At 37.3% G+C, this 1,153,433-nt stretch overlaps 4 protein-coding genes and 2 pseudogenes across 18 annotated transcripts; 3 read left to right on the forward strand and 3 right to left on the reverse strand.

Annotated features, from left to right (window-relative positions):
- Nucleotides 1-169,785: 169,785 nt before the first annotated feature.
- LOC127183616 (60S ribosomal protein L17-like) lies at nt 169,786-170,304 on the reverse strand. Its single transcript, XM_051139703.1, has one exon. It carries the CDS (start codon nt 170,206-170,208, stop codon nt 169,786-169,788), a length of 423 nt encoding a protein of 140 aa, XP_050995660.1. The 5' UTR covers nt 170,209-170,304.
- A 98,484-nt stretch (nt 170,305-268,788) lies between these two features.
- On the forward strand, nt 268,789-688,583 carry Ppfia2 (PTPRF interacting protein alpha 2). 10 transcript variants are annotated; one of them, XM_051139916.1, is made up of 32 exons: nt 268,793-269,115; nt 273,161-273,411; nt 348,129-348,182; nt 524,450-524,551; nt 536,077-536,241; nt 541,179-541,253; nt 571,289-571,405; nt 589,284-589,505; nt 598,208-598,354; nt 599,151-599,285; nt 605,135-605,218; nt 606,196-606,327; nt 607,268-607,330; nt 612,293-612,384; nt 620,695-620,830; nt 624,198-624,418; nt 626,214-626,451; nt 628,209-628,238; nt 630,019-630,149; nt 632,002-632,156; nt 636,531-636,624; nt 658,339-658,420; nt 660,729-660,929; nt 666,535-666,597; nt 667,756-667,785; nt 669,293-669,486; nt 671,893-671,990; nt 677,663-677,838; nt 679,347-679,415; nt 684,281-684,443; nt 685,607-685,698; nt 687,803-688,583. In XM_051139916.1, the coding sequence occupies exons 2-31, from the start codon at nt 273,163-273,165 to the stop codon at nt 685,663-685,665; spliced, it is 3,777 nt and encodes a 1,258-aa protein (XP_050995873.1). In that variant the 5' UTR covers nt 268,793-269,115; nt 273,161-273,162; the 3' UTR covers nt 685,666-685,698; nt 687,803-688,583. The 10 variants fall into 10 exon arrangements, with proteins under 10 accessions (XP_050995870.1, XP_050995867.1, XP_050995869.1 ...); XM_051139918.1 differs by lacking the exons at nt 268,793-269,115; nt 273,161-273,411; nt 348,129-348,182; nt 685,607-685,698 and adding an exon at nt 413,288-413,608 and having other exon boundaries at nt 598,196-598,354; XM_051139919.1 differs by lacking the exons at nt 268,793-269,115; nt 273,161-273,411; nt 348,129-348,182; nt 685,607-685,698 and adding an exon at nt 413,288-413,608.
- On the forward strand, nt 573,130-574,652 carry LOC127183778 (L-lactate dehydrogenase A chain-like; annotated as a pseudogene).
- A 3,844-nt stretch (nt 688,584-692,427) lies between the features above and the next one.
- On the reverse strand, nt 692,428-850,805 carry Acss3 (acyl-CoA synthetase short chain family member 3). Its single transcript, XM_051172695.1, has 16 exons — nt 850,443-850,805; nt 812,594-812,738; nt 798,884-799,072; nt 795,078-795,212; nt 791,424-791,564; nt 773,623-773,703; nt 773,450-773,545; nt 746,819-746,970; nt 730,919-731,022; nt 717,886-717,981; nt 714,620-714,683; nt 706,008-706,089; nt 702,697-702,819; nt 693,836-693,935; nt 693,576-693,751; nt 692,428-692,665 (listed from the first exon to the last, which is right to left on the reverse strand). Exons 1-16 carry the CDS (start codon nt 850,736-850,738, stop codon nt 692,597-692,599), a joined length of 2,049 nt encoding a protein of 682 aa, XP_051028652.1. The 5' UTR covers nt 850,739-850,805; the 3' UTR covers nt 692,428-692,596.
- Nucleotides 835,262-837,292, reverse strand: LOC127212603 (stress-induced-phosphoprotein 1-like; annotated as a pseudogene).
- A 125,967-nt stretch (nt 850,806-976,772) lies between the features above and the next one.
- Nucleotides 976,773-1,114,674, forward strand: Lin7a (lin-7 homolog A, crumbs cell polarity complex component). Of its 6 annotated transcripts, XM_051139928.1 has the most exons (6): nt 977,064-977,126; nt 1,028,603-1,028,685; nt 1,076,229-1,076,300; nt 1,076,376-1,076,452; nt 1,078,548-1,078,757; nt 1,114,456-1,114,674. In XM_051139928.1, the coding sequence occupies exons 5-6, from the start codon at nt 1,078,641-1,078,643 to the stop codon at nt 1,114,672-1,114,674; spliced, it is 336 nt and encodes a 111-aa protein (XP_050995885.1). In that variant the 5' UTR covers nt 977,064-977,126; nt 1,028,603-1,028,685; nt 1,076,229-1,076,300; nt 1,076,376-1,076,452; nt 1,078,548-1,078,640. The 6 variants fall into 6 exon arrangements, with proteins under 6 accessions (XP_050995881.1, XP_050995879.1, XP_050995880.1 ...); XM_051139924.1 differs by lacking the exons at nt 1,076,376-1,076,452; nt 1,114,456-1,114,674 and adding an exon at nt 1,081,037-1,081,155 and having other exon boundaries at nt 976,773-977,126; nt 1,028,603-1,028,721; XM_051139922.1 differs by lacking the exon at nt 1,076,376-1,076,452 and having other exon boundaries at nt 976,791-977,126; nt 1,028,603-1,028,721.
- Nucleotides 1,114,675-1,153,433: the final 38,759 nt, after the last annotated feature.

A 1,153,433-nucleotide genomic window follows, 5' to 3' on the forward strand; every position in this document is an offset into this window, starting at 1 on the left:
TCCATTGTTATCCCATCCCTTGTATCCTCCCGATCTTCCATCCTGCTTTCACGCTATTCCCCCCCTCCCATGTCTGTGACCACGGGGGACCTCCTCCCCCACTATATGATTTTGGTAGCCTGCTTATCCTTTCTCTCAATGCCACCAGGCCTCCCCACCAAGGGGAAGTGATGACCACCATTTGTTTTAGAGAGTAATTTCTTAAGTTTTGTCCTTTATAGTCCCTGGCTTTGAATAAAAAAAAGGTTTTATTTCCCTATCTTTAATGTATACCAGAAATGAGCTTGGGAAACTATATAGGTTTTAGTGAATTATTAAGAATAAAAGTGCTAGGCATGGTGGCACACACCTTTAATCCCAGCACTTGGGAGGCAGAGGCAGGTGGATCACTGTGAGTTTGAGACTAGCCTGGTCTACAATGTGAGTCTAGGACAGCCATGACTACACAGAGAAGTCCTTTTCGAAAAACCAAAAAATATAAAAAATAAAAAAATAAAAATATTAATATTCACTTTGAAAAATTAGAAGAAATTTTAAAGAAAATACTTCAAGATGACAAGGATAAAGGCAGTTAAGAAAGCAAAAATATAGGCAGCTCTAGTTAAAGTTAATATTGATATGAGAAAACGTCATTGCCAAAAACAGTTTAGGGAGGAAAGGGTTTACTATACTTTTATATCATAGATTATCATTGAAGGAAGTCAGGAAAGACACTCAAGTAGGACAAGAATCTGGTAGCAAAAGCAGATGCAGAGCTCATGGAGGGGTGCTGCTTACTGGCTTGCTCCTCATGGCTTACTTTCCAGGTCTTATAAAACTCAGGACCGCCAGTCCAGGGAATACACCACCTACAACGAGCTGGAAACTTGCATATTATTAATTAAAAACATAATTGAGAAAATGCCTTCATAACGCTGCATCTTACAGTCCAACATACAGTCCTGCCTACAGTCCAGCCATCTGGGGGCATTTTCTCAATTGAGAAAATTCATCTTCTCCGATGAATTTATCTCATGTCAAGTTGACAGAAACCAGACAATACAGAGAGATGGTCTCTAGTTGTTCTTCGATGGTAAATTTCATTTAAATGGAGAGAAAGGAAGAGAAAAAGAAAGAGACTTTCTTTGCTTTAAAATTATTGCTCATAGCTTATTAAAAATATATTGCACTAGGCATCTAGTTAAACTCTAATTGCTAAACAAAGAGGGAGAGAGAGGATGGACTGTGGATAGGTTTTCAGTGGATATTAAACTATAGTTAGATAGGACCAAAAAATATCTCGCTGTTCATTTTAACGAGGGTGACTATAGATAATAATCTGCTGGATATTTCAAGAGGATAGAAGGAAAATATTGAATTTTTGTCATAAGGGAATGACAAGTATTTGAAAAAGTATATTTGTACAGCTTTTATATTTTATTTAGTAGTTAAAATAAGATTCATTGTCAAAAATATTACTTCAGAGGTAGGAAGATGGCCTAGTCAGTAAAGCCCTTACATCAGCAGCATGAGGACCTAAGTTCAGACCCCGGGAGCTCATCTAAAAGCTGCTTCCAGCCAGTCCCTTACACACATCTTCATGTACACTCCTGCATGCAACAGCAATAACGACAGCAGCAATAATAATGAGGCTAATCCACTTAAGTGTGGGTGGAAATGGGAGGGGATCTAGAGAGAACAGCTGGGAGGAATGGAAGTAGAAAGTAGGAAGGGGAAATAATGTAATTCTAGTTTTAATTGAGTATATATATTATAGTGAATGCATTCAATTAAAATAATATGCATTTAAAAGTTAGGTATTGTGGCATTTACCTGTAATCCCAGTACTAGAGAGGCAGAAATTTAAAATCCATAGAACTTGCTGCAAAGGCAGTCTGACAGAATTGGCAAGTTCTTTGTTCAATGAGAGAATGTCTCACCAACTAAGGTGAAGAATGATGGAAGAAGACACATGATGACGTCTGGCCTCCACACACATGTATTACCCTCTCCACACACAGACGTATACTCAAACATGCACACACACACACACACACACACACACACACACACACACACACACACACATTGCTCTCATTACAGTGTGTACCACTAATAGACATGTTTCCTTTTCACTTCCTCTCACACATTCCTGCACGACAATTTTTTTATGCATTGTGCTTCTGCATGGGGCACATGGCTGTACAGGCCACACTGCTGGATGTGGCTTCTGTTTTTCATTTTTTGAGAACTTCTTTGTTTTATATTTATATGTCGGATGTACCTGCACTTATATGTGTATTTTGAAAAGTCAATGCAATGCAATGTTTCTCCGGGGGGCCAAAGGCTTTAGACCAAAGATACAAAATAAAATCCTATAGCTATATAACATTAAATATGAGGACTTGAGGGATAGCTCAGTGGATAAAGCCAGATGCCCCAGAAGCCACCTAAAAGCTGAGCAGGCATGATGGTCGCTCGTAGTTCCATTACCAAGAGGCAAATCATGGGATTCCTCTGCCTAGCTGGACTTGATATATAGGTGAATTCTACATTCAATGCAAATTGACTGAAATTTATAGTAGAGACCCAGGGAATAAGATATGTCATCTCAACCTAGGACCTCCATATGTATACAGGTGCACAAACCTACACACATTATGCCCATGCACATGGGAACACATCCAAATGTACACTGTCCACAATGTGATCCATACTCTAGTTGTTCATAACACTTTATTCCTTTTTTCAAATATTAAAATATTTTCTTACCTCTGGCAATCTGATAAGCTGTGCCATTACCTATAAAAAAAGATGTGATAAGGATATGATTTATTCATCCTTGTGGGTCTGGAAAAGCATCTTATCCTTAACTATGTAACAGCTGAACAGGGATCTTGTAAGATTGTCTCAGGATTTTGAGAAATAGGGAAGGGATATTTAAAAACTGGTCGTTACTGTATTGCTTTTCTTCAGACTAAGTGCACCCCTCTGGGCTGCTTCGGCATCACCAGAGGTTTTCCCTTGGTGTTTTGGCTTCCTATTGCTGCTACAACAAATTATCACAAATGTGGCTTGGACAACATCCTTATTTGGCTAAAATTAAGATATCAAGAAGGCAGAGTACCATTTTGGAGGCTCTGGAGGAAAAATTAGTTCCTTACTTTTTCCAGCATCCAGAGGTCACTCACATTCCCTGTATTAAAGCCTTGTTCTTTCATCTTTCTGTTTGTCACATCTTGCTATAACTGACTGTCATCTCTGGCTCTTTCTCCTACTTTTAAGAAAATATATGAACAAATGAAGCCCACCTACAGGTAATTTACCTATTTTACATTACTATTATTATTATTATTATGATGATGATGATGATGATGATGTGTGTGTGTGTGTGTGTGTGTGTGTGTGTGTGTGATATGTGTGTTGGCATATACATATCATGGTGCATGGGCCTGGAAAGATGGCTCAGAGTTTAAAAGCACTGGCTGCTCTTCCAAAGGTCCTGAGATCAATTCCCAGCAGCCACAGGATGGCTCATACATCATGGTGCATGCATACAGGTCAGAGGGATATTTGTGGAAATTAGTTTGTTTCTCACCATGTAGGGCCCAGGGATTTAAATTAGGTCCCTGGGCTTGGTGGCAAGTGGCCATCCATCTCACCAGCTCTAGGTTTTCAGTTGTAAACTAAATGTATTAGCCAAAATTATCCCCCATTGAAAGACTCAGAGTCGCTTTGCTCATATATTCCCAAGTTCCCCAAGTGAAAACACAGATGCCGCCAAAGGAATCATCATTCTGCTCAGCACAATGGCTCTTTTAGCCATGCATTTGTCTTGTCCTCTGTGAGGAGATGAAGCCGTTAGAAACGGGGATCCCCTTCCCTCAACCCCTCATCTCTGTGTATTCAGTGAGTGACTACTGAGTAGCACAAGGTGCTGTTTTATAAAGAAAGCAAAATATGTAAATATGGAAAGAGCAGCATGAGACTTCCAGTGGAGCCGTAGTTGAAGGCTAAGAACTTCTATGGTTCTACACTCTCTTCTAAGTTTGAATTTACAAAACAGATGGATGTGAACTAATTGTCACAAACTCTGGAAAGTATGTTGCAATACGTCATTTTAGAAAAAAAAAAATCAATACATGCTTAGCTTACTATTACATAGCGACTAAATAGGTTATCCAGACGAAGCAATTTTGTAACCTTTAAAGAGAGGAGAAAGTAACTGCGGAAATAGATTTTATAGTTAAACGTTGCTAGCCGTGTCTTTTAGGTTCCTTCCCCTTGTCATTATGCCAGATTCAACAATGTTACTGTTGTAGATCACAGGGAATAAGACATAATTTCTAGCTGTTTATATGGGGATTTCACAGTTCATGAACTGGGGAAAACAAAATGCTAATACCAGGTTTCAGAACAACTGTTCTCTGAGTTTGTCAAATATATTACTGCATTTTTTACACCATATTCTGTACGCCACACAATTTTAGCATTGTTTTCCATTAAAAGCGAAAGTGTCAGCCATATTTGCAATTCAAAATAGATTTAATTAAGTTCTCCCCTATCTGAGCTATTCTATTTGCTTAGTCAGGGGAGCAGAAAGATGGTAAAGAATAGGTTTATCATACAAACTATTGAAAATATGCCACGGTACATTATTTTAGAGAGAAAAATCAATATATGCTTAGCTTATTATTATATACTTACTAAATAGGCAACAGAAAGGAAGCAATTTCTTAGCCTTTAAGGGGGGGGGGAGAGAAAGTAATTGTAGAAATAGATTTTTATATGTAAATTTACTAGCTATGGCTTTTAGAAAGAAGACTACCTATGGAAAAGGATCAACTGCTAGAGGAGCTAGCTGTTGAAAGGTAGTCATAGAATAAAGTGAAGGAGGAAAGTCAGTTCTGACTCTTACAGACAGAAACAATCTTACCTTATGTAAATGCCACAGCCTTGGCTGCTGGCTCAATATCCTTACGGTATAATATTTCATGGTAGGATCATTCAGTCATTCACCTTCTCCAGGAAAGGAATTTAACAGCTGAATCCTTTATATTTTTTTCCCTTAAAACATTCATTTTAAGTTAAAATATACTGACACCAAATGATCATGTTCACACAGAGCCACTTACTCCAAATGCCAAATTAAAGTTCAATATGCTCGCCTTATTAAAAGTTTTCTTCAGATTTAAAAGAACTGCAAATCCTTCTATTCCTATGACGCTTGCAATAACATCTTTTTAGGAGAAACAGAGCAATTTCTCTGGACTTCCTAGTATAAAAAGATAGGAATAAAGAGAAACATAGTGAAAACCAGGACCGGAGCCACGTGGCAGTTGTTATAGTTTACATATGGAGTGGCGGCCAAATGCTCATGTGTTGAAGACTTTGGTCCCTGAGTGGTGGATCTAATCATTGAAAATTATTTGATGATGGAGAAACTAACTTCACTTTTGAGTTAACCCATTGCTAGGCTATAGCGTCTACTAAGAAGTGGGACCTGGTTAGAGGAAGCAGGTTGCTTGGGTTTGTGTTTAAAGGGACTATCCTGTCATGGCATCTAGCTGTCTCTCTGTTTCTCAGCATTCCGAGACGAGTAGCTTTGTTTTACAATGGTCTTGCCTCCATAAGCCTTGATTTTTACCTCAGACCATAAAACATGGAGTCAGGCGTCCAGGAGCTGGAACCTTTAAGACCCAGAGGGAATATATAACTTTCTTTCTTTCATGTGTTTCAGCCAGTTATTTGTTTCAGTGATGAAAAGTTTCAGTTTCCACATATCTCAAGGTAAAGGAAGTTGTGTTGGCAAAACTTTCTAGGTTGGTTGTTTTACTTCTTGGCACACCTTCATGAAAGGGAAAAGAGAATAAAACATGTTTTCAATAAACATGTGGACATCAACAGTTCTTCTGCAGGTTTACAACACAATTTACAAGTATGTACACACTGTACGAGATGTATTCAAGAGGATTCTGAAAAGCAGCATGCAGAGCCAGCACAGTTGGTTTTTCTCAATTCCAGATCTCATCTGAAACACTCAGAAATGCATTTGCCATTCATAGTTTCACATGTGGGAACTCTTAGTCATAAATTCGAATTACTTGGTACCATCTCCGCAGTGGTGTGCTTCAGTGTTTAAAAACACTCTCATCAATAAACGAACTAATAAGTACCCTTGTCTTCTGAGTTGGCTAGTCTCTGTACTTCCGCCATGGCAAACTTCGGAAGTCTAGGTGACGTCATTCATTGTTAATCACCCCAATTAGATGATGTTATCTGCATAGTGTTGAGCATCTCGTCCTTGAGCTAGCCCAGCTGATGGTAAACGGGGCCAGGGTTTGCCAAATTCCAAACAGGCTGCACATTCATGAGTCAAGCAAATGCCATTGTTTTAAATTGTCCAAACTTGGGGGTGGGTATATAATGCAGCTTAGGTAGGTGGAACACACTGCTATTTCCAGTGTTGTCATTCCTTACTCACTTAAAACTCCAGAGTTTGGCACAGAGTTTTTCAAATGATATTCAATTAATATTTTCTGATATAATAGCAAAGAAAAGAAGAAACACATTTTGACATTTATTTTCTTTTATTGAAAATAGATTTTTTTTAATACAATATATTTTGATTATGGTTCCCCCCTTCTACTCCTCCAAGCTCCTCCCCACCCCTCTCCCCTCCAGATCCCCCCTCTTTCTGACTCTCATTATAAAACAGATTTAGTCCCCAGCCTCATCCCAGCTCTGCTGAAGAACACCTGTGGCAGCCTCGCCTGCTCCCCTCTCCTAAGGACCCCACAGAGCTTCTCTTCTAACTGCTGCCCTGTACTTCCTTGCTCTGTCCCAGTCTCCAACCTCCGCAGGAACCTACTGCTAACCCAAGGACTGTCTCCTGTCAGGGAAACAAGTAAGCTGAAGGCAGCTCCACACCTCTACTGCCCCTCTAGCTCCAGTCCCCACAGCCTCATACCTGGCTCTGTAGCAGTAAATCTGCTGTGTCCCCATAACCTCTCTGTCCTCATTGACAATAGGTCAGGAAGATCTCAAACCTTCCTTCTCCCAACTCACCCCAGAATCCCAGTCCCCAACACCAGCAGGCATTCCTTGTGAACAGGCTGAGCCAGCCAGTCAAACAGCTCCCACTCCCCAACTCCTGCTGGACCTTTCTGTTTACCCACAGACAACTCCGGACAGGAAAGCAGGTAGGCTGCCTGTAAATCTCTCCTTTTCTTCTATTCCTTTAGCTCCAATCCCAAGCACTCTAGTGGACTCTCTGGAGTGACCTTCTTTTACTGTCTCCTAACATTCCAAAGATACAAAATTGGCAGATCCTGATTGTATAGTGTGCTCTTCACCTTCCCATGAACCTCTTCACATCCCTAATCTATGCTCATTCCTAAGTGTCAACACCCAATATCCAGAAACACATTTTACCTGGAACCTCCAGGGCCCACAACTATCAGTCCCAAATAAAATTTCCTATAAGGAAGCACATAGCCTTCAAACTCTCCAAAAACCCAGAGAAAACAGAAACCAACGAACGAAACACCCACCCAACAAAGACACATCCAGATATCAGGACATATCCCAATCTCTGATGCCTAGATTCTAGTGTAAAAACATAGACATTAAGATCCAGGGCAATTATGGTTGCTGTCCACAAAGCTGTGGCCCTTATGGCAGTGTGCGGCAAGATGGTGTTGCTTAGGGCTTAATAAAGAGCTCAGCTTTACCTGTTCATAAAGTCTAGTCACACATGTCAAGTTGCCTTTGCCATACATTTGTAATGCAGCATCCCAATATGTTGTTATAAATGTGGTTTTTTGTTTTGTTTTGTTTTGTTTTTGCCTTCTTACTGGGCTTTTGGAATATTTTCTTTACTGTACAATATAAAGATATTGAAATTAACTTTGGAAAAAAAAAAGATCCAGGGCAATATGTCTCCACTAGAGCCTAGCTATTTTACCATAGCAGACCCTGAATATTCCACAGAGCTGAAACACGCACGCGCGCACGCGTGCGGAAACACACACACACACACACACACACACACACACACACACACACATTATTTTTTTTTATTAATTTATTCTTGTTACATCTCAATGGTTATCCCATCCCTTGTATCCTCCCATTCCTCCCTCCCTCCCATTTTTCCCTTACTCCCCTCCCCTATGACTGTGCTGGAGGGGGACCTCCTCTCCCTTTATATGCTCATAGGGTATCAAGTCTCTTCTTGGTAGCCTGCTATCCTTCCTCTGAGTGCCACCAGGTCTCCCCATTCAGGGGACATGGTCAAATATGGGGCACCAGAGTAGGACACACACACTTTAAACTGCCTACATTATGATAATAGAAGTCCTTAAAAGGGAAATTAATAAATCCTCAAAGATAGGTAGGAATACACAAATAAAGAGTTGGAGAAAATGAATAAACTCCTTTGAGAAATCCATGAAAACACAAAAAAAGTGAGAGGAAATAAATAAAGGTGTTCAAGAACTGAACATGGAAATAGAAGCAATTAAAAAAACACAGATACCCACACACACAAATTGAGAGAAATCTGGAAATGAAAAATTTAAGAATTTGTACAGAAACTACAGAGGTAAGCCGCAGCAACAGAATACAAGAGATGGAAGAGAGCATATCAGGGATAAAAGTATTAGAGAATAAATGGATACATTCAGCAAACAAAACAACAACAACGAAATAAAACGTGTTAAATTTAAAAATTCTTGATAAAAAAACATCCGGGAAATCTGGGACACTATGAAAAGACCAAGTCTAATATAATAGAAATAGAGGAAGGAGAAGAAAATATTTTCAACAAAATAATAGAGCAAAATTGTGCTAACCTAAAGAACATGCCTATAAAGGTACAAGAAGCATACAGAACATCAAATAGATTAGACCAGAAAATAAAGTTGCTTTACCACATAACAATCAAAGCACTAAACACACAGAACAAAAAAAATAATATTAAAAGCTGCAAGGAGAAAAGACCAAGTAGCATCTAGTGGAATGCCTGTTATAATTATACCCGGCTTCTCAGTGGAGACTCTAAAAGCAAGAAGAGCCTGGACAGACTCTAAGAGACCATAAATGCCAGCCTAGACTAGTATACCCAGAAAAACTTTGAAACACCATGGATAAAGAAAATATTTTCCATGATAAAGACAAATTGAAGCAGCATCTACAATTCAGCCCTAGAAAAGGTACCAGAAGGAAAACTTCAACCTAAGGAAGTTAACTACAACCATGAAAATACAGAGACTAAATAATCTCAGACAAGCAAATTCAAAAGAAGAGAAATACACACACACACACACACACACACACACACACACACACACACACACACACACACACACACACTCTACCACCACCACCACCACCACCACCAAAATAACAGTAATTCAGGATCATTGGTCGTGGATATTTCTCAGTATCAATTATGTCAATTCACCAGAAAAAAGACACAGACTAGAAGAATGGATGTGAAAACAGGACTCACCCTTCTGCTGTGTACAAGAAACACACCTCAATATTAAGGATACACCTCAGGGTAAGTGTTGGAAAAATAGTCCAAGGAAATGGACTTAAGAAGCAAGCTGGTGTAGCATTTTAATATCTAATAAAATAGACTTCAAACCAAAACTAATCAAAGGAGATAGGGAAGGATCCTACATGCCCATCAAAGGAAAAAAAAATCCGTCAAGAAAACATTTCAACTTTTAACATTTATGCACCTAAGTTTGTGAAACAAACACTGTTACAGGTTAAATCACATATTGACCCTCACATACTAATAGTGGGAGACCTCAGTATGCCATTCTCCCCAATGGACAGTTCATCCAGACAGAAAAATCCTGGTGCTAACAGACATAAATGAAATGGACCTAACAGATATTTACAGAACATTCCACCCAAACACAAAAGAATATACATTCTTCTTTGCACCTCATGGTATGCTCAGCAAAATTCGCCAAAATTAACAGCAGAAAGATAGCCTTCTTGTTCCCATGGCTAGCTGACCCATGGGTACAGATGTGGGCTGTGATAGAGTGAATAGTTGGGGGAAAAAGAGTGGGAGAAGAGAATTTGTGTGATCCCAGGGAAAGGAGGCTGGTGGAACCACAGCAGGTGATATGTTACAGTGTTGGGTATAAAAGTAACTTTTATTTACCAGATGTAATTGTCATCTTGGAGGCTTACTGCTAAATAAGCTCATCCTTCCTATATCTTTCTGAACTCTGAGCGGCTAGGTCATCTAAGCTGTTCTTGCTCAAAATCCTTTCCAAGCTAATGGATTAATTTGGCTTCTCTTGGCTTCTTATGAATTGGTCGACTTCTGAACTGCACCAAACTGCACGACCTCAACTGAACTAGACTGGCCTGTGACTAACTGCCTATACTGTACGCTCAACTCATCTGTGCTGTCTTCTCTCCTGAACTCTTTATTGTGCTCCACTGTATTGTCTTCTCTAGTCTCTCTCTCTGCTCTACTCTACTCTCCTGACTCAAATCTACTGTACTGTTCTTAAGTAGCTTCTCTTTCCTGTCAGTTCTCATGAGAGTTGGGCAGCTCCTATCTCTGACTCATTCTGCCAAATCTTTCTTTGATTTGTCACTTTGACTCTTCCTCAATTAGACATCACTTTCAAACAAAGGTGCTTCCTTCTACAAACTAACTTTACCTTCATTGTTTGGAAATAAGGTGTGTACTAAGAGAGTGTCTATATTCCAGCCAGAGGGGCTAAAGGTTTGTGGCATGTCTGCATTCCAGCCAGATCAAACAGTCTTTGGATATGAACCCTTGCCCGAGCAGCCATGTTTCTGGATTAAAATTCCTCGACAGCCAGGAGTAAAATTGAGCTATTAGATTTAGAGGGGGAACAAATTGTGCCATTAAAAAAATCCTAGGTAAAAATAATCTTATAGCATTATTTAAGCATTCCAAGATAATTTAACTGAAAATACTGAACACTGGTAGTCAACAGTAGCAAATATATAGAGTAAAGCACAAAGGCAGAAATAGCTACCAAGAACTGTTTCTGAGTCAACTTCCTTAATAATTATATCATTATATCTTTGGGGGACTGTCTCTTGTAGCATCATTCCTGGGAGACTGTCTCCTGCATATGGAATGCATTTTCCCAACAGAAATTCCATAATGTTTCATTTTATGTTATAAGCCCAGTGAGTGTTGATGATCTTTACTGGTTTCTTCATATCTTTGTTTTCTTTTTTTTTTTTTTTTACCGTATTAGTGCATATGCACTGTAAAAAAAAAAAAAAAAGCTTTATATGCAAAGATGTTTACTGCAATGTTATCTATGATAAAAACCCTAATTATTCAATGAAAGTAGATAAGTTAGTAAATTATTGTACATCAGTGTGAGAGAATACCATGAGCTGTTAAAACTACAAAGTAATAGCATGAAAAGTGTCAACTTGGAAAAGTAGACATAGAACAATATGAGTGGCGGTGACCAGGTAATTCCATGTGTTTGGTAAATAAAGAATGTGGTAAGAAAGATGTTAAATCTAACCAATGGAATCACGGGACCTCCTCTTCTTTTGCACAGCTTTGTATAATCCTTATTTTTAAAGGAAATATGGAAACATTCTTATATAGGTTAAATAAGATATGGAAGGACACATTACCAGTAAATTGTAGAAATATAAACATTTAATTCTGTCCAACTCCAAGAGAATTAACCCTTATAAACCCTACTATCATATGAATGAAAAGATAAATAATAAGCAAATTATTTATGAATAATTTTGATTTTCATTTTAAAAATTATCTTAAGACTCATTTAATATTATTAAATTTGGTATTATTTTATTAGACATTACATAAGTGTTTTTTACAAGTTTCTCTGTAAGGAAGAAAATGCCTATGAACAAATGTTTTATTTCTGGTCACATGTAATAAATTTGTTCCTTGGAGCAAAAAGCAATAAAATATTGGTAAATGAAACAGCTCCTGGTCTTGTCTCACTGAACTTAGTATCTCATGAGAACATTCACAGTATTCAAATAAATGACTGATAAGTGAGCAGCTAAATATACAGCACATGTTTTGACTTTCCATCTGTGTATGGTTTTCTCTATGGGGTAAGTTTCTTTCAGGCAGCTTGTTGAATTTGATCATCCGGTTCTGTATCTTTCAATTGGAGAATTAAAACCATTTTCATTCAAGGTTATTATTTAGAGAGATATGATAGCTCTTATCTTTTGTTTGTTTGGTTTTAGACAGGGTTTCTTTGTGTAGCTTTGGCTGTCCTGGACTTGCTTTGTAGACCAGGCCGGCCTTGCACTCACAGTGATCTACCTGCCTCTGCCTCCAGAGTGCTGGGATTAAGGGGGTGCACCACTATTCACAGCTTGTTTGTTTTTCTACCATTGAATATTTTAATTTTTCTTCCTTTTCCTTCTGCTGTTCTGGTGAAATTTATTATTTCCTTTGCTCTTGTAGCAGTTTTTATGTTCTTCTTCTGCATGCGTGAATCCTGCAGCTGTGGTGGGCAGTTGTGGATTAGTGGTCCTAATCTTACTTTGTAGGTATGTTGGGGGTATTTTTTCCCCCTTTGAATCTGAAAAGTACGAAGGCAAACTTTGTTAGGTATAGTGATTTACTTTCGGAGGTTTATTCTTATTTGTTTGTTTTCTTTTTTTATTTCTTAGATTTCAAATGTTTATTTTTTAATTAATAATTTATCTATTCACTTTACATTTCAATTGTAGACTCCTCTGTCCTCCCCTCCCAGTTCCACCCTCCTTCTCTCTTCTCTCTTCCCCCTGTCTCCAGTCCTCTACTCTGCATAAAAGGGGAGCCCCATGCCACAGCTCACCCTAGCACATCTTTCAAGCCCTGAAACAACATTCCAAGACCTTAGGCTGTTAGCATTTCTGTGGAGAAATATGCTGTCCTTGTGACTGGTTTGCATTTGTGAATGGATTGGCACTTGTTTCTTTTTTTTTTTTTATTAATTTATTCATATTACATCTTGATTGTTAGCCCTTCCCCTGTTTCCTCCCATTCTTCCCTCCCTCCCATTTCTCCTCTTCTCCCCTCCCCTACATCTGTGATTGAGGGAGACCTCCTCCCCCTATATATGCTCTTAGAATATCGAGTCTCTTCTTGGTAACTTGCTATCCTTCCTCTGAGTGCCGCCAGGCCTCCCCGTTCAGGGGACATGGTCAGAAAAGGGGCACCAGGGTTCGTGTCAGAGTCAGATCTCACTCTCCACTCAATAGTTGAGAATATCATGTTCGTCGGCTAGGTCTTGGTAAGGGTTCAATGTTTACTGCCTATATTCTCCTTGGCTGGTACCTTAGTTTGAGGAGGACCCCAGGACCCAGATCTGCCTGCCATAAAGTTCTTCTTGTAGGTTTCCAGGACCCTGTGGGTCCTACTGTTTCCCTATTCTTCCATGCTACTCTCGCCTAAAGTCTCAATAGGATATCCTCTCCTCTGACCCACTTTCTTGGTAAGTAAAGATTTTCATGGTACATATCCCTTGGACTAGTGTTTTGATATAAGTGAGTATATACCGTTTGTCTCTTTTTGCTTCTGGGTGAACTCACTCATTATGATAATTTCTAGATCAATCCACTTGTCCACAAATTTTGGGAATTCCTTGTTTTTAATAGCTGAGTGTATTCCATAGTGTAAATGTACCACAGTTTCTTAGTCCATTCTTCTACTGAGGGACACTTAGGCTGTTTCCATGTTCTGGCTATTATGTATAAAGCAGCTATGAACATGGTATATGTCCCTGTTGTGTGGTAGGGCATTTTCTGGGTATATTCCAAGGAGTGGGATAGCTGGGTCTTGAGGAAGCCCTATTCCCATTTTTCTGAGAAAGCGCCAGATAGCTTTCCAAAGTGGTTGTACTAGTTTGCATTCCCACCGGCAATGAAGGAGTGTTCCTCTCTCTCTCCACATCCTTGCCAACATGTGGTGTCATTTGAGTTTTTGATCTTAGCCATTCTGATGGGTGTAAGATGGAATCTCAGTGTCATTTTGATTTGCGTTTCTCTGTTGACTAACGAGGATGAGCATTTCTTTAACTGTTTCTCGGCCATTTGATATTTCTCTGTTGAGAATTCTCTGTTAAGTTCCAAGCCCCATTTTGTAATTGGGTTGTTTGGTTTTTGTGGTGTTTTATTTCTTGAGTTCTTTATATATTTTGGATATTAGAACTAAGCGACAGCCTACAGACTGGGAAAAATCTTCACCAACCCTTCATCTGGCACTTGTTTCTTGCAGTTCGGGCTGCCCTCAAACTCACTGCACAGCCAAGGCTGTCCTGAAACTTTTGATCTTCCTGAGTGAGCTTCGCAAGTGCTGGGGAGTAAGGTCACCCTCCCACATCTGACTTTCTTTCTTTTTCTAAAATATATTTTATTAGTTTATTCATATTACATCTCAATTGCTATCCCATCCCTTGTATCCTCCCATTCTTCCCTCCTTCCCATTTTCCCCTTACTCCCTTCCCCTATGACTGTGACTGAGGGGGACCTCTTCCCCCTGTATATGCTCATAGGGTATCAAGTCTCTTCTTAGTAGCCTGCTATCCTTCCTCTGAGTGCCACCAGGCCTCCCCATTCAGGGGACATGGTCAGATATGGGGCACCAGAGTTCATGTGAAAGTCAGACTCCACTCTCCACTCAACTGTGAAGAATGTCCTGTCCATTGGCTAGATCTGGGTAGAGTTTTGAGGTTCACTGCCTGTATTGTCCTTGGTTGGTATTTTTAAAAATTACTTGTATATTACAACTGCACAGAACTAAGTTAAACTCATGGTAGTACTGCTTAAAATTATGTGCCCCTAGACAAATTGTTTAATTCTGATTACTTGAATTCTGTATCATAAAATCAAAATGAAAGAATTAAAAATTGAAAAAAACCTCAATGAACATTTTGTCTTCTGTGAGGACAGCAAGCATTCTTAATCAGAGCAATCTCTCCTGCCCTTGACATAGTTTTAAATTTGCATTTACCTTATATGTCACTATTATAAATTATATTTCAAGTTCTTAGTTCATTTTTATACCTAGATTTGTCTCATATCGACTCATAAAATTTCTATATGCATTTTGTTTGAAACCATTTGCTATTATTATAGCCTATGTCTTTTCTTCATAATAATTTCCTCCCTTTTAAACACCTTTTTATATTCCTGTTTAAAAGCCATTCTCACATGTTTTTTATCTCCTGAAGGAACACTCTAGTAGAATTAATTGTTTTAAATCTGATATAGGAATGATCAAATACTGCCTTTAATATAGGTATTCCAAAGAATGGTGTTCTATGAATTTGAATGCTTTAAATTGATTTTTTTTTAAAAAAGAAGAGTTTTGGGTTTCTCAGGAAAGTTAGGTGAAAAGTACAGGGAACTCCTAATATGATTTAACCACACACAGGCACAACCTTCTCATGAGAGTGGCTAGTCTACCGCAGTAAGTGATTCTCCTCTGTATGTCATCACCACTCTATGGACACTTTACATCAAGGGCTAAATATGAGATCTGGAGGTTCTGTGAGTGTATTTCACTTTTGATGTTGGTATAAGTGGTTTTTACTTTGGAGTTTCTCTCTCTCTCTCTCTCTCTCTCTCTCTCTCTCTCTCTCACTCTTTCTTTCAAGACAGGGTTTCTCTGTGTGGCCTTGGCTGTCCTGGACTCACTTTGTAGACTAGGCTGGTCTTGAACTCACAGAGATCCACCTGCCTCTGCCTCCCAGAGGGCTGGGATTATAGGCGTGCACCACCATGTCCTGATTAAAGCATATCTCTTGAAGTTTGTTGATGTTACCCAGAACTAGAATCACTTTTTTCAGGGTTGCTGTATCCAGTGTTTTCCTATATTTACTTTGTCATGTAAACTATTTCTCAGTTGTTTCTTACAGAATTTCTAATAGCAAAATCATATTTTATACAAGTCGCTAGGGCTCATTTGGTTTAACTTTATACTTTGCATTTATAGGTTCATAACTTAGAACAACATTGGATAGAAATTATCACTCTTTATATTTCCAAAATTATTTTCTGAGGTGTAATTTCAAAAAAACTATGCTGGGAAGGGGATAGCAAGAGTAGAGGATACAAAGCTGGCACCTTTGTCATCCAGAAATTTAGTTGAATTAGTTTGTTTTTCTTTTTTTTCTCCTGAGACAGGCCTTCTTTATGTAGCCCTGGCCTGGAACTAGCTTTGTAGAGCAGGCTGTCTTCAAACTCACAGAGATCTACCTGACTTTGCCTCCTGAGATTTGGGGTTAAAAGTGTGTGCCACCATCACCCCAGAGTTCTTTTCTTTTAATGTGGCCTTAAGTTTAACTGCGAGCATCACTGTTCATTGATATCTTGTCCATTAAAAATTTCTACTCACTAAGCTACCAAAACAAATAGCACACCCCTTTCAAAATAAAATAAAATCCTTAACAGCCATAAAACAAAAAATCAACTGGCTCCTTTGCAGTTCTTGGGAAAAACTAACTGTCCTCTATAAGGCAAATGTTTCCAGGAGTGGGCAAACCGTTTTGCAAGCCAGGACTCCTTTAAAGTCTAGCATTGGTTTATTCTTGGTTTGGTTTTCTGATGCTCACACCTTGGCTCTAGTCAACACCACCTTTCTCTTTTGTAGTTCCCCCTGAACCCACCAGCTCACCTAAGCAAGGCTCTAACCTACGGTACTTGAGTGAAGTCACAGCAATGGACCAGGCTTGTAAAGACTAGATCTGCCACCCCAGCTTTCATTTGGAATGGACTGTGATTATTGTCAATGTCTTTGTGTAAGTGGGTCATAAATCATCACCCTTAAGTTGTCTTCCTGGGTTACCTTATTTTCCATGTTCTGAAAGAAAAGAAATTTCACACAGTGCAGTATGAGGGGAAATAGCCTATTTTCAAGTAATGTCTTTTTTCCCCAGAAAGTTAAGTGTTATCATTTCTTGAAGGGGAATTTTAAGACAACTCATTAGAATGCTGAATGGTGGGTTTAACAGTTATTTATAATGGAGTGGTGTGCTGTAGCTTCCTTGAGTCCTTTTTGAAGGCTCTGTTAGTAGAATTCTTATTAGGAGTATGCTTTCTATGAGACTTTAATAGTAGTTCTATTTTTATCTGGAAAGAAATGATCCTTACAATGCTAATTTTCTCATTTAATGGGAATTCTTTCTCTGTATAACTAGAAAATTTCTAACTTGGGATTGAGAATCGCTTGCTTTAGTCTATGTGCAAAAGTGCCCTCAACATGATATGTGAGAAAAGAAAATCGAGTATGATTTAATTTGAGGCTTTCTTTGGAAATTGAAGAAATCTATTCCTGTTTTGCTTCCATGCCTCATTTTGCACATAGTCTGCAAAAGCAAGGTTTTAAAATTAGGCAAAAGGTATTGTGGAACTGGGCAGGAAAGACAACAGATTTTAAGTCTCCATGAGAGCACAAAGGAGCTTGTGTCACTGGTTTAATAAGCTGTTTGCTACAAGCCCACACTGTGCAAGGCACTGGTCTAATAAGTACAGCATCTACTGCAAGTGACAAATGAACTTCCAGCATAAGTCAAGTCAAATTTATGTTTATGGAAAGGCAAAGAGAATTACACACACACACACACACACACACACACACACACACACACACACACCTGCTAATGACAAGTACAGTAAAAAGAAAAAAAAAACACTGGGAAAGAAGATAGAGCTGAATGGTATTTTAGAAAGAATTCTATCATATATCTAAGCTATCTAAGATAGATGTATATATATATATGACTATTATAAGGAAATACTTTATTTAAAATTGAATTAATCAGCATATATTTATATGTAGTAAACAGTGTATAATTTTACCTAATTGTATCTCTGATTATGTGATCCTGTAGTTTTTTTTCTCATTCTGACACTTGAGTAATTTTTGTTCTTTCTCATTTCTAAGCACTTAAGTAATCTGTCTATTTTCTTAGTAATATGAATACAAAATAAAAACTATAACTTTGATTTTAATTTGGTCTTTGTGAAGGCTAGTTTTGTGTCAACTCGACACAAGCTATAATTATCTGAAAGGAGGGATCCTTAACTGAGAAAATGCTTCCACAAGATCTGGCTATAGGATATTTTCTTAATTAGTGGTTGATGGGGGAGAGCCCAGGCAATTGTAGATGATACCATCCCTGGGCTGGCAGTCCTGGGTCCTATAAGAGAGCAAAGTGAGCAAGTCATCATGAACAATTCAGCAAGCAGCACCCATCCCTGGCCTCTGCATCAGCTTCCATCTTCAGGTTCCTGCCTAGATTGAGTTTCTATCCTGACTTCTACTGGTATACTTTTCACAAACAATTTTTATTTCGGCTTTCTTACATCTCTCTCTCCCTTTCCACTCCAAGACCTTCCAACACCCCAATACCTGATAGAGGAGAAAGAAAGTTAATGGGGATATGGGTTGTAGTTTTCTTTAGCTGCTTCCTGCTGTTTAAGATCATCATCATGTTCTTTGGGGGAAAGTCCAATCCTAATTTTAGTATAACTCCGACTTCTTCTCACACTGCACCAAGAGCAAGCAGGAGCTGCAGGGGGAAGCACCAGCAGCCTTCTTCTTTCTCTGAGCCCCCAGGCACTCTTTGGGGCTGGTTTTTATCCTCATTGTCAAAGACCACACCTCCTCCGCACAAGGTGGTTCACAGCTGACAAACATCTCTTAGGAGACAATTATCAGCTGTGGACAAATTGAGGCAGTCCCCATATCCCATACCTGGGATTAAAACAAAAACCTGTTTACATATAAATCAAAACTTCTACAACAGAATTCCTTTAGTGATAGACTATGATGTGAAAGTATAATAAATCCTTTACTCACAAAGCTGTCTTTTGGTCATAGTGTTTAATCACAGTAATAGTAACTCTAACCAGGGCTTCCTATATTTTTTTTATTTTCTATGCCCTTAACGTCAGTCCTTATCCTTGTCATCTTGAAGTATTTTCTTTAAAAAATTCTTCTATTTTTTTCAAGATGAATATTGAATTTTTAGTAATGATTCATTAAAACCTAGATATTTTCCTGAGCTCATTTCTGGTATCCAGTGATGATATTAAAATAAAAAAACAACTTCCTGGATCCAAACCCAAGGACCATGGAGGACAACACTAAGCAAATTTCTCTCTAAGACAAAAATGAAGCGATGACAGTTCACCTTCCCAATGGAATGACTTTATAATTAGGTATAGAGTTTGCAGTTTTTCAAGAGTGGGAATTGGTTATTGCAATGGACCCATGAGTACTAGTATTTTCCACTTAACCTTTTCCACATGAGCCCTTACATTATTATCCCCATCAAACTTTCAACTTGGTGTATCAGTTATCTGGGTGAGGCTTTTAAAAATACAATGCGTTATATAACCACCTCCAGATGCAGTGAAGCTAAGAGAATATAGCAGAATGCTTGGGGAATTTAATAGACACATTTAATGTCTTAGGGTCCAGGAGGTGCCTTGTTTACAATGGGGGAAAACATCATACATGCTGAAAACAGGGTACAGTTAGATGGTTGGATTAGCAGTTAGACTGGGATATGTTAGCAATTACATTCCTATGATTAAGTTTTATCACTTAAGTGCCATGGTAGTAGAATCGTAGAACTTTTCATTAGTGGTTTTAGAAATCCTTCACCACCACAGATGAAAATATTTTTACTTGTGTCGTTGTTGTTATGAACACTACTACTATGTGACCGAAGGCTGGCCGTTGGGATAGGAACGGTAATGATGTGTAGTCACTATGTCACCTTCCGAAAGAGAAACGAACATTTCCACTTCTTCTTGAGTAAATGGTAGTGAACGCCCTGATGGTGTGACTGACAGTGTGAATTAGTGTACTCCTTCAGGCAGGTGAACACACAGACTCTCTTGGAAAGGCAGGGTTTCACCACAGAAGGCACATGGCTGTCTGGTGACTGTGGAAATATGATGCTTATGTCTATCTTGCTTCTTTATTAGAATTGTTAAGGCTGTCCAAAGTTATATACCAGTGAAGAAACCCCTCAGCCCCTCACCCAAAACAAACCCAGAAGTGCCAAGACCCTGGTACAGCAGCAGGCTTGGCATTTTGTGGAAAAGCTATGAACAGAGTTCTGTTTGGCTGTTTGGCACATGAGAGGAATGGAGTACAAGGAGCCTCACAGACCATTGATCCACTGTTTTGGTGGACTTTATACTAAAAGTCCGGAGAAGCCGTTGGGAAGCTGAGAGTAAGCAAGTGACATGACAATATGATGGCACAGGAACTATTTTTGTTTTCTGACATTTCTATTATCATCCCATGGTATAAAGATGGAATAAAATAATGTCAGACAATCAGTAATTATGGAGTTTCTGTTACTTACAATCTTAAGTTAGATTACAAAATACCTTGGGAATAAGAAAAAACACTTAGAGGACATTGCTGCATTTTTTTTTGTATGTAGGTATAAACTGTGTGTGTGTGTGTGTGTGTGTGTGTGTGTGTGTGTGTAGTCTGGAGGTTGATGTCAGGCATCGTTCTTGCTCATGCTACGCTTGATTTATTGAGGTAAGACTTCCCATTGAACTCACTGATTCATCTGGTTTAACTAGTTAGCTTGCTCTGGGAGCCGTTATTCGCTCCTTCTAAGCTCTTGAAATTACAGGTAGGCTGCCATGCCTGTCACAGCGTTTCTGTGGATGGTAAGGCTCCAAACTCTGGTCCTTATGTTTGTGCAGCAAGGATTTTATCCACGGAGTCGTCTCTCCATAGTTAATGTTTAAACAGAAACTAGAATAAATGGTAAAACCTGGGAATTTAAGCTGGCTGTGTGCATATCTGAAAGAGACCAAGACACAGTAGATATATTCTTCGAATACTGAGTGGAAGTTTAATGAGTCTTTTCAAAGGAGAATAAAGAGGAGTAATGGAGCAAAAAGAAAGCAGAACTTGACCGTACCAAAAAAAAAAAAAAAAAAAAAAAAAAAACAATGCTCTTTGAGTTAATTTAAAGTGATGTTGACCTCTAACTATACCTAGTTCTTTATACTTAAATTAATAAAAACGAAATACCATTAAAAATGTAGCAGTTGCACTGGACACATTTCAAACTCATGAGAGCCATATGTGGCTAGCAACTACCCCAATTAGGCAGTAGATGTAGAACCTTTGTACTATTTAGAAAGTTCTAGTGGGAAGAGGGACATGACAGAGTAGGTGGTCTGTGGACTTATGGATGCTTTTGCTGACCAAGTAGCAGGGATATGAAAACCTAAGAGCAAACTAGATATGCTTTGACTTGATGAGCCTTATTCACTCATTTAATTGTTCATGATTCTCAGAAGGATGCCTTGTTAAACAGCAGACCAGCTTTCCAACAATTAATAAATTACTTTATGTATTTTAAAGCTGCATTATTTGGAACATTCAAATTTAGAATTGTCCCTAGGAATGGAAGATATTGCTTTCTCTCTAAAGATGTTCCTCTCCTCAAGCCCACTTTTAAACAAATTAATCCAGCTGCAGAAAAAAGGCTATAGCTAATACTTGCTTTAACGCCGGGGTCTCAGCTAACTAACTGCCCCTGTAGCATCTGTTGGTGCAACCTAAGTTAAGGCATATAATAACTAGTTAAACAAAGACTGTGGAGTGGCAGTAGGGTAGGAATAGATTGCTGAAGGCCGAGGGACCAGTGTAGAGAAGGACATGGGACAGATGAGATAGATGATAATCTTGGTTATAACTCAGCATGGTGGTGAGAGGAACTTGAATCACCATCAAGTTGATGTTTAGCAAGTAAACAAACTACTGGGAGCATAGAGCTCTACAACTCACTTCTCAGACTCTTTAATGTACAATACGGATGTTTGTGCATCCCATCTCAAGGAACAAGGTTTTGTGCATTTTGGCTTCTTAAAGAAATTCTTCTGCAAATATGAGTAAATGATTGAACAGCAGAGGGGGCTGGTAGGAGAAAGATGGCCTTATGTTATATTGGGTTATTAAAATAGAGTGGTTGGCAACTAATGGTTGTTTGGGCTGACATGATGGCATTGGTCTGGGATAATAGGTTGTTTATTGCAGAGGCAGTACAGGATAAGGAACAAGTAGAGTTGACATTTGTCTGACATTTACAGTTCTGGTTGTCACAGATTATGGTTGGGAAAATGATACCTATGTTTCTCCTCCTTTATTTTTCCCTTTGAACCAACTTGCTTGAGTTGTCCTTCAGCACTCTGACGTGGGTGGCTGTTTGTCATTGTGCATGTAACTTTTTAAAAAATAAAATAAAATACTTCCCTCTCCAGTATTCATTTTCTTACATATATTTAACAGACTGCTCCAGGGAAATTCATTGCTCGCTCATCTGTAATTTTATAAGAATTTTTACATAACATTAACGGAGAACTAATTACTTAAGCAGCTGGGTCTGTGGTTCCCACTACATAATATGTTCCCTGAGGACAGTGGTGATTATCATATTATCAGATTGCCAATCCAGCGTATCGATTCAGCATATCAGAAAAGATAGCGCTCTGCATCGCGAAATTAACACTTTCTTCCAGCGTATGGACCAAGGGAAACACTTCAAAACTTGTTTTAACTCGAGAAAGAAAGAACCACGATTTTTAAAGACACGTAGATAAAGAAGTTAGCTATGTATCCCACTCACTTCCAGCACAGATGATCAGAAATGGCTCCTGAAGAAGGGAAGGTTTTGTTATGCATGGTCAATGAGCACTAGAGCAACTCCAGCTAAACAAGTCAGGGTTGACGTCGTGAGACCTTATAAAGAAAAATAATCTGTCTCTCAAATTATTAATATTAAATTAGCTTTGGGTGAACAAATAATATCCCTTTTGTTTGTCTTTCTCCAGAATTAAAAATATCTCCATGGCTAGAGTCAGGTGATTTTTTTTTTAAATAGATAAGATAGTAATCTATTGTCATAACAAGTAAACCATGACATCTGTGTCTTACACATTAAAGGTTTATTTCTCATTTAGATGTCAGACTATAGTTAGCATGCCTGCATATGTGACAATCCTCATGATGGCAGAGTGCATACCCTGTGATTCTTGAGAATATGGTCTCTTCTCATCTGTAGGGGTGTGTGTGTATGTGTGTGTGTGTGTGTGTGTGTGTGTGTGTGTGTGTGTGTGTGTTGGTTTGGATAATATCTTAGGACATCAGGCATTAATCTTCTAAGTTTGGAGGGGGTGTCACTATGTCCACAATCTACCCATTAGGACTTTCTTAGATCAAAACTACATCAGAGCATTCATTAGAACCTAAACACATGGGAATCTAGGAAATGGAGCGCAGCTATGTGGTGAGAAGGAGGAAATGGTGAATATGTAATCCTATACATATCAATGTAAAAAGTTGCAACATCTTTGTATTTATTGGAAACTAATAAAATATTTGGAAAAGCAAATCACATTCAAGATTATGACCCAATCTTTAATAATTTGTTTTTGGTGCTGTGTTTGATGGAATGCTTTTTAGTTATTTAACAAATTAAAGTTTTGGCAAAATTCAAGTGTAACTATATATTGTCAACAGACACACATTACATGCTTATGACTATTCCCAAAGATGGCTGTGTATCACCATACTCACACAACTTGTTCCCCTTCTGTTTCATACACAGTTTTAGTGACTATTTTATAGAATTCTTTGTAATCATAATAAAGGGACTAAAGTGTAGCACAGAGAAGAGACAGAACGAATATTTTATAGAAAATTGACACAAGCTGTGTGAGTATAGTAATACATAGCCATCTTTGTGAATAGTGATAAGCATGTAAATGTTGATATTTCATTAATCTCTCATTAGAGAACTTCGTGATTTCAGTCCATTCTCTGAACAGAATACCAGGATACCTTAAATTTTCCCTAGGAATTATTCTGTTGTTACTTAAAAATATTGTGGTAAAGTTTTAATTTATACAATTCTAAAAAGGGCCATAGGATCCATTATAACTATACTTTGAATAATAAGAAAAACAGGGGTTTTACCTGAAATAGCCAAATATCCAGGAATGTAGTCATTTTCCCCCAAGGAATGATTGTTCACTTCTTTAAGTAACACTATATCACTTTCAAAAATAAAAGCTTTTTGTGACTTCCTGGTATCTACAAAACTGTGGTACGTTTACAGCTATTAAAAGCAAAGGCATCCTGCAATTTGCAGGCAAATGTATGGAACTAGAAAATATCACCCTGAGTGAGGTAGCCCAGACCCAGAAAGACACACATGATATATACTCACTTATAAATGGATATTAGTCATATAGTGTGAGATAACCATGCTACAATCCTTAGACTCAAAGAAGCCAAGGAGGGTCCAAGGGAGGATGCTTGAGTCTCACTCAGAAGAGGAAATAAAATAGACATCGGAACTAGGTGGAGAGAAGAAGCTGGGTGCAAGAGAAGGTAGGGAGGGTCATTAAGATGGGGGATCAGGTATGGGAAGAGCAGTGGGTGGAGGACCATAAGAGAGTAGAAATATTATTTAACATTTATATAACAAATACATTTTAGGAGAAAGATGTTAAAACCTAGAGTTGAGAGCCGGGCGTGGTAGCGCATGCCTTTAATCCCAGCACTCGGGAGGCAGAGGCAGGCAGATCGCTGTGAGTTCGAGGCCAGCCTGGTCTACAAAGTGAGTCCAGGATGGCCAAGGCTACACAGAGAAACCCTGTCTCGAAAAACCAAAAAAAAAAAAAAAAAAAAAAAAAAAAAAAAAAACCCTAAAGTTGAGCCAACATTTCCAAGATTTATAAATATTTGAATACACAGATCTTAGAGAAGGGACCTAGAAAACTTGTTAACTATGGACAGAGTTGCATAAAAATTACATTTATATTAATCAATAAAAACACAAAGTGGGTATGTACTAATAGAGTAGCACATCGTGTTTTGATATATGTGTATATTATGGTCTTTTCCATCCAGGTTAAATTTCAGACCGCTCAACTGGCCCAAATTAGTGCAGTTAAGCAGTGTGCTGGCTAGTTTATTGTTGACTTAACCCAAGCTAGAGTCATCCAAGAGGAGGAAGCTCATTTTCAACTGAGAAAATGCCTCCATAAGATCAGGCTGTAAGCAAGGCTGTAGGAAAAATTTTAAAAATAGTGATTGATGTGGGAGGGCTCAGCCCATTGTGGGTGGGGCCACCTTGGGCTGGTGATCCTGGGTTTTGTAAGAAAGCCACAAGGAGCATGTCACTGAGCAGGACGCCTCCAAGGCCTCTGCATTAGCTCCTGTTTCCAGGCTCCTACCCTGCTTTAGTTCCACTCTCACCATTTTTAATGATGAACTGTGAAATGAACTGATATAGGCATATATATATGTATACACATATATATGTATATATATTTGTGTGTATGTGTGTTTATGACTCTATGTATGTATGTGTATATATACACATATTACATATACATATATGTGTATATCCATATATAAATCCATATATAATATGGAACTATGAATAAAATAAACATTTATCCCCTAAGTTGATTTTGGTCATGATGTTTTATCACAAGAACAATAATCCTAACAAAGACAGAAGGCAGGCAAAGTTTGAGAGCCTAATGAAGAAATGTAGGTTCAGAGTCTTAATACTAGGCCATTCCTAACTCCAGGCCAGAAAGTAGGCAGGAGCGGGAACTGTTCCTATCACAAGCACATTTCTGCTTGCAACCACTTGGCATTATGACCATCATTGTGCTATCGTCTTTCTTCTTTTACTTTACAATTTTCCAAAATAATAAAAATATCTTGGTGTAGTGCAACTGAAAATGACTATCACTTCCACAACATCTTATATTTAGAAGAACAAATTGAGATGATAGCTTAAAGATATAAATGCTATCATTCACACTTTTATGGTAAAAAAAAAAATCTGAATAAAATAAGTTTCTAGCCAAATGAATCAGTTTCCAAAGGTCAAAGGCATTTTCATGTTCAATATCATTTTACCCTCATGAAAATTAGTGAATAGAGTATAAAATTAATACTGAACACTTCTTCTATGAGAGGTATTATTAGAATATTTAAGATGTATTACTGTATTTACTGACCACAAATATTCAGTGACGAAGTATAGCTACAGTCTTCATTTAACTGATAAGGAGTCTTGGAGAAGGAAATTATTCACCTTTACCTAAGTTTTAATAAACCGGAAGGCAGATCTGGGTTGGAAGCCATCTTTCCATCTAATCCTTTTGATTTCTTTCAATGAAATGGAGAGAAATGGTCCAAAGATGATTTAAAGTGTCTAAATAGCACTAGAGACCACTGGAGCTTTAGAAGGTCTGAATCTACCAACAGAGTTCATCTTATTGGCATGTCCATAAGTTATGAGACAACAGGTTAAATTGTGTTTGTATTCTACGTGGAATTTTCCTGCAGGATAATTATGCCATCAGCAAACATTTATTGAGAGATCCGATTAAGTAACTAGAGTTTTGTGTTCTTGCTGCTAATTATTTGTGAAGGGAGAGAGAAAGGTGGAAGAGAGCAAGGAGAGAAGAGAAGCAGGAGATGGGGAGGACCAGCTTGGACTGTTAAACGATTATCCATTCCAGTGTGTACTAATTGGTATTTACGAGGAAGGACTGGAGAAGAGAGAAGGAAGGTAGAGGGAACTAGATTCAGTCTTCTTTTAAGTCTTCTAAACTTTTAAACTCATTACTCCTATGATCTTAACATTTTCTAACATACTTGAACTTAGTCACAGCAGAAAAAAACCTAAGTTTCTTATCTTATAGAAAAAGTGAAAACTGATTTGGACTAAATATTCTCCAACAAAGACGTAGACCCAGAATTTTCTAGACTTAGACCTCTGAGAGAGGCCTCCGTTCTGTCCATGCAAGTCAGTCTGAACTTGAATTTGAAACAGACTCAACCAGAGGACCCTTTAAACCACAGGTTTTGAGACGCTGACTCGGTGCCTGTAGTTTATCTTTGATTTTCAGCCTTAATCAAATTTCCAGTTGAGTGTTTTTAAAGTGTTTCAGTAACGGGCCTATATGAGGACCTGTGGGAGCTGTTAATCTAGTGTCTACATTTATTTAAGAAAATTGAGGCCTCAAGAGATGAAGTAATTCAATTACATTGGAATATATTGTAGGTCACCTAATATTCTGTCAAATATGCTGTCATGGTGCTCCATCAGTAACTGCATGAAACTGTTAACCATAACTAATGTAAATGAAAAATTTGACAATCGACTTGATTTTCCAGCCATTATAATGAGAAAAATGTGAAAACATTACAATGCTTTGTAGACCTGGGACATGATAAAGGTTATTCAATATTTACATTTCATCAGGTTCAGAATATACAAAGACCATAAACAGACACCATATAGTAAGCCAAAATTTATCTCAGAACACTGTATTATAGAAGATCGATGCCATTATTAGTTTGATTAATTATACCTAGAACTTTGCATATTGTAACACAGCTACTCACTGTGGCTCATTATGTTTCATTACTAAATGACATGAGAGGTGCTAATATTAGTCTCTGAGTCACACTTCAAAGTATCTCTTCAATCATTTCCTTCCATAACATAAATATATGTCACATTAAATTTTGTCTTATTTGGATCTATAAGATCATATGTAATGATAGCCATTTCATATATACATTTTACATATATGGCAGTGAGTATCCTTTACGGTTTGTCATAATTAAGGTCTCTTAATGAAATGACGTTTGTGTTTCAGTCACTGACATATCTATTCACCTAACGAATATTTATTGAGAATATACTACTGATGGGAATGTAGAGATTCTTAGTGGAGTTTGAGCAGCTTTACAGAAATGTTGGAACAAATGTGGGACCCTGGACCTATGCACACTGGAGATTCTCCATAGCTGCACTGTCAAGTAAGACGGACAAAGAAGCAGACAGAAATTGCAGATCAACTTGAATTGTTTTTTATTTCTGTAGGCAATTTCAGTGTCCTATTATATTAGTCAGGGTCTTTCTCTAGAGTAAATATATATATATATATATATATATATATATATATATATATATATATATATATATATATATATATATATATATATATATATGTAGGGTGGGCAGCAGACTGTTGTCTAATTAGTCCAGAAATAGCTGTTTCCTGTATCCTGAAGTAGTACGCTATAATACCAAGGAAGGAAGGCCTCAGCAGCAGGATATATGAACTTGCCCATGAGAATGAGGGTGTTTTTGTTCCATGTCCTGTATATAGTTTTCTACAAGAAGGTATGGCCCATATTTCGAGCAAGGCTTCTGACCTCAAAGGATCTGGATTTAAGGTGAGCCTTATCACTTCAAATGACTAGGATTTAAGGTGGGTCTGACTACCTCAGACGATTCACATTTAAGGTGGATCTTCTCACCCCAAATGCCCCAGTGAAGAACAATCTTTCACAGGTGTTCCCAGCTGCTTGGGATTTTAGCTACTCCCAATAAATAAACCTAAACAAGAGAAACAAACTTGGAAAAATAACATAGCAAAACCACATAGTAGTTAGAACCTTACAGTATAAAGATAAGAATACTAGGAAAAATGTCTTGTCAAATCGATGGGAGGGTACTTATACACTCACAGTACAGGCCCCTGGAATTCAGAAACAATGTCTAGCCATTTACATTGGCCAACTATATTGCCTTGAGAGCTAATTGTGGAGCCATGTGTAAGCTCTAATAAGGGTAGATTGTCTATGACACTTTAAGTGATCATCTAGGATAGACCATAATGAGACATATAAGTTCTATTAAGTCATAAGTACATGAAATATGAATCCTTAAATATCATGAGTTGTAAGAGCTGTCATTTCTCTAGCCAGATTGTCATAGGCAGAAATGGATGTCACAAACAATCTGCTTAAACAGATATCCCAGACTCACTATTATTTAATTATCTTCCTAAGCTGAAATCTATGGCTATTTGGAGAACATAAGAAGCTGATAGAGTAGAAAATTTTCAGAATATTATTTACAGATGTATGGACATGGTTATGAGAATGAATAAAAAAAGATGGCTTCAGAATGGAGACATTTGGAACTGGTGTTAAAAGTTAATGGCACCAAAGGAAAATATTCCCAATTAGCTTTGTACAATATATACATTTCCCAATATAAAAATAGCTGTGGACTCAAAGCAGTGTCAATGTCCCAATCTCTTAGTCAGATGCTGAAAAGGGACTAAGACTAGAGATAAGACATGGCTGAAGGAGAGGCATTAATCGTCTATTTTAAAAAGTCATGGCAAAAGAATATAATGTTTTTTTCACCATGTTTCCCCTATCACAGTAAACAACAGCAGTCAGACAAAATCACCCAGCCAGTTGTTCTGAGTGATGTGTGCTGCTATCTGCCCACAGAGCACCACCATTAGCGCTTGAAGGAAAACTCCACTCTGGCAATATGGAGGCCTGCTGTTCCCCTCGCTAGAGCTGATTTGATGAAGCAGCTTATTGATATCCAAACTCCCTTTAGCAGAGCCAACCTCTGCTTTTTCTTTCTGGTTAAACCAAGGAATTCTGTTTTTTTTTTTTTTTTTGGAAGAATTGACAACTTCTAATAAACTTATCTTTTATCTTCTGATAGCTTCCAAGTCTTACACAGTGTCACTGTCTGAAACCTTACAGACTATTTTATTTTTGCTAGAGAAATATTTCATAACAATATGACAATATTCATCATGTCTATTAGTAAGATAAAATACTTCACAAATAATTGTTCATAGAGTTGGAATAGAAATGGAGGGGAGTATACACCTGGAGTGTATCCATCATGGAAGTGGTCTCTGTGGGATTCCATCCTGTAGGAAAGCATAATATAAATTAAAGTTATTTCTATGGTTCTGATCATGACCTATTTCTTAATTAGGGTTCCTATTGTTTCTCAGATAAAACACCATGAGCAAAAAGCAAGTTGTGGAGAAAGGGGTGTATTTGGCTTCCACTTCCAGATCATAGTCCATCATTGGAGGAAACCAGGCCAAGAACTCAAGCAGGGATGGAACCTGGAGGCAGGAACTGATGCAGAGGCCGTAGATGGGGAGAGGCTTCCTTTCTGTGCCTCACTCAGCCTGCTTTCCTATAGATCCCAGAACCACCAGGCCTGGGATGACATCACCCACAATGGGCTGGGCCCTCCCTCATCAATGACTAAGTAAGGAAATGCCTTGCAGCTCGATCAAATTCAGGTATCTTCTCAGTTGAGGTTTTCTTTTTCTTTTTTCTTTTTTCAGATAACTGGTTTTGTTACAAGTTGGCATAAGACTAGGTAGGAAAAGCTATTTGGAGAATTTGAGTGCTCATGCCTGCATCTCTGAGCGCTTCATGATTCCTGGCCCCCCAAGAAGAGAATACACACAACAAATGACAAAGAGAAAGTAATACTTCATTTTCAGGATTTTACTTGTTATTATAGGATTTTATTTAGTGATAAACACAAGAAGAGGAGCCATGGTCTTTGTTGGAGTTATTGAATGTGTTTACTGTGAAGTGTTAGGGCTGCTCTTACCCAGGGAAGGTAGAGAAAAGCAAGATGATGCACTTAGCATTCTTGCAACCTAGTTATGTGCATCTTGTGACCATTCTGTGTGTTACCATAGTAAATGGACAGATTTAACTCTCACCTTGAGAATGATTCAGTGACTGAAAGTTTGGACCATCCATGGTCAGGCTTAGGTCTTAGATGAGCCAATGTAGAAATTTAATTTGAATTTAAGATACAGTTTTAAGTATAAGCTTTCTATGCAACTTTGTAGCAAAATATGTTTCATGTGCATGTGAACTTCAAGTTTAGTTAGGTATCTGGGGTTATTACTTGCTAGAAATAGTAATCCTAACTGAGGTAGACAAGGAGGTGTGCTTATCTGCGCTTCAAAATCCCTCTTTAAGGAAAGATTTGTCCAAAGTGCTTTGCACGCTCTTATCAGACTTCAGGTATCGCACGCCCAGAAAACAGCATCATTTCAGGCAGCTCATTTAAAGTTGCACTTCTGGAAGCATAACCCACGTCCACGACTGCTTGCAGCATATGTAAAAATCTTAGAGTCAATACAAATAGCTTTTATGGGACATTTCAACTCAAGAGTGTTCATGTAGGACCCTCTGGCGCTGCTGAGCTGTATTCTCTTATTGTTCAATCCTGAAATCCCTTTCTTTTTCCTTGTATGGCTGCAGAACTCAGAGGCATTCTCCAATAAACCTTAAGTCACCCTGCAACCATGGAGCTTTGAGAGGCTTCTTTCTAGAGAAAGCAAACAGACTTTTTGTTCGCTTTTGAAGATTCTTTTTATACTGGAAAGAAGAAATAGATTTACCTAAGTAATTTTTAAAATCCAATTTGTGAACAGTAAATTCCACCCAATCTAGAGTACAAAATATTCAACTTATACACCATAGAAATAACAAGACCTTGAAGCTGGACTATTTTTGCCAACCAATAACCCTTCTTTCCTGTTCTCTTTCCCTGCTACATTTTCCCTCAGGAAGGAATCCTCTCTCTAGAACCAAGCTCCTTCTCAATCTCCTCCTTCCTCAGACGCAAAATTCATTTGACTTTTTTTTTTTGTTCATCATAAATCATATTTATTGGTTCTAAATTTAAATGTAGACCCATACTACATATTTGTTTTCAATCCTTCTTTTGCTTTGGGCCTCTCATGAGTAAAACCACAATGGATATTTTTATCTAAATATAATAATTAAACTTGTGTGTTAAATGCTGACTCATAAGGTAGGTATATTAGGAAGATTTAAAAGTCTCAAATATATAGCTTTTTCCAGTGGTTGTCCTCTATTTTTCCAATGCCGAGAATTGAATCCAGGGCCTGCATGTGTACATGTGTACATGTGTAATCCAGGGCCTGCATGTGTACATGTGCACATGTATAATCCAGGGCCTGCATGTGTACATGTGTACATGTGTAATCCAGGGCCTGCATGTGTACATGTATAATCCAGGGCCTGCATGTGTACATGTATAATCCAGGGCCTCCATGTGTACATGTGCACATGTATAATCCAGGGTCTGCATGTGTACATGTGTACATGTGTAATCCAGGGCCTGCATGTGTACATGTGTACATGTGTAATCCAGGGCCTGCATGTGCACATGTGCACATGTATAATCCAGGGCCTGCATGTGCACATGTGTACATGTGTAATCCAGGGCCTGCATGTGTACATGTGCACATGTATAATCCAGGGCCTGCATGTGTACATGTGTACATGTGTAATCCAGGGCCTGCATGTGTACATGTATAATCCAGGGCCTGCATGTGCACATGTGTACATGTATAATCCAGGACCTGCATGTGTACATGTGTACATGCATAATCCAGGGCCTGCATGTGTACATGTGCACATGTATAATCCAGGGTCTGCATGTGCACATGTGTACATGTGTAATCCAGGGCCTGCATGTGTACATGTGCACATGTATAATCCAGGGCCTGCATGTGTACATGTGTACATGTGTAATCCAGGGCCTGCATGTGTACATGTATAATCCAGGGCCTGCATGTGCACATGTGTACATGTATAATCCAGGACCTGCATGTGTACATGTGTACATGCATAATCCAGGGCCTGCATGTGTACATGTGCACATGTGTACATGTGTAATCCAGGGCCTGCATGTGCACATGTGCACATGTATAATCCAGGGACTGCATGTGTACATGTGTACATGTGTAATCCAGGGCCTGCATGTGTACATGTGCACATGTATAATCCAGGGTCTGCATGTGTACATGTGTACATGTGTAATCCAGGGCCTGCATGTGCACATGTGCACATGTATAATCCAGGGACTGCATGTGTACATGTGTACATGTGTAATCCAGGGCCTCCATGTGTACATGTGCACATGTATAATCCAGGGACTGCATGTGTACATGTGTACATGTGTAATCCAGGGCCTGCATGTGCACATGTGCACATGTGTACGTGTATAATTGACACACAACTTCAGTTGCTTGTTATGTCATTTTGGATTGCCACTTTCAAGAGTGAGGATTCTGGTGGTTTTCCTATATATGTTACTGTTAATAGAGTTTAGTTACAATAGCAGGAAAACAGCGATTTGTGGCGATGTTATTTGCATATACCTAGTCCTCAATAATGTGAAGTATTTTCATATACTTATTGATCATTTGTATATATGCTGCTTTGCAGTTTATGCTCCATTTTCCTTCATCTTAAAAACTGTAATTTTTACCCTAACAATATCTGCTTTGAGATGAATAATAAACTATTTAAAATGGTAAAAATATACATTAACCCACATTTTATACATGCAAGATGTTTGTCAGATACGTGTGTTATGAAAACTACCCTCCTACTTTATATATCATATCTATTTAGTTCATAATGAATATATTCCCCAAATTCCTTCCCCTCCAGTGCTTTCTTTATCACTCCCCACCACTCTCTTCTTTAAAATGAGTTCTTTTAAAAACTCATTAAATCTACTTGGTGCTGCCCATATGATTGTGGGTGTAAGACCATCTCCTGAAGCCTGGGAAGCTTTGCAACTGCCAGGTCCTGGAAGGAAACTGACTTTTCCTCTTCCATCACCATGATTTTTCAATGGCTCCTCGGAGACCAGTGGGATTTCAAAAGCCTCCCCATCACTCATGCCAAGACACGATGTTGTGTAGAGCAGTGTAACCTCAAACTTGGAAGTATCTTTCTGCCTTTGTCTTCAGAGTAGTAAGATTACAAGTGTGTAGCATGAATATTTTAATCTATTTATTTGATTTCCTATACCTCTTCCTCCCTTCCAACACTCTTCCATCCTAATACCTTCCAGTCCCAACCACCCCCTCCCACACACTAGGTAGGAAAGAAAGGTTAGAGGCGACAGGGGCAGAGCATGTATCTTTACTACTTCCTGCTGCTGAGGGACATAGTTTATTGGTGAAAGTCCAATCTTCCTTTTAGGTTATCTCCAATTTCTTTTTGTCAAACTACATCAAGAGTAACCAGGAGCAACATGATGAGGGTATCGATGACTACAGAATCATAGTTGAGAATGAGAGACACCGAAGGCTTCTGTGACAACATATCTGCCCCCCCAAAAACTATTGAAGAGAGTCCTTAAAAATTGTAAAGAAGATGCTGAAGTGTAGATCTTCAGAATTGATAGCTTTTGGGGGCGGGCAGGGTTGGGTGGGGTGGAGAAGTACTCAGGTTTTTTTTTTCCTTCCTTCCTTCTACCTTCCTTCCTTCCTTCCTTCCTTCCTTTTCAGAGACAGGGTTTCTATGTGTAGCCTTGGCTGTCCTGGGTTTTGTAGACTAGGTTGGCCTCAAGCTTGCAGATATATGCCTGTCTCTGCCTCCCTGAGTGCTGAGATTACAGGCATGTGCCACCTTGCCTGGATCTCAGTTTTCTTTAAAGGGCTGGCCATTGGGAGTTTGACCATCTTTTAATGATTATATGGACAATACAAATTAAACTTGGTATACTATTTTTGGGTGTGTGTGTGAAAGGGTAGGAAGCTAACCTGGGAGGAATGGAAAGCAAGTATGGTCAGGGTGCATTGTATAAATTCCCAAATAATTAATAAGAATATTTTGTTGACATATGTATGTCTATATATTCTTCAGATGTAATTACTTTAATTTTTCAGTCTCTTTAGGTATCAACTGATAAGCTGAAAAGTTAAGTATACTTCATAGCATTAGAAACTCAGGTCACTGAAATTCATAAAATGTGTTTTCACTTAATTGACTAAACAGTTATCATAAGCACTTAAGATCTATGTGGTTACTATTTTATAAAATTCTGTGTATGACACATTTTATTATAGTACTAGTTTTTCTATATAATTTTATACTAAATACACTTTGCCACTATAAATTAGCTTATAATAGTGTGTGTGTGTGTGCGCGCACGCGTGTGCGTTTGTTTGAAGTAGAGGAAGCCACTACAGAGGATTTTTTTCAATAATGAATGTAATTTACTTTGACAAGGGATAAAAAAGATCTTAGACATCCTAAGCATATGTTCTTTAAGTAAAAATAAAAAACCAAATGCCAAGAAAGTTTTTCTCAGTTTAACATCATTCAGAAGGTATTTTCTTCCTTGTCAAAAAATGAAAAAATGGAAGCTGTGGTATTTAGAAAGATACATTTTTCTATTAATTTAATATTTAACTGTGTATTTCTATTGAGAAGTAAGACTCTTCTTTATAATAGGTCTAAGCTGTCTCTCAGTAATGCACTGAATAAGGTTGGTAGTAAATTAGTAAAACAGATTTTAAAAGTCAACTCTCAAAAATAGCGCTTTTAAAGATTTAAGTACCAATTTTACAGTTTTCAATTCATTTGAAAGATGACATCCATGACAGATTTAAAAGTGGCACATGTATCTTCTCTTTCTTGGCTCATGTTATATATTTCATTTAGAATTTAAAACTATATTTGCTGGGTAGATATGTTATTTATACCAGTCTCTTCCACTTGTTTTTCTTATCATTACAACTTTGAACTTATCTATTACTTTGGTACCAGGATTGACTATATATTAACCACAATGATCATTGGTAATTACCAAATATGTGATCATGACATAGCAGGCTGTACTGAAGTTGCTATGGAAGATAAATGAAAGTATGAATATTTTCAAATAAAACACAGGACATTTGAAAGTATTAAGTCAATATTAATTTCTTTTACTGGTATTATTTATGGAATGATATGAAATGGATTTGATTTAAGCAACATGTTTAAATATCTATTTTTTAAAAACCCTTTTCCCGTTTGATTAAACAGATTCTTTTTTCATACAATATAATCTGAATACTGTTTCCTCTCCCTATACTCCTTCCAGTTCCTTCTCTCCTCCTTTCCCTTTCTGTCTCGCATTACAAAAGAATAGACCTTAGGAGATAACAAACACAACAAAATAAAATATAATAATATAAAATGAAAGCAGTCATATTGAAGTTGGACAAGCCAAGACAAAGAAAAATAAAAGAGCCATAAGAGAAGGAACAAAAGTAAGAGACCCACTTGTTTACACATTCAGGAGACTCAGAAAAACGAAACAAAACAAAACAAAACAAAAAAAACCTGGCCATATAGGCCATATAGGCCTTTTGACTGATGCTTCAGTCTCTATGAGTTCATGTGAACTTTGCTCAATTGTTTTAGAGAGCCTCGCTATCCTGGTATCCTCCATCATTTCTGGTCCTCCCACTCATAATTAATGCCTCTGTTTCTGTGGGGTTCACTGAGCTCTGAGGGTAGCAATTTGATGAAGACTTCTCATTTAGAGTCATGTGTCTCAATGTCTCTGTGTGTAATGTTTTGCTATGGGCCTCTGCATTTGTTCCCATTTGCTGCAGGAGAATGCCTCTCTGATGATGGCTGAATAAGTCACCAATCTAATAGTATAGTAGGATATGATTAGGAGTCATTTTATTGTTACATTTTTTTTTAGACCAACAGTATTTGATTCTACCCTAGGTCTCTGGTTCTTGGTTACCCATGCAGTGCCAGGTATTGGTTACATCCCATGGAGTGGGCTTGGAGTCAAATCAAAGACTGGTTGGTTATGACCCCAAGGTTTGTGTTACCATTGCCCAAGCATATTTTACAGGCAGGACAAATTGCAGACCAAAGGTTTTGTGGTTAGGTTGTCATTTACATTTCCCTTTTGGTAGTCTGCAGAGTAGAAGGTTCATAAATATTAGAACATGTGGGTGAAGGTTCCATGTAGGCACCCGGTCAATCGCTCCATGTTCAATGCATTCTGTGGGTAGTGGCTTTAGATATTGGGGGTTGCTGTCAGTTTGGAGAGCAATGTACTGTCTGGCAACAGCCTGAGTTGTTCAGAGAGTTCCATGGAACCCTTTCAGTCAAAAACTCAATTAGATAAAACCTAGTCTTGGCACTGGAAGCTTCCTTTGGTGACAAGAGATGCCCGATAGGGGTTCTGCCTTCCTCATTTATTGGAAACTTCATTAAGATCGACATTCCACATCAGGTGGTTCATAAGCACTTGTAATCCAACTCCCCTATGCATACATACATGGTACACACATATCAATTAAAAGCTAATACTTTTTTTTTTAATTTAAAAAAGTAACAACCAGAGGATTGAGAGGAGTGCTATGAAATGCCGTCTTCTGGACATAACGTGGCCACCATACTCATGAACATGCTGCAACAGTGATGACCTACAAGAGATCAGTGTTCTAACAGGCAGTGCTAATTGGGCTCAGTGGCTTACAAGGAGGAGGAAGGATCATGAAGGGGGAGGGGATATGCTGAAGGTGATTAGGGGGTGGGAAAGAGATACCATCAAACTACATCATTCATATGTGTGAAACTGTTTCAAGATAAATAAAAGATCTTTAAAAACAAAACAAAACAAAACAAAAAAAAGAGATCAACTTCATATATTGTAGGAAGTTTCCACTGTATCAGATTTCCATCCTGCCCTTCAACCACCATTTCCGGTCCACTCATAAAACCTATTCTATTTCTCCTTCCCAGGGAGAGCCATGTGTCCCCGCTGGTCCATTCCTCTATGCCTATCCTCTCTGGGTTTACGGGTTTTAGCTTGGCTATCATTTATTTAACAGCTAATATCCAAATCTCAAAGTAGTTTTGATTTGCATTTCCTTGATAGCTAAGAATGTTGAAAATTTCTTTGTTTCTCAGCCATTAGATCTGTATCCCACTTTATAAAATTGGTTATTTATTTTTTATATCAAGTTTCTTGAGTTCTTTATGTATATTGGATATTTTCCCCCATTCTGTAGGCTGCCACTTTGTCCAAATAATGAATGATGTTCTCTGCCATGCAGAAGTTTTTCAATTTCATGATGTCCCATTGTTGATCTTAGTGCCTGTGTTCACTGTATTTTGTTCAGAAAGTCTCCTAAGGAGCCAGTATGTTAAAGGAAATTCTCCCACTTTCTCTGTTACCAGGTTAAGTGTGCCTGATTACTTTAGATCTTTATTCCATTTGGAGTACAGTTTTGTGCAGCATGATATGTATGAATCTATTTGCATCATTTCTACAAGCAGCCATCCAGTTAAACATATGGTATCTAAGTATTACATAAAGAATTAAATAGGAACATGTTTATATATGATACATACTATAATATATAAAACATTTTATACAGGAATAGATGCCTTTATACTGAAATCTAAATGTTTTTTCTTTTTATTCATCTGTAAAAACATTTGATACAAGTAGAATAATTGCATAAAGTATTCTAATAACATTCAGTGTTTAAAGAAGATCTGATGGCTCAAAGGCACACAGTGTATAGGCTCTTCCTTATATCTTTTCCTTATCCTTTGATTTGATCACATAGATTATTCTAAGTGACAGCACATTACTTATAAATTGCTATTCTACTGGTTGTCAATTTTCTTCCATTAAAAATGTACAGAAACTTCCAGTTTCAATTGTAATCTCAAACATAGATGTGTGTTCCCTGCTTGGTAAGGGTTGAGGAAGAAGAAAGTGAAAAGAGAGTTTTAAAAGGACATGGAAACCCAGAAGCTATCTCCTACCGATAACCACACGCAAAGAAAAATTTGTTTTCTCCAATGTGGTCTCCCTGGGATTACAAACCACACTTAGGGGCAGGCTTCATGGCCCACAGTAGATTGCCAACACAAAAACAAACTCAGCAGTATCTTTGGATTTATTTTTGTTTCACAGTGCTGTGTTGCATTTCTGCCTCAGACAGCTCCAGTAGGCACTGCTTTCCCCAGCTGGAGCTATTCCCATGTAGTGGGCTTTAGCACTCTAAGTTACCTGCTGGTGTTGCAGTTTGAATTCTTTACACTCCGACTGAGGCTCCCTCCCTCATCACCGCCCTCTCCCACCCTCACTCCCTCATTCCCCCTCCTTTTTTCCTCTAGTCCTTGGATAGGGGAGCCCTCCTCCTCTAACAGCTGACCTCTGCCTATCAAGTCTCATATATACTACCTGTGCCCTCTTCCTCTGTGGCCTGGCTGGGCCACCATTCCAACGGGAAGTGATCAACATTGGAAGGCCAGAGTCTAATCAGAAGTAGCCCCTACTCCCTTTGTTGTGGGACCTACAAGGAGACTGTGATGCCTATCTTCTACATCTGAGCAGAGGGTCAAGGCCGACATAATACATAGTCTTTGCCTGGTGAATATATCTCTGTATTGTAATATGGTTATCCTGAATTAAGTGGCTAATATCAGCTTATGGGTGAGTATATACACCATGCATGTCCTTCTGGGCCTGCGTTACCTCACTCAGGATGATTGTCTCCAGTTCCATCCATTTGCCCGTAATTTTCAAAATTTGCTTATTTTATTTATTTATTTTTAAAATTTGCTTATTTTTGATAGCTGAATAGTATTCCACTGAGTAAATGTACCAGAGATTCTTTATCCATTCTTTGATGTTGTTTCCAGATCCTGGCTATCACGAATAAATCTGCTATGAACATAGTTGAGCAAATGTCCTTGTTGTGTGGTGGAAATTCTTTGATTATATGTCCAGGAGTGGTATAGCTGGGTCTTGAGGTAGCACTATTTCCAATTTTCTGAGAAATCCCTAAATTGATTTCCAAAGTGGTTTTATAAGTTTGTACTCCCACCAGCAGTGGAGAAGTGTTCCCTTTTCTCCACATCCTCGCCAGCATGTGCTGTCACTTGAGTTTTTGATCTTTGTCATTCTGACAGGTGTAAGATGGAGTCTCAGAGTTGTTTGGATTTGTATTTCTCTCATGTCTAGGGTCATTGAGCATTTCGTTAAGTGTTTCTTGGCCATGGAAAGATCTCCCCTGCTCATGGATTGGTAGTATTAACATAGTAAAAATGGCCATTTTACCAAAAGCAATCTACAGATTTAATGCAATTCCCATCAAAATGCAACACAATTCTTTACAGATCTTGAAAGAACAATCCTCTACTTCACATGGAAAAACAAAAAACCCTGTATGCCCAAGAAAATACTATATAATAAAAGATCTTCTGGAGGTATCTCTGGCCCTGATCTCAAGTTGTACGATAGAGCAACAGTAATAAAAACTGCATGGTACTGGCATAGAAACGGACAGATGGATTAATGGAATCAATTCAAAGACCCAGAAGTAAATCCACACACCTATAGACACTTGAATTTTGACGAAGAAGCCAAATCCTTACAATGGAAAAAAGATAGCATCTTCTACAAATGGTGCTGGCCTAACTGGATGTAGGCCAGTTTTTTTTGTAGAAAAAAGCAAATATACCCATATTTATCTCCCTGCACAAAACTGAAGTCCAAATGGATTAAAGATCTCAACATAAAACCAGATACAATAAATCTGTTTGAAGAAAAGATGAGGAAGAGCCTAGAGCTCATTGGCACAGGAGACAACTTCCTGAACAGAGCACCAACAGCTCAGGCTCTAAGATCAACAGTTTATAAATGGGACCTCATGAAACTGAAAAGCTTCTGTAAGGTAAAGGACACTGTCAGCAGAACAAAACAACAGACTGAAGAGATCTTCACCAAGCCCACATGTGACAGAGGGCTAATATCCAAAATATATAAAGAACTCAAGAAATTCAACACCACCAAACCAAGTAATCCAATTAAAAATTAGGTACAGAACTAAACAGAAAATGCTCAACTAAGGAATATTGAATGGCCAAGAAAAACATAAAGAAAATCTTCTTTGTTTTTTAATGAGGGACAGAAAATGGGAGGGCCTGGGTGAAATTGGTGGCATTTGGAAATCAGGGTATATTATGTAAGAAAAAAAGTTATTTTCAATAATATTAAAAAATACATACACACCTATGAACAGTTTTAAATTTATGTTATGCACACAAGAGAAAATATGTTTTTTTGTTTTCTTGCTGTTGTTTTGTCTTTGAGTTTGTTTTGTTTTGCATCTGGCCTGTTTCATTTAACAAAATGATTTCCAGTTTTAACCATTTTTCTGGAAATATCTTGCTTTTATTTTACTTTATAGCTACCTAAAACTCCACCCTTCACATGCACCTTTTTTTTCTTTATTCACCAATATGTTGACGTACATCTAGGATGGTTCCATTCCCTCCACATTGTGAAGAGTGCATCTGTAAATGCAGATGTGTGTCGATATGCCACTTGCTGATCGCTGTGTCTCTTAAATCTAGAGAGGTACTTTTGACTGTGATACAATTTCAACTTCAAATAAGATTATGTAAGGGCTTGGAAGTGCAGGTTTTGCATTTTAGAAGCAATGTTACTGATAATTAGCATTTAGAACATCCATACTAAACACTTTTTGAGTATCTGATATTCAGAACATGTGATATTGAAAACCCATTGACCCTTGCAGGGCTGTAATTCCATTGAAACCATGTGTAGCCACATGAATAAAGAAAGACGCTGCCCAAGTGTTCCCAAGTGAGTTTGATGTGAACCAAGTGGCTAGGACTTCCCCCACATTCTTCACCTACAAAACTTGTTAGCAAAATAAAAGGGTATAAGCCACAGAATTGAAGGGTGGTTTGTTGTGTGATGGATAATTGATAATTAAAATACAGCGGTGTTTGACAAAGTAACAAAAATGATATCCCTATAGTTTCAATATGTAATTTGTTTTTTGATATTGTTATTCTTGATTGTTTTTTGTTTTGATTTCCTTTATTTATGTTTATGAGCCTGTCTCTCATAGAACTGAAAATTTGACGGTGTCGGTTTCCAAAACATTGAGGGTATTTTCCTGAGAGAAAAGAGGAATTATAGAGGCTACAGAGTGACACACATGTCCAATCCATGATGCCTGGACCACTTGTTACCCAGGATATCTATGAATGCAGATACTCTCAAGTTGGAATTTTTTTAAAAGCATTATGTGATATGGGGGGTCTTTACCATGAGCTTTTCTATTTTCTTAACTTGATTATATAGTTCTCAAGTGTGAACTTCATAAGTAATAATACCCTGTCACAATGTTGGACATATCCCTTATAATAAATATGCTCTGGACTTAAAACAGGACTTTTAATTTCAGTTCCTCATCAGAGACACCAATTTGAAAACCTATTTTGTGCCAATATCATGGTGACTCTACATTTTCTCTATGCTTATTAGATTTGATTATGTTCTGGGTTCATATCATATTTTTAATTTTGAACAGAGAAATGATAATCCTGATGTTTTAAGTTCTAATAAAGAATTTTTAATAAGTCATTTAAAATAAATTCTATCTGGAAGTTTTTTTTTTTTTTTTTTTTTAACCAATTTTTTCTGTTTATTCCGTGGTTCAGGTGCGCTTTTTTTTTTTTATTAATTTATTCTTGTTACATCTCAATGTTTATCCCATCCCTTGTATCCTCCCATTCCTCCCCCCCCCCATTTTCCCATTATTCCCCTCCCCTATGACTGTTCCTGAGGGGGATTACCTCCCCCTATATATTCTCATAGGGTATCAAGTCCCTTCTTGGCTACCTGCTGTCCTTCCTCTGAGTGCCACCAGGTCTCCCCCTCCAGGGAACATGGTCAAATGTGAGGCACCATAGTACGTGAGAAAGTCATATCACACTCTCCACTCAACTGTGGAGAATATTCTGAGCATTGGCTAGATCTGGGAAGGGGTTTAAAGTTTACCTCCTGTATTGTCCTTGGCTGGTACCTTAGTTTGAGCAAGACCCCTGGGCCCAAATCTGCCTATCATATTGTTCTACCTGTAGGTTTCTAGGACCCTATGTATCCTTTTATTTTGCTATTCTCCCATGCGTCTCTCATTTAGAGTCCCAATAGGATGCCTTCCCCTCTGTCCCAGTTTCCTGGTAAGTGAAGGCTTTCATGGGACATGCCCCTTGGGCTAGTATGCAGATATAAGTGAGTATATACCATTTGATTCTTTCTGCTTCTGGGTTAACTCACTCATTATGATCATTTCTAGCTCAATCCATTTATCCACAAATTTCGGGAATTCCTTGTTTTTAATAGCTGAGTAGTATTCCATAGTGTATATGTACCACAGTTTCTTTATCCACTCTTCTACTGAGGGACACTTAGGCTGTTTCCATGTTCTGGCTATTATGAATAAGGCTGCTATGAACATGATTGAGCAAATTTTCTTGTTGTGTGCTGGAGCATCTTCTGGGTATATTCCAAGGAGTGGAATAGCTGGGTCTTGAGGAAGCCCTATTCCCAGTTTTCTGAGATAGCACCAGATAGATTTCCAAAGTGGCTGTACTAGTTTGCATTCCCACCAGCAATGAAGGAGTATTCCTCTCTCCCCACATCCTCGCCAGCATGTGGCGTCACTTGAGTTTTTGATCTTAGCCATTCTGATGGGTGTAAGATGGAATCTCAGAGTTGTTTTGATTTGCATTTCCCTGATGACTAAGGAGGTTGAGCATTTCTTTAAGTGTTTCTCAGCCATTTGATACTCCTCTGTTGAGAATTCTCTGTTTAGTTGCAAGCTCCATTTCTCAATTGGGTTATTCGGTTTGGTGGTGTTTAATTTCTTGAGTTCTTTATATATTTTGGATATTAGACCTTTGTCAGATGTAGGGTTGGTGAAGATTTTTTCCCAGTCTGTAGGCTGTCGCTTTGTTCTCTTGACAGTGTCTCCTGCCTTACAGAAGCTTTTTAGCCTCATGAGGTCCCATTTATTAATGGTTGACATTAAGGCCTGGGCCATTGGTGTTCTGTTCAGGAAGTTGTCTCCTGTGCCAATATGTTCCAGGCTCTTTCCCACTTTTTCCTGTAAGTGGCTTAGTGTCTCTGGTTTTATGTTGAGGTCTTTAATCCACTTGGATTTGAGTTTTGTGCAAGGTGACAAATATGGGTCCAGTTTCATGTTTTTACACATAGACCTCCAGTTAGACCAGCACCATTTGTTGAAGATGCTATCCTTTTTCCATTGAATGGATTTGGCTTCTTTGTCAAAAATCAAGTGATCATATGTGTGTGGATTCATATCTGGGTCTTCGAATCGATTCCACTGATCAACCAGCCTGTTGCTGTGCCAGTACCATGCTGTTTTAATTACTATTGCTTTATAGTACAGTTTGAGATCAGGTATGGAGATTCCTCCGGAGCACCTTTTATTGTACAAGATTGTTTTAGCAATTCTGGGTTTTTTGTTTTTCCATATGAAGTTCAGAATTGAACTTTCAATGTCTATAAAAAATTGTGTAGTTATTTTAATAGGGATTGCATTGAATCTGTAGATTGCTTTTGGTAGGATGGCCATTTTTACTATGTTAATTCTCCCGATCCATGAGCAAGGAAGATCATGCCATCTTCTCAGGTCATCTTCAATCTCTTTCTTCAGAGTTTTGAAATTTTTTTCATACAAGTCCTTCACTTGCTTAGTTAGGGTAACTCCTAGATATTTTATATTGCTTGTGGCTAATGTGAAGGGTGTGGTTTTCCTAATTTCTTCCTCTGCAAGCTTGTCATTTGTGTATAGGAAGGCTACAGACTTTTTTGAGTTAATTTTGTATCCAGCCAATTTGCTGAAGGTGTTTATCAGCTTTAGGAGTTCTCTGGTGGAGTTTTGAGGGTCACTTATGTACACTATCGTATCATCTGCAAAGAGGGATAATTTGACTTCCTCCTTTTCCATTTGGATACCCTTGATCTCCTTTTGTTGTCTTATTGCTCTGGCTAGAACTTCGAGTACTATATTGAAGAGATATGGAGAGAGTGGGCAGCCTTGCCTTGTTCCCGATTTTAGAGGAATTTCCTTGAGTATCTCACCATTTACTTTGATTTTGGCTATTGGCTTGCTGTATATAGCCTTTATTATGTTGAGGAAAGTGCCTTGTATCCCCGATCTCTCTAAAACTTTAAACATGAATGGGTGTTGAATTTTATCAAATGCTTTCTCTGCATCCAAGGAGATGATCATGTGGTTTTTTATTTTCAGTTTGTTTATATGGTGGATTACATTGATGGATTTCCATATATTAAACCATCCCTGCATGCCTGGAATGAAGCCTACTTGGTCATGATGAATGACATCTTTGATGTGCTCCTGTATTCGTTTTGCAAGTATTTTATTTAGTATTTTTGCATCTATGTTCATAAGAGAAATTGGTCTGAAATTCTCTTTTTTTGTTGAGTCTTTGTGAGGTTTAGATATCAATGAGACTATGGCCTCATAGAATGAATTTGGTAATTTTCCATCCATTTCTATCTTTTGGAGTAGCTTGAAGAGTATCGGTATTAGCTCGCCCTTAAAGGTCTGGTAGAATTTTGCACTGAAACCATCTGGCCCTGGGCTTTTTTTGGTTGGGAGACCATCGATGATTGCTTCTATTTCTGTAGGGGAAATGGGACTATTTAGCTTGTTTATCAGTTCTTAATTCAACTTTGGCAAGTGAAATTGTTCAAGAAAATCGTCCATTTCCCTTAGATTTTCAAATTTTGTGGCATATATGCCTTCAAAGTAGGATCTTATGATTCTTTGAATTTCTTCAGTGTCTGTTGTTATGTCTCCCTTTTCATTTCTGATTTTGTTGATTTCAATACTGTCTCTCTGCCTTTTAGTTAGTTTGGCTAATGGTTTGTCTATCTTGTTGATTTTCTCAAAGAACCAGCTTTTGGTTTTGTTGATTCTTTGGACTGTTTTCTTAGTTTCTAATTTGTTAATTTCAGCCCTGAGTTTGATTATTTCCAGGCGTCTACTCCTCTTGGGTGTTTCTGCTTCTTTTTTTTCTAGGGCTTCCAGTTGTGTTGTTAAGATGCTTATGTGCGATGTTTCCAATTTCTTTTTAAAGGCACTTAGTGCTATGAATTTTCCGCTTAGCACTGCTTTCAATGTATCCCACAAATTTGGGAATGTTGTTTCTTCATTTTCATTGAATTTCAGAAACTCCTTGATTTCTTTCTTTATTTCTTCCCTGACCCAGGTGTCATTTAGCAGAGAGTTGTTTAGTTTCCACGTACATGTAGGCTTTTTGTTATTTCTGTTGTTGTTGAATTGCAGCCTAAGAGCATGGTGATCTGATAGGATACAAGGTATTATTTCAATCCTCTTGTATCTATTGAGGCTTGCTTTGTGACCTACGATGTGATCAATTTTGGAGAAGGTTCCATGGGGTGCAGAGAAGAAGGTGTATTCTTTCTTGTTTGGGTGAAAGGTTCTATAGATATCTGTTAGATCCATTTGACCCATGGCATTGGTTAATGATGTTATTTCTCGGCTTAGTTTCTGTTTCAATGACTTATCCTTCAATGAGAGTGGGGTGTTGAAGTCTCCCACTATTATTGTGTGGGGATCGATGTGTGGTTTAAGTTTTTTAGGAGATCTTTTACAAATGTGGGTGCCCTTGTATTGGGAGCATAGATGTTCAGAATTGTGATGTCATCTTGGTTGACTTTACCTTTGATGAGTATGAAGTGTCCTTCCTCATCCCTTTTGATTAATTTTGGTTGAAAGTCTATTTTGTTCGATACTAAAATGGCTACGCCTGCTTGCTTCTTGTGACCATTGGCTTAGGTATCCACAGCCTCTGTGTTCCCTGCCAAGTCCAGCCAGGAGTACTGGGACCGAACCACGGGCAGAACTCAGCTAGATTCTCAGGGCCTGAACCGTCTGCCAAGCTCAGCTAGGGATTTTGGGCCCAAAATGCACACAGGGTCCAGCCAGAATTTTTGGGCTGGGACTATGCACCAAGCTCCGCTAGGGCCTTTTGGCCCAAAGTGCGTGCTGTGGTCAGTTATTGACTCAGGGCCTGAACTGACCACCAATCTCAGCCAGGAATTCTGGATTCAAACTGCACACTGTGTCCAACCAGAGTCTTAGAGCTGGTGGGACCGAGAGCTCTGTCCAGCCTGCGCCACAGCAAGAGAACTGCAGCTGCTCTGAGTTAGCGCCTGTGGTGAAACCAAGTGCTCCGCCCAGACTGTGTCACCGCAGGGGAGCTGCCGCTGAGCTGAGGTGCTGCCTAGGATGGAACTGAGCACGTCACCAAGCCTGCGCCACAGCAGGAGAACTGCGGCTGCTCTGAGTTAGCGCCAGTGGTGGAACAAGTGCTCCGCCCGGACTGTGTCCCCGCAGGGGAGCTGCCGCTGAGCTGAGGTGGTGCCCAACCGAGCACGTCACCAAGCCTGCGCCACAGCAGGAGAACTGCGGCTGCTCTGAGTTAGCGCCAGTGGTGGGACAAGTGCTCCGCCCGGACTGTGTCCCCGCAGGGGAGCTGCCGCTGAGCTGAGGTGGTGCCTAGGATGGAACCGAGCACGTCACCAAGCCTGCGCCACAGCAGGAGAACTGCGGCTGCTCTGAGTTAGCGCCAGTGGTGGAACAAGTGCTCCGCCCAGCCTGTGTCACCGCAGGGGAGCTGCCGCTGAGCTGAGGTGGTGCCTAGTGTGGAGCTGCGAGCTCAACTGAGCCTGCGCCACAGCAGGGGAGCTGTGGCCACGCTGAGTTAGTGCCTCAGGCAGAATTGCTTGCTGGGCCGGGCCAGTACCCGGGACTCTGGGGCCGAACTGTCCGCCGAGTCCAGTCTGGGTCCAAAGGCTCCACGCGACCCAAATCCTGCCCCGAGTCCCCTCTCCCGCAGCAATTCCCACCAGCCACCACACCAATCGCCTCCACCGGAAGGCTATGAGCTGCAAACCTCAGCCGCCGCTGCTGGTGCCGCTGGTGCTGCCGCCTCTACCGCTGCCGCTCCGATCAGAGAAAAACCACGCTCCTCCCGTGTGCAGGGGCACGCAGGTCCTCCACACCCTGGTCCCTCCGAACCATGGAGCACTCCCGCTGCCGTGATGTTCGGACCTCGGTGTTCCTGGCTCAGAAATCTGTGCAATTCCCTGAATTGTTCACCGGAGCCTCCAAACGCGGTCCACACTGCTCGCCGCCATCTTGAAAAACCTCAGGTGCGCTTTTAAAGATTATTTTTGCGACCAAGGAGCTGTTTCGGTGGGTAAATATTTACTGTAAAAGCCTGAAGATCTGAGCTTGGGTTCCCCAGCACACACATAAAACCTCTTGGTAATGGGGAGCTTTTTTTTTTTTTTTTTTTTGGTAGAATCTTTCAGACATCTACCAGCTGCACTATGCAACTTCTTTTATTTACCGTGAAATTTGAAAGTGGGTCATGTAAGATCAATTCACACTGAGGCCTTATATTCCACAGATTTCTATTCTGACCCTATGCAGAATTCTCCATTCTTTACAATGGAATCAACAAAACCATTTCATAAACTTAGTACAAGTCAGGGAGAATTGTACTTTTTAAAGGTTTTTACTTAAAATAAAAAGGCCAAAAAGGGCTTAATTTGAAGCTTGGTAACAAGATTTAATCTTTTCATTTTAATTCTTTTCTTAAAATGCACAACGGAGAAGAAATGTATTTCAGACTTTAGGAATTTTTGGTGGCTATTGAATTTTATATTTGGTCTTATAAGCAGAACCATAGTTTATATTGGACAACATGAGTGGACTATCTGACATGAGATATAGAAGTGAAACCACACTGTTGGCTTTGGGCACAACATGCCATTGGCGTTAATGCCTAGTGGAACAGGAAATGACCAACCCTGCATAGCAATGTGTTTGGATATAAGCAGAGAACCATCGTGTTCAATTTGTGATGGTTCTGTGCTTTCAGTTTGGATGGTACACTGTTTTATACAGTTGTGTAAACAATTCCAGGGTTTTTAGTATTGCTCATGATATAGATAATTATACTGTTGGATACATGTTGTGCCATAGATCATTTCCCTGGTAAAAAAAAGAAAAAAAAAACTTCCTGTTTAAGTACTTGCTAATAACATTGCTAAGACTGCATAAGTATGCTCTTTGAACTTGATCTGAATGTTTGTCTGGGGGACTTTCAGATAAATCCTCTCAGTTAAAATTTTAAAAACTCTAATGCTAAGAAAGAAGACTTTTCTTTTTAAAAAATGTATGCATGCCTATAACCTTGTGAAACTCCTAGCACTGAGAATTTGTCTCTAACTGTTCATTTTGGAAGGGCCAGTTAGAATTCAGAATAAAAATTCTTCAACCAATGTAATTTAGTTGTTATTTTAAATCACTTGAGAAACACCAAAAATAAAATCACGGTCTATCAGTGATTTCAGGAAGATACAGATGATTACAAGAAATGGTCTGTAAAGGATGAGATTGCACCATGAGAGAGGAAGTCATACTAACTCAGTCTTTTCATAATATGCATCAGAGGATGGATACAAGGATGCCATATTTAAGCATAGGTGCAATATTAAGATTAAGGGAGTGAAGAGAGCTAGTAGGAAACTGGAATATGTTCAAGCAGTGCAGGCACTTCGTCCCTTTCTGACGCTTTCACACTGACTTCCCACAGCTCTGCAGTAGATGATCTTATTGGGAACCTCAGATAGAAGAAATGAACATCACAGTTTTGGTTCCTATTCATTGTCTGTCTTCCAGATTCTTTCAAGCTGAGTTGTGGATCAAGGTCCCCTAGAAATGCTATATTTGGTTTTTTGATATAATAATATATCTGCATATACTTATAGGGTGCACCATGAAAATTGTGTGTGTGTGTGTGTGTGTGTGTGTGTCTTTGAACAAATAAGGATAATTAGCATTTCAATGTCTGTAAAAATTTAACATTTCTCCTGTTTCTGTGAGTTGGAACCTCAGCCTTTTACCCCCTAGTGATTTGGAAACATGAAATGAATTACTGTAGATGATAGCCATATTTGTTTATACAGAATACTGCAACAAACTTCCATTAGGTAACTCGAGATACTCTTAAAATATAACATTCTGGGTCCATTCTCAGAAATATGATCAGCATTTCTAGGGGAAACCCATACATATCTATTTTTGGTGATTTCTCAGGTAATGTTGTGGAGGCTGGGTCCAGAAACTACACCTGGGGGGCTGAGGCTGTGTTGCATTTCTGCCCCAGGCAGCCTTCAGTGCTGTGGTCATCACTATGCTGCCTCTGACATTAGTAAGATCACATTGGAGATCAATAATGATGCCACAAAATGGGTACTTTCCCTGATTGTACTTTCTTGACTGCCTTAAGGTTTATGTGCGTTTTAGCAAGATCACAATTTGAACAGAAAAGTATGGTGCTATTCAGACTGCTGTATTAAAACTTGAGATTTAAGGCCACTGTCCTCTCATGTGGTCAACATACATGTCAGTCAGCCTGGAGAGGTTGGAATGCATGCCTAGACTACAGGGAATCTAGTAGACTATGCATTTTGTATCAGGGAAAAGCCAGTGTGGACACTGTCTATCACCACCATCTTTTGAGCACTGGAGCCCGATACTGATGAAAAAACAGCATGCACACAACACTGCTGTCACTTATTCCAACAAGTTATTTTAATGTAGATAGAATCCTAGAGGTGATTTCAGATGAATGAAATGAATCCCGCCCCCCACCCCCCGCCGCCAGTCACCAAGGGGGACAATGAGCAGGTTTGTGCAAAGGTCTGATCCTGATGGATCACCAGCTGCCACTGCAGAGCTGGCAATTGTGCTCAGTTGGCCAGCTTCAAAGATACGATCCCTAGATGTTCATATTTCAACTTTGATTAATCATCAACCTTATTCCTTCAAGGTTTCCTATCTCATGCTGGGTGGGTTACAGTCTCGTGACTGTTCCCAGCAGCAAGCCAGCTGGTGATAATTGCTGTTAGTTTCCTGGTGTTCTACAAGCAATTGTTCTTGACAACTAGAGGGAAAACATGAAAAAGAATCAGAAGGGCAGTGTTTATTGTTTCTACTCTATGATAAAATGATACACACCTATTGTTACCACTTCAAAAATATAAAAACAACATAAATCTAATATATAATTATATAAATCTAATAATAATACAAATATAAAATATTTTTAAAAGTAAGGCTTTGAACAATGTCCTATTTTGAAATATCGTTTGCACAATTTAAGTGAATTTCAGTTACAACTTTTTTTTTTTCTGTCATGTTCCATTGTGCTGCTACAACCAAGCACTTAATACCGGGTGATGTACATATAAAGGAAGATTTTTTTTGAACATTTCTGGAAGTTGAAAGTCCATGATACATGTGTTTGTGGGTTTGGTACCTGATCAAGGTCTACCTTCCCTGTTTCCAGGATCTCACAGTGCCGCATTGAAATGAGAAAGGCAAAAGAAAGGGGACCTAGAGAAAAAGTGCCAATCCCTAAAGCATCCAATATCCACTACTGACTCTCATTCATTACCAGGACTTCTTGCTGCTATAAAACCTTTCCATAGTCATGTACCACATCCCCAATTTGTCCCTTGTGAATGCTGATTGAAGTTATAATGATTCCTACCTAACCATAGGGGCTTATCTGGGCTTAAATTTACTCTTAAAGATTGATGTTCCTTGCTGATTCTGGAAGCTCATCACGTGTGTAACAGAAGCCATCCCGTACCCCCAGCCTAGAGCCTTAAGTACATAATGATGGGACTCTCACATTTGCCTCTTGATATCAATTTTGAGGAAATATCTTCTTTAACTTTCAAGCTCTTTGAACATAATGGTTTTCATAGAAAATCCTATGTTCTAATCTCTTCTGTTTTGGAAAGCAGAAATTTATTACAAGGAAGCATCAAGATCTCAAATATCTGGTAGGAATATAATAAAAAGAAAATTATTTGGAACTTTTTTGAAAAAAATTGTATTATGTTTTTTAACATATACATTTATATTATTATACATAAGTAAAATAAACTACATACAGCGGGAAGAACCATGAGACAACTAGGAATTATATAAATGTTACATTCATAGTGATTTGGACATTGGCATTTGGCACATACCAATCTTTCCTATCTTGTTAGGTCAAAATTTCCGAATAGAGATTAATATCTATAATACCTCATCTCTATTAACTTAAAACATCTATCTTGATCTAAAAACATCTTAACCTCTAACCTACTAAGCTTAATTGAAAGACTAAACTAACTGGTCTTCATACCCATCAGAGACTTGAGAAGGGATAAAACTCAAATACCTGAGTGAACCCAGAGTACAGGTTAGCAGCTTCCAAAATGAAAAAAGTGACTGAGACAGTTTACTGCCTGAACAGTCACCCAACACTCTCCATAATGTTGGGACATCATCTTCAGCCTTCTGGCCCAATATATATGACAGACATATTTGCGAGGCACGAAGTATTGAGAATTTGCTTACCTTGTCTTGGCAGAGTTTGGCTGTCAACTCTGCCTGCATCTAAATTTGCCCATTTTTAGGCAGAATTCTGTCTGTGGCAAAAACGAGGACATTTGGCCCAGTGGCTGGTTTGCCACATTTGAAGTCAACTCCATAAGGAAGTTCTTTGATGCTCATCTTCTTCTTTGAGGTAGGCTGGGTGTTGCCAGGAGTTAACTTGTCTTTTTGTCAGAGAGTCTTTAGAATAATAGAAAACATGTTTAAATGTCACATTCTGTAGGTCTCTGAGGTTTTTGAAGTCCCTATTTAACTATTTTACCTGGTTTGAATACTTGAATGGTGGATGGGAGAATGTAGAGTTATTATGTTATAATATCCAACGAGTTTTAAAATTAAAATACATTGTCTTATCATTGCATGAATCACTATTATCACTTATGTAGGAAAATATATGCTCAAAACCACTATAATTTGCTCAACACTATGTAAGTTTGTGTGGTTTTGGTGCTTCAGTTCGACTGGTTGGCCATTGGGCTTTTGGGAGCTACCTGTCTTTGTCATCCTCCAGGACTGGAGTTATAAATGGAATTAGCACACCAGGCTTCTACATGGGTGCCGGGGATATAGGATATAAGCTGAAGTACACAGGCTTAGATACTAAGCCCCTGACCCTGAGTTGTCTTCTCAGCCCCATGGAGTTTTGTCTTCCTATGAGAAGTTGTTTCCCTACATGGTGTACTTCTGTGATAAGGGTTGTAGCAGGTAATCTGTCGTTATCCAGTCTAGCTTGATACATAATATTTTTTTCTAATTTATAAAACTGCACATTTTATTCCTACAGGAAAGAGCTCTAAAATAAGGAAAACCTAGAAAGATAGTGTTGAAAAGAATACTGAAATGGTGCATAAGAAGAGTGGCATTTTTGAGTGAACTCACTTACCTAAGTAGTAGTGGAAAAGAGCATCTGTAATCTGGCCTTCCACCAGCACTGTTACCTCTTTTGAGATGTTCCCCAAGCCTTAGGGTGGGAGGAAATACAGATGCCCTATTTAGGGCTGTGCATGCACATTTGCTTATTCTTTGTACTTTGTACAGCTGTGAGTTTGATGGTAACAGCAAAGAGAAGCTTTAGTGGTGAAGGTTGAGAGCAGCACTTATTGACGTATATAAAAATAAGTATATGGAAAATAGTTTGATGGTATTTCCTTTTAACAAAGTAGTTATGGTAGTAGTATCTCCTAAGTTTTGGGAATTTGTGACAGGTTTACAATATCATGCATACATTCCCTTCTTTCTTAAGTATCATTTTTATTATAATTTTTTCAGATTAGTTCCTGATTGTTATCTCCTCACTTGTATCTTCTGGATCACCGGCCTCCTTCCTCCTTTCCCCCTGGGGAATAGGATGAATTCCCTTCTTGAATAGGCCTTAAATCCAATCTGAAAGTTGCTGGTTACTCTCAAAACATTCAAGCCTCTATTCTACCAGTGAAGTGGCTGTTAGTTTAAGTTGCAGTGTCTACATCTGGGTAATGTTGTTGATGACTTCTTTCCTCTTCTGACCTGTATAGAATCTTCCAGCACTATGACACATAGCCTGTAAGGAAGCTTCCATGTTAGTTATCAGCTTTGTTTCTCTCCATGTGCTGTGATCCAAGTGCTCTGTGACCCAAATGTGTCATGTCTTTGTTAATACGTATAAGTAAATTTATTTCTTTTGCATTTGTGACAAGTTATACCACAGAATAGATGTTAGTTACGTACTAGTCACACAACAAAGTATAACACCAAAGAAAAAGTAGCTTCTCTATAAAGTTTGTAACAGATATAGCAGTAGTACAGGCTTCTTCTCAAACCCAAAACACAATTGACTTATTTTAGAAAGATGAATCTGATGGGCCAGGCAACTCGGGTTTTGATGTGGCATTGATTGTATCTTTTGTGAGTTGGTAGTAAAGCTTGCATTGGTGTTCATATGCTGGAATTAGGCTGTCAGCCAAGCCGAGTTCTTATCTGGATTCTCTGTTTCAAAAAAAAAAAACCTGATACCAAGTTTATTTTTGTTTCAATTTTGTGTGTTTAAAGGACTTGGGGTTCTGTTTCTTTCCTAGTTCTGAATCAGAAGGTGTTCTCAGTTGCTAAAGGGCACTGTGGCCTTGACCTTGATAAGTATACTTTTCCTGCAGCAGAAATTCCTTCACACTGAATTCTTCCCTCTCAAATACCCTCTCCCCACATTTCCCTTCTCTAGTGAACAGAAAGAAAGTCTCTGCCTTTAAAAGGTTCATGCAATTAGGTCAGCCCTAATCTGTTTCTTTTAAGATTTGAGTTCTTAATTATTTCTGCAAAATGCCTTCACAGCAGTAACTAAATTATTCCCTATAGCAGAGTGTCTTCTGTGGGCTAGTGTCAATATCTTAAAGTCTATTTTTGCTAGCTTCCTTGGTTTACTCAAGCAAATCAAGCATTTTAAAATAAATAGAGCCTACATTCTCATTTTGGGAATGTGTGAACAAATTGTGAAAATCTGGGATGGTAAGAATAACCCAGCTTTTAATTTCCTACTGTGCCTTCCTAGATGAAGGGGATGCTATCACAAACCTAGGCGCAACTCCCTCCCTCTCTCTCTCTCTTAAAAAAGTAGTTAAAACTATACAATGTAAATTATACCACCTAAGCTATATCTCAGCTAAATGATTTACCCATATTTTTCTTTTTTAAGTAGAGTCAGAGAAATATAGCCTGTTTAGAAAACATCACTTTGATGGGTTAGATAACAGCAAGGATGCAGTTGCTTCTTTTTACAGCAAAGCTTGAATACTGATTTGCATGTTCCTCCAATATTCATTGACAAAATAGATCTAACCTGCTAATCTGTCACATCTATAGACTTTGCATCATAAGTAGACATCCAGTGAAACACAACAAAGTGGTCTAAAAAAAGAATGTGCAACAAATGAGCAGAGGTGTAAAGGGAGATTCTGGCTGGGAGAATGGAATGCCAACAGTGTTAACTGAATGCAATTGTAATATCATTGCCAACATTAATAGGGACAGATTGCTGAATGTGTTAGAGATGCTTGTAGATTCTCCTACAAATATCATGGAAAGAAAAGGTAATACTCAAAGAAGTAATGGCACATATAAGCAAGCTCATGGCTTAATCAACTGGCAAATTTTAGGTCTCTATTATAGAATCAAATAGATTCCCAACCCTTAGTAAAATGCTAACATGTTGAATTGAGCAGAACAGTAAAAGAATCATTCACAAAGAATAAGTGGAATTTGCTTCTAGGAGACTAGATTAGTTCTGCATCTTCTATAAAAATAGAATGAAGGACAAAGACCATATGATTGCCACAATGGAATTACATGGGGAATTTGGAAGTATTCAACAACATTTCATGCTAAATCTCTAAGAAAATACACATAGAAAATAGGTGCTTGTATTCAATAAAGACTGTGTGCCACAAACCCATAGGTAGCATCATGTTTAATTACAAAATGTTGAAGATCAGGAACAAGGCAATGAGGTTTAATTTTGATTTTTCTATTTAACACAGGACTAGACGTTCTTGCATTCAGGCCAAAGGGACAAAAAGGACACCCAAGTTGGAAAGTAGAGAAACTTCTCCAAAAATTTCTGAATGAATAAATTTAGTAAAATTGTGGAAGAGAAAATCAATAGCATTCCTATAAATTAATGGTACTTAAGAAATCAGAAAAAGTCAAGTAAACAATCCTGTTTATACTACATATTCCCTAAACGTGTGTAGAAATAAATGTAACAAAAGATGTAAACTATCTTTACATTAAAAATCATAAAACATTGATAATAAATAGAAGAGTGCCCAAGTGAACATGAAGACAATGTGTATAGATTGAAATTATTAATATTGTTAAAAGACTTGTAAAACTCAAAAAGATCTGGAACTTCAGTGGAATCATTCTCATTATCCCAATGACCTTTTAAATAAAATATAAAAGTATTCTAATATTTGTATGGAACTACAAAAGTCCCTAACTGGATAAAGAGATCATGAGCTAAAGAACAAAACTTTAGGTGTCACTGTACTTGGCTTTAACTATAACAATACCACATTTACCGATTAAAGAGAAGAGAACTCAAAAATAAATCTAAGCATTTATTGCTGATTGGTTTGTGGGAAATGACTGATTCTTATTCATCCTGGATAGCCACTTGGATGAGCCAGGGTTGAGATTAGAACATGGTCTCCCATCATATACAAAAATAAACTTCAATGTCAAAATAAGAGTTTTACTTATAGGTCAATGATATGGCCCAGTTGGCAAAGGTATTTGCCTTCAAACTGAACGACTTGAGGTCAATCTCAGGGCCCACATGACTGAAGGAGATAACTGACCCCCACCAGTTGTCATATGATCATCACACATGTGAGCATCCCATAGACATGGTATATACAAATACATAAATAAAATTACAGTTAAATTGAAAATGGTCTAAATACTTAATCATTAAATAGTTGAAAATAGTATAAAGAAAATAGAGGGAATATTCTAAGATATTGGTCATGGAGATTGTTCTGTGGGGAGGGTTGGCACCAAAAGAGAGTATAATATGCAAAATTAGATACATGGATTTATATCAAACTGAAAAGCTTCTGCTGAGCAAACAAGCAAGAGTGATGAGACAATTTATAGGATGTAAGGGATATTTTTAAACCATACATCTGAAAAGGAGTTTTTCTATGTTCTGAATGTATCTCAAATTTAATGTGTCATAGATTTAATCCTCAAATTCATATGCTAATAATATTTAAAGGTAGGACCTTACTGACTTAACTAGTTTTCGATGAGAGATGAGGGTGGGTGCTTCAAGGTATGATTAGTGGCTCTTAAGACAAACAGGAGAGACTTGAACATATGTGTTCCCTTACCGTTGCCATGTGATCTTCTGTCATGCTATGATGCATAAAGAACAATTTTAAGAAGGGGTTCACTTACTAAACTTGATTTTTCACTTCCCTGTCTTGTGAACTATGTAAGTAAATCAATATATGTCTGAGATTTAAAAAAATAAATTTAAATTGTTTAAGTTCTTTTATGGTAGCAGAATATAGAAACAGAGGGTCAGATGGTTGTTACTAGAGGGCCTATGGTAATGGGAAAGAGAGTCATTAGAGGGATATAGGTCATAGGGCTTCAAGTTTTAATTAGGAAGAAGGCCATCAGACGATCAATTCTTCCTCATGGCAATCACGGTTCATAATAACATTTTGTGTGCTTGAAATCTGCTAAGCCAATAGAGGTAAGCATTCTTATCACTGAAAAAGGTAAACATGTGATGCAAAGCATATGCTAATTAACTTGACTTAGCCATTCTAAAATGCACACATATATCAAAACATGGTGCTACGTGTCGCAAACACACATTTATTTTAAAAAGTCACTTCAAGTTAGGCAGCATTTGTGAGAATGTAAGAAGAGAGGCAACAGAGTCATATTATCATCATCAAAGAACTAAATACACGGGTGTGGCTTCCTTTTGAATCTTACATTTGAAGGTGACAGACAAACAGATGGAGCGATGGATGATGTGTTCCTGCCACAAATTAAGGAACTGGCACAGAGGCAAAGGGAGGGACTTTCTGGACATCTGCGGGGAGCCTGTTGGCTATAATCAGAGTATCCAGCACATTCTGGATTTGCCTTGCTGATGACTTCATCTCCCCAAAGGCAGAACAAGAACAGAAACTGCTTTCCTGGTCCTCACTGTCTCTCCAAAAGAACTGGCATAACAGAAAATGCTCACAGCCAGCAGGAAGGATACAAAGCTCTTTTTCAGGTCTGAGTTGCCACAAAAGAAAGCCATGCTTTTGGTCTAACTGCTGTGAAGGCCACTGTGTCACAGGAAAGGCAGGCTAGTCCCCTAATACAGGGCTTACAAAAGAACAGAGTCATGAGTGTAGTAAGCTTCCATTGATGCTATGAAAAATTACTACCTAATTAGTGGCTTACTTAGCTCACTGATTTGGGGATAAAAAAAAATCTGGATACTTAAAAAAATAAATAAACTGGATTCTCTGATGAATGCTTCAGAAAGCACAAAAAGGGCTTTGTTCAGGCTGTTCACTAAATTTATCTCCATGAGGTTGTGAGAACAGTTGTCATCTTTCCTTGTTCGTTATCAGGGGGACCAGTGCAAACTCTCTGTTACATGGACAAGGGAGAAAACTGGCATGTGAACATTTTTTGGAGTGCTTTATGCATATTTCAGTAGTGATTATCTCCTCTGTGTGTGTGTGTGTTTGTGTGTGTGTGTGTGTGTGTGTGCGCGCATGCACGTGCATGCATTTGTATGTGTATGTGCTGTACATGTTTGCACATACCTGTACATGTTTTGTGTTTGGTCAAATGTGTGCACATGTGTGGAGGCCAGAGATCAGTATTGGGCTTCCCCCTCTAGTTCTCTATACCTTGTGTTTGGATAAGGCCCCTTGTTAAACCTGGAGCTCATGGATACTGCAAGAACTGTAAGGCAAGGCTAGCTTGCCAGGTACCTAAAGTCTCTGCCTCCGCTGGACTTGGATTACAGGAATGCATCTGACACAGGCTCTCTCTGTGGGTGCTTGGGATCTGAGGTCAGGCCTTCATGCTTACATTTCAATCTCTTGTCTGACCGAGCTATCTCCTTAGCCCATGATGCTCCATAAGATTAAATCTTCACAAGATTTACACTGTATGAGAAGCCTGAGAGGGGATAAGGGGCCTCTGTTGGTAAAGGGCTTTCTCTGGAAGTACAGGGACCTGCATTCGTTCATTGAATTGGTGCATAAACCCTGATGAAACAGCCTGTGTCTGTAACTCTAGTGCTGGACGTGGTGGGGAGGCAAAGACAGATGGCTTCCTAGAGCTCATTGGCCAGCCACCCTGTCTGATGAGTCTCACGTTATTTGAGAGGTTCTGTCTCAAAAAGTAATGTGGAGAAAGATTGGGATTCACATCTAAGGACAAGCATTGACCTGCACATATACATACCTACACATTTGCACATCCACACACACCTTCCCCCCCACCCCACAGAGCAAAAAGAGACTATAATTGGAAGACAATTCTAGAACACAAAGAAACCATATTTTCATTCATTGCCATAAATTATTGTCTTGCTTTGCATTTCTAATACAGTCAAGAAGAAACAAGCAGTTTATTCAAATTTTTGTTAAACATTCTCTTTAGGTAAAATCCAATTTCATTGTACCAATTCTATTTCCCAATTCCTCTAGCACATACTATCCAGTCAACTGTTCACCACTTTCTAACAATGATTGCTTTTTCTCCTTTATCCAATAACATATTGTATTTGACACCTTTTCAAATGGTCTTTTACCATTCATACTTCTACCTATGTTCTGTTGCCATTTAGTGTCATCATGATGACACCAAGGCAATTGAATGTATGACTGGGTATCTGGTAAGATCTATGCCTTCCATAGATATAAATCTCTATTTTCACTAAGGCATATGTTCTGTGTATTTATGGTTATATCATAGTAATGATACCTGTATACATTGTATAATAATCAAATAATGTTAACAAGAATTTATTTCTTAAAACAGTAGCCATTTAAAAAGATTATATATATATATATATATTAAGTGTGTGTGTGTGTGTGTGTGTATGTGCATGTCTAGGTGCATATTAGTGCAGGCGTCTGTGGATTCAAGAGGAATTAGTTCCCATTGGAGCTAGTGGTATAGGAAGTTGTGAATCATCTGATTTGGTTTCTGGAAAATGAACCTGGGTCCTCTGCAAAAACAACTATGCCAAATTTCCAGCCCCATCATTAATTATCCTTATGTATTAGCAATTTTCTCATCTCATCATCACATTAAAATAAGTAATATGTTGTTTTATCAATCTGTGCCATAGAAAAACAGAATTTATTCCTCCTCTATAATCATAGCCCATGTGTAACTTCTTCTCATCTCTTCATTTCATGTATTTTGAAGTTTTTAGTAAGAATCATTCTACTTGGTTCACTGAGATCAGTAGTTTTGTTTCCACAAATGTGAGAAGCTGTGTATTTTACCTATATGTGTCTGGATTATTTCACTAGAAGTATAAATCTCGTTTAATATAGGAACTTGTCACATTTGTGACATTTTAAGGGATTTCATGATATGGGGAATGTGGGGACAAACTCTTTGAAAGTAAGGTTAAGTTGCACTTTCCATTATTGAAAACGAGTCCCTGAACAATTCTTTGGATTTTGGAAAAAGCATAGACATACTGAAACCAGTGTTTAAAAGGCAACTGCTTATATACTCAACACAGAAAACGATCTCATTCCAAGAATGTAGTCATCACAGCACAAAGAGTTTAAAAGAAGACGTAGATGTAGTGCATTATGTTTACATTCCATGACTCCTAATTCAACATTATCAAAAAACATTCTCCTCCTCCTCCTCCTCCTTCTTCTTTTCTTTTTCTCCTCCTCCTTGTCCTCTTTGTCCTACTCCTCCTTCTCTTTTTGGTTTTTTTCAAGACAAGATTTCTCTGTGTATAGCTCTGGCTGACCTAAAATTTGGTTTTTAGACCAGGCTGGCCTTGAACTCACAGAGATCCACCTGCCTCTGCCTCCCAAGGACTGGGATTAAAGTTGTGTACTGACCAGAAAACTTCTTAACATTCATATTTGCCTGAACACTCTGGGTAAGACTTCAGCTTATCGACATAATCGAGGAAACATAGTAACATGTCATGAAAGGATGAGTACAAATAAACACTTACATTTTATATTATATAGAGATTATAGGGGCATAATCTCTGACATATGGTGCTAAATAATTGTGTAACATTAAATATAAAATTTTAGATGCAAAGAAGCCAACTTTGCATTAAATTATGAAAAGCTATTGCACTGAAAGGACAATTTTGTTGCCTCAACTTCTCACAGTAAAACTTCAGATTGAAAAAGAAGTATGTAACCATGGGAAAGAGTTCCCACAAATACTGCTATTTGACAACAATATGCAAATACTCTTTTTTCTATTCATATTCTATTTCCTTAAGGAGATTTTTTAAACGTTGTATAAACTTTTATTATAATAATTAAGAGAATACAAAGAGAGTCAAGAATTAAAGTATAGAACAGAGTCAAATTCTTTGAGGAAAGTAGTATAGAAACATGAGTTGACAGAGAGAAAGGAAAGCGAAACCTCTGATTAAAGAGAAGCTTGTTCATGCATTAAAAATAGATGATGGGATATTAGATCCCATTAGATAGTTTTTTTTTTTGAGACAGGATTTTTCTGTGTAGTCCTGGGTGTCCTGGAATTAGGTGTGTAGATAAGGCTGTCCTCAAATTCAGATATCAGCCAGGAGAAATTCTTATATCTCAAATTGGTTCAAGAATTCCATAAAACATTTTTTTTTAAATCAAGTTGTTCATATAGGCATAGGACTTAAAAGTGAAGCATTTTCTGAATGCTGCAACCTCCAGCATGTTGGGAGCAGAGGCAAATATCCCCCAAAAGTAGAATTATGAGCTGTCATGTGTGATAAAGGAGAAATTAACAGAAACATTAACAGTTTCTCTATCTTCTAGTTTGTTGTCTCTAAATGCTATTTGAACTGAGAGGCAACAGCTGAGTAGGATTTTACTTAGCATGTAGGAGACAGGAGAACCATATCTACACTACTTTAGACCCAGGAGTGTGGAAGACCAGGCTGCATGGAAGGCAAAGATTGAAAAGCTAATTGGTCTGGACAGTTGAGCAGGAATAGGGCATAGAAGGACTTGTGACCAGCAATACTCACTTTAAATTGTATCCTTAAAACAATAAAAAAAATCCCAGAAATGTTTTATGAAGAGGATTACATGATATACAGCTATATTTGTGTTTTTAAAATATTAGTAATTTCAGATTGTAAAATATACGCAGGAAAGAGCCTTTGACGGGAAGCATTAGAAAGCTGCTGGCAGTACAACACTAAGGTAATGGGTTGAGATTGAGAGTAACATAGTGAAAGAGAGGGAAGAACTGGACGACATTTACAATGTAAATTTTACAGGTAAAAGAAGTTCTCAAAAAAATAGATAAATGAATAGCTCGCAATATTAGGTTAAAGTGTGATATTATTCACCTGCACATGGTGGCACATGCCTATAAACTCAGTATGTTTGAGGCAGATACAGAATTATCAGGAATACAAGGATAACCTTAGCTACATAGGGTGTTTGAGGCCAGCCCTGTGCTATATGAAACTATATCTCACAAAACCCAAGACTGTGTTATATTGTGATTGTAACAATACGAATACTGCAAGGTTGGTTGTGAAGCTGTCAGGTGAGTGTCATGAATCCAGTACATTTCACACTGTACCTATTTTGAGCTATTAAGTGTCCTGTGACCACACATAACTCCAAATTCCAGCATGCATGACTTGCAGATTAATCAAATTGCACTGAGTTACAGATCTCTCTGTAAGACGTGACTCTTACACTTAACAATTTCAAAATCAATGGGGAGATAAACATGTCAACCCATCATTTTTATCAACCATTTGAGATGCTATGTTAGAAGCAGTTGAAAGTGATGTAGAAACATAGAGGAAGACCATGTAAAGTTAAAGGTGTAGGTCCAAGTGATGCTGAAAACATGATTAGCATTTAAGCTGCTTCTTGGAGTATAAATGCAATTAAGTGGAGGAAGTTATTTTTCTTGCAAACCAGTGCTGATTCTTCAGGGAACTATTTTCCAGAGGAGCTTGATTTATATCGAGGTTTTATTGTCCATAGAAAAGAGACTGAAATGAAAATACATTTTTAAGGCACCACAGAGTGGATGGCTTGTGTTCATTGAACAAATATTTGGTCACCACTTCTTTTTCACCCACCATTATTTTAGGTGCTGAGGAAGCAGCAGGAAAGAAAGCAGATAAATTTCTTCCCATTGGGATGCTGTTATTGCAATAGGAAGGTGATCCAATAAACAAAACCAGTCAAAGCCACAGTGTGTTAGTTACAGGTAGCGAAGAGCCTGTGTGAAACAGAAGGGCGAGAGGAGCTGCTGGGTGACTTAACGCATAAGATGTTGCTATGAAGGAAGACAGGAAGAAAAAGAGCAAGCAGGGACAACCATTTTAAAGAGTGTGAGATTAAGAGTACTAGAGGCAACAGTCAATGGCACGGCTTAACTTCGTCTGTCTAATTTCTGTTGGATCTGTGCATTTGTTTCAAACTGGCAGAGTTTTATTTTGCTCTGTTCAGATGGGCATCATCAATAGGCAAAGGTAAGCCCTTTTGAGCCAAAGCCAGTGGCCCTCAAATCTCAGTACTACAGCCCTGGGGAGTCAGTGTTGGTGGACTGGTCCCCTGACAGCTAGTGTTAGCAGCTCTGTCAGTAGCCTTTGACATCTGCTTGACAGTGGTGATACTTTCAAACTCTTTCAGTGGGTAGGGATGGTGTCTCTGATTAATCTGCAGCCATGACATATAGCCCTTTGCATTCTGCAACCTTGCAGCCTCGACAGTCTGTGGCAAGCACTAGTGTCTTTCCTTTTAGCACTTGTACAGTGCCCTGTCTCCTCAGCTTCTGAAGTCTTTGCTCCTGGAAATGTTCTACAATTGTTTAGTCACTTGTAGTTACTGGGTATGACAGTGCTAATGTTCCGAGGGACTGCCTGTTCTTGATGTGACCAGGTTAGCCTGCTCTAATCGTGAAAAAAACTAAAACCTTCAAGTAGGCAATAAGAACATACAGAAGATACTTTATTGGCACTTAAGGTACACCGCTGCAGAGGGAAGCAGGGGGTCTCCCAGACTGTGCCAAGGGAAATGAGAGGAGTGCAGCTTATACAGCCAGTCATATTTGTCGAAGCCTCCTGTCAGCTAGCTCCCTGTTTACAAGCATTTTGCTTAGTCCCCCAGTGCCTGGGGTGCTGGGATAGCCTGTTCCTGCCTTTCAGTAGAGAGGCCCCTTCTTCATGATTCCACTGATAGCATGTGCAATATAGAGAGGAACATCGACAGCATCTGTAGGGAGGTCATCTAAGGTTGTGCAAAATGAAGCCCCTTGGAGCCATTACAAGGGATCTTCAATGGCTCTGGGTGAATCCATTACCCAAAGCAGAAAATTTGGCCATAGTGGCAGTCAGGACAGCTGTGACAGGTTCTGTGACTACAGCAACGTCTCCTGAAGTGGCCATGAGTCACTAACAACAGCTGTATTTGCTTTTCAGCCTTGGGAGAAATGGCTCATTGATTGCTGGTTCCTTGTTTCCATGAAAACAACAGGGCTGAAGGCATAGTTGTTCCTACTTCTGCAGAGAATCAGGCATGATAATAACGTCCTTCACAGTCCCACAGGACTCAAGGACTCACAGTCCCACAGCATACAAGGAGTTTGGCAAAACTATGAGGGGATTTTGATTTGCTCTCCATCCCTGCCTTACCTTGTTAGTTGCCAAGTTCCTGGGCAGGTGACTCTGATCTGAGTGGAAATGAAATAGCGAGAACCTGACAGTTGTCAACTAAGAGGATTAAACATCTCACTCCTGGTAAGATAGATGTTTGAAAAATATATCAAGGAGTTCTTGCCATAAACATCGAACACGGAATTAACATTCTTCTTCAGCAAACTAACAATGCTTAATTCCAGGCAAATACTGAGAACTGCGTTCTCCTGAAGTGAATCTTTCTCTCTTCTACAGCTTGCTAGGGACTCTACCCAGTATCCAAAAGAATCATTTATTATTTTTTATATGTATGCGTGTTTCTTCTGCATGTGTATCTTTGCATCACCCTTGTTGGTACAGTACCCACAGAAGCCAGAGAAGGCGACAGATCTCATGGAACTGAAGTGACAGATGGTTGTCAGTCACCATGTGGATGCTGGGAATCCAACCCAGGTCCTCTGGAACAGGATCAGTGCTCTTCGTTGCCATACCATCTTTCCAGTTCTTAAAGTTTCTTTATTTCCTACAAAGAGAACAGAAGGGACAGGGCTAGAAGTAGAAAGAAGTTCTATTTGGGCAAAAAATGCTGTGCCTGGAAGAGAGTGATCAGATCTGATCTAAGACTATGACATCTGTCTCCACATCAACCGGTGACTAAAGAGGCAGAGACAGACAGACAGACAGACAGACCGGCAGACAGACAGACCGACAGACAGAGAGGAATGAGTCTCAATCTTTTTTCTGAGGTAGGTACAACTATCCTAAGTTGTTCTTTCCATGTGGTATAGATGGTACCAGTGGTTAGTGATCCCAGGGTATCATTACTGGGTGAGCAATAGTCTTTGGCTATCACTATGAACTCAAAAGTTCTTAAAAATATGTAAACTATTTTTTTAAAAGAGATCGGAGCAGGCTACAGAGATGATGGTCATGCCTGGGTACCAGCAGAACAATTGGTGCGAAGGGCAGGGTGGTGTACAGCATCCTGGAGCTCGTGCAGGTCCTGCTCCAGACTTGCTGCTCAACCACAAGATCACCCTGACTGAGCAGCAACAAGATATCAGAGATGAACAGTGGTTCACTTTCCAGGTTAAGTGGGCAGAGAGGCATCCTTTGCAGTGGTATCAGTGACTACAGATTCATAATTGGGAATAAGAGACATTGAAGGCTGCTATGCCAACCTCTCTCCATCCTTGGAAAAAGGAAACTATCTAGACATGAAGCTCGTGAGGAGAGTCTTTTAAAACTGCTGAGCTCTTCACAGCTTCTGGCGGGGTGGGGAAGGACTCAGTTCTCTTTGAGGGATGGGCCACTGGGAGTTTGACCAAATTCAAGTGAGTATTTTGTGCAACATAAATTGGACTTTTTGGGTCAGGGGGTGGCTCAAGGGTGGGAGGTGCATCTGGGAGGAATGTGAGTGTGATCAAGAGGCATTATGTAAAATTCCCAAATAACTAATAAAAACATGTTAAGGGGAAAAAATAAGCGGAGACTGGCTGCTTTTACTGAAATAATTAAAGTAATTGGATTTATCGATAAATCCAATAATAAAAAGGAATTCCTGGGAATTCATTCTGTTCTCTGTGTAAAGGGCTTGAATTCTGACCAAGAATAGCTACCAGTGAATTAGAAGCATTATTTTATTTATTATTTCGATGTCTCTTATCTATTTATAAAAGACTACTTCATAAGACTCAAAGATTAAAGAAAGTGTAACTTAAATATACTGAAACATGCAGAAAATTTCTCTTTCCTTTTTTCTCAAATTACATACACTGTGTAACAAGCAAAAATGTTGAGTACTTAGTAATATTTGTATGATTCTAGCTCATATTAAAATGTGTCATGGCTGTTATTCATATTGTAGCTTCCTTTAAAAATCTTTGTGGATAAGACTGTTCTTTTATGCCCACACATAATCCGTACTCTCCAGCATGCTTTTTCTTAAAATAACAACCACTATTAGAGGGAAATATATAATTCTGTAGACTACAAAAGCAAGCGGTATCTCTGTAGAGGTTTGGAATATCCAAGAAAAGGCCAAAGGAAGTCTGCAGTATCTTATTTGAATGTGAGCTTCAAAAGGATCAAATGTGTTTATTCATTAATTTTTCTCTTTGGATTTGATGATGTCATTTTTATATAAATATGCATGATGGAATCTAAAAGGCCTAAGCCTGTACTTTGCCATCCATGTAGTTGTGCTAGGGTGAAAGCTGTCAGCTCAACATTTGGACCGTTCAAATCTTCACCACTATTGCCCCAGCTTCCCAGGAAGACAGCACCACTATAGTTTTAATATGTACCTTAAAGTTCAGATTTTGTGAATTAATGTACAGTGCAACAATATTAGATGGTGATAGAGTTAAGGAGAATTTGGGTCATGCTATTTCTGCTTACCAAATAAATTAGTGTTATTGTCAGTACTTAGGGCTTCAGATATAGATAAAGGTGTGTTAGTTTCTTTCAGTTCAACGTATATTCTTCCACCTTCCACCACAGGTGCCAGGTGGTGGTGGTATGTTTTGGACTTAGCAGCATCTAGTAAGATGGGTCAAAGCAGCTAGTGTGGCTTACATCCTATCCTTTCGTTATTCTGCAGCAGCCTAACGTAGACTAAGATAGGTGTCAGCTTTAACGAGGTAACAGGGTGAAACATCTCCTTCCAGCATAAGTTCTCTCCATAGAAAAATGCAAAACATTTTTCTTTAATGTATTTCTATGATTCATTTTTGAAAATTAGCATCATGGCAATTCTGTAGTGGCTGTTAGAACAGCTACGTTATCTTATTATCCGAAGGAAAAGGAAGACAAAATATAGATGCTGTGTATCATGAAGGATGCATAGTTGTACAATCATATTTTCCTCAATTACTGATGATAACTAGGCACATGATGCAAGTTTCAAATTCATCATTTAAACAGTAAAGTTTTACAAAGCAGGAAAATATTTAAATATTTCTTAATGTACAATGTCAGTACAGTGACAATGTCCTTTACGTTTTAGGTTGTTTTGATGAGAACCAATTTTAGGTTTCATTACAGCTGAATTTTGACAGACTCTTACTATTACATATGGGAAATAAAGTATTCACTTAATAATGTAGGAAGGATCACATGCCTAGAAGGTATGTGAGGTTTTGTTTGTTTGTTTGCTTGTTTTTTGGTTTTGTTGTTTTGTCTTCTAGACTATTTTTCTTATGGAAGTTAAAATAAAATAATGGGACGTCCGTCTCAAGAAACTGCTCTTCTTCACTCCTAAGCTGCAACACCCCTCTTGTTTACGTTTATGATGGGATGATAGGCTTTTAATAACATGGATATATCCCAAACATAATTATATTTATTTCACAACTTCAGCTACATCTGTAGTTGATCCCTTCTTGGAGTGTGATTCCATCCCTAAGGACTGGAATCAGCTTTTCCCAAACTCCTCTTCACCTTAAGACATTGTCCTCCTCTCATGACTCAAAAATGCTCTTAACAGCATCTAGAATGATGATCTTGTCCCAGTGTGTTTTTAATATACCCTTTTCCTATTCACTAAAACAAGCATTATGTTAAGTAAAGTCATATAAAATGTATTTTAAAAAAAATAAGACTTGAAAGTAAAAACCAACCCTTGATCCCCAAATGACAGAATGGGAATTATAGGAACAGAAATTAATCCATCTCCATCTGAACTTTTTTTTTGAGTGGCGTTGACAATAACAGTACTATCTTGAAAAGCCCCGCCCCTCCCTTTTATTACTGTGCAATAGGTCTCAACGATGTGCTTAGGTAGTCAGTAGACTAAAACCTGTTTTAAACACCTGTAGTGTCACCCAGGCTACACTTTCCTTTTGTATTCATACAATATATAGCTGTAGGGGAATTTTAAAGGGCTGTAGAGTTTCCATAATGCGAATAGGTATTAGCTTCAGTGTAAATTTGTCTCCATTAGCCTCTAGCAGAAGTCACTTCAGTCTCTAATCTCTGAAGCTGGGTTTTGACTTCTTTGGCAAAATTAATCTGAGATAGCATTTTTTTTTTCTCCAGAAGTAAGTTGTTTCACTTGAGGGGAGCATTTTTTAAAGGTATTCATCTTTATCAATCATCATAGCCAAATAACTTACTCTGTGGGTTTTGAATCAACATCTTTCAATCTTAAGTTATTCAAATGACTTTGTTATTTGAACCTCACAAAACAACTATTACTAGCACTGCACTTTTCTCCTGCAAATTCTTTACTTTATAAATTTAGAAAGAATTAAGGGTCACTTTCTGTTGGCTTGAGTGGATCTCATGGCTGGAAGACTAAACTCTCTTCAAATCAGAGGCGGTGATGTATCATTGTCTTACTGTCTGTGTACTCACTGGGGTAGCTGATCCTTATCACAAAGAGACAGGGAAGCAAGGGTCTCACCCTCAGACATTACGGTTGCACTTCTTCATTTCAAATTCAGCGGGTGAAAAACCAGGACCGTAGGTTTCATTCTCCTGGGTTAATTCTATGAATTCAAATCAGTGCATGTTTTCCACCCCTGGATACTGGTGTTGTTAAAGACTCATACCTGCTTGGAAAGATGATTTTCAGCCAATAGGAGAAAAAGTGGTACTTACATAAAGGGGATTGGTGAGTGGAAATGAAGTTCTAAGAAAGCCTCGGTGTCCTACATGACTTACAGACTTTTGGAATACATTATTTTTAGGAAAATTCCACCATTATATTTGAGGCACTCATCAGGGAAAGGAGCAAGATTACAGACCAAATGCAGCTGTAGCGACCTACTTTGCATCCAACATCGATTACAGCTTCCTTTAGAAGGATATAAACAGTAAGGTTGCTTTTGTGTGCTTGATCCAGGCGTATGCCGCAAGCACTGACTAACTTGCTCCTGCCACACCTGCTCAGTGGCATCTCTATGTACCAAGCTCCTGCTAATGTCTCTTTCTTGTCATTGAATGCTACTTCCATCGTAACAAAGCATTGAGCAAGAGTCGAGAATCCAACTGATTTTCACATAAACTATTGTTTCCTCTTTGTCTTAGACACCTTAATTGAGATGTTTAATTTAATCTATCTCCGTTGTGTTTGTCTAGGGCTCGTTTTTGGAGGGATCCTCTTTTGTGTCAAATTTATCACCACGTGTTTACTCGTCTTGTTATTCCCTACGTCTTGCTACCTCTGAGTGTGCTTCTTTCCCTAGAGCTTCCATAGCCAAGCACCACTGGCCGTCTAGTTCAAAAGCACAGAAGAGACCCCTGATCCTGAGATACCTGACAGAGTGGCGATCTAAGACTTCCTTGTGACTTCACTTCCATAAAGATTCTATCATGAATATAATCACATCCTTAGGTACTAAAACTTCACATGAACCTTAAGGAGGATGAGTTTCAGCCTATAATACTCATTATTATTTCCCTAGCTGATACCTACTATCACACAATATGCTAAGTACTTTATATCTATTGTGACAAAGACCATAACCCTGTCTCCACACCTCAATAATTCTGCACCTCTTGACTAAAATTGTCATATTTACTACCATGGTCTCTGTTGCCAGCTTTTTTTTTTTCCAATTCAAGATTGATATTTAGACATTCCTGCTCCTAGAAGTAAAGACTCTAGATAATAAGATACATAAAGCAGAATTTTATTTAACAGTTTGCCAGACTGGGAGACAAAGCCAGGGTATAAGCAGGGATAGTGTCTGGGGAGAGTCCAGGCTATTTCAACGATGGCACCTCGTGTTCTCACAAAACAAGAATGAGTGTTAGGCTTTCATTTGGAAGAACTGCAATAGAGTAGCCTTGCTAGTTTCCTCTAGTTCATTTCTAATATCTGTAACCTCATTCATCAGAATAAAGCTCTCCTGACCTTATTTCTCAACCTCTTACCTATTAACACAGGCATTGGGAATTTCAGCATGTATTTGAACAATAAACTATTCCAGTATTTTTTTCTACTGGTTATAAAGGTGGATGCCACAAATGGGTCTTTATTCTAGTTCTTTGCTTTACAGCTGGTTTAATCTCCAGCTTGTGCTCCCATCGATGCATCTGGGAATAAAATAATGACCCACAGAGCTGTTGGCGCTAATTATCAGAGTTATCACAAATAAAAGTGTTTTGCTACGTATGTGGTCAGTGCAGGGAAGCACTGAAAAATGCATCATGCAGTAATGAAAATTTGTATGGAATATGATTGACAACTGGCAAACATCTTTCCTACCTTTACCTTAGTCATTTCCTTAACTCCACACTCCAAAGATAATATTCTAGTTTTTTAATGCATCCATAGCATTATAGTGGGTTTACATTGTGTTCCCTATAATTTATCTCATCATTATTTAATCTCTCCTGCCACCAGGCTTCCAGTGTTTGTTTCTGCACTTGCCATTGAGGACATCTGTTATTCCCTCCTACGTTGGCATCACCTACCTGAATTACCACATAGCTGTTACTATTTGAATTCTATTCCAAACCAACTATGCTGCTAACTGCTGTTTGTAATAGGTTTGCCCTGCTCCACTGAATATGCCTAATTTGTGTCTTTGGTTTTTTTTCTAAGTGTCTACATTTCATACCTGAAATAAGGCATGAACCTTAAGATTTGCCATCTGCTACCAAGAGTCTTATATCACCTTTTTTCATTAGAGTGATACAATTAGTTACTTGTTACTCAATAAAACATGTCTTAACAGGTTGTACGGTATTTAAATGGCTGATCCAAAAGAGGGGTGAATAAATTCTCTTTGCTACCATGTGCATGGTTATGTTTTTAGTCATAATAGATACAGAAAGTGTTAAATATTGTAGTTAAATATGCTGTGTCTCGATTCATTGTTGGTCACAATATCAACTCTACCATTGACTATAACTTTGATATTTACCTCATTTTCTCATATACACTAGCATATTAAGACATATTAGGGGTTGAGTAAAATGGTTTGCCAAATAATTACCTGTGCCAAGTACTATACAAACATTATTTTATTCAATGTCATGTTTTATTATTATTCCTATTGCAAAGATATGATGATCAACTAGAGTAGCCCCTTCCATTCGTCCTAGATTAAAAAAATTTTTTTTAATTGAGAATTTCATATATGAGTACTTCCTATATTTCTTGTCATTTCCTAAAATGTATCTTTTACTATTTGGTTGTTCAAATTTCTTTATGAGTATTATTGACAGTATAAGTGTATTGTGTTTGAAGTATCTCTATAAACCAGATGTTTTATAAATTATTTTTAAATTTATTCGTGTGTGTGTGTGTGTGTGTGTGTGTGTGTGTGTGTGTGTGTGTGTGTGTGAGTGTCTGCCTTGTCTTATGCATGATCCTGGACAGGCCTTGTGAAGGCAACTAGAGTTGCTGTTCAGGAGCGCAACAACCACATCATGTTCATAAGACAGAACTGTGCAGCACTGCTCCCCACTCTCTGGGTTATACATTCTTTCAACGCTTCCTCTCAAAATGTTTCCTCAGTTTGTGGAGGTTTAGATAAATGTCTTATTTAGGACTGACTCTTCAATAGTAAGTAACTTATTTGCAACACTTTAACAAGCTATTTTTTTTTTTAAACAAATCACTGCAAAAAGAGGGTTCTTTGACCAAGGTAGAGACTATCTCAGTTCTATGGCTACCACCAGAAATACTTAGAAGGCAGTTTAACACCATGACCTTTCATGACCTTTTGTAGAACAATGGTAGTAGATCACCTGCTCTCCTAAATCTATGACTTCTTCAGCCATGGGATCTTTGACTAGGTTCATAGTCCTGGGCATAAGTTACTCTCCTGTGGAGCAGGCCACAGTCCCACTCAGAATATAATTTGTTACCCCCAAACACTATGCCACTATTGTGCCAGTGGGAACATTTGGCTTGGCAGGTTGATACTGTAGCATGCAGGACTTTTCTTTCCCTGTGGTTTAAATAACTCTGTGTACCATATCAGCTAGCTGGTGTGTGTGTGTGTGTGTGTGTGTGTGTGTGTGTGTGTGTGTGTGTGTGTGTGTTGTTTCTAGGTCAGTTCTAGTTTTTTTCCTGTGGGGTTTAACCGAAGTATGACATATTATTAGCAATAGGATGTGTCACTTAATTTTCTTGGTCAACCAAGAGCGATGGCATAGTCTGTGACTTTTTTTTTTTTTTTTGAGGGCATCAGGGGAACTCAAGGGGAGTTCAAATTAGGTAAAAATTTTATATTAGTTTATACACTTATGGGTTTTAGTAAGGCTTTTATACATATCCCTACATTCAGTTAACCTACCCTCACTGCCTTTGCTTTCTGATCCTTCTGCTTCCATCCTCACTTCAGCCTTTGACCACTAGTATCCCCCTTCCCCCTGCCCTCATACCTTCATTTTACTATTCCCTCCTCTACTTAAAGAACCTTCCTCAACCTACTATCATGGGCTCTTTCTAGCTTCCTGGCCTCTAGGGACACTCCAATTAAACACACAAGTCTAAAAACTCAAAGCTAGATGTTACATACCAGACAGGAACTGGGGTGCTTGTCCTTCCAGGCCTTGGTTATTTCATATGATATTAACACTTACAGTTTGTTTTATTTTGATTTGTTTATTTTTTCCCCCCACCACAAGAGTAGAAAAACTGCCACAGTAGAATGCTGCACCATAGAAAAATAGGATTGTTCATAAAACAGGCCATTTTATTCTCATTAATATATTGCTTGAGATTAGAACCGGAGACATTATGCAACTATATCCTTCTGCCATGGCTTTGAAGGCGGGTGAGGGAGTTGGTCTGTGGCTCTATTACAAACTGGCTCAAGATCTCACATAGAATATCAGAACAAGATTTAAACACACACACATACATACACAAACAAACACATGCACAGGGACATACACACATATGCACCCATATGCAAACAAGGTACTGGTAGATGTTGACCCTTTAAACATTGTCTATTTTGAATGGAAACATCCCTCCCCGTGGTTAGAATTCTGACTTGTATTTCACTTCCAACTCCTTGACCCCATTTCCCCCTCGTCTCTCCTCTACAGTAAAATCCTGATTTCCTCTGCAGTACAGTTTTGCTGCTTTGTCTTTTGTTTACCTCATTACTGAATAACCCAGATTCAGCTTCCTTTTTAACAAGGTTTTATCCTTCTAGCAAATTTGGAAGCAGGGCGTGCTGTCTCACATCTGCTGCTGAATCAGTTACATGCTGCAGCTGCTGGTCTTACTGCCTGGCTGTCTTTCAGTGATGTATCAGGTGGGCACAGCACTCTGCAGAAATGCTTTCCTTCTGTATGCACATCTAGAAATTATGTGTAGGGATAATATTTATTCATTTACACATAATTTCCTTTATTCTTGTTCTATTTTCCCTTTGCCTGTGTCACAATTTGACCTTGATATTCTCCATTTGGGTACATACTATTTCATTTACTAAATCTCTCTTCTATTCCATTTTCATATGTTAACACGTGTGTTATTTAATATAAATATATATTACTTATTAGATAAAACACAGGTGGTTTATCATATGCTCCCAGTATTCTCATCTTTCCTCCTAACCTTTGCCTGGGAGGAAAGCACATGAGGATTTAATGTTTATGAAACAAAATTATAACCAGAAAGAAAATGGGTCCACTGCTAATTAATATTAAATGATCTATCAAATTTTACATGCATGCCATAGAATCATGAGACATCGGTCTGCCTCTGTGTCTTTAGTTCTAGGATTGAAGGTGTTTATCATAGCACCTGGTTACAAGGATTAGTTTCAAACTTTTGTTTAAATAATGTTTTCTTGTAGAATTTTATTTATAATATTGGAATGGTTCAGATTGTTATTAAAAGTAAGGTTATTAAGTAATATATAGAAATTGTATATTTAACTCTTTCAGTAATATCTTTAAACAATTTGTCAGCTAAAATTTGCTTTGAAAATGATTTCCCAAAATTACTTTCACCTTTTTATGTTAGAATCATGATTTATAAATGATAATATAAAAGAACTTAGAAAGCAGGAAAAGTAGCAGTTCATGAGAAGTTTGAAGTGGTTTTGATTACACCTGTTATGCTGTTGTTATGACTTTTGGATATCTTAAAAACAACCATTTCTTTTTAAAATTATAGTTATTTAGAAATCTAAATTTCTCCTTTGGCAAAATACTTTGCTTCTCTTGATCCTTTGAAAATTATGTATAGGTTAATATGTTTTTGTTTTGTTTTTTTTTAAAGATCCTATGGCATTTTCAAGACTAACACAAATATTTAGTGTATCATAGTTTTTATCTTGCCCTTTTTTGTAATAAATGGCATATCTATAACAGTGTGTGTCTATGATGGTTAGTCTTGACTTTGAACTTGGTTGGATTGAGAGGTGCCCAGGTTGATAGTAAAGCATGTCTATGTCTCTAAGGCTGTAACAAGAGACAATGCGCATGTGGAGGAAACTGAAGGCAGAAGACTTGCCCCCTAATATGGGATACACTAGCCAGAATACAAGTGGAAAGGGGTTGTTGAACAGGGGTGGAGTTTATCCTCATGGAAAATGAGTTTTAGTACCCATCTGCTTAATAGTTTACACAGTTCCACAGGACAGTTTTAATTTTAGGGATATTTGTTGTTCATTCCCTAGAGTAAATATGTTGAAACATTAAGTCCCAACAACATAGTGTGAGGATCCAGGACCTTTGGGATATAATGAGAAGGCAACTGAGGGGGCATCGTGAGGTTGGTGTCTACATGAGAAGAGGAAGAAAGCCAGTTGTCCATCTGCTTTCCTCTGTGAAAGTGTGAAAGGGAAAGGTAATTACCTTCATCCAAGGAATTTGACTTCTGTACACACTGTCCCTGCCGATAAAATGAACTTGGGCTTCTAACTGCCAGAAATATGACACATAAGTTTGTTGTTTAAGTAAGTCAGCCTCTGGAAGTTCTACTTGTTCAGAAAAGACTTAATGATGTTAGATCCCTTGTTCTTCAGCCTGTCATTGTGGACTCACCCCGTTGATTCCCCAGGCTTTTAGTCTTGGATTGTAACTATTTAAATCATCATTCCCTCTTTTTCTGGAGCTTCCATCTTCTCAAACTGAGACCCACTGGATCGCCTGGATCTAGAGTGTGCAGATGGCTTTAATGCACAATGCAGCTTCATTAGTGGAAGCTGAGCCAATCAAACCCCTTTTTGCTTATATTACTGTGAAGAGCCATGGCTAATTCAATGAAAATCATGAATGGAAATTCCGTGACTTGCTCTGAAAGTTTCTTCTTTAATTCTGATGCTGAGATGGATTCTGCAGCCCTGGGAGTAGCTTAAAGAGTTATAGAAGAAAAGGGTGGTTTTTCTAGTGTATAAATATGACTAAAGTAAGGCACACCTAGAGTATCAAGACTCAACCATGTAATATGTTTGCCTAAAATATTTCAGAGCATTTTCTGCTGTCTTGGGGGTTTTGATGTCAAAGAAGAACTGGCATCATGATCCCTGTGAAAATGAATGCTGCACATTTTAGTGGCCCAATGTGCTAAACAAAAAGGAAGTTCCAGAGATATAGATTTTTATGCTCATCTATAACTATAATGCAAAAATAGAAACAGAGTTACAGATGCTTTATTGTCATAAAACTAAAACTGTAACATACTACCAAGCATTAGTTTAAATCCTGTTTCCCAATGTTTCTGAGTAACAAAGTGAATGCAACATGTCCCATGTCTGTCAATGTCCAGATATTTCTGTTTAGTCATATTTATGTGTTTATGTGGTCTCCTATTGCAGTGGTTCTCAAATCATGAGTCACAAGCTCTTTGCAGGTCAATAAGCCTTTCACGGGTGTTGTCTAAAACCATTGGTAAATACAAATATTTAGGTATGATTGATGACAGTAACAAAGTTACAGTTATGAAGTAACAACTAAAATAATGTTATGGTTGGGGTCACCACAACATGAGCTATATTAAAGGGTCACAGCATTAGGAAGGCTGAGAGTCATTGTTCTACAGTGTTCTGAGTTATCTGTATGATAAATAGAAAAGGGGAGAATTTATGGTACATTATATCCAAGAGTACTTTGGAAATCATTACAGAGACCACTAATGCAAACCAAAACCAATCAAAATGCAAAGTTGTGGAGACCAATCCCAATGTATATATTCACAAAATACTCCCATTCCTAAGGCTCAGGGACCATTGTATAAAAGAGGCCAGGAAGATTATAAGGGCTAGTGGAACGAGGAATTTGCTGTGCCATTGTGCCTCCTAGAAATGTCAAAAGCTATACCCTTAAAGCCTTACCAACATGACTACCTAAATGTCAGCTGAACACGGAAGACACTGATGCACATTCCAAACTGTACAAACACATTCCGGGGCTTCAGCAAATGATGTTTGTTAGGTAACTCAAGTGTGTTCCTAGGGTGATCTCAGGAACACTTAATCTTGGCATTATTCCATGAGATGGAGAATATTTATTATCTTAACATTTTTCAGACTTCATTTTCTTAAACTCGTAAACATGTCTTGGCAAATGGAAGATATAAGTGGAACTTGGATGGTGTAATAAAAACATTTTAAAGTCAGAATTCAAACATGGGGTGTTTGGTTTCTGTGGCTTCATTTCTATACCACAAACCATGCTAAATAAGTGTATCAGACCTAGGTTTATGAAACTGAGACTGAATGTGTTCTAGTGCCATTAGAGTCTTTTACAATGTAGAGTCCAGTTTAAATCAATTAAATATCAGAGTTTAGAGACTTGAAGTGAGGATAAAATGAGAAAACAAGCCCAAATGCAAATTTTCATGTACCACACAAGTCTAAGACTCAATATAATATTTATAGATATGGGATGGATGTTGAATAAATGTTCATTAAAGGATCAATTTGTTGAACAGGCTGAAGTTTATCCTTATTTATGCAAAATGAGTTTAAGTACCCATCTGCTTAATAGTTTGTGTATTTCCACAGGATAGTTTGAGTTTTAGGCTTATTTGTTGTCCATTGCCCGCAATTAATATGTTAAAATATTAAGTTCCAGTGAGATAATGGGAGGACACAGGGCCTTTGGGAAATAATGAGATGGTAAGTGATGAGGAGGGCATTGATGAGATTATTGTCTTGATAAAAAGAGAAAGAAAGCCATTTGTCCACTTGCTTTCCTCTGTGAAAGTATAAAGAGGACAAGGAAGCCCCCTCACAAGAGGAGCTGGCCTTCTGTGTACATTATATTTGCCAAGGACATCTGACTCTCAGACTATGAGAAATAAGTCTGTTGTTTAAGTCAACTGGCCTGAGATGTATTTGTTTGCTATCAGAACGCTGGTATATTTTTACTTCTCACATCGAGAATCTACTTTTAAAACATTGCTATATAAACTTTGTGAGAGAAAACTTATCTTTAGGCTATAGTATTACCACTGTGGTTTTCTCTGAGGCATGAAGATGTGGATAAATAGTTATTTTAAACAGTTGAAACATATGTGTTAATGTTATTTGAGGTTACATTTGTTTATTTTACTTGACAAATTATCTTAAATATGAATATAATTTTGTGACTGCTTAATATTTGCTGAGGCATTGCCAATATGTGTATCTGTGTATTATTTGCTTAAATTAATATCAAACTGGTTTTTGTTAACACTAAAATGTATTTGCAGTTGTTCCTTCAGAATGAATGTATTGGTGGTGTACTCTCCTCTCCTCTCCTCTTCTCTTCTCTTCTCTTCTCTCTCTCTCTCTCTCTCTCTCTCTCTCTCTCTCTCTCTCTCTCTCTCTCTCTTTCTCTCCCCTCCCTTTGCTACTGTTTTTATTGTCAGGCTTACAAGCAGTTGTATTTAGTGTGGTAGTTTTTTTTTTTAATGCAATCAAGTGTGTGAACAACTGAATAATTCCACATGCAGTATATTGGTTTTTCACAGAGAAGTGAACAATTGAGTAAATACTTTCTTTTGAAAACTGGCCCTTCACCAGCCAAGGACAATATGTGTAGTAAACTTTGAACCCATACCCAGATCAAGCAATGGACAGAACATTCTCCACAGTGGAGTGGAGAGTGGGGTCTGACTTTCACACGTACTCTGGTGCCCCATATTTGACCACGTCCCTTGGAGGGGGAGGCCTGGTGGCACTCAGAGGAAGGATAGCAGGTTACCAAGAAGAGACTTGATATCCTATGAGCATATACAGGGGGAGGAGGACCCCCTCAGTCACATTCATAGGGGAGGGGAGTAAGGGGAAAATGGGAGGGAGGGAGGAATGGGAGGATACAAGGCATGGGATAACAATTGAGATGTAATATGAATAAATTCATAAAATATATTAAAAAACTGGCCCTTCATACTTGTTTATACAATTTTAATGGGAGCAGGAAGTAAATTAAAAGTAAGAATAATTCTTGTTAAAAATACTTTGAATTGTATGATCTGAGGACCAGAAATTTATTTTCATATCTTTCTTAATAGAATGACACAAGAATAAAGAAAAATCATCTGGCTGCCTAAGTCTTTTAACATGGGGTCAAGAACAAGTTCATACTTGTGGCAACTCAAAAATTCCAAACTGTAATAAAATGGAGATATGGAGGTTAGGGTTGTCTTGGCTATGTATTAACTAGATCCTTAACAAGTGAATGATAAACTAATGATCTTGAAATTAATAAACAAATTAATAGAACGAGACATACAGAAACTGTACTTATTATTCAAGTTATGGTAATAGCTTTAAATGTTACTCTGACAGCCTTGAGGAGCCACAGAAAGGCTTTAGAAAGACTTGATCATTTCTATGATCAAGAATCTGACAAATTCAACTTATAGGAGGAAAGATCTATTTGTGCTTCCATTTCAGGAGATATAGTCCTTCAAAACAGTGGGGTGGGGAGGGATGGCCAAATTAGGTGTGTAGCCAGGAAGCATAGAGAGGTGAAAGCTGCTGTCCTGTGGGGTGCCCCCTTTTTATTCAGTCTTTGAATCTTGCCTGTGGAATGGGGCTTGAAACTTTTAGGTTGGACCTTCAAATATCTATTAAACCAATCTAAAAACCCTTTACAAACATGATGAGAGACTTGTCTCAGGAAATTCTGAATTATCTGAGGTTGACAATCAATATTATTCATCAGAAACCCACCCCTTGTCATCTTAACATCAAAATCTATAATTTTTAAGACACATTAATCTACTTTCTGGCCCCATAGGCTCATGGCCAATTCTCAAACTGAAGGTCATTCAACTCACCCTATAATTTTCAACAATCTCAACAATATTTAAAAGGCCAAAATGACTTCTGAGACTCAAGGCAATATATTAGCTATTGGCCTGTATAAATTCTAAGTTACACACTTCAAATATAAGGGAGGAACAGGGGCATAACATGAAGAGATAACACCAAGACAAGATAGAACTCCATCAGGACAGACACCAAGTTCTGCAGCTCCATGTCTGTCATCTGTGGCTCATAACATAATCATCTGGGTACCAAAAGGCATGGGTATCCCTTTCCCTCCAGCTCTGTTTACATCATGCAGAGAGCTCTTTTTACTGTCTCTTTTCTATGCTTACAGCTTTCCTCACTGTATTTTCTTAACAATTTTAAATGCTTTGTTATTATTTGCCTCATCTACAACTTTAACCTTACCCTTTTTTTCCCACTGACATGTATTTACATAATACTGTGACACTTGTAATTCATTTTCACGCTCTATCTTTTACACACAAAAGAGAAATGAACATTAATCATGACACAGCCTGGATGCTATCTTGTCTTCACATTTCCTCTGCCTAGTATTCCGTTACTTTTAAGTCCTGTCTCACTCAAGTTCTTAAGGCATCGGTCTAATACAATTAGAATCTTATTCCCCTCTGAAACCTCATGAGCTGCATCTTCACTTTTTGAATTTCTCCTGGATTCTGGCTTTGCAGCATCCTATCCTAAGAGCCCATTAAACTCTGTTTACAGAATCCTTAGGCTTCTCTAGACTACAGGTTCAATTGCTTCCACTTTCCTCCCACAAATCTGTTCCAAAACCTACAAACCACGTGCACAGATTCATAGTATCAATGGCACTACTACTTGGCACTGATTTTCTGTGGTTGCTTTTTTTTCCTGACTGTGATCAAGTGCTAGATAAAGCTAGCTGAAGGGAGGAAAGGTTTGTCTCTGCTTACAGTGAAGGGAGATACAACTCATCCTCTGAAGGATGGTAGGTAAGCTGGAAACATTACATCCCCAGGCAAGAAGTAGAGTGAGAGAGCCTTGTGGGCAACTTGCTTTATCAATTCTATTTCATCTGAGATAGCACAGCAAATGTTGCTGGCCACATTTAGGGTGTGTCTTTCCAACTCAATTAAGTCTAGAAAGTGCCTTACAGACCTAGAGGCTTATATGCTGTGATGTTCTAGGTCCTGTCAAGATGACAACATTACCCACCACAAACATGAATTGATAAATTTAGGATTATAAAGAATCTTATGGTGGTAAATGGATTAAACTACAGTAGACAAAAAGATGGGTTCATTATTTAGGCAATATGTGCTGACTTTCTAGTAAAAATGGTTAAAGTGAGATGAATTCTAAGTAGTTGGCCAATAATTAATAATCATTTGGCTGCAAATAATAAAGAATATAGGTCGAAACAGTCAATATCCACTCTTTATCTTTATACACCAATAATTTTGGAAGTATGTGATAACAATAGTTGGTTCCAAGACTCTAGACGCTGTCCTGATAAGAATCTTTGCAGTTCTCTGGGACATGTCTCACTTGCTTCCTATTAAGTGACAATAATTGATTATCAGTATGCCTCAGTAGGATGCTGTGGCAGTTAATGCAGACTGTCATTATGACAGTACCAAGAGTCATCTAGGAAACAAGCTCTCAGATGCACTGATGAAGAGGTTGTCTGGACCAGGCTAGCATTTGGCCAGGCTTGTGTGGCATTGTCTTGGTTAGGCTGAGGTGGGAAGAGGAGCCTAAAGTTGATCAGCACCCTTCCCTTTGCTTTACTTCTGGACTGGATAAAAAGGAGAAAGCTGATGGAGCATTATATTTCAAATCTCCCTGTTTTCTGACCATGGAAGGTGATACCTCAAGTTCCTACTGCCAGGATTTTCTCAAGATGTCCTGTTTGTTTCCTGGAACTGTGACACCTAAATACCTCTTCTTTTCTTTAGGTTCCTTTAGTCAGCTATTTAAAGTACCAAAACAAAGAAAATAACTAAGAGAATTACCATGTCGTCTCCTTAATTAAAATATGATCCTGTCATCAAAAGTAAGAGAAGAGAGTAGAGAGTGGATGGGATGAACAGTATTTTCATAACTGACCATGTTAGCTGAAGTGGTACAGGATAAAAAAGCTGTCCTAACACATCTTATATACGTGTGTGAACATTCAGTTTTATTAACTGATTCTTGTTCTTGACTTTTATGATGATATTACTTAGTGAGTATGTTGTTTAAATTTACATAAAATTAGACTTTCCTTATCATATACATTTATTTAACAATGCTTACACACTCACCAGCACTAACAAAGCATCTCCCTCCCCCCCCATCTCTGGCTGTCTCTCTCTCTCTCTGGCTGCAGTGCAACATTTTGCATTTTGGGGTTTTAAAACCTGTATCCTAGCAGTAAAATGTATACTGACAAACTGAAATAGAGGCTTCAGGACTGCAATGTCAAGGGGCATTGAAACCCTAGCCTACATCTAAAATGTGGTACTTTGTAGATACTGTAATATTGTAAATTCATTTCCATCAGGATAGTATATTTTTCTTGTAGCATTGACTCTCCACTGTGAGAGAAATCATATGATTATGCAGCCTTGTGCAATCTGCTTCACTTGTCTGGCAACGGCTGCCTAAAGGACATTAACTCCAGGGAGCCCTCATCAAGCTTGAAGAGTTGTGGCATCTGGCACGCTAATCAGGGAGTTTTAAGCAGTCAGTGAAGCAAAGTATCTTCTATGTATTTTTAATTACTTTAAGAAAATTGAATAGCACGGACCTTTAGATGTTACCAGTTGAATTATTTACCAAGTATTTTTAAAGACCTTGATTGTTGTTGTTTTTACAATAGATGATGCATCTCTAGAGTGGAATAACATCAGCAGTTTTGTCATGAAGCAAATTTTGGAGCGAAGCTACACTCAGTCTGTTCCTAAAATGTGTAATTAGAAAAAAGTGAAAGTTATTTCACCCAATGATAACCAGCTTGCTCTGTTCTGTTCTTTATGACTATGTTGCCTACTTCTATGTTTTACATTTGTGAGTCATGTGTTTTATTGTTACATGTCATAAATGAAAACTTAGATTCATGCTGATGCACCCCATTTGACTGCTCTTTTGTGAAATTATATGCTGAGTGAAAATATTCTACTCTTCCAACAATAATAGCAATAACAACAAGAGTCAATCATATAAAAGGTGGCTTTGATTGTAGAGGTGATCTGAGCTGAGAGACTCGTTTCTGAAGCTCATTTTGCAGATGCGGAAATGTAAAACACAGCTCCTTGGATTCCTTTTCAAGACCTCACAGCTTACTAGGAAAAGTCAGTTCAGGGATTACAGTGTTCCTAATAGAACATAATATCCCCTGTCTTATTTGGGACCCTAAAACATATAGATATAGTCACTGCTCAAACAAGAAGTCCATCAATAGTATCTAGCACCGGATAGATGAAAATAGTTTCTTAATCACCACAAAGCAATTATAGTAATACAAATTCACAGGAGGGTGGGTGGAAGATCAGCATACATCACTGGAGTTGTGTTTAATACAATCATTCATTTACGCTATAGATATTTATGGAACATTTTCTGAATGACAAATAACGCTGTGTTTTCATACAGGTTACCTTAAGAGAAAGACATGGGGAATAAACAAATACTAGAAATACGTCTACTCGAAAACATTCATTCTCAATGTCATTCCACAATGCAATTTCCCAAGTCTGTGGGGTACTGCATGTTCTCTGAAGCATGAACAAATTCCGTAGTCTTTCATCATGCTTTAAATCTTGGCAGAAATGTCTTTAGTGAAGACATTGTCTAACATTCTTACAGCTGGCACACTAGAGAATCTCCAGCTTTGGAATAAAACATCTACGGATTCTGATCTGCATTCAACCATACATCATCTCTGCTGTCTAACACCCGTGAGTCGGTTTCACTGTTTCATCATGTGGAAAAAGGTTTCATGCTAGGCATCATATTATATGCTCAGTAGATCTAACTTTCTTCTATTCCATCATTAATGTGGTTGGGACTATATTAACAAATCCATTTTTTGTCTCTGATATAACCTTAAATAAATCTGTATATAGGGACCTTATCCAGAATATAATTATTAAGAATAAAATGAGTAGTCACTGAAAGCGGTAAGAATAGTAATCTCTTGACATATTGCCTTCTCAATGGGAACATAATTGAACATTCACTCAACCCTTCCACTGTCTTACGGGTCACAGCACTCATAAATCTTATGGGTTTTGGCAATTTGCCTTGCTCTTTTTTATTTGTTTGATAAAAGTATTGTTACATGAAATGTTATGTTGATGCATTATGCATTTAATAGATTCACAGATTGTGGTTTTTATAGAAGCAAAATAAGCAAGAATAGGGGATTCAAGAAAAGGAGTGTATATGCCCTTGACACTGTTTTATTGTCTGTCTTCTTCACAATGGAAAGAGCCTGATGTAGTTAATCTCCCATAATCTGGCAGGATTATATCAACAAGGAGTGAAAGCATCCTGAGGAACTTGAGGTAGTCACTGTATGCAGAACACTGGAGAAGGGTGATAAGTCTTCTTTAAAACTTATTTTTAATTTATATATTCACTTTACATCCCAAGCATAGCCCCTTTCCTCCTCTCCTCTTTGCCTCTTCCTCACACCCTCTTCCTCCTATCCTCCTTCTCCTTGTCCTCAGAAAAGAGGACCCCAACCCACCCCAGCACATCAAGCCACATCAGAACTGAGCTCATCCTCATCTACTGAAGCCAGGCAAGGCAGCACCGTTAGGGCGAAGTGATAGAAAGCCGGCAGCAGAGTCCATGTCATAAGACAGAACCCGCTTACTTTACTAGGGAACCCACATGAAGATCAAACTGTGCATTGGTTGCATATATGTAGGGAGCCTAGATATGGTCTGTGGATGCTCTTTGGTTGATGCTTCCATCTCTCTAAGCCCCCATAGGTCTAGATAAGTTGACATACTTGTCCTGTCAAGGTCCTTCTATCCTTCCCCCTAACTCTTCCATAGAACTCCCCGAGTTCTGCCTAATGCTTGGCTGTGAGTCTCAGCATCTGATTTGATCAGCTGCTGGTGGGGCCTCTCAGAGGATAATTAAGTTAGGCCCCTGTCTATAAACATAGCCAAGTATCAATAATGGTGTTAGGGGTTGCCTCTTTCCCATATTCTCTCTGCACATCTTACAGGCAGGGTGAACTTTGGTTTAAAGGTTTTGTACGTAGATTGGATTTAAGGTTTTGTAGGTGGATTGATAGCCTCCTCCCACCACTATAAGTCCTGCCTAGTTAGAAGGGAGCCTCCTCAGTCTCCATGTCCCCTGCTGCTAGGAGACTAAGCTAGAGACATCCTCATATCCTCCCTGTAGCCTACCCTGTTGCAGGTCTTCAGCTTGTCTCAGTGATGAATAAGTCATAACGAAGGCAATTCTATAGTAATATATCATTTTGTAGTCTACATCTATGCCAGTGTGGTCACACACCTTGGTTCTGGGTCTATTGAACAAGTATTAGGTTGCTGAAAAGGAGGCTTGCTGACATCCTGGGCAGGTGATCATATTCCCCCATTTATTAAGAATAAATTCCATTGTGAAAATGTTTCACTGAGAACATCTTCACTAATGTTCTATGAATCACAGGATAGCATGTAACCTTATTTTTTCCAGGTCTATGATCAGTATTAGAAAGAGCCCAATCATTGGTGTGATCCCTTAACTTGGGTAATCTAGCTTTTTAGACAAAGTGCTTGATGACCTACAAAGCTAACATTCTGCTATCTGAAACAGTTTCCTTCAGTGCCCGGCTCTTATAGTCCTCCAAGATGGTGCTAACACTTTTCAATTTGTGTTTGAACTTCATTCCAATTATCTGTTTAGCTGTGTGATATGGTTTTGATTATATTAAATTTTAATATCTAGTTTCATGTACATTTGCTCAGTATATATGTTTTCCTCTTTAAAATGTCTGTCAATCCTTGTACATTTCTTCTTTGATGGGATCATTCAAATTGTTATCTCATTTTCCACAGAAATCATGTTGGGTTCTATTTAGAATAACTTCTACAGATTAATGCTTATTTGAGAAGAGTTGATACCTTCCTATTACAGCTTTCTGTTACTTGGGTTTGCTTTAAAATATTTAATAAATTTGGGTATACATGCTTTGCCTGGTTTTGAGAGCTCTGAATAATGAGCCTTACCCAAATTACTTTTCCACTTAAGTATTAGTCTCTTTTCTTAGAGCCACCTACACAGATATTTAAATCTGATAGAAACAAAGTACTGTGAACGTACTACATTATAGTCGCCAAATAATCATCAGAGTTGGTTTTTCTCTCCTAGAAATTTGAAATTTAAAGGAACCTTGTCACTTACAAAGAAAATAGAATAAGGTAGTCTAAAGAAAATGCGCCGTTGGAGAGGGTAAACCTAGCCTGACTGATTTGTCTCATGACTTTCCTGAGGTTTGACCGTCAAAGCCTGTGAACCTTTGAGTAAAATTCTCTCTAGTTTAGTGATTCATAATGATATTGTCTACAATCATATCTGATTGTATACCACTGAATACATTTATACCTTGAAATGGACAGTCCATTACTTGTGTAAAAAGTGGCATTTACTTCTTAAATTTTCCATAGGCAGATGCATTGCTATTTTTTAGATGAGGAAAATGAGGCTCAAAAGACTTCATTCCTTCACAGAATAGTCAATAACTGATAGAATTAATTTGATGCCAGAGCTGTTTCATTTATTACATTATAAGGTTTTAAGTTGAATGACATATTACACACCAATAATTCTACTCTGTGGAAGCTGAGACAGGAATAGATCTAGTTGAAGACCAGCCTCTGTGTTATATACAACATGAACATTTTTAAGAGGCTCCTTTACCTTAAGAATACAGTGGTTCCATAAGTTTATGGAATACGTCATACATTTGTTTTGCTTTTGAGATACTATATATCCCATGTTGCCCTGAAACTCACAATGTAGCCCAAGTTGGCCTCAAAATCAAAAGCATTTCTTCTGCCTCAACCTCTAAAGCACAGGAAATATAAGCATATGGCCTCCCTTCTTGGTTTAAAATATTTAATTCTTCATCAGTCATTCCTTGCATGCCCATTTGTGTTTTTGGAGCCCTGGCTCTTTGGGAACTCCCTATCTAGACCAGGCTGGCCTCAAACTCACAGAGATCCTCCTGCCTCTGCCTCCTCACTACTGGAACAAATGCATATTTGCTAACTGACTAATATTCTATTCTTCTGCTCAGATAGATAGAATTTAAGAAGTACTAAGGTGAGGTGAGATGACAGCACACAGGCAGAGACTTAATCCAGTTCACAATAGTCTTGGATTGTGACAAGTAAGCCAAGATCCAATGGATGAGGAGTCAGTGAGACGAAATAGGAGAAGAACATTTTGCAAACTGCAAATTATATGTAGAGAAAAAACTGGGGCTTAGAAAAGCATTATGGAAGCAGAGAAGACAAATGTCGGTCTGTGTGGGAATGGGGGAGGATGTGATAGAAAATGAAGTGAGCAAAAAGAAACAGTTATGTAGCTTTAGCAAAAAGAATCCCTGAAGTCTGTCTAAAAAATCTATATTCAGGAGCTAGGGACACCTAGAGAGAGTGGGATGCTTCAATCCACTTTAGCAATGTCTTGGGGGGAGACACTGGGTTGAGACTAACAGTAAAATTAGAAGCTCAGAGCTCAGTGTTGTGGGTGTAGACAAACACTGGAGGAGGAACTGGAAAACCTTGTGATTAAAAGAATGCAGAGGATAAGGAGCTCAGCAGATAAAAGCAGAGTACCAGCCACATGTGGTCTGAAGCTATAATTTTTGGAAGAAAATATTGAAGGCTAATAAATGCAAAGATGATTGTAATTATAGGTGTTACTTCCTCGTAAGTTATGTGATGGAAATGAAATGTTTTATAAACAATATTTAAGGATACTATGTAGAAAAATTCATCAAATATTAAGGTGTCCTAGATATGATCAACATAAAAATTGCTGTTAAGATTTTTTAACAAGCTATAATTTTCTGTTTGCCTGGTTTTGTACATAAGCAATATTTACTCTGCTGAAGCATCTTTGGCAAACATTAGTCCTTAATTCCCTACATACTGGTTAGCTAAAGTAATGAATTACCTATATTAAAATTTACTTGAAAAATAAATTGTGATGCCAACTTTTAATAAAGATTCCAGTACCATTATTTATTTTTCTTTTTTGCTGTAATAAATTTCCAGAATTCTATTTTCTAACTTATTATTTATTCCTTCATTCCTTCCAAGTCTTGGGTGTTATTCAAATTGTTACACAACAGTCTATTTATTTTTTTGTTGTATATTTTGCAGTCATTCCCAAGTGAAATGTGCAATATCAACATTAAAATTAAACAAAGCAAAATCAAAACTCTATTTTCTTATAACTCAGTAACAGTCACTGATGAATAAAAATCTTTTGTCTAGTTATACACCACTGTCCTAAGAACAAAGGCTAGTTAAACAGAAAAATTGCCCATACAGCAAAGGAGACATAAATAAACTAGTTTCAAAGAGAAGGTAAAATATTAATAACAGAATATGGAGGTTAATGCAGAAGTTTCAGTCATATATCCTTTGTTCTTTGTGTTGTTTGATTATTTTAATGATTTTGTAAGAAGTTACTGTCTTTGAGAGAAAACTGAGATGTAGTGATGATGTTAATTAATTTCTTTGAAAACCTCACGTTGTAATTTCTACCCTTTGTCCTATATTGTGATCCTTTTATTTTTTTTTATAATGCAATGATGTTCTTCATAGTGCATATATTTTCATTCCACCAAGACTGATTGTCACATTCAATACTGTGAAGATGCTGTGGCTACCAGTGTCTCTTTGTCACTGATATCTATCTATCTATCTATCTATCTATCTATCTATCTATCTATCCATCTATCACTCCATCTATCTATAACTACAATACAGCAGGAAATGTGCTATCTCATGCACTTTTTGTTACTATATGTATTAGCCAAGAATTTCCTGTTTTTTTTTTTTTTAATTAAGCTTTTGAGTGCAAATGATATTATCTATTGTAATGATTGTGAATTAAATGCTGGTTTGAGATGTTTCAAAATGTCCCTCTAGGGCACCCATCTTAGCCCTCACTCCTCCTGTTGCTGCTTCCAATCACTTACGGATATTTCAACGCATTTAAAGGGTCAATGCTTTAGTTCAGCCTTGCCATTTGCCTGATTTTAACCAGCTTTATTCTGCCGAATAAACAGCATAGCACGTCTCACTATCATGATAATAAAAAACAAGATCATTAAAAGAGTTGCAATACATCTTTTTTACTTTTTAAATGTGTGCATCATTTATTTAATGTCCACTACGTCAGTTTTAATATTAGCCACACAAAATATAAGACTAAGACGATGAAGACTCAAACCTTACAGAATCCAGACTCCAAACCAGACCGATTCCCCTGGTCTTTCCATTTGACACAGTTTATTACCAAAGGGGAAGGTGTGAGACATGGTTAAGAGTAGCAGACATACGTCATCCCTCCTGCAGGACATAGAATTTTTTTGTCATTTAAACTTGTTGCTTAATTAATTTCAGTAGAGACTGGTTATGAATGAATGTTGACTGAGCTTCAGAATATGGGTGAAGGAAGAAAACAAAGGCCATTGTATGATTGATATCACCTTGATTTTTTATTGTGCTTATTGACAGTCCTCCTTTTCTCTCACAGAGCCTCTATTTAATCTTATTTACTAATTATTGCTCTCACTTGTGTGCAGTTCTTCTGCATCCCCTGCTTCCATAGCATTCATTCATCTATTTCTCATAACCATTCTTAATTATCATAAAGATTGTTTAACTTCTGAAGTTAAGTCCAGCCCAGCCCTTGGCTGAAATGATAAGTGGGCATCAGGTCACCTGCCGTCTCCTCAGAAAAAGCCCTTCCTACCAGCTAACCCAAGGTAATAAGAGAGTTATTCTCAGTACAATTACATTTGCTCAAGACATAATACCATTTTAAAGCAGCCTGAGAGATGAAAAGCAAGTAACAATCTGTAGCCAAAGAGAAGCAGTTATGAATGTCTAATTGGTTTCTAGATAGTTTAGGTATGAAAATGTTTATGAACTAGAAATAATAATTACTTTTTGTTCTCCAAAAGTAGTCTGAAAAAACAATAGTTACATTAAAGATGCTTTTTTGTGTTCTTCATTTGATGTCAGTTTGAAACCTAAGTTTCTGACATATAAAATGTGAAAGTATTTTGAAAAGAATTGGCACTATCTGTTGTTTAACTGTTTGATAGAATTTTCCTATAGAATTATTTGGTACTGGGTTTTCTCTGCTGGAAGATTTTCAATTAGAGATTCAATCTCTTTACTTTACATTCTTCAGATTATATTCATATTTTCTGTTTCTTCATGATTGAATTTAGGCAGGTGGGCTCTATATATCTACGTATTATTCCCGGCATTTACATATTAACATTCTCAATGACTCTTTGTGTATAAGTGCCACTGGATAGCTGTCTCCTCTTGCTACTTTTATTTTACTCTAACTTTCTCTCATTTTGTCAATTTTGCCTATCATGTCTAAAGACAAGCAGTTTTACCTATCATTTCCCTGAATTTTTTCTAATTTTAATTGTATTTATGGGTTTACTTCCTTCTTTTTAGCAGTGTTGAGTTAGTTCTTTCTCATTTTTGAAATATAAAATTAAGCTGTTATTTTTAGGTCTTTTCTTTTTCCTTTATGTATACTTCTCTCTGTTAGGTCTGTTATTTTGTTTTCATTCATCTCTAGATTTTAAGTTTTGCATTTAGGTTAATTTAACATTGTTTATAAATATATTTTGGGGGCAACTCAATGGTATAAATCTAATCACTCCTTTCATTTTGTGTAATATGTAAAACAATATGAAGCAAAGAGTTAAGAAACTAATATTTTGAAATCCATAGAATAGACAAATATTTTTAACTGAATAAGACTTTTTAAGGATTACCTGGTACAGCTACTTATCACCTAATATTGGGTGGTGATTGGGGGTAGGAGAATGAGGTTGATACAACAGTCACCATCACTGTTGAGGCATACACAAGATGAACTAGTCAAAGGTCAAGTGAAAGAGCAAATTCCCATGGCTTCTCTGTACCTGAGTTCAACTGCTTTTCATAATCTTCTCTTCCCAGATGCGTTACACAGCCTGCCTGTCATCCCTGTGCCTTCATGAGCCTTCTGTAGTACAATATCATGGGGAATTTTTAAAATAAAATTCTTTTTGAGGCTCCTTTGATCATGTAGTGAACATTTTTAGAAGTTGAGACCTGGTGGCACTCAGAGGAAGTATAGCAGGTTACCAAGAAGAGACTTGATGCCCTATGAGCATATACAGTGGAAGGAAATCCCCCTCAGGAACAGTCATAGGGGAGGGGAATAAAGGGAAAATGGGAGGGAGGGAAGAATGGGAGGATACAAGGGATGGGATAACCATTGAGATGTAACAAGAATAAATTAATAAAAAATTAAAAAAAAAGAAGTTGAATATATTTACAATTAAATTTAGTGGTATTTTGGTTAATAGTCTCATGTGCATATAAAGTGTTTGGAACAAATTCACTCTCTATTCCCTCCCCTATAATTTCTCCTCAACCTTTATCCCCACTGTTTTTTCTCTCCCAATTTCTTTTTTTTAAATTTTTTATTATTAATTTATTCTTGTTACATCTCAATGGTTATCCCATCCCTTGTGTCCTCCCATTCTTCTCTCCCTCCCCTTTTCCCCTTATTCCCCTCCCCTATGACTGTTCCTGAGGGGGATTCTTTCTAATTTAGGTTCCCTTCAGACTACTTAGTACAGTTCAGATACATGGGCCTACCTACTGGAAATTCTGGTGACCTCATAGAACCAACATCCCTGAAGAAAACTGATTCTGCTTCCTTCAGTAGCCACTGTTTGTCAACAGTATGAGACTTTATGGGTCCATTGCCCACCCATGTTGGGATTTTGGCTGGCATGATATTGTACACAGCCACCATGAGTTTATGTGTGCAACTGCGCTGTCATATCTCTCAAATATGTTTTGCTACAGACTTTTACTCCCTTTGGCTTTTTAATATGTCTGTTTCCTCTTTCTCAATAACCTGTGTGAGACAGAATGGGCTGTAGGTGTTCTCTTCAGAGCTGAGCGTGGCACGACATACCAGTTTTGTATTATCAGCATATTAACTGGTTGTCTGTATCTTTCCATTAATCACCATTTACCATGCACACAAAAGCTCTTCTGAAAAGAATAGAGAGATGATGAGGATAAAAACGAGAGGGCAGGAACAGAACACCAACAGCTCAGGAACTAAGATCAAAAGTTAATAAATGGGACCTCATGAAACTGAAAAGCTTCTGTAAGGCAAAGGACACTGTCAACAGAACAAAGCGACAGCTGACAGATTGGGACAAGGTCTTCACCAACCCTACATTCAACAATGGGCTAATATCCAAAATATATAAAGAACTCAAGTAATTAAACACAAACAAATCAAATTATCAAATTACAGAGCTAAACAGAAAATTCTCAGCAGAAGGATACACCGAATAACCAACAGCACTTAAAGAAACGCTCAGCTTCCTTAGTTATCAGGGAATTGCAAATCAAAATGACTCTGTGATTCCATCTTACACCTACCAGAACAGCTAAGATCAAAATTTCAAGTGACAGCACATGCTTGAACGGATATAGAGAAATGGGAACACTCCTCTATTGCTGGTCGGAGTGCAAACTTGTAAAACCACTTTGAAAATCAATCTAGTGCTTTCTCAGAAAATTGGGAATAGAGCTACCGCAAGACCCAGCTATAACACCGCTGGATGGATGGATATATATATATACACATACATATATCTCAGAAAGATGCTCCACCATACAACAAAGACATTTGCTCAAATATGTTCATAACAGTTTTATTCATAATAGCCAGAATCTGGAAACAACCTAGATGTCCCTTTCCTGAAACATGGATAAAGAAACTGGTACATTTACACTATGCAATACTACTCAGCTATTAAGAACAAGGAAATCCTGAAATTTGCAGGCAAATAGATGGAACTAGAAACAATCATCCTGAGTGAGGTAACCCAGACCCAGAAAGTCATGCATGGTATATATTCACTTATAGGTGGATACTAGCCCAACATAGATGTCCTCTGATAGACTCAACCAAGTGGGGCATTGGGACAGATGCTGGGACTTGCTGATGGACTCTGGGCAGAGCACTGAGAGTGGTATGGAAGAATAGGGGGACGAAAGGACCGAGAGGGTTCAGGAACCCCACAAAGAGACCATCAAGACTAGTGGATCTGGACTCAGTGGGGACGGAACAAACTGTTGCAGAGAACCTAGATCCCCTGTTCAGATATAGCCAATGGATAGCTCATTCTCCATGGTTGTAGGGGAACTGAAGACTATCTCTGACATGAACTCTGGTGCTTCTGATTTGATCACCTCCTCTTGTTGGGGAGACCATATAGGCACACAGAGGAAGGGGATGCATGCTATCCAGATGAGACCTGATATACTGTGGTCAGATAACAGGGAAAGAGGACCCTCCCATCAGAGGTCTGTTGGAGGGGAATAGGGCAGAAGAGGGAGGGAGAGTGGCAATGGGAAGATAGAAAAAAGTGGATAGCAATTGGGATGAAATATGAATAAATTATAGTAAAACACGAAAATACAAATATAGCATCCTAAAAATAATATTATTAAAAAAACTATCTTCATTTACACAAGTAATAGTACTAAATTTCCCCCTAGGACCTATGTATGCTCAAGGCCCATTAACACTACTTTAAGATTTGTTATAAAGTATCTTTTGTTCTTATTTAATTTAATGGCAAAAATAAGATGATAAAATGTTTTGGTAATAAGCTTTCAAATTTGCTTCATACTGTAAGCATTTCATCTAAGTTTACTGTTGTTGGTTAGGAAGAAAAACTGATTCTGCTTGACTATTCATGAAAGACACCATTAATCACATTCAAGCTATAGGCTTGCACATGCCTAGGTATTTTGATCCATTTCATGTTTCCTTTGAAACTCAGTGTTTTCATCCACCTTTTTCTCCACTATTCCCCACTTTTCCATAGACTTTTGGAAGTGTTTAGTATATTAGGTTTTGTCCAGATTATGATAAGTATCATTACTCCTGATTAGAATCATCCATGTATTACACAAAACATTTTCCACTTACTTTAAAGGCTATTTTGTACTCTGGCAACATGACAAATGTTTCCAGAATTAACCACTTGGTCATGACTAAAACAATTTTCCTACATATTTTCATGTCTGACTTCACAACTTTTATGTGTTGTTGCTCTCATTACAGCTTAGAGCACCTAACTTTTTTCTAGTAGTTTTAAGTTCAATTAGTTTCCACAAAGCTATTTTACCCTATTTTGAAGATGTTTTACTTAATAATGTGTGGAGATAGTAACCATGATGCACAATAAATTTAAATGGTGAGAGTACATGATTAAAGATCTTATTTGATGGCAAGTGAATTTTACTTTTCGTTCCTAGATTCCCAAGTAACATGAAAATTTTTGCATATATACACATATGCACACACACACACACATACACACACACACACATACACACACACACTGCTGTACATTTTGATTTGGATACAGACTTTTGAGTATGTAAAATTGTGTCCAATCAAAGCACATCTACACACAGACTCTTCAGCCAGGGAGAATTTCACAGGCTACATTATTGTTCCAACTCTTTGTACCTCCATAATAATAAGATGATACATTCATGCTACTTGTGACATGCCTTTGGTGTGTTTTTTCACCATTGAGAAATCGATATTACTCAACACTGGATTCATTTGAAATTAGCATGCTTTGCTTGGATAATAATATGTCTAATGTAAAAGCCTTTGTAGGGAATTTCCTCGCCCCCCCCCAAAAAAAACCCTTTTCCTACATTATTGTGAGATGAACATGCTGGTCCAAAATTGTGGTCTGGTCCTGGAGGAAGGAAAATAATAATATGTGGAGTAGAGCCAACCTGACCGGGTTGCCTCCAAATCAGCCATTTCTCTGGCCAGGGTTTGAACTCAGTAGAGATCAACAGAGGCCGTCTTGCAATTCCTCCAAGTGTGTACCCAATTTATAAATGATAGCCTACTACTTCCTGTGAGCTGAATGCAATCTTACTGTCTCTGCTGCTGAGATTCGGTAATTGTTTACCTAGTGACACTTATAACAAAATCGTCTAAAATTGTTTAAATGACTATTAATATATGACTCCCATGTAAACTATCCTGAATATTTCAATTCTCCTGTATCCCTACTGATTTCTCCACGATATCTTATGTTTGTGTTTGACTTACAGAGTACTTTCCTGTGGCATAAGCATGGAAGATATGAAAATCCCATTGGAAGGCTTGGCTTATTTAGATAAAGATACAGTTGTTTTACATGGAGAGTCAAACAAAAAGCAATGAAGCCAAACACATCAGCTTCTTGTCCCACAAATTGAAAAGGGTGGCAATAAAAACGGATGACAATAGAAGTCAGAAAACTGCTGTGAGATCTGTGGGAACACAGAAGCAAAAAAACCCCACCCGATTACATAGCTTATGTTCAGATACAATTACCAAGTGGTGGAGACGACAGCTCCATGCCTCATCAAAACCCAGCGATGACAAGCTGTCTCCAGCTAGCCTCTTGAAAGAGAAAGATGAGGACATGCCTGTGTAATGGCTCCGTCGAGGGCTCCAATTCTCTTTCCTTGCAGGATTATCTCAGGACTTTGTGTCAAGACTTGGAAAAGCTGTGATTCAGGCCTTTACCTTTCAGGGAATGTGCGAAGTAACCAGAGCATCTTACAGATAATTCTTTCCATGCTTTTGCTGCAGGAAATGCTAAAAGTTATTATAATCTGAAGATATGCAACATGCCTTCGTTAGTCTATGCAAAAAAAAAAAAAAGAACAGCAATTGCTTTGCTTGTTATCTCAAATGGCTGCATAATATATCAGCATCTTTCTTAGAAGAACACGGAGCAATTTATTCCTTCTGACATAATTATTTTTTCACCAATAGTCAGCAATATTCGGACACTGATGATTAAAGGCTTGGCTATATCTGTTTTGAATAGAGGAGAAAAATTTGCCGCTCGTAGCCAGAGCTAAGTATGGAATTTCACTATCTAGTGCCGTGAGACTTAAGAAAATCCAGTGACTTCCAATGAGGAGCCACTGTGCAGAGAATGTGTCATCTAGCTACTTCATGCCCTACAGTTTTATAGTACATAAAACAGCACATCATTTACACAAAACTACTGAATTTCTTTTTGGTTCTTCTTGGAATGTTATGTCATGTAGCATAGGCTAGCCTCAAACTTTCTATGTAACAGGAGATGACCTTGAACTTCTGATCCTACGAAATCCACCCAAGTGCTGTATTCATAGTGATGCTCCATTTTGCTCCCTTTTATGTAGTGTTGAGAAGTGTACCTTAAACTTCACGCTAGGTAAGGCTTCAACATGTGATCATTTTGAAAGTGTTTATAATTTATAAAATATAATCTCTGGGAACAAGTAATGGGATAAATATCCAAGGTCTCTGACTCTGAATAATGTCTGGCTATGGGCCTTTGCATTTGTTTTTTTATCTACTACAGGAGGAAGCTTCTCTGATGGTGGCTGAGCAAGGCACTAATCTACAAGTATAGCAGAATACCATTAGGAGTGATTTTGTTGCTAAGTTTCTTTTTCTAGAAAAGTAGTTTCTGTTTTTACCTTACGTCCTTGTGTACCTTAGATCTCATAGGTTCCTTAGGTTTCAGGTTCTTGGTCACACAAGCAGTGTCAGCTTTGGGTCCATTTTGTGGAGAGGGCCTTAAGTTAAAGCAGATATTGTTTTGTTTTTAGCACAATCTTTGTGCCACCATTTCCTTGGCATATCTTGTAGGCACGACGGCATTGTAAATCAAAGTTTTGTGGCTGGCTTTGAGTTTATGTTTCTATTTTGGTATTGTGCTGAGTAACACAGGGGTAGAGTTTCTATATAGGTACCAACTTGACTTTTCCATGTTCAATGAGTCGTGTAGATGTTGTCTGATATTGTCTTCAGAAATGGGGTCTTGCCATCAGTTTATAGAGAAGAACCTATAGTCTTGGCAATAGCTTGGATTGCCTGGGGATTCTCATAGGACTGTTTGGCCAACAACTGGTACTAGCAGCTTCAATTTGTGTCAAGAAATGGTCAGTTAGGACTTTGTCTCCCATATTATTTGACGATTTTTTTTAGGACATCTACACACATTTTTAATGGAAATTCTACTGTATTATACTCCCTTACCACCCCTCAAATGGCCCTTAATTTTAGCTGTCTCTCTATTTCTTTCCTTGTTTCTGTTAATTCCCTCTTTCCACTGGATCCTCCCATTCTAACTCCCATCCACATCCTCCCTTATCTTCTTATTCTATTTCCCCTTTCCAGTGAGATCTATTTGTACTGCATGTTAATGAGATTAGCTTTGGATAACATTTTAAGGAAAATAAGTTGACACCAACTTTATTGGTCAGATTAGAAAGGTTGGATAATAATAAACAAATAAGTTCACTTGTTGTTGAAGAAACAGTATCTCAGGTAACTGCACCTATTTCATTGATGAACAACGAGGTATTTATCAACTTAACAGTTTAGATTCAGATAGTGAGTGGTACTACTAGTTATAAGGATGGCCAGTGAAACCAGACTAGAGTGCTTCTCCTCCTCCTCCTCATTTCTTCTTCTTCTTCTTCTTCTTCTTCTTCTTCTTCTTCTTCTTCTTCTCTTCCTTATGGTTTTAGTGTTTTAATAATCTTATTACTACCAGAATTAGTTGGATGTCAAGCCAACAGAGAACCGATTGAGAAAGCATCCATACATTACTTAGGAATTATTTACCACCAACTAAAGATTGTGCAATATTCAGTTTTTATTATTTACATCTTAACATTGTTAGTTGATTGCTATTCTCAAATGTGTTATTTCCAGGAACCTATATCCTTCTACTTAGATATTTCTTCATCCATGTTCCTTGCTGCTCTATTCACAATAGCTAGGAAATATAAATAGCCTACCTATCCCTGATAAATGAATAACAAAAATGTGGTACAGGCACTAAATAAAATTATATTCAGCTGTAAGGATAAATTGATGAATCTGGAAATAAAGATTCTTATTGAGGTAACCACTATCCGGACAGGTAAATGCCACACATCATATTTCATATGATGCCCACTATATTTGAAACGTTGTATACGTGTGTTTAGATAGGGATAGACATAAAAAGCTGGAGCTAGTAAGGGGTTATCTAAGGTGAAGTGGATAGGACTCAGGAAGCATGAAGAAGGAAAGGAGGATACTGGAACAAAAAGGGTTAAATGGGTGAGGAATGAAAGAGTAAGGCAGCAAAGGCAGTATAGGAAGCAGTAATCAACCCTAAAGGTCTCTGGCCACATTATATAAAAATTTATTCCTACAGGAGGTTTTGTAAAACATACACACATATAAAAGATGTTTAAATGGAGGTATCCTACAACAAGGAGATAATGCTTCTCCCAAACACTATAGACTATCAAATTAAAAGCCCAGTGCTTTTTTTTTTTTTTTTTTGAGGTTGTTGGTCAGTGGACTGTCATAGGACCCTTAGACACAGCAGCAGACTATTGTTATTACTCTTCATTATTCTTCAGAATATGACAGAATAAGATCACATTTCTGAAGACGGCACCTACTTAAGTCGCAGAAAACAGAAATTCAGCAAGCATTGACCTGGAAGCTTCATTTATACTGCATAGCTTTCATAGTGCTACAAGGTTCTACCATTATGACGAGTTAGGAAAGAATTCAGTATCGCTATACATGTGTGAGCACTGCAAACTACAGTCACAAGTGGGCGAGCAAAAAGAGACTTACTAGTGCGGTAGTGGCACAAATGTTATGAAGATAATAAACCACCACATGATAGGCTAGAACTCATGTCTGGTACTGTTAACTGAGCCCCAAAACTCATGAATAATAAGGACATGGGGCCTAAGGTGAACCTAGTACTATTACTTTGCTAAGTAGCACAAAGATAAACTGCTCCCCTAAGTTACTTGTATCCATAGATTAGTGCATTTCTCAACCTTTGTCAGAGAGGATCGTTTCAAAATAAATGCTGATCAGTACAGAATCTCACAATTAGTCAAAACGTGGAGTATAAGAAAAGTAGAATACTGACTTCTAAATGGGGTTTCTTCATCACAATCCTTCCTTCTAGACTCAAGGAGCATCATGGAAGAGGGAGAAAAAGATTGTTAGAGCCAGAAGAAATGAGCATCTTCAGAGAAATAATATTTGCTGAACGTGACAAGGTCATTGCACACGTGAGCTCACATGGGCTGTGACTGAATGCGCAAGACCTTCACAAAATCAAGCCAGCTAAAGAACTCACACAGATAGGGGAGGGCTCGGGAAATTCTACTCTTACCTGAGAAGCTATTTGCAGTTGAGGGACACTGAGAAAGAGTTGCATAAGTTTAGGTAAATAGTATAGGCCATAGAAAGCTACTTATGCACCAGTAGGCTGTCCCACACCTCTGCACAGTCACCCATGCATTAAGTGGAATCAGCAACGTGTAGGGAAGAGCAGTTGAACTTAGGAGGGAAAAGTAGTGAGGGTAAATGGGAAGGGATGGGAGATAGTGGCAGATGGACTTGATGAAAACATACGCACCTATAAAGTTCTAAAGAATGACGAGAAAACGCAACCGCCATATAGTTTTAAAATTTTACATATAATTATTCATCTTTTTTCCCCTGACATATGAAACAAACCTGTAAGTAGTCTGTTTTCGTACAGAAATACATTTCTCACATTTCTCTTTACTTATATTCACTTTATAGCAGTGTGCATTTTAAATAACTGTGCAGCCCTTGTTTTTGTACATTTGAAACAGAAAGAATAATACATTTCTTTCTTTTTTGGAATTTTTCTATTTTTTAAAATTATAATTTATTCAGATAACATCCTGATTGCTATCCCCTCACATGTATCTTCCTTCCCTCTTTCTTCCTGTTCTCCTCCCCTAGTCCTCTGACAGAAGGGGACCTCCTCCCCCACTATATGAACACAGCCTATCTGGTCTCATCAGCATAGCCTGCTTCCCCTTCTTCTGTGTGCCACTGGGCCTCCTCACCAAGGGGAAGTTATCAAATTGGGGGCACCAGAGTTCATGTCAGAGGCAGCCCCCTCTGTCCATTGGCTAGCTCTCAATAGGGGGTCTAGGTGTCCATCATACATTGTTTTTGGTTGGTACAGAAGTTTGTTCAGGGCCCCTCAGTCAGACCCACCAATCTTGATGGTCTTCTTGTAGGGCTTTGGAATCCTCTGGTACCTTCCACACCCACATTTTTCCATACCACTCTCACCAGCAGTGAGTCCAAGCATCTGTCATGATCCCCCACTGAGTAGAAACTCTCATAGGACCTCTATGTTGGCCTAATACCCAAGTATAAGTGAGTATATACCATGTGTGTCATTCTGGGTCTGAGTTACCTCACTCAGGATGATTGTTTCTAGTTCCATCCATTTGCCTTATGGCAGACAAATAAAAATATTGGGTTTTTTTGGATGGGTAATTAAAATTTAAAACTTGGATTTCAAATAGTTAGAAACAGTACTTGAGTGTAAAACTCTCCTAAAGTAAAAGTTACCTTCTTACAGTTTAAGATGGTCTCTGGTTGTAGGTTTCTAGGACCCTCTGGATCCTTCTACTTTATTATGATAGGCAGATTTGGGCCCAGGGGTCCTGCCCAAACTAAGGCACCAGCCAAGGACGATATAGGCAGTAAACTTCAAACCCCTACCCAGATCTAGCCAATGGACAGAACATTCTCCACAGTTGAGTGGAGAGTGGGGTATGACTTTCACATGTACTCTGTTGTCTCATATTTGACCATGTCCCCTGGAGGGGGAGACCTGGTGGCACTCAGAGGAAGGATAGCAGGTTACCGAGAAGAGACTTGATACCCTATGAGCATATACAGGGAGAGGAAATCCTCCTCAAGAACAGTCATAGGGGAAGGGAGTAAGGGGAAAATGGGAGGGAGGGAAGAATGGGAGGATACAAGGGATGGGATAACCATTGAGATGTAACAAGAATAAATTAATAAAAAATTTAAAAAAAAAGATGGTCTCTGGATTGGTTTGGAAGAGTTTTTTTTTGGCATTGGAAAAGACTTTAGGTAGAGGTATATTAGCATGCTAGTGTTGCATTATCTAGCTTGTCTGATGTGCTGATAGCATGCATACTATTTTATTTTTCAACCATGTTAGTTCATGGAAACGTGTTTGAAAGCACCTCAGCTAGTTGCTCAACAAAACCATAGGTAAAGCCTCGCTGAAGAATATAACATTATCAGAAGTTTTAATCTAATACTACATTTTTTCCAGATACAATACCAGTATTCATCAAATGTAACTTACACAAGACATAATTTGAGAAAAAATAAAGATAGAAAATATTTCAAAACATTTTAAAAGATATGTTTAATTAGATCCCAAAGCTAACTAACATTTCACTACAATAAGGAAGATAAATATATAAATCTGTAGCGATAAATATATAAGGATTGAGTATTAAATTAAAGTATAAGTTCTAAAATGATTTTAGACAAGGTGGAAATGAGTTAATGAGGGAAAGTAGTCAGACTAGGCCTACATACAAAATATGAAATATAAAAAAGAAGAATAAGCTATACACTGGGTAAGCACAAAATGCTTGAATTTGGATTGTCAATGAAAACAAAGAGAATAAGAGCTGATAATAACATTTAAGAAGAAAGCTGCTAAAAAGCATTCCTAAGCTAGTGAAAGGTAGCAAAACAAGGGATTTGAAGTATAGTGCATAAAAAGAAGCCAAGGTAAGCATAAAATGATAAAAAAATTTAAAGCAGTCATAAAAATGTTTTGAAATGAGGTACAGAAATTTAGATCATTTTCCCAAAGCAATATCGGAGGCCAAATGACAGTAGGAGCATATCTTTAAATTGCTCAAAGTAAATACCTTCCATTCTGGAAGACCGTATTCAGTCATAGTAATCTTCAAGGATACAGTAAAGATGCTTCAAATAACTAAAGTGAAAATTAAAGCACGTTTCAAGTATCAACTGTAAGATTGCAAACACAGAATAAATATATGAGAAAAAGTAGGGGTAACTGATGTTAAAAGAGTCTAAGCTTATGATATTTATAAAGGCATGTACATAGCTGTCTAGAATGCAGGCTTTGTGTGGAAATGGTGGTCTGTTTTCTGGATAATTGTGTGCTTGTTAGTGGGGAAGAAAGATCATGTTGTCCTTACAAGTGTTTTATTTGAGGGAGATTTGGCTTCTAAATTGTCCATGAAACCCAAACAAAACAATGACAATTTTCCTCCTTGAGTCCTTGTAAAGAGGCTTAACTAAAGAGCTAATTTAAATCTAAAAGATAATAACATTTTCAATTGTTATTCTTAGTAATTGTTCCATTATTTATGTGGTGAAGAAGGATGTTATTCCAGTAAATACAAGTTCGTAAATTATATTTCAAATAGCTTTGTTAGATAAAAGTTATTAATGACCAAACTTTTCATGTAGATTATTACAGTGGGGCCAAATTGTTCAATCTACTAAAACTAGTTTATTTAGAAGAAAGTTTAATTTTCCTATAAGCACAGAAAATGTTGATTAGATTATTAAACTTTTATAACAAGACAAAATTATTTTTATTTCATAATTATAAATCTTATCAACTCATTTCATTGTTTTTCATGAAGATGAATAGCTCACGAATTCTAAGAAAAGCAAAATAGTACTACAGATTCTATGAAATGTTTAGGGTAATGACTGAAAACTCCAATGTATATTTCTTAAGCTACTTTTTATAGGACATAAGAGTTAAATTAATCCCCAATGTTAATGTTAACTATAATATGTTAAAATAACTGTTTGAAGAACGTTTATATCACAAGATTAAAATTAGATAATGATTGATGCAAAGATGTTAATAATAAGAAATAAAAGTGTGTCCTTTAATATACACATTCAATAGAGGAAGGCTTTATAAAATGAATGCTTTTTACAACTTTCCTAGAACCTGCAATAGAAAAGTGCTCTCATCTTTCTGTTGTTTCCCCTCTGAATAAAACTGCATTCTTTATTTTGTGGTACCCTGATCCCTTGAATGAAAACATCCGTTATAAGCATGTGATGCATCACTTGTATTTGTTCCAAGCATACCTTGACTCATTGATGTCAGCGATAACGGTGGTCCTAAAATCCCAACATAGCTTTCTGTATGGGAAAGCTACATACTTTATAATAACCTGGAACAGAGAATACCCTGCTTGCCAAGACACATTCTGTTAATCTTTCTCTGGCTGGTCATCAATCAACAGGGTGTTTTCCTGCCCTACCTCAGCACACGGTTGTCAGTGCCAGAATTAAACAGCTTTCTAATGTTCATACATAATTCAGTACACATCTTTGATATTTGAGAATTGTGTCTAGCATAACAAACAATACTGAAAACAAAATATATGTTATAAGTTAAGATAATCATATATTTTTACAGGGAAACAAAATATTTAGTATATTATTTAATTAAAATTATATTTACAATGCCAATAAAAATTCTAACATATTCTAAGAAAATTAAATTTCTTTTTAGTACATATATACAGATATCCTTTTCCTTAGAGGCATCAATGATAAACAGAGTTTTGTATCTTTCCTGAAATGTTTTATGTGTTTGTAGATGTGTATATGTGCTTTCAAATAATTTTATTTTTATAGCTTCAGAAATATTTTAAGAACACCTTGTAATACAGAGTTATTCTTTAAATGTTACTAGTTGACATATTTCAAAAGGATTTATTTGAAATATTTTATTGTTATTATCTGTTATTTTTATATAGTTTACTGAGATTAAATTAAAATTACCTGAAATTTGTTTTAGTACATTGACAGATTTTATTGATATTTTCTTCATTGCATATGACAATAATGGATGGAGTTATTTTGTGTGCTAATTGTATCTCATACACTTTTCTAAGTGATTTATGCATATTGTTATATAAGTAGCCACTTGTAAGTTTAACTTACCGTATTTTACAGGAAAGTATGATTATTCTCAGAAACTTGTTATTTGTTAAAGTTCACAGTGTTCAAACAGTGAAGACTGGGTTTAATTAGACTTAGAGTGACTCTAGAGATCATATTCTTAAAGTTTTCTATCTTGGCTACCAGTATCTAGTAAGAAGCTATTTGTGCTATTAATCTGAAAATAATATCTTCAAGTACACAGATTTTAAAGAAAGCTCATATTATGGCATAATATTCTTTTAATTGTTTTATTCAATTAAAACATTAAAGACTTCTTCTCCTGTCATAGTCTCCACAATTCATATTGCTTGACATTCCTAATTCTTTCCAATAGAACTCTCAGAGTTTCTATGAGGGCTGTTTTGTCAGCCACACAGAATGCTGGATTTACCTATTTGAGTTATGGCACCAAATTTTCCTGCCTTGTGAATGTCTCCTCCATCATAATGATCTACTTGTATGTTTCTAGGACCCTCTGGGCCCTTCTGTTTCCCCATTCTCCCTTGATTCTCTCACCTAGAGTCCCAAAAGGACATCTTCCCCTCTGTCCCACTTTCCTGATAAGCAAATACTTTCTTGAGACATGCCTCTTGAGCTAGTGTCCAGATATAAGTGAGTATATACCATTTGACTCTTTCTGCTTCTGTGTGAACTCACTCATTATGATCATTTCTAGTTCAAATCATTTATCCACAAATTTCAGAAATTCCTTATCAGAGACAGCCCCAACTCCCCTTTCTAGGTGACCTACATGAAGACTAAGCTGCCCATTAAGTACATATGTGTGTAAGAGGACTACCTTTAGTCCATGCGTGGTTCATAGTTGATGCTTCAGTCTCCACAAGGCTACCCAATGCCCAGGTTAATTGCCTCTGTTGGTCTTCCTGCAGAGCTCCTGTTCCATCTGAGACCTATCCTTCCCCTCAACTCTTCCACAAGGTTCCAAATGCTCCGCCCAATCTTTGGCTGTGAGTCTCAGCATCTGTTTTTATCCTCTGGTGTTGAGTGGAGCCCCTAGGAGGGCAGCCCTGCTAGGCTCCTGTCTTCAAACATAGCAGAATGCCATTAACAGTGTCAGGGGTTGGCCCTCTCCCATGGGTTGGGTCTCTGGGTGGGCTGGGCTTTGGTTGGGCATTCTCTCAATCTCTGGTCTATCTTTATCTCTGCATATCTTGTAGGCTGGGTAAATTTGGGGTTGAAGTTTTTGTGGGTACGTTGGTGTTCCCCTCCCTCTACTAGGATGGCTGTTTGGATAGAAGATGACCTCTATAGTCTCTATGACCCTGGCTACTAGTGGTCTCACCTAAAGTCAACTCCATATCCTCCCAGGACCCTACCCTGTTGTAGGTCTCCATCTGCCTCAGACTTGCCACTGCTCTCAGGTTCTCTTTAGCGTTCATTACCTCTTTTCAACCACTTCTGTTGTCTGATTTATTTACCCTTCTGAGAAAGATTCAAGCATTCTTCCTTGGATACTCCTTGTTACATAGTTCCTTAGGGTCCATGAAGTGTAGTATGGTTGTCCTGCATTATATGGCTAATATCACTTATAAGTGAGTACATACCATGTGTGTCTTTCGGGGTCATGGTCACCTTCAGGATTATCTTTTTTAGTTCCATTCATTTGCCTGCAAATTTCATGATTTCCTTGTTTGTTCTTAAATTTTTTTAATTATTCACTTTACATCCAGATTGTAGCCCCCTCCTTCATCTCCTCTCAGTCCCACCTCCTCATCCCCCTACCTCATCCCCTACTCCTCAGAAATGAGGAACCCTTCTCCCTTATCATCTGATCCCTGCCTATTAAGTCTCATCTGGAAGGCCTGCATCCTCTTCCTCTGTGTTCTGGCAAGGCCTGCCCACGTGGGAAAAGTGATCAGCAAGTGGGCACCAGAGTCCATGATAGAAGTAGCCCCTACTCCCCATATTATAGTAACCACAAGGAGACTCTGCTGCTTATTGACTACATCTGATCAGGGAGCTCTAGGACATCACCGTGCATGGCCCCTGGATGGTGCATCAGTCTCTGCAGGCCCCTCTTGGTCTGTATTTATTGGCTTTGTTAGTCTCCTTGTGGAGCTCCTGTCCTGATTGGGTCCTTCTATCCCCCAACACCTCCATATGACTCCCAGTGCTCTGCCCAAAGTTTGGCTGTTAGTCTCAGCATCTGCTTTGGTCCCCTGCTCGGTGGAGTCTTTCAGAGGAGAGCTATGTTAGACTCCTGTCCTTTTCCCCCTCTTCAATCACTTCCAGTGTCTATTCTATTGCCCTTCTGAATGCAAATCAAGCATCCTCCCTAGAGTTCTCCTTGTTATTTAGCTTCTTTAGGTCTGTGAATTATAGTATGGTTATCCTGTACTATATGGCTGATATCCATTTATAAGTTAATATATACAATATACAATATGTATTTTTCTGGCTCTGGTTTACCTTACTCAGGATGATCTTTTTTTTTTAATCCATTTATTTGCCTGAGAATTTCAAGATTTCTTTGTTTTTATAGCTGAGTAGTATTCCATTGTGTAAATGTTCCACAGTTTCCTTATCCATTCTTCTGTTGAGGGTCATCTACATTGTTTCCAGTTTCTGGCTATTATGAATAAAGCTGCTATGAACATAGTAGAGCAAGTGTTTTTGTTGTTTGGTGGAGCATCTCTTGGGTATAAGCCCTGGAGTGATACGCTGGGTATTGAGGTAGAGCTAGCCCCAGTTTTCTAAGAAAGTGCCAGATTAACTTCCAAAGTGGTTGTAAAAGTTTGCATTCCCAACAGCAATGGAGAAGTGTTCCCCTTTCTCCACATCCTTGCCAACATGTGCTGTCACTTGAGGTTTTGATCATAGTCATTCTGATGGGTGTAAGATGGAATCTCTGAGTTGTTTTGACATGCATTTCCATGATGACTAATTATTTTAGTTGGTAAGGGTAATAAAATTAGTAAGAGTTCAGACCCTCTTTTACCCAATATCAAAACGAAAACTAAAAGAAAAGTCCAAGTCCCTTTATTTTTGGCATTAGAGATCTCATAGCAGAAATAAATGGGTAATTGATTTGTCAGTTTGCAGATCACAAAAAGAATTACAATGTTTGTTTCAATTCACTTTGTCATGATTTGATAGAATAAGCTATTTGGGGGGATATTCTGGTTTCAAAAAACACTGTGAAATTTTCCTATCAAAATCAATATCTCTAAAAGAGGCACGTAAGATGAATGGAATTGTGTGTTTAATGGTTACCTCTACAATTCTCAAGTCATTTTTACTGTGAAGGACAAAGTAATTATAAAATAAGCTTGCAGCAGGCTTCCTGTTGCTTTTTTCAAGTCAACTAATTTCCCCCTTTTGGATTTCAATGTCTGAAATAAAATTGCCTCATTGATTGGGATGTTCCTATCTGTACTTTTCCTTCTAGTTGTTTCCCTGAGAATGTAGATCACATCTTAAGTGCCAAATAGCTTGCGTAAGGTCAAGAGACATCTATAATAAACCCACAAATTGTATGGATAAGAAGTAATGAAATATTGATAATCTCAAAGAAATAAGGCTGTGATTAGGAATATCTATTAAAATAGTTCTGCATTAAATATGGTCTCATAATTGATCACTTATAATTTGAATATTACTGAAAAACTTGTATCAAAACCAGAGACACATTAGTGTGTTCATTAGTGATAAGAATCAGTAACATTCTGTTCTTTGAAAATCTGACTTACATAGACAGCAAAGAAAAGACCTATTATTACTTCATGTGTTATCACAACCAAACACAGGACATATCTTGGTTTAAACTAGTTTGCATAATTTGGTTTAAGGCAGATTTTCTGATCTGAGGTATGACATATAGCCCTCTATCTCCAAATCCTCATTTTCCAATTTGAAATGCCTTTTGTCTTCTTTTTGTTACTCCTTACAAATACTGCACTTTTCAATATCCTTTAATTTTTGACTTGCTTCAATTCTGGCCTCAAGACATTTCAAGACCAACATCTATTATTTAATAGCCTTAATTAACCAAAACTCACATGATCATAAATCCTTTTCTTAAAACCAACATACATGACTCAAAACTCTGGTTCTATCTGTTCCCACACCACTTCCTGTGTTACATTTCATTACAGTCTCTATGCATTTCTACTACTTAATGTTTGAGGCCTTGAAAACTTTCTTTCCTTCAAGACCTAACTACATCTATCAGTTAAGAGGATTTTTCAATTAATTATTGTGCATATTTGTCTGTGTGTCTGTGTGAGTAGAGATATAAACATGAATAATTATGAGATAAAATGAAAATTGTGATAGGCACATTTTATACAGTAAAAAATTTCTTTAAGCAAATGAGAATGATGAATAAAACTACAAATACATTGAAAAAAATTGAAAGATAATTTTATTTTCAAAGTAACTGAGAATGATCTGTATACTATGAATGCATTTCCTATTGTATTTTATCCTTGACATAAGTGCCTTCACTGCTGTGGTTCAATAATTTTCTACCTCTTGGTAGAGATTTTGCCCATTTTCCATTAAGGAAATAGAGTAACTGTCCTTGAAATTTGAATGCCTCTTAAGCAGCTGAAACTGTGTAGATGCCTTCTGTTTGGAGAGTAAACTTCTCTCTCTCTTTTTTAAAAAATATTTTTCATTTTTACACATGTATAAAACAAACTACATACAGCAGGGAGAACCATGTGACAATCATGAGAATAATGAGTTCTATACATGTTACATTCATAGTGACTTGGCCATCTGCATTCGTCTCATTTGAAGTAAGTGTTTTTCCTGTCTTGTTGCGTCTAAATTTCTGAATAAGATTCAATATCTATCTTATCTCAACTCTAATAGCTTAACTTCTTTATCTTGATCTAAAACGATTTTGTCCCCTAGCCAACTAAACTTGGTTGTAAAACTATACTATCTTGTCTTCAATGCCCCTCAGAGACTTGAGAAGGAATAAAACTTAAATTGCTGAGTGAACCAGCAGTGTGAGTTAGCAGCTTCCAAAATGTACAAACTGACTTAAGACAGTTTACCTCCTGACCAGTCACCCAATACACTTTATAACGTTGAAGCCTCATCTTCAGCTTTCTGGCCTAATATCTCTGCCAGACTTGTTCACTGGGCAGGACCGATTGAGAACTTGCTTTCTCTGACTTGGCAGAGTGCGGCCTTCAACTCTGCCTGTGTCTAAGTTGCCCATTTTAAGGCAGATTCTGTTTGTGGCAGGAACGAGGACATTTTGCCCAGTGGCAATTTTGCCACCTTTGAAGCCATGTCCGTAAGGAGGCTCTTTGATGCTCATCATCTTCTTTGAGGTTGGCTGGGTGTTGTCAGGAGTTAACTTGTGTTGTCGAAGAAATTTAGGATTGTAAGAACAACTTTAAATGCCATATTCTGTGTGTCTGTGTGACCTTATTCAACTATTTTTACCTCATATATTAATAGAGTCTTATCTGTCTATTACACTTAGGATATATATTCTTGTGTTAAAAATCTGCTAACTATTTGACATGCCCATGTTTTGTATCAATATACTAAATTCTATAGCAATGACTTAGACATAACCTTCATTATAAGTAACATATAAGGCCTTGAGTTAAGGAGTAGGTTCAATCATCTAGCTTTTGTTCTGTCCTCCCTTTATGTTCCTAAATCTCCCTTTCTTTCCTTTCAGCTCCCATCTCCTTGCCTACATATGCAAAATAGAGGCAAAGAGAGATGCTCCTGCATTTCCCTAATTTTTTCTTTTCAATGACATACCTGTTCTCAATTAGCCTTCATGCAGTCAAGCTAAAACACGGCCTAATTCCTTTTGGTGTGTGATGGTAGCATTTTAATGGACTGTAGCTGCTAATTTGAAAATATGAATCATTGTATTCTTGGACAAATATCATTACTTGTGTTTTCATGCATTCTGTTCATTTACAGGACATAGGATATATGTTTGTCTTTGTGATTACTATACACTATTTGGGGATTATTTTTCCATACAGATTTCCACTTTAATTTATTTTTAAAATTAATGGAATATCATATATGCATTGACTTATGAATACACAATTTTTTGTCAATCTAGGGTAAAGCTTTTTTCTTTTAACATATTTTAATATTTTTTCTAATCTAAAAACAGTATTCATATTTTTCTTAGATTATACTGATTACCTCTTTATATCTATTTGTTGATTTGCATGTATATATTGTGTGTGTTGATACGTATGTTTCATGGTACATTTGTGGAGGTCAGAGGAAAACCTGAGGTAGTTTGTTTTATACTTAGGTCATGTGAGTCCCAAGGATTAAATTTAGGTCACGAGACTTGGAGGCATTGTCTTACCCACTGAGTAATCTTGCCACACCAAGCTATACTTAAAATTATTTTTACTTTATTTTAATTTTTTAAAATTTAAGTTTAATTGTTTCATTTCCCCTTTTTGTTTACTTTCTTCCTATTCCTCCCATGTCCCACATCATTTCCTCTCAAATTTATGGCCTCTTTGAAAAAATTATTATTGTTGCATTTATACAATCATAAATATACAGATACAATCTTCTGAGTTTATTTGCTGTTTCTTGTATGTATATGGGACCTCAGGGATTAAGGAATGTTTGTGTATTTTATTGTTGATTTATTTTAACATTTCTCTATCATAGTTTACCATTCTCATCTTCTTTATCAATAGTACTCTTGTGCTATTAGTTTTTGGTTGCTGTCATAAAACACAGAAACAGTGATTATTTGAGTGAGGTAGCCCCTAAATTTTGGCAATTTGAATACTTGATCCCCAACTTGTGGCTATTTGAACAGGATTTGGCTTTGCTATTTTTTTTCTCCATTTAATGTCACTCGTTAAGCATTAAAACCATATTACCCTAAAAATGTCCTGCTGTATAAAAGTTTTAAGCCAGCCTGGGTTGTGAAAAGAAGCAAGAGAAAACAAAGCAAAAAACAAAATCAAACATTAAGATGGAGTCTCTGACCTGCTCAGAGTTCCTAGTCTAACACAGAATCTGCCCACTCTTCCTGGTTGTACTCTACTGTATTCAAATAGGTTATGGGAGCCTCCACTTCTCGGAGCAAGCTGATGCCCCGTATGTCCATTCTCAGCATAGACCATATTGGAATGCATTGTGGTACTCGCTATTGAACCCAGGACTCACGGATGCTAAGCAATCACTCTATCAATTGAGATATCTCCCTAGACATCCATCTTGATGCTCTTGGAATATATTTAGATCTCATTTCTCTCGCATAGCTGATTGATCCATTCATAAGTGATATCTGATTAAGCATCCAAGCCCCTACATAACTCCGCATTATTAAAAACCAATATTATTAAAACTAATAATGTTAACTTTATCTGTTTTAATAGGAAGCTATTTTTTAGGTACCAATTCTTATTTTCATGATGTGAACTCTGAGAAAAAAAATTCCTTTAATTTTTTTCTATTTGCTGTAGAAACTTCAGTCTTAATGCTTTCTTTAAAAATAAGTTTATAATTTAAATAAAATTATATAACTTTCCCTGCTCTATTTTCTCACTCCAGTCCCTCCCAGGGACTCTCATTCTAGTCCTATATCCTAAGTGTACAGTGTCTTCAACAATAAGAACCAACCCTCAACTATCCAACATTTCCCTGCCCACTGCAAATCTGATAGTCTTTTTCTTTGATTATTATTGTTACATATGTCCATATACATGTGTGTGTGTGCATGCGTGTGTGTGTCCATGCTCATGAGCACAAATATATATTAAGACAACCTAGAGTACATTTTTGTTGTATATACAGTTTCAGGGCTGGCTACTGTGCATTGGACAATCAATAAGGCTCATTCCTGGGAGAAGCTAGTAGTCATTTGCTGCCCTTAGTTCTTTGTTTAAGAGTCACCTTCACAGAACTTTCCACTTCCATGTTACAAGAGCCTGTTCCATAGCTGACTTTTTGGTATTCCGACTCTTAAAATCTTCTTGCCCCTCAACTGCGATGTTTCCTGAACTATAGATGCTAGAGCAGTGATGGAGATGTCTCCCTTTGGGTCTGGGATGCCCACTGTTCATTGGTCACTGCAACAGGCTCATTTATGGTTTTCTGTGTTTGTCTTAACTTGTTCAAAAGTGATGCTGCTTTCATGAAGAGTGTTAGCTACACTTATCTGTGTGTATAAGCTTTACCACAAAGGGGCAGTAGTAGATTGTTTTCTAAGGCCTATGACCTTGTTAGTCCCTGGATAGGTTTGCTGGTACCAAGCATGATTTCTGTCCTGTTGAGTGGGCCTTGGGTTGAATTAGAGAGGGATTGGTTATCAGCAACATGTGAGTGCCGGTAATCGCAACTTTAGGGATATCTCACCATGTTGTTCCTTGTTGTACTTCATACATGGTACAGCTGCAAAGGACTATTTACCTGCTTTTCTCCCTTGGAAGCTTTCTTAGCATTTTCAGGGACCATGAAAGTTAGACACTGACAGGAAAAAAATGTTTTCATGTCAGATCCAGTTAGAATCATTCAAGTCCTACATCCTAAGTGTGCAGTGTCCTTAGCAGTAAGAACCAGCCCTCAACCCTAAAGGGCAACCAAGGATACATTGATTATCTATATTGTGAAACACCTAGACTACCTGGCCCAACAATGTGAAAGAAACTTTTTTATGCCTAGCACTGGGATTTTTGGTAGTCTATGGTCCTTGATTGTAGCATTGTTAGCCCAAGTGTCTCAACTTCATAATATATATATATATATATATATATATATATATATATATATATATATATATATATATATATATATATATATATATATAGTATATGTATATGCGCATATAGACTTATTTTAAGTGAATAAAAATTAGTATGATTTTTGAGGCTTTACTAAACAACTTTGGTGTTTTTAGCCCCTAATCCCTTCTTCTCCTTTTGTATTGATCTCACTCCCCACCCCAGTTTAGAGATCCCTCCCTTTTTTTTTTTTTTTTTTTTTTTTTTTACTTGACACTACCTGTAACAACTATTTGCACTTCCCCTAGCCATGTTAATATTTTAGAATCCAGGTTTGGCTAAAATCTGAGGTTTGATTCTCTAGGATTGATATTGCCCTAGTTTTAAAATTAATTGCAAAGGATTTTTTGACCCAGAAAGTAGGAAAAACTTATTACCTTTGCACATTTTAAAGCTGATTTACAGTATTTTTAAACAGGGTCCTAACTGGCCCCAATGTAAAGGTGAAATATTTTTCTGTGCTATTTTAGAATCATAATTTCACATTTAGTAACAACAGAAATGGTAATGGTAATAATAGAAATGTCTTCTCTGCCACACATAGATTCATATGATGTTTTCTCCCATAGAATTAGTGATATTAAATTAATATATATTACATCAATTTCTTTGCTTGAATATAAATGCTAGTAATGATCTCTGAGGGGCTGTTTATTTATTTATTCTTAGTACCAAGGACAGTTTAAAATAAGACCAAGAAATATTATTCTTGAAGCATGTTTGGAAAATGAAGATTTATTCATTTATTTCTTTCAGAAAATAATACTGGTTTAGCTTATGTTAACGGTACAAATATAAATGAGGATGTTTGGTGTATTGAAGAAAAAAATTAGGAGAGACAGAAGGGCAATTTTTACTCTGGTTTCAGAGTCAGGAAGAATATTTCTCTTACTGAGAAAATGGTTATTATGTGTTAGCATACCAAGAAGTATGTTACTGAAACAATGCAATTCTCTGGAAGCTCTGAGCCAATATGTGAACCTTCCATAATGGTTAATGAGTTTTAAACTCATTCTGGCTGCCTTTTATTTTCTCACTCAGTTCCTATATGATATATGACTTTCCCTTTGCATCTTCTTAAGTCCATTCTATACAAAAGAGAGATATAAATTACATTACACATGAGTGAATTCAAATATGAAGGTCCAAATTACACAGACAATAAGAAAGATTTACATATCAAGTAACATTTCATAGAAATCTTTAGTGTTTAATTTGATATTATCACAGTTAGCATTAAGCTCAGAATTGTTTCTGAGTATATAGTGACACTCATCCAAAGCTTTGTGTAGAATGAATGTATGTAGTGAAATTTACTTATTCCTGTTACCAGAAAACTTGAAATGTATAGTTCCCAAATTTCTAAGTTTTATAGAGTCAGAGTAACCTTGTGAAAAGTTACTCCATAGAAAGGTTTGATATTCCTATTTATTTAAAGATAGAGAATTTTTGTTGCTCCTCCACCTCAACAGGAGTTAGGAGCGTGTAGACTTCACTACACTTCTAAGGCTTAAAATATTTCTGAGATTATGGGATCCTGGGTCCAGGAGCGAGTGAGGGAGATTGAGTCACCAACCCAGGAAGCAGACTCGGGAGACTACCATAGAGTGCAGATCTGTCTTTATCGCTCAGCAGCAAATGCTTTTATATAGCCTTTGGACCAGCAAGGAGTTGACAGGAGCTCTGGATTGCCAACCATCCCACTGTCACTATGGGGAAGTACCAAATTGCCAGCACCCAAGTGTATGAAGACAGGAAATAGCCACTGCCCTGTTCTGGGCCCATTCTAAGGCCCTACTAGTTTGTTGGGATCCTCTGTTTATGTCATGCGATGTGCCAACAGAAATGGGCAGTCTAACTATAAAGAAATAGGAAGCCTCCCTCACCTCCTACACAGCCCTTCCGGTGTCTGCATACCCACAAGAGATCAGTAACTTCTCAAAGAAATCTCAAAAATCTACCTTACTTGATACTTCCTTAATTAATTTTGCATTTAATATGATTATTATTGAATTACTCCATTTGCTCTATTACTTCTATAAGCTGTGGGTTGCTTTATGTTAATGGTAATATAGTTTCATAATGAAATGACATTTGATTCACACTCTTTCATGGCTTGTCGTTCTTCCTCAGTGTGATTTGTCCTCTGGTTTCAGCTCTTAATGCTCTCCATCGCCTTCTCAAGCAATACAAGTCTTTCTTTTTGCTTTGCTCTCAGATAGTCACACTTTTCCTTTTTAGGAAACTTCTCCTTGAAACTCATATTACTATTCCCTTCTCTTTTCTTTATGGGATTAAACATCTTAAAAACATATTCCTTGAACACCTTGTGCTCTCACCTACCACAGCCATCACATCCTTCTTATGGTTGTTTTATACAGCTGTTTAACCTAACTGGTTTATTTCTTAATTATTTGTTTTCTGTGCGTTCCTTTGGATGGAAGCTCCTCATAGGAGTGAGTAGATAGGTCTCATTGAGTTCTTTGTCATGTGTTCTGTGACAGATCTGGCGCACAGCATGCTCTTAATCTACATATTTTATCTTATTGTACTAAGTGAAGGCCAAGTTTCATGACTTATAGTAGCAATACTTGCCATAAAACCCTTGTACTTTGCTCTGTTGGTGAGTGTACACTCTGTGAAAATCTTTACTCTTCTTTGCAGTGACTACAATGAGCAGAACCAGGAACTTCAATAGCTTCTTCATTCGCTTACTATGAGATTTTCCTTGGAAAATCTGGAAACATTTATTTTATATGGAAGGCTCAAGTCGGTTACACCTAGTATATTTCATAACTATTGCTTTTTATTATGTCAAAACTCAATCAAAACCCTATGTATTCCCTACTTGAGTCTAATTTGAAATTACATAAATTTGCTTGTTACATTGCCATGAAGCTATTCTCAACTGCTACAACCCAAGAATTCTAGGGTTCTGTAATTTTTTTTAATATAAAAGTTGTCATAGATTTTGTTCAAGGATATGAGGGGATAGGTCATGAAAAACTATCAAGAGAAAACAATATGAAGTGAGTTGACATTACCCAGGCCCACCAAAGGCTAAAATTGAGGAGTCTTGAGTGTGTGCTTATGGTATATTCTTCAACTCTTTAGCACAAGTAAATATGAACATGATTATAACATCTCAAAATACATGAAAATTATTTTATACTTTTTCAGGGTAGACAGTTTAATTCTATTACATTGTGCAATTAATGGATTTGTGTCTACCAGATGATAAAGCAGCCAGCGAGGGCCTGGGTACTCATGTCATCTTAATGGAAATCATACAGCAACAGGTTCCTTGTCAGTGTTTAATGAAGGGGTGAGGTTCACATGTTTGTTGTGTCTTTGGATTAGCTTTTGAGGCCTATGTATTTGATTAACACCATTAACTTCTGATAGTCAAGAATTATTGAATCATGAAACATCAAGCATAGTGTCTGCTATTTATTCAGCACATACACATAAAATAATGCTACTTTTAACAGTGTAAGGGAGGAACATATACACTTTATAACAAGTTGCAAGTAAAATTTAAAGGCAAAAGAAACCTGGTCAACATAGCCTGCTGGATAGTTCTGTGTCAAATCGACATTGGCTAAAGTCTTCTGAGAGGAGGAAGCCTTAATTAAGAAAATGCCTCTATCAGTTCAGGCTGTACGCAAGCCTGTAGGTCATTTTCTTAATTAGTGATTATTGATGTGACAGAGCCCATCCAATTGTGGGTAAGGCCACCGCTGGGATAGGTTCCTGGGTTCTGTAAGCAAGCAGCTGAGAAAGCCATGAGGAATAAGCCATTAAGCACCACCCATCCATGACTTCTGCATCAAGTTCTGACTGCAGGTTCCTGTCTTCTTTGAATTCCTGTCCTGACATCCTTTGACGATGAACAGTGATAAGGAAAAACAAACCAAATAAAACTTTTCCTCTCCAAGTTGCTTCGGCCATGATGTTTTATCACAGAAATGGTAGCCCTAACTAAGATGCATAGCAAACCAAGTCCAAACCTAATGCATGACTTAGCTATGAGATGTGTATGTATTATTTCAATGGCTTTATAGTATCGTGCCTGTTTTTTCATGTGGAATGTTATGGAACTTTGTTGTAATGAGTTTTATGTTCCAGCATGGAAAAGCACATAAAATAATAATACTATGATGAAATTAGATAGAGACACCAGGATTACAAGGCCCTCTGAATTAACTAAGCAAGGTGCATATGAGCTCACTGAGACTGAAATAGTAAACCCAGGTCCTGTATGGGTTTGCATCAGGTCTTCTTTATATTTGTTATAGCTATTAGTTTAATAGTCTTATGGGACTCCTTGACTATGATAACACATGGGTCTCTTACTCTTGCCTGCTCTTGGAATGCTTTTCCTCCTGTTGGGTTTCCACGTCCAACTTTGATATGTTAATTTTTGCTTCATCTTTTTTATTTCATCTTGTCATGTTTGGTTGTTATATCTTAGAAGCTTGTTCTTTCCCAAGAAGAAACAGATAGAGTGGATGTGGAGGGGAGGTGAGATAGGGAGGAAATAGAAGGAGTGGGGGGGACTATAATCAGGATACATTGTATGAGAAAAGAATGCATTTTCAAAAAAAGGAAATAAGAGGAAAAGGAAAAATATCTATATAATATGAAATTAAAATCAAACTTTTCAATAAAAACAATAATACTGTACTAAAGGCATTTTAGTGTTTCAAGGTATTAATATTTTTGCACTAAACAACCTTTTTGTAGGAAACCATGATTGTCATTTCTATGAGTCTTTCTTCATGTATCTTTCTTCTGTCACCATTGACTATAGTCATTATGCTTCTTATCTGATTTAATTCAACTTTTAAACTACACACATGCTACAGTTTATGCTATATTAAATTGCTAATCCTCATGAGGAAATGCATTTTCCTCCCATAAGCAGTCATATTGTATTTATATTAAAGCTTATTCATGAGCCCTTGAGCTACATTTAAGAAACATGTACAAGCATAAGCATGTATCTTTTTTTTCTATTGTCAAGCTCAAGGATTTCAGCACTCAGATGATTTTATCTGTCTTACAAAATTAAATGCATATAATTCTTCTGATTCAGTTTCCTGTGAACACATTGTATTAAAATGTCTCCAGAAGTTGCTGTGTAACTCATCAGAAGAATTTACCTCATGTAGTCAATATACACAACTCTCAAAAAATATGCTGTGTCAGTCTTCTCTTATCGTATTAGCATATTAAAACTCTGTGAAATATGAAGGAATGGGAGATGCGATGGCATATAGGTAAATATTTGAAGACAAAACTGCTTTATTATTGTACTTTACTTTATTTACTTTAAAGAAGACTTTTGAAGTTATATAAGCCAGTTGCAACAAAGCGAGATGACATACTAAGTTGCATAACAATATATCCAAATTTTAAAAGTGCTGTGATATATTGGAGAATTTGCTTTTGAGTTATATTTAAAACTTATACTTCATACTTAGTCATATATGCTAAAATATTAAAAATTACTTCATCTATTCTCATGTGACATGGTGGGGACATTGAATAGCTATTGCTGTAAACCTCCTGATCACACGACAATTAACTTTGCAACCCTAGGCGATATTTTATTCTCCTTGTTCATTTTTATACTTTAACTTCTATTTTGAATGTGATTTTGATGGCAAAGTCTTATTGATTTAAATAATCTTATTTATATCATGATACTTTCTAATTGAGAAAAGCTGGTCATAAAGAAAGAAACACTCAGTCTTAGGGAAGGTATGGCCAGGGTATGTGTTATTAAATATTGTGTTGTTTTGTATTTTTCAATCAGCATAAATGCACTACTTACTGTTTATTGCCTTTTCCCCACAGATCTTACCAAATTACTATTGTATTCTTATTTCCTAAACACTACTTCAGTTGGCTCACATTTTGTAAATTTCCTCTATTTGCTGGTACTTACATTACTGTTGTAAAGCAATATCTGTATGTAATTCTAACATAGAAAACTATATAATTATGTAGCTAAAGTTACAGTGAGTTTTATTGGACTCGAACAGACAGTGTCCCACATCTCAAAGTACTTTGACATCAAGTGTAATTGCCTGGGAATTGCACTTGTGTGGTATTTGACAAACTGCTGTTGCCATAAATGATTAATCTAATGTCAGTTCAAAAAAATCTGGAGAAAACATAATTCCCCCCAAAAATAACCATCTACACTGTATCAAAGAGCTAAACATTTTCAGCATATTTCCTGCCTTCTTTGATTTTACCTACTTCAAGTGCAAATTTTCTGTCACTGCCCATAGAAGATGCTTTCCAATATAAATTCTTATTTTGTCTTGTACTCTAAGTTTTGCACAAGAAAAATTCTTCCTGCGTGATAGTTGAGTTCCATATTCCCAGGTTAGGACTTCACAGTATGTCTTGAATTACATGGTATTATAGACCCAACTCCTTGAATTAATTGGTTACTGCAACATTTGCCAGGTTTATCCTATGGTCAAGTAACCACTGAAGAAATAGAAGGCCAGATTGTTCACAGACAAATAATTCAAGTCTTTTCCTGTGACCACAAACGAGTATGCTTATAACTAATAACTGTGAAAATTAGGTCTTCTTTGGTTTAAATGTCAAAAACAGTTTTGTTTACCTTCATTCTAGTGAAAATTATATTCATTATGAATTACTTCTTGCTAAAACAACATTAAAAGGTAATGTCTAATTGATACTTTTATTTATTTATTTTTCCAGAAGCATCTGTAAAATGCTCTATTTCCAGAGCAAGTTCATTCACGCAGAATACCCGATGCCTTCTTGTTCAGAATGCTGCAAGAGATAAAACTAAAAGTAGCCAGAAAAGTTTTAAGCATTGTCACACTGACACAGATAAGGCATAGCCAAAATTTTTATTAGTAATAGTTCAATCATAGTTGAGATTTCCTTATAATTTATATTCAACCCTCTGTTTTGTCTGTATATTCACACATTTACATAATCATTCAAAAATAATTTTAAAAGAATTGTTTTGAAAAGCCATGGACTTTTCTCTGAAAAAAAGTCAGATATACTGCCACAGACCTCGCATTTTCACACTGCAGGGATATGTTCATATTTCAAAATTACTTTATAATGTTGCTTAGCAACAATTTGGTCATTTATTTCAAAGCTAGTCTAAACTACAAAGCTTTCTGTGAAAAAGAAATCAAATACTCTAACTTTCATTTTTCACTGAAAATGCAGCAGTTTTGTGTTTTGTGTATAGGCACCATAGTTTTAACATATTGGAAATCACACTATTTGTTGTGATGTTTAAGTTCCTTTATTTAAGGCATTAATAACAATGAAGTTATTTGTGCTTTGATCTGTTTCTTCAGTTGTTTAAGGTAATATCTGACTTATGACCAAAACCAGATTAAAATGCAGTCTTTTGATTTTTTTTTTTTTTTTTATGTTTTTTTGAGACAGGGTTTCTCTGTGTTAGCCTTCGCTGGACTCACTTTGTAGACCAGGCTTCTGCCTCCCAAGTGCTGGGAATAAAGGCGTATGCCACCATGCCCAGCCAGTCTTTTGATTTTTATAAAGACTTAGGAAGAAATAATTAAGCAAGGTCTTAATATTTAAATCACAAAAACAAGTACAATAATAAACACAAAGCCTGTGCGCTTTTTAAAATAAGCACTTGATACAGTCTTTTTGGTGTCAGAGCTTTGTTCATTTTTGATAAACTACTCTGTAGTCTGTGGTCCTTAGAATTTTGATACATTGGTATAGAATTCAAATTTAAGATTATTTTTACATAATATGTATACATATATTACTATGATATGAGGTATTGTACATGTACAACTCAAAGTAGAATACAAGTTTTATTTCCAATACTTTGAAAGGGGTATTGCAGTCTGTTTAGAATAATTAAGTAATACAAACTAATTATTAATTGATCAAATCATGCTCATGTCAATTACTAATCAATTTTTATCACAAGAATATACATACTAGGTTTAACAAATCGATATGATTCTATAGATATATAAGATAAAATAGTTAAAGGTTTTCACAAGCATAAGACCTACAAAATATGGCATTTAAAGTTTTTTTTTTTTATTATTATTATCTTAAAGAGTCTTTGAAAGACAGGTTAACTCCTGGCAAGACCCAGCCTCCCTCAAAGATGATGAGCATCAATGAACCTCTTTATGGAGATGGCTTCAAATGAAGCAAACAAGCCACTGGGCAAAATGTCCTAGTTTCTGTCAGAGACAAAATTCTGCCTAAAAATGGGCAAGCTCGGATGCAGGCAGAGTCGACGGCCAAACTCTGCCAAGACAGGGTAAGCAAGTCCTCAATAGTTCCTGCCTCACAAATATGTCTTTCAGATATACTGGGCCAGAAGGCTGAAGATGAGGCTCCAACGTTATAGAGAGTTTTGGGTGACTGTTCAGGCAGAAAACTGTCTCTGTCATTTTTTCTTTTTGAAAGCTGCTAACCTGAACTTCCGGTTTACTTATGTAATTAAGTTTTATTCCTTCTCAATTCTCTGATGGGGTTGGAGACCAGATAGTTTAGTCTCACAATTAAGCTTAATTGTTTAGGGGTTAAGATGTTTTTAGGTCTAAATAGATGTTTCAAGTTGATAATGACAAGATATGATAGATATTGATTTACATTCAGAATTTTAGACTCAGCAAGATAGGAAAGATGTTTCCTTCAAGGCTGCAAAATATAAATAGCCAAATCACTATGAATGTAACATTTATATAATTCTTGATTGTTACAGGTTCTTCTTGCTATGTATAGTTTATTTATTTATGTGTAACAATATAAATTTATATGTAAAAGTATGTAATAAAAATCTTTGAGTTCCTTATAATCTAAGAATGATTTCTATATAACATGTAATTAATAAATATGCCCCAGGATAAATATATTAATAATAGTAAAAATATATGGAGTAGTCCTATATCTGCAGTACATTTTTTCAAGTTTCATCTTTTGATAATAAAGAATAGTTGCTATTAATTGTTTCTCCAGGATAGAGTAGAAACCTCAAATTACAGTAGCTTTAAGTAGAAACTGAAATGGGTAACAAAATATTATTAATTTTTGCTTAGTGATAGGTAAAGTAAATGCTTACATACTAAAGAACTGATTAAGTTAACTTTTTTTTTTAGAAGTGTGGGCTCCAGGGCACATCAGGAACAGAGAGTTGTACCTAAAGTGGTAATGCCTCTGTGTTTGACTCATCTTGTCTGGTCTCCATTCTAGTAAGTTTTCCTCTTCAAAAGTTACTTCTCTGTTAATTTCAGTTTGGTGCCTACAATGGGATGTCTATGCCACTTCTAAAAGGATGAGAATCTAATCAACTCTGCTTTTTGACAATGTCTTTCCTTCCTTATTTTTTTCCTCCCTCCCTCCCTCCCTCCCTCCCTTCTTTCCTTCCTTCCTTCCTTCCTATAAGATTATCAGTTTAGTATTATATGACTCAATGAAATGCACAATTGGTAGTGCTAAATCTTGTGTTGCAGCTGGCGAGAAAAGTGTTCTTTGTGTTGTCTTTACTGAACTTTATGACTTAAATCTAGAATTTCTCTGTCAGTTATGTCTTAAGCAATGTCTTTTTGAAAATATGCAGCTAATGCAAAAGAAACAGTGTCAGATGAACACCCCAGAATAAACACTATAAGCAATATTCACCAAGAGGTGCTAATCTTATTGAGTGAAAAGTTGAGGAGAAAAATAGATAGAATGCATCTTACATAGTTTATCAGTTATAAAAAGAAAAAGGTTAACTTTTCAATATAAAACCTGGTTGGGGAACCCTAACTAATTGTCACTGTCACCAATGATGAACATAAGATGCCCATATTGCATCCTCATTACTAAAACCCTATAGGAGAAGGTTATAACTGCTGTTTATTCTTGTCAACAGTACGTGATTTCAAGATCACAACGAATAAAGCAACACACAAACTTAAATCAAGACATATCTATGAAATGACTGATAGTTTTAGCCATCATTAGTGCCAAGCTTTAGGTGACAAAGCACAGGAACTTGCCTCAAATAGGAAGATATTTAGAAATAGATGTTGAATATTTTTTATATTGTTGTCCTGCCACATAAAATATCCAGTGGTAGGACTGTTAGCTTCTCCTACTTCCAATGGCATGGCACATATCATACCTACAGCTACTTTTTTTCCATTGAGTTCCCTGATGTCAGTCTAGAAAATGTCTCATGCCTAATGAGCTATTTCTCAAAACAAATATACTGGATAAATTTTGTAATCAAGGCAATTCTATTCATTTTATTAATTTTGTATGAATGCCTTTTGTGCTGGATTGTTTTATGTCAACTTGACACAGGCTAAAGTCATATAAGAGGAGGAAACTTCACTTTGAGAAAATGACTCCATAAGTCAGTCTGTAGGCTGGCCTGTAGGGCATTTTCTTTCTTTTCTTTTAATTAAAAAATTTAAATTCACTTTACATTCCAATCATAGACCCTCTCTTGTTTTATCCAGTCTATCTCTCCCTCCTCATCACCCCAGCCCCCTCCCCTAGTTCTCAGACTGGGAGAGCCCTCCTCCTCCACCATCTAACCCGAGCCTATCAAGTCTCATCTGGACTGCCTGGCACCCTGCCAGGGGAAGTGATTAAAGAGTGGGCATCAGAGTCTGTGTCAGAGGCAGCCCTTACTCGCCATATTATGGGACCCACAAGGAGACTGTGCTGCCTATCAACTACATGTGAGCAAGGGCTCTAGGCCCTAGGTTGGTGCGTCAGTCTTTGTAGTACCCCGACCCTGGCTGGATTTGTTGGCTCCATTGGTCTTCTTGTGGAAGATAACCACACTATAATACACAGAGCTAAATAAGCTAAATAATAAGGTAGACCCTATGGAGGATCCTTATTTCTCAGTCAGAGCACAAATAAAATAGACACTGGAAGTGCTTGAGGAGAAGGAACAGGATGGGAGCCTACCATGGAGTTCCTCTGAGAGACTCCACCCAGCAGGGGATCTAAGAAGATGCTGAGACACAAAGAATTTTTTTTGTTAGTGATTGATGGGCGAGAGCTCAGCCCTTTGTGGGTGGTGGTCTTGGATTATGTAAGAATCAGGCTAAAGTAGCAACAGGACCAAGTCAGTAAGCAGCACTTCATAGTCTCCCCATTGGCTCCTGCCTGCAGGTTCCAGCCTTCATTGCTTTCGATGATACAGAACTCTTTCCTCCCCAGGTTGATTTTGGTCATGGTGTTTCATCATAGCAATAGTGATCCTAACTAAGGCACCATCCTATACTATACTTTCCGTTTTCCTATTGTTCTTGTGAAGTATACAAGAATGATTTTCTGTTGCTTCCATCACTTCTGTGGTTTCCAGTTGCCACTCAGAAGGCAAATATGTTGCATAACATACAAATTATCTTGTGTAACGGCATGTGCTGTCTTTGGAATTGATTCCTGTGTGCATATGGTTTTACATTAATTGACCTCTGCTAAGAAGTTTTGTCTTTTAATTTTGACTCTCATGTGTGTTTTTTTTTTTTTTTCCTATTACGTCCTGTTCTTAACTTCCTAAACCAGCCCTTCTTCTCAAACATAGGCTTCTCTGGAACTGCTGGGAAGAACACAGTCTTACTGAGATCATAAAACAGGAGTCACACTCTGTATCCTAGTTTCATAACTAAAGTGCTTGGATTATTTGATATGTCTTTGAGCCTAGGAGCATTTAGTGGTTTTGCCTCTTTGTACTCAAGAGCATGGGGTATGGTTGGTAGGAATGAATTCACTGATTAATGCCCTTGGGGGATGATATGTGATCCTCTTTGGAATAGGTGTCTTTAACTTATATTTTATTTATGTGGTTATCTGAATGAAAATGGCCTCCACAGACTCTTGGGAGTGGCATTGTAAGTGGTGTGGCCTTTGGGAGTAGGTGTGGTCTTATTGGAGGAAGTGTGTCACCAGGAATTGCCTTTCATTTTTTATATGCTCAAGCCAGGCCCAGTGTGTCTCCCATCCTCCTACCTGCCAATCCAGAAATAAAACTCTCAGCTACTTCGCCAGCACCATGTTTACTTGCCTGCCACCAGGCTTCCCACCATGCTAATAACGGACTAAACCTCTGAATCTATAAGCCAGCCTCAATTCAATGTTTTCCTTTATAAGAGTTGCCTTGGTCATTGTGTCTTTTCCCAACAATAGAAACCCTAACTAAGGCAATTTGATTTTTTGTAAAGAATTGATTTTATTTATGTGCATATCTATGAGGATGTGCCTGTCCCTCCTCCTGCTTGCCTTTGGAACATGTTCCTGGCACAGGCTTTGGACTCTCCATTAGTCTGAGCTCATCATGCTTTTCCTTGCTACGCAGGTACATCTATTATTACTCAGTCTTTGTCTTCTCCCTTCAGTTCAGCAGCAGCTCCTCTGTGCTGTCAGTTCCTTGGCTTGGAATTAATTCCTTTTCCTGCCAAGTGTCATAGATCCTACAAAGTGCTTCTGTAGTAGCAATGTTGTTACCTAACAGGAGAGAACAGCAGAGCTTCAGGCGTGTGCTATAAATAGCATGGATCTTCTTGTAGTTCTCCCTCTGACTCTCCATCAGACTCATTTAATGCCTACTAATTCATAAGTCGATGCTGGTAGTCATTTCCAGATTTTGACTCAGGTTACTGATTACTTTTTATTGCTGATATAGTGTTGCCGGCTTGCTGTTTGTTTCTACTGAGACAGCTGTAGCTACACATGTCTAACGTCAGAAACTGAGAAGAACTGGGAGGAACAAGAACATTCAGAATTTTTACGACATATATATCTACCAATAATCTAAGCAGGATGTAATTTAGAGGCATTTGGTGTCCTTTATTGATATATATATTTTTTAACAAGGGTCTCTCTACATACTTCTGGTTTTCTGGCTGGTCTAGAACTCACTATATAGACCAGGCTAACTTGAACCTCATAGAGATCCACCTACCTGTGCCTCTTAATTGCTGAGGATAATGGCTACTTAGTCAGTTTTAAGCACAGGCAAAGGCCTGTTGGTCCACTGAGTTCAGAGTTTAGTTAGAGGGAAGGGGTGGAGAGACACTGGAGATCCTGACCATTGAGCCAGGAGAGGCCATTCTTCTTCACAGTCATAACAAGGTATTTCTGTGAGTTAATATTTATATTAACATTCTTCTGAAAACCTTAGGTATGGCCATACTAATTCACAGTGAAAGTTCCCTTTGTTTTTACTATTTTAATAGTAGAGAATATGGTTTCTTTTTTAATCCACAATTTATCTGAGATTGAGGAAGAGCGAAGGGTGACATTGCTGGGAATTCCAGTGAGGGTTTTGGAGCTCACGGACCATGTCATATCCTTGCTACCATCTAAGTCTAAAATAATGTGCGACAGAGATTCCACTCTTTCCCACAGAGAAGCAAATATAACACTCAACTACATACACTTCCAATAAACACTCACAGGTCTGCATGGTATGTAGTCATAAATTTATTTCTCTCTATTACATGACGTTATTTTTTGGTCTCCATGGAAGAAAATTCATAGCTTCCCCTTCTGTCTGTCTTGTTAAAATTCCAGGAACAATACTGATCTGCTTTTGCATGTTTGTTTATTTACTATTGTCATATATAATGATTATACAATAAACCATACATACTTAATATATTCAATTTACTGTATTGGCATTTATATAATGTTTATTACAATCAAGATAATGAGAACTTCATCAACTCTATTCAGTTCTTCCCAATGATGCCTTGCAGTTTACCCTCCTTTTCCTTTTCTCCACCCACAGGCAAATAATGATATTAATTTTTAGTATGATCAATAGTGATTACTTTAATTTAGTGGAATTACAAACAGATGAGATCAGGGACCGAAAATGTAGTATAAATAGCTTGTTTTTGTACTGTGTGAATATTTTGAGATCTAACATTTCCTTGTGGCCAAAAATGTTTAATTGCTTAGAAATCAGACTTTATACTTAGTATGAAATTAAAATTGAGTAGTAAGAAATCCAGAAGCTTTCTATGTCATCTTTGTCTGGCATGTAGATAGATTTATCTCTTAGTAATACCTACTCCCAGAGAGACACCATCCTACACTAGATTTGTCTACATTGGCATATCTTCTTCACCTACACACTATCTTAAACTCTATGGTTCAGTCTTGATGCTTGATATGGCCTGGACTGAGACATATTATAATGGCATGCATCCACCCTCAAGTGTCCTCCTGAGAATCTTCCCATCCCTAGTGTTCCTCTACTTTTTCTTTACCCATTCTCCCCTCACTACTAGCCAGTAACAACAGCATTATAACTTAAAGGAGGTGTATTCAGTAAGGCAGGAGGGCAAACTAGTTTCTGCCTATCCTGCAGAGGCTTTTAGACATTAGGCAATACATTATTATTATTATTATTTTTAGTTCCTTCAGTTATTTTTTTTCCTAGGCTGTATTTACAGGCTGAGGTTTAGGCTTCTGTCCACAAAGACAGTGGAGATTCATATAGTGCCAAATAACTTACGCAATTAAACTAGTTAATTTTATCCAGCTGGACAGATTTGGGAAATTCAGATCGTGAACCCAAGCAGACTCTCTTCCCCATCCTAGCAGGACCACGCTCCACCCTGTGACCTACCCCCTCCCAGAAAGAAGGAGTGGGAGGAGAAGAAGAAGGAAGAGGAGGTCTAGTTTGTTGCCCACCTACTCACTGGAGCATGGCCAAACTCCTGGCAGCCAGCCCTTCAAAGACAACTGAGTCCTTTCCGACCTGTATCCTAGCAAGAAACCGTCAGTTGAGCGGAGCTACAATTCAGCATCCTTATCAAAAAATTTCAGAATTCTCTTTGATGGATTTCTGCCTACGGGTTACTTTTTAGATGGTAGGGTGGAGTAGGTCCTGGGTAGGTTGTCAAAAAGACTTCAATGTCCCTCTTTCTCAATTGTGAGTCTGTAGTCATCAATACCATCACAAAAGTATCTTCCTTGCTCTTTACAGTGAGTAGAAGCATGGATCATGGCCATACATACACATGATTTCTGGAGGTAGCATAGACCATGGATACACATAATCTCAGGCATTAGCATGTGCAATGGATCTCAGCACCATCTCCCTCAGCACCGTATCCAGGAGAAGTCCAGACTACAGACATCAATACAGCCTCTGTCTCAGTAAGAACGTGGACTCAGATATGACCCTTGGTGGAAGCATGACCAGGACTTCACAATGGCCTCAGGTCGCAGTACAGAACATTCAGATCAGTGTTGTTTCTGGTGGCAGCACAGCCCATGGACATCCACATGGCCTTCTGTGGTAACCTGGACCTTGCATAATGACACAGATCCTGGCTGCAGTAGGACTACAGCCAAGACCCTTAAACTGTTTCTAAAATTTCCAATAAGCAAACTCTGAGTATTTCTTTAAATATCTGTGGTTTACTATGCTACTCTATTCTTATAAGAAGTGGACACATTATATAAAATATAGGTAAGAGACCCTCCTTATAGAAAAATAATCATTTTGGGGCATTGTCATAAGAGAAAAGACATAAGGATGCTATCTCAAGCCCCAAGGAGGGGATGTTTGAAACACTGATTTACACTAGGGAAAGTTGACAGAAATTTAATAAAAATATAGAAACGGCTAGATAAGATGATTTTGGGGTCATAGACAAGTGCAATATGTGGGAAACCTGTGATCACAGATTGGGAGTACTGCTCCTTGTAAGCAACAGTCACTATAAAAGGAGGGCTAGGTATAAAAGCCTTTCCCAGACTTTACACAAGTTATCAGGTTCCCAAAGCTTTACTAGGAAATGGGCTTAAATATAGATTTTGACTGAACAAAGAGAAATGAACAGTGCTGTAGTCAGGCCAACTCCTAGGAAGCTATCCTGAGAAGGGGAAAAGACCTTATAGCTGCCCAAGCTGTGTTCTCTCAGATGCTTCAGTGAGAGAAACCCTATACGGCTGCAGCTACCCTTGACAGGTACAGAAGGCAGAAGGTAGCCTAGAGTCAAAGAACATTGACAGGAGTCTCCAAACAGCATATGTAACACAGATGCTTGTTCATTTGGGCATGGAGTTTCACATTTGTAATGTCAGAACATGAGAGACTGAAGAGGAGAACATCTTCAAGTTTAAAGTTAGGTGAGGCTTCATAGTGAGACTTTGTCTCAAAAACTAACAAACTACCTACCTACCTACCTACCTATCAACCTACCTACCTACCTAACTGCAATGCTGAAAATAAGAGAGAAAAGCTGACTAAGAAGAATTATTTCTCTGATGGATAAATCCCATATGCTGACCAGTAACAATGAAGCTTAAAGAACAATTATGATAAAAAAATTAAACAGCAACACCAGTGGATTTCCACAGAAAATGAAATACATTTCATGGAATTGGTTTAAGTAGGTCATTAACGGAATATATAAATCACAAGTGATAAAATTCCCCACAATAATCAATATCTAGAAGTTAGTATATCATATCACCTACCTGCGATGCACAGCTTTCACATAAATAATGAAACTTTTTATTTCAATTTCTTTCTCTCTTATCGTCACCCCAGACACACACACACACACACACACACAGAGAGAGAGAGAGAGAGAGAGAGAGAGAGAGAGAGAGAGAGAGAGAGAGAGAGAGGAGAGAGAAAGAGAGGGGGGGACTTGGCTTGGAAGTGGCATAGATGGTAGGCTTAAAAGACAAAAACTAAAAACTTCAAAGCAACTGCTGAAAATATTTTTAAACAACAACAAAAAAAATCCTTCATTCCAGAAGGTAATGACAAATACACAATCAGATGTAGATTTCATAGATAGAATTTGTTTAAAAAATCAAATTATATCCAACAAGGCCACACCTTCTAATAGTGCCACTCCTTATGGGCCAAACATTCAAACACATAAGTCTCTGGGGGCCATACCTAATCAAACAACCACATAAACCTTTAGCATTGAAATGTCTTTAGGGACACTTCAAATTTCAGTCTACAGTGACATTCATATACATAATTAAGAACTTTGACAAAACTAATGTTCAGTAAGTATACACACACACACACACACACACACACACACACACACACACACACACACACACACTAAAGTGCTGAATAAAGACAAGGAAAAATGGAAAAGCCAACCATTAAAGCGATCATTGCGTTAAACCAACTGCTCTTAAAAAGTCTAAAAGGCACTGAGGCAGAAGACACTGTCAACAGAACAAAGTAACAGCATACAGACTGGGGAAAGATCTTCACCAACTCTACATCTGACAAAGGTCTAATATCCAAAATATATAAAGAGCTCAAGATTTTAAACACCACCAAACCAAATAACCCAATTAAGAAATGGGGCTCGAACTAAACAGAGAATTCTCAACAGAGGAATATTAAATGGCTAAGAAACACTTAAAGAAATGTTCAACATCCTTAGTCATCAGAGAAATGCAAATCAAAATGACTCTGAAATTCCATCTCACACCCATCAGAATGGCTAAGATAAAAAACCTCAAGTGATAGCACATGCTAGGAGGATGTGGAGATAGGAGAACAGTCCTTTATTGCTGGTTGGAGTGCAAACTTGTACAACCACTTTGGAAATCAATCGTCACTTTCTCAGAAAGGTGGCAATAGGGCTACCTCAAGACCCAGCTATACCACTCCTTGGAATATACCCAGAAGATGCTCCACCACACAACAAAGACATATTCTCAACCATGGTCATAGCAGCCTTATTCATAATAGCCAGAACCTGTAAGCAACTTAGATGTCCCTCAGTCAAATAATGGATAAAGAAACTGTGGTACATTTACACTATGGAATACTACTCAGCTATTAAAAACAAGGAAATCCTGAAATTTGCAGGCAAATGGAAGGAACTAGAAATGATCATCCTGAGTGAGTTAACACAGTCCCAGAAATATATAGTCACTTATAATTGGACACTAACCCAACAGGGATGTTCCCTGAAAGTCATCATTTAGCAGGAGGGTGGGATAGATGCTGAGACTTCCTATTGGGACTTCAGGTGAGAGAAGTATGGGAGAATAGGGAAATAAAAGAATCCAGAGTGTCCTAGAAACCTACAAGAAGACCATTAGGGCTGGCAAATCTGGACACAGGAGGTCTGTTCAAACCACTGTACCCACCAAGGACAATGCATGCCATAAATCTAGAACCCCTACTTAGATCTAGCTAATGGACAGGACATTCTCCACAGTTGTGTGGAGAGCAGGGATTGACTCTGACATGAAGTCTGGTGCTCCCTGTTTGACCAGTTCCCCTTGATGGTGAGGCCTGGTGGCACTCAGAGAAAGAGCAAGCTACCAGGATGAGGCTTGGTAGGCTGTGGTCATATGGTGGGTGGGGGAGGTCCCCTTCTGTCACAGACCTGGGGTAGGGGAATAGGGTGAAAGAGGGAGGAAGGGAGGAATGGGAAGATACAAGTGAGGGGATAACAACTGAGATGTAATCTGAATAAATTACTTAAATAAAAAAATTATAGGTAGAAAAACCATGCTTCAAAAAGAAGAGTGAAGTAATATTTAGAAAATAAAACCTGGAAAGATGTGTCTAGTACATCATCCTTAAAGTAATTATTAAAAGTTCTTCAGATTAAAAGTAAGTATTGCTAAATAACTCAAAATCATGATGGAAAAGGGGCTAACTGTACAATACTTATGTAAAGTAGCAGAATAAATGTGTGTTCCCCTTAGAACGATTGAGAAGTGAATTGCACAAAACAGCAAATGGGCACACAGCAGGCAGAAATGCAATGTATTTAACAGTAGGAGCACAAAGTAAGTCATCAGAAATATAATTAAACTGAAGTAAGGAAACCACTAAGGATTTTATATTCAATAGAAGAAAGTTGAATCAGACAGAATAACTGGGGATGCTCATATAGCAAATCTTATACACATATCTGCTCTTATTTCTTTAAAGCAGTAAGAGCACATTAGATTGTGTTTATGACAACTTACCTTTTCACTGTGTAGACTGCAAGCAGCATATGTGATAGGCACTAATAGAAAAAACAGGGAAAACACTACTGCACTAAAACAAGTTATCTATAATTTATGGCATTTAAATCTAAATGGGGCTGAGATAGATTCTAAATTATGGTGTACATTATAGCTATTAGAATTACTACTAATACAGCTCAAACACTTTTATAGGTTTACTAAGGAATGAATAATTGTACTATGTTAACCTGCTCCATTTATAATAATTTTTCAAGTTTTTTTACTTTTACATATATGTTTATATTATTGTGCATATATACCGTAAACTACATACAGCAAGAAGTAACATGAAACAAGGAGGAATTATGTTAATGTTACATTCATAGTGTTTTGCCTATTTGTATTTGGCAGCCTTGAAGAAAACATCTTTCCTATCTTGGTACATTCACAACTCTGAACGTAAATCAATATCTATCATACCTCATCTCTATCAACCTAAAAACTTCTATCTAGACCTAAAAACATCTTCACCCCTAAACAACTAAGGTTAATTGTAAATTTAAATTATCTGGTCTTCAACCCCATCAAGATTTGAAAAGGAATAAAATCAATTATCTGATTAAAGAGGAAGTGCAGGTTAGCAGCTTCCAAAGTAAAAAAAGAAATGACAGAGACAATTTGCTGCCTGAACAGTCACCCAAATTTTTCTATAACTTTGGAGCATTGTCTTCAGCCTTCTGGCCATTTATATCTGACAGACATATTTGTGAAGCACAAACTATTGAGGACTTGCTTATTCTCTATCTTGGCAGAGTTTGGCTATCCACACTGCCTGCATCCAAGCTTGCCCACTTTTAGGTAGAAATCTGCCTTTAGCAGAAATGAGGATGTTTTTCTCAGTGCCTGGTTTGCCAGTGCACAAGAAAAGATTTCAAATCTGAGGTTCTGAAAATGATAGAGGCATTTACAGTAATTTAACAAAGAAACATAAAATGCACGAGACACCAAAACCCCAAAGTTCCAGGTTTAATTGTACGATGTCAATAAAAGCATGAACTACAATAGTTTACACAATCTAATCAACACGAGATAATCTCCATTTTGAAGAACATTAACTATATTTTGGATTCAGAGATATAAACAGGTCTCTAGTAGTGGCAAAGAGAGGTGCACCTGGAAACTGGGAATGAAGGACAACTGAGGTGAAAAGAAGCTTATTTGAAAATATTAATGATATTGACAAGCTTTTAGTCATAATGAGTATAAAAAAGACTTTAGATTACTGGAATCAGAAATGAAGAGGCATTGATGCTCACGTTATAGAAGTTAAAAGGATTGTAAAAATACTATTGTAGATAACACCTACAATTAGAAAAACTAGAGAAAATATAGTCTTAGAAACACACACACACACACACACACACACACAGTAACCTAATCTTTCTTTTGACTATTCAACAATATATCATTATACCAAAGACGAATACACATTATAATGTTTACACATTTATACCAAGCAGGATTTCTTCAGTTAATATGTGGTTGTTCAAACATCTCCTAATCCTTTGTTTAAATACAGCACTCATAGAATAAAAAGAAAAAATAATATTTTATGATCATTTGACAATCTGTTTTTCATGATTAAAAACTACTCACCAAGTTATGAATAAAAGTCTTCCACAATTTGATATCAAACATCTATCTACCAAAAATAGTTAAAATTAATGACAAAAGGATGAGGCTTTTTCACATAAGACCAAGAAGGATACCAGAACGCCTAATCTCACTATTTGTTTTTAACATTTTTATGGAAGCTCCAGCTTACAGAATTAAGCAGGAAAAAAGAATGGAATGCGTGAAAATTGGAATAAACTAAATAAATTGAATTCTATTCGTGAATTATATTATTTTATCTAGAGCACACACACACACACACACACACACACACACACACACACACACAGAGAGAGAGAGAGAGAGAGAGAGAGAGAGAGAGAGAGAGAGAAATTTAATGCTAAAAACAAGCCTATTAAGTCTAGAACACTAATCACCATAAGCAAAAAAAAAAAAAAAAAAATCATTACTTCTATTACATTCCTAAGACAGTTCAGTTTATAATAGCACGATAAAAATGAAATGCTTAAGTGTAATTAAATATAAACTTAAATAGAGGAGTATGATGCTTGTACTATAAAAACTAATGTGATGGAAAAGGAGAGCAAAAAGGACTTCAGAAAGCTACTGCATGCTTATGAATTGCAAGGATCAACGCTTTTGAGATGGCAAGACTCTCCAAAGTGATTTAAGGATTAAGTATAATTCTACCAAATTCTCTTCTGGAGTTTTGGAAGAATTTGGGAAGCTGAAGTTAAATCTGCAGCGGAACTGCAAAGGACCAAGAATAGCCAAAGAATCTTGCCTACTAATCTCTGATTTCAACCCTTTCAGCAAAGCTACAATAATCAAGAGAGGGCGGTACTGGCATAATTACAAACATATGGTCAATTTATTTTTGAAAAGGGTACCAAGAAAACTGTATGGTGAAAAATAGTCATTTCAACAAATGATGCTGGGGAAACTGAATGACTGTATGCAAATGAATAAAGTTAGAACCTCACCTCAGATCATATATACAAAACAGCAATCAAACAAACAAAAAGCAAGACAACTCCCACCAAAAGTGGGAATGGATTATAGTCCTATATACATGGACTGAGTCTCTATAATTTTTGGATGACAACATGAGTAAAGTCCTATGACTTAGGTAGATGACAGAGTTTCAGGAGCACTCTAAAGATGTGAAGAACAGAAGAAAAAACCCAACTGGACAATGCCATTTAAAATTTTTTGCGATTCAGTGGAAAATAAAATAGCAGGTTGAGAAAACATATTTGTACATCATTTCTAACAACTTACTTCTGTATACGAATGTGAAAAAGTTTAGCCATTGGATAACAAAATGCTAATAACCCCATTAAAATGAGAAAAAGGATAAATAAGCCTTTTCGCTAATAGTCTAAACATATAGCCAATAAACAACCAAAGACACTTATTAGTAAAACTCAGTTTCAAGCCTTAAGTCATTGTCACTATTGACTAGGATAACTACCTGACAGGCAATAGCAAGCTTGGGAAAGATATGGAGAAAAACCTTGGTCCATGTGCTTTGCTGATGGAACTAGAAAACAATGAAGTCGCTTTGAGAAACAGTTTGGTTGAACTTTTAAATCAGGGGTTCTCAACCTTCCCAGTGCTATGATCATTCAATGTAATTCCTCATAGTTTGGTGACCCACCCAACCATTAAATTATTTGTATTGCTACTTCATAACTGATGTTATGGATTGTAATGTAAATATCTGTCTTAGGTAACCCCTGAGAGAAACAACCTTTCAATCCCTGTTGAACACCCTAAATAGACATATAATGTTACCATACTCCCCTTAATTCCACACCGAAGTATATATCCAAATATATACATTACATATATACCAAAAATATGTTTTATATATATTCCACATATACCCATATATATTATATTTCCATATATTCATTTAATATAGATCCTAATATATATATATATATATATATCCTTATGTATTATATATCCAAATGAAGTATATAGGAAATATAGTCAACACAAAAACACTTGTGGATGAATATTCATAATAGGTCAGCAGTGGAAACCTAGGTCCATCAGCAGATATGAGTATCTGAATCGTATCTAGTGTATCTGAACCATTGGACTACTGCTTATGAAGTACTAGCTTAGGCTTAGAGAGTAACCACCCATGAAAGCATCAGCCTATGTCATAGGAGTCAATCACAGAAGTGTGCAAGAGTATTGGGCATTTCCATTTATGTGAAGTTATAAGGGTAAGGAAATGTACACAGAGAAGATGTGTGCTAGCAGATACCCAAGCCTAGAGAAAAGTGGGGTACATGAGAATTGCCTGTTGATGAGAACAACTACTTTAAGGGGTAGAACCTTCTGACATCTGATTATGGTGATAGATGTACAATCCTGTGAATATATTGAAAAAGTTTCTGAGTGTATACATTAATGGGTGAGTTTAGTCATAGGTAAATTCTATCTCAATAAGTTTTTTTCAAATTTGGAGATTATAATTTAATTACAATGCTTCTATCTCAATAAATATTGCTGTAAACAAAGACAAAAGAACAGGGAATTTCACAGAAGACATAGAACGTGCAAATCAGAACAAGACAAGATATTTGAGGAATGCGCAGAAGAAATTGATCATCTTAGACCTGTGGGTTGACAAATTAAAGAGAAAAATAAGTAATTTTGCATTGGAAATATGCCAAGAGTGATTCTCTAACAGAAATAAATGAAATTCCTAGGAAAAAGGTATATGCTACATATATTTTTAAAATCTTTAAGATTACCTTTATTTAATGACAGATCTGAAGTGCCACACTAAAGTGCTTCTAAATAGGAAGGTGTGAAAGCACAGAGCCAAAAGAAGAATGGAATTAACAAAGATTAAATTAAATTTAGAATCTACATAGAGAGGGAGTAAGGCGACATATGGTGACAGAGCTGTTAACAGTTTAAATTCCTAAGCTTCACAAGAAGGTGGCAGTCGCTCAGCTGTTGGTCTGAGACAACAGCACAAGCAGCTGTTTTCATTTCTAAAATTACAAAAAAAGGTTTATTCAAAATTATTAATTTCTCAATGAGAACTTTCTCCCCACTGCCTTTCACACTTTCATATTTAAATATACACTATTGCTTAGGGTATATCACATCACTATGTCTCCAATAAATGCTGCCACCCTTTAAAAAATGCTATTGAGGAAGCGTCATAGCACCCTTATTCATAATAGCCAGAACCTGGAAACATCTTAAGTGTCCCTAGGTAGAAGAATGGATAAAGAAACTGTGGTATATTTACACTATGGAATACTACTCAGCTATTAAAAACAAGGAATTCCTGAAATTTGTGGACAAATGGATTGAACTAGAAATATAATGAATGAGTTCATCCAGAAGCTGAAAGAGTCAGATGGTATATACTCACTTATATCTGGACACTAGCCCACGGGGCATGTCCCAAGAAAGTATTTGCTTACCGAGAAAGTGGGACAAAGGGGAAGACTTCCTATTGGGACTCTAGGTGAGAGAATCAAGGGAGAATGGGGAAATAGAAGGACCCAGAGGGTCCTAGAAACCTACAAGTAGATCATTATGATGGGCGGATCTGGGCCCAGGGGTCCTGCTCAAACTATGGCACCAGCCAAGGACAATATATGCAGTAAACTTCAAACCCCTACCCAGATCTACCCAATGGACAGGACATTCTTCACAGTTTAGTGGAGAGTGGGGTCTGACTTTCACATGAACTCTGGTGCCCCATATTTGACCATGCCCCCTGGATGGGGAGGTCTGGTGCCACTCAGAGGAAGGATAGCAGGCTACCAAGAAGAGACTTGATACCCTATGAGCATATACAGGGCGAGGAGGTCCCCCTCAGTCACAGTCATTGGGGAAGGGAGTAAGGATAAAATGGGAGGGAGGGAGGAATGGGAAGATACAAAAGATGGGATAACAACTGAGATGTTATGTGAATAAATTAATAAAATATATAATTTGAAAAAAATGCTATTGAGCATTTGCTATGGTTGTTGATATATATTCTTGACTCTAGTTAGACATGAAAATATTCTGGACCAAGATGGTTCTCAACAGGTGAGTGAATAAACAGGAGGATGTAGCCATACTTGGGAACATTACTTAACAATTAAGACAAATGTGTTTTCAAACCACAAATGGCTTAGAGAAATCTGCAGTGAGTAGTGCTATCCCAAAGAAGCCAACTGTAGAAGGCTGCATGTTACCTAAATCTCACAAGAGATATCTTCTCAATAAACTGTGAGATAGAAGAAAAGTCAATGATGGTCAAGGCTTCATGTGAGGAGACGGATGAGTAGATGTAGCACAGGTCAATCAACCATTCCATATGACACAATAATGACATATGCATTTGTCAAAATCCATCTAACATACAACACAAAGAATAGATAAGCTCCAACACAGACTATAGATATCAATTAATAATTGTGTCATCATTTTATCAAAGAACCATATTAATACAAATTACTAAAATCAGACAGAACTACTAAGAAAGGAAAATATTAAGGAAGGACATGGGCCCTTCTTATCCCACTACTTGAATAAACTTAAAACTTCCAAAAAACTTCGTATATTTTAAAACTTCTGAGGAATTAAAACTCCATTCTCATGGGGCTAGAAAGAGGTAAATAAGTGCTTGCCGTGCCATACTCCAGAAAGAAATGAGTGGCATTTTCTTGGCAATCTCTCTCTTTTTCTTTTCCTTTTTATTATTTTTTAGAGTCTATTCTAGACATGTAAGATTATCTTCTATTTAAATATCAACATGATCAGTTTAAAAGTCTAAGGCTAGAAAACCATATCAAATGATATGCAAAAATAGTCTGTAAAATCTTGGCAAACTCTTTACTGTAGAAGCATGGTTGTCCTGGCAAAAGTACTGACAAGCTTACCTGAGAAATCCATAACTGAGAATTACCTTAGGTCAAGTATCTGGGACAAACAGTAAACAATGCAAAGGGTACAAGTTGACTATGGTTCTTGCTTCCCTAGCCAATGCCTGCACTAAAGAGTCCTATTATTTGCTGTACACTGAAACACAGTAGGTCATTTTCCGAAGTCCCTATGTACAGCATAGAAGCGAATTAAGAACATCTGTGATGAGACTTGGCCTCTAAGAGAAGAAGGTATTGTTTCTTTTGTGATTTGGAGAAATACTATGATGTGAATAGGACATCCATTTCTTTTTGCTCTCACTTAATATTTGTCCAACAGTCGAGGTGTGTATGGCTTTTGCTTCCATGCTGTGACTTTTCTATTTTTAGTAGGATGGTCTTTCGTAGGTGAGACTTTCACTTTCCTGTCCTGGTTTGTGGTGGTTCAGGAAAAGTTGACAAACTTAGAGTGAATTATTTCCAGTTTGTCTTTCTCTAACATAGCATTACTCTCTAATCAAAGCTGACAATTGATGTTTCTCATGCTTTCCATTGGTTCCAAAATAAGGACCTAGTTTATTAGTCTAGCATTTATGAAGCAGAGACATCCCAATTCTTGGAAATAGAGGTGGTTTCATACACAACAAAGAGTCCAACATCCTTGATCATTCCCTCACACTCTCTTTTCCATTCTAGTCCTTCCCAACTTCAATTCATTCTCTAGATCTCCAATGTGTATATTCGGCCTCATTGGCTTATTTCTTCATAAAGACCCATCTTTGAGTCTCTCCACGAGTCACTGTCATTTTAACTTTATATGCCAGTTACTGTAACACTCTAAAAGCATATCATCATTCCAAAAATCAACACCAACATTGAGCTTAGTCCCTTGATCTCAAAATGTAAATGTCTAGGCTATATATGATTGTATTATATTGTTAGGAAATATATATTCACGTCTTTTCCCATCAACTGTGATTGCCGAAACTCACATATTGAACAGGAACCCTTCCCACACCTTCATTTGCCATCTTGCATTTGAACGTTTCTGAGACAAAACTTGTCCAAAAGGACCTCTATAATATATATACATCGAATCACGAGCCTTTTGCTGTTTTGTGGTTTTTAATGTCTTTTATAGGTCTTCTGTGTAACCTTCAACAAGTCTTTGAAATCTTTTAATCTATTTTTAATTTTTCCATTAATTCTTTGAGAACTTCATATAATGTGTTCTGATTATATTCATCCTTCCCCTAACTACTGCTACAACCTCCTCCTCTCTATGGTCCCAACAGTATGTTTTCCTTTTATAATCATCTCTATGTCTCTGACTCTATGTCATTTATGTCTATGTATATGTCTGGCTCTATCAATATCTCACTTCCTTCCAGTCCAGCTTGTGTTGGACTTCTTTGTTTGGGGTTTGAATCTGCCTTAGCATGTGGTCAGTTTATCAGGCATTATACTATTATAGAAAAATGGCTTTCCTTCTTCCCATAGCATTCAAATCACCTCTCAACCAATGGTGAGACTTCCAGCTCACTTGCTATTTTCCATGCTGGCATTTTGGTGTGGCTTGAACTTGTGTAGGTTGAGTAATACCTCCTTATCTGCTACATGGTTATTGTTAGAAAATAATACCTAGGTTTAGTTCACCGGGATCATTAAGTCTTACTAAAGCCACTGTTAATTTTGAACAGTATATCCTTCTCTATCTCTGAGGGAGCATCCTAAATTTAACCTGCATACATTCTCAGCCTGGTTAAATAGTCTCCCAATGAGTAGCAATTTCTGTTCTTTAAGGAACTGTAATCTTCATGAAAATAATGATCCAAATTCAACTTGTTACAGTTGTATTTTATTTCTTAATGTACTACATTGCTCACAGTAGATGTGCAATAAACTTTTCTTGAGTGTATTAGGTGAATATTAAGCTTCAAAACAGGAAAATCTTGGAGAATAGAAACCCTATTGTCTTCTTTATATTTTTCCAGGAGCTACTGAGTGAGATCAGCTTCAACTATATTGCTTTCAAAAAATTGAATATTTGCTTCTGTAACTTTTGCTTTCTTTTTTCCTTATATGTAATCTTTTCTATACATCTTTCTGAATTTATCTTACTTTAATGAAAGACATTTTTATCTTAAGAAGACTTAATTCCCTAAGACTTTTGTTGATAATCTTCTCTTCTGATACTTGTTTTTCATGTTTCTGGAACTGGTTAAATATCATTCTTTATTCTCTTAGGATGCTCTGTGTAACTGTTTTCCAAATTTTTAACCTACAGAGCAGGTTCTGCTATCCGTGTTGAAGAATGCCTGCCATGCAGTAGATGCTTTGTAATTACTATGTGAGTTGAGTCAGAGTATCAGTGTTGAGAGCATGGTAGTTTCAACATTCACTGCCAGCAGTTTGATAGAGTAGCTCACTTAAGCCTGGAGACATTCATTTCTTCCATTATTAAAGTCTTATTAGAGTGTTCTTTCTCTAGAAGGGCTAAATTGCTTTTCTTTGTTCTCAAAATAATTCTCAAGAGTGCACTTGGTGTTACTCTATTCCCCAGATGACTGTTGTCCTAACCTTTTTTTGCAGTGAATCTTGACTTCATTTCTCTCTGATTGCTTTTGTTGATTGAACAGGTGGCTTATGTTTTATTCCCGAACAGCCTGAAAAGACAGGCTGGTCCGAGTAAGGCTGCCCTTATGAAATGCTAAATGATTTGTTTGGCAGTGACAAAATTACTTTGGCATCTTTGAGCACAGAATCATCCCCAGTTTCTCCCACAATAATGATAATATTGTGTAAGTATAACGGCCTTCAGGAGTAAAGAGTAATCCAGCATTGATTTGACAGGACGGAATTTTAAGTGGATCCTGTGACTTTTGCTGTTGGATAGAAATAGAACAATAACAACCATAACAAATGTCATGTGAGTATTGTAAGTGCCACTGGTGCATAAGTTAAAGTATCCCCAGGCACGCTATTAGTTACTCATCTCTGACTTGCTATCTTTCTTAAAATGGGACATAAATGCATTCTAAACAGTATTAGGTCACCAACTGCCTTTGTGTGTTTTCCAAGTACATCTCAATTTTATGAATTCTTAACTCTTTAGGGTAAAAATGGCATAAAATATATGATGTACCTACAAAAATATGGTAGAAAAATGGCAAAATGCAATCTGTGATGATTAAGGTATATCATTTTAAAAAACAAATGGAAAGTATCTTTTCATAATATATATTTGTTAATATTAGATCATGAATAGATTTTTTGCAGAAACTTCTACCTTTTGTTTTTTGCTTGGTTGAAAATGTTACTTGTAGTGGATCATGAGCTTTTGTATGAGTGTATCAGCTCATTTCTCTCCTTATGGAACTAAACCATCATTGGCACACTGAAAATACATCTTAAGATGAGTAGGAATCTGATTGGTAAAAGGTAATTAATACCCCTATAGTCAGATGAGCAAAGTCAATCTCGGGGAAGCAAGATCATATGCCAACAAATAATAATAAACAATATAAAACAACAACCACTAGGTCAGGGCAAAATATTTCATTCTTTTCCCTTTATATTTTCTACCCGACTTATATAATTTTAATGCTAAAATTGTCCTTTTGGCATTATATACTGTCTTGGTTTTTTAAAGATGCAAAATTATTAGTTTTAATTATGTATATGTGTGTATTTTGCAAATGAGTGTTGGTGACCGCAGAATACAGAATATGGTGGCAGATCCTCTTTAGCTGGAATTAAAGGCTGTTGTGAGCTGCCTTATGTGGGTTTTGTGAAGTGAACATGAATCGTTTGCAAAAGCTTTAAACAAGCATCACTCCTAGGCAGTATCTCCAGCTTTATCTGTAATCTGCTTATTTGTAACTGATTGTTTTGAAGTTCTCTGTATATTCAAAGAGTACTGAGGGTTTTTTTTTTAATTAAACTAAATTGATTTTGAAAATATTTGTCTATATTTGTATGGCAATATCCACCCAAATGTTATAAATAACTCTTTTTATTTACTATATTAAAAATCTTTCTCAAGACATGCTGGAGTACATGCTGCAAGATGCTCTGGAGAGCCTGGGTTTACAGAGAAGAATGAGTGTAAGTAGGTGCATGTAAATTGCAGGCCTATAAGACACTGGTATTGTCAACAAATTTTAGAATCTTAGCAGGATAGATATTATTGGGGGATATTTTCAAGACTGCAGTTACCAAAACTCAATTATATCACTAAACATCTATAAAATTGCTAGCAGACAAGCTTGAGGAAGGAAGATATACGTTAAAAGTAAAGAATGTCATCCATACATAATTTGTATTTAAATTGAAATTTACCTTAGGAATTGCTGAGGAAGATTCTAGAACACTCTCCTGGACCTGATGGCAACTTATTATTAAGTTGTGCATAGCCTTTACTATAAATCAACACAGAAGAGAGGTTTGCTTATGAACACTTTAATTTCTCATTCTGAGATGGATCAATGCTCATGCACTCAAGGCACAAATATGCCTGAATAGTATTGAACACTGTCCCGGCTATTTTTTTCTTTAAATTACATCATTTGTGCATCTATCAAGGTTGTTTACTATCTATGAATTGTGTCATTTATTCTGTTATGCATGCCACCCTAAAAAGAACTTTGCACAGCATTAGTACAAACCACTGTCCTATAGAAACAAGGATGCTGGCATACAATTTCTGTTAAGATGGGCACAGCCCATACATAAGTAATCATACCTACATTTCTTTAAATATCTTGTTCATTTAACATTGTTTATTTACATATTTTTTCTTTCCATATATTATTCTCTCATACAACACATCCCAAGCTCAGCTTCCCTATCTGTCCAGTCCTCCTTGTCTTTCTCTCAGTACTCCTCTCTCTGAGACCCACTGCCTCTCCATTTTCCTTCAGAAAAGAGCAGGCCTTCCAGAGATACTGAAGCAAATATTACATAACAAGATGCAGTAAGATTAGGGACAAGCCATCATCATACTAGGACTGGACAAGGCAACCTAGCAAAAGGGAAAGTGTCCTAAGAGTAGGCAAAAGAGTCAGAGATACCCTACTCCCATTGTTAGGAATCCCACCAAAATCCCAAGCCAAACAACAACAACATATTTGCAGAGGACCCAGCACAGACTCGCGCAGGCTCTGTGGTTGTCACTTAAGTCTTTTGATCTACCTTGAACCCTGCTTAGTTTATTCTGTGGGCAGTGATCTCTTGGTGCCCTCCACCCTCTGCCTTCTAAATTTCTTCCTCTCTCCCACCCTTCAGCAGGGTTCCCTAAGCTCCATATAATCATGAAGAGCAGATATTAATTTTCAAAGGCGGTTATACAAAAGTAGAATTTTTAAAAAAATGTGTTTCTCTACCTAATATTGTTGTTGACACAGCCAGGGCTTGAGCTCCTTTTATTTGACTTGTTTCGCGATAGGTCGTGTTGAAATCTGGTATCTCTCTCCAGAAATCAAATGACTGTGCTGGGGTTAATTCAGATCTCTATTTACTCAGGTGAACTGCTAATTGTCAAGTAATAATGTCCCAAGTTCAATTTTCAGTGTGTGTGTGTGTGTGTGTGTGTGTGTGTGTGTGTGTGTGTGTGTGTGTGTTTTGAGAAGGGAGGTGATAGTGTGAATATTGGGAGACTATTTCTAGAGAAGACTGAAATTTGCTTGTGAAGTGATAGCAAACAGACCTCAGGGAAAAAAAAGAGGACAGAGAACAAGAAGGGAGCTGTGAGCAAATAGCCAGAGAAAATACGTAGGAAGAACTCATTCACCAAACAAAAGAAATTGACACACTGTAACATTCTGAAACTTTCTGTAGTGGCAGGAGACAAAAACCAAGCTTCATCTGGCTGAAATACAAGAACTCTTTTTAGAGAACCTCCCAGAGCGGACCTATTTCAGGCTACCTCAATCTAGCACTCTGACACTTCTGACGTCATCCAGAGTTTTCCGTCTGCCCCTCTGTTCTCTGGTACTTGACAAGGCTACAACTTGGGAGTGGGAGGTGCCAAAGGGATACAGATGTAGGAGTCATCTTCTGATACTCATGAATGGGGAAGAAGTAAAATTCCCAGAGGGTGGTCCAGCTGTGGGAAAAAGGCTTTTGATGAGTGCCGGCATGAAAGGTAGAAAGGAAGCCAACCTCAACCAAGAAGGAGCAACACAAAAAATGAGAGGTGCTAAGGCCACAAAGGTAAAAGTAACTTTTATTCCCCTGACTCTCAACTGCTGTCTGGGAGGTTTCCTACATCCTTCTGCCAACCTAGACCTTGTCCAGGAAGCTTCTAGCCTCTGTATAATCTAACCTAGGCCTAGAATATTTTCAGACTCTGAGATTTACTGCTTCGTAAGATCACACTTCCTTGTTCTTTCTGAACTCTGGGCCGGCTGGTTCAACGCAGCTGTTCTGGATCAAACTCTTCTCCCAGTTGATTTATTTAATCTGGCTTCTGTCTCAGCCTAGAATTGCTCTGTTTAGCCTCAAGACAACTCAGCAATCTGCTCTAATGCCCTGGCTTCTCATTTTCTGGCTCAATCCATCTTCACCTGAGTTCTTTGCCTGCAACCCATCTCTCCACTACTGTCCTGATAAAATTGTCTCTTAAGTAGCTTCACTTTTAGCCAGGCACAGCAGCACACACCTGTAATCCCAGTGCTCGGGGAGGCAGAGGAAGGTAGATCTCTGTGGGTTCAAGCCTAGCCTGGCCTACAAAGTGAGTTCAGGACAGCCAAGGCCACACAGAGAAGTCCTGTCTCAAAACAAAACAAAACAAAACAAACAAACAAACAAACAAAAAACACCAAACAAAACAAAAAACAAAACAACAAAAAACAAAACAAAACAACAAAACAAAAAGAAAAAGTAGCTTCCCTTTCCTCTCTCTTCTCAAGAGTGTTGGGCATATCCTATTCTGTCAAATCTTTTCTGGTTCATCACCTTTTCTGCCACTCAATTAGACAACACGTTCAAAGGACGCTTCCTTCTACAAACTAACTTTCCCTTCATTTAGGATTAAAAGCATGTACATCCACTCCCTGGACCTCAGCTTTTCATTACCTGATATTTGCTCTATACCAAGCTGGCCTTGAACTCAGTTCTGTTTGCTTCTGTCTCCTGGCTTAAAGGCATGTTTGTATTCCAGCCGGATCACACAGACCTAGAAGATCTTTGGATATGATCTCTTGCCAGAACAGCCATGTTCTGAATTAATATTCCTCTACACACAAAGGCAAAAAAAAAAAAAAAAAAAAAAAAAAAGGCCATTTGTCTCAGAAACATTTTGCTTGGCTATCTTATTTACAGCAATTTCCTCCTTCCATAAATAGTCTTTTTTTCTTAAAACTGGCCATCTGTATGCTATGATGCTGACTTCTGATGACAGCCAACTGTTTCAGGTGTTTCTAATTGAGGCAAGCAAGTCCCATTAGATATTCATTTCTATGAAACTGCATTTTTGAATGGAAAGAGATTAAAAAAATTCCTCAAAAACTTACTCAAAGTGAAGAAGCTCATTAAACAAGGATAGAACCAAGGACATGTCAAGAAGTAGAGGTATTTAAAGGTCTCAGCAGCAGGAGGGATAAATAGTATCTGCTGGGAAGTTGTTACGGGAGCACATTGATAAGTTTGCTTTTTGTTCTATCTTACTGATTTAAGTATGTTTGAATGCATGACCTACCTGCTTTCATCATGTGGACTTGCTTCTTTCGGCAAAGAAAATGATTTTGTTAGGTAGAAAGTTTTTTGGTTTCTTATCAACAAAGATGCAAAACATCAGCATCTGCATTGACTCTTTTCCTTTGCACCGCGCCAAGATGAGAAAAGGGTACGTATGAATTTTGTCTCGAAATAGTATGGTGTGTGGTTATTTTATTACACAAGAATCAAAATGTGTCTAAACTCGCCTAGCCTCTTCTCCAGCTTCCAGGAGTATGAGCAAGGGTCTAAATCCAACCTTTGTAGTTTAGCTTTATCTGAGATTCATCCTCTGTTTGGTTTAGATACTAGAGTGGAGATGACTCTAGTCAGCACTGGTGCCAACACTGACACTCACTTCCGGATCAATGATTGTCACTCTACAACCCTTCCTATTTTGCCCTAGAAATATTAAGAGCTGGAAAATATTGATATGGCAGCTAAGGCTAGCCGCTCGTATTTTTATGACTCCATTCACTTCTTGTTATTTCTTTTCTTTCTCCCCTATAAAATCTATATTCCATACTTTGAGAATAAAAGTTGGAATGGTGGGCGGCATCCTGACAGGTTACACTGTGTATCAATATTTTGACCCATTTATGATGAATGAGATGCAGTGCAAGTTTCCTTAGACCTTGTCTGCTTCAGTAACTCTCTGCTGTACGTCTCAACTCCTGCAGGTGTCAAAGATCATTTCATAGGCCTCAGCTATGATCATCAGAAAGCATATATATTTAGGTTATGATTCATATCAGTACCAAATTACAGTTATGAAGAAACAACATAAATGATTTCATGGTTGGGGGTCACTACCACATGAGGGACTGTATTAAAGAGCCAGAGCTTTGGGAAGACTGAGGACCATTGCTCTAGAGAATGTGAAGACTTACTGATAATTTCATTTATAGTGTGTTTTGCTTTAATCGCCTGATATCATGCTTAAATCCCAGGCCAAAGTTAATCTTTTTTTTTTTTGGTTTACTCAACCCCTTCTCTAGTATCATTGCATCCTCCATGACTAGAATAATGTGCCAAAAATAACAAAAACTCTGGGCAATATTGGAGGAATTAATTAACAGACGGAGGAGAGAAAGATCCAGAGAATAAAGATGGGTTTTAAAGGAAAGAAGCTTTATTTTCTTTTCCGATTGAAATCCCTATTTAATGCAAGGAAAGGCACACTACGAATTCATATGGGCCATAGTATCCTCATACCTAAAAGGAAGAGGGAAGAACAGATAGAGTTTGTTTATTTGCAGTGGGTATATGTTCATGGAGATATTGATGAGAAATTTCAGAGATTTTTACATGTACTCTTGACCTCACAGGTATATTTTCTCTAAGGACTGGCATGCCTCAAGAGAGGTACATTTGTTATGACTGCTATTCTTTCCGACTCTTAGAATGATCTCCTCATGAATAAATAATTCTAACGATTTGAAATATACCATGTTCATAGCAGCCTTATTCATAATAGCCAGAACATGGAAACAGCCTAAGTGTCCCTCAGTAGAAGAGTGGATAAAGAAACTGTGGTACATATACACTATGGAATACTACTCAGCTATTAAAAACAAGGAATTCCCAAAATTTGTGGATAAATGGATTGAGCTAGAAATGATCATAATGAGTGAGTTAACCCAGAAGCAGAAAGAATCAAATGGTATATACTCACTTATATCTGCATACTAGCCCAAGGGGCATGTCCCACGAAAGCCTTCACTTACCAGGAAACTGGGACAGAGGGGAAGGCATCCTATTGGGACTCTAAATGAGAGACGCATGGGAGAAGAGCAAAAAAAAAAAAAAAAAAAAAAAAAAAAAAAAAAAAAAAAAAAAAAGGATCCAGAGGGTCCTAGAAATCTACAAGTAGAACAATATGATAGGCAGATTTGGGCCCAGGGGTCCCGCTCAAACTAAGGCACCAGCCAAGGACAATACAGGAGGTAAACTTTAAACCCCTTCCCAGATCTAGCCAATGGTCAGAATATTCTCCACAGTTGAGTGGAGAGTGTGATATGACTTTCTCACGTACTCTGGTGCCTCACATTTGACCATGTCCCCTGGAGGGGGAGACCTGGTGGCACTCAGAGGAAGGACAGCAAGTAGCCAAGAAGAGACTTGATACCCTATGAGAATATATAGGGGGACGTAATCCCCCTCAAGAACAGTCATAGGGGAGGGGAATAATGGGAAAATGGGGGGGGGGGAGGAATGGGAGGATACAAGGGATGGGATAAACATTGAGATGTAACAAGAATAAATTAATAAAAAAAATGAATGAAAAAAAAATGAAATATACGTAAATGTTTACTCCAGTTGTTCACTTCCGTGTCAATTAATTGAATCATTTTGATGAAAATTTCTTATTTTGGAGCAACTGGAATTATTAAAGTAAGTTATTATTGATTGAACTGCTGCAACTTTTAGACTAAACCTATTAAGGCAATGTGTCTTGAGCTTCCAGATAGATTTCATCTCTCCATTGTTATTAAAATATATCTTGGCTTGATTGAAACCTTGGGAGATTTTGGTCAAATTATGTGATGCTTGCTTAAAAAAATATTGTTTTTATTATTTTAATTCCAGCTCCTTTCTTTTCTAATGTAGGCAAAGAATAACCCTTACTCCCCTCTTATGAGACTGGGAGCCACTCTTCTACAGTGGACAGCTCATTGTATGTATACACTGCTTTGAATATAAAAAATTTAATGTTGCCTTTTTTGTCTCCTGTTTCAAATGATGCCCAGTAGCTCAATCTTTTTCCCTTTTATCTCTTGCATACTGAGTGAAATAAAAACATAAATGTCTTTTGGTCTTTTGCTTAAGATCAGAAAGGTCCTGTAAGCTTTAGTATATAGTGAAGTTATTTCATAAAAGTACAGATATTTCATTTTAATTACCCCTGATCTCAATAATTGATGCCTAAGCAAAGCTAGTCTGCTTAACATAGTTTTTATCAGACTTCTTTTAGGGATAGTTTAATCTTTCTTAGAGGAAAATGATAAAATAAAGGAACTTGTCACTTTAAAAAATAACATTTGATAGGATCTGGGGAATGTTTTGTTTGCTTCTTATGAGTGTGCTCAAAAGTTCTTTACTGATACCTTCAGTATCTTTTCTTGGTGATAACACAAGACTGCTTCTCTTCGCATTTGAGGATAGATACAGTTTTGTGTTCAATAAGCTGTGACTAGAAGTAGATAGTTATAAAAGTGGGAGTCCTTGAGAAGTCAAAGCCTTTGAGAACTTATGCCTCATTCATCCTGTTCTTTTTTTGCCTCTCGTGGCAAGCCACATTTCAAGAAGTGGAACTTCCAGAGTTTAAACCCTGAAGAGTGGACAAGATGTCATGTTGACCCAAGATAGAAATGAGGCAGAGTGAAAAGCAAACTATTGTGTTACACAGCTCTGCTTTGGGATTTCGTAAAATAAGTCATGTTTTTTTTTTTTATAAATTCAGGAATTAGAAATCTAATATAAATCTTTCAGAACACACACACACACACACACACACACACACACACACACACACACACACACACCGTGCCGAACACTGTTTTACGATTTCTGAACAACGGATGTACAATGATTCAAGTCTGGACTGTGATTTTCTGTTTGTATTTGTCCAGCATTGAAGAAGGATGTGGTCCAGCATTTGGCTTATTTATTTTTCCAATGGATGGGAAGATGTTTGGATTGACTGCACTGATCAGTTGAAAAAAATAATTTTTTTTTCATTTTTATAAAATTAAATTTCTTTAAGTTACAAGAACTTCTTTCTAAATGTCACAAAGGCCACTAAATTAATCATACAATTTAATCATTATGTGCCATGTAATATACAAATAAATCAATTCCTACAAGAATACCTAATATCAAACACTTTCTATGCTATCTGTTAGATGTTTATTAGACTATTAGCAAGGTTAGTTTTGGGAATCATACTTTATTATTACAATGCTTGAACTCATCATTCATGGTTTCCCTTTCTATATTCTTCGAGAAATCTTTTAAAAAGTAACTATAAATAGTCTGAAAAATTATCACTAATGTCCTGCATCACAAGAGGCACACTCTCAATCTTATGTACAATGGTTGGTTTCTTCATAGTAACTTAATATTACCTACCAAAATTGTCAACAAAAGTATTGTTGGAGCTTTTCTTTTCTCCTGAAGAAATATTTTTACAGCAGTCAAATTAGTTTTCTACAAAAAATCTCTGTGACATATTCATTATTTTTCACACATGTCTTAGATAAAATTTAAAATAATCAGTGGATTTTTCCCTAAGCATCTTAGCATATTATATTTTATGAGAGGTTATTTTTTGGTTGCTTAAGTTTGTAGTCAAAATATATCTGTTTATTATTAGGTTTTCCTAGCAGTTAGCCAACTGTCTCATGTCATATGTAATAAAAATTTGAATGAGAAATAATATTTACTGTCTGTTGGTGTTTAATGTGAAAAACATAAAAATATGTACTGCATATATTAATATATAAACACAAAGAAGAAAGTAACTGTCTTATAATTATGCGACTTGAGGGTAATGATCATGCATTTTAGAAAGAGCAAATATAGATTTGGTGTTTCCAAAATGACACTCAGAAGTTGAAGTTTTCCTGGTTAGGCATTAAAAGTTTATCCAAATAGAATTTTTCTAAAAATTGTAGCCCAGGAAACCATAGTGTTTTAAGAAAACAGATGAAGACTGATGAAAACCAAATTTAATAGTATGTCTGAGAATGAATCAAGTATAGCGAATGGGCTATCTGTAAAAGGAAAGCAAATTCTCTAAACCCATAGTATTCAAATTTCCACAGTGATCTGTATTTATTACACTCTTTCTATTTTCTTAAAGTAAGCAAAATGTATTGGTGGAATTCAAAGTAGGTGAGAGAAATGGCCTATTTACTAAAATTAGATGAGTAATCAATAATTTCTTTAAAAGTATTCCTTACAAGTAAAGAGTTGAGTACATGGTGGCATATAGTCCTTGGCAGTCAGAGGAAAAGTATCATATACTGAGACAGTGATCACCCAGTCCCCGGCTCATCCTCATAAGCCTAACTGCTTCACTGTTTCTAGCTTAAAATGTTTCTTGCATTGTGTTATTTTTAAATTGTGTGTGTGTGTGCGCGCGCTGAGGAGAGCACATATTTTTGTTTATATAGTTAGTTTTCCCAGCTCTTACCAGTTCCTAGGTTGTTAGGGTTGATTTATTAGTTTCTCCCGTTTTTATAGCAAAATTATGAAAATGCCAATTTAATCTTATCTCCAGTAAATATTAGCTCAATTATCATATTTGTTTGAGCATAGACCATGAATGAGATAATGAGCTATGGGTGATGAAAGTATATATTCCTCAGTGGTTTGAAGAAGAGTTGACAAAACCATACACTAATGACAATAAGATATTCATATGAATTATCAAGGCTATCAGATAGATTCCCGTAAGTTTATCTTTTATTTCCCTTTTCTTTGAGAGAATGTTTCTGGTTTGATATATGAATAACTTAGAAGTCATCATGCACATCCTCGCAGGTAGGAAAATGCAGGAAGGAGAACCAGTTTTTCTCCTTAGAACTGCAGAGGCCACTTGCAGGCCCAACCTCTGCACCAAAACTGTAGAGATACATGAGCAGAGAAAAGCACAATGTACTGAGAGCAGAAGGTCTGACTTGAAGGGTGACTGCATGCTGAATACAGAACATGGATTGCTGGCAGAAATAAAGTTTCTCAGGGCATGTTACATTTTCATGCAGTTTACTCTACCAAGTTCTCAGTGAAGCACCCTCTTTTCTTCTTTGGAGAGGGACAGGTGTAATTCTGTAAGAGCCTCATTCAATTGGATTAGCACAAAGCACAACTGATGGTTGGTGCAGTGGGGTGGGCACAGACATACCCAACTGTCACCCTGTTTAGATTTTTTTCCCATGTTTAGAGGTTGAAGTTATTGGAGAAACACAAATAAAGGTTATATTCCATTGAGAGAGGTTCACTGAAGGCCGAGACAGGCACAGGGTTAGTAAAAGGTCCCCTAATTCTATACTTAACCATTTCATCAATTGGGTTCACCATAACAAAAGGATACTACAACTAGAAAATTGTAAGCCTTAGGTCCTGTTTCAGAAATATTTTCCATAGCAACTCAAAGCAATGGAAGAGACAAATGCAAGAACTCTCAAAGGAAATTTTTAGCCTGTGCTTTTAAAGTCACATAAAAGAGTCAACACATCCTAATTCTTAGCCAGGTAAATCAAAACAGAGTACTTTAGTGCCTTTCCAACTTGCAACAACAACAACAACAACAACAATTGCTAGAAATGCCCAGAATAACAAACCCCAACTGAAAAAATGAAGGATGAATCATAACTAGACTCATATGTGGTACAAAGTTTTGGATTTTGGCAACAGAAATAGTAAATAACCATTATTATGGGAAACATTTAACCACTGATAGGGAATGTGAGCTCAGAGGTGGAAATCAAATGTAAAACATTTCTTTCAAGGGTTCATTAATAGATTTACCAAGGGAAACAATGATGTTGGAGTTAAAAAAAAAAAAAAAAAAAAAACTCACCAGAAACTTCTAAAGAAACAAAGGACTGGAATAGAGTGTCTCAACTGTGGAGACACACAGAAGGACTTATGTAAGGGCCATGGGGAAACCAGGAAGACATACAGAAAGAAAGAATAAGATATATTTAAAATAAGAATGGTTAAGAATTTCCCACATTTGTTCAATAAACCAAATGCCAGATCTAAAAAGCTCAAATCATACAAAGATGAACACTTAAGAATGTATATATAGGTGCATTGTATGCAAATAAAATAAAATAAAAACAACAAATATCTTTAAAAAACAGAGAATGGAGATAGAACATTTACTTACCAGAACTACAGATAAGAATTGCATTAAATATTATCAGGTTAGCCTGCATCCCCTTCCTCTGTGTGCCCACTAGGCCATCTTCCCTAGGGGCAATGACCAAATCATGGGCACTAGAGTGCATGGCAGAGGCTCAGGGACGGTAGGAATTGGAAGATAAGAGGGAGGGGAAACAATCAGAATGTAATGTGAATAATTTATAATAAATAAAATATACATAAAGAAAATAAAACAGCAGGTGAAAACACAGCCAAGTTTGATTTAAAAAATAATTGTATTAGACTGATCAAAACAAATTCAACAACAGCAACAACAAAACTCTAACACCAGTTTCCACTTCTGTGGCTAGTGTAATTACTCTTCAAAACAGAAAAGAAATAGTTTCTTTGACAAGCAACTATTGATTAATTAATCACCCCAATTCAAGAAGTAGTAAAGCCATTACTCAGAGAAAATAAAAAGTAGCACAGAGGAGAAATTGATGTATAAATAAAGGAAAAGAATTAGAGAAGAAATAAATGAATATAAAAAAGTATCTGATTTTCGTAATGAATTCATTGAACACCTTGTAATTTGTTCACAATAATATTGCCAATATCCTGGGTAATCATAACTACAAGCAAGGAAATGAATAGCAGCACTATCGCAAAGCACAGGAGGCATGATGTGTGACTCCTTAGCATCTGAGCTACCTAAGAAGCTGTATGGTGCCATTTGTGTTATTTGTGAATGCTCATCAGGCATCTATGGAGTAACAATCATGTCTAAATCCCCAATCTACTAAAAGAAAGACTAAACAAATCAAATTTCAGCCTAAGTTTGATCCACAAGGCAATGATGACTCATGCTGGCTGGATTGCATCAGAACACATCCAGCATGGTAGACAAGGGCCTTTGTTTTTAGTGAGGTGGGCAACACATTGTTGATATTATTGTGCAGCTGTGATGATTTAGGGGATATTATATGCAAAAACAAATCTACCACCAAGGGTGAAAATGGCAAAGGACTCACACTTCTCCCTACCAAACCTTGGAAATACTAGTAAAGATATTGGGACATTAGTGAGTGTGCACTGTGTGCCAAAAACTTTTATGAGCTGAATCAATAAACTGGACAAAGAAAAGGCTCTTTCTGTCCTCATGGAGCTTGCACCATATGTAGCTTTCCTGGCCATAATGAGAATCTCTGCTTTTTCTAAGATTAAAGGAATCACAATTGGATGGTTTTGAACACAGTGGTGATGTGTGTTTAAACCCAACTCGAACTGGCCGTATGATTTGCTTCCATGATGAATTATGTGCATATCATGTATCATTATCATCAACACAGTGAGCACTTTGTGCTTCAGAATAAGCACACAGTCACAAATGGGTCATCTCTCTGCTCTCAGTCCTTCAGATAACAGAATACTATGCCCTTCCCACAAGTAACAAACTCCTTAGCAAGAACTGGCAAGCCCCGACCAGAAACATATGTGCTGACTTTTGTTTCATAACGCCCACACACACGAACACTATTTTACTACTTTGAACAGACTAATCTAAACTTGGTAAACTTAGTCATCCTGTGATATTAATTTTTAGACTGTTTAGTACTTGGCTAAAATTGGACAAGGAAGAGAAAGAAAACGTGATGGTTTATGTACCTAAGTGAGAGGGGGGTGCTAGGACACATATTGGTGTGCATGGACAGATGAGTTTTTCAAAAAAAGCATTTGCCTGTTAGTGATCTAAATACACTTTGTGGTAAGTTGTTGTATCTCTGTTGCCCAGTCTAGAAGTCATCATGGCCAGAAGTAAATTTACTTATCAGAAAATTGTCATTTAATCAGAATTAAATTTTCCTAACATATTTTAAATTGTTGGTTTGTGTGTGTGAATGTGATATATATGTGGGCATCCACATGCACAGCACATTTGTGGGAGCTACATGAGAACTGTATGGACAGAGGCGTTCTCCTTCCATCTTTACATGGATGCAAGGAATTGAACTCAGGTTGACAGGGTAATTACTGAGCCATTTTGCTAACTCCCCCAACATAGCATAAGGAAAATGTAAGTATATATACCATCATTATTACTCCTAATACTCAAGTGCCTCTTCTTTGGGATGAAGTGGGAAACCTAGCCTTGTCTTTATTTTTCCATGCATTCAATTTTTTCTCCGTTCATATAGAATAATAGAAATACAATATTAAAGCCATTATATTCATAATGAAGGCACTAAAAGAACTGACTGAAATGGTGTCATTAAATTCAGACTCATTTCCACTCTAGCAGACTAGAATCTAAATAGGCTGAAAATAAGCACAGCAAGCTAATATGGGGATTCTTGATATAACATAGTGGTCATTTCTAATGTGCTCAAAATTTATTCAATAATAATTTTAAAGCAAGTGTTTTGCTTCATGTTTTGTAAAATAGTAAAACACAATAAGTTTAGATGTTAATTAAAACAAACACTTCACTTCTACTTTTGTGAGTAGAGAAATTTTACTAACAGTTTCTTGATGTGCGTTTACTGAGCATACATGTTAGTTGCTGTGTGAATCTCTGTGATAGCTTTAAACCACGTGCCTAAAGATTCATTGTTAGGTTACCCTTAGGAATTATTGTCTTGATGTTTCATAGGGTTTTTAAATGACTACACGTGAGGTATTGTTGATACATGTGTTTAGAGAAAAAGGTAAGGAGGGTGCTGAGACATGGTTCAGACTCAGCCCCATCAAAGAGATTCTGAAAGGGGGATTTGCTTGTGAAATTTTGTATACTTCTTAAATCATATTTTTGACAAAGGATCTCAAACCACCGCCCAGCCTGTCTTCAGACTTTGCAGCAATTCTCCTGCCTCAGCCTCCTATGTTATAGATTATAGTTATGTGGCGCTATGCCTGGGTCATATATTGTATATTGTTGCAGTTGAGAATTGGCTTCATTATCTGTGTGAGAGAGATCGGAAAGCAGAGTCGCCTGCATGAGTTCAGCAGTCCCTGCAAAGGCTTTAAAACAAAGAGAAACTATAAAATTAATATGACTTTTCAGAAATTTTCTATTGCACCTAGTGTGCTATGCTGTACCATACTTATGTTGGTCACTCGTTAAATTTCTGGTGCGTTTCAGAGCAACCAAGAGGGGAAGGTCTTCAGTTGTGGAAGTTCTAGTCAATATGTACATGATCATTGCTCTCTCCTATTATCCTGGGTGCCTTGCTGTCTTCAGTTACGTAACCTGTTATTTTATTGCTGTGATGGCAATCCCAGTTGTCTTTAAGTAAAGATGGCCACTCTAGCCAACTAAATTGAGCTTGATTCAGAACACTGAAAAATCTCTTAGATCAGTGCTAATAACTAAAGATTTGCTGAGGATGAAAACGTTCTACCTTGCTGAAGGGGAGCTTCAGTTTGTTTCCAAGATGCTGGGGCCCTCTCTTCATAAGAGGCTGTCCTATAGATTCCATGCCATATAGTTTGCATGTTGTGAGCAAGGTAATCTCTGTGTGTGTGTGTGTGTGTGTGTATTTCCATAGTTTGGTTCTGTTTCTTTGGCTGAATGCTGACTGATACAAGCTGACAGCTACGTGTTTATAGTATCAGAAAACTTACTAGTTGGGTGATGAAATTCTTTCTTGTTATCTACCCTTTGCATTAAAATCATAGTTTACCACTTGTTAGACATGAAAAGGAAGGAAAAAGTCTTGCAGGAGCTATTGTACTATTGTGATTAGATATAACTCATATTCAGGTAGCAGAAACTAAGTTCAAGCAGATATTAACCTATAAAAATTGAAAATCTGGAGGCAGTTCAGGTGCTGCTGAACTTACAGACTCAAATACAATGACTTTTTGGATTCCTATTTTTTTTTATTTTTCACTTCTGTTTTCTTGTGGACTAATCACATTTTTTCCCATTTCTTGATCCTCCATTGTTTGGGATTTTATAAGCCTCATACTAGCAGAGGGCAAAATCTGTTAATCAGGTATTGTGATTTTACAACTAAGATTTGTATTTCTTATGCTTGGATGACTGATCCTGAGCCAATTGTACTGATTACAAAGACACACTGTGCTGATTGGCTACTGCAGGGTAGCCCATCCTTCAAAGTAGATAGGAAACTTAAAGTGAGTACAACAGCGATTTGGTAGGGATATTGAAAAATGACTCCTGTCTACACCCGGGAGCGGTCACTATACTGGCCACCGAATTGACATCCAATGCAGCCTCAGAAGAAAAGAGGGAAGTTTGTCTCAGTCATCTCTCCTGAGATTTACCAGAAGTATCTACTCATGGCAATTCTATGAAAAATGGTGCAGGCACAAAACACTAAAAGTGTTTAAAGACATTATTCTAAAGGTTAAATATGACAGCCATCTTCAGAGACAAGGGGATTTCTACAGATATGGGAAAGTAGGAATAGATTATGAAATAATCATTTGGTTACTTTATCAAATAATTTTGACAGTTTATCAGTGCTTTAAGACAGTGTCTCCTTCTGTTGGCCATGTTGTCCGGAATCTCACTGTGTATCTGTGTTGACCGTGAAATCCCAGGATTCCTCATCTAGGAGGCTTCCAGGTGTACCTTCCAGGTCCTACCCCCCAACACTTCAGCTTGCTCTAATTCAGTGAGTAGTGAAATGAAGGTTGGATATATGAAGGCGTGGAAAACATTTGCCTTTTATTTGAGGTTTGTAAATAAAAGATAGGAACTGTGGATTATAAACATGGATCTCTAAAAATATTTTTCCTGTACCAGAAAAAAAAAAGAAGTAGAATTAAGGAGTAAAGATAATGTGTACATAAGAAATTTCCTTGAGTTTTTTTTTTTTTTTTTTTTTTAAGATAGAGAAAACAGCATTGCTGTGTATCAAGAAATATAATTTGGGGTGAATGTGAAACCTAGCTAGGAAATTGTCAGAGCAGAAGTCTAGATGATGAAGAAGCATGCGTGGCAGAGATTACTATCAGATTTGAAAACAGCGCACGCACAGTGTATAAACAGTACAGTCAAACTGCTGAACAGAAGCTAAAAGATGCAGTCTGCCGGTGGGTATCGTGATGAGAGAATAGGAGAGTTCTAATGACAGCTGGGTGTACTTTATTCCCCCCAAATTCTGAAGATGTCTTAATTTTGTTTTTTTTTTTTTAAATATAGAGACAGAAGAACAGCATGGATGGGAGTATTTGCAGAATATATTCTACATTTTGGGCACTCTTAAGGAATTTTATTTCAATTTATCTTCATATTCCCCAAAACAGAAATGCACCGTATGAAAATTTTAAATACAAAATAAAATGAGTGAAAGAATTGAGTGTAAGAAAACAATCTAAGTGACATGAAATATATGTCTTTTTTTAGATCTTCATAAACAAGGAAGTCATTTATGTCACTTGCCATTTCTCTTCATTAGGACTTATAGTAATTTTCTAATAAATATGCTAGGCTTAACCACAATTTATGGGCCATGTGTGATTATTTTGTTTTATTCCTCAAGCACATGACATAAAAGGCTTTTCTTGCCTCTACAGTCTTAGCATGTTAATATAAAATGCTATTAATTAATGTATGGGAGATTCAAGAAAACTTATAAACTATAGAGAGAATTTCTACTTTGCTTCATTATCATCCCTGTGTCTGTGTGTATGAGAGAGCAAGTGTCATGAATCTGCTTTTGTGTGTACATGTTTTTGGTGGCCAGGGGTCAAAGGGTCAAACCTTGATGTCTTCTTCTCTACTTTATTTTTTGAGACAAGATCTCTTACTGAACCTGGATCTCACTGAGTACACTTGCTGCCTGACTAGCAAAGCCCAGCATTTTCCTGGTTCCTCAGTGCTGTTGTCAGATTTATGCTTCACTACACTAAGCTGTTCCTCATGGTTGCTGGGAATAAGACCTGGGTCCTTATGCATAAATATCAAGCACTTTCCTGACCGAGATTTCTCTCCAGCCTCTCAAGTTTCAAAAGTATTACAAATATTTCACTATCAAAAGAAACTATATATAAACATAGCTCATTGAAAATTATATTCAGATATCCATACAAGTAATTCAGAAGCACAATATAATTATATATAACTACTGCTTTCGTCTTTCTAACAATAAGGAAGAATAGCTTAGGTTGAATGACTTTTGAAACTCTTAAAAATATTACCATTGCTAAAAAGAAAACTTCAAGGAATGCCATCATTTAATATAGGAAGCGATGTTATACGATATTTTGTAAACACAAGTTATAAAAATTTGAATAAATTTTGATGTTTGTGTAAAACCTTGTGGATAATACTTTATAGAAAGACTGTATTATGTTGCTTTCAAAAGTGAAGCAAAAAAAAAAAAATTAGGTTTTGCTTTTGCAAGCAGAGACGCAGGTGATTTTTTTGACCTACTTATGTTGGTTTGAGAGGACTGGCCCCCATAGACTCATATGTTTGAATGCTTGGCCATAGGGAGTGGCACTTTTAGGAGGTGTGGTAGTAGGTGTGGAGTAGGTGTGGCCTTATTGGAGTAGATGTGGAGTAGGTGTGGACTTGTTAGAGTAGGTGTGGACTTGTTGGAGGAAGTGTGTCGCTGTGGAGGTGGGCTTTGATGTCATGTATGCTCAAGTTATGTCCAGTGTGGCTCACAGTCTCCTTCTGCCGCCTTTAGATCAAGATGTAGAACTCTTAGCTCTTCCCCAGCACCATGTCTGCCTGTGTGCTGCCATGCTTCCTGCCATGATGATAATGGACTGAACGTCTGAAACTGTGAGCCAGCCCCAAATGAAATGTTTTATTTGTAAGAGTTGCCAAGGTCATGTTGTCTCTTTACAGCACTAAAACCCTAACTAAGACACAGAAGTGTATTTTCTGTTGGGCTATTTATTATAGTTCAATTTTACTAATATGATGAGTTTTTACTTATTCTATAGTCCTGATTGCTAAGGTTTGAGCTGTCAATTGTCTGACCTAAGTAAAAACAATGCTTTATAGCTCTCTTCACACTGGTCAGGATGAGATAATCTATTCTGACAATATAGGTATATGCAGTACCCTTTGCATTAATTTTTATTTTTCAATGATGATTTATTAGTTTATGCATAGGGGTGTTTTTCCTACATGTATATGTGTGTGCCACATCTATGTAGCTCTTTGAATTTCAGTGCAGACACTCAGAGACTTATGGCATCCCTGTTCAGAATTTCAGTTATCCTTCACCCTACTTCAAATTTCCCATCTTCTTTAGGTCTCAGACTGCCTCTCGGTACAAAAGATACAAAACTGTATCTTACATGTTTTGTCTAAGTTTATCGCTATGGTGAACCTGGGAGAGCCAATATCCCTAGAAGAGAGGAACAGTGGAGAATCTGGGCCTGAGGACACAATTCATATACAGAAAAAGCTTAATTTTATCATTGCTTTTGGGTGCTGTGCTGAAGCCCAGGGGAGAAACAGAGTCAGCAGTCCACAGACTTCAGGCTGTAGGTACAGACGACAGAGCACATGCACACTGAATGCCTGGTGATCTGGGGTAGAGGAGTATGTGCACGATGGAGAAATTATCAACATAAACACATATTCCACTAAAACTCTGATAAGGATTTCAAATAAATTAAGGTACCTTAAAGCAGATTTTACACGATTCTTGGTAACTTTATGCTTTAACCAAATCGTTTTCAAAGTTCTGTTTCAGGGCTAATAAATTAGTCCCTCCAGAGGGGTAGCTAATATGTTAAAATTTTAAAGTATTTTTTTTTCTGGCCTCTGTATTTTAAGGCTTCTTCATACATTTATTCTCTACATAATATGTTTTCTCTCTTGCATGTAAAAAATAAAAGCGTTTCCTTTTTATTTCTAATAGGTGTGTTTATTTGAAAAACAATGTACTTGAAGTTGAAATGACTGTTTTGTGGAGGGAGACTGTCACCTTTTGGCTAACCTTGCCTTGAACTTTTGATCTTCTTCTCTCATGCTCCTTAGAACTAGATTTATAGATACCTGTCATCAGTATTCCTGGCCACTGCACTTTTTTTAGTTGAAATTATAATTTACAAAATTTATAATTAAGTTTTTAATACAATTAAACTCTTTTAAGGAAATTATCATATGGACTATACTGAAGTATCCTTTTAATTAGAATCTTAGAGGCCTTACATTCTGGTTTCTGATTGTCCTGTATCCCACAAGATGTCAACTCTAACTTTATCTGTTATTCAAAGTTTAATATTCATTTTAAAAATTAAAATATCATCAATTTGAAGATTAAAATTGTCAGTGGGTTAAGTGACCATTTGCATGTTTCTTGTGACACAGGTATTTGGAAGGATATTCTAAAACTTCCAGTATTTATTTAGTTAGTTAGTTTTTCACTTTATATCCTGAATGCCCCCCTCTGTCCTCCTCATCTCATCCTCCCAATCTCTCCCCCCTTCTCCTCAGAAAAGCTCCACACACACACACATCCCTCACCAGCCCACCCTGGCACATCCAGGCCAATCAGGACTAAGATCATCCTCTCCCATTGAGGCCAGACCAGGCAGCCCAGCTAGATTATGAAATAAATGTAGTGATTTTTCTTGGGTCTGTTCATGGTGTTTGGCTATTTATATTTACCACCCTTGGAAAAAATATCTTTTTTATCTTGGTGCACCTAAAATTCTGAATGTAAAGCAATATCCATCACATTTTGTCATTATCAACTTTAAACATCTATCTAGACCTAAAAACATCTTAACCATTAAATAACTAAGATTAATTGTAAAACTAAACCTGATGAGGAGGTTGACTTTAATAAAAGACAGAAAGCCTAAAGTTCTATAAAAGTCACACTTAAGGTCTGGTTAGCATTTGAAACAGACAGGAAAAAAAAAGGAAAAGATGTATTTTTCTGAGAAAGTTGGGAAGACCCAATAGCACTTTATAGGAGCTTGTGTGATCCAAGCTATGGAGAAGGAACTGGGAAGAAAAGTACAGTATCTCATTGAAGGTCTAATTAGTCCTCTTAACATCTTGACATACATTAAGGTGAACCAACCTTCTTAGAGGTAGTCCCTAAATTCCTGAGGGGGGTTGTTCCTTAGCAGGTCTTTGATGGTACCAAACTAGAATGTTAATTCTCTACCTAAGCCAGGCATTGCATTCTTTTGGCTAAGAAGAAACTGTTTTTCCTCAAGGAGTTTTGTCCCTTAACTGCTGTTGCGTCAATTACATTTGGAAATGCTTTATGGCCCTTCTTCTGCTTTTAAATTTATGATAAGATAACAGGAAAGTAATGAATATAGTTAAGAATTTTTGAACATTAAGGCCTTTTTCAATTTTGTACATGTACTTCTTAATTGAATAAAAGTGACATTATGATCAACAGTAAATCTTTTCCCATCTGAGCCAAATAGTCACACAGTTTCGGTTATGCTAAAACAAAATTGCACCAGAATATCTGAATAGTGAAGATTGACTTAATTCAAGCTCATTTAAATAAGGGAGAGAAACAATTGCAAAATGGTGAAAAGACTAAAGCAAATTTTACTGAAAGAGAAGAAAACCATCTAAGAACTAGGTGGATAGAGAGGATGACCAATGTTATTTAGGCCCCTTGAGTGGGTTAATTGTATTTTATTGGCATTTACAGCAATTAGACTCTTCTCCTCCAGGGCAGACAAAGAAGCTCAAATTTTCAAAATGATGGCATTTTAAAAAGATGACTGTAAAGGTCATCATGTAGCATATTGAAATAATTCATTGAAGAAATATTTGCTTGTTTATATTACTTCATTTTTTTGCCAGCAATTTCCTAAGAGAACATATAATTTATGGAAGTTTTGATATTTTTTATTTTATCATCTTTTTAAATTTTTAATTCCTTTTTTGAGATTATAATTATATACTTTTCCTTGATCTTCCATGATGACCTTTATAATATACATGTATATTAAAGCAATGCAGGATTGTTCACTGAATATAACTTGTGCAATTTCTAACATCTTTAAAGTCCTAAAGTAAAAGATAAATTAAAGTTATTTGAAGTAAAAAGATTAAAAGATTCCTATCTAAATACATTTCTGTATTGTTCAAGTTGCACATTTCACATAGCAGAGAAAAATATTAAAGTGTGACTGTGTTAAAGCAAATATTCTAAGAAGGGATGGACATTTAGGGTTCTGCCTAAATTTGAGTAAACTTGAGAGGAGTGTTAAGAGACTTAACTATATCAATTATATCATTAATTTAAAACTATATTAATATTTTTACTATAGTCAAGAAATAAGTATTTTACAAAGTGATGTATTTTGTACATTTTGCTTTAAATATGGCTGGTTACACTGTCCCAAATTTACCCACTAGGATTATTTTATAATTTATTTTTAAGACATTGTATTTTCATCAAATTAAAGTGTCCAAATAACTGTAAAAATGTTTTTTGAGAACTATTCCAGGGTGAAAAATCAGTTAATCTGATATCATAGACAAAGAAAGCCAATGAGCTACTCAACTGTTGAGAAGTAACACATTTCTATGGTAACTAGAAAGGACGTCTATGTGTCTGAAGTCCTTTTTGGGACTCTGAGCATGAACATAGGTTGTTGGAGACTAAGGTGTTTTCTGGTGTGTGTGTTTGAGGGGAAAAAATCAGGTGTTTCACTGAAAAACAAAGCTAGCAGCTTGATTTGTTTGAATGCCACCCCTCTTTTTCTTTACTTAATCCACCTGCATTCCAAGGGCTCTGGCCTTTACTTGGCTTTAAACTTTATAACTGCTATTTTGAGCTGATTATGTTTTTAAGATGAGTGAAAACACACAGAATTAATTCTTTACAAAATATTTAAGGAAATGCATCTCTGCCACCCTTTTAAAAAGATAAGCAAGAAAATATGCTTCATTTCTAGAACAGAACAGAAAAGGACAAAGCGATAAGGTTATATTTATTTTTGCTTTTGTATGACTGCAATGCTAGAATTGAAGATACTTGGAATATATAGTCCTAAAACTTCTTAAGTACAGAAAGAATGTGCATGCATACCTTAGGGTTGTGGACAAAGTGAAAGATTATTATAATGAAAAGTGGTATAAAGAGAAGCTATTTCTTGCTATTCTGAAGGTCAGGCAACATCTCAGTGAGGAAAATAGATCATTTTATCAGCACTCATCTCTAAGTTTTTCCACACTCTTAGATTTATAGCTATCTGTGCTAATATCAATTGTTATACTAATTATAGAAGGCCATTATCATGAAAGCCCACAAATATTATGAATTGTATTTGCAAATGTCAGTAACATTGCACATACACACTTGTGTGCATGCACACACCTGCATGTGTACACACACACATGCCTATCAAGTCCATTCTTCTTTTTCCTCTATTAAACATAAAGCTCTTCAAAGTGAACTCCTTCACACTTTATGTTTGAATTCATATTTACAAAGCTTGACACTCCCTCATCCTTCTCCCTTTTGGCACTGACACAATTACATCTATGTGGACTGTTGAGAAAACAAATAGTTTTCACCTCAAATGAACACAGAGATGATTTATTCTGGAACCAGTATGAATGATACTGGCTTTAGGTCGCCTCAAATAACCTTCTCAAATAAGGTAGCAATCCCATGAACTTTTTATAGTAACAGAACAAAAGAAGTTATAAAATAACACATTTTCCCAAAACATTGCTGAGTATATCAGCTAGGCAGATTACTGCAGAGCAAAGAAAACCCTGCAATAGGCCTTAGATGCTATCTGACAGCACCCTTAGCCTTGGGAAGGTTTCAGGGGCCTGTTCAATCTTTCCTCATATTTCTTTTCTATTTTTCTTATATTGACAATAGAAGTGTTTCATTTAGTATATGCTGATCACAGTTTTCCATCCCTCAACTTCTACAAGATCCTTCTTCCCTCCCCTCCCATTTCAAACCATTTCTGTCTCCTTAGAAAACAAATAGGCATCTAATAATAATTAAAAAATAACATAAAACAAAGAACCCAGAGTAGGACAAAATAAACAGAGGAAAAATAACCAAAGAAAAAGCACAAGAAAAGCAAACACACAGAACACATATGTTTCTACTTTCAGGAATGCCATAAAAGCAAGTCTGGGAGGCATAATATACACACACACAGAGCCTCAAAATTTGCTATTGAGTTACTTTTGTGTTGCCCATCTACTGGTGGCTATGGGGCCTGCCTTTAAGAGTGGTTTCTATCCCCAGGGAGACTCTGTTGGAGAGAACTAATTTTTTCTTTTGTAAGTGAGTATCAGTTGGATTTAGCTTCTGGCTTAAGGATGGGTTAAGGGTGGAGAGACCCATTTAGGATTGACTGATCCAAGATCTCACTCTCTGCACGTGGTCTATCTGTGGTTCTCTGCATTTTTCCGTCTGCTGCAGGAGGAAGCTTCTCTGGTGATGGTTGACCAAGATGCTGATCTGTGAGTATACCAGAATATTCTTAGGATGCATTTTATGGCTACTTTCCTTGAGCAAAACTATAGTATTTGGTTTTCTCCTAGGTACCTGTCCTATCTGTTTTATTCTTTTAAACATCCAAATGGTGCCAAGTATGGGGTTCTATCTCATTGACTAAGCCTTGAATCGAATCAGATACTCCTATTATCTTTGTGCCACTGTTGCACTAGTGCATCTTACAAGCATTGTAGATCAAAGAGTTGGTAGCTGGATTGGTCTTTATCTTTCTCCATTGGTAACATGCTGAGTATCTTCCAATACCATAAACACAAACACTAGTCCATAGGATGAAAGCTTTAGGTAAATACTAGCTTGTTTTCTCTGTGGTCAATGAGTTGTATAGGTCTTATCTTCTGAAGTAGGGTCTTTCCCTCAGTTTTGTGGAGATCAACCAACAGTCTTGACAGTATCCTCAATTGCTTGGGGGTTCTCATTTGGCCTCTTTGTCTAAGAACTCATCAGATATAACCAATTTATGGCACTAGAAAACTATTTTGTGATAAGAGATGTGTAGTTGGAATTCCATCTCTCCTTTTATTTGGCAATTTCATACACTTGCCATCAGACAGATCATCCAGACAAAAACTATAAACATAGAAGTGACGTCATAAACCAAATGAACCTGACAGATACTAACAGAACATTTCACCCATATAGACTCATAAAATACCTTCTTCTCAGTAGCTCATGGAACTTTTTCCTAAGTTGACCATGTACTGGGACAAAAAGCTTGTCTCAACTGGTACACAAAAGTTGAAATAACACCCTGAATGCTATCTGACCACCATGGATTAAAACTGTATATCAACAACAACAGAAAAAACAAAAAGCTTACAAACTCGTGGAAACTGAGCTTACTACTGAATGAAAACTGGGTCATGACAGAAATCAAGATGGAAACCAAAAACTTTGGAATTGAATATAAATGGACAATAGCCCCAAACTTATGGCACACAATGAAGATGGTCTAAGAGGCAAGTTTATACCACTAAGTGCAAACATGAAGAAAAAGTGGAGAGACATCATTCAGTAACTTAAACACACACATGATAGCTCTAGAACAAAAGGAAGAGACAGCACCACACAGGAGTAGATATCAAAAAACCAATAAAACAATAAAATAGAAACAGCAAAATAACACTAAGAATCAAAGAAACATACTTTCTAAAACAGTAGTTCTCAACTTTCCTAAAGCTATGACCCTTTAATATAGTTTCTTAGGTTGAGGTGACCCTCTAATCATGAGGTTATTTTCATTGCTACTTTATAACTGTAATTTTGTTTCTGTTATGAATTGTCATGTAAATATTTTTGGAGACATGGTTTCCCAGAAGGGTTGTGACCCACAAGTTGAGAAGTGCTGTTACAAAGTATTAACCTAATAGTCAAAAAGGATGTTAGGTCATGTACAGAGTTGGGCAACAAAAAGGAACTAAAGATGCCTCCAAGGTAGTTTGCCTATGTATTTGCAGCATTCCAAGGTCTCCAAAGCACCTAAGGTCTAACCCCTCAGTCAGTAATTGCATACACAGCTTCTTTTCAGGACTTCTCACTCATACTGCATTTACTCTGTGCAAGTTGGCTGGATACGTAACAGATTGCTGTCTTATCCAGCTCTGATCTCTTAAGTTATATCAAGCACCAGAACTTTTCCTACCATCTTCTGGATGTCAAAAGTGTTTTATGTTTTGATAATGAGCCAAAAATGGTCCCCCGCGGGTCCTGTCTGCCCATGTCATGACTGGTAATACTATCACACTATCCTTTGTCTTCTGTACTATCCCCATCTATAGATTAACTGTGACGTGGTATGTTAATGTCTTGCACATCTTTTGAACTCTTTCACTTGTATTCATTCGTCCCACCTCTCTCCTCCTCAGAGTGCTACCACTTGACCTAGACATGACTGCTACTTCCTGCAGGCTAGCCTGTTTACGTATCTCCCCACTACATTTTCTTAGCTGAGTTTCGAACTTATCCAAATATCAAAATACTCCTATGAACAGAAAAATCTTTTGAGAATGTAATCTGAAAATAATAGTGATGTCTCATTGCATATTTCAACTTTTTGGTGGCTTCCCCATGCTTTGGGACTACACCTGAATTTTTTTTTATAGGACCTAAAAAGGTCTGCATTGGTTGGCTTTATTTGATCTTGGTAAGTTATGCCATCCATGGTTTTCTCAGGAGCAATCTTGTCCTATTTACTGAATCACTAAATACTATCTTTTGCATTTCCATCTAGAGAGCCATGTTTGCTGGTTCTTCTGTTAAAGCATTTCTCACTAGAAAGCTACAGAGCCTAGTCCCTTCTTCCTTCACACCCTTGCTCAAATGTGAGTTCCTCAGTGAGATCTTTCTAGGCCATTCTATTGGAAAGCATGAATCCCTCTAAACTATTTCTCATTCATTTTATGCATTTTGCTTAGGATTTGTACATAACATATTTTATTCATTTTGCTTGTTTTCTTCACTGCACTGTTAGAATACAAACTGCTTCCAACAGGAATGCCGTGGCATTTGCTGTTAATATCCCATAGGCTGAAGGAGCACATGGTAGGGTGCTGGCTGTTCTCCACTGCTGCAATAGAACTACTTCCACGTTTCCTTTCTGTTTAATGTGCTAGTAGCCATCTTCCGCAGATGGCTAAGGGGATTCTCTTACACATTAGTTTCTACTTTCAGAGTATTGGAGAGAAAAGAAAATTACAATGATCAGAACTCCCTGGAATCTCTGGAGCCATAGCTGAGTTTTTCTTCAGCTTGCAGTAGTCTTCTGGTTCCTTCCTTGGTGCTGAGGGGATGCTAGGATCTGAAAACTGCTTCTTTGTTTCTTCTCCAGGCCCTTGGGTGGGGAAACCTCAATTCTTTTCATTCATATCTTTCATCCTGTTCTTTTGATTCTTACAACCACTCTTAATTCTTATCAATTGCTCTTCTTTAGTCACAGACTCCGCTGTCATGCCTTAAATTTAACTGCAGAAGGAGCATGTACATATTTTTTTTCTTGTCATTATACACCTACCATACACAGCATCTAGCTACACAGCATTCACATTGTACCAGGAAATACATCAAATCTAGAGATAATTTAGAATACTTTGCAAGACATGTGCATTGCAGTGGATGTAAAAACAGTACCCATTTTTATAAGGGGCTTGTGACCCTGTACATCGTGTTCTCAAGTAGTGAGAATCTACATTGGAACCAACATCACATGGGGGGAGGGAGAAGTATGTTTTTCTGTGAAAGCATTCTCAGTTTTCCATTGGATGTTAGTCTATTTCTTGCTGGGAACCAGGGAAGATAAGCTAAGGATCCTGGCAGATAAGGAGGCATCCAGTAGTATTCCATACAAATAAATCACTGCTAATAAGCTATAATGTAGAAAAACAAGGCATATAAAATATAAAACAAAATATTTTCCATGCTTTATGGTACAGTCTCATTGCCTGATTGTTGTTATTAATATTTAACCAAGATGTTTTGTTAATGTGGCTATTTTAGTAGAATTTCGTGTGGAATCTTGCATGCCGTATACTATTTTAATCATTACTAGGGTACATTAGCATAATATTTTACTAAATACAGTCTTTTCTTTCCCAAGTTCAACTGGTTTAACAATAATCAGAGTCAGTAGTCTTGAAACAACTTTGTTAAGAACTGGGTCTTCATGATTAATTTATTGTCATTTCATAAAAATTCAACTGCACTATCTAAAGCTGCTGCAGAAGCAAAAATACATTTGCTTTGCTTTGTGTCATCTGGGTGACTTTTCTGTGTACAACGATGCAGTTCAAACAGAGCTCAATATATGATGCAAACAAGAAGATAAATCAGAGAGCTGGGATTCTAAAAATATCCTGTGATTACCTGCCAGCTCCCTCTGTTTCATCAAAAGGAAATTGCACATAGTCACAGAATACAAATGATCAAATATAAAGCTCTGGGGTGCTCAACGATTAATTTAAGGATGAGCTTTGGTTTCTGTGCTGTTTAATAACTGTCCATGGGAGTATTTTTTGGAGGGTAAGTGCACATGATGTTATGGCTGACATTAGAAAGAATTCTTCACCAGTACTGAAACCTACCATGCCACCTTGTGTTCCAAAGTACTGTTAAAGTCACACCTTAGCACAATGTAATCTCTGTAGTTACCCCTCAAATTTCCAGAAGATTCTTCACGAACTTGGCCAGGGTTACTAAGAGGAGATCTTCATACACTAGAGCTATGGGAATTGTAAAGAAGATAAATGTCCAAGAATCTTTGGCTGAGCTACAAAGTTAAGAAGAAAGTTAAGATTTCTTTTCTATAGACAAAATTTATTCCATACTACAATATAATAATTATGATTTAAAAATTGAATAATAAATAATTACATGTTAGTTATTACAAAAGTCACTTTTTCAACGTTACAAAGTGCATGAAAACAAATAAAGGCTAAAGGCCAAATGTTCTTTTATCTTATTTTTTAATTTTAGCCGCATTTATTTTATGCTGAATTTATTTCCATACCATCAGTTTTGTTTTTTCAGTTTCTTCTGGGATATCTTTTTCTTCTGCGCAACCTCCTCTTCTGGCTTTGGAACAATTTGCTCCTTTTCAGTGAGGATCATCTTAATGTGGCAGGGGGAGCTCATGTGCGGGTTAATCTGGCCATGGGCTCTGTAAGTTCGGTGCATCTTAGGTGACTTGTTTACCTGGGTATGTTCAATGACTAGAGTATCTACATATAAACCCTTAAGTTGAGAATTATTCTGCATTTGTAATGCATTCTGCAGCAAAAATTCAGCATTCTTTCTTGACCACCAACCCTGAGTCCAGCTCCATTGTTCGACCTGGGTGCACCTCCCAACTCTACCATTATACCACTGGAATGGCTCACATAGCTTCTTTAAAGTGACATCTTTCAGACATTTAGTGGCTTTTTGGATACGCATACCCTTGATGGTCTGGGCAGTTTCCTGGGTGTTCTTAAAGTGAACATGAAGATTTGAACTTCTTGATTTGCATGATTTTGTAGGGTTTTATGGGTCAAGAGAAATAGTGAACCTTCTGAGGTCACCTCTTGCCGCTTACAGGAAAAGCCCAGATTTCTTTTGAATGACATGTAAGTATTCTCTATGAAGTTTGGCTTATTCTCATTGACGCCCACTCTGACTATGAAAGGTAGAGGTCCTCCATATTTCATGAGTTACTTTAACTCAGATTCTTCTCTGTCAAATAGCTCATGACATTTGCTTCCCTGATTTGTATTTTCCATTTTATAGTTTCCAAATATCTCTGTACTCTGGGAAGATAGTAGTAGCTCCTTCACTTTAGCCACATATCTGCATTCCTGTTCCAGAGCTCTGGGGCTGGTAGGTGTTGTCCTTAAGTAGTGCAGTAGGATTTTCATGTAAAATGCCAAGAGAAGTAAATTAAACACTGTAAAAAAATGCTTTGATAAAACTACGCTTAAAGTGCTGAAGAGATGGTTCAGGGTTAAGAACATATATCGCTCTTAGAGTGGACCTGTGTTCACTTCCCAGCACTCAGGTTGGGTGGCTAACAACTATCTGGTATATCGAAGGGCATCTGATATTTCTTGCCAATGCGTGCACTTTCAGGCACATGAACATGTGCACAAACATACATACATACACACATAACCGTGACAAAATAAACCTTTAAGAAAATAAAAACTTACTGTACAGCACAAAGAAAGGGTATTAAACCTGTAAGGGGAAAAGACAAAGTAACATAGAGCCAGGCCTATTAAGGTAACACTTGAAATTTCAACTGAACCTCTGAAAGACAGAATGGCCTGGATAGATGCTCTGAGAGCAAACTCTTGAGAGATCAGAAATTCCAGCCAAGACGTTATGCCCAGCAAAACTATCAACCACAAATGATAGAAAAGAAAAGCTTTTTACACCACTTTAAAGCAATTTATATCTATACCTTTATAGAAGGCACGAGAATAACAATTTCAATATGGAGGGCTTAACTACATCCAAGAGGATACATGGGATAAATAATCACTGTACAGTAAATGAAAAGGGGTGGAAGGAATCCACACAGCATCATCTAAGTAACAGGAGTCAGTATACATTGCTTGTTCATACTCTCAACGACACTGGTATCAATTCCCCTGTAAAAAAGACACAGAATAAAATATTAAATGGAATGTCAATAACCATCTTTCTGTTGCATCCAAGAAATGCATCTTAACATCAAGGATAGACATAGCTTCAGGGTAAAAGGAAGGAAAAGTATTGTAAACAAATGGGCCCAAGAAGTAAACAGGCATGGTTAGTTTAATGTCCGACAAAGTAGACTCGAAACAAAAGTTAATCAGAAGAGATAGGGAACTACACTACATACTCATCAAAGGACAAAAAAATCCACAAAGAGGTTATTGTAATTCTAGACATTAATACACTAAAGCAAAAAAAAACCCACATTCATAAAAGAAACATAATCCGGACAAAAAGTAAGCAGAGAAAGGCAGGCGTTAAATAACATCACTAATAAAATGGGCCAATATTCCACCCAAAAACTAAAATCTAAATTTTTTTCTCAGAAGCTTATGAAACTGTCTCCAAAACTGACCACAAACTAGGCCACTAGCTAGTCTCAAAAGACACATGAACAGAAAAAGCTGAAATAATAACACCCAGCGTCCTCTTGAACCACCACGGGTCAGAGCTCGATACCAAGAATAACAGAGAGAACAGAAAGTTTACAAACTCGTAGAATCTTAACAACTTTGTACCGACTGAAAACTGGGTCAAGGCAGAAATTAAGGAGAAAATTAAAAACTTTTCAGAAGTGACTGTAAGTGAAATCACAACCTAACTAAGCCTATGGAACATAACAAAGACAGTTCTAAGAAGGAAGTCCATGGCACTAAGTGTCTACATGAAAACTACTGAGGAGTTTCCCTACCAACTTAGTGGCACTACTGAAAGCTCTAGGACAACATGAACAGATATACTAAAGAAAAAGAAATAAAGAAAACAAAAAGGGAAAATAAAAAAGAAAAGAAAAACAGCTAGCAAACAATAAATTCCAGGTTGAAATCTGAAATCAATGAAATAGCAACAACAGCAGAAAGCAATACAAGGAATCCCTGAGATGAAGATGATGTTCCTTGAGAAAACAAAATTGATAAATGCTCAGTAAAGTGAGCTAAAATACAGAGAATGAAAATTCAAATTAATGAAATTAGAGACGAAAATGAGGCCATCACAATAGATACCAAGGAAACACAGAGAATCATAAGAGTATACTTTAAAAATCTATATTCCATCAAAATAGAAAACCTTAAATAAATGGATAAATTTATATATATATATATAACTGAAAACTAAATGAAAATTGAGGAAGCAACTTAAACAGATCATAAAGCCCCTAGTGAAATAGAAGCAGAAAATAAAATCCACCCCCAAAAGCCAGATATATTCAGTGCAAAATTCTACCAGACCTTCAAAGAATTAGTACCTATACTCCTTAAATTGTTCCATGTAATAAAAATGTTTGTTTCCTAATTCTTTTTACAAAGCTACTGTAACCCAACACCAAAGCCATAGTCAGATGCATCACAAAGCAAATTATAGGACAATTTCCCTTATAGATGCAAAAATTCTCAGTAAAATACTTACAAACCTAAGAACACATGAACTATTATCCATCATTTTCTTCATCTGAGCAATGAAAGGATGGTTTAGCATCCATAAATCAGTAAATGTAACCCACCATATAAAGAGACTAAAAGACAAAACTGCATAAGACAGAAAATACCTTTGACAAAATCCTAAGTCCCTTCATGATAAAAGTCCTAGAGCCACAAGGGTTGTAAGGGATATGCAACAAGGTGGTATCAACCTAAACAGAAACACAAAGCAATTCCACTACAGTCAGGTACAAATAAGGATGTTTGCCATAGCTAATCAATACAGTACTCAAAATTTTAAATATAGCAATCAGACAACAGAATGCTGAGAGTTGGAAGGCAGGCTCTTAACACATTTAGAAACAGGAGTGTTGCAAGGCAAAAAGTTTTCTAACAGCAAGGCCAACTCGTTCTCCATGGGAGTAGGAGAAAAAGCAGTGACTGAGCAATAGCAGAGGAATTCCTGTACAGGTCCTTCATAGCCTTCACAAGCAAGCAAGGGGTAATGGAAGTGATTAGTGTTAAGCAGTAACACGTTGTTACAGTTCTTAAGGTCCTTGTTGTTGGCTGGTTCAGAGAGCCTAGTTTCTCATGTCAGGTTGATGGGTTTTCAGAAGGTCTTTGTGGATTGTTGGTTTGAAAAACAGTCTGCACACAATAGGAACATGAATCTCATTTAACCCAAGAAAAACAAGTACAACTATCATGACTCTGGGAACAAGTCTAGAATCTGAACCGTAGGAAGAGTCGAGGCCCTCTATGATGTAATCTATATTAAAATTAGTAACGAAGGCAGAAATGGGGGAGTCAGCTTTTACCCATTGAGCTACCTTTCCAGCACTGATGTTTTGTTTTCATTGTCCATTTTTAAATTTTTGGCTTACTGATTTTTTTCTGTCTTATATTTTCTGTTTTTGTTTTATTGACATTTTTTGTTTTTATTGACTGCATGTAAAATAAAATTTTCCTTAAATATGAGGTCTGATTGTTGCAGAAATTTTTCTTTTCTGCCTGAAAATTTCCAAAGTTTTAACATGAATAGTACTGATTTGAGTTATAGAATATGGTATTGTAAATATATTTATACATCAATCAATAAAGAAAATAGGCTTGATAATCCTCTATATACCCATCACCCAACCTCAGTTACATAAGCATCATCTGTGTGCACACTACAAAACTTCAGCTGTACAACATTTTTTTAATTCAATGTCTATTTCAGACACATCATTATCATGCCTGGAATCTCAAAAAATATTTTTAGATTAAGGATTTTAAACTAAATATAACATATATAATTTTATCTATAAATAATGGTATTTTCACTACTAAATTGATATTTCACAAATTTGACATAATAGTCCTATTTACACCTATGTTCCCTCATATTTTACAAATTCATGCTTTTAAAGACAAATTTAGGATTCTACACTATGGCTAAAAAAATTCCCTGTAATTGTAAGATAATGCTGAATTAAAGAAAAAAGTGTAACTTTGGGGCTAGAGAGACAGGTCTGCAGTAAGATCATTCACTGATATTTCAGAGGACACAGCATTTGTTTCCAGGAGCCACACAGCAGCTTACAAACAACCATTTGTAACCTCAGTCCTAGAAGAACTGAGTAGACAAAACATCCATACACAAAGAATTGTTTAAAAAGAGAGACATTCTTTTTGTTTTTTTTATTTTATTATTTTATTCATATTACATCTTGATTGTTAGCCCTTCCCCTGTTTCCTCCCATTCTTCCCTCCCTCCCACTTTCTCCCTTCTCCCCTCCCCTATGTCTGTGATTGAGGGAGACCTCCTCCCCCTATATATGCTCTTAGAATATCGAGTCTCTTCTTGGTAACTTGCTATCCTTCCTCTGAGTGCCACCAGGAGAGTCAAAAAAAAAAAAAAAAAAAAAAAAAAAAAAGAGAGAGAGAGAGAGAGGGGGATTCAATTTTGAACAACCCGGATTTTAGTTCCTACTTCCTATTTATGTGAGACTTGGTGGTTATATAGAACTCATTTATTTCCATTTTTTAAGTTGGATAAACTTTTTTTAAAAAAGGATGTTCCTACTGAGAGCATCATAATTTAAATAAATATGAACATGTTTATAAATTTTAAAGTTCTATAAATAATGTCATGAGTAGGAATGATATGGAATGCTGTTAACATCTCTGGAAGTTTTTCTCCACTACTGACTAAAGAATTCCTCTGTTGAGAGCTTATCAGGAGGCCTTTTCACAGGATAAGGGGCATATTTCAATATTGGCAGGTGCTTGCAAAGAATATGATTTAAGCAAATATCTGGCTGATACTTGATACTAAGTGAAGCTGATATATCCATCTAGATTTCAAAGACTGATGATCTATTGTATTAAATAACCAAATAAGAAACCTTTACTGCTCTTGCACTCACTCTCACTTTCAAATATAACAAAAACACTAGGAATGTGTGTGTATATATATATATACACATGTGTGTGTGCATATGTGTGTACATATATATGCTTTATTTTATTTTCCATTTACCTTTTCTTTCAAGCTTTTTTCACATTTTCATAAGCCTTTTATTAAAATCTTATAGTGGCTTCTAAGCTTACCAGCCAATTTTAGTTGCTAAGATACTAGTGATTAAGAAGTGAGAACAGCAAATGTATTGTCTTTTTTTTCCCTTCATGCTTATCTAATCATTACACTAGATTTATTGATGAGAAGCTGGCATTAATTTATCTTAATAAAGAAGAAACAAATAGAATACAGAATGACTGGGCATCTCAACGGAGCCTGTGCTACAATGTGAAATGTGCTGTGAGACACCTGTTGTGGTTTCCTGCCCCACTTCCAGTCAGTTTCAATAAAGTGATATGTAGAAATACTTATCTTGCTAGGACTTTTTCAAACTTGAGTGTGTAGACATACATTCTTGTGCTTATGTGCTTACACATATCTTAGTATAAGCATTTTTATCCTTTTTTGCAGTAAACATGGATTGTGGTTCTGAAATAAAATTGCTTGCTAAAACGATAAAGAACATGGATTTGTCTTTCCTCTCTTTTTAATCAGTGACGTCACAATCTTAAATGCTTTCTTTCCATAACTGGTTTTTTTTTTTTTTTTTACTTTCTTTATTTTTTCCTTTTTAAGATTTTTTTATTCATTTATTCTTGTTACATATCAATGTTTATGCCATCCCTTGTATCCTCTCATTCTTCCCTCCCTCCCATTTTCCCCTTATTCCCTTCCCCTATGACTGTTCCTGAGGGGGATTACCTCCCCCTGTATATGCTCATAGGGTATCAAGTCTCTTCTTGGTAGCCTGCTGTCCTTCCTCTGAGTGCCACCAGGTCTCCCCCTCCAGGGGACATGGTCAAATGTGAGGCACCAGAGTTCGTGAGAAAGTCATATCCCACTCTCCACTCAACTGTGGAGAATGTTCTGACCATTGGCTAGATCTGGGTAGGGGTTTAAAGTTTACCACCTGTATTGTCCTTGAAATGAACATAATGAGTGAGTTAACCCAAAAGCAGAAAGACTCAAATGGTATATACTCACTTATATCTGCATACTAGCCCAAGGGGCATGTCCCACGAAAGCCTTCACTTACCAGGAAACTGGGACAGAGGGGAGGACATCCTATTGGGACTCTAAATGAGAGAAGCATGGGAGAATAGCAAAGTAGAAGGATCCAGAGGGTCCTAGAAACCTACAAGTAGAACATTATGATAGGCAGATTTGGGCCCAGGGGTCCCGCTCAAACTAAGGGACCAGCCAAGGACATAACTGGTTTTTAATTTGTTCACTTTACATCCTGATTGTAGCCCTCTCCCCCTCCCCTGGTCCTCAGAAAAGTAGAGCTCTCTGTCCCTAACATCTGACTTCAGCCTATTATGTCCTATCCGGACTGCCTGTATCCTCTTCCTCTGTGGTTGGTAAGGCTGCTCTGTGAGAGGGAAGTGATCAACATGTGACCACCAGAGTCCATGTCAGCAGTTGTCCCTACTCCCCATATTATGGGACCCACAAGGTGACTTGGCCACCTATCTACTACATCTGAGCAGAGGTCCACACCATGCATGATCCTTTGTTCGTGTATCAGTCTCTGAAGCACCCCTTCCTTTGTCTGAATTTGTTGGCCCCACTGGTCTACTTGTGGAGCTCCTGTCCCCTCCGGGTCATTCTGTCCCTGAACACTTCCATTAGACTCCCTGCATTCCACCTGGAAGTTTGGCTGTGAGTCTCAGCATCTACTTGGATCTCCTACTGGGTGGAGTCTTTCAGAGGACCTCTATGGTAGGCTCCTTCCTGTTCCTTCTCTTCAACTGTTTCGGGTGTCCTAGCATTCTCTCTAGGGTCCTCCTTGTTATTTAGTTTCCTTAGTTCTGTTTATTAGAGAGTTTATCCTGTATTATGTGACTACTATCTGCTTCTAAGTGAGTATGTACCATGCATGTCTTTCTAGGTCTAGGTTACCTCACTCAGGATGATCATTTCAAGTTCCATCGATTTGCCTGCAAATGTCAAGATTTCCTTGTTTTTAATACCTGAGTAATAAATGTACCACAGGTTTTGTTTTTGTTTTTGTTTTGTTTTAACACACAACCATATGACACAGAGTACTCCCAGTTTTCATGTCTGCTGATTATCTGTGTTGTTCTGGTGATAAAGGCAGTAACTTTCTTTCTTTCTTTTCTTTTAGAAATTTTTTTGAAAAATTATTTTATTTTACTTTTCCATATACATTTATATTATTACACATATATACACTAGATCACCTATAGCAAGAAGAACCATGACACAATCAGGAATTATTTGCTACATTCTTAATGTTTTCGCTATTTGTTCTAGACAGCTTTAAAGAAGACATCTTTCCTATCTTGGTGCATCTAAATTTCTGAATGTAAATCAATCTCCATCACATACTGTTATTATCAACTTAGAGCACCTATCTAGACCTAAAAACATCTTAACCACTAAACAATTAAGCTTTTAATTGTAAAACTAAGCTTTCTGGTCTTCAACTCTCTCAGAGTCTTGAGAAGGAATAAACTTAGCTATCTGAGTATGCCACGAGTGCAGGTTAGTAGCTTTTTAAATGAACAGATGACAGACAGTTTTCTACACGAATAGTCTCCCAAAACTCTCTATAATGTTGGGGCATCTTCTTCAGCCTTCTGGCCCAATATGTCTGACAGACATATTTGTGAGGCATGAGCTCTTGAGGACTTGCTTACCCTGTCTTGGCAGAGTTTGGCTGTTGATTCTGCCTGCACTCAAGCTTGCCCCTTTTTAGACAGAATTCTGTCTGTGGTAGAAATACGGACATTTTTTTGCCTATTTACCACATTAGAAGCCATCTTCATAAGGCAGTTCTTTGATGCTCATCATCCTCTTTGAGGTAGGCTGGGTGTTGCCAGGAGCTAACCTGTCTCAATGTCAATGTATCTTTAAAGTAATAAAAATATTTTAAAATTCATATTCTGCATGTCTCTGGGGTTTTTGAAGACCTTATCTTTCTATAGAGTCATATCTATCTGCTGTACCTAATGTGTAATCTTGTGATAAAAGTAGACTATCGATTGACATGACCATGATTTAATTTACTAACATTTAATTTATAAAACTATAAATGCTATGAATCTGAAAACTTTATCATGGGTTGTACTAACAATAAGAGAAGAGCCACTGACTATGTTCAATGTTAACCTTTATATTTAAAGAAATTATAAATGTATAAATCAAAACAAATTTTAAAATGTTTCTGCCTCTGCAGATACTGTAGTGCTCTGATATTTTGACTGAGTTTATAAATTACCATCAAAGTTTGAGATTTTTCTGAGTTCTTTTTAGCAACACGTTGGAGGTTAAGTCTCATTGACGATAAGACCTTGACAACTTGAATAAGCCACCATTAAGGAAGAGCTAGCTTTGGTAAGACTTACAGTATTACCTCACATGACTCAAAGTATAACAAGATGGCACATCATCTGGGTGGCTTGACTATTCAGCTACTTACTCTAGATAGTCTTTGGGGTTCCTGAAAATATTGTACATCACCACTTTTTAACACTAGCTTTCCTATTTGTGACTTTTGATTAGGATGCAGACTCTATTAATAAAGGACAGACAGGATGCAGGACTATTAATAAAAAACCTGTAAAAAGTGTCTAGAGCCCATGATAAATGGGGTGACAATAGACAACAAAGTTTATGTTCAAATTACCTCTTGGTAGATGTATGCAAAATTTTAGAAAATACGTTTGAGATTGTAGAAAGTCAACATTTGTGACCCCTGTAGTAACTAAGATACAGTCAGGCATGCCGCTGATACCACAGACTAGATATAATTTTCTTGGTGTGTAGAAAAACTACCTTATGAGGCAGCAAAAATTGTCTAGTGACCATAAATTATTTTTCAGAAATATGAGCTATGTAATGATGAAAAATGATGACTTATGATTTGACTGTAATAAAGATGATATAGAGGGAAAACACTTTGTGTGATCAGTCTGGCTAAGAAGTTACTGCATATTTGTTATATAGTGAGCATTAACACAAAAATCAAAACAACAACAAAATCTTTACTTGTGAGACATTGTTTCGATATGGAGCGTTTTTCCTTTTTTGCACATTTTATTTTATCTTTAATAATTAAAAACAGTTTGTTCTAATTAATAGGGGAATAAAAAGACCATGCAGATACTTGCTCAGCCCCAAGCTCTACTTAGCTCTTATACAGATAAAATAGCCATTATGAAGTCGTTTTTTTTTTCAAGTAATATTGGCTATAAGTGCACATTTTGTTTCTGCTTAGGTCAACAATTTTACACAATACATCTTTTCAAATATTGACTATCCAGAAGTATTTCTTGAACATGCTTTTGAATGATATTTAAAGTCCCATTACTTGTGTGTGTGTGTGTGTGTGTGTGTGTGTGGTTTTTTTCAAGACAGGGTTTCTCTGTGTAGCCTTGCTGCCCTGGACTGGCTTTGTATATCAGGCTGGCCTTGGACTCACAGAGATAGGACCGCCTCTGCCTCTTGAGTGTTAGAATTAAAGGCAAGTGCCACTCCCCCTGGCTGGTCTTAATTTTAATTTTTTTTACTTTACCTGTGTGATATATTCTAGTTATACGGCTATAAGTATTATAGTTCATTTGTATATATTTTTCTTTTTCTAATCTACTTTTTAACCTACCCAAATGGTTCCTTTTGATTACAATTTCCATATGGCATTTTGAGTTCTTAGGTTCTTATAGTTGAATTACAAAAAACATATCAAAATTAATTTTCTATGCAGTGTGTACAATAGTGTACAATTGTGTACTATAGTACACAATTATTGTCTTTATATTCTCTATATAACTGTTTTGTTCTTGATCACTTTGATTGACTCTGATTTTTAAGTGGGTACTTTTGCTCATTTCATTTTGACAGTTCCATATATATATATATATATATATATATACACACACACACACACACATATATCTTACACACACACACTTCATTATCATTACAATTACCCCTCACTACCCTCATTTGTACTCTTCTTATTCCTGTACATTTCTTCTTCCCAATTAGTTTTTCTATGGTTTTGCCACTGGAGAACATAGCACAGCCATATATAAAGATCTTTCTACATCCCCTTTTGTGATATTTCCTCGATCCATATGAAAAATGTATGGTGGTATGGAAGGCCCATGTAGAAGTGAACACTTAGCAATCAGTTGTTCTCAGAACTTTGTCCAGTCATTAATTGGTAATGCTCCAATAATTGTCACTTTCTATATGAAGGTGTCTCTCCACTTAGGTCTCTCTGTACATGAACACAATCTTTTATCAACCTGTCTATTTAGAGAAGAAGTGCTTTTACCTTTCCCTCTTGAACTTTAACTTGCCTAACTACAAGTATTTGCACACATTCATTGTACCAGATGGATACTCTTGCCTGTGCAGCAGGCCTCCAATCCAATCACAGAGTTTATTCTCAGTTTGGTTTACCACCACTGCACTGGTAGGCATTATTTGTGTGTCAGGTTGATGTTGTGAGCAGAGTCTACAGGTGGGTGAACTAGTAATGAGTTTCTCCCATCACAGCTTACATAGTATCTTTTGGCACAATGGATGCTATCAGAGGGAGAGATTCTCCAGTTCGCTGCCCATCTGGTTGCTGTGTGTCCTATAACCACATCGGTTGTGTCTCCCAAAAAAGGGTGGTGCCCTATAATTCTGGGGCTTCTCTGGTCATACATTCATTGAGGGAAACCCTGTACAAAGCGCTATATTTATGTAAAGACCGATGACATCTGGAACAGCATTGTTTGGTGATGAAGAATACCTCCGATTGGATAAAGTATTGTTTTTATATTCTTTTTATATCTCTGTGTTTTCTTTTCCCCCTGGTCTCCACATTCCCCCATTACATTGTCCCAAACTTTATTTAAACCATTACAGGCTAAGTTTCCACCTACTTTCCTATTCTATATGTTTTTATTATCCTGCTTCTTTATCAGCCCCCATGATCGTTTGATTTCATGGTTTTTACAACACACACACACACACACACACACACACACACACACACACACTCCAATTTTAATATAGAAATCTGTAAATTAGGAACTAGGGTCCTCACTTAAGGAAGAAGGTACATGATTTGATTTCCGGTATCTGGGCTACCAATTTTTTTTTTTTTTCATTTTTTGCCTTGTAGAATGTATTGTTTCAGTTTGCTTTCCACTTGACTTTATTTCATCTTATCAGTTGGGAGATTATGATATCAGAGTTATCACTATAGTGATACATCTAAGATAATGAACTTAAAAAGAGAAAAGGCTTTACTGTGTCTTATAATTAGGGGGATTCTAGGCTATGATCCGTAAGGTCCATTGCTGTGGGGCACACAGAAAGTTATACTGGAGGCATGGAGCAGGACAAACTACCTTCCTTCCTTTCGGGACAAAGGGTCATGATCCCATTGTCTCCTTCAAGGGAGGGCACACTTTTAGTGATATAAGACCTGCTACTAGGCTGTACTTCCCAAAGGCTCCAGCCGTTCTCTAAATAGTCAACTGCTGAGACAATCCCCGAGCACCTTGGAGGACTTGAATAACTCCACCCAAGGCAGTGCAAGCACTAATTCAGACATCTTCTTCCTAGAAAGTGTTGTCTCCTCCTCCCCAGACTGTGTCATTTTTAGTCTCCTTCTTTATAGGCAGTGGGGAAATTCAGACTCGGCTTATGTTTCATCCTACTAAAACCTAGCAATGGGCTCATTAGCAAACCACTTACTGAAGCCAATGCACTATTGGAGAAACAAATCTTCCTATTTTGGATAATGAGAACGATATTTTTTTTATTATTAATTTATTCTTGTTACATCTCAATGTTTATCCCATCCCTTGTATCCTCCCATTCCTTCCCCCCCCCCCATTTTCCCATTATTCCCCTCCCCTATGACTGTTCACATACTATGGTGCCTCACATTTGACCATGTCCCCTGGAGGGGGAGACCTGGTGGCACTCAGAGGAAGGACAGCAGGTAGCCAAGAAGAGACTTGATACCCTATGAGAATATATAGGGGGAGGTAATCCCCCTCGAGAACTATTTTTAATACCTCTTGAAAAATGCATACATCCAAGGAAGATTCTACAGGGGCGCTAATTAAATAATAGTGGAAATACTTTATCAATATACTTGTAATATGGGAAATAGAAAACCACATTAGCTATATTTAAGTATTTTTTCTTATTGTCTACCAGAATCTTGTTAGACTTTCCAAAATCAACTGGAACACTCATCTGCTGTTCATCCCACTTTGTATACCATTATCTTTGCCTTTAAAAAAAAATTGGAAGTCCCTGGCCAAAAGCTTTTTAGATATGAAAAGGAATTTCATTTCAAGGGCATTACATGCATTTTAAAGGCTATAGTTTTATAATGGTGGAAAATTGTCATGCTTGAATAATTCTTTGTCATTATATAAAAAATAATTTACAATCATCAGAATTCCCTAGGAAAATACTACCATTTTAAATTACTAATGCTAGTATGTATTTCCATATTAAGCCAATATGTTTTCATTTAATATGCATATTTGATAACATACTTTCATTCATGAAGTGTATTTTTAATTACTTAATAAATCTGAAAGATTAAATAATATTTACTAGTGGAATAAAGACAACAGGACAAAAATTAACATCATCCCTATATAATAACCATTCTAATATTTTGAGGAGCCATTTTAAGATACCTAATTCACAGACCGAAAGACACACATACATGCAAACACACACACACATACACACACAAAATTTCCATGTAGTACATATGTTATGAATTGTTACTTCACTAAATTTTCTATTCAACATATGTTCTATACTACATAGAGAACATTTTAATAATAGATTCAGGAAAAATTATAATACAAATTAACCTGAGGGTAATAGCTGAGGTGTATTGAGCATATAGATAGAAGATATTAAAAAAATCCCTTATGACAATCACTCCCAAGTTCATCCCTGTGTAAATACTGCTACCTATTATTTAGTTTCTTTCCATCTATTTATATATATTAAATTATCAGTGTGCTAAAATTAGAAAACAAATGCAGACTGTCACTCAGAATCATCAACTCGATGAAGAAGAAACAGAATTTAACAGGTTAGCAGGTCATATAGAAAATACCAGGATCAGTACTTCCTGGGATGAGAATGGGCAAGCACTCTGAATGAATGTTAGTTGAGTAGCGTGGAGGAAATGAAAGATACTTGTCTGGTGTATTTTTTAGACTTGAGGTGAGATGGAAGAAATTCAAATGTGGTCGGTAGTTTTAGTAAACAATTTTATAAGAATGTTGAATTATTGGTAATGATGGCAGAACTAAGTTAAAAGTTAGCCCAATTAGTGAAACACTTAAACTCCTGGAAAAAAATGGTTTCACTTAGGTTTACCCTTTTCTGTGACATGTACTCCTTATGTTACCAGACATGGCTATATCATATACCTTCCTTCTATAATGGTGAGATTAGATATTTATTTCAGTAAACACAAGTATGTTTTAATTAAAATGTCTTCTGAGAAAATGGAATGTTACATTTTAAAATAGAATTTCTAGTTGCTATGGTAACTAATAAACTGTCCCTATTTATTCAAAGTAACATAAAAAGCATATTTAAAGATGATAAATCATCACCAACATAGCCTGGCTATTACTTAGTGATGTTAACTTGAAATATATTAATAATTAGGAGATTGTTTCATTTGATAGAAACTACAGAAAATGAAGAGAAAGGGGAGATAAAATGGAAACATCTTTATAAAGCTTGATGGGTTACCTGGAGAAAACCATTTAGCCCTCATTTTACAAAAGACTTTCTTTTCAATGTAATCTTTTGAATTTAAGCCATCTAATCACAATATATGGTCTGCTTTCTTTGGTTCTGTGGAAGTCTGTAAGACACTAAAATATAAGTGTAGCTCAGTGACAGAAACAGTAAAATGTCTGAGAACTTTGGGGATGTAGGCATCTTTGTGGAAATTGTCTGGGGGAAGACTTTTTAATCACTGGGAAAAAGTCAAATTGGTAGTCATGTTATAATATTTTATTTAATACACAAAATATTGTTAGAAGCTTCTTGATAGTTTTTGAATGATACATATCATGTTCCTACTTACATGATGCGAAATAAACATCAAGAGAAGAAAAGTTAGGGCTAATATTTCATCATGGGTAGATGAGGTCCCACGAGGCCCCACCCTTCTCTATGGCCCTACAGAGAAGTTAATGGTTTTAGAAAAGGGTATTGTTTTCTTCATAGGTTTGCCCTCTGGAAAAAAAAAATAGCCTGTGCACCAGTGGATAAACTTCAAACCATGTCTGGGCAAAAATACTACAAATTAAACTTAGCAGTGTATATACAAAGAGGAGGCATGAAAGTGGGAAAGGCTTTTTTGGAAAGACGGTTTTAGTGGGAGAAGGAGCGAGTTGGACAAAGAGCAAGAACAAGTAAAATTTACTATATAAATGTGTGAATAATGACGCCAAGCAACAATGAAACATAAAAGATAAGGGAAGGCAGAAGGTTCTGGTCAAACATGCTTAAATTTTAAGAAAAAGGTTAGCAGAAAACATCTAGGGTAAACTCAGAGCCTATTCCAAGGCTTATAGCTATACACATATTTGGGGAGACACCAGGACACCTTCCCTCTTTTGAGGAAGCTGCATGTTTTTATGCTGGCTGTTTTTGGCACCAGTTTTCTTTTGTGCCAGATGGGGAAGTAGCATCCATTATAAATGAGGAAACGGTTTTAGGGATTCTGGCAGAGAACCTGACAAATCTTGGGTCTTTTGGTTGTTTTTTTTTTTTTTTCCCCTTCCCTTTTCAAGTTTAATAACATTCAACAAATCCTATCTCACCATACATAAAATTTATAGAGTGTATCACTAAGGATAAAAATTTTAAAGCAAAAGAAATCAAACTTACTTTTTTTCATTCACATATGCTATGTGAGCCAAAGTAACGTGTTTTTTTTCAACGATGAAACAATGACAAAAATTGTTAGAGGCTCTCTGTATTATTAGTGGTGCTTTATTCATTATGTACACTGAAAGATTCCATTGTTTTTGACATGTACTCTCCCATGCTCATGTGTTGGAAACATGTATAACACAAAGAATATAATTTTGTTTTTATAGTCTTTATATTTCCTGGGATACTAAGAAAAATTATAATTTTCTTCATTTTTAATGTTTTTTATTTTAAAGTCTATGAAGTTTCTATGAGTTCTTTTTAATATTACAATATGACACAGACAATTTTCTATCTTTCTTTCTTTCTTCTTTCTTCCTTTTTTGAGACAGAGTTTCTCTGTGTAGACTTGGCTAGTCTGGATGGGCTTGTACATCAGGCTGGCCTTAATCTCACAGAGATCAACCTGCCTCTGTGTTCCTGAGCTCTGGGATTAAAGGTATGTGCCACCGTGCAAGGCTACAAACACATCTCAATTGCAGCTTATTTTTATATATTATGTATATTTATTTGGTGTGTATGCATGTATGTATGTATGTATGTATGTATGTATGTATATGTGTGCTCATACCATGAAGCATGTGGGAAGATAACTTTGAGGAATTGGTTTTCTCTTTCTACCATGTGGGCTCAAGGGATGAAACCCACTGAGCCATATTAATTAATATTAAAATCATACCATATGACATACATTTTTAACCATATATTATAGATATTTCCAGCACCATATAATTTGTAATTAAACACTGAACCAATAAACATGAATAATTATGTGCTTAACCTGTAGATTCACATAATAACCACTTTTCTTCTATGTACTTATATGACTTTAATATATCAGAGGAAGTCCTAAGACATTTATGAATTATTTGAGGAAAAGATTAATAAGAATTCAGAGAAAACAATTTTAGAAAATGTTACAATATTTGTTCACCACATGTGAGGCCAGTCTTCACACATTATCACAGTGTGATTTTTTTCTAGATATAATACTGTATAATTAACAATTATTTTTATGGGGCTAGAGCGATGGTTTAATGGTTTAATACACTTGTTTTTCTTCCAGACGACCTGAGTTCAGTTCCCAGTGATTCACAACAGCCTGTAGCTTCAAATCCAGGGAATTCAACACTCTAGTCTGTCCTTCATGAGAACACACACACACACACACACACACACACACACACACACACACACACATCTCCACAAAAATAAAAATAAGCTTTATAAAAAATAATTATTTATGTCCTAAAGTCAATCTATGAGTTATGGACCAAAGCCATGTGTTTTTTTTCAAGACATCATAAATTCCCACAGGACAAATTGCATTTAGCATTGAACAAACATTGCCGTATGGTTGGATTAAAGTGATTGAAGAACAGACTCCTTCAAGGTCATTTTTGGAGGATATTATTCATCTACTTATAGTATGGATAGTCTTGGACACAAAGCCTGTTGTAATTCCTCTACGTCTTGAATTCCCTCCCATAAAGTACTGTCACTACCATGTTCTGCCATGTTGACTCTCAAACTCTACTGAGTGCATTTTTGGAACTGGATATTATAAGTGCACCTTCTTCACCACATATTCTTAATCTTATAAGGAATTTCATCAAGTGACACTAAGCTACAAGGTTTAGACGTACAAGGCAGGTCTTTGATGGTAAAATGAAGGACTCTTTTCATATCAATTTTCTCATTAAAGTCAAAATTCTCTCCACAAATATTTGATGATATCTTTTCCTAGAGAAATGATTACCCACCAAAACTCAAGCATGATTAAAGTTATCAAATAATGATACAGTAAAAATTTTATTAAGCACAATTTCACGGTTAGACCATTACTTGAAAGAAAATGGGTTTTCACTTAAAAATAAAAAAAAAGGGGGGGGCCAGTGTTCAGGTTCACACAAAAGGCACTGCTAAGAATACAATATTTGTTGTTCCTTCCTAGAGATATGAAATACAATTAAGTATTATCTTTATAGTAATATACTGATCTCAGATGACAAATGTCAGGCCAGGCAATATTAAAACAATCTATCACATTAAAAAGCATTATGTCAAGCTATCGACCAAATTCACATTTCTGCAATAAATAAGTTCTGAGCTCTTACTCGTACAGCTTAGAATCCTGTCTCTTCATAAGCATTATCTGTTCCATACAGATAACCAGGATGCTGGTTCTGTCTGCTAATGACCAGAACTCCATTTCCAAACAACAGATAGGCTGCCACCCAGTTGAAAGGAGAAAAGTAGTAACAGTGGCCAAGCTGATTTGCATGCTTTGTAATGTTACCAGCTGCTGTTCAATAATAAATGAAGTCATCACTTTTAACAATTTGGAAAATAAGCTAGACTAATTGTGTTTTCAATTTTCATCCAACTGAAAAACAGTTAATGTGAGGGAACATTCTCCCAACTTAAGCAAACTGAAGTCCTCTGATGAGTAGGTCAAGTGGCCTAATTTGTTTGGTTTATAGATATATATATGTATATATATATAATAGTATATATAAATAAATAATTATATTACATATATAAATAAATTTATGTATATATGAAGGGATATAAATATGTATGTCATCTTTAAGTGAAAAACACATTAGAGGGCTTTAAAGAGATGCCAGAATAAAACTCAAACAGCTCCATAGCCTGACATCCAGATATTACATTATTTAATGGTAGTGTTTCTGGATTTATTACTAGTTTATGAAATTATTACATATGACTAAAATGTTTCTTAAACAAGTCATCTCTAGCTTGCTCTATTAGTACATTAATGTTACCATTAGTACATAAAATATTAGCATGAAGGCTGATTCTATATTGTCCCCATTTACAACATAAGGAAACTATCATGTATTGACTCCCATTCAAGTTCTGGACTTCTGTAGTTTTTCTGATTCAGAAAAGTTCTTACTCCTGAAACATTGATTTCCTATGCTGTTACTATTAAATTAACTATTGGCATAGAACAATTAATAGTTCCACTGATATTTGATTTCAAATATATTGTGGGGGTAGATTCCTGTGAGTTTGAGGATAGCCTGGTCTAATAGCAAATTCTAGACCAGCCATTTTGATATTCAAGAGACTATTTCAAAAGAGGCAAGAGTATTATCAAACAAATAAATTATTTAATATAGATATAACATAGCAGCCACAACAAAGTATTATATATAGTTATAATTAAGTAGAACAAAGCGACAGCCTAAAGACTGGGAAAAGATCTTCACCAACCCTTCATCTGACAAAGGTCTAATATCCAAAATATATGAAGAGCTCAAGAAATAAAACACCACAAAGCCAAACAACCCAATTGCGAAATGGGGCTTGGAACTTAACAGAGAATTCTCAACAGAGGAATAACAAATGGCTGAGAAACACTTAAAGAAATGCTCGTCCTCATTAGTCATCAGAGAAATGCAAATCAAAATGACACCGAGATTCCATCTTACACCTATCAGAATGGCTAAGATCAAAAACTCAAATGATACCACATGTTGGCAAGGATGTGGAGAGAGAGGAACACTCCTTCATTGCTGGCGGGAATGCAAACTAGTACAACCACTTTGGAGAGCTATCTGGCGCTTTCTCAGAAAAATGGGAATAGGGCTTCCTCAAGATCCAGCTATCCCACTCCTTGGAATATACCCAAAAGATGCTCCAGCACACAACAAGAAAATTTGCTCAACCATGTTCATAGCAGCCTTATTCATAATAGCCAGAACATGGAAACAGCCTAAGTGTCCCTCAGTAGAAGAATGGACTAAGAAACTGTGGTGCATTTACACTATGGAATACTACTCAGCTATTAAAAACAAGGAATTCCCGAAATTTGTGGACAAATGGATTGATCTAGAAATTATCATAAAGAGTGAGTTCACCCGGAAGCAAAAAGAGACAAACGGTATATACTCACTTATATCAAAACACTAGTCCAAGGGATATGTACTATGAAAAACCTTACTTACCAGGAAACTGGGACAGAGGGGAGGACATCCTATTGGGACTCTAGATGAGAGAAGCATGGGAGAACGGCAAAGTTGAAGGATTGAGAAGATCCTGGAAACCTACAAGAAAAACATTATAATAGGCAGATTTGGACCCAGGGTTCCCGCTCAAACTATGGCACCAGCCAAGGACAATACAGATGGTAAACTTCAAACCCCTACCCAGATCTAGCCAATGGACAGGACATTCTCCACAGTTGAGTGGAGAATGGGGTATGACTTTCACATGTACTCTGGTGCCTCATATTTGACCACGTCCCCTGGAGGTGGAGACCTGGTGGCACTCAGAGGAAGGACAGCAGGTTACCAAGAAGAGACTTGATACCCTATGAGCATATACAGGGGGAGGAAGTCCCCCTCAGGAACAGTCATAGAGGAGGGGAATAAGGGGAAAATGGGAGGGAGGGAGGAATGGGAGGATACAAGGGATGGGATAACCATTGAGATGTAATATGAATAAATTAATAAAATAAAATTTAAAAAGAAAATATCTCTTTATTGTTTGAAGACTCTAAGTAGAAGCAATATATACCTTTATTTACAGCATATCACACATGACGAAGTATTGCTCACCCTAGGAACACATTGAAAATTTTTTTCTTTTTTTTTTATTAATTTATTCTTGTTACATCTCAATGTTTATCCCATCCCTTGTATCCTCCCATTCCTCCCCTCCCCCATTTTCCCATTATTCCCCTCCCCTATGACTGTGACTGAGGGGGATTACCTCCCCCTATATATTCTCATAGGGTATCAAGTCTCTTCTTGGCTACCAGCTGTCCTTCCTCTGAGTGCCACCAGGTCTCCCCCTCCAGGGGACATGGTCAAATGTGAGGCACCATAGTACGTGAGAAAGTCATATCACACTCTCCACTCAACTGTGGAGAATGTCCTGTCCATTGGCTAGATCTGGGAAGGGGTTTAAAGTTTACCTCCTGTATTGTCCTTGGCTGGTGCCTTAGTTTGAGCGGGACCCCTGGGCCCAAATCTGCCTATCATATTGTTCTACTTGTAGATTTCTAGGACCCTCTGGATCCTTTTATTTTGCTATTCTCCCATGTGTCTCTCATTTAGAGTCCCAATAGGATGCCTTCCCCTCTGTCCCAGTTTCCTGGTAAGTGAAAGCTTTCGTGGGACATGACCCTTACACATAATGTTCTTTCAATAAACTTGGGAAACAAGGAACTCATTTAGAGACTTTAGATAGTAATGGGTAGAGGAGTTGGTATCTCTGGCAGATTTTTAAGAGTAAGAAGGGTTGCTGTGTGAGTTATTTTAAACTGTCAACTTGATAAGACCAGACTCACCTGAGAGGAGAGTCTTAATGAGGTGTTTTCTTGAGCATGTTGGCCTGTGGACATGTGGGTGGGAATTTTTCCCCCATTTATGTAGGAGGGGCAAGCTCATCCTGAACTTCATCATTCCCTGGCAAATGTGTCCTAAACAATATGTGTGAAGAAAGACATAGCTCAGAGCAAACAAACAGTGAGCATGTGAATATCCCTTTCTTCCTTTCTTTTCTTTCTTTCTTTTTTTTTTTTTTTTAACCTTCTGCTATGGACTGTAGCTGTCGCACTTTAAATGTCTGCTTTGATATCTCTGTAATAATGCAGTATAATCCTCTGTTCACCCACATTACATTTTTGTCGTGGTATTTTGACACGACATTAAATACAACTAGAACAGAAATGGACACTGAGAAAATTAAGTTCTTCCTGAGATAGAGTCAACCATGTTGCTCCTTGGGAGCCATGCATATGGAGGAACTTGAATGCTGTGGCTATAAAAGCCACTGACTGCTCTGAGATTGCTGGAGGCTAAAGATTATGCTTGAGGAAAAGGGATTTTATCAGAAATCAAACACATCTAATGTTTTGCTAAGAGTTGGTTCGTACTTTTAAGACTTGTGGCTGAAGTATCATCTGTGATTTGTAAGAGCTCCATAACACTGAGATGAAACTACCTGTGCATCATTGTAACAGTAGGAATGTATTTCCTCAAGAACAGGACATGGGGCCTGATATAGCTTTGATTCAAACGTACCAGCATACACTACAAACGTACAATAGAACTTGGCAATGTAAGAGTTGTCCATGTGGCACATGTTTTGAGGGCATAAAGGGGTCAGAGAAAGCTGATAAGGCTGCACGGCAGGTCAAGTTGACCATGGGGAGTCCACGAGGGGAAAGAAGAAAAGCTGTGGTTCAAATAGAGCCCTCAGGGTACTGGAGCGCCAGGACTGTGGGGTATCTTCAGCGGAGAGCTTCAGTATGGGAGCTCATCTCAGAGGGAATCTGTATATGCTACAGACAGCAGAACTGGAAATTAATTGTAGCCCTTCGTAAAGTCAAAAGAGCAAATTACGTGCTTTCTAACATATAATGCACAGAATGTACATTGCTACCCCCAAAAAGTTAGAAAGGGGGCATAGCAAAGAAATAGTGGATGAAGGCAAGACTGAAACCCAGGGGGGCACACTGAATAAGATCTGTAAGCAGTATTCCATAATAGCGATTTTCCTTATTTTCTTTCCACGCAGTATTTTTATATTTTCTGGTTTCCTTCTGTAAGGGGAAATTCTCTTGGTTAACTTCAGCTCTCAGCCTTACACAGTTTAGAAGCATGTTCCCAACAGGGAGATTACATTGACTACTTTGGCCTGCAGGCACTTCGGTGGAAGATTTTCTTGACTGATGGTCAGTACAGGAAGATTTAACTCACAGTGATTAAGTAGGATGGTCCCTAGGTCAGTGAGCCTAGGCTACATAAAAAATGGATGCTGAAAATGGTCTTCGGAGAAAGCTAGTTGTGGTCCTTCACAGTTCCTGCCTAGGATTTCTGCCCTTACTTCTTTTAACATGGGACTGTAAGGAAAGTAACCTTTTTCACTGGACTTAGTGCGATAGAAACAACAACAATAAAAAGAAAGTGAGAACAAAAGCTAAATAGCCAGTAATTTTAAAAGTTTTCATTTTTGTTTTACGCTTATGATAGTTTTGGCATTTGAATTCACTAAAACAAAGGCTATGCTGCGTTGAAACATGTAGAAAAATATGCAGGCATTATTTGGTTAATAGAAAATACAAGTTCATATTGTTCTACTTGTAGATTTCTAGGACCCTCTGTATCCTTTTATTTTGCTATTCTCTCATGCGTCTCTCATTTAGAGTCCCAATAGGATGCTCTCCCCTCTGTCATAGGGGAGGGGAATAATGGGAAAATGGGGGGGGGGGAGAGGGAGGAATAGGAGGATACAAGGGATGGGATAAACATTGAGATGTAACAATAATAAATTAATAATAAAAAAAGAATAAAGTGAAAAAAAAGAAAAAAGGAAAAAAAAAGAAAATACAAGTTCATTTTCTTTTTTTTTAATTAATTAATTTCTTAGTATTTATTTTTTCTTTACCTGCAGTGTTTTACCTGCATGTAACTCCTGCAGGCCAGAAGAGGGCACCAGATCTCATTACGGATGGTTGTGAGCCATCATGTGGTTGCTGGAATTTGAACTCAGGACCTTTGGAAGAACTGCCAGGGCTCTTAACCTCTGAGCCATCTCTCCAGTCCCTCATTTTCATATTTGAAAGAAAATGGGATTGATCACCCTATTTACAGTACACCCCACCGGTCAAAATAGCAATAATGACTGTTAGACATTCAGTTTTCCTTACACTATTTTAGAGTAGTGAAATGAACTGCTTTGTGGATAACCAAAAAATCTTATGATAGCAATGACCTGGAGGGTGGCAGGTTGCAATGGGAGGTTTATTTGGACATCACAGAAATTTCACATAAGATGTGCATGACTTGGAAAACAGCCAAAGAAATTTCTAAGAAATAGCACATTTTATCCACACACACCCATTAATTGTGGCTTGTAGAAGAGAAAGTATCCAATATTGTTGGTCATTGAATGGGCTATTAAAGATTCAGTTCAACCCTAACAAAAAGGTAACCAGAAAATAATTTGATCTTACTACTTTATTGAATTCATGGTAAGGCATTTTAAATACTGGCTGTCTTCAACATTAAGCATAGCTGGAAAGCAATCACTAAACTTCTGCTACGTTATTTTCTATGAACCATCTCGGCCATCAAAGAGTGACATAAGGTGCATTTTAAGAATGAGTACAATTTTGGAACATTTATTTATCAGGAAATACTGTAATAACAACAAAAGAATCAGGCATTTGTTGCTGACAGATCCTCTTTTATTTAGAAAGGAAAGTGTTGTGTGTTGGTGTGTGCTATGGCATGTCGGTAATAAGTGTTGTGTGTTGGTGTGTGCTATGGCATGTTGGTAATACGTGTTGTGTGTTGGTGTGTGCTATGGCATATCGGTAAGTAAGTGTTGTGTGTTGGGTGTGTGCTATGCATGTCGGTAATAAGGTTGTGTGTTGGTGTGTGCTATGGCATATCGGTAATAAGTGTTGTGTGTTGGTGTGTGCTATGGCATGTCGGTAATAAGTGTTGTGTGTTGGTGTGTGCTATGGCATGTTGGTAATAAGTGTTGTGTGTTGGTGTGTGCTATGGCATATCGGTAATAAGTGTTGTGTGTTGGTGTGTGCTATGGCATATCGGTAATAAGTGTTGTGTGTTGGTGTGTGCTATGGCATGTCGGTAATAAGTGTTGTGTGTTGGTGTGTGCTATGGCATGTCGTAATAATGTTTTGGGTTTGGTGTTGCTTGGCACTATCGGTAATAATGTTGTGTTGGTGTGTGCTAGGCATGTCGGTAATAAGTGTTGTGTGTTGGTGTGTGCTATGGCATGTCGGTAATACGTGTTGTGTGTTGGTGTGTGCTATGGCATGTCGGTAATAAGTGTTGTGTGTTGGTGTGTGCTATGGCATGTCGGTAATAAGTGTTGTGTGTTGGTGTGTGCTATGGCATATCGGTAATAAGTGTTGTGTGTTGGTGTGTGCTATGGCATGTCGGTAATATGTTGTGTGTTGGTGTGTGCTATGGCATGTCGGTAATAAGTGTTGTGTGTTGGTGTGTGCTATGGCATGTCGGTAATACGTGTTGTGTGTTGGTGTGTGCTATGGCATGTTGGTAATACGTGTTGTGTGTTGGTGTGTGCTATGGCATGTCGGTAATAAGTGTTGTGTGTTGGTGTGTGCTATGGCATGTCGGTAATAAGTGTTGTGTGTTGGTGTGTGCTATGGCATGTTGGTAATAAGTGTTGTGTGTTGGTGTGTGCTATGGCATGTTGGTAATAAGTGTTGTGTGTTGGTGTGTGCTATGGCATGTTGGTAATACGTGTTGTGTGTTGGTGTGTGCTATGGCATGTCGGTAATAAGTGTTGTGTGTTGGTGTGTGCTATGGCATGTTGATAATATGGTCTCTAAGTTAGATTTGTTTAAACTCTGTTGCTTTGGAGTTGATTTACATTTTTTTCAGTTATCTTACCAAAATGAATGATGGCTTAGAGAAGAAGGAATACATATCAAGAAATGGCAAGTAGAGGGGCAAAAAAACTATTTCTGACAAATTGTTTGCAATCTCTAAGCCTTGATTGTGAGCATAGAGCTTAGTTGTTTTCCACAACAAAACCAAGCCGCCTGTCTTTAGTATTAAGCATGCATTACTAGTAGCTGTATCGGTAGGGTAGCATGCATACCTCATGGAATGGCTGAAGGGGCTAAATAGTCAAAGCAGAATACCACTGGCACATGATGACATGGTTGATACTCATGGTATTGTTGGCTGAGTCGAGAAATGCCTAAGAGATTACTAAACCACAGCTCTAGGCTTGTTAGCAAGGACTCTTCAGAGATGACTAGATCGTGGGGGCTCAGATATAAAAAATGACTTAATTGATTGGTTAAAACTAGTACTGCCCCCCTGAGAAGGGATGAAACTGTAGAAGGTGGGGCATGGTTTAGGACATAAGTTATCTGGGATATGTTCTAGGTGGATTTACCATGTTTTGCCCCTCTTCCTGTTACTGTTTTCATTCAAGTTTCCCATCCAAAGTGATTCAAGCTCTTCCGGTATGCTCTCCTAGATGTGATGGGTTGAAATCTTTGAAACCATAGACAGAGTAAATCTTTCCTCCCTGAGGGCTTTTCTGTCAAGCCTGTGTCTATAGCAGCAAAGAGCCTATAACAGGTGGGCATCTATTCTCAACTTTTTCCTGGAAGTGTAATGAGAAATATGAAAATAATCTTTGCTCTGAAGAGACAAATGCTATTTCTGTTCAAATTTCATTAAAATGAAGTGGAAAAATGGCTACAATAACCTGCAATTATAACTGAGAATCAGATTCACCAGTGAATTAGCATTTGTTAGAAAAACTTGGTTAACTCAGAAAAGAGTGGATTAGACTTTGTTGAATAGAAAACAGCCTATTAGGTAGGTGTTAATTTTAGATACATTTACAATAATTAAAGTTAGTATAAGATTTTAGGTACATTTAACAATAATTAAACTCACTATGAGATTATTAAGAAACTTGAAGACATGTATGTATGTATGTATGTATGTATGTATGTATGTATCTATCTATCTATCTATCTATCTATCTATCTATCTATCTATCTATCTATCTTGCTTTTTCATTTTCTTCCCGTCTCTGCCCCTCATGCTTTAACTACAGTTATTAAAAAAAAAAAAAAAAAGGAGCAAGCATGTGTATATGGGAGGTTTTGGACAGAGGAAAGGAAATAGGAAAAAAGCTGTGCAGAGAATTTGTAATGTCCAGTATGGACACAAAGGCAGGCACTGTGTCATACACTTGTGCTTTAAATTGCAGCACTGGGGAGGCGGGGACAAGCCGACCCCTGGAACTCCTTGGCCAGCTAGCCTCCTTAGTGAGTCTCAGGCCAATGAGAGACCCTGTCACAACAAACAAAGGAAGAATAACACCTGAGGATTTCTTCTAGCCTGAATATGAGTGAACCCTCATACATGCTCACACCCTCAAACACACACACACACACACACACACACACACACACACACACACACACACACAATTTTTACATGTTTAGAATTTAGTGTAGACATTGCTTCCAAGTTTGAAAATGCATTTTCCCCAAATTTAGGAGCTTATATGTGACCTCTAAATGCTTCTTCAGTGTTTTAAATTGCATTAATAACTGCTTACTTTGTATCTAAGTCAACTTGCTTTTTCCTTAGATTTATTTTTTAAATAATGTCTCAAACTATTCCTTTAAGCAAGATATGATGTTTCTTCTAAACGAATGCAAATGTTGATATTAAAATAAATTCACTAAATATATTCACATTTTATTAAACTAATGATTTAATAGTTCCTTAAGTTTTGTCAAATGTAATTGAAAATAGAATAACATAAACTTAATAAAATCCCAAATAGTGAAGTTGGGGTTTTCTTCAATAATTGAATAGATCAAAGAGGGTTCTTGTCTCACTACTTGACTTAATTATATATCATTGTGTTTACTATATAAATCACTTTCCCCATAAGGGAAGTAATACAATATACCAGGAGGTATCCAGAAATTTTGCTGAGATGACACTGAAAGTATTAATGTTTCTTAGGGCATCTGATTATTTCTTAAACACATTTTATTATTATTGATACAAAAAACAAGAAAACCAGCTTACTCGTTGGCAGCAAGGTAGGACGTAGAATGACACAACTTATATTAGAAGTCTTTTCACTCCCTTCTGGCATTCAGACTTAAGCCAAAATCTTAGTGCTACCTTTCCTAAGAACATATGATGTGATCAGCAAACTTAACCTCCTCTCAATGTGTGATGTAGTCCAAACTGTCACCTGGTTTGGCATGTATTTCAGATTTACTCTTTGAATAAAGACTAATGTTGACACCTGATTAACAGCAGATTTCAAAGCTATTGACTGCCACTGCTGCCCGTCCTTTCGGCCCTAACACTTTATTGTTATATTTAAACTCAACATGAAGAGTGAAGGAATTATACCAAAAATAGGTAAGATTGAAAGACAGCTAGTAAGTATCTGTGCTCCTGCCTGCCCTTTGCAAGTATGAAATACAAATTACTCTTTTCCACAAGTACCGCACAGAGAACTGTTAAGGGCTTTTGGATTCTCTGTAGAGTCTGAATCTGACAGGCAGTTGTAACATGACCTATTCTATGGCTTGTTGGATACATAAAGCTGTAAGTCAGCAATTAGAAAATTTATATGGAGTTGTTTAAATATTAGCAAAAAATAAAAGCCATTCATATATTGTAGACAGTATAGAGGTATTGTTTTTACTAAGTAGTTTTAACTTTTATTAGTTGGTAGAAATACACACCAATTAAAGGACACAATATTACATGCTTGTTAACATGTCATTTTTATTACACTTAAACCCTGGGTTTAAGTAGAGGTGTTTACTTAAGCATGTTATATTCTGATGTCCTATTGCTAGAGGAAATTATGATGTTGTCTGTAACCAATCACGATTTTTCTTTCTATTCAAGCAACACTGTGGTGTCACTTAGAGTGATGCCAATGACCCACAAAGACAGGGATTCTAACACCTGCTGAAGGATGCGCCAGTGCATGCTCTGCTTTATATGAGTGTGTTTATCTTAAGAAAACTGTTTCCCAGACCATGAATAATCAGCTCAGGTCGTCAGAGAAGACTCAGTTACGGATCACCCTTGAAAGCCTGGCTTTTCATTGATAGCAATGAATGATTTTTAATTAATTCCCCCTTTTGTTTTTCAGTCCAAATTTCTAGTTCATGGGTTTGTTAGCATATTGGTTCATTAGTGGAACAATTTTGGAAAGAAGTAAAGGACACTGTTGTCAGATCAATGATGACTGATTACAAAGAGCAAATGGGCTCAATTAACCCATAGCTTTTAACCATTCTGTGAACCAAAGTCCAGTTTTTAGAAAGCTACTCTCTACTAGCTGAAATACATATTACTATGTATGGTACAGCACATTGATTTTGAAAATGTACTATATAAGCCTAAAATAAGTAATTTTGTGATGGCATTATACACAAATTTTAGTAGTTGTAAATAAATGGTTTCTTAGCAGTCTTATGCTTTGGACTATTCAGAACTGAAATTCTGGATATGAGAACGGTGAACCAGGAAATGGTTTGTTTCCTTCAAAAGCAATGAAGGAAGTGAACTAATTAAATGATGGGACACAAACAGTAGATTACATGTAGTTTTAAAATGGGGAAAATTTATCCATATTCTAGATTTTAGAAGAGCCTTTGAAGGAACTCATTTGTTCAACAGGATAGGTTACTATTCTATGAAAAAGCTGCATTTTTAATGATTCTTGATTTGCATTTCCCTGATGACTAAGGAGGTTGAGCATTTCTTTAAGTGTTTCTCAGCCATTTGATATTCCTCTGTTGAGAATTCTCTGTTTAGTTCCAAGCCCCATTTCTCAATTGGGTTATTCGGTTTGGTGGTGTTTAATTTCTTGAGTTCTTTATATATTTTGGATATTAGACCTTTGTCAGATGAAGGGTTGGTGAAGATCTTTTCCCAGTCTGTAGGCTGTTGCTTTGTTCTACTGACAGTGTCTCCTGCCTTACAGAAGCTTCTCAGCCTCATGAGGTCCCACTTATTAATGGTTGACATTAAGGCCTGGGCCGTTGGTGTTCTGTTTTATGAGTTGGAAAACACGGTTTATTTTATTTTTTATTTTTTGGAGGGAGACAGAAGATGAGTAGAACTCATGAAGAAGGGAAATGGCAGGAGGGACTGGGAGGAGTGAAGGGAGGAGAAACTGTGGGAGCAATATAATGTATGAGAGAAAACTAAAAGTTAAAAATCAGGAAAAATTAATATTAAAATATGAATGCAGTAAACCTAGACTCCCTGTTCAGATCTAGCTAATGGACAGCTCATTCTCCACAGTTATAGAGAGAGAGGGGACTGCCTCTGACATGAACTCTGGTGACCCCAATTTGAACATTTCCCCTTGGTAGGGAGGCCTGGTGGCATTCAGAGAAAGGATAAGCAGGGGACCAGGATGAGACCTGATAGGCTGTGATTATATGGTGGGGGAGGAGGTCCCCTTTTAGGGCATGTGAATAAGGGCAAAAGAGGGAGTGGGGGGATGGGAAGATACAAGGGCAGGGATAACAATTGGGAGGTAATCTGAATAAATCATTTTTTTAAAAAAGAATCTTTATGAACCATTAGATTATTAAAGAATTTTAAAGTGGGTGATGGTGGTGGCACACACCTTTAATCCCAGCAGAGGCAGGTGGGTCTCTGAGTTTGAGGCCAGCCTAGTCTACAGAGTGAGTGGCAAGACAGCTAAGGCTACACAGAGAGAACCTATCTTGATAAAAATAAGTTAAAAAAATAATCAAACACCTATTAAGGCCCATAAAACCTGTAGTTTGGGAGGCTTACTTTGGAACATCTTAGAATACATGGCAAAACTACCAAATACCAGAAAAGGATTTGAAATTACTGGTCACAGTAGGACAGCTGAAAACATTTTTAGGCCGTAGCTAGAAGGAAAAAATAAAATTGTGTAATGGTACATAACTAAGTGAATTTTAAAGTGATTTGAAGTCAAGTATCAATTTTACTGATGAATGACATAAACAAATATGAATGAGATGAGATTTATATATGGTTTTAGCTCTTTGTATACTTTTATGACTCTTAGCAAAATGATGACCAGAGAATCAAATTTTTTGAAATTTAACTCGTAGAATTGCCCTTTGCATTCACTTACGTAGTTTTTGGGGAAAGCTATTTATCGATCTGTCTATTTATTCATTTATTTTGAGACAGCAGCAGCTCACCCTGTATGATGGACTAGCAGCAAGGCATAATCTAAAGATACTTAGCTTTATATAACTTTTTATATTCAAACAAATTCTTAGTTAAAAATATATATAGTATATGTTACAGATTTGCTAATTCTTTAAACATATGTTGAAAAGTGTTTATTAATAATAAACAAATAATCTATTTTCTTTGCACGTATGTTATACATGTATTTGCATAGCCATAATAACCCTACTGTGTGAAATGCACTATCTTGCTAGAATGTTGACAGAGATGGACATCACTAAACCAGAATGATATGACGGGTAATAGGCCGAGCCAACATCCCATTGTAAAATTCTTAATTTAGCTATTCAGATTGTGTAAGTAAGGTATATAGCATTTTATTCCAGAAAATTTGCATCTGAAAAATAATACAGCATATCCTTTGTTAATTGGTGGACAAATGATCAGGGCAATAGTTATGAGTTTGGCCTTGATTCTATGACCACAGTAAATTCATTGAAATTCTTTATATAAAATAAAATGATCATATTATCATTTGAAAATAAATTTTTGGTGGCTAGATCTAGTAGAAACAGGGAATTTAAATATGGCTTAATTTTTAAATGCAGTGTGTGTGTGTGTGATTTCTATTTGTATGGGCATGTGTGTGCCATGGCATGCATGTAGAGGCCAGAGGAAAACTTGTCAGAACTGGTTTTCTCTTTTAACCCTTTGTATCACACTCAGGTTGTCTGGCTCAGTAGCAGGTGCCTTTATCCACTGGGCCATCTCACCTGGCCTGGAATGAAGTTTAAAAGTTCAGTTTGCCCTGGATCTCATGGCAGAACTCCTTGCCTACCTGTTTTCTCCTCTTACCTAGTCAGTGTGATAACTTTACTTCCTATCACAGAGGCTTTGGCATGTCAACACAGGGTGACATAGAGAAGCATCAGAGGAGAAGGAGGATGCAGACTTTGCATAGAAATACAGGAGATGCTTTCAGACAAAGGCCAAAGTCAGAGCCAAGAACATGAATAGCAATAGAGGTAAACAACAGCCATTTCCCAGTGTAGATGCTAATCTCTCCCTGCTCCCAAAGGCTTCACTCAGTTTATACATCTTGACAAGTTCTCAGACTGAAAACACACAAGTATGATAAATGTCACGAATTAATACTGTATGAATGTAACATTTAAATTTTTCAACTTGAAGAGGAAACATGACTTAACTTAAAGAAAAAAGGACAAGATGAGCAGCAAGGAAAAAGTTATTAAGTGGCCATACTTAAATTTGACTGATATTTTAGATGCACAGATGACCCAGATTACTCTGGGGCATAAAACTGAATATTAATTATATTTCAGTTGCTTATTATTTTCTAAATCCAGTCAGGTTGCTTCTGTTATTCAAATATAATTTATCACATTTGAAGTAATTTCCACATTATAAATTATATCATGGCTTACTCTTCTCCCTCACTCTATGCACACTGAGACTAAATAAATAGCTCTAATGTTTGAAAAGAAAAAATAATTACCATCTTTTAAACTGAATACATAAATATTTTCACCTGATTGTGTATATTAAGTATGTGTATTTACATAACAATTAGTTTCAGTAACACTGTGAAAATGGGAGGAGGCTAGCACACAGAGCCATATAGCTGTATTACCATACATGTTTTATAGATAATTTAAAAGTTCCCTTGATAATTGGCTTTATGATGTTGAGTTGATTCTACAAGTATATAGGAAAATAGGTGTAATTTTGTACAAATTAAATTTTTTTCAATTCTCCTTTGACTCATAATTTGCATTAACTCTTTGAGAATGTCATATGCTCTCTGATCATGCTCACCCTCTCTCCCCCTTCTCTTCCCACAAAACCTTGCGTTCCGTTTGCTTGTTTTTCATCAAAAGCAATTTGTGATGCCCAAATATTTAGACTGCGTGGCCTTCCACGTCAGTAGGAGACAGTATCAGCAGGTACACCCACAGCAAAAGTTGAGCGTGCCTTTTCTGAGACGCTAACAAGTGTTGTACTGGCTGGTTTTGTGTGTCAACTTGACACAAGATAAGAGTGTTAGAAGAAGGAGCCTCAGATGAGGAAAGGCCTCCATGAGATCCAGCTGTAAGACATTTTCTTAATTAGTCATCAAAACTGGCGGGGGCTGGGGAGGCGGTAGCCCACTGTGGGTGGTGCCATCCCTGGGGTGGTAGTCCTGGGTTCTATAACAAAGCTGATGAGCAGCACTCCTCCATGGCCTCTGCATCAGCTCTTCCTTCCAGGTTCCATCCCTCTGGAGTCCCTTGACTTCCTCAAGTGACAGAATAAGATGTGGAACTGTAAACCCTTTCCTCCTCAGCCTGCTTTACGCCATGGTGTTTCATCATAGAAATAGAAACTCAAACGAAGACAAGTGTCAACAACTGCCTGTCTAGGGATAGAATCTCGTGCCCATCTCCCCTCTCCATGCTTAGATCTGGACTGGTCCTGTGCATACTGTCACACCTGCTGTGAATACATACGTTCAACTGCCCAGAAAATGGTAAGTTCGATTGTTATAAATACTATTTTTAAATTCATTAGCCCACGATTTAGCTAGAAGCTAATTGACAATACAACATGTAATAAGCATACAACGACCAAACTGCTGTAAACATTGCTCAAGTGATGCCAACCTCATGGGTCTATATGGGAATTTTGGAAAATGTAGGTTGACAGAAATCAATTTGGTGCTTATTTCCTATTTGAAAACTAAGTGCTGATTAACAATTATGTACTTCATTTTTTTGAAGAAAAAATGGAAGAAACAATTTAAGAGTATTGGTGTTACAGAATAAAATTTACTGTTTTTCACAAAACATAATTTAAAAAATGTAGCTTCTGAAGTGATTTTATCATGTCAGTTCATTAATTTTAAAGGATTCATGATCTTGTCAGCAAAATCTCCCACAGCAGGGAGACATTAGATGTCATTATGCAAATTCTTGGTTGAATAAGGGAAATATTTAGTAAGAATAGGGTTCTAGCTGCTCTGCATATGGGCTTACTATAGGGACAGGAATGGCTTTCCACTCCCTATTTGATCACATCTACTGAATTTGTGTGTGTGTGTGTGTGTGTGTGTGTGTGTGTACACTGATTGTGTATGTTTAATTTCTAAATTGAGATGCACTTATAATTAATTATATTTATTTAATGCCTATAAGGATCCAAACTTATGATTTGACATTAAGATAAATTTAAGTGGCTGGGAAGGTTTTAAAATATTAATATCTCTATATTAGTGTACCTGTGTAGTCACTACATGAACAGGGACATTACACTCCAGAAATTTGCCTGGTGCTCTACTCCATTGTCATCACACCTTCCTCCAGAGACAACCAATCCTCTCAACTCTACTACCACTGACTTACCTCCTAACACCTGTCCTTGAGTTTAATGTAAATTTCATACTTAATAGATGTCTTATTTCAACTCTATATTATTCTTGTGCAATATATCTGTGATATACTGGTTTAGACTATTTTTTTGTTTCTGTTGCAGTGTAGGTCTCTTCTATGTGTGCATTATTAAAAACAAATTTATCTTTTACCAAGATCAAGTTAAATAACTGCAATTTACTAATCCTCCATCCATCCATCTCTCTGTCTGTCATTTCTCATCATTTCTATAAATCATAATGTACCTTTTTAAAAGTACAAGTCTTAAGTCAATTTTGTTCTTTGTTTGCTCATCATGTTCCTTGAATTGTCAGAACTATTAATATTTCATGTTCATGAAAAGTCAGCCCTGACTAAATGTCTCTCTTTCATGAGTTCTTGGAACTCTTACGCAGTATATCCAGAATTACTAGTGCTAATGTTCTGACTTTATTTCTAATGCTGTTTTCAGTCCAACACAGAGTGAACAGTAATGCATTTTAAGTCAGATTGATTTAATCCTTCAGGAAAAGTCTGATTGTTTGCAATCCTGCATATGATATCATTTGATATCTACGAACCACAAACAGAACATTTTTCCTTTTGCTGTTCTTCTTTTATGCAACTATTTCAAAAAACTTCAAGTTTATTACTCAAATGATTAAATCCAACAGAAAGTAATTCTATTGTAATTTGTACACACTTTAGGCAAAAGAAAATAATGTTTCAGAATGTATATCAAAATTCTCTAATTTGTCAGTATTGTGAGACACACACAATTGTTCAGTCAATATTTTGCCTTGAACCATAAGCAAAATTGTAATCACTACAATTAAACATATAATTTTAAATACTTAAGAAACGACATATATGCATTTTAACTATGCATACATTAAGGGACAATTCCAAGTTTCAAAGATGTGGTTCAGCATTTAACATTTGATATGAATCAATATCAGTTGCAATTTAAAAGTAAATATCATAATTAGTAAAAAATTATTCTATTTTTCTGATCCAAACTACCTTTCTATTTTTCACCGAATAAGAATTGAATTATAACTTAAATAACATATTGGACATCTTCTCCAAACAGTAAAACACAATACCAACTATTTTAAAATAAAATCTTTCTAGGCTATTTGAATTTTCTAAATAAATCTTGTGTACTTGAAAACTTGCTCAGTTTTATTAGTCATTGGGAAAGTAAAACAAAATTACAGTGAGATGAACTTGCTGAATATTGGTTTAAATCTACAACATAGCTTGTCAACGTTCCTATGCTTTGCTACAAATCTCTCTTTGTTTCTTTTTGCACAGACATTTAGAAAATTGTCCCAACTAGCATCTGAATAGACGTTGTTGTCCAGACACCCAAGGCATTTGTCATGCCTTTTTTTCTCTTCCTACTCAAATGAGAACTCAGAGTTCGAGGACAGTATGGTTCACAGAATCCACTGAGTCTAGAAGGCCATCTGTGGTTATTTTTTCAAGCATGTTATCAGTGTCAGAGCATATTAATGTATCAAGAACATGGCATCTGGTCATGTATTTCACAAATGCATTTGAGAATTAACCCCTCTCATACATAAAAGAGTCATAAGTAGTGAGCACTCCTCAGAGATGAATAATAATCAGAGTTTTGTATCAGAGTTTTTGGATCATTTATACAATTTATTATATAATAGTCCGGAGATATTTAGGCCATGGTGATATTCTACACAAGAGCGTACTGTCTAAGTACAGTGTCTGACATAACATTACTGTGGCACAGTCAACAAAAAGTCTGAGAAAATTACTTAGTCTGTTTGTAGTGCTGTAATTAAACACAACAGGCTGGATAACTTATAAAGAAAAAAGTAGATTTTCATATCTCTGGGGTCTGAAGTTATAAGATTGAGGCTCTGGCACTTTTGGTATCTAGTGAGAGCTTCTCTTCTGGTTCCTATTAGGTCTTGATTTCAGATTCATCATATGACAGAGGGCAAAAAAGGAAGAGACCAGCACTTTCTCATTAGACAGATGTGAAAGATCTGGGATTCCACTTCCTAAAGCCCCTGAGTAAGTGAACTAATCTCACCCACAAGGAATTCACCCTAATCAACCACCTCTGAAAAGCATGACAGTAAAATGATTTGTTCATTTCAACATGGGAATTGAGAATGTTACAGTAAGATAATGTAGGCTATGATTACTACAGATATCAAGTCGAGGGTCATCATTCTGTGAACTGCTCTGGTCCATGGATGCCCACAGACTGACAGATAAGATAGGAAGACCTGGCAGAGTGGCATGTAGGTAGCATAAGCAGATGGGACTGCTTATACTAGAAAAAACAACATGATGGATTGATACACAAAAGTAGACAAAATTGCCTAGCCATCTTAGCTTACTTTATTAGACACCACAGAAATAAAATAATGAGCATAGTATTTAAAATAAGTGGCCAAAATGGCAGGGTTGGGTTCAATTTCATGGTTGCTCTTACTTTTCCTTATCTTGAATTGCTGCCTCTCAGTGTCCAAATATTGGGACTATAATACACTAATTTCCAAATGCCAGGTTGTTCCTTGAGAACACTCAGGCATTTAGCAGTTCAGATTCTCCTATGCTCTCACAGAGGTTGACAGGCTTTATGGGTGTGTGTTTTGGATTTCCTTGTAGCCCCATTATTCAAGTGTTCATTAATACTAATCTATGGGCATGGTGTTCAGCCCAACATACTTAATAGAGAGGAAAGTAGAAGAGTTGTGGGATCTATCGATAGTCTAAGGATGACAACATATGGAAGCCACCAGCTTTACAAGGCGCTACAGCAGCCTTCTTGAGTCACAGTTTAAATACTGGGTAGAGGAAATGTTGATCGTGCAGATGACCCACTTTTTGCCTATTTATCTTACACATTTGTCATCATACGTTACTCCATACTGCAGTGATGCGGTGTTGTCATTGACAGAAAGCCACGGAAAACTCATCCTCAGTGGAGATGATCAGAACAAAGAAACTATCCTAGTTTCTAACTTACCGTTGCTGTAACAAATTAACCCAAATGTAGTAACAAAAGAAACTTGTTATCTCACGGTTGAGGACTTGCAAGTCAGAAACACATCTCACTTGTTTTTAATCAAGGTGTTCATGGAATAGATTCCTTCTAAAGACACACACACACAAAAAAAATCTTTCTTTTTTAAAAAAGTTATCCTTTACTTCTGCAAGTCACTCACTTTTCTTGGTCCATGCCTCTTTATCCAAGGCTGGTCACTTTGGGTTAAGTCTTTTTATACTACCACCCTTGAACTTTGTGTTCTGTTCCACATTCGCTTTAGAGATATTCAACAGCATTACAATGACTATACAGAAAAAATTATAAAACTTCCCCTTCTTGTGGATATCTCTGGATGTCATTATTTCAAATGACTTCTGTTTATCCCTGTTCACTTTTTTCCCACTTGATTCTCTACTTTAGGAAACTAGCCTGAGTAGACTCTGTGAATACAGTCCCCTGTTCCTCTAACTGGGAACCAATGAGCCAGGTCAGAATAAGTAAAAACAAAACAAAACAAAACAAAACAAAACAACAACAAACCCACAACAACAAAAAGGTTGGGGGATTTGATATCTTCAGGTTGTTTTCTTCCAAAGGGTCTTAATTGCTACTGCATTTTCTCGTACTCCACCAACTGCAGTTCCCAGTTTCTCAAATCAGTCCTTATCACATGACAACTTGCCTCTGAGATCCGATAACTAGTGTCTCCTAGTATGTTTTGGCCTATAGGTAGAAACAGCTGTCACTAAGAGCCTGAGGGTACTACATTACCTGCTGTGGTGTTCCTCACACTCATAAACTTAGTCTTTTAACTAATGGATCCTAAAACACTGACTGATAAAGGAAAAGTATGTTTATCAACTTCTTAAGTCCTAATGAATCTAAGCATTATTTCCCTACTTGTCCTCTCCATCGCTTAAAAAGTTGAAACTTATATACCCCTAACCCAATTCCCCCACTTGGGGGCGATATTTCCCCTTTTGAGAACATGTGTTATTTCTGGCAGCTGGAGTAGCCTTAAGGATTACCTGTTCATATAAAGAGCACCTGTATGGCTGGGAAACTAAGCGGAATGATTATCGATCCACTTGCCTCTTATTTTCTTAGCACACTCAGTCATGGGAACCAAAAGTTAACTATGAAGGTACACTCTGAGGAGTTTTCCTTCTTGTTCAGCAATAATAACGGGTAGTTTTCTGTCCTAGATTTAAAAATAGACAGGAGTCTCATGGATCAAAGCAATACTGTTTCCTCAAATTAAAAATAGTCATAATTCCAAGCAGACATATGTTAAGTCTACTACTTCTTTTGGACCTTTCCACCTTCTAAATCAACAGAAAGAGAATTTACTAGGAAAGTAACTGAGCAATGAGCCTGTTACAAGAAGCCAGCCAACTGACTGGGAGCTTCCTAGTTCAGGTCAATGGAATTCTGGGAAAGCAAGGTTTCCTAGTCTACAGGAAGGGGCTTGGCTACTGGCATACAGAAGGAACTATATGACATGTTGACAATTAAAGGAGCTGTTTTCTTAGCCTGGGCCTTCCAATGAGCTACAGAACTTAGCAGTCAAACAATATATAGCTAATCTTTTTACTTCATTGTAAGAACAACTGTTTTGAATGCTTTTTTTGAGTTCAGAATGATGTAGGAGTGAATTGACGTGCTGTGGAACTTTCTGGGTATGTGTAAATATTACACCTGTCATCCGGGCCAGAGACCCTGGAGTGTGTGCTGAAAGACCAAGGTGTGAGATGTCTGCTGGGTGACTTTTTGCATTCACTGTATTTAATCTTTTGGGGAAAGACTCTGTAAGGACTACTTTAGCAAGCTATTCTGTTCTCTGACATCTAGCTGGTAAGTAGAAAGTAAGGCAGCTGCTTACTGCACCAGTTTTTTCCATAAGGAATTCTTGGAGTGAAAATTGTGACCGTCTCCTCTTTTTAATTAGTTTCTTTAATAAGCAGTCCTTGGTTGTTAATCCTTTGACTGTTAGGCCTATTTCCTTCAAGTTCCCTGAATTATAGTCTACCCTGAATTTTTTTCCTGTATACTTAATTCTAAACTGATTTATCTATATTTCTCATACGGCTTCTACTGTATTATTTTTAATGGAATTGTATAGGCAAGTATTTCTATTTGTATAAGGAAATCTTTAGCTTAAAAACTCTTAGAACTTACTGTTAGCTTGAGAAAAAAGAGTACATTTGAACCTAAATAATGTCTCTATTAACAAAAGGTAACTTTATTCCTGTGAAAAGCAAGTTTGTTTCCAGAGGTCTGTGTGGTCATTTAAACTATATGCCACTAACAGATAAGAAATGTAAATAATTTTTCTATTTCCATGGGTCTGATAATGCACAGATAAAAATCATGTGCATAACTAATATATCTTTAGTTCATAGGCTCAATATTGCTTCCTCCCTTCCTCCCTCCCTCCCTCCCTCCCTCCCTCCTTCCCTCCCCCCTCCCCCTCCTTCCCTCCCCTCCCTCTCTCTCTGCATATATCTACATATTTATTTATTTTATTTTTTACATTCTGACAGGTTTCCCCTCATTTCTCTCCTCCTAGTCCATCCCCAACACATTTCCTCTGCCCCACCCATCCATTCCTCCTCCACTTCCCTTCAGAAAACGGCGGCTGGGTTGGTGTCCAATCCTTCTACTGGAAACCTTGCCTGGTTACAGGGGAGGGCCAGTTCAGGTACCATATATTCAATTCCTAGGAATCTTAGATAGGGCCACCCTTGTAGATTCCTGGGAGTTTCCATTGCACTAGGTTTCTAGCTCACCGCAGAGACGCACTGAGTCTAGATGTCACTTCTCGTACTCTTTCCCTCCATCCTACCCCCACCCTTATTCCTCAAGGTACTGTGCCCACCCCTCACCCAGACACCCTTTCCCTAGACCACCCATGATGTCTATTCTATTTGCCCTTCCCAGAGAGATTTATGCCTCCCTCCTCCCACTTTAGACCTTGTTACTTAGCTTCTCTGGGTCTATAGATTGTAGCATGGCGTTCCTTTCCTTTACAGCTATATGCACTTACAAGTGAGCACATACCATGACTGTCTTTCCGGATCTGGGCTGCCTCACTCAGGATGATTTTTTCTTCTAGTTTCATCCATTTGCTGCAAATCTCATAATTTCATTGTTTTTAACAGATGAGTAGTACCCTATTGCATAAATATACCACATTCCCTTTATCCATTTTCCAGTTAAGGAACAAGTCAATTGTTTCCAGTTTTGGGCTGTTATGAATGAAGCTGCTATGAACATAGTTGAGCAAGTGTTTATTTGATAAGATGAAACATTCTTTCAATATATGCCCAGAAATGGTATAACTAGGTCTTGAGGTACATCAAGCCCAATTTTCAAAGAAACCGCCAGATTGATGTCCATAGGGACTGTATAAGTTCACACTCCCACCAGCAGTGGAAGAGTGTTCCCTTTGTTCCACATCCTTGCCAGAGTGAGTTGCTACTTGTGTTGTTATCTTAGCTATTCTTATAGGTGTTAGATGGAATCTCAGAGTCATTTTGGTCTGCATTTCCCTGATGACTAAGGACATTGAGCATTTCTTTAAATGTTTCTCGGTTATTTGGGATTCCTCTGTTGAGAATTCTGTTTCGATCAGTATCCCATTTTAAAAATGGAATTATTTGGTTTGTCGATATCTAACTTCTTGAGTTCTTTATATGCTTTTGAAATTAGCTTCTGTCAGATGTGAGGTTGGTAAAGCTCTTTTTCACTTCTGTAGGCTGCCATTTTGTCCTAAATATGGTGTCCTTTGCCTTACAGAAGCTTTTTGGTTTTATGACGTCCCATGTATTAATTGTTAGTTTTAGTACCTGCACTACTGGTGTTCTGTTGAAGAACCACCTCTTCTGTTTATATTGCACACATGTTCAAGCATAAACTCAGAATCAAGTTCCATTTTTAATGATAAATGATATTCCATTTGAGTTGAGTATATCATTTTTAGTGTTTTGTTTCTGAGTTGCAGCAGAGTAGATCACTTACTTCTCTTGAACAAAAATAGACTATCAATACTTATTGATTAAGTGAAATATGGGCTAAAACATACTTTAAATCTCATGTAGTGAACACAAGACTTTGTATATATTCAATAACTGATTGTCAGTTTATTTTTATTTCAATTTTTACTTTAAAATTATTATTTATTATTGTTTATTATTATTATTATTATTATTATTAGTATATATGTGTGTATGTAAAATTCTTTATGTATGCTTGAGAGTAACTTGTGATGTCACTTCTCTTTTTCTACCATGTGTGGGGTCTGGGGTTGTCTGGCTCTGCAGCAAGTTACTTTTATTATTGTTCTATCATTTCCTTGGCTCATGTTGACAGTATTAAGATTTTTATGACATTGTTTTAATGACGAATGTAAGTAATATTCAGTGCAACTATATATAGTAAGTGGCTAATGGTTAGGCTACTGAAATTAATTATCATAATATTCTAGGATATTGTGACCAAACATATTTTTCTTAATCTGTTTCTTTCTAGTGAATTTTCTTGGCTACAACTTTTTTGAGATTTAAATGGCTCAAGTATGTTATGTAGTCCATGGGCATATAAAGAGGAATTATCTATTTGAGAATTCAAAGTGACTTTGGTTATACTAATATGTTCCCATATATCTGAAATAGATGAGTGTGTATATACTGGGATTAACTCAAGCATTGATAAATTTCTGGTCATGTATAGGTCTTTTGGATTTCTTGTTTGTATGAATTGTTTCTGTTTTCTTTATTACCTATATATTAGAAAGATGAACTGTGAGGAAATGAAATAAAGGGAAACTTCTAAAACTAATAATGCAACCATCCAAGTACTGCTATTAATTTGTTTTACTGTAACTAATATGTATCATAAAGAAACAAAAATCAAAGATATAAGCTATGTGCTTCAATAGCACTCTATATGATAGAAGAAATAAGGGACAATAATCCTTCTGATTCCTCATATTAGTCTGAGTTTACATGTGTTTAATTAAAGTTTTATAAAACAAAATTAATATTTAATTGCAGTCATTTAACCCAGCAATACTTTTATTATATCATAGATTAAATATGAGTGGGTGTTAGCATTATGAGTTCCAACAAAGGGGTAGTTAGGTCTGGGATATGTTTGGTCTGGATTGAGAGATACATTGTGAAGGTCATTCTACTGCCCTGTTCTGTCAATGCTAGCTCTCCTTTTGTAGATATTGTTTCTCCTACTGTTCCCTATGACAGCTTACCAACTCATGAGATTGCGTTCTGGGTAAGAGAATTTATTATAAGATGGACATGTTTTATTGCATCAGAAAATAGAAGTGTGTGCTAAATCGTAGCTGGGAAAATACTTTTTAAAAAATGATTTGAAATCCATAGAGGTAGAAGTAATCTCTGAAACCATACATTTAATCACACGAGTGTGTAACACTTCCCAGGTATTTTTATGGAGAGCGTAGGTAGTCAGGCAGACTAGGCAGGCAGAGAGACAAACAGAGGACTTACTGAAAAATTGATGAGTTCCCATGTTGTTTGCCAACATGTCAATGCAACTGAGAATTAAACTTGAAATCATTGACCTGAAAAATGTCTAAGCTGCTTACTTTCAGTAAGTGTGCTCTGTGTGACTCCATCTCATTTCATCTCAGTCTTCTTGTGGCTCTCTACTTAAATGAATCGCAGTTTGAATGGCTGCCTTCACTAAGAAGAAAGGTTCAGATGTATTCCTCAGATGCTTTCTAGGGCCACTTCATTCCTCCAAGTAGTTTGCTGATCTTAAACTGTAACTTCATTTTCTAAGTATATTTTCTGTCCACTACCATGGGTGCACTAATATGTGTACAACCATGGAGAGGACTTGTGAGAGAGCTTATATTTATAAGAGCTTATATTTATAATCCAAATGGTCTTTTCCTTGCCAAAATGTAAAAAAGAAAAACCAACCATACAATCTCCCTTCCTCTCTCTCCTCACTGTTCCCATAACTCCTCAAGATAGATGCTAACTAGTTTATCTCTGTGTTGTTTTCTATTAAGAACAAAAGGGGGTAAAGTGTAGCATCTAGGAAGAAATAAAGTCCTTCACAGTGCAATACTGTGTCCTCTGTTACTGGATCAAACTGCAGGTGAAACAGCCTGGTAATGCTTCTCTAAAACTAGGGTGACTTTGTTTGTTTGTTTGTTGAGGGGGTTGTTGTTGTTATTTCATTGGGTTTTTTGTTTGTTTGTTTTTGCTTTTGTTTTGGATCTCCGCATATTTCTCATTCCTACCCAGGAACAATAAACCTCTTAGTTTGGCTCTGGAAATGAAAATTTGAAAGTAGTGATAGCTAAATCGTGACACTTAGGGTTGCACTTTTAAAGATAGTAATCAAAATATGTGAACTTTATGTTTTGAATGTTTTTTTTATTCATATCCCTTATTTTCAGTGTTTATTTTAAAATAAAACACAGAAAATTATATTGTTATCCGAGTTTAGAATGTTTAGATATTAATATTTTGTACTTAAAAAGTGAAAAGTTTCTATGTATAGGACACTTGACACACTTGAGTCTCTGTGGGAAAGTGATTCTTTTCCCCAACATACAGAAGAAGTCACATATATGTAGATGATGGGAGGCTCATGCAGTCCTTAATTCCCATATAGAACAATTCTGGTTATTTGAGTTTCTAAAAGTAAAAAGATACAACTTTTAGGTTTACCTTTGATCCTTGATAGAAAGAAAGTATAAGGAACTACGTTTTCTTTCTATCATTGCAACTGTTTTAATTTCTATCCCTTTTTCCTTTTCATATCTCTTATTTATCAAGGCAAAATAATAGTTTCTTTTTTTAAGACAAAAATCTGAAGGTGGGGGCACATGGATACTCAACTTTCTTAATGATGTCATCATCAGACCAGGCTTCCAGGTTGCTTTTATTCTCCCATCTGGTTTGCTGTATGTGTTTCCCATCTCCTTTCTGCCTTTCTAATTATAATGTTAGTGATATAGACAGAAGACAGAAGGCTAGTGAACTTAGTCAAAGACATAAGCCTTTTTCCTTCAAAAGGTCAGCCTACTCATTCAAGAAATAAACCTTCCTGCATAATATTTAATTATTCAGGCCAAATTATATCCCTGGATAGTAAATAGTTTGATGTTTGTAATTTTCTCCTAAAGTTCAAATGCAAAGACTGGGTCTTCACTGTGGTATAATGTAGAAGGTACACTGGACCTTTAGAAATTTGAGCCTAGTGGGCCATCTTTAGGGCTCCCCCTCTGCCTCCTCTCTTAAAGTGTGAGTTTTCTTAGAAACATTTATGCCTTGATAAACCATCTTAACAAGAGCTCAAAACAATTGCATTACTGGAGCATCTTGGAGTTCAAGCATATTCATTGTTTCAGTAACATGAAACTGACAGACTTCCTGACCCCAAAGAAGACATGAAAGGTGAATAATAAGTAGTTTGCTTCCTAGACTTAAGAATAGAGGAAGAGAAAAGAGATTTTCAGGTAGTTATGACTAAATTAGCTATCATAATTTATACTCACGTGAAATTTTTTTTTTGTGTGAACTCAATGCTTCCATTAGAATAAATGCTTCGATTCTGGTTAATTACACTTTGGTACATGATATTAAAGAGAGACTACACAGTATTTATATGCCATGGGGTACCCAATAAATTATTAATAATGAACTTATAATGACAGAGCTTCTCCAGGATTCAGACAATGATACAATATATATATATTTTTTCAAAACCGTGGGAAGCAGATAATATATTCAAAATATAGTATAAAAGTATTATATGCACTATTAACTTTTCCAGAAAATAAAATCTATTTTAAGTTGAAGTTCTATTTTTTGACATTTCTTTAAAAATATTTTGTCAGCAAACCTAAAGGAATACAAAAAGGAGGAAATGAAACAATGTTCAGCATCTTTTCACCTGCCAGACTGTCTCTATTAGAGCTAAGGAAATCAGGTAAGAGACCTGTTAGGTTTCAGAGACAGAGAAGTGATGGGAGGCAGAAAGAGACAAGAGTGTGATGTCAAGAGGCAGAACTGTAGTTATTAAAATACATAACAAGGGACAGCTTCTATCCTGTGGGAATTGAAGTATCCACCAAGGAAAAAAGCCAATTTTGATGTTTAGTAAGGGTGAGGTAAGGGGCTTGAGGATGGAAAATTGGTTGTAGCCAGGGGGACTGCATGTGGTTTACCCTACCTTCAGAAAGAATAATATGACATAAGATCCAATTTTCTCTTCATAAAACAGGATAATAGGGGTTACTTTACCTAAAACTTGGTGCTGAGATGATAATAAGTAATATATGACTGTTCCTAATGCCCCCAAACAATGCTGCAGTCCTGTTTGTATACAGAGACTCTGGGAAAACTCAATGGTCAGGGCTTACAGTGAGTCCACTTTAGCAATAGACAGCCCAGAGTAACATAGGAAATAGTATACCTCAATGTTGTACTTGGCTTAGTCAGTTGTGGGCTCAGGGTATGATACAACTTGATGGCATTATTGACCATAAGTGTGATGCACAAGAGAAAGACTCTGCCATCTGTTGTAAATTCATCTGGTACCAGGAAAAAACACTCTGTTCCAGATCATAGCTTGGTAACTATTGGTGTGGGATCTGGACCTGCACTAGCCCCGGGGACAGTTTTATAGGAATAATAGATACACATTTGGGGGTACTTTCTTGATTCTTTCTGAAAAATAATATGCCAACAGTGTTTTAGGATTAAACCTTCACTTCATTCGCCTCTATTATTGAAACAGTGACAAATGACTAACATCAGACTCCCAAAACCTAGACTCAGGGACCATCCAGTGCTGTCATAGTAGAAATCATAGTGACAATTTTCATAAATGCAGATATAAAATAGTCACACTATGTAGACTATAATAGTTAACTAGCCTTTAAATGCCCAGACATTGTGTTAGTCAACTAGTGACAAGAACCCATTCTAGAAATACCTGCATTGCATCCACATTTCTCAGTTGTAGATTCTGAGACTATGGTACTAAGCAACAAGGATAGGATGTTGGCGCTTCTTTAACTATATCAGCTTAAAAGGCATAATATTTTTCTTCTCAGATTAGTTTAAGACACGAAGGCTAAGAAACTATGGCATGGAGTACCAGTCTCTATGTTCAGAAAGCCAGCGTACTAGTGATTGTTATAAGTAGGTGTTTTGATCAGTGGGCTCACTGTTAGTTAGTGTTCTGGAACTCAGAAAACTGATTCATACTAATGAAAAATAGTGACAATTGGCAACTATGACGAATTGAACATTTGAACTGTCAGAGGAGAATTTAATGATTGTCAAACAAATCCACTAGTTGAAATGTTTTGGAGCTGATCTCACAAAGAAATCTAAAATCTAATGAGTCTGGTATCCTTTTATCTTATACTGGGCCTTTAGTAGGGTGAAAGCTAATTGCTGGAAGATGAGCATGTATACAAAAGGACATTGTTGTGTCTATTCTTTGTGCAAAATGGGCTTAGAGACCTTGAAGAGCCAGAGTCCTAATTTTTCCTGTACAGAATGGCTTGTGTGGATTATTTTATGCCTAGTAATGACCATATATTTAACAGTGCCTAGCATGTAACAACATCGGTCTAAAATAACTTTCAGTTCTGATCTAGCAGCAAAACTACAATGAGGAAAAGAGGTTGTGTGGGAGAAGCATGCTATCCAAAGCATTTTGACAGCTTCTGTAATCAGCACATACAAAAATAAAAATTAAAGGACTGAAAGTTGAGTGTGACTAAATATGGTCAGATTATTACTAAACCATCTTCTACTCTATGGACTTTACCTTCTTGGAAAACAAAAAGACAGAACATAAATAAATACCATTATAAACAATTTTCTATTGTCGTATTTTCAGGAAATATCCCTGAAGAGATCATAATTGACCCAAGATTTGAATAAACTAGATTGTAGTCAGTTGTAGCAAACATCCAAAGAGTAGATGCAGTAAAGAACACTGATGAATATCCAGATCTGGGAGTCCTTTCATTTAAAAAGAAAACAAACCAATTTGAGGAAACTAAGAGACTGCTAGCTTTGAAAAATGTGGCAAGAAAGGAAAGAAACAACCTTAGCTTCCAAAGAAAAATTACATCATCTTATATAACCCAGAGAGAGACAGTGGTCACTTAAACTGACCTTGTAGATTTCAATGTAAATATTTGCAAATGCAAACGTTTTGTGAAAGAGCATTTATAAAGCAAAATTAACTTATTAATTATAACTTATATCATTCATGAGTGTATATAGTTGACTCGTATTGGTATATTTACCAAGTTGTGTGACTGCCCCTACATTGGTCTCCCCTGAAAGAAGCCATATTACCATCAGCATTCTCCCACCATATCTCTCTCCAACATGTTCTGTCCTAGCCCTAAGAAAACATTAATTAATCTTCCTGCACATGAATTTCATTTCATGGCACACGTGTTGTTTTGTGGGGATAAACTATGTACTATTTATTTATTCATTGGGTGATTCATCTTCGTCTATGTTGACTTTTGCCTATTGTCAATCAGATGGTGCTGAGGCATTTGTGTACATATTTTGGTGTGGGTGTGAGCTTGTTTCTTTTGGAGGAACAGCTAAACACTGGTTAGAATGCAGAACCATGTGGGAAAGTGGTAGGAAAAAAGAAAGACTTGGAGGTGACAGAAGCATCACAAGAAAACCAATAGAGCCAGCAAACCACGGCCCCTACACACATGTAGCTGATGGGCAGCTCCAGCTTCCTGAGAGTCCTTTAGTAAAGGGACCACAGGCACGGGGAGAGGGGTGCTGTCTCTGACATGGACTCTGTTGTCTGCTTTTTTTATTACCTTTTTTTTTTTTAAAGTTGCTCAAGTCAAATATTTTGTCACAGCAACCCAAAGCTGACTATCACCAAGAGAATTCTTTTTTTTTTTTTCTTACAAGGTAAATAATGTCAAATTTAAGTTTAAAGCTAGAATTTAAATGTAAGTGGATGCTTTCAAGGATAGAATGTTGACTTACATTCCCTGAATTTGTATTTAGTATTTAGTAATGCCTACTTCGACTGCATTATAAGTCCTTGAGATAAAGCAAGCAGTGAGTCTCCCATGGCATCTACAAATACTGTGTGCTTATTGTCCTCCATCTGCCTAAGGTACAATTTCACAGTTTGCTACTGCTGAAAGTGATCACATTTCTGAAATGTGCTAGGTGGAGTAACTGTTTCCAAAGATAAGCCAGGTCTAATTCTCTGTGACTTAGAACTTATGTAGCACTGTAGGCTTTCAGATATGATTAAATTAAAGAATCTTCTGATGAAAAGACCATCCTAGATTATTCTGATGGGCCTTGAATACAAATCTGAGACAGAAGAAGGTACTGTGGTTTCTGAAGCAAGAAGCTGCCCTGATGACTTTGAAAGTAGAGAAAAGGGCCATGGACAAAGTAGATTTCTTTACAAGATGATGGAAGAATCAAGATAGCAATGGGCAGTTCCCTAGCAACCAGAATACAACCATCTTAGTGTTTGTAAAAGTCAGCTAATTTCATGCCTTGGCCACAAGTACTATAAGAGAATAAAAGGCTACAGTTTTAAGGCATTGAAGATGTCTGTTGTTGCCACAGCTAAAGAGACTACTGTACATATATGTGTCAATAGATGTCTTATAATAGTTGTTTTTATGTACTTATTTTGTCTCATGTATATTTTGTTTTATATGTTTTATTTGCACATATGTATGTGAATCACATGTATATCTACTGCCAAGTGAAGCCAGAAGAGTCATTAGATTCCCTGGAAAGGAATTAAAGATAATTGCCAGTCATCATAGAGATCCTAGGATTTGAACCCAGGTCCTCTAAAAAAACAAACAAAAAAGAAAACAAAGAAACAAACAAAATAGTAAGTGCTCTTAACCACTTATCTGTCTTTGCCTTCAGATATTTATATTTTAAAATAGGCTTTTATGTAGTCCAGTCTACCCTGGAACCCATTATACTGTCAAAGATGACCTTGAACTTCTAATCCTGCTGCCAAATATATGACCTACTGGTTCTGAGAATTGAACTTGGGTCTCATGAATGTCAAGTGGTCAGTCTACAGATTGAGCTGTACCATGAGTACAGGGACAGTAATTGTAATTCTGAGAGTAATATCATTTGCAAAATAGGACATAGAAAGAATTATTTAGAAATGAAGACAAATTTTATGTCTTATAAAATCAAACATTCAACATGGCAGTTAACTCTTAAATTCTTTAAATAGGAAAGTACACAAAGAACTTTAACTTCTGAAATAAAAATGCTCAGGATTCTGTAGAGGAATTTTAATTCAGCAACATGGCTCCTCTGTTCGCATCCAAAGACCATGTGATCTGGAGGAAATGTATACATGCCCTTAGTACACCGAACAATGAAGGTAAAGTTAGTTTATAGAAGGAAACACTCATGTTTGAAAGTGATGTCTAATTGAGAGGTCTGATTGAGGGATGAAAGGTTTGACAGAATAGGATATGCCCAACTCTCATGAGAACAGAGAGGAAAGAGAGACGACTTAAGAGTAGATCAGCAAGCCAGGTGTGGTGGCGCATGCTTTTAATCCCAGCACTCCAGAGGTAGAGGCAGGTGGATCTCTGGGAGTTCAAGGCCAGCCTGGTCTACAAAGCAAGTCCAGGACAGCTAAAGCTACACAGAGAAAGTCTGTCTTGAAAAAACAAAACAAAACAAAAACAAACAAAAAACAAGAAGAGCAGCAGAGGGAGACAGAGGGAGAGTTGTATCAGTTCAGTCGATCAGTTGGGAATCAATTTAGAGGCCATGAATTTGAGGAGGCAGTTTTACCTGGGGAGTTTTACAGAGAGAGGTTGAAGAAAGAACAAGCTAAACACAGGTAAAGACAGAATGAGCGAGAATAAGAAGCAGCCAGAAGATTAGAACAGATTGTTAGAGTTGGCAATCTAACACTAGAGTTAGCCAGGTACAGCGATCCAGTCAGAGGGTTAGAGTGAAACCAGACTGAATCAGTCAGCTTGGAGAGGTGTTTGAGCCAGAACAGCCAGCAGAGTTCAGAAAAAAAAGCATGACTTTCACACGAACTCTGGTGCCTCATATTTGGCACCCTGGAGGGGGAGACCTGGTGGCACTCAGAGGAAGGACAGCAGGTAGCCAAGAAGAGACTTGATACCCTATGAGCATATACAGGGGGAGGTAATCCCCCTCAGGAACAGTCATAGGGGAAGGGAATAAGGGGAAAATAGGAGGGAGGGAAGAATGGGAGGATACAAGGGATGGGATAACCATTGATATGTAACAAGAATAAATTAATAAAAAAGAAAAAAAGTTACCTTTCCAGGATTCTATGAAACAAAATATACATTTTTCACCAACTCAGTGTGCAGGTAAGAATGTTTATTAATTGTCAAGTGGTTTTTGCCAAACAGCCTATGATCTCAGGTGATATGCTTTGATATTGCTTTATTGCCAGTTAAAGTATATATTGTCTAATGGTTTGTAAATTCAGGTTTAACATCAGAAAGTCATCAAAGTGTCCTAGCAAACACACACACACACACACACACACACACACACACACACTAGTTTGTTATATGGGAATTAAAAAGGTAATCTTTTTTCTAGAGCTGCTTAATAATTACTGGTACTAACATTGTTGCCAGTGACACTAGTAATGTCATCTGTCAAGAGCCCAGATTTTGAGGTGAGGCTGTGTGGATCTGGATCTTTATATACATGCTTATTAGGCATATGGTTAAGGAGAAGTCATTTGTCATTTGTACTTTTATCAAATATTTGTTTATTTTTACATATACAGTTATCTTATTACACGTATATACAATAAACTACCTACAGCAAGAAGAACCATGGAACAATCTGGAATTATATAAATGTCACATTTTTGGTGTTTTGGCTACTTGTATTTGGCAGCCTTGAATAGAACATCTTTCCTATTTCGATGTGTCTAAATTCTAAATGTAAATCAATCTCCATCACATCTTGTCGTTATCAACTTAAAACATCTATCTAGACCTAAAAGCTCCTTAACTCCTAAACAACTGAGCTAAATTGTAAAACTAAACTATCTGGTCTTCAACCCCCATCAGAGACTTGAGAAGGAATAAAATTAATCACCTGAGTATATAGGTGGGGTGGGGCAGGTTAGGAGCTTCCCAAATGAGAAGATGACAGAGACAGTGTAGTTCCGGAGCCATCACCCAAACCCTTTATAATGTTGGAGCATCACTTTCATCCTTCTGGTCCAACTTATTCTCATTACATCCTGATTGTTATCCCCTTTCCTGTATCCTACCATTCCCACCCTTCCTCCCTCTTCTGCCCTATTCCCCTCCCCTAGACTTCTGACAGGTGGGGTCCTCCTCCCCCACCATCTGACCACAGCCTATCAGGTCTCATCAGGATAGCCTGCTTCCCCTTCCTTTGTGTGCCTGCAAGAAGCCCAGAGTTAGCAATATTAATGCTTCATATTACCTAAAGGAGAATTGCTTTTCGATTCCTTTATTTTTAACATAGCTCAGTTTGTGGGGTTGTATTTGTTTATCCGAGGACACAGAGAACTTGTGTAAAATGATTCTGTACTTCTGTCTGCCAGCTTGTCATACCTCTCTTCTTCAAAATACTTTTTATCAAAATTATAAAACAACATCTAGTTCCCATGAATTAAGTGAAAAACCTACCACCCGGCCCCATTTACTCAACCCACCGAAACGGTGTTTGATTATAAAGACTTCTGCAACCTGCATGCCTCTCTGTGAGAAACATTTTAGAAATAGCATTTGTGTGTGTGCTAATTCCTACCCCGAGGGAAACTAGCCTTGTTGGTAATAGCAGCTCTCAAGTAACACTTGGCAGAGCTCAGTTTACAGAAAACTAGCTCCAAATCCAGGTCAGACACATGAAGACATATAATATGTGAACAAGCACTCTCAACTGAATGGAAAGAGAAAAAGAAATGGAGTAATGTAGCAAGTCTTCCTTATGAGTGAGTAGATAATACCATGCAATTCTATTCAAGTGACCTCTATTTGCAATAATTTTCAACTAGCATTTCAATTTCACTGTAAAAACTATCGTCACCAAAAAATGACTTGAAGTGGGTATAATTAACCTCATTTAGAAGGACTAAAAAAAAAAAAAAGTACAAACAGAGAGAATCTGGATTTGCGTCTACTTATACTCTAGACTCTCAAATAGCAAATGGATGTGTCAGTATACATTCCATCACTTCTCTGATGTTGAATGTGTAAATAGTTTTCAATATCTTGATATTAAAAGTAATGCCATATCATTAATCTTTGTCAGAACTTTTGTGGTCTTCATTAGGATAATAGAAAGGAACCCAGTCGGCCAAAGCGTATATAATATTGCTAAAGATTTTATTTCCTTTTTTTTTTATTAATTTATTCTTGTTACATCTCAATGTTTATCCCATCTCTTGTATCCTCCCAATCCCCCCCCCCCATTTTCCCATTATTCCCCTCCCCTATGACTGTTCCTGAGGGGGATTACGTCCCCCTGTATATTCTCATAGGGTATCAAGTCTCTTCTTGGCTACTTGCTGTCCTTCCTCTGAGTGCCACCAGGTCTCCCCCTCCAGGGGACATGGTCAAATGTGAGGCACCATAGTACGTGAGAAAGTCATATCACACTCTTCACTCAACTGTGGAGAACATTCTGACCATTGGCTAGATCTGGGAAGGGGTTTAAAGTTTACGTCCTGTATTGTCCTTGGCTGGTGCCTTAGTTTGAGCGGGACCCCTGGGCCCAAATCTGCCTATCATATTGTTCTACTTGTAGATTTCTAGGACCCTCTGTATCCTTTTATTTTGCTATTCTCCCATGTGTCTCTCATTTAGAGTCCCAATAGGATGCCTTCCCCTCTGTCCCAGTTTCCTGGTAAGTGAAGGCTTTTGTGGGACATGCCCCTTGGGCTAGTAACAACTCTGAGATTCCATCTTACACCCATCAGAATGGCTAAGATCAAAAACTCAAGCGACACCACATGCTGGCGAGGATGTGGGGAGAGAGGAACACTCCTTCATTGCTGGTGGGAATGCAAACTACTACAGCCACTTTGGAAATCTATCTGGTGCTATCTCAGAAAAATGGGAATAGGGCTTCCTCAAGACCCAGCTATTCCACTCCTTGGAATATACCCAGAAGATGCTCCAGCACACAACAAGAAAATTTGCTCAACCATGTTCATAGCAGCCTTATTCATAATAGCCAGAACATGGAAACAGCCTAAGTGTCCCTCAGTAGAAGAGTGGATAAGGAAACTGTGGTACATATACACTATGGAATACTACTCAGCTATTAAAAACAAAGAATTCCCAAAATTTGTGGATAAATGGATTGAGCTAGAAATGATCATAATGAGTGAGTTAACCCAGAAGAAGATTTTTTTTTTAATAGCTGAGAAAAAAAATTGCTTACCAGAAAGAAGGTGTTAGTCTCTGGTCCCAGTCAGAATGAATGCCAAACCTGAGCACTTCCACTCCACTCCCATTCTTGAGTCTTCATGTTTTCTATATCTGCTGCCTATAAGTATTTATTCTATTAATTATGATTATATTTTTAAAATAAGAAAATGTGTGATATCCGAAATTGCTTAGTGAGATCCTTTCATATATTACAGCTTTGTTTTCATTCTGATTTAATATTTCTCTTGCGTTAGTTTCACCTGTGGTTTTATTTATTCTGGTTTTGTGGTTCGTTTGAGATTTCAATCATAAATGTAAAATTTTACTCAATTCTTTTCCGTTTTCTCTGCCCCACATTTTCTCCTTTCCTACCATTTTCCTTTCAACTTTCTGTGTTGTTTTTTTAACTCAATAAGAGCTTAAAACTCACTTAATGCTGCCAGTGTGCGCAAGAGCATGAGACCGTCTATAGGTGCAGGTAGCCTATCACTGGTTGGATCCTTGAAGAAATTGTATTTCTTTTTCCCAAGCAGCCAGAAACTGCCAATACCTTCTCAGCTAGGGGCAGAACCTTTTGATTTCCTCTTCTATCATATAAATTCCATTCATGCAGTCACAGGTTCACTGACTTCAGATGTACAACCATCCTAACATGCCAGGAAAATATACATTATTGTAGTCATCCTATGGTACTTTTCTCTCCTCTTCTCTGATGATCTCCGAGCCTTGGAGCAAGGAAATGTGGTATTGCTATCACATTTAAGGCTGAGCACACCATAGGCTCTTACTCTCTGCTTGTTTATCTTTAGCATGCCTGTGAATAATCATTGACTTAAAAAAGAAGTATCTCTAAAGAGGGCTGATAAATGTACTGACCTATGGATGTAAGAATATGTGTTTAACTGGCAGTTTAATATGATGTTCATTTAACAGAATGATAGTATTAGGTGTTCCCGAATAGGCTCGTGACCAATTCTGCCTTGGGTTCTTGACCCAGCTAATAGCATCGAGCATGAATTTCATCTTGTAAAGAGGACTTTATATCCTGATGGAAAGCTTTTTGGTTTCCACCATAACATTCAGACCACTATAGCACCAGTTGGTATATCTTGTCAGACCAGTTGCTATTTGGCTTTCAGAAGTCATAGCTGAATAAAACTGAATAAGACTTTACTATCCTGGTAGTATACATAGTGTCTTTCAGCACTATGAAAGCTCTCCAGTAGGGATAAAGCTCCCAGGTCAGTACCAACTTGACTTCCTGTAATTCAAGTCTATGTTATCTTCAGTAATGATAACATCTTACTGGCAAGATCTATGGGATAATAGATCAATGGAAAGAGCGTTTGCTGGCTTCTATGAAAGTTCACTAAATCAACTACTTGAAAAAAAGGTAAGCCATACTTGGAACTAAGCTTTTTACTTAAAAGCTATGGTGTCTGAGAAATATATTGGTCCTGTTTGCGGTATGTCCAGTTGAATTCATTTTATGTTTATACATGTACATTTTAGGAAACTTCTAAAATAGTTTGTTTCCATATAGCTATTTTAAACATTTTTAGTGTTAGTTATTTCTCTCCACACAGCTTTTCTACAGTACACTCTCCCCCACACACTTAACCTTTACTATTTATTATTCTTCTTTCCACCATCAAATTATTTGTATTTTACCCCCTTCCTGTGATATTCTCCATGATTCTACACTAGTTTCCTGACTTCTGTGAGTGGTCTGATTCAAATGTCCATATCTAAAGACTCAAAGTTAGCATCCATATGTGAAAGAAAATATACCACATTTGGCTTTCTGTGTCTGAGTTTACTCACTCAGAATGATTATTTTCAACTTGCCCATTCATCTTCAAATTTCATAATTTCATTTTTTCAGATAGATAGTTTTTTTTCCTGTGTATTTACCACGTTTTCATTATCTATTCATCAGTTAGTAAACATCTAGGCAGTTTCAAATTCTTGGCTCTTGTGCATAGAGCAGCAATGAACATAGATGACAAATGTCTTCTGTAGTAGGATATAAAATCCTTTGTTTATGCCCAAGAGCAGATAGCTGGATCATATGGTAAGTCTATTTTCACACACACTGATTTACATAGTGACTATACCAGTTTACACTCCCACCAGCAGTGACTAACTGTTCCCCTCCCCCACATCCACACCAACATCTGTGGTGTTTGGTGTCGTCCTTCTTTGCCATTCTGACTTCGGGGAAGATAAAAATCTCAAAGTACTTTTAATTTTCATTTTTCTCGTGACTTAAGATGTTGAACTTTAAAAAAAATTCTCATTTAAAATTTCTTAGTCATTTATAGTTTCTCTTTTAGATCCATGTCCCAGTTTTAACTAGATTGTTGCTGTTATTGTTGTAGTCCTATATATGTGTAGTTGGCAAAGCCATTTTCCTATTCTCTGGGCTTTCACTTCACTCAAGCAACAATGCCCCTTAATGGGCATAAACATTTTAGCTTCATGAGGTCCCATTTATTAGTTTTTGATATTAATGCCTACACTGCATATGCTGTTTCCATTTGTTATTCTGTTGTAAATAGGACAGCAAGAATGTGAATGAGCAAATATCTCTGTAATAAGATTTAGAGTGGTTTTGGTATAAGCCTGTGGGTGACAGTGCTTGATCATATGGTAACATATAGCTTTTTGAGGAATCTTCACATTTGCTTTTCACAGTAGCTTCAGCAGGTTGTACACTCAACAGCTGTAACTAAGTGTTCTCTGTCCTCACTTGCATGCCAGGATTCCTCGTCATTTTAAAAATGTTTATCTTAGCCATTCTGACAAGGATATGATAGAATCTAAATGTAGTTTTACTTTGTATCTCCATGATGGCTAAGGGTGTTGAACATTTAAAAATACTTTTCAGCTTTTTGTATTTCTAGAGAACTCTCTGTTTAGTTACATTTTTAAAAATTGGGTTCTTTGTTTTCTTAGTGTGTACTTTTTACCTCTTCGTGTATTCTAGACTCTAATTCTCTGTCAGATGTATGGCTGGTAAATGTTTTCCCAATTTTTCTCTGTTGGAGGAAGTATGTCGCTGGCATTAGGTTTTGAGAGTTTATAGCTTCTTCCCCTTCCACCTTGTTCTGGTTTGTGTTTGTGATTGAAGATGTGATCTCTCAGCTTCCTGCTTCAGCTAGCTGCTGACATGCCTCTCCACAAAATTATGGATCGCTTCTGGGGACTCCTGAGCCAAGACAGCCTTCTGAAAAAGAATTTCCATTCTAAAGGCTGGCTCTGCACTCAAGTGCTGTTGTCCTCTGCTATACAGATGCTGTTTAGTTTCATGAAAGTCTATCTGTTAGTTGGTTTTCTTTATCCTTTTGCTATTGGATTTCTGTACATAAAGATTTTTCCTGTACCCATTACTTGAAGAGTTTTATTCTACTTCCCTCTCTAACACTTTTAAGATACCAGCTCTTACATTGAAGTTCAAGACCCGTTCAGAGTAGAGTCTTCAGTTTCCTCAGTAGACAGAAGATATTGTCTTTTTCTCCAGTGCACATAACTGGTATCTTTGTAAAATAAAAAAAATCTAAGGTGGCTGTAGGAGTTTGAGTTTATACTTGCATCATCAGCGTAGATGCAATTACATTAAATTATGAAAAATGGCTATTCGACTGAAAGCAATCTAAACATTGAATGTAATTCTTATTAAAATTCCACTTTATTATTCAAAGAATTTGGAAAATTATAAAATTTATATGGAAATACACACACACAAAAACAAGGATAAATCAATACTCCTGTAAGTGAAAATACTAGTGTTGGTATCACCATCCTAATTTCAAATTATAGTATTGAACTATAGTCATCAAAGGAACGTGAAACTGACAAATATAAGAACATTGATCAGTGGGATATAATTGGGGTTTTATTATTTATAACTGTAGCTATGCTTAATAATAATAATAATAATAATAATAATAATAATAATAATAATAATAATAATAATATTGAATTTATTTTTCCTTTATGAGTTCTTTGAGTTTATCTCTTTCTCTTTCAACCCCAGCCCTGGACCCCTGCCACACATATATTATAATGATGTTCTTTTATAGTTAGAAGTTAAGTAAGTACATCATTCTCTAAATTAGATTAAAATTTGTACTGTGACATGTTTTGATCTTTTACTACATCTCTTAATAGCATTTTGAGCCTGTGGCATAGATATTATAGTTTACTTTCCTTTTTTAAAGTTTTATAATTCTTTGGTGTGTGTCCCTATTTGATGAATGCTGTCTAACAGTGCTGGACAGTGCTACAAAGTTAAATAACTAAATGAAGCTGAGTTGAGAAGTGTAGCTGTTACGCAAGCTTCCAAGATATAACTCTGATACAGTTATAACATGCTGGTCCGTCTCCATTTTATTTCTTCTCTTCATTTAAGTTGATATAGTTTTACTATATTGGTGATAACACAGTAAATGCTATCAACCAGTTCTGTCTAGAGGTTCCATATTGCAGGAGTAAATGTTCTGTTGAATTAAGACAATGCCCTAATTATATTTATGTTATTTCATTAGTGCAAAAACACTTCCACTCTACAATTCCAGATTTTTTTCTAATTCTTTCCTAATAGTTAACTGTTCATGACTGATAAAATACCTTTTTTGTGCATTGCAAGCCTCCAAAACATCCCCTCCCCTCTGTATTTATCCCGAGAAAATTTGATGTGCAAAGTCTTTGCCAAATTTCTACTGTCTTGCAGGCTCAAGGAAGTGTGTTTCTGTAAGATTAGAAACTAATTTGGTTATCATTTGTTTATTCTTCCAACCCTTAAGGATGGAATTCTTTCCTGCTGAATACTTAGAAATATTTGTAGTTCTTTTGCCAGCATCAGAATAACTTCCTCCAGTTATTATGAAGTTCACATTTTGGTGTCAGTGTCCCTGGAAATGTACCCACAGTGAGTACTTAGACTTAAGGGAGACTACTCAACATACAGAATGTCAAAATGCAACTGAAGAACATTGATTCACAGGGGTGTGGCACAGATTCTGTCTGTTTGGGATCATTTTACTGCATAACTGTTCATGTGCCACACATACAAGATTCACAGGGAGTCTATCTGTGACATGTCTACACAGGGCTTTCTTATGTTGTCTTCTCTGTTCTGCTCATTAAAATATGGAGCAGGTTGGAATATTTGTGGAATATATAGAATGTTCCAAATCACCATTCTTGCTTCCACAGTTATGGGAGAGGTAGACACTAGTCTTTCATAATTTGAGGAAAAATTGGTGGAGAAAAAAAACAGCCTATAACTGGAAAGTGTGAGAGTCGCTGTAAGGAAAAAGCTGCCATCCTGTTTAAGATGTCTAGAAGGTATAGGTCAGCTATGCGGTTCAGAAGTAAAGATGCTTTCTTGTCTCTTAGCCTGAAGCCCTGGGATTGTTTGATGTCCAGGTCACAGATGGTAGCAAGAACAACACCTGCAAGCTGTCCTCAGACCTTTATTAGCAAGCCATAGCACATGTGAACAAGCACCCACAATGACTCATACAAAGATAAAAGTAATAAAAACAGTCTCTTAAAGTAGATCCCTAACAGCTGTCACTACTTACCTCTTTTTTAATTTATTTTAGTTATTTATTTTTTTCAGTTTTTATTAATTTATTCTTGTTACCTCTCAATGATTATCCCATCCCTTGTATCCTCCCATTCTTCCCTCCCTCCCATTTTCCCCTTACTCCCCTCCCTTATGACTGTGCCTGAGGGGGACCTCCTCCCCCTGTATATGCTCATAGGGTATCAAGTCTCTTCTTGGTAACCTGCTGTCCTTCCTCTGAGTGCCACCAGGTCTCCCCCTCCAGGGGACATGGTCAAATACCATGAGCACCAGAGTACATGTGAAAGTCATACCCCACTCTCCACTCAACTGTGGAGAATGTCCTGTCCATTGGCGAGATCTGCGTAGGGGTTTGAAGTTTACGGCCTGTATTGTCCTTGGCTGGTGACATAGTTTGAGCGGGACCCCTGGGCCCAAATCTGCCTATCATAATGTTCTACTTGTAGGTTTCTAGGACCCCCTTAAGATACATCATACACACCCTTCTTCCTGAGGATGCCTCAGGATCTTCTTGCCAAACTCTGTTCATTTTTAATATATTTTTCCTCTGTAGAAACCAGTACTAGGAAAAAAATCATAAAACACATAATAAACGCTTGCAAATTGCCTACAAAGAGGTTTTTTTCTTACCATTTTTTTCCCTAAAATGTTGAGTTGCTCCTGTTTTATCCCTGTTCTTTCTATTACAAAAACAGAGATACCGGCTCCACTGGCTACAGAAGCCGTTGAGCCATTTTCTCTTGTGTCTGTTATACTTTAGGAAGTATGCATGGTACAGTACAGTTTCTTTCATTGTGTCAACAGTTTTCTGCTCAGGGATATGTTCTAGTGTGTTTCTTCCTGCCCATTCTGATATTATTTAGCAATTATCTGTAAAACTTTATCAATCCTTGGAGGAGAAACCTTTAGAATAATTTCAAATATTTTCCCCACAGTGAGATACCCAAAGCAGTTGAATCCAAAGTTCATATAGAGTTGCTTATCTGAGTGGTTGACAGTTTAAAACCTCAGTATGATATACTAACTGTCCCTTTGTAAGGTTATCTTTCATTACAGACAGTACTTTCCAACCAAGACGAAGACAATTTTTGATTAAGTAGGGAATGACACAAATCTTTCTTAAAGGTAAAAATGTTATTTTAATAGTATATGATTTCATGGTAATTGATTTAAGAGGAGAAATAGGGACAATAGATATGAAGTAGACACCATCTTGTCTGGCGTAGAGTCACTGCTCATAAAGAATTCACGATCATTATTTGTGTGGTTGATAGAGGCCAAGTAAGCTACTTAGTAGCTAAGAAAGACGAAGGAAGCATTGCAATTTCTAAACTTCTTAGTAGCCTCTGATTAATTTCTTGACTTTATTATATTGACCCACTCTCATTTTACTTACAATATAATTGAAATTTTCATAACACTAAGTAATTGAAAATTTACATGTCAGAGGATATTATGCCATTCTCTTCATCCATTTAAATCCATTTAATAGTATGGTTCAGTAAACTGTATAGTCTGGGATTACATTTTTTGAAAGAAGCATATACTTACAAAATATGTTTATGGTTTTCTGTGGTAGTTTATTAAATAAATTTAAGAATATGGCAAAATAGGTTTTTATTTTTAATTTTTGCTTCAGTATTTCCCAAATTGGAAGTATTTAAAAAGGAAATTTGTTATGAACAACTAACAGTTCTAACTCAAAATGACATAGTAATATTAAGGCTACAATTTGGTAAGAAAAGCTTATGAGTCCTTATGCACGCACACACACACACACACACACACACACACACACACACACACACACACACATATATTCACACATACATATACATAAGACATGACAACTATCAGAAACAACAGAGATGGGCAGGCAGTTACACAGATGATTGTCTGAATAAAAGAGATGGCTAAAACACAGCATCCACACAGCAAAATTCTTAAGCTCAATACACACTAGTAAGAATCACACATTGGGGCTTCTCTACTCCTGCCAAGAAAGAGACTATATATGCATTTAAGAAATGTAAAATGTTATTTTTCTTTAAAGCATAAGATGTTGTCTTAGTTAGTCTTTCTGTTGCTGTGACAAACTACCCTGATAAAATTTATTTAAAGGGGAAAGAATTTAATTTGGGTCACAGTTTGATAGTACAGTCCACCATGGCAGGGACATCCTGGTGACAAGAGCTTGAGACGCTTGGTTATGTTGCATCCATGGTCAGGAAACAGGAAGCTATGAATGCCTGTGCTCTTCTCAGTTTCTTATTTTTATACAGTGCTGGATGCAAGCCAGATAACGTTGCTACCTACAGTGGGCAGGTTCGGACTTCCCACTGCAAGCATTTTCCCACAGTCAGTCCCAAAAGTCTGTCTCCTAGATGATTCTAAACATTGAGTTGACAATTGAGACTGGCCATTATAGACGCCCAGTCAGCTGTGCTCTGCTTTGCTCACTCATAATGCTTTGGGATTCTTTCTCCCTTAGCACCTCACACTTAAGCTGATCCCTTCAGAGCAAGTCTCCATTCTTGGAGTTCACAGAGCTAACAGTCATTTTATAGCTATTATCCTTAGACGCTGACGGTTCTCTTCCCAATCTGTAAGGACGAGCCTTTTCACTCTATTTATTGATCACAGAAGAGTAACTGAATCCGATCCTCTCAGTAGGCCAAAGCTAGCCTTTTTACTCATTCTGAGCGACTGTCAAATAATTCACAATTCCTTCTATAATCCACGTCAATGATAGAAAACACCAGAAAATTTAAAATATATATTACCACTACCAAGTTATCCTCTTACAACCAGAAATAGAACAGTTATGCCAGAATATCCAGCATGCTGAATAAGAAAATTTCAGACAAATCAAAGCAGCATAACACATGGGATTTGACACATCCCTTAGGGGAAGCAGAGCCCTAGTTTTCTTTGGTAACAAAATTCTGAACGTGCCAGTAACATGCACCTTTCTGTACTGTTTTGCTGCCTGAGCTGTGTGGGAAAAAAATGCAAAGACTTGACTACGTTTAGAAGTAGATTTTTTTTCAGGCAGTGGGAGATTGTCCATGATAATGGGTGTATCTCCAATACTTCTTGTCTGTATTATTTTGTCCCAGTGTAAGGAGATTCTCAAATATCTGGTGGCTAATGTCACAAACTGTGGTCTGAAGGTGTTTTAAAGGAAACTTTCTTAGTCTAAGGATTGTGGAAGTGTTAGGCAGTGAAGGTGGTATTTGAAACTCCAAAATGAACAATAATATGTTCAGTTAGTAGCTCAAACAACTGAATGTTTAAAAAATTGTCTTTGTAGGTTAATGTATATTTGACGGTAGTATGTGATAACTAGTCACAACTTATTTGCACTAAAAGTACATTAAATTAAACATATCTCTTAATGTCACTAGCTATATTCCATATGACCTGTATCTATATACAGTGCATAGCTACTGTGTTCAACAGTAACAGCAACAACAACAAAACAGTGCAGAAAGTTGTAGTGAACAGCAATAGATAAGTAGACTGTCACAGTGCTGGTTACACTCTGGGTTCTTCTAGATGCTTACAGAGTTATCCTCTTGCACACATGCCGTGAGTTGTTAGCCTGCTGTGTCTCCAAGTCTCTGTTAATACTCCAGGCAGTACAGAGGAGAAGACTAAGGGAGAATACTGCTCATAAGTCACTCTATATCCACTGTTTGTCAGAAAACTAAAAACTTATCTTGCACCCACAAACCCTTCTCAGACCACAGGAAAACTAAATGGGATATATTCCCTTCTCTGAGTGTAAGAAGGTCTGGGACAGCTAATATTTGACTTATCTCATTACTATACCTCTTACCACCACAAAGTAAGTTGTGGTGTACATCAAAGGAAATGTTTCCTAGGCAATATCAGAATCCAAAGGCATGTGGCTACTTAATTTGTTTGTTTTTGTTTTTGTTTTTCAAGACAGGGTTTCCATCTGTAGCCTTTGCTGTCCTGAACTTGCTTTGTATGTCAGTCTGGCCTCAAACTCACAGCAATCAGGCTGCCTCTGCAGGATTCTATGTTTGCCACAAAAACATAACAACACAATTCTATTGTAAATAAAGCACAATCATAGCAAAAAAAAAAAAAATCACTTTTAGCCAGGCCACTTGCCACTTTAATATGCATGTCTACATAATTTAGGACACTATCTTCTTCTGGTGGGAGGTGTTTGGTCTAGCAGTTTTTGAATTAAAAAAATACATTAGAAGTTAACGAGTAAAATATTTCTTTATATATATATATATATATATATACATATATGTATATATATATCTCCCATTGAATTTCTATATACATACACACACTTGAAGATGATATTTCCATTATGCTATAGCACTTTATGTTGTGATTATATAAGAAATTTCCCCAAATGTACTTAAATTAGTCTTGTCTAATTTTTTTTTTTTTTTGTCTTTTGACTACATTGTACAGGTACAATTCTTTACACACTGGTAATGCTATCTCAAATTTACAGAATAGCTTTCTGTCTCATTTGACATACTTTAGCTATAACTTCTTGGTTTTTGCTCTTAATTAATTTAATTTACAGAGCGAGAAGAAAATGTAGTTTTGATTGCCAGAAAAGCTAATACTGGCAGCAATTAGTGATGATAATGATAATCATCAAAGCTATGAAGATTTCTTTCTGCTAAAGAAAAAGTGAGAGCTGCACTGTATGAGAGGTATTAGGAGTGCTAATACCATGATTTGAAAAATATTTCTTACAACTAACACTAGATTTTCTTCTCCTACTTGCTTCTGTGAGGTTTTCCGTCTTATATATTATAAATAACTGCTCACTGTTATTTCAGATAGAATATTCATGTCTAATTTCTTACAAGACAAAAACCTTAACATAACATTTCTAACAAGAGAAAATTAGCACTTTCACATCTTCACATGCATGCAGAGTTAATGTGTCATTTATATTTACAAGGACCTCTGTGCTGTGGTGGTAAAATCACCACAGGTGAGAACTAATGTGGTAGAAGAGGGCAGGTGAAGAGAAGACAGGTGACTTCTGCCAAGGACTTGACTGTCAAAACCACAGTCATGGAGGACCACTTTGTTTAGATTTTTCAACAAAGATTTTTCAATGACATGTACTCTAAATGTTGTAAATTTAGACATTTCATCAAACAACACATAACTTTTGTGTGGGAAGTTCTCCAAAGAAAATAGCATTTGCCATTAGGTAGTTGTCAGAAGTGATTAAGTGGAGCTGAGAACTAAGTTTTTAAAATAAAGGAATTCATGTCATTTAACCTGTAATTTTAAAAAATATCTGTGTGTGTATGTGTCCATGTATATGGTTGCCTGCAGAGACCGGAAAAGTGGGTTGGACCCCCCAAACCTGAACTTACCAATTTCTGTGAGCTGAGAAATGCCGATTTGGTGCTATGTCTTAGGGTTTCTAGTGGTGTGAAGAGACATGTGACCATGGCAACTTTTATAAGAAACATCTAATTAGAGCTGGCTTAGTCCATTATTGGAAGGGTTGAAAATTATGGCAACACAGGCAGACGTGGTGCTGGAGATGTATCCGAAAGTTCTACATCTGGATGAGCTGGGAGCAGGAAGAAAAAGTGAGCCACTGGGCCTGGCTTTAGCATCTGAGACCTCAAAACCCACGCCTTGTGACATAACTCCTCCAATAAGACCATACATACTCCAACAAGGCAACACACACTTCCTAACAGTGCCACTCCCTATGGGCCTATGGGGGCCGTTTTCATTAAAACCACTACATGCAATGAACCAAACTTAGTACTCTATAAGAGCTGCAAGTACCTTTAAATACTGACTCATCCCTTCTGTCCCAAGGGAATCACATTTGCCACCTTCCAGTATTAAAAAAAAAAATGAAACAAAGTTTACCATGCCACCAGTGATAAGAAGTGGTTGATCATCTCTTTACTGACAGATTATGCTTGAAATCAGGCAACAAATATTTACTGAGCACTTTCTCTATTTGTTATTCTTCTGGGACTTCAACAAAATGTTGAATTCTGGCTTCCTTTCTTTGCTTGAAACGAATCATTACAGCAAGGTGATAGTTGTTGGCGATTATTTCTCCTCATTTACTTTAAGATGTGTTTACCTATCAAGCTCAGTACCATCACTAATCCAGAGCATTTACTGAGTCATGAAAATATGTCAGCTAAGAGCAACATGTAGCGTGCCCAATGTGCTTGCCACTCCCTGCCATCTGCTACATAGTTCTTTTTTGTCTCTGCTACCTGGTTTTTAAAATTCAAGCAAGCAGAGATGGTAGCAATGATGTTAGTGGATTTTTTTAAAATTTGCATTGACTTGTTGATAATTTAGTCTTTTGAGGCCAAATCTTATTAAAAGTATCCCTCATTTATTAAGTGACAGTGTTTGTGTTCCTGAATTGGAAAGTGGGTCAGAGATAAGTGTATTCAATGTCAATCCTGATTCATCCTTTATCAGAACAGGCACGCACAAATTAAATCTCTGTGTGACTTAGTTTCCCTTCTATGTGGGTAATGATATCCAGTTGCTGTGTAATTAGGGGAAGGTCATATACACCATCCCTTATAGCACAGCAGATATGTCTTAAATGAGCTGTAAATGGAAATAAATTCCAAAGTTGCTATCTTTAAATAACTTGAAATATAATGATAGATATATGAAACAGGGGAAAGGGGCAAATCAGTACATAGATCACTGTAAAATTTCATCAGATGATTGATAATGATAATAAGTGTTAGAGAGTTTTATAAGCCTGTGTATAAGATTCGGTGACATTCATAAGCTAGTGACCTTTTCTTGCCCAAAGAAGCATGATGTAATTGTCTTTGTCAGGTCTGCTTTTTCTGTTAAAAAAAATACATGTTTTAGGTTTTGAGATTATAATATAATTATATCATTTACTTCTCCTTTTCTCTTCCTCCAAACCCCTCTAATCTTCCACTCCTTGTTCTCTTTCAAACTCATGGCTTTTTTTTTTTTACAATCTCTCTCTCTCTCTCTCTCTCTCTCTCTCTCTCTCTCTCTCTCTCTCTCTCTCTCTCCCCCTCCCTCCTTCCCTTCCTTCTCTCCTCATCTCCTCATCTCTCCTAAATACATAAATACAATTTGGCAATCCTCTTGATGGCAGTTTAGACAATACACTAACAGTGGCTATTAGAGATTTAAAAGGCCCATTGCAAAAATAGTACAACATGTTCAAGCTATAATTGCACATACAGAAAGTGCTATTTACACTGGAATTAAATTCACTTAAGAATTGACTAAAGTGAGTAGGCAGAACAGACAGATAATCTGCTCTCCAAATATTAAACAGAGATAAGCATAATTTTTTATACAAATGCATTGATAGCATCATTGTTTTGAAAGAAATTATGTTGTATGGAGCTACTTATTAATCCAAAGAAAACCAACTGTGGCTAAGAGTAAATAATTTTCAAATTATTTCCCTAGCAACTTCACACCCTGGTGCTAGTGCTAAGTTTAATAAAACAAGACTAAAGAAGCATTGGCAATTGAGACATGTAGCTTAGCTCTGCAGAGCAAAGAGGGGTCATGCAGGGCTTTCTTCAAGCTGTTTCACAAGAATTTCTAATATCCACCGGGAAGCACCTCAGCATGTGCTGTTTCTACATTCCTGGCCATCTCTTCATCCTTGCCCTCCTACTGTCTGAGAGGCAGAAGGAACAAACATTAGTGTCGAACCATAATCACATCTATTTTCAATAATTTGTGGTTGATTGACATGAATTTCTGAATATGTATCTTAAAGACACAGTATTCACATTTCCTGGGATATCAGGGTACATTGAAATTAAAGATGAAAGCAGAAAATTCACCCACTGTTAAATTATGAGTTTAGAGATATTAGGTGAGTACATCTGCAAAGAAACTTGGCCAGAATAATTATATCTTTGGCAGAAAATAAACCCTAACTCTTGAGAATCTGAGTGTCGCTTAAGAACCCAAATGAAGCATTTGGGTTAGGCCTTAAAGATTATAAGTAAAAGAACAAAAATTTCTTCTGGGTCTTAACTTGACCTATGCAATCCAATCTGTTTATATAAGTCTGTAAAGTCTGTAAAGAAAGATATTGTCATTTCCAGAACTCTAAATTAAGGCAAAGGAAATAGGAAGTATTTTATGAGTGCATAAATTGGTTGTACACAATGTCCTGAAGGACAGATAAGCAGGTCGGCAAGCCTGAGTTGCTCATAGTCTCTTTAATGTCTGAGTCATGTGGGAAACAATCATGTGCCAGTGGTCCTAAAAGGAAGTATTTTTTTAAAAAGTGTGTGCCTGTAATAGATGAATCATCCCTTCTGCTATAGAAAATCAGTAGATATAAGCTCTAAACACATTTAATGGACACTAAAGAGGCTTAGAAACATGGATTTCAAACGTGACATTACTCAGAGAATGTTGTTTGTTAAGAAATGAATAAAAGCTAATAAAACGGCAAGAGTGTCCTTTTGAGTAGGTTTCCATGCTTGTATAAATTACTCCAAAATTAATGGAGAGATTAATATTAATTAGAGAAGGGGGTTAGAGGGAGTAAGGGTGGGAGGGAGAGATGGAGAGAGAGGGGGCGGGGTCACTAGAACAAAATGGGAAGAGAGAGCTGAGGGTAAGCTGCAAAACACGTCCCTAACATGTGCTAGTTCCTGACTTCCCATCAGAACCGCAAAAGGAAAGCAAGCAAGCAAACAAACAAACAAACAAACAACAAAAAATGAACAATAAAAGGGAAACCTTTGGAATCTCAGAGAACTACAGACAAGTGCCTGAAACCAAAGTAGTTCTCTGTGGAAAAGTCATTGGTGCACGTGTGAAGCAAACTAGAGTGATTTGGAATTAGCAGAAGTAAGAGGGATAACTTCCTCTTATTAAAAAGGGATACAGTAATAATTTTCAAGAGGCAAGTTTTCATGAGTTTGAAGGGAATTTCATTACAAAGTGAATTAAACAAATGAGAAAATATTAAGGAGGCTGATCGTGGCAGTAATGGATTTTAAGTTTTATGAAATGCTGTGATAATTAGGTCAGAAATTTCAAGTGGAAATTGAGTAATCATCTTTGGAAATGCAAAACAGTCACATGAATTAAAACCCAGGATGTTACTAAAGTCTTCAGATAAATACAACAGTTGCACAATATAATGACCTTTCATCTATCATCTCAAATCTCTATAAAATAGAATAAAAATGCTTTTGTAGGAGCAAAAATAATTTATGATAATTTTTATGGTTGCTGAACAAGAGCGCTTGGAAGAGAGCTAGTTTGAAAAGCAACTTTTGTTACTATTTCTTTTAAGGCTTGAAAGTTAGAGAAACTACTTTCTCTAAAGTATAATTAAAGAACTCACATGTTTAAGCCACGTGGCTCCACTCAGTTCTTAATGGAATGCCTTAGTCGTTGCCTCCCCTCAAGGCGCCGGTATCTCTGGGAACGGGAAGACGGAAGCATGCAAGACCCAGGAGCCATGAACGACTTCAAGGTAAGTGTCTTCTGGACACAACACGTGACCTCTCAGAGACTGGGGCAGCAAGCACAAGCCCCGCACAGGTTCCAGGCAGATAGGGTTCCAGCACTGGAAAAACAAAGTTTTAATGTGATTCCCACACCAAATCAACACCACACACTGGCAAAGGGTGAAAAAGGGACAGTTTGACAACCCAAACCTAACTCAATGTTATCTTTGTAGAGTTTCTGTTTCATTTTTCTTTTGGGGAAATATTTTTTTTTTGCTTCATTTATCTTTTGCGTGGTTATTTTGATATTCATTTTTATGTGGTGTGTGTGTGTGTGTGTTTCTCGTGTTTTGGTTGTTTTTGTTTTGTTTCTTCTGTCTATTGTTGTGTGTGTGTTTTTTTTTTCTATAGTTAGTTATTTTACTTTTTTTTATTAATTTTATTAATTTATTCATATTACATCTCGATTGTTAGCCCTTCCCCTGTTTCCTCCCATTCTTCCATCCCTCCCACTTCCCCCCTTCTCCCTTCCCCTATGTCTGTGATTGAGGGAGACCTCCTCCCCCTATCTATGCTCTTAGAATATCGAGTCTCTTCTTGGTAACTTGCTATCCTTTCTCTGAGTGCCGCCAGGTCTCCCCATCCAGGGGACATGGTCAGAAAAGGGGCACCAGAGTTCGTGTGAGAGTCAGATATCACTATCGGGAGATGAGACGTGGATGGGTCGTGTTTGCAGTGTGTGTGTTTTTTTAAGAGAGAAAAGCATACAGTTTTATTGTTAGGAAGGTGCATTGATTCAAGGATTTAGGAGATGGAAAGATATGATTAAAAATATCGTATGAACTTTTTATCATTAAAGAACTTTTGGTTCAATTCTGTCATTATTTCCATTTTTTGCATAATAATTCCATTTATAAGATAGAGTTTATTGTTTACATTTGTCTCGCCATTTCCTTTATTGTTTTCAGCACTACTGGAAGGGAATCAATATCTGCATGTATGCTGCCGCTCGTAAAAAGATTTTTGATCACTTGTAAAAACTAAGGTAGTTTTAATTAGTAAGATCTGTGATGTAATGAATCCAGTAGTAGTCTAAAAACTGAAACTGTTGTCTCAAAGAAATGTGACTGTCTTGCTATGTAACAATAAAAAGGCAGTCCATGTTTTTTATATTAACTGCCACGAGCAAAACTGAATGGAATGCAACTTTGAATGCATTCATAAGAGAAGAAATTTCAGAACTTAGCTATCATGCTCCTCACATAACTATAGCAGCAATGTCCATTATTAATGTTACTACTTATTCAATGTATGCTGGTATTTTTTCTAGTTAATGCTTTTATTTGTTAACAATTTCACGTGTGGCTTTAGGGACATTTTTTGGTCATTTTCACCTTCCCCATTAGCTTCTTTCGTCCCTGCTCTTTCTCCTTCTGCCAATACCTCCTTCCTACTTTCAAGCCTCTTTTGTGCGGCTCTTCATAAAAATATTACAACTTCTCTATTTTAAACATTCGTAATATAAAGCTTATATAAAAATCCTTTTGACATTTTTATTAAATTGATAAGAATTTCGTCTTCCTCCACAAACTTTTCTGGGTTCATTCCCCCTTCCTTAGTCACCCAACTAACTCTATGTTCTTACTGTTATTATAGTTGTTTTTAATCTTTTAAGACCAATGTGTGCTGTCCACATACTCTTCTATGCACGGTCTCTCACTAGAGTGCTGACTTCTCACAAGCTTTATATTTCAAGAAAACTGTCCTGCTGTTGCCCAGCGTTAAGAAATGCCAGCATGCTTTGGAATCACATAGCATTCTCAACGCATCTCCATGATGGAATTTAGTCTGGCTTGGCCTTGGCCCATTTTCTGCAATAATCCCTGAGCCTTGGGAACAGAAATTTGGGACCTAAGTTCACTTTAGGGCCAAATATTCTGTATTCTCCTATTATCTGTACCTTGGCCAGGGTCATTGTGTTAATCACTACTTTCAGTAAATAGAAGTTTCTAGGTCTAGGAGTCAAGTTGAGATGCATCAATCTAGAGAATAACAGCAAATCTTTGGCCATCAGTACAGTGCTGGCTTCATTTATCAGTATAATAGTCGTAGGTTCTTGTCCACAGCCCATAATCTATCTAGACATAGGTTTCCAGTCTAGGAATGGTACAAGATAAGGAGCAAAAGACCAAATACACGCACAAATTGGTTGACTATCCCCATGGTGTTCACGTCACTTTTGTACCACTAGGCATACCTTCCAAGACCAGTTATTCTTGTACTTCCCACGGTTAACAGCTGAGTACAAATTATGATTACTTTTCTCCTTTAGTAGCTTGTATTGAACATTTTGGCATTATGATAGCTAGACCTTAGTGATGAAACATGTAGCTCTGTATCAGCTTGTTCTTATTGTTATCTAAAACTCAAGCATATAGTGTCTTCAGCAGTAGGGTCTTACTATCAAGTTCTCGGGGATCATCATGATTAATGTGAAAGCCTGGAAAGTGTGGGGTCTCTTTGGGACCTCAGTGGCCAACACATCCAAAATAGGTAATGCACATTGGGATTTTATTTGTTATCCTGTGGTGATTTGAGATTTAATGGGAGCAGGGTAGTTAAGTTGTATGGAGGAGAACATTTCTTCTAAATTGGGTGTGGGAAATGAAAGGTGTTTATGAACATGAAGGCATTGAGAGGGTTGATGAACTCAAACTGCAGAGCTTGCTGCAAGCAAGACCTGCTGGACCACAGCATTGCTCCATTGCAGCCAGAAGACATTTGGGGATCTTAAGGTTCTTTGTCTCCTGGCTTTAAAGAAAAACAGTCAGTCCCAAATGAGCAGGGTCAACTCCTAGAGCACAGAACAGAAAGTAGCAGAAGATTATGTGCAGCAGATGTGTGGAGAGTCTTAGGGAGAATTTCTTTTTTTTCTTTTTTTTTTTTTTTTTTTTTTGCTGATGTGGCAGTAATTTTATTTTATTTTTTTTAATTAATTTATTCTTGTTACATCTCAATGTTTATCCCATCCCTTGTATCCTCCCATTCCTCCCTCCCCCCATTTTCCCATTATTCCCCTCCCCTATGACTGTTCCTGAGGGGGATTACGTCCCCCTGTATATCAATTCTGCAAAGCAGAGCAGCGATAACATAGAAGTGTTCAAACCATTCACTTCTGACCAAATGAAGCTACGTATAATGTTCAAGAGCAAGGATGTATAGGGATCTCTTGGGGTCACAGATTCAAAACATGTCTAAATCAGGCTGATGCCAAAATCCACAATGCTCACTCCACACATTTCACTGGAGTGGAACAAACAGTGCCAATAAGAAGGTGCTATTTTCCATGTGTTAAACTAAAGGTTACATTTTGTCTTTTTAGTTTTTTTTTTTTTGTATCTTATTTAAGAGCCTATAATATTATCTAATAAAAATAGTTGCATTTCCCGATTTGCCTCTTATTTTATTTTCCTTAAGAGTACAGTTTGCTTTAAAGTACTAGCCTAGGTCTGCAATGAAGGACACACACACACAAATTAATAGAATCTCTGACTAATGCATAAAGAACTTCTTCAAATGTAACCATGGTTTCATCTTTGAACAGTTCTATTGTTAGTTCTCTATTGTGTTGGAGAAAGGCAAATAGCAGGACTTTCAATAACAGGATAAAATGATTGTGCAGTGACAGGACATAATACAAAAGGAAGATAGCTGAACTTCATGTAAGTATGGATAAAATAATTTTATTTTAATTTATTATGGTTATATGCATTCTTACATCAATCTCTGGCTCTAGTTCACATTATGATTTACTGTGGGGGATGAAGGGCTGATGAAATATCAAGGCAAACTATCAGGATTAATGCTTAAATATTGTGATCACAGTTGCAATCAGGGGAAAAGATCATTTATGCCTGAATTCTGTTGTTATAAATTTATATGATACTAAACATTGTATCAAACATCTTAATTAACATACTTAGATTTATTTATCTGTTTAAATACCTCCATTAGCCAATTGCTGCGTTTAGTAAATATAGAGAAATCCAGTCTCTGGGGGAAAGTCCTAAATAGAGATGACAAAATGTGACCTTAATTCACTCAATGGCAGAGAAATTTCAAGGTGGACACCAGCTTCTCAGGCAGTTATCTGATTTATGATTGCAAGGAGTTCATATTCTGAAATAAGTCACAAAATAAAAAACACCAACTATTTTTTGTAAATAATTCAAGAAAATATTATGTGATGATAAGTTAAATCGTATGGATATTATCTATTGATATTGTCACATAGAGATGAAATAACTGATTACATTAATTATTGCAATGTGAAGTAGAAATTTAAAACTCATATACTAAAACCTTAAAAGAATATAAATTAACCCACATTTGCCAGTCAACCAAACAAAGGACATATACAGAGAAGATTTTGTCAATAATTTCCCTTGTTGTCATAAATATAGAACACATCTATAGTTTTAAATGCTGTATGAGGAACCTCAGCTATCTTTTGTTTAGAATTATCAAAGACTCATATGCATTCTGCATAGAAGAATATTTCAGTGACCATCTGATCACCTATGTAGGCAAATTAGATTCCAGAGTAAGAGGTAAAAATTGTAGGGTACATTTAAGCTACAATGAAAACTTCCATGCCTACTTTTTAAATAATTTCTGGACTTAATAAATGTCTTAATAAACAGATCAAAAAGAACAAATGTTTTACCTGTATCTTAAGTTAGTAAACAAATTTTTAAAAGTCATTTCATACTTTTCAGCTTTCTTATAATGATTACTACTTTTAAAAAATTCACAATAGGGTCATGGAGTCTCAGCATTCATCATAATAGGAAAGGACCTCACTCCGACAGTCACTTATTCCCAAGTTTCTTCTAGGTGAGCATTTGCCTCCAAGGAAATTAAAATCTTCTCATATATTTCAGTCCACTGTACTTTCCATTGGCACTTATCTGATTGTACAGGAAATTGTTTGAAAAGAGCATTTCCAATTTTCTTCTCTTTCAAGTAAATATTATAAAACTATACAAAGAACCTGCTTTCTTATTCTGATTTTTTAAAACTCTGTGTGGTTTCGTATCCTTAAGTTATTTAAAAGTAGCTTCACTTTTAACAATGAAAATTTGAAATATGAGAATGCAGTAGTGCTCAGTTTAAAGGCATCACTTAATATGATAGCATTTTAATTCAGCTTCCTTTCACAATGATTAAATTGTGAAGTTCATGGTCAGGATGAGTTTTGAGGTGAGAAAATTGTGCTTGCAGTGATATCATTTAAGAAAAATGACAGCAAAGTGGACATGACATCATTAACCTTGAAACCAAGGCCTATAAATAGCCAAGGTTTCAAGAAACAAAGGTCATCAACTGAAAAGTAACCTCAACATGTTGCTCTAATCTTTAGAGGACAAGCTACATAGTCGCTAATCACTACAAGATAGTTGTATATTAATCTAGACTGAACCAGCTTCTCTATCCTTTAATAAGTAAGTGACTAATAAAAGTCGTAGTGGGTTAGATTGTTGATATCCATCTGGTGCCAATCTACACATTTTTACGGTCTATTGATGAATTGATATCTCAGTCACCTTATTGAGATATCACAATATAGTTATTCCTTCCTAAAATGCCTTTTCTTCTCTAAGCAGAGGTTTTAAGTAAAACTTTTCAAATAGATAATATCAATGCAACTCTGGAAGTTTGAATATTTTTTTCTAACTTGAGTAATGTAAATGGGTTCTTTTGTGCTAGAATACCAATTAATCAAATGGCCTAGAGGACATTTAGGGAGAGGCAAGTATAGAAAAAAAAAACATTATTCCTATAACAAGAAAATAAATAATTGCAAATAGTATCTGGGAAACTTTGCAGTTAATATGATTTTGTAAAGTAATACCTAGCAAGATTTTCATTTACATATCAACCATGCATATACAGTTAGGACATAACAGTTCCCTTTTAAACAAATATGAGAAATAGAGACAATCCATAAAAGGATATGGAAAAAAGAGATTGAAAAATATGTAGTGAATGGGCATAGAGCATCTTATGCAGTGAGAAATTAACAAAAATTCTTACTCACTAGTTGCATGCTAATTTTACACTGAAAAGAGAATGCTCATTTTATCAGACAAATTTTAAATTATTTTGTCAATCGAAAAATACGCATGATCTCTCATATACAGTTTCATTTGTACTTAATATATATTTATGTGGAGATTACTCAAAGCATAACATTAGATCATTTGATGTAAATATAAAACGTTTTCTGAGATGAACAAAATTAAAAGCTAAACACTTAAGTTCTTAAAATAATTATAATTTTTGATATTCTTAAATGTGGACTGATATAAGCACTGAATATCTGATTGTGTAAAAATATTAATTAATAGTTATATTTTCATTTTATTGGAAAGAGCTTTAATACTAATGCTATTTTACTATCTCTTTTATGGTATTTTAATTTTTTTCTTGGAATACAGCTTATCATATTGTAATATAATTTGGGCATTGAAATTTTATCATATAAATATTATCTCATGAAGTAACCTATTTTAATAACAATTGTTTTTTCTTAAAATTTTGAATTTCTGACAAGGAAATACAAAATACCAATACTGATAGTTAGAAATATTTTCTCACAACTGCCATTCTTGATCTTGGAAGCTGCCCTGAGTGATTACAATGTTCCATTACATAAAAGACAGCTCTGAAGATGAGCTCAGTGGCCGTGCTTGCAATCTCAGCACTCAGGGAGGCAGAGGCAGGCGGATCTATGTGAGTTTCAGGCTAGCCTGGTCAACTTCTCTCATATCCTCCCCGATTCCCTACATACCCAATTCCTCTTTGTCTCTCTCTCTCTCTGTCTCTGTCTCTGTCTCTCTCTGTCTCTAACAAGAGACAGAGAGAGACAGAGAGACAGAGACAGAACACTGACACATACATAAGCAAAATCCATAAAATCACAAAATCAGAAAGCATAATACGCAAGCAAAGGGGCAGTGTGGAAAAAAAAATGTCCAAACAAAACACTGTAATACAAGCAATCTACCAAAACACCATTGAGTTTGTTTTACATTAACCATGCACTGCGGGGCATTGATGCTACATAGACTTAAATGTGACTTATATACCCAAGGCCAATGAGAAACCACTGGAGGGAACTGATTCTTTCTTTGCAAGCAGGTGTCGATTGCAGATAGCTTTTTAGTTAGTCATGAGAATTCATGTCTACTTTCTCTTGTTAGCACTGGAACCCCATCTGGCTTGAAACTGTGTAGACCATGCGCATGCTGCCCAGGGTTTGTGAGTTCATATGTGTGTCAGTCCTGTTGTACATGGGAGGCAGTTCCTTAATGCTATCCATCTCCTCTGGCTCTTACAGTCATTCTGAATCCTCTTCTTCATAGCTATCTGATAAGATGGAGGAGTTTGATGAAGACATCCCATTTAGGACCAAGTGTTCCAAGGTGTCTCTCTCCCTCACTCTCTGAATTGTAAGATACCACTTTCTCAGATGATCTTTTTTTTTTTCTTTCACATTTTTATCCATTTCCACAATGTCCCAAATACATTTGATTTGTGTAATTAATTTAATGTTACATTTAAAGCCTAGTCCACATGTGTTTCATCTACAATGTTTATTCACATGGTTAGTAGAAAAAATACATAACCTTATTTTTAGTTCTTTTAAGATAATTACTTTGTGCCTTCCTTTGTTTCTTACAGGCCAAGAATTACAGCTTTAGCTGTTTTTTTTTTTTTTTTAGCATGGTTTCTGTCTGTCTGTCTGTCTGTCTATTTATCTATCTATCTATCACCTATCTATCTATCTATCTTCTATATAATCTATCTATCTATCTATCTATCTATCTATCTATCTATCATCTATATCTATCTATCTCATCTATCTATCATCTGCTTATCTACCAGCTAATTTACCTATCATCTACCTATCTGTCCAACTATCAATAATTTATCTACATATTTATATATCTTTCTGGGCATATATAATTTATATTGTTTGTATGTATGCATATATGTATATAGAGTTAGTTTTGCCTTCACTCTGTAATTACATCTTCCACTGACATGCCTGTTGTAGTTTTTTTAGTACACCGCTTAAGCTACACATGCTTGAAACTGCTGCCAATTTCAAATGGGTATAATTGTGCAAAGCTACTTGGCAAGGTGTGGATGTAAGGAATATGTATTGTGTGCTGTTCTGTCTTTAAGCTGTCAGCTACTTTGGATCTATGGCAGGGAGAAAGGAGCCTTGGTGAATTATAAAACTGTTTCACATTTCTGTGAGGACATGACATGACAGCTTCTGTTTACATTTCACGAGCAATAAATATGAGCAGATTTAAGACAGAAGAGAGGACTATTCCATGCACAGAAGGGTAGGCAATGAATGTGATATTAGGTGATTAGTTATATCCTCTTAAGAGTGGACTGAATACTAGTAATAGTAATTCATGCCAAAATATACTAAAGAAAATTATTTATCGTCATAAACCAAACAAAGCTTATAATAATATGTGTTTGTTGTGAATATATTCAGGTCCTTGAATCTTTTTAACATTATATGCACAGTGCATGAAAGCAATCAGTATTATATCTACATAGCTCTAGTTAGTTTATGTGATTGAGTTAAAATACCACATAATAACAGTAACTATGAGTCTCAAAGAAATGCACTTATGTGTATAGACGCAAGCATTGCCTCATATTTCAGGAGATTCTGAAATGGACCACTTAGAGCCATATTGGCTCTCAAGACAAAAACTGCCATCATCTCCCTCCAGCTTGCCTCCTCCTCTCATGCCATTAGCAATCACATTTATTGGAATGTCGTTATTTCCACTTAAGCACCTTCTGCAATCTCTTTGCGTCATTATGACTTTTCTGCAGTCATCATTTTTTTTTTTTGAATTTTCCTTAACTGGTTGGATATATGTGTTTGTTGTTGTTCAATCCAAAGAATTTGGTCCAACTTTTACCTCTCTGACTTTCTGGGAATGCTCTGAGTCTCCTCTCCCATTTCTTACACTTGCTTCCTCTGCCTTTAAAAAAAAAAAGCTAATCTTTTCTGTTATTTCTTGTCAGGGTGATCTCCTCATTACAATAATCATTTGGAGTTTCATCATGCTTCTCTGGTCTCATCTAATTCATATGTTCTTCATCACCAATTGCATCCTTTCTCATAATTTCAAATACTACTAATATTTAAAAGCATTTATCATCAGCTGAGGTTTCTGTTTGATATTTTAAAGCACTTTTTAAAACTTATTTTAATCTCACTAAGCAAAATTTAATTGCAAATATATGTGTCTAAATAATCACATTAAGGAAGCATACTGCTCACAAATATACATGCTCATTCTTCAGATCTTTTACAGTTAATATTATAATATTGAAATTTGCCTGTCATATTATTACATGGCTTAAGGCTTTTTAAAATATATTTTATTAATTTATTCATATTACATCTCAATTGTTATCCCATCCCTTGTATCCTGCCATTCCTCCCTCCCTCCTATTTTCCCCTTACTCCCCTCTCCTATGACTGTGACTGAGGGGGGACCTCCTCCCCCTGTATATGCTCATAGGGTATCAAGTCTCTTCTTAGTAGCCTGCTATCCTTCCTCTGAGTGCCACCAGGCCTCTAAGGCTTTTAAAATTTGTTTATTTCCTATAAATCCTGCAGAGAGATTTATTTTCTTCATTCTAGCTGGTGTGCACTATTCTTTGTTTCCAGATACAAGTGAGCTGAATATCTACTTTGTATTTGTGCATGGTGTACCTTCCATTAAGAGGAAATTCTGGGGGCTGGAGATACGGCTCAGTGCTTAAGAGAACTACTACTCTTCCAGAGGACACAGGTTCAATTCCAAGCATCCACAAGACAGTTCACACTGTCTATAACTTCAGGTCCAGGGGATCTGACACCCTCACACACACCCATGTGCAGGCAAAATACCAATATATTCTCAATTAAATTTCCTTTAAATATTTCTACTTTGATAGCTCACAGTGAGACAATGAAACTGAACATAAAACTGTATCCATTTTGTCTCAGCCTACATATTCTCTTCATGTTTCCCACGTACCTTCTTGGAAATTTACCTCACTATTCACAGCAGCCACTTTCTTGAACATACCACATGTCTTTGACTTAAACTTTTACTAGGACAGAGGTTTTCAGGATAGTATTTAAACCACTTTTAAAGATTTGCATGTTCTTTCACGTATTATCCAAGCATAGACTTTCATCCTTCATTTCAGGCTAACCCTCTCTACCTATGTCCTGCAATCTATCCTCATTCTTGCTGTCAGCTATGCTGTGTCTGTTTCTTGTTATTTGTTTGTATTTTCCTTTGATATCATTATCTACATATTAAACTAATAAACATGAATGCATATTTGAAGGTGTGGAACATTCTCAAAAAGCTACTAAGATAGGACGTAGCTGCACCACTCTTGGGCATATCCCCAAATAAGTCTACATCCACTACAAAGACAGTTGCACACCTATGCTTGTCATTACTTCTTTCACAATGACAAGGACATGATGTCAACCCTCATAGCCACCCGCAGATGAAATGAATAATGCGAATGTGGTATGTATAGAGCATGGAATTTTATTTAACTGTAGAGAAAAATGGAATCATTAAAATATGCAGGAAATGGATGTCACTAGATGATATTATTTTGAACAAGGTAATCTTTGATTGGAATGACATTGTATGTTCTCTCTCATATGTGAATCCTAGCCTAGTATATATGTATATTCAGGTGAGAAGAAAATGCGTAAAGAACTGAAAATTGTAAAGATTCCCATGCTACTGAAATAGAATGATAGTCAAGGAGAGGAGATGGGGAGACAGCAGAGCATAAAGGAAAAGGGGGCTCTAGGGGCAAAAAGATATTGTGTGGAAGGGAGAGCAGGCAGAACAGTGGGAGGAGGATGAGGGAAATAAAATGACATGAAATACTTATGGAGACCCATAAATAAACTGTAAAATTAAGGAAAAAATTATTAAAAGGCAAAGGTAAGAAGATGGAGTCAGTTATCACATAGTGGGACAATATACAACTAGTGTGGGTGGACTTGAGTCCTGAGGCATCCTCACACACTGGAACTCCTCTCTTTGTGGCATCGACCTTCCACACTGGAGTAGTTTTTGTTTTTATTTTGGCTTAAGATCCAGGGAATGCAGTTCACTCTGACAGAGTGGTGTGTGGTGGCAGCTGAAGTGACTTTGTCAGTGGTAGAAAAGCTTATAGCTGATGGAACACAGAGCAATAAGGCCTAGTTATGATGCTTAATATCTGCCCTCTGTGGCTTATATTCACTAGTTTCTCCTTTCTAAGGATTGCTAAGCTTCTCAAATTAGTAATCCAAGCTGGGGACCCAGTGTTCAAACAGTGATCCTGAGAGGGAGCACTTCACACTGAAGTCATAAGGCATGAGTGGAACAATTCAGGGCTATAGAAGAGATGTGAGATGGATGCTAAAACGTGAATAATACTTAATGGTACATACTCTCTAGAGAGACACAGAAGAAACACACCTTCCCTGTGGGTGTAGGTGTACAACTGATAGGAGGCCATGGACTGTGTTCGTGTTACTTTGGTTGAAGGATATAGAAGGTCACTTTTTTTTTGTTTGTTTCGAGACAGGATTTTTTCTGTGTAACAGTCCTTTCCGCCCTGGAATTCCATTTATAGACCATGCTGGACTCAAGCTCACAGAGATCCACCTGCCTCTGCTTCCAAAGTGCTGGGATTAAAAGTGTGCAGCACCACTGCTGGGCATAAGATCACTTTTGATGTCACTAACAGGTAGCCAAATAAGGATGTCATCAATACAAGTTGTTTTGTGTGACTTTTGTACCCAGAATTCTTAGAACCTCTCATGTGTCTGATTTTTCAGGTGCATTAGCATACTATCAAAGTATTTTTTCCAAAGAATTTGTGTGAATACAAGCATTTCTCTGCTTTCCGTTCTTTTTATTTATATTTAACATGTTCTGAAAACAGTTTATCTTATACTGAACAACTCTTATGTATTCTGCTTAAACATTTTGCTTCCTGGGTTTATAAATCAATCCTCAAATAATTTATTTATTTTTTTTTTTTCTCAAAACTAAGACTTTATTTAAATATTAAAACTAATATTTCAAAAATATTTGAAAATTTATTTACATTTTAAAAAATAGAAAAGATGGAAAAGGTAAGAAAATTACAGAAAAAACAAGAATAAGCAAGTAAATGTATTACCCAAGAAAAGAAAATGACTGTGAAAAATCTGGCTAAGTAATTTGTGTTGCTGTGAAACAAAGTTGATTTTTTTTTTTTTTTTTTATTAATTTATTCTTGTTACATCTCAATGTTTATCCCATCCCTTGTATCCTCCCATTCCTCCCCCCCCCATTTTCCCATTATTCCCCTCCCCTATGACTGTTCCTGAGGGGGATTACGTCCCCCTATATATTCTCATAGGGTATCAAGTCTCTTCTTGGCTACTTGCTGCCTTCCTCTGAGTGCCACCAGGTCTCCCCCTCCAGGGGACATGGTCAAATGTGAGGCACCAGAGTATGTGAGAAAGTCGTATCACACCTCTCCCACTCAACTGTGGAGAATATTCTGACCATTGGCTAGATCTGGGAAGGGGTTTAAAGTTTACCTCCTGTATTGTCCTTGGCTGGTGCCTTAGTTTGAGCGGGACCCCTGGACCCAAATCTGCTATCATATTGTTCTACTTGTAGATTTCTAGGACCCTCTGGATCCTTTTATTTTGCTGTTCTCCCATGCGTCTCTCATTTAGAGTCCCAATAGGATGCCTTCCCCTCTGTCCCAGTTTCCTGGTAAGTGAAGGCTTTCGTGGGACATGCCCCTTGGGCTAGTATGCAGATATAAGGGAGTATATACCATTGATTCTTTCTGCTTCTGGGTTAACTCACTCATTATGATCATTTCTAGCTCAATCATTTATCCACAATTTCGGGAATTCCTTGTTTTTAATAGCTGAGTAGTATTCCATAGTGTATATGTACCACAGTTTCTTTATCCACTCTTCTACTGAGGGACACTTAGGCTGTTTCCATGTTCTGGCTATTATGAATAAGGCTGCTATGAACATGGTTGAGCAAATTTTCTTGTTGTGTGCTGGAGCATCTTCTGGTATATTCCAAGGAGTGGAATAGCTGGGTCTTGAGGAAGCCCTATTCCCATTTTTCTGAGATAGCACCAGATAGATTTCCAAAGTGGCTGTACTAGTTGCATTCCCACCAGCAATGAAGGAGTGTTCCTCTCTCCCCACATCCTCGCCAGCATGTGGTGTCGCTTGAATTTTTGATCTTAGCCATTCTGATGGGTGTAAGATGGAATCTCAGAGTTGTTTTGATTTGCATTTCCCTGATGACTAAGGAGGTTGAGCATTTCTTTAAGTGTTTCTCAGCCATTTGATACTCCTCTGTGAGAATTCTCTGTTTAGTTCCAAGCCCCATTTCTCAATTGGGTTATTCGGTTTGGTGGTGTTTAATTTCTTGAGTTCTTTATATATTTTGGATATTAGACCTTTGTCAGATGTAGGGTTGGTGAAGATTTTTTCCCAGTCTGTAGGCTGTCGCTTTGTTCTCTTGACAGTGTCTCCTGCCTTACAGAAGCTTCTCAGCCTCATGAGGTCCCATTTATTGAATGGTTGACATTAAGGCCTGGGCCGTTGGTGTTCTGTTCAGGAAGTTGTCTCCTGTGCCAATATGTTCCAGGCTCTTCCCCACTTTTCTTCTAAGTGAGTTAGTGTCTCTGGTTTTATGTTGAGGTCTTTAATCCACTTGGATTTGAGTTTTGTGCAAGGGTGACAAATATGGGTCCAGTTTCATTTTTTTACACATAGACCTCCAGTTTAGACCAGCACCATTTGTTGAAGATGCTATCCTTTTTCCATTGAATGGATTTGGCTTCTTTGTCAAAAATCAAGTGACCATATGTGTGTGGATTCATATCTGGGTCTTCGATTCGATTCCACTGATCAACCAGCCTGTTGCTGTGCCAGTACCATGCTGTTTTAAGTACTATTGCTTTATAGTACAGTTTGAGATCAGGTATGGAGATTCCTCCGGAGCATCTTTTATTGTACAAGATTGTTTTAGCTATTCTGGGTTTTTTGTTTTTCCATATGAAGTTCAGAATTGAACTTTCAATGTCTTTAAAAAATTGTGTAGTTATTTTGATAGGGATTGCATTGAATCTATAGATTGCTTTTGGTAGGATGGCCATTTTTACTATGTTAATTCTCCCGATCCATGAGCAAGGAAGATCACGCCATCTTCTCAGGTCATCTTCAATCTCTTTCTTCAGAGTTTTGAAATTTTTTTCATACAAGTCCTTCACTTGCTTAGTTAGGGTAACTCCTAGATATTTTATATTGCTTGTGGCTAATGTGAAGGGTGTGGTTTTCCTAATTTTCTTCCTCTGCAAGCTTGTCATTTGTGTATAGGAAGGCTACAGACTTTTTTGAGTTAATTTTGTATCCAGCCAATTGCTGAAGGTGTTTATCAGCTTTAGGAGTTCTCTGGTGGAGTTTTGAGGGTCACTTATGTACACTATCATATCATCTGCGAAGAGGGATAATTTGACTTCCTCCTTTCCCATTTGGATCCCCTTGATCTCCTTTGTTGTCTTATTGCTCTGGCTAGAACTTCGAGTACTATATTGAAGAGATATGGAGAGAGTGGGCAGCCTTGCCTTGTTCCCGATTTGAGAGGAATTTCCTTGAGTATCTCACCATTTACTTTGATTTTGGCTATTGGCTTGCTGTATATAGCCTTATTATGTTGAGGAAAGTGCCTTGTATCCCCGATCTCTCTAAAACTTTAAACATGAATGGGTGTTGAATTTTATCAAATGCTTTCTCTGCATCCAAGGAGATAATCATGTGGTTTTTTATTTTCAGTTTGTTTATATGATGGATTACATTGATGGATTTCCGTATATTAAACCATCCCTGCATGCCTGGAATGAAGCCTACTTGGTCATGATGAATGATATCTTTGATGTGCTCCTGTATTCGTTTTGCAAGTATTTTATTTAGTATTTTTGCATCTATGTTCATAAGAGAAATTGGTCTGAAATTCTCTTTCTTTGTTGAGTCTTTGTGAGGTTTAGGTATCAATGAGACTATGGCCTCATAGAATGAATTTGGTAATTTTCCATCCATTTCTATCTTTTGGAGTAGCTTGAAGAGTATCGGTATTAGCTCGCCCTTAAAGGTCTGGTAGAATTCTGCACTGAAACCATCTGGCCCTGGGCTTTTTTGGTTGGGAGACCATCGATGATTGCTTCTATTTCTGTCGGGGAAATGGGACTATTAACTTGTTTATCTGTTCTTCACTCAACTTTGGCAAGTGAACTTGATCAAGAAAATCGTCCATTTCCCTTAGATTTTCAAATTTTGTGGCGTATATGCCTTCAAAGTAGGATCTTATGATTCTTTGAATTTCTTCGGTGTCTGTTGTTATGTCTCCCTTTTCATTTCTGATTTTGTTGATTTCAATACTGTCCTCTCTGCCTTTTAGTTAGTTTGGCTAATGGTCTGTCTATCTTGTTGATTTTCTCAAAGAACCAGCTTTTGGTTTTGTTGATTCTTTGGACTGTTTTCTTAGTTTCTAATTTGTTAATTTCAGCCCTGAGTTTGATAATTTCCAGGCGTCTACTCCTCTTGGGTGTTTCTGCTTCTTTTTTTTCTAGGGCTTCCAGTTGTGTTGTTAAGATGCTTATGTGCGATGTTTCCAATTTCTTTTTAAAGGCACTTAGTGCTATGAATTTTCCTCTTAGCACTGCTTTCAATGTATCCCACAAATTTGGGTATGTTGTTTCTTCATTTTCATTGAATTTCAGAAACTCCTTGATTTCTTTCTTTATTTCTTCCCTGACCCAGGTGTCATTTAGCAGAGAGTTGTTTAGTTTCCACAAACGTGTAGGCTTTTTGTTATTTCTGTTGTTGTTGAATTGCAGCCTAAGAGCATGGTGATCTGATAGGATACAAGGTATTATTTCAATCCTCTTGTATCTGTTGAGGCTTGCTTTGTGACCTACGATGTGATCAATTTTGGAGAAGGTTCCATGGGGTGCAGAGAAGAAGGTGTATTCTTTCTTGTTTGGGTGAAAGGTTCTATAGATATCTGTTAGATCCATTTGACCCATGGCATTGGTTAATGATGTTATTTTCTCGGCTTAGTTTCTGTTTCAATGACTTATCCTTCAGTGAGAGTGGGGGTGTTGAAGTCTCCCACTATTATTGTGTGGGGATCGATGTGTGGTTTAAGCTTTTTAGGAGATCTTTACATATGTGGGTGCCCTTGTATTGGGAGCATAGATGTTCAGAATTGTGATGTCATCTTGGTTGACTTTACCTTTGATGAGTATGAAGTGTCCTTCCTCATCCCTTTTGATTAATTTTGGTTGAAAGTCTATTTTGTTCGATACTAAAATGGCTACACCTGCTTGCTTCTTGTGACCATTTGCTTGGAATATTTTTTCCAACCTTTTACCCTGAGGTAATGCCTTTCATTATGGGTGAGATGTGTTTCTTGGATGCAGAAGAATGTTGGGTCTTGTTTATGTACCCATTCGGTTAGTCTGTGTCTTTTTATTGGAGAATTGAGGCCATTGATGTTGAGAGATATTAATGACCAGTGACTGTTAAGAGTCTTAATTTGATGTTGTTTCCAGTCGAGCGTTTGTGTAGTTGTGTTTTTGCCATGGGATAGTTATCTATTTCCTGGGTAGTTTTGGTTGTAGCTTGACCCTTTGGGATGGAGTTTTCCTTCTAGTACCTTCTGTAAAGCTGGGTTTGTGGATAGGTACTGTTTGAATTTGTTTTTGTCATGGAATATTTTGTTTTCTCCATCAATGGTTATTGATAATTTTGCTGGGTAAAGTAGTCTGGCCTGGCATCTGTGTTCTCTTAGGGTTTGCAGGATCTCTGTCCAGGACCTTCTGGCTTTTATGGTCTCTGCTGAGAAGTCAGGTGTAATTCTGATAGGTTTACCATTAAATGTTATTTGGCCCTTTTCCCTTGCAGCTTTTAATATTTTTTCTTTGTTCTGCATGTTTTGTGTTTTGATTATTATGTGGCGGGCAGTTTTTCTTTTCTGGTCAATTCTATTTGGTGTTCTGTAGGCCTCTTGTATGTTTATAGGCATCTCTTTCTTTAGATTGGGGAAATTTTCTTCTATGATTTTGTTGAGAATAGTTTCTGGGCCCTGGAGTCTGATGTCTTCTCTTTCTTCAATGCCTATTATCCGCAAATTTCTTCTTTTCATGGTGTCCTTAATTTCTTGGATGTTTTGTGTCAGGAGTTTTCCAGATTTGGCATTTTCTTTAATGGTTGATTCAATATCTGTGATTGTATCTTCTAGCCCTGAGATTCGTTCTTCCATCTCTTGGATTCTGTTAGAAAAGCTCACCTCTGTGTTGCTCGCCTTCTTCTCTGAGGTCTCACGTTCTCGTTTTTCTTCTGTCTGTGTGTTTATCATTGAATCCATTTTCATTTTCAGATCTTGAACTGATTTTTTGATTTCTTTCATCTGATTTTTTGTATATTCCTGAGTTTCTTCCATTGCCTCTTTATAGGTCTTCAGAGCTTGAACCGTTTTAGCTATTTCTTTCATCTGGTTGTTTGCATTTTCCTGCAATTTTTCCAGTTCCACTCTATGTGCTTCTTTTATGTCTCTCACCTGTTTGTCTGCGTCTTCCTGCATTTGATTACGAATTTTATTTGTTTCCTCCATTATCATCCTCATTACTAAGGATTTGAGGTCATTTTCTTGTATTTCCGTTGTATTTGAGTTCTCTGGGTGGTTTTCTTTGGATAGCTGGAAACTGGAGACGCCATGTTGTTTTGGGGTTTTTTGCGTATGCTTTTTCGTTGTCCTTTAGACATCTTGACGTCTTTGTTTTGTTGGGTAGCTTCCAGAGTTGAATGGAGGGTGTCTGATGATAGATTCACTTGTTTTCTTACGATTTCCCTAGGCTGCGAGCTCAAAGCTTCACTGGTGTGGATGTTAGGAGGTTAGCCCTGTTGTTCTGGTCTCTCACAGCCAGTGATCCTCAGTCCCTCTCTGCTGTGGATCCTGCAATTGTTCTGGGTCTCTGAATGAGCGTTGGGTCAGGCCAAGGTATCCACAGCCTTCTGTGTTCCCTGCCAAGTCCAGCCAGGAGCACTGGGACCGAACCACGGGCAGAACTCAGCTAGATTCTCAGGGCCAGAACCGTCTGCCAAGCTCAGCTAGGGATTTTGGGCCCAAAATGCACACAGGGCCCAGCCAGAATTTTTGGGCTGGGACTACGCACCAAGCTCCACTAGGGCCTTTTGGCCCAAAGTGCGTGCTGTGGTCAGTTATTGACTCAGGGCCCGAACTGACCACCAATCTCAGCCAGGAATTCTGGATTCAAACTGTACACTGTGTCCAACCAGAGTCTTAGAGCTGGTGGAACCGAGAGCTCTGTCCAGCCTGTGCCACAGCAGGAGAACTGCGGCTGCTCTGAGTTAGCGCCAGTGGTGGAACAAGTGCTCCACCCGGACTGTGTCACCGCAGGGGAGCTGCCGCTGAGCTGAGGTGGTGCCTAGGATAGAACCGAGCACGTCACCAAGCCTGCGCCACAGCAGGAGAACTGCGGCTGCTCTGAGTTAGCGCCAGTGGTGGGACAAGTGCTCCGCCCAGACTGTGTCCCCGCAGGGGAGCTGCCGCTGAGCTGAGGTGGTGCCTAGGATGGAACCGAGCACGTCACCAAGCCTGCGCCACAGCAGGAGAACTGCGGCTGCTCTGAGTTAGCGCCAGTGGTGGAACAAGTGCTCCGCCCGGACTGTGTCCCCGCAGGGGAGCTGCCGCTGAGCTGAGGTGGTGCCTAGGATGGAACCGAGCACGTCACCAAGCCTGCGCCACAGCAGGAGAACTGCGGCTGCTCTGAGTTAGCGCCAGTGGTGGGACAAGTGCTCCGCCCAGACTGTGTCCCCGCAGGGGAGCTGCCGCTGAGCTGAGGTGGTGCCTAGGATGGAACCGAGCACGTCACCAAGCCTGCGCCACAGCAGGAGAACTGCGGCTGCTCTGAGTTAGCGCCTGTGGTGAAACCAAGTGCTCCGCCCAGACTGTGTCACCGCAGGGGAGCTGCCGCTGAGCTGAGGTAGTGCCTAGTGTGGAGCAGCGTGCTCAACTAAGCCTGCGCCATAGCAGGGGAGCTATGGCCACGCTGAGTTAGTGCCTCAGGCGGAATTGTTTGCTGGGCCGGGCCAATACCCGGGACTCTGGGGCCGAACTGTCCGCCGAGTCCAATCTGGGTCCAAAGGCTCCACGCGACCCAAATCCTGCCCCGAGTCCCCTCTCCCGCAGCAATTCCCACCAGCCACCACACCAATCGCCTCCACCGGAAGGCTATGAGCTGCAAACCTCAGCCGCCGCTGCTGGTGCCGCTGGTGCTGCCGCCTCTACCGCTGCCGCTCCGATCAGAGAAAAACCACGCTCCTCCCGTGTGCAGGGGCACGCAGGTCCTCCGCACCCTGGTCCCTCCGAACCGTGGAGCACTCCCGCTGCCGTGATGTTCGGACCTCGGTGTTCCTGGCTCAGAAATCTGTGCAATTCCCTGAATTGTTCACTGGAGCCTCCAAACGCGGTCCACACTGCTCGCCGCCATCTTGGATCCTCCTCCTCAAATAATTTAAAGGCTTTGTGTCTGGTTTTTTTTTTTTTTTTTTTTTTTTTTTTTTTTTTTTTTTCAAACTACACATTTATTCGTGTAGAATTGAGTATCTTTAGTAGCAAGTGAACATTTACAAAATGGCCTGCTGAGGATGACTGAATCTTTTAACCATATGATTTGATGCTGTTTTGTTTGTTTTTGTTGTTGCTGTTTTGTTTGTTGTTTGTTTGTTTTAGAGATGGAGATCTGTGATTTTTCCCCCCTTGAAGCAAGATTTCCTTAAGATTATTGCCTCGTGTTAGTCCATGGTAAAAATATTTGACTTCTGAAGCAGGCTGCCAAACATAAATGAACTCTGCTTTCTCTCACTACTTGCTCTTGCAGAATGCTGCTGTATCTAATTGCCTGGAGGCTGCCATGCTTTTAGAAAGCCCACACTTTTCCATTTAATAATATTCCATGGACAATCCGTAACGCTACATGCACACAGACAACTAGAAAGATCCCTACACACACTCAACTGCTTCGGGCCCCTTATTTCCAGTGTTCCTTATCTAGCTGCCGTTTGATTACAGTGTCCTTGACAGTTCTAATTTTGAACTTGTACTATGCAATTTGGCTGCTTCAACTTTCAGTTTACTGTGATTTTTTTTTTAAAGACAAATATTCAGTAGCAAATACTAGAATACCTGCTATTTCCTAACTTTGGCTTGACTCATCTTTTCACATCTTATTCTTCAGTGTTCATGACATAAAATCTATGCAACCCACATATGGCTCACAGTACATAGACAGATGAAACACACAATTTTTGTGTATATATATATATATATATACACACATATACATATATATGAGTGTGTGTGTATATATACATATACTGGTAATATCTAATGCTTCCAAAATAGTTGGTTTATGTATATATGTGTATATTTATATTGTAGAAAGATTTTCCTGCATGGCATTAATTCCTAGGACCTTAAAATAGGTTAATATTATTTTAATGTTAAAGATATTATCTCTCTGTATTATTTCTAAAACATATATTTCTATTCTTTATTTTCAGTGGGTATAAACGCTATCTGAAATGAGGATTATCCTCATCCGTTATTCCAAAAGGTCTGTGTACTATGCATGCCTGCTTCCATAAGTTTGTGAACACAACAAGGAAGCTGGTTTTTCATGTGAAGTTTCATACAGTGGTTTCTCATCCAAAGGACAAAGGTAATCAGGTACCTAATTTTTCTTGTTGGTTAAGATAATATTCAATGGGCTTCAGTAATATCAATGATCAAAGTAATGAAGTAATGATGAGAGCCATATGTTAAGGGCTTGCATTTCATTCTCGCTGTGCAGTAACTATGAGAAACCAAGCAGTGTCTTGAGAAGTTTTTTCTTCAGTGTAGGGATTAACATGACTGAGCTTAGTTTATTCATCTAAGTGAATGGAGTTGGTTAGGAAATTCCATGACTCTAACTATAAATATCAACCTTTAAATTGGATTACAGTAATAAAAAATCTGTCAGGTGTCTTTGCACTAGAACTTTTTCTACCTCAAACTTTAAATGCATTGAGATGATTTTTTTTTCTTCCTGTAGCAAACTTTGTAATAGTCTAAAGAAATGTGTGGCAGCTGGAGAGATGGTTCAGTGGTTAAGAGCACTGTCTGCTCTGCCAGAGGTCCTGAGTTCAATTCCCAGCAACCACATGGTGGCTCACAACCATCAATAATGAGATCTTGTGGACAGTCATGCAGGCAGAACATTGTTTACATAATAAAATAAATAAATTTAAAAAAAGAAATGTTCGGATTAGAAATACTAGGAATGGGGTATTTTCTACCTAAATTATTAATTTTTTTAAAGAATGAGAAAAATATACTAGAAGCATCACTGTACTTATTTGCCTCAACACATATTGCTCTTAGGTCTAATGTTATTTAATATTAGTGATATAAATCACCCTGTAACTTGCTTCTTTATATCATGTTTTCAAACAATGACTAACAGCCTACATTCTTTAAAAACACTAAGATAGCCTTAGTTATTTGTAATTCAAGTATACATTTGTCAAAATTCTAGTTTACAGTAATCCTGTGTATACATAAAGGCTGATTAGTTTCACACACTACTTTATAATCTAAGATAATATATATTTATTTGTGTGTACATCCTTGAGTCAGCAACCATGGGTTTTGTGTAATATTTATGTTAAACAGCAGTTTTGGAAAGAAAACAACTAGCATATAGTGTAAGTATAACACTAATCATGAAAGCCTCTAAAAGAAATGCCTGCTATTACAGTAAATATTATTTAGGATGAATTTTCTTATCAGAATACAATTAATTTATTTAATCTATCTTATTTTACATTTATGGGTGTTTTACCTGTATGTATGCCTATGCGTCATGTGCATATCTGATGCCCATGGAGACCAGAAAGCATCAGGTCCCACAAAAACAGGGTAGCAGGCAGTTGGGAGCTACAATGTGGGTGCTGGGAGTTGAAACTGGGTGCTCTTCAGCGCTAATCCATCTTATCAACCATTGTTTAATATATTATTAATATTGTTATTAATCTATTGAGATTTTCATATAATTTGATCATATTCATTTCAAACACTTTCATATTCTCCCCACCTCCTAAACCCCAATATCATGTCTTCTTCTTCTTCTTCTTCTTCTTCTTCTTCTTCTTCTTCTTCTTCTTCTTCTTCTTCTTCTTCTTCTTCTCCTTCTTCTTCTTCTTCTTTTTGTATTTTAGGCTAATGGAGATTAATTTGTACTGTCCATATAATCTTGGGTGTATGTCTATCCACTGGAGCATGGTCAACCTACCAGAGATCATTCACTTAAAAAATATATTCGTACTTTCTCTTTCCTACCAGATACCATTTGACAATATAACTTCAGCTAGGCATGGGACTTTATACCTACCTTATTGCCCATACTGAGATTTTATGTGGCATGGGCTTTCCTGGGTCTTATGAATGCTGCCACAAGTTCTGTAGTTTCCTACATAAAACTGCCCCAATTGTATCTGTCTAACACTGTTTGAGTGTCACCATCCACCTGCTCTGGCTCTTAGAATTACTATGATCCCTCTTCTCTGATGATTAATAGCCTTGTGGAGAGGAACATGTTATAAATATTCTAGTTAGGAATGAGGCTCTGAAGTCTTTGATCCTCTACATCTTCATCAGTTGCTAGTCTCTGTAATAATCACCATTTACGGCGGGAAGAAATTTCTTTGTTGAGGGTTGAGAGATGCTTTAATCTCTAGGTATAATTATTGTCATTATGATTTGCTTTAATACTATGTCCATTTAGAAGAATAACAGTAGCAGATCTCCTCCCAGGGTTTATGAACTATCAGAACAGCTTTATGGACCTGATCATGGTCTTAGTTATGGGATTACAACTTGTGGGGCAAGCCTAAATGACATTAGAATGTATTTGGTTGTTCCCATAACATTTTCGATCTATTTAAAAATTTTTATATGCCAGCAAAAGTTTAATTTTGCTCATATTGTTTTTGCCAAGCAAATCAATATTATTCATATGAATTTTCTTATCAGAATACAATTAGTTTATTTAATCTATTTTATTTTACACTTATGGGCATTTTGCATGTATGCACATCTGTGCATTATGTGCATGTCTGCTGCCCATGGAGACAAGAGAGCATCAGGTGCAATATGAGTGCTGGAAGCTGAGCCTGGGTGTGCTTCAGCTCTAAGCCATCTGGTCAACCCATATACACAGTCACTGGCTAAGATTTTACCAAAATGATTTTTTTCTTCTTCAGGGTTTAAGGCTTTTGTAGGCCCTCTTATAATTGGATACTGTGCTGTGAGCTCTTCTCACTAGTGCAATGTGAGGGAAATATGGTGTTTCAGATTTCTTAGGAGGTATGCTTTCTCCACTAACTCCATGTAAGAAGCAAAGAGCAGGGCACAAGTGAGTAAAGATGTCTGAACTACTTTTCAGTAGAAAAGTAGCCACTCATCAATTCTTACCATTGAATATAGAAAATCTGAAGAATTATTATAGCTGTTTGACCTGCTATATGTATTGGATTATTTCATGATTCCCCTATGTAATATAATATATTAATATCATATAACTTTTCTTTTATGCAGTGTGTAGGTAGCTATTGTATGCCTGGAATTCATACATAGCCTAGAAGTCAAACATCTGCATGTTTTTCTCTTTGCCTCTCAAGTGTTGGAATTAAAGGCATGCACTACAAGGTTCAATATAATACAGATCTATTCAAAAGCAATAATGCATTCCTTTAGTCTCAGCACTCAGGAGGCAGAGGCAAGTGGATCTCTGTGAGTTTGAGGCCAGCCTGTTATACAGAGTGAGTTCCAGGACAGCTAAGGCTACAAGAAGAAACTTTGTTTGGAAAAAAATGGAAATAACTCTGTTCAGATCTACAGCCCATTTTTAAGTCTTGTTTTTTTTTTTTTTTTAATTCTTTGTATATTCCGAATATTAATCCTCAATCAGATGTGTAGCTGGTAAGGATCCTATTCCACACTGCAGGTTTCTTTTTCACCTTGATGGTTATTTCTATTGCTATTGAGAATTTTTTCTATTTTAGTTTTAAGAGGTCACACTTGTCAATTGTTTGCCTGTCGATTTCATGTCTCATCAAATAATTTTATTTTTGGAGGAGATGGAGATCATCACAGAAAACTAAAACTAGTAAAAATATAGACAACTGACTTTGTGGTGCCCATGCCCAATTTGTAAATCTACAGTTCAACTCCTAAACCTAATGCTTTTGGAATGTTAGGAAAGAGAGGAAGACAAAATTATAAGATACAGAGGACCAAAAAGTATGCTGTATCATCATGTATTCTATATATGACAGGGAACTACACCCATGATATTGAAGCAATATAGTCCTTGATATTCATAATGACATTAGTTGACATTTTGATGTCACAAGGTCTTCCAACTAAATGAAGAACTGTAGACAATGAATAGCTGCTGATAAAAATAGTCTTCTCCAAGGATGAGCCTCTGATAAATGATCTAATTCTAAGTTGTAAACACTAAATATATGTGTATGAACAATACTAAATGGAATCAGCAGGTTGTATTTTTCTCTACACATTTGTATATATGAACATGCATATGTAACAATAATAACTAAAGACAAGGTCGTGGGGGCATGGAAGGGGCAGATATAGAGATTATGTTAATATAATACTCGTGCATAAACTTCTTATAAAACAATACATTTTTACAAAAAGAAATACATAAACCCATACTAAAGTTTAAATTCAATAATAAGCATAAAATTTTTGAAAAGGAAAAGATTAATTTCATCTTACAAATCTTAGGTAACACTCCATCACTGAAGGAAGTCAGGGAAGGAACTCAAGGCAGGAGCCTAGAGTTGGGAGCTTAATGCAAAGACCATGGAAGAACTACTTGTTTGTTCTTCATGGCTTGCTTGAACTATTTTTCTATACCACCCAAGACCATCTGGCCATGGGTGAGAGTGCCCACAATGGGCTGGGCACTCTCACATCAAGAGAGTTTTGGGTGACTGCTCAGGTAGTAAACTGTCTTTGTCATCTTGGAAAGCTACTAACCTGCATTCCCGGCGTATCCAGGTAATCAATTTTATTCCTTCTCATTTCTTTGATTGGGTTGAACACCAGCTAGTTTAGTTTTACAATGAAGCCTAGCTGTTTAGGGGTTAAGATGTTTTTAGGTCTAGATAGATGTTTTAAGTTGATAATGACAAGATGTGATAGAGATTAGTTTACATTTGGAATTTTAGATGCACAAAGATAGGAAAGATGTTTTCTTCAAGGCTGTCAAATACAAATAGCCTAAACACTAAGAATGTAACATTTGTATAATTTCTAATTGTTTCATGGTTCTATACATAGTAGTTTATTGTATATATGTGTAATAATATAAATGTATATGTAAAATATTTAATAAAAAATTTTAAAGTATTTCCTGAAACAGAAAGAAAGAAAGAAAGAAAGAAAGAAAGAAAGAAAGAAAGAAAGAAAGAAAGATTCCCCACAGGCTTGCAACAGGCTAACCAATCAGCACATACATTTTATTTAACTATTCCATTGTTAACATTAACTACCTACCAATGGTTAACTCTTACGTTTAAATGAGAAGATGTTGAGGTACACATCTTTTCTAATTAGTTATTATTTGTCTTCTATTTGTATTGAAAACATCTTTATATGTGAAATTTTAAGTTGTTATTTACTAAATCTTTGCTATTTTCATATAGTCTTTGGTGTACAATCATACTAACATATATTGTACATTCAAATCCATATTGATTTGTATTAAAATAAAAACCTTATTAACATATACCATGAATGTTTTTGTATCACAAATTGGCAGTGGTTCCATTCACTGTCATCTCAAGTGATCCAGGACAAAAGCTTTTGCTTTCTGTTCCTGTGACTTAAGTTCTGCTGACCTAGAAGTTTCGGTTCTTGACAGGGGAGTCCTCCTGCCAGGACACAAAGCAAACATCCCATTGAACTGGAAGTCCAGACTTCCCTCTGGCTACTTTAAGCTTCTGATGTTTGTAAGCCAGGAGCCTAACAAAGGAATAACAGTGTTGGAAGCATTATTGATCCAGGCTACCCAGTGTTTAGACTTTCCCAGTGTCTTGTACAGAGGAACTATAGTGGGATTCAAGATTTATCTGAACAAGGGTGGTTAAGGCTATGAGGCACAATAGTGCTTCACCAGTGTTTCGTGGAGCTTTCATTTAAATAGGTCAGAGTGAATTCAAAGTAGAGAGAAACCATGAAAAACTTCCAGAATATTGCTCATCACTATCACCAGATTTTCTCAGGTGACTGAAGGTCTCCTGGTGAATGGTGACTTCACTATAATGTCCTTCAAGAGCTAAGCTTCATTGCTAAGTATAGGAAAGGAAACAGCTTACCAGTGTTATTTCTTTGGCAGACAGAGGTCCTTTTTAAATTGTAATTTTATTAATTTATTTAGATTACAACTCAGTTGTTATCCAGTCACTTGTATCCTCCCATTCCTCCCTCCTTCCTGCTTTCGCCCTATTCCTCTCCCCTAAGTCTAAGACTGAGAGGTCTTACTCCCAGAGGAGTCAACAAAGTTCTATGAGAACAGGGTTAATGCTGGGTGGTGGTGGCGCACGCCTTTAATGCCATCATTTGGGAGGCAGAGGCAGGTAGATTGCTGTGAGTTTGAGGCCAGCCTGGTCTACAAAGTGAGTCTAGGACAGTCAAGGATACACAGAAAAACCCTGTCTCAAAACAAAGAAACAAAAAAGAGAACAGGGTTAACACAGCTGAATAGTGTGGAAATGTCTGTTAGATGCATGCTCTATGGGGAAAATTGGATTGCTTCTCTGCAATGGAGATAAGGAAGATTATGTTGGGAGTGCAGGAGATCCTTGGTGTTACCATGTTCTGTTTTTAAACTCAGCAGGAAGCTACAACAACTCAAAAAAACCCAAATACTTCATGAATGAAGGTAAGGGTCACTCCTCTTACCAAGACCTACTGAGGTAGTTTTTATGGGTGGAAAAAAGAAGAATGAGTAATGGAGTAAGGTAGTTATAACTACTAGTTGAGACACAGGACCATCTGCGGAAGTGAAGATTGTAACAGACATGAATGTTTCATCATGTTTTGTTAAGATGTGTTTACACACACACATATATATATACACATATATTAAATACATAGTTGTATTTTCTTTCTTGTCATGTAATGTAACATCAGTTTAGGTAATACCAGTGGTTGTTATCACTCTAAGCTATAAGACACTGAAGACGAAGCATTGTTCAATGGACATTGCCAGCTATGATAAAATATATAATGCATTTGTGGTTTTAAGTGGGATAACTGTGCCATGTTAGGAAGAATTATGACTTGGTTATTGTTTGCCTTTTGAAAGTAAGCATGATGGGATTGTGTGTCAAGTTGACAAGGCATGGGCTTGTGATGGCTCATTTTGGTTGTCAACCTTACCATATTTAAAATCAGCTAAAACCCGAGCAGCTAAGCCTACATGTGAGGGTTTTCCTGATTGGATCAGGATTTGAGGATTTGCACTAACTAAGGGCCTTAACTTCTGGTAGAAGCCCAAATTAAAATAACTATGAAAAAGATACGTTTTCCTGCTTGTCCTCTTTTTCATGGACACTTTTATCTATCCTGTGGCAGAGGCATTCCTTTGCTGGTACTAGAATTTATTTCGTTGGCATTCCAATAGAGAGTGAAGACCAGCGAATCACATAGCCTGGTGCACTGAATGAGTACAGGGTTCTTAGACTTCCACTGGGAGACAGGGATTGTAAAGCTGACAGACCACATTTCTTATCCATTAATATATTTTCATTATATCATGCCTGTTTCTTTAGAGAACCTGGCTAATACTAACATTTCATTTGATATTCAGAACATGTAGAGGTAGAAGACTCAGCCACTAAGAGATAAATGAGAGCAGTACATAAATAAATAGATAAATAAATAAATAATAAATACTTGTAGAGTAGTAGTTTTATTGGTGGCCTAGATTTTGCTAACATTCACAGACACACACACACACACACTCACACACACACACACACACACAAAACAACAAACAAACAAACAAAAACAAACCATAGCTCTCATCTAAAAGGGAATATGACAGTTTGTTCTGGAGCTATTTTTGAGTAGCCAGGGCCTGGAAACACACCTACACATTAACAATATTCCATTATCTAACAGTTTTATGAATTTGTATAGTTTTGTAGAACAAAGGGAGTCATAAATCAAGGCAAGTTCAAAATACATTAGTCGGTACAGCACAGAGGCAGTTACGGCGAGATAAAGGAAATGTTTCTATAGGACCAAGATGTTATCTAATGGCATTCTTTTGGCTGTGGGAAGCCGGTAGTCTCCTAAGTTAATAGCCTCCAAACAATTTTATCTATTATTCACAAGAAGTTAGTTTTGACATAGACTGGGCAAGGACACAGCTTCTTTTTGGAAGTTTTGTTCACATCTATGTAGTGTATGGCATAGACATTGTTAGGAGTGTGGATTCTCAAGGTCCACTGTAACCGTAGAGTTTCAGCACCTACACAATGACAGGACCGATGAGTGAGGATGTTTGAGAAATAGAGCTCAATTTAATAATTTCCATATGCTTATTTTTAGTAGTTTTACATTTAATTCTTTCATCGTCACTCAAAACTCGAGTAACAGTCTAGGAGAGAAAGGGATAAAATTCATATGGTTCATCTCAAATTTTACTGTAGAATTATCAACTAATTAAGAACTCTGTGTGGAGATTGTACTTCAGTCAGTAAGCATAAGCAAAGCATCCGTTCTGGGACTTTCACTCTGCTTACCCTAGACATTTGCTGTAACTTCCACGGGATATTTCACGTTTAATTCCTTTTTCATTCCCTTAGTGCGTCGATATCACTCTCATTCTCACTCAAACATTTCCTTAATGTGGAAGGAGAGAGAGAGAGAGAGAGAGAGAGAGAGAGAGAGAGAGAGAGAGGAGAGAGAGAGAGAGAGAAAGGAGAGAGAGAGACAGAGAGAGACAGAGACAGAGACACAGAGAGAGATGCATTTAGTCCTGCAGGCTGGGAGCAATTAACATGAGATCCTCATCACTAAGGCAATGAGTAGTGCGGACCTGAAGAGGTAATGCAAAGTGACAGACGCAGCCACACCCTAGACATCTCAGGTTCCCACAAGCATGACTACCCTGCCTTTGGTTCAAGGGAAGAAAGCTGCAGAAAGCCACCCACAAACACCACGGAAGGCCACCGAGCAGAAAGGTTCCCAGTTCCCAAGAGCACATGCCAACACAAGCTTTCCTATATAGATGATTGTGTAGGAGAAGCTCACGCTGGGCAAAGCAGACCCCCTTGACACTTTATCTGTGGCGCTCTCCATCCATCGCTGAGAGCACTGGAACCAGCGTGATCCTTAGCAGCCTTGGAGAAGCTTTTGGAGGAGCCCAGTGTATCCACGAATGCGTGTGCGTGAGGAGGAGAGCAAAGACGTGATTACTTCAGAATTTATTTAAGGGCCGGTGGAAACCACTGCAGCAGCTTCCAGGGGAAGCCCTTGTTCCAGAGGAAGAGAAGGTAGAGGTTGCCAAGGAGGAGGAGGGGAGGAGACACAGGAGGAGGAGTAGCAGCGGCTTGTATGAGGCAAGTGAGAAGATGCTACAGCATCCTCACACATTCCCAGCAGGTTGGTTCTGTGGGCCAACTGCTGCAAGCAGATGAGTTGCAAAGGGGCTGGAAGGAAATAAAATTACTGCCGTGGGCAGCAAGGGCGAGGGGGGGGGGGCGGCGCTGTCCTGGGAAGGAGGGAGGGGTGATGTGTGTGTGGAGTGTGGCTGCTTCCCTTCCCAGAAAAGAGGCACTTTCTTTAAGTGAAAGGATACACCCTAGGATAGAAGTAGGCTGGGTGCCCAAAGAAGACCTGTCCTGATTCTAGCATCCCCAGGAGGACTCACTTCCTTTTAACCATCAAACTCCCAGCATTTACCATAAACTCTAAAGGGGCTCCTGGTAGGGGTACTGGGTGGAGAATTTCCCTTCCAGATAGGTACTTCCCACAGTTTATCCCGAAGTTTGAGTTTGGTGGGACTCTCCTTCACCCACTAGTTGGCCCCGGAGACCACGGGGAGCAGTTGTGCTATGTTAAGTTTCTGAACGTCAGATCCAGTCCCGGGATTACCAGCTCTCCGGCCGGCCCGGGGCTCCTGCTGCACTAGCGAGCTGCTGCTGTGACTGGGCGGCAAAGGGGTTGCGGCTGCTTTAAGAACCGCCTCCCCCTCTTCCCTTTGACAATGGTCTGAACCGAGCTCTGCTTCCCAAAGCAAAATTTGTAATATGCCATTTTTCCGATGGACCCTTCTCCTTTTGGCTGCTGACGGAGCCACAGGAAGATGCCGAGCTGCTGTCACGCTACGGAGCCAGGGCACGTTCCAAGAGAACGCTGGAGCTCGGGAGCATCTAAGCTGCCTTTCTCCTCCGGTTGCTAGGGAAATGGTCCAGGACTGCTGGGTGTGAGCCTCACCTCTCCTCCAGCCAAGACTGGACTGCGATTGTCATTGATCAATTGAAGAAACAGGACGTGAAATAAGAGACCTTAGGTACAGAAACTGTATTGGAGTTGCATGGTTTTTCTTCCGCTACATTTTTTTTTTCTTCTTTTTTTAAACCAGGTCCCCAGCCCCACCCCGCCCCCAGGGAAGAGGAGATGCGAAGTCCTTCCTGTGGGTTACTGTTAGTTACCTCTGCTTTCCACCCATCTTCTCCATCTCCGATTTCCCTGCATTCTGCCTAGCCGGCTCTCTCCGGGGCGTAGATGAACAATTTTAGTATGGAAATTATGAAGTCAACTTCTTTCTGGGTGGTGGGGGTGTGGCTGACCGGGTAACTGTCCAGCAGTGTGGGGTGAGCTTGCTGTTTGTCTTCCTGAACAGGCACTAGGGTAAAGAAAGTGAAAATGCTTCCATTAGAGGCGGCAGGAATATTTCCTGAGGACAGGGGATTTCAAAGAGTTAAAGAGGAGGGGGAATATTCGTGTAATGTAATCAGACAATGGCTAGGCTTTCTCTAACTGAATTACTCCTTGCGGGTTAACCCAGATGGAGCTGGTAGGGTTCCTAAGACTAAACCTTTGCCCCTAAGAAGAAACTTACTACAGAGAAATGACTGCTTCTTTGCCCATGCTACTGTGTGATTTCTAGAGAAACAATTAAATGAAGTTATTGACCTAAAGAAATAAAAGTCTTTTGAAATATTCTTGTCTGAATAGTTCCAGCTCCTAAAAACATATATTACTAAGGAACACCCTGGGTCACAAAAATCTTTCCTGAAGATCTCCACTGGGCATTCGAAACTTTTATTTTGGAATCTGAGAGATTTAGAAGACACTCAAGGTTATGTGATGACAGCATGGGAGTTGGTTTCCTCGGTATAAAATTATTCGTGCTAAATTTAAGCACTGAGATAATTAAACCAATCAGGGTTATTATTATTTTTTCCTCTCTTTAAAATAAAATTTGCACTGCCTGAAACTGGGCCCTGAAACCTTCAGTAGCTTAGTGATCAAGTTGTGTATATCTAGATGAAGCTAATAAAATTATATTTCACATTGATTTGGGGGCGGTGATGAAAAGGCCAATACCTCAGCAAACTGTGTGCACTGACTTGCTTCTCAGTGATGGTGTAATGTTTTCACTTTTAGTACCAAAACTGACTATAAAAGCAAAATGTGATATATCTGGGTGCAATACACGAGTTGCTGGGTGAGCATATCTTTCTGCACCATGCCAGCATTCTCCAAAATATTCTTCATAGCTTTTTAATCGCTCCCAATACACTCAAGCTGTATATTTAAGAACTGTTACACTATGTTTTGAGAAACATAAAAGTAATTTATAGATTATGACAAATCTTAAGTCTAATGTAATAACTAACCTAGCCCATGAGAGTGGCCTTGTGTTTTGTAGACAGTTTTTATTTGTTTGTTTGTTTTTTCTCTTTCTATTTTGGAGGAAAGGGCTCTAGGTTTGCTCCTTTGGGCTGACTTGGAAGAAAGTAGCATGCATTCATTGTGTTTTCTAAGTAATTTTGCATCATTTGCACTTTATGAATTGAATTTGGAGACTTCAGAAGTATCTGCTAGAAGTACAACTATAGACTTTGAACCAAGAGTTTTAATGTGCAATATCATTTCTGTGAGGATAAAACAATGACCAGTTTATAATGGAGAACATGATTTAGCTTTTATAATAATTCTTTATATATTTCACTGTGTGTTATCTGTTAGGTAACCCACTAGACGCTTAAAGTGGAAATTTTATAAGAAGACCATCATTCATATTTTGTGGCAGGATAAATGAAGTTTTTTGAAAGGCAAACAAACTTGCTCCCCTTCACAGGTTTTATGGGTGGGATGGTCTTGTGTTATTCAAAGTGTAGATTGGGTAGGTTTTTCTACGCTTCTCATTTAAGTATCTTCTGGATGATCACACCCAGGACCATCTGAAAGTCTGAAGTTTGCGACTGTCTAATGTCTCCTGCTCGTAACAGGAGGATGCATACAAGCAGCATGCTTTAGTTGGGTGAAATGTACGCTTGGAACAATGACAGCATTTAAATTCTCCTTGGAATTTAAAGTTGCTAGTAATAGCTTTCCTTTTATGAGGATAGGATTTAAAATACAGGCTAAGGCTCATGTGGATAACTTTCTTTTCTGGCACATTTTTCTGGCACATTGTTTTAACCTTCATCATCAAAAATAAATACATAAGCCCATGGTCTCATCTCCCGAATATCCCAGTTATTCCATGTGTGAGGGTCATGCATGGCATGTGAACTCTCCCTTTTGACCAAGCCAATGTGTTGAAAAGTTCTTGTTTTGTTTTCAATTAGGGTAAAAAGGATTTATAGCAGTTAAAGGGGCAGTGTCATTCTAACCTGATAATCCAAGAATAAAAAACAAAGCGATGAAAGTGTAAAATACACATTAAGTAGTTAATGAGAAAGTTTGTGTAAGTGTACATGTAAAGGCATTCTATATATCGACTCTGCTGCAACTTACTTTAGGTTATAAGTGAAACAAATATCTCAAATTCCTGTCCAGATAGCTTGGTGTTTTAAGTGATGAACATAACTTCAAAGAATTATAAATTATTTTAGAAATTTCCAATTCTTTTTTTTTCTTTACCTGTAATACTTGCCATAAAATGAGTTCCTTTCATTTTCTTGAAGTTTTTCTCAATTTCCAATGGACCCTGACCGAATAATCCACAAATAATTAAGCATTGCTCCTTAACAGGAGGCATCACATAAAAAAGTAATTAAATATTGAACTGTTAAATCTTGACATTTTATTTCAAAATGCCACCAGAAGTAGTTTCCCTAAGGACATATATATATATATGTATGAAAATTAACTGACCTTCCATTATAAAATTGCAAGAAAGCTCTGGGGCCCATAACCAAACCAGGCTTTCCTCAAATCATACTTTCTGCAAAGCGAGGCTCTCCAATAGCTTCTGGCCATCACACCACTGAAACTGAGATGAAATTGACACTTACACACACACACACACACACACATACACTCACACACACACAGAGACAGAGGCAGAGAGAGAAGAGAGAGACGGAGATACAGAGACAGAGGGAAAAAGAGAGAATTAAAAGGGTAATGAGACAAGTTCTAATTTTTAAAGATGCCACATGTGATAGAACAATGCTATGTGTCAATATCTGTGTTGTCTACTTTAAATAAAATTAATAAATATTTTTGAAAAATATTCTGAACAGCCCATTAATTCCATGACTAAGAATTGGTAATTAGCAGCTGAGAAGTGAAGCGACTGTATTTGGTAATATAATTTACTGCATCTGTCTGTGGAACACTGGAAAGGGTGTTAGTGTCTATTGTTCAGATGGAAACCAGACAATGAATCTAACAGAAATACTAAGTGTAATTAGTTGTATAGTCATCACGACAAATTCATGTGTCTCAGACTAATTCTTAAAGTTTATGTCTAATTCATTCTGAATCATTTATCAAGTCTGTGTACAGTTCTGAAAGGCAGAACATGAAAAAAATGATCGTATCAAATGACTTGAATTAGTTGCTTTGAGGAAATCCATTGAAGAAGTAAGAAAGTACTGGATTCTTAGGTAAAATAGTCAATTATTTTCTGATTGCAACAGTAACTATTAGGTCACTTATCTACCCGTCACTGAGAATTCATATACTTTCTGCCCACTGAAGTGCAAGGATATACTCTTTGACAAATACGGTAGAGTTGTGTTTGTTATTATAAGATATTTGTAAACTCACAGGGGTATAGAGGCAGGGCAGGTTATTGAAATTATATGTTCCTATAAATCAAATTGTATGTGGTAAATTACACAATAGGAAGTAGAAAAATAAATGGACAGGCCACATATTGCCCATGAGACATCTGTGGAGTGAGGTGACAGGTGAAAACGTGGAGGTTGCAGACAGTGACGAGATCATCCTGCCTCTGGATTGGCAGACAGTAGTGGGGAGAGACGAATGACCTGCAAAGACTTAAGTGAGATAAAAGCCACTGGGGGGGGGGGGGGAGCATTATCGGAACTTTTTTTTCTGTTTACTAAAATTTTCTCTTTATATTCTTTAAGCAATGATGTGTGAAGTGATGCCCACGATTAACGAGGACACCCCAATGAGCCAGCGGGGGTCCCAAAGCAGCGGCTCCGACTCAGACTCCCATTTTGAGCAACTGATGGTCAATATGCTTGATGAAAGGGACCGCTTACTGGACACGCTCCGAGAGACCCAGGAAAGCCTCTCACTTGCCCAGCAAAGACTCCAGGACGTCATTTATGACAGGGACTCACTCCAGAGACAGCTCAACTCAGCTCTACCTCAGGTATGCTTCAGTAGCACCGGCTTCTTGTGCCAAACTTCAAATTAGAGCGAGCTTTTAACAGTAATTACTTCGGGTTCATTCCTACAACTACTTTTTTACTGAATATATAATATGATTTTGGATTAAAATTCATAATGAGTTACTACTGTGTATCAAACTTTTCCTTACACAAAATCAAAGTATATTGGTAAGTGTGCATGCACATGCATAAGTGTGTGTGTGTGTGTGTGTGTGTGTGTGTGTGTGTGTGTGTGTGCATGCGTGCACATGTGCACACGCATTTGTAGAATGAAAGAATTACTAACTGCCTGGGCTTTTGTTCATTGAAAAATTCATGTCTTTGGGAGATAGAAAACATGTCTCTTCTATTTTTTCTTTTCTTTCTTTCTTTCTTTTTTTCTTTTTTCTTTTTTCTTTTTCGACAAAGTTTCTCTGTGTAGCCTCGGCTGTCCTGGACTCACTTTGTAGAACAGGCTGGCCTCAGTCTCACAGAGGTCTGCCTGCCTCTGCCTCCCCGAGTGCTGGGATTACAGGCATGCACCACTGGAGCCAAGTAGAAAAATATTTTATCAGCCATAATGTGGGAAAAATGGATAATCTTTTTTTTTTCAAAAGGTTAACTATTAAACATAGTCATGACTTTTGAAAAATAGTTAATTTCAAACTTCATCTGTGTAGTCTACCATTGCAAATGATGGTGATCGCTGATTTCACCCTATAATTAGTATTTAATTTTCCTGTCTTCAAAAATATCCAGTATTTGATTAACTTTTAAAAATATTTATACATTATCATCTTTCTTAAAAATACTTAAAGCTGTTTCTGTTCACTTTTAAACATTTTGGAAATTGCCAAACATGGGTATCTCATGACTATACTCCCAGCACTTAAAGAAGGATAATGGAGAGTTCAAGGCCAGCCTAGACTGTGACAAAACTCTACTCAGAAAATGTAAAAAAAAAAAAAAAAAAAAAAAAGAATAAAGAAGGAAATTAACAAAAATCAAATTGCAGATGACTCAAACTAACATTGTTAGGTTTTTTCAACATCCATTTTTGTCCATTTTGACTATTATAAAAATAAAGACTAGTCATTTGCAAGTTTATTAGCATAAGGAGTTGATGATTAGGGTTAGTGACCAGTTGAGAAGGTTTGTGGTTATGCTGCTTTTTTCATAGAAAAAAAAATGCACAGAATATAAATAACATTTTAAATATTTTCACACAATAAATTAACTTTTTGTTTTAAATACTAGTTTTCTTGGTTTTTAATGGAAAAAAAAACAGAATGGCAATTTTTGAAGGGTTTCATTTATCCCCATAGGGGATCTCTTGTAACGCACATCCTTCTGCAATACAAAGTTTTACTCAGAAGCCACCTTCAGAGTTCCTACTGACTTTCTGTCATGCTCAATCTCCGAATGGGATAGATCATACTCTGCCTTACCACTAGGTAATCCCAGATGTCTATACAAATGAGGTCTGTTCAAAACCTACACAAGTTCAATCGCTTATAGCAGGAAATAAGCTTTCAACTGACCTCCACCTGTTGAAATCAATGGTTGGTTGGTTTCAGCACCTAGAGTCTGTTGGCTAATTCCCAACAGCAGCTATCCAATCTTCACCTGGTATGATGCTTTTTTTTCAAGTTAGAAATTTCAGTATTGTCAATTGTTCTTCATTAAGTGATGTCTCAAGCTATCACCTTTCTCACTCTTCTTCAAGACTGCTCCCTTTGGTCACAAGTAATGTCCTACAGTAAATCACACCTTACTTATCCATGTCACATAGGGTGATTGTTTCTGTTTCATGATAGTGTTTCATCAAGGGGCCCATTGTACTTTCTGCATATATTGGGAATGAGAGTGAAAAATCATATCTAGCAATTCTTGATAAATAATATATTGAGATTATAATGTTAAAGAATTTATATTTTTTATTTTTACTATACTGATGTACAGTTTGTTATGACAACTCTTTTAGTCTAGTTGTATTTTTTCTCTTTCATGTGTACATGTGTGTGCACATGCATACATATGTGTTCAAACCAAAGATTGTTTTGGGAACCTCACTCTCTCACTTTACTTCTTACTCATCAAAGTATGCTCTTTCCCACTTGAAGCCAGAGCTAGCCTATGTGGCTAGTCTGGTTTGCTGGCTAGCCCCAAATGCTCCTTGTTCCCCTCGCCTAAGCATTGTATTACAAACAGACCATTGTGCAACATAGCAATAACATGTCCAAACCTCATGCTTAACTGCTTGTCTGCCAAACACTTTAACCACTGAACCATCTCCTAAGTCATAAGAGGTTGTGTTGTGGGGTTCAGATTTTCTGCTATATATAACGTGTATTATGGACCAATCTTAATTATACATATAGACTTCTTCAGAGAACACTATAAATATTTCTACTTTGTGAAAAAAATAAAGTATATAGTCTCATCTTTAAAATATCTCATTTTACTGTGTTATTCCAGTGAAATACTAGTTTTAAGGATGTATTTGTTTAGGAACTATGGATATGGACTGTGATCATATACTATGATATTACTATAACCATATTTTTATATTATTTAACATTTAAAAAATATCGATCTGCATGTTACTATGGGAAACACCTGAAACACACAGTTATTAAACACGGTGATGACACTCTCCTTTTTATAATGCGAATATTTAATATCACAAGCTGTACTTTTAGTAGTATATATTTCATTCAAATAGCCAACAGATATTTTTGAATTAGTATGTTTGATTTTTGTGAATATTTTAAAACAATACCTTGTTGGTGACATTCACATTGTCCTGGAAAAAAATGGCTACCATAAATGTGAGGTTTGAGGCAAAAATAAATAAAATATACAACATGGGAAACTACTATGTGACATAAAAATGAAATTATTTCAGCCAGCAGAACTGAAAGCGGTCACAAACCTTATGATAAAGTTATTCTAAATTGACTGCACACAGATTTCAGGCACTGGTAACTGGGGCTTTGTTTCCCCCTGTTCTCTTGTCTCTCCAGGCAGAAATGTAGCAATATTTCAATATTATTAACTATGTAAATATCAGCCTCACAGTGTATTCCATTTCTATTTGGAGCATATCAGTGTTTAAAGAGCCTCAATAATTTTAAATCCTGCCACATTTCACCCTTAGGTCTCTAGCTATACACCCACTTACAACAGCAGCTGATGTACAGACTCATGTCACCATTCCATAAGACCCCTCCTTACAGAGGATGCTTACACTCCATCTCTGATCCCCTTTATCAAGAAGCCATCGTATTTTACCTCTTAAATAAAGATCAGGGATCTCCTTTCTTTCTGTACCTGGCCTTAAGTTTCTCCGTCATGTCTCCTGAAATCTCCCCTTCTATAAAATTTTAACATTGTGGCCTCAAACCATCCTGAACTATACCTAGGTCAGCAACAACCTCCTTGTCTTCCAGCAGTCTTGTCTTATGCTGCCTTAGGGTCACTGCTGCTGTGATGAGACACCAGGAGCAAAAGCAACACAGGGAGGAAAGGGTTTATTTCATTCACAGCTGCATATAACATTCATCATCAAAAGCAGTGAGGTCTAGTTTAGACTTTTCTCCTGCAGGCATCCCTTTCTGAAACCTAAGTTCCTCCCTTGTGGTTCTCAACCTTCCTAATGCTGTGGCCCTTTAATACAATTCCCCCATGTTGTGGTGTAAGTTTAAAAAAAATGTTATGGTGTAACCACAATATTATTTTGTTTCTACTTTGTAGCTGGTTCTTGCTACTTTGTGGGTTCTTCTCTTTCTCACGCTTTATCCCTCTCTTGCATTTCACCCCCATCATCAGAAAGAAGAGAAAGAAGAATAGAGAAGACAGACAGACAGACAGACAGAGAGACACAAAGAGAGACACAGGGAGGTAGACAGAGAAAGAGAGAGATAGAGACAGAGACAGGCAAGAGAGACAGAGACACACAGAGATAGACAGAAGAGAGAGATTTTTGCAAACCACAACCAACCCCCAGTGACCAACAACCACCGGCCCTGCCTCTTGGGGGTCTTGCATTTATATACCCTCTGAAAAGTTTCCAGAATTCCACATGTCACACAATTGCTGAAACTATCTACAACTAGCAAAACCACACCTCTGCTGGAGCACAAGGCAAATCATAGCCATCTGCGGCAGATAGTCTGCAGCAGCCCCACATCCTCACACCTGGAATTAAAACAAACACATATCCTTATAACATTTCTCACAATACTACCTTATAACTGTCATGTTTCTACTCTTATCAATCATACTGTAAATATTTTTTGGAGATAGAGGTTTACCAAAGCGGTTACCACCCCATAGATTTAAGGACCACTGTCTTTATGACATCAAGAACATATCTTAACCTTCAACACCTCCCTAGATGACCAGAATTCTGATGTATTAGTTATCCATTTATTAAATAGTTATTGGCAATAAACATCACAGAAATCTCAGCAAAATACAAAGCTGCAGGTTTGTGGAATTGGGCTGATCTGGACAAAGCATTCGATTAGACACATATAACCTGCTCATTGACTATTCCAGGTTGGCTTTGACTGAGCATAATGTAGCACAGTCTCTGTGCTTGTCCACTCCTAGGACAGGTGATGTCACAGGCGCCATCATGAACACACCATATCATACTCATGGCACAGGAGGAAAAACAGAGCGGAAAATGCTTTTTACAATTCTGCTTCTATGTTAATTTTTGTTTTGCCCTTTGGTCAGAGCCAGAGACTCAACTGGAAAACAATACCAATTGGCATGTCCAGAGAAAGGGAAGTTTGAAACATTAGAAAATCAGTCCGTTTGGTCTACCACAAATGTAACGAATCATCATCCAAGACACTGTATTGTTGCCTTGAAGATTTGAAGCAGCACTGTGAAGGCATCAAACTACACTAAGACAGTGCATATGTGATAACATCAAAGACAAATAATTGTCATAACTTCCTGAGTGGCCAAGACACTGGACACTAGCCAGAGGTTAAGGATTTGAATTGGGGCTCATGTACATCTACACTTATATATTGCTAAAAGGGTTATGATCAGGTTATTTTAAATGACCCGAGAGAAGAGCTGCAAGGAGGTATAAAAATGTACTTCTGAAAACATTAAAAAATCTCAGGTGTTGTTATCAAGGTGACATGCACCAGTGTACAACTCAATGAGGAATTTTTAGGAGAAGGCTGTTTATTGAGGTGACGAATGATTTTTTTTTTTTTTTGTTTAATAGTTTAAGATGAAGAATAGTTTGGAGAAATTTGCAGTGGGATAGTTGTACCTTGAAGGTAGTGCTGTTCAGGAACATACTATCTTGATAACTTTTTGCCTCAGGAATTATTAACTCAATAACCTTGGTCTAAGAACTGAATTCCAAAGTGCTACAATGGATCCTTGTGAGAAATACATGAGTTGTAACATGTTGAATAATTAATTAAACACTCAAAGATACTACATGCTCAATAAATGCTACATGGAATTACAGTTTTGGCACCATCACTGTATTGGTTTTACTCAGTGATAATTGCCACCAGTACTTTTTGGAATGGTAGAAATTGCTCAACTGTAATCAAGATTTGGATATCCTTTGTATTACCACTTTTACTATTAAAAATGTTATCTGGGGGCTGGAGAAATGGCTCAGCAGATAAGAGCTTGTGCTGCACGTGTGAAGGATTCAAGTTTAGTTGCTAGTACATGCGTCAGGCAGCTCAGGACTGCTTGTCATTCCAGATCCAGGTTATGCAATGCCTCCTTTGGACTTCCGTGGGCACTTGCACTCATGTTTGTACAACACTCTCCTTCACACACACACACACACACACACACACACACACACACACGTGCTATTAAAAACAAACCCTAAAATTTTTGTTATTATTCTCTTAGTAGTTTTATTGAGTTCTATGATTCTTTAGTAACTGTGGTCCTATGTCCCTTGTGCCATAAAAGATCTTCTCATGCTATGTCAAAATGATATTTGGATGAGCAGACTCACTTGTGACATACACTAATTCAATATACTAAAAATATTTTACCAAATGTCTGTCATAGACAGAGACTGCATTTTTTTTTCTAGCTGCCTACATTGTCACCATTGTTATGCTTCTTAGTTCTTTTTACTCCTCTAACCCTTACAACCGTGTTTCTCTCGTGTATGTTCTGAAAGCACACTTGGCTATACTGTGGCTGTGGCCCCTACCCAGCTTGACTTGCCTGGCCAGCTCAGGGTTTGGGGCTTTGCCCTCCTCCTACTGCAGAAGCAATAGCATAGCAACCACTCCTGCTTGTTCTTCAATCAGATATTTGCAAATATAGTCATCCTCCCTTATCCCCACACCCTTGAATAATCAAACAAGACTATCAGTTATTTCATGTGGAAATCCCCCTTCTCTTGCTTGATAACTATTTTGGTCAAGAGTCATTTCTTTTCCTGAACATTTGTCCCAGTTGTCTCTATTCATATTTTCTTTGTGTAATTATGTTCTCATCTTAGGTATTTCTGCATTTGCTTTTAACCATTTCTCTTATCTTCTCCTTTGGTTACGTTTTCTATCCATAATATCAAATGCTTCAAATGATCTTCCTCTCAATTGGACAGCTTTGTAACATCCAATTCTACTCCTTCAAATTTTTCATTATAGTAACAAGAACTCCATGCCCTCGGCTCTATTTTCCTTTAGAGACCAACCACTCACTTTTTGTCCTCCAACCCTACCTCTCAGCTTCTTCAGTCTAAATGGCATCATCTTCTCAATTGCAGTATGGCTTTTCTGACTCTACAATGACTCTAGTGAAATGGTGATAGAAGTACATCATTATTTCAGAGAGTTTAGATTTGTTATGTATTAGGCATCTCTTTATGTACCACAGGATAAGGAGGAAATTTCATCCTATTTAGGAAAAGAGAAGGGTTTCAAGGAAACTACTCAGAAAGCTTGAGGAGCTTTCTGTAGAGACTGAAGATAGAGCCTGAATTTAAAAAGGACAGTAGAGGTTGAAGATGGCTCTGTCTTTACAGCAAGCTAGAGGCAGGCTTCTGGTCTTCCAGTACAAATACAAAGTCGTTGACTCTTAAAATGCCAATGGAGGGTTCTTCCTTAGGGTTGTCTTCAACCAACAGAATAGTGTCACATACACAGCTTTTATGTTAAAACACAAATAACTAATTAGAGGACAAACTTTTAGAGAGGAAATAGAAAAAGCCAATGAAAATCGAGAAGAATGTATCAGATATTCTTTGAGAAAGCCATGAATAAACTCCTGGGGGGAGGGAAAAGAGCCATTGATTGCATAAGTACCATTGTGGAAATCCAGATCAAGGGTGACAAGGAGAGCAATGCCATTTCTGTGGTCTGCCTTTGCCTCCAAGTTCTCCGCGGTCAGTCTCGCCCGAGATTGAAAACAGTAGAAAGTGACAGAGTAAAGAGAGGCCATGAAGGAGATCGTCAGTCTAAATTGTATTTTCAAAATCCAAAGCTAAAAGACAGATAGTTTACCTAAGCGTAATGGGAAACTTAAAGTATCTGTCCAAAATTTCATTGAGGTTTATTTATTCACCCAAGAAAATCAGAGGAGATTCTATGGGTTATTGAATCCAGCTGACTTTCTCATCCACTTTGAAGTATCATCTCGATTCATGCTCAAATCCCACGATGCTAGAATATCATTGGACTGGTATAACTGGTTACTGACACATAAAAGAAATACATTTAGCCCTTTCTAGTATTTTCTATTGAGAGGGATCCTGACAGGCAGAGAAACAAACCTCAAAGAGGTGAGAGTGAAAAATCAGTTCAGATTGATTTTGTCAACCTAGATCAAGACTTCAGGGAGTCGGCTGCGGGGTGGTTCATTGTGGGCATATTTGAAACACTGTGCTATTTGGAGAAAAAGGTTCCTGGTGTAATATAGTCACTGGTGCATAAGTAAACATAATTGCACCAAAACTCGTCTCAGGGAACATGTCATTTCTTCTAAGAAGATGGATTCTAGAGATAGGCTACCTGTACTAGCTTAAAGGCTTAAGCAAGGGTCTAACATAGTTGTGGTCATACAGAAAGCATAGAGGTCACTTGGGCTATTTCTCACCTTTGGTCCTAGTTGTGGTAGTTTGGGGGAACCCTCAGCTGTAAAGGTCATTTAGGTTACTAGTCACCCATAGTCCTGGTTGTAGTAGAGTAATATAGCCAAGCCTAGATGATTTCCAGGTGATTGATGTCTTCTAATTCCCAGTTTTCTGAATAGAAAAACAGGCTTTACATATTTCTCATTGGAAAGATAATCTTAGATGTTTAAAATTTTCATTTTTGTCTGGAGATCTGAGGGTACTAGGACTTTCAGGCCATACTCCCAGCATTCTACTTTTTTCTTTTTAGCAAATTTAAAATATTTATAAATGATATTTATTTTTATTTGTGTGCATTTAATTGTGAGTATCTAATAAATAGTTTTTGATTCATTAAATATCCCAAGGTTTCTTTTGTATTAGGTTCTATTCTAAAGGCATTGTAAGTGTTGCAAATTCTTGGGATATTATTAGCCATGTGTGGTCATTACATAAGTTCTACTGCACAGCGGAGTGATATGTAAAATCTTGGAGCATGGTATTGGTTCTTGCTGAGTTCATTGCTCATCCCCCTCCTGTGATGAATCATGAGTGCCCTTAGGATCTAGATGTCATTTTCTTCTTGTCTCAGGAAAGACTTTGTCACGTCGCAAATATTCCCATCACTAATAGATTATAACCAACATTGTGTATTCTTTAGCGATGGACTATTCAAATCAAAATAAAATAGAGCAGTTAACAGGCCACTGTACTCAACTACCACCCCCACCTATCTTTCCCTTTTGAAAAATGATTTCTCTGAAGACTGTTTCAATTAAAGAATTTGTTATCTGGCTACAAATGGTTCTATCATCTGTTCCTGTGATGGATGGTTTATCACACTCACGATAAGTTTGGTAACTTACAATACATTTTTCTTTGGTCAATGTTTTTAGAATTGTAAATAAATTTAAAAGGTTTGTGGATAATATTTTAATCAATATTTTTCTAAAAGAAGGAAATAAAGTTTCTTCTAAATAGAAAGAATTTTTCCAAACTGATTTAAGTGTGTGTGTATATGTGTGTGTGTGTGTGTGCACATGTGTCTGTCTGTCTGTGTTCTGTATGTGGAAGTGAATACCTTTGGAATACAGAGGAGACTTAGAGGTATTTGATTCCCACTCCTCTTCCACTTTTATGTGGTTTGTAAAGATTGAACTTAGTTCTCCAAGCTTGTATGGTAATGATTTATCCACTTTATTTTATTTTATTTATTTTATTTTTTATTTTTTGTGGCAATTCAGATGGAGGAAGGGCTATTTGAAGGGAGGGGGAGGAGGAGGAGGAGGAGGAGGAGGAGGAGGGAATAATGGGGGAACAGATATTGCATTCTTTTTCTCCATGCAGAAATTTAGATTTAAATATACACATTTGACATGAAAGCTCAAGGGATCAAGAGAGTAGGCCAGAAATATGAGAAAGGCAATGATGGAGGATAGAGAAAGACAACGAGACATATGTATGAAAACAATATAACCCTTCATGTTGTATGCTACCTAAACTCAGTGATAAAATATTTAAAAGAGATCACGTCTTATTATCTATTTTGAAGCTAGACAAACAGTAGTCGTCAATGTTGATTGGATTAAAAGAAGCTAATCAAATTAATCATCTTTGGGTGGAAAATATGTGAATCTTGAAATGACAAATTTTAATGACTATATATATTACTAAATTTAGTGTGTTATAAAATGTAATTTTATTTAAAAATTTCTACCTGAAATTTTGTGTGCACATAAACATTAATTTAAATGTCTAAAGCAAACAATTACAGATTTTTCTCTTTTAATTTTCAATTCCTTTTTGAGATTTTTTTCAATTCTTAATTTTTCAATTCTTTCTATATTTTGGAGCTATCAGTTTCACTCAACTAGATAATTGTTATGACGTAATAGACAGTTGAATATTTTGAGACACGGTTTTTCTGTCTAGCCTTGACTGTCCTGGACTTGCTTTGTAGACCAGGCTGGCCTCCACTTCACAGTGACTCCCCTGCCTCTGTCTCCTCAGGGCTCGGATTAAAAGCATGCCATGAGCCCCATGCCTGGCATTTCCTATAAATTTTATCTTGCTTATTTTGTTATGAATCAATGTGGTGGTTTGAAGGATAATGGCCCCCACTGGCTCATATATTTTAATGTTAGGTTTTCAGATGGTAGACTGTTTAGGAAGAACCAGAGGGGTAGCCTTATTGAAGTAGGCGTGGCCTTGTTGGAGAGATGCGTCACTAGGGGCGGGCTATAGGATTGAAAGGCCCATGCCAGGCTCAGTCTGCTTCTCTGACTACTTCCTGTGGATCAGGAGGTAAAGCTCTCAGCTACTACTCCAGCACCTTGCCTACTTGCTTCCCACCATGATGATCATAGGCTTAAGCTGTAAAACTGTAAGCAAGCTATCAATGAAAAGCTTCCATTTATAAGAGTTGCCTTGGTCATGGTGTCTCTTCATAGCAAAAGAACAATAACCAGGACAAAAAAAAGCAATGTTTTTTCATGCTTAAATTGTATATTATTTTTATATTTAGATAACATCAGTTTCTGGGGTTTATTGTTATGCAGTCTGACAAACTTTCTCAAGTCATTTGCTATTTTCATCTTTACTATAGTTGCCTATATGCTTGTGTTTAACCTGTAATTTATAATATTTGGGGGCTTTATCTGTTCAGTATTCCTTTCATTAATTTTTCATATTTTCATGGATTTGATTGAATATGTTTTTTTAAATTAAACTTTCCTCTCTTCTAGTTTGGCAATTCATACTTTATATTGCTTAATATTTTTCCTATAATTTAAAATATGCATCCTAAAAGTGAATTTCTCAATATGCCCTTCTCTTTATTGTATTTCTTACAGAGTTTATGAATATTATACTGTTATAGAGTAACATTATTTTAAGTTTATTTCCACACTAACCATTTCATCTATATCTCAGATATTTCATCCGGGACCATTTTTAGTCTACATAAAAACCACTTTCAGTGTTTTGTTCAGTGTAAATTTTCAGATGAGTATTTTTCACTTAGAATTTTCAGAAAATGTATTGATTATATCTTTGGTCTCTAAATAATGATATTTATAAGACTTCTATTCACCCTGTCTTTAAAGGATTGAGGTATTTGCAGTGAAATGAAAGTTTAGGTTCCTAATTGTTTGGCCATAAATTTTGATATTTTGTTGTATCTTATCTTGTTGTGTTGGGGGGCATTCATCAGTTTTCTGCCTCTCCAGTTAAGTTATATTATTACTGTTGTTTTCTTTTGACATTTAGACAAATAATTTTTTAGAAGTTGTGAAATGATATCTGTCTTTATTTATGATCTTTAGTATTATTGATTTAGTGATTTAATGTCTTTTACTATTTGGGAATACATTACTATAAAAAGTCTTGCTTCTTTGATGTCTTTTCATCTCACTGTGGAACTCTTCTTCCATTGTCTCCTTATTTTATTCATTTCTTCTTATATTTTTCTCTCTGTTTCACTTGGAATTTTATTTTCATTCTTGTTTATTTTGTTCTCTATTTTCTCTACTTGTAACTAATTTGTTACCAAAAGTACATGTCTGAATCTTTGTTTTGGCCAGTGTCGTCTTCTTTACAATCCACCGTCACCATTTATTTCATTTGCTTTTACAGTTTTATTTTTATCGCCCTGAACACTACCAGCAGTTATTAAGTCTTTCAGTGCTAGGAGCTCTAATAATGGGTTTCAATTTGTGGTGTGTTGTTCATCCTTCCTGTCTTGTCATGTTTACTTTTGACTTTGTGGATGTCATTTTATTTGCAAAATTCTTAGCAATAGATGACACTTCAGTTCTAGGGTGTTCTTATTTCCCTCCAGAGGGATTATTTATTTAATTGGCCAGATGCCTGGGAAAGTGTGATGCTCACAGCCACAATCCCATTATTCTTAGGCTGCAGTCTCTAGGCTTCTCACTCAAAAAATGGGCAAGATTCTCTGGGACAGCTGCATCTGGTCAGGACTTGATCCCAGTTCTAATCCCATTAGTGATGAAACTGCCAAAGATGCTGAGCCAGGGTCTTTAAAATTCGGGGATGAGGCTGGAGACACAGCGCCTATGTGAAGGGCACTTGCCCCTTTTTCAAAGGACCCGATGGCCTTGATACACATTGCCTAACTTCTGTCAGTGGGGAAGTCTCTGAACCTCCGTTAGCACAATACGTGTAACTAATTGAAGAGGAACTTAAACATGATCATTTTCTGGGGAAAATACGCAATTATTTTGAACTAGTCACTTTATGGTACATTGTCCTCTTCTTGGCATATCATGGCCATATTTACAATTCTGGATACTAGTAACTGTCCTGACAGTGTTGGAAAAATAATGTCCTTTCCTCCGGCATTTCCTCTTTCAAATGCATCCTCCTCACAGCTGCAGCATTCTCTACTTAAAATGCAAATATCATTATATTACTCGCTCTGTTAAAATACTTCCAAGTCCGCAAAAAAAAAAAAAAAAAAAAAAAAAAAAAAAAAATTTACTACAATGAATAAACAAATTCTGCAAGATTATATAGGATAATGGATGGAGTCACAAAAGTTTATTATCTCTATTCTATATGAAAATATGGTCACAAATAAACATAATAAAACAATTCTATCCATAGTATTGATCACTGGTGAACTATCTAGCATAAAGAAGAATAGACTATTAAAAATAATTTTAGCAAAACATACTTAAGACTTGCCCAGATAAAGCTAGTAAATACTAATTAAGGGTATTTAAGTACTAAACAAATTGCCAGGCATGGTGATACATGACTTTAAGTACTCATGAGGCAGAGGCAGGTTGATCTCTGTAAGTTTGAAATCGGCCTGACTACAAGGCAGGGTCCAGGTCCAGGTGGGCTCCACAAAGAAAATCTATCACAAAAAGATCTAAGCAAATATTTATGATTAATTTTACTCTTTGTCTTTTAAAAAATTTACTCACTTTACAGCCCAGTTGTAGGCCCTTCCCAATTGTAGTCTCCTTCTCCTGGTCCCATCCTCCTTCTCTTTTCTCCTCTCCCCCTATTCCTTAGTCCTCCGCAAGGGGGAGCCCTCCTCCCCTACCATCTGACCCAGCCTATCAAATCTCAGTTTTATTTTTATCACCCTGTCTTTTAGAGGGCATCTACGGTAGGCTCCGGTGCTGTTCCCTCCTTTCAACTGCTTCCAGTGTCTATTCTATTTGCCCCTCTGAATGAGAATTAAGCATCCTCTCTAGGACCTTCCTTGTTGTTTAGTAGCTTCTTTAGGTCTATGGATTTAGCATCCTTTTGAGGTGCTATGGTGTGATACAATGCCAGGCATGCCAGGCAAGTGTTCTGATGCTAGTTTGTCCCCAGTCCTCAGGCACACTCATGCCATACGTGCTAATGTTGTCTAATAAGCTTTTCACTGACTCATCAAAGTATCAGCAGGCTCTTTTCTTGTAGCGAAAGTTGCTTTGATTTTTAAAAATAGAATAGAAAGACAAATGACTAAAATAATCGTGATAAAGTTGTAAAAACTAGACTTACTAATGTCACCAATCTTAGTGCAGAAATTGCATCAGCTTGAATTAGACATGAAGCTCAGTGGAGAACACGGGACAATGAAAATTCGCTCCCTTAATTAGACCAGTTCAACTGAACAAATATCCCAACATCATTCAATGTGTTTATTTAATGCTAAAATTATTGGATATTTGCCTAAAATTAATGAAAGGCCTTCCCATGACACACTGTTCAAAAAATTAACTAAACCAAAATATATACATATATAATTGAAAATATAATAGAATACACACACACACACACACACACACACACACACACACACACACACATTGCTGCTTTTGTATTATGCTTTTTCAGACAGTGTTTTCCTAGGTAGTCCAGGCTGCCCTTGCAGTCATCCACTGAAACCACAGAAATTTGACATCAATGCCTGGCTTAAGAAACCAAGTCTTTAACACCTTAGAGTCCACAAAGTTTTTCTTTTAGACATGGGAAAACATAAAGGTAAGGAGGAAAAATTATTCTAAGTAGAGTATCATCTAACAACTCATGCTACACATAAAAAGTCCCCCAAAAGCTATTATTATTATTATTATTATTATTATTATTATTATTATTATTACAATCCCATTTATTTTAATACTTAAACTATTTGAATACTATGTTAGTTATTATTTCTGTGAAGAGACACCACAGCCAAGACAACTTTTACAAAAGAAAGCATTACAGAAGTTTCGTCCATTACTACTGTGGTGGGAAACAAATAGGCATAGTACTAGTACAGTAGCTGAGAGATTTACAGCATGACCAGGCAGCAGTCATGAAGAGAGAGAGATAGACGGGGCTTTTGAAATCCCCAAGCCTACTCTCAGTGACACTCGTCTTCCAATAAAGTTACATGAACTCAAATAAGGATACACCTGCTAATCCTTCCAAAACAGTTCCACTAACTGGGGAATAAGCATTCAAGTATATGAGCCTGTGAGGGCCATTTTCATTCAAGGCAGCACAAGTAGACATTGCATTAGTTTTATTATCTAGAATTCATTATTCACAGGAAAATGTGCTACACATCAAAAGTAATTAGGTATTTCATATAAAACTACAGTAAGATCATCTATCTTTAATGAAATATTTATAACTAAAATGAGTTCAACATTAATGTGGATTTTAACATCTAAGAGACTGCTAATAGAGATATAATATGGCATGATCATTCTCAAAACAAATTTGACAATTACTTTAAATAATGGTCAAGAATGGCTTCCATACTTAGAACTTTAACCAAGAGTTTGGAAACATATTTTCACATAAAATCTGTTCACAGATGTTCACAACCAGCATGATTTATAACATACAATTAACAGAAACAATACAAATATACTTCACATAGTAAAAAAGTTTAAACATGTGCAGTAAGCTTCTGTTTGGCAATCAGGCTTTTAAAAATCCACTGAAATTACAGCAGAGATGAAGCTGGAGGCTTCCTGTGAAACAAGCCAACCATCAAGAACTACCCAGAAAAGACAAAGCTACAAAATGAAGAAAAGAACAGTGGTTAATTTGGGGGTCCAGTTCATATGAAGTAACTCCAAAGGGGCACACAGCTTTCTTCCAAGTGGGTTATAGTGGAGATTACACAGTTTACAAGTATGTACGATCATGATACTGGTTATATAAGAATTTAAACATTGTATTATAGAAATGATTCCTTTATGTTCTTAAAATAATTTTCTGTGGTCCTCTATCAGCTAGAGGGATTTTTCACAGACATGTCTGAAATGGGGATCATCCTCGCTACTTGTTAGCAATCATATAATTTAGTATGGAAAATTTGAATTTTATATTGTGTTTTTGGCAATTACCTTTGAGAATTCATAGATTGGGTTTACAAAATACCAATCTGGAAAACAAATGGTTAATTCTACTGTGTCTTAAAGCCACATTTCTGTTCTGCCTCTTTTTCACTTCCTCTTTACATGTTTTCTCTCTTTTCTAAACCTTAAAATACAGGACTGACTTTCTCAATCTTGTCCTGTTTGTTGTCATTTGTGTTTTTTTTTTTTTTTTTAATGTTTAGATGCAATGTGATCCCTTATACTATATTAGATTGTATCTTTAGATCTATATCTTCTCAAACTGGTCACAGTGGTGAGGCTGCTTTTATCTCCAGTTAACTGTTGTGAAATGTCTGAAAAAAAGTCTGTCTTGGTAAAAAGAAAATCAGACTGTGAACTATGAATACCTTGTCATGGTCCCCTGTCCCCCGACTCCTCAAGAGCAGGGAGAGCTGCTGTTAGCTTCCCAGTACTGTTTCTTCCACAGGCACAGGGACAGTCCAACAACAGTCACCCCACCCTTCATATGGAAAAGGAAAGGTCCTGCCACTGTCCCCTCCACAGGAATGGAAGAGTCTCAGTTGGCCACCACAGCACCAACAGGCTTTGCTCAGCTGATACCGAGAATGGAACCGTTGTGACATAACACCGTGGCTTCGACTTCTCCCTGGAAGATAGCGTCCTCCTCCTCTCAATAATTTTTAAATAGTTTCAAATTTGACGTTTCTGATTTGGATAGTGCTAAATATGATATGGGAGTTAGTTGATCTGTAGGTGTTTAGATAGGCATTTAATTTTCCTGTGAGACTGATCTACAGATCTGGGCCTACAGAAATGAGTAGCATAAATGATAAATAACTCTCTTTTGAAGAATGCTTAGTTTATTTGAGGTGATGGATGATTAAGCCAATATTTACAGTGATATATGATAGAAGAGCAGTAAAGACAGAAGAGTGACAGATAATGAGTAAAAGCACTGAACTCAGTAGCTGCAATGAAGAGTCATCTGTCCATCAACACACTGCTTGCCATTTTCAAATGTTTCATCTTCATTGATTTGTGAGATTAAATCACTTAATTTAATTTCACACCTAGCAAGATAAAAATCTCTGAAAAAAAATGTTTCTTATTCTCATATCACTGGTGACAGGGGGTTTTACTAATTGTGTTGTCATTTTTATAAAAGCACTTACATGCCATCTGAACAACTTTTGAACACAGAATGAAATTTTAATTATGTGCTCTGGGTAGCACATTAGCACTCTAGAACTTGGTCATTTTGCTTGACTGAAAAATGTATGCCCATTGTACTTTGGACATACGACTTCTCTGGAAGAAGTTAAGATGTTAGAATCAGTGATAATCAGAAACAAGTATTAAACACTTGGTTTTATATTTTTGAACAAAATATTACCCATGAGTCTTAATAAAGTGTAAATACAATAGATTAATATACACTATAGTCTTACAAATGACAGATTATTCTTTATAACAGGAACCATATGCATAACTATAATGAATTTAAAATATATTAATATTATTACATAGAATACATGAGGGATTGTGATTTCAGCTTATGGAATCTTCCCAGTGACATGTTCTTCTACTCCATTTTTAAAGGGTTAACAAAGTGTACCTCCATAGCCAGGAAAGGTTGAGAAATAAGCTGAACCTTCAGACTTTGGAGAGCTAGATGCCTACATTAAAAAAAATCACTTAAATAAATAACTTAATGGTGTACCAAACCAAACTGCAAAGTACTAGGGAGACAGAAACAAGGAACTTTGGGATAGAAATTAATGAAATGGAAATGAAAATATTTACATATCAATGAAACCAATAGATGGTTCTTTGAGAAATGTTTGCATCTCTTAAGAGCTCCTGTGTTTAGCCTCATAGCCAAGAACCCTCTCCATTGTTAAGGTCCATAACATCACTTATATCTCCAGTCCCCTTTGCTAAACATGCAATATTACCACATGTTCCAGGAATTAATGTACCATACGTTTTGAGGTCATTCTTCCTACCACAGGTGGGACTATCTCTTACAAAGTCTACAATGATGAACTATGTCTACCGTTCACAATGGAAGTCAGGAGTTCACTTCGAAGTGCAATGTTGGTCACAAGAAAAATAAATTACACATTGTGAGTTAACCATATCACCAGAACTTGACAGGTTCTCATTAAGCATGTCTTGATTGATTTAGCAAATATCCACTGTACTTGTTTTAAAACTCAATCCAGATGTTACTGGATTTTCATGAGTTATGACATTTTTCTCTGTGACCATGTGAAATGTGATGCCTTCAAGGGGCAATTATGTAAAACGAATCCATTTTCAAGTTTAGTTATGGAATTGTTACTGTATTATTAAGTAGTCATTTGTATATTTGTATATAAAATACTTTATGAGGTATATGGAAAATAATTGATTCTCAGGAAAGGTTACATTGCTTGTCCAGTTTCCATATACATACCAAAATGAGCGTTATAATAGAGTTTTGGGTTAAAAGCTACTTCATTCATTCCTAAAATAATTTTGTTACTCTATAATGAAGCCACATTTTTATATTTAGATATCTATAGTCTATAATTACATGTTTCTTTGGTAAATAGTATCTAGTGTTATATGGTTTCTGACATGAGTATAAAATGACAATAATCTAAATATCTAAGAAATAAGTCTGCTCTGTTTTAGATAGTCACATATGACTCTCTGAGTATAAAAATAAGCAACTCTTCTACTCAAAGAAGTTTTAAGAGCCAGGAAGTTTTTTATTTGTGATCCTATAAATAATTCTTTATACAACATTTATGTCCTTTTTTCAGATAAATTTATAATTTTAAATTTCATCTATGGGAAGTGTAAGGAAAATCTCAACATAATATTATAGAGCAAAGTATAATGCACATTAAAATTTGGTAATAAAAATTGATAAATAAAATGTATGGCCTAATATTCTTATCTTATACTAGGATAATAAAGGTAATTGACAGAAAACCTAAAAACATAAATGACTAAAAGAGAAAATAGAAACTCATCTTAAGAATTCTCATCAAAGGAATATTTTATATGGAATTTATGTTGTATTCTTTAGTTCCATTGATATTTATTACTTTATTGTGAGTGAAATTCATGACTTAGTAGAAATGATACTTCTAATCAATTATTAGGTGATTTCCTTTTTATTTTGTTTAGGGTAAAGCACAGAACCCCCTAAAATACAAAAGATGAAATACCAAAAAACTTAAAGTAAAGCTCACAGCCCAAACCAGCTAAGTTATGACAGCATAGCAGTTTTCCCCTAAGATATTTTCTTCATGCTACTTCTCCCTACTGTATTAGATTTGAATAAAATTAATAAATATATTCATTTACTAATTAATCAACAAATGTTTATTAAGGTTCTAATCAGTTTTAGATGTCATTTCTTTAATCCTTACGATATTTTGTATAGTATCTCATGCAACCTGATAGTCATTCAGGTCACATCCCCATCACAGATCAAAAATATGAAACCAGAGGAAGGAGTTTCTCTAATACCACAGCAGAAATGAAAACTCAGCATGATCAGCTAAGTTTCATTGAGTTTTCTAAGCGAGAGAGAGAGAGAGAGAGAGAGAGAGAGAGCGACAGAGAGAGAGAAGAAGGAAGAAGAAGAAGAAGAAGAAGAGGAGAAGGAGGAGGAGGGGAGGGAAGGGAAGGAGGAGGACAAGGACGATGAGGAGGGAAAGAAAATTCTTGGTCTCACTATCCCTTGAAACAGAATGTCTAGTGAAAAGACTTGATGACAAGCAACTGCATGCACTGAGCCATCTCACCATTCCCTGGGGTGTTCTTTCAATAGCAAAGGTACAGGGAAACAGAGAACACAATTTAAGTAGATTTGCAAATTAAATAGCAATGAAATATGCGTAGCTTTTATTTTCATTCCGTTTCCTTCCCTTCTTGGTTCCTGCCTTGGGGCTACCAACTCCAACCTCTTCAGTGTTCTCTTTGCAGAACTTTTGCTTCCCTACTAAGCCAGCTTGTGTTGCTCTGTAAAGCGAAGGTCTGTTCAACTTGAATATAATAAAATTTATTCATTTGGGCCTTAGTGAAAAGTTCTTTCATAAATTGACTTTCTAAATAGTAAAGAAGAGAGTAAAGCAAAGCTAATAATGATTTAATAAGTGAAGGTTTTTTTGAGGGGGAAGTAGCATCAATTCAAAAGGTACCCATGAAATTTTAATTACATAAGGAAGGCGGCGACAAGAAAAACAATGTTATTCTGATTTGATGTGACACTTGGCTTTCTGAATGTGTATAAGAAACCTAGAAATCTCTGACTTAATTGTCTAGGCACCCTTGAATAGGGCTGTGTTCATTACTTTTTGCTCCATTAAATTGCCACAAGATAGCAACACTCAAATTTCATTAGTTTGCAAAAGCAAACATTGATTTTCATTTTTACATGATATTGTTTCCCTTGTCTGTGGCTTGGCTTCATGACCCTTCCCAAGCTAAGATCCAGCTAAAGCTGTAGCATCTGTCCGTAGATAAGAAACATAAACCATGCAGTGATTTTCTGGGAATCTGTTGGATGCCAGCAGTAGTTTTCCTTATATTCAATTTTCCAAGGGTAAGCACAGAAATAGTGGTATGAGAAGTTAACTCGGCCCACATTGGGACTCCCACACAATTAGTAGTTGTGTTAGGGTTTTTATCACTTTGAAGAGACACTTTGATTACTCAAACTCAAACTTTTTTTTTTCCAACACAGAGTTTCTCTATGGTATCTTGGCTGTCCTGCACTTGCTTTGTAGACCATGCTGGCCTCGAACTCACATCGATCCACCTGCCCCTGCCTCCCGAGTGCTGGGATTAAAGACATGCGCCACCAAGCTCGGCTCAAACTCAAACTCTTATAGAGGAAAACATTTACTTAAGGCTGGCTTACAGTTTCAGAAGTTTACTCCATTGTTGTAATGAGGAGAATTATGGTGCCATCCAGACAGATGTAGTGCTGGACTGGTAGCTGAAAGGTCTACATCTTGAACTGTAGACAATAGAAAAAAAAACCTGTGATATACTGGTCAGGCTTGATTGTCTGAGACTGCAAAGCCCACCCCCAGTGACATACTTCCTCCTACTAGTCCACACCTACTCTTACAAAGCCACCCTCCTAATAATGACACCCCTATGAGCCCATGGGGACCATCCATTTTCATGCAAACTACCAAAGTAGTATATATAATCCTTTTTTTATTAGGATATTTGCCATTGGTGCTTTGTGGTTGCTTATATGTATTTTGTTTCAGTAGATAATAGGAAACTGTGATCCTAATCAAAGTTTTGACTGTTTTACGTAGAAACTCCCAAGCCTGTGTTAAACTCAACTTAAGGTATTCCCAGCATTTATAAAGTCTAACATACTATTATTTCCTTCATATTTTCAGTATTTTAGAGTCGACAAAATACATGTTCAGTAAGCTTAAAAGAAAATGTGCTGTCTAGCAACAGATATTTCAAAAAAGCTTCAAGGAATTTTATAAAAATAGAAAATGTAAAAAAAAAATAAAATAAATAAACATGTACTAGCTGGTAGATGGAGTGAATTCAAGAGAAAAGTCATTTTTTTTTTCCTAGAAAGAGAGGCAAGATTTCCATGTAAAGTGGAAAGTAGGAGCATCTTTTTAGAGTGAATATGGGGGATGAAGAAGAGAAAATGTGATATACTATCTTGAGAGGGAATGATTCAAAAGCAATTAGTGTAGACAGTGACAGCTATAAAATAGTATAGACTTTTGGTTTTCTTTGTTATGTCAAATTTGAGCTTCCATTTCTCTCCACCTTCTTCTTTTCTTGATTAGATTATTCAAAGTAATGTTTCTGTTAATCATGATGACATCTTTTTGGGTTTTCAGAGCGTGTCTTTTTCATGAATGATTCCACGTTTTTATTATTTTAAAATACTGCATTCTACCTTTTGCATGTTTATTTTGTTATCTTAATTTTAGCTATTGATATGACTATTAAGAACCTATTGAGGGCCTAAGATCTTTTTCTGACATTTTTGATTGATGTCCAGTAAGTTTTGATTTGTAGTTTCAAAACAAATATACATTAAGATAGGTAGTTTTTTGTATCATTGTTTGTTATTTGATTCTCAAGGTAGGATTTCTCTCTGCAGCTGTGGCTGTTCTGAAATTTGATTACGGCCTCAAATTCAGAGATCCACCTGCCTTTTCTTTGTTAATACTGCAATTAAAGTCATGTGCCACCATGCCCAGTGATAATGGAGATTTTTAAACTAACATTAATACTATTTTCATTTTATTGTACCATAATCAGAGATAGTAGTGTCTTATAATACCAGTTTTAAAATTTACGGCATTTTTCACATCTTCGAATAATGTTGGAAATATTTAATTTCTCTAACGGAGTATGGGTATAGAAATACTTAGATAACATATTTTTAGGGTATACTATATATTAAATGGATCATTTGGCTGGATAGTATTAAGTTTGTTAGTTTTTTCTAAGTACTCATTTTATTTTTGCTTCCTTGATTTGTCTTGAAATAAGAAAAATATATAATTATACAGGCAGTTTAATAACATTTATTACTGCTTATAATTATATAACTTTCAGGATATTGACCATACATAACACAGCAACTACCAGTTTGAAAAATACTTAAAATATTAGAGCAGTTCACAAAGGTTATGAGTAATGTCAAATACAGCTTTTAGAAAGTTAACTTACAGACCTTTTGATATTACTTTAAGATTATTCAAATTTGTTGCCAAGGCACAAGATGATGGAGAATACTGTCAAACAAAAAGGTTGTTTTCCTTGTGTTAAGTTAATTTAAGCTTTCAATTTTATACAAGCCTAGAGTCAACAGAAAGAAGGGATCTCAATTGAAGAACTGCCTAGCTTAGATTAGTTTGTGGCATTTTTAAAAATATATTTTAGTGATTTATTCATATTACATCTCAATTGTTATCCCATCCCTTGTATCCTCCCATTCCTCCCTCCCTCCCCTTTACCCCTTACTCCCCTCCCCTATGACTGTTCCTGAGGGAGACCTCATCCTCCTGTATATGCTCATAGGGTATCAAGTCTGTTCTTGGTAGCCTGCTATCCTTCCTCTGAGTGCCACCAGGCCTCTCCATCCAGGGGATGATGTGGTCAAATATGGGGCACCAAAGTTCATGTGAAAGTCAGACCCCACTCTCCACTCAACTGTGAAGAATGTCCTGTCCATTGGCTAGATCTGAGTAGGGATTCGAAGTTTACTGCATGTATTGTTCTTGCCTGGTGCCATAGTTTGAGCCAGACCCCTGGGCCCAGATCTGCTCATTATAATGTTCTTCTTGTGGGTTTCTAGGACCCTCTGGGTCCTTCTATTTCCCCATTCTCCCATGCTTCTCTCACCTAGAGTCTCAATAGGATGTCCTCCCCTCTGTCCCACTTTCCTAGTAAGTGAAGACTTTCATGGGACATAGCCCTTGGGCTAGTGTCCAGATATAAGTGAGTATATACCATTTGACTCTTTGGAAATCTATCGGGCACTATATTAGAAAAATGGGAATAGGGCTTCCTCAAGACCCAGCTATTCCACTCCTTGGAATATACCCAGAAGATGCTCCAGCAAACAAGAACATTTGCTCAACCATGTTCATAGCAGTCTTATTCATAATAGCCAGAACACGGAAACAGCCTAAGTGTCCCTCAGTAGAAGAATGGATAAAGAAACTGTGGTACATTTACACTATGGAATACTACTCAGCTATTAAAAACAAGGAATTCCCGAAATTTGTGGACAAATAGATTGAACTAGAAATGATCATAATGAGTGAGTTAACCCAGAAGCAGAAAGAGTCAAATGGTATATACTGTGGCATTTCTTGATTGCTAATGATGTGGGTTGGCTCAGCCCACTGAGGTTGGTGCTGTTCCTTGCATGGTGGGGCTGAGCTGTGTTAAAAAAAAAAAAAAAAAAAGAGCATGCTGATTAAGCCAAGGATTGCTTGCCAGTGAGCAACAGCTTATCTCCATGGATTCTTCTGATAGCTAGCCTTGATTCCTGCCTTAGTTTCCCTCAATAGTCTGTATCTTGAAAGCTAAAATATACCTTTTCCTTCCCAAGTTGTTTTTGATCAGTATTTTATGACACTAAAAGCAAACTAGAACAGCTGGTTTTTATTTTTTTCCCTTGCAGATAATGCTACTGCTTAAAAAAAAAAAAAGATAGATTATGAGGTTATGAATAATTTGAAACATCCTAACTTAGGCTTCCATCTGAGATATTTTAGTTAATAATTTAGAAGGAATTAAAGAAAATATCATTTGCTATTTATTTCAAATATATTATTGAAGGAGAAATGTCTTAGTTTCACTCTCTAATTTATGCTTTTATAAATAAATCACCGTAATTGGGGGAATTATCTCTCATTGTTACGTGCAGAATTTTCTCAATGAGCTTGTTTTATAGTCCAAAATTGTAGAACATCTTTATAGTTCATAATTTGCATTATAATACACGTGCTTTTACAAGGATTCAATAAGCACTTCAACAGGCATGAATTGCTGTAGGCAATAATGTGATGACATAATCTTTTTTTTTTCTAGAAGAATTATTATTTTTTGTGGACACCTGGAACCATTTGTTAAAATTAAGATAGTAATGACAGTACAGTTGACTAAAATGGCAATTGAAATTGTATTTCATAGATTTCTGCAGATAATTTGGGTAATATCCTATGGAGCAATATATTTTAAATGTTTAGGAAACAGTTCAAATTCATTAACTTTTCATATACTGACATCTATTTATTGTCTATTTACTATTCTACTTATTAGCTATAATTCTTTAAATTTTCATTTGGTTTATCACTTCAATTTATTATTGTATTTACTAATGTAATGCCCCTATTGTGCTTGAAATAATTGTATGTGTGTCACAAATCATTTCATTGAGTCTTCACCATCAACTCTGAAATAGTTTGTGAAGTCTTGGCTAAGCATCTTCTGTGTACTACAGCATGCCTTTTTAGTTGTTATAGTAAAATGCAGGCCAAAACATGCAGTGAACTAGATTTCACATGTTAATTATAGGGCTTAAAGGGTTACATGCAGTTAGTAGGATAGTGAAATATGAAGCAACACCATAAGTAACAGCCTTCCCATAACAACAGCTCTTTTACGTTTGCCTGTATGTTTTAACATATACATGTGACTAGACTTTTATTTGAAGGTAGCATGGAATAAAATATTATATCTATTTAGTATTGAGTTATTCTTTTTGATTACTAAGTTACATGTTTTGGAACCCTGCCACATTGAGGGAAACTTGTATCCTTCATGTACCCATAGAAACTTTTGAAGAGAGATTTCAAAAACAAACCGTGAAAGGGCCAGACAGTAAAACACGTCAGCATCAAATAGCTGTGGATAAACATTTGTTTTTTTTCAGAACATGGATCTTCCTTGTCAGGGTTGAAATGAGGCGATCTGGAAATGTTAGTATATAAACACCTTCCTTTGTGGGAGCAGAAGTTGCCTGCAGCAGTGTCCTTATTTGCATTTTTGAAGGCAAAGGGAAGGAAATAAAGATAACATTCCTTAAGGGATTTTCCGGGAAAACTGAACTTAAAATAGAAGTGATATATGTTTCCTATTTCTCCTGGGATCTGTCATATTAGGGAAATCCTTTTTGATTGATGAGGAATTTTGTTTTTGCTTTTTGAAGGACACTTTAGAAGTTTAACTCCTTTTTATTTTAATAATATTTCATGAAGGTCAGTGTAAGGTAGAGACCTGATACCATGACCTGAGCCTTACAGAATTCTCATAAACACCTGGCTTCATGAGCAGTGATTCTTGTTTACAGAAAAATCAATATCAGAGACAAGATGATATAATGGCAACCAATTCTTAATATAGGCTGCTGTATATTGTCTGATGATATTACAGAAATATTTGAGACAACTTAGTCTTGTCAAGATTAATCTAGGCTTTGTGAATGTGGGACTTGTGATGGCCAGTGAGGGATTAGTTACACTGCAGAATTCAGTTTGTGATAGACTTACTTCATATACTGAACTAACAGTTCTACACGAAAAATAATGTTTTAGAGACGAGAAAAGTTTTCCTTGAAAAGCCTATGGCATTTATTTTGTTTTTGTGGTGCTGTTTAATGTGTACACACAATCATACACAAAAGACAAAGAGAGAGAAAAAAAGGAAAAAAGAAATCTAACAGATGAACTAGTGGATTACAAATGCCACTGAAGATGCATTATGGTTTTGCAATATTCTTTATATATAGTAATAATAGTTAATATTTATTTAATGGTTATAATTTATCAAATACTATATTATATCCCACTGAAATCCTCATAAACCCCCAATGAAGTTAATGTTGCTATTATTCCATTTTATTGCAAATGAGGAGTAAGAGAACGTTTACACATTACATGAACAATCAAGTTGAAATATAAATTCAGACCGCCTAAACTCATGCCTAATTACTTTAACATAATCACTTTGCATTAATTGCAAAGTTTGAAACTGGGGAGATTTCACTTCAAACCTGTAATTTTAGTTTCTCTTCAATTTTGGGTCATCTGATAACTAGGGTTTACATTTGTTTGGAACAGATGAGTTTGAGACAGGTAGCTATTGCCCTTAATGGGATGTTACAGGAAACATTGTCAGAATTGTTTGTCCTCCAAGTTAGGGTCTTTAAAGACAAAAGTGACTGTGTTCTCTAGGCATAGTTGACTAAGCTGCTCAGAACCACCTTTGCCATTGTTAATACTATCTCAACCATAGTGACTGTCTGGTCACCTGCAACTCCCTTTTGTGTTTTCCTTTTAGTACTGGCTTTACCCCAGATAGTTAATAGATAGTTGTTAGTCAAATACCAGAGTCAGGTAGGATGACACCTTGATATAAAAAGACTAGATTTTAAATACTCATGAATTTTGTTCAATGAAGACTTAGTCTCCTTTGATCAGATGGAGACAAGAGACAGTACTTGTGAGTGTGAGATGGAGCTGCTGAGGTCTTTTAGCAGCAGAGAAGAGTAAATGCTGTCAGGGAAAAGGATGTGTGACACTCCTGCTACAGTATTCTTTTTCTTTCTTTCTCTCTCTTTCTTTCTTTCTTTCTTTCTTTCTTTCTTTCTTTCTTTCTTTCTTTCTTTCTTTCTTTCTTTCTATATTAGGTCAACTTATATACGATTAGTTTGTGGCCACATAAGAGTAAACTGAACAAATTGATGGCTCTTAATTTGAAAACCCTAAATTTAATGCTGTTAGAGAGTGCTGCCATTTTTGCTCTTTGGGTGTTTTATTCATAAGGATGAAGGCACGTATAAAAGAAAGTGCTTAATTGGGTTTATGGTTTCAGTCGATGACAATTAATGATGGTGGAACAAAGGTATAGTAACAGGGATAGTTGAGAGCTCACATTGTGTTTACACTTATGACAAAGAAAGAGAGCATGCTGGGAATGGTAAAAGTCTTTTGAAACCTCAAAGCTTGCCCCTTGTGACATGCATCCTCCAATAAGGCCATACCTCCTAATCTTTCACAAACAGTTCCACCAACTGAGGACCTCAAGCTACCGCATCATATATTCTTATGGAATTTAAGAAGCTTATTTAGCTAAACATATGTTGACAGTATAGTTATCAATGCTATTGGATGATGTTATAAGGGAATAGATTTTCTTTTTAAAGTCATTGTAGTAGAAATAATATTTTAGTGGTAAAATTACAGACACTATTAATGTTTGAGTTGCATATCTGGAAGTAGACCATGCATGAGGATAAATACACTTTGTGAGATCTTCAATTCTTTTAAAATAGTAGCTACCTTTTAGCTGGGTACTAAACGTGTGTGTGTGTGTGTGTGTGTGTGTGTGTGTGTGTGTGTGTGTGTAACTGAAATAATATCAATAATGTTAATAGCATGTTCCAAATAATTGCTCTGGCAGATACAGAACACACAGTAACCTCCATCCCTTCCCCAGCAGTTTGTAAATGCACAAGGAACCCACCTGAACTTGGAGCAGAAACAGAAAAGTTACAGGTCCCTCAAGAGCGCAATGATCTTGAGAGAATATTGGTCACCTGTGTTTTTCTAGGACAGCTTGTGGAAACTAAATGAAATCCATTCAATCAGGGTGGCCACATGCACATCTTCCTCCATTTTATTTAAAGATCTGAGTATTTTGACTTGATGTAATATTAATGTGGCATTTAATACCTAAAGCCAGTTGCCAAAAACAAGGAAATATTTGGATTGCTGGGGCATTGTAGCATTCCTACTTCATAATCAGCTCCCTCTCACTTGCTTTTTCCAACTTGGGGTAATTTTTATTATGTTGGAACAATAAATATTACATTTCCTTTTAATTTTCAATAATCAAGTTATATCAGTTTTCAATTAGCAAGTTGTAAATGGCAAAAATGCATTCTGACTGCCTAGAGTGAAACAAAGAAACAAAAATTTACAAGTTCCCAGCAGTTTAGCATATTAAAAAGGAAATCAAACCTGTTTCAGGGGGAAAAAAAAGGTGGGGGTGGGGAACACAAAATCTAGTTTTGGAAGCAGGAACTATCAATGCTTGCACCTGAGATATCACCTCAATTTCCCCCCCTGCATAGTAATAGTGCTTTGCTTAAAACCTACTTTCCTAGGTCTGAGAAATAGTACAGCCTTGCTTGGATCCCAGGCTCACACTTGGCCAGCAGAGACCAAGGGATGGTTCTTGTGAGTCTATTTAGGGCTTTAACTGTAATGTATCATGGGGTGTTTCTTTTCTAGTCCTGACTGTTTGGTGTTCTGTGGGCTTCTTGTGTCTGTGTATTTCCTTGCTTTGGGGGCAGTTTCTTTCAATGATCTTGTTGAAGATCTGGTCTGTACCATTGGCCTGAGCTTCATCTATGCCTGTAATTCAGAGTTCGTTTTTGCCTAGTGTCCCACAATTCCTACATGTCCCTTTTATGAGTTTTAATATTATTTGTTTGTATGGTTTAAATACTCTACTTTTTCTTAAACCTGAGATTCTCTCTCTTTGATTTATTCTACTTTTACTGCTTTCCCTAGCTTTCTAATTAGAATACGAAAACACAGAGATCTCTTTAGAAGTAGATAAACTAAAGGCTAAATGGTCAATGCAGATGCATGACACTCCTGATGAAATTCTATTATTTGCAGTTTAGGTTGAGATACTTGTGAGTGATATGTAGAAACTCATAATATCGAATTTGAGTACTCTGGATTTAAAATGATTTAGCTAAACTGGTCATGGTCATTTATGCCTTTAATCCCAGCATTCAGGAGGCAGAGGCAAGATCTCTGTGAGTTTGAGGCCAGCCTCATCTACAAAGTGAGTCCAGGACAGCCAAGACTACACTGAGAAACTCTGTCTCCAAAAACCAAATCCAAAACCAAACCTAGCTTTAACTAAAATGTTTGAAGAACTAACATGACAAGTGGAGATTTTTTTTCACATAAAAATATTTGAAATAATGTGGCAAACAAGCCACTGGGCAAAATGTCCTCGTTTCTACCACAGACAGAATTCTGCCTAAAAATGGGCAAGCTTGGATGCAGGCAGAGTTGATGGCCAGCCAAGTCCTCAATAGTTCCTGCTTCACAAATATGTCTGTCAGATATATTGGGACAGAAGGGTGAAGACGTTGCTCCAATGTTACAGAGAGTTTTGGGTGACTCTTCAGATAGCAAACTCTGACATCTTATTTGAAAAGCTGCTAACCTGCTCTCCCTGTACACTGAGGTGATTCTTTTTATTCCTTCTCAAGTCTCTGATGGGGTTGAAGATTGGATAGTTTAATTTTACATTTAAGTTTAGTTGTTTAGGGGTTTAGATGTTGTTAGGCCTAGATAGATGTTTTAAGTTGATAATGATCAGATGTAACAGATATTTATTTACATTCAGAATTTTAGATGCACCAAGATAGGAGAGATGTTTTCTTCAAGGCTGCCAGATACAAAGAGCTGAAACTCTATGAATATAACATTTACATAATTCTTGATTGTTTTGTGGTTCTTCTTGCTGTAGGTAGTTTATTGTATATATGTGTAATAGTATAAATGTATGTGTAAAAAATTTTAAAACTTAACGAAAAATGAAACAAAAGAAAAATGTTTAACATAGCATTCAGATATAACATTCAGTCCATATGTATTAGTTCTTTGTGAAACATTAGAAGTTTGCTGCTTAGATTTTAGTTTATTTCAGTGACAGATCATATATTTTGTGACTTCCCCAATATATCTCATTTTAATTTAGATCCTTAACTGAGATAACTCATATTAATATATTCAAAAAAGAGACAAGGTCCAATCATTGCAATTAGTGATTATCATTCTGTGTATGTTTTATATGCAGACCCAATTGCATTTTTTGTTCAAGTACTTCTCAGCTGTATTCCCCCAAAACACATTTTATAATCAATAAGAGCCTTTTCTCAAACCATTTCATTTCCTAATTAAAGGATCCTGTTGAGAGCAAGTGTTTTTGCACAGAACATAGTGACAGTGAGAGATTTGGTTTCATTTGATATTTTAGTCATGGCACATGAAGGCTGTGCTTTTTCTCCCAGCAATTTCATAATTTCTTTTCTTCACAAGAATTATGATTGATCTCTTAAAGTCACGACTAGTAGGCTTTAAGTGGCATTGAGCTTTTGAAATGTGCTAGTTCTAAGCAAAACTAAAATGCTCACAGGATGAACATTTTTTAAGCACATCACACAGTGCTTTGTTTTAGCACAATGTTATATGTTTGGCATAGGACCACGTTAGCAAATTAAGCTCAAATTTCCATTCTATTATTTGTGAAAATAATTTATTTCAGTTGTGGTGAGCATTAATAATGCTGTTGCAAATGGCTTCCCCCACATATTCATAAATGTACATTTATTACACCTAAGTTGAATATCAAATCTCTTTCTGTCTTCTTTTTAGGATGTAAGTTTTAATTTCTGTTTCCAATACAAATTTATTTTATGTAGATAAATATATTCTGTTGAAATGTTTTGACCCCTGTAATTGCAGTTCTCTTAAATTTATATTATGTGACATTATAAGCCTGACATTAAAGAAGAGTATGTGCAACATTAACATGAAAGTTAGTCTTCTAGTTCAAGAAACCCTTGGTAAGGGGTAATCATAACAGGGCACAATATTAATGTCAAATAATAAGGAGGAAGAATTAGGGTCCAAAGTGTCTGCAGGGTGGGAGTGGGAAAGAAATGACATTAAATTAAAATAAGGTCTGTCTATAGCAAATCTGGAAACCTAGAAAATCCTCTTGTAAGAAAATAAATAAGCTCTAGCCTTGCATGAAAGCAGAGGAAAGAAGTGTGAGTTGGCCCAAGCACTGGGTATGATTACTTAACAACAGCACGTCTGAAACTCGTCATAAATATTTATGAGTTAAATGCTAAAGAAAATAATTTCTTTAAAGTTGATAAAATTAGAGTGTATCAACTGTCCTTGGGAATCCATGTGCAGTTTGCTATTTTCAAATTGTACTTCAAATATAGTCTGCTGCCCATTTAAATTCTTAAAATGAAAAAAAAATCTTTTCCACTGAATCTAGTAGAAACAATTTGTGGCTATACCCATTTTGGCAATGGCCGACCAGTAAATGTAAGAAAATTCTGGCTTACATGCTTGAAAATATTATTACTTTGTTTCTCCCAGGTGCCGAAATTCTGCCTAGAGTAAATGCTAAGCTAAGGGCAGCCTGTGTGTGTGAACGCTGCGTTCGGCTGCCAGCCCTGCTCCCCTCACAGCTTCACCATTGATGAGATGGCATTAAGACTCAGGACTTAAACAAATGAAATATAGTGTGTAGAAACTGTTCAAACATTTATAACAGACTTTTCTCCAAATGTATTGAGTGGGAAGTCACTTTCCACACATTTAGAACTCTCTTCCTGCCTTTTAGCTTCAGTGAGATTTCCCACTGTAAAAATGCTCTAAAATTTTGAAGTTGGACCAGATGTCTTATGAGAGGCCTTCTGGTTCTAAAATTATGATGTAGAGATCTTTAGAACTTGGTGGTTTTGTTTTATCAGCATGCAGCTGAGTGCTCTACAGTGACAAGCAGCCATCATACAGCCTGTAACCTCCTCTTTCATTTCAGCCTCAGTGAGCACCGCTCTGTCCATCTCTGTCACGTTTCAAGATGAGTTCTGTCTTGATGGAAAGGTTCGTCCTTGCAATATCTGTACACCCTGGACTCAGTTTCCTCACATCTCAGCACATTTCACACAACATCACTGTTTACCTCTATTCCATTTTCTTCATCTGTATGATGGGTTAGGCAAAAATTAGTAAATGGATACGCAAACAAATCTGGAACTACCTATCCAATCATTCAGGATATAATCTTTTCCTCATGTTCTAAAATGGTCTGACAGAGGAAAGCACCAGCCGATTTCAGGATCTATGAAATAGTGTGAAGCATACAGTCATAGCATAGTGTCAGAACCTGGCTCTGCTCACCCACTTATGTCTTACCTCCAGCTGCTTTTATGCTACACAGGCAGAGCTGAGTCATTGCAACAGAGACCCTGTGGCCCACATTGCCCAAAATAATTATCTGGGTCACCAGAGAAACCCTTTTCTGACTCCAGATTGAGACTCTGATGCTGTCCCAGTGTCCCTTGGCTTCTTAATACATGGTCACTTCTGATGATGAAAAGTCTGAGCTGAAATAAGGCACTGTTCTCTTACATGGTATCAACCTGTTCTATTAAGGATGATCAGGGTAAACCTCGCTCTTTCCTAAGGGAACTTTCCTCATCTTTGTCCTGGTTACCAGACGATAACTGTCCATCTGGAAAAGTTTCTTCTTTATGCCAAGCTTTCTCGATCTTAAGAACATTTGCTGTCTGACCTCTGAGACTATTATTCAGAAATCTAAAAAACAGAAACAGTATCAAAATGTGAAAAACACTATCACATAGAAAGTCACCATATGTTAAATGCTTGATGGTGTACACTTTTAATACCAGCACTCAGGAGGTAGAAGCCAGGAGTTACCTATGTATGAGCCACTCTGGTCTATATGACAAGTTCTAGGATTGGAAATTGCCCATAAGACAAAAGAAATAAACAAACAAGAAAGTCTCACATTTGGCGACTTTCTTCTGGTACATCTTTGTCATTAATATATAAATTCTACATTCACTTATTCAAAACAGTATTCATGGAAAGATTTCTAAAGTTATTTTTGTTTGTTTTTTTAATTTTAGGAGGGAAATTTTATTTTTATTTCTTCAAGAGACATCATGTAAAGAAACTTCTGTGTGTGTGTGTGTGGTTTCCAATTAAGAGGTAGTTTAACATTTTGTTGAAGAGATTTTAGGTTAGAAATATAATTTCAAGAAGTATATTGCTCGAATATAATGAGATGGCTTAGTTGTAGTCTATGTAAAGTGCCTAAAAGTCTCAGTAAGGTAGGTTTTGTCTATAATCCTAGCTTGGGAAGATAAAGACGTATTTCGGATTTATAGTTTGCTTAGGCAAATCATGGAGGTTCAGGTACAAGAGAGCCTTTCTCAATAAAACAGTAGACAGTAATAAAGAAAGATACCCAGTGTCTACCAATGACCTGCATACCCATAGGTCCCCACATGCATGCATATCCAACCACAAAGAAACACACACTACACATACTAAGGAAGAAATTCAGTCATGGATAGTTTGTACTTGATATTACATGTGTCTGTCAATAAGGAAGTGGGTGTATCTCCCAGGGCCATCCCTACCTCAATAGCTTAAGCTATTGAGTATTGATAGACTCTGGTAAGGAGATAAATGAAGGTCTTAAAGGTGTGTAGTCCCTGAAGAGCAAGTGAGCCTTCAGCAACTAGTTTCAAACCCATAGTTACACAGATGCCTCTGATTAACTTCGGTGGATCAAGAAACAACTTGCATGAACATGAGAGGGATTGATGGAAAGAGAACAGGATAGACAATGCTGATAGGCAGATGGGGAACTGAAAGTGGTCCCTGTGCATTGAATGCATGTTTGAAATGGTAAAAAAAAAAAAAAAGTTATTTTAAATTTAAGGGGGATGATTGTCAATGCAATTTTATGCACTTAAAAAACTTAATGTGTCAATAGGATGTCCTCCCCTCTGACCCACTTTCCTGATAGGTAAAGTTTTCCATGGGGACGTACCCCTTGGGCTAGTGTCTCGATATAAGTGAGTATAGACCATTTAACTCTTTTTGCTTCTGGGTGAACTCACTCATTATGATAATTTCTAGTTCAATCCATTTGTCCACAAATTTCGGGAATTCCTTGTTTTAAATAGCTGAGTAGTATTCCATAGTGTAAATCTACCACAGTTTCTTTATCCATTCTTCTACTGAGGGACACTTAGGCTGTTTCCATGTTCTGGCTATTATGAATAAGGCAGCTATGAACATGGTTGAGCATATGTCCCTGTTTGACCATGCCCCTTGGATGGAGATGCCTGGTGGCACTCAGAGGAAGGATAATAGGTCATCAAGAAGAGACTCGATACCCTATGAGCATATACAGGGGGAGGAGGTCTCCCTTAGTCACAGACATAGGGGAGGGGAATGGGGGGGAAGCGGGAGCGAGGGAGGAATGGGAGAATACAAGGGATGGGCTAACAACTTAGATGTGATTTGAAGAAATTAATAATAAAAAAAGGAAAAAAGAACATTTAGGATATTATATGAATAAATTACAACAATAATAAAAAAGTTAAAAAAAACTTAATGTGTTAGTATTTAGACTGTAGTTTTAATCAGTTGATAAGTGTTAACTTTTCTTTCCTTTCTTCTGCATTCTGAGACAAAGTCTCTCTCAATAGAGAGAGGCCAGGCTGGCCTCAAGTTTACCATCCCACTGCTTCAAGATTCTAGTGCTAGGACTATAATGTGTTAAGATGCTTGGCCACGTTAACTTCTTTTCTCTAAAATAGCCTTTTGATCATGTTAGGTCCTACAAGTTTTCAAGCCAAATATCTTACTGTTTAAATCCAATACATAGATATAAAATAAAGGAATTCAGTAGAGAATATATAAACATAAAGTTAAATTTGTAGCTTTTATTAATATTGTATAACTAACTTTTAATGACAATATTTGATTACCCCTTAATATTTCTAAAACTCTTTTTCTAGGTTGTATACAAAACAAATACAAATCAATAACAAAATGAAAGATTCAGTGTTATATCTAGCTAATGTCAGGATAATTAATACAAAAATAAGTATTTTTGGAAATGCATTGATGTTACATGCTGCTATGTTATTTTATTTGAAATAAAAAGCCTAAGGTTATTTTAAAGAAGAAAATGTAAGAAAGGCACTTACTTCATTTATCCTCAAACATTTTCTTTAAATGCTTAGTCGCTCAGTCCATTCCTTGTATAGGATTTCAGGGCTGGCCACTTGGTATTGGATAACCAATGAAAGTTCTCAATTAGGAGGCTCATCCTTGAGGAAGACTAATTCTCATGCTCACAGCAGTGCATAATTGACTATATAGCTCATTGTCTAGGGATGGGACCCTTTTTAAAAATTTTTTATTATTAATTTATTCTTGTTACATCTCAATGGTTATCCCATCCCTTGTGTCCTCCCATTTTTCCCTCCCTCCCCTTTTCCCCTTATTCCCCTTCCCTATGACTGTTCCTGAGGGGCATTACCTCCCCCTGTATATGCTCATAGGGACCCTTTTGATATATGCATGTCTGCTGGTGTACTATTCACTTATTGCTTGGGCAGCCAATCTGTTTAGGTTTCATGGTTGTAGCTCCACTGTCCTTACCAGGAGTCACAATTTCACAGCAGATGCCCAGGTCGTCTGATTTCCAATCTTTCTGTCTGTCTTCTGTCATATCCTCTGACTCTTGAGTGCACATATCATGTTGTAGATCTACTGACTGGGGCTGACTATCTCAGGATCAAAGTCTGCATTTTGACCTGTTGTGGCTTTCTGTAATGGCTTCCATCTTTGGCAAAGGAAGCTTCTTTGGTGAAAGACGAGAGCTCTATATAGCCATAGATGGAAGGGTGAGTATTTAGAATGCGATTAAGAATTATACTGGTTGGGCAATGTAACAGTAATAGGTTCTTCCCTTAGATTCCTGACCGCACTAGCCCCAGTGTATTGGTTAGGTTGAAAGGCTGAGACATTATTTCCTCCTGTTGAGTGGGCTTATGCCTAATTAGAAAATTATTGGTAACTATAAAGATATGGGTGACACAATTGCCCCCGTGTGGATGTCTTGACATCCCGATCATTTCTATGGCTCATAAGCACCACAGCGAGGTAGAACTAGTCCTTTTAGGACTGATCCATCTTAAATCCTGAGTCCTGTGTCCTAAGTGCATAGTTTTGGAGTCGCTCTTGGGGTAAATTTTTTCACATGAAGTGACATCAGTTTATTCAAACTATACACATGCACACGTGCACGCACGCGCAGTTTGGGGACAGTTTAGTCTATGAACCCCACCCCCCATAAACACCCTACATTTGTACTTATCTTATGTATTTTAATTAAATATAAAATAAAATGACTTATATGTTTCTTTAAAATCCTTAGTGTTATTTGTCCCTTCTTCCTCCTTCTCATTCTATATTGACTTTCCCTCCTTCCCGAATTAAAGACCCCCTTCTCATTTTAAATTTTCCATTCATATTACATCTATCCTGTTACTTCCCTCTCTATTCCATGTGCACTGTACCTTTTCATTTCCCCAGTTTTATTGGTTACTCAAGGTTATATTTTTGCACAAGGAAACTTGGAGCTAGGAACCACAGGTATGGGAGAATGTGCAATATTTGTCTTTGTGAGTCTTATCCAAATATTTTCATCAAATATTGATTTATATTTTAAAGTTATCTGGGTAGCAGGGTTAGTCACATCAAAACTATAATTATTTTGAAAATAATATTTTAAGGTGATTTAATTATTTATTTTTGATAGTTAAATAGGCAGAAAAAATGATATCAAGGAAGTATTTGCCTATACCTTCTCTAGAATTTATGTAATCTCACAGACACACACACATACGCACATGCAATGTGCGTGTGTGTGTGTGTGCGTGTGTGTGTGTGCGTGTGTGTGTGTGCGTGTGCATGTGCATGTGTGTGTGTGTGCAGTGTGTGTGTGTGTGCAGTGTGTGTGTGTGCGTGTGCGCGTGTGCATGTGCATGTGTGTGTGTGCAGTGTGTGTGTGTGCGTGTGTGTGTGCAGTGTGTGTGCAGTGTGTGTGTGTGCGTGTGTGTGTGTGCAGTGTGTGTGTGCGTGTGTGTGTGCGCGTGTGCATGTGCATGTGTGTGTGTGTGCGTGTGTGTGTGCAGTGTGTGTGCGTGTGCGTGTGCATGTGTGTGTGTGCAGTGTGTGTGTGTGTGAGTGTGTGTGTGTGCAGTGTGTGTGTGTGCGCGTGTGCATGTGCATGTGTGTGTGTGCAGTGTGTGTGTGTGTGTGCGTGTGTGTGTGTGTGCAGTGTGTGTGCACGTGTGTGTGTGCGTGTGCATGTGCATGTGTGTGTGTGTGTGTGTGTGTGTGTGTGTGTGTGTGTGTGTTATATGGGTAGGAACATAGGCTAAGCTGTCCCCAAACTCTCTATGTAGTCTCAGCTGGCCTTGAATTAATTCATTGTCTTCATATATCAGCCTTCAATACCCAGAATGTCAGTTATTTTTACCCAAGCCTAACCTTGAATTAAGAAATTTTATAAATGATTGCCTATTTATTTTATATAATTCACATTTCTTTTCTAATTTTTTACGGGCCCTTTGCAAGTTGTCATGCTTAAGTGATAGGCCTGTTTTCCATTATGTGTCCTTGTATTGATATTTGTGTTTGTGGAAAATGACAACACATGCCACATTTTTCTCAAGGTTGTGAAAAAAGCTGAGAAAACAAAATCACATAAAACTTGACCATATCCTGAGCCTCTCATCTCTAGCATCTCTGTTCCCAGGGCTGGAATATGACAAGATCTGAGAAAACCTAAGCTCGTCTGTAATTCCCTGTTCAGCCAGTAATGAAGTTTTGTGTTGAAACTTAGAGATAACCAAAACATTTAACATCATGTGTAAGATTCAACAATGGCTTGGTGGCACTTAGAGGAAGGGGAAGTAGGCTATCAGAATGAGATAGACTGTGATAATATGGTGGGGAAGGAGGTCCCCTTCTGTCACAGGGCTAAGGGAGGAGAATAGGGTGGTAGAGGGAGGAAAGCAGGAATAGAATAATACAAGTGAGGGGATAACAGTCGGGATGTATTCTGAATAATTTATTTAAATAATAATTTTTAAAAAGATTCAATGGTCCCTATGCCAGAATTTGTCTGCAATGGTCACTTCGTCATATGATTAAATATCCTACAATTAAGAAAGAACAGATGATGTGACGAGACAAATGGCTCAGAAATCTACCCATTATACATTTTTTACCCAGACTAGATGCTTACACATGAGTGTGCTATTGCTATTGTCTGAGATGTAGATTAAGAAGCTCACTAGAGTTGGTGTTACAGGTCTATAATTCCGGCACACAGCAGGTGGATCAAGGAAAGTCAGGAGACCGTGGCTCTTATCTTGCATAGTTACATCAAGGCTAATGTGGCCTATGTGAGGCGCTGCCTCAATAAACCAAAGGCCAAAGAATAACCATCAATCATGAAATTACCTCGATTAAACTAACATTTTGTGCCATCTTGTGGTACCTATGAACCTATGAACCTATGTATTGCTCTCTCAGTTGGCTCTCGTTTCCCATCCCTCAGAGCAATACAAAGAAATGCAAGTATGAAATTAAGACGAGAACTTTTCAGTTTACTTATAGCCACTGTTGATAACAGCTAAGCATGTAGCAAGTCCCTTACCATTGCATCTCAGAGTTGGTAATGGTTGATGTCCTCGGAGCAAGTCATCCCCTTCACCTATTCCATAGTTGGAACTGATAAGCATTGCCTCCGTTTTGTGGGTTTTTTTTCCCTATAAGGTGTTATTAAGTATCATATTACGTAGAACATTTTCAGAAAGATACACTGTCCCTGTTTTCTTCATATGATATATTATAAATCTAACTTGAAGAAAACGATCTTCTTCACCTTAGCAGCTTCAAAATGTCAGTTGCATTCCTAAGCTGACTCTTTCTGTTTTCTTTCTGAATCAGCTCTGTAGGCTGCTGTGTGTTCAAGAGCATCCAATGTAGCATATGCAAATATTCACATGCGTTGATACCTTACAAGTACTCACACAATACCTGACTGGACATTCTCTTCCTTTTGACATCGAATAGGAACATCTGTTTCATACATTACAAAGAGACCATTTGGTTTTCATCAAGTCCCAGAAACATTGTCCAACCAACTGCTTGCCATCTCTGTTGTGATAGATTCCAACTGTTTGACAGTTTAGACAGAACAACTGGCAGCAGTCCTAGTTTTCTTCTTTCACAAAATGTCTGAAGAAAAATATAATGTTTAATCTCTACCTTTACTACGTAGAAATATATAAATGCAATTGCATGTGTGTATGTGTGCATATTCAAAATACACACATATATAAACATATGCATATGCAGGTATATTTCACATTCATCTACAGAGTATATTTCCTTTTTCCTTCACTCACACCACTGCCCTCATCTTAGAACAGTTTTGTGTAGAATTCTGCATGGATTATATCATCTCCCCCCTATGTCTATTCCACTCCATTGAAAATGAAATCTTGCAAGTTTAACTTCTTCATCAGATATAATTATCAGTGTTCATTCTTATTAGAATTTAACTTTTTAAGAACAAGAAAGTTTTTGATTAATTGTTGTCAACCATGTTCTTAGTAGCTGCAAAAGTTTGCTAACACATATTGGGAATTCAGTCAACACAGGTTTAAAATTAGTTAGACAGATCTGGGTCATAGTGACACACACCTTTAATCCCAGCACTCGGGGTGACAGAGGCAGGCAGATCACTGTGAGTTCGAGGCCAGCCTGATCCACAAAGCAAGTCCAGGACAGCCAGTGCTACATAGAGGAACCCTGTTTTGAAAAAAAAATTATGTTAAAATTTATAGCCATTACTTGGGGAATGCACAATAAGCAAGTTTATGAGTCACCATTAGCTTGTTGGGACTTGCAGAGATTGTTTGGAGTGGTAAAATAAGATTAGTGTGTCATGGTAAACATTGGTGCTAGGCCAAGGATAGGTAAGTATTATTGCTTTTTAATTTTGTTACCATGCCACAATTTAAGACTGTGATGCTGCAGAAAGGTTGTAGCTACATTACAAGTGGCATAAGACTTTTGTCCTAAAGAAAGAATATTACTGGCCAGTCTTCTTTGAATATCTATCAACAGAAGTACTTAGAACACTATACTAAACTAAAATGCATACTCACTCTTTGTATCTATATACCATATATACATGTATATATAGTTGAAGCCCTTTACTTTGTTTATCTTCTAACTTTATGAGACCTAGACATACAGCCTTAGGTAAGTCTATTACTTTTATGATATATAATTTTTCTTGTTTTTCAGGTAGAAATATAAATACAATTATTTCTGGTTCAAGGTTTCTCTTTTGTTCACGTCTTCTCCAGGGAAAGAGTTCAAACAAGATACAGACACAGTTTAAATAAAGCAATCAAAACAAATGAGTAGTATATTCCCAAGGAGAGGATAAGGTGGCCTGAAATGTTCTGGCTGTAGAATTAACTTGGGTTCTACAATGGTGATTCTTTTTAAAGAGTTAAAATAAAATACAAAAAAAAAAAAAATGTAAGGAGCAGATGAGGGATGTTATAATACACAGTACTCTGAGCTGGACATATCTTTTGCACACATAAACATATATCCACTGTGGTTAGCTGTAAAAGAAAAAAAATCACCAAAAATTCCAGCAGGGATGGGTGGGGGGAGGTCCTGGGACCCTTCCTTTTTCTGAGGAGCCTGGAAGGAAGAGACGCTTTTCTTTGGTGGGGACGGTGCGGCCATTAATAGATTGCACATGTCCCAGTTGGTGATCCCACACTCCTGCCCATATGAGCAGCACACACTGGAATTAGTAGGCTATGAAAAAGTATAATAGAAGAGGATATAAGGTTAAGAGGGAGCTGTATTGGGGGAGGCCCTGGAATAGCGGGAGGGAGGGAATGGGGCATTGGTAAAAATACAGTGTTTATGTATCATAATGCCAAGAAACCTGGAGTCTCTTTTAAGATCAGGCCCTTCACTAGTGTATTTGAATAGTTACAGGATAAGGCCAGAATAACTAATCCAGAACTTTAAGGATATTTAATTGCAAAGAAATATCTTAATATCAAAGAGACAAAGTGTCTTACTTAGAGTTACTATTGCTGCAATGCAACACCATGGCCCAAAAGTAAGTTGGGGAGGAACAGGTTTATTTGGCTTATACTTCCATATAGCTGTTTGTCATTGAAGAGGACAGGGCAGGAACCTGGATGCAGGAACTGACACAGAGGCCATGGAAGGATGCTACTCAATGACTTGCTCCTTATGGCTTGCTCGGTGTGCTTTCTAATAGAGGCCAGAGCCACCAGCCCAGGGATGGCACTATGCATTATTAACTGGGCTCTCTCCCTATCAATAACAAGTTCCAAAAATGCCTTACAGCTGGATCTTATGGAAGCATTTTCTCAATTAAGAATTCCCTCCTTTTTTTTTTCTATGCATAGGGGAGGGGAATAAGTGGAAAATGGGAGGGAGGGAAGAATGGGAGGATACAAGGGATGGGATAACCATTGAGATGTAATATGAATAAATAAAAAAAAATTCCCTCCTTTCTAATAACTTTAGTTTGTATGTCAAGTTGACATACAACCAGCCAACACACAAAGCCAGCTAGACACAGCTCCCAGCTGTTTAAGTCACGCATGTTTAACTCCCTGTCTAGTCAGGAGACACACACACCAAGATGTAACTGCTGTTTCTCTTGTTCCCTGATACTTAACCCCTTGCCTACCTGGTCTCAGAACCAATCTCTCATTTTTTCCCTATGGTGCAAACAAATTAATAATACCCTTAAAATTCATAAGTATGTCATTCCTAATGGAGCTTGTTTTAGTTGCTGTGCCATTGCTGTTATAATACACCCACACAACTTACAGAAGAAACATCATATTTTCTGACGTATAGGATATACCACGGTGTAAGACTACCCCTCTTCCAATGCACACCCTGTGTAGCAGACTCAGGCATGTGCCTATTTGCAGGCACGGCACAGACAACCAGGCGCTTTACTAAAGCGAGCAGACCGCCAGTGCCAACCTACACTGTCCCTTTAAGGCACGCTCCACACTGAACTAGAAGGTGTATAGCTTTCCTACTGGAAAAAGAAAGTTTTGGTGGAGAGCCAATCCATGCCCCACGTTCTCCTCTTCCTTTAGGTTCAGGAAGCTGTGTGCAGCTTGCTCCTCCCAGCTTCATACTCCCCTCACAGAGATGGCAATCGGCTGCAGCAACCCCACTATATGCGCCAGACATACGAAGCAAGGGGAAGCAAGCTGCAGCTAAGTACCCGGCATATAATACAACCCCTGACTTTGGCATGGAATTTTTGGGGTTAAAAAGTCATCTTATACACTGGAAAATAAGTAGTTTGTTGGGGCTTACAGTTTCAGAGGGTAAGGCCATGACCATCATGGCAGCAAACATGGCAATAGGTGTGTGGGCATGGAACTGGAGCAGCAGATGAGAGCTTAGGTCCTCATTGGGGAGTAAAACGCAAAGAGACTGTAGAATCTCCAAGTGCACCCCCACTGACACACACTCTTCAACAAGGCCACACCTCCTGTTCCTTCCCAAAGAATTCCATCAACTTGGGATTCAAACAAGTGTATGAGCCTATGAGAGCCATGTTCATTCAAAACACCACAGACATTATTATTAAAATATTTTTTAAAAATATTTATTTATGGTTCCCCAAAAACTAACATTTTTGAGACACAGAACTTCTAAGTCATAAGTTGTAATAAAGAAATTCAAGTTAGTGTATGTACTTATATAGAATATGTTAAAATGCACATTCCTTACATTTTTAAAAGATCATTACTTGTTAATTGATATTAAAAAACATATTGATTTGCCACCAAAATGGCTCAATGGGTAAAATATATTGGCCAGAAAAACGTGATCAAACAAATTTGACCCTTGGAACATACCATGGCATACAAATTATAAAATTATAAAAATACATTGATTATGCTTATAGATTCATATACATTCATATTGTGCATGTGTGCTATGATATGGTATATGTTCAGTGTATGTGTATATTTGTATGCAATTTTCATTGTCTTGGGAGAAAGTGGGCCCCTTAAAGCAGTGTTATCTCAAAGAAATCTTCATGGGAAAATATTTTAATTGGAAAAAAGCCAAAGCTATAAATTCAAAATTGATATGGCACAGACAAGAAATTGAAAATAAATTTACAGCTCATTTATAAATTTTACTATGTTTATTACAAGCTTTAACATATAAGTGACACTTTTAAACTACACCAACTTGTAAATATTTAAATAGATAAAAGGAAAAAAGCATAAAGAATTAAGTAAAAAGTGAAGTGTATATCTACTGTTGAATTTGTAAATAGTCACAATTTTAGTCCTGTTAAAAGTGTGTTGAGTCACTTTGACATAACACTGATATAAGGAGATACCTGTATATATGTTTGGGGTTTAGTGAGCAACAGGACCAGCCACTTCTTTCTACACACACACACACACACACACACACACACACACACACACACACACACACACACACACACCATTAATTCCTAGATCAGAGGGAATGGTGATCTTTTTAAAGGGAGTTTTGCATTAAATACTGGGCAAAGATATAAATGAACATAAGAAGATGTGAGAGGACTGGGAACCAAAGTTTTAAAAGAGGAGATACACAGCAAGGGTGAGCGTTTAAGTCCAGAATGAATGTGCTGGCTAGAGAGGGAGGCAGCTCTATGGAACTGAGGTATCAAAGAAGAGGGAGGGGAATTCTGGGACACTGGCAGTCTGAGAGCCCTGATGGTCACAATCCAGAAACAAACAGAAATGGAATTTTAGTCCAGGTACAATGTATGAATGAAACAGGATTTAATTTTTTTATTACTTTTTTTTTAACATTTTACAAATACACTTATATTATTACACATAAGTACGATAAACTACCTACAGCAAGAAGAACCATGACACAATCCGGAATTATGTAAATGTTACATTCTTAGCGTTTTGGCTATTTGTATTTGGCAGCCTTGAAGAAAACATCTTTCCTATTTTGATGCGTCTAAAATTCTGAATGTAATAAGTACAAAAAGAGAAAAAAATAAACGCGAATTTTATCTTAAACAAAACCTTGCTTGAAAAATCAAATTTCAGCTGTCTGCTTTATTTTTTGAAAATAAGAGACATGAATTGGCTTCCCCGGGAGTTTAATTTAACAGAGATTCACAGGCCTTTTGAATCACAGATAATCATCAAGCCTCCTTAGCAGAAAACTTGGTTCCATTAAGGTCGCAGTGATTATGTTTATTAGTATTTGAGGCCTGATTTGTGATTAGGTAAAGGATGCTATCACCACGTAATCTCATGCATTTTAACAGCTGTGTTATGCCCCAGCGTTTGAGGAAGGTTGTGTACTGAGTGTCTTTATTAGCCGAGAGATTCCCTAAACGCAGTAGATAGTAACAAGCAATTTCGTTTTAAGGGAATTCACAGAAATAAATGTTCTGCTATATTAGTTCAATGTTATTCGTGTTGTTATCTCTTTTTATTAACTCTGCCAAGGAAACTTACGTTGTAATATTTTTGGAAACGATGTCGGGGGGGGGGGCGGTTTTGGTCAAGATAATGAGTTTTAAATGTGGTTTGTTGACTTACAAGTAAATTCTTACTGAATTTTTATTAATTTTAAAAGCAATTGATGAAGGGACTAGAGTCAGGATAAATGTTTCTAAATAAATTATGAACATTTTTTGTAACATTTTATTTTTAAATTATTAGCCTCTAGATTTTAATAACTTTCTAAATTAAAAAGTAAAGATGATCATGATAGAGTAAAAAAACTCTATTAAATTTGTACAGAAATTTAGAAATTTTTATATTTAATTAATATGGGAAGAAAATGTTTCCTTAGAAAAACAAACTCATATTTTCTAATATCTCAGGGTTTAGAGCAATATGTAGGTTTTATTTGGTGTGACACTCCCATAGATTTATTTATGCTGCACTTTTCCTTCAAGGGTTGTGTTTTACATTCTGTGTTAAATAATCCCTACCCTAAACTGGTATTGAATCCTCCTGTCTTGAAGCAAACACTAACTTGTTTTATAAACTTTTGAGCAGTAATAACAAACAGGAATGAAACAGGAGCCACAGGTGTGGCTGTGCATATAAAGCTGTGGTTCTGAGTATTAGCACTTCCAAAAGCATAGATGGGCATAGCTGCAAACTTCTTTGCTCCCACCGATCAGGAGGCTGAGTCAGGAGCATCACACATTCTCAGCTATCCCAGACTACACAGAGATCCAGACTAGCTGAGGCTAATATTGAGAACATATGTCAAGAAGAGTGATATGTGTTTATTTTATTGTGTTTATTAATTCTTCCATATATGATACATTTTGGTTATGCTTTTCCCCCTCACTCAAGTCTTCCCTGATTTTACTCACCCAGTGTCTTTTTCTTTCTCTCTCTTGCTCTTGTTCTCACTCCTCCAGTTTTTCTTCCTCCTCCTCCCTCCTCCTCCTCCTCCTCCTCCACCTCCTCCTCCCTCCCCTCTCAGACATGAACTCTAGTGCCCCCTATTAGACCACTTCCCCTTGGTGGGGAGATCTGATGACTCTCAGAGGAAGAGTAAGCAGGCTGTGATCTTATAGTATTGGACAAGGTCCCCTTCTGTCACAGACATAGGAAAGGGGAATAGGATGAAAGAGGGAGGGAGGGGAAATGGGAAGATACAATTGTGGAGATATCAAATAAGTTGTATTCTGAATAAATTACTTAAATAAATTAAAATAAAAGACAAAAAAACTTGTTCTGGAGGAAGGGATATTACTTCCATATTTTTTTTTTTCTTTTGGTTAAACTAGACACAATCATTCTCTTTCAGTGTTCTTTGCCAATGCTATCACTATACACTTAGGTTTTAAAAATCACTAAAATGTATTTAAATAGTATAGTTATAAAACAGACTGTTTTCCTTAGGGTATCAGGACTTGAGAAAAGTTTGGCATAGAGTGGGCATTCCCGTGGGGAGGGAAGACACTAATCACTCTCTGACTTTTGAAGGCCATAGGGGAGAATCTATGTCTGGTACTCTATTTAAATCTAGCCAAAACCTCAGGGTTGGAGTGTTCATAATTCCAGAAAGGGTCAACTTAGTATTATTGTTTAGCTAAGTTGTCAGGGTCCAAAAATGTCCAGTAAATACTTATGCCTAAAGATAATCTCCTCAGTCTTAATTAAGAAGCTTCAGCAAACTGTCATGAACGCTGAGTTGTTGCTGCTCAAGGTGCTGAAGATAAGGCACAGTAGGGTGCACAATTCTAAACAGTGTTATCTCTAGAGCCTTCCCTCTCAATGCTCAGGGAATATCACAGAGGAGGGATTAGAAAGAATGAAAAGAGGAATATGGAGAGAAGAGCATCAAATTGCTCTTTTCCAGCAAGTTATAGCCATTGCATTGATGAAATCACAGTAGCTACAATTGCCTGCATTGGGCTTACACAGACCAGTTAGTTATGCATGTAGGAGGGACTCCTAGGATGTTGCACATCCCCCCCGCCCCGAACCATTAGCTTCTGATTTGTTTAGAGTCATTGTCTTTAGCTGTGTTTCTATTGGTGAGTCCAAAACCCACAACCACACCCATGGGCCTGGCTAAAGTTGCTGGATCACATAGCAAAAAGTCATGAGCAGGAGATATGCTTAGGGAGGAAGGGGATGTGTACAGGTGTGGTCTGTTGTTAAGAGAGAATGGGATGCGAGTAGTCCTAATGCATTATATACAAAATCAAATGTAATTAATTTTTTGAACACAGCTATCAGTGGCAACAGTAAAGATAAGGAACAGGTGGGAAAGAGAGTAGAACACTAAAAAGACACCCAGGCAAGGGAACTGGTCAGAGTATTTCTCTATGGAAGGGGTGTGCGCAGACCTACACTGATCAGAAAACTCAGCTATCATGTGGCTCTAAGCAGGTAGCTTTCTTAGGTGTTTCCGTGCTGCCTCTATTTTTTTTTTTTCATTCCTTTCCAGAAGTAGCTTAGGTAGGAAATTCAAAGCACAGGCCCCTGACATTCTCTGATGTCTAATCTCCTTTTAATTGGCTTTTGTCTGAGTTATCTGGCTCTTGAAGATCTGATTTTCACATTGCTTTCTTCTTTGCTCCTTCCTACCTTCTCACAAAATTTCCCGACTTCTTTTTATGAGGTTAATTAAAACGAGCAAAGGGGATCAATTGTGATTCATCAGAAGAGTCATGTGACTGATGAAGTTAGCCTCTGCCTGGTTTTAATGGGGAACCATGTTCCAGGTTTTCACAGATTGCAAAAGATGGTTGCAAGAAAATGGCAGTTACTGACATTTATAGACATCTGACTACATTCGCATGAATCTTTTTTTTTTTTTTTTTTTTGAGGTTTTATGCGGTATGTGCCATTTATGTCTTACAACAATCTATTTATTTAGCTTTTTTGGTGCATGAAGGGAAATAATTCTTTTTAATTTTATTTATTCTTCTCTCATATGTTACATTCCCACCAGTTTGTCCCAAGAATCACCCCCTGCCCCCTCCCTCCAAAATCCACTCCTTAGTTTCATTTCAGAAAAGGACTCACCTTCCATGGATATCAACCAGCCTTGGCAGTAAGACTAGGCACCCTCCCCTCATATTAAGCCTAGAGGAGACAACCCCATAGGAGGAAAGGGTCCCAAAAGCAAGCAAAAGAGTCAGAGACAGGCCATGCTCCCACTTCTACACAATGGTAATGTATATGCAGAGGCCTGCGTTAGACCCATGCAGGCTCCCTGGTCATCAGTTCAGTCTCTGTGAGCCCCTCCAATTCCATATTAGTAGATTATATGGGGTTTCTTTTGTTGTCCTTGACCCCTCTGGCTCCTACAATTCCCCTGTACCACTGGATTTTATTCCTCTTCTTCATAGACAATGTAGCTAAGAAACTCAATTAAGTGGATACTTTTAAGTAACTTCAAAGACCAAATTTAAACCCAAGTAACCTTAGAAAAGTCACAGTGGTAGCCCTCAAATTCTACCTGCTTAGGCATCAGAGCACAATGGAGTCACATGGATTACCAGTGTAGAAGCATCAGTGGCACTTTTGAGATGGTGATGTCCTACCATGCTACAATCATTTTACCCACAGCCCTAACACCAGACCTTCGCCTAACACCTCCAACCAGCAAGATTAGGTAGGTAGGAAGTTGTAGTATATGTAATACTTTAATTTGTATTTCACTCCTTCCAAAGCACAGTAAATCATCAAAATGTACAGTATTACTTTTATAGGGCAGTCCTATGATTTAGATTCCTAAATGCCTCACAACACATTTCACCAACTTTCTTCTCCGGTGAACATTTTCATCCAAAATATACCTTATAGGAATATGCAAATCTCGCTTAGCATATGAAACAAAACTTTTTTTCTTAGAATTCCGAGTTTTGTGTATGGATCGTCTGAATAAGAAATTTTTTGCGTGGCCTACTCCATCGTTGCCTTCATTAGCATTATGTGTTCCCATTATGTGCATAGAAATCTCACTTATCTGTCACATGTAACATTAGCAAGTCATGGTGATTGATTACAAACATGATATGGAAAAAAACATTTCTAGAAGCCTGGCTCAGGTGACTAATAGTTAAATTATTTTTTTTTTCTTTTTCTTTCTTTCTTTTCTTTTTCTTTTTCTTTTTTTTTTTTTTATTAATTTATTCTTGTTACATCTCAATGTTTATCCCATCCCTTGTATCCTCCCATTCCCCCCCCCCCCGCCCATTTTCCCATTATTCCCCTCCCCTATGACTGTTCCTGAGGGGGATTACCTCCCCCTATATATTCTCATAGGGTATCAAGTCTCTTCTTGGCTACTTGCTGTCCTTCCTCTGAGTGCCACCAGGTCTCCCCCTCCAGGGGACATGGTCAAATGTGAGGCACCAGAGTACGTGAGAAAGTCATATCACACTCTCAACTCAACTGTGGAGAATATTCTGACCATTGGCTAGATCTGGGAAGGGGTTTAAAGTTTACCTCCTGTATTGTCCTTGGCTGGTGTCTTAGTTTGAGCGGGACCCCTGGGCCCAAATCTGCCTATCATATTGTTCTACTTGTAGATTTCTAGGACCCTCTGGATCCTTTTATTTTGCTGTTCTCCCATGCGTCTCTCATTTAGAGTCCCAATAGGATGCCTTCCCCTCTGTCCCAGTTTCCTGGTAAGTGAAGGCTTTCGTGGGACATGCCCCTTGGGCTAGTATGCAGATATAAGTGAGTATATACCATTTGATTCTTTCTGCTTCTGGGTTAACTCACTCATTATGATCATTTCTAGCTCAATCCATTTATCCACAAATTTCCGGAATTCCTTATTTTTAATAGCTGAGTAGTATTCCATAGTGTATATGTACCACAGTTTCTTTATCCACTCTTCTACTGAGGGACACTTAGGCTGTTTCCATGTTCTGGCTATTATGAATAAGGCTGCTATGAACATGGTTGAGCAAATTTTCTTGTTGTGTGCTGGAGCATCTTCTGGGTATATTCCAAGGAGTGGAATAGCTGGGTCTTGAGGAAGCCCTATTCCCATTTTTCTGAGATAGCACCAGATAGATTTCCAAAGTGGCTGTACTAGTTTGCATTCCCACCAGCAATGAAGGAGTGTTCCTCTCTCCCCACATCCTCGCCAGCATGTGGTGTCGCTTGAATTTTTGATCTTAGCCATTCTGATGGGTGTAAGATGGAATCTCAGAGTTGTTTTGATTTGCATTTCCCTGATGACTAAGGAGGTTGAGCATTTCTTAAGTGTTTCTCAGCCATTTGATACTCCTCTGTTGAGAATTCTCTGTTTAGTTCCAAGCCCCATTTCTCAATTGGGGGTATTCGGTTTGGTGGTGTTTAATTTCTTGAGTTCTTTATATATTTTGGATATTAGACCTTTGTCAGATGTAGGGTTGGTGAAGATTTTTTCCCAGTCTGTAGGCTGTCGCTTTGTTCTCTTGACAGTGTCTCCTGCCTTACAGAAGCTTCTCAGCCTCATGAGGTCCCATTTATTAATGGTTGACATTAAGGCCTGGGCCGTTGGTGTTCTGTTCAGGAAGTTGTCTCCTGTGCCAATATGTTCCAGGCTCTTTCCCACTTTTTCTTCTAAGTGGCATAGTGTCTCTGGTTTTATGTTGAGGTCTTTAATCCACTTGTATTTGAGTTTTGTGCAAGGTGACAAATAGGGGTCCAGTTTCATTTTTTTACACATAGACCTCCAGTTAGACCAGCACCATTTGTTGAAGATGCCATCCTTTTTCCATTGAATGGATTTGGCTTCTTTGTCAAAAATCAAGTGACCATATGTGTGTGGATTCATATCTGGGTCTTAGATTCGATTCCACTGATCAACCAGCCTGTTGCTGTGCCAGTACCATGCTGTTTTAAGTACTATGCTTTATAGTACAGTTTGAGATCAGGTATGGAGATTCCTCCGGAGCATCTTTTATTGTACAAGATTGTTTTAGCTATTCTGGGTTTTTTGTTTTTCCATATGAAGTTCAGAATGAACTTTCAATGTCTTTAAAAAATTGTGTAGTTATTTTGATAGGGATTGCATTGAATCTGTAGATTGCTTTTGGTAGGATGGCCATTTTTACTACGTAATTCTCCCGATCCATGAGCAAGGAAGATCACGCCATCTTCTCAGGTCATCTTCAATCTCTTTCTTCAGAGTTTTGAAATTTTTTTCATACAAGTCCTTCACTTGCTTAGTTAGGGTAACTCCTAGATATTTTATATTGCTTGTGGCTAATGTGAAGGGTGTGGTTTTCCTAATTTCTTCCTCTGCAAGCTTGTCATTTGTGTATAGGAAGGCTACAGACTTTTTTGAGTTAATTTTGTATCCAGCCAATTTGCTGAAGGTGTTATCAGCTTTAGGAGTTCTCTGGTGGAGTTTTGAGGGTCACTTATGTACACTATCATATCATCTGCAAAGAGGGATAATTTGACTTCCTCCTTTCCCATTTGGATACCCTTGATCTCCTTTTGTTTTCTTATTGCTCTGGCTAGAACTTCGAGTACTATATTGAAGAGATATGGAGAGAGTGGGCAGCCTTGCCTTGTTCCCGATTTGAGAGGAATTTCCTTGAGTATCTCACCATTTACTTTGATTTTGGCTATTGGCTTGCTGTATATAGCCTTTATTATGTTGAGGAAAGTGCCTTGTATCCCCGATCTCTCTAAAACTTTAAACATGAATGGGTGTTGAATTTTATCAAATGCTTTCTCTGCATCCAAGGAGATGATCATGTGGTTTTTTATTTTCAGTTTGTTTATATGGTGGATTACATTGATGGATTTCCGTATATTAAACCATCCCTGCATGCCTGGAATGAAGCCTACTTGGTCATGATGAATGATATCTTTGATGTGCTCCTGTATTCGTTTTGCAAGTATTTTATTTAGTATTTTTGCATCTATGTTCATAAGAGAAATTGGTCTGAAATTCTCTTTCTTTGTTGAGTCTTTGTGAGGTTAGGTATCAATGAGACTATGCCTCATAGAATGAATTTGGTAATTTTCCATCCATTTCTATCTTTTGGAGTAGCTTGAAGAGTATCGGTATTAGCTCGCCCTTAAAGGTCTGGTAGAATTCTGCACTGAAACCATCTGGCCCTGGGCTTTTTTGGTTGGGAGACCATCGATGATTGCTTCTATTTCTGTAGGGGAAATGGGACTATTTAACTTGTTTATCTGTTCTTCATTCACTTTGGCAAGTGAACTTGATCAAGAAAATCGTCCATTTCCCTTAGATTTTCAAATTTTGTGGCGTATATGCCTTCAAAGTAGGATCTTATGATTCTTTGAATTTCTTCAGTGTCTGTTGTTATGTCTCCCTTTTCATTTCTGATTTTGTTGATTTCAATACTGTCTCTCTGCCTTTTAGTTAGTTTGGCTAATGGTCTGTCTATCTTGTTGATTTTCTCAAAGAACCAGCTTTTGGTTTTGTTGATTCTTTGGACTGTTTTCTTAGTTTCTAATTTGTTAATTTCAGCCCTGAGTTTGATTATTTCCAGGTGTCTACTCCTCTTGGGTGTTTCTGCTTCTTTTTTTTCTAGGGCTTCCAGTTGTGTTGTTAAGATGCTTATGTGCGATGTTTCCAATTTCTTTTTAAAGGCACTTAGTGCTATGAATTTTCCTCTTAGCACTGCTTTCAATGTATCCCACAAATTTGGGTATGTTGTTTCTTCATTTTCATTGAATTTCAGAAACTCCTTGATTTCTTTCTTTATTTCTTCCCTGACCCAGGTGTCATTTAGCAGAGAGTTGTTTAGTTTCCACAAACGTGTAGGCTTTTTGTTATTTCTGTTGTTGTTGAATTGCAGCCTAAGAGCATGGTGATCTGATAGGATACAAGGTATTATTTCAATCCTCTTGTATCTATTGAGGCTTGCTTTGTGACCTACGATGTGATCAATTTTGGAGAAGGTTCCATGGGGCGCAGAGAAGAAGGTGTATTCTTTCTTGTTTGGGTGAAAGGTTCTATAGATATCTGTTAGATCCATTTGACCCATGGCATTGGTTAATGATGTTATTTCTCAGCTTAGTTTCTGTTTCAATGACTTATCCTTCAGTGAGAGTGGGGTGTTGAAGTCTCCCACTATTATTGTGTGGGGATCGATGTGTGGTTTAAGCTTTTTTAGGAGATCTTTTACATATGTGGGTGCCCTTGTATTGGGAGCATAGATGTTCAGAATTGTGATGTCATCTTGGTTGACTTTACCTTTGATGAGTATGAAGTGTCCTTCCTCATCCCTTTTGATTAATTTTGGTTGAAAGTCTATTTTGTTCGATACTAAAATGGCTACACCTGCTTGCTTCTTGTGACCATTTGCTTGGAATATTTTTTTCCAACCTTTTACCCTGAGGTAATGCCTTTCATTATGGGTGAGATGTGTTTTCTTGGATGCAGAAGAATGTTGGGTCTTGTTTATGTACCCATTCAGTAGTCTGTGTCTTTTTATTGGAGAATTGAGGCCATTGATGTTGAGAGATATTAATGACCAGTGACTGTTAAGAGTCTTAATTTTGATGTTGTTTCCAGTCGAGCGTTTGTGTAGTTGTGTTTTTGCCATGGGATAGTTATCTATTTCCTGGGTAGTTTTGGTTGTAGCTTGACCCTTTGGGATGGAGTTTTCCTTCTAGTACCTTCTGTAAAGCTGGGTTTGTGGATAGGTACTGTTTGAATTTGTTTTTGTCATGGAATATTTTGTTTTCTCCATCAATGGTTATTGATAATTTTGCTGGGTAAAGTAGTCTGGCCTGGCATCTGTGTTCTCTTAGGGTTTGCAGGATCTCTGTCCAGGCCCTTCTGGCTTTTATGGTCTCTGCTGAGAAGTCAGGTGTAATTCTGATAGGTTTACCATTAAATGTTATTTGGCCCTTTTCCCTTGCAGCTTTTAATATTTTTTCTTTGTTCTGCATGTTTTGTGTTTTGATTATTATGTGGCGGGCAGTTTTTCTTTTCTGGTCAATTCTATTTGGTGTTCTGTAGGCCTCTTGTATGTTTATAGGCATCTCTTTCTTTAGATTGGGGAAATTTTCTTCTATGATTTTGTTGAGAATAGTTTCTGGGCCTGGAGTCTGATGTCTTCTCTTTCTTCAATGCCTATTATCCTCAGATTTCTTCTTTTCATGGTGTCCTTAATTTCTTGGATGTTTTGTGTCAGGAGTTTTCCAGATTTGGCATTTTCTTTAATGGTTGATTCAATATCTGTGATTGTATCTTCTAGCCCTGAGATTCGTTCTTCCATCTCTTGGATTCTGTTAGAAAAGCTCACCTCTGTGTTGCTCGCCTTCTTCTCTGAGGTCTCACGTTCTCGTTTTTCTTCTGTCTGTGTGTTTATCATTGAATCCATTTTCATTTTCAGATCTTGAACTGATTTTTTGATTTCTTTCATCTGATTTTTTGTATATTCCTGAGTTTCTTCCATTGCCTCTTTATAGGTCTTCAGAGCTTGAACCGTTTTAGTTATTTCTTTCATCTGGTTGTTATAATTAAATTATTAATTGAAGCAATAGGGGCAGTTAACAGATGAAGATATTTCAATATGGATATGTTATATTAAAATAACTCTGAAAAAATCTGAAAACAGGAACATCATTAGTTTAGCCAGTATTGTGATTGTGACTACAAATAAAATTAATCAAAACACCCCAGTCTATCATGGAGTAAAAAAGATGAGTCAAATACTGAACTGGGAGGAAAGCCAGAACTTCGAGGGAGATGAGAAGAGTTATACATGATATCTCTTAAAAGTACCAGCTTATCTGGATAGAAGGGAGACAGCCTATTCATGAGTGACACATTTTTTTTTTGAAAATGTATTAAACTTTTTAACTTTTGAGAGTCAAAAGTAGAGCCTCTCTATATATGACATTAAGGTGACACATTTTTATACATTAAAACCTTAAGGACTGAAGAGTCAGCCATGCTCTCACAGTATTAACTATCTGATAATTTTATTTACCTATATGTTAATGTCATAATGCTTTTGGTGAGATAATATTTGATAGAATAAAGCTATAGTTACTGGAGTATAAAACGTCCTCTAAAGTTACATGTTGAGGTCTTTTTCCCCAAATGATAGTAGTGTTGATCTGTTTCTGAGGTTGCTAACTTCATTGGTTGTTTAATTCATGAATGAAATTTGCCAACTTAATGAGATGTCAGAGTATAGGAGCTAGCTGGAGGAAGCAGGTCTCTGGAGTGTGACTTTAAAGGGTGTAGTTTTCACTGACCTTGTACTTCTCTGCATCCTGGCCATCAGTCAGAAGTAGGTTTGTGTTGATATAACCTGTCCATCACAATGTCTTACCTTTTTCTATGTGCACAGTGATGAAACCAAGTATCCAATGACTGAAAGCTCAGAAGCAGTGAGGCAAAAGCAATATGTCTTCTTAAAATCGTTTTCCTCTGTTAGTTTATACAAAAGGCTAGCACATTGTCAAAACCAAACAGGGTAGAAACCGATTGACAAGAGAAACATCTACAGTGTTTTTAAAGGATTAAAAAGACATATAAATGTTGCAGTTCTTGACTGCTTCATGGTTATTCTTGCTGTTCGTAGTTTATTTTTATTTATGTGTAATAATATAAATGTATTTGCCAAAATAAAGATAGTAGCAAAAAAACATTAAAAGGCCAAGGAAAAATAGATGCCTGATGGATTGAGCAGGTTGAGAAATATAAAGAACAGCTGTTACTATATAGTGTTATAATATACATATATTCTACTTATATAATATACAGAAAATGTCATGATGACAGAATTCAGCAAAGTAGATGCTTAGGTTGAAGTTTATGGAATTGAACCAATATATTGTGTTTCTTTCACTTGATCACAACCCACTCAGCTACATGTTTCCTAGCAATTGAAAAAGATACTAACTTTTATTGCAGGAAGCACATGATCTATCCAAAAGCTTGCAGAACCTAGAGAAGAACTTACATGATGACCTTCATGAATAATGTAATTTAACTATTACACACTTAGGCTACATAAAACTTTTATGTTGATGTTGAAAATCCTTACAAAAATGTTTCTACACAACTATGTTTCCATAAACACTAAAATCATTAAAAACATAAAATAATTTAAATTTAATAATATATGTATTAAATATTTATATCCAAGATATGCCAAAATCTTTATCACAGGAATTTTGGATTGATATAAAAATACAAGTTGTCTTAACCATTGTTAAATTGATATCTTTAAAACCTTTGGCTTATGTTTGCAATGAGTACGTTATTCACTCATTAAAAAATGTGTCATTATTTAATCATAAGGATCTTGTTATAATTTCTTGAATCCAATAATATTTCCTTTTTAATCTCTCCCTTGGTGCTGGGAGATGGTTTAGTTAGTAAAATGCTTGCTGCACACGTATAAGGACACAAGTTAGGATAGAGAGCACATACATACGAAACTGTTAATGGATGAACAGGTGTCTAACTCCAGTGTATGGACACAGGACAATTCCTGAAGCTCACTGGCTGAGCTCGAGATCCACTTAAAAAAAAAAAAAAAGGAAAAAGCAATAGAGTAAGATAGACAACTGGTGTTGAACTATGACCTACATGTGCACATGTATACATGTTCAGAGGCACCCTTGTGTACATTCCAATAAGTGTCCACAGATATAAGTACACACACACAAACACAGAGAGAGAGAGGGGGGGTTCTAAATAGGCTAAAAGCAATTAATGCCTTTAAATACACATCTCCTACTCCCTCTTCCATATGTATAACTATTGTAAAAAAATTATATAAGCAAATTTACAAAAGGGGCTTGGCCTAAACTATAAAGTGTTTATCTTTATTGGCTCCTAATTAATGACATTTCTTTCTCGAATGCTACATCCAACTGAAGGACGCAAGTCTTTATTAGATAACGAGGTTTACAGTCTCTGAGCTAATAAATCAGCAAGTCTCCGACGAAGGTATGGAACCTCAGATTCCAAATGCTACTTTGCAGATAAAATAAAATCCATTAGCATTCTTATACAAGTATGTAGTGCATGTGTAATGTAACTTCTTGCATTGTTCAGAAAAGAAAATACTAGTTTTTAGTAATCTCACCACAGGAGTTCTTTTCTCAGTAAATGCCTCTGTATTCACTTATATTTGCCACGTTTGTTCCAGTATTCACACAGGTACTGTCACAGTATTCATACGTAACCAGGTTCCATACATCATATTTAATTTATATAAAACTTAATGTTAGACAATTCCATGATTGACTGTTGTGGTTTTATTTGAACTCAGGCAATATATTCATACAAACATAAACTCACAATATCCTTAAAGCCTTTTTATATTTATTTATCTGTAAGATTGTTTTCTCTGCACATATGCATCCACCCTGTTGGCTCCCTCTCTCTGTGGAGGTCACAAAAAGTTTTTAATTTTTCTAAAATGAAGATAGAGAGAGTTGTGAGCTGCCGTGCGGGTGCTGGGCACCAAACCTGGGTTCTTTGTCAGTCTAGTCAGCCCTCCAAACCATTAGTCCCTTCCAGCTCCAGTCATATATGAGTACCTGTCTTATAAGGCATTGATTGGGCAGGTGCCAAACAATAGCTTAGTAAACACACATAGTCTTCTCTAGAAAGACACCAAGTAATAATGGAGACAAACACAGGAAAACACTGACAGCATTGAGAAAACTTGCTACTGAATGATTTTTCAGTTAATCTAGGAGAAACCATGTTTTTTAAAAAAATCACATATCTGATGATATTCCCAAAAGTGGTATAAAATATTTCCTGTTCTAAACAAGGCAAATCTTAATCCAGTGCTTTAAGTTTTCAGCACAAGTGCTCTAGGAAACTCTTTTTCAATCACAAATACCTATTTTCCATTGTTACTTGTTTTCTTCTTCAGAGAAACTCAGTGTGTGTTTAGTCTGAGCTGAGAGTCATTTCTTGTGAGGAGGGAGACAAATATAATAAACATTTTTCATAAATTAATTTTTAAAAATAATTTAGCATGCCTCTGTAACAGCATTCAATGTAACATTTAAAATTAGAACTACATTAAGGTCTTAAGAAAGATTGACTGAGTAATATGTCACTTGAATTGAATATTTTTCTATGAGAATAAGCCAGTTAATAAGGGAAGTAACCTTTTATTTTCATGTTGGTTTTATTATATTAAAACATGTCAACCAATTAAAATATAAGTATTCAAGAGAATCCATATTCTTTTTGCTAGTAAGCCAGGTACTTCTTTTCTTTAAGCATTACGTGGTTCTGGGTCATTTCAATAACGAAAACATTCCAGATTAATAATAGATGCGAATACAAGTCCAAGTTTTAAATTTCTCAAAAAGGAATATGTACCTCTAGAGCAGTGGTTCTCAACCCTCCTAATGCTGCAATCCTTTAACATAGTTCCTCATGTTGTGATGACCCCCCAACCATAAAATTATTTCATTGCTACTTAATAACCATAATTTTGCTGCTGCTATAAATTATAATGTAAATATCTAATATACAGGATATCTGGTATGCAACCCCTGTGAAAGGGTTGTTCTATCCCCAAGGGGGCAGTGAAGCACGGACTGAGCACCACCACTCTAGAGGGAAGGGAGAAGGGAATTCAAGGTTAGAAGGTACAACGCTGTTTCCTTTCAAGTGTCTGGAGTTTATCTGGAAAATTATATCTTTTCATCTTGTGCAGTAAAGCACAGCAGGGGATCACTTAGGAGAGGGATAATTGGATCCCATTTTTAATAGGTTAAATCACTTTCTGCATATCTTCAAATAAGTGTTCAAGATAATCTTTAATTCATTTCTCAGAGACTTCATGACCTGGCTCATAAAACTGCCTGATGTAAACCAAGTAGATCAAATAAAAGCATAGAGATATAAATAAGGCAATAAAGCCAGGAAGCCCTCAAAAGGCCCTATGTAGTTAGGTTCCAATAAAATCTGTGGAAAAGTGGAGATCATACCTTCCCTTTGTAAATAAAACTAAGTTACTTTCTGGGGTTGTTAAGGCGGATGTGCAAGTTGACGATGACTATGAGTCTCTGTATTGTGCGAGTCCTTTTCTCGACCCCTCATTCAACCAGTGTCTCCTTTGGGTGCTCTGCTGCTGTGTCCTTTGCAGTTAGGTGATAGCACTGGAGAGACCATAGCCACAGCCTTGTAGAAACACCAACTGGCCTGGTATCTTCTTGTGTAAATTAAAATTTAAGCAAAGCACTATTTTTCTTAATGAAGCTACCAGCTAAATTGCTTCTATTTTTGTCACATACATATTTTCCTTCCCAAAAGAAATTTGATATTAGTGGTATTTTCTAGGATCATTTTATGGAGAATAAAATAATAGGAAAAGCCCAGGATTTTATATCTAGATCTTGTCAGGGTTTATATTCAAACACTGGTATATCAGTGTGAAATTTTACATTTGTAACTACATCTCATGCGCTATTATCAGCATTAAAATATATGACCCGAAATTATAGCCAATTGATGTCAAATTATACTTTCAACTGATTTTCTGGCTGGAAACTACTGAATAAGTTAAATTCTCAGTTTGGCGGACCCTGTTTGCTCAAAGAATTATATAACATAGCAGTGAGAATTGTAGAATGGGGTCATGAAGTTGCCTAAGGAAACTGGAAAATATGAAATAAAAATTCAATTAAAAGAAGGAGAAACCAACTGATATATGGTGAGGGCAATACGAGCAGAAGGTGAATTTCCTAAAGAGAATACATATGTAATTTTGACTGGTGGCTTTCTATGCAAATTAAAAATGAATCATTTCCTCATAAAGAAAAATTCTTAATATAGTATACATAAAGACATACATATACATACATACATACATACATACATACATACATACATACTCCCCTGAGAGTTGACAAGTTTTCTTTATTCTAAAAACTATCCAGAGCTGTATTGAATAGATCCTTTCATACGTGGTCAGAGTCACTGACCAAAGTTTGAGTTTAATGTATTATATAAAGTATCTCAAGTTTTAAAAAGAATGTATGAGTCACCAGTTCTGACTATTAATATTTAGGTGATAAAATTTTTAGTACTTTAAGAGAACTTTTGTCAGTTTGACCTGGCTATTCACACATTATTGAAAGGAAAGAGTTTTTTGTGAGATTCTAAATCTGCTCTGATAGTTATACAGATTTTGGGGGTCTCAGAAGTCAACCTAGCAGCCATTATTACAAACTGATCTTCAGAAATAGTGGGCGATCCTTACATAGTCAGAACTGGCCAAGGAAATAGAAGCATGTATGAGAGAAGAAATATTATAAATTATCTATACTATTTTTACGAATCATGTGGATAATTCTAACAATAATATAGGTGGTCAATTATGTAGTTTCTTTTTTTCATTAAATTAGCTTACATTTAGAAATATCATTAGTTTTCTGTGGCCCTACCACTGTATACTCACCTGAACTTGTCTAATCTCAGAAGCTAATCCGGGTCAGGCCGGGTTAGTACTTGGATGGGAGAAATACAATGAGTTATAGAAACATAAACATTTCCTTCCCCTAGTTTTTATTTCTTTCATTGATTCATTGATATAAAATATCCAAATTTTAAAGCATTTTATTGTATAATCAACATATGGCAAGGGCACAAAAATGAATGATAGGAGTATATGAATATTTAATTTCATATTAGTAATCTCTTCCTGTGAAAATCAGAACACTTGCTGGGATGCAACAATATTAAGTGTTTCAGAAAATCTACAGGTAGGAATTCCGTTCAGTTTAGGCAGGCCCTCTGCTTTAGGTTTGCGCACAGGCGTGACCCAGAGAGGGCAGAATCACCTCCTGTTGTCAGGAGTTTCAGGGAAAGAAGAAGAGGATCCTCTGTTCAATTGGTCTGAGCTTGGTCTTCTTGGGCTTTGGTCTGATCACTGGCATGTGGCCTTAGCTCCTGGCCACAAGGAATTATGAGAGAGGGATTGGGGAGACAGGAGAAATGAGAGATCAGGAGAAATATCTCATGACTTTTGACATATTTCTACGATGGTTAGTCAGGAATAGGGGGTTAAGAAAGTGCAGGAACACCAAGAGGAGATCATTTGTGGATTTTTAAAATATTCCTGCCAGAGTTACCAAATAAAAATTTAAATTTTTTTTTGAAATTGTCATACAAGGGTACTACGCTACATAATTTCCACACCTTCCTGTTTCCTCTCCAACTTTCTCTCAAATCATGATCATGACTTATCTCTAATTATTAATGTTTATCCACCCACACACATGCACACACACACACACATACACATGCACACACACTGGGTCCAGTTAGTGTTGCTCATATTTAAATTTTTAAAAAATATTTTATTAATGTATTCATATTATCTCAATTGTTATCCCATCCCTTGTATCCTCCCATTCCTCCCTCCCTCCCATTTTCCCATTATTCCCCTCCCCTATGACTGTGACTGAGGGGGACTTCCTCCCCCTGTATCTGCTCATAGGGTATCAAGTCTCTTCTTGGCTACCTGCTATCCTTCCTCTGCATGCCACCAGGCCTCCCCATCAAGGGGATGTGGTCAAAAGTGGGGCACCAGAGTTTGCATGAAAGTCAGATCCCCACTCTTTCCTGGTAAGTGAAGATTTTCATGGGACATGCGCCTTGGGCTAGTATGCAGATTTCAGTGAGTATATACCATTTGACTCTTTCTGCTTCTGGGTTAACTCACTCATTATGATCATTTCTAGTTCAATCCATTTGTCCACAAATTTCAGGAATTCCTTGACTTTAATAGCTGAATAGTGTTCCATAGTGTAAATGGTGGAGAATGTCCTGTCCATCAGCTAGATCTGGGTAGGCGTTTGAAGTTTACTGCCTATATTGTCCTTGGCTGGTGCCAGGGCAAGTCAAAACAACACTGGGATTCCATCTTACACCCATCAGAATGGCTAAGATAAAAAATTCAAGTGACACCACATGCTGGTGAGGATGTGGAGAAAGAGGAACACTCCTTCATTGTTGGTGGGAATGCAATTAGTACAACCAATTTGAAAATCTATCTGGTGCTTTATAAGAAAAATGGGAATAAGGCTTCCTCAAGACCCAGCTATTCTACTCCTTGGAGTATACCCACCCAGAAAATGCTCTACCACACAGCAGGGACATATGCTCAACCATGTTCATAGCCACCTTATTCATAATAGCCAGAACATGGAAACAGCCTAAGTGTCCCTCAGTAGAAGAATGGATAAAGAAACTGTGGTACATTTATACTATAGAATACTACTCAGCTATTAAACACAAGGAATTCCTGAAATTTGTGGATAAATGGATTGAACTAGAAATGATCATAATGAGTGAGTTCACCCAGAAGCAAAAAGAGTCAAATGGTATATACTCACTTATATCAAGACACTAGTCCAAGGGGCGTGTCTCAGGAAAGTCTTCACTTACCAGGAAAGTGCGTCAGCGGAGAAGACATCCTATTGGGACTCTAGGTGAGAGAAGCATGGGAGAATGAGGAGATAGAAGGATCCAGAGGGTCCTAAAACCTACAAGAAGAACACTATGACACACGGATCTGGGTCCAGGGGTCCTGCTCAAACTATGGCACCAGCCAAGGACAATATAGGCAATATTTAAATTTGTTTACAATTGAGTACTTGGGATTTGCCAATCTATCAAGGGAGTTGTTTTTGGAAAAAGACTGTATACCCAATCTGAGCAGCCATTAATGGCCAGTAGCCATTGGGTGGGGCTGGGGTAGGGTGGGAAGCTTCAGAGAGTCCCCTTATCCATGCTACCATGATCATGCAGGTATTGTGTAGGTAGCCTATTTTTGACAGCTTTCCTGTCATACATAGAACACATTGTCTCTCAACAGAGGTCCTGTTCTTTCTCTGTTACCATCTTTCTGGCCCCTCTTCCTCAATGTTCCTTGAGCCTTAGGTACAGAGTCATGTTGTAGATAGATCAGTTGGTGTTCTTTGCATTTGACTAGTTGTTTATTTCTTTAATGGATCCTAGAGAAGAACCTTAAACAGCCACTTCACAAACCAGTATGTTTTCGTAATTGCATTCTTTTTTCTAATTGCATTCTTTTAAAACAAATATTTATTTATTTATTTTACTCACTATACATCCTAATAATAGCCCCCTCCATCCTCTGTTTCTAACCCCACACTCCTTCCCTCTTCCTCTCTTCCCAATTCCCTCTTCCTCTTCCCCTGTCCCCCAGTAAAGGGGAGTCCCCTACCACACCAACCAACCCCAGCTCATCAAATCACATTAGGAATGAGTGCAGCCTCTCCCTCTGTGGCCAGATAAGACAGCACCACCATGGGGGAGTGACCAAAAAGCAGGCAACAGAGTCCATGTCAGAGACAGCCCCTGCTTCCCTTACTAGGGGACCCACATGAAGCCTGAGTTGCCCATTGGCTACATCTGTGTAGGGGACATAAGTCCAGTCTGTGCATGGTCTTTGATTGGTGCTTCAGTCACCACAGCAACTTCTACATAGCAACTTGACACAAGTGAACTGCAGTGAAGCTATGCAAAGTGAAGACTCCCTTATAAACTCCGTAGTTTCTGTTAATGTTGTACTGTGCAATGAGAGACATCTGTCTTTTCCATCTGGCTTACTTTAAGCAATAGTATTCCAGCTTCCTTGCCAGAGCACTGCCACAAACAGTAGGCCTGAGTCCAGAATTCTTACCTGCCTGTGTTGGCTTCATTGGACACATCAATTTCAACTGGAAAGCAGCTATACTAACTCTTTATTTTTAGTATAAACAAATGAAAATGTCAGTTATATGTGTGAATAATAATTAATTATAAACATGATTGAAAATATGAATAGGGATGATCCGAATTGAACAAAATTTAATCTCCATAAATGGTAGAATAGCATGAACTTTGAATCTTGATTTCTTATTATTCAGATAAATAGACAAAAACAAGATTGTAGAACATACTATGATTATATAACATTCTGTCTCTGATGTTAAATCTCCTTCATAATTCTGTATTCTAAGGTTCTCAATACTATGCTACAGTGCCATTTAACTTAATAGTGTACAATAAAAATTTCTATATATGTCATAATTTTAAAAAATGTGCTATTGATATTGCAATCATTAGAAATATCACTTAACACTTAAAAGCAGCTCCTCCAAAGAGAAGTATGGACATCATATGCCCTACTGCTATTTATTACAATAGTAACTTTTTCCTTCAAAACTTGAAATAAGATACTGAATTATAAATTCACCTCTTGAAACTCAGGATTTGATTAGTTTTTCATAAAAATAGCAATGAATTTTTTTAACATACTGTAGATTATACTTCAACCCCATTCTGAAAATTTGGCATATACTTTTGAATATTGTTCAAAGATTTCATTTCAACAGTTAAGTTTATCCAATTCTCCTGTTTTGTAACTTCCAAATTTAAGCTATGAGTATACAACACTTAATATTCATCTGAAAAATATCTCTTGGGTAACATCTCTTCAAGTGTGATTTACATGTTTGAAAATATAGCACCTGTTACCTTGCCATGTTCTCATGATACAAATTGGTGACCTTAGTTATCTTGATATATAAATGCATACATTTATAATTATATAAATTTATAATTAATTAGTATATAGTACATGAACTAAAATTATAATTTGCTTCTATGTCACCAAGAAAAACACAATTATTTGTATCAAGAAATGATAGAAATATTTTATTTCCAGATATGTTCTGTTCCTGAAAGCAGCTTGTCACATCATATCTACGTTGAGAAGCTGAAAGAAATTAGTTAATTCAGACATACCTTTGTTCAGTTTGCATTCCCACTCCTGTATAATTCAGGATTCAAACCTATAGTCAATGACAAAGATAACCAAAATAATTAAAGTAATGCTAACTTCTGTCCTTTCAGAAAAGTCAAATTTCAGAAATCTTACAAAAATATGTACCCAAAATTATTCCATATATAAACAAAAACTTCCTAAGTAAGATACTATGACAGACTTTATTTTATAAAAAGAATATCAATCTATTTTCCCTTAGTGATAAAGCTCAGAAGTACTGCAATCAGCTTTAAATCTGTTTTTTCAACCCTGAGCTGTCTGTTCTTACACTTATGCAGAATTTGCAGTTGATATAGAATTGAAGAATTTGCCATCACTGTTCAGAAGTTTATTTTATTTCATAAATTGAAAAATAATGGTGCTACTGATAACTTTTTCATACAAACCAAACCTATACACAACCAAAGTGACAACACATTGATTTGGGGATAGTGCATATTTAAAATTGATTCCAAGTACTAGTGTCAACTAACCAGCTCTTCCTGTAATTGTAGAAGTTCATGGAAAACCACACTGAAAATTAGTTTATCAAATTATTTTCACATTTATTTCTTTTGCTTTGTGCTAATAAAATGCTGAAGATACAAAGATAATAAATAAGGAATTCAGATGATTAGTCTTCAGGCAAATGATGAAAATGATAATTATAAAATGATACAGTAATAAAGTTAAGAGGTAGGCTCTGGTGAAGCCACATATAACCAATCCAACAGCAAGGGGGACTTAGGCAATGCTCCTGAGAGCCAATTTTTGGCTGAGTCTCCACAGATGATAGATTTGCCCAAGAGGCAGGAGTGTCTTTTTAGACAGAAGATTCTGTGTCATGAAAGCATAGAGCCAAAGACCTACATTTGTCTTGATGAGGAGAAACTAGTCCACTGTGATAGAATAAACACATTTTCAGAAGAAGTAGTGAGTATAAATTGAGAAAATCATCCCACATCTGCATTATGCAAAGCCTATGGACAAAAAAGATGCAGACCTCTGGGGCCTCCTTGACACAGAGGGAGATATTACATATCTTAAAGTGCAATTTTCATTCAATAACTCATGTCTCCTGGTGGTCACAATGACCACTCATGTGTGGTAATTCCATTTGAACTCTTCGTTATAAGGTGTACTTCGAAATTATCTTATTAATTAGTGGGTTTCGATAAGTCCCTTTCATACACCTTTAATTTTGTTTGACCCAGTATCCATTACCTTCTTTTCTTTCCAATGGCTTCACTCCTAAGACAGTTTAATCTTTTAACACCCACTATGTACCCTTACTTCTTTTAACATGTGCTCTACTCTCTCTCTACTTACTTTTTGAAAGGAACTTTTTGAAGCAAAGTAGTAGGCTTCTGTATGACTTTTCATACCAGCTATCTTGTTAGCACTGTCTTCCCTGCACCTATTGCCCTATATTCCCACACTCATCCCTACTTAAGCTTTTCCATTCCCAGTTACCTTCTTTTCATCTAAAGTCTTCTCTATTAAAGGATCCTTTCCAAAAGTCCCATTTCTACTTACTTACCTCGATTTTACTTGAGTTCCATTTGTATTTAAATGAAAATTACACACACACACACACACACACACACACACACACACACACAGAGAGAGAAAGAGAGAGAGAGAGAGAGAGAGAGAGAGAGAGAGAGAGAGAGAGAGAGAGAGAGAGAAGACATAGACAGAGACCGACAATATCACTACCAGAAGGCATGGATTACTAAGTGAATTTCACAGTACAAGGCACAGACGTATCTCTACCAGTTATTGACAAGGGAAGCCCCAGAAGTTATTGCCATCGTCCTTGGTTGTCCATCATAGCTATATGGCATGATCCTATTGCTGATGACATCACACTCTTTGGCTGCAGGACATAGAGAAACGAATCTCGAGCCAACTGGGGAATTTCCTCCCTGCTGGCTAGCTTTCATGCTGACAAAAGTTGCTATGTATATTTCTGAGAAACAAAGATGAAATGGTCTTAGCCAGTGCTGGAATCTGCATGCTGCAGTACTGCCCCAACATGGTAAGTATTGCCAATGGTGGCATGGCTATTACAAAATACTTAACTACTGCTTTGTATTTAGATTTGAACTCTTCTCCATCAGAGATGATATCATGCTTGGAACTATAATCCTGTTCCAAAGCCGATAGCTATAGAGGTCAAATGTCTTTAAGTATAGGACCTACCCTTCTTATTTTACTGAATGGTTGTACTATCAAATTACCCTGTAAATATCAATAATACACCTAAGCTGCTCTTACCGTTTGTCAGTGAAGCTCTTTTTTGCCATGGGCAGTATGAGGAAGAGATCCGCAATTGGTCAAGGTGTGGGGAATAAGAAATTCAGTGGTTTCTCCTTTCCAGTGGTTTCTCATTTACCAGTTGGTGCCGAGACAAGAGGAGGTGGAAAAACTGGAGTAGCCTGCAGATACAGAGGACTGCTGTGACACACTATCTTCTGAAGATAATTATAGTAATCATAACTATGATCCAATGGTAGCAATGGTTACCTTCCAAAGACCCATAGAAGCTTAACACTACAAATATAATACTACAAAAATCCTGACATAGACAGGGTAGATTAACTCCAGTTCCCATTCCTTATTATTGGCAGTAGATAGCTGCTATGGGGTGGGGGTAATAGACATTATTTATTGAGGATATAGCCACAAGCATGTTTCCATTAGATGGTCCCATATCTATGCACATATGGACAGAATGGATCACATGTCTTGGGTTATAAAAGAAAAGAAAGACATGAAGTTGGGACAAGGACTTGTTAGGAGAACTATAGCGGAAGATGAAAAGGGGAAGAATGAATTAAATGATCATGGTTTTGTTGTTGTTTTTTTTATGTTGTACTTCTCTTTTTAAATTTTATTTTATTAATTTATTCATATTACATCTCAATGGTTATCCCCTCACTTGTATCCTCCCACTCCTCCCTCCCTCCCATTTTCCCCTTATTCCCCTCCCCTATGACTGTGACTGAGGGTGACTTCCTCCCCCTGTACATGCTCATAGGGTATCAAGTCTCTTCTTGGTAGCCTGCTATCCTTCCTCTGAGTGCCCCAGGCCTACAAGAAGAACATTATGATAGGCAGATTTGGGCCCTGGGGTCCCGCTCAAACTATGGCAGCAGCCAAGGACAATACAGGCCATAGACTTCAAACCCCTACCCAGATCTAGCCAATGGACAGGACATTCTGCATAGTTGAGTGGAGAGTGGGGTCTGACTTTCACACGAACTCTGGTGCCTCATATTTGATCACATTTTTTGTATAGGTGTTTTACATTATTAAAAATAAAGAAAAATTAGCAATTTGGAGGGGGTGCTATTTTCCATAGTAGAGACATTACCTGTTGGATGCATGAAGGTCCTAGCATCTATATAGATCTATAGATCATTAGGGGAAACTGTTAAGCAAGTTGGGTTGTCTTTTCAGAGAAGATGGATAACCAATTTTTCCATCCAGAGCCTAGGAATTGGATGTGATTGAAAGCCTGATAATCTAAATTATATGAAGGGCCAGGCCATATCAAGCTTCTACAAGCTGGACATGAATTGGCTAATGGTCTAAGTGACCTTTTTATTATCTGTATATTCAAGGGCTCCCCCAAGTGCTCACAGCCAGGACTCAAATGCTCTTAATGATATCTGTATGACAGAGGCAATCCTGGATCACTTCCTAGGCCCTTAAGACAACATGTGTAGACTATCTTTAGAATTCTTCTCCTTGGAAGAAGTGACATATACTTTGAATTGAGTTTTTCTGTAATTTTCCTCCTTGTGTACCTGGCTATGGGATTGTAATACCCCAGGAAACTTCTCCCCCAGATTGTACTGTGCTTATATATGCTTACACTAAACTTATCAGACTCAGACTCTTGAAGGTTGAGCCAGCCTGGCTAGGTCATGATGAACAGGGTTTCCTTCTTGCCTCTAGAAGTTCATTTCTCTGACCGCCGTAGAGATTGCAGGAACTCCACAATTACTAGTGGTTTCTTTTTTCTTTTTTTTTTTACTAGAGGTTTCTTCTGCTCAAGACAGGTAATTGCACCACGAACTCAAAGCATCCGTAGCCACATGAATAAGAACTGTGCAAGACAGGGCCCATTAACATTTTATCATGCAGTGGGGATGGCTTTATTAGGCTCCATTGATCCCTGAGGAGCTGTAGGCAATTAATGGCTTCTGGGAAGGAAGGAAGTCACATAAAAAAGGGGTGTGACCACTGATAAGATACCATTGAAAATAGTAACTTCATAGTCCTACATATAACACTTATTAAATAAAGTGGGCTACAATCAATCAAAAATAAAATATATAGGAGATAACAAGGTAGACATATTGGGAGGAAGGGGGTTATTGGATGAGAAGGTGGGATAAGACGACAATGGTGGGTAATATGAGTATATATTATACATGTGTAATAAAATGTGTAGTATAAGAACAATTTACATGCTCATTTGCATACATTCACACAAAAGTTTGTGCATGTGCATCTGTGTGTGTGTGTGTGTGTGAGAGAGAGAGAGAGAGAGAGAGAGAGAGAGGAGACAGAGACAGAGACAGAGAGAGAGTGGGAGGAGAAACAGGTGTTGAATATTGAAAGGTGAAGTAGTCTATAGATATTAGCAGTTGAAATTCATTTCTTTGGCATGGTACCCTCAAATCCTTGCCTGAATTATAGTCATCTTAAGGGATCCTTAAACACAGAGCTTCCCAGTCAGCACATATGGCCAAAGAACCAAGAAAACACATTCTAACAAGCTTCCAAGTAAAGCAGATGCTGTCTTCAGACTTGGAGATTAGATCATAGAAGATCAATAGTGGAAAAGGAAGCTTAATGAACACAAGGTTCTGAGAAAGCCAGAAGGAGGGTAAGAGGAGATGATTTAAAGCTATAAACTAAGGTACTAAATATAGGTTAGGAATAAAAGTAGTTAGGAATAGATCGAGAAGGAAATAAATGGATGACTGTGTGAGTTGATTGTCAGACACCCAGATTGGATGACTGTATATTAGAAATATCAATAGAGCAATAAATCTGATAGTCAGTTTGTGGTAGAAATGGAAAAGGAGGAGAAGAAAGCTGTCTTAGTTTGGGTACATTTCACCTGTTTCAACAAAGAGGTGCTACCATCTACAAAGGTTGAAAAGAGGTGAGATAGTGCCAACTACTCTTCAGAAGTATTCTTTATCACCTGAGACATACAAGGGAAGAGAGGAGAGGCAGTGCAAATGAACAGACAAACAAGCAAACAAACAAAGGAACAAAAAAACCCACATAATAAGGAAAGTACTTCAAAGACAACACACCTTGGAAAAGGCAGAAAGTCAATCTGTTACTTCCTTCAAAGATCCCTGTCTTATGCACTGCTGACACAATCATATATTTGATTCCTGTGATCTGCCCCATTTGGATTTGTGCTCCAAAAGAGTAGTTTAAAATTAGAAACATGAACCAAACTATTTGGATCTACTCACACTTCAGCTGATTCAAGAGCACATAGCTATTGAAATGTACTGCCTTGGGAGTCTTTGTTTGGTCTTGAACAGTTATTAGTTAGTTGTGTGACCTTTGTCATGTCATTAAACAGTAAAAGTCCCAGACCAACCATCTTGAAAATATGAGATGATATCAGCTAAGAGAGCTAAGATGCTGTTTAATGGAGCAGTGGAGATCATGCATTGGCGTGAGTTATAGCAATTGCCTAGTCAGCGCTAATTACTGTTACCTAACTAGTTTCTACGGAAACTTAATATGTAGTCTAAAATTAAATACAATTATGGAACTATGAAAATGATTTAATATTGCCTATATAATTTACTACTACAACTGTTATGTTAAGTTTAATATTTCAGTTCTTAAAATTTCTTCATATGTTGTTCTTTGCCCTGGCTCTGCCTTAGATTTAAAAAAGAAGAAGAAGAAGTATATGAAAGAGTGAATCCCCTACATTAGGTTTGGTGTGGTACTTTATGTTGACTAAGCATTCAAAGAATGTTTTTGTCTGATTTTTTTTTTCTGTTCTGATTCCTCACAACCTCCTGAATGCTATAAAAGCTTTGATTTGATTTATTTACCACCTTATTTCTCCCATGAACTCCATATTACCTCAGTCACAACACATAGTCAGCTATTCATTTTGGAAACAGTTAATTCCACACCTGGAAGATAGTTCACATTTGAGATGGACTATGTTCAAAGCAACAGAAATTTTTTTTTTTTAGAACTTTGGGCAATGAAGTTTTGCTTCCCCGCGTAAGATTTATAAAATTGGTTTGTGTACTTTCTACTTCTCTGTCCTTCAGGGAATTTACCCTGTAATGTTGCCTAGGAAACAGTAACAGCTTAAACCTCATTAAGAAATTCAACTTTGTTATCTTGGTGTTAGCCTTAAGGAGATGGGATTTTTTTTTAATAAAAGATTATTTTCTTTAAGCAGCATGTGAAAAAAAATTAAATCGTTCCTTAAAAGAAAATTAGTCTTCCCTTACCTATTCCTTCTGATGTAAACGTACAAAAAGAGTTATGCAAAAATAAACATCATTGATACCAGGTTACTATCTCTGAAATATGTCCTTATACCAGGCACCTTTGTTTGGGAAATGGCTCAAACATTGATTTATTCATTGTACAATGGTAGAGGCATCATGGGTATTGTCAGTACTTCCTCAGAAAATAAATTTAATGTATTTTATGTTACCTATTAAGTCTTCTAAAAACACATTTTTATCCATTCCTATGAACTAAAAGTCTTAGTATGTATGGAAACGTGTTGCCTTAAGATGAGATCACACAGAGCCAAGGGCGTTTCTTTTGAGTGCATGTCTCTTTAGTAATATATGACAGAATCCAAAGTAAACTAGGCTTGAGGTTATAACACTAGGGTTTCAAAGCAATTTCCTGCATTCACCAGCTGTGTGATCTTGGGTAAGTAATTCATTATTTTGTTCATTTCTGAATTGTATGAAGATTCATTGTGCAAACACAATAGCCTTGTTTTATGCTTTCCAAGTAATGCATTTCTATAAAAGTAAGAAATATTTATCACACATACCCTGAGCTTCTGAGATTTTATCAAAATGTTATTGTATAAATATTCATTGACTCAATCACTTTACATTCAATCTTACTGAACTTCACTGTATGGTAATCTTGGTAGAAGCCCAGGGTGAGCATTCATCACCAGCTGGACATTGACAAACAGTACTTTCTTAAATGTTCTCTTATTCTTACGGGTTACTATAACTTTCAGCTACTACCAGTCTCAGTTATTCACCATTTACCTGGATCTGCCCCATACCTCTCTGAGATACCACTTCATTATACTCACTTTTTTAAACCTCTTTGGGTTCAACCATGTTTCCCTATGTGCAACACTAACTAAGTTAAACAAATTAATTTTGACAGTTAATCATATTTGTAAGTAAAGTGAGTCAGTTAATGAACTAGAAAGGTATTTGATAAATGTGCACCTTGACCAGATTAAAAAACAGGCAAAAGCTCTACTGCAGAAGGCACAAATCTTATTGCTCATTAATTAGTAAATTAGTTAAGACTAGACTAGTATGGTTTAAAAGGCACAAGAGACAGGGAACATGGCAAAGGATGTCTTTAGAGAAATTGTCTAAGTCAAAATCACACAGGGTAAGACAGAATATAATGATAGGCTGAGTTTTATTCTAATATTTTAGACAGACTATAAACAGGTTTTAGATAAGAATTTTAAAAATCAAATTAGAAATCAAAGTAGAAAATGCAGAATAGAATGGGAGATAAGAATAAGTCTATAAATAATAATTAGATTGCTGTTTGTACTGTTGAGTTAATTCAAGAGATTAGGATGGTAGTGGTGGGAAGAGGTAGTTAAGTTAAACTTCTTTAGAGCAAGTAGAACGCCAACCCAAACACAAAACCTTCAACTTAAAAAAATTTAGCCTGCCTACAAGTACTGCAGATAAAGATGAAACAGAGTTTGAGGGACTGTCCAACAAATGACTGACCCAACCTAAGACAGACCCACGTGAGAAAGCCAACCCCTGACACTATTAATGATACTTTCCTGTGCTTGCAGATGGGAGCCTAGCACAACAGTCCTCTGAGAGGCTTCACCCAGCAATGGATCTAAACAGATCCTGAGATGCACAGCCAAACATTGGTTGATGCTGGGGAAGTCTTGTGGACGAGTGAGGGTAAGGATAGAAAGACCCAGAAGGAACAAGAACTCCAAAACCAACAAAGTCAAGTAACCTAAGCTCATGGGGGCTTCTTTTCATGGTGTCCTTGATTTCTTGGATGTTTTGTGTCAAGATTTTCCATATTTAGTGTTTTCTTTAATGGTTGCTTCAAGATCTATGATTGTATCTTCTAGACCTGAGATTCATTCCTCCAGCTCTTGGATTCTGTTAGGAAAGCTTGCCTCTGTGTTGCTCGCCTTCCTCTCTGAGCTCTCACATTCCCGTTTTTCTTCTGTGTGTTTATCATTGAATCCATTTTTATCTTCAGATCTTGAACTGTTTTGTTTCTTTCATCTGATTGTTTGTATATTCCTGAGTTTCTTCCATTGCCTCTTTATAGGCCTTCAGAGCTTGAACCGTTTTATTCATTTCCTTCATCTGGTTGTTTGTATTTTCCTGATTTTCTCCAGTGCCTCTCTACAGGCCTCTTTTATGTCTTCCACCTGTTTGGCTGCATCTTCCTGCATTCGATTACAAATTTTCTTTGTTTCCTTCATTATCATCCTCAGTATTAAGGATTTGAGGTCATTTTCTTGTATTTCTGTTGTGTTTGAGTTCTCTGGGTTGTTTTCTTTGGGATAACTGGGATCTGGAGATGCCATATTGTTTTGGAGATTTTGCGTATGATTTTATGCTGTCCTTTAGGCATCATGCCATCTCTGTTTTTGGCAGGTAGCTTCCGGAGGTGGGTGGAGGGAGTCTGGGGATAGATTCACCCGTTTTCTCCCAATTTCCCTAGGCCTGAATCTCTGATGCTTCGCTGGTCTGGATGGTAGGAGGCTAGCCCTGTTTTGGGTCTCTCACAGCCAGTGATCTCTAGATCCCCTGTACTGTGGGTCCTATAATCATCCTGGGTCTCTGAATGTGCATTGGGTCAAGCCAAAGTTTCCACAGCCTTCTGGGTCCCTTGTAGCACTGGAGCTCTCCAGGGACTGAAGCAGGTTGTGCAGAGGCAGTCTAATGACCACTCTACTCCTTGTCTCCCTGAGATTTCCTTAGTACTAGAGCTTTGATGCCCCGCTGGTCTGTGGTTCCTGGTAGCGTTTCAGGACTCAGACCACTCACAGAGTCCAGATTAGTGTCATGGGGCCTAAACTGAACACACACTGAGTCCAGTTTGCATCTCTGGATGCAAACCAGTCTCTGGACCCAAACAGGTCTCTGGGCCTAATCCACGCACTTAGTCCAGTTAGTGCTGAGTCCAACCAGGGTCTCGGGCCCAAACAACACACTGAGGTCATTGAGTTCAGCTGGATTCTCTGGGCCCAAACCATCTGCTGAGTTCAGCTAGGTTCACTGGATCCAAATTGTCCCCCACATTCAGCCAGGGACTCTGGGCCCAAACCACATGCCGAACTCAGCTAGAGTCTCTGGGCCCAAACTGCTTTCCAAGCTCAGCCAAGGACTCTGGGCCCAAATGAGTGCTGAGCTCAGCTAGAGTCTCAGGACCCAAACCATGCCGAGCTCAGCTAGGGACTCTGGACCCAAACTGCACGCTGAATTCAGCCAGGGACTCTGGGCCCCGGACTGCACACTGAGACCAACCAAAATCTCAGGGCCGGGACTATGTGCCAAGCTCAGCTATAGTCTCTGAGCCCAAACTGCCCACCAAGTCCAGCTAGGTTCTCTGTGCCCAAACCACATGCCGAGCTCACCTAGAGTCTCAGGGGCCTAACCTCACTCCAAGTTCAGTTTGGATCTCAGGGCATGAGCCTTGCGCCAAATTGAGCTTGGGTCACAGGACCCAAACCACACCCCGAGTTCAGCTAGGCTTGCGCGGCCCAAATCTTGCACTGAGTTCCCTCTCCCACGGCGATTCCCACTGGTTACCATGCCAATTGCCTCTGCTGGAGGGTTCCCAGCTGCAAACTTCAGCCGCTGCTGCTGCCTCTCTGGTCCAAGAAAATCCACACTCCCCTCATATGCAGGGGTAAGCAGGTTTTCTGTATTTTGGTCCTTTCAAACTATGGAGTACTTCCACTATAGTGGAGTGGGGAGCTTTGTGTTCCTGATTCATAATTCCATGAAATTCCCTGAATTGTTTACTGGAGCTTTTAAACATGGTCCACGCTGCTTGCCACCATCTTGAATCTCTCACATTTATTTTTACTTATACAGATTATAAAGAGTTAGAGAAAATAATCTACATGTAGGCTATTTTTATAGTTTTGTGGGTTCCAATATTGTCACACACACACACACACACACACACACACACACACACACACACACAACCTGAAACACCATGGCTTTGCTGATAATGACACTACACTGTAGGACTGGGTAATGTCCATGCTATTGAGCAGCATTTACAATCTTACCTCTCCCCTTTTCAGGACATCGAATCCCTAACAGGAGGGCTGACTGGTTCTAAGGGGGCTGATCCACCGGTAAGTTAGACCTTTCATTAGATATAAGTGTTACATTGATCTGAGAGTTACTGTATACTATGTGTCATGTATTGAGGCTTATTAAAATACAATGTTGATTTAGGGGTGATCTGGTGCTTAAAAAGTGGTACATTCTCAAATAACCAATCTACATCCAAACTGGTAGCACAGAAATAGAAAATTGATGTTCTGGCTTACTGGTGAGTGCTTGCCTAGCATATACAACACCCTAGATTTGAATCCCAGTATAAAGAGCAAAAGAATAAATGTTGTGTTAGAAATTATAAATATTTTCTATTCTAATAATAGGCTGTACTAACCTAAGAATTTATAATCTAAATTTGAGTATTAGGTTTGAATTTCAAAGTGTTTTGATTTTACAGAGAAAAATTAAAGCCATGCTATAGTTTGTATTGATGTTTGACACTGTTTTTTCAAATACATGTATTCGATATTGTATATTTTGATACTACGTATCCCAAAAGTCTTTTAGACATTTAAGGAATGAGTTGTCAAGTTCTTAGTAATGTATATTTGTATTTTTCCATTTTAATATGAGTATATGTGTTGTGTGTGCATATGTATACATGTTTCCATGTATATGGGCACATGTTAGGGGACACATGCACCCACGTGAAGTCCCACAGTAAATGTTAGGAAGAACCCTCAATCACTCTTCCACTGATTCAGTGAGATACAGTCTCTCATGAAAAGCCAGAAGCCAATTCTATTGCCATTCTTATTAACCAGTTTCCTATAGTGAGCCAAACGTAGAATTACAGGTGGGCACCATGCCAATCAGGGTACCTAAACTCTGGCCCTAATGTTTTTGTGGCCAGTGATTAGCCTCCTAACTATTGCCACAGCTCTTGAGGGTAAATCCTAAGCTATAAGAGGAGCTTGGTGTATTAGAGCATCATTGTTTTTGGATGTTTGTTTCTTTCCTGAGCAACTGATTTCAGAAGACCTTAACTGAGATGGTTTCCCAGTGAGTTCAGCCTTGAGAAACAACATCAATGTATGTAAACTAAGTAATAAGTCACATGCAGTTTTTGTTAGCAAATGGTCAATGTATGAACTCTTATCACTGCTTCATTTAAGTATGGTGAGATTTAATGAGGAGTGTGCACATGCTGGCTGGTTTTATGTCAACTTGACAAGTGCTAGAGTCATCTGAAAGAAGGCAATGTCAATAGAGGGAAAGCCTCCATAAAGATTCAGCTTCGAGGCATCTTCTTAATCAGTGATTCACATTGAAAGACCCAGCCTACTGTGTGTGGTGCCATCCCTTGCCTGGTGGTCCTGGGGTCTAACCCTGAGAAACAAGCGAATAGACATCACCTCTTTATGGACTCCGCATCAGCTCCTGTCCCCATGTGCCTGCCCTGTGTAGGTTCCTGTCCTGACTTCCTTCAGTGATGGACCACAGCATAGCAGTGTAAACCAAATAAATCCCTTCCCTCCAGCTCTGTCTGTTGATCATGGTGTTTCATTATAATGACATTATAACTAGGACAACGAGCAACTCAAATTTATCAGATTCAGATAAATCAAATGTATCCATTAAAGCATCAGTGAATGTTAAAAGGATATTTTTGATGGCAGCCATTTCCCGTTTCCTGATCAGCAGCATTTACCATTTCCTCTCTGTGATCATCATCTGCGTTCATACAGGACACATGTTCTGGGCTCAGATAGCTACTTACATTATCTACAGAACTTCCACCATTATAATGTGCGCAAAGATGAAATATAAGTGAACCTTGAAAGCCGACTAACATGATGGACGTATGATGCCATACTTATATGTTATAGGTGACTGCTCAGGTGGCATATTTCACCTCCTGCTTTATACAGTGCATGTAACATACGAAGAGCTGTATCAGAATTAATTTATCTTCTTCAAGTTACCACCGTCACCTGCTCATTGATTTCTACAGGAATTATTTAAGTGGAGGCCAGCTGATCATTCCTAACAAAACTAGACTCCTTTCTTTAGCAGGTGGTGACAAAAGTTTGATATAAAGCTTACATGTTGAAATTAATGACTTCTCTAGTTACAGCCTGTAGGAATGAACTCTGACATCTCCAGCCTTGATATGAGGCTTTGTGCCTAGTCTTATTGGAACTTGTTATGCCATATTAGGTTGATATCCATGGAAAGACTTCTTTTTTTTTTAATGAAGGGAAACAGAGGACTGGATCTAGGGAAGACAGGAAGTGGGAAGGACAGGAAGGGGGGGGGGGATGAAATCCGTGCTCGAGATGTAATTCATGAGAGAAGAATAAATGCATATTTTTAAATGAATTACTTTGTTATGTCATTTAAGAAAGCATGCTCCCCAATATGAAATTTGAGTGGACAAGTAATTTAGTTGTTAGAAGAGACAAATTTCAGTGGGAAAGGTTCACTGAAAAAAATAATGTATTCTACAGGCAACTTTTATTGATTTCTTACCACCAAAAAGGAGGCAGCATTGGGTATGAAACTTTGGATACTTGGTTGAAAAAAATACCTATGGTTTTCATTTGCACTTTTAACATAGGTTTTCCTTTAAATTTTTTTAAGATATGGGTTTTTAAAGATACACAATTTTTAAGAAACATGTGCTTTATACCACTTATTTGATGAGATAATATGCTCATATATTCTTAACATCTTTGAATGTATTTGTTTTATAACTTTGTCACAGGAAAGACAGAATTGTTTGGCGTTGTAAAGGTATGGGCAATATTCTCTAATTATCTGGGTTCAGGGGTGCACACATTTAATCCCAGCACTTGAGAGGCAGGGGCTGGCAGATCCCTGTGAGTTCGAGGCCAGCCTGATCTACAAAAGTGAGTCCAGGACAGCAAGTGCTGCACAGAGAATCCCTGTCTCAAAAAAACAAAAACAAAACAAACAAACAAATGGTAAAGACAATCTAGGCATCCATTAGCAGGGAATAATCTACTGGCTCTTGGCTAAAGAGTTACCAGAAACATGTTGCCATAAATTATATAGTAAGGACATAGTCTTTTACTCCCTCTAGGTTACATACAAAGAGGTTTAGGTACGGATACAAAATGTACACAAGTAGCTAGGCTAACGTCAGTCACTTAAGAATAGAATTTTAGTCTAGTGGTAGAGGGTTTGATTGAAATGACTGGGGTCAAGATCTGATTCCCCAGAACTGTAAAACCAAAATTTAAAAAGTAAGAAAATTGAAAGTGTATTAAATTATACATATTTCAAGCCCAATTGAAGTTTTATTTTTTTTATTTAAAATATGGCATAACAGGTTATCAAAATACTAATTCCCATTTCCAAAAGTTGTCAGTGGTACAAGTATTTATAATATATTTATAAAACCATGCTATCAATTTTACCAATGAAATTTTCATTAAATTTCTTTAAAATTTAAGGAGCAAGATCTATGAATTGCTAGATGAAAGGTCTCTTATCAGAGAGTAAAACAGTATAGTAATTGACTTTTCAATATAATGTAGTACCAGAATGGAATATTAAAATGAAATTTTTTTCTTTAGGTGGACATAAGAATTAATTTTAAATATTAAAACTATGAAACATGTTTCATTTCAATGACTGTTTAATTGGTACATCCAGTGACATTATTAAAGAGGGACTTATCAGGTAAGATTAAATTTGCAGGACTCTAGGAATGTTTGGTATTAGTTTTGTTTTTTCTTTTTTGTTGTTGTTTTTTTGTTTTTTTTTTTTTTTGAGACAGGGTTTCTCTCTGCAGGCCTGGCTGTCCAGGAATTCACTCTGTATTGCCAGACTAGCCTCCATTCAGAGATCTGCCTGCTCTGCCTCCAGCATCCTGGTATTAGTACTTTTTAATAATAAATGTGAGTTACAATTTTTGAAAATTCAAGTAGTCTCTGCTTTATCACTAAAGAGAAAATAATTTACTATTTTCAGAGATGATTCAAGAAGGTTTTATTTTTTTGAAAAGTATTTTTAAGAAGGATATTTTAAAATACAGAATCTAGAAATGATGTTGCTGAGAGCTGTGCTTCAGTTATTTCTAAATCATGTATTTATCCTAGAATAATAACTCTTGTATTACTGAGAAAAATATTATCTGTTAAGTAGTAACTTAGAACTGTCTTCAAAAAACTGTCTCAAAGCTGACCTATATTGAACATATGCTCTCAGTTCATAGAAATTAGAACCCAGACTAATCTTCATCATAAAAAGGTAGTAATATTTGGGGAGAAATGGTAGTAAAGCAAACCAGATAACCACTAACCAAAGAGCAACATAAAATAGCTAAATAATGTTCATATGTTGGCTTTTGCAGTGATGCAGATAAAACCCACACTCTTGCAACTTGTGCATGTTAAAAATGTGCTCTACAATGAAGCTGTATTTCCTAACCAAACATCATAATCTCTTTCTTTCTTGAAATGTATATATCCTACATCTTTACATTTAAACAACTGCAAATAATACTTAAAAATGAAATGATTTTATATTTAGTAGTCACAGACTATTTTCTTATCAATTATCTTTAAATAATAGAGTATAACAAATGTCTCTATAGAATATACCTTATAATATTATTACAGATGACTTATAATACATATATAAAAACGAGGTTGTATGTAGGTTACATCCAAATAGTCAGACACTTCACTGTAAAGAAATTGAGCACCTGCAGATTTTGAGTCACCTTCTGCAGGGAAACCTAGAGCCAAGCACATCTTTGAAGGAAGAGATAATTACATACACCTATGCCATTTCATAATTTTTTTGGCCAAGGTAAAAATGCAAAATTAAAGATACCTGGAAACTCTGAGGAAGCACCAGAACCTAGGTGATTAAATTATTAGCTTATACCTACAAAGACAAGTGTAAGGACAAAGAATCTCACTTCAGAGAGCCAAGGGAATTTAAAGCTACAGAACTAGGTATCTGCAATGTGGGTAACTGAGTGTACACTTCCTGTGGCACCCACAGTATGAAGCATCGCTGGCATGATCTAATCCTATGAGTGCTGGCGTACAGGTGTTGGCCAGCCTTTGGGCTGGCACCCAATGCTTCCTAAACAGCAAATTAAATCCAAGTCCGCAGATGGGGCTTAGAAAACCAGGTTGGCAACAAAATGTAATTGTAGTGACACATATTTCAGCACAACATGTACCAAAGGACTTATTTTTATAATTTGGGTATATTCTGTAATATAACTTGGAATATATTCTGTTTGCTAACTCGCATTTATATTCTTGGAAAAAGAGGATGTTCCTTAAGGTCATTGTGAATAAAACCAAATTAGGAATGATGTGGGCCACAGCTTAGACTACACAAAGCATGTTCCTAAATACATTGTAACATATATCAACATATACCAGGCAAATGTGAACACATTTCATCCTACTCCAGGGTGTAATTGGGTTTTATATATATCCCATTGCCTTACCCAGAAATTAAAGCAAGAACACCACTGGAAGTGTGGTTCCTTTTATTTTGTTTTACTGCTTACAATTGTAAGCAGTAAAATTCGTGTTTGCTGAATATCAAACTGAGTTTATTTTTAATTATTCTAATACTCTTTTTTTTCTAATACTCTTTTTGATGAATGCCGGTGCCACTGTTGAGCTCTGGAGTGTGATGAATAAATGACTCCCCATTCACTTTGTCCCGAGTGTGATGCACACAGTGTCCTGAACATTCTTCAGTTCTATTAACTTCCCCCACTGAGTGTCAGGAATTGCACATTCTGTGTTTTTTTGTACTTTCTGTTCAGTTTTTATAGCTTCTTGGTAGTTGGGGCAATTTGAGTACACACACTGCAGTATTTTTTAAGCTCAATTTCTGGAGGGTGTTGCTGAGACAAGGTTATATCTTTCTTTTTCTAATTGTAAATGCACTTCAAAATTTAAAACCTCCACAACTTATTTTAAGTATGATAATTCAAAATAGCCATCAGTTTATTCATATAAGAAATAAGGTAATATTAATCTTATTATCAAACTTAACTTACTGAATCATAAATCTTATATTTAGTACTTTTCATTCTGGTTAGTTCAAATGTTGTGTATATTTAGTTGTAGATTATATGTTATGTACTTGATTTGATTTTAGAACTATATAGCTCTGCTTTAAAAGCTTTTTATTGATTCTTTGTGAAGTTCACATCAGGGACCCCAATCTCATGTGTTCATAATATGGAAGCCATTCTGTTTCTCTTTCTCTCCATTTCTCCAACACTTCCTTGCTGGGCTAAATGGTGCCTGCCTGTGCACAAAGTAAAGCTCCACTTGACAGGTGCAGGATGAGTAGAAAATTTCCAGGTGAGATGTGGTGTGTCAGAAACTGCATCTATACTGACCAGCATAAAATATGTACCTGCAGACAGAGTATGGACAATCTCGTATGTAACACACTGGAGGCTAGACGCATAAGGTTAGGGGAGGACATGGAAGGAATTTGTATTCAGAACTAAGGACATTAATGAAACCCTGGGGTCCTCAAATGTGAGGACAACCTTATTGAATTTTCCTTATAATGTTTTCTTGGCTATACTTGGAGAATAATTAAGAGAAGAGTAAGAAGATCCATGAAAACTTTCTTGTAGTTTTCAAAAAATGAAGTAAAATTATAATGGTTCTGTTTGTTGTTATTGTTGTTGTTGTTTTTCAGTTTTTTATTAATTAAACATTTTTAATTTTTTACATATACATTTATATTATTACACATATATACAATAAACTACCTATAGCAAGAATAACCATGACATAATCAGGAATTACATAAATGTTACATTCTTTTTTAAAATTAATCTATGTTTTGTACCTATACATTTATATTATTACACATATATGCAATAGATTACCTATGGCAAGAAGAACCGTGACACATTCAGGAATTATGCATGTTACATTATTAGTGTTCTGGCTATTTGTATTTGACAGCCTTGAAGAAAACATCTTTCCTATCAGTGCATCTAAAATTCTGAACGTAGATCAATCTCCATCACTTCTTGTCATTTTCACCTTAAAATTCTATCCATTTAAAAATATCTTAACCACTAAACAACTATGATTCATTGTAAAACTAAGCTACCTGGTCTTCATCTCCATCAGAGACTTGAGAAGGAACAAACTTGATTACCTGAGTATGCCAAGAGTGTAGGTTAGTAGCTTCTAAATGAGAAGATGACAGAGACAGTTTGCTTCCTGAACAGTCACTCAAAACTCTCTATAACATTGGAGCATCGTCTTCAGCCTTCTGGCCCAATATATCTGACAGACATATTTGTGAGGCAGGAACTATTGAGGACTTGCTTATTTTGTCTTGGCAGAGTTTGACCATCGACTCTGCCTGCATCCAAGCTTGCACTTTTTTAAGCAGACTTCTGTCTGTGGTAGAAATGAGAGCATTTTGACCAGTGGCTCATTTGCCACATTTGAAACAATCTCCATAAGGGGGGGTTCTTTGATGCTCATCATCTTCTTTGAGGTAGGCTGGGTGTTGCCAGGATTTAACCTGTCTCATTGTCAGTGAATCCTTAAAGTAATAAAAATATTTTAAATGTCATATTCTGCATGTCTCTGAGGTTTTTGAAGACCTTATCTAACTATCCTACCTTATCTTTCTATAGAATCATATCTATCTGCCACACCTATGATGTATATTCCTGTGACAAAAGTAGACTAGTAATTGACATGACCATGATTGGTTCTGTTTTTATAAATTAGGTAAAGTATGGGAGAGAAAAATCCCTTGTGATATTTGCCATATGTAGATGCTAAAATAGTATGTGTAATTGTAATCATGTTTGAGTGTCTTCTGAGGAAGTGGCACCTTTCTTTAATGATGTATCCACTAGCAGGCTGACACCATGCCAGCACAGGGCCCATTTCCAAAACTTGATGTACAGCGCAGAAGGACTTGATGAGGAGAGGAAAAATGAAGAAAGTCAACTCAAAATTAAGTAGGAAAGAAAGGAACATTGAAGACAATGGTTGTGGAAGCAGCTGATGAAAGGAGGTGAATCTCCTCAAAACACACTTCATGAAATTCTCAAGATCAGTAAAAATATTATTTAACATGATAAACAAATGCATAGTGAAAACTACACTTTGTCAGTGTGAACAGATAGGACTGGATTGATCCATGAGATATGAGGTCACAGTAATTATTTATAAATAGATTGTTATTCAGAAAAAGAATAAAAGTTAGTAAGAAATATATTTTAGCTCTCTGCTTTATAAAATGAGTGACAGACAAACCCATGTTTCTGACCTTCTGTACCTTCTTTTCAAGGCTACTGTAACTCTACCAGTATAAGTCACAGCCACAGGGTTGTACTATAAGCTACCTCCTCACTGTTATCTGGAATAGACCAGATTCTCACTACTTCTCTTAAACTAGCTCCATGGTCACATCCATAACATCTCCTAACTTCTCTTTTCAGTGAATTCAGTAGGAAAAATAATCTTTGTATGCAAGTAAGATCATGGCACATATATGCTTAAATCTTTGTCGGATTCCCACTGATCTGAGATTGTCTTAGATGGTAAAAGTTAGTTTCAGGTTTTGGTGGGTAAGGATGTGAATAAGAATGAAGAAACTATAAAGCATGTACATTGAAATTTTATGTTGAAGAAAGATATAGGGTTTCAAGAAAACCTCAAATATAGCTTATTAGAAGAAATAACAGCAAAGAAAATCAAATAGAAATGGAGACAAAGTAGGCATTTTCTCTGTCAGTGGCCACCATTTTATTATGAGACAGACCACTTTTATGCGGAGCTTGACCTTTAGGCTGGACTGGCTAGCGTCCAGACCTCTGAGGTTCACTTGTCTCCATACCTGAAGTGCTGTGATCAGACACATACACTGTTGTGCCTGGCTTTTTTTTTTTTTTTTTTTTTTTTTTTTTTTTTTTTGAGGGGCAAAGTTGGGGCTGGAGGATTAGATGGGAATCTAAACTCACGCCCTCTTCTTGGCAAAATTATCACTTTGGACCATGAACTTGGACAGAGCATCATGATGACAAGAGAGTGTGCTACAGGAACTTCTGCACTTTGTGGTGAACAGGAAGCTGTATAGGTGGAGATGCAGGCAACAGCCCAGGGATCTGCTTCCTCCAGCTAGACTCCACTTTCTAAAATTGCTATCACCTCCCTAGTGTCACCACTCAATATTCAGTCCTTGAGTACATGAGGTTGTGGGAAAGAAAAGAAACTATGTAAATCATAATAAGCCTTAATTGTACCATTGGCAATCATTTTCTCCGCATCTTATAGTGAAAAGATGAAGTGTATTCACAGCAAGCTTAGTCACCAATAATCATGCCAATCTTGTAACTGTGAGTTATCAATAATCTAAAAGATGACAGGGTTTTTTGTTTTTACATATGAAGTTGAGAATTGATCTTTCAATATCTTTTAAAAATTTGTGTAGGTATTTTGATAGGGATTACATTGAATCTATAAATTGCTTTTGGTAAGATGGCCAGTTTTACTATGTTAACTCTCAATCTTCTGATGTCATGTTCAATGTCTTTCTTCAGAGATTTAAAGTTTTTTCAAACAAGTCTTTAACTTGTTTGGTTAGAGCTATTTCTAGATACCTTATATTGCATGCGGCTTCTTGTCAAAGTTAGTTGTTCTTCCTGCTCTCTCTGCTCTATTCTGCCTCTCTTCTCTGTCTCCTCTCACCTCCCCTCTTTCCTCCTCCTCCTCCTTCTTTTCCTCCTTATCCTCCTCCTCCCATGCTCTTTCTTCTCCTCCATCCGTCTATCTGTCTGTCTGTCTCTCTCTCTCTTCCTCCCCACTCTTTCCCCCATCCTTTCCTTTCTCTCTCTCCACTCTTTCCCTCACTGTCTCTTCCTCTCAATCTTCCTTCTCTTTTTCCTGACCCTGAGTTAAGCAGCTCCATGCCACCACACCCTCTTGCCTATATTGCTCTGCTTCCCATCAGGCCTATTGTGATGGGGCAAATGCCCCCAGACTGAAACTTCTAAAACTTAGCTAAACTAAACTGTCCTCATTTTAGTTGTTTTCTTCACAAGTTTTGCCATAGCGATGGTGAATATGTGTGGCAAAGATTCAGTGTTCTCGTGGGAAGACTTCCAAAGACTCATCTATAATTAATCGCAATTTACAAATCTGCAGTTTAAGTGCCTGACACGTAGCTGCCAGCATTGTATCCCTGCCCCAACCTAGGGTAAAAATATGTGGAGCATAGATAAGACAAGTTAAAAGCAGATCAGGTCGTCCTCCTTTCTGTTCATAGAGTTGCCTCAGCTCTGTGTTAGAATTCTCAGAGAAACTCAAAGCTGAATGAGATAAAAGCCTTCCTGTGAGCACCGATGAACTCCTTTAGTATGAGAAAAGTCTTAGGGTCCCAATAATATATGCTCTTAAAACTCTAAATTGAGAAAAGTTTATTAAACAACTCAATCTTTGAACCATAACAAAATATGCTTAAAAATAAAATAAATGAGGACAGATTGTTTGCTGCTTATTTGAGATCTATTTAACTCCTGTAGCTAATTCTTTGAATTAAGTTCACCTGACTTAATGATTTTCTGACATCGGAAAAACTTACCATGCCACTCTAATTATGGTAACACATGTTTTAAAATTTTAAGTTATATGTAGGTATGCATGTCTGAATGTGGATATGCACATACGACTGAAAATGTTCATGAAGGATAGAGTGCATTTACAGGCAGTGGTGAGCCAGCTGGCATGGGTGCTGGGAACTGAACTCAGCACCTCTAGAGGACAAGTGAGTATGTCTAACCATGGATCCATCTTTCCAACCCCCACCCCACATGTTTAATTATTAATGATGAAGAAAGGGGGGGAGAAGTCTTCACTTTCGAGTGGAATCATGAAGATTTATAATGATGCATGCTTGTAGCCCCAACATTTGGGAGAATGACACAGGAGCGCTGTTATATTTTCAAGGCCAATATGAGCCCACAAGATATAATAGGCTAGCCAGAACTACTTGAAATAATCCTAGCCTCCCTCACAGCAGCCAAAAAAAAAAGTAAGAGCACATCCATACTGTATACACGCTGTAACTTATATAAAACCCATGGCTCTGGACTATCAGGTTCAAAATGTTTAATTCTGCCTGTTGCTAGCCATGCTTAACAATGAGTGATGTGTGCTTCTTTCTTGTGACTGTTTCTTGAGCTTTGTGTTGAGGTTAAATATAGAATTTCTTTCACAGGGTTCATTATGTTCAGTGAGTTAGTAAAAGTGGAAAGGTCTACTGTGGCTAGCACATGTGCGTGTTCACCTCCATAATAGTTGTGACTCAGGGCTTTTTGCATTATCTGTAGTGTTGCTAAGATCACTCTACTTAGAGTGTGCACTAGAGTGAGCAATCACAAATTTAAATTATGTGTTAGGGCCTGTGGCTCTATGGCAGGGTGCTTTCCAAGCATCTATAAGTCCCTGAGTTTTATCTCTAGCACCACAAAAAAAAAAATTGAGTTCAAATTTTGCTACACGTAGAAGTGAATTATAAATATGGAATTAGTACATAAGAAAGATAAAGTATGTTGTGACATCTAGATGTTATTTTAAGTATAATGACTATGGGAGAAAAGCACTATTAGATACTAACATTTTGTTTTGTTAATGGTTGATATGATAGGAAAACAGGGAGAAATGGCATTTTTCCAGTGCCTGGCAAATTACTTGAGATTTTACAATAATGAAGAAACTCAATAACTGGAAATAGTCTTTTTAAAATTTTCTTTTATTGTAATGTTTAATTTGCCTATTAAAATATAGTTAAAGTAAAAAAAAAAATAGGTACTGGAGATTAAATCTGGCCCCTCACACATACTAGGTAAATACTCCATTTCACCATTAAAGTGTATCCCCATCCCTTGTGAAAAAGTGTTAAAAGTAAGTCAATGCATGAATATAATAGGACATGATAATAAAAATGAGCTAGAAACTTGTACTGTAACAAGTTTGCAATGCACACTTTTTTGTTGTGCATTATTATTTGATGTTGTTGACTTAAAACTTGAGGACCAGCAAGATGGCTCAGTTGGTAAAGGCACTTGCTGCCAAGCCAGCTGATGTAAATCGATACCTGGGGCTCACATGATGAAAGGAGACAAACAATTCATATAGGTTCTCCTCTGACTTCCACACATCACGTAACTTCTGTATGCACATGCAAATAAAACAATGTAATAAAATTACAAATAATTGACTTAAATACATGTTTATTACATAATGTATAATATCAACTATGAATAATTTAATACAGCTCTCTTTGCTTTTCAAATAAAAATAATGGTTTTAGCCAAATATGGCAGATTATTATAAATATTATAAACAATATTTATTACTATTAGATATTATAAATATTTATATTCTGGTTCATTTCTTTTGCTTTCCATGATTTTGTATGACTGTTCTATATGATTTATAATCTTATTTTACATATATTATATGTATTTATATATAGCATGTATAATTATGAAATTTATTACATATGTAAAAATATATAATGCATATTTATATTTCTTACTATAGAATATGGAACAGATTTTTGAGTATTTTTAATTTTTGGCTAAGTAGAGGAAATTTGCTAATTAGACTGTTTTTATCTAACACAAGTAAAGCAGAGCTATTTTTATTTTTTATCAAAGATGCTATAATTTAGGATGTTTATCTGAAAAACACAGATGAATACAGTTATATATACATAATTACTCATTAAAATGTGAAAATATAAAGTAAAAATAAATGGTTACTAAGAAAACATCTTGGACTGTCCCCTTGGAAAATTTCTTTTGAAAGATAAACGTTGAACCAGTTCTTAAAAAGATAATTTGCACTCGGTTACAATCTTTCTTCTAAGTGGAAGTAATCAAAAAACTTTAATTTTTTGTACTCAATAATATTTGAATGTTTTTGGCATCAGCAACTAATAAATATTTTTAATAAAACTTTTAATCGATATATCTTTTTATACTTAGTTCAAAATTAAAACTGGTTTGTAGATATCTTTTCATGTCATTGATGAGTGACATATTTAGGAAGCCCTACCACCTTTCAGGTCACTGTAATCCTAACAGCTAAACCCTTCTATATAGTCAATGAGGCAAGAATTATCAGGAAAATAGGTAAAGCTGTTGTTTGCTTGACTATTCCAGAAGGACGTCATGATGACGCCTACAGGAGGGTGTAAAAGCCAACCCAAGGACTGCCTGAGACAACTGCCCACATGTGCATCCCATTTACAGCTGAGTCTCCTGGGATGCAGGGATAGGATGCTCTTGGGGTCCTGTCCCCTTTCACACATGAATATTTATTACATTATGGGATCTGCAGAACTCTGTTTGAGGACTCGCCCTATTTTTTTCTAATGTGTCTCCTAATGCTAGAATTAAGTCTTAGCCTTGCTCTGGGAATCTGTATTTTAAGACAAACATAATTTATTTGAATTGCTCTCCTGCAACATGAAATACTTTTGAAATTTATTTATTCAGAGAAATATACCACACCATACATGCTCGAAACTGCACAAAGATTTTTTTTACTTGCTACATAACAATAATTATATATGCTGTGGACAATTATAAAGAATCTATTGTTTACTCACCATCAATCAATCTTAACAACTTTCAGAATTCTTGCTTACCATAAAGATATGGGTTGACACACAAGACAAGAAACAGCAGCCAAGGTGGCTCAGGGATTCAAGGTGCCCTGTTTCTAAACCGAAGGACTTTTGTTCAACCCAGGGAACACACATGTTAAAATGAAGAACTGACTCCTGTAGGTCATCCTCTGACTTCTCTGTGTAAGCACCACAGCATATACACACCCATACACATAATCATTTCACACATACATATCCACAACTTGGAAAGAATACAACGTAGTAGGGATATTTCCTAAGTACACTGTATACATGTTTGAAATTCTTAAAAATTATAAGTAATCAAAATGATCCCCTTGATCTCTTTTTCTTGTCTATTGCTGTAGCTAGAGCTACAATAGAAGTACAATATTGAAGAGATATGGAGAGAGTGGACAGCCTTGTCTAGTCCCTGATTTTAGTGAAATTGCTTTGAGTTTCCATTTAATTTGATGTGCTCTCCCATGCTCGTGAATCAGGAGGATCAACATGGTAAAAATGGTCATCTTACCAAAACAATCTACAGATTCTAATGCAATGCATATCAAAATACCTACACAATTCTTTACAGACCATGAAAGAAGAAATCAAACCTTCATATGTAAAAAAAAAAAAAAAAAAAAAAAAAACAAACAAAAAACAAAACAAAAAAAACCATCAGAATTGATAAAACATTCCTGTATAACAAAAGATCTTCTGGAGAAATCTCTATTTCTGATCTCAACCTGTACTATAGAGAAACAGGAATAAAAAGAGCATGGTATTGGCATAAAAGTAGGCTGGTGACGAGATGAATAGAATAAAAGACCTAGAAAGAAACCTCTACACCTATGGATACTTTATTTTTGTCAAACAAGCAAAAAAAAAAAAAAAAAAAAAAAAATGGAAAAAAGATAGCATCTTCAACAAATGGTGCTGGTTTAACCAGATGTCTACATGTAGAAAAGTGCAAATGGATCCATATTTATCACCCTGCACAAAACTCAAGTCCAAGTGGATTAAAGGCCCCAACATAATACCAGATACATTAAATCTGTCAGAAGAAAAATAGGGGCGAGCCTTCAATTCATTAGCACAGGAGACAACTTAGAACACCAATAGCTCAGGCTCTAAGATCAACATTAATAAATGGGACTTCATGAAACTGAAAAGCTTCTGTAAAACAAAGTACATTGTCACCAGAACAAAACAACAGCCTGGGAAAAGATATTCATAAACCCACATCAGACAAAGGGCTAATATCCAAAATATATAAAGAACTCAGAAAATTAAACACCAACAAACCAAATAATCCAATTAAAAATGGGATAGAGAGCTAAACAGAGAATTCTCAACAAAGGAATATCAAATCGCCAAGAAACAAAGAAATGCTCAGTGTCCTTAATCATCAAGGAAATGTAAATCAAAACAACTCTGAGATTCCATCTTACACCTGCCAGAATGGCTAAGATAAAAAAATTCAAGGGACAGCACATGCTGGCGAGAATGTGGAAAAGGGGAACATCACTCCATTGCTGGTGGGAGTGCAAACTTGTACAACCACTTTGAAAATCAATCTGGCTCTTTCTTAGAAAACTGTGAATACTTTATGACTCAGTTATACCACTCCTGGGCATATACTTGAAAGATGCTTCACCATACAACAAGGACATTTACTCAACTGTATTTATAGCACCTTTATTTGTAATAGCCAAATGCTGGAAACAACCTAGATGTCCCTCAACAGAAGATGGATAGAAGCTGTGGTATACTGACACAATGGAATACTATTTAGCTATCAGAACCAAGCAACCTTGAAATTGGCAGTTAAATGGATGGAACTTGAAAAGGTCTTCCTGAGTGAGGTAACCCAGATCCAGAAAGACATGCATGGTATATACTCATTTATAAGTGGACAATCACCCAACACAGATGTCCTCTGAGAGACTCCACCCAGCAGGGGAATGGCACAGATACTGGGACTGGAAGCTGGACTCTGGATGGAGTCCTGAGAGTTGTATGGAAGAGTGGAAGGACCAGGAGGGGTCAAGAGCTCTATAGGGAGATCATCAAGACCAGTGGATCTGGACACAGAGGGCCTGAACAAACTGATGCATCAACCAAGGACAATGCATGCAGAGAACCTAGACTCCCTGTTTAGATGTAGCTGATGGACAGCTCATTCTCCAGATGGGGGTGGGGGCAAAGGTACACTGAAGCTTAACCTCTGTCATGCAATCTGGTACCCAAAAGATTTGATCACTGCCCCTTGGCAGGATGGCCTTGACGGCACACAAAGGAAGAGGATGCAGGCTATCCTGGTGAGACATGACAGGTTGTGGCCAGACACAGGGGGAGGAGCCCCTCTCTGTCAGAGGTCTAGGGGAGTGGAATAGGGCAGAAGAGGGAGGGAGGGTGGGAACAGGAAGATAAGAACCAAGAGATAACAATTAGGATGTAATGTGAATAAATAATAATAAATAAATTTAAAAAGAAAGAGGTTTGTAACAACTGAGCTAGACAGCCTCTTTTTGGTGGATTGCTCATGCTTGCAGTTTCTGATATATTTCAAATTTTGTATGAGTAATAATGTAATTATTTACTCTATAAAATTATATGTGTATATAAATATGCCAATACCTGAGTCATTACTGCCTGAGAAGATTTACAAAATTATGAACAAAATAAAATATCATGTAGAAAAATTTTAAAATGACCCAATGTTAAAAAAAATTCAAGCAAAACCAGGAACATACCATAAACATTTTATAAAAATTAAATTATTTTCAAAGAGACATTGAAAGCCATTAATGTACAATTAGATATTGCCAGCGATGTAGGATAAGTAGTGTTAACAGATGAAATGTTCAAGTATTTCGCTCACAGAGTTCACCAAAGTTCTCTGAAGGCCACTGAACCAACTATATACTCTGTTAATTTATTACTGTATCTCCCACTTAGTAAAAACTTATTAATGTGTGTTAATTGAATAATAGGAGTTTCATTATCACATTTCCTTAGGTAACTATTATATACTTTGAGCCTATGACTACTCTATATTTCTTGTTGTTATCTCTTTTCTACTTAGTCCTTTCCCTAGTGTTCTCTGTTTCATTTTCATGGCTTTCTTCTTTATTTTATCTATTTTTTATGCTTGCATTTCACATCTAAGAAAAGGTATTCAACATTTGTCTTTGTGGAGCTGGCTTCCCTAAATTAAAGAAGGCAATCTCTAATCCCATCAATATTCCTGAAAATTATATAATTTGGAGTAAAAGCCCATTGAATGCACCAATGTACACAAAATTTAATGCTACACTGATTCATTCATCATTTTATGGGCTCTAAGCTGAGTCAGTCATTTGCTTGTTATGAATAGTGTTGGAATAAGCATGTATGCAAGTGACTCTCCAGTAAACTGCTTTGGATTCCTTTAGGGATATACCTAAGACTAGTTGGATCATATGGAAGTTGTATTTTGATTTTAAATTTAATTAATTTATTATTTAATTTTAATTATACGTGTGTGTGTGTGTGTGTGTGTGTGTATAAATATATGCACATGAGGTTCCAAAGGAAGCCAGAGGTATCAGATCTTCATGGAGCTAGAGTTACACTAAGTAGCACGATTCACATTCTTTTTTTAAAATACATTTTATTGATTTATTCATATTACATCTCAGTTGTTATCCCATCCCTCCCTCCCTCCCATTTTCCCCTTACTCCCTTCCCCTATGACTGTGACTGAGGGGGACCTCTTCCCCCTGTGTATGCTCAATTCACATTTTTAAAGCCTGGCTAGAGCATTCTCTCACCATGTCCAAAGCCCTGGGTTCATCCCCCAATACTGACAACAAGTAATTAGAGCTGAGTTTAACAAGGTTTATTTTTTCTTCTCTTTTCTTTTTTAACTAACTTCTGCAGACATCAAAAAAAAAAAAGTGAGAATGTTCAAAACACAGATTACACTGATGACTTTAAAAGACAGATAAGATTGACAAATTCCTGGTAATCCAATTCTTAAGTCAACATTATATAAAAACGAAAAAGACTCAAGCAACACTCTGCACAAAGGAAATGGAATATTCAATACAAACTTCCTTAAAAAGAATATTCTTGGACTCCGAATTTTTCCATTGATTCTACAATTATTTAGCGATGGGATTATACCAACTATTATAACCTCTAAATGACATAGGAATAAAAGTGTTTCACTAGGTTGTTTTGTGAAAAAGACTAGCTTTTTATTTCTGCAAGAAATTACTTCAGCCTTGATGAATTAAAAAACAACACAACTTATTTCACTTTCTGAGGGTCAGAAATTGAGTAATGGCTTGTTTGTCTTGTCTGTACAATGTTTCACCAAAACAAAATTAAAGGTAGGTTTGTGTACTTTCTCCCCATGAAAGAATGATTCTCCTCCAGAATCTATCTACATCCAGGAGACCTTCAATATTGGCTAATTTTCTTTTCTTTTTTCTTCATCTACACTGAAATTTTAGCTGCCTTGATTTATGAAGGTCTTGTGCAGCCTGCCTGTGTTGCTGTGAATTCATGACGAGTTCAACAGCTATGTCATAGTCAGGAGATTTGAACCTGTAGTTGGTAATTACATTTTTAGTTTACATTTGTCAACATTGAAATTTTTGTTTCCCTCCTCCTGGAAATTACTTCTGGTACAAAAAATGATTTGAATCAGCATTCTTAAAGGGCTTATTTACTATTAAGAGTGCAATCAATTTCAGAGAGCAAAACTTATGTCCTCCATCCTCTGTCCTCCTTCTTCCTTCCCACAGCCTTAAATGTTCTTCCTTATGAATCAGTTCCTTTGGGGATTCTTAGCTACTATGTGTACAAGATTACATCATTGTGTTTTGCTAATTTAAACTAGATGATTCTAAGGATAAAAGTCCATGCACAGGTAGGATTTCATGTAGTAGCCTTTGAGAAGCATAATTCAAAAAATACCCAACACATTAAAGCTACCCCACATATTTTAATATTTTTCAAACATTTAAAAATACTTATTTAAACACAAATGATCCTGTATTCAAGATAACATTGTAAGTAAGCATCTGTAGGCATGCAAAAAGAAATTTTATTTGAATTAATGTTGGAGAAGTGCCAAGAATTCAAATATGTTTTCATGATGTAATTATGAAAATGCATGCTTTCCTGAGGTGTGTGAAGGCTTATATGCACAGATCCATCTAAATCCCATCAATCAGTATTCACAGACCCACATCTAACTTGCCTATGTCCTTTCAAGGTTACATTTAATAAGAACACTTCAGAAAGCTGTTTTCCTTTTGAACCCTCTTAGGATGTGATTACTTTTGGCTTTGCAGATACTTTTTTTTTTCTGGCATCAAAATAAAGGAATCAGCCAATCAGTCAACCAGTCCTGTCTGGCCTGGTAACACAGGACTAGAACTCTAAGAGAAGGAGGTGTGAGGCAGGAGGGTCACATGGCTATCTTAGATTACAAGTCCTGACCTAGACCACTTACTAAGACTTTATTTAAAAGTCTTATTTATGTATATATACATATATATGTTTACGTATGTATGTATGTATGTATACATATATACATATAAAAAGAGAGATGGAGATGTTGCTTATTGGTGAGTGGAGTGATAGAAGAGAATTTATGAAACCTTGGACTCAATCTATGTAAAAAAATAAAATAATCTTTCTGTGACAGCTTTAAGGGGTCTATGATCCTTAGTGAGATTAGAAGCCCAGGAAGTTCTTTATTTAATGGTAGCAAAACGTGTGTTAGCTTTGTTGTTTAACTTCTCTGCTGTCTTATTCTCCACTCCATTAAAAAAAAAAACCCCGAGAGAGAAGTAACTTAAAAGAAAATGGATTTATTATGGTTCAAGGCTTCAGAGGTTTTTGGTCAGTAATCACTTGGGCTTGTGATGGGTGATCATGATGGTAGGGAGCTTGTGAGGAAAACAAAAAGGCACATCATGTGGTCTACTATGGGTAGAAAATAGAGAGGCAAAGATAAGGTGCAGGGTGGGCATTTTAATCCATCAAATCAACATGGCTGTTTTGGCAAGGGATCACATCCAAAGACTTTTCTAGGTTGGATATGTTCTGGTTGGAATTCAAACACACTGTTAGCATACACCTTTAATCCAAAACAATATAGGAAAGGTTAGTTTGTGGAAGAAAGCAGACATGTTTCAAAGTGATGTCTAGTTGAAGGACAATGTGATGAGTCAGAGAAAGATTAGACAGAATAGGATATGGCCAGCTCTCATGAGAACAGCACAGGAAAGAAAGGCTATTTAAGGGAACAGGGAGGGGCAAATGAATTGAGTTGAGTTGAGTTGAGGTCAGTCAGTGGGGAGTCAGCTGAGAGGTGGTGCAGTGCTCAGTCCTGGATGTTAGATCACTTTTGTCAGTTCAGTTGATAGAAGTTGAGTTTGGTGCAGTTCAGTTGTGTGAGTTTGTTTGTGAGCTCTTGCAGAGTCAGTTGAAACCATAGAACAAGAAGGAACAGGAATGAGAATATCAGAACAAATTTCCAGAGTTAGTTTGAGGCCACACAGAATGGTTCAGTGAGAAGCCAAGAGAAGCAAGATTGAATCAGTCACCTTGGAGATGAATTTGAGTCAGAACAGCTGAGTTGAACCAGACAGCTGAACTTCAGAAAAACCTGGAAAGGTGAGCAGTAAGTCTCCAAGACAACTATTGCTTCTGGTAATTAAAAGAAACATTTACAGTGGGGAAGTCAAGATAAGGCTTTCAAAAGGATGCTCCCTACAACTTCTTCCTTTACAGACTATCAGTTATTCCACTGACATGGTTATAGTCTGCAGGACACAGCAACTTTTATAAAGGCCCACCTCTGCACAGAGCTCTGTTGGGAAGTAGACATTCACCACACTGAAGTCATGAGAGATTTAAAATCCAAACCAGGGCCTGGAGAGATGGCTCAACTGTTAGGAACACTTGCTCTTCTTTTAGGGCACTGGAGTTCAGTTTGTAGTACTCTTTTTGTAGGGTCTGAGCAGTTCCAGCTCCAGAGGATCTGGCACTTCTTCTGGCTTTTGTAGGCGTCTAGATTCATGTGCAAATATCTACCCAGAGACACGTAATTTCAAAGAAACCCACTAAGTCTTAAAATACAAATCATAACATTTTAAAAACATTTCATAAACTTGAAAATATGAAAATATTTTCTATATTTTACCTTTTAAATCATTTAGAATGCTTTCACTTTTTTCTTCTCATTCACATTAATTTAATCTTTTTATCTCGATTATATTTGTTAAGTAATAATTCCATATAGGTACATAATAAAAGTAAAATCCCTGTTTCTGTATATCATTCCCTGTCCTGCTCCTATCTTTAGCAACCACATTTCATGCTTACCATGCATTTCCCAGAATTATAGTTTTTGTTCTTATATTGTGAACCATTTAGTTTTATCTGAGGAATCTGTGTGATCATTGACTTTTGTCATTGTCTTGTTTTCCCAAAAGAAAACTCTATTTCTGAAAACATCACACACTGTGTTTATGCATGATATAAAGCACTGAAACTGAGCTGGAGGTTTCCTCTCTACTATTTGGCTTTCATAGTCTTAAGAGTTACTACGGTTTCTATTTCTATAGGCACTCAGAGGAAGGATAGCAGGCTACCAAGAAGAGACTTGATACCCTATGAGCATATTCAGGGGGAGGAAGTCCCCCTCAGTCACAGTCATAAGGAAAGGGAGTAAGGGAAAAATGGGAGGGAGGGAGGAATGGGAGGATAGAAGGGATGGGATAACAATTGAGATGTAATATGAATAAATTAATAAAATATTTAAAAAAGAGTTACTATGCAGGCTATTGAGAGAGAAAATACTCCAATGGCTTTAGAGAACTACAAATTTGAAGATCTAGGAGAGCAACCTGTTTAGCAAGAAATGCCTATTTGTGCAATAGTAGCAATACTGTCATTGGACTAACCAATTTCTCTCTGATTTGAGAACCTCTCCTCAGAACGTAAACCATGAATGGTTCTGTAAATCTGGCCATTATACCTTTTCTTTACTTTTTATGTGTTATCATTCATACTTATTTATACTTTCAAATATTTTATTCATTTTATTTTTGATAGTATTTCTCATTGTTTGAATGAAATTGGTATCTTTATATCTTTTTTATATTAGTTTGTAACTGAATAGCTGTTTTTTTTTGTTTGCTTGTTTTGTTTTTGTTTATATTTAACTCATTTATTCAGATTACATCTATCTCAATTGTTATCCACTCACATATATCTTTCCGTTCCCCCTCCCTACCTCTTTCACCTTATTCCCCTCTGCTAGGTCTGTGACAGAAGGGGACCTCCTCCTCCACCATATGATCACAGCCTATCAGGTCTCATCCTGGCAGCCTGCTTACTCTTCCTCTGAGTGCCACCAGGCCTCCCTACTAAGGGAAAGTGGTCAAATAGGGGACAACAAAGTTCATGTCAGCATCAGTCCCTGCTCTCCACACAACTGTGGAGAATGTGTGGTCCATTCTCTAGATCTGAATCGGGGTTCTAGGTTTACACATTGTCCTAGGTGGGGTCCAGATCCCCAAGCCTTGATGATCTTCTTGTAGGTTTCTAGGATCCTCTGGATCTTTCTATTTCCCCATTCTCCTATACTTCTCTCATTTGGAGTCCCAATAGGAAGTCCCAGCATCTATCCCAATCTTGAGCTAAGTGAAGACTTTCAGGGGATATCCCTGTTTGGCTAGTGTCCAATTATAAGTGAGTATACACCATGTGTATCTTTCTGGGTCTGGGTTAACTCACTCAGGATGATCATTTCTGGTTCTATCCATTTACCTTCAAATTTCAAGATTTCCTTGTTTTTATAGCTGTGCAGTGTTCCATAGAGTAAATATACTACAGTTTCTTTATCCATTCTTTGACTGACGGACATCTAGGCTGTTTCCAGATTCTGGCTATTACAAATCCTTGCCACCTTCCTTCGATTGTATGACTTAAAACTAAATAATATTAAAAATAATATTATGTTTTTAACTAATAGCAAAGTATAGAAACATACATACCCTCAATCAAATGTCTACCTTTATAGGTTTACCTTTACATTTGTATTTAATATATATGTATACACAAATATATGCAACCTATTCCAGTAAAATTATATATATTTAGCTCATGTTAAAAAAAAAAAAACAAGGTGCCATGATTATGAGTGGAGTACAGAGTCTAAGAAATTCTTTTTGATTATGTGAATTTTAAAGGTTTACCCTCAATGAGTAGAAATGATCAGAAAAATATCATTAGAATATATCACAGACTAAATATTTTCTCTCAAAATCCATTCCCACTCAGAGTTTCAGATTGTAATATTAATTAGTAATAACTTTTCTGTAATTGTATTTGTTTCAATATCTTAAGATAGAGTGGAGTGGAGTAGATGCCGGCTTCTAAATTTCCTGATGGGTATCCTATGAGACAGGGATGAGACATAGAGACACACAGATGGTGGTGATAGGAGGAGAGTGGGAAAGAAACATGGCACCAAACTGCCAGAAGGTGTCAAACCTACTGAAATTTTAGTATGGACTCTTCCTCTCCAGAACTGTGACAGAAGCAATAGCTGTTGGTATAAGCTATCAGGTCCCTGAGCCTTTGTTAAATTAATGGGACCTAAATGTGACAGAAGTTGCGTGAGCCAAGGGTGAAGTGTCATTAAACAGGAGAAGAGAACGACAACAACTACATCATGTTGAGTCACAAAAGCAATGCTAGATCATTTTGAGTCATCTAAGAATTTTGGATAGTTTTCTTGGGTACTACAGAAAGACATGAGAAAATTGTGTAAGGTTTATATATGAAAATATTCTAGGCCAGCTGCGTGTGGTGGTGCATGCCTTTAATCCCAGCACTCAGGAGGCAGAGGCAGGCAGATCTTTGTGAGTTCGAGGCCAGCCTGGTTTACAAAGTGAGTCCAGGACACCCAGGGCTACACAGAGAAACCCTTTCTCGAACCGCGCCCAAATATTATAGGGTTGGTGAATTGTTCAGTGGGTATTAACACATGTGCAAGCAATGAGTACTAGAGTTTTGGATCGCTGGCACCCATATGACAACCTAGGTATGATTGCACACACTTATAATCCTAGTGTTGGGAAGCAGACACTGAATGACCCCAGGTGCTCCCTGGCTTACCAGTTATCCACTTGGGGCTCTCCAATGCTGTCATTACCTGGATGGACTCTGACAAGACTGCTATGCCTGCGTCTCCATAAAGTTTGTGGGGATGAACCACTGGAGATGGTTTCAGGGAACAGCATCTGCTTTACTGCATGTAGACAGCTACTTACATAGTGAAAAGCTATTGGCTGTGATTGGTTAGCACATCACCTCTGATTAGACAGTCTATACCACGAGGGTCTCTATGTGGAAGAAGCACATGACAGAAGACACAGAGAGTGCCGACTTCTGGTTACTCGACCCAATTCATAATTCAGTGTTCTGATTTCTGGGCATATTCAATAGTATGGTGTGCCTTGCTTTATATTTAGCATGGCAGTATGTCAGTAAGGCTGGCCAATAGGTCATGCCTGCATTTTCTTCTACAGTCCAGGTTAGGTGAGGACACTGAAACCAGAGGTTATGTGCTGTCAGTGGAAGGATTGGAACTAGGAGCAATGATTCTAATCTTTTGGCTGATTAAAATTTCCAGTCCTCTGTGGAATTAATCAAAAGGGGTTGCTACCATCAAATTATAGTCTTTAATTTCATAGAGGGAGACAGAAATAATGTTTATTAATGCTGGAGTTGTATGTACTAGGAGTGGTCTGATTAATGACAATAAACTGATACACTTTGATTTGAATTTTTTTTACTAGCTCTTAGATTTTAGACAAGCTACTTATAACAACAGAGCACCAGTATTTCACACATAAAATTTGACCAGCATTTGTCTGTAATAATTCTATTTGTGATTATCTTGGTGACTAAAATGAAAACTGCTCCCCTTATAGATCCAATCATAAAAACGTAAATATTATCACAATGTAAAACACTATTTCAGAAATTCATCTTGAAATGAAGAACTGAGTCGCTGGAAAGGAGGGAGAGTAATGAGAAAAGGGAAAAGAAGAAAATCGTATTTTCAACTTTTAGTTACATAATACAACAGTGATATTTTTACCTTCATGTGTAAACCTTAAAGTTTTACAAAATTTTTTAAAGTTGTTTTCAATGTTTCAGACTGTATGAAGAATAAATCAGTTTTTAATTCTGACAGCTTATTAATATATCAATAATATAGTGGGTTTTATTGTGTCACCTTTGGTAAATTGAGGCCTAGGCTCATACCTTAAATGTTCTCCGTAAGTTTTTCTTTGGCTATTTTAATGTTTCAGCTTTGCTTTCCCTTGATTATTTTTGAAAGTTACAGGTAGGACCAAGAGTTACTCCTACATGTAACTGTCTACATTTCCTGTTCCTTAAAGAAGGTGTCTCTTCTCTGATGTATATTTTTGGCAGCTCTGTTAAAAATTCAATGACTATAGCTCTATGGATTCATTTCTGGGCCTTTTATTATACTCCACTGGATTTATATGTCTGGTGTGTGTGTGTGTGTGTGTGTGTGTGTGTGTGTGTGTGTGTGTGTATTTTTGTGTGTGTATGCACCATATTGCTTTAGTTATTATTGCTCTGTTGTATAAACTAAACTGTGGTTAAGTAATATAACACTTCCAGCAACACTCTTTTCACTCAGTATTGCATTGTGTATTTGGAGTGCTTTGTATTTCTGTGCCATCTTTATATTAATTCTTTCTATGATGAATGTGATTAGAAACTTTATAAGAATTACAGTGAGTCTATATTGGTGGTAATTGGCAATATATCATTTTAAGAGTATAAGTTGCAGCATTTCGTGAATATGTTTTATTTTTAAATCTAGTGTCTTCCTATTTCTTTCTTCAGTATTTAATAGCTAGATTGTTAAATGTGATACTGAAAAAGAGTGTTTCCGGAATGCATAATTGGGGGAAATATACTTAGAAGTTGGTATATTCCTACAATAATTCCCTGACCTGAGGTGTGAGGTCTATTATAGCTGGGAAGTCAAAAGAGAGACCATGAGATCGTCTTTCTTACAAGGAAAATACTGAACCCAAAACCATATTGCATCCCTGGAGGAACTGAACTTAATGCCACCACCAGAAACTTGAGATACGTCCCACATTCCCCTCAAACTCTCCCATATGGTCTATGCATATTATGTAAAATGACAGATGATTATATGAAACTTAGTCAAGCAATGATTCTAGTTACAGCTGTTCTACCAGATGTGGTTTCCTTATTTGAGCATCTCTGTGCACCTTATATGGATATGTTGAACTAGCAAATTCCTTTACCTTTATACCTGTCCATAGGGACCATCAGAACCAATTTGTCTTCAGCTGGCAAGACCAGAAGTGCTCCTTTACCTTTCTACCTCAAGGGTATATTAATTCTTTAGCCCTGTGTAAACAATCACTTGACAAGGGACTTGATAACCTCAGAATATCAGACTAATCCATTATATTGGAATTTTGCTGATTGGACTAAGAGAGCTAGAGCTAGGAATCACTTTGGACTTGATAAAGCATATGCATGTCAAGGGATGAGAAATAGATTCAACCAAACTTCAAGGAGCCTCTACCTCAGTTAAGCTTCCAACATTACAGTGGTATGGAGCATTCTGAGATTGTCCTTTCAGCAGCGGTTCTCAGCCCATGGGTCGCAATCATGGGAAAACATCTATTTCTGATGCTCTTAGGAACTGAGACACCACCCAGCAACAAAATTATAGTTATGAAGTAGCAATAAAAATCAATTATACTTGGGGCTTTCTGAGACTATCTGAAATACATGTTTTCCTGAAGGTCTCCACTTCCAGTTTGAAAACAAGTGTGGACGATAAGGCACCTGGACCCTTCTGCTGCTAAGAAAAAAAGCAAGGAACTATTGAGTCTATAAGGAGTTTGGATACAACGTATTCCCCTCTTGAGCATGATACTCTAACTCATACACAGAGTGACTAGGAAAGCTGCTAGCTTAGAGTGACAGAGGAGGGCTCTTTAAGTCCAAGATGTTGAGCAGGCTGTTTTGTCTCTTGGGCCTTGTGATTCATCAGACTCTATCCTCCCTTAGTGGGGGGAAAAAATCTTCCAAACCAAATTTGTTTTATTTTTGTGCTTGGAGTTTTTGAGTTCTCAACTTTTTTTTTTTTAAAGATTTATGTATTTATTATGTGTACAGTGCTCTGCCTGCATGTACAATTGCACAACAGAAGAGGACATTAGATCTCATTATAGATGGTTGTGAGCCACCATGTGGTTGCTGGGAATTGAACTCAGGACCTTTGGAAGAACAGATAGTGCTCTTAACCTCTGAGCCATCTCTCCACCCCAACTTTCTGATTATTAAAGAAAAAAAATGTTTCCCTTCCCCTAGGTTTTTGTTTGTTTGTTTGTTTTTGCTTGGTTAGTTGTTTTTGCCTTTTGTGTGTGTGTGTGTGTGTGTGTGTGTGTGTGTGTGTGTGTGTGTGTATAATTGGGATCTTGTTAGAATAACAGCAATGTGTCCTTAACACTTATTATGACCGAAAAGGACAGAGAAGCTGATTTATTTTTCAGTATTAGGAGCATTATTTTACCCTTGGTTTCTTACCAAAAGAACAGTTGGGCCTGTGCTGAGGATGAGATAAGTATATAAAATTCTAAACGCTAGGCTGGTCCTCTGCAGGGTCAGATGCTACACACTAGGAAGCTGGGTGGAACTGAGGACTTAATGAAAAACACTGCCTTCTCCCCCTCCATGAAAAATAAGGGCTTAGAAAATGGTGGTGGAAATACCTGTAATCACTTTCTTCCTTCCTTCCATCCTTCCTTCATTGTTCTTCTACTTATATTCATTGCTTGTTTCCATCACTAGCAGAATTCCTGTTAATAAAATGAGCTGTGTGTGTGATTCTCGTGGCTTTTAGCTTAATAGGTGAGGATTTATGTATGTGCATATGTGCATGCATGTTGCATCCGAGTGTTTAGTTTCTGTATTTTTGTGGAGGGGCTGCTCTTTAAACTTATCTCATGACTATGGCCTCGCCATGTTTCTTGATGAGGCCTGTGCCACATTTTCAAATTCATATTTTAACTCTCAGCATTTAAAAATAGACCTAGATTTTCAATAAATTAAAAAAAAATCCAATCTAAATATACTGTAAATTAATGCATTTCGCTTCCTTCTTGGGAATTTTTGGTATTCTGGGTCCAGTATCTGATCCAGGACCCTATGCAAATAGAAACCTTAGCTGGTTCCCATTGGCGTTTCTAAAGAAAGAGCACCACCTTGTGGACATATACGCTCTGCCACGTTATATGGAGAGAGAATTAGAGAAGTGCTGTTGCTGTAGCAATTTGTTTAGAATATTTCTAATGTATGCCATAATAAAGTATTGCTATGAAAAAGACTTCATCCATTTTGTAAAAATAATGAAATAATATGAATAAGCTGAAATGTTAATGATTTATAGGTCAATGAAAATCATTTGTGTAATTGCCGTTGCTAAAAATTAGTTCTGTGTGAATATCTGCCACCTTGGATGGAACAGAATAAAATATTAAGTCAAAATATAAGGAACTGTTATGTGTCATAAACTCTAAAGATGTTGTATTCAAAAAATGTGGAACAAAAATGTCCAAAGTTGAGTGGGTGTATTCAGTGTGTTTAATGACATATGCAATGAGGCGTATTCACAATAACACCTATTCTTTTGAACTGGCTGGTTGTTTATTAATTATAAGACGCTATAATATAGACATACTCCATTGTAAATACTGGGGGATACAGCAAAACGGTATAAGTGTGTTACCCTAGCAAAATATGTATAACACAATGCACTATTCTTTACTTAAAAGTTTTCATATTCTCTTCTTTGATGCTTCTGTAATGGATTTTTAATTAGACATTCAAAAATATGAAAATGTCCCTTTTTTCATTTCAGTTTAAAATTTTTTCTTTTCTGTTAGCATGCAAAGCTTGGAACAAAATTTCATTGAATTTTTTTCTTCAACAGAGGCCCAAACCAAAAACTAATTCCATTCCAATGTAAAAAGAATATAGATTTCCAATCTGATACTCAACTCTGTAACTATGCTTTGCATTCTGAACTACCATACCTTAAAAAGTCACTGTGCATTTTTAGGTTGGAATTGTAGAATGATTAAATACTTCCTGCTTTTGTCTTAATAATACAAAATGTAAGGTGTTTCTCACCTCATTCTGACACAGTTAAGCCATTAAACATTTGTGCAATGATTTCTAGTGAAGCTGAGCTTTGACTATCTCAGTTTGCTTTGTTTATGCTTTTAGATAGAATCCACCTTTTACTAATGGGAGCTATTTAATAAGGTAATGGAAATAGGTTGCATTACTCATAAGCCATAGAAGATACACAAGGAAGCCACTGTCATACACAGAGGATAGCAAGAGAGTAAGAATGACAGAGAGAGTAGGGGAGGAGAAGAGAGGGAGGGACGGAGGGAGGAGGGAGGGAGGGATGGAGGGATGGAGGGATGTGAGACGAGAGGAAGGGGTGAAAGGACTGAGACTCTAACTTTCAGACAATGCCTTTCTAGCATATTAGCCAAAATTCTCAACAAGCATCTCAGAGGAAGGATAGCAGGCTACCAAGAAGAGACTTGATACCCTATGAGCATATAAAGGGGGAGGAAGTCCCCCTCAGTCACAGTCATAGGAGAGGGGAGTAAGGGGAAAATGGGAGGGAGGGAGGAATGGGACGATACAAGGGAGGGGATAACCATTGAGATGTAATATGAATAAATTAATAAAATTAAATTAAAAAATAATCATATTGTGTATCTAGTACAATGAAAACTGGCAGGCACATCATCCAGGGAGTCATGCTCTGCCAGAAATATAGTCACTATATCATACCTGCTTACTTGATGTGGGGTCTAAGGGTTGGCAGGCTTCCCCCAAACACTCTGCATGGAGCTGTGGAACATGTACCTGCTCTGGCAGGTGGTTGTAGGAGGCAGATATCTGAATCCACCATGTCAGGGGAGAGGGAGGAATTGCAGAAGTGGAACCTGTCAAAGGGTTTGGTAGACATAGTCTAACCATACTCAAGTGTCTGCTGAGCTTATGAATTCGCTGGGGTCAGAACCTTTGTGAATTGGCTACAATTGGGCTATAAATTTTGAATCATCATCTTTATTCTTTTCTCTCATTTTGGATATACCATGTGATTTGTAATTGTTCTTTTGTGTTTTCCTATGAAGTAACTATAATGAGCTTATTAATTATAATCACTGATCCTTATTTTTGATAAACTAATTTTAGATGACTACATATCAACTTAAACTAGTAAAACATCATGTGATTGTCTTATTCCCTGCCTAAATTGGCTTATGCTTCCTGAAAGTGCAATAACTTGGCAATTATTTTGTTGCCAGGATTGTTAGGTGGTATCTGTCTATTCCTAAAAAGTGAAAATTCAAACAGTTTTTCTACTTCAAGATGTTTTCCTTACTACTTTATTGCATCTAATAAAAACATCTATATAAATGATGGATGATTGGACTTAAAGGTTTCTAGAAATCCATATGCAACACATTGCATTGAAGTTTCAAAGTTGGGGGCTATAAAAACATTTTTTATATATACGTGGAGTCTTTGGTACTTGTTTTTAAATTGTTTATTGTAAACTTCTCCTTCCAAGAGATGACACATAACCATGATGTTTCTTAAATAAATTTTAAATGATCTCTTCTTTTTTAAAGCTAAAATAGTAACTCTTACTTGGTAATATACATATTCGAGTATTACTTTCATTGTATGTCATTTTAAATAGGAGATTTTTATTACAAAGGTGATGGCATGTACCTATATCTGAATATATTTATAAATTTTATTAGCATGATCATTATGGGATATCGAAAAGAATACTGTCATAAATAAACAGACCAGAGGCAAATAAGTATTTCACACATCAAAACCCTGTGACCTAGAGACAAGGACCTGTGTAGCCATGTTTAGAAGCTGTTGCTTCTGGGCTAATGTGCTGTCCTTCCTGTGGCTCGTTGAGCTTCTTTAACTTCCTGTCATACAAGATATATGCTCATGTGCCTGTGTGTGCGTATGTATATATATGTTTTCTTGGTATGTAACAACTGTCATAATATCTGATATATATGTATAAGTGTGTATATATTAAGTTATAAGTTCAGTGGGACAGGAATCTTCATGAACTTGAATTCTTGTCTTTCTTCCTTTTCTTCTCTCACTCTGAATAAGCCATGCATATATTTTTTTCCAATATTTGATTTCATTCACCCAAAGTGAGACAAACTGTGCAATGTTATAGGAAAAATTTTCACCATTTTCATGTATTTTTCACTTCATCAGTATAAAACCATTACATCAAGAAGTTATAAAAGTGTAAACTACACTAGGTAAATAAAGAAGTGGAAGAATAAGTAGGCTGATCTAACTAGAACAGTTAACTAAAAATAATGCTGTATTTTAAAGCTTAAGAAGGCACTCAATACTTTGTTGTTCAAAAAAACACATCCATATATTTACCCTATGATTACAGTCAATTAAAATTTGTGAAGGCATCTGTAGAACAGATCTGCTATGCAGACTCTGCTTAGTTGAGTTTAGGTAGGTCTGTTCTTAAGACCACCATCAGCAAATAGGTCAAGGGAGATAGATATCTTATGATGGTTCATCTGAGATGATGCATCGTGTGTGGGTTGTCATCCTTTAGCAGCTTAGAAAGATTTGTTTGTCAGGAAGCAGTGCCAGATGGCTTGTGGAGGTGAGTCCAGGTTCTCAGCGCCCATGTAAAAAGTCAAGCTAGGTAGCTGGTGTCTGTAACTCCAGAAATGGGCGGGGGTAGGGGGCAATGGGGAGGAGAGGTAGAGACAGGAAGAGAGCAGGAGGTGGCTGACCACCAGCTGAACAGTAACTCCAAAACTGTGAACTCCAGGTGTGGTGAGAGCCCTCTCTAAAGAGAAGAGGGCATTCAGCTCTATGAGAGGTGTCCACCAATATCCTTTGTGTGCATGGGAATGCAAGTGTTGAGTACACATACACACACACACACACACACACACACACACACACACACACACACACACACACCACCGCACCACCACCATCACCAGTGCTGCCCTCACATCCCAGTTTTGATTGGATTGTGCATGGAATGGTTGCTAGGCCAATGTAGCAAGATTTTTTTTTAATGAAAATCAAAGAACTCCCTTGGAGAGAATGCAAAGCAGTCATGGTTGAAACCAATTCAAGAATTTAGATGATGTAATTATCATTGACTTGACATATATGGTCAAATATATGGGATGAAGTGTTGGTTGTTTGGGGAACTAAGTGTTTGCTCATTTTGCTCCCAGACATTATTATCAGCAAGCACCCCACCCCAATGTAGTCTTATCTGTCCTCAAACCAGCTCTGTAGACCTGGCTGGTATTGAACTCGCAGAGATCCACCTGCCTCTGCCTCCCAACAGCTGAGATTAAAGATGTGCACCACCACCACTCAGAGGCACTAACTCTTATAATTCTGTTCTTTAGCAAAGGCTTAATTCATGTATTCTCTGCTTTCAATCCTCAGTGCTGGTAAATAACAGCTCAGCAATTACCACAATTGAGTAAGAAGATGTAACGTTCATATTGTCAAGTAATCAAAAAAATAGGCAGCCTTTTAAAAATATGTATTAATTTTGACATTCTTGTATTCTGTAAGCACACATATTTATCTATAATATCTAATATAGCTAACATTCTCTCTAACAAACTAGAAAAACCAACTTTTCCTCTTAGGTGAACTAGACAGTAGTAGTACTACCAGAGAAAATTCATGATATTAGTTGTAATTGATGTGTGCTATCATGGCGTCATCAAATTCCTTCATGATAAGACACATTAATGTTAAGGAGATTTTTCTTGCTTTTAAACGGAAATACTTCCCCAAATCATTCACCACAGTGTTGGAGTGGTCCAGATTTCCAACAGAAATGGCCCAATGTGTATAATCTGTTATATCATACCAGTGCCAACTGCAGTGAAATAGTCTGTTCTTTTTCAGTCTGACTGCACTGAAAGTTTTAGCATAAATTATATGAGTGATGCTCTGTTCATCAGTTAATACATTTTTAACATAAGCAAAACACACACACACACACACACACACACACACACACACACACACACACACAAAGGTTCTGGATATAAATCCAATACAGTTTAAGCACTGGTAGAGCATATGATGGCTGCATGTTGCATTGTATAATATTTTATTGCTAACATTAAGGAGACTACAATTAGCAAGTAGATTTCTGTTAAGTGTAGATAAAGGGAATATGTGTGCATGAATCATGCTCAAGGTTGGATGGATGTGGGTGGCTTATTTTATCTTTCTAGGCTGTGGGTGGTATTGTGATATGTTGGGGATATTTCCAGATTTGGGAGTGAATGTTCTATTGTAGTTTCTATTTTCTATGCTTAGGGATCTGTTACTGTTTTTCTTACAAATGCTATCTGCAAATGTGATCCAGAGAAGCAGGTTTGAAGAGGGGAAAAAAGTGAGGGAAATTGATACTAGTCACACATGCTCCTACACTACTCAGCTGGGAATTGTTATTGTTTTCTGATCTGACTTTGTTTCTCCATGAGGAAGATATTGAGTAATAAAAATCATTCTTGCTGTTAATCTTGAAGACACTCAGGGCTTTGACACTTTCTATCCTCAGTAAACAGCACTTCCTTCAAACAAAGAAAGAAAACATGGGAAAACCCTAAAGAAAAATTCTAAGAAAGTAGATCCAAAATAAATTAGTGTTGGAGGCAAATAAAGGACAGGAACAGAAATAACAATAACAGAAATCACTCTGTCCATTTTTCCATGCTACCTATGATGTTCTAAGAAGTTGTTCTTGTACAGAGAATCCAAATCCATCAAGTTATTAGCATCCTGCCTGGTTTTCATACTAAGAAAATATGTTGTTTCTCTGAAATCCATCTTTATATCTCCGTCTAAACGAAGGGTCTTTCAAACTTAAGGTTCTTAGTATAGCTGTAGAAATAATATATCATTATAAATACTTATTTCCATATAGATAGTTGTGTTACTTATTTGTTAGTATGATCTCTGGATAAACTTTACTTGGATGTCTCATGTGATCTCACAGTATAGAATCCACTATCACCACCACCATCACCATTTTTCTTATATATTCTATATCTGAGTAAATAGTATTGTACAGGCAGGCAGATTAGTCACTGATAAATGCTACTGGCATTATTTTCAAGCAGCTAACTGGACATCTTTTTTGGTTTACCCAGGGAGAAACACATGGGTGTGCAAGAATAACGTTCAAAACATGCTCCTCTCTGGACCTGATATTACACACACATCACACCCAGACACCAATTTCCAGCACAAAGAGCTTAGACAAAGTAGCTGATTCTGAATTGGACAGAAACAGCAAATAGCTTTGCAGATGTCGTTCTAAGAGGAAAAGGGGAGGTCTGTGTTAGTATGAGTTAAGATGGGTTGGTAAGTTCTGATTGGATGTGCTAGGTAGAATAGCCAAGCAGGTATTTTTGATTGATGGACCTTAGTATTTTGAGGTTTGGACTCTGGTGATTAGCCTCACATGAGAGCGCAGCCAAACAAGGGGAGAGATTTTGGTGGCTAACTTTAGGAATATAGTCTAACAGAGAAATGGAACGGAGCAGGCAGGGCCTGCTGGCATTGCATTTGCCATGCGATTACTTAGCTGTTGGCAGCATCCAGTGACATCATCCTCCTGTGAGCATAACATCCCTTAGACCTTAACATCAGCCAGCTCTCAGCCCAGGGTCTGAGGCTACTGGCCTTAAGTACTCAACACTTTTGTGGGATTTGTCCAGCAATCTACTATTTTCCTTCTGTTGTTACTTATAGTCTTGGAGCTTCTGTCAGCATCATTGCTTTGCCTCCTTCAACCAGCTTCCTACTTTTGCTGCTGCTCTTCCCGTAGCTGCCCTTCTTCCTGTCCTGGATACTTTCAAGTGGTTCAGCTGCTGTTTCCTCAGCTGCCAGATAGGATAGCTTGCCTTGCTCCTTCTGCACTTCTGCCCATCACCTGTTGCCCTCCTATCTACTCTGCAGTTGTTGTGTTGTTTCTCCTGCTTTTGCTCTGTCATCCCCTCAGGCTATACTACTGAAAGTAGGTGGGAAATGAACACAAGAGAGCAAAGAACTCATTCTTTGACACCAGAGTGGGTAGCACAGGAGATTGTGGTCAGACAACTATTTACCCAGCCCATGCATCCCGTGTGTAGAGCAATCAGTGGTGTTTGGACTCAATATATTTGTAGCAATCACCATCCTTGCCAGTGTAAAGAGACTGTGTTTAGGACTAATCACAGATTTGCCTCTTATCACCTATTACTTAGTCCCTTTGCTAGGCTAACAGGGCTAACGGAAATGGCTGCAGTGTGGCGTGCAGTTCCTTGAGGCTTGTGACAGATGAAACTCTGGTACATTCTGTTTCAAACAGCTCTCACTAAGGCTGTAAGTTTCTGAGGGACAGCAGCAGCAATTGTTAAATCGTTTTCTTAAGGCATCTGTGGAGTATTCAAGATGTCTAATGCTTGTCTAAGAGTAGTCTGGCTAGCTGTTTGGTTTACAATCCCTTTGCTCAGGGATGCAAAGAAGGAAACGAAAACATTTACAAATTAGAGAGTTACATTTCGCCATCCTGTAATGTTGCATCCTTATAGGAAAATGTAACAACAGTGTTTCCAAATCATTATGAATTTAATTTTTTAAAACTTTATACAGCATATTTTTATAATATCTTTTCTCATCTCATCCCAGATACTCACTGTTCCCTACCCATTTAATTTAATATCCTTGCTCTCCATTTCAAAGAGCAAACAAATAAAAAATAACAAGAACACCACGCAATAACAAGACAAACAACAGCAAAACACACAGAAACCAGGGAATCCTTTCTTAGTTTGTCAGCCAGTCATTACTGAGCCTGAGTCCTGCCTTGTAGTGTGGTTGAAATACTCAGGGTCTTTTAGAAAAAGCAAACTTCCAGATGGATTTGATGTTGAAACACCAATTAAATCAAAAGTGAATAACAACAAAGTGTTGCAACACACTTTGAGTTTTAATATGCCTTAACACTGCTTAACACATTTGCGGAGCTGACAGGAACATTGATGCCCCTCTTCTGTCTACGTCTGAATTGCTGACGTTACCAAAGTATACTATCATTCAGGATTTATTTGTATCTTTTTATAAGATACTTGTCCTTCTCCTTTGTTTGTCACAGATGTTAGATAGTCGGGAACTGTTGGTGTCTCTTCATGGAAAAGAAAGTCACAGCCCATGGAATGTGGTATACATTTAGAAGGAAAAAAAAAAAAGATGTCCACTGTTGTCTCTTCTTATTATTGAATTTAAGTTCTCAGGCGCCTGAAAGCTGGTTGATTGTTATCGTTCTAACATCTTTCTTTGGATATCCTAGGTTCTTACTCTCACTGCCAATGGATGAATGAATGAATGTTATCATTTAATATTTGATTCCTAGGCTTAGAAGGTTCAAAGTCCAACAGAAAAATATCACTTACACAAATGAGTAGTCACAATGTGGTAACTACTAAACAACAGTTGTATAAAGCGATACCACACCAGGGGAGCTAGAAATATAAATGGGACCATACCTAGTGCTAGATCAAGAAGAGGGCAAATATTTCTCCTATAGTTAAAAAGAAGTAAAGTTTAGGAAAGAGGAGTCATACAGTGAAAGAAAATGTCACATGTAAAAGCACACAGGACTTACATTACTGTGTATAATTTTAGGCAGTGAGTCGTTTGACTGTGAAGATCTAGAAACTGAAGAGATAATACACGAGAAAAGAAAGGTGGGAGACAATTATGAAGACTTTTCCAATCTCACTCTAGGGATTTTAAACATTATCTTGAAAGCCATGTCTTTTCTGACATTTCTTTAATTCACACTGTCAACTGATATAGTCAAGTTGGTGTTGAAAGTAATTCACTGGTAGCAAATTAGAGATTAATTTCTGCAAGAGTGGACAGAGTCCAACACTATGGATGCAAACCAGGTAAGTATTATCTTGAAATGTATTCCCAAATGTTGCTCACAGATAACAAGAACCATCATGCATGGCAGAAACAAGATGGAAGAGAAAAGTACATAGAGATTTGGGTGTCTGTGAGAGATAATGGTAAAGTACTATATGAATAATTGTGAATGCAAGACATCTTTATTCTAAACCCCAAGCATGTGAGATGTGTGTTGTATGGCGGACACTGCTTGATCAAAATAGCCACAGTGATTTCTCCTGTTTCACATGTTCCTCTTAGCGTGAGCCTCTCATATTACTCCCAAGAGAAGTCTATTTTTCCTGCTTTTGTGTCTGAGAGTGATTGTGACTAGAAATCGTGCCACGTGGCTTCTATTCCAAGGCCACAGAAAGCAATATAGATTCTATTTGTCTCTTGTCAGAAAGGAAACTCACAGTGGTGCATTTAAAAAGGCCGCAGGAACAAGTCAAGTGAAAGCAGGGTTTTCCAGCTAACAGCACAGCTGGAGGCTCAGCTGACAGCCAACACAGCCAGCAAGCAGGACTAAAGCACTTCCAGATGACTTCCCACTTTGGCTGCAGGTCACTTCATCTATTCCTGGTTGAGGCAGCAGCAGCACTGAACAAAGCCAGGAGAGCCTCCTGGTACTCGTTCAAAATCTGCAATCTGCAGAATCCATGCAATAATAAAAATTCTAATTTTCCTATGAGAATTTTTCACTCAGTACTTACTAGGAAGATGACTGTATATTGTTTCTTTTGGTAGAATAAATTCAACATTAATGAGTGACCATCCTCCTTACCTGTAAAATGAAAACCAGCACTTAATTATTTTGTTGCCTACGATTTTAAAGTCCTAGTGATTTTCCACCCTGAAATCTCCCCATCCTGGCTCACATTTAGGAGATGAGTGGTAGTGTTGTTAGAATAATAGGGATGCTTTTATAATTTCTTTTTCACTTAAAATTTTCATATTTGTTCCATTTCTGGGATCAGATAGACTCATTTAATTATGCAATAATTAAAATAAAAATGAGTTACATTCTGAGATGGAAGAGAATGTGGCTTAAACTAATGTCTCATGTTGCCTGATAATTACTGTTGGAATTCAGTGAATTCATATGCTGTTATTTGGTTAAAAACAAAATATACAATAAAATTGCAAGGACACGTTACTTTGGGAATATCATTGGAAGTGGTGAAGGGAATCGAAACATCAAAACATCAGTACAAAATCTTTTGAGAAAAAAAATCCTATTTTGACCACAGGCATTAACAGCTAAGATTTGGAAACATCAGAATTGCAGAATGTTGTTGATAGATTTTCCTTCTCTGTAGAGTAACACAGATAAGACTGGATGAAGTCACTTGCTTTTAAGAATACAAAATAAAAATCTTCACCATGCTTGCATCCCAACAAGTACGCTTACAGAAATCATTCTGGTTCCATGAAAAATGAAATCTGTCATGTGAACCAGTAACATTCAACAGCCACAGCACACAAAATTTCAGAACACAGAAGGTTGTTGCTGAAGATAAAATTGGATCCCTTGGACATATCCTACTTAGTGCTCATTTGCTCAAAGATTACAGGCATTGAGTTCGTGGCTTCCTGATATCTGTATTTATCTTTAACATAGATATGAATGCAATTGTATTATATAATCCTTATTATTAGTAAAACAATAAAATGCTAAAGAGAGTTAGGAAGGCAAAGAGAGACATAGTAATGTAATAGAAGATTTCAGCTCGGTAGTGTGTTTTCTCTTTGGTAAAATGTGCTATGGTTTTAAATTAATCTCTGCTAGCCACTGTTCATTTTAAAGCAATGTACATTTGAGTAGTATATACATATATACACATGTATGTTATATATATGTATATTGTTTATATATATGTTTATATGTATATATTCATATGTATGCTTTTCAGATGCTTTTCTATTGCTATAATACACTATAACCAAGGCAAGTTATAGAAGAAAGTCTTTATTTGGGGTGACAGCTCCAGAGTGTTAGAGTTCATGACTATCATGACAGAAAGCATTGGCATCAGGCAGGTAGAAATGGTACTAGAACAATAGCTGAGAATTTACATCCTTATCTGCAAGTAGGAGGCTGAGAGACCTAAGTGGGAATGCCCTGAGCATTCGAAACTTCAAAGCCCAGCCCCAATAATGGAGCTTATCCAGCAAGGCCATATGTTCTAATCCTGCCCAAATAACTCCACCAACTGGGGACCAATCATTCAAATATATGACCCTATCGGTCATTTTCATTAAAACCACCACATAAACGTATAATACCCGCACACACAGATGTACAATTTGTTTAATATTTTGAAATGATGTGAAAATACTGTTTACAAAAAAAAATGAATGATGTGACCTGGTAGGCCAAAAAAGCTAATGTTTTTCGTTGTCCAGTTACTTGAATTAGAAAATACAAACCAATATTTTACCTTTGCTCTTTCTGCTAATGAGTACTTTCCAGAACTATATTTCTATATTAAATCTATTTGAGAATGTCTACAATTTATACACTCAGCTGTTAAAACATGTGAAATTAATGATAGTTTATATCACTAATAATGGACATGAGCATATTACAATAAATGCATACCTAACTTGTTTCTAACTATTCATTGTTAATATAAATACCTGAGATGTACTAAGTAGTTGCCACATTCCAGGTGTAGTGGCAAACATGTTACTTTCATTGTGCAAAAAAATTTCACGAGTTAGTTGAGATGAAATCTGCAATTTGAGCAATTTGTAATTCATAAGTGTCAGTGTGTACCAGTCACCATGAAACCATATGTTTAAAAAACTATTGCACTAACCAAGGACAATACAAGTAGTAATCATTGAACGCCTACTCTGATCTACCCAATGGAAAGGACAATCTCCACAGTTATGTGGAGAGGGGCGACTGACTATGACATGAACTCTGGTGCCCCATATTTGACCACCTCCCCTTGATGGGGAGGCCTGAAGGCACTCAAAGAAAGAATAATCAGAGTACCAAGATGAGACTTGATAGCCTATGACCATATAGTGGGGGAGGAGGTCCCCCTTGGCCACAGACCTAGGGGAAGGGAATAGGGTAAAGGCGGGAGGGAGGAAGGAATGGGAGGATACAAGTGATGGGATGACAATTGAGTTGTAATCTGAATAAATTAATTAAATAAAAAAGAATTTAAGATAAGAAATTTGTTCTTCTCTCATATGTTACATGCTGACCATGGTTTCCCCTCCTTCCTCTTCTCCCATCCTCCTCTCTTTCCTGATCTACTGTTCCTCCATTCCCTTTAGAAAAACAGCAGACCTCTCAGGGATATCAGCCAAAGTGGCTTAATGAGATACAATAAGTCTAGGCATGTGCGGTCATATCAGGCTGGAAGAGGCAACCAGTTGGAAGAAGGATCCCAAAAGCCACCTCAATCCAAGGAAATGTGGTTTGAATTTTTTCTTTTTCCAAAGTATGCTCATTTAGCAATGATTAACTTTGTATAATCCTAGGAATAACTTTTATTTTATCACCGCCATCTGACCATTGAGTTTGGTGAGCAGAGACCTACACAAGAAAGTAATGGATTTATCAGGAATCATTTCATAGTCATCCATCTAAAGGAGTTTTATTTGTATATTATCCTGCCTGCGAAGATGATATTTTTTACCTGTAAGCACTGAAAAATTAATTTTATAATTGACAGTATATATCCAGCATCACTAGGAATGTATTTCTGAGATTTGTCCTTTGACCTCCATGTGTGCAGTGGTTTGTGTAAATCTGCATACACACAGATACACAGACACACACAAACAAAATAATAGGTGAAATTTAGTTTTTTGGAAAAAGAAGAGAAAATGCTTAGTTAATTAAGTATCTTATATAGCTAAAATATTTGCAAACTAATTTTACACACTATCCTTAGTCTTTCTCCTATATTATGTTATACCTATATCACTAGAATTTTAATTTGTAAAATCATTAAATTATGCTGTTTTTTTAAATCCATAAATGCTCATTGTTTAAAGCTAAGAATTATAGCAACTCTCCCCAAGTTGCTATTATTTGTTAAATAATTTCATTGTATTGTATACCAAAATTTTAAATAGCATATTTTGCTTATAATTCAAATAAAAGTTCATTCATATAAGTTTCACGTTAATGTAAAGTTGATTTTTAATATATCCACGTTTATTATAAAAATGATAATATAATGTCATGGAGCAATTCTTTTTAAAATACTTATTTTAGTTTTTGATATTATAATTACATATTTTCTCTTTCCTTTCCCCCTTCCCTTTTCCCCTGTTGTTTGTATGGTTGATGAATGTTTTCAGTATTTTTTGGTAGGTAATATTAGAAACCCAGTTTCTTTTCTTTTCTGTAGTAGTATCACATATGGCCACAAGAGGGCAACCAATGAAAACATTTTGAATTTTAGGAACTCTTAGTAGGTGTTCTCTTACACAGGTATGGGTGTTTGATAGCAAATTTAGCAATGCTTATTGCATCAGCCAATAAAATCACTGTATCTCTTCAAGTACATAAAAAGAACAGTTGTTTCAACTGATTAGTATTTAATGATTTATTCAAAGTAAGTAAATCCACAGAGGTAAATTAAGCTCTACAGACTCCGATTGGTTGTGATGTTGACTGATAGTAGCTACAAGATACAGGCCATGTCTAAGCCTGATGTCCCATTATATGTTTTAGCTATGCTAAGATAACAGCAGCAATGGGCTGCCAGCACGTTCTGTGAGAATGGCTGTTTTTAGTATGATCCATGTGGCTCTCATTTATTAACAAATTGCCATGGGTTTTGATCACCCTTTTTTGGCCACTTGTAAGGGGAATTTTGGTGTCAGCCTGGCTAATTTCGTGAGGCAGACAAGAAGTGGCTGTCCAAGAAAACCAGCCTGAAACTTGAGAAGGACAAAAGACTAAAATGCAAATGAAACCAAACCTTTGTTATATAGGCTGACTTCTCCCCTCTGAGTGGGAGGGAAAACCAGAGTTGGGAGTCCGTAGTGAGTGGGGGTGGGGCTCTGGCTTAGGCATTTAATATTACCCCTGGGTCCTCTATTCTCTCTATGGTCTCTCCAGGATGTTTGATGTTTATCCCTGAGGAATCGTTTTTTTTTTTTTTTTTTTTTTTTTTTTTTTTTAACACAGCTTTTCTCTTGACAAAGGAAGCAGCTCTGTGAGACAGCAGCTCTTTGCTTTCTGTCCTCACCCACACCTTCTAAGTTCTCTCACCCTGATAATACCATTACCTACTTTCAAACACATCTCATAATAACTAAGGCAAAAATAAAGAACACCCATTATGGATTAAGACACATTTGAAAGGAAGGAAGAGAATGATTAGGCACTTGTGTTTTCTCCAAAGCTTGCAGTAATAGCTCATAAAATAACCATATTTTACATCAGTGAGGAGAAAAAATATTTACAGGATACAGGAAGCTTTACACTGAATACTTCAGAAACCACTTCCTCCCTACCTTTCCACCTTCACACTCACCAAATACAGTATAGCATTGAAAATGTACCCTAATTCTTGCTCTTAGGAAAGTGATGTGGCAGAGCCCTCTAATTGAATTTTTGAAAGCAGGTGTCCTTCATGATAGCATCGCTGTTGCCGAGAACATCGTGTTCAGCTCCAAATTACACTTTTATTAATATCATTATTGTTTGCAGTACTTCCAAGGCCAACCAGATATATGTCAGAGTGACTCAAACGTGTGTGTGTGTGTGTGTGTGTTTGTGTGTGTGTGTGAGAGAGACACACAAAGAGACAGAAACACACAGAGAAAGAGATTCTATTTATTTTTCAACATGTTTATTTTGTTACAGGATTTAATAATCAAGATTTAGCATTATAAATTTTAACTTGAGTGATATAATAATTTTGGATCAAATGTTTTATAGAATTATGACTACAGCTCTAGTATTACAAAACAGCTTCGAATCTGGAGACTTTTTATGCCAACATCGTATACATTAAGAGAAGGCGGTCCTTTGATATATGACACCAGATCTAGAAAATAGTTTCCTTTTCAATCAGTAGAGAATTCTTTGTTAGCTTTGAACTTTATTTTGTCCTTTAACCTGGAGTCTTCTGTCTTCCATGTTTCTGTGACTAAAGAAAGACATGTAAAGTAAATTATCACATGTGGTGTAAATGATAGTAACATGAGTTAAATACCTAATGATCAAATTTACAGAGGTAAAAAAATATTTCTTTATTTGTCTTGCTCATAAAACTGGGTTTTGATGTCAGTGTGGTAAGACCAGGCAGGCCTTGGACTTTTAAAATAAATAGGGCAATGATTGTTTTTGGTAACTGCTTGGCTCTTTTTAAAAGATGTACATATTTTTTTTTTTCTCTTTCTCACAAAAACCTATGGAATAGCACATAATGTAAGTACAGGGAATGAAATATTCTTTAAACTCGGGAAATTATAATAATACACAGGAAATGTAATTATAGCCGAAGTATTTTTATTTAGCCACTTATAATGTGTAAGTTATACTCAACTTTTCCAGTTGTCAGTATCCTACTAGCCCACTCAGGCTGGGTACCATACTGAAGAACTACAATTCTAGCACATTGGAGGTGAAGGAAGGAGAATCAAGAGCTCAAAATTATCTTTGAGGGCAGCCTGAGACATAAAAAACAAAACAAAACAAAACAAAAAACACTGTTTCACCAATCAAACACAACAACAACCGACCCACTCAGGTACATTTCCACCCTAGTTAAAAGCCTTATGTCCACGAGTGGTGGGGAAACTAGACATCAGACAAAATAGCAAAGGAGGACCTAATCCTCACTGTTATAGTTGCACTGTGTTGTATGTTTGTGTGCATGCATGTGCTTTTGGGAAAATGTCTACTGACTATCAGGAAGCCATGAGATGCTTGAGATTAGCAGATGACGTTGCCTAGTAAAAAGGCAAAGTAGAAGGGAAAGGAGATAAAAGGAGGTGGACCCCAGGGCAGGCAGAAGGGAAGATGTTTGTTGGGATGAGCAGGTAAGGAAATTTGAGTCTGCATCTGAGAAACTCCAGTGAGCAACCAAGAAACAAAAGTCTCCTCCCTGTTCACGCCCTCATTCCTGTCTCTCATGGCTAAAGAGTTGTATAGATGAGTGTTCAGCAGCTGCACTGTGTGTGTGAACACACTTACCTGTGTGGTGCTTATTTTTGTCACCAAATGCAATAACACTTCCTCTCTGTTGGTAGAGTCATGCCAATGAAATCTGAGTAAATTTCTAAAAGTTTTTTAAAATGTTAATTTTACTAGCATATATTAATACATAGGAAGATGGGGATCATCCTAAAAGCACATGTTTGAAATGTATTGTGAGAGCATCCACTCCCCCTTAGTCTTTCTTGTCCCTCCGCTCTTTCTCTTCCCAGCCAGTCTTACTTCATGTCTTTCTTCTTCGATTTTCCTTTTTAATGTGTGTGCACATATGCACGTGCATATGTGTGAATACATAGTTATAATGCCAATGCTGTACTTATAACTTGATTACTTTGATTTTGACTCATAGCTTTCAGGGTTTCTTTTTTCTGTCATACGAAATTTTCTTTATGTACCTGGGGTGCCATCCAGGGATAGTTAAAAGTAAAATGATTCGGAAAACAGTGTCTGAAGTTAATAAGCATGATGTGTTTGAGTTTAATTTTCTTGTGTCAATATATATATATATATATATATATATATATATATATATATATTTAAAGCTCCTCAATAATATTTTTTCCAAGTACTTAGGACATGCATATGCAAATTGTATATACTTGCATGACCTTGGAAATAGTTTCCCAAATTGATAGATTTGAGTCCACATCATGTACCTTTTCTTCTTTGTAGATTTTATACTTTTCTCATAAGTGGAAGAGATGTACCTCAGATATTCTAGAAGCCCCTGCTCTTAGTGGTCATGTTTTATATAGTTCATATATTTAAATCCATAGAAACACTGTATTTGTATATATGCACCGAAATAGCATATTGCTTAGAATAAATCAATTTTGTTTTATTTCAGTGATGTAAAGAGTGTTTCTCATATTTCCATAAATTTTCAGTGAAACAACATACTTTTGAGTGACATGTCCCTGTAGCTCATGCTAAATCTTTTAAAGACTGAATGCTGAGAAAAATTGAGTGCCACAAAAGAGAATAAAACTGAGTCATTAATTTGAGGAATAGAGCATAATAAACATTAAACTTTCAGTAAATTAATAACATTTTGTATAAAATATGTCTAATAATTCATATTTAACAAGTTAAACTATCCTATAATTTAAAATAAGATGAGAATTAGCATTCACTTTTGTCATTAATAATCAATTTTAGAATGTAGAAATATTTTATTTATGTAATATACACCTTTGTAGACATTACCTCTGCTATAAGCATTCTGAAAATTACCAAAAACCAGTAAAACAACATATCAGCTTCTAAACTCTCTATGTTGTAAAAATTTGAGGGATGATTTTTGTGGTTTTTAATCATCATTGTGTCATTTATGTATCATAAATCCATCATTTATGCACATCATTGTCATAAAGAAATTGCTAAAGTATTCTACAGAGTATAGTATTGGCCTGTCACAAAGCATAAGAAAACATTCTTTATGAATTAAAGCTAATAGTAATTAATATGCAAGTAGGTGCAGTCTGCTTTTCTAGGTTTGCACATTGGTATATGAATAATGTAAAGAAAGCACCTGGATTACACACACACACACACACACACACACACACACACAAACACATATATATGGTTATATATTGCCATCAGCTGCTACAAGCAGAGAGTGTTTTGACATCCGGAGCTTGCAGACATGAATATCTTTCCTCCAGCCACCTGCCTTTCCATTGCACCTGCACCTTCCTGTTCACCGTTTCACACTGAATAATTTCCCTTAGCAGGTGAAAGACAGATTGCCGTAACCGATCAGCACATAAACAATATGACAGTACTTCCCTGAAAATAGCTATTGATATAATGCCCAACAAATAAGATATATTAATAAAACTAATGACTCTTTGTGGTAAAGTTTTATATACTTTTGAGAAGCATCCGTAGTGTTGCTTTCTTCTTTTAGAAGATAAATGCAGTGAGTAAAAATTGCCTTTTTTAACCCAAATATCACAGTCTTACGTTTATCACATCCAGGTGGAAAATGATGTGGTTAACACTTCTCTATTCAAAATAGGTTTTTTGTTTTAAAAAAAAAATGGTCCTCAGTGAACACATGACAATTCCAATTTTAAAAATTTCAGGTGCCCTAAGTTCTCTACGTTGAGGTTTGTTAAAGTATTCAGGTAACACAGTTCTTGAACTAATGAACATGACGACGTTGTATTTTCTATATCCCTGTGTCTTTGGTTTTTCTTAAGAACCCAATGAATGTGAACTCAACACTTGCCCACTCATACACATTATTTTTATGCTAATGTCTAATGAAGCATAAAAGACATATTCAGAGTAAGGAATTTTACTCCCAGGAGGCTGGTAGTCTCCATTTAGAGATACTCATGCTGAAGAGATCCATCCATAAGTCATTACTGGTTTTTAGATTTAGATGTTTTAACTTGATAATGACTAGATATGATAGATATTGGTTTACATTCAGAATTTTAGGTGCACTAAGATAGAAAAGATGTTTTCTTTGAGGCTGCCAAATACAAACAGCCAAAAACACTAAGAATGTAACATTTATATAATTCTTGGATTTTTCATGGTTCTTTTTGCTGTAAGTAGTTTATTGTATATATGTTTTGTAATATAAATATATATGTAAAAATATTTAATAAAAAAGAAAAAAGTACTGATATTGGATTGAGGGAGATAGTGATAGAAATAGTTCTAATATAAATTTTACCAAAATGTCAGCAGAATGACCTAGGTATAATATCCCATTATGGTTGAATGTTCCACCATAAAAACTTAGCAATATTTGCTCACTGTGAGTATTTGCACATTAATGACAACCATAACATTGCCGTCACACAAGAATTCGCTGTTGCCATGGTAAATCGAGTTATTAAGAATGGCAACTTTCCCTTTGCCATATGTTGAAAATCACACATTAGTGTATTCATACTCACAAAATCTTTTAAAAAAATTTTAAAGTTGTAGTTTTTAAATAAAAACATTCAAAAGTGTTATGGGATGCTTTACTTAGTAAAGTCCTTGTCTTGTGAATGTGAAGACCTGAGTTTGATCTCAGAGTTCATGTAAAAATGCCAAGAGTGAGGTATAAGGGATGGCCCAGTGCGTATAGTGTTTGCTGGGCAAACCTCACCTGAATTCATGTCCAAAGAACTCACATAAAAGCTGCATGCAGAACTGCAAGTGTCTATAGATTTACTGTTCTCCTACAGTAGACCAAGACAGGAAGATTGCCAAAAGCTCGCAGCTCAATTGCTATTCATCAGTGAATAACAAGAAAAACCCTGTCACAAACCAAGTAAGAAGTAAGGACTGGTACTCAAGGACTTAGGCCTTCACATACATGGACTACATTCAACTAAACACACGCTCAAGCACACATGCACACCACACACATCCAACACAGAAAGCACATACACACACATTCAACATACTCTCACACAGAAAGCACATACACACACATTCAACATACTCTCACATTTAGCACACTCTAAACACACACACACACACACACACACACACACACACACACACACACACACACACCAGCCAACCAGCCAAGATGGTGTGCCCTAGCCCACAGAGAGACCCTTTCTTAAAGCAGGGGAGAGCTTTTCCTGACATAACACCCATATTGTCTGCTGATTTCCTGTCACAGAGGTATGCACACATGCACATTGGGAAAAAAATAATTCAATACTGAATATGCATGTCTCTTTTGGGGTGGTGTGGGGGGTGAACACTGCTCTGTCATTTCATTCCTCATGTTCTTTTAACCAATTCTGTCCTACTCTCATTTGAACAGAAAAAGTTTCCTTAAGTACTGATGCTTATTGCCTGGGAAAATTTGGGGGGAAATCTTGTATTCGTATAGTATTGAGACCTGATGTTCCTTCCCCTGTTCACTTTGGCATGTCCACCATTGTTGAACATGGTCAGCTCATATAAAAAGAAATCAATTGTTTAGCTCACAGTTTGTTCTGAGTACCATGTTTATTGTTTCTAATTTTACCAAAACTACAGTGTGATGTCTATAATTGGGGGATAGCTAACGCTTTTTCTAGAAAGTAAATATATATTTTAGGCCTCATTTCTATGCAAGCCTGTAATTCAGCCATATTAATAGCTTGTTTAAAGCTGGCATTTTGCAAAACTCTCTGTGTTGATATTCTGGCTTGTGTCTGCTTAGTGGTTCAGTTAGTCAGTAAATACTATATTTCAGTCATTGTTCTCCGTGAGGAACTTCCAGAAGGACTGACGTTACACAATGAGCAGACACAATTCTGTATACAGAGATTCCCACAAGAGGAAAGTTAGCTCATTTTACCTAATCTCAGGATTTTTTTTTTTGTATTGAATTTGAAGATCTCTGTAGCACATTTATATCATTTATGTGCACCTATAGGACAGCACTCATGCTGTATTACAAACACATCCTGAAAACAGGATGTAGCTTGAACCTTTCAGTGCAGGACTCATTCATCTAATACCCTCAGCACACCATTCCACTCTTTTATATTTATAAACTGCATGATAAAAGCCAATGACCTGTTTCTATGTAATAGATGTATCATGTTAAAGATACATCAGTTTCAGTGACTTAAAGTGCTTACCATCCCCATTAGTGTAATGAGCATTTTATAAGCACTTCTCATGGCACTTGTTTCTTTTACTCCAAAGATTTAAATCTGTTCTATACTTCTTGAAAAGCCTCTGTGTTGTTTTCCTGTTCTGAATGCCTCTTGAATCTCTCACTTCTTTAAATACTTCTTATTTAAAGAAGTATTTTCTGTTCACACTTGTACTTAACGCTGTCTGCAGGGCTAATCTCCTTTTGGTTATAACAGACAGATAGTCAGTAGAATCCTAAGGTCATTATATCATCTGTTCTTTGTTGAAGCTACCCCACCCAGGAGTATTAGGAAAAAGTATAGTCTTTATTTTTGCTTTCCTTTCTTAAAGGAAAAAAATATTTTAAATGCATATTCTCTTTACCTCATAGCTATTTTTTAGATGGGTAAACTTCACTGCGTGTTTACTCTTTTAGTAAAAATGGCCCAGTTTTCCATCAGAATGGCTAAGATCAAAGACTCAAGTGATAGCATATGCTGATGAGGATGTGGAAAAAGGGGAATGAATGCTCCTTCATTTCTGGTGGCAGTGCAAATTGTACAACCAGTTTGGAAATCAATCTGGTGCTTTCTCAGAAAACTGGGAATAGGGTTACCTCAAGACTCAGTTATTCCACTCCTTGGATTTTACCCAAAAGATGCTCCACCACACAACAAGGACATATGCTCAACAATGTTCATAGCAGCCTTAATTGTAATAGCCAGACTCTGGAGACAAACTAGATGCCCCTCAGTCAAGGAATGGATAAAGAAACTGTGCTACATTTACACTATGGAATACTACTCAGCTATTAAAAACAAGGAAATCTTGAAATTTTAGGCAAGTGGCTGGAACTAGAAATGATCATTCTGAGGTGAGTTTACCCAGACCCAGAAAAACACAAATGGTATATACTCACTTATAATTGGACACTAGTGCAACAGAGATGTCCCCTAAAGTCTCCACTTACCAGGAGATTGGGACATATACTGGGACTTCCTATTGGGACTCCAAGTGAGAGAAGTATGGGGGAATGGGGAAATAGAAGGATCCAGAGTGTCTTAGAAACCTACAAGAAGACCATCAAGTCTAGCAGATCTGGACCCAGGGGTGTCTGCTCAAACTACTGTACCAACGAAGGGCAATGCATGCAATAAACCTAGAACCCTTATCCAGATCTATCCAATGGACAGCCCATTCTCCACAGTTGTGTGGAGAGCAGGGACTGACTCTGACATGAACTCTGGTGCCCCCTATTACACCAATTTCCCTCATTATGGAGGCCTGGTGGCACTCAGAAGAAGAGTAAGCAGGCTACCAGGTTGAGACCTGATAGGTTGTGGCCATATGGTAGGGGAGAATGCCCCCTTCTGTCCACAGACCTAGGGCAGGGGAGTATGGTGAAAGAGGGAGGGAGTGGGGATCAGAAAGATACAAGTGAGGCGATAGCAATTGAGATGTAATCTGAATAAATTACTTTAAAAAAAGAAAAAAGAAAAAAATGGTCCGGTATTATTTATGTTGTACTATAACTTTTTCAACTTTATTTAATTAAAAACTAATAAATTTCCCCTAACTTGAAAGCTGCCTCCCTAAGGACTAGCTTTCATAAAGCCAGAATATCACAAAACAATATTAATTTATTAAATTCACATTATTTATACTAATATAAATGCTTCCAAAAGAGGGAAGCAACCAACAGTTATGATACCGATTGGCCACAGCAATGACCAGCATGACATCATAACTCTAAAGAGAACACCTTGGTGGTAACCAATAGTTCTCTAACTGATGTTAAAATCCACACAACAAAAAATAAATCATTCCCGGTCCTGGATATCTAGCCAACTACTCATGGGTAGTGAAGTCATAGATTTTGGTGGAGAACCTACAGCCCTCACTTTACTAAACCAGCATAATCTGTAACTATAGTCAAACATTTGTTCTTGTGTCCATAGATAAGTGTAATCCTTACCACCCATCAAGGAAACTTTTTTTTGTAACAGATTGAAACCATTACAGAAAATCACAACCACTCATGTAGAATTGTGGAGTCTAGCTCCAATGTATACATCTACAAATCACTCTGCATCTAAGGCTCAGGGAACATTGCAGAAGAGAGGGCAGAAAGACTGTAAGAGCCAGAGGATCAGGGCGTTCCCTGTGAGACTTCATGTCCTGGTATTATCAGAAACCATACCTATAAAGTCTCACAGAAATGACTGTCTAAATGTGAGCTGAACAAGGATGACACCAACAGATATGTCAAAGTGGAGAGTGGCAGAAACCTCTAGTCTTCAACAGTACACAAAAAACTAAAAGATTCTGAGAGTGGGAGAAATGTCTCCTTTTGGCAAGAATGTACCACTTGATTTTCCAATAACAAATGATCAACTCTGTAAACACATATACATGTAGCATTATTCAGAATGAGCAGGTTATATTTAGAAATATGTATATATGCGTGTAACAATTATTAAAAATACGAGCCCATAAATTTGAAAGAGAAAGGAGAGATATCTGGAGGTATTTGGAGGGAGGAAATGGAAAAATAAAATAAATTAGACGGCCCAAGTATTTCTAATATGTGGTGATATCCATAGAATTATGGATTTAAACTGGAAATACATACTTTGGAAATACGTTACACTTGCATGTGTTAAAGTGTGAGCTGGGACCCATATCACACTGCTGTGTTCATTTCTCTTTTTCTTTAATTTAGGTTTTTCTCTGATTACTTCAAATTCCATGTGTTTTTCCCTCCTGAAATGGTTTTTCTTTAAGCCACACCTCATCTTGCAAAAGCCCGACTGTGGACTTTATATAAACTCTGGGAATGTCAGTATGCCTCAGAGTGTCAGGGAGAACTTGCAGCTGGCAGCTTCCTGTTTGTATTACGTCTGCTTAAAATAACACATTCAACTTTCATATGCCTTATACCTTGCACGAGATCCTGTCTCCACTGTCCTCTAGGAACCGCTAACTGACTTTCTCACAGTTCCACCGGAAGTAAGGAGTAATACTGAGATTTAGATAAAACTGAAAGTGTATGGGCTCGTAAAGAAAGCTGTGCGAACTTGGTTCTGAGGCTATTATACTGTAAACTGGTGCCAAGGCTGTGGGTTGGGGGTTAGGACTGTTAGTATGGAGACTGTGAGTGTAGATTTGGGTTTTGGAGAACTCAGCAGCAAGAGCTGAGCTGGAGCTGTGTGGTGGGAGCTTGGCTTAAGAATGTGGGGACAAATGATCATAATGAGTGAGTTAACCCAGAAGCAGAAAGAATCAAATGGTATATACTCACTTATATCTGCATACTAGCCCAAGGGGCATGTCCCACAAAAGCCTTCACTTACCAGGAAACTGGGACAGAGGGGAAGGCATCCTATTGGGACTCTAAATGAGAGACGCATGGGAGAACAGCAAAATAAAAGGATCCAGAGGGTCCTAGAAACCTACAAGTAGAACAATACAATAGGCAGATTTGGGCCCAGGGGTCCCATTCAAACTAAGGCACCAGCCAAGGACAATACAGGTGGTAAACTTTAAACCCCTTCCCAGATCTAGTCAATGGTCAGAATATTCTCCACAGTTGAGTGGAGAGTGTGATACGACTTTCTCCCATACTCTGGTGCCTCACATTTGACCATGTCCCCTGGAGGGGGAGACCTGGTGGCACTCAGAGGAAGGACAGCAAGTAGCCAAGAAGAGACTTGATACCCTATGAGCATATACAGGGGGAGGTAATCCCCCTTAGGAACAGTCATAGCGGAGGGGAATAATGGGAAAATGGGGGGCGGGGAGGAATGGGAGGATACAAGGGATGGGATAAACATTGAGATGTAACAAGAATAAATTAATAAAAAAAAAACAAACAACAACAACAACAAAAAACAAAAAACAAAACAAAAAAAAGAATGTGGGGACGGACTTAGTGGGCAAGATTCTGAGGGGTTTACCATAAAGGCAGTATGCAAGCTGCATGTCTGAAGTGCGAACATGGCTGAGCTTGGTTCTGGCCAGGTAGAGGCCCAAGCCAAAAGTAGTATAGGTTGTCATGAAGAGGATGCTGGGTTTTTATCCAAACTGTTAGAGTAAATTATCGGAGACTAGAAAGTGGGGAAATCGAATGATCTGATGTGCAGAGGCACAAATATCCTGTCTACTTGGTTGAGCAAAATCAGAGACAAGCGAGACTGCCAAAGTTCTCCATGATCCCTGTTGAGAGGCAGGCATGGGTACTGACTATGAGCAGACTACTGAACACCTTAAGGAGTGCTGCAGCTAAACACAGCAGTTCTGGGAAAAGAGTGATTCCCAGCTCTGGCGTGCGGCACCATCAAAGGGCGGCATTGAAACTGGATCTTAAACCATAAGTTAAAGGAGAATTGTGGGCAGTTGAAATGTCCTTGAAAAACATATATCCAACACAATCTGACCAGGAAAAGGAACTTACAGTGTTGAAAGCTTAGGTTTTGAGTATTCAGGAAAGTGAGAATGACATTCAATGCTCTACATGCGTCATCTCACTGAGTTTTCACAGCAGGCAGGTGAGTTAGAACTTATTTTAAACCACTCTTAAGGGAAGCCAACTTAGGCTCAGGGAAGCCAACTCAATGTTTTATTCATTTAGAAAGTAAAAGGGAAGGAACATAATGTGAGGCTGTTTGGCATGATTGTCGATGCTCTTAATGATTATGCTGAGTTGTTTATTTAATACTAGTACAATCAGAATTCAAAGAAACATCCAACTCTTAACACCTAATCAGTCTAATCATATTAATGTTTATTTGTGTGAATCAGACCTCTGACGTAGACAATGCTGTGTAAAGTACTGTCATTACATTCCTGATTATATGCCCTGTAGGTATTAGGGGGAAACATTTGCAATAAGAATTTCTAATGAGTATATGAAATGTTAATATTTGTTTCCTTCATTATTTACATTTTGTGAATGTCAAGCACAAGAAAGATAATTTGAATACGTTATGTAGCCCTATAATTTTTTATATCATAGCAGATTCCTAATTTTGTGTCTCATAACCTCCTATTAAGAAAGCTGAACCACTGAGACTTGATTACAGTCTTTCACGTACCTATGTTTCCAGTGCAAAGGTTATGATTTAGTGTATTTTTAAATGACTTTGCATCTGTGGGTACAGTGAAGTTGTGCTGAGGTCATTCCCTTCTAAGTGCCACTCTACCTTTTTCTTCTTTAGTTATTGGAACTTAACATACTTACCAAGTTTCCTTAATAACTTGCAAATGATAACATGACCTGAACACAGAAGGGCTGATCATACTAAAAGACAAAACCCTCATAAAAAAAGAAAATGGTTTTAAGAAAAGCATTCCAGTTCAATGTTTCTCAGTGTTCATGGCATGGCATAGAAAGTACTATTTTTTTTTTTATAGCCTGGTGATATGAACAACAAATAATGCTTAAGCTCTTAATAGAGTATTTTATACTCTAAGCATGGAAAACCCTCTTTCTCAGTCTTTCTCAATCAATGATAGTCTTGCTTCCTCGTTCCTGAGTTAGCGTAAACACTTCTGCCACCACAACTACTAAGGATGGATATTGAACCCCATGCTATGCCTTTCCGTCTATTACCCAAGGGAGTTTTATCTCCTCTATGAAGCCAAACTCTTCACTTGCAGATTCTCTTCCCATCCACCCAGTGATCTTACGCCACACAGTCATTTCATTGCACGCTCTATTATCATTTTCACCCTCTCTTAGAGGTATCCCCTGCCACACTAGCATGTTCTTATGTCTTCCCCTCTTTTCACTGTTAGCAAAGCCTTCATTTCTTGGGTTCTGTTTGAGATCCCATGCTACAGAGAGCTTTTATGAGACTGGGACATAACCCAAGGGTCAAAACATTTGCCCTGGACCTGTGAGGAACTACGTTTGGATCACTAGGTCCCATGTAACTTCCGGGCAGTCAATGTTCACCTATTTCCTGGTGCTTACAGAGAATAAACTAACCAAATTGATAAGCTCCATGCTCAGTGAGATGCTTTACCTCAGTATGCAATATGGAGACTGATCAAGAATGACATATAACGTGAACCCTTTCTACTCAGCATGCACACACGTGGGCCCATGCATCTGCGTCCATGCACATGTGCTCACGTTTATACAGGCCCACCATGTGCACAGATGCACAAACAATTAATGACTTTATAAACACTGCCTCCTTTACGTTCTTTGTAGTTACATTCATATTCATGTTAATGAGGCTTGTTTTTTGTGTTGCTCCACCAAAAATAAACCTGTATATTTTAATAGCCTATTGCTAATTCTCAGAACCCCTCTCCTCTGTCCTCTTGGGACCACTTGATACTCCCTGGCCTACAACCACCTACATGAGTGACAGGACTTCCAGTACGCATCCATCTCCGTGTCTTCCCCATGCCGCCAAGTGCTTCTTCAGTCTTCTTTGCTTCACTCTCAGATTGTCTTTCCTATGAACATTCATTTCCTTATAGATATCACTCCAGACTTTTGTTTTTAATTTGTATTCAGTTGTGGTTTCATATGGGTACATACATCATCCTTGGTGGCATTTTTTTTTTTTTTTTACCGAGTAATAGTAATCTCAATTACAGCATGCAGTAAACAGAACACTTGGATTTTTACAAACTTGTTCTTCTAAAGCATTCCTTTATGCTTTTATGCTTTAGCCAAGTGATGGCTGTTTTAATTTATCCTTCCGCAGCTTAGTCTGAACACGTGAAATTTTATTAAGGACAAAAGTCTCTGATTTTCTTTTTCATAACAATTCACATCTAATGAGTCAGGAAATTTTGAATAGTTCAATAAAGTAAAATGTGTACAGATATGGTAATATTTAATAATTATTTTATATTCAATATATATTAATAAGAAATTTACTAACCTATTTCCTGTATTTGTGCCAAATCAAAATCTTTGTCAGATAAAGCATTCCCAAGAACTTATTTTAATGTATACAGTCTTTGGTGATCAAATAGACTGGGCTTTAAATGATATGACTTTACAAGTTATCAGCTATGTGATGGTAATTAATTTGCACTGCTACAATAAAACACAAGAAACACTTCTTCCTGAGGATTCCTTTGAGGTCAACACAATGGCATAAAATGCCCTTTGATAAATGTACCTATTGATTTATTGTCCTTATTCTTAATCTGAAATAAAACATGATAGTGATTGGCTTTATCTTCTGAACAAACTTTGTGGGAAAAGTAAAATTAGACAGGAAATGATGTACTTCTTCCCATGGCAACTGCAGCTGCAGCAATCCTCTTGAATAAGAAAGAAAATGGCATGAGGATGGCGTTAGTATAGTGTTGAGCTGTGCCAAGATTATCCTTGCTTTCCTAATATTCTGATCCCTGTTAATCAGCAGGTGCAGGATATAATGTTCATCTACTTCAACTGCAGGTTTTCTGAACAAAGTTTATTATTGCCCACCAATCACATATGTATGCTCCACAACACTTCCCATGGAATTGGTGCCTATTTTGGCTCTTTGCTTCCCCTCATCATTTGCATCTCTTTCTTATGTTATGGTGTAAATGAGGTGTTTTGCATACAGAATACAAGAACCTCTACTTTTGACTGGACATGGATTTATCTTATTCATGAAGATATTTTCCACAGTGCTTTGTGGTGAAGCAGAGAGATTAATTTATCTGTGTATACAGGTAAGGAAGCTGACACATGTGTATTAGCGAATGGTTGTCTTTCTAGACATCACGTAGTCTACTAACTATATTAAAGGGACTTAGAACTACTACGTACTGTCATTAAAATTAGGGCTGATATTTAGACTATAGTGATTTTTCTTCATTAATTCACCAAAGGCTTGCCTATTGTGTACCAAATATTGGACTTATCTAAGTTTGAAATATCAGATCTAATATCTAATGACTAAAAGAATCTGACAATAAATATATTTTAATCATTGGACTACTGAATGAGTCAAATAAATAATTTTTAAATGTAGCTTACAAAAGGTGAAAATAGACAAAGGAAGAATTTCAAGCATTTCCCAAATGTGTACTGTGTGCCAAGTCTGTACCATAAATTGTTTTGATCTTAGTGACATACTCAGAATTCCATGGAACCCATGACTTTTCAACACTGAGATATTTTATTACACCTAAAACTTCAGCTAGAGACAACAGTTACAGTTATAAAATCTCTACACTAAGTGTGATAAACTAAAGATCATTGCTAGTCCCATTTAATAATATCTGTGAAAAATACGGTAAACATATACAATGAATAATGTGGAAAATATAAATTTTGCTCGGTGAAGAATTAGGGCTTTTTTGATTTGAAATACCCAATTATTTTTAAAGTGCTTGAAACTTAATATCAAAGGCAAGCCTAATTGTGTAAAGTTAAAATTTAGATGTTCAGAAGCTGAGGCAAGGGCATTTCAAGTGTGAGGTTTGTCTGGGATTCAAAAGAGATTGTGAAGCAAACACAAACAGCCTAGTGGAGACTTCTAAAAAGCAAAAATAAGGGTGGGGATATAGGTCAGTGGTACAATGCTTGCTTAGCATGTGTGACTCCTGGAGTAAATAACAGATACCACTCAAAATAAGTAAATAAATCAATAAACCACACTATATAATAAAGTACATGAAAAGGCTTACAGGGTATATACTCACTTATAAATGGGCACTAGCTCAAACCAATAAACCACACTATATAATAAAGCACATGAAAAGGCTTACATGGTATATACTCACTTATAAATGGGCACTAGCCCAAACCACACTCAAGAGCAGGCTGTGTGACCAGGAATATATTGCCAAACAAAATGAACTTAACAGTATTTTTGGTAATGTTTTGTCTCATAATGCTTTTTTTTGGTCATTTTCTTAAACCTTACTTATCTTTTGCCTATCTTTTATAGTTTCCAATTTCATGTTTTTATGGTGCATATATGTGTGTGTGTGTTTCTTCTGCTTTTTCCCCTCTGTCTGATTGCTCTGGTTTTTTTTTTTTTTTTTTTTTTCCTGGAACTGGACAGAAATAAATCCCCTAAGCTACCTTGTTACCTCCCAGCCAGCATCCCATGCCATTTTCTTTAATCATTCCTATCTGGGCTACTTCCAATCCATAATTCCCATAAATATTGGCACATTCTTTGCATTTGGGCTGTTTTTCATGATCACCAATGTTAGCGTAAAAGCAGCTTCACAAGTTTGCCACCAGGCTTCCTAGCAACCTATGACATCATCAGCTGCCCACCAATATGTGTGCTGGGAGCGCAGGATATAAAAGGGGCTGACCAACCATTCCCCCCTCCCCTTCTATAACTAACTCTCTCCACATACATATCTGTTGCCTGTAAGCTCATTTTAAGTGGTAACAACCAATCCTCAGAATAAACTCCTCCCAGCCATGTGGTTCTCCTTTATGCTAACTCATGGCTTCTTCCCCTCCCCCGAGTCTTTCCTCCTCTCTTCTCCTTCCTATGATCCTCTGTCTTCCAAGCCCTCAAGCCTGAGCTCCACCTGCCTCACTTCTGGCCTGCCCAGGTGTGGGCATTTATGGGCCGTAATGAGATCATTTGGAGGCAAGGTTACACATATGTCATTTTGGTATATGTGAGGTTTTGCTCATAGAACAGAAGCTTGTATGGCAAGCTATTAGCATCTGAATATAATGTACCAGACCAGACAATCACTTATGTACCTAAGAGACTATGTGAAAAACAAAACACTAAAATGTAAAAGTGAGACCACACACAGTATTTTTGTCCCACTAGGAAGAGAAAGTTTAATGCTTTTATTTCAGTAAATGTAATATATACTATAAACCTTGATAATCCCAATGGATTATAAAGAACACAAATTACACTGGAAGATAGTGAATAGTGTAACAGAGATGTGTATATCTTGGGACTTGCTATGCTTACTCCTAGTACTGGGCATGCACGCTGGGTGGGATTTCTAATTTTCACTCCAAATAATGAAGAATTTATCTTCTTTTCCCTTATTCACTTCTATTTTAACTAATGCTTTTATGTACATTACAGCTTCTAATTTGGTGGAGATGTTAGTAAGCAAATAAATCCTTCATGTGTAGTAGCATCAATGTGATTTTGGGTGAGTAGACAACACCGAGGGGAATATTCAGGATGGTTGGTTTCAGCACAGCGTCATCTTTGTTATATATTTTATAGCTGTGATATGACCATAAAGATATATACTATTCTATCTAGAAAAGGATAAATATTTTAGGGAGGCAGAGAAAAAAAGAGAATGAGTTGATAGCTAGCCAACACTTAGGGAGCTACCATAGTCCACATGGACTCACTCAGAACCAGTGTCCATCTGGGCCCCAACTTAAACTCCATCTGGCATGACTTGTAATTGAACACATGCTGACAAAATCATTTGTTATCCTATAGTGCTATAGCGCAAATTACAGAGATATGCCTATCTTTTCTTCCTTTTCGTCCCTCCCCCTCCCTTCTCTTCTCTGCTTTGCATCTTTGAGTATGTCCTCTTTTCACCTCAGAGTTTATCACAAACTAACGAAGCATGAGCAGCCAGTGTAGTATGTTATTTAAGCTTCAAAAAGCTCTCATTGCCATCACAAACTTCTGAGCTTCTTAAACATGTGCATATATGAATGCAATAAGAGCTAATTACTGACATGGAGCAGAATACGCCGTACAGCTACTCTTCAAAATGTTTACTTAATTTAATATTGTATATTTGTCTGTATGCACACGTGTGGCAGCACATTCAAAGGTCAGAGAGGGCATGGGTACTCTTGGAACAGAAACCGCAGACATTAGTAAACCACCCAGTATTGGTGCTGGGATGGGAGCTGTGAGCCTCCTGGTTGAGCAGCATACACTCTTAACTGATGAGTATCTCTGCATCCCCTCACAATTACTTGGATCCATGGTTCTCAACCTTCCTAATGATGTGACGCTTTACGAAAGTTCCGCAGGAGCCAAGTGTGGTGGCACATGCCTGTAATACCAGCACTTGGGGAGGCAGAGGCAGGTGGATCTCTCTGAGTTCAGGGTCAGCCTGGTCTACAGTGGAAACCAAGGCTACACAGAGAAACCCTATCTCAAGAAACAAAAACAAAAACAAAGAGGGAGAAGTTCCTCATGTTGTGGTCAATCTCCAACCATAAATTCATAAAATTATTTTTGTTGCTACTTCATAACTGTGATTTTGCTACTGTTATAAATTGTAAAGCAAATTTCTGTGTTTTTTGAATGATCTTAGGAGAACCCAATAAAAAGGTCTTCTTGACCTTGAAAGCAGTCACAACCCCCAACTGAGAACCACCGACTTAGAACAAAATTATTCTGGAGTTTTATACAGCATCATTGACAGATTATATAATAGCATATTATATAGCATTTTAGGAGTCGTCTAAGTGCAAGCAACGGTAGTCCTATTTCTTCCCCACAGAGCATGGGTTCCAGGCCTTTACAGCCACATCTGGCTCTTTAAATCTGGTCTGATTCACCTTGGTTGGAGAGAAATAAAATTCGGATCAGATCAAAGTTTTTCCTAATTTGACTTGGGAATTTATGCACACACACAAAAAAATACATCCAGTTCAGGTATCTCTTCTGCCTCGAAATACTGTCAGCTGGACTTCTTAACTACTCCACTCCACCAATGCCTCTTTGAATGTTAATCCTCTTTGGGAAGCAGACAGCCTTGTCCCTCTGCTGGGGCTACTCAGATGCAGCTTGTCGTAAGATACTTTTTGAACCAAACCATTTGGGATCCTTTATGTTGCCTCAATGATTATACTTGCAACACTACACTGCAGTTCTCTGGTTAGTTAACTGTCTGCGGTTAGTTAGCCCTACCAAATATAAAGTTCTTTAAGTATCACACTGCATATTTTACAATCACTCTTCAGAGCCTGGGAAAAAATACCAGCCAATGAGACACTTTGTTACTAGACATTAATTTATGCACAAGCATATATATGAGGTTGAGAAAAAATTAATAGAGGGTGAGGCACACATAACGGCTGTAGTCTTCAATTGAATTTAAAATCAAGATTTATATGTAATATGAATATACTACTGAGGTCTAAAGGTGATATATTTGTGTGTACACATGACTGACACACAAAGAGCTCAGTGGGAGTATTTCCCTCCCTCTTAGGTTCTCATATATTTTACCTCTGCAAAATTATTTCCAACCATTCATCTTGTGCGAATTCCCTCATACGAAGAATTCCTTCAGACATATTCAGTTCTTAACAAGTAAATATTTACAAGTATATTCTCTCTCTAAATGTTTCAAAAGTTCTTTAAATATAGACATAGTTTTGTGTTTGCAGAGAGTAGGAAGGCCACACGTCAAGCTTGCCAATGGTGAGCTTGTTCTAGCACAAAAATTCACGGTTCCTTTTTAGTTAAATTATAAATTGCCTACATGATAACTTACCAAAGACACTGTAGGACTAATTACACTATTTTCATTAACAAATCTGTACTCTGTGCTTTATCATTATCAGGATTTACTTTGTAAATAAAATATCATAATTCATATTTCTTTATGAATGAATGAATGAAAATCAACACATGTTTGAATTTTTGAGTAGTATCTGAGAACAACTCTTAACCCAATTCCCCACAAAGATGCAGGTGTGTGCTTGAGAAATGAGTTCCATTGAAGACTACTGGTGAATTAAAGAGAATTAGAGTAAAAAAAAATGGTATAAAAATTTTAATTTTTAAAAACATGTAATTTTCTTTCATTTGCATTTCTAAAATTAGATTTTTCCTATAAATTGCAGCGATGTGTCTATTCACATGCTGAATTAATTTTAGAATATCATAACAGATTAATTTTTAAAAATGAATACATCCATTGTTAACTTATATCTCAGCATACAATTTTTTAAATGATGGACAAGTACTACCCAGGTTTTAAAAATAGTATAAAGTTAAGATAATAATTAAACTGTTTGAAAATCACAACTTTGGACAGGTGTTTGTTCGACCCAAAACTCTGAGCAGTGCTGAGATTGCTCAGGCCTATTATGGACAGGATTACCATGGCCTTTTAAGCTTAGCTGAAAGATGATCATTGGGGGGAAAGTATGAAAGTGATGAACTAACTTTAATTCTCATTGTTTGCTGTAAGTCATACACAAGCCAAGTAGGTGCATTTCTTAATGAGGCAGACTCTCCCTGCCCAGTGATGTAATTCCTACAGTGCTCCTGATGCTACAGTGATGGTGGGCAAAATCTTGGCCTTGGTCCTGGCCTTGACAACTTCTGTAAAGATAGCAAGTTACACATGCTTGTCAATATCTAGACTAAAATATGGCCTTCCCCATTGTTATCATGCAGAGAACAAATATATCTTGTCTCCAAATCAAAATTCAGAATAAGGAGATAAAATGATTAACAGAGAGAGAGACTCTAAGTAGGAAGTTTCCCTTAGGTCACTCACCTAAGAGATCAGGAAACCTCTTAGAAGAGGATAAGGAAAGATTGTAAGAATAACAAGATGGAGGACACTCGAAGAACGTGACCCAAGAATCAAATAAGCAGGACCCCACATGGGCTCACAGAGGCTGAAACAGGCAAGCATGGACCTGGTGTGTCTTTTTCCTGCTCACAGGACTCTGTTCCTTCTATTTGCTCGCCTTGTCCTACCTCACTAAGAGGGCTTTTTCTTTGACTTATTGTTTTGTTTGTTTGTTTTGTCATGTTTGACTATTGTCTCTTGGAAGCCAGTCTTTTCTAAAAAGAAAATGAAGTAGGAGTGGATAGGGGGAATATTGGGAGGAGCTGAGAGGAGTGGAGGGCAGAGAACTGTGGTCAGGATATATGGTATGAGAGAAGAGTCTATTTTCAACAAAAGGATTAATATCTGTGTAGAAATAAAGTTTGAGGGAGGATTGTATACACTGACTCCTGGTACATTTTTTAAAGCCCTAAAATGTACAATGTGTGTGTGTCATCGCTGTTTCTTCACCATGCCTTTTTAAAGAGCAGCTCATATTTATTTCCCTTCCCACAAAACAAATATGAGTAGTATTGACCCAAAGTCTTCAGAATCCATAGCTACTATAAAATAGCTTGCGGTTCCCACCAATTTAGCAAGTACCTGAGAACCTATCAAACATGCGACTTGCACAAAACTATGTAGCATGTTGTCATGGAATGCTCAACAAATGTTATTTGGTGAATAGTTTTCTTTCCTTGAAACTGAAATCTCCAAGAAGCTGCAGGTTTGCTCTTGAGAAGTGAGTTCTATCCACTTTTTTTTTTTTCAAGCACAAAGTCAGTGTTTTAGAATTACCTTGTGCTTGTCTTTGAGAATCGCAAGCCCTAATTTTTACATGTCGCCTCATCACCACAGATGGTAACCATCCTGAACAATTGATGTCAACCTTAAAGCCGCTTGAGAAGATCCTATGAGTGTTAAAAAAATAAGAGGGAGGAACTGTAACTGAAAAATAAAACTGATACGATGAGTCCTCCAATCATTATGGGAAAGTCGGCTTTTAAAACTTAATTGCATAAATACAGGTACAGGTAGAAAGTTCTTGATATGAGAAAAAAAATTTAAATTTTCATATAAGTGCTTTGAAATATAAGCAAGCAAAGCAACAGCAACAACAACAAAAAAACCCAAAAGCAAAGGGTGCAAGCTTGTCAAAGTGAAACAGAAGCCAAACTTGTGAGAAGATAACTATTGTCAAAGCTGAGATACTGTAAACAGGCAAAGGGGAAGGGGATTAAATACCAAATAACATCGCAAAGAAAGAAATAAATAGAAAAATCTATATGGATATAGACGATTAAAAGTTGAGGAAAAGTAAATAAAACTTTTCCCCTTATTTTTATTTGCATCATGTTCATGTGTATGTGCATACATTTATATTTGTTCTCTGTCTCTATCTCTCTGTCTGTGTCTCTGTCTCTCTGTGTCTGTGTCTGTCTGTCTGTCTGTCTGTCTGTCTCTCTCTCTCTCTCTCTCTCTCTCTCTGTGTGTGTGTGTGTGTGTGTGTGTGTGTCTGTGTGTCTGTGTCTGTCCTTGTAAGTGGAGGCCCTAGGTTGATTCTGGTAATCATCCTCTTTGAGATAGAGGCTCTTAGTAATACCTAGAACTCCAATGTGGCTAGTCTTGCTAGCTAGCTTGCTCTGGAGATCCTGTCTATCTTTTCCCTCTGGGATTACCAGCCTGCTGCTGTGCTACCCAACACTTGCTTTAACCACTGAGCCGTCTCCCCAGTCCAGGCAAACCTTCTTCAGTGAATTCCCTTTAACACATGAAGGTACTTTCTCTTCCAAGGCAAGAAGCTCAGTGTCCCAATTTGCTCCCTCAGTGTTGTGAGTGTAGGCAATGCTTTAAAAGTGCTTTGCTTGGTTTTATTTTGTTTCATTTTATGTTTTAAAAACAGGGTCTTGATTTATAGCGTAGGATCCAGGCCAGACTTGAGTGTATGGTAACCCTCTTGCTTTAGCTGTCCAGTCTAGTGTTGATGATAGATGTGTGTTCCTGGTGGGAGTAACGTGGTCCCTCACTATCCTTTCATCACCTGTCTCTTCAAAGTAGGTGGTTCTTAGTTGTGCCTGACAGGACAGTTTGAACTTAGATATTTTTGCTAAGACAGGCTTTTGGCTCATTCCATTTTATTCCTGACAGCTCCACCTTTGAACCATGTGTAAATGGAGCATTTATTTTTACCTCAAGAAGTTGCCAAGTCATCCAAATCTGATCTTTCATATAGACTGAATAATTGGTTAAAGACATATACAACTAAACACATTTAACTAATGATTTCAATGATTAAAGACACCTTTGAATCTTTCATTTAAAACCGCATGTACATAAATACCTTTATTAACTATTTTATATAAAAATGGACTTAGTTTAAAAAATTTTGTGATATTTTAAGTGTTGTTAATATAATTTTTGATCTAAATTAGAAAAGACTGGAGCATAAATATGTTGTATTTGTGGTTTTTTATAGTTCAGAAAGAAGAAATTATTTTAATATTATTGGTAAATATTCATGACATTATAGAGATTTAAAGGATTGTATCTGTTGCTTCCCAGCATTGTAGCTCATTATATGTATGAAAGAACTCTCACTTTACAAAGACTTTACAAAAAGTTGACACCATTGAAAAGTCTGGAATTGACAGAGAGATTGAAGATTATATATATAAACACCCACAGGAGTGATAAAAATCAATATTCAGTTAGTAAACGCAGCTTTAACAGCGTGTGCAGCAAGCTCCGCTTTCGTCAGAAGAGGTCCTCGGAATAACACTGTGCCTGCTTCCCTGAAATGAAACTGTATGTTATTGGTTAACCAGGATATTTAGCATAATCACTCTGCTAGACTGTGGTAGAGGGAGGTGATTATCACTGAGAACAGATGGGCAGGTCCACAGCACTGCCAGATTCTGCACAAGCTCCATGTATTCTTGTTTCTTCTTACCTTCCGTGTTTTTTTTTAATTTTTTATTTTTTTGCAACATTCTACGCTCTAAAGAACTAACTGCATGAAAGGTCAGTAGCTGGTGCCCTTTCAGCTTAGATTTCAAACGCCGACGAAAGCCTTTAAAAGCTATTCCTGTGTATCCAAGGAGGATGAGGCCGATTTCGTTTTACCCTGTAGTCTCCCTCAATGCATGCACGGATTTAACTGCACGTTAAGCTCTCGGCTCGGCATTGTAGCTCCTGTGGATTATATTGTCTCTGTGATCAGAAATGATTTTCTCGGATATGAACACCGTTTCTGGCTCCCCTAAAGTGCATCTTCCTAATGGGACACGGTTTTACACTTTTCAAGTAAGTGCGCTTGAATGGTTTTACTACTTAGGGAGTTAATATAGAGTCAAACTTTTAATAAAGAGAAATAATGAAAGAGAATGTGAGCAGCGTGGAAGTAGAAAGTGGGTGTACCTTGTGAGTAGGGTGCTGGCAACTTAATCTGTTTTTAATTGTGGAAATGGGGTGGCAGTAGCCTTCTTTGTGACTTCAAGCTAAATAATAGTGAGTAATTTACTTCATGGGAATTTTAAATACTCTCTCGTATTGTCTTTGAAAGTTATCGAGGTGGGTTGTGCCTGCTATATGTTTTTAATGGCTGCAATATGGTGAAGTGTGTGATTCCTTTCTTCATGTATGACAGAGTATAATTTAAAAGCATTAATAGAAGTTTACCAACTAAGGAAAACCTGCTATCTTTCATATACATAGCCTGTTACCTAATTTTGTTACATGTGATGCAAAAGCCATCATTATTACAGGAGGTTTAAGTACCATGATTACTATGCTTTTCAATTTGAGGTGAAATAGAAACTAATTAGAATAGATTTGTCTATGTTAACAAATGAGTCAAAATGATTTATATGAATTACAAAAGTGTTGCCTGCCAAATATGCCTCAGTTGCCTAGGGATAAATCCATTCTTGATGTAGAAAATGCTTAACTCTGAATTGAATCAGATTTGACTTATTTTAATGCTCAGATGTGTGCAGCGTGCAGTAGTAATGCTCACTTTATACTTCCGTGTTGTCGTCTCTCTAAGAGACAATGGGCCTCTTCTTACTGCATGGTTCATATTGTGAAGATTTTAAAAAAGCCTTTTGTTTTATTATTTTTGCTTTGTATGGTGTTTTGGAACACATATAAAAATATAGAGGAGAAATATGGTAAGGGCAGTCAGGATTTTTGGGGGGGGGTCTCTGTTTAATGAATATTGGATTTGTAGAAGTTCCTTGCTTCTGTAAACTGTAATCAGTGGATACAGTTGTTTTCTCCCCCTTCGCTTTATACTTCTATTTTTAATCTTGTCAGCTCTCCTGTTTTACAGAGACGTCTACCGATAATGCATGTCTCTGTTGTTCCAGAATAAATTCTCTTCTCAGTGCGGATCTGCTTATTGTGACTGTGATTCAAAATGCCACTGTCCTGAGGCTCTGCCCAGAAGCATTACTTGTTTTTTTTTTTCCCCTTCTTCTTCCCTGTACACTGACATATAAAGATTCTTTACAATCCCCAAAGCTGACTGTGTGGGCAGCTCTTGACATTGCGTGTTCCACCTCAGGGTTTCAAAGGTTAAGGGTCAGTGAGTTTCACACACTCAGGCATGACAGGAACTTTTTCCAATTCACCCTGCAGAGATCTTGCTGACATCTTCCTCGGCAGGTGATTTTTCTCTCTGAAAATACAGAGGAATAATTTCTAACATGTTTCGTTCATGTCATAACATAGTCAAGAAAAGCCCTTAGTCTTCAGACAAAGCATAAACCATGCCAAATACAAACTCAGTTTTCTGACATTTTCAATCATGCGAAACGGTATTTGATCTTGACTTTTGCAGTAAGTAGCAAGGTACTGAGTTTGGGTGCTTATGCTTTTTGCTGCTATTGTTAGGATTTTTGTGGCAGACAGAATAGTTCAGAAAGTGTGAGGTAAAGGCTTGGTAGTTGAGTCATCTCTTTTATTTTCAAAGCAAACAACAAAGTCATTAATCATATTCAATTGTGTGAGTTAGCCTATTTTTAAGACAGTATGTTTTCTTTGGTTTAAGTGGTGTTAAAAAAAAGATATCAAATAAAATGCTGTAAAAAATTAAAAACCATCACCATATATCAAGAAAGTGTCTTGTGAAGAGATTAGTTAAACTTTTAAAAGTAAACTGTTGTTGAAGTGGCACCTTATGCTTCTGAGAGGAACCTTCCTCAAGGAATTGGGATTTCAGAGCTGATGTCCTTAAAATTATGCCATCACAGAAGAAACACATGCAGGGATATGCAGACACTCCAGCATGAACAGCACAGGATTTTAATTTCATGTCTTCATTAAGAATCTAAACTATTCTTATCATTTTCTGACATTTATGTTGGTTTTATGAATGTCACTTAGAATATTTTTATCGAATAATTTGAAGGTAAAGTGTGACCAACCGATGAAAAGCATGAGCACATTCTAGGAACAAGATTTTATTTTTGTTGCATTTTAATTTAGTAAAATATATTCAGACTTTTACATGTATGCATGCAAACACATTTTGTGCAGAATATCTAACACAATTTAAATTAATTCCTCTATGTGTGAATTCTCACTTCTATGTTGCTATGAATATACTATATTCCACATTTTTCTGTCCAGAGGTTCCTGAAGCCTGTATAATGCCAGTACATAGTTTATAAATTCTATTAATTGAGACAAAACTGCAGCTTTATAGTTTCTTATGAGGCTCTGGATGGTCAGAAATTAAAAACAAATGTTACTAGGGAGATGTTATTGTATTTATACACACCACTGTAGAGAACGTGTGATACTCAAATGTGCACATCTCAAAAATTGTGTGTGTGTGTGTTTGTGTGTGTGTGTGTGCCATGTATAGATACACATACAATTAGCAACTCAATTCTATATAATTTTTTTTTTTTTTTTTTTTTTTTTTTTTTTTATATTAATTATTCTTGTTACATCTCAATGTTTATCCCATCCCTTGTATCCTCCCATTCCTCCCCCCCCCCATTTTCCCATTATTCCCCTCCCCTATGACTGTTCCTGAGGGGGATTACGTCCCCCTATATATTCTCATAGGGTATCAAGTCTCTTCTTGGCTACTTGCTGTCCTTCCTCTGAGTGCCACCAGGTCTCCCCCTCCAGGGGACATGGTCAAATGTGAGGCACCAGAGTATGTGAGAAAGTCGTATCACACTCTCCACTCAACTGTGGAGAATATTCTGACCATTGGCTAGATCTGGGAAGGGGTTTAAAGTTTACCTCCTGTATTGTCCTTGGCTGGTGCCTTAGTTTGAGCTGGACCCCTGGGCCCAAATCTGCCTATCATATTGTTCTACTTGTAGATTTCTAGGACCCTCTGGATCCTTTTATTTTGCTGTTCTCCCATGCGTCTCTCATTTAGAGTCCCAATAGGATGCCTTCCCCTCTGTCCCAGTTTCCTGGTAAGTGAAGGCTTTCGTGGGACATGCCCCTTGGGCTAGTATGCAGATATAAGTGAGTATATACCATTTGATTCTTTCTGCTTCTGGGTTAACTCACTCATTATGATCATTTCTAGCTCAATCCATTTATCCACAAATTTCGGGAATTCCTTGTTTTTAATAGCTGAGTAGTATTCCATAGTGTATATGTACCACAGTTTCCTTTATCCACTCTTCTACTGAGGGACACTTAGGCTGTTTCCATGTTCTGGCTATTATGAATAAGGCTGCTATGAACATGGTTGAGCAAATTTTCTTGTTGTGTGCTGGAGCATCTTCTGGGTATATTCCAAGGAGTGGAATAGCTGGGTCTTGAGGAAGCCCTATTCCCATTTTTCTGAGATAGCACCAGATAGATTTCCAAGTGGCTGTACTAGTTTGCATTCCCACCAGCAATGAAGGAGTGTTCCTCTCTCCCCACATCCTCGCCAGCATGTGGTGTCGCTTGAATTTTTGATCTTAGCCATTCTGATGGGTGTAAGATGGAATCTCAGAGTTGTTTTGATTTGCATTTCCCTGATGACTAAGGAGGTTGAGCATTTCTTTAAGTGTTTCTCAGCCATTTGATACTCCTCTGTTGAGAATTCTCTGTTTAGTTCCAAGCCCCATTTCTCAATTGGGTTATTCGGTTGGTGGTGTTTAATTTCTTGAGTTCTTTATATATTTTGGATATTAGACCTTTGTCAGATGTAGGGTTGGTGAAGATTTTTTCCCAGTCTGTAGGCTGTCGCTTTGTTCTCTTGACAGTGTCTCCTGCCTTACAGAAGCTTCTCAGCCTCATGAGGTCCCATTTATTAATGGTTGACATTAAGGCCTGGGCCGTTGGTGTTCTGTTCAGGAAGTTGTCTCCTGTGCCAATATGTTCCAGGCTCTTCCCACTTTTTCTTCTAAGTGAGTTAGTGTCTCTGGTTTTATGTTGAGGTCTTTAATCCACTTGGATTTGAGTTTTGTGCAAGGTGACAAATATGGGTCCAGTTTCATTTTTTTTACACATAGACCTCCAGTTAGACCAGCACCATTTGTTGAAGATGCTATCCTTTTTCCATTGAATGGATTTGGCTTCTTTGTCAAAATCAAGTGACCATATGTGTGTGGATTCATATCTGGGTCTTCGATTCGATTCCACTGATCAACCAGCCTGTTGCTGTGCCAGTACCATGCTGTTTTTAAGTACTATTGCTTTATAGTACAGTTTGAGATCAGGTATGGAGATTCCTCCGGAGCATCTTTTATTGTACAAGATTGTTTTAGCTATTCTGGGTTTTTTGTTTTTCCATATGAAGTTCAGAATTGAACTTTCAATGTCTTTAAAAAATTGTGTAGTTATTTTGATAGGGATTGCATTGAATCTGTAGATTGCTTTTGGTAGGATGGCCATTTTTACTATGTTAATTCTCCCGATCCATGAGCAAGGAAGATCACGCCATCTTCTCAGGTCATCTTCAATCTCTTTCTTCAGAGTTTTGAAATTTTTTTCATACAAGTCCTTCACTTGCTTAGTTAGGGTAACTCCTAGATATTTTATATTGCTTGTGGCTAATGTGAAGGGTGTGGTTTTCCTAATTTCTTCCTCTGCAAGCTTGTCATTTGTGTATAGGAAGGCTACAGACTTTTTTGAGTTAATTTGTATCCAGCCAATTTGCTGAAGGTGTTTATCAGCTTTAGGAGTTCTCTGGTGGAGTTTTTGAGGGTCACTTATGTACACTATCATATCATCTGCAAAGAGGGATAATTTGACTTCCTCCTTCCCATTTGGATCCCCTTGATCTCCTTTTGTTGTCTTATTGCTCTGGCTAGAACTTCGAGTACTATATTGAAGAGATATGGAGAGAGTGGGCAGCCTTGCCTTGTTCCCGATTTGAGAGGAATTTCCTTGAGTATCTCACCATTTTACTTTGATTTTGGCTATTGGCTTGCTGTATATAGCCTTTATTATGTTGAGGAAAGTGCCTTGTATCCCCGATCTCTCTAAAACTTTAAACATGAATGGGTGTTGAATTTTATCAAATGCTTTCTCTGCATCCAAGGAGATAATCATGTGGTTTTTTATTTTCAGTTTGTTTATATGATGGATTACATTGATGGATTTCCGTATATTAAACCATCCCTGCATGCCTGGAATGAAGCCTACTTGGTCATGATGAATGATATCTTTGATGTGCTCCTGTATTCGTTTTGCAAGTATTTTATTTAGTATTTTTGCATCTATGTTCATAAGAGAAATTGGTCTGAAATTCTCTTTCTTTGTTGAGTCTTTGTGAGGTTTAGGTATCAATGAGACTATGGCCTCATAGAATGAATTTGGTAATTTTCCATCCATTTCTATCTTTTGGAGTAGCTTGAAGAGTATCGGTATTAGCTCGCCCTTAAAGGTCTGGTAGAATTCTGCACTGAAACCATCTGGCCCTGGGCTTTTTTTGGTTGGGAGACCATCGATGATTGCTTCTATTTCTGTCGGGGAAATGGGACTATTTAACTTGTTTATCTGTTCTTCACTCAACTTTGGCAAGTGAACTTGATCAAGAAAATCGTCCATTTCCCTTAGATTTTCAAATTTTGTGCGTATATGCCTTCAAAGTAGGATCTTATGATTCTTTGAATTTCTTCAGTGTCTGTTGTTATGTCTCCCTTTTCATTTCTGATTTTGTTGATTTCAATACTGTCTCTCTGCCTTTTAGTTAGTTTGGCTAATGGTCTGTCTATCTTGTTGATTTTCTCAAAGAACCAGCTTTTGGTTTTGTTGATTCTTTGGACTGTTTTCTTAGTTTCTAATTGTTAATTTCAGCCCTGAGTTTGATAATTTCCAGGCGTCTACTCCTCTTGGGTGTTTCTGCTTCTTTTTTTTCTAGGGCTTCCAGTTGTGTTGTTAAGATGCTTATGTGCGATGTTTCCAATTTCTTTTTAAGGCACTTAGTGCTATGAATTTTCCTCTAGCACTGCTTTCAATGTATCCCACAAATTTGGGTATGTTGTTTCTTCATTTTCATTGAATTTCAGAAACTCCTTGATTTCTTTCTTTATTTCTTCCCTGACCCAGGTGTCATTTAGCAGAGAGTTGTTTAGTTTCCACAAAACGTGTAGGCTTTTTGTTATTTCTGTTGTTGTTGAATTGCAGCCTAAGAGCATGGTGATCTGATAGGATACAAGGTATTATTTCAATCCTCTTGTATCTGTTGAGGCTTGCTTTGTGACCTACGATGTGATCAATTTTGGAGAAGGTTCCATGGGTGCAGAGAAGAAGGTGTATTCTTTCTTGTTTGGGTGAAAGGTTCTATAGATATCTGTTAGATCCATTGACCCATGCATTGGTTAATGATGTTATTTCTCGGCTTAGTTTCTGTTTCAATGACTTATCCTTCAGTGAGAGTGGGGTGTTGAAGTCTCCCACTATTATTGTGTGGGAGATCGATGTGTGGTATTTAAGCTTTTTTAGGAGATCTTTTACATATGTGGGTGCCCTTGTATTGGAGCATAGATGTTCAGAATTGTGATGTCATCTTGGTTGACTTTACCTTTGATGAGTATGAAGTGTCCTTCCTCATCCCTTTTGATTAATTTTGGTTGAAAGTCTATTTTGTTCGATACTAAAATGGCTACACCTGCTTGCTTCTTGTGACCATTTGCTTGGAATATTTTTTTCCAACCTTTTACCCTGAGGTAATGCCTTTCATTATGGGTGAGATGTGTTTCTTGGATGCAGAAGAAGAATGTTGGGTCTTGTTTATGTACCCATTCGGTTAGTCTGTGTCTTTTTATTGGAGAATTGAGGCCATTGATGTTGAGAGATATTAATGACCAGTGACTGTTAAGAGTCTTAATTTTGATGTTGTTTCCAGTCGAGCGTTTGTGTAGTTGTGTTTTTGCCATGGATAGTTATCTATTTCCTGGGTAGTTTTGGTTGTAGCTTGACCCTTTGGGATGGAGTTTTCCTTCTAGTACCTTCTGTAAAGCTGGGTTTGTGGATAGGTACTGTTTGAATTTGTTTTTGTCATGGAATATTTTGTTTTCTCCATCATGGTTATTGATAATTTTTGCTGGGTAAAGTAGTCTGGCCTGGCATCTGTGTTCTCTTAGGGTTTGCAGGATCTCTGTCCAGGACCTTCTGGCTTTTATGGTCTCTGCTGAGAAGTCAGGGTGTAATTCTGATAGGTTTACCATTAAATGTTATTTGGCCCTTTTCCCTTGCAGCTTTTAATATTTTTCTTTGTTCTGCATGTTTTGTGTTTTGATTATTATGTGGCGGGCAGTTTTTCTTTTCTGGTCAATTCTATTTGTGTTCTGTAGGCCTCTTGTATGTTTATAGGCATCTCTTTCTTTAGATTGGGGAAATTTTCTTCTATGATTTTGTTGAGAATAGTTTCTGGGCCCTGGAGTCTGATGTCTTCTCTTTCTTCAATGCCTATTATCCGCAAATTTCTTCTTTTCATGGTGTCCTTAATTTCTTGGATGTTTTGTGTCAGGAGTTTTCCAGATTTGGCATTTTCTTTAATGGTTGATTCAATATCTGTGATTGTATCTTCTAGCCCTGAGATTCGTTCTTCCATCTCTTGGATTCTGTTAGAAAAGCTCACCTCTGTGTTGCTCGCCTTCTTCTCTGAGGTCTCACGTTCTCGTTTTTCTTCTGTCTGTGTGTTTATCATTGAATCCATTTTCATTTTCAGATCTTGAACTGATTTTTTGATTTCTTTCATCTGATTTTTTGTATATTCCTGAGTTTCTTCCATTGCCTCTTTATAGGTCTTCAGAGCTTGAACCGTTTTAGTTATTTCTTTCATCTGGTTGTTTGCATTTTCCTGCAATTTTTCCAGTTCCACTCTATGTGCTTCTTTTATGTCTCTCACCTGTTTGTCTGCGTCTTCCTGCATTTGATTACGAATTTTATTTGTTTCCTCCATTATCATCCTCATTACTAAGGATTTGAGGTCATTTTCTTGTATTTCCGTTGTATTTGAGTTCTCTGGGTGGTTTTCTTTGGGATAGCTGGAAACTGGAGACGCCATGTTGTTTTGGGGTTTTTGCGTATGCTTTTCGTTGTCCTTTAGACATCTTGCCGTCTTTGTTTTTGTTGGGTAGCTTCCAGAGTTGAATGGAGGGTGTCTGATGATAGATTCACTTGTTTTCTTACGATTTCCCTAGGCTGCGAGCTCAAAGCTTCACTGGTGTGGATGTTAGGAGGTTAGCCCTGTTGTTCTGGTCTCTCACAGCCAGTGATCCTCAGTCCCTCTCTGCTGTGGATCCTGCAATTGTTCTGGGTCTCTGAATGAGCGTTGGGTCAGGCCAAGGTATCCACAGCCTTCTGTGTTCCCTGCCAAGTCCAGCCAGGAGCACTGGGACCGAACCACGGGCAGAACTCAGCTAGATTCTCAGGGCCAGAACCGTCTGCCAAGCTCAAGCTAGGGATTTTGGGCCCAAAATGCACACAGGGCCCAGCCAGAATTTTTGGGCTGGGACTACGCACCAAGCTCCACTAGGGCCTTTTGGCCCAAAGTGCGTGCTGTGGTCAGTTATTGACTCAGGGCCGAACTGACCACCAATCTCAGCCAGGAATTCTGGATTCAAACTGTACACTGTGTCCAACCAGAGTCTTAGAGCTGGTGGAACCGAGAGCTCTGTCCACCTGTGCCACAGCAGGAGAACTGCGGCTGCTCTGAGTTAGCGCCAGTGGTGGAACAAGTGCTCCGCCCGACTGTGTCCCCGCAGGGGAGCTGCCGCTGAGCTGAGGTGTGCCTAGGATGGAACCGAGCACGTCACCAAGCCTGCGCCACAGCAGGAGAAACTGAGGCTGCTCTGAGTTAGCGCCAGTGGTGGGAACAAGTGCTCCGCCCGTACTGTGTCCCCGCAGGGAGCTGCCGCTGAGCTGAGGTGGTGCCTTGGATGGAACCGAGCACGTCACCACGCCTGCGCCACAGCAGGAGAACTGCGGCTGCTCTGAGTTAGGCCAGGGTGGAACAAGTGCTCGCCCGGGCTGTTCACCGCAGGGGAGCTGCCGCTGAGCTGAGGTGTGCCTAGGATGGAAACGAGCACGTCACAAGCCTGCGCCACAGCAGGAGAACTGCGGCTGCTCTGAGTTAGCGCCTGTGTGAAACCAAGTGCTCCGCCCGACTGTGTCCCGCAGGGAGCTGCCGCTGAGCTGAGGTAGTGCCTAGTGTGGAGCAGCGGCTCAACTACGCCTGCGCCACAGCAGGGGAGCTATGGCCGACGCTGAGTTAGTGCCTCAGGCAGAATTGTTTGCTGGGCCGGGCCAATACCCGGACCTCTGGGGCGAACTGTCCGCCGAGTCCAAATCTGGGTCCAAAGGCTCACGCGACCCAAATCCTGCCCCGAGTCCCCTCTCCCGCAGCAATTCCCACCAGCCACCACACAATCGCCTCCACCGGAAGGCTATGAGCTGCAAACCTCAGCCGCCGCTGCTGGTGCCGCTGGTGCTGCCGCCTCTACCGCTGCCGCTCCGATCAGAGAAAAACCACGCTCCTCCCGTGTGCAGGGGCACGCAGGTCCACCGCACCCTGGTCCCTCCGAACCGTGGAGCACTCCCGCTGCCGTGATGTTCGGACCTCGGTGTTCCTGGCTCAGAAATCTGTGCAATTCCCTGAATTGTTCACTGGAGCCTCCAAACGCGGTCCACACTGCTCGCCGCCATCTTGGATCCCCCCAATTCTATATAATTTTATGTTCACACACAAACACACACAAAAACATTTTCTATCATGATTTTATTATGTTCCTTCAAACTCTGTGTCTATAAATGAAACTGTCTAGGCACCCTTCTAAAACCTAGAGATGGCCTAGGCACAAATATTTTAGTCCTTCCAGAATATCTGTGTCTAATATGACTTTCCCACATTTAACAACTTTCACCCTGTAATTGTTCTTTTTTTTCTGGATTTACATATTTTATTTGTCATAGGTCTTTGAACAAAATAGTGTGCTGTTTTGAAAAACAACATGAAATTTGCCACAGACTTCCCAAATCAAAAGAATTTATATTTAGAGGATATTTTTATTCATTAATTCTTCAGAGGAATGACTTATGTCTTTAAGTTATAGCATTATATGTCCTGGCTATGTAAAAGTAGGTTTCTAAACCACACAGAATCCTAAACCACACAGAAAACCAGAGAAAGCCATATTTTTCTGAGTAAGAAAAGAGTAACCTCTTACTTCTGTGGTTGAATCAGTTCATGTACCCTTTCTTCTAACGGGATAAAGTTAGTCTTCCCCAGTTGTCCTCAAATGCCCTTTGTCACTAGGATCACGTGTAATGCACAGCTCTCCTTTACTAGAAAATTGTATGTTCTGTCTCACTTTTGCTCCATCTTGCCTTTGCATATTGGAAAAACTCATCTCAAAGCTTTTAGGAATTCTTCCGTGCTGTATTAAATGCCCTCCTTGGGTCACCTTTGCCTGCTCAGGCGGCTGCTGAAGAAGCTGGTCTGCTTTTCTGTAATCTGTAAGGATGTTTAATGATGTTGCAATTAACACATGGATGCCAGCAAAGTTTCTGTTCAGTAAGCTGTGACGACTTATTAAAGAAGCAACAGGTTGTTCTTACAAATACTTATGTAGGTAGTAAAACATAACTACACATTAGCAGAGACAATAGGTGAAGATAGTTTATATAAGTGAAGATGTGTCTGATACTAGGCCCTTCTACACAAAATCTACTTAGATTACTTAAATAGGTAATAGTTACACGAGTGACCAAAGAAAAAATTTCATTTTATTAATAGAGCACTGTACTTATATAGCAGTTATACGATTTTGACAATTGCCTTTAAATTCTTTGTCATTCTCTTATTATATTTAATCTAGAGGAGTTTTTAATTTAAATTTGTATTGAGAGTTTCATACATGAGTCCTATATTTCCACTTACCTCTGGCTGTCCTCTAACTCTACCTAAAATTCATGACTTATTCTTTAATTATTATTTTTACATCTATCTATCATCTATCTATCTATCTGTCTATCATTTATCTATCAATCTGCATATATGTATGAATATATATAACTTGCTGGCTCCATTTAGTGTTGTTTATATGTATAACTGTTTTGGACTAACCAATTATGGTTGCACAACCTATCAGAAGAATTATCCTTGAAAAAGATGGATTATCTCTCTTATCTGCCACAGATTCTTTAAAACTTTTCATCTAGGAGTGGAGCCTTGAGAGACTTCACACATCTACAATGACAACTTGTGTATTTAAGTCTTGTTTAGGAAATCATATTCTTGCCATTTCATGGGTTCAGCTTTCTTGTCATGTCCAGAAGGTACTGGGCAGCAGCAGGCATTATGGCCCTTTAGCTCTTTCACTCACTCTTTCAGCCTCCTCTTTTTTTTTTCTTTTCAGTTTTTGTTCAGCACTGGATGTAAGGTTGGCATTATTGATGTATTATCTGGGGGTGGGCACACTGTAGTCAGTTCTCTGCATTTGAACTAGTTTGTGGAGTTCTGTAGTCTCCATCTGTTATACAAAGTCATTTCTTTGAGGACTGGTTAGAGGCTATTGCACTTTACCTTGGTTTCCTAGCAGAAGTTGAAAGAAGACCCTATTGCTAAAGTAGTTACTAAAAGCTTCTTCCATGAAAATAGCCCTCACAGTACCTAAAAATAGCATGTAAACTCCAAAAGGAGAAAAGCTACTAGTGTCCAGCCGTACATAGCTATAAAGCCTACAGACACCCATCCTGATATCCCCAATAGAGTAAGCAACAAGTGACTAATTCTCAATAGGAGAGATTTCATGCCTTGAGCCATAAACTTAGCAAACTACACGTGGCTGGGCTGGTCATGGACCCTTCCAAGTAAACCTACTATGGCCACTTTCTAAAAACTGGTATAATTTCTAACTTCATTCTAAATACTGATTCTTATACACAAAGATATGTGTAGATCTCGCCCTTCGTCAAGATAGACGGTTCAGCATTGATTGAACTCACTTTCATATTTAAGAGATAAGATTAGCATTTGAAATCCATAAAAGGTGAAAATGAGTAGTCTTGAAGTCTCAATTGCCCTAAGAGCTCTCACTCAGGAGATAACATTGCTAATTGATGTATATAACATATCTTTATAATCAACCAAGGTAGACAGGGTAATTCAGAGTTTTTAGAAATGTACCAGATTTTGTATATTTTATCATTTTATTATTACCCGAGAATTTAAACTTATTTTTGTATTTGGGGGGGTCGTATACAATATTTCATAAATAATTTAAGATGTTTCTGGAAATACCTATGAGAATGCTTTGCTCAAGTTTTGTGATTTATTAAAAAACAGTGAACTCACTGCTGACACAGTCTTACAATAATTATGGGAAAAACACACTCCTTTTCTTCTAGGTCTTATATTAATACTGGCTAAATTTTCAGCTAAATGAAAGAAATGGAGTTTTCTTTGCTTTTTGATTGCACACATTCCTGATGACAGCGGGGAGAAGCACCACAAAAAGTGTTTTAGGTGGATAGCACATCATGCTCAGAGCTACTAACTGGTTCATGGGACAAGAGAATATAGAGCTATGAGATCTGAAGAAAAAATAGGTAAAAAACAAAATACACAATCACAAAGGTTAAAAAAAAAAAAAACCCAACTGATTGTTATCTTTGGAATTTTACACTTGGCATTTAAAGATTCCTAGTGAGAAGTCCTGGCTTGGAACTCCTCTGCAGTTATAATATTTGATACTGCCTTAAGTAATAATTGGCCCAGAGAGAGCACGTCAATAACTTTCAAAAAACAAACAAACAAAAAAGCCACACGATCTGCAATGGTTGCTGTACTGTATAGATAAAAAAAACCAAAACATACGAAAAGACAGTCAATATGGGAAAGGTCAATTAGTAAGATCCTGCTTATAGTGAGTGTTGTAAAACTCAAAAAAGAAACCAATTTCTCTCCCATATAATGCTTCCTAAAGGGCTGATAATTAAATACAGCACCAAAAGTATTCTGAGGCAAATAATTGACTTTCATGTACATTTTAGAGCACATTGTTTGTATGTTTTCCTTTATTTATTTAAAAAAATAAAATACAGTAAGATAAAACAAAACTAACACAGTATAATTGTACAAAAAATGAAGGAAGCTCCTGGGCACAAGAAACATACACTCCTGCAAGCCATCCTATATATGTAAAGGGCCTGGTGCAGACCCATGCAGGACCTGTGCATTCTGCCTCAGCATCTGTGAGCTCATATGTGCTTTAACTATGGGCTGTTAAACTTTCTGCCTCCTTTTCCATGTGATTCCCAGATCCTGGGGGCAGGAATCTAATGGAGGCTTATCTTTTGTGCTAAGTATTCCAAAGTCTCTCACTCTCTGCATATTGTCTGACTGTAGGTTTATTCTGTATTATTCAAATATGCCTCAAAAGAAGCTTTTCAGATTGTGGCAGAGCAAGGCAGTGGTCTATGAGTATACCAAAGTCATTTTATTACTGTTTTTTTTTTTTTTTTTAGAATAGCATTATTTGGTTCTACCTAGGTCCCCTCTGCTTTCTAGTCACAGGTTCTCATTTGCCAAAGCAGTGTTGGGCACGAATGCCATCTAACTGACTAGGACTTAAATCTAAACAGGTATTGGTTGGTTACTCCCACAAGCTTTGTGCCACCATTTCCCTGGCCTATCATACAGGCAGGACAGCATTGTACGTCAAGGGTTTTGTGTTTGTCTTGGTGTTTGCATTCCTCCCTTGTCAACAAATAGAGTATCTTCCTGCACTAAAGATGCTAGCATGTAGAAGTGGAAACAGGTACTATCTGGACTTCTGATGTTCACTAAGTTGGGTAGGTGTTGTCTTGAGTAATGGGGCCTTAGTTTCAGTTTGTGGAGGACAATGTTAAACTTTTAGAAACTAAGATTTCTGGGGATTCCCATGAAACTCTTTCAGCCCACAACCTATTAGGGGTAGCCTAATTCTGGTACTGGTATTGAATAGTATGGAGAGACAGGTTAATATTTCCTTGCTCCTTATTTTTGTGGAATTGCTTTGAATTTCTCTGCATTTAAATTGATATTGGCTATATGCTTCCTGTAACCTGCATTTATTAGGTTAAAGTATCTCCTTGATATACATAATATTGCTAGGGCTTTTGCTATGATGGGGTGTTGGATTTTTGTCAAAGGTATTTTCTGTATCAAAAAAAGATGATCATGTGGCTTTTATTTTAGTTTTTTATATGGTGGGTTAAATTTATTGATTTACATATGTTGTACCATCCCTGCATCTTGGTGGATAATCATTTTTGAAAGGTTTTTTATTTTTTTTATATACATATATTTCTATTATATGTATATACATATACAACAAATTAGGTGCAGCAAGAAGAACCATGAAACAATCAGGAATTATATAAATGTTACATTTATAGTGCTTTGGCTATTTGTATTTGGCATTCTTGGAAAAAAAAACCTTTCCTATCTTGGCGAGTCTAAAATTCTGAATTTAATCAATATCTATCTTTTTTGATGTTTTCTTTTATTTGGTTTGCAATAATTTTAGTGAGAGTGTCTGCATCTATGTACATAAAGCGAATTAATCTGTAGTTTTCTTTTTTAGGTCCTTATGCAGTTTTAGTTATCAGGCTAACTGTGGCCTCAAAAAACATAGTGGGCAATGTTCCTTCTGTTTGTACTTTATCAAATAATTTGAGAAGTATTGGCATCAACTTTTCCTTGAAAGTCTGCAGAATTCTGAACAAAAACCATCTGACCCTGGGCTTTTTTGGTTGGTAGGCTTTTGATTACTACTTCTATTTCAGAAGGGGTTAGATGTCTGTTTAAATTGTTTATCAAATCTTGATTTAACTTTGGTAAGTGGTATATCTTGAGAAAGTTATTTCTGTTGTGCTTTTTCTTAATTTGGTGGAGTACAGGTTTTAAACTATGTCCTTATGATTCACTGGATTTCCTCAGTGTCTGTTATGCCCTGACTCTCTATTTTTGTTCATTTGGATAGTCCCTCTCTACCACTTTTAAGTTAATATTGATAAAGATGTGCCAATGTTATTGACTTTCTCAAAGAACAAATTCTTTGTTTCATTGACTCTATATTGTTTATTTCCATTTATTTATTTCAGCCTGGAGTTTTATTATTTCTTGCCATCTACTCTTCTGGGAATAATTGCTTATATTTTTGTTCTGAGCTTTCATGTATATTGTTAAGTTACCAGTATGAAGTCTCTCCATTTTTAAAACATAGGTATTTAGTACTATGAATTTGCTTTTAAAATCATCTATTTTGTCCCAAAAGTTTGAGTATGCTGTGAATTCATTTCTGTTCAATTCTAGGACATCTCTAAATTCTAATTTTTTTTTTAACTTCTCTTGACCCATTTTTCATTCAGTAGAGATTTGTTCAGTTTCCATGACATTCCATAAGATGCTGATAAGAAGGTATAACCTTTTGTCCTTGGGAGAAATATTCTGTAAGTATCTGTTAAACCAAAAGGCTAATACCATCAGTTAGCTCCTGCATTTCTCTGTTTAGTTTTATCTGGAGGACCCATCTATTGAGGCAAATGGGGTATTCAACTCTCACACTATCAGTGTTTGAGCGTCCATATGTGGTTTAAGATGCAATACACTTTCTTTTACAAACATGTGGGACTTTCTGTTTGGTGTTTAGATGTTAACAGTTTTAATGTCCTCCTGGTAGATTTTTTTTCTTTGATAAATATGTAGCATCCTTTTCTAACTCTTATGATTATTTTTTGTCTGAGGTCTATTTTATTAGATATTAAAATGGATACACCAGCTTTTTCTAGTTTGCTTGGAATATCTTTTTCCATACTTTATCGTAAGATGATACCTATCTTTGTTGTTAGTGTTTGTTTTGTGGGTGCAGCCAAATAATTCTGCTTGAATCGAGCAGAATCCATTTTGTTAGTCCGAGTCTTTCAACTGGGAATTTGAGACCACCGATACTAAGAGATAACACTGAGAAGTATTTTTTATTCCTATTTTTTTATTGTTCTTTTTGTTGTAGTGGTGGTGGTGGTGGTGTGCACTACCTCTTTTGATTTGTTCGTCTTAGGTTATTTGTTCCTTGTGTGTTCTTAAGTTAACCTTTTTAACCTCTATAGGTTGCAGTTTTCTTTCTAGCACTTTCTGTAGGGCTGGATTTATAGACAGGTATTGCTTAAACTTGGGTTTTTATCATGAAATGCATTATTTTTTCATCCATCATGATTGTTTTCAATTAGTGCATGCCCAAGGAACTTCCTGTTCTTGTCCAGCTTACTTGGTGCTGTTTATGCTTCTTTTTACTTGATAGAAATCTCTTTTAGTTAAGAAAAATTTTGTTCTATAATTTTGTTGAAAATATTTTCTGAGCATTTGGCCTGGCTTTCTTCTCCTTCCTCTATTCTTATTGTCTTTAGATTTTTGTCCTATCACAGTGTGCCAGATTTCCTGGATATTTTGTGTCAGGATTATTTTAGAGTTAACATTTTTCTTTGAACAATGTATTTGCTTATTCTATCATGTCTTCAGTGCCTGAATGTATCTCTTCTACCTCTTGTATTCTGTTGGTGAGTCTTGTCTCTGAGATTCCTGTTCAAGTTCCTAAATTTTTCATTCTCAGGTCTCCTTCAAATGGATTATATTTATTGATTCTATTTATACTTTTATGTCTTGAACCATTTTATTCACTTCCTTCCACTGTTTTCATAGATTTCTTTAAGGGATTTATTTCTCACTTAAGGACCTTTTGCCATATTCATAAAGGCTATTTTTGGGTTTTTCACTTGTGTGTCAGCTATATTGCAACCTCAAGACTTCTGTGATAGAGTTACTGTGTTCTAGTGGAGACATATGGTCCCAGCTCTGTGTGTGTCTCTGTGTGTGTGTGTGTGTGTGTGTGTGTGTGTGTGTGTGTGTGTGTGTTATACTATGTATATATGTCTGTGTGTCTGCATGTGCATATGCATGTGCATGTGTGTGTTTGCATATGTGTGTGTCTTATCTTTGTTAGGCACGTGCTTTGTTCCTTGGTTTATGTAGCCCTCTCTAGGTCTTTGGAGAGTGTGGTGGCTGAGTGTTGCCTGGTAGGAAATTCTTCTGGGATCTTGATACGTGTGGGCATGGGTGGGATTCAGGTGAAATGTAGTTTTACATATTGAGAACTGATTCTTAGGCATGGAGACGGGATATGGGAGGTGGAGCAGGAGAAGAGTCAGAATTTCCGCCAAGATCTGCTTCCTTCCCTGGGAATGGGGGGCAGAAATGAAGAAGAGGCTGAAGCAGCTGGTCTGTAGCAGAGCTGGGAATGAGTTAGTGGGGACTCGGAAGAATGGAGAGATAGGAGAAGGAATGCAGTCAGCCTTGTCCTTCAGTGGCAGGAGTGGTCTGCAGGTCCCAGGGAGTGCCTTCAGGAGTTAGGGACTAGGAGAATCAATGAAGAGACTGAGAGAGGCTGAGAGGAAACAAATCTGTGTGAATCACTGGAGTCTGGGCAAAGGATGGAGTAGGGTAAACAACAGGTGTCCCGTTATCTAAATCAAGATGACACTGGGGGATTTTATTTGGAGAAGCTGATGGAGAGGTGAAGATTTGCAGTTAGGTTACCTGTTTCCTTGACTGGAGTGATTACCGTACTTTTAATATTTGTATTTTGTCAACTAGTGTAGTAATACATCCCTATTAGAGTTTTTATCTGAATCTTGTCTTTAGTTGCATTGAAACTGCTTGCTTAATATTTACTGACAGTTCTCTCCTGCTTGGAAATATGTTATTTGTTTGTCTGTTTTCCTCATTACCAAGTTGCCAGGGCTTATGTCTTAGAATCGCACTGAAAGACATATGAAAGGTGTCCTCAGTGTTTATTCTCTGTGTCACTGAGTTAAACACAGAATTCAAGCTCTGGGTCTCCGAATAGGAAATCACAACTCTTTCATATGCAGAAGTTTCTTCTTAATAGAAACTTGTTCCAAAATGAAAAAATGACTGAGAGAGTTTACTGCCTGGACAGTCACCCAACATTTTCTATAACGTTGGAAGCTACTAATCTGCACTTCTGGTTCACTCAGGTATTTAAGTTTTATTCCTTCTCAAGTCTCTGATGGGGTTGAAGACCAGATAGTTTAGTCTTTCAATTAAACTTAGGTGGTTAGGGGTTAAGGTGTTTTTATTTTATTTATTTTTTAAAATTTTTTAAATTAATTTATTCTTGTTACATCTCAATGTTTATCTCATCCCTTGTATCCTCCCATTCTTCCCTCCCCCCCCCCCATTTTCCCATTATTCCCCTCCCCTATGACTGTTCCTGAGGGGGATTACCTCCCCCTGTATATGCTCATAGGGTATCAAGTCTCTTCTTAGTAACCTGCTGTCCTTCCTCTGAGTGCTACCAGGTCTCCCCATCCAAGGGACATGGTCAAATGTGAGGCACCAGAGATTCCATCTTACACCCATCAGAATGGCTAAGATCAAAAATTCAAGTGACACCACATGCTGGCGAGGCTGTGGGGAGAGAGGAACACTCCTTCATTGCTGGTGGGAATGCAAACTACTACAGCCACTTTGGAAATCTATCTGGTGCTATCTCAGAAAAATGGGAATAGGACTTCCTCAAGACCCAGCTATTCCACTCCTTGGAATATACCCAGAAGATGCTCCAGCACACAACAAGAAAATTTGCTTAACCATGTTCATAGCAGCCTTATTCATAATAGCCAGAACATGGAAACAGCCTAAGTGTCCATCAGTTAAGGTGTTTTTAAATCAAGATAGATGTTTTAAGTTAATAGAGATGAGATATGATAGATACTGATTTTCATTCAGAAATTTAGACCCAACAAGATAGGAAAGATGTTTACTTCGACTGCCAAATACAAATAGCCAAATCACTATGAATGTAACATTTATATAATTCTTGATTGTCTCATGGTTCTTCTGCTATATGTAGTTTATTTTATTCAAGTGTAATAATATAAATGTATATGTTTAAAAAGAAACATAATAAAGAAAAGAAAAAAAGGGGAAAATAGAAATGTATTGTGCAACATTTTTGTTGCACAAGCAACCATGCACTTCCTAGTTTGGAAGTCACCAGTCATGATTAGTATGCATAGCTTACAGCCATGATATGTAGATCAGCACCAACTTGATTATAAACATAAAAGAATCATTATTCTTTGTTGTATACTCATGAGTGATGACCTGATTACTATACCTTCTCCATAGAAACAAACTATTCTAAGATTTCTGAGCTTGTAATATTTTACTTATCCTTAGCTAAAACCCCTCTATGTTTCACATACTCCTAGAGAGGATGCAGCTGGAATTATGATGCAGATAACATTGCAGCCAAGCCAGATAGGTAGCGTCTAGGCCATCGCAGAGGTAGCAAGGATGTTAGCACTGGAAAGTGACTTAGAATTACATTCAGTGAATTTTATATATTTTTTCCTTTTTTTATTATTAATATATTCAAATTGCATCTCAGTTGTTAGCCCATCCCTTGTATCCTCCCATTCCTCCCTCCCTCCCGCTTCCCCCTATTCCCCTCACCTATCTAAACACTGGAAACAAGAGAGTAGAAAGCAGCACTGTGGGTTCCAAGATCCCAGTGAATGAGAAATGGATATGAAGGATTTTTAAAACAATGTAGTAGGTTCAGTTGTTGACAGAGTGAAAATGGAAACACAACTTTGGCTCTCAAGAGAGGGCTCTGTCTAGGTAGTATCCATTTGTAACGTGGAGGAAGCATTGGAATGCGTGGGATGATTGAGGCCCTGAGAAACACACACAGTGAGTTCAGGCAGCTTGAGGCTGTGTGCTTATTTGTTTTTGTGTTTCTCCTCATCTTTCCACCCCAACTTCTTGAATATTATGCTGTGCCTCAGGTTACATGCTCCTAAATATTGAAGAGCTTTATTTTATCTACTTGCGTTGTCTCAAGCACACAAGGAAAGTGTGCTAGTGTTATCACGCATTACTTACATTTACTTCTTCATTCACCTCTCTCCACTAGGATATAGTTTTACCTAGTCGTATATATTTGTTTACAGACAAATACACTAATGCATGTCAAGAGACAGTGCCGTTATTTTTTGTGTCACTGAATGAATTAACAAATGTATAAACTGCTAACTCCTGGAATCAGTCTACTATTCATTAATCATTCGGCATACCTGACTAAATATTCTGACTATACCAGACATTAGTAATGTTGAATAAATCTCGTTTTTGTTTTGTTTTCCCACTTAGGTCTCAGAAGCATATGATTCTGTTAGTAAACAGAACTACAAAAAACTTTGTCTTTAAGGTGCATAAATATTGCTATCGTAAATGGATTAAGTAAGATACATAATTCACTTTCCAGGTACATTTTAAACTTTTTGTTTCACAGTAAACTTTCCCAGTATGTTCCATGTTTTTGTTTGTTTTCAGAACATTTTATAAATAACAAACCCTACTAAAATAAATACAATAATACTTAAGATCATATTTTTTTTTTAATGAAAGAAGAGGGCTACAATGTACTCTGAGCAGTAAGAACTTATATCAATTTGCAAGTGAAATTACTTCTCAGTGTTCACTTTCATTAAATTCTGCATAGTAACATTGCTTAGTCACGCGGTCTGTGGGATGAGTCAATGGAAGACATGATATTTCACAAAATATTTATTTGCAATTAGGATAGCATTCTATTAAATTTAACTAATTTTGGAGGAATGACATCATGTTTTTTAAAAGTAGATGTAGCTGCAGATAATAATCAGAAAAATAACTTCTTTTAATTCATATGCCACATTAATGAAATTAGAAGATAGATGTGGAGAGCATTTAATGGACAAATGAGGTAGGAACAAGAGTGTAAATAAGAGTGAACAGCAATGGCTACTGAAAGATTACCTTCATCCTGTTTTAATGCTTAACATACTTTTTAAATTACACTATACTATATTTCACAAGTAACCCCATTCTTCTTCTTTCTAGAAAGGATATGCCAAATGGACACTAACATCATATACAGAATTTTGCATAAAAGCTAAATCTGCTTATTAAAATGTATTGAATTAATTTTCTTAGATATTTAATTTCTTTTTTAAAATTTTTATTATTTAATTAATTAATTCAGATTACATCTAAATTATTTTCCCCTCACTTGTATCAACCCATTCCTCCATCCCTCCCACTTTTACTCTATTCCCCTCACCTAGGTCTGTGACAGAGGGGGACCTCCTCCCCCACAATATGGTCATAGACTGTCTATCAAGTTTCACCTTGGCAGCCTGCTTATTCTTTCTTTGAGTGCCATCAGGCCTCCCCACCATAGGGAAGTGGTCAAATATGGGGCACCAGTGCTTATGTCTAAGTCAGTCCTTTCTCTTCACATAAGTGTGGAGAATGTCCTGTCCATTGGCTAGATCTGAGTAGGAGTTTAATGTTTACTGCATGTATTGTCCTTGGTTGGTGCACTAGTTTGAGCAGACACCCCTGGGTCCAGATCTTCCCATCATAATGTTCTTCTTGTAGGTTTTTAGGACCCTCTGGGTCCTTCTATTTTCCCATTCTCCCATACTTCTCACACCCAGGGTCACAATAGGATGTCCTCATATCTATCTCAATCTCCTGGTAGGTGAAGACTTTCATGGGACATCACTTTTGGGTTAGTGTCCAATTATAAGTGACTATATACCATGTGAGTCTTTCTATTTCTGGGTTAACTTACTCAGTATGATCATTTCTAGTTCTATCCATTTGTCCATAACTTTTGGGATTTTCTTGTTTTTAATAGCTAAGGAGTATTCCATAGTGTAAATGTACTACAGTTTCTTTATCCATTCTTGGACGGAGGAACATTTAGGCTGTTTGCAGATTCTGGCTATTATGAAAAAGGCTGCTATGAACATGGTTGAGCATATGTCCTGGTAGTGTTGTGGAGCATCTTCTGGGTATATTCCAAGGAGTGGAATAGCTGGATCTTGAGGAAGCCCTATTCCCAGTATTCTGAGCAAATGCCAGATAGATTTCCAAAGTGGTTGCACAAGTTTGCATTCCCACCAGCAATGAAGGAGTGTTCCCCTTTCTCCACATCTGCATGTGCTGTCAGTTGAGTTTTTTATCTTAGCCATTCTGATGGGTATAAGATGGAATCTCAGAGTCATTTTGATTTGCATTTTCCTGATGACTAAAGATGTTGAGCATTTGTTTACGTGTGCTCATGACCATCATGGATGGAAGTATGACAGCAGGCAGACAGACATGGTGATGGAGCAGTATGTGAGAGCTGACGTATTTGTATTCGCCAATAATCACATTATTTAAATTGATACTTTACTAAATCTTTAAAAAAAACATTTTTCAGTGTATGTAAGACTAGAAATTATTTATTTTCAAAAACACTTTAGAAGTATTTTTATAAGTAAAAAAGAAGAAATACATAGGAAATTATAATTTTGTAATAAATGATGATGAAATGAAATGTTGCTGTGTATTTTATTGAAATTAGCCTAAATATACATAAAAGAAAAGACTATATAACACCATAATATTATGAATCAGGAAATTTATCCTCAAAACTACAGGGTTGAATACATTTTCATACAATATATTTCAATTATTACCTGTCCCCTCCTTCTTCCAGTTCCTGTCCATCTCTCTTCCCAACCAAATTCACACCCTTTTAATCTCTTATCAAAGAAATCAGGTCTCCAAGGAACAAAAAGAAGATAAAATCAGATCAATTAAAAAATAGTGACAGACACTGGAAATGATTCAAGTCCTTTGAAACCTCAAATCCCACTCCCCGTGGCACACATCTTCCACAAAAGATATACCTCTGAGTCTGTTTCAAACAGTTGCACCTACTGAGGTCCAGATATTCAAGCACATTCATTTCCCAAGGCCATTCTCCCTCAAACCCCACAGTGACACACACCAAACACAGTGATGCCTTCCATCCTATGAGTTCATTTATATTATTTAGCATATTTTTCAAAAATCGAAAATAAAAACTTTTAAAAATAGAATGTTATAAATTTGTTACACCTACAGCTCATCATTTAACAGTTGTTTAATAGTTATTTTGTTTTTATAGCAAATCATATATAAGGAATCACAGTTCAACAATGACATAATGTAATTAAAATTGTTTCATACATATGTACTTGTTGAGGACACACTAACTACTTGCTTTAGATTTGGATTGTATTTTCAGGGAATAAATATTGTAATACATATCAAGTCTACCTGAAGTGATGTGCCATTTTGCCAAAAGAATGAACTAATTACACAATTTCAATTTTAGGACTTTAGGGGAGAATGTTAGATTTTAATTCACTAATTACTTTCAAAATAACTCAACTATAAGTAGAAAGTATTTTGAACTATGGGCTTGACTCACACTGTCTGGCTGGTCTAGCTACCAATCAAAAGAGTCATCCTAGTCTGTACCTCTGCTTGGCAGTTTCTCCAGATGTATTCTTTAGTTCTAACATGTGCTATAGCCCTTTGATATTGTCCCCTGTACCTGTGTTTGGTCATACATACGCTCACACACTCAATAAAATGTCACTGAAGATGATTATGACTTTCATTCATATGATTTTTCTTTCACTGGGGGCTTGATGCACATGCTATTCCCTGACTTTATGGAGCTAGAAATGACTGGTTTGTCTTAACAGCCATTACTACCTTGACAAAAAAAAAAAAAAAAAAAGAGGGTTAACTTGGTTCACGTGGGAATGTGGTTTTTCATGGCAAGGAAGACATGGCAGCAGACAGAAGGACAAGGAGGCTATGTGGTCACACTAATCCACAGAGGAAGAAGTAGGGCTGATGTAGAAAACCTGAAGTAAGGATGATATATAAAATCCACAGACCCAAATAAGCCAAGCATGACCCAAGGGAAAAATGTTTGAATCTCACTCTGAAGAAGAAATAAAGTAGACATCTGTGGTAGATGGAGTGAGGGAACTGCACGGGAGAGGGTGTGGATTAAATGTGAAGAGTGGGAGGACCAGAAGAGAAAACAGAAATGGAGGGGCATCTCTGGGACAGTGGCGGCTCCTGAGAATCTACAGGGGTAATTCTAGATAAGACTCCTAGCAGCAGAGGTTTAAAAGCCTGATGTCCCTACCTCTTTGTAGCCAGGTGGCGCTTCCAGTGTAGGGAGGGGGAAACCAAACCAACCCACCCATAAAACCTTCAACTGACCCAAAAAATTTCTTGCCTATATAATTCTTAAGTGTATGAGCTTCCACTTGGGTTTAGTGACCTTACCAGGGGATATATACCATTAAAGAAAACCTAATCTTCCACTCTCATTAGCTATCAATTCCAAAATTCTCTGCTATGGGTTCAATTTCATGATCAGATTCCTCTGAGTGCTAGGATTTGGCTTTTATTGGCCTCATACAGGTGTTGGCATCCTGTCAAAGTGCTGTGAGTACTTACAGGTAGCTGTCACGCAAGGTCCAGGAAACACTGTATTCTTGCAGATACTGCAGTGAGAACGTCTCTGATGTGGGTTGAGAGGTGCATTAATATATAAGTATAGTGATAAACCATTAGGAATTACTAAATATAATTCCCAGTTAGTAGAATAATAGCAGTAAGATCTCCCGTGATATCTATAGGCTTTTTGCCCTCATAATGGTCCCAGGCATGGGTTTCTTCTTGTGGAGCGTGACTTAATTCCAAAATGGAATTTGATTACTTTTATGAGGTTCTTGCCACTAGTGTGCTTGTGAGCATGTCTTGTAAACTCAGTTATTATTTAGCTCCTAGATGTCCACAGCAATACCAACCTCAATGTGCGGTCATTTAGGTAAAGAGAGGCAAGGGGCAGCAGGATTGTAATTGACTCAGCATATACAATTGTATACCAGATGAACAGATAGATTTAACTTTAATACTAAACTATAAAAACTATCAATGTAATGGATTATTACTCAGAAATATAATTAATTACTGTTAAGTGTAGATTAAAATTGGAAAATTAATTTAGCTTTCAAATTTTATGCTACTAAAGGAAGTTTATTTTAATCTCTTTCAGCTCCTAAATTGAAATAAAAGATCTTTATAAGAGTAACATGAATTCTCAAAGTTTAGAATACAAAATTATCCTAACAAATGCAAGCCACCAACTGCCACCTCCACAGATGATGCAAAAAATATGTAGAGACTATGAAATTTGAATTTTTGAAGTACATATCAGGCGATGATGTGTATGCAAAAATGTCAAAAACTGAAAAACACTGCACACCACACGGAGTATTTATAGCCCTAAAAAGGATGCCCTTTCTGTGGAGGATAACAGAGAACAGATGAGTACAAGATTAAATATCTACAAGGCCTCCCTTCAAATACAATTGCATTGATTCAGATAAATGTACTTTGCTTTGTTATGGAAGTCATTCAGAAATTTTTCTCATGGGCCAGTCTTTAACTCTAATTAAAATATACATTTAAGGATTCAAAAAATACATAAACAAACTAATTAAATAGAGGGTCAGCCCTCAGGAATTATACGTTTCAGGTTGAATTTCTTTTCAGGCCTATGTTCTTCAAGAATTTTTCAAATTGAGACAATAGACTGCCGTGTCAAAAGTGAAATCCATCTGTTATCAATTAATAATGCATCTGTCACTCCAAAACTGTGTAAAGTAGAAGGTTAGCCCATACCAGAAGTATGACGACGTTTCCTTTCAGACTTGTGACTTCAAGTTATAACATAATTAAAATGATGAATGTTGTGTTTTGCTTTCCACTAACTGTAACAACATATCAGAGACAACTCTAAAAAGAATGAACAGGGTTTTTTTACTCCGAAGCTTCAGGTCATAGTTTATTATTCTCTTTGCTTTGGGGCTTGTGAATCAAGAAACCATCATGTGGAAATGAATGGTACAGTAAGATGGTACAGTATCATGGTGACCAAGGAGCAAAGAGAGTGAGAAATCAGAGGATTTCATCTCAGTATCCCTTTCAAGACCATGCACCCAGTGATCAAACATCCTTTCACACTGATTACCACATTTTTTTCATTTTTAAAAATTATATTTTATTTAATTTATGGAGAAGAACGGAAGAGTGTTTGTTCAGAGCAGGTGTGTGAAGGTCAGAAGACCACTCTCAGGAGTCAGACCTCCCCACAGAGTAGGTGGGTCCTAGATAATCAAATTTGGCTCCTTGGCCTTGGTATACCACTCACTGGGTCGTCTTGACAGCCCCATAAAATTATTTTAACTGAACACATTTTGAAACTGCTGTGTTGTTAAATGCACTTAGTAACCTTTACAATTTTTCATTTAACCAATCAAAATTGAAGATGAATAAATTATGATAAATCATTCTGGAAACTAGTTTTTTGTTTTGTTTTGTTTTGTTTTGTTTTTGTTTTTTTTTTTGTTTTTGTTTTTTTGTTTTGTTTTGTTTTGTTTTTTTTTTTGGTCTGGATACCAGAAATTTGTCTTTATTTTAAAGTATGTATTTATTTTGAATTTTTCATTAATTAATTTATTTGCTTTACAACCTGCTTGCAGCCCCTTCCTTGGGGGCTGTCTCTGACTCTTTTGCCTGCCTTTGGACCCCTTTCCCCATAGCTGGGCTGCTTTGTCTGGCTTCCGTGAGAGTAGATGCCCTTAGTCCTCCTGGGACTTGATATGGCAGTATGGGTTGGTACCTCTGAGGGACATCCCCTTATCTGTGGGGAAATAAAGGGAAGGATGAGGAGAAGGGGTGTGAGGGTGAGACCGGAACGACAGGAGGGAGAAGCCTTCAATCTGGCTGTAGCTACTACTTTTTAATAGCACCACAAGCTGGCCACCCATGCCCTTCACAACAGGCTTTGGGAGAATCCAAAGCACAGGAAGTGAGTCTGGGGATGTAGCTTAGTGTCAAAATGCTTTCTGTGCATTCATTCTTCAGCATTTCCATAAAGTAAGCAAGAAAACAAACAAGCCATAGCAAGTGTTCCTTCCAAGAGAGGAGTCATGTGGCTGCCACTTCTGCACCAGGCACATTTCAAATATCCCAAACCATCCTGTCTAGTGCTGGGTTGTACTCTTTTTTTTTAATATATTTTACTAATTTATTCATATTACATCTCAATGGTTATCCCATCCCTTGTGTCCTCCCATTCCTCCCTCCCTCCCATTTTCCCCTTACTCCCCTCCCCTATGACTGTAACTGAGGGGGATTACCTCCCCCTGTATATGCTCATAGGGTATCAAGTCTCTTCTTGGTAGCCTGCTATCCTTCCTCTGAGTGCCACCAGGCCTCCCCATCCAGGGGACATGGCCAAATATCACAGCAGCCTTATTCATAATAGCCAGAACCTAGGAACATCCTAAGTGTCCCTCAGTAGCAGAATGGATAAAGAAACTGTGGTACATATACACTACGGGTTGTGCTCTTTATGCTTACACATGATTTCACAGAAATAAGTAAGAGTCTCATAACTGTGACTTTAAAATAGTCACGTAGCAAACAGTTCATGTCAGGGAAAGTTGTCACTTATAACTTCTCTCAAAATGTTTCTGTTCTGAAATTCAGTTCAATGAGTAGAAAATTGGGGGTCTTATTCTAAGGTGAAATAAATGTTTTAAAATGTATTCAACTTAGCATACACAAATTTACTCTGAGTTCCTGAATGATTGCTCTTGAGAAAACTCTCCTGCATTGATTATGTTCATTCATATTTATCTTTGTGTGAGGTGTTTAACACATGTAGCATTCTGTTACTTACTTTGTGATTTTTTTTTTTTAGGATTTATTTATTTATTATGGATACAGATCTTGTTATAGATGGTTGTGAACCAACATGTGGTTGCTGGGAATTGAACTCATGACCTTTGGAAGAGCAGTCAGTGCTCTTAACCTCTGAACCATCTCTCCAGCCCCGTGATGTTTTTATATGCAACTAAAATATGCGAACACACACACATTACATTTCATTTTAAATTTTTGACTGAAACTTCAGCAGAGAAGGATCCATGTGTGCTTTGCCCCACCCTGGTATCATTGATCCTGTTATGATATTGAATATACAGGTTGCGTATGACTGGTTCCTGCATTGTACGGTGTGTATAGTGACTTATAAAATTAAGGGGTATTTTTTGTTTCTTATAGAACACTTTGAGTGAAGGCATCATCCAGGACCACTCTAGAAGCACATAGAAGCCCAGGAAAGAGAATAGATTTTTTTTTTTTAATTTTCTACTTAAGCAAAAGTAGTGTGAGAAAGATCGATTTGGCTGAAATCAGATGAAACTCTTTGTATATCCTATACAGACATCTTCGTTACATTTATTTCACTTTCAGGAACTATTTCTATTGTGGGAAAGGGCATGTTGAAAATAATAACTAGCTTTGTATTTATAAATCTGGATAAGATGGAAATGTCACGATCTCGGGTGATTTAAAAATCACTATGTTCACAAATATTGCATTTTTAATTATAGATGACATCCTTTCAGATGATTATTCTTCAGTGTCCTACATAATTTAAATATATATATTATTTGCTTCACAGAGGGTTTTCAGAACCAAAGATAAATGTCACGTTACTATTCAAAATTCTTTTAATACAATTCTATGAAAGAAGGGGGGTGACCTCCTTTCCAAGTCATGTTACTTTGTCCTGGCTAACATAAGAGCACGTGACAGCAAGTTGAAGTTGAACGACAGTGAAATCATTTAAATTAGGAATCTTTTCCCATAAATGGGCAAGTGTCTCGCTGAAAGCAGAGTGGGTCTTAACCAAGAAAATCAAACTGTCTGTGAAAATAATGGGATGACTAGAAAGCAAGAGCTCATTTGAATACATTTTATTAATAAGGACTTGAGCATCAGAGTTTCCTGGGGACTGTGTTTCTCAAAGAGCAGTTGGTGTGTTATTCAATGTGTAGACTTTACTGATCTTTACAAAAGGCTGCAATGTTTTATGTCTGGAGAGGTAAATTCAGTAGCAAAGAGATAAAGTTTTTTTTTTCTCGAATTGTGGTCATTTTCTATTAAACAAGGTTTTTATAAGCTTTTTTTTTTAAATTCTGAGAATTTGGAAATATCGATAGGTGTTCTGAAATATCAAGATGAGAGTAATACCACTTTATATAATTTTAGTCTTTAGTCAATCTGCCTCTTTAGGAGCGTATTATCTCTTCCTATCAATATTCTTATATTTTCTAGCATTCTTCACGAGTTCCCTGAATAAGACAAAAATATATTAACAGGCAATACTCCAACAGATGGTGAGGCGTGGCATACACCCTTCTGGCTACACAGAAGTAGATGTTAAAAAAAGAAATGTGAGCATTAATTTTCCTTGGTTTCTACAGAAAAGGAATATGTAGCTGATGGTAACTATTTTTGTAACGTGATATTAGAAAATGTAACATTAAGTGTGCAGCTGAGTACCATCTGTGTAAGATGCAGGGCAAATCATGACACGAATCTGACACACAAACTAAAGATCTAATAGTGTGTGTGAACAGTCCAGGTCTTCCTGAGGCCGTCACCAGTCTAGAACAGTTGACAGTTAGAATTTCTTTTACATGTTCTGTGACACTATTAAGCTGTCTTTACGTTAGAAAGAAATCCTGACCTGGATGGGAACAGGCGGTCACTGACACTATTTTTAGTAGTAGTAAAGATTGTAATATTTCATACTTAAAGACTATAATTAATTGTCCTTTCGTGGGAGATTCTTGCTCAAAGGCCTTGGTTTGTAACATAGGTTGGCTTTGAACTCATGACTCTAACACCTCAATCTCCCAGATGCTAGGGTGTCAGATGTCACAGCCAACTTTATGTGTTAGTAAGCATTGTAATGGGCAAACTAGAACTTGGCATGAGTAATTGAAATGATGCTTTTTTTCCCCCTGTGTTCTCATCTTAGATAGGAAGACAGAGGCAATTTCATTCTTGTTGTGGCTTAGGAGTAAATAGTAAATTGGCAGCACGAGATAAAACAACGGAAATAACTGGGGATTCACACTTACCAGAAAGAACTGAAACAAGATACGGGCTGTGGGGCCTAGGTGCTAACTCTGCAGTGCCTTTTTTGAGAACAAAATTTTGCTGATACAAAGTAATGGTCTAAGCAGCCGAAGAATGGATGCCTGTGAATGTGTTTCTGATGCTCCTTCCCAGGCTATTAGCATGCTACCAATGGCAATGTAAGTGCTACACACAAAGCACCCATGTGTTTAACACCCAGGATCTGGCTGTTTTTTCAGCACCGTAAATGACACTAGTGACAATGTGTGCCCATTGACCGAAGTATATATGACAAAGCAGGAAATAAACAAGGGACAAAACAAGAGGGAAGTCTGAGAGAGTGTTTTGAAGAGTTCTGTGGCCATTGTTTTATACCTTGCTAACTTGCAGCAAGTACAAATAAGCTGTTCCCCCCTTCTTCTCCCCCCCCCAGTATTCCATGGTGCAATCTCAATATCTAAATAATAGTCAAATTTTATACTTGGAATATATTATTAAATTAATGAACTAATTAAGTAAATACATTGTCATTTTATGAACCAAGTCAAGCTACATTTGTTCTCACTATGTGTTATAGAATTGCTTCTAAATTTAGACTATAACTTTGTGTTGATTTAATGTTAAACATTTGACATATTTATGATTCAACCATGTGATGAAATATGCTTTTCTAGAAAAGTAATGTCATTTTCCATGTAGCTATAATTAGAATTCTATCATTATATTTCTAATAACACATAGGTTTTTTTTGGAGTAAGTCCTAAGAATTTTGGCATACATGTAGAATCACGCAATCAGTACACAAGCATCCAGTCATGAACCCATTCTGGTCCTAGAAATTCCTTCTTGATTTGACATCATATTCCTTCCAATGTCTGTTTTTTTCTCTTATTATGTTTTTATTCGTTAGAATTGAATCTTCATTTAGCTTGAGTCTTCTGCAGACTCCATATTCTCTGATGGAGTTAAAGGACTCTCATCAGATCTTACGCTTATGGTAAAGTTAGACCTATTGGCCCTGACGAGCCTATTTCCCACTGGCTCTTTTCCCGTCTTTGCACTTTAGTCTGGTCGTGATTAGCCCACTGGCTCCTGATGCTATGCTCTAGATGCCATTAGCTCAAGTAAAGGGATTAGATTTGATCATGAAGTAATTGGTGACTCCTGAAGAATGTAAAGTCTAATCTGTGCATCCTTCAGCCAAATCCCATACCTTTGGATACATGCCATATCATGGGGCAAGGCCACCCAGAACTCTCTATTTTAATTGCCCTCTTCTGGGGTTTCCATTCCTTCTATAACCTCCTGGATTTATTTTTTTTTTCACCATGAATACTGTCATTTCAGAACATATATGTCCTTTTCTCCTAACTCCCACTCAATTCTCAGGTTTTATTTGAGACAATACTTTTCTAGTAAACTTTTTGTAGTATGTTTCTGTTCCCTCAGTTTCTTCTCCTGTTTTGCCAAAGTGTAATATTAGGCTTGCCCTGATTCTCAACTCATGATAGGATTTTCTTTTTGTCGTTACATGTTATGTTTCCTGAGACATGACACTGTGTCACATCATCACCAAAGATCAGTATGATTTTGTTGAAGATGAGTCTATGTATGGATATTAAGTCTCTCCTCTGCATCTCATATTGCTTGCCAAGAGAGTAGAGATACCATTTGAGATTTAGGAAGTGCAAATACATCAGATTTACTCTGGAGACTTCTGGAAGGGCATCTATTAGAACCAAAATTATGCTTTCCTGAAATGACCTTGATGAGGTGAATTGTTGCCCAATGAAAGGAAGCCACTTAATATCAAGTGACATTTGACAGATTCCTGTAGCATGGCAATTCTCATCCAAGCCCAGTGGTTCCTGGTTTCTTGCCTTCTTTAATAGGTGAAAAGCTCACCACACACACACACACACACACACACACACACACACACACACACACACACTCACACACACCTGCATGCATCCACACACCATACCACCCCACACACACGTCTTTTCTGTGTACTGAAAGGATGTTTGCCAAAATCCAAGAAACCACTTGGATGAGAGAAAATGTCCAGTTCTCACAGCCTCAACTCTTTTTAGGTTATTATTAACTTATTTATTCAAATTACATCCTTGTCTTAGACCCATTCCTCCTCTCCTCCTTAGAAAACGGGAGCCAGCCCCCATACACACCTACCTCAGCTCATCAAGCTGCTTCAGGACTGGCAAGGCAGTGCTGGCCGTGAGAAGTGGTCAAAAACAGGCAACAGATTCCATGTCAGAGACAGCCCCTTTGCTTCTAAATAGAAGACCCACATGAAGCCTATAGGCCACATCTGTGTAGGTGCCGCGGACCACCGGCTCAGTCGGGGATCGGTCCTTGGAATCGGAGGTTCTTGGAATGCCGGTGACCGGAGATAAGGCATTGTGACATACAGAGGCGACGCAGGTTTGAGTTTCCATCTGAGTGTATTTTTAGCCAAGCACTCTAGCATTATATACATTTCTTGAAAGCGAGGGAGGAGGATGTTGGTTACATTTTTCTACAGCATTTTCCCACAGAGCAGATTCGCGGAAGTCAATGAGCAATCAAGCATACATGGTACAGATACAGATAATTTTGTCATAATTTGAATTACGACTCTGAATTGAAACAATACAAGGTACAGAGTACATAGCGAAAAGACGTCGTCATTTCTAACTTTTTACTTAGTGTCAATATGTATGTGCTCTCTTTGTCCAGGGCCAACGTCCTCTCCCTAACGAAACTTTCTCCCTAACGAAACTTGTGCCCAGCAACCTGTGTGTCGGGACGTTTTTTTTCCCTATTCTGTTCTTTTTTTTTCCCTGCTACCTGAAATCTTTTGAAATACTCCATTTTTTTGTAGACTATAGTATAACTTATTAACTAATGAATAATTTCTAGTCATGTCTCTTTTAATAAGTGGAAGCGAAGCAGAACTACCTCGGCCACGGACAGTCCCTGGCTGCAGTCCCAGGCCAGGGTCTCGTAGCAACCATTGTTACGCTTGAGGAGTCTCACGTTGGGAGTGAAATGTAGTTAGAATTTAGAGAGAATAGGAAGTAGCTCCCAGCAAAGGGCGTTTTGAAACTGCAGTTTCTCTGCTGGCGGGATGTAGGAACCCTTGATCCAGTCCATGCATAGTCCATGCTTGATGCGTCTGTCTCCATGAGTCCTTTGGCCCCCGGTTACTTGTCTCTGTGTGTCTTCTTGGAGAGCTCCTGTCACCTCTATGTCCTTTCATCCTTCCTGTAACTTTTCCACAAGACTCCCTACTCTTTGCCCTGTGTTTGGTAATAAGGTTGGCAAACTGTGCATGAGACATTAGGGGAGACAATACACAAGAAGGAAGTGGTAGCAGATACAAATTTCTGTGCAAAATATCACTTGATGTGTTCTAATAAAGAAAGGCAAAAATGTCTGTGGCAGCTTGGTTAGAGGCAGTTAGACAGCCAGAAATTTCTGGGAAGTCCTGAGGAACATCCTGGACCAGGTCTTCTCTTTAGTGTCCCTGGATACCAAGACTGCATAGGTCAGAACTGGATTAGCTCTGCGAATTCCTGGTGAATATTAAGTGATGAACTACATAGAAGGATGCAGTTCTTTTATTGAAAATAGACTTTTCTCACACAAGCTACCCTGATCATAGTTGATTATGGTTTCCCTTCCCAGTTTTCCCAACCTTCTTTCCCATCTTTTTGTCTCTCATTAGAAAGAAATGGGCATAGAAGTAATAATTACAATAAGAAAATATAATAATATGAAACAAAAACAAGCACACCAGAATAGGACAAGTCAAACAAACAAGACACAAAAGAACCCAAGAAGAGGCACAAGACTAGACACAGAGATCCATTCATTCACACACTCAGGGGTCCTTAAATATACAAACCCAGAAACCATAATATATATGCAAAGGATCTGCAGGGTAAAAAGGAGAAAAATCAATAAAATGAAACTAGATAAAAAAATAAAATTCTTTTGAAGGTCTTTTCAAATTATGCAGTGTGTTTCTTTTTCTGTTCAATGTAATACTTGTAATTTAATAAATAGTGTTCTTTGACAGTTTTGACAAAATGTTTCTGTGCCCAGGAAACTGTGAGAAATAAGTGTGGTACTTTCTAAGTATTTTCAAATAAGTGAATGAGTAATTGTTCAATGATTTTAAATTTTGAAAGATTATAAAATAAACAATGAATTTGATTTATTTTATAAATGTTCATACATATATACATAAGCATTGTGCTTCCCTACCCTCACTCCCGAACAACTTGCCCACAACTATTAAATAGTTGAATCTTATATCACAATTCACTTTATAGATTGGTATAATTATCTCATTTTCAGGTGAGTGACTTGCTTAAGGTTATAAAACCATTATATGGACATCTAGTATTTCAGATTCTTTGAATCAACTAGTTATGTTGTCAAGTGAGCTGTTTGTGGATTCATTGTGGAAGCAAGCTAAAACAGAACAATATGGAGGAAGATGGAAGTGCTCAAATATTTTTTTCTAGTATTATGCCTTTGTATATTCATACATTTGTAGATTTTTTTCCTTATCCATCCCTGGTTCCTACTTAATTAAGTACTCAAAGTGTAGTTCAGGAAGTTAAAAAATAAGTTGTTTCTCACATAAAACTCTAAAGCCAGTGTAATTATTTTTAAAAAATCTAGTGATTTTCAATCCTGGCTCCATTCACCTTGGCACATGGTAAGTAGGCTCTGCACATGCTGATATCTGCTGTAGCCTGTGTAATCCTAACAGGGGAGTTATTAGTATTTTACTATGAAAATATCAGCTTTTATTTCTCTGTATTGAATAGAAGGTACACTGAAAGATGCAATTTTAACTTAGCAGTGTGAAAGAAAATATCCCTTAAATATAGATTTGTAGAATGGAACATTTTTATACATATAAGGAAGCAAAAGCACTTCTGACTTTCTATGATGGGACCACAACTCCCATTGGATGTGCAGATCCTTTTGGAATTCTAAGTTATTAGCCCACCATTGATGTGCTCAGAGAGACTCCACCCAGCAGGGGATAGGACCAGATGGTGACACTCAGAGCTGAACTCTGGGTGGAACACAGAATGGGCAGGATGGAAGGACAGAGAGAGGTCAGAAATGATGGCTGAACAGGGTGACAGGGAACAACTAGGCGGTCCCTGGATACGGGAGTCCCTGCCAAGAGGCCAAGTTTTATGCTAATTTAAAATATTTTTCACTTATCATAAATGTGAAATGAGAGAACAACTGTATCATCAAATTATGAAATGCATATAGACAAGATGATGAAATAGAAGAACTGCTACTATTTTTGACAAGTAAAATATCTGTGACTCATTGAGAATAATTTATTATGCGACACTCAGACTGTCTTGTTTTAATTTTTTAGTAAGCTAATCCAAATTTCTAAGTTTTTGAGCATATAATGATGATATTTCTTCCTTTGATTTCCTCTCTCTTAGCCCTTCTATATGCCTCTCCCCACTCTTTTAAATTCCTTTCCATTAATTATCACATCCATATATATTTATATATGTACATATATTCCCAAATGCATCCTCCTTAGGGTTTATGTTACTTGTATGTTTTCCAAGGCTGGCCATTTAGCACTTGATAACAAATAAGTGTGCTTTCCTTGGGGAAAACCACACTGTGCAGCACGTGGACCTTGCCCCCAGGGAGAGAAACTGGCATGGAGCTAGGCTGAAGTGAAGTGTCCAAACCCCTAGAAACCTCAGTCTTGAGAGTGACCAAGTCATAGTAGCCTGGAACCTGGAATTCCTCTCCATGTAAATAAAGCATCCCCAGCATCTTAGTCACAGCCAATGAAACACATAGACCCTGCTATGTCCCTTTCCAGTCCCCCAAAGTTCATACGGCCTTTGTTCACCCTAAACAAACGCGCATACGCCGTTTCACTGAATATTGGCTACGAGTTCTATCACCAGGAAGACTTGGAGTGAAAATGCTGTAAGACTCGAGGGACTGCTAAGGAGAGGGCTTTCTCTCTCCAGGCTTTCAACACCGAACCGGGACCCTTGGACTCACCTTCTGAGCTAGGCTTCATTCCTCATCTGTGGCCTGTATGGTCAGGTGCCTGGGCCCTCAGAAAGGTAGAAGCTGAGCCCCTGGGGCTACTACTGCCAGGGAGAGCTTTAACACTGAAATCCTCAGATAAATTCAATCCTCTGCACTCCCTGCTGGCCAGTGAACCTGTGGATTCACTGTGGCTCAGCTGGATCCTTCCCAGCCTGGTGCACAATAGAGCACTGTACCACATTCTCCCATGCCTACCTTTCCTCAGTTGCTTATAGCTCCTTGTATAGGGTTGAGGTCCTGTGACCTTTTCCTCATCCACTTTGGCATGCCCATTGTTGTCATCTTTCTTCCCTCACATTCATCATTTAAAGTAAGCTCATACATGTACTCAATGCATCTTGATAACACGCAACCCCAACTCCCTCTCCCAAACATATCTCATATTGCTTCAAAATTTCTTGTCATTTTATAAGTAACCCACTGAGTCCATAATGCTTGTCAAATTCACACATGTGTGGGGTCACCCACTGTGGCATAAGAAATCTCCCGATTGCTATCCCTCCAAAGAAAAATGAATCTCTCTTCCCGGGCAGCCATCAACTGCCATTAAATCCCCAGCTAGTAAGAGGATATCATTGGTCTCACACATTTCATGCTGGAAGTTTTAACTCTATTGAACATTGGGACGGCCATGTACTGATCATCACAGCTGCCAGGAGTTCCTATAGCAGCCATCTGCTGTGCAGTGGCTAGCTGTTCAGAGCACCCATCCTCATCTTTAGTCTCTTACATTCTTTCTCTTTCACGATGTTCCCTGAGCCTGTGGGAAAGGCCATCTCTAGGGGTTCCATCTTTGAAAGAGCACTCACAGTTGCTTAAATCCAGCATCCTGAACAGGAAACATCCTCTGCAATAAGAACCTCCTCTGAACAACACTGATAACAGCACAAATTCATAAAAAAAAATGAATGTAAGTGTTTCGGGGCTATTTAACAACCTGACAACTGACCAAACATTGTCAAAACAGCAATGGATTCTCTCATAGGGCCTATGACTTCTCTAGCCATGTTTTTTTTTTTTTTTCTTGTTTTTTTGTCTTTTGTTTTTGTTTTCTTTTTCTTTTTACTATGTTTGCAAAACCAGACAAGCACTCCTCTCGTTATAATATTTTACTCTATTCTATTGTAACCATCAAGATTAGTTGATGGAAGCATAGAAATCATGTGGTAGTGAATAAAGTAACGTTCTGAAGCATGACTCAGTCTTTGAGAGATGATGCTCAGGTGAAGGAGTCCCGAAAGTCCCTTCAATTTCAGCCGCATCATCCTGTAAGGTCTTTCACATCAAAGAAATGGCATGAATCATATCATTGGAATAATGTAATTGTTCAATGAAGGCTAATGATATCTACTTATACTGTTAATCAGATTATCAAAACTCTCAAAATTACTTAAAGATTATGTTTTCTACTATTTTACAAAATTAAAGAACAGTATTTTGCTGTTCATGCAAATATTTGAAAGTGATTATTCTTTGTTATTATTCAAATAAATATATTTATGTATAATAATTTGGTAACTTTGTACTTGAATAGAAGCAATGATTTTTGATACTATATTGCTTTCGCCAATATCTTAATGAAAAATGTTCATCATTTTGTCCAAAATTGATAGATTACAATTTTCCTAGTTTTAAGCTGTAGAATGGGCAATGATACATGCCATAACATAATAATACATAATAGTTAATATATATGCTCACACTTGTAAATTTATAATTGTCTATTACATATAAATATAGAAAAATATTAATATACTTGAGAGTTTGCAATATTTAATAATAATTCTTTATTTACAATCAAACAAATTAGTATTTAGCAACAAAACAAAGCATTCTCTGAGTTATTTTAATTTTGTTTCTTTCATTAGTTTTTTTAAATATAATTTTATAACCAAGCATAGTGGCCCACATCTTTAATCCCAGCACTTGGAAGACAAAAGTCAACAGATCCCTTCTGAACTCCAAGCTACCAGCCTAGTCTACATAATGAATTCTAGGCCAGCCAGAGCTATGTCTGGAAAACACACACACACAATTTTTTTTGTTTTTTTAAAATATATTTTATTAATTTATTCATATTACACCTCAATTGTTATCTCATCCCTTGTATCCTCCCATTCTTCCCTCCCTCCCATTTTCCCCTTACTCCCCTCCCCTATGACTGTGACTGAGGGGGACTTCCTCCCCCTGTATATGCTCATAGGGTATCAAGTCTCTTCCTGGTAGCCTGCTATCCTTCCTCTGAGTGCCGCCAGGCCTTGCCATCCAGGGGACACACACACACACAATTTTATGATAAAACATTGTGTAATTGACTTTCGGATTTAAAGTACCATAATTTTTCTTAGAACTTATGCTTTTTGATTAATTAAACATTACAGTTATTTCACTGGGTTCATATAATTTGTATTTGGTCTTCACCAAGTTATGGTTTGTTTTTTTGTTATTGTTGTTTTTACAACTCTTAGCAATAAATAATCTGCAACAATGTGCTGGATAATGTGGTGGCTTATCTTCTCCAGAGATAGTAAGGCTTTGGAAGTCTTGTCAATATTAACTTATTAAATGATTTTTATCTTTGATGATTCTGCATTCTCTTTCACTAGCAAAATATTTGAAAACATAATATTAAAGATAACAGAAACTCTAGTCTGAATTTTCATTAGCATATTTCTCTAAAAGGGACACATGAGTAGATAGCTAAGTAAACACAACATGCTATTGAGTACGAATTGCATGAATTGAAACTGCTATACAACAAATTTATAGAATTGTTTTTAAAGTGTGATCTCTATGTGGAAACTAGACCTAAGAGAGCCTTATACATTAAATCCACAACTAAACATATTCCCCAACGTCAGTCCATGATGCCACCACCTTCTCCACAGCTCTTACTTAGAACTCACTGACATGTTAAAGACTCTCTCTGGATAGTACTGTGTTTTGGGGAGTGGAATGACTCCACCCTGTCCATGATGTTTTGTATGGTCACTGCAGTCAGAGAAAAGTATGCTACTATTCAGAGAGGTCAGCATGTAAAACCTGATGCAGGTGGGTTTTGAGCCTCCATCTCCTCCAAACTGTTATTATAAATACCAGAGAGATGCATCCAAATTATCTTTTATGGATATAAGGGAGATCCATTCATTTAATAGCGGAGGGAACATACAAGCATTTTCTTCAAGACTCACCCATTCCTACACCTCACGAGGTCAAGCAATGCCCATCAAACCCAAGAACACCACTTAAAGGTTTAAGAGAATTGGAGGAAAAAAAAAAGAACTACAGAGATCTTTTTACCAATTAAGGAAGATAAGATAACAGAGGCAGCGGTGTTCAGTGGGGTGGAAAGCACAGAAAGAGAGATAACTATAAATAAAAAGGAGATAAAAGAACTAAAGATAGCAGAGGAGTATAAATAAAAGGAGTGAGTACAGTGACATTCAGTTATTTCAAAGTCTTGGTTTCTGAGGCCCAGTTTTACCATCTCTGGTGCTTGTGAGGCATCCATGATCATTACTCCAAACTGTCCCCCTCTGTCATTCACATATGTGGCTTTCTAACACTCAATCCAAAGAGTTAATTCAAAATAAAATTTGTCTCACCTTTAGAAATTATTAACATTTTTTTCAGTGTCCAGTAACTAAAGATGATGTTTTTTAAAAAAGCATGTAAACATTTAAAGATAGAAATTTTGGGGTGTTATTAACTGTCATATACAAAATGAGGGATATTTCATAACATGTTCCATAATCAAAGTTTGCTCAAGAGAATGTGGTGAGGCTTTGCAAACGGGTGGGCTTAAAATAGAAAATACAAGTTGGTGGTTTGCAGCTGTTACCAGTTTCATCAGAACACTGTGTTGTACTTTTTCACAAAAGCGATTATTGAAGTGATCTTAATCAGCACTCAGGGGATGTATAACTCATTGTTCTCTGGTGAAAACCAACCTTGATTCTTCCTTGCTGACCAAGGTCTTTAGTCAAGCTGGCATCTGCTGTAAGCTGCTTCTCTCCTAGAGGCAATGCCATGCTATAATGTGTCTCCTATCAAGAGGTGCCAACAAAAAGTAAAATATTTCTTTAATTATATATTAGTAAATCATGATGTCTTTGTCCAGTTATAACATATCTCTTTTCAAATAGAACATGCCATTTTGAGACATAATATGGGTTCTTTCGAATTTAGAAAGTCTTAGGAAATTCACAGTTTACATCTAGTTGTCAGGTGTCTTATGAATCATGAGAACACATCCCCTACAAACCTGTAGTTTGCACCACTTCCGATGTTGGCTATTATGTTGCCTTTCTCAGGTTCTTTGTATGCAAAAAAAAAAAAAGGCAGTTGCATTTATTTAGAAGCCATCAAGATTATCCATCAGTATTGCAAACCTGGCCCCTTCACAATATTCAAAATTTTTTTCAAAGAAAAATGACATTTTTAAACATAAAGTATTTTTTGTTTGTTTGTTGTTACATTTTTAAAGACGGGGTTTTAAGTAACCCAACCTAACCTTGAATTTTCATGCTGCAAGTTGAACTTGATGCTGGTGACTCCAAATCTCAAGTTCTAGAGGTACAGATGGGTTCCATCATGCCTAGTCCAAACACCCCCAGAAGCTTCATTGTGGGAACGTGTATGTTACATGCACTTAGTTTCATTTTACACCAAAGCCTCTTGCTTCTTCTTGTGTTTATGTTTCGTCTCTTCAAACATCACTTGGACAGCTACCTGGAAGATTACTACTTCATGCCTTATGTCTTTATTTATTAATCCACTTTGTACTGAGAAACTGCTTACTATGTAGTAAGAAAAAATGGCAAAGTTATCTTAAAAATGACTGATAATCGAGAACTGCATTAATATAAATAAAAACAAAATGAGTGGTAGCAGCTCTGAAGGAAAGGAGTTAGGTTCAGAGTAACTTTCTTTTAGAAAGTATGATCCCATGAATAAGGCACCGTCAGCATTCCTTCCTTGAGAGGGGCAGGCACAGGTGGGCAGTAACCAACTGAGCCCCTTGCCAGGAGGCTTTCAGCTATTTGCTGTTTTGTTGTTGTTGTTTTACTTTTTTATTTTTTACATATACGTTTTTATTATTACACATATATACAATAAGCTACCAACAGCAAGAAGAACCATGAAACAATCAAGAATTATATAAATGTTTCATGCACAGTGTCTTGGCTATTTGTATTTGGCAGCCTTAAAGAAAACATATTTCCTATTTTGGTGTGTCTAAAATTCTGAATGTAAGTCAATATCGATCATGCCTCATCTCTATCAACTTAAATATCTATCTGCTGTTTATGACATGGGCTTGCTTGCTTGCTGTCCATAACTTCTTGCCTGGGCTGCCTTGCCTGGCCTCATTGAGTGAGGATGTTCTCAGTCCTGATGAGTCTTGATGTGCTGGAAAGGGTTGACTGGGACTGGCTCCCTTCTTATGAGGAGAAGAGGAGGGGGGAGGGGGAAGGAGGTGTGCATCTCCGGGGAACTGGAGGAGAAGAGGGATGGGTCTGCGATCAAGATGTAAAGTGAATATATAAACTTAAAATTAATTTAAAAATAAAATTTGATACCTATATCAGAATTTTAATGTTATATTCCAACTGCTAAAACTAATTTAGCTGTTTCACCAAAATGGAGACTCGAGGCACAGGAGGCACCATAGTACATTTATGCATTTGTTCTTTGTCATCTCATGGTAAATCATTTGTCTGTCTTCCTTCCTTTGTAAGCCACAATACAAATATATGCAGTTATACATAGCACTAGTTCAGAGATTTGTCCAATTTTAAACAATGAATTGAAAAAACTCATTGTTTTAAAGTAGTGCCCATTTAACTTTTTAAATTTAGGAACAAATTTTCTCTCTCTCTAAAATATATGCACATGGAGCCGGGTGGGATGGCTTGTGCCTTTAAACCCATTACTAGGGAGACAGAGGCAGGTAGGTTGCTATGAATCCAAAACCAGCCTGGTCTGCACAGCAAGTCCAGGACAGCCGAGGCTACACAGAGAAACCCTGTCTCAAAAATCAAAAACAAACAAACAAAAACACCACAAAAACAAAACAAACAAACAAAACCAAACAACAACAAAACAAGAATAACATTTATGCACATGGAAACTGAAGAGATGAGCGAGTACTGGCTACTCTTTCGACAGACCCAGGTTAAATTCCTGGCTTCATACAACTTCCTATAACCCTAATCTTAGGGGATCAGATGCTCCTCTGGCCTCTGCAGGCACCAGGCACACAGCTAATGCACAGACATTCATGCAGGCAAGACAGTCATACACATAAAAATACATTAAATATGTGTGTGTGTAAAGTCCTTTGCATATATAGTAACTTTTGTTGATATTGATTCTTCTGTGGTCAGAAATTTCAGTAGATTGAACTTATCACCTAATTTCTAAATGGTTCAACATCAAAACACCCTCACAACCATCACTCATTTCCTCATCAGAGAAGGTTCTTGCTCTAGTGGGCATCCATCAACATGGGTCTCACAAATAGTCAAACTGCAGGAAACAAGTGACACTGATGTTCTCACCCCCAAATAGGTCACTTATAATAAGCTCTACCCTCAAAGTTCAGAGAACATGGAAGAAAGGGAGATAACATAATTGTGAGGCCCAGAAGTCATTGGGAAATAGTGTTTGCTGGACAATTATGTGCATGAATTTAACAATCATACCCCCTACCACAAGACCTGTGCAAGGTCACACACATCAGCACTCCAGCATGGTTTGAGGAACAGCTTTTAAGGCAGGATCCTTAGCTAGGAGCATTTGGCAATTGAAGGCTGCTGGCAAAGTGGGAGTCAGGATTGTGGCCTCTCATAGATAGCCTGTGCGTATAGCTATACACACATATCCATATGGGTAGGGCTACGTGGATTTAGCTGATAAGGAGAAACATAAAGAAAAGGATGTGGAGTTGAGAAGCAGTCATCTGTGGAACACTCTGGGCAAATCTGGAGGTAGGGAGCAGGGATAGGCATGACTAATAGATGTATGAAGTTCTTAAAAAATAGATAGATAAGCCTCGAAATTTAATCTTGAATTTTTGATTCAGTACAAGTGATTGTGTGTGTGTGTGTGTGTGTGTGTGTGTGTGTGTGTGACTGGATGTTAATTTATTGGAGGACATGTATGTGTACCACACTTGCGTTAAGAGGAGGTAGGAAATAAGGCATAGATGATAAAAATTGTATTCTACGAAAGTCAGGTAAAAATGAATGAAAAAATAAAATTACTTTACTTAAAGATGTTAATTTTTCAATGTAAAGATTGACAGAGTCCTGCCAAGATATACATGTACATTTCTTTGTTGTCAACAAAATTTTGATTCAGTATCAAGGCAATTCATATATAACTCTAGAATGGACATTCCCAAGGGAAAAAAATATCTCTTCTCATGGTAGCTAATCTACAATTACATATGCTCATGAAAGACCTTCCTTAGATGAAAGTCATAATTTTGGCTGTGCTATAAGAAGGTGTTAACTCACTTTTAGAATAAAAATTATTTTTCTCTCTCAGTAGGATAAAAAATCCTTCATTCTTTGAAGGATTTATTATGCATAATAATTGTAGAATTACTACCTTAGGTCTTTTTCTTTTGTGTTCAAATATCCTTGCCCATAAAATCATGTGTCCCCAGACACACATACGCATAGACACTCTTCCCCACACTCTTATTCCCCTTAAATGAAGAGCTGCCAGGTTTTTAACATCCTTACTTTGAAACACTGTTATCATCTCGAATACCCTGAGGCATCTCTTAACTCCTTCAAGGAAATGAAGGGTTGGCATTTTCTCTACTTCCTTTCAAATTGTTTCCACTATTGTATCATATATGTAATTTTGAAGACATCCAATGGTTTATCCACTTTAAGGACATTTCCTGTAATATGGATGTAAGAAAGGGAATTAAGCTAGTCAAATAGCCTTGCAATATAACTCAAGTACTTATAAAAAAAATAAATTTTGTGATTTTCCCAGTATGGGAAGAACTATAATCTTACCACTCCTTTCGAATTTTCCTTTTAAAAACGTATGCATATTGTTTTTATCTGCAAGTACCATGTGCATGCTGGTGCCAGCAGAGAGCAGAAGAGCTAGCCTTGTGGGTGCTAGCTATTCGACCTGGGTCCTCTGGAAGAGCAGCCAAGGCTCTTTACCCCTGAGCCACCTCTTCCGCTCCTCACACTAACACTGTTCAGATACAGCATCCTCCTTTAGCACTGGCACAACAGCATTTTACAATACAGCATGGAAGTCACACACTGATCCCTAATACACATTTCAGTGTAGGTATGTCTCCAAGCCTCTCCAGCCACAGTGTACAAGGTAGTCCCATGGGGTGGTGGGGTGAACCACACTTTCCATAGCGTAAGACTCACATTTAATCATTTTACAAGAACCCAGAGATGTCCTAGGAGGCTTCCTAAGCAAATGTTTCAGGTGCTGTCCCCATCCTCTGCTTTCCTGGATTCTACACTATGAATTCCTCGCAGTAGTATGATTCCACTGGGAATCCACTAGTGCCAATATAGCAATATATCGGGGCACTTCTGTATTTACCACTCAAATGTGGAAAATTCTTCCAGGGACTTTAATTATCACTTAGTTATTTGCGTTTTACTTATCTTATATTTCTATTGTTTCAGTGATTTTATGTTAATTATACTTTATATGAAAATGTGTTTATCTAAAGGAGAAAAGTAGATATTTTTACTAATTACTTGTCAATATTTTTTTATTCTAAGTATTACTTTAGGAGCCAACTTTGACAACATGATAAGTATACAGGCAGCTTGCAATGTCACAAATATGGTTCACTATGTGTTCACAATTTTGTCTTGAGAAAAATCAGAGATCGTATGATAAAATGACTTAAAAACAAGTCAGAAAATGAAGAAATGAAATGAAATCTGAGAATATGAAAACATTATACTTGACGATCTTACAAAATCTCGTAATTCACAGGGACCTGAATACAAATAAAATGTCATTAAAAATCCCAAAATAATTACAATGAAGCTTTATACATGTTATTCTTGTTTCTATTATGGCAGCTATTAAATGTGGACATACTGTCTCAGGGATGTCTCCATAGAGTTCTGTCTCCCTGGTGTTATTTTAATAGTCATCAATTACCAATATATTATTCTTTGTTTCAGTAAAAATAAGTTTGCCTCCATATTATTTTTCTTTAGTCACAGTGTATAACTTTTGTATATACACACACACACACACACACACACACACACACACACACACACACAGGCTCTAAATAATAATAGTAAAATACTCAGGGGTTGTGGTGTACTCCTTGAGTCCCAAAACTCTTGAGGCAGAAGCATGTGGATTTCTGTGACTTCAAGAAGAGCTTGGTTTACATAAACAATGCCATCCTGGCCCAAGTATACACAGTGAAAACATATATCAACATATATATATATATATATATATATATATATATATTCATATTAAAAAATAATAATAAAAATATTATTCATTCTAACATTTAAAACAATATATTTTGAATAAATGGTTATTTATTTACATGGGATGTCAACAGCATTGAAATGCTTTGTACTACAAAACTGAAACATTTGAATTTATATAATTGTAGAAATACATACATCTGAAGAGTACTCCTTTAATAAATGCCATTTTATTATTTATAAAATAAAATATTATAATATCACATTTCTACATATTCATATTTTCACAAAGTAGAATTTTGAGCAAATTAATGTCACAACTTTTTTAAAGAAGAACTGTACTAATGGCTATTATTAATTCATACACAATTTTATATCTCCACAGTTAAGATTTTAGAGATGAGAATCAGAAATACTTCATGGTACATTTTAGATAACACAAAGGCTAAAGAGAAAAAAAAAATGGATTTCATTTCCATTGACTGTGTAGAATTCTTTAAAAAGTATATATTGAACACTTGAACACATTTTTGAAGTATATCACTAAAATATTAGTTCTCTGTTAAAATAAAATATATTGAGTACTGAGACAAATTACATTGAACAAAAGCATAAAAGATAAGAGAAGCTGTAATATAATTTTCAGTGGCCCAAAGCCACTAATTCCAGAACATGTGACTGGTAACAATAAACCCACCTCATCAAAGTCTTGTTCAGCCATATTTCTAATAATTGATTTGACTCATGAGAAGCATAATACTTGAGGCAAATTTCAACTAGGCTCAGTGCATTTATAAATTGTTCATGAGAAAGTTCATATAATTTAGGGCACATCATCCCTAAATACTTTCTATAAGTCTTAGAGTCATAATTTATGTCCAGAGAATTTGTAAGAACATTTTAGCATAAATATTTATTTCTTCAAGGCCATTAGCACTTTTAAATAAGCTACACATTTACTAAGTCAACTATGTAATTTGAGAAGGTTTAGCTATCCTTTGAAAATATTTAACACTGAGTAATGGCTTAGCTTAGTTTGGTTTCATGAATTAGTATAAACCCCAGAAAGGAAATTTGCCTATTCACAAATTTTACATCTAATATTCAGTGATAAATAATAAAAATTACTGAAGATTGCTTTTCCAAGTAACTGATAATATCCAGGATGAAACTTCCACATAAGAAAGTATGGACCCTTAAATATAAATGTATTTATATTTAATTTATATAAATATTCATAATATTTATCAGTTTAAAATTCCTTCTCTGCTATGCTAAAAGGAAAAGAAGCCATATGGCGATTCTAACCAAAATAAGTTAAATATTGTGTGTCTGTATCAGAAGCAGGCTTGAATGTTCTTATAAATTTGGGAATTTGGATATTATGAAAATCTATAGTACACCAGAAACTTACAACCATCTCAGAATATCATGATAAATGGAAACAAATCTTCATGTGCTAAACCAATAAACCACTCAAAATCAGTCACAAAAATGTGCAGAGCCATAGCCAGGAAGGAAGCCTTCAGCTGAGGAAGAGGATAAAGATGCCTCTATAGATTAACAAAATTAATATTCCACTACGGAATTCCACTGTGCTTTGCAGGCACAATTGAATGGAAAACAGTGTCAAAATTACCAAATACTCAAGTATAAATATGAAAGGGGTGGTAATTTGTCAGTCACATGAACCAAGATTACATGTGCGCTGGTTTCATTTAATAGAATTGTAGAGGTGATCTTTACTGGTGAGAATTCTGGCTGTCAAATACTCATGCTTCCGTGAATGTATGAGTGTATGTTCAAGTATTATAACCAGAACTGAGAAACTGTTTGTTGCATTCTCTTTTTTTTTTTCCAGCTCGATTCTGTGAGATTTTGTGACAGGCATAATTAAATGCTTGTAACATATGGCAAGTGTATATGTTTTTTTTGTTTTTTTTTTTTTTTTACTTGTAGTTATGAGTTGGGATTTGGGATATTTTTCCATTTCCTTTTAAATTAAAATAATTATGAAAAATCAATTCTGGCAAGTTATATGTTTATCAATTTGTATTCTAACCTGTTCCTGTGAGATAAATATTAATAATGATATTTTGTTTATTTTTAGATAAACTTGTGCAAAGATGAGAGAAAATTATGATTAAATCTTTATTTTATAATAATAAAAATATGCCACTATATAAGAATTACACTTAGAGTTATAGATTATACACTCAAAGTAACTTGTTGAATGGAACATTTTTTAAAATTATTTTATTATGTTTCTTTTGTATCATATACGTTTGAGACCCTACACATGAATAAAATAAACTACATACAGCAGGAAGAACCATGAGACAATCATGAGTTATATAAATGTTATATCCATAGTAATTTGGCCATTTGTATTTGTCAGACTTGAAGTAAACATCTTTCCTATATTATTGGGTCTAAATTTCTGAATGATAATCAATAGCTATCATATCTCATCTCTATTAACTTGAATCTTTTTTCTTGACCTAAAAAGATCTTATCCATTAACCAACTAAACTTTATTGTAAGACTAAACTATCTGGTCTTCAACCTCCATTAGAGACTTGAGAAGGAATAAAACTTAAAATACTTGAGTGAACTGGAACTGCAGGTTAACAGCTTAAAAAAAAAAAAAAAAAAAAAAAAAAAAGACCGAGGTAGCTTACTACTGCATGAACAGTCACCCAACACTCAGTATAAACTTTGAGCATCATCTTCGGCCTTCTATCCCAAAATCTCTGCCAGACATATTTGTGAGGCAAGAACTATTGAGGACTAGCTTATCCTTTCTTGGCAGAGTTCAGCCATTGATTCTGGCTGCATCTAAGCGTGCCCATTTTTAGGCAGAATACTGTCTGTGGCAGACGAGGACATTTTTTCCCAGTGGCTGATTTGCCACATTTGAAGCCATCTCCATTAAGAGGTTCTTTGATCCTCATCATCCTCTTTGAGGTCGGCTGAGTGTTGCCAGGCACTAATTTGTCTTGTTGTCAAAGAATCTTTAGAATAATAAGAAAATCTTTAAATGACATATTCTGTAGGTCTCTGAGGCTTTTGAAGACCTTATTTAAGTGTTTTACCTGATATATCTATAGAATCATATATATATGTATGTATGTGTATGTGTGTGTGCATCCTAAGAAGCAGACATACTGTATAGTGCTTCTTGAATTCTCGAGACCATAATGCTTTCTCTGTGGTATACTCTATGGAGGATGCTCCATTGGGCATAGCAAAGTTCCAAAGTTTTGTTCAAACAAAATAGCATGAAATTCTTATTCTTCTTGCACTGACACGTTAAAAAAAAAAAAAAAAGGAGCAATAATCATGAGGTGTTCTAGATTGGTACCTGAGTTGTGTTGATACTGATGTGGATACAGGGATGACGCTTACTAACTTAGCAATGATAAAAGAAATAAAGTCAAGTTACATTTGCTACTGCTACATTAGTGTAAGAGAGAGGAGAGAGAGGGGGGAGAAAAGGAGGGCTGGGGAGGGGAGGTGAGGAGAGGGAAAGAGAGGAGAGGAGAGAAGAGAAGGGAGGGGAGGGCAGGAGAAGAGAGAGAAGAGGAGAGGAGAGGAGAGGAGAGGAGAGGAGAGGAGAGGAGAGGAAATATATCAGTAAAGCACAAAGAAAGGGCATGTAAGTTCTAAGATTAGTTGACTAAAGACTGAGCCCTGGGAAGCATGTTTCTTAATGACTAAAAAACAATGACTCTGAGATAAAGGTACTGTCAGAAACAACAAACTTGGAAGAATCGGTTGATTAGGCTGTATCAGAATCTTCAGGAGAACTTTCAAGGAGGATGCTGCCAGCAATACTAGAAGATGTTCTGAGATCAGATGAAAAACGAAAATTACTTTCTGGGTTTGGCAGGTATAAGGACATAAAAGATAAATAATTTCAATGGTATGAGTAGAGTGAACACAGATTACACTGTGTGAATACTGGCACACTGGAAACTACCTGCAGCGGGTGATAGTAACGTCAGTATCAAGGTTAGACAACATGACTTAGCACTGGGCTGATTTGGGAGAGACTTGATTTCTTCCTTCCTGACACAAAACATCTTTCTTTCTTTCTTTCTTTCTTTTTTTTTTTTTTTTTTTTTTTTTTTTTTTTTTGTTTTGGTTTGGTTTGGTTTTCGAGACAGAGTCCCTCTCTGTGTTAGCCTTGACTGTCCTGGACTAGCTTTGTAGACCAGGCTGGCCTTGAACTCACAGCGATCCACCTACCTCTGCCTCCCGAGTGCTGGGATTAAAGGCGTGCGCCACTATGCCCAGCTGAGACTTGATTTCTTATGCTCATGTAGGCAGAGTCAAGGTAGTGGTGTCTGAGAGATGATGAATGGAGTCCTAGAAGAATTAAGCACTTACTTGTAAAAGGCACATAGTCCTCTATCTTAGATAAAGGGGGATACTGTTAGCTCTGAAAACCAAAAGAGAAATCCTTCCTAAATGAAAGAACTATATAGTTCTTTTCAACACAAGAACTGGACTGCTCAGAAATAGATGCCGTATTTGATGTTCAAATATCTAAAATCTTGAGAACACTGAGACAAAACTACCAACAAGAATCTCCTTCTGTCATTTATAGCTACTTTTGCAGCAATCTTACTTAGGGTTTGAAAATATATCCCCCCCCCCTAATTTCTTTCAAATTTACTCATACCATTCTGATCACAACTTTCTGAGTTGATAATTTTGCTTCCCCCCCCAAATCATTTACCTGCATTGTTTTGCAAAAAGCTCTTTCCTGGGTCAAAAATATTCCAATGTTTATGTTCCTTATTAAAGCTTTTCAACCTTCAAAGACCCTTGAACAGATGTTCCCTTCTGTGTGACTCCTAATCAAAGCCCAGAGTTTCTAATTTCCCAGTTTACTCTGTTCTTTAAATACTCTATATAGCTCTAGGGTGATCTTTTGAATGTTGTTTGATATTATTTTCACTTGTTCATCATCCTGGCTAGCAAAGTGGATATTTATGTTTTCAGTGCTTAACATAAGCTAATTGGCTTTTTTTTTTTTTACTTGAGTTTAAAAATTCTCTTTTTAGACAAAATGATTTTTTGTGCTTGAAAACTTCCAGTTCTTTCTGAAAGATAACCATCTTTGTTGTCGAGTATGTCTTAACTAACTCAGTTTTTTTGTTAACATGTAACAATTCAGGAATCATTTATCTCATCTGGGAGCTATTGATAAATTGCTTCATGTGAAATGCTGGTTCTATAATTACTCCCTGTTTAGAGAGAGACTAGGGGTCACTGAAAGAATGTGATCAACCAGGTATAAACCTTCTGTGATGACTAGTGGCAAGTTAAAACGGTTTAGGACTAGAATGTACCACAGACTGCCACGTTGTTAGTATGTATTTATTCTGAAAGTGTTATTTTACTATAAAATACACAGTTTTGTGCATAAGAACTTAGGAATGTGTATGAGAAAAGTGCATTAAAATAAATGATATCAGAGTGACTGAGCTACTGGAAAATGAGAATTTGTATTTTTAAGACAGAAGCAGAAATGTAGGCATAGAATATACCATGGACCAACAGCCACCACACTTTAGCTTTCAAAAGAAGATTCCAGATGACATGAAGGTCATATTTTTATAGACACAGCTGTCAGTCCCTATACTGATTATGGTATGCATCATTAGATAAATTTAGAATGTGTATTTATTTTCCCATGAGTCATTTCAAAGTCTTTGTTTCATTTATGAATGATAGTGACAGTTAGCTTTCCAATAAACCATATAACTCTTACTAACAACATAAAAGAGACAGATGGCTGTAGGGAGATAGAGACAAAGTTAGAACTATAGATAAATGAGAAATAATGATGAGCATATGTGCCAACGTTGTTCCCTGAGAGACAGATAACTCTAAAGGTTAGATTTGGGTTGGAAACAGATGGAATATTATTCATTGCTTTCATGCAGTCCAGCTTCAGCGCAAAGACATAATTTCTCTAGTGAGAAACAAAGTTCCTTTTTTTTTTTTTTTTTTTTTTTTTTTTTTGCTATAAAGAATCTCACCAACCAAAGCTTGGGAATAATCCAAATATCCTCTTTTCAAGATTTTAGTATAGTTCCATAACAAACAGTGGTAGTTTATATGTATAAAATCAGTGTATCCATTCGATTGAGCAGAAAAGATTTTTTAAATGACCAGTTCAATTATTTTATTTCAATCGTGTTTTTTCCCACATCTGGCATTACATTTAATTTGGGAAAAGTGTCAAATTTAAAATGTTTAATTTAAAATTTTTAAATGTTACAAAGATGTTTCCGAAACTACTTTTGATGAATCATTGACTCATATTAATGCATCACAGTTTATTCTCCATCTTTTTGAAAAAAATTTTCAAAACCTATATTTTTAAGTGAAAATCAATGCATTCAAATAGGCAAGCTTCTTTACATCATCATTATTGTCATTTATTATTATTCTTATTTGTGTGTGAGAGAGAAGGGAAAAGAGAGAGAGAAAAACCAGGAGAGAGAGAGAGAGAGAGAGAGAGAGAGAGAGAGAGAGAGAGAGAGAGAGAGGAGTAAGAGCCGTATTTGGGCATGGATATACTATGTCACAAGTATAGTATAGAGGCCAGAGGACAGTATTTTCTGTGCCTCCCTGGAACCACAGTTCTAGGGATTGAAATCAATGATCAGATAGGCAAATATCTAAATATCAATTGTCTAGCTTTGAAATGGTAACTTGAGTTATAATTTTTTGCTTTGCCATAAAAAGTACCATAAAGTCTTATATTACTCAACTTTGTCTAATTCTAATATAATCCCTAAGTTGTTTTAAAAATACTTAAAAACCTTTTAACATATTATTTTATATATATATATATAGATTTTTGTGTGTGTCTGTATGTCTATGTACCACATACACGTCTGGTGTCCACAGAGAACATAGAATTCCTGGATATCGAGTTACATAGAGTTGTGAGCCACCATGTGAGTGTGGGTATCAAACCTGGATCTGGGTTACCTCACTAAGCATGCTCATTTCTAGTTCCAACCATTTGCCTGCAAATTTTATGATTTCCTTTATAAGTCACTGTGTAAACATAACTGCATTTTCTTAATCCATTCTTGATGTACATCTGTGTTGTGTATAAATTTTTAGGTATTATAAAGAGAGCAGCAATGGATGGGATTAAGTCTCTCAGTGGTATGTATAAGTGTTTTATGAGTATATGCTCAAGAGTGATGTAGCTGGATCTTAAGGTAGATCGATTTCTGTCCTCTTGAGGAACCGCTACACTGGTTTCCATACTGGCTGTATAAATTTGAACTTGCACCATCATCCTTGCCAGCCTGAGCTTGTTTAATTGATTTTAGCCATTCTCACAGGCATAAGAAAAAAAAATCTCAAAGTGGTTTATATTTGCATCTTCCTGATGGATTAAGACGTTGAAAATTTCTTTTAGTTTTTCTTAACCATTTGAGTCTCCTCCTCTGAGAATTATCTGCTTAGATCTATAGCCCATTTCTAAATTGGGTTATTTCTTTTATTGAGATCTAGCATTTTTATACATTTTGGATATTAGTCCTCTATCAAATGTGCAGTTGGTAAAAAAAAATTCTTTTTCACTTTGTAGGCTGCCACTCAAGTCTGAATGACAATGTCCTTTGTTGTGTAGAGGCTTCTCCATTGTGTGTGGACATTCTTATTGTTAGTGTTGGTGCCTCTGCTAATGGTGTTGTGTTCCTTTGCTAGAAATATACAAAAGAGCTATGATGTATTTTCCTATATTCTGTCTAGTTAATAGTTATCCTTGACTATTAGAAAATGTTTTTTATTCCTCTTCTTCTGATTGGAATATTAGTTCCATGGAGTCTTCATGAATGATTAAGAACCCCTGAGCAAATCACAATAGGATCGAATTCAACTTCCCAATTCTCTTTGTTCTCCCTGTTGGTCTCTGTTTCTTCAATACATAATAAATCTAGGGTGTCCTAATACAATGTTCTTTTTTTCCTAGCAAAATAAATATAAAGTACAATCTATCTAATGTATAAACCTTAGCCTATTAGTTTACTTTACAGTAAGAATGTAGAATTTTTAGACTAAAATACAGAGGTGAAAATTCATAGCTAAATTAGATGTCACTTAAAGTACATGATTAATCAATATACTCTTTGAATAATAAAATAAAATAAAAATGTGTACAGCTCTGATCCCCAGTTAAAATTAATACAATTGACTAATCCACCAACTCCATCACAATTTCTTTAAAAGATAAGTGCATTTTGTCATGGACAAATAATCTCCATGCCAACACCAAACACTAGGTGCTGGAACTTGTTATTTCGCTTTCACATCCAACACTCCCACCCCAGCATCTGCTATGTTTCTTCCTGCCAGACACAGGGCATGATTAGGAGCTGGAAAGTCACAACCTACTAACTCTTTCACACCAAGGGAGAAAAGAATCAGTCAATCAAAAAGCTCTCTATACCAGCATTCCTTCACCTTTCCTAATGCAGTAATCCTGAAACAATAAAAAGCATGTTTTCTAGCATAGTGTATCCCATTTCTCCCTAAAGATAAAATTAAATAAACATAGTCCTTCTATATATATGATCCAGTAATCAATGTGATACAATAATCAAACAGTAAGGAAGTAATTCATAATAAATTGCCACTACTTCACTGTGTTCAGCAATAATTGATTCATTTTTCTTATAGGGATATATGCAATGTCTATGTTCAACATTTATGCTGATGAAAATATTAGCCACCCTTGAAAAAAATCTTATACTTACTTTTTATTCTATGTAAAATTAACTTCAGGATAAAGGATTTTCTTTAAAACAAACAAGCAAGCAAAGAAACAAAACAAAACAAAAATCTCTCTTACTTTAGAATATATTTTAGTTGAGAAAATTGCAAAGACACTGTATAAAGTTTGCATGTCCGTCCATTACCAGTTACCTCATTTTTAGTACCACCCAGTTGTTTACCATATTTGGTCCAATCAATGAGCCAGGCTCAATACAGTACTATCAGCTAAGACTCCATGTTTACTTGTATTTCATTCTTTCTTTTTTTATTATTAATTTATTCTTGTTATATCTCAATGATTATCCCATCCCTTGTATCCTCCCATTCTTCCCTCCCTCCCATTTTCCCCCTACTCCCCTCCCCTATGACTGTGCCTGAGGGGGACCTCCTCCCTCTTTATATGCTCATAGGAACATTATGATAGGCAGATTTGTGTCCAGAGGTCCCACTCAAACTATGGCACCAGCCAAGGACAATACAGGCCGTAAACTTCAAACCCCTACCCAGGTCTAGCCAATTGACAGGACATTCTCCACAGATGAGTGGAAAGTGGGGTATGACTTTCACACATACTCTGGTGCCTCATATTTGACCATGTCCCCTGGAGGGGGAGACCTGGTGGCACACATTCTTTCTAATAGTATATTTTCTTTGTGCCAGAAGACTATATACATTCACCTTATCTGTTGGCTCCTTTTACCTGTGGCATTTCTCTGACTCCTTTTATTTTGACCTTGATAGTTTTAAAGTGAACTACTAGTCAGGTATTCAGATGCCTGTTTTTCACTTGGTATCTGTTTTGTTTGGCTGTTTGTTCTGCTTCTGTTTGTTTTTCTCATGGTCAGAATAAGATTGGGAGCAGGCAGATGACATAAACTACATGGACTGCACAAATTATTGCACATACAAGGCACATTGTGTTTCACTGTTGGTGCTACCATTGACTGCCTGCTAAATGGGTGCATTATTTGGTTCCTCCATAATTTTCTGTTTCCATATTCTGCACCTATTCTTAAGAATGTACCTATGCTTAGGATGGATGGCCTATGCTTAAGAAGTAGGGAGTTTGGCTTTTACTCTTTCAGTAAGACTATCTGCACACATATTCTTGAATTCTACATATATATATTGAGACTTGTATGTTCTTAATTATTTACCAATTGTTAATCTACATCAGTATGACTTATGGCCACTTATTTTATACTATGAGTCACAATCAAATAATACCTTGTTTCCTTTGTTGTTCCATGTGTCTTATTTTGGTCACTGATGGCTGATAACACACACACACACACACACACACACACACACACACACACACACACACCTGTGTGTGTACACGTGTTGTGCATATGCATAGCTGTTTATTATTCAGTTTTCTATTTGCTCACCATCTCTTTCCTGACATTGCAAGTTATCCTCCACAAGCCTTATTTCCCACCTCTTTCCTAGAATAAACTATTTCTCGGTGGAGTCTGAATTCCTTTCCTCAAAACACAAACTGCACCTGGAAAGCTAAAGAATGAGAGCAGAGGCAGTAGGGGTGAGTAACCAGAACTCAAGCTGAGCTCAACTTCCCTACAACAAAGGGCTGGAGTTTTTAAAAGCTGAGGTGTGCAGTGATTAGGCCACTGTGTGGCTCGCCTTTATGTAAAGGAAGCCTTTACTCTTGTTCCTAGGAAGAATTCTGTTTATAACTTGGGATGATGTACTGAGCAAGTTGCGAGCCTTCCCCTTCCCTGGAGAAGGGAATGGTGCTCTGTTTTCCTGAAGACTGTGTTGGTCCCGCTCAAACTAAGGCACCAGCCAAGGACAATACAGGAGGTAAACTTTAAACCCCTTCCCAGATCTAGCCAATGGTCAGAATATTCTCCACAGTTGAGTGGAGAGTGGGATATGACTTTCTCACGTACTCTGGTGCCTCACATTTGACCATGTCCCCTGGAGGGGGAGACCTGGTGGCACTCAGAGGAAGGACAGCAGGTAGCCAAGAAGAGACTTGATACCCTATGAGAATATATAGGGGGAGGTAATCCCCCTCAGGAACAGTCATAGGGGAGGGGAATAATGGGAAAATGGAAGGGGGGGGGAGGAACGGAAGGATACAAGGGATGGGATAAACATTGAGATGTAACAAGAATAAATTAATAAAATAAATAAATAAAATAAAAGTATGCCATTCGGATCCTCCAGAAAGATATTACTGAGTTAGGAAACTCTTCTGAGGGTTTGCAAAAGCCATATCTCAACGGAACTGAGAAAATAACAAGTTTTCTAAAAGTAAAAGTTATCAGAAACGCTCTAGAGTCAGAAAAAAAAAAAGGCAATCTAAAGTTTGAATCATGGGAAAGGGGGTCAAAGGCCATGGGCATCACTGCTGGGGGTCCTTAGTGTTCACCTTCCTCAGCGGCCAGGACAAGGAAATGTATTTGTAGCTTTAAACGCCATGTTTATCTGTTTTTCTATCGCCTGTATATAATATATCATCTGCCTACCAACACACCTATCATCATATTTGTTTTGTGTTTCTGCTTTAAGATATTAATTATTACGGAAGACTTCCTGGATTGAAGCAACCAAAATATATTCTTTCAGAATCTGGTTTGAGATCACCAGAAATCCTGTATTCAAATGTTAGCAGAGCCTCTTACACTTCAAAGGTCTACTTTAGAATGTAGAATGAACCTCTTCAAAACCATGGTAGCTTTGGCTATTCTTTTTATTTCTTTCCAGAACATGTCAGTTTCTCTGTGTAGATCCTCTATTCCTCTGCTTCAATACTCCTCCTGGTCTTGTTTGTTTGTTTGTTTGTTTGAAAAATGAAACCTGTGATTTCTAAAGCCTTACTCAGATATATTAGAAAATACTCCCCTAGAGATTATCAATCTAATTGTTTTTACAAAAAAAGTTCACCTAATTGTGGTTATATAAAGTAATGTTTCTGGAATTAAAACAGACACAGACCACAAGGCTGTCCTGCCAAGGGTAGTGATCAAAGCATGGGCACCAGTGTGCATGTCAGAGATTCAGCAGAAGTCTGCACTGCGCCTTCCCCCACACCCCCTTTGTAGAATCAGCTGTCCGTCAGCTAAACCGGAACAAGGTCTAGGTTCTCTGCATGCATTATCCTTGGTTGGTGTTTAGGAGGTCATCCATCACTCTACCTTAACGTCATGCAGTATTAAAAACATCAATGTACCCTGATGCAATTTACCTCAATCCAGCCTTTGATATCATCTTGTCAGGTCGTAACCACTCACTGTAACACTGGGCTGCTAGTAGCCTCCATTACTCAGTTTCATTGTTCAGTTTCACTATCTTGGTATAGGAGCATCAGAAATGTGCTTGACTGTGAAGGACGTCAACTTCTTGAGTATTTCAGCCAAAGTAGGAAAAGTTTTTATCACAGACAATTGCTTTAAGGATATCATAGATTAACACAAAAGGGGGAAACATTTGTCCAGTAATATAAAATTTGCTTGCAATTCTGTTTCATTTTTTTTTCTACAAAATTTAGCTGAATCTTTCCCCCAATATTGTAGCCACTGCAAACACTGCATGGGAAACCACCCGAACTGATTTATTTCATTGCATATTTCTTTTTGGCATATTTGACTTTTCACTGACATTAGGTTTCCCAATACAGAAGACAGGTCCTCCCAGGGGAACTTCTCATGGAAAAATTAATTTTACATAAAATTATCTTGCAAAGGTATGGACAGGTGTTGAGGAGGAGCTCGTGGACAGGCCTGTCAAATTTGAATGTGCTACGGACAATTTCCTACAGCTGAATCCATTTGAGTAGGACTCATTTTTAAAAAGAGAGAGAAACGAAAGTGCCTGCCAATGTACTGCTTGTAATAGGACAAAATGAAAGTAGAAATAGCCCAACATTCTGTGTAAAAGTATAAATAAAGATTCTATTCTTTTAAGGGAAGACTGCTTAGCAACATGTATCAGCACTGATAAACTTCAAAGACTCAATGGTAGGAGAAGGAGAAAGTTATTTATACACATTTCAAACCAGAATATTACTGTATATTGCCCAGCAGTATGCACACATGCATAGAATGTGCAAATATTTGCATGAGAATAATACACCCCAACTTTAAGATAGTGTGTATTCTTGGGAATAAAATTTATAGGCACAGGTTTCTGACACATTTGTTCCCATGGCAGATGTAAAAGTGTCAACTTATATATCTTCTATAAATTTTGTTTTTACCTCAAATGCATCAGTGTGCTTTATAATTCTAATGTAATAGTATGGGCATGGGTAATTATGTGAATTTGTTTTGCATATGTTGTGTGTTTATCATATTTGCACCTATGAAGCCTATATTTAGAGTAGTTTTGAATCCTTGCTTAATAGCTGTATTTCAACTCTTCCTGTCCTAAAACCCTTTCTTCCCTGGCGCAGAGAGCTTTCTTCTAATTTATGATTAGTACATCTTTTCTTACTTTCTGGCATTATAAAGAATGCTCACAGGCGAGAGCTCTATCAGCTGCTGCTCGCAGACGAGTTGTATAGAAAGGCATCACCGTATGAATCACTGCTTGCTGGAATAACGGTTTGTAGGACAATGTAAACATAATTCTATTTTGAGTGGTGTGTTTGTGTGTGTGTGTGTGTGTTTCTCAAGTTCATGGGCACATGTACACATGCATATGCATACACGTGAATTCCTGAGATTGAAATAGAGAGCCTTTTTCCATAATTCCTGACATTGCATACTAGGGCAGGGTCACATGTTGAACCTGATGCACAGTAAATCAGCCAATTTAACCTGATGCACATTAAGTCATCCAACTTAACTAGCCAGCCAGTCTGGGGATACCTTCTTTCCACTTCCTAGCTCTGTGATTACAGGTTGACCAATGTACCTGGCTGCCTGGCATTTGTGTGGGATGCTGGGCATCTGAACTCTGCTCCTCATCCATACATGCAGCAAAGGAATTGTTCAATGGCTCATCTTGAAGGTTCAAGTCTTTCCAGTGTTAGTTGATGAGTTGTGTGAAAAATATTGTAACTCCTTTAAATATAAAAGAACCTCAAAAGACTATTTGGCCATTTGTCTGGCTTGTGTTTTTGTTCCTGTATTACATGCCTTAGTTCGTTTGTTTGCTGATTTGCTTTTATAAATGACCTCTGTGTTGACAAGAAGTATAGAATCTACCTGCAATAGATAATGAACATGTGAAGCATCTACTGGTTCACTTCTAGTCCCTTCCCCTCCTCCTTTCCCTTCTCTTTTGTCTCTTCCTCGTCTTCCCTTCATGTCTCTATTTGCCTCAAGTCCCTGTCTCTTTGCCATCCATTCATCATTTCTCCTCCATTTCTTCTATCCATATTTCCCTCTTTTCTATCCCCAGATTCAGATTGCACTAATTCATCTTCCTAAAGCAAACTCTATTGGAATGCTACGTTTGGGTTAATTGAATCAGAAGATTTAATGGGAGGGAACTGAAGTTAATGAAATTAACTTGTGGGGATATAACAGTCTGAGCAACTGAACTTAAAATCCACAGAAAACAAGCAAGTGATATAAACATATATAAGCCATATTTTCAAAGAAAGTGTAGCCATGCCTTGGAGGAAAACAGTGTGTATTCCTGAGTGACATCATTATATACTCAGTAGAGTGATTATAATTTATTATTTCAATGTCAATTTACTAACAAACGAAAGAACATTTTTTTTTTAACCAAACTCAAATTCCCCGACAACACAGTAGCTGCTCTTAATTGATACAGTACATAACAATGACTTGAAGGGTTATTAAAACACGAATTTCTATGAGCCATCCTGTCGATATTGATTCATTAGGGATTAAGTGTGGGATAAAAATTACATTGCTCATTTATTGATTGTTATCGCTGTGAATTGCTATTGATTGTTAATTAATGTTATATTGATGTTAGTAGTGGTTGTGGAAATACATCATTGTTTTCCTCTTACCTCATTGACTACTTCTTCGCTTCTTTTGATGGCTTCTCTTCTTCAGAACTCATAATGTTAGAATCCCACAGAGCCAAACTTTGATCACTAAGGTGACCTTACCACATCTCACGAAATCTGGTGATATTCAAGAACATTCTTACCTGAAGAGCTCTCTACTACCTAAGACACAGACACAGAAGCTGTTTACCTAACATGTTCATTACGATTTGTCAATAGCCAACTTATCATATCTTACATGTCCTAATAGAGAACTCTCCAATCCTCTAAACTTTTCTCTCTGCCCCGACACCCAGCTCCAGAAGAGGATAATTCAAACCTTATTGTTTAGTGTGAAAATATTGAAATTCTCCTCTCAGACAGTACAACCCATGGAGAAATATGACGATGTATATGCCACCACTTTATGCTATTACTTCCCTAATTTTAATTGTTACCACTTGTATTTCATATGATTTTTGTATCAAACACTTAACTATACATCCAAACTGCACTTACTTCCTTATTTGTCGCAGGTTTGTTGTCAATAAAGAAAAATAGTGATGAACTACTGTTATTCTTTGTTATTTTTGTCTTCAAAGATTTTCTCATTACAGTCACAATGAAAGACACAATTATTAAAATCATTTAGGGATACAATTTACTTATACTTTCTTAGCATGGTTTTGGCCATCCTGTCATACACACACACACACACACACACACACACACACACACACACACACCAAAAACAAAAACAAAAAACAAACAAAACCCAAAACAACAACAACAACAAAACAATAACAACAACAGCAAAAAACCAATAGTTTATATCATAAGGACTTTTTTGCCTTCTCTTTCTTTTTCTGAAGGAATCAAATAGCTCCCTTCAGGATGGGAGGGACCCTAGAGCTGTGATTCTGCTAAATGGACTCTGTGACAGAAACTTTACAGGGCCCCTGGGTTAGCCCCTTTATTTACATACACATCTTTCCAGAGGCTCACCCCACAATGTATATTGGAAACAAGAAGGCATCTTCTTAGGGAATCTTCCCTCAATCTCCCTGCTGACTTGCAGTTTCTCTAACCCTTTCTCAAGACATTGGACCAAATATTGGGTCTGAGGATGGCAAATAAAAGCCTACAGTCTAGTTTAAAGAGACTCTTTAGTACTTAGTCCTGTGCATATTATAAAAGACGCAGAAGTGGCATCCAGATAATACCTTCTTTTTCTAGAGGACAGGACAAGAGAGGATCTAAGAACATTACAGGCTGGAGCTTTACAAGGGAAGGAGAGCTGGTTGCTATGGTGGACACAATTCATTTTACTCATGATCTCAATGTTCTATTCTCTGTTGTCCTCTCTTATGTCTTCAAAAATCTATCTTGTTTATTATAGGTAATGAGTAGCCAAGATATGGTATGAAACTATAGGAATAGTCAGTCAAATATTAAGATTCATATAAAACAACATTTCCCAACAAAGAATTTTTAAATTTTAAAAAATTGATTTCTCCCATCAAACATTTACAAAATTAAGTTCCTTATTGAAGATACTCGTTTTTCATTTTTAAAAAGTCCTTTAAACATTTTCTCTCTAGTCAGGCATTAAGGTCATACTTCTTTCTGCAAACAGTATCTACCTGGTAAAACATGAATATTATTATAAAAATGCAAGCTAGCTGAGAACTGAAAGGAAGCATAACATGTGAAAATATGCTTTCTCAGTAGTTATGGTCTATTTGAAATATAGCCTATTACCTAGCTTTGTTAACCTTTAACATAGTCTTCATCAAGCTTCCTTTTCACAACCCCTCAAAAGAGGTTTTCTAATAGTGGAGCCAGGGAGCTAGCAGATGGCTCAGTTGTTCAAAGCACTGGCTGCTTTTCCAGAAGATTTAGCTTTGGTTTTTGTCACCATTTCAGGTTATTCACAACTTCTTATAATCCAGTGCCTAAGGATCCAAAGGCTCTAGCCTCACAGGAACATGTACTCGTGTATACTTACCAAGATAGAACCACATATATACAATTAATGGAAAGTAATATAGAGATATTTTTAATAAAGTAAAGATACTTATTCTCCAAACTCAATATACATCCATGCACATACAGAGATTCCATAAAGATGCTTTAGAAGTGGAATTGAGGTATTTTATTTACTTTGGTTTTCTTGTCAGAAACTGTAAGTTGTACAGAGCCCACATCTAAAAAAATTGCTGTTGGTAGGTTTTGGTATGATATTTAAATCATTTCAATGCTTATTTGGAAGGCACAGTAACAGTCAAAGACTTTTAAATGTTTGGTACCACATGATATTAAATGTCCGGAAGCATGTTAAAGTTACCAGGGATGCTGAGCTAGTGATTATCACTGTGTTTAAAGTGTAGAGCAGATGCCATATCTGCCTTGTTTCATGTTAATTTTCCTTTAATCTGATGTAGAAGTAAATAATAGTTGTCAGTGCTGTTGTGATTACTGATCAAATTTATGTGCGTTTGCAATTAAGTCTTATGTTGTATTCTTTGCTTAATGAGATACTGACTGCTTTTAGAGTGTTCATAGTTTTCACTAAGACCTTCAATTCACTACTGTGTGAAAACAGGTTTGAGGAACAATTGTCTGGCTCTCCTAGTCTTCTGAACCCCCTGACCTAGTGAAGTGGCCAACCAAAGTATGCTAATGCTTTTCTCTTAGATGTCGCCTTACATTTTCTCCAATAAAGAATAAATTTAATGAGACTTAGAATAATAAAAGATAAACAATAGAGATTTTCAAATTATAATGAATAGAAAAATCCATACAATTCCCACATATTAGAGGGAAAAATCCATAAGTTTATTACTTGAAAAGGATATCTTCTTAGTCTTCAACTTTCATTTATTCATATAAAAGAATGCCTGAGTGCTCTAAAGAAGATCTTGTGCTCTAAGTTTAAAGCACTTTCAACAGTTGTCTTGTATAGTGAGATATCTGACTACTGCGTCTAATCTTGAAGTGCAATCTTTCCCTCCTTGCCATTATGGTAGCTGAAAGGAATGGCATACTTAAATATCTTAATGGTATCAAAAAAGATGTTCATTGCAGGAGACTTACCTGAACTCCTGTCATTTGTAATAGTGAGATTTTTACCTTTTAAGACATTGGACATCAGTCATGGCTTGGTATGATATGGGTTATGGCTGGACTCATCTAGTCTTGTGAATAATGTTCTGAGATATAGGGTCAATGACTGAGGACCTTTGGCATGGCCAGTAATGAAGAGTTCTTAAACCCTGGGCCTTTTAATTCTTGATAGGTTTTTCCTGTCTGTTAGTACTGTCAGAACTCCTGTGTACTTAGCATGCTATTACTTCTGTTATTACTTAACATGCCACACCCTGGTATAGCTTGAATCCCAGAGACCTGGACAGGGGTAATTAAGAGAATGAAGAAAGAAAAGACATACAGACACAGGAACAATGAAGCTACGATCAGGTAGGGGTCTTTAATTGCTAATGCTAGTTCCACAACAGAGAACTTTATTGTGTTTATTGGGCCCAGCACAGGAGAATAGATTTGCTAGTCTTCATAGAAGGTCTCTGTAAATGAAGAGTTTCTGGCTCTAACTATGGGGAAGGAAGAATCTGCAGTTGCTACTCTTTGAACATACCATTCAATTATTCATAAACATCCATAATCAGAGTTCTGAGAAAAGCTTTGAGAGCCCTCTTGAGCCTGGCCTCATGGGAAATGGCTTTGTGAATTGTGCCAGGGATCTAAGTTCTCAGAGTCATCAACACTGCCATAACCAAAATATTCACTCAGTACTTCACTGACTCAGGGCTTCTTCTATTCTCTACAGTAAGAAGTTCAGCATTCACTCCAGTTAGGAGTCAGCTGGGCATGCTACGCTTTCCCTCACTTGTACTCCCCAGTACAGCCTCCACTGCTAGCCTCTTAGATCTCCAAGGTTGTTGAGAATTGCCCGAGCTTTGCTACGGAGACAAGAAGTTTTCTACAATTATCCTTTGCCCAGTCCACTGGTACCTTTCAAGTGACATCACCGCTCCAATCTGGGTTCTCTTTTTCTTTTCTGGTACACTGTATAGTCTCATGAAATTTTTTTACTGCATTCATGCCTTTTAAGAATCTGGGGTTTTTTTTCTACCCTATGGTTTTCTAAAGGGTGAGTACAAAGCCCTCTCATCTGTAGTGCATAGGGTCAAACTGAATGCCCCACGTATTGTAATGAATTACTCAATCAGAGCTTTAAGTTCCTTAACCCTTGACCAATCTGTAAGTCTACTAAGCTAAATACAATTTTCTTTTGAGTACTTGAGTTGCATTTAAGTGTGACAGGACTTGCAGAATTTAAAGTCAGTTACTCAAGTAGAGATTCTTAATGAACCTCATCAGTCCGCTTCCGGTTCTAATGAGATATCACACAGACATAGAATTCCAAGTTATTCAATGTTTATTTTTGGCAACAAATTACAGGAAGGGTAAAAGAAGAGATTTATCTGTCTTTGAAAACTACGTACTAAACCTCAAATTAAACACATCAGGGAACCTCATTTAAGATTTAACATTTCATTTTGTTAGCATCTATTTAGGACTACTTTACATACCAGTCAAGTACATTGATTTTTGTTCCCAAATTATGTTTACTAAATAAGGTTTTATATTGCTATTGTTACTGCAGTGTTGTACTTGCAGGCAGGGTTCAACAGTTTGAGGTTATTACTCAACACATCACAGGAGAATGTTGTACATTTCCATTTCCAAATAAGATCAATGGGCCTATAGACATTTACTTTGCTGCATCTGGCCTTCAGGTGAGAATCCTTACTCAGGTCATCAAGCTTGCGGGACAATTGTTTTACGCATTGAACCAACCCCTTAGTCCTTGAAGTGGTGTCATGCAGCAATAAAAAACTGAAACTGGAAAAAAAAAGAATAGAATATGGTACTTTTTCTCCTTTCTCTTCTTGATTTTTAAATACCCAGGGCTAACTACTTGTTCATGCATTAGGATTTACAGAAAGGAGCCTGCCATTTCTGTTGACTTATCCATAAGTTCAGGGCTTTGACCCACATTCTGATGGATTGTTCTTTTCTGTGCCATTGCCATACTAAGCACCTTTTCAAAAGACACAAATGTGTGATTGTGTGTGTGCATTTGTGTGTGTCTATGTGTCTGTGTGTGTCTACGTGTGTCACAGACCAGCAGAGGACATTGGATCATCCAGATCTGGGGCTCCAGGTATTGACAGATACCTGACATGGGTGCCAAGAAGTGAACTTAGGTCCTCTGAGTGGACAGAAAATACTATTAACTATGGAAACTTCTTTTTCCTTCTACCCAGATCCTTTTAAATTTCTGTAATACCAACAGGCACCAAATATAGAGGCTAAAGCTGCATTCATTGATATTCTGAGTATCTCTTCCTTAACGCATTGTTGAGTCCTGCGATGGTGGCAGCTTTGTGTGTAAAGCATGAAATCGTTGAAACAGGTTCATTTGGGATGTCAGAAAGTCAGTATGACAACCACTAATTTCTGCCCCATTGGCTCCAAAAGAATCATAGGCAAGGCATAAGGAACAAGTGGTTTTGGCACATTCTAGCAAAGCTATATGGCTGGCCATTGAAATTCAGATTTCATGTGCTTTTGACCAGTCTATAATTATTCTTTCACTGCTAGTTCTTAAACATGTAAGGCTGAGACTAGCTAACAAAAAGCATGAGTTGGATTTGAGTATACCACATACCACAGAGTCACAAACTCAAGTGCTTTCTACTATCTGACAAGAAAAAGTAGTAGTTTTCCCACGTTGTGTAATCTTAGATATATAAAATACTCCCACTATGTAGACCTCCCTGTTTTCTTTTTTGTTTATTAATGAATACAAAGTTTGTATTCCCTATTGAAAATTATTATTTGTTGATAGACCATTATTATTTTAAAGGTCTGTCTTTCTTTTTCTCAAAAGTCTCCAGTATTAAAAGAAATGAAGAATTTTATTATCATTATTCCAGAATTATGTGATGTAAAACAAATGATAACTTTCTTTTTTAAGGAAGCAGGAGACTTCAATTAAACAATAATGTATTACTTCACTTGATGCTGAAAAGGTAAATAAAGTACTAACAAATAATCTCAAGTTTATATAATTTTTATTAGCAAAATAAACTTATCATGACTTTTTTTTAATGTTCTGTGTCTTAAGTCTACTTTACATAAAGCACTATGTCCTTTGCTTGGTGGAGTGTGGAGTGTGTTATGAACACAGTTGTTGTCTGGGTTGGCAGTTGAGTCTCTTCTAGGACACTGCTCTGGTCGCCTATACTTTTTTTTTTTTTTTTTTTTTTTTGTTCCAGACAGATGTTGCTAGTGTTAGAGGAAAATGGTTATATTAATAGAGATAGAAGTGAAAATGCTTTACTTGGGTTTGCATTTTTCTAATATCGGAGGCCATAGTTGCAGTGTGTTAATTTTGGAAGAAAATACATTTATTGACACTTTAAAGCCACAATATCTCTCTTTATAGTAGTTACCATAAAATATATTTCATGATCATGGACTTGCATATAACTGTACAGTATTCAGTGATATTTTGCAGAAATTCCTGCAGTTCATAGTGATTTTTACTAGAGGATGTGCACTGTAGCCCCATGAGTCTGAGCTAATAAAAGCTTCTTATTATGGTGATAATTATTCTTATTTTGCTATGAAAATGCTTCTAATGATACTTTTTTGTAGCATCTGTTTCTGGTGGTTGTCTTATATTTGGAGGAGGCTTTACTCATTTACTTATTTACAAACTGATGAGCTTTAATTGTGTTTTGTGATTGTAGACAATTATAAAGCTTATGCTTAAATCAGTTCATGTTCAAGCTTTCATATTCTTTATCATTTTCAAGAATTCTTCTATTTCCCCTTATGCGTAGAAGTGCTATTTCTATTTAGAAGTAAGCCTGCTTATTTGGATGGAGGAAAGAGACAAGGAAATGATATGATTATATTATACTTGAGGGGAAAAGATATCAGCCTACTTCAAAAGAAAATTTGTCCCTAGAGTATATAAGTATGCATGAATGTTCTGATGCAGCTGAAGTGACAGCTAATTCTATTCTGTAAGATAGAGTCTTATGCCATTTATTTGTCATTTTCTTGAACCTTTGAATTTATGCTGTCCTTCTCACTGTGTTTTTCTTGCTGCCATCTGTGTGTATGTGCATATGGACTCATAGATGTCACCATGTGTGTACCCAGGTCAAAGGGGAACTTTGAGAACTCAGTCCCATCCTTTGAATGTTTCAAAGTGAACATCTCTCTGTGTCTCTCTGTCTCTGTCTGTCTGTTTCTGTCTCTGTCTCTCTGTGTCTCTGTGTCTCTGTCTCTCTGTGTCTCTGTCTCTGTCTCTCTCTCTGTCTCTCTCTCTCTCTCTCTCTCTCTCTCTCTCTCTCTCTCTCTCTCTCTGCTGCACAAAACACAAAACTGTATCTCTGAGGTTCTGGCCAATTCTCCAGACTGCTTCTCTCTAGAGTCCACAAGCTTACAGATGCCACTGTCTGTGGCATGACTTTGTTGTTGTTGTTGTTGTTATGAGGGATAACATTTAGGTGGTTTGTAAGAAGGACTTTCACTAGTGGAGCCATTCCCATAGCATCCTATCTGAGTTATTAACACCTTTCATATGACTGTTTCCTTCATGAGGTGTGGCCTCTTTCTATAGTTGGGAATATGCAACTCTTTGCTCACTTGGTTGGCTCTGAAATTTACTCAAAATATGTTAATTTTGAGCTAAGAATTCAATTTATAGTTATTCTAGGAGCTAGAAAACTGATACAATGAAAACAAATAAAAAGATTCACTCTTAGAAGCCTACACCTCGAAAGTTATTGGTGACTACAAAAAAAATCACTATTTTAGCTGGGTGTGGTGACACACGACTTTAATCCTAGCACTCAAGAGGCAGAGGCAGGAGGCCCTTTGTGAGTTCATGGACAGCTGGTCTACAAAGTGAGTCCAGGACAGTTAGGACTATTATAAAGAGAAATCCTGTCTTTAAAAACCAAAAAAAAAAAAAAAAAAAAAAAGGAGAGAAAATCACCGTTTTACACTTTTAGATTACTACAACAAAATAGCATCACATCTCAGACATAATCTCAATGAAATTTTATAGACTTCCCAAGCATCACCTCTACAGCCATTATGTTGTGGAGTGATATTCCACGACAGGTATTTGGGTTGTGGGGACATGGCCTTTGCATCTGTTACAAATATACGGCTAAGGATAGAGTGTGCCAGTTGATCAGGAACTGAAAATGTATTGAAGCCAAAAGCACTGGGAGCACAGTAGAGATGTCTCAGCTGGGAGGGTGTTGTTTGGATGACAACTCCGGAAAAGAGGATGGAAATACATAGAACGATATCAGTGTTGGGTTAATTAGCAGTGCGCCCACTGTGGACGTTGTCCAGATGAATTTAGTTGGAAAGCTTAAGAGAGATGGAGTACAGAAAGAAATAAAAAGGGTTATATTTCAAAGGATTTTATTCTAAAGAGAGGCAGAAAATGGGCTGGGAGCAAGTAGAGGATGATAAGAAAATGGGAATATTTCTTAGGAAAGTAAAACCTGCAACACAGTGGGCATTATATAAGGATAAAGCAAGGTAACAATGCATCGGGGACCAGATCCCAGGTCCATGTTTCCTAGTCCTTGATTATTTAGTGCTCACACCTATTAAGATAAGGCATCATTAGCATATCCTCCCAGGAGCTTACCTGGTCTTAGGTCTCCAGCCCAAGGCCATGGTTTCTTTTCTCTCTACAAGACATCTGCCCACCTGCCTCCCACCCCCCATCAGATTCTCACCCTCATTTCCCTCAACACTTCTTCTCCTGTCCTGTTCCCTCTCTTTGATCATCTATTCTATTTCCCCTTCCAAGTGAGATTCATGCATCTTCCCTTTGGGCCTCCTTTTTACTAGCTTCTTTGGGTCTGTGAATTGTAGAATAGTTATCCTATTTTGTACCGCTAATATCTGGTCATAAGGGAGTATATACCATGTATGTCTTTCTGTGTGTGGATTACATCACTCAGGATGATCATTTCTAGTTCCATCCATCTGCCTACAAATTTGATGGTTTTTTTTTTTTTTTGATAGGTGAGTAGTATTCCATTTTACAAATGTACCACAGTTTCTTTATCCACTCTTTGATGGACCTCTTGCTTGTTCCCAGATTCTGGCTATTATGCATAAAGCTGCTATGAACATAGTTGAGCAAATGTCATTGTTGTATGGTGGTGCATCTTTTGAGTATATGCCAGGGAATGGTACAACTGAGTCTTGAGGTAGACCTATTTTCAATTTTCTGAGAAACATATAGATTGATTTCCAACGTGGTTGTACAAATTTGTATTTCCTCCAGCAGTGGAAGATGATTCTCTTTTCTCCACATCCTTGCCAGCATGTGCTGTTACTTGATTTTTTTATCTTAGCAATTCTGATGGGTATAAGATGGAATCTCAGAGTCATTTTGATTTCTATTTCTGTGATGACTAAGGACACTGAGCATTTCTTTAAGTGCTTCTTGGCCTTTTCATATTCCTTTGTTGAGAATTCTCTGTTTAGCTCTGTCCCCATTTTTAATTTGATTATTTGGTTTTCTGGTGTGTAATTTCTTGAGTTTTATATGTTGGATATTAGCCCTCTGTCAGACGTGAGGTTGGTTCTTTATATATTTTAGATATTAGCCCTTTGTTAGATGTAGGGTTAGTGAAGATCTTTTCCAAATATGTAGGCTGCTGTTTTGTTCTGTTGACAGTATCCTTTGCCTTAGAGAAGTTTTCAGATTGTAGAGGTAACATTTATTAATTATTGACCTTAGAGTAGGATTAGCATAGTAGAAATGGCCATATACAAAAAGCAATCTATAGATTCAATGCAATTCATATCAAAATGCCAAAACAATTCTTTACCGACCTTGAAAGAACAATTCTCAATTTCATATTGAAAAACAAAAATCCCAGAATAGCTAAAGCAAATCTGTACAATAAAAGAACTTCTGGAGGTATCTCCATCCCTGATTTCAAACTGTACTACAGAGCAACATTTTAGCTCCTATACATATAGTCAATAACAGGAAAGAATACTAAGGAATCAGAAAATTTAAAAATGTTAATGAATAATATTTCTTTCTAATAGGTGTATCTGAAAACTTATGTGATAAAATATTTAATAACAAGTAATTTATTCCTATCAATATGAGATCAAAATATTTGCATTGATTAAAAAAAGATCATAATAGTAAAGAGTCCAGGGTAATTTAGCATATTTTATTGAAAAACATCAAGTTTATTATTCATTTTATAAAATAAATAATTTTGTATTGCAATGTATGTTAGAAAAGCATTAAATTTTACCAAAATTATATTGTTTAACCAAATTTCTTTAAAATTTTTTTTAATAATTTCATTTTCATGGTAAAGTAATTTCTGTATATGTAAATAAACCACATGTTGACACTTAAAATAATAGATAATACTAAATTAACAGCAATGGTTCCTCCATGCTAGATGTTCTGACATATAGGCAAAGAATAAATCATAGTATGGAGATATAGAATATAAATACTCAGGTTTGCTGCCTTTCTGTCTTATTTGGAATATGGAATTTAGGTGTTTTGGATTATGATGAATGCTTTTCTAGATCATAGATTCCAATATTTTCTAACAATGAAGAGAGAGCAGGTTAGCCAAGCTCATAACAATTAATAACTCTATCACAAAGACATGAGTCTTGTATGGCTATGCACATAAAACAGCCAAATTCTTTTTAAATTCTTTTTTACTTTTCTTTTTATATATACATTTATATTATTATACATATATACAATAAGCTACCTACAGCAAGAAGAACCAGGAAACAATCAGGAATTATATAAGTGTTACATTCATAGTGTTTTGGAGGAAAGATTTTTTTTTTCAAGGTTGTCAAATACAAATAGTCAAAAACAGTCAATTTATAATTTGTAAAGTAACTTGAGAAACCAGGCTCATGTGTCTTATGGTAAATTGGCCTCTTTGACAGAGTAGTCCTAAATAATTAAACAATGACCTTTGATGTTTTTTTCTAAGTTCTAACTAGTTCAATACAGCTCATTCACAAAATGCTTTTTCACAAGCTCTATTTATTTGTCTAGTTAATTGATATGAAACAATCAAGTAGGCAATCTATTTATTTCATACTGATTATGTCAACTTTGTTTGGATTTAGTATTGTGCCCCACACCTAAACTGATGAATAAAACACGGTGCTTGACCTTGAGCTGGTGTGAGCCTAGGAAAGAGTGCTCCAGGTAATATTACCACAATATCTCAGGCCAATAAGGCTTTTGTGTAGCAAAGCATTTGAAATCAAGAGAGGACAGAGAATGTTTCCCAAAGAGAAGTGGATAATTGTAAAATTTAAAAAGTACATCAGAAGCTTTGAAAGAAAATTGCATTCTCAGTGTGGTACCAAAGCATTGCAAAGTAACAAAAGAAAGTTCAGTGTGTACATATAGTTTTGTTTCATTTCCCTTGAAAGTGAATAATAGAACAATTGAGGCTGGGAACACATGACCCTAACCCATCAAGTGCTGTTTGTATTTGCGTGAGATGTTTGCATTTTATCATGGAGACATCAAGGAACAGATGGGTGATTTCAAGTGAGGGATGATAGCACTGTGTCTGAGTATTATACATATTAGTAGCTACTATGTTAACCTTACTGGACACTGAGAAGAATCAAAAGCCAGGAGAAAAATAATCACAGATTATATTCCAATATTCCCTGAGGGAATACTGTTTACTAACTACAGGCTCTCCTCCTTTATTACTGTATGGTTTTTTTTTTTAACAGCAATTCCTTCTCCCTGCTTTCTGACATCTACAGAATGTTAAATGTGCATGAACAGAAACTGCAATGGAAAATTGCAGAAATAAACGATTCATAACACTTAAAGCTGTACCGTTCTGAGTAGGAAGATGATGTCTCATGTATCCTTCCTTGCCTCCTGTAGACGAGATCCATCCTTCATCTCATCATACACACATGCACCTCATTCACTTAGTGGTCATTATCAAAGCACTAGTTAACAGTTAGAGGGACTTCTGCTAAATAGCCATTGCTCTACCTGACGATCACAAGGACAGCCACAAAGGTAAGCCATAAAGTGTTTCAAAATAAGAGTTAGACTTTTTTAAAAAAAGCATATATTTATTATTATGTATACACTGCTCTGCCCACATATACATGTGCATCCCCAAGAGGGCATTAGATCCCATTATAAATGGTTTTGAGGCACCATGTGGTTGCTGGGAATTGAACTCAGGACCTCTGGACGAACAGTCAGTGCTCTTAACCTCTGAGCCATCTCTCCAGCCCCAGGTTAGACATTTAATTGCATGCATTCACCTTTCTCCAGTCAGCCCCTCCTTTGCCCCATCCTTCCACTCCTTCCATGCTCTCCCCTCAATTTGATAGCCTCTGATTTTTGCCATATGCACAGGTATATCAATACACCCCACAAGTTCATTTTGGTTGTTTGTGTGTACATATATGGTTTCAGGACTGATCACTTTATGTTGGATAACCACCATTTAGGGGATTCATCTCGGTGGTATGCTAACTGTCCCTTTCTCAGGAGCCATCAGTTTCCTTCAGTTCTTTGTCCAGATGCATGAGCCCTTAGGATTTTACTCCTCTCATGTTAGCATGCCTATTGATGTTGTCATTGTTAAGATTATGGTTATACAGCCATATCTATGAAAGAATGTTTCGCAGTATACTTCTGGAATTTTGGCTCTTGGAGTCTTTCTGTCTCATCTTTTGTGATGTTCCCTGAGCCAGAAACAGAGGATCTGTGATGCAGGTCTATCCACTGGAGAGGACATCCTATGATCTATTTTGTACAGTTGCAATTTCTGTGATGATCTCCATTTGTTGTAAAGGGGAGCTTCTTTGATGAGGAGTGATAGCTACAGATACTAGTGACTATAAGGACTATGTTTAGAATTGAGTTTGGAATCTTTCAATTCCCTTCAGACAACTCTTGGCTACCATCAATATCTGAATGCCACTTGCTGCACCTTTACAGGTGCATGGACCATGTTGGTCCATGTTGCAGTTCGTAGGTGTTGCAGCTCTGTAGAACTATGAATTTCTCCCATTCCTTGGAATCTTGCAGAGCATTTCTTTAGTAGCCTGGAAGCTAAGCCATTTTAAAGAGTTTTTTAACACTAGATCCAGCCAGAGTAATTTGATTTCTGTGTCCAAGGTATCTACTGTCTTCAGCAATGGCGGCTCACCCACAACCCCTGCCTGAGTGGCAATCCAGTACATCAGACAAAGTCTATTCTGTTTGGGAGTCATTAAGACTACTCTAAAAAATAACATTCTAAAGATTTCTCATTCTTGGTACCAAAGTTCTGTTAGTCTGCAGTTCTTGTGGAGCATTGTCAGCGCTAGTGCCTGATAACTGTTTATGAACTTAGAGAGATGTAAAATTCTTTAAGGCTTTCTCAAACAGCGTTGGCGATGTTTGTCACTCTATTCTCCTTCTCTCTCTTCCCTCCACAGTTGGTGCCCTACTTCTAAGTTTCCTGTTTCCTGTTTCATATTTCCTGTATCTTGCTCTTTACCTTGAATTTTATTTTTTTCCTTTTTTTATTATTAATTTATTCATATTACATCTCAGTTGTTAGCCCATGCTTGTACCCTCCCATTCCTCCCTCCCTCCCGCTTCCCCCCCATTCCCCTCCCCTATGTCTGTAACTGAGGGAGACCTCCTCCCCCTGTATGTGCTCATAGGGTATCGAGTCTCTTCTTGGTGACCTATTATCCTTCCTCTGAGTGCCACCAGGCGTCCCCACCCAAGGGACATGGTCAAATATGGGGCACCAGAGTTTGTGTGAAAGTCAGATCTCCTTCTCCACTTAACGGTGGAGAATGTCCTGTCCATAGGCTAGTCTGGGTAGGGGTTCGAAGTTTACTGCCTATATTTTCCTTGGCTGGTGCCATAGATTGAGGAGGACCCCAGGGCCCAGACCTCTGGATCCTTCTATTTCCTCATTCTCCCAGGCTTCTGACACCTAAGGTCTCAATAGGATGTCCTCCCCTCTGACCCACTTTCCTGGTAGGTAAAGTTTTTCATGGGGACATACCCCTTGGACTAGTGTCTTGATATAAGTGACTATATACCATTTAACTCTTTTTGCTTCTGGGTGAACTCCCTCATTATGATAATTTCTAGTTCAATCCATTTGTCCACAAATTTCGGAAATTCCTTGTTTTTAATAGCTGAGTAGTATTCCATAATGTAAATGTACCACAGTTTCTTTATCCATTCTTCTACTGAGGGACACGTAGGCTGTTTCCATGTTTTGACTATTATGAATAAGGCAGCTATGAACACGGTTGAGCATATGTCCCTGTTGTGTGGTAGTGCATCTTCTGGGTATATTCCAAGGAGTGGAATAGCTGGGTCTTGAGGAAGCCCTATTCCCATTTTTCTGAGAAAATGCCAGATAGATTTCCAAAGTGGTTGTACTAGTTTGCATTCCCACCAGCAATGAAGGAGTGTTCCTCTTTCTCCACATCCTCGCCAGCATGTGGTGTCAGTTGAGTTATTGATCTTAGCCATTCTGATGGGTGTAAGATGGAATCTCAATGTCATTTTAATTTGCATTTCTTTGATAACTAAGGAGGTTGAGCATTCCTTTAAGTGTTTCTCAGCCATTTGATATTCTTCTGTTGAGAATTCTCTGTTTAGTTCTGAGCCACATTTCTCTATTGCGTTATTTGGTTTGGTGGTGTTTAATTTCTTGAGTTCTTTATATATTTTGGATATTAGACCTTTGTCAGATGAAGGGTTGGTGAAGATCTTCTCCCAGTCTGTAGGCTGTTGCTTTGTTCTCTTGACAGTGTCACCTGCCTTACAGAAGCTTCTCAGCCTCATGAGGTCCTATTTATTAATTGTTGACATTAAGGCCTTTACCTTGAATTTTACCACCAAAGTATAAGAATAAATGGGGCAACATGAAAATTCGAGCAGCAGTGAACATATTCATAGGCTTGATAATGATGAATAGCTTTGCACGTACATATTTATCACACAGATCATCAATATTCATACATTAAATACAAATAGCATTTTATATATTAAGAAAAAATAAAAAGATCCAAAAATAATATGGGACCTAATGCAAAAAAAAAAAAAAAGTAAATAAGTACATCCATGCTTTGTATATAAAAGTTCATGAGAATGGTGTAACTATTTGTAAGGTCATAGTGAAATGTATATTAAATTTTAAATGTGCATTCTCTTTAATGCAACACTTCTCCTATGCTATTTAGAAGAACATCAAAGATGTTCTTCTTTTGATTTAATCAATCAAAATAAAACTCTTTACCACAGCCATAATAATTAAAGCGAAAACAAACAAAAACATTAATGATTTAAGATCTGTATACACTGTCTGATAGTGAGCATCACTACTGAGTTAATTAAGTTATCTTGCATTTTTAAGGATACTGGGTTTCTCTTACAGTATCAGTTTTACAAATGTTATACAGCAACATTTCCCTAATGGATGGTTGGATCATGCTTTGTTATAGTTAATCAAAAGTCATTACAAATGTGTTTGCTCTCTTTAAATACTTTCATATTTCATTACAAATGGCTAATCGAACATTTCACAGTCACCATAATACTATATTTCAATTCAATTTACGATTAAGATTTTTCTGAGCCACAGTAATTCAGTTAGTAGCAGTTGTACACTGTAAATATTCCATCATCTCTCTGAAGTCACTTTCTTTACCATATGTGTCATACAGTTGAATCCACATTCAGCAACCTGAGGGCAGTGGTGAATAGATTTAGACACTATAAATGTAATAGTATCTCTTTACATAGTATGGAAAGTGTTCAGAAATGAGTCAAAAGAGTTTGGAAGATTTATCTATTATTTTTTAATGTACCAAAGTCCTGGAGTGTTTAACTATGTATCAACTTACTAAAAGAAGAATTACTTTCCATTGTGAACATAGATGGCTTTTTTAAAAACCTGAATACATTCTGCAATGAAAATAATACTGAATATGGGTTTTCCTTCACTTAGGAAAACATTGTTTCAGAGGTGACAACAGTCATCTCTTAAACTGCCATTTGAAGATTAAGGGGACAGTGATGATGAGCAGCAATAATGATAATAAAAGACAGCTAATGGGCTAGTTTAATAAGCATATTAACTTCCCTGGCTGGGCTAGAGTTTGATGCTTTGTGTGGGTGGACATGTTTTCAGAATTGGGCTTCTTTTGATTCTTTCTAGTCATGAATACTTTGCTTTCTTTGCTGTGCTTTCTGACAACTGTACAAGATGAGTGCATCATACCGTGGATTTTAAAAAAAGAAATAGTTCAGGGTGTTAGTTCTTGAGTAATGTATGTGTTTAAATATTACCTATCTCACACATTTACAATATCCTGTACTTAATCTTTGTTTTTAAAAATTGATATAATCATAAAACTTATGATGATTTGAGGGGATTAAAGGAATAAAATTTGTAAAAAGACTTCTGAGTAGTATCTGACACCTAAAAAGTGAAAAATGGATGTTAAGTATAATATTAGAAAGTGTTAACCTTATCTGCTTAATTGGGTAAATAAGCTAGCTATTATGTAAGCAAGAGCAGGCAGCACAAAGTGTTTATATGGTGAGCAGAGGGATGATTCGTACATTGATCCACTGTTGCTGAGCTGCTACATTGAAAGTTACCCAAGACAGCCATGAGTCCACATTCACTGCTCTTCATTACAAGGGAAGGCCTCTCTGATTATGTCTAGGAACCACTCTTATCAGCTCAGTTACTCAGAAGTCAGCTTACTTCTATAGATGTTTAATTAGCCATCAGAAATAAGCTCCCTTTTTAGGCCTGTTTCCTTCCCAGATCTGGGTTGTTAGACAGTCTCGGAGTAAGACATGTTACCCATCCCCAGGGCAATGAGAGGGGCACTGGTTATCTACAGATAATGCAGAAAATGGTAGCTGTATAAAATTCAGAAAGTAAGTGATGGATGTGGACCAATCTAAACAGTTCACTTATGCTACCATCTCTACACCTCACCTTGGTGAATATTACCAAATAAAGGATGGGATGTAACTAAGAGCCAGATAAGGTTTTGAAGTGCCATTATCTAGAGTTGATACCTCCATTACAACAACTAGCTGTCATCTGTGGTTTTGTGCAGTAGGTCCACAGAAGAAGAATCCTCGTGTACAAACAGGTAGGGATGGTCTCATGGAGCTCAGTCCTTTCCCTCTGAACTAGAGGGTAGTCATGGAATCTTGGAGAAAGAAAGTCACTGTATTTAGAGGTGTGCTCTTCTGTACTTTCCAGGCTCCAACAAAGGAGGTCAAAACTTAAGGTCAGACTCATGGTCCTGTTGGTTGCAGTGGTCCCAGAACAAAACAAGCCGTGCTCATGTGTGGGAGACTTATGGGGAAAAAGTGTAGGAAGGTTGGAATTATCGGTGTAAATGCAGTACATGTGCAAAACTAATAACAAAAGAAGTCAGTTACACAAAGAGATCAAGTACAAATATAAAATGTTTAAATTTATAATTAATAGTTCAGAAAACTAACATGTGGATAGACTGCATAGAGTTAAGATTACCAAGAGGCCAGGAATAATATGCATAGATTTTTGCAGGAAGTATAATTGGAGCATACATACTTACATGTCCCACGTACACACATACCTACTACTTACAAACACCCAAATACATGCACATTTTTCTATGCATCTGTTGTGTATGTTCATTTCCAATCTGTTAAGGGCAAATATAGAAGAGCAGTCTTAATGTATTCAAATTATTAACATTCTAAAATATAATTGATATATAGAATGTACAATGAAGAAAAATTTTAAATAAGCCAGGTAGAGAAACAAAAATATAATATATAGGCAATTAAGTCACCAGAGTGGCCAAGTTGCATCTGTCCATAGGCTATGTGCTTTTCTTTACTCCTCTTTTGTTGTACTCAGTGTCTAATGGTTAGTTAATGTTCATCATGGACTGAAATATGCTCACAATTGAATTCTGATGAAAAAGGAACAAATTGTGTTCTCATGGAAACGATGTTGAATATTTTGTAGTCAAGGCAGAAGGAGAGTGTTTTAAACACAATAACTAGTTTTCCTGTTTGTTTGTGTTAGATTTCTAGAAGTCTGGCCCATGGAGTCTATGTCTGGGTGTTGGGCTGAGAATAGGTACCCCACAATTTTTCAGAGATACATGCTGAGTCTCATGAAAGAACCTTTTTATACCGTTTCTACTCCACGAAGGATGCTAGACCAAAGGCTAAAACTGAAAAGATATTTAGGTAGAGTGAGTTCTTTCAGAAAGTCCTAAATATAGTTCTAGGTAAAAGATGGCATCAAAGAAGGAGAAGAGCTACCAAGGGCCCAGAAGACCTTGATGGAAGGAAGACCTCATCAACTCCCTGAAGCTAAAAAGCCTGTTCATTTGAATCCTATACCTAACACAGGCTCCTGAGGTATGCTCATAGACCCTTAGAACAGGATAGAAAAGAAAAATATTGCACAACAATGATCCCTTACCCGAAAGACTAGAGCACAAAATCTGTCATTTTCTGTCCTCACTAACTCTTCAGTTTCTGATAATAAGAAATACATTAACAAAGCAACTTAAGGAAGACTTATTTCACCTTACAGACTGAGGTTATAATCTACCATGGTGCTTGATCATAGCAACAGGAGCTTAAGGCAACGGATCTGCTTGCTTCCACAGCTGAGATCCAGAGAGTAATGAATAATCAGCCCACTTCATTCTTTTCTACAGTTCTAGACCCAATCCCAGGCAAGGTGAGAATCTTCCTAGCTTATATTAAACCCGCTCAATATAGTTATTTGCATACATACATAGAGGCCCATCGCCTCGGTGAGCCTACATCTCATCAAATTGAAAGTAGAGACTAACCACCATACGTAGGAATTTTATAATTCCTATGTGACACATGAACTCTGAAGCCAACAAGCCAGGCTTATACCATCTATGCATCAGATCCATCCAAATGTTTTATTAATAAGTAATTCACAGAGGTTCTCATTTCGATTTGGCCCTAGTAACATGCTCCTTTCTCATCTTTGAAAGTATGCTCTTATGTGTTGAGATTTTCATTTAATAACGCATGAGTTCTGAGAGCAACACCTTCTATCCATGTGGAATACTTCTCTTCGAACTCCTTAAAAAATATATGTGAGTGTGTTTTCGTCTGTGTGTGTATTTATGTTTAATTGGCTTATAAAGTACTCTGCTTCTTTGTACAGCCTTGGTTTTAGTTCATACACCAGACCTCACCTTTCCTTCACGTGTCTGTCCCGACCCCACATCAAAATTTTGCTCCCAGTACTTCCCCCATCCTTTTATATCATGTGTGTTTTACTATTACCTTTTTAATATTTTTATTTGTGTTGTAAGGTCATAGTTCCCCATGCTGCTTTTTCAATACTGTTCATGTGGTTAGCCCTTCTCCATCACTTTCTCAATACTGTTCATATCACTTCTTTTCTCCATACCTCTCGTTCCATTTACATGCTTCACACTTCTCCTCCCAGTGTTCAACACTGCCCTCCCTCTGCATTCCAGTGCACTGGTTCATTTTTTAGTCACAACTAAAAATGCTACACAAGCTTCTACATGTACCAATACTAAACACACAACACAGCAATTTGAAACTAGCCTTCACATAAAAAAAAAAAAATAGAACATGCAGTAGTTTTCTCTCTGTGCTTTGATAGCTTTGATCTGTATAACTGATCCATTTACAAGAAAATGTCATTCTTTCTGTTTTCTTTAGTTCTGAGTAATACTCTATTTTCTTTTTTTAAACTTAATTTTATTAATTTATTCATATTACATTTCAATGGTTATCCCATCCCTTGTTTCCTCCCATTCCTCACTCCCTCCCATTTTCCCCTTACTCCCCTCCTCCATGACTGTGACTAAGGGGGACTTCCTCTCCCTTTATATGCTTATAGGGTATCAAGTCTCTTCTTGGTAGCCTGCTATCCTTCCTCTGAGTGCCTAGTAGCCCAAAGGGCATGTCCCATGAAAGTCTTCACTTAACAGGAAACTGGGCCAGAGGGGAGGACATCCTTTTAGGACTTAGATGAGAGAAGCATGAAAGAATGGCAAAGTAGAAGGATCCAGAGGGTCCTAGAAACCTACAAGAAGAACATTATGATAGGCAGATTTGGGCCCAGGGGTCCCTCTCAAACTATGGCACCAGCCAAGGACAATACAGGCGGTAAACTTCAAGCCCTTACCCAGATCTAGCCAATACTCTATTTTCATAGTCCTTTCAACGTTGATAATATCATGGCTGGTTTCATTTCATAGCTACCATGAATAAATCTTCAATGAACTTGGATGTTCAAGTATCTGTGTAATATGATATAAAGGCCTTTAATATGAAATTCTCATCCTTGAACATGACATGCCTGTTAAACACACAAATGTAAAATGTCTGTGGTTACATGCACAAGATTAAGCCGATACAAATTCCAATATGGATGGGGAAGACCTCCCCATACTGCACCTCTGCCTATGTGTGGAGCTAATGGCAGTTGATGTCTACATGGGAAGGGAGAGACCCTTTCTTTGGAGGAGTGGCTATTGGTAGACTCACTGATACCCCAGTAGTTGACCTACACCCATGCACATATGGGCAGCATTAGTTGAGTGAATATTGAGTGAATAAAAATAACTCAGTGAAGTTGGGAGGGATCTGGGGAGGTAGAGTGAGAGTAGAAGGAGGAGATGACAAAATTACATTATACAAATGCTTAAAGTTTTCAAAGAAATAAATTTCTTTGAAATAGTTTATCATTTGGTACTTGCAGATTAGACATGCAAGACAGGATTTATGCCATGGGCTTCCTTTTAGAGATGAAGGAGTGACTATATAGACATAGAAAATATATAGAGAAAGTTTTAAGTGGATGCCATTTCATAAAGCTTAATATGATTACTAGAATACACATGCAGGAATTCTAAAACTAATTCATGTCAGAATTTGGATAGGAGCTATTTGACATTATGAGATTTTAAAAGTCATAGCACTAAAACAAACAGCATATGAGTCTAAACTTAGAAACTCAAGTCATGTGATAGAAGCACAGTTTCATTGCCAGATGTTCTGTGTGTGGTCTCCAGATCAGAACAGACTGGCCACAATCTGTGTGAGCCTAGATTCCCTCCCAACTCAAGTCCTCAGGAGATATTTACACTTTGGGTTTAAAACAAAGAAAAACATCTGTGATTTTGTGTGTGTGTGTGTGTGTGTGTGTGTGTGTAGGTAGGTAGGTAGCTATGTGTAGGTGTGTAACTGTATGCATGTGTTTGAAAAGATAGACATTAGGAATTGTCCTCTATTGCTTTTCTCATTATATTTTTAAATTTGGTCTTTTATTGATCCTGGAGCTTTGGTTTCCATCTAAGATATCAGGCCAGTGAACAGCCTAGACTCACATGACTCCAATTACTACCCTTTTATAGCTAATGTATACATATACATATATATTAAAATGTTTGAGATAGTTATATATGCATGCAATGTGTTTTAATCTAATTCACTCCAGCTTTTTTTAATATAGGTATAGGGTGTATGGACTCATGTCTTCATGTTTCCACAGGAAGTACTTTTGCCCCTAAGCCATCCTCCCAGCCCCCTAGTTTTATGTTTTCTAGGTCCTTGAGAATGAATTAGAGAACACAAGAGAAGCTGAAATGATTCCAAAATTTGCTGGTATAGTACACAGTAAAGAGGATGGTTTGAACCAACTTGGTTGCTGAAACAATGATCAAAAGCACTTATGCTCTAGATTTTTACTGAAATGTAGAAAGCGTATTTCTAGTAAACCAGATAAAATGAGAGAGTAATATCTGAAGAACTCGGTTTAAGAATTGTATATCAGTGTTTTAGGTCATATTCTGTTGTAAGTTATGAAATAAAATTTCAGACCAGCTGAGCACGTTCAAACCTGGGATTTCAGGAAGCATTACCTGCCTCTGCCTCTCACTTCTATTGCATTTGTGTCTCTAAAATGGCTTCTAGGATGTGACCCTTATCCTTTACCCACTTGATAACTAGCTAGAGGAGAGTATGTTTCTGAATATCTACCAAAAACAAGTTTATTAAAACTGTCTTGGTTTATGCAAAAAAAAAAAATGATAGGCAGATTTGAGCCCAGGGGTCCCGCTCAAACTATGGCACCAGCCAAGAACAATACAGGTGGTAAACTTTAAACCCCTACCCAGATCTAGCCAATGGTCAGAACATTCTCCACAGTTGAGTGGAGAGTGGGATATGACTTTCTCACGTACACTGGTGCCTCAATTTGGCCATGTCCCCTGGAGTGGGAAACCTGGTGGCACTCAGAGGAAGGACAGCAGGTTACCAAGAAGAGACTTGATACCCTATGAGCATATAAAGGGGGAGGTAATCCCCCTCAGGCACAGTCATAGAGGAGGAGAATAATGGGAAAATGGGGGGGGGAGGGAAGAATGGGAGGATACAAGGGATGGGATAAACATCGAGATGTAACAAGAATAAATTAATAAAAAAATTAAAAAAAAAAAAAGAAAGTTACATATGAGAAACCTGCGAAGTTCTAGTTAAAGCTTTCTCCCAGACAGGAAACTAACAAGAATGTTTTCTTTTCTTTTATCAATTAATGAGATGATAAGGCTGTTTGTATTAATTTCAAGCTCATAAGTTAAAGGTTAAGTAAAACACTACTTTCTTATAACTGGTACCCCAAAATGAATATTTTCTTGATAATATGTATAGAAAATAATTACTAGTGATAAATGTGCAACTTCAAGTTGTATAAAATAAAAAGAAAGAGCTGAGGAGAACTGACTCGAACAAAATCAATATAAAACATGATCACATGATAAAATGTGATATGGTCTGTGGTTCGTCCCCCAAAGGAGGTTCATCTCCAGATATGTTTTTCTGTTCACCAGGGCTGGTAATCTGAAGCATAGATCAGCTAGTGGCTATTATCCCAGATACCCTTACGTAGTACAATAACCTTCACTACTCTAGATGTATAAGGTAGAAATCCCTCTAATACATAAATAGGTACGTTCAGGCATTGAATTCACTCTCTTTTTTTAAACTATGTTTGAGAAAAGCTGGTATTGTTCTGGGCTACATCTGTCCTGCAATCTGTTCTCATAAATGAAGCTGCCATTGGGACATGGCCACACACATTTGTTCCCACAATATCTAGACTGCTTTTGTGGTGCATCAGAAATGTTAATGTTATGGGAAAGAGATTGCATGGCGAAAAGCTGTTTTTTGTTTACAAAATGTCCATTTACACACAAATAAAAAAGTAGTGAATTAATGATCTGTGTCAGAGAAGCCATCTTGTAGACTGTAGCCCACTCATTAATGCAACACTTAGAATAATATGTCGCCTTTCCCTTAAAGAAGTTGATAAAAATAGTTTTAAAAAGTTGAACAGAGTATCACAGTCATGAGAAAAATCAAGATGCTTTTCCAATTTAGTAGTCATTATTCTGGCCTTTGTATACAACAAGTGTTGCTCTTGGATTCCAGCTCTTGCTACCTCCTGAAGCATGGTCACATTTTCATGACAGCAGCACCTGCCTTCTCGTACTAGTAATATGCCCCCAGTCTTCAATAGATCCAAGAATACAAGGCAGCCTGTGTGTTGGCAAGCCATGTTGTTCTATCATCTTTCTTTGCTCTCACATGTCCCCATTAGAGTAATGTCTGAAGTCATAAATTTACATTCAATAAGGCATTCTGAAACTGACTTTAGACCAATTCTGCAATCCAGTAACCTAGTGATACGGACCCAATTGTTTTAAGCCTGCTTACAAGCTTAACAGGACCTCTTCTCTCCTATAGTCAGCAAACGTTGCCTCTAGCGTGAGCATCACTAGGATGACAGAGCAGAGAGCAGGCTGCTTGCAGTGGAAGGTTTATCCTTATGAGCCAGCAGGAGCACATGCACATCCGATGTCCCTCACTGTGTAGAACCAAGTTGACTGCAATGGAAAGAAAGGTGGACATTATTGGACTTCCAATTTGTACTTCTGCTTTGGGGTATATCTGTAGTCAAACAGAAAATAGCCTCAAGTACTGAACCCCTGTTGAGTTGACTATTTGAACTATGTGTAGAGGACAAAAAGCTCTGTAAACACATGGACAAAAAGTACTATGTGTGAATAGTTCACCAAAGGAAAAAGAATGCCAGATTCTAGCTTCTGCCAAGAACATTTACTCATAAAGATTAAGCAAAACAGTTATTCTACTAAACTCCCAAAACATTTAGTTATTTTGTCCCTTTTTTAGTAGGTTGTCTTTTTCTTCCCTTCCTGGTCTTTTCATGTTTTACAGGTTTAGCAGTTTCAATAATGTACAAAAAAAGAGGATTATGCATGGATAGGCTATTTAAATACCTGGAAGAAATCTAATTTATTTATAATTAGCTTACAATTAAATTATTTCTTATTAACTGCACTAAACTGTACTCCACATGGAAAATTAATCACTCCTAGTTATTGTTGAAAAAAATTTAATCATCTCATTTTATGCATATTATTTACTCAGATGGATTCATTTCTCTTTTTGTTAATTTAAACAACCTTAAATATTTCAGTTTTAATAAGTTAGGAGACTAGTCATTACTTTCTACTATGTCCTATATTTCTATTCATTGTAGATTTTGCATAAAGTAATGTGTTCTTGTTTATGCATGGGCATTTTCATGATTATTTAAGCTAGGGGGTTAATTTAAAAGATGTGAGGATTACAAGTGGGGAAATAGTTACATTTTGTTCAGGAAAAATGTAAATCCTGTACAAAGACCGTGAATTTAAATTTATATTTTAGTTCAAATGCTATGAATGGCTTAAATACCTCTATTGTTTTTTTTTTTTTTCAGTTCTTTTTTTTTTTTTTTTTTTTTTTTTTTTAAATTTATTTATTTATTTTTTTTTATTATTAATTTATTCTTGTTACATCTCAATGTTTATCCCATCCCTTGTATCCTCCCATTCCTCCCCCCCCATTTTCCCATTATTCCCCTCCCCTATGACTGTTCCTGAGGGGGATTACGTCCCCCTATATATTCTCATAGGGTATCAAGTCTCTTCTTGGCTACTTGCTGTCCTTCCTCTGAGTGCCACCAGGTCTCCCCCTCCAGGGGACATGGTCAAATGTGAGGCACCAGAGTATGTGAGAAAGTCGTATCACACTCTCCACTCAACTGTGGAGAATATTCTGACCATTGGCTAGATCTGGGAAGGGGTTTAAAGTTTACCTCCTGTATTGTCCTTGGCTGGTGCCTTAGTTTGAGCGGGACCCCTGGGCCCAAATCTGCCTATCATATTGTTCTACTTGTAGATTTCTAGGACCCTCTGGATCCTTTTATTTTGCTGTTCTCCCATGCGTCTCTCATTTAGAGTCCTAATAGGATGCCTTCCCCTCTGTCCCAGTTTCCTGGTAAGTGAAGGCTTTCGTGGGACATGCCCCTTGGGCTAGTATGCAGATATAAGTGAGTATATACCATTTGATTCTTTCTGCTTCTGGGTTAACTCTATTGTTTTTTGTCTTTTTCATTTAATAAAGCTTATTCTTGTTTCAAAGGAAGCAAAGGAAGACAGAGTACATAGTTCATTGGTAGATTGCTTGTCTGACATCTATAAGTACATTGATCTAATCCCTAACCTTGAAACTAAATATGAGTGAGAGAGAGAGAGAATGTAATTCTATCCGCCTTTACTGGACAGGATTGTAGAAAACTGTGAGTACCAGGCTCAACCACTTAATCATTATGTAAACACTACTACCAGGTATGATCCTTTTCTTTTAACTTTGTATTTCTTTTCTTTTTTGGTATGATTTTGACAATGAACACATTGAGATTTCGGAGATATTACTTGTAGGCGTAACGATCTGTCTGGAAGGTGATTTCTGAAGGCTGTTAACCTGAGATGGTGTCTGAGCCAGAGCAAAACATAGGCAGGAGAGAAAGAAAGCAAAGGACTAAGTTGTAAGAACTCTCGGTTATGGGGAATGTTTATGCTGAGATTCTAAAGCACATGCATGAATTCAAAAGCATTGACGAGCCTTTTTCTGCTCCAGAAGTGAATCTCTCTCTCTCTCTCTCTCTCTCTCTCTCTCTCTCTCTCTCTCTCTCTCTCTCTCTCTCTCTCTCTCTCTCCTCTCTCTCCCTCTTCCCCTCTCTCTCTTCTTTCTCCCTCTCTCTCTCTCCTCTTAAAATTCTCTAAGACACAGGACATGGGGCTTTTGACAGACTAGACTCACCATTTGGAAAAAACTTGGCTGTAGTTGTCATGAGTCAGGTGGTGGCCCCATTTTTTCATGTCTAAGATATGCCTCAGATAAAGAATGAAGCACACTGTTTACTTGATTTTAAAAGGTCTAAGAATGTAGATTAAATACAAATATTTAATGTTTAATATTCATTGGGATGGATAGAACAGGGACTTATATATTTTTTCTGTAACTTTTCTGTTTTTCAACTAATGGATGAAATGCGTGGGCTTGTTCTTAACACAGAGTAAATCCTTGATGCAACTCAGAATTGATGATTCAATGAATTGCCCTAGGCAGAAAGGCCTCTAGGCACTCTTCGGCCTCTATGTATTTTTCAGGAAAGGAGTTGTACATGAAGTTCTTTGGGAAACTATCAAAAGCCTATCTTCTTGAGACCCAGTAGGACTCATTTCTGTGGGTGTGAAGGAATCTTGGACTTTACAAACCAGAAACATATTTTCAAAAACACCCAAGAGGTAGTAGTATATAGCCAGAGTGGAGAGGACCGGCTCTCCTTCTCACCAGGGCTTTTTTAGCTAACATGCACTAACTGTTATGTGTCTCATTTATTATCGGGAACCGGTTTCTTCATTCTGAAAGGGAAAAGTCAGCAGCAACATATCATTCTTCTTTCATCCACAACTATTGGTAAATTCCCTGCATAGTAACCATAGGGCAATAAACACAGTCATTTACTTCATTCTTGGTGTTTGAATTGCACGTGGTTGCAAAAGTTTGATCCCATAATAAGATCATGTAATCTATTTCCTTGAAATTACAAACCAGATCAAAACAAGGTTCCCCCAACACACACACACACACATACACACACACACACACATACACACACACACACGCACATGCACACACATACACACACATGCACACACACACACACACATACACACACACACGCACATGCACACACACACACATGCACACACACACACACACACACACACACACACACACACACACATACACACACACACAGTGCCATTCTGCTAGAACACAGGGAAGTCCTTTTGTGTCAATTTGCCCAGCAAGGTGAGCACGTGTCTGTTCCTTCCATATAGGGCACTAGAGTCAGAGCCAGGGCTTGCTCAGTAACACAGTGGGGTTACTTTCAGACCACAGGTAAAGGGTTACTTAAGAGAAGCATGGATAATTCTGGAGCAGCTGTATGACCCACACAGCTGTATGACCGCATTTCTCGAGCTCCTTGCATAGGCCTTGGACAGCTCCCCTGGAGATGGAACCCTTTTCCCTAGCAACTAACACCACTCCTGTAGTCCTCCAGAATGTGGCAAAGTCTTCCAGCTTCCTCAGTTTCATGAATCATGGTGAGTTCCTAACCTCGCTGTGCCTTGTCATCTTCCTCAGCTTTCTGAGTCTAATCAGCCTCCTCTGAAGGAAGAAATGTTTCCATTCTGAGGAAAATTGCTATGTAATATTCTGCAACAATTATTGTCTGTTATTCTGGGAGGAAATGTTCCTTACTGATGTGACTTCTGATGTCTAGGGCTCAGATCTCTTTTACTTCGAAGCCTCATTAACATGACTATCTCCAGTGCATCCTTTATTTTCTTTCATCCCCTTAGTAACAAACTGACAATAGCTACATTAAGGGCACAACACACATGTAAAGCTAAACTTCACCTGAGAAGGATCACTTCCATTAATATACACTTCTAATGATTTCATGTAAAAGTATTCGTTATATGGAGATCTGTCGAAGTAGGGAGAGGTGTTCACTGTGCACACATAAGGCTTGAGTATGAATCTCTAGCACCTACGTAAATGCTGGGTGAAACAGAACTTGTTTGTAAATCTAGTGCTGGGAAGGCAGCAGAGACAGGCAGATCCTATGATCTGGTTTTGCTGGGTTTGCTGGAAGCAGTCAAGCAGAAACACTGAAATTCAAAATCCATAAGAAGCTCTGTCTCTGAAAATCATGTGCGATGCAGTGGAGGAAGACATCCTCTGACAACCTCTGGCCTCCAAGCTAGTACAGAGAGTGCAACAGCCCCGGCCCCTAGAAACAAGGAACATGCATACATGTACCATATATGCAAAACCCCATTTTTAAAAAAGCAAAAAAAAAAAAAAAAAAAAGCTAGCAATACACTTCTAACAAAAAATGTAACAAATGGCACAATATAATATTGGCATTATAAGTTGGCTGGTGCTGCTTAGTAGCAACAATTTGTACTACAAATGTTAGCAAACGCCAATAATGGTATGCCTTCTGTTTACTTGCCTGAAGATTTGATTAATACGTATTGAAAACTCGTTAGATTCCCAAGCCCCCATTAGATCTATATTTCAATAGTGGCTGACTAAGAACAAACACAGCAGAGATCATAAGACTTACTCAGTATCCAGGGAGAAGATAGGGCAGACCCCCAATCAAACTAATATACAATGTATAAGTGATAAATATGCTGGCTGAAAATAAACCCAAGATGAGCTACTGGAAATTTAAGCAATCAGATTAGAGACAGCGCTAATGACAAGGTTTGGATAAAGGCTTGACCAGTATGAATGAGAAATAATCTTGGGAAAAGTGAAGTGAAAAACAGATAGAAATCTCTTGAGGTAGAAACATGTCTCATATTTTTAAACAAGCTAAAACCAAAAATAATGAAGAATGACAACATGCTAAGAGACTGGAGCATTGTCCTCGGCATTTCCCATGAGTGGTGTCATGGTCCTTTAACGTTCTGACTGTATCGTGGGCAAGAACAGCAGGGGGGCTAATCTGACTACTGAGCAAACAGGATCCACTGGGGACTGTTCTGAGAACAGGAAAAAGTAGGGCACTGACTATTATTGGCAGTGGTTTTGACTGCTTCTCTGAAGCAGCTTGGCCTGAATTAATCTGATGATGAAGAGCAACTGTGAGAAGCCAAACTGCCAGGTCAGTTTATAAACAGAAGCAACAGTTAAGAAATAAGCATCAGCATAATACGTTTGAGAGAAATCACTGTTCAGATACATGACTCGCAGGGCAATGGGAGAAAAGCACATGATGTATACTATTAAGTTGTGTTTGATGCCAAAACCTTTTGTCTGAGACAAATCCTAACGTAATCCCTTAACACATTCTCTCAGCCAAACACTAACATGACCTAAAACCTTAATTGAATTCATTTAAATTACATTTAAGAACTAATTCCATATGTATTTGGAAATAGGAGCTTCTAATTCCATTGCTAATCAGGGAAACATATTGTTAGACTGACAAAATGTTGGATATGGTGTACTTCATGAAGCATTGTGCATGGAACATGTACTCTTTGTTCTAGCCATTGTCTAAACTGAAGGGTCTAGAATGTGGGGAGCACAATAGACATATGCTCACAAAAAATATTTAACCTGACATACTGACGTTCTTATGTTCCAAGCAAGATACCTCCCACAGAGCCTGGGAGACAGTGTGGGGCTGAGGTTCATAGGCTACTGAGAACAGACATGATGGGTGTTGGGTGGTTATGGAACCTAGTTTGGAACAGAGGCTAGAAGACTAGCCATGCTACGTGATTACTTAAACAGCTTACGTAATCAGCTTCATCTAGTGTTTAAAAAATAATGATTGTAGTATTTCTTAGAGTACTTGAAAAACTGAGAAACCTGAATATAATGTGTAATCAGAGACAAATATGGGTCTCTTTAATATAATGCACCATGAGTGTAAACCCTGCTAATGCTACTTGAAGCTGAATGATGGGGGATATTAAAAGTAGTATGTTTGTAAGACCTTTAGAAACCTGAAATTATTTCAAATTATCTTTCAGGGAAAAAAATCTGTATGCTACTTGGTTTCTTGAGTCACACCAATTTCTTAAGTTTGTGTGAATAGCAACCATAAAGATTTTGTTTTCTAAGCACTATGATTTTTGGATTCTTTCTCTCTCTCTCTCTCCTCTCTCTCTCTCTCTCTCTCTCTCTCTCTCTCTCTCCTCTCTCTCTCTCTCTTCATCTTCTCTCTCATCTCTCTCTCGCCTCTTTTCTTGTTTTTGTGTGTGTGTGTGTGTGTGTATGTGTGTGTGTGTCTTTGTTGTGAGAGTGTGTGTGGCTATCTTTAAAAGCAATTCTGTTAAAGGCCCGAGAAAGAAAATCACACAGTAAAGGAAATTCACCCTTACCCTGAAAGGTGAAAGAAACTCTGCAGTTAAAATGTTATGTTTTCTATAGCACCTAGAAGAAAAATAGGTACCTATTTAGATACAGGACAAACATGAGGATTAGACATAACTCGGTTAATAATAATTCATCTCTTTTGGTTTTTCTTATAAAACTGATACGCCAAGAACATTTAAGAAAAATCTATGTACTAATACAGATAAAAAGTAATAAAATGTAAGAAGAAAAATATGAAACATTCAGCTTCATTTAGAAATCCAATATTATTCATTCAAAAATAATAAAGAATTTACTTGTTTATATGACAATAGTGTAATTGCTCCCATTCTGATTTTCATTATCAAATAGAACTCTTGTGAAAGAGTCTTTCTATAGTCACAACTGTCATTGGCGAAGAAAGCATTTGGTTGTCTGTAGGGAGGTGGGACTGCTGCCAAGCTGCTTGCATGCATGAGAGAGCAAGCATGGGTGAGGACATACATTTGACCTTTCTGACTTTAAACTATGACAAATTTTTCTTACGGAAAATTGACTTAATAAAATTGTGTAAGCTAATGCTCTAGACACATCTAACTTCAATATCTCTAAAGTAATTCTAACATCTATCATGTGTGCCTGTTTTATTTGTTCTGTGGCATGACATCATAAAGGAGACCAAACAGTAGGTAATATACAACCTGAGATGCTCACCTTCTCAGGTTTACTCCTGTGTCTCAAAACAGGATTCTACTGTGCTATCTTATGTGTGCAATTCATATAACACGACACCATGAGTTTCCCAACTTTCTGAGGCATGCACTAACTCAGTATATCCCTTGGGTTTCACTTGCATGTTTTGGGGTTGGAGGCCAGAAGCAATAGACTATGTACGCATGCATGCAAGCTGGCAGGCTACAATTTTTGTGCTCCATCACCTCCCATCTACATTTCTTTGATCAATTTCTTTCCTTTTCTTGAAAACATGAATTTGTACGGAACATTGATATATAACTCCAAAACTTTAGCCTGTGTTTGTGAAAGACATACTTTTACCATAGCTACAGAACTATGATCACATCAAGAAATTTCACATAATAAGATAGCATAATAAGGCAGATAAGTGCTACTCAATTATCTCTAGTCTTGACCCAAAACGTCTTCTTAATCTTTCTAAGTTTTTGAGAAGATTTAAACCTAACCAAGGATAAGATCTTGTGAGTGATCAATTTAAAACTTCTCTGAATCCTCTTAACTTAAAAATAATGTAATGTAAAAACACAACCCTATGCTTTCCTTATGTTTCATTTTTATACCATGCTTATGGTATAAAAGAGAGACAGTAGCAGAGAGATACAGAGAGAAATAGAGGGAAGAAAGGAAGGGGAAGAAGGAGTGAGAGGGAAGAGAGAGGGAAGAGAAAGCAAAGGGAAGACAGATGAAAAGAAGGAAAAAGGAAGGAGAGAAGGAAGAGAGAAAAGAAAGCAGGCAGATGGGGGAGGTGCAGATGGGAGAGGTGCAGATGGGCATGGCCACTCTTGAGCCTCACATTTTCTTATGGCACATTGTCCTTTTATAAAAATGCTTGAATCTCCAATGAGACAAAGCACAGCCCCGTACTTGGGAAATAGATCTCAAAAATTCACACTGTGCCCATTTATCCTATCCCTATACCATATATCAACAGTAACATTTACTTCCATTTCATAAGTAAACATCAAACTTGATATCTGTGTGATTTTATCATTTTCAATTAATAACATTCTATGATAAATCAAACAAAAGGAAAAATATGTAATTAGATCGAATAACACTATGAACCTTTTTAAACATTTATTTTGCAGAGATTAGATGACCGTTAAATGACTTTAATTTTAAAGTTGTATTTCCTGTTCTTAAAATGAAAATGGGATTAAAATTTGGGCAAATAAACATTTCTGTCTTTAGAATTTATGTTTATATGTAACAAAGAGAGGTAAGTTTAAAATTTAAAATTGCTGTGATACAATGTGAAATATTTGAAAAAATAATAAAATTATTGTTGTTTCCCTTTTCAAAATGCATTATATAGTCAAGCATAGTAGCACACAGATATATTTCTAGCTCTGCAGGAATGACGAGACAGAAGAGCCACAAACTAAGGCAAGGGAGAGAGATGGATTCCCTCTCTTGAAGAAAAGGTATTAGAGCATATCAGTATACCACCGAAGTATGGATACCACCAAAGTCTAACTTTGTGAGCCAATTAGTTTTTTGGGATTACTTACATGAATATGGGTGAAGAGTTATGTACAAATGCAGAAATGGCTTAATAAAGAGCTGCATTATCAAAGCTGATACAAGCTCCTGAAAGCTCGAAATCTAGATTGAATTACACAGCCTGCAGGCAGCTCAGCGGGTTGCATCTTGCCCATTCCTGGTGGTTCCTTTGGTCTGCAAGTCTGCTAGGCAGTTTGGGCTGGTCTAAAATTTTTTTTTAGCAGTTTGGCCGATAACTGTTTTTTTCCAGACACCTGGGCTTGTCTGAGAATGACTCTGAGCAATCTTTACCATTTTTATCCTCGTGGGTAGGGAGGGCTATAATGAATCTGGTCAGTTTCAGGGAGTTCCTGAAGTGATTTTGAGTTATTTACTTCCTGTCTTAAGGATCTTCCTGCCAGGGTGGAGTGTTTCACCTCCCCTTAGATCAGTGGCTCTCAACTGTCCTTATATGCCAGCTTTTAACACAGTTACTCATGTTGTGGTGACACCCCCCCCAACCATAAAAGTATATTGTTGCTAATTTATAACTATAACTTGCATAATGTAAATAGCTGATATGCAGGATATCTGATATGTGACTCCCATGAAAGTGTCCTTTGACCCTGAAAGGGATCACGACTCAAGGATTGAGGAACACTGCCTTAGGTCTCCCTCTTGTTTTACCTCCCTGTAAGTGCCATCTTAAAACATCCGCTTGTTATATTTCTCTTTTACCATCCTGTACCCTAAGAAAGAAGATTGTCATCTAAGGGCTTTTTACTACAAAATCATATAAAAATCTCAATATGTCTTTAGTACAATCATAGCTTCGGAGCTCTGGGGGTGTGCAATAATACATCATAGCTATGGCTGATGCGCATGTTCAAGAAAGTTACCACATGGTGGTCAGGTAAGGTACAACTGAAGAGGAAGAATCTAGGGTCCAAGCACCTACTTTAAATGTGGGATCTCGATGCCTCAATTTCCTTCTATTAGGGTCCACCTCTTAAAGATTCCATGATCTCCCAATAACTAGACAAGCAAAAGACGAAGACTCCAAAGCAAGCCTCTTTGGAGGGCATTCAAGATTGAACTGAAACTATAGTCCGTGAATAAAGAATTGTTTTAAAAAATTATTACTGAATTCAGATATATAGATGGCCCAGAGAAACCACAGCAGGAAACAAACAAAACACAACAAAGCAAAACTAACAGCAAAACAAGCAGGAGTAAGAAATAGTCAAATATAACACATCGTAAGATAACATTTGGTGTAGACAAAGTATAAAAAAAAAATATCATTTAAAGTGTCATTTATTGATTTACTCCGTGTGTGGATACGTGTGTCTGCGTTGGTGGAAATGTAGGGAAGGTAGATGTGGGTATGTCGGGGTCGTAGCTGTATGTGCACACACACATGTGGCAGTTGTACAGTAGCTCTGAAAAGCTGGTACTCTTCTTCCCCTCTGTAGGATCCAGGGGTAGAATTCAGGTCATCAGTTCTGGGTACAATCGTCTTTACACAGAGAGTCATCTCATGGCCCCTATTATCTCTTTTAAAGTAAAAATGCAGGTCTTTGAAGCTTTGGAGGGAGTAAAATGAAGGACTGTGCTCAAAATGCATTACATGCACGTATGAAATTCTCAATGCATTAAAGCATTATGTTTTTAAGAGTGTATTCAACGACTACATGATATTAGATTCTATTTATAGGAATCTTACTTTTCATTGCGTGGTTGAAAACAGTAAATAGGATTTTATTTTCTAGGACTATGCATTTGGCTGCTACTGAACTGTAGGTCCAAGCAACTGAGTCTCTTTGGCATTAAAAAAAATTATTGGGAAAAACTAGACAATAGCATGAGTGTCATTAAATTACAGCTACTTTCAAAATGCCCAGCATAGTTCTGGGCTTAAAAAGTGGGAACCATTTTTAAAGGTGTCTATTGTATTTACATTAAAGAGCTTTTGACTTTCACTCTTTGTGGTGCTTTAGGCCTTGTGCCTGACCTCCTGTATGACAGTAAACTGAAGCTCTAACATTACAACAATGTCCAGGAGCTGTGACTGAGGACATGCTCTTCATCCACACAATACCACAGGGCTGTGTGTGTGTGTGTGTGTGTGTGTGTGTGTGTGTGTGTGTGTGTGTGTGTGTGTGGTTTTTTTTCAATGTCCTTTCAGAATACAGTACTATGAAATAAACAGTGAGGTAATTTTTAAATAATTTCAACCTCTTGGGAATACTTCAAATTCACACATGTGAGCAAGAACTAATTTAATTTTGTAAGTTCACTAAACCAAAAACTGGAAGAAGAGAATGGTAGAAGAGGTTATTCTGAAAAGAAAATTGAAATGAAAACATTCATAATGGTGAAGGTTCCCAAAAGTACAATTAAATTAAATTTAAATTAAAATTTAATTTAATTTAAATATACAGCTTTTAGAATAAAAATTATTAGATTTCAGATATGTAACAGAAAAATTTCCTCTAAATGTTCTGCCCTATTTCGAATTTAATATACTTTGTATAGTTATTTCATAGTTTTAAGTTGCATTGTGACATGACTTACATATTATAGAATCAGTGTTTTCAAATATATGTCAATATTTTTACCATGTTCCTAGAGTGATCCTCTTCCACTATCTAATTTTAGGATATTTCTTAAGGATTCATTTGCTGGTGACCTTTTTTTTTGTTTGGTTTTGGTTTTTGGTTTTTCAAGACAAGATTTCTCTTTGTAGATTTGGCTGCCTTGGAACTCACACTGTAGACCAGGCTGGAGTTGAATTCATAGAGATCCTCCTGCCTCTGCCTCCCTGAGTTCTGGGATTAAAGGCGTGAACCACCACGCCCTGCTTTGCTGATGATTTTAAGCTTGAGCACTGTGTTGAGCAAGGATACACAGGTTATTTAGAAAGAGTAGCATGCTGAAAGCACTAACCATTGCTGAGTTTGAGCCCTTCTTTGTCTAAATCTAAGTATTCTTTTTTATGAAATTAGGTGTGCCAGAGTTTGATGAATATATGTTTAAGATAATAGTGCCTCTGAGGGTAGTTTTTCCTGTAATTATAAAGTTTTCTTTTTTTAATCTCTCCTGATTTCTTTTCCTTTGATGAGTATGTTGTTAGATATTAGGAGAGAAATACTTGCTTGTTCCTTTGTTCTGTTTTCTTGGAATGAATTTTCCACTGCTTCATTTTGTAATGGTTTCTCTCTGGGAAGTTAAAACAACGGTTTTCTTTCTTTCTTTCCTTTTTTTTTTTTTTTTTTTTTTTTTTTTTTGGTAGACAATATAAAGGCATTTGTTTCTTTTTTTATTTAGTTTTCCACATATTTTGATCCTGCTTCGCCTCCCCCAGTCTTTCCAGTTCTTCCCTACCTTCCTACCTATCCAACTCATAATTTTAGGCTTTTTCTCCCCCTCTCCTTCCCTCTACCCCTCTCCCCAACCTCCCTTTTCTCAAAGCAACAAAAACAAAACAAAACAAGACAAAATGAAGTTTTTTTTCTTAGGGCCCAAGGATGTAGGCAGAATCAGAAAAGCAGGCAGAGAGAGTGTAAAAACTAGAGCTTGTGGATATCTCAAAACAAAACAAAACAAAACCCAGCATCCTCCAGTCACAACAAGGCTGATACATATGAAAACGCACAGAAACCGTGACCTCCACATACAAGACCCAAACAGGTTCAAACCAGATAGAAATCCCAGCCTAAGAACGGGAAGTGGACACAAACTCCAAACCCGAACCAGGAAGCCCTTTGCGATTAGTATCTGCTGGGAATGTGATCAGTTTTCTCCATTGAATTTTGTAATTTAATCCATTAAGTTAATCTGCACCTTTTGATTAAAAATCGAGGCTATTAAAATTTAAATTTGTGTGATAATTGCTCTCTTTTTATATCATGTTATTAACACTATTTTGGTCTTTCAGAGATTATAGCTTCATCAATTTTAGAATATTTCCGTACTCTACTCACCACCATAAAACAACCTGTATTATTGGCAATTATCTTCATTATCCAATTGCTCATACACAGCAACCATTAATTTACTCTCTATTTTTTAATTTTAATTATATATGCGTGTTGTGCATGGGTTTGTGTACATGGATGCTGGCACCCACAGAGGCAAGGGGCATTGGATCCCTCTGAAGTTACAGGCAGTTGTGAGTCTCCATATGTGGGTACTGGGGACTAAGCTCCTATCCTCTGGAAGAGCAGCATGCTGGTTTTTTGTTTGTTTGTTTGTTTGTTTGGGTTTTTTTGTTTTGTTTTGTTTTTTACAACTGAGCCCTGTCTTTAGCCCTTTAACTTAATTTGTTGTTTTACATATTTGCCTGCTTTAGGCATTTCATATTATAGGAATCATACAGTATATGGGCATTTGTGACTAGCTTCTTCCACTTATTATTCCATGATTCATCCCTATAGCAATATAAATAAATATTTTATCTTATCAAATTATATTCTGTTGTATGATTATACAGAGTTTTTAATCTACATACCATCAACTGATGTAATATTATCTGGATAGTTTCAATTTATTTACTATTATTAAAAATGCTAATATAAATATTCACATCAAACTGCATTCAAACACAAACATGCATTCTCATTTGTTTTGAAAGATGAATTTTTGGGTTGTGTTGTTGCCCAATATTCTGAAAGACTTCAAACTTGAAAGTAACTATGAACTTAGGTTACTAAAAACAACTAAACCATTTTGCAATTCTGTTAGCAATCATGATGGCAAGCTCTATACAGTATTCTAAGTGCACAGTCCAGTTTTGTAGTTATTTTATTTATTCATTTGTACATTAGTCTTACACATTTATAAAATGAAATCTTGGTCATTGTAAACATGGAACATGGCTGTGTCCTTAAACCAGAAACAGAACTTTCAAAAAGCCAGAGTCTCTCAATTCATGTTTATGGCATTGTTTCTAACTATAGCACAATCCTTTCTAGTTTCCAGACAAGCGCCTTTCAGATAGTGGGGCTGCAGCTTTTCTTCCACACACTACACAATAATAAAATTTTACTTAACTTCAGACCAACCTTCTTACCTGAAGCCACACTCAGGCTTCAAATGTGTCTTCTTCTTTTTACACACTAGATTTGTTTTATGTATGTGCCATAAGCCTAGGATTTGCATGTTTTTTGTATCTGAATTCATTAATATTTTATGTCATTTTTAATATGTGTCTCACCAAATATATAACCTGAAGAGGAAAAAGTTCTAGAAATAATTCCTCAGTGGTGTGCATCAAATTTAATGCTAATTCGATGTGAGAATTCAACATTTATAAATATTTTATCATGCTCACTACTGGTTTGTCTGTGTGGCAAATGTAAACATGAACAAGTTTTTCCACTAAAGAAATTTAACTAGAATATATTTTATTGCTTTTAAATACATAAAATTGGTCTTTAAATACATAAAATTGGTCTTCACAAAATGAACTAGAAAATAAAACAAGATGTAATTAAATATTAAATAAAAGTACATTTGTATTCTGAGTCTTGGACAACTTTTGAGATATCTGCATCTTTTAGCTACATGAGAACTAACTGTGCCATGAGAGAGCCACCCCTTACGAACTCATCTAACTATACTAATCTTCCACAACTTTGGCTCCAAATACTTAGCACGTAAGAGTTGGGGTTTCAACCTAAGAAATTTATGGACCCAGTTCAGTCCATTGCCGGCAGTGGCCAGCTTGTCTATTTTCTCTTAAGTCATATGTACTTTTGATGTCATATGTAAGAAAACATGTCTTAATCCAAAATGCACCAGCATCTTTTATTCGAGGCATGTTACAGTTTTATTATGTTTGAGGCCTATTTGTCTCAGCTAATATTCCTCCTTTCTCATTCAACTGTTCCTTCCACACACATCCAGCAAGCAGTTTGATAAACCCTACGTACTTGGAGCACTTTGCATTCAATTATAACACAGCACAGTCGTTTCTTTTTTTTTTTTTTTTTTTTATCATAATTGTAGACCACTGTACATATTATACTATCTGGAGTAATTTATAGGATTATGTTATGCTGAGCTTCCAGCAATAGTTTGTAGAAACAATAAAAAGATCAAAATGTCAATTTATTAATTTGAGGTAAAAAACAGAACTGCCAAGCAGCAATTTTTATTGAAAATTGTCTGAAAAAAGACAAATCCTTTGAAAACTACACAGAAAGTCAAATTATTTTAAGATTATTTATGGTACACATACAATCAGAACACGTTGCTTTGAGTGTTTTGTCAACAGGGGATATGTATACAATGCTGTAAAAATTCCAGAACACTCATACATGTGTAAATACTTCGGGTCATACACAGCTACATTCCTTTTTCCAGAATACTCTTGCAGAGAAAGATCGGTTAGTAGAAACCAGGCATCTTCCTTTTCTTTGCTTGTTTTTTCTCTGTCATTTAATGCTATTACATCCTCCTTTTCTTTGCAGAACTATATACATTATTACAACATAAAGTACAGGGTACCAGGTATTAAGCACTGAGCAGCTGCAAGTTTCTCAATAGCAGGGCAATGTTTTTCATAAGGTTTAAAATTCCAACAGGACCACTGCGACATTTTAGCTCAGTGAATAGCGAACAGTGCCCTAGTCTAAACACTGTTAGTTATGTAATTATAATTCCCTTGATTGCAAGAGAGACATGGGTTGATTTTGGTTTGCTTAGAGTGAGAGCTTTGTTGCAGTCTTTAAATATTCATCTTGAATGCTGTTTTGTGTGTTGTCCACAGCAGGTATTATCTAACCAGATGCTAAAGCCTTTCAAATTAATACAGAGCATCTTGTTAAGCAGGCCTCCTGTTTCACACTGTCAGAGCTGTGGAAACCTGGCTTTCTCCTGCCAAAAGAATTTTTCATTGGCAAGGTTTCAGCCTTGACATGGGTTAACAACGGTTCTTACTGGGCTTGGAAATTTTTACTAATGCATCTAAAAGGTTAGATTTTTAATAAATTTACAAATAACCCAAGTATACAATAACCAAAGATGTTTTTGCTCATGGCCATAGGAGGGAAAAAAAGCATTGTTTCTTTCTCTTCCTACACAGATGAATTAGTATCAAAGACATAACACTATTTTTATTATAAAGCAAGGAACCTTGGTTTTTCTGTGAGAATTGTCTCTGAGGCTGTTCCTCTCTCTTTTTTCATATGTTTGATACAACAAGAACATGCCTGGATAGATTTGAGGACAATTGAAAGGGAGGTGAAACAGGTCAAATAAACAGCACCTTTGGATCAGGGAACTCCATCACGGTTCTAAAGCCCTCTGATTGTGTCTTTCCATACATATCATGACAAGGTCAGGAGAAAGGGAAGCTCTCAAACTTAAAGCCAGACACTAAGGACTGCCTTCCTTTCAAAAGGCTTTACTCTACTTACCTGCATCAGAAAACCCTAAATGAGGCTCAGACTAGTGGATAAATGGGATCCCTTGAAATGTTTAAAAAGTGAGAGAATGAAAAACAAACAAACAAACAAAAACAACAACAACAAAAACAAACAAAAAAGTGAGAGAATGTAGTACAAGAGTTTTGCTTTTTAAAATATTTTTGTACTAGGTGCAGTGAAATGCATCTTTAATCCCAGCACTAATGAGGCAGAGACAGGAAGATCTCTGTAAACCCAAGGGCATCATGGTCTACATAGCAAGTTCCAGGATAGCCAGAGCCACATAGTGAGACCCTATCTCAAAACAACAAATGAGCATAAAAGTAAAAAGCAGTTTTGTGACCTCCAAAAAAATTTCTTCAATGGTTTATATCTTTGTGGGCATTAATCTTCCAAGGCACACTTTGATATTATAGTTCGTAACAATTTTTTTGATTGTGAGAAATTTGCTAAATAAAAAGAAGCAAAAGGGTACAAGGAGACATTTTAATCTTGGAAAAATATGACAAGTATTTTCACTTTGATGACACGTCAGCTAATGGTGTAGATCAGCATGGAAGATAATCATGCTATCTCTACTTGGTCATTAGGATCAGCATTAGGACATCTTAAAGCAAACAAACAATGAATAACCGTTGGATTTGGGATTCATGTCAATCACACTCAGGTATGACTGCAGTATTCCCAGTAGAAAGAAGTGCCTAGTGTTTGTGTACTTTGATGCATATAATGACATAATATATTTTCCCAATATAAAGAACTGGCTCTGTAAGAAAGAAAAAACTGTACGTGCAAGAGCCATTTTTGTGTAAAAAGTAGCGTACTCTATACCAGTGGTTCTCAACCCACCCAACTCTGCGATCTTTTAATACAATTCTTCCTCCGGTGGTGACCTCCAACCATAAAATTACTTTGTTGCTATTTCATAGCTGTAATTTTGCTACTGTTATGAATTTTAATTTAAATATCATTTACGCTATCTCCAAAGGCGTCCGAAAATGCAGGTATAGAGAACTGTTGCTCTACACCATTTACTGAACAACTATTTTACACATGGCTTTCAGGAATCACATTTGCAGGGATTATGTCATTTCTACTTACAATATTTCAGTAAGAAGATAGGGCCACCTATGTTATCCAGGAATTCAGGGAAAGTTTACAAAATTCACTGCTCTTAGCCAATTTGTGAGCCCTTCTCACCCAGAGATCTGTGATGTTTGCATTTTATGTTGCCTGAGTTCCATGAGATACAGGACAGAAAGCCACCTTACCCATCATTTCAGGACAGGAATTTCATCCATGGATACAGTAAACATGATTACACACACACACACACACACACACACACACACACATACACATCTTATGGACATATCCTATGTATATTTTATTTCTCTTGGTCCAACTACCCCCGTCTCTAATTATCCTCTAACATGGCCCCCTCCTAACTTCATGTCATCTTTTTTGTTTTGATAATCACTATGTACGTCAGTGCTTTCCCTGTGCAGATGGATGTGGACTATCTAATATGGAACATAGAAAAATCTAGCTCTGGCCAAATGTTTTCTTTTTATTATTCATCTTTTTATGGAGACCTTTTTCATACAATATATTTTGATCATGTTTTCCCCTCTCCCAACTTTTCCTCAATCTTTCTACCTACCCCTAACCCAAACCTCTTCTTTCTTTCTCCCCTCTTCTTTCTCTCCCCACCACCACCAACCCCCATGCACGCTCAAAAAAAAATTACAAAAACAGAATCCTAAACAAATAAAAAGCAGTAAGACAAAAATGCCAGAAGAAAACCATTCCATCATGTTTTGGCAAGCTACTGGGTATGAGGCGTGTCCTGTAATCTGCTTGATATGCGCAGTACCACTCCATTGAAGAAAACAGATTTTTCCCTTTCCTGTTGGATATCAAGTGTAAATTATTTTCTTTTCCTCAGCAGTTATTCGTTCTCACTGTCTCCCCAGTAAAGCACAGTGCATGTGGGCAACTCCCTCATCTGTGCAGGAGTGTGGTGGATTCATCATTTTCTAAAAATTTATTTATTCAGATTACATCTCAATTGTTATCCCCTCGACTGTATCCTCACATTCCTCCCTCCCTCCCTCTCTCACCCTATTCCCCTCCCCTAGCTCTGTGACAGAAGGGGACCTCCTCCCCCACCATATGGTCACAGCCTATCAAATCTCATCTTGGTAGCTTGCGTATCCTTTATCTGAGTGCTACCAGGCTTCCCCACCAAGGGGGGGGGGTGGTGGTGGTTCTTGTTAGAGAATCACAGATGGTGTTCCTTTATGAATGTGACAGCCATGCCATGTTCAGATGTTTCTGTTTTACAGCACATCACCTCATCCTTAAGCCCTTACTTGTGTGTGTGTGTGTGTGTGTGTGTGTGTGTGCGTGTGCTTTCTTCTGCTGAAACGTGTCTTAATCTTTGATGGTAAATGATCTGGGTTGGTGGTAAGAAATGCCAGGCCACAGAAGAATAGCATTCTGTCGGTCCTGAGGATAAGACTTGATAGGCTGAGATCAGATATCGGGGAGGAGGGCTGCCCATTTTTGAGGACTAAGGGAGGGGTGGAAAAGAAGAACAGAAAGTGGGACCAGGAGGTGATGAGGGAGGGGTCTACAATCAGGATGTAAAGTGAACAAGTTAAAAATTAAAAATAGTAAAAATAATAAAAATAAAAGAAATGCAATCCATTTGTGGCTAATATCTCAGTCTCCTAGTCTTAGTATTTTCACATTTATGAGTCTTTAAGTACTTTCCACTGACCAAGGCTGTGATCAGCCTAGGTCTATGAATAGAAATATAAATATTCAAATGATAATTTGACAACATGACCAACTAGCAAAGTACAACTACATGGGCCTCTCCAGCTATAAGCTTTTACCAGAATTATAGAGTTAAGTACAAAACTCCTTCCTCTGGAGCAAGCCTCAAATTGAATCAGAGTGCATTAGTCATCGCACCCTATATCACTGAAGCCACTACTGCGTTAGTAGGCACATCTTGGCTAGTAGGCCTATATTGTAGCACACAGGGTCTTGAACCAAAGAATACCATTGATGCCTTTTCTCCCACACCAACCTACACATCAACTTCTGTCACCATGAAAGGTAGCCATTATGTCAGAAACACCCAAGTCTTCTGAGAGTGCCATGGTCCACATGCGCAGGATAATTCCAAACAAGCTCATGAAGGCAAAACCACAGTGGGCCGTCAAAAACCACGATAAAGTACCAGCAAGGGAGATAATTTGACATACAAGATCAAAAATCAAAATTAAAAAAAAACTATTTTTTCTGTAAGTGTTGTTTACAACCAATTTGTGTTCATTGTCTACTCTCTGTGATTCAGGATTCAAGAAGTTACAGAACACTAGCCACCTGTGATGTCTGCCTATATCTCTCCATATATGGGCTACTGACTCACAAATTACAGCTCACAGAGCTAAGTGCAAGTAGGATACAAGACACATTTCAGTGGGAGGACAGTGAATGACTCATGGCAGAAACATGGCTCTATGATTAAACAGCCTGGAGCTGCCTGACAGCACCACTGTTTGATTTCAACAAACATTCATATTTTACAAGAGTCTAGTTGCTTTGATTGGAAGGTTTTGAAAACAGAAGTTTAGCAAGTACTCATGGAAATATCTGTCATTTAAAAAAAAAATGAAAAGAAAAGAAGGATTTTTGCAGCTTGCTCTGGTAGTCAGAGGCGTCTGTTCCAGCCCCCATATCACTGGGCTATGTTGAATAATCTATTATGTGGTTTTATGGAGAGGGTGAAAACTTCTGTAGTTAGGATATGTAAAAATAATCAAAAGGCACAGAATATAATTTGCGTAGAGGTGAACTATCTTTCATTTTAATTTGGGAAGCCTTGCTTATAGAGTTTGGTTAAATCTCGAGTCAGGTTGTGCCTGTCAAATTGCATTATTTATGCAAGTGATTTTTCCTTCTAGCTATCTTGCCTTGAGCTGACCATGAGACATGGTTGTTTTACACAGTGATTTTGGATGACAGTTTTTCCTGGACTTATCTGAGTCTAGAAGGCAATTATAGAAATAGAGGTCATCAGCAGAACAAAGTCTTACATAACATTAATGCAAACATATCTGTATGTATTACATATATGTATTTCATATAATGTATAATATTGCTGCATTAACTTATATAAGGCAAACTAATTGTTGCCATGAAATACTTGAAGACACTTTAATTCCTAACAGTTTTAAGGACATAGTCACTCTGTTGCATTGTTCTCATCTCTCTAATGTTTTTATTATCAATCTATTCTACAAAATATATCTTCTGGTTTGTATATGTAAATTTATGTGCAATTATTTCCAAGAAAACCACTGAGAACACTCCACTTAGCATTCCAGACAAAACCAATCACTGGAAGAGCCAAATATTCAAGAAGAAATATGAAAATATAGTAAACGGGAATGCCAAAGTCTGATGGAAGACTTTGTTAAATATTGTAACTGTATTGGTGTGTTGCTTTTCACATTCCTAGGAGACACATTCTCATAGCAAACTACTTGTTCGTCTACCTCCTACACTTTCTCTGTCCTCTTTTCTACAATGTATCTGGACCTTAGGTGCTGGAGTTGTATTGTAAATGAATCCACTGAGATTGGCTCCACAATTAGACACATACACATATGCATATGCACACATACATACACATACATGTGCATTCACATATGTAACAACACTTAGAGTAAAAAAGAGGATATGAATTTGAAAATAAAAGAAAAGATAGAGGGATTTTGGAGGAAATAAAATGTTGGCGGAATGATATAATTATATTATCCAAAAATTAATTATTAAAGTTAAAAAGTATTCATGTTTCTAATCTATTACTGGGTTGTCATATCAGTATACATCTGTGCTATAAACTCTTCCCTGAGATCTAGTTTTTGAATGGCAGCAATGGTTGATGAATAAAGTACTTATTTCTGGCTGGGGAGGCTGTTGATAGTGTTTCGTGAACCTGATTCTCAGCTTACCCCTTATTTTCCTTCTTTCTTCTCAGTCTGATGGGCCCTCATGTGTCTTTAACTGGTCTTTATTTAGATGTATAGCTGACAAAGTAAGACTAATGTGGGTTTGTTAATTAAGTGACTCACCCAAAGAGAGAATGCAGATTTAATTGAAATGTATAGTGTTAAACTTGTCATCAAGATGAATGAGTAAATTTCCGGAAATTTCTCTGGGGACCACTTGGATCATGGCCTGGAAATAGGTTGAATTCCCATCTTCGCATATAGTTTCTGAGTAGTTTTCTGAAAGCAAGGACTTGCCTGCCTACGTTTTTAAACATTTAGTAAATGAGAATGTGTGTGTGTGTGTGTGTGTGTGTGTGTGTGTGTGTGTGTGTGTGTGTGTGTGTAACAATTAAATCACAGGCAAACAGACCAAATGAAGTCAAGAACGTAGAACAGTTAACTACATGTAAAATTGGATATCAAAATAAGATATAAGGAGAACATACATGAAGGTAGAATTGCATCTGTTGGAGGAATCCTGGCAGCTGCTGCAAATGGGCAGGACGGAAAGAGACCTGAGATGCAGAGAAGAAAAGACTATAATGCTGTGTCTCCATATTCCTCCTTCTTCTACTCAGGCTACTCCTAGAGGCTATAAATAGGCACAGTGAGTGAATGTCCCTTTTCCAAGGTGTGGAGGGACCAAAACAAAACTGATTCCAAACACTAAAGTGGTTATGGACCTGGGAAAGGTGGTGTGTGCCTGTAATATCAGAACTCAAGAAGACAAGGAAGGAAAATATGTTCTTGGGGCCACCATGACCGACATTTCGAAACCCTGTCTCAAAATTAATAAAAACAAGAGAAAACCTAAGTGATGACAACTCATCAGACTAAGGGTTATAATTTGAGATATGTGCAGCTAAGACATTCAAACTATGAATGGCTCAGAATCACCTTAGTTCAGATGCAAATACACAACAGGACAGCACAGTTATAACCCAGGGCAGGTGACCTTTCTTCTGGCATGTGATTGACCTGAGGAGATTGATGCTATTGCTGATACCTCCACATACTGGGATGGGTCTGGCTAACATTACTTCCTCCAAGCTATATTATACAAGTTTTGTCATTTATTTTCTCCAAAATATAAAGGCGACATGATTAGTAAATTATATAAAATATACAAAGATTTTAAGCATTACTTTGGTTTAAAAGTAAAATTACATAAAACAATAGCTTAAGGGAAGAATAGAGGATGGAGCAGAGGTATGGAAAACTAGGGTAATCAACTGAAGGAGAGGCACTCTGTAGTTTGTACCGTTCCAAATACATGTGCCTTAAAAGTGGGAATACACAGAAATGACAAGGCTTGTATTTGTATATGAAAAATGTCACTGTCAAATTTTTAGAGATACTAGTGGGAAATAAGTTGTTTTATTTTTGTTTTTAAAGAAACTGACAGTCTAGATCATGAGTCAACTTTGTGTGAAAAAGGATAAGTGTGGCTAGAAATGCTCACTTTAGATCAGAGCGTGGTATGAGTGGCAAAGGGCTGGGTGTGTATAAACATACCAATGGTGGCCACTTCTTTGATGTTGTTTGTGCAGCACCTAAAACAGCGCAGTGCACACTGAATGTTCAAAGGCGTGTGTGCACAAGTGATGCCAAGACGGAAAGGGCCCTACTCCTTTCAGTCTGAAAGTATATTGTAGCATTGTGTTTTGTAGATTCTAACCACTCTCTTTAAAATTCCAAGGAAAAACATCTACTGAACCAAAATAAACTTGTTTATTATACAAGTAAGAAATTGCCAAATTACAGTTGGTGAACCAAATAAGCAGTCTGGACAACTGGGTCTTCTGCTGAGACACTCCTTGTATCCTAGTGCCTTAGAGAAAGCTTGGTTTCTTCTATGGACCGCTTTGACGAGACTTTCCAAAATATGAACCAAGGTTTAGCATTTACCCTTCATTGACTTCGCTTTCTCACAATACCCTGTCATGTGTTATACTTTTGAACTCTTCTTTTTCAAAGTGGACATATGACCTTGCATGTGCTACTTGCCAACATGGGGAGTTACTATATTAGTTTACTAATTGCCTATAGCTATGACTATGGACTGTTGCCAGTTCTTGGTCACAAGGGTTTGGCTCACAACCATTTACATTCTCAATGCTATTTATAAATTTCCAATGGCAGACCATATAGCATATGATATTTCTCAAATCCATCTAGCTATGGATTTTCTTCCTTCAATTCTTAATAAATATGTTTAAACAATATAAGCTAAGGTTCCCTAGACAAGAGAAATAAAATAATCATCATATGTGCTTCTTGAGCAGGGCTAATGTAGTACTATCAATTCAGAAATGATAAATCTAAAAGAAGGAATCACTCAGAGCTGTAGGTTCACAGTGTTAAAAAATAGAAACTATTTGTATTATTGCTTCTCCTTCTACACAATTTAAGTATACGGGTCTTCATTTATGTTAATGTTCTTCATGTACAGCACAAACAGCATGTCATGTTTTCATGAGAAAGAGCTTAGTACAAAGGCAGGCAAACGCCTAACTTTTAGGCACACTGAACAGCTACTTATAGAATTCATCAGGACAAGAGAATATCCCTTGAATACTTTCTTGAATTCTTGAAGTTTCCAGGCAAGCACCAATTACACACATGAAACAAGAAATATCAGACTATAGTATCACTTCTGTATAGGGTAAATGTCAAATAACATAAAAAATATGATAGCAAAAGAAACAAAGTATTATCATTTATTTCATATTAAGGTAATTATAATGTTCTTTGAACCTGCATGATGGATAATTAATATTTTTAAATATTATTTCATTACTAACTAATGTCAATTTTATAAAATAGTTAGCCATTAATTTAATTTTACAGCAGTACTTATTGTTTGCTTATTATTTGTCCATATTCTAGAAATTATGCTAAGCCCTAAGTCTATGAAAACAACCTTCTCTTACAAGCTCATATTAAGTTACTATACGATAATAAAGCAAGGTGATGCTTTAATATGAATAAGTGTGTGAAATGATAGTGTTGGAAATAAACAGTGGAGAATGCAGATAGTTAGAAATAGATGTGGGAAAGTCAAACATTCTAGAAGGTACAATCTGCAAATCTTCTGAAGTGGAGGCCTCAGTGTGGGTATCACCTGCACTGCTACAGTACACTCACTGATATTAAATGATGTTATCACAGGCATAACACTTTGGCAGTGGATACTGAGTTCTTGAGAATGATGGAAATCACTCAAATATGAATTTGGTGTACTGTGTTAAACAAGGTAATAAAACTATCTCTAGTCCTTTTTTTTTTTTTTAGCAGTTCAGTATACAACATAGACCATGGTTTACAGGTGGTGTTGTGTAAATATCGGATACTTAGATATATGAATTAATGTACAGATGGATGCATAGATGAAAGGATGATTCATAAATGGAGAGATGATACATTTGGTAAGATTGAGTGAACAATTTTCACAAGATAACTTTCATCTTTAGCTGAAGTCAGTGCATCCAAAATCAGAGTTGCAAGGTTATTAGTGGGTCACTCTAAGAGTGTGTACATTTGAACAGGTTATTCTCCAGTGTGAAGGTTGGTCATTCATGTACTGAAGTAGATAAGATATAAAATAGTTCATTCAATGTCTAACTCCAGGTACAGAAATGCACAGAATAAAAGTGTCTACTACTTAAAATGGTAATTCTGATGTCTGTTTGCATCAAACACAACTTTTGAGAGATTCTCAAGTATTGTATGATTTATCCTTTAAAACTTAAAATCTATAGCGGTTGTATTCCTTGGTAGTAGAAACCTCTCCGAGTTTTGTGAGTTTGAGAAATATGCACATTTCTCAAAGACTAAGGGAAGAACAAAATAAAAGGGAAAGCTTATGTCAGAAGAAAATGGATGAACAGAGTGAAATCATATTCTGTGGTATAAATGACCAATGTGTACAGCCACCTCCAGCAGTGATTCAGTATGTACTTCTTGAAAATGATCTAACTTCTTTAGGTCTCAGTGAGATTTTCATACCACATGTGAGGTTTATTTACTTTCCTTTCTGTTGCTGTGACAAACACCATAACAAAAAACAAGTTAAGGGAGAAAGGGGCTTATTTGAAGTTACAAATCTTTGGTCACTGTCGTTCAATAAGGGAAATTTAAGGGAAGAACTCTAGGGAGGACCCATGGAGGAGGTTGTTCATTGGCTCACTTTCTGGCTCCCTCTAGATTTCACATACAGCTCAGGACCTGCCCAGGCAATGACACCACCCACAATGGGCTAGACCCTCCTATATTTATTAAGAAAATCAAGGCGATCTCTCACAGACATATCCATAGAAAAACCTATTAAAGGCAACTATTTATTAATTGAGATTCCTTCTTTAGGTGATTCTAGACTATGTCAACCTGACAGTATTAATTAGGACATGAAAGCTAATGAAGCAATAAATAAAATATAAATTTCTTGAAGTTCTTGCATGTTTAAGAATTGAGCCATTATAACATTGATTGATGCGATGTATTACTTATTTCTATAAAACAATGTTTCTCATTTCATAACAACAGTAATAACGAAACAATGGGTGCAGATAAATGTTGGAAGAAAAGTATAAAAGTGTTAATCAATATGTGTGATATCTGCTTGAGTTACCACTCTAAATAACAGCACATTAATCAGAGCTGTGTGTGGTAATGGTTATCTACTTTACTCTGTGTGAAACTTATTATAAATGAATCAATCTGGAAGGTTATAGAACTTGATCCCTGATGCAGTCAAGCTAAGTGTTCTAGCATTAATTTACACTAACAAAAAGCTCAATTTAATGTGGTACTTTTGAAATATATTTGATAAACACATATAAGCAACATGTTATGCAATCATAAATGTCATGGGAGAGTGTTTGTTGAAACCATGGATCGTGAGTGTTTAAGTGATAGCAGTCTGCCTTGATCAGCCAATTATATGAGTTGTCTTAATTTTTTATTATTCAATATTATGTCTAATATTATTTTGTTCCTACTTGAGGTTTTTATTTTCTATATTTCAAGTACACCTTTAAACATTTTTATCCCACCTTGTAGGAATTTGCTGCACTGACTAAAGAACTGAATGCTTGCCGGGAACAACTTCTAGAAAAGGAAGAGGAGATCTCAGAGCTGAAAGCTGAAAGAAACAACACGAGAGTAAGTGTTAGCCTATTTCTTGGACGTCTGTACAATCTGCTATCATGTACCAGCACACACTTTAAATGCTTGCAGAGACTTGAAGAGTACTCTGAACAGATTCCAATGCACAGTCCGTTACTTTGAAAAGAGGAAACCATGGTATAATACCCAAAATAAAGAGAAAGGAAACCAAAATTACAGGCTGCACTAAGTCTCTCTGTTGCCCCACTAACTCTTCCCATTCCTCCTGGTCTTTACTTCATTGTCCTTTAAGAGGAGTTTAAGCGATGGGCCTGCTTTTGACTCACAGCTTATTCTAGCAATGAATTTACTTTAAAAAATAAGAGAAATAAGTTCAGGCTGGAAAATATTGGGAAACCCTCCACAAATCAAGAGACGTTTACCAGGTTTAATTCTTTAGATGGGCTGAGATTGATAGTTTTAACAGGCATTCTAGTTTATGATAAAATGTATTTCAGACACTCGGCTCTTGGACATTCCTGTACATTGTCAATCAGAGGATTTGCCATGTAGAATAAAGTTCAGAATATGATCAAAGATGATGTATTTTTACAGACCAGAATAAAATACTACAAACTTTCCTAGAATATATAACTAATTATATTGCCCAAAATTTAATTTAATCTCATTGTTAAACAAAAGGAGAGGCCTCTTTCATATCGTCATAAATGCAACTCTACTATTAAGAAAGACGATGTAACACTAGGTACCATAGTCTTCCTGAGCTAATCTTCTGCAAGTAAACTGTGATAAGTAGCCAACCTATTCTGTGCCCAGCCTTACAGTGTTATAAAAATGCCCCTTTGTGGACACGGTTCATGCCTCAAGTTACAGGTGGACTTGTATGCATGCGGGTCATACCATCAAACTAATGTCTGTCTTTATTCATCAGGATTTGATTGTATGATGAAAAGAATTCTTACATGAGCATTGTGCTTGCATAAAAGCTTTGATGAGCCAGTCACATGGATTGCCTCTGTTAGGGCATCACAAGGCAGTTTAGATCATGTGATGAAATTTTTGGGTTTTTTTTTTTTTTTCTCCCTGATTATCATCTTTCCCTCTTGATTTTTAAAGTAGTACTACATTTCCATGCAAATTTATGTATCTCTGCCATATTATTAATTCTGCCCTGTTCTGTTACTTTGAATTTTAGTATGTTAATCTCCATTCCCTGTAACAGGGCACAAATGTGAAAGTAGAAGAGTGAACATTAAGGAGCTATTTACCTTTAGTTTTATTTCCAATGAATCCTCATCTGAAAAAAAAATACTTCATACCATCTTCTTAGGTACATCCGTGTTTCTTCTATCTATTTCTTTTCATTCTCTAGTCATGTGTTACTTTATACCTTCCCAGGAAGAAGAGAAACTTATTCAAATGTATCAAAGGTTACAGGGAGTAAAATAGAGGATTTGAAAGGTCAGGAAATGTATGCAGCAGCTGTGCCATTGGCATAGAGCCATGAGGCCACTGGGAGAGCTACCCACATTATACCTACTCTGGATCTCAAAGATGTATCAAGGCTTAGACAAAAATGTGCCCTCCCAAGCCAATGCCTGCTGTGTGGCATACGTCATTCTTTTAAAACTGTCACTTATTTAGGACTGAGGTTTGTTTTAGTAACCACATGGTGTTCCTCATATTAAGACCCGAGTCTACAAGCATATCTGGCTATTTATCTGAAAAGGATCACAAGAGTATGGTGAGCTACTCTGAAATACCTACTAAAGCCGGAGAGAAATACAAGCTTCTTTTCAGGAAAACAAATTGAAGCTTTTAATTAGAAGCAACATTAATAGCGACTAATATTAGCAAACTTTTTTCTGTGTTCTTTAAAAAGTAATATGAGGACTTTATTGTTGCAAACAGATTTCTGTAGTCTATGGAAGATAAAATCTTTATAGTTTAATGACTGCTTAGGTTACATAATACTTCGGAACTTGATTTATCAAAACAAAAATAAAACTGCAGGTCTAAGATTCAAACATATATTCCTCCTCACCCCTCATATCAAATATGCAATGATATAGATATAAGCCTATCCTTCAAATAGTTTTATATGGCAGTATCTTTATTACATGATTATTATGGTCTTGCTGTGAACACCTATGCATCACTACTGGAAAGAGGTCAGCAATACAACATATCTCCTTCCTTCTCACAACTAGAGGGGACCTGTTGGTGTGTAGTTGTAAGTTTAACTGGAAAAGAGTGTTCTAATTTCTAGGGTTCTGATGAACCTTTGGACCTTTCAAAATTAGTGATCTAGCATCTAGTTATGAATTGAAATAAACAGCAAAAAAGACAATGCACAAAGTGAACTGTTAGATACGGTGAATCTTGTGAACTTGGACTACCATCTAAAACAGCAAAACAGAATACAGTCTACATTCTGGTGGTTAAGTAACTATGATACCATTTACCACAATTCCTGTGATAGATAATGAAGTTTAATATACCAACTTATAATAAAGCAAACATAATATTTAAGATTAATTAAGGGCAGATTGTTCTTCTGAAGGCTTACATGGTTACCCTGCCATGGTGTCACAGTAGTTTCACTCTCTCTAAAGGCCACATAACCCTGAGCAAAGTAACACAGATGCAGCCTACCTCTTTAGCAACCATGGGTTCTATATTTCAGAAATTTTGTTTGCATACAATTCCAAAATAGTATTTAATGACAAAGAGAGTTTATTTCAAATTTTGTAATTCAGTTCTAATGAATTTTAGTAGTTGTGCAGGAAAATAATGTATTTATTCAGTAACTACTGAAATTTTTGGTCATAAATAATTTTGTCATTAAGGACATGCCCAGTTCAGCCAAGAACTGAGCGAAGGATGATTTCAAAGGTCAGCTTGTTCTTAAAGCCATCTGCTCCCCAAGGAATTAAATAGAGGTATCCAAGCAAACCATTACAATGCATAATTATATAATGATATATATTAAAACTTATAATTAAGATTTATAGAAATATAAAAACAAGTCTTATTGCTTAATATTTCTATGTCCTGAACAAGTATCTATTTACCCCTGATAAGGATTTGACAACATCAAATTAAGGATAACACCAAATACCAACTTAGAAAACCATTGAGTTTTGTTTGTTTTTGGTTTTTGTTTCTGCATCGTATTACAAGAATAAGGAGTTACTAACTGGAACAGAAATAACTTAAAGGCAACTGCGACTTCAAAAGCCTACCATGGGACAGAGCATTGGTGACAGTTCCCAAAAGCTAGAAACCTGAAACACATTAAACAATTTACACACAGATCAAACATATTGGAGAGTGTCTTTTCCAGGCAGCTCAGATGATCTGACTCTTTTAGGCAAGTCAGCTGGTCTCAGTTTCTGTTGGGTTCGTGTGTTGATATCTACTCCTTTGAGAATTTCTTCTAAGCTGGCCACATATCTAAAATCTTCTAGACAGATCATCTTGTCTGAGAGTGTCTCTTACATACACTTGAAGGTGGTGTGGCGGCCAACTGAATGTGGTAATGTTCAGGGACTTCCTGGAGCCTTTGAGTTTTTCACTTTCTGAGCAGGAAAGAATGTTTCACCTCCCTTTAGAGCATTCTGTGTCATAAGAAGCATTTCTGGTTTCACTCAATGATAGAGTGTAATTTTTAAGGCAAATGAGCCTTTTCCTTCCCCCAAGTTTCTTTTTGTTGGTGTTTTATCATATCATCAGAGAGCAAACAAAAACTATATGACATATATATTCTCCACTTATTCCAATATGATAGTCAGGAATATATATTAGGAAGATTGAGTTTGTTAAATAATTTTTGAGGTGAACTTATTAAGTAGCCTGAGCATGGTAGCCATATTAGTATATTTTTATTAAACATTTTAATAAAAACAAGTTTAAATCACTTTCCTCTTCCCTATATTCCCTCAAGTTCCTCCCATATGCGTGCCTTGCAACCCTTCCCAGGTTGTTGAGAGTTGATGACCTCTGCTTTCCTATTGTTTTTTATTCTACTAAATCTTTTTAGTGTAACTTGTGTATATATGATTTCAGGACTGACCACTCTGTATTGGATAGCCAATCAGAGCGCTCCTTCCTTTGAGGAGAGACTAATTCTCTCTCTCTCTCTCTCTCTCTCTCTCTCTCTCTCTCTCTCTCTCTCTCTCTCTCTCTCTCTCTCTCTCTCTCCACATCAGTTGCCTGTCGTTCTTTTCTAGGATTGTGACTGCAAGACTTCCCCTCTCCATGTTAGTATGCCTATTGATTTTACTCTTGTGCAGATCTTGTTTGGGCAGACATATTGTTGAGGTATCATGGGCATGGCTTCTCTGTCATTTCTAGGAGACACAACTTCATAGCATACATACGGGTTCTCTGACTCTTAATTTCTTTCTGCCTCTTATTCTATGATGTTTCTTGAGTCTTAGAAGTAGGAGTTATTTTAGAAACAGATCTATTGAGCTGAAGGGATCAAGAGCTCCACAAGAAGACCTACAAAGTCAACTAACTTGCTCCCATGGAGGCTCACAGAGACAGAACCACCAACTGAAAAACATGCATGGTCTGGTCCTAGGCCCCCGCACATATGTAGCAGATGTGAAGGTTGGTCTTCATGTGGGTCCCCAAACAACTGGAGTGAGGGGGCCTCTTTGACTCTGATATCTGCCCTTGTATCCCATTCACCTAACTGGGCTGCCTTGTCTGGCTTCAGTGGAAGAAGATGCTCCTAGTTCTAGAGTTACTTAATTACCAGGGTGGGTTGGTTCCTCTTGATACAAATTCTCACCTGCATGAGCTGTCAAAGTAGTTTTGACTTGCATTTCCCAGATAGCTATGAAATGAAACACGTCTTTGTTTCTTTGTTTCTCAGCCATTTGAGATTCCTCTATTGAGAATTTTGTTTACATCTCTACCCCATTTTAATTAGAATAATTTTTGATATTTAGTTTCTTGAGTTCTTTATATATTTTGGGTATTAGTCCTCTATCAAATGTGAAGTTGGTAAAAATTATTTTCCTATTCTATTGGCTGTAACTTTGTCCTATTGATGGTATCCTTTGATTTACAGAAGCTTTTCAATTTCATGAGGTCACATTTATTAAACGTTGATGTTAGTGCCTATGATACTGGTGGTTTGTTTGTTTGTTTGTTTTTCAGAAAGTTGTCTCTTGTGACAATTAATTCAAGGCTATTCCCCACACTCTCTTCTGTCAGGTTCAGTGTATCTGGTTGTATGTTGAGGTTTTTAATTCACTTGGACTTAAGTTTTGTACAGGGTGGTTAATAGGGTCTATGTGTATTATCCTACATGTAGACTACCAATTCTATCAGCACCATTTGTTGAAGATGCTGTCTTTTTTCCCAGTATGTATTTCTGGCTGCTTTATAAAAAAAAAAATCAGGTGTCCATAGATGTGTAAATTTATGCCTGGGTCTTCAATAGATTGCATTGATCAATACGTCTTTTTATAATACCAATACCATGTGGTTTTTATTACTGGAGCTCTGAAGTACAACTTGAACTCAGGCATGGTGAGACCTCCAGCACCTACTTTATTTTCTCAATTGTTTATCTATCCTGGGTTTTTTTTTTTTCATATGAAAATCACCCTTTCATGGACTATAAAGATTTGTCTTGGGATTTTGATTGGAATTGCATTGAATCTGTAGATTGCTTTTGGTAGTAGCCATATTTACTATGTTAATCTTACCAATCCATGACAGTGGGAGATCTTTTTATCTTCTTCAAATTCTTTCTTCAAAGACGTGAAGTTTTTATATTACAAGTCTTTCATTTACTTGGGTAAAGTTACCCCCAAGTTATTTTATATTTTATTTGAGGCTTTCGTAAAGGATTTTTATTTTCCTTATTTCTTTCTTACTCTCTTTGTCATTTGTATAGAGGAGGGATACTGATTATTTTTAGTTAATTTTGTATCCAGTCACATTGTTGAAAGTTTTTTATCAAGTGTTGTAGTTCCCTATTAGAGTTTTTAGGGTCACTTTTTATACTATCATATCATCTGCCAATAATGATACTTTGACTTCTTTTTCAAGTTTTATACCCTAGATCTCCTTTGTTTCTTATTGCTCTAGCTATGACTTCAACAGACCAAAAACCAAGCAACAAATAGAATCCTACAACAAACTGAGTCTTATCTTTCAAATGGAAGAGAAAGATTTGTTCACAAAAGAAACCATAAAGACTCTTTCTTATACGCTGTGATCCTCCCTTCCTTTTCCCTTGGAAGCTTCCTAAAACTCCACAGCTTCCCAAGGCTGTGCTATCAAATCTGTGCTTGTTTCCAGTGCCACCAGCTTATTCTACAGATTCACTTTTATGGCCACCACAACCCTCAAGCCACTGTCCTCCCTTAGGCTTTTCACAGGCCGTGGTACTTTCTTCCCATTACTTTTGCCACGTCCCATGCCATCCTGGGAAACATCGAAATCTTCCTTTTTTGAAATGTACACAACAAAAACCATTTGATGGATCTGGTTTCCTGTCCAGTGACTATCCTTAGTTGAACATCTTGTCGATGATGTCCTTACAATACCTTTGACAGACTTCTGGATGGCTCTCTGCCTCTCTTACAGCATCAAACAACTTCCTCTGGATTTTGTGCCCTTAACTCAATGTTTCATGCAGGAATCCAAACTTTCGTTTTTGTCTTGCAAGGAATAAATTCTATAAATGTATACCCCTTATATATATATATATATATATATATATATATATATATATATATATATATTTTTTTTTTTTTTTTTTTTCATTTTGGTCATAGGGCATGCTGATAGTATCTGCTTTCCCGAGCACTAACTGAAGAATTTCTTCTGTAGTTCTGTAGGAGTAGGTGCTTAAAACCAGAGTGTTTGATTCACCTCTTCCAGTACTTTTCTTTCTGGAAATTTGTAGTCTTGACTTTGATTATTTTCTCTTGGGATGCAGGTTGACTGTAGGTCTGTTCCCTGCTTCTCTTCAAATGTTCATTTCTGCCTCCATTACTGTCTCAGTTTCAATGTAAGCAACATTTTTATCTTCCAGCTTGTTGACTAATTATATCTTCATGGCATCTCCAGACAAGTATGCTAATCTATCCCAAGTGATTTTGTAAGGCAGAGGTTTGCCCCAATATATTCTCAAAAATCCCTTAATCTGTGTTTTTCTTTAGTTTTCCCAGTTTTATTTCAATAGCAAAGGCTTAAATTGGTCAGTTCCAAAGCTTTTTACTGGGCTTTCAACAGACTCAGAGATGAAATAATTCAGAATCACCAATTCTGAGCCCAGTAACGAAAGCCATTTCAGAGAGAAGAAGAAGAAGAAGAAGAAGAAGAAGAAGAAGAAGAAGAAGAAGAAGAAGAAGAAGAAGAAGAAGAAGAAGAAGAGAAGAAAAGAAAAGATCACTGGTCTCAAATTTTAACACTAGATTTGGGAACATTCAGGTTTTGAAGAGAGGTTGAGAGATGAGTTGGTTCTGGAACTCTTGGTTTCTGGTGCTTGGAACTGCTTTTGTTCTCATCAGTTCCTTTGTGGGGGTGCTTCTGTGTCTGGCCCTCTTCCTCCTTATCCTTCTGAATTCCTCATCTTCCTCTCTCCTTGGCACTCTTATTCTGCTCTCAACATTCCCTCACTCATACTCCCTTCCAGCCATGCTTTCAGCTTTCCCAGGAACACTGTTTGCAGGAGCTTCCTTTCCTTAGGCTCTTGAAGTCTTACAACTTCTTCTTCTGACTCACTTTTCCCTCTTCAACACTGTCATCAATTGGGTGTCCTGTTCCTTGTGCTTGACCTCTGAGGCAAGGAGCATGAGCTGCTGAATTCATCTGTTCCTCTTTCACTCTTTCAGGATCATAGTCTTCCTCACTAGCTACTTGTTATTGGCACTTATCTTCCCCATAGCCAGAATGTTATGTCCAATCTTACATCTTTCTAGTACTAGTGTTTTAATTAGTGTGGTCCACTCTTTGAGAATTCTAGGTTCTGAGGCTATTTTGGCTGAGATAATTGGCCTTTTGGACATATAACTACGTATTTTTGTCTGAGGTGAGTTTCTTATCTGTAGTTGTGGTAGATTTTTGCCTTTACTCTGAGGATAATTATCCTTTTGGACATTATGGCAACGACATTTTTTGTCTTAGGTGAGTTTCTCTGTTGTAGTTTTGGTAGACTTTTATCTTTATTCTGAGGGTGACTCTGTTCTCATGTCCTCTTTTTGTTATATCTTCCCTTTATTATTGTTTTCCCCTCTTCTGTTTCCTTCCAAATTCCAGATATCTTGTGCCCCCTTGATTTTTAGTAGCCTTGAATTTTACCATGATGATAGTTTTTAAATATAGCGTGTAAACCCAGAAAATAGTACAGATGAGTCCTGCATAGCCCACACGCCATGTATAGCAATCTCTGGTACTAGGTGCCAGCTAGATGTAGTTAATGCAGAAATACCCAGATCGGACATTTTATCCCGGTCTTTCTACTGATCTCTATTGGCTTCTTTCCTTATATAGTCCCAGTACTCTAGGATCACAAGTTAGAAAGCTCGTACTTAAAATGAAATCTGGAAAGCCTTCTTTTCCTAAAGTTTGATATATACAATTTCATATTCTTCTAAAAATTTTGGGCCCAGAAAGAACTTTATGAGAGCAGGACATGATAAGGAGAGATTTTGTTAGGGGGCATCTACTTTCATGAAAAATTTAAAGATCCACAAAAACAAAAGGGATTGGCCTCATCTGCGAGGCAAGTATAATTACCGGTGTATATGGCCTCCACATATTCAAAACTACACAAATGTCACTTTGTCCATGTCTCCTGCCTTTTGTGGAGTATTATGGAAGCATTTCCACACAAGACTCCTGATATTCATGAGGATTTACAATGTTTTATAATTTAGTAACCCCTTTTATATCGAACTATTGTCTTTCTTTGAAATAACATGTGCACTCTGAATGCTCCTAGCCCTAGAATTTGCAAAGTTAAACTCTTCCACTTCTTTATTTTCCTTCGGTGTAATGCAAAGCTTCAACCTTACTTCATTGTGCTTGTATTCTTCATGTTTTTTTTTTTTCAAAATACTCTTTGACAGCAATGACTCTAGTCAAACGTCTTGCTTTCCAAGACCCAGCCCTTGAGGAAGTCATGGGTGACTTAGCGTTTATGTAACTATCTTTCTCCCATTTAGCATAGAAGACATTTTAGTTGCTTATGGCATTAATCAGTTACTTACTTCAGCAGTCTATCCAGAACACATATCCCAAACATCCAGTTCTCTTAAGGGAGATCCTTACAAATATATAAATTGCTGCTATAATAGTTTGTCTTTTATTCACTCAACAAATATGAATAATCATGAACTATGTACAATCTTGTGAGCACTGATGATTCAGAAGTGAGCAAAGTAGAAAAAAAATAACTTCCTTTCCTTGTTGACATCATATTAGCGTTTGGGAGGCAATGAGTAAACCTGGATAGAAATGTTCGAAAGGGGCAAATTCCAAGTGGGGAGAACAAGCAGCATCGAAAGGACTTGGAGAGGCCTGTTGAGAAGCGACACTTGGTGAAAAACACGTAAGAGATTTCACAGTGATAAGGCCATGCGGATTAACTTAAAAGAATATTTTAGGTTTAAAAAAAAAGCCTGATGTAGTGAAACAGATACCTACTATTTTACAAACCTAAGCAAACTCCACACACAAACGCTGCAACAAAGCCAATGCAGGTTATGAGTAAGAAAAAGATATGAGTTCAAGTAACGCATACTCCACTTGGACACACATCTAAAGACTATGACTTTTGCTTTGGCCAAATGAGAACACATTAAGGACTTGAGCAAAGCACAGACAGCCTAGGCTATCCTTTAAATTTAAGAGTTTGGAGTAATGGCCTTAGGAATGAAAGGATGAAAATGTGAGTTCCAGTTAATAAGCTGCTAATTGCACTAATTCAAGAGGACATAATGAATCCTGAAATCAAAATGACCATAAAGCTGCTGAAGAAACTGACTGTTTCCCAATTCACTATAGAGTCAGGATTCCTTTGCAGTACCCATGGATCAAAATGAACGCTGTCACACACCCCATCAGAAAGCGTCTAACTTGCAAAGATGTATAAAATTAGTAAAAAGCTGTGTGGTTTAAAATAAAACGAAGGCAGAAAATTGTAGTATTTTGGCATTCTATGTTAGGAAAGTAGAATTTGCAGTGTGAAGAACTTCTGTAAATAAAACAAAAGATGGTGCTGATAAGATTTAGGAGCTTTTAGAGACAGCTGTCTCTGGTGGTAGAATAGTATTTCATTCTGTTTCATCAAGTTAACATTATACCATATGCTTCTCACCCTATACAGGCACTATGCAGTGTAAGACCCACAAATATTAACTGAATCTACACACCCCCATTTACATTTGGGGAAACTGAATAGTCGTAAAGTTTGTTTCTGTATGCACACCACCCTAGCTGAAACCCGCATGCGCGTGCGTCTACCCACACTGATAAGCCTAAGCGCTTACAGCTCAACTCAAAAGACCCACACTCTGTGCTCAACTTAAAAAACTCAAGGTGCATTTCCTCCTGCTGGTGTTGGTAACTGGGCTGCGGCCCAAATACACAGAGCATCAGAAGGCTGGTACCTAACTGTGGAAAGGGGTCTTGCTCTTGTGGACTTTACACCACAATAAGCAAAGAGAACACAACCATGTGGGGGAGGGGGGGGAGAAGTAAACATCATGACATAGGCTGACGATGCCCAAAGGACTCATAAAATGTATTTAAATTATTTTGCACTTGTATATATTTAAGGGATAATGCTGTCTAATAGCTAAGCCATTGGCCCGTACACATCTCTTCATGTCTTTGACTTCATTGATGTTAAACATGTGGTGTGTGACCCCTTTGGGGGTTGAAGGACACTTTCTCAGGTGTCACCCAAGACCATCAGAAAACACATCTATTTGCATTACAATTCGTAACAGTAGCAGAATTATAGTTATGAAGTACCAGTGAAAATAATTCTATGGTTGAGGATCACCACAACGCGAGGAACTATATTAAATGGTTGCAACATAAGGAAGCCTGAGAAACACTGTTAAAAGAATATATGACATTCCTTATTTTTCAGTGATTTGTTTTTTTTTTTTTTTTTTTTAAAGATTTATTTGTTATTATATATACAGTGTTCTGCCTGCATGTACACTCGCAGGCCAGAAGAGGGCATCAGTTCACATCATAGATGGTTGTGAGCCACCATTTGGCTGCTGGGAATTGAACTCAGGACCTCTGGAAGGGCAGACAGTGCTCTTAACCTCTGAGCCATCTCTCCAGCCCCTTCAGTGATTTGTTACATGACTGAGAGCAGTTTGGCTTTAACGTGTTTTATAAACAGGGAGCTAACTGCTTGGTGTTTGTTTTCTGTTCCCTGTTGTATTTCCTTGGGTTAGCATGGGCACAGGGACTGTAAAACTTGTCATAGCTGAAGTTAGATTTCACAAAATAATATGTTGGTCAGAATTATTCATACAACAATTGCATTTTTTTTCTTGATCTGACAGCTGTTACTGGAGCACTTGGAGTGCCTTGTGTCCAGGCACGAAAGGTCACTAAGAATGACAGTGGTGAAACGGCAAGCCCAGTCTCCCTCCGGAGTGTCCAGTGAAGTGGAGGTTCTCAAGGCTCTGAAATCTTTGTTTGAGCACCACAAGGCCTTGGATGAAAAGGTATAGTACAGATGGAAGATTTCAGGATGGACTGTGCTTCCGTTATTAACTAAAAGCTCCATATTTTCTCACAAATGTATAAGTAAATTAGGCCAAAAGAACACTTTTGAGCTATAAAAAAAAAAAAAAAAACAGTTTAAAATTCGGTGACTGTTTTTGGATTGACAGTATTCATGACCACATTCTTTTATTTATACCACTGAACGTACAACTTGTCAGAATTACACCCTACTATACCCTTACATCCCTGGTCCACGGGGATATTTGAAATCTAGTTTTATATAATAATACGCCGTCTCTATCTCTGTTCTGCCCTCTCCCCATCGCCCTCTCTCTGAAATGCATGTTAATAGATGCCATAAATTTCACAATAGCAGCAGACCAGTAAGTGAAAAGTCACATGTATTTTGAAGTGCAAATTGGGCAGGCTTAAAATTTTAGACATCTATATTTGAAGCCTTCCATGTGGCAGTGCAGCTAATATCTTAGTTTCAAATACACATGTTGGCAGTTTCTGCCTGTGACAACATAAGGCATTAGAAGGAAAACTCATCTTTCAGTCTTTGCGAACGTAGCTATAAGCCTCTCTTAATGGCTATTCATATAAGCTCCACTGGCAAGCATAAGGCAATCTGGAGATAATATCCTTTGGAGATTAGTTAAGGTTTATGACACAATTTCAATTTTATAAAAGTTCAAAGAAGTGATTTTAAAAATTAAAAAATGTTAGGATTTAGTATAGCTAGAACTGGGGCACTTCATTGTGATATATATGACAAGTTCTGAGCATTTTAATGAATTTTAATTCAAACTAGGAACTATTGCGGGTTTATTTCTAGGGGTTGAACATGCAGAATTTTGCTCCATTTAATATTTATATACTTATATATTATTGTCACCAGTCTTTCAGAAGGTTCTTAGGGCAGAGGATTATGTGAAATATCAGTACATGGATAACATTAATTCTGTCTTCTAGATTGTTAAGAAGAAGTTGTGTGCCATTTTCATTTTGGCTGTAAGAGGAAAAAAATTCATAAAAATTTTGAAGACAAAAACACATCATATAAATAACCATGTTAAGTACAATATTAAACAATTATACATTTTTAGTTTCTACTATACTTTCCCTTTTTAAAAAGCATACAATAATAAAATTCTGCCAGAATATGTGTTTTGTGTCAGCATCCTTAATGGATTTGTTACAAAAAGTGAGATGTTCTTTTTGTGACTAAAGGGTTCGGAGTCCTAAACATTCATACGTCATGGATAGGTAGTTTCAAACACAAGTGAAGAATGCCTCACACTTTCACATAAGTACTGTCTGGTTTTATTGGAATGCCAAAGAAGTTAGAAATGAATCATATCTTACCTAAATACTAAATAATGAGTAAAAGTAGTTATTTTTAATCCAGGGACAGATATTTTGCAGGAGCAACACCTATGGTAACCTTGGTCAGTAAGAGAAGCATGACCTTTCCAGTGGAAACAACTCTATTGAGTGATTTAAAGAAATATAGCTGGTTGATGTGTGATTTTTTTTTTCAATGTTTCCTGTAAGGGCTCAGACATCTTTTAAGAGAGTGAGTGTTTATAGACCAGGGCAAAAATTAACAAGTACTTTTAAGACAATAATCTGGTTGTGTGAATACATTTAAAAAATATAAAATAATTATCATAAAGAAGTTCTATCAGCTTAGGATAACTAAATGAAATGCTCTCGAATATAGCCCAATTACAGTATTTATACACTTGCCACAAGTGTCATAGATCTTGACAAATTCATGAGCAACTGACTTCATAAAATGCCAACGTTTGGTAAAAGTTTGAAACTAAGAAGTTGAGCTTCATAAGAAGCTCTCAGCTTCTTATGAAAATGGGGTAGTCTACATACACAGGTGAATAAATTAATAATTAACATCCTAAACAAATGCTATGGCTATAAAAGTAGAGAGAAACGGATAAGAAAATGTGCTTAATTATGCCTCAGGCAAGTAGACATCAGATTTTAACATATATAACTCAAATCACATCAAATGTATATATGTTTGCACATATCTCCCAATTATAACTTTATAGTCAAATATCATAGACTCATACTGGACTTGTAGTGTAGGAAAGTTTCCTCACATTTTTTCTATTTTATAATCAGTAATTACTACAGTCAAACCCTACAATTCCCTAATTTCAATTTGTAACATTCACCTTTTCCATCAGTGTCTTCATTGGGCAATCCATTTGTCACATTAAGGGACCTGTTTTCTTTTAATCTTCTGTGATGAAATCATCATCTTGAAATGTATTTTGAAAAAAATTCACTAAAAAATTTTCATATCATTTAAAAGAAAACAAAAGTTATTGAGAAACTACAAATTGGTGGTAACCATGTGCCTATATAAAAACAATACAGGTTAGAGAAAACCGCGTGGCAGCACTAGTTCAGTCCAGTGAGAAGAGAAAGGGCCGGGGTAGGGACGGCTGCCAACTACAACTATGTACTTGTTCTTTGGCCCAAAATTGAACAATTATTGTTTTTAATGAATATTATATCTACCTAAAGATATAAAAGCACATAATTCAACAAGAAGCATGTTTGTTAAAATGTAACTTGGATATTCTGCCAGTACAATGACCAGGACAGAGCAAGGAGTGAGAACATTTGTGCTACATATGTGAGTTTTCTTATGATACAATAAAGCCAACCAGATAAAAGAAGATAATCAAATTCTCATCCTTGGATTTATGCTCTTTTCTTTTCCTTACAAAGATTGATAAATAAGCATTTCACTCATTGAAATTTTATCTGAAGTAGAGACACAAGGTTAATAATTAATCATTGATGCATTCTTTATAGATAGTGGCAAGAAAATTTTTTTTCATTCATAATATTAATTAAAACTATATTTAAATTGTGTTTGTTTTCATATAAAGATGGTTTTCTATTCATTGGTTTTTGATTAACATATTCTTATTCGTCAAAATACTTGCAAATTTATGGAGAGATGATAATTCCTTATTCGCCTTTCTTGACAAGCATTCATTTCTTTTATTTCTTGAAGTGCTTAACTTGTGGTAAAAGAAATCAGTAGCTAAGACTGCCAGGCTAACAGAAATAATTGATAAGATAAATTAACCTACAGTACAGCTTAAATGTAGACAATCTTTGTTCAACTCTAACCCTAAATTAGGAACAGTCTAATATAGCAGCATTTCAATGAAAATGTCCTTTAACCCCTCTGTGGCACCTGATGTGTGACCTGATTAGTGTGGTACACAGGAAAATCACTGAATATACTTAGACATACCCACTTGGTCTCATCAACCAAAGATCACCAGACCCCTTTAGAGAGACCCACTGAATAGTACAGCCCTCCAAGTCAAATCGCTGGGCATAGCAAGCAATGTCATAGAGCTAAATAGAGATCCTATGCAGAGGGTTTTAATGCTAAATGCTATTTTATTTTGTACTAATAGTACACCAAAACTTAGAATGTAATCTGTGTTTGAGAAATACTTCAGCAGCTAAATATACAGCCATCTGGCTGTACACACTAGTATAATATAATATTAAAATGAATGATTATGACTATTAAATTTGTATTTATCCTTAACATTAAAGAAATAATACCTGCACTTTTTCTCACATAATTAACAAGGGGGAGTTGATTATTCCAATTTTAAAATTTAACAAAATTCATATAAAATTATTGTAATTTCTATATTTTGCTTATATTCCTACTTAAACCTTATGTAAAAAATAACAAATGTTAAAATATATAATTACATAACAAAATTAGTGTATAGAAATATAACTATAACATTAAAATTCAAAATTATTTAGAAAAAAATTTTATAAAATTTCTATAAGAAATATGTTAATATATAAGTAAGCAAATATTTGTGATGAACTATGTCTCAAACCTATGGTTTATTGACTTTTTATGTAAATTAAACTACTATAGTCATTAAGTAAATATTTACCCAGGGTATTTTTGCCTTTAGTAAATGTAATATAAAGTTTATATATCAGTGGAAATGTAAAATAATTTGGGACTTGTAGTTATTTCATTTTAATTTGGTTTGAGTTTTGCTTTCCTTTGAGACAGGCTCTCATTCAGTCAACGGAGCTGGCCTGTAACTTGCTTCCATCTCAGTCTGGCCTTTGGCTCACAGTCTTCCTCAGTCTTCCCAGTGTTGGAAGTTGACTGGCACATGCCACCACACATAGTTTTAATTTTGGAAATTGTCAGAAAGCATACATCAAGAAAAAAAAGTTCTGTGGATTTCAATTACATGGGAAACAATTTGAAGACATCACTGCTTTTAAACTAAACTGTCTAAAAATTTTTCCTTCGTTCTATGAAATGCAACGCCTTTCCACGTGGTGTCTGGTTTACAAGGGAGACAGGGGGCATGGAGGAATTCCAAAATCATTAAGACTTTGCAGTTACTCAAAAAAAAATTCCTATCAGTTCTCAGTTTCCAAGAACGATTTACTTTTAAACATCACATTTGAAGGAAGGCACTAAACGCCAAAAATAAAGTTCACTTATTTTAAAGATTTATATTGCCTATTTATCTTGCATAATCAGTGGCTAATATCCAAGGATATCGTGGTGATGCTTTTGAGCCACGTCTCTGCTTAGTACGACTCAGAGACTGTAGCAAAGCCAGTCAGTTTTCAACCCTGTTGGAAGGTCTATCAGCTCACCTCCAAAAGGATTTGTGACAAGGACACCCCTTGAAACAATGATGCCTTTGAGGTGACAACGTTTTTTTCTTCATGTTGTTCATGCCAGGTTTTAAAATCATTCTGGAATCTTAGTGCTGCGAATGCTTGAACAGTTTGACCATTTGTCTCTGATGTTAATGATGGCTTGAGCACAGGTTCTTATATTTTGGGATGTACATTACTGCACATATTTTGATTTTTCTTCTAGGTAAGGGAGCGACTGAGGGTTTCTTTAGAAAGAGTCTCTGCACTGGAAGAGGAACTAGCTGCAGCTAATCAGGAGGTAACACGCCACCCTTTCCTCATTGGAGGCCCACGATTACTACCATGCTGGCCCTTGTGTTGCACGTTGCTTTCATTAAATCTGTCATGAAATCAGTTCTGTTCTTTCTGGGTTGCTGAATGATGCCCACTTAAATGCGTTGCCAGGGGCATGTTTTCTATTTCTGGCTCTTCGGACCAAAGAAAAGCCACCAAGGGCTAGTGAGGTGGATATTTAGAAAACCCGTCCTTGAAAGGACTAAAGCACAGCCCTGGAAACACTGAAATTCACGTCAAGTACCTCTTAAGCGTTGAAAATGCTAGAAACGGAGTAAATAACCCCAGATGAACACATATTTACATTTCCCCTCAGACTTCCTGTTTTCAGTTTCCCAAAACAGTGTGCCAACGCCTAGTGGCACCACTGAATTAGCATCTTTGTGAAGATCGAAGGAATCAAGTCAAGGCTTTAAGATTCAAAGAGTTGAGACCCCATCAGACCCAGTATGTCCAGGCCTGGTACACCTTGCCTCAGCCTCTGTGAGTTCGCATGTGTAGCACTCATGCTGTGTTTAAAAGCCCTTGTTTCCCTAGGCTTCTTCTCCCAGGAGCTATTTCCAATTGATAACTGTTTAGACTTCTCCAGTGGTGTCTTTCTGAGTATAAAACCATTCTTAAGGCCAAGCCCCATGCCCAGCAGTAGATGGCCAACACAGATGAATTAAATGGTATTTGGGGAGGACTTTTGTCTCATAACGCTTTGTCTCTTTGCCTTGGCTCCTCCCTCCCCCTGTTTCTTCCTTCTTTCCTTCTTTTCTTACTCTACAGGCCATTTGCTTATATATTATGGTTTATGGGTTTGCATCTTTGGTGTTTGTGTCTCTTAGCCTTTGTGTATTTCTTGTATGTTTTTTTCCCTGTATGTATGTATATTTTTCCCTTAATTCTTTGCTTTTCTTTACATTTATTTGTTTAGTCCCATTCAAGTTTGTTTGGTTTTATTTTATTTCTTTTTTACATGCCTGGGTTTTTGTTTGTATGTTTGTGAGTTTAATGAGAAAGAACAAGAAACAATGAAAATTTGAGTGGGTGGGAATGTGGGGAGAATTTGAGAGGAGTTGTGGGCAGGAGAACCATAACAGAATATATTGTCTGAAAATAACTACTTTAAATTAAAAAAGAAAAAAAAGCGATGTAAAGATGTTTTTACTTTAGAGTTTTCAGTTTCTATTTTTATTCTGTTAATAACCTGAATATCTAGAACATATTCACACAATTAAAATATGGTTATTTTATTTATTTATAATATTATTTGTACAAATAATATTTATAATATTAATTGCAATTAAATATTTAATAACATTAAAATTTCTAAGACTTATTTAAAAAGTAAAATAGTGCCATCTACCTCTAATTTTATGTTTACTTACAAGTGGACTCCTTGTCCAGAAATACATTCTGATGAAATTTGTTTTACTTGTAAAGAAGATGATAAAATAAGCAAGCATATCTTTCTGTATTTTTAATAAGATAAAATGTGAGAAGGTAGTATTAATACTAAATATTTAGAATTTCTAACAAAATAATGTGTCAAAATACATTTAACAACATTCTGTATTTGAAGATATTTTACGGTAATACAGAATATTTCCATACATTTTTAAAAGACAGAGTAAATTCTGTCTACTACAAACTACTTTGTTGTAAAAATAACTTATTCTCACATTTGTTAGTTTATGCTTTTATTGAATCCAGGTTTAATTATTAAAACCTTGAAAATAATGGACTTTAGCTAGTTTTTCAACTTGTGGGTTGCAACTCATTTATAGGGTCAAATGACCCTTTCACAGGGGTCACTTATCAGACGTCTGGCATATTAGATGTTTACATTACTGTTCATAACGGCAGCAAAATTACAGTTATGAAATAGCAATGAAAATAATTTTATGATTGAGCTTAACCACACCAGGAGGAGCTGTGTTAAAACGTCACAACATTAGGAAGGTAGGGATGCACTGTGTTAGAGAAATGGCAGAATGGCTAAGGTGCTTGCTGTGCAAGAACAAGAGGAGCCATCTCAGTTTCTTTTCTGCTGTGATAAAATTACCACACAAAGCAGTGCAAGGTGGAGAAGGTTTCTTTTCCCTTTACAATTTCAGGTTAAAGTCTGTCACTGAGGCATAGTCAAGTCAGTCACAATGTAAAAAGCCAGTCACACTAGACACACAACAAGAGCAGGTATCAACAAATAAGTGTATTTATTCTACTTGTCAGGTCACTTTCTCCACATGTATACAGTTCAGTTTGCCTTCAAAGGGATCTGGTCACATCCAGCATCCCTGGGGAGTTGGCATGCCGTTATGACATCACTTTGGTCCCTGAGTTTCTGATGGTGACTGAAACTGTTCAAGTAAATAGGACTTTATACAATCCCTGAACTTAGAAATGAGAATCCAGAGAATAGAAGTACAGGTTGTGAAACATACCTTGACATATTTATACATAAATGTATTAGTAAGTACATACAAGACCATAGTTTATTCTCTATCATCTTATATAATTAAGCAACACTGATTCTTCTCTGAGTTGCTTGCTTGCTACCTCTCACTTTCTTTTGCCTTGTCTTCCTATTCTCATACATGAATTTGACATTTATATCTGTAAATATATTAATGGTGATTTGCATTCCTTTAAGTTTATATACAATTCTCGTCCAAAAGTGTCTACTTTTGAGCAAAGGCAAAACAGAAACACAACTTCTAATAGGCTAATCAGTTCATAGCCAGGAAGGATTGTAACCCTATCTGGGAGTACCCTATTTTAATTTTCTCAAGGATGTCATCCATTCTGGTATCTTTATTTATTTTATATGATATTCCTTTAGAGTCTACATGGCTGTTAACATGATAAGTAGCTTTGTTAAAATAATATGGAACAATTATAAGTTCTAATCTGGTTAATGACCTTAAATAGTTTTATGAAGGGTAAGGTTTTGTTTAATAATTCTGTTTTTGTAAATAAAAATTATAATAATATGTTATTTAGTATAAGGAAAGCAATTTATATGTAGTAAAAATTATTGGTTGTTTTCTCTTTTTGTGAGTATATGTACCTTAGAGGTTTTGGGTTGTTTTATGACTTGTTATTCCTCTAATAAGTAAATACAAATAAAGTTGTCATATATTCAGATGTCATTTTTATGATGACATTAACACTAGATCATTGTATTGAACACTTAGTAACAAAAGCTAATAGTTACTGAGTTACATCTCTGAGAACCTTGCTAAATGTATCCATAACAGCACAGGAATCTGAGAGATATTTACTGGAATTACTTTAAGATGAATCTGAAATCGTTATTTCTCTTGATGTATCACTTTTCTCCTTTTCTTTTAAAAAGTGATTTTCTCCTTACTGTCTTCGTGCTGAATTCTGATAATAGCAATGCACATGTGACTATGTCTATAGTGCTTCCCACATCTATTTGTTCTTATTAATTCAATCCATAGAAAAATACATATAGATAAGATCTTCATTAATTCTCACATGAGAAATTACAATAAGTTCAGTTTTAAATTCTTATTTATATTTTTTTATCTATTGAAAATAGAAATTTTCTTATCACAGAATATATCCTGATTATGGTACCCCCTCTTTCTACTCCTGATAGTCACTCTCCACCTTCTCCCACATCTAGGTCTACTCCATTTCTGTCACTACTGAGAAAAAAAAATTGGCTTCTAAGGAATACTAATAAAATTAATTAAAATATGATAACACGAAACAAAAGCTAGCCCATCAGATTTGGATAAGACAAACTAACAGAAGAAAGATAGCCTAAGAGAAAGCACAAGAATCAGAGACCCACTCTTTTACTCACATAGAAAGACCATAAAACATTGAACTGCAAACATTAACATATATGGAGTTGACCTTGTGCTGACCCATGCAGGTCCTGTGCGTGCAACCTCAGTCTTTGTGAGTTCATATGAGCTTTGACCATATTGATATACGACCTGATGATCTGATGAACTGATCATCTTCACTTGTTGGTGTCCTCCATCTCCTTTGCTCTTATCCTTTTTCTGACTCCAATCTTGCAGAGTTCCTTGAACCCTGAGGGGAGGAATTCGATAGAAACATCACATTTAGCACTCGGTGTTTGAAGGGCTTTCGCTCTGCCTAATGTCTGCATGTGTATCTCTGTTTTCTTCCTATATGCTGCAGGAGGAAGCTTCTCTGATGATGGCTGAGCAAAGCACTGATCTATGAGTATTAGCAGAATGTCATTAAGAGTCATTTTATTGCTACTTAGCTTTTGGACAGTAGTATTTGGTTTTACCTTAAAATCTCTGGGCAATCGGGTCAATGGTTCTTGGTCACTCAGAGAGTGTCAGGTATGTGTTCCATCTAATCTAAGTCAAATCACGTATTGGTTGGGTATGCCCACAAGCTTTGCATATTGCCCTAACATGTCTTGCAGACAGTATACCATTGGTACAGCAAAGGGTTTGCATCTGGATTACTTTTTACTTTTCTCTTTTGGTAATATACAAAAGATCCTAGAAGACAGAGGAGAAGGCTCTATGTAGGCACCACCAGCAGTAATCAATGCTCAATTAATTGTGTAGCTATTGTATTTGGCAAGATGGCCTTGCTATCACGGTTATGGAGAGCAACGTATAATCTTTGAAATAGCCTGCGACGAGGGTAATGCTATGAGCACATTTCACCAATAACTGAATTAGGTCTAACTCAATCCCAGTACTGGAAACCTCATTTGGTGACAAATGATGGCAGTTGAAACTCTCTCTCGTTATTTAGTGATTTCATTTAGATCACCATTATATATGTATATATTTTAGGAAGCTTCTAGTGTATTAGGTTTTTCTATTACCCTTCAAATGGCATTTAATTTTAGGACTCTCTTCCAGCATTCCCTTCTCTCATCCTCCTTGCCCCTTCCTCTTTCTACTTGGTCTCTCCATTCCAGCCAACTCCTACCATCTACACTTGTCTATTCTAATTCCCTTTCCTATTTGTACCTTCTAGCTCATTTGTTAAAAATGCTTTCCTTTTTTCCAGTGTGTGTTTATGCCTTCTTTATCAAAAACCTGCTGTCCACTTATCAGTGGATTTGGTTCTTTAAGAAAATCAGTAAGATTAATAAACCCTTATTCAAATTAATAAAAAGATAGAATATCCAAATTAACACAATTAGAAATGAGAGGGGAATATAACAACACGCACCAAGCAAATCCTGGTAATCATAAGGACATAAAATCATAAAATACAATAAAATCTATGCCAAAAAAATTTTAATCTATGGAGATTTATGGCTGAATAAGCTCACCTTTTCTAGATCCTTCCGAACTCTGGCTGTATGGTTCAACTCAGCTGCTCTGGCTCAAACTCCTCTCCAAGCTGACTGATTCAAACTGGCTTCTCTCAGTTTCTGACTTAATTGTTCTGTTTGGCCTCAAACTAACTCTAGCAATCTGTTCTAATCTTCTAGCTCCTTTTCAATCTCTGGCTTGTCTTTTTTCACCTGTGCCTAGCTTGTCATCTCCCTGCAACCTGTCTCTGTATAATTGTTCTAGAAAAACTGCCTACTCTTACTCTCTTCTTGTGCTGCTCTCCTAAATTGCTTCTATTTCCTCTCTCTTCTTGTGAGAACTGCACATATCCTAGTCGGTCAAATCATTCTCTGATTTGTCACTTTGTATGCTTCTTAATTAGACATCACTTTCAAACATAGGTGCTTCCTTCTACAAAGTATCTTTACCTTCATTGTTTGGAATTAAAGGTGTGCACTAAAGCTGTGTCTGCATTCCACCCTGATCACACAGACCAAGAAGGTCTCAGATATGATCAGAGAAGGCATGTTGCTGCATTAAAATTCCTTTACATAAACCAGTTTTTTTATGAACATAGATGCAAATGAACCTCAATTCAATATTTGCAAGTCAAATCCAAAAACACATCAAACAGATAATCTACCATAATCAATTAGGTTTCATCCCAGGGAGAGAAGGATGGTTCAAATTTATAAATGTAACCCCCTATATACACAAAATTTATAAACAAACTGAAGGAAAAAAGAATCCTGATTATCTCACTCAATACCAAAAAAACCTTTTACAAACTTCAACACACTTTCATTATAAAATTCCTGGGGATATTAGGGATACAAGGGACATACCTCAAATAGCAAAAGTAGTTTACAGCAAGCCCATTGGCAACATTCATATAAATAAAGAGAAACTCAAAGCAATTCCACTAAAACCAGGAACAAGGGAAAGTTGTCCATTCTCTCCATACCTATTAAATATTTACCTTGAAATCTTCTTTAGAGCAGTAAAACAATTGAAGGAGATCAAGAGGATAAATTGGAAAGGATGAATTCAAAGTCTCTTTATTTTCAGATGATGGTGTATATAACTGACCCTAAAAATTTCATTATGAAAGCTGATAAATACTTTAATTCATGTGGATGAATATAAAATTAATTCACTAAAATCATGCACATGACTATATACAAATAAAATACATACAAATGACAAATAAGCTGAAGAAGAAATCAGAAAAACAATTTCCTTTCACAACATTAAAAATAATGGTATCTTGGAGTAACTGCAGACGAGCAAGTAAAAGACTTATATGGTAAAGACTTTAACACATTGAAGAAAGAAATTGAACATATAAAATTAGATGTGAATATCTCCCGTGCTTATGGATTTGTAAGATTATTATAGTAAAAATGGTCATCTGACCAAAAACCATCTATAGATTCAGTGCAAACCCCATCAAAACTCCAACACAAATCTTCACAGATTTTTAAAGGACAATGTCAACTTTATAAGGAAACAAGCAAGCAAGCATATGAACAAAAACAAGGAAATCTAAAACAATCTTAAATAATAAAAGAACTTCGGGAATATCACAATCCCCAATTTCAAAATGTACTCCAGGGTACTACAGGCATATAACAACTAAAACATCATGGAACTGGCACAAAAACAGATACATTGATAAATGGAATCAAATTGAAGTCTAAATTCTTTACCTGTGCATGTGCAGTGTTAAATTTGAACCCAAACTATAAGTTTTCTGTCATATATATGTGTGTGTGTGTGTGTGTGTGTGTGTGTGTGTGTATGTGTGTGTGTATTTATATGTGCATTGGCTTTGAAGACATTTCATAGGGTCCTTACTTCTATTAATGTCTTTCTTGGAATCTGTCCACAACACTAACAACCCTATTGAAATCACACCTCTTCATTTAAGCTCATTTCCCTAAATGAAGCCATTTTTGATTCCTTGCCAACAACCAGTCATTGATCCTTAGTGTAAATTTCTAAAGCTCATTGTTTCAGCACATAGTGTAACTATTCAACAACACTAGAGCTAGCCCTATAATTGCCTAAGCCTTCATCGCTGTTCCTCAGACAAGTAAAGTGTACCTTTTCTGTTAATATTTATTTCATTCACTACAATAGCATGAGCCATGTGACCAATAAATGTTTGCCAACTTTCTTTACCATACAGACAATATTTGTTCATAGCTCTGTAGAAAGACTAAGATTGAACTTCAAAGTACTTTATTGTGATATGTAATTTGTGCTTATGATTATATAATGTAATTTATATACACTATTAAGTTATGAAAACCATTTTAAGGCAAGCAAATAGTATGATCAGAAAGACATGACACATCATTTAAAGACAATAGAAACAGACAGAATCTAAGATGAAGAAGATGAGGGTGACAAGGTTGGTAGAATTCTGATTATGCCGTGCTCTTAAAGAACACTAAAAGCACATTTATTTGCTTTTCTTAAAATTTCAAAACTCTTGAAGATATGCATTAGTATATACTGTTTTGTTAAAATGGAAGATCATGTGGGGTAGGGCTAGTGAGTTCATATAATGTAATATGGTTATCTAAATATTGTATCATATTTCTTATTGTAGTGATCATACAACCGTTCAAATTTAGGATAATTGTATGTTTGTCAAAAATTGCATTAAATCCCATATATAAATGAAACAAATAATTAGTACTTTCTTATAATCTAGTATTGCAGATAGGTGCCTTACATTATAATTAGAATAAAACGGGACTTAATGTACTGAAGTCACATATAGGGAGAAAAGGTTGTAGAGCTATATGCTGGGAATATCAATGATAATATATTTAACACAGCTGAATTATAATAATTTAAAATGGTAATTTTTTCTTAAGTATACTATACTACAAGAAAAGTAATTAAAATATGACAAATACAAAAGTGAAAATATGTTCAGGATTTAGTAATGTTAAAAAGACAATAACTTATTTTATAGATAGAGGTGAGGAAGGTCCGTTATCACAAACGTGTTCTTAAGATGTTCTATCAGATGTTCATGAGATTCATCAAGGAAAATAAGATCTGGAAGCAGAAAGGCAAAATTGGTATTCGGGCTACAGAGAAAGTATTTCTTGAGCTGGGGATTTCCAGAGACAGAACTTCAGCCTGTACTTAATAAAAAGACAAACCATGTTTTCATGGAGGGGGAAACAAACAATTGTTCAGTTCTGTAAGCCAACTGAAGAGTTAAAAAAAATTCATGCAATGAACTCAGTATTGTACAACAGTTTTGATTACAATGATTTGTTATATTTTCCCAATTTATAACAATAAAGAATTGTTATGATTTCACAGGCCCATGCTGGAATTCTACCAACTGAATAGAACACCTGCATTATTGAACCTGTCATTTCTGGAAAACATAACTGGAAAATAGAAAATACTATACACAAAAATACACATAATAGAAATCCACTGAATTTAAAATCTCTAAATAGTTCTATATAGGGAGACTGTGTTGTTAACACACTTTGTTTTCTAGATTGTCGTTTTTAAAAAGTGAGTCTAGATTATGTCAATATAATAAGTACAAAAAGTCTTTGTTTCTTGTATAGGAGTTTTTGTTGTAGCTTTAAATCAGAAAACCACACAAAAAATACAAGCACATAAGTACAAAGAAAAATAGATTGAATACTAAAAAAATGTGTTTTCCACTACTGTAAACCCATATACTTGTTTAATTATTTAATAGAGCTAACACAAAATGGATTATTCAGAAGTACCTGTAAAACTTCCATTGACAGGTTAATTTGGAGTGAATACCAAAGCAAGCATGTTTATTTTTAAAAAGCTTTTCCGCATGACTGCATTAAACATAAAAATGCATAACCTGCTCAGCTGCAAACTGAACTGTGTTTTTAACATGCATTTTACCCATACACGCTCAACCTAGTCACTTAATTTTCCAACTTTCAAGTAAATTTTTCTTAAGGAAAAAAATTCTTTGCACCCCTTCTACTCTTACTTGACTTGTATTTTTTCTTAAAAAAAAAAAAAAAAACCAAAGAATCTGCATATATAAAGTAACTTCCATAAAGATTCAGAATCATCCTGGGTCAGAATGCTGAGAGGAAAGAAATTCATATTTCAGTGAGGAAAAGTCAGGCCTGTTGATTAGGGCTGTTGCATCACATGCATTATTTGATATAATCGATCCTGTGACCTACATTAAAATCTAGTACCCTACAGAAGGCTTAGAAATAAATTTTTAAAAAGCGGAAATGGTGAATAGTTACAAGTGTAGGTAGTAAAACACCTTAGAAACCTAAGTGAGAGCCTGGGAGGAAGGAGTAAAAAATCAAGATGTCAAGCAGAGACAAAAGAGAAGAGAGAGGAGACAGTAAGTGATAAAGGGGCATTGGGCTCTATCTAGTCCTATGTCAAATGTCTGTGTGTCGAAAAGCAAGGAGGAATGAATGATTGTTGTCCCATGTTTCCCACCTGACAATCGCTATATATCCTTGCAAAGACAACCTCAAACAACGATAACAAAAACAGACCAATTGGGAAAGAACTTATGAGTCAATAAGAAGATTATAGGGTGGAGATCAGAAGAATTTCGGTTACCAGAGGGATCAAGGTAAAAGTTGAAATATTAAGAAACATACTTTTTCAGAAAGAAAATCTACTTGACCAATCGGGGAGGAAGAGGATAAAATGAAAGGAAAGTGGGTTACCGGTAGAAAGGACAATGGAATATAGCCACAGTGTTGTGATAGGCACAAATAAGAAAGCCCTTTCCACTGACAGCCGTAGAGATTTTGTTTGAAGAATAAGGGAGCCGTGGGTATTTTATGAGAGTCCTGACTAAGGACACCAGACTTATCTCCTAAAAGAGGTGGGAGCAACATAAGGAGACTGTGACTAAGATAATATGCCAATGACTCAGTTATGCTAAGTAAGGAAATTTTAGTCCATGGGAACAGACTCACATGGAGTTCTCATAAGGTTCCCACAGCAAACCAAAGATAATTCTCCACAGTACTTTAGTCAAAACGGCTTGGAAATTTCCCATCACATTTTTTATTTACGTCTATGAAGTTATTTAACAAACAAAAGGGAAAAGACACAAACATGAATGTATCGTGTCTCCTATGATTTTGATATCGGGAGTGAAGGCCTTAGGGAAATATTTCGCTGGAATTCTTTTTTTTTTTTTTTTATTAATTTATTCTTGTTACATCTCAATGTTTATCCCATCCCTTGTATCCTCCCATTCCTCCCCTCCCCCATTTTCCCATTATACCCCTCCCCTATGACTGTTCCTGAGAGGGATTACGTCCCCCTATATATTCTCATAGGGTATCAAGTCTCTTCTTGGCTACTTGCTGTCCTTCCTCTGAGTGCCACCAGGTCTCCCCCTCCAGGGGACATGGTCAAATGTGAGGCACCAGAGTACGTGAGAAAGTCGTATCACACTCTCCACTCAACTGTGGAGAATATTCTGACCATTGGCTAGATCTGGGAAGGGGTTTAAAGTTTACCTCCTGTATTGTCCTTGGCTGGTGCCTTAGTTTGAGCGGCTGGAATTCTTCAAGTTTAAAAATCTTATAAAACTTCGGACATCCATGAGCAACTGAAATTTAAGCAGTTTATTCAAACCTTAAATAGTTGAAAGTCACCCAGATAATTATGGAGAAAAACAAATGCTGAGAAATACAGAGTCATTTCCCCAGGCAGTTCTCACCCCAAACTCAAAATATTTTATTTGTAGTATTTAATAAATTATTGAGTATATTTTCTCTCCACAATAATTTTCATAACTGTAATGCAAGACTCCAAAGCTAGAAAACCAGCTGCACAACCATGGGACTTGGTTTCGAAATAAAAGCTACCTTCCCTGGCTGACTCTTTGCAATCCTTACTTTAAATCCTTTAACTGTGAGTGGTTCTCATTCTGTGAAATAAAAGTAGATTTAATTTCATATGTCTACCATTGCTTAGTAGAAGCTATTATTCTTATAATAGTTTTCAAATTTTCGTCATATAAGCCTCATCCAGTTGATCAGCTTATTTATCATTAATATTCATATTGGCAAATTCCTTGAAAACTCAATATTTTATCAGGAAGTGGAATACTACTGGAGCACCTGCATATATGTGAATGTGATAACAAACAGTGCTTGTTTAATTACAGTAGTGTTTGCATATGGTAATAGCACCTTGTAATGCTGAACCTTAACTGCCTGAAGACAATGCAAAATTTGGAGGCTATAATTTTTGCTTCATTGCAAATATGCCAGAAATACTTTTTCCTATTAGAATTACCTCTTTTTGTTAAAAAAAAAAAAAAAAACATTGTTGAATAGTGATTGAATATATCCCCTTTTCTTTTTTTGGCAATCTAAAGTTTCAGCTTAAAGATCTATAATATTTTATTGACTTCTAGGCCATTCTTTGTAATGATATTATATTATAAATATCAATGTAGAAACCCTAAGTTGCCCAAGTTGTTACCACTGATAGAAATATTTCCTTTGCTGCTAATAATTGCTCATGTACAAAGACTCTACCAAATAAAAGCATACTGTGACGATATGTGTTCGAAATTAACGAAGAACCAAAAAAATTGACATTTCTATTTTCATTCTTTTGGTCACTTCCAGTATCTGTGGGAAGCAACTAAGAGGGAGGCTCAAGGTGTCCCGTGTTGGGTGTAGCACATGGGGAGTCCATTTCAAATGTTTTCCGGTACTCTTCACTTTGGCTTCATCTTCCATTATAAAAAGATAAGAATTGCTATGCTCATACAAACAGTAATTGTTGTCTTATCTTTGCATGTGATCACACTTAGTAGTGAAATTCAACACTCATGTCAGGAAGTGTTGAATGTTACCTGTGTGTTTATGAAAGTATTTTTAAATAAAACAAGTTTAGTTATTCAGTATATTGAAAAGAGAGATATCAGGCTGGGCAGTACATAAAAATAAAATTTTATTTTAGAGATAATGATTTAGAGAAGATTACAGATCTTTTAAACAATTTAAATGAAATACTGAAACTTACTGAGAGACAAAACACAAAGTCAAAAACTGATTTTAAAAAACTAAATACTACCCTGAATTTAGAAGAGTCAATTGTGGCTGGGCATAGTGGCTCACAATTTAATCCCAGCACTCAAGAGGCAGAGGCAGCTAGATCTCTGTGAGTTAGAGGCCAGCCCGGTCTCCAAAGAGAGTTCCAGGACAGCCAGGGCTATTACACAGAGAAACCCTACCTAAAAAAAAAAAATCAATTATGAGTTCTAGTTCTGTCATTCTGTCATTTCTAAATATGTCACACATGACAATTTATTAAAAATTTCTGTTTCATTATTTTATTTCATATAAAGTACTATTAACAAATATTGAATCTCTCTAGTATACTATCATGATTTTTGGATAAGATAATGTATATTATGAATAAGTAAATGTGCTAAAGATATATTCCTATAGCTGATCGCTGTGGCAAATATTAGATATTAGGAAATTCAATGGGAATCCTTTTCTATAGATACTTTATTTTAGCAATAAGACAAAATAACATTCCTTAAATTATACTCAGGACTAAATGCATTTAATTAGATAAAAAGACACCTTCTTAGACTTAGCTGATCCCATGGTACTATATATGATATATATCCTTGAAATTGACTTATTCATGAATTTGGTAAAAATTATTGTATGGGAATTATTGTATTGTATTGGGGGAGATAACTGTGTCTTAGACCTGTGCTAAGAATTTGTCATTTCCCCAATATGCATACCTTTTAATCATTACAATTAATCTATGAGAAAAACCAAGTAATTAGTACCATTTTGAAATTTAAGATACCCAGCATTCAGAAGCCAAGTGAAATGTTTAGAGTGACATCACTGATTAGAGTGACATCACTGATCGGTAGGGATTGAAACCTACTACTTCATACACAAAATAGGCATGACTTTAGAAGTTATCAGCTCATTTCTTCACAGTTATGTAAATCCATTATGATATCTTCCTACTTATATTTCTATGAATTATTTCAAGGTTCAGAACATCCTTTTTAAAAGCTATAAAGTTGTATTAATTATACAAGTAATTCACATATTAAATTGTATAATTTAACCTGTTGCTAAAAAAACTGTCAAATATTGAATAATAAACACTGAATTTTTCAAAACATCCATTAAAGCATACATATTCTGAAGCTTGTTAATGAATACGTTATGTATTTTTAACAATCATTTCCCTTAGTGTAGAAATAAACAAAAAGTATATTGATTGTTTTATTTTTTAGCTAATGTTTAATTACTGATTAAATTGATTTTGAAAGTTCCTGGTAGCCAAAAACATCACAGCTAAATCATTGCTACACATACTCTTTATGCAAGACTCATTTCCATTGCTCTTGTAAAATATACTGACAAACACTGACTTAGGTGAGAACGGGTTGATTTTAGCTCACAGTTTGAGATTGCAATCCATCACTGCAGGAAAGCAAGATGACAAGCATTTAAAATAGCAACTGTATCATATCCAAGGTCAAGAGCAAAGAAAAACTAAAGCATAGCTACTTACAGGCATGGAACTTACCTGGTTCTATTCTTACATTACTCAGTACACTCACAGTCCATAAAGTGGGAACATCCATGGTCATGGTGGCCATTCCCAGCTGGTTTAATGCAAGTAGTATAATCTCTCATGGCATCCCCACAGGCCAACCTGATAAACGCAACCTCTTCTTGAGACTCTCTTTCTACTAATTGATTCTACATTGCATGAAATTGACAATTATAAGTAATCATTACACTCTTTGATTTGTGGTGGAACTGTGTTGGAAAAAAAAACCCAGATCAAATTAAAAACATTGTAATCAAAAAATGAGTATCTATTACATAGATAATAATGTGAGAAATTCACATGTTGTCATACTGAGAAAAAAATTTAATATATTATTTATTCTGAATATATAACTCTTTACCATTGCAATATCAAGTCTTTTTCTATAGCTTTTTGCATAACTTCAACAAACTGCAAAGTCCAAGGACATGTTACTTCACAGGACTCCTACGACCATAACAACCTAAAATATAAGACACACCTAGATTTCCAATGAGCTCACTGGTTATCTAAGAAGACACATAGAATTCACGTCAATGCTGTGATCTATTACATTAAAGGATACACATTAAAGTCATCCAAGGAAAGAACATCAAAAGGCAGATGTTAGAGAGTTCCCAACATGGAAATTCCATTGTATTACTGACTGATGCAATGCCCTTCCAATTCCATATATTGTCAACCAGGAAAGGTCACTCAAGTTTTCATGTGAAGTTTTTATTGTTTTTCATTATATAGCAAAATTTATTTACTGACTAGCTATGTGGTTCATCTCAGACTATTTGGTGAGACACAAAGTACCGTAATCTTATTGATTTTTTTTTTTAACTTAACCTGTCCCCAACCTCATCCTATCTACAGTTGAGTGGAGAGTAGGATATGACTTTCTCATGTACTCTGGTGCCTCACATTTGACCATGTCCCCTGGATGGGGAGACCTGGTGGCACTCAGAGGAAGGATAGCAGGTTACCAAGAAGTGACTTGATACCCGATGAGCATATACAGGGGGAGGAAATCCCCCTCAGGAGTAATCATAGTGGAGGGAATAAGGGGAAAATGGGAGGGAGGGAAGAATGGGAGGATACAAGGGAGGGGATAACCATTGAGATGTAACAAGAATAAATTTAAAGAATAATTTTTTAAAAAGTTCTTCTTTGTTACCAACATGTTTCCAAAATGAAGATACTGTTTTACCCTCAGAAAACATTGTTATTAGAACACAATGAAGAAAGTGGCCCATGCTAGTGTGAAAGAATGTGTTGTGAGAGCTTTATAAAACCAGAAGAAAAGAAACTGGAAAGAAACAGAAGAGTGGGGAGGAGAGGAGGAGAGAGTAGCTGTCACAGAATATATAAACTACAGTGTCTTTAAGATCTTAGGGGGAATATTTACTGTTCTTGAGGTATTAGGACAAATCAAGTACTATTTTTATTAAATTAATCAGATAGATTTCTATTTACTGATATAGAATGATAAAATCTTAATGGAAAAAAGAGCACGGAGATAGAGACCTTATCCTTGCATGCTTGTTTCCTTATTGACCACCAATTTCTCCAACCAATCTATAGCATTGATATTGTCTAAGCCATCAGTTCTCTACTCTAAATCCTTTGGTTAAATGGAAATTACTTAAGATTCTTTAAACAGCGTCTAGTTGAACAGTAATACCAGCAAGTCCTAGAACTCTACAGAGTAGAGACAACTATAGAAGAAGTGGTAAAACTCGAAATTCACCATTTTGTAGCCCCATTATAATAATAAATTCAAATAACTATCATTAGTTCATTAAACAGTACCTACAAATTATATAAAGATCATTTATTTGTTTAATAAATGTTATTTATTTTGAAACATATTATTTTACTGAGTTCTAAAAGTGTGAACATTTATTAAATACAGTGTAATCATTTGACTTATATAGAGACTCTAATTAGCATATGTTAACACATAATTTTAAAACTACTATGTGAATATATTTAAAATCATCTTATATCTTAAGGCATGTAACAAAGATTACTGTTAATTATGTTCACTGTCCTATACCATAAAATAATTTATTCATCCTATTTAATGAATATTGTACATGGTGAGAAACCCTTCCAGACTTTCCCATGAGTCTTTAAGTCTAGTAAGCACTTTTTTACTGTCAAATGCTATTATATTACATGTTTCAGATTCTAATTATGAGTGATAATTGTTTTCTTCTTCTATGCATGTGATAGTTCACTAAATATCCTTCAAACCCATTATGCTTAATACATCATTTCATGTTCTTTTGGTAGCTGAACCATGTCTCATTATGTACATACTATATTTTAAACTATCTATCCATTGTTCAATATTTAACATGAATCCATATTTTGAATAATAATGAATAAACATAAAAGTGTATATATTTTTTCATGTGATAATTTTATGTTTTGGGGTTAAGATTATATAGTAATTCTATTTTTGGCTCTTGAAAAACAAGTGCACCTTGTTTTACTCAGTAGCTACAGTAATTACAATTCTCACCAATAGATTCTCCATGGTCCTTTTTCCTCATCTTCAACAATCTGTATTGTTTTCATTCATTAGAATGATAGTTTTCAACTCAGATGTGGTAATATCTGTTTGTGGTTTTCATCCACATTATATCTTCCAGAGAATTATTCTTTTGGACAGCAATTCCAATATTAGTTAGACATTTGTATGTCTTTCTTTGGCTACATTTTTATGATCTTTAATCCATCTTAATTGGATTATTTGGGTGTTTGTTATTAACTTATTTAGGTTCTTATGCATCATCATATTAACACTTGTCAGATGTACAGTTTATTTCTTCATTCAGTTCTGAAGATATTTTTCTGCACATATACTTCTTAGTGTGACATAATCCCATCTGTTTAGTTCTTGTTACCTCTGTAAATGCGGTCTAACAAAAACTTAATTGTTTATACTAATATATTCAAATATTTCCTCTAATTGATTCCCAATAATTTCACAAATGTTCCAGGTCTAACAATTAAGTCTTTGAGCTGATTTGAGTTGATCGTTCAGCCTATATGTAGATATATACCTTGTTCTTTCTTCTGTCTGTGAATATTCATTCTTCTTAGCCTTACTGATATAAAGAAATAATCTCTCTAAAATGTTTGCGTCTTTCTTTTTAAGTTTGAGAATGTTTGATTATTGTTGCATGGATATATCTATGTCTCTGCTACTCTATTGTTTATGTGTTGATTTTTATTCCATCACTAAGCTATTCGAGAGAAGATAGTTGCCTTCCTATTATATCTTGAGGCCAATTATTTTGATTCCTTCAGCTTTGTCCATTTTGTTCATGATTGTTTTTGTCAATATATATAATGGAAGTTTTTGTTTGTTTTATTTTTTGTAGTGTTTTAATATCTTGATTTTTATAAGAAATGGAAAAGAGTGACTGGATCAAATAACCATAAACACTTTCTGTTACTTTTTTTTTTTTTACACTTTCTGTTACTAACCAGCATTTTAGGTATTATTTCTTAGACAGTCTAGCAAAATTATCCCTCGTGCAGAACAAAGGTAAATAAGGTGATATGCGAATCCATAAGTTGCGGTCCTGTTCCAAAAGAGAGTCGCTTAGTAGCAATAAAAATGTCTTACCATTTTTTATGTACCCAAATATTATCATCCTTTATTTTTCCAAACATAATCCTTAGTATTCAAAGGTAAAACATCAGTTTTTAGCCTACTAACAATGTCAAAATATAAATGAAATGTAGAAATACATAGAATATGAAAAAAGAAAAATGCCTAGTTTAAGACTAGTCAAAACTTAATTTTTTCTTTTTGAATCCTTTTATTAAAATTTTTATTAAAAATTTCACATATGCATTCATATTATTACATAGATATAAAATAAACTACCTATAGCAAGAAGAACCATAAAACATCAGAGAATTATATATATATATATATATATATGTATATATATATTTACATTTATAGTGTTTTGGCTGTTTGTATTTGGCAACCTTGAAGAAAATATCATTCCTATCTTAGCTAATCTAAAATTCTGAATGTAAATCAATATTTATTATATCTTATCATTATCAACTTCAAACATCTATTTAGGCCTAAAAACAGGTTTTAACCCCTAAACAACTAAATTTAATTGTAAAACTAAACTATCTGATCTTCAACCCATCAGAGACTTGTGAAAGAATAAAATTGATTATCTGAGTATACAGGGAGTTCAGGTTAGCAGCTTCACAAATGAGAAGATGACAGAGACAGTTCGTGCCTGACCAGTCACTCAAAATTCTCTATAATGTTGGAGTATCATCTTCAGCCTTTTGGCCCAATATATCTCACAGACATATTTGTGAGGCAGGAACTATTAAAGTCTTGTTTACCCTGTCTTGTCAGAGTTTGGCCTTTGACTTTGCCTGTATCCAAGCTTGTCCATTTTTAGACACAGTTCTGTCTGTGGTCGAAATGAGGACTTTTTGCCCAGTGGCTTGTTTGCCACATTTGAAGCCATCTCCATGAGGAGATTCTTTGATGTACATTATCTGAATGCTTTTTAAAATTTTAATATATTATAATTTATTCAGATTACATTCTGATTGTTGTCCTCCAGATTGTATCTTCCCTTTCCCACCCTCCCTCCCTCTTCCACCCTATTCCCCTCCCCTAGACCTCTGACAGAAGGAGACATCCTCCCCCACCATATGACCATAGCCTATGAGGTCTCATCCAAATAACTGGCTTCCCCTTCCTCTCTGTGCCCTCTGGGCCTCCCCACCAAGGGAAAGTAATTAAATCAGGAGCACCAGAGTTCATGTTGGAGTCAGTCCACATCCCCCCACAACCCTTGAGAATGAGCTGTCCATTGGCTATATATATATGAACAGGGGTCTAGGTTTACTTCATTTATTGTCCTTGGTTGGTGCAACAGTTTGTGCACGCACTCTTGGGTGAGGATCCATCTGCTGGCTTGATGATCTTCTTATGGGACTTCTGAACTCCCTGGGCTCTTCCATCCCCCCATTCTTCCAAAACACTCTCAGCTTCGACCCAGAGTTCATCAGTGAGTCTCAGCATCTGTCCAATACCCAGCTGGGTAGAAAGTAATTAATATAACCAGGCATATGCTGCAAAATAGCTGATTTAATATTATTGTTAGTATATTCTACCTTGAAAAGAGAAAGATGAAAAGAGGAAAAGCAACAAATGCACACCCCAAAAGTCTACACTCCAGGCAACTAGATTTCCTCCCACAGTGATCCTGTCATTTCCAACCTCCATCACCAAGAACAGCTTCCTTAATTCTCTTGCCTCTGTTACTCAAGACATAATAGTGGAAATCATCTTATAAGTTTCTTACTATGTTCAAATGACTTAATACGTGTAACCCAATTAAAATAATTCTCAGAACAAAAGAGCCTTTCAATAAATATCACAGTCATTAGTGATATGACTAATTTCACAGTTGTCCTGAACAATATGATTAATATTGTTTAAGTTATTTCAAAATAGACAGATCCGAAGAATCCCAGCCAAAGCAGGACTGTCTAGGTGGCAGTTTCTTATGAATAGGAAAAGAGTATATTGCTCATTGTTTATGAATTTCAGGGTTCTTTGTTTTTCCACATAACATTAGGTCATTAAGGCCACTCTCTGTTCCCCTCCCTAGTGACATTTTGGCATGCTAACACAGTTTAAAATGACATGAAGATAAAACTGAAATGCATGCACTTGAACATACCATGTAATAATTACATTGGAACCGAAGCAAATGGGTTCCTTTTAAAAGGAATTTTTCAGAGTAATTGGCCTAGCATGATTTTGTTATTTGTAAGGAAAGTACTAAATGGGTAAGTCCTCTTTACTTCATGGACTTGATTGTCACATGCAGCGATGACTAACGGATATTGTTTCTGCTTCCTACACTTTGCCTAAGTAGCTCTCAAACACATTGAAATTCTTTCTTTCCCTTAAGACCCTTTTACTTGCCACAGTAGGGCTAAAAAGATAGTGCTAAAACACAGCTTGCTATTTTGCCACTTCTGCCTTGATTGGAAACAGAACAAAACAATAACCCAAATGCCTTTTTGCAGCACTTGCCACACCTGGCTGAGGAGGTCAAACTGTGTGATGCTGAGAGGGGAGAGACAGCACTCAGCAAGTCCATCCTCACAGAGATTGACATTAATGTGACATTTTATAAGATGCCAATATTTGTTAGTGGAACGGTAGTGCGTTTGGTTATAAAACAGAAAGATCATTCTAAACCATCAACAGTCGCTCACAGTAAAGCACCTCAGTTGAATAAACAGAAGATAAGGACACAGTTAGGCTTATGTACATAAGGCTTATGTAGATTTCTTAAAATTTAATAATCAATATTTGCTCCGAGTGTTTTATGGTACCGAGCACACAAAAAACAAATTTTGACAGAATTCTTGTTCATATTATTTAAAAATAAAAAATTTTCTCGGACTGTTGAAACCAGGGAAACTTATTCACAGAAGGTGCCTACCGCATGCACAGTGGTCACCTCTGAACCCATAGGACATTTTGCGTGTCTCTCACAGCATAACTTGGTTTTCTCATTTATGCTTCTTTATATATTTTTTTTATTGTAGAGGGTAAAGTTACATGTATAACCAGGTGTCTTTTTGTCCTTAGCTAAAGGCAAAACTGCTTCAGGATATTTTATTATCTGTAGATTCAGAATATAAGAGTACCCACGGGTGTTCTCCAAGAGCGCAGCTGAATAAAGATGCCATTCCTTGCTAAGAAGCACTTTATAAGAACCAAGGCTATTTGTAATCAGTTCTATTTTTCAGTTCCATTGATAGACACGACATTCATTTTTTTTTTAAAGTAGGACTCGGTTGTATTCTTCAGAAAGATGGTAACTCACTTGCCACAGCACTGTGTAGGACAGTTAAATTGTAGCTTGAAATAATGAAAAACCATCTCAGAACTCAGCATTGATGTCTCCACATTGCTCGTACTATCCATTTTTTTACATTTGGTATAGAATGAGTTTCTCTGTGTGACTTATTTACCTCAATGAATAATCCCCTCCTCCTTCTCCTCGTTCACTTACTTGCTGTATGGGATGTAAATAGATAACCTTATGAGGCGTTTCTCTCATTGGATGTGGTAGCATATTCTTGCAATCCGAGAACTTGACAAGCAGAAGCTGGCAGGCTGCGGTGAATTGGTGAGCTGGTGACTCTACATAGGGAGCCACAGAGTACCAAAAAATAAAATAAAAACGCATGTTTTCATACCACTTGCCTATATTGGAAAGCTGCTTAGAGCTTTATTATCCTCTTTCACCATCTGAGTTAATTCTTGAACTTCGCCATATATAACAACTGTTTCAGCTTTTAGCATGAATCTCCCCTTCATGTCACTCTCAGCTGAGAACTCACTGTACAATTTTTTTGGCTGATCCCTAAAAACTGCTATTAATTCTTCTAGCCAATTTTAATTATTTTGCGTTTTTTCTTCTTCTGATTTATTCATTTTTATTTTATGCTTACGGCATGTAAGTGTTTTGCCTATAAGTATGGTGCCCTCGAAGGTCTGAAGAAAATATCAGATTCCATGGGACAGAATTACCTAAAATTGTGAACCACCATGAAGGTTTGGGAACTTATCCTGGGTCATCTGCAGAAGCAATATGTGCTTTTAACCCCCAAGCCTTCTTTCCAGCCTCTGTTATACACTGTTTTTTGTAGCCCTTGTAAGCCGCTCAAAAAATTACCAGTACTCTATTGCCTTTCTACTATAAATAGTGGGTAATTATTTCAATAGTGTAAATTAGGTGTAACAGGATATGAGAAAATATAATTAAAGAAGTGATTAGGTGAATACACTCATTCATTTGGAAAAAGACTTTAATTTCATGTAAAATTTTATTAATGGATATGTTAAAAAAAAAAGACACAGCTATTCCAAAAATGACTATTATTGAGAGTGGTTATGATAAGCATCCACTGGAAAATGAGCGCAAATCTAATATTTTATTGCTACTGAAATAATTCCACCTAAAAAATTAACAAAAAAGGAAGAAGCTAATTTAGAATTTTGCAACTCAATGCTTGGACAATATTTTTTTAAGCTTTTAAGGACTGGGAAGATGGCTCAGGCTACTAAGCCTGGTGCCTTGAGTTTTATCTGGTCCCTGGCGTCGACATGGTAGACTGGGATAACACATGTCCACAAGCTGACCTCTGACCTCCACACTGGTGTGGTAGCAAGTGTACCTATCCACAAGTATAGAGATACCTCCAAGATACATATGCACATTTTAATTTTCAAAAGAAACGTTTGTGTTTATTTATGTTTATGTTTCTTTGTTTATTTCTATTAGAGAATAAAACGACATTATGTAGTCAGGAAGAATAGGTTTTTTTGTTTTTGTTTTTGTTTTTTGTTTAACATCTGAGTGAAACCAGTTCAGTTATGCACTTTGTGATGGGTAGTCTCACATGCTCTGCAGGTTCTGTATTTCCCATTAAAAAGTCGGCAGAACCCATCTGATAATGCACTTCTGAAGTTTAGCACAAGGGTTTTTCTGTATAGGATAAACTGAAGGTGAGAAAATTTTTAAATAAATATTTGAAGTCTGAGGAGGGTTAGAAGAGGTGGTTAAAAACTGAAGACAACCAAGAAGCAGAGCTGTGCTGCTCAAATACGAACCGGTTGGCCCCTCATTGAGATCAATGGTACATCATGGGTGACATACCCTCTCTCTGACTTGACAGCAAGCACATGCTCGCTTGGTTCCCATCACGGGAACAGCCTGTTTTCACAATCTATCCACACTTCCTGAAAAAATATGTGAAGTGAATAGTGTGTGCAAGCTGATCAATCTGCCCAGATTACGTGAAGGTGGTCACGCTTTTATTATTATTATTAATTTATTCATATTACATCTCGATTGTAAGCCCTTCCCCTGTTTCCTCCCATTCTTCCTTCCCTCCCACTTCCCCCCTTCTCCCCTCCCCTATGTCTGTGATTGAGGGAGACCTCCTCCCTCTATATATGCTCTTAGAATATCGAGTCTCTTCTTGGTAACTTGCTATCCTTCCTCTGAGTGCTGCCAGGCTTCCCCATCCAGGGGACCTGGTCAGAAAAGAGGCACCAGAGTTCGTGTGAGAGTCAGATCTCACTTTCCACTCAACGGTGGAGAATATCATGTTCGTTGCCTAGGTCTTGGTAGGGGTTCGAAGCTTACTGCCTATATTCTCCTTGGCTGTTGCCTTAGTTTGAGGAGGACCCCAGGATCCAAATCTGCCTGTCATAAAGTTCTCCTTGTAGGTTTCCAGGACCCTGTGGGTCCTACTATTTCCCCATACTTCCATGCTACTCTCGCCTAAAGTCTATCTTAATATGCCTCTCACCAGAAAAACCGAAGAGAGAAAGTGAAATGGTTACTAATTATGACTCTAAACTCTGTTTGACTATGTCTCCATATTTGAGGTTTCCCAAAGGCAGGTAAAAAACTGAGACCTAAACAGGCATTGCTTCAGTAAAACTCTACTGTTATGCTAGTTTCTATTGTGTCTTGTTCTTGTTTATTGTAATCACAGTGTCATATAAACATGGGATTCAGTTAGAATCCCATAGTTTGTATCCATATAGAAGCTAATTATGTGTTGGTATTTTGAGACTTCATATGCCACACTCTTGTAATTTGAAATAAAAATAGATGAATGAATCACTGCTGATCACATGGGTATGCTTCCTGAAAATTGTTGTGAAATCAGTGAAGAAAAATATGAATTTTAAACTCTGAGTGTGAAAGTCTCTGTAGAATTAATAGTGACGTTTCTGTGTATGTGATATCGTTTAAAAAAATAGTTGGTTAATTCTCAAGTTTAAATCCTTGGAGGCCACATAAAAATTAAAAATAAAATGTTGGATAATATAAACAGCAAAACATTTTTTTTACCATGAGAACTCTAGAAATCTTCAAAGCGGTTTTTTAAGATATACCTCAAGTTGTTAGAAAGCAGAACTGTTGTCCTGAGATAGGTAAATATTTAGATTATATTTACAAGCATTCATTTTATTACTTATTCAAAAGCAATAAAACATAAGGCATAAAATGTTCAAACTTTGAAAGAACTATATATAGGTTAGAAGATTATCTGTGACATATTGCTTCCTGTAGAAATAGATACATGGCTTACCATTCACCCTCTGTTGGTTTCCTTATTAGCAAAAGAAAAAAACTAAACTTACAACATTATGAATGTATAAATACAAGTATTAAAATTGCTTTATTCTATGTGTTCTATACACATGCCCTGCCACAGTGCTGTAGAGACTAGATTACCATGGCTTGGGGCAGCCATCTCTATGACTTTGCCAGGTGTCGTATATGCTGCATCATAGCTCTCCAAGCCTGGATTTATGTACAAATGACTCCTTAGATTGAAGAATCCAGAATATTTATGATGCCTTGGTCAAACTGAAGCTCTTCCAAATCTAATTCTCACTCTTCGGTTATGAGTTATTCTGGAATTCATCTCCATCTTCTGACATTTTAATTTAATTGGTCGAAGAGCCCTGCCACACAATGAGTACTTTGCTTGGAAGTTCCTTCCACTAAGTATTCACACACAGCTCTCCACTTTTATTTTCACAAAGCACTAGAACAAGAATATAATCCAATGGAGATCATAGCTGTTTTATGATAAACACAGCCATTCCTCCACTTGCAAAACCTTGCTCCCTGTTTTCATGTAGTTTATCATCAAAACTACATTAGCAAACATATTACCACCAACATTCTGACTCAGACAAACTCAAGTCATCTCTAAGATTTGGGCCTCCTATGGTACTCTTCTTTGGGCCCCCTCTAGAATTTCCCATCACGTTTCATTTGCAATAGTATAAGCTTTTTCTAAGCTTTGCTACAAAGCCTCATCTTTCTCCACCTCCTCTCCAGATCCAAACGACTCCCACATCCTTAGGTATCTCTATAACCACATCCTGTTCTTGTAACTACTACTTATCCTCCTTTCTTTGCTCTAGTCTAATGTAAGGTTGAACATGTTGTAAACAGTAGAAAGTATTTCTAGTAAGTCTGGAAACTAGAAGATCAAAGATCAAGCAGCCCCAGATCATTTGTTTCATGGTGCTCCCTTGTTCCAAGACCATGTGGTGTGCATTTCATTGCCACATGGCAGAAGAGAAAGGTCAAAGATCTTGTCCCAACTCTCTCAAAAGATCTCACACAGAATCAGTCTCATTCAGAAGGGAACTTTTTTTTTTTTCACCCAATAATTTCATCAACATTTTACCTCCTTTTATTATAACATAGGCTTTTAGGTTCTAATATATGAATTCATTGGATATATATATATATATATATATATATATCCAACCATAGCAGTTCTCACTAAGCTAATGGTGTTTATCATTTATTAAAAATGAATAATACCATTAGCCCTGATTTAAAAAGTTAGTTCAACAGGATTTTCTCCCAATGTGTCATGATCATTTTCTGAAGTTTATCAAGAACTGGCTAGGAACTTGCAGTGGGACAGAAGTGCTTCTTTGAGTTGGACACATTCTGTTGGGCAGGACGGATGCTATTCAGTAATGAGTACCTTGGACCTACTTTAGTGTTCTTCCAAAGTCATCCTCTAGTGTTCCTTCCAACAGTATCCTCCTTCCTTCCAGCAGTGGTTTTAGCACTGCAAAGCCTCAAAAAGTGTTTTGAGAGCATTAGCTAAATTTCATTATGCTGTTTGTCTCTAGTCAATTCTTTAGCCCTCCCTTATGTCCAATTCTCAGGCAGTGGTGCAAATTTCCTTAAAAGGAGCGAAATCCCTAATCAACAAATATTCCTTAGGCAATCATCTCCCTCCTCAAGATACATTGTCAGGAGTGTAGCCTCCAAGGAAAATTGCTACGAGAGAATATCTTTCCTTCTCCAATGCAAGAGAGTCATCCTTTTAACTCCAATAATTAAACAGGTGATTAAAAGTTATTCCCATAGCCTCCCTGCCATAATTTGTTATTTGTAGAAACAGAGCAGAATAAAATCATACAACACTGAAAATTTTTAACTCATTGTCCTATTTGAAAGTCTTGAGTTATTTAAAATTGAGGTTTTCTTTAGTAAAAGGCGAAAGATTTATACGATCTGAAGAAATGGGACTCTAGATGAGAGAAGCATGGGAGAATGGCAAAGTTGAAGGATCCAGAGGGTCCTAGAAACCTACAAGTAGAACATTATGATAGGCAGATTTGGGCCCAGGGGTCCCACTCAAACTAAGGCACAAGCCAAGGACAATACCGGCCATAAACTTCAAACCCCTACCCAGATCTAGCCAATGGACAGGAAATTCTCCACAGTTGTGTGGAGAGTGGGGTATGACTTTCACATGAACTCTGGTGCCTCATATTTGACCACGTCCCCTGGATGGGGAGACCTGATGGCACTCAGAGGAAGGATAGCAGGCTACCAAGAAGAGACTTGATACCCTATGAGCATATACAGGGAGAGGAAGTCCCCTTCAGTCACAGCCATAGGGGAGGGGAGTAAGGGGAAAATGGGAGGGAGGGAGGGAGGAATGGGATAACCATTGAGATGTAATATGAATAAATTAATTAATACTTTTTTTTACGTAATAAAATTGAGGTTTTCATGTTGGTAATAAGTCATATTGACCTATATGGAACAAAGTTGTATATATACTTTGTAAAAAACTTGAAATTTATAACATTTGAAACTAATGTCATGTTCATGCTCACATATATTGTACTTTTCAAATAAAAATTTTAACAGATAATTAATTTACTCATCCAGTTACTTGCTCATTAACACTTTGAAATGCTCTACTTTTAAAAAAGCAATAGGTATATTTGAAATTCATATGACTTACTAAATAAATGAAAATTAGCCTACATACTGGGAGTTAAAACTGGAGTTTAATATATTTTTATATGTGTGGTTGCTAGTTATCTACAGAGGCTAGAACAGGGGTCAAATGTCCTTGAACTAGAGTGATAGGCTGTTATGAAGAACCCAATGCAAGTTCTGGGAATTGGGCCCAGTATTTTCTGCAAGAGCATCAAATACTATTAATTACTAAGCTATCTTTCCAGCCCCAAATTTGGAGTTTCCCTGTTTTGTTTTGTTGTATTTTGTGGCCCGAGAAGGTTTTGCTTCACTTAGAGGTAATTTACACCAAACTGCATAGATTTTTTTTAGTGGCGTGAGTCTTTCATCTAACCACTTCTAATGACTTTCATGAATCTGTGGAGTTATTGGAGTACTTAAGATCTTAGTTTCATAAAGTTATAATAATTTCCTTTGTCTTAATAGAACCGTAACCTTTTTTACTCTAAAGGCAACCAGTTAGGAATAAGACAAGTCACTTTCCCAGGAGCTATTTCAAATTTGCATTTCATTTGGTGTCATCTGTTCCAGTGCTAATGGGGGAAAGGCTGACTCTGAAGCTTCGTGTGAGCTTCAAGTGTTTTGTTCTCCAATTACTAATGCTACATTCTTCATCGTCCCATATTCACACCTTGCTCAATTCATCATTTTCTTGACTATCATGCCCAGAACAATCTGTTATGCTACTTCATATGATGATACTGTTTTCAACAAAGCATTCTTTTTGAAATTGTTTTTTATGAGATATTAAAATTTTGGTTAGACAAATAGGCTCAATGAGGAAATGAAGAAATTAAACATATTTTATGTGATTCCTACACACTCAAAAATGAACAGGAATACCTTAAAAAGTTTCAGAAAGTGAAATGAAACAAGAAAAGAAGAGAAACGAAGAAAGAAAAGAGAAGTAAAGAGAAGAGAAGAATAAAGGAGGGGAGGGGAGGAGAAGAAGGGAGAAGAGAGGAGAGTGAAAGAAGAGAAGAGAAGAGAAGAAGAAGAGAAAACACTGGAAGAGGATGCTGAGAGTGAGCCATTTGGGGAAGAAATTTAGGGAGTGTCAGGGAGAGTATACAATCAGTTTTCATTCCACACATAAATGAAAAATCTAAGGGCCTAGGGGAGCTTATGGAGACTGATGCATGAACCAGGAACCATTCATGGACTTGACCCAGGCTCCCTACACATACCTAGCCTATGGACATCTTGGTCTTCATTTGAATCCCCTAGAAATGAGATAAGGGTCTATCTCTGATGTAGACTCTGTTGCTTGCTTTTGACCACATCTCTGTAGCAGGGCTGCCTCAACAGGTCACAGGGAAGATGCTCTCGGTGCCGATGCACCTTGATGTGCTGCGGCTGGTGAGCCACCCTTGTATGAGGGGTAGGAAAGAGGAGTTGGGGAAGAGAGAGGAGGGAGGATAGGAGCAAGAGGAGAAGATGAGGATGTAAAGTGAATGAAAAATAGATAGATAGATAGATATGAAAAATAACTTTTAAGAAGTTTAAATGTATAAAAATAAATTAATGACATAATGTAATTTTTCTTTTGAAAACGTGAGTAAAACAATGTAAAATAACAATTCAAAATTTAATCTAGACCTGAGGGAATGGTTCAGTCGCTAAAGTCCCTGCTTTATATGAATGATGACTTGAGTTTGTATTCCTAGCATCCCCACAAAAATCCAAAGTGTTATAGCCTGCACTGGAACTACAGCACTGAGTTTTGGTTGGGACTTGGGTAGGTAGAGACAAATGGGTTCCTAGAGCCAGCCAACTTAGGCAACCATATATGTTCCAGGTTCAAAGACAGACTTCATGTCCCTGGATAATGTGGTGAAAATCAAGTAAGACATCCAATGTCAACCTTTATCTTCAATATGATTAAATCCAGATGTCCGTATGCATACACTCATGTGCACCCACTAACACTTATATATACAGTGCAAACACAGACATGTAGATACATTTTTTGCAAAGATGATTCTGGCTACTTTATGGTTAGTTCCTTGGGAACAGAAAAGACTTTTAACGATCAGTCATCTGGTGACTATTTTATTATAAGACAATACTTAAATACTTGTTTTTGTTATATAGTGATGTGCCCCATAAAACAACATTACATACATACACATGTCAGAGGCCACATGAAAGATTATGAGGCATCATTAGACACACCATGGAAGAAAACGGCCCTTAAGTACTGAAAAGAAACACAAGGAACACAAAGATACTTACTGTCTTGTTCTTAAATGATTGTTTGTTTGTGTGATCCATTGGACTCATCGTTTCAAATATTACATAGCTTTGTACAATTCAGTTTTTACCACATACAAAACATCACAGAAGTGGATTCATTCTAGATCTAGTCACAGCATATAAATTTGTAATATAAAATAGATTCCATGAAGTTATATTGCTACTATCGTGTAAATGATTTTTTAAATTTTTTATAAGTAATTATATTTTTGCACATTTGAAAATATACACAAACTAAGGCACCAGCCAAGGACAATACAGGAGGTAAACTTTAAACCCCTTCCCAGATCTAGCCAATGGTCAGAATATTCTCCACAGTTGAGTGGAGAGTGTGATACGACTTTCTCACGTACTCTGGTGCCTCACATTTGACCATGTCCCCTGGAGGGGGAGACCTGGTGGCACTCAGAGGAAGGACAGCAAATAGCCAAGAAGAGACTTGATACCCTATGAGAATATATAGGGGGAAGTAATCCCCCTCAGGAACAGTCATAGGGAAGGGGAATAATGGGAAAATGGGGGAGGGAGGAATGGGAGGATACAAGGGATGGGATAAACATTGAGATGTAACAAGAATAAATTAATTTAAAAAAAAAAGAAAATATGCACAATAAAGATATTTATGACAACACAATTTAAAAGCTAATTTTGCATTTAGCCACTGTATTTCCAAATGGAAAATACATTCTTAAGTAACTTTTTCTATGATTTAATTTTTTAAAGAGAAATGATACGAATTCACGTGTTATTCAAAATGCTGACCTAAATTCTATAAAGACATTTTGAAATCATAATGTAGGTACGATTTAATATTTGTGTTTCAGTCATTTTTCCATCCTCATTAGCAGTTAGCCACATCAGTGTAAATTATCTTTTAAAGGAATTACTCTTTTATTTTGCAGATTGTTGCCTTGCGTGAGCAAAATATTCATATTCAGAGAAAAATGGTATCAAGTGAAGGCTCTACAGAATCAGAGCATCTTGAAGGGATGGAACCTGGCCAGAAAGTCCATGAAAAGGTATGATATACATAACCTGTTTTAAGGGAAAGTGTTGATTTGTTGCCTCATTCGATAGGAATATAAAAAATAAAATCATGTAATGATAAAACTATGTGTTGATTTTTTAATCAGAAGTTCATAAGAGTTCATTTATTACTTTCAATGTGTTTATTTTACAGTTTAATGTGTTTGCCTTGTATGCAGTCATACATGTGTGATGTTTTTACTAATTGATGTAAATTTAATTATTTAATGTATATATCAAGGTGTATAAAACATACAATTCAAACTACATAGAAATTATTTTGCATGCTATTGTTTTGAAGACATTGCTATTCAGTTTATATGTGTTATTGCACCCAGCGTATTAATTAAAATTGTTCTTGGAAATCATTATTTTTCTTTCTTGATTAAATACTTAAGTTCTTTATCTTTTCTCAATGATCCCATTATACATCTGACAATGAAGCAATGAGGGACACAATATTTGCAGCCATTTGACTTTAACTAGCTTCCTTCTTTCCTTCTTTCTTTCCTTCCTTCCTTCATTCATTCACCTTTAAAAAGAAACCATTTTCTTTACAATGGTGTTTAGACACAGGCAAAAAGAGGATCCATGGTCTGTTTGGCCACTATCAAAAGAAGGTTTCTGTGTTTCTAGGAGAAGACAAGGAATACAAATTATAAGTGAGTCTTACGTTATATGAAAATTACTTAAATATTTGCATAAGCTGGCCTTAAAACTCAAGAGGATGTACTTGTTTTCCTACAATGTGCTATATTTTTGGACACTTAAGCTCCTTAGGCATTAAGACTACTTGACTCAAGTAGCTAAACTATTGTAATGCAAGTGCCAAGATGTAGTAAAACCCAGAGATTAAGAAGCAAGTGACAGAATGACAAGGCAAATAGCATTAGATTCCTGCTGACATGTAAAGCAAGCACTTTCCACTGAGGCTGTTTTGCAGAGATGGATGGCTTTTCATTCTTCTTCCTTCAGATGCCAAGAAAACCGAGTTACTTAGATGAGCTTCCTGAGGTGGCCTTCAGGTCTGATGGCTGACAACTGGACATTTATTTTTAAACCACTCTTTTAAACTTGTTCTATGTATTTTATTGAAATCTTAAGTTGAATTTTAATAATAAATAATTTATGATAATGTCATAGGCTATGTATGAGACTAAAATGAAAAAATAATTTCTTTCCTTCAGCCAAGTAAGTCAGTGCACCACCCATCTCTTTAGGAAAAGGTGTTTGCTTTAAGAAAACCTTTAAGAGGCCAGGCGTGGTGGCACAGGCCTTTAACACTAGCACTCGGGCTGCAGAGGCAGGCAGATCTCTATGAGTTCAAGGCAAGCCTGGTTTACAAAGTGAGTTAAGGACAGCCAAGGCTCCACAGAGAAACTGTGTCTTAAAAAGCAAAAACCAAAAAGCATTAAGGAAAGAAACATGAAATTTGCCATTGTTCATTCCTTTGAATGATGCCATCAACAGTAGACTTTTCCTCAAACAAGTGTCACATCACATATATTTCCTTCAGTGATGCACAGTGATGTGGAAGCCTGAGCCAGATAAATTCTTTCCTTCCCAAATTGCTTTGGTGATGGTGTTTCATCACAGTAATGATAACACTATCCAGAACAAATTAAAACATATAATTTGTACATGATTTTAAATTTAAATTTAAAATAAGTAATCTGGGATCCATTTTATATTAAACCTGTGATTGATTTTTTTTTTCCATGATTAAATAGCTGCTGGATATTAGAGCAAATTTTCTTGTCTGACAAGTGTTAATCAAATAAAAAACTACTTTGATAATTTAAGTAAATATGCTAGTTACATGCAAAAGGCATTGCTAACCATCCACTTCTAGTCTTACTGTCATAACATGGTCATTTGAGAGACAGCGATATCATTGAATAATAAGTTATCATAGAATTATAATTGAAAGGTTGTTTATTAGTTGAATTGAGAGCACAATTATATCTAAGCAGAGGAAAACAATGTTAGTCTAAAGAATGTATAATGAATTGCTAGAGCCAGTGTCACCAAGCCCAGACAATGCTGCTACATGCCCAGAGTCTACCATCATGCACTAGCAGTCCCAAAATCTTCAAAGTCCAAAAGGGCAGGCCTGAAGGACCAGCTAATTGTAACTCTTCTTAAGGAAGGTCAGGCTCTCCAGAACAAGGTTATGGTCATTGAGTTTTTGCTGTTGCCATGGCTTGTGCCATCAGTATCTTAATGAAGGACTTGGTAGATGAACTTGCTCTCTTGATGTCATGGAAGACAAACTTAATGGAGATATGAATGCTCTCTAGCATAGCAGCCTTTTCCTTAGAACACCAAAAATTGTCTCCATCAGACTATAGTGTGACTGCAAATTCCAAGCTGGTCATCATCACAGCGGGAGCCCGTCAGCCAGAGGGAGAGTGCCAACTCAATTTGGTCAGGCGAAAAGTGACTATCTTCAAGTTCCTCATTGACAGTGTTGTAAAGTACACTCCAAACTGCAAGTTGATCACCATTTCCAACCCAGTGGATATCTTGATCTACGTGGCTTGGAAAATAATTGGTTTTCCCAAAACACTGACTTGCTGGAGGTGGCTGAATTCTAAGTTCCGCTTGGTTCCATTACCTGAAGGGAGAAAGCCTGGTAGTTCACCTGCTAAGATGTCATGGGTAGGTCCTATGGGAGCAGAGAGACTCCTGTGTGCTCGTGTGGAGTGGTGCAAATGTTGCCAACATCTCCCTGAAGAATCTGAAGCCAGAACTGGTCACTGATGCAGACAAGGAGGAGTGGAAGGTGGTCTACAAGCAGGTCCTGGACAGTGCATACAAGGTGATTAAAACTGAAGGGTTACAGGTCTTGGGCCTTTGACCTCTCTGTGGCAGACTTGGCTGAAAGCATAATGAAGAATCTTAGAAGGATGCAGTCCATCTCCACCATGATTACAGGTCTCTATGGGATAAAGGATGATGTCTTCCACAGTGTCCCTTGTGTCCTGGGACAAAATGGAATCTCAGATGTTGTGAAGGCGACTCTGACTCCTGAAGAGGAGGCCCACCTGAAGAAGAGCGCTGATACACTGGGGGAATCCAGAAAGAGCTGCAGTTCTAAAGCCTCCCCATATCCTAGGACTTCACTCTTCCAGGCTGAAGCAGGGTTTCTATGGAGACCACACACTGTCTCCTCCTCATCTGAGCTGTGGTTAGTGCAGTTGTGTTAAGGCAATCTGGGGAAAACCTCAGATCCCACAGCTCTACCTTGATTCTAAGTGGTACCTGTGTAGTGGTAACCTGGTTAGTGTGGCAGTCCCACTGTTCCCGAGAAACATTGCCAATTATGTGCAGGTTTCATTTATTCCTGGAGACTGCTCCGTTACTGCGTTTCACACTCTCACCAAATATGCCTAGACCAGCAAGTTTCCAATTAGTCATAACCTGGATCCAGTGTGTAAGGCCATTATGCATATCTTGTGCATAACTCTTCTAAAGGGTAATATTTTGTGTATTATATGTGTCTGTATTGTACATTGAAATGTTATGTAAAAAGTAAGATCTGAATATGGGTGATGCAACCAGCTACCCAAGTGTCATGTCAATGAAAACACCAAATAAACCTTGAATAGTAATTGAAAAAGAAAAAAAGAACGTGTAATGAAATTTAACAGGGAAGGATTTCTGAGGTATCAGTGTAAAAATTAATGCATTGTTGCTCAGGAGAAAATAAGCTACATTGTTGTAAATTGATAATAGAAGTGATAGAAATTACTTTGTAATCCTAGTTACAAGTACCATTTCTTGTTCACCCATAAAATCACTTAAATTGCATTGTTAGGATAGATTATTACTCATAAGAGGATGTTTTATAACATTGCAGTGAGAATTTAGTTGACCAACTTTTGACAATATGCCCCATTGAAATTATACTCCAAAATGGGCTTTATTATTCACAAATGTCCTATAACTATTGTCAACATTGCCAAAACAAAAGAAGCAAGGAAGTAGGTTTAGATAAAACAGTTTTAAAGGCTTCTATGTGATTTTAGATTTAGTGGTGCTCAAAAAATGTATTCACATAATAATAATTCCAGAACCCTGTTGCTTAAGGTCCTGAGAACCAGGCCCATCATCATTTTTATTGTTACTGTTTCTAGATGATAGAGTTAATATGCAAATTTTAAGATAATAACCTTACTGCTTTTGGACACAGTCACTTTCATCTTCCCTGCTTTCTTTTTCATTCTTTTTCTGTAAATAATTACTAAAAGATGCAGATCTGTTGAATGGTAGTGGTAGCAATTTAGAAGGCACAGCCCTATGATAAAATTGGTAAGAGCTTACATTGAGCAATATTCATGCAAGAGGAAGGCTGAAGACATGATAAAATGGGAAATACAATGATATTATGACTGAAGTACATATTTTGTTGAAGTTTAAAGAAAATGTAAGGAATGAATCATAAAAACATCTTACAGATTATTTAAAGAAAACACTGTGTGCAAATGTGCTGAGTGGATGACGCTTCTTTGTTATATTTTAGTGAAGAGAAAATAAAAAATAACTAAATACTAGTTGGAAATAAAATTACTAACAATGAGTAAAATAACAGTGACAGTAACAATTGCCAGGATTTAAAATTCTTACAGGCTCTGGTAGAGTTCAACTTTATTCTTTATGCAAGGAAAAGTGTGTGTGTCTTAAGCTTAGAACCTCCTTAATTACAGTGTTTTAAAATTAAGTAATTAATTAATTCCCATTACAAGTTAATATATGTCACTTTTCTGTTCATCAGTATGTAGACCTTGGTCATTTTTCTTTTCAGATAATAAGATTGAGATAAAATGACCTATTTTTACCAAACTGTTCAACTTCCAGATCTTATTGTTTCTTCAAGTTGGAAAAATATGCTGTTGTTGTTTTCATAATTACATATATTCATTTATTATATCTAGAGATGATGATATTATTTATGTAAAAATATCCATTTTATAAAATATTTAACAAATTCTCTTGAATATAAATATATATGAATATATATATATATATAATATGTTTATATATTGTGTGATATATAATATACACATATTTTTTAACCTAGAATTGAATACACAAGAAAGGGGTATGACAAATGTTTAATCATTGTATGCAAGGCACATCAGTCTTAGCTAAGATGAGGTCCAATACTTAGACTCCTGTGCTGGTACCTTTAAATCCAAGAATCCCTGGCCAAACAACAGGTCACTACTTAATCTAATGTCTTATAAGCTTTTCCTCAAAATGGTCCACCCATGCACTACTGCACCTATGGAAAGCATGATCAAGCAGGTTTGTTTGCTAAGATGGCTGACTGCAGTGCCCTTGCCTACAGGCAGTGCAGATGATTTGAGTCAGAAAATATTGATACATGGGATGGAAGCTGTCTACAGTGGAAGGGCTGTGCATAGGTGTTTATGTTTCAGTGTGAAGTCCATAGTCAGAGCATTACTGATTGACATGTTTTCTAATGAGAAGATGTGCTTTAATGTAAGACAATAGAAATTTTATTTGATAGTGTTTGTTTTGTGAATCCAGGTCTACATAGTAAGACTCTGCTTTGAAAAAAATAAAAAGAGTGTTTGAAGTCATTCATCATATGTCATAAGCTTAAAACTCAACAAATTATTTCAGTTTATACAAATCTAGATTTTCTTGTTTCTACTTTTATCTCCAACATGACCTAAGCCACTGTGTTCCCCTCTTGAGTTTAACTTCATTCCTTTTTTGGACACCAATGCCCTACTTTCAGATATTTGCCCTCTCTAAAGTTGAGATACCTGCTTCATAGGAGAGACTTCATGACTTGTACTGTAAATTTGGTCAAAATTCTTGGCTAGGAAAGGCATAGACCCAAGGGGAGAATCTATAAATCTATTGACATTGTCAAACTAGACTTTAAATATTTATGTTTATATCCATAGGTTTATGTTGCTGCTGACCTTGGTGAGAGAGGCTTTTGATTGCAATGAGTAATGATTACTATAGGGATGTGTTACTCTCTGAAGTTCTGAGAACACAATCTTGAGTGATCAGGTCTGGGCAGGTGTCTATATTACACCTTTTCCCTGGTAGTTTCAGACAATGTAGTGGAGCAGGGAGTAAAAAGAATATAAGAGCTAGAAGAGGGATTTGAGAGCTGTGAATTGCTATTCTCTGGACATGACATGAATACTTCAAAAAACAAACTGATAGCATCTGTGGTTACCTAACAAAGACACACACAAATTCTAGCCTGTACAAATTCTAGAAAGGAGAGAATAGGGATTCTGAGGGTCCATACTTAAGGGAAGGAGATTTTACTGAAATTTATGCCTGTTGGGGAAGGAAGCTCAGTTTTCCTTAGGTGTATGGCAACGTGTTGATTCCCCATGTCAAGGTGGATAAACCATAACACCCATTTACAAATGTGCAGTAATATCTGAACTAAGTGGGTTAAAAATAACAAATAAGTAATAATAAAAATTCTATACTCAACAAAGACGATTGAGCATATTAAAATTAGGAATGGTAGAGGACTCTACACTATTTTTTTATTTGAAATATTTAAAAACAAGTAGTTGATACTATGTTAATGAAAAAACTAGTAGTGTGTGCATTTTTCTAGACATTGGATTACAAATCCTTCTTTGACAACTTGCCTGAGAGCCATTTCTAATTAACAATCTGTACTATATCAATATCACACTTTTACCTTCTCTGAATTCTAAAGTATGACAGAACCACATATAAGAACACTTTGCAATATTCCCCTCTTCCTTACTGTAATTTTAGTTTTCTTTTAAACTGTTATTCACTGAAAATATAACATTATTCGAACTCAGAAGGTTGTATTTCAATATATATATACAGGAAAGAGCTAATGAAAAGAAAGAACATGATTTTGAGAAGGAACAGGAAGAGTATATGGGAGGCTTTGGAGGGAGAAGAGAAGTGATGCAATCTCAAAAACAAAAAGATAAGTTTATTATTCAAAAAGAAAAAAAGAAAAACTAATTCCTAGGCCTATTATTTTATTACACTTGCTTGCTCAATCAATTTTATTGCCTTATTATTTCACTTTTATTTTATACTATTTTTATATTTAATGATTAATAAGACAACAACAATCAATAAAATACAACCCACGATATTGATCTGTGGTTTCTAGTCCTGTATAAACTTAGCTAATGCCCAAGAAAATTTGAAAACAATTGCTTGGAGAAACCTCACACTTTTGTGTTGGCCAGAATAGAGTCCGTCAATACTTTCTCATTCAATTATCCCAATGATTCTAAAAATAATTATGGATTAGATTGACAAAACACTGACTAAAAATGATGTTTCTGCTTTGCTTAAACTCTAGATTTATAAAAAGTAAAATCACATGCCCTTTTTGGAAAAAAAATAGACTTAAAGAGACATTGCATCATAAAAAATAACAGCTTCCAATTATATACTAGAGAATCTTTAATAAAAGTTAAAACTATATATGTTGGGCAAGATTTGAAATCAGTATATATTTCTGATCTTTAAAAAGAAAAGAAACAAAAAAGGCAGAGTATGAAAATTAACAATACAAATATGTAGATGATGTAAAGTTCACTTAAGTTACAAACTATAATGTAAAAGCCTTTCTGTCTCTATTCAGTGATTTTTTTTTTTTTTTTTTTTTTTTTTTTTTTTTTTTTTTTTTTTTTTTTGTCCTTTGTACATACTTAGTTGCTTGGTTTGCTTGTATCCATACTCAATAAAGACCACACTGTGTTATTTTCAAACAAGAATCTTGTTACTCTAAGGACCTATCTTGGTATCTGGCATAATATAAGTAGAGTGAGAATTTTGATAGTTTATTGGCTTAATGAATAAATGAAAGAATGACTGGGTCAATAGAAATACAAAGAAAAAAAGTAAAAGGGAGAGAGGAGCAAGAAAGACAACTTTTGTGCCAATGAGATCAAGACTTTTCCCTATTTTATCTCCTAACAGATTTAGTGTGTCTGGTTTTATGTTGAGCTCTTTAATCCACTTGAACTTTAGTTTTGTGCAGAGTGATAAATATGAGTCGTTTTGTATTTTTCTACACAGAGACATCCAATTAGACTGCACCATTTTTTGAAGATGCTATCTTTTTTTCCGATTGTATTGTTTTTGCAACTTTGCCAAAAAACAAGTGTCCATAGGTGTTGGGTTAATCTCTGGGTCTTTGATTCAATTCCTTTGAACCACCGGCCTATTTCTATTCCAGTACCATGCATCTTTTATTACTGTTGTTCTATAGTACAGCTTGAGATCAGGGATGGGATACCTCCAGAAGATCGTTTATTATATAGGATTGTCCTAGCTATTTGGGTTTTTTGTTTTGTTTTTGTTCATTTGTTTGTTTTTCCATATGAAGTTGAGAAATGATCATTCAAGGGCTGTAAAGAATTGTGTTGGCATTTTGATGGGAATTCCATTGAATCTATAGATTGCTTTTGGTAAGGTGGCCATTTTACTATGTTAATACTATGGTCCATGAGCATAGGATCCATCTTCTTCAATTTCTTTCTTCAGAGACTTGACTTTTTTTCATACAGGTCTTTCACTTCCTTAGTTAGAGTTACACCATGATACTTTATGGGTTTTTTTGTGTGTGTGTGTGTGTGTGTGTGTGTGTGGCTAATGTGAACAGTGTTGTTTCCTTGATTTCTTTCTCAGCCTCTCTGTCTTTTATTTATAGGATTTTTAAAAGTTAATTTGGTATGTAGACATTTTTGCTGAAGGTGTTAATCAGCTATATGAGTTCTTTGGTAGAAGTATTTGTGTCACTTATGAATTTTGGTTGTGAGCATAGCCTCTAACAGCTGAGCCATCTCTCCACTATACTTATGTATACTATTATATCATTTGCAAATAGTGATACTTTGATGTCCTCCTTTCAAATTTGTATCCTTTGATGCCCTTTAGTTTTCTTATTGCTCTAGGTAGGATTCCAAGTACTCTATTGAAGAGACTGCCAACACTTCAGGCTCTAAGGTCAACAATTAATAAATATGACATCATGAAACTTAAAAGCTTCTATAAAGCAAAGGACACTGTCATCAGAACAAAAGGACAGCCCACAGACTATGAAAAGATCTTCAAGGACAATACAGGCCATAAACTTCAAACCCCTACGCAGATCTAGCCAATGGACAGGACATTCTCCACAGTTGAGTGGAGAGTGGGGTCTGACTTTCACACGAACTCGGGTGTCCCATATTTGAACATATCCCCTGGATGGGGAGGCCTGGTGGCACTCAGAGGAAGGATAGCAGGCTACCAAGAAGAGACTTGATACCCTATGAGCATATACAGGGGGAGGTGGGCCCCTCAGTCACAGTCATAGGGGAGGAGAGTTCCCAATTTGTGAGGACTAGTGTAGGGGGCAGAGGGAAGAATGAGGGGGGGGGGTAGGATCAGGAGGCAACAAAGGAGAGGGCTACCATCCAGATGTAAAGTGAAGAAATTAGAGATAAAAAATAAATGAAAAAAAAAAAAAAAAAAAAAAAAAAAAAAAAGACAGCTCTAGAAGCAGACATTAGACCAGAATATCCAATGTGGAATCTTCATCTTGTGACATTTTAAAGTGTCAACCATAGTAGAATTCCTTCAATGCATCAGTTTATTTTCTGCACATGAAGTAATTAACAGACATTAAATAACTAAGTTGCATCACACATGATAGGAACATAATGAATGTGAGCAACAAAGAAGTATTTTTTGAACCCAATCTTAGAGATAGAATCTTTCTTTCTTTCTTTTTTTTTTTTTCTCTCCCTATCCTGCCTAAATTACTCCCATCTTTCAAAATGTACCTAGAGTCTCCTCACAGCCTTTCAAATGACACGATGATGATGTTAACCTCTTATTGATAGACCCAGAAAGACAAAGGCTGGACCAAGATGTCTACTTCTATGAATAGAGAAAGCACACATACACACACACCACACGAGGGGGAGGGGGCAGGAATTCTGCCAAAGTTAGATTTTCAAGTTATGTCTTCTCCTCAACCTGGCTGTTCTTCTTTTTATTTATTTATTTATTTTTATTTTTTTATTAATTTATTCATATTACATCTCGATTGTTAGCCCTTCTCCTGTTTCCTCCCATTCTTCCCTCCCTCCCACTTTCCCCTTTCTCCCCTCCCCTATGTCTGTGATTGAAGGAGACGTCCTCCCCCTATATATGCTCTTAGAATATCGAGTGTCTTCTTGGTAACTTGGTAACTTCTTTCTTCTTTCTTTCATTCTTTCATTCTTTTCTTTTCTTTTTTTTTTTTTTTTTTTTTTTTTTTGGCTTGATCATGTTATTGTAATTAAGATGCAGTCTTATTTGACGATTTTGATGTAGATGTAAGCTCAAGAATGTAACTTATTAAATGGGCCTTCAAGAACCCAAGGAAGAAACAAAAATGTTTGTTAGCTCATTCCAATGTGTAAATCCTTTCAAAAATCCTTGTACTAATTCTTGGATAGAATTTATTTATGTCATTCCTTCATAATATTGTGGGCTTTTGGAAGGGAGTGTTTGATATTCATTCAAATATCTTATTTGCCCCAATGCATTATTGATTTGCACTAACTGTAAATCAACTCTCTACATTTTTATTACTCTTCTCATTATTTTATGACTATTAATATTTCCTGTCTGAATCTGTGTTATGTATTTATTTTAGAGCTCTACATTTTGTTTTATTCCTACATTCTTTTCTCACAGAAGAAATTTATTTTTAAGATATTCTCCTACATTATAGGACTCTTTCCAGTCTAGAAACCCCTGCTGATGTATGGCGACGGTTGTAAATTTTATTATAAATTCTTTGACAATGTAATCAGCAATGCATTGCTGACTATTAAATGTGGGAGTTACTTGTAAAAATGGAATGGAACTGTTTAGTTGTCACTCCACAGGTACTAGTAAATTTTAATAGTACTTGTGTTTCTATTTTAAGAATTTACCTAGTAGGAAGATCAGCTTTTTAATCATCTATTCTGCTGTCCTATTTCAAACTAAGGCACCAGCCAAGGACAATACAGGAGGTAAACTTTAAACCCCTTCCCAGATCTAGCCAATGGTCAGAATATTCTCCACAGTTGAGTGGAGAGTGTGATACGACTTTCTCACGTACTCTGGTGCCTCACATTTGACCATGTCCCCTGGAGGGGGAGACTGGTGGCACTCAGAGGAAGGACAGCAAGTAGCCAAGAAGAGACTTGATACCCTATGAGAATATATAGGGGGACGTAATCCCCCTCAGGAACAGTCATAGGGGAGGGGAATAATGGGAAAATGGGGGGGGGGCAGGAATGGGAGGATACAAGGGATGGGATAAACATTGAGATGTAACAAGAATAAATTAATAAAAAAAAAAGATAAAAAAAAAACATTTTCTTTTAGAAAGATCAGTAAGTAGTAAAAAATAAAGCACACATGAGAATGACGTAAATAATGTAGAAAAGAGGGAAAACTGACTGTTGTTTAGGTGCTGAAATATTTCAACAACAGAAAATCAACTAGTAGCTCTTAAGTGTATTAGTGCTAGGGGAAACCCACCAAATATTCATTCCCACAATTAATAAATAAGTAACTAAAATTTTAAAAATATGGTTACTTAACTGGAATACGTTTTTAAAGCGCATGTTTATCTTAAGGACTTCAGCTGCAATTTAGTACCTTCCCATGAGTTCCATCCACAGGACAAAATTTTAAGATGCTTGTATGTTTATAAGCAGAGAAGCTTCCTAAACACTTCAGGTAAAGGTAAATGGGCAGAGCCAGCATATTCTCACACATTGTTCTAAATTTCACAGGTGTGTCCAGGCTATGCAGTGTATCTCTGCTGCCTAATGAAATCAAAGGTTAACATTTTAAAAGTGTTTTATTTTAGTTGGCTGATTACTGTTTATATTTAGCTAAAATTATCTAATCTTTTGCCTATTAAAGCTTGCAGTCCTCAACAAGATTTTAATGGACTTCAGGTGCATAGAGTTGCCATAGTATTTCTTCTTAATTAGAAAATTACTACCATTTTGTACTAAATAAATATTCATGAAATAAATATACACATATATGAGATAGATATTATTATGTATATCCATATATATTTACAAATGCACACATCACTGATTTCATATATATTATTATATATTTTATCTATATAACATATATATACATAATACACACACATATATGTATATATGTATGTATGTGTATATATGTGTGTATATATATATATATATATGTTGATGTTTGGTCCTTGTCTCAATTACACAGTGTGCACAATTTCAACTTATTTTTTGTGTATGTTCTCATTATAGACTTAGCACAGTGAATAACAGACAAACTGAACTGGAATTCAAAGTTGTGCATTTCAGTTTAGTTCATCATGACTACGTAAGCCATTGACTATTGGCATATTACAATGTAATTAATTAGGAAGAGAGAACATTAACAGAGGAAAAAACTGCTCACCAGATTGGCTTATAGGCAAGCATGTGGTGTCTTTTCTTGGTTAATGATTGAAATGTCAGGGTCTGCAGTGCCACCGTTAGGCTGGCAGTTCTAGGGAGCTATGCCAAGCAGAATAGGCAAGACATGGGAAGGAAGTCAGTGAGGAGCACTTCTCCAAGGTTTCTGCTTGAGTTCCTGCCTCCATGTTCATGCCTGGACTTCTATGGCTGACTGTACCTGGACATTCAAGATACTACAAACCCTTTCCTCTCCAAATTTCTTTTTTTGTGGAGTTTTATCACAGTGACACAAAACTATGATGATGTAAACCTTAGTTTTCCAAAGGTACTTAGAATTCTGTGAGTATCAGAGTGTTTTTCCCATTATAAAATCAGTTTTGAGTGCCACCAGGTCTCCCCCTCCAGTGGACATGGTCAAATGTGAGGAGACCTGGTGGCACTCAGAAGAAGGACAGCAGGCTACCAAAAAAGACTTGATACCCTAAGAGCATATACAGGGGGAGGTAATCCCACCCAGGAACAGTCATAGTGGAGGGGAATAATGGGAAAATGGGGGAGGGGGGAGAATGGGAGGTTACAAGGGATGGGATAACCATTGAGATGTAACAAGAATAAATTAATAAAAAAAATTAATAAAAAAAATCAGTTTTGAATCATTTGAGAGATTTTGTGGAGTTTTAATAAAGCAACTTTATTAATTTCCAGTGTACATAAAATTTTATGTGTTTATAGAGATATGTCTGTGTGAATACCGCCTCAGTTCAAACAAAGAGCAATTTCTTCACATTTTAAAGTGAATTTGTGGCCCTGTGCGTCCAGTTCAGAACTATGGCCCTGGCTGCAGCCATTCTGCTTTCTTGCCTCTGTGAGTTGAATTGTCCAGTGTAGACGTCCATATAAACTAAGCTACTCTTTTGTTCTTCTCTAGATAGACCCTCTTGTTTAATATAATACATTCTGTAACGCATTTGGTTTTATTACAGATTGTAAGTCATTTGTTGTTTTTCATTGTGGGAAATATAGCTGTAAGTTATTTTAACCTTAGAGTTCTGATCTTTTTCTATAATTTTTCAGACATTAAAAATTTAACAGTATAGGTATAAACAGTTTCTTTAAAAAAAACACTATAGATTACTAGTTTCTATTATGATACTTGTTGGATCCCTGCAACTAATTTTTATACAGTTGCACTGAACACTTGATAACTACTTTCACAAAGCAGGTTCTGTGCTTTGTCGAAGGAAGAGGGAGGGCATTTTCAGTGGATGGTGTAGTCTTTAAGCTCTACCCTCCTCAAGGGACTATTGTCCTCAATGCCAGCAGTGTTGCTTGCATAAGGGTAAGAACTGAGCACCTCTCCAGGGACTGCTCTTAGACAAAGGTAAGTGTGAACTCTTGCGTTATGCCACTCTATGCACATTGGTGAGAAGACAACCCTGAGCAGAAACTGAGAGATGAACTATAGGGAAGGGTAGTACCACTTGCTAAATGTGTAGTAGCTGTGATAACTTTGCAGAGTTTTAAATTATAATTATAGCATCATTGAAAGGTGATAAATATGGACCTTTACCTGCAAAAGGCACTATTTTAAAAATTGTGTGCGTGTCACAAAACTTAAAGGTTGCCTTTTATTATTAAATGGCCGCTATAGAGGCAGCTAGGATCACGCAGGGAGTTGTAGGGCAGATGTGGATGAGTGAACTGGTGACTCATGCCTGGGGTTGAGGTCCCCTGCAGCAGCCAGTGGGCAGGGAGAGCACACAGCTTGGTTCGGAGAGAGGGCTATTTTCTGTATTTAGCCATGCTTCTTAGGAACAAAATTGCACATGGGAGCACATTTATGTTCAAATGTCTCGTAATTTACACCAGTGTCGGAACAAGCTCATGCTGTTAAGTAATCATCACACCACAGCTGAGCAAACGGGGCTGCTTTGCTCTTCCCATAACTTCCTGTTTCTGCTGCTTGTGATCTTCAACATCTCCTCCCAGTCTCCTTAGTACTGTAGACACAGAACTTTATCCAATCTGCTATGGGACAAGATTGCTTATTTTCTTGCCTCTCTTTCTTTCTGTTCTTCTCCCCTCCCCTCCCTTTCTCCTTTCCATCCAACCATCCTTCCTTCTTCCTGTCCCCTTCTCCTCCTCCCTCCATCCCTTCTTTTCTTTCTTTGTGATTCATTCATTCTGTTCCTCTTTACTTTCCCTTTTTCCTCTGTTTTCCTCCCATCCTTTCTTTCCCGTCTTTGGTTATGTCACTTTTATACTTTGTCAGTTTCATTTGATTCTGTACATGAAGTTCTGCAGATAACCGAGATCATGTTGTACCTGTTTCTGTGGTTCATTATCTTTATAATTCCTCCAGGTGCAACCATGTTGTAGAAAATGAGAACTTTCTTGGTTGTAAAGTGAAACAGAATTCTATTACATATGCACCACGTTTTCTCTACCCATCTGATCAGTTAGTAAGCAATTTGATGCCATATGTTCACTATTATGAATAATATCACTTTGAATAACAAGGTAAAAATGACATATTAAAATACTCCTTTGGATACCTAGTTATATACTTAGAAGTAAGATTGCTATATTATATGCCAACTCTATTTTTGTCTGTAGAAGCCTTACCAATTTCCATGATGACTGTATTATTTACAGTCAACCCCATAGTGTAAATTCTTTTTTTTTCCCCCAGTGGTGAAGCCTTTGTTTTATCTTTGCAAATCCATGAGTTCAGTTTAAACCATCACCAAAACCAAAACCAAATTCTTGCCAATACTTGCTGACCTCTAACTTTTGTACAAGACATTAGAATAATCATGTGATGAGATTTCATTGTGGTTTTATTTTGTGCCTCCCTTGATGATTTCTAATGCTGAGACTATTTTTTAAAATGTTGTCATATTTTGAGTCTTGTTTTGAGAAATGTCTCTCCAGGTCCCTTGAAATTTCTTTAATACATTTTTGTCTTATTTTGATGTTGTCGAGTTTTCTTCCACCCTTTAAATACCTTGAGTATTGGCTTGTAAGACACTTTGAAATGTAGATTCCCCTAGTTTCTAGAAATACTTTCCAAAAATTGAAAATAACTGTTTCAAAATATTTGACCTATTTAAGCTTCCTCCACTCTGCATTCTGAATATGTAAAGTTTAAGTGCTAGCAATCCATAAATAATTATTTCTGAGTATCTCATCCATAAATACTAGGATTATCATATTAGCTATGCTGTTTCAACAAAATTGTGTTACTTGCATGGGCGCTTAGAGTCTCTGTATAAACATACAAGGGGAACAAGATGGAATGTGTGGGTAAAGAAGGAAATATAGAGACAGCAAACTAATACTAAATGCTCATTGAAAAGCCATATGTAAATCTACTATTCTAGAAATTAAAAAAAATATATATAAATATATTAAAGCAATTTAAATGAAGTTATTATATGCTGGCAGAGACAGTCCCTGAACTAGACATCCTAAGCTACACAGTAGACCTCACAATGCCAGTAATAAACTACATCTTGTTGAGCAGTTTGTCAAAATGGTGCTACAGATTGCCCAAATTCACTGGTTATTGTCAAGGCTTTTGGTTACCCTCCACAGAGTGTTGGTAGGGCCTGTAGGTAGGTCAATGAAGATGGAAAAATCAAGCTCTTCCCTAGGTATCAGCTTAACCTCTACTGATTCATATTCATGGTCCTGGGATGTATTTGCACAATACAGGAGGAGAAAAGTTGGCATCACTATCATCCCAAGAGAAACCCTTAGACCTATAACAGAGACCAGAATACAAGATATTCTGGTAGTATAATGGCACAAATATTGGGGAATAATCAGCCACTTTTTGAATGATTTAAGGCTCATTCTATGAGATGGAACCATACCTAATATTGATAAAGTGACCAAGGAACTGAAACAAAATATGTCATGGGCCCTAAGGAAAAACCTAATACTATTATTCTGCTGAAAAACATATAAATAAAATGACTCCTAATAACATATTTTATGTGAAGAAATCATTGAATCATACAGCACTCATCAGAGAAACTTCTTTTTATACTGGATGCTAAAACAGAGACCCACAACTGGACAACATATAGAAACTGAAAGGCTTTGAAAAATACAGACCTAAATGCAACGTCTTTATCAACTGGCCCCTTTTCAGTGCTGGGGAGTCTATGTGGAAGAGGCAGATAGAGACTGTAACATCACATATAAGATGCACCAATTCAAACCAGACAATACTTTCAGCACTGTCAAGGTGACATGAACAAAATGTCCCATCCTTAAACAAAAAGCTATCTGAAACTGATACCTGCTGAAAAAGGGAAGTTATTTTTTTCTTCAATAAAATTTTACTGGGTATATCAACCATACTATTGCTCTGCTAAGGAATAACTGGGCAACACAAAAGGATTCCATGTCCTCAGAAGTTAAATAGGTTGGGATGTGAGAGGATCTAGGAATATTTGGGCGAAGGGAAAAAAACATGATCTAGATAAAGTGTGTAAAATATCTGGTATTAAAAATATAATGAAATAAAGCCTGAAAAGCTTAAAAGAACTTGGAGAAAAAAGAAAAATATTAAAGAGTGTATATTTCTAGCTGTTAATTAAAATAATGAGCTATTTGTATCACATATCTATGTAATCTGTGCTAAATTACATATATAATATAGCCTTCCTATAGACACATATAAAATTGTTGTGCAAATGCATACATCACCCTGGTTGAGAACTACTGGTTTGCTTTCATGGTTTTGAAATATCCATCTTATTAATTTCCTGTATGAATATGTGAGGGGAGTGGAAATGTCTGAGCATGTGTGTGCAGGGACCTGCGGAGTCCAGAAGATCCCCTGGAACTAGAGTTACACAGGGCTTTGAGCAGAACTCTTTCCAGGCCCTTGCACAGCCAGCAGGTGCTCTTTTTTTTAAATTAATTAAACATATTTTTATTTTTTACATATACATTTATATTATTACACATATATACAATAGACTACATATAGCAAGAAGAATCATGACACAATCAGGAACTTTATAAATGTTACATTCTAGTGTTTTGGCTATTTGTATTTGACAACCTTGAAAACATCTTTCCTATCTTGGCGCGTCTAAAAGTCTGAATGTAAATCAATCTCCAGCAGGTGCTCTTAACTGCTTAGCCACTTCTCCACATCCTCCACGTCATTTTAATTTATATATTAATATCAGTTTTCTAAAAATAGTTTTTCTCTAATACTATTTTTTATTCTGATTTCATGTTTCTCATTGTGAAGACTGTTTATATCCCCTGGCCCCCTTTTATTTCTTTTTTCCTTCTCATGCATTTGGGTTAAGGACAAGGACGATCCTAAGTGCTGTGCTTCTGTCTCTTTCCGCAGCGTTTATCCAATGGCTCCATAGACTCAACAGATGACACCAGTCAGATAGCTGAACTACAAGAACTGCTTGAAAAGCAAAACTATGAAATGGTCCAAATGAAAGAACGTTTGACAGCTCTTTCTTCTCGGGTGGGAGAAGTAGAACAGGAAGCAGAGACAGCAAGAAAGGACCTCATTAAAACAGAAGAAATGAACACTAAATATCAAAGGGACATTCGGGAGGTAGGTGGCTCATAGCATTCTGTGTCTTTATTTCTTGCATGGCTTCCCAAATGTTGCTCTGAGAATCTCTCTCAGTGCACTTCCCTGGTGGCTGGTAATCTTTACTTCCATAAGATCACATTTAGGAATGTTTTTTTAGTTATGTACCTGTTCGGTGGGACAGAAGAAGTTTGCTTATCATTTTTAAAAAATATGTATGAATGGAAATCTTTGGCATCAAGTCTCTGCTAGTTTAAAATCTTTCTGAAGACTTAATGACATTTCGAAGCTCCACGGTTTTAAATTTGAATAAATGTGCATGTGGGAATGGTGGGAGTGAATCATAAATTTGTATAACGTTGTATAGGAGTACTCAAAAGCATTACTTTAAACTGTTGTCTTATTTCAGCTTTGTATCTGTGAATGCCTGTGTATGAATAAGGTATGCATATGAATAATATGCTCTGTCTTTAATTTATTTTCCTTTTTTTTCTAGGATTAGCATAACTTTGTCTACAAAACAGAAAGAAAGAAAGTACTTTATATTTACTAAATAATCCAGAAAAATATTTTATTTATAGTATCAAATTATCTTCCCTGCTAGGATAAAATTTTTGCAATTTTTTATTATATTTCTTTTTTTCCATATACATTTATATTATTAAACATAAATAAACTGCATACAGCAGTAAGAACCACAAAACAATCAGGAATCATATAAATGTTACATTCATAGTGATTTAGCTATTTGTGTTTGACAAACATGAAGAAAACATCTAAAATTCTGAATGTAAATCAGTATCTAGCAGATCTCTATCAACTTAAAACATCTATCTCGACCTAAAAACATCTTAACCCCTAAATGTCTAAGCTTAATTGTAAGACTAAATTATCTGGACTTCAATCCCATCAGAGACTTGAAAAGGAATAAAATTTAATTACCTGAGTGAACCGGAAGTACAGCTTAGCAGCTTCCAAAATGAAAAAATGACAGAGACAGTTCGCTGCCTGAACAATCACCCAAAACTCTCTATAACATTGGAGCATCTTCTTAAGCCTACTGGCCCAACATATCTGACAGACATATTTGTGAGGCAGGAACTTCTGAGGATTTGCTTACCCTTCTTTTTTTCTTCTTTATTCTTAAAAATACAGTTCTTACCAGCTCAGAAAATTTTGCTGTTTGAAATTTCACATTTTTCATTTTTACATTTGTTGTGAAGCATATCTTTGTATCTTTAAGTATGTTTCCCTGTGGGCAACTAGTTAAAAAAGCTGCCCTTGTCTGTTGTATCCAAAACGTTTTTTTCACTTTTCCCAAGGATGTATTTTTACATCTGTCCCTATTGTCAAATTAAAAGTATTGTAATAAAGCATCTTACTGACTAATTTTACTGAATGAAGGGCTAATTCACTTTCATTCATCAGCCCTTGTAGCATTTGTTGTCTGACTCTGGACCCCTTTCTCATAGCAGGACTCCTTTGTCTGGCCTCCATGGTAGCTTATTCCTGCTGTGATGAGGTGCCAGGGTGGGTTGGTACCCTTGCAGGGCCTCCAATTCTCTGAGAAGAAGGAGAGAGGAAAGTGGAGAGAGGGGAGCTTGGGAGTGAAACAGAGGAGAGGAGGAGGGGGCTGGGATCAGTCTGTAAAGTGATAAAATAAATAAATAAATAAATAAATAAAATGTAGAACAAAGGAAAATGTAATTTCCTTCAAAGTCCTAACCTCATATTTAAAGCTAGAACCTAATAATAAAATTAATAATGTGTTTTTAAAGGATATCAAACCAACTCTTCTTAATGCCCTCCTGTTTGTCTGTTCCCCTTGTCTCAGTGTCTTACTAATTAGCCTTCTTTTCTCTGTCTTTACACTCTCCCATTGTTCTGCTTATGGTAATAAGGATAAAGGAGCCACAAACTGACCATAAGCTCCCAATTTCTTCCTCCACCTCCATTTTTTCTCTTTCCTGTTCTCTTTCCCAGTGGTTTTATTTAATCCTCTAAGCAAGATCTCAGCAGTAGCAACTGAGCAACTGAGTCTTTCACACTTCCCTAAGAAACCTGATTGTTGAGCAGTTCCAACCATCCTACATTTTTTTAAATTTTTTAAATTAATTTATTCATATTACATCTCAATGGTTATCCCATCCCTTGTATCCTCCCATTTCTCCCTCCCTCCCATTTTCCCCTTACTCCCATTATTGCTTATGCTTAAATCATAGAGGTTCCATTAAATTTTATTTCAACACTATGCTATATTTGATTCTGTGGTAAATCCTATATTCTGTAATTTGAATATTTGACTTCTCACCTCTTCTTTAGCTTATATTCTCCTAGCAGTAATCATGTAAGTAGCCTGAAAATATGTACAATATAATATATCCTCTCTTGACTGCATCTCATTATATATAATATATTATAATTTATTTATTTATAATAATAAATAATATTTTATAATTATATAATAATAATGAAAAATAATATAATTGAGTCCACTCAGCTTATTTAAGTGGACACTTAAGCAAGCAGGACTTGCTTGATTTCATTTTCTCAAACACTACCTTTTGCTCAAATGCTCTCCTCTCACATGAATGTTCACTGCCCTCACTTTACACAGGTACAAACTTTCCCTCTTATTTCAAATCATTTTTTAAACACCACTATACACATTACTCCTTACCCAGCACATTTTCTACATTGAATCTTGTTGGTTTCTCTTTTCTACCTACCTACATAAATACCGAGCACATACCATATTTTTCAGACTATAAGATATGCCTGACCATAAGACACACCCACTTTTTAGAGCAATAAAACACGAAAAACAATAAAAACAGCAATGGGACCCTAACCCCCCACTTTTAGGGGAGAAGTATGTCTTATGATCTGAAAATACAGTAACACAGAAATGTTGGTTCAGAAAATGGGTACTTAAAATCCATTCCTAAAATGTGAGATTACAGTATTCATTGAAACAAAACTTACCATGGAGGAGAAAAGAAATACAATGATATTTTCACTGAAGTTCAGATGATACAGCTTCATATATTCTCAGAGTTCATGGATACATATTTACTCTCATTGCTTCCTACAGCTCAAGCTCATATAATATACAAGGTAAATAAACAAATCTTAGGATCTCTATCCTTGAAGTTGTTACACCATTACATGAATTTTTGCTCATTCTCTAGTTCCTCATATTTTTAGTTCTAGAGATTTAGTTCTTTTGTTTGTATTTTAAGCATTCATCAACTTTATTTTTAGGTATATCTCACAGAGGCGTGGTACCTCTGGTACTTCCTTCCTTATTACACATTATAAAATAACTCCTTGATATATATATATATATAGTGTCTACATATAGGTGACCAAAAAACAGGTCCAGCAGAAAACATCAAGCGTGTATTGCCATGGATGGCTTCATTAGGAATCTATTTTAATGGGTTTGATCATCTATCATAAGTAATTTTTATGCAACATATGATTACACCTTTAAGCTTCATAATTCTTAGGTAGCCATGTTTTAGTTGAGACTCATGAAAAAGGAGCATATTCCATCATCCACCTCAGAGGAGAGTTTATAAGCAAATGTTTTCCACACCTGGCAGCAAATGGAAGTGTAGAAACTAGTTGAAAAACCATAGGAAATGACACCCCTGACAAGATCTATAAGGAGCCTGCACTCACCCCTCACCCTGCCTTTCTTGACAAAGAAGGACTTTGAACACACACACACACACACACACACACACACACACACAAATGAGGTAGGAGAGGAAGGGAGAGCAGGAGAGACAGAGGCAGAGACAGAGACAGAGACAAAGAAACATAGATTCCCAGAAGATACTATGTGGGGTAAAATAGTTCTGGAACTGTTCACTTTAAAGCCACATATATTATCTCTTTCCCTTTTGCTTTCTCAGAGAAAAAGATTATATTAAATCAACCACAATATATTACATTCGTGTTCTTTTTCCTTATTTGCCAATCTTCTCACATAGGAGGACATTCACTGTCCATGTTTAGAAGAGCAACAGGAGGCTCACGGAGGTTAATGTGACTTAGCCACTGCCTATCTTCTTCAGGGTCTTTAAAAAAATATCCATCTGGAAGAAATAGAACCATCATGTCTTCAAAGTCTGTAGTTTTCGCATAATATTGTGCTTCACAAATCTTCATAGTACTGAGATCGAAAGCTTCTGAGAAGTCCACAGCCATCAAGGAACCGTCTGCAAAATGAACTGACTAGAACAGCAAAGAGTTCAAACAGCTCCTGAGCCAAATTATCTCAGCACTCTTCTCCCTTCAATAGATAAATTTTTTTTTAATCCTTCATTCCTGGGTTAGCACTGTTGTGACCATTACATAAATCCTTTATAATGTACAAACAGACTCTTGAGTTTCTAGCATCCAGGGCCTACAGCAGAGTTTTCACTGTGTTCTGATTCTCCTACCTAATGTGCCAATGACACATTTGAAAACTGCTTACATTTATCACTTTGTTTTATAAAAAAAAAAAATCCTCAAACTGTTACCACATCTTAACAGGGAATTTGGGGTAATCGAAATCTGCCTTCCTGGAACATGGTCACTTATATTTGGCTTCAGAATAAATTATCTTACTCTCTTTCAGTTGAGATGTATGTCTCTGTATCTGCAGTGCACGAGTTTGCTCTCTGGCAACTTTCATACAAAATTTTCAGCCACAATATAACTACTACTTAAATAACTAGTAGTTTCATCATTCTTTCCAAAAGGTCAAAATGATGTGGAATTCCTATTATTTAAGCTGTAATTCCTGACTCTATATGCTGAGTGATATATTTATTATGTATTGTGAGTTTCTTAACAGTAAATTAGATCTTTGACCCTCTCAAAATCGAAGCACAGCATGATATCAATATAACACAAGTAAAAAACATTCATTGAATTAATTAATGAAAACTTGGGCCAAGAGAGGAAAAACAACCTTTTAATTACTAATAGAAATGCCTCACTTTGCCTGAGAGGAAAGTCCTAAATATCTAAACTGACTTAAATAATTACAATTAGTCAATGGTGTCTGAACTTTTTTTTGTAATTGCTTTATCAAGAAATGTTGAAGTTTCATTTTAGTTGCTCTTTGCATTAATTTTTATCTGAAAGTAGATGGAGCTACAGATAATACTATTATTTACAAAAGTAGTTTTAGATTGAGCCTTTGGTCTCCCCTTTTTAATCAAGAAGATATCAACTATTTATGGATAATAATATTTAACTTTTTAGATGGGTATGCCAAGAGGTAAAATCTTCAGTAAAGTATTTTATTTCCGTTTATTTTGTGTTAACTTCCTGATGTCACGCTAAAAAAGATCTTCTCACATTTGTAAAGCAATCAAATAAATGAATCTAGAAGTTCCTGCCTGTATTAGTTGAGACACGAAATATGTTTTCCACCTTAATACGCTACTATAGAATTTTATTTATTTATTATGATAAAAATCCATTTATAAACAGCAGGTTAGGAGGTCATTGGAATTTCATGCTATTTTTCTTTTTACATAATAGCTTTTGGGAACTAGAGGGAAAAAGATTTCTCTTTAGAGTCTCCAAATAACACAGAGGAAAAGCTATTTCTATCACTTGTAAATTCAAATCTTATTTTTGGTAACACAGCCTGCTGTTAAAAATTGAATCACTCACATGAATCACTGAGTCAAAAATGCAATTCCAAATCTACATGCACTAACTCCTACGCGGACTGTGTGCGGTGGGTCTGAGCAGCTAAGTGTGGATGGGCTTCTTCTTATCACTAATACAGAGGAGCTATTTAATGAGTGCATATTCCATTCTAGTCATTATACAAAGTAACTAAACTACTGTGTCACCCAATTCTCATTAATCTTGGGGTAGTCATTAATAATCAGACAGAAAACAGTGTGAACCTGAACTAAAGGACAACAACTTTTAATCATGAAGTGTGCCACACCAACTTTCATTTCCCATACACAAATGACTTCTGAAAGCCTTGCCTTAGAATTTAGAGAGATATTTATAATATGCGCATGATATGTTTAGAATTTTCTTTAATTCTGTGAAGTTGATAAACATTTCCAGAGGTTTACATGAAAATTAACACAAATTATAAAGTCGTTAAATGAAAAATATAAAATAGTGAAAATAAAGACTATGAGTCAACTTTTTTTTTAAACACTAAGAACCATGGCTATTTTCTGGGATCTCTAAAAACTAGTGCAATGCTGACAACATTTTATAAAATGATTCTGCAATGATTTTGCCAAAATGATGGATTCCTCTAATTTTACATGTTTAACTATTTATTAGCATAAATAAGTATTTTTTCACTGGCCTCTGAATGTCAGAAAGTTTGAGTCAAATCAAGAAATGAATAGAAGTATTTTCCAGGAGGAAATGAAGTCAGAGAATATGGTAGTTTCCTGTTTTTGCCACGGCAAACTGGTAGAAAGTGAGTGGCTTTATTTAAGAAAATTGTGTGTGTGTGCGTGTGTTTGTGTGTGTGTGTGTGTGTGTACATATCACAGCACACATGCAAATGTCAGTGGACAACTTTATAGAGATGCTTCTCTCTTTCCACCCTTGTGTAGATTCTAGTGATGCACCTTGGGTTTTCAGGCTTGCTTTTGCTTAGCAAGGGTCCTTACATGGTCAGCACTCTTTGTTTCCAGCTTAAAAACTCTAATTCATTACTTCACATTGCTAATGATTTTGTGTAAAATCAATGTTTCAACAGAGTCATGTTCTGTCTCAGGGTAATAATGAGAAATGCAGTCCTCATTTCCTTTGGGCTCCTGGCAAAAGCTTGCTGGACATGGCATTCTTGGCTGAATGGCGACTATCTTCAAATTCTGCTACTCTGTGTCTATGTTTCCCACTCTCTTTCAGAATGCAGTTATTCAATATTGTTCTACCAGAATGTACTTTGTTTCATCTTAACTTGATTATTACTTTAGTATCTTATTTGCTTATAAACCTACTTTCCTAAATCCAGAAAAGGTACACATTTGGAAAGAATGTTATATACTTCAATATACAAAAGTATGGCTATATCATGGAAGAAAGCAAGAGTTTCATGGCTCATATTTTACCTCGAAGACAGACAAAAAGAAATAAATTACTTTGGAGCTGGAGAGATGGTTCAACGGATGAGATCACTGACTGCTCGTCCAGAGAACCAGGGTTAGAAACCCAACACTAAAATCGCAGCTTACAACCGCCTGTAAACCCAAGATCTGACACCCTAACACGGACATACATCAATGCAAAATATCAATACACATAAAAGAGATTATTTTTAAAAGAAATAAATTATTTTAACTCAAGGAAAATATGCTCTAACTAGCATTCAGAATAGTCTCCTGGTCAATAGCATAGCAAAGAACACTAAAATAAAGATAGTAATTTATGTGTCTCAGTCCTCAAGAACAATCAGTGCCTGTGCTCCAAAGAAGAGCTGGCTTATCACTTTGTAAATTAATTATTTCATAAACATAAATTACCCTCAGAAAATGATTTTAAGAGGCTCACATAGAGAGAGACAGAAACATGAAGACAAATCTCCTCAAACCTCTCACCTAGTTTTTCTCTATCCCATTTTCCCTAAAATCTTATTTTCAACAATTTGAGCTTTATGTTTGACATTTTCTCTTTTATTTGAATCTAATATGAATCTTGTTAATTAGGTATGGATTTTTAACTTACCCCACTGCCTTACTTGAGGGGTGAAGACAACCCTTGTATGTGAATATATGTACAGATGTTCATAGATTGTTGGTAGGAATTGTGTTGGTTTAGTAAGTTAGTGGTTGTAGATGCTCTTCTGACAACTATAATTTGAGTAGCACTGAGTACATTTTTTAAAAAGTATGACTTATTTTTATTTTATATGTATGTGTGGTGGTTTGCCTGCATGTATGTCTGTGTACCTGATGTGTACAATGATTTGATGGATGGAAAGGAGTGTCGGATTCTCCTGATCTGAAGTTGCAAGTGGCTCTTACCTGCCCTGTGGGTACTTGGAACCAAACATGGACCCTCAACATAAGCAACAAGTGGATTTTTTTTTTCTGTTTTGTTTTGTTTCTTTTAGCTACTAAGCCATCTCTCTAGACTTTTGGTAGATCTATGTCTTATTTGAAGATAGCTTAAAAACTATGCTCCTCAATTTAACAGCCTCCTGGATTTCATTCAACTATATGCATAGTTGTATTTCTATCTACTTCATAATGAGCAAAATTACCTGACATTTAATTCTATAGGAGGAAGTTTCAAAAGGTGATTCTTTGGATTCGTAATCATTAGAAAGTTTGTGATTTATTATGAAAGATAAAAACAAAAGCTGTGATAAAGATACTGAGAAAATATATCAAATTGAGGAGGTTGTTTTTTGAGACAGGGTTTCTTTCTTTGTGTACCTCTTAGTACTCAATCTGTAGACCAGGCTAGCCTCAGACTCAGAGATATACCTCCCTCTAGCTTCCACGTGCTGAACTTAAAGATGTGTGCCACCTGCCCTGGCATACATGGAGTCTTTAAACCTTAAACAGTGTGTCTTTACTTAGGAAACAGCTATATGTTTGATATCTTATTATTTCATTCAAGTAAAAAACTACATTTGTCTAAGACTCTGTGATTGTCTTTTGTGTTTTTCTCTGATGGGGATGAAATCAAAGACTTGCACATGACTTTTACAGTGTTATTTACAGGCGATGGCTCAGAAGGAAGATATGGAAGAAAGAATCACAACTCTTGAGAAGCGTTACTTGAGTGCTCAGAGAGAATCTACCTCCATCCATGACATGAATGATAAACTAGAAAATGAGTTGGCGAACAAGGAAGCAATCTTGCGGCAGGTCCAGTATCTCTGTTTTGATTTTGCTGTGGTCACTGTATGTGTTCTCACCATTTAGGAATTTTTTTGGAAGATGGGTAATTATGCTCTAAAACAGAATAGTATTAATGACACTAATTTTATTATATATATATATATATATATATATATATATATATATAATTATATATAGTTTCTTTTTAATGAAATTTTTAAAATCACTCATTTGAAAATAATATTGCAACTATTGACTTTGAATCTAAATATGAAGTTTGCTTGCAGATATTCTACTGAGTACTGTGAGGATCAAAGGCATGACTATCTTCCCAAGGTCACAAACATGGTTAATATTGGGGCTGGAAGGTCTACCCAGCTTTACAGCCAAAGAGAGGGATTTGTAGCCCATAAGACAACTGTGGTTATCTCCCTTCTTATGGAAATGCAGTGTAATGGAATACATACACATAATGATGTAATTGGTTTTGGTTGTTCTTGTGTGCAGGAATTGAACCAGAGGACACAGTTGAACACAATCCTAAAATACCATCTCTTCCATCCATATAGAAAGCTTGTTAGTCCAATCTCTAGAGTATGGACGCCTGGGCTGCTCTACTCCTTCTCTTACTGTAGTCTAAAACAATGAATTTTCGCTGTCTTTTTGCTGTGATAGTAAACTGGAGTATCAAGACTCATCTATACTTTGTTCAAATTCATACTCACTAGGAAAGAAAAATAGCTGAGCGCACATGCCACATGTCTCGTTCAGATTAATCTGGCTCTTAACTGTTTAAATGGCCCCCTTCTCATTCCTATTTCAGATGGAAGAGAAAAACAGGCAGTTACAAGAGCGACTTGAACTGGCTGAGCAAAAGTTACAGCAGACCATGAGGAAAGCTGAGACTTTGCCTGAAGTAGAGGCTGAACTAGCTCAGAGAATCGCAGCCCTTACAAAGGTACTGCACTAAACACACGTGCCCAGCCTAGGGGTGTTTGCGGAAATAACTGTCCATCAAAGTGGAATCTGTAGTTATTATTTTCAGGCTATGCAAAAGTTATATTAATTGGATCTTTGTTCCTTATCATTTTGTGTCCTTATTGGCATATATCTTACTTACAGTGACGTGAATGATTATTACATGGAATAAGATGATGTTCTTGTCTATTTTAACATTAACAAGAGATGTAAAATACCATGTTGTAGTTAGAACAAATCTTCTATGGTACTCTTTGCACATAATAATAATCATGGTATTTAAAGTATTGAGATATGTATGCAAAATACAACAATTAAATCAGCTTTGTATAAGTGGCTTGCTGCTACTGGAACAATGTAAGAAGTATAGTAAGCATTGATTCCAATCGTATTGTACAAGGGTAAACCTTGGTAGAAGAAGCAAGTTTAAAATATACAGTCTAAAGCCGTTAAGCCATAAAAAGTACTTTGGTAATTGTGCGGTTTTTTTTTTAATCTGAAAAAAAAAAAAAAAAAGAAATCAAGAATAACAGAGTGTTGCACTGTTTTTCCGTACTATGAATTGTACATTCTAAAATTGTTTTATGTTATATATTATAAAGCTGTTCTAATAGAGCTATTTGAACTCTTAACGGCAAATTGAAATCACATCCATTTCATGTGAAAAGTCCTGGTTTGATCACTAAATCATGTTTTACATTTATGTCAGTTGACAACTACACACGCATTCTGAATGTTCCTATAACCATTGCAGTTACCTAAGAATTTCAGGCTATGAAATAAATAGATACTGTAGATATGCGAACTTACATTTTGATAATACAGATTATACAAACAATTGGTGCAGTGGTGGGTAAAGGGACACAAGTATCATTATCTGTACTGGAAAAACAAGAATGAGAGGAATAGTTTGATGGTGTTCTTATGTTAAAGTGAAGTATTTATATCAGAAAGGAAAAATCAGACAGAGATGAGCAGGGCTAGAAAGCATCAAATTACGTGGTTAGTTGTAGAGCATTAGGTTACCAGGCGATGAAACACTAGTCTGTTAGGGCAATGCTATTACACTGGCATTCTTCAATAACCATAGACCACAGCAGTAAACCAATCTGTTACTTTGGAAAGATAGGGCCTCAGACTTAGCATGTACAATCAGGTAACTTCAAAATATATAAAGCTACCCAAGAATATCAATATCATTATGCTTTTTCTTGCAAAGCTTATTTTAAATGACTATAATATAGGTTAAGACACATAGTTGCTCTGCTTTAATCTGAGAGGTGTAGCTAATTTGCAGAGTTATCATGTTAAAGTTTGCTATTATGGGATTGAATAGGAAAATAATTTATAAAGCTGGGTGGAATAATCATGTACCATGAATACTGATGATTATTCTATGCAGTTTTACATTCGGCCACCCTTCAGCATTTTTTATCCAGGCATACTACATGACACAAACAGAAATTGATATAGTGAATAAACACCCTCTTTCTCTGAGCTCTCTGATTTTTTTCAATATCTCAGAGAATACATTTAACATCCTTTAAAATTCTTCTACTAGTGTTTAACTTAATCTTTGCTTCATATCATTTTGGTTCCTAAAAATTTGTATACTAGTAACATATTTCAAGTGTATATGATAGTTTTTATGTTACTGAATAGTTGTTTTATTTTGTAAATTCCTAAGTGCTAAGGTTATATACCTTATCTTTTTATGTGTCCACATGGGCTGAGGATGACTCAGTTTCTCTGATCACTTTGACTTCAACTGTCTTGCACTCTTTCATAGATTTACTCATAACACTCAGAAATATTCTAAATAATGTTTCAATATCATTCAATTTCAATATACAGTCAATATATAGTCATTATTATCAGTGGTCTTTTTCTACTTAGTGCTTTCAACTATTCTAAACAATAAAATGTCTAGTTAGCTAAAGTCTCAGATTTTTTTCTCTTGCATTTTAAAATGATGTTTTTAGCAACAAATCGAGTATTTAATTTGGTCTGTGTGTGTGTGTGTGTGTGTGTGTGTGTGTGTGTGTGTGTGTGTGGTGTTATTTTTACCTATCTATATATTTATTTTTCTTTTATGTATTTTTCTCTTACTAGCTCTATTCTTCATCCTGAATGTACTCACATTCTTTTCAACAATTTCTGTAATTGTTTTGCTAAAATGTTAGCTCATTTGAAATTTCCTATATCAATGAGAAAAACCAAGGTAAACTCCCGAAGGACAGACAGATGCAGATTGACTCTTTCCAATACTGGGCTGTGTCAGCCGCTAAACCTGTGTTGTGACAATTCAAAGGGCAGCACAGCACAATAGTGTTGAGTAAAACTGGTATTGCTTAGAGATTATGACTGGATTTATTTTTTAAATTATGAGATGTTTTAGTTTTTAGTCATTTATCCGGAGAGGTATGCAAAGTAGGTAAAGCTTATTTAAACCTCTTAGAAAGAATTTTTGATTAATGTCCATAAATAAAATAAATTTGATGTGTTTATATATAATTAAACATCAAACATCACTCTTGACTCCCGATGTTATGATTTGCTATGTCTACATCTTTAATTAAAACCCACATTTTCTCCAGTAGGGCATAACTCTTCTTGAATTTTATTAGGTATTTTATTTATTTTAGTATTAATAAAACATTTCAGTAATGACATAGTTTAGAAATTACAGAACATGTATTTTGAATCTGAAATTAATTTTCAATGTTTTGTATGTTCTTTCGTGAAGGAAGATACGTGAAGAGTTTTAAAGATGCTAAAGCATTGTATGTTTTGAAGAGAACCTTGTAGAAGGTCAAATATCCATATCACCCTTTTGTTTGGCTTTTGAAAATAATTTAATTGTTAAATTAATAATATAATAAATAGCTGTGTGTATTGCTAATAATTCAATCCAAGACCTTGCCTTGATCATATTAGTTGCCAACTGATCAACAACCTCAGACTCAAGAGACGTGCTTTAAAAATTAATACTAGATTTATTTGGTTATTTTTTAACAAAAATATTAAGTCCCTTGAGAAAGAATTTCTTTCATATATAAAGTCATAACAGTTTTACTATGTAATACATTTTAATGTCAGTATTTTGAATATTTATTTTTTTAATTCATCTTACAGCCTGATGACAGCCCTCCTCTCCTCCCAGTCCCACACTCACACTCCTTCCCCCATGACCCCATCCTCTTATCCTCAGAGAAGAGGAGATCCCCACCATTGGTACCAACCCACCCTGGTACCTCAAGTCTCAGCAGGACTAAGTACATCCTCTTCCACTGAGAGCAGAAAAGACATCCCAGCTATGGGGAAAAGATCCAAAGGCAGGCAACAGAGTCAGAGACAGCCCCTGATCCAATTGTTAAGAAACCCACATGAAAAACAAGCTGCACATCTGTTACATCTGTGTAGAAGGCCTAGGTCCAGCCCATGCGTGCAGGGTTGGTGGCTAAGTCTCTGTGAGCCCCCATGGACCCCGGCTAGTTTATTCTGTTGGTCTTCTTCTCACACCGCTCTTGTGAATAATCATTTGTTTAGTTTTTAATAACATGAATGAGTATAAAATATATAGGTTTAATTTCAAGCTTAGGTTACACAATTCCAACCCCCTCTTCACCAATTACCCATAGTATTTCTTAATAGACTTGCAATTATTACACGGTATAAAAACAGAGGGATGGAGATACTGCTAATAGAAGACCTGGGCTCAGCACACAGCACTCACATTGGGTAGCTATCAGTATCACCTGTAAATCCATGTCTGCTGACTGGCCACGCTCTTCCTACCTTCCAAGGCATGGCAATCACACACAGTAACCCACATGCAGGAGCACACATATGAATATAACTAATAAAATTTTAAAACAATTAATTAAAAAATTAAATAATACAATACTCACTTGCTTGTATTTGAAAACCATGGTAGCTTTCATTGCTGTTTCTATTTGGAAACCTGTGTAAGACAGTGGGGAGAAAATTGTCCGGTAATAAATTTATGAGAGAGAATACACTAATAAATTGAATGATGAAATATAATTTACACTAATAAAACATATTTGAAATGTTAATAGTTACTCCTTAGAGTAAATTGGAATTTGGTGTATAAAGTAGCACAAATGTATATTAACTGGTTACTATTTCTCTTTAGTTACTGCATGAAATGTCTTCATATAGTCCTAAACTAGTTTAAAATAAGTTTCACTATTTAAGAATGAGCTAATATCATGAAAGATAATATGTTCTAGATTTAAATTGTATTACTGAACGTTTTGGTGTCATAAGTATTTAATTTGTAATTATAATTAAAACATTAATGTAATATTACAAATATTGTGCATAACATACTAATGCAGTTCAGCTATTAGCAATATGACATGTGCTAACACTACACCTGAGGTATCCTGACAACAAGACACGTAACTAACCTCTGCTCAAGATCCTCATTAACTCACAAAGGCTCTGTGCTCTTCCTAGCCACTCTGGGGAACTGCTTTGTTTCCATAGCAAAAAATTAATGCAGATACACCTTGGTGTGGTCCTTCTTGTCAACTTTAAGCATTCGCAAGGTTTTTTTGTCCTTGTGGCATGATTATTACCTGATAAGTTGAGAAATTTTAATTGTTTTCATTTAAAAATTTTTAATTATACTTGAGGATAAGACCGTTGAGTCTTCAAGCAATGTACATTGTGTTCAGAAGTCATCTCTTACACGGGGCATTGTTGCTGAGGAAACTTGATCCTCTTGTAATGCATGAATTTTCCTAATAACACTTCCTGTGGCTTAATCTTCTTTCTGATTTCTACAAACGGGCCTTATATAATCCTGATCCAAATGTGACACTCCTGAGTCATAGCACAGAGCAGTTTTCAACGATGAGATGCCATGTTTACATCAGTTTTTGTCTAGCAACACGAGAAAGCAAAAAATAAAGTGGCTACCTGTCTATCAGAGACATTCCAAGTGTTTGTTTTCTCATAATCCCAATTATTACATGTCATTTCCAGACTTGCTTTAACCCACCCTGTAAACGTCCTTCGTTGTCAGCTATCACTAACCCTTCATACCTCAGGCTCACAACTTTTTATTTGAACATATCATTGTCTTCCATTTATAACCATCGATTGCATTATTGTCACTAGATACTAAAATAGTTCTCTCTACATAAAGTTTTGTCTATTAAAGTATTGAATTTGCTGTCACTTTTATTTTAAGCATTCTGTACTATGTTCTGTTTGGTGTCAGTGTCTTTAGTTCTGATTTTTTCAATTTTGTCCCTCTCCTTTTCCTTGACTTGTTAGTCTGATCCAACCTCTTCTACCTCATCTGATGATTATCAATACGTTATGGAAGCTAAACTACAAGAAATGATCTCCATACGTAGGAAGGTAGTCCTACTGGACTTTACTTTCTATCGCTAAATAGTATCCATCTAAGTTTTTTTTCTCTTTCCATTTCTGAGAATTATGTTCCTTTTATTTATTGATAATCGACCATCTGTGCAGTTCAGTGCTTCAGGAGCTTAAGATTGGACAATGGCAGGTTTGTGTTCAAACCATGCACAGTCTGCATGTCCCAGCTGGCTGATTTCATTGCTCATAAGTAACTCCAGTGTTCTGCTGATGCTTGGATGTTAACAGGCCTCTGTTAGCTGACACATTTCAAGCAATGCTGTTCAGCTGCCTGGTCAAAGAAAGTTTCTTTTTGGACACTGCGTTTGCGGTTGGTAGTAGCTTGCTTTACATTTCGTTTCAGTTTCTTTCAATGGGAAGAGTGAGCTCATCTTACATTTCAGGTCCACTCTTGGTGTTTCTTAACAGGCTGAAGAGAGGCATGGAAATATTGAAGAACGCATGAGGCACCTAGAGGGTCAACTGGAAGAGAAGAATCAAGAACTTCAAAGAGTATGTATGAAGCTTTCTTGTTTACTGTTTGCATTCGTAGGCTGCATTGTCAGAGGAAAACATTCTCAGCTAGAAGCTGTGTTTAAAATCATATGACCACATCCTAAGCATTTGAAAGAAAATAGTTCCTATGAATTTAATAAAATGGGGAGACAGAAGGACCCAGAGGGTCTAGGAGCCCTACAAGAAGACCATCAAGGCTGGCAGATCTGGACCCCGGGAGACCTACACAAACTGCTGTACCAACCAAAGACAATGTATGCAGTAAACTTAGAACCCTTATTCATATCTAGCCAATGGACAGAGCATTCGCCACAGTTGTGTGGAGAGTGGGGACTGACTGACATGACCTCTGATGTCCCCTACTTGGCTAGGGGAGGGGAATTGGGTGAAAGAGGGAGGGAGGAATGAGAAGATACAAGTGAGGGGATAACAATTAGGATGTAATCTGAATAATAAAATTTAAATTAAAAAAAAAAAAAAGAAAAAAATAAACTGCATGTAGAAAACCTAGGACCCCAGCTAGGCGTAGCCCATAGGCATCTCAATTTCCATGTGAGGCCCCTAGTAAGGGGAGCAGAAGCTGGCTCTGCCATGGATTCTGTTGCCTGCTCTTCCATCACTTTCTCCTAGTGGGACAGTCTTCAAATGCCACAGAGGAAAAGGATGCAGGCAGTTCTTGATGAGACTTGATAGGCTGGAGTCAGATGGTAGTGAGGAGGGGTCCCCCTTTCTCTGGACTAGGGGAGAGGACAAAGGAGGGTAGGAAAGGGTTGGACCAGAAGGAGACAAGGGGTTGCTATGATCAGGATACAAAGTGAATGAAATTTTAAAAATAAATTTAAATTAAAAGTTGAAAACAAAATACATAAAATTCTACTCGGCTTAAAACCAAGAAAACTCAAATTAAGCTTGAACAAGCAGTGAGTGTTGTTCTTCTCAGGCCCGATATATTTTCTCTTTTTCTTGATTATAAGGCTAGACAAAGAGAAAAGATGAATGAGGAGCATAATAAAAGATTATCTGATACCGTGGACAGGCTTCTGACAGAATCCAACGAGCGCCTCCAGCTGCACCTGAAGGAGAGGATGGCTGCTCTGGAAGAGAAGGTACGGTGGCCTACCAGGGGAGGACGCATGTGGACGCTCAGCCAGCTGACCTAGGCTGTGCTGTTTCCCAGCCTGCCCTCCCATCACTTGTGTTAGGCTTCAACCTACTTTCCTTAGCCTAAAAACACTCAATACAGTCTTAGAAAGTGAGTCAATAATTTGGATAAATTGCGCTAACATCCTGTATTGAATGAATACCTACATGCACATGACAAATGCTATCTATTAGGGTGTTTATAAAGCAGATGTATTAAAATGTGCTGTGATACATAACAAAAAATTTTATTTATCTTCTCGTTATTTGTCAAATATGCTAGGAAGACAAAAATGAATGTTGAGTGTGAGTTTCCGTGGAACTATTGTGTGTTAAATCTTCCTAAAATCTACCAACATTGAAAGCCAGTGTTGGGAGAAGCTGTGTCACCAACTTCTCTGCTAAACCAGAGAAGCAAGCACTAAAATCTCATGAGGACAAGTTGTTTTAGAAATCTGAACAGAAATTCTCTCCATCTTATTCAGGAACATATAATAAGGAAAAATGTCTTAACAAAATATTAGCAAATTTTGATTTATTGACATAATAGAAGGTCAAGCATACTGCTAATAGTTGGCTAATAGTTGGAAATAGCTCAATTGTTTCTCACTTAAAATAAAATTTTGTGAAGAATCAGAGTAGTAGCTCAAAGAGTAATATTTATGGTGTTTATCTATCCAAGTGTAGCAAACTAGCAGTTCTCATTTGAATAATGAATTTCTCAAAATGTTGAGTGTCACTTTTGAAGATTTCAATGGAACTTGGTTTCCATAGAAACCAGGAAATAGGTTTACCAAGAGAGAAAGCACAAGAGATTCTTGAGTGTTTAAGTGTTCATATACATATTTAAATATTTCTCAACTTACTGCTTTTTTGTTGTTGTTGTTGTTGTTGTTGTTCCCATAGAATGTTTTGATTCAGGAATCAGAAACCTTCAGAAAAAATCTTGAAGAATCTTTACATGATAAGGTATTATGGAAATCCATTTATCTTATTCATATTGATGACTATGTTATATAATAGGTGTGATAAAATAATATTGTGTTGGACTTTAAAACTATTTTAACTTCTTATGCTTATAGAAAAGCATGCATTTATGTAGAAAATGAAAAGTTTCTAGCTTTAAACACACTCTGGAATCTCAACTCATTTTAATTTAAAACCACTATTAATCAATAGCTCTACTGATACATATGGTATTATTTTGGATCTCGTACAAATAAAATAAAAATATATTCACTACATTTTGCGGTGTCTGGGGAGCTATTTCTGAAAAAAAAAACATATGTTAAGTGTGGAGTATATGACATTGTGTCATTAAATATTTTCTGGCATTATCCTACTTCTGAGGTAGTTGAGAATATAATAGAAGCTCTCTTTAAAATCAATATTAGAATGGCAGAAACCAGGGGCCTATCCAGGGAGCCACAACTGGTAGAGATAACGTACACTGATGGTATAAATAAGGCTTCAAGGGCTCAGGGTGTGACTAAAGAATCAACTGATGATAGATGGAGCTGCAGATCTCATAAGGACAGAACACACGGCATGACCACTGGTGCCTGTTGGTTTGGTGTGTTATTCATAAGTGCAAAACTTTAACAGTGGGCAGTTGTTTGGTGAAGACCAGGCATTCACGTTGTAGCATACATGGCTTAAGAGGCTAACAAAGCACAGATTATAAAATGTTAATATGTGGTTTCCTACTTCTTTAGCCTTTTGGGTTTTTTTTTTCCCAATTTCCAGCTTAATATGCATCCTCTCTGTTTGTGTATACACAAATAGGAAGAGAGGATGAAAAATGTGAAGGAGAATGAAGGAAAAAAAATGAAATAGATAGGACATAAAAGAGAAGGAAGAAAATAATTAAAGCTCTGACAGCAGTACAATAATACAGAAGGTACTGAAAATAAGACAGGAAAAGTAAACAATTTTTTAGAATGTTATACATTTTTTGATGATTCAAAAACCACAGCCACTCGTTTCAGGAGTTGGGGTTTGCATACTCTTCTGACAGATAGAAAAAGCCCTGTTGCAGGGGTAGATGATGGATGGCACTAAACCATTACTGACTAGTAAGTCAGTACCAGCACAGAGGGGCCAGGGGTGAGAGACTAGATGAATCATCAGAATTTTGCTGGAAGTGTTTAGTGAACTAGTTCTGGCCAGATTGTGAATTTTGGACTTGGTCTTGTTATGCAGTGTTAAAGTTATTTAAAATTCTGTGTTCTTCTGGCAAGATCCTCAAAGCCTACTCCTCATCACCTACACAAGCCTAGGGCTTCAGCAACCTGCCCAAGCAACGAACATTTCAAATTATCTTGGGCATTATGTTCTTGCGAATGTCAATTTCCAGAAAAGATATTCCTAGACCAAACATAATTTTGGGGGTTATCATTCCATACTGCCAAGCATGCTCACTATTCTTAGCATAACTAAACATGTTCAAATGCCCCCTCAAATAGCTAGGATCGCTTTGATACCAAGTCTTTTCTTTTCCTTCTTATGACTTTTATCTTTGAAATCTAAAGTACTTACACTTCTGTCTGAAATTCGGTTCAGAAAGCTTTTGTTCAATCCCTGGCAGGCTTATTTGATTTTTTTTAATACAAAATATCTTTATCATATTTATAAAGTAAAATATATAATAAATTGAGATAAATCAAATTAAGAAAATATTTTTATTTTGTTTTTGTTTTTATAATCCTAAATTTCTTTTTTTTAAAATTTTTTTATTAATTTATTCTTGTTACATCTCAATGGTTATCCCATCCCTTGTATCCTCCCATTCTTCCCTCCCTCCCATTTTCCCTTTATTCCCCTCCCCTATGACTGTTCCTGAGGGGGATTTTCTCCCCCTGTATATGCTCTATTGATTTCCACAGCACCTTGAATTAAGTGTTTCCTAATTTAGGCCACCTACCCATGTAATTTTACAGAAGATGTCTTTATGTTTCAGGGCCAACTCATGTTTCAAGTGTGAATATATGGACGTTTTGGTTTAAGAGGTCGATTCTCCACGGTGTTACCTACCTACCCCATACTCACACTTCACTGCGACCTGGCCAACATTCTGAGCAATTTTCTGAGTAAATCACCTCCTCCCCCCCCCCCCCGCCATGATTAAACATAGATAATGTGTACTAATGCATCCTAAAGAAAGGCAGCATATTTATTGTACATTAGGTGTGCAGAATAGAAACGCGATGAATAATTTTCTGAAAGTAGTAAATAAAAGTTCTTAAACAAAAACTATTTAAAGCAAATTATTTATTTGACTTATGCTTATGCTTCAAAGTAATGTGATAGCAGAAGAGCTAGCTATTGCTAAATATTGTGTTTATATAATTTTCCTACCGAACCTAATAGATAAATACTTTTAGTTCTATGATCAAAATGTAATGAAAATCTATCCATTTTGTCCCAATGAATATCCATGCCCATCTTATGACTCGGGGGACATGATTTTGGAGAACTCCAAATATTTTTACTTCTTCCTTGCCTGCCAGTTTCCTGTAAGCATTTATTCGAAGCTATGCAATCACCATGCTATACTGCTTCTCTGCCCAGATTTGCTCCATTTTCTTCTTTTCCTAGTGAAAAGCCAAAGACTTTTAAAATTCGTCTGGGTCTTTCAGAACTACTCTTTTTAATTCAGTGGTAATTTTATTAAATCCACATCCTAAGTATGGTTTTCTTTGATGTCTCAAAGTCACCAACCTTTGGGTTTTGTCCTCTCTCACCAAATATATTTCCATCTGTAGCGTTTTTTCTTAACATATTTTATTCAGGACTTCATTCAAATATCATGCTACAGTACCATCTTTTCATAATTATTACATTTTCTTCATAACAATATAATTTACCCATGCATTTCATTAATGTGTTGTCTTTTCTACTAATGTAGATAAAGTAAAACCGGTGTATTCCTTGTACATATAGGTACACAGAAGAGAAGCTCAATGCATATATTTCTGAAAATAACGAAATTAAGTAATTAAACAAGAAATTATTTAAAGCAATTTCTTTGGCTAATCATATGTTTCAAAGTGATATGCTACAGAAGAACATATTCCTAGGATACTGAACATTATAAATAATTTATAAAATTGCCAAAGTAATTTAAATAGGATTGAGGGCCTGAAAATAGAAAGAACATGTAAGAGAAATGTCACAAATACTACATTGTCATTGTGTTAACTACTTTTGTATTGCTGCCCAAGTTGCCCAAGGCAACTTAGGAAAGACAGTTTTTCAGGTACTACAATTCCAGAGGGGGAGTCTATGATCATCAGAGCAGGCTGCATGGAAGCTAGCACAGGCATGGCATTGGAGCAGTAGCTAAGAGTTAAATCTGGTCCACAAACAAGAGGAGAAAAGACAACTAACTGGAATAGTGTGGCCTTTTGTTATCAGACAGCCCATATGCAATGGCATACTTCTTCCAAGAAGGCCACAGCTCCTATCCTTCCCAAACAGTTAAACCCAAGCATTCAAATATCTGAGCCTATGGGGGCCATTCTCATTAAAATAAGTTAACCAGATATAGTGTGGTAAGAAAATAAAGATGAATCAAATAAAATGTAAGAGTTGGCTTCTCCGTAATTGACCATATAGTAGGGTACAAGGCTAATGAGAGAGAAGCTATAGAAACTAAAGACTCAAAATCAATTATTAAAACATTATAAAGTAATCTCATGATCATCTAGCTAATAGCTGTGAGACATCTCTAATCTTTGTAAGCTTACACACTGAGGTATTTTATAGTAGTCTGAAAATATTATAGATAAACAAAACCAACCCTATAAATAGGTTATTGGCAACCTTCCTTTCATGCTGAGTCTTCCAATTATAAATATACTTTATCTATGTATTTGTTCACATTTCAAATCATTTTATATGTGAATTTCTACTTTCAATCATATGTGCCTTTCTATCTAGATTTTAAAAAGTAGGAAATTTCTTCACTTTATTAGGATTCTCTAGAGGAACAGAACTGATAACCTGACTCTCTCTCTCTCTCTCTCTCTCTCTATATATATATATATATATATATATATATATATATATATATATATATATATATATATATATATACACTTTCCATATGTATACACGGAGGACTTATTAGAATGTCTTACAGTCTGTGGTCCATCTAGTCCAACAATGATTGCCTATCAATGGAAGGTCCAAAAATTAGGTAGTTGTCCTAATCCACAAGGCTCAAAGTCTCATCTGTCTTCAGTACACACTGGAATCCTGAAAAGGCAGGCTCTAATGACAGTGAAAAAATAGACTTTGCGAGGGAGATGCATGGAAAACCTGCAAAGAGCAAGCTTCCTCTTACATATTCTTTCTATAGGCTGACATGAGGAGAGCTGGCTCAGAGTAAAGATGTATCTTTCCACCTCAAAAATTCAGGATTAAGTATTTTTTTACCCCAAAAGTTATGGAGTAAAAGTGGGTCTTCTCACTTCAAATGAATTAATTAAAAGAACAAAAACAAAAACAAAACTTCTTCACAGGTGAAACCAGCCCTTGGGCTTTAGTTAACTAATGTTGTAGTGAAGCTGACAAAGGAAAGAGTTGCCATCATATTCACTTATCTTATAAAGATGTTTTAATTTAAAACTAGATGTAATTTGTCTTTTGCATTTTGAAGTGGCATATCTATAAGTATTCATGATAGTTCCTAATAATCTCACAAATTAGCATATATCTAGAATTTATAAATACTAGAGCATGGAGGTAGTTTTGGTGATTTCTGTTGTTGGCAAATTCATGAAAGGTAAGCAAAAACATATTCTCTGATTTTATCTAGTGTTTTTCAGTAAATTGTAATCATTTCACTTTTACATATCTGCTTATTTATAATTAATGTTCATACATTGGATGTGACCATCATCGGAGTAACCACTTCTTGATTTTTAGGAAAGATTAGCAGAAGAAATTGAGAAGTTGAGATCTGAACTTGACCAAATGAAAATGAGAACTGGCTCCTTAATTGAACCCACTATATCGAGGTAACATTAAGTTAAATTATTATTTGTGGTTAAGCAAAGAACAATGTAAATTTTCTTATATTTTAATGCTCTCTTAAGTAAAATAAAATCTTATATATTTCAGTAGACATTGTAACAATGTAGGTAGTTATTAAATGAAAAATGAGAGTGAATATAAAAATTGCATTGTATTCTCAAAGTAGACATTACCTTTTTCTTTGTTGTTTTTATTAAATTATCTTATATTTAATATTGAATATATATTTTCTCATATAATATATCCTGATTATGATATGGTCACCCACCCTTTATGCCTCTCAGTTCCTCTTCACTTCCCCTTCCATCTCAATCCATACATACCCTTTCTGTATCTAATTAGAAAATAAAATGGCTTTTAGAGATAAACTTATATAATATGATACAAGAGAAAGTAACATATCGGAAGAGGACAAAACAAAGTGAAAGAATCACAGAAAAAGGCACAAGAAATATTATATAGATGCATAGAACCACCACTTGCTCACATACTCAGGAATCCCAAAAATCACTTAATTGGAAGCCATAATTTATACCCTTAGGACCAGTGCATTCTACCTCAGTCTTTCTGAGTTCATGTACATATTAATCCTGTTGATTTTAGAGGGTGTTGTTTTTTGGTGTGCTCAGTCATCTCTGTGTGGTACACTCTCCCCACCTCCTCTTCCGTTGGGTTTCCTGAGCCACTAGGGGAGGGACACGGAGGATATATCCCATTTAAGACTGAGTATTCTTAGCTTTCTCATTCTCTGAATATTATCTGTATTTATTCCTACCTGCTGTAGGTGATAGCCTCTCTGATGATGGCTGAGCAATGAGCTGGTCTATTACTATAGTAGAATGTCATTAGAGTTATTTTATTGATATTTCTTTCTTGGAGCAGCAGTGTTAGGTTTTACCCTCATTCAATGTGCTAGCTAGTCTCTGTCTTTTAAGCAGCCAAGCATCATTAGGTATGAGTTCCATCTTAGAGAGTGGGTGTTAAGTCAAGTCAGATATTGGTTGGTTACTCCCACAGGCTTTGTTCTACCATTGCCCTATCATATCCTGTAGACAGTTTACCATAGTAGACCTAAGTTTTTTTTAGCTGGGTTGATGGCTACATTTTTTTTCCTTTGGTAGTCTGCAGACTATGTTCCTATACCAAAGATGCACCTGTTGGTGAAGGTTCTGTGTAGGCACCAGTTCAACTTCTCTATGTTTAATGAGTTTTGTAGGTATTGTCCTCAGCAATAACGACTTGCTGTAAGTTTATGGAAAGTAACCTGTCTTGGCAACAGCCTGGGTTGTTCATGGGTTCTCATAGGAACACTTTGGCTAACAACTCAGTGAGCTGTAACCCAAAGTACTGAAAATTTCATTTGGTGGCAATAGATATCCAGGTGGGGCTGTGTCTCCCCACTACTTGGCAATTTCATTTATATTGCCTTAATATATATGTATATATACATAAATATATGTGTATATGTACACATATATGTATATGAAGCTACTACTGTGTTAAGTTTCCATAATATCACCCATGTGGCTCTTCACTGTAGCTGTCTCTCACTGTTCACCCTCCTCATCTCCCTCTTCCCTTGCCCTCCTCACTTGATTTGGTACCTGCTTCTTATCCATCCATAACCATCTACTCTATATTCCTTTCCTATGGAGATGTGTCTATCCCCCCTAATCCCTTACTATATACCTATCTTCTGTGGTTCTATGTATTGTAGCTTCATTAACATTGCCTTAAAAGCTAATATCCACAATTAAGTGAATACATACCATATTTGATTTCCTGGGTCTGGGTTACCGGACTCGGGATGTTTGTTGTTTGTTTGTTTGTTTTGTTTTGTTTTGTTTTTTGTTTTTTTTTTCTAGTTTCAACCCTTTACCTGAGAAGTTCATGATTACATTTTTATATTGTCTTAATCTTTTTTCTTTTTTATTATCATTTATTCACATAATATCACAATTGTCATCCCCTCACCCTTGTATTCCCATTCCCACCCTTCCTCCCCTTTCTGCCCTATTCCCCTTACTTACATCTCTTACAGGTGTGGTCCTCCTCCCCCACCATCTAACCACAGCCTATCAAGTCTCATCCTGCCTACCCTTCCTCTGTGTTCTCACATGGCCTCCCCAACAAAGGGCAGTGATCTAATCACAGGCACCAGAGTTCTGTAGGTGGCAATTCCCTGCTCCCCCCCCCCAATTCTCCATGTGGAGAAGGAGCTGACTGCATAGTAATGTGCCATTGTGTGGATATATTACACTTTCTTTAGCCATTCATCTGTTAAAGGGCTTCAGCAATGTTTACAATTTCTGACTATTATGACTAGAGCAGCAACAAACATGTTTGAGCAATTGTCTCCATGGAAGGCTGAAGCATCCTTTGGGCATTTTCCCAAGAATGCAATTGCTGGATCTTGGAGTAGATCAATTTCCAGCTTTTTGAGGAACCATGGTCTTCTTTCCATAGAGGTTGGGCAAGTCTGTATTTCCACCAGTAATGTGTTACTATTTCTCTTATTCCACACCTTTGCCAGCATGAGCTGTTACTTTTTTTTTAATTGACCTTAGCCATGCTGAAGAGTATAAAATCTCTTCAATCTCAAAGGAATTTTGATTTGCATTTCCCTGATAGCTAAGAAATGCTGAACATAAATTTTAAGAGTTTCTTAGCCATTTGAGTTGCTTTTTTGAGAATTCTCTGTTTACATATACACATCATTTTCATTGCACCATTTGTTTTCTTGATATCTAGATGGGGTTTTTTTTAGTTCCTTTTACATTTTGACTATTGCCCGTCCTATCAAAATTGTAGTTGGTAAAAACATCTTTTCCCATTATGTAGCTTGCTTCTTTGTCTGAATGACAGTGTTCTGTTATTTAAAAACTTTTCAGTTTCATGGGATCCCATTTATTAATTGTTGATTTCAGTGTCTGTGTTCTGTTCAGAATGTATTTCTTGTGCCAATGAGTTGAAAGTTATTTCCCACTTTCTCCTCTTTCAGATTTAGTGAATCTGGTTTTGTGCTGAGGTCTTTGATCCATTTGGAGTTGGGTTTTGTCCCTGGGTGATAAATATGGATCGATTTGGATTCTTTTACAGTAGTCCATCCAGTTTGACAAACACCTTTTGGTTTTAGGTGTCTTTTTCAGTGCATTTAGGTGCATTTTAGCTTCTTTATAAAAAATCAGGTGTCCCTATGTGTGTGGATTCTTGTCTGGGCCTTCCATTTTATTCCAGGATTGGTTTTTCCATTGATTGGTGCATCTTTTTATCCTAATGCATGTCATTCTGCATCCAGCATGTTGGTGACCTGAGTTCTGTTGGCTGGTCTAGGCACAGCTTGCCTCCAGACAAGGATGGAAGGACCTTGGGATCAAAGGTTCAAAGGTCCCATTTCTTTCTTGCTCATGGGGATCGGGGAGTTAGAGAGCTTTAAGGTGAGGCCCCTTGCCTGGGCACTAGGACAGGTTCCCTGTCTCACTGGGGATCAGCACTGAGATACCAGCAGTGGTTGAGCAGACCCCAGAAGCTGCAAAGGAGGTTCCACCATTGTTGCCTGACCACCAGGCATCCTATGCTGGTTCACCCAGAATAAATGGAGTCTCAGATAGTGATGGTGAAGGGAATGGTGAGGAAGAGAGCTATCCAGAGAGCTAGTGAGCAGGAAAGAGCCCAGAAGAGCATGGCAGCCAGCCTGTATTTATAAACCTTGGGTAGTGGGGAGGGGGTTTGATGTTGAATGTGTCTGATTCACTAGGGCTAAAGTATACTTAATCTGCACACAGTGATGCACTAACATGGGGGTCCTATCACAAGAAGGAGAAAACAGTAGTGAATTATCCTATGTGTGAGAGGATGATTTCTAGGTACAATTAAAAATCATTTCCTGGAGGTTAGGATCTCCTCAGCATAGGGTGGGGTAGTTCCAGGAATTCCCAATGCTTGTTGAAGAAGTTCCTTACCAGGAAAGGGTCACACCTGTAATCTTCCTTTAGGGCTATGTGACACTCTTTACAAAATCAGGGGCTACCGGATCAGGTGGAATGAGAACTCACTAAGAAAAGGGAGTCTGGGCTGGGAAGGAGGCAGAGGCAGAGGCAGGCAGATCTCTGCGAGTTCAAGGCCAGACTGGTCTACAAAGTCTAGGACAGTCAAGGCTACACAGAGAGACCCTGTCTCAAAGCAACAACAACAATTAAAAAAAAAAAAAAAAAGGAATTCTGCCTTCATAGATTGAGAGGAAAATGGCTATCCGGAGAAGTCAGACTTCAACCTTATCCAGTAGAGTCCCACAAATGCATTCAACACAGAATATGATAGACATTTAAAACAACTGAAAAAACATCTTCCTTTTTTAATCAGTTAGAAGTTATGATGAAAACTGGAACGACATATGAAAAAAAGCACTTAGTGGAATTTAGCCATGTTCATCTGTTCTATTCATTAAAGAAAGAAGACATGAAATAAGTTAGTAGGTAGATAAATATGTAGGATGATAGATACATTTGACAATAATATATGTGTAATTTAATTTTTTTCTTATGTTTGTTATGAGGCAATGAAATTGATTCAGCTACATATTTTCTGGGAAGCACTGAGTGATAACATTTGAAACTTTGACTACTATTGGTTTTCAGAACTCCACTTATTTTAAACTAATAATATTATCTCCACAAGAACAAAAATATATGCCTACTTTGCTAATAACTGTGTCCCCAACATCGTACAATCTCCATGGCCTATAGTGTCCTCCTGACAAAAAATGCCTGATTGCCTAAAAGTTCGTGTTTCAAAGACCAGATAAAATCTAAAATAAAAGTTAATATAGGATAGGCTGGAGAGATAGCTCGGTGGTTTAGGAGCATTTGTTGCTCCTGCAGAGATGGAGAATCACCTGGAAATCTCGTAGTTGCTAAAAACCATGTGTTACTCGAGTTTAAGGGCATCAGACTTCCTCTTTTGACTTTTGCTGGTACCAGGCATGTACACCAAGCACACAAATACATGTAGATTATTTCTACATTCAGTAAATATACATTCAATAAAAATAAATATTAAAATGTTCCTAAAGAGTCATCTGCTCTTTCAAGAAGAACTATAAGTTAACACAATATTAAATAGTTGAGTGTTTAAGAATTTTGTATAGTTTGTGAAATGCAGTTCTGTGGCCACAGAGATACTCCAAAAATAATGTATATGACTAAATTAGTCATATGTGCCAAAGAAGAAGAAGAAGAAGAAGAAGAAGAAGAAGAAGAAGAAGAAGAAGAAGAAGGAGAAGGAGAAGGAGAAGGAGAAGGAGAAGGAGAAGGAGAAGGAGAAGGAGAAGAAGAAGAAGAAGAAGAAGAAGAAGAAGAAGAAGAAGAAGAAGAAGAAGAAGAAGAAGAAGAAGGAGAAGAAGAAGAAAGGAGAAGGAGAAGGAAGAATAGCTGATGAGATATTATAGAAATCAATGCATGGGGAAATCAAAGTCTAATCAACACATTAATTTTATTTTATTATGTCCAAATGTCATGTCCATATTTGTCATATTATGTCTCATATATTGTTGTAAAAATATATAAAGTTCCATGGATATAGTAAGGCCTCCTGAAAGCCTAAAGCCATAGCATTCACCTACAAAAAATTGTTGGGTCCATAGCAAGTCCATGTATGTGAGAATGAACACTCTTAAACTTCAGATGGACATATATGCCATTTGGTATGGGAAATCATTTTTCACATTGAGATCTCACCATATGTTTTTCATATAAATATGTATAATTAATATCTGCATGTTATCATACTTATTTTTCAAATGAATTAGGTTAGAAAAGAGTTTTTATTATATAGTCATATCACAGGTAAGCATTTATAAAAGTTAATAATACAGTTAAATGTATGACTCTACAAATCATTTCTTAAGGGAATGAAAGACATTTCTCTAACATACTTAGACTTGTAAAACTCTCTCCTAAGTCATGTACAAAATGATTTGAAAATTTAAATAGAGTAGAAATATAGCCTTTCTTATCTTTTGTTAGAGAACAAGCAAAAAAAAAAAATCGGACAAAATGTAGAGAGACAAGCAGTAATTTTTTTTTTAGCAATCAGTAATTTTTATATGAAGTTTGTGCAGTGCCTCTTCTTCTAGATTGGTGTGAACTCACATGTTTTCTACCGAGATCTATTAACCATGTTTTATTTGCCAGACAGGGATGCACTAAGGCTCCAGTTATGATTAAAACAGATGTTTTTGAAAGTAAACAGGGGAAATGCTACCTTGTAGACTCTTGCAAAGATGAAGTACAAAAGAAGTAGAATTGCATGTGGCAATTGGACATTTAAACTGAAATTCGAAGAACGCTAGTTATATAAAAGTGTTAAGAGACTGTTCCAGCAGAAACAACAGCGTGTTCAAAGGTTCAGAGATGAAATAAAGTGTAAGCTATTGAAGGAATTGAATTCCAGTCAGTCACGCTGGATGGAGAAGGACAGGAAGGAGTAAATAGCTAAAGTGAATCTGAAAAATAAGAAATTCTAAATTATAGAGAGCTCAGGGGGACACCAGGGTGTTGTAAGTACAATGTTGATGTGTGGGTTTTGCTTTGTTCCATATTTTTTTTACAATGATATAGAATTCAGAGAAAACAAAATAAAACAAGAAAACCATTTTCAATTGGCATGTTGTAATATTAGACACTCCACCATGATGCCCAAAGGAACATTGAACTGAGTAGCCACTGGTGATACAGACCTAGATTATATTGATGTAGGTAGTTTGTGGATTTTATTTCTATCCTTTCACTCATTGGCTCATGAGAACTGATAAATTCTTCACTGTGTAGAAGGTGTATTGTTTGGGCTCAATAATGGTGACTAAAATTAATCTTTATGCTCATAAAATGTAATAATTTACCCATTGCTGTTACCCAACAGACTAAGAGTGAAGCCATTTCTGAGTATGGCTTGGTTACTTTCCTTTTCTATATGACTCAATCAATCCCAGTCAAGTTGATTTTCAGTTTATTTTCATTGCTGTAACAATATGTGTCATCTGTTTGAAAAATGATTCCTCATTTCATTTGGTCTAATTAAGCATCTGCTAAAACAAGATCTCCCTTAACTTATGTCATCATCTCCTACTGTTGCTAACAGCTGGAGCTCATCTCAACTTTATAAATCTTGACAAATAGAAAATTAATGCTTATCTATAATCTCAAAGTGAGTTAACAGAGAGGGTATCATCAATCAGCCAAAACCCCAAGTTGAACAGAAAACACCTACTAATGATATATCTGTGATTTCATTTTATAGGACAGCATGAAATCGCTTTTGTTGTCATTATTGTGATTACTGAATAAATTGAATTTGCTGTAAATCTATATATGGACAATGTGCTCGACTCTAAGTTGTAATTGCAGTATAGTTTATTACCATGTTTATTGGAGGCTGGTGTGGTGATATTTTTCAATTGTAATTTTCTAACTATTTCATCTCTAAGCAAATTGCATCATCAAGTGTGATACCCAAGATTTGTCCTCATCTTGTAACTGGGATTTTCCCAAACCTAAAATCCTAGTTATTTACTAGGATAAGATTATCCAATGTAAAGCAAGAATGTTACTGCTCCTCTACGTTGGGCAATAGAACACTGCAGGTTAGAAAAATGTTAATGATTTCCGCTATATTTTATAAAACTTAAAAAGTCCTAAACTCCAAAGTGGATACATTTTTCAGTATCATTTACATTTCTGTATCATTCGGTATCATTTCTCAGTGAAACATTTAAAAATAAAGCAATAAATGGTAAATATTAAGATATATATACAAGTAAGCAAAAAAAAAAAACCATAAGAATGTCTATAATTTAAACCAATGGATTTTGACTATGAATGTTAGCATGCAACACTTACTACAACATTGGTTGGGGAGGAGGGTCCCACCTGTCAGAGAGAGAACTAGGGGAGAGGAATAGGGTGGAACAGGGAGGGAAGGTGGGAACAGGAAGTAAGAGCAGCGAGAGATAACAATTGGAATATAATGTGCATAAATTATAATAAATAAAAATTAATAAAAAAGAAAATAATAAGAAACAACCATGTTATAAGCATAGTCTAAAATGAGAAAACATTCATTATCTTCAAGAATGAAACTCTACTGTATCTTCTGACACAGATGCCCAAGACATAAGAGGAACATACCTGTTCTTTCCTGAAGTTTATTTACTTAAGAGATTCTGCATTATTGGTAATTTAAAAACATGTAGTGGTAAATTTAATTTGTGAGACTTGATTTTTTTTTCTGTTTTCCAGAACGCATCTAGATACCTCTGCTGAGTTGCGGTACTCCGTTGGGTCCCTCGTTGACAGCCAATCTGATTACAGGACCACTAAAGTAATACGAAGACCAAGGAGAGGCCGCATGGGTGTGCGAAGAGATGAGCCAAAGGTAAATGCTTTCTTTCAGCATTGGTCATTTTAGCTAACTATATGGTGCTGTCCTAGAGATAATTTCTATTGGAAGAGAATCCTGAATGCCAGTATTAATTTTTGTTAATTTTGAGGAAAGAAAACTACACATTTAAAATTAAATAAAGTAAAGCATCTAATATGTACCAGACTCGACCACATATTTATTTATTTGCCAATATTAACTGTGAGACTCAACTAACCTGGGACCAGGAGGCCTTGTGGAGACAGAACCAAAAAGGACCATATATGGACTGGACCTAGGCCCCCTACGCATATGTACCTGATGGGCAGCTTTGGGTAGGTCTCCTAGTAGGGAGAGAGGGGTCTGTCTCTGACAAGGACTTTTTTTTTTAATAAAACCCATTTTATTTTTTTTAATTTTTTATTAATTTATTCTTGTTACATCTCAATGGTTATCCATTCCCTTGTATCGTCCCATTCCTGCCTCCCTTCCATTTTCCCCTTACTCCCCTCCCATATGAGTGTGATTGAGGGCGACCTCCTCCTCCTGTATATGCTCATAGGGTATCAAGTCTCTTCTGGGTAGCCTGCTATCCTTCCTCTGAGTGCCACCAGGCCTCCCTATCCAGGGGACATGGACAAATATGGGGCACCAGAATTCGTGTGAAAGTCAGACCCCACTCTCCACACAACTGTGGAGAATGTCCTGTCCATTGGTTAGATCTGGTTAGGGGTTCGAAGTTTACTGCATGTTTTGTCTTTGGCTGGTGCCATAGTTTGAGCAGGACTCCTGGGCCCAGATCCGCCCATCATAAGAAATCTTTATACTGATTTTAAGGTTTAGGCACCAAAAGAGTAAGTGTTCCACGTAACAGCGCTAGCATGCTGATTGATTTAAAATTAAAGCTGGAAGCAGGAAGTGACAGAAAGCATGTTTTTACCATGGCATTATATTGTCAGGCAAGTGGATATTTGATCCCCTGGCATATATAGTATAAATAATATATTTTTATCTAAAATTAAGAGAATGTTTTCTTTTAATATTTTAAAAACTCCTTTTAAAAGTGCATGCAGACTTTTAAAATTACCTATGAAGTCCTTTTCAAGATGAACTGCTACTTTGCCCTTTAGATCTGTACATTTTTGTGTCTAGATTTTTAAAAGTCGTATATGCATGCTATCTTTAAATCATGTCCACCATTGCCCTCTGTGATGCAACTACTCTTGTGCTGCCCCCTACTCCCTCTGAAATTCATCATCTCTTCATTAATTATTATTGCTCCATATATATTTATATACTAAAAACAGCCTACTTAGTCTATTATTGCATTATTATAAGAGACTCAGACCATCTTGTGTGAAGATGGGCCGTTCTCGTTACAGAACATACATGAAGCATGTTCTAATGATGATAAGGACAGTATAAAAGAATAAATTTTAATTCTATGGAAATTTTCAGATATGAGTACGCTTTTGGGTGATAAGTTCCATCATAGGCCACAGGTAAATTAATCTTTCACAGTACTATCCAATATTTGTGGAAAACATGGAAAATATAAATGCACCAATAAACACAAGATAGTCTCAGTTCTTGTCTTCTTACATGAAGAAAAATTAATTTGCTTTTTTGTTACCAAAATAATTAGTAACACAAATACTACTTCAGGTCTGTAGACATTAATTCAATATTCCTCATAATGTAATTTTATCTTTCACATAACTCATTTTGCATTCAAAATCGTAGTGAAATTAATTACATTAAGAGCAAAAAAATTCTAGGGCTAGTCTATTGGGATCATGGCTGACAAAATAATTCATCTAGTGATTGCTCAAAACTCTCAAACAGAGTTTTTTAGGGTAACATAAAAAGCATAAGCCCATTTAGAGTCCCAATAAAACAGGCGGTAAACTTTAAGCCCCTACCCAGTTCTAGCCAACGGTCAGAACATTCTCCATAGTTGAGTGGAGAGTGGGATATGACTTTCTCACGTACTCTGGTGCCTCACATTTGACCATGCCCCCTGGAGGGGGAGACCTGGTGGCACTCAGAGGAAGGACAGCAGGTTGCCAAGAGGAGACTTGATACCCTATGAGCATATACAGGGGGAGGTAATCTCGCTCAGGAACAGTCATAGGGGAGGGGAATAATGGGAAAATGGGGGAAGGGAAGAATGGGAGGATACAAGGGATGGGATAAACATTGAGACGTAACAAGAATAAATTAATAAAAAAATTAAAAAAATAAAATAAAAATACTTCCTAAAAAAAAAGCATAAGCCATTAAAGTTGCCATGCTTGTGTTAAAAGTTTAGTGGAGAGTGTACAAGTGAACATGACAGTAGAAATAAAAGTATGTTGTTTTCAGATGCTGGATATATTATTTTGTTCAAATCTTCTAAGTGAATTTTAAAAAGACAATTATTATGCAGTATGCTACCTGATAATATTTATGTGCTCATCTGTTCTTAAGAAAAGTGTAGATGTGATGAATTACTATAAGAGATGAAAATGCTTGAATTACATTTAGAAATCTGAAAAAAAAAAAGTGCTGCAAATATGGAAGCTTAAAAAATAACTGCCACCTTGAAAGCTGGTTGAATATAAATTTTTTTTAATTTTTAATAAATTTATTCTTGTTACATCTCAATGGTTATCCCATCCCTTGTATCCTCACATTCTTCCCTCCCTCCCATTTTACTCTTATTCCTCTCCCCTATGACTGTTCCTGAGGGGGATTTCTTCCCCCTGTATATGCTCATAGGGTATCAAGTCTCAACTGGGACAGAGGGGAGGACATCCTACTGGGACTCTAGATGAGAGAAGCATGGGAGAATAGCAAAGTAGAAGGATCCAGAGGGTCCTAGAAACCTACAAGTAGAACATTATGGAAGGCAGATTTGGGCCCAGGGGTCCCATTCATACTAAGGCACCAGCCAAGGACAACACAGGCGGTAAACTTTAAACCCCTACCCAGATCTAGCCAATGGACAGAACATTCTCCAAAGTTGAATGGAGAGTGGGGTATGACTTTCACAGGAACTCTGGTGCCTCATATTTGACCATGTCTCCTGGCGGGGGAGACCTGGTGGCACTCCGAGGAAGGATAGCAGGTTACCAAGAAGAGACTTGGATATAAATTATATGTAAATTTGTCATTGCTGTTCCTGCTGAAATACTGATTTAAGTAAATGGTTAATACCTGCCATCTCATAGGTTTCAGGAAATATTTTTATTAAACCAATAAATTCAAATATTACAATGCTGTCTGCACTTGACTGGGCAGCTACTGAAGTCATGCATGCATGCTTTGATGTTCCTGTAATTATCAGTTTTCAGATTACTTCTTTTAATATGAGCATCTGATTTATTCACTTACGATTCAGGTGAAGTCTCTTGGGGATCATGAATGGAACAGAACTCAGCAAATTGGAGTACTAGGCAGCCACCCATTCGAAAGTGACACTGAAATGTCTGATATTGATGATGATGACAGAGAGACTATTTTTAGCTCAATGGATCTTCTCTCCCCAAGTGGTCATTCTGATGCCCAAACTCTAGCTATGATGCTTCAAGAACAACTGGATGCGATCAACAAAGAAATAAGGTATCAAGGTTGATGGTGTCAGGAACTTAGAAAACCCTAATACTTAAAATATTCAATAATACTCAAGCTGTCAGACTTGGCATTTCCTGGTGCCTTGTTGGGTCAGATGAATATTAGTATATAAGTCTCCCTCATGCCTTCTCTCTTTCTCTCTCTCTCTCTCTCTCTCTCTCTCTCTCTCTCTCTCTCTCTCTCTCTCTCCCCTTTCTCTCTCTCTCTCCCCCCCCCCTCTTTCTCTGTGTGCAGATGACAGCTTGGGATTGGATAACTTGTTTGAAAAATAGTCCTTGGAAAAGTCTGAGTCACTTACTCTCAGCAACTATTTGTTATGTGTAGCTCTTTGTGTATGATTGATATCTTGGGATATTTCTTCTGTCTACTTTGATACGTCAATTGGTATTGTCAACTGTCAAGTCTTATTTAAGAAACCACACGCTTGAGGTTTCATTGATGCAACTTCATTGTCATTTATGGGAGAAGCTGTCTAACAGAAGACATCCTCTGGCTCTCAGGGCTTCCCCCCCACCCCCTATGCTTCCTGAGCCTGACTTAGGTGAAGGGTTTGTGTTGTACATGTGTCAGTTAGGACTGTGCAGCCTATAGTTAGTTATTATTTGCAACCCATTTTTACATAGATTTCTTTTTGAAAATTAATTAGGAGCTAAAGAAATGGCTCAGTGGCTAAGACTGTCCTTACAATACAGATCGGAGTGGATCTGATAGCTGTTTCTGGCCTCCACGGTTGCCGAAAACAGGCATGGTGCACAGACAGATGCACACGCACAAAATAAAAATAAATCCCAAAAAGTAATTAATATTCTTCTATGTGTAAGTTAGATTTCCCCAAATTTATATTTTAGTAATGGACAACTGAATTAATCAATACATTATTTTTAAAATCACTCCAATATACTTAAAGATAAGACCTAGGTTTTATGTGGGTTTCTTTTTAAATAAATTACTATAACTTACCTATAAGTTATATCTTACATACATATATATATATATACATATATATATTGCAGTTCTTGGCCACTCAGAGAGGTCAATGATAAGTCCTTCCAATATTTAGAAAGTATATACATAACCTTTTAATTTGTGTAAATTCCTTAAAAATAAAAAAAATTAACACATATACAGGAGATAATTTAATGCACTAGCTTGAATACTCTATTCATCATTTTGTGTTCTGGATTTGTGAATGAGTGTGTGAGTGTGCATGTGCGTTTGTGTGTGTGTGTGTGTGTGTGTGTGTGTGTGTGTGTGTGTGTGTGTGTATAGAGAGAGGGGGGGTGGGGAGAATCTTAATGTGGGCTCTCCTACAATTTCTTTTGCCACCCAAGCGGGCTTTGACCTCATTATTGTGTTGTGTCTCTCTGTCTTTCAAGAAGTGGAATAATAGACATATACAACCATGCATGGCTTCATTTTTTAAACTTAGAGCCAATGAATTACATAGAAGATGTGTTTCGATTATTACTTTTCTTCATAGTAGAAATGACAATGTTTCATAATTACACATTATATAGAGAGGAGGTTGTTCAAGTGGAAAATTCCATTATGCAACTAAACATGTAGAACTTGAAATTTCAAGTATTCACCATAATAATTTTAAAAGAAAAAAATACTTTTCTCAATCAATCATAACCAGTAATTCCAACCTCAAAAAAAAAAAACCTGGCAATGCTTAATTTGATAAAAAAAAATTCACAGTATGTATCTGAGTAATTTATTTGATGAAATCTAATTGCCATTAAGCAAGATCATAATAGAAATAATTAATTCTATTTTCTAGGTTAATTCAAGAAGAAAAGGAATCTACAGAATTGCGCGCTGAAGAAATTGAGAATAGAGTGGCTAGCGTTAGCTTGGAAGGCCTGAATCTGGCAAGGGTCCATCCAGGTCCTTCCATCACTGCCTCTGTTACAGCTTCATCTCTGGCCAGTTCATCTCCCCCCAGTGGACACTCAACGCCAAAACTCACACCAAGGAGCCCTGCCAGAGAAATAGACCGCATGGGAGTCATGACCCTGGTATGAATGTATCCAGAGAAACTTGACTTGATATGGTTATTCCTTCTTTAGTTAACACTATGGGATATTTCCTCTCATCTGTTTTTCTTCTGTCTGTTACTATTTACTTGCATGTATAGTTAATGGGTAAATTTGTTTATCACAACAGTCATTGTGATAGTTACGATCATTAACTACTCACATTATAGCTTGAATGAGCAGTAGCCGTTAACTATGATGAAACTTTCTCAAAGTCCCTAGGAAGGCAGGGATATAAATACACATCTTTTGGCAGGTAAGAAATACATCAATGCCTTTAAAAATATAGCTAATAACAAACATTTTGTACTGTAATACATCAAGATAAAAATGTATGATTTTGTAATATACAATTTCTATAAGAGCTGCCAATAGCATCACATCTTCAGTATTTCTTTTCATATTTTACAGAAACATTTTCAAATTTTCTTTTTTATTTTTTCATTTATTGTTACATGTGGATATTTAAAGACATTGGATATTAAAGAACTGAAAACAAATGAAAAGGTCACATGCTAAAAGTAACACAGGAAAGCCTCTGATTGGAATGACTACTGCATGCTACAAATGTAGTCATTTTTTGTCCATCACAGCATGTGGTAAGAGAGCACTTTCTCAGGGAAGGGAAGACATAAATAAAGCTTTGAAAGCATGGATTAATTGCCTGTCCTAAAAATGTCTATTAAGTGGAAGTTGAGTTTTCTCAAATGTGCTTGATTCCAAAATGATATAACCTTTTGTCTTGAAATTTGTTGAATAAATTGAAATCATTGCAAAAATGAGGTAAAATACTGTTTCTGTAGTGAAGATAAAATTATAAAATCATGATTAAAATAAAAGTTTAGTGGGGGAAACTAGTTGAACTACAAATAAATATTATACACTGTAAAATATTTAAATGAATAATTAAATGAAGGAAAAAATAGTAATACCATAGGTTCACCTGGATTTTATGTAGTACTTACTTTCAGAAAACATTAAATTGACTATGAAAGTATATACTGTTTTCATCTCTATGGTTGTATGCCCCCCACCACAGTAGAGAAGTTCAATTCAGTGTTAAAATGTTAACAAGTATTTTTTCTTAAATGATGTGCAATAGAGTTAATAAAATTTTTTCACTTACAACTAATTTATATAAATACATAAGTATTAATTTATAAGTCTATCTAATTTGCATATGTATAGGGATACATACATTATTTCACCATAGGGGGAAATCATATGTACTTTTATTTTATGCTTAAAGGATTTTAGTTCACCGTTATGAAACTTATTTTATATAGAAAGTTTAGATATTATTTTGTTTTATCTTGAAATTGGGAGCTGAAAGAAAACTATCTATATGGGTTTGGAACATTGTTTACATGCAAATTCTACATTATGGAAATGTCTAAGCAGCACAGTCTACATAAAATAAAAAGAACTAAAAAATTGCCCATTTCGGCCATTTCATCTTTCTTGGTGAACATTAGGATACTTGATATCTAAAATATTTTAGAAGTAGAGAGGAAAATGATGAATCAGAATAATAATTAACTAATCACAACACACCTCAATACAATGTAGCTCAAAGGCTTAATCAGTGCACTGAGTTATACTCATCAGAAGCGCTGACACGTTATGCTCTGCTTATAAGAAAAATCTAGAGATCATTTCATTAGATGCTAACAAAACTGTAACATCATTCAATGGGGATCATTAATTGTTTTTCTTTTATGTTGCTTTTATTAATGCAGCCAAGTGATCTAAGGAAACATCGGAGAAAGGTATTGTAAATAAATTTTACATGTTTATTAGTTGGGTATCAGTTTCTTTTATAGAGCATTTAAAATACTATTGTCCAAAGTACTTTATAGCATAGAATAAACATTAATGTATATATATATATATATATATATAAATATATAAATATGTGTGTGAACCTCCCATGTGTATTTCCAGAATCATATATATATATATATATATATATATATATATATGTATGTATATATATATGTATACACACTTATATATGGTGTGGTGTTGTTGTTGTTTTAAAAATACTATTCTAAGAACAAATACTTCAAAATCATATTGTTTCTCTTTCCTAAGAAAAGGTTCATTTTTGAAAATTAACTTACAAGCCACCCATGGCAGAGTGAGATACTTTAAGATCATTATTAGAACAGTACCGGTGGCTTCTTTGTTTTTCCACTACTGGTTGCTTTTAACGTTGCATTTATTGTTAGTCAGTGATGACAGACCGACATATCTTGGTACACCTGTCAAAGAAAACTTAACAGTTCTTAAACAGTTTCAAAAGAAGAGGGAACTCTGTGCCCTAACAAAGCACCAGGGGTCGCCAAGAGACAGTAGTAAGAAGAAAACATAGCTGGGAGCCATTTGAAGGTTTCTTTCAGAAAGTAAAGAAGAGGCAGGTTAAGGAAGTTTTAGGATTGATAGAATGAGTTCAGGTGGGCAGGGCTGTCTAACGCCTGCTCCTGGGCATTGGGCAGGTTATCACTAATAGATCAAGAGGGTCAGTTGTATCAAGACTGAGCACTTCCTCTTTCACAGTGTCCTGGCAAGGCAGCCCTGCCAGGGGGAAATGATTGAAAAGCAAGCAACAAAGACCTTGTCAGAAACAGGCCCACTAACTTTTCTAGGGGACCCACATGAAGACCAAGTTGCCCATTTAGTACATGTGTGTAGGGGGCCTCCAATGGCCAAGTTATTTTTTAATCATCATTTTATATTTCTCTCTCTTCAAAAATGAATGAGTGTGTGTGTGTGTGTGTGTGTGTGTGCGCGCGTGTGTGTGTGTGTGTGTTTTGGGATTCTAAACAACGTAGTTCTTTACTGGCATTCTTCTCACCTTTTCTGGTTTCATTTTATGCTTATATTCAAAATTTTCCATAACTTGTAGAGAAATAGAACAATTTCAAGAAATATGGTCTTCCCTTTCATTTTCTCACTGGGGAAAAAAATCTTTCTCTTATAACCCACTACAGGCTTTATACATGCTTGGTATATGTTTCATATATATTGACTAATTTAAACCACTTTATTTGATAAATCATATTTTATCGGTTTGTCTTCTCTTTTCTATATCTCTGCTTAAGCATGCCTTTATGATGAGACACTATTTTCCTTAGTAAATTTCCTGAAATGTCTTCAGGGCCTTGTGTAAAAAGCATATATTCAGGGACTCTCAGTGTGGCTCAGAGGCATGACTGTCTTATCTCAGAGGCGCTGGGTTCAGTTTGCGGAACTGAAAATAAAAGTGTGTGTATCCATATATTACAAGAAAAGCCTTTGTTTTAATATATGTGATTGTTTCCTGTTAAACTATATTTTTATGTAATTAGATCATTAGTTTCAAGAAATATTAGCTTCACTCATAAATGGATATGAAAACCACACCATTAATAATAAGAACTTGTCTGTGTAAGGCATGTTTGTTTGTGTTAGAATTACCCTAGTACCCTAATCGTAAAAATTTTTCCTCTAAGGCAGTTTCACTTGAAGTTATAATTAGCTCATTGAATGTCCTGCTTCTGTTTTTAGATTGCAGTAGTGGAAGAAGATGGGCGAGAGGATAAAGCAACAATTAAATGTGAAACTTCTCCTCCCCCAACACCCAGAGCCATTAGAATGACTCACACACTTCCTTCTTCCTACCACAATGATGCCCGGAGGTAAGATTCAAGCCAGGGCACAGTAAGTAGTTTCCTCCTTAAATTCATCTTCTTCCTTCACTGTTGTCAAATAAATTGTTATATAATTTGTAGAAAACTAAGATTCAAGAGATTACTCAGTTTGAAGAGTGCTTACTGCTTTTGCAGATGATCAGAGTCTCCTTCCAATCACAGACTTCAGGTAGCTCCTCCATATATATAACTCTAGCACCAAGAAATCCAACGCCCTCTATTGACATCTGCAGGCACCTGCACTCATGTGCACATGACTCACGTACAGACATACATAATTAAAAATAAATTAATATGTACATAATTTGACTTGAAATATAATTCTCCTTCATGTTCTTTCTCTGTTCTCTCTTTTTCCATATGTCTTGTGACACATGAGAATTTCTGATTGTGTATCAAACTTCTACTTTCAAAATTAACAGACTAATACATATATATTTTGGTGTTTTTGTTAATCAGCCAACAAGCAAGTGAGGATTACTCTTCTATATTGAGGAGGCATTTTTGTTAAATTTATGACTACTGATAGATAATTATAGAGATTCTAGAACAAGCTTTAAAATGTGTACTCTATTTTTAAAAGGCGTTTAGTTCTGAGAACTCGTGTCCTGGGCCTCGTTTATTGTATATCCTACTGTGGTGATTCTAAGTCCTCAGATAAGAAGACTTTAGCATTAAAATGAACAGCGAACAAAATATTTTTTAAGCGTTGAGGAAACAGTTCACATGCCGTATGATTCTTCATAATGTTCTATCCAAATGCCTAAAACTTTCAGACTGACCTCTGTGTTCAACATCATGGGTGTGTCTCAGCATTCAGTTTACGTCTTACACCCTAGAACTTCTTATTGGTTATCAATAGCAGCAGCATTTATGAACACAAGCACATTGACTTAAAGATCAGCGCATCTTCTGATTAGCAGCTTCATGGCAAGCACTTTTGAAATTTGGGATTTCCGTGCTGACTGGCATTTCCAACTATTTGATTGGCTTTCAATTCCTACCTTCAAAATTTATACTTCTTTAAACCCAAGAGCAGAAGATGATATTTTAATATATGGGAAGCTCTTTCTTTATGATGCTTAGAGTGTAGAAACTCAAATCACCCAGGGTTATTAAATAAAGCTTAAAATTGTATAGATGAGCAAAGTATAAAATGTTATAGCAGTAGCTAGTGAAGTCCTCTCATTAAGACACTGCCAGACGTATTGATCAGAAATGAGAACTGACCGACCATTTGGAAGTCATTTCAGTTTACTGTGCATCTAAGATGGTATTTTATTGATAGCCATAGATCAGAAAGACAACAGTGAGCATTTGTAATGTTTTGCTTCTAGATTCCAATAAGATGGCATTTATCACAAATTAGTCTTAGTCTTAAATGAGTAATAAAGAAAGAAAGATAGATAAAAGTATCACCCATGAAGACAAGGTTAAATTAGCCACTTGAGTTTCACAATTAACAGATTGGGTCATTCTGTTTAAAGTTAGAAAGAAAAAAAAAACTGAAAAAAGTAATGAGCCATAATGCTCTATAAAAAGACACTAAAAATACAGTTATTAAATTGGACTAAGATGACTGATTAGTTTGACAATGCACAGGATTAAGAGAAAAGAAGTTATTTGAAACAAAATGATATTTCATTCCTATTAAAAATTTGAAGTACCATGGAACCAAGGAAGATACCTTTCAATAACTCAGAGAAGAATGAGAAGAAAAGGAAAAATCACACCCAAAAGCTTTTACTCCTTCTTTTTGTTGTTTATAAAGGAGAGAAGCCTGTATACATTGTAGCTAGTGCATTAAAATGAGCAGTCATTCCTCTTTTGTGTCTTGCAGCAGTGTATCTGCTTCTCTTGAGCCAGAAAGCCTTGGGCTTGGCAGTGCCAATAGCAGCCAAGACTCTCTTCACAAAGCCCCAAAGAAGAAAGGAATCAAGTCTTCAATTGGGCGCTTGTTTGGTAAAAAAGAAAAGGCTCGCCTGGGGCAGCTTCGTAAGTTTGGGGCTTTCCCTTTCTATTACCACTTGGACTTGTCACTTCTGAGTGTCCCTGTGTTTCATTTCTCATCTGTAAGTTCCTTTTCATGCCCAGTGAGCTTTCAATTTGGCAAGCTTTGTAAAGCCAGTTTGACTAACTAAGCTCAACAAAAGCTTGGGCATTTTAACGCTAGTTTAATGACTTCGCACTAACGCTGTAAATTGAGTTTTATTATTGCCCTATTTTTGTGTGTGTGTGAGTTAACAAAGTCTTACTAATTTTCAGAACAGAGACCACCATAAAAGGAGCTGGAGAGAGGACTCAGTTGATAAATGCCAAACATAAAGTTATGAGGACCTCAATCCATATTCCCCTGAGCACATGCGAAAGTCAGTGTGGCAGCAAATGTCTGTAACTCCAGTGCTGGAAGGGTCAAAAAGAGATGGATGCCAAGAGCTTCCTTGCCAGTCCTCCTAACTACATCAGTAAACTAGGTTCATTGACTGCCACACAATAAAAAGATAAGGTGGAGAATGATTAAGGAAGAGAGCCACAAGCACATGCACACACACACACACACACACACACACACACACAGACACACACACAGATACACATCTATATTCACATGTGCATACACCTACAATAGTATTATAGACAACACACACACACACACACACACACACACACACACACACACAAATCCAAGTGTACCAGGCAAAAGAAATCAAAGAATATGCTATCTCTTAGAGTGCATATGAATATAAAATCTTAATTCTGTGAATTTAAAATATTTTCTACAGAAAAGAGATGAAGCCTATATACACCAAAAGGATTTAAAATGTCCTATTATGTAACAGAGTGCGAGGGGACAAAAATATGAGGGACAAGTAAAAGCTATCACAGTTTCTCCCTAATTACTCTAAGGAATGTAAACAAAATTGAGAGGAAGAAATGAAGCCTTAAAAACTTGGCTAGGAAAATTATTGTCAGTGGCTAATAATATGAAAACATTAATTACTGCTCCTGGGAAAACTCTAGGTAAGTATATGACCATGAAAAAAGGCATATTCATACACAAAAAACATGTAAAAAGTTACAATTAAAATTGCTGATATAAGATATACACCGCTGGCACATTTTGAAGACTATTGTCTATGTCCCTATTCTATTGGTGTGAAGCCATACGACGAGCAAAGCAACTCTAATGACAAAGAACACTTGTTTAACTGGGGGCTTGCTTACAGATTTAGAGCATTTGTTTAACTGGGGGCTTGCTGACAGATTTAGAAGCTCATTCGGGAACACCATGGTGGGAAACAGACACAGGGGCAGGAGCGAAGAGCTTTACATCCTTTATCTGGAACAGTATGAGAGAGAGTTGGGGAAGGAAAGAGACAGAGGAAAAGGGGGGGGGAGAGAGAGAGAAAGAATCATTCTGTCTATTCCTCTTTAGAATTAAATTATTAGTAAATGTTTAATTAAATATTTTATTTTTTACATATACATGTATATTATTTTACATATATATATATATATATATATATATATATATATATATATATATATATAATAGATTACCTATATCAAGGAGAACCATGACACAGTCACAATCAGGAATTATATAAATGTGACATTCTTAGTGTTTTGGCTATTTGTATTTGACAGACTTGAAGAAAACATCTTTCCTATCTTGGTGCATCTAAAATTCTGAATGTAAATCCATTGTTAGTGTTAGCTAGAGTGATAAAAATTACTGAGTATGTTCTGAGGTTACTAAGTTAAAGAAGCGATTATTTATAGGTAATGCTCCGTCACCTAGGCTTAATTTCCTGCTATAGCACCAGAGGATTACTGCTCACGATGTCCATGTTTTCAAGTTAGTGACCGTAAATGTATTCAGAATCTCTTCCCTGACACCTGTGGTGTGTAACCACACAAGCGTCTGTCATGGAAAGCTGAGCCGCCATGGGACTGTGTTAATAGCATAATTCAATGGGGCAGCTGAATCCTCCTTGGATTTCTATTTCCCTTAGTCATAGAAATATAATATGGGAAATAAAAAGCTCTTTTTAAGTATAAATCTACATGCCAGTGAACAGTTTTCTGTATCAAACTTGCTGACCTATCATGGTCTGTAAGAAATTATTGGCCATCTTAAGTATATTGTAGCCTAACTCACATTCACGTGCTTAAAATGCTTGCTAATATTGGGATAATTTATTCACTAACATTTTATTTCGCATATACGCTTATCTTGGATTCTATAATTTAACCTTTTCTCTTTAAAATTCTTTTGATTGCCCTTTACACATACTTTTTAAATATTTATTTTTAGTTGAATTTGATGAAAAAAATACTAAACGAATGAGAATATTTCAACAAAATTGTATTTAATTGGGATACCTAAGGTATCATCTAAAGTCTAAAAAATTACACAGTCTTCTACAAATCTAAGCTATATTTTATATTCTCAGAGGCTACTCATTTTCAAAGCAGAATATATGAAATGTGGTCAATTATAGTTACAGTCATATGAACTCCTCCACACTCAGGAAGTAGCAAAACCTATTTGTGGTCTCATTATAGATTTTTTTCCCCCACAAGTTCCACTGCTTAAAAATGAGTGTTTTATTTTAAAAAGCTGAGTTCTAGAAAAAAATTAAATCATAATTTAATTGTTCTTTAATTACCCTGAAAATCAAAATGTCTGATCCATCCAACAATTTGGATACAGGAAGCACTTCATCACTTATCAAAAAGATTGATCTCCTCAGTCTACACTGAAGCCATATGGACCAATTAATAATTTTATGAGTTTTAAGTCAATCATTCACTTCATTTCCATTTTTAAGAGAACATTTTTATTGTTTCCATCTCATTATAAATGATAATTTATGGATGTACAGATTTAAAAATGTTCCCGAGGATGCTTTGAGTTAGCCACTGGATGGCTTTCTAACTAAGCACCACAGGGAGTCTCTTATGTAATAAAGGCCTTTCCTCAGCATTAATTGCACATGAATATAAGGAATAAAACACATTTGGCCTTCTATCTCCATTACACTGAATTAAATCTGGACAGTAACTCATGTGTTTTGATTAAAGGAGACTTTTACAATTATCTAGCCCAGTAATAATATTAGCAAGCGAAGAGTTAAGTTAATTTAGATCAATATTCTGTATTAATCATCTCCAGCTTAACAAATTATTTGCTAAAATAAACTATGAAAAGCAGTAGTGACTAATTTACCATTTCTTTCTGGCAATAATTGAGAAACCATATCATAGTCAAGTCCTCAATCTTTATAAAAGAAAATATACAAAAGAAATGAATGACAGTCGTCTTCAATTGTAATTTTTTGGTATGTTGGTTAAATCTGGAGAATGATATTTGTTAAAAATGAAGTTATTATTTATTATTGGTATCAGATTATTATTATTTGAAAATTATGTTTAAATATAAACTTAAGTCCCTTACATTTAAAAGTATATGTATACCTTCATTCACATGAAAATATGAATAATTTTAATGTGACTTCGTGGCTTTCACATACACTAAATATCAAAGAGAAAGAAGGATGCAATATTAAGCCCACACTTTTTAACTATAATTTTCAATTTGTTAATCAATAATCATTTAGGGGTTTGGAGTGAAATAATTATGTTTAAAAATGTGTCTTTCCTTAACTGACACACATGAAATATTCTTGAAAACACCAAGACTATGCATACATATTATAATTCCTAACTCTACTAATACTAACACTAATTCAAATAATTTTTGTTATAGTAGATAAAAAATATAATCTTACTAGGGTCTTTTGAATAAATTTGTTTAGGCATATACAAATCAAAGCAAAAGTTGTCCCAGAACAGATGATGGCTCCTTAGATTAGAATCTAAGACCCAGCTGGCTGGACACAGTGAGTTTCAGGAACCCCATGTGCAGAAACGTTAGAAGCCAGCTCGACCCTATGAATTCTTTAAACTTGGGAAGGAAAGCATGCACCTAGGTCTCTACTCAGAAGACTGTTTCTCACAGTAAACAAGATATGACTCATGGTCCTCACTCTTACCTTTCACTAGAACACTCAAAAAGAGAATGACCTAGCACTTTGAATTCTGTACAACTACTGCCTGTTGGTATTCATGCATATTTATAATCTTCCACATCTATGCTTGTGCAAATAAATAACACGTACTTCCTTTTGTATTGGCACTCTCAATGCGGTATGTATAACTTGGACCTTCCCTGTAAAAGGAATAGAAGGGCAATCCTAAAAGAAAAAAAAAATGTCTTTGAGTAAGTGCTCCAATAAACCTTTGAGATGTCAACTTCAGAATGGACGAAGAGCTTTATCTTGATTTCAAGTCACTTCTTCGCAGGAGGCTTTATGGAGACCGAAGCTGCCGCACAGGAATCCCTGGGCTTAGGCAAGCTTGGAACTCAAGCAGAAAAGGACAGAAGGCTAAAGAAAAAGTAGGTTTGGAGATTAATCTTTCTTATTTCGCTCACATTTTACTATGTTGCTTTATCCTTTTCTTTTGCAAGGAATTTAAAAAGAAAGACATAGGAAATAAAACTATGTAACAATTTCCTGGGTGCTATATCAAGAAACTCAGTGCTCATGTGCCACAGTGATAATGAATTGAAACTTCAAATTAGTACAAATTCTCCCATACAATGAACCACATAATTTTAACTAATGACCAAAGCAATGGCTTCAGAACTTAGTTACATATGGCATATTTAGATGGAGTGTTCACAACAATATAATACATAACTGAAGTCAAATGAAGCTCTAATTTGGGATGGCGAAATGAGAATGATATTCTATGTTTCCTCTCATAACAGTTATTTGTCTAGTCTTCATAAAGGAGGATTTAAGAGGAAAAATATTTCACTGACTGAATATAAGCTTATTTTAGGTAGGAACAGATTGTTTGGCACCTGCCAGGAAACTGATAGTGTATCTTTCCATTCACACGTAATATGGAACATTTAAATTGCTTGTAAAATTGGAAATTTTTGAGTTTCAGCAGCTGTTAAAAAGGGATTCCATGAATAACATATTTTTAGCTGCATAGTAACATTTTCAGTGACAAAAAATTATCACCCCAAATGCAGAGTGTTTAAAAGCATTATTATTTCACTTTATGCCCAAGCCTCTTTGTGAATTGCTCCATCTCTGCTCTCTAAAGTATTTATTACATTGTTTTCATGTTTTTTATGTGTCTGCATCATGCCACTAAAGAATAGTCATTGCTCTCAATAACAGTTTCTGATAGATAGATTTCTACTGTTACAGAGCAGTGGCTTTTCAAGTTAGTTCACATTTTCTCACTCTATTTGTGTTGCAGATATTTACCAATAAAAGGAAACTTAAATATACATATTGTAGAAGAATTAATTAGCAGCTACTTATTAGTTGGCAATAATTTACTGGAACTATTTATCCAGACCCAATAGAAATGCCATCTAGGAAAAATATTTTGAGAATGTTATATCTTGAATCGTATTCAATGCTCAATTGTGAAATACTAATCATAACTTAAAGATACATATCAGTATTTGTCATAGCCTGCTTCAAATATCTTTATTTGTATAATCCTACTAAAGATGGAGTCATTAATTTCATAGCTATCCATAAAGAATATTTTTCAATGAATCAATATTCTATGTTTTGTTTATATTCTGTTTAGTTTATTACAAATATAAGAGAAAGATGATTAAAAATAAAAGGTCTGCCCAAAGGACATAGTTAATAAAAGAATACACAAAGTCATTTCCCTTTATATTGACTACTCTACACAAGAACCCAGTGCAATACATCCAGTGCACTAAGACTGGATGGGGTTAAATGCTTACATTTACTCAGCATTTGCATGAAACTGTTGCAAAAAGTGATGTTTAGGTGTGTCCCAATTACCTTCAATTTATACCATTTTCAATTTGTTATTCTTAATGGATTTTGGTGTCTTGTTCTCAAGCCAGAAGTTTTTTTGTTTTGTTTTGTTTTTTACTATTTTGTATCAATAGTCTTGGTGGTTCTCATTCAAATTTTTAGTGTTTCATTCAGTTCTTGCATTCACTCTCTTAGTGTTTAAGGGTTGAGACAGAATTTAGGCTCTTGTGATGTTTGTCATGTGAGCTAATGCTGCATGTGCCATGATACTAAGATATTACCCATCATCCTCTCTTAGTTCACTGGATTATAGGTGCATTTTTCTGTTCAGTGGAAACGAACATCTCTTTTCTAAACTTTACATTGAGAGCAATAAGAAATAAGAATTTTGCATCTCACCTTTGTGTCTCTCATCTTGATCATTAAGTGCTAATGTCAATTTCTTAGTCATCCATCCAGTTTTTGAAACTTGAAGCTATTTGTTTGAAGTAGTTTAAAAGTTAATTCTAACCATGCAGACATTAAACACAAATGCACAGAATAATGTAAATAGCATAATTAGCAAAATAATAAGTTAGAAAAAATCCAGAAACCCCTCCATTTCTGAATAAGGTTCAATTTGCCCAAATTTTATGTAAAGTCTAGATTTGGCTTTTTTAGGGTTCTGTCTTAGTTGTTTTTTTTTTTTTTAATTTATTTATTCTTGTTACATCTCAATGTTTATCCCATCCCTTGTATCCTCCCATTCCTCTCCCCCCCATTTTCCCATTATTCCCCTCCCCTATGACTGTTCCTGAGGGGGATTACGTCCCCCTATATATTCTCATAGGGTATCAAGTCTCTTCTTGGCTACTTGCTGTCCTTCCTCTGAGTGCCACCAGGTCTCCCCCTCCAGGGGACATGGTCAAATGTGAGGCACCAGAGTACGTGAGAAAGTCGTATCACACTCTCCACTCAACTGTGGAGAATATTCTGACCATTGGCTAGATCTGGGAAGGGGTTTAAAGTTTATCTCCTGTATTGTTCTTGGCTGGTGCCTTGTTTGAGCGGGACCCCTGGGCCCAAATCTGCCTATCATATTGTTCTACTTGTAGATTTCTAGGACCCTCTGGATCCTTTTATTTTGCTGTTCTCCCATGCGTCTCTCATTTAGAGTCCCAATAGGATGCCTTCCCCTCTGTCCCAGTTTCCTGGTAAGTGAAGGCTTTTGTGGGACACGCCCCTTGGGCTAGTATGCAGATATAAGTGAGTATATACCATTTGATTCTTTCTGCTTCTGGGTTAACTCACTCATTATAATCATTTCTAGCTCAATCCATTTATCCACAAATTTCGGGAATTCCTTGTTTTTAATAGCTGAGTAGTATTCCATAGTGTATATGTACCATAGTTTCTTTATCCACTCTTCTATTTTTTTTACTCATTGCTGTACAAAATATCTAACAAAAGTCATTTAAAGAAGGAAAGGCTTAATTTTGGCTCACAGTTTCAGGGAATACAGTCCCTAATGATGGGGAATGGGTATTGGTAGGAGCAAGAGAAAGCTGGTCACATTGCATTTACAGTTAGGAAGTAAAAAGTGTTCAATACTGATGCTCAACTTGTTTTGTTCTCTTTATTCAGAAGAGGAACCCAAGCCATGTGGCATAGCCCTAGCCCATAATACCAGCACTTGGGGAGGCAGAGGCAGGTGGATCTCTATGAGTTTGAGCCCAGCTTGGTCTGCAAAACAAGCCTAGGACAGACAAGGCTAAACAGAGAAACCTTGTCTCAAAAAATGAAAAAGAAAGAAAGAAAGAAAAGAAGAGAAAAACAAAACAAAACACACACACACACACACACACACAAAGAAAATAAAGGAACCTAGCCCTGGGAATAGCACTTTCAACATTTAGGGTAGGAATTCACACTTCAGTTAACTTACTCTAGAAACTCCATTGTATACCCAGAGACTTGTCGCAATGGTTGTTCTTAGTGCCATCAAGTTTCGTTATTTATTGTGATGCCAGAGGACCATGAGTGTACTAGAAAAATCATTCCACCAATGACCTATATCCTAACCATTGTGAATCACATGTGTATTTCACTTTTCTTTATGTTTTTATTCTGTCAAATTGTCATACTAGACAATTCAACTAGAAAAATAACATATGAACAAAATGAGTTTACATTTTTGGTGTCTTCTTTGATCCAAAGAAACACATTATTGGCAAGCGTAAAAATAAAGAGGTCTTCTTGAATAATCAAAACTGTCTAACCCTGAAGACAACCATGAATAAGTAGGGCACTTGTGAAAACCAACAAAATTGCCACTCCATAACCACTTATCTCCAAAAACATTATTGTTTAAACTTTTAGCAAAATTTTATGCTTATATTTTCCTCCAACTTCTAAATATTGTATCAAATTTCTAGCGAAAGATATAGATATGCTAAAAATCTCCCATATATTCATGTATAATTGAAGAATATTAAATGAATTTGCTAAGAGTAATTTATCATTTCATTCGTTAGTTGTAACTTCAATAATATGTTATTACATAGTTTAATTTTCTACATCCTGCTGAACAAATAACACTACTAAATGAACATTGATTTTGTATTTGAATCAATTTTTCAACATCATTAAAATGAAATTAACACTCCAGTTCAGCCATCAACAGCATCTCTCCAGAGAAGGAACATTATCCTTGAAGCAAGGCAGTCAAGCTTAATCTCCACCAGTGAATCTTTATATCAGAACTTCAAAAAGCTCAAAGTGAAGCTCTATAGATTGGGCTAATTTATTCTCAGCACTGTCCCAAGGCTCTATCTCCCTGCATAATTTTTATTATGTTTAGAGATGCTTCACTTTTAATCTTTGGCATATGAAAGATTCAGAGTGAGCATATCTCTAAGCAAAGTAAATGTCATTTAAATTATTCACACTCTAAGGTACCACAAAACTCAACATTTTTCCTTCAATAAATATTTAACAAGTGAATGTGTGCCAATTTTAACTGATAAATGAGTTGAGGTCAAGAACTTTGTGTTCAAAGATATAAACACGTTCTTTTTTCTAAGTGGTACAGGGAAGGTAAACATCTGTACTTCCATCATACAAGTCCATTTTCTACATAGGACTTTAGTCCCATAGAGCTTGAAGGAAACAACTTGTTAGATACCGAACCCTTCACAGAATCCTGAGACATCAGAGCCAGAGAACTTCCAGATAGAAATAAGATATCATATCTTGGGAATATGCTTCTCTTACAAGTTTTTTTTAAAGATTTACTTCTGCCCACATGTGTGCCTGCACATCAGAAGAGGGCACCAGATCTTATTATAGATGGTTGTGACCCATCATGTGGTTTCTGGGAATTGAACTTAGGACCATTGGAAGAACAGACCATCCTCTTAACCTCTGAGTCATCTCTCCAGCCCCAGCAATGTGCTTTCATAACCACATTCATTCTTGTTCACTCTATTTGAATCTTGAAACTCAGTAAAATTAAGCAGAGCAAAGATTTGCATTTAAGTCAGTATGTTGCAGTCTAGGTTCACTCAATAACTACTGGTCTGCTGGTGGCAGCTAACTCAAATGATCTATTATAATTGAGCTATTTTAGAACCTAAACCTAATATTTCTCTGGGAAACTATGTCTCACTTCCCTACTCAGAAATCAGAGGGTGGCTTTGTGCTTGGGCTGGGACCAAGGTATCTATTCAGATGTCTGTTGTGCTCCAGCCAAGAACAATTTAAAAGCATAATAACTTTAACAATATAAAAGCATAAATAATACAAGGCCAAGACTAACAGTGAGAAATCATGCATTGTTCTTTCATGAAAACTAAAGCTAAGGAAAACTGTAGTGTCTTATTTTATGCATATTTAGCTATAGCTGATCTATTTGAAGAAGGAAAGGAATTAAATAAGAGAGAGCTATTTTGATCCATTAGTAGAGTAACAGTATATTATAGGATAGACACAATTGAGGACATATTACCTACACACATTTTTTTTATTTAAGAAATATTTTGACCATGAAAAGGTAAAATAGGATGGAATAATTCAATAGCTTGAAAAATTCAGAAATAACTTTATTTTCTATATAAACTATTATTTATTTGTCTAAAAATCCTATTGTTATCTTGACTAAGGAAGCCCTGAGCTAAATGACACCAGGATAAATTCAGCAAATCGTAACGCTTCGTTCATTTAGTGCTGCTGTAGCCCAGTGTCTGTCCTGCAGACTACAGACATTTCCATTTTACAAGTCTGTTAGGAGATAGACATGGGGACAAATGACTGCACTTAAGCTCTTCTGGTTCTGTGAACATTTATCCAAGTCACAGGTCTTTGACAGAAACAGTAAAAGTGGTCCAGCCTAAAAGCCACCTATTAATCTTTAAAATGTATTCTTCAAGGCTAAGACCAATGACCTTTCTGACTAAAGGAGCTAAACAAATGGTTTGATAATCACTGAACAAAATGGAAATTATATGCAACTATAAGTGACTTAAATAAGATCAGATTTTTGTCAAACTCTGCAAGAGAGGTGCACCTACAATCTTGGGTAAAGTGCCTCAATAAGCTCCTTTGTAGTTTTACCCAAAATGTATACATCTCAATAGAGATCTTTATACAGTTCTGCTGCCAACTGCAGGACTATTATAAATATGTGTATATGCATACGTATTTTCAGCTCCTCAGGTGTAGAGAGAATTATTTCTATAAGATATGCAAATGAACAATGCCTAATAAAAATGTTTACGTTCAACAAAAATGGTGAAGAGTCAAAATTCTATGTGCTAACCAAATTGTAAGTGGACCTTCTGTTACGTTCTGGGAAACATACTTGAAATTAATATTGTGTATATACAGAGGAACATCATCAAAAAAGAGTTGGAAGACATGTTTTCAAGTTCTGGTAGGAAGGATTTGGGATATATGGGTTGGGTAGAATGCGAACCCAGGTCCTGTCAAAAGCTTGCCAACCAAATATGTCCTATTCTGTTCTGATAAGAACTTGAGACAAAGGCATAAATTATCAAGCAGAGGAAGTTGCACCAACTCTAAGATAGAGTTATTGGTAATCACATATCCGAGAGGAAAGTGCTGCTACCTAAAAAGGGACTGTGGGCCTGAGATTATATTCAACCAAGACCAATCACACATGTACATTTGGTTGGATCTTAATAGGTGAATCCACTCTTCCTTGAGAGATTAAACTACACGTTCTTTAGATTGTACTTATCCTAAGATTCTGGAGTTTGATTCAGAGATGAAGCAAACCCAAATGAACATTTGGATTCTTTTTTATCGAGATGAGCTGCATATTATCTATCTGTTTACAATACACCTCCAAGGTATCTGAGTTCATGATTAGGAGCTGGCCTGGATAAAGAGGAAATCTTCAGATCAAGTCGAAACACAGACGTTAATTTCCAGTCAGCTAACAAAACTCAAGTCCTAGGCTTTGGTTTTCTTCACAGCCTTCCTTTCTCCACTGCATTTCAAATATTGTTGTAAATCTTGCCATTTGCAACTTTTTTTTTTCTTCTTTATGGCTAAGGATCTGATACTATAGCAGGCTCTCTTGTTTCAGACTGCCTTCCTGCAATCCTTCACATTTCAGCTAAAGAAATGTATCTAAACCATATCTCTGAATGCTTAAAATCCCTCAGTCATTCCTTCAATGCCTTCACATAGTCTGAATATCCTCACATTGCCAGGTTTCTATTTACCTCAATAGCCTTATTGCTCTCTGCTTCTCATCTTATGCTTCATGGTTTCGAGGCACTTGCCATCAATAATGTATTGCTTATGGATTCTTGTGCTGCTTTGTGTGCATTGCTTGTGCTTGATTTCACTCCTCGTAGTCCTGTCATAATCATGAGTGTATCTGTTTTATGTGTATCAACTATCCAATAACCACAGTGAACAGTGAAAATTTGCAAGGCCAGGAATTATTCTATTTATTTTATGTGTATCACATGGCATCTTTGACTTAGTAACTGCTCTTCTTCACCGCACAAAGTCTCCTAGGAATGCCAGAAACTACATAACAGGAGTCCCCTCAAAATTAGTTTCCAATACATTACCTGAACAAGGATGAGAACAGTAAATATGTTAGTGTGGTCAGGAAAAATGTACGAGGCCTCAAGGATAGACAAAAACTGTAGGTATCTAATAAGAACAAAGCAGGGGAAACGGTCTTACCCAGAGAAGAACACACCAGCTGGTTATCCAATACCAAACAGTCCTGAAAACATACACATGTGAGCAGACAGCAGGAGAAAGACTAAGCCATCACACAGACTGAGCGGGTTATATTTATGTATTTATAAATTTGCATACATATATAAAAGTATTTATATATAAATGTAGAAATAATTTTAAAAAATTCAAACTGGACCAAGATAGTACATGGAGAGAGTCTGGAGAGGGAAAAGTGAAGTGGAGATGATATAATTATACTATCATCATCTCCCAAAAAATATTAGTAAAGGGAAAGCATAGCTGTTCAGGTACCACTTGTAGTAAAATGGCAGACCAAGAACGGCATTTGTTTATAAAACCAATGCTTTTTTGTTATGACACATACATAAATGTAATACACATATACTATTTTGTTGTTTGATAGAATATTTAAATTCACTAGAGTACAAGCCATGCAGTAATTTAATCATGAATGAACCAAGTAAAATATTTATTTCTCTAAAACTTATTTCTCTGAAATTTATTAATAAATTATAATTGCTCTCCCTTATTAAATGGAGAAATTCCACTAATTATATTTAACTGCAATGCTCACCTTATCCTAGGATAAATCTCTATATTTGTTATCACAAATAAAGGATTACATATTAGCTTTGCTTTTGTATGACTTCTCCTTGGGAGACTCAGATAAGCATTTATTCACCCCGTAAACAGCACTGGGAACAAAAAGAAAGTCCATCTATGTGAAGCTTGGTGAGCTCGTAAAGTTTTTGGATTACTTACAGAAGCATGGGTGACTCAAAGGTAGCTGCAATCAACAAAAAGTCTAACTCAACACAAGTTGGCACTCTTGAAAGCTTGATACCAGAAGTTGTTCCCCCATGAAGCTTGTAGACCAGCGATTCTCAATATTTCTAATGATGTGACCCTTTAATACAAATCCTCGCGTTGTATGAATCCTCAATCATAAAATTATTTTCCTTGTGACTTCACAACTGTAATTCCAATACTATTGTGAATCGTAACGTAAATACATCTGGTTTCCATTGGCCTTAGACATTCCCTTTCAAGGGTCTTGGTCACAACCCCCAGGTTGAGAACCACTATTGTAGACAGTTTTACCAGAAGTGTGTAAGATGTATGAGGTCAGAGCCTTATAATTCCGTGAGCTTCCCAAGTCTGAGTTCTCCTGCTTTATGTAGGAGATACATTCAATAAGAAGGAAACAGCTATGCAATAATAAGTATGTTCCTTTTTATTATTTTTCTTTTTTTCCTTTTATTGAAAATAGAATTTTTTTTTTTTTACAAAATATATCCTGATGATGGTTTCCACTCCCTCTACTCCTTCAAGTTCTTCCCCAGTATCTAAACTTCTTAAAGTCTTTGAAGAGCTATATTCTCTCCATGGCATCATGAAGCAAAATTCTCTTCATAGTTGACACACCAACCTTCTATGGAAATATAGTTTTCTATAAAAGGCTTCTCCCTTAAAATGTATGCACCATGTGCACATATAAATGTACAAGCTTACAGTAGTATAGCCTTAAATTTCTACATATTCTAAACTTTAATTTGTGAATGGACTACATTAAGTTTACTTGCAAAGAAGTGGCTAAATTTTTATAGAAGTAAAGATTTCATAGCCTTTTAAAAGGACCCTCAATAATTTTACTTAATTGAAATCATTATTGGCAAACAGAAGTTATTTGAAGTAGTGTTCAAGTAGGTATAAGCCATACCTATAACTTCTAGATCATTTTTCATTTATAGGGATCACTCGACACTCAATGAAAAATATTCTTCTGAACTCACCTATTTGAACATGTCTTTGACTTCCAACTCTAGTGTTTCTTTTCCAGTTTAATGTGGTGATATTTTTAAAATGTCATTCTTTCCATAGTCACTACCCCCTTTTATTTCTTCTCCTACCCACTCTGCAGCCAATATTTCATGTCCATAATTTCAGTAAACTGAAAACAAAGACCCTTAAATTTCTTACTCCACTTTAATTTGGTAATATCTTTGAGTTATGTCCACAGCCATGAATGATTTTGCATTTTCTACTACGTAGCTAGGACTTTCTGAGTTGCTGGAGAAAGTCTCACTAGGAAAAAGTGTCCCTGATTCATTTTAGGAGCCACATTGTCTCCTTGGATAGTTGTTTTTCTCACTGATAGTCTTTCCACTTTCTGCAGTTCTTATTAGTGGGTTCATTTTCTTCCAGTAATTCAACATGCATTAGCTTTCAATGAGTCAATGAAAGAGACAGAAAGAGATAGAGAAAATATCACCAGAAATCTAGGCTGTTACCTACTCTCATATCTACTAGATACTGGAAATTTGAATAGCTACTCTAGTTATCCTAGATAATGTCTACCAATTTCCCAGGCCAGTTCATGATTAATTCTTCCAAATCTTATTTCATCTGTGTCTTTAACAAGGAAAAAAAATCTAAAGTTTCCAAGTCTAAAATAATAAAATATTAATGCTCACTAGAAAAGAACCCTCAATAAATTTAGGTGCATGTGTGAATCAACCTCAAGTGCAATCTTTATTGCACGCTTCTGTTCCAACTACCCACTCATTTCTGAATTTGCTGTTGATAACTGATTTAAATAATTTGTGACTCACCAACTTGAACCTCAGAAATAAGAGATGTTTTAAGTGAGCTGCTTCTCATCTGAATATTTAAATCTAAATTTGACCTTTTTTAAACCAGAGATCCTGATTTTGTAGCAGATTGTGTAGACCCAAATAGAATGGCTGAAAAGGTTAAGCTGCACCCCTTGAAATCACACACACATACACACACACACACACACACACACACACACACACACACACACCATGTGGTAATTTTGGAGACTGAATGTAAACTGAAGTTTCAAAAAAACATATCGATAATTGGATTTGCTTTTTTCATTAGTAATATAATTCATTATGTTATGAATCAATGAAATCATCTTTGACTGTTACAGTCAATAGCCTTTAATTGAAGGAAGCCTATTGTTAACAAAATTTGTATTCCTATCATGATAACTCTGACACACTAGGGTAGATATTAAAATAATAATGCTTACAATGTAATGTAAGAAATGAGTTTTACAAATAAAAATAAACACCTTCCAATAGAAGAGGAACTTCTCTACTAAAATATATTACCTCCTAATTAAACAGCTACCACACAATCTCTGAGTCATTTACTATTTTCATCTGTACATTTTTATTCTTTGAATAACACATTTCTGAGCTGATATGCTCAATATTCTGAAGTGAGATAACAACTCAGAATTCATTAACGAAGAGAAGAAAATGTACAACAGTGATGAGAAGTCAAACAGTTCAAACATACTGATAAGATAAAATCTTAGAACTATGAGCTCCACTTTGAAATTTGGGTTTCACTTTGAATTTCATAATTTCTATTATGTAGTATATTTCAAATGTTAGCTACATTGTTGTACAATGCATAAGTTAAAAATCAGGACAAATGAAGATGTTAGAACTATTAATGCTTCAAAGCGACACACCTACTCAACTTGTGTCACTGAAAATGGTGCCTCAAAAGCAGTGAGGGTAAGGGAGATTCCTCTCTTCATGGTCACAGTTCATCCCAGATGCACTGAGCAGTTTTCCTGGAAAGCTCAGAAATTGCCTTATGTCTTCAAAGTTCATGATTCAGCAAACAAGTGTGTTGGTAAGAAATTCAGTAAAAAAGATGTATAAAATGATCTCTTTTTAGGTTATATCTTCTTTCAGTTTCATGTATGATGTGGGAAAAAAACATGACTTGAGTTTCCTAGGAAACTGTGTTGCCAACTTTTAGACATTTACATTTGGTTCATAAGAAAATGTGAGGAGCTTTCTGCAGCTGTTCTGGAGCTGAGGCCAAAGAACATGCATTTCCTCAAAGGTTCCCCCGGTTTCTCTGAATGAATGCTGCCGGAGGAGGCATGTGCAGTGTGTTCTACCACACATCCGACTTTTCTTTATAATAGCTTTGCAATCAAAAACTAAATGCTTTCCTTTGCCTGATTTCTGAAATAAGAATTTCTGCCTCATATTTTGTTATATTGAATATAGCTTATGAGTTGTAGTAACAGTTTCTTTTTCTAAGATGTATTCTTTTATGTAGGAATTTAATATATTATTCTCATGGATTTTTGTTGAGTTATTTAACTGCCATATTTTCTAAATGCCTCTATTACACCCAGGGCGTGAGCGGCTAAGTTCAAAGCTAAATTCAAATGATATTGGATTTGTGATGACCACTGGTAAGATTGAAAAATCACCCAGTTTACATTTTTTTTCTGAGCAACATTTATTCATATCTAGTCAAATAGCTATGTCTACTACTAAAACCCATATAATTGGAATGATTTTAATATTTGTTATCATAGCATATAGAAGAGAATATAATAAAACAATTGAAGAAGATTAGTCCATGTGTTTTGTAAATTCTTCAGTTCTTATTACAGGTGCACATGTCTTTTAACAACAATAATTCTTGTAAAAGTTGCTACAATAAATGTAAAATTTCTTCACCTAGGAAGGGCTTTACAATTTTTTTCTTGTACTAGATGAAGTTAAATAAAGCATGTGCTAGCAATTTTATCAAAATATGCATGAAAACTGAATTCAATTATTCTGACCATCAAATTAGTACTTTTTCCACGTAAGGTGTGGATCTTGACTTCGTGTATCTTCTGAACTTTAGCAGGGGCTTGAAGGACTGTTCAGTTAGGTCTTTTCTCTTTCTATATCATGACACGGATGTGGCCCCAGATAAAGAATATTCTTTGCTCTCCTCCTGGGATGTACTAGAGGCTAAGAAAATTTGGCCATGCATGTTTCAGAGTGGCTCATACTAAATACAGACTTATCGGTCAACCGTCCAATTTGCCTTCGGCTTAACCAGACCTCTGGATATAATTTGTGTATCATGATGGAATAAAAACAGTACTTCCACTGCTGAAATGATTTCTAAGCCACCATTGCTGTTCTCACATGAGAGTTCTCACATCTGAAATGATGCTATTGTTTTCTTCCATGGCTTTCTTTGGATTGAAATGTATCCATTAACATTTGTGTGCTTTTCTTTTCCATCCACCCTTCCCCATCTCATGAAAAGCACATCGGGGTAAGTTGACTCACAATGGCTGCTGAATGTGTTGATTTTCAGCACCATCTTTTTTTTTCTGTTTTATCTTTAGTATTTCTCTTTTCAGTTGCAACACAAACTGCACTGCCTCTGACCTAAAATAAAATTCGTGATGTGCACTCATTTCCACACAGAAAAAGGAATCATTGGTTCAGAGAAATATTTCTATGTGAATTACATTGGCCTTTTGGACACTGGTGTTGCTTACTTCTGTGAGATGCATGCAACATGACTTTATTTCCCTGGCTCTCAAGTCTTCAGGAGTTAAGGGGGGCTCTATAAGGCTCAAGTCATACTCTCAAGATGAGCTTTGACCCTTTGTGCTGCATGTCTGAAAATGTGCTTTTCTCAGGCACGTGGTTCAGTTCTGCAACATTACATTCAGGAGATAAACTCATTTGTCCATTCTCAGAACTTATTTAGCTGGAAAAGGTTAAGTGCTGCATCTCTCCGGCAAAGGATTTATCATAGTTAAGGCAACACTAGATTTTAGCCAGATCTGTGCCTTTTCCCATTGTTTATTAATTTAAGACTTTTTTGTTTTGTTTTGTTTTGTTTTTTTGTTTAGTAATCCCAAACTTATATTTCTCAAATAACTGTTTCAAATTTAAAATCTGTCTCTCATGGAAGGGGTAAGTCACTCACATCCCCATTGCTAGACAAAGACGTATACTAATGAGTGCTGAGAAAGAAGAAATAGTCTTCTCTTGGAAAGAGCTCACCAATTGGTTACCCTATACCAGATTATATATATATATATATATATATATATATATATATATATATGTAAAATTAAAGAAAAGAAAGCCATGATTTTGAGAGACAGCAAAGAAGGGGCACCAGAGAAGGGTTGCCAGAAGGAAAAGGAAGAAGTAAATGGTGGAATTATATTTTAAATTTAAGTTTTTTAAATTTATTTTTAAAAAATTTTAATGAAAAAATCCTCTTCTTAGAAATAAAATTAGGACATGCCCCTTGGGATAGTATGCAGATATAAGTGAGTATATACCATTTGATTCTTTCTGCTTCTGGGTTAACTCACTCATTATGATCATTTCTAGCTCAATCCATTTATCCACAAATTTCGGGAATTCCTTGTTTTTAATAGCTGAGTAGTATTCCATAGTGTATATGTACCACAGTTTCTTTATCCACTCTTCTACTGAGGGACACTTAGGCTGTTTCCATGTTCTGGCTATTATGAATAAGGCTGCTATGAACATGGTTGAGCAAATTTTCTTGTTGTGTGCTGGAGCATCTTCTGGGTATATTCCAAGGAGTGGAATAGCTGGGTCTTGAGGAAGCCCTATTCCCATTTTTCTGAGATAGCACCAGATAGATTTCCAAAGTGGCTGTACTAGTTTGCATTCCCACCAGCAATGAAGGAGTGTTCCTCTCTCCCCACATCCTCGCCAGCATGTGGAGATCTAGCCAATGGTCAGAATATTCTCCACAGTTGAGTGGAGAGTGTGATACGACTTTCTCACATACTCTGGTGCCTCACATTTGACCATGTCCCCTGGAGGGGGAGACCTGGTGGCACTCAGAGGAAGGACAGCAAGTAGCCAAGAAGAGACTTGATACCCTATGAGAATATAGGGGGACGTAATCCCCTCAGGAACAGTCATAGGGGAGGGGAATAATGGGAAAATGGGGGGGGGGAGGAATGGGAGGATACAAGGGATGGGATAAACATTGAGATGTAACAAGAATAAATTAATTAAAAAAAAAAAAAAAAAAAAAAAAAAAAAAAAAAAGAAATAAAATTAGGGTTTATTGTCCAGGGTATTACAAACAGGGTATTAAAGTAAAAGTTAGGCAAAATATGCACAACATTTTAAGTAGTTCCATGGGGCTCTTGGAATATCACCAGCATGGTCACTTCATTCAAGCATTTGGTTCGGTGCATGATATTGTTAGTACATTACAGTAACTTTTTCCCCATATGTATAGTGGCAGGCTAAAGAGGAAGCTCAGAAGTTAGGACTGCTTGCTTCACAATAATGAGAAGCAGAGTTCAGACCCTAGGGCTCATGGCTGGGAATCCTGCAAATGCCTATAACCCGAGCTCTGGTGAAGACGGAGACATTTGGGTCCAGGAGACTATGCTGCCAGCTGCATAAATAGAAGCCCTGGGTACAGGGAGATGATGTGCCTCAAAGGAATATGCAAAGAGGGGTAAAGAAAGCCCCCTGCTCTAGTTCTTAATACTGTATGTCTGTTTTTGTCTTTTCTATGTTTCATTACTTTATTGATAAAGCCTAGTTCCGAGGCCAACAGTACAGTACTTGTTTTAGTTTGTATAATTTATGACATTAAGAAAAACTCCAGTAAAATACTCAAAACTGCAAGGTGAGGTCCATTCCTGACAGCTGGTGAGCCAGAGAACTGCTGTAAGTTTTCTAGAACGTAACTATTTTCAAACAGCATTTTCATGCCACCACGTACATTTATTCTACTATTTTTATATTGGTTTTGTGATTCTTCCATATCTGGAAGAAAATGATTACAAGAAATGAAATTTATCTTTCTAATCCATTTGAACGAAATATTAGAAAACAACAACAGCCAAAGAATAATTCACTATGGTGAGCGATCGTAAGAAACGGGCAAGCTGGCTGGCTGCCATTCTGAAACCGAGCTTCCAGCTGCCTCGAAGTGACCTAGGGCTTTACTCGTAGGAAAGCCTCAAATCTCTTTCCTTAGTACAATCTCTAAAACCCAGAGCAGAAGAAGGTAAAGTGAGAGAAAAGCAGACAGTTAGTGAGGGTGACGACAGTTAAGACGGAGGAGGTTAAGGTTTGAGATTTAGAAGTCAAAACACAGAGTCGTACTTGCCGACGGTGTACCCTTGGAGGCCTGATTCTCTCTCTCTCTCTCTCTCTCTCTCTCTCTCTCTCTCTCTCTCTCTCTCTCTCTCTCTCTCTCTCTCTCTCGCTCCTCTCCTCCTCTCCTCTCTCTCTCTCTCTCTCTCTCTCTCTCTCTCTCTCTCTCTCTCTCTCTCTCTCTCTCTCTCTCTCTCTCTCTCTCTCAACTAATACGATTTCTTGCCCCCAGTAAGGAAATTACAGGACTCATACCCACAGGAGCATGGAAGCAGGAAAGTTCCAAACTGAACAAAAGAGACCTCATAATTAGATGAAGCACTGAAACTGAAGCAATCTAACTTAAGTGAAATCCATACAACTTGGAACATTACCAATGCCTTCCAGTAAATCCTCAGTTATGATCAGGAAGTGAGTGGGGATTCAGACCAGGGTGCCAGTGAGAACGAGCTCATTTGATGGGAAGAAATACAAGCCCCTCTAGTTTTCAAAAGCAGCATGGCTGATTGTATTCCTTAATCACAGTCTGTGGATGTATTTACTCTTTTTTAATGGTTTAAAAATGATTAAATTCAAAATAAATTGAAGGAGGAAATTATGTAAATCATAACTCAAATTCAAACATAAATTAAATTTCTTCCCCAAGACTGGTTCCTAAAATCCGGGGTTGAGAGAAAAAGAAAGAGAGAGAGAGAGAGAGAGAGAGAGAGAGAGAGAGAGAGAGAGAGAGAGAGAGTGTTTAAGTATGAATGAATTCAAAGTTAGTGTATTCTATTTATTAAAAAAGTCTTATAAATGTCATTGAAGTCTACATAAATTCTATTTAGATGTCATACCTTTTTCCACTTTCTTTGCGTGTGAAACTGCATAGTAATCACACACACACACACACACACACACACACACACACACATCTGTGTAAGCTGTACTTTAAAAATCAATCAACAAAGTTAATGTTGAATTTGAAACTTAAATTTATGAAGCTAACCATGTATTTAAGTAATCAGTATTCTGAAGCATCTGATTGGGATTTTTGACTCATTTGTGTTCAGAGTAATTATGTTAACCACGATCTACATTATCAGCCTGCAGATGTTTGGTAATTAGGTGCCACCACACATTATTCACGTTTGCATAGAATTCCAACTATGTTCTTAGGTTATGATATCCATGGAATTGATCTATAAATTCAAATCAGTTAACAGTAAGGTAATAAGTCACACCCTCACTTCCTCCGTAGTTCCAGCTGGTGTCAAACAGAAAACAGTCCTACTTCTGACTCCTAAGTATTTGTGTTATCAGGCTGTGCCTCCACGCTTGCATACAGTATGTTCTTTCTTCTGCTGAATTCTGGGAAATTGTTATCTTACCCTGTTGACTGCAGGATTTTAATAGACAAAGATGTTTTACAGTGAATAACTCTGTGACATCTAGGTACACTTCCTCCTAACACTAAGATGTAGCCTCTGATAAAACACAAAGAATTAATGACCAATTTGTCAAATCATTTGAAAGTTTTTCAAGCCATGCATTCTTTCGTTTGCACTAAGTACCGGCAAAGTGGCGCCCTGAACCTTAAGCTCTCAGGACAAGCCTTTCAAACAGGAGCTGACAATGATGCAGATATGCAATCACCGCATCTGCCACAGCTGGTTATCACTTCCGTTTCTCTAGTCTATAGCCACCTAGTCTATATCTATATAGTTCTTTAGTCTATGTCCATCATCCTCTGGCAAAGACAGAACCCAATATGAATGTCAAAAACACAGCAGTCTTCCTGTGATGTCATATAGAGATAAGAACTGCCACGTATGACAGTAAAGACAGACAGACCACTTATCCACAGGAATTTTGTGTGCCACAGGAAAGGACAGCTGGGATAATATCTTTTTTTTTTTTTTTTTTTTTTTTTTTTTTTTTTTTCAACAAGGAAAATGCAATTATCTTTTTTTTTTTTTTTTTTTTTTTTTTTTTTAAGTTTTAGATTTTTTGTGGTCAGAATGTTGAGGGTTTTTCTGGGCTTTAAACTTTAGCTTTTCTCTTCAATTGCTCAGATTCTAAGTAGCCCCTATTCTGGTGTTCATAGCTGTATGCCCACACACCTCCCAGTGAGTTGTTGTGGAGATGAAATTAATGTATATGACCAGATACATGCTCTTTTGCACTTACGCTAAATAAGGTTTCACACATATCTAATGATAAGTGCATATTATCTCTTAAATTATGAGACGCACTGCTTAATTTATCTATACCTAAACCTTTGTTCTTTCAAACTACTGCGGCATGTCTTACAAGAGAATGAAATTACACACTCATAAGGAGAAAAATGCTGGATAACCTCCTATCAGACCACATCTGTATATGCCCAAATTGATAACTTTGAAAGTTCAATAAAATAGCCAGCATTAATTCACATTATACTTATACATAAAATGATGAGGTCGCCTGGGAGAGATTTGAAATCCTAAAAGGTGTAGCTGAAGGGTGAGGTTGAGGTGATCTTCCAGATTTTAAGCAGGAAAAAGGGAGTTGTTTATTTTGGACTGAAAGAATTCTTGATAGTTGAAACAGTAAAAAGAAGAATGACGGAATTGGAAAAGGTTCCTTCTATAAAGCAGAAGCCATAATGCAAAAACTGTAAAAGAAAGGTTTCAACTCTGATTCAAAGGTAGATAGATGGCTTAAAGGGTAAACTAAGCCTGAAACAGGAAGCCTTTCTCCTGCAGATTGATCATGCCACCCTAAGCAGTTATTAGTAGCAAGAAGCATGCTTTGCTTCTTTACTTTCTGTGAGCCATTTCAGTTTTCACATTTACATGTTTTCTCATTAAACTTTCAATCCTTTGAGGTAAGTCCAGTTATCTTACTATACGCTGAGGATATGGAGCCATAACAGGAAATAACATATGTGAATATCCAGACAAGTTAGAGGTACAACAGCTAGCCCAGACAATTTCATTTTAGAGGCCAAACTCTCACTAATTCTATTAAAAAACATTTCTCCCAGGTGGATTTTTTTCATGGCACTGAAAGAAGCAAACCTGTGGGGTCAGGGGAGAAATGACAATTAAAGCCTGTGATAAAAATCATGGTGCTGAAGTTTACTGCACGTTTTGTCCTTGGCTGGTGCCATAGTTTGAGCAGGACTCCTGGGCCCAAGTCCACCCATCATAATGTTCTTCTTGTAGGTTTTTAGCCAATGGACAAGACATTCTCCACAGTTGAGTGGAAAGTGGGGTCTGACTTTCACATGAACTCTGGTGCCCTGTATTTGACCATATCCCCTGGAGCGGGAGAACTGGTGGCACTCAGAGGAAGGATAGCAGGCTACCAAGAAAAGACTTGATACCCTATGAGCATATACAGGGGGAGGAAGTCCCCCTCAGTCACAGTCATAGGGGAGGGGAGTAGGGAGAAAGCAGGAGGGAGGGAGGAAGGAATCGGAGGATACAAGGGATGGGATAACAATTTAGATGTAATATGAATAAATTAATAAAATATATTTGGTTTTTTTGTTTGTTTGTTTGTTTGTTTGTTTGTTTTTGGACACAGGGTTTCTCTGTGTAGCCTTGGCTGTCCTGGACTCGCTTTGTAGACCAGGCTGGCCTCGAACTCACAGCGATCTGCCTGCTTCTGCCTCCCGAGTGCTGGGATTAAAGGCGTGTGCCACCACCGCCTGGCCTAATAAAATATATTTAAAAAAGAAGTAAACTAAAGTACATAGGAATAAAAAAATCATGGTGCCAGTGAAAAATCAAAGCTAAAAGAAGATGCAGTATATATCATGAAGGGAAAATAGGCAGGAACTGAAGAGACATTAAAGGCAACTTAGAGACCATGTCATACATAAACAGTCACACCACAGAGTGATGTACCTAAAACAGTTCTCAGGACAGTGGTCTGAGAGAACATTGTCACCCCGTGGTCCATGACTTTCTGAGCAAATACTAAATGTCATTTTTCAGAGATACAAATACAAATACTAATCATTCAGGTTTTTCCATTTAATATGTTGCCTCGAAGATGGCGATTTCAAAGAAGTCTATCAATAAATAATTTATGAGATGTGTAAATTAGAGTAGCATAGATCCATTCACAGGATAACCAAAATAAACATTATAATAGAATCAGACAGTCTGTCCATCCCTTTGTATTTTTGGCTTCCCCTATGCCTCATCCCGTTTCTAATGGTAGCCCCGCCTTGATAATCTTTCTTGCCTTCTTTTGTTGCCTGAACATCTATTTCCACTCCTTTCAATGGAAATAAATTTTTGTTTCTTCTCCTTGAAATGCCTTTTGCTTTGTTTGGGAGTTGATATATATTATCCAGGATATATTTGTTAACATGAAAGACATACATTAAAATTAAATAATTATTATACTATTTTCATAGAAGAGTATACATACAGAAATACAGAGAATATATTTCTCACTATCTCCGGGATGGATATATAATAGTTTGAGAGTGCATAAAAATATATTCTACTACTTCAGTAGTAAAGTATCTTAGGTGGATTTGGTTCTTTTTACATATATGTTTATATCATTACACATATATACAATAAAATACATAAAAGAATAAGAACAATCAAACAATCAGGAATTATATAAATGTTACATTCATAGTGTTTTGACTATTTGTATTTGGCAACCTTGAAGAAAACATCATTCCTATCTTGGTGAGTCTAAAATTCTGAATGTAAATCAATGTCTATCATACTCTGATGTCTATCAACCATAAAAACACCTATATTCTATCTACCAAGAAGAGATTTGATACCCTATGAGCATATACAGGGGGAGAAGTTCCCCCTCAGTCACAGTCATAGGGGAGGGGAGTAGGGGGAAAGTGGGAGGGAAGAAGGAATGGGAGGATACAAGGGATGGGATAACCATTGAGATGTAATATGAGCAATTTAATAAATATATTTTTAAAAAGAAAATATTTAAATATTAATGGAAAAAACATCTAAACCTAAAAACATCTTAACCCCTAAACAACAAAGCCTAATTGTAAACTTTTGAACACGGATGTCAATCCTAAATTCATAGGGGTCAATGAAGCCCTAGATGGGTATATAAGGTTATAGTTATCAGGAAGCAGCATTTACTTTCACTAATGCGTTAGCCTTTCATTGATAAATAGTAGTGATTATGAATTAAACTCTCGGTTGAATTAAACACTTCACATTGGTTTCTAGTGAAGGAAATCAATTTACATGGGTGTAGTTTTCAAATGTGGCATGAGTTTTCAGTTGTCCTTGAGAAATCACAAGATCAGAGAAGGAGAGTGTCAGAAGAGCTGCAGGAGCATGTGTGGGCGCTTGAGGGCTTACAACGTTTCAGTGCAGTTCAGTCATTTGAAAGACTTAAACTGCAGACCATAGGTGAGTCGTTTGTTTTGCAGCACATTGTTTTTGCCTTAAGAGCCTGCCTGATCTCCTGGGTGCCCCAACTCCCAGAGCTCCTAGCTTCTCTTCTTAGCTTGGTGTACCCTTATGTGTTGTATTTAAAATATGTATCAGCAAAAGCTTGAGGCAAAGGTCTCTATATAATCAAAGGATCAAATTCACTAGGCTTTGTTCAGATCTTCAGAATGTATGAGACAAGGAACTAACTTTTAAAATAGAATGTTGGCCCAGAGGTCACGAGTAAAGTAAGCGTCATAAAGTAGCGTGACGAGGATGGATCTAGAACCACCAAAATGCATCCTGTTTCTCAACATACAAGCTTTACCTCTGCCACTAAGAGGGTAAGGGATGGGAGAAAGGCGGATAGAAGATCCACATTTAGATCCTTGAATGTAAAATTACATATGAATATGTGAGCTGTTCGCTTGCTAAAAGGAAATGATAATGGCTGATAACACAATTCAGCTGATTAACAGTGTCTGTATCATTGTGAAATAATGTGGAAGAAAGTTATTTTTAAATATTACTGTTTCACTCAAGTAAATCAAAGGGGGATTTCTAAATATGACTCAGCAGAATAAGGAATTCTTTATCACCCCTCATTAATCACTTGCTGGTGGTTTTAAAAAAAAAAACCACAGGCATCTCCTTCCATATTACTCAACTAGTGATCTTTGCTGTACTTCAGGCATGAACTTCTTGAAGAAGCTCGTAGAAAAGGATTGCCTTTTGCTCAGTGGGATGGACCCACTGTGGTTGCATGGCTTGAGGTAAGCAAAACTTAAGTCAGTCATTGCTGATTTGGTTGTTTAGAGACAGGTAAAAATTGATTTCTGAAACTATAGCTTCCCTCTATCCTACGGCTCCCTATAATGGACACACACATATGTCTATGGATTTGTGAGCATTGAGATAGCACCTTATTGTCATATTATATTCATAGCTAAGTAAATAGACTTTGCATTAAAACTATTCACTTAAATAGGTAGTTATAAAAACAACATATGTTTTTTTCTGGACTGACTGAAATAAACCTGTGTTTTGCTTTTGTTACATTAGCGCAAAGCATTTAATTACTGAGGTTATATCTTCCAAGCCTATCTTTTCAGTTACCCTCATAGGGGGAAGAAGGAACAGGGTGAGAACAGGGGGACAGGAGGGAGGAGGCTACGATTGGGATGTAAAGTGAATAAGTAAATAGATGATGGATAGATAGATAGATAGATAGATAGATAGATAGATAGACAGATAGATAGATAGACAGACAGACAGACAGATTTTAAAAAAGAAAAAGAAAACAGCCCAAAGTCCTAAAGGAAGGGTGTAAGAAATCACACCTCAACAATGACAGGGGTTCCTTGTTCAGATGCCATCCCAATAAAATGAGCTGTTTTGACAGAGAGTTAGTTGCTATTTTGGTAAAGGATGAACAAATCCTCCAGATTGAAAAAAACAAAACAAAACAAAACAGATTTCCTGACACTGGGGTTCTGATAAATGACAGCCAGTGGAGCCAGAACTAATTAAACCTATCCTGGGTGCAGAAACTGCTTCTAATGTGCTTCCTAATGTGACTCAAATCACAAAATGGAATAAACAAGATGAACAAGCATGCTGAGCCTGTGAATGGGGTCCCATAACTTTTAGCCTCTTTCACTCCTCCTTGTGTGCACAGTCTATAAAGAATGTAGTGTGGGGGAGAGCATACTGCTTCTCACACAATTTATCCACATCAAAAACTCTTTAAAGTCTAATGAGAGATGATATTTGTAACAATGGGTAGACAACCTTGTGTCATGTTAACCAGAGTGGAAATTCAAACATCTTGTAAGACAGCTAGGAAATCACTATGGACCCTAGAAGGTATATAGATACAGAATGATCCTGAAGAGTTTGAGTTTAAGAACCAAGAAAGATGATTGATTGATCATCTGTCGCCTCTAGTGTCCTTGTCAGTATAAAGCTCATCCCAATGTGCCTCCTCTTCTGGAATACAACATGGACCGTATAATCACTACATTACATCTTTATGTCCTGTGTTTGACTTAAGCCGTATCCCAAGCCACACTGATTCAGACTTGGAATTCTATTCCTTGTCTCTTCCCAGTGATAGACTTATTATGTGTTAGGATAATAGAAACGAAGGATGCTTGTATTAGTTATCGACTCCCGCGTTACAAATTATCTCCGAGCATGGATGTATTATCTCACAAGTTTTATGGGTCAGATGTAAGTAGTTGAATGGATATTTTTGTTTGGCTAAAGTTCATGCTTTGGTCAAAATCACAGGGCTAGCAACAGTAGACCTGTCTTGATCCATGACAGACAAACTGCCTCTGCACTCAGAATTCAAAATAAGTATTATAATGAACTCTTTAAAGACTGTTCAAGCCACTTACCCAATGGACCTTATAGATAGCTGTTCTTGTGAAGAAATTTGGTGCCTGTCCAGTTTAACTCTAAAAAAGCAGACTGCCTTAATTTCAAATGAATTACTACCTAATTGTTGTCTTTATGTATCTATTTATCTAGTCAAAAATAATATTTATCTCATGGAGTTGTAGACAAGAAATCCATACATGTAAGTCAATCTTGAATATCTAGAGGATGCAAAAGACACTAACGTGATGTATTAGTTTTCCTGTTGGCATGAAAAATAAATAACAAAAGCAGCTAAAGGAAGGGTTTACTTTGGCTCACATTTTGATGGTGCAAGCCTATTATAGAATGGAAGGCAAGGAATCCAAAATTGACATAATATGACGGTAGGATGTGAGTCAGCTGATCCAATGCACCACCAATAAGAAGCAGAAAAAGGTAATGCTGATGTTCAACTTGCTTCCTGGTTTTTATTCCTTCTGAAACTGTCACATATCGGTTGTTCTACCCACATTCAGCATTGTCTTTCTTGCTCAGTTATAGCTTGCTCAGTTATATTCTGGAAACTTCTTCAAAGACATTCCCAGAAGTGTGTTTCACAGGCGACTGTAAGATGCAATTAAGTCGTGATGAAGATTCAATCATCCCAAATAATCTCTATGGTTATTCTAACCTCGGTATGTTTCCCCAACACAACAGCTCTGGCTGGGAATGCCAGCTTGGTACGTGGCGGCCTGCAGAGCCAATGTGAAAAGTGGTGCCATCATGTCGGCTTTATCAGACACCGAAATCCAAAGAGAGATTGGAATCAGCAACCCTCTGCATCGCTTGAAACTCAGACTAGCGATCCAGGAGATGGTTTCCCTCACAAGCCCTTCGGCTCCTCCTACATCCCGCACTGTGAGTCAATGCGTGCCCCTCTTAGCCCTGATGCGGACCACCCACAGAGCAAAGTCTGACAGCTCACGTTTCAGTGTCAGCATGGGTTATTTCACAGAGACAGCCATTGCTCTTCATTAACCTCCCTGCTACTTTTAATCTGTTTCCACTGGAGGTGCTCTGATTCTTATCAGGCTTGAAAGCTGCAACCAAGATGGACTTGGGTACTAGCACATAGATGAGAGTAGATTTCCCTTCCACGGTAAAGGATCCCAAAGCTTGCTGTTTCTCAGAATCTCTTTTTCTTTTTATTGAAAGCTGGAGTCATCTTGGGATTACTCCAAACCATCACAGGTTTCTGAAGATGCACATTTTAGTTTATTACTAATAGAAAATTTGCATGCTTAAAAATTATATTTGATTTGACATTTTATAAATAAAAATTGGAATCATCTTCAAAACGTGCTTCTCATTGGTAACCCCTTTTATAATTGTATCTATAACATAGCATTAGGAAAAAATATACTAAAAGCAGGCATCTTTCATAATGACAAGTAGAATCTTCAGGAAATATTCTCAAACAATATTTTTTCCACTACTGAGCTGTTTGTTTTGCTGGTAAATGTATAATCTCTAGTGATAACTAGATTTCTCCACTGTATAGCATAACAAAATGTGAGAGAATAAAATATATCCCTTTAATCATAGGGCCTGTAAGTGTTATGCAATATACTGATGCAACATGCATATGGCAAATACAGTTGTGTCTCCTTCAAAATTAATCTACTGCACTTATCTTCTTCCATATATCCCATCTCAATAGAACTATTTGCCCATTTGTGTTTCAGTAATTTGATTTACAAAGCAAGTTTTTCACATAAAATTCTATTTGAAAACATAATATGGGGCTGGGGAGAAAACATATCAGTGAGCTGAGGGTTCAGTGGGGTGAATAATGAATAAGATGGAAGAGTAATGGAGGATGATTCCTAAAATGATCCATGGTCTTCCACAATACAAACATTCCGCACTTCCATACATGCTATCTTGCTCACCTACATACATATATGTGCCCACAACATACACAACTTTAAGATAGATCCAGAATATTCAAATATTAAACTCTAATTTACTTAACCTTGTAATTCACCTATAAAGAGGATGACCTAGATACTAACAAAATTCACTTTGAGCAAGATAAGATGTAGGACCATTCTGACATCTGGGTAGTTAACTTCTTTTGTTTGGCACAGCCTGAGAACTAATTATTTCTCCTGATTCATGAGTTATTCTTTAAATTACTGTAATATTTATTTTTCTGTCATAACCCTTTATAGGATGATTTAATTAGGTAAGGACTGGAATTCTTAATATCCCTTAGGAAATTTCCTCCCATTTAACAGTCCTTTTTTTTTTTTATTAATTTATTCTTGTTACATCTCAATGTTTATCCCATCCCTTGTATCCTCCCATTCCTCCCCCCCCCCTATTTTCCCATTATTCCCCTCCCCTATGACTGTTCCTGAGGGGGATTACGTCCCCCTATATATTCTCATAGGGTATCAAGTCTCTTCTTGGCTACTTGCTGTCCTTCCTCTGAGTGCCACCAGGTCTCCTCCTCCAGGGGACATGGTCAAATGTGAGGCACCAGAGTATGTGAGAAAGTCGTATCACACTCTCCACTCAACTGTGGAGAATATTCTGACCATTGGCTAGATCTGGGTAGATCATAATGAGTGAGTTAACAGTCCTTTTTTAAAGTAATCTACCACAACCACACAAAAGGGAGAGAGGCAAGCCCAGGAAAGCACAAAGTTTAAGGAGGCGTTCTTGCATTTCTGTAATTTTGAAAGTGAGTACGTCTGTATGTTTAGTCTCAAAAGGTACCTTTCCCTCCTCATCCTAGTCTGTTTTTGTGTTATGATTTAAACTTTTACTATTTTCCAGTATGAAGTATAGAATTTTTAAGCTTTTGCCAAGACATGGAGAATCTGACACTTAAAGATATTTTGGCATCATGCTAGGGCAGTTACTGAAAAGTGGCAATAGAAAAACCCAAGCTTCCGGCACAGTGATTTGGAATGTACTTTCAACCTTATTAATCTCACCTGCTAGGTGATGCTGGCCACTATGAAGGCTATTAATTTTTGTTCAATTGAACACATATATTTGTGTATTGAGCATAAACTGCTTTGGTAGTGAGCCATAAATCCTTTGATGTTTTTCCTTACTCTTGTTCAAACTACTCTTAGTATGTTCTTTCTCCTTGTTTTTAAGGCCCAGGAGTCCTTTGGTTGTTCATAGCCTCATAGGTGAGCTGTTCAGCCTTGAACCTCTAAGTGACTCAGATGAGAATTACGTCCTCTACAATAGTAGTGAGAAAAAAATTAATTGATTGATTTACTTACTATAGGTGGATTTGATTACTTAGTAAGCCCATTGAAACCTCAGCTACCCTGGAGTAGTAGTGCATGTATTTATTTTCAGCTCTTAGGAGGCAAGTGAATTTCTGTGAGTTGAAGGTCATCCTAGAATACCTGGTGAATTCCAGGCCAAAATGTACTACAGAGTAAGATACAACAAGCACAGCAACAAATCAAAGAAAATCAAACCCAAACAGCCACAGCAAAAACCCCAAACATCAACTTCTGTTTCTCTGAAAGGAATATATAGAAGATACATTGTGGGTTGCTTCAAAAAGGCAAAAAATGTCCTTCAAACATGAAGCTTTGTGGGAGAGAGAGAGAGAGAGAGAGAGAGAGAGAGAGAGAGAGAGAGAGAGAGAGGGAGGGAGAGGGAGTTCAATGTTTAAGTCTGTTCACTGAGTAGTCTTGAGTTCAATAATTATGGTCCAAGCACTCACGTAATAAGCCAGGCATCCTGCACATGACAGTAAACTCCTTCAATGGAGACAGAGAAAAGAGACTCTTTGGAGCTTTCTGGCTTCCATCTTTGCCAAAAAAGCTCCAGCTTCAAGGAAAGACTGTGCCCCAAATGGACAGGATAGAAAGAGATAGAGGAAGAGTCCCAGTGCCTTCTTCTGACCTTTGCACATGTAGACAGATGCTCTAATCTGCACAGACACTGAAAACACGTGCATACACCACACTCACAGTCTCTCTGAATCACACACACATACAAACACACACACACACAAGCACAAACATCAATAAAAGCACATTTTAAGAGAGTAAACTTCACATATAATGCAAATTCTGAAGTTTGGCAATCACATTTTGATAAATAGTCTTGGAATTATGTACATTTTTAAAGTACATATAAAAATACAACCAAAGCTTCTAGAATCTTGTCATACCTAGAATACTTTGCATACTGACCAGTACATGATTTCAGAAATCCAGTGCAACAGTTCTGCTCCATTAAGACACAATATTGGTCAAGGCACTCATGGAAAGATCACCCATTTGGAGTCCAAATCAATAGAGAATCCACAGGAGTCAGTGTTAATGAGACTTTCAATAACAGGAATGGCTCTTGTTCTAAATGTGTTTCATAAGTATGCAATTTTATTTTTAGAAAAAAAATGGCCATATATAAATTCTGAAGCAGCTAAGTATGATAATTTTGATAATATATATGGCATCTGGCCCCTGTAATTTTTCTGATTTATTTGTAATTATGAATCTTCATTATATAAATCATTGTTAAAGAAATGTGTGCATGTCATTATATAGAATATACATATGTGAATAATTTCTATAACTCACTAACACATAAATTATATTTATTTTATTTTCTACATAATTACTTTTAAAGTTACATTAAAATATATTATTAATATTCATAAGAAAAGTTAAACATTGTACTAGATAAAATATAAAGAATTTCAGGAGTAACTTGTGATTTTTGGGCACTGCCTTTGCTGTTCCTTCGAAAGCAAAGAAGTAGTAAGTTTCTTGACTTGGAAAACTTTGCATATAGATTTTCCAGAAAAAGATTGTGAAATCTGATGTGAAGTAATTTCAAGTGGAAGCAGCTTGCACGTAGAGGTGAGGAGACGTCCTGGAAGACGCTGTTTTCCTCCTATACTATGTGGATAACAGGGTTAAACTTAGGTCCCACGGCTTGGTGGCAAGAGTCTACCTGCTGATCCTTCTTGCCAATCTTTACTAATTAATTAATGCATCCCTTTCTGGAGTAAATCTCATTTTGTTATGGTGTACAATTCTTTTATAAATCTGTTTGTTGGGCAAAAAAAAAAAAATTTCCAGTGGAAGGAACCTTAAACAATATCATGATCCTTATGTTAGTAAGTAGATTTTAGAATCAAATTGTTGATTGTATGGTATATAGAGATAAAACCAAGGTTTTGTTAGAAAAGAGAAATGTCCCAAAAGAATAATCTATTGTAGAACAAAAAAAATCATTTTATTCAGTGGTTTTCTACCATAATTTGGATATTACTCTGGGGTAAAGCTTGTACATTGTATACACAAGACAAACATTATAATGGTGTCTTAGTTATCCTACTGTTGCTGACAAAAGCAAGTTAAAAGAGAAAGAATTTACTTTGTCTTACAGTGTTTCAGAGGAACACGGTCTAATGTGGTGGGGAAGACATGAAGGCAGGAAGGGAAACATGTGGCAGGAACAAGAAGCAGGCTAGCTATGGCTGCACTCAGGGAGCACATCTGTATAGACTTGGAGCCTGTCTACGAAACCTCAAGGCCTGGTCACAGTGACTCAGTTGTCCATTGAGGTTCTACTTTCTAAAGATTCCATGAACTTCCTAAACATTATCACCATCTGGATACTAAATATTCAAACAGTTTATCCCACAGAAGGCATTTAAATTCAAACCACAACCAATGGTGATAAGACACAGTTCAACAATTAGGAAATAGATGTTTTGGAATTTGATAGGACTGGTGTGGCTGAGAAATCGCTATTACTAAATCAACATTATCTCAAAATAATGTTTCGGTTCTTTTTCCTCTTCAAGACTAGAAGGAAGGATGACTTTGAATTAAAAATTGAATTAAAGACCACTTTGTTAAGCTAATGCTGTATTCCAAATAGTTTATATGGATTACAGTTTACTTGTGACAGTAAATTTACAGTTCTCAAGGGATGTTGGTGATTTTTAAAGTATGTGAATGAAATCTTGCAATACATTGGGATATCATGTTAGAAGACAAAGTTTGTCATTTTACAAAATTTATCTGATGGTTATATTCTTTAGGAATGTTAACTTTTACCATGGCTTTTTTTTTTTTTTTTTTTTTTTTTTTTTTTTTTTTGAGAACCAAATCTCTGAATAAAAGACACAGGGACTCTCTGACCTGATAGGCTGCAATCATATGGTAGGGAGGAGGTCTCCTTCTGTCACAGACCTAGGGGAAGGGAATAGGATGAAAGAGGGAAGGAGGGAGGCGGGAATGGGGAGATATGAGTGAGGGGATAACAATCAAGATGTAATAAGAATAAATTACTTAAATTAAAAAATATGACAGAAGGACTCTCAGGGGTGGGTTCATAATGCTTGCATAGATCAGGATCAACAATGTGATTGTGTGCAGTGCTGTTGACTGACAGAGGTGCCTCCTTTCTCTCTACCCTGGTTCCTCTCCATGGATGGCATCCTTTCCTTTGGGCTCCACACTAGCCTTCAGGCAATGTCTGGGTGACCCATGAAGAGATGGAGAACCTTGCAGCTCCAGCAAAAACGGTTAGTCTTCAAAGCTATGCTGAAACTGGAGGAAAAGATATTGCTGAGATAGAGAGATAGGTAGATAGATAGATAGATAGATAGGAGAACAACTTATGTACTATAAACCAAAGAAATTGGTTTATATAGTTGCTCAAAAAGATAACTGATGTTTTGGTTATGAGTTTACTATAGGAAGTTTCTTTGGCAATTTAAATGAAACAGTGTTAGATTGCCATTGCTTTTTATCCTAAAAGTCTATGTGTTGTAATATGCAAACAGAAATCATTTAGTAAAACTTAGAACACTGAAAATTTTGGTACTCAGTATCTCTTAGAAATGGCATGGCCAAAGGAATTGATGTTAGTTAATCAATCTTTATCGGTTGTACAGAAACTTACATTGAATCTCCACTTTTTTTTAAATCTTCACTTTTAATGTGATTATGTAGTTTCTTGGTCTGTACAATCCCATATGTAAAATCTAAAAAAAAAATATTGGTGTATTGGGTTTATTTGGCTTTAAAGGCACAGTTTTACAGGACTCTTATCACCAGCTTTAAAAATATGATGTTCTACGGAGTCATTATTCATGGCAAGAGTCAAAGTAGGGCACACCACATATTTTATACCTAGAAATTTCATTTTAAAGTTTAGTTTTTAGTTCTTATTTAAAATTTTGATTATCTAGAATGTAATGCTATAAAAGAGCAATGCAATGTCACATCGTAAGCTGAATTTTCAGTTGCATATTTTCTTCTGTTTTCTTATTTGGCTGTTGTTGGGTGTGTTTACCCATAAGCTGTGACAGAAAGATACGGTTAATTTATTTGCTTTATTAATTCCTATTCTGTAACCTTTCTGCACTATATAATGTTACACATAATAATAACTTTGTATTAAATTTGAAATTTTATATAAATTTAAAGATGACCCAGATAAAATTTTTACCAAACTGAAAAATTCCCATGTGTTTTGTGTATATTTAAATTAGAGTTAATTAAAAATTTGCTATATGGTCTTTTTCTGGGAGAGTAAATTGGTATAAGAATATGCATGTCTGCTTATGTCATTAACATACTAAACTAAAACTCTGCATCTGGTAGAATTTATTCCAATAATCATTTGTAATTAATTTATGTTTACCTGCTTTATTAATCATTTCCTGCTGCTAACCCAGAAAGAATCTGAGGAAGGAAGCTGGGCCCAGGTAGGAAACTCATATGCTTTAACACATAGTAAACTATTCAAATATAAATTAGGAAACAATTGTAGGTCATGATAATAGAAACCATCACTTATCTTAGTAGCGAGACTGTCATATATACTTAAATCAGTATTATACCTAATATTACACATGCATCTTCATATATTATATTTTGTAACTAAGGTGATCATTACTTCGTAATTGGTATATATAGCAGGGTAATTTTCTTCCTCGATGGATGGATCTAAACTTTAACTTCTCTGAAATTACTCTGTAATATATGTGACCAAGATATGTATCTCTGGGGAAAGGTACAAAGGCCTTTTTCTTGTCTCGTTTACTTTGCAGTTTCATATGTAGTATTTGGGGGTTGGTGAGATAACGAAAGGTGTAAGCATAGCAGGTGTCAGATGGGGTCAAGCCCAAATATTAAACTGGCCACAGAAGACAGAGATTTATATTAAATAGGCCTGCATTTGAAAAAAAAAAAAAAACAGTACAGCATTTCTACACATTAGGTAGCTGGGAGAATAAGTTGAGAACGTAAATAAAATTTGGTACCTATATAAGAATCTTTATTTAATAATGCTATAGTACAATTTTGAAACTGAAACAAATTTTATAATTTTTTAAAAAGAGCATCCATATTTTTCCTATATTTACACATTATAATTAAAACTGTGAATTTATTACACAATTAAGAACTAAGTAGACAACTCTCTGAAATTAGTATCCTTTAAATGATTATAATATACATCCTTTAAATTAACAGTCTAAAAATAAATGGTAACTTTATGAAAATTGAGTTTTGTAATGATGGTTGATACGAGACTTATTTAACCTGTTTTGAACGCTATGTGGCAGGATCAAGTCTTACACCACAAAAAAGATTTTGCTTGTCTCTCTCAGTTTTCACCATGCCTGCTTTAAGCACATAGTCTAAATTCTCTGATTTCTGGTTAAGGACTCTTCCAGGGACCTGATGGAATCCATGGTATGCACTGGTCTCAAGAGCATATTGTTGGCTTAAGCATCAGCATGCTGTCTTTTGCCCTCGTGTTTTTTTCTCCATTTGTTTACTGAGTTTTCTCATTCATGTGGGTATTTGCTATGACACAGGGGCAATGGCAATAGGACTGTAATAAAAGGGAAATGGCACATTATTTTAAAAATAAAAGAATTCTACCAGTATAGAGATGGAATAGTTAGGCTTAATACCCATACAGTACATATATATATATATATATATATATATATATATATATATATATATATATATATATATTAACAAGACACACATCTGGAAAAAATTTATCATTTTAAAATACACAATGATGTTAATTAATTTATAGGTAAATGTTCTAACAATACATGTAGGTTAAATATTATCTCTCCTTTGTTGACACATGTATCATATTAATGAAATTTCAGTTATAACAGTTGCTGATATCCTCCATTTACCATCTCGCCTTACTGGTTAAGAAACTTGACTGCTATAAAACAATTCCAGTGTCCGGTCTTTCTGCAGACACTGGCGTATGGAGATATGAACCACGAGTGGATTGGAAACGAATGGCTTCCCAGCCTGGGGCTACCTCAGTACAGAAGCTACTTCATGGAATGCTTGGTCGATGCACGGATGTTAGATCACCTCACAAAAAAGGATCTTCGTGTCCACTTAAAAATGGTGGACAGCTTCCATCGGTAGGTTTCCAGCAAAGAATGATGACAGTGAAGCTATAAACAATATGCAGCTAACCAACACAAAAAAAATTATAGAGGAGCAATAGAAAGAAAACGTTTGCCATCCAAAAGGTCTGAGTCAACTCTTTGCAACAAGTGTTCAGGCAACGAACTAAAGAGTTGGAGGGCTATATTTATGTTATTGGCCTGAAGTTTATGCAAAGGTCTGCAAAGAGTTATTCTCATAGTGCATACTTTTTGTTTTTTCTTGATTGGAATTTTAAATTATATTTTAAGTTTCCATAAAAATTTTTTATGAGGTAGAGAGATGGCTTAGTATTTACAAGCATTTTTGCTCATGCAGAGGACCCAGATTCAATCCCCTGCACCCATATGGTGGCTTTCAACCACCAGTCAGTCTGATTCCAGTGATCTATTGCCCACTTTTGGTCTCCATGGATATCAAGGATATACATGGTGCACCCATATGCATGAAAACACTCCCACATAAAGTAAAACGAAAAAAAAAAAACAAGAACAAAAAGAATTTTTATAAGGAATAACCGGATATTTATGGTTTCAGCATACAAAGCTATGTGGTCATAAACCATGTAATGTCAGGACATGTTAGAAAAAGAAAACAGCTGAGAAGAAGCTCTTCTATGAAGCTCATCCTCTATGAAGCACATATTTATTCTATGTGCTTTTGCTTTTTATTTGTTAATATTTTTTATTATTAGCACATTAGTGTTTGAAAAACTACTACTGAATGTTTTGTTTAAAAGCTGGGAATATGCATGGATAAAATGGAGAAAACTCTTTTTTTTTTTTAATTTATCTTCTATCAGGTTTCAAGTGGGTTATAATGAATTGCCCTGTTTGATAAATACTATGTTGTGCCATGGTAGCCTCTGCTCTAGGTGGTGGAGGCTAAGATCGAGGAATGGGTGGGTCTGTTTTCTTTGAAGGCCTCTTATCCTCTTTGTGTGTCTCTATGTAAGGCCTTTCCTCTGTAAGTACACACTCCTACTGTCTGTGATTTTCCAAATTATTGCTTTTTATAAGAATAGCTTAGGGGTATGCTTAATGACGCTGTTTATGTTGTTTCCATCTTAAAGGTCTCAGTTCCAAATATAGTCACATTCTGGGCTATGAGAGTGAAAGCTTCGATGTACGCATTTTTAGAGACATATGTTCAGCTTTCATTTTTTCCCACTAAGGTTTCAGATGTTTGGGTCACATTGTTATTATTAAAATGTGTAATATATAAATGCATCCAGTATATATGTATAGACTGTCTGGTTTTCATGTTTGAACATGTATCTACTGTTAAATATTTGAGAAATTAATGATAGTCAGTGAGCATTACTTTTAATCCTCGAAGCTCTTTTATTTTTCTGTGACACTCTTCTGTGGATTTTATTTTTAATATTACTCAGCATATTATTACTAACTATAATTTTGTTGTTTCTTGTCTTTGAACATCTGTGAGGCTCTCTTTCCATACTTATCCTATGAGACCTTACTTTTTTCTGTCTCATAGGATAACCATTTCCAAACATTTTACATTCTATAAGATCATTGCTCCCTAAACAAAACAAAAATACTAAGAAGTCATTTTTATTATCATCCCTTCATCCTCTGAAAATCCCCCTAGAATGCATAATACACACTAAATGCAAGTCTTGCTTTGCCATGTCCAGATTTCTCACCCTTAATTCCTAGGCTGAACTTCAACTCTACATAGTACGCCTCAATATCACCACGCCTCTGAAATTTCATCCACAGCACTGAATTACAATATATAATATTCCTGTTCCACTAATACCCCAACCTTTCTTGTACCCTAGTCTTCTTAGTGTCATAGTTTTCTCTGCCACAGCAGCCTGTCTGCAGAGTCTCAGTATATTCTGACTTGTCCTTTCTTACGTACTTGTCTGTTCCCAGTGTTGTTGGCTCTTCATTCATATTCAGTACTCTGCCTATTTTATGTATTTTAATCTGCCAAAGAGTCATTGATTTTGTATAAATTTATTTCTGTCTCCAAACAGAGACGTTCAGTTCTTTGGGAAGAAATAAACTATTAATTTGCTCAAATGTCCCGTAGAAAATGCCAAGTTGAAGACAGATGCATAACTGTCTAGATAACTATACATAAGTCTTATGTGCATGTATATGTAGATACATATTGATAGAGCTATGGATACCTATGCATAATTAATTTCAAAATTATGCCTATCGAATTATTTAAATATTTTCTTTCTTTGAAAGCTTTTATTCTTTGGATGATTATAAGTTTATTCCTTTCCAGCTGAAGAATGAAATTGTGGATGTAATTGATAAAGATGCTTCACGAAAAGTAATGTAAAGGTGACCATAATCATCTTCTGGTGCAATTTAATTTTTTTTTCTCTTTTATGAAAATAGAACAAGTTTACAGTATGGAATTATGTGTTTGAAAAGATTGAATTACGATAGAAAAGAACTAGAGAGAAGACGAGAAGCAAGCCAACATGAAATCAAAGGTAACATGCCTCCTCTTTAGTAGCAAATACCTTTAATATAGAGATTTTTACATCTCTATTTGTAAACTGAAGATGGTCCATATGATACAATCATCAGAATATATTACACATTTTGTTCCAAGTATCATTTCTGTTTCTTCCCCAATTATAGCACCGAAAAGAATATTGCTATATTTTAGGATCTATTATTTGGGAGTCATACCTTTGACTTTCTGGAAGCAGATTTATTTCTCTGACCTATTATTCTACCTATGTTAAAAATGGTTGTCTAAGGGCCAGACATGGTGGCACACACCTTTATTCCCAATACTTGGGAGGCAGAGGCAGATGATTGAGTGTGTTCGAGGCCAGCCTGGTCTACAAAGGGAGTCCAGGACAGCCAAGGCTATACAGAGAAAGCCTGTCTCAGGAAAAAAAAAATGGTTCTTTGTAGACATTTTTGTCAAACTTTTAGAGGAATATTGTCATTATAATTCCGGAAAACATGGTGTGCTGTGTCTACAGCAGTTCATCTTGTTTCGTAGCATTTGAATTCAATTTCAGTGCTCAGAAATATTTTCCATAGTTATAAAAATATATTGCAAATTATGTAGGAATTCTATGAATATTTTCTTTCTAAAACTCACCAGTGCATTACTAACTTTAATTCAGAATTGTGTTTCAGTGCAAGGCTAACTGTTACAGTCATCCTGTGTACAAAGACAGTCCATGTTGCAGACGCAGTCAAAAAGTACTGTATTTAATAATTAACCAATCTACCATTCAGTGTTCAGTTACTATAACAAAATAAACAAGGTAAGACAACTTTCAAAGGAAAAGATGAATCTCCCAATTTGGAAGGCTAAAATTCCATGCAGCATGTTATTGATTTTGTAGCATCCCCTTGCCCTCATAACATCATGATGGCTAACAATGGAGGAAGAAAACAGAAGTGATAAACAATTACATTGTTAGATAATATTCTGTATTTTACCAAACTCGGTCATGTATAGCAACCCTCTTATGAGAATTAGCAAGAGGACCCCAAGATTTTTGTTACTTCCTTCAAAGGGAAGTATCCATGGCTGATGTAATGATCTCTCACTAGTTCCCTCTTAAGGGTTCCACACTAACTCTACTCTATCGCATTACATATATCCGCAAGCATCCAACACAAAAAAATTGAGGGACACTATCATATCAAGCTGTTCATCATAATATACAAGAGAAATCATGATTTAAAAATCAATATACTAGATTTTTCACTTCTTAGAGACCATTAGATCTTTCTAATTGTTAATGAAAAACAAGTTGTTGGACATAACATATGAGCATCCACAAGCCTCTGTTTTTAGTAAACAATTTTAATCTGCCTATACTTTTTAAAGTAGAAAAAAAATTTAATTGTGTCTAAATGTTTTGCTCATGTATTTAGATATTGTCTTAGCTAGGGTTTCTATTGCTATTACAAAACACCATGACCAAAAAGCAAGTTGGAGAGGAAAACGTTTGTTTGGCTTACAATGTCCATATCAATGTTCATCATTGAAGTAAACCAGGACAGGAACTCAAACAGAACAGGAACCTAGAGGCAGAAGCTGGTGCAGAGACCAGGAAGGGGTGCTGCTTTTTGGTTTGCCCATCATGGCTTACTCAGCCTGCTTTCTTATAGAACAGACGATGATGGTCCCAGGAGTGGCACAACCCACACTTAACTGTGCCCACTGCTCCTCATCAATCACTAATTAAGAAAATGCCCTATAGACTGGCCTACAGCCTGATCTTATATTGGTATTTTTTTTTAATTGAGGATCCATCCTCTGAGATGAATTTAATGTCAAGTTGGCATAAAATAATCCAGTACATATATGAAAGTATTTATCAGTTTTATTCCCATTTCCTATGACCCAAGAACTGACACTTGCAAGCACTTCATCATATGGCATGGGATTATCTATACAACATTAACCAGTCAAAGTTGGTACAACACTTTTTTCATCTTAATTTTTCTTGGGCCCTTTTTTCCATAGGAAATGGCATGTATTACATACCTCTCCCTTCCCATATTAAAGTTTGACACTGTAGTATTTTTTTTAAGATTACCTCTCTCAGGTTTCCATTACAGTTATTTGTGTCAACTTCAGAAAATACATCTCTGGCAGATATGAGCATTATATTGCATCTACAAAGCTGCACTTTAATGCTGTGAAGATGACTATTTGAAAGTATTTTGTCTGTACCTTGTTCATCAGTGAATAGATAAACACACACTTGGTTTCTTCTAATACTTCATTTAGCTTGCTACCAAGAAACAAGAATGCATTTTCTCTTGTGAAAATCAAGGGTTTTTTTTTTTTCTTTATTTTTGGACCCCAAGAAATTGCATGTTGTTTTAGGTATATTGTTCTACAGTTGAATTAAAATCCAGGAACTAACAGACTGAGGACAGCCTAGAAAGAAATGTGTGTTTGACCTAACAAAAGATGTTTTGTTTAATGAGTAGATTTTTGTCCATGGGATACCACTTTCTAGTGTTCTTTCTGAAGTACTTTTCTCAGTTAGATTTCATTATGCCTGGTCACACTACATGAACTTCTTTACAATAGATCAATGTGAAAAAGAAGAATTACTCATTTGGCCCAGTCACAAGGGTTCTATTATTATTTGGCAGTTGCAGCTTAGACTGGAGCCTGGAGAAAAAGCTGTGCTGATTCACTGTGATTACACACAAACAGCCACGCCTGGTAAGGGGATGTGAGTGAGATCAGAAATAGCTCCTGCTTCTGACAATTGATCTGATGGCATTTAGAGAAATAGCTCTCAATCCTGACTAACATTCTCTGTCATTATCAGAAGTGCTAATTAACCTAGACCTTAGAAAACAGGTTTCTGATGCAAAGAAGGAGTCGAGAATGCAACAACTTTTAATTTGTTGCTAAGGAACAGTTGACATTGATCTCGAGCCATTTGTTGTTCAGGTCAAGAGTGTCCCTATTAAGCATGAATGCCAGTGTGTGATTCTGATGTGAAAGATATTTATAATATTATAATTACTATGAGGCTGTTCTGAACAATAGAGTTACTATTAGAGATTATTCGTCTTAATGCCATAAATGTGCTATTTTATTTATATTCTTAACTACATGTACGGTGGGGATTTTGCTTGATATATATTGTCAGAAACCAGCTAAATGCCTTAGTTTTCAAAAATGAACAGGTATGTTGGTATATATCTGCATCTACACATTGTGAAGTTGAAAACAGGACATTCCTTGTTGCTGTTTTTGAAAAATGCTTGTCTCTGTCTAAAAATTATGAATTTACTAAAAGTAAGTAAACTAGTGGTGACACACATGGCCACGTGTACTCAGTACAGGTAATTGATAGTTAGGAATCAAGAAGCCCACTAATAATAAAGCCAGAGTCAATACATTCTTAGAAAAACAGAATCTGAAACAAGGTTGAAGTTGAAAATAAATATTAGAACCACAAATTTAAAAAGAAGAAAACTATGATGATAAAACAAATTGCAATATGAATACATACCTAAAATGTATTAATAAAATTATTATTATTCCTGCAGGTAATAATATTTAGAGGGCTTAGATTTTTTAAAGAGAATTACAATGAACCACTGAAATCCTTCAATGGTTGTAGTGGGGAAAAAGAAATTAAATGATTTGGAGATCTTTACATTATCTATAAAATGTCATAAGGGCGATGATATAGGAGACCTTAGTAAGTCAAGAAAGTATAATTTAAATTTTAGGTATGATTTGCTGCAGAATAGTACAAACCATAAGAACTGTAACAGGGAGTTAGAGCAAAAATTTTTAAATATGTAATAATAAAATTGTAAGGAAAGTGAAAACTAAGACAAGTCTAATGATGGAAGGTTTAAACTAAGGTATCTGAGTAAGAATTTGAAATAGAGATATACTAACTAGTGTATTCAAAACAGAAATGAAAATAGAGCTTACATGGTGTATATAGAGGACACACCATAATATAAGAAAATTGAATATCAGAAGTAGTGGAGACAGACATAGTAGTGTAAATCAGAGGTAACATGCAATACCGTCAGAGTGAGAATCGTGCCTGAGGGAAAAAGTAGTGTTGCTTCGTGGAACAGTGCTGTCATTTTGTTTAAATGTTATGCGTGAGGAAACCCGTGCTGATGCTAAGTAAGTGAAATAAAACAAGTTAATAAAAAAAATCACTTTTATTCCGTCTCAAGTCTCTGATGGGCTGGAAGACCAGATAGGTTAATTTTATAATTAAGCTTAGTTGTTTAGAGGTTAAGATGTTTTTATGTCTAGATATATGTTTTATATTGATAATGATGAGATATGATAGATAGTGATTTAAATTCAGAAATTTAGGCATACCAAGATAGGAAAGATGCTTTCCTCAGGGCTGCCAAATGCAAGTAGCCAAAACACTAAGAATGTAACATTTATATAATTCCTGGATTGGGTTATGGTTCTTCTTGCTGTAGGTATCTTATTGTATATGTGTGTAATAATATAAATATATATGTAAAAAATTTAAAAATGTTTAATAAAAATGTTTGTAACACTTCAAGCATATATATGCATATATACATATATTTAAGTATAAAATGTACTCAGAGAAAAATATTTACAGTAACGTGGCTTTCAGTTTGGCATTAGAAAACACTTTTATCTTTTGTCTCCAATTAAAGAAAGTCTTTTATTTTTGATAACTAATTTTTAATTATTTAATTTTTTTCTCTGCACAGAGCAATACGGTCTTCATATGACTTTATGTTTTTATATATCATCCTGCTGATACACAAAGAAAATATATGATAGGGTCAATTAAAAATATGTTTTTCCAGGTTTTGCCTTTAGCAAGCACACATGGCATTTCCTCTGAAGGTTTTATCTTTAGGAAGTAAATGTCAGAATGTTTTGTACTTCATTAAGATGTCGCTTTTAAACAAAGAAAAATCAACTTGTGGTGTGTGTCAATGTACACCTCAGTAAATTATTGAAAAACAATGACTTTTTAAGTCCAAAGTGTCAATGTGTTTTCTGGATTGTGATAAAATTCTGTTTTACATGTAACTTCAGGAAGAAAAAAGGGATTGTCTGATTATTTGCAATATTAAAGTAGTGGTTAATAAACATTTCAAATGAATAACATCATTTGACGCATAATCCTGAGGGGTGTGGGGAGAAGGAGGAAGACTAGGAGGGAGGGAGGGAGGGAAGGAGGATAGGGAGAGAGGAAAGAAGAAAGACAAAGTAGGTAGGGAGGAAAAGGGGGGGGAGGGAGGGAGGGAGAGAGAAGAGGGAGGGCAGGAAGAAAGGAGAACTATCTCCATCTGGTGGCAAAAAAAAAAAAAAAAAAAACAAAAAACCTCAACTTCAGCTAGGTCCCAAGGTCCCATTATAAAAGAAGCAAGAAACACTTGTTCAGCATGGTGGGAATGGCGTCTTTTCAGTAATAATAAGCACTCCGAAAATGCAAACTTACTGCAAGATTTAGTATGTGGAAGGTTGATAGTTCAAAATGCATGTTCGTGTCCCAGAGAGAAGGCAGCAGCTCTAAGGAGCAGAGAGATCAGTGTAAACATGGCTTGGCCAGGACCTTGTGGCCTGTCCCAGCCAGGATTTTGTTCATTATGCAGAACATTGCACCTTGACAAGATGCTTCTCTTTTCCTAGATGTTTTAGTGTGGAGCAATGATCGAGTTATTCGCTGGATACAGGCAATTGGACTCCGAGAATATGCAAATAACATCCTTGAGAGTGGAGTGCATGGCTCACTCATTGCCCTGGATGAGAACTTTGACTACAGCAGCTTAGCTCTACTGTTGCAGATTCCAACACAGAACACCCAGGCAAGAAAGCCCCTTTTTGCTGGTCTTGGTGAATAATGAATGCAATCTTTAGAAAATATAAGGCTGTGAATTTATTCTTGTTTCTATTAAATTATCTTGATAGCACAATAAACATAATATATAACAGTAAGATGAGATATTTATAGATTCTATACAAATTTATTGAACAGATTACTGTTTTAATTTGAGTAGGCATTTGTAGTTCCTCAGACATTTTCATTTCATTATGGTAAAATACTTTACTCTCTCTCATGGTGGCACACAGCTTAATCCTTGAACTCAAGAAAAAACAGGCAGGCAGATCTCAACTTTGTGACAACCATGGTCTATACAATGAGTTCTAGGCAAGCCAGAGCTACAAACAAAATCTGCCACAAAGAAATTAGAATATTTCTTCTGGATTTAGTTATAGTTAGTTATAGCAGAGTTTGTTATAGTTGCCTGAAACTGTACTGACTCCTTGCTTCCACGATGTGCCCACTGAGTAGCCTTGCTTTCAGTTCCGGTTCTTTCCATTCAGCTAACCAGAATCACACATCCAAAGTCTTTGAGCTCGAATTTGACCATTTGCCTGAGACCATGTGCACATCTCTCTGCCCCTGGCTTGCTCTGTTTAATATATTCATGACTTATTTCTGATACTGGAATTTTAATTTTACAGTAATGAGTTGCTCTCCCAACACAATCTTGCAATTAGAAAGGCATAGACTTGGAATTTATGTCATATAATCTCCTACCTGAATATGCTGCTTCCCCAATACAACGTATGCGACTGATGGCCTTCAGTCGGCCTCTCTGAGGGGCAGTTCTTTTCTTAATCTACTTATTATATTTAACTGAGTGCTAAAGTGATACCTAAATCTGCAGTTATATCATTCAGCAGAATTCCATATAAGCTAAAACACCTCCAATCTGCTATATATCCCATAAAAATAGCACAGGAATCCTTAAATATGTGAAGTTTAAACTGAACAAAATTCTGCATGCCTCTAATTCCAGCCCGCTGGTGGCTGAGCCATGGGAATCGCTAGTTCAAAGCCAGTCTGTGGTACTGTCTGCCCAGCCTTTTTTCGCTCATAGTAAGACTTTGTCTCATAAAATCAAACAAACAAAAACATTTTTAAAAAATCTAAAAGTTCAAGTATGTGAACTACCTGTTAAACTTAATAAAATCCAATGCAATGCTACTTTGTTTTGTGCTTAACATTTTAAAGTTTACCTAAAATGCTCAATTGAAATAAAATAAGCATTTGAAATAAAAGGTTCCTGATTGCAGCCATTTCCATAAGGGTGTCTCTCTAAACACTTCAGACAGGAAAAAAAAAAAAAAAAAAAAAAAAAAAGGAGAAAAAGAAAATAAAAAAATAAAAAAAAAAAAAAGAATTATAAAACCTTAAGATCCTGTAACTAAAGCATATTTTATAATCCATCTTCAGATAAACATAACCTTTATATTTTGTAAATAAAATGTAACTTCAGTGACAGTAAGTTTGATTTGATGTTAACAGGCAAGACAGATTCTTGAACGCGAGTACAATAACCTCTTGGCCCTGGGGACTGAGCGGCGACTGGATGAAGTAAGTTGTTACTGTGCATTCAGACGTACCTTACATTGGCAAACCTTAGAGAGGAGCACTGATTGGTTGTCCAGTACCATATGGCCAATCCTGAAATCATAGATACAAGTGCCATCATACAGGCCAAGCAGCTTATATGAGGGAATAATATATATATATATATGTACACATATGTGCATTTAATAACAATTAATAAAAAAAAGAAGCCACAGATTAGAAAGAGAGCACTGTTAGGGAGGTTTTAAAAGGAATAAAGAAAAGATACCTAATTATATTATATTATGTTGTATCATATTACAATTTCAAGCAAAGAAGAGGCAGTGAATTTGGGGGTTAGAGTGTGGGATGGGTTGTTGGGAAAAAAGGGAAGGGGGAATAAAGTAATCATATTTTAATTTTTAAAAGTGCCTTTACAGTATATAGGAAGAGTGACAGCATATCCATGCTTTGAAGAAGCAGTGTTTGCAAATGAGCAAATTCAGTGGGTAGCATCTAGAAACTTTCTCATTTATCCCCAAATTTTAAGTTTTATATATTAGTCTTTCCTTTTTATCTAGCACTAAGATTCATAAATGTTGTTACTTTGTTATTTGGACATTGAAAAGAACCTTAACATAAGGCATATTTGTGAAATATGCCTTTGTAGAATTTCAAGAAATTTGAAATATCAGAAAAAACAGCAGCAATTCTGTATTCAAATTGAAAAGGCAGATGCTGTTATAATCCCATGCCTTCCTGTGCAACGACAATTTTAGATCTTTATAAATATAGCCCTAAGTAACTTCTAACATAATAATCTTGTCGACTCAAGATGATGTCTATTTTCAAAACTCAGTTAAAGTCCTAAGTAGGTAGCTTAGTAATGTGCTTGCCATACATGCCTGGAGATTTGGGATTGGATATCCACTACCAATAAATGAGTCCAGAAAAGACATCTGTGAGCTTGTGCACTAGGGTGGTTGAGACATCTGGATGACTGGAGTTGCTTGCCAACCAAACTAGTTGAGTCAGTAATCTCCAGGTATAGTAAGAGGTTCTGTATCAAAAAATAAAAGAACTCTGCCCCTTACACACATGCGCACACATGTATGTTCAAACACATATATGAACACATATGCACACACATTCCATACATGTACACACAATAACAAACAAGGATAAATAACAGCAATGATATAATATCATTGGTATTGTTTTTGAATAAGAACAAAACTAATCATGCAACTTGCCTTTACTGTAGTGAATTCAATTCTAGGTTTCTATTGGCCACATTTATATTCCATTGAAATAACTTGAGAAGTTCTAATGTTTATCTAAGAGTCTGGCTCAAGTGAAAAGAAGTCTTTCATGGCCCGAGAGATAGTTCTGCTGTTAGTAACATGTACTGGTCTTTGAGAGCACCACAGGTCGGTACTAAGCACCTACATCAGGCAACTTATAAACACCTGTACCTCCAGCTAGCTCCTGGAGATCTGACACCCTTTTTTGTCTGCTCCTGCAGGGACTGCAGGCAAGCCAATACACACACAAAGTCACATACACATCTTTTTAAAAGATTTGTTTGAAAGAATGCATCTTAGATTGATTGCTTGAAAACTTTTTCTTAGGTTACTGCTGCTAGAATGCCTGTTGATTTTCTGCGGTGACTGCTTCATGTGGTGAAAGAACAGTGGAAGAGTGTCACGATTGAGACTCTGCACTCACTGATTTAAAAAAAAAAAAACTTAACTGGTATATTAAACACGTCATATAGCCTTAAAATGTCAGACAAGTTTTTGTGTAATTGATAAATATTCAACTTATGAACAACTTCTCCAAACATCTAGAAGATAGGCCATGTATTTATTTTTGTCCACCTGTGAACGTTGAAGATATGGAACAATGTGAAACAAACTCATTTTGGTATAGGATGTATCACTTAACTTAAAAGTGATTAGTAAGGATAAATGAAATTTAAGTATTGACAATGGAGATGTTATCCCTGTATTTTATCCAAAATATTTAAATGTTATCCAAAGCAGATCTTAAACAGTAATTAAATTGACAGTATATATAAGATATGTTATATTGTTACACAGAGCCAAAACAACTTGAAGTGAGTAGTGTCAATTTTTTCTCTACATGTCAGAATAAAGTCAAATGAAGTCACAAAGTAAACAGTAGGTGGGCTGTTGAAGGAAACTGCTAGTTGAACCAGAAAATGGAGCAGGTCTCTCATTTTCACAAGTATGTTTTAGAAAAAGTCCAAACTTCTAGTCCAATAACAGTATAATATGACACCAAAGAGCTGCAGCCCTGTGCCCTGTGCCCTGTGCTATGTGTCCTGTGCTGTATGCCCTGTGTCCTGTGCTGTGTGCCCTGTGGCCTGAGCCCTGTGCCATGTGCCCTGTGCCCCATGTCCTGTGGCCTGTGCCCTGTGCCTTGTGCCCCATGTCCCATGTCCTGTGCCCTGTGCCTTGTGCCTTGTGCACTCTGCCCTGTACTGTATGGCCTCTGTTCTGTGCCATGTACCTTGTATCCTGTGCCCTGTGCCCTGTGCCCTGTGCCCTGTGCCCAGTGTCCTGACCTTCTGACCAGTACTTGATGTTAAACAACCAGGACTGCTTCATGATCCCTAGTTGCATGGCAAAGAGTACAGAATTAAAACTTACATGCATAGAGGCTTGTGCTAGCCTCCCAGCACTGCATACCGCCCTATGGGAACTGTGCTCGTTTGTACAATGCAGATCACATGCCAGGAATTGGAACACAAGAGAAGCCACCTTAACAGCAGTAAAGACTTCTCCCACATGGAGACCTCTGCAATACATTGCCCTTTGTTTCAGGCAGCACCCTAGTTATTCATCAATCTGCTGCTCTCCCACAGTGTGCTCAGTCACGTGCTCTTCCTAATCCGGTGGGAAGGATGGGTTTGTTGGCTTCCCACCATTCCTTGCTATCTTAGTGAGGAGATACATTATTACATGTGTGGCTGCGAAGCTCCATGGAGTAAGTCTACATATAAGATCTATATGGAGTGGTTTGGACATTTGTTAGAAGTACAAACAAATAAAATGGTGAATTACACGTTCCCACTTACTAATTCAAAGGGAAACAATTGTAACTATTTCATTGAGATACACCGTAATTGTTGGACATTTTTTTCTTTATTGAAACTTTTATATACTGTATTTAAATATACTTACCCCTCCCCTAACTGCCCCCAAACATCCCCTCCATATACCCCATCTTTTTTTTTTTTCTTAAACACACAGAATCCAGTTAGTGCTGCCTGTAAACTAGAGGGAGTATGACCACCCAAAGTGGTCAGCCTTCGAGAAGTTACGTGTTTAGAGAAAACTGACTCTCCATCTCCCAGCAACTATCAGATATCAATAGCTTCTAAGACACAGGTGGGGCTTCAGGATCACCCCTCCTCCATGCTCAAGTTCTCTCTGGTATGAGCTTGCCCAGGTCTCTGGCCTGCTGTCACCACCATACACACATATGTTCATATTTGGAGCTGTCCTGCTGTCCCTGAGGCCCAGCTTCATTGTAGTCATCTACCAGCTCTGACTACATAAAATCTCTATACAATCAGAGTACACTTACTTTCTCCCACAATGTTCACTGAGCCTTGGGAGGAGTGGGTTTTATATAGATGCCCAATATAAGGCCTGTTCTTATTATCTACACCTTGACTGGTTGTGAGTCTCTAGGTTAATCACAATCTACTGCAAAAAAAAAAATTTTTTTTTTCTCCGATTAGGTTTGAGAGCTACACTAATCTATAGGTACATTGACAAGCCATTAGGAGTCAGGTTAACACTCTGTCCCTTTAGCAGAATCATATTTGTAACTTCTCCCTTAGGACCTATATCGTGCCTAGCCACTTGGTCTCGGCCATGAAATTCATCCAAAGTGTGAGTCCTATCTTGTGGAGCAGCCCTGAAATTCAATGTGAAAATGGTTGTTTACTTCCATAACGCAATCGCCACCATTCCACCATCGGGAGTATTTTGTCAGGCCAATCGTCCTTGCAACACTTAGGTTTGGAGCTACATAAGATCAATTGATAATTATTTTTCATTCCTGCTATCAGTACAATACATTATAGAGCCATAAATGCTAGTCAGTAGCGATGAAGCTTCTAAAACAATTTCAGCCTTATTTCCCCATGTTTATGACTAATATATCTGGTGTGTTCAGCAGTAGGCTCTTACCATCAAGTTTTTAAGGGTAACCAGTGACAGTGTCATGATTGTTTATTAACTGGAGTTCACTTTTCCTTTTGGCATCACCTTAAAATCAAGTGTGTTAATCGAAAGAGTGGATCCCAGGTGGCAAAGGTTCTCAAAAATTCTAGTTAATTTGGAATCACCTATAAAATCTAACAAATCACAAAATCAACATTTCTTAATAAGATTATTGCCTATTGTATCATATGCTAACCAGAGTGCCTCAAATATAGATTTTGCATACTATCTACCTTTCCTGTAGATAAAAGTGATATTTGTTCATAATTTCCCTCCAATGCATTCTATTTAACAACCAATGCAATTAAATATATAGTCTCCTAGCGAAAAATCAGTTAGCAAGATGTATAAGAAAGTTAGTCCAATGACCCATTCATAGAAGAAAAAGTTTAGTATTTTATGACTTCCAAGGATGTTTAAAGGTGACAAATTTTAGATTTGAAATCATATTAAAATTTCATTTAAAGAAAGAATTTCTGTCATTTTACTATCTAATTATGGGAATCAACAGAGGAGTTCAAAATGAAGCAAAGCATTCCTGTGTGTATTTGACAAGCCCGCAGACACACAGGTTTATGTGATATGCCTTTCTTGTTTTCCTGACCTTGAATTCTAACTCTGTGCTGGCAGAGTGATGACAAGAATTTCAGGCGTGGCTCAACCTGGCGAAGGCAGTTCCCTCCTCGCGAAGTGCATGGGATCAGCATGATGCCTGGCTCCTCGGAAACATTACCAGCTGGATTCAGGTTAACCACGACATCTGGGCAGTCAAGGAAAATGACGACTACGGATGGTACAGTGGTTTTACGTTTCTGCTCATGAAGTAAAAATCTTGGTTAGCCAAAGCTATATAAGTCTTCAACGTTGCTGAAATTCTTTTCTTTCTTAAATTAGTTTGCTTTGCTTGAAATTTACTTTGCTTTTTTTTTTTTTTATCAAAAAGAAGACCATTTGCAAACTACCGATGCATGAATCCATGACACTTCCTACACATGTGAAAAACGAAATTACATCCCACAAATATAGTTTCAGTAATGTCCTCATCTAGGAAAAACAACACACATCTGCATCATTTGTGTTTCTTTACTCCTCTGTTCTGAAAAGAAGTAATCTATTTAAAATGGAGCTTGGACTTGAACTCAAATCCTACTGGAAATGGGAATTCACTCTTTTTTTTTTTTTAATGTTGAAAAATTACAGATTCTATGTTTCATCTTTCAAATTAAGACTCATCAAATATAGTCTGCCTCTGACCAAGGCAGAAAGCCTGAAATAAACAAACGCAAACATGAGAAAATAATTAAGCAGACACAAAACCAGTGCTAGCTTCCCAATCCCATCTCCTTCTGTGGAGACCACACTTATGCTACATTCTTTAGAAAAGGAAACAGTAATTCCAGAGTGACAACTTTGAAATAATAATAGTAATCCCCAAATTTATTTCTGTTTGGTAGGCATTAAAGAAAATAGTCTTCCTCTTTTTATTAAGATAATGTCGAATCTTCATTTCTTTATAAGCTGTTATGTCAATTAAAATTCATCTGAGCATAAAATGTAGCCTTTGATCCTCATTTCTTTTAGCTTGTTAGAATTTTGGAACTTGTTAGCGAGCTTCATGGATAATTTTACATGACTGGAACTAGTGGAGATATTTGTCAATACATAGCACAATCCACAATACTGAGTTCTGTAATCCTTACAACAAAAGCAAAGACTCACCCTGGGGAGACGCTTTGCTGCAGATTGCATGTAAGGAGGGATGTAGCAACTGGAGAGATCATCTGAATTGCACTCGGGTCAATTTTCATTAGTCTGTGGATCTAGAGAAGAGGAATGTGGGTGGCTTATGTCTGAGCCAAGGCAGTCTACTAATATGTTCAGGATCCCTTTACGCAGAGAAAATCAATCTCTCTCATCTTTATCGGAGAACCTCTAAAGCCCTTTTCTCGTTTGCAGTTGCTTCATCAAGACTGCAGAGGTTAGACAACTCCACTGTTCGCACATACTCATGTTGACAAGGCACTCAGAGGAGGCAGCACTGACCTGCTGTGAGTAATTTCTTGGCCGACCAACAACAAACCAACAGAAAGATGGGATGTACAGAGACTAGTCACTCTAGCCCATGCCCTTTGGCATGGCCTAGCAATGCAGAGGTGATCACCCCTCGAAGAATCTTTAAACTGTAACTCCTCACCTAGAGCTTTCTAGCATCTCTGTTCTGTGCTTAGCGGTCTGCCTGTTGGAGGCCTGCTGCTCTGTCATTCCACATTTGTGGGTTGCTAAGTATATTATTTTGAGTGGCATTTTGTGTTGACTCCCCATAAAGTTTTGTTAGTAAGAGTCTGGTATTTCAAAGTATCACAGATTCCAAGCGTCAGTCTTAGAAGGCAACAGAGAATAATAGGAATTTATGCAAATTCACAGTCAAACAATGTAAGAGGCAGGAAATTAGATGTTGATTAATACTAAGAAGAAAGTTGAAAATAAAAAAATTGAAATTTAACATCCTGTTTTCCATTACTATGCTTTCTTTATATTTGCTGAAATCAAGTATAAATTTAAGAATTCAGGAAATATAACATAAGAAAAATGATAAGAATTAGGAATAGAAATTGCACATATAATGCACATATAATATATAAAGCATTTAAAGAATATGCTGATCCATAGTGAATAATGCTATATCAATATACATAAAATTTTATTTTAAGGATTTCTTATAAGGAAAACTGCTTTTCTATATTTATAAAAATCAAATGTTTGAAAAATACTGTAACCTAAAATTTGGGTATACCAACCTATTCTATCATAGTCAATGAGCTGATATTTGGGAGAAAATATTTTTTTTTATAATGGTATTTGTGCTCAGGCCTGGGAGGAGACAGTAAGAGGCAGCAGCAATCTGCCTTGTACTGTTATTCATTGATTCAGTCCACTATCTCTTTATAACATATCACTGCTCTTTGGAGACTAACATAGGAGCCAACATGTTGCCTCATAAGAGTCACTAATTGATAAAGACAAGAAAAGCACTCAGACAATTTAATCTCTCAAAATGCTACAAGAATATAAAATGTTCATGGTATACAATTTGGTCTCATTAGGCATGGCCTACAATATATGATCATTTGGCTAAATAAGAGATTTTCCAAAAATACTGTTTACAACAGATTCAACATATAATAATTTTCCTAGAGAATTTGCAAATCACCAGCTTCTAAATGACTAATGTGTTCACTAGTGCTTGCTGATTAGCTCTAGGCTCATGGGTAGAATTAATCTTGAACCTACTTGCCATTTATTTTTTCCCTGCATGTCATTCTAGTTCATATTTTTTTTTTTAGTTTTTAACTCTTAAGTGGAATAAAATATTTATTAATAGTCTAATCATAGGCAATCTTTATTTTTATTTTGGTGAGAAATTTAAATGGATGTTGTGAAAAAAAACTAAACATACTTTATATTTGCCTATTATATCAGTAAAGGTAATGGTGAGCTTTTCTTATGTGATGTTCTGGCTGGAATCTGTGGTGAAATACAAAGAGATGACGAAGAAATGTCAAAATGTGCTATTTTATGTTCTATCTTGATTAAAGATAACTATCATCTTAAAAACTCTAAACTATATGAACTAGAATATAAATCTATTCCACGGAATAGGTCGACTGAATCCAATTTAACAACTTACAACATATAAAGCATTCAGAAGGCATGCCGACATTCTGTGTGACTTTATTTGTTTCTACTGCAGCTGTACCTTCCTCAAAGTTGAACGTATCCTTCTTAATTTTCCTTTTTAAAAAAGTAAATAAATAAGTGAAGAATAGTAAACGTCGCACCATCTTCTATTAGCTACATATTTTCCCTTGCACTGGGGTTCTAGGACATGCCCATCCAGGCTGGTCCTGATGGGACCGGATACGCCGGGTGGACTGGTAAGGGAGTGGGGCTCCCTTTTCTGAGGGGGAGAGGGGAAAAAGGAGAAAAGGGTGTAATCAGGCACGTGGGGGTACATTCAGGATGTAAAGTGAATAAATAAATGTCTTAAAAAGAATGAAAAAACATAGGAAAGTACACCCCACAGTAAGGCTGTGGGATGCACTTGCTGGGTTTGCCAGTGAACTGACCCATGTCTTCCATTGCCCCTTTCAGATGTCATCTTTTCAGTCTACAGGACCTAAAGTGCACGACCGCCTCAGAAGACAAGTGAACAAAGCCTTTGTGAAGACTGAATTCTAAGGAAATACTATAAGTAACGGTTTACCAAACGTAAGCACGTGATCTTGGGGGGAGTTGGATATTAACTTTGGTTAGTTTACTATGATTGTAATAAAATGTTTAAGTCATCTGAAATATGAGCATCGTCCATGCCATAAATTCTGTACATCTGATACTTTTATGAGATGGAACCACTTGTTTTTTCATGTTGTAATATAATAGGCATTTATGTATTATTGTGTATGATTTCTTTTTAAATGTGTAAGTCTTCTGTAAATTGATATAAATATGATTTTTTAAAAAAATAAAATATATGGTTCATGGAGTCTCGAGTGCAAACATTGAACAATTCCAAGTACTGTTTGTATTTTGCCATCCCACCATTTCTACAGTTTTTCAATTGTAACGGTCAATCACTATGTTTCCGGGAAGCATGTTTCATGCTTCAACATGCTTCTCCTTCAAGTCTGTCAAACCTTAAAGCTGAACACCTGCCTCTGATCATGTAAAAAAATTATTTTACCTGGAGCCCAAAATGACCTTTAAAGGCAATCAGGGATGTGGTGCCCTCTATCTTTCGAAAAAGCACTGTGATGGCTCAATCTCCTTTTCAGTAGACAACAAAGCCAAAATGTTTACAAGAGTCAAATGCAGTGATTTTAAAAATCTATATTGAAAAAACCATTACCTAATGGTGTTGCCTGTGGACCAAGGAACACACACACACACACACACACACACACACACACACACACACACACCTCTCTCTATCTTTCTCTGTCTCTCTATCTCTGTCTCTCTGTCTGTCTGTCTGTCTCTCTCTCTCCTCCCTCCCTCTCTCTCTCTCTCTCTCTCTCTCTCTCTCTCTCTCTCTCTCTCTCTCTCTCACACACACACACACACACACACACTTTATTAAGAACTATTTTTTCATTCAAAAACTCTGACATGCCAGCCAGTACTGGACAGTGAGTGTCAACTACTGTAGAGTCTGAGGCCAATTTTCACTAGAAAAATAAAAAATAAAACAGAATCCCATAACCTAACTCCCTTTTAAAATCACTGTTACAGGGCATTAAACAGACTCAAGTCTAATGTTACAAGCCTTTAGCTGAAATTACCTTTTTTTGTGACTTCCCTGAATTCACTTTCATCAGAGGAAAAAAAAAGACAGAATGATTAACATATATAATGTATAAAAAGTATAGAAGAGTAATCTCTTCCTTGTGGCTTTATTTGGTGGTGTCACTGTTGTTTATTCTTTGTTTATATGGGAGATTTCAAAGTGAAACCAATTTAATAATACCATTGATTTACCTGCTGTTTTCTTGCTGCTTGGTCTTATGAAAGGCAAGACCTGTCATTAGTAAATTTTTTTTTTGTATTTTAATTTGGTATATTTGCACGTACATTTGTTTTGATGTCTATTTTTGTTGAACAGACTCAATCAAAGGTAATGGTAACAAACCCTCTCCATTGTCAATAAAAAAGAAATGCTTCCAGTTTTCTGCTTAAGCTTTGTTTTCTATGGCATGAAATTTAATGATTTACTCGAATTACAGCAAAAATCATTCAATTATTTCTAATACAATTTTATTCAAAAATAGAGTCGGCCACTAGAGGGAGTTCTAAACCAGCTGATAGAAGTGGGTTGGGTTTTTGTTTGTTTTGGTTTTGGTTTTGGTTTTGGTTTTATGTTGCTTGAGTAAAAACAATGGGAAAGAACTACCTAACAGCATCTCATGATGAGACTATTGATTCATCCAGATGAAAATATAAGAGAGAAATTATGATACTCATAGACTAGAAAGATTTATACTTATGTTTATATAATGCGGTGGCAACCAATTTTGCATAGTGAAATGCTTGTGATAATTAACTTACAAAGAAGGAAAACATATTTTAACCCACAGTTATTTATGTTCCAGCTCAAGTACTGGCAGTCTGCACGCTTTAGGACATCTAGGGATGTGGGATGGCATGGCAGGAAGACTGTACTAGAGAAAACTGCTCACCTCATTGTCAGGAAAAAAGGAGGAAGTTGATGAATCTGGGGACACACAGTCCCCATAAGAGGGGCACATATCACTTTGAGTCAGCATTACCCTCACCAGGCAATCAGCACAGAAGCTTTTGCAGGACAATCAATATCCAATTATAGCAACAACTCACTTTGTCACCAAAAGCAGTTTCTTCATTTTAGAAATTACATTTAAAAAAAAAAAAAATACTGATGCTATGTAATGGGTCCTACCAGTATAGCCAGAAGTATCTAATGACTTCCTTCAAGAAAAATGTAAAATATGTAATATATAAGAAAATTATAATCAGATGTGAAAATCAGTTTTATGGATCGAGCTTAAGTTTCTGGGTGTTCATGACTTTGTTTCTGTTTTCTTTTTCTTTGGACCACCATTTTATATAAATAAAACCACCCTTGGACATCTAAAACAAGTTTCATTTATATCTAGCTAGTGTATTTTTATGGAAAAAATAGTCACACTCTTTAAACATTAAAAATACTTTTATTTCCATTTTTCAAATGTCTTACAAATTTAAATTTTTCATGAAATACACAATCACAGAATTCATTTAGGTAAATTTAAATATGGACCCACTTCTTAGATTATAACATTGCTATCAAAGATACATTCAATTAAAAATAATTTAGGTGCAAATTGATAATGACTAAAGTGTACCCATATAATGAATAATTGAAGGAATTTAAGAACTTCAAGTTACAAAATGCTTATCTAATTGGTTTAATTCAGGGTCCCAAAATAATTAAAGATGATAAAGATATTGCTTTCAAATTTACCAATAAAGAAGGTAGTTTAGTCAATAAAAGTTTCCTTTGAGAAGCCATTTATTATCCACACAGAAGAACAGAGAGGTGTAAAAATTCTTTTATATATGATATACATAACTCATTTCTTATATTTCTTATATTTAGGCTATTCTGTTGGGATATTATGCTCATCTTAATAATGTTTCTGAATGATTAAAGAGTTGACAAATTATTCTGAGAACTCTCAATGATTCAATGAAAAGAGTATACTTTTTGGATTTAAATTTACGCTCTGATGAATAATACATGTGGAACTCTAAGCTAGTTATTCAACTATTTCCTTCTACTCTATTTAATTGATATATTGCTATAAACTTATTTAAAGTTTATTATTTTAAAAGGCTGGTTTATAGAGATATAGATAGAAATATGTATTATTTGTTTTTGTTTTTTGTTTTTGTTTTTTTGAGACAGGGGTTCTCTGTGTAGCCTTGGCTGGCTTCAAACTCACAGTGATCCACCTGCCTCTGCCTCCTGAGTGCTGGGATTAAAGGCGTGTGCCACCACCCCCCAGTTGAAATATATGTTAAAGCATAATTTTTAGATGATTTAACATTTATTCAAAATTAAAACTGTCAATAAAAGTAAATATTTGGGGTTCTCTTGAAAACCAGAGGCTATTGCAGTATGGTAACTTGTCTCTCCTGAGCCATATTTCTTTGGAGCCTGATAGGACTGCTCCCTTGATGGAGCACCTGATTTCCAGTATTTAAGGCTCCGTAATGGTCTAAAAACCACTTGTTGAGATATGTAGCTCAGAGGCCCACCATACATTCATTGAGGGCCAGGAGTGTAGCTCAACAGAAAAATGCTTGCCTTGCATGCACAGGACTCGCTCAGGGCTTAGGGCTCTGTCCTCATAAGAGGTAAACAACGCTAATTTGGAGCTCAATATGGTAGAGCATGCCTCTAACACCAAACTCAGCCACACTTATTAGCAAATGTGAGGTCAACCTAGGAACCTTGAACTTAACAGAAAAAGAAAGAAAGAGAAAAGAGAAAAAAGAAAACGAAAGACAGAAAAAGAAAGAAGGAAAGAAAGAAAAAAGAAAAAGACAGAAAAGATAGGTTTATTGAATGTTTTGCATAAGATGAAAGCCTTCCTATTTCTTCTTATAACATTCTTTCTGTCACTCCTTTCCACATGTATGCCACTCCTTGATTCTGTTGGGAGATGGAGGCATCAACATGAACACAGTCAACCATGATAGGAATTTCCAGGAGTCTTCTTCTCCACAAAAGATTTGATGGAAGGATATCTAGGTTGTATCCTGACACAGGCCTCCCCTTATCCAGTAACAAGCAAACTGGAAGTGGTGCTTGACCCTGGGGCCCTGTGTTGCTAGGCAACCTATTCTGTCTAGATGATTACCTAAAAACAAAGTGGTCATCTTAAAAATATTAAACCACATTGGTGTCTCCACAATAACATTTTAAATTATATTCTGACTGATTTTCAATTAAAATGTGTTTGTAAGGCACCTGAATTTGTAAAATCATAAACCAAAAAGTGTTTCTTTTTCTGTTCTGTCTTGTTTTGTTTTTCAAGATGGGGTTTCTCTTTGTAGCCTTGGCTCTCCTGGACTCACTTTGTAGACCAGGCTAGCCTCGAACTCACAGCAATCCGCCTGCCCAAAAAGTGTTTCTTAATAGTCTAGTTTGCATACAATGATCCATGTTACAAGAAATAAGTAACAATGCAAACTGGCTCACATAAAACATAACATACACCCTGGTCCAAGGGCCGCTAGACTGCTTTAAGGCAACAGTTCCCATTTGAGTTGATAAGGAAAATGCTTTCAAGTATTTCTTTATAGAAAATAAACAACTAATTCTGGCTGGAAAGTTAAGACAAACTGAATGAAAATAGTAAACAAAAATCACAGGGCGTGCTTCAGAACTTCTTCTATGTGACCGAAAATGCTGGGGTCCTCGATGGTAGGTGTTACCTGGGGAAAAAATGGGCAGTGTCAGGTGATCGCCTTCCCTTGGGTTTCGCTGTGACTTTTTGTAGGACAGACAGTGACATGCTTTCTTTTACTGTTCGCTTTTGTTGTTGTTCTTTTAAACTTTGTTTTGATTTTTTTTTTTTCTTGAAACAGGGTGTCCTATTGTGTAGGTTGGCTTCAAACCCCTTGTGTAGCAGAGTTGCTCAGCCTTGAACTGGCTGGCTTTACCTCCCAAATACTACAATTACAGATAGCCACAATTTATACTCCTAATTATTTCATAAAACACCCATAAAATATGTAAAATTGGGAACTTCAAGCAAAACACTTAAAATTTTATCTTTTGGAATAGTAAAATTGTTTGTATTTAGCAAAAATTGTTTGTATTTCTACATATTTCTCCAGAGTTTTTGGTGATTTACTCTGACATTTGCTTAGACAAGTAATTATTATATAAAAATTTATGAAATTACAGATGTTCTTGTCAATAACATGCCTTGAAATTAAAATATATAAGTGCTTGAATCAGTCTAACTTTTTCTAAAAGTGTTTTCTTCCAAAATAGTAGAATTAATTAGAAGTGATATGTTAGAACATTTTAGACTTCTCAAATGCTTTACTTTCTCATCATGGATGGTCATTAGTGATTGTAGGGAAGCAATATGTCCATTGAGTTCAAAGGAAAGAATTTCTGCAATTCTGTTTCAAATTTTAAAAATTGCTGAAAGCAACAGTTCCTTATAATTAAAGCACATGATTTCTCAAACTCGCATTCTTACTGAGAATGAGGAAAGTTTGCTGAGGATAGTATTCATGATTGAAAAACCTTAATCTAACAGTGTTTTGCAGGTGCCTAACACGGAGGGGAAACAATTTCAGAACTCAGCATTATAGAGTCTGAGTCATTTACCTTATATGGCTTGCCATTGACTAGGGCGGAGAGTGTAGACCTTGGAATCTTGCCAGACCTGGTTTTGGGTAGCTGTTTGACAAAAACCGCATTTCGAAAAGCCGCCACAGGGCCAATGCTCTGCCTGACGTGTTTCACAATTTCTTCCAAAACTTGTTCTTCGGTTACACTTATATCTAGGGAGAGAGTTGAGCTCGTAAGTACCAAAGTAACACCACCCATCCAGACTCAGACAGTCAGGGATGACAGGGACCACTCACCTTTCTTCAACACGCAGAGTGCTAAGGGGACGTGACCTTTCAAGGGGTCTTCCTTGCCAACCACAGCACAGTCGGCCACAGTGCCATGTGAAAGGACTGACTGCAATGAGAGAAGGCGTGTCTTTACAATTCTATATGCTTATCATCTTAATACATAGGAAAAGAGAATCATGAAATCATAGCTGCTTTCCTGAAGTTTCCTAATAGGTTCACATCACTACATCTCAGGTGAACAGTTAGGATTCCCATGGTTGTTACTGAGCACTGACAGTAACAAAGGTTAATTGCTTGGCTTACCCGGAAGGTAAAGGGATTTTTCTTCCTCTTAATGGCTTATTAATGAAGTCATAGAAAATGTGCTGTAGGTATCATATGTAAGCAAAGCACACAGTCCTCTCTCTAACAGAAAGCCTTGGGGGCATTTTACTTTACTTCAGGGCTGCCTACCTAATAAGTGTGCCTTTCAGGAGAATCCAAAGATGCCGCAAGATAAAAGAGGGAATTTGTTTTTGAGGAAATAACAGAGCATTTCTTTCAGTGGGTTGGTCCTTCCAACTAATGAGGATTTTCCAGTTCTTCGGGGGAGGTTTACCATAAAGAGAAGCCCTGGTAACAGATTATCACCACTGTAGGTAACAATTTTTCTTTTTCTTTTTCTTTTCTTTTTTTTCTGGAGACATGTTTTCACTGTGTTGCCCTAGCTGTCCTGGAACTCACTCAGTATACCAGGCTGGCCTTAATTTCACAGAGATGCCTGGCCTCTGCCTCCAGAGCACTGAGATTAAAGGTGTGCGCCACGATGCCTATATAGAACAAAACAGCGTTTCTCTGGGATCACAAAGTGATCTAGCACAGGAAACATGGATGCCTACGGTTAAATCATCTGCTTAGGTGAGTGTCCTGGCTGGTTTTGTGTGTCAACTTCATACAAGTGAAAGGCATCAGAGAGGATGGAGCCTCAGCTGAGGAAATGCCTCCATGAGATCCAGCTGGAAGGCATTTTCTCAGTTTGTAATCAATGGGGGTGGGCCACGCCGTGGTAGGCGGTGCTGTCTGTGGGCTGGCAGTCTTGGGTTCTATAAGAAAGGAGGCTGAGCAAGCTACGGGAAGCAAGGCAGTAAGCAGCACCCGCTATGGCCTCCGCTTCTGGTCCTGTCTCCAGAATTCTTCCCTGTTTGACTTCTTGTCCTGATTTCCTTCAGTAATGAACAGTGAGTAAATCAAATAACCTCTTTTCTCCCCAACTTGGTTTTTGGTCATGGTATTTTTGTCATAGTAATAGAAACCATGACTAAGACAGTAGGGCTTACAAAAAAATACATGTGCGAAAGCCCTCACTCTGAGGACTCTTATAATACACTAAGGCTGTGGTAGTAGATTTTAAAAGATATTAAGAAACAAAACAGGCAACATGTGATAATATTTTGGATTTCTGACATGAGTTTTCTAGAGGGATTAAGGAAAACCCTGTGGGGTTTCAACTTGAGTAGCTGCTAAGATAGTGATTCAGGTTCTCTTAGCTAGAAATTGCTGGGTTTATGAAAAAAAAAAAAAACACTGTGTGTTGCCTTAGACTTGTTCCCTTCAGATACCTTGAAGATATCTACGTAGGGGAGTTGTACACAGGGAACCGAGAAGAGCCATGATATTAGTAGATGTCGTTCATACAAAGATGGCAGTGGAAGTTGTGGACATAGATATATTATTTAGGGAAAAAAGCAGCGAGAAGAAAATTTGAAAGACATAAGGAACTCTACCATCTGATGGACACACATAAAAAAATGCACCTGGCAAAGTGAAAAAAATCCGGAAAAACGGGGAAAACACTAGAGGGCAATATATTCGATTGTCTTGACATAAAGAAACAGCTAACTTGAAAACAGTGCGCTTTATGAGAACGACCTGCCCTGGGAGAAAGCCGCTGCGCTGGGTTTTCCAGGCAGAACATTGACAGTAGATCCCTATACTCCCAGTGATATTATAAGATGGATTTTAAAAGTTCTGAAACTTTAGTTACACATGAAAGGATGGAGTTTGAGAGTCGTACTTTTTCTTTTTTTTTTTTTTTTCCATAGACACTGTTTACAGCAATAAGAGACAGCTGAGGAAGAATGAACATGCTGCCTCCTATTTCTGTTGTCTCACTAACCCTGAACAAGAAATTTTCAGTCACAATTTTCATGAGAACACTTTGAACGTCCTCCAAGTTTCTCAGTTCTCTAGCTCCTTGCTAAGCTTTAAAAGATTAATCGGTGTTTAAAATAGATCTTATTACTAAATCGTCACAGAAGGCTATTTCTTGTACAGGGATCTTCAAGAATAATGTCCTTTTAAATTTATAAAAATTATTTGACAGCTCCATTTTCTTGTACAAAGAATGGAAAAGAACAGATTTTTCTAAAATATTTCTGACACTAATTTTCATAGACTATCTGCTGGTTGGATATTCACTAATTTAATACCCTTTAAAGTTTTTATCTAGCCCTCTAATTAATTATCCAATACCAAGTGGTCAGCCCTGAAATCTTATACACACAAGCAGTACAAACAATATTAAATAGAGAGAGATTAATGTAGCTATAGATGATATAGATATATATGAAAAGAGACTTTGGATTTAATAAGAGGTATTTTGGAGGAGTTAAAGGAACTAAAAGAGAAGAAGAACTGATATAACTATATTTTTATTTTAAAATATGAGAAAGTAAATATATAGAGATATAGATTAGATAGATGATAGAGTTAGAGAGAAAAAGTCTGTTTAATATTGCTTGTATACGATTTCAGGATAGATAGATAGATAGATACATAGATAGATAGATATAGGCTATATAGATATATATGAAAAAAGGCTATGGATTTGAAGAGAGGCATTTTGGAGGGGTTAAGGGGAATAAAAGGAAAGTGGAAATGTTATAACTATATTTTAATTTAAAAAATTAAAAGTTTTACTTAGTAAAACTTAGAAAAAATGGATACTTTTCCATAATAAAAATCAGCAATTAGTTATTACTTTCATATAAATGGATTTCTCAGTAGACCCAGAACCTTTACATTCTTTTGAAATGCACCAAAACATTAAGTTTCTGGTTATCACAAATTATAGCCTTTAAAAACAAGATGATATAATAGCACTAAAAGTCATGTGTTATAGAGTATAATATGAATTATGTCTCCTAGAACAGGTCATGTTCTACTTCTTTTTTTTTTTCTTTTTTTATTAATTTATTCTTGTTACATCTCAATGGTTATCCCATCCCTTGTATCCCCCCATTCTTCCTTCCCTCCCATTTTCCCCTTACTCCCCTCCCCTATGACTGTGCCTGAGGGGAACCTCCTCCCCTTTTATATGCTCATAGGGTATCAAGTCTCTTCTTGGTAGCCTGCTATTCTACTTCTAAATAGTCAAGATTCCAGCCTTTCTCACTGAGAACTTTAGAAAACTGAATCATGATATTTGGCATGGCAATAAAAAGTGGTAGAGAGAACATTGCAGGAACACACTTTACATTAATTTTAAGAGATATTATGAGGAGCAGAAAAATGCCAACAAGTCAGTGACTGTACAGGCGATTCCAAATAAAGGGAAAAAAAATAAGCCAGATATGAAATGGCATGATTAGTTACTTATTAAGTATAAATATTGAATAAAAGCCAATCATTTATTTATTTAAAGATAGATGTTAGAGTAATGGGTTAAAATATTCTAAGACACTGTAACAAGATTTCTGTTGAAAGTCAACAACTTTGGCCCATTTTCCTTCTTTTTCCACTTTACTTTCTTATTTCTGTTTGCCTAAATTCTTTTGTTACACGCAGTGAGAAAGATATCAGAAGAAACATAAAAATTCTCAACATATAATTGAATACAACAGTTTTCATTCTAAAAATAAGAAAATTTGAAAAAATGGGTTCACAGTTTTTCTTGCTGTATGTGGTTTATTATATATATATGGGTAATAATATAAATGCATATGTAAAAAAATTTTTAAAAGAATACTTTAAAATTTGTACTATTGTGCAGAAATGGTGTAAATATTGTTTCATGAAATAAAATATTAAAATACTTAGAAAAAAGCTATGCAGACACCATCTTCATAGAGTGATTAGCTAGGCTACTAGAAATACATGTGAATTTTGGCACTAATATTCTAGAAGCAAGGAATTAAAAGTTTGTGCAGGCAGAGCCACAATTGGCTACACTTTGAAATACATGAAACAGGAATTTCTATTTCAGGTTATGACAAAATGCTGCCATTTAATAACAAGATAATATTATAATACCAAATAATGGCTTCGTGTTCTAGGACATTTTATCATATTTTTTTTATTCAAAAACACCACACTGGCTGACACTAAAGAAAAAAAAAGGCAAAGTCATCATAGCAAGAAAAATTAAGTTGTTAAGTTTGACCTGAAGTCCAGCATGGCCATTAGAGAAGACGGCCTGACAGTTACAAGGAAAAGAATGGGGCTTTGGAATCCTTTTATCCTGATACACTGAATTGTTAGCCATGTGAGCTTAAACATTTTCCTTCATTGAAATGTTCTTTGTTTATTCCATTCAATAATAGAACTATTGTGGAGTTTTGTTATAGAAAATAAAATTGAATAAATAGAACCACTTTATCTTTTCTAATTATAATAATATCTGACAAGCTAAAAGATCCATCAAATGTTTCATAGTTACATAATTCCTTTCTCAGAGTCATATATTCTATATACAAATAGCAAAGTTAAAGTAATTATACATTTTTGTGGAGCATCTCATGAAGCAGTTAGAAATCCAGAATATATTCCTTACCATTAGCACTTTGCTATAGAAGTCATGATTTGAAGCTGCTTCACAAACAAGATTGTATAATTAGTTGACTAGATTTTCCATTTTCTATTTTCAATGCTTAATTTTTATTAGAATTATTCATTATGTGCAGTGACGTGCTTATAAGAACATTTTCACTGGTATTCGTATATACTTTGTCTATGTATACTGCCCTACACCTTCCTGCCATTTCTATCTGCACCTCCCACCTCTTTCTATTCCCTCCTTATATTATATATGTATATATATGTGTGTGTGTGTGTGTGTGTGTGTTCTGTTATACACACACACACACAGCTCCTATGTAGATGATAGATAGATAGATAGATAGATAGATAGATAGATAGGGGAAGTCCCTATAATGTAGAAATTTGAGTAAGTACATACAGAAAAAGATCCAAGAAAAACATGCTATGCCTTGGCAGAGGCCCACATAAAGGGAAAATAGAAGCCTTGAAACATACTTTATCTTCCAAATCCACATGAATACCACAAAAGAACCCTGCTTGGTTCCTGACCTCCAGACTCTCCACAATTCACCGTAAGTGAACATTAAGGAAGCCATACCTTCTTCTTCTTTTTTCATAACCGAACAGCAGGATTTATGGGAAGGAGCACAGAGGTCTCTCTATTCCACAGTAAAAGCATAGAGAGACTCACCATGAGTTGCCATGCCCACCAGGATCTATGAAGATCCTGGGAGTGGATCTCTGCAGACTTGCCCTGCTCTACTCCAGGAAGTGCCAGGTTCCATACAGGCCCATTTGTGTCCTCTCCCTATTGATATCATACTTAGCAATACTGAGGAATATGAGTCCAGCTAAGGCAATGGCAAAACGAAGCATCAGCTTACTGCACAGAAGACTAGCTAGTGGGGAACAGGAAGCCAAAGTGAATAAAGGCTTGGCACTTGAATTCTGTACTTAGCATTAAAGTCGGTACTCTATCCTGGCAACAAATCACAGGATAAAGTGAAAGATTCAGTGATTTGGGGGAGTGGGGGTTACATTAAAGAGTGGGGGCACAGGGAAGGTCGCTGCAGGAAAACTGAGAAGGCAAAAGGGGGAGACAGGAAATCACACCATCCTAGAACACAATCCCCAGGACCCAGTGCAGTGGTAGGAAAGCATAAAAATGAAATGGGTGAACTGACGGAGGCTCGATGTGCAGGACTCTGAAAGATGGAACCTTCACCAAGAACTGTGCCCTCGGAACATCTGTGTTTTATGTCTAGGAGCATAGGTGAATGTCACAGAGACAAAATCCCCTCACACCTCGGTTATGACATAAGGAAAAGCAGTACTTTGAAAGCCTTCAGAACACTGTTCTATGTACACCAAAGAAAGTGAAACCAAAACCAAAACAGAACAAAAATCAGTGCCTCCCCACTGCCTAACCTGGTGGGGTCTACACCTAATCTAACCCAGAAATGGGAATGATTAAATCTAGCCCCCTCTAACCTTCTTGTTGGCTTTCACCACTCTCACTGGAATTATGTGGGAACTTTCATCTAGTTCCCAAAGAGGAGAAAAATAAGCATAAGAACCTAACATTATATTTTTAATTTAAACACATTTTTATTGAAAAATAAAATAATTCATATTACATCTCATTTGCTATCCTATCCCGTGCATCCTCCCATTCCTCCCTCCCTCCCGTTTTCACCCCATTCCCCTTCCCTATGACTGTGACTGAGGGGAACCTCCTCCCCCTGAATATGATGCTAGGGTATCAAGTCTCTTCTACGTAGTCTGCTATCCTTCCTCCGACTGCCATCGGGCCTCCCCCACAAAGGGACATGGCCAAATATGGGGCACCAGAAGGAACCTAACATTAAAAAAGAGAAAGGAAACTACATTCACAGATAATATGCTTGTATACAGACTATATTAAGATACCTGATGAGAGAAAATCTACTTTAAATTAATTACAAAATAAAAACTACCAAAATAGCAGAATACTTCAGAATTTAGGAAAGTTTGTAATATTTACATTTACTAGCAATGAGTATTTATAAACTACTTTAAAATATACCCTACCTTCAATGGCTAAGCAACAAATGTTTGACTATGGATCTGCCAAAATATGTTCACAAAATATATTGTGGAAACATAAGATATCAAAGATTACGTACATCGATAAGGAAGCACATAAAAAGGCTTATGGATTAGAAAGTCAAAGTTATTTAGACATAACTTTTCCCAAGCCAATCTACAGATTTAATGCCTATGGATTTTTCTATAACAATCAACATTGGCAGAAGGAATCATTGTAGCTAGGGAATAGCTCATCATGTCTGTAAAAGCTGAAGCACTAAAGCAGCTAAAGTGATGTTGAGAAAGAGCATCAAATGCAGAGAACATACTCTTTGACCCTGAGATACGCTTCAGGGCTGCGGGATCAATATGGCCTTGGACCAGAGAGAGGCCAGACACCTCAACTAATAAAAGAGGTGAGCTAAGAACAGACCCCCCAAATATCCTCAGCTGGTTTGTGGCAGAAAAGCTAAGGCAGTGGTTCTGAACCTTCCTAATGCTGTGACCCTTTAATAAGTTCCTCCTGTTGTGGTGACCCCCCCAACCATAAAATTTTTATTGCTACCTCATAACTGTAATTTTGCTACTAAAATAAACCATAATGGAAATAACTGTATTTTCTGACAGTCTTAGTCAACCTCTACCAAAGGGTCATTTGACCCCTAAAGAGGTCGTGAGCCATAGGTTGAGAAACACTGACTTAAGGTGATTCAGTCAGGAAAAGAAAAATATTGGGAAAAATCTACATAAACAACAACAACAACAATAACAAAACACTAATGAAGACATTTAAAACAGAGCAAGCATATGTTTTAGACACGCCATCAAAAATATATATGAATGGTTAGTAAGCATGGGAAGCTATTCAATCAGCATTGTTAATTGTTACCTTAGTGAAACAGAAACATAGTGAAGTACGATTATACAACATTTGAGTGGTTTAGAGATTAGTAACAATATCAAGTTCTATAAAAGATAAGAAGAAATAATTACCACAAGCTGCCAATGGGTACACACAAAAGGTTCTTCTACTCAGGAAGAGTTAGGGATTTTATTATAAATATGCATAAGTACTCTCATATAACCCAGTAAATACACTAAGTATTTAGCCTACAGCAGTGAAATGTTTGATACCCAAGAAACCTGAGATAGAATGTATGCAAAACTACTACAAGTAGTTATCCAAAGTTAGAACAACCCATTTGTCCAAAGGATGAATAGATATAAAAACTCATCAGGACATCTAAACAATGTAATTTTAAACAGGAATCTTAAAAGAACAGAACTATGGTTGCCCATAACAATTTCAATAGATCAACAACATATTATTCTATAAGAAATACTCAGGTTCCAAAAGGTTGCAATACTGTGCTTATGTCATCTATATGAAACTGTATGTTAGGCACACTCTAAGAAAAGTCCAGGTTAGCCAACAGTTATGAGGGTCAGAATAAATAGTTGATATCCCATAATTCTTCTGCGCTGTTAAAATTATTTATAATCTGTCTTCTAATGATGGATTCAAGAATCTACACAAATACCAAAAAAAAATCAGTTATTACAGTGAAATATAGTTACCCTATTTAATTAAAATATTAAATAATAAAACAACAATGCTGTTTGCTTGTATAAATTACACTGGGATAAAATGTCCCAGGGATTAAAAGTAAAAACAGTTTGTTTTTTTTTTAATTCAAATCATTTGAAAGCTAAAAGCAAGTCTGATTATGATGGAGTGCTAAGGAATGATGCTAGAAGTGGCCAAGTATCAGGTAGCAAGCAGGGAAAGTACACTGGCACGTCCACAAAGAACAAGCATGTGTGATTATTTCAAATGACTCATGTAGGAGAGAAAGAATTCAGTGTGGAGCAGATGAAATTCCATGTAAGTGGAAGAGACATAGAGACACAGAAAGGTAAAGGCTGGAGAGCACTGAAGGCATAGTCAGTACTTGGTGAGAGCGGCATAGTCAGTACTTGGTGAGAGCAGTATTCATCAGTACCTCTTCAATAGCACCTGCAGAAATCCTGTGGCCTGCAACATTTATTACGTCATCCACTCGCGACATAACATATAGGTAGCCTTCCTCATCCATGTAGCCAGCATCCATAGTGTCATAGTATCCCTGCAAATAAGAATACATCTATTTATTTAGCATGTAGTGGTAGGTAAGAACATGCTTTTTTAAAATTTTTTTTATTTTGTATGTTTTGAGTTTTCAAGACAGGGTTTCTCAGTGTAGGTTGGCTGTCCTGGACTTGGACTCGGTTTATAGACCAAGATGGTCTTAAACTCACAGAGATCCACCTGCATGTGCCTCCCTAGTACTGGGATCAGCTAGAACAGGATCATTTTAAAGCTTGGTAAAATATATAATGTAGCCTACAGCAGGTTCTGAGAGTAAATTGCTTTTGGCTGCTTATCGTAGCTACATTTTTTTTTTTTTTTTGCTCCTCTAATAGCCATCAATAAGTTAAAATGTCCTTATATATGTTCAAGTTAAGTATTTGTACTTGGAGTTCTAACATTTGGGAACCCAATTACTTATTTAAAAGAGCAAAGTGATGGCTCAATATTTCTGATATATTTAGTATTATAGGAAATTTTTAATAAAGTTATTTCAAATTGTATCTATTTTTAAAACTTTCTATAAAAATTACAGAAAGAAATGACTAGTTTATTGACATTGATTGGGACTGAACTCAGGCCTCAGTAGCATAATAATCAGTATAAATATAGTATTTCTCCAATCTCAAAATAGTTAACTCATCTTTGTTGGTTTACAAATTACAATAGAACGAAGACTCAAAAATAAAAAGTAAAAACTGAAGTGCAGAGAAGAAGGTATATTCTTTCTTGTTTGGATGAAAGGTTCTATAGATATCTGTTAGATCCATTTGACTCATGGCATTGGTTAATGATGTTATTTCTCGGCTTAGTTTCTGTTTCAATGACTTATCCTTCAGTGAGAGTGGGGTGTTGAAGTCTCCCACTATTATTGTGTGGGGATCGATGTGTTGTTTAAGCTTTTTTAGCAGATCTTTTACAAATGTGGGTGCCCTTGTATTGGGAGCATAGATGTTCAGAATTGTGATATCATCTTGGTTGACTTTACCTTTAATGAGTATGAAGTGTCCTTCTGTATCCCTTTTGATTAATTTTGGTTGAAAGTCTATTTTGTTCGATATTAAAATGGCTACGCCTGCTTGCTTCTTGTGACCATTTGCTTGGAATATTTTTTCCAACCTTTTATCCTGAGGTAATGCCTATCATTATGAGTGAGATGTGTTTCTTGAATGCAGAAGAATGTTGGATCTTGTTTATGCACCCATTCAGTTAGTCTGTGTCTTTTTATTGGAGAATTGAGACCATTGACGTTGAGAGATATTAATGACCAGTGACTGTTAAGAGTCTTAATTTTGATGTTGGTTCCAGTCAAGCGTTTGTGTAGTTGTGTTTTTGCCATAGTATCCTATTGGGACTCTAGATGAGAGAAGCATGGGAGAATAGCAAAGTAGAAGGATCCAGAGGGTCCTAAAAACCTACAAGTAGAACATTATGATAGGCAGATTTGGGCCCAGGAGTCCCGCTCAAACTAAAGCACCAGCCAAGGACAATACAGGCGGCAAACTTTAAACCCCTACCCAGATCTAGCCAGTGGACAGAACATTCTCCACAGTTGAGTGGAGAGTCGGGTATGACTTTCACATGAACTCTGGTGCCTCATATTTGACCATGTCCCTGGAGGGGGAGACCTGGTGGCACTCAGAGGAAGGATAGCAGGTTACCAAGAAGAGACTTGATGCCCTATGAGCATATACAGGGGGAAGAAATCCCCCTCAGTCACAGTCATAGGGGAGAGGAATAAGGTGAAAGTGGGAGGGAGGGAAGAATGGGAGGATACAAGGGATGGGATAACCATTGAGATGTAACAAGAATAAATTAATAAAAAATTAAAAAAAGAAAAAAACTGAAATGCATATTATTTTCTTTACTGCTTCTAATTTATTTGAAACTTGTGTTTAGACATAGTCTCTAAAACAAATCCATACAAGTGGCCATTTGTATTTTGTAACCTTTCTAATACTTGGTGTGATCTTCCCTTAAATGAGTTGATAAAAGTTATCTACTATTCTATTTGAAACCAAAAGACCTATAACTGAATTATAGGGGGCTTTGTGTTTTATTTTTATTTATTTATTATATTTTATTCATATTGCATCCCAATGTTATCCCCTCGCTTGTTCTTGTTGCATTCTGCAGTTACAAGAGACCATCTAGGAAACAGGAAAGGGCAGGCAATTCTGTTTCCAGCCTTAGCCACATCACATCTAAGTTGCATGAACTCTGCTTAACTTGCTTGACCCATGTTTTTATTAAATCTGTAGATGAGAGGCCTGAGAGGTAAGGAATCAAAGCAAAATAGAGAGGTGCTTCACGGAGTCTGACCATCCACTGGGGCTTTTGATCTTAAAAGGAATAATATTAAAACCACACGTACATATTGCTTGCCATAATCAGGTGATAATGAATTGTATCAGTACGCTGATGAATTACCTGTGGCCCATCATATAGACTGAACTGGCTAACAGGAGTCAAGTCAAATGACAAATCTTTCTGCCACACTTGATCAGGAGAATGTTTAATCTTGGCTGTTGAGGTCACTTGACTGAGATGTCTTTCCAAAGAAAGCTATTTTCACCCTTGCCATTTGTCTAGTTGAGTAGGGCATCCATCTTTCACTCACACCCAATAAAGATAGAATGCTAACTACTTGGACTCATTGCTTTTGTGATACTCTCATTATTCATTCGCATTTTTTTTTTTACCTAGGACATGATAAGGACAGTGTGGTGGTAGGATGCTGCCATTAGCACAGCACACATCACCTACGCATTGGGGTAATAGATGAATGACAAATTGACACACAGGAAAACAAACTTTGTCATCCAGGCCACTGAGGCAAGGACCTGGGGTTTAAGAATACTGTCCCTAGCCACTTCGTTATTTAAAAATAATATGGCATGTTAAAATAAAAAGATTAAGGAACGCTGTCAAAAACAAATTATAGGGTGGAAATTCAATAGATTTACTCATATAACTAAGTATAGAGGAGGCTGGAGTCCTAGTGACTTCCTAGCTCTGATTGGCTGCTTGCTTTCATTCTTGTATAGAGGATTCCAGCAAAGAGCCTAAAATTACTGGAATCTCATTTTACTCGATTTAATTTCTAAATATTCTGATACTCATAGTTAGTAAAGAGACACAAAAATAAAAGCAGATGAAAAATTTAAAGTATATTAAAGATCTTACAGGAAATTTCTCAAAGTATAAATGCTTGAATGCTTCCTGATTCTTCCAGAGTCCTGAAAATGCCCCAGGTGGTAATGGCAACCTTAAACACAGATAAGAGGTAATTACTATCAAAAGAATAATAAAGACAATTGGTTATGACTATTAACATTATTTTAAATTGGGCTAAATTAATTAAATGATTTGTTCAAATAAAAACCCTACTTTTGCTGGGAACATGTTTAATTTGAAGGCATGTAGAGTATCATATCATAACATAATTATTTAAGAATCATTATAGTTTCATAACAGGACACACACCAACACACTGCACTGTAGTACAAAATTTATTTCAGTGGAAAATATAATATCTGGAAATTGAACAAACCAAGTGAATAATTGTTTTTAGCAAACCACTTCTATTATGGGAAAATAATTTCATTTTTTGAAAAGTGCCAAGGTATCAATTCTCACAATTGTTTTTCTGCATAATGGAATACTTTCACTTTAGGTAGTTAGTATACAATGTTAACTTTGCAGCTTTATTCATCCCCTCTGTGAAGTTGTCTTTCACTGAACACTCTTCTTTCTTTTCATGACCATTAAGCCCTTTATATTTTGTAACTCTAATGAACACATGAAACATGGAGCATACGGAATACAAGGCTCTCTGTTTCTTTTCTATACAACCAATTCCATCACACACTTCAGTCATTCCTCTACATAGTTCCTACTAAGTTGTGTCTATCAACAACCTCAAATGGTTTTTCCTGGACTCTGTACGTTTTCAGGTGTTTTATAGTTTGCAAATTTAGATACGACACAACATGAGGACTTTTAAATCATTTAGTTAAAAAAAACATTACTAATTCAAGTGACGATGTCACAAATGTATTAAGGAGGAAATTGAAAGTGAAGCAGAGATTGTTACCGCCCACCTGAGGCAGCATGACATGTCCAGGACACAGTATTTTCTTTGCTGAGATGAGAGGGGGCGAGATGGCAAGAAGGTGGTGCCAACATGACGCAAACCTGGCATTGAGCTGTATTCCCACGTGTGTCAGAAAATGCTAATATAAGTGGGAGCAGCTGTAATTTCCTCCCTGTGTTTCCCTTTTCCACCAGGTTCAGCCACCCATGACAATCTCAGTTTTCCTTTTACTGGGACTTTTCATTTCCTCTCATTGAAAAAAACATACAAATATGCTATTATTTCAAGACATTATGTAATTATAGAAAATGCACGTGAAAGCATTTAGTAATCCCAAATGCAAAACAACAGTAAAAGCTACAGGAATGCTGACTCATTGCTACTGCTGCAGTCCTTACCATTACTGCCCATCAGTTAATCTGTTTAAAGGCAGCAGGCTGAGGGTGATAAGGCCCCTAGGCTCTTTCCAATGACTTTACTATGCTAATCCTTCTAAATCGCCATGTAAATAGTTTCACTTTATCAGTTTGTCTTAAATCAGCATTTTTGTAAAAAAGAGTAAAAGTCAATGTTAACCACTGAAATATACCACGAATATAGCAACTTCTAATAATCAAGTTGAGGTCATCAATGAGATGCCAAAAGCAGAGGAGTAAAACAAACACTAAGAGGAAAATCCAATCCCACAAAGGGCCAGGAGGAACAGCAATAATGAGTGAAGCAGATTGTCTTTTAAATGAATGCGAATAAACCCGATATGGGCGCACTCTGAAGAGGTCACTTCAATTGCTCCCACAAAACATATTATGGTACAGAGCCCATTCTAGCACGCCTAGTGTCATTTTTGGACACACACGTGGGTTTAAGAAATATGTCTTTGGTACATTAAGAGAAAAAGAGAAAATAAAGCTATGATAATAAATGATGGCCAGCATCCATACTTATGTAAGAGTTCTAGGGAGTTAGAGAGTTTATTGGTACATGGGAATGTGGACCGAGCTATTTACAAATATGTTCTCCATAACGAGAGCAGTGTATACTGATGAATGTATTGATGGACAAGTGCTTCTTATTGTACCTACACATAATCAGAAATTCTGTTTCAGAAGCATCTGTGCTGCTTTCTCACAATCCCCCCAACATGCCTCATGTATTCTCTTATTTTAATGAAGCTCCTGTCCAGGTAACCAAGCGAAACTCTCCTTCCCATTAAGGCCCTATCATGTTATCTTCACATACATCATGTAGTTTTGGTCTGACTAACACTCTCCCTCACACCTAGCAGCTTGATTCACAGTCCTTCTATACCAATAAACCTCATTCCTGAAGGCCATCATGAATTATGTGTTAGCCTCCTTTTTGGATCAACACTTGCTGTTTCCTCGTGTTTTATTTAACTGGGGATGTGGAGAGAGAGGGAGTTTGAGTTTCACACTGAACTTGTATCTTCAAAAGCTGAGGCACCAATTATGATGTTGATAAAGCCATGTCTGGTGAGGAACTGTGCCTAATGTCTGTAATCTAAGCACGAAGAAGGTAGACCCAAAGAGATCAGTAGTTCAAGGGCAGCAGCCTTGGCTTGTCACACACACACACACGTAAAACAAATACATAATAATCCTATTTCTAAAGGTTTGGTGATGTGCCCACATGGACATAAGTGGCTAAGTAAGGATAAAAAGCTTGGAAACCAATGGTATGATCTACGTAGAGTTTATGGAGGAGGGAAATTAACAACAACAACAATCCAGGAAGATTAAGAATCAGGAGAACACAGTTTCTATCAATGGAACTTTGAACATGCTAGCAATGAGCAAGTAGTCCAAGGACAAATGAAAGACAAACTTTGCTTTCAAATGGGTTCTACATCCAGTAATGAAAGGGTATCTAAATGAGATATCTTGAATATTTTTATGATTTTCATTTCTAGAATGTAGGCCAGGTCACAGACAGAGGGACTGGAGAGCAGTCATGAATCGAGGATGTGGAGATTACACATTTTGCTTTGTTTTTATGTTGCAGAATCTCACTGGGCTGCAACTCCATGTGTAGACCAAACTGGCCTCAGATTCACAAGATCTACCCAGCCTTGCCTCTGCCTCCTGGGTGCTCAGATGAAGCATGTATAACAAGCTTACACTATACTTAAAAGTTTGTATTATGCTTCACTAGAAGAGATGTTGGTTCATGACTTAATGCACAAAGCAGTTTGTGTAGAGATGATAAAGGGTGTGAAGAGTGAAAAAACACTAGAGCAATCTTTCCATTGATACATTCTTTCACAAATTCATGTTTGTGTTAAATCATGTATTCATTGCTAGAAATTGCAAGTACCTCAATAAAACAGCTTAATAGGTCACAAACCCAACATACTTTTATGATAAATGAGGGGAATGTTCTCTGCTCCTCACTAACTGGATTGGGTATCTCATTAAATTCCAATGATTTTCTCTGAATATTAAAAAGGGTGTTTAAACAGAGAACTGTGAGGTTAGACACATTATAACAAAAGAGAATAGCAAAAAAAAGTTTTAGAGTTGAAAATATTTGTGATATATACAAACATTGAAATAGATAGATAGATAGATAGATAGATAGGTAGATAGATAGATAAATAGAGGATAGATGATAGAAAAGGAGGGAGAGAGAGCACGAGAGAGCGAGAGAGAGAGAGAGAGAGAGAGAGAGAGAGAGAGAGAGAGAGAGAGAGAGAGACGAGAGAGAGAAAGAGAGAGATCCAGATAGAAGTTATGTGCAGACAAGACAGAGACAACTTTTTTGGCAGTACCCCAAGCAAACACTTTTGACCTTATTGCTATCTTAAGCACCATCTAGCGAAAAGGGAAAGTCTTCCCTCTGTAGTAAGGGTTCAGTGGAGTCTTTCTCTGATATAATACAAATTGAACACAGTATGCTGAGCTGGAAAAAAAATGAAAGATGTGAAACTACCCAAATGAGCTTGTTAACGTCTAGTCTCATCCTTCAAATGCTACTACCCTGGGATACTTTCCTTAACTCTTGCAAGCAGAGTGAAATTAGATTCCTTTTCATTTCTCTGGTTGTAAATTAGTAGTTCAGTTTAGGTAATACGCTTTCCAAAGAGACCATATTGAATGGGGCAAAAAAATTAAGACAGAAATCATTCCTGTGTGAGAAGAGACCAGAGGGTTCTCTGTGTGACTCATTAGCAAGTAAGGCAAGAATGTCGCCTGCAGAAGATGGTAGCAATGACCTGAGTCATCTCGAAGACAAAGTTCTCTGACACTCATTCTTCTTGAAATATAAGCATCATTCCATGTTCTATTCAGAAACCCCAGGCTTCAGAAATGCAGACCTAATTCCAGTTTCCTGAAACATTCTAGAATGAAACATGGCCTTTGCCTTCTTGGTACCTGCAGGGTCCAGAGTAAGGGGTTTTCTTGAGATTTGAATATGAAGTTTTCTTTTTATTCCCAAAAGAGAGGACCTAAAACATTTCTTTCTCTCTGTATGAACAAAAGATTAAGTGGGTCCTAACTGTGAAACTATTGATGCTACTGTTCTTTACATGCTAAAATTGAGGAAGATCTATATCTTCCTCACAGTGTTATTACAAGACCAATAAAGGATCAGGCTAAAACCTGGATCTAAGATTTAGGAGAGAGAAGGATTATAACCCCGTGGCATACCTGTTTTTCAATCAAAGGATACCCCACCCTGCTAAAGGAAGAGATCCTGGTGCTTTCCCCAGAGGAGCACAGTAAATTAATAGCTCCTGGGAAACTGTCACTATGTGAACAAACATCATTAAAGGTTGGGAGTTCAATATCTGCACTACAGAACGAGAAATTGGCAGACATGAAGTAAAAGCTATTTGGACAATACCACACATTTCCTTGCCATCCTTGCCCCAGGACAAGGTCAGGAGAACTCATCAGGTAGCGGACAGGCTATACTTCTAGTCAGCAATGGACCTGGTCAGAAAAGTGTGCGCCCTGAGGGAGGAAGAGTCAGAGACCAATGGCTTTAATAAGCGTGAGCCTGGTGTTTTGAAGGAAGGCAATTGCAGTTAAAATCTTTCCTAAATGCATTGCTCTCTGTTGTTGGGAAATTACCAACTCACAGCTTTATTTCTGCAGATTGGAATTCTGGATGCAATTACAGGAGCACCTTCTAACATTCATTAGCATTTTGTATTCATAGCAACTCGCACACCATAACTGTCGCACTAAATTAACTGGCTGCAGTATGCTTCAAAATCAAAGAACTTTCTAACAGCCACATGGACATGAAATTTCCTCTTCTAAGAGAAATGCAAATTCTGTAAATGAAAGTAAATGACATTAAACAGTAAAGACACAGGAATCCCGCTTAGTTAGTCCTGGGGCCCGCAGTAGTTTGAGCATCATCAGAATGCTTTCTGATGAGGTCACCTAAATAGAAATGACTTCTACAACTGCTATAATTTGTATACAGCAAGTGGAAGGCCTAAGATGATCACAAGGTTTGGGCTTGTTTTTTTGTTTGACTTTTCCATGTAATAGTGTTTCGATAATGAAAGAAAATACCCTACATATACAAGTTAAGCAGGCAATGCAGTACACTAAATATTTCCAGTTGATATGTTGATTGGTATACCTAGTGAAATGTGAGTCTAGAATAAGGTATTCTTTCTTCTTGGACAAAAAATAAATTACTAACAAAAACCCTCCAAAACTGTCTTGTTAATGAGAGAAAAGCGCTATCCTTGTCCTCATTCTTCTTATACCTCTATTATAATTATTTCAAATATATAATTTCACCATTAACCAGCAGGGAGAATCAAATGTATTGACACATTACATCTCTATAATTTATAATGAAATCTAAAACTCAGAATCTATATTAAAATCTCTGTGGACACACAGAGAAAATACCATTCCTTACTGATAGCAGTCCGAGCATGGAATGCCTTTTTAGCAAAAACTGTGTTATCTTCAAGGACCTAAATAACACTATTAGGCATAGTAGGCATAAGGGAAAGCTATAGTTTATGTGTGATGCCGCTGTATTTTAGCACTTCTGAATTTATGTAGGGAAAAGCCACCCATAATTAGAATGAGGGGACATAAACATGGCTTAAAACCATGGGAGTCTCAAATCTCATCTCTGAGATCACGAAAAACATGTTTGACAGAGATGACTCATTTAAAGTTACATTACATAAAAGTGTATGCTGCTCTTGAGAGATTTTTAAAGTTACAAATAAATAAATAAATAAGTAAAACTCCAAACATGTGCTTCTATAAATCACATTAGCATCCACCCACAAATGGGCTTATGTTTTCTCCAGTAAGAACTGCTCTCTCCCTATTTTCCATAACAGGTCATATTATAACTAGATCTATGGAGATATGGAGTCCTATTTAAAGAAATATGATTGCTTTTTAATAGTTTAAAGTATTTATGTGTGGGAAATTATGCATAACTTCCATTATTTGTTCAACTATTGATGGACAACTAGGCTGACTATAGTTCTTTGCTATAGCGATAGAGCATTAATAATCATGAGTATAAGACTATCTCTAGGATAGTGTATAGAGTTCTATGCTTATGTGCTCACGAATGAAATAGCTGGGTCATAAGGTAGTTTTGTTTTTACAGTTTAATATGATTTAAAGGGGCTGTTCAAACTATTGCACTAACCAAGTAGTAAACATCAAACCCCTACTCTGATCTACCCAATGGACAGGACATTCTCCACAGTTATGTGGAGAGCAGGGACTGACTCTGACATTAAATCTGATGCCCCATATTTGACTCCCTCACCTTGGTGGGGAGGCCTGATGGCACTCAAAGAAAGAATAAGCAGGCTACCAAGATGAGACTTGATAGCCTATGAGCATACAGTGGGGGAGGAGGCCCCCCTCAGTCATAGACCTAGGGGAGTGGAATAGGGTGAAAGCAGGAGGGAGGGAGGGAGGATACAAGTGATAGGATAACAGTTGAGTTGTAATCTGAATAAATTAATAAAAAAGAATAAATACATAAAATAGAAAAAACAAAACCAACATTCAATAATAAAAAAATTTCCATCTTTTTGAATGTACTACTCCGAAAAAGACAACATAAGCTTTACATAGTTACTAATAAGAATATGAGAATAAGTGTACTCTTATCTAGTCTAACAAGAAAGAATTTGTTTTAAAAGAACAAGGTTAATCTTTTTTTTAAATTTTATGTAAATATATTATATTTCATGGAGCATAGCATAATCACACCAAAGAAATATTTTTATATAACTGTATTACAAGTAAATCTAAGCATTTAATATATTTTATTAAAGGAAAGGGACCTTATACAATCTGAAAATGCAAGTAATAGAATTCATTGAGAAGAAATAAATGTAAGACAAATTTTCTTTTAGTTCTGACATGTGAAAATTTTTACTCATAAAAATTCATTTTACTGATGCTTGCCGCTTTAGACATATCAGTAAAGACATGAAAATTATGTTGCTCAGAACCATGCAGAAACCTGTCCAATTATCGAAATGTCAGATATTACGTAGCTACAAACTTAATCAACTCCACTTCAGGGTCTACTATCATAACTCCACAGTGTTTTATAATTAATGTAAATTGAACCATTTTCTTTCAACTTTCTTCATTTTTGTTAGTTAAAGGGGCAGTGATGAAAAACAGTTTCAAGAAACTGTGGTATTTACTGTTGTCATGAATTTAATAACGTATTACTGTTTGATTCAATAAATTTACATTCAGTTAACTATTCAATAGAATACAGATGATTAAAAAGGAAAAAGATAAAACCAAAGAGATATACAACAACATTATGTATAATCATAAAATACAAAAAGCCAACCCACCTGAGTTTATAATAGAGATAAAAAAATTTTAAAGTCAGAGCAAAAATAAAACTTCTTTTAAGACAGGATTAAGAGAAAACTGTAGCCCATAAAACACTGAGTCAACAATATAAACTGGCTGTCAAAAATGGACCACCATATTGAATCACAAAGTATTTAATGATGCAACATGTTTAAAAAATATGTATGCTTAGGTAATTTGAGAGCATCATAGAGTGTATTTTCACAAACTTAATGACACAAGTAAAATAGTGGACATCTACTTGATAGAATAAAACATGACACTTATAAGCTACTGTCATGATAGAATACTGAACTCTTTTACAGTAACATTTTCTTTATAGGTATGAACAAATATTGAAGAAATGATAGGAATAGTGCATCATTATTTAACTGACATATAACCTTCCTTGCTCTTTTTCAAATTTATGTCCTCTTCTATCATTGTTATTGCACATATATGTGCTTTATATTTATGCATATATGTACATGTATAAATATTTATGTATATATCCTTAAATATAACCTGCTCTGGCTGTTTAATATTACTCCTATGTATGTGTCCAGGGCTGACCATTGGTTTTGTTTTATTATTTTTATTATATACAAGGTACTTTTGTTATGTATACATGATTTGTCTAAAAAGGAAAGAGTTACTTTAAAAGAACAAGAAGTGCCATTTAAAATTTTTATCAGAATATGTTATATGTTATTGGGTTTCCATTTTCATTACAATTGAGCTGGAATAATTCACAAACAAAAACACATCTTTTGTCACTTGTAATACTGATGCAATCAATCAATTTGCTTCTGAATGAATGTTTTTAAAGGATTTTGTTAATTTAATTTTTTCCTTACTTTACCACAATATTTCCTAAGCTTCGAGCCTTCAGTTTTTGCATGTTGTCATCCAAGATCATAACTATAAAGAAAAACATGAACACATGCATGAACACAATTGTAAACACAAATACTAACCCTGAAACTTTAAATATATTCTTGTGTTTTCCTAACTCAACCTGAAGGCTTCTAGCCAAAATATAGTTTATTAGAGTATAAAAGGTGCATGCCTTTGACATGTAACAAGAGTATAAATTTCCTTGGAATCTCCCAAAAATAAAGATATATTTTGCATAGCTCCATAATCTGATTTTTATGGTCATGTCCGTTTATATGTCATTAGTGAAGTAAAAATATCAACTGTTTATCTTTTCATAAAGGATGCAGTTTGAGAGTACAGCCAAATATACATACAATGAAAGCAATGCAAGCATATCCATTTGTGAGATGTAAACTAGGTTAATTTAATGTTTCCCAGTATATTAGTCCAATGTTTTCTGTGATGTCTTGATAAAATATGGAAAGTGTTTGATAGAAAAATCTGATGTCCACTCCATAGTAGATCACACATAAAAATGAACTGCAATCATCTAGATTCTGTAGAGGCTTTATGCTGCTCTATTTGCTTAGGTCATTCCTTAGCAACTCTGGGAAGTCATAAACCCAAGATTAAATTAATCACTTCTCTCTTTGTATTCCTGGAGGACACTATTGGAAAATACTATAAGAACAGTTAGTAAATATATCTGTGTTTCACTGTGAGTTCATCATAGGTAAAGACCAGTACAAATTCATCTTTGTTTCATCAAATCCCAGGACAACATCCCACTTACTACATGCCCCAGGACATGCTGTTTTATCTCCTCTGACTTTCTATTAATAAAATAGGAGTGATTTCTTCTAATTATAGTGGTATATAGAAAAACTATATAAAAAGGCAATTTCGTGTGAGGTATTCAATGGACCTATGAGTAAATAAAATACCACCTGGATTTTTTCACTCCTTTCCTTCCTTAAACTAGCTTTCTATTTTTTACTATAATTCTGTGTATTATATTATACTTTCTAAGTTCTGTATAACCATAAAACAAACCAAAAGTACATCAATCACAAAGTTCCTGGTTCCTCAACTACAGTAGTTTAATCTGTCCTCTGGAATCCAGTAGTTTTCAACAATGAGGAGTTTCTGTATTAAAGTTCCATGAGGCATCAACGCTTAACTCTTTTTTACAACTTGTATTTTTGAAAAAATGGAACAGACATACTAAGGGAGAAAGTGTTTAACATCGCCCACAATTGGCAATCCCTAAAAGCATCTCAACACAAAGTGAGTTTTTGATCAAAGAGTGAGTGAGGGTGACAATGGGTCAGATGAGGGAGTCTCTGGATATGGCCTCACTTTTCTCATGGCAGGAGAAGTCACAGACTTCCTATAACTATAAAACAGACATCTGCCTACAACAAAAACCCCGAGATGGCTGTCTAAACATGAGGTGAACAAGGGCAACGGCAATAGACATGCTAACATGGATGTGGGAAGCCCAGAAGGTTCCAACACTAAATAAGGAACTATAGCTAACTGAGCAAGCTGAGGGTAGGAGAAATAGTCCTCTCCTGAGAAGAGCTTATCAATTGGTTATCGGATACCAAGTGGTAAGCCCTGATAAGGAACACATCTTAAGTAGGGTTACTGTTGATGTGATGAAACAACATGACCAAAAAGCAACTTGGGGGTTAAGATGTTTTGAGTTCTAGATAGATATTTTAAATTGATAATGATGAGATATGATAGATATGAATTTATATTCAGAATTTTAGACTCCCCAGGAAATGAAAGATGTTTTCTCCAAGTTTGTCAAATACAAATAGCCAAAACACTAAGACTATAACATTTATGTAATTCCTGATTGTGTCATGGTTCTTCTTGCTATAAGTAGTTTATTGTGTGTGTATATATATATATATGTAAAAAATTTTAAATGTTTAATAAATGTTAATAAAAGGAAGCACCTTGGGAAGGAAAGGATTTGTTTTGCTCACAGTTTCATATAACAGTTCATCATCAAAAGCAGTGAGGGCAGGAACTCAGACAGGGCAAGAATGAAGCTGTGCTGTTTACTAGCTTGCTCTCCAAGGCTTGCTCAACCTACTTTCTTATCAAACCACCAGCCCAGGGGGGAACCACTCACAATGGGCTGAGCCCTCCCCATCCATCACTAACTAAGAAAACGCCTTACTGCCAGATTCCTGGAGTCATCATCTCAACTGAGGTCCACTCTTCTCTTCTCTTTCTAGCCTCTGTCAAGTTGACATAAACATAGCAAGTACATAACATTAAAATGACTTTCCCTAAAAACTGCCTTTTCTCCATAAGTCTATTAGACAAAAGTGTATGACCTTATGTAAATTATATAATCTTTATACCTCATTTTCCTTTTTGGTACAGTGAATGTCTAAGTCTATATTAATTTGGTCTCTCTAACTTCTCTGAAATGCTTACAGCACTAACAGCTGAGACTTCATTCCATATTTTGTCTGGTGGGGCCCATGTATCTGCTTTGTTGTGTAACATTACAACCTAACAGCCCAGGAAAGTTCACACAATTATAATAGGAATTTAAATGTTGAAAAAGTTAAAAAAATTTTGCAACTAAGGAGAGGAGTCCTGTAGAAATTATTTGGCTTGAATGGCTACTATTAAAAATATAAGATCAATTATTCTCAGGATATATTTTTGTCATATCAATCCATAAAAAGAAATATTTGTTTAAAATCCTTTACTCTGCATTGAAGTTTAGCCAACAGGTATCAAAACCTTTATCAACATTATTCAAAAGCGTTATGGAAGAGGCTATAGATTTTTGTTAATGAAGAAGGAAACAAAACAAACCACAGTGATTTATGTTCTTGACAACGTCAAAGGGCTGTGTTACTATAGTAATGATGTGCAGTCTCTATGTACTTCAAGCTATTCATCTCTAAATACTTATAACATCTCTAGATGGAATGTGCATCATCAAAACACAAAAAGATGTAAGTAAGCACTGGGCATTTCACAAGTCATAATATATAACCCACATTTCTACGAGACTCTTCAAGTGACATTTTCTTGATTGTTTTGGTTATTTAAAAATAAGCCATTAGAGTTTCTGTGAGAGCAGAAACTGAGGCATTCATTTATAATGAATGAGATTCTTAAAAGCAAATATTTTTATACACTAGATACAAGGAAATACCAGACTCATTAACAGTGTGTGTTTTAAATAGCCAGTGTTGTAACTTACCATTGTATCCTGGAACGCATTTTCCTGCTTGCCCTGGTGGAGGTGTTTTGGAGTTACCTAATCCAATACACGATGCTGTTATGGGGGATCCGGTCTCTGGAAAAAAAAGTATGGCTTATCAGTTAGCGCCTCGGCTTTGAGTTATGTTTCTTTATTACTTTTGCAATGAACCCCGATTAGTGTGCCTCATAATTTCATTTCATTAGAAATAGATTTAACCCGAGTTTCATTCTAGTATTTAAGATGCTTACCATTATGGTCAGTGCTAAAGTAAGGCAACAAGCAATCAAGTCACTCTTGATGTTTGACAGAGTTTACAGATGTTCTTACATGACATTAAAAACCAGAGCGATCCCAAAAGCATTATTAAGAAGTGAAAACAGCAGTATTTGGTACATGTATAGTTTTAAAACTAACAGATACATTCACAGTAATTCATATGGTATATTTCTTCAAATAAAATGAAAAGAGAGTTCAGGTATTAGTGATGTCATAGGAAGTGAAAAAAATGGACAATTATGTAGTTTTGAGGGTATCACAACACAAATTAAAAAATAAGGAGAGTATCCAGGCTGGGAATCTGGACCCAGGAGGGCCTGAACAAACTACTGCACCAACCAAGAACAATGCATGCAGTAAACCAAGAAAACCCTGTTCAGATCTAGCCAATGGACAGCTCATTCTCCACAGTTGTGAGGAGAGCGGGGACTGCCTGTGACATGAACTCTGATACCCCTGATTTGATCACTTCTCCTTGGTGGGGAGGTCTTATGGCACTCAGAGATTGGGGAAGTAGGCTATCAGGATGAGACCTTATAGGCTGTGCTCATATGGTGGAGGAGGAGGTACCCTTCTGTCAGAGGTCTATAGGGGGGGAATAGGATAAAAAGGCAAGGGAGGTAGGAACAGGAAAGATACAAGTGAGGGGATGTAATCAAGATGTAATCTGAATTAATAATAATGTTAATCATAATCATAATAATAGTAATAATCATAATAATGAAAAACTAGAAGAGATATTTCTTCTGGATACATCTAAAGTTATTGTTTTTCAATATGCATTTTATTTGGTATTTTAGCTTGTTTTCCTGAGAGCCTACATCTCAAGCCAAATTCATTAATGTTTTATCAAAGCATTCTGAAGTTGCTGTTCATTGATCTAAAACAGCTACAAAACCAGAAAGCTATGTACATACTATGCGATCCATCAAGCCCATAGGCTTACAATCAGCCTCCATAGGTTAAGAAAGTGTTCAGTTTGTTGCCCCTAAGTATTCTGCCAGAATAATCACAGTTGATACTATGACCACAAAATTTGAAGGCAACTTTTTGAGAAAACTATTAATTTGGAGAGACTAGTAAAAGGATTCTGCTAGTGACAGGCATAGGATATGATCTAGAAGAAGGCAGTGCTAAGGACTGTCAGGGTAATAAGGAGGCTTGGGTAGGAGTGAGGTTTAATGAATAGACATTTAAGCTTTCTATCTTCATAACTATGAATAACTTGAGATGCAACAACCATCCTTCTGCTACACCATCATGTTCAATGGTGTCTACCCGCCCATCAGCACAGTCCTGATGAAAACACGGCAGTTGGAGCTACCCCAATACAAAGCTGCTTTCTACTAGAGAAAGCCTCACCTCCCAGCTTCCAGGATAGAGGAGAGAGAGGAAGTGTAGAAGCAGATAGAAAGTGTATCAGAGTGTCTGGCTGGTAGGTTTCTGTGGCTTCTAAAAATCTTTTACTCTACCCCTACAGTGGCTCTGGAGGGAGAGACTGTATTAGGAAAACTGGATTGAGAATTTTGTACTCCATGCTCAAAGCTGGGGTTCTGGGGATAAACCAGTTCAGCAGGCTGGCTACTACTGAGCCATATTAATCATAGCATCATGGAGAGCACAAGAGGCAATTTGTAAAGAAATCATTCTCTCCACTTCTGAATCTATACAGTGAGCTATAAATAACATGAATGGTAGTAGCAAAGAGAAAGCAGAAACAGTGAGCTTTGCAGTGGTGAGAGAAAATCAATTTACTCTCCATGTTCAAGAGATGGTAGAATGATGGTTTACAATACTTAAGTCAAGGCAATCTAACTTTCCTATTAGACGCAGAGCATTCAATGGTGCCATGAGACTGGTCTTCTCAGCAAACAGTGCTTGAGTCGGTGAAGAATTCCATATATAATCAGCAGTTCAATTAAATAAGAAATGCTGACTCAATGGAGCCAAGAGATAAAGCACAGGAAGGAAGCGTCTCAGGCTTCAGAGAACCATGGGAGTGCAGGTTAAAATTGTAATGTCCCCTGGAGGGGGAGACCTGGTGGCACTCAGAGGTAGGGCAGCAGGTTACCAAGAAGAGACTTGATACACTATGAGCATATTCAGGGGGAGGTAATCCCCCTCAGGAACAGTCATAGGGGAGGGGAATATGGGAAAATGGGAGGGAGGGAAGAATGGGAGGATACAAGGGATGGGATAACCATTGAGATGTAACAAGAATAAATTAATAAAAAAAATTAAAAAAAAATTGTAATTACTTTACAGAAATAAATCCTGTATGACTAAGTGCCACTTTACATTCTAAATTCTCACGATGTCGAACTATCTGCAGGCCAGGGTGCTAAAGGGGGCCTTTTCATGCATATAAGGTTATTCAGAAAAATCCAGAAAATATAAGTAAGACACACTGTGTGTGGACTAACAGACAGAGATCTTGCATTCTGAGTTCTTACATCTGGAGCACCTCCTGGGCAGAATGGTAAAGGTGACCCTTACAGTTACGAAAAGTTATTCATAGCATACAAAGAAAAGGACAATAATATTTATTGCATTATAATAATAAACATGGAATTGTTAAGTTTTTACACAAGTTTTCTTAAAAGCTTTCGAGGAAGCACAATGATGGGAGGAAACAGCGGAACAGATCAATTATTTGTATGTCCCTGTAGAGTATGTGGCTGAAAAAGGATTTAAACACTGCTACCAGGAGTCAGCATTACCTTTTACTAAGCACCTTGCTTTTGCAAAGAACATTGTCACCTGCTGTTCTTTCAGCTAAGATTGATAGTAAAAAGTACCTGGCCTGATTGCATTGGGTTAAAACAAAGGGTTGTGTGACACAGGAGAAAACAAATTTCTACATCAGGGAAAGATTTAGAAACCTTTGTTTTTATGAAGATCTCTATGAACACGACATAATATTAATCGTTGTAGGCTAAGCTTATTATAATGGATCTTTGCCAAAGGCTCAAGAATTAGAGTACATGATATTTCAAACACAAAGCCAGAAACACTATTGATCAGTTTCCTAATGTTCTGTCTCTTTCCAATACACTAGCACTAATATAATAATGGAACAAAGATTTTAATAATTATGCATCTCAAAATAATTCCTGGAATTATACTTTTAAAAACATGATTCCTCTTTACTAAATATTACATAGATGAAAATGTCTAATTCATTAACTAATGCATGTTTTGGGACTTCATTTTTCGGTGGATTGACAATTTGTAAATATTCACTTTCAAAACAAGAGTCTTTCTTTTTTTTTAATTTTTTTATTAATTTATTCTTGTTATATCTCAATGTTTATCCCATCCCTTGTATCCTCCCATTCTTCCCTCCCTCCCATTTTCCCATTATTCCCCTCCCCTACGACTGTTCCTGTGTGGGATTACCTCCCCCTGTATATGCTCAGAGGGTATCAAGTCTCTTCTTGGCTACCAGCTGTCCTTCCTCTGAGTGCCACCAGGTCTCCCCCTCCAGGGGACATGGTCAAATGTGAGGCACCAGAGTACGTGAGAAAGTCATATCACACTCTCCACTCAACTGTGGAGAATATTCTGACCATTGGCTAGATCTGGGAAGGGGTTTAAAATTTACCTCCTGTATTGTCCTTGGCTGGCGCCTTAGTTTGAGCGGGACCCCTGGGCCCAAATCTGCCTATCATATTGTTCAACTTGTAGATTTCTAGGACCCTCTGGATCCTTTTATTTTGCTATTCTCCCATGCGTCTCTCATTTAGAGTCCCAATAGGATGCCCTCCCCTCTGTCCCAGTTTCCTGGTAAGTGAAGGCTTTCGTGGGACATGTCCCTTGGGCTAGTATACAGATATAAGTGAGTATATACCATTTGATTCTTTCTGCTTCTGGGTTAACTCACTCATTATGATCATTTCTAGCTCAATCCATTTATCCACAAATTTCGGGAATTCCTTGTTTTTAATAGCTGAGTAGTATTCCATAGTGTATATGTACCACAGTTTCTTTATCCACTCTTCTACTGAGGGACACTTAGGCTGTTTCCATGTTCTGGCTATTATGAATGAGTCTTATCAAGTATGTCTTACATTTGACCAAAGATTATCCTTTCCTTAACCAGAATTCACATAGCTTACCTCTAAGCTCCTGTGTTTCAAGTTATCAGTAAAAATCACCTACTCTGAACTAATGAAGACTGCTCTAAATAAGAAAAATATCTAGTTACCAGGCAACAGTGATGACATCAAGATTCTGTCTCTCTCCCTCCAGATGGATACAGTCACAGTCTCTCTAGCTGCACATTGGTTAGGTGACAGCTTTTCTGTATAACTGCTTTCCCAAGCACAATGCACTATGCTATGATACCTAAAATATCACGTTCATAAAGAAAAAGTGAGATGAATCTATTTTGAGCATGTAACTGTGAAAGACAAATTTCAATCAGCCATTAGAAATTCATTCATATTTTCTCAAGGCTTTTTTTGTACACTGTTATTTGAGATTACTATAAAGAATCTTCCTGATAATCTAGCTCCTGGTCAATGGCAATATAGGTTGAATTTTTCTGCCTTTCAGGTCCACAGTGTGAACATACCTTCTCCTATACTGTTCTTGCATTTACATGCATATACTCTAAAGAAAGTTTCACCATAGCATAAATTTGATATAATAATAAGAATAAGGCAAAACCCAGATACAGGAAGTTGCAAAGAGTTAACAAGACAAATTTAGGAAGCAGCCGTTCATTATCTACAGTTACATTTTACTCTCAGATCTGCAGGCAGAAAAATACAACTGCCAATTGACATTCTCTATCCAGGGGAAAGATTTGTAGAGAAAGTCTTTCATGTAAAGTCACCAGAAAGACACTTTACTCATTGCTGGGTAGCTCAATAGAGCCTCGTATGCTTTTAACTCTGAGATGGTACTGTGCAGTAAAAGTTACAATGCTTCTCAGGGACACAAGCTACATACATTGACAGGCATGTTTTAACTGGAAGAGAGCCATGCAGTCAGCCAAGTGGTAAAGTGGAGGCATATGGGCAATAAGACGAGTTGTAACGCTTTCAGAGCTGAATTCCATGAATGAAAAAAATTTCTTCTGGTAGACTAAATTTAAGGTGAAAGGCTAGCAGGCTAAAGTCCCTCCAATAGGTAGGCCAACTTGTGCACATGCATATACAATGTATGAGAATTCAAGGGTAAGAAAGGAAAATATTAATCCAGAGAAAACAGCAACTTTATATAAAGTACAAGTGTGTGCCAGTAACATTTCCCACAAAGAGTCTTTGTTTAGCACATTTGTTTTTTTTTTAAACTGAAATTAATTATTATTTTCTGCTTGTTCATTTCTTATGAGTAAAAATGCATTGGTTTCTTTTTTTAATTTTATTTTATTAATTTATTCATATTACATCTGAATGGTTATCCCCTCCCTTGTATCATCCCAATCCTCCCTCCCTGCCATTTTCCCCTTACTCCTCTCCCCTATGACTGTGACTGAGGGGGACTTCCTCCCCCTGTATATGCTCATAGGGTATCAAGTCTCTTCTTGGTAACCTGCTGTCCTTCCTCTGAGTGCCACCAGGTCTCCCCATCCAGCGGATGTGGTAAAAAATGGGGCTCCAGAGTTCATGTGAAAGTCATACCCGACTCTCCACTCAACTGTGGAGAATGTTCTGTCTATTGGCTAGATCTGGGTAGGGGTTTGAAGTTTATGGCCTGTATTGTCCTTAGAAGCATGAGAGAATGGCAAAGTTGAAGGATCCAGAGGATCCTAGAAACCTACAAGAGGAACATTATGATAGGCAGATTTGGGCCCAGGGGTCCCGCTCAAGCTATGGCACCAGCCAAGCTGCATTGATTTCTTCAAATTCAAAAAGAGTCCTGATCTAATGAGTCTTCTATCCATTTTCTTAGGGGTAAGGGGGTGATTTGGAAAGACCAGCCAAATAGTGGTTAGCATACATGCTGCCGCAATCGTGCTGTCACTGTCTGTTGTCTGAAGTCTTTTCTACTTGTCTTAGTTACTGTTCTACAACCGTGACAGAACAATGAATAGCACAACTCGGGAGAATTAGGTTAGGTTTAGAGTCCATGATGGCGGAATGAGACAGTGCCAGGAACATCTGTGACTTCATATCTCCAAACTGTGAGCAGGAAGCAAGGCAGATAGGGGGCACAGTGGAAATGATGCAAATCTTCTGAGACCTCAAAGTCAAAGTGACAGACTCCAACAAGGCCACACATCCTAATCCTTCCCAAACTTTGCCTTCACCTGGGAACCAAACAGTCAAAGATATGAGCCTTAGGGGCCATTTTCATTCAAACCACCACAGTTCTGGACTGGGCGAAAAAAAAATGTATCTGCCATTTCAATTACTTTTGATGTCCTTTAAAAAATGTGCTATCAGTGTATAGGCACCATTTAGAGTAATGGTTTTGATGCATGTGCTGGAGCATCTTAACCTCTAGTTTAATTAAATCCAGAATAATCAAATTCTTTCTTAAAGGGGGAATATTTAGGCTCCATAAAGACTATAGTTGCTTTAGAACTGCAATTAAAACTATTGCAGTTCAGTCAAATTGAGTGAGAAAACTCTAATTACTAAAGATATGAGAACTCAACAAAGATGGCTCAAGGCACCTAGAGTGAAATCGATAATTTGCTACCACCACTGTGTATTAGGTGACTATCACTTTCTTAATGAAATTATTTCTTAGGACATTTCAAATACTAGGAAGAGTTTTATTCTTCTGTTGATATGAAAAAGACAAAATAAATAAATAATAATTCAGCTAGGAAAGCCCAAGGAGGCGATTAGCTCATTTCAGTTACTTCATAAGTCCCTAGACATCAGAACAGTTAAAGTGTTTGTGACCCCTGATGGGAACAGCACAAATGCTAGCCAAGCAATTAGAAAGACTCACAAATTCCTACCTAAGCCCTTCACTAACATACTCCTTTGCAAATGTATTAAAGAATTTGGATGTTACACATCTATGGTGATTGTTTTTTTTGTTTGTTTGTTTGTTTTTGGTTTTTTTTTTTTTTTAAGATTTATTAGAAGAATGGGATTGTGGGAGCCAGAAGCATCAAAAACATCACAAGAACATGATTATTAGAATCAACTAACCAGGGTTCAAGGGGCTCACAGTGACTGAACTGACAATCAGGGAGCCTGTATGGGTCTGAGCTAGGTCCTCTGTGTATACGTTATGGTTGTTTAGCTTGATGTTCTTGTGGGCCTCTTAACAGTAAGCATGGGGTGTCTCTGACTCATTTACCTGCTTCGGGGACCCTTCATCCTCCTAATGAGTTGCTGTGTCCAGCCTTCATATAAGGGTGCATGCCTAGTCTTATTGTAATTTATGATGCTATGTTTGGCTGATATTCTTGGGAGGCCTGATTTTTTTTTCTGAAGAGAAATGGAGAAGGGAGGAGGAGTGAGTCTGGGCAAGAGGGGGAGTAAGGGAGGACGTCCAGGGAGGAGAAGAAGAATGACAGTGTAATAGATGAGAAGAGAATAAATAAATAAAAATCTTAAAAATTTTATTTTATGTGTGAATGTTTTGCACCAGATGCACTGGAACCTGAGTTACAGGTGGTTGTGAGGAACCACAAGGGTGCTAAATATTGAATTTGTGTCCTCTGCAAAATCAGAAAGTCCTCCTAATCACTGAGCCATCTCTCCAGCCCATTGGCCATTGTTTTTAACATGACTACAACTAAAACAAAAGAAAAAAGGAAAAACAAACTCAAAATAAGACCCTAAGATGTCTTGGTGTAATTATTTTTAAAGCAATATAATATTTTGTAACAAGTAGAAAAAAAAAAGCTTGAAGGGGGAATAGAGAGAAAAGTAAGGCTTACAAATGGACAGAGCCTACTCTGGTTAGAAGAGTTATCTGAAGTGTAAGGGAAATTTTGTTAGGCCATTTATTCTTAAGAACTTCCTTAAGTCATCTTGAATCAGAAAATGCAATTCTTGCCAAGAACACCATTTATTACATTAAGAGTCCTTTATTGTGAAAATTATGCTCCTGTCTGATTTCTGGGGAAGCTTCTTTTTGTCCGAAAACCTACCGATAACAATACAGTATTTTACCTGGAGACTATGCAATTGAGGATAATAAGCTTAAGACTGCTTCATTGTATATGAATGCCATATTTTAGTAGAACATTTATCTATCTATTCTTTTAATTATTCTTTCAAAATTCTGATTGTACCATCTGACTCCGTATTTCTATATTGAAAGGGAAAAATTCTGTCAACAATCCAGCTGTTTTCAATTGTCTTACAGATAAGTTACTGTGAAGATAAAACATTTAAGTGAATGGCAATTCAGTTTCTATTGAGACTAATGAGTGAATTTGGTATAACCTTTCTAGACTTAGAAAAACTGGTTTTCTTCATGATAATATTAAATGATCACATTATTATAACCAAAAGCAGGAGCTTAATGCTTCAGTGGCTATGAGTAGGTAAAAGTCTTCATTGAAATATCATTGGGGTGGGGGACCATATCTATTTTCAGATATTTCAGAGACTAGCTTTCAATTTGAAATTGTAGATATTCACCAAACATCCAACAACAATATTATTAACAGGTCAAAAGAGAATATTCATCACTACAGTTTTGTTCATGTTAACAAAAATTATCCTTGAATGACAAAAAAATAATATGACACGAATGGAGAGATGTCTCCATTATTGAAAATGCTCTCTGTTCTTCTGGAGAACCAGAGATCAGTTCCTAGCACCCCAGTCAATGTTCTTACAACCACCTGCAACTCCAGTCCCAAGGGATTGGAAGCCATCTTTTGGCCATTGCGCGCGCGCGCGCACACACACACACACACACACACACACACACACACACAAACACACACACCACAAACGCACACACACTGCATAAATTCCACAAACACACATACATAAATAAATAACAGCAAATCACTAAAAAACAGTTATATAAGTAGATTGACTACAGCTAAAATCACATGGCACAATAAATTTTATTCATAGGTTTTTAAGTAAATTAACATAAGGCTTACTCCTTTCAAATTACACACCATAATTTCTAAATAGCTCACTTACATGCCTATATTAATATAATCCAAGAGCAAGTAAAACCTATGACATTTTCAGACACATATTTATATGATAGACACACTGATGTATTTGTTATAAAATATTAATGTCTAAGTATATAACAATGCAAGCCTTGTAGAAAATTTTGAGATTTACAATAAAGAAATTCACTCTTTTGTTAAAGCTTAACCTTCTTAGGAACATCATGGGGTATTGTCTAGCATGTTTCTCAGTAAGACAACAAACATCTATTTGATGAGGGAAACATAAGGATATTTACCAGTGTGCTAGAAATATCAGGAACTTTTTCTTTCTCAGTGAATTAATAATCACCCATTCATTTGTCTTTTGCTACTATGGATTTAGTATTTCTTTAATACCACCTTAAAAAGAGAACTGTAAGTGCTAGAGAGATGGCTCTTGCCTTTATTCCAGAGGACCAGACTTGAGTCCCCATCATCCATCCAGTGTAGTTCATAACCCACTGTAACTAACTGGAGGCCTTGAGGAATCTGACTCCATCATCTGAACTGTTTAGTACCTGCACATACACGTGTCCACCCCCGCCACATACATATTCACATAACTAAAAATAAAATGATATTAAAAATAATAAGTGCTGACAAATGATGAAATTCGGTGTTGCTTTACATTTTACTGCAATACACAATTTTGAAAGTGAAAAAAATAACTTTCTCTGCAATAAATAAAGAGTCTAACTACGTATCTGCAATAATCAATAGAATTGGCCTGGCCTAGCCAACTTGGAAGGCATGCATCTTATGCATTTCAGGTTAGAGTCTATGGCTCCTGGGGCACAATGTGCCTTCCAGTTCCTGGGAAACTGAGGCACTCTTTCAGGCAGTGAAGTGTTCAGGTCGCTTGGTGTTTCTCTCTATATTGAATGAGAAGTCAGGGAAGCATGGAAGCATGACAGGACACTTGGACTTTGACATTAATCTTGTGTACGCTGTATAGCTTGCAAACATCATTGTATCCTAGCAACAACAACTCTATTGATCCTGGCAATCACTACTTTATCTGGTTTTGATAAGGATATAAAATATCTGATATTGCTCTCAATAGAATTGTCACAGCCTCATTCTTGCTGTGACCATTCCAAGCCAAGGCTGGTTTAATTTCTGCCTGGCCAAATCAGGTAACCTTGGCCAAGGAAGTAAGCATTGAAGGTTACATGTATCCATCTAATTATCAGATAAAACCTGAGTCATGTAGCATTCAATTCAATTTTGGGAAAACAAACTTTTTTTTTTATTACTTGCATTCAGTTCTTGCCTTGAAAACATGAAGAATTTTCCCAACTTCAAGTGTTCTTTCCTAAAAGCTTGGATTCTTAAATATGACTATGCCTATACCTTGCCTTAATAAAAAAGACAACATATTAAAAAGTTAAGTGATATTACTTCTTATAGATAACTTATATATAATAATGAACATAGATTATGTAGTTAATGCTTTCAGAAATATCTATGTTTTATAGTCTTTGTTGAGTTTTTTTTTTCCTGAAAGCAATAACTACATAAATCTATGTTAATTCCAATCAAGGGAAACGTTTTTACAAGTTCTTTTTATCTTCCAGTGGTGTCCAAGAAACAACATTTATAGATTAATAGAGAACACTTCAATACTGTAAATAGTCTTTTTAGTACACATCATAATTACTTTTCTGCTTTTTAATGTACTTTAATATTGCATTATTGTCTCTTCAAGTAAAGTCCTGTCTTTTGAGTTCTTAATTACTTAAAATTCTGCACACAGTTAAACAAATTTTCCTTTAGTAAATGAACCCACAGAAAACAGGAACCCATAGTTTTCTGTATACAGGGAATGGGTCGTCTGCTCCAATCCATTATTTTAAATTACATATTACAAAAATGTATAGAACACATGGTTTTTCAAAAAACAATATCCAAGGAGACAACAAAAAAATGTATAAAATAAATAAATCTAAACTATCAACTTTAGCTTTAGTCTTCTATTTGCTTTTCTATAAAAGGTGCCAACATTTTAACATAATGTCATTTACAAATTGCTAAGCTATGTATACAGCAACCCTGGGAATATGTAGCCAAGGTTAAGTTAGGGTGGCAGTGATTAGACATGTTCATATCCAGGTTTAAATTAGTGTTAAGAGGAACACAGTTGTTATAAATAGAAAATCCCAATCATTCAGTTTTTACCAATAAAGACTCATGAGCCAGATGCTGGAGTGGAAGCCTACCACCTCAGAGAGGCAGAGAGAATGCCCAGGTAGCCTTTCTGCTCAGTGAAAGTCCCAGAAGGAAAAGGCTAAAAGCCTTCCTACTCAGCTCACATCACATCTTTCTCCCCACTGTCTTAAATATCCTCAACTCAATGTCCCTCCTTTCTGTTTGGTCAGCTGATTTCTTGTTCTGCCTCTTTACCAAGGGCTAACTTTATTTAATCCTGTTTACAGAATGCTCTTGGATTAAAGGTTTGTGCTAGGGCTGTGACACACCACAAGTACTTGTTTATAGTAAACAGAAAGCTCTCTTGGGTTAAAGGTGTGTGTTATGACTGTGCCACATCAGAACAAGAAACAGGTGTTTGTTTGTTTTCAGTCCATAATTTTGGGGTTCACAATAGAATCAAATATCCTGTAACAGAGCACTACTAATTTTCACCATAAACCTCAATATTTTATACAAATTTGATATTCTAGTCAGTATGAAATATAAGATACTAAAGGCATTGGCTTTACATTATATTATATATTTATGGTTTTGTCTAATTTGCTGGACTAAATGGAACTAACATGTGAAGTCTAGTAGCCTACTCCAAAGCTCACAACTATTTTTAGATAGGCCAATAAAAAATATGAATAGAAAATTGAATTCGAGATCACAGACTCATTCTCACATCCATGCCAAAAAGAAAGAAAGAGAGAGAAAGAGAGAGAGAGAGAGAGAGAGAGAGAGAGAGAGAGAAAGAAAGAGAGAGAAAGAAAGAAAGAAAGAAAGAAAGAAAGGACGAATTTTATTTTTCCAGTTATCTTTTTCCAGAGCTTATATTTTATCTACCTAATCTAAAATTAGGTTCCCAAGCACCACTTATTGTGAGGAAATATATAGTGACAAAACTTGTAGATGAATGATATCCATATAGTATTGTTCTTTTGAAGAAAAAATAATGTATATAATGTGAAAGCTATACAAGAGAAGTTAGGCTTTCATGAGCACAGGACAACAGAGTTCCCTATGACAGAAACAGCGCTTTAACAGATACTACAAGAGCAGGGGCAGAGTTAATTCGAGTGCACCAAGAACAGCGGTGGGAGGTAAGAGTAAGTCAAATCAGGGCAGATGCTCCCTCTGTAGTCAAAACTCAAAAGCAGTGGAATGTGGATCACCTGAGGAAGAATGAGCTGAGATATAGCAACTTGCTGCATAAAAGAAACAAAGCCAAGATGATAAGGATGTCTTTAGTGGTGTACATCTACGTGGTGCACATCTATGGTTAAGAGAGTAGTCGTGTTTATGTGACCAACGAAGACACTATTAACAATATGACATTACAGTGTTATTTCTACTAAAAATAGAAGAGTGGATAATTAATGGCATAATTAAGAACCTCCTCCAGTCCACACAGAGTTCTAGGGGATTTCATCCATTTTTATGAGTTTAGAAAACACCTACCTGTTTGCCACCAGTGGTCTAGAACAGGGACTCTGAAGACCTTTTTGGACCATTCTAGGGTCTCCACATCACATCTTTCCCCAGCCACAAACAGTGTCTTGAACCTGAGTATAAGAAAGACAGTGAGTTCAAAGCATTCCCTGACATTTAAACTAAATATTTTCTTTTATGTTAAAAAATTTTTCTGTTGACTCCATCCATACCAGTTACATCTGTGGAAATCAGCCCATGTAGAGGATTATTATGTTGTCAGAGAGTGAATGAGATGCTTGACTGTATTCAAATGTATCCACATGCAGTTCTTAGCGCTGACGCACTTCAAAAGCAGAACTCAGAACTACAGACAGATGCTCAGCTCCAAAAAGAGCAACTGAGTTGACTTAGTAAGGTACCTGTCACATTCCCCTAAACACCAAACATGAAAAACCTTTCACCCTTGACATTAGCCTTGCTAATTTTAACTCATAATTTCCTTTTTTTTTTTCTTATTCCTATGCTCACAGATACTGAGGCAGCAAATTGGATCACACATATTATTTCTCATGAGTTCCTTTAGGAGAGATTACCATGAGCTCAAGAACATATTTTCTCCATTCCAAGAAACATACAGAGGGGAAAATGGCTAATAAAGAAGTATTATTGTGGCCTTTAGGGTCAAACAGACTCTTATTGGAAAGAACCTGAGTTACTGAAGGATGAAGGACAATTAACATCACTGACAGAGAAAACTGCCCCAGAGTAGAAAGAATAAAATAGAAAAATGGACCTAATCTGACCCTGTTAGTGATTCATTGAAAGAAAGGCTGTTTTTCTTTCATGGCATTGCCCTCATGGCCTGTCTGTCAGAAGAAAGAATGGGTGGATGAGCGGTTAATTCATTATCATCAAAGGGAAAATGTTCAACAAACAAAAACCTGCCTGCTCATCTTGAACAATGCAGACTGCTTCTGGCAGAACCATACTGCTCTCTAAATTGATAAAATACTTCTTATAGCTTTAACTAGTTTGCTCTGTGATCCAGCAACATTCTGTTTCTACTCAATATAAGCATACATCTCTATACATTTAATCCTTCTTATGAACATTCATCTTTATGAAGCTGAAACCCATGAAGATTGGTTGGATTTTTTGATTCACAGAACAATGAGGTATGAAGATTGGCATGTATAAAATATTCCTGTCAGTTTGAATGAGTTTTATAGAAAGAAAAAAATGCTGTGTTTTGAGAGTACAAGAATTGATAAAGGTACAGTGCTATGAGGAGGAAAAAATATGGGATGTTTATCTTAGGAAAATTTTCATAGGTAATACAGCATGGAAAGTGTTTAGAACACCTCCCTGGTTTTCACGAATTTACTGAGTAACCTCAGGTTTCACACAGAGACATCACAGCTGGGTATGAAACAGAGGAAAAAGGAGGAAAGGCCTGGAGGAAGACTATTTAGAGAATTAAGGAAGGGCAAGACAATAGTGAGATTACACAGTGGGAAAAAAACAAGAAAAATGTTCAAGAAGAAATATTAGAGAAAAAGGATGGAAGCTAGAGAAAAAAATAAAATATTGGTGGAAATGAAAGCAGAGTAAGAGAAACATGGTAGAATTCTTAATGGCGTACCTGTAATGAAGAAAGAGTTTAGGGGGATGGAGACACTGAAACATGAAAGGACACTGGAAGAAATATGATAGTGTTGATAAGAAGTGTAATATCAAAATACTGAAAATTATCCAAGGAGCTTACTATACAAAGTAAAAATGACTTCCTGACTGAAGTTCCTGAAAGAAAGTGGGAAAGGGGCAAATTAGTGATTCAAACAAATGACACAGAGTTAATTAAAAATTGGGTTATTAGAAAAAGAGAGTGTTCATGGTCTACTGTCCTCCTCTACCTTTAAAGCTAATCTTGGGCCAAAGCTGTAGCTTAGCCTTCATAGGTAGGAAAATAGTAAAAGTTTAAGGAGAAACTACCAATTGGAGACAAATTATTGACAATGCATGCTGATCAACTCCTAAGTACAAATGACTATCTGGTAAATAATGTCTACACATGAAGGAGTTCCATCTGTATCTGCAGGCTCCCTAACCTATAACATTTTTACACATCTCAAGCCACAGATTTCTTCAGAATCAAAGTGGTCCAGATGGAACTGAATGTCTATATGAAGAACATCTTAAAATAGTTGCTTTTATTTTTCTTTGCTTTTGGATAAGTCTTATTGTATAAACCAGGCTGGCCTATAAACCACTGTGGATCTAGAGTTGGTCTTGAATTCATGGTCTCTCTGCTTTGTGTTCCTGAATATTGGGATTGCAGACAAATTACTGCCTTTAATTAAATTTAATTAGTTTAATGCTTATCTTTACTGACATAAAGTAAACTACATTAATTAACAAAACACACATTGGCCCTGAGTTCCCATTTTATGGCTCATAACAGCACTGTATATGTCTAAGCACCATGTATTCATGTTGTTTTATAGTATAATTTTATTACATCATTCTTATATTGTAGTTGTACAAGAATGCTTATAGTAGCAGTCTTCATGCAAGCATTAAAAAGCAAAACAGGATAGAATGCCCTATGGCAGATTAGAGGAAACACCAGCAATAGTAATAGATACCCTAGGCTGGAGTCACAAGCATTGGTCAGGTAGGAATTGAACTCAGACTCCACAAGTGAAATACGCTGCTGTTTAGCCACATCTCCAGATCCTCCAGACTTCCTTTCTTTTCCATAAAAATAATTTGCCATTTACCATAACCAAAGTTGTAAGATCACTAATAATTTAGAAATGTCAAAGTAGTCAGAACCTATGTGATCTTCCAAAGTTCAAAATGTTACACCTCTATATCATTTATCTCTCACTACATGTATAAAATAAAAATGTGTAGTTTGGGGTGATGGTCTAGTATCTTCCAAAGACCTGGGGTCAACTCCTAGAACCCACATGGTGGATCACAACCATTTGTAACTACAATTCTAGGAAATCTGGTGCCTCCTTCTGACCTCCATGGGCATAAGAGACAGGTAGTTCCCACACATACATGTAGCAGAAACACTCATACACATAGAACAAATGCATTTTCTTTTAAAAAATGAAACAAAAGTTAGACACTAAAATGTTTTCAGAATAAATATGTTAATAAAGTAATTTTAAAAATTATGTTGAATCAAAGATCACTGAGTTCCCAATTTCTTTCAGTAAATGAAACTAAGTTACATGACTTCCTATTTTTTTCTCACTCTGAAGAGAGTGGTACTGAGCTTGCTCAGTATAAATGAGGTCCTGGGTTTTATCCTTGAACCATAACAACAACAACAACAACAACAAAAACAACAACAACAAAGTATGTTGCCAAATACATTTTGTTTGCAATAGAGAGTAAAATAGCCCAATAGAAATGGATACTGAAACATGATTATAATGAAGAGTTTTTAGGTAATCTGTAGGTGCATGGAAAAAAGTGATCATTTCTTTCAAGGTCTGTCAACTACTAAATAAGCGAGTACTATTCTTCCTCTGTGCCAAGAGATACTTAGTAAAAGTAAAAAGTAGATCATCTCAGTAATGTCTCATCATGTTCCATGCTCCATGGAGGGTCATCATTGTTTTATCACTTACATTCTGCTGTTGCAATCTTCTTCCTTCCCTCCACTCTGCGTAACACTTGAATTCACAACCAGAATGCAGAGATTCCCATGTTGATGTCACTTGGGTTTTTGTAAATTCTATCAACGAGTAAATAGGATTCTGCCTAAAAGTTCTCTGAAATCCAGCCAGGAATGTAACTTATTTTTATTATCTTTTAGATCCACCAGTACAGGTTAATGGGCATTTGAGACTTTAGAAATGGAAAGGGGATACAGAGATGAGTTACAAAGAGTAAACCGGTTGCTGACTTCATGAGATTTTCTTTGCTGAAACTTTTGCTGATTGGGAGATGGTCTTTTCTTTCTTTCTTTCTTTCTTTCTTTCTTTCTTTCTTTCTTTCTTTCTTTCTCTCTTTTTACTGTATTTTTTTTTAAGATTATGTATTATGTATACAACGTCCTGCCTGCATGTGCGCCTGTCCACCAGAAGAGGGAACCAAATCTCATTATAGATGGTTATGAGCCACCATGTGGTTGCTGGGAACTGAACTCAGGCCCTCTGGAAGAGCAGCCAGTGCTCTTAACCTCTGAGCCATCTCTCCAGCTCTGAATTATTGTTTTTTAATTTGTTCACTTTACATCCTGATTGTAGCCCCTTCCCTCATGATCTCCTGGTTCCACCTCCCCTAGTCCTCAGAAAGGGGAGGCATCCTCCCTTAATATCTGACCTCAGCCTATCAGGTCTCATCTGGATTGCCTGTATCCTCTTCCTCTATGGCTTAGCAAGGCCGCCCTACCAGGAGGAAGTGATCAACAAATGGTCACCAGAGTCATGTCAGAGTCAGACTGTACTCCCCATATTATGAGACCCACAGGGAGACTGTGATGCCCATCTACTACACCTGAGCAGAGGGTTTAGGTGATCACTAAGCATGGTTCTTGGTTGGTGCATCAACCTCTGCAATGCCCCCCTTCCTCTGCCCAGACTTTTGGCTCCATTGGTCTGCTTGTGGACTTCCTGACCCGTCCAGGTCCCTTTAATCCCCAACTCTTCAATAAGACTGCCTGTGCTCCACCCCAAGTTTGGCTGTGAGTCTCAGCATCTGCTTGAATCTCCTGCTGGATGGAGTCTTTCAGAGGACCTTTATGGTAGGCTCCTTCCTGTTCCTTCTCTTCACTGCTTCCAGGGTCTATTCTATTTGTCTTTCTGAATGATAATTAAGCATTCTCCCTAGGCTGCTTCTTGTTATTTAACTTCTTTAGGTCTGTGTATTGTAGTATAGTTATCCTGTGCCATGTGGCTACTATCCACTTATAAGAGAGTATATACCACACATGTCTTTCTGGGCCCGGGTTACCTCACTCAGAATGATCATTTCCAGTTCCATCCATTTGCTTGCAAATTTCAGCACTTCCTTGTTTTAATAGATGAATAGTATTCCATTGTTTTATTGTACCACAGTTTCTTTATGCATCCTCTGGTTGAGGGGCATCTAGGTTGTTTCCAGTTTCTGGCTATTACGAGTAAAGCTGTTATGAACATAGTTTAGCAAATGTCCATCTTGTACGGTGGAACATCTTTCTAGTATATGCCCAGGAGTTGTATAGCTGGGTCTTGAGGTAGCATTACTCCCAATTTTCTGAAAAACTGCCAGATTGATTTTCAACGTGTTTGTACAAGTTTGCACACCCACTCCCAGCAATGTAGGAGTGTTCCCCTTTCTCCACATCCTCTCTAGCATGTACTGTCACTTGGGATTTTGATCTCTCCCATTCTGAGGGGTGTAAGATGCAATCTCAGTGTCCTTTTGATTTGCATTTCCCTGATGACTAGGGACCTTGAGCATTTCTTTAAGTGTTTCTCAGCCACTCAATATTCATTCCTCTGTTGAATTTCTCTGTTTAGCTCTGTATCCCATTTTCAAATTGGATTATTTGGTCCGTTAGTATTTATTTCTTGAGTTCTTTATGTATTTTGGATAACAGCCCTCAGTCAATGTAGGGTTGGTGAAGATCTTTTTCCAGTCTGTAGGCTGTCATTTTGTTCTGTTGACATGTATTTTGCCTTACAGAAGCTTTTCAGTTTTACGAGGTCCCATTTATTAATTGTTGCTCTTAGAGCCTGAGCTGTTGGTGATCTCTACAATATAATGTTTGAAGTCCTAGCTTGAGCAGTAAGACAACTAAAGGAGATCAAAGGGAAACAAATTGGAAAGGAAGAAGTCAATGTATCTCCGTTTGCAGATGATATGATAGTATCATAGAACTAAAGATAAAATGGAGACAAGAAAGTACACAAAAAATCATTATTCTAATTAGCAGAAACAGGTTATAAAATAACTTTGATGAATATTACCTTCCTGAAATGCTACATAACATTAGCAGACATCTGGGCCTACAATAAAATCTGAATTCCTGAAACTGACAGAATAAGAAACATAAAAACTTAATGAAAGCTTAGATATAACTGAAAAGAGGATTTGATCATGTAACTGTCTTGGGTAAGTAAAAAGCAAGAATAGGGACATAAATTATAGCACAGGAGATGATAGATAGTGTAAAAGTTGAAACTCATGTCAGTAGTGTTCCAGTGGTTAGAAGGAAGCATAAAGTAGGGGCAGTGTCTAACGGATGATGTCAGAAAAAAAAATTGTGTACAACTAACTACACTAACAGATTAAAGGAGCCATAGATCTACAAAGTAATTTAAACCACACACATTCTCCATTCATAATTTAAGACCTTTGTACAAAGTAAACAACAAACCTGCATAGTTCTATTTGTCATTATTTCAAAACACATATTTAAATAAAATTGTCAGTTGATATACTCTTTAGATAGCAGAGAAAAGATTACTTCCAAATCCTTCTATAAAACCAACATATCTATGCAATCCAAATGAATGAAAGTTTAAGAAGAGAAATCTAAAAAGTTAATACATAATTAAGTTAAAAATAAAAATTCCCCAATGTTGTAGGCATAAAATAAAATAAAACAGTGGACACAGATGTTCTATGGAAGGAAAATTTCTCAGTACTGGGAGACACATGTCATCATATATTTGTTAAAATGCATGGAATGTTTACTACAAGTGAGCCTAAATATAGACTTATGATGGTAACTATGTACCACTGAGGACTTCTGTGTAAGTAGCAAAGTATAGACTAGTGAGGTGTGAGACGTTGGTGTGGAATGAAGTACACAATTCATTTGGAGACAGAAAATATATAGGAATGCAGTAGCTTGCATTAATGTTTTCATGACGTAAACTAGTATAAAATGGTCTAATGGTAGCTGTACATGATGATGCACTTGTATTCCAATACAAGGAAGGCAAGTCTCTATGAATTTGAGCTGGGCCTGGTCTGTATAGCGAGTTACAGAGGAGCCGGGATAAACAGTGATGGCTTGTCTAAAAAAGAGGAAGAAGATGATAATGAGGAGGAGGAGGAAAAGGCAGAAGAGAAGGAAGAAGAGGAGGAGGGATATACTAGTAACTTTCAAAATATTAGTGCTTCATTATTACTATTCTTTTATAGAGTTACCCATTTAATAACAAAGTTTCTTCCTACACTGGTATTTGAGATCTCATCATATTTTTTCTCTTTAACTTTTAATAATAATCAATATTGATGATTGACTTTTCAAGTGTCAGGCAGACTGAATTTAGAAGCTGCAGCATGTTGGCAAAAAATTCATTTGTTTAAAAATTGGAAAGGCAGTTTGGCTCATTATTCTATCATAAAATTCCAAATAAATATAAATAAGATTATTAAAATTAATGAGTAACTAGAATAATACCATAAGAACATATGTAATTTAGAAAAACTGTTTTAGTTCTATGATATTAGAATTAAGCAAAATAAAAATACAGAAAATTACCACTGACCAAAACATAAAATAAGTTTCTTGATATAGTTAACAAAAGATATGCAACTCTTTTACAGTAAAGCAGAAATCACAATGTGTGAAATTAGATCTAAAATGAATAGTTACACTAGATTTATAAATTTAAAATGTGTTAAAATGAAAATTTTTGCTGCATCCATCTATATATTCAATGTGAATCCAAACTCTCAGAAGAAAACCTTTCTCATCTCTGTCTCTCCCCTCTCTATTTCTTTCTGTGTGAATCTATGTCTCTGTCTGTCTATGTGCCTGAATCTTATCTCTGTCTCTCTGTCTCTATCTGTCTCTGATTCTGTCTCTCTGTCTTTCTCTCTGTGTGTTTCTGTCTCTGTCTCTATCTCTCTGTCTCTGTCTCTGTCTCTTTCTCTCTCCTTATACTAAAATCAGAATACAAATAAAATAGGCCAAGAATATTAGCAGAGTAAGCATTGCATTATAAACCTGCATTATAAACCTGCAGCTATAAACAAAACAATGTGAGAGCAGCAAACCCCTGTTAAGAAAGTCAATACACCAGAGTATGTGAGAAAGTCCCCTGGAGGGGGAGACCTGGTGGCCATGTCCCCTGGAGGGGGAGACCTGGTGGCACTCAGAGGAAGGACAGCAAGTAGCCAAGAAGAGACTTGATACCCTATGAGAATATACAGGGGGAAGTAATCCCCCTCAGTCACAGTCATAGGGGAGGGGAATAATGGGAAAATGGGGGGGGGATACAAGGGATGGGATAAACATTGAGATGTAACAAGAATAAATTAATTTTAAAAAAAAGGAAATAAATAAATAAAGTTATCATTAAAAAAAAATAAAAAAGAAGAAGAAAGAAAGAAGGTCAATACACCAGAATAGTAAAAAGCCAAACTGAGACTGAGAGAGTACTAGCGCAGCACAAGTTAGTGTCGGGATAGAAAGCAGAGGATAATCACTGAAACAAGTGGCTTAACTGAACATAAGGATACATATGATGTGTACTCTTCATGTCCTCTACAAAAGAATATAATTCTAATTTGGAAAGTGAAATAAAAATGGGTCTAAGCAAATAACATTGAAAAATGCCTCCTGACATTAGATTTGGTGAAGTGTCTTAGATGGGGCAGGAAAGCACTAAACATGAAGGAAAGCTTGATGACATACATACATTTGAATACAAAACTGAAGGTAAGGTAATGAAAGGAGATTTTAATTATAAATTAAGAAAGAATATAGATGAAAGATAAATGAAAAAGAGGTAAATAAAGATGATAGATTGATGGATAGATAGATAGATGATAGGTAGATAGCTGGACTTAGATAAATGACAGTTTATAGAGGATAGATAGATAATAATAGAGGTAGATGATAATAGATAAAAAGATAGGTGATAGATAGATGATATATTCATTGGAAGACTTTGCAAATTCTTAAACACTTGACAAAATAAAAATTTCAAATATCCACTAAAAATAAGACATTAAGATTCTGAGATGCAAACTGAGGGGATAGTATGGTATTGCCACAAGACAGTCAGAATGATAACATTTAAAATTAGCCAAAGTATAATGTTCTAATAAAAGCATGAAAGTTATAAAAGTCATATACTTCAAATAGGTATGAAAATTAATGCACAACTTCAGGAAACAATTTGCCTGTGTTTTACATGCCCTCCTCTTACAAATGCCCAATGCTAAATAATATGCATGTATAATATTTATGTGTGTATATAAAGAAGGCATCAACTGTATTTTTGGAAATGACTAAAGTTATTCAGCTGTTGATGTACCAGTGAGTACAGTAATGCCTCATACAAAGAGCTGGGAAGGTTTAAAGAAGAAAAGTCTAAGAGATTTAAGTGCAATATACAAATTTACAGTCAGCGAGGAATAACACATTGGATACATATATTGTGAAACATAGTAACAGATGCTAAGGATTTAATAGAGTCTTGACAATGATGAATTTAGAAAGATATTGATAAAATGTGATATAATATACCTACGTGTTAATAACTAAAATTATTAATTTAATTACATATTTCAAAATATGTCTGAATTAACCAATTAAATAAAAATGATTAAAACCATACATCTTGTGAATGCTGTAGATCTAAATTCTCTTTCTACGTGCTAATACTATAGAGTTGTTTTCCAGTTATATCATTAAATAAATGATATTCCTATTCTTTCTTTTGTACTTATTTAATCTCATATGCAAACATTTGGTTGTTTAATGGTGGCGTCAGTGTCTACCGACTACTCTTACTCCTTTTCTTTTCTTCTTTTCTTTTAGTCTTGAAGTCACTAAAGAAGAGTTAAATTCAGGTTCAAGTCCTCTTCTGCTCTATCTAATTAATAGTAAAAACTCTTAAATTGAAATTTCTTTTTAAGGGACTGAATTCTTCAGCATCAAGAATTTGTTGTTGTTGTTGTGATGAAATCTTCCTTTCCATTATCTTTCTTAGGTCATAAATTGTTTTCTAAATTAGTTGAGCTGCATATTCCTTTTCTCATTTTTGGTGAATTTCTATTACAGGAATCATTTGAAATTCCCCTTGGGGTAACTCTGGAGCTTCTCTTTCTCTGAGGTCAGTTATTGGTGAACTGTGTCTTCTATTTTTGATGTCTTATCTTGGTTTCTTATGTTCTTTGGATCTGTTCATTGCATTCAAGTTTAAGACTGCAACCACTTCGCCCAAACATTACAAAGTGGCTCCAGAGACAAAAATCTTTCTCCTTGTAACCAGTATCTCTGAGGATACTGGCTACTTGATCAGGATATGATAATTGTTTGCACACAGCGCAGTGGTGCAGTCTTCATGGGATTACTCAGTGGTGATTAATGTTAATGGCTGTGGATGTGTTGATTTGAGCTACAGGAGTTGGTGGCAGTGATGTTGGGTACATGGGTAATTAGAAAAAAAGAAGAATTTAGGGATCTCTTGTTGCTTTGTTAATGGGTCTGACTGGGTTTATTCGCTGCTCATAATAGCACTAGGATCCAAACATTCAGAGAGGCTGTGAGACTGGAATCAGAATATGGCAAAATATTATAGCACTTCTGAAGAGAGGTGCAAAAAGAATCTTCTTGTGCAACGGAGTGCAGCTCACACACTACATGAGTGTAAGTGTGCCACATAGCTCAGCAGTATAGACTCTGGAGGTTGAGACTGAAATGTGGTGCTGATAATGATGGTAGCAGAAGTTGTAGAACATGGCCCAGGCATGGAACAGGGAAGAAAGAAAATGTGTCACAGCCAGTGCAATGGTGAATCTGGCATAGCTACAACTTAGGTACAAATATTGACAGGACATACTGGCAGCTCAGACCCTGGGGGAAAGAGAAAGCATATGGTGTTGACTCCATGCCCTGGAATGGTATCCCATGGCAACAGCCTATTTTCTGAGGCAGGGAACAGCAGCATTGTCCTTTTGTCATCTCTGCATACTAGCAAAGGTCTGACCATAGGGTAAAAACAAATTACTTGTAATTCTAGTTTAAACTCTCAACAGCAATGTAAGCACAGCCCTGGTGTATTATACCCTTGTCATGAAGGTCACGGATACATGCTTTACTTATTGATTCATGATGGATCTAAAATGGAATCTCATTTAATTTTGAAATTTCTTATGTATTCATGAAAATGAGTACACTGCCTTGCTCCAGCATCCTTCTTCATGAACTCATTCTATTACTTGCCCAATTCTTTTTTGAGTTGTATGTTTCCTTAGTGAGAAAGGTTATATATTTTGTATATTAAATATTTATTAGTTATATGTAGTATAAACATCTTCTTTTGATATATGACTTTTAAATATTTTTTAATCTTTTGATTGACAATTACACAAATTATAATAGTCACATTTTATTAATATTTCCTTAATGATTTGTGATTCATACTTTAAAATTTATGCCTTCTGTGTGGTCATGCAACAGGAGAGGTCTGTATCAATATCCATTACTCACTCATTTCACCACTGAAGACCATGTGTAAACATCCCTTCTTTGGCCTGCCACCAGGGACCAAGAGCTGTGCAGAGCTGGCCCCACCCCTCACTAGCTGTGGTACTCAGGATAGTGGGCTCCACACATCATCTGGGAAGCACCGTAAAGTTGGCTTTGATGGCATGGGTATGAGTGAGCCGGCTCTGGGGACATGAAAGTGGGAGAGTTGGACCTGCCCCTTGCCAACTTCAGCATCAGGTGAACTAGCTGGGGCAGTGCTGTAGAGCTCGCCCTGGTGAAGTGGGTGCAGGTGAGCTGGTGAGCTGACCAACCTAGCTACCACCCACACCCATACCAGGGCTTTGAGTGGGCCCTCCTCAGTATCTACTCCACCAGTAAACTGGTAGCGCGTGTTAAGGGGCTGGTCCTACAGATCCAAAGCTGTAGGATCTCCATTACATAGAGCAAGAACAAGATATCTGAGAGGAGTTCCAGTGAGGATCTAGTAACAAGAGCGTAGCAGAAGCCAGAGGCCTTGGACCAGACCAGTGACTCATTGCAATGGCCACTTGCTAGTAAAGATGTTTGGCAAAGCTTTAAATTTCTATCCATTTAAATTGATGTTGGCTGTTGGCTTGCTGTATATTGCCTTTACTGTATTTAGGTATGTGCCTTGTATCCCTGAACATGAAAGGGTGTTGGATTCTGTCAAAGGCTTTTTCAGCATCCATTGAGATGACCATTGGTTTTTTTTTTCTTTCAGTTTGTTTATATGCTGGATTACATTGATGGATTTTCATATACTGAACCATCCCTGTATACCTGGGATTATGCCTACTTGATCATTGTGGATAATATCTTTGATGTGTTCTTTGATTTCATTTGCAAGTTTTTTATTGAGTATATTTACATCAATGTGTATAAGAGAGATTGGTCTGAAATTCCTTTTCTTTGTTGGGTGTTTGTGAAGTTTAGGTATCAGGGTGACTGTGGCCTCCTAGAATGATCTTAGCAATGTTCTTTCTGTTTCTATTCTGTGGAAGAGCGTGAGGAGTATTGGTGTTAGGGAAGAGCGCTGTCACTATTAATAATACTCTGTTATGGTTGCAGACAGGAGTCTAGTATAATTTTCTTCATCTGGCAGCTGATGGAGACAGATGCAAAGACCCAAGACCAAGCTCGGGGAGTGCTATGGAAGAGTGGGAGGAAGGACAGAGGGAGCCCTGAGGGGTCAAGAATACCAGAAGAAGACCTTAAGCTGGGCCCACAGGGGCTTAGAGAGACTGAACCACCAACCAAAGAGCTTGCATGGATGGAACCTAGAACCTCTATACATATTTAGCCAATGTCTGGCTTGGTCATCCTGTGGGTCCCCTAACAATAGGAACAAGGGCTGTCTCTGAATCTGCAACTCACCGCTGGGTCACTCTCCCCTAGCTGGGCTGCCTTGTCACATCCTGCAAGGAGAGGATGTGCTTAGTCCTGCAGTGACTTGAGATACCAGGGTAGATTGGTACCAACTGGGGGTCTCCGCACCTCTGGGATGAAGGAGAGAAATGAATGAGAACAGGGGGGATGGTTTGGGACCAGCAGGAGAGGATGTAAAGTGATTAAATAAATTAATAAATAAAAATAGAGGCGAAAATATGCAGAAAGGATTTTGGAAAAGGGGCATGCATGCTACGGGACACACTGTGAAACGCTACAGCTTCCACTACAAGATGCTTTTTATCCTTTGTTTTGTTTTTTGCAAGGGCAGAGGGCGGAGGGTGGACAGCAGATACAAAGGACCAGGGAGGTTAGTGGGTTTGGGATGTAGGATGTGAAACTCACCAAGAACCAATAAAAAGGCTTTGGAATCTTTTAGTTATAAAAAAAAAATATCAAAAGCTTATTTCTCTTATAACCATAATTTATCGAGCTAGTTTAAATGTGTTTTTAGATGATATTTAGGGAAAACCATTTTCTATACTTAATGAACCAGTTGGTACTCATCCATTCAAAAGCCTGCCATGTGACTTGTTTTTTTCAAGCCCCTTCTATGACTACGTTTTCATGGAAATGTAGGTATGCAAAGTGTTCTCAGCAGAAGAATGTTTTCTTAAATAGAAGGATCTCATAGTTAATTCCATATCTCATAGGGTCCCTCAGTCAACACGAGCAATTTTATATGTTTTTCAATATACAGAAAAGATCATCACTGCATTTTGAAATAACTATTAAGCATTGTTGTCTTTTATTGTTACTTAATTAATTTTAGCTCCTTCTCAAACACAGACTTCTATCATGCTTGTATAGATGGTTACTATGTAAGTTCTCTGATGTATCTCATCACTATGACATTGATTGTTTTAGGTCCCTAACACCCTCCTACATACATATTTTTCCTTAAGGAATCTTAAAAATTAAGTCTTGTTATTGTTGACAATTTTTCATCTTCTATTTTGTTTTTAATCTTACTAGACGAGCATAAAATATTTTATACATGGCGCTGACATTGCACATATATAGTTCTGTGAGAAAGTTTGACGGTTTTCCAGATTCAACCCAAGCTTCACATGTGTACACCTTGATTCCTTTGCTTTCAATAAAACAAGTGGAATTCATTTTAACTCTTCCGTTTTCACTGTACTTTTAGTTGACAAGCAAGAATCTATTAAAATAGTTCAATGGTAACATTATTTGTATAGGCTATTAATATGAAGTGCAAAAGACTCTATTACTACATGAATGTCAAAGCCCCTTGTGAGGGTTGACACGTATTCTTAGTAGCAGCACCACAGCCCTATGGCTTAAGTAAGTGTGTGAATCGTGTTGAGATTGCCTGGGTTTGTTTCTTCCTGAAGATATACTTCAGTACCCAGGTTCTAGCCTCGCTCAACTGTGACTTATAGTTTCTACCTATGAAGATGCTTCTCCTAAGGGAGGTTAGCAGACAATAAACAAGTTGTGCTGGTACAGCGTGTGCACTCATTAATAAGAGTATTTTGAAGATCGAGGACGCTGATATTATATTAATGTCTTCTAAGCATTTAAGTATTCCTAAACACCAGTTAAAAACAGATAGATGTGTATCATCATGAATATGTTAGGTTCCCAAAGATAAAAAAGAATAAAAATGGGAATGTTTTTGTCATTAGGATTATGACAAATTCTCATATTCTATGAGTTAGCTACTCATTTGAAAACTGTTAATTTTACTGAGCCTTTTTGTGTGGAAGATAACATATAAAAATCCATGTATAAGTAAGAGCACAGGGGGAAAGCAAGTGACATTTTAGCTTACTGGTAAACAGAACTCCCTGCCCTATATTCATACAATCAGGGTATATTCATGAATAGACATTTAAGAAACTAAATGCTGTCCCCAAACCTCCAGGGTTGTCTTAGGAAATGGACATTTTCTATCCTATTTTCTATCCTTTGCTTTGAACTTAGGGGCAACTGTAGTGTGATAAACGAAGAAGTGAAGTGAAGACAAATAGACTATTTTAGTGAAAGGGTCATATTTTACACACTTCTAAGAAGTAAGACTGTACGATTTACATTATCTATGTAATACTTAGTAAAGCTAGGTCTACGGCTTCATAATATAAAACTATTTTAAAGATGAAGAAACAAAGCTAAGGATCTTGCCCACATAGATCTCCTTGTTTGCCTCGTCGGCTGAGCGCATGATACCTATTTCAATTACTTCAGGCCACAGAAACATAAAATTCAAATATCATGGCATTTAACTTCATATATTCAAACTGTCTTCATCAAGCCTACTTTTTCACTTGAAAACAGTCAAAACCACTTCCTGTAGCTCATGACAGCCATGACCTATATCAGAAAGTTCAATGAGCATTAGTGTTGTAAACAGCCTTGAGGAGATAAATTGTTATAATTACTTCTGAAGATATATAACATACCTAATAAAATAAAATATAACAAAAACTCTAAGGTATCTACAGCACATTGTTGCAAAGCAAAGCTTAGATAATTGCTCTCATCACAAACAAGTGTAAGCTGGACAATAATATTCACATATGTCTGTGTATGTGTTATTCAGGTAACCTCTCTTCATTTAAGACATGCTAAGTGAGTTCGGTGCTGAGATAACATGTATCTGAAGTCAAAATTAGAATTTTACCTTTAACAAAAATATAAACAGGGTCAAAATATAAATAAAATTAAATTAATATAAACAGGGTCAAAAATAAAAAAGGAAACAAACACACAAACAAACAGAGAAAAGAGGTGTTCTGGTTTGAATTGAATTGAAACAAGCAGGAATATAGTGCTTAAACATACAGGCACTACGGGTTCTAATCCAACAACCTGAATTACATATACAGAGCCATTCTTTAAAACATTTTAAATATTTTACTCTTTCTGTGTGGAGGTATTACAGAACCAAAAAATAACGCTCAGTTAAATTTGAACTGCCTCTGGGTTTTGACTGAAGTTTCTAATGTAATTTGCCCTGCGCATCTCTACCTCACCTTGTCAGAGAGTACTGCTTCCCCAAGGCTGCCCCAGGGTCCTGTTGACGGATTGCTCTAATTGCCGTTGGTGCTGTAAACAAGGCAGCCACTCCATGCTCAGCAAGCACACGGAAATAAGCACCGGCATCTGGTGTTCCCACAGGCTTTCCCTATGATGAGATTCATTTAAAATGTCACTGGGTAAATGTCTCATATTTCATCGACAGTTTGATACCTACACGTTTGATGCATCAATATTAACAAAGATAGCTTTTCAACAAGTCTTAATTTTAAAACATTACTGTGTTCTGTTGCAATTTAAAACCAAGAGAAAAATACTTCAAATATTTTCTCCCTTTTAGGATCTTGGAAGCTTTTAAATTGGAATTGTTCCTTTTTCAAATTTTTTGAAAAATAAAGATCTGGAAGTATATATCACATTGAAATTAAATAATGTTATATATGTATATCTAGTCTTCTGTTGGAGACTAAGTGAGAAATATATTTTTTTCTGCCGTTTACACATATATCATTTCCAATATTCAGGGTGATGAGAGCAATTCTCAAGTATTGAGAAAAAAGTTAAAATCACAATGATTCCTAAACAATGATCTTTTAATTAAATATCTGACTACAAGGAGAAAAAAACTTCTACAAATTAAAAACATTGCACAGGCTAGCAACAAATATATGCCAATTGGTCTTAAAATTATATTACATACATCAGTTAAAGGATAATGCATAAATACATAGCAATGCTGGAAATAATATAGCTCAAAACCACAAAACATTTTAATAGGGGCTTTGTAAAAAAGTGGACAAGATTTTAAAAATAAATAAACAATTCTCTATTTTAAATGATTTATAAATCTGGGCCTGGTGGCACTGACAGGAAGGATAGCAGGCTACCAAGAAGAGACTTGGTACCCTATGAGCATATACAGGGTGAGAAATTCCCCCTCAGTCACAGTCATAGGGGAGGGGAGTAAGGGGAAAATAAGAGAGAGGGAGGAATGGGAGGATACAAGGGATGAGATAACAATTGAGATGTAATATGAATAAATTAATAAAATATATTAATAAATAAATCTTGGCTCATCCCTATACGTTATTTCACCCATATCTTCTCATCAGTGCTACACTCTTTTGTGCTTAGAGCAAGGTGCCTAGATTATTAATGTATGCTGAATAAAAGTATATGCATATTTCAGAGTAAAACACATTTGGTGTGGCTTAAAATAAAAGAAATTATTTATCAAAAAATTTTACTTATTTTAGTTCATTTTTTGATGCTATGAATATGGTAAAACACTTAAGATAATCCAAGAAAATGGGCCACTGTATATTATATTTGCAGAGCTCCACTGACAAAGCCCATCTAAGCTTCTCGTGGATCTCTGGTTCTAGGAAACTTACATAGTATACTGTAAACTAAGGCAGGTAGAGGAAAGAACTTGCTTACAGCAAACTGAGAAATCTCTCCAAACAGAGAATGAGAAAAGAAGTGACAACCAATCTGGTAGTTAGAATGAGAGTGAACCCCAAAGGCTTGTACATTTGAATACTGGTTCCTCAGTGGGTGGAACTCTTTGGGAAGGATTAGGAAGTGTGGCCTTGTCGGAGGAGGCAGGCCACTGGGGAAATGTTTTGAAGTTTTAAAAGCCCATGATATCTACACTTAGTTCTCTCTCTGCCTTGTGGTTATATCTCAAGATGTGAGCTCTCAGTTACTGCTCTAGTACCGTGCCTGCCCACCAGGCTCTCTGTCATGATGATCATGGACTCTGAGCCTCTGAAACTACAATCTCCACATAAACCCTTTCTTCTATAACTTACCGTGGTCATGGTGTATAATCATGGAAATAGAAAATTAGCTAAGACAACCAACCATAGCTGGACAATATCTTAGAGCCTGTTCTTATTTAAGAATGGGTATTTGATATAACATATTAGAAATTAAGATTTTTTGAAATTTTTATTTTAATTTAAAATTTTTTTAAATTTATTCACTTTATATCCCAATTGTAGCCCTCTCCATCATTGCCTCCTGATCCCACTCTGCCTTCCTCATACTTTTTCCCTCCTTCCCCTAGTCCCCAGAAAGGGGAGCCCTGCTCCCTTAATATCAGACCTCAGCCTATCAAGTCTCATCTGGACTGCCTGTATCTTCCTCTGTGGCCTGGAAAGGCCGGACTGCCAGGGGGAAGTGACCAACATGTGGGGGCCAGAGTCCATGTCAGAAGTAGTCCCTACTCCCCATATTATGGAATTCACAAGAAGACTGTGCAGCCTGTTTACCACATATGAGAAGAGGGTCTAGATCCTTGTCAGTCTCTGCATTACACCCCTCCTCTGCCTGGATTTGTTTGTTCCATTGGTCTCCTTGTGAAGCTCCTGGGCCCCTCCATGTCCCTTTATTCCCCAACTTTTCCATAAGACTCCCTATGCTCCACCCTGGAGTTTCACTGTGTGTCTCAGTGTCTGCTTGGATTCCCTGATGTGTGGAGCCTTTCAGAGGACATCTATGGTGGGCTCCCTTCCTGTTCTTTCTCTTCAACTGCTTCTGAGGTCTATTCTATTTGCTATCCTGAATGAGAATTAAGCATTCTCCCTAGGGTCCCGTTTGTTATTTAGTTTCTTAGGTCTGTGTATTGTAGTGTGGTTATCCTGTATTATTTGGCTAATGTCCACTTATAAGTGAGTAAATACCGTGTGTCTCTTTCTGGGTCTGGGTTACCTCACTCAGGATGACTATTTCTAGTTGCATCCATTTGCCTGTATATTTCATTATTTCCTTGTTTTTAATTGCTGAGTAGTATTCTGTTGTGTAAATGTACCACTGTTTCTTTCTCCATTTTTCAGTGAGGGACATCTAATTTGTTTCCAGGTTCTGGCTATTATGAATAAAGCTGCTATGAACACAGTTGAGCAAATGTCCTTGTTGTATGGTAGAACAGCTTTCGGGTATATGCCCAGAGGTGGAATGACTGGGTATTGAGGTAGAACTATTCCTAATTTTCTGAATGAGTGCCAGATTGATGTCCAAAGTGGTTGTTCAAGTTAGAACTCCCACCAGCAATAGAGGAACGTTCTTCCTTTCTCCACAGCCTCTACCTAAAGAAAGAAATGCCCATAAACATACAAGTAGCCTACAAAATTCCAAATAGGTTGGACCAGAAGAGAAAATCTTCCCACCACATAATACTCAAAACATTACATGCACAAAATAAAGAAAGAATATTAAAAGCTGCAAGAGAAAAAAGGCCAAGTCAGTATATAGGCAAACCTATAAGAATTACACCAGACTTCTCAACAGAGACTATGAAACCCAGAAGGGTCTAGACAGATGTCATGTAGACATTAAGAAACCACAGAGACCAACCCAGACTACTATACCCAGCAAAACATTCAAACACCATAGGTGGCAAAAACAAGATATTCCATGATAATACCAAGTTTAATCAGTACCTAACCACAAATCCAGCCCTACAGAAGATACCAGGAAGAAAACTTAACCTAGGGAGACTAACTATACCCAGGAAGACACAGAAAGTAAATAACACCACATCTGCAAAACCAAAAGAAAGTAAACACACACACAATCCATCAACACCAACATAAAACAAAAGAAAACAGGAACTGACAACTGGTCATTAATATCTCTCAACATCAATAGCCACAATTCCCCAATAAAAAGCCACAGGCTAACAGAATGGATGTGAAAACAGGATCTATCATTCTTCTGCATAAAAGAAACACACTTAAGCAATAAAGATAGAAATTACCTTAGAGTAAAAGAACTGAAATGGTATTCCTAACAAATGGACCCAAGAAGCAAGCTAGAGTAGCTGTTCTATTATTTAATAAAATATACTTTCAACCAAAATTAATAAAAAGAGATGGGGAAGGACACTTCATACTCATCAAAGATTTTTTTTTTTAATCAGCCATGAATGTTCTTTAATGCCACTATATTTCTTCTCCTAGCAAATTAACCTTTTGACCTCTTGTAGGACTCCAATGATTTGCTTTTAAATACTATCTATTACAACTGTAATTGTAATGAATACCAGAGCACTAAGTTTCCATTTCTACTATTACTACTCCATATGGGTCAGTAAATTCATATAGTAAAGAAAGCTATCCATTCTAAACAGGCAGTACATCTATATAACTTGATATACATTTTGCAGCTGTAAAGACCATTAGTCAAGAATTATGTTACAACTTTATTCTTTCTAATAAAATGAGGTAAATATTCTTGACTTAATGTGTCTCCAAAGTATATTCAGCATCAATCAATCTTTTGAGTACTAGATAGTGATTTGGTTAACCTGATCCAACTCACATTTTTTTAAAAAATGATTTGTAAAATATGCCTCATGCAGTTGACTTGCCTTGTCTATCTTCCTATTTTCTTGCCCAATAAGTAAGGATAAACCACTTTGTCAATATTTGCTTGGTAAGGCAACAATACTGAGATGATTTCTTAGAACTGTTTAACCTCCACTAAAGAAACACTTTTTGGCCAATAGAAGTAGAATCTCACTGCTTGACAGAGTCAGAAGAAAATGACACTAGGTCAAAATTGATGCTTGTATTTATGTTTGCTAAAAGAAGACATAAGTGTCATAATGAAAATAGTGTACCAATGTGAATCTTTATAAAGCTACTTTATTTCTTCTATGGTGCCTTCAATTAGCTACATTTGATACCATAAAATAACTAAATCCTGGCGATATTACTCAAACAAATATTTTATGAATAACATGGGATTACAACTATGTCACAATTCTGATGATTTGTCAAAGAAATATAAACAAATATTGTATTAGTTGAGCATAAAACCAGAAAGCCATGACAGAGTTACTACTAGGAATATTTGAAGTAATATATAAAAGTCTCATGATCCATTGTACACTAACTGAACTGAAAAATTTCTGTTGTTTTGAATTTTAATGCTCATTTTCCATAAAAATTAAATACTAAGAAACATTTTCCCCATTTTAAGATTACTGAAAAATACATATTTATTTTCCTAACAATTTCTATATGATCTTGAGATGGGTTTAAAGAAAATGAAAATATCGAAGAAAATATTTTTTCTTAAAACAGCCTGCTGATTAACATAAACATTAATACTTAAGTAAGTAGTTTTGTTAATATTAGGTAGCACCTGACTGGACATTTCATTAGAAAACATAACACACCCATATGTTATAAAAGTAAGTTGTGTTAGATTACTCATAGATATAATAAATATTTATTAAGCATGTGCTATGGGTTAATTAGATATAGAATCTAGTTTGTTAAAAAGCCAGGGAAGGCCCTACACTAATGTAACTTACAATCTGACAAAAAAAAAAGATTTGGAAGTGTATATGTATACATGTTGTAAATAATTGTATAGGAGATGCTGCAAGGTATGTGCACAATAAATGGAAGGCGTGCAGGATGCCATGCTGTCAGTCTCTCACTGCTAGTAGGTTCAAAAAAGCTGAAGCAAAGCCCAGGAGCATTTTTCTTCATGAACATTAAATAAAAGAGACTTCAATACCTTATTGATTTTATTGAGCACTCTTTCCTCACGCCCTTCTGCACATGGATACACACAGACAAGCAAGTGCACGTAAGCAATATATCATCCTGGTAATGCCTTTCAAATGTACCCCATAATACAGTAACTATGCTGATCTGACAGTAGAATATGACCCCTATTCTATAGCTTGCACTCCAGTGACTAGCAATAGCCAAGCACTCAATTTAAAAATGCAATTCTAAGGTTGAGATATTGGAAAAGCAAACAAACAGATACACCAAAAGCAAAAACGCAGCGGAAAGCAGCAATGGAAAAACTATGCTCAAATCCATGTCGTTGCTTCTTTATTGTTTACTTTTTTAATGACCTTCCTCCAAGTAAAGGCGACATTATTGACTGTGCATAAATGACATACTAACGCTGTCATTTACACTGGCAATGCAAAGACTCTACAGCTTCATTTGTTGCATGTATTTATTTGTTTGTCTGTTTGCTTGCTTGCTTGGTTATTGAGAGGGGGGATAGCTATGTGCCACAGGACACCCATGGAAATCAGGTGACTTTTCTTAGGGGTCAGTTCTCTCTCTCTCTACCTTGTGGAAGCCCACTATCCAATTCCCATCCTCAGCTTTCCACAGAAACACTTCTATTCACTGATCCATCTTGCCAGCCCACGCAGCATAAAATTTTAACATCAGTTTTATAATGTAGTAATTACTATTATTAGTTAGACTTATAATGTGGTTAGTAACATTTCACAGTACAGAAACCAAAACGGTTATTTAAAAAACTCAAAATTGACTTCCTTGTATAGTTTTTGTTGTTGTTGTTGTTGTTTGTTTTTTTACTACTATGAGTCTCAGCCTGCTATTAATTGACCACAGATGGCAAGGTTCTGGTTAGAGAATCAAGGTACAATTCAAGTCCACTCATATTTACTGTTGATATTAAGTCCTTGAACATACAAAGTGGGAAAGCACGAACCCTCATCAAAAGAAAAATGAACATTCAAGTTAAATCTTCGAATCCTAAACAAAATTAAGCCCTTTATTAAAAAGCACGTGGTTTTGTTGCCAGAAATCATTGCTGCTTATGGTTTTCAGGCTTTGACATAAATATTTTGAGTCCAGTGCAGTGATTGCCACTGTTTTTTCAAGCCTAGAAATGCATCCAGTTTCCTACTGAACACTATTTTCGAGAATGTCACCCAAGGCATGTGTTTACTGAGGTTTCGAGGCAAAGAGAACAGCATTCCTCACCAGCCAGTGTGAATTTCATCTCAGCAGACAGGTGCTGCTGAGCATTGCTTTGTTTGTTTTTGAATAGTGATGGATCTGGCAACAGCGTTTGCTGTTTCTACTTCCTGTCATATGCCATTACCAAAGCATGAGCATTGTAGATTGCAACATTTATACTTGAGACATACTAAAACATAAACAAGTACCCAGCATCTACTATTTCATAGGAGTCAGGGTGCAGAAAAGGACCATGTTACTTGTACAATGCTGTCTGTGTAAAGCAGAAAATAATACTGCTGATACACTAACTCATATATATGTGCATGTGCATGAGTGTGTGTTATACATATGTGTGTGTGCGTGCGTGGGTGCACATAGCCAAAAACTGCCTTTAAAAGAGAGGAATTTGAAAATCTGAAAATGGAGGACACATACATTTTTTTCTGTGTGTCTCTTTCTATGCTTTAAAACAGGAAACAATCACATGGGCAACTTTAACGTTTAAATGGCCAGAGATGTTCCGTGGCTTCAGAGCCAGCCACGTTTTTATTGAATAACGGGATTCATCCCTGCTAGAGGCTGACTCTCCATCTCCCAGCAGCCATTAGCTGCCTTTAGTTTGTCTAGAGATAAAACCCCATCAAATTGTCCCACTTCCACATTAAGATGTCCACTGATATTTTCTTTGTTCTTGTCTTGTTTATGAAGCTATTTCTGTAAGAGACTTTCTGTTTTCTACTTTTTCTTTTAAAAAACTGATTAAGCTATGTAATGTGAGTAAATTATAATAATTAAAAGTTTATAAAAGGTAAAATTGACTAAGTTATTTAGTTACTTTATATCCTGATCGCAGCTTCCTCTCTCTTCTCTTCTCTCAGTCCTTCCCTTTCGCACCGCCCCCCCACCAACCCCCCCCCTCCTCCTCCTCAGAAAAGGTGAGGCCTCCCAGGAATATCAACCACCCTTGGCATATCAAGGCGCAGTAAGACTAGGTGCTTCTTCTTCTATTGAGGGTAGACATGAAAGCCCAGTTAGGGGACAGGGATCCAAAAGCAGGCAATGTCAGAGACAGCCGCTGTTCTGCTTTAGGAGTCCCACATGAGGACCCAGACGCACAACTGTTACATATGCGCAGAGAGCCTAGGTCTATTCCAGGTATGCTCTCTGGTTGGCAGTGTAGTCTCTGTGACCCCCTATGGGCCCAGGTTAGTTGAGTCTGTAGGCTTCCTTGAGGTGTCCCTGACCCCTCTGCCTCCTTTAGTCCTTCCTCCCCCTTTTCCACAGGATTCCTCAAGCTCCACTTAACGTTTGACTGTGGGTCTTTGCATCCGTTTCCATCATTTGCTGTTAGCCTCTCTGCTAACAGTCATGCTAGGCTTCTGCCTGTAAGTATAGCAGAATATCACTAACAGTGTCAGAGGTGGGCTCCCTCTCATGGCATGAATCTCAAGCTGGGCCAGTCATTGAGCGGCTCTTCCCTCAAATTCTGCTCCATCTTTTACCTTACAAGTCTTGTAGGCAGGAAAAGTTGTATGTCTAATGTCCCAATCCCTTCACTAGAAATCTTGCTTGGGTACAGGAGATAACTGGTTCAGGCTCCATATCCCCCACGATGAGGTAACCCTCATAGATTCATGGGAGTTTCCATTATCTTAGGTTTTTTTTTTTTTTTTTGTGCTGCCAGATTTTCTCATTTTTTTTTTTTATTTTTTATTAATTTATTCTTGTTACATCTCAATGTTTATCCCATCCCTTGTATCCTCCCATTCCTCCCCCCCCCCCATTTTCCCATTATTCCCCTCCCCTATGACTGTTCCTGAGGGGGATTACGTCCCCTTATATATTCTCATAGGGTATCAAGTCTCTTCTTGGCTACTTGCTGTCCTTCCTCTGAGTGCCACCAGGTCTCCCCCTCCAGGGGACATGGTCAAATGTGAGGCACCAGAGTACGTGAGACAGTCGTATCACAAAGGTCTAATATCCAAAATATATAAAGAACTCAAGAAATTAAACACCACCAAACCGAATAACCCAATTGAGAAATGGGGCTTGGAACTAAACAGAGAATTCTCAACAGAGGAGTATCAAATGGCTGAGAAACACTTAAAGAAATGCTCAACCTCCTTAGTCATCAGGGAAATGCAAATCAAAACAACTCTGAGATTCCATCTTACACCCACCAGAATGGCTAAGATCAAAAATTCAAGCGACACCACATGCTGGCGAGGATGTGGGGAGAGAGGAACACTCCTTCATTGCTGGTGGGAATGCAAACTAGTACAGCCACTTTGGAAATCTATCTGGTGCTATCTCAGAAAAATGGGAATAGGGCTTCCTCAAGACCCAGCTATTCCACTCCTTGGAATATACCCAGAAGGTGCTCCAGCACACAACAAGAAAATTTGCTCAACCATGTTCATAGCAGCCTTATTCATATCTTAGGTTTTTAGCTTATCCCAGAGATGCCCCACCAATCCAGTTGTCTCTCCTAGAACCCTCTCCCTCGGTCTTCGCACTACCTCATCCCTCCTGTTCCTATCCCCTCACTCTTCCTGACTCAGCCTACTCTCTTCATATGAGGGTACTATTCAGACTACATAGGGCCTCATATACTTAACATACTTGGTCACACACACACACACACACACACACACACACACAAACACATGTGCATGCATGCAGGAAGACTTGCACACAACACACACACACAAACAAGTCCTCTACTTCTACATGGGTGATTTATTTCATAAAGAAGCAATGATGTTGGTTTGAGTATATGGTTTGTGGTTTTTACAAATGTGCTTTTTGCTGCATTTTTTTCTTTTGGTGTATCTGCTTGTCTGTGTTTTCAACGCCATGGTCTTAGAACTGTATTTTTTTTTAATGTGAGTGTGTGCATGTGTGTGTGTGTATGAGAGAGAGAGAGAGAGAGAGTGTGTGTGTGTGTGTGTGTGTATGAGAGAGACAGAGAGACAGAGACAGAGAGACAGAGAGATATTCATGTATGTTAAATATATGGGGCACTATGCAGTCTGAATAATATCCACATATTGGAAGCTGAATACCGAATATAGAGTGCAGAGAAAGGGGTCTTTGAAGAGATGTTTTCGATGGCAAGAGGAGCTCTAGATGAATGCTGCTATCCGAAGAGCTTGCAGGAGTGGAGTTGGTCTGTCACCTATCTATTCTTCAGCCCCCTGTAGGGAATAAGAACAGGTGCCATGTTGGAAATAAACAGTAAGCATTCCAGGAGGTTGATCTTCTATCTTACCCTTCAAAACTGTGAGAGATAAATATCTCCTCTCTCAGAATTATTCAGCGTGTGGCGCACTGGTATGGCAGCCCTAAGGGAACTGCCCTGCATATCTGCAGCTCTCTCCTTTCAGGATTTTGTTGTTGCTGTCGTTGTTTTAATTTGGCTCTTTCCCTGTCTTTTGCCAGCTCTGGAAACTAAGCACGTTGGGCCTTAAAAATGAGACTAATCCCCAGTAAGGAAGCCCTTGCTTCCTTGCTTCCATCTAGGTGATTAGCATGCAGGTATCTCCAGAAATAGAATCGTACTTGTGGAAGTGTTACTGTCAAGCAAGCGATACGAGGCGTGCGGTTGGCAACTCTGCAACCCCAGTGCTGAGCTAATTAGAGGCCTGACATATTTAGCATTCTCAGTAGTCACAGAGAGCATTTATCCTTGGCACAGCTAGTAGTTCACAGCTTCTAGTAGGGTGGGTTTTTTTTTTTTTTTTTTTTTTTTTTTATCTCTGTGCTCTTCCATGCTAATTGATTTTCAATCACTCTGCTCTTGCCTATTGGAGGTCCTGAGTTCAATCCCCAGCAGCCACATAGAGGCTCATCTGTAATGGAATCTGATTCCCTCTTCTGGTGTGTATGAAAACAGGGCACTCACATACATGAACTAAATGAATAAATCTTTTAAAAAGTAATTAAAAAAAAAAAAAGAATTCTCTTCATTCACAGTAATCAGTGAGTCTGCACTAGTAGGAGGAAAGCTAGTCACACTAGCTGATGTCGGTGCACGCAGCGAAACGCCATGTCTAGAGTATCAGAGATTGTACAATGAAGAAGTCCCTCACCGTGCCCAGCACTGCCCACACAACCTCCAACCTGCTTATGTTTCCTATCAGAGCAAACACAGCAATCCCGCACACACACCTGTCCCCAGATCCTGTGGTAGCTGTCCTGGCACATCCGCCTAGAGCACTGTTCTCCACCTCTGCTGAAGCCCATTTCCCCGCTGTGCCTCCATGTTCTTTGCTTTTCAGTTTCCCCTCTTGGCTCTCCGATTTCTCATTTTTGTACTCACACAGCTTCTTTTTTTTTTTTACAAGCCTCCAAAGATTCACCCAACCTCTATTCTGAGTGTTTCCGACCCTCTGGGTTTCTTATTTAACGTAGAGAATTAAACTATTAAATCTGCTAGTTATTAAAGGTTTCTGTAGCTTGAAAATGGACACTTCAGCATCAGATGGAAGTCTGAACAGCACATAGAAACCAAGAATCACACCAAAAGCATCACGTCTTCCCCAAATGGCTCCTCTTCCTACTGCAGGACTCCATGTGATCGCTGCTAATCTACCGGTTCTCCTAGTTGAAGACATCAGAGCTACACTCAGTGTCCCTTCTACCTTTCCAACATTACCCACCTGGCACCTCACACTCACCCTGCTCCTCAACATTAAACTCAGATACATCCTTCACCTCAGCAACTGGATTAGGAATGTCTTCCAAGAGGGTAAAGGAGTACAAAAATGAAGAAAGACTTGCCAACCCAGGCACACCACCCCGTGCTACTAGGAAAGCTATTTGATAGTCTCCAGTCTATGTTTTTTGTTACGATAAGTAAGAGATCCAAATTCCTGATTCATAGATTTGTACGGAGAATTCATGTATAGAACATGCTTAGGAGAGAGTTCTGACTGCCAAAGATTCAATCAATGATAGCGATTTCTTTTTACTTTTTTATATACAAAGTCTTTCCTTTTATAAGACAATAATGTTCTCTTAAAAATTAATGCACAGACATCAGAGCTAGCTTTCCAGTATACAATGGAGTACTTCCAATAACTGACAGCTCTCTGAAGTTGACTAGAATTAATGTTTTTGCACTTTCTATGTTTAATAAGGATTCCTTATTTTGATAGTCTATATTTGTTTGCTTTCTGTTCTTTAGATCGATTTTAGTCATCCGCTCCTATAGTGCAAGGACAATATTGATGCCTATCCTGCTTCTCCTTCTGCCTCCAGAACAATGTTGTTTACAATATGCTCCTGTAAACATTGCCCATTGAATTATGACAAAGTTCCACCTGCTAGCTCCAGCACACCACATGGGTATCTAGGAAGAAAATTAAACTCAAAAAATAAATATCCTTGTACCATTTGCCATTTGAGGAATCTAAAAGAAGTTAGCATCTGTTTTATTTTTTTTTTAATTGAGAAGATCAAATTATACAACCCCAATGACAGTAATAACTGAGTCATTTTCCTCATTGCAAAACCTGGGAAAGCAGATGGCTTCTATGCTAGATTTAAGAAAAAAGAAGGAAAAAAAGTATCCATTACAACAGTGGAACAGGAAATCTATATGTTGTTTATTAAGTGTACTAGTTAGTACACTTAATATCCCCTGTCTTGAAGAACAAAATAAAAACAGAGAAAATATGTAAAAAGTCAAATTATGCATAATAAGAAGTATGCATGTAACAGTTGCATTGGATTTTGTTGTTGTTGCTTTTTGTTTTGTTTTTAGGATCTGGTTGGGACAATGAATTAAAAAATACCACTCGTAAACTTTTTACAGTGTGCTGCACATCATAATCTCATGGGAATTATTATTCCAGGCCAACACAGACTTCTCAGGGCATGCTGTCTAAGAGACTTTAGTGATAGCTAGGCAAGTTTGTCATCTACAAAAACAATTCTTAAGTAATTCTCATATTTAACAATCTCAAATATGAGATTTTTGTATTTGAAAATAATCACAAACCAGTGTCTATAAACTGATTATAATTACTTATAATTTATTGATAAATTATACACATATAAAATGCGTGTCTACTGTCCCATTCAACATACAAATGATATTTCTTTGACGTTTTAAATTGCTTTCACATGCACTATCCCAGTGATGTCTTATGAGATAGAAGAGAAGACGGAGACAAATGAGGCAGAGTTATGCAGTAAAAGGTTAACACGCTGAGGGTTCTGAAGTCCCCTAAATCAGAGATTAAAACTAGAAGTAGGAGGTTATAAATATGGGGGAAGTGGCGAGGCATAAGAAGTGTTGTTTCTCTCAGATGAAAGCTTCAAAGCCATGCTTACTTCTGTCAAAAGCTCTACGCATAAAGGACAGATCCTTGAGCAGCGAGACCACTGGGATATTTGCCATGTCTGCTCCTCTTTCTTCAAAGTTGGAGGCAGCAGGAGGACCGGTACATGGTGTGCTGGTCCTTCAGCCAGGGTTTAGAACAGAATTAATGGGCTCCAAAGGGAGCTGCCAGCAGTATTCCAGTGACCACTACTGTGCTGTAAGGACAAACAGGCTTTGAAAGAAGAAATGTGGAATACTTAAAACTCCTCACCTTATAGCAGCTGGAGAGCAGAGGAGTGAATGGCTTTGTGTTTTAAATTTAGTATTCCATTCTAGAGAAAAGTAGTTTGCAGTTTTGTGTCATGACTTAGAAGATGCTCTCCCCACGTCAATTTCGGCTTCATGATTTGCCACTTTTCCTACACGCTTCGTGTGGTTTGATCCCTTATGTGATACAGAAGGATTGCTGCTCTTAATCATCATAAGTGAGAAATCGGAGGCTCAGCAGGTAAGTCACTAGCCTGAAGCCAAATAGACACGGAAGTTGCAGGGAGCTTGCCATCCAGACTTTAGCATGCAAGAGCAATTCCTCCAATAAATACAACATTATCAGTAACCTCTGAAAAGAAACTAGAGTGAAATCCCAAAGCTAGAACGAATCCCAGACAAAAAAGTTCAAACACTACATCATGTAATATATTTTATTCTGAAAAAGTAAAATGATCCAAAAACGCGTTGCAGAATTGGAAAGTAGATAATGAGTGTTAACTTCCTCCTTTCATATATGAGAAATACGTGCCTAAGGACGTTGAATTTACCCAGGGCCATACCGATAAATAAAGGCAGATATTAAAATTTCCAGGCAAGTGAGCATGCTTCTACATAACAATTCAAAATCTTACGCTTTACTTTTTGCAACCAATTTTCTGTCCAATAAGGCAGAGTGTAGTGTATTCCTTTGAAGTTAATTATTGAAGTATTATCAATAACCATCCCACCCTAACTGAAGAGAACATTGAAGAATTTAAGGGAAACACTTGCCACTGACAGATCTACACTTGGTGAAACTGAAGCAAATGCAAAGCACAAAAAAAATTGTTTTTTTTTTTTTTTTTTTATTAATGGATTTCAGGTTTTGCTTGTTTGACCATTTGCTTATAAAAACAGACTCAAATAGCCCAAGCTGGCCTCAGCCTCACTATGAAGCTGAGGATGACCTTGAATGAATTATCTTTCGTCCCCCTAGGATAATGGGTTTAAGTGGTGCTGAGGATACAACCTAGGACGTTATCCATGCTAGGAAAGTCGTATGCCAACTGCACTACCTCTCTGGCTTTTCTGAGGACTCCAGAAATATTACTACTATATTTTAATGACAATTGTTCTGTCAATATCAAGTATACTAACTAGTCTACAGCTTAATCTCACAATAGATTTAACAGACGCCAAAACTAATACTATCTATCATTTGAACCCAGGTAATAATTTAGCCATGAAATGACCAGCTAACTTCTTGCTCAACAGCACTGCTGCCACTGAAGATTCATGGGTACACTGTGTTCTGAAATGAAAATGTGCATATAAGATACGCATCTGCACCTGGTGCACAGCAAAGATTAAAAAAAAAGCAGGGTCCATAAGAAATTTTTGTCCTTGAGAAATAATCTTTGGTTTGGTTCTGCAGATAGCACTTGAGAAAGGTAGGCAAACAATAAACAGAAAACAAAGATGAAAAAGACTATCTGCATATATTCACCATGTGATGACCCATTTGTGCCTGACACTAAGATATTAGAGCTGCTCAGGTATCACAATTTTTTTTAATGAAATATTAAGTTATATTTTGGTCTGATGTATATCCAAAGGCTGGTGTGGTATGCTCAACTGCCTCCTTAGGGTTGTCATAGGAACTGATGGGAACTTTTTGGAAGTGGTGGGGGGGAGGGGAACCTGTGAACATAACTTTGGTCCTGAAGGGGAAACTGTGGCAATTACACCTTCCTCTGTCTTTTTTTCTGTGTTGTCATGTACATCTGCTGTCACGTACTGTTCTGCCACAGGCACTAAGTAGTCAAACCAAGCCATTATGGGCTAGAGCCACTGAAATCATGAGCCAAAACAAATATTTTCTATTTATTTTTAGGCTGATTACCTTACATAGTTTGTCACAGGGACAGAAAGATAGTTAATTAGCTACTATAACAAACATTTGCCCTCATCCAGATAATACTGGGATCAGGTCTGCTTCAATCAACATTTCATTAATAAAACAGTAGTCTGAAGAGGTTCAGATCATTTTCTTCTACTCAAGAATATGAAAATGGTTGTAAGAAACTTTGTAAATTACTATATACAAAATTGAGTATTCTTAATATATTCAAATGAACTAACAACAGTAAACCTTTTCCTATAAATATGCAATATATCTGAATGCGCCATTCATGAAGTGCTTTGATGAAAATGAATGCTGAAATTATACATTTCTCATCTAGGGGAAAAAACTTTTAAGTCAAATTTTTAATATTTTTTATATTTTCACTCACTAATTTCATTAATAACTATTTATTCAGAAAAGAATGGGTATAAAGAACTACCTTTGAGGTTGAACCCTGGTGCTATGGAAAAGTCAGATGATTCTTCCCACTCTGACCCCACTCCTGCCCCTAGTCCATGCGAGAGCAGAAAGGAGCAAGCAGACATACTAAAAGAGCCTGAAAATGAAAGGGACTGGAATGTATGCAACAAATGAGCATAAAACAAGGTATTGGACTACTGACCAAAGGGGGTTAATCTTATCTAAGAAATCAAAGAGTGTTTTGCTGAGGAAATGTACATAGAATGAGATCTAGTGTATAACCAAAAACTACTTTTGAGAAATAAGAACATATAGGCAAATTCATGGGGGCAATGAACATAAGAATAACTAAAAATACAGAAGCAAGATTTGAAAAGGAGGATAGTAACTAAGAGGGGATGGTGGGAGCCTGGAGAGATAGCTCCACAGTTAGGAGCACTGTCCAGCTCTTGCAGAAGACCCACAGTCCAGCTCCCAGGGTCCACGTCATGCAGCTCATAGCTGTCTGTAACTATAGCTCCAAAGGACCTACTGCCTTCTCAGAGCTTTCACATACATAGAATGAAAAATACATTAAACTTCCTTTTAATCATAGGAGATGATGATCGTATCGTGAAATAATGTTGTGACCAAAGAGAGATGAGAACTGAAAATCCTCGCAAGCTTTGGGGAAACGAAGAGGAAGAGATACCGGGAAATGCTGTCATGGTGGAGCAACGGTGAAAGAGGCGAAAAACTACAGGGTAAGTCTTAAGTTATAAAGAAGAGATAGTAAGTGAGGGCAAACACTGAGAGATGAACACAGAGCAGAAAACAGTAGTGCCCATTGCTACTCACAGTGCTGTAGTGGAAATTTAGATAAGGGATTTTATTTGTTCTTTTTAATGAGGGACATATTAATGTAGTTTGAATGTGGAAGTCATCTGGCAGCTGAAATGTTCAGTTATGTCTTCACCCTGCGGCTATTGAATGACATATCCACTTACAGGATAAAAAAAAAAAAATCGTTTTAAATGTCTATTGTATTCATCAGTGTTGAAACATTTTTTCAAGTTTGTTTTTATGTTTTGTATCTAAAAGTTAAACATCCAATGTAGTTTTAACCATTTACTGAAATTCTAATTAAATTTTATAGCATATTAAATTATTTTTGTTGAAATAAAAGCTCATTGGTTATTCATTCATAAAATGGCATGTGCTCTTTGCATTAGAAAAGAGGTTTTGTTTGTGAACTGAGTCCTGAAAGTCCAGATGCTTTGCCACATAATGAACCGCAAATCTCCTAGAGCGTTGGGGCATCAGTTTTGTTAAATCAGGATTCATCACTAAGGAAGGACAACATACCAAGACACCAATTCACCCTAACGTTATGCCTTTCAAATATCATGATTCACTAAGCATAAAAATGAAACTTCGATCAAGCTAAGTTATAGATATATATTTTTTAGAAAGGTTAGCACTCTGAAAACTATGCCAGTAGTCTGATAAACTACTTTTCTATGTAAAGATTATAGTTTTAGTGCTTAAACACAGGCGTGTAGCTTCATAAGTAAAATATTTTGTACAATACTAACTTAAAGTACCACTAAACATAGTTATCTGTTTCTATCCATTGATTCTGGAACTGTGAATTCAAATAACCGTGGATGTTAAAATATTAGGGAAAATCCACACTGTAAGAAATTATTTCTTCTTGTCATCATTGTCTAATATATTAACAACTATTTATATAGCAATTAAATTGTATTATTTATCGTATAAAATGGAATTGTGACTTGAAGTGTATGGAAAGATGTGATACTTTCCGTGTATACTTCACCACTACATAGAGAAATGTGAGAAGCTGTAAGTTTTACTATATGGAAGGGATGCTGCAAGTATTTTATAGGCAGCACAAAGATAATGCTATAAAGTAGGTAATTAGAATAAAAGAGTGGCAAAAGTTGGACAAAGCTTTTTGTTTTAAATTGTTGTCCTAAAGAGATATGAAGATTCTTTTTAACTTAATAATGTGAGTTTAAAAATTAATAACTTAGCTAAAACTATCTCTGCAGTTTACATGTCAACGAAGCCAGTAAACCCTCTTTAAAATGTTTTATTTCATCTACCTCCCAGAAGGCACTGTACCAGGCAGAAATGACAAATGTTCCTTGCCTACAGAGTTTATAGAATGACAGCACTGTATTTGCAAAGTTGAAGCAATCTGGATGATTTAGTGGAAGACTAAAGGAAAAAAGAGGCCCACTTCAGTCAGCCTGAGGAAAGCAAAAATTGAAATATCAGAGCAGATGTGATACTTATAAACTGTGGCATTTAATGCATAATATTTAAGAGCCAGTCCCTCGAGAAAAAGACTATTATGCTATCCAATCACAATAAACGTGGAGCTTTAACAGAGGGAAACATTTAACCACTGGCAGATCTCTGCCCCATTTAAGTCACAGTTCTATATGGTGTTAGATGACAAAAATAGGACCCCAGGAGCCATAGGAAAAGGTGATTGGTCATTTATGTTATGTAAATGACATTATGTTCTTAAAAGGTTTGGGACTCATTGAAGCTGTGCTTTTTTATTTTTAAACTTTTATGTCAACTTTTTTTTAAAGAAGGGTTTCTCTGTCTTGGCTATCCTAGGCTTTCTTTGTAGACCATGCTGATCTAGAATTCACAAAGGCATGCCTGCCTCTGATTCCTGTGGATTACAGACATATGCCATTGTGCCTGCCTTTTATATCAACTATTAAAAAAAAAAATAGTAGAGTTTGTAGCACTATAGGAAATAATACAGAAATAAACAAGGGACCTTTCTTCCATTTTTTTCTTGTAGTTAGGTTCTTAGAAAAACTACATTACTGCATCTAATCTGGATGCTGTGAAGATAAAGAGCCATCTCCACAGGGCCCTGTATTGTCCCCCTTCAGCCACAAGTACTCACTGCCAATATGTAGCAACTCAACAGATATTTGAATGTTTACTTGTTTCCCAGGATTGGGTTGAATTCAATAGCTGTGGGATTATTTTTATTCAGTCTGCAACTTTTCACTTATATAACCCTACCATCTGTAAATACATCCCTATTTGATACTGATGCCCTGTATTTCCCCATAATTGTTATATTCAACTGGCCACAAATTCAATAATTATGCTAACTAGAATCTTGGAAGCTGACATCATGCTTTGTCCTAAACCATGGGAGAAATCTTCCAACTACTTTTCATTAAGTACGATGATTACTGTGCAGTTTTAAATGAACCTTTTCAGGTTGTGGGTGCTATTGTTATCCTTCGGGGTTCTCAATTACAAATGGATGTTGAGTTTATCAAGTGATTTCTATATTAATAGGCATGAGTGTATGACCCTTATTTTTTAGCTTGTGATTCTTACAGATATATGAGAAAAGTCACATTAGGGTGATTTTCAAAAATTGGAAGGGAGTTCAATCTTGGGACAAATTGAACTTACTCATCTAGCACTTTCTATTACTACATAGTACATATCCTACTTCCTGGATAGGATTTTACAGAATTATGACTTCTTTAAACATTGCTTAAAATTTCCAGGAAAGTTGTCTGTGACTGGAGATTTCTTACAAGAAGTACTGTCCATCACATATTTGATTTTCTTAATAATGATGATGTTTAAATGATCTATTTCATATTTGGAAGGCAAACTGTTTCTGCTGGAGAAAAACTGATCCATTTCATTAGTCCTAACATGGTGTTTATGATCCTTTTTATAGCTTCAGCAGCATTCATGAGATCTTCTGTCCCTTTTGTACTGGAAATCTATATCTTAATTTTCTCTTTTGAACCTCTATAGGTTTGTCACTTTGATTTCAGAAAGCCACTCTGTGATTCAGTTTTCCCGCCAGCCTTCCTGTTTCAATTTCATTATTGTCTGCTCTTATCTCTACCATTTATTTTCTCCAAGTTCTTTGGGTTTATTTTGATCATTTTTTCCTAGTTTCTTGAGATGGACTCTTAGATTCTTTATTTGATATTTCTCATATTTCTACTGTATCTTATTAGTATGATGAATTTCCTCTCAGCACTGCTTTCACTGTGCCCTACAAATTTTGACATGATATAGATCTATCTTCTTATTCATTTGTACATTTATTTCATTTTTCTTGAGTATTTATTTAATCTATAGATTATTCGAAAGAATACTTATTAGATTGCAATGATTTTATTTTCATTATAGCTTTTTGGTGATTTTGTATGATCCAACATGGTCAAATAAAAAAAAATAGTTTCAATCATTTTAAATTAACTAAAGTGTAGTGAGGAAACATACATATGTGAATGTGTGTGTTTATTTGTCATAAGACAATAAACATCTTGAAGTATGTTCTACTGAAAACTTTTAAGACATGTAAAATGTGTTTGGGGTAGGTAGTTAGTAAATGTTGATTATATCTTACTTGAAAATGATCACTGTACACTGTTGCTTATTCAGTTCCTGTAGCCATATATATTATGGTAAAAGGTTGATGAAAGAGGGAGTAGGGGAAAACCAGGGTAGAGATAGCCTAGAATGGAGTAACATGACGGGCAGAATAATCTTTCTGAAAGATCCCCAGACTCGTGATTATCTGGAATAAGCCATCAGGCTCCTCGTTACACATCATAATGGAATTCCAAACAGAGTATGAATATCAGCCGAGATAATATACTTGTTCACCATAGCTGAGAAGATGTTTTACCCATGACAAGAGACATGAGTAAGAAAAAAAACTCTTCTCATAAATAAAAAGCACAAACAACAGATTCAAATAAGTTTAATAGTCAACAGAATATGAGAAGAAAGAACAATGCATAGACAGAGGCAACCTTAACAGATTTATTGAGTATATGGATAGCGACGTTTTTTCAGGAATCATGGAATTTGAGAGAGTTCAGATAATAATTAATGCCATTCAAGCATAAGGTACATACGGATCATCTACAGATATCTGACAAAACTTGAAAATATGAATAAAGAAACTGTGGTACATATACACTATGGAATACTTCTCAGCTATTAAAAACAAGGAATTCCCGAAATTTGTGGATAAATGGATTGAGCTAGAAATTATCATAATGAGTGAGTTAACCCAGAAGCAGAAAGACTTAAATGGTATATACTCACTTATATCTGCATACTAGCCCAAGGGGCATGTCCCACCAAAGCCTTCACTTACCAGGAAACTGGGACAGAGGGGAGGACATCCTATTGGGACTCTAGATGAGAGAAGCATGGGAGAATAGCAAAGTAGAAGGATCCAGAGGGTCCTAGAAACCTACAAGTAGAACATTATGATAGGCAAATTGGGGCCCAGGGGTCCCGCTCAAACTAAGGCACCAGCCAAGGACAATACAGGCGGTAAACTTTAAACCCCTACCCAGATCTAGCCAATGGTCAGAACAATCTCCACACTTGAGTGGAGAGTGGGATATGACTTTCTCACGTATTCTGGTGCCTCACATTTGACCATGTCTCCTGGATGGAGAGACCTGGTGGCACTCAGAGGAAGGACAGCAGGTTACTGAGAAGAGACTTGATACCCTATGAGCATATACAGGGGGAGGTAATCCCCCTCAGGAACAGTCATAGGGAGGAGAATAAGGGGAAAAGGGGAGGGAGGGAAGAATGGGAGGATACAAGGGTTGGGATAACCACTGAGATGTAACAAGAATAAATTAATAATAAAAATTTTTTTAAAAAGTTGAAAATATAAAGGTCCCCCCTCAGTCTTAGACCTAGGCCAGGGGGATAGGGTGAAAGTGGGAGGGAGGGAGGGACAGGAGGATGCAAGTGATGGGATAACAATTTAGTTGTAATCTGAATAAATTAATTAAATAATAAAAATTTAAAAAAATCAAAAATCAAAACGGTTTTTCTGATAGAGAGTAATAATTTGGAATATCTATACGGAGATTATCAAGGAGAAAATGAGAATGAATGAGCTAATAAAATTATCCTAATAGTCCCAATTTTACGTCAAAGGAAGAGAAATCAAGACTGCAAAATGATAACAATTTTGAGAAAAGAAAGATTCAAATGAGAAAGAGAATTCAAATTAATTCCAAAGTATAAATGCAGTGCTTAACATGCATTATATACTGTACTGGAGGACTAGCTTTTGATTGCCTTACACCTTTCTAATGTCGTGAGATCGTTGCAGCACAATGTGGCCAGTGCTGCAGTACATGCAGTTCAACGGTCAGTTACACCACATAAAAGGCACAGGTGGAGACAGAGACATTGTTCAAGAGGCGACACCATTCAACCTGAGGTCTCACAAATAAGAAAAAATTGCTAGGTAACTCTTGGGCACATACCTAAAGGACTATATCCTACTCCAGAGACATCTGCTCAAACATGTTCACTGTAGCTCTCTTCATTATAGCCAAGATTTAGAAATGACCTAGATGCCCAACAACTGATGAATAGATAAGGAAAACGTTGTACATTTACACAACAGAATATTACTCAGCTGTTAAAAAAAGAAGGAAAGGAAAATCATGAAATTTACAACCAATTGGATGCAGATAGAAAATTCCATGCGGAGTTAAGTAACCCAGACCCAAAAAAACAGATATGCTATGTGTATTATTCATGTGGATCTTAGCTATTAAGTCTTCAATGATCAGGCTACAATCTGTATAACCACAGAGATTAGGTAAGGAGTAAGGAGTGGGGAGATAAAGGATGGATCTGCATAGGGAGAAGAAATAAAATGGATGGTTGGTGATGGCTGGGTTTGGGGGTTTGAACAATATGATTCAACGGGGGCAGAGATGGATGAGATCTATAGTGGAGACAATAAAAGGTGGGACATTTAACCCTCTGGTCCCATAAGCAACTGTAGATTGTCTATGCAAAATGAACTCAGTGGTATTTTTGGAAAAATGGTGTCTCATAATTCTTTGTCTGGACTTCTTTTTTCCTTGAAGTCCTTTGCTTATATGTGATAGTTCTAGATTAATATTCTTACAAGATTTCTGTATGTGCTAATATATGTGTTTCTGCATATTATTTGTTTCCTGTGCTTTTTCTTTGGCTATATTTTTTCTGTTTGTTTTTTCCTATTCTGTATTATTATTGTTGCTGTTTCTGCTGCTGTTGTTGTTATTTAATAGTAATAGTAGTAGTAGCAGTAGTATTTAGATGGCTGTGTATTTTCTAATGAGAAAGAAGGGATGTGTATTTGTTTGGGTAGCAAAGTGGCGAGGGTCTCAGAGGAGTTGGAAGGAGGGGAGGAATCTATTTTAAATGAGCATAAACACACACACGCACACACACACACACACACACAGAGAGAGAGAGAGAGAGAGAGAGAGAGAGAGAGAGAGAGAGAGAGAGAGAGAGAGAGAGAGAAGTAAAGAAAAACAGTAAAGACCCACTGATGGAAGAGATTTTTTTCTGGTCAGCAAACTTTCATGAAAGTCATACAAGGAGTTCCAGGGCTATAGTTTTGTAACTTGTCACTTGTCATGTAACTTGTCATGGCAAGATGTGCATTTTTGTGATGCAGCTGCCTTTATGTCACCTATGATTCTGCTATTAACTTCTCACACATGATACTTTTCGTAGCTTTAATCAATCCATCGATTCATGCCCCCAAAATCAAAACAATTCCATGGAAGAGCAGACAAAGGAGCAGTACACCAGGAAAAATAAATTGCATAGATAGTGAGGGGAAAAATAATAAGAAAGAAGAAAGATATCAGTCATGATGGCTGATGACTGCTGAGAAAGATGGCAAAGGTCTTGGACTCTAGCACTTATAAAGTCCATAGTGACGTCTGGGAACAGACGCTTGCATGAAGTGATACAGACTGAAGCCAGCTTACAGTGAGATGTAGCACAGGTGGAGGATTAGGGAGCAGAGGTGAGGTGGAGAGGGCCATTTTCCAGAGTCTAGCTTGTACAGGGAAGAACATGAAGATGCGAAAGTTACAAGTGATAACAATCAAGAGGCTTGTTTTGAGGCCAGGAAAAACAGCACATTTCCATTGTACGTAAGGAGGGGGAAAGTTCAGAATGCACAGAAAGTATTTAATGTTTCAGACATACAACGGATGTTCATAGATCCTCTACACTGTTTGAGAACACTATTCCAAGAAAAGCAGCAAGCTTTCTTGATAGTGTTAGCGTGTATTTTAAATAAGCAAGAAAAATAATGGAAAGCCAATAGAAAATCAGATACCCTTACTCTAAGGAAGTATTTCAATTCTGAGGTCAGCTTAGGAGCCATGAACACTTATTACTAACAACTTCTGCCTTGTCAAAATTGAACAGGCAACGTTACATTTCCAAGTAAGCTTTCAGTGTTAGGATTTATTTTCTTTTTCTTCAAGAGGGGTGACTTATCTTTAAAAAAAAAAATCTTACGTGTTGCAAAAACCTTAGCATGGAGCAGATGTGTCAAGATTGTTTCGTGTGTTATATTGCGAAACATCTGAATGTCTATCAAGTTGGCAGGATTTGAAAACACTGTGTAAGAAAAGCAGAATAGTGTGAGATGGTTTAACACTTGCTTCAAAGTCTAATGCATTTTAAAGGGACAGAAAGTGAGACAACTGAAAATGATGGGAGTCATAAAACGGTACAGTGCTGTTCAGGAGGATTTCATGAACGTGGAGAATGAATGGCCTCACGTGCTATTGTGTTGTTGTTGCATTTGTAATTGTTGAGTTGCCAGTTCTTAATATAAGAGAATATGTAAATAGTTGGGGTGCCTTTCTACACACACCCCACTTGTCAGTCTGCTCAGTCTGATAGTCCTTGTCACACAGTGAGAGACTGCTGATACAGGAGACAGCCTGACTGAGAAGCTGCCTTCCCATTGGCCTTTTAAACTTACGTCAGATTATTACTGAAATATGCTCCATAATTGTTTTATGAGGACCTAGTAAAGTGCTGTCAAATAAAATAGCTATTCAAACCTCAAGCGGTACTTTAAAATAATGCTCATGAAGCATGTTGTTTGAACCAAAAGACTTCCAATTCCTCCATCTCTTTCTAAGACCTTAAGAAATTACTTTCTCTCTCACTTATATGAACTGAAAACAAATTGTCAAGTGTGAAAATGTAAGATTATACTGCTGCATAGGGTGACTATTTCAAAGCAATATATCAATAGCTTCCTTGAGTGACAGATGCTCATGTGGAAATTTTTGAAGCAAAAAGTTTCGACAACCGAAGATCTTCCTATGTCTTTCCTGTGATGAGATTTAAAAAACATTTTATATTAATTTTTATTTTTTACTTGTATGTGTGTGAGGGGGGAGGGAGGGAAGAGAAGGAGAGGTAGATAGAGACAGGAGGGAGGGAGAAGTGAGTGTGCCTGTGCATTTGTGCAGTGCAGGTGCCTGTGGAGGCCAGAGGAGGCTCATAGATCCCAGAGGACTGGAGTTATGAGCCTTTTTTGACCTGTCTGCCATGTGCCCTGGGAAAGCAAACCCCAGTTCCGTGCAAAAGCGTTAAGCTCTCTTGACCACTGAAGCATCTCTCTAGCCCCACTTCAGCAGGTTTTCACTTAAATAGGAGTCTGTAAAGATTTCTATATTTTCCGTCTTGTTATACTTTCCAAAAAAAAAAAAAAAAAAAAAAAAACCAATATCATATTAAACAAGAATCTAAGAGACTGCCATACTTGTTATCATACCCAGATGTTTTAGGAAGTATTAAAAACTTCATATTTTTTTCTGTGTGCACACACACATGCATGTTTGTGTAGTGGTGCACATGTGGTAAGAGTTTTAAAGCAGGAAGAGTCAGCTCTTTTCCTTCTACCTTGTGGGTTCTGTGGCTTAAACCCAGGTTATCAGTCATGGTTAAAAATAAAGCAGGCTTTGTAAGGCCACTATCCCACCAATGCTAGGGCTGGAGGCACACAGAGGAAGGGGAAGCAGGCTATCCAGATGAGACCTGATAGGCTGTGTTCATATGGTGGGGGAGGAGGTCTCCTTCTCTCAGAGGTCTAGGGGAGGAAAATAGGGCAGAAGAGGAAGGTAGGGTGGGAACAGGAAGATACAAGTGAGGGCATAACATTCAAGATGCCATCTGAATAAATTATAATAAATTTTAAAAAATTTTTTAAAAAGCAGCTTTACCTCAGAGGCCATCTTCAAACCCAGTGGTTCTCAACCTTCCTAAAGCTACAACACTTTAATACAGTTCCATATGATGTGGTGACTCTCCCCTCCCCCCAAACCTAAAATTATTTTTGTTGTTACTTTATAACCGTAAATTTGCTCCTTTTACGGATTGTAATGTAAATATCTGTGTTTTCAGATAGCTTCGGGGGTCGGGGGAGGGGGGTGGCAGGTCACAACCCACAGGTTGAGAACTATTGCGAAACTCTGTTGAGTACGTTGATAGATCTTCATGTAAACAGAGATAGAACTACAGAAAACAGGCCGCCGAGGGTAACCCTCTAGTACTCATAGGAAAACTCATTTCAGGGTGCCTTTAATTACACTATCTGAGTCTTCACGCTGTAAACCATGCAGCTTTGAATCTAATCACTCTACGCTTCCTTCTCTTTCTACGTGCACAGCTGTTATTAGAAACCATGGAAAATATTTAATTAAAATAGGCCAAATATTTTTGTAAATCCACAATATATGTAAAACAAACAAAAACAAAAAACAAAAATGTGAGTCTACGTAGAATGTTTTATAATGCTCTTTTAGGATGCTAACATTTTAATCCCTTTGCTAATACCATTTACAAATCTCCGGGGATAGATTTTGAGCTAGTTAATGGATGCTCTCCAGAATTTTGTTTCTGTTGACTTTTCTTTAACACAGTTAAAACAGTTGCCTGTTGTTTTCTTCACATGTGTTTCTCTTTTGAAATAACTGTTTAAGTGAAGAAGGTAAGACAATGCTCCCCGTCACCCTCCGATTTTCACTCTTACTGTCCAGGTCAATTCATCCAGAACACTCAGTACATAGTATCACCTCAATTTTGTTACCTCATATAAAACTGTTGGGTTTCCATGGAGAAGAGGCCCATAGCAAATATAAGAATGTCCGACAACCCAGCCTAAGTCAGAAGCTGCCCACCATACCTAAAACATAAAAAGATAATCAAATGCATGTCTTAATCAGAGAAATGCCATGTAATGTAAGCGTAAAATCAGGTTACCTCTCCAGGTTTAAGTCCATATATGGAAGACATTGTCCAATTCAACATCACAGCATATCCCCCAGTGGGTCTAACTACACCCTAAAGGAGGGGGAAAAGTAAAGTTAACATCTATGAAATAGGTTAGAAGAGTCCCTGTCTTCATACAATCTATCATAAAATTTACAGATTTAAATCATTCAATATTCTGTAAACTACAAATTATATTGACATATATATGTATATAGAGAGAGGCATATATAGATATATGTGTATATTTGAATTACTATTCTTTTATTTCTGTAATAGAAATCCCAGAGAGTTTGTGTTCATCATTTCAATTTATAGAAAAATGTTGTTTGACATCCTTAATCATATATGAAACCCATACACTTTCACAGTCACACAATGCAATTTTTAGTGGTAACCCACAGTATCAAAATTGTATTTGCAAATACTTTATCAGAACAAAAATAGAAACTACTCAAATTAAATTCAATTTGACAAATGTAGACCAACATAAGAACATGCATTCCTTTTGCTGACACCAATAAGCCGCTTAAAGGAAACAAGGCCACATTCTAATTGAGGCCTCTTACATTGCTAAGTGGGAATCAAACAGAACACTATAGACTTGAGCAGTACTTTAAGGATGATTTCCAGACCTCTGAACAATGAATCCTGATGAGTTAGCCTTAAGGCTAACAGATGTGTTTTATGTTGCATTTGAGGCAAATCAAGGCATTACTACATAACTACATATGTGTAGTTTTCACAAATCTGTTTCCAGTACTGTCCCTTAACACTGAAAGCTATCCAAACTCAACAAGAAGAAATATTTAAACCCTGGAAACAAGATAAGAATGAATATTTATTTGATCATTATAAGTATTAATAGTCATTAGTGCCAGTAAGGCATGGCTATTGAAATGAGCCATAAAACGCCTACTGAATAATAACAGTAATAAAAAAAAAACCATATGACCTTCAAAGAATCTTTGAGCACAGCATTTGAACTGTACTCTTCAAAACATTATTCTCTTAAAAGGGGTGAGTGTGGCCTAATTAGTTGATGTTCTCTTAGCTGTACATTTTGGGACTCATTCTGTACTTTTAACACATGTACATGATTCAGGAGAATGGAAAAGAAAACACTGACTTTTCCGTAGCTCCTGTTAGGGCTGCTCTCCTCAGCTTCCACTAATAAAACCCAGGCATCAAACTGTGGAACATATTGTATCCGCCAACAACACCTGGTCTCTTGGCAAATATCCGGTGCAGCTCTAGTGCCGTTGAGAGCTATTCACTCTGTTGTGTGATACAGTTAACACGCGGCTGACTCTCTTGTTCACTTCAGAAATATTAGACATTCGAAGTCTCTTTCCAGCAAGCTTTCTATATCCACTGAGACACCAAATTCAAATTCTCTAGATGAACTGTGTTCTATTTTTTTTTTTTTTTTTTTTTTTTTTTTTTGGTTTCCATTAAAATGTGCTTTCCTATGGTCTAGGAACTCACTGTATTTGGTATTAATAGTTGTGCAAACATTCCTTTCTAAAAAGAGCTTCTCGGTCTTTTTGACAGGAATCACCATACAGTTTCTTTTGTATCCTGTATGTTTTCACATGTTATTTAATGTCAGGAATGACCTCAACTAGGATGTTTGAGAAGCTTCTTTTCATTACACCTGTCACAGCAATATATTTATAAAAGCTTTATGAGAGCAGTTTTGGTATTCTGGGATTCTTGAACACAGAAGGTTCATAAAATGTCTCATTTTTCTTTTTCCTTTATCTGAAGAAGCATCAGTGTGTGGAACCCAGGAGTCTGCTCAATGCTCACAGAAGTCATTTTAAAATTGAGTTCCATTCAGATAAAATATTTAGATCATGTTTTCACCACAACTCTTTCCAGATCCTCCTCGCTTCCTTACCCACCCAACTTATGTTTTCGCTCTAAGTCTACCATTCAAATATTTAATTTTAAAAAAAGGAAAAATAAGAAACACACAAAAAACATGAAAACGAAAATCAAAACAAAGAAGCAAAAGACTGCTGTGACAAAAAAAAATATCAAAAAACAAAAACAAACAACAACAATTAAAAAATGTCAAAAGAAAGCAAAATGAAAGGAACCATCTTCAAAAACACAATGGAATTCATTTAGTGTTGCCCAACTACCTGTAAGCATGGGACTGCTTCAGAGTGTGGTTGATAAACCCAGTGAGACTCCATTGGGAAAAAAAAAATTTTCCTTTTGCCAATAGGAATCTTTTGCTGATAGCTTCCTGGTTGGGTTTGTGATGCCGTGTCCATTTGCTCTCCCTCTGTTGGGACCCTTTCCCGCTTGAACCTGTGTTGCTCTTCATTTCTGTGAGTTCACATGTGTATCAGCCCTGCAGGGCAAAAAAGATGCTGTTTCCTTGGAGTCATCCACTACCTCTGGCTCTTATAATCTTTGCATCCCCTCTTCGGCACAGATTGCTGAACCTCGAGCGGAACGGTTTGATGAAGCTATCCTCCTTAGGACTATGTAATCCATATTTCCTCACGCTCTGCGTATTGTGCAGCTCTGGGTATCAGTGCTATTTGCCACTTATTACAAGAAGAGGTTTCTCTGTTATGGGTTGAGTGAGATGCTGATCTATGGATTTAGCAAATTCCACTAGGAATCACTCTATTGCTATATTTCTTTAGCAGAATAATAATATTGCCCTTTACCCGGGGCGCATGGCATAGCTAGTGTCAGGTTCTTGGCCATCTTGGGCTCCACCTCATTTCACAGACCTTGGTTGGTTGCTCTCAGACCTTCTGTGCCAGAGAATTTGTTGCTGTTGATACTGATGATTACCTGTCTCCTCCTGTAGTACTCAAAGAGTATCTTCCAGTACCATGCACGCTAGTCAGCAGGGATGAAGCTTCTAGTTAGGCACCAACTAGAATTCTCCATATGTGATGGCATAAGTAACCTTTATCTTAGTGTCGCTGCATTGTATCAAGAAATTACGTATTATCATGAACAGAGTAAAATTTTAGGGGGTAAAATGCACTGGCTAGAAATGGGGAATAAATATGGAGAATAAAATTCGTGGGATACAGAACTAAGTATTAATGCAACTATTTAAACTATGAATCAGTTTCTGTTTCTTTATTAAACGACTACTTTTTGACATAATGTTTACCAACAGACTGTGTAAATCAGTCAATACTTAAGTGTATGCTACCAAAAAATCTATGCATCTTAGCCATCTAATCAAACCATGAGTTATAAAGCATTTATATTGTAATGGCTAATATTTAAGAACATAGTTATATATTTTTATAAACATTGAACCAGGGGTATGCATGTATGGGCATGGACTCTACCATTGAACTACACTCCCAGCCTAAGTTTAACATTTTTAAACAATATCACTTCTGTCATTCTAGAGATTATAATTTAACCCATCCTGGTTTCATTCACATGGTGAAAAATGTCAAATAATTACAGACCATAATCAAATATTCTAATTTTTTAAAAATATAGTTAAACAAGAGTCAAAGGCTATAATTTAAATATTTATTATTCTTCAGTCATCTCCTTAAAAAGTTACTATTAAAAATTTAGTCAGCATGAGTTCATTATTCAACAATAGTTATGCAATATGGCCAGACCTCCTAAAAATTTAGACAATAGACTTTAAGTATCTGAGACGTCTCAATGATGTAGAAGCAAGGAACTAGCCAGACTCATATTTGCATGTTGATATTTTATGAGATATTCAGAAGAAAAAGGAGAGAGAAACATTGGGTATCAAGAAATGTTATTATAAATATTAATTTGCTAATAAAACAAGGAGACAAATATGTTGTTTTTTGCCTGTAACCATGGTTGGCAGATAATGAAAAAAGTAACGAGAAGCAAAATTAATCAGAAACTAAAAATAGCTATTTTTAAAAGAGTGATTCTTGCTATATGGCTAGGCTGGCCTCAAATACCTGGGCTTGAGCAACCCACCTGCCTTTCACTTTCAGTCCATGGAACTGCAGGTGTGTTTACAAAGCCTGGTTCTAACGAGGAGAATTTTAAAGTATATATTGAATGTTGTAGTTAAGGTAAAAGTATTTGCTCAAGAATAATGTTTCCCTCTAAAATGCAAGTCTGAACTATTTTAGTCTTTTGAGTGCCTACCTATGCTTATAGTCTACCTTAAATGTAAAAAAAAAAAAAAAAAAAAAAAGCCTAGTGATCTAATGCAGTGTCAGAAAAGCCACCTACACTACCAACATTCTAGACTCTACAGCGTCAGACAAAATCATCAGGATACGGAGAAGCTGAAAAATCTCCGAGTGACGGCAGCACTCCACACCCAGAAGAAGACATGAAAAGACACTGTTTCAGAATGGGAAGTATTACAATTACACGGTCTTTCTTTCTGACCACATCAAAATTTACACAGTATTAAAAAGCATCAAATTCAATTTCTATAAAAGGAAAGGATGGTTGCTTGTCACCCAGGAATGAATGAGATCAGAGTCATTACAGAGAGGACCTTAATAACTACAATAACCTAATGGAATGCTTTTTTATGGTAAGAACAGCCACAGAGTTACCTAAATTATAACATTAAATGGAGATGGAAAAATGAGACTTCAGAAAATGTGCAGTTTCTATCGCTGTAACTCAAGGCCAAAAAACAAAAAACAAAACAAAGCATGCACATGAGAAAAGAGTGCTGATACACAAACAAAAAGAAGGGTGCTGTGTGCAGTGAGATGGGATGGGTGGGAAATTCATTTCTTAACAGGTTGTACGTTACGGGGCATTTAAATTGTTCTATATGAAGCTGAAAGGCTGAAGTGTTTGCACTTAACGATAACCCAGAGGACCTGGGTTCAGCTCCCAGAACTCACTTTGGGCAGCTTACAACCCCCTGTAAATCCATCTCTAATGGGCCTTATTCCACACACACACACACACACACACACACACACACACACACACACACACTGAGAAATATATATTGTATTTAAAAGAAACACATCTTCAAATGGTAAAGGGAGTTAAAGAATTAATAAGCAAAAGATCTAGCTCTGATTAACTTTAAACAATTCTCTATACCATCACAACTTCATCTACTCATGAATGTTGAAAGTCACAATAACAACAATCCTGGCAAGATATACCCACTGATGCAATGGCATAAATGTTTTGGGGTTACCAGCCAAGTTCTGATTGGATTTAAAGTCACCACATAGGATCAAACTTGTGCCTAGAACTTTAAACTTTAATCCTAGTCGGGAACACATGGCTGGGGCAGTCATAGTCTCGAGAGGTGAATCTACTTCTATTAGTTTGCTAAATGAACAACATATAAAACTGCCTTCTAAGTACTTATTGTTTTACCAATAGACTAATGTCTTTCAATTCTTAACAGAGTAACTTCTTTTTTTCCCCCAGTGGGCATCAATGAGTAAGAGACAACAGTTCAAAGTGGAGAATATAAATGATAGTGTTTTGCTTTTCCCACCATGTGGTGTCCACATCAGTTTTCATGCCCCGAAGGCTTAAGAAACAATAGAGGGAGATGGAGGAATTTGGTAAGAGTCAGATTTTCAGAAGGACTGATATGAAACAGTGCCTTTTGGCCTTTGCTGTCATGAGCTCACAGCAGCTGTGGTTGCCTGAGAAAGGCTTACACAAATCAAGCTAGTCAACATTCTAGAGCATGTGGAGGCTCAGGAGGCCCCACCCCAACCAGAGGAGATACTGGCAGTTGATGGTTGCTGGGAGAGAAAGCGTTCATTTCCCTCAGGGTGAGGCACAGACATAGTGCACTGTGTATGCTGTAGAATAGACATTTGGCCCATGTTCTGACTAAGAAAATCAACAGTAAAGTGAGTAAGCACCTGTATCTCAAGAAGATCATAGTCTGAGAAAAATAATCTTTTTTCCCCCCTTTTCAGGAGAAATCCTTCCAAGTGGTAGAACTTAGTGAAGCATCATAGAAGAGATAGAATGTTTCCATTTGAGATATTTCATCAAATACAAAATTTCTTGCTACAGCTTCTTACAAACTCTGAGACTGCCCCTGCAGAAGATTCTTTAGCAGCTATGTAATTTCTTATCGATCTGCAACTCCGAGATAAGGGGCTAAGATGTAGCAAGTTCAGCACTTTACCAGCAAGAATTGTACAAGAGATGGAAAAAAATGTTCTCTTATTTTTATTACTCTTGCTCTCACTTTCTCTCTCTCAGCTGTTCCCCTAGGGCAAGGAAGAAAACTATGTCTACATAGTAGGAATGAAAGTTACAAGACTGCTGCAAATGCACGAAAGCCTTATCTACAGCCTTTCTTCGCTGCCTCTGTTTCAGCCCATCCTTCTGCTTGTGTTTCCCTCCTATTCTTCTATTTGTATTTATTGGCACTGGCCTTTTTTTTTTTTAACCCCTTCCTGATTACTAGAGTCCTTCCAAGGTAGAAAATTTAAGTGGAGATAAAGGTGGGCGGCCCTTATTAAACCCTGTGGAATGCAGTCATGAACTGCAAACAGAATATGAAACCCACATCAAAACTAATACGCAGGAAAAGCAGTTGAGACATAGAGGCTTGAATAGCAGCTGCAGCGAGCAGATTACCCCTTCGTGCCACTCCCAGTAATTCCTGGGTTAGTAAACACAGATGAAAGTACGCCTCTACATACATCTGCAAGTTCATGCAAAACATAAGACTACTTAATATAGACCATATATATGCATATAAGAAGCAGGGTCTTAGAGGAGGGTATAATGTGTGTGTACATGCATATGGGTATAAACACACATGAGTTATAGCACATGGGTAGACGTCAGAGGAAACTCTGATGTTGATCTTTGTCTTCTCCCTGATTTGAGACAAAGTCTCTATTGTTGCTCACTGACGCATTTCCCAGACTCACGGATGTATGAGCTTCCAGTACTTCTCCTCCTGTCTGCCTCCCACCTCTAGGAAAAGACACCCAGGACTATAGACCCATGTGTTCTCCTAGGTACAGCTTGTTATGTGGAATCTGCAGATCTAAAATCAAGTCATTAGATTTACATGGCAGGCAATTTACTCACTGAGCCATTCTCCCAGCTTAAGAGTGTTTTAAAACACTTCAAGTACTTTAAAATACCATTTTTCTAAGAAATAATACTGCATAGTGACGTATAACCTATATGTCAATGTTTTATTCCTGAAAATATACTGATCTTTCTTGTGTTCAAAGTTTTAAACACAATTAATTTTTATTATGCCTTTAAAATGAAAAAAAAAAAAAAAAGATTATAAGAATAAAAAATGGAGTCTGTAAAAACACATCAACTCCAGAAAAGAAAATGTTCACCAAATATTCTGAAGACCTACCTTGGTCATGATTAATGCCAGACTGGAATAAAAAAAAATTGGGATATATTCAAAGACATGCCCTAGTAAGTATATAAAGTATATTAAAGTAAGTGGCATGAAAGTATGATATCAACGTGTCTCCCTAATGGAAGAAAATATGTTTGAGGGGCTGCGAGAGATCTTGCCATTTATTGTGTACTAATTCTCTCCTAATTAAGAAAATTCCAGCAGTGAAGGGGAGGGTCATAACCTTAGGGAAACTAATAAAACTTAAAGGGCCCAAGAGCGTAGACATTTACAAGAGTCACAAGGCTCGCCCCAAACTGATAAGCAGAAAGCAGTTGCTAGAGGAAAGGACACTATCTAGTAGTGCTGTCTGCCAGTTGTGCAGTGAGCTGCAGTGATTCAGTGAACTTTTGGTGATGTAGCTAGCTGCCTTTGCATCACTTATGGTCCAATAAGCAACCTCAAACAAACTCGTTAGTTCAACCACATAGACTTGGCAGTGTGCAGACAGACATGGTGCTGGAGATAGAGCTGAGAGTGCTATATGGGCAACAGGCTTGAGTTTCTGAGACCTCAAAGCCCACCGCCTCATGTCACACTTCTTTCAGCAAAGCCTCACCTACTCCAACAAGGCCACACCTCCCAACAATGCCACTCCCTATGGACCACATATTCAAACACATGCCTCTATGGCGGCTATTCCTATTCAAAGCACTGCATTTGTTTCCCCTATATTATAATGGATGCTGTAACTTCTTGCTATCCTAGAATTTGTTTTCTCTCTGATGCAAATGATAAGTTCTACAGCCAAAGCCAACTTCTCTTCAGTTCTTCAAATGGAGCATCAGTGAGGGGAATCCCATGGTGGCCAGAGTCCTCTCCATATTACAGACTAACATGCCTCCATGGTGAATGAAGTCCACCTCAGGAGCATGCAGGTGGCTTTCCACAAAAGTACCATACATTGACCTACAGTAAGCTTATATGCCTGTTGTGTGTCCTTTGCTGTGAGCAATAAAAAAATACAACTGAGATTGACCTGTCTCCATAGGGAAGGAAATGCCTATATAAAGGAAAAATTGCAATGGAAACAGACACTTACATGTACTCTTCCACATGTGGGAGGGGGCTGGAATAAAACGGAGGATGAGATGGACATGTCGGCTTGCCTTTCCTTACTACTGGCAGGATGCAAGAGAAAGACAATACAAATTCGGTATGTGCAGAGAACTCCCTCCTAACATTCAAATGCTTGGAACCCACATGAAGAATTGGAGAATGAATATAGAAGGAAATAAGGTAGAAATGAGAAAAGATACCCTTTAGGTTTGACCTTTAATACAAAGGAAGTAAAGAATCCATCATTCAGTATGTAGATGAGAGCTCTGATAATGGTCCAGCACAGGAAACTATCAAATTCAGGGGATAGTCTGCCTTTGAAACATTCTGAATTTGTAAAGAATTTCAAAGAAAGAATGAAAGCACCTCTTATAGCCTGGTTTCTAAGGCTGTGTCACATGTGGGTTAATAGGATCAGTGGGGGTGCTATGGAGCTGGAGAAATGGAGTAACTGTCATTTCTTCACTCCTCGAGAAAAAAAAAGAAAAAGAATTCATAACCCGAGGCAAGATAAGGGAAAACTGTCTCTGATGGACTGGCTCATTTGGACTGAGCCATTAGAGACCCTTGGTTATCATTGACTGATCACTCCATAAATATCAGAGGCTAGAAGACCATAGAGGAAGACAGGCATTACTAATGGAACTAATTAAGAGAGGGGTGATATTTGATCTCTAGTTCACTGGCCTAGATAGGACTGTGTTCATTAGGAGAGTTAAGGAAAGTGTTGATTCATCGGGTACCAGATGACTGGCATGGACTTTGTGATGGTTAACATTGATTGACAACTTGTCTGCATTCTTGATTATCTAAGACACAGACTTCTGGGTAGGCCTGTGAATGGTTTTCCTAATTAGTTTAATTGAAATAGGAAGAGCCACCCTAAATATGTGTTTTATCATTGCATGGACTAAGGTCCTAAACTGTGTAATACAGAGAGCAGAAGCTCAAATCAGCCTTGAACTGTGAGGAAAATACAAAAGGCAGCATTGGTTTCTGAACTTATTTGCAGGGCATTTTGTCACAGAAACATGAAAGAATTGGAGCTGCTGCTGTGGGGGGCCTGACCCTGTGGTTCTTAGGTGTTAGGAACTGACTTTTCAGGAAAAATGTCCAGGAGTCTGAAACACTGGCTAGAAATGCTCGTGAATGCCACAAGCATAAGTTAATAAGCTACTGCCCATCTGGTGGGACTTGGGACGGACAGAATGCCATGCTACACTCACATGGTGGTAGCCTTGTTTCTGAGGTTCCAGAAGCCATCAGAAACTGGGCTAGAGATCACGCCTATCGTGTTCTGAGAAATAATCTTGTTGCATTCTGCCTCTGCAATAAGAACTTGAGCAAGGCTAAATTCAAAAGTAAAATTAGTATTTGGCAGAAGACATCTCATTTGGGATAAGCCATGTTTACGGATGATTGCTCAAATCCACATGGTGGGGGCAGGCAGTGAAAGAAAGAAAGAGACAGAGAGAAAGAGAGATATAGAGAGAGGAAGGAGTAAAGAAGGGAGGGAGGGAGGGGAGGAGGAAGGGAACCCCCATCATGCGCGCGCACACACACACACACACACACACACACACACACACACGATACAACGTAACCAGCTGCTTCAAGATTCTACTTCCAGGACTTCTCTTTCCTGATGAACTGTGCAGAAAGATATTTTAAAATGTGTAGTTGGTCAAGGAAAAGAGTTTTAATGAATTCACACTTACAAAGGAGGTATGCTCATGCTCTAAAGCACCTGGACTTATTTAGTGTCATTAAAGGGAAATCTGCTGTTCTGCCCTGGTGCAACAGAATAAGTTTCCCGGGGACAAATGCCACCTTGAAAGGTTCTATCTATTGAAAATGGGAATGAATTTTAAAAGAGAGAGTCTAGACTGGGAACACCATAGGAGGGGCTTCCTGCTCAAACCAATTCCCCCCCCCCAAATGATACCCTAGGTCAGGTGACTGTTAATGCAATCTTGGCTCAAGGCAGACAGACTTAGCCCCCAAATGACACCAAATCTTGACAATGCTACCTATATAGTACTTGCTTACATGCATAAAAGATGCAAGAATGAGGGCACCATGAAATCATGGGACATAGGCCAACATTCTATAAGGTCAGTGAAACTGCACAATGTGATCCAGGGCTGTATTCTGTGCACATTCCTGAGGTCCCTGGGTAAAGCAATGATGATAAAGTCCAAGTTGCAATGGAGATAGCAGACTGTTTGAGATGCCAAGACCATGGAGAGTCTGCCAAGAAAAGCTGGTTAAACAGAGTAGAGCAGGCCCAAGGGAGGAGCTATATGTGCTTCAGGTAACGGAGGTGCAGAAGGAAAGCTAGCCAAGGTCTCCTAGGTGATTACACCACAACTTCTAGATGCCTGATGTGGAGCTGCAGGATTTGAAATCTGCCTCATTGCATTTCAGCCTTTTGGTTTCCCTTTTCCTTGCTCTGTCCCCATTCTTTGTACTGGAATGGGACTCCTTATTCTGTGATATTGTATATAGGAACAATGAAACATGTTTTGTTTTTAATCTTATAGCAACTCAAAATCATGCAATTGTTCTGATTCCCAGAAAAGCTGTAGACTTTAGACTCTTAAACAGTGTTAGTATTGCTAAAGACTATAGGGCCTTTTGATGTTGGATTTTTTTTTTAATTCGTTTTACACCATGACATGACTAGAAGCCCAGGGGGACAAGAAGTTCATGGGTTTAAAGGTTATCTATCAGGGAGCTGGGGTGATGACTCAATGGATGAGGTATTTGCCATGCAACCATGAAGACCTGATTTTAGATAAGCAAGAGACCTATGTCAAAAAGGTGGAGAGCACAAACTGATACGTTCAGTTGCCCTCTGACCATGCATGCCCAGGGGCATGTGCATACCCCATCACGCACACACACATACTCCATGCATACAACATAACCAGCTGCCTCAGGATTTGGCTTCCATGGCTTCTCCATCAGTGATGCATGCTAGCCTTGAACTGTGCATCAAAATCAAACTCTTCTTTAAGTTTTAAATTTTATTTGTTATTTGTTTTGTTTCTGGTGGTGGCGGAGGGTCATAAATCTTGTGGCAGCAATAAGGGGACCAACTAAGTGGGACTTTTGTGGCTTTTGCTGACTCATGTGTTGAGAAATGAGCTTTGTGAAATAATAAGGTACAAACAGATCTAAACGATTTCTATGGGTGAGTAAACCAGATAGATACCCAATGTGCTGAAGCAACTGGGAAAGAGAAGGATGATCAAAGGGCAAAACAAACAAGAGAGGTTGGCCTAGCTAAGTATGGAAAAAACATGTGGCAAGATCTGTTTCCAGCCCGAGTCCCAGGGATGACGACAAAGAGCCACGTGCTATGCTAGTGGACATCTGGATGGCTTCAGATCTTAGGCATCGATCAATGAGAGACCTAAGTAATAAAACTGCCTAAGTTTAAAAAAAAAGATTGTAAAAGATTCAGCCTGTTCTACCTAGGGGTGGGTGATTACACTGTCTGGTGTACATTTCTCTCTTGTAAACACAGTACACTGAGGGTAGAGATTTTCAGCTCTGTCCAGGGATAGTTCAGTAGCCAGGTGTAGCTAATTGAAAGGCAAGGGCTCTGGAGATTCCCCAGCATTTACTGACAAGGGCTTGGAAGCCACCTCCATTGGCTGTCAATCCAGAACATGAACCTACTCTCTCTTTGACATGACCCAGACCCAAAGATACAATCTGACCCCATCAAGGGCATCTGGTTTGGGGATAAGTGCAGTGGCAGCACTAACCCAAGATCTGAAAGCCAGATGGCTAATGGAAATTATGGTGGATTATGGAGAGCCGAATGGCTTGGTGTCTCTCATCACTGCCAAGTGTCACTCTTTGGATGAAACAAATGATGCAAATGATGAGAATATCTCTATATGAATTGAACAGTGCTGATATTTTTTTTTTGTGTCCCCTTAGCTATCTAAGACCAATGGATAGTGGCATAAAAGAGAATGTGCTTGGGCCTTCAGAAACCTCAACCAACATATTAAAAAAAAGGTCTCACTATATTATTCTAATTCTTGAGTGTTTGGGAACATCTGTAACAACAGTAGAAACAACAGTCAATGAGTTTGAAAGAGTTTTCTGGATAGGTGGTGAAGGTAGATCTATCCAAAATCAACAAGTGTCCTTTCTTCCTTCTTTCCTTCCTTCCTTTCTCTCACTTTTCTTTTCTTTATTTTTATTTATTTTATTTATGTTTAATCTCTTGCTAGAAAGAAGTATTATATCACTACGGATTTTTATCTAAGGAAGCCCAACAAACTGTCAAGGCTTTTGACTGATGTAATTTTATTTTAGAATTAGAAAGTAGGTTCCTAGTGCTAAAAAAAACATCACATGTTTTGGTTACAGGACTTGGAGAAATCAAGATAAGATTACAGTATCAGTTCTTTCTCCATTGGGTGGCTTTTGTGTTATTATGTAGACCACTATGGGTAAATTGTCACCTATTACTCTGCTTGGTATGGACCATGCGCAGTACAAACTACCAATATGCCAGGCCAGTGCATGTCCACCAGCATAACTGTTATAAGTTCAATCAATTGTTTTCTAATTCAATTTTTGGATCCTAATATTGACTCATTTATTGCTAATATTGTAGCATAAGACAAGAACCTATGTCTGGGAAGGTCAAGTCCTGAAAGGGAAGTGATCACTATTTTTTTTTTTTGATAAATAGATATGAGGTGTCTGTTAATTGCATTATAAATATTTAGTTTTTACACACAAACTACATATTCATTGGTTGTGAAGGAAAAACTCTTTATTTCCCTAGTAGATGTTACTTACCACAATTTCATAACAAGTCATGATCCTAAGAATAAATGAGTGTTGCCATGGCATAGTGGCCCAATGATCAAGAATAAGTGAAATAAAATAAACAGACATTCTAATAGTCAGGTCATGTGATGGAAAAATACAAGGAGAAAAATTCAAGAGCATCAGTAAGGGACATGGAGCTCTGTAGCTATTTCCTCCTGGTTGAAATATCCCCTATTGTAGAAAAAATAGTTTCCTGCTCATAAAATTCAGGAAACTAATGAAACTTTCAAAATATGGAAATATCAGAATGTTATAGGATTTGCAAGGCCCACCGTGCTTGGGGTATTAGGAATACAGTAATAAATTGCTAAAGCATTGGAAAGTCTCTGGCGGAGTTCCTATGAAGTGGGTGGGGAGCTGCAGGGATACAACTTTTGTCTCCTGCTGAGATTAGCAGTTTGAGGATGCAGCTACCTTTGAGTCACCATGCTCCCCTACATCACCACCCACCTGTGCTCCTGTAAGTAATAGCAGTACAATCTCTAGACTGGCTGGAATAAATGCCTTTGGTTTGTCACAGTGATTTTCTGGGGTAAATAGATGTTTATTCACCTCTATCCAGGAAAGAAAATTCACACAATAGCATACCACATGTCATAGTTTGCAAAATCCACCCACTCTATGATTGAAAGCCAGACCTTCACACTAATAAGCCACGGGAGCCTATATTCAGTTCTCAATGTAACTCTTGGAATCAGGCTCATTTCCAGTGACTGACTGTACTAGTATTAATATCCCAAAGTCACATCACACACAATATGTTCAACACCTGCCCCCTTTCCAAGATCAAGACCATCTACTTTTGTATGTATTCAAAGTCATGGTTTCTTCTCCATCTCATTCCTAATTCTGAACCAGACCTGATTCATACCAATTAATTGTGCTGCCCTAAGTGAAACTCTAAGCCACACGGCATGAAAAACGGTCTCCTTGTTTTTGATGTGTATCTCCTCCACAAGCTGATTACTGTCTGTATTGCATTACTCAAATCCATGTACAGTTGCCTTCCTAGATTAGAACAACTAAGAATTACTCACAGTCTATCTGTTTTGCATAGACTCAGCACAAGTATATTCAATTGACCGAATTTCTATTTTTTTAACTTTTTAAATATATTTTGTTAATTGATCCATATTACAACTCAATTGTTATCCCATCCCTGGTATCCTCCAATTCCTCCCTCCCTCCTGCTTTCCCCCTATTCTCCGCCCCTATGACTGTGACTTGGGGGGACATCTTCCCCCTGTATATGCTCATATGGTATCAAGTCTCTTCTTGGTAGCCTGCTATCCTTCCTCTGAGTGCCACCAGGACTCCCCATCCAGGGGATGTTTGACAGAATTTCTAAACAATTGTAGCTTTCTCCAATTAAGTTTCCATTAAGTGGAAACAAATAAAATATGGAAGAAACATCAGAAGATTATTTTCAGTTCAGGCATGAGAGGAATCTAGAAGGGATGTTCATAACTCAGAGAAAACATCAGGCAGCTACGAACCATGCTTTCCAAACTGAGTGCTCTGTGGATTAATTTCATCTGTATTTCATCTATACTGGATGAATCAGCATTTTGCTGGAAAAAAAAAGCCTTATCTTCCTCTGAGAAGGTAACAGCAAATTTGGTAGGGGTGATTTGAAGCGTAAATATGGCATGAATATGTTTTTAAAAATATTTTCTTTTTTACATATACATTTATATTATTACACATATATAAAATAAACTACATGTAGCAAGAAGAACCATGAAACAATCAGGAATTATATAAATGTTACATTTATCGTGCTTTTGCTATTTGTATTTGGCAACCTTGAAGAAAACATCTTTCTTATCTTAGTGTGTCTAAAATTCTGAATGTAAATTGATATCTATTATATCTCATCTTTATCAACTTAAGACATCTATCTAGACCTAAAAACATCTTAAGCCCTAAACAATTAAGCTTAGTTGTAAAATTTCAACCCCATCAGAAATTTAATAAGGCATAAAATTAATTACTTGAATAGACAGGAACGGCAGGTTAGCAGCTTCCAAAATGAGAATATGACAGAGAGAGTTTGCTGCCTGAACAGTCACACAAAACTCTATAACTTTGGAGCCGATATATCTGACAGACATATTTGTGAGACAGGAAATACTGAGGATGTGCTTACTCTGTCTTGGCAGACTTCGGCCATCTACTCTGCCTGGATCCAACCTTGCCCATTTTTAGGCAGAATTCTGTCTATGGCAGCAATTAGGACAGTTTTCCCAGTGGCTGATTTGCCAAGTTTGAAGCCATCTCCATAAGGAGGTTCACTGATGCTCATCATCTTCCTTGAGGTAGGCTTGGTGTTGCCAGGGATTAACCTGTCTTATTGTCAAAGAGGAAGGATAGCAGGCTACCAAGAAGAGACTTGATACCCTATGAGCATATAAAGGGGGAGGAAGTCCCCCTCAGGCACAGCCATAGGGGAGGTGAGTAAGGGGAAAATGGGAGGGAGGGAAGAATGGGAGGATACAAAAGATGGGATATCATTGAGATGTAACAAGAATAAATTAATTTTAAAAATGTAGAACAGCTTAAAAAAGTAAACCAGAACCAAAAAAAAAAAAAAAAAAAAAAAAAAAAAAAAAAAAACGTATTTAAATGCCATATTCTGTAGGTCTCTGAGGTTTTTGAAGACTTTATCTAATTTACCTTACCTATCGATAGAATCTTATCTATCTGTTAAACCTAGGATGTATATTCTTGTGATCAAAATAGACTACTAATTGATATGACCATGATTTGAAACACTAACAATTAATTTGTATTACTTAATTATCCTAAGCAGCCTGCGATAGCACCTTCAAAGTACTGAAAGTAACCGTTATATTATAGTTGAGTTGTATCACATTTTTTAAATAAAATTCTTCAGACTTTTAACAAACTAAAGTGGAATGTTTGCTAACATTAGTCCCTTAAGTTTGATGAGGTTATATCATTTTTAGTGCTAAGGTTTTCCTTACATACATATTAAGATTTTATATGAAATTATAGCTTCGCCAAACTCAGTGTAATTTTATGGGGAAATGCCCAGTTGAATTAGATGGGGCTTGTTTATAACAAAAATGAAATGAGAATAAATCACTTGGACTGTTTTGAACAAACAAATCTTCGTCTTCAGTGATGATGAAATGTTTATTTTTCAAGTGAATAGAACTGTAGAAAAAAATTTCCTAGATTGTAATTCAATAGAAACAATTATCATTTTGTATATGCATATCCTTATTTAGACAACCAACCAAACAAATAGTATTGGGCATCATATACATTCAGCACTTAATCAAAGAAAACAATGCAATCAAATACGTCACCTCAGAGGGTATGTTGAACTACCAGACGTTTTCCTTTTTCCCACGTAACTTTCTCATGGACTACCTTAGATTTCCTTTTTAAAGCAAATCGAATAGAGTCCTTATCTTAATATACTTGAGATTATGTTTTCCAAACTCTGTTGCTCAAAACAACCCCAAAATAATGAAGAAATACTACTCAGAGATGTAGGAGATTTTGAAAGGTTGGTCTCCCTGTAAACATCTGATGGAACCATCTAATGAAGATAACAAGGAAAATATTAAGTTGTATGAAGGACCTGTCACTTGAGGTTATTGTACTAATACTTTATTTGTTGACACCAAATACATTCATGAGTATTGATGCCTTTAGTTATTTTGCTTTGCAAAAACAACTTTCATGGTAGATGGATGAAAGGATGTCAAGTATCTCATTATAAATCATACAGTTGAATACTTCAGATATCTTGCCTCTGACTCAAACTGTCTAGACTTCAACTTTACATTTACAATGAAGCACCAAATGATCCTTGGTCAAAAGTCTATTTCAAGGTTGGCAAGAGGGCTCAGAAGGTGAAAGTACCTGCCACTCAGTATGATGTCCTGAATGTAACCACTAAAACCCACATAACAAAGCGAAAGAACCAACTCTCTTATCTTATCCTCTATCTTTCACATGCATGCTATGGCATACAGTGTCACCCCGTACACACACACACACACACACACACACAGAGAATGAAGAACTGTAAAAACTTTGATTTTATACTGCATGGAAAATAACATTCATTAAAAAAATAAAATTACTTCTTTTAAATATATCGTTTACTTTGGTTAGAGCATAGTGTCACAAAATTTAGAGCGCCAATAATACACACACACACACACACACACACACACACACACACACACACACCAGTCAATACTCAATTAACAGCATACTGATTTTATCAGTTTACCAAAGCAAGTATTTAGTGTTGACAGCCAAGAATTTTGAAAAAAAAAAGGTGAAAGTGTTTCCCTTTAATAGGATTTGTAGAAAATTCACTTAAGAAATAAAAGACCTGCATCAAAGCATCAAGCTACAATTGGAAAATATTTTCATTTCATAGTCAGACAGATCCCCTGCAATGGAAACCTGCCACTGTGGAGCTCCCAAAGGAAGCAAGTACCTTAGGCATCCCAGTTGTTCCAGATGTATAGAGAATGTACAGTGGATGCTCGGAGAGAACGGGCACGCAGTCATGTGACCTGGATTTGGCTATTTCTTCTTCCCAATCAAGATCACGACCTGACATCAAAGGAACTTTCTCCTACACAGCAAAAATGTAGAGGTGCACACAGTAAATACAAGGTGAGTTACAGGAGAACTGAGGAATGGCTCAATCTTGAAGTCTGATCATTCAATTAGAAAGCTGTACCTTCAGGACACTAAGCATTGAGTTAGTTAATTAATTAATTAGAAGATAAGATATGTTTTTTTGTAAATGGTCTTTAGACATAATCCAGTCTCTATCACATGTTTTAATGCACTCTACGGCTATCCTAAGCAATCCAATGTGATGCTGTCATGTTTTTATGAATTCTCCGATTTAATTAACTCATAGAATATGTCTCCAAACACAAATGTGCACAGGCAATTTTAAAAGCTAAGTTACAGCTTAACTTTTTTATTTGGAAGCTCTGTCCTCACCAGGAAATATAACCTACCTAATACACTGAAATATTTTTATCTACAGACATTTGGAAGTAACACTACAGCTACCATGGGGCAAGTCAAGACACCTTCAGGGATAAGAAAGAGTTCCACTTGTCTTTTCTCAATAGAGATACAGTTTTTAAAATTAAGCAGAGTATGTGACATAGCCAAAATGTTTTACTCCTTCTCAGTCATTAATGTGCTAGAAATCAAATCAAAACAAGCAAAACAAAAAGTAATTTTTTCCTTCCTCAAGAACAAAGCTTTGTTGTTGTTTTCTTTTTCATTTTGTGGTAGCAGCCATGTCATAAGTGGATGTGCCTTAATTAAATTAAACAGAAAATTAAAGAATAAAGCTTGCAGAAAAGTCACTCTAATGAGAAACTACAGGTATCTAAGGTAAGCAAGCAGGCTGGCTATTTCTTGAATTAGCCAGATTTCTTAACATGAAGGGCTTTGCTTTGTTTTGATTTGTGACAGGGTCTAACTCTACATCTTTACCTGGCTTGGATCTGCTTATGTAAACTTGGCTGGCCTCAAAATCAGATTTGCCTGCCACTGCCTCCAGAGTTCTGGGATTAAAAACACACACCTGGCATATCAGAATGTTTATAGATAAGAAATACATATTCACAGGATGAGCCCAATTACACAAAGTTCAGTAGAGTAATGAACAACACAGCCAGACATGTGTGTAACTATTAGCTTCATTAAGATGACATCCAGGTTAAGTTAACAGGCTCCATGCCACTCACAAAAGAAAATAACTTCCATTTTTCAGGATCCCTACTATTAACCAGGGCCATACCAACATGCCATACACTTAAATATGCACACATTCAAACTATGCATCAAGGAAGTATCACAAATACAACACGTCTAAATAAATCCACTTAAAGATAAAAAATCTGAACTGAACACTATTTGTTAAATTTATATTTCAAGCATACCTGAGTTCTTGTGCCTTCCTTTGGATAGGTATTGGCTAATATTTAAATAAACAGAACCACTAACTGTGAGCAAATCATGTTTCCATTTTGTTTTATGCCTGAGATAAAAATAACCAATTTCAAATTAGCAGAGCTTTAGCATCATAATTGTAGAGCTGTAAAATTCATCATTCTACAAAATGAACACTGGATTATGATTACAAATATCTTCAGCTTTTTTTTTTAAAAGCCCCTAATGAAATGGGCACTGGAATAAATGGTAATTTTTGGGCTAAGAAATATAAGTATGAGTATAAAAAGATCTGAGGAAATAAATAGAGAAGTGGCAACATGAGCATTTATTATATAAAATGTGTGTGTGCTCGTTTGTATTTCTGTATGTGAGCAACTCTTCCTAGATTTTGGTATTCTTAAGAGCCCATATTGGGAGAGCACCACAGTTGTCACCTTTAGTTCTGTCATAGTGTGCCTGGGGCTTAGGTGTAGCAGTCAGTCTTGTACCTCATTTGGCAAAAGTGAATGCTTGTTAATACGATGCAACATCCAGCCTCATCATTTGTTTCTCTTAAATCCAAAGCAAACCCAGTCCATTGGGTTTAATTAGGGCCTAAACAGGAGGTCTCATATAAAGACAAGATGCACAAAAAGCCTTCATCTGTACCACTACAAAGGCACATTAGAGAAAGGGCATGGGGAGGGGGATGAAACAGTTATGTGGGGGTAAAGAGTTAAAACAATTCTATCGAGAGAAGAGAATCATATTAAAATGTGAACAAAAGAGACTGAGTATCTAAACATGATATACTTATGGAGCAGAAGAAATAGCATATACCATGTTTAAAAGTTATCCGACCCAAGTTGGAACCTTGCTATGTCACTTAGCTAGACTTTGGGTATTCGCTGATTCCTCACGCTGCTTCTTCAGCAGTAAAATGGAAACAGTTATAGGGCCCAACTTATTGATCTGCAAGAACTAATAAGCAAAGGCCTTGAAAACACTTCGCATTGCATAAGTCCTTCACAAAGCCCAAGGGAATTCATACCTGTGTGTAAATACTAGACACTCTAATGACAGCTTTAGTGAGCTCCATCCTTCCCTTCCCTAAACTCTGCTGAGTGGCTGACTTTGTGTTTCTCGATTTAAATGGCAACAAAGCCCTTTAAAAAAATATGTGCTTGAAAGAAGCTTAGCATTCTTCCCTGAGACAGTAAGAACATTAAATTCACCGAGTGCAGCAGTTCATGAACCGCAGCCCTGAGTCTCCATGAGAGAATTTAATGTGGCAATCACTCTTGTTATGTGCTCCTCAAAATGGCACAGTCTTAACACTCTAGTCTCCAAACGTGTCAGATGAGTACATTCTGCTGAAAACCTCTCAAGAGGTCTACAAAATGGCACAGGGATATTCGTGATTTTGTAATTTATCTTTTGCAAAAGAATAATAATCTGCTGGTGAACTCATGATAGAAACAAGGCAACCATCAAGGTCAAAGTTACAACGAAAGATATAAAATGTGTCATTACTATAACCTTCCATTTTCCGTGGATCATGGAATAATTTATCTGTATAGAATAGCCAAACTTTATTTTTCTGAACACATTCTATCTCTAGTTAAAGAAAATAGCTTAATATTAACAGTAATTTACATATAAACTAATCAGCTCTTTCCAACAGGTCATGCATGGGTGGTTGTAGGACACACTCACAGTTCAAGTGTTCGAGGCCACGTCGGGAATGTTTACTTCCTCCCAATGCACAGTGATATGATTCTGCTTCCTCAATTAGGAGGAACAGCACTCTCTAACTCATGCACTTCCTGGAATTGTTTTTGTTTTTAAATTCTAATAGAATCTTGAAAAAAGATATCTTCAGTATCTTGAAAACCAAATAGTAGATAAGCAGCATTTGCTGGTACTATCATCATAAAATAGAAAGTAATAAGTGACAGGCCAGGAGAACTGTACTCAGACCCAAAGTATTAATACCATCTGCATGCATGCCTGTGCCTTGTCATTTGTCACTTTCACCGTCATCCACGTGCCTCCCCACCATTGTTGCAACTATATCTTCTGGATATTTAATAGTTTAAGAAGTAACTAGGTCTCAAATGACCAAAACTACAATTATGTTTGGTACAACACTGTCAGAAAGAAAAAAGTTAAAATTCCAAATTACCATGTTTGGACGATTGTAAACGAGGACCTTGTTGGGTCTGTGTTGTCCTATCTTTAGTGCTTCTTCTAGAAGTGGAATGTATTCTACCTTCCTCCCAGGTTCAATGCCAAATGATGCTGTTACAACCACCTTAGGCTAAAATGAGAAGAAAAAAAAAATAAAAGAAAGGAAACATTTTAACAATCACAGTGAAGGTAATCCCAATATTTCAGCATAGACTGTCAGTATAACATTTTGAAAGAAATCTTTGGTTTCTGTTTTCCATTAAAAAAATGGCCAAGAACTCAATAAATCCTTTCTGTAAGTGTTTATAAGCCTAAACACTTATACATAAATCCTATTTACCTGTTTAAAATTACACATTCAATGATACTTAGGGATTGTAAATATGAACCATATAAAATAAATTCCAAGGAATTCATTAAGCCAAATAAATCTCCCATGATTCAGGGAAATGCTCTGTTATATGCGCGCGCGCACACACACACACACACACACACACACACACACACACACACACCAGGAACAAACCAAGTTATAATCAGCTTTTTTTAGGTTTTCTGGATAAGTGTTGCCCCCTAAATAAGCACAAAGTAGGCAATCCAAAACTTAGATTTTGCTGATTTTTTTCTTATTCTTGATACATAATTGTTAGTCCATATTATATAGTCTTATACTATTTTATTACATTATTATTATTATTATTATTATTATTATTATTATTATTATTGATATGGCTTCACTATGTAGCACTATCTGTCCTAGATCTTACTTCACAGATCAAGCTGCCCTCAAATTCTCAAAGGCCTGCCTGCCTTTGCCTCCAGAGTCCTGAGATTAAAGGGGTGTGCCACTATGCCAGTCTTATATTATTTTTCTTAAAAGGGACCCCAAATAATGTGTTGCAATCTCACAAGTCCAAGACTTGCTCCAGTCATTAAGGCACACTCTCATTTGCATAGTTTAAGTGTAGTTGAAAGGTATTTCTGAAATGTCTGTGTTAGTCTTCTTTCTTTGGAACATGCTGGGTGTATCTTAGCTATGGAAAGAGTTCACACATTTCTTCACCTCCTAACACAGTAAGCTCTCCAACATCAAATTTGGATGTCAATTCTCTGTGTATCTTATGCCTCATACAGTGCTTACTACTTCAACAGTAACCATGAATCGAAGCCAAGACTTTTAATGATTTACATAAAGATGTACATTGTTATTTTTGTTATTATATTGTGCCAAGGCAAGCTGCATTGTGATAAATTAATCAGGAGAGAGTCACTCCATGGTATTGCATTTATTCTTGAATTTTGACTTCTGGTTACAGTTTAGTTCATTTAGCAGAAGTTTAGACTATGTCAAATATATGCTCATATAGTCAATTTTGCAGTTTGAATGTCACTTAATATTCATGGGTTGAAGCTCCCCACAGTTATCTGACTTGCCTCAGGTTAGAGGTGGTAGAGGCAGAGAACTGGCTCTGTCTCGCTTCAGAATCTTCCTAGCTCACTATAGTAACTTGACATATTTTGAGAAACATGGAGAGAGAAAAGAGAAGGGATTCTTGTTTCATTTTATTGTATTGGAATGCTACATATTTTAATTTAGCTCACATTGTATTGTCTTTAATGTTTATGAGTGTAGCACTTGATAACATTTCCTAAGATTAGAGTTTGGAACAAACAAAAATTAAGCTATTCAGTAAATAAAGAACACATATAAAATTAGGAAAATTAAAGAAGTCAAAATTAGAGCCTTCCTCCTGTTTCTATTATCAGCTTGCATCAGATGTTATGGTGTTTGGGCTGACTTCTTACAAAATACTCTTTCCATGTTTATCTGTGAAAGCAATTTTTATTCTATTTTTTAAATCATGACACAAAAACAGGCATTTCAACTCATGAATTTATGTAAATTTGACATGAAGAATAGCTTTGCATATACGAAGATACACTATTTCCTAAGCCCTTTAGCAAGATTAAGCATGTGTACATGTATGGGTAATGTGAATGAAACTTCTCCAATGATATAGCTTAATATTGTGCTGTTGTATTAAATTCTCTATATGTTATAAAAATTTTGTTTTACTTAAGGAAGACAATGCATTTGTCTAAATGGTGTTCAGAATTTTTGTAGCTAAAAGCTGAAGTTTGCACCTCTTCAAAAATCTTGCCCCTCTGATTTGCAAGGCAGTGACTGATTTTTTAGATTTTTTTTTTTTCTCCTTTGATGAGCCTTAACTCAGTATGTTTATAAAAAGGAAAGCAATGGACGAACCAACAAAACCCAACAAACTCAGGCGCTTAATGCCCAGAATTATTTCCCAGTTCTAACACCTAATTGACCCCTGGATGAAGCAGATAAGCAAAGTCTTATTCTGTACCTTCCTCTGAGGGTCTAACACCCTGAATCCTTGCCCTGCTAAGAATGTGTCCTGTGGGGCCTGTGTAACTGTAAGATAAGCCATCTCTTCCTTCCTTCCTTCCTCCCTTTGTTCCTTCCTCCCTTCCTCCCTTCCTCCCCTCCTCCCTTCCTTGCTTCCTCCCTTCCTTCCTTACTCCCTCCCTCCCTCCCTCCCTTCCTTCCTTCCTTCCTTCCTCCATCTTCCCACTGCCATTGCCCCCACAAATTCAGAACTCCTCTGCAAACAGACTACCAACTAAAGATTCTCGCTCAAGCTCCCAGAATCTCTCTCACCACAAGGATATCCTTAACATCACTTAAAACATTTGCCTGCTCAAAATTTTTCATTGTTATTTCTGCAGGTTCAGTGGAATCCAATTTAGCAAGTTCTCTCCCTGTCTTTTGTCACACTAACCCGCAGGCTCTCTCCCCAAATTGCTCTTCTTCCTTTTTGCCTCTAATTCTTGATTTGTATTGTTTGTGGATCTCATCACCTCATTCTAGTTAGCTAAAAAGTTTTAGCCAAGATTCCACTTAAATATTTCCATGTATTAGGAATCACTCTTTAGCTGCCAATGAACAGAAAATGTCCCTACCTTCAAATTAGAAACCTATGCTATTTTTGTCATGTTTTACTGTGACACAGATATCCTCATCTCTATATGTCTTGTCTGTGTCTGCTTCAGTGCTACACTCTCAGCTGAGTGTCCGCATCAAAAACAAGGTAGCATACAAATTCTAAAATATTAGACGTGTGACCCTTTACATAAAAAATATGTGGTGACTTCTGCTAAATTCATGAAATGGTGATGGCCGTAATTCTAAGTGAGTCATATAAGCCAGACACCATGTACTAGAGGATTTACAGCGAATCAACAAGAATCTTTCACAACGTATTTATGGAATTTGTTATCTTAGTATCCAATTTAATCATATGACACCAATCTTCCAAACACTCCCTCTTAGCCATGTCACTATATGTCAATCTCTGTAATAATCATGTATTATCCATTCCAAGAATAGTATCAGGGATTTAGAGAGGACTAGGGAGGAAGTTACCTATCATTTGTTTTTCCCAGATGTCTTATACATGTCAGCACATAACAAGATAACATGGAAGGCACACACTTCATCTCCTATTTTTCATTCCTCTAAACACCACACAGGAATTGTTTGATGTGACACTAACTCCGAAACTAATGTATGGTGAACCAATACATGAAAAAGGAAGGTAGGAAGGAAGGAAGGAAGGAGAGAGAAAGAAGGGAAGAAAGAAAATATAATAGGTTAAATTAGAGTATTCCACTTGAAAAAAAGCCAAATAGTAAAATAGTGCTTGAAGAAGTCCTCCACAGTTAAGGTTTATGCCCTAGGCAGCTGGATGACTTGATGCTAAAGAAAGCACAAACCTTTGCATGATCGATGCGGGTACTTAATTCTTTGGATGCAAATCCTCCAAATATGAGACTGTGGATTGCTCCGATCCGTGCGCATGCCAGCATGGCATATATTGCTTGCGGGATCATGGGCATATAGATGACCACGGTGTCACCTTTCTTGACACCTTGCTTGACCAAGACACCAGCCAGCTTAGAGACCTGTTATGAAAAATCATCAGAACTGTATTATTTCACTAAATTTGAAATTAAGGTAGTAAATCCAAAAAGTTGTTATTTACATTGTGGCAAATTAAAGGAATGTGGGAAATGTACTTAATAATTAAAGATGATGGCTTAGACATGGTGACAATAGTTTCTTTTCAATTTAAGTGGCTTATATTTGCTTACTCATTCATATTTACTAAGCAACTTATCATTTCTGACTTAATATTTATAATTATCAATGCATATTGAAAAAAAAGTAGGTTTTCCCCTTCTAGAACTTATATTGTGAACAGTCTGTTATGCAATGGAAAAATAAAAGTGTTATAAATTCAGATACATGGTGGGTTAACTGTGAAAATAAACATATAAAGGGTGAAAACATAGCTATATACAGAAAATCAAATTAAGCAGATTTTGCTATATAGTTTTTTTTTTCATTTATAGGCTAGACAATTTAAATTCAGAGGTAACAAATAACCAGATGTCAAACCACTAGTAAATAAAATAGTGAGGAAAACTATCATGCTTACTGACCTCCTATTCTTTGCTTTTTTAATACCTCAAGCCAAATTTTTTTTGTACTTTTATATTAAATATCTATACAAAACAATTAAAGAGTGATTTCCTTTGGAAGTAGTACACAGTCCTCTTTTCACAGTTATCGTGTGTTTTGGGAACAATTATAAACATGTCTTTCCTTTTTGAACATGTTTTTGTAATTTCTAGTAAAATTATAGCTAAACAGATCATAAGCACATACAGAATTTACTGTAAGAAACCTTTCCACATGCAATTACAGCAGGCTGTGTGCCCAGACTTCATTATAAGTTCAATATTCTATCACTTAACAACTGTTCTTTCTCTTTAAAATATTTCTCCCAAAATAGGAACAGTGTCTGGCTTTTCTACCCCTCCTCTCCCCCCCTCCCTCCCTCCCTCCCTCTGCATTTCATGATAGATCAGATCCATAAATAAAATAAGACAAATAAGGCAGACATATCTATCCTCTCAGGATTTAATTTTAGCAGAATAAATACTCATAATTAAATACAAGTGTATGTGTTTTGTTCAAAGTTGATCAGGCCTGTGAGAGAATTAGGTATAAATGCCAATGGGACAATCAGCAGTGACATCCCAAAGGAACTCACATTTTAGCAAAGATCTGTAGAAGATTGAAAAAAAGTAGATATCTATGAATATGCTGTTTAAGAGAAAGTGAGCCAGAGAGCCACAGTTGAGGCACCTGTACAGCCCAGTGGGCAAGCACTAGGAATATGGCTAGTTTTAAAAGAAAATGATCATTCAAGAAAATGAACAGAAGAGGGAAGGGAAGAAACTGGGCCACATAGCTCTTAATGGTTCTCTTCACTTATTTCTACCTCTCTTTTCTGACAAGTTCAAACAACTCTGAATTCTGACCATGTTTCTCTAATGTTAAGGGCTCTGACAAAAGAGAAATGAAAAAAAAAAAAAAACATGAAAAGGGTTTTATTTTTCCCAGAACTCCAAACCTGGTAGTGGAGCACTAGCAGCAAAAAGTTATAAGAACAATACACCGAGGAAATATATATCACAAACGTAAATTCCACGCAAAGGTCAGAAATGGAAATAAACACCAGGGAGTTGTAGCCAAACATTTCAGCATGTAATCACTTCAGAAACCACTAGGACATGCTATGGCATTACCCAGTAAAGCCTTTAGAGTAGAGTTATGAATACAAATGGCTTGTTTGCAAGTTCGACATTAGCATTTTGAATCATTTCTGTTATTGAACTAAAACATTCTTCAAGTGAAAGCTCATCTAGGAAGGATGCTCTGAACTGGAGATGTTACTCTCATTCATAAATGGTTGGAAGACATCCACAATGTTTTTGTCTGTTGAAACCAACAAAATCAAGAGACTCAAGACCTTACTTTTAAGACTTGGACCTCAGAAAGATATGACACTGGCCAAATATGACATCAAAATAAGTTTAAGGTGGAATCATAGTGGATATTCACAAGTAAGCAGCATATTAAATTTGTTAAGCTTCAGATTTATTCTTGTCTGAGTGAGAGCTGGGGAGCCTGTAAAAGGAATTTGTTCCCCATGTGGTGATGCTGAGAAGTAGCCAAAGTTTATTTATTTTATTTTAAATTTTCATATAAGATATTTTGATCAGATTCTCCCCTCCCCTCAACTCTACCTCTTCCCCACATTCATTGCGAATGTAACTTTATTTCTCTCTCTTTCTTAAAAGTCAAAACCAAGCAAGCATACAAAAACATGGAGTATTACTTTGTCCTGGCCAACTGCTCCTGAGAAATGAGGCCGACCCTGGAGGGTGGTTAATATTACCCAGTCTCACTCCACTGAAGAAAACTAATTTTCCCTCTCCCAGCAACTATGAATTAAAATAGCTCCCTGGTTAAGGATGGGACTTAGTTCTCATTTGCTCTTCTCCATGTGGAGGATTTGTCTGAGTTGAGCTGGTGTATGCCTTCTGCGTGCTGCCACAGTATCAGTGAGTTCTTATATGTTTGGCCCTGTTGCGTTCGGTAAATGCCATTTCACAGAGTTTTACTCCATCTCTGGTGCTTAAAATGATTCTGCGTCCTCTTCCACCTAAATCCCCCGAGCCTTAAGGAAAGGGTTATGATAAAAACATCTCATTTAGCACTGATCGCTCCAAAGTCTTTCACTCTCTGCACATTGTCCACATGTGGGTTTCTGTGTAAATTGTCATCTGCTGCAAGAACTTTCTCCAATGTGGGGCAAGTGAGTCACTAATTTATAGGTATATCACACACACACACATACACACACACACACACACACACACATATCTTTACCATACACTCATGACATATCTAGTCTCATATTCTCGAACTCTTTAATGGTGTCAGATGTGGGTCTCATCTCATGGAGCCATTCTTATATCAAAACTTTAAAAAGTGGTTGGTTACTCCCATAACATTTGTGCCACTATTGTACCTGTGGGTATATCTAATACGCAGGTCAGGGTTATAGTTTGTATAGTATTTCTTCTAGTAGCATGTATATTACCTTTGAACACCAAATGCTAGTCAGTAGCGATGGAGCTTATTGTTGAACACCAAATCAATTTTTCTATATTTGACTACATAAATATGTGGTGTATTCAGCAGTAGGATCTTACTATCAGATTGGGGATAGTAACCAATAATATTACAATTAGCCTTCAATGTGGAGGGCAATGATTCATATGAATAGCTTTATGTAAAAGAGTGATTTAAACATGCATATATTACCCTGCAGAAAACTAAAACTCCAAAGGAGCAAACACCTCAAAATAAGGCCAGATACCTGAATAAAAGAGAAGAGAAAGTATGGAATAGGATTGAACACATTGATACATAAAATTACTTTTTGAGTAGGACCCTAATAATGTAGGTATTATACATTATATATAATATATGCACATTATGTATATAACAAACAATAAATGGACCCTCATAAAGATACAGATGTAAAATTTACAAACAGCAAAGAACACCATCCGTCAAGCAGAAACAACCCACTTAGTAGGGGGAAATTTTCATATCTGACAGAGGGCTAATATCTAGAAAATACGAAGAACTCAAAAACTGACTATCGATAAACCAATAACCCAATTAAAAATAAAATATAGAACTAAACAATGAGTTCTAAAAAATAGGAAACACAAATGCTAAGAAACACTCAAAAACATGTTCAACACCCTTAGCCATCAGGGAAATGAAAATCAAAACTACCGATACTTTGAGCCTTCATCTTATACTAGCCAGCATAGTCAAAAATCAATAAAGCAAATGACAAAATAGCAATATTCACTGAAGGTGAGGTTGCAAATTAGTATGAAAATCAGTGTGAAAGGTCTTCAAAAACCTGAAAACTGATCTACTGCAAGATCCACTCTTGGACATATACCCAAAGATATATTACTATAGAGATCCTTGCTCATCTATGTTTATTACTGCTCTATTTATAATAGCCAGAAAATGGAAAAAGCCAGAAAGTCTATCAGCTGATAAATGGATAATGCAAATATGGAACATTTACAAAATGAAATGTTATTCAGCTGTTAAGAAAAATGAGATTTGCAGGTAAATGGAGCTAGCATAAAACATCCTAAATGAGGTAATCCAGACTCAGAAAGACACTTTGTTTCTTTCCCCTTATATGAGGATATTTTTTTTTAAGCTTTAGGTATGTGATTCATTTAGAATATCTGCAGAAGCTAGGTAGATCATAAAAGACAAGTGGGGATAGGATATTACAATATAGTATTATAAAGGGATAAAGTAAAAATCAGAGTAGGAGGAGTAAATACGTACAAGATGAGAGGGCAGGATAAAGGAATGCTAAATAATACAAAAGGCCTTTCCCCCCCTAGCTTATAAAAACATTTTCTTTCTATGTCTTTTCCTTTACTCAAGAGTCCTCAGAGAAGCTCAGGACCACCCACTGGTGGTTTCAACCCACAGAGCGCCCTGTGCAGTGGGAGCTGCCAACCAGTCCTCTTCAGTAGCTGTCAAGGCACTCCAGTATTCTGCAGTAAACTGTTGGTTGAGCTGGAGGGCATATGCACGTACGCGAACCAGTTTGTCACCTTTGGCTGAGCAGCACTGAACACAGATGCTAACATAGTTCATTTGGTCTGAAATTTCTCCTTGGACATAGCCTTCTCAGCAGCACCTTGCTTTGCTTCTCAGTCTCTTCTAGATCTCTGGGATAGTAGAAATGAGGCATAGCATCCCATGGGTACACACAGAAGATGCCATACCTGAGGAGAACTACCCTGACCAACACCCACCACGTCGGACCCACTGAGTGAGCCCCTCCTTGTCCCATGGAATGGCAATTTCCGCATAGTACAAAGGAAAATCTGATACACAGGGCAATGGTGGGCAAGTTGACTTAAGAGCCCTCTGGGACAGGCTGCTGGTCAATCCTGGGATCAGTCACCGCTAGTAACCATGGCTCTTTGAAGGCCACTTGAATTTGTTTAGTGAAGATCCCAGGTGTGAAGCTGCCAGCCATTAAAGCGGCTCCAGTAGCAGCAGAAACTTCAGCATGGCTCCCTGGCCAGTGGTCCTGGAGGAGATGAAGCTGACGTCAGCAGAGTTCTCAACGGCAAGAATGGCTTGATCTGGGAACAATGACATCGTCCATGTTCTCTCCAGATTTGTGCCGTAGACTCCATCACTTTTCATTTTGTAGATTTATTGTTCCACCTGGAAACCAAGGTTGGTGCCATAGAAATGGGGTTCTTCGGCAAGGAATTTGGGGATACCCTCTTCCTTCATCCGCATGGAAACAAGGGCTCAAGACATGTTTGAGGTTCCCTTTGAGTCATTATGGTAACAAATAACAATGCCCTATCATGCTGTCCCCGGTCAGTGCAGAATGGTAAAGGCCTTCTGAAAAGTGGTGGACACCTATTAATGTAGAAGCTTCTTAAATATATTAGAAAGAAATGTAAAATTTGTTTAAAAATAGTATCACATATATTGGGTGAGAAAATGGCCAAACGAGAAATCATATGCTATCAAATAAGCCTCCCAGTACCAGTTTGGGGTTACATTGGTTTTTTTTTTTTTTTTTTTTTTTTTTTTTTTGACTATTGACCGATCTTTTGAGAGTTGAGGTCTAAGAGGGGGAAGTGAAGTCACAATAGGCATCACCATATGCAGAGATCAAGGAGTTCTTGTGGAATATAAGTTGGCCCTTGGGAGAGCAGGTTGATAGAAAAAAGGAATCATGTTTACTATGAATCTCTCTTATTTCCTGCCAGCTATGTGTTCTTTTCCTCTCACATATTATTCAGTATAAACTACTCAGATTGAAACATTTTGTGATAGTACAAAATAGACAAAGACAATGTGCTGTTTGATTTTGGAAGAAAAATTATAAAATATCATCCAACATTTAAATCAGTTACCTTACTGTTGGAAATATTTACTGTAAGGTTTATTCTTGCAAAATTTCTCCAGTGAAGAAGTAAATATCATTACTGATATTTTCTCATTTCACTTTCTTCACATGAGAGTTTCTATCAATATCTAGCCATTTTAACACTACGCATTTGTAAGCAAAGTGTAATTAATAATTATCCAATTCATTTCATTCAACTTGAAATGACTACAATTTCAATAATCTGTGTGCTTTCAACACTAATGTGAATTCCATACTATATTTCACAGAAAATTGGTTCAATCTCATATTTCTATAGGAGTATGTGCTCACAATCTTGAAAAGTGATACATTTTTCCATTTTAATATCATATCTTGAAACCTACATATAAAGCATTAGAAGTTATCATACTTCAGAAATAACACTTTGTTACTTTTATTTTAGTATTATTTTTTACTTATTTTTTTCAATTTATTTATTTATTCATATTACATCTCAATGGATATCCCCTCCTTTGTGTCCTCCCATTCCTCCCTCCCTCCCATTTTTTCCTTACTCCCCTCCCCTATGACTGTGACTGAGGGGGACCTCCTCCCCCTATATATGCTCATAGGGTATCAAGTCTCTTCTTGGTAGCCTGCTATCCTTCCAATGGCTAAGATAAAAAATTCAAGTGACACCACATGCTGGCGAGGATGTGGAGAGAGAGGAACACTCCTTCATTGCTGGTGGGAATGCAAACTAGTACAGCCACTTTAGAAATCTATCTGGTGCTATCTCAGAAAACTGGGAATAGGGCTTTCTCAAGACCCAGCTATTCTACTCCTTGGAATATACCCAGAAGATGTTCCAGCACACAATAATTAATTTTGCTCAACCATGTTCCTAGCAGCCTTATTCGTAATAGCCAGAACATGGAAATAGCCTAAGTGTCCCTCAGTAGAAGAATGGATAAAGAAACTGTGGTACATTTACACTATGGAATACTACTCAGCTATTAAAAACAAGGAATTCCCGAAATTTGTGGACAAATGGATTGAACTAGAAATGATCATAATGAGTGAGTTAACACAGAAGCAGAAAGAGTCAAATGGAATATACTTATTTTTTTATTTTTATATATACATTTGTATTCTTACACAAATATACAATCAACTACATACAGCAAGAAGAACCACAAAACAATCAGGAATTATATACATGTTACATTCATAGTGTTTTGGCTATTTGTATTCAGCAGCCTTTCCTATCTTGGTGTATCTAAAATTCTGAATATAAACCAATATCTACCATATCTCATCATTATCAACTTAAAACATCTATCGAGACCTAAAAACATTTTAACCCATAAACAACTAAGCTTAATTATAAAACTAAACTATCTGGTCTTCAACCTCATCAGAGATATGGGAAGGAATAAAATTAATTACCTGAGTATACAGGGAGTGCAGGTTAGCAGAGACAGCTTGCTGCCTGAACAGTCACCCAAAACTCAATTTTAAAACAGTACTTTTACATAACAGGCCATTATTGATAGAGAAAAATAATTCACCACCAAAGAGTAATCAGTGGTCTAAAGAATGGAATAGGTAATTGATGCATACCATACAACAGCGTTCCTATAGTGCATGGAAGAAAAATAGAAGGAAATATAAGGACCAAAAACCAAGTTCTCGGTATCCTCTGTTTTTTTAACCATTTTGATGAATTTTGCTTCTGACCTAGTTACATATAAATATTATTTGTAAAAATATAATTATGGATATGGATATCATCTTAATATTTGAAGATGTATTATCTTTATATAAAGCTGAACACATTGCACCTTGGGAGGGAAAATACATGAATGATTACAATTTCTACATATACTAGCATCGCCCTTCTATTTACCAAACAGCAAGACAATAATTTTTCTTATCGACATGCACTTTTTAGTGGGGTTGGCTATAACATTAATGACGCTTTTAGTATTTATTTGGGTGACCTGAGATAGAAAATGAATGAAATATTGCTTCCTTTTCCCTCAACAAATCCATCACTAGCAGGATAGAACTGAGCATATATTACTGTGCCTTAGCCTTTGGACATCTGCTTTAAAAACATTAGTGCCAATGCTAAAGGTGTACCAGACTGCTTTCCCATGACCTACTTGCGAAAAGAGGGATTTTGTACTTTGAAGAGAGCATTCTCAAGAGCAGTGTTTGGAGGTGGACTTTTCATGAAACACAGCCCATGATTTCAGAGTAATTTCCTCTGTTAGATTATTAAGCCTTCATAATTAGAACTACAGCTATAATTATATTGCAAAAATTACCTTTAATAAAGATAATAGGCACTTTGAGGTGGATTAGATCTGGAAATTTTAACACACACTATGTTTTATCAATTTCCCTCATATACCTTTATTCATGAACAATTCTCAGATGCCCTTCATGGAAGGTCACCTTTTAACTTAGTGAATAAACATGAAAATTCATAATCGCTGCGATAACAAAAAATAAAATCCATGAAAGAGATAAACTCAACATTAAGTTAGTGACATTCTGCATAGTATATGTGTGTGGTCATCCAAGCACACATGCCTTTCATTTCACTGAGGTTTAATCTAATTATCTGCTAACTTGAAAATAGTTAAAATGAAAATAGGACAATAAACATATGCATGTTTCCTGCCATTCAGGGTTTTCAGGTGCTCATTGTGAAGAGCAAAAGGAGAATCTATATGTCTTGGAGAAACCAAGCCCAATAAAAGTAAGTTAGGAAAGGTGACCAAGTTCTATTTGTTGTGGCTTATTTACCAGTATGGCCTAATAGTGTTTGTTAATAGGCCTATGATTATTATTACAGCAGTACTTTCTAACCCTCCAGTAATCAATCAAGACACAGACACCTGTTACATTTTAAAATAGCCTCAGTTAACCTGGGACAGGGCAGATATTAATGTCTTAAACTACTTCCCACAGTGGGGCAGGTACAGAATACCTGTCCCAACCCCATGCCATCTGCTTCTAATAATTTTTATCAAGCTACCTCCCATCCCATAATCCCAAATACTTGCTAATGTTCTTCAGTTGGGCCAAACCCTCCATCATCCACGCCAGCCATCTGCTTCTCTTCCACCTAACCCATGACATAGCTTCCTTCCTCTCCCCTCTTCTCTGGCCTCCCTTCCTCCCAAGATTTTCTCTCTCTCCCCAAGCCCTGGAACCTTAGCCATGCCTATCCTATACTCCCTGCCCAGGTGTGATTACCCTTTATTGGTCAAACAGGTTAGGCTTGTAGGCAAGGTACAGGTAAGGCAGAGACAGTAAGCATCAAAATACATCAGACCAACCTCCAACAATGTACACTGGAGAATTCCATTCAAGTAAATACGGTAAACATTAACATTTCAAAGGCTAGTGCATGCATTCACTCATTCGCTTATTCATTCATAACTTAATAAATATCCACTATGTGCCTGACGATATTCTACAGATAAAACAAACACCACTGACCTTATAAGCCTTACAGACTAGAGTAGGAGCAGCACTCAAGAGCATATAAATAGAGCCCAAGGCACAACGTTAAGTAATAAATAAGAACACAAAAGGAGGTGTTGAGTGGTATGACAACAACACTTATAGTTAACATAATCAAGGAAGAGCTCTTTGATGAAACAGAAATTCACGTGCTATGGAGATATCTGGAGAGGGTAAAATCTCCTTCAAGTAGAAAAGAAGCAACTGTACTAAATCTACGTGTCAACCACAAGCTTTACTAGATCTTATTTATTCTTGACTCCATCATCTAGTACTGTGGCTTGGAAAAATGTCTGTCAAAATGTTCTGCATCAGTGTTCAGCCTCCAGATTAGTGATGATGAGGTTGAAGTCGTGAAGCTGGTAGAGGTGGAGCCTCCTTGGGTGACTGAAGTGTGTGTCTACAGAGAAGTTTATGGCTCTTTGGTTTCTCCCTTTTCTTCTGATGCCCACCCATAAGGAACTGGCTTCACCACAAATTCTCCACCAGTGTCATCCTCCACGCGTCACAGACCCAATGAAATAGGTCCATGTAATATTGAATGGTTGCCTTTAAGTTACTCCAGGCAATTTTTACCATTGAGAAATAAATACCAAACACTGGTGCCTTTCCATGTTTTTCCCACAGAGTTAATTGCTAACTCCTACACTGACTCTTCTATTACACTTGAATTTACACAGTTATTTATTCAATTTATATAAATTCCCAACACTAGGTAGTAAGAGAATTGTCCAGTTGTAAGTCATCCTTTGTTCCAAAGGAGATTTGGCAATAAAAAGGTAAGCATTTCGGGAATGGAAGGAAGGCATTAAACAGGGCTCTGATCCCTGACAACTGTCTTAGCAAACAGCAAACATCTGTTTAAAAGATCTGCAGAGAACAAGGCAGTTTTGAACAGCTCCGACTCCTCCTTTAAAACTGTCAGATCTTTCCTATCACTCAGGTGAGCTAGCCTAAAATTTGCAGTTTATTAACTGAATAAGAAACATTAAGGAATTTAAATCAAGTTTTCCCTATGGAGAAAGTGCAGGTAAAAATGAACCAAGGTAGATAAAATGAGCCCCAGTACAAAGATTGTTCTTTCTATTTTTTCTCAATGACAATGCTCACTAAATCTTTCTCTGTCTCCCTCGCTTAATAAAATAAAGACGGTGGAGAGCTGGGAGCAGGTAATCAAAGCAACAGAACAATGCCTGTCTCTCCATGGAAAGGTTCTTTCTTTAATATTTTGGAGAAGAAAGCCTACGGAATCAGAGGTTCTCAGCAGCTGAGAGAAACAGTCCTCTTAAGTACTTTCATGTCAGACTAACTGAAACCAGTGAACTAGCACAGAAGTCAAAGAGTCTAAGAGTCCAGATTCAGTATGGGAAAAAAAAGATGAGTTAGTAGAAAAGATTCTGAGAAAAACATGTGCATGTGATGATCTTAGACCATTACGTAATTTAAAGAGAAAGCAACAGAAAAAGGCACTCTTATTATCTAAGATTTCCCTACAGATTTTTCTTTCACTCCAGTGTTTGTGTAGTATCGAATGCAATATGCTAATAAAGATAACAGCTGCACAATGCACGGGTAAACATCATATTCCGTACAATCTAGCACCAATTAAAATATACAATTATCTTAAGCTTTCAAATTCTCAAAATGAGATTGTGGCAGTATGCCAAAACCTCAGGAGTGTTCCTTCGATCACAGGTAAAGTCTCTTTCAAAATGTTAAAATGCAAACCAATACTAAAGCATGTGGCACTTCAGACAGTTTCTATTTCCTCTTATATTAGCACTGTGACTCCCATACATTTTGAACACATTTGGTAATAGAGTACCTTCCTTGTTTGACTCCAGTGTCACCTCTCTGTGTATTTCCTTTCACAAATGCAGATTTTATACTTTCAGAACAACAAATACACCAAGCAATAAAGTGCAGCACTCCTTTTTTATTTTATTTTTTGCTGTGTTTTGGGTTACTCAGCATGACTAGACAGAAATGCCTTTGTTTAAGCTATAGGGCAGTGGTTCTCCAATCACGACCCCTTCAGGGTCGAAGGATCTCTTCACAGGGGTTGCTGATCCAATATCCTGTATTTCAGATATTTACATTGCAATTTGTAACAATAGCAGAATTACAGTTATGAAGTAGCAATGAATATAATTTTATAGTAGGAGGTCACAACAAGATGAAGAAATTTATTAAAGGGTAGCAGTATTAGGAAAGCTGAGAACTGTTGGTCTAGAGTGAGGCAGGATCCTGACTGATAGCATAAAACCAAGAGAAATATCCTCTTACTTCCTAATAGTCTACTCATGTGACCTAAGTTTGACCAAAAAGGCTGTTCAGCAAAGGCAGCACAATCTGGAGAAATTTTGCCAACTCAGGATTACTAGCAATGGTTGGCCTGCATGTTTACACATCATAACCCTGGTATCATTGCTACTGGCAATTTGCAAGTAGAGTTCCATATGTTCCTAAATATATTTCAGTGTAGATAATAATCCCCCATTAGGAAATGTTCTCATGCAAAATGTCAACAGTGAGATAAGGAATAATGTCCTACAATTTAATTTCCCCTTAAAAATCATACACAGCGATACACCCACAAAGCTAGACTAATTCTCCAATGATTCAAATATTCAAACACTTTTATAATTACTTCTAGAACTTTATGTGTACTTTAATGGTAAGAGAACAGATATTATCTACTTCTCAACAACATACTACACCTAAAAAACACACATATAAGTCAGACATGAAAAGGGTGGGTAAGACAAAGGAATGAAGATTTGCAAAGAGCTTCAAAGGCACAAATGTTAAGGGAATGGATGACAGTTTGTTCACAGTGATGGCTCAGTGTATAAAGTGTTTGCCGCATAAGGGTGACAATGTGAGTTTGGGTCCCCAGCAAAGCTGGGTATGCTGGCACATGTCATGTCTGTGACCTTGCTAGCAGTGGGAGAAAGACAGGCAGATGCTAGGAACTCAGTAACCAGAAAATCCAGCTTAAACTGTGATCTCCAGGATCAGAAGAAGATCATGTCTCAAGAAATAAGGTGGAGAATAAGAGAGAAAGACACCAAAATCAACCTCATGCTTCTGGAGATACATGTGCACCTACAAACTCACACATACACAGCCTTACACCACAGACAAGAAGAAAGAGGAAGGCAAGAGGAAGAGGAGGAAAAGTGATATAAATAATATAGATAATGAAGGTGGGAAATCATGCTGTGGATAGATTTAACACTGGCTTGTGCACCACAGGAGCCTGAATTTTACTCTCCACATGGCAGGATTCTAAAGATACATTGTAATTAAGACATAATTAAAATGCTTCTTCCCTTTTGATTCTTCCTTTCCATCTCTCCAACCAATCAACTGATGAGGAAACCCAGAGAGTGAGGCTCAATGCCAGCTACATATCCCATAGAAGATTAATATCTATCATATACAAAGAACTCAAAAACAAAGAGGCAGGAAAACAAACCAGTTAAAAAAAAAAAAAAAAAAAAAAAAAAAAAAAAAAAAAAAAAAAAAAAAAAACGGGCCAGGGAATTCAATATAAAGTTTTCAAAAGAAGAAATAAAATATAGCTAAGGAAAAAAAAAAAAAAAAAGGTAAAAGTGTTAGCATCCTTAATAATTAGAGAAATGAAAGTTAAAAATCACCTTGAAATGTTAAGACAAATGAGAAAGAAGAACATTTACGTGAGAATATAACGCGGGCAGTGGTAGACGAGAGCAAGAGAGGGCAGCACAGATGATCAATCACGCAAAAAGGATGAGTAGCCTCTATTAATTACAGAAGGGGCAAAGAGGGTAGAGAGTGAGCGCCAGAACATTTCAAATTTCTGTGCTCATTTGCCTTCCTCGCCCTGCAAAATGAGGACCTTTCAAGACTATAAACTATAAGACAAGGGATTAAGAAAAATCTAAATTGGTTCATATACAAATCAGCGGTAACTTCGAAGGTTAATAAAGAAGTCAATGTATACATTTCAAACGGCTGTACATTGAGAGCCTATGTTGTTTAGTTGAATTCTATCTAATAATGGCCAATATGGAGAGAAAGGTTGTGAGATTACCTGCTCCAAGACTTCCTTATAGGTAATGGTTGCTTTAGTGTTCGTAACCGGACTGTCATAGATGATAGCAATCTTATCCCCGTGGCCGTTTTCAATGTGCCGGTCAACAGCATTGTAGCAGATATTAAGCATCCCTTCCACAAACCTGAAACACATGGGGAAGAAAAACGAATGATTTTCTTCATAATATATTTTGTTTAACTGCTTTGCCACGCATCTAGCTGCCTGAGATTCCCTTAGGACAGTGTTTTCTACAGCACCTCGTGCCAGGGAACGATGGAAGTAAAGCACATATTTTAAAATGACGCCACAAGAACATTTTCACTTCAGTAAATATGGATTTGAATTCATGTATAACAGAAAAAATACACTTTGCACTTCCAACTGACAGCTTTGTGAATATTATTGCTTAGGATGGAAGTAGAGTCTGCCATCCCCAGTAATGTACCTTGTAGAGGGAAAGTGAATCTATGGAAGTGTGGTACAGAAGCATTAAAGATTATGAAAAGGGAAAGGAAGATGAACGGTGCAAGGTCTGCTGCCTGTTAAAGAGATACAAACACTAGAAAAATCAGTTCTTGGAGGTACAGTGTCACGATTAGCTTCAGTTGTCAACTTCAAACTTAGGAAGAGAGAGCCTTCATTGAAGGGTTGTTTCCACTGGAATGTCTTGTGTACATGTCTGCAGAGCCATTTTATTAGCTGTTAATTAACAGTAGTATGTCCAGCCAGTGTGAGCTATACCATTCCTGATCAGGTAGACCTGAACTGTACAGGACAACAAGTCCAGCAAGCAAAGGGAAACAAGCTAATAAACAGAATTCCTCCACATCGCTGCTGCAGTTCTTGGCTGCAACTTCCTACCATGAGTCACTGCAATATACACGGTAACCTGTACCAAATAAATTGTTTTCTCAGGCCAGTGAGGCATGTCAGTGGTGTTCACATCCTTGTCTCCTACAAATCCAGTTCTCCAGGCTCTACCCCAGCTCTGTAGCAGATAACCACTGTGGCCTCTCCTTCCTCTCTGCCCCCATTCCCAGTGGACTAGGCAGATCCTGCTGTCAACACCCTGCTTTTTCCCCACCTGTTGACCCTCTTTGAAAGCACATTGTATGTCATCTTCATCCCTAAGGGTATGCTTCCACTACCAAGAAATGTTCTAACCAAAACCCCCAATGATCATATCTGTCAAGATCTCAGAAGCATTCCCTACCAGGCAACCCACAGCCAACACAGTCTCCTAAACACCAGGAAGAGCAGCAGTCACCAAGGAATAGAACACTAATCTAACAAAAGCAAGACTAGATAAAAGCAACTAGTTTTCAACCAACACAAACTAAGGTTCTAGAAGCCAGCATAAAAAAATATATCAGCTAGAGCACAATATCTTCACTAAAGCCCTGAAATGCTACCACAGTAGGCACTGAGGAATGCTCTATAGATGAATCACCAGACAAAGACTTCAGAATATCTGTTTTGAATACTATAAAGGCCATTAAAGAAGAAATGAGTAAAACCTTTCAGGAAATCTATGAAAACACAGACAAACAGAAGAATGAAATTAAAGAAAAAAAAGAAACAGTGACATTCAAGTGGAAATAGAGCTAATAAAGAAAATTAAAACTGAGGGAAAACCAGAAATGAAAAAAAAGTTAGGAATTCCCATAGGAAACTGAGGCTGGTCTCACCAACAGATGCTTACAAGAAATGGAAGAAAGAAGTTCGGGTATTAAGGAGGAGATAAGAGAAATTAACAAGAAACATGTTAGATTTAAAAAAAAAAAAAAAAAAAAAACCCAGGCAAAAGCCATCCCCAAATATTGGGACACTATAAAAAGACCATACCTGTGAAGAACAGGAATAGTGGAAGGAGAAGAAACCCATGTTAAAGGTTTAAAAAGAAAAGCATTTTCAACAAAATCATATAAGAAAAGTTTCCCAGTCTAAACAAAGAGTTCCTTATGAAGGTACAGGAAGAATACAGAATAGCAAATAGACTGGACCAAAAAAGAAATTTCCCTTGGCACATAATAATCATAACACTGAATGTACAGTAAAGATGCATGTGGTAAAGACCAAATAACACAAGAATTCAGATCTCTTAGGATAACACTCGGCTTCATAATAAAGAGTCTAAAAACCAGAGGTCCTGGACAGATACGCTGCAGACTCTAACAGAGCACAGGCGTTGCCCTATATGACTATACAAGAACCTCAACCCGAAGAGGTTAACCATAGCAACAATTATGAGGAGTAAATACCAGATCAGCAAATCAAATGAGAGAAAAAACACATCACAACAAAATAACAGAAAGAACAAAGACTGCTCATTGAAATCTCTCAACATCAATGGTTTTAGTACGCCAGTAAAAAGATATAAACTAACTAAATGAATTTGAAAACATTCTACTACCACCATGAAATATACCTTAACATCTCAAACATCACCTCAGGATAAAAGAATAGAAAAAATATCCCAAGAAAATGATTTTAAGAAACAAGCCAGAACAGTCATGTTAATGCCTGACAAAATAGACATTAAACCAAATTAATCAGAATAGATAGGGAGGAATGCTAAATGTTCTTCAAAGAAAATATCCTCAAAGAAGGTACTGTGATTCTTAACACCTATGCACCAAGAACAAAGGCAACCAAGTCCACATAAGAAACACTACTGCTTACTATAACTTAAATCACATATTGACCCTCACGCACTGATAGTGGGAGACTTCAGTACTTTACTTTTGCCAATAGACAGGTTAGCTAGATGAAAACTAAGCAGAGAAATGCTGGAGACAACTGATGTCATAAGCCAACTGTACCAAACATATATTTACAGAACAGTTCAGCCCGAAACAAAAGAACATACCTCCTTCACTGCATGTCATGCAACTTTCTCCAAAATTAACCACATACTCATATAAAAAGCAAGTCTCAACAGACACAAGTAAATTTAAATAATACCCTGCATCCTATGCTATCACCACAGATTAATGCTATCAACAACAGAAACAACAGAAAGCCTACAAATTCATGAAAACTGAAAAACTCACCACTGAATCAAAAATGAGTCAGGAGAGAGATTAAGAAAGAAATTAAAGACTTTCTAGAATTGAATGAAAATGAATTTACAACATACCCAAACTTATGGAACATAAGGAAGGCGATTATAAATCTGGCAGAGGGGAGCCTTAGCTGAAAGGAAAAGTGGGTACATGCCTGTTCCCTAACCAAGAAGCTATCTCCAAATTGATAGCCATTTGCAAATGAATTTAGTTTTCTCCAAGGAATGTCACTGGGGGAAACAAACTATTCTTAATGGTAGGCTATTAGTGGAGGCTATCACTGATTCTCATTCACCTAGTCTTGAGTTAGCCTAATACAATGTCAGCATATACATTGCAGGAGCTTTAATGTACTTGTGAGCAAAATGCGGATTTAGCAAATGGAATCTAGGAACGCAGAACAATAGAGATGCTGCATATGAAAAGTTTGGTATTTTAAAAGTGAAAATATACAGCAGGCATTAAGAGCATTCTTGAACTGGTCAATCCACCCTCAGTTGTATGTGAAGTGACATTTAAAACAATTCAGTATTATTCCTTAAGTTTTTAAGTAAAATTATGTATTTTAGATTATATAGAAAATTGACTAATTTGCCGTGATTCATTTTTCTTCAACTGACTTTACACAATCAGATTATATTGATTTTAAAAATTGGTATTTGGGGGGCTAGAGAGATGGCTCAGTGGTTAAAAGTACTGCCTTCTCTTCCAGAGGTCCTCAGTTCAATTCCCATCAACCACATGGTAGCTCACAACCATCTGTACTGGGATCTGATGCCCTCTTCTGGCATGCAGGTGTACATGAAGATAGAGCACTTGGACATAAAAATTTTAATGAGTATTTTCTTTTCTTTTCTTTTTTTTTACTTGTACTATATCCGTTTATTGAACCTGATATATGCAAAGTATCATTCCAACACATAGACACTATACAAGTTACTGTTAATACATATATATGTATTATATATAATACTGCCCCACTTCCACTGAATTCAGAATCTCATGCAGGTGAAGATACGTACTTAACATTTTTTATTTTTCATACCTGGTCTTCAAAATTTGCTGTATAATTTTATGACTCAGCACACATCAATTTGAAAGCTAAATTTTGATCATATGTACATATGTATTTAAATTTAATATTTAGATTTACAGTTGAAAAAGGTATTTCATACATATACACAACTATATTGCACTGGTTTTTATTTATTTATTTATTTATTTATTTATTTTTTATTAATTTATTCTTGTTACATCTCAATGGTTATCCCATCCCTTGTATCCTCCCATTCCTCCCTGCCCCCCCCCCATTTTCCCATTATTCCCCTCCCCTATGACTGTTCCTGAGGGGGATTACCTCCCCCTGTATATGCTCATAGGGTATCAAGTATCAAGTCTCTTCTTGGTAACCTGCTGTCCTTCCTCTGAGTGCCACCAGGTCTCCCCCTCCAGGGGACATGGTCAAATGTGAGGCACCAGAGAACGTGAGAAAGTCATATCCCACTCTCCACTCAACTGTGGAGAATGTTCTGACCATTGGCTAGATCTGGGTAGGGGTTTAAAGTTTACCGCCTGTATTGTCCTTGGCTGGTGCCTTAGTTTGAGCGGGACCTCTGGGCCCAAATCTGCCTATCATAATATTCTACTTGTAGGTTTCTAGGACCCTCTGGATCCTTCTACTTTGCTATTCTCCCATGCTTCTATCATTTAGAGTCCCAATAGGGTGTCTTCCCCTCTGTCCCAGTTTCCTGGTAAGTGAAGGCTTTCGTCGGACATGCCCCTTGGGCTAGTATGCAGATATAAGTGAGTATATACCATTTGAGTCTTTCTGCTTCTGGGTTAACTCACTCATTATGATCATTTCTAGCTCAATCCATTTATCCACAAATTTCAGGAATTCCTTGTTTTTAATAGCTGAGTAGTATTCCATAGTATATATGTACCACAGTTTCTTTATCCATTCTTCTACTGATGGACACTTAGGCTGTTTCCATGTTTTGGCTATTATGAATAAGGCTGCTATGAACATGGTTGAGCAAATTTTCTTGTTGTGTGCTGGAGCATCTTCTGAGTATATTCCAAGGAGTGGAATAGCTGGGTCTTAAGGAAGCCCTATTCCCAGTTTTCTGAGATAGCACCAGATAGATTTCCAAAGTGGCTGTACTAGTTTGCATTCCCACCAGCAATGAAGGAGTGTTCCTCTCTCCCCACATCCTTGCCAGCATGTGATGTCACTTGAATTTTTGATCTTAGCCATTCTGATGGGTGTAAGATGGAATCTCAGAGTTGTTTTGATTTGCATTTCTCTGATGACTAAGGAGGTTGAGCATTTCTTTAAGTGTTTCTCAGCCATTTGATATTCCTCTGTTGAGAATTCTCTGTTTAATTCCAAGCCCCATTTCGCAATTGGGTTATTTGGTTTGGTGGTGTTTAATTTCTTGAGTTCTTTTTATATTTTGGATATTAGACCTTTGTCAGATATAGGGTTGGTGAAGATCTTTTCCCAGTGTGTAGGCTGTCGCTTTGTTCTCTTGACGGTGTCTCCTGCCTTACAGAAGCTTCTCAGCCTCATGAGGTCCCATTTATTAATGGTTGACATTAAGGCCTGGGCTGTTGGTGTTCTGTTCAGGAAGTTGTCTCCTGTGCCAATATGTTCCAGGCTCTTCCCCACTTTTTCCTCTAAGTGACTTAGTGACTCTGGTTTTATGTTGAGGTCTTTAATCCACTTGGATTTGAGTTTTGTGCAAGGTAACAAATATGGGTCCAGTTGCATTTTTTTACACATAAACCTCCAGTTAGACCAGCACCATTTGTTGAAGATGCTATCCTTTTTCCATTGAATGGATTTGGCTTCTTTGTCAAAAATCAAGTATTTTCTTGAATTCAGTCAGCAAACACTTCCATGTCTATACTTAACCTTAGTACAAATTAACCTCAAGAATTTTCAAAGCTCTACCTCTGTATTCCTACAACAGCACTTGTCACATTGTATTAACAAGTGGCTTGCCACCTCTATGTTTTCTTTCTTATACTATAAACTACCTGAGTGCTGAGACCATGTCATCCTAGTGATCCAATGATGTCCTGTGTACTTTCCATACATTATACACTCTGTGAGTAGCTGGCAAAGGAGTGTGCACTGTGGGAAGAGTGGAGACTGTCTCTGACATTAACTCTAGTGCCCACAATTTGATCACTTCCCCTTGGCCCCTTGGCCCCTTGGCAGGGAGGCCATGTGGGCACACAGAGGAAGGGGATGCAAGCTATCTGGATGAGACCTGATAGGCTGTGGTCATATAGTCAGGGAGGGGGTCCCCTTCTATTAGAGGTCTATGGGAGGGGAATAGAGTGGAAGAGAAGGGAGGGTGGGAACGGGAAGATACAATCAAGGGGATAACAATCAGGATGTAAGATGAATATATTATAATACATAAATAATAAAAGGTATTAGTAACTCTTCTAGAAAAATGAAAATGAGGATCCAGGTAAATGTACTGTTCCTTTTTTAAAAACCAAGACAACAGTGACTTAGGAACACCAAGGGCATTTAGTTAGGAATGACAAAAAGCCATATTTGAAATCATTGGTGTCAATGTCCTGACATCAAGTTCATTCATGATTTACAAAGAATCCTGTTTTCCTGGTCTCCAGGTCACAGATGAACTTACCTACCATCTCCATTCAGCTCTGCTATATTCATCCCAGTCAGCATCAGTTTTTTTAACTTCCTTTTCCATATTTCTAAGTTCCAAATTTCTACACATTATCTTTTTTCTCTTTAATGCATTTGCTGTAGGTTTCTATCCAAGTGTGTTGATAATTACTTGAAGCATTTTAAGTGATGGCTGCTTTAAAACCCTTGTGAGGTAATTCCAATATAGATGCCATCTAAGTGTCATATATATTTGATCATCTTTGTCAGCCATGATGACATTTCCCTGGTCCTCGGTATAACAGCATCTTTTGATTGTATCTTGGACAACATGGGTTTGGCATTATATCTCTCTGTATGCAATTTAAATATAAAATTCGGATCTTCTGTTTTCTTCTGGCACAGTAGAACAGGAGACACTTCATCCCCATCCTAGGTCTAAGTCCTGGTTATTTCTAAGATTCCTTGTTAGCCCTGGGAGATGAGCTGGGGTGAAATTTCAACTTTCAGCTAGGTTCTCATCCTCCATCCTCATAAACTTACCAGAAATCGGCAGAGAAGGCAGCAATGTTGGGTTGTTTTCTTACAGCCTGGCCAAAAAAAAAAAAAGCAGATGCTCGAGACACTTGGGTCTGCTTTTCCTGGTGAGATCTATGTTAGAACCAATGTTTTCTGTGCTATTAGTATGGATTGGGACACTGGCCATGTAGTGTCTTCTGTACAGGTAGGCTTTCCATTTCCTGCTTCTTTTCCCAAGAGAGAATGGGATGTAACTTATTTTTTTTAAGTATGTGTACTTTAGACCTTGAAGGCTGTCAGCTACTGTAGCAATCAGATTGTGCGATCTGATTTCCATGCTACCTCTCATTGTCCCTGAAGTCATAGTTAGTTGCCCTCATGTGCCAGGAGTTTTGCTATCTGGGCTTGAAATATAAAATTGGAGGTTTTTTCACTGTATTCAACATAAAGAAGATCAAGTGTGTGTTACACCTGAAACTAAAACCATAAGCCTCCTAGTTTTTATTTAATCTTTATTGTTAAGCCAACTCTGCACAGACAATCACCCATTAAAACAACAACAACAACAAAAGGCAGATGATATGGCTCAGAGGATAAAAGCCTAAAAACTTTGAGACCTCAGCACACATGGGAAAACTGTGGTGTATCTGTAACCATAGGACTCCTAAGGGGAACTTCAAACGAGGGAACCTTAGGATTGTCCAGAGCTTGTGGGCCCGCAAGCCTGGAGCAAGCAGAAGTAAACCAGACCCTGCCTCATGAACAAGGCCAGGGGACTAGTGATGTTGCTTCATTGGCATAGCTGGTCTTACATGTACAAGGCTTTTGGGTTGATCCCCAACACTATACAGTGACATACAGATGTCACTCCAGCACTTTGGAGGTTGAAACAGAAGGATTATTAGAAAGTTGAATTCATCTTTAGTTGTACGTTGAGTTCAAACCATCCTGGCCTACATGCGATCCTGTCTTATAAACATAAATAATGTGGAAAAGAGAAGAAGCCCTAAAGTCTGTCTTCTGACTTCGGTATGTGTGCTATTACATGCACAAACTAAACACACACACACACACACACACACCCCAAATTCAGATTTTTGCCTGTTTACTAATTTTGAATAGCTTAATATTTACACTATTATTTATAACATTATAGTATTCTTAAAGAATGTGCCTAAAGAAATTTGGTAAAGGAATATGTCCTTTGGGGGGACACAGGAAGGAAATCCAGAGGAAGGGCTTGCAAGCAATGTGCTGCTGAACTGTGTTGCAGGGGTGAACTAAGCACCATGGCTCTTAGGAGCAGCACAAATTGGCCTAACACAGAGATGGATGCACTGTGGATGACTGTATCAAGGGAGTTGCAAGGGACTTCTCAGCTCAAAGATTTGATTATTCTACTATGACAAGATGTTCATTTCTCTTTAAATCAAATCATTTCAGTAAAGGCCAATTGAAGACCTATGTGCTGTCTCTCTACTGCCATTTCTAAATCCATGGGTAGATTTTAAATGAGCATATCTCCAGTTTATTAAAATAACTAATGCTCCAAATATTACATTTCACACTATTTTGTTTCCCTTTCCATATATAAATATGGCTCATTGTAAAGATAATGTGTTACACTGACGCTGTATTTAGCGTTGTACCTTGAGCTCGCCTAAAGGTCTGACAATTTGTTTAAAGCTTGTTAAAGGATGACATAATATTCTATTCAATCACTACTCAATGATAAAGCTAAAACTGTGTGGCTGAAAACTGCATTTCATGAAATTGTCATTACTGTAAATTATCCTAGGATGAAGTATCCTGCAGAGAAATATTAACCATGCTGTTCCTTTTCAAATTACTGTTTCTGGTTGTGGTCTTATAGTTCAGCACTTGTATACGTACATTAAAGTCAGATCATCAAATTGCTTTCTGAGATGCTGAATCAGTTTACATTCCCATCCATACTACCTACATGCTCACTTCATCACACTCCTCAAGATACAGATTAGTCTGCATTTCTTTTCATTTGAAACTTAAAAATAATTTTAATTTTGTCTTGTTTACTAGCTCTAAGGAGAGCAATATCCTGATTCAGTGTTGAACTTAGACTTGACACTTCTCAACATAATATTTTCGGCATAGTCACTATTTCATTTTGTGATGTTTTCTAACACAAAAGCATTTCAGATTTTTGTATAGTAAATAAGTTCACCACTTTTCTGTGACTTTCCACTAAGATAATTCATACAGTATCATTTTGACTTTATGTATTACATAAACCCAAATGCCTCAGTAATTATCCATATGGAAAAGATGCAAATTGTACAGACTATCCATTATATGCTCCATGCCACATACAAATTATACTATTTATTGTATTCATGTGCACGAATTGTATAGCCTTATATACACTTCTTTTACATATTAATAACTAATTTTTCAAGCATCACTTTTTAAATAATCCTTAAGTACTTCTTTCATTCTTGATCTTCTTTTTTTCCTATGCATTAGCATTTAAAAAACAGCAAAGTCTTCTTAGTAAATAGAAAATCTCTAACCACTAGAAAGTTCTGTCAGTGGAGATTTACGTATTGCTCTCTCTTTCATATTGACTCAGCTTTCAATTCTGCTGAAGAAATGAAGAAATTTTCATATCTGTTATTATATATAATTACTGCCCCAAATTTCTCTTTTAAAAAAAATTGATAGAATTTGGGTGTACTCCATAGTCAAACTGAATAATCAGCAAAAGTATGAAACTGAAACTAAATTAATATTGATTAGAAACTGTGGCTCAGTATTGCACTGTTTACTTAACATGCATAAGGTCCTAGGTTTTTCTGTATCAAAACCACACAAACAAACCTCATTAGTAACAGTGACAAAACAGGTAACGGTGACGCCTCTAGTTCAGTCCAATAGTAATTTTTTTGTATATTTAAAGTAAGAAGAAGAGGATGCAGGCAATCCTGATGAGACTTGTTAAGCTGGGGTCAGTTGGTAGGGAAAAAGGATGCCCCCTCCCTGAGGACTAGGGGAGAGAAATGGTGGGGGGGGAGGGAAGAAAAGGGAAGGGGAGACCAAGAGGAAGTGAGGAAGAGGGCTTCAATAGGGATTTACAGAGAATAAATTTTGAAAAATAAATTTAAAATTTTAAAAGTGAATGGGAGAAAAAAATCTCAAATCCAAAACTAATTATGGGTGTATGTATATATTATTATTGCTTTAAAACAGAAAAAAATGTCCAAATGCTACAAAAAAAAGGAGCTAAAGAAAAGAAAGATGAGTCATAAGTTTTTGGATAAATGGTTAAGGACAACTCACCTCTTCTCCAACAGGTACACACACACACACAGAGGAACACACACATCATATTATATAAATATAAAAATATTTACTGGTATAAAACAGGAATTTATGGATCATAGTTTTTGAACTGGTAAAGCTGTAGAATACTTAACATATATAGAATAGGAACAAGAGTAGCACAAATATTACATTGCCATCAGATATTTTCTCTCTTCTCTCAAATGATCACAGGAAGAGTTTTGTCACTAAGACTCACATTCAACGATAAGGGAGGATGAGTTTTATTCAGATTCTGAAACATACCACCCTACTGTGCATTATGATACTCATATGAATATATGCATAGATGTGCGTAGGCAATTAAAGATGGGAAATAGATAAATTAGACATATAGATAATAAATAAATTGATGATAGATAGAGATGATAGATAGATGAAAAAAATAAACGCAGGGTTTGGGAAAAGCAGATTTTCAAAATAAACTCCATGAGGAAAGATATATCTGCCACTTCACTAGATTTACAGCATCTGTATTAAATAATTATTTAAGAATTAGGAAGTCAAAGAATATTTACTGAGAAAAACACTAAGTTGTAATGAGTACAAAATATGATTTTCCTGTTTTAGCTACAATCAGGAAAACGAGCATTAAAACAATGAGATGTCATTCTCTTACTGGATTTGATTTAAAGATCTAAAGTGTTGGAAGAGTAAAGAGAAACCAGTGGCATCATCCAGTTTTTAAGTGAGAATGGATGATGGGCACAAATCTCTCCATAACCGGAGATAAGTTTGCAGGCTAAATGAGCCATTCCTTGGTGATTTAAACAAGGAAGATCTGGAGATCTTTTCACTTCTTCCAGTGTAGCCTCCTCTAGTCAAACTACAGGAATCCTAAAGTGCATCAGTTTGGCCAAATTCAAAGAAGCTTTCAATTGCCATAGTTGATACTTTAAGAGGAATACATTTAATACTAAATGAAATAAAGGACATCTCAGGTACTGCAAACCTGTGGTCACTGCAGAAAGGTGTGATGTCCTGTGTCATCATGATCTGTAAAGAAAAACACTCTTGAAATTCTTTCTGTATTTTTCTTTCTTTTTAATGACTTATGAAAATCATTTTTGCGTGTAAGGATACTTAGCCCGCAGGTGTGTATGAACATCATAGGTGTGACTGGTACCTGTGGATGTCAGAAGAAGCAACCATATGTCTAGACCTGAGTTATAGGCTCTTGTGAACAACCGTATGGGTCCTAGGAATGAACCCATGTTCTTTTTATTTTTTTTATAATTTCAATTAAATATTTTACATATATATTTATATTTATAGACATATACACAATAAACTACCTACAGGAAAAAAGAACCATGAAACAATCAGGAATTTTATAAATATTACATTCATAATGTTTTGGGTATTTGTATTTGGCAGTCTTGAAGAAAACATCTTTCCTATCCTGGTGAGTCTAAAATTCTGAATGTAAATCAATATCTATTATATCTCATCTCCATCAACTTAAAACAACTATCTAGACCTAAAGACACCTTAACCCCTAAACAACTAAGCTTAATTGTAAAACTAAATTATCTGGTCTTCAACCCCATCAGAGTCTTAAGAAAGAATAAAATTAACTACCCGAGTATAAAGGAAGTGCAGGTTAGCAGCTTCCCAAATAAGAAGATGACAGAGACAGTTTGCTGCCTGAACAGTCACCCAAAATTCTCGATAATGTTGGAGCATCATCTTCAGCTTTCTGGCCCAATATATCTGACAGATATATTTGTGAGGCAGGAACTTGAGGACGTGCTTACCCTGTCTTGGCAGAGTTTGGCTGTCGACTCTGCCTGCATCCAAGCTTGCCCATTTTCAGGCAGAATTCTGTCTGTTGTAGAAACAAGGATATTTTTCCCAGTGGTTGGCTGGCTACATTTGACTCCATCTCCATAAGGAGGTTCTTTGATGCTCATCATCCTCTTTGAGGTAGGCTGGGTATTGCAGGAGTTAACCCATGCTCTTAATAAATGGCCCACCCTTCCAGCATTTTCTTCTTGACTTCTACTGGAATAGCTTTCTAGCATTCCTTTGTCTTTATTGGCTACTGCTTTGTACTTACATCTAGCACAAAGGCTTGAACTCAGCCTTTTGACAGGAATCATGATTGGAAATGACTCATCTGCTCTTCACCCTGGCTAACCTCAAGCTGATATCTCCTAAAAATGGCTTTAGTTCATCCTGTATTTGACTTTGTCCTTGTTCTTAAAAATAAGCAGATAGTAGTGTGTATTGTTCCACATACTGCACTAAGTCAGTGCAGACGAATTGTTATTTGAAGAGATTTTGAAGAGACGGCATCCCTGATAAGCTACATGATTTTGATCTCTGGGTTCAAGAGTAAGCTAAAATAAGAGCAGTCACATGGCTCCATGTCCCCACTGATCTCCCAGCATCACTAATTTCCAAATTTTCAAGATATTTTGTTACTTAAATATCCATTTATTACTCAAGTATTTTAAAACATTATATAATTCTAGCTCTAAAAGCATTGCCTTTTGTATAAATGGGCAATAGCATTTAATTGTGCAATCACTTATCCTGCTACAGAAAGCTGAACTGAATGAATATAACTCTGTGTCTCGATTCCATAACACCATCTTACTTTATAAGAACAAGCCTTGGTACAACCATATCGTGTAGCCTGCTGCATTCTAGTCAGTAATGGCTGCTTTACTTCACTCTCCTACATACTCACTGCAGGCCCAGGTAGATGCAGGCTAACCTACTGTATCAGAGGGGCTCAGCATCACAGACAGGTTTCCTCAACCACCCTAGCTCCTTACTGAGTGGAGAATATAACAACTTTGCTTAGATAACAGGACACAAGTGTGGTGCTAAAATTTTATTTAATATTTATGAGACAAGACGTACAGAACATCACAGTTATAGGAAATTTCAAGAAAGTAGGAACTGTTGGGTTCTTAAGAGACATCATATTGGGAAGCAATCACAGAATTTAATAACAGATACAAATTGATGATCTTTGGGTGAGTATCCTAGATAGAGGATGGAGTGTGTTGCCCTAGGGCCATAGATAGAATGGTACAGGATGGGAACCAGGGTGGAAACTGAGGCCCCGACAGTTAGGATGTTTAAGAAAATTGACTGGTCTGGCATCTCTCCATGGTAAACAAGTCTTTTACCTGGCTTCCAGTAAAAAGAAATTGAAAGTTGGAATACTAAGGAGAGAGGGACTGAAAATTAATGAGGTGGGTTGTTTTTAGTGGCAAAGCCAAGTGAGGTGAGAATATAAACTGGGCAAAGATCAGGTTCTGCTAGGGAAGGTCAAGCACTTTAGCACTTTAGCGCTGCTGAAGCAAAGGAGCTTGCTTGAAACTTAAGTACTTGGGCTGGGGCAGGAATGGCAAGGGTCAGCCTCCTCTGCAAAGCCTGAGCCCTCTGTTTATAAACAGAAAGCCCAGAAAGGGTTTTCAGCAGGGAAAAAGCAGCTCAAAAATGGATTAGAGGAAGAACTCATGGAGAGCAGTGTAAATATAAGACGTGCAAGATACACAAGGAAATGAGATCTGGAAAGGTCTATTGACTAGCATAGAAAGTCATACTGAAATAAAAACATGGGTGTGTAGAAGGCAAATCAAAAGGAATTCCAAGAGTAAGGAAAGCTGCTATCAAAGAGAGAGAGAGAATTTATGATCTGCAAATGCCAAGTTGATATGCCCTTTCCACACCGTGAACAAGTAGAGGAAATACAAACATTCTAGGCATGCTATTTACGTGTTAAGTTCTGCATTTTACAATTTATATGCACATTAAATGATCTAATGTACATAATATCCCTTTAGGCGGACAATGGTTTCCTCATTTTGCAGAGAGGAAGGAAGCTCAAATAGGTCAAATAATTTTCTAGAATCAGAAACACATATGTTTTCTGGCTTGAATGCAAATGCTATGAACGTGTTTTCAGATTCCAGTATCCGGGTGTTTACTTGGGTAATCTCTAGCTTCCTAGAAGCAGAAGCCAGTGATAGCCCATTTGTGACATATGGTCAATGCTCAGCACTTATTTTTTAAGTAAACCCTACAAGTGTGAATGAACAGAAATCAAGCAGTACTCTTCGGACACATCCACACCGTAAGAGTCACGTGAGGTAAAGTTTGATGGTCAATGGAAAGACTCTCTAGCTCTAAATGTTACTTACTATCACAAACAAGTGGGGAGGGCATTAAGCACTTGGAAGAGAGCATCATGTTGCTCTGGTCACACAGTGACATCCGTCTAAATTGCCGGCACTTGGCACTGGGCAGTATCAACTGGCTGTTCCAGGAAACCCTCCAAATTGGGTAATTGCTTACTTGCAGCAGGGTAATAACCTTATGTTAATTTTAACCACTAGGGACATTGTTTCTGTGGAATTGTTTGGAAAGTGCTTCTCTGTGAAGGATAGATAATTCTTTTAACAAAGAAACCCAGTGCAAAGAGAAAGAGATTCTTTATCCACCATCCCAGCCCTGACCCTTTTCACATGAGTATCTATCCTCAGAGCCTTTCACATAAGTTCTGAGCATGGACCAGACCACTTGGCATGAAAGGGTATCCCACATATCCACACCCCAGCCAGATCGTATCAGACTAAAACTGAATGGATTGCCAATGGTAAGAAATGCATCCGAAAGGAAAAACAATAGAAAGAAAGGCTTTCGGGAAATCAATACCTGTTATCTGAACTGAATCCACAGTCAATGAGGAGAAAAGGCATGAATGGATGATCTCAAGATTCTCAGGTTTTGAGTCACGCCTGAGAGTAAATTTAGAGAAGAAGGTGAGGACACAGATTCATCATGTTTCGTTTGCATTCTACAAGGAAACACGGGAACATCAGAGAGTTGAAGTGAAAAAGGAAGATTTCCTTGAATATGGAAAAGACAAATTATAGTTAACTTGATATTAAGGGTCAGAAGTAAATAAGATGAAATACAACTAAGTTTTAAACTAGGTATTTATGAAAATAAATTATACGCTAAATGAACATGTAGTTTTCTTAAGGGCAAGCAAACTTTTTCCTTCCATCAGACTTTCCATGATAACAAGTGTGATACATTAGGAACAGTAGATCCCTGCCCCCACTAACTCAGAAAAGAATAAGTCATGAGGTCATAGAGGGTCAGATTGCAAGCTAGGACAAGTTATTTTTTAAAAGACCTACAACTTGTGATGCCACAAATGTTCCTAGATGGCACTCTGTAAGAAATTGCAAAATAATCCAGACAAATAGAAAGCGGTCAGATGGTAAGATCTGTTCATCAATAATGACCCATTTTGTTAGAGGAGGAAAGTGACTTCCACCATTTAATCCCAGTGAGAGTAAGAACTGTAAGGCAGAAGAAGGGAATGAAGAAAAGGAAGAACAAAAAAAACAGGGGTTGGGGATTTAGCTCAGTGGTAGAGTACTAGCCTAGCAAGCACAAGGCCCTGGGTTTGGTCTTCAGCTCTGAAAAGCAAACGAACAAACAAAAAAATAACAGCAGCAGCAAAGAGTAGCCCAACTCAAATACTACACGTTGTTGTGATATTCTGCCTGAGAAATGCGGTGAAGGAGGGGGCAGATTATGGAGATGGAGATAAATGTTCTACTAACTAATGTGCTGTCTTTCTTTCTTCCTTGCTATCTCAGGTCTTGTCCACTCATGAGGAAATTGGAGTAGAACTGTTAGGGTCAGGCAGCGCCCTGGAAATCAAAGCCAGTCAGGCAGAGGAGTAGCAGAGACAAATGGAAACAAGAGTCTTATTCAGTATGTCCACTGGGAGAGAGACAGAGAGGTCCAGGGACACTTCCTGTCATTCCATCTTTCGGGTCATGATATAAGGTTGAGTTTTAATACAAAGCAACCACAGTCAGGGTATGGTCTTTCTCATGGCTGACCCATCATCAAATCGTCTCCAACCAATTGTAAAATGGATCTCACATGTACACAGAACTCTGAAATCTTTTTTTTTTTTTTTTTTTTTTTTTTTTTTTTTTTTTTTTTTTTTTTTTTTTTTAGAACAGGCTCCTACTATAACTGAACCAAGTCTTCAGGGTTTCCCTGCTCCCAGGATGGTTCACAGAGAAATTCTAATGTGGATGATGCATTGTTTCCACAATATTCAAAGGGAGGCAACAAATGTCTCTTTAGATATCATCATCTCATGCAGGAAGGTTATAAAACACTGCCGTATTCTGATGATGCTTTCTTCTACACACAGGGCTCCCAGAGGCAACACTCATTCCTTAACTCTTCCAGTCCACTACTGAGAGACGTCCAGAGAGACACTGAGTGCAAGCTGTTATTAAAGAGGAAGCAGGATATTTATCAATTTCAAATGCCCAGGGACGTTTCTTTCCCTTGAGCCTTATATAATATTCTGTGATTGTTCCTAAAAAGATTGTAGAATTGGAAAATATTCACAAGAAGCTTTGCTGCCATACTCTTTCATTGTCTACAGTAAAGAAAGCCAGATAAGCATGGCAGAATGTTCAGATGTTCTAAGCCCAGTAAAAGCTGTTCTTTCAGAGTTCCCTGTTTTTGTACTGGTTAAATACTTTGTAAAAGACTGTGAGAATTGATCTTGAATAATAATTTTAGGGAAATAACTTACTATTAATAAGCAACTTATAGGTACCTTTATCTCAGATATCTTCTAAGAACTAATTACAATGAAATAAAGAAAAAAAAGAAAGGGAACAGAAAAAAACTATCCCACATAGTGACGCCTTAGCTACAGCAGTAAAATTAACTGGAGGAGATCAAAAGGATCCAAATAGGAGATGAAAAAGAAAACAAAAAACAAAAAAAAAACACTGAAAAAACTCCACCAGACATTTCTACAGCCAATAAACACTTTCAGCAAAGTAGCAGCATTAAAAAAAAAAAAAAAAACACAAAAATCACTGACATTGCTATATACAAATGACAAATACACTGAGAAAGAAATCAGGAAAACACTATCATTCACAAACACGTTTAAAAAATCTTCAAATAATTGTAAACAAGGAACTGAAAACATTTTATAATAAAAACTTAAGGATGGGATGGGGGAAGAGGAGGAAGGGGGCTACAACCTGAACCTAAAGTAAACTTATAAATTAAAAATAAATTTAAAAAAAGCTTAAGGCATTGAAGAATAAAATTAAAGACACCAGAAAATGAAACAATCTCCCATGCTCATGGATGACCAGGACTAATATTATGAAAACAGCCATCCTACCAAAGGCCATCTACAGACTCAGTGCAAATTTCATTAATATTCCTAAACACTGCTTCATGACCTTCCACTTCACATGGACACACACACACACACATACACACACACACACACACACACACACACACACACACACCAATAAACAACAAAAACAGGGTAGCTAAAACAATTCTTAATAATAAATGAACTGCTAGAGGTATCACCATCACTGGATACATATCTATAGCAATATAAACAGAATGATGTTAGCTTTAAAAAAAAAAAAAAAGACACATTGATTAATGGAATCTAACTACAAACAGACCAAGACATAGTCCCCATACCTCCTGGCCTGATTTTTCAAACAAAGAAGCCCAAAAGATACACTGGAGAAAAAGCAGCATCTTCAACAAATGGCACTGGTCAAACTCTATGTCTACCTCTCTGTACAAATGCAACTCCAAACGTATTTATGACCTCAAAATAAGAACAAATGCCATGGATCTGATGGAAGAGGAAAGGGGGAATAGTTTTTAACTCCCTGACACAGGAAAAACTCTTTCTGGACAAAACACCAACTGACTGACACTATGATTTCACAGTTAATAAATGGGACCTCACAAACTGAAAAGCTTCATATGCCAAAGGACATATCATCCAGGCAAAGTGGCAGGCTAAAGAATAGGAAAATTTCTTTACCAAATATACAACTGTTAGAGGATTAGTACCTACAATTTACAAAGAACAAGAAAAACACTGAAAATCAAGAAGACAAATAACCCAATTGAAAACGGGGTACAGAACTAAGCAGACCTATCTAAACCACTCTTAACCATATTCACACCTGAGTGACTCTACATCCTATTACAAAGATACCTAAACCTCCATATTCACTGCTGCTAGAATTCATAATAGCCTGAAATTAGAAGCAGCCTAGATGTTCATAAACCGATGATTCTGTAATGAAAATGTGGAACATTTACACAGTGGAATATTATTTAGCTGTTATGGAAAATGATATATTCAGATAAATAGTTGGAGCTAGAAAACAAATCAATTTGAGTGGGGTAACCTAGACTTCCCCCAAAAGAAATATTGTAGATCTTCTTTTACATGTTGATGTTAGATATTAAGATTTTGATACGAATGCTGCAATCTTGATAACCATAGGGATTATGTACCTAGTAAGGTTTCAAGGGGTAGGAGAGGATTTCTCAAGGAAGGCAAAATAGAACAGTGTGTGGCGAGATAAAGGAAAAATTAGAATACGGGGATTAAGTAGGGATGCATGGGAGGAATGGGTATAGCGGGAAATATGGGGAGAGGCAACTAACACTAAAGGCCTTTTGTAAAACCATATGAAAACTACTGCTGTAGAAGCCTCCTAAAATATATACACATACTCAAGGGATTTAAATAGTCACCAAGTAAAGGGGAAGACAATATCCCAACTAGACATCGTAAATCACAATGTAAAAACCACCATCGTCAAGAATGGGTTACAACTTGTTGAGGTATTGGTCAATGGAATCCCCCAAGTACCAAAGGCTACTGACAAAGCCATTGGTTGCTCTCCACAGCCTGACGTTAAGGCCCTATTGCAGAAGACAACACTTACCTACCCCAACCAACACAGAGAAATCAAGCTGGTGCCTAACTGGAAACTTCACTCCTAGTAACTCACATTCATGGCACTAGAAGGCAAGCTGTACAACACAATATCAGAAGGAGAAAGATAATCATCAGTATCTTAAGCTACAAAGCTAACAGTGACTTTCCTATAAGATATACTCTTGCAATAGTTGCACAAAGGCTATAGAAATAACCGACTTTTTTTTTTACATACCTTACATGCAAAGGTGCTCAAGAACCTGAGACTAGATAGGTCTTGAACTAAGGGAAAAGCTATTATTGTTGTAAAGGAACATAACAACAAAAACAATAAAGACTCTTAAGGACACACTGCTCTAACCTTATATCAGTGCCTTACTCAACTCACATCAGAGAAACGTATTTCTACATTAGATGGGATTTAACAAAAAGGCCCATAACTTAACAACGTGTAGAGTGACCTTCCAGTCCTAACTGAGATATCTTCATCAAACCCTTCCCTTCAGGGCTCAGGAGACTATGTGGAAAAGGAGGCATAAAGATTATAAGAGCCAGAGGTTATGAGCAGAAATGATTTATAGGTCATATCACTAGAGGAAAATCTAATACTCTTTTTCTGCTAAAGAAACATAGCAAAAAAAAAAAAAAAAAAAAAAAAAGGACTTTTAATGACATACAGCTATACTCATGGATCAGTACCTTATAAAACCCATGGAATAGAAACTTAACTCATGACAGAAAAATTAATTAGAAGTGGAAAACTTAGCTGTCAGATAATAAGAACTGCATAATTCCCATAACCCTTGAATCAACAGAGAGAGGCAAACATGCTGCAATCACACATAAAATCTACAAGCTTTATCACATGCATGTGAAATATGAGCAAATAAAAGAACAGGTGAATCTACAGAAAGTTTCTAAGTGTCTAAAACTAAGTGATTTCATCCCCAAATCACTTTGGGCTTTAACAATTCACTATAGTTATCAAAAAGTTACCAATGAAGGAAGGGTGGTGGTCCAATCAACCTATTTGTAATATTTTTTAAATTTCTTTTGAATCTAAAGCTTCTTCAAGATAAAAACGTAAAAGGCAAAAGCAAAAGGATATTAGAATGATAATAAACATATACAAATACACTATTTATAAAGATGATGATGATAGGTAGATAGATAGATGATAGATAGATAATAGATAGATAGATGATAGAGAGCAATTATTTTTTATATTGAAGCACTGAAGCATAGTAGGTTTTTCCACCATTTCATATTTCTTGTGTTTTTCTGCTTAAAATTTAAAATAATATTTACGTTATAGTTAAAGAAAAAGGCAAGGATATAAATTTGGACCAGGATTACTTCTAAATAAAGCAATGTCAATATAATTTAAGTCAAACCTAAGCAGTAACAACTAAGACTTATGTTTATAAAACCTCTCCTCTCGTAATTAAACCCCATGACATTTCCATTCTACCTCCACTTCTCAGAGAGATATCCTCTTACATAGACATAAACATTACATAGGAAGTTACAAAGGTAACTGGATTAATTATTGGTTATAACATAAGGTGCTAAGCAAAATAGATAAGTTCTGCCCTTTTCTCCTAATTTCATCCTCAGATCTTCAGAGGTTAATGTAATTTATTCAGATTACATCTCAATTGTTATCCCCTCACTTATATCTTCCCCCTTTCCCCCTCCCTCCCTCTTTCACCCTATTCCCCTCTCCTAGGTCTGTGACAGAAGGGGACCTCCTCCCCCACCATATGATCACAGCCTATCAGGTCTCATCCTGGTGCTTACCCTTCCTCTGAGCGCCACCAGGCTTCCCCACCAAGGGGAAGTGGATTCTCCACAGCTGTGTGGAGAGCAGGGACTGACTCTGACGTGAACTCTAGTGCCCCCTATTAGACAGGAATCTTTGCTACATCTTCGATAAGTCTCCACACACCACATTCATAAAGGAAACACTCTCCATTAGCATGTCAATCATTTGAAGCTTGAATACAGTGCAGCCCACTTAATTATCCAAGAGGTTGTTATCCAGCTGGTGCTAAGCAAGGCCATTATGCCCCTTTTTTCTCTTTTTCTGCTGCTTGTCTTTTCTCACCTCCCTACTTGCTAGCACCTCTACCTAAAAAGGAGAGACTCCCAAAAAGGATAAAATTAAAATGACCTGAAGACTAATGAAAGACTCATTAGTCTGGACAGAGCCACCGTTCACCTAAATGGAATCTGTGTACATTATTCACACTTTGACAGTCAAAGGTAATTCATAGAAGAGTAGGTTATAAAACAAAATGGACTTAATTCCCCATAATTTCACAAACTAGTAGCTAGATAGTCCCTATCACCCGTGATACGGTTCTTGTATTAAATAGCTCGTATGTGAAGCAGTCTTGTTATAAACAAAATTCTTTTTCCTTGATATATTAGATTGTTTATTCAATTTATACGCTATTTGTCTTTTAATCCAGCATCTGGGATAATACGTGGCTCATGAAAGTGCTTGATAAATATTTAATGAATGACTAACTTAGGAAAGGAAGAGTACAAGTGAAGGAGGAAATGAATTAAGGAACAAGTAAATTATAAAACCAAGAAAAATACCCTCATAAATATGTCAAGCCTACAAATATAAATGCATGTGTGTGTTTGTATACACATATATGTGCACATGACTCATTTTAAAATTAACACACTGTTATTATAAGGATAAAATAGGATCACCCAAGTTCAAGTATGACACAAAGTGAACCTGATACACCTTGCAATGTAACAAGAGATAAGTTTGCAGTCTAGATCTGCCGTCTGTATGGTAAGACCATTGGTCAGTTAAATAAATTGCCTGAGTTATTTTTAACATTGCACCATCTTAAGAAATTAAACAATAGGATATATTGTTGTTTTCATAGCGTATGCTATAGCATAGCATAGCATAGCAAGTACTCCTATAGCACTTTAATACACACTCACAAACACACATACTGTCCTTCACAGCACACACCCAGGTACATAAAGGCATGGGAAATCAACTCCTATGGTATAAGGCAGTGGTTCTCATCCTCTGGGTCACGACCCCTTTGGGAGTGAACGACCCATATACAGGGGTCGGCTAAGAACATCAAAAAACACACAGAGATTTACATTATTATTAATTAAAGTAGCAAAATTGCAGCCAAGAAGTAGTAATAAAAATGATTTTATAGTTGGGAGTCACAACAACATGAGGAACTATATTAAATGGTCAGACCATTAGGAAGGTTGAGAACCAGTTTTTTGTTTGTTTGTTTGTTTGTTTTTAAGCATATAACCACACCTAACTGGCTTGTTTTACTGAGAAGGGACATGGGGCAACAAGTAAAGACAGCTGGGACCCTCAATTGGGAAGAGTGCTGTCCCTTCCTCATATGTACCACTGCCCCCAAATAAAAAATAACCAACTATAGGGGAGCAGCCGAGACAGTGAGTGGCCTTGTGGGGATGGGCAGGGAAGGACATTCGGAATTGAGGGCAGCAGTGAAGAGACCATGCGTGTGCTGGGAGGGCCCGTGGTGACGCTGGATGGGTCTATTTTCCTTGCAGGCATGTATAAATACAAAGATGGGCCTTTCTTCCCCCGCTCCTGCCCAGTGATGCTTGCCACCGTCCCAGCTCGCCTTCCTCATCAGGGAAGGAAAGAGGGGAAAAACAAGTCATCACCGAATTGCGATCAGTCCCACATCCATCAGTTTCTGGATCCTCTGTGCCATTACAGGGTTCTCTGAGTGTTCGCTCAGAGCCCGGGGTCCTTTTACATCTGCTCAGGATGAGCCTTTGTGGCTAGGTCCCTCATTATCCGCTGCACCTCAGGGTCAGCCACGGCCCGCCGCGTCACATCCTCAGGGCTGTCATATGTGTTGCACCATGCCGTCATACAACGTTGATAACCATCCGCTGCCTCCTTAAAGGTGGAATCCAGGTCTAGCGCCTTCTGGTATACATCCACGGCTTTTGTGTAGTCCTTCACGGCTTCCAGGGCAGCTGCTCTCTGTGAGACCCTTGATAAAGGTTGGCTCCAGTTGGATGCGCTCCTCACAGTCCTTCAGCGCTAGCTGAAACTCCCAAGAGCTTAGTGTAGCAGGCAGCTCGGTTGCCGTGCAGTTTGGCATCTCTTGGGTTCCCGTTTAATGGCGTCCATATAATGCCTCATGGCTTGGGGGCAGTCCTCTTTCTGGAAGCATTCATTGCCCCTCTTTTCCTCCAAAGCCAAGTCTAGGTTGATAAAGGCAAGCCGCTCTTGCTCCTTCAGGACTTTCTCTGTCGGCTGACACTTCTTGAGCACGCCTGGGGTTCCGTGCGCTGCCAGAGATTTGTTGTAGAGAAAATAGCATCCTTGTACCTGTCTTCTTTGCAATAGGAATTGCCAATGCGGGCATAAGCTTCGGCGATCTGTTGGTAGTCCTCTCGATTCTCTCTGCCCACTTCAATGGCCTTCTCGCAAGCCCCCCGGCATTTGCTGCAGTCCCCCTTCTCAAAGTGCGCAGCTGCTTGACTAGTTATGTCAGTCATATTTGTGCGGTCCAGTTCCTTGGCCCTGTCATAGTGCTTCAGGGCCTTGGCAGAATCGTTCTTCTCGTGGGCATCATTACCCAACTCCTTTTCTTTCAGTGCCTGTTTCTCATTCTCTGGAAGATCTTCTTCCATTGGTTCTGGCTTGGCCTCCTTTTTGGGAGGCGGTGGGGTTGAGGGTGTTGCTGCCTCTTCGTCTTCTTCCATACTGCCCAGATCAACCTGGAGGAGCCATGACCCCGGGGATCTCGGAGTTCCGTGCCCAGCTCTGAAGGCTTGTTCTGTACCCACTCTATGCGTCCCCGCTAGGTAGGGTCAGTGAGCAGCGTCCTTGGCCTGGGATCGTTTTCCAGCTTCTGGTAGAGCTTAGGCAAGCTGAAAGGATTCATGGATTCCCTCCCTGACAACATGGCCTCTGTGTTCTGCGAGCCCTCTTTAAACTGGAGGCTGTTGGCTCCATGTTTTAAACCCTCTCCATAGGTTCGTTTGGCTTCTTCAAATCGGTTTGGAAACTCAAGGGCTGCTGCTTTTCTTGACTGACCCTTGCCCCAGTCAGGTTCCAGATCAACAGTCTTGCAAGCATCCTCACAGACCTTCTGGAAGTCTCCTTTCTCGGCGTAGGCTGCAGTCCTATTGCGGTAGAGTGCATGGTTCTGGGGATCTAGTTTAATTGCTTCAGAGTAGCCCTGTAAGGCAACGTCAGTGTTCCCAGCACGCAGGGCCTTACTGCTTTTCTCCTTTAGCTCATTCACCTGCTCCATAGCCTGGCCCGGGACCCTGCTGAATCGAATCCGTGCGCTCCGCATTCCCAACTGCACGCACTGCCTTCTGGAACCTACTAGAAGCTCGAGAGCCAGTTTTAAGAGATCTTCATTAAATAATGCTATTATTTCCAGAAACTATTGTCCTTGTAATAATTTAGATACTTAATAAGCATATATAACATTCATAATTAAAATTTTCATTAATTAGAATTTTTAAATTAATCATTTTATAAGCCAAGTAAACTAAGGTAAAAAAAAGCCTTATCAGATTATATCTAATAAGTCTATAATTACAAATTTTGAAATCTGCTCTATAATTATAGAATTATTATTTGTATTACACATATTTAGAGATAATTTACTATATACACATGAAGATATTAGAGCTTAGAAATTTAAAATAATAATAATACAAAAATAAAAACAATTTGAGAGGCTGGAGAGATGGCTCAGCTGTTAATAGCACTGGCTGATATTCCAGACAACCAGGGTTCAAGTCCCAGCACCCACATTGCAGCCAGAGGAGCCAACATCCTCCTTCAGGCACACATGCAGGCAAAGCACCAATGCACATAAAATACAAAATAAACTAATTAAGATATGTGTTACAAAGAAAAGAACATTAAAACAGGGAGCTCGAGAGATGGCTCAGTGGTTAAGAGTACTGTCTGCTTTTCTAGAGATCCTGAGTTCAATTCCCAGCAACCACATGCTGGCTCATAACTATGTATACTGGGATCTGATTCCCTCTTCTGGCATGTAAGTGTACATGCAGACAGAGCACTCCCATATGTAAAATAACTTTTTAAAAATTGATATCTCTTAAAATCAAGTTTTTATATATTAATGTAGGTTTTCCTCTAAGCAACGGTAAGACAATCCACAACATACAGTAATTTCAAATATGTTCTACGGGAATATAAAAAGAATTATTTTTTAATTTTTTTTTTCTCTTTTGGTGTTTGGTTTTTGAGGCAGTGTCTTGTCCTGCAGCCCTGAGTAATCTTAAATTTGTGGCAATCCTCCTGCCTCAGTGTCTGTAGCGCAAACTTTACAGGTGTGAGCTATGAGATAGTCTTTAGTCATTTAATATATTTTCTGTATTTAAAGAGACCTAATAACATAACACCAGGCCAGATCTGCAATTCTTGCACTCTATTATACTACAGCGGCTGTTCTCAGCCTTCCTAAGGCTGCCACCCTCTGATACACTTACTTCCTCACTCTGTGGTGACCCGCAACCACTAAATTATCTTGTTGCTACTTCATAACTGAGATTCTGCTCCTGTTTTGAATCGTAATCTGATATACAGGATATCTGCTATGCATGCCCAAAGGAGTCACGACCCACGGGTAGAGAACACTATACTCATGCCTACTTTTCTACTGTATACTCAGTTCTTAGTCTGTGTAACACACAGGAGCAACTGTCTCAGATAAATACATATTGATTGTAAAAAAATGTCCTTGCCTTAAAACTCAGCTCAATAATGAGTAACGAGTGAGCCAACTGACTCAGAGTAAAGCGTAAGCCCATGAAGAAGACATAGCTTTCATACCTGACTGCTTTAGAGAGGGGATATAGGCCATTTGAAAATCAAGTTGAGTGGAAGTTTCAAATACTATCAGCATGTAATTTATACTGATCTCAGATGTCTGAGATGATAAAGGAGGTAGATATGCATATATGACATCTTCGAATCATTTTAACTGATGGAGCCTGAGGTGTGGATTTACACACATACATATGTGGGGTGTGTGTGTGTGTGTGTGTGTGTGTGTGTGTGTGTGTACATATATGATTAGACCTGAATTGGAAGCTGCTGTTCTATCACCTGGTAGAACTTTTTAAAGCATTTGTATGAGAAGAGCATCAATGGGCATGAACTTACAAAACAGATGTCTACTGACAAAATAAAGATGGGTATAATAAGCTTTATTGCCTAGCTAGAACAAAGGGTAACAAGCTAGGTGTGGTTTTTAGGAAATACGTGCTAAAGATTTTAGGTTAAAAATCATTAGTCACACTAGAAGGAGGTAGAACGGACAGAACCTGTGAGTCAGCTCTAACAAAGGGACAGGCTTAGCAAGGAGCCTGATCCAAACATGAGCTGGATAATTACTGCTTATGCTATTGTTTGTTGTTGTAATTATAGTGTGATGACTGTCATGATTGAGAGATAACACAGCAGCACTGAGGAAAGGAGTGACTCAGCCACAACATAGGGAATAATTGCATGTGCGTTTCCTTTTCAAGGTATTATGAACTCCCCTTGCCTACTTCTCGTTTTGGTCCATCTCTTACACACAGAAATAAAACATTTAACCTTTTTTTAGATCATTCACTTGCCCTAAACTGCCTCAACTTTGATTGAATAACGTAGAAAAGTGATAGAGGCTACAACTTGTCCTGAGAGACAGATTAGATAGATAGATAGATAGATAGATAGATAGATAGATAGATAGATAAATAGATAAATGATAGATATTCTTGAAACTAAAACAATTAATATAAAGAGACTCCTAAGAAACATATCTCTGTAGTCTACTAAGCATGCCATTTACTAAGGTCTATCTTGCCTGAATCCTTCCCTCTTGCATGGGTAAAAGAAAGCTTGAATCAAAACAAATAGTTCCGGGGCGGGAAGGGGGGGTGGGTGACAAGACGGACTGCTACATACAAATGTATTCAAACGTAAACCAAAACAACAGCATTCATAACTACAAACATTCTACCAGTCCTAGCACTTTAATGAGAGCTTAGAAGAAAGAATTTTTTTCAACTATTCATAATTAGATGAATTAATTAAGCTATTTATCACCATCCTCTCATAAAAATAACATTAAAGCATACTGCACATGATGAATAATGTGGTTATTATAGATTTTCCTTAAGCCAGAAACTAATGGGGAATTCTTAGGAAGAAGATTAATACTGCTTTCTCCTGCTCAGGAAACAGTAATTGTCAGCTGATTTAAAGCTCCCTCTCTACCTTTAGGTATGTTGTGCACAGCAAAATAGAGTTTGTTTTATCAGAGTGCATATATTGGTGCACAACTAATATGATATTTATCAAGTATTTCTGAGATACAAATCCAGATTTTTTTATTTGTCCTATACCATTCATTTTTATATACATAAATAAATCAGTATTATTTGTTTCAGTGAAGGACAGGTACAAAAAGAAAGAAACCCTAAAACTAATTGACATTATTTCAGAAGCAATATAGTGCATTTAGAACAAAAATAGTCCAGATTAAAATCTTAGGTTTGTCATTTACTTGGGAGTTTTGTACATTCGGTCAGACTTCTGGAAATCTCTATACCTCCATTTCCACACCCATATAAAAGAACAAAAGCTGTTCTTACACCTTATGGTTGTAATATTAAACAGCTTAAAGCACTCAGGATCATGCCTAACCCACGTGTGGCTACAACAAAGGTTAGCTGTTTTGATGTACATGTAACAACGCCGCCTGTGTTGGTTCAGATGCTTAATAATGGCAACCGTCAGATAAATAATTTATTTCCTCTCAACCATCAAGAATAAGGTGGGTTGTATCATAACAACAATTGCAGAATCTCAGTAGCTTACAAAAATAAGCTACCACACTGTGGTCCTGGGTGGGGTCCCCCAAATCACTGCGTTCCATTCAGTTTTGCGAAGCAACCCACATTTATTCAGTCCTACATGCATGGTTGGGCACAAGGCTTGGAGTTGTAGCAATGAAATGCTAACCACTACAGTGACGAGTCTTATTCCAGTTAATACATTATCCAGAGCTTATCATATACAATCACACTTGTCTGGAGAGGCCCAGCCTTTTCCCCTACATTCTGTGCAGTCCAGGGTAAAGGACACAGCACATGAGAGAGGAAGACACCAAACATTGAGATGCATCACGTACACAATTTGCAATTTCTCCATTTCATAATTACTTGGGATAAGGCTATGTTGATAGAACAGATCCAGGATTCTAGACCACAAATCCTAAACCACTTTCATTAAGTGCTGTCCACCTAAATCAGGTTATCTGAGAAATACTCTTCAATATGATTACCTAGTTTCAACTCACTTTGATTAAAAGAAGAGAGTCAGGAAATTTAGTTTTTAGATAGTACTTAGCTCTCAATTGAGAGTCAAAATAGATAGAAAAGAGATCATAAAATGACATTAGATAAGATGTTGACTTAGTCTTTAGTGTCTATCACAAAGCTACTTAACAAATGATCAATAATACAGACTTTATGTGTCTTCAGCAATTAAAAGTGACATCATTCTATCCTAGTAAATTTTTACAAGTGTCTATAGTGAACTACAAAGAGACTGAGAATCCCTTTTTTTCACTTCTCAATATTCCTTTTAAATATTATCATATATACATATATACATATTATTTCACTGAAGTATATGTACTTATAAGATACATTTTAAAAGATTATAGTTGGGAAACGTTATTATCCTAAAAGCTAAACCTCAACCAAAAGTATTTCTATTGTTCAAAACTTACAGTTTTAGTTGTTTTTGTAGACACTATGGTCATTCACTATTTTAAATCAGCAAAGCTTGGTTACTTACCTAAAAGTCATGCAATTAAACTCTATCCCTCTTTAGCTTACTGATTGAAAGTCCTTATGTTTCTGCCTTTTTTGTTGTTGTTGTTTATTTGTTTGTTTGGTTTTCTTTTCTTCATCTGCACTCATCCACAGCTAGAGTTCTTGTACTTTAGTTTTCTTGTCCATTATCAAAATAGTAACTTCTTTTTATATACTGTCACTTACTTCATTCAGCCAACAATAGCAGAAAAAGCAACTATAATTAGTACTTTTGATGTAACAATCTCTTGCTATGCAGTTTAGATAAAGGATTTGCGTTCTACACTCGTACGCTCTTCTTACCACTGTAATTTACAGTTTATTGTGCGCATGTATATTTATTGAAAAGATTCATTAACCTCCCGCACAGTCTCCTGCAATGACTCATCACAGTGGAAAGCAATGATCTCTTCTATCAAATAGCTCTTTGGTGTTTATTGAAAGTGTATTTTTTTTTTTTTTTTTTTAATGAAGCAAGTAACTCCAACCACTGCACTTTTTATTTTTCTCTTGACTAACAATGCAAAGCTGGAACAAAGGAAAAGTAAGCTGCCTTGCAGGAGGCGCCAAATGTTCAGATTTTCTCCCAACACCTGGGAGTTGATCAGTCACAGCTGATTGAATTTCCATTGTTCATTGATTGTGCCATTTGCCAGGCAATCCATCCTTGCTTATGTAATTGCAGCATTCCTGTAGTTCACCCTGTTCTGTCCTGGAGGTTCAGGAGTGTGACAGGCTGAGAAAATTAGATACTGCACAGCTCCAAGCTGCTGACCTTCAGAATACAAAATAAGGCCCATCTTTTAAAATTGCTCTTTCCTGATGAGGTTATTTTGAGGGACATTATTTCTAACAGGTGATATTTCATTCTGACCATGTGCCTTCTTAAAATATATTTATATCTTTAAAGATGGGTTATAAATAAATCTGCTTAATTTAAAGGTTGTCACAAGGGGGACGTGTCTCATCTTCAGATAAAACTCTTACTTCGAATCAGAATTGAAGATGATTTTGACAACATCTGAAGGTACTATTTTCCTGAGAAATGCTGAGAATGGATGTCATGTAGTCCTACAAAGAAGAGACCCACGTGAAGAAGTGTTTAGGTTAATTAACTTTAATCATTCTGCAATCTGTATAAAATTCAGATTATCCTGCACATGATATAGACATATAATGTGAAAGGGAAAATAGAACTTGATAAATAGGAAGGACATTTTACGTAATCCTAAATTTACAACATACAATAAATGACTGTCTCAAATACTTTGATGGTAATCAGAATTGTTTTGACAAACACCCAAAGTTCATTAGAGAAAACATCTCTTTCCAGCATCACATCACATTCTTCTTGGCTTTTCTGAAACTCACAGAAAAGCTGCAAGCACAAGAGAGCTTGCTTCACAGCAGCTTCTTGACACAGTGCCAAATGACTCCAGAGTAATGTAGCTCCTAATTGCTACAGCAAGGACAATCCTCTGGAGAGCCACAATATAACCATCAAACTTAGGGAACTCTTGCTGACACAGGACAACCACACAATCCTCAAATCCCACTAAGGTTCTTTAATTGTCCTAAAAAATGTCAAGTAAAACAACTTATACGCAGTTCTGAATTGCCTATTACAAGTAGCTCACATCTCTTTACTCTCCTTTAATTTAGAATAATTTCTGTGCCCAAAGTCTCCTTGAAACGATTCAAGATTTGGCACAGGGCTTCTGCAGCAGTTGCCTAAGTATTTGTAGGGGAAGATTCTGGGCTTTGATCCAGGACCACCAGTAGTTATTATTACTAACCATCCCTGCCCTCCACTAACTGGCACTACAGCCTCCTAGGAAGACTGGCTTCCGCCCCTCAGGCGTAGAGAGCACCTGAGCATTACTAACCTTCCTGCACTTAGGGAAGCAATTAACGAAAACTATCTTGGATAGTTCATGGCTTAGAGAGCATGTAAAAAATTAATTTTCTCTGTTGCTTTTTTAACTAGTTCTTCATTTTCTGTGCCAGAGTCATAATAGAATGTTGAGCTCATTAGAATCATGACAAGATATAGTAAAAAAACCTAAGGATCTTCGAAGGGGCTCTGGATGTCATCATTTTTATTTTTCTATCCTGTTCCTTCCATGAATTTCTAGCTCCAAAAAGAACAAAAACAAACCACAAAAAGTTCAGCTTGCAAAATCAGTGAGTTCTGAAGCAATGGGTTTCAAAATAAACAAAATTCCCTTCATTCCTGGTTTCTTCACTTCAGCCTTGAAACACACATTTCTCCTAAAGGGGAGAGCGAGGATAGCGGGCTACTGTAGAACCTAACTTTGATTTGAGACAGGAACTTCTATGCGCTTCGATTCTGTCTCTCCTTCTTGTCGCTGTCAGCGAGGTCCGTAGAATTTTTTCTGCCTGCTAGCACATCACTCTACAATGCACTGTTCTAACCTTGGCACTGCTCTCTCCCTGGGCATCACCTGATTAAAAGTGATCAAGTGTTTCTGTATTCTTTTTTAAAATATAGTTTATTAATTCATTCATATTACATCTCAAGTGTTATTCCATCACTTGTATCCTCCCATTCCTCCCTCCCTCCCATTTTCCCCTTACTCCCCTCCCCTATGACTGTGACTTAACCTATTTTTAAATTTTCCTCAACTGCTATGACTTAACCTATTTTAAAATTTTCTTCCTTTCTTTATATATCATAAAACTGGAATACACGTCTCTTCTTTCTAATATTTCTTGAACAGGTTTCACCTGTTCCTATAGACAGACATTTTTTCTTGTACTTTTCCACAAAGTTTAATTGTGATATGTCACTCCTCCCTGCTCCCTCCTCCCTTCTCCCTCCTCCCTCCTTTCTTCCATCCTGCTGTCCTTCTTAACCTCTGTCTCAGTACCTCCCTCCCTGCCCTTTGCTCCCTTTCCTCTCCTTGCCTCTCTCAATGGTTTAAATATCACCTCTTTTCAATTTATACTCAAATCTAAAATTCTAGATTAAGTTATTTCGTTGTTTTCAGGCAATTATCTTTCATTCCCCAATGCATTTCTAAACTTCGGTACTTGACTCAGTTCCCCATGTTACCATAACTTGTTCCCTTTCCTGACTTGTTCTCTTCCAGGCAGCCATTTTCTCATTGAATCTTCCTGAGACGCCTATTCTCATTTCTCCTATTTTTGCCTGGGTTCACTAGGTATACCATTTCATGTTAAGCTTCCTCTGATCGCCCTAATCTCTGTAGTCACAACCCACAGAGAAATATAAAGTCAAACTGGGCCCATAATGATTTTATCCCTCTAGTCTCTAAACATAACACTGGCATAGACCATCTCTACCTTATTAGACAGAGTAAATAAAAATGCTCACCATAATCAGTTAATGACCAGGACGGGCAGAACACCATACAACAATGGTGGGGACACCAGTCAAAGGAGTTAGTCAAATGTTGCCATGCAGGAATCTTTCTCTCTCTCTCCCTCCCTTTTACCCACCTCTTTCCATTCTCTCTTTCCCTCCCCCTTCCCATGCTCCTCCTCCTGTTCCCTCTTCCTCCCGTTCTGTTTCTATGGGGCAGGGTTTGGGGGTGTTTAATAAGAAAAAAACCCAAACACTAAGCTATTTCCAAAGATGTCAATTTAGGTAAAGCAGCAAAATACTTAATTGATGTACACTAAACTTAAACACACATGGCACCATGACATGCAACCCCTTCAATGCTCTGGACACATCATGGAAGAGGAAGAAGTGAGATAAGGAAGCATGCAGTGAAAAGCTATCTATGAGCATGGCCTGGCCACAGCAGTCTTGAATACACCACTGTCCTGTTGGCATACGCTGTGTCTGTAGAAGCCGGAGCAGGTAAACACGCACACCCTCATAGAGGAGGGAGGGGCTGGTCCACGGGCCTCTCTGTTCCAGCTGTGGGAACTAAGGGCATTGAGGCTGAAGGAAGAAGGGAAGTCATCATCCTCAGCGAGGTAGCTGGTGAAGTCGCCTATGGTCCAGCTTCATGCCCATGGCCTTGGCTGAATGAAGTGGGTCATAAAGCAAGATTTATATTACAAAATTAAAAACACTAAAACTGCAAAAGTGGGAGGGAGCCTGGGAGGGACGAAAATGGGAATTGACGGAATTGACAGGAGTAGTAAAAGGATACAAGACAGTAGAAGCAAGATTATGATCATAACATACATGTGTAAAATCGCTAAAGGATGAATTAATAAACACACACACAAAAGAAAGAAAGAAAGAAAGAAAGAAAGAAAGAAAGAAAGAAAGAAGCCATCATCACCTCAGTCAGTCACAGTTATCTACAGACTTCTCCATGATTATGACACAGTCTATGAAGCTAAAAAAAAAAAAAAAAGTCTTGTTTGCTGGCTACTTGAGACCATCTGAAACCACCATGCAACTGCCTTCAAAAATCAGGCTCTGCAGGCTCAGAAAAGCCTCTAAGGGCCACTGGTGTATACTGTTACCTATCCTCCAAGGCCCTAGGGGCCTTCTTATCTCCATGGATTTACCAAGTCATTTGCTACACAAAAAGGTCTTGCTACCTTTCCAAGTTCCACTTAAAGATTTAGAGTTCGGGGGCTAGCATTTTCCTTAAAGCCTTCTTGGCACACACACTAGCTCACACCAAAATCTCCAGTGCCCACTACATGGCAGACACACACTAGCTCACATCAAAATCTCCAGTGCCCACTACATGGCAGACACACAGAGTCCTCCCTAGTACAGTTTTCTAAGGATGTCCTTCATGCAGTGTCTTGAATCCGTTTACTATCTCTACTGTCGTTCTCTCTATAGTGTAGATGTAGTGAGTGAGGGATTGGTATACTTTAATTCTTCTGAGCCAGTTTAAGGTTTAGCAGGATTAAAACTATTGTAAATTAAAAGCAAGCAGGAAATGGAGAGCTGGCACCTTTTCAAAACACACTGTTTGCAGTACAGGAATGTTAATATACATTTTTAAAAATGTGTAAGAATCTAAATTTAATCTTTTCCTTTTCAGTTTACAATGATATGTATTTGATTCTGATTCGAATCCATTTTATTTATTTATTATTTATTTGAGTGTGGAACACACCAAAGTGTACCTGTAGAGATCAGAGGGCAACGCTGCAGAATTGATTCTTTCCTCCCACCAAATGGGTTACAGGAATTGAACTCAGGTTGCCATATTTGGTGACAGATGCCAATACCCACTGAGCCATCACAAGCAGCCCCCAGATCCTGAGCATCTTAGTACTTAATGTTGTTTTAAAAGACAGAGATTAAACTGAATTGTGGTGCTTCTACAGAAAGGAACCAATTGATAGCTCAGAAAATAAGCTATAATCGAAAATGAAAAACTGAATTGCCTCAAGTTCAGAGAGGGACAGTTATATTTCAATTTCAGGCTAGACAAAAGAATGTCTCCTCATCAGAAACAAAATAACTCAGAACACCTACTGTTGTGCTCCAAGAATAGAGAAATTACTAGAATTTCTAGTTGTGACTACAGTTCTCCAAAGAGTCTCTAAAATAGAGACTTTACTACCCAGAACGCATGTATCAATAATAGAAAAAATGACCAAGCTATGAGAAGACCTGTTTGTTTGTGTGTTGTTTGTTGCAAGTATAAAGCACCTGTTTAATATTGACCTTTGCTGCTCAGAGATCTCAGTGTATAGTGCTGGAGATCTGTTTCAGTCTCTCACTTATGTTGACAAGTCTGCGTGTTACTCTTAAAATTTCTATTCCATGTTTATACTCCTGTGCATATAAGATAGTAAAGACATTATGACATTTCAGAAGTTAGTCTGCAATGCCCCATGTGTTAAGAGTTTTTGTAAGACTGCACATTTTGAAAAAAGTTTTATGATTAGTAAAATGAAGAGATGACCTTTTACTAAAAATGAATGCACGTGGCTTGTAGAAAGTCCACGGGAATCAGAGACTGTGCCACCATCTGTCAGCTACAACTGGACCCTGCAGTTCCCTATAGCAATCCCTCGTTGGTTGTTCGGCTTAACAACAGAGCTCCCCATGCCTATGAATGCTGCTATTTGACTCTCATCTCTAAAAACATTTGCTAGCTCTGCCCTAGCCACAGGGATATATAGAAGGACAAAGAACATTCACCTTTCTTTGTGTTTGGCCTTGTTGGACATCCCTAACCAAACAGGAATATCTGCAAACTGCAACTGTCTACTGAATGACACTGCAATTTGGTGTCCCACCTCTGCCCCTTCCTCAACTCTGCTATGTCCACCACATGACTTAGTAAGACTGAATCAAAGCTCTGAGGTTATTCAGGCTTACATTTTTTAGTATTCATTTTTATCTTCTAGGATACCGTGAAAGAGGTAGGAAAGCATGACTCTAAGAGTACATAGAAAAATACTTCAGGTGCAAAAGTGTAGATAATCCACAAGGAATTGAAATTATTTACATATAAGGACTTTTTTTTGCAAAAATTCTCATTTAAAGCACTATTTTATGTGCACACGTTTTAGAAATGTTAGGCTGAAAACTGGAGCTTAAGGAAGAAAACTAATTTTTCTAAAGGCGATCCCACATCTTAAGTGACCTTTTGCCACTCACACACACTTGTCCCTTCTTAGCAATTTCTTGTGCCTTCACTGAGCATTCTAGGCAGCTATAGTCACACCAGGCTCTTCCATCATAACTATGGCCCAAAACTTATTTGGCTATCTTCCATTTTTACAGTATCCTAGTAGCCTCTTTGTAAAATTGTTTTAAATTTATTTATTTATTTATTTATTTATTTATTTATTTATTGTGGTGTGTGTGTGTGTGTGTGTGTGTGTGTTTACCATAGCATGGGTACAGGTATCACAAAAAAAAAAAAAAAAAAAAAAAAAAAAAAAAAGTTTTGGAAGTCTGTTCTTCCTTTCTACCATGAAGGTCTCCAGGACTGAACTTAAGCCATCAGTATTGACACCAGGAACCTTTACCCACTGAGCCAGCCACCTCACCAGCCCCCAGTAACCTCTTATCTGACACCTCTGCATATTGGTTTTAGGATAAAGGTGGCCACACAGGATTATTAGAGAACAGTATTTTATGGCAGATATATGAAACACTGAGCATGAGGACAACCTCACCTGATCATCTCTGTTGTGATGTGAAGGACACTAGGAGAGCTGCCTGTTCCTACAAGGACTGTAATATGAAAGCTAAAAGATGGCTTTTGCTCTAATAACAGTTAGAGTCTAGTCCACAGAGCCCCTCGGCCTTCATAACCAGCTAATCCACAAACTAATGATTTGATCTTGGGGGAAAAAATGGAGCAACGGGGTTAAGTCACTTGATTACTGGGCCCACTAACTGAGAAAGGAAGAACTCAAAAGCAGGCAGTGTGCTTCTGAGAGCAAGCACTGTCATTCGCCCATTGCTGTAGAGTTACTGCCTGGTTCACTGTCAGCACACAAGAATGAATCAATCAAATACTACTGGAAAAATAAGTTGAGTTGTGGGTGCCAGGAGGGCAAGGTGCTCACATTTGAAAGAAATATCATGTAAACATTGCCGCAAATAGAAACACGAGGGGACAAGGCAGGGTGAGGACACGTAACAGGCTCAGTCTCCTCTAGGTTTCATTGCAGACTCTCTGCTCTGACAAGAAAGTCATCATCCACCAAACTGCCAGCCTCTCCAATGCATTGCCCTAATCTGCCCCGTAGTGCTTCTTCAACTTGTACAGATAATATCCTTTCCTAATGAATAGCAGATGGGAGCAACCAACATCCTTAAAGGGCTAGGCACCTAGAAATTCCACTTAGTTTTCCACAAACTGTGGGCCCCACTCTCAAAGCCTAAAGATCTCATTTACTGCGCAGTCTCCTTATTGTAATATACAATCTTTGAAAGCATTTAGGATTGTAACTTCCGAAGGAAAGCCTTCTTCCTTCCATGACCCCGAAGATCCCCTGTCCTCTGCCAGCCTCTGGGCAATCCTTGCTTGAGTGTCATGTACACAACAAGGCTGTGGGTCTGGGCACACTCCAGCCCCCTTCTCCCGTTTTTCTCCAGGCAACACAATTACCATGTCAGTTACTTCCAGCTGTTTTCCACCCCCTTGAACTTGATAATAAGATCATCTCAGCTTGTGAGAAGATAACGCTTAATCCTGTCAAACCCTGCTCGGTTACATTTTACTAAAGATTTTCTGCAACCTTCTTCCTCCCCACAATAGGCAGGTGCATAATTCCCTAGCCTATTACACGCTCTGTTTGTTTACACGGTGTCTCCTCTGCCAACTCCTGAGCAGCAAGCCTTTGTTTTGGTCACTCAATATCCCCCACTGCCAAGTAGGGCCACTGCCAGTAAATCTGTGTGAAACCGGGATCACCCTAGATACCCAAGAACTTCAAAAAGGAGAATATAGGACAGCGATGAGAGTGAAAGCAACAAACAATAAAAGTAGCCGAAGGCATCTTAATTTTTGAGTTTCTTTACCCGGTAAAACTTTAGATTCCTGGTCCCATACAGTCTAGCCTAAGGCTTCTAAGAAGTTACGAGATACTGGAATTGACCAAGACATCACTCACCAACTAGTGGAAGGAGGGTATCTGCTCTCTAGCGTTTTGGTCCAGGGCTTGTACCAACTGATCTGCTCCGCAGCTTTACCCCAGAACCTCTCTGGGTCCGCCACGGAAGCTGCGAAGTGGGTCTTGTACTCGCCACCAGTGCTGATGGTCAGAGCCCTGCAGCTCCGGCCCCCTAGACCAGCCACCAAAGCCCTTCGGGCCGCACCGGCTCCTCTTGCTGAAGGGGACCCTGGAAGGGGCGCCCCAAGTGTCCCTGCGCCTGTTACTTTGCGACATTGCAGCCAGGAAGGCTTCATCCTTTCTCAGGGCTCCCAGCTGCAGGCCCAGCAGCCTGCTGTCCAAACAGCCCAAGCAGTGCCCAGGAGGGCACCCTGCAGGAGGCGGGGACTAACAGCGAGGTGAGCCCCAAGCCCACAAGTTTGGAAGTTAAACGGAAGTCCCAGATAAAAACCGACCTGGAGCCACTAGGAAAGCAACAGGCTGGAGCGGAGACTTGGGGAAAGAGGGCAGGAGTCTACAGAAGTTGAATTGTATCACCTTGTAAATTCAACTCCTACGGGCATTTTACAGCCTATGACAGTCACTTGTCATTTGACACAGAGTCCCCCTTACTTAGATACACAAAAAGACACCTAGAACAAGGCCAAAGGGCCCAATGACTTCTTTTAAATAAAATGTGTGTCCCTGTCCTACAGCCAAATCGGGTAACTCTGGACACTACAATGAGGCCCTGGTACATTATTTTCCTTCACTCGTTTATTTCTTCGTTTAAAATTCAACTCAATTCCCAAGTTACTAAAACCACAAGCAGTTCCAGGACGCCGTTTGTTCCAGGATTTCCAGGCAGCCAGCGGAGGCCTGGAAGGAGGGTTCCAGGGCAGGGCTGGGAAGTGCTTCGAAGAGTGATTGACAGGTTTGGCCCCTGGGGAAGAGTGCCCTGCTGGAATCAGGAGGCACCTGCCCGTCCACTCCGTGGGATTAAGAGGCAGGATCACAAAGGACTTGGAATAGTTCTTCCTTTCTAATTTGTCCCTTCGGAGTTTTTCTGGCTCTGAGAGGACACTCTATGGTGAAATTTCCTTTGGAACAATGAAAATGTTTTCAGCTGTAATGTGATAAGAGCATTGAAGAAACTAGAAGCCACTGTGATGTCTTCCTCTAGTGGGTGAATTGTTTAACGTGTGAGTTACGTCTAGGCTCAAGAAGCTACTCTAGAACAAATCAGACTATGAAATGAATCGGAAGAAAGATGAGGTAGAGAAAATTCAAAACAGACGTTGGTAAGAATTCCTGCCTGGCTTTAGCGCTCTTCAGGCTCTGCCTCCTTTCCCACTTCAGTGAAACTCACAATCTTCGGCTTTCATGTTGTGCCAAACACATTCTGTCTTAGTGTCACAATACCTGGACCTTTAAATGTAAAGATAATGTATTCCCAAGACTTAGGTGGGAAATAGTGAGATGCCCTTGACCCAGTAAAGGATCATAAATTAAGAAGTCAGAAACAAATGATCGTGCAGGGAGAAACGATGTGGAGATAAAGGCTAAACAGAACAGGCATAAATCTAATACAAGACAGAAAAAAATGGCTTTAAGTAACCACCTCAGCTATTCTCTTTAATCGAGAAGCAAGACAGCACCCCTTTCCCACCTACCCACAGGATCTCCCCAAAGTTCTTAGAGCAAGTGGCATCTGGCAGCCTGAGGCTATCACCACTTACTCAAAAGCCATTTAACCTATTTGGCCCTCTTTCCTTCCTTCTACTTAGTATTGCCCTCCAACATATGAATTGGGTGGAAGCCAAAAGACTACCATGTTACAATCATTTAAACATATGTGAATGCCTCCAGTAGGTATGGATGACTTGGTGGAAGTGGTATAAAGAGAGGAAGTCCGTGTGTGTACATTGTGCTTGGCATTTTTTTTATAACCTTAAGGTGCTGAGATTGTTCAGGACTATACCTTAAACAAAGATACATTGATCCAAAGATTATCTGAAAGAAACAACACAATGTAGAAATAGAAAAAAAAAAAAAAACCATTGGGTGATACAGAGGACAGAGAGTAGAAAGAAGGATAGCTGTGAAACCTGTGCAGGAAGTCACATGGAAATGGGAGGAGATTAAAGCCAGCATGCAAAGCGCGTAGGAAAGTGGCTGAACATGGAGGATTTCACAGAAGTAGAAAGAACTGGAAGAAAGATGCAGCAATTTGCCACTCAGGCTTTCCCATCTTAAATTATTGTGTTTAACAGTGAGCTTCACTAATAAAGGTAAAGTAGAGAGAGTCTAAAGTTATTATGGCTTACCCAGACTGTGCATACTGCTAGCCATGCAAATCACATTTTTGCCTAACTGTATCGACAACAAACTGTCTAATAAGAAGAAAGCAGGAGAGTGTGAAGCATTTGTCCTGTGACTCTGGCAGGCTTAGTTTGGAACAGACTGAGAACGTGACAGGTGGAAGTGTGCACTGAAAGCACTTATCTGCAAAGCAGGTAGAAGCTGGGCTGAAATCGAAGCCCTGTGGGGGAACTGAAAGTTTACTGTAATTCAGCAAGGCATTTTTAGAAAACAAGTTGGTGCTGGGGAGATGGCTCAGAGGTTCAGAGCACTGGCTGTTCGTCCAAACGTCCTGAGTTCAATTCCCAGCAACCACATGGTGGCTCACAACCATCTACAATGAGATCTGGTGCCCTCTTCCAGTGTGCAGGTGTACATTTGGGCAGAATACTGTATAAATTATAAATAAATAAATCTTTTTTTTAAAAAAAGAAAGAAAATAGTTTGATTTTTTTGTGGACTGAAATAGTTTTTCAAATTTCTGAAATGAAATAGAATATAGAATTAGATTATAAACTTTAATTTTTAATTCTTTTCTGTTCATCTCCCCCACCCCCTGGCTTAGCAGTGACAATAAAGAGAATAGAACTGGATAGATTTAATGAAGGTGGGGAATGTGGGTTGGGACAGGGAAGAAGAGCTTATATAGGGAGAGATAACAACTTAGATCCAGTAACTCAAACAGGGCAGGAACCTAGAGGCAGAAACTAAAGCAGAGACTATGGAAGAAGTTTTTACTGGCTTGCTCCCATCCCATGACTTGCTCAGACAGCTTTTCTATACAATTCATGACTCCCAGGCCAGGAGTGGCTCCTCCCACATTGCACTGGGCTCTCCTCAACCATTAATCAAGAAAATTTCCCCATAGGCATGACAACAAGAAAATCGTATGGAGGCATTTTCTCAGTTGAGGTTACATCTTCTCAGATGACCCTAGCTTGTGTCAAGTTGACCAACAATAACAAAAACACCCAGAAAGGAGAAGACAAGGTGTGATGAATTCTTGAAACTATCATAGGAACTATTTGTATTTGAAAGCTGTTGGGAAAGGTAGAGCCAATGTTCTTTTTTTGATGTAACCCTTTGTATGCCAGTGCAGGCTCCATACCCAAGTGGTCTGCTAACACAAACTAGACTGGATGGGACAGAGAAAGAGAGCGAGAGAGAGAGACAGAGAGAGAGAGAGAGTCAGAAAGAGACACAGAGAGAGATAGAGAGAGACAGAGAGAGACAGAGAGAAAGAGAAAGAGACACAGAGACAGACAGAGAGACCGAGAATATAAAGTTGGGTGGGTAGGAAGGAGGTGGATATCTGAGGGAGGGTGAATATGATCAGGATATCTTGTATAAAATTCTCAAATAATTAATAAAAGCAACTGTTTATAGTGGCTTTATTCATAAAAAGCAGAAACTGGAAATAACCTAGATGTCCTTTGATCAAAGAATAGATAAAGAAAATGTGGTACATTTACACAATGGAGTATTCCTTAGCTACTTTTTAAAAATGACATCAACAAACTTGCAGGCAAATGGATGGAACTAGAAAAATCATCCTGAGTGAGGTAATTCAGACCCAGAAAGACAAGCATGTATGTACTGCACTTGTAAGTGGACATTAGTTGTTAAGTAAAAGATAATCACTGACTCCAAGAGGCTGAGTAACATAGAAGGCCTAAAGTAGGATTCATGGATCTCTCTAGGAAGAAGAAATAGAATAGATTTTGCAAGTGGACTCGGGGTCCAGGGATGGGAACTGGAGAGATCAGGCCGTGGGGATGGAAGTAGAGGGAGACAGGACTGGGTGAGACACTTGAATTTGGGGAGCATTTAACAGCGATGCTGAAACCTAGTGCAACGGGAACTTTCTGGAATCTTCAAGAGTGACCAATGAAGACTTCTGGTTACGGCGGGATAAGGAGCCTGAAACAGTCATCTTCTACAGCCAGACAAGGATTCCAGCAGTAGGACTGGGACGAGAGCCCAACCACAAAAGCTTTGACCTAATCTGTCCTGCCTCCAAGATGTGCTTGGGTAATGGTGTCACAGAACTTGTGGGAGGAGCCAATCAATGACTCATTCAAAGTAAAGGAACCTTTGCCTAACACTCTGTGAATGGCCAGGAACCAGACAGAGACTGGTCAGCCCAGAGGCCCGGGAGAGAACCAACCACTACTGGGGGAAAATTCAATAAAGTAATCACTAATGATACTCTGCTGTACTTATAGATCAGTGCCAAGTCCAGTTGTCATCAAAGAGGCTTCACCCAGCAACTGAAGGGAGCAGATGCAGAGACCCGCATCCAAATACTAAGTGAAGCCAAAGGAACCCCACAGAAGAGGGTGGGGGAGGATTGCAGGAGCCAGAGGGGTTGAGGATACCACAAGAACAGGGCCCACAGAAGCAGCTAAGCAGAGCTCATAGGGGACCACAGAGACACAAGTGACAATTATGGACCCTGCTTGGGTTGGAGCTGTGTCCTCTGCATAGACATTATGGTTGGGCAGCTGGATGTTCTCATGGGTCTTTTTGGAGTGGAAATGATGGGTGTCTCTGACTCCTTTTCCTGCTCTTGGGGCCCATTTCCTTCTACTGGGTTGCCTCTTCTGTCTTTGATATGAGGGTTTGTGTTTACTCTTATTGTAGTCTATTACGTCATTAATATCCCTGGAAGGCCTGCCTTTTTTTTTTTTTAAGCATTTGTTTTTGTTTTATTTTGTTCACTTTATATCTCAACTGTAGCCCCCTCCCTCGTCACCTACTGGTCCTTCCCTTACCCCCTCCCCTAGTCCTCAGAAAGGAGAGCCCTTCTTCCCTTTCACCTGACCTCAGCCTATCAACCTCATCTGGACTGCCTGTATCCTCTTCCTCTGTGGCCTGGCAATGCCACCCCACCAGGGGGAAGTGATCAATGAGTGGACACCAGAATCCATGTAGAAGCAGTCCCTAGTCCCCTTATTATAGGACCCACAAGGAGAAGGTGCTGCCTGTCTACTGCGTGTCTTCACCATGCATGGTCTTTGGTAAACTCATCAGTCTCTGCAGAAACATTCCCCCTTCTCCTCTGCCTGCCCCCCTTTTTTTCTGAAGGGAAGCAAAAGAGGAGAGAGTCTGAGGAGAAGAGAGGTGAGAGGGAGGACTTGGAACAGCGGAGGCAATGGAAACTTCTTGAGATGTAATGTATAAGAGAGGAATAAAAGGAAGAAAAGCACTGTTTATTTTAAAGACAATGAACTAAGTTAGATGAAAGGATTATTTCACAACAAAGACCTTCCAGGACATGGAGAGACACTCTGCAACCCCAACTCACCCTCCAGTCAAATAAAGTAAGTCATAGGAGTCACCCATCAGCATTATTTAGACTTCTAGAAAGCAGCACCCAAAATAATACTTTTACTTAAGAAATATATATGTAGAGAGAGATGTTCCTATTTGGGAAAAACAAGTTGAGGAGAGTGATCTAGGTAATCATTTCCAAACGTTTTTAACGTCCTTGTTTTCTATTCCCTCTGCATAGCAATTTGCCACTGAGAAAAGAATTCTCATTAATGTAGCTGGAAGTCCAATAAAAGTTATGAATATGTTAATCAAGCCACTAAAATTTTCAAGGGTTCATTTTAATCCTTCTGAAGGGACAGTTCTTGAAGAATTAAACTATTTCTGTGCCATGTTGCCAAAGAAAAGTTTCTGCGTGACATTAAACTATCTGTAATTCAAACATACTGTCTTAGAGCCCTGGTAGCAAATGATTAAGAGGAAAATAAACATCTTTTGAGATAATATTTATAAGATATAATCATGGCTGAGCAGCAGCTTATGTATACATATGTGCCCATGTGTTTTGGTGGTCAGGTGGATGTGCAGAAAATTCAACCATAGACTGAAAGGGGAAAACAGTTCTCCAAAACAAGAGCTGCTCCAATGTATCAAGAAGTTAGGCAACAGTGTGGGGGCTTCAAAGACAACACAAAGATTTCAGCTAGAATGTAGTTTAAGTAGAGGAAATGTAGAGAGAATGAAGTGGTTTAGTTTATGTTAGAAGTGAAAGCAGAAAGTTTATTGAAAATACTGTAGAAAATAAAAAGATTAAATATGAGTATGTACTTAGTATGGGGATAGTATGAAAGTTGGCCACTATGAATCTGTGCAGTTTCTCTTTGATATTATTTCTTTTTTTTTTTTAAAAAAAAATAACATCTTTTGAAAGTATTGTGGTGGTCTGAATAAGAATGGTCCAGTCGACTCACGTGTTTGAATGACTGGACCATAAGGAGTGGCACTATTAGGAGGTCCAACATTGTTGGAAGAGGTGTTTGAGGCTTTGATGTCTCCTATTCTCAAGGTACGCCCAGTATGGCAGTCTTCTTCTGATACCTGTGGATTAAGATGAAGAACTCTCATTTCCTTCTCCAGCACCATGTCTGCCTGCACGACACCATGATTTTCACCATGAAACCTCTGAACTGTAAGTCAGCCATAATTAAATATTTTCCTTTATAAGAGTTACCATGGTCCTAAGATAATTATAATATCCTTTATTCCTTCTCTTTTCTTCTTCCAGTCCTCCCAGCTCTTCCCATGCTCTCTCTTAAATCCGTGGACTTTTAATTGGTGTGTGTGTGTGTGTGTGTGTGTGTGTGTGTGTGTGTGTTGTGTGTGTGTGTGTCCTGAAAAGTATAAATACAATCTGCTCAGTCTGTACATTGCTGATATGAGTATCATTTCAGGGGTGGTGACTTGGTTTTCTATAGATTCAGAATTCCTTGGTTGCCTATAGTTTTTTGTCTAGGGTTAAGCCTCCAGGGCTTTCCTCTTTCCATGCTATCATGACATCCTTTTTCAGATCACGTTGAGGTGGCCATGTTGGTGAGAACTCGAAGGTGCAGTTTCTGACATTTCTGGGAAACACAATCTCACAGCACATTTTCTGTTCCTCTGCCTCCTTCAACATCTCTATCCTCTCTTCCACAGTGATCCATGAGCCTTAGGTGCAGTAGCTGCATTTTAGGTGTATCAGTTGTGACTAGCCTCCACAAATCTTCATTTTGATCAGCTGTAGGTTTCTGTAAAAGTCTCTGTTGAAATAAGCTTTCTAAATGTGTAATGAGAATTACATTCATCCATGAGCATAAGGATAAATATTTAGAGTTCAGTAAGGGATTATTCTGGCTTAGTAAAAGAGCAGCTATGGTTCTCAAAGATCCATAGGTATTTGTCTAGATTCCAAGGACTACACATGATTCCTCTCTTATTGAGTGCATCTTAAGTATAATTAGAAAGCTGTTGGTTGCTGCCAAGGTATTAGTGCCCCTATTGCACACTGAGCATTTCTATACCTCAACAGCTAACATTACACCATATCTCGGGTCCCAATAAAGTAGATTGCTGGAAATAACTGAAGTGTAGAGATCTCTCTAGATGTCTTGGTCCATCCATTACTTGAAAGATGGTGTTCACAGATAGCTCTTGAGATACCTTTATTTTTCTCTTGCTGATAGAATGGCTTCCTTGTTTTAGAATTGAGAAGCTAACCACCAATAGCTTAGTAAGGGTGTTTGTTTCAATAGATGATGGTGAATTTCATCCAGAGGTTCAGAGGAATTTCAAATTTCTAGCAAATTTCTTCTGTATAAAAACAACATATCACAATGATTTTTTGCATTTGCTGGTACTTTCACGTGTCTTCTTAATTCAACAAACTATAAAAGTGTGTGTGTGTGTGTGTGTGTGTGTGTGTGTGTGATGATTAATTTCTGCTTATTTTCCTTTCCGTTTGCAGATCTAAAGTTCATTCCTTTGTCAGTTTTCCAATGTGTTTCCTAACCTAGCTTGTCATCTTAATGTATATTTAGCCCACATATATTGATTAATCAGCAATTACTTACACTAAGACTCTTACTATCCTCAGCAAATTACAGATTATTAAAAAAGTGCTTTTAGAAGACTAAGGCTCCATCTCAGATCTTAGGGTGATTGCTGCACATTCAGGTGGGCAATGGGTCCCTTAGATCTCTGGAACTACTCAAAAAATAAAAACTAAAAAATCAAGGGAAAGAATGGTAAAAAACCTGTGTTCAAACCTCATGCAAATAATTCTAAGCCATCATAACATTCAGCATTCTTCCTTAAATTATTGCAATGGTCTTCTGCTGCCTGTGGTAAAATATCCAAAGTTTTTAGCATAGTTCTGTGATTCATACTTAATGTTTTCTCTCCTCTCATAGAAAATGGAAATAAGTAGCTTATTTATATATATTGCTGTGTAAAGAAAATGTCTGCCTCCATTATTATCGTGAAGGGCAGCATGAAGGCAGACAAGAGAATTAGATGAGAGCAAAGTCCTTTCCACAAGCAAAGAATCTGGAAGAGGGATTGTGCACAGAATGGGCATGGGTATTCAAAACCTCAAAGGTCATATGCAATGACAGACTTCCTCCAACAAGGCCACACCTACTTCAACAAGACCTCACCTCCTAATCCTTGTAATCCTTTTAAACAGTCCCACTCTTTGGTACCCAAGCATTCAAATGTTTTCATTCACAACGAAATAGTGTGCATATACACTAATGGTGTCTTCATAAATAGAAATGCAAAAGATATTTTTTAAAAAATAAAAGGAAAGGAGAACTGACTTGATACACTTCAATCCAAAGTGTTCCAACATCCAGGAGGTGATCTCTCTCCGGATCTCTCTCTCTCTCTCTCTCTCTCTCTCTCTCTCTCTCTCTCTCTCTCTCTCTCTCTCTCTCTATCCCTCTTTTTATCTATTGAAGTCCAAATTTATCTTCTGTTATTGTATGAATATGGTTATCCCTTCTAAAACTCATTGAAATTTAATCTCTACAATTAGATATTAAAAGATAATGATTAGACTTAAAAGATTAGAACTATGTGCTCAAATTTTTATTCATCCAATCATATGATTAATAGTTTATAATGAATTCTCTTGAGAGTAGTTCTTGAACATTAGGCAAAGCCAAGTTGGGAAAAGTTCTGAAATTCTAAAAAGTTAAAACATAGATTTAAAAATAGTACTGCCAGCAAATCCAAGTCATTGTCAGATTGAATATGTAAGTCATAGATGTCAGAATTAGTAGCAAAGGTTTATGATGAGAGCCAGAATAAGAGTTGTCACAAACCCAAAACTGTACAAACATAAATAAGGCACTGTGTAACAGCTGTGCTGAAGTGCACACACTTGATTACATGTAGTGTAAAAGGTAAAATATTTTCTATTACCCACAACCTTCCATGATTCATCGGCTCCAATTTCTTGAATTATGCTTTTTATCATGCAATGTGCTCCCTTTTTAATCTGTTTTAATTTAACTGAAGTTCAAACTTAGTGCCCCACTTGACTAAAGAACAGGAAGCCCTTTCTTCTACACCCTGATCTGTAGTTTGACCCACTAGCTAGACAAGCACTTAACACTTCAAACATTCTTAATCTTTGATAATTTTCTTTTCAAGCCTACGGTGTGGAGCTAAAAGGAACCTATCATGCACAGAAAAACTTTCAATACCTCAGACCCCATTTTGGGCCTTTTGAAGTTCCAAGAGTAATGGCATGGGCATTGGTACAAACCAAAACAGTGGTCAAACTGTGCTCAGTACCTCGAGTTTATTATCTCACTGTTCATTGCTTTGAAATCTGGAGTATCCTCAATGGATATTCTATGTTTAGTGCATCTTATCTACTAATGAAAATCCCAATCTTAAATAAAATTATCAGGGACTTTAAAGATATTCTTTTCCCCGATTTCCACTCTAATGTAAATTTTCCCTACTATTATCAAAACAATCAATTTTTCCATTTGAATCCTCTCTAATGGTATAATATTGAGTACAAACAAGAAGCCATTACTGAGGCAGGAACTCAGCCAAATGGTCATTTTCTTTACATCTTATCTTCTTACAACTAGATGTGTGGGAGCTGGAGGAAGCCAATACTTTGTTCTGAGAAAAAAAACATGAGGATCTGAATGCCATATAGACATAAACAATAACAGAATAAAATATTAATATTAAAAGAACATTTCATTAATGTAAAATATTACTCTTGAAGTCTATGTAAGGGAGTAGAATATCAACTAAAACTTACTGCATAGTTGTTTATAGTCTATGTTACAAGAACTCCCTACTGTTTTTATCAGTGCTGTATATAGCCACAGTCCGTGATTCTGTATAAGAAAAATAAATAGGTATTTTGATAGGGATTGCATTGAATCTGTAAATTGCTTTTGGAAAGATGGTCATTTTTACTATATTAATTCTCCCAATCCATGAACAAGGGAGATCTTTCCATCTTCTGATGTCATCTTTAATCTCCTTCAGAGATTTGAAGTTTTTTTTTCAAACAAGTCTTTCACTTGCTTGGTTAGAGTTACTTCTAGATATTTTATATTGCTTGTGGCTATTGTGAAGGGTGTAGTTCCACTAATTTCTTCCTCCACACCATTGTCCTTTGTATATAAAGAAGGCTACTGACTTTTTAAAGTTAATTTTTTTATCCAGCCATTTTGCTGAATGTGTTTATCAGCTATAGGAGTTCTCTGGTGGAATTTTGGGTATCAATTATATACACTATCATATCATCTGTGAATAGGGGTGATGTGACTTCCTTCTTTCCCATTTGAATCCCCTTGATCTTCTTTTGTTGTCTTATTGCTCTGGCTAGAACTTCCAGTACTATATTGAGGAGATACGGAGAAAGGGGGCAGCCTTGCCTGGTCCCCAATTTTAGAGGAATTTCCTTGTGTATCTCCCCATTTAATTTGATGTTGGCTTTTGGCTTGCTGTATATAGACTTTATTATTTTTAGGTATATGCCTTGTGTCCCTGATCTCTTCAAAACTTTAAGCATGAATGGGGGCTGGATTTTGTCAAATGCTTTTTAAAAGTATTAAGGATCAATTCTCAACTTCATATGAAAAAGCAAAACCCCAGAGTAGCTAAAACAATCCTGTACAGTAAAAAATCCTTTGGAGGAATCTCCATACTTGATCTCAAGCTGTACTATAGAGCAACAATAATTAGAACAGCATGTACTGGCATAGCAATAAGATGGTTGATCGATGGAATCAAATCAAAGACCCAGAAATAAATCCCCATACATATGGACACTTGATTTTTGACAAAGAAGCCAAATCTATTCAATGGAAAAAGGACAGCATCTTCAACAAATAGTGCTGGTGTAACTGGATGTCTGCATGTAGAAAAGTGCAAGCAGACCAATATTTATCATCATACAAGAAACTCAACTCCAAGTGGATTAAAGACCTCAACATAAAACCAGAGACACTAAATCTGTTAAAAGGAAAAGTAGGGAAGAGCCTGGAACTCATTGGCCGACAATTAATAAATAGGACCTCATGAGGCTGAGAAGCTTCTATAAGGCAGAAGATACTGTCAACAGAACAAAGCGACAGCCTACAGACTGGGAAAAGATCTTCACCAACCCTACATCTGACAAAGGTCTAATATCCAAAATATATAAAGAGCTCAAGCAATTAAACACCACAAAACCAAATAACTCAATTGAGAAATGGGGCTCAGAATTAAACAGAATTCTCAACAGATGAATAACAAATGACTGAGAATCACTTAAAGAAATGCTCAACCTCCTTAGCCATCAGAGACATGCAAATCAAAACTACTCTGAGATTCTATCTTACACCCGTCAGAATTGCTAAGATCAAAAACTCAAGTGACAGCACATGCTGGAGAGGATGTGGAGAAAGGGAACACTCCTTCATTGCTGGTGGGAGTGCAAACTTGTACAACCACTTTGGAAATCAATCTGGCACTGTCTCAGAAAACTGGGAATAGGGCTTCCTCAAGACCCAGCTATTCCACTCCTTGTAATATACCCAGAAGAAGCTCCAGCACACAACAAGAAAATTTGCTCAACCATGTTCATAGCAGCCTTATTCATAATAGCCAGAACATGGAAACAGCCTAAGTGTCCCTCAGTAGAAGAATGGATAAAGAAATGTGGTACATTTACACTATGGAATACTACTCAGCTATTAAAAACAAGGAAATCCTGAAATTTATGGGCAAATGGATGGAACTAGAAATCATTCTGAGTTAACCCAGACCCAGAAAGACTCACATGGTATATACACACTTTTAATTGAACACTAGTCCAAAAAGGATGTCCCATGAAAGGCTTCACTTACCAAGATATTGACATAGATGTGAGGACTTCCTATTGGGACTCTAGGTAAGAGAAGTATGGGAGAATGAGGAAATAGAAAGATCCAGAGGGTCCTAGAAATCTACAAAAAGAACATCATGACCGGCAGATCTGGACCCAATGGGTCTGCTCAAACTACTGCACAAACCAAGGAAAAAACATGTAGCATTGAACTCTTTTTCAGATCTAGCCAATGGACAGGACATTCTCCACAGTTGTATGGACAGTGGGGACTGACTCTGAAATGAACTCTGGTACCCCATATTTGACCACTTAGGCCTGATGGCACTCAGAGAAAGGATAAACAGGCTACCAGTATGAGATTTCATAGGAGGTGACCATATAGTTGGGGAAGGAGGGGAATAGGTTGAAAGAGGGAGGGAGGGAGGGGAGGATACAAGTATGGGGATAACAACTGAGATGTAATCTGAATAAATTAATTAAATAAAAAGGAAAATAAATAGAATTTCAATCATGTAAATGTGTTTGTACAGATTGAAAGGAAGCAGTGATGGCCTTAAATAACTTGTAATTATGATTCATGGTCAAAACTTTCAATGTCTATGAAATGGAAAATAATAATGCAGCAGAAAGGTCTTTTGCAGTAACATCAACTTTTCTAGGCATTTGATATGTTATGGATTTCTGATTAATAATCACATTTATGTACAGATTTTTAAAGGAATGGTCTTATTTTAGCTTACAGCTCCATAGGTAGAAAGTCTATAATAATGAGGCTGGTGTGACAGTAGGAGCACAAAGCAAAGAGATCACATTTCATCTACAAACAGGAAGAAGAAATCTGAAACAGGAATTTGGGCAAGACTACAAATAATCAAAGCCTACCCTAGTGATGCACTTCCTCCAGCAAGAGTTCACCCCCTAACATTCCATAACCTAACCAAACAATACTATCTAGTGGGAAACAAGTGTACAGTCACACAAACCTATGAGGGACACTTATGCCTTAAAACAGAATACAAACACACAACCCCACATGTCTACATATATTGTGCTACATACATTTCACTGCTATGATAAAATATCTGACTGAAGCAATGTACAGAACTGTTCATTTTGACTCGCTGTTTGAGAACACAGTCTAGCACAGTGGGGAAATGGCAGCAAGGATGTGGGCCAGCAGCTCACATTGCGTCTACAGTCGGAAAGCAGAGTGAGATTAATGCTGAAGCTCAGCTCACTGGCTCCTTTTTGTTCAGTCTTGAACCTACAAAATTACAAAACAGAACCACCAATGTTTAACACAGTCTTTCCTCTTCAGTTAAACCATTACGCATACACCCTCATATACCCACCCAAAGGTGTGTCTCCTAGGTGATTCCAAATCTAGTCAAGCTGGCAGTAAAAACTGAACAGAGAGAGAGAGAGAGAGAGAGAGAGAGAGAGAGAGAGAGAGAGAGAGAGAGAGAGAGAGAGAGAGAGAGAGAGAGAGAGAGAGAGAGAGAGATCCCATCCTATCTATAGGAGCTTTGAAATTACCTCCTCCCAAAATTGGCTTTTCTGTTTCTGAGGATGTTGGAGAAGGCCCAAGATTTCCAACAATCCCATGAAAGCAGCTTTGCTTTTCTGAGTGAAAACTGCAGACTTCCTTGTCTTTTTAAAAATATACTTTTAGTTCAATTAGAATTGTATCACTTCCCCTCTCCTTTTTCTCTCTCCAGCCCCACACAAGAACCATCCCTCCAAACCTACCCATGCTCTCCTTCTCACTTACAAATTGGTAGCCTCTCTTTCTTTGATCATTATTATTATATACATATATGTATGTAAATATATGCACAAATATATAAACACAACCTGCTATATTTGTTTTTGTTATTTGTTTGAATATGAACCTGCTTATTCGTTGACCAATACAAAGTGGTCAGCACTTGACCACTTCTTGAAAACATTTCTTCAGTCAGTTTCCTTGAGATATATAATGTAAGGAAAATAACAATTATTATTCATAACCTCATTGGATATCTTGGTAGGACATTGTATATAGTTTAAAAGTAGTGTCAACTTGGTAGAGATTTCCACTCAAGCATCCAACAGATTTGTACAAGAATGGCTAATACAAATGTAACAGCATCTAGATTTTCACCATGAGATTTGGAATTTTGAAAGAAGATAAAGACTGTGGGAATGCATGTCCATTCCAGAAGAGCGAGGGGGAATTGAGGTAGACAACAGAATGCTGCTTACTTAAAAACAAGGCTTCAGGAATAGATAAGGTCAAAGGATTGGTCAGGAAACAACAAAGGTAAAAACTACTCTAGACAGAGAAAACAGCACTTGGAAATCACTTCAATTTTTTTATAGCTTCAGCTGGCTATATGTTTTCATAAGCTACTCTCATTCTTGTGGTTTGCTGTAACATCTCTAAGGAGCATTCTTGTTTGTTCTCTGCTTGTCCCAAATCACCTCACACATAAACAGTGAGTCTGTGAACTGAAGAAGTCATCACAACTAATAAGGTAAGATTGCTACTCTCCAGGCCACAGAGACTATGACAGAACCCATCAGGGACTGGGGCCCACTGAAGGTTTTAAAATGGAATGTATGTGTGTTCTTACATCAATACATGTTTTTTTTTTCCCCTTGTAGACATGATTTTCTGCTTGTTTGCATGCCCATGGGTTGTTTGGCTTTGTGTGCCTGTTTGAGTGTTATTTCTTGGGGGTTGGCATCCCCCCAGCTGAAATCTATCTAGACAGTATCAACCTATATGTGAGGGTGAAAAAAGCAAAAATGGGTTCTTACAAGCTGCTGAAAAAATAGACGCATAGATGGAATGCTCAGCACTGAACAATACCATTTTAAATTGCAGGCAGCCCAGTCATCTGTAGGTAAACAGTATCATCTAGGTGTTCAACATATACAGAAAGAAGCAAATCTGAACCCAACAAAAGGTGGTTCAAGATTAAATAAGAGGTAGTTATTAAAGAAGTCTCAAATGGACCCCAAATATTTACACTTCACTGATAATGCCCTTTATTAAACAGCCCATGTTACCACACCTTCCTCATCTCTTTATATCCCAGCTTTGCCTCCAGTTCCTAGTTCTCTTATCCATTTTCCTACCTCTTCTGAGAGAAAGAATTATGAGTGAGTGTCACAAAAATCTCGATACTTTAATGCAGAACCAGGGAAAAGAAATTAGAGGTCGAAAGTAGAAGCTAGTATACTGAATCTTGGAGCTAACGTTATTCTGTTTATGAAAGCAAGAGGGTGGGTATCTATCCTTGTAGGAATTTTTTGTTTAACATGGAAACCATTAAACTAAAATATCTGATATGTACATTAATAATTTTTTGTGTATGAAATTCTCTTATTGGAAGCAATGCTTTTAACAGTAGCAGGTACAGGATGCTAACAGCAAGAGTTTCATTGTGTCATTAGAATCCTTTAGACGCTTATCTTATAAAATGATCATCTTCAAAGGCTAGCACAGCAATTTTAACATCTAAGATTACCCGTGGGTATATTATTCCTCAGAAAGTGGGCAGTATATAATGGGATACAGCTTGATCCCCTGAGGAAACCTGGAGACTATCTTCAGTTGGTTATTTCTACCAGATACAGGAAAGGCATCAAGAAGCTTTGAAAATGTAATGATCTCTATCTTTTTTAGAGACTTAAGTAAGTAGATTGAAATGAAGTTTTGACTTCAAAATGGGACATTCTGAAGTGTCTACATATCTTAATATAGACAATTATTCAGAACAACAATCAAGCATTGTGCGTGTTAAATCATCCATGTAGGCTGATGGGTTCCTAAGTTCAAGGGTTTCACAAAGTATTGCTATAGGTGAGGCAACATTTGAATTCAGACTGAAGCTATAGCCCTGAGGTACAGAGCAGAATATATTTTTCACTCTGTGTTACATATGCACTACTATGTTTTTAACTCATGTAAAGTATGAAAGTTCCAGCAATTAATACAAAGTGTTCACTCCCTCTCACCTAATTGTGCATTCAGTTTGGCTAAAACTCCTAAGAGGCAGTCAACCGTGTGATCTCTTACAGATGTTCAATCTCCTTTATATACTCTATTCAATATTTTAACCATCAGCTCTTATCAGAGCTAATTAATGGCACGCCATCTATAACTGATGTCTGATATTTTTTAAACATGAAGTTGACAAATTATTTTTGAGGAAAGTTTTCATATTTTTATGCTTGACTGATTTCTGAGTCTTCTTAAGAATTATACCATTGATTCAATAGTCCTACCTCTATAAAATGTGTTCCACTAACTGTTCTTAACCCTCCATTATATGTAATTAGAGTTATATGTGCAAGTTAAATTAAAATAAAAATTTCACTGGGTGTTTGATTCACTGATTTGTAGAACAATTCAACCAGTTAAAAACTTGTCATCTGTTCAACATATTGAAAATGCACCTGTGTTTTAGCCTGGCCTTTGGTAGCATAAATTTCAAAGGAAAAAATGTGTATCATCATTTTTAAAACAATTCTCCAAAACTGTTGGAATATGAGAAGCTATAAGAGTATATGATGCTTGGTATATGTCTCCGTTTCAATTCATTCATTCCTTACCTTGTGTTGTGACTATGTTCTGGCTTTCTGGTGTTTTAGCCTCTTTTCTTAAATACAAAATAAACAAACAAAAATGTAAAAAGGAAAGTGTGGTTTCTGGGACATAGTATATAAATACTCAGAAGAAGGAAAGATATATTAACAACTGGTAAAAAGAGAACTTTTTTGTCATAAAGTAAAAAAAAAAAAAAAAAAAAAAGGTGGCATCTCCTTGTCTCTATAGAAAATGTCTGTTTTCTTGGTAGACACAACATAAAAGAACAAAAAGCATCTTACTGTACCAAAAAGAGTATGTTTCCAAGTACTGAGGCTATTTTTTGTATTGTGCTGCTCTTTATTCATTTGAGTTGGGCTCTTGCTTCATTTTTCTACAGATGCCAAGAAAAACAACTATTTTATTATTCATATAAGACTGTAAGGCTTATGGCTAAGGAAAGGTCTAACATTCCTTATTCAAATATCTATCCACAGACATAAAGGCACAGAGTGTGTGTCCACTGTCAACTAGGGTTCATAATATGATAATAAGACTGCAGAGCAACCACTGCAGAGCATTGCCAAGAAGCAGCCCAGCTCCAAAGGCAGAAGAGCACATGATGCCCGAAGAGAGCATGCTGATTGTCTCTGTCCTCCTCTGAGAGCCTCACGCTGTGGTTTACAAACAGTTTTCTTTGCAGAATGTGCTGTGAAATTGCAGACTGATTTAAACTCAGCTGCTACCTTGGGGCTTTGTGTACGTGCCCAAATGGAGAAACAGTAAGATGTAAAAAGAAGGTTCTTGGAAAAGCTCGCTATGTAACAGTTTCCCAAGTCTCCTCCTAAAGAAAAATATTGCAGTGGACAAATGTGTAGTAGATGTATCTGATTAAACAATGATAAATTCTTTTGTTATCTGCCTTTTGAGATGGTGCAGGGCTTTTCCTTCACCAACGCTGTTAGTGAATATGTCTAAAGGAGATGTGAGGACAAAGCTTAATCATTCTATGTATATAAAGATATCCAATATTACAGAATACTTCATGCAGTTTTTACTTGTCAACTTTTAGCACATGGTATAAGCATTCTTTTATCTCACTTACACACATTTTGTTCGCTTCCATTTAAGATGTGAATTTAAAGTACATTTTTGGAAATGTTAACTCCGTGGAAGCTAATGTCAATCACCTGTTTTAAAGTTCCTATATTATTATTAGAAATTTGCTTTTGGATATTAAGTGTGACATTCAATGACTAGAACTGGAATACTTTTGTTATTTCAGTTTCTATTGAGATATATTCCAAATGTCTAATTAATAATAATAATAATTTTAAAAGAATATATTCCATTTTAAGTTGGATCAACATCGGACTTTCTCACATAAAAATAACTTTTAAATGTACTCGAGTAAGTGTCTGCATTATCATATTTTACATAAGGTTTTTCTTTTATAACAAGATGACACAATTATTCAAACACATTTCCAATTATTTTTCTGCTGAACGATACAGTTCAAAGGCATCCTTTAGATAATATGTATCCCTGCCTTCATTTCTCTAGTGGGAAAAAATTAGATAAAGTAACCTATTCAGAATTGAAATAGAGGCAAATAATTATCAGAGTAGCTGAGACATAAGCAATTGGCAACAGCCCTCCATTCATGATATAGCAGGCTTCTGCTCCAAGATCTCTAGCTTTGTTGTGATGCTGTTGGGTACCCAGGACAATGGTGTATCAATCACCCTCTATAAGTGCTGAAGTTCCAGACTTTATTGCCCATTCTACCCAACAACTACTGTGGTTGAAATGGCTCTATGCTGTGGAAGTTGAGCACCTTGTTCTTACATTTATTAGTAGTAGCCAGAATTCCATCACGTGGTCGAATATAAAGTTAATAAATAGCCATATGTCTAGCTAAATTGAAAGTGGTTTGAATGGTGATTGAGAAACAATTAGCAGCCTATAGCCACAGGGTCCTAGTTAGGGAAGAGCTTGATACAAGGGATAGGATAACCATTGAGATGTAACAAGAATAAATTAATAAAAAATTAAAAAAAAAAAAAAGGTTAGTGTAGCTTTCAGAATCCATGCCTATCCTCTCCTTAACTACATTTTCACTTATTGTGTGAACATCCTTGTTCTTTCTCTACTCATTTAAATAAGCCTTGTGTTGATGTATTTTTACAATATTGTATGTGTGTATACTGTGTTTACATCATATTCACCCCATTGCTTTTTCTATCCCACCCTCTCCTGCAGAACCTTTTCTTTTTCTCAACTAGGCTTCCTCTACTTTCATGTCATTTATTTATTATTATGATCTCCTGAGTTTAATTAGGTTTGCTTTCATGACCTTGAGGTGAAGAGTTGTTTTCTGGAGCATGTCAAGTTATCATTGCCAATACTGCTGGATAAAACATCTTCCTCGTATTCAGCAACCATGAGCTACATGTTAGTATATGTAGCTAACCTAGGGGTGGGGTCTCGTGAACCCCTTCCCCATCCATAATAAAACGCCGACAAGCACATCTGTGGGGAAGCTTTATGGTGATAACCATAGCTGCGGCAAGTTAACGTTTTCAACAACCATATCACACCTGGAAGACAGTTTTCTGCAACATTCCTTGTCACCTATTTTCTCTTACCTGCTTTCAAATCGTTCTTCCATAATCTTCCCTGAGCCTTAGATGGGGAGGTATAGATGTTCTGTTTTGGGTTAAAAACTTAACAGTCATTTATTCTTTGCACTGTGACTATCTACAAGGCTCAACAAGCATTACCTCCACTGCAAAAATGAAGCTATGGGCATAAACAGAAATATTTCTAAGGCAGTTTCCTGAGCACAACAACTAGCATAGCATAGTTTTTCTTTATCTGTGTCCTGTTGCCTTCAATAGTATGTCTCTTATCTAGTTCTAAGCAGTGGTAATAGGCTTTATATGTGCTTCAGGGGCTTTGCTGACCAACAACTCATAGGACAATAGGATTTTTAATTGATAACCTGTAGCGTCTGTGATGAACATTATCCACTATGGAGGCTACCTACCTTTAAAATCTCTTGCATACTTTATTTTTTTAATTATATGTATGTGTGTGTCTGCAGCAGGCAATGAGCTGCTAACTATAGGTGCCCGCAGAGGCCAGTGCATTGGATAGCCTGGAGCTGGAGTTACAGGTGCTTGTGATCCTCCTAAAATGAGTGCTGCCAGCTGAACTCAGGTCCTAAGGAAGAACAATAGGCACCCATAACCACTGACCCATCTCCCTCTTTTTGTAGTAAGTTTTTAAATTAGATTAAAAAGTAGTGTACTTCCATATGGCTTTTTCATACCTTCTTAGCTTTGGTTAACCCTCCTCTCATTGCTCTCTATTCCCTATCGGTTTTTTTTTATTAATTTATTCTTGTTACATCTCAATGATTATCCCATCCCTTGTGTCCTCCCATTCTTCCCTCCCTCCCATTTTCCCATTATTCCCCTCCCCTATGACTGTGACTGAGGGGGATTACCTCCCCCTGTATATGCTCATAGGGTATCAAGTCTCTTGTTGGTAACCTGCTGTCCTTCCTCTGAGTGCCACCAGGTCTCCCCTCCAGAGGACATGGTCAAATGTGAGGCACCAGAGTACATGAGAAAGTCATATCCCACTCTCCACTCAACTGTGGAGAATGTTATGACCATAAGGGTGGGAAGAGCCATATGTGAAGGCCATGGTAGAGAAAATGGGAAATGAAGGCGAAGAGGAGGAATACTGGAGTGAAGAGCATTAACTGGGAAAGCAGGTAAGGGCAAAACCGATAGGAAGAATGGTCAGAACATTCGCCTTCATTTCCCATTTGCTCTACCATGGCCCCCACATATGGCTCTTCCCACCCTTATGGTTCATTCATTGTGTAAATACTGTTTATATATTGCATAATAACTAAACATTCATTTTATTAAATCAATTATTAAAAATAAATAAAACATTTATTTTAATCAATTATTAAAGAATTTTGGGAATCGATTGTTATTTCAGTTAACATAACCTGACAGCTGTCAGCATTGTGACTGGTTTATCTTACAGGGATCTATGAACACTTAAGATTTTTTATTCTGCATCAGGTCCTCTGTGTATGTGTTATGAATTTTAGCTTAGTGTTTCTGTGGGACTTCTAACAGCAGAAGACATTGTGTTTCTTAGTCTTTTGTCTACTTTGGGGACTCCTTTTTTCCTATTGGGTTGCCTAGTCCAGCTACTATCCAAAATATACAAAGAACTCAAGAAATTACATGCTGTCAAACCAAATAATCTAATTAAAAATGAGGTAAAGAACTAAATAGATAATTCTCAAAAGAGGAATAACGAATGGCTGAGAAACACTTAAAGAAATGCTCAATGTCCCTAGTCATTAGGGAAATGCAAATCAAAAGGACTCTGAGATTCCATCTTACACTTATCCGAATGGCTAAGAAAAAAAACTCAGGTGATAACACATGCTGGCGGTGGGAGTGCAAACTTGTATAATCACTTGGAAATCAATCTGGCGCTTTCTAAGAAAATTTGGAATAGTTCTACCTCAAGATCCAGCCATACTATTCCTGTGCATATACCCAAAAGATGTTCCACCATACAACAAGGATATTTGTTCGACTATATTCATAGCAGCCTTATTCATAAGAGGCAGAAACTGGAAACAACCTAGATGTCCCTCAACTGAAGAATGAATAAAGAAACTGTGGTACATTTACACAATGGAATACTATTCAACTATTAAAAACAAGGAAATCTTTAAATTTACAGGCAAATGGATGGAACTAGAAATGATCATCCTGAGTAAGTTAACCCAGACCCAGGAAGACACACATGGTATATACTCACTTATAAGCAAATATTAGACACATAATACAGGATAACAATACTGCACTATGCATGGTGTGGACCTAGACCCTCTTCTCATATGGAGTAGGTAGGAAGCATGGTCTCCTTGTGAGCCCTATAATGTGAGGAGTAGGGACTACTTCTGACATGGAGTCTGGCCCCCACACATTGATCACTTGCCCCTCATGAGGTGGCCATACCAGACCACAGAGGAAGAGGATACAGAAAGTCCAAATGAGAGGTGATAGGCTGAGGTCAGATGTTAGGGCAGGAGGTTTCCCCTTTCCAAGGACTAGGGGGAGGAGGGAGCAGAGTATAAAGGAGAGAGAGTGGGCCTGGGAGGCAGCGAGGAAGGGGGACACAATCGGGATGTAAAGTGAACAAATTAAAAATAAAAACAGCCCAAAAAGAAGATAATATAAAGTGTCCAAAATGTTTAAAGAACTGCTGCAAAAGGAACTGAATTCGTTGTGCATAGTTCTGGAGGGCATAATTAGGATCAACTGGGGAGAAATGGGAGCTAGAAAAATATCCTTCAGCGCTACACATTACAATTTGGTGTTAGTACATTGCACAGGAAAGCCACTGAAACTAAGCAGAATTTCACCAGTTGGTGAAAGTGAACCTATATATGTGCTGTTAGCTCTTTTATGTTTGAAAATTACAATTATTGCTCACTTTGCCTTCCTCTCTAATGAGCTTGTAGTGTTTTATTTTTACCAAGTAAACTTCAATTATATTTCGAATTGATTTGCTTATTATGAACATGAAATGTGACTGCCTTGTTAGCGTAATTTGTAACCAATAGGTCCTAATGATGCTAACATTTTTCACTCTCAAAGTTGCCAAAACTGAAGACCTCTGCATGAGCTTCTGTGTTTCCTTTGTATGAATCTTCTTAATTAAGTCAATGACTTTAGGTTATTGGCCACTTTAAATTTTTAAATAAACACATTAATGTTAAAATTATTGAATCTTGCTATGTTTAAATCAGGTTGGCAAGATGACTTGAAGCTTAAAGAACCTAAGCCTGACAACTTGATCTACATAATGGGCTCTACATAGCGAGGGAAAGAAGTTGTCCTCTGATCTGCACACATGGAAATCATGGGAGGGAAGCAAACACATAGACACACACACACACACGACCAAATACATTTAATTACAATATTTTCACTTATCTATCCATCTGACCCGATTCGAAGTAAAAATTGTAAAATGACACAAAGCCATTAAGCTCTCCTCCAACCTCATTCACCTTTGCTCTTTCTTATTTGCATACTGGTAAATGCATATGTATCATGCATTTGTTTTTGTTTTTTTCTTTCTCAAAGTATGTTTTTTTTTTTTTTTTGTAGTCTTTGATTTGTTTAAATCTACTTTATTTAGGATTCTTTAATGCATATATCTCCCTTCCAACCCACCTACCCTGGATAGGAGAGAAAGAATGTTCGTAGGGACAGTGGAGGTAGACCCTTTTAGACTCAGTTCCTTGAGGTGATTCCACTCTTCTTTGTCAGAATTTCAACAGCAAACACAGCAGCACCAACAAGCAGCAGCGGGAGCAACAGCATGGACCAAAAGCAGCCTTTTCAAAGTTTCTCCATAACATGTCTCTGTAGGAGTCTCTTGAAGAGGAGTGATATGCCACCAATCAATGTGAAATATATAGCTAGAAGTTCCTGAAATTAACAGAACTAGCTAAAATGTTGAACTAATATTTCTTTTTAGTGTGCATTTTAATTAGTATTTATTAGTTCTTATATTGAATGATTAAGAATCCAACTTGATATCTATCTACATATAATATCATCATAAAAGGCACTATTGGTTGGTTATTTATAAATAGTGGAAATTATTAGATAGGAGCTTATAGAGTGTATTTTATTTTACTATTTTTTTTTTGTTTTAATGAGGTCTGGTTTTATTTTTCTTTTGGTTTACACATACTAATTGCTTCCTATGTTTTTCTCAAATGAAGAAATCTTGTTCTTTTTTTTTATGGTTGAATGATACTTCACTGAATTTTACATTGTTATATCTGTTCTAGCCATTGTTTGGATATTGTTTCTCAGGGATATCTTCTGAATTATACATTGTCTCCACTTGACTTTTAAACTGTGGTTCTATTTTTGTTCCTTAATATTTTTATCTCTCACTTTCTGTCATATATTTCTCACTTCTATGAAATTTCTATCTTCCTTCAGTTCCACTTGGTTCGCTTTCATTCTCTTGATTGTTTTATTCATTTTTCCTACTTTGATTTTCAGTTACGCAATTCCATTTGTCTCTTCTATATTTAGCCATTAAGTGTTTCTCAATGTGTATTTTTTTGTGCATTCTTAACAAAAGACATTATTCTTTAATATAGAATGAACTGTAAGCTCATGACTTCAGGTAATTTGTAATTACATTTTTGTAGTAAATTTTCATCTTTTGTTAAAATGTTTACCACTCTTTAGAGTTGTAGAGTCTCTAGTGCCCACAGTGGCAGGATGTTTCACTCCTGTTGCTACAGAGACGACACACTTCCTGCAGTTATATGCACTCTCTATAATTTGTGTCTAAGTTCATCTCAACTTCTTAAGATTACATGAGTCCTTAGCGACATCTGTTTTCACATATGACAAACCAAAGATTGGTCTGTTAAGGTTGTGAATTAAGCCTCATATTTAGGTTATTCTCTCTCTCTCTCTCTCTCTCTCTCTCTCTCTCTCTCTCTCTCTCTCTCTCTCTCTCTCTCTCACTCTCTCTCTCTCTCTCTCTCTCTCTCTTCTCTCTCTCTTCTCTCTCTCTCTCTCTCTCTCTCTCTCTCTCTCTGAAATCTAGTGGCACAAGACCTACTACTATTCCTCAATATTGATTTTTTTATCCAATTCATTCCATGATGCTACTATTTAAGCCCAGTCGCTGAGCGAAGATTTATAGGAAATGCCGAATAAATGGGTTATTTTTATACCACAGATTTACCAAAAATAGAGTAGGTGTCTTTGATATATTTTGTACTTGGTCTCACTTACTCTCTTCTCTCTACATTCACCCTCTAATTAATATTGGCACCACTGACCTGGAGCACGGCCATGAAATTTGATTTCATTAACTGCGTAAGAACAAAAGAAATGGTCTGCTAGTTCCAAGCTGAGATCTTAACAATCTTTGTGTCCCCAACAGTACTATTTAGGCCAGTCACTGATACATACTGGTCTAATAGCCATTTAAGAATCATAAAAATGAAAAAAAAAAAAGAATGATAAAGGTCAGATGAAACCGAACAACCTCACGTGCCACACAGGCCTGCAGTATGAAACACAGCTGTCACAGCCGCAGAGCAGGAAGCAGGGCTTGCACAGATGAGCCCAGCCAGCAGGCAGGTGTGGAAGCAATAATAACTGATGGCCACTTTAAGCCACTGAGTTCTATGTTGTCATGTACCTAGTGTATGTACATGTTAGTTCAAATTTCTTTCTTTCTTTCTTTTTCTTTTCTGTTTTTTTTTTTTGCATTTAAATCATTCCCAGAAGAAACAAAAAGGATGATGACCCATTGAGTCATGCTGATAGTAAAAACTAACATCTTAAAATGATGTTTCTGTATTCATTAAGTGGGTTTTGCTTCATGTGTTTCAAAAAACTGTAGCAGTATTCACTGCATGTTGTAACCTGTTTACTCAGCTGAACATCTCCGTTGTTTTAAAAATTCCATTATTTAAAACATCTATGAGGAGTTAACAGTTGCCATATTGGCTTTGTTTATCAGTCTTCCCAAGTTATTACATAAAAATAGGAAACATGTATGTTGGAAAACTATAGGTAACCTTTTTAAAAAAAAAAAAAAAAAAAAAACTCTAAATGTAATCCCAATACAAATGAATAGGAGGTGGACCAGATGGAGCTCCAAGATCTGTGCGTACGTTTTTATTACCGGTTAAAGTTAATATGCAAAGTAATGGGTTCCAAGGTGACTATTTCATATATATTATTCACCCCTCTGCTCTTCTTCTCCACCCACCCCATATCTCTTCTCTTTGATGGTTCTCCTTCTCCTGCTTTCATGCCACTTATATTCAAATATCCTTTCTTGTTTACCCTTCATTTTTATATTAGGCCCCTCGCTTCCCTCTAACTTCCCATTTCTAATTTCATGGCATATATGAAATGTATGCGCACACAAACATTTAAATCGATATTCTGCGTGTATCTATGAGAAGTAGAAAATATGCAATATTTGTCTTTCTAAATATGACTTACTTATGTTGCTTTCCAAAAGGGTATGCATTTTTACTCATTTGCCTAAGTGTGTCATAAATTCATTCTGCTTTCAAACTGCATAATATTTCATTATGTGCATATGCCATGTTTTCTGTAATTATTGATGGACCTATAGGCTGGCTCCATATCTTACTTATTATGAATGATGAAGCAATAAACATGGATATGCAAATCTTTCGGTAGTATGCTGACTTATAGTCTTTCAAGTATTTACCTGGAAATGTGATAGCTGGGTGCATATAATTTGAGTGTATCTAGGTTTTCAGGTAGCATGAAAAGAGAAACACTGAGGGCCATGGGGGAGGGGAGAAAGAGAGCAAAGCTCTCAGTGCACAGAGGGGACCAAGGTAAGAAAAACATCCTCACAGCCAATACTGAAGAGAGAAACAACCATCGGAAATGAATCTGAAAGGAGTTTGGTATGCTGAATACAGCAGCGTTCATAAAGAAAGCCCAAAGAGGCGTGAGGAGTCCTTTGTGCCACAAGTTGATAATGATCTGATGTACTTCCAGGACAGGGGCCAGGAAATCATGACTTAGTTCAAAGAAGGAAAGGAAGAAGGTTGTCCAGTTAGAATTCGGGAAGTCTTAGAGGCAGAAATCTCAAGAAGCAAGATGTTACAGAAAACAGCAGAGGGAGCTCCGAGAAATGAGAAAAATATACATTGCAAACTAACAAGATTTCAAGAAAGGCAATTTCACACAAAAAATATAAATGTCAACTATGAGGAAGGATATAGCATCCATGCAGTCAACAGACTCAGAGAACATACGTGTTCACATTTATACACACATTCATAAAGAACAAATCCCAATACCATGCCCAGTACTTTAGAACAAGTTATCATCAAGCGATGAAGGAAGCAATATATATGATTAGAACATGACATTTGATTTAGAAAAATCAGACGTGAGGTAAAAACACCCAAAAATCAATGAGATTTCATTTCTAAGCACTGTCGGTTTTGTTCCTCTTTCTACGATTGACATCCTTATATACACAAGCCAGAATTTTCTGTGTTTACCCACACCTAGGAAAGGACCTATTGAAATAAGGATTAAACTTCATTTTGAATCCATTACCTACTTACCAGTAGTTCTGAAGAAAATATCCAATTGATATTTTTACCTGGAGACTCTGAATTCTACTCAATTACAAGTGTTATCAAACGTTGAATGACTGCTAGTTTTGGTGTGTCAAATGTTGTGTGAAGTCATTTTTTTCATTTGTTTCTTTGAGAAATATTATAAAATTGTCAGAATGAGTGGTGCATGTTCTGTGCACATACTAGTTTGTGAACTCAAGACTATTTCTTCCTTGATAGTATCCAAGAATTATGTCAGACAATAATCAAGGAAATGAAACTTACGTCTACTTCTTTGAATCTTCTCAGTTCCTTGTTGTCAATATTCACAATATTAATACCTGCCACCTCTATGATGACGACAGTTTGTGAGTTCCAGCATGCAATTCGACAAGCATTTAAGCCTCCAAATATAGTTTCTCATAACTACACATAATAGTAGCACAAAGTTCTTTTTGTGTCCCTCGTTTTCATTTTCAAAGCTACCTATTATATTGTGTTTCATTAGAAACACTTGAATATTTATATCAACATTCTGCTTACCCCTTTGATTATTCATGCCTGAGTGGAGTGTCAGCTGCAGAGATAGACGATTTAATGAGTTTCATGGGGATACCTCATTCCAAGAGCAAAACCTGGAAAAAGAATAAAACACAAGGGTTTGCATTCTAATATGGCCTCTTGTTAGAACCAATCTTGGGAGTGCCAGATGACAGATAGTCCCCACACAATACCCTTCTGTTTTCCAGGCGCCTTTACCTCCAGCTTGGTTATTTTTAAGTCACTCTTAAACAGACACTGCATCAATACTAAATATGTAAAACACAAATGCCCAAAGGGAAAGCTTGCCATTACTCTGCCCTGAATACTGTGGCACTCGGCACCAGCCCACATGTTCTTTTCACTTACTGCTTTGTTCTCTCTTTTTCTTTTTTGATTTTTTTAAGAATCTGTGTTATTTGTAATAGAAATGCAAAGCTAAATACAAACCAAACTTGTAATGTCTTAGCGTTCTGCACATATCTTCCATTTCTTTAAGAGGGTTTTAATTTACTGTGGTGAAGATAATGCATTATAGACTATCATTTTTTAGAGTTAATATATGCTACATGCTAACCCACTGGGAGGGCCAACACAGACAGTATGAAAGAGTACAATTTAAGGTTGACTGAAGCACAAGAAAAACGGGGAGCTGAAGCAATTACTTATGTTTTTAAAATGAAATCTTCCAACACACACACACACACACACACACACACACACACACACACACATATGAAAAGATATTTCAGATCCATGTGTTTTACCTTTGCTATAATATGGAACATCTCTGTATGTGAGTCTGTGCAAACATAAATGTGCAGCAAAACTGCATGAAATAACCATTTGTGCATTTTGCTGATCAAAACATTGGGTTTTAAATGCTCAGGAAAGGAAAGCCTGCAAAGGCTTCCAAACCACTCTAAACTTCTGGGTTAGGTGACGTTTTGAACCAACATTTTCTGGTAATATTCAGTTCATTAGTGTACCAGAAGCAAAAATGCCACTGTCCATGCTTTAATGTTCAGCCTCTCTTTGAACTATATTCGGTATTTTGAGATGGATATTCTGTATTTCCTGATTTCTCTCAAATTTCAAAGAAAATAAGTTTTAGTCACTAAAAAGTGCTGATTTTCTACAGATAAAATGATGTTCTGATGTCGAGCCACAGTGATGGTAATCAGTGAGAGACAGACAAGAGGGGCAAATTGAGTGAGCAGCAAAGCAATTGCTAACTTATGCAAGACTCTTTGCCTGTGTTCCTTATGGCACTGTTGCAGTTCACGGTTCTAATCTAGGCTTTTATTCCATAAAAACATACTTCCTGGTTTTGGTAAATGACATGAGAGAAAACAGCAGCTTGCCCAATTTGTACAGTCTTTAGTCTTCTGAATTTAGAGTAGAATTCTGTAGATTCTCTGTCAACACAGACAAAATCCTTTCCAATACACCATTCAACAGAAAAATAGACAAAAATGTGCAAATATGTTCAACAGGAGTTTGATCTGCATATTCCTCTATTTTACTGAGAAAACGTAAATATACTGTCAGCAATATTTATCTGAGAAACATAATAGCCTAATAATTTAAAAATACTGCATTCTTAGTAGTGCCTGTATTATATAGAATTCATAAAATGTTTTATAAATAAGATTAGCTGTTGAGGTATCAGCTACCCAGACTTGTATTATCATGTTTCAGTGGTTCAACATACAAGTGAATATTATTAACTAATTATAATAGAAAAAATTCTGAACTTCAAAGCATAGTAGACATCACAGAGCCTTTCAGGGACTGATCTTTCTTTCGTTTAGAGGTTTCCAAACTTGGAAAAACCTGAGCTTGCTCCTTCCAGCTCTCTCTCATTTTTAATTAATTAATTGATTTATTCACTTTACATCCCAATTGTAGTGCCCCTCTTCCCTGCCTCTCCTACTCTTTCTCTAAGCTGCATCAGAACTGAGTGTATCCTCTACCACAGTGGCCTGGCAAGGGAGCCTTACCAGGATGAAGTGATGGAAAAGTATGTAAGAAAGTCCTTGTCAGAGATAGACCCCTCTCTCCCTACTAGGAGACCTACCCAAAGCTGCCCATCAGGTACATATGTGTAGGTGGCCTAGGTCCAGTCCATATATGGTCCTTTTTGGTTCTGTCTCCACAAGGCCTCCTGGTCCCAGGTTAGTTGAGTCTGTTGGTCTTCTTGTGGAACTTGTGTTTCCTCCAAGTCTTTCTATCCTCCCTCCCACTCTTCTACAAGGCTCTCTGAGCTCAGCCCAATGTTTGGCTGTGAGTCTCACCATCTGTTTAGATCCATTGCTGGGGTGTGGCCTTCCAGCTTTCTTTAAGCAGATTGATGTACGTATTAAAGGTGGAGGACACTCACAGCACAACAGAGAATTCCAGTTAGTGAAGACTAAATTTTATTGTGATTATTCATGTTTCACATGAACTTTCTTTTTTAAAAACAGAGTCACCTATGTGTTTGCATTTCAAAAGATCCAGTATGTTATCTGAACCATTTCTTTCATGTTTCAACAGATTAAAATTTGCCTCACCAACAAACTGGTAAATGTGAACAGTAGAATTTAGTTCAGTCACAAAGAAAAACAAATTATATCATTTACAGGAGAATTAATAGAACTGGGGATCGTAATGTTAAGTAAAATAAGCCATATTTAGGATAAACAAACATTACATTTCTTTTAATATGCAAAGTCTAAATTATACATGTCTTTTCTCATATGCAGAATTTAGAATGTACAAAAAGTGCACACAAATACACACACACACACACACACACATGACACAAAAGCAGAAGGAGTACTATTTGGAAACTAGTTCTTGAAAGATACTAACAGGGACAAAATAGTTAGGACTGGGGTAAAAAAGTGCATATCACATGTAATCTCATCTGGGTTAACACACACACACACACACACACACACACACCATACAAAAATAGAAGATAGGGTCAAAGTACACTGATATCCATGTATGGAAATTTCATAAGGGAATCTATTATTTTGTATGTTGCCTTACAAAACTAATAAAATTTAATCAAACTAGATTAAAAAGTAGCAAACAGTTCTCTAGATATGTTGATAGCAAATGGTACAGTGTGCCCTGCGGATTAGGAGGGCCATCTTTCTAATCATTCATACACCATGGCTCTGCTGATTTCCAGAATACAAATATTAACTCTAGGGATTCTGAGGACTTTTTTAAATGATCCCAGAACATCTTTGAATTTCCCCTTCCTCATTTGCATATTGAGGAAAATATATGATTTGAAATACTTATGTCATAAAATCCAACTCAAATCAGCCTTAGCAATAATACATTGGACCACGTAAATAAAACATTCAGAACTTTCAAGAATGTTCAGAATCTCAGATCTGGACCCATTTTCTTAGCTTTCCATGCCTTGGTAGTCAATGGGCAGCAATACTGTTGAGTCTGTCATCTCATGGTGTCCCTTGTAGAATATGAAAAACTAACCTTTTGCTCAACTCTCAAAAGCATATAGATAGACTTGTCTAGAGGCAGCTTTTCTTAAAAAACAATTCAATGACTAAAAGAAAATGAGAGAACATTCTTATCAGTTGGCATGGTTTATCATGAGGTTGGCTCAACTTTGAACTGCATAGTGCCTTAATACTGGTGGAAGAGACAGGAATGTCACGGTGCATGCAGAAATCAATGTCCTCTGCAAGACATCTCAGAGGGTGATTACAGTGAAACAAACAATGTGTCAGACACTTAACAGAGACTCTGTGATACAATAAAAATGCATAAATATTAACAATGCTTCTAACACTCTACTATTTATTTTATTAATGACAATATAAAGTCCCAATGCAGTATTTATGCTCTGTGTGGTTTACATGAAGAGATAAGTTATGAGTATCAGTTCAAGTGAGCTTTACTGCATGATCAACTCATTTTCCAGGGCCTTTGCCTTATCTTATTATATCTTGTCTTGTCCTGTTTGGCTGCCATGACTTGGAGCCCAGCACTTCCCAGAAGGAAATGGAGGCAGAGTGTACATGGGGGAGAAGGAGGTAATGGCCAGCTGGGAGGAGCAGAGGAGAGAGAGCAACTGTGGTCAGGATGTATTGGCTAAAAGAAGAATCTATTTTCAATAAAAATTTACAAATAAAAGAAAATTGATCATTCAGCAGCAGTTGGTTTGTCAGTGTCTAGTACAGGTAACACCTAAGCACGTGCGTACTTTGCTCTTCTTCTCAAGTACTGTGTATTCACTTCATGGCTGTCTTCACTGCAGCCGCTTTGAGTTGCACATTTCAGAGCCCTGAAAGGAAGAAAACTCTTGCTTGCCTGTTACTCAACGATCCACTTTAGAAGTCTCCTCCGTGGTTCTGTATTTTCTCCTCTTTTGCTATTTCCCGCCCTTCCTTTTTCACTGCAAGAGCATCTGTTTCCTGCCACCAAACTCCACCTTCTTTAGAATCTGTTATTTGTCAAAGACTATCTGAAGACTTTCATATGCATTAGCTCTTTTCTTCCTGATGGTGGCATTTATTGTGGAAGATTTTAATGATCTTTTATGTTCATGATGATGTGCACACATTGTTATGAAACATTCAACATTTCCATCTTTTGCACCAAATTAAGTTTCATAGTCAGTTTAGATAATTTGCCACAAGAAAGAATGCATGAGCACATGTGTGTGTGTGTGTGTGTGTGTGTGTGCATGTGCACACACACATACACATCTCTGCTATATTCTACGTGTAGAGATCTGGAGTTCTTCAATGGCATGACTCTATTACCCATGCACAGGAACCCCACAACTCCAGGCTTTAGAATTTCAGACTCACACACAGACTGCCAATCTCCGTGAATCATAGTTTCACATTTCTGGAAAAGAAATTTTGATTATAACAGATGAGGTTAAGTGTTCATGAGTAATCCACTCATCTATGTTCAAGAGGATGAATCTTATACTTTAGAAATCAAGAGTAAAGCATCTTACAGGATGGTTAGTTTTGCTGTTACAAGGTCTGTGATGAAAAGAAGCAATATCTCATCAGAGCTTAGGGAGGACTGGAGGAAAAGGAGACATGCTGAGACCAGCAGATGTGGGACACAAAGAAAGAAAGCTATTTTATAGACAGTTTCTCAGCTAATGTCTGGGGACCCCAGCAAATGATCCAGTAATGAGCATGGAATCAATGAATAACTTATAGTTTGTTAGTTAATTTTACTGTGGCACCAACTGAACTCTTCTCACTCAGCTTCTTATCCTTTGAATAAAAGGCATCTTTCTAATGTTGTCATTACATTCTATGAATAGGGACTTTCACAGGAAGGAGGAGTTCAGATTCTTGTGCTCATTTATGAAGAGCGTGTAAGTAGCCACCTTCACACAAAACCACAGAGAGAGGGCATACGGTGGACATATGGACTTATTGCCTTCTATGCACTAGTTTACAACACATAGACACATGGGAGAGAGTAGAAGTAAACAGAAGCCATAAAACAATGACTTTTACTCAGATGTACAACACTCAGTTCCTAGGACAAAAGGCCCATAAAAGTTTGTTCATATCCTTTCATAAAGGCTAAGTTAAGTAGTGAGTGGAATTTTGTGACCAGGGCCTTCCCAGAAGGATCTGCATTTCTTAGCTATTATTTACTTTGCTGAACAGTACCCCAGTGTCTCTTGTTAAGATGAAGAATGACACATTTTTTAGAGAGCCAACTAGTTAATAACTGTACTGTCTGTTGAATATTAAACCTTAATTCCCAACTCAAATGCGATCTAAAATCAAGGATCTAAATCATACCTACTACACAGGCTCTTTTAAAGGGATGTATATGGGCTGAGACAACAGATCAGTGGATAAAGTGCTTGACACTGGAGAATAAGGACCTGAGTTTGAGCCCTAAGACCCATGTAAAGATGCAGGCATAAGGTACCCCCCAGTTTAGCCCAATCGGTGAGATCCAGGTAAAAGAAAGACCCTGTCTGGAAATGGTGGATTGTGTTTCTCAGCATAACACAACACTTGAAGTTGTCCTCTGGCTTGTGAACAAGTAAACACACACACGCACATGTACACACACACACACACACACACACACACACACACCTGAACACAGCTTTTTAATGGAGCTAGAGATGATCATCTTGAGTGAAGTAACCCAGACCCAGACAGATGCTCATGGTATATACTCACTTATAAGTGGATATTAGGCCAACATGGATGTCCTCTGAGAGACTCTACCCAGCATGGGATTGGGAGATACTGCAACTCTCACAACTAGACTCTGGGTTAGGAGCTGCGAGTTGTATGGAAGATTTGGAGGCAGGAGGCTTCTCAGGAGATCCACTGGGCAAAATGTCCATGTTTCTACAACAGTATTCTGCCTAAAAAGGGGGAAAGCCTGGATGCAGGCAGAGTTGACAATCAACTCTGACAAGACAGGGTAAGCAAGTCCTCAATAGTTCCTGCTTCACAAATATATCTGTCACATATACTGGGCCAGAAGGCTGCAGAAGATGCTCCAGCATTATAGAGAGTTTTGGGTGACTGCTCAGGTAGCAAACTGTCCCCGTCATCTTCTCATTTGGAAAGCTGCTAATCTGCACCCCCTGTATGTGCAGGTAATTAATTTTATCCTTTGCCAAGTCTCTGATGGGATTGAAGACCAGATAGTTTAGTTTTACAATTAAGCATAGTTGTCTAGGCATTAAGATGCTTTTAGGTCTAGATAGATGTTTTAAGTTGACAGAGATGAGATATGATGAATATTGATTTACATTCAGAATTTTAGATGCACCAAGATAGAAAAGATGTTTTCTTCAAGGCTGCCAAACATAAATAGTCAAAACACATTTATATAATTCCTGATTTTTCATGGTTCTTTTTGCTGTAGGAAATAAAAAATATTTAATTAAAAATATTTTTCAACAAAAGAAAGAAAGGAAAATTACCTAGGATATTGCTCAGACTAGGCAAATGCTTCACCACTGAGCTCTCTCCAGTGCCTTTGAGGGTTTTGTTTTGGTATAAATAAATATGCTATATAATACTTTGGTAGCTTCCTTTCATTGCTGAATTTGGAAAGCTGTATTTTATCATCAATGAGTCAAGTGGAGATTATATTTTTATTCATTAGTCTCTTCGTATATATGATGTGTAATATATATAACATATAACCATAATATTAAATGTTCTGATATTAAATAAAACCTCCTTTATTTAAAAATACTTTCCTATTATGAAATACATTGCACATTTCATATATTATATTATTGATGTGCTAGTATTTTTATTTTGTGTCAAGGGAAATAGTGGCCTATAATTTTTCTTTCTTTTATGGTTTTTGTCAAGCTTTAGTACCAGATTTATTTCAACTTCATAAAATGCATTGCAAAGTTACTCCTTCCTTAAAAACGCCCTGGCAATTTGTTCATTTGTGACTTGACATTATTTTTCTTATACATTTAAATGGGTTTATCAATAAAGTAAAAAGTTTATTCTTCTAAAGACTGTATTTATTTTAAAGAGTTTAATTGAGCTAAATTTGATACGTAATAAACTATGCATATATTCTGTACGTAAATTTTTGAGCCTAGATATAGGTCTATACTGTGAAATCATCCCACATTCAAGGTTATAGATATAGCTGTCACTCCCACAAGTCATTTCAGACTCCTATATGTATGCACTTATATTCTCTCTCTCTCTCTCTCTCTCTCTCTCTCTCTCTCTCTCTCTCTCTCCCTCTCCCTCTCTCTTTTATTTGTTTAGAGCATTTAGAATAAGAACTATTCTCTTAACATTGAGGTTTCAACATAAAAATTCTAATAAATGAAGAACTTTTAAACAGTATTTGTGTTGCTTTTGTCAAGTTCGCTTTCGTAGTGAATTTTTCTACTTACTTTCCTGTCTTCACTAGTTGCAAATATATTAATGCAGTCAAATCAAATTAATAGAGACTTCTCAATATTCCCACCCACCTCCAACTACAAACAAAAAGTTAACTTTTGGTTGGCATAGATTTCCTTGTTATAACCAATAAGATATAATCAATAATCAAATAATTTTTATTCTATCCCATTCTATCCAATTTGGGGATAGAATTCAAAGCCTTTTGTTTGTTTGGATAAAAATATAACACTAATCCATATTGGAATCCTAATTTATTTTTCTAAAATACTTTGATTCTATAAATTTAATAGTAAAGTCTGATGTACTGCCAATCAGAGGTAGAAATTATTTAGACGAGATGGATAGTCTTTTCTCATATTACTGTTTGCAATGCATCAGAGAAGCAGTGTCTCTAGTTGGCCTTTCAGCGTCCCTGCCATCATCCATATATTTGTAACGGTGTGGGTATTTTCCCATAAAGTTAAATTGAGGCTTTCTGCATTTTCATAATGTGAAAGTGTTCTAATCTAATGCAACAAAGTTAAAATCTAAGTATCCATTTGAATTTCAGTACTGCATATCTTAAAAGTAAGTTTTTTAAATTATTTCACTTTAAAATTGTATGTTTTTCAAAATTGTTAAGACACTTCAAACATAAATGTACTAAGATATTACCAAATCCATCTGAGTTCCAGAAGCATATGGAATTTGTTATAATGTAGTTAAAAGTTTAAAGAATATCCATCTTAAGTTTTAAATAATATTAAGAATGGTCCATGAATTGGTCAAATTATAGTACTAGACTGGACATCAGACTACTTAGCATACTCTTGTAGGGATAAGTAATTTATGACAGATAAGCCTCAATTTTCCTTATCTGCATTGCGGAATTATAAAATTAGATTAAATGAACTCTAATAAGCAAGAGTTATGAGTTTGTATGAGTACATAACTTGTACCTTTAGAATGTGTTTATGAATATAAATAATAATACCAATCTCGTAACTGGATAATCAAAAACCTAAAATTATAACTGATGATTGAGAATCATGCAAATTTTCAATTGTTGATATAAGTGGTAATGAAAAGGTACAGAATTATTCAAATGAATTTCTCAGAGGAATAAATAAAATAACAAGAAATTTTAATATCATATGATCAGTGTGAACAGTTATATGTTATCTAATATGTACATTCAATGTTTCAAATATAACCATATTATATCAAGATGTATGATGCATTAACCTTGAATGTGCACCATTCAGACCTCATTGCCTGGTTCCTATTGTATGTAGCTAATTATTGGGTATACCAATTCATCACGTGAAAGTTGGCACCTTGTTTCTTCTTACTGGTAGCTTTGCCTTTAGGACAAGTACTTTTTAAACTTGAACAAACCCTTGTTGGAATTGTGCTGCAATTTGGAGCTCTTTTATCCATATCCTTTTTCCTTTTCTTCTTCTTTTGTAGGTATTTAGACTTGGTTTTGTGGGAGTGGAGGTGTGTTAGTTACTCTTCTATTGCTAGGATAAAACATCATGACCAAGGCAACTCTCAAAAGCAAGCATATAATTTGGGTCTTATGCTTGCAGAGGATTGATGTCCATGACCATCATGGCAAGCAGGCATGGTGTTGGAGCAGTAGCTGAGAATTCATGATCTATAATATGAATAGGGAAGAGAGAGAGAGAGAGGGAGAGAGAGAGACAGACAGACAGACAGAGAGACAGAGAGAGACAGACAGAGAGACTGACTTGAGGATATTGCTAGTCTTCTGAAACCTCAAAGCCTACCTCAAGTGACATGCCTCCTCCCACAGAGCAAAACCTCTTAATCCTTCCCAGAAAGTTCCTCCAACTATGGAGTCATTCAAACATATGAGCCTATGGGGACTGTTCTCATTTAAACCCCCACGTGTTTGAAGGCTCTGTTAATCTTCTCTAACTTCACTCCCCAATAAGCTCTTTCAAAACGACTCCAACCTTGATGTCTACTTCTGTAAAATACCTTATGTTATAATTAGTGTTATTTGGCAATTTGACAGGATCTAAGAATCACAGGCAAAAAACAACCCTCCGGGCACACCTGTGAAAGTTTATCCTGATTAAAGTGAGCCTTTCAAAATGTCTGGAGGTGTTATCTTTATTACAGTTAGTTAATGTTGGAAGGCAGGTCTTGACGGGAGGTTGGAACATTCCCTAAACATGAGATCTAAAATGTATAAAAGAGTAAAGATAAGGTAGGCAAGCATCCCTTCATTGTTATCTGATTCTTGACTATGGATGCAATGTTGAAAGGTGTTTCTGACTCCTTCAGTTATCACTTGCCCATCATTACAAACTGTACTTTGAATTCTGAAGCCCCCAAACTCTATCCCTTAATTTTTGCTTGGATATTTTTATTTGTTTATTTTTGACAGTTTCATGCATATATAAAATGTATTTGGATTATACTCACCTCTTTTTTCGTGTAGAATTCCCCTTCTTTTCCCTCTGAACCCTTCCTTCACCTCATTTGGTACTCCAATTTAGAAAAATTGGCACCCCATCCTCCAAAAGCCATCAATAATCATTAGCTTCTCAGGAAGAGACAGGGCTTCATCTGTTTATCAATCATGGGAAGTTGAAAGGCCTAATTTTGTTATAGGCACACAGCTGATTGGTGTTCATGATTGTAATGGAAAATTCTTAAGTCATTCTTATGTGGTATTGCCTGGGTTTGATTGAGGCAAGGCATGATATAGGTGGGATTGGTGTCCATCAATTACATATTCTTAGCACTTTGACCAAATATGAGTCTCTGCCTTAACAATCATCCTCTACAAAAGAGCAGATTCTCTGTGAGTACATACACACATGGCTTGAACTCACATAATATCAGGCTTAACAGCAAGAAACTAAATCAGGAAATGGGAGGGAGAGGTGTCTCTCAAAATCTATGGGGGTAATCCTATCTGAGACTCTAGCAGCTGGGAATATGGAGCTTGAAGTCATCACCTCCTATAGCCAGGTGGGACCTCCAGTGGATAGAGGGGGACACCAACCCGCCCACAAAACTTTCCATCCAAAATTTGTCCTGTCTGCAAGAAGTGTAAAGATAAAGATGGATCAGAGATTGAGGGAACGGCAAATCAGTGACTAGCCCAACTTGAGACCCATACCATGGGACAGAGCCAACCCCTGTTTTGTTTTGGTTTGTTTTGGTTTTAAGTAATTTCTTCTTGTTACATCTCAATGGTTATCCCATCCCTTGTATCCTCCCATTCTTCCCTCCCTCCCATTTTCCCCTTATTTCCCTCCCCTATGACTGTTCCTGACGGAGATTACCTCCCCCTGTATATGCTCATAGGGTATCAAGTCTCTTCATGGTAATCTGCTGTTCTTCCTCTGAGTGCCACCAGGTCGCCCCCTCCAGGGGACATGGTCAAATGTGAGGCACCAGAGTAAATAAAATTCGTAATCAAATGCAGGAAACCCCTGACATTGTTAATGATACTCTACTATGCTTGCAGACAGGAGCCTAGCCTAACAGTCTTCTGAAAGGCTTTATCCAGCAACTGATGGAAACAGATATAGAGATGAACAGCCAAACAGTAGCCTGGGGTTTTGTGGAAGAGTGGAAGGAAGAGTAAAGGGAGCCAGAATGGTTAAGAAAGTCATAAGAAGACCTATTAACTAAGTTGGGCCCATGGGGGATCACAGAGACTGAACTACCAATCAAAACACATGCATGGCCCAGACCCACATATGTAGTAGCTGTGAATCTTGGTCAACATATGGGTCTCTTAACAATGGGAGTAGAGACTATTTCTCACTCTGTTGCCTGCCTTTGGATCTCTTTCCCCTAGCTGGGTTTCCTTCCCAAGCCTCAGTGGGAGATGATACATTTAGTCCTGCTGCAGCTAGAGATACCAGGGTGGGTTGAGAAAGAGAGGTGTGGTTGAGGCTGGGGTTGGGAGTGTGGGACTGGGGGAAGAGGAGGGATGGGTTGGGATGAGGCTGTAAAGTGATTACATAAAAAAATTATATGTTAAAGTACTCTAACAATGTTTTCTTTTTAAATAATTTTTTATTTTTTAAGATTATCCTAATTATATAATTTTGCCTTTCCTATTACTGCCTCTAAACTCTCCCATATGGCCCTTCTGGACCTCTTACAATTCACTGACTCTTTTTTCATCAGTTGTTGTTATATACATATATGTATATGCATATACATATTCCTAAGCACATAAATATTATCTGCTCCGTCTGCATTAATGGTACTTGTATGTTTTCAGGGTTCACACCATTTGGTATTGGATAACTAATTGTGTGCTCCTTCCCAAGGGAGACTATTTCTCTCTCTCTTTCTCAGCATTCTTGGGTTGCCTGTAGTTCTTTGTCTAGTGCTGAGGCCTCCTTAGCTTCCCTCTGTTCATCATAGCATGTCTATTCTGTTTATGTGTAGGCCATTGTGTCAGGGAAATTTTATGGGTGTAGCTTCTGACATTCTTAGGATTGGAAACTCCATAAGCCTCTGGATTCTACAATCATTCTACCTCAATGATCTCTGACTCTTAATGATCAAGAGATGTATTTCAGATGTGCTCACAGGGATTTGGCTCGACAACGTTGCATTTTGCTTGGTGGTGATTTACTGTGATGCTCTCTATCTGCTGCCAAGAGACATTTCCTTGATGAGGGTTGGGGACTACGTTTCTATATAGATATAAGTACAAAATGTTTAGAAATTGTAGTTAGGGACTATGTTGGCTTAATAAAGTGTAGTTTGTAGATTCTTCTCCAAGATCCACGATTTCACTAAACAAGAGTTTTAGCTAAGTTTCCAGTATCAGGCATGATTTCTTCTGGTTGAGTGGGACTAAAATCAAATTAGAGGTCTGTTGTTCGCTGCCTCCATATGCATGCCACTATTGCACCTTTTGTGTTATTATTCTGTGCTGTTCTTTGGCATGGTTCATAAGCATCATAGTTGTGTAGAATTGTCATTTTGTCCCCTCTTTTAGAAACTTGTATGGTGCCTTCTGGTACCATAAAAGTTAATCCCCAAAGAGAAGGCTTTCAAATAAATTTTAGCTCAGGGGCGTCTGGCCCTGTGTCTAAAGTACATAGTGTCTTCAGCAAAATAGATTTATCTTCCACTTATTTGAGGACAATCAAGATCAATAGAATTAGTCTGCAATGTTTAGGGAATATCTTAGTCAACCTGACCAACAATTCAAGGAAAAGCTTCTCGTGCCTGGTAATGGGTATTTTTTAGGTGGTCTGTGACTATTGGAGGGAGAATCATCAAACCAAATGGGAACTTTTCGTTTAAACTACATATGTGTATTTATACACAGACTTATGTGTATCGCAGATTTTGTGCTAAAGAGTTAATAGCATGATGCCTTGTAACTTTTTCAGACATCCTTGCTTATCTTACCCTCTTATTTCCTTCTTCTGAATTTATCTCAGATAAATTAGAACCACCTCCATTATTCTAATTTCCCCCATCAGATAATTTGCACCACGCAGTTCCCCTCGCTGTTGCTTTCCCACCATACCCCTCACCCGGTCAGTGGTCCTTCTTTACATTACTGATTTCTTAAGTTACTGAGGTAACTATTTCCATAACTCATAAATATGATAATTTGTAAAGTGTATCACCCATCTCAACCTCCCATCCATGTGTTACTTTCTTAATTGGTTACACAGTTGAATAGGTCAACAATATGCAAATTGATGAAAGTATTTTGCAATTATATGGCTTCTACCCAAGCATAAAAAAACTTTACATTATGAAATTATTGTTCTGCAAAACTTAGCTCAACACTGAGAGATATAAAAATAAGTGTAATTACCTTGTGTGTTCTTCAGTCCAAGATTCAGTTTCAAATATTTAAAATCCTGTTTTTAAAGCATACAATATAGTGTCTTTCATTGTGGCATTTTCATGAACACTTTCTATTGTACTTTATTATTTGTCCTCTTCCTCTTGTACCCTCCTCTTGCTGGTCTCCTTCTTCTCCCAAAGTAGCTCACTCTTCTGTTTATGTCACAACTCTTCAATTTTGCCTTCCTCTAAAATTGTATCCTTTGCTCGCATAGAACTCCTTTATTTTTCATCACACACACACACACACACACAATGACATCTGTATCTAATTCTATATAGGTCATTTATCTTTCTGAGTGTGCCTAATTTCACTTGATATAATAATGTCTAATTCCCTCAATTTACTTGAGAATGGTGCCACTTTTATCCTTCTTTACAGGTATATAAAGTCCCATTGTATATTGACACCGTACTCCCTTCATCTATCAGATATCCTCCTAGGCTTGCTTCAATTTGTAGCGATTGTCAACAGTGTGCCAATAAATATGGATGTACATATTTACATGTGATTTGTACACTTTTAAAGAAAACATCAATGGTCCTTGTTTTGCTTGTTTTTTTTTTGTTTTGTTTTGTTTTTCTTTGTGTGTGTGTGTGTGTGTAGGAAAGTTTTTTTTTCATTTTAATTTTTTACATATACATTTACATTATTATATGTATATAAAATAAACTACATACAGCAAGAAGAACCACAAAACAATCAGGAATTATATAAATGTTACATTCATAGTGCTTTGGCTACTTGTTTTTGGCAACCTTGAAGGAAACATATTTTCTGTCTTGGTGAGTCTAAAATTCTAAATGTAAATCAATATCTATCATGTCTCATCTTCATCAACTGAAAATATCTGTTTAGACCTAAAAACATCTTAACCCCTAAACGACTAAGCTTAATTGTAAAACTAAACTATCAGGTCTCAAACCCCATCAGAAACTTGAGAAGGAATAAAATTAATTACCTGAGTAGACAGGAAGTGCAGGTTAGCAGCTTCCAAAATGAGAAAATGACAGAGACAGTTTGCTGCCTGAACAGTCACCCAAAATTCTCTATAAAGTTGGAGCATCATCTTCAGCCTTCTGGCACAATATATCTGACAGACCTATTTGTGAGGCAGGAACAATAGAAGACTTTCTTAACCTGTGTTGTCAGAGATAGCAGCGCCAAGTTTTTTGTTTGTTTGTTTGTTTGTTTTTGTTTTTTCCTTCAAGTGGCAGAATTAAAAGTCTGTGTCAAAATAAAATGCAATGAAGACTATAGTGTAATAGCTTGAAAATCCACAGACTGATGTTTAAGGTTTTGTTGTTGTTCTGAAAACATATAATTTCTCACATGCATTATACTGTCCTGAAATTATAAATGTATAATGTATGCATGATGCACGGAACAATTAAGGCTGGTTCTCTGCTCTTGGTATGAACAGAAAAAAAGGCAACCATAAATCTTTATTATGCTATAGGAAGAATGGTTTCTAATAATAATTCATAGGGATTTTGTAGCCAACAAGAAACATTGTCTATGCCTAGACATTCATGTCTCAACCAGTCTCAGAGCTATGCCCATATAACAGGATTAGCAATATAAGTTACCTGCTTGTTCTGCAGTTTAAATTCTTCACATCCTTATTGTATCCCCCTCCCTCATCTCCTCTGGGTCCTCCCTCCCTCCCTCATCCCCTCTCCTGTTTAAGGTTTTTGTTTTTGTTTTTCAAATACCAAGTCTTTTCTGGCTCTTGTTATATGCTTCCATCTAAGTAACAAAACCAAGTGGCATATTTAATTGAAGAATTCTTGGAAATAAAAACTTCATTTTGTGAAAGATATAGTCAAATTAGCAATATTTCTTAGCACTTGCATATTCTTTGTGTCTCTGCTACATTCACATATTATTTATCTATTAAATTTGTCTTGGTTTTGTAGTACTAACTTTTTTTTTCGGTGTATTCACTCAGATTTTTCTTTTTTTATATTTGTCTTTTCTCCCAACAAGGTTTTTTCTTATATACTAACTTGTGGATAAAAGAGCACCTAGTGGAACTGTGGCCTCTAGAAAGTATGTCGGTTATAGACAGAAACAAAGATAGAAAGATTGAATTCACGCATGTTCTATTCCAGCGTGCGTTGTGTGTTGACTGTCTGACACATGAAGCTATATGTAGGTTCATGTGCTGATGCCTGTGCCCATGTATAAGTGCAGAGGGCAGAAGAGGGACATTGGGAAATCTGTTCGATTGCTCTTTGTTTTATCCTCTTGAGACACAATCTCTAACCTGGTGTTCCTCATTAGACATGGGTTCAAGTCCCGGAACTTAGGTCCATACGCTGCCATCAAGCACTGTTACCCTCAGATCCAATACACCAATCCAGGTATTTCATGCCTTTTCCAAAACTTACCATTGATGTTTCTATTTCTACTAACATCTTGATGTATTTGAAACTAACTTTGTAAATACCGTATTCTCATCTTATATAATCAAGAAAAAAAATATTCTAAAGCAAAAAATGATTTTTCCACTTAATTTATAGAGTGATTAAAAACAGGCAAGTAAAAATAATGCAATTTTTTTCATTTATTTTGAGTATTCTTGAAGGATGTGTGGTAAGTTATTAGTGGAATTAGTGAGTGTTCAAACAGAGGGTGTGCCTGCTCACACAAGGCTGATCTTCCACCACTATGAGCTAAATGTTCTCTGCTATGCCTTGACCACCAGTTCACCCACCTTATGTAAATAATCTTGATTCTTTTCTTTTCCTGTTAGATAAATACTTGTCAATGATTAAGGTGGTAGGAATAATGTTAATTTTTTATACTACCAAAGAGCCCATTTCATACCCTTTAAGCTTTTTTTTTTTTTTTACATATGTTTTACACCTGTAAAACTTTTACTTTTAATGCCTATGTGAGTATGGATTTGTGCCCAAAATCCAAGAGAGAAGATTTGCATACATTTAACACAAAGCTACAAACACTTGAGCAGATTTCCCTGTGGCTGTCTTCTTGTCTGATGACAGAAAGCCTTACTAAAATGCAATATAATATTGAAATTTGTCACGTTGCTATCCAATCATTTGAGTTCCCAGAATAGGATCCAGGCATCTATCACTGGCTAAGTAGACCTTAAACTGCTGTCTAGGGCTCAGGAGAAAAGGGTCAGTTGAGTTATTGTTCAGAGGTAGCTGGGGAAGATCCCAAGTCCCTTAGTGGAAGAAGCTGTAGGACAGTGGGCGGATGTGCTTAGAGTAAACATCTGTCTCACAAAGGCGCCTCCTGTAGATTCCTCACGAACTCACTTATAATTCATTCTGTGCATACACAAATGTTTTATAAGTGAGATCCACTGAGAAAATATCTACTATGATCAAACTAATAACGGGCTTTTTAATCCTATCTTGTGACTTGCTCAAATGCAGAAAAGAATTGTCATTTCTACTGTGTTCTTAAAAGATTTTCCGTTAAGCAGATATCGTTTTTATTATGTATGATAAAGACTTCTCTAAATACAGGTCATCTGTGCAAAGTAAGGCTGAACTAGGAAAGTAAAAGAGACAGGACAGAACACAGCTTAATTTCTGGCAAAGACAGACATTTTATTCTCTACTCAGTGTTGCTATATAGCTCAGAATTCTCTGTGAACCTATTATTATAGCACCAAACTTTAAACCCTCTAAACGTGGGCTTAGCTAAGTCCTCATTTTCAGGGATGATCAAAGGTTTCTAAGTCTCAGCTCAGGGGTGATCTCATGATATTCAAATGCTACTGCATCTTCAGTTAGTTCTGAAGTAGCTAGTGGGCAACACCCACTCATTTTTCTTCTTTGTTTTTTGTTTTGTTCATTTTATTTTTAATTTATATATACACATTACCTCTCAATCCTAGCCCCCTCCCTCCCCTCTCACACGTCCTTCTCTCCCACCCTCTTCCCCTTCTCTCTCCTCCCTTTGTCCTCAAAAAAGGCAATCTCCCCAATCCACCCCAGCACATCAGGTCATAACAGGACTGAGCTCATCCTCATCCACTGAGGCCAGACAAGGCAGCCTGGTTAGGGCAAAGTAATCGAAAGCAGGCAACAGAGTCCATGTCATAGGCAGCACCTGCTTATCTTACCATAAGATTTTTTTTTTTTAATTTTCCTGTAGATGTCTTCAGAAATAGCACTGAAATACCAAAGGGCACAATGCACTGGTCAGTCTGAGAAATTATCTTGACAGTTTATAAATCTGTGCATGATTTTAATAGTCACATGGCATTTTGTCCAAAAAACCTAGATAGCTATATCCACATCATGTGGAGATATGAGAATAGCAATAATAGTATTGACAGATAGAAATTATTATGAAATATAATCAAAATGTTCTCATACCTAAGTAGGGTTATCCCAATACACACACACACACACACACACACACACACACACACACACACACACACACACAATTCCCACTTGAGAAAATCATAAATTCAGGCCTAATGTGCAAAACATCAACAGTCTATGTTTAATCAGAGTTCAAATTGCTTGCACTTTAAAACGTGACATTTCAGAGAAAATGCTGTTAAACTCAGTGTTTTTAATTCCATGTAACACTTACCTATGGAGTGCCCTGCAGCTCTACCTTGCTCCTATTCGTTAAATAAATTATTTGGGTAAAAAAAGCTGACCCCTTGGAAGACATGTAGCTGCACTGCAGTAAACAAGTGTCTAAGTGAACCAAGAAAGTATATTTTCTTCCTTCTTGACTGAGTAGAGGAAATTTTAATGTTAGACCATTTTTAAAACTTAAAAAAAAATGTACCTTACTTACTTGAGCTTTGGCATTTAGATTATGTCAAAAATGCCAAAAGGAAATTCTGTCAATTTAGACCACACTGTTCAGTGTTTGAAAATCACTATCATGGCTGTGAAGTTTTACCAGTTGCCTCAAGATTACTTTCTTACTGGGGAATTTTCAGTGTTCAGTTCTTGTGTCCCTTGTACCACACTCCTCTTTGACAGTTTGTTTTAACCTCCACAGCTTCAGGGAGTTTGATTCCATAAGAAATTAAAACAATGGCACAAAGTAACTATTTTTATAAACACACTAAGAATGGCCTCCATACTATCTGTTCTCTGATCACTACTTGCCCTCTTCACACCATACTGTGGGACCACACCTGGAATGGTTTTCTACCCTTTATCCTTTGCTTCTGATTTACCCTGTTATCATCCATGTAAGGTTTTTATTATCTGCTATTGTCTTAGTCCATGTGAAATTTTCAGGTGAGTAGGCAAAAAAATCATTAAAGAAATAGCCAACCCCTGACACTATTAATGATATTCTGCTGTGCTTGCAGACAGGAGCCTAGCATAACTGTCTTTGGAGAGGCTTCATACATCAGCTGATGGAAACAGCAGGGCAAACAATAGGGCAAGTTTGGTGAGTCTTGTGGAAGAGTGGGAAGAAAAATTGAGGGAGCCAGAAGGATCAAGGACACCACAAAAAGCCCTACAGAGCAAACTAAGCTGAGCCCATGGGGCCTCACAAAGCCTGACCCAACCAAAGAGCATGCATGGGCTGACCCAGGTCCCCTACATATATGTAGCTGTAGCAGATGTGCAGCTTGGTCATCATGTGGGTCTCCTAACAATGGGAGCAGGGGCTGACTTTGACTCTGTTGCCTGGCTTTAGCTCCCCTTCCCCTAGTTTGGCTGCCTTGTCAGGCCTCAATGAGAAAAGATGCATTTAGTCCTGCTGGAACTTGAGATGCTAGGGTAGGTTGTTACCTCCTGGGGGTCTCCCCTTCTCTGAGAAGAAAGGAGAATGGAAAAAGGGAATGTGAGAGTGGGACTGGGAGGAGAGAGAAAAGGGGTCTGAGATCAGGCTGTAAAATGATTAAATTTTAAAAAATAAATAAAGTGTTTGAAATTTCATATAATTAAAACTAAAAGATGCTTAAGTACTTTGTGTGTGATTTTGGCTGTGTGATTATTTGATTCCGTCTTGGTCTTTTCATACTCTCAGTTTTGTCATATATACTTAAACGCATACCAATTTCTCTTATATTTTATAAACTCTTGATAAAAATACTGCCTCGTTGTTTTGTTTATAAAGAAGATAAACACACACACATAGACTATTTAGAGAATTGATGAGTAAATAAACTTGGCAGTAAAGGGAGTTAATGCAGTTATCACTTAAATGGAATCAATACAGTCATTGTGTGTTTGTAGTAGTTTCTAAACAGAGTTTTTTAAGATATAAAATGTAGTTAGACAAAGAGCTAAACAACATAAACACTTGCAATCTAGAAGCATGAATACCCATCCACTCACTCACGAGTGTAGTCATCATATTTTAGACAAAGAGAAACCCTTCAAAAGTTTCTTCTTCTTATGTGTCAAGAACTATTAAAATGCTTACCGTGCTTTAAATAATTTAGACAATCTTATGCTTGTAAACAATGCACTCTGATTGGATCCACCTTTCTAGTACTCACTTCCTTCCTTCTCCATTCCTACTTTTTCACCATTTCCCCTCCTATGCTTATGTCACTCCTCCTTTCCTTTAGTTTTCCTTCCTTCTTTTCTGCCCTGACTTCTTTGTAGGTGTGTCAGTGTGCCTGTGTGCATGCATACGTGTGTGTGTGTGTGTGTGTGTGTGTGTGTGTATGGGCCGGTGGTTGTAGCCATCTTTTGTTGATGATTATCTTGGCCATGTCATACCCCGAAGACAGCTCTTCACTTTACTCTTCCCCATTCTCTGGTTCTGGCTCTCCTTTCACTTTCTCTTTCTAGATGTTCCTTGGCACACTGAGGAGGTGACATACATTTCCCATTTACGACCGAGAACTCACATCCACAGAAAATTTAAGTTCCTCAAGCATGCACACACACATACACACACACACACAGCTCAATAAACAGAGATGAGCTCTAAACCTAGTTCTAGGTCCATTTCCTGAGTTCTCAACTCACACTGCGTGCAATGTCCACACAACTGTGCAGTGAGAAAATGCAGACCTTCATCCTCACATCCTCAGAGTCCAGACCAAGGCCTTATGCATTACATCTGCAGAGTATGTAACGAATCAGGAGAAATGAGGTAGAAGCCCTTCTTTAAATATGTTACGTTTATAGTGTTTATCTGTTGTATTTGGTACCTTGAAGAAAACATCTTTCCTATCTTCTTGCTGTAGGCAGTTTATTGTATATATGTGTAATAATATAACTGTATATGCATGAAAGAAATATAACTATAAAAAGAAAAATGAAAAAAAAAAACCAAATGAACAAACAAAAAAGGACATTATATGTTGAGCAAGACCAGTAATAGACACTTTTCTAAAGTACTGTGGGAAATATCAGGGTGAAGGATTTAACTTTGTCTGAAAGAATCAGGCCAGGTTTTTGAAGCACTCACTTGTGACTGGCATTAAAAGATATTAGCTGCAAGAGGATCCCTGCTGTGGTAAACGGCACTTGCAAGAGCTCAGAACCTTGACATGAATGAGATTCCACTGCTGGATGTTAGAATAAAGCAGGAATGAGAAAAATATACAGACCGTCTGGGTAGGGCAATGGAGGTGGTATATGTCAGTCTGAAGAGACTGCATTAAATGCTGCAGGAAGTGGAAGAGCTTTGATTTCTTCACTTCTCTCCCTGTCTGAATGGATGATAGGCTCTCCTTTCCCATAGGAGACAACTCGAAACCCTCCCCTAAAGGCCTAAGCCTTTAATAGTAACAAATCCTATTTATAGTACATTATTCCTTGCACATGAATACCTATTTTTCTGTTTAATTTATAAACTAGATACAGAGTAAGAGATTAAAATTATTATTATTTCTAATAATATATTGTAATAAACATTGAAATGTATGCGCATCTTTTGCTTTCAGAATTTTTCCAAGCATGCATCTAAACCAAGGAAGCGCAAACTCTAGAAAGTGAAAGCAAGGCTCAGGGGAGGTCATGGAAGAGTTTTTGAGCATATCAGTTCGTGAGTAGTGCACGTTTATTCTTATAGATTCTCCCAAGCATCTCTCAGCTTGTCTTAGCATTCTGTCATTATACTGGCTGGTTTTATGTCACCTTGACATAAGCCAGAGTGATAAAAGAGAGACCGTCAGTTGAGAAAAATGCCCTCATAAGATCTGGCTATAAGGCATTTTCTTAGTTAGTGATCAATGGGGAAACCCCAGCCCATGGTGGGCTGTTCCATCCCTAGGCAGTGATCCTGGGTTCTATAAAAAAGCAGGATGAGCAAGCCAGGTGAAGCAAGCCAGTAAGCAACACATCTCCATGGCCTCTGCACAGCAATGTGAAAGTGTAAGCTGAATAAACCCTTTCCTCCCCAAGTTGTTTACTTGTTATAAAGTTTTGTTGCAGCAATAGAAACCTTAACTAAGACAGGCATTAAACCTCTATATTTCAGATGTTAAAACACTGGAAGAAAAGATTAATCGTTCTTCACACAGTCAAGAAAGTGACCACAAATTTAACTATTTATTAGAAAAAAACAATAATACTTTCAGAGGACAATATGAGACAATTCTGTACCTTTCTGCATGGGACTGGGATCCTAGAGGAGCAAGTGAAAACAGTAACACACACAAGACTGGAAAGCCATGTGATAACGTTGGTGCAAAAAGCAGGAGTAATGCAACACAAAATTATATAAAGACGATATATTCAATAACATAATTAAATCACTAATGACCGTGAAAGGCAAATGCAGTGTCTTAGAAGTGAGGAGATAGACTGCATTCAAAATAATAGCAGCATGAATTGTGTGTTCTGCCTTCCCATCAAATCGGAATATGAAGAAAAAGTAGAATAATACTGTTAATGCATAAACGTATAAAAATATTGTGTTCAGAAAAACCCACAATATACAAAAAATATGAAGAACTAAAAAATTAACCACTAAAGGAATAAATAAATCAGTAACACCACAAAATAACAATTTCCAAATTATTTATTTATTTGGTTTTTTGAGACAGAGGTTCTTTTCTGTTGCCTTAGCTGTTTTGCACTTACTTTGTAGACCAGGCTGACCCTGAACTCACAGAGATCTGCCAGCCTCTGCCTCCCTGACTGCTGGGATAACAGGTGAGCACCACCGCTTTTCTTTTTTCTTTTCAAATAAAGTCACTCATTTATTTTCTCCTTCTACTTCTTTTCTCTCTATAGACCAGGATGGCCTCAAAGAAATAATGATCAAATAGCAGTAAATACATAAAAAATATTCAACAATTTTAAACTACTGAGAAAACACAAATCAAAAGTATACTGAGATGTAATTACATCCCTGGGACAATAGTAATCCTCAAGAACAACACATGGTGACGAGGGTGACAAGGAAAAGGGGCACATGGCATTACTAGTTTGTTTTACTTTTGTTTGTTTGTTTGTTTGTTTTTGGTAACTTAGGGCACCCATTATGGAAATAGGCATTTAGTTTCTTAAAAAAGAAAGCTAAAATATTAGTATTATATGATTCCCCCATGCAAGTATGAGGGATCATACGCTTAAAGAAACCAAAGTTAGCATATAATAGAGATCCCAGAACACCCACGTTTACTGTGATACCATTTACAATACACAAGCCAGGAAACCAGCCTGGATGTCCACCAACAAATGAAAGGACAAATAAAACACAACATATATACAGAATGAAGTACTACTATTCAACCATTAAAAGAAAGCAATCATGTAATTTAGAGTGTATTAAATGGAAGATCATTGTGTTAAGTGAAATACATCATGCATAGAAAGACAAAGTGTGAAGTATGGAAGGATAAATATAACCACAGTTCCTTTGGAAGCCCCCCTTTTTTTCTAGAAAAGTGGGAAGACTACAAGATTGCTAAGCAATTCATAGATGGAAAGGCTCTTCTGCCATCATGTTGGGAAAACCATGATGGAACAGTTCAGCTGATGGCAACAGGAACATGTGGTGGAAGCTGTACTTACCACAGCATGGCAACCAGCCAGGAGCTAGCTGGGCAGGATCCATAGGCCCTCCTGAGTCCAGCATCACACCCAGAGAATTGCAAAACACCAATTGGGTCTCACAAATAGTTTCATGCTAGTGAACAAGTGTTCAAAAGTCTTTTCCATCAGAATTTTTTAATGTACTAGAGCTATGAAAAGTACTCTGTTTTATGTCTATTTCTAGTTAAATTTTTTTGTTATTTTACTTGTCAGTTCATATTCTGTTTCACTGTAGTTTCTTTTAATCCTTGTCATCATCCAAACTCATGTAAAAACCAAGGCAATAAATTTTTGCTTGATGATTAGTTATGCATTTTTCCTTAAAAAAATTTAGAAATGAGCAACCTGTTTGATCTTTCCAGTATCATAGTTTTTGTAAGCAATCTTATCCTGTTTTATTTCCTGGAAAATAACTTATAAACTTATTATTTTATGATCTTTGAGATTATCTTCTGAGTCATTAGCTTTGACTGATGATTTGCTTGTACCATGTGCTCATCACTTTTCTTTATGGTGTGTAAGAATTCTATGACTGGAGGTTTTTTGTTTGTTTGTTTGTTTGTTGTTTTCTCCTTTTCTGAACAATTATTTACACTGGGATTGTTTAAGATTAACAAGTTGTCATGCATTATAGTTTGTTGTTCCACAACACACTGCACTAGACTTGTCCTTCGAGTCATGAGAATCCTGTGCTTCTTTTTACATACGTAGTTCTCATAATCCTTTTGTTTTCTAGAAACATGCTATGGAAAGGAAATCTAGAATACCCATGCCCTTAGCCATATTCTCCTTGATTGTTTTTATACTGATTTTAGGAAATCCGTGGGAAGGGAAGCCATTGCTTGTGCTTTTGGGAGACTTAGCTTGCAGAATACTTATAAGATGAAAGATATTTTCTCCCTGCTGAATTTTCGACTCGTTGAAATCTATTAATATGCTCTTTATAGAATCTTCTTGCTTTTAAAATTAATGCCAAATTGAACTTTCTCATCAAGTATTCTATTTTAAGTTAATTAATGTTTAGGTACCCTGAGCCTATTTAATGTGTGATTAAAAGTTAAATAAAGTTCATGCCTAGGGAATTGCATTGACAGTGGTAGTTGGATTGCATGACATTTTATAGAATAACGATAAAAATAAAAGTGAATCTTTTTTTTTTAAACCACAGTGGGTTATTTCAAGGTTTTCAATTTTTAGAGTACTAAGGAAATCACTGTAGTAGCCTATGGTTTTACTAGTTTTTAGTCTTTCATTCATATGACATCCAGAACTACCACGGAGTTCTTTTATTATTTTGAGAAATTTAATTTATATGCATGTGGCCAAATCAAAATTTTTATCTCAGACTCTATTAAGCCTCAAACCAAAAAGAAAAGTCCTCTAAACAACAAAAATCAAGCAAAGAAATGAATGCATTTTAGACTCTCTCTTCTTTAAACAGAGAAATTTTAAAGTATGATTGGTCTCCTAAGTGCTAAGATTACAGACAGGCATCTGAAAGCCCTGTATATTTTAATGAAAAGATACATGATAAAAGTTGAGGTTTTTAAAATTTTGGCAACAAGCTTTAAATGAATTATATATAAATAATAAATAATATATCAATGTATATACGATAATATATAATAAATATGTATATTTCTTATCCAATCTATGGCCTTTTTTATGTGAAATATTGACTCATCACTGTTGTATAGTCTCTGTCTCAGCAAAGCTTTTGTTAAGTTCTAGAAAATTCTAGGAGATGAATTTACATGAATAAAGATTTTCTTGTCATGCACATTTTAAATTATCATATACCATTACCTTGAAAAGTTATTTTCTTGTTTTGTTTTCAGATGTTCATATTCATTGCATTTTTTGCCATACTATATTTTTTATTCTTTTGAATTTTTATTTAGAGGTTTTCATCTTAACATCTTATTGCTATTTGCTTAACAGTTTACAAGCAAGCATCATGTGAAACTTAATTATGAAAACTAATAATATTTTGACAAAGGGTTAAAATAATACAATTATCATGCTAATATTTGTATGATGTTAATAGTGCTTTGTTTTTATGTAATTCAACTACAGACACACAGCATCACTTATTTCCTTAATAATAGCTAGTAATGAATTGTGATCGTTTTCTTTTCTTCTAGACTTGTCGTATGCTGACTTCTTAGAAATTCTATTGCTACCATCCTGCTTTAAAGCACATATGCAGCTGATCTAGCCTTAATTATTTTGCTATGTTGCAGTTATTGCCCTAACATATCTTACTGTTGTATGTGCTTATTGTCTGCCTCACATCTTGGGAGTAGAAAGGAGAAGCTCCATGAAGCTTCCTGACCACATGGATGCCATCTTTCTTTGCTGGTGCTCTAGCAAGTGATATTAGGAGATTTTTCTTGACTAGATTAGATTTTCGTTAAACCTTTTGGAATAAACAGGAAACAAATCCTAGGCGGAGATGAACATTATGGAATAAAATATTCATAAAGTATCAATGGGATCAAAATGTAATGAAGAATGTTCGTAATAAAATAGTTTATTATGTTAAGTAACATAGTATTCAAATTAATTTACCAACAGAAGTAGGCTTTTGAGAGACTTGCTTTGTTTTTTTGTTTTTATTGCAAATTTCTATAGTCCCTTTTAATATATACAGCTTTGATTCATGTGTATAATGCAGGCATTTAATTATTAGGATAATTATGAGGAGAGCACTAGTATTAGGTATAAGAGTTTGAAGAAGTTAGGAGGGTGAGTTAGTTGTATGAGCAATAAGCCGCTACTTTCTCTCAGATGCCCTGCCCCATTCAGTCATTCTCCCTGTGACTCATCACCCAGCACCATATGTATTCTACAAAGAAAATGACACTTTTGCTCCTATTGATTTTCTGAATGACTGATAGACACAGTAACAGAGAAATAAAGGCAGCCAGTACAGCTGGGGTTCTTCTAGTTAAGGTCCATTGTGGTGTCTAATGAAGCAAAGCACCCTATAACACAATAGGTGGGGGGCATCAGAAGCAAAGCAGCTGGTGTCATATCTCATTTTGGCACTTATGACGGATACAGGATAAAGAAAGTAGCTATGTGCCAAGTGCAGATAAGTCACTTAGCCAGCTGATTACATCAAATTGCTTGCAATAGAATCATCTGGGACACATTTACCAAATTGGCATTTTAAATCATTGAACAGAAGTTGAATTAATCACCCAGGTACATGACTTAATATTATGTGTTCAGAATGTGCTCATAGAAGGCACTTAATAAAAGTTCATTATAATATATACACAGTACAGCTAACCAACAAAATCGCAGGTGATTTTTCTGTTAGACTTATTTTTATCTTATGAATTGAGCTTTGTGTCAGTAAAATACGATTTTCCTTACCAATGAACTCATAAATAGGTTAAAATGTATACTGATTCATCAGATGAGAAGAATAGAAAATTTGACTAGAATATAGAGCATTACACACCTGATTTTCTTTGTACCATGTTCCATTGTGAGTCCATCAGAATTAGATTAAAACGCATTTTAAAATGGTCCCAGCCCTATATGGCTGTGTGGTTACTAGCCCCTGGGTCAGGTTTCAGCTGTGTGTGGTCACACATACATTCTTCTTGATTAAGAGACAGTTGGTTGAGCTGATGAGGTTTTACATAGGCCCTTGATCCTGCAGAGTTCATTTAAACTAGCTCGCTGTTTTCACATTTCAGTACATAAAGATGATGAAACACAAGTAGCAGCATAGTGTATATGATTTTTCCCAATCTCTGAAGCTGACGACATGACAAATGGCTATATAACTGAGCTTTATATCTTAGCATCGTGGCACTGAAATGAACATAAATGGTGGAGTTCTGTAACTGTCTTCTTCTTCTACTACAAAAACCAAAAAGACAAGTGTTGAACACTCTTGCCTACGCACTGCAACAAAGACATTGCCTGCTGTTTGTTTAAGCTATTCTAAGAACTAGATGATTCCTTTTGTTCGGAACTTTAAGGCTCTGGCAACACCAAAATGAGAGTTTCTGCATACCATGATGCCTATTGTTAACAATTCTATGTTGTGTACTGAAAAAAAAAAAAAAAAAAAAAAAAAAAACTTGCCAAGATTCTTTTTTTTTTCCAATGAGAATTTTTTTATTTTATTTTATTTTATTTTTATTTTTTTTAATTTATTCTTGTTACATCTCAATGGTTATCCCATCCCTTGTATCCTCCCATTCCTCCGCCCCCCACCCATTTTCCCATTATTCCCCTCCCCTATGACTGTTCCTGAGGGGGATTACCTCCCCCTATATATTCTCATAGGGTATCAAGTCTCTTCTTGGCTACCTGCTGTCCTTCCTCTGAGTGCCACCAGGTCTCCCCCTCCAGGGGACATGGTCAAATGTGAGGCACCATAGTACGTGAGAAAGTCATATCACACTCTCCACTCAACTGTGGAGAATATTCTGACCACCAGGAAACTGGGACAGAGGGGAAGGCATCCTATTGGGACTCTAAATGAGAGACGCATGGGAGAATAGCAAAATAAAAGGATACAGAGGGTCCTAGAAATCTACAAGTAGAACAATATGATAGGCAGATTTGGGCCCAGGGGTCCCGCTCAAACTAAGGCACCAGCCAAGGACAATACAGGAGGTAAACTTTAAACCCCTTCCCAGAACTAGCCAATGGTCAAGATTCTTATCTTGGGTTATATGTTCTTACAAAAATAAAAACAAACAAAATATTGCTTTCCTTTCCTCATATATTTCCCTTACATTTATACATTTAAAGAATTGTTATATTTCTTTTTACTTCTTTGAAATAAAACTAATAGCTATTTAGGGCTTAGAATGATGATTTAGCAGTTAAAATGCTTGCTTTCTTCTAAAGACCTGAGTTCAAATTGCAGCATCCAAGTTAGTGCTTCACAATTCCTGTAACTATGGTTCCCAGGAATCCAGTGCTGTATTCTCCATGGGTACTGACACATAAGTCAGTCTTTCTCTCCCTCTCCCTCTCTCCCCCCCCCACACACACAAAGGAAAAATGTATTGTTAATATTTTGATGTGGCCTTGAGGTGATACTTTTAAGCTGGCCTGGCCAACTTTGAAACTGAAAAGAAAACACCATGTCAATTGTTATTTAAGGAGAAATTAGTATTAGTATATTGAAGATTAACTTTTATACTTATTTTTCTGAGTCAGTGTGTGTGTATGTGTGTTGGGTGCATGTGTGTAAACATATGTGTTCTTATGCATGTAGAGGCTAGAAATCAATATGTGGTGTCTTCCGTGATCGTCTGATTGATTGAGACAATGTCTTTTACTAAACGGTTGTCTAGAATAACATGCCAGTGGACTCCAGTGCTCTTCCTGTCTTGCTTTCCCCATACTACCACTATAAAAACAACACTTGCAAGCAAAGCTTTTATGTGGGTCCCGAGACTCCGAGCTCAGTGCCATGTCCTTGAGCTTTTTACTCACCGAACCATCTCCTCATCCTTAATGATACCTTTTTCTTCATCTGGCTTATTGAAACCAGAAGTGAAATAGAAACAAAGAAAACAAGACAAAGGATCAGTTAGTTTGAAAGTTGCTTCTTTGAGACGATAAACAAAATCCAAGGACTCTTAGTCCAATTAACCAAAATAAAGAAAAGGAAACTCAAATTAGCAGAAAGGACAGAGATGAACAGGGACCCATCACACCATGACACACTATAGGAATTTAAACATGATGGAATACTATGAAAACCTTTATTCTACTAAGTTAGAATGCCTAAGAAAAATAATATCTAAATGCATCCAAACCACCAAAGTTAAATGAAGAACAAATCCACAACTTACACAGACCCATAACAATTAAGGATACCAAAGCAGTAACAGAAAACCTTCCCAGTGAACAAAGCCCAGCTCTACACAGAGTCACAGCAGAGTTCTACCCATCTTTCAAAAAACAACTACAATCAATACTTTTTGTGTTTGTTTTGTTGTAGTTGTGGTTTTATCTGTTTTCATTTTGAGATGGGATCTCACTATGTAGCTCTGGCTGTGTCCTTAGACCCAGCAGGTAAACCAGGCTGTCCTGGAACTCACAGAGATACACATGTCTCTTAATCTAGGGTGTTGAGATTAAAGGTGTGTGTCCCTAGGCCTAGCCTACAATCAATGCTCCTTAATTTATTTTTGAAAGAAATAGAGAAAGAAGAACTAATGGAAGAAAGATGAACATTTCCAAACTGCTTCCACAAAGCCAGTGTTACTCTAATACCTAAATCAGGCAAAGATATAACATTAAAAAACATAAACAAAAAACCTATAAGCCATTATCCTAGATAAATGTTGACTCAACAAAATACCTGAAAAGCAAATACAGATATATGTCAAAATGATCACCCACCATGTTCTTGTTGGATTTATCTGAGACTAATAAATCTACTAGATGGTTTTCTAAGGCAACCCATAATTTAGACCATGGCATAGTTACTACCAATTGCTTCCATCCATACTTAGATTGTGAAGTAGGAGAAATAAGCAGACAAACATTTTGACAAACTTAAAGTTCATGTCATAAAAGTTCATATAAAACTGAGGTTACAGAACCAATAGTTGTAAAAATATTGTTGTTATTAAAAGAGAAAAATACTTTGCGTCAGGAACAGTAAATAAAGGATGTCTTTTCAGTATTTTAAGAATTGGTCAATTTGCATCCATTGCAAGTTCAAGTGTAGAAAAGAATATATTCACTTGAAAGACTTTCCCTTGAGAAAATGCTTCTTGGGAACATTATCTAAGGAATGTGGTCCACAGCTTCATTTATATAGGACCTCAGAGGCCACTGAGACACATTCTATTTGCTGTTCAAGCTAGGAGCAGACAGTGACATGACCCAAATAATACTGTTTATCAGATATGCAAAATGTCAAAGTTGTATGTTTATAGATACCTCACTCAGACTTCAAAAGGAAGAATGTGGGGCCAGGAAGTGTGTTTGAAAGCCACTATGTGTGAGGAGAGTCATTGAGAGGATGATTCATTAAGCTGTGATCATGGAGGAAAAGATACATAGAAGACCCTAAGACAGTGGAGATGTCACAACTGTGGAGCATCTACCAAAGGAAGACATGGACAATAAGTAGAGCCAGCCTCAGAAGGAGACCGGATAGGCTATACATGGCAAACTCATAGAGTAGGTTGTCCATTACATCCAGGGCTTATATCAGGCCTCCGTGTGCTCCAAACACCGGGCATCAATCTCCAGATATGACAGTCTTCCTGGCTCTTAATCTTGCTTGTGTCCCATCCCCTCCTTTCTATGGTTCCTTTTGTAAGGGCAATCTTTACTGTGAGCTGTCATGTGTTCCAAATGGTTTTTTTGTAATTACTAAAGAACTCATAACTAAGTTTGCCTTGAATCTTAAAAGGTACCTGGAGCCAAATTTTTGTACACTATTGGAAAGATTAGAACTACCTGAGCTCTAGGAGAGAGACTAAGTCCACTGTGTATTATGAACTGCAGATGACATCTGGGGGGCCCAAGATATATGTTTTGATTTGAATATAATGCGTTCCTCACAAAGTCCTAGGCATTGCCTTACTGTAGCACATAGCATGTTAGACTCAAATATCCCTGAGTGTTAAAAAGCCTGTTCCACAGACTGTAGAGGAATATTACTGGCTGCTATGGCAAGAGATAACATCCAAAGACTTTCTAGGTCTGTGTGATCCAGCTGGAATACAGAAATGCCCTCGGTTACAGTATTTTTGAGCTAGAATATAGATACATCCTTAGTGAACACCTTTAATCCTTAGCAACAAAGACACAATTAGTTTGTAGAAGGAAGCACCATGTTTGAAATGTTTGTCTAATTGAGGATCAAAGTGATAAAGCAGAGAAAGATTTAGTAGAATGAGTGAATTGAGAGGCAGGGCAGTGGTGTTGAGTTCATGGCAGTGCTGTTGGTGGCAGTTCAGTTCAAGGAGATGGGAGACAGTTTTACCAGGGGAGTTTTCTAGAGACAAGTTGGGTTGTAGAAAGAAGAAACAACATATAGGTTAACACAAAAGAAGCCAGAGAATGAAAAGAAGCCAGAAGATTAAAACAGAGTGCGAGATTAGTTGGAAGCCAAGCAGAGCAATTTAGTCAGAAGCTAAGAGAAGCCAGTTTGAATTAGTCATCTTGGAGAGCAGTTTGAGGCTAGACCAGCCAGCCAGAGTTCAGAAAGATCTAGAAATGGTAAGCTTATTCAAAAGACAGTTTCAGAGGCTGAAAACATTCTAGGCCTGGATTAGATTATACGGAGCTAGAAGCTTCCAGGACTAGGTTAACAGATGGAGGCAGTAAGCCTCTAAAACAACAGTTGAGCCAGGAGAATAAGTTACTTTTACACCAGATAAAGCTGTTCCTTTGAGAGGTCCTGCAAAATAAATTTCAGGAAGTAGATCTTAATTGGAAATAGCAATTCATTGACATCATGATCTTGTGTGATAGTCTTGCCCTGGGGGTCATCTGCTCTCTCTCTCTCTCTCTCTCTCTCTCTCTCTCTCTCTCTCTCTCTCTCTCTCTCTCTCTCTCTTTCTGTTTCTCTCTCCCTCTCTTCTTTTCTCCCTCCCTCCCTCCTCCTTCTTTTCTACCATGAGTACTGTCATAATGACCTTCCTCACTATAGTCCATAGTCAATAGAGCCAAGGATGATAGATTGAAATCAAAAGCTGAAGTAAGTCCATTCTGCCTTAGGAAATGTAGACTCTTCATTGTTTCAGAGTTCACTTTCTGACTAAACCAGACCTTATCACAAGGAATTTCAGAACTTTAACATATGTATCTGTAAATGTGAGTGAATATAAATGAAAGCAAATGCTAAGCACATTTAACAAAGTGGGTAGTGATGAACTTTAAAACTGATATCAATATAAGCACGCATCTCAGAGGTTCAGCATTCAATGTATTAGCTCAAGAGCTGGCCTTAATTACTCGCTGCCCTCCATGGACTTGTTACCTTTCATCCATATGACTGCATCCCAGAGAAAGACTTGTCCAGACCTTGAGGACATTGATATACTAAACCAACACAGATTCCTAGTTTCTTGAAGTAATATTACAATTTGGCAGTGAAAATGAAAGGTGATTACAATTTGATAAGTTGACTACAAGTTAGTAAGTTTTAACCCAAGCCTGCCTTTTGACTGACCCAAAGGAAAGCTGGTTCTACTAATTTCATTTCTACTAAAGCAAACCAGAGCCCATTTCTCCCTTTTGCAACAGCAGGCACTTTCTATAATCCAGCCGACACAAATTTATGATACTTAGTAATTCCTTGTCCCTATTGGAAAGGGTAATTGATGTAGAAAAGAATCATCATCTTTCATATCAACTTGAAGGCTAGTAACTTTGACTTTGAAAAGTTGTCTATTTACCTGTAAAGTCTGGATATCTGGCTATCATTTAGATTGCTTCCAGTTTATTTTTACATATTTTGAGGTTTTTAAATCTTACATGAATTTATTATATGTGCATGTACATATCACAATGCAACTGTGAAAATGAGAGGCCGGCTTGTGGGACTGAGTTTCTTTGCCATGTGGGTTCCAGGGAGAAAACTCAGGCTCTGTGACAGGTGCCTTTACTAGATGAGCCACTTAAAAGCAGAATGCAACTTACAATTATGAGTGATTTACATCAAAATTGAGTGTGTACATAGTAAGTGATTCCAAGTAAATTTGTTTTGTAACTTCACTGTTTGACAGTGCTTAACTGAAATACCTGCATAGCCAGAAATATTCTTAAATCCTGCTCTAAGCCTGATGACTTTTAGTTCCCTGATCCGTGGAGAATCTGAAACAGAAAATTCCATTCTCAGTTTCTCTCCTGGAAAAAAAAATGCTGCTTCATTATGCCTTTATTCTTCTATGCGGCTATAATCTCCCATTGTTAATTTACAGGAATTATAACTGAGACTGCATCCCTGATCTACAATATAACACCATCGGCAGGCCAAAGAAGACGGTTGCTATGAAATGAATAGTTTCATAACTGCATAGTGATTGTGCTAAATGCCACAACGTGTAATAGAAAGTGATGAGAGCACTAACGAGGCAGTTGGAGGATAACAGCCTTGGAGGGAAGCAATGGATTTTTAAGAGGTAGCTAATGATGAAAACTCAGCCATACATAGTAAGACTCATAGCAGTGGGTACAGAGCAGACCCCCAGTCAGTGTGTTTAATGCGGTCAAACTGAAATGCAAGGTAATATGCAACAAGTCCATCTGCTGATATCTTTCCCTCTCAAGGTGGCGAAGTTGGAAAACCTTCTTGTGTGGTGCCCCCACCCCACCTCGAGCCCCAGCCTCTGCAAATAAGCATTCACATCACTTGAACAAGACAATAATGAAGAGACAAATGTCTTTAGGTTGCTCCAAATCCCAAGACAGATGTAAAACTGCCTTAGAAGTTTTTTGTTTTTTTTGTTTTTTTTTTGTTTTTTTTTTATTCCTCCATGTCGGCTCCATCTTCTCTTAAATGAGAAGAATAAAGGTTTCTTTCTCTAGGAAATACATCCCGAGGTTTTGAGAGGCAGAAGATTCCCATAAAAACACCATCCACAAAGCTGAAAGTAGGTTTTATTTTAGGGGATTGTCCTCGTTTTCTTTGCCACTTTAGTTTAATTTAGGTCCTATGTATGAGTGTATTTTCACAAAGGTATTTATAGAGAGGAGAAGAGAAAGAACCTTAAATTCGGACTTCTCCAGTGCCCTGAAGACATGAGACCTTGCTCCACGGACCAGAGTGCTTTTCCTTTGTGGTATAAGATCCCCGAGGATGCTGAACTAGCCAGCAGGTGCCCCGTTTGCGGTGGCAGGGTTGAGCCACTGTTTTGTATCAAATATGTGCCACTTCCAATGGGCAAATGAATTGCCTCAGCCTTGCCCTATCAGTCTGTAAAACAAGGGCAATGATTAAGTGTTAATGAGACATACAAATACATATATGAAGTGCTTGGTGTGGTGCCTAGCCCAATACATGCTCCAGAAATCTTAGGTGTCAACTCAGCAAGTGTCTGTGCCTCAAAAGGGGTGGGGGATGTGGGGGTGTGTTTGAGAAGGCTCAGGAGAACTTTGTATACTTACGTTCCAATTACCATAAAACGTGTGTGTGTGTGTGTGTGTGTGTGTGTGTGTGCGCGCGTGTGTGTAACAAAGAAAAAGAGGCAATGAATTTGAAAGAGAGTAGAGGAGGGGTACATGGGAGAGTTTAGGGGAAGGAACGTAAGGGGGAAATTTTAATTATCCCAAAAAGTTAAAAAGAACTAAATAATGGCTAAAGTGCATTACATAGGTATATTTAACCAATCAGTGTGCTCTTTCCGGGAGAAGATGACTTCTCCTTCTCTCAGCATTGCTTAGCTGCCCACAGTTATTGTGCAGGGTGGAGGATTCATGACACTTTTTCCTCCCATATGAGCATTTCTAGTGGTGACTGGTGTCCTCATCCTTGCTTAACTCATGTTTAGGCAGCCATGTGTGTGAGACTTTGTGGGTGTAGCTTCCGACATTACTAAGAGACACAATATCATAGCAAAATCCTTCTTCCGCTGACTCTTTACAATATTTCTGCCCTTTCTAGCAAGTGTTATTTTCCTCTTGTGGAGTGGGTTTTTATGTCTAATTAAAGAGCTGTTGTCTAACCACTTTTTTTTTATTGACTGTATCTCTTTGGATTGACCTTTAGTTTATTTCAAAAAACAGCACACTGAAGTGATCACCAATAAAATCATTCAGGAAATAGGGAGCTGGAAGCATCTTCCTGGAGGATTGTCCTTTAACATACTTTCTAGCACCTTCCCAGCTGCTCCGTTTGAGTTGATATACTACCCGTCTTCCATAATTAAAAATGAGTAAAGTTTCCAGAATTCCTAAATACAAATGAGTTTTCATTACATTCAAACTGTGAGATGTCCACAGTTTCCTTTCCTTAGGTCTCTGTGGGCGTATATTTATGACAGTGTCTTTTTCACAGAGTTGGGATGAGGCTTAAATTAAATTATTAAATTAGCAGTCTAGCACTGTATGCTCACGAAATATTAGTTCATATTAATTATGTCATAAAGTGCAGGCTTGTGTACTATGTAGGTACATGTCTGTGTGTGTGTGTGTGTACTGGTGTGAGTGAGGTGCATGCAATCCTATGTGCATGTGGAGGCAAGAGGTCAACCTTAGGTTTCATTCCTGATGACTCATCCATCTTGGGCTTTGGAACTCTCTTGTTAGGCTAGGCTGATTAACTTTTGAGCCCTAGGGCATCATCATCTCCCACCTGCCCAGGGCAAAGGTTAGAGAGTATGCCACTATGTCTGCCTGTTTTATGTGCTCTCTCGGGGTTAAAATTAGGTCTTCCTATTCATGTGTCAAGCACTTTCCTGCAGGAACCAGCTCCCCATCCTAGAGTATAGGATTTTAATGTTATTTCCCATGAATCTCTTATCTCATTTCGCATTCCATAGTGCCTGGTTTAAAGAGTTTCGCAGTGTGAAGAGCTGGTCTATCCATTCTTATTTCTAAAGCTGGTCTACCAGTTTTTATTTTAAAAGCTGGACTATCAATTTTTATTTTAAATGTATATCTATTAGTGCTGCTGCCAAATTTCAAATTTTCAGAATTGGTTGTAGTAACGTCGTGGTGCTACTTATGGTTTCAGACGAGAAATATAGCAGTAGCCATTACAGTGAGAAGCTTCCCTCATCAAGGATAAAAGCAGCACCAAACTGTGGAAATAAATATATATTTAGACTGGATCTTGCTAACACAATTTTTGGCAAAACAACAGTAGTTAAATGCTCCCAAGGGCTTATGTCCTCACAATCCGTGGGTTTTGGCAACACTTACAGTAGCAGACATGATTTCCCCACTGTGGAGCAGGCTGAAAATACAAACAAGATATCAACTGGTTATGCCCACAGTCCTACCACTACTGCACCTGTGTGCACAGCAAGACGTGATCAGAGTACATTGCCCCACACATACATGAGGTTTTCGAAGAATAAGTAAACCTTATTACTTATTATCAGGAAAGAAAAATTTAGTGAAAGAAAAAGTAACTGTACATTTGACATTTTAAACAGAAAGAAGGAAGCTAGTGAGTCGAGTAGGCAGTTAAAGGGTGTATAAAAAGGGCTGGAGAAACAGGGCCATACACAGAGCTCACGAATTCTCAGTTTCATTGGCTGCTCTAACAGTGTCATTGTTCCAGACTCACAGGAATCTTTCCCCAATACTCTCCGTTCACCAAAGCAGCAAGTGAGTAATTCCCAGGGTTTCTGGTTACAAAAGAATACAATCTGTTGAAACCCACAAGGATTGCCTCACTGGACGGAGAATCACAGTGTCTTCTTGTCTCTGACCTTTCAATGTTTTTGGCCTCTGCTCGGAGGATTCTAAACCAGAAAGCTGCTGGCAAAGCATTCTGGATAATGTGTTTCTTAGGCCTCCAGTCACTGTGAAATGAAGACGGCCAGAAAAAGAAACCACGGCGCACGCTAATTACACTCTTGAAAATATTATGTAACATACTCACTACTGCGGCTATTCAGAAACTATATACAGCATAAAACAGCATATTGAATCAAGCATATTTCAACTGTTTCATATTCAAATAATGAAAGAGTCTGTCTACAAGGAAACGGATCTAAATTCTGTCAGCTTCTTAAATCAAGCTGATGTTGAGTAACAACAGATTTTCAAAACCTTAACACAAGATATTAGGTCGTGCGCTATCAAATTACTGCATGTAAAATTATATATCCTAACATGCACAAACGAAGCTGCAGCTTATGGAAGGATGGCTGGGTTCGACAGTTATTCCTAAACCTAACTAGGAAGCAATAATTGATACTAAATAACTTTGTTGTTTCTGATGGCGGTGTGCCCTCTCCCTGCACTCAGCAGGCATCTTCACTGCTGTGGTTCATTACCGGGTAGGCTGTCCAGATCCTAGACCTTTATCTCCATCAGAATGCTGTAGTCTCCTATTAACATCTCCCACTGCAGAAAGAGGCAGGAAAGGTTTTCAAGGGAATTTATCTTCTATTTCATAGCCCTTACCAATGCATAACAGCAACCTCGTTTTTTCTCTTAATAATCAGAATCATTCAACCCAAACTGTTTAGTAAGACCTTTTTTTTTTTTTTTTTTTCCTGCGGGCTCATTAGCATCAACCATTAAGGCTGCGAACTTAGTTTCTAGCTTCGTAAGAATGTTGCTCACGTAGAGACAGAGCAGGCACTGAAATAGCAATATGAAGATGAGTTGCTCGGCTCGTTTTGTGAAGTCCAAAGCCGAAGCTCTCACTGCGCTTCCAGGTAGTGGAGTCCCTAGGAATATCAGTAAATCCCATGGGTGTGAGCCTGTCCTCTCAGAATCAGGGACAGTCTTGGACAGATGAAGTCCTCAGGGTTCTACAAGTCATTTCACATGAGTGACAGAGTAACCAAGAGTCATTCTTCATACCATACTTAGCTTCGCTTTTAAATTAGCAACAATGAAAAGGAAAATATCCATATGATCATTTATTACTTATTGGTGAATACGAAAGCAACATTTTTTTTTTCTACCGAGTTGGTGGTATTTAAAAAAAGGTCATTTAACCTGAAATTTAAGTATGTAGAATATGTATACTTGCCACTCAAATATACAGATTCTTTTATTTGCACTAAGAGGGACTGTTGTTCTGGAAACACTAAAGCACCCGTGTGGAGTAATTCTCATTATTCTCTCCTGGGAGAGTGGGTCATATCGACACTACTGGCTTTGTTTGGTTGATTGGTTGGTTGGTTTTTATTTTAGGTTTTTTTTATTTTGGTTTTGGTTTTTGGTTTCAAGATAAGGTTTCTCTGTAGACCAGGCTGGCCTCGAACTCATAGAGATCCATCTGCCTCTGCCTCTGCCTCCCCAAGCGCTGGGATCACAGGTGTGTGCCACCACACCTGGCTTACGCTACGGTTTTTAGTTGGAAAACTACTACTTGCTTTAGAAGCAAATTTCTTTGCCTGAACTGAAACAAAACAGAAAAAAAAAAAAATGTTTTTCTCTAAATTCTCTCCGAGTGAACATTTTTTACTAATTCATTTTGCAAGTTAAAATTTGCATTTTATGACCTTATTTTCTATTTTTACCTGTGTTTATTTTATAGCTCATTTTTATGGTATCTTTTATAGTACATATTTATGGTGCATATTTTGTGTAAATGTAATGGATTTTTACATTTTGGCATCATTTTCCGGGGCCACCATTTCACTGGGTCTAAATATTAACATTTCATGTTCTTAAAAGAACAATACTGCAGGGAAAAGAGAATCAACAAACGTGCATGTCAGGCAGCCAAACAGGAGTGATGCATGTTGATAACAGCACCAAAGATACACAGCCACTGTCCTGTGGCAATCTGTCATTTACTCTACTCCTATGCATTTATATAGTATGCTATCTAATGCATACCACAGCCTACATCTCTCCTCATGTCACACACCTGTGAATAAATAATTCTAATCGCTTTTCATGTGTGTGGTATTTTCTTTATTTCACAACATAGATACCTAATGTTAATTTGTTAACATAACTCAAATAATTAGAATTCTATTCTGAGAATCTTTTCAGATTTCAGTACTTTTTTTTAAAGACAATTTTTGCTAAAATATCATTTAAATAGCGTACAATTTGATCACTTATAGGGTGAAATTCATTGGGTTTTAGTATATTCACCACTGTGTAATTTCAGAAAAAAAATTTATTCCTCCCCAAAGAAATATTACAGCATTTATTGTCCATCTATTTCCCTTCACTAGACGCCTACCTAGTTGCTATCTCTATGATTTTACCTAGTCTAGAGTTTTTTTTAAATTTTTTATTATTAATTTATTCTTGTTACATCTCAATGGTTATCCCATCCCTTGTGTCCTCCCATTCTTCCCTCCCTCCCCTTTCCCCCTTATTCCCCTCCCCTATGACTGTTCCTGAGGAGGATTACCTCCCCCTGTATATGCTCATAGGGTATCAAGTCTCTTCTCAGTAACCTGCTGTCCTTCCTCTGAGTGCCACCAGGTCTCCCCCTCCAGGGGACATGGTCAAATGTGAGGCACCAGACTACATGAGAAAATCATATCCCACTCTCCACTCTTGGAATACTACTCAGCTATTAAAAACAAGGAATTCCTGAAATTTGTGGATAAATGGAATGAGCTAGAAATTATCATAATGAGTGAGTTAACCCAGAAGCAGAAAGACTTAAATGGTATATACTCACTTATATCTGCATACTAGCCCAAGGGGCATGTCCCACGAAAGCCCTCACTTACCAGGAAACTGGGACAGAGGGGAGGACATCCTATTGGGACTCTAGATGAGAGAAGCATGGGAAAATAGCAAGTAGAAGGATCCAGAGGGTCCTAGAAACCTACAAGTAGAACATTATGATAGGCAGATCTGGGCCCAGGGGTCCCACTCAAACTAAGGCACCAGACAAGGACAATACAGGCCGTAAGCTTTAGTCTAGATATTTTATAAAAATGGGTTCACATAACATGTAGACTTGTGCATGATTTAATTTAAACATGACAGTGTTAAAGGTTCATTTATACAGAAGCATGTTTCAACTCTGTATTCTTTTTTTTTTTTTAATGAACAAATAATACTATAAGGGTAAATGGTAATTTGTCAGTTCATCTATTGGTTGATATTTGAGTTGACTCATGAATAGGACTGTAATAATCATATATATGTACATTTTATGAATAAATGTTTTCTACTATTTTGAGTATACACAAAGACCAAGAACTGCTGTTTCGTATGACAATTCTATATTTGACATTTGGGAAAATGCCAATCTACTTCTGAGAGTAGTTGGACCATTTTGCAGCCACCTCAGCAGTGTGTGAGGGATCTAGTTTCTCTACACTCTCAGCGTCACTTAGCATTCTCTGCCCTTCCCTTTCATCCATGATAGGATGAGTGAAGTACTTCCTTGTGGTTTGGCTCTACACGTCTCTCATGAGGGACAAAGGTTAAACCTATTTTCACATATATATGCTCATGTGTTCACTTTCTTTGAAGATATATTTATTTAAGTTCTTTGCCTACTTTCAATTTAGATGACCTGATGATTTATGTTGAATTTGTAAGAGTTTTATATGTCCTAGATCCAGGTTACAAGTCCTTTACCAGATATGATTTATAAGTAATTTGTCTTCATTATAATGATTTTACTTAGTGAATGCTTTTGTATGAAGACAGCATTTTTCCTTTTAACGTACTTACTTTGCCTTGTGAAGCTTGTATTTTTTTCTTATGTTTAAGAAGACATGGGTCCATCCAAAGCCATAAAAGTTTTCTTCTGAGAATTGACTTTTCACTAAATTGGTATCTCACCTTTTGAAATTCATTTTTGTTATGACATAAGGTTTTGAATCAGTTTTACTCATCTGCACGTGACTATCCAGCTGTTCACCTCATTTGTGGAAAAGACTGTCCTTGCTGCTAATGTCAATGAGAAGCATTTCTGTTTATTGCTCATCTATGAAATATGCATATATTTAATACTGGCAAATGTGTTAAAAACATACAAATCAATATAAAATATTACACTATTCATTTACAAAAAAAGTCCCTCCGTAAAATTTTTATGGTTGTTGAAAGACAGCATACTGCCTTGATTAGCATATGTGTGTATGTGTGGATAATATATATAATATATCATATATGATATATGTACAATAAATAATTTAATAAAAATAAATGTCTATTGTGTCAGATTATTTGCAGCTTAGTAGCATTCTTGACTGTTACTTTCTATCTTTTTTTCCCCTCTTGTCTAGATGATACTGCCCTAGATTCACCAATAAGAATCACTCATGTGAGAAATGAAAAGCAAGGAAGAGGCTAAAAATGTCTATAGCTCTTGAGGCAAGAGTGGGATAGTGTGAGTTAAAGCTGATGTGAAGTTTTGCAATGGCCTCTGGGAATACTCCAGAAAATGCCTGCCCTGGGGCTACAGGCAGCTCTAGGCAGATAGAGTGGATCCCTACATGTGCAATTGCTGAGAAAGCTAGTGGGGAACCTGGCAATTATGGAGGCATTTCCTGTGTTTTGTTTGTTTCTTGTTGTTGTCTCTCTGTGAGCATTTTATTCTCTGGCCCAGGCTGGCTTTTAGCTTGTAGATGGAGTCTTAGGCAGTTTACTCTCCTTTGCTCTACTCTGACTGCCTATCAAATGGATTTCCAATGTCTTAAGTCCTTGGAGCAAATAATTTTTCTTTTGGAGTCCTTTCTATTGTTTATAACTAAAGCTCAATTGATGTGTGTATGTTGGAGTGTATGCTGCCTTTATTTTTAAGTATTATGGGACTAAAACCATATTTATACATGTGATATTTTTAAAGCTAATAACGTTTACAGGAAGGTATCACCATGCCTCCTCTGTGCCTGGATATTGTTATGGCTTTCTGTACCATTTTTAATGTGGGAGAACTGTTCATTAGGGATTAACAAGGCTACCATCTTAGTGCTAGTGACATGTCAAGTTTACTCCAAACCACAGTCCGCTGAGTTTTCCTCTTGTTGTTTAATGTAGGAAAAAAATAATTTGCAAAGGTTTACAGCCTGGTCTTTGAATACTCTCTTTACAACACACGCTGCTGCTATTACTGAATTTGTAAATGAATCAGATTGATAAAGAGGTAGATATCTGAACAAAAAGAAGCTACCACTTCCTGAAGGTACACTGTGGTTGTTTGAAGAGGTATTACCCTATCCCCTTATTAGATTCATGTGTTTGAATCCTGACCCTTGGGAAGTGGCACTATTAAAAAGTATTGCCTAGCTGGAGTAAGTGTGGCCTTGATGGGGGACCGTGGAGGTGGGCTTTGAGGTCTCCTATGCTGAAACTCGGCCCAGTGTGGATTTCAGATTCCTTCTGCTGCCTTTGAATCAAGATGTAGAACTCTCAACTCTGTCTCCAGCACCATGTCCTGTCTGCACTCTGTCATCCTTCCCACCGTGATGACAATGGACCAAACCTATGAAACAGTGAGCCATCCCCAATTAAATGTTTTCCTTTATGAGAGTTGCCTTGGGTCATTGGTGTCTCTTCACAGCAATGAAAGCCTCAACTAAGAGTTGGTCTCAGGCATGTGGTGTTGGTATGATAGGCCTGACCATGGTGTTGTTTAGAGGCATGGGAACTTTGGTTTAGGAAAGCTATGGAATGCTTTAAACAGGCCTTAATGGGCCCTCTTAGTAGGAACATAGAAGACAGTGGTGCTAAGGATGATTTCAACTGTAGGGGCAAGGCTCAAGAAGTTTCAGAGAAGAAGGTTAGTATCGCCTAGATCATTATTGTGAAAAAAATGTGACTGCCTTTTGCCGTTGTACTCTTTTTTTTTTTTTATTAATTTATTCTTGTTACATCTCAATGGTTATCTCATCCCTTGTATCCTCCCATTCCTCCCCCCCCCATTTTCCCATTATTCCCCTCCCCTATGACTATTCCTGAGGGGGATTACCTCCCCCTGTATATGCTCATAGGGTACCAAGTCTCTTCTTGGCTACCTGCTGTCCTTCCTCTGAGTGCCACCAGGTCTCCCCCTCCAGGGGACATGGTCAAATGTGAGGCACCATAGTACGTGAGAAAGTCATATCACACTCTCCACTCAACTGTGGAGAATATTCTGACCATTGGCTAGATCTGGGAAAGAGTTTAAAGTTTACCTCCTGTATTGTCCTTGGCTGGTGCTTTAGTTTGAGTGGGACCCCTGGGTCCAAATCTGCCTATCATATTGTTCTACTTGTAGATTTATAGGACCCTCTGTATCCTTTTATTTTGCTATTCTCCCATGCTTCTCTCATTTAGAGTCCCAATAGGATGCCTTCCCCTCTGTCCCAGTTTCCTGGTAAGTGAAGGCTTTCGTGGGACATGCCCCTTGGGCTAGTATGCAGATATAAGTGAGTATATACCATTTGAGTCTTTCTGCTTCTGGGTTAACTCACTCATTATGATCGTTTCTAGCTCAATCCATTTATCCACAAATTTCGGGAATTCCTTGTTTTTAATAGCTGAGTAGTATTCCATAGTGTATATGTACCACAGTTTCTTTATCCACTCTTGTTGTACTCTTATGAAGAAAGCATTTTGCAAGCTGAGCAAGGAAAAGTACAAATTGTAATGTTCAAGGGAAGGATTAAAGGGGCTCCAGAAAGTGGAACGGAGCCAAATGCTGTGTTCAAGGAGATAAAAGATTAAAGATACTAAATGGAATTAAGGGAGTGGTGATGTCAGGGCAAGCTCCCACCCACCTAAGCTTCCATCTAGCTTGTAAAAGGAAATTAAGGAAAAGTTTAGGTTCAGGTGTGCACAACTTTAATGCCTACACTCAGGAGGCAGAAGCATGCAGATTTCTGAGTTCAAGGTCAGTCTGTAGAACAAGTTCCAGGACAGCCAAGCTTAAGTAGTGAACTAAATCATCAAAAACAGAAAGCTAGTGAATACATAATAGGATAAGGGGGCCCTGTTCCAGCCCCAGCAAGCAGCAGAAATTGCCAGCTTCAGCTACATAACTCTGGCTTTAAGAGTCAAGAATACAAGACAGGAGTTATGGCATGTCCTTCCTTGGCTAAGTAAAAAAAAAAAAAAAATCACTGAAGCCAGATGTGGGACAGAGGTGTCCATGTATGGAGACCGAGAGAGACCATTATGCGGATCTGTGAAAGGCCATTGTGTGAAGCTGTGAAGAAGAAGCCTGGATTGCCTTGGAGACCCCAAGAGGATAGAGATGCCAGACTCATGTGATATCTGCCAAGAAAAGCTGTTAACAGAGAGTGGAACCAGCCCAAGAGAAAGAAGTGTGTGGCAGTCAACAATGCTGAAATGAGTTGGAGATGTGAAGGATGTTTTGACATCAGACATGAAGATGCAGAATTTGGACTTTGCCCAGCTAATTTTTGGTCCTGCTTTGGACCAGTATTTTCTCACTGTGCTCCCTTCGCTATGTTTTTGGAGTGGTAGTATATATCCTGTGCCATGATAAATTGGAAGTATCTGATCTGCTTTTTGGTTTTATACAAGACTACAGTTAAACTGCATGATTCTCAGAAGAGACCTTGGCCTTTGGAGTTTTAAACATTGTTGAGACTGTGATAGACTATGGGAACTTTTGAAGTGGAGCTAAATACATGTTGCACTATATTATGGCTACAAGCCTATGGGTGCCAGGGGGTGGAATGTGGTAGTTTGAATAAGTCTGGCCCTCACAGTCTCATGTACTAAAATGCTTGGCCATAGAGATTTGCACTATTAGGAGGTGTGGCCTTTTTGGAGGAAGTGTGTCACTGTGAGGTGGACTTTGAGGTCTCCTATGCTCAAGATCTGCCCAGGGTGGAGTCCAGACTCCTTCTGCTGCCTTTGGATCAAGATGTAGAACCCTCCGCTCCTTCTCCAGCACCATGTTCATGTGCGTGCTGCCCTGTTTCCCACATGATGACAATGGACTAAACTTCTGAAACTGTGAGCCAGCCACAATTAAATGTTTTCCTTTGTAACAGTTGCCTTGGTCACGTCTCTTCATAGGAATCCAAGCCTAACTGAGACACACACTGTGTGTTTAATACTATCTGAAGCATTTTAACGGTAATGATAGTTGATAAATTCCAATATAGAGGATTTCAAGGTTCATGACTAATAGATTTATGGCCAGTATTTTTGTCTAAATTATCAAGTGCTTCCATAGGAGAAGAATAGCTATCATTGTCATTTTACTACTAGAAACACAGACTATAAAATGGTACACGGTTTTCAACATGTAAAGTTTTCATGGTTACAAGGTTTTTATGCTAAAATTTGCTTCAATCCCAGCCTGTGTGGCTTTGAACCCATGTTTTTCATAATAGTTGATTCTGCAAGCTATGTTCACACAGTATGTTGTAGAACTTTACTTTTCTTCTGTATGATGACAGTCAACCTTTTGTTGCCATGGGTACTCTTCACAAGCAAGTATTAGAAAGACATATGTTGCTAAGAATTGTCCTATGATTTCCCAAAACCTACTCTGCCAACATAGACTCAAAAAAAGGGGGCATCGAAAAAGGTGCTTTGTAATTTTTTCCTTCTCTCTAATTCAGTTTCCTGTGCTTTCTCTAATGTTTATCTTACTTCTGTGCATTTTTGTTCTACCTGTAATGTATGATTAGAAATGTCAGAATACCACTGGGCATTCTGACTCAAAGCTTGTCTTTCTTAATGAAGACTGTATAATTTGATTTCTTCAGGAAGAGCTGTGCAGAACTTTACCTCCATCATAATTGCTTCTTGGGCACTTATAAAAACCTGCTCTACCACTGAGATCAAAGAGCTTGGCCCTGTCACGAGCTCTAACAAAAGTTACTTCACATCTTCCTTCCTCACGTGTCACTTTAGGAATGATAATGGACTCTCTACACAAGGTTACCTGTGAAGATTAAAAACCTGTCTAACCAAAGACTTTCACATAGGGATTGTTCCTAAAACTGTCAGTTACTGTATTTTATGATTGTCTATCCTGATACATATAATTAATATATCCTAATATTTTTGTTTACTGTTTTAAAGACTTTCATTTTCATGGTTCTGCATTTTATATTTTAAAAGTCTCTTGTATAAGGTTTATGCCTATGACCAGGGGAAATCCTGGAGATATTCCTCATATGGCTTGTTAACCAATATTCACCTTATTCTGAGATTCTGTATATGTGGTTACCAAGACCAAATTAGAAATTTTTATTAATCAAAATTAAAGCACATTCCTAACAATTTGTCACAATGATGAACATATGTAGTTAAATACGTGCGACTGATTGGGAGGAAGTGAAGTAATTACCCAAGCATGTCTCATGATTACAGAGAAGTGTATTTCCGACTGTTTGGTTACTGAAAACTTAGGAGTACGTGGCTTCTAATTGGAGGTGGTTTGATTGCACCATACCAGCTCTTTGGCTGCCATGGGCCACCACAATCGGTTAATGATGATATTATGTATCCACCTTCAAAAAGCAATGAAACAGACTAACGGGCTAGGGAGATTCACTGCTAGTTCTTGGGACAACAGGAAGGAGAGGGGGCTGTTCTGGACATAGTAGGAATCAACACTTAGGCAGCCACATATCTTTAACCTCAAGTGAAATGGCAATGTGAACAAGAAAACACATCCTTTTACAGCTGTGGTGTCATTAGATGCGAGCAGCAGCTGAAAGTGTCTTTGCCTCACTGTGATAGAAGCATTTCAGAATGGACAGCCAAGATCTTGGCTTTCCTTTCCCGCCGAGGCACTTATGAAGCTCCACGTTGACTTTGCCTTTACTAGCCAAATCCACACACTTTCCATGTAGATCTTTATGTTGTCATATTGTTCAGAGTTCAGAGGCTAAGGTAAAGACATTGGTTTGTACAATTAGGATTTTGGTGTTTTCTATTGTAGCACAACTTTCTGAATAATATTAAATATCAATTATCTGAATTATACACATATTTTAATGCGTAAGATGTAAAACAAATTAACCAGAGAAGGTCTCATTATACCAACTTTATTACAGGGAAGAGCAACTTCCTGGACTTGTATTTCTCACTTGGTTGATTGCTTTGGCTGTACAGGTCCCCAGCTAAAGTGAGTTTCAGTTTGACCTCAAAGCATCAGTGTTCAATGTTAGTATCTTGGATGTTATCATTAATTATTGTGTATACTTATGAATCAAATGCTAGAACTTCTAGGTATGTACCTCACAGGAAATAAAGCCTAGAAAAGTTTCTGTCATGATGATAGAAAACACAACTGAAACAGCCTTTGTTTATATTTTGACTTTCCTCTTGGTAAATAATAGATTTGAGTGAGTCAAAACTTTCTCTTCTACTTCAGCACCCTTCTAAAAATATTTCTCCCTTCTTATAATAAGTTAAACTTTGCTTGGTTTTGTTATGCCCAAATTTTGAGAAACTCCCTGAATACACCACCCAAGAGCTGAGTCCAAATGCAATCCCAAGGAAGTCTTTATTGAGGCTTTGAACCCAGGCCATACCTCCTATGCACTGACACAGCAGATGCAAGGAAGTGGTCCAGAGTCTCAATTGAGAGGAGTTTCTATAGGTTTTAGACAAAGAAATGGGTTTTACAGTATAAAATTGGATGGCATTTGGGCAGAAAAGGTTACAAGCCTTGGCATTTCATGGTTGGGTAATAGGTGTAGGGGCAAGTTGACCTATAAAAAAGATTGGTTGAAGCACTCATGAAGGCATTAGGAACTTTGGCTTGGCTTCTCCTAATTGGTTGTTGCTATCTGCCAGACCACCTGCTGATCAGTTTGACCAGCAGAGTGTATTTGGACTCTCCTAAGGTGAGCTGATTGTGTTGCTAGGGAATATTTCTGTTTAGACTGCTTTGTGGTTTTCCTGGAATCTGGGTTCAGCCCTTGGCTAGGTTTAACACAAAATGGAGTTTGTCTGGTCCTTACAGTTCATGTTTGTTTTCATTTGACTTGGTGGCAGCTAAACTCCTCTGATATGATAGACTCCAGATTTTCATTAGTTTCTGTTTTATAGTACTAAAGATTCACTGCGCCTTCTTCATAAGGTCTGAAAAAACATGGGACCGTGAGTTTTTCTTTGCTACTTTCTCTTTTTAGGAAAATCAATAGTGCTAATAGAGTAGGATTACTTTTATTTAAATTTACCTGGGAAGTATCTAAAATTCAAAATTAAACTAAAGGCATTAACCCGAGAATATTTCTTCAAGAAAAAAAAAAACAAAAAACAAAAAACCTTTAAAACGTTAGCATTCTTCGTTCACACAAACAACAGTGCATTTTATGGCTGCAAGGATTGTAATAGTTTAAGAGTGAGCAGTACAGCTCAGCAAGTAAAACCGCTTTGCCACAGATGACTTTCATCAGTAGAGCTTGCGTAAATATGAAAAGAACTGTGTCACCTCTCTTCTCTCAAAGCAGTGGGATCATCTCCTGGATGGAGATGTGGAAATACTGTAAGAGCCAGATGTAGTGGAAAACTGCCTTGAAGAAATGTTCTCCAGTCATGGCAGGGCCACTGCACACACAATTCATAATGGCTGTGATTATATGCACAAGACCTATACAAGATCAAACCAGCCAAAAATCCAAATGGATTGTTGAGAGCATGGCTCACAGAATTCTTCCAGTAGCTGAAGAGCTTTTGGCAACTAACTATTGGTGAAGGAAGGAGAGTTCATTTTCTCCAGGAATGTAGCCCAAACACACACACACACACACACACACACACACACACACACACACACACACACAGACACTTATATGTGAGTGGGTTAGAGACAGTTTTCTAGATATTAAGTGATCTGAACTTATAGGAACAATAGATAAAAAAAAACAAGAAATCAAAAGAAAACCAAATAAACTTGAAAACATCAAAAGGTGATAAGATGAAATGATGTGCTGTGCAGGACTTGGGAAAGGGGGTTCGCTTTAGCTTATGAGTTCAGAGGACAATCTTCACGCCATTAGCATGATGTAGTCACTCATATTCCAATATAATCTTCAGATGAGGTTCTATTGCAACAGGTGCTATATAGAATAAGGAAACAAATAAACAACAGGAGCAAAAGAGAGAAAACTGCTTGAAGTAGATGTTAGTTGATTGGGGGCGCTGGCAGCAAAACAGATAGTGAGCCAATCTGACTCCAGACAAAGGACCTGGTTGTCCCCTGTAATGGTTCCATCCACCACTAACTTGCACCTCCTCCCACATTCAGGCTGGATGTAAACCCAATAGGATAATTCCCACCAGGAGAACTGGGTTTTAGGGATGTGGTAACACACTGCCATCTGATTCAACGCTTTTGGCTGTCAGCAAAGCCAATTCACTTCAACTTGAAAATGTCATCCGTCTGACATTCACCGAACACCCTCAGTTTTACCACAGTTTTTTTGTTTTCTTTTCTTTTCTTTTCTTTTTTCTTCTCTTTTATTTATTTTTTTATTTTTTATTTTATTTATTTTATTTTATTTTATTTTTGCTGACTGACTAAAGGAAAATTTTTCTAATCAAAACCAAATTTTCAAAGAGTCAACCAGATGAAGTTCAAGTGCCTTGTAGTATCAAAGGTACGCTGCTCTGCGCTAACAACAAACAGAATAGCTATTCAGAGAGGCTAAGTGCAATGCAAACAATGCAACAAGCCTCAGACACAGTGAATTTGAACTTCTTGCCCGTGCAAAGGAAGGCTGGTCTGAGCCTCTTTGCACAGGAAGCTAAGCATGGTCCATTCTCATCTCTCATGCATGTTAAGGCAAACCAGGGCTCCGACGCTGACATGTACAGTCCAAAGGAGGAAAGAGGAGGTAACCAGGTTTCATTCAGACAAGATGCTGGGTACTGCCCATTCCTGTGCCCTTCAGTGCCAGAATGACACACTTATCAGGCACTGGTCTCTGCCCTTATGCACAGCCTCAAGTCATGTTCTTCGTCATCTTGCAGTGTTTGCCCGGACACAGACTTGGAGGCTCCGCAGCTGTAGTCTGTGCAAGTTAATCAGTCCAGGAGAGCAGCCTGCAGATGCTGACAGGAGAGTAAGTCGCTCCTGCGGTGCATATTTAAGTAGTCACAACCCAAGCACTGTATCAACACAGACACTTCATGCTTTAATTATATGTGAAGTATACACATATGCGCTCTTTAAAAGAAGTGAGAGAGCAGACAAAGAACTGTGTCGCCTTCAATTAGATCCCTTAAAAACAATAATAATTATATGTTTATATGTCAGTGAATAAAATTGACTGTCAGTGCTGGGAAGGGATGAAGGGAAAAGGCAAATGCCTCCTGGGGAACCCCCTTATGCGAGGACATAAATTAAACTGTTCCCCAAGGCCAGCCTTCTGAGATCAGTCAATTAACACAAGGTTTTTGAGGTACTTTATTTATTGTCTAGGTTTCTGTTGTGAGTTGTGTGGGTATTTTTTTTTTTTTTTTTTTTTTTTTTTTTGGTAACTAAAATATATTTGACTCTCCCCCTCACACTTTTTGATTTGAACCAAGGTTATAAAAGTAATTTGAATTGTATATGAGGCGGTTTACATCCTCATGAAACCTTTCAATATGACACATTTGAAAGTGAATGATTATGTGAGGTGTGTTCAGAATAGTAAAGCCTTCCCAGGAAATGTGACCCGCATTGCTGTCATCTATCCATAAATTAATTATCCAAATGCTCGTGCATATGCAGAAATGATTGAAATGTCTCCATTAGTTAATTATTGATCAAAATTGTATTAGAAGTTAGGTGCACATCATTCAGGCATTATTTTCTTAGGTGAACTGAATCTCGTAAAATACAATGAGTCTCTAAAGTAATTGAAACAAAAAACCCTCTACATTTTACAATTATCAGATAAGGTCTAGGGCGATAAATACTCTACCTTTACAACATCTGGAAAGCTATTATTTCTAAAAAATAAACTGTAAACCAAGCATGATTTCATTTTGCAGGCCTTTAAAGCTATAAATTAACTTATAGCTGCCTCTGTTTCCATAAGCTATTGTTCTTTCTCATCCTCCACTTCTAGGAAAATGATACATAAACCCACTCTATGCCTTTCAGGCTTATTGTGAAGGCAGTGTGATAACAGGTGTGGATATACTTTGAAGTGTGTGGAAGAACCTATGTGTGTATGTGTGTGTCCGTGTGTGTGTGTGTGTGTGTGTCCGTGTGTGTGTGTGTGTGTGTATCTGTGTGTGTGCTTATATATTCATGCAAGTTTAACTGACTTTATTGTTTTGAGGAACTATAGATTGAACACTTAACAAGGTGTATTTACCTCTTATTTAAATAGACTGTCATAAATATTTTCAATCAGGAAATCAGTGAATTAATTGTACCTTACGATTTAAGTTACTCAGAAATACTAATGAGTTTTTTCCTCCCATCTTCATTATGTTTTTAGTACTTTATTAGGTCACCCAGAGCCATGATTCAGCACCATGTGTTAAGTCGAAGCTCAGAAACACAATGTCTTACTCTACTTAAGTCAACAGCTGTGTACAGCTAACCAATTACGTTCTTAGCATTAATTTCTAAAGGCCATTGTGCTTTCTCAATCTTAACGGTGCTGTCCAATTCCCTATTTCACCCCTTACTAAAGAGAAGCAACGAGGCAAGTTATCAGAAGCCGTAGACGATCCGTTGATGACCCCGTCAGAATAAGCAGTTGAGTGCAATGGAGGCAGTTGTGAGGATTACAGACGTGGCTGTAACCAAGATGGGTCTCTTTCCCCTTGTGGCTATAGCACATTATCGAAGGGAGTTCCAGCTGAGATCAGCTCCCAAGTTGAACTGCATCTATTCATGGCTTCAAGGTCATCAGTACTCAGAAAACGAATGCAGATTAATGGAGGGAATTGAATTTAATTCTCATTACCCTGGAGAAATAGCTCTGGGAATGGCTGCTATACCCATTTGTCTAATAGTTCCTTCTGTGCTCCCAATGCACTTTCTCAACAATGGTACTTTCACCAAGACAAATAATCGAGAAAACGACACACCATTTTAAAAGACCAAAAGCATAGATTGTGTGCTTTTGTCATCAGCATCTACAATAACAGTTGGAATGGAGCAGAAATGGCTTAAAATTTGCTTTCTACAAATGAATCACCTAGAAAAATCTTAAATCAACTGTTTTGGATTATCAGCTTTGAAAAAATAGGTACTCAGATACTGAAGTCAGATAAAATTAGAGAGTAGACTTGGAAAGGAGGTAAGATAAAATGGTGTAAGGCAGGAATCACAGCTCAGAGAATAGCTTGTTTGGCTGGAGAATGAGGAGATCTTGTAGATATTTCATATACACAAATAGGGTAAATGCCCTACCTCCTCTTTACTCTTGAGGGAAATCATTTGAGTCTTTTATTTTATTTATTTATTTTTTGATGGTGACGCAAAGAATATTTATTAAAATCTAGAACCAGACAAGATTCTTTTTGGGGGGAGGGGTTGTTTGCCACTTAATTTTTAAAAATAATTTATTATTTTAAGTAATACATCTCAATTGTAATCCCCTCACTTTTATCCTTCCATTCCCTGCTCCCTCCCCCCTTTACCCTATTCACCTCCCCTATGCCTGTGACAGAAGGGGACCTCCTCCCTACCATATGATCAGGTGTCATCCCGATACCCTGCTTCCCCTTCCTCTGAGTGCCACCAGGCCTCCCCAGAGTTCATGTCAGAGGCAGTCCCCAATCTCCCCACAATTGTGAATAATAAGCTGACCATTGGCTAGGGCTGGACAGGAGGTCTAGGTTTACTGCATGTATTGCCCTTGGTTGGTACAGCAGTTTGTGCAGGAGACCCTAGGTCCAGATCTACCATGCTTGATGGTCTTTTTGTGGGGTCCTGGACACTCTGGGTCCTTCTATCTCCCCATTCTTCCTTACCACTCTCACCTGGAGTCCAATATCAAGTCCCAGCATCTGTTCTGATCCCCACTGAGGGAGGACTCTCAGAGGACATCCATGTTGGGCTAATATCCAATTATAAGTGGATATATGTGACTTTCTGGGTCTGGGTTAACTCACTCAGGGTGATCATTTCTAGTTCCACCCATTTGCCTGCAAATGTCACGATTTCCTTTTTTTTAATAGCTGAGTAGTATTTCATAGTGTAAATGTACCAGCGTTTCTTTATTCATTCATCAACTGAGGGACATCTAGATTGTTTCCAGGTTCTGGCTATTATGAATAAAGCTGCTATGAACATAGTTGAGCATATGTCCTTGCTGTGTCGTGGAGCTTCTTTTGGGTATATGCGAAGGAGTGGAATAGCTGGATCTTGAGGTAGGCCTCCTACTCCCAATCTTCTGAGAAAGTTCCAAATTGATTTCCAAAGTGGTTGTACAAGTTTGCACTCCCATCAGCAATGAAGGAGTGTTCCCCTTTCTCCACATCCTCACCAGCATGTGTTGTCACATGAGTTTTTTATCTTAGTCATTCTGATGGGTGTAAGATGGAATTTCAGAGTCGTTTTGATTTACATATCTTTGATGACTACAGACGTTGAGCATTTCTTTAAGTGTTCCTCAGCCATTCTGCATGCATTCTTTTTTCAAAATCCATCTCCCCACCACATCTTTTTCTCCAGCAGGATACTCCAGTACTTTATTGAGGTGGAGTAAGTGAATATTCTTGTTCAATCAGTTGCTTATGAAATAAAGGACCTGACCTCAGTTACACACACATGCAGGACAGTGTCTGAGCTCCCTAGGGAATCCACTAGTGGGCCCTCTGCATTTCATAAACACACTGATCAAGGCTCAGGGAAGGCTCCTTTTATGCTTGTCCTTTATTTAAAGAGAATTGTCATTAAGTTTCTATAGAAGGTTGAATGACACCCTACATTATAAGGCTGCATTATCCAGCCTTGATGAGATTGTATGAGCCTGGTTCTATTGTGACTTCTTATGTAGTGTGTGGTTGATATCCCTAGGAGGCCTGCTCTTTTCTGATTGGAAGTGGGGGTGGGGTGGGGGAGGATCTAGGGGAAAGGTGAGATGGGGGTTTATGATTACAGGGAAGGGGCAACTGTGGCCAGGCTGTAATATATTAGAGAGTAAACAATTTTAAAAGGCAGAGACTCTGTGGTGAAAGGTGAGATGTTTAATAAACAAATCTGCCAGAACTTTCTCTCATGCATGCAATCAAAGTTTGATGACACTATTTCGCTAATACCAAGAGATCTGAGTATTGTCCTGCTTTTGCTTATTTCAACTTGCAGTTTCAAAGACACCTTCAAAATGTGAGTCACTTGAACAAGTCACTACTGGGAGCTGAAAACACTGCAAAGTATTAATGTTGCTCCTCCGTATAGATTAGTATAGATTACATACTGTCCAACATGATATAGATTAGACAAAGCACAGACCTGCAAAATCAACAGAGACTTTGTATAAAACATCAACAGTGCTTCACATGGATTACCTGCTTATATGGCCTTATCTTAGGTATGATGGATAAAATTAAGTACATTAAAATTAATTCCATCTTTTATTTTTGCTGCTTTGAATTGTGAAGAAAAAAAGGTCCAAATTCAGTATGTGTCACCTATTTCTATTAGAGGGTGCTTTCTACATTTGGTATGAGATTGATACCAAATGTTCACAGAGGCACCTGATAGCAAATAGCAGATGTGTGGTTTACTTCAAACATAAAAAGTTAGCTAAAAGACCATCAAGGCCAAGGTTATAAACTATCACTCAGTGTGTGCCTAGCATATATATATAGAAGCACATATATGTGGCTCAGTGTAGAAGCCACACTCTAAACTCAAAATTTGCTGAGAAAGTGATAATTGGACAGTTTGATCTGTCTTATAAAGGATTTGTGGAATCTCTGAATTCTGTGTTAAAAAATTGAACCAAACTATTGTCTTGCAAATGTTTTCCTCCAAGTAATCCTAAATTACTAATATTAAGTCGTAAGGACAGAATTCTCCTTTGCCCAGTTCTGTGATAGATCTGAGACTCTTATGGGATGTGTTTAAGTGTAGAATTGATCCTGTAAAATAAAATAAAGATGTTTGTATTGCTGTATTGGGAATTTCAAGTTTAATATTTCTCAATCTTGAAAACGTTTTGAGTCTGCAGTTAGTAAACACACAGTGCTCAAAGCATTTTTTTCAGGCAGGAGAGATAGTTCAGCTCTTCCAGAGGTCCTGAGTTCAATTCCCAGCAACCACATGGTGACTCATAACCATATATACTGGGATTTGATGCCCTCCTCTGGCATGCAGATATAGCACTCATATACAAAAAATAAATAAACAAATATTTTTAAAAACAGATTTTTCAAGTTAATTATTATAACAATCAAGGAAAAAGTATACAGTGAATTTTATTTAGCAGACTGTAATCTCAGTTTATAACATGTATGAAGTCATATTTCTTGTAAACCTACATTTGTAGGTCTCCAGCCCACAGAAAGCAGCTGTAATCTTGATGCTGAAATATGCTTAGAAAGGGAAAGGGCATGTGTTTTTCACTGGTCATTTGAAGACATTAGAGTGGCAAAGTACAATTCCTTAAAAGGAAGGACTATAACTCATCAAACATAAACATGTGCCATGAGCATATTAACACTTTAATAAGGGGTTGAGCCAAAGGTCATACTGGTTCAACATGCTATGCAGAGGACAAAAGTACATATACTCACACAAAGATAACAGTGCTCAGAGCACTGCTAAATTAAATACCAAACCCTTTAATGTCCTCTAGTACCAAGACTGTAAAAAGTGACCTTTGGGTTATTTCTCTCTCTCTCTCTCTCTCTCTCTCTCTCTCTCTCTCTCTCTCTCTCTCTCTCTCTCTCTCTCTCTCTCTCTCAGACAGAATAATTTGCATCTTAACTGGACAAAAATCATTTGCAGTTTAACAGTTTTCTAAAGGTTAAACCTAATTGTACAGTCTCCAATGTTACTGGTAGCTAATATAAATCAAACTGAACAGAAGTTTCCTTGTGAACTTGATAAGCTCGGAGAAGGATGGGAATATAGTCACCATCTTCCTGCAGCCCCAAGGTTTGGATGCTGTCTCTTTGTAAGAGAAAATAAGATGGCGGAAATCCCATCTCAGTTTCGAATGAGAAGATGTTCTCGCTGCCGAGAGCATGGATTTCCAGCAAGGACTGTGACAAGGATGGATTCGGAGTCACTACATGTGGGTAGCCTTCCCCTAGCCCCAGCTGTTTAGGGTGAGGCCAGAAGCTAAGTCAGGGAGTGCATGTGGCAGACACTCAAAGATGGACCACTTTTTTCTCTAAGTCTGGTTAAATTATGCCCACTTATTTATAACTTCTCCTTTACTGGTGTGATTTGAAATTAAAACAAGGGTATGCTCCATTTGGAGAGGAGCTATTTGTGTTAGGCATGAACATAAAAAGAGCGGAATAGTGACTGTTTAGGACTGTAGATCCTTAAAATGGTAACAGTAATACCTTAAAGGTAGGTGCCTAGAAAAATGAAACAAATGTGGAATTATTTAATTTCGTTGTTGAGTACCCAACGTGGAAACACCATGCAAGTCCAGCTTAGACAATAACAAGCGATCAAGGGTTATTAATTCTGTGAAATATCCAGGCAAATGCATATTTAAAAAATATTGGGGGAAGACCCTGAAAAGGGTTGGATTTTTCCCCCCTTTGGTCAAGCAACTGAGAGCACAGAATATCAGTGCTTGTTGAATTGTAGACTGGTATTTGGAGAATGAACACTGCATTCTTGTCCTGTTTATGTCCTAACGCCACCTCTTAGCAGCTATGTCTGCTTATATCTGCCATGTGTCTTCAAACACTTAAAGATGAACACTTCACATACCTGAGCACATTTGGTCAGTTTTTCTCTAGTTATAAGTTCTGTCTTCCTTTCTGTGGCCACCTTTTAAGTTATAAGCATGATGACTTTCAGACTACATGTCACTTATGATTTGCTCTGAGATTGGAGTAAAGATAGGGAAAGCCTAGTAACATCACCCCACTTTTCTTGGCAAGCCTTTTGGAAGATATAGCTCAGCATAGAAGTATTGGCTCCCCTGTGCTTCTGAAATGCTACTATCACACAGAGTCCTCAGGCAAGTAGTGGCAAAACAGGACTCAGCCTGGGATAATGCCAGCTATGAACCAATAGTTGTATTGCAATCTCTTTTGTAACTAGTTCTGTGCAGCAAATCACTTTACAGTTTGAAATATCTTACTTCTGTTGTTCAGACTATACACAGCAGCTTCCATTGTTGGTAATATCAGTTGCAACAGCATTGCTACACGCCACAGAAACACTTTCTAGGGAGTGGGACATCTCTCAGCATAACTTTTCTACACTGCTTTCGCAGTCTGTTCCACACGCTTTGTCCTTAGCTTAGAAGTGCATACAGTGGGTGATTAATATTTATGTGAGCTGATGCTTCATTTACCTCTCCTCTGGGTTTATCTTCATCTCTAATCAATGACCTAATGGGAGAAGAGATTTGGTTCATTTGAAATGTCTATGATTCCTAGCATTTTGGAGTACAGGCTTTTGGACTATTAGAAAAATGTAGAATCAATAATAGGAGAGTCCTTCTGTGCTTCGAGGCAAGCTTGTCTAGAGATACTGTGTGATTTACCTTTAACACATTATCTTTTCAACTCCTTATTGATTAGTCATGACTTACAACTGTTTGAAGGAGAAAATATATACTCCACAGACAGCGTTGTTTCACACAGAAGTAAAGGTAGTTTGTTTCTAATAGCTGGTCTACCTAGGCAAGAGACACATGCATCAATGCCCTGAATACTTATAACAATACATTCATAGAAGAATTTGTGATTTTGTAATGGCTTAGGACTGAAGAACAGTTCAAAGAGTGTCCCAGAAAAAAAAAAAAATCAGTATTGAGTAGAGGGAGTATATTTGTCAAAGCAATTAATTTAATTAACATTTGTGATTGTGTTGATCAGTTTATTTGTTAAATTTTCTTGGATCCCCATTATACTCTTTCTTTAAGGGTTTAATTGTGTCTTTAAATCGTCACGCCCATCATTCTTCACTGCATTTCTGTGTTAGGCTCTGGAGAGCACATTTGTTGAACTTGTCACCTTCAATGCCGGCTTGTGCTTCCAGACAACAGGCCCCTTGTTATGCAGTTAAACCTATAAATAGTTGAGCAATGAACCTGTTAGCCAGAAGATGTCCGTACTTTGAACAGTTCTTTTTCAGAAACATTCTTAGGAAATATGTTTTGGGGTAGGTTTATCTTTGTGTTAATGAAATAGAGCATTTAACAACACAATACATGAATACAAATAAAGAAGATTTTTGTATTCAAGTTCAGGATGCAGAATCACTGTCATTGTCACAGTTTCACCTCCTGGGATTATCAGATTAGTGTATACTTGAGGTAGTCTATTTCTGAAAGCTGAAGAAAGAAAAATACATGTAGCTCCTGGGATGTAATTTTGACTCACTGACAGGGAGAGAGGGGAAAAATAACAGCACTAGTTCTAAAATCAGAGCATTTGAATTTAAACTAGAACTCTTGATCCTCCATCTCTTCTCTCCCTCCCACACTACCCTCCTCTTCTCCCCTCCTTTGGCATCCTCGCTCATTCTCATATTCATCTTTTTTCTAATAGTTCTAATAGTTCCATACACACACACACACACACACACACACACACACACACATACACACACACACACACACACACACAACACAGAAAAGAATCATGGGACACAAACTCTGGAATGTGGGTCAAATGGAATCTGTTATTGATTTCAGTAAGAAAGTGTTATCGGAACATAGTCACATCAATTTACATACTGAACTCTGGCTGTCTCTGCTGCTTCTAAAGCTGTTTAGCCATGGAGACAGAAACCATAATGCTACATAATCTATGGTAATTAGCATCTGGCACTTTACAGTAGACATTTGCTGACCTCCGGAATAGATTGTGCTAGAAACTATAGATGTATTGCTCTATTTTTCTTGAAGCACACAACAGAGTATCTAATATGGAGGTCTTGCCTTGAAGCTTTAACATGAAAGGAACTAGAGTATCCTGTGAAAAATGCCCATTTTCAGGACTAGGATAAAACTATACAGAATCCACCTGTGGACTCCTGTCAGAAAGTAAAGAGCATGCCACAAAACAAGTGGCAAATATATATATATATATATATATATATATATATATATATATATATATATATATGTAAATATAGGCATAGCAAGCAGAAAAAAGAGACAGATTATAATCTTCCCAGTGGCCAAAGATGGACCAAGCTGACGAAAGCAAAAAATATATAAGTACATAGATATTGGGCTCTAACTGAAAATATAAATACATCTTCATGAATCCATAGTAAAGAAATGAGTGAATAAAGAAATAATGAGGATTCCAGACATATTTCAGTGCAGAAATCTGAAATTATTTATATCTAACTTCTGGAAAGGGAATTACAGCTGTCTACTTCTTGGTTCTGAATTGTGCATGGTCATTTACTTAGGATGGGTAAAGCAGGACGGAAACAGTAGTAACTTTGCGGTGGAAGTATCCAACAGACACTACCTCCGCCAAGTGGTTAATGTTAATGTCAACAAAAATTGGGCTGACAACACCTGCCCTTGAAATGATGTGATGAGATAGCTCTTTGCATTTATAGTCTTTCTCCACAAAATGCATAATTCAAGCCCATTCAAGAAATGTATTGGACAAATCTAAATTGAGAAACAGTTTGCAAAATACCTGACCACTACTCCACTACTGTTAGAGTTTGAATCTGCCATGTCTGGCCTATGGCACTATCAGGAGATAGGGCCTCAACAAAAGATACAGGTCTCTGAGGGCGTTTGTCTGAAAGATATTTTCTCCATGGATATTTTCCTCATTCTCTTGCTTTATCCTTTCTGGTTGTCACCAAGTGGGTGATTTCCTACCTTATCCTTTGTCCTCATGCTTCTGACCCAGTATGCTTAAGAGCAGTGTAACCATCTAACAATGGATGAAATCCCTGGAACCGTGAACAACAACAACAACAACAACAACAACAACAATAATAATAATAATAATAATAATAAATAAAAATACATATTCCTTTTATTTTTTTTCTCCTCCATTTGGTATTTTTAATGGAAAGCTAACAACATAAGTACTTTGAAACTATCAAAGTTGGGCTGGAGAGATGGCTCAGTGGTTAAGAACACTGGCTGTTGTTCTTCCAGAGGTCCTGAGTGCAATTCCCAGAGACCACATGGTGGCTCACAGCCATCTATAATGAAATCGGGTGCCCTCTTCTAGCAGGCAGGCCCACATTGGAGGTAGAACATTGAATACCTAAGAAATAAACACATCTTAGGAAAAAAATTATCAAAGTCTTTCAAAACTTGCAAAGACACCTCAAATATAGCATTATGGGTTACATGAATGGAACAGTTTTATTTTGAGTAATTAGAAGACTAGTTTGAAAACTGACTGTCTTTGGTACCTGGGTTCTCTGATGTCAGGATTTTTTAAAATATTGTAAGTCAAAGACTTAATGCTGTTAATTAATGTGACTTTCAGTGTGGATCTACAGACATAGATTTTTCAAAACCCTACTTTGTTTAGGGTTCTTAAATGTATCTACCTCCATTCCAACCCACTGTCTACAAGTAGAGGAAAAAGAAAGTTAATAGGAACAGGGGTTTGTGGACCTGTTTAGAAGTAGTTCTTCGGAGTGATTCGACTCTTTGCTGTCAGGATAGCAGCAGTCCATTCAAACAGCAAACAGCAACAGGAAGCAGCAGCAGCAGCCAAGCATGATCCAGCAAACACAGCAAGTCTCTGCCAAATCGGCACGAGTCAGAGGAAGCAGCCAGACCCAAGTACCAGTGAAGAGATATAAACTGTTGCAAGGCGTAGCCATTCAAAAGCATTGTCTCACTGCCCTACCCATGGAATTCTATTTATCTCTTCTCAGAGTCCACACAAGAATGTTCTGCGGCTGGCAAAAACCATGTTCCTCTCACAGGGCAGCTTCCAGAAGAATGCCACTCACCCTCTTAAGGGTCTGTATTCTGCTAACAAAGGTCATAAGGCTGTCTTCAGGGATGGGAAAACACTTCTGCATCCCATACTTGGGGCCAAAATAAAAAACACATTAATATGACACAACTGAGTCTTCGAAGAAACCAGAAGTGTCCACTTCACTGTTGTATCATTCTGGAGAAAGTGTTCGATAGTGTAGGTTTTAGCTTAACTATCTATGTTTGTTTCGAACCAAAGTGCAAGACAGTGATGTTATACAACTCTAAACCAAAAGAAGGGCACCCTGGTGACCTTTCTGCAATAGAAACCAGTGCTTCATGAGAGCTGTGTCAGCTTCCATTGCCAAAGAAAAGTTAGAGAGAATTAATCCAACCTGATTTCTCAGGTGGAAATCATCGAAGACTTGTTATCTACAATATAGTAGAAGGATCTTAGTAAAGAAATGTTACATAATGATTTCATAACAGCATTTTGTCTTGCTAATTGTAACAAATGCATCACATAAATTATAAAATGTTAATAAGAAAAAATAAATATGAGGCAGATGTAAATTCTATTATTTTTGTAATCTGGAGTTCGTAGTGTTGTAAACCTGTCAGTAAATGTAAAGCTCTTTTTAAATTAAAGGCTTATTTTAAAGTTAAGCAGAAAACTCCTGAAATTTATTATCCACAGACAGCTGTATATTTCATATTTTGAAGTAAAATGTTGTTACTTTAATAAAGCAAGATGAAATGGATGAAAAGTTAGAAAACATTTCACTTGGAAACTTCTGCCATCTTCCAATTTATCACTAATGGGCTCTTATACTAAAAATGCAAGAAAAATGAGGAACTCTATTTAAGGAAAAGACAAAAATAATGGGAAATAACAGTCACGGCTCTGGATAAGTTAAAGTCATTCAGAAGCTCTACATAATAGTATAAAAAGAGAAAAGGAACCCGGGCGGTGGTGGCGCACGCCTTTAATCCCAGCACTTGGGAGGCAGAGGCTGATGGATCTCTGTGAGTTTGAGGCCAGCCTGGTCCACAAAAGCAAGACCAGGAAAGCCAGGACTGTTACACATAGAAACCCTGTCTCGAAAAACCTAAAGAGAGAGAGAGAGAGAGAGAGAGAGAGAGAGAGAGAGAGAGTAAGAGAGAGAGAGAGGGAGAGAAGGATATGGTTAAAGGATGAAATCTAATGGGTACATAGCTAATTCAAGTATTGTGTTTTAGAAATGACTCAAAAGCAAAAAATAAAAAATTTCTAAATAGGGGTTAGCACCACCTCCAGGAAATTATAGTAAGCAATACAATGAAGGGACAGTTAATTTGTATTTTGGAGAGAAATCAGCATAATAAAGAGAAGATTCTGGAAGGAGCTTGAAGGAAAAAAAGCACATTTTGAAGCAGAGTATATTTCCTAGGAAATAGTTTCTGCATGGTAGATAATGTGTGACCTATAAAACAAGGACATTTCTATGCCAAGAATAAATCTAAAATTGACACACAGTTTATCCTAAGCACTGTTAAAGTTTGAAGGTTTTAAAAAGTTAAGTAAAGTCATACAAAGCTGCCATCTACAAGGACATATACATGAAGTGCAAATTCTAAGCTGATTAAGCCTGCTGGCAATCTGTCTGAAATGGAAACTGATACTGTTTGCAGGTTGCATCAAGTTCTGTCAGGACAGGGTATCATTGGCACCCTGGTCCTCTACTGTCAGATATGAAGAGATGGATTCTCATTCAATCCTCAGGAAATTCCATTTTCAGTCAATAGAAACATAAGTTAGCAATTCAAACACTTAGAAACCTAATGGTATGCCACCAAATGACATATTATTATGAATATAGTTAACCAAAGATCAACACTTTCAAACCTTCCCCCTGCATAATAGAACAGAATCAAAAGTCACCCTGACTTTGATGCAAAAATACATTCTAAGAACACTGCTAATGTTCACATAGCTCATGACTTTTTTTTTTTTTTTTTAAAAGCAGTTTCACCTAAGTATTCTATAAAATTGTTAGATCTGAAGTAGATGTTAAGAAGAAAAGCTTCATTAGTTTTTTTCCTGGTGTTATATATCGGCAAATAAACAGAAAATTGTTTCAATATGTAATAATACTATAATTGGCAAAATAATTCTCAAAATGAGATTATGTTGATTAACACAAATTGAATACACAAATTCAACATGTGTGCTTCTGCCCAATGCCATCGTTTAAAGCAAGCAGCAAAAAGAACCCCTCCTGATACTTCTGTCAATGGAGAGAAAAACGCCAATGGAGAATTACGCCAATAGATGCATGCCATTGATTGATTACGCTTGTCACAGGATAGCCCGGACACAGTTCAATTAACAATGCCCTGCTTTGCAAATATTCATTGATCTCTGCATTTGCATCAGACATTGTTCAAATGCCGGGGGTCAGAACTGTCATGAAAATATGTCTGTGCCCTCACAGAATAGTCTGATAGACTAGATTGACTTTAAATAATCATGTAAATCAAGGTGAGACGGTTTAAATTATAATCTAGAAAAGGCTGACCGATGCTTACCTTTCTCTTAAGACAAAAGGAAGATATTGAAAACCTAATGTAAGCATAAATGGCCACTTTTGTTCTTTACAAAAGTCCCACAATCTGCAGTGTGTCTAAATGATAGAACAGGCTGGTGTAGGGGCAGGCAGGTCATTGAAGGATTCATCTTGGCTGTTTTCTCTGAAGATGCTGAGGAGTGGGTAACTGTGGAGAGCATCTAAGGGATAATATGCACCTAGGGATGGACTGGTTATAAGGGAGGGGAAATAAAAACAAGTAGTTACTCAAGTATTCTGGCTACTAGATCTAGACTAGAAAAATCAATAACGGTATAGGCTATGACAATGAGGAACAGAACAGATCTATTTTAGAAGGTCAACATACCACTGAAACACGAGAGAAGGTATGTCAGGATGTCAGAACAAAATGAAATGAAATGAAACAAACACACAAAAACACTCTGAAATCCTGAACTCAAGAAATAATGAGAAGACCAAAAAAAAAAAAAAATGACTAAATTAACTACTTAAAACCTTGAAAATGAACCTGAATATAATAACTGCATGGAAGGAAAAGATGGTTGAAAGTCAGCAAAAACAATGAGCATTGTGGCACTTCACCTTACACACTCTCCATCATTGTCTGCATAATTCCATAATAGTTCAGACAGTCAGCAAGTTAACAATTACGTCACTGGAACAGCGAGCACAGCAGCAGACAATGAAGAGCAAGCGGATTTCTAAACACCCCATCCTGGAAACGTATTTCAATTTTATCTTCCTAGCAGCTCCCAATTAAAGGTTAGTCTCGGGCCTTGCCTTTATTTGATACAAACTTAGAATTCTCCCTGTACTGCTCTTACCTTAGGGTATTTGTAGAAAATAGTCAGTGGAAATGGTATTATCTTGCAGGTGGCTGAAGTAATGAAGTCATTTATAGCTAACAAGAAATTTACAAAAAATGTTAAAAGGGAAAATAGGCAGGAACTACTCACTGAGGAATTTGAAAGATACACCATATCTCTGGAAGTTTAGATCACACTTGAGTGAAGATTTGTACATACGCTCATGACTGACCTCAGGAGACCCTATTCTTTCACCTTTGATCCATTCTTATGCTCTGCTCAAACAAGGACTAGAGACTTGTGCAGTTTAAAGTGTGCAAGAACACTGAAGGTATACACGACAATGTAAATATAGCAAAGGATTGGCTTATTGGTTTGAGGCCATTAAGGAAATGCCTGTTTAATTATTAGCTAATCACTAAGCTAACTGAGAGGAAACAGAACAAAGAGCCCAGACTTTGCCAGATTTAGGTAACAGAGCCACTAAATAAGCAAGGAGCAATTGTAGCAATGATTTTTTTTTTTAAGTCAACAAATAGCACAACTAAGACCCAAGTTATAAAGTGTTTGTTTTTTCAAATCTAGAGTGTTACTACATTATATTATTTTGAAAGTCTAGTTTTATTAGAAAAATGCAAAGTAAAATAACAAAAGAACAGGAACACAGAGGCAATTTATATAACCATGCAGTCGATAGAAACTTCCCTGTCATGAATTCATTGCAGATAATGTGTCCCTGAAGGGTGTAGTTGGAGCTGGGCTATTTCCTCTCTCATTTTTTGTTGCAGGTTACTAGGATGTGAACAGTCTACCCCACCACGTACGTCCTCTGAGGTGATTTTTCTGCCTTGCCATCAGCTACAAAACACTAAGGTTTACCATGGACTGATGCCACTTATAAGGTAAGCCAAAATAAATCTCTTACATTTGCTCTCTTATTGCTGTGCTATACATGTGTGTGAGTATGCACACACGTGTACTACATGTATGTGGAAGTAAGGGGGCGATTGTGAGAAGTTGGTTTTTGATGTCCACCTTGTTAAGGTAAGGTCTCTATTGTGTCTTCTGCCATATTGATTTTTGCCTAGCTGACTTGGGAGCTTTTAAAGAATTGTCCTATCTCTGCTTCCTATCTGGAAGCAAGAGTACTGGGAACCACAGGTAGACAGTGCCACATGTGGACTTCTATGTGGATTCTACAAATCAAGTTCAGGTCATGAGGCATGTATGACTAGCACTTCCTCCCCACCCACAACCCGCATCTTTAAATGTATTTTTTGGGCATTTTGCCACAGCAAAAAAGCAATTAATGCAAAAAACTAATATAAAGAAGTAGGGTTATTCATTGCTTTGGTTATACCAAGCCATGAGGGTGAAAGCCATTCCAACTGATTTGCAGGAGGAGTTCAGGAAAGAGTGGATAAGAATACTAGGAAATTCCTCAAGACTTTTAAAATTAGTAGAGCAGCTTAATGGGTGGTTACTGTCCGTTTTCAAACCAAACTGATGACAAGGATGTAGACAACAAAGGTTCTGTTCATAAAGTTTCAGATTGAAATGAGGCCACGCACTGAGCATTTTGAATAGAGGCCCTCTGTGTTACACTCTGGAGCAGAATTGGTGGCGTCTGCTCATGCTCTCAATCTTTAGGGGGTTAAGTTTCAAGGTGACCATTTAGTTAATCTGGTGGAAGGTAACTCAGGACAGCACAGTGCTCAAGTGTTGCTATGGTTATTGCTTTCAGTTTGACTTAGGGTGAGAATCAATAGTGAAAATCTGAGTGGAAAATTTTGAGACTCTTTCTTCAGCCAGAAATGGATTTCCTTTAAAACTGGAGCCAAGGAAGATGTGGTTTCTAAGGATCAGTGCCACTAGAAAGAAGCCAGTTCTGTAACTTAAGCTACTAAGTGACCAAATCAAAATTGGGTACACAGCAAGCAAGCCTGAACAACATGATGGGGGTCTAGCTTTAAACCTGCCTGAGATGTAGGGGAAGAAAATAGAGTGAAAGAGGGAGGGAGGGTAGAAACAGTAAGATATAAGTGCAGGGATAACAATCAGGATGTAATCTGAATAAATTGTACTAATAATAAATAAATAAACCCTGAAAGTAGACAGAAGGCTTGGTAGGTTGTTGACCATTTGACTAAAATACTCATAGTAGGCTCCCATTTTAGAAAGACCCAGCACTTTTCACCTTGAGGACATCTTTTAAATCAGAAAGACCCTACCTATGACAGGTTCCATGGTGTAAAAATGTAGGCTTTTCAGTTTCCGTGTGAGATGAAAACTTCTGGCTGCCCTGCTACCATGGTATCAGCCAATGAGGTGTCTCCTCAAGGTTTATTTCTCTATATTCAGCCATTAAGTAACCCTGAGGGTCCTGAAACCATGGTTCAAGCAGACCTGGATGCTGTAGCCATCCCACAAGGAATGAAGATAATCTAAAGAGATATCTTGTGCTCACCCACCTTGATTTTCAGACTTTTGAAATGGTAGGTAGAAAAAAAAAAAGTTGGAAATTCCCCAAGAATCTTATGTTAGAAGAAGGAAAAGGCTCAAGTCTGGTGCCTGGCAGAGGAGGAACCTGTCTCCCGGCAGGAGATCTGTCAGATTGCTTTGTAGGACAAACCGAGCAGGAGACAATAATGGGTCAATGAAGATTGACTGCTTATCTGTTAACAGCTATTTAAACCTAAACCTTATTATTTTGTTTTATTTTTTAATTTGTTCACTTTACATCCCGATTGTAGCCCCCTCCATCACCAGCTCCTGGTACCCCCTCCCTCCCTCATTCCACTCTCCCTTAGTCCTCAGAAAGGGGGAGCCCTCCTCCCCTAACATCTGCCTCAGCCTATCAAGTCTCATCTAGATGGTCTGTATCTTCTTCCTCTGTGGCCTGGCAAGGCTGCCTCACTAGGGGGAAGTGATCGATGAGTGGGCACCAGAACCCATGTCAGAAGTAGCCCCTACTCTCCATATTATGGGACCAATAAGAAGTCTGTGCTGGCTATTTACTACATCAGAGCAGAGGGTCTAGGTCCACACCATGCATGGTCCTTGATTGTTTTATCAGTCTCTCTGCAACAGCGCCCCGTGCCACCACCACCCATCCCCCATCCCAGCTGGATTTATTGGCTCCATTAGTCTCCTTGTGGAGCTCCTGTCCCCTCCAGGTCCTTCTAGGCCTCGACTCTTCCATAAGACTCCCTGTGCTCCACCCTGAAGTTTGGCTGTGAGTCTCAGCATCTGCTCAGATCCCCTGCTGGGTGGGTGGTCTGTGGTAGGATTCCTTCCTGCTCCTTCTCTTCAACTGCACCTGTTGTCTATTCTATTTGCACTTCTGAATGAGAATTAAGCATTCTCCCCAGGGTCTTCATTATTTAGCTTTTTAAGGTCTGTGTATTGTAGTGTGGTTATCCTTATTATGTGGCTAATATCCGCTTATGAGTGAATATATATACCATGTGTGTCTTTCTGGGTCTGGGTTAACTCACTCAGGATGTTCATTTCTAGTTCCATCCATTTGCCTGCAAATTTCGAGATTTCCTTCTTTTTAATAGCTGAGTAGTATTCCATCGTGTAAATGTACCACAATTTCTTTTTTTTTTCTACTTATTTTATTTATTAATTTATTCTTGCTACATCTCAATGGTTATCCATCCTTTGTATCTTCCCATTCTTCCCTCCCTCCCATTTTCCCCTTATTCCCCTCCCCTATGACTGTTCCTGAGGGGGATTACCTCCCCCTGTATATGCTCATAAATTATCAAGTCTCTACTTGGTAACCTGCTGTCCTTCCTCTGAGTGCCACCAGGTCTCCCCCTCCAGGGGACATGGTCAAATGTGAGGCACCAGAGTACGTGAGAAAGTCATATCCCACTCTCCACTCAACTGTGGAGAATGTTCTGACCATTGGCTAGATCTGGGTAGGGGTTTAAAGTTTACCGCCTGTATTGTCCTTGGCTGGTGCCTTAGTTTGAGCAGGACCCCTGGGCCCAAATCTGCCTATCATAATGTTCTACTTGTAGGTTTCTAGGACCCTCTGGATCCTTCTACTTTGCTATTCTCCCATGCTTCTCTCATCTAGAGTCCCAATAGGACGTCCTCCCCTCTGTCCCAGTTTCCTGGTAAGTGAAGGTTTTCGTGGGACATGCCCCTTGGGCTAGTATGCAGATATAAGTGAGTATATACCATTTAAGTCTTTCTGCTTCTGGGTTAACTCAATCATTATGATCATTTCTAGCTCAATCCATTTATCCACAAATTTCGGGAATTCCTTGTTTTTAATAGCTGAGTAGTATTTCATAGTGTATATGTACCACAGTTTCTTTATCCATTCTTCTACTGAGGGACACTTAGGCTGTTTCCATGTTCTGGCTATTATGAATAAGGCTGCTATGAACATGGTTGGCAGAGTTTTTTGTTGTGTGCTGGAGCATCTTCTGGGTATATTCCAAGGAGTGGAATAGCTGGATCTTGAGGAAGCCCTATTCCCAGTTTTCTGAGATAGCACCAGATAGATTTCCAAAGTGGCTGTACTAGTTTGCATTCCCACCAGCAATGAAGGAGTATTCCTCTCTCTCCACATCCTCGCCAGCATGTGGTGTCGCTTGAATTTTTGATCTTAGCCATTCTGATGGGTATAAGATGGAATCTCAGAGTTGTTTTGATTTGCATTTCCCTGATGACTAAGAAGGTTGAGCATTTCTTTAACTGTTTCTCAGCCATTTGATATTCCTCTGTTGAGAATTCTCTGTTTAGTTCCAAGCCCCATTTCGCAATTGGGTTATTTGGTTTGGTGGTGTTTAGCTTCTTGAGTTCTTTATATATTTTGGATATTAGACCTTTGTCAGATGTAGGGTTGGTGAAGATCTTTTCCCAGTCTGTAGGCTGATGCTTTATTCTCTTGACAGTGTCTCCTGCCTTACAGAAGCTTCTCAGCCTCATGAGGTCCCATTTATTCATTGTTGACATTAAGGCCTGGGCTGTTAGTGTTCTGTTCAGGAAGTTGTCTCCTGTGCCAATATGTTCCAGGCTCCTCCCCACCTTTTCTTCTAAGTGACTTAGTGTCTCTGGTTTTATGTTGAGGTCTTTAATCCACTCGGATTTAAGTTTTGTGCAAGGTGACAAATATGGATCTAGTTGCATTTTTTTACACATAGACCTCCAGTTAGACCAGCACCATTTGTTGAAGATGCTATCCTTTTTCCATTGAATGGATTTTGCTTCTTTGTCAAAAATCAAGTGACCATATGTGTGTGGATTCATATCTGGGTCTTTGATTCGATTCCACTGATCAACCAGCCTGTTGCTGTGCCAGTACCATGCTGTTTTAATTACTATTGTTTTATAGTACAGTTTGAAATCAGGTATGGAGATTCCTCCGGAGCACCTTTTATTGTACAAGATTGTTTTAGCCTTTCTGGGTTTTTTGTTTTTCCATATGACATGCAGAATTGAACATTCAATGTCTTTAAAAAATTGTGTAGGTATTTTGATAGGAATTGCTTTGAATCTGTAGATTGCTTTTGGTAGGATGGCCATTTTTACTATGTTAATTCTCCCGATCCATGAGCAAGGAAGATCATTCCATCTTCTCAGGTCATCTTCAATCTCTTTCTTCAGAGTTTTGAAATTTTTTTCAAACAAGTCCTTCACTTCCTTAGTTAGAGTAACTCCTAAATATTTTATATTGCTTGTGGGTAATGTGAAGGGTGTGGTTTTCCTAAGTTCTTCCTCTGCAAGTTTGTCATTTGTATATAGGAAGGCTACAGACTTTTTGAGTTAATTTTGTATCCAGCCAATTTGCTGAAGGTATTTATCAGCTGTAGGAGTTCTCTGGTGTGGAATTTTGAGGGTCACTTATATACACTATCATACCATCTGCAAATAGGGATAATTTGACTTCCTCCTTTCCCATTGGGATACCCTTAATCTCCTTTTGTTGTCTTATTGCTCTGGCTGGAACTTCGAGTACTATATTGAAGAGGTATGGAGAGAGTGGGCAGCCTTGCCTGGTTCCCGATTTTAGAGGAATTTCCTTGAGTATCTCACCATTTAATTTGATTTTGGCTATTGGCTTGCTGTGTATAGCCTTTATTATGTTGAAGAAAGTGCCTTGTATCCCCGATCTCTCTAACACTTTAAACATGAATGGGTGTTGGATTTTATCAAATGCTTTCTCTGCATCTAAAGAGATGATCATGTGGTTTTTTCTCTTCAGTTTGTTTATATGGTGGATTACATTGATGGATTTCCGTATATTAAACCATCCCTGTATGCCTGGAATGAAGCCTACTTGGTCATGATGAATGATATCTTTGATGTGTTCTTGTATTCGTTTTGCCAGTATTTTATTTAGTATTTTTGCATCGATGTTCATAAGAGAAATTGGTCTGAAATTCTCTTTCTTTGTTGAGTCTTTGGTACCACAATTTCTTTATCCATGTTTTGCTTGAGGGGCATAAAGGTTGTTTCCAGATTCTGCCTATTGTGAATAAAGCTTCTATGAACATAGTTAAGCAAATGTCCTTGTTGTATGGTGGAACATCTTTGAGTATATGCCTAGGAGTGGGATAGCTGGGTCTTGAGGTAGATCTATTCCCAATTTTCTGAGAAAGTGACAGATTGATTTCCAAAGTAGAAACCTCACTTTATAACACCACAAATATTAGGAAAGCAGCCAGTGAGCATCTTTATTCTTCTCAATATGGCTACAAAGAATACATCTCCCTTTTTCTGCTCTTTAACATTACTTTTCTTTGTAACTGGCACACTGGGGATGAGAGGCTAAGCCTAGCTGAATAGGCATGCCAAAACCCAGCTATGACCCCAACATCTCCATCGCAACACTGCCCAATTGATGACAAGCATTGGCATTGCTCATATGATACTGGTTTTGTAAACATGAAACTTGGAAGAATTACGATGTCATACAAGCTTCCACTATTTCAAAGGAAAACATGGAAGAAGAAGAAGAAGAAGAAGAAGAAGAAGAAGAAGAAGAAGAAGAAGAAGAAGAAGAAGAAGAAGAAGTTTAGGGCTAAATCAGAGGCCCTGAAAAGTGCACTGAGTGGACAGTGTGTGAAACGGGAAGAGTGAAGTCGAAGTGTGGCAAGTCCATGAAATTGGACAGGCCAGTCACATTGAACTCTTGCCAATGGAAGCTACAGGTGGCTGACAGTGTATACTAGTAAGGCCATGAAGGCAGGACTATCCAAAGTCTTCATGTGGCACTTTAAACATACTAATAATGAACTCAGAATCACTGATAATGCACTAGTGTCACATTAAGGAAAGAAAACAAAGCAATTCCTCTTTCTGTTATTCAACAATGAAGAAGCCCAGATTTAACTTGTCTAATTCACTCTACCTCTGTCTTCACCCTCTATGTCTGCCCATGGTATGAGTCTAAACCTGTGCCAGCCTGAAAACTGTCTTGTGAATCTATCCCTGTTCATATATCTGTGTTTGTGCCTGTTACTATTTGTCTGGACATCTATGTCTCTAGCAAAATTATCTCTTTTATTAATCAGCACATTTAAAAAAATCAAAGGATATTTCACAGAATTTTACAAGGGATTAAGTCAATGACTTCAACTGACCCCCACTGACTGCAACTGACCCAGGTATCAAACAATACTATAAGCATCAATATTTATCCAGAAAAATCCATATATTGCATTTACTATTTATGGTGGATATTTGTTTTATGAGATTGCTTTCAAGTTATATTTGTTGTTTTCAGCAAATGGTTGTCATATACACAGGGGCATAGAAAAGTGCATATTTTATTTAAGATTTATTTTATTTATTATTATGTACACAGTGCTCTGTCTGCACATACACCTACAGGCCAGAAAAGGGCACTAGATCACATCATAGATGGTTGTGAGAATTGAGCCATGAGGTTGCTGGGAAGTGAACTCAGGACCTTTTGAGGAGCAGCCAGTGCCCTTAACCTCTGAGCCATCATCTCTCCAGCCCGAAAAGAGCATAATTTAACATTGCATCTATGCACCAGTTTAGGTTATAAATGTTGGTTAATTGGAAAATCCTAGACAAGTAAGATTGGTTGTCACATTGTTCTTTTTAAGGTGGGTTAAATGAATAGCGTAAGTGGAAAATAAGATATCATTCAAGCTGTAATTGACTTGAAGTTTTATTATTTACTCTAGCTGCAAGGTCATTAAAAAGTCCCAGCTTCTTTGAATGTGACCACTCTTCATGGTCACAACTTTGGAACTCCCATGGTATTGTAACTAATGTTAGTACAGAAAGGGAGTTGAATTTACTATTGATACTTTGGGGTCTTGTTTGATCAAATTTCTCCAGGCTGCCCCTGCTATTCCTCTTTCTTCTTTTAAGTAGGGATGTTTACTTTGCACAATTATATACTAGAGTGTTATTCTGTTTTTTGATTTTATGAGACCTCATGGATAAGATTGCCTTGTATCCCAGAGGAGAGGTTGCACTTGGATTTAGGAACAAGGCTAGGCCTATCATAATGATAAGAGATCTTGAAGCTGGACTGGGTGAACTTTTGCACTAGGAGGTAGGCATGACCCTCAGGGGCCAATGATAGAGTGCTACTATTTAGATTTAAATGTCTCCAAAAGCTCATGTGTTGAAGGGTTGTTTCCCATGAAACAGAACTCCTGAAAGGCAGTTGGAAATTTTAAAGGTGAGCAACTCACTGTGAAGAGCTGCGACTAGGCATGCCCTCAAAGGTTACATAAGACACCGATCTCTTTTTTTCCCTCTCTCTGCATTCTGTAAGATGGACAGTCTTCTTTAACATTGTTCTCATAAGAGCAGGCAGTTGTGCCAAGTAGAAATGAAGACCTCTGAAACCAGAAGTCAAAATAAACATTTTCTTCTTTTGTAGTTTACATTCTTTGAGATTATAAGATATTTACAATATGTGTCCATTTTCTTTCTTCCCCCCAAAACCTCCAATATAATTCTCTTTTCTCTCTTTCATATACAAGGTATCTTTTTATTAATTGTTGCATGCAGGTAGATATAGATATATCCTGTTCAGTCTATAAAATGTAGGGCAGATAAATATGTGCCAATCAAATGAAACCAGGAAGCGATCAGCCATTGCCATCCTGAATTCTGACCCAAATAAATAAATAAATAAATAAATAAATAAAAGACTAAAACTAATCAAAAGAAATAAAGAGGGGCACTTCACTCTAATCAGGAAAACAGTTAACCAAAGAGACGTTACTATCCTAAATCCATATGTGCCAAACTCTGGGGTGGGCAAATTCATAAATTAATATCTACTGCCAGGTTTGAAGACACCAGTTAATATCAACCCATTACTAGTAGGTGCTTTCAGTATCCCATTTTCTTTAAACATCACCTGGACAAAAAATAAAGAGAAAAACATCAGAATAAGTTGACATCATACATCAAATGGACTTAACAAATAATTACAAAAAAATACATTTACTTCTTAGAATTGATTTGTCTCAGGGACTTTGTTAAGTAACAGAGAACAAATTAACACAGTCCCTAGAGAAGTCTTCTTAAATAAATTATTATAGTAATATACCAATAGCCAAAAGAAACTATGTTTGAATAACTAAAAGAAAATATGTGGACACTTTAATCAATGGAATATCAACAAAACTTTAAAGTTATTTAAAAGAATGAAATTCTGGAGTTGGAAATTACAATATTTTCATTCTCCATCTTTCAACAATGGATACAGTAACTGGCAAGGGGGAAGGCCAAATACAAGTTCAAATAGTAAAAGGAACACTTTTAGAAACAAGATAAACATAGAAGCTTCCAAACAAGACTGAAAATAACCACAAAATATCAGAGTTAAGGGACACTATGGACTACTTCACCAAGTCATAGAAGAATGGTCATTTATTCCAAGGAAAAAGCAAACTCCTTCAGTATAGATTATATGTTAGGCTATCAAATAATTCTCTTTATATTTATGGAGACAGAAATCATACAAATTTTATATATCCACTTCAGCATAACTGAAAAGCAAGAGAAAAGAAGACAACAGAAAAATTAGGAAATTTACAATTAGAAAGATGTTAAATGGGACACTCGTCAACAACTGTTCACACAAAAGAAATCCCAAACAAAATTATTTTGAGACAACAGAAACAAAAACCACAATGTACTGAAACTTATGAGAGTCAGACAACATGCTGGTTGGTACTATGCTTGTATTTCTAAAATCTATATTTGAAAAGAACAAAAGCCTCAAGAGAATAGCCTATCTTTTTACCATTAGAAACAACATAGAAAGTTAAAGGTAAAATAACAATAAAACAGTACATGAAACAAATTAGAGTTGAAACTAGGAAGAGAATAAAAAAAGCAATACTCTGAAGCAGTAAATGAAACAGTTCTTTGAAAAGATCAGGACAGTATTGGAGACTTTAGCCAGATTCACCGGAGTACTAAGGACAAGTGAAATGGCTGAAATCAGAATTAACAAAGAACATCCTGCTACCTACATCTCAAAAATAAAAATGAATAAGTAACAAATACTTAAGTTTTGAGATATTACAATAAACAACATAGATGCAATAAAAAAATTGTAAGGATGCACAAATTATTGAAAGTGAATAAATAAAGAATAAAAACTTGAATAGACATCTAATAAAGAAAAAAGAAATGGATTGCCCATAAGATTCATTTACACTAGTAAAGATCTACCAAGTGCACCCAATGTTTTGACATTGTAACATGTCCCAGCTTTGTTGCCATTGCTGTGATAAAATACCTTGAGGGAGAAAAATTAAGACAGAAAGAGTTTCTTTATTAACTTTACACCCCCAGGTAGAGGTCTATAATTTAAAAAAAAGTCAGGAATGAACTCTCAGCAGGTAGTCACACACACACACAAAAGCAAGGAGAGAATGAAGTCAGCTCACTTCCTCCAGTCTTGTAGGATGCTGGATCCAGTCCCAGAGAAGAATGTTGCTCACACTTAGGCTAAGGCTTTCCATATCAATTAGCATCATAAAGATAATCAGCCATTCCCATAGGTCAACTCCATCAACAATCCTTCCTCAAGACTCACTTCATAGGGGATTCCAGGCTGTGTCAAGAAGATAATTAAAACTAAGATCAAACAACATGATTCTGTTATGTACATCTCTGTTAAGTTACACTGATCACTATGCTGGGACACATATAGGCTGCCACAAATTACAGTTGGGACATAACCTGGTAAAGCCAGGCAACTTTACTTCTGAACTATAAATGTGAAGACATACACCACAATGAATCATAAAGCTCTCCACTACTGAGTAACAATGTCCCCCAAATGACTCCACATATTCAATGAAACCCCTCTCATTATTATAGTTGCCTTACTTGAAGAATTTAACAAATTATCCTAACATTCATATTGGAACACAGGAGGCACAGAAATGTGAGGAACAACCTTAAAAAAGAATGAAGCTGAAAAACATTACAGGTTCCGACTTCAGAATTTACTACAGTACTGTTGTAAGCAAGTAGTGGGATGCTTTTTATAAAACAGAAATACAAAGAAGTGAAGTAAAAAGTCCAAGAGGAAGAAAGAAACTGTGGATTTATGTTCAATTTATTTTCAACAAGAGTGCTAGGACAATTCAATGGAAAGAAATTTCTTCTGAACAAATAGTGCTTGAAAACTCACTGTCTAAGATTTCTGTCTACCACAGTGACAACAGCAAAAGTGAGTTAATATGTGCAGATATTGGAGTCCTGTATGTTGCAGGGGAGATAATAAAGCCACTCTGAAATAGTTTTTCAATTCTTCAAAATACTTGGCATAGAAGTCATATTGGAAAAAAAAAAGTAATATAAAAATCTCCTCCACACACCTCATATCACATGTAAGTGTTCTTAAACCATAGACCTCAGTGTAACAACTGAACTTATAAATCTCTGAGAGGAATATCCAGGAGTAAGTCTTTGTGACTCCAGGTTAGGCAATAGTCTCTTATATGTAATATCAAAACCACAAACAAAAAAAGAAGAGAATATAAGGAATCAGTATATTCTCAGGACACCCCAAGTTCTCAGCACAAAGGATATTTATTTGCCACAGAGGGACATAGGACAGGGAATAAAAGTCAAAGACAGGAGATAAAGGATGAGAGAGAAGGGGAAGGGGACAAGGGAAAGGGGGCAGGAGTATTTGTCTCAGAGACACAAAAGACTGATGTGTCCCATATAAAAATGGTGGCTTATAAAGATAAAAGAGGAAACCCCATGTTAGGATGAGGTATTTCATTTTAATTAGGCATGCTAAGTAGGTGAGCCAAAGGGGGGGCATTTAATTGCTGGATTTTAGTATGTTGATAGCAAGACCTTGGTAATCACTTGCAGAAGGAGGAAGTGGCCAAATAAGGGGATAGACTTTGGTCACCAGCTTTAGGAATGTAGCCTAATGGGATTCAGTATGGCAGAGGGAATGGGGGAAAGGGCGTGGCCTGCCAGGGCCATGTTCAGTATGTTCAGGCTGGCTAGAGTCCCTTCAGGTAAAAGAAGAGCAAACTGAACTACATCAAAATAGAAACACAATTGTGTTTCAAAGTCGTCACCAAGAATATAAAAAGAGAATTCATTCAAGTGGAAAAAAAAGTGTTTGAAAATATATAAATTGTACTCAGCTATGTAAAGAAACCCTTACAAGCAACAAAAGATGAGATTCAAATTAGAAGGTTGATCAATAAACACTCAATCAATAAACACTTGAAATGATGCTCAAATCACTACTTACTAAAAAGTGCAAATGAAAAAGACAATGTGGTACCACATCCAGCACAAGTCAGTGGATGAAATAAATATCAGCACTAACCAGTGCTGGCTAGGAGGTAGAAAAACTGGAGTTTTCATATACTGTTGATCAGATATAAACTGAAACAGTAGATAATTCCTCAAATTATGTGTTACAACGAAATGATCTTACTCTCAGTTTTATGCTCAAGGGAAATAAAGACATATCCACAGAACATTCACACATGGATAGTAATCTAAACATTTTTATGATGACAAAGATGCAGGAAGCAACCCAAATATCCATCAACTGAATGGCCAATTGAAATAAGGACATAAAGGAATGTGTTTTGGTCAAACAAAAAGAGAACAAGGTAATTTTAAATACTGTGACATCATAATATATTTAAAATACTATGACAAGAAGTGAAAGCAGGTTTTAAAATATACAAATTGTAGACCTGTATACATATTAACTGTTCAGAATAGTGAAGCTAGATAGATAGACTGGTTAAGGGCCAGGGTCTGTTGGAATAAGAAATGAGTGCTATTTGAAATGAGCTCTCCATTGGAGAAGATGAAACATTTAAAGTTATATACAGAAAACATCCTACAATTTTATTGGTATACTTAATATTTGACATAGTTCTCTTTAAATAAGCAAATTTGGATTCATAATAATTATCAATAATCACCATAAAAAAAAGACATCATAGTCAACTTCTGTGCATTGGGCTCATAAAACATGGTGATTTGGGATACAAGTTAAAATGTTTTTCTGTCAATTTTCTAATGTTATTAAGTAGAAAATTTCACAATAATGTTACAGGGTACAATTTTTAAAAGATTAATAAAAATTAAATAGCAAAGATAAAGAGCCTAGAGACTGTAAAAGGAAATGGCTACAAACAAACTTCTTTGAGTTACTGTATCCATGCCATGGTTTGCACTGACTTACAGCTATCACTTTAGAGAACAAAAATACGTCAAAAGTTTCTTTGAAACCAGACAGGAAATATTACTAAGATAAAAGGAGCCAGCTAAGATGAAAGCATATGGTCCTTTGCTATTTTCCAAACTTCTCAAACTTTTCAAAGGCATTTGGAAAGCAGAACAAAGCTTCAAGACAGAGCAAAAACTAAAGGGAACCATTAGCTGTAATAGAAATTGCCAAAAATAAAGTTGAAGTAATGTGTGAGGCCTTGGGTCTATCCTCTGAGAACTCTTGAAGATTTTTTATGGGAGCCTAAAAAGAGGCACAACATCACTTCTCTTCATGTGTGTGGTATATTCAGACCACTGTTTGGTTCTTGGAGTTATTACATATACATGTGAGAAAAGCTAAAGAAAATACTTGTATTAATTTTTTTTACAGGAAATACAGTGGTCTCATTATTTTAGTTATAATAACCTACTTTGCTGAGAGTAGAATTTTAACCAAAGTAGTGTTTGCATCAATTAAAAAACCTCTTGGCAAGGTTAGCTTTTGAGCAGTTGACGGGCTTGAACAATCATATTTGAAAACTAACCAAAAAGATGCTGCAATAGGGTTAGATGAAGTGGCTTTGAACCCGCTGTTTTGGTAAGGTTGTCATTGTACTGGACCTGGATTCAACTAAGAAACACACCTCTGGATGGGTCTGTAAGCACGTTTCCACAAACGATTTACTGAGCCAGGGAAGACTCCCCCACAGCGGGTAGCCATTTTCATCAACAGACCAGATGTGAAGAGGACCAGAGAGAAGGGAGCGCGCTGCCCTTTTATCTTCACTTCTTGATAGCGAGCCACTTGCTCTAGTTTTCTTTCAGTTGCTGTGATAATCACCATCACCAAAAGCGACTTAGAACCCAGCAACAAAGCCAGGGCAGGAGTGGAAACAGGAAGCCGGAGGCAGGAACTGGAAAAGACGTCTGGAGGAATGGAGTACGTATGTTTCATATGCAGCCCAGCACCACCTGCTCAGGGGCGGCCACTGCCCACAGTGGTCTAGCCCACCCTCCTCCATGAATGAGCTGCCATGAAGATTTCCCCACAGATATGCTCATGGGTCAGCCTGGTGGAAATGTTCCCCTTTCCCAGATGTCTCTCGTTTGTGTCAAGTTTGAAAAAAAAAAAAAAAAAAAAAAACAACGCAGCCTAAGCTACTTCTTCTGCCACTGCCACCATACCATCATCCCTGACCATCAAAGCCCAGCTTCGTCTACCTCGTAAGACAGACTGAAGCCCAGTACCTCTCCAGGAATCTCCAGGTCATTAGTGGCAAGTTAAGACTGCAAAGGCTTTCAGCTTCGTCCGCCACTGCTGAGCAAGTAGTCTAACCAGTCTGAAAATAGCCACTCTTAAGACCACTCATCAGACATCCTGTAATCCAACCTATTCCTCCTCCCCTTTTCACAATATATGTTGACTGTATCAGTTCCTTTCCTCTAGAGTACCCTCACTAGTACAGCCACCGACAGATTTTTAAACGCAATTTTCTAAAACATGTGATGGGGCAGGATAAGGAGAGTAAGATGAGCTTTGGGATGCGCCTCACCGCGGACACGTGGTTATGTTCCTTGCTCTCCCACATACTGCTTTTCTTATCTACAAATATAAAATGTTATCTTCCTCGCTGATATGCAAGAATGGCTAAAGAAAACCATACTGTGAGACACTCTTTGGATGACGGGAACACACAGTAAGACCTCCGTCTCCACGGTGCTCCCTATTTCTCTCAATAATGAATCTTATTTTCAAAGATAACAATGTAAACCAGGTTACCAGAGCAACATTGCTGTGACATTTTAAAATGTCCAAATAGTTCCTAATGATTTTTTAATACTCTTTAGCCAACATGGGGTCTTGTCTTATTCATTAATGTGAGTTAAAAAAAAAAAAAAAGACTTAAATGTGACACAAAAAATCAGTCTGAGAAACAAGATTTTCATCACTGTGCTGTTTAAAGTAAAGAGGAAAGACTGACCTCAAAGTGATCGTGTAACAGACTGGCAAGATGAGAAAAACAAATGGAACATGCCAGACTCTTCCTGACCTCTCTCCTGCACAGACAGAAGTGGAAAGGCAAACAGTGATCACTTTTCACATTGCCGTACTGTCATTAAATTATAGTGCTATACGTATTTGAATAACCACAAATATTTTGCATACATATTTAGGATGTGCTCTTAACAGTCTACAAAGTAGGTTAGCTTCAGATTCATACCAGTGGCATACAGTACAACACACTTTAATTTTCCCTCCCAGATCATCAATAGGATGAAACCTGTGTGTCTTGCTCACCTATTATTATGTTAAAGTTACCATTTGATGTCTGGTGTTGAGTTACTGAATGACTATTGGTTGAACAAGTGAACCATTCAAACTGGTTATACCAGTAATATAATAATCTGCCAACACTCTTTCAGCAGGAAAAGAGAGACCTTAGCCTTGAAAAAGCAGAGACTGAAGATCTGCAAATTCCTGATGGCTCTACCTTAGACCAGCTCAAAAGCTGTCATGAATACAGAGGGGTAGAAGTGTCAGCAGTGAGTAAGGCAGGGACAGTATGTGTGTGTGTGTGTGTGTGTGTGTGTGTGTGTGTGTGTGTGTGTGTGTCTGTCTGTCTATCTATTTATTTATCTATCATCTATCAATCTATGAGAGCAAAACCAAGTAGAAGAATCATTCCTTTAGAGATATTAAGTCCATTATGTTTGACCCAGTAAAATGTAGGAGCCAAAAAGATTTGCAGGAGGATCCGGTTAATTGATCTTAGAGAAGTAGAGCCACCGTATCAGTATATTTTAATTTTGAACTGGATTGAGAATCTAACTTGACTTCATATGCATTTTCTACTTAAAACCACAGGGCTGATTCCTGTTCAGTAGGACTTCAAAACAGTACTGAGAGATGGGAAAGATCAGTTGCAAACAGCCTAGGGCATCTCCACACTGTTTCTGGGAATAATGTTCACATCAATCTTCTCATTCAAAATCTAAATTAAAACCCACTATGCATCACCTACTGTGTGCTGGGCAATATGTGCCTCCTTATCTCTTCCCAGGGAAAATTATGTTTGTGTACATTAAGTGTGCAGGGGCTGATTTATTAAAAATAGAATGGAGTAAATTCTTCAGGCATCAGAAACATTTTTAAAATTCGCATCTATCATTTGTCTGTCCACTGTTAGAAACTTTATAGTCATCATAAAGTTGGGAAGAATACCAAACAAATTTACTACATGCCAGCTACTGCTTCAATTCATTTACATAGATTATCTCATTTGATCCCCCAGTGCAACTTATTCTACAGGTGCAATTATACTGCAATTTTACAGCTGTGGAAATGAAACAAGAGATATTAAGTGATTTGGCTAACATTGCCCAGCCACTAAGTTATGGATCGGGACTCACAATAAGCAGGCTAATTTCAAACTAAGGAATCTCTTAAAGCTACACTTGCACTGAGCAATGGGTAAATTATGACCAGGGTTTTGACTTTGTTTTTACCTAAATTTATTATAGTGTGTTTGTTAAATGTTAATGTATTTGCAAATTCTTAGATAAAGAGACACATGTTCAACTCAAGTTTTATTGGTAATCTCAAATTAATTCTTTCGTAGCCAGGTCATAGTTGTATGCATTCTAACTCCAGCTGAAGAGCCAGAGACAGATCTCTGGCAATACGACCCCTAAGAGACCTGGAATTTAGGTGTGGGGCATAGGTAGGGAGATAACACAGCTGAAAAACCACTAGCTACTTACATGTAGAGCCACATACATGGCAGCCTGCATCTAGCCCTACCCCAGGTTGGGAAGAAATAGGAAATACCCCTGGCACAAACTGGCTAATGAGGCTACCAAAATGAAGAGCTTTGAGTTCAAGAGAAATGCTGCCTAAGTGTTTAAGGTGGAGATTTAGCAAAGAAGACACTTGACACCATATTCAGCCCTCTACGTGTACACGTGTGCACCCACTCTTATAGAACACACACACACACACACACACACACACACATTCAAACAGACTGCCCAGACATACATACATGATTAAATAGACAGTTGGAGACTGGGATATTGTTCAGTGGTTAAGAACACTGGCTGCTCTTTTAGAGAACCCAGGTTCCTTTCCTAGCACCCACATGATGGCTCAGAACCATCTATAACTGAAGTTCCAGGACACCCACTACCCTCTTCTGTCCTCTGCAGCACTAGGCTTGTACACATATATAAATGTAGGCAAAACACTCCTACACAGTAAATAAATAAATAAATAAGGTGAACTACACCTTAGGAATGGCACCCAAGAATGACCTCTGATCTCCACATGCACACACACACACACACACACACACACACTCACACAAACTTGCACAAATATGCATATACATATACATACAAACATGCACACACATACACACATAAACATATACACACATACAGACACACATGCATGCTTCCATACATACACAAACTTACCCAAATATGCATCTACATATACAAGCATACACATACAAGACAAGCATATACACACATATACACACATACATACACAAACACACAACATATTTATATGCATACACACAAATCAATTTTTGCTTAAATCTACAGATAAATTTAAGATACATTAAATTAATATCTTAATATTCAGATTGTAGCCCTTCAGTGGAAAAAGTCTTAGTGTATGGTGAAACTTATAAGGATATAATTTGAATACACCACTGTGGTATTTTCCAGTTATAAGCAGATAATGGAAATGGTGTGTTTGACGCTTACACACTTCTGGCTGTCATAAATCTTGGGAAGCAAGGTCCCTGTAAAAACTGTTGGATTTTAACTTACAGATATGCCAACTGCACAAGTAGAAGAAGACTCTGGCTTATAGCCCAGTTTGTATTTTATTCACATGAAAACATCCAAGTCATGAGTGATGCCATGGCATTATTAAATAAAATTCTTGAGGAAGCAAAAATTTCATGCCAAGAAGATGAAGAAGTTCACCCAGGATGCCGTCTGCAGAAAAACAAAAACATTTGTATTTTCATTGCAACAGTGGACTTCTGAAAAGATCTTGCCACATCTCAATAAGGATATTGCTGAGGCTCAAAAAGATGTCTTAACATATTTTAATGGGCTTAAGTCATTTTATATGGAGAAAAATGACCAAATAGTTACACTTCTCATGCAGACAAAAGAAAGTCTTCAAAATTAGCTATGAGTTTAATGAACTAACATAATCTCATAAGCTTTTTAGCCAAAGAAAGCGTTCAAGCTTTTATAAGTTCAATGAAAATTTAAAATGATTTTTTCCAAATTAGAATTGATTTCCCTCCAAAAGTATAATTGTGAAATAATTTCACTCTTGAACATATATGATTGCTCAGGACCTTATATATTTCTTATGAAATTTATTTCTATAAGATACCCCCTAAATTTTGTAATTCAATGGAAAATCATCTTCCAGTGCACTCTTTGAAAGATTGAGGCACAAACAGTATTAGTTGTGTTTCAGACTATGAAAAAGCTGAATAGCTTGATTTAATCATTAAAGAGCATATGTAGGCAACCGTACCATCACACATTAGGCCATAAATGTGTACAGTTATGGTGCATTAATCAAATACTAAAAATTGTAATGCTTGAAATTGGACTCATGGCCGATGGTGTTTAATATGAGTTTTGTAATTGATGGGAGCCAGAATCACATGGGAGACAAACATCTGGGTGTGTCTACGAGAAACTTTAGGTCACCCGAGATAAGAGTACCCTAACTGAGTAGTAGTGTTTCATGGGCTGGGGGTCCTAAGCTGAGCAAGGTGAACACTAATATTTTCTCAGAGCAACAAGAAAAGTAATACAGGGCCCGGTGTTTAGTCAGAGAGGGCCCATAATGCTCTGTGGTATTTAAGGAGTGCAGCAATTTACAGTTCATAAAAGAATTTATATTACATTTTTGCTGTCTACAATTCCCTCATCATGAGTGTAAATTGTTTCACTCATGAAACACAAGAATAGAATGTCAAGTTGGCTTTATGTCGCTACAACACACTATCCGAGTGAGACTTCTTGCAGGAGGGACAATGTAGACTGATAGGTTGGTAAATTTCCACTTTTAGGGCAATAGCAAAGCAGAAAAAGTATGGCGCGTCAGGGCACGATGGAGGAAGGTGCTCCTCCTCCATCAATGTGATTCTGGATCCAGACAAGGTTTTCCATCCTTGACAATTGGGAAACAGTCAAGAAGTAAGAAAATTAAGCTGGGCAGAGGGTACACCCTTCAAAGCCATGCCTCGCATGGTCTGTTCCCTCTATGGAGTTCGCCAGTTCAAATTTCTACTATCCCTGAATAAAGCCATAAAGGTATGAATCCATCACTAATCCATAAGTATTCATCAATGGATTAATCCACTGGTACGTTTAAAGTACTTATGACTCCATCATATCCCAAGAATCAATCAGATGACCACCAAGCTACACGATGATTACATAGCCTCAAAGGGGAGGAGGGGTTGAGGGGTATCATATATAAACCATGAATTTCTCAAATATCAAGAATCTGCAAAGTTAGAATTAATGCTGATAACAAATGTGAAATAAAAACAAACATGGACATGAGCTATGAGAGAAAGTGCACAGGCAATAAGTCAAAGTCAGAATGCTTTAACTTATGTAACTATGAACTTTCTGAATTAACAAACTTTTACAGTAATTCGAATCTTTGAACACAAAGAGACTTTCATCCTGGAGTTGGTGGCATGTTAGGGTACAGTGTCTTTGATGATTCTGTCATAATTCATCTTTATTTTTTTTTATCTTCTTTTTTTTCTTTTTTTTATTAATTTATTCTTGTTACATCTCAATGTTTATCCCATCCCTTGTATCCTCCCATTCCTCCCCCCCCCATTTTCCCATTATTCCCCTCCCCTATGACTGTTCCTGAGGGGGATTACCTCCCCCTATATATTCTCATAGGGTATCAAGTCTCTTCTTGGCTACCTGCTGTCCTTCCTCTGAGTGCCACCAGGTCTCCCCCTCCAGGAGACATGGTCAAATGTGAGGCACCATAGTACATGAGAAAGTCATATCACACTCTCCACTCAACTGTGGAGAATATTCTGATCATTGGCTAGATCTGGGAAGGGGTTTAAAGTTTACCGCCTGTATTGTCCTTGGCTGGTGCCATAGTTTGAGCGGGACCCCTGGGCCCAAATCTGCCTATCATATTGTTCTACTTGTAGATTTCTAGGACCCTCTGTATTCATCTTTAAATCACACCATAAAGATGAATATTCCTGAAGAAGGGGAGCTGCACAGTTGAAGTCAAAACTTCTTTCATTATATGGAAGAAACCTCCATAATCATCAAGAGACTGGGTCCCCTAGAGTTGGGAAACTACTAAGAAAGAAAAATGCCCTGTCAGGTAATAATTAAAGTTACCCAAAGGCTTGGTAACCATGGTGTTCTGTAACTCATAGCAAGCAACAGAGACATCTCACAGTAGACATCTCCCTTACTTGACAATATTTTTCATGGAACTATCATTCCAACTCCATATGGAAAATGAAAATATGGATGGCATTTTCTTTGTCTTTAAGTCATCTGCAAAGGTTTTTTTTAATGAGCTAAATCTTTTTGAAAAGAATCCCAAGAGAAAATGGACAGAAAGAAGGTCAAACTTGAGATACAAATAGTAGGAGCAGGAAAATAACAGCAATATAAAGATGGAGGAAAGTTGAAAGGCGGGATAATAAATGCTGTAATTCTTATCTCCATTTTTTTCTTCTGAATGATACTGAGTGCAACAATTAACCTGCACTCCCTTCCACCCACACTCACGTAGACTCGGCCTGAGTTCTTTCCATCGCTACAGTCATGAGCTGAAGTTACAGAAAACTGTTAACTTTCTCATTTGCCATCTCTTCATTTCCCTAACTGGTTGTTACATCAACCAGTGTGAAAGTCCCACTCACACTAGATGTAGATGGACTGTCTCAAGATCTCTTACATTTATATACACCCTACATAAAAATGAAAGCAAGATCCCATATGCCTATACTTAAAATATGCCATATATATATATATATATTATTTATATGCCTGAAAGCTTGAATATATACCAAAACATTGTTATGGGGGACATCTATGGTGAACATGTGAAAAGAATGAGGTATAGAAGTTAAAGGATTCCCACTTGATAATATAATTTCTCTAAGTTCTGAGATGTGCGGGTTCTGCTTTCCCTTGCAATTACAAAATTGGTGCTAATGGTAATTGCGACAACTGATGAATCTTTGTAGTCACACTCTGGTACTCTCGTTCATTTTCCTCCAAACATTTCAACTGAATGAACGTATCATTATTTTAAAATTCATCTTCATTCTACAGTGAAAACAAAACTATCTTCATTCATCTAGAATGAAGCAGCCACTTCATTATTTCCCTAAAGCATCCCTTAATGAATACCTCTATTCCTCATGAAATATTGGCGTTTTGTCTCTGTCTTGTTCTCCTATCTCTGCCAGAAATCTTCCATTTCTGGATGGGGATGTAGCTCAAAGGTGTATTACTTGTTTGGTTTGTATAAGGCTCTGGGCTCGATATCTAGCATCACACACACATACACACACACACCCACACCACAGATACAGATACATACCCACACATGCATACACACAGAGACACAACCACATACATACACACATACATTCACACACAGAGACATGCATACAGACATAGACACACACAAACAAACACACACACACACACACACACTACCACCATCACCATCACCACCAGCAACAGCAACAACAACAATAAAAGTAATATATCTTTCAATCTTGTTACTTTTTAATTTACAAATGTGTAATACTCAAGCCATTTGAGATTTCACTGGCACCATATTTTAATATACTTGGAGATAAGAGAAAGTAAAAAAAATTGTAATGATCTCAAAGAAGAGTAGAGTAATTTCTGGTTATATAGAGAGATATTTTAGGAAAGTGGAAGGGAAATTTTTAGTATATGGAATTAAACCCAGGCCCCTCTATGCTCCTGTGTTTTAATAATTTGAGCAGCAGACATCAAAGGTTTAATGTGGTTGGCTCTTTGTAGCTCTGGGCTCTCCATGTGTGGAATTAACAAACCACAGATATAAAAATATGTTTTAGAAATTTAACCTGTATTGAACACATTATTATTCCCTAAACACATGATATAGCAACTATTTACATTGTGGTAGGCATAACCTGGGGACAATTTAAAATTTATGGAATGATATTTGTCGATTTTATTAAAATACAATGCCAATTTATACAAGAAATTTAAGCATCTGAAGATGCTTAAGTGTATGCCTTGAGGACAGGAGGAACAACTGTGGGTATTTCCTTATCTTCCATCATGAGCACTGAAGGAAGTGATCCTGGGAATCCTCTAACCAATAAATCAAGCTGTAGTTAAATGCAAAGTCTTGTCAATGTAGTCTGAGAATGGATCTGTTCTTATCCCATGTAACTAATTAGAATAGCATCAACTTACACGTGTAATTTTGAATCTCTATTATTATATTTGTGAAAAACCTAAAATTTTTCTTCATAATAAATGCTCACACAAGAGCTTCACATCACTCCGATGCTTTTCAGAATGAGTTCTCAACGCTATAGAGTGACTCCCAATCCCTGTCCAGCACCTGCCATCTCTGTCTCTACCAGCTCCATCCAATTTTATTTTTTAAAATATTTTGCGTTACTTCATGTTTGTTCCAGCTGTGTAGGCTGCTTCAGTACTAAAAAAAAAAAAAAAATACATGCCATAGTGTGCTAACTGGGCATTTCTACATTTTCCTTAGTCCCAATGAAATGCTTTGTATCTCTAGTTCTATCTGAAAAGCCTTCGAATTATGAAGACCTCGTGAGAATGATACCACATAAGACCTTCCTCATTCTGTGTGCCACTTCGTTCTTCTGTCTTCTATGCTGTAGCACATGCAATGTCCAACCTGTGTTGTAGACAACTTTGATAGTTACAAGTGCATGTAGAACAGAGAGGAGCTGTGTTTTACTTATCCTTTTCATGGAAATACTCATAGAACAAAGTAGAATAAATGCCTTAAGTAAAGTGAACAGTTAAGAGATGTTGAGTCAGTTTTCCATGGTAAAAATATATTTGAAATGAAGATAGTCTGCTGTCTTCATTAATTTGATACTTTTATTGGGGTTATTGGTTTAGGACACTTTTTTCATGTCCCAAAATATTTATTAAATATCAATTCTATGCCATGCAGTGAGTGTAACATAGAAAGCCAAGCATTGTCACTCTACTTACATAATTTAAAATCTAGTATAAAAGAATTACACTGGATCGGCTAATACACGGTCTAAGCTCTGTTCTGAATTAAGCAGAAACGGTTAGGAAGCCAAAGTTGTTTCTGTGTTTCATTTTCCATTGTTAGTTGCATTTGATATTCCTTACATTTTTTTCACTTAAAATATTATTGGTCTCCATGCTATATTAATAATATATTTTAAATTAAACTTCAGCAGCTTTCTTTTATGTGCTTTCTCCACTCATATCATTCTCACATTTTCAAATGTATAGCTTAAGTTTAGAATTCCCCAAGCTACAGATGAACACACCACCAACAGCATAACCATTCCCATGCCTGAAAGCCCCATCAGTATCCATGCAGCCCAAGCCAAACCATCTTTTCTCCCTAAAGCAATTATGAATTTGAGGTTCTCTGGATCATTTATCCATTCATATGTGTGAGAGAATCCTGGGAAACTTTTCTGGTATCTTGTCTCTTTTGCTCTAAGCTCTTATCAAGACTTGTCAGCGATGACCCCCAAATGGGTCTGGTATAAACACAAGTTGTTAAATTTCAATTCCATTTTCTTGTCCAATACACCAAAACTCTCTCATCTGAATTCTTGAAGACTTTTTAAATGGGTCTCTATAAATTTAGACCTTTTCCTTGTGCTCTAATTACTCTGCACATTTCATTCAAATAATTCCTTTAAAATAGGTCCATTCTATTTACTCTCTTATATAACTCCATTATTGTCTTCCATTTCTCCTGGGATAAAATCATAAATCCCTAAGGTTTTTTTCTGGACCATTTGAATCCTCAGATCAATTGCTTTACATACTTTCCCTGATTTAACAGCATTTGCAACTATTTTAACTGAGTAATAATTCCACAAATGCAAGTAATTGCATTGGGACATTGACTGCCTGTCTGCAGTATTATTGAGTGCTGTTTTGTCTTCATGGCTGGCTAAGGCACCTAACATGAGTAAATCTCTCTCTTCTTCTGTCTTCTGTCTTCTCTCTGTCTCTCTCTGTCTCTCTCTCTCTCCCCTCCTCTCATAACCACTATTGTTAAAATGTTTCCCCATGCATTCAAAGAACACCAAGGAAGTTGTTGAAGGGAAATTAAGCAGGAAGTTAAAGAGAAGCTGAAGTCCATTATGATGACCACAATGTAAACTGCTCAATATGCACAGCCACCCATCCTGCTCCTTAGAGGCCTTCACTTGTTCAAGAGAGAATGAACAAGCAAACACTTTAGCCTCTGCCACAGTTTATTAGCTGAACTGAAAAATGTTATGCCTTAAACTTATGGTCTATATCCATCATTTTGAATTTTCTCTTTACTACATAATTAGTTGTAAGTATGTTTGTGAACTACGTATTTATTGACTCAACTGACTTTGCTATAAAAATATAAGGAGTTATTATGCACATATATATATATAATGTTGTATAAATTAATAGAACTTAAAATTCTAAGAGCCCTTTGGAATAAACAGAATTCATCACCTCACATAACTACACATATGACACTGGTTATAGTTGCAATAATGACAAGGCCAGTAGAGAGCAGTGCATGCACTAGCTTTTAAAATATTCTTTGATTTTCAATTAACAAAATCATATTCCATATTATTTAAATGTTTATATTTTAGCTAATGAATGAGGCAGGCTTCTTTTTACTTAAAAATTAAGATACTTCAACATCTCAGTGCAGTTTTCCATGTCCTTTGTGTGCTCCTATATTACTTCTTTTGGTGGAACTAACCAACAAAACCAGTGTCTAGATGCTGGAGAGCTAGCTCCAAGGCTAAGAATGCTTTGCTGCACAGCGTGAGGACCTGAGTTCAGATGCTAGTGTGCACATAAAACACCAGGTAAGGTCATGTGCATGTCCATAATAGCGCTTTGTGGGCAAAGACAGGACTCCTACATTTGTTATCATCCTAGCTCCAGGTCTAATAAGAGGCATTATCTCGAAGCAGTAAAGAAAGCAATATAGTAGGACATTTGATGTCCTCCTATGGTCTCCTCTGTCCTGTACGTGCATGCACAGATGTTTACCTACATATGTACAAATGCCAACACACCGTACATACAAAAACCATACAAACACATAGTCCATGAATTACTGCACAACATGAATGTTAAAATTGATAAGAAATTACATAATTTTTCATGAAAGTTATCATCTTGGATATAAAATGTTCAATTATGAAAATACTATGTAAGACAATGCATATATTCATTTATAGAATACAGTCATAGGAGAGGGGACTAAGGGGAAAATGGGAGGGAGGGAAGAATGGGAGGATACAAGGGATGGGATAACCACTGAGATGTAACAAGAATAAATTAATAAAAAACTAAAAAAAGAATGCACACACACACACACACTCCACAATGTTAGATGCTTTAAAATATCATGTGGACATGATAAACGCATACAGTTTTATCTGTGCACTTAAAAGATTTAAGTGAATTTTTTAAGCTTTTAGATTTTATCTTTCTTTACTCACATACACTATTGGTTTCTTAGCAGAAATCTAACCTTATCACTTCAACTTACTATATTGCTGGAAAGTGTATGACATACAGTTTAAATGAAAAATGGTGATCAGTCAGTGTCAACCATGTTTTATTTTAATCACTTTATATTTAAAATTAAATTAATGTGAATTTTATATGGATAAGAGGAATCAACTGGCATACAGTAACAGTCATATGGTAAGGCAGCCATAAGCTGGTCACAGGCATTATTATTATTATTATTATTATTATTATTATTATTATTATTATTATTATTATTTATTAATCTTGAATTATGTAACTGGAAATAGGCACATTCACATTGAGGGATTAAGGCATAAATGGCCACAGATAAGTAGAACTCACATTCATGAAGAAGATATAGAGAGATCCTGCGAACGTGAGGGTCGTTGGGGGTAAGGATGTGTGATGCTGAGGCTTACACAGAGTCCAGAGCAGCTTGTTCATGTCTCATTCTATCATTTTCTGCCTCGTTCCCAGGAAACAGGTTCTCTCTCGGAACCTTAGGCGAGCTGCTTTTGAGTTTGGCCAGCTAACAAGCCCCACTGACCCTGTCTTATAGCCCCTCCCTAGTGCTGGGTTTAGGTACTTGCCCAAACTCAACTTCTATTATGTATAGGTTTGGGGATCCAAACCCAGATCCTTATGTTTGACAGCAAAGCAATTTTAACCACCAAGCTATCTCCCCCGTGCAAAATAAATAAAAACGTTGTTTGTTTGTTTGTTTGTTTTGCTACTTTTTGAAAGTAAAATTTTAGTAATAATCTGAAAATATGTGAAACACTACGATAAAATATTTTGAAAGTAGGCAAGAAAGATTTTGTAGCTCTGCATAAATGTAGGGTTATTACTGCACTTAAATAAAATATATGTATCAGGATCTTTTTTTTTTTTTTTTTTTTTTAAGGATCTTTTCTTTAGGATCACTTGCTTTTTTTTCAGATTAGTAATTGTTTTGTTGTAATTTATTTACATTACATCTCAATTGGAATATTAGTTGAGCTTTTTCTACGTAGTTGAGCCTGTTTGTCTATGTATGTGGCACACACACATGCACGCCAGTGTGCTGAAAAGGCTTTGTTATTGTTCGTTCCCAGTGAGTTGGCTTTTGCTATAATCCTTGGACTGCTTACCGCATGCACTGACTCATCCTTAACATTTCAAAGCAAAACCTTTATCAAAAACCAGAATTAACTATGCTGGGCAGTGGTGGCTCATGCCTTTAATCCCAGCACTCAGGAGGCAGAGGCAGGCAGATCTCTGAGTTCAAGGCCAGCCTGGTCTACGGAATGAGTTCCAGGACAGCCAGGCTGCACAAAGGAAAAGAAGAATAGGATAAATAAAAGCTTACCAAGGTGCAGTACCCACCTTATCTTACCCAGGTAGGGCACGGGGTCTGCCTGTTGTCTCCATTGCTGGGGACAGCTCTGCCTATTTATTATACTTGATATGGCATAACTGATCCATACCACATCCAAGATAATAAGTACCATGAGACATCAAAGTTGAAACTTGCATTTGTTTTTTTTTTCTTTTCATTCATGTTATTTTTTTTTCAAGAAGCCATAATAAAGCCTTAAGTGGATCCAATACACAAATGAATGACTTGAACAACAACAAAAAAAAAATTCTTAGAAATCTTTGAAAGAAAAAAAAATTTCTCAGAGTCACTACATTTCAGGGAGTCGATCTGCCTTGAGTGTGTGTACATACTCAGAGGGGTCTGAGACTCAGAGAGTCATACTCCAGAAAGGTCTGCCTGAATGGCAGATGTCTAACCAGGACCAGAAGAGACAGAAAGGCCGGAAGCGACGGAGGAGTTCTATCTTAGAGAAGTATAATTTCCTTTCACCAATACATTTGAGAAATTCTTTAGCCTTCATGTTTGGACCAGAAGGATCATATGTGAATTGCAGCATTTTTCTGCTTCTAAATTATAGCATTAGAGGATAAAAACCAACTGTAGAATTCTTCTGAATGTGCTGTCCACGTCAATGGCAAATGTAGGTCTTAAACTTGCTAATTACTGGCATGTATGTTTCTCAGCATGCCTAGTGTAAATTCTGTAACCAGCCCCAATTACTGTATCATGAAAGAATGTGAGAAGAATTAAAAAATGGCGTTCTTGTCTATTTCCTCCGAATAGCTTTAATTAATCCTAGAGTACTAAGTGTAGAAGGAAATTATACTGCTGGCTGGAATAAGGTATCCAAGGGAAAGATGTTTGAATTCTCTTTGAAATGAGGCTAAAACCTAGGCTCTGGAGATAGTTCATCAGGTAAATGTGTTTGTGCTGAGTTCAATGCCAGTACTCACCATGGTGGAAGGGGAGACCTGATTTCCTGCAAGTCGTTCTCTGAGCTCTACTCATGCACCCTGGCACTCCTGCAGATCCCCACCTCTCCATCACACACATAAACACCACACAAATAAATGAATACTTGCAGTGAAAATCGAATGAAGCTGAAATCCAAAAGAAGGCCTCTGAGTATTCAAGGTTCTTGTGAATGATCAAGGCAGTGGATACATTCAACGTTGGTAAACATTCAGCGAAACAAAAAAAATCCAATGGCTGCATCAGTGAGCCCACTTTCTCCTGAAAGTTAACAAACACCTTGCAAAATAGTTCACACTACAGATCTTCTTCCTTTCTGTTTTTGTCTACATTTAAAACATACAAATGTATAGCATCATTTCTTCTTGAGGATACATCCTATTTTAATTGTTTCTAAATCTTTTCCACTTATTTCATAAGCCCCTCCAAAAATAACATGACACTTTCTTATTTGTATCTCTACCCCAAGTCTGGTGCCCTGATTAGTAAGGAATATGTCAAGTTATACTACGGATGGATTGTGTGAAACTCAGGTCTATCAAGCACAATGTGATTCTTTGGTAAGCTGTCTTGGTCACTATTCTATTGCTGTGAAGTGACATCATAACCAAGAATACTCTTATCAAAACAAAACCAAAGAAAAACACATAATTTAGCACTTTCTTACCGATTAAGTGGGTTAGACCATTATCATCATGGTAGGGAGCACAGTGGTAGACAGGTGTGTTGCTGGAGCAATAGCTGAGATCTTCCCATACTGATTTTTGGGCAGGCAGGCAGAGAAAGCAACACTGGGCCTGGCATGGCTTTTGAAACCTCTGAGCCCACCCCCAGTGACACACCTGCTCCAACAAGGACAAACCTACTCCAACAAAGACATACCTACTGAAAACAGAAGGAATCTTACCGAATAGTCTTTAGCCAAAAATATCTATCTGGCCCCCTGGCTTGTTCAATTGTTCTCCATGATGCTATTGTTTGTACCTCTTAGTCCTTAGTGAGCCTGAAAATAATCTACAACTAATTTAATTGGCAACTTTTTTCATTCTCTACATAGTATTCAGCCCCTAATTTACTCTTCGGTACACTTCATTATCTCAAGTGCCTAGAACAATGCCGGGCATATACCAATACAAAGAATCCATTGTCAACAGACAAGTGGTTACCAAAACAAAATAAGAAGAAAATAAATATGGTTAGATATTCTTCTAATGAGGAGTCTAAAACCTTTGCATGTGGAAGTATAGGTCGATTCTTCATCTTAATTTAATGCATGTTGACAAAGCCATGTGTGTTAGGAAAACTATCATGACACCTTGAGTCATTCACAAATAACTTCTAACATTCGGGCTGTTAGAGTTTCTTTTTCTCATATGAAGCTGTGCTTAAAACTTTGCTAAACATATTTTCTTAGTATGCTAATGCTTTTTGCAAACCTTCTCTTGATACTTCCATGTAATTTAAAAAGATTCAATTAAGGGAAGAAGGTTTAACGAGCTTTGAATGAAACTTCTACAAGAACAGATCTTATATTTCAAGGCAGACAGTTGTTTTGTTATTGGTTGCATTAGTTTACATTGGAAACAGAATGTTTTGCCTCCATACATTCATGGTTCTGACTGTATCTCAAGCAGGTGAAGAGTGGATAGAGATGAATGAGGCTTAAAACTGTGGATATCTGAAACTCTCAGTATTCGATAAGGTAAAGTATTAGCTTTTCTTCCCTGAAAACATAGAGGCTCCTGTGTGCCGGTGCTAATGTTATGAAGCAAGTAGTTTAACATCTCTGGGCCTTAATTTATTTATCTCCAAAATGGAATTAAACTATCTACTTTTCTGGGCTGGACAGACTGGGAAAACATTGAACACAGTGTCACACTGTGAACATACAAGGTGCCTAACAGAGCTTTATTAAATTTGATTAAGTCTATTGAAAATCCAGTTCCTGGTGAATTAAACTGCTAATACATCTTCTAAGGAAATAATATAATGACTGGGCAATGAAACATCTAAGACTAACATGTAATTGCACATATTTCAACAACTCTAATGGAAGCAAAGGAAAGAACACGTGAAAAAGTGAGGTATACTAACTTTGATGAAACACAAAGTATGGAACTACAGTGACCAGACAATTGTGTATGAGGCACATCCAAGCACAAGAAGAAACTCAGAGCATTTTCCTATGTCTCAAAAAGACAGACCAATTCTAGTTCACAAGCAAATTTAATGAAAACAATTGTTTATGCATATTGACTTATTAATCATTTTCTACAAGCAGGTAAACATTAACTAAAGATGCTGAAGTTACCAACATTAGAAATAATAACTCGTGGATACCTGATGAATAGTTCTTCTTATTTTAGTTCTTAAAAATAAAAGAGAAAACATGGAAGAAAAGTTTTCGATTAAGTAGAAAATTTAATTGGTAGAATAAATTTTCAATTAAGGAACTCAAAAGTTAAAGAACATGTTGTCAAATGTTGGTACTGGAGAACCATTGGGCGGGGGGGGGGGGGGGGAATGAAATATCCTGTCCTCGTATAGCTCACAATCTGAAGTTATGATGGAATGGCTACAATTAAGGCTTTTAGACAGATGAATCAAGTTGTTGATGTACACATTTCAAATAAAGAATTTTGTTTAAAGAACTCCATTAATGGCCAAAGGATTGGTATTTTTCCATCCTCAATTATTGCATAAGCTTTGACATTCTGTGCAAAACCTTGAAACATGTTCTACTATCAAGACACACAACTGGATTTCTTCTTCCTGTGTACTGACGATCATTTAGAGCTCCTGGTTCCTTCTGTGACTCCTAAAATGGTTTCTTTCTATGGCACTTAGGAACTTCCTGCACAGAACTCTATGCTTTGTTCACTGTTGGTCATATAACTACCACTAAGCAGAAAGAAACTGGGTTGATCTTGTCAGCTTTTGTGTGGCCAGTCCCTAGCATAGTCTTTTAACTAACAAGTCGCTAATAATATACGGATAAATACTACTAATAAACAATTGGTAGCTTGTACTAATAAAGGTATATAGTCTACCATTCTCAGAGTATATGCATTGTTTAATATTTATTTTATGTTTAATTATATGTCTGTCTTGTTCTGTTCATGAGAGGGCAGGTGCCTGAGCAGGCCATAGGGGTCCGAGACCCTGGAGCTCCAGTTAGAAGGATAGAGCTGTGAGCCTTGTGTATGGACTGGAGAGCAAACTTGAGTCCTGTGCAAAAGCAGTATGTGCTCGCTCGTAAGCACTGCAGTGCATCTCTGCAGCACCACAAACTGAATTCTTTTTTTTATTCTCCATAGTTTTTAATTAAAGCTTAATTACATAATTTTCCTGTTTCCTACCTCAAATCTTCCCCATGCACTATCCCTTGCTTCTCTCTCTCTCTCTCTCTCTCTCTCTCTCTCTCTCTTTCTCTAACTCAAGGTCTCTGTTCTCTAATTGTTTTGCACACACATACACACAAGCACACACACATACAACACACACATATATACATATATATCCCTAAGTCTATACATGTATCCCACTTGGTCCATATAATGTTACTTGTATGTTTGTGATTTTGGAATGCATTCTTTTCTGTAAGACCATCAAAAGCTCAAAGTAGTAGTGACCTTGCCAAAATAGGATCAGTTTTCTCCTATTGCCTGTTCACTGTGCAACTGAATGAAGCTGTCCCCTCATTTGGCAGATGAGGAAACTGGGCTCTACAAGGGACTGTGAGTTTGTGAGGTCATGTGAGCAATGACAAGTTGGATTTCCTGATCAAGGTTCTTCAGGGAACACTTAAGTATATTACACCTACCACTTCCAGTGTATCTCTAAGGATCTGCTGAACGGATAGGTGACCAATCATCTTTGACTTTCTCAATCATTGCTGAAAGTCGGCTGCTTTCACCCTTTTGATGAAGTTAGAGGAGCATGGTATCGATCATATGCAAATACTTTGCTGCCTCTGAGAGCCTCTTGGTAATCAGAATGATGGCTTAGCTGTCACAGGGAAGGGCGGCATCATCACTCCCGCACTGTGCCCCATCCTCTCCACTATGCCTAGAGGAGGTTTCTCCATGCTCCTTCAGGGTTGGTAAGGAAAGGAGAATTGGTGAGAATTCACTGAAACTTGGGGTAGAGGGCTCACAGTCAATATTTGAAAGCTCCAGTAACTGAATCCTGACCAACAAATTCTGAAATAAGTCCTTTAATATTAACATTATCTCCTAATTCAGACGCTGCAGAGAAAAGAGTGAATCCCTAGGTTAAGATGTAGCGAATGGCATGTAACATTCGCGGCTCAATTCTTGTCACAGATGCTAATTAATCAACAAATAATACTTCAGAATGCATGCTTCTTCTAAATTAATGTGAACGAATCTTAGGTAATTTTTTTTTCCGCTGACAGAAACTGGTTTTTAATTTTGAAACATTTTAAGTCAATTCGCTTGTAAAGGCAAGTTATATCCTGGGCAATATACACAGCTCTTGGATGAACTTAGAATCCTACCCACTCTGTCAGTTACCTTGTACTGTTAGGAGTGGACATTCTAAAAAAAAAAAAAAGCTTCAACAGAAATTAACAGTAACCACCGTGATGTAGGGACGTCTCCCATAGCTAGTGGTGTTTCCTTTCTAAAGGGATGTGGAATTAATAGGTTGAAAATTTTCTTAATCTGAAAACAAAACAAAACAAAAAACCCCAAAAAACCCCAAACCCCAAAACTCTGTCCCCACCTCTCCCATCTCTCCCGTTTCCGTGTCCTCTTCCTCTATGTACAAATGCATTCTGACCATTATGCTTCTGTGGAAAGTTGAAAGACAGCTAAGCATCTGCACCTAGCCAGTGCTCCTGGTGGGGTAGACGAGCAAAGTTCTAGAGGCTGAGCGTTCCTTTCTCAGCGCCTGGCCACGCAGGCGCTCGCGGATACCTGCCTTGCTTGGCGACGCATCTGAAGATTCGCCGCGGAGGAACAGTTGAGTCTCCATCTGGCTACCAACCCACCCAAGCTTTCTTCTCCTCCATCACCACCTTCCTGCCTCCCCCACCTCCCCCTCCTTTCCATCTTCCCTCTCCACCCCCGCCCCCAATCTCCTCCTCTTTTTCTCACTACAAGCGGTTGCTGATGCTGAAGCCGAGCGTCACTTCGGCTCCCACGGCAGACATGGCGACACTGACAGTGGTCCAGCCGCTTACTCTGGACAGAGGTAAGGGAGCGGCTAGTCCGTCATGCCACAAAGTCCTCACCGCTTCGCCCTCCGCCCTGCCCAGTCCCACTGGGACCGCAGCATGCGCTCCCGCAAGGGTAACTGGGCTTGGAGGTTCAGCCCAGGAGGCTTTCGCGCCCGGAGCAGTACACTTTCTTCCCTTGCCTCCTTGCTTGGTCCCCGCTACCCATTCTCGCTGCGCTCGCCAGGGCGTGGATGTGTTGCTAAGGCTCGGATGCTCCAGCGGCTAGTCCGGTTCTCTGGCAGGGTGGCCTCTGGGCCCCGGCTTTGTTGGAGAGGATGCACGGGGACCGCTGAGCTGGTGACTGGAGAGGCTGGAGAGGAGCAGAGAAATCTCTCTCAGCCAAAGCCGCGAAGGAATCAGTGGGGGAAGCCAGCTGCCAACTGCCGGCCGGGGGACCCGGAGGAAGGAAGTTTGTCCCTGTGCTGGAGACCCGGTGTCTGTGCAGCTGCGGTGACTGGGAGGTCGCCCCGGGGCGGCAGGGTGCTTGGCAGGGTAGCTGGGTACATGACCACGGGGCTGCCTAGCCAGGGCGCTGCCCTGGGCGAAATGGCAGAGCAGAGCCCAGGCAGCCTTGGCGGGCTTCGGGACGCCGCACCTCGGAGCCTAGCGGGCTTGGCTCCGGCTTCCCGTCCGGAGCTGCGGCTTGGGTCGCGGTGCTCCCTCTGCCTGCAATTCCAGGGCGGTAGCAACTCCTGCCTCTTGCTCCAGCCAACCTAGTTCTTCACCAGCTAAGCGCACCTCAGTGCCTGGGCAGCAGACAGCGCGGGGACAAAGCGCTGGCTGGGTAACTGTTTAACTTCTAGCCTGTGACCAGTGCGTCCTATTCTGAATGGGAAACAGCGTTTACTTAGACCTTCCCAAGCCTGGTTACCGGTTTCTCCTCCAGGATCGGGGGTGGGGGGTGGGCGGGGGATCTGCCCTAGTGGTCCCTGAATGTGAGTGGGAGTTTCCTTTCTGCCTTCCCACGTCCGGTGACTAGGGCGCCAGAGTCCCTACTCTGCAGAGAGAGGGCACCTCTAGCTCCCGTCCGCAGCGGCAGGGCTTAGGACCCGGGGCAGCCATTTGAAAATGCTGTGCTCAGAAGAAAATGATTTGGTCCTTGTCCCTCTAAAATTTCTCTTTCTGAAGGATTAAACTAGCGGGCCCAGCAAGGCAAAAAGAGCATCCTACTGCGAGCACAGTGGCAAAGCTGGTAAACTCTGTTTGAGCTTCTTAATTTGGAGAGATCTCTGGTGACTTTAACTCAATCTGTTAGTGCCAGAACGGATATTATGCAGTGCCCATGGCAACCTTACTTGGGTTAAGAGTTGAAAAATAATTGATTTTTATGTTGGGAAATGTTCGTTTACAAGCTTGCAAATGAATAACAGTATAAAGGGCTCGGAAATCCGCTGTGTAATCTATGATTTTAGCCCCAATATCATCTGTACTAAGCAGGATAAATCCATTTCTAGTATGAGCCAAGCAGATGGCAAGCTATTAAAAACGATGGGTTTCCCAAGTATTTCTGTTTTAATGTGATGAGCTCCTATATTGCCCCATTACTAAATTACAGTCATTAACCATCCCAAGTTTAACTGTGCTAAACATCCCAAGTTCTAACTATGTTAGAAGTAAGCACGCCAAGAAGACCACATACGCAAGCATGTTTATACCCCACTACTACAATTACTAATACAAAAAAACGCCACTTGAGGGGAGTTTCGCTTAGCCCTTAGACACCCCAGTCAGTTGTCCAGAGAAGATGTAAAGCAGACCAACATTTAAAGCATATTCTTGTTCATACTCAGAGGATACCTGTTTGTCTGTGATTAGGGGCCTTAGAGTAACTTGGGAAGCGAAGCTAGGCTGTCTTTGTAAATGTCTGAAATAATGAATCACTGGCCTGTGTGAGAAGACCATAGAATATCGTCCCTCTACTTCACTGTGAAGTGCCTTAATATGATCGGTTAAGCAATTTTATTATTAGATCGATTTAATACGGGCTTCTAAACTTTGTCCTGGAAACCGGCCTATTTAGCTGGGCACTGGGGATTTGGGTCTGAAGACTGTGACACTGCACAACAGCCTGAGCAGTCTGTACGTAATTCAGTTACCCTAACTTAGGTTTCAGTGTCTGGTCACCTACTGGAGACTTAGATCACTTCAAGCTTCTGGAGTGCCATTAGATACAGTCTAAATTTGCCACCCCACCCCCACCCCAAAGGTCCCATCAGGGCCTTTGTTTTTTATAACCCTTCCTTGCTCGCATCTTCCTCAATGGGATGAAGCTCATCCTTGAGGGATGAGACCATTCCTGAATCCTGAATTCCTCATAATCCATGGCTTATGGTGGAATCTAAACTTAATGTAGATTAGTGTTAGTGAATTAAAGCCTGGAATACATCAAACACTGTTACTTATAGGGATTTCACGAGGGGCTGAGGTACAGTTCATGAAGTTACGGCTGCGCTAGTAAGGGTGGCAGAGAGGAGCACATAGGGCAGTGGCCCTTAACCTTTCCGAGATTTGCTTGGTGCATTTCCCCCAGCTGCAGACTCTTACCAATGTTTTATCTTTTGCTTTTGCATTTTTCTCTCAAGACAGGGTTTCTCTGTGTAGCCCCGACTGTTCTGACCTTGCTTTGCAGACCAGGCTGGCCTTGATCCTAGAGATCTGCCTGCCTCTAACTCCTGGGTACCAGAGGCGCGTGCCACCAGGCCCCCAGCAGGACTGTAGCTAGTGAGCCACAGGGGAGAAGGGAACAGGACTCTTGTTATGGACCACCAAGTGCACCTCAGCAAATCAAAAGGCACATGCTACGATATTAGGGGCCCTGGTTCTTTACTAGCATTTTTATTTATACAAATATAAAACCCCAAAGAAGTGATAATAGATTTTTTTAAAGGTTATATTGTCTCTAAGTGGGAGATTTGATTCTCTTTTGGTGTCTTTTGGAATCAAAGAAGTAGAGTTGGTTGGGACAATACAACATGGTGAGGGAGAAATCAGTAAGAACAGTATAATATAAATGGGAATAGAAAGAAAAAGGATTCTGCATATAGGGCAAGTTTTTAAAGAAACTCACCTCAAATTCAAATGAGATGACTGAAAGTAAGATTCTAAGAAAGAAGTCACACTTATTTTTTTGTTTGTTTGTTTTTTGGTTTTGTTTTGTTTTGTTTTGCTTTTGGTCTGAGAGGCAAGACTTTAAGATCCAGGCTGGCCCAAAGGAATAAGAAGGGTGACTTGGAGGCTTTCACATCTCTGTGTGTATCCCAAACTGTTTACTAACTGCCACTGAGACATCAGACCAACCAGCATTGCAGACCTCAGTGTGGCTGTGGACAGAGTAGATTCCTGTGTACTCCGTCTTGCTATTCTCCACTTACTTCCCAAGGCCCTATTATAAGTCACACCTATTGTGGACCAGTGTATAATATTGAGAAACTAGACAAATGGCAATTCTAATTTGTTATAAGTAAGGGACACTAAAGGAGGGTTTTTGGTTTTTTTGGTCTTGTTTTTTGGCTTTGTTGGTTTGTTTGATTTTTGCTGCACAGACTCTTAGTTCGTTCAATATACATTTATCACCTGTTACATACTAGATGCTAAAGCAGCAATTCTCAACTTGTGGGTCACGATTGCTTTGGGTGTCAGAGGACCCTTCCACAGGGGTCACCTATTAGGTATCCTGCATATCACATATTTACATTATGATTCATGACAGTAGGGAAATTACTGTTATGAAGTAGCAATGAAAATGATTTTATGGTTGGGGGTGTCACTACAGCGTGAGGAACTGTATTGGAGGTTCGCAGCATTAGGAAGGTTGAGAACCATATTGCTATGGGACTACAAGAGGAAAGGTTTTCTATTTCTATGAATCCCAAGCATTGACTACGGGATACAAATGGTTTACTGAAATATTGAGTGTCAGCTTTATTTTAAACATTTCTATAAGCACTGTGGTAGTACCAGTGAGCAAACTTGGTAAAATCTAATGGTGTTTGCAGGCTAATGAGAGCGATACAGTGAACGCACAATACACAAGTATGAAGCTGATGAAGTAAAATTAAAACTGAACAGATGACAAGGAACCCGTGTTGTAGACTAGTCAAGGGAGGACTCCTTGAGATTGTGACATTTCAGAGGGCCACTGATAGAGGGAGGAAACAAATTGTCAATATTTGGGGGTAAATAGGCTCAGGATGAAGAACTGCAAGCCCTCCAGCACGTCACAGCAGCAATTATGAAAAAGAAAGCAAAAGAGGAGTCTCAGAAATGGGATATTTGAAGATGGTCCTGAGGGGCCAGAGGAGGTCACTCACAGAAACGATGCTAGATTGTATGAGAATGTGAAGTGCTCCGAAGAAAACAATCAGAGAAGAGATTAGGGAGCATCAGCTACATAGCGTAGATCAAAAAGGCTCACTGAGAAAGGAAATTTTACAGTTGTACTTCATATGTTGTATAATCCTTAAGAAAAGCAATTATAGTGAAGTAAGAATATGTAACAGCAGTTTCAGATCTACAGCTTGGCCACCATCTAGTTAATACACTATTAGGAAAAAAATTAAAAATAATTAAAACAACCAAAGAAACAATTATACTGTAAGGATATGTCTTGGGTTAGAAATTTGGTTGTATAGGGCCACAGAAGTCTACAGATCAGCTTCACATTAGGTTTTATTGTCAGGACAAACTATCATGTACGATGGACAATACACTAAGCACTGATAATTTCATGGTGCTATGCATAAATCTCGAATCCAGTGGTTTTGATATGGGATGGCCAGTTTCGGAGTTAGAAAGCGGTGTTGATGGCAGTCCACATAATTTACCCTTGAGGCAAAGTAAGATTCTCATGAGATGAGCATGCGATTTATCCCTTCCTGGCTTTGAAACACTCTCAGACTGTCTTCCTAGTTCCTGAGGTTGGCTTGCCCAGAGTTTAATCCCTAAAACTAAGAATAACCTTCAGCTGAACTCAGGACGACAAAGCAGAGGGCAGCCCCTGATCCTTAATATCATCTTCATAGAAAACAGAAATGCAGCATTCTATTAAGACCGAGTCCATTCAGACATTTCCTGGGGGGACAGTAGCTTCAACTCCCCTTCAGGCCCAATTTCAAGGTCAGAAAGGATCAGATGGAAAAAAAAACCACATTAAAACTTCACTCTTGCTTAACATTTCCCCTTAAACTGAAACCAAACAGCTTAAAACATTATGACCTATAACATGAGAGTACAAAATCTATTGTGAAAAATATGAATAATTAAATTTTTCTGTGGGGCTAGAGAGATAACTCCACAGATAAGAAAAAATACTGATCCCAGGCCCCAAATTTAGCTTCCTGCACTGATTTCAGGTGCCTCACGGGAACCTGTAACATCAGCTCCAGAAGATCCAATGGCTCTGGTTATATTGGGCAGCTGCACTTGTGTGGATATATCCCCACGCAGAAAAAAATATGCATAATTGAAAATAAAATAAATATTTTAAGCACATATCTAGGAGTTAATTAAAATTACACAATTTAAAAATCTTTCGTGTTTGGTGACATGATCCATAGTTTACAACACACACACACACACACACACACACACACACACGTGTGTGTGTTAAAATGTTAGAGTTGCCATCGTCTAGCTTTTCTGTGATTCAACTTCAATTTGGATAAGTTCCAAATATATAAATGGAAATCATTATTTCTTGGCTTTTAAAAAAATCACAGTTTAAATTATTGATTAAACTAGTCTTAAGTGTATTTCCTCATTTAAAAAGATCAAACTTTTGTCCTTTCAAGTTTCCACTGAGAAACCAAGAAGTTTTATATCTGGTTTTCAATGTTATGGGTAGGAGGAGAACAGGAGAATAAGACCTGAAGGTCAGTGAGAACCCCGCGGTGCCATATTCTTCATGACATTCGTGATACATTAACGTTCCTCTTCTCTTCTCGGTCTTCAAGGCACACAGATACTTTACGTATCTTCTGATTCAAGCTCGGCACAGCCTACAGCTTTTCTAATCAACTACATTCACCAGTTTTTATAAGATCTGTATTTATCTGAAAATTGCTTTTACTCACTCCCTGAAGAGGTCCCTTCCTGTTCTTGCACCTCAGTTTTCGGTTTTTGTTTTTATTTGGAGAGATTATGAAAAAAGAAAAAAAAAAAAAAAAGACAAGGAAGAAGAAAATACGTGTTATAATTTTAACTACTGTTTCAAAGTTACGTGGCTAATTATCTTGATAGAGAGGGAAAAGGTGTGTTATCTTTTTTTTTAATTTTTTTATTAATTTATTCTTGTTACATCTCGATGGTTATCCCATCCCTTGTATCCTCCCATTCTTCCCTCCCTCCCATTTTCCCCTTATTCCCCTCCCCTATGACTGTTCCTGAGGGGGATTAGCTCCCCCTGTATATGCTCATAGGGTATCAAGTCTCTTCTTGGTAACCTGCTGTCCTTCCTCTGAGGTTTCACCTAAAGCAGCAGCCTGAAACATTTTAGCTTGAGAACATTAAATGGTAATTTAGACATACCAAGAAACACTTTACCAGCTATTTTTTGTTGAATGTCTATTTTGGTGTGGTCGTTCCATTCATGGTGTTCATGTTTTTGTTTTGATAGTATATATTTTGAGGATCCTGTAGGCTCCTACCTATATAGTAGAAGGTAAGGAACACGTACTGAGTAATACCAACCCAAGATAATTCACAAGCAATGGCTACCTTAAGTTATCACTTTGTTAGTGTGTGTGTGTGTGCACGCACATGCGTGTGTTTGCCTGTCTGTCTTTCTTTCTGTCTATTCGTGTCCAGCAAGTGGCCAGAAATAATGAGAGGCACCGTGTGTGGATATTCATAGTCCCATCTCCATTTCCTGCATTGATCCTACTGTTTTAATTGGTGACGAAACCAAATATGTAGTCGCATGATCGGACCATGAAGACATTTACATTTTAATTTACGCACACTGATGTTTTGCCTGCATGGTCCGTGCGAGAGTGCCAGGTTCTCTGGAGCTGGAGTTAGAGACAGTTGCGGGATGACATGTGGGTGCTGGGAATTGAACTTAAGTCTTCTTCAAGAGCAGCCAGTGCTCTAAACTCCTGAGCCTTCTCTCCAGCCCCATAAAAACTTTTTAATGTGAAGAGGAGGCTGCAGAATCACCTGCCCAACTCAGTATACATATATAAGTTACTCTGTGGTTTTATTTTTTTTCACAATCACCAACTAATGAATACAATAAACAGGTTGAGCTAGATCTATTTTGAAAGCACTCTCTGTTGACAAAAACATCTTTAAAGGTTGTAATGATCCCACCAGTTCATTACCTCCAATCAATGGGATCAAGAAGTTTTAGACTTAAATGGTATATACTCACTTATATCTGCATACTAGTCCAAGGGCATGTCCCACGAAAGCCTTCACTTACCAGGAAACTGGGACAGAGGGGAGGACATCCTATTGGGACTCTAGATGAGAGAAGCATCGGAGAATGGCAAATTAGAAGGATCCAGAGGGTCCTAGAAACCTACAAGTAGAACATTATGATAGGCAGATGTGGGCCCAGGGATCCCACTCAAACTAAGGCACCAGCCAAGGACAATACAGGCGGTAAACTTCAAACCCCTACCCAGATCTAGCCAATGGTCAGAACAGTCTCCACATTTGAGTGGAGAGTGGGATATGACCTTCTCACATACTCTGGTGCCTCACATTTGACCATGTCCCCTGGAGAGGGAGACCTGGTGGCACTCAGAGGAAGGATAGCAGGTTACCGAGAAGAGACTTGATACCCTATGAGCATATACAGGGAGAGATAATCCCCCTCAGGAACAGTCATAGGGGAGGGGAATAAGGGGAAAAGGGGAGGGAGGGAAGAATGGGAGGACACAAGGGATGGGATAACATTGAGATGTAACAAAAATAAATTAATAATAAAATATTTTTTTAAAAAAACTGAGTTTTGCTAAGTAATGTGCTAGCTCTACTTAAAGATTTGCCTAGTGAAAGCAAACATGCCTAAAACCACTTAAGTGCCACATGGGATGGAGATTTCTTTTTGAAGTTGTTCTCAAACACCTGCCTGTGTTGTACAGAAAGCACAGAGCTCCCGGTAAACTAATCGCCATGTCTAGAAACACTGGAGCTGTTTCAAGTCCACCTGGTCCTTTCCTTTTTGTTTACTTGCTCAGTGTTGTCATAGTAACATTAATTCTGCATAAAAATCTTCTGGGAAAGAATTGCCATCACCAAAAAAAAAAAAAAAAGTTAGGTTAATGGAAGTTACAGAATGTTCACAGGATTTAAACCCCCGGGTTATACGGGGGAGGCATGAGAGTCGAGTGATAGCTGGCCTTTTTGAACAGCAAAAGAGTAACTGGACTTTATGACCAAGGGACTACTGAAAGAGATGCTTGAAGAAAATTAGAGAGCAGCAGGTTTTGAGAAAAATGCGTGAATGTGTTTCAGGGAATGACAGACCAAACTCTCTGATGCTGTTTCTTAGCCGAGTATAATGTAAGACATTATTAGAGCAATAAAATACAGGCCATTAGAAAAGAAAGTAGGGATTCTGCAGCAGGTACACGGGTTGTGGAGAATGGATAGGTTGGATTTCGTAGCCACAGCACAGCTGTGTTCCACACTCAGGATGCTATTAGCTGTGGAAGAGGCTGGGTGAAGTGGCCTTCTAGTGGTCGAATGCCGTTCTAAGAGTGAATGGTTCTCAGTCCTCTGAATTGTTACTGAGATTCCAGCTCAGTGCCAAAGGTTTATATTTTAATAAAATTTATTGGTGGTGTGCAGCTTGGGAAAATAAGAAATAATTGTACCCACAACATCAACATTCTAAGATCGTACCTAGATAAACTGGCAGGTTACAATGAGACAGATGAGATTCAATGAAGGAAATGTGTAGTTCTTGTTCATTACATGGAATAAAGTTAGAATGTGATTAGATTCGTACTGATGGTGTTGGTATATGACTGGGACAGTCATATTTAGGAGCACTTGATTTGGAAAATATTGACCGTTTTATTTAATAAAAGCAAAACAAGCTGTGGTATTAAATTGTCAAAATATTACAACATCAATCTCTTTAAAATTAAATGTAAAACTTGTACCAATGCGTTAATAAAATGCTAATACCTCATAATTCATGGGGGCCTGTTTTAAATAATACTAAAATTTTTCAAATTTAAGAGCCTCTGTGTTGGCGTGTGCCTCATGTTACTGATGTTTCAAATCACAATGAAAGAAAACTATCACAGTTCAGAAAAGTTGCTCAACTGAGATAGGATGGGTAGCAGCCGACCTATCATTATTTGCTATATAGATAGTTTAGCATCTAGAACTCCCAAGGCCTGTTTAAAAGTCAACCCCAATCATTGTGTCAACTAGAAACGTGAGTTAAATATCTTGCGAGAAACAATCAATCCACTCAGCTGTGAACCAGAGAATTCCTCGAAAGTCATGTGGTTCCATGTTAGACTCTACTTCACACACATGATAAAAGCTAAGTTTAATATGTGATTTCAACATCCCCAGCTTTTAGTGACCTGCAGAAGGTGTATTCTTCCACATGCATAAAACAAACTACTTACAGCAGGGAGAACCATGTGAAAATTAAATTATGAGTTCTATAAATGTTACATTCATAGTGATTTGACTATTTGTATTTGTCAAACTTGTAGTAAACATCTTTCCCGTCTTGTTGGGTCTAAATTTCTGAATGATATTCAATATCTATCCTATCTCATCTCTATTAACTTAACTCCTTTATCTTGATCTAAAAAGATCTTATCCCCTAACCAACTAAACTTATTATAGAACTAAACTATCTGTTCTTCAACACCCCTCAGAGACTTGAGAAGGAATAAGACTTAAATTCCCAAGTGAACCATCAGTGCAGGTTAGCAGCTTCCAAAGTGAACAAAATCACTGAGACAGGTTACTGCCTAAACAGTCACTCAACACTCTCTGTAACGTTGGAGCCTCATCTTTGGTCTTCTGGCCCAATGTCTCTGCCAGACTTACTCACAAGGCAGGAACTATTGAGGACTTGCTTACCCTGGCTAGGCAGAATTCAGCTGTCAACTCTGCCTGCATCCACACTGACCATTTTTAGGCAGAACTCTGTCTGTGGCAGGAACTAGGACATTTTGCCCAGTGGCTGGTTTGCCACATTTGAAGCCATCTCCATAAGGAGGTTCTTTGATGTTCATCATATTCTTTGAGGTCGGCTAGGTGTTGTCAGGAGTTAACTTGTCTTGTTGTCAAAGAGACTTTAGGATAATAAAAAAAAATCTTTAAATGCCATATTCTGTGTGTCTCTGAGGCTTTTAAAGACTTTATTTAACTATTTTACCTCATGTATCTATATAGTCATATCTATCTGTTAGACTTAGGATATATATTCTTGTGCTAGAATCTGCCAGTTATTTGACATGCCCATGTTTTGTATCAATATACTAAATTCTATACCAATGACTTAGACATAACCTTCATTATGACTAACAATTAAGACCCTGAGTTAAGGAGTAGGTTCAATCATCTACTTTTTGTTCTGTCTTCCCTCTATATTTCTATATCTCCCTTTCTTTCTTTTCAGCTCCTAGTTCTCTACCTATGGCTGACAGATAAAGGAAAAGAGAGATGTCCCTGAGTTCCACCTAGTTTTTTCTCTGTATAAGACCAATAATAACGTATAACCACCTCCTGTTAAAAATAAGCATTTGTAGACTGAGAGAGCAAACAGAAACCTACCTGACCCTCCAGAAGGAGTTTTCTTCAATGTGATAAGGATTAGCTATCGCATACAAGGCTGAATGCTGTATTTAAAGGTGAAAGATGGAACAGTATATTTAAGCTCAAGAACAATACAAAAAAATTAGCTAATGCTATAAGGATAAAGAAAGCAAAAAATATGAAAAGAGCTGTCAAAATTACTTGTTTTCAGATTGTCAATTGAAAAGCTATTAGAAGGCATAACTGAATTTCCCAGAGATAAACATGAACACCTTAAATTGGTGCTCATGTTCCCAAATAGTACTTAAAATAGTAATCTCAAATCAAAGTAACAAGTTTTTAAAATTTGACAAACAGGTAAAATACACAAACAAAATACAATAAAAAAGGCATGGAGAAAAATGAAATTTTTGACTGCCCACTGTGTGACATACGTGCGATGTATTTAAGAAAAGGGAATACAGAGGGGGAAAGATGGACAAGATCTCTCTCTCAATTGCTTGCGCGCTTTTCAGTTTGGGTAGAAATGCAAAACATTAAAAACAGGTGAGAAAACAGCGTGGTTCCAGGGAACAGTAAGACCAGAGTACAGCACACAGAGAAACAGGAGTGAAAGCTGGCACAGTGAGTCCTGCAAGGCCATATGAGGGTATGACATCAGAGCTGTAGCAGTCACGGTGCAAAGGAGGATGCGTGAAAGCAAAGACGATCATTCTGATGAATAAAAGCAAGGGAAGGAGGAAATAGATCAGAAAGGGTACTGAGAGGGAGGCAGCAATAGCTGCTTTAAGGAGATGGTAGATAGCCAATGCTGTGTAGATTGTAAAGGGGCAATGGCAAAACTATTTTCCTTCAGTGTCTATTGGTTTCTCCATCATTTAAAGAGATCCTGCTTAGAAAGCAACACGATGCTTAAAACCACGCTGGTCAAAGATGCCATGCCTAAGTTTGATTGTTCGCTTTTCCACTTACTAACTTTTACAACCTCCACAGACGTTTCTTATAATGTTTTGAGTTTTAGGTTTAAAAAAAAAAATCTGTAACATGCAAATTGAATAATGAATATTAAAGATGTAAATTTGTCGCTTTTAATATTCCAATATGTATAAAACACTCAGACTAGGTCTGACACACAGCAGTCACTCAACAGCCATCATCATTTCTTCCCTGAGACTTGGATGTCATGTGATCCCAACGGATTGACAGGGCACGGATAGGGAATGCTTCCTAACCGGAACCACACTTAGTTTGGAATTCAAAAGTTGCAGGAAGTTTTTGGAAATGCTTAGAGATCCAAACCATGCTTCCTCTGTATGTAATTTACTGTACGCATATACTTTCCCTAAGTTGTTCACTTCTTGATTGGCGACCAGTGATTTTTTTAATAATCCTATTAAGACACTTATAAGAGGTGCTCGAAATTATTGTTTTACGTAGCTATCACCATGAACACACGTGATTTTAATTTTTGCTTGTATGATGAATGTGTGGATGAGCAGACATATGCCATGGCACTGGTATGGAGGTCAGAGGGCAACCTCAGGTGTCAGTATTTACCTTCTACCTAGTTTGAGACAATCTCCAGATGTTGATGCTGCTGTTTACCAGGTTATTCCAGGCTGCACGGCACACAAGCTTCTGGAGGATTCTCCTGTCTCTCCCTTCCATCTCACCATAGAAAAACTGTGCACATAAATTTCTAATATTTACCATCTTATACCTTTTGGTACCATAGTAATGCAAATATAAGTTCCCTAATATTTGCTGAATAAATTACTGTTTTGGCTTGCGTAGTTTCAAGGTATTTAAAAAACAAGCAAGGATATGAGGATAGATAGAACATAAAGTGGTAGACCTTTATTAAAAAGAAATATTCCCATGTTCCCTTCCTTCAAAATTAGGTTTAGTGTCTTCTAAAATTGTTAAGGATTGTGTTCATGCACATTGTAGAGAAATATTAACAAGCCTCAATCATTTTCAAAACAAACTTAAATATTCAGTAACTGTTTAGAGTGTGTGCTCAGCGATGTTTTCTTAAATGTAAGTTAATCATACACACATATTTTTTAAAATGGTACTAGTATTTGATAAGTGAAGCTAAAAAGTGATTTTTATCTTCCCGTATTTTAGAGCTATATAGTATGATTATCAGAAGCAAATGTGGTAGCTTGAGGGCAGAGGTATGGATCCAGATGGCCGAAATTCAGTTCAGTCTGTCCTTTTCCAGCAGTAGCCATATCACCTTCACCTCACTATGTATGTTACTTATGAGTGCTGGCTCAGCTCTGTCAACTTGACACAAGCCAGAGTTGCCTGGAAAAAGGGTACCTCAGTTGAAGAATTGTCCTCTTTAGATTGGGATGTGGGACCTGTCTTGGGCCGTTTTCTTAATTGATTATTGATGTGGGAGAGTCCAGATCACTTATGAACAGGGCCACCTCTAGGTAGGTGACCCTGGATTATATTATTAAAAAAGCGAAGTGAGCAAACCATGAAGAAAGAGCAAGCCAGTAACAGTGTTCCTCCATCGTCTCTGCCTCAGTTCCTGCCTCCAGGGTCCTTCCTTTGACGAGGAACTATAAATAAGCTCTAACGTGAAATAAATCTGTTCCTCCCCGAGTCCCTTTTGTCATGGTGCTTATCACAGCAATATAAAGAAAATTTGAGCACTATGATTCCTTGGTCTGTTTTTGTTGCAATCTCCTTTTTCCCCCCTCTGTAAAATTGACAATAATGAGTCTCCATCTCATTAAGTTGTAAAAATTAGCTGGGAAGACATACACAGACAGGTGTACACATGCAAGAGCTCAAACATCATCCTGATAGTGCTCCCTGGCGAGGGGTATCCCCCATCTCTTCCTTTTAGGGTCATGCTTACCTCCCTAGTGCAGAAAGAGAAAAGTACAAAGGCTGCAGATTTAGATAGATATACATTTGACCTACAGCTCTGTTTCTTACTGTGCATAGGGTCTTGCAATGGTGCTTGCTTTGTGCATGTTGTACCTTTCTGCCTGATATATGTCCTTTTTATGCAAAGCAATGACACCTAACTTGCATGGCTGTACATTTCTTTGCCTCTTCTTTCCTTCACTTGGCCATTCAGAAAAAAAGCAAAGAGAAAGCTTCCTGTCTGCCAGTTGCCAAGTCAGGAGCATAGTGTAATAGTCAGTGGACAAGGGGGACTTGGCAGATAACATACTAGGAGTCATTTGGAGTCATATGGCCACAGCTGGTCCACATGATCACTGATTGCATGCCAGGCACTGTTCTTAGCTCTTTACATATTTACTGAAATATTTCTTTTCAGTCAGTCATCAAAACAAACCTGTGGTTACGTGTAATTGTTATTTTGAAGAGTTAGGATGTGAAGCACAAAAGGAATTTAGCTCAGGTGGGTTGATTCTTAATCCCTTGGGTTTAATGGCAATGCTACATCGTCAATAACAAGTTCATATGTCACAGGCACCGAGGAACATGAACTTAGAAGGAAAAAATAGGGGCAGCGATGCTTGCAAAGGCTTCAAAGGGAAGACAGGTCAGAGAAACACAGGAGAACACAGAGCAGCCACAGACAAAGAGAGAACAGAGATTTGGTCTGCACTTGCCAAAATATACTTATTACACTGCTAAGGGAGATTGATTTAAATTGTGTATTTTAAAAAGTGTACCATACATACTTGAAAATAGCTGGTGGTTAATATACGGTTGCACTCGTCCTTTACAGTGTTTGTTCTAAGGGTGAAAAATAATGTTCCAAAAGAAGTACAGGAAAATACCAGCAATATCATGTGTCTTTTTCCCCAGGCTGTGACAACAAAGCAAGAGATAGTGACTGTGACCTTTCGGACAACCTTTCAGTCATCTTTAATGCACAGACAAAACTTTATGTTTTAGAGTTTTGACAGGTTTTCAAAATGGTAATCGGGCCCCACATTGCCTTTTCCCTGAAGCCACTGTCTCCCAGCAGGAAAAGCAAGAGGGATTGGGTGATGTAGGATAACCTGTATTGCATGCTTAAGAAGAAAATTGGAGTGTTTATTTTTCCCAGCTTCAAGAGCAGTGCTGGATGCCCTGAGGTGCATAAACACATCGAGTTTACCCATCCTTACTGAGTGAAATACATGCTCCAGGGCTACAACCCTTGGCCCAAGTATTATATTAGTCCAGCAATAGCTATAGGGGAGGTCTTCTGCCTAAGTAAAGTTTAAAGGAAGCTGAGGCATCATCTTTCTTTTGCGTTTCTTTTGGTTGCCTGCTTTTGGTTTTTCTGACACAGGGTCTTGCTCTCTAGTCCCTGGCTCCCCCGACACTCACTGGGCACACATGGCTGGATCCAAACTAGCAGCAAATGCTTCTGCCTCTGCCTCCAGAGTGGCAAGATCACACGTATGAGCTGCCACGCCCAGCTTTCTTTAGGGTAAATGTTTTTGTCAACCATTTCATATTACACTTGTGAGATCGATACAGTTTTCTTCTGCACTGCGGCATATTATTTTCTAACAGATGGAATCTGACTGAGTGAACAGCAAAGGTGAATAGACAACACCGATGGAATGTTGAGTTACTTGGAAAGGTCAGAGGGAAGTTCTGCATTATTTTTTTCTCTCCAGCTTCCACGGAGTTTAGTGAGTTGAGGTTGACAGATATATGCTCTGGATGAATATTGTGTGATGTAGCCACTCATGGTCAGTTTCTTCTATTGTCAGACATCCATATACTGTTATGTAGGCATACTGACGATTGCCACATGGGGGCCTGAGCTGGGGCCTGTTACAGTGACAGATTCTTACCGACTGAATGGACTTTATTCTTTAAAATATGTAGGAGTTGTACTTTGATGTGAAAGAGCATGTGGTGGGTTTGAAGGAGATTATTTGGTTTATATTATGTCAGGAGGGTTGGGCTCCCATGGCTGGATATCTGTGCCCATAACAAGACGAAGACTTCTTAGTATCTCTCTCTCCCTCTTGCTCCTTCGCTTTCTCTTTCTTTCTTCCTTCTTCCTTCCCCATTTTTCTTCTTTCTTTCTATCTTTTGTCTTTCTCTTTCTTTCTTCCTTCCTCCCCCTTTCTTTCTTCTCTCTCTCTCTTTCTTTCTTTCCCTCCTTCCTTTTTTCCTTCCTTCCTGTTCCTTTTCCTTTTCTCTCTCCTTCTTCTGCTGTTTTGTTACTGCACCCTTCCCTTTACCTTCTGTTCATCACTCTCCTTCTCCCTCTGTTTTTCCTCCCTCCATATCTCCACCACTTCAGTCTACCATGTGAAGACAGATACAGAGATCTTCTGTGGAAATGCAGACAACTATCTCTGGCTCAAACCTGTCCAAACAAACAAACAAACAAACAAATAAACAAACAAAGACAAAATAAGACAAAACAAACAAACACCCAGCCTGTCTTTAAAAGACTCTCTGTGCTGTTTAATTACAATAGTCTTCTCTGTTTCATTCAGGTAGCTATGACACAACATCATAAACGACTTACTTTATAAACAAAAGACATTCATTTCTCAAAGGCGATATCTGGAGGCTTTCTCAAGTTCAAAGCACCAGTAGAGTGTTCGGTCCCTGCCGCTTCCATACAGATGGCATTTTCTTTTTATGTCCTCACTCACTGGAGCTCTCCAGAGCCTCTATTTTTAGGACACTGGTTCTATATATGAAGTCTCTGCTCTTGGTGACTTTATATCCCAAGTCTTATACCTCCTAAGACCATTATGCTCATGACTCGTTACAAAATAGCAAATTTGGAGACATAGAAGTAGTCATAACCTGGCCTGGCTAGAGCTAAGATAAAGTCCTCCTTCGGTGACAATAACCTCAGTAATGGTCTTTCCTACACAGCCAAGCACATAAGCTACGGAAAGACAATTTTATGTGTGTAGACATTGAAATATACATCCTTCCCCTCACCATTCCTTCTGTGCTTAGAAATACCCACCATGCATACTCTACCACCTTTTGGAATGTTGCCCCCCTTGAGCCACTTACTGTTATTCTCAGAGCTTAAAAATATACACATACTAAGTTTTCTTAGATGGTTTCTTGGGAACTGGGTGCATAGGTCAATTGGTGGAGCTCCTTCCTGTTTGGAGCTAGGCCCTGGATCTAAGCATCCTCAGTATTGTAGAAGCAGGAAAAGAGGAGAGCAATAAAGGTCTTGCATTAACATGTTTTGAGATTATTTTGTCTTTTTGTAAGTGACAAACTCTTCAGATGTAAAGTAGCTATACCTGATTGATTTCCTTATATGAATTGTCATTTTACTGACCTAACACAGTCTTCTTGATATTTACTTTTTTGCCCGTTCTTTGGTATCCCTGGGGTCTAAAGTTTATAGTATAAATTTATCTAATTTTTTCTTAAATTACATATATATATATATATATATATATATATATATATATATATATATATATATAAAACTTCTAATCCCTCCTTCCCACAAACTACAGCTCTAGGTCACATATACTTTGGCTTATAAATGCTGTCTGTTTTAATGGCAGCAAAACTCAAGAGACTGTTTCATGATACATGAATTTGGATTAAGTTTCCATTTCATTGTGATTCCCCATTCACACTTGTCTATGGCTGATTTCACCCTAGAGTTGCCGTGTTGACTAGTTGATAGAGAGATGACAGACTGTACACTGATAGTAGGCGTCTTATTCGCTAGCCCTTGCTGTTAAGGCTTTAAGAAAATAGAACAGTGAAAATACATTTTATATTTATTTTCAACTTAGTGCTTTATCCTCAACCTTCAGTATTCACCATACATCTGTCACAGAAAGTTCTTCTCATCCTGCCCTCTACCTGCCTGTAGGAGTGGACTCCTGTTACTTGTTGCTTGGCCTTTAAGCCTGGAAGAGAGACAAAGAGCCTCAGTCTGGGCAAGGCTCTACGTTGAGTCTCATCCTTGGACCTTCCTTAACTCTGCTTCTTTTGATGCTGATATACAGTTCGCCTTCTTTCTGCAGACGGTTTTGTGGGGTGGGGGGTATTTTTCTGTCCCTCCCTATGGGTAGGAGGCCTCTCGGCATTGGCTTGGGATCCAGGAAGGAAGTAGCACAGTGTTCTGCCTCCTCCCTTCCATCTCACCTCTGGGACTAAGTGTTTTTCTCTTTCTTCCTGGTTGCAATACACATTCGTCAGTAGTCTTCCACTGATGCGCCTCTCTCCCTCAGGGGAAGTCTTTGAGGCCTTGCACTTTGAGAGGGAAGATGAAATTCTATCAGCTGACTCCCATTTGGATTGTTTCAAATTGTTTTTGTTTTTAAAAGAGATTTTTTTTTTTGCCTGTTTGTGCAGCACTGGAGTCTCTTCTCCCATATTGTGTCATAAGTGAGAGGTCTTGTGCTTGCTTCACATTTTTGCCTGGAGGGGTTGCTGCACTCTTCCATGGTACCATTTTGCAAACTCAGCCCATCTTCTGTAAGCCATAATTTATCCACAAGTTGTAGAGTTAAAATGTGTGCACCTGGCTGAACAGGCCGACTGAACGCATTTTAGAACTTGGGTATTTATTTTCGCATCCGAGACACTATTTTGATATGAAGACTATTTATGATGTTTTTCATATTTCATGATTCATATGCTAGGTTAGATAGGAAAAGTTACTCTTAAGAAATACTTGGGTACCTTGGCTTCTGGCAGGTATGTGCTGGCCTTCACCAGAAAGGTACTCAAACTAAAATATCTATATACCTGAGGTGGACAGAGAACATTAATGAGAGTCAGTGCATGGAAAAACAGCACATGGATGAGCCAGTGGCACAGACTGACTCAACAGAAGTTCAGAATGAAGACTCTTGAAAAAATGCAAAGTCAGAGACATAAATATATGTAGGACTAAAAATATGTGCTGTCTAAAATAGAAGGTGTAAAGTAACTACATAACATTGAAGTAATAACAGATGAAATTGGAAAAGGGCACATGAGTACACCCACCAACACACATGTGCTCTCAAACATGCCAACAGGCACACATACCACACACAGAGGGAAAAAAGAAAGCTATGGGACTTTTAAAATATGAAATTAAACTTTCTGTTTAAAATTAGACACTTTCAACAGTCGGTCCATGATCCTGTTACTCAGTAACCTCAGCCAACTAGCAAGGGCATCTTAACCAGAGCCAAGTGCACTTTAAGCAAGGCTGTGGTTTAGCCTTGCTTTTGAAATGACGTGACGTTAACCAGAAGCTCTCATGTTCCCGGCACTGAGATCTGCTCAAGACACCCCTTATATTAGAACCTTCGCTGTCTTCCCAGTGTCCACCGTTCTTAGAATAGCCATCCTGTGGCATTTTCCTGCAACTGCGTTGATAGCTCCCTCTACAGTATCCATTGTCCTCAATTGTTAACAGCTGCATTTTTAGTTCTTTTCATTTATATATGCAGTATTCTCTATGAATGTGCTATTGCCTTGATTAGAACATCTTTTCTTCAGAACATGCCTTGTCCTGACGCTCATTCTCTCTGCCCTGTTATGCCCTCTCTCCAGAACGCATCCCATCATAGGCAACGTGGCTGTCTCTTCTCCATCGCTGCCGTTGTCTACCACAGCTTCATTTGTTCCTTACGGTTTTTATTAATTTAATGTAATAGTTTCTTTCCTCATTTTTTTGTGGCACTGTACCTATCCAAAGCAAAGCAAAAGGGAAGTAAAAGTTTATTCTGGCTCCGTCATTGTGGTGATTTCATATGAGTAGACGCTTGAGACAGCTGGTCACGGCGTGTCTGTGTCTACTACAGTCAGCAAGCAAAGAGCGATGAATGTTACTGGTCAACTCATTTTATCCTTTTTTACTCAGGACCCCAGCCCACAGAATGGAAGTGCCCACATTAGGATAAGTCTTCCCATCTCATTTAACATAGTCAAGATAATCCCTCAGCAGCACCCAGAGGCTAACCTAATTTAGGCAGTCCCTTCCAGGCACTTCCACGGATTTGTTTTTCCTAGTTCGTTCTAGACCTTGTCAAGTTAACAATCAATATTATTGACTAACCTGACTATGTCCCAAGCACTTATTTATATCTGGCCTTTGCTCTCTATTACTTTTATCTCAAATGACTAGGCAAGCACATGGCTACTGTAGATGTTTAATAAATCAACAAATATGATCTGGGCAATTTGATTCTTACCTAAGGGAAGGGTCCTCTTTGCCTCATCCTCCCTTTTATTCATCTCAAATTCCAACCTGTCTTCTTAGCATTGAGGTTTCAGACTTATCCTACCTAGAATCAGAACCTACGCTTCCAATGTACCCGCTTATACACGTTTGTAAGTTCATCCAATCACCATTTGGGAAATAATGCGACTCTGCCATATTGAAGGGATTGTTCTGGGCTCTCGTGTTACAGTAGTGAGTGCAGCAGGGACAGTCTTGACTTGTGAACCTTCTTTCTAGTAGGATGTGGTGAGAAGCAGACAACAATGAATACCATATAAATACACTGTACTCCATGTCATTACAACTGGCCTGACAGGGACAGAAGAGATGAAGAGGATGAGAAAGCATGAAGGAGTTGTACCTGAGGCCAAGGCTTGCTCTTTGAAAGACTTTGCATCCTTCTCTCTGACACCAAACCATGGGAATGCCAAGGAAGAATGGCATTATCCAACTGATGTTTGCATGGGCTCATTCTTATGTGTGGGACACAGGGCCAAGTATAGGCTGAGAAGAAAGTTATTGAAACTGCAGACCAAGGTAGTAGTAGAAAAGCAACTTCAGTGGTTACATTCAGGATAGATTCGGAAGCGAGTGTGACTTAAGGAAAGAGTAGTTGTAGAATGTGGGAGAAACAAGACAGTCCCTGGTGAATCGGGTGTGTGGTCTGACAATCTAAAAGTACGGAGCCACAAATGTACAGACTAGAAATAATGTAGGCGGGGAGTGGCTATAGTTTTGAGCAACATACATTTTGGGCATGCTGAGACAGCTATAAAATAGCAAATAATGAGCTTGTCTTAGCAGATCTATACAGCATTCTGGAACTCAGAGGGAAATGTCCATAATGAAGACATAAATGTGGGAGTTATCAACATACGTATGACATTTAAAACCATCTGGAGAATAAAAATATGTAAAATGAGAGTTTATTTCTGAGCACCTATTCGAACATATTTAAGTTGAGTAGACTGGCCAATGGGAAAACCAAAAGTGGGTGAGTATCAGAGATGAGGCAGGTGGGAAAGTTTTTGAAGAGGTTTTAAAGAGTTGGGAAAGATTATGTGTGTACAGTGCTAATGGGTGAGAAAAGATGTCGACTGGGAAAGCACCGTTGATCTAGCAGTGTAGAGGTTATTGATGGGCCTGACATTTGGTTAAAACAGTATATAGGGAATTCATTCGTGTGAGCCAACAAGAGCTGGGAACACATGTGTTAGGAAAAGGATAACGACTTCTTAGAGTATGCCCTTCACAACGATCAGAGAGCAAGGACAGAAGGTAAATGAGAAATAATACTCAAGCAGCTTGAAATTCCTGTCTGTCCTGGTGGTGAGAACTGTATCTTGTGGTAACAACTATGTCTGTCCTGTTGACTGTTTTGTAACTAGTATGACACCTGCCTCAAAGCAGAGTCTAAATGACATACATTAGGAGAAACAAATATCACTTCAGTTAAAATTATGGCATAGAATTTCTTAGCTATAAAATATTTTCACATATGTATCCATATATGTGTATATTAAGAGAGAAAAAGAGACTAGTGAAAAAAGCAATCAAAGATATTCGATTTGCTTCTGAAACTGATCATCAATTCTCCATCTGATCCAGTTACATAAGTGCTGGATCACCACCATTATTTTAAATAAACATGCGATATGTACAATGAATTCAGTAAAGATAACTCAAGAAAAAAGTAGTTTTCATCAGCTATCAAAGTTTTAAAAATCATAGATTAGGAAAAGGAGTGTGTCTTTCTTTGTCGAAGTAGGAGTTGATTGCAATTTTCACAGCATCTGGACCTGCTCATTAAAGCAGATTCCCAGAGTTCGAAGCTATGTGTGAATAGTTTCTTCATTAATGCCTGATGGCACACATCTATTTAATGAAACACATTTGTACAATATGAGTCTGGGAAGGTGTAGTACAATAGATTGGAAGCCCAACATCTGGGAAGCTACAGACATGAATGAAACAAGGAAAGGCATACTGAAACACAGGTTGATGGTAATTGTATATGATTTACTTTTTTGATGCAAATTAAGTGCTGCCACACATTGAGCAGGGAGTGGAATAATCAGCGATACATATTTACTAGCTAATTTGTACATTACTTGCAGGGTAAATTGAATGTATATGGAGAATCAATATTTTACAAAAATTCCTCCGGGAGATTTTGTTCAAGTAACATCAATGAACAAAATACCTATAATAAAATAAACTAGAAAACAGTTGTTTTTCTTAAATAGATATGCCTTTACCGGATTATATACTTTTTAGATCTCCAGATTGTATTAACTATGCAGTGCTACACCTTGTTTAATAAATTCTATTTTTTTTAACTTATCAGTGATTTAGACTATATTCCTGTGGTATCTGGCTGACCTGCCCAGACTTTGAGAAATTATGAGAGTCAGATGGAAATCTGGCTATGAATGGGACATGAGACTGATAAATAAATGATGAAAATAAATAAAGACAGAAAAACATCCAAAGAAAACAATTTGCTCCATGAAGTTGATGATGTTAGCTTGGTTAGCTTCCCAAAACTGGGCATAAGTTGTCAGGGCTTTTGCACAAGAAACGTATTCCAGGCTGGAACAAAATGTTAGAAGCATAGATACCACATAGTATGTATTGATTGAGAAAAATATCACTATGAAGTGTACCTTAGGGGTGCAGTGAAGTAATAGCTCTACTTTCTTTAAATGCTCAGAAGGAACTACTTTGGGTTTCTTGACATAATTTTCAGTATTCAAATTAAAATATATAAAAAGTGCCAAGTTAAAAATAATGGTTTTCTGTTCAGGAAATCTACTTGCCAGGGCAGTAAAGTGGGGTCTTTTGTCCGAAACTCAAGGCATGCTCAGAACACTTACACAGTCAGTATGGAGGACAGATCAGGAGGTTCCCTCCAGGTTTAAGCTTTCTCTTCACCCTGTGCTAGTGACAGGGCAATCCCCTGAGTGCACGCCTGAATTACAACTCTAAATTTCAGTCTCCTCTACATTCTCAGGGCTCACTCCCTGCCTCGTCCAACTCAAAGCAACACGTGTTCCTTAGAGCTCATGTCAGTAACTGCAGGTGTAGGCAAGCGAAGGGGTTTACAGAGTGTCTGAAAGGCTGGTGTGCAATCAACAGAAATTAAACAGTTTGAAAATATTTTTAAATTTTTAAATATTTTTTAAAAATATTTTTAAAAGCTGAGATTATACAAAATGCATCATCACACAATGCCTTTTAGGGCATTTGAATCCACTACATAATTACACCTACCTGCGTCCACGTTCAGAAAATGCATGGCACAAAAGATGCAGATGCATTTTCAAGGTCAGAGTGTGGAGTTTGGAAGAGAAATATGGAGCCAGACGGTAAGCTCATAGGAAAATTAAGTCCGCCAGCTTTCCCCAGATGGTCCCTTTATACTGTTTTTTTGTAGCTTGTGAATTAGGCACCTGTGTTTTCTTCAATTCACTCCCTGCCAGGTGAATTCTTGCATTCGTCATTATAATTGCAAATAAAAACAATAAATCCTGATGCTGTTTTTTTTTCTCCAAGAAACTCATGCGCTTTGTTGGTTTGGGTTGGGAGAAAATTAATATTTTAGAGTTCCTTAAATGCTTGATTGAATTTTACAGTTTATTAGCCTATATAATCAAAACACAGATATAGTGACGGAACTTACATCAATAGTTTCCTTTTCTAGAGACGGGCTTGAGTAAACTCTGAGACTTTTGCAATTTTAAGTGAGGTATTTATTTTACTTAGACATTTCTTTAAGTTCTATTAACAGTGATAAGAATAGCTATGTAGATTTCCTATCTAACTGGTCTAGACAGTGTCTTTGAATGTAGTCATCCAGACACTACATTGGCTGTTTCTCTCCACCTACATTTCCATGCATGGGAAGAACATACTGCCTTTTATATATAAACAATGTGGTGAGCGATGTGCTTTTCTTAGTCTCTGCCTTCAAGCTCTTCTGGCATTTGAGTTGGCATTCTATTGAAAATGTCAAATAAAGATAGGAAGCTACCCCCTCCCATCAGGGCTTAATAAACCAGCACAATGACTTCCGTTTTATTTTACATTCTGTGAATTAATAAGCGCGGACACATGATGCATGCAGGAAAGAAGAGATTCCTAAGAGAGACATATTGCATTTCTTCTTTATCTGCTAGACTTACCCTTAATAAATGTGGCAGAATGATAAATACACTGATAAAATGTGATGAAGTACTTGTACACAAGTTTAGATATTCAGTTTGTATTCCGTTAAAGCTGAGCTAAAACTAGTAAATTGCAACAGGAATTGTTTATGTTAATGCCACTTAAAAATTAATGCCTCCCAAATAAAATTTGGTAATGTATGAGTAATTTGTCTTTTATTTTAAAAATGAATTAAGAACTGGGATCTTAGTTATCATGTTCAAAAGATAAAACAAAGCTAAAGCAGTTTTAATCTTCTCCCAAAATGGAATAAAACCAAGCAATGTATTATGAGTTCAAAACTTTATAGAACAACCCATTGCAAATTCATTGCATTTCCCTGTTTATTTTGAGTGAATTGGAGACTAACGGCTCATAAATTTGAAAAGATACAAGTGTACTTTTAACGGAATCTAGTGGCTTATGAGTTGAGCTTTTCTTTTTCATCAGCTAAAAAAAACTATTAAATTACTTTACAGTAGAATAGGAGGCCTCTGTTTTTACATCTAAATACTTTGCCTACGAAATGCAACATTAACTCCTCCATCTTCCTGTCTCCCTGACTTCCAAATGTGAGTCTCCAGGAACTTTTTAAAAATTGTATTTACAAACACAAGTGATACATTTTAATGTATACAAGGACTGAATTATGATTACAGAGTCACAAAAAAATACTGAATAACACAAGTTGATTAGCGCCGGATGAGAAAAACACTCGAAATATTGCTTCCATTTTCTAGACAGGTGTTCCCTTTTGGCTTGTTTATTCATTCAGCATGTAATGGCTTAAAGCGGAGTCACAAAGAAAATTAAAGTATACCCTCAGTTATTGTGCTTATGGAACTTAACATCCATAAGTTAGTCACCAAGAAATAATGATTTTGAATGTTAAATTACAACAATGATGCTATGTGAAAACCAAGTGCTATTTTGAGAGAACTAGGACATGTATTAAGTGTTCATGGGAGGATGGTTAATATTAATTGGCTGGGTCTATGAAAGGAAAACAACAATAGGGATAACACAGAATTGTCCCAAGGACAGATATGGGGGAAAGTGGTATTTTTCTTAAGATCTGAAGTATAAACAATCATTCAGGGGTTAAAAAAAAAAAATCAAAGGAAAAAATTTTAAGACAAAATGAAAAAAAGGAGGAAAGACATCGACATCGTGACCAGATAGTGAAGGCAAAGATAAAGTTGTAAGGCTTTAAATAAGCTTGTGGTGCTGGAAGAAGCAGGAGTGGCAGAAAACATCTAGAAAGGACTTACCTTCCACATTAAAGATGTTTAGTCTCAAGCCAGGCACAATGGCGCAGGTCTGTCATCCCAGCACTTGAGGTGGCAGAGGCAGGAGGATCTCTGTGAGTTCGAGGTCAGCCTGGTCTACAAAGTGAGTCCAGGACAGCCAAGACCACACAGAGAAACCCTGTCTCGAAAAATAAACAACAACAAAAATGTTTAGTCTAATTCAATAGAATGAGCAATAGAAAATATTTCAGTGTGTCTAAAAGGGGAATAATATTCATAAGAAGAGTAGTTTGTATAGAAAAGAGATTTTTAGTATCTGTCCCGAATCCCCTCTAGGTGGAGTTTCTCAAAGGACCTCTATGTTGGGCTAACATCCACTTATAAGTGTGTATTTTTGGGTCGGAGCTACCTCTCTCAGGATGATCTTTTCTAGGTCCACCCATTTTATTGTTTTTGATAGCTGAATAGGATTCCAATTTGTAAATGTACGGCCCTTTACCCACTCTTCAGTTGGGGAAAATCTAGGTTGTTGCCAGATTCTGGCTATTACGAATAAAGTTGCCATGAACATAGTTGAGCCGGACTCTGGGAAGGAGTAAAAAAGAAAGAATGAAGAAGAGTAATAGAAATATATAGGTGAATATTTCAGTCTCCCTATGGATGTCCCACTACTAGGAGTCTCAGCTAGGGTCACCCCAATAGGCTCCCTGGAGCCTCCTCTGTCCTAGAGGTGTCCCCCTACCACTGATTTCCTTTCTCTCTCCTGGTCCTCACCCCACTCCACTGCTTTCCTCACATTTGATACCCACCCCTGTTATCCTTCCCACTCTCTCTCTCTCACTCATTTCTCTCCCTCTACCTTTAGATGTCTATTTTGTTTCCCTTTCTGAGTGATATTTAAGCATCTTCTTAGAGTAATTTAGCTTCTCTGGGTCTGTGGATTGTAGCATGGTTATCCTGCACTAAATGGCTAATGTCAAATTGTAGGTAAGTCCATATCATGTGTGTCTTTCTGGGTCTGGGTTACCTCATCCAGGATGATATTTTCTAGTTCTGTCAATCCGCCTGCGAATTGCATCATGTCTTTGTTTTTAATAACTGAGTAGTATTTAATTGTGTAAATGTACCAGATTTTCACTATCCAATTTTCATTTGGGGACATATAGGTTGTTTCTTGTTTCTGACTATTACAAATAAATCTACTATGAACATAGTTAAGCAAATGTCCTTATTATATGGTGGAGCATCTTTCGGGTATATGTCCAGGAGTGGTATAGCTGGGTCTTGAGGTAGAGATAGTCCCAAATTTCTGAGAAAGCACTAGATTGATTTCCAAAGTGCTTGTACAAGTTTGCACTCCTACTAGCAATGAAGGAGTGTTCTCCTTGCTCCACATCCTCACCATCATGTGCTGTCTCTTGAGGTTTTTTTTTTTTTTCATCTTAGCAATTCTGACTGTGTAAGATGAAATTGGAGTCATCTGATTTGCATTTCCCTGAACACTAAGGACAATGAACAATTTTTAAGTGCTTCTTGGTCATTAGAGATTCTTCTGTTGAGAATTCTCTGTTTAGCTCTTTACCCCATTTTTAATTAGGTTATTTGGCTTGATAGTATTTAATTTCTTGAGTTCTTTATATATTTTGTATATTATTCCTCCATCAGATGTAGTACTTCTGAAGATCTTTTACCAATCTGTGGGCTGCCATTTTGTCCTATTGAAACTATCCTTTGCCTTGCAGAAGCTTTTCAGTTACATTTATTTATTTATTTATTTATTTATTTTTGTGCCTGAGCTGCTGCTGTTCTGTTCAGAAAGTTGTCTCCTTTACCATTAAGTTAAAAGCTATTCTTCACTTTTTCTATTAGATGTAGTGTGTCCCATTGTCTGTTTGTTTGTTTGTTTTTGAGATAGGTTTTCTCTGTGTAGCCTTGGCTGTCCTGGACTCGATTTGTAGACCAGGCTGGTCTCGAACTCACAGAGATCCACCTGCCTCTCCTTCCTCCAGTGCTGGGATTACAGTCATGCACTACCACACCTGGCTTTTTTTTTTTTTTTTAATTTATTCTTGTTATATCTCAATGTTTATCCCATCCCTTGTATCCTCCCATTCTTCCCTCCCTCCCCTTTTCCCCTTATTCCCCTCCTCTATGACTGTTCCTGAGGGGGATTACCTCCCCCTGTATATGCTCATAGGGTATCAAGTCTCTTCTTGGTAACCTGTTGTTCTTCCTCTGAGTGCCACCAGGTCTCCCCCTCCAGAGGACGTGGTCAAATGTGAGGCACCAGAGTACGTGAGAAAGTCATATCCCACTCTCCACTCAACTGTGGAGAATGTTCTGACCATTGGCTAGATCTGGGTAGGGGTTTAAAGTTTACCGCCTGTATTGTCCTTGGCTGGTGCCTTAGTTTCTCCTCAGATCATATAAATCTTTCACCTTTAACCCACACCTGGATTTTATCCAGGTTTTTGTGGAGGTCTTTGATCAACTTGGACTTGAGTTTTGTGCAGGGTTATAAATATGCATCTATTTGCCTTTGTCTACATGCAGATATCCAGTTAGACCAGCACCATTTCTTGAAAATTCTTCCTTTTGGTTTTGGTTTCTTTGTCAAAACTCAAGTGTCCATAGATGTGTGGATTTATTTCTGGGGGTCAGTTTGAATTCACTGATCAACCTGTCTGTTTCTATGTGAATATCTTGCAATTTATTATTATTATTACTATTATTATTATTATTATTATTATTATTATTATTATTATTATTATTATTATTTCTCCGTAGTACAGCTTGAAATCAGGGATGGAGCGTGAAGTTGCCACCTCCTATAACCAGGTGGGGACTTCCTGTGCCTGGAAGGGGACACCAACCCACCCATAAAACCTTCAACCCAAAATGTGTCCTGCTTACAAGTAGTACAGGGATAAACGTGGAGCAGGGATTGAGGAAATGGCAAACCAATGAATCACTGGCCCAAGTTGAGACCCACCCCATGGGGGAATGCCAACCTCTGACACTATTAATGATATTCTGTTATACTTGCAGACAGGAGTCCAGCATAACTGCCTTCTGAGAGGCTTTATTCAGAAGTTGATGGAAACAGATACAGAGATCCACAGCCGAACAATAGGTGGAGCTTGGGGAGGTTTTTTTTTGTTTTTGTTTTTTGTTTTTAACAAGAGTTGAAGGAAAGATTGGGCGAGCGTGAAGAGGTCAAAGAAACCACAAGAAGATCTTCAAAGTAAACTAACCTGGGCCCATGGTGGCTCACAGAGACTTAGCCACCAGCCAAAGAGCATGCATTGGCTGGACCTAGACCCCATAAACACATGTAGCAGATATGCAGCTTGGTCATTATGTAGGTCCCCTACTAACTGGAGCGGGGACTGTCTCTGACTCTGTTGGCTGCTTTTAAACCCCTCTTCCCTAGCTGGTCTGCCTTGTCTTGTGTCAGTGGGAAAGGATGTACTTAGTCCTGCTGCTGTTACTTGAAGTGCCAGGGTGGGTTGGTACCCCTTGGCGGCTTCCCCTTCTCTAAGAATAAGAAGGGGGATTCGAGGATAGGTGTGTGAGGGTGGGACTGAAAAGAGAGAGAGAAGAGGCAGTAAAGTGAGTAAATAAATTAAAATTTGAAATAGATAGGTTGACAAACATCCTATACAATGGTAACATTTATAAGGATGTGATGGAGCAGGGAGAATCCACAAAGATAGACATTTATTTTTGGTTTCCATCTCTAGCTTGGGAGACAGGTTATTCTTCAAGAGAAAAATCTAAAAGTCAAAAAATTAAGGGGAAACACACACACACACACACACACACACACACACACACACACACACCAATACTTAAGGGTATTAGGAGGAAGAGTAAAGAGGAAGTCATATTCAGTCACAAGAGGAAATGGGATAAAAGAAGTTGGAAGAGGCATATATAAGGTTGAAGTAGTGAGAATTCAATATGTACAAAACTCTCAAAAGGTAATTTAAAGGTTGAGTTTTATGTGCAGTTAATGGGTGAAGAACAGATGCTAGATAGACTCTTCCATAGTATGATCTGGGTGTCAGAAGAGACATTTGAACTTAAGATGTTTATGACCCAGTACTTATGAGGTACATAACATAAAAGCATTGACTCTAAAAACCTTCTATAATTTAACCTCAGATGACAGGTAAGGTCACTGTACAAAAGGCACAGTGCATCTAAGAGAACAGCTTTGAGGCAATAGAGAAAACCCTGGAAGTACAGCAATAATGAGATGTCACGTTAGCTGTTTCAGGATAATTAAATAGACAGACATGGAAAAGTAGAAAGAGCTACCTACACAGGAGAGTTTGAACACGGATTTAAATTGACTTACCTTATACTTTCACCGGTACTGTTCTTATGCTAGTCAGCTTTCTGTTCCTGTAGAAAAATTCTTGAGGTGATAAATTTATAAGTAAATTTTATTTGACTAATTGTTTACAAGGTTTCAGTCATGACCAATTGTCTTTAATGCTTTGAGGTTATGTTGGAGGCAAGTGCAGGAGAGGAAGCCCACCTGGGAGAAAAGGGGCAGAGGAAGAGACTAAATTCAACTATCTGCCCTGAAGGCATATGTCCCTAAGTGATCTATAGCAGGTTACTAAGGCTCATGTCTTAAAGATTTTACTTCCTCAGAACACTACTGAGGGCAGAGAAGTAACACATGGCCTTTGGGGGACACTTATCCATTGTCAATGCTTATAGAAACAAATGTTCTTTTAAATTAATAAAAAGATGATCCTAAAATAGCTTATATTCACTGTTAAACTCTATAGCCACAAATGAAGAGATACGAAATTAAATAGCCAGGTGTGGTGTTGCATGCCCGTAATTCCAGCACTCAAGAAGGCAGAAGCAGGCAATCTTTGTGAGTTCAAGGCAACCTGGTCTACAAAGCAAGTCCAGGATAGCCAAAGCTACACAGAGAAAATCTGTCTCAGAACAAAACAAAACAAAAAACAAAAAGAAAAATAAAAAGTAAAATTACCCATACAGAAATGAAATAAAAAGTATAAAAATATAATAGGTGGCATTTGAACAAACTTGTGAGAATAACCAGCTGTTTCTAAGAAATAAAAATTCATTCACAGATATGAGGTAAATCAAAAAACAAAACTTTATTTTAAAAAACTAATTGATCTTTATTTTAAAACATTCACCTCTATACACATAAATGCTGTGTTGCTGCCTTGACTGTGAATTAGTGAGTTCTATCAAATATGTAGGTAACAAATATTATCAAGTTCACAAAAAGTTTACCCAAAACTCTACAAGATTCTTCCATCACTTTAATAGTAGAGAATTTCCCTGAATCTGAAACCAGACAGAGATAATATGAAAAAGAAATCACACTAAGTGTTCCCCACGGATATAAATATACAAATGCTTAACAAAATGTTATCATAGAGAATCCAACAAAAGAAACATATGCGCAGACACATGTGTGAATAGGAGCTAATATATATCATGTGAGCCAGTCCAATAAAGTCAGAAATGCTTTATCATTTGTCAGTCAATTCAAATAATTCACTAACACAAAAATCATCTTAGCAGATGTTTAAAAAAAAAAAAAAAGATTTGCTGGTGCTGGAAAGAACGGAGGATAAGAGCAGTGGGTCCTCTTCCAAGAACCTGGGATTCAGTTCCCAGCTCCCACATGGCAACTCACAGCCATCTGTAATTCAAGTTACAGGGCCTATGATACCATCCTCTGGTTCCCATGAGGGCCATGCCTGCACGCAATGCACAGACATGCACATGCAGACAAAAAAAAAAAAAAAAAATCCATGCACATAAAATAAATAGAATATTTTTTAAAAAGTAATAAAAAACATTTGCCTAAGTTCCACAGTCATTCATGGTATAGACACTTAGCAAATTTAAGACTAAATCCCCTTCAAATTAGTAAGAGACCTCTATATAAAAATTGTGCCAGATGTTTTACATAATAGTAAAACGTTGAATTCCTCCCTCCTGTGCACAGGCAAAACACATGTGCTGTCATTAGTGCGACTCAGCATTTTGCAAGAATTCCTCATCAATTCTGCAAGATAAAAACAGTGAAATACTGCAGCACTCATAGATCGGTGCCTAGCCTAATTGTCATCAGAAAGGCTTCATCCAGCAACTGGTGGAAACAGATGTGTAAACCCACAGCCCAAAATTAGGCAGAGCTCAGGGAGTGCTACGGAAGATGGGGAGGAAGGATTATAGGAAAGAGAGGGGTCAAGGACACCATAAGAAAACCCACAAAATTATCTAACCTGGGCTCATAAAGGCTCAGAGACTGAACCACCAGCTAGAGAGCCTGCCCCAGTCTGACCTAGACTCTCTGCATGCATGTTAAGGTTTTGTAGCTTGGTCTTCTGTGGGACTCCTAATAGGGTAATTGGGGCTGCCTGACTCTTTTTGTCTGCTTTTGAGACCCTTCTACTCCTATTGGAGGTGCTTCATCTTATTGCCACTTGATAGGCCATGTTTGATTGACATCCGTGGGAGGCCCCGCCCTTTTTGGAAGAGAAAGGGAGGACATGGATAAGGGAGGGGACAGGGAAGAGGTGAGGGTATGGACTTGAGGCAGAGGAGGGGGTGAAATGCAGTCAGATGTGATATGAGAGAAGAATAACTTATAAAATTTTTAAAAATGAAATAAATTATATACAGCTATGAATGGAAGTCAATTTTCTACATAGACAGTGTTTGTCTACCTAGAAAATCCTGAAAAATCTACCAATAAATCTACCAAAACCTCAGCCCTCATCAAGAAAACCTTTCTTTGCAACAGATCAAATCCATGACAGAAAAATACAGAGTTGTGGAGTCCAGTCCCAATTAATTCACCTACAACACAACTTCTGCACACAGGGGTTGGGGAACCGTGTAGAAGAACAAAGAGAGCGCTAGAGCCAAGAGCTCAGAGCGTGTACTGCGAGACTCTGTCTCCTGGGAATGTCAGAAGCTACACCCAGAAAGTCTAACAATGACTGCCTCAACAAGAGCTAGGACACACCGATAGATGTGGTAATGAGCACTCCTGAGTACTCACCTCTACACATCGAACTAAATACTGAAGGCAGAAGGGATAGTTTTCCCCACGGAAGAGCATAACTGCTGGTTATTTAGTACCAAATGGTCAGTACTGAAAGCATATACACACAAGTAAGATTATGCAGACTAGGTCAATTTATGCACTTAAGAATATCTTCCTACACACACACACACACACACACACACACACACACACACACACACACACACAATTTAATGAAAAAAGGAGCCTATGAATTTGAAAGAGAGCAAGAAGGGATATATGAACAAATTTGGATGGAGGAAATGATATAATTATAATACAATTTCAATAAATAAAAGAAATAAACTCACTAAAAAAACTAGAGCTGGGGTTATGACTCAGTAAGTAAAGTGTTTGCCATGTATGCTGGCTAGTTTTATGTCAACTTGACACAAACTATAGTCATCAAAGAGGAGAGGCCCTCAGTTGAGAAAAACGTTTCCATAAGCTTGGACAGAAGGCAAACCTGGAGATCATTTTCATAGTTAATAATTGATGTGGGAGGGCCCAGCCCATTGTGAGTGCCATCCCTGGGCTGATGATCTTGGGTTCTATAAGAAAGCAGGCTGAGCAAGCCATGAGGAGCAAGCCACTAAACAACACCCCTCCATGGTCTTTGTATAAACTGTTGCCACCAGGTTCCTGCCCTGCTTGAGTTCCTGTCTCGACTTCATCACCTGGAAGTCTAAGCCAAATAAATCCTTTCCTCCCTCATTTGTGTTTGGTCACTGTGTTTTATCATAGCAATAGTAATCAAAGACCATGCATGTGTGAGAACCTGAGTATAGATGTCTGAGAATCTCATGCTCAGGGTGAGCATGTTAGTGCAATCGGTTGTTCCCACACTCCTGTGATGAGAAAGGAGTAGAAGACAGGAGACTCCCTGGAAATTTATAGTACAATGAGCCTGCTGTACCAGAGGCAATCCCCAAGAGGCCCTGTGGCAAACGAAGTGAATGCCAAGAGTGGGATTGTTCTCTGTCTTCCCTACACTCATACTAAGGCACATACATGTCCAAAATCAAACACACATTTACACACATGCAGAGAGAGAGAGAGAGAGAGAGAGAGAGAGAGAGAGAGAGAGAGAGAAGAGAGAGAAGACAAGAAAGAGAGAGGATGGAAGGAAGGAAGGGAAAGGCTAGGAAAACTGTTTCCAAAACACATCTGATAAGAGATTTGTATCATGAACATATAAATAACACTTAAAATTCAACAATAATAAAAAACCTAACCCAATCTTAAAGCCAAACAAAGATTTGAGTAGTCATTCTGCTAAGAAAGATGCACACGGACTAAGCATATGAGATGCTCAGCCATTAATGTTCAGGGAGAAAGTAGATTAAAATGGCTCCTAGATATTCCTATTCAAATTTTAAACGCCTCATTTTTATGCATGAGCTTGTCGGAGGTAAACTTTACATTATCACTCTCATGAGTGCAGTATAAAAAGGGCTCATCTCTCATGATCAAGAATTATTTCTAGTCTCAATGCCTGAAGTCTTCTCCCTTGAGTAATTGTTTTTTATTTCATAATCAGTGTTGATGTTCCCCTAAATATCCCTCAGGAAAATTACATTCTATCCTTTATCACTATATATATATATATTTTTTCTTTTTTTAATTTAAAATCTAAGACTGGGAAGGCCAAAAATGATTGCAACTTTCTGATGCGAGGTCATTCCCTGACAATGTGATGTTTTTAAACAAAAGCAACATCTTTCATTTACACTTGATCTATGCCACATAGATGTACAGGTATCTCATAAGACACATTCCTTATTAAATTTTGTACTCTAAAAGTAGCCTTTTGTGGGGCTGGAAAGACAGCTCAGTGTTTAAATGGTGGGCAAGCTGTATCCAGGAGTAGAAAACATTTAGAATACATCCCTATTTCACACCAGGTAGTAAACACCTCAATGGCTCCTGCGTTTGCTTGGATGGTAACACATTGAGGTAGCCTGTTTGGTATCCTGAGCTTCATCCCTGGTCATTGCCAGGACAATGACTTTTTCAAATATAGTCCGGAAGCACAGGCAGCAAAAGAAACTGTAAGCAAATGTGGTCACTTCAAAGTGAAAAGTTTCCGCAAAGCAAAGGCAACAAGGGACAGGGGAAAGAGAAACACCTATAGTGTGAAAAGAGTGCATTCCCAAGCCATAAGTCAGATAACAGGTTAGTAGTAGACAAAATATATCAGAACTGACTTGGCGAAAGAAAGTTACATCAACTTTAAAAGAGTCAAAGTATTGGAGGAGGAGGCGTGGTCAAAGGACCCGAGCGGACAGTCCTTAAAAGAGAACATGAACAAACTGCCCTGAACCCAGTCGTCAGGACAGTACACACTGAACCCAGATGATGTATCAACTAGTGTCTACAGAATGGCCATTAGGAGAAAGATGAATGATAGCAGGTCTTGGGAGGATGTGGAGGATAAGGAGACACTCTTAGGCTGTTAGGGGGAATTGTCAACTAATTTATCAGTTGCAGGAAATAATGTGTAGGTTTCCCAGAAAGTTAAAGACAGAGCTGGAACATAATCCAGCAGTTCCACCACTATGTACATATACACAGGAAAGGAAAGTGGTGTATGGAGGACACACCTACACTCTTATGCACACTGTAACACTATTCGTCATTATGAAAACACAAAGTCAACCTAATTGCTCTCTATATAGTGTAGCACTGCTCAACCTTTAAGAAAAAAAGGAACTCCTTTCATCTCTCTAACCTGGATAAGCATTGCATTACACAAAGTAAAACAGGCACAGAAAGACATTCTTATATTATCTCAATGACTTGTCCAAACTAAAACAAGTTGAGCATACAGAAACAAAGAACAGAATGCTCAGTCCCAGGAGGTGGGGTGGGTATGCATTGCGCACAGTAGTAAGAGGATTCATTCAGTTCATTGGCAAAAAAGAATAGTGAATTCAAGAGACCTGTTGTTCAAATACATGATATTGTGTTTGAATGTTCCCACCGCAAAATTAGTATGTGGTGTGAGGCATATGTTGACAGGCTCTGTCACACTCTGTTGTATACAAAAATAAGAGCGATTATTTTGATTATAAAAAGAAAGTGTATAGGGATCAGGAAAATGGCTTAGTGAGCATTTGAATCCCCAGCATCCACATAAAGAAAGCTGGGCACGGCCACGTGTATCCATAGCAGAGCACCGTGGGCAGAGACAAGCAGATTCTGGAAGCTCCATGCCAGCTAGCCTAGCTAAAATGGTGAGCTTCCGGCTCAGGGAGCAAGATCGTCTCAAAGCACAAAGCAATAGAAGAAGACACCTAATTTCTTCTGCCCTTTACATGCATACACGTGAGTGTGTGGGTGCACACATACATACATCGTGCACATGTAATACACACAGAAACACACACATGAGTAATAAGAATAAAGAGGCTCAGTGCCTATGACCACTCTCTGCTTTTACAGAGAACCTGGGTTCAGGTCCCAGCATCCGCATTGTTCACAACTCCAATTCCAGGAGATCTGATGACCTCTCTGGCCTCCAAAAGAGCTAAGCACTTGTGACACACACACACACACACACACACACACACACATATATATATATACAATAAAAAGAAATAATCTTTAAAATACTAGTAAGAACAAATGGACTAAGAATATAGCTCTTAGCATATGAAAGGTTCTGGGTCTACTTCCAACATCTACAAGAATAAATATGCAAATAAATAAATAAATACACGATATCTTAAAATGTATTTTACCATGAAGCTAAAATTATTCAATTAAATTATTTTGTACTATGCTATAAGCTTTCACTTTGTTTTTTAAAAAGTGATTGTTGGTAGTGATGACAACATAAAAAATAAGGAATGGAAAGATGTCTTTAAAGCGAGAGAAATATCTCAAGTATAAAATTGAGCTTCCTGTTTACTCCATAAAGCTCCCAGATGTTAGTTCATAATATAATTAGAAAATAAAGTATTTCAAACACTCCAGTGAATTTTTATGCTGTTTACAACTTATTTAATATTTCATATAACTATGCTTATGGTTAAATACCATTTCATTAGTTATTTGTTATTCAAATGCGAAAGATTCCGCAGCAATTGCTTTTCTCCCTTCTCTGCTCCTAATGTTCGGTTTACGAGAGACACAGCAAGAGAGAATCTGGGGAAGCAGCTCCAGGGAATCCAGAATAATAAGAGGAAGCTCGTTGTTCTGTGATATTTTTACTTACAAGTTTAAAGTCTCTTTTATGCTGCCTGATAATAACCAAGTACGCAACAAAATGCCTACACCATTCACCACAGCTTGGGCAGGCATCCAGCTTTATTTTGTCCCCCAATCATCTTTCTAAACTGTAGATTGCACTACTACACCATTCCCAAAGCAGCTAAGGGATTGGAAGACATTATGATAGAGTAGTGATAAGGCAAAAGAGGAAGCGTATTATTAAGTAGCTTGATAGCAGAATAATATATCAAACTGTCAGTTTGGATAAAAATATTCATCCTTTTTCTAGAATAGGATGTACTTGAGGATGGTAAAAGTTGAATTTTTCAGTTTTTTTTTTTTTTTTTTTTTTTTTTTTTTTTTTTACAACGACCTTTCAGAAAACAGCCAGTTTGATTGCTCATCTCTCCAGTAACTTCATGATTGTGTTTCTCTTCCAATTTCTGCAGCTCCATGAATGGAGAATTGCAATGTACCAATAATTACACAGAAGGGTGCACACACAATCCATGCACACACACACACACAATGCATGGATACATACACACACAAACACAAATACACACACACACACACACACACACACACACACACACACACACACCCTAATCACATGCTCGGGTACAATCACTGTACCAAAGAAAGTATCTTGTTGACTGTTTACTAAACTTCAGAAATAACAACTGATTTATTTTTGTGCCTAGTATCGTATCATAAGATGATAGCCAATAAGTTAATTTTTGGCAAGAGATCCTTGGATAGATAAGTCATAGAAGAGCAGTAAACATACATCGATATCCCTAATGCTTAAGTATGCACAGATTTCATTTAAGCCCCATGGACAGTGTTCTGCTTTTTTCCCAGAGCTGTATAAAATCAGCTGATGTCATATAGGGAACTGATAATAAAAGAACGGACAGACGAGTAAGGAAGTGGGTTGTGCATTGCTGGGATCTCACATTGTTAATGCATATATGTTGTTCTGATATTTTCTCAGCTAGTTACACACTAATTAGTTAACTTAATTAGTGGATGCATTCACATTGTGTTCATTTTTTAAGTACATTTTGAGATTATAATAGAAACTTCCAAACAAAAATATCTACTTACATAATGGTTTACTTTGGACTGTGCAGTTCTGTTTCACTCTTCCATGGTGCTTAGAAAACCGAAATCCTCAAATACGTCCATGAGTTCTAAGATGAACTGTTGGTTACCTTCTAGTCTGACTCATCAATGCTCTAATTTGGAGCTTAAATTTGATCCTTAATGCTAGATGGATTCCAGTTCTTTAAATTTTATTTTATTTGGATTGTATTTTGCAATCTAAATGTTGCCAAATATAACTTGACACACATCATCGCTAAGAAGTGAGTTCAAGTGTTCATGTGACATGAAAAATGAATTTAACACAACTCTTTCTATTTAACAAACAATGTTAAGTGTCTTCAACTCTCGTGACACAATATTGCATTCAATGGTATATACAGAAGTTAATAAGGTGTTCTGAGGCCAGGGAAATGACTCAGTGGTTAAGTGCTTTCTCTGTAAGCACAAGACCTAAGTTTGAATCCTCAGAACCCAGTACGTGTCAGGTGAGTGGGGCAACCTTCCTAGGATTCCTGCATTGGAAGGCAGAGACAGAGGATTTGCCAGAGCAGCCTGACTAGAGTCTAGCCAAGCTTGATAGCTTTGGTTTGATTTAGCGACCTTGCCTTATAATGCAAAGGTTATGAAGGATGATGGATAACACCAACTTTGTGAGTCTACATGTATGTGTACTCGTATGCATGTGCACCCACCCATACATATGCAAATATGCATACACACGAATGCCATGTACACACACACACACACACACACACACACACACACTATAAAAGAAAAAAGAAAAAGAACGATAGCAGGTGTTTTTGTGTTTAGGATAAAAGAGAACAGTGATTTGTGCAATTTCATTCTGATATGTTAAGGCCAAATCAGTCCTCAGAGCTCTGAGAATGAAATCAAGTCTGAGAATGCTTTTGTGTGGATCCTATCACGGTCAGGAAGAGGAACCCTGAAATAAACTGATTTCCCTCTAATTTGGAATAAGACTGCACAGCGAAGGGCCATAATCATGTGAATGCATGGAAGCAAGATAACTGGAGAAGTGGGGGAGGGGGCATACAGAAGAAAAGGAAAGATATAAAAGAAAATAAGAAAAGAAACTGCATGCAGAAGAAAGGGGAGGAGTTTTGGCTTCCTGGGTCCCCAGGTGATGATAAGGCAGTCAAGTTACAACTTGAGGTAAAGAAAGAAAAAGAAAAGAAAAGAAAAGATGCTGACTATAGCTCCTAGAGAAAACGGGAACACAATACTCACTCTGACTACGTAACAGCTATTGTTTAATGAAGAAAGCTCTATCTTAAGCTCTGTGCATCTAAAGATTTGTTTATTGGGAAAGTAATCACTTTCAAATGAAATAGATACCTCCATTGCAGAGCATCTCTTAGCAACTACAGCTTTTCATTTTGTAGCATAAATTGTTCTCTTGGATGCCCTGGGCTTGGCAAACACGTTTGAGCAGCTCCAGCCAGGATTTGTCATTATATAAATTCATGATTTAAATTTTCATTGTCGTCAAACTTTTCAGTGTGTGGTGCAGCTCAGTGTTGACTCAAACCCCGTGTGAACGAGATCACCCAATGTTTGACAATAAATATGGGGCAGGATAGTTTCCACAGCACAATGAGAGAATGTGTTTTGTTTAATTTGAGCCAGTTCTTCCAGAGGTGAACCAATTAGTCTGCATTTAAAGAACATAGCAAGTTGTTGGCAAATCAAAGCAGTGACATTGTCAGATGAGGAGGACACGCCAGTTGTCACTTCTCATTAGTAACTTGTAAGTTGGCAGGCATTCCTTTTTTATCACAGTGGAAGTACAAAGTGCAGTTGACCACTGATGTTACCATGTTGGTAAGCATGCTCTGCTGCATCCCTTCAGACACAACTTTTCCATGTGTTAAAAGGCTATCAGCTGATGTTTCATATGCATTTGTTGGAATGTATTCTTAATAGCAAATTCTCCAATAAATACCTTGCAGGAAATGCTGACTTGGGGCTGGTTATTACTTGTGTTTAGTGGCTGCATTCTAATTTTGGTTGGTCAAGCATAGGAATATGTCTTTTAAAGCATGGCAGCTAGTCACTTCATTTAAAGGACTTCCTACTCCAAGGACTTTGTTCTCTAATTTTTCATGTCTCCCTTTGTTGTCAGTGATAAAACAGGAAGTGAAGACTCACAGTAATCAAAGATTATTTTTTTTTAAAAAAAAGATGTGCATATTTCAAACGTAGGTGATACTCCAGGCATTTATATTAAAACTTCAATATACTTAAATTTTCATTCAGACCTCACAATAACTGTAAAAAGTGGGTACTACGAAGGTGTAGCTTTTGGAATTCTTTTATTTAGGTTTTTAATTGCACCCTTCAGCTGATTGGTGCAGTGATGAAATATTTTAGATAGTCCCTTACTGACTTGAATTGAAGGATTTATGACGATGAAGAGGGTTCCAAGGACATTATCACCTTGATACCATCTACTTTCTTGTTTGAATGAGTCTTCTGTCTTTCCTTTTTGGTACTTAGAAAATTTGTGGGCACCATTTATCCATCCAGAATACTTCAGACACATCCAGATATCCAAACACCCAGGATGATTAAGGCGGCACTGATAATGAATTTTACTGTCACTAAAGTATCCTTGTATCCTTTTCAGCTTGTCAGGCATTCTGTGGCGACTTTGTCTGACAGCAAGGGTAAACATCATGACACTGATTCTTTTCATACCTACCTGTGTCTTTTCTCCACGTCCTGCTGTCCACACTGCCGCCTACTCAGCTATGCAGCTTCTTTGTCTTGGCAGAGCTGCTGAAATACCAGTCTTCGTAATGAACGTCCATTATAACTAATCCTGCAGATATCATCCACAGGAATGACTGGAGTTTCAACCAGATTGCCTTTTTGTTAGGCAAAATGACTGCCAAGAGCTGTTTCTAGGAATTATACAAGAACAACAAACCCCCTTATGAAATCTTTGAACAAAATTTGGCTGCTGCTTTATTTCTCGGCCATTGACCACTACCCAGTAAGGTGCCAGATCTATTGCTCCCTGGCTTGTGAGAACCATTATTAAATATTTATGAATTTCACAAGACAGTGATACCATTCCAGGACCTTCAAGTAGGACATGATAGGAGAGTTTACAGGACAGAATTCAGTGAGTGCCAGAAGTCAAGGCTGTTAGGGACTTTGTGTGTTTGTTCTGAAGAGCTGGTTGTTAATCATCAACCATCACACAACTGTTGCTGTTGCTTTTTGCCTCAACTGCAAATTACTGCGAATGCTGGCTTTGCCTGGCTGTGATGGTTAGTTGTTTTTTTTTAATTTTGTTTTCTTTTTTTGTTTGTTTTTCTCATCTTGACACATATCAAGGCATGTTAAAGGAAGGACTCTCCAGGGGTTACCTCTTACAGATTGTCCTATGGGCATGTCTGTGGGGCATTTTATTAATTAATAATCAATGTTAAATGATCCATTTCCCTGTGGTGGTGCCACCTCTAGTCAAGTGGTCTTGGTATAAGAAAGCAGGCTGCCTCAACCCTTCCCCCTACTCTTTCACAAAGCTCCCTGAGCTTGGCCTATTGTTTGGCTGTGGGCTTCTTCATCTGTTTGTGTCAGCTGTTAGATGAAGCCTCTCAAAGGACAGTTATGCTAGTTTCCTGTCTGCAAGATGAGCAGAGTATTGTTAATAGTGACAGGGGTTGACTCTCTCTCATGGGATGGGCCTCACGTTGGGCCAGTCATTGGTTTGTCATTTCCTTAATCTCTGCTTCATCTTTATCCCTTCACTTCTTGTAGGTGAGACAAATTTTGGGCAAGGAAACCACAAGAAGACCTAGAGAGTAAATTAACCTGGGCCTATGAGGGCTTATAGAAACTCAACCACAAACCAAAGAGCTTGCATGGACCATACCTAGATCCCATATCTAGCACATATGTAGCAGCTGTGCAGCATTTTCAGCATGTGGGTCCCCTAACAATAGGAGTTGGGGTTGTCTCTGGCTCTATTGCCTGCCTTTGGATCTCTTTTCTCCAGCTGGGCTGCCTTGTCAGGCCTCAGTGGAAGAAGATGCACTTAGTCCTGCTGTAACTTGAGGTGCCAGGATGAATTAATACCCTTTAGGGGCCTTCCCTTCTCTGAGAAAAAGGGGGAGATGGGGCAAGGAAGGGGAAGAGTGGGGGCAAGACTGGGAGGAGAGGGGGTGGGGGCTGGGATCAGGCTGTAAAGCGATTATATAAATACAATTTAAAAGGAAGGAAGGAAGGATGGATGGATGGAAGGAAAGAAACAGGCAAGCAGAACAAGCCATAGGGAGCAAGACAGTAAGTCGGGCTCCTCCATGATCTCTGCTTCAGTTTCTGCCCTCAGCTTCTTGCCATGGCTTCCCTCAATAATGGAATATAACCTGAAGCTGTTATTCACCTTTCACTCCCCCGTGTTAGTTTTGGCTGGTGTTCGATCACAGCCACCAAAAGCAAGTAGGACACTGACCTTCCAGGAAGTATGCTTTGCTCCTGTCATCTTAGGACCTTTAGTTGTATTGTTCCTTTCAGGGTTCTTCTCCTTTGGATGTTCACATGGCAGTGTCCTTTTCACCTTAAGTAAAATTTTCCTAAATAGGCTTTACATGACTACCTTAATTAAAGGGATTACTATATACCATGCAACTATTTTCTGTATAACTTCAGCCCATAACTTAGAACCATGCCACCAAACTCATGTTTATCTTCATTAGGTAGCTTGCATTTGACATGCAACCATAGAGAGAGAAACAAATAGTAAACCATATACATTTTTAATTAGCAAGAATCATAAGGTCAGACAGTCCGGTACAGTAGCTGGGTAAAGACATGGAGAGGTTTGCTTTTCATGCGTCAGCATCTTTAAGACCTGAAAGCCATTTTCATTATCACATGATGGTCGTTTCAACTGTAGACCCCTTAATGCACTTAGCTGTCCAGAGCAATGGGAAAGAAGAAAGGAGCCAAGATCAGACCTCTGAAAGCATACGTGTCCAGTTTGTCTATCCTTTCCGGTCTTTGTACTTATAATAACGTGCTCAACATTAAGATACATTCTGGAAGGAGAGATCTGCTTCTTTTCTGCGTTCTGCAGTGGCTGGTAGCAAGTGATAGACTTTGGAATAGACGCTTCATATTATCTGTCATAGTGATTGATACATTTTTGCTGCCCAAGAACACAATAGCTTTAAATGACCAAGTTTCGACTTCAGGTGACATATGGGCTGAAGTCTATATGCCAGTCAAGTTAGAAAAAAAGTCAAAACTAAAGACTGAAAAGATGACTCCATGATTACTCCAGGCCCCTGGATGCTTGTTCCACTTGAGCCCCACCATTTTTTAAACTCTACTGTTTTGATGATACTGCTATTTTGTTTATAGCACTCATTTATTTTTAATAAAGTGTTATCAAAAATTTTCCTATTACTGTTATGTGTAATGTATAGACAGACTTGACCATTTCTCTACAATTTATTCCTATCACTATGAGCAAATGTATTCTGAGACCCTCTTATGAAGGTTGGCTCCAGCTCATGATGTTGTGCACTGTCATATTTAAACAATAGCTAGTATAAAACTTGTCTGGTTTTTTTTACAATCCATTATAAGTATCATGTTGGAAGAATAAATAAGTGCATGAGCAACAGAACTAAAAACTGGTGTTTTTTTTAAGCCCACACTTACCATTTATTGGTTGTGTAGCTTTGTGCCAAATAATTAATATACCTAAAGCCTTATTTTTATTTTCTTTGGCTGCATGATAGAAATAATCGTACTATTTCTGTATACATGTGAAGGTTTTTTTTCTAAGTACTGTAGAAAAGCTCTTAATAAATGACCGCCACTAGCTCATACTGATTCAGAAAAATGTCACCATGGTAGCTGGCAATTCTGTAAATGCTCAAATCTTGTATTCAAAAATAGCATAAGGATATCTTCATGTACACTTTAAGTCATCTTAAGATAATTCTTTATACCTAATTTATTGCACAAATAAAGTATGCATATAAATCATTGTCACGGTCTACTATTTATGGAATAATGACAAAAAGGTCTACACAGATTTGGAGCTCATTCATCCATTAAGCCTAACTTTATTTTGGATCTATCTTTAGTGGTAGCGGGAGAGTAGGACCTCTAGATACAAGCATCTGGCTGCATGTGGGTTATTAAGCCACATTTGAAACGCTGCCCAGATTCTAGAACCCTATTGCTTGATTCAAATTTCAAGGTTTTCATTGTCAGCTCTTTCCTTGTAGAACAACTTTTAGTCTCTGAATCTGAGTTTTCTCTCTTATATAATGAGTATCGTTATAATTAAAACAGAAAGCAAGGATACATTGAGACTCTGTGCCAATGATTCCCACTATGACTTTACATCACAACTACTGGGAAACTAATGCTGATTCTGATGCCCCCAGACACACAGAAGCTCAATGAAATCGGAACTATTAGTGATTAGGATCCAGGCATCTATGATTTTTTCCAGTGCTCCCAGGTAATTCCCGTGGGCTGCCTAGACTAATAACCATTCCATTCTGTCATTTGAAAGCACTCCAGGTGGTCCAGTTGATCAATGACTACCACCTGAGAGAGGTACCCTGGTAAATGCACAAGGGTTAATCTATATTGAAAGAGGAAAAAATTAAGAGCTCAGTGTCTGACCAAGAAAGCCTGCAGAGCGCAGAGCTATTGTAAAAGTACTGAGTGTCAAAGAAGAAAAGCTGCCAAAAGCAAAGCCATGAAGGAAATCGGAATAAAAGGCACAGGGTTTAGCGTTGCTCAGATCCCAATTTCCTACTTGTCAGTGAGCTACCCAAACCCATAACCCTGATGAGAACATCTGTAACACAGATGTATTTACCCTACTTACAATTAGGTGAAAATGAGTTCACAGTTGTGATGATATTAAGAAACAATGGCCTTATATTATAGTTTCAGTGTCTCCCCTGCTATATTCCTGCTGAACAAGTTGTAACCACAGTGCTAACCAATAGAGCCTTGAGAACTGATTAGATAAGTAGAGACCCCTGCTCATTATGGATCCGTACCATTAACAAGAGAGAAGCTATGAAGCCTTAACACCTTTAAGCATGGAGTTCTGACTAGTGAATGCTTGCTTGCCTTTCTCCCACGTTGATAGGCACACAGTGTCCCTTGTTATCTGCACACTGCTCCTAGACTTACCAGCCTTTTGACCTGTGAGGCACAGATTTGTTTTCTTTATAAGTGTCCCGGTCTGTGAGTTTGTGTTACAGCCTCAGAGAACAGACCAACCCAGACTGGTAGCCAGATGTGGAGCTAAAGCAACCACCAATATCTGAAAATAGAGAACAGTTTTTAAAGCCAGTACACAAGCAGAAAGTCTAAGAGAGTTTGGAAGAGGTTAGCAGCAGGCTGAGTTGCTGTGAACAGTGTGCTAAAGGTGATTCTAATGAGAGAAGGCACGGAAAAAATAGGGAAAGTATGTAATGTCTCAGAATTACTTACTGTGGCCACAGTAACAATGCTGACAGAAATACAGACAGTAAAGGCCATGAGGTCTCTCATGGAAATGAGAGATAAACAAGATACTGGAGGCTCAAGCAAAGAAGTTGATGGAATTATGCCCATGTCCTAAGGCTATATGGACTATAGAACTTCAGTGTTATTGACTAAAATATTGGGCTGCAAAAAATCATCTAAGCAGCAAGCAGTCGGGCGACTGCATGGCTACTTTTAACTATATGCATTGTGAGATAGCAAGTAAGTCACTTAAAGATGGAGAATAGAATTAAATTGGAAATCAGAAAGATTTGTGCAATTTGAAATTTATATGTGAAAAGAAGGAATTTTTTGAAATTTATATGTGAAAATATATATGCCGGGCAGTGGTGGCACACGCCTTTCATCCCAGCACTCGGGAGGCAGAGGCAGGCGGATCTCTGTAAGTTCAAGGCCAGCCTGGTCAACAAAGTGAGTCCAGGACAGCCATGGCTACACAGAGAAACCCTGTCTCAAAACACCAAAAAAAAAAAAAAAAAGTAATTTTGTTTCAAAAAGAGTACAGATCAGATTACCACGCAATTATTTGATTTTGATAAGTAGATTATTATTAGCCCAGTATTGATCAACAGTACAATGGGAGAGAATCAAGGAAAGCATAAACCTGTAGACATAAGAACCTAATTGCTGTGCCTCTATGTCCACCTTGCAAGATACAGAAATAAATTAATTCTCCAGCTTTAAGACTTCCTGTGTTTTTCCTTATTAGATTTTAGTCTTATGTGTACTTTGTCCTAATTATAAAATTAGTTTGCAATTTATCTGTTTTGCTCATTTCTATTTTGTTTTTGGAGTGCTAGTGTCTATGGCTCGCCTGTCTTAATCACCGTATTTTGAGAGTGGAGTGCTTTTTGATATCACAGTCTCACCGATAAAGGAAATTGTTCCAGGTTGAATCATGGAAGTGCATGTCAACTATATCTGACTCAGGTGAAGGTTGAACTTTAAACTTCAGGGCTGTTGCTGGAATAAATTAAGGCTTTTGAAACTCTTGAGATGGATTGAATACATTGTGTATATCAGACAAACCTAAGTGGGAGGGAGACGTAGAAACATACGATGGTTTGAATAGCCCTGTAAAATCAATGCTGACATCTAATTACCATTGTAACAATAACAACCAGGAGATTTTGAGAGGAATGAGTCATTAGAACTCTACCTTTGTGGATGAGTTAATTACCAGTGTATTCCATTATTGTAGATGCGGTTTGGGTCTCTTGAGGGCAGCTCTGTTCTAGAAGCTGGCTCTGTCTTGTTCGCTTCCCAGGTCATAGCTTCCGCTGTATTGTGATTCAGTGAGAAATCCCTCACCAGCTTGCAGCCCTCCAGTCTGAACTTCTCAGCCTCTAAAAACACTGTGACATAAATCACCCTTTATAAATTAGCCCATCTGTAGCACACAGAACATCTGAAAATGGATTAAGATTCCCAAATTGGAGACGTTCAATTAAATTGTGCCGTGGTTTCTAAGAGGAGGGTAAATCGAACTGAAGATGTAATGGTGGATGGGTATATAAGGGAGATTCCCAAGTGTCCTCTTTTCACAATGGTATGGCAATACTAAGAATAAGCATATAAGGTGAACTTTTCAGGAAGAAAAACTATTTGGGGATATTATTTCCTTGTGGCTATTTAGCAGCTTTCAGTCCTTATTCAGTGTCCATCCTAATGGAAGATACACTAGCAGAGTCAAGCTTTTATGTTTGTAACAGATTTGGGTTTCATAAAAATAAATCCAAGGAAGTTCTGAACAAGAACTACAGGAGAGCTCTATTGAATGAGCCACATGCTTCATTGTTTTAACTACTGAGCTGACTCAATGGTTTGTCTTCCTTCCGAGATCCTGGTCTTGAACAGTTTTTGGTTTGTTTCCATATACAGATCCAGGTCTCATGTCCAGTGTCTGTCACTACCCCTTGGTTTCCAGCACTGGCCAGGCTTGTACTAGAGGCCTCATTGTTTTCCACATTTTGGGTTTTATAAGCCATTTGTTGCTGACCCCAAATGCACCAATATCAACAAGAAGGCTCAGGGCCCAGGTTCCATTTCTTCTTAGGTCCTCCTGATCTTCTCAGATAGACATAGAACTCAAACTGGTGACAACCCTCATTTAAGAAAGCCGTGCTAGTCTCTTTTCTTCCCAGAATGTCTGCTGTCTACACTTGTTCCTTTGGGACCTTCCTCCCTTAGCTAATGGAGCAGAAGAGAATGTTATGTGAATCTGTCAAAAATTAATAAAAAGTTACCTTGAAAATATTCTGTCCTCACCCAGGTACCCCAAGTAAGGACTGTGAATGATGGAATGGTGCACCAAACCTGTTAACTTTCAGTAAGCCATATTGCAGAGCTACCGTATCTATTTAGTGTTTTGTTTTGTTTTCTTAGATGGTATTTTTCTCATCCTTACATGGCCACAGAAATCACCTGGAAACTTTAACACCACAAAGAATAGATAAAATTCAAAGATTTTGAGTTCATTGGTCAGGGTTCAAATGTCATTAGTCGATGGGAGGTTTGAGACAGGGTTTCTCCACGTAGTCTTGACTGTCTTGCTGGACTCACTTTGTAGACCAGGCTGGCCTCGAACTCACAGAGCTCTGCCTGCCTCTGCCTTCTGAGTGCTGGGATTACTGGTGTCCATAATCTCACCTGGCTAAAATGTCATTTAAAAAAAAAAGCATTAAAATGAAGTGGTACTCAACCATAATTACCTTAAACTTGGGGCTTTATCGATAATTTTTAGATGCCTTGAAGAATTCGATTTAGCATCCTTTTTATACACTATATGAAAAAATAATGGCACACCAGGTTTTCAGGAATGTTAGGGATGAAAGAAAATAAGATCATTTTGTTCACATTTATTACTTATGAATGAGTGGACCAGTATTTGCACACTCATTTTGAACATTTCTTATATATAAGATACTCAGGCCTTATTTTCATGCCTTCTCAATCAACCTTTCTCAGATGGGAGTGAGGGCTAGGAACCTGCATCTAAGCCACTCCTCTTAAGTGAGCTCCAGAACAATTATATTTTGAGCCATTAATCTTCCTAGGTGCACAACATAATCCCATAGGTAGTTTAAACAGTCATTCTCCCTAGAGTAGTGATATCAGCCCTGGACAGATCTGAGCCTCATGTCCAGATACAGTGCTGTGCCAGTCACATTGGAATCCCTTGCATGTGATGGACTGCACCAGGCATCTGTGTTTTTAAAGCTCCCTTGATGATTCCAATATACAGCTGTGATGGTTAAATATTTACTATTAACATGACTAGATCTAGAATCGTCATAGAAACATGCTTGGGTGTGTCTGAGAGTTCTATTTCCAGAACGTTTCAAATGACGAAAGGAAATGTCTTGTAGATATGATTGGAACCATTAACAGAGGAGTCTTGGATTGAATAAAAAGAAGGAAGCAAGCTAAACATCAACACTCATCTGTCTGCTTCCTGACTGCAGACCAGTGCCACCCGCCATCTTGTATTCCTGCACATCAGCACGCCCTTGGATACACATATGACCACACACATATACCACAAAACCTCAGGACGCATAAGTAAGAAAAGGAGGAAGACAGGTGTATAAATTGAGGTAAAGTAAGAGTACAGATGAGTGAACAAAGAGCCATAGGAACTCAGATTTCAATGAAGGCATCATTGAAGAGACAGTATTTGAGCTAAGTCCCCCTTACAGGAACTAAAACATCCTCCACGATCGTCCTTCTCTCTGTTTCATCTCTTTATACATTCATTCTCATTTCAGCTTTAACCCTACTGAACTTTCAGTTCTTTCAATGACCCACACTCCCTTAATCAAGTCTTCCATCTCATTCTGTTTTCCTCAAATGTTCCCTACCTTTTTCCTGTTTTCACCATCTACCTAGAAGCTGGCTTAGTGTCACTCCTCTCTGGCCTTCCATGTGATGAACTGTGCCTTTGCTGTACATGCATGGACCTCCTGTGGTGTACTGCTTAAAGCATATGCATCTTTGTGGCATATCTGTGACCCAAGACCGTGCATCCCATAAAAGCAAGGAAAAGGATTATCTGCTCTGCCATTGTGTCTCTGTTTGCAAAACAAGGTAATATTACTAAAACAACGAATGCCAATGCACAGGAAATGTGCTATAATCCCGTGACATTCTGTGGCTCCCTTAGAAAGAGGGGGAAAAAGGAGATTTCCAAAATACAGCTGAACCAGCAGAGTGCTTTGTAATGCAGGAAATGAATTTGATTGCTGAAGTCTTCAACAAACTCCCCAAAAGACCTGAACTTTATCTAGTAGGGAGTTGAGTGTCAATGAGCTTTTATGTACAAAGGTGTTAAAAGCTAGATTTGTCATTCAAGGGAGCTACTCTAGAAGCAGTGCAGTGGGTGGACTGAAAAACCAAAGGAGACCAGTCAGGTTCCATTCCAGTCCCACAGGTGAGAAATGATAAAGGCTTCCCTGAAAGGGAATTCCACACAGAGGACATTTTTCAGATAGAATCTATGGCGCTTGCTGACTAACTGCATGTGGGAGTGAGTGTGAAAGATGATGCCACAGTCTAGCTTGGGAATCAGGCTGCTAGGGGTCCTATTAATGGAACTAGAAAGTGCAGGAAGAAAAGATCTGGTTGCAAGGAAAAAAATCATAATGAGCCCCGTTTTAAACCTCCCAAGTTCTTTGTGCCCATGCCATATCTGGGTAGAGTATTTCATGTGCTGGGAATGCATAACATCTCGGCTGGTGTGTTAGTAATTGCCTATGTGCCTGGAGTTGCCCAGTTGAGTGCATCATCCTCTAGCTTATGTACTAGAAGCCAAGACTTTGGAAACCAACAGGATAACATTGATTTCATGATTTGTTCTACTCCAGGCTACAGTTGGCAATCAAAATCACTACTTATGGGGGAAATTCTCAGGACCTTTCTTGTTAATTTGCTTCACACACACACACACACACACACACACACACTGCTTGCTCAAATTCAGAAGTTTAAAATTTTCTCCCATAGTCAAGTGTGAGGTTATATTGTTTTTTCTCATTAGATTGTGAATTCCATGATTTCACAAAGGAAATATATTGTTCTTGATAAGGTTTACACTACATAAAACAGAAACTTAAATTGATAGCTATATGTATGGATGGATGAATGGACTTATAATCTTACGCAGTGATTTTTAATATGTTCTGTAGTTAGTTGCCTAAGAATTGAAAGCTTAGTATCCTACTGTTTAATGCCTAAGAAATTTTTCAGTGGGGTGCTGACTAGAGCAACTATGCGGGAAGGAGTCACTATAAATATTTTTAAATAGGCTTTCGTTACATTATTTTCTCTTGGCAATGTAAAATAATCCAAGGATGTAAGCTTTTTGCTGGCTATGAAAGATAACATAATTCTTGATACATTAACCTTTGACATTAATACTTGAAAACTCACTATTGCTCTAAAAGCTGATAGAGGAAGATGTGATCCGATCTCTATTTTGAGAAGGTAACATTGTAGAACATGCAAATAACTAGAACATAGAAATAAATGACTTCAGTCGGACAAATGATGAGGACCTGCAACAACGCAATAGTGGTGGGATGGAGAGAGCCAGTCAAATCATTTTCTCCTTCCAATATTTATTCTTAATATCATACCAAACTATGGGAGCCTTGGCAAACAAAAAAGTGAAGTTTCTTCCTCAAAGAGTTTATGATGAAGGAGCTGCACAACTATCAAATCATCAGATGAATAAGTGTGACATTGCAGCTATAATAAATGTCTACAAAAAAGAAAAGGCAAACTCAAAAATTAAAAGTCCTGGACAGTTGTAGTGGACACACTTCAGTATATAAGGGGCCAACGTAGAAAGGTCTTAAGCCTAGAATGCTTAGTGATTTTAAGGATAAAAAAATGCCATAAAAGAAATAAGTAAAGCCTTATGTTTTACAAGTTAAAGTGACCTTTGACCAGAAGATGAAATCAATAAGCTCTAAGTTATAAATTCTTATTTTACAATGAATCCCATCTGATTCTCAGTTGGAATGATGTAATCAGTTGCTTGAAATTCTGGCATTTTGCTGATCTGATAGTTTATATTGTGTCTCCATGTCAATTTTTCTCCCTACTCAGATGTCGCAAGAGCGATCGAACTACTGGAAAAGCTACAAGAGTCTGGAGAAGTCCCAGTGCACAAGCTACAGTCTCTCAAAAAGGTGCTTCAGAGTGAGTTTTGTACAGCCATCCGAGAGGTAGGACCCTGAGAGTTTAACAGCTGCACTCGGCCATATGTCTTCTGAGACATATGGCACGTTTTGCCATATAAACAGTTGAAATTATTAAGCTTGGAAGTACATCTTCACTTTCTGTTTTTAGCTCCTTGGACAGATGATGAAATATAATTTAGTCTGCTAAACTCTTAAATTAACCCAGGCGGAAATGATACATTTATATAAAAACCAAATGTTGATTTTATGATACCGGTGAAGAATGTGCTTCAGCAGGTGACTGTAGGTGTGCACTCTGGACCACTCAACAGTTACACGAAGCCACCTGGACATTCAAGTAGAAATAATCATAATTAATGAGATGATCCCTTAGGGGTACACTTGAGTAAATCTTTCATAGTTAAATCAGAAAGAGTAACTTCCTAGCAATTGAAGCTATGGTTACTGAAATATTAATGTCTAGTGTGATAATGGAAAAATCTCCAAATAGACTGCCATGCCTTTCTAGCAAATCTGCATGATGCTTCTTGGCTAACCATTGTTTTTGTTAAGGGAGGTAAAACAAGTGTGCTCATATGACAGTTTAAATTCCATAAATTGGACTGTGGTAGAATTAAGTTATTCAACTGATTAATTTAATTGCTCACAAGAAAATCTTCTTGATATATAAGCTATCTCATTTATTTAGTAACCTATTATCCTTCATCCATCACTCATTAGGTAAAAATTCATTAACCAGAACCCAGAGCATATAAATCAAGCATAGCTGTTATTTTATGAATCACAACTGATGGGTCGGTCTTCTGTTGGTCTCCTTCTCAAGGCCATATGAACCCACTGAAAACCAGGAAAGAGTTTGGTTTAGCACAGAGCACATGCCTCTAAGGACAGACAAAGCAGACGTCTGCCAACTTTTGTAACTCTGGGAGTGGATGATGCTGGCTTCTGAATCATTAATAGGTACAAAAGACCTACTTAACTGAAGAGATGCACATACTCTGTAGATATAAACTGTAGCCTCTGCAATGCACTGAGAGTTTAGATTTGGTGTGCATTTGACTTATACTGTGTTTGTGCTCAATGTCTCTCGGGTGAAGTTGTACACTATTTGCTTTTTGTTAATACCAAACGTAGCTTTAATAAATAAGTATAGTTACATTACAAATTTTCAATTTGTGAGTTGATCAAAGGCTTAAAAGCAATTTCACGAGCTGTACTAGTTCGATAGATGTCTTCACCTTGGTATGAAAAGTACAAGGTACTCAGAAACCTGTAGACTCCTCCCAGATAATGTCCTGTGAACTACGTGGAGGCAGCTAAGTCCTCCAGCCTCTTTCTTCTTCTTTTAATTGTGTAATCTCTTGAAACTTGGTAGGTATTTTTTCCTTTTTCAGAGACTCTATCATCTCTTCTGTGTCATACCATTCTGATTTCCCCAGGAGTGACTCAAGGACAAGGCATATAAAATATTTATCTCTGCTCAATAACCATATGGATCATGATCAGTTTTGAATTCTCTGTGTTGACAAGTCTTGCACTTTTCATGAAAGAAAATGGTGACAAGGAAGCCTATGATAGAGAATGGGAGAGTTGTGATACAGACAGGAAAAAAAAGAGAGAGAGAGAGAAAAGCAGAATCAGAGGGATTGGAGTGAGATTAAAAAAACAAACAAAAGCCAAGCCAAACCAAACCAAAACTAATTTAAGTATTGAAAACGTCACACACATCCCAAAGAGGATAGGATTCCAGGCACATCCAATCACAAATGCAAACCCTCAAATGCAAGAACAGTCTCAGTGCATGAGTGAAAAGAAGCAGCCCGAGGGCAGGCTACTTAAAGCTCCATAAACCATATGGAAACACTGCACTTTATTCTCTTTGAGACACTCTGAGAAAGTCTTGGCCTGACCTGATTTGTTGTGGAAAAGGGCTCTGTCACTGCTGCATAAACACACATGCTGCTACAAAAGTAAAAGCAAGAGATCAGAAACAAAAGAATGAGGATATCAAGTGAGATGGAATGGTGGCAGCAGTACAATAGCAGAATGTTGTCAAATGCTTTATATTTCGGAGGTGGAAATGAACAGTGTATGTAATATCTGAGAGATAGAATTATCAGTTCATCCTTTGTTTGGGGCTTGAAGATTGGATAGGCGTGTGTGAAAACGTTACAGTGAAGTTCATTGTTTAATATAATCAATACATGCTAACAACAAAGAATACAAAAAAGATGCTCAAAAAAAAAAAAAAAAAAGAGTATAAGCAAAATAGCTCCCTAATGCTCTACAAACTTCAACTTACAAAAGTAATTTTATGTTTGCACTGATGTAGATAGTCATAATTTTGTTCTCATAGTCAGTGCTTATTCCATAGAGATTATCATCTTGCCGGCACTGGTAGCAGTGGTGTAGATTTGCCTGTTCATCTACAACTTGCAGTTATCTTTATTATTATCTCCGCATGGCATTCCATCTGCTATGGAAAGCAATGGCAAAATTGTAACTAACACACATTAAAAAAAAAAAAGTCTTTAAATGGTATTCTAATGGAAATCCCTTCAATGACAAATACACCAAAGAATAGAGTATAGGCTGCCAGATAGGTGAATCAAAAGCCAATAAAGGAAAAGACTTTAGGAAGTCTGGCAGCGAACACCTAAATGTCAAATCAGCTTGGGCCAAGAATACTTTTATTCGTGGTCTCTGTATGACTGGCATGGAATATGAAGTATCTGGTGTTCGTTTATTTAAATAATCTTTAGGATTTTTTGTTGTTAAATCATCTGGGTTTTTTTTTTTCCCCCAGAAATATCTACTACCTAAACTTCAAACTGTATTATTGGTGATAGTTAACAGAGAAAAACCAGATACAGGTCACACAACTGCCAATAACATGCTCAGAGTAAGAGGTAGAGTGAGGTTTCGTTAAGAATGCCTCATAAATGCAACAATTACTAGTGTATGATGCGCTAATTTCATATTTTGCTACACAGTAGGATGAGACCACTGAATCAACTCTTGACATATGTACAGTGCTTCTAATAGAAGCGTTTAATGACGTTTTGAGCTTTAAAAAAGTCAATTCTCAGAAAATATTCAAAGTTTTCTTAACTTATTTTCTGTTATCTGTAGTACTAAAGTCTGCAAACAATGCCCAGACATGAGTAGTGAGAGGAGAGCACACCAGCCACTAATCTGCCAAGCCACACATGGCATTAAACTTAGCACACAGACAGAGCCGCTGCCTTTGTGGTTGTGTTTTATTGTTGACAGATCTTGAAAGAACCCAGTCGATGATTAAACTGCTCCCATATTGGGAGTGTAACTTCAGAATGCATGACTAAGAAATGGTATAATATGTGATACCACATTTCTATGATAAGATATATCTATTCAGGCAGATAAAAGAATATTTACACAAGACTTTGAATGAGAGATGTAGTAAAGATTGGAAAGCACTGGCCATTGTGTGTGTGTATGTGTGTGTGTGTGTGTGTGTGTGTGTGTGTGTGTGTGTGTGTGTGTGTTATAACTCCAACACATTTTAGCTCTGCATTGAATAGTTAGCTAGAATGGCCTAAAATTTAAAGTTTGAGGTGCAAATTTAATAATTCCAAAATAATTTTATAAGAGCAATTTAATAGCAAGATAATTGCCAGGATATGGGATTTCCCCTTAATATTTCATGTCCCTCACTCCCCAATATTTCATGTTCATATGTGTATAAGATAAAGAAGGGTATGAATGACCATATTTAAAAGACCATCCATTCATAGTTCTGGGACGTACAATACATGCTGCTGTAGGAGAAAAGAAATCATCAATGTGCCCCCGCTACAAACCCTGCAAGCTGCAATAATGATTTGTCTGCAAGACATGCCCACTGGTACAATAGTGGCATGAATGTTAGGGGAGCAATGAACCACATTTTATTAGATTTAAGGCCCACTACGAGTTGGAACTCATACCTTATATTGAATCAACTCTTGATTCAATACCTTATATTGAATCAACAAAGAGCCTGAGAGAAGATAGATCGCAGGACCTGGTGGGGGAAACCAACATCATCATTCTGCTAAAGAACACAGCAATAAAACGACTCTTAATGACACATTGCTGTGCTCATAGATCAGCCCATCCCACAACCCTTGGCCGCTAAGCTTGTTCCTGCAGTAGACAGCAATTAACAGAGACCCACAACTGTTTAATGCCCAGAAAGTGAGGAATTTTAGCGTGCTCTGCCCTAAATGGGATGGTTATCACACCATTCCCCTCAAGACTCATGGATCTATGCAGGAAAAACGGGAGAACGATTGTAAGAGCCAGTGAAAGTAGATAATTTTAAAGAAACAGCATTTCCTAGACACACCTGGGTTGATGCACATGAGAAGTCACAGAAACTGTGACAGCACACACAAGGTTGGCACAACTCAACCCAAAGATAATCCCCGTATTGAAAAGGGGAAGTGGTCACAACGTGCTATTTCAAGATAAGAAGCCATTCGCAACCAATAGCTGCTGGAAGATGAAAGGAATCCGTTTTCTTCAGTGGAGTGGCAGACACTGGGTGTATCAATCGCCCTCTAGGACAGCCCCCATGATTAGCAGTAGATGGCAGGCACAGATTGCACTCCAAGATTTTTAGTGGCCTTTTCTTTTGTTCTTTCTTTTGTTCTAAGAGAAAGAATATGAGGTTTGAAGAAGGTAATCCAGGAGGAACTGGGAGACAGGAAAGAAGATGATAAAATGTACTGTGTTAAATTCTCAAATAAAAAATAATAAAAATAAACTAAGCAATTAACACACACTCATACACAAGAAGGAGAGAGAGAGACAGAGACAGAGACACAGAGACACAGAGAGACAGAGAGAGAGACAGAGAGAGACAGAGACAGAGAGAGAGAGATAGACAGGAGAGAGGAGGGAGAGGAGGAGAGGGAGAGCGAGAGAGAGCGGGAGAGAGAGAGAGAGAGAGAGAGAGAGAGAGAAGAGAGAGAACATTCAATTTCAGCAACTGAATACAAATTATTTTCATAGCCAAAGTAATAAAAAAAACTTAACTAGTAATTTGGTTTCCATGGCCATCATCCAGGTTGTAAGGCATTTGTGCTTCTTATTCCCCAGGATCATGTGTAATAAACTGCCAAGACTGAATCCCAGGAAGGATGGCCTGCAACATTTATTACTCTAATATGCATGTCTGAACCAAAAGTATAGAACAAAATTATAGTCACCCGGATTATTTTCTTTAGCCAATCACCGTATATTATGTGTTCAAATGTTCTAATGTGAAAAAGCATACCACCTCCACTTGCATAGTATTCTGTCTTAGTCTTTAAAGTTGAACAAAAATATACCAATTCTCATCGGCCGCTTATCACAACCTACATCTGGATTTCTCCATCCTCATTAAATGTAGATGTGGTTATCCTGTGGCGTGTGGGTGGAAACATTATCATGCTCTGTTCTCCACTGGAAGCAATTGGGTTAGTGAATGGCTCACCATATTCTCCTCCTTTTCCTAGGGAGTTTGCGATATGTTATCAGCCCCCCACCCTAGGATTTCAGAGTGAGAAACAGATGTCCTAGTCAACCTTAATGAACACATAGGCAAAGCAAGAAATTAATACTTATTACTCCCTGTCCTCAATACCTTAGGATTGTTGTTCCATCGCATAACCAAGGCTATCCTGACTGACCAAATACTACAATCAAACAAAATTTATTTTGGTAAAAGTTTACAGGCAGTATCTTTAATTGGTACAATGTACATCCCCCTCTTTTTATTAAAAGAAGGCTGGGTGGCTGCTTATTTTTACATTCATAACATTGACGAGGTTTTAGTTGGATCCCCATATCAAATACAATACAATAAATAGATAAATATAAATAAATAAGTGTGTGTGTGAAATTAATAGTGAGTGTAGGTCCCTACGGCAATTGTGTACCTCATAACTATTGTTAAGAGATGTGAGTCATAGGTTTTATTTGCTTCTATATTGTTTCTCTGTTCCTTTCTTTTGTTCCTGGGAATAGAATTCAGTAGCTGTCCATTACCAACCTATTCCCCATGCAAATTTTATACCGTATCTCTTAAAGGTATAAACAAGATAAAAGAAAAGACTATGAAGTTTTTCAGGCTAATATTTAGTAAGACATGTTTTTTTTTTCTCCAGAGTTACAGTCTTCCCCAATGTGTGTTGGGCGGAGTACATTTGAGAAAATTCCTATGACACATCTGTTGAGGGTGTTCCGTGCAGCGCAGTCTGCTGTGGGAACCAAAATGTGGACAGCAGCTTCATGAAGAGCTAATTATTCTTTAGAAGATAGAGAACCTGGATTTCCTAGAGAAACATGTACTTGGGTCAGTAGTGATAAAGAGAGAGAACAAAGATAACAAAGAGGAAGAAACCGGGAAGAAGACAGAATGGAAGAGAATTGGGAATAGGAACAGATAAGAGAGAGGGAGGAAAGGAATAAAAGGAAGCACAGGCAGGTAAGCAGTATTATGGATTAATATAGTGAATCGAAAACGCACAAAGATGATTGCCAATCCATTCAGGCAAACCTACGTCAGCTCCCTTGCTAGGTTACTTAATTATATAATCTTTAAATGTCTTCAGCTCTGTGATCTTGATTGTATCTTCTATTTTTAAAAAATGAGATAAGACAAAGATAACTTCATGGGAAGAGTAAGTAAAATGAAACAAAGTATTAAATATTTTGACACATATAATGCCTAGCTAAGAGCAAACACTTAGCAAATGGCAAAAATTTGGAGGAAAGATTTTCCAGGTCTTGTGATAATAATTAAAATATCTGATATGTTTTAATAGAAACATTAGTTAGGACAAAGAAAAGGGTATCTCTGCATCTTTTTTAATCAAGGAAAAAAATGGAGACGCTCGTAAGGGGTCCCAAATATTAAGAGAGATGTTGATGCACAGTATTGCTTTTAGATTAACTCACTCAACATAGTAAAAGACCTGGATAACTTGCCCCAGCAATGACAACGCAAGTTGAGTGATGTTGGCATGAGGAGGGAAATCATGTGCCGCTTAAGACTAGTTAGCCAATTTGATTGGATAAGGGGAGAGACAAAAAGTCATGCCACAGCGCCGGATGAAAAATTAAGAACGTAGGACACCAAAGCATATGTGAGAACATCCACCAATGGGCTCACTAGAAGTGAAAGTGTCTTTAGCAGCAATGACAAAGGTAAGAGGATGTGTTTCAAGCCACTTTAGGACAGAGAGGTTTTGATTTTTATCTGTATGATATGATTTGATGCCTGATATATGTATTCTTTGCATACTGATCAAATCAGTTTGGTGAGCATCACTCACTGCCTTCATCATGTCTGGGAATACTGCAAAGCTTCTCTCTAGTCATTTTGAAATATAAAGTAACCACGATTTCCCTAACGTGCAGCAGAACACAGAACTTCTGTGAAAGCCTGCACTCCGCTTTCCTCTTCCAGATGTTGTTTTTCTTCTTTCCCTCTAATGAGCTGCTGTTAGAGTTCACATCTTAGTGAGATTATGCAGCGTTTGTTGTCCTACTTAGCATTCTACTTTCTCTAACAAAACACCTGAAAGAAGCAACTCAAGAGAAGAGAGAGGTTTGGGCTCAGGGTTTAACAAGGCATGTGGTCCAAGCACAGCGGATGAGGAGGGAGCTGCTTGCTCTGTATTCTCTATCAGGACACAGAGAGATGAAAGCTGGCACAACTCTGGTGGTCTTGCTTGGTTTTATTTCCAGTTTTTATTCAATTAACAGTATAGTTCCTCCATCTTCAGGATGGATGTTCTTTTCTCCCTCGTATATTCCCAGATGTGTGTCTGCTAGTTAATTTAAAATCTATCCAAATTCACCACCAACATTAACCATTGCATCTGTTCTTCTGTGCTTAGCTTCCTTCAGTCAATGTAATGTCCTGAAAGTTCAACCATTTTGTCTCAAATAATAGGACTGCATCCATTTTTTTATGATCGGATACTATTCTTTTGTGTATGTGTACCACATATCTTTATGTATTCATCTTCTGTTAGAGATTTAGGTTTATTTTAGTATTTTAAAGACCTCTATATGTATTTATTTATTTGCGTGGAGGGTCATACCCTTGTACTAATGTGGAAGACAGAGGAAAAATGGCAGGAGTTGGTTCCTTCCTTCCACCATGTGGGTTCCAGGAATTGAATTTGGATTATCAGGCTTGGTAGCAAGTGTCTTTACCCACTGAAGTGTCTTGTAGCCTTTGTTTTAATTCTTAGTTCTCGTGAACTGTCCTTCAATAAACACAGAAGTGCAGATATCTCTTGCACATTCCACTTGAATTTCCTTTGGGTATATTCCCAGACTGGAATTGCTGAATCATACATTGGTTCTATTTTTAATTTTCTGAAGAATTTTCATGACATTTTTCAAAACAGTTTTAGATATGTGCATTTCTATCAACAGTGTTCTCTCTCCATCCTGAAAAGTTTTGGTTATCTTTTCTCTACTACTGTGAGGTGATCCCTAATTGTTGTTTCATTTGTATTTTCTGGGTGATGATGGGCTTTTGTATGGTTGAAGAATTGTGTATTAATTAAGCTTTTTCATTCATTTTTTTTACATTAAATTACAAAAAATTGCTAAGTTTCTTAAATATTCTAAACATTAAGCCCTCATTAGAGGAAGAGTTTGTTCATGTGTTATTGTGCCATATGTAGGTTTCTGTAACAGGAAATCCTAAACTGAAGATCATGTATAAACATAGTAAATTAAGAGCTAACACACAGATGTATTGTATATACATGACACTTTTTATATAAGTTTTGTTTCCTTCCCTTATTGTGCAAAAGCTACCCTGTGCATGGTGACATGTGTGGGGGTTGTTTTTTGTTTGGTTTAGTTTTGTTGCTTTAGTAAGTTTTTTTTAATGCTTTTCTTTATTCATGGGCAGAGTAGCATGGGTTCTTCATGCACAGCTACCATCCTTGTAGTGTGAAGACATACAGGACACCACCACACTCAACAGAGCTAAAGGAAGTGGTTATGCACGTCTCATTCTCTTCACATTAAATTAAAATTGGAAACTGTCAAAGGAAAGAAAGTTGATGGCCTTCACATTTCCTTTGAATTTATTTGCATTGCTAAATGGAACGAGACACAAAAGCCAGACTGTTCTGTGCTAAGGTTCCTACCAGTGAGCGTACATAATCAGGAAAGCTAATGCTGAGCCTCTTGAAACTTCATCACACAGTGTAGATTACTGTTTCACCTTAGAAAAGCCTCAAACTTTACAAGGAAGTACATTGCTCTATTTATATTTGTCCCATCATGAAAGTCTTGACACTTTTACCTAAAACAAAACAAAACAACAACAACAAAAAAGTAACTCAAAAGAGCTTTATCAACTTAAGTGATCTAGAAATGCTTAAACTAGTGGGTAGTTCAAAAAGAGGAAAACTCAAGTAAAGCTTCTATTCATTTGATATAACCTCCTCCTGAACTCTGACATTTTGCTAATATTTCGAAGCCAACTGTAGTGAAAATAGCAGCTGTGTCATTCCCATTTTGTGTGCAACTGGGCAAAAACTGTCATTGTTTCTGAGTTTTATGTACCATGTGAGGCTAATGACCCATGGTGCATATGAGTGATGCTTCCGGATACCTTTAAAGGCCACGTTCTTCCAACAGTGAACTGTATTTTTAATGAAGCAAAAGTCCTAATGGAAGAAAAGCCTTGGCAGAGCCTATACATGTGCAGTACATATGCAATGTCTCCATCCAAAGCCTAGCTCTCTTAGTGTGCGGAAGCCAGAGGCACTTACTCTTTTTGCCATCAGTTTGCATTAGTGTCAAAGCCTTGCATCTCCCTAACAGATGTCTTGCTTAAGTCCTTGAAAATGTCCTAGTAATTTCATAGTGATATTGTTAGAACTATATTCTCAAAAGGCTTTTTTTTTTTTTTTTAGAATTTAACTAAGGGCATTGTTTTAGCTACCTGAAGTTTTATGGCTTTTCCAGAGGAAAAGTGTTCAAGTATCTGGCTGAACCAGGGTCAGAAGTTTCAATATTTTTTGAGTAGAAGGAGAAGAATCTTAAAACAATTTGACTAGAGAATTTTATTTTATTTCAGTGGCAGGACTTTGTTGTAAATGTTAGGCTTAAAATTGAGGTCTAGCAATTCCATATTCTTGCAATTACAGTTTTTCCTTTGGTCGGAAACTCTGAATGCCTGCTGTTTTAGAGGGGAAATTTGAGTTGAAGACAGGAGAGCCTTCCCTGATACAGAGAGGTCAGGGAAGTTAAAAGCTACCTCCTGCCAGTCATCCTCAGGGAGCTCCACCAACACCAGGGAAGAGAACAGAACTCTTCAAAAGGTCACTTCTCTTTAGAACACTCAAATTTGAAAGAAGGATTTAAAATGCCTCTTTTTGCTAACAAAGGCTGCTGATGACAACTTTTCAAGTTGATTTTATTTCCCTTGAAAACACAACTCGAATTCAACTGAAGTTTCTTAGAGAAAACTCACATGTCCCAATGAGAGCCATTCTACGTGTAGTGGGTATTTGATCCTCTTTGCTATTAAAAGTCACATACTTGGAGCACTCACTAATATTGAAATGGGCACAGAAGTGCTTAAAAACTAGGAATAACACCAACATTTTCACGTAAAAAATTCTCTAAATTTTAACTACTCATTGAACTTTATACACAAAATAAAGCTTTTTAATCATGTGATTTGTAGATTTGTCCTCACTGATGTCCAGGAAGTAGCCTTTTTTTTTAATTAATCCTTTGCAGTATATGAAATAAAATCAAGGATAAATGCAAGGGGCTGGTGGTGAATAAACACTTAAATATATTTTAATCCACTTTTTCTGGTGATGGAACAAAGAAAAAGAAAAAAGAAAAGAAAGGAAATCTGGGGCTGTGTAGTTTTTAAAGAACAAGCACTGGAGATCGAGATGGCAGCATCTAGGTCTATTGGGTCTTCTTGCCTCATACCCACAGGCAAAAGGACAAGGTAAGAATCTAGCTTAGCTGCAGGAACCTATTTTATAAGGACTTACTCCCTCAAATAAATCAATAGCTTTCACGGCTCACTTATATGACAAGTCTTATTCCCCAAGCCTATCGTATTGAAAACACCTGAGTTCTGGCAACGAAACATTCAAACTTTAGCAACACACAACAGTGGATTTTTAAAAAAGATTTATTTATTCATTATTATATATACAATGCTCTGCCTGCATGTATGCCTGCACACCAGAAGAAGGCATCAGATCACATTATATATGGTTGTGACCCATCATGTGGTTGCTGGGAGTTGAACTCAGGACCTCTGGAAGAGCAGTCAGTGCTTTTAACCATGGAGCCATCTCTCCAGGCCCACAATAGTGAATTTTATTTAAGGATTTCATTAGAGTCTCAAAAACACCCAATGCATACCTTTCTATTATTCACCCTCAAAATAAAGACTGTTCCCCAATAAGAGATTATGAGACCAACATGAAAATACTGTTCTACTAATCATTTCTCTAAAGTCTCACCAGTTCTGTCTATTGGTAGTTACACAGCCTTGATTTTCTTCATATGGATCATGTATCAATTCCATGAAAAGAAGGCATCATATGTGGACGATAGAAATATGTGAATTTTATGTGTGTGAGCGCAATAGAGAGTGCAGGCACAGTGGAATATTTAAATGTACGTGAGACATTTAAATGTGCACCAATTGAAAGCAAAGACATTTGAATATTCACCAGTAAAATGGTATCTCATTGCAGTTAGAATTTGTATTTATTTGATCATTAAATTGCTGAACATCCTTCCTTATAATTACTGGCCATATGTGCTTCCTTTTCTGTTTTTGCATAAATGCTATACATATCAAAATAATAATTATAATAACAACAACAAAGAATAGATGTACTCACTTCAGTTGCTTTTGAGGAGGTGATTCATAATTTCACCTGGGAAACTGCAGCACAAGAATGATGTCCTCACTCATTAGAAAAATAAATCTAAAAGTACAATTGTAGTTCTGTTTCTGCAGCTTTCTCTGAGTAGACAGACTTTTTAAAAATAATATATAAAGTGCTTTCAACACATCACTTTCTGGAAGCAAGAAGAAGGTCTGTGTGGCAGGAACTTTCTCACACTGTAATTGCTCTAATAGGCCATTGATCTTAAAGTTATCTATCTAAACAGGCCCTCACAGTAGTGTGCAATACCACTGGAAGCTGTTAACATCACTGTTGGGTAAATGCTGAGCCCAAACTTTCATTTGCTATTACAAATGATAAACTAAACAGGACCATATTTCAAGAAGCTTGTAATTACATGTACTTACACAGTAGTTCAAAATAATAGACTCCTTGGAGAAGCTGTATTTTATATCAGTTAAAGGAAATGAACATTCTGTCTGCTGGCGAGATCACAGAAGTAGAAATCAGAACTTCTATTTTGGGTACCATCGATGACAACTATTTCTCCCCCTTGTTGAACAAGTCACTTAACCTTTTCTTTAGTGTTGTCAGTGTTGATAGAGACAAATCTATTTATATAATCCTACTGAAATTGTTAGCTTACCAATTGTTATTTCTTCAACCAGCTTTCTGTTATTCCTGACATTGATTCACATATGTCAAAAAATTAAAATTGCTATCATATATAATTCAAATATATGCAAGACAACTATTTTCTTCTATCTTTTTTTCCCTCCATCCTCCCTTCCTGTCCTCTTCACTTGAAGGGACATATTCCAGATTTAAAGATTTAAAGACACACACACACACACATTACTTATTTTGAGTTTATTTATTGAGTATGTAATAAAAGTTATATTAATTCATTCATTTAAATTTTTTCTTAAACAACGATCACTATTAAGATTTATGCACTTGGTAAGTGAAGGCTTTTGTGGGACATGCCCCTTGGGCTAGTATGCAGATATAAGTGAGTATATACCATTTGATTCTTTCTGCTTCTGGGTTAACTCACTCATTATGATCATTTCTAGCTCAATCCATTTATCCACAAATTTCGGGAATTCCTTGTTCTTAATAGCTGAGTAGTATTCCATAGTGTATATGTACCACAGTTTCTTTATCCACTCTTCTACTGAGGGACACTTAGGCTGTTTCCATGTTCTGGCTATTATGAATAAGGCTGCTATGAACATGGTTGAGCAAATTTTCTTGTTGTGTGCTGGAGCATCTTCTGGGTATATTCCAAGGAGTGGAATAGCTGGGTCTTGAGGAAGCCCTAATAAAAGGATCCAGAGGGTCCTAGAAATCTACAAGTAGAACAATATGATAGGCAGATTTGGGCCCAGGGGTCCCACTCAAACTTAGGCACCAGCCAAGGACAATACAGGAGGTAAACTTTAAGCCCCTTCCCAGATCTAGCCAATGGTCAGAATATTCTCCACAGTTTAGTGGAGAGTGTGATACGACTTTCTCACGTACTCTGGTGCCTCACATTTGACCATGTCCCCTGGAGGGGGAGACCTGGTGGCACTCAGAGGAAGGACAGCAAGTAGCCAAGAAGAGACTTGATACCCTATGAGAATATATAGGGGGACGTAATCCCCCTCAGGAACAGTCATAGGGGAGGGGAATAATGGGAAAATGGGGGGGGGGGAGGAATGGGAGGATACAAGGGATGGGATAAACATTGAGATGTAACAAGAATAAATTAATAAAAAAAATAAATAAATAAAGTGTGAACCAGAATAAAAAAAAAAAAAAGATTTATGCACTTTGTGTGTGTGTGTGTGTGTTGGGGGAGGTGTGTGTGGGGGGGGGTGTGTTGATTCATTTGTTTTTACCATGGCATAAAAATCTATTGTGAATGATAGTATGCATCATTGATGGTCATTTAACTTATTTCCATGTCTTCACTATAAGTAATGCTACATATGTGTCTCACATTGGGTGACCACAGACTCTCACACAGAAATGGGTTAACAGGTAAAAGAGCAATTAATATTAAAGACAATGAGGATCGTAGAGATGTCACAGCCATAGAGCTTGCCATGTAAACATGAGGGTCTGAGTTAGAATTCCTGGAGCCCACATAAGCAAGAGGGAGACAGAATTCCTGGACGCTCATTGGCCAGCTAGTCTGGAATAGCTCATTGGCCAGCTAGTCTGGAATAGCTCATTGGCCAGCTAGTCTGGAATAGCTCATTGGCCAGCTAGTCTGGAATAGTAAGAGGCAAAACAAGAGACTGTCTTAAACAAGGCTAAAGAAAAGGACAAGTGGTCTGCCTCTGCTCACATATACCATACTCACATACATCACACACTCACACACACACACACACACAGGCAAATTTTGTTAATTTGGTTTTTGCTTGATTATTTGTTTGTTTGTTTGTCAAAACACTATTTTTCCATGTAGCCCTAGCTGTCCTGGAACTCTCTCAGTATACCAGGCTGGCCTCGAACTCACAGGGATCCGTCTGCCTGTGCATCCTGAGTGCTTACATTAAAGGTATACTCCACTACCAACCAGCTGTTAATTTGTCTTGATGTGCCTTTCATGAACAAAATTCTTGATATTACACATTCATTTCTTAAAATAATCTCCATTCTTTGAAAACCTATTTTCCAAGCCTAAAGTCCAAATACTTACCGATATTTTCTACTAAAGTAAAAATTTTATTTTTCAAACATATGCAGCTGGAGTTTCCTTTTCTGTATAGTATGAACACACATACAAGTTTATATTTTGACCACAGGATAAATCTTTAGTTCTGACTTCACATAGTGACTAAGCTATAGAGCCTTTGAATCTATGACATGATTACACATCATAATGTACATACGCAATTTGCTTCTGGGTTCTCTGTTTAACCAGTCAGTTTATTTATCCCTTCATTAAAACCCACTTATCTTTCTCAAGAGAACTGTTGCTATGATTATGGTGAGACAGATAGCATCTAATTTAGACTATAAATATTTTCACTTTTGTTTCAGTGAGAAGTGTGTGTGTGTGTGTGTGTGTGTGTGTGTGTGTGTGTGTGTCAGTGTCAGAGCAGAGAGGCAAACAGGGAGAAACACATGCATACATGCACACAGAGGTGGGGGGGGCAGGGACAGAAAGAGAAAGGGGGGGCAAAGATAGTAAATGTAAGATATCCATGGATTTTCATATATATACAATGATGAGTTTTTGTTATAAAAAGGGACAATACAGGTGGTAAACTTCAAACCCCTACCCAGATCTAGCCAATAGACAGGACATTCTCCACAGTTGAGTGGAGAGTGGGGTATGACTTTCACACGTACTCTGGTGCCTCATATTTGATCATGTCCCCTGGATGGGGAGGTCCGGTGGCACTCAGAGGAAGGATAGCAGGCTACCAAGAAGAGACTTGATACCCTATGAGCATATACAGGGGGAGGAAATCCCCCTCAGTCACAGTCATAGGGGAGGGGAGTAAGGGGAAAATGGGAGGGAGGGAGGAATGGGAGGATACAAGGGAGGGGATAACCATTGAGATGTAATATAAATAAATTAATAAAATAAAATAAAATAAAAATTATGATGACTCCAGTTCTCCCTTGTGTATCTGAGGCCTAGTGGGGAAAGAAAGACATAGAACACAGTCTAGTCTTGCTTGAAAGACAGAAGTTTCAAGTTGATGATTTATTCCTTTCCATTTATTCTATTAAAGTTAATTAAGTTTTAGGAAGAGTCAGATACCTCATGAGACAGCCATGCCCTCTATCTCATTACAATAGAAAATGAGTATAGAGGATGTCTGTCGGGAAAGTAAATGAGCAATCAGCAACTATGTGTTCTGTGTATGAATAAGTTGTATGGATTTTCATATAGAAAATATCTAATGTATTTGACACAATATTAGCAATATATATGGGGTTAAACAGAAGTTGGCACAGATGTCATTATTCTGTTACTTGCCTTTGAAGAATTGTTACTTTCTTCAAAAGTTGGATGAAATTATTGAGCCCATTTCCAGGAAAATGAATATGCTCAAATGTTTTTCTTAAAGCCTAGGCCTCCTGCACAGATGTAGACAATGGGCAGCTCAGGCTTCATATGGGTCTCCTGGTAAGAGGAGCTGAAGCCGTCTCTGGCATGGACTCTGTTGCTTACTTTTGGATCGCTTCCCTCTGGTGGGGCTGCCTTGCCCCTGCCACAGGGGAAGAGGACATACTCAGCCCTCATGTGGCTTGATGAGTTAGTGGATTGGTAGTAGGGGGGCTCCCCTCTTCTGAGGTGTAGGGGAAGGGGGGTGGAAGAAGAAGGATGGAGGGTGAAACCAGGAGGAGAGGAGGGAGATGTAATGTGAATTAATTCAGTAATTAAAATTCATGGTTTGGTCATTTGAAACTGATCTATTATCATATTTTGGTATAATAATTTCATAGATGAGAAAATGAGGTTGAGAGATTTTTAACCAGACATCAAAGCTAGTTGCTCTCTGAGTAGCATAAAATCAAAGTTGTCTTTGAAAGTATTTCAAAGCTTAACAAACATAAAAATTACATGAGTAGCCAAGCAGAGAATAACACAACAGAACACTTACCTTACGTTAGTTATCTAAGACACCGATTTATTGTCTTCAGAAAAATGTTTGTCCCCTCCTCTGGCTTTCATCTAGAAATAGGCCAAGGGAGAGTAGCAATGTAGTCCTGGAGGCCTCAGTAACTGACTGAAATATATCCTTGACAATAAGGAACACATGTGTTGCCCACGCTAAGTGCAGGAATGATCCTTACTCATGAGGGCCAAGGAGAATTGAGATTATGGGAAGCCTCAGTCATATAGATTTGTTTCCCACTGATCTCTTTGACATTGTTTTCTTTATACTTTTTTTTAAAAAATAGGGTCCCACTGTGTAGCCCTAGTTGACTTGGAACTCACTATGTAGATTGGGTTATCCTTGAACTCACAGAGACAATTGAGGCATTAAGTTGAGGAGTAGATTCACTAATCTACTTTTCATTCTACCTGACCTATATATTTCTATATTCTCTCTTCTTTCTTTTCAACCTCTATCTCCAAATCTAAGAATGGAAGATAAAAGAAAAGAGAGACATCCCTGAGCCCAGACTTGTTTTCTCTCTAAATAAGACCAATAATAACTAATAATCAACTACCATTGAAAACAGCCCTTTATAGCCCAAGAAAGCAACAAAAAGCCTACCCAACCCCCCTTAAAGGAAATGGGGCATTGTTTTCTTAAGGTTTCTTCTGGCGGATTTGGAACGAATAATACCTTTGTAGGGGCCCAAATAAAATTGGAGAAATGGTTAAACAGGGTAGGAATAGTGTTTGTGGTCCATTTCTGAATGTTCAGAAATTCCAGGATTAATTAGAGTCCTGTGTGGGACAGTGTGAAGTGCTGGACCAATTGGGATTGGAAGCTTTCTTTGAAGGTGTCCTGGGAGCTGTCTTGTTCTGATGAGGAAAAGCAATGGAAGCACTTGGTGCTGGAACATGAAGGATGCAGGATGTCAGTGTCCAGCATGCTGAGAAGAATGAATCCTGTCAGGTCTGATCCAATGTCAATGTCTGGTTCTTTTGTTCTGAAAACATATAATTTCTCATAAGCATTATACACTCTTAAAATTATAAATGCATAAGATGTGAATGATGCACAGAACAATTAAGGCTGGTTTTATGCTCTTTGTATGAGCAGGAGAAAAAAAGGACAGCTGTAAATCTTCATTCATGCCATACAAAGAATGGCATTTAGTAATAATTCATAGGGGTTCTGTAGCCAACAAGAAGCAATGTCTATGCCTAGACAATCATGTCTCAACCAGTCTCAGAGGTATTTCCACATAGTGGGATTAGCTATGTAAGTTACCTTCTTGTTCTGCAGTCTAAATTCTTCACATGCTAATTGTATCCCCCTCCCTCATCCCCTCCTGATCTCCTGTCCCTCCCTCATTCCCTCTCCCTCCCCCCTCTAGTCCTCAGAAAGGGGAGCCCTCCTCCCCTAACATCTGACCTCAGCCTAACAAGTCTCATTTGTACTACCTGTAACCTCTTCCTCTGTAGCCTGGCAAGGCCACCCTGCCAGGTGTAAGTGATCAAAGTTCGGAGGTCAGAGTGCATGTCTGAAGTAGTCCCTACTCTCCACATTGTGGCACACAGAAGGAGACTGTGCTACTACATCTAAGCAGAGGGTCCAGGTCCACATCATACATGGTCCTTAGTTGATGTTTCAGTCTCTGCATTGTAGTGTAGTTATCCTGTATTATGTGGCTAATATCTTCTTATGAGTAAGTATATACCATGTGTGTCCTTCTGAGTCTGGGTCACCTCACTCAAGATGATCTTTTCTAGGTCCATCATTTGCCTGAAAATTTTAAGATTTTGAGAAAGGCATTTTTCAAGATCTTCATGACATTAGGACTTCAAGTAATAAAATCACTGAATCATACTGGGTATTTAAATTTTTATGTAAAGAAAAATAAATTTCTTTAATATATTAAGAAATAAATACATAAATACACTATACATTAATCTTAATACATTAATAATCTCCTAAATACATTAACTTAATCAATATAATAATGAAAATATATGCATTATTCAAATTACAGCTTTATAATACTCCAAGTTCTGGGTTCAGTTCACAATTTGATCCTGTAACTATGCAGTGTTCCAAATTTGAATTTCCATAAAGTAAATGCTGGCCTCTGTTAAATCATTGCTTTAAAGGCAATTTTAGGACATTTATCCCTACCTATAGACTCATCAGTAGATAATCATAGTGAACAAATAGTGAAAACATTTCAGAATAAATTGTTGTACTTTATTGTGTGTTTTAGAAAATATTACTGTGTGATAAAAGAATTAGAACCTATTTTCCCCTTTACTCCATACTCAGTGATGAAAAGTTTACATTGTATTAGAAGAGTCTAGAAGCACTTCACCATGTAATATCAACATTAGTTTTAAAAGCTATTTTACAAGGTGTACCTTATTAAACGTGAGTCTTTAACTAAACTGTAGATATCAGGATATTTTGATTAATCAAAGAAAATGTCTACATATATTGAACTATTTGTTTCTTTTCTATACTGATTAGAAAAACTTTTATTGAATTCTATGTCAATTGGTTGGTACCAATGTTCCTATTGACAACTAGGGTAAAAAAAAATAAAAAAAGGAAAGCTGAGGTTTCTGATTACAATGACTAATTTAAATATACAAAACTACCTTGTTGGATTTGAAAGCAACTGCATAATAACCAATGTTATTTTGCTTTGAAAATTGAAATATAATCTTTTACAAATGCTATTTTAGACACTGCCTTTCTTTTTTTTTTAATTTTTATTAATTTATTCTTGTTACATCTCAATGGTTATCCCATCCCTTGTATCCTCCCATTCTTCCCTCCCTCCCATTTTCCCCTTATTCCCCTCCCCTATGACTGTTCCTGAGGGGGATTTCCTCCCCTTGTATATGCTCATAGGGTATCAAGTCTCTTCTTGGTAACCTGTTATCCTTCCTCTGAGTGCCACCAGGTCTCCCCCTCCAGGGGACATGGTCAAATGTGAGGCACCAGAGTACGTGAGAAAGTCATACCCCACTCTCCACTCAACTGTGGAGAATGTTCTGCCATTGGCTAGATCTGGGTAGGGGTTTGAAGTTTACCGCCTGTATTGTATTTGGCTGGTGCCTTAGTTTGAGTGGGACCCCTGGGCCCAAATCTGCCTTTCATAATGTTCTACTTGTAGGTTTCGAGGATCCCTGGATCCTTCTACTTTGCTATTCTCCCATGCTTCTCTCATCTAGAGTCCCAATAGGATGTGACACTGCCTTTCAATACACATATTTTCAGTTTAATGTCACAGGTCATTTAGGAAATAACATCATCAAAGGATGTATACTAGTTCCAAGGACAATTCCTGCTCCCTCCTGTTCTCTTCTGAGCTTCCTTTGCCCTGGCCTTTAAAAACAAAGCAATAAATTACTAGCCAACTTGCTTTACCTTCTCTTCCCTCACCTCCTCTGTCCTCCAGAACACCTGGAGGAGGAAAGCAGCTGACGCAGGAGATACTTCCACAGAGCCTCTGTTCTCATTGTTCTTGACCTAGAATCCTTTATATCTGTCTATGGTATTTCACGGTGCTGATTTTATATCCTTGGATAGTCAACCATTTCTTTTGAGAAGTTCTTTACATTTATGATAAAATGTTGGGCTTACCATTACTAAAGTATACAGATAATTCCTTGGGATCTTTATCTGCTGTTAAATCTTATCACATTAGTAGTTTTCAAGTACAATGGAAAGTCATGCCGTATATATATATATATTCATTTTCTATTTGCAACTATTCCTAGAAAGCATTTTGTAATGAGCAATAAGCTGCATTATATGTCCTGAAATTGTTGGATCAAGAAGTCTCCTCTTGGTTATACTTTTTCTTTACAAGTGAATTTGTTTCCCTTTGGGGTATCCCAAACACCATGAATGCTTCTGCCAAACAGTAGTTGGCTTGGGAGGATAACTGAGTATCTTCAGAGCCTTTCATTCCTTTGCACTTGCTGTGTTTCTTGCTTGCATTCATTTCACAGCAGCAGTGTGTCCTCCACCCTCTGCACAAACTTTCCTAAACTTTATACAGCATCTGCTCTGATGTGAACCAGAATAGTTTTATTTAAGGAGAGAACATACCAAGTTTACTAAGGCCTCAATAACTTCTTAAAGATATCAAATAAGACCATCCACAGCACACTTAAGTGGGAATTATTTATGTAGTTAGAGTAGAGCTAAGTATTCATAATTCCATATTTCTAGGACATAGTAACTTCCTCCACAAGGAGTAACATTCTCTAATATACAAAGAGACATCAACTGTGTTACTTATAGGATTGGATTCCCCAACACATTCTTTTTTATTACATATATCTATTGTAGAAGAACAGTGTGTATATGATATCCTCTACAGATCCAAAGTTGGCTAAGAGTTAACTAAAATTTTCAGAGCTTCAAAATTAGCTAGTTTCAAATGTGATCTTCCCCTAGACTGAAATGGGAACAGACTGAAATTATTCTCTAAATAAATAATTATACATATTTACAGTCTTAGGCATCATTCAGTACTAATCTGCTCTTAGTAGCTGTTGAGTCATTTAAATGTGTAATAATACAATCACTATATAGCCATCTATTCCTAACAAATTTCTAAAATATGTGTTGTTTGGGGTTGTGTGACAAAACATTTCCTGGGGAGATGCAACACACATATCTAGTCTCTCAAGAAGGAAAAGCCACAATAGACCAAAGCACAGATGCCACCAAAGCCCAACATGGTGATCCAATAAGGTTAGTTGGGGTTTGGGGTTGCTTACAGGAATACACATGAGGATTGACTTAAAGGAGCAGAAAGGACATCAAAGTCCACCCATCATGGGTAACAGGTCATGGAGTTGGGAACCTGCTGCACACTGCACAGGCTGTAGGCCGCTCAACAGGATGGAGAATGTCCTTTTCCAGGTACCTCAGTTGGTCTAAACGTCTTCCAGGCAGCTCGGCTGGTATCTGCTTCTTCCAGGCAGCTGGCCTGATCTCAGAGTCTTCTTTGCAGCTTGGCTTTGCAGCTTCTCTTCCTCTGAGAGCCACTGTCAGCACTTACTGTTTGCTATGGCAGGAAGAAGCCTAGCTAATCTGGTCAGTTTCAGGAACTTCCTGAAGCTATTTTGAGTTGTTTACCTTCCTGCTTAAGGAGCTTTCCTGCAGGATAGAATATTCAGTCTCAGAGGAAACTTACACAATGTTAGCTGACATGATTACTCAACATTTTGAAAATTATAATGATGTTGCAGAGAGGGATCAGTAATTAAGAGCAGTGACAGCTCTTCTACAGGACCTGGGTCCAGTTCTCGGCATCCACATGGCAGATGACAACCATCTGTAACTCCAGTCCCAGGATATCCAACACTCTCTTCTGGCCTCAGTGGGTACCAGGCATGCATACAATGCATAAGTATACATGTAGGCAAAATACCCATAAACACAAAAATAAATTATTAAAAGGGGTATGTGTATTCTTCAAAAAAATGTTTTATGATTATTCCAAGAACTCCTAAAATGTAACTTTAAAAATTCTACATTATAATTTTCTTTCTAAGCCTTGAAGAATCTCTGCTAAGTTATCCCCATGGTGCTCAGATAAAGTACCAGATATTCTGCCTATAGATGAATCCACCTGAAGCAACTAAGCAGAGCAACTAAACAAATGGGATTGTTTGGGGAAAAAAAAACAGAACACACTGAGGTTAACTTTAGAACTCTCTCTCTCTCTCTGCTGAACAATTCTCTAAGTTAGACTGAAGTGATATGTGTTCACATGGGTGTGCACACAAGAAATGAGTTAAACTATCAAAGTGGGTTCCTGCAAGCCTTAATGTAGGATAAAATATCTGAACTCACTTCCGGGTTTAAAAAAAAAGTACCAAAACCTATCAATCCCTGAGCGTGAAATTCTGGGCTTGCTTCAACCTCAGGTCTGGAAATCTCACCAATCTCCATCCTTGAAAACATCTCCCTTGACTCCCCCACCCCACCACCCCCAAATCTCTATAAGCCTGTCTCCTACTCAGTTCCCTGTTGCTTCTCTCCCAAGCGGAGGCAGCCGTCATCTTGTGTCTTTCTCAATAATTCTCTTGAGTGAGTTTGGTGTGTGTGTGGGGGGTGACTCTGTGGTTTTCCTTGGCTCCCAACTACAAGAGTACTTTTCCCTTCAGAGGTGAAACACTTGTATGGGGGGAAAAGCTCCTGTCAGAGGCATTAACACTTATATTGGCTGTTAGCTCAAGAAGATGATCCATGTATCTAGTAAACTATCTCCTTTTAAAAATTAGGTTGACATGCTCTTTTGATTTAATCTGCTATATGCCTCTTTTTCCTTTCCTATACCTAAGCAAAGACATGGCTGGCCACCTTACCTTTATTTTCTGCTCTATACTCTAGCGTTTTGCTCCCAATTTTGACATTGTTTAGATTGGGTATTGTATTTTAAACCGTTGTCCTTATACAACCAGGTCAGAGCATTTTGAGATGTAGTAGGTCTGTTTTTTGTTTTTGTTTTTGTCTTTTTCTGATTAGTTAGTTAGTTAATTTTTTGAGACAGGGTTTCTCTGTGTATCTTTGGCTATCCTGGAACTCACTCTGTAGATCAGGCTGGCCACGAACTCAGAGATCTGCCTACCCTCTGCCTCCTAAATGCTGGGACTAATGGTGTGCGCCACCACTGCCTGTATGTCTGGTTTTTGACACTGGATGCTAGTCGCTGTGCTAGGATTTCCCCTAGGACGGACCTGAAAGTAAGCAGGTCTCATAGGAACTTTTCCATGAAACCCACTGAGAGGAAAACCCTGCCCTCTACGGACCACATCCAAAGGTTATATATTTCCAACCTGTTAATTAAGGCTACGCAATGGTCTCTGATGAACAGCTCTCAGGTCAGAGACTGTTAAATAGATCTCTCTCTCTCTCTCTGATTAGTGTATTAATTAATTCCTGAGAACTTCAACTTAGATTATTTCAAAAGACGAGTAACACATATATATGAGGAATGTGGAAACCCCTGTAGTTTCTTTCATCTCTACCAGCAGGAAAAAAATCTCTCATCATCCTTGCATATGCAAATGCTGACACACTGGAAGACCTTTGTAAATGATTACATTGGTACTAGGTAGGTGGTCTCTGATAATTACTGTTACACTCTTGTGGGTGGTGACTGGAGCATTATCGAAGAAAAGAAATGACACAAAAATTGAGTCAAGTTGTTATCTATTATTTTGACACAAGTAGCTAAAAACATCTGTTTCCAGTCTTCAATTTGTTTAACTATAAGTGTACTCTTACGAAGTAAATATTATATGGACTGTAGGACTGTAAACCTAAAATATTCTTCAATGAAATGTGAAATGCTATCCTGTTAAATTGGCAGCATAAGATACAGGCTGTGGAACTTTTTTCCTACATGTTTTAGGTATGAAAGAGATGGCTGGCAAATATAACCAAATGTGAATGAAAAGGAATTGATATTTTGTGACACTGACTTCTTATACAACATAAGGAAAGGCGAAAAGGAATGAAGTTTAGAGCAAAATCTTTCCAGTGAAGAAAGGGGTTTTGGATAAATGGTTGTAGGTTCCAACTGATACTGTTCTGAGCATTGAAAATGTCATGATTTCTCCTTAATATGGAGCACGTGTCTACATAAAGAGCAGTGGAAGAATTTTAACAGGGTTCTTGCATGAAAGGTAGTTTATCCAAGTATGTATCAGGCTGTGGAATTGAATGTGGAAAACAAAAATGACATGTCCCAGTGAATAGAGCCCAGCCTCTTCTTTGCAGCTGGCTGGGATGTGATTGCAGTCAGGTGCCTGCATCCACTCTTAACCAGTGTGTCTCAGGAAACAAGGAGGGTCGCTCTTACTCCTGTAGCCTGAGTCTTGCATCTTGATCTCACTTCCTTGTTCAACACTGCGTGAGAGGGAGACACGCAGTCCTGACTCAAACAGCTTGCTGTGAACCGGAAGTTCAAGGGTGAGTTTGTGCATCTAGAGGTAGGTCTTGAGACTGTGGTGGTTTGGTGGCAGTTATGACAAGTCTTTAAGCAAAGCTAGCATTCTCTGGCTTCCTGTGGACTAAACACCTGGGAACTTGCTGGAGAGATGAAAACACTTAAGTAATAATGCAGATTTATCCTGAGATTTCTTGTTATTATTGGAATTTCTTGGAGTTTGAGCCACTGGTTCTTGCCTTCTCACATATAAGAGTCACCTGAAAAGCTTCCAGATATCCTTAGTCTAGCTTTCATCCCACTTCTGTTTGGTCAGCAGTTGGGAGGCGGGAGTTACAGGGACTCCAGATGTTTTGAGGGTCTCCAGGTGATTTGATTATGCAACAGTGTTAGGGAAACATCTGCCTTGAACCATTCCAAATTAAGACTTTCATTTCTGTATGAGCTCTTCTGAACCCAAACGGAAAACATTTTAACTAAATTAAAACACGTAGAAAGACAAGACGGTATTTTTGTGAGCAGCTAAATTGGGTAAAATAAAGAAGCTGTGTTGAGAAGAGCCATATTAAAGAAGCAAACCACTACTCAAAGTTTTTGGATTCTTAGTTACTTAGCAGTCAAACTGAATAATATTCAAATGTAATCAAGGACCTGTTATCTTGATAGACTAGCCTCACTGATTATTTCCTTTTATAAAGCCTTATGTCTATCAAATAAACTTTAATTTATGTAAAATAATTAAAAGTGAGAAACTCTTATCTTTATTAATGTTGGTCTTTGAAGAATATGTTTATTGAATGGAAACAAATATTGGTTTCTCTTATTTACGATTTAAAAAAGGAAGGGAAGCATAGTTTTCATTTGAAACAAACTCCCCTAAAACAGATTACAAGCGCATGCGGACACACAGACACAAAGACACACACACACACACACACACACACACACACACACACCTCACTTTTCTTTAACTACTGACACATTCTATGTTGGGTCCCTCAAACATTTATCTCCTTGTCTAGTCCACAAATTGCCATTTTAAAACCCATCTCTGAAATGGCTCATAGTGGCTTGCACGCCAACTGGAACAATATAGGCAAAACGACTCCCCCGCTTCAGAATGAATCCCGGCAGCAATTCTGAGACCCAGGCAACTTGAAGAAGAAACACTTTGGACTCCGTGGAAGGACGTGCTTCCTCTGATCGAGGAATTGGATTCCTCATCATTCTCCCCAGGAAGTAGCACACACTTTCAATTATTAACTCCTTACTCCATATCCAGGGGCCTATTCATCCTCACATTCATAAGACACCAGGTATCTGATCCAGGACCTAGCTGAGAGCTTCTGTGTGACTATGCACGAAGACTAGGTGTTTGTGGTACCTTAATGATCTTGTTGTATGACTTTGAGCAATGAGACACGAACAAGTATCTGTTCACCCCAGACAGGGCCCCCATCATGGAAAGGATTGTATGATCTAGTTTAGTGAACTAGTTGGGGCTACTGACAGAATCATCATTGAGACAGCTTACTTATAGGAGCTTGAATGACTCAAAAGCAGTTGAGTCTGCAAAGGGTCCACTTAAACATGATAAATACATCATCGTGAAAGCTACATGCCTAGAACTGCCTTCCTAGCTCTCAGGCAGCACCAACAGGCACTTTTTCCCCTTTTCACCAATAATTGGCTGCTTATGAAACATCAGAGAGAAGCTTTATCAATCTCATAGCTGTCTAAGATTTCTGAACCTTGTAACTTTCTTAAGCTTTCTGGAGTTTCCTCCAGAAGAGAATGTTTCAATCTGTAGGAAGGCACTACGCAACTCACATTCTGGCCATATTTGCCATAACATAATCTGAGTAGCCACCCTACTCAAATTCGACAACTACCAGAGCAAAACCTCTAATTTTACAGCTTTCTTGGAGTTTTTCTTGTGTCGTTGACATCATCTCTTTTCTCAATTGCTCAATCATGGGAAATAGGCCTTCCCTTCCTGGCATACAAATAATAATACAGAAATGAAATCCAGGGAGTATAATTAAGCATGCATTTGGTTTTATCACACAGCAGGATGGACCACAGGCAATAGGTTCCACATCTCTCTGCTACATCAACACAGAATTTCTTTAATTTTGTAATAGGTAATTTTCCCCATAGACAATAAAAAGGATTCGAAATCTTACATATCTGAATACAAAGTCTTTCAGATGTGCATTCAGACGGACAATGAGAACATGAAGAGGGAACTACAGACTTCGAAATAGCTAAATAACCCAAGGATTGGTTTCCCTTAACACTGAGTTATGCTAAAAATGACCTTGGATAAAAATGAATGGGCAAACCGGACAGGAACCACCGACGTCTGAAAGAGACTATGTGTCCACCCTGAATTGCATCACTCCTCTGAAGGGAAGAGGAGACTAATGAAACATTTCAACACAATGAAAATTTCCTGAGCTTATCTTCCTTCCGTCTTTTCCAAACTAGCTCTGTTTCTTTAAATATGATTTAATCTGAAAGATGGGAAAACACAAAGGCAGCTTCCTGTCATCCCCAAAGGCAGGTTAATAATGCATTCGGATTCAAATCATTATTCACATTGATAAAACTGACCTACTTTTCATCTTTTCAGAGAGAAATGTCCTATGAAACTTTTTTTCCATATAAAAATGTTGCCTTTTCGTGCCTTTCTTCTTTCATACTATAATTAAAGCTGGCATATCACTTCAAAATGTTAAATGCAATTTGGTTCATTTTCAGGCCTGGGCTTCTTTAATGACTTAGCATCTCTGCTGACTGAGACAAGCACGTTCACTGCTTTGCATGGCAGGGGTTGTTTCTGACAGTTGTGATCATGATGCAGATGTTTTGCTTCGTGGGGATTTTCCAACAATGTCCCTAATGAAAATGCATGCCTACTTCCTGGGGAAAAAATTCCAAGTAAAAATTTCAAATGCCTTCACCCTATCATAGCAAATGTAAACAACCATTGTTTTCTCCAAATCATTTTTTCTGAGTTCTGTTGCATCAATAAAGTGATCTACTTCTTTCCTGTTGCTCTTCCCCCCCCCCTTTGGTTTTGATATGGAAGTGAGTTTAACAAATCTCTTACGCAGCTCCAGAATGGAGTGTGGGTAATCACAGTTACAACTTACAAGTCTTACGAATTCTCCTGTAGAAGTGATTTGCCATGTCATCTCAATCCTCATTTCTTGGTCAATTGTTCCATTTTCAACCTAGAAATACACAGAAGTGTGATCACGCAGTACTCTCAGAGTGATAGATAACAATCCCTTCTGCAATTTAATAGAATACATGGGAGATCTGAGGAAATAATGCATTAACAGATATTTTTTAAAAAGAAAAAAATCTATAAAATCCAGCTGAAATCTTGGAAAAAGAAAATTCCAGATATTATTTAAGGTGTAAGTAATACAATCTCATAGCAAATCTCTGATCCTCTGGCTGTTACATTCTCTCAACACCCTCCTAAGTGACACGTAAGCCTTAGGTCGAGGAGTTATATTGTATTGGAACTGGAGCTCATAACTGCATGTTGATTGTGCTTTCAACCATTGCAAGAGATGTTTCTCAGATGAGGGGTGAGAACTACAATTACCTGAGTATAAAGACGGATATTTACAATGTAGTTATGGGTTGTGCTGACATAGTGAACTAGCAGCTGTAGGCGCTCCTCCAAGATCCATGACATCGCTCTGCCTGGGAAGTTGGCTAGGTTCTCAGTACCAGGCATGATTTCCTTGCTTGAGTGAATGGAAAGTCCAACTTGAGAGCTTCTGGTTACTTCTGGGACATGCAAGCCACTACTGCAACTGCACTCTTAGGGTTACTGTGCCATGCTGTGGTTAGTGTGGTTCATATTCTTCAAACCTGGGTAGCATTTTTGGTTGTTTCTCTCCTTTGGAAGCTTGCATGGAGACTTCTGGTAATCAGGAAAGCTAGTTCTCATGAGGCCTCTGGGCCATTCGTGTGGAGTACATGGGGACTTACCTTCCATTCTTAAGTGTCAACTGACGACAATGGCAATAACCTGGATGATAGGGGAGCTTCTTGGACAACCCTGACCAAGAACTGAAAATGGGCCTCTCATGCCTGATGTTGGGGTTTCATTCAATGATTTTTGACTCTTAAATAAAGCCTTGTGAGCCAAGACTAGACATTTTCATTTAAACCATAAATGCATATTTATTCACACTTGTGTTTACTATAGGTGTTTTTAGGTAAATGCTTAAGAGTATAATTACTTAAGACCCTTTTAGACATCCTTTCTGTTACTTTACCCTCTTGTCTACTTCTTCTGTATCTATCTCCCTGCCACCTCTAGCTAGAACTGCCCTCAGGCTCTATTTCCCATGTCCCCATTAGATCACTTCTTACCTACTATTCCCCTCTCTATTGCTTCCCTACCCTCCACTCCAACAGTCTCTTTTTACTTTTCTGGTTTCTGCAGTTACCCCTTGATATGCAATCACATCTGAAGGTTGGAGCTAGGAGCCCCAAACAAGAGATACTGTGCATGAAACTGCTAATATATGCATACATAGACACATACATGTGTGTGTATATGTATACACACACACACACACACACATACACACACACACACACATATATATAAAATGCTGTATGTGATATAGGCATAGAAAAGAATTTTCTGAATAGTATTCCATTTGTCCAAGACTTAAGGCAAACAATTGACTAGTGCTGCTTCATAAAACTAAAGTTTTTGCACAACTGAAAAAACAATTGGGTGAAGAGGAAGCCCACAACTGGAAAAGAATTTTTGCCAACTATGTATTTGGCATTTATATCACATATATGACAGACAGATCAAAAAGCAAAGGATCAGAAAGGGAAGAAAGACAGAAACAATAAAGAAAGAACCCATCCTCAAAAATATTGGCCTGGGACCTAAACAGTGAGTTCTCAAAAGAAGAAAAATAAAATACAATAATTTAAAATAATTTAAATATGACTAAGAAATATCTCAAAAATGTTCATTGTCTGTCTCTAGCAATTACATATGTGCAAATAAAAGAACTTTTAAGTTTCTTCTTACCCCACCCTTGTCAGAATGTGTAAGACCAACAAAACAACAAATGCTGGGGGATCGGGAAGGGACCCTTGTTCACTGTTGGTGCATTTGTAAAATGTTCTAGCCACCCTGGAAATCAGTGTAGAGCAGCAGTTCTCAACTTGTGGGTCACGACCCCTTTGGGGGGTCATGTATGAGCTATCCTGCACGTCAGATATTTATAATCCATAACCATAGCAAAATTACAGTTATGAAGAAACAACAAAACAATGTTCTGGTTAGAGTCACTACAACATGAAGAACTGTATTTAAAAAAGGCCTCCACTTTGGGAAGGTTGATAACAAATGATGTATCGAATTCTCAAAAAACTAAAAATAATCTACCATATGCTCAGACTACACCACTCCTTGACATATGCCCAAAGTCCTCATCACCACACTCCACAGGTACACTTCTCAGCTGTCTTCATTGCTGTTCTATTTATAATAGTCAGGAAATGGAAACAACCTTTAACTGATGAATGGATAATGGAAAATGTGGTACACTACGAATTCTATTGTGGTGAAGAGAGAAATGAAATGCTGAACTTCGCAGGCAAATGATAGAACCATACTGAATGAAATGAATTGTTATTTCACTTGTGGGTTTTTTTTCTGTTGTTTTTTTATTTTGTTTTGTTATTAATAAATACAGGACTTGTCACGAGTACCCTACAGTTCATAGGTGACTGAACCATCGTCATTAGAGCACATGATTAGAGAACTCAACAGAAGAAAAGGAGCATGGGCAATCTGTGTAGGCCAAGCCAAATAAAATCTCTGTTAATATCATTTTGGGGAGGTCCCTGTGTACCTTTGGAAACTGATTATAGGCCTTCCATGAGAGGATAAAATAGCTACCTTGTTGTAAAACAAACCTTGAACCTTTATTATAGTTTCTGCCTTCACTTAAGAAAACAAAACAAAAATGTTGGATTGTGCTCATTTCCTTAATCTACTTCGATTTCCTATTTTAATCTGCAACAAAACGGAAAACAGAATCATTTTTAGTGAGTGTATATTTTGCTGATAAAGGAATGAGCTGGAAATAGAGCACCCTTAACGATGATGGCTACAAATTGTCATCCATCTTAAAACCAGTTGATTCTCTCCTTTATTTTTCTGACAAAGCTAAAATGTTTGAGTCTCATCTTTAGTTACAGCTTAAGACCTAGTGACTGCTTTACAGAAGTATTATTCATCTTATGAGATTAATTACACAGATAACAAGCAGGCACTTAGAACAAACACTAGTGCAGTAGATCATGGGAGAAAGGTTATAATTTTTCCGACAGAAAGCTACTTTCTGTGAAAAGTGTAGTCTGATGTTGCAGTAATGACGAATCAGTGTAGTGAAAGCAAAGACGAGACCAATCCAGAATTCTTCGTTTGTTTACTTCTTTTTCTTTATAAAGATTTTCAAATTAAATATTTATATCTTACATATACATTTACATTGCTATACATGTATAAAATAAACTACATATAACAAGAAGAACCACAGAACAATCAGGAATTAAATTTATGCTACATTCATAGTGTTTTGGCTGTTTGTATGTGGCAACCTGAAGAAAATGTTTTCTTATCTTGGTGAGTCTAAAATTCTGATTGTAACTCAATATCTATCATACTTCATCTCTATGAACCTAAAACATGTATCTAGACCCCAAAACATCCTAACCCTCGACAACCAAGTTTAATTGTGAAACTAAACTATTTGGTCTTCAACCCCATCAGAGACTTGAGAAGGAGCAAGATCAATCACCTGAGTAAACAGGAAATGCAGGTTAACAGCTTCCATATTTAAAAAAAACCAAATATGACAGAGATAGTTTGCTGCCTGGAGAGTCACCTATAACTCTCTAAAACATTGGAGCATCATCTGCGGCCTTCTGGCCCAATATATCTGACTGACATATTTGTGAGGCAGAAACTATTGAGGACTTGCTTACCCTGTCTTGGCAGAGTTCAGCCATCAACTCTGCCTGCATCTAAGCTTGCCAAGTTTTAGACAGAATTCTGTCAGTGGTCGAAACGAGGACAATTTGTCCAGTGGCTTGTTTGCCACATTTGAAGCCATCTCTATAAGGACATTCACTGATGCTCATCATCATCCCTGAGGTAGGCTAGGTGCTGCCACGAGTCAAACTGTTTTATTGTCAAAGAACCATTAAAACAATATAAACATCTTTAAATGCCATATTCTGTAGGACTCTGAGGTTTTTGAACACCTTATCTAAGTGTTTTATCTCACCTGTCTATAGAATCATGCCTATTGTTACATCTAAGATGTATATTCTTGTGATATAAATAGACTAGTAATTGAAATGACCATGATTTGATCAATTGACAATTAACTTGTCTAACTTACTTATCCTACACAGCCTGCAGTAAAATTTTCAAAGAATTGGAGGTAAACCTTGTATTCTACTCAAGTGGTATGGGTACCATAGCTCACATTAGAGTAGAAATACATATAATGCCTGTGAGGAAGAATCTTAAACTTGAATTCTATATTAATGTATCAAAATTAAACTTGTTTTGCATCAAATTACAAATTTCTATACCAGTGAATTAAAAATAACCTTGTGAGCATAGTTATAATCTACTTTTTGTCCTATCATCCCTAAAAATTTCTCTATTCCCCCTTCTTTCTTTTCAGCTCTATCTCTAAACCTAAGAAAGAGAAAGAAAGGAAAAGAAAGACATACTTGAGTCGAATCTTGTTTTCTCTCTGGAGAAGACCAATATCAACTTATAACCAACTTCCAATGAAAATACACATCTATATCCCGAGAAAGCAACCGAAAAAAAAAAAAAACCTACCCACCCCCCAAGGGAACTGGGGTGTCATTTTCTTAGGGTTTCTTCTAGCTGATTTGAGGTGAATAATACCTTTGTAGGGGCCCAAATAAAATGGGGGACATGGTTAAACAAAGTAGAAATATCATTTGTGGTCCAATTTCTGACTGTTGAGAACTTCAAGGCTTAATAAAAGTCCTGTGTGTAATAGTCTGAGATGCTGGACCAATTGGGACCAGAAGCTTTCTCCGAAGCTGTCTTGAGAGTTGTCCTGTTCTGATGGAGAACAGCAACTGAAGCACTTGACGCTGGAACATGGAGGATGCAGGTTGTCAGCGTCCAGCATGCTGAGAGAAATAAATCCTTTCATGTCTTATCCAGCTTCAAAGTTCCTTTGTTCTGAAAACATAAAATTTCTCACAAGCTTTATACTGTTCTAAAATTCTACATGTATGAGGTGTGCAAGGTGCACCTAGCAGTTAAGGCTAATTCACTGCACTTTTCATGAGCAGAAGAAAGACATCTGTAAATCTTCATTCATGCCACGTGAAGAATGGCATCTAGTCCTAAGTCGCATGTATTCTGTTTTGCGGTGCCACACTGTTGCCACCTTAGCTGCTGCAGATGACTCTCTGTTCTCCAGGGTGTCTGTGCTCTCTCCTGTATTCAGCGGAGTGCATACTCTTGGTACCTTCCCAACTGAGAGTTGTCCAGCTGAAATGTGGCGAGGAGCTTGAAGTCCCTGGTTTGTTCCCTTGAATCCGTTTCACAGGCTTTGTTACTCAGTCCTCTAGACACGGTCCATACTGTGCACAGCCATCTTGTCCCCCCCCCTCCCCAAAGATCTTAAAAACTCGCTGCTCAGACTGCAGTTCCTAGCCAAGGGTGAGGGAAGAAATGCTCAGCCTCCTTTCAGATCTCATCCTTGGAAGAAGCATGCTTTTTGCCCTCTTTGTCACACCATTGCAGTTTTGTGGGTGATTTTACTTGTTAGATTGGTCCAAGATGAAGTTCTATCAGTGTGCCTGAGCGCTAGAAATCTATTATGCGCTGTGCAGAGAAGATGCATGTTTTGGCTGCATTTTGCTCGTGCATGCTGTAAGTGTTGCTGGCCTTGGACTCAGTGACAATGATTCAATACTGTGTTTCTAAACTTAAAAAAAAAAAAAAGAAAAGAAAAGGGAGGGAGCTTAAGCATTATCTTAAGAGTGAAAATGTGACCAGAAACTCACAGGAACAATCCCTCTATTGTCTCTAGAAACAACGGTTCATTTTGGCTAATTCATGCTTGTAGAGGTTACCTGGACCATTACTGCTTATAACAGAAATTGATGGCGGTCCTTCTGTTTAATATGATCAATTTCAGAAGCAAAATCAGACCTAGGAGATACATTCACATCATAAAAAATGCAATTAATAAATGAGCAGACCAAAATATTTTACAGGCTTTAAAAAATTAACAAGTTATGTCTCACCCACTGTAGCATTGGCAAGCGTTACTTGGTCATAGTTAACACAGTTATACCTCAACCATTGTATAACTTCCTTGTAAAGGGACCAAATGTGGAGATGGCTCAGTCAGTGTTTGCCTTCCAAGCTTTGAGTTGATCCCTGTAATCCACAGAATAAAACTATGTGTAGTGGAACACACTTGTATTCCCAGAACTGGGGAGGTAGAGACAGATGGAGGCTGGTGGATTTCTGTGGCTAGCTGAAAAGCCATCCTAGCATAATGAGAAGTTCCAAGGAGAGGCCTTGCCTCAAAAAACATGAGATGCTCCTAAGGATTTTCACCTACACTTGTCCTCTGGCCTCTATATGAACACACACACACACGCCCCCCCACACACACAAAGTGTACTTGCCCAAACATTAAAACACACAAACCAGTATGTACGTACAAACAAGAGAGATTATAAGAAGGAAAGGGGGGAGGAATGGAGGAAAGAAAAGCAAAGGAAGGAAGGAAGAAAAAGAACCAAATATTTCATTTTTCTTTGTTGTAATTTATTTTGAAAGCTATTATTATCAGCCAGTCTGTCTTTAGTGGACCTAAAAGTGATTTCAGCATAACGTGCCTAACTAATGAACAAATCATTCCAGGTTGTAAGTGGAGCTCTTCTGGGTACCACCTTCTGTAACCAAAGACCAAAGGCCCCCAAGAAATATTAAGCTGTTCATTAAAGCAGGGAAATAACACAGCAGGGCAGTGATATTCAAGGCTCTATCTACTTCTCATTGCAAAGCAACCAGGGCTAAGGCCACCAGAAGGAAACTTACCGTAGATCAGACCTTCACTTGCAGGCCAGTGGCCAGCTGGCAGTTCTGATAGGAGTCCAGGAAAAAGCCATCTATTCCATCTGCCGAGGTGTCCTGAGTGAAATCATCTTCATCATTATCATCATCAAATATGGCCACAATCTCTGTCACTCTTTTGATAGACATGTGTGGATATATAGAACAGTTTCTCTTGCTTGTTTAGCATCATGGGTGCCAGGAAGGGCACTTCGAGAGCATCCAGCTGGACAGGATGACAGCAATGGCTAAAGTTCCTCCACATTATCAGGAGCAAAAATAAGGAACAGTATAGCCAATGTGATTACACAAGAGCATATTCAGATCCTCTATGAAGTGGACCACAGCTATGATAAATCATTCTCTGGGCCATACAGAATGCAGTGGAAGGAACACAAGCCTTAGAAATCAGAAATAATATGAGACCCAGATACAGAAATTATTCTTAGACTTGGAGTTCTGGAATTTGTCTTCAGGTACAAGAAGACTCAGTTCTTTCCAGGGTAGCTGATGAAGAATAGGAAATTCCACAACAACTCACTGCAGATAGAACAGCCTTTTCTATCTGAACTTTCATACTCAAATGTCTACTGAAGAAGGTGGCAGAAGAAAGTTTACAATCTTCTGTCAGAACTGTAACCTCTAATGGGTGTGAAGAAGACATAGGATGGGGTGAGTCTTAGAGACATCAGCTTTGTGGTCCTCCCAGCTAAGAAAGGGTGTGAGCTTCCTCCACAACATCCGCTCTGCAGAAATCATCCCCAAACTTGAAGATGTAGCTCCGGACCTCCAAACAGCACATGCTAATCTACCTCTTTCAAAGGATAAAATATGCATGCTATTTGTGAAGAATAAGCCAATTAGTTCATCCAAATTTAAAGATATTTATAGCTTATTCAGCTGTTGTGGTTTCTGAAGGAATCAGTCCCCGCCAACATTGCTGGGAATGGACCATTCACAAACTTAAATGTACCCTGAGGATTTTTAAAAACCCTCTTTCAGGACTGGAAAGCAAACCCCATCAGGACAAAGCAGCCACCAGACAATTCAACTGCAGAATTCTGTTGTTTAAGATGTTGTCCCAGCAATTATTTTGCTAAAGAAAAAGCCCAGAATTAGTATGAACCTAGACCATAAATTGGACAGATTTTGTTTTACAATTTGAATAACATTACTTGATTCTTTCTTTGAATGATACGTTTTCTGAAATAGCCTTATTTCTATATTGAATATTCGTCTAAACCTCTTACAATCTGAAATTCAACGAATTATTAATGGCTAACTGTGACATTGCTTAATATTTCTCATATAATTTAAGGACAGTCAGTAAATCTAGCACTAAATTCAGATAAATGATTTCTTGCAAATTAAGCATAAATAAATTATATAGTGTTTGTTCTTTCTATCTCCAATTTCTTTCACTTAGAATAAAGACCAGAAATACTGTCACATGAATCAAAGATTCATCCCTTTAATGTTGCTAAGTAGTAATTCACTCTAGCTATACTTCTATTTATTGATTCCCCCAGTGTCAGACATCTGGATCATTCCATCAGGAGTAGAGCTGCTTTTAGGACCATCTCTAGATGAACTAGGCTAGTTTTTTTTTTTTCCTTCTTTTTTTTTCTTTTTTTTTAAATGCTATTTTTAGTTTGCAAAACTTTACAGGAGACCCAGTATATCAGTATCTATCGATGTTGGAAACGCAAATACTTTTGATTCAGAAATCCATCCAAAGAACTTTTCATAAAAATACAATCTTATTTGCATTGTGGTAAGATAAGAAAACAAAATGTTCTTCGTTAAACGATTGATCCAATGGATTGTGGCACATCTGTAGTGGAGTGATAAGAAGGCTTAAGTGGAAAGAGCTTAATATGTACCAAGATGTCATAATTTCTAAGATTATGTTAAAAGTTAAAACAAAGACAGGTTGTAAAAGAGTAGAGCAACAAGTGATATTTTAATTGCTAAATGAAATAGATAAGAAGTAAATACCAAAAACTGTTGGTAGCTGTTCTTTCAGGGGAAACCATAGAATATTCTAGTTTCTTACTTGTGTAGTTTTATATTTTGCTGTTTCTACAGTGTGGGTAAACTACTTTTACTTTCAATGTCACTTTGTAAAAGATTGTTTCTTTGTATCCTCTTCTCCTGGGATATAACTGAGTTGAAAATGAGCATGTGTAATTAAAACAATTAAAAACAAAATTTTGTTTGTTTTGATAGTTTCAACATAGGACAAAAGCTAGGCTTATAAATTTAAAAGAAAACCGATGTTGAATTTAACTCAATTTCTTGCTGTAGGTTTCTCTGAAAGGCTCGCATAGACACAGAGGATTGTAAGACAATTAAATAAAGGACTAGCAAATCATATTTTATAACCTACAGTTTTCCTGAGTACCACATGTAGATATTTAGCTGTCTGCTAGCACTTCTCTTAAAGATTGGAAATCAGATGACATTACCCAAGCTAACCTCATCATCCCACATCCTTCATCATTAACCCGCTGGTTTTCTCTTCACTTTCTCTTCTCTAGAGCCAAACATTGCCAATTCTACTGTTTTCTCCTTAATTGCATCACTAACCTTGATAGACTGTAATCTCCTTTTTAACCTTAATGTATTTGTCAGAGAGTATTAGCTATGATATATATATATATATATATATATATATATATATATATATATATATATATATATCAAATGTTTATGTCATGACATGAACTAGAAACCTATGGTTTATCTAACATCCCAATTTAATTGGGTATCCAGAGTTTTTATTACCACAGCCAACAGCCTTATTAGCTATAATTTTAATCTAATTGAATCATCACGTTGATTCTTAGTAACTGAGTTGTTTTTCCTTGGTCCCCATTTCATTAGCTGATATGGCTCATGAAACAATGACATTAGACAGCGAAAGGTTCCAAAGTGGTTGATGTGTTCTCCTGACAAAGTTGTATCTTAAGTGGAACAGATTTTTACAAATCTTACAAACCTTTTCTGGCCTATTTCAAACCGCTGAGCTAAGATTTTAGTGTCTTGGTGAGATTTCTAGTCATCTAATCCAGTTGATTTTTTAAAAATGTTTTTTGAGACAGGGTTTCTCTGTGTAGCCTTGGCTGTCCTGGACTCACTTTGTAGACCAGGCTGGCCTCAAACTCACAGCCATCCACCTGCCTCTGCCTCCCGAATGCTGGGACTACAGGTGTGCTCCAATTGAATTTTTAAACAAACACAAACAGCATTCGTAAGTTAAAGCCTTTTAAAATCTCACTCAAAATAAGCGAGCGGAGATAATCCACTCACTTTAAATACCGTTACACTAATTGGAAATGACATGTTCCCAAATTTTGCTCAGGCATTTCCTGTCACAGCAGAGTCTGGCTATGTGACAAGGACAGGACAGGAATATCTGCCTTGAGGGAATATTCTGTTTGAACTACAAGGAAAGATATTTCTCCCTGGTGGCTTGGCCACCTGCTGTATGGACCCTGAAGAAACCCGCTGTTATTTGTGTTCTCTGTTTTCTCTGTGAAGTTATTAAGTTATCCACACAAATTCATGTGTGCTACCTTATGAAAGTTGTATGTTTTAAGTACCCATTGGAATTATAAACCAATTATAAAAAATAAGCAGTGAAATAAAGGTTAATGGCACCGTTTCTTAAAATTAGAGTCATTCTTCAGTTTTATAGTTCTACAACTAATTATTTTGCTTTTATATAACAGAATAATTAGTTGTGAAGCCATAAAACTGAACAAACTATTTTCCATTCCCTTTGGAAAATTAAGTATACTGCCTAGTCATTTCAATTCACTTAAAACAAGGGTTATAAATAACTTCCAGAAATTTCCAAATTGGTAGAGATTTTAAGAAATGTGTTATGTACCTACATGTCTTGTACATACTTCTGAATTTTCAGACTAAAAGCAAAGGGAAACTGTTTACTGTCAGGCTAGAGGGAATGTTTGTTTGTTTGTGTGTTTGTTTGTTTGTTTGTTTGTTTTTGTAAACACCATCCCAAAGAAGTTTCATATGTCTTCCGTATCATTTATGTGGTAGAACACAGGAGAAGTTTCTTAACGTGTTCTTCTCAATAAGCTTTATCTGTAAACAGTAATTCGGGGTGGGGGCGGGGAGCCTTCATTTCTTTGTAACTTAAGTAGGCAAATGATCATATATTTAAGAGCATCGGGTTTGCCACAAAGTTTCCTAATCTACTACATCTAAATCCTGGCCTTGGAGATCACTTAGAATTTAAGACCGCGTTTTCCTCTAGTCTAGTAACACCATTTTCACATAAATTCACTTTAAAACATAAGATTGGACGCAAACGATGGGCTATTTCCATTCAGCTGTAGCCCAGTTAATGCCCTTGAAAGGAAACTCTAAGTGGAATGGACGTCTTTGTAGCAGAGTGCCTGAGTCTCAGAGCTGAGCTTAGAAACACGCATGCGTGCTGTGAGAACTAGGCGTGGGGTTTCGGTGTTTTTCAGACGGTAGTGTAGCTGGAAGTCTAGGAGCGCTCCCATCCTCTTCTGTGTCCTGTTCTCTGACAGCGCCAGCCCAGTGATCCAAGGTGAGAGCACCACAGGAAATGAAAGTTAGAGTACCACTTTGTCAGATCTTTAATGCACCTCTTTCTAGAAAGACACAGATTAGAGGACGTCACTTGGACCCCGACACTTGAGTCAAGCAGCTGTTCTCCTGCAGTCTGAATCAAACCTCATTGCCTTAGGCTGATGGTACACTATAAAATAAGAGGACACCCTACACCAGCCCCCAAGCAGGAAGCACTTCTCTGAGCCTATCTTGTGGCTGTAACCTTGTTAGAGACACTATCACCGCCACCTTCCTCTCATAGCAGGTAGGCTAGCAATTAAAGAGGGCACAAAAGCTCAAGTGTGTAAGGTGGACCAGAAGGCTGCAGTCCCATAGAATCATGCTTTTCTTCAGTCTTTAAACTAGGGTGTTTGCCGGGCGTGGTGGCGCACGCCTTTAATCCCAGCACTTGGGAGGCAGAGGCAAGGGGATCGCTATGAGTTCGAGGCCAGCCTGGTCTACAAAGTGAGCCCAGGACAGCCAAAGTTACATAGAGAAACCCTGTCTTGAAAAACCAAACCAAACCAAAACAAAACAAAAAACAAAAACAACTAAGTGTATTTGATTTTGTCTTTCATTCTAAGTGACACTATTCTATCGATGCTTTGTCTCAATAGGTGTTATGTGTCTAGCAACATTAATGAGTTTATAGAAATATTAATGGTATACTCAGGAATTTGATTGCCTTTCACCTTTCTTTGGATTCATTTGAATCTTGGTGTGTTATTCTGCTGCTTGTGATTTGTAGACAGTGTGCACCACTTAAATATAATAGTTACAGGCTCCAGGCAAGGAACTTAATAACTTTACCTTAGTTTATAAGAATCCTAAAACTGTAATATAAAAAAAATTGATTTCCACAGTTGTAAAAACAATTTATGAAAATGAATATGAAGGATACATTGATAACTGTGGCTTTAAGCAAAACTTAAGGCTGTACCCTTGTGCTTGGAGGCAGAAGCGAGACAATCAGAAGTTCAAAGTCATGCTTGGCTATATAGAGGGATTGAGACAAAGCTAGGGTACATGAGACTCTGGTATATATATATATGTGTGTGTGTGTGTGTGTGTGTGTGTGTGTGTGTGTACACATAACCCTAAATTGAGTTTTTGTGCGTTTTATTAAAGCCACCACTATACATATCTGATCTGTTAGACTATAACATATATAGCATATCATATATAGCATGCACATTCATAATAGAACCTTATAGACATTGACTCTCTGATTCTACCTTGCTGAATAGGATTAAACTTAGAGGCATAAATAAGCCAGTGATTCATGGTTTCTATGTTCCCCAGGCTAAGATATATTCTCGGAAAACCTGTAGTGGTTTGATACATTGTGATGAATAACTCAGGTCTCAGTATTGTGAATGTAGTCTGATTATTCCTCTGGTCAATAAATATACAAGAATATATGGAGCCAGGTACCATAACAAATACCTTCACATTCTTTAATAATGAGTTTTTAAGTATGAAGAACTGAGAAATCCATTAACAACTTATGACACTCCTAGTTAAAAGCCAACCATCTACCAAGTAATAGTGCACACTCTAGTGTGCTGAACTTTGGATCACAACACTGTCCATTTGCCCTTTGATTCTCCTCCACTTGTTCCAGTGATAGCAAATGCACATGTCTTTCTGCTCCTCCTGCTCATGAGTTAACTGAGTTGCGTGTCATTTTCATGTTTCACAAAGGTGCTGGAAGCTATTCTGACGGATTGTAGTTTAAGTCAATTGCAAACAATGATGCTATTTGGCACTCACATCTCATTTTTATGTGAATACAACATTTATTTGTCTTGAACAAATAGGTAGTAGATGAATTGATTTCTAGAGTACATGTGAGTTCAGCTCTGTAGAAGACTGTTATCTCGTTTCCTCAAGTGGCTGTACCATTTTATATTCCCACTAGCAAATGCTTGAAAGTTTCCATTGTTTGATGTTCTTGCCTACATTTTATATTGTTCATATTTTTTTAAACTTCACACTCTAGTGCGTTTGCAGGTTGCTATAATTATTATTATAAATGTATTTGCCTCATGACTATCTTTTTGTATTTTCCACACATGCATACACATCTTCCTTGATGACATGCCTACTCAAATAGTTTAATGATTCTAATATGATGGTTTTGTATTAGCCACCTCAAGAGGTCTTCAGAATTTCTGGATAGGAAGGGTTTGTCTAATAAGTTAGTTTCTTACAATCATTTTCTCCCAGACAATTTGTCTTTTCATTTCCTTAACAGTACTTTCAAAGAGTTCATTTCTGCTTAAAAAAAAAATAACTGTTTTGGTTTGTACTCTATTTCTTGTTCTTTTTATTAGCAATTTCTAATTTCTAATACACAAAAGCATAACTCCCAGCATTGGGAGACTTAGAAAAAAAAGCAACTAAAGATAGCATGATTTTACATAAGAGTTTACTTTAAAATATAACATTTGGAACTCTTGGTCAAGAGTAGCAAGAAAAAAAACATAACTTTGCTGACTTGACTTAAGAAGATTAATTTTTTATTTATGTACGGATGTTTTGCCTACGTGTATATCTATGCACCATTGGTGTGCCTAGTGCCTGTGTAAGCCAGAAGAGGATATCAGATCCCCAGGAATGGGGTACCTGGATAGTTGCGAGCTGCCATGTCAATCCTGGGTACCAAGCCTGGGCCCTCTTGAAAGACATGCCATGTTGTCCACTACCACTGAGCTATTTCTCCAGTCCTCTAAAAATACAATTTTCAGTATTGCACTAGGCAGAGGAATGAGCAGCTGTGTGGAGTGCCACAGACTCAGGGGCCCTCAGCAGTCACATCTGATGTGTACACACTCGCATGCCCTTTCTCTGGAAGTGGACAGCTGCAGCTCCAGCTGGATAGACACACACTGGTGAGGGAAATGGGAAAGAACAGTGCTTTCCTAAAGGCAGCTCACTTAGTTCTAACTGAGTTGTCCCTGAACCCAGCTGAGTCACGTGGCTGGATAGAACTGTGATGGGGAGATGAAATGCTGGAACTGTTAGCTGAGCAGAGAAATGTCCAAATAACATCAAAATACAAGACACAATTAAACTATTCTACTGTAATAGAACCAAAAGGTCAAAATGTAGCTTTAAGCGCAAGAGAAAATTCAGCTTGCAGCCTGCTAAGCAGCCACATGTTAAGCACAGCAGTTTAAAGATTTTGGTTATGCATAGAATAGTAATAATGGAAATAAACACTGTCATAACTAGAGTATACTATGAATACTGGGATATGCCAACAAAGCCAGATACTTTATCTCTCCTTGGCTGCCTGTTTGGTACATGGTGGAAGATGAGGTGCACAAATGGTAGACTGCTAACGTCTCCTGGAGAAGGGATTTAGCATGAGAAGTTCCCACCCAAGCCTGACAATTTTTCCTTTCTCTGTGTATTGTTGGGAATTTTCAAGATTGAGAAGTACACACTGAACGCTTTCATTGTGTGTTTAGCTTCTGTACAACTGAGAACTCAAGAGGAAAACTCTTCACATATTAGAATCTAAGCTGCTTAGTTTCACCTTATCTAAATGGCAATGCTATCGAGGTCTTAGTTGATAAACGGAAGTCAAAGTGTAGGTTCTACTTGTATGTAGTGGCTCGCCTCTCACTGATAAAATTCTATACCGAAAAGTCTATCTGCTATTCAGAAAAAAAAAAAAAAAAAAAAAAAAAAAAAAGAAAAAAAAAAAAAAAAAAAGAAAAAAGAAAAATGATGTGTAAGATAATCATGAGAATTTTAAATAGCAACCAGGCAGTTTAATCCCAGCACTCAGGGAAGCAGAGGCAGGCATCTCTGTGAGTTCGAGGCCAACCTCTTCCACGGAGAGATTCCAGGACAGCCAGGGTTACACACAGAGGAATCTTGTCTCCAGAAACAACAAACAAAATCCAGAGTTTCAAATAACCACTCTGTGATGAAAATAATGTTCTCTCAGTTTTTGGAAAATAATTTTGTTTTTCAATGATTTAGTACAGAGTACCATAGAATAACTCAGAAAAGAATGCTAGCTGAGCTCATGATTAACTGAACTTTCTGAGCCAACAGACCGCCATCATGTCATTTGTATCTAATTGACTTAGCTGTCTAAATCTTTAGCAGCTTAGAAAGAGTGCTAAATGTTCAAAACGTCATGGGATCTGTGAGAGTATTTCAAAGTCAGGAAATTGCAGAAATGGAAGTAGAAGGTAGAACAGCATTAACCCTTCTAGCAATGCTCTCGCTTGCCTGAGAATGAAACCCATCCTGCTCAGTGGGTTGTGCCTACAAATGCCATAGCACAAATCATCAGACATCTGAGACAGGGACTTCAGAGGGTAATAAACCCCACTTTGCTTTGTTAATTGTTTTCTCTTTTGCCTTTAAGAACCCTTTCTGGGTAGCTGGCAAAATGAGTGTCTTTCCCTGACAACTTTCCTCAAAACAGACAAATGTATTTATAGATGTCCTTGACACAGAAGATACACAAGGATAAGTCTTTTCCCTTGGAAAATGAGAGGCACGGGAAGTTTATTGGGTGATACAGCCGTTGGAAACAGAGTGGGTATCTCAACACTTTGGCCTCGCTGGATCACTAGACTGTGTTCCTTACTTCATTTTTAAAGACCAAGTATTTAGAATGTCCAATGATTTGTAGAAATAATAAAAGAAATGGATTGATTTCTCTTAGTATGCTAGCATTATAAAATGATTAAAATGCTATCCCACTCTTGTTTGGAGTGGTGGAGCTTTCAGATACAGAATTGCTGTCTTGTTCATTTTTTCAGTGACCACAGGCATTGTCAAGCGTCTCCTGGAGCACAAATTTGTCCCCAGTTGAGAAGTACAGATGTCCATAGACTGTTTGTCCTGGGAACATTTTCCATAAAGAAGTCAGGGTCAAATAAGAGCAGTGTCAAAAAACAAAAACAAAAGACAAGACAAAACAAACAAACAAGAACCAGCAACAATAACAACAGAACTATTAGCAAACTTTTAGTTATTTAACTACACGTGGCAAATACTTATGTACTTATCCAATCCTCATAAAAGACTTGAAAGTTACTCACCATTTTAAGGCACATTTTTCAGTTGAGAACATCGAGCCCCAGGGAAATCAAGCACTTAACTGGCTAACATCAATCAACTGGAAATCTTCACAGCCAGGGTTTGTTTCCAAGCCATCTCCAGAGCCTGGGAAATTATCTAGACAGTTCTGTCCCTTTGGAATGCCAGTTTTTAATTGAAAATTCAAATTTGTATATTAAGGATAACTATTTTTAATCTGCAATATTTACTAAGTATTTACACTTTCTCACTAACAAAAAATGACCTTTTGTCTTAATCAGTTGATGTCAGGATTTTAATTATTTGCTAAGTGATGGTCTTTCTAAACATCTGTGAAAGCAAGCAAAGACATCACTTTTTTGGGGAAATCTAATCAACATTAGCCCCCAGCGCATTCACAAGGGCGGGAACCAAAAAGGGAGAGATGGAACCCTGCATGAGGCAGGTGGAAAACATTTAACAAAGGAAATGAATCTTGAATTCAGCCTTTGAACATCCAGTTAAACTTTGGTTAAATAAATGCTTGCCAGTCAGAGAAGTATTTTATTCAGAGTTCCAAGGATGTTCAAAGATCTGGACAAGAGGATTGGTTTGCTTTGTTTTTTTTTTTTTTTTTTTTTTTAATTTTATTAATTTATTCAGATTACAACTCAATTGTTATCCCATTACTTGTATCCTCCCATTCCTCCCTCCCTCCTGCTTTCACCCTATTCCCCTTCCCTAGGTCCAAGACCAAGGGGGAAATTCTCTCCTACTGTATGGTCATAGGCTATCAAGTTTCATCTTGGTAGCCTGCTTATCTTTCCCCGAGTGCCATCAGGCCTCCCCACCAAGGGGAGTTGGCCAAATACAGAGCACCAGAATTCATGTCAGAGTCATCTCCACTCTCCACATAACTGTGGAGGATGTCTTGTCCATTGGGTAGATCAGAGTGGGGATTTGATGTTTACTACTTGTGTTTGCACTAACCAATGGGTTTGCTTTGTTTAGAGAGGTGCAAGGGCCAAGATTATAGAAGAGGCTATAACGAAAACCAGGCTGGGTTCTACACAGTGATCTGTGGCCTGGCTTTGTCACTCAAAGGTAGTAGATATCCAAAATCACACTAGACAAAGTGAGCACTTGACCAGGCAGTTGGAGTGAAGGGTGCTGGTATGGTGAGACTATGCAGATGAACAAGGGGCATTCAGCAAGAGATAATGAGTTGAGGTGGACAAAAGGCTCAAAGGAGAGAGTGGATTAACAAGAGAAGCAAGGCAAGGGGTAGGAGAGTGCTTCTCTTAGTGAGCTATGAGAAATAATAAGTAGAATATATTGTGGAAGAACTGAGGAAGCATAATAATGTACTTTCAGGGATAATGGTTTGGCAGCCATTTTGGAACCTGCAGAATATGGAATAACATACTTCTGGATCTTCTCACGCCATCCAGATTTCCCACAGAAGCTGAACACCTGAATTAATTAGTCAAGGGTTAAGGCCACAAGACAGACTCTAAGTTGCATTACTATGACTCTAAGCTAAGCCATTGCAACAGTTCACCTCTGGAAACACCAGCTGGTTATTGGCTAAGCTGGGTTAGTATTGGTGGAGGCTCAACCCAATGTATTTGAGAAATGGGAGCCACTTAAACGTGTTGAGAGGCATTGATCCCAAATCTTAGTAAATGGTTGCAGAGTGGTGGATTAATCTAATCTTGTGCACTTTTTAATAATCCTTGAATCATGCATCTAAAATAAGAATAATTATAAAGAAGAAATACTCTTTTGGCCTTTTGTGGCAGTTTTTTTCTACTTCATTTTTTCAGAAAATTATTAATGGTTCATTCCTCCCTAAAAATTAAAATTCTCCAGCATAATTCCAAATGGACTTTTTAATCTCTATGCACTAAGTGATAGATTTTATAACTTCATTATTTAAATTCAAAATAAGCATACAGTCTAAAATTTTGAAAGGTTTATTTTCCTTTAGCCAAGTATCTTCTTCAAACTATCCCATTAAGAGTCACTCCCCATGCTGGCCACAGTGATGCCTGCCTCTAATCTCAGCACTCAGGGAGGCAGAAGCAGGTAGACCTCTGCGAGTTCAAAGCAGGCCTGGTCTACAAAGCAAGTCCGGGGAAGGCAAGACTACACAGAGAAACTCTGTATCAGAAAAAAAAAAAAAGCAAAACAAAACAAAAAGTCACTTCCCATACTTCAGATTTTATAAGAAGAAGCATTTTTTAAATCACGTACATAAAGATTTTTGTGATCTCCTCACTAGACTTTTAGAGGGAACAGTTTTAATTTACTATGCTTTAACAATTTATTCTACCGTTGTGTCTAAAACACTAATTAGTTGTGTTATCTGCTATTTAAGGAGTGTCATTAGGAGCTAGGTCCCTTGAAGTTTTATTTCAAATAGAAAGAAGGAAGGAATAAAAGAAAGAAAGAGAGTGAGTGAGAGAAAGAGAGAGAGAGAGAGAGAGAGAGAGAACCTACTTAGTAAACACTCCTTCCCCATTTTCCAGATCACCAAAAAGACAGAAAGTATTGTGAAACACAGCCTCATAATTCCTCTAGGTGCAAATGGAGTCCATTAGACAGAAAACCCTACCTGATTTAAATGACCTCCAGGTTTATCTCATCCTTTCTGTTTCATCTCAATTTTATCATGTACCACTGTATTACAAAAGCTTATACATTACCCAACATGTTGAAATTTAAGTCAAAGTAAGACTACTGTTATCTTTAGCTTGGTGGACTATCGATTATTTATAAATTTTTGGCAAATTCAAGAAGCAACTATCCATGTAACTTAATAACTTATTTTTACAGGTAGAAATCCATACATCCATCCATACATACATACATCCAAAATATTCAAAATAGGGCTGTTGTAGTTCATAAATATGGGAAGATTAGAAACTTCTGAATAAATGAAATTGCCTTTACTGACCTAACACACACACACACACACACACACACACACACACACACTAGGGCCTATATTTGGTTCAAATCAAGATAACTGATTCAACCTGTTGTAATAGAGAGCATCCTTGCTACAATGACAATTTGTCCTCCTATCTATAATGAAAGAATTGATATTCTTAATATGTTCTTACACACTCTTTTTTTACATGACATTTTAGGTGTATCAATACATGCATGAAACGATTACTGTTAATGGCTGCCCTGAATTCCGTGCGAGGGCCACAGCAAAGGTAAGATTTGAATAACTTTAAAAGTACGTTTGACCCCAGTGATGTAGTAATTGACTGTGCGCGTGTGTGTTTCAGGTATTCTCGTGTGTACACTGTAAGAGAATTTAGACCTCAGTGGCAGCCCAGAGTCTAGAACCAGTACTACTTACCAGGTAAAAATCCTAATGGAAAAATTGACCTTTTCTGCTGCTTCTGTAGCTTAAGGAAGGAGAATGATTTCATTAAAGTCACTAAATATCCATTTGGCACAAGCAAATCTGCTGCTTCACTGTATCAAGTTCTACCTGGCTTCTGGTACATCCTGCGGATGCAAAAGAAGCCGTATCCTATATAAAGCATGAGACCTCATTTGCACAGGCAGAAAGCCCTGATGTAAGTTAGGCATGGAAAGGCTTCACCTGGCACCTCTGAGCCAGCATTCTTCTTCTTCGTATTCAGCTGGGTACTGTGTAACTTCCTGAAAGTGGCGATGACCTAAAGGAAGGCCTGGCACCTCTGTGGTACTGAACACTTTTGTTCTTTAAAGGATCAAACCCAGAGATAATAGAGGTCCCGCTGAAAAGGATACAGAAAAAGGATCTTGAAATTGTCTGCAAGATGGATCACTAGGAAGCAGGAGTGGTAATCTAAGGTCACCCAGGCAGCTCGTGGTTCACACATACAGAAATGTCTTAACAGAATGCGACTTCCTTTGTAAGGGGCTCGTGACTTTCTATGAATGCCAAAAAGTGAGAACTGAGATTAATCAGAATTGTTTCATTCAATTCCTTTGTGTTATATCATCTATTCTTTGATTTCTCCCCTGATACTTTCAGCTTTCATTCCGTAACTAAATACTGTGGATTTGTAAGGTTTCCCCTGCCTTTTTTTTTTTTTTCCTTTCCTAACCCGGGCAAATAAATAGAGGCTATGATTACCATTACATCATGCTTTGCTTGTCCTGAAGTGGAACACACTCAGAAAACTGATCCCGACGTGGTTTAATTAAGGGGAAAGTGAGTTTTGTAGTATTTTCCCTTTCTCATTTCTTACTCATGGAGAAGAGCAGGAGATCAACGCAATGTTGCAACCGCACAATATTTTCTTTTCTGGTTGTTTCTGGGCTGTCTGCATTGCATCCATGTCAGCCATTAAAACCCCTGCATGCCAACAGGGTCTGCATGAGCAAATGCATGTAGCTAAAACCAAGCCATTATTTTCCATGTCGTTCACTTATCTTCTCATTAAATGCAGGTGGTAGCAAAATGCTAAATTGATGTGATAATGCGGTGTGCGGACAAAGAATGTACAGTAGTTGGAAATCAATACTTTCACAGTGTTGAGAGTAAATCACTTTATACTAAGCATCTAATCAGCTGTGGTTAAGGCAAGCTAATGGAAGTGGGATACAAGAAGCAGGCAGAGAATCTTTGCTTGATTGAAACTGCTATTTTATTCCTATTGGGTGGGAACTGATGGTAAGTTGATCTCTTGAACTGAAAGAAACTAACACATCAATTTAAAATGGAAACTATGACCATAGTAAGTAAAATTTTGTATACATAAGTACAGTGCCCCAAGCTGTTCATTTTTGCCTATGAACAGATGGTACAATGGTACTACCTGAAATGTTAGTGTATAATTAAGAAAGATATAATTGGTGACCTAATGAGATACCGTTCATAGTAGTGCAAAGTATGGATATGAGTAACAATAATATCTTTATAATCTAGTACTTCATTTTAATTTTTATTTTCTTTAAGGCATCCCAAAATTGAAAAACTGAGAAACATTTTATTTTTGTTTACTAAGCCAGTGTTCAGCAATAGCAAGATAACATGCATTTTCATGAACACACATATATGTATTCATTCGCATACAGAAGTGCTTATCAGCTTGCTGGATAAATATTTATGAAGATATATGTGCAGGCAACAACTTAGACTGTGTACCATAGGAAAAGCATGGTACAGTCTGCTCGTGAAGTGTTCATGATTGACATGCTTTCAATAATTATGCTAGGTAATATGTGTATAAATATTTGGAGTCTTGGATCAAGATTTCCACGTAGCTAATGAAATGCTGAAAGATTTTACATTGGTTTTGACTTTGGCTTTATATTTCATAGTAGATAAGCCTTACGAATGTAGAAATAGCCAGGGGAAGCTTCTTCCTTCTGCAGGAGAATGCTAGAGAGATGTCTGAGAAGTTTCGCCCTTAGTCTTATCTGCCTTGGTTTTATTACCAAAAGAACATCTTTTCTTCCAGGCAACAGTGGCGGCTTTTGCAGCCAGCGAAGGCCACTCCCACCCTCGGGTAGTCGAACTGCCAAAGACTGATGAAGGCCTGGGTTTTAATGTCATGGGAGGAAAGGAACAAAATTCTCCAATTTATATTTCCCGCATCATCCCCGGAGGGGTGGCTGAAAGACACGGAGGCCTCAAAAGAGGAGACCAGCTGCTATCAGTGAATGGAGTGGTATGTTCATAAAATACTCACAGATTTTTCTCCCTAATTACTTTCCCTCCTTCCTCCAATTATTATAACCAATGTTGAAATTATAGTACAGATAGAAATTTTATATCCATATCCAACCAGTTTCCTGAACTTGGAAGAGTAGAAACCTATAAAGGCAGTAATTTTATATTTTTATGGCTCATTTCATCTTGCACAAGTATGATAAATATCAACAGTTGAAAAATCATGTCAGAACTTATCACATAGATTTTCCCTGTCAGAATGCTGTGATTCAATTAGTGTTCAGAAGAATATAATTTTAATGTCATTTTCATCCCAGATTTCTATAAGCACTTGAGTTTGAGTTTCTGTTTTAGTAAGTTACTAAGTGAGTTAGTTGGTTGGTTGGTTAGCTAGTTAGTTTGTTCATTTGTTTCAGTGTTAAGCATTGAACCTAGAACCATGTGTATGCTAGGCAAGTACTACAGCACAAAGACAGACCCCATGCCAAGACATAGCTTCCTGTGAAGAAAATTTACTATTTCTCCTTAGCTTCTACTTGTATCAAACATAACCAATCTAAGATTACAAATTTCAGAAATATAAACAGGATTTTATCGAAATATACTTACCCCTTGACCTAAAAAATTATTATAAGAACAAGATTTAATATGTAAACTAGATTTGGTTTCTTTGAAGCCATATTGATTTATGCTCAAAACACCATATCTAACATATATTTGAAGTAAGATAATTGGTTGATTGCCTTTGTTTATAATTTTTAATTTTTTAAAATTTTATTTTATTGATTTATTCTTATTACATCTCAATGGTTATCCCATCCCTTGTATCCTCCCATTCCTCCCTCCTTCCCATTTTCCCCTTACTCCCCTCCCCTGTGACTGGGACTGAAGGGGACTTCCTCCCCCTGTATATGCTCATAGGGTATCAAGTCTCTTCTTGGTAGCCTGCTATTCTTCCTCTGAGTGCCACCAGGTCTCCCCATCCAGGGGACATGGTCAAATATGAGGCACCAGAGTACATGTGAAAGTCATACCCCACTCTCCACTCAACTGTGGAGAGTGTCCTGTCCATTGGCTAGATCTGGGTAGGGGTTTGAAGTTTACGGCCTGTATTGTCCTTGGCTGGAACCATAGTTTGAAGAACATTATGATAGGCAGATTTGGGCCCAGGGGTCCTGTTCAAATTATGTTTATAATTTTTTTAAAAATTAAAACTTATAGTACAAAGCAGTGGTTTTATATTAACAAAACTATTCATTGATCTCTGCTGTTCTTAATGAACATCAAAACTAAACGTTCATGAATACTTTATATGATCATTTCAATCCCCGGATAACCAATGCCTCTACTTCCTCAAGGAGGTAATGCTTTGAGATAAGCATTTTACTGACCTTTCAATAATTACCACTTTTCAAGGCTCATATCAAATGATAATAGTAGAGCCAAGCTTTTTTAGTAGAAGACTCTGAGCAGGGTCAAACATTATGATACACAGGTTGTTAATTTATTGTTTCTCTGAGTATACTTTGCAGATCTAAAAAAGAAAAGTATAGGTTTAAAAATACGAAGAACATTAGCAAAAAAAAAAAATCCACTCATATATATGCATAGTCACTGTAGTTGGACAAAGCAACCATAACCAGCTATGCCATCCGTCATCAATCTAATAGGTAAATTGACTTTGAACTATCTATCAAGGGGGCAAACAGCCTCTGCTTAACACACACATTTACAAGGAGTGCAGCTCTAAGTGCTTCACAATCAGGCATCCATTCTGGCAGTGACCTCATGATGAATTTGGGAGCACTGCGACAATGAAATCAAACAGACCTGTTGTTGTTTTTTTTCAATAATTGATTTATTTATTCACTTTACATCTTGGTGGAAGTCCCATCTTTCTTCACCTCCCAGTCTCACCCTCTCTCCCCATCACCCTTCCCCTTGCTTCTTCCACAGAAAAGGGGAACCCTCACTTTCCATCCACCCCAGCCCATCATGCCCAGGACTGAGCATGTCTTCCTGCCCTGTAACCTGGCAAGGCAGTCCTGCCAGGAAGAAGTGATCAAAAAGCTGGCAAGAGAGTCCATGTGAGAGACAGCTCCTGCTCCCCTTACTAGAGGACCACATGAAGCCTAAGCTGCCCATTGCCTACGTCTTTGTAGGGGCCTAGTTCCAGTCCATGCATGGTCCTTGGTTGGTGCTTCAGTCTCACAGGCCCTTTTGGGCCCTGGTTAGTTGGCTCTGTTAGACTTCTTGTGAATCTCCTGTCACCTACAGGTCCTTTTCTCATTCTACAAGACTTCGACAAGACTCCCTATGCTTTCCCCAATGTTTGCCTATGAGTCTCAGCATCTGTTTTAAGATGCTGCTGCGTGGAGCCTCTCAGAGGGCAACTGAAAACATAGTAGACAATCCTTAATAGTATCAGGTGTTGGTTCTTTCCCATGGGGTGGGTCTTGAATTGGGCCAGACATTGATTGAACATTCCCTCAATCTCTGCTCTATCTGTTCTATCTTTACCCCTGCACATCTTGTAGGCAGAGTGAATTTTGCATTGATATTGCTGTGGGTGGGTTGGTGTTCTCTCTCTTGTCTAGTTAGAGGTTGTCCTCTTCAGTCTCTTTGGCCTCTGGTACTAAGAGTCTCTGTTAGAGTCCCTCTCATATCCTCTCATGAGCCTACTCTTACTTAGGTCACCGAGATGTCCATGTCCACAGTTTCTCTCTTCTCTACAGGCCTTCTGTCCTCCTGCCCCTGCTCTCTCCAGGTCTGATCTTCACCATCATATCTCTCTGTGCTCCGTCTCCTACCTTGTTCCTCTCATTAACCAAAACATCTGTCTATTCTATTTCACCTTCTGAGTGAGGTTTAAGCATTTTCCGTTGGATCTTCCATGTTGCTTATCTTTTTTGAGTCTGTGCATTGTAGTATGTTTATTCTGTACTATATGGCTAAAATCCACTTATAAGTGACTACATACTACGTATGTCTTTCTGGGTCTAGGTTACCTCACTCATGATGATCTTTTCCATTTCCACCCATTTGTTTGCAAATTTCATCATTTCTTTGTCTTTAATATCTGAGTCAATTCCATTGTGTAAATGTACCACAGTTTGTTTATCCATTCTTCAGTTGAGGAACATCTAGGTTGTTTCCAGATTCTGGCAATTACAAATAAAGCTTCTATAAACATAGTTGAGCAAGTATCCTTGTTGTATGGTGGAGTATCTTTGGGGTATATACCCAGGAGTGGTATAGCTCCCAGAAATAAAACCACATACCTACAGACACTTAATTTTTGACAAAGGAGCCAAAACCATCAATTGAAAAAAGACAAGATCTTCAGCAAATAGTGCTGGTCTAACTGGATGTCTACATGTAGAAAAATGCAAGTAGATCCATATTTATCACCCTGCACAAAACTCAAGTCCAAGTGGATCAAAGAACTGAACACAATACCACTAAATCTATTAGGGAGGAGCCTTGAACTAATTGGCACAAGAGAACAGGAGACAGAACATCAACAGCTCAGGCTCTAAGGCCAAAAATTAATAAATGGGACCTCAGGAAACTGAAAAGCTTCTGTAAGACAAAGGATACTGTCAACAGAACGAAATGACAGTCTCCAGATTGGAAAAGGGCTAATACCCAAAACATTAAACACAAACAAACAAAATAACCCAAATTTTTAAAATGGGGTACAGAGCTAAACAGAATTCTCAACAGAGGAATCTTAAATGGCCGAGAAGCACTTAAATGCTCAACATCTTTAGTCATCAGGGAAGTGCAAATCAAAATGACTCTGAGATTCCATCTTACACGCATCAGAATGGCTAAGATCAAAAACTCAAGTGACAGCACATGCTGGCAAGAATGTGGAGAGAGACGAACACTCCTTCATTGCTGATTGGAACGAAAACTTGCACAACCACTTTAGAAATCAATCTGGCGCTTTCTCAGAAATTTGAGAGTAGGGCTACCTCAAGACCCAGCTAACCAGATCAGGTTTTACTACTCAGCGTCCATATTGCTACAGACTAATTGTGCCTAATTGGGAGCCTCACCATCTAAAAGGCAGGCAGGCAGGCAGAACAGTTACTAGTTATAAGGGAACTGATGAAAATGAGTGAGGTAACACGTCTACCAGGAATCAACCTCTGATCATTTGGTCATATACACCTTTGATAAGTAATTGTGACCACTAAAGATGGTTGAGGTTTTTAAAGTGCCAGGAATATTGCTTTTATTGATTTGGTGAAAAGTAGACCTTAATATAAACAAATTAGCAGATTTTTATTAAGAAAAAAGGAGCAATCACCTCTATTCTGTGAAGCGAGTGAGGTTCCACTCCTCTGTCCATTTGCATTTTCCAATCATAAACTTGAAAGAAAGATCCACTTGAGTCAGATGGAAATATTCCAGGGTTAATTTTTTTCTCCTAATATTCAGCCTCAGAAAACCAAAAACGTTATTAAGCATACAGTTTAACTTTTATCCTGTGTTCACATTCTTACTAACTCCATGTACAAGGCTTTTACACCCTATTCGTGTTTCCAAAGACTCTAAATTTCACAATTATCCAAAAGTTACCATTTACTAGTAGTTTCCATTTAAAAATATAATATGTTAGTTATCAAGGCACTAATTTCAATAAAGTCAATTTCTGGCGTAGTTGGCTAAAGAGAAGACACAGTCATTTGTTTATTGCCATCAGTGCTCATTCTTGTCATGGCTACAGTGTTTCTTCAGACTTAGCGCTCGATTACTGTGCTGACCCCCACCTGGTTTATTAAGCTCCCTGAGTGACAATTTAAATCATTTCACCTCCATATAGCAACCAGTAGCAATTACTTATTTTAAAGTGTTTAAGAGTGTATAAGATCATATATACACATATATCTATGGAACAACAACTAATGAGAAAAACAGGTGATGTGAATTTGAAAGAGAACAAAGAGAGGTATATAGAAGGTTTGAGAGAGAGAGAACATGGAAGGAGGGAAAGATTAATCTAAAGTATATAAAATAAATATGTATTTTAAGTAAATGTTTTAAAAAGCTGTATCCGTTTTACTGTGTGCTGATCTCAAGATATTTTTATTTCTCAATGTATATTTTATTTATTATAATTTATTCACATTACATCCTGATTGTTATCCCCTCTCTCTTATCGTCCCATTCCCATCCTCCCTCCCTCCCCCTCTGCCTATTCCCCTCTGCTAGACCTCTGGTAGATGGGGCCTTCTGCCCCAACTGTCAATAGCCTATTAAGTCTCATCAGGATAGCCTGGCTCCCCTTCCTCTGTGTGCCCATTAGGCTATCTTCCCAAGAGGCAGTGACCAAATCGTGGGCACCAGTGTGCACGTCAGAGGTTCAGCAACAGTCTCTCCCCTCCCCAACATGGAGAACTGGCAGTCCATCTGTTATATCTAAACAGGAGGTCTTGGTTCTCTGCATGCATTGTCCTTGCTTGGTGCATCAGTTTGTGCAGCCCCCCTGCGTCCAGATCTCAAGGCCTTGATGGTTCCCCTGTGGAGCTCCTGCTCCCTCCTGGACCTTCCATCACTCATTCTTCCCTACACAATAAAATACTATTCAGCTGTTAAAAACAAGGACATCTTGAAATTTGCCAGAAAATGCATGGAACTAGAAATGATCATCCTAAGTGAGTTAACCCAGACCCAGAAAGTCAAGTGGATATTAGCCCAACATAGATATCTTCAGAAAGAGTCTACCCAGCAGAGGATCAAGACAGACAAGGGGATAGAAGCTGGCCTCTGGGTGGAGTGCCAAGAGTTGTAGGGAAGGCATTTTTTCTATGATGAGAAACTACATGGCTCACTGCCCTGCTCCTAGTTGCAAAAATAGTAGTTAATATGATTTGAGAAACCTGGGCTTTTCTCCCTGGTCCAGAGGTCATTTCAGTAGAAATAATTTCACACAGGCCATGGTATTTAGTACAAATAAAATATATTAAATAAAATGGGGATAAGGGCCCTGTAATTGAAAGAAAAAAAAAAACTAAGTGGTTGATTGTTATGCCTGCTTTGAAACAAGGTACAACTTTGGAAGATTCATGGGGAAGATTTTCAGAACATATTATTTTAAATTGAGACTTTTAGAAAGACAGACGTGAGTTGAAGGGGTGAGGCGAACCTTCCCTTTAAAAGGCATTGAGAACAATTACCTACTGAGCTAGTTAAAAATCAAATTATCTAATGGATGGAAGAATCTTACACGATGTTTCTAACAACATCATCCTTTTTTGTTATTTTTATATCTTGGTTACATTTAGAAAGGAAATGTCATATCTTGAAAATTTTATCATTTCATTAACATATAACTGATGACATAAGATGCAAGATAATAAATGGAGAAAGAGGAATCAATAAGTAGAAATAAAGAAAGGATGCAGCAATTAAGCAATTGGGGTTTTTCTTCTTCTTCTTCTTCTTCTTCTTCTTCTTCTTCTTCTTCTTCTTCTTCTTCTTCTTCTTCTTCTTCTTCTTCTTCTTCTTCTTCTAAGTCAAAACAGAAGCAAAGTCATAATGGCTCAACTCTCACTGAAGGAATTTTTTTTCTTTATCATTTCTGGCTAGAAAAGAAATTTCCCATGGGATTCTTATAAATGAAACAGTAAATCATTTAATATAGCTTCATTGAAAGTACAGAGTCCTTTTGTGTGTGGCTACTTCTTGTGTCAAGCCTTAGCAAAAACTAACAGCTGAATTAAAAGTTAACATTAATAGGAGGTCAAAATGTTACAGTTAGAATCTATAGCTCTGTAATGATCCACTTCTCATCATTTTATGTGCAAGTGTTCCCTCAAGGACTACTTCTGAAGATTGCAGCCAGTGTGGCCCCAATAGGGACAGTAAATATATATAGTGATAAAGTCAAGATTTTTTAAAAAAATCTCAAAAGATGGCATAATAGGCTTCACTTCATAAAGCTCTTCATGAAATACTGCTCAGATGCCAGAAATCGAGTATATACAGAATCAGGGAGGCGTGGCTAAATATCTAAGCTTGAATAATCAGATATTAACTGATTTTAAAAGCAATATAAAGTAGATTGGGATGAAATGAAAAAGGGAAAACCAAAACTGTGTTAATATCTTTGTGGGGACATTGATTCAAATACCTTTGATAGACTCACAAACTGTGCTCCACCTCTTGAGTGTGGCATGTTGTAGTCAGCCCACACATTACAGTTGCCTGATCTAGCAAGCACAGCCGTAGCTTGGCCTGCTTCCCTAAAGTGCACATCACTGAAGGATTTAAGTCATTTGGTGCAGAGAAGAGAACACGCTGGAGAACAACAGAAGCAAGACCAGTGATTGAAGGTCTCAGGGGAAGCACAGTCCAGCTTTTATAATAAGAACTTTGTATACTTGTAAAGCTATCTAACCAGAAGTAGACTCACCCATAAAGAGTATGTGCCCATCGTCTGAAGTTTTCACAAGAGATTAGAAGACCACCTGCTAATCGATATTTCAAAATGCAGGTACTGTGTACAGAGTTGTATCAGGCTCAAAGGTCCCTGCCAACTCTGTGAGTCTGATTTTATAGCTTCAAATGAAATTTTTGGTGAGTCCTGCAGTATACACCAGTTCTCCAACACATACCACCCTATATTCTGAGGCTGAAAAGTAGGTACAACCTATTGTCTATGGATCCTGGTTTTGACTTATTGCCTTTAAATGAGACAATCAAAAGTTTGTGTCACTGTACTTCATTATGTTTAGAACCTTATGGTATTTATGCATGTTTACATATTGTTTTTCCATTGGCTACTCAAAACACACACACACACACACACACACACACACACACACACGATTATGCTCAGACAAAATCAGTGACCCTCAATAAACACAAGAGGTGAATGACAGTCTTTATTGTGATGCTAATTGACTACCAAGTGTAATGTGCAGTTACTTGAAAATCAGTGCCTCAAAGATTATAGAGAGTTTTGGGTGAGTATTCAGGCAGCAAACTGTCTCCATCATCTTCTCACTTGGAAAGCTACTAACCTGCACTCCCAGCAAACTCAGGTAATCAAGTTTATTCCTTCTCAAGTCTCTGAAGGAGTTGAAGACCAGGTAGCTTAGTTTTACAGTGAAGCTTAGTTGTTTAGGGGTTAAGATGCTTTTAGGTCTAGATAGATGTGTTAAGTTGATAATGATCACATGTGATGGAGATTAATTTACAGTCAGAATTTTAGATGTACCAAGATAGGAAAGATGTTATTTTCAAGAGTGTTAAATACAAATAGCCAAAACACTAAGAATGTAACATTTATATAATTCCTGGTTGCGTCATGGTTCTTCTTGCTATAGGCAGTTTATTATATATATGTGTGTGTAATAATATAAATGTATATGTAAAAAATTTTAAAATGTTTAATTAAAAAGAAAAGAAAGAAAATCAATCCCACTTAAATCTGAATAAGTTCTGTTGCTACATCAATGCCAATTCCCTGGGGTTTATGTTATTTTTATAGTCTTATAAGATGTTAATATGGAGTAAAGCTTGATCAATGGAGAGATCCCTGAATATTTCCTCACCTTTATATAAAGAATCTATAATCATTTCATAGTATTTTTTAAAGGAGAAACTTCCAAACAGTCATCCCCAAACACAATAGCATAATAGTACTATTGAGACAAGAGGAAGATATGAACAAGGTACCAAAGGACAGAAAGAAAGGGAAAACAGAAGCTGGAGAACTTTAGTCTTATACCCTACAGAGAAATCTCACATCCAAACATTGCCTCAGAGCCCTCCTGGCAGGACAATCACAATTACATTTGCCTCACTGTGTAGTTAAACCTAAATCAAGTTGTTGGTACAGTGTTTGCCCACCACTAATTACTCTTTAAAGCATGACAGATGAATGAATAAAGATGTGGGAAAGGAAGAGAATAAACGGTTGTCTTGGTACCTGGCCTTTTTCCCATTTTATAAATGTGCATGCCAAGTTAAGGGTGAGATTCTCAGTCTGAATTAGCTGCACAGAGTGCTGTCAGCTGTGCCGTGAGGATTAATCAGGAATTTGGGCTGTGACTGGGATTGTAGCTCAGTACTAAGGAGTTTGCCGAGCATATAAAAGGCCCTGAGTTTGGGGACCCAGCACCAAAAAAGGAAGGATGAAAGGAAGGAAGGAAAGAAGGAAGGAAGGAAGGAGTGAAGGAAGGAGGGGGAGGGAAAGAAGGAAAGAAGGAAGGAGTGAAGAAGGGAGGGGGAGGGAAAGAAGGCAGGAAGGAAAGAAGGAAGGAAGGAAGGAGTGAAGGGAGGGAGGGGAAGGGAAAGAAGGAAGCAAGGAAGACAATTAGAACAATAAATTTGAGCCTGTGTTAAGTTATAGCTTCCCAGTGGAAAAAGTAGAATTTGAAGCTTATGCCTCTGTTCCTAGAGTGAAATTTACAAAATAACCAAAGGGCCTTTTAATTCTCATGAAATATACCAACCACAAGATATTTCTGCAAATTTAAGTCTTACAATTGAACACATTCACCATGCACAGCAATGGTTTTTCTCAATTGCCTCATGTCCAGCCCAAGAACAGGCCCAGAGCATAGTTGAATGATGCTTCACAAATATTTTTGGATGCTAGGCACCACATAAGGACTTTACATAAAAATTTATTATTTTCCTCATAATGATCTTCACTGTCAAGTGCTATTATATCATTTCCTTTCTACAAATGAGGAAACAGAGAGATCTGGTAGCTTAGCCAAGCTCCTAAAAACAATCATTTGGCAGAGCTGGAGTTTCTGACACAGGCCTTTACAATGTAAAGTAAATAAATATTATAGCCATAAATAACTCAGGCTTTCATGCATGATGTAGAAAAGACCAAGACTTCTTAGCCTTTATGGGCTTATACTTCTGGTGAGGAGAAGGTAAAAGGTTTTCCTCAGTTACTCATTTCTGACCTTTCAAAAGTTACAAACCACAGGAAAGGTCTTAATGGTATGAGCAAGAAGTGCACTTTAATTCAAATGTCTCGGAGTCCCGGGGAGTGAGAAACAAACATTCGGCCTGATTGTGTATAAAATCCTTTCATAACTCCGTAGACCATCTTTGTATTTTTTCCTGGGTACCTCAGTGTGGCCCCAACAGCCAATCAGCTTCCCTCAGCTAGCTGAGCACCACTAACTCACAATCACTGTGTGGATGAACAACATATTTGAGGCTTAGAAGGGTTGACACTGGCAAGGGAAGCAAAGGACTTTGACCCTCCATTTCCCTGAGGGCTGGGGATGAGGATCCCCAACTTAATTTGAGGCTTCCAAGGTCTGAAATAAAGCTATCTTCCCATCCTCCCTCTGCATCTGTGCATCCCAGCCATTTGTAGGTTTCTAACTGCTCTTGACAGCCACGTGTGGGAGAGTGCTTGGGCTGGAATTAAAAAGGATTGCAAACTGAAATTTCAGTTAGGTATGTAATGTTTTTGTTCTCCGAGTGACATCACGTGACACTCCATTCACATTTGTGAAGAAGTCAAGAGATGTACAATTTTGTTTTATCACAGTCACCTTCAAAATGACTCAGGCACTGCATGCAATTCCATCCACTGTAGGTTTGCAACCTTGAACAGGCCTTACGCTGCCCCCCTCAGCCCAAGACACCTCATGACAGAGATCTTATTTTGGAAAAGCATAAAGAAACACTGCACCATCATGATAGGAAAAAAAGGCCACTGGTCACAGGCTAGACATGTATTTGAGTATTCAATGTAGTGTCTGCTGTAATCCTTTTCATTGTTTTTTAACCATTTATTGTTTGTGTTTTCCCTCACTATTCTTATTTTAGCAGTGCTTTCCGTCCATTCAATTATTTGCAGAACAATTATTATGTACCAGCTGCCAAACTAAGGCCTGGATACAGACCAGGGGGAAAAAAATCAAACATCTTGTAGCCCTCATGGAACTTTGTCTAATAGACTGTAAGAAGATAGAGATGACAATAGCAATATATACATGCAAATATATATACATATGTATATACATAAATACATATATAGACACATTTGCAACACACACACACACACACACACACACACACACACACACACACACACATCCATGATTTGCTACTCAGTGTTTTTTCAACTTAAGATAGACCAATCTTTCCCCAAAGATTTCGTCCAGCTTCACATTGGTCAAAATAATCTGATTTTTACTTTATGTGTGTATTACAATGTAATTATGTGCATATTTCCTAGGGCGTCTATAACAAATTACCACATAATTGGTGATTAAAATGACAGAAACTGCTTCTGTCATAGTTCTGAGATCCAGAAGTCCTAAATCAGTTTTGCTGTCCCCAAACCAACCAGCCAACAGAGCTGCAATCCATCTAGAATCTCAAGAAAATAATGTTTCTTGGCTTTTCCACTTTTTGATGATCTACCTGTCCACTTCCATTTGTAGGTGCCCCATCCTGGTCCCCTTCTCTGTGGTGACACTGTCTTCTCTTCCATATCATCCCTATACTTCCACAGTAATAGGACACTTAGGACTGCAGTTAGGATCCACTGAGCTGATATGTACAATGTCAAGATTGTCTATCTCAAGATGGTGAACATTGATCAGTTCTAATGGGGTATAATTTCTTTAAGAACCTATCTACCTGTCTACGGCATGTAAACATCACATAGCCAGAGTGCCTTCACCGGCTTAAGGTTGAGACCAGGTTGTACCATTCGTGGGAATGTTGGTTTCCGTTCTCAGACAGCTCATACTCAATCTTTTCCCCTTCATCCTGGACAAGCTCTTTCTTCCCTCCCCAGTTTGGGTGTTCTGCTACTTTTCCTTCCTGCAATGGGCACCATTTAACAATGCTCATAAGTCTAGTCTCCTTCCTTCCTATAGCCCAAATGTAATATGAAATGTGAATATGAAAACAGGAAGCCATCATTTTACCTTGTACTCAGGTACTTTAGATATTTGGAATACTTTGTCCTCGCTAGGTACAGGGTGAAGAAAGAGGGATGGTGCAAGAAAACACCCAGTTTGTACTTCAAGGTGTAGCACTGCATCGTAATTGAACACTGACTGCTGCTGCAGAGGAAGGAAACAACAAAAGAGCCAAAGCTAAATGGGATTCAGCTCAGTGTTGTGAATGGCCGGTTTAAAGGATGATGTTTAAGCTAAGATTAAGGACTTAAAGAAAAAAATAATTCATTGCTAGAGTGCAGGGAGAGTTTGAATGAAGCTACTACCAAGGTAAGAAAGTCCATGGCCCCAAGATTTTTTTCTATGCAGCTAAAAGAGATGAGGATGATGCGGGCACAATCTGTGAGATGAAATAATGTAGAAGTACTGACTGAGATCCAACCAACACACCCCAATCAGCTGTACACAGAAGCTCTTATTTTGTTTTAGGGATAATAACAATCTCAATTCAGTCCTGTGCTGTGCTAAGGCTTTCTGGTAGTTACCAAAGAAATAAATTCCATTAGTTTTTTATCTCTACTCAATTATTTCCTTAATAACATTCTTTTGACACATAGTTAAATCATTTGAATAGAATCTAGCATTTGATAACTACAGTATAACTTTATTTTTTATTGTTATGATTAATGGAAATTGAACATTTTTATACTTAATTGATATTTTAATGATTTTAAAGGGACCAATTAACTTTCAGGTTTTAAAATATTTTGGAAGTTTAAGAATATTCCAGCCACTGTACATTCATTTTTCTTCTGACTTTGTTTTATCATCTATAGAACGAGAGTGGCAATGCCTTTCCAGCAAGAGTAATCTGAAGGTTCAGTGAAAGACAGTATCTTACTCTGTCATTATGCTGGGTGCCTTTGATATACCCAATGACTGCTCCTCCTCAGCCCAGCTTAAATCCTTCACTATTCATTCTGTCTTTCAGAAAACAGTAAAAAATACCTCACCAAAAGCAGCTGGATACTAGTTATTGGCAGGACGATTATGAGAAAGTCACTGAAATGCCCAGTGCCCTTACACCTTCAGTACCAATGAAACAATATGTGTCCCATGTGGATCTGCTGGTGACAATCAACACACACACAAAAATAAGCATTGAAAAATATATCTTAATGTTTCCCCCAAAGACAGCATCACTATTGTGTCTTTAAGTTGTTAAGCAGTCTTTTCATTCAACTCCCAGATAACTTTGTGTTTCCTATCATGACAAAGTCTTAATTTGTAAAAAAGCAAACATTGTAAATATAATAATGATCTTTCTGTTCTGGGCAAGAAACATACAGTTCAAATCAAAGGAATATAGTCGTGGTCTTCAAAGTCTGCCTTCATTCTTCCACTACAGCGTTCATGAGATTTAAGATTTAAGCATTCATGAGTAATCAGAGTCGTAAGGCTGATGGAGTTCTTCCATCGCAGGAACAAGGTAGCGTAACCACAGCATGAGGTCTGGAGTTAAAAAGGAGGAGAAATGGAAGGATTTATGAAAAACCCTATAAATCCTATTTGGAAGCCCACATTTATCATTTGAAGGTAGAAAAAAAAATGACACAAAGTGATTTTATTTATACTTTGACTGTTCTGGCCAAAAAAAAAAAAAAAAAAAAATCTGGAAGAAAATGTGGAGTTAGTGAGAACATCAACAAAACCCTTAAGATTATGGAGAGATATAAAGGAGGTCTTTAGGGAAAGAATAATGACTAGAGTAAAAAGAAAAGATTTGAAAACTACTTTGGAGATAATAATACCAAGAGTAAGACCTGCAGCTGATTGGATATGATAAGTGAAGGACAGGAATTGGCTGACAAACAGTTCCCTGGACCTGGATCTCGTGTGTGTGTGTATGTGTGTGTGTGTACGCGCGCGTGTGCGCACGTTTGCATGCGTGCGTGCGTGTGTGTGTGTGTGTGTGTGTGTGTGTAGTTGTTTTGCTTTTTGATGTTGTTTTGGTGATGGTGGTGTTTTTATTTGTTTTATTTTATTTTGTTTGTTACAAGAAAAAATTGCGGGTGAAGGGGAGAAGACAAGGCCCTGGCTGCTCAACCCTGTGTAGTATCTGCAGACTAATCTACAGGAAATGGTATGGCAATGGAGTGGTAATTTAATATTAGCTTTGGTAAGGACAAAATGAAAAATTGATTGAAGTCCTCAAAACTAATAACAATTCAATGTAAAAGTATTATTATTATTATTATTATTATTATTATTATTATTATTATTATTATTATTATTATTGTTATTATTATTATTATTACAAATTTGACCATGGAGGCCTTTCAGTAAATTACATGTGTCTTAATAAGGATTTCTTACCCTTCAGATTGCCTATATTTTGAACTGGATAATGATTTGTTGGAAACATAACAGCCCGGCCTCTAGACATGCCAATCAAAACATGCTTCAATGGGCTGAAAAGTTACCTCAGTATGTAAGTGGATACTGCCCAGCCAGGAGGATCTGAGTTCAAGTCCCCACTTTAATGCTTAGCAAAACCCTGGACTCTGTAAGCTTGAAACAGAGAAGATGGTTGATAGGAAGACACTGTGTCTCATTAGTCAGTCAGCCTAGCCAGCTGATAAGTTCTATGTGTGGTGAGATACCCTGGCTCCAAAAATATTGTGGAAAATCATGGAAGAAAACTCCCAGTATCCACCCCTGGCCTTCATAGTCATTGACATGAGCATACACATGCACTACACACTGACACCCTAACACGCACACACACACATATGCATACATGCATGCATACACACACACACATATATGCATACATGCACGCACACACACACACACACACACACACACACATACACACACACTCACAAAGTGGCTTCAGACCTGCCCACTCCAAGAGGCAAAACTTACACCAGGTTAAGAACCATGATATTCAACTAAACCAGTACATTTTAAGAAAAACTAAGACAACCCAAATAGCAAAGTGGATTATTAAGATCTAATTGCACAGATTGAATATCATATTGTATATAAGAATAGAGTGGATTTCTATGACCTTGTGGGTTTCTATGAGCTTGTGGCTGATAGGAACCCACAAATGGGAACCATTCTGGAAGACACTTCATCGTCAGCTTGTCTCAGACAGAGGGCTCTGTGGGCACAGGCACTTGGATGGATGTTAATTACCAGGAAGGCAAAGGCAATGTAACTGACAGCTCACAATGTTTTGCTGTTGGCTTCATCTCTAGAGGAAAACAGTATCGTGAGACTATCATTTTAAAGTTCTCAATAAGACTTCCAAAAAGATGTATCATCCTCATCCTATGTGCCTGACACTGGGAAAGGAACTGTTCAGAGAAAACACAGCATGTACTAAAAGGAGCTTGTTGTACCTGGGGGTCCTTGAAGCATCTAGTGATTTTTTTCCCCCATGAGTAGAACTAGCTGCAGTCTACTCATAACTAGCTTTACCCTACACTGTAGACGATTTGTAGATGTTGTTCCAACATGTCACAAAAAGAAATACACCAAAGGTTTGCCACTTTGCTCTTCTGCTCAGCTCTATAAAATACAATATAAAGCCTATAACTCTACAGCTAAACCCCACAAGGAACCTCTTGGCTCTCCAAGAGTGTGATGGGTCTGAAAGAAGACAGGCATTCAGACTATGAGGTAGGCAGCTTCTTAGCCTGAACTTTGCCGTGTTTTGTGTCCAGATTCTTAATATATCTTGTTTTCTTTGGGAGGGTGGGGACGGGGGGGAGGGGGATGGGCAGGGTGTCCTAGATTTAATCTGAATCCTCTCACATCTTAACTAGTCTTCAAATCTCACTTCTTAAACACATGTGCTTTAGGAAAAGCTATACAAACACAGTTTCAAAAGGAAACATGGAGCCACCAAGGGGTGATGCTCCAAAAATAGAAGGACAGGTACATCCTCATAGTCTATTCTTCTTTTTTTATTATATTTTATTAATTTATTCATATTATATCTCAATTGTTATCTCATCCCTTGAATCCTCCCATTCCTCCCTCCCTCCCATTTCCCCCTTATTCCCCTCCCCTATGTCTGTGACTGAGGGGGACCTCTTCCCCCTGTATATGCTCATAGGGTATCAAGTCTCTTCTTGGTAACCTGCTATCCTTACTCTGAGTGCCACCAGGCCTCCCCATCCAGGGGATGTGTTCTGGAGAGATGGCTCAACCATTAAAGGCTAGGCTCACAACCATAAATATAGTCCATGTTTCTTATAAGGGGAGTTGGAAGGCCAGAGCCAGTGGATCCCAGTTCTAGGCTACACGACTACCTAGGCTACCTAGGCTACATGCCTGACCTAGAGTTCATTTCTCAGCCTTCAGCCAGATGGTCCTTCCACTCTGACCATCTGAGTATTGGTTCAGTGGGAAGTGTTAGATGTGGCAAATCATAGCTGGCTTTGTTCTTGTTCATCCAGAATGGAGACAGATTGTAGAGAAAAGTAGAGGTCCTTGGTTCATGCAGGCTCTGCTAACCTTCTGTTGCTACTGTCAGAGACTATCAGGCTCCTTTTAGATTTCCAAAGTCCAAATCAAATGATGGTTGTTCTACAAATTGCTCTTAAACAATGTGAAGATGCTGCCCGTGCTACAGCAGTTTAGCTGTAACTAGTCACCCAAGATGGTTAGTCCATGTTCCATTCTCCTAAGGCTTCTATTTTATTAGGTGACATTGATGGGTGGCATGATGCATTGCTGTATGATATTGACTGTCAACCACACATCATCACATGGCATCAATATTTAAAACAGATTTCCTTTCGGTTGTGTTGGATATAATTTTGCACATATTTGGTGTATTCCACAAAAAAGTCAAATCTATTTCATTCAGTTTGGCTTCCATTTCATTAATATGTGTGTGTTGTCTGTATGTGCTCTGTATGGTGTGTGTGCATTAATGCATATGTACATGCATGTGGTTGCACATATGGAGGTCTGAGAAGCAAATGAGTATTTTCCTCCATCACTTTATTCCTTAGTCTCTGAAAGGATTTCTCACTGAACCCAAAGATCAACATTTTGGTGACAGGCTGTCTGGCCACTGAGGCTAACACTGTGGTTACAGGTGTGCGCAATTATGCCTTTGCCACAGATGCTAGAGATTTGAGCTAAGCTCTTCCTGCTTGCAAACCAAGCACTCCTACCCACTGAGCCATCTATTCAATATTCAACTCCCTAATCTATCTCTCTCTCTCTCTCTCTCTCTCTCTCTCTCTCTCTCTCTCTCTCTATCTCTCTCTCTCTCTCTCTCCAAAATAAAGTAAGAATTTGGTTAAGTGAAAACATTATGAGTGCCCAGTTATTATATGAATAAAATATACAATTCCATTCATATGCTTTTTCAGTTATTTATAGGACTGTCATACATTCAGCACAATTTTTATCATTATGTGTGATTTGTTACTCTCCCTAGAAGCAAGTTCATTCATCTCCCTAACAGATTGTCTGCTCAGTTATTTCATCAGTTTCTTAGTTTGGGCAATGTTTAGATAGGGCCACCATTCAACAAAAATGCATGAGGACTGCGTAGATCTCAGGCGTGACCACACGTAGTTCTAACTTCTGTGGGAAGGCTTCAATATTTATCCACTCATTCATTCAACAAAGTTCTTCTTTTTAAGAATCTATGTTTTGTTACTTGATTTGTATCTAGATCCCTTAGTGGAAAAGAGGGAGAAAAGTGTCTTCACACTGCATTAGTGGAGAGATATTATAAGCAAAAATGGATAGTTGAATGTGTATAAAAATGTTAGGTTGTCACAAGTGCCAAGAGAAAATAAAGAAATGGGTGCAGGTGTATGGACAATAGCAGTGCTGGAGGAAGAAACATCCTGTGGCAGAGCAGAACAGCTTTGTTGTAAAGAAAGTATTTTGAAAAGCACCAGATCCAAAAAGGGTGAAGTAAGCCACGAGAGTGTGCAAGTAAGACTATCCCATCACCAGACAACACTCAGCAAGCTATCTATGATGAAGGAGTGCTAGGTTGCTGCAGAGGTGAAATGAGGCCAGTGAATTGACGTGAAGTCATGTCAAAGCCAGAATGCAGTGAGTTAGTTAATGGTAATAAATAATGGTGATTTATTACCATCAACTAACTACTTAACTAATTACTTAGTGTAGACAAGGTCTCCAACCCAGGATGACTGTGAACTTCTAATGCCCCTGCTACTACCTCACAAATCCTAGAAATATAGACACATAGCATAAAGCATGCTAGCAATAACCAATGACTTTCAGCAAAACATTATCAAGATTTTTTTTTTTGGAATTTCATACACCAGTGCAATGTATTTTTTATCATATTCACCTCTCCTTATCCATCCTAATTCCTTCTATGTCCATACGTACTCCTTAAATTCATGGCTTCTTCTTTTATAGTTATTGATAGATAGATAGATAGATAGATGATAGGTGGAAGGACAGAGGGAGAGAGAGGGAGAGAGAGAGAGAGAGAGAGAGAGAGAGAGAGAGAGAGAGAGAGAGAAGAGAATATATATATATATATACACACACACATAATCCATGCAGTTCAGTTAGTGTTGCCTGTATGTACAACTTGTGGGTCACTATCCTTTGGGGTAGTGGAGAACCCCACTTTGGGGGTCAATTGAGCTTTTCATAGGAGTTGCCTAATACTGTGGGAAAACACAGATAATTACTATTTATAACAGTAGCAAAATTACAGTTATGATGTAGCAGCAAAAATAATTTTATGGTAAGGGGCCACTACAACATGAAGAACTGTATTAAAGGATCTTACCATTAAGAAGGTTGAAAACCACTGATTTAGAGTCTTGAGGCTTAACAATTGAGTGTACAAAACAGATCAAGAAAAGTGAGTTACACTAGGCTGAAGATTTTGGTCTCAGCAACACTAGAACACAGAGCGATTTTTTTTTTTTTTTTTTTTTTGGTCTATCTCTTCCAGACTTGTAATCACACTCTTTTTTTAATTTTTTATTAATTTATTCATATTACATCTCAATGGTTATCCCATCCCTTGCATCCTCCCATTCCTCCCTCCCTCCCATTTTCCCCTTACTCCCTTCCCCTATGACTGTGACTGAGGAGAGTGGGGTATGCCTTTCACATGTACTCTGGTGCCTCATATTTGACCACAACCCCTGGATGGGGAGGCCTGGTGGCACTCAGAGGAAGGATCGCAGGCTACCAAGAAGAGACTTGATATCCTATGAGCATATAAAGGGGGAGGAAGTCCCCACAGAGCGATTTAAAGCAAGAATAACATATAATGAAATTTGAATTTTTGAGTAATTTCTGAGATTACAAGGTTCAAAGAGTGGCCTTGAAAGGGACAGAATTGGAGGCAAGGCAACCAAGCTGAGAAATAATTTCATGCTAACAGAAGAAATAGATCTCAGTATGAACCTGTCATGGAATAAGAAATAATAGTATTTCTTTGTAACAACAGAATGCTATTTGTGGTGGGGGGAGAAAAGAGGATCAGTATTAGTTATAACAAACAAACAAAACAGAACAAAATGAACCGAAAGACACACACACACACACACACACACACACACACACACACACACACACACACAAAACAAAAACAAAAACAAAACAAAAAAACCCAAGGCTAACTCATTTCACTTTCAGGCCGATTGATTTGTAACTCCCTATGCAGTCTTGCATCAGTCAAGATTGAAAGCACTGCAGTTTTTCATCTCGGGGAGCCATTAAATGAAAAGCAAAAATTAAACATGAAGTATTTTACAATCCATCCTCACCATTTCTCAGTCAAACACTATTCCCTAAAAATATGGATTGATGGCCAATAGACACACTTATGAATTATTTTCCAGGCATGTGACTGACACACAGGCAACAAAAAAATAAAGCACTGAGAAGTGGCGGAGAGGGGTGGGTGCGGGTGGGGGGGTGGGGGTGGGGGGAAGGATTGTGCTCAGATTCCAGTTTCTGAGTGATGCAAGGAGCAAACAGGCCTGGTTGTGACTGTTTGATGGGTCAGTGTATTGCAGGGTCAGTCCACTGAAAGATCCCAGTGAGCACACTTCTGCAGCTAGGATCACTGATGGAATTCAGCGAAAATCTTTTCTTTTCACCTATTTGCTTAGGCACTTACAGTTGTAATGTATTTCTTTTTGCTCAAATTAGTCCAAAACAATGCCTTAGAACACAATTTAAGCAACATTATCATCTGTTCTACCTTTCTTTGGTTTGTTGCAGGATGTAATAAATAGAATGTCTTACCAGGCAATTTTTCTTAACACACATTCTCTCTCCTCTCTCTCTCTCTCTCTCTCTCTCTCTCTCTCTCTCTCTCATACACACACACACACACATACACACAAACACATACACACACACAAAGACCAAAATCAGATAAAACTAAAGCTCTTTACTATTTTCTTTATTCTCTCATTCCATTTCATTCTTTCTTCTGCCAAGGAAATACTTTTATGATGGGTATTTATTTAGGCATTTTATTTTGCATTGAAGGATACACACATCCAGAAACACACACTTGTATGCCCATGTACTCATGCTAACATTTTTCTTTTTAATTTTCTTTTTTTTTTTAATATGAAAAGTAGACTGTTATCAATGACTAAGAGGTGAAGCTCTAGCAATAGGCTTGTGATTCATTAAAGGTGTGGTCCTAGAAATTTTTATAACTTTACATAATCTCAGTATCTTTATTCATGTTAAGACTCTTTGATCGTAAATCTCTGGTGAATGCTATATAATATGATTAAGGTTTTTAATGGATAATTTCATGCATATTTATTATTCTTTAATTGACTTTCTTGTTCAGAAATATGTCTTAGAGAGCTTGCCATATCAGTAGGTAGACTCCCTCTTTTCTCTGTTTTATAAGAGTCTGTGTGGCACATGGGTTCCATAAGGGACACAAGCATTCTCTATTGTATTTACTTTATTACTCAATTGCTTTTTGTTTACTTTTTTGTTTCAATTAAATACAGTCCTTTAAGTTTAGCAGGAAGGTTAAATTTTGGAGACTAAGTGGTAGCTGGAATGGGATTTGAACAATGGGTGAGGATTTATTGAAACAAGGAAACAGAAAAAGAATATGATGGGCTTAATGAATAAAACTGAATGAGTATGGATTCTTGCAACTCTATAGATTTTTAAAATAAATGTTGTTATACTTGTAAGGAAGATTAATATTAGGAAGTTGAATTGGACCCAACCCTTTTCAGTAGTTGCTGTATGCTTCAGACATTTGAAGCTCATCTCTAGCCATGAACTCTAGGTTAGGATAGGGGAACCATATTTATTGCTGTATTCAATAGGCTTAAGCTTCAAAACTAGCACAGTCTGCATTAGGTAGGCAAATGCTAGGTGAGCACTGTGTGCTGTATTTGGTTTGGGGAGAAATGTGGCTAAACCGGTACAGTGGGGACAGTGTCTACCAGAGTATGTTCTTACCACTTCCCAAACAAAAGGAGGCAAAACCGGGATCACTCAGTCCTGAGTGTGGAGGCTATAAAAAAAAAAAAATAAAGAACACACTATTTCTCCTTCTTTCAGCATTTCTTAATTACCTTGTGTAGGGCTGTGGCCTCCTAGGGCTCCCCCATTCGTTAGCATATCTATTGTTGTTGTCCTTGTTCACCCCAAGTTTAGGCAGCTCAAGTGCTGGTAAGATTTTATGGGTGTAGCTTCTGACATTTCTAGGAGGCACAATCTCAGATAAAATCTCTGAATCTTCTGTCTCTTAAAGTCTTTCCACCCTTTCTTTGAAAATGGTACCTGAGCCTTAGTTGTAGGAGGAGCGTTGTAGATGTATCCAAAGAGAATCCCAATTGGTTATCCAGTACCAAATGGTCATCACTGAAAGCATACGTACAAGTGTCTTTATATAGACTATTCAGATTGTATTTATGAATTTAGGAATATATGTACCTTGATATATATGTATAATAGTTAAAAAAAAAAAAAAAAAGAGACCATGAAGTTAAAGAGAGGAAGGAGGGGTATATAGGAGGGGAAAAGGGAAGAGAAAATGACAAAATTATCATCTCAAAAAAGGAAAGAAATAATTAAAGTAGGAGAGGAGGCAGAAAGACTCATGTGTGCTAGTAAATACTGGTAGACAATTGGATATGAGTTGAGGAAGAAGTTAATGGTGCCTCCATAGCATATAGTCCTGGCTAGACACAGGATCACTTAAAGTAGGAGGCATGGAAGCGGGTTGAAAAGAACATTTTAAAATTGTGAGCAAGTTAGAACATTTAGATTAACTGAAAATTCTCAGTATAAATCAATGCAACAAATGCAAAGACTCGTCCATGGCTGTGCAATTAATTGGAAAAGACTCTGTATGTAGAGCCGAGAGCTACTGGACAGTAAACGATATATCCTCTACATTTTTACTTCTACAAGAAGGCAGCTGCAATGTTGAACCCCTGCAATTAAATTAGATGTTGCAGCATTCTATTATTCATGCTACCAGAAATATATTTGACAACGTCAGGCTCAGAGACCCGGCACCTAGATACACTGTGTTTCTCCCTTATGTTCCACCCTAATTTTCTGTGTATGTAGGATTCCAAATCAGTTAGATATTGAAATGGATCTCTTGAAGCGGGTGGTTGAAATATTGCATCCATCTGTTGCTTCTGTGATCTCTTTTTGAGAACTACAAACTCAATGAGATTGCTAGAGTACAAATCTAATAGAACAAATAATAAATTCTGGTTGAATGAATACTAGATGTCATTGCTGCATAATGGATGCTACCATCTAGGAGAGGAGACAAAATGGCCTGTGTTCTGTTTAGGATAGCAGGATTTTCACCAAAAACATATCCTAAAGGCTCAACCCTCTTTGTTGTGAAATCTCTCACAGAACCGTACAGCTGTAGACCTGTACCCATTACAATGGCAAGCCATTCACCATGAGAATCAGCAGTGAAGACTGAAAGCTGGGGCTTTTAGCTTGGCCTTGGGGTTGTCAGGCAGTATGTCATATGTCATATATAGAAGTGTGTCTCAGCATTCCAAAGCCTTTTACTATCTGTATCATCCATAGGAAGGTGCAGAAAAGGGAGATGTCTCTTAATAATGCATCTGCCTGTTCTGTCTTAGCAGAATTCCATGGAGAGCAGAAATGACTTGGGTGTTCTCAAAGCTACTCTTTCCATGCAATCTTCCTCTTAGGTCTATTCTTTTCTTTTCTTCATGCAGCCCTTTGGTGTTCAATGACCCTTCTGTCCTACACACTTCCTTCCCTTCTTAAAATTCCAGCTGAATGAGAGTCGTTAATTATTTTTCAAATTATTGAATTAATGCCATATACCCAGTTACTGGTGTGCATTGTTCCGACTCTGTAACATCCTCCTGAGTCTTAACGAGTTATTTCAGTTTCTCTGGAATTAAAGCCTTCCTTGGACCCTTCAGTGCTCAAAGCAGAACAGCAGGAACCTGGGAATTGAGATTGACCGAGGAAAGGTCACATTCTAAATACCACAGTTAATCAGGCATATCATCACAAAACGCAGATCATCCTGGTGCCAGTTTCTAGCCTTTCTGTCCTGTCACACGGGCTCTGCCAGGTGGTTTTGATATCATTGAGAAATGACACTAAATTTTTGTCTCTAATTGTACTTGAGCTTTATATTTAGAGCCATAGCATAGTATAGTATAGTACAGTTCAGGACAGGTAGTGATAGTATAGAGTAGAGCTGTAGTGGTGTTGAAGGGAAGATAATTTTGGGGTGAATGTAGAGAGAGGTCCACCACTGCTGCAATGCCTCCCTCCAAGGTATGGTAGAGGAGAAAGTTTATTATAGATATGTAATAAAGCAGATCCCTAGGCAGACATGTCTGGGAGAGTCCAGAGAGGTCATGACCCTGAGCCTTATGAGAAGAGGAGGGAGGGGAAAGGACAGAGGGGCGCCAGGGGGACCAGGTGTAGCAGCCAAGAGGGTAAAAGCACAAAAGGGAAGATAACCAAAAATGGTTGAATTGATACAGGTACGACAGCCCAGACCCCTAGGCTGTAGAGTTCAGGGTAGGGTTCAGGGGTGGGTATGCAAGCCAGAAGGATGCTGTAACAGGTAGAAACTGAGGGATGCTGGGGAAACTTGGTGGCCAAGTGTCTGCTTTGAGGTGTTAAGTGGGTACCTCAGCCATTTGTCCCAGGTTTGAGACCTAGCACTCTCCAAAGCTTATCCAAAGTGGAGAATCAGGACACAGGACACTTCAGGTTCTATGGAAGATTTGGAGGGTTTTGTTTGTTGTTTCTTGAGGTTTTGTTTTGTTTTGGAAAGGAGAGAGAGAGAGATAGAGAGAGATAGAGAGAGAGAGAGAGAGAGAGAGAGAGAGAGAGAGAGAGAGAGAGAGAGAGAGAGAGAGAGAGAAACGAATTCAGAGATGGGAAAACCTACGAGGACTTAGAGAAGGGTGAAACATGATGAAAATCCATTGTTTGGGAGGAAAATCATTAGAAACACAAATGAAGGAAGAAGGCCCCTGTGGATTTGGTGTCTATGTGGAATGTACTTGGAAACCATAGGTGGGAGCAAAATGTATCTCAGAAGCACAAATCCAATGTGCAACCCCATTGCAAGTGTGTCCCTAGAATCTAAAGTTCCCAAAACCTACAACGTCAGTGACAACAGAATCTAGAGAAGAAAACAAAGGACTCTACAACAGCACAAGATTAAGCTAGGGGCAACAAATACTTACAGTAGGGAGGGATCCCCTAACTCAAGAAACCTGGCAAACCTGGAAAAAGAAGAGAAGGTGACCAAAATGTTTCCTATTTTGGAATGAGGTTAGCCATTACTGGGAATAATCAGGGAGCTGTGAGTAACAGATTGTCAGGTGATTGATAAGCATCTCTCAGGGCCAGCCTGTCCTGAGGACTGATGGAACAGAAAGGGCAAAAATCTAGAGAAAGGAACGATCTAGTTCTGGAACTCCAATTACTGTAGTTTCAGGAACTATCACAGTCCAACCAAAATGAAGGAGTGTTACAATATGGCACAATGCTGGCTGCTGGAACCTACTACTCAATATTGGCATATCAGTGTGCATGTGTGTGCCTGTGTGAGTGTGCATGTGTGTGTGTGTGTGTGTCTGAGTGTGCACATATGTGTGCGTGTGTGCATGTCTGAGTGTACATGTGTGTGTGTGTGTGTGTGTGTGTGTGTGTGTGTGTGTTTATCATGAAGTACAGAAGGGACCATTTACAGACAAAGATTATAAGGAATGGAATGGGGGAACAAATGTAAGGTAACAACACATGTGAAATAACTGAAGAAAGTTAATGGAGAAGAAGGAAACTAGTAAGAGAAGAGCAAGGTAGAGGCTGCAGGGCAGTGGCAGTGGGGAACAAAATATATTGGCACTAATTACTGTAAATGTATGAACATATCATAATAAAGCTCATTACATTGTGTGCTAATTTACAAAATAATAAAAAGGAGGGAAAATAAAATAGTAACTTTAACTTAAAAATCTCATTTCCTAATATAATTTTCTAGGCAGTTTTTGGTTTTTTTTTTTTTGTGTGTGTTTTGTTTTCAAACCTCAGTTTACATCTCATGTCTTCACACTTGAAAACAAGTGTGGAGCACTCCCAGCACTCTGAATGCAGAGGCAGGTGAATCTCTATAAGTTCTAGGCCAGCCTGGTCTACAGAGTGAGTCCAGGAAAGCCAAGGCTACAGAGAAAAAAAACATGTCTCCAAAAAACAAACAACAACAACAACAAAAACAAAACAAAAAATAAGTGTGTGTGTGCATATGTGTCTGCATATGTGTGTATACACACATGAATGTGAGGGAAAGTGTGGAATTCAGTCTTCAACTCAACTACTATAGAGTATTTTCCTCTACTCTGTGATGATAGAACATCAAGGGTTAGGAAAAGTTATTGTGTAAAGGGATATTTGATTCTTAAGGGCTTCTCTGTCGCTGTTAGTTCCCATATAATCGAGACAGAGACCTTTTTGGTTTATAAAAGCTTTAAGGCACAGTAAGTGGGCTGATATAAACCCTCTAAGCTATTTGCTATTTCCCAGCTATACACCTCAAGTTATTTGCTGTAATTGTTCCTGCCTGGGCTGCTCTGTTCCCTCAGGTGATCCGTCATAATCCTTACTGCCCAAAGTGATTTCCTTCCATCCAGCTTCTTCTGTCGCTACCTTCTACATCTTCTGCCTTGTGGTCCCTACCTGACTCCAAGCCCATGAACCTAAGTCCCACCTACTTCTCTTCTGCTCAGTACCAGGCTTCTAGCTATTTTATTAATCAGTTAACTTTAAATTGGGTAGAACAAAATTTACACAACAAATACCAGTACACATCTTTGGTGCATCTTCTTGGGTGCAATCAGATTTGAGTCCATAACACCATACTAATGCCAAGCATAGAGTTACTTCAATGCATCACCATGGTGATGTAGCAGAGTTACTATGACACATTACTATTGGGAGGAAGGGGAGTTACTATGAAGCATCACCACTGTGACATGTTAGAGTTCTTATAGGCATCACTACTGAGGTGCAGCTGTTACCATGAAGTATTACTATGAAGATATCATAGTGTTGTTGTGAAGCATCATTACTGATGTACAGTTACTATGAAGCACCACTACTAAGACACTATAGAGTTACTATGAAACATCACTACTGAGGTGCGGTCACTATGAAGCATCATTGCTGAGGTGCAGTTACTATGAAGCATCACTACTGAGGTGCGGTCACTATGAAGCATCATTGCTGAGGTGCGGTTACTATGAAGCATCATTGCTGAGGTGCGGTTACTATGAAGCATCACTACTGAGATGCAGTTACTATGAAGCATCACTCCTGGGGTACAGTTACTATGAATCATCACTACTGAGGTGCAGTTACTATGAAGCATCATTGCTGAGGTGTGGTCACTATGAAGCATCATTGCTGAGGTGCAGTTACTATGAAGCATCATTGCTGAGGTGCAGTAACTATGAAGCATCACTACTGAGGTGCAGTTACTATGAAGCATCACTGCTGAGATGAAGCTGCAGAGTACATTTCCAATTTTAGTCTCCAGAGCTGAAAGACAGGCTGAGATCAACCAAATGATAGATTTATGAATCTTTTTTTTTTTTTTTTGACAGAATTTTTTTTTCCTGAAGCACTTGTTCAATTTTGGTTTTCTGCCCCCAGGGACTAGCACTAATATATTACATTCTCCACTCTTGTGGTTCAAAACTTTTTATTTTTGTAACTACTTTTGGAGGATAAAAATAGGTGTCTTTATGCATGATTTCCCCCATTAACCTCTGTCCTCTTTTCTAGTGTTCAATTATTTGATGGTTTCCTCTCAAGGTCCCTCACATTATGTGTGCTCCTATCAAGTAAATGTTCCACACAGTAGTAGTGTCCTTAGCTAAGAATGACATCGGGGAGGAACTGAGGGAAACAGAAGGTTTTTTAAAAAATAATTATCACTTGTAGTTAGCGTATCACTGTATGCATGGAAGTGATGCAGCCAAATTATGGACAAGCAAGCACAGCTGTAGATTCCTATAGTTTCAAGCACATTTCCAACAAGTGCCACGATCTATTAATTTACGTAGTAAACATTTGCTTCCCAGAAAATATAAAGCAAACTTCTACCTTTTCAGATGCACAACTACCTTTTTTCCTGTTCTTCTTAAGCATTAGAATCCATGCAGGAAGACTGGCAAAGAAATGACAGAGGCAAGGAGTTAACATTTGTTGGACCCTTGCAAAAGCTGGACATTCTCCCAAATGTTTCTGATGCTTTTACATAATAGGTGTTTTATTCCCAGTTTTCAAATAAGGAAATTGAGGCCCAGCGATGTGAAGCAGATCTTCTGCGCTCACAGGCCTAGTAATCAAAAAAAGCTCAAACTCAAATGTTCAATTAAAAAAAATTAAAGTAACCTTTCTGGGGAAAAGATTTTAAAAAGCATGAGCCTGAAATAAAGAGGTGGAACTGATATGAGGCTTTTACCATCTAGCTGCTCTCAGTGACATTATACTTCCTCTAGCAAAGCCACACCGTCAAAACTTCCCGAAAATAGTTCCAAAAACTGGGGATGAAGTGTTTACATGCCAAAGACTATGGAAAATGTTTCTCATTAGAATCACAATAAAACTGACTTTAAAGAAAATACGAACAAACAAACAAACAAACAAACAAACAAAAAAGCTCAAACCCAGACAAGAAGTATTGGTTTTTAGTTTAGTAGAATATTGAGAGCTGATAGGTATAGATAGATTATAGATAAGTCGATAGATATGTATAGATAGATGATAGATAGGTAGATGGATAGATAGATGATAGAGAGTGATCCATAGATAAGGATATATGCATAGGTAGATAGATGACTAAGTAGATAGATGACTGATAAATTGCTAAATAAATATTGGTAGATTAAGGAATGAGAGAGATGGTGAATGAATGAATAGAATGAGTTGGTGACTGCATACTTATTGGGTCCATAATCGAAGCTGGCACAGAGACTGCTAAAGAAGACTCATCTCCCCTTGGAGAACCGAGTAGCAGAGAATGGTTGTGGAGTGACAAATTATAGTACACAGAGATGAATATTAGCACGTGGGCAGGAACAAAAGTACTCTGAGAGAACATTAGCATATTGTTTCCAAGGGATAAATGTGACACTTTTCATACACTTGCCACTTTTCTTAAGCAGAACATAATACATTTAGAACAGAGAAATTAGCATATTTGAGAAAAGAGAAGGATCAAAGAATCATAGAGTTCATTTCTGAACATATCTTTTAAATGTTCGAAAATATTCCTGTCTTAATTAAATACGAACTCAGCAGAGCTCCACATCAAGCTCGGGATGATTAGCTTTTCCACATCTGGCCACGCTGAAATAACATCATAGAAAGAGACTTCAGAGGGCATTGGCTTTTCTGGGCTTGCCGTAGTTTAGAACATGGCATCCAAGCATGTACTTCAATGACTGGCTAGCTGGATCCAAGTCTTATACATGGTCGCAAATGCTTAGGTCAAGGTACTGTGGCTCTTGCCATAGTGTACCATACCATCATCACATCTCTATTCACAGAGTTGTTCTGCCATGGCTTAGACATTACTGGTCTAAAAATGTCCCCTCTACACAAAACTGCATTCACATCTTTTCTTTTTATTATTTTGTTTTATTTAGACTCAATTCACAAGGAAGTGTTTAGTTTCTCCGAAGAGCCAGATGTTAGTTTGTGTCGGTGTGTGTTTCTTACTGCCAAAATAGGATGACTTTCTTAGCTTTTCCAAGACCTGCCTCATATTCTTGTTGTGAAATGTGCATCTAATGGAGATCTAAAAAAGAAAACAAGCCTCACTCAGTAGGTGCATTAAAATATACATATATATTCATGTATATAAATACACGTATTCAAATGTTACAAGATTAAAGCAACACAAATGCATGAAACCATCGTAAGAATAAAGTGATCTGTTCCCATCACAATACAGTTTCATACTCTTACAAAGAATTCAGTCTTCCATCATTGTACAGAAATCGTTCAAGGGTTTAAATTATAATAATGCTTGCAAATCTCTCATCTTAATATTTCCTTTGCTTTCAGGATTAAACTGTTATGTTTTATAAGTGCAGGTAAACAACCTTTTACTCTGCTACCACTCAAGGGGTTCACTGACACCAGCAAATGTGCAGCTTACCCATTGGAGGACAGCTGCTTCGATGCTACTTAAGTAGAAAATTTGGCGTTACGTCAATTTTAATATATTTCTCTCAAGCGATAAAGAGAAAAATATAAAATAATTACAGTCATCTTTGGTTTCTCTGTGGCTTTACAGGGTCTTTTCAGACTTGAGAACCGTAACATAAGACAGGAGCCCCTTCTGGGATTTCCGGCAGCCCCAGGGCTAGCCAGCTCACACAGTTAGCTAGCAGTTGACAGACCTCTGTGCTACCATTAACGCCTGTCCTTTCACCTAGGGAAAACAGGCCAGCCATGTGTCTCATTTCTGGATTAGTTAGAAAGTGGGATAGGATTGTTTTTAAAGTTCTCATCAGTAATAAGTCCTGAAACAAGGAGATTTATGCAATGACTAAGGTCCCAGATAATTTGAGTCCTATTTCTTTATTTATGCAAAAACATGAGAATGTTTTCAAGCATCTTTTAGGAGCAACTTAATTGCACAAAGATATTATAACCTCCTACCTTTTATACCTTTTACTCCTTGATAACGTCATCTAGACCCCCCCCCCAACTCAAATGACAGATGTCACTTAGAAACCTGGGCATGCTGAGAACAACCCATGAGGCATCTACCTCTGGCATCTACCCCAATAGTGTTTCTTAACAATACTCAATAGCAAACGTAAATTAAGACCTCTATGATCTCTGACCTGAAAAGCCTGCCTAGTTGGAGGGAGAAATGGGGAGGGAGAAGTGATGCAATTATATTTTAATTTCAAGAGAGAGAGAGAGAGAGAGAGAGAGAGAGAGAGAGAGAGAGAGAGAGAGAGAGAGAGAGAAACCTGGAAAAAGCTTTGAGATTTGGCATTTTATGGGAATACTGCGTACATACAATGTGCAGTATTCTTACTTAGGGCAGGTGTCTCCCTTACCTACTGTCTAGGCTAGGTCAAAATGAAACTATGTCACAAAGAGAGCCACATACAGTGGGCAAATTCACATAGGAAGTACAATCCAAATTCTATTTTGGGAGGATTCTCAATCACTCAGGAAACAGACCATGCTAGAAATAGCATTTTCATATCTGTCTGTGTGAAATGGCTAGGATATTGAAAGGTCATAATATTCCTGAGTTTAAAGGTTGGTTCATTTAGCAGCCACAGCTTTGCTAAGTTCCCAGAAAACCAACAAACTTAACAGGTGCCCTAGTACTTACTACTGCATACGATTACTAACGAAACAAGTGCATCGTGGGTTATTTCTCAGGCTCATTCCTTTTCCGGGTTGCTGAATGGAAGCATTGCTCTCTGCATTTACCTTACAGGGAACCCAGCACTTGACAGTGTTACACATTAAGTATTTTATCACTCTGTACTTAAGAATTTCAAATTGTTTATTGTCAATTTCAAACTGTAGCTACAAATTGTTTGAATTTTTCATATTGGTTTTTAATAGGTATTAATATTCGGAGTCAGGCAGACATAAGTGTTTCCTGGAGGATGTCCACTCTTGTCAGTTCACCTCCATGAATGTTTCACAATCCTTGAGACCTAACTGTGAGGCACGATGCTGCCTTTTAGTGTTCTTCTGTTTTAGAACCACATCCTGCTCAGACCATTCTTGAGAGCCTCGTGTGCTTACCCACCTTCTTCATCACTGTTCAAATTTATCAAACCTCTTCCCAGATGCCCATTGGGATCAAAACTACTTTTTTCCCCTCAGAACTCTTTCATTTTGTAACAGCTACAATAAAACCCTTAAAGCGAGGGGATGTATAGAATTACCTTTTTTAAAGGGGGGGGGCATGTATTTCATGTCAACACTGGAAGCCTTTCTAGGTCTCCTTAATGCACATAAGAACCACCGTCCCATACTGTGTACTAAGCTCTTGTCACAAGTTTACAGTGTTAGTCAAATTTCCATTAACTGTTGTAAAGAAAAACCCCTAAATTGGAAGAGCTCGGTATAGACAGTTTTATCTGCTAACAAAATGAATTTTATAATATATCCAGGTTTAAAATGTATTTTAAATAGCTAACAAGAAACATGGGATTCTTCCAGTAAGAAATATACAAAGCCCAAAGCAGGAAAGATGCTAGGACCTTAACCCTTCAAGGCTGAAGGCACCCTAGTTATGAGTGCACATCAATGTACATCTCCTAGCTGAGCAAGCGCTCTGGCCTTGTGTAACTCACAAAATTAGACTCATGGAGGATGATAATCTATTTCTTTGCTCTAACTCTAAAAAGGAAGAGAAGATAGAGAGGGGCATTGGTAGTCTGTCTGTTCCTATTTAAACATTTACTGAGGAACTGAAGGCATTCCAGGAACAAACACATGAGAAGTTGAGACAAGCATATGTCTGCCAAAGCACGCCATAGACACAAACAGTGGAAGAGGTGTCCTGAAGACAAACCTGAAGATTCGTGGTGAAAACAAAATCAAAGTATTTGAAATGAACTGCACATTATTTTACCTCTCTAACGCTTATCTTGGTTTCCATTATACTATGTAATTGTGTAACTTGTAGGCTATGTAAGTATTTCTAATGTAGTGAAAATAAAGATGAGAACCCAGGTGTGCTCAGCTCGTTATGGTGGCTTCATACTCTGGTGGAGAAGACAAAGAAAAGGACTTACTGGTGCCAGGAAGTCCCTGAGAATCATTTTCACAATCAAGACCAGCTTTCCAGTTTTGAAGAGCATAGGATTTTTGTATTTGTATTTGTATTTGTAAAGCCTCTTTGTATATTGCTCCTGAGAAGTGGCAGAGCCAAGGGTTGGAGAAGGTAATCGTGGTCCCCAGGGCCCAAGTATGGGGCATAAAAGTCAGGTTTCTCTCTGCCATCTCCCCTGCCATGATTGTCTGGGGGCCTCTGCCTTGGTTTAGTTCCCGGGTCCTCTGGTGACCCTCTGAGTGGGCAACCACAGTGCCAAAAGGAGACTAATGAGCTGCGCCACATCTGGCCCCAAATCTTCCACCTCATTAAATGAAAGCCAAAGGCACAAAATGCAAAAGGCACATTTTGGAAACTGGCCAGCTGGCCTCAGAAGTCAGTGAACCACTGTTTCTAAGCAGGAAAACCTGGTGTGGTGGCAACACTCCTTTGATCCTGCCACTTGGAAGTAGAGACAGGAGGAGCAACGTCCACCGTCATCCTTTACTCCTCGGCGGTCTAGACCAGCCTTTGCTACGTGACTTCTCTGTTTAAAGCCAAACAAAAACACAAGCCCATGGAGTTTTTAACATGGAAAAATATAAAAAGAGTTTGGATAAACAAATAAAGCTTTCATTTAAAAGCAACAGTCCACAAGGTAATAAATCATCTTGGAACAAATTGCAAAGTAATTACCAGCAAACCGAAAAGAGGTTTCTGTGGTCAATATTTTCTCTTGTCTTTTATTTACCTCAAAATTTTGTGGGCTATATGCACTAAGATAAGTGCTCAATAACATCCTGAGTAGTGATACCAATGATTGGGTGAATAACCAAAAGAATGTATTAATCAGTGAACATATTAACATTCCTGGGCTTTAGCCAGAGATAAAAAATTCCCTCTACCCAAAGGCTGTGTAAACTATTTCCATTTAATCCCTTCTTTCAATTTAATCCAGACTTAGGGACATAGGTACATAAATAAATTGTCTTTCTGGCTCAGTATGGCCATTTTTAAAAATTTCAGTACCAATCAGTATTATCTGCTCGGTACCAAAACAAATGACAAGCTGTGCTCTCACAATCGAAAGTGACAAATGACTGAACTGATAAATTTAAACTTTTTTCCCTCCGCCCACACCCAACTACTGAAGACAAGGGACTGAATTAAACTCACCCTCTGGATTTTCTGAAGCTGTGTCTTATGAATCTCAAGTTTAATTGAAGTTTAATCTCTTCTTGAGATCTTCTAGTTTCTTTCCCTTCTGTAGTTCATATAGATGCAGCCTGAGTTCCCTCTATGCTTGTGGTGGAAAAAGAACTCTCAGCCCTCCAACAGTGGCCTTGTCGTCACCACTCTTAGGTGTTCTGACAACTTTTAAGCCTCACTCAGGCCCTATCTATATCTCTGTAATTTGTTTTCCTCTGCACTTAACCCAAACAACTAGGCAGAAAGCCTTTGCACTTAAATCTTGTAAAAGGGTCATGCTACCTATACCTTCAATGCCAGCAATGAGAGGTAGCAAGCTGTGTGCAACTTTCTGACTGCAACTTTCTTCGCCTCCACGTCTTCCCTTTTCCTGCCTAGAGAATCTCTGCAGGGTCATCTGGAGCATGATTGAAATAATCATGGTGTTCCCAACCTCAGTCCATGCTGTGGTGTTCAAGGCTAATGTGAATCCCAAGTACTCAACCTCTAATCAATTTATTTGTATTCAATTTCTGTTTCGTATTTACAGCTATTTATCTAATGCTGTGCTTAGTAAAAAGTACTCATTATAATGGGCTTTTTTTCCCCAGTTAGTAACAAGAGCACCCTCCAGAAAAAATTTGCTAGAGTTAAACTGATCAAAGCCCATTGCCCCACGTCCTTGTCCATATACCATATGTAAAATTTCCCTTTTTAATTTTAAAATAGAATTTGTGATGTTGATTTATATGTCTTTGATTATGCTGAAGATGGAGCATTTCCCTTCCAAAGGGTTTAGGGGACATTTGTATTTTGTTACTTAATCACAGGTATCAGTGGCCCACTCTGCAGATGGACGTGTAAGAGAGCAGTGTCCTGTGAAAGACGTGGTAAATTCACTGGAATACTGCAAACAGTCTCCTGCTTTACTACTTTCCTGTACATGGTTAGAAATGCAGACACTCGAGCTTTGGACATGTGATTTGGGGAATCCGTTGCTCCCTGACTTTCATTTATGAAATCTTTTCCATTGCAAGAGGGTAAACACATGTCTCTCTGCCTTTGAAATTCAAAGCATTAAGCTACTGAATGAAGACATTAAATTTAGTTTAGAGCGTGAGAATGGGGTATCAGTCAGCTTTTATTATTTATTGGATTCAGCATTATTATCTAATAATCTTTTTCTTGTATCTAAATTACAGGATTTGACTCACTATAAATGCTTAGTGGGGGTTATTCTCTGGTAGAGAAAGCCTTCCTTTATTGCAATTTTTAACTTTTTTTCCAAAACATTTTCTTCAATACATATATTTACCCTTCCAGGTAAAATTTAGAAATTCCACTTTTAATATCTCTCTATTAGCTCTTTCCTATCCTGATTCAAGCCATCTACTCGACCCTGTATCCTAATACAGTCTAACCAACTTGTAGTTCAGTTATAAACACAAATAATGATGATGATCATATTGTCTTAGTTACCATGTCTTTTAGCAGTTGAAGGCTTTAGATTCTTAGTCTGTAGTTATATAGGATTTTGCTTTTAGAGAGGGTTTTCTGTTTTCTTCTTCTTCCTCCTCTTCCTCTTCTTCCTCTTCCTCTTCTTCTTCCTCTTCCTCTTCTTCTTCCTCCTCCTCCTCTTCTTCTTCTCCTTCTTCCTCTTCCTCTCCTTCCTCCTCCTCCTCCTCCTCCTCCTCCTCCTCCTCTTCTTCTTCTTCTTCTTCTTCTTCTTCTTCTTCTTCTTCTTCTTCTTCTTCTTCTTCTTCTTCTTCTTCTTCTCCGTCATCACAGTCATTGTCATCATCATTGTCATTGTTGTTGTTGTTGTCTTGTTTGACATATGATCTTCTGTACCCGAGGTCGATCTTGAACTCACTATATAGCCATTTATATGACTTGAGCTTCTGATGTTCCTGCCTCTGGATTAGCACGTGCCCCCAACTATGGTTGTTTGTGTTAGTGAGGACAGAACCCACAACATCATGCACATTAGGCAAGCACCCTACAAACTGAGATACAACACCAGCCCTTTGTTTGATTTTTTTTTTGAAAGAGGTTTTTCCCATTGTAAACCAGGCTGGCTGGTTTACAATCTCTCCTCCCATCTCACCCTTTTGAGTACCTGGATTTGCAGACAAGAGCCATAACACCTGCCTCAAAGTTGGGGTTTTCACTATAGTAGATTAGCAGTCCCTGGAAGAAACAAATGAGCTCTCTCCTTGTCTTTTTAGAGTGTGGAAGGGGAGCATCATGAGAAAGCTGTGGAACTTCTCAAGGCTGCTAAGGACAGTGTGAAGCTGGTGGTCAGATATACCCCGAAAGTCCTGGAGGAGATGGAGGCTCGTTTTGAAAAGCTGCGGACAGCACGGCGTCGACAGCAGCAGCAATTGCTCATTCAGCAGCAGCAACAGCAGCAGCAACAACAGCCACAACAAAACCACATGTCGTAGGTGAGACTCTTCCCTGAGTGCAAGCTTCTGGCTCCCTAAAGGTATCTCCGTAGCCAAATAAAACTGCCAGGCGGCATAAATGCTCCAAGGAAAATTAATCAAATGAAGACGATGGTGTTCAAAACATAAATAGGCTTATTCTGTTTCCATTCAGCTACTGTGTCCACGTATATAAGATATTTTGGAAAATATAATGGTATGGAGGGCCTAATTATGGACTCCAGGATGCCTTTTATACATTAGGAAAATGCATTATTTTTTGCCACTGCAGATACATGGCAGTTGACTCTCGTACCCACTCATCCCCTTGACTAGTAGATTTATACAATATACAAATTGCAGAATTGTATAGTGCTACTCCTGGCTATATACTTTAGATTAGAAAGATACAGTATACTAGGAAATGTGTTCCACATGAATCATGTGTTCCACCATCTATAACAAAATATAAGAGACTAAAGGGTTTGAATTATATCTGACTCTTGCACCTCCTCCCAAATTCCACTTTGCAACAAGGAGCAATAAATCAAGGTTTGCGTATATTTCCAAGAAAATTGAAAAAAAAAAACATGTTAATAGTAAAAGTTGCAACCTCTGAAGTGTCTACTACTATAGGGCAGTGACACCCTCATCACCTATCCCTCAGCCTCTGCAGAACGTTTCAAGGAAACTTTCATTAGAGCCATATCTTTGGGATGAGCAGTCTGAAGCTGGCATCAGCCACCATAAACAGTGGCTTAGAATCAGAGTTCTCCTTCTGCCAGTACTGCATACTCTTAAGTGATTTTATATGTTTTCCATGCTATTTAATGGGAAGTATCAATTCTATAATAGGCATTTGTGTATGGTAACAGGTGAGGATGATTTTCAGCTTTGCTATATTGGCTTACTGTTTGCTTAACAAAAATATCGATTGTGACATGAGGTATGCCTCTTTTTAAAATTAATTTATTCAGATTACATCTCAGTTGTTATCCCCTCACTTGTATCCTCCCAGTCCTCCCTTCCTCCCTCTTTCACCCTATTCCCCTCTCCTAGGTCTGTGACAGAAGAGGACCTCCTCCCCCACCACATGATGATGACCTATCATGTCTCATCCTAGGGGAAGTGGTCAAATATGGGGCACCTTCTCAAACTACTGCACCAACCAAGGACAATACATGCAGTAAACATTGAACCCTTATTCAGATCTACCCAATGGAGAGCACATTCTCCACAGTTGTATGGGGAGCAGGGACTGACTCTGACATGAACTCTGGTGCCTCTTTTTTTTTTTTTTTTTTTTTTTTTTTTGAATGACACGTGTCAAAAAGAAAAGCTACAATGTAGTCCATGTTTTTGTTTGTCTTTTTTTTTAAAGTATATTTTGTGACTGGAGAGATGGCTCAGTAGCTAAAAGCGCTTACTGCTTTTGTAGTGGACCGGGGTTTGGTTCACCAACACCCACACCACCACACAATCACCAGTAATCCTAGCTCTACCCTCTTTAGGCTTCTGAGGATACATCACACACATAGTATATACAACCATTAGACACACACACACACACACACTCCAGATAGATAGACAGACAAACACACAGATGGATAGATAGATAGATAGATAAGGAAATACATACAGAATACAATACATGTTTTATAATTATATTCTGTCCCCAAAATTGTATTGGTCCATCATCAGATGCCTTTTGGTCCAGCTGTTGCCAGATATTTTCCCAGTGAGCTCCAGAGATAGCATGAGCAGACACCTTATCTTCAGGAAGCCACACTCTTCTAGGAATAAATAACTAATACATAAGCAAGAGCATAAGTCACCATCGTTTTGGGAGCATGACTTTGAAAAGTTAAAACAAGGCCATTTGAGTGGAGACCAGCTAGGTGGTTATCTTAGGCACAGTTGTCAGTAAAGACGCCTCAAAGGAGATAACATCTGAATGCCAAGGAGCAGCCCTCAGGGAGGGCTTACAGGAAATAGCCATTGCGGTAGTGTATGAGCTATTTGATAGCTGAGCAACAGAAAGAGGACCTACATAGCTTGGAACAATGACCAATGATGACAGTGGTAGATGGTGAGGCCAAAAAGACATGTAAGGACTAGGTACAGAAAGCCTAGCAACCCCCTGAGAGAAATTAGATGTTATTGCAATGGGAGACAATGAAACTTTTTAAGCATAAAGGTGGCATAATTTGATTTATGTGCCATTAAGATAATTTGTCTTCCTGCTTTTGGGACCCTTGTCCTCCGAATGGGTTGCCTAGTCCAGCCTCAGTATGAGGGAGGTGCCTAATCTTGATGTGTCATGTTCAGTTGCTATCCCTAGAAGGCCTGCCTTTTTTTCTGAAGGGAAAAGGATGGGGAGTGGATGGTGAGGGTGGAGGTGCGAGGTGGAGGAGATGGAGGCAGAAGGAGCGAGGAGTAACTGTGGACGGAATGTAATATATGGAAGAATAAATTAATTTTTAAAAGATAATTTGGCTTCTGTGACAATACAGAATTGCACGGTTATAATGGAAAGAGAGACAAGTCAGAACATAGAGTGACCCAGGCAAGAGAAGCTTAGAGATCTAGGCTGAGAACAGAATGACGTGTTTGGGCTAGACAGCATGAATAGATAGAGACAAGACATTTTGCCAAGCCTTCTCCAATTCTGCACTCTCAGAATCCTACCAAAAAGTCCTTTTGATAATAAAGGAAATCTATAATTTCTAATCAATCACTAACATGCTTTCTGCCAATACTATCGTTTCTTCTATCCCTGGTAATACAGGCTCAAACCTACTCTCCTGAATGATTTATGACACTAGCCCTGAATAAAATTGTCCAAGGGCATTTGAAAGCAACATGAAGACCTCAGAGATCTTACTGAAAGCTGCCATGATTTGCTCCTTTGATAATCTTTTGGAAATACGCAATTTGACCATATATTGCAATTTGTATTTTTGTTTCTCATTTAGTCTTCATTAAGTCACCTCCATGTTTCCTATGGTTCATTAGAAAGACTTACATATTTAACCATAAAAAAAAATACCTGCTATACTTTGTTGCTATCATAGGATGTGGTGGAGTTCTGTTTGCTTGAACATGGACTTGTATCCATGTCTGTCAAGAGAGCTATTTTACCACCCTCTTGAGATTAAATGATAGTGACCATTTCAAGAACAGTTCAAAACATACCCAAGCCAGGTCACCCATGTATGTTATGGCGAATTCAGTCAAAAACACACTCACTAGCTCTTGCTTAATTTCTAATTAACTTAATCAGTAGGAGTCAGAAATTTACAACACTTAGAAATGTATACCAGTTTTTAAGAATGTTCAGGCTTATTAAATCTATTTAACTGGAAGCACATCTTGAATGTTTTTGTCACCATGGAAAGACCGAATAATCAGAATACTTGTCAGAAACCTCTTTCACTGCTTATCAAACAAAACATAACTTAATATTTTCAAAATCAGAAGTGATATATATTATCTCAGAAGGTGGAAATTATGAAGTCACTATGAGTGAGAAGTGGATAAAAAAAGAAAACCAGATTGAATGTAAGCTGTACAGGGGGAATTGTCTTTCCTACCTACTTGAATTTTAAATTCTGCTGCACTAAAAATTGTCTTTCATTCTCACTTCTGTGTTTGTTAAGTGAGAAGACTAGATTCCATTTTCAAAAATGTAAAAATATGAATACCACACAGTTACTTTAAAGGAATCTAAACAGAAAATATGATTATAGGTTTTGCAGTGTGATGGCACTCTTTTGAGAAAGTGCTATGTTTATTCAGCTTATATGGATTTTTTTTTAGTTTTAAAACATGACTTCATGTCCACATTTGGATTTTCACTGTTTCAAAGAATAAAAAAGAAGAGGAACACTAACACTTTTTCAGATGTTAATATTCCAAGAAACGTCCCAAGACCAATGCCCTCCTGTTCTTAATTATAGCACAAGGATAGGAGGAAACCTCCACAAGTCACACAGATAAACACAGTCACTGGCAGTTGTCAGCTGCCTCACTGACCCTGCATCCTGACCTTTAGACCTCTGTTTCTTTTACATTGTCATCTGAACTCTTTCTCTATCTCCTATTAATACCAAGGAATTGCTGACAAAACCATTGACCCAGCCCCTGGGGATAGCAGATCTCATAGGTTGAGAATCCAGAAAGCATCAAGCAAAACCTGGAGCAGAAGTAATGCGGGTGCTAATGCTTATGACACAATATATACAAACTAGAGCTCTTTTGAGTGATTCAAGCATGCTAACCGACTCCACAGTAGCCCTGTGATGACCGGATACATATTAATTGTATTTTTAGTAACAAAAGAGAGACATAAGATGTTGTGTGTGTGTGTGTGTGTGTGTGTGTGTGTGTGTGTGTGTGTGTGTGTTTTAATATATACAACATTTCACAACTGGCAAAAGACAGGGCAGAATTGAGACCGAAAAATATGCATTTCAATCCTTCTTATTCCTCACCACACTGAAACACTATGTCACAGCTCATCGCACTGAACAGTTGCTGGTTTGACCTTGTTCTCATTCATGAACTTCCAGGAGATTCCATTCTACACTGCTTAGAGTTAGCCCTGTCCAATAACCTTCAAAGCAGAACACCATCCTCAAAAGAACATCTTGATTATAGGGGTGCTGGTTTTCCATTTTTGACACAAAAATTTACTATAAGTTTAGTGCTTGTAACTAATACAATTTTTATAGTTCTGTAGGATTCAACGCAATTGTTATAAAAATTCCAATGATATTTTTGGCAAAAATGTAAACAATAATCCTAAACTTTTCAAGCCACTGCACTCTCTTATAGCTAAAACAAAATATAAGGTGAAAAATAAAAAGGCTGGAATTATCACATTTTCTGTGTTCTAAGTGTATTGCAGAATCATAGTAAACCAAACAGCATGGTCCCAGAGGAGCCTCATTACTGTTTTTTTCCCCCACAATGACTGTTGTAAATCACAAATAATGCACCCACCAATACTGGTCTCCTTTTTTTCTGCACTGTTTTAGCATTTGGTGTCCCTTTTTATCTTCTAAGAAACCATTCTAGGAGCCAAGAGATCTCATTTTGGTTTAAAATGTTATTTTTCTGAACAGTTCATGATGGTGAGCTTTTTAACTAATTAATCTATCTATCTATCTATCTATTTATTTTTTTCACCTGTCTTTTGGCTATTTATTTTCTTTAGGAAATAATCATCTAGTTGCTTTGGCTGCTTCTTGATGAACTGTTTTTGTTTTATCATTACATAGCTCGGTTCCTTTAACGTGTTTTGGATATTAGTCCTTCATCAGATGCATTATTTGCAAGTATTTTCTCCCAGTTTCTGGTTGTCTCTTCACTTTATTGTTTCCTTTGCAGTGAAGAGGCTTTTTGTTTGTTTGTTTCAAACAATTCCATTTGCCTATTTTTGCTTTACTCGTTACATATACACCATATATGCACAACCCAGGTTCTACATATGAAAGAAAACATGTCATGTGTGTCTTTCTGTACCTGGTTTACTTGTCTTACTCTGAAGATCTTCAATTTCTTCTATTTTGACATCACCCTACTGTCAAACCATCACTTCCCCTACAACCTGAGCTACCCACTAATATGTATCCTGGCGTATCCGTACATCCTACAAGATGGAAGGGACACATGTCAGACAGGCAGGGATGGGAAGAATAATTCTGAGGACCAGAATGGCCCCTCCTAAAGTTGACAACTGGCTGTGGTAGTGCACACCTTTAATCTCAGCACTGGAGGAGACAGAGGCAGGTGGATCGCTGTGAGTTCGAGGCCAGCCTGGCCTACAAAGCAAGTCCAAGACAGCTGAGGCTACACAGAAAAACCCTGTCTCAACAAACAAAATGATGATGATGATGATGATGATGATGATGATGATGATGATGAAGAAATCTGTTCAACAAAAATCATGTTGAAATACAAATCAAGTTTTGTGTGTGTGTGTGTGAAAAAGCAAGATGGTTAAGTGGGTAAAGGCATTTGTCACAAAACTCTGTTGATTTTTAGTCTAAACCTTTAACAATTGAGATATTTTAGCCATGGTTAAGCCTGGAAACATGAGTTTGATTCCCAGAATCCACAAAGAGATGGAAGAAAACCAAGTCAACAAAGTTGGCCTCTGACACACATACGCGCGTGCGCGCACACACACACACAAACACACACACACACACACACACACACACGTAAACCCACTTAAAAATGAATCACTAATCTTCCTAGTTATAGATCATGTAATATAGGTAAATAATGAGATAGTTTCTCCCAGAAGGAGTTACCCTGACCCTAACTTTTTTTGACTCCTGCCCTTTCAGCTACTGGCATATTTCTTAGTCCCATTCTTCCCTCGGGATATATTAGAAAATCTAAGACTCCAATGATGGAAACTGTTTGGCTGCCCATTCCTTTAGCAAGTATGACTATGTGATAATTTGGTTGCTTAAAAAATCAGTCTCTAGCTCCGCCACTTTAGGAAGCCATCAGTCTCAGAATCACTAGAATGCGCTCTTGTGGAGATTAAGTTTTTTTTTTTAAAAAAAGGAAAGATGTAAATTCAATGAAGCTAGTCAACTTGTGACCATTTAATAATTCACTTCGGTATCAATAATAGCATTTCTACTGATGCTGCCGGGGCTAAAGTGTTGCAGGCATTCATGCTTTACAGAATGCAGGCAGCTTGAGATAAAGCACAGTAGCCTCTTGCAGGCCTGTTGTTTATTCTGTAGTCCCCCACCCCCCCGCCCGCCCGAGTTACTGGTGCTTTGCATCAGGAGAAGGCTTTCAGCCAGAGGGTTGCTGCAAAGTAGGCAGAACCATTTTTCTAAAACCTGTTTTGTGTAATGATTTTTGGCATTAATTGAAGTAAAAATAGCAGCATCTTTAAAAACAAAGATTGGGAGAAATGAGTCATACTAGTGGAAGAGTGACAGTTCTGCAGGAGGTGTTTGGGGGAAGCAGCAACCCCAGATATGATGGATGAGGGATACTGCCTTACTATGTGGTGTTAGCCTGGCCTTGGGGAAGGGCCTTGATTTCTGCTTCAGATAAGGGATGCTGGTGCTGCCACCTGGCCCGTGACAGGCTCAGTGGGCTTGTGTCGCAGTAAAGGCATTACTAAATGCTCTCACATTAATTACAGTTGCACTATGAATGCTAGTTGCAATTTTTTTCCTTCATGGAGTGAATTAGAATCATCTAGAACTGGTAAAAACAAACGTTAAATACTTGAACTGTTTCCAAAATGAAATTCTTTATTTCACTTTGTGGAAATGCTGTGGGTTTTCCTGTCTTATTTACCAATTACTTCCTTCATAACATTTTTTTTTTCAACGTGTGAAAGACTGTGCATGAGCAATGATGCCCCAAATAATCCCAGCCATTCTCACTGGGGGTTTGAATGAGAATGGCTCCCTGCCTTACAGTTACTATTGTTATAATGAAACATCATGAGCAAAAGCAACTCGGGGAAGAAAGGGTTTATTTGATGTATATCCTGAGTCAGAGTTCACTGAGTGAAGCCAAGACAGGAACTCAAACAAGGCAAGAGCCTGGAGGCAGGAGCTCTTCCAGAAGTCATGAAGGAGTGCTGTTTACTGGCTTGCTTTTCATGGCTTGCTCACCCTTCATTCTTTCAGCATCCAGGGCTGCCAGACCAAGGGTGGTAACACCCACAATGGGATGGGCCCTCCCCCACCAACCACTAAATTAGCCTCCAGCCTTGTCTACAGCCTGATCATATAGAGGCCCTTTCTCAGTCGAGCATCCCTCCTCTCAGATGACTCTAGCCTGTGTCAAATCGCTGTAAAACTAGCCAGCCCCACAGGCTCATATATTTGAATGTTTGGTTTCCAGTTGGCAGAAGGACTTTTTGGAAGGATTAGGGGATGCAGCCTTGTTGGAGAGGGTATATGATAGAAGACAAGGTGGGCTTTGAGGTTTCAAAAGCCTACCACCAAGGCCAGTCTTTCCCTCTTTCTTCTGCTTGTGGATAAGATGTAAACGCTTGAATTACTGCCCCTGTTTCATAACTGTCTGCCTGCTGCATTTTACTTTCCCCAAAGATGGTTATGGACTCATCCCTCCACAACCATACGTGTGCCTCCCAATTAAATGTTCTCTTTTATGAGGTCATGGTGTCTCTGTACAGGAATAGAACAGTAACCAAGAAACTCATACAGTGCATGCTGTTGGTGTTTTTAGTGATTTATAGTTTTAAAATGAGTACTAATCACTGATTTCTCACCATTATTTTCCCCCATCCCACCCCATTTCAGGCCCTTGAAGAAAAGCTTCCACAGCCAATCTTCCAACTGTCATGAATTTGGAACCGTGCTCCGGAATCCCAGCACATAGAAAAAGGGAAAGGCAACAGCATTAACTACACCCTTCACAAAGCTGTGAACACATGGTGTATCCGTTCTTTATCAAGACAATTCAACATCTTCCTTCTCTGGGCACCAACCCTGTGTTCATTGCTTTTTTTTTTTTTTTTTTTTTTTTAAACCTACTCAGACCTTCCATTCATAGCAGTGGAAACTCTGTGTGTGTTGAGGGAGACAATTTTCCAGTCCGCAGACTGAAACGGCGTAAGAAGAATAAAGTCTGTGACTTTGGAACAAATCACCAGGGCTAGGATGAAGTGAATCTTTGGTCTAAGCCTCTTCCAGAGATTATCAAACCCTTCATTAGGCTATAGTTCAAACTGCATCAGTTCAAGGTTGTGGCCACTTGAAAGGAACCTCCACATTGCCCCCTGCCCTCCCCCTTCCGCAGTCTATACTGCCGAGCTGTCTGAAATGGAATTTAATTTAGTTGCAAACTCACCCTCCATTCGCCTCTTGAAAATGCCAAGTTCCCATCCTACATAATCATTCCAGAACTTGGAAATGGTGGGCTTTTTACTTTCTCTTTGTATCAATTTCTGAATTTGCATTAGCTAAACTTTTTTATTTTAGAATATTTTAGGTGACCTTTTAATTTATAAGAAGCGAGGGCTGGAACTCAATGCCGTCCTTTTTAAAAATTTAAGTATTGCCTGTATCTATTATTAATTTCAAGAGAATATAATGTATATTCATTCTACAAAATTCGTAAGACCAGAGTACATTTGCTGTAACCTGGTTCTTTGTGTACCAAGGTTCACCACTCTGGTAAGATAATGTCTCCGTTTTATGAACTTACCATCCCTTGATATATGGAACCCGCCCTCATTATTTACCTGTTAAGTCTTATTTATTTATTTCTATTGTTGAACTGTGGAGACGTCTAAACCCGTCCTGCACACACCGATGTGCTTTCATAGAAATCTATTGATATTTTAAATCTTGAAGATATATAAAACTGAATTATAATATGTGCACATAGATATACCTTGAAAGGGATAAGCACATCACACAAAGTTTAGATCAGTTTCCCTAAATACAAACCTTATATGTTCAGCAGTCTAAGATCAAAGGTACTGGCCCTCTTACCCTGAAGTATGTGGAACCCAGTGACATCAGTATTGTGAATGACAGACACTGCTTTCTCCAAGGGGAAATCTGTTTTGTTTTGTTTTGCATAATCCCATTTGTAAATAAGCAATCAGATTTTCAACTTTCATAAAGATCTGTTAACACCTCTGGTACACACAATAGTTTTTAAATTTAGGGTCAATCTAGATACCTGATACAGTTTTCCATAATGCAATGAGTAGGAAGCTGTAACTATCTGGGCAGTTAAACACCTTAAGCACAAAAATGCACACACACACACAACACACACACACACACACACACACATACACACACACACACAAACACACACAAACACACGGGGACAACTGCTAGTTAAAGCAAGCAGATAGACTATTGAAACAGAGTCATATATTTTAATATGTTCATTCTTTTTCAAAAGCAAAAAATGGTTCCCCAAAACACAATGAATTTGATATTTCAGATAGTCCTCCAGCCTAGAAATCTGTGAAGCTCAGCTTACAAGCCATCTTCCTAAAACTAAACAAAGCCTATTAGATTTACCCAGCATGTTTTATTTCACACCAATGGGTGGTACTATACTCAATAGCAATTTTTACTGTTCTACATAGTGCATTTCCGACTGGGTGACAAAAAGCCAAAAACGCAAGAGCTACACCAATTTATTTCCACACTATCCTGTTGTGGTAACAGGTTCCCATGCCTGAAAACATATCATTTTTACTAGAGAAAGATTGGGGTAGGGGTCAGCAAAGACCCAGAATGTTATATAAAATAGGTCAATAAAAGGTACAAGCATGGCAAAAAGAAATAAGTGCAGACTATATAAGCATTATTCAGTTTGAAAGATAGTCCTCATTTTTATAAAAAATGTAATAAACATATATTTTAGTTATCATTTAACAAAGAAATATTAAATTTATTCAGGAGATGCCACGAGACTCTCATAGAAGGAAATCATCTTACCCTTAAATGAGAAAATGGTCATTTCAACGAGTTTCAGTACATTGTATATATTTTGAGCTTAAGACGAATACACTTTCATTAGATGTTAAGTGTTTTAGTTAATATAGAAATTAGCATATGGTTTCACATCAGTACAAGTATTGTCAGAAGCAACTATGAAATAAGCAGATACTTTACACTGGTGTTTTCTAGAAGTCCTTGTATTTTATGCTTCATTTGTACAGCGTGTAGTGCTGATAAATGTGCGCCAGGTTGTTTGTCGAAATGAGGCAATCCATCATGTGTACGGAAGCCAAGAATAGGTTATACGTCTTCGTGGTCTTACATACAAATGGCTGGTTCTCCTTAGTGAAGTTTAGCTTGCTGAAATGTAAGCATTTCCCTAAAGTTGTAATCAAAAGTGACACCCCCCAAAGACTTGCAGAAGCCCCCAGTGCATCTGAAGTTTCACCGAAGCACGATGGAAAAGGAGAAGGAAATTTTCCACAATTTTACTGACCCTCTCCATTCCCAAGAACCACATATAGAGCCCCTGACACGTCTGATGTCATACAGTAAAAGAAAAGGCACTGAGGACTGATCTTCCATGAAGCTCAACATAAGTGTAATAAATGGGGTGTTAACAGTTAGGGAGAAATGGTTATGACTTCTCGTATCAGGTGAGTGAATGTCAGTTCTTTCCCTTGGTCAACGTGGTAGACACTGGAATGGGCTTTTGCTGTGCCTTTTGCCTGCTGTGATTTCTAAGGCAAGCACAAAAGAAAAACAGAGTTCTTGAACCTTTTCACTGGAGCATTTGCATTTTGATTCTCTTGCCATTTGCAACAGAACATCTGTAGGGAGATAATGAGCTTAAATTACAATCGACTCTGGAAGAATAACAGACCTCTGTGTTCCTCAATCACATAATCAATAGGGAATTCTCTAGTGATGAGAGCCACCACTATCTTTTAAGACAATGCTTAAGATCTAAATGAAAAAAAAAAAAATCTAGCATTCAGGGGCTTGTTAAGAACTGGAGTTTGTGTCTAAAGACAAATTACACCCCTTTACAAATGCAGTTCTCAAACGTGACATCAAGCTGATCTTATTTCTTTTTACATAGCTGTACGTTCCGTACTCCAAATGCGATGTATTATTCCTTTCAACATCTTTCACAATTTGTGGGTGTGTGAATGAGTGCCTGGATTTCTCACCTTTTACCTAGGCTTTGCTTATGAGCACTCATAGACTATATACATAAGAGTACCTTCCGACAAGATAGTGACACAAATGCAGATTTCTCTGAGGATTTGGGGAGCTCTATGGGTAAGACCTTCCAAGCCATCCTATCCTTGCTGAGACGCCAAATTCCATAAGACCAAGTAACGTGACTATGGGCCCACAGATGGGCTGGCACACTGTGGACAGTCAATGAATATTTGTTGAATGAATGAATTATAGAAGAAGAGAAATCATCTAACTTTGACTTCTAACATATTCTATTAGTTGGCACTATAATGTTGCATGCCATAGCCAGAGGCAGAATTTACTCTAAGTTAGAATCTGTAATCAAATTAAACATCTGAAAGGTTCAGAGACCTTTAAGTTGGGAGCAATGCTTGGCAATTCAGATTTACACACACACACACACATACACACACACAGTGTGTGTGTGTATAATATATATATATATATATATATATATATATATATATATTATATATTATATATGAGAGAGAGAAAGAAATCTCTCTAGTTCTTTACAAAAGCCCTTGAATAATTTGTATGGGTGCTTCAGATATGTAACTTCATTTCTAAAGTTTACAGAAGGCTATGCTTTAGCTTATTATTATAAAAAGAAGTTCTATCATCAAGCATATTAGATTTCCCTGTGATATGTCTTATTTTTCAAAGGAATTCATCATCACTGAAAGCACCGTTTCTAAACTTTCTGCCTTTCATTGCCGCTTCTTTCGTCTTTGATTCCTAGAATACACCTGAGCTAGAAATTACTCAAATGCTACACCCCCCCCAAAAAAAAATCCCTTCCCATGTATTCATTCATTTAACAGATATTTCTGTGTCCCCAGTGCATGCCAGACTCTGGAAGTGACACAAGTCAAATGCAATCCCATCCTAAGGTTTATGCTGGGGAACTCCTTAGTGCTTATTCTGACCAAACTAGTTTATCACCCACTGGGTCTGCTTCGCATGTACTATGACAATGGACCCTCCGCTCATGGGAACCATGAAATACTTCCTGCGTAGATTTATGTCAGCTTGCTTTTCTGAACGCACCACTCACATTTGCCATATAGTTTAGCCATAAAGCAGAGTTACAGCCCAGTGACGCAGGCCACTTTTATAGTCTTAACGGTGTGTCAGTCCCTACCGGATTTCAGCCTCTGTGCTGAGTGCTTTCATAAACTTCTCCCCAGAAGGCTGTATTCACTGGCCTCTGTTCACCCATGGGAAAACTGAAGCACAGATGCCTGACTTCTCCGAGGCCACCTGATTAGCTGCTGGGGTTGGAGTTTAACCCACGAAGTCCAACAACATGGTTCATGTGCTAACCATTACCTGTGGGCTTTGGGGACACTGTTACATTAAAATGAGTGAGGCATTGCATTTAGAAATACTTTGGGTTTGTAAAGTAGTAACCAGAAACTATTAGTAAATTATCACTCACTATAGTCAACAAATCACATCAGAATAAAAAACAAGGTTAGAACTGAGTCTTACATTACAGCGTATACTCACGAACAATACGTCGAACCAGAGACAAGTTGAGATCTAGAAAACTTCTATTTGTGAAAATGTGTCGATGACTTCAGAATTATTTACTGTCAGCCACTGTGTCTATTTGGTGCTACAAAACCCGAAAGAACAAAACCGCCTGCTCTAAGGGCTTGCAAATACACAGTGTAGAGATGAACCAAGGATATTTCACATGTATAGGGAAGGATTGGCCAGTTGTACCGTTTTTTCACCATTGCATGTGCATCATTGTCTTTCCAATTGTTTTCATTGTTTTTATGAAAGAGCTGCAAAATTGTGCAGTGGTTCAACCTGACCAAAGTGGTGTTATGCTGCTGGGAAGTAAACGTATTAGACACCAGACTGGACGTACTGTTTTTATTAGCATCACAAGAGGTCATCAGATGCTGAGATGTGTGTATTTGAATGTGAAGTCTCATATGGTTTTCTATTCCTGACACACAGTGAAATCTTTCCCTGGATGGATGAGGTTCTGTAAAAGAGGAGAGCGTATGCACATACTGTACTTTTCTTTCCCCTTTCACATTCTACAGGAGAACTTCTGAGACTGGATTTTGGAGTGGGGATGTTGAAGCCATCATACGAATGGACACCAGTTTGGTTTTTGAAATCTCGTCATTTGCTTCATTATTCTGTGTGAGGGGATGGTACCTAGGTATAATTAAGGGCCATTTGTTGGAGGCTGAGATCTTATCACTGGGTGAGGTGCTCCCGGGAATCCCCTGTGCTTGTTATCGGGAAAGGGGTTGAGCCTACTCTTTCTTTTAGGACTAAGTGATTCTCCTTACAAGATCCGGGGTTAAGAGATCAGGTGCGGTGAGAACCCTGCTGAGAAAGGGAGTCAGTTCCTCATGGACCGAGTGCAAAACTATCCAGAGTAGGCCAAACTTCTACCTTAACCAGCAGAGTCTGACATTACCCGCACTGTAACATTAAAAAAACAAAAATAGCAAAAGAGTTGTACCAGTGAGAGGCAGACTGGCTGCCCTTGAGAAGAGACGTGTGGAGGGGCTGCGCATGGATGTGCCTTGAAACACAGTTGTAAGGAATCTAGTCCTCGCCTTTGCAGATGTAGGATCATGTATTTTCTCTTAGAAATCTAGAGAGTGTTCCACTTAAAACTTGTATGGCATATCAATATTAATGGTTCCCTTCATTCCCCAGAGGTGTCCCAAGCAGAGGGCACAATGTGTCGTCAGCCACTGCAGAAGAGACAATAGTGTGACGAAGGTTCAGCTTAACCTCCCCTAATCCTCAACAATGTTTGAAGGGTTTCTCTTTTTCTGCTGCTGCTCCCATGGTTTCAGCATCAGATGAGTGAATAAATGAGAGCGTGACTGGTTGAGGAGAAGGTTTATTGTAGATACGAGGGCGACTGTGAGCTGAGGCATCTGGGAGGGTCCAGATTCAACATGGCCGGCAGACTGAACCAGGCCAATGAGAAGCGAGAGAGGAAAGGGGTGGGCAAGTAATCCAAGACAGATCCAGGGGCAAGACTAGCCAGGAGGAAAGAGAAAGCAAGAGACCACACAGCCAAAATGGCTGAGGAAACAGATGCCCAGCCCCAGGAGGGAGAGGTTTAGAGTAGGGAGTGGGGTGAGAAGTGCTAGAAAGAGCCACAGGTACTGAGATTTGTCCCTGGTTTCTTTGGGTGACAGTTAAGAGATGTGAAATTTTTTTGGTGGGGTTGGGGAGGGAATCTCCTTCTCTGAGGCAGAAGGGAAGGGAGGAAGAGGTTGGGAGTGGGAGGAGGGGAGGGAGGGGGCCCTGACACCCTTTCCTTCCTCTCCCATGGAGCTTCTAAAGCTTTATTTATTATTATGTATACATTGCTCTGCCCGCATGCCAGAAGAGGGCATCATATCACATTATAGATGGTTGTGAGCCACCATGAGGTTGCTGGGAATTGAACTCAGGATCTCTGGAAGAACAGTCAGTGCTCTTACTCTGAGCCATCTCTCCAGCCCCAGAGCTTCTTGCTGTCTCTTCCTTATGCTTCTAGCTTCCTTCTACCCTCCGGGGACTTATATGATTCTTTCTCCTTTCCTCCTTGACTCAGAAATTTCACTAAAGCCTTGCTGTCTTACTGTAAATGGTTTGGCCTCAATACAGCCCAATCAATGGCCAAAAAATGGCACACAGGTTTTCAAGTTCTCCTAAATTGTAACAACTTCTGCGACTGCACAAATGACCCCAAAATCTCCTACATTTAAACTTTCTCTGTTCTATACACCCAAAAGTCTCCTATCTATAATTATTCCATGTTCTGCCTCAAGAAATCTTCTAAAACTATTGTATAGATATTCTTTATCTCAGGATTTGTAAATTTACTAGGTGTGATTAAGAAAATCTACAAAATCTGTAACAAAAAGTTAGCTTAAAACTTTTAACAAAAACTTGATGTATAAAAAATCTACACATAGGTAATTTTAATTTGCTAGAGCATGTTATAGTTGATTTAACTCTAGGGTGTGTGTGTGTGTGTGCGTGCACATGCACATGCTTGCATACACACATGTAACTTCGATTCAAACCCTTGTTTTAAAAAAATATGTCTACTAGGAAAATAGATTAATTTTAAATCACAACCATGCGACTTTTCTCCATCTTGGCTGATGATGATATTAGAAAGAAGGCAAATGGAGCTTGCAACCATCTATGTAAAGGTTAAAGAGTACAAGCCATGTGACTCACCACCATACTGAGTAAGCTGACCATGTGGTATAAAACAACTAAAGCAACAAGTTTAAAGCTTCTTAGTCCTACTAGCTCTATGGTTATCACTCTATCTCCTTTTTAGACTAAGGAGATAACAGCAGGTCTTCAAAATCCTTTGGGTTAGGATAGAGTTCTATATAATTTTAAATTCCTAAGGTTATAAAGGTATAATCAGGTTAAGAAATACTGACATAGAGATCTATGTCTGTTAGTGTGCAGGTGAATCTGTTGACCTGCACTCAGGGACCTAGCAACACTTTATATCATCTTCCTCTGTCAAGTAACTGCGGGATAGAAGGATGCCTGGTACCTCTGCTCTATGCTCTCTCTGTTCCAGCTTTTCTGTCTGCTTTCTCTGTGCTTGCTATTTCTCTATGCCCCTGCCCTGCCCTTATGGCTCACTTGCTGCCTCAACTCTTTCCCCAGGCCCTCACTCCTCTCAGTTCCTCCAATAAATCTCCTTATACCAGATCTGTTGCCTGGTGTAATTCTTCAGGGCTGTACGGTGGCATGAGCCCTCCATTGGACCATCACTTTTCATTATTATATTTCATAAAAAATGCCTAAGCACTTATGTCTTTCCTATGTTCCACACCAGGCTTCTAGAAAAGTTTAGATAAGTAACAGCATATGTTTAATAAATAATATATTTGATAAATAAGGTTTATAAATTCCTAAGATCTATTCCGGTTAACTGTAACTGACTTGAAAATGATATTCTATAAAGGTTCCCTACAAAAAGGGGCAAAAATGAAAAGTTCCCATTCTCTCCATGAGCTGTAATTATTGTCTACTGAACCTCTTAGTTTCTGAATGGACCACATTTATGGTTTAAAGTTTTATTTTGATGCTAAAAGATCTTCAAGTAAATCTTCAACTCAGGAATTTTAAGCTTCAAACTTAACAGGGATAAAACTATAAAAGCCTAATCTTATAAAAGCTACTTACTTGTTATAAACTGTTAAAGATAAATAAGACATGCAAATTAGTTCTGTCATCTCATAAATGATCAATTTTTATGTGCTCAAAACTCCAAGTGTAATTAATTCATTTACAGAAACAAGTTGTATTTAGCCCCTGTGTATGTTTTCAAGGTTAAGTGTAAAGATAGTATCTAAAAAACAAGTAAATTTTGTTTAAAAACACTTCTACTTAATAGCTAATAGTCCTTAGCCTCTTCAGAGATCTGCTGAATATGGCATTTAAAATGTTTAATGATAAAACTTCCCATGACAGACAGAAATGTAAGCTCCTAGAGGCAATCCTAAGGCTTGCAATGAAGATGGGACCCAGGTGACTCCACCTGAGTTGTGGTGACACTAACACTGGGAAGAACTGCTCCATTTCCTACCTACTGCCAGGGCTCTGCCCACACTATGGACACTGTTGGGTTAACTGCCCTCCTCTGCCTTGCCACAGCAGGTCAGTTTTCCAAGGTTCTTTTCCCACATGGAAATCTCTCAGACCTTCTGGGTCTGGTAGCCAAAGGCTTGTTACTGCTCTGTGCAGCAGCTGAAGACATAAGGCTGCCCTGGGTAGCAGCTGAAGAACAAGGAGGACCCCTGTCACCAATGAAGCCATCAGATCACAAACGCCTAGGGTAAACATCTAGGTGGTGGGTAAGTTATACTTTCTGCTATGAGTCATCCTTTTCAGATCCATGATGACACTGACAGCCAACTAGAACTTTATGGTAAAGAACAGCAAGCAAAACAGCTACTTCTTCAAGAGTTTAGCTGCCTTCTTAGTTCACTTCGCATGTAAAAATGAGGCCTCCCTTTTCAGGAGCTGCTAGTCTCCTGGCTGAGAAAGGCAGAAGTAGACAGCTTACCTTGCTGGGAGACTCTGAAAGAGATAAACTCACAAAGCAGTTTCCAGTATAATATTTTTACTATCCCTTTATTGAAAGGAACATTGCTTTGTAATGACTACTCACAATAATCAACCACGGTGTCTGCTGGTAAGAGATTGGATAGAAAGGAAATATATGAAGCTTGTATAAGTTATAAAGGTCTAAGAAAATAAATGCAAATTATAAAGGGGAACTATTTGAGACTTTCTTCCCTCATTATGCTATTGCTGTTGTAAGACTTCAAAAGTTTTGAGCTTTAAAATTAATCAGTGGAGTTCTGATAAGGTATTAAAGTAGCCCTGGTAAAAAAACACTGCTACTTTGAAACAATAAAAACCTCTTTAAATGTCATATTCTGTATGTTTCTGAGGTTTTTGAAGACCTTATCGATTTTACCTTATCTTTGTATAGAAGTGTATCTGTCTGTTACACCTAGGATGTATATCTGTGCAATAGAAATAGACTAGTAATTGATATGACCGTGATTTGACCAACTAACAATTAACCTGTATAACTTACTTATCCTAAACAAGCTGCAATAGCACTTTCAAAGTATTGGAAGTAAACCTTGAATTATAATTGAGTTGTATGGATACAATATCACACATTAGAGTAGAAATATATATAATGTGTGCAAAGAATAATCTTTTTTAAAAAGATTTATTCATTTATTTATTTATTATTATGTATACAGTGCTCTGCTTGCATGTACTCCTGTAAGCCAGAAGAGGGCACCATATCACATTACAGATGGTTATGAGCCATCATGTGGTTGCTGGGAATTGAACTCAGGACCTTTGGAAGAGCAGGCGGCACTCTTAACCACTGAGCCATCTCTCCAGCCCCACAAAGAATAATCTTAAATTTGAGTTCTATATGAAAGTATCTAAATTTAAACTTATTTTGCATCTATATACAAAATTCTATGCCAGTGAATTAAAACTAACCTTGTGAATAACAAGGCTTTAAGATGTGGGGTATATTCGTTAATCTACTTTTTGTCCTATCATCCCTTTATATTTCTATATTCCCCCTTCTTTCTTTTCAACCCCTATTTCCAAACCTAAGGATGACATCCCTGAGTCCAACCTTGTTTTATGATGAGATATGATAGGTATTGATTTACATTCAGAATTTTAGACTCACCAAGAAAGATGTTTTCTTTAAGGCTGCCAAATACAAGTAACCAAAACACTATGAATGCAACATATATATGTAATTCCTGACTGTTTCATGGCTCTTCTTGCTGTAGGTAGTTTATTGTATATAAGTGTAATCATATAATTGAATATGTAAAAATATTTAGTAAAAATTTAAAAAATAAAACAAAACACTGCCACTATTATATTAACAAGCTCAAAATTTTAAATTCCTTTGGTTGTTTTCTACTTATAGACAAAATGTGCTTCTAATTGTGCTGAAAACATCACTTTCTAATCTATATATCCAGCCCTTTGGACAGCACAAACAGTGTTAATGCTTTTTATTTGGGTTCCCGAGCTTTTACTATGACTCAAAGATGTCTGCTGCTTTTCCTACAATGTGGATTTTAGTGCTAATATATCTAAAACATTTATCTCTTGTTTATGAACTTTAACAATTTTAAGTAAGCTTCAGGGTACACCTCTCACTGGTCAAGCTTACTCTAGATAAGTACTCCTGTCAATCAACCGCTTAAGCTTCCCAGCCTACTGTCAATTGTTAAGGGTTGAGTCTCTCTCTCTCTCTCTCTCTCTCTCTCTCTCTCTCTCTCTCTCTCTCTCTCTCTCCTCTCTCCCTCTCTCTCTCTCTCTCTCTCTCTCTCCTCCCTCTCCTCTCTCTCTCTCTCTCTCCCTCTCCTCTCTCTATCCTCTCTCCTCCCTCTCTCTATCTCTCTCCCTCTCTCTCTCTCTGCTCTCTCTCTCTCTGTCTATCTATCTCTCTATCTCTCTATCTATCTATCGTTCTCTCTCCCTCTCCCTCCACCCCCCCCCCATTCTTTTCTCCTGGTTTTAAGAATCTTCTGCCTCTCTCTGAAACAGGCTGGAGACCTATGACATGGTAGGCTCCTAGGCAGACAGGGGTTGACTCTAGCTGAGAGCCCTATTAGAGGCAGACATGGGGACTGAAGAGGCCACCCTCTAACCAGACAGGACTCCTAGGAGAGGGATGGAAACACCAACCCACCCACAAAAACTTCAGCCCAAAATTTACTCCGCCTACAAGATGTGCAGGGATAAAGAAAGAGCAGAGATTGAGGGAATGCCCAACTAATGCCTGGCCACACCACGCAAGAGAGCCAACCTCCACTATGCTTACTTGCAGATGGCAGTCTAGCATAGCTGTCCTCTGAGAGGACCCACCTAGCAATGGATTGAAACAGATGCTGAGACTCATAGCCAAACATGGGCAGAGCACAGACAGCTTTGTGGAAGAGTTAGAGGAAGGATTTTTAAAAAGCCCAGAGGGAACAGGAGCTCCCCAAGAAGACCAACAGAGACAATTAACCTGAGGGTGGGGGAGGGGATCGTGGAGACTGAAATGCTAACCAAGGACCATGTATCCGTTTTATTGACTATACCCAGGCTCCCTACACATATACACCTAACGGGCAGCTTGGTTTTCATGTGGATCCTCTAGGAAGGGGAATTAGGGACTGTTTCTGACGAAGACTTTCTTGCATACATTTTGGTCACTTCTCCCTGGTGGAGCTACCTTGCTAAGACATTGTGGTAGAGGATGTGCTGAGTCCTGGTGCAACTTGACCTGGGGTGGGTAGGTTGGAGGGATCTCCCCTTTTCTGAAGGGTAGGAAAGGGAGGATAAAAGGAAGAGGGAGGGAGGGTAGGACTGAGAGGAGAGGAAGGAGGGCGCTATGATCAGGATGTGAAGTGAATACACAAATTAACAGAAGAAGGAGGAGGAGGAGGAGGAGGAGGTGGAGGAGGAGGAGGAAGAGGAATCTCTTGCCTCACTACTAGGAAAATGGGATTGGAATTTTCAAACATACACGTAAGATAAACATTTCCCCCTAAACTCCTTAACTTTGTCTTCTGTCCCTCTTCTGTATCTTTCCCAGCAGATCAAAATGAGGACTGCAAAATGCTCCAAACTTGCCCTCCCTGCATGCTTATGATTGAATTTAATCAGCTTGGGCCTCTGTGTCCCAGATGGCTCCAAAGTATCTAGTCTCAGGCTGCTAGCATGCCTGTACTTCTTCCCTAGTCTTGGGTAGGCCTGCAGAACTTGGGCAGCTAGCAACTAGCAGAACAGATCCCCCCAGCCAACCTGCCTCCCTTTGAATTCAACTATCATTTTAAGCTTCCAGAAACAGCCAAATTTCAGCAGGAGGTCATTATAGAAGAGATTGCATTGTTCCTCTATCATCAACAAAAAGCTGGAATGCCAGGTACCAAAGAAACCTGGGACAAGTGTCACTCAGTACCTGTGGCTCCTCCCAGAAACTGTCACCCTTCCCCCTACCTTAAAATTCGCCCTCCAGGGGCTGGGCTTGCATTTCCCTTCTTCCAACTTCTGATCCCTATGTAATTCAGTCATTTTGGATTTCAGCTTTCTTGCCCTCTTGCTCTCTTTACTCCTGGCTGGCTTTGCTCTTAAATTTCTCCTGGTCCACTTGCCTTCTCCTCTTCCCTTCTCCTCCCTCAAGCCCTCCCATCCCTGACTTTCTCTCCTGGCCTGGTTCAATCTGGACCCTTCCAGATGCCTCTGGTTGTGCTCTTCCTCATGTCTATAATAAACCTGCTCAACCGTACCTTGGAACACTCATGTCTTTGCTTTTTCATTCAGCTCTCTCTCTCTCTCTCTCTCTCTCTCTCTCTCTCTCTCTGTGTGTGTGTGTGTTTATAATCATTCATCCATCTTTATGAGAGTTTCAGAGTTCCTCTACCTTTTCTTTTTATATTGGTTTGGTTTTTATTTTTTCATTTGTTTTTGAAACGTATTTTTTTTATTTTTTATATATACATTTATATTATTTCACATATATACAATAAACTTCCTATAGCAAGGAGAACAATGTCACAATCAGGAATTATATAAATATTACATTCTTAGTGTTTTGGCTACTTGTATTTGGCAGCCTTGAAGAAAACATCTTTCCTATCTTGGTGCATCTAGAATTCTGTCTGTGGTAAAAACGAGGACATATTTCAACAGATCTCACACTGTAGTGCAGGAAGGTTTGGAATTCATTATGTATCACAGGTGGCTTTAAACTTACAGCAATTTCCTGATTCCACTTTCAAAGTGCTAGGATATCAAGTGTGAGCCTCCATATCTGCTATGAGTTTATCTTGAGTGCCCCTCTCCCTGCCTACCTACCATTCACATGGCTTGGACTGGATCTCTTCTGTCATGCTTGATGGCAGAGGTTGAAGTAGGTAGGGACAATGCAGCCTCCTTACTGAGAGTCTAATTCTCTATTTAGATTATGAAAACATGTGGCGTGCTTTGATTTCAATTTTGGTTCTTAGCTGTAATTCTGGGCTAATGAAAAAAGAAAATTCCCTTCAGCATTTTATCATAATTGCCTTTCTAGATTGCATTTAGGTTAGGGTGAAAATTGTTGAATCACTCTAGTAATTGTCCCTTTTAGTGTACACAGTTACAAACCTGATCAATGACTTTGCAAAGTACCCTAATGTCTGACAAAGAACAAGAGCTCAGAATACATGGCATTCTTGATATTGGACTTGATTTTGTTTCTTTCACTAATAAGATCCATCTAGAATGTCCTGGTCTGTGTCTCTAAAATTAAGAATGTTGAAATTGTTAAAAACATATTAGTAAATGAAAAAATGAGGGCATGACTGCTCTAGGGTATGGCTGAGGAGACAGTTTATTAAAGGTATGAGGAAGAGCACGGCCAGAGGCCAGCAGAATGAAGTGGACCAAAAGAGGGGAAGGGGGAGGGGTTAAATAGGAAAAGTGGAAGGCAAGGCGGGGCAAGTGGACCAAGAGAGCAGCAGGAGCAGGGCCACCCAGGAGCAAAGAGATCACGAGACCATGTAGGCAATATGGCTGAGATTCTATAGAAGAAGGAAATTCCAGTCTCTGAGAGGGAAAGGTTTAGGGTAGGAGCTGAGATCAGAAGTGCTGGGAGGAGCCACAGGGTACTTAATGAGACTTGTCCTACGTTTCTTTGAGACCTAATAGATACAAGTACCTTTATATAGACCGAGCAGGTTATATATTATAATATATAGTATATGATATACACTCACATAACAACAGCTAATGGAAAAAGAGGCCATGACTTCGAAAGAGACCAAGCAGGTGTATTTGGGAGGGAGGCTCAGAATGAGGAAAGAGAACTAAACAATGGTATAATTTTATCTCTAAAAGGAAAACTTCTACCATAAGAAATTCACCTCCTTGGGTTGCACCTCTGCAGGCCCTGTGCATGCTGCCCCAGTCTTTGTGAGTTCATGTGTGCATCGGTCCTGTTGTATTTAGAAGGCCTTGTTGTTTTCTTGGTGTCCTCCATTCCCTCTGGCTCTTCCAATCTTTCTGTCTCCTCTTCCACAGAGTTCCCTGGGCCCCAGGGAAAGGGATCTGATGAGCACATCCCTTTTAGGCTTGAATGTTTCAAGGTCTCTAACTCCCTGCGCATTGTCCAATCATGGGTCTCTGTTTTTGTTCTCATCGTCTGCACGAGGGAACGTCTATGATGATGGCTGAGCAAGGCGCTGGGGGCTCCGTGCTGAGAGTGGAAGTAGACACAAGCTCCCATGTCTCTCTCAGACGCTGTTTCCAATTAGGAACTGCTCACAAAGGAAAAATGAGTTTTGTCCAAATGCATTATCACTGGCTTTAGAAAGCATACTTAAAGGCAGGCCCCATGTCCAGCAGTAGATGGCCAACACAACACAAACTCAATGGCATTTTTAGAGGTATTGTATCTCATAATGCTTTGTCTGAGCATTTTTAAAATTGAATATTTCTTTTAACTTTACAGATCTTTTGCCTATACACTACAGTTTCTGATTTTGTTTTTGTGGATTTTCTGTGTGTGTGAAGGTGTGTATCAGTGTCTATATGTAATTTTGTGATTTTTATTTTGTTTGTTTTGTCTATTCTAGTTTGATTGTTTTTATTTTATCTTATTTTTAAATGTTATTTTGTTTTTTGGTTGTTTGTTTTTTTGTTTTGTTTTTGTTTTTGTTTTGAGACAGGGTCTCTCTGTGTTAGCCTTGGCTGTCCTGGACTCGCTTTGTAGACCAGGCTGGCCTCGAACTCACAGTGATCCGCCTGCCTTTGCCTCCCGAGTGCTGGGATTAAAGGCGTGGGCCACCACGCCTGGCTAAATGTTACTTATTAACTTATATTTATTATTATCTTATATTTAAATACCTAAGCAATTTAATATATTATAATTATAATCATAATTATACATTATAATTATTCAATTAATATATAATGTATTTATCTATATCTATAATATATTATAATAATAACAATTATGATTATTATCTTATATTTAATATTATTTATTTTCATCATTTTAGATACCTGTTTATATCCTAATGAGAAAGGGAAGAAAAGGATCTTGGAGGAGTTGGGGGAAGTGACAATGTAATCAAAATATATCATATAAAAAGAACTATTTTCAATAGAAAAAAATGAAACTCACCTCCAGGTACATACTGCTGAAGTATAAAAATCCACAGTTCCACAATGTGTCCATTCTTCCGTAGCTAAATGAGACCAGAAGATTCTTGGAGTGTTTAAAATGATTCCCAGGTTAGGGCCACGTGAATGGAAACAAAGACACTGAATAGTTCTGTGCTTAATGCTGTGCCTTGGAAAACGACAATCCCCACATCATCCCATTTTCTTTGTCTTTCATGGTTCTCATGAGAGGGTCTCTACACTTCTACCAGGTCCCTGTGATAGAACACTTACGTTACAGGACTAGCTTAGATGGATCTGGATGCTACAAAAAGCTTAATTCTAGCCAGGTGAGGTGGTACCTGCCTTTCATCTCAGCATTCAGGAGGCAGAGGCAGGCAGGTCTCTGTGAGCTCAAGGCCACCTTGGCCAATACAGAGAATTACAGGCCAGCCAAGGGGCTAATAGTGATTCACAAAGGAAAAGCTTAACTATATACAGATTTCTAAATGCTTCTAGTACATAGTTCTTTGGCCAATCTGAAACCATTCCTGCACCAAAAGAGTCCATGGGCCACATTTTCAGGAACACCTTATCCTAGTTTTATTATCTGTTACTATGGTAAAATACTGGCTAAAAAGCCACGTAGGGGAAGGGGGGGGGGTTATTTCAATACACAAGTTCAGTCTATGTTTAAGAGAAGCCAATGAAGGGAGCTGAAGGTAGGGACCTGAGGCAGGAGCTGAAACAGCCTGAAGGAAAGCTACTTACTGGCTTGCTTCTAGGCTCACACTCATTTACTTTTCTTCTGTCTCCAGGAACCCCTCCCCAGGATGCTCCACAGAGGACTGGACTCCTCCACATCAATCAACAATGAAAAAAAAAAAAAAATGCCCCACAGACTTGCCCACAGGCCAATGTGGCTAAAGCAATTCCTCATTGAGATACCCTCTCCCTCGTTAAGTCTAGGTTTTTGTCAAGTTGGAAAAAAAAAAAAAAAAAGTAAATAATAAATAAAAAAATAAATTAAGCTTTACAACTGCAAAGTGTATTTGCTTTTAGATTAAAAGGATATTAAATCAGGTAAACAAAGAATCAGCAGTTTAAAAATAAATAAAACTGGTTTTAATTTCTGTAAACATCAAGAGCCAGAAATTTGCAGACTCTGTACAGCTTCATGGGTGGTATGCAAAAAGGAATTCCAGAAATCATCATTGTTGAAAACAATGTCAGGAAATGAACAACACAGAAAAAACAGAAGCATTTTTTTCAAACTCTAAGGTGCAAGGAGCCTCGAACAAAACATTCCATTGACCTATGCAAAAAGGAATTCCAGAAATCATCATTGTTGAAAACAATGTCAGGAAATGAACAACACAGAAAGAACAGAAGCGTTTTCAAACTCTAAGGTGCAAGGGGCCTCGAACATTCCATTCCATTGACCGATATTAATATATTCTCATTATCTTACCACTTCGCAAACACTTATTTTTGAATAAAATCAAACCATAGCGAAGGACTGCCTGTTCTAGCAGTTCATCAAGTGCTGGAAGGGGGTTGTTTATTGTACGCGCTTTGGCAGGTACACAATAGAAAAGCAGGGATATAGTATTTTCACCAGAAGGTATAGGCAGCCCTTTTTTTCTATTAGCAGATTTGTCAGAGTTTCTCTAGTCTATAATAGTTATTTTTAAATCTAATGGAATTCAGAATCCTGCCAAAATGGAAAAATAGGCCAGAAGGCTAGGTCTGAACATTTGCCTTCTTAGAAAAACCACCTAGAAAAGAGAATTTGAAATTTAATAATGCAGTAGTCCTTGTGGCTCTCTTGAGCTAGCCAATAGAAGAAAGGAAAAGGCTAGCCTGGGGCAAAACACAGGGAGAGGCCAGTGAAAGCATTAACATTCGGTTACTTCTTGGTTTTTCTACACCTTACCAGTGTCTGAGGGCTGCCCCTTAATGCTGACGTCTGCAGAAGGGGTCAGGCTTTATTGCATATCCAGAGTGAAATTAGGTGTGCTGCAGGCCAGCCTAGCCTAGGGCACTCACTTTACATCACCACTTCTCCTTCCCAAACCTGAGAGAATTGGTGGATTAGGGTAGATGGTAGCTCCCAGCCAGTGAAATGTAAAGTTACCCCCTGTGGAGAAACAGATGATAGTGCCTGGGGCTCTTCCCTTTCCCTCCTCCAACCCTCCAGGACTTCAGTGGTTTCTAACTTAGAAAAGGACCCTGCTTGCCACCGTCTGAGGTGCATTTGTATACGCATGGCCTTCCCTCTAGTTGAAGCAGATGAAGAAAAATGTATAAAGGAGTGTTTCTCAGACCCCTAAAGTTCTATAAAGCATAAATCACATCAACTATCTATAGTCACCTCATCCTTCCCTGAGTGCCTGCTCTATTTGTTTCTCTATGTGTGTGTGTTGTGCATTGAGAATGCCACCCACACAGTGTTTTTCCGGCTCAAGGTTTCAGTAGGTAACTACTGCTGAGTTTCCAGGAAGCAGCCCTCAAAGGCCCACCTTAGGTCCAGAGCCAATGAACTATGGCCTTGAAGACTGAGTTATACAGTTCATTACAGCCCCTGCAGGGTAGGAGGTAGCAGATAACAAAACTGGTGGATTTATTGTGAGCTTCATGGACAGAGCTCTAAAAAGGGTCCAATATTCAACTGAAGATTTAGAAACACTTGAATAACAACTGACCAGGACCTCGAATTGTTTCTGCAGGTGTATCTTGTCCAATTCTACCCAGGTAAGAAGGTAATGAGGACTTTGCTGCTCATTAGCTTAAAAGCATTTGGTTTTTTAGATTTTTCACAACTTTCTTATTCAGACAGAGTAATTCATACATTATATGTTATATATTATACATATTTTATATAATACATACATGATTGAGATTGTTGTTGTTAAAAAAAGCAAAAAACAAAAACTGTAATTCACCGGCATGCATTAATCCCATTGGTTAAGAATGAGATCACTACCACAAGTTTTGAGCCAAATTTGAAGCATGTTTGATTTTTATTGGGGTGCACTTGAGAGCTGGCCTGGGACTCTCTTCATTTCTTAGAGCCCTTTTAAAGAGTAAAACAACAAGTGGGTCTCAGAGCAGGTGTACAGAAGGGAGACAATGAACAGGAAGGAAGTACAGAAAAATCTCCAACAACAATGAAACAATAAAACAACAAAAACAAACAAACAAAACCAAAACCATAACCAACCAAACGAACAAAATACAAAACAAAATTTTTAAAACCCAACAGCTATCACCAAGTGGTCAAGATGCAACTAGGGCGTGTTAGGGAAATTAGAGAAGGTTTGGATATTTTCAAAAACAAGTCAAGGTCATAGGTCGGGTCAGACTCCAGAAAACAAACTTAAAAACAGAAACTCAGCTCTTACAGTAACTGGCAACTTATCCTTAACAACATAGCATCATGCCTCCTGCCTTCAAAATGAAGTCAGACAGGTTCCTCGTGTGAAGGCATCTTTTCTTTTCCTTTTAATTCAAACAAATGTGACGTAGATGGCCTGATAATCTTTATAGACACGTTTAGTGAACAGTAAGTGCTGTGCAAATTGAATCTCTAGTCCCTAAAATATTGAACAATTCTCCTTCAAAGTTTGAAATGCAGATAAACTCTTATCTCTCAGTCTCGTAGATCTAGTTGGACAGACACCCCATCTCCCGTCCCCTTCCCCTTCCCACACCACAGTACGGTTATAGGGTACACTGTGTCAACCCACACATTCTCACTGGGTCACCTGTGCTCAGACTAATTCAGAGTTTCTAAGATTGATTCTTATAGCAACTCAATATATGATTCTTGGTGAATTATTAATGACATCTGAGTTCTTAAAGCAATTACATTGTTTAGGAAAAATCATTTAAGCTTGCTCGTTAGCCAAAAGACTGAAAATCAAAAATTGAGCCTACATGTTAAGTCTAATCAATTCATGATAAATTATTAGTGCCTGATTGCTATTTAAAGCCCACACATAAGAATCTGAAACATTTCCTCGTGTGGCCATTCCTACACTTCTTAAACTAAGGAGCTGAACTTATTAGACAATGCAAACAAAAGATTACACAGAAAATCCAGTTCCTAAAGAAGTTCTTAAGATCTCTTACCCTAAAGAGATGGGCTAAGTCTGTCCTATAAATTTGCATGTTGGTTTTCTGGAATAACAGTTCCAAATCTTAGGCCATTAGTGCATATGTCTCCTTTGTTAGACACTGATGAAGCCAATGTATTAATCCATCTCTGCTTCTGCAAGGAAGAAATTAATCAATAGTGTGGTCTATTGCCAGAATCCACACAAGAGCAGTATCCCACCCGAAGATCATGCAGCACGTGAAAGCTCATGCAGAATTTTCCTGTGTTTAAGATAGAAACTCTGGTCATCCCTCTTGGGGCACTTCCTTACCACCTGAGTATAGACATTCATTTTATATTTAGATAAATGCCCAGCTCAGACCATATAGATTCCAAGAAAGACAGTGATGTCAAGCGTGACCACTTGGGTTCAGTTCTCAAGACCTATGTGGTAGAAGGGTGAGAAGGGTAAGTGGTCTTCAGATATCCATGCTGGCTGCTTGGCATAAGCTCACATGTGCACACACACATACTCTCACACATACATAATATATAAATCAATGTAACAAATTGTGTATAGAAAAATTAGGAATTATAATTTATTATGTATATTATATTTGTATTTATTATATATAATATTTATTATAATTTATCATTGCAGAAGGCCTATTCTTTCTTGTGGTATGTGTATGTGTGTGTGTGTAAGAAAAAATATATATTGTTTCCACCGTACAAACTTCAGCAATCTATCCTTACAGTTCCAGAAATAGGTATTAGTGTTCCTTTCCTACTTTATTATTTTTTAGCAACTAGATCAATTGTTGAGATCAAGCCAGAAATCATGTAACTAGAAATTGTTCTATATAAGTTATTATCAGAAGAAATTTATAGCCTCAACAAAATATATAGAACAACACTTTAACTTAAGGAAAGGCCTACTTTCTAATAAGTTTTGATAAAATGCACTCTGAATGTGAGTTTAAAATTATTTTTAAAGCAGCCTTGAACTTTGAGCTTCAGGATGCAATCTTTTCTCTGACCACCAGATAGCAGACAAGTGCCTTGAAAGAAAGTCTCATCAATCACTACTAAATGACAGGACAAATAAATAATAGGCCTGGGTAATCTAATGTCTCTTTCATTTAGAAATAATGATTTTCTTTGACAAAATCCAACATCTCTTCATGATAAAAGTCATGGAGCTATTAGGTATACAAGGCACAGACCTCAATATAATAAAGGCAGTTTATAGCAAGTCCATAGCCAACGTGAACCTAAACTGAGAGAAACTCAAATCATTTGCACTAAAATCAGGAACAAAATAAGGTACCTCTATGCTCCCTGTACCTATTCAATATAGTACTTTAGGTCTTAGCTGGAGCAACGGTAAGGGAAGAAGCCAAAATGTCTTTATTTGTCAATGATATGATAGTATACATAAATGACCCTAAAATTCTCACTTAGAAACTCCTGCAGGTGACAAACACTATTAGAAAAGTAGCTGTGCGTAAAATTAACTCAGAAAACTCAGCAATGTTCCTATATACAAATGGCAAATGAACTGAGAAAGAAATCAGAGAAACAACGCCTTTTACAATAATCTCAAACAACATAAGATATCTTGGGGTCTCTCTTACAAAGCAAGTGAAAGGCTTGTATGATAAAAGCTTAAAGACAGTGGGGCTGGAGGGAGAAATAGCAGAAGATAACAGAAGATAGAAAGATTCCCCTTGTGCCTGGATCAGTAAGATTAACACAGTAAAAATAGCTGTTCAACCAAGAGCAATCTACAGATTCAGTGCAGTCTCTATCAGAATTTCAACACAATTCTTCACAGATCTCGAAAGGACAAGTTTCAGCTATATATGGACATGGAAAAATACCCAAGATAGCTAACACAATCCTTCTGGAGCTATCATCAGCCTAATCTCAAATGGCACTATAGATCTATAGTAACTATAGTAATAAAATCGGCATGATATTCACAGAAAAACTGGAACATCAATCAATGGAACTTAACTGAAGACCCAGAAATAAATCCAAACACCTCTGATCACCTGATTTTTGATAAGGAATTCAGAAATACCCACCCCCCCAAAAAATACAGCCTCATAAAGAAACCAGGCTTGTGAAACTGGATGCTGCATGCAGACTGCAAATAGATCTATACTTACTGCACAAAACGCAGCTCCACAATTATCAGAGACCTCAACATCAGATCAGACACATTTAAATTAGACTGAGGAGAAAGTGAGAACCAGCGTTGAACTCATTGGCACAGAAAAATAAGTTTTGAACAAAACACCTTTAGCCCAGGCAATTAGATCAACAATTAATAAATGGGACCTCATGAAACCGAAAAGTTTATGTATGGCAAAGGACATTATCATTCATACAAAGCAGCAGCCTACAGGTTGTGGGAATATTTTTCCAACTGCACATCCTATACAGAACTATATCTAAAAATATATACAAAACTAAAAACAATCCTGGACAGCACGAAAACAAATAATCCAATTAAAAGTGGGGTACAGATCTAAACAGAGAATTCTCAAAGGATGATATACAAACCACTGAGAAGCATTTAAGGAAATGTTCAACATTCTTAGTTATCAGGGAAATGCAAATCAAAACAACTCCGAGATTTCATCTTACAACCATTAGAGTGGCCATGATTACTAAAGCAATTGACAGCTTAGATTGTTGACAATGTAGAGTAAGGGGAACACATATCCATTGCTGGTGGGAGTGTAACCTTCTCCAGCCACTGTAGAAATCGGTGTGGCGGTTCCTCTGGAAAATGGGAACCTCTCTTGGACATATACCCAAAGGCTACTTCTTCCTACCACAGCCGTATTTATTGCTGCTCTATTCATAATAGTCCCAAACTGAGAACAATCTAGATGCCCACCAGTGGATGAATGAATAAAGAAAATGTGATACGTTTATACAATGCACAAATATTATTCACCCTTTAAAAAGTAAAATTATGGCTGGGCATGATGGCACATGCCTTTAATCTCAGCACTCAGGAGGTAGAGGCAGGCAGATCGCTGTGAGTTCAAGGCCAGTGTGGTCTACAAAGTGAATCCAGGACAGCCGAGGCTACACAGAGAAACCCTGTCTGGAAAAAACCAAAAAAAAAAAAAAAAAAAAAAAAAAAAGAAAGAAAGAAAGAAAGAAAGAAAAAAGTAAAATTATTAAATTTACAGGTAAGTGGATGGAGCTTGAAAAAAATTCTGAGTGAGTCAACCCAGATCCAGAGAGACATTTATGGTCTGTATTCGCTTATATGTTGCTGTTAGATGTTTAGTCAATGACGAGCAACCTATGTCCCATAGAAACAAAGGAGTATGTACAGAGCAAGGGACTGGGTGGAAGAGCTCTCCCTTGGAAAACTAAGAAAATGGATTGGTATATATGGATGGGGGAAGGGGATTGTAACTGGAGGGTCAAATTGGGAATGGGAGGGAAAAGAAGGACAAGAGAGGAAATACAAAGAGGAACAACTAAATTAGGGCCATTTAAGGGGTCGGGTCATTTGGAAACCCATGATAGTAGAAGTTTCATATATACATGGGAACAAGCCTAAGTTAAATCTCCAAATGATGGGGGAGGCAGAGTCCCAAATGAACATCTCTCATCACCAAATAAAGCTTCCAGTACCAAGAATGGGCAGAATCTAATTGAGTTGTTGGTCAGAGGGGTCCCATGGGAATCCCCTGCTACCAACAGCAGAGGCTGTTTCCAATGCTTATAGGTTGCTCGCCATAAACTGGCAGCAAGGCCCCATTGCTGAAAACAATATCTACAGAACTCGTTCAATATGAAGAAATCGAGGTGGTACCTACCTAAAGCCTTCATTCCTAACACCTAGTGTTCTTGATACAGGGAGGTACACTGCATGCTACCAAAGAAGAAAAATAAACACCAACCTAGGTAACCCGTTGACTCAGCAATGGTGTCCTATCTGAAAGATAGGCTTTTGTGATCCTGACACAAAGCTTCTGGGAGTAACCAACCAACATCTGACTTGTTTTAAGGCCTATTCCATGAGATAGACCCTATATTGGCACTGTTTGGGTGACAACAAGCCTGAGACTAGATATCCCAGAGACCTAGGGTGAAGCAAACACTACTGCTCTACTAAAGGAACATAGCAATAAAGGACCCTAATACATCCCACCTTGCTCGGCCATCATCAGAGAAGCTTCTTCCTTCGGGAGACAGGAAGAAATACAAAGACACACAGCCAGATATCATGCAGAAAGTAAAAGACCTTGGAAATCTAAGCCCTGTACAAGGAGCCTCTATCAAATTAAATTCCTTCAATCAAGGTTCAAGGAGCCCTGCAGAAAAAGAGACAGAAAGAGTGTAAGAGCCAGCGGGGATTGAGGAAACCAGCCTCACAGCATGGGTCTGTACCAGATGGGACCCAAGAGCTGAAAGGGTAAGTAAACATCCACCCCCCCCATGCCTAACCTAGGAGCTATATCCAATTGATAACCATTTACACATGCAAAACTTAGTTTTCCACAAGGCAATGTCGTGTGAAACAAACTAAAGGGTAGATCCCATGTCCAGCAATAGATGGCCAATAGGAAAAAGTAAACAAATAAAAAACAAAACTCAAGGGTATTGTTTAGAGGCGCCTCATCTCATAATGCTATGTCAGGGCCTTTTGTTTTTTTCTTTCTCTTTTTAATCTTACAAGTCCTTTGTGTATATAATATGACTTCCTGCTTTTTGTTTTTATGGGTATCCTGTGGGTGCAAATGTGTGTATTTCTACATGTATATGTATTTCTTGAGCTTTTTCTTTTGCCATTTCCCTTTGTTTGTTTTTTCCTATTCCGCTGATTTCTTTTGTTATATCTCATATAGTATAGTGTAGTATATTTATTATGTTATATTATATTCCCTTAGAAGTCTGCTAACTTTCTAAGGAGAGGCAGAAAGGGGTGGACCCAGCTGAGAGGGGAGGTGGGAAGAACTGGGAGGAGGTGAAGAAAAGGAAACCATAATTAAAGTAGATTGTATGAAAAAAATATACTCGCACTAAAATAAAATCTAATTTGGAAAGAAAAGATTCCAAAGATGTATTTTAAAACAAATATGACTTTATCTCAATATTTTGAAGATTTTTAAGACAATCTTCTTCCTCTTAAAGTAGGTGAGCATTTATTAAAGGGAAATGTTTGTATATTCTCTGACTGTTCCCTGGAATTGCTTGATCCATCTAAAGAAAACACTGTAAACTACTGTAGCTTTTCTATTGAGACGGACTTCTTCTACAGGTGTCTGTTGTTACCACAGAGCTTGCTGGGATTAAAGGAACAACAAGAAAAATCAGTATATGACTTAGTGTAGTTTATTCTTTGGTAAGTTTTAAGCTAAAATTCTAGTCCATTAGCTATGGAAAATCAACAAAATGGAGGCAAAATATTTATTGAAAAGAAATTTAAATTATTCTTAGATATATGTGCCTACCATGTTACATATGCTTAATTTGTAGGTGTCAATCACTGACTTCTATGCAAATATGCCTGGGTTTTACTTAGTAGTCCTTCTATCAAAGGGTAGTTACAATCTCAGTAAGAGTTTGGCTGGAAAGCGGGTCTTTGCCACGTGGCTGTTGGAGCCCTCTAGTCCTTGGGCTCTCACATACTCCTACTGTTCATCCCTTGTCTTTATTAGGCACAGAATCTGTCAACTCTGACTTTTCCATCCCTGCCTCACCAGCTGTTGTTTCAACTGTCATGGAAGATATAATGACCAGGCAGTGGTATCTTTTAGTAGTCTCGGTTTTTAGATATACATTCAAGTTCTTAGTCATTTTTGAATTGCCTTTTGCTCACAGTAAGAGACAGATGTATATCTTCACAAGGGAAGATTTTTAAAGCCCCTGTCATAGAAGGATGTTTTCCTTAAGTATGCTAGAGGATTCTAAAGGTGGAATGACTTAGGATCCATATTCTAGATTGAAAGAGCTACTCACATCAACAATTGTCGTATGAAACATAGCATTGTGTAATGAATTCAGTTGTTTCTACAAATGAATTCCTTAGTTTGCATTTAACATGATATCCATTAGGTAGAAAAATATCATGTTCATTGTGATTTAAAGTTCTTTCTCAACTAAGGCTTTAATGAATGACTGTAAATAAAAACAAAACAAAAACAGAAAACCAGACATTCAAATCCCAGAAGATCTGAACTAAGTCCCTGCCTCACACTCTGTGCTCCCAACAGCCATTGCTTGTGTTTAAAATACATTCGGTGGGATTATGTTAATCTCTCTCTTTCCATCTTGTATCTCATGTACAGTGTGTGACTAAGTTGCCCTGACACAGTCATCCAGTGCTTTCGCCATTATCCCACGCTGGCCACCATCTCTAACCTGGCTGTAAACTCCCATATGGACAGACAGGGTTACTTTGTTTCATGTATTACTTTGTGTCGTTCTTAGCACAGGTTGTTTCCCTCACCTTAAATTCTTATGTAAAATTCTTTGGATACTTCTCATGACTTTAGAATATTTACCTCCGCATGATAAGATACTTTTGGACTAGGAACCAAGCTGCAAGCGCAAATGTAAAATTTCACATTTATACTCATGAAGATAAATTTTAAAAACCCAAACAAAATAGACAAAAAGTAAGATGAGAAAAGTTAATAGAAGCATATCTTGGCTTTTGTATATCATTTGATTAAAATGCAACTCTAATGAAGACTTAGATGAGAAAGCACCAGAGTATTGGAGCAGAGGCAGAATGCAGTTGGATGTGTACGCCTCATTGGTCACGGTTCTAACTAGCACACTGACCATTGCCTGAAAGGTGTACAGCAAGTGAAAGAAGGACAAGAGAGGGGTTAGAGCCTCGAAACAGCACCTAGAACCAATGTGCACTGCAGGCAACAGGAAGCTATTGGAGCTTAGAATGTTCAGCAGGGGAAGACAGCAGATTACTTTGATAAATCGCAACAGTATGAAACAAATTCCATCTATGCTCAGCTGATCAAAGAACTCCCTAAAATCTCAAGTCACTTATTCCCTTCTCAATGAAAAATTCCTGATTTCCCCAGCCTATACCAAGGCCATCTCAGATGCCTACAAAATATCGTGTGACCATCATATCGTTTGTAATTTTATTTCTCCCTATATGATTATTTTATAATTAGAAGGTATATTACATTGTACTCTAGACACTAATACTATGGTGATTGCTGCTATCGGATTGACAGGTGTGCTAGAATCAACTGAGCACACCTAGAGGGGATTACTTTGATTTCATTAATTGTTGTGGGAAGCCTCATCTCAGTGGTGGGTGTGACCATTCCCTAGGCAGGTAATGGGGAGAGCAAGCTTAGTACGAGCATACATTCATTGTTTCTTGACCTTTGATATTGTTTTAAGTAGGGGCTTCAAGCTCCTGCTGCCTTGACTTATCCATTGGGATGGACTGTACCTTGACCTGTGAGATAAAAATAAACCCATTCACCCCAAAGCTACTTTTGAAAAGAGCACTTTATCAGAGCAGCAGGAAAAGAAACTAACATAGATGTGTTGTAGGTGTTTGCTTATCTATGTTGAATGAACTAATACAAAGAAAAAACTTGCCATTGAGTGCTACTGGGAGCACAGAGCTTCGCTAATAGTATTATTTATTTTAAAACCAACCAACCAATCAATCAACTAACCAAACAGACAAACAAATACAAAGCAGGTTGGAAGTACTAAATTATTTTTTGAGTAATTTTGCATATAATTTAGGCATCTTAAATTCACTATGGAACTGGGAGAGTTTTAACATTAGCAATGCAGATGTCGGAATGGGCATCATTATTCATGTTTAGTGATGTTTAGACAACAGATATGACTTGATATGAGTCTGAGTAACTAAAACCTAATGCATTAGAACTGGAATAGTATAGCTTATTAAGCAATAAATGTGAGTGGAATTCGGCTTATTAAGCATTATAGTTACAGTGGATTTGGGAGTGTTTATAAAACATAGCCAGAACATCTATGGTACAAGTCACACAATACTTGAATTGAATCAGAACCTACTCATATTTTTTTTGATTTGTTATTGTTGTTGTTGTTTAATTTTTAAAAAGAACGTTGCTAATCTTTTCCAACACATCAGTATTTTCACAAGAAATTTTGAGCTAAATATGTATTCTGGGTTGAGGACCACTCTGACTTTTAGATTATTAGTTTAACAGGTCTACAAGAGAATTTTAAAAGCCTAGATTCATCTTTGTCTGGGCAAGATTTATTACATGCATGTACCTAACCTCCGATGAAATGCAGTTGTTCCCTGATGTCTTTCACTTCTCTCAGAACATTTTGTCTCTCTATTTGCTGATCACTGATACCCAATACAATGTTTAATCTTTATCATCAGGTTGATGGGATTTAGGATCACCATGGAAACAGAGTCCCTGGCACACCTGTGAGGGCGTTTCGAGATTTTAGGTTGATGAATTTAGAGGTTGGGGTCTTGGGTTAAATAAAAAGGACACAGTTAATGTTTCTCTCCTTCTTGACTGTGGACAAAGTATGGCCATCTACCTGTTGCTCCTCCCACCGTGCTTTTCCTGGCCGTGACAGACTGAATACAGTCACATCCAGAGATGTAGAAACTAGCCCTCTGGCTAAAATAGCATCAGTTCCTACGCATATCATGTTTTAAGTACCTTAAAAGATAGAACTTATGTTTTCTCTGCAGGACCATGACCACATTCACTTTTGACTTGAGTGGTACATTGTGGTTGGTAAGAGGTCCAAAGCATCAATCAATTCCTCCTCCAAGTTATGACTGAAGGGAAACCACCATCTTTCTCTATCAGAAGAGAAGAAAGCAGGTGTTTATAATCTATCAAAAATATCAAAAGGTTTAACCACTCTTTGAAGAAAACAATAAACTTTATTATTTCAGCACTCTGGGCCCCAGTCTATTCCATGCTAGTTAATACAGAATATCGTTGGAGGATTTCTTGGCAATCGTAATTCATGGTTGATCTCTCTCTCTCTGCTCCTTATGATGTCTAGCCAACTCCCATCTGCTGTGTAGCTTCAGAACAGGGCTGTCACAAAAGAGATTCACTGCCCATCAGAGGGCTAGACCGCAAGCTGCAGAAATGTTCACATCTCAATCTTTAAGTAGTGCAGATAGGTGTGCTTGTGGAGTCTGTGAGGCTCAGAGAATTGCCTGGCTTCTGAGATAATGAGATGATGTGAGAAAATAAATACCTCATTAATTCATACTGAAACAATATCAAGCAAAAAATCAATGTGAATATGCTAGGAATAGGGAAGCTGAGACAAGAGCACATGCAAATGTTCAAGATGTTCAGCCCCAAAGCCATTATCATTAACCTAGTCTAGTCCTTTCTTATTCTCATCATTTTTCTCATAACATATACAAAGTTAACAGTTTTAAGTAGGACCATTTTATATAAGCCATGAGAGTCTTAGTTTATCTTGGAGCAAACTGGACCTGAATCATTGCTGGTTATGCTTGACCTAACAGTCCACGTTCTCCAAATGTTGTTTATCGCTCAATTCTCATAATTTGTTTCAACCATACAGCCTCTTTGCCCATTTCTGTTACCATCTATTTTTTTTTTATAAAGGATTGGCTTTATTTCTTTGATTTTTTTTCCCCACTGTGCTTATCAGTTTGTTCTTCAAATTAGAATTTTGAAAGCCTTTCACTATATTTAGCTGTCAAGTCCAGAACAGTTTTATTGTTTCGTCTTTTTTTTTTTTAATTTCCAGAGTCTATAATGGATGATATGTTTATTCAACGTAAGAACAGTGTAAGAGATGTAACAAGGTTGTTGAGCAGGAGAGAGATTGGCAGAGGTAGGGAACATTATATTGTGTGATGAGAGACTTGTTACACTTCCAGGGTATTGTTTTCTATGTTTCTAAAAACGAGGCAGTCTGATGATCCGAATTTTCCTTTCGTTTTAGGGCTTTATCATTGTAGAGTTCTCTGAATTGGACTGTTCTCAATTTCTACAAATCTGCTAGCTGGGTCATGAGATCCCCACCCTCTTCTCCACTGACTATGCGTGGGGAGGTTATTCTAATTATAATTTTCAAAAGGCAGTCAAGAAAGGATGTCAAGTAATATAATACTTGGCATTTTGTGAATGAGATTTCAAACCAAATATTTTTAGACTGTGTTGTTTCTTTGATGTGCTGTTATCTGCAGCCTCCTCACCAGGCTCCCATTTCAAATGTGACTT

This window comes from Acomys russatus, chromosome 31, assembly GCF_903995435.1.
Source record: "Acomys russatus chromosome 31, mAcoRus1.1, whole genome shotgun sequence".
NCBI classification, from domain to species: domain Eukaryota; kingdom Metazoa; phylum Chordata; class Mammalia; order Rodentia; family Muridae; genus Acomys; species Acomys russatus.

Coding starts and splice junctions, on each gene's coding strand:
- LOC127183616 (XM_051139703.1), bottom strand. CDS start 170,208: ATGCGTATCCAAAAAGCCACTAAATGTCTGAAAGATGTCACTTTAAAG.
- Ppfia2 (XM_051139916.1), top strand. CDS start 273,163: ATGATGTGTGAAGTGATGCCCACGATTAACGAGGACACCCCAATGAGC. Junction 599,286..605,134: donor GAATCGCAGCCCTTACAAAG/GTACTGCACTAA, acceptor GTTTCTTAACAG/GCTGAAGAGAGGCATGGAAA. Junction 605,219..606,195: donor AGAATCAAGAACTTCAAAGA/GTATGTATGAAG, acceptor CTTGATTATAAG/GCTAGACAAAGAGAAAAGAT.
- Acss3 (XM_051172695.1), bottom strand. CDS start 850,738: ATGAAGCCTTCCTGGCTGCAATGTCGCAAAGTAACAGGCGCAGGGACA. Junction 799,073..812,593: donor ATAAGGAAGTCTTGGAGCAG/GTAATCTCACAA, acceptor TTTTCATAACAG/GTCTCTAAGCTGGCTGGTGT. Junction 693,936..702,696: donor CTGCAGGTGCTATTGAAGAG/GTACTGATGAAT, acceptor CTCTCATTGCAG/TCAGTCCTTTCACATGGCAC.
- Lin7a (XM_051139922.1), top strand. CDS start 977,045: ATGCTGAAGCCGAGCGTCACTTCGGCTCCCACGGCAGACATGGCGACA. Junction 1,076,301..1,078,547: donor GTGCGAGGGCCACAGCAAAG/GTAAGATTTGAA, acceptor CTTTTCTTCCAG/GCAACAGTGGCGGCTTTTGC. Junction 1,078,758..1,114,455: donor TGCTATCAGTGAATGGAGTG/GTATGTTCATAA, acceptor TTGTCTTTTTAG/AGTGTGGAAGGGGAGCATCA.